The 992,070-nt window shown below is 48.9% G+C and overlaps 4 protein-coding genes across 10 annotated transcripts; 2 read left to right on the top strand and 2 right to left on the bottom strand.

Moving 5' to 3' along the window:
* Positions 1 to 20,214: 20,214 nt before the first annotated feature.
* CNTFR (ciliary neurotrophic factor receptor) lies at positions 20,215 to 553,119 on the top strand. Of its 4 annotated transcripts, none has more exons than XM_083155437.1 (12): positions 20,215 to 20,229; positions 23,492 to 23,527; positions 141,538 to 141,613; positions 236,598 to 236,704; positions 292,815 to 292,893; positions 324,862 to 324,951; positions 401,474 to 401,704; positions 476,871 to 476,988; positions 477,105 to 477,271; positions 504,970 to 505,133; positions 532,031 to 532,211; positions 546,917 to 547,077. In XM_083155437.1, exons 5-12 carry the CDS (start codon positions 292,815 to 292,817, stop codon positions 547,075 to 547,077), a joined length of 1,191 nt encoding a protein of 396 aa, XP_083011563.1. In that variant the 5' UTR covers positions 20,215 to 20,229; positions 23,492 to 23,527; positions 141,538 to 141,613; positions 236,598 to 236,704. The 4 variants fall into 4 exon arrangements, with proteins under 4 accessions (XP_083011563.1, XP_083011561.1, XP_083011564.1 ...); XM_083155439.1 differs by lacking the exons at positions 20,215 to 20,229; positions 23,492 to 23,527 and adding exons at positions 32,428 to 32,594; positions 551,383 to 553,119 and having other exon boundaries at positions 546,917 to 547,073; XM_083155435.1 differs by lacking the exons at positions 20,215 to 20,229; positions 23,492 to 23,527 and adding an exon at positions 32,426 to 32,594.
* A 126,929-nt stretch (positions 553,120 to 680,048) lies between these two features.
* IL11RA (interleukin 11 receptor subunit alpha) lies at positions 680,049 to 854,112 on the top strand. 4 transcript variants are annotated; one of them, XM_083155432.1, is made up of 13 exons: positions 680,049 to 680,615; positions 774,676 to 774,772; positions 775,641 to 775,701; positions 780,520 to 780,686; positions 787,177 to 787,291; positions 818,348 to 818,511; positions 829,264 to 829,427; positions 829,509 to 829,650; positions 830,627 to 830,695; positions 832,121 to 832,189; positions 838,539 to 838,638; positions 843,826 to 843,905; positions 849,431 to 854,112. In XM_083155432.1, exons 2-13 carry the CDS (start codon positions 774,676 to 774,678, stop codon positions 849,445 to 849,447), a joined length of 1,245 nt encoding a protein of 414 aa, XP_083011558.1. In that variant the 5' UTR covers positions 680,049 to 680,615; the 3' UTR covers positions 849,448 to 854,112. The 4 variants fall into 4 exon arrangements, with proteins under 4 accessions (XP_083011558.1, XP_083011557.1, XP_083011560.1 ...); XM_083155431.1 differs by lacking the exon at positions 680,049 to 680,615 and adding an exon at positions 700,365 to 700,483; XM_083155434.1 differs by lacking the exon at positions 680,049 to 680,615 and adding an exon at positions 727,991 to 729,173.
* A 10,105-nt stretch (positions 854,113 to 864,217) lies between these two features.
* Positions 864,218 to 893,164, bottom strand: CCL27 (C-C motif chemokine ligand 27). Its single transcript, XM_083158499.1, has 3 exons — positions 893,054 to 893,164; positions 886,592 to 886,718; positions 864,218 to 864,342 (listed from the first exon to the last, which is right to left on the bottom strand). The coding sequence occupies exons 1-3, from the start codon at positions 893,118 to 893,120 to the stop codon at positions 864,258 to 864,260; spliced, it is 279 nt and encodes a 92-aa protein (XP_083014625.1). The 5' UTR covers positions 893,121 to 893,164; the 3' UTR covers positions 864,218 to 864,257.
* Positions 893,165 to 951,135: 57,971 nt separating this feature from the next.
* LOC146024234 (C-C motif chemokine 19-like) lies at positions 951,136 to 961,476 on the bottom strand. Its single transcript, XM_083155430.1, has 4 exons — positions 961,315 to 961,476; positions 955,431 to 955,557; positions 954,994 to 955,069; positions 951,136 to 953,513 (listed from the first exon to the last, which is right to left on the bottom strand). The coding sequence occupies exons 1-4, from the start codon at positions 961,373 to 961,375 to the stop codon at positions 953,487 to 953,489; spliced, it is 291 nt and encodes a 96-aa protein (XP_083011556.1). The 5' UTR covers positions 961,376 to 961,476; the 3' UTR covers positions 951,136 to 953,486.
* Positions 961,477 to 992,070: the final 30,594 nt, after the last annotated feature.

Below are 992,070 nucleotides of genomic sequence, written 5' to 3'. Positions count from 1 at the left end.
TAATAAAACCCCTTTCTGTATCTTTGTATATGCTTATTGATTGTGAGTAATTTGTGTCTATGTCTATATATTTGATAAAGATTACCCGGACTGCTTGGTTCCTTGTAGCCATATAAATCCTGTTCTAATATTATCAGCGCAGAATACTACATTCTGCTGTTGTTTTGTTGTCTCTCTTTGAGATAACGGTGTACACCCGCGCAGGTGTATTTGTTGCTGGTCTGTGATATATCGGTGTACACATGCACAGGTGTATTTGGTGCTTGTCTGTGAGATGTCGGTGTACACCCGCGCAGGTGTATTTGGTGCTTGTCTGTGAGATATCAGTGTACACCCGCGCAGGTGTATTTGGTGCTTGTCTGGGAGATATTGGTGTACACCCGCACAGGTGTATTTGGTGCTTGTCTGGGGAGATATCGGTGCAGACCCGCGCAGGTGTATTTGGTGCTTGTCTGTGAGATATCGGTGCACACCCGTGCAGGTGTATTTGGTGCTTGTTTGTGAGATATCGGTGTACACCCGCGCAGGTGTATTTGGTGCTTGTCTGGGAGATATCAATGTACACCCGCGCAGGTGTGTTTGGTGCTTGTCTGTGAGATATCGGTGTACACCCGCGCAGGTGTATTTGGTGCTTGTCTGTGAGATGTCGGTTGTACACCCGCGCAGGTGTATTTGGTGCTTGTCTGTGAGATATCGGTGTACACCCGCACAGGTGTATTTGGTGCTTGTCTGTGAGATATCGGTGTACACCCGGGCAGGTGTATTTGGTGCTTGTCTGTGAGATATCGGTGTACACCCGGGCAGGTGTGTTTGGTGCTTGTCTGGGAGATATCGGTGTACACCCGGGCAGGTGTATTTGGTGCTTGTCTGGGAGATATCGGTGTACACCCGCACAGGTGTATTTGGTGCTTGTCTGGGAGATATCGGTGTACACCCGCACAGGTGTGTTTGGTGCTTGTCTGTGAGATATCGGTGTACACCCACACAGGTGTGTTTGGTGCTTGTCTGTGAGATATCGGTGTACACCCGCACAGGTGTATTTTCCCGCATAATGGATAGATATCTGGTCAGAATGAAATACATTTTTGGTCTATTAAGATGAGCGCCTGAGTACAATCTTTATTTCATAAATGAGGACAAGCGATGATCCTCATTGCGCCAATTCTGCTGGATTCCATCGGTCAGTACATCGATTTCCTGCACACGCACCACGTCCTGCTAACGTCTGAGCACAGGAGCCAGAGAGGCAGTGGTAGGCGACGAGCAGGTGTCACGTCATGTCTGGCACACGCGTGTGTGGAGATGGTGACCTGTCTACGGGCGATTAATCCTGAGAGTACAGAATGTCTCCTGGGCTATGGCCAAGTCCTACTTATTTCATTAGCGAGCCTCCAGGAGCAGAGAGCGCGGACCAGCAGGAGGAAGAGCAGAATATAAATCCTCTGACTTTAAAGGAGGAAATAAATAACCGTAAAACATCTTCACAAAGTGTTTGAGGACTGAGAGAGTTTGTGCACATGTAGGTGGTTATAGGGGTGGGGGGTGATACAATGGGAGGAAGCACATACTGACGATAAATTACCGTAACATCGTGATAAATCATCTCTGTATTCTGTATAAAATTACCATGTGCTGTATCTGGGGTTTCCCACTGGTTGTGATTATCTGTATATGGCGCCACCGAGTGTCTGCAGCGCCGTGCAGGGAAAGTTACTGCAAGCAATATAATATTATATAATAGAGACCAGACAATAGAATCGGGGGAAATGCAAACGGATAATGATAACAAAGTATTAGCAGCATCGCTGAATGACCCAGTGCCCTGGCAAAGAAGGAATGTCTGACCGTGACATTAGGGCGGAGGGCCCTGCATGTGAGAGCTTACAGTCTATAGGAGAGGTTCTTGACTTCTTTATTAGAGACCCCCAATGGATTACTTAATGTGTTCCCATACTCCATTTGCCAGTCCGTGGATATTATCTTCATCCATCACTGGTATAACTAGAAGCGCTGGTCTTACCTTACAAGTGGATAGCAGATCTACGACCTACTACCTGCCCCTACCTCCAATCTCTGTCCTCACAGCTCCCCTTTCCATATGCAGCAAGTTTTAAAACAGTCATTTTGGTTTCACTTTCTGTTGAGGAGTCAATTGGTCTGTTGAGTGGCCTCTAGTGGTCAGTGGCGGTACTTCACCTCAAAGGTGAGAAGTATTTAAGGGCCCATTTATCACAGGTCGCCTGGGCGGATTGTTACACAGGATTGCATTGTAAAATGTGATCCTAACGGCGGGATGTATCATACCTGACCACGCAGGGACAGGACTCCGAAAGGCGCCCCGTCCTGCGATGTGCTGAGCCGGGCACTGGGGAGTCTGCACATGCACAGTTAGCACTGACACCCCCTAGCCCCCCCCCCCCCGCTGCGCTCCCCAGCCTGCGTGGGGTGGGAGATGATGTCACATGATGTCATTACATGATAAGGCAGTCCTCTGCCCTGGGCAGTCCTCTAAGTTAGAAATCTACTAAGTGAGAAATTACAAAGTGATATTACTTTTAAAGAACAGTTAAAAAAAAGGTTATCCTGTTATCCCTGAATATGGATTGATTATTTGTTTCTCTCTTCTCACAGGTATGTGACTTTTCATTTGTCCGCACTACAACTACCAGCGCTCTGCATATACTCCTATTGAGGTCTTGCAGTAATTATTCCATGTATGTGACTTTTCATTTGTCTCCTGAAATCACTTTTAACTGCTAATCTGAAGACTTGGTATATATCTTCACTTATAAGGCAGTCCTCTAAGTTAGAAATTACAAAGTGATATTACTTTTAAAGAACAGTTAAAAAAAACAGTTGAAAAACATTGAACAACATCAAGCAAGGTAAATACAAAACACATTGGGGCAGATGTATCATAGCAGCGCTTATCGCGCCGCTATGATACTTCCTGCTTCGCCTCAATAGCGAGGCGAAGCAGGAAGGGACATCGACAAGATGTATTAACATCTTGTCTGCCGAAGCGGGGGAGCGTTAACTCCCCCCTCCGGCGATGTCCCTTTCTGGAGATAGCGCATCAGTTAATACTGATGCGCTATCTCCTGTCCCCCGGCCGGCCGCACTGGGTATGCGCGGGATCTCGCTGTTCACGCGAGATCCCCAGCGCAGCCCACAGCTGACAGCAGGGACAGCGCTGTCCCTGCTGTTTAGATAGGGCTTCGCCAGCCTGATGCTGGCGAAGCCAAACCCGGCTTCGTGCGGAACGGTCAGCGATGCTGACCGTTCATACATTCGGCCTGCTATCATTTTGATAGCAGCGCCGATATGGACAGGGGCGCATAGCGCCCTGTCCATTACCGCATCCTGGCTCCTTCATACATGGGGGAGAAGCGGTATCAGTGCACATAACGTGCGCTGATACCCCTTCTCCCCCATAACGACGGATCATACATCTGCCCCAATATTACATCATGCTCACCAAACTGCTACTTCTCATTTCATTACATGGAATTTTCACCAAACTTCACTCATCCTATCATCTCCCCTGACACTCACCACTCTGTACACATTGCCTCTTCTATTATTCACTCCCCTCTTCTAAACACTCATGAGCTCTTTACTTACTTCTCTACTTGTACTTTCACATCCACATCCCACCACCAATACAAAAAAACACAAACATCCACCTTTATCTATCTTTCCTTTCTAATCTTATAAGCTGGTGACATATCACCAAACCCAGGCCCAAACCACCTGTCCCACTCAGAGTTTACTGGTTGTATGCCTAGAAATTCGGCTAACCTCATTAATATCACATGCCTCCCACCACACTCCAAACAACTTAAATGTGCCCTATTGAATGCACGCTCTGTTTGCAATACATTAACATCCATCCATGACCTTTTTATCTCTCACAAATTCAACCTGCTGGCAGTTACAGAAACCTGGCTCACACAATCAGACACGGCCTCGCCTGCAGCACTGTCACATGGTGGTTTCCACTTCACTCACACCTCCAGGCCTGGTAACTGTAAAGGAGGTGGGGTTGGTATATTACTGTCACAAGACTTCACATACTCCGTTCTACATCTGCTCCTTCACTCACATTTACATCATTTGAAGTACACTCCATTAGGGTTTTTTCCCCTTTCTCTCTGCGTGTTGCTGCTATCTATCGCCCACCTGGCCTTCCCAAAACTCAATTTCTAGAAGATTTCTCTGCTTGGCTCCCCCATTTCTTATCCTCTGACATCTCCACTGTCATCCCGGGTGACTTCAATATTGCTATTGACAGTCCACCATCTTTGCATGCTTCCAAACTCCTCTCTCTAACCTCCTCTCTCGGCCCTCTCCTAGTGGTCTGACTCCTCTACTCACGAGGAAGGCCACTGCCTTGACCTCGTTTTCACCAGGCTGTGCTCAGTCTCTGATGTTACTAACACTCCCTTCCCTCTCTCTGATCACAATCTCATTACCCTCTCACTCTCTTCCATTACCCCAAGCTCACTGACACTGAAATCATGCAAGCCTACTCTAACCCGCAGAAATACTAATGCAATCAATTTTCCACAACTTACCACCTCCCTGCAACAACAGCTCTCACTAATTTCTACATTTACCTCTCCTGACTCTGCTGTTTCCCACCTCTACCAGACTCTTGAAACAGCCCTTGATGACGTGGCTCCAGCTACCCATTACACCCCGCGTAGGCTTAGATGCCAACTGTGGCACACCAAGACTACAAGACAACTACGAAATCATTCACGTAAAGTAGAACGCCAATGGCGCAAATCTCGTAGTACGACTGATTTCCTCGCATATAAAACTAGCTACTACACCTACAGCAATGCTTTCAGGGCCGGTGCAAGTCCCCTGCCCGCCCCAGGCAAAACCCCCACGCCGCCCGGGGGGGGGGGGGATTGGTTGTCGACACTAATATGGCAGCACGGGGGGGGGGTGTGCGGCCGATACTGCGGCAGACGTCCGCACCCCCCGGAGCGCTGTACCTGCTGTAGCTGCTGCAGCTTCCGGGTGCTACGAGTCCAAATCGTCCTCTCCTTTCTCACTGAATCCCCCCAGCAGGGAGCCGGCGGCTTGCGCGGGGGGCAGCGTCTCCATCCTCGCTGAAATCCCCCCAGCAGGGAGCGCAGGGGGCAGCGTTGATTCACGCCGGGCGGGATGAGCTGCTTTCTGGTACCTCTCTATGGTACCTTGGCAGCTCAGTACCGCCCTCCAGTGGCCAGCGCCCTAGGCAAATGCCTAGTCCTGCCTAGTGGTGGCGCGGGCCCTGAATGCTTTGGACACTGCCAAACAAACATACTACCAATCTCTCATCTCTTCTCATGCCACCAACCCTAAGCGACTTTTTAACACCTTTAAGTCTCTTCTGTACCCTCCCCCTCCTCCCCCACGGCTACCATCAGTGCACAAGAACTTGCCTACTACTTTAAGGACAAGATTGATAACATCCGAGATGAAATGGTATGCTCTTCCACTACCTCTAACCCTCTTTCTTTCCCACCTGAACCCTCTGGCACTTTCTCTTCATTTGAGCCCACAAATGAAAAGGAAGTATCCGCACTCTTCTTATCCTCTTACTCTACTACCTCTCCTCTCGATCCTATACCTGCGCAAGTCATTAAAAATCTATCTCCTGTGATTATTCCACCTTAACTAAAATCTGCAATCTCTCTCTTACTACTGGTACTTTTCCTTCTCTGCTCAAACATGCAGTGATAACTCCTATTCTAAAAAAACAGAATTCTGACCATAACTCACTCTCTAACTATCGTCCTATATCTCAGCTCCCATGCCTCTTCAAGCTACTGGAGAGACTTGTCTACTCTCGCCTCACAAACTTTCTTAACTCTAACACCCTATTAGACCCACTTCAGTCAGGTTTTCGCTCTCAACCCTCCACTGAGACAGCACTGACTAAAGTGGTGAATGATCTGGTAACGGCTAAGTCTAAAGGCCATTACTCACTACTTTTTCTTCTTGATCTTTCTGCTGCATTTGACACCGTTGATCACTCTCTTCTCTTACAAACACTACACTCCCTAGGTCTTAATGATACAGCCCTTTCCTGGTTCACATCTTACCTATCTGATCGCTCTTTCAGTGTTCGCTTCTCTAACTCTACTTCCTCTTCATTACCTCTGTCAGTCGGAGTTCCGCAAGGTTCAGTCTTAGGTCCTCTGCTCTTCTCAATCTATACCTCCTCTCTTGGCAAACTAATCAGCTCTTTCGGATTTCAGTATCACTTGTATGCTGATGATACTCAAATCTATCTATCAACCCCAGAGTTGTCACCAGTGGTTTTTGGGTCGAGTTTCTGATTGTCTCTCTGCCATCTCATCTTGGATGTCTTGTCGCCAACTCAAACTCAATATTTCCAAAACGGAATTACTTATATTCCCACCAACTAAGAACAGTTACCATCCTGACATCTCCATCGCTGTTGACAACTCGATAATCTACCCTACCCCACAAGCTCTTTGCTTAGGGGTCATCCTCGACTCTGAACTGTCCTTTCTTCCCACATTCAATCTGTCTCCAAATCATGTTACATGCATCTAAAAAACATATCCAAAATACGACCCTATCTCACACAAGACACTACCAAATCTCTTATCCATGCACTCATTATATCCCGCATTGATTATTGCAATAGTCTCCTAACTGGTCTTCCCAAGAACAGACTCTCACCACTGCAATCAATTTTAAATGCTGCTGCTAGGCTGATCTTCCTTGCAAGATGCTCATCATCTGCTGATCCGCTCTGCCAGTCCCTCCATTGGTTGCCTGTATATTACCGTATTCAATATAAAACACTTCTACTTGCTTATAAAGCTATTAACCATACTGCACCAGCATATATCTCTGCACTTATCACAAAATATCTCCCATCTCGACCACTACGCTCTACACAAGATCTGCGTCTCTCTTCTGCACGGATCACTAGCTCCCATTCATTATTACAGGACTTTTATCGGGCTGCTCCCATCCTATGGAATGCCCTTCCACGCACATTAAGACTCTCCACCAGTCTCCAAACTTTCAAGCGTTCCCTGAAAACTCACCTCTTCAGGCAAGCCTATCATATTTAAGTTCTACATGCTTAACCCTCCGAGGCACTTATGTATTATATAGCTTCCCTTCTGGACTTGTAACTGCTATGCTATTACTGGTGCCTGTCCTTATGTTTCCCCCCTATATCCCTATAGATTGTAAGCTTGCAGCAGGGCCCTCCTACCTCCAAGTCTGTCTGTTGTTACCCAGTTTGTCTTATCACTGTCTACTATTGTAAAGCGCAACGGAATCTGCTGCGCTATATAAGAAACTGTAACGGAATCTACTGCGCTATATAAGAAACTGTAAATAAATAATAAATAAATTACACACCCCCAAGTCCGGGGCTAACAGAGGAAAAATAATTCAATGGTAAGTAACCGTCACAGGATTTATCGTCTGTGCAGGCGCTTGTGAGAGGATGTGTAAGCGTACATACCTGCTCGCAGCATAGCAAGGGGATTCGGGCAGTGGGGGGGGGGGGCGGGGGGAGTGCGTTTGCCGGGACGGCATTAACCTGCTCACTGGGCTCCAAATATATGCAGCATAGCAAGCAGATCTGAATCATGCCTTTGTGTACACAGGAAGTGGAGGCCATGCTGGGATTTGTTGTTCCACCATGGATCGGTTACATCTGAGTGCGGAACGTGCACTGACATGAAGAACAGTTGGTGTGGATTCCTCTCCGGTCGCCCGTCTCATTACGGCGATATGAATACATCAGTCTGCCGGCACACTTAAGGAGGACAGTGACCTTTTCTCTGAAAACAGTTGCCTTTCGCAGCGTGATTATCCCATGTCAGCCGGTGTGGAACGCTCGCTCCCTGATACTTTTGATTTAAATGTCAGCTCTGATTTGTTTCAGGCTATTTGAATGTAAATAGCCATTTCAGATTACCTAAAGGTGAAGGAGTACGCATCGCTGAGCGGCACTTTGTCGCAGCCCTGAGGCCGCACACGTCTTCTAGTCGGTGTGAAAGTAAAACACCCCTAATACGCTTCTGCTTCACCACATCTCTGCCATCTGGTGCGGAAAGGATTTGTCAGCTGTCAATCAATAATGTATGTGTGTAACGTAGATGATAGCAGCCTGTCTGGCTCTACGCTATAGGGGCTAGTAGGCATGGAGACGGAGATATATGAGGGCCCATAGAATCTCCTGTATGGTATCAGTCACCGCACCCAACCACACACACTGTTATCACTTTCCCCTGTCCAGGAATTACTTTTATTTTAAATATACTTCCTTCCAGATATCTAATAATTTTCTAAGCAAAATCGGTTTATTTTACTGGTGTGGGCCTATAACCTCATCTGTTGCTGTTTCTGGTTGGACAGCCTTAACCAACTGAGGTGCTAAAACAGCACAACTGTCTTTTAATATGGTGGCAATCGCCCATGGATTTCGATAGTGGAATTATCATCCATCCGTGGACACAGGTAGTGGAGTAATAAGGACATCTGCCCATGGACACAGGTAGTGGAGAAATAAGGACATCCGCCCATGGACATGGATAGTGGAGTAATAAGGACATCCGCCCATGGACTCCGATAGTGGAGTAATAAGGACATCCGCCCATGGACTCCGATAGTGGAGTAATAAGGACATCCGCCCATGGTCTCGGATAGTGGAGTAATAAGGACATCCGCCCATGGTCTCCGATAGTGGAGTAATAAGGACATCCGCCCATGGACTCCGATAGTGGAGTAATAAGGACATCCGCCCATGGACTCCGATAGTGGAGTAATAAGGACATCCGCCCATGGTCTCGGATAGTGGAGTAATAAGGAAATCCAACCATGGACTCCGATAGTGGAGTAATAAGGACATCCGCCTATGGACACGGATAGTGGAGTAATAAGGACATCCGCCCATGGACTCGGATAGTGGAGTAATAAGGACATCCGCCTATGGACTCGGATAGTGAAATAATAAGGACATCTGCCCATGGACTCCGATAGTGGAGTAATAAGGACATCCGCCTATGAACTCGGATAGTGGAGTAATAAGGACATCCGCCCATGGACACGGATAGTGGAGTAATAAGGACATCAGCCCATGGACACGGATAGTGGAGTAATAAGGACATCCGCCCATGGACTCCGATAGTGGAGTAATAAGGACATCCGCCCATGGACTCCGATAGTGGAGTAATAAGGATATCCGCCCATGGACACCGATAGTGGAGTAATAAGGACATCCGCCTATGGACTCCGATAGTGGAGTAATAAGGACATCTGTCTATGGACTCCGATAGTGGTGTAATAAGGACATCCGCTCATGGACTCAGATAGTGGAGTAATAAGGACATCCGCCCATGGTCTTGGATAGTGGAGTAATAAGGACATCTGCCCATGGTCTCCGATAGTGGAGTAATAAGGACATCCGCCCATGGACATGGATAGTGGAGTAATAAGGACATCCGCCCATGGACTCGGATAGTGGAGTAATAAGGACATCCGCCCATGGACTCAGATAGTGGAGTAATAAGGACATCCAACCATGGACTCAGATAGTGGAGTAATAAGGACATCCGCCCATGGACTCAGATAGTGGAGTAATAAGGAATTCCGCCCATGGACTCGGATAGTGGAGTAATAAGGACATCCGCCCATGGACTCCGATAGTGGAGTAATAAGGAATTCCGCCCATGGACTCGGATAGTGGAGTATTAAGGACATCCGCCCATGGACTCCGATAGTGGAGTAATAAGGAAATCCAACCATGGACTCCGATAGTGGAGTAATAAGGACATCCGCCCATGGACTCGGATAGTGGAGTAATAAGGACATCTGCCCATGGACACGGATAGTGGAGTAATAAGGACATCCGCCTATGGACTCGGATAGTGGAATAATAAGGACATCTGCCCATGGACTCCGATAGTGGAGTAATAAGGACATCCGCCTATGGACTCGGATAGTGGAGTAATAAGGACATCCGCCTATGGACTCGGATAGTGGAGTAATAAGGACATCCGCCTATGGACTCGGATAGTGGAGTAATAAGGACATCCGTCTATGGACTCCGATAGTGGTGTAATAAAGACATCCGCCCATGGACTCAGATAGTGGAGTAATAAGGACATCCGCCCATGGTCTCGGATAGTGGAGTAATAAGGACATCCGCCCATGGTCTCCGATAGTGGAGTAATAAGGACATCCGCCCATGGACACGGATAGTGGAGTAATAAGGACATCCGCCCATGGACTCGGATAGTGGAGTAATAAGGACATCCGCCCATGGACTCGCATAGTGGAGTAATAAGGACGTCCGCCCATGGACTCAGATAGTGGAGTAATAAGGACATCCGCCCATGGACTCAGATAGTGGAGTAATAAGGACATCCGCCCATGGACTCAGATAGTGGAGTAATAAGGAATTCCGCCCATGGACTCGGATAGTGGAGTAATAAGGACATCCGCCCATGGACTCGGATAGTGGAGTAATAAGGACGTCCGCCCATGGTCTCCGATAGTGGAGTAATAAGGACATCTGCCCATGGACACGGATAGTGGAATAATAAGGATATCCGCCCATGGACACCGATAGTGGAGTAATAAGGACATCCGCCCATGGACACCGATAGTGGAGTAATAAGGACATCCGCCTATGGACACCGATAGCGGAGTAATAAGGACATCCGCCCATTGACTCGGATAGTGGAGTAATAAGGACATCCGCCCATGGACTCGGATAGTGGAGTAATAAGGACATCTGCCCATGGACTCCGGTAGTGGAGTAATAAGGACATCCGCCCATGGACACGGATAGTGGAGTAATAAGGACATCCGCCCATGGACACGGATAGTGGAGTAATAAGGACATCCGCCCATGGACTTGGATAGTGGAGTAATAAGGACATCCGCCCATGGACTCCGATAGTGGAGTAATAAGGACATCCGCCCATGGACTCCGATAGTGGAGTAATAAGGATATCCGCCCATGGACACCGATAGTGGAGTAATAAGGACATCCGCCCATGGACACCGATAGTGGAGTAATAAGGACATCCGCCTATGGACACCGATAGCGGAGTAATAAGGACATCCGCCCATTGACTCGGATAGTGGAGTAATAAGGACATCCGCCCATGGACTCGGATAGTGGAGTAATAAGGACATCTGCCCATGGACTCCGGTAGTGGAGTAATAAGGACATCCGCCCATGGACTCGTATAGTGGAGTAATAAGGACATCCGCCCATGCACTCCGATAGTGGAGTAATAAGGACATCCGCCCATGGACACCGATAGTGGAGTAATAAGGACATCCGCCTATTGACTCGGATAGTGGAGTAATAAGGACATCCGCCCATGGACTCGGATAGTGGAGTAATAAGGACATCCGCCCATGGACTCGTATAGTGGAGTAATAAGGACATCCGCCCATGGACTCGTATAGTGGAGTAATAAGGACATCCGCCCATGGACTCGTATAGTGGAGTAATAAGGACATTCGCCTATGGACTCCGATAGTGGAGTAATAAGGACATCCGCCCATGGACTTCGATAGTGGAGTAATAAGGACATCCGCCCATGGACACCGATAGTGGAGTAATAAGGACATCCGCCCATGGACTCCGATAGTGGAGTAATAAGGACATCCGCCATGGACTCCGATAGTGGAGTAATAAGGACATCCGCCCATGGACTCCGGTAGTGGAGTAATAAGGACATCCGCCCATGGACTCGTATAGTGGAGTAATAAGGACATCCGCCCATGGACACCGATAGTGGAGTTATAAGGACATTCGCCTATGGACTTCGATAGCGGAGTAATAAGGACATCCGCCCATGGACTCCCGTAGTGGAGTAATAAGGACATCCGCCCATGGACTCGGATAGCGGAGTAATAAGGACATCCGCCCATGGACTCGTATAGCGGAGTAATAAGGACATCCGCCTATTGACTCGGATAGTGGAGTAATAAGGACATCCGCCCATGGACTCGGATAGTGGAGCAATAAGGACATCCGCCCATGGACTCCGATAGTGGAGTAAAAAGGACATCCGCCCATGAACTCGTATAGTGGAGTAATAAGGACATCCGCCCATGGACTCCGATAGTGGAGTAATAAGGACATCCGCCCATGGACTCGGATAGTGGAGTAATAAGGACATCCGCCCATGGACTCCGGTAGTGGAGTAATAAGGACATCCGCCCATGGACTCCGATAGTGGAGTAATAAGGACATCCGCCCATGGACTCGGATAGTGGTGTAATAAGGACATCCGCCTATGGACTCTGTAGTGGAGTAATAAGGACATCCACCCATGGACTCGTATAGTGGAGTAATAAGGACATCCGCCCATGGACACCGATAGTGGAGTAATAAGGACATCCGCCTATGGACACCGATAGCGGAGTAATAAGGACATCCGCCCATTGACTCGGATAGTGGAGTAATAAGGACATCCGCCCATGGACTCGGATAGTGGAGTAATAAGGACATCTGCCCATGGACTCCGGTAGTGGAGTAATAAGGACATCCCGCCCATGGACTCGTATAGTGGAGTAATAAGGACATCCGCCCATGCACTCCGATAGTGGAGTAATAAGGACATCCGCCCATGGACACCGATAGTGGAGTAATAAGGACATCCGCCTATTGACTCGGATAGTGGAGTAATAAGGACATCCGCCCATGGACTCGGATAGTGGAGTAATAAGGACATCCGCCCATGGACTCGTATAGTGGAGTAATAAGGACATCCGCCCATGGACTCGTATAGTGGAGTAATAAGGACATTCGCCTATGGACTCCGATAGTGGAGTAATAAGGACATCCGCCCATGGACTTCGATAGTGGAGTAATAAGGACATCCGCCCATGGACACCGATAGTGGAGTAATAAGGACATCCGCCCATGGACTCCGATAGTGGAGTAATAAGGACATCCGCCCATGGACTCCGATAGTGGAGTAATAAGGACATCCGCCCATGGACTCCGGTAGTGGAGTAATAAGGACATCCGCCCATGGACTCGTATAGTGGAGTAATAAGGACATCCGCCCATGGACTCGTATAGTGGAGTAATAAGGACATCCGCCCATGGACTCCGATAGTGGAGTAATAAGGACATCCGCCCATGGACACCGATAGTGGAGTTATAAGGACATTCGCCTATGGACTTCGATAGCGGAGTAATAAGGACATCCGCCCATGGACTCCCGTAGTGGAGTAATAAGGACATCCGCCCATGGACTCGGATAGCGGAGTAATAAGGACATCCGCCCATGGACTCGTATAGCGGAGTAATAAGGACATCCGCCTATTGACTCGGATAGTGGAGTAATAAGGACATCCACCCATGGACTCGGATAGTGGAGCAATAAGGACATCCGCCTATGGACTCCGATAGTGGAGTAATAAGGACATCCGCCTATGGACTCCGATAGTGGAGTAATAAGGACATCCGCCCATGGACTCCGATAGTGAAGTAATAAGGACATCCGCCCATGGACACCGATAGTGGAGTAATAAGGACATCCGCCCATGGACACCGATAGTGGAGTAATAAGGACATCCGCCCATGGACTCCGATAGTGTAGTAATAAGGATATCCGCCCATGGACACCGATAGTGGAGTAATAAGGACATCCGCCCATGGACTCCGATATTGGAGTAATAAGGACATCAGCCCATGGACTCGGATAGTGGAGTAATAAGGATATCCGCCCATGGACTCCGATAGTGGAGTAATAAGGACATCCGCCCATGGACTCCGATAGTGGAGTAATAAGGAAATCCAACCATGGACTCCGATAGTGGAGTAATAAGGATATCCGCCCATGGACTCCGATATTGGAGTAATAAGGACATCCGCCCATGGACACCGATAGTGGAGTAATAAGGACATCCGCCCATGGACTCGGATAGTGGAGTAATAAGGACATCCGCCTATGGACTCCGATAGTGGAGTAATAAGGACATCCGCCCATGGACACCGATAGTGGAGTAATAAGGACATCCGCCCATGGACACCGATAGTGGAGTAATAAGGACATCCGCCCATGGACTCGGATAGTGGAGTAATAAGGACATCCGCCCATGGACTCCGATATTGGAGTAATAAGGACATCCATGGACTCCGAGAAGTTCTCTATGTGGATGAGAAGCATAAAGCGTTGGAGAGAGATAAATGTAAGAAGCAGCCAATCAGCATCTTTCAGTTATCTGGCATAGTCTCTGAAATGACACCTGGAAGCTTATTGGTTGGTTTGTGCAGTTTGTCCACTTTATCTGTTTCTGAGGCTTGATACATTTCCCATAAATATACCCATTTCTAGGACGCCATATTGTTATAATGTACAATGGCGTGATGTCCCCATCTCTTACCCACAGCTTCCTATTAATAGACTGCTAAATATATCTGTCAGCCCAGCCAGCAATGCTAATGAGATTGTGGCGCAGTCACCGCTGGGAAGCAATATACACAGCCGCCTTTCTGGGCGAGCCACCTGTGACGGCTGACTTGGTAGGACGTGACTAGGCCTCACCTGCACTCACTTCCTCTCCCAGGTTTGGTTCTTCTCCCCCATTGTATGTTACAGATTTCATTCATTGTATGTGACCTATGTAATAAAGACCTCCAAACATACAAAAAGTGTGACTCCAACACGGACAGATCTGTCAGTATCGATGCTGAACATCGGAGGTCACAGACAGCCAAGTGCAGTGCGCATCTCCCATTCTGCCTAAGCCATGGACAGACCGTGGTGGGAACGTCTTGTGGGACTGCAGAGCCTGTAGGGAGGCAGAGAAGCCAGGGATGTGTAGGGTTAAATCAGAGAGCGGCTCGATGGGAACAAAAACTGTTAAAGTGCTTCTATTTAATGCACAGTATTGATTTGTAAATGGACACCCTAGTGAGCAGGGCCTCCATGTGCAGAGAGATGGCTCTCAGTGTTATGTAGATGCTGGGCCTAACCCTGTAATCTCCGGACATGCTGGCATTAACCCCCCCCCCCCATTAGCAGAAAGCGGAGGGTTAGGCTGCTGGTGGGAAGAGACAAAATAAAACCCCCACAAAATATTCTCTGAAAATGTTGCCTTTGGGATATTCGGATAAGGGATACCCAACCTGTATCACTAAGGGATAGTTTGTACACACCTGCAGGCACGGGGAGAATATACAAACTCCACACAGTTAGAGCCATGATGGGAAGTGAACCTAACACCTCAGCGCTGTGAGGCGGTAATGCTAACCATTACACCATCCGTACTGCCCCATATATATAACACATGGTGGGGAGAGAACCCATGACCTGAGCGCTGTGAGGCAGTAATGCTAACCATTACACCATCCATACTGCCCCGTATATATAACACATGGTGGGGATAGAACCCATGACCTCAGTGCTGTGAGGCAGTAATGCTAACCACTACACCGTCCGTACTGCCCCGTATATATATAACACATGGTGGGGATAGAACCCATGACCTCAGCGCTGTGAGGCAGTAATGCTAACCATTACACCATCCGTACTGCCCCGTATATATAACACATGGTGGGGATAGAACCCATGACCTCAGTGATGTGAGGCAGTAATGTAACCATTACACCGTCCGTACTGCCCCGTATATATAACACATGGTGGGAATAGAACCCATGACCTCAGCACTGTGAGGCAGTAATGCTAACCATTACACCGTCTGTACTGCCCCGTATATATAACACATGGTGGGGATAGAACCCATGACCTCAGCACTGTGAGGCAGTAATGCTAACCATTACACCGTCTGTACTGCCCCGTATATATAACACATGGTGGGGATAGAACCCATGACCTCAGTGCTGTGAGGCAGTAATGCTAACCATTACACCATCCGTACTGCCCCGTATATATAACACATGGTGGGATAGAACCCATGACCTCAGTGCTGTGGGGCAGTAATGCTATAACCATTACACCATCCGTACTACCCCGTATATATAACACATGGTGGGGATAGAACCCATGACCTCAGCGCTGTGAGGCAGTAATGTAACCATTACACCATCCGTACTGCCCTGTATATATAACACATGGTGGGGATAGAACCCATGACCTCAGCGCTGTGAGGCAGTAATGTAACCATTACACCGTCCGTACTGCCCTGTGTATATAACACATGGTGGGAATAGAACCCATGACCTCTGCGCTGTGAGGCAGTAATGCTATAACCACTACACCATCCGTACTGCCCTGTATATATAACACATGGTGGGGATAGAACCCATGACCTCAGCGCTGTGAGGCAGTAATATAACCATTACACCATCCGTGCTGCCCCGTATATATAACACATGGTGGGAATAGAACCCATGACCTCAGCGCTGTGAGGCAGTAATGCTAACCATTACACCATCCGTACTGCCCTGTATATATAACACATGGTGGGGATAGAACCCATGACCTCAGTGCTGTGAGACAGTAATGCTAACCATTACACCATCCGTACTGCCCCGTATATATAACACAAGTTGGGGATAGAACCCATGACCTCAGTGCTGTGAGGCGGTAATGCTCACCATTAAACCATCCATACTGCCCTTTATATATAACACATGGTGGGGATAGAACCCAAGACCTCAGCGCTGTGAGGCGGTAATGCTAACCATTACACCATCCGTACTGTCCTGTATATATAACACATGGTGGGAATAGAACCCATGGCCTCAGCGCTGTGAGGCAGTAATGTAACCATTACACCATCCGTACTGCCCCATATATATAACACATGGTGGGGATAGAACCCATGACCTCAGTGCTGTGAGGCAGTAATGCAATAACCATTACACCATCCGTACTGCCCCGCATATATAACACATGGTGGGGATAGAACCCATGGCCTCAGTGCTGTGAGGCAATAATGCTAACCATTACACCATCCGTACTGCCCCGTATATATAACACATGGTGGGAATAGAACCCATGACCTCAGCGCTGTGAGGCAGTAATGTAACCATTACACCATCCGTACTGCCCCGTATATATAACACATGGTGGGAATAGAACCCATGACCTCAGCGCTGTGAGGCAGTAATGTAACCATTACACCGTCCGTACTGCCCCGTATATATAACACATGGTGGGGATAGAACCCATGACCTCAGTGCTGTGAGGTGGTAATGCTAACCATTACACCGTCCGTACTGCCCCGTATATATAACACATGGTGGGGATAGAACCCATGGCCTCAGTGCTGTGAGGTGGTAATGCTAACCATTACACCGTCCGTACTGCCCCGTATATATAACACATGGTGGGGATAGAACCCATGACCTCAGTGCTGTGAGGTGGTAATGCTAACCATTACACCATCCGTACTGCCCTTTATATATAACACATGGTGGGGATAGAACCCATGTCCTCAGTGCTGTGAGGCAGTAATGCTAACCATTACACCATCCGTACTGCCCCGTATATATAACACATGGTGGGAATAGAACCCAGGACCTCAGCGCTGTGAGGCAGTAATGTAACCATTACACCATCCGTACTGCCCCGTATACATAACACATGGTGGGGATAGACCCATGACCTCAGTGCTGTGAGGCAGTAATGCTAACCATTACACCGTCCGTACTGCCCCGTATATATAACACATGGTGGGAATAGAACCCATGACCTCAGTGCTGTGAGGCAGTAATGTAACCATTACACCATCCGTACTGCCCCGTATACATAACACATGGTGGGGATAGAACCCATGACCTCAGTGCTGTGAGGTGGTAATGCTAACCATTACACCGTCCGTACTGCCCCGTATATATAACACATGGTGGGAATAGAACCCATGACCTCAGTGCTGTGAGGCAGTAATGTAACCATTACACCATCCGTACTGCCCCGTGTATATATAACACATGGTGGGGATATAACCCATGACCTCAGTGCTGTGAGGCAGTAATGCTAACCATTACACCATCCGTACTGCCCCGTATATATAACACATGGTGGGGATAGAACCCATGACCTCAGTGCTGTGAGGCAGTAATGTAACCATTACACCATCCGTACTGCCCCGTATATATAACACATGGTGGGGATAGAACCCATGACCTCAGCGCTGTGAGGCAGTAATGTAACCATTACACCATCCGTACTGCCCTGTATATATAACACATGGTGGGGATAGAACCTATGACCTCAGCGCTGTGAGGCAGTAATGTAATCATTACACCATCCGTACTGCCCTGTATATATAACACATGGTGGGGATAGAACCCATGACCTCAGCGCTGTGAGGCAGTAATGTAATCATTACACCATCCGTACTGCCCTGTATATATAACACATGGTGGGGATAGAACCTATGACCTCAGCGCTGTGAGGCAGTAATACCACTTTTACACCAGAATACCGGGTAGGACCCGGGAAATCGAACACGGGAAATTGCCAGGGCATGCCCTGCCTCAGACCCCATTTACACTGCAATTCAATCAGGGTTATTCCCGGGTAAGGCCCTTTCACACTGAAAACGGATCAGCCCTGTCTTTCCTTGCTGGTGTCATTAAAAATGGACCTTTGGGCTGTTTGAGATGAGGTCACAAGAAAGGGAGGGAGTGGGTTCTGCTCCCAGCATTGCAGCAAAGATGGCAGACGGAGTAGCTGTGTTGCAGTTTGTGCCGTACTTTTCAGCAATTGAGAGTTTGAAGCAGCTTCTCACCCTGTGCTACTTGCTTCACACTTGGAGGAGGAGAGCACAATTCTTGGCTGAGAGGTCTAGATCTCGACACCAATATTTGTGCCGAAGGAGAGAGCGTGGTAACCCTGCTGCTGCGCTGCTACATGCGCCCTGTGCGGGTCTCCAGCAGATTACATCATCTGCCAGAGCCGCAGAAGCACCAATCAGCTCTTCGCGCCCCTCTACCCACCAAATAACCAGATAATGACCATTTACACCACCCTGAGCCCCGGATAAGCCCCGTGTCCGACCCTGAACATTTGCCGGGTCAGATTCCCGGGGAACAGTACCCGTGTTATTTTTTTACAGCCCATTTACACCATGCCCTGCCCCGGACTGGAGCGGCAATATCCCGGGTCCAACCTCTGGTGTAAAAGGGGTATAATGCACTTGCCACACGAGCAGACCCTGCACTTAAAGATATAAATATACAGAAAACAGAGTAAAATGTGGCAAATTTGTCACGTTTCGCTTCGTGGGCCCGATTCATCAGACCTAATAGCTGTTGTGCGAATTTGCAAGCCGGTCAAATTATCAAATGACTGCGCAGACGTGCAGATCATAACGAATGCGCGAGGCCAAACAGCAATCCCCCTCTCAACTTGAAGAAGCCACCGTAACCAGACGTTTTCTGGGAGTGGTGGGTAAAAGGCAGGCGTGTCCAGGTGCACACACAGGGTTCCATGGCGAATGAGTAAATGCGTGTGAATTTGCAGCTGACCTGCGCTCCATTCGCAGACTTGCACGGGGGGGGGGGGGGGGGGGGGTTGGAAGTGCGATGAGCGGGATTTAGCACCAAGCAGCAGTTTGCCCCAGCAGCCGACAGATGGACATCGCATTGCGATGGTTCTCGCACATCTATGTTTTTGTTAGTAGTGGTTTTACCATTCCATGGAAGCATTACAATGGTTGTTGGTAAACATTTGATGGTGTTGGGATGGCCCCAGACAGCCACGCTGCAGATGTTTGAGCATGTGCAAAAATCATGGTTTTTTTCCCCCTATCAAATAATTTTAGTGTGTGTGTGTTTGTGTGTGTGGACAGGGGGCGGGGCTATGTGTGTGTGTGTGTGTGTGTGGACAGGGGGCGGGGCTATCTATTTGTGTGTGTGCGTGTGGAGAGGGGGCAGGGCTTTGTGTGAGTGCGTGTGGACAGGGGGCGGGGCTATGTGTGTGTGTGTGTGTGTGTGTGTGTGGACAGGGGGCGGGGCTATCTATTTGTGTGCGTGTGGAGAGGAGGCGGGGCTTTGTGTGTGTGGACAGGGGGCGGGGCCGTGGCTGTGGCTTGGCAGGTCTGTGCATGAGCAGGGGGCGGGGCTATGTATCGGCAGGGGTTGTGGCTGTGCATGGACAGGGGGCGGGGCTATGTATTGGCAGGGGTTGGGGCTGTGTATGGGCAGGGTGTGGCTGCACAGGATTGTGCGGCGCTGCTGTCACTCACCTCGGGGAGGGGGAGGAGCCGCCGCAGTACATCCCGGAGCAGGTGAGAGCGCGGTTACTCCTGCACGCAGCGCCAGCGCAGGGTGAGATTTGGGCGCTGCAGGGGAACGTGTGTGAGTGCCGGGCACCGGGGCAGGGGGAGCTTCATATGCTGGAAGAGATGAGGAGTGCCCGAGATGTGACCTTGGATGTTGGGAGAAAACGAGAGGAGCAGTGTGAGGTATGAGGGGAGCAGTGTGAGGGGAGCAGTGTAAGGGATGAGGGGAGCAGTGTGAGGTATGAGGGGAGCAGTGTGAGGTATGAGGGGAGCAGTGTGAGGGGAGCAGTGTGAGGTATGAGGGGAGCAGTGTGAGGTATGAGGGGAGCAGTGTGAGGTATGAGGGGAGCAGTGTGAGGGGAGCAGTGTGAGGTATGAGGGGAGCAGTGTGAGGTATGAGGGGAGCAGTGTGAGGTATGAGGGGAGCAGTGTGAGGGGAGCAGTGTGAGGTGTGAGGGGAGCAGTGTGAGGTATGAGGGGAGCAGTGTGAGGGGAGCAGTGTGAGGTATGAGGGGAGCAGTGTGAGGGGAGCAGTGTGAGGTATGAGGGGAGCAGTGTGAGGTATGAGGGGAGCAGTGTGAGGGGAGCAGTGTGAGGTATGAGGGGAGCAGTGTGAGGTATGAGGGGAGCAGTGTGAGGGGAGCAGTGTGAGGTATGAGGGGAGCAGTGTGAGGTATGAGGGGAGCAGTGTGAGGGGAGCAGTGTGAGGGGAGCAGTGTGAGGTATGAGGGGAGCAGTGTGAGGGGAGCAGTGTAAGGTATGAGGGGAGCAGTGTGAGGTATGAGGGGAGCAGTGTGAGGGGAGCAGTGTGAGGGGAGCAGTGTGAGGTATGAGGGGAGCAGTGTGAGGGGAGCAGTGTAAGGTATGAGGGGAGCAGTGTGAGGTATGAGGGGAGCAGTGTGAGGGGAGCAGTGTGAGGGGAGCAGTGTGAGGTATGAGGGGAGCAGTGTGAGGGGAGCAGTGTGAGGTATGAGGGGAGCAGTGTGAGGGGAGCAGTGTGAGGGGAGCAGTGTGAGGTATGAGGGGAGCAGTGTGAGGGGAGCAGTGTGAGGGGAGCAGTGGGCAGTATGAGGGGAGCAGTGTGAGGGATGAGGGAAGCAGTGTGAGGTATGAGGGGAGCAGTGTGAGGTATGAGGGGAGCAGTGTGAGGGGAGCAGTGTAAGGTATGAGGGGAGCAGTGTGAGGGAAGCAGTGTGAGGCATGAGGGGAGCAGTGTGAGGGGAGCAGTGTGAGGTATGAGGGGAGCAGTGTGAGGGAAGCAGTGTGAGGTATGAGGGGAGCAGTGTGAGGGGAGCAGTGTGAGGTATGAGGGGAGCAGTGTGAGGTGTGAGGTATGAGGGGAGCAGTGTGAGGTGTGAGGGGAGCAGTGTGAGGGGAGCAGTGTGAGGTATGAGGGGAGCAGTGTGAGGTATGAGGGGAGCAGTGTGAGGTGTGAGGGGAGCAGTGTGAGGGGAGCAGTGTGAGGTATGAGGGGAGCAGTGTGAGGTGTGAGGGGAGCGGTGTGAGGGGAGCAGTGTAAGGGATGAGGGGAGCAGTGTGAGGGGAGCAGTGTGAGGTATGAGGGGAGCAGTGTGAGGTATGAGGGGAGCAGTGTGAGGTATGAGGGGAGCAGTGTGAGGGGAGCAGTGTGAGGTATGAGGGGAGCAGTGTGAGGTATGAGGGGAGCAGTGTGAGGTATGAGGGGAGCAGTGTGAGGGGAGCAGTGTGAGGTATGAGGGGAGCAGTGTGAGGGGAGCAGTGTGAGGGGAGCAGTGTGAGGTATGAGGGGAGCAGTGTGAGGGGAGCAGTGTGAGGTATGAGGGGAGCAGTGTGAGGGGAGCAGTGTGAGGTATGAGGGGAGCAGTGTGAGGTATGAGGGGAGCAGTGTGAGGGGAGCAGTGTGAGGTATGAGGGGAGCAGTGTGAGGTATGAGGGGAGCAGTGTGAGGGGAGCAGTGTAAGGTATGAGGGGAGCAGTGTGAGGTATGAGGGGAGCAGTGTGAGGGGAGCAGTGTGAGGTATGAGGGGAGCAGTGTGAGGGGAGCAGTGTGAGGGGAGCAGTGTGAGGTATGAGGGGAGCAGTGTGAGGGGAGCAGTGTGAGGGGAGCAGTGGGCAGTATGAGGGGAGCAGTGTGAGGGATGAGGGAAGCAGTGTGAGGTATGAGGGGAGCAGTGTGAGGTATGAGGGGAGCAGTGTGAGGGGAGCAGTGTAAGGTATGAGGGGAGCAGTGTGAGGGAAGCAGTGTGAGGCATGAGGGGAGCAGTGTGAGGGGAGCAGTGTGAGGTATGAGGGGAGCAGTGTGAGGGAAGCAGTGTGAGGTATGAGGGGAGCAGTGTGAGGGGAGCAGTGTGAGGTATGAGGGGAGCAGTGTGAGGTGTGAGGTATGAGGGGAGCAGTGTGAGGTGTGAGGGGAGCAGTGTGAGGGGAGCAGTGTGAGGTATGAGGGGAGCAGTGTGAGGTGTGAGGTATGAGGGGAGCAGTGTGAGGTGTGAGGGGAGCAGTGTGAGGGGAGCAGTGTGAGGTATGAGGGGAGCAGTGTGAGGTGTGAGGGGAGCGGTGTGAGGTGTGAGGGGAGCGGTGTGAGGGGAGCGGTGTGAGGTGTGAGGGGAGCGGTGTGAGGTGTGAGGGGAGCGGTGTGAGGTGTGAGGGGAGCGGTGTGAGGTGTGAGGGGAGCAGTGTGAGGTGTGAGGGGAGCAGTGTGAGGTGTGAGGGGAGCAGTGTGAGGTGTGAGGGGAGCAGTGTGAGGTGTGAGGGGAGCAGTGTGAGGTGTGAGGGGAGCAGTGTGAGGTGTGAGGGGAGCAGTGTGAGGGATGAGGGGAGCAGTGTGAGGGGAGCAGTGTGAGGGGAGCAGTGTGAGGGGAGCAGTGAGGTATGAGGGGAGCAGTGTGAGGGGAGCAGTGTAAGGTATGAGGGGAGCAGTGTGAGGGGAGCAGTGTGAGGGATGAGGGGAGCAGTGTGAGGTGTGAGGGGAGCAGTGTGAGGTGTGAGGGGAGCAGTGTAAGGTATGAGGGGAGCAGTGTGAGGGGAGCAGTGTAAGGTATGAGGGGAGCAGTGTGAGGGGAGCAGTGTGAGGTATGAGGTGTGAGGTGTGAGGGGAGCAGTGTGAGGGGAGCAGTGTGAGGGGAGCAGTGTGAGGTGTGAGGGGAGCGGTGTGAGGTGCATGAGGTGCACTTGGATAGACCCATTGTATACCCATGGATTATGTTGGCTGGCAATTGGAGGTTTAGAGGGGAGAGGACTAAAATATGGCACTTCTGTTAAATGCAGTGATATTACCTCTGTCTTCCAGACTGGCACCTATAGAAGTTACAGCACCAGCTGGCAGGTAGGGCATGCATATCTACGCCCTGCATACTGGGCCTGATTCATACCAGTTTGTTTCTGTGCAGGGTAAATACTGGCTACTTTATTCTAACACTGCAATTTAGATTTCAGTTTTAACTCACCCCACTCAAATGTAACTCTGTCTGCACATGTTACATCTGCCCCACCTGCAGTGCAGCATGGTTTTATCCATCTGCGAAAATTCCAGCCTTGCTAACAGGTCTGAATCAGGCCTATTGTGTGTACTATTGTGCACTTGTTATTGTGTATATGTTTTACTGTTGGGCACCGGGGGGGGGGGGATCAGTGGAGCCTAGTCCGCCACATCCCCTGTGCACTCTCAAATGGTGCTGCCCTCACCCCCATGGAACATATATACTGCTGTTCTCTCTTCTAGTAACCCAGGCACATACTGTATACTGCGGTTCTCTCGGCTGGCCCGGTGGAGGCTATCAGGGGGAAGGGGAAAACTGTTCACCTTCCTCCCCCATCCAGGGAGCTTCACATTTGTCCTGGTTGACTGTGGAGCATGAGGCTTCAGAGCACTCGCAGATAAGATGTTCTACGTCATCTGCATCGGCCACCTCCCGCAGTGAAGACCCAGGGCCCATCACATCATACCTCACACTGCAAATACATATAAAAGGGCATCCCTGACAATAGTACTGTGCTCACGCCGCTATGCCGGAACTTCCATCAGCCAATTGTAGATTGCTTTATATGGAGACAAGCGATAGGCCGCCATTCTTGTGTGGTCAAACCTAAGGGTTCCGGATGGGGTCCCGACAGTCAGGATTCCGACAGGCATTCACCTGACGTCGGGATACCGACTGTCAAAACACCGGCTATTTTCCCTCGTGGGGGTCCACGACCCCCATAGAGGGAGAATAGAATAGATGGCTCGCGTAGCGAACCACCGAGCCCGCAAGTTGCGCTCACCATGCTGTCTGGATCCGGCCAGTCGGAATCCAGACGTCGGGCTAATGACTGTCGGACCCCTATACCACACCCCAAACCTAACAAGAGGGGACAGAACCGTACAATGCCTAGACAGCCAATACGTTATGTCTGAAGATGGTAGAGACTCATTTCTAACTAACACTGTTACCTTGACCCTTTCCTGTCTGGTAATTATGTTGGTCTTAAAGGAACAATAAGACTCTCGCCTATGACACAGGTCCTGGTTTTACTAAATTAGGAGGAACTAAAGGCATAATCACTGGGGTTTACCTGCCCCCACATTCTCTGCATTACCAGCTTTATTCATAGCTGACATTCTTAACTGGTTGTCTTTAATCAAATTAATAGCAGCAAGTGCTCTTGCAGGCAAATCCAAACCCCCCAGACAGAGTTCACATTCTCTGCCTGCGCCGGGGTTAGACAGTTCTTGTAAAAGACAGGGAGTTCCTGTGCCAGCTGTCCTGCAGACACACTGAGTTTTCCTGATATCAGTCCTTTCTGTGCTTCTTTGGCCATGCACCGTGAACCATGCCTGAACCCGCCGATGTAGACTTATTCAGGGGACCAGCCTCAGCATCTCCTTTAACTCTCGACAGTCCCCCAGCCCGCACTGACCCACACAGGGCAGGCATCAGGGGAACAGGAGCTGCAGTGGCCATCAAAGACCAGGCGTAAGCCATCAACCCAGCTGCCACCATGCCTCCTGCTCTGTCACCGCTCGTCTACCCAAGAAGAGATCTCCCCGTCCATGAACCCCACTGTGGAAATCATATTCGGGAGACATTTTTAAATGTCTCACAGCACTGTCTGAAAGTATCGTCCTCTTAGAAGCTTTACCATTGCTGTAGCAGTCTCCACCTTGTGATGCCACCTTCTTCCACCAGCTCCCCGGTCTCATCGCATTCCAGCATGCTCTGCACCAAACGCCCAGCTACCAGGTTTCTGGGTAAGATCTCTGGGCCTCTTTCAGCCAATATTTTAATTTGCAGAGATAACCGCTGGTTTCCTCTGTGCGGTCGCTGGTCCAACAGAACTAGCCACTGGGTCCTCTGCAGCCACCACCAGATCAACAGCAGCAGCTACTAGTTTACCAGCAACAGCCGCAAGTGACCGCCGAACCTACCGCAGCCAGTGCTGAGCCCCGAGCATCTGCCGTCAAGGTACTGGTCATAGTCAGTGAGGTGGTATATCGGCCAAGCTGTGCCACAGGTGTCCTAAGGTGAGGAGGACAGGAACGTCCCATGTAACGTACATGACAGCCCAAACATACGGGGGTGTTTCCTTATTAGCTAGAGGTTTCTATCAGTGCTTAGACTCTGGCTGGGGAGGATAGAGTAGGTTCCATGTGTGTGGGTTTGGATGCTTGGGGCTTCCCTGCCAGTAGGGCTGAGCTGCAGTGAGCACGCAGCACAAACTGGGATTGCTAGAGGCTTAATGCGTGGCAGCATCAAAGAACATTTACTTCCAGGCCTGGACCTGGGATACAGTCTGCAGCCTGATCTGATTTCCTGAGAAGTGTTACTGGAGGCAGAACTGTGTAGATCCATCGCTTCCGCTTCCACTGAGCTGCAGTAACTAAACCATTTACAACCTCATAAAGCGGCTGAGGCCCAATCATCCTCCTGCGCAGCACTTATCACAGCGGGACCTCACATGGGACCCCGAACTCTGGGGACGGCTCTGCGTATTCTCCAGCCGTCACTGCAACATTTGTCCATGGTGATGGGTAGAGGGGTTCTCCGATCGTCACGGTCTGGTCTGCCATTACCTGTAATACTGTGATGCCAGGTAGTATAAAGCATCCTCAGTATATAAATACGCCCTGTCTGAATGCTGAGCAGGTGACTTTGCTTTGTTGAAAATCATTTTGCAATTCAAATCCCCCCCCCCCCACACACACACACACACACCATGTCTGCGGCGTGGGCCAAACAACAGAACCAGTGTGGACACGATTATCAGCAGAGGCTTTGGATCGCACCACGCCTGATCTGTGGAAGATGAAAATTAATTTCAAAGGAATTGTCGGAAATAATGTAATTGTGACATAGGAGTGAAAACTTCACCTTGTGTCATTTGCGCTTCTGTATTTGTCCACTAAGAGTTTCTCCGGTTACCTAGTGAAGAACCCACTGCCACTAATTACAGAAAGCAGCTAATACAGTGTATGGGCTTGGAGGAAAGTACCACACTGCCACTAATTACAGAAAGCAGCTAATACAGTGTATGGGCTTGGGGGAAAGTACCACACTGCCACTAATTACAGACAGCAGCTAATACAGTGTATGGGCTTGGAGAAAAGTACCACACTGCCACTAATTACAGAAAGCAGCTAATACAGTGTATGGGCTTGGAGGAAAGTACCACACTGCCACTAATTACAGAAAGCAGCTAATACAGTGTATGGGCTTGGAGGAAAGATCCACACTGCCACTAATTACAGAAAGCAGCTAATACAGTGTATGGGCTTGGAGGAAAGAACCCACTGCCACTAATTACAGAAAGCAGCTAATACAGTGTATGGGCTTGGATGAAAGAACCACACTGCCACTAATTACAGAAAGCAGCTAATACAGTGTATGGGCTTGGAGGAAAGATCCACACTGCCACTAATTACAGAAAGCAGCTAACACAGTGTATGGGCTTGGAAGAAAGAACCACACTGCCACTAATTACAGACAGCAGCTAATACAGTGTATGGGCTTGGAAGAAAGAACCACACTGCCACTAATTACAGAAAGCAGCTAACACAGTGTATGGGCTTGGAAGAAAGAACCCACTGCCACTAATTACAGAAAGCAGCTAATACAGTGTATGGGCTTGGGGGAAAGAACCCACTGCCACTAATTACAGAAAGCAGCTAATACAGTGTATGGGCTTGGAGGAAAGAACCACACTGCCACTAATTACAGAAAGCAGCTAACACAGTGTATGGGCTTGGAGGAAAGAACCACACTGCCACTAATTACAGAAAGCAGCTAATATAGTGTATGTGCTTGGGGGAAAGAACCACACTGCCACTAATTACAGAAAGCAGCTAATACAGTGTATGGGCTTGGAAGAAAGAACCACACTGCCACTAATTACAGAAAGCAGCTAACACAGTGTATGGGCTTGGAAGAAAGAACCACACTGCCACTAATTACAGAAAGCAGCTAATACAGTGTATGGGCTTGGAGGAAAGAACCACACTGCCACTAATTACAGAAAGCAGCTAACACAGTGTATGGGCTTGGAGGAAAGAACCACACTGCCACTAATTACAGAAAGCAGCTAATACAGTGTATGGGCTTGGAGGAAAGAACCCACTGCCACTAATTACAGAAAGCAGCTAATACAGTGTATGGGCTTGGGGGAAAGAACCACACTGCCACTAATTACAGAAAGCAGCTAATACAGTGTATGGCAGTGTTTTTCAACCAGTGTGCCGTGGCACACTAGTGTGCCTTAAGCTGTTCTCAAGTGTGCCCCCACATCTAGAGATGCCCAAACCCATTTACAGCCACCACCGGTTCAACTGTTATTTACTGGTCTCTTCTTGTCATTTACAGGGCCACTGTATTTTATTTTTGTTATTTGTGGGGATCAGTGTGCTTGTTTTTAATGTGGGGGCAAATAGGTTTGTTTTTTTCCTGTGGTGGCCAATGTGTTTTGCCCTGTGGGGATCTTAGGGTGTGCCTTGGCAATTTTAAAGTCCTATTTAGTGTGCCGCAAGGTAAAAAGGTTGAAAATCACTGGTGTATGGGCTTGGGGGAAAGAAGCACACTGCCACTAATTACAGAAAGCAGCTAACACAGTGTATGGGCTTGGAGGAAAGAACCACACTGCCACTAATTACAGAAAACAGATAATACAGTGTATGGGGGAAGAAATTCCTGACAACTCCCCTGACTCGGCTTCTGCTGTCAGAGTTCCTCTTGTCCCTGGGACTTACTATTTTGCCTCATACAGTTGTATGCCTTGCTGCCCCTTGTACTCTGAGTTTATTTGCTGGGACAGTATGGGAACTGCTGAGTTAGAGAACAACTGTGACAAACGCTTAGTTGATTCTCAGGTACGCATTAAATGGAACAATAAGTCGGAATTTTCGCTACCCAGCGCCGGACGTTCCTCCTGATTTGCTGAGTGGTGATGACATCAATGGTCCTGCAATGCTCGCCTTTACGCTTGCTCTGTAGATTGACTACAAAACAGGCAGCGTTGTCAAGTCCCCTCCTCCTTGAGTTTCCCAGTAAAGCCAGACAGTCAGGGAGGCGTGGCATCGACAACATGCTGCCTGTTTGAGGAAAGTCCCGCCTGTCCCAAGGGCCTGACAGATCAGGCAGAACACAGCACCCGAGTTAGAACATTCTGGATTATTATGTTAAGTTGGGACACTGAATTCTCTTTGTAACTTTTAGATTCAAGACATTAATATTGTGCAACAAATGACTGAGTCTATAAACAGGACGCAAGGATCTAAAACTAAGTTGTGAGCAGTATATGGCAGCTATCCCCAGCCTAGCAACGGCTTCATTGACAGAAATATCCGATGGCGTAATCCTCATCTGCCTAACACCTGGCACACGCCTTCACGCACAACGCCACTGTGATACAAAGTGTCAGATCCAGAAAGAAACCTTCTTCTCCCCAGCACTGGAACTCTTCTCTAAAACAAGCACTGATTTGACCCCTTTACTGCCAGCTCCCAGCGAAGCATGATCATATTACCGACGGTGAAACAGGGAAAAAAATACGTTTCCGATTCTCTGGTTTTTATTTTTAGGAAAACTTGCAGGATATAAATGTGAGCCACTCGTAAATGGAAATCCTGTCTGCCAAAACACATATCAATTGCAAAGCACGTACAGGATTTATAAGGCACCAAAAGAGGAAAAACACAGAATCTGCGAGAGAGAGAGTAAGTCAATGGTTTGGTAAGTTTCACTCAGACCTACAAAGTACAAAGGGACCCAATGAGAAACATCTTGATCCTGTTAATCAGAAAATATTATTATAGCGCACACATAATCTGCATCGCTGTACAGACAACATTTTATTCATTGACAACAGTCCCTGCCCAAGGCAATCCATTTTCCATACAATCTATAATATATATATATATATATATATATATATATATATATATATATATATATATATATATATATATATATATATATATATATATATATATATAGTGAAAAATATACCCTTTTTGAATATGGAGTCTCCAGAGTGCCACTTTTTTGCTCGGATTTGCAAATAAAATACAGACACTGTCTAATCTGACGTTTCGCAATTGACTCCATTTTCAAGGCAGGAACAAGTTACAGACAGTACAACACTTACCTAAATACCCATGACCACAAGAGAAACTCAGTACATCATCACTCACCTGCCGCCGCCATAACTGCCCACCTCCTGGAGTTGGGAATACGTCACTTCCGCCCTCACACGTTGGAAGGGTCATTGCTAGGCAACTATCCTCTCAGAGACGCTCGGCATCTAGGAACCACCTACTTCCCGTATTCGTGGGACGCACTCACGAATATGGCAAATGTATGTATGTATATATGCTGCCAAAGTTTCTGAGCCCACTGGCTCCTTTATCAAGGTACCACTCAGATGAGTATAATTTCTCAGTTGAACAATATCACACAATTTTTATCATGATATATTTATTCAAACATAATCTTAAACAGTGTCAAATGACAGCAATACATTTTGCAGTCAGATCTTGATGGAAATGAACTAGATAACCAACGCGTTTCGTCATAATGAATTCATCAGGGGGTTGGATTCTGGGAGGTAAAGAAATTGCTGTTTATACAATAATAATGATAATATTTTGGACTCCTTTTATCTGGACTCTTAGGAGTTAACTAGAAAATCTGTAAATATGAAATCAGGTATAAATGATAAGTAAGGAGGAGATCATGTTTAATGGGGTTCAAACAACAGGGGGATGTTAATACGTACCCAAAACTGACCTGGGTGAGGCGTGCATATTGTATAATCACAGAAACAGACAGTGTAACCCTAGGGGATAATAGAGCCTCGGTTTTCCATCATTATAAGATTTATAAACTAGAACTATTATATTTACTCAAGAAATATATATTCACCATAATTAATTCGGTCAACAACACCATAATATATTTATTAAATACATCCATTAGATTTGTATCCGTGTGGGTGTCCGGCACTCCCCGCTCTTATCACACAATGCCGCTGCCCGGGTGCCTTCCCAGTGGTATGGTGTCCACAAATATCCTCTTCAAAAAACAGGCGTCACTCTGGGGCTTTACGTGTAGCAATCAAGTGAAGTTTATTACTTCCAGGGTCCACTTGATTGCTACACGTAAAGCCCCGGAGTGACGCCTGTTTTTTGAAGAGTATATATATATATATATATATATATACTGTATTTGCTGGCGTTTAAGACTACTTTTTCCCCCAGAACAACATGCCTCCAAGTGGGAGGGTCGTCTTATACGCCGGGTGCACTTATATAACAAACTCTATATTTTGAGTGGAAATGTTGGGGGGTCATCTTATACGCCGGCAAATACGGTATGTATATATATATATATATATATATATATATATATATATATATATATATATATATATATATATATATATATATATATATATATATATGGTGTGACCGCGGCACTGGGGACTTTGTTAACAAACGAAACAGGGAGCCGGCTCTCTGTTAACGTTTCAGCCCTTTATTGTAGGCTTTTCTCAAAACAGCTTCAAAACAGCTTGTGAGAAAAGCCTACAATAAAGGGCTGAAACGTTAACAGAGAACCAGCTCCCTGTTTCGTTTGTTTACAAAGTCCCCAGTGCCGCGGTCACACCAGAGCTATTATTGGACCCAGCCCGGGTCATTAACGAAGGCACGGGGCCCTAAGCCGTTCCCCATTGGAGTTGAGTGCCGGCGCACCGCCCCTGTATATATATATATATATTTATATATATATATATATATATATATACGAAAACTTGGGGAATCCGCACTCCAAAGCAAAAGTAGAATTTTAGGTGCCAGTCCAGAGGTACTAATAAGCAAACAGTGTATCCAAGGATATAGACGAGACAGCACTCAATTTGAATCAATGTGAATCCATCACAAATTTTATATACGAAATTCAAGTATCAGCCAGATACATTTAGATTTCCAACAGTTAGCAAGGAACACTTTGGGAATTTAGGAACATAGTCACCCATCCATGCACGACTTCATTAGTCAAATTGGCAGTCGACAGATCTGTTTCGGCACCACATGCCTTCATCACAGACTGTTGGCAATCTAAATGTATCTGGCTGATACTTGAATTTCGTATATAAAATTTGTGATGGATTCACATTGATTCAAATTGAGTGCTGTCTCGTCTATATCCTTGGATATACTGTTTGCATATATATATATATATATATATACATATATGAGGGAAGGGCGCTTTGACCTTTTAGGGGTCTATTTACAAAGCTTTGGCGAGATAAACTACCAATCAGCTCCTAACTGTCATGCTCCATTTTGCTGTTTGACAAATGACTGATGATTGGTTGGTGCAGTATCTCTCTCAAAGGCTTAGTACATTGACCCCTAGGTCTGTTGTCTTATTACTGCTTTGAAGCCAGTTGTAGAATATGTTGCCGCTGCATGTAAATAATAATAAGTATTCATATACTGTGTTACACTCTTTATTAATGTAGCATGAAATAAATGTATCCTGTGCATGTAGCTTATACTGCCTGATAATGTCATTTGTGTTATCCATCCCCGGCTGGTGTCTGTCTGCTGCCCAACAGGTTGGTCTGGCAGTGAAATAGTCCATAATTCCCATTGCATTCCCATCAACGCCAGCTAGGGGGCGCCCGGAGCAGCCTTTCTATCCCCAGCCCCTTGATGCTTCTTATTCTGCAAACCCCTTCCCTGTCAGTGGCTTTCCCAGTCACATGGGTTATGTGTGTGAGTTTAAAAGAGCCTAAATGCTGTGTAACCAGTGCAGTCCAGGCTCCCAGGTGCCTATGGGGAAGTGCTGCATGGTGGATATATTCTGGTAGAGCAGGGGACCAGGGGAGCTGCTGCTGCTGCACCTCACACACTCACTGTAAGTACAAATGAGGATTTCTGCTTCTTCCAGCCCTGCCCTGATCTTACATGTGTACTGCAAATCAAAGGCACTCAATGGATGCTGCTAAATCTCCTCGCAGGAGGCTGTGCATCCCTGCTCCCTGTCTGGATGCATGTTCTGGGGACAAGGATGCAGTTTTGGGAACGGATGAGCGATGCAACTTGGAAGGGAGTGGCAGTAGGATCATTGTGCAGATTCATCTCCCACTGAGGCTGCTGCCTGGTGTCAGGGCACTGAGCTGCTGTCTGCTGGTGTCAGGGCACAGAGCTGCTGTCTGCTGGTGTCAGGGCACTGAGCTGCTGTCTGCTGGTGTCAGGGCACAGAGCTGCTGTCTGCTGGTGTCAGGGCACTGAGCTGCTGTCTGCTGGTGTCAGGGCACTGAGCTGCTGTCTGCTGGTGTCAGGGCGCTGAGCTGCTGGTGTCAGGGCGCTGAGCTGCTGGTGTCATTGCTGGACTGTCGCCTATGGCTGCTGTGGGTTCAGGGACTGCTGTGGGTCCCTTCTCTTTGGCTGTTTCCTATTTATTTGTTAAGTTCTCTTCTTCCTTCCCATAAAGTGTTACATTGTTTCGGATGAGGATTGTTATGGGAGAACGTGCAAATCCTCTCCCTCTCTGGAAAGTCCATTTACTCGATAAAATGTGACATTTCTGAAGGTTGCGTTCTATATGGTGGGTTTATTTGTTACATTGTACTGTGCAGCCTGTACCCTCGGCCATCCTGCGCTGTGTTACCAGATGGGGAGCTGGCAGCGTACTAATTGTCAGCTTTCCCTTTAATAGGGTCTGCTGCGAGCAGCGGTATCCAGTCTCTTAAAAGCGCACTTCAAAGCCTGGATGTGTGTTTTGCCTGTGTGATTTCTCTCCGGGTCAAATGAAAACATTTATCGGCGTTAAACGCACCGGGGGAGGCTGTTTATGTGGTGGCAGACCTCATTTTACCCTTTTACAAGTCGCCGAAGACCACGGCAGTTGATGAAGGGTTAAAAAGAAAAAGAGATGTTTATTCTCCCCGTTAGACGGTTGAGATTTCTGCCCTTAGTCATAGTACATGGACCCCCCCCCCCCTGAACAATCATCTCCTGCAACTGCACATTCATTACGATAAACAAAAATTGTTCAATTTAATAACATTTGTATCTTTCTGTGCAACCTTCCTACCTATGCCATAAGCCCCCATCCCCATGATTACCCCCCCTCCCCTCCCAAGCAGTTCTCGTCCCTTTACTGTCCCTACTTTACATTGGCCATTTGCCAATGACCCCCTCCGGCTTATTAATACCCCTGAAGGATATTACTTGCCTGGCATGTAGTATTCCGCCTCTACCTACAGTATCCGCTGGATAAAGTTTTATCCGCTATCCCAGAATCACTATCACAGATAGATCACCACCCGCTGCTCCCATTGTACAATCTCAGTTTGTGACTGGGCATATTACATCCTCAGTAAGGCATGGATGTGATAAGAGCTCACATAGATGTAGGTTTCTCCTGCCCGAGAGCTGCTGGTTTGATAAAATTTAGAAAATGGTTCCGTGCAAAAAATAAATAAAAATATGATAATTTATTCTACTTTTCCAATACTAGGGCTCCTGTCTTATTTTTTTTTTGTACAGAATAAAATACTTGTTTGATGTGTTTCAAGGGTATTAAAGAACTGTCAGAGCCTCTCATAAGGAATAATTATTGGGTTTGAAGAGAAATGATTGTACGAGCTATAAATGTATCTGGATAGTGCAAGCTAATTGTTCATTTTTCTCTTTCCTTGTAAAATCTGCACAACGTACTGAACATCTGTATTTAAATAAAGTTTTCAGGGAGAGTTGCGGATTTATCGAACGCTGTTTTGTGGTTGACAATTGCTGTGTTTTATACGTTTGTCTTACTGTACTTACGGCCGGTGCAAAGCCGATTATACTGGTGATTCGCAATTGTTATTCCACGGCTTGTTTTCTTCTGAACTGTGTGCATCTGTTTTTCGTGTTGTTGTTTTTTTTTTTTAAAGACTGATACTGGACTTTCTCAAGTTTATTAACACTGATTATATTGTCGCCGGAAACCCAGTTGGTTTTTTTTTTCTTTTTTAATATATGTATACGTTTGTCCAAGAATGCTCTTTGGGGAAGTAAATTAATATTTACAGAAACCATGCATCGTTTCGACATTCCGTGTAATTATTTGTGATACAAATGCCTGCTCTCCCATTAACTGTTGCAGTGATTACTTTATAATTCCTAACTCCGCATAAATGCAGTTTACAATTATGGCTTAAATTGGGTTTATAAAACCGTTGTTGGCTTTTTTTTTTTGGCTTTGTGTTTTTTTTTTTTGTAGACTTTTACTCCCGAGATCAGATCTGGTTTTGTAAGAAAGTTTATTGAGATCAGTTTTTTTTTCTTTTTAATGACTTTTCAATATATAAAGGTTCACTTTTGTTTTGTGTCTGTCTTCCAAACGTCTTCCAGTTCTGCTATCCCTGTTGTGATTTGTATATTTTGAGTCAGTTCTCTTTGCATAAACTGTATAACCATTTTTTTCTAAAGAGAAAGGTCTGCTCAGTGTTAACCTCTGAATTGCCGAGGAATGCGCTACACTTTTCAACTGACCCCGCGGCAGGGACGCTGTTAAGTTTCCAAACTTTCTTAAACTACATTATGAAATCTAAATATTGTATTTATTATTATGATTATTGGTATAAGTGCGCATTGTGCCAATTTCACAGGAAACATATGCTCAGACTATAGTATAAAGTTACAGTTGTTTTGTAAACAGCATTGTCATTGGTAGAACCCATGTTGGGATACTCTGGTTTCACACGCTCTGCTTTCACTTCCAATGCATTTATCATCAACTGGATCAGGGGGTGACAGAAGTTTCCTGCTTTCTGATCCTTTGTGTCCTCTCCTTATGGGGAAGGGGGCATCTGTTTATCATCTCTACCTGTTTTGGGCACTACAGTAAATGAGTCTGCTGACTGCCAGGGCCCTGCTACCAGCGCTACCTGTCCCCGCTCAGGGTTGCTGCGTATCATTTGCTGATGTGAGCGTAATTCGGTGTAATCCGCCAACCCGTCTTCATTATAAGTATCCCTCTCTGGAAAGAGCTGGCACTTAATAGGTTTATTTTCCCTCTAAGCGGTGAGTGGGATTTCATTGTACAAGTAACACTTTCAGCTCCTTATGTTGCTTCTAGGCTTCCAACAAAGAGGAAAGAGTTCCCCGTCTCTTCCGCGTAGCATTCCGCTGGTTTTTAGCAGAATGTGTTTTAACCGTAGAAAATGTACAGTAGGATTTTCCTCTGCAAAACTCATTTGTGCACATGGCCTCCCAGCAATGAGCAGCGCCGCGTTTCGCTAGTGCTTGCAGACTATTGTACAACAATAAACACAAAACCATCGTATTACACAGATGAAAACACGACAATGTTGCGCAATCTGACAAAAGAACACTTACAGCAAACTTGATACTGTTCTTAGGAGTCATTTTTTCAGGGTCCAGCGGTGGTCTAAACGTTGTAGGCCGCCCGGCTAACAATGCTAGGACACAAAAAATGCACTCATGCCGGGCCGGTTCCTCCTGCTTATTTATGTGGTTTTCCACTCCAGTCCTCAAGTGGCCTCAGCAGGTCATGTTTTAAGGATGTCTCTAGGGGCAAAGAAGAGGATTAATTATTGACCCGAGCGAAATACGTGAACTCACCTTTGCACGATCACTGCGAAAGGAAAGGTGCATTGAATTTGGCTATGGATGCATTTAGTGGGGCACAGATTTTATGGTTTGGGTCTGTTTTTAAGTCAGGGGGGGGCACTTGTCAGAGACTGCGTACATCCTTTGTGCTTTCTGAGTACCTGCAGTCCTCTTTATACAGACAATAATTTAGCAGGTAAAGCAACCTAAGAGCATGAAAGATAATAAATCATTATAGCCGGTGTTGTATGGTTTGTGTAATACATATGAGTGGCAGATGTATTATTAATGAAAATAATAAAGATTATTACAAAATTCTCACCCAAAATGTATCAAATTGAATTCAAATCCAAAAAGTGAATTTTCAGCAATATCTCAACAAATAAGACGGCGGACGACATCTACAGCGAAGGGGATTACAGTGTAATAAACATAAAGCTTTTCATGTAAATGGTGGACGTGGTAGAGACTTATTTTACACCACCAGCTGCAGACGCTGTGTCGACACGGGCCGACTTATGGGTCCAACTTACCTGGTATAGTTATTTGTCAAAAACATATTTAATTCATTTTACTGGTACACCTGCATATGAGAAATGACCTAAAAGATAAGTGATCATGTTAAAGGGGTTAATGAAGTTATTAATGGACAGGGCCCTCCAGCTGCTGTAGAACTACACCTCCCAGCATGCCCTGCCACAGGTTTAGCACTTACAGCGGATAGTGTATAGGGAACATATGCTTCCACAAGTAGAAACCATCTCTAGAGACGTCTGTTGTTCTATTGCCATCAGGATATGGCCCCTGTGCTCTGGGGAGGAGGAGGATGGGGTGGGGGTGGGGGGGGTGATAAATGATGAGCCCCCCCCGCAATGCATTTTCACAAAATCCCTCCTAACTCACCATCAAAAGTTGGCAAACACAGAAACACACATTGTAAGAGCAAAACAAAATCCTTTTCTGTGTCTTCATTCATCAGCCCCCTGGAGCTTCTTCCTATAGTCACTATGAGGAGCTCTGCTGGACAACACAATAAGGTGGAGGATGCCCATGGGAGGGTATTATTAGTAGAGATGATAGCATTCCAAGTACCAGATTCCATACTAATGACGATATATATACACTGTATATACCTCTCCTGTGCAGAGCGCACTGCTGCCAGCCACATGCCTCTGCTGACAGGGGAGCCTTTTCTGTGTGCAGAGGTAGGAGCCTGGGGCAAGAGACTGTCTCCTAACTGTGCCCATAGTAATTACCCTGTGCTGCCAGACAACACCCCCACCTGCCAGGTCATTCACACCTCAGTTACTGGGGGGTGCAGGTGTTTGTATAATGTGCCCTGTTCGGGGTGGGGTGCCCTGCTCAGGGATGAGGGGGGTGCTCTAAAAAATTCCTCAAGTGAACACTAGATGTTGGTCATTATTGTGTGCTCTGTGTTACACTGAGGACAATAGGGAGGTCTCACACTTCTATTGTTGCCATCTCAGAAACGTTTTATTTAAAACCACTTTCTGGTTCCACTGGTATAAACAAAGTGGGAGGAGCCTGAGCAGTTCCGTTCACCGTGTGATGCGCCCGCCGGCGACCGCCCTTCTTCCTTGCTGTAATAATGACAGTTGCCCGTGTTTGTATGTACTGTATGAAGAAGGCTTCCCAGTCACCAGGAGGCTCCTTTGTCCATTCTCATTGTCATTATAAAAAGCAGAAAGTTGAATATCTTTTGTCCTGATGTGTCTAAGGCACTGCAGGAGGTTGGTTACCATGCAGAAACCCCCCACATGGACCTCCAGCTCTATGTTGCTGGTGGGTCTAACAGGACTTTGCATTTAGAATTCGGAAAACCCACCCACAGAGCTCTGTGGTTGATGGAGGATCGTTGGTTAGACCACCTCAGTCGTGCCAGGTGTCTCTAGTACAGTGTGAGTGACGTTCTGCAGCATCAGAGCACCTCAGTCGCGCCAGGTGTCTCTAGTACAGTGTGAGTGACGTTCTGCAGCATCAGAGCACCTCAGTCTCGCCAGGTGTCTCTAGTACAGTGTGAGTGACGTTCTGCAGCATCAGAGCACCTCAGTCTCACCAGGTGTCTCTAGTACAGTGTGAGTGACGTTCTGCAGCATCAGAGCACCTCAGTCTCACCAGGTGTATCTAGTACAGTGTGAGTGACGTTCTGCAGCATCGGAGCACCTCAGTCTCGCCAGGTGTCTCTAGTACAGTGTGAGTGACGTTCTGCAGCCTCAGAGCACCTCAGTCTCGCCAGGTGTCTCTAGTACAGTGTGAGTGACGTTCTGCAGCATCGGAGCACCTCAGTCGTGCCAGGTGTCTCTAGTACAGTGTGAGTGACGTTCTGCAGGATCAGAGCACCTCAGTCTCTCCAGGTGTCTCTAGTACAGTGTGAGTGACGTTCTGCAGCATCAGAGCACCTCAGTCTCGCCAGGTGTCTCTAGTACAGTGTGAGTGATGTTCTGCAGCATCAGAGCACCTCAGTCTCGCCAGGTGTCTCTAGTACAGTGTGAGTGACGTGCTGCAGCATCAGAGCACCTCACTCTTTCCAGGTGTATCTAGTACAGTGTGAGTGACGGTCTGCAGCATCAGAGCACCTCAGTCTCGCCAGGTGTCTCTAGTACAGTGTGAGTGACGATCTGCAGCATCAGAGCACCTCAGTCTCGCCAGGTGTCTCTAGTACAGTGTGAGTGATGTTCTGCAGCATCAGAGCACCTCAGTCTCGCCAGGTGTCTCTAGTACAGTGTGAGTGACGTGCTGCAGCATCAGAGCACCTCAGTCTCGCCTGGTGTCTCTAGTACAGTGTGAGTGATGTTCTGCAGCATCAGAGCACCTCAGTCTTGCCAGGTGTCTCTAGTACAGTGTGAGTGACGTTCTGCAGCATCAGAGCACCTCAGTCGCGCCAGGTGTCTCTAGTACAGTGTGAGTGACGTTCTGCAGCATCAGAGCACCTCAGTCTCACCAGGTGTCTCTAGTACAGTGTGAGTGATGTTCTGCAGCATCAGAGCACCTCAGTCTTGCCAGGTGTCTCTAGTACAGTGTGAGTGACGTTCTGCAGCATCAGAGCACCTCAGTCTCACCAGGTGTCTAGTACAGTGTGAGTGACGTTCTGCAGCATCAGAGCACCTCAGTCTCGCCAGGTGTCTCTAGTACAGTGTGAGTGATGTTCTGCAGCATCAGAGCACCTCAGTCTTGCCAGGTGTCTCTAGTACAGTGTGAGTGATGTTCTGCAGCATCAGAGCACCTCAGTCTCGCCAGGTGTCTCTAGTACAGTGTGAGTGATGTTCTGCAGCATCAGAGCACCTCAGTCTTGCCAGGTGTCTCTAGTACAGTGTGAGTGACGTTCTGCAGCATCAGAGCACCTCAGTCTCGCCAGGTGTCTCTAGTACAGTGTGAGTGATGTTCTGCAGCATCAGAGCACCTCAGTCTTGCCAGGTGTCTCTAGTACAGTGTGAGTGATGTTCTGCAGCATCAGAGCACCTCAGTCTTGCCAGGTGTCTCTAGTACAGTGTGAGTGACGTTCTGCAGCATCAAAGCACCTCAGTCACACCAGGTGTCTCTAGTACAGTGTGAGTGACGTTCTGCAGCATCAGAGCACCTCAGTCTCGCCAGGTGTCTCTAGTACAGTGTGAGTGACGGTCTGCAGCATCAGAGCACCTCAGTCTCGCCAGGTGTCTCTAGTACAGTGTGAGTGATGTTCTGCAGCATGGGAGCCCCTCAGTCTCGCCAGGTGTCTCTAGTACAGTGTGAGTGACGTTCTGCAGCATCGGAGCCCCTCAGTCGCGCCAGGTATCTCTAGTACAGTGTGAGTGACGTTCTGCAGCATCGGAGCCCCTCAGTCTCGCCAGGTGTCTCTAGTACAGTGTGAGTGATGTTCTGCAGCATCGGAGCACCTCAGTCTCGCCAGGTGTCTCTAGTACAGTGAGTGACGTTCTGCAGCATCAGAGCACCTCAGTCTCGCCAGGTGTCTCTAGTACAGTGTGAGTGACGATCTGCAGCATCAGAGCACCTCAGTCTCGCCAGGTGTCTCTAGTACAGTGTGAGTGACGTTCTGCAGCATCGGAGCCCCTCAGTCGCGCCAGGTGTCTCTAGTACAGTGAGTGACGTTCTGCAGCATCAGAGCACCTCGGTTGCGCTGTAGGCCATATAGACACTTGATGTATGGGGACACGTCTGCTGCAGCGGCAGGACGTGGTGTTTGCGGTTGTGGTTACACCGTATGACGTGCTGCCGTTGCGGTTTCTGCCTTTCAGAGTTTTTGTTTTTTGTGTTCTCGCTGATTGTTATTACTTTATTTTTGTTGTGTGTGAGTAAAATACTCTCTGTAAATCGCTGTGGGAAATGTCTGCGCGCTAACAAATAACAAACAATGAATATATAAATTAGCGTAAAAAGATGAAATCTCCACATGACTTGGTGTTTGCTTGCGGATGGCGGAGGTGCAGGGGGCACTTTTTCTGCACTTCATATAACTTTTCGGTAACTTTATAAAAGACAAATGTTAAGAGCTGAGAATGTTCAATGAGAAATCTTTAACTCCGGATTGAGGCTGATCCTGGAAATCAGTGACATTAGATCAGGCATTCCCAACCACGGTCCTCAAGGCACACCAACAGTGCAGGTTTTAGTGATATCCAGGCTTCAGCACAAGTGACTTAATTAGTACCTGAGTGATTGTGATTAATCCATCTGTGCTGAAGCCTGGATATCACAAAAACCTGCACTGTTGGTGTGCCTTGAGGACCGTGGTTGGGAATACCTGCATTAGATGATGTTTAAGGTGATCCCCAGGGCCGTGATTACTCCGTGTTCTGCTGCAATGGACCCAGCCACCTTTTAGGGTGCTAGATTAGTGTCTGCACCTTTATGCTAATGCTGCCTCAATGCCCTTCCATGATGTACATCCGTGCTTCCATACGTGCATGGACTGACACTCGCAGTGTTTATACACCCCACATTATCATCAGATGCAGTTCAGGCACCGGAGTGGAATCTCGCAGCAGCCCCAATGCCAAGTGTAGTCTGCATACTGTCTCTAATGTGAGCGGATCTGTGTGTCTGTACGCAACAGCATTCGCCAACACGCCGGCGTCACTGCCATAAGATGCAATGGGGGAAATATACTAAACAAACAAATACGACTCAGTCATATTCGTATTCTTAATATGACAGAATACGACTGCCATCGGTCGTATTTTTGTCAGATATACGATTCGTAACTAGGGCAGATTTACTAATCTGCCCTATTTACGGACTCATATTTGGCCTATGGCGTAGGCAGTCGCATTCCACCGGATTCATGTTTAGTGGGCCGTACATGTGGCCGCAAAATACAAATATGAGTTGGCAGCCTGCACGGATCAGTCAGATCGGTGCAGGTTGCAGTGTAAAGAAAAAGATCTAATAAATAATAGAAAAACCCGCCATGACCGTCGCCCCCCATTCCTCACGGCCATAACCTGGATACTAATGAAGTAGGGGTCCCCTGGATTTTTTTAAAAACAGCACCAGGCTCAAGGGCCAGCCCTTGTTTCCAAGATACAGGGGACAAAACGGGAAGGGGTACCCCGTATTTCGAGAACCAGCACCAGGCCCAACCAGCCAGTAGGGTAATGCCACAACTGGGGAGAAACATTTTACCGGCCAAAGCATTTACCCCCTTACCGGTCAGTCTGGGCTGGGATCCTTGGGAAGTGGGGACCCCCCAATGAAGAAGTTACCCCCCCCCCCCTTACTCCAGAATTCACCTGCCTGGGCTGAAGCCTGGGGCTGTCCCTGGTGCCCCTGGGCGGTGGGCACTGGGCTGATTGTGTTGTGGAAAAATAGAATAAACTATTGTGTATTGCTGTGGACTCGCTGGAACTTGTAGTTCCACTAAAAAAAATAAACACACTGACATAATGAAAGTAGAACTTTACTACATCCTTAGACTATACCTACAGATACTTACCTACCTTGACACATAGGTAGGTATCCATCCGTCCACTGGTCCTGAAGAAATCCATATGGGGTACCTACAGTATGGAAGGAAACCATAGTCACCAGGGTCCTCTGGCGTAGATCACGTCCTCTTTGTTCCATGTAGGCATCCCGGGGACTTGGCAAAATAAAAAAACGACAATTCCAGATCCCTGCATGGACTGAGTAGAGCTTTGTTTACTTTCTGCGGCTCCACCCCCGCCTAGTAGCCAATCAAAAGTCGCTAGGCAGCCAATAGCGCTATTAGCAGCCGTATATTGCTAATTAGCAGCCGTATATTGTGTAAATAGTGATTCCTAGTTGTATTCTTTCTATGGCGTACGCATTCATATTCGTAAATACGAATGTTCCATGAATACAAATAGGAATAGGCGTATTTTTGGCATAGTAAATGCTGAAAATACGATTATGCCTAAAATAGGCATATTTAGCTTATACGAATATGCCTATTTTAGACGTATTTTGCTTAGTAAATTTCCTCCAATATTTCTGCACATCATCTTCGCTACGTCCATACGTCCCACCCTCCGCCAGGAAAAACCCCTCGGATTTCTGCAGCCAAACGTTTAGGTTTGTTTGCCAAACCAAAAGTGCCATGCTGGAATACACAACCCATGGAAGCTATTACCCCTATATTATGCCTACCGCGCGGTCTGTGCAGTTTGTCTGGTGCTGTATTGCTCTATCTTCTGTAATACGTGCAGTGTCTCTGATGTTTATAACACCTTGGATATAGATATTTATTATTACCATTACATAGTGTCGGCTGACGGTACATTGGATGATTACGTGCCACCTACCGTACAAATACTTCTGTGATCATCCAGTGTAAGCGGCTCCTGTCTGTTACATGTTCGGGCCTTTTACAGTTGTTTCATGTTTCACAAGAATGAGATGAAGGTGATTGGCTCCGATACGGCGACTTGCTCATCACTGTCATTATTTTGTCTGGTTGGTACATATTTACCTACAATCCTTTCAGGCAGCACATTATTATTATTTGTATTTGTTTTTTGTCGTGAGGCTCATTTGCCTGAGCTACTGTATATACTGTATATAACGCCTTACTGTGCATCCTAATAATGGGCCTGATTCAGACTTATGCGCTAGGCTGTGTATGTTCGCAGCCTTGCAGACTGGTTAGCGCTGCCCCCCCCCCCCCATCCTGCGTGATTGCATTTGAGGGGATTTGTACACTTACACATCCCCTCTCATGCAGCCGAATGGAGGAAAGTCCTCTGATGGGCTCTCATCATCGAATGATTTGTCCTCTGTTCGCGGATAAAAGTGTCTGTACTTACTGTTATCTGGGCAGAGATGGCCCGCCCCCTGCAGGTTTTATGGGGACACCAATAAAACGCTGGTTCCTCCCCCTCACCACCCCCTGCCCGCCCCTCATAGAGCGAACGGCTCAGCGAGTGTGAAACTTGCCAAGGCCATTCCTCTGCGGGGTTTGCACAAGCGCATAATCATGCATGCGCTAACTCCGACCATCGAGGCCGAGGCGATCAGGTCTAACTCCCAATGTATGGAAACAAAAGATGTGTTCCTCCACCAGTGCACTAAGCAGCCTTACTAGTGATGTATGAAGGGTTTACAGAATAATGGTGCACAACAACAATGTATACAGAACTTTAGTTCAGGCGATGATTAGTTCAAGATCTTTCACTGCCCCCTTCAAAACCATTGATGGGAGGAGCGAAAGATCTTGAACTAATCAGCGCCTGAACTAACTCCCAATGTGTAGCCGGCTCATTTGCATGGCTCCTGCCAGACCAGCAGATCCTCGCTTTGTTCCTGATTACTGTGGTTACTGCAATTAGTCACTGTCAGGAATATACACAAGGTCAACATCGGGAAAGGCCGACATAAGCAAAATGTTGACATGTGAAGAAGTCAACATGCGTTTTCACTGTTCACTCGCCACGGTTCAGCCCACCTTACGCTCAAATGGGTGGTAAAGTATTAAAAAAGTAACAAAAAATAAAAATAACCTGTGAAGAGAATGCACTTTATTCTTTTCATATGCCAACCATCGCTGCATCGACTTTTTACTTGTTTTGACATATTGTCCATGTTGACCAGTAGTGGCCGATCTATTGAGCACGACCGTGTACGGCTCATCGGTTTGTTATACAGCTTCTGATCGTCTTTGCTCTGACACTAAATCTTGTAGTTTTCTCTCTGATCGCAAGGCTCCTTTAATCAGCAGAGGTGCGAAAAGGTCTGAATCAGGCCCACTGTATCCCTAGTATATCCTTGTGTATATAAACTAATACAATTGTGGCACCTGAAGTGCGATATGCTATAATATACAGATGGCGAGCGCTTCAGGGAGACAGGCAGGGTTGGGGAGGTAGGGGACCAGTGGGGACCCGGGGGGAGCGGGGAGGTAGGGGACCGGTGGGGACTCGAGGGGAGCGGGGAGGTAGGGGACCCGGAGGGTGCTCCGTTAGAAGGCTGAATCCATCTGTATGGTCAGTAAACGGCCAGATAAACAGTCAATAAATGGACAGCTATTTTGTCAGTAAATGGTCAGCTGTATGGTCAGTATACGGTCGAGTACACGGTCAGTAAATGGTCGGCTGTACAGTCAGTAAATGGTCGGCTGTATGGTCTGTAAATGGTCGGCTGTACGGTCTGTAAATGGTTGGCTGTACAGTCAGTAAATGGTCGGCTGTACGGTGGTCAGTAAATGGTCGGCTGTACGGTCTGTAAATGGTCGGCTGTACGATCAGTATACAGTTGGCTGTACAGTCAGTATATGGTCGGCTGTATGGTCAGTAAATGGTCGGCTGTATGGTCAGTATACAGTCGGCTGTACGGTCAGTATATGGTCGGCTGTAGGGTCAGTAAATGGTCGGCTGTACAGTCTGTAAATTGTCGGCTGTATGGTCAGTATTCGGTCGGCTGTACGGTCAGTATACGGTCGGCTGTACGGTCAGTAAACGGTCGGCTGTACGGTCCGTATTCGGTCGGCTGTACGGTCAGTATACGGTCGGCTGTACGGTCAGTGTACGGTCGGCTGTACGGTCAGTAAACACATTTGTGTTTAATAGGTTGATATAGTTAATTGTATTGTGCAGTAGCCCTTGCAGCACAGTGTCTGCGGCCGTGATTACAGGCTCCTGGCGGATGTGCGGATGTGCAGTGCCCATGTGCTATATTACCCTCTCAGCTGTTATACAGGTTGAGTATCCCGTATCCAAAATGCTCGGGACCAGGAGAATTTTGGATAACGGATTATTCCGTATTTCGGAATATTTTAATATTTCAATGATGTATTTTGAAGTATCTTGCATTTATGCTGTATAAACACATAAAATACACACAAATATATTTTATTACCACATAAAATACACACAAATATATTTTATTACCACATAAAATACACACAAATATATTTTATTTGTTCAAAAAACAAGGTTTCAAAACGTGAAACAAAATGTGTGTACTATCTCAGCACTGAATTTGAATGCCAAGCAATCATTGTCTTGCACATATATAGTGCCAGTTACATATCATGTCACCAGTAGTGCTGTTACATATGTCCCCAGTGAGTTTTTAGCAAAAAAAATATTTTTTTTTCACTTTCTGGAATGTATGGTTTTCGGAATAATTCGGATAACGGATACTCGGATACGGGATACTCGACCTGTACTATGTAACATGTATCTGTATTTGGGATGCAGCTATTGCTCGCCTGACGACAGATGCCGAACTGCAATTACAGGGCCTAAATATGATAAAATCACGGTGTTTATGGGTCCCAGCCCATGAGTCCCGGACTGTTGGATAAACTCCATTATGATGCCGAATTGTGCGGATTGTAAAAGCGACAGAGCGTCAGATGTGCCACACTTCCCCATTAATCCCTATTGGCCGCGGCTGCCAGTTACACAGAATCCGCCACGTTCTCCCTTTATTTTCCCTCTCTGGGTTTGCCATGGAGAGAGCTGGATGTTCTCTAGAAACACTAATGTGCATTACACTCAGATAGACCGTAAGACAGAGCTACCAGGCCTGGGCTGCATAGGGTGAGTAGTCACCCCGGAGGGGACCAATATCACGGGGCTAAAGGACTTTAGTGTTCTGTCCGCTGCACTGCGCACCCCATCCACCAATGCTGTATACGTCACGGCCCTCCTGGCAAATTCCCATTGGGCTCTGCTCCATATACACATAGGGGGTTATTCTGCTCCATGTACACATAGGGGGTTATTCTGATTTCTCCCAGGGGAGTGATGTATTGCGACTTTTATGCGTATGTGCAGCCACTTGGGGCAAGCTTGTGCGGCGAATTGCTTATTCACCAGCCCATTTGCACCTACGGTATCAGTGTGGGTGGGGGGGAGGCGGCGAGGGGCTGCCCAGCGTTTCATAGGCGTCCCCATGAAAGCACTGGGCGTTTCTGTGTAAATCCACCGGTGACCCAGTTGGCGGCTGGGCAGCTGACGTCACCTCTTCCCGTACAGGGAGCCCGCAGATCTAAGACACCAGAGAGTTGCGAGCGCTGGTTGGTCCCCGCACGCAAGGCTGCGAATGGATGCTTATGGTAAACATGCGTGCAGGGATATTCGGCGTGCGGGCGGTGCATAGATGACACAGCTTTGTGTAGTCTGACTGCTGCATACACATTCTGTGCTGTGCCTGTGTGTGTCCGGCTGCCCTTGGGCACGATTACTGTATCTGTGGAGTCTCTCAGTGCGTACCATGCATCCCAGTGCGCGGCTGGTAATTATTTATCATGGATGTGGCTGATACGTGTAAATGTGAGACCCATTTGGATTATTATTTAATGGTTTGTTGGCTGGATACACTTCATGTTCCTGGTGTAGAATCCTGCATGGATCAGTCAGATCCGTGCAGTGTGTAAAAAATAGAAAAATGAATACATGTTATTTATGGCCCCTCTGCCCTAACCAGCCCGAGGCTCACAGAGCCGGTCCTGGTTGTAAAAATCAGGGAAAAATTTGAGTAGGAATTCCCCTGATTTTTTAAAGCCAGCAACAGGCCCAAGGGCCGATCCTGGTTCCCAAAATACAGGCAACAAAACAATTAGGGGTCCCCCGTATTTTTTGAACCAGGCCCAACCAGCCAGCAGGATAATGCCACAGCTAGGACACATTTATTATGTAAGGTCCCACGGCCAAAACATCCCCCTGACCGGTCAGCCTGGGCAGGGGTCCTGGGGGAGTGGGGGACCCCCCCCAAAGAAGGGGTCCCCCCCCTCCAGAATTTCCCTACCCAGGTTGATGCCTGGGGCTGTCCACGGTGGCCCGGGAGTGGTGGCCACTGGGCTGATAAATTGTGTAAAAAAATAGATTCAAACTATTGTATATTACTGTGGAACTATGAGTCCCAGCAAGCCTCCGCCGCATGCTGGGATTTGGAGAACCACAAGTCCCAGCATGCAGGACATTAAAGGGCTTCCTGGGACTCTTAGGTCTACAGCAATACAAATAGTCAAATAAACCCTAACCCTTGACCCCGTAGGTCCGTCCATCGGTACGTCCTGAAGAAATCCATAGGGTACCTGTGGCCACAAATTATAATTACAAGGGGAGGCTTGCTGGGACTCGTAGTTCTACAGCAATATACAATAGTTTATTCTAACTTTTACACTTCAATCAGCCCATGGGTACCAGGGACAGCACCAGGCTCCAGCCTGGTCAGGTCAGTTCTGGAGGGGGGGACCCCTTCGTTGGGGGGGTCCCCACTCCCCCAGGACCCTTGCCCAGGCTGACCGGTCAGGGGGATGAATGCTTTGTCCGGGGGTGCTTGTATAAAAAGTCTCCTCCTGGCTGTGACATTACCCTGCTGGCTGGTTGGGCCTGGGGCTGGTTCATAAAATACGGGGGACTCTTACTCGTTTTGTCCCCCTTATTTTGGGAACAGGACCAGCCCTGGGGCTTGGTGCTGGTTTTAAGAAATACAGGTGAAAAAGACAACAATATAATAATCATGAGAGAAGCCATTTTGTCTCGCCTTTTAGGAGTTATAATAGATGACACTCTGTATTCTAGTCCTGAACCAGTAAAGTTATAGACCCCCACCCCCCACTTTACTATCAAGATAACATGAAGAAAGTCTCAGCATAGGAATGTCTTGGTACCAACAGACACCAAAAGAGGGTGAGGCAGGACCTTGAAACAAAGAATGAGTCTCTCTCATGTATTGCTTATCTAAATATGATGTATGGAAACTGTGTATGCATGTATATATCCCTGGACAAAATAAACGAGAAGCCAGACGTGTGTTGGAATCGCAACTTGTGTGTGCGCACTTCATTCGTCTCTCAATCGATTGATATAAGTCTTACAGATCTATGAAGGACCTTGATTAAAAGGGAAGTTTATCTCCAACACAGGGAACCCCAACTTAAATGGTTTTCTGATTTTTTTATTTTAAAGCCAAGACCAGGGGGGTGGGGGGGCACTGATTTATTTATTTAAAAAAAAAATTTTTTTGCTCATCAGCTTGCAAGGGTCTGACTGATGCATGCAGGCTGCCGATACCAATTTGTATTTAAAATACAAATTCATATAGGAAAAATACAAATCCATACGCCATCAGATAATACAAATCAGTAGAATACGACTGATTATTAAATATGAATATTTAAATCCGGAATATGAATTCGTTAATGCAATATGATGACGGCGATGCCAGTCGTATGCATTCGTATTAAGAATACAAATTGTCGATTTCCCCCTATAAGGGGTACACTAAGGGGATGGTTAGTTTTTAGACACTAAGCTGGAACAGTTAGGGCTATTCACTAAGGGAGAATGGTTAGGGTTATTCACTAAGGGAGAATGGTTAGGGTTATTCACTAAGGGAGAATGGTTAGGGTTATTCACTAAGGGAGAATGGTTAGGGTTATTTACTAAGGGAGAATGGTTAGGGCAGGGGTTCCCAATCTTTTTCTAATCACGGCACCCTAGAGTATCAGAATTTTTCCACGGCACCCCTAGGCCCCAAAAAATATATATCAAGTTAAGTAGACTGTGTTTATATGTGCTACTTAGGTTCAGTCATGTGGTAAAGGGCAGGATTTGGTTCTGCTTGTACACATTTTATGATTGGCAGCCACCAGCACTGGTTTTGTCCAGAAATAATTGATCATAAATAATTTGAATTGGTCCTGGACGACCAACCCGAGGCACCCCTGCAAATGTCCAGAGGCACCCCAGGGAGCCTAGGCGCACAGTTTGGGAACCACTGGGTTAGGGTAAGGCACTTACAGCCCTTATTCTGGTTCACTCACAAAGGCAAATTCCTTCTCTAATCGATAAAACCATGTGCACTGCAGGTGGGTCAGATGTAACATGTGCAGATAAAATTAGACTTGGTGGGGTTTTACTTCAAAGTGAAATCTACAGTATATTGCAGAGTACAAATAAAGCAGTCAGTATTTTCCCTGCACAGAAACAAAATACCTCACCCAAATGTAACTCTCTCTGCACATGTCACATCTACCCCGTCTGCAGTGCATATGGTTTGGTCCATTTGAGAAGGAATGTGCCTTTGCGAGTGAACCAGAATAATCCCCTAAGTGGGTACAATTAGACACAAAGTGGGAGTGGTAAGGGTTAGACACCAAGGGGGGTACGTTAGGGATAGGCATTAAGGGGGTACAGTTAGGGTTACATTGTAGGTAAGGAGGGGTAGGGGGAGAGGGTTAGAATAATTGCCTACTGTATGAGATGTCAGGATCCTGATGAGAAACATCCATCAATGTCATGTAAATGAGTTTATCGGTGTCCAAAGTATGTACAGATTCAGGGCACGGCTGGACCGATCGTACTGGGTTTTATCTTTCGCTTTTTCTATCAGTGAAGCGGTTTAGTAGAGGCCGGAACTGGATTCTAGGCTGGAATTTGCCTCACAGAATATTCTATATGCAGTGATACTGGCGGCGTGTGGAGATTTGAGTGGCTAGTGTCTTATTCCTGTGAGACCGCACCACAGATCATGTGGCGTTCGTGGCAGCCCGACCCAGTTGCACAGTGGATTTTGTTGTATATTGTTGCTTGCTCTGTGTTCCTCAGTAACTGCAGGTGGCGGACTGCGCTGATTGCGAAACCTTCGGTTGGCGTTGCTCTCGGAGTGAGGGATGGACTGCATATCTGTGTGCTGACACAGGGCCTCTGGGAAGCCAATGCTGTGTGATGTCATCCTCTGACTGGACCTGCGTCTGTGCGGGGACACTTCCTGCAGCCATGAAGGCCGATGTAGGCCCTGGTGTCTCTGCAGACTCCCTCTCCAGCTGTTGTGTTACACAGGTCACAGGCCCCTAACAATCTGCTGTTTAACCCTAATGGCTCCAGGTGGTGGCTGAAACGTCTGCTACCCGGTGCAGAAGCAGCAGCAGCGGCGTCCTGGGATCCTTAGACAGTAAACATTGAGAATAACCACATGCCCCGTCTCGTATATCTTGTTTTATATCCTCAGTAAACTCGGATGTTATCATTGATCCTTAGTGGAGCTCACGTAGGTCAATGTCATTTTCTCTCACATTACCCCTCTTTTCGTATAGATACCTGCCCTCAGGATCCTATTGCCGTACAGTATCTACATGGCCTAAGTGGATTGTAGCCCATATCCGCCACTCAGTCGCCAGCTGCAGTGTGCCTGACCTGTATTACACTTATGGCTGGTACAGTTATGTCTTATTACGTACGTCACGCTAAACCTGGCGCCTTCTTGCGGTGGACTGAATCGGTATACGTGAGAATGCATCCAATCACGTCACTCGGATGCGATGACCTCGTAGAGGCACTGAATCTATGCTGCGCGTCCCCTAGTCCTGGTATGGGATGCCTGTGGTCGAAATATTGGCGCTAGAATTCTTACACTGGCCCCGGTGTATTATGGCCTCATTCATTAGAGATGAGGCCATAATACTGATAGCCGTCATATCAATCATGTGAATGCGGGGGCAGGTTATGGTTTAGGCACTTTGGGGTTAGTGGGGGAGGGTTAGGCTAGGAGGTAGGGGGAGAGGGTAAATATGCCTATTTCCCTGATTAATAGATTGTACATCACATTAATATAATATAGGAATATATTGGTAAGCCAGCAGTCATAGCTATGCTTACCTACTATTTAAACAGCAGACATTACTAATCAGAACTGTAATACATTTTACGTTTACATAGCTTTTTTGCATAATCTTACCCACCACATCCAGGTAACCGCACCGAGCAAGTCCCTAAAATTCTAAAGGTTCAAGTCTAGAGCGTGCTGCTCCCTCAAAACCAGCCCAGTCAAACCACGCCAAAGAAGAACACTAGTGGAGCCAGTCGTTCTAAGTAGATAAGAGCAGTTACTGCAGGTGTTAGATAGATAGGGAACAGCTACTGCAGGTGTTAAATAGATAAGAGCAGTTACTGCAGGTGTTAGTTAGATAAGAGCAGTTACTGCAGGTGTTAGATAGATAAGAGCAGTTACTGCAGGTGTTAGTTAGATAAGAGCAGTTACTGCAGGTGTTAGATAGATAAGAGCAGTTACTGCAGGTGTTATACAGATAAGAGCAGTTACTGCAGGTGTTAGATAAGACAAGCTACTGCAAGTGTTAGATAGATAAGAGCAGCTACTGCAAGTGTAATATAGATGAGAGCAGTTACTGCAGGTGTTATATAGATAATATCAGCCACTGGAGGTGTTAGGTGATAAGAGCAGCAACTGCAGGGGTTAGATAGATAAGAGCAGCTACTGGAGGTGTTAGATAGATAAGAGCAGCTACTGCAGGTGTTAGATAGATAAGAGCAGCAACTGCAGGGGTTAGATAGATAAGAGCAGTTACTGCAGGTGTTATATAGATAATAGCAGCTACTGGAGGTGTTAGGTGATAAGAGCAGCTCCTGGAGGTGTTAGATAAGAGCAGATACTGGAGGTGTTAGATAAGAGCAGCAACTGCAGGGGTTAGATAGATAAGATCAGCTACTGCAGGTGTAATATAGATAAGAGCAGTTACTGCAGGTGTTAGGTGATAAGAGCAGTTACTGCAGGTGTTAGATAGATAAGAGCAGTTACTGCAGGTGTTAGATAGATAAGAGCAGTTACTGCAGGTGTTATATAGATAAGAGCAGTTACTGCAGGTGCAATATAGATAAGTGCAGTTACTGCAGGTGTTAGATAAGACAAGCTACTGCAGGTGTAATATAGATAAGAGCAGTCACTGCAGGTGTAATATAGATAAGAGCAGTTACAGCAGGTGTAATATAGATAAGAACAGCTACTGAAGGTGTAATATAGAGAAGAGCAGTTACTGCAGGTGTAATATAGATAAGAGCAGTTACTGCAGGTGTTATATAGATAATATCAGCCACTGGAGGTGTTAGGTGATTAGAGCAGAAACTGCAGGGGTTAGATAGATAAGAGCAGCTACTGGAGGTGTTAGATCAGGCATGTCCAACGTTGGCCCTCCAGATGTTGTGAAACTACACATCCCAGCATGCTTTGCCACAGTTTTGCTATTAGAGAATGCTAAAACTATTGCAAAGCATGCTGGGATGTGTAGTTTCAAAACATCTGGAGGGCCAACGTTGGACATGACTGTGTTAGATAGATAAGAGCAGCTACTGCAGGGGTTAGATAGATAAGAGCAGCAACTGCAGGGGTTAGATAGATAAGAGCAGTTACTGCAGGTGTTATATAGATAATAGCAGCTACTGGAGGTGTTAGATAGATAAGAGCAGATACTGGAGGTGTTAGATAAGAGCAGCAACTGCAGGGGTTAGATAGATAAGATCAGCTACTGCAGGTGTAATATAGATAAGAGCAGTTACTGCAGGTGTTAGGTGATAAGAGCAGTTACTGCAGGTGTTAGATAAGAGCAGTTACTGCAGGTGTTAGATAGATAAGAGCAGTTACTGCAGGTGTTAGATAGATAAGAGCAGTTACTGCAGGTGTTATATAGATAAGAGCAGTTACTGCAGGTGCAATATAGATAAGAGCAGTTACTGCAGGTGTTAGATAAGACAAGCTACTGCAGGTATAATATAGATAAGAGCAGTCACTGCAGGTGTAATATAGATAAGAGTGGTTACTGCAGGAGTAATATAGATAAGAACAGCTACTGCAGGTGTTAGATAGATAAGAGCAGTTACTGCAGGTGTAATATAGATAAGAGCAGTTACAGCAGGTGTAATATAGATAACAGCTACTGCAGGTGTAATATAGAGAAGAGCAGTTGCTGCAGGTGTAATATAGATAAGAGCAGTTACTGCAGGTGTTATATAGATAAGAGCAGCTACTGCAGGTGTTAGATAAGATCAGCTACTGCATGTGTTAGATAGATAAGAGCAGCTACTGCAGGTGTTAGATAGATAAGAACAGCTACTGCAGATGTTAGATAGAAAAGGGCAGTTACTGCAGGTGTAATATAGATAAGAACAGCTACTGCAGGTGTTAGATAGATAAGGGCAGCTACTGCAGGTGTAATATAGATAAGAACAGCTACTGCAGGTGTAATATAGAGAAGAGCAGTCACTGCAGGTGTAATATAGATAAGGGCAGTTACTGCAGGTGTAATATAGATAAGAACAGCTACTGCAGGTGTTAGATAGATAAGGGCAGTTACTGCAGGTGTAATATAGATAAGAACAGCTACTGCAGGTGTAATATAGAGAAGAGCAGTTACTGCAGGTGTAATATAGATAAGAGCAGTTACTGCAGGTGTAATATTGATAAGAGCAGTTACTGCAGGTGTAATATAGATAAGAGCAGTTACTGCAGGTGTTATATAGATAAGAACAGCTACTGCAGGTGTTAGATAGATAAGATCAGTTACTGCAGGTGTTATATAGATAAGAACAGCTACTGCAGGTGTTAGATAGATAAGATCAGCTACTGCATGTGTTACATAGATAACAGCAGTTACTGCATGTGCTAGATAGATAAGAGCAGCTACTGCAGGTGTTATATAGATAAGATCAGCTACTGCAGGTGTTAGATAGATAAGATCAGCTACTGCGTGTGTTACATAGATAACAGCAGTTACTGCATGTGTTAGATAGATAAGAGCAGCTACAGCAGGTGTTATATAGATAAGATCAGCTACTGCATGTATTAGATAAGAGCAGCTACTGCATGTGTTAGATAAGAGCAGCAACTGCAGGGGTTAGATAGATAAGATCAGCTACTGCAGGTGTAATATAGAAAAGAGCAGCTGCTGCAGGTGTTAGATAGATAAGAGCAGCTACTGCAGGTGTTCGATAGATAAGAGAAGTTACTGCAGGTGTAATATAGATAAGAGAAGTTACTGCAGGTGTTAGTTAGATAAGATCAGCTACTGCATGTGTTAGATAGATAAGAGCAGCTACTGCAGGTGTAATATAGATAAGAGCAGCTACTGCAGGTGTTAGATAGATAAGAGCAGTTGCTGCAGGTGTTAGGTGATAAGAGCAGCTGCTGCAGGTGTTAGATAAGATCAGCTACTGCAGGTGTTAGATAGATAAGAGCAGCTACTGGAGGTGTTAGATAAGATCAGCTACTGCATGTGTTAGATAGATAAGAGCAGCTACTGCAGGTGTTAGATAGATAAGAGCAGCAACTGCAGGGGTTAGATAGATAAGAGCAGCAACTGCAGGGGTTAGATAGATAAGAGCAGTTACTGCAGGTGTTATATAGATAATAGCAGCTACTGGAGGTGTTAGGTGATAAGAGCAGCTCCTGGAGGTGTTAGATAAGAGCATATACTGGAGGTGTTAGATAAGAGCAGCAACTTCAGGGGTTAGATAGATAAGATCAGCTACTGCAGGTGTAATATAGATAAGAGCAGCTGCTGCAGGTGTTAGATAGATAAGAACAGCTACTGGAGGTGTTAGATAGATAAGAGCAGCTACAGAATGTGTTAGATAGATAAGAGCAGCTACTGCAGGGGCTAGATAGATAAGAGCATTTACTGCAGGTGTAATATAGATAAGAGCATTTACTGCATGTGTATTATAGATAAGAGCATTTCCTGCATGTGTAATATAGATAAGAGCAGTTACTGCAGGTTTAATATAGATAAGAGCAGTTACTGCAGGTGTAATATTGATAAGAGCAGTTACTGCAGGTGTAATATAGATAAGAGCAGTTACTGCAGGTGTTATATAGATAAGAACAGCTACTGCAGGTGTTAGATAGATAAGATCAGTTACTGCAGGTGTTATATAGATAAGAACAGCTACTGCAGGTGTTAGATAGATAAGATCAGCTACTGCATGTGTTACATAGATAACAGCAGTTACTGCATGTACTAGATAGATAAGAGCAGCTACTGCAGGTGTTATATAGATAAGATCAGCTACTGCAGGTGTTAGATAGATAAGATCAGCTACCGCGTGTGTTACATAGATAACAGCAGTTACTGCATGTGTTAGATAGATAAGAGCAGCTACAGCAGGTGTTATATAGATAAGATCAGCTACTGCATGTATTAGATAAGAGCAGCTACTGCATGTGTTAGATAAGAGCAGCAACTGCAGGGGTTAGATAGATAAGATCAGCTACTGCAGGTGTAATATAGAAAAGAGCAGCTGCTGCAGGTGTTAGATAGATAAGAGCAGCTACTGCAGGTGTTCGATAGATAAGAGAAGTTACTGCAGGTGTAATATAGATAAGAGAAGTTACTGCAGGTGTTAGTTAGATAAGATCAGCTACTGCATGTGTTAGATAGATAAGAGCAGCTACTGCAGGTGTAATATAGATAAGAGCAGCTACTGCAGGTGTTAGATAGATAAGAGCAGTTGCTGCAGGTGTTAGGTGATAAGAGCAGCTGCTGCAGGTGTTAGATAAGATCAGCTACTGCAGGTGTTAGATAGATAAGAGCAGCTACTGGAGGTGTTAGATAAGATCAGCTACTGCATGTGTTAGATAGATAAGAGCAGCTACTGCAGGTGTTAGATAGATAAGAGCAGCAACTGCAGGGGTTAGATAGATAAGAGCAGCAACTGCAGGGGTTAGATAGATAAGAGCAGTTACTGCAGGTGTTATATAGATAATAGCAGCTACTGGAGGTGTTAGGTGATAAGAGCAGCTCCTGGAGGTGTTAGATAAGAGCATATACTGGAGGTGTTAGATAAGAGCAGCAACTTCAGGGGTTAGATAGATAAGATCAGCTACTGCAGGTGTAATATAGATAAGAGCAGCTGCTGCAGGTGTTAGATAGATAAGAACAGCTACTGGAGGTGTTAGATAGATAAGAGCAGCTACAGAATGTGTTAGATAGATAAGAGCAGCTACTGCAGGGGCTAGATAGATAAGAGCATTTACTGCAGGTGTAATATAGATAAGAGCATTTACTGCATGTGTATTATAGATAAGAGCATTTCCTGCATGTGTATTATAGATAAGAGCAGTTACTGCAGGTTTAATATAGATAAGAGCAGTTACTGCAGGTGTTAGATAAGAGCAGTTACTGCAGATAAGAGCAGTTACTGCAGGTGTTAGATAAGGGCAGTTACTGCAGGTGTAATATAGATAAGAGCAGTTTTTGAAGGTGTAATATAGAGAAGAGCAGCTACTGCAAGTGTTAGATAAGAGCAGTTACGGCAGGTGTTAGATGAGAGCAGTTACTGCAGGTGTTAGATAAGAGCAGTTACTGCAGGTGTTAGATAAGGGCAGTTACTGTAGGTTTTAGAAAAGGGCAGTCACTGCAGGTGTTTTATAGATAAGAGCAGTTACTGCAGGTGTAATATAGATAAGAGCAGTTACTGCAGGTATAATATAGATAAGAGCAGTCACTGCAGGTGTAATATAGATAAGAGCGGTTACTGCAGGTGTAATATAGATAAGGGCAATTATTGCAAGTGTAATATAGATAAGAGCAGTTACTGCAGGTGTTAGATAGATAAGAGCAGTTACTGCAGGTGTCATATAGATAAGAGCAGTTACTGCAGGTGTTATATAGATAAGAGCAGTTACTGCAGGTGTTATATAGATAAGAGCAGTTACTGAAGGTGTAATATAGATAAGATCAGCTACTGCAGGTGTTAGATAGATAAGAGCAGCTACTGCATGTGTTAGATAAGAGCAACAACTGCAGGGGTTAGATAGATAAGATCAGCTACTGCAGGTGTAATATAGAAAAAAGCAGCTGCTGCAGGTGTTAGATAGATAAGAGCAGTTACTGCAGGTGTAATATAGATAAGAGCAGTTACTGCAGGTGTAATATAGATAAGAGTAGTTACTGCAGGTGTAATATATATAAGAGCAGCTACTGCAGGTGTAATATAGATAAGAGCAGCTACTGCATGTGTTATATAGATAAGAGCATCTACTGCATGTGTTATATAGATAAGAGCAGTTACTGCAGGTGTAATATAGATAAGAGCAGTTACTGCAGGTATAATATAGATAACAGCAGCTACTGCAGGTGTAATATAGATAAGAGCAGCTACTGCAGGTGTAATATAGATAAGAGCAGTTACTGCAGGTGTTATATAGATAAGATCAGCTACTGCATGTGTTAGATAGATAAGAGCAGCTACTGCAGATGTTAGTTAGATAAGAGCAGTTGCTGCAGGTGTTAGGTGATAAGAGCAGCTACTGCAGGTGTTAGATAGATAAGATCAGCTACTGCATGTGTTAGATAGATAAGAGCAGCTACTGCAGGTGTTAGATAGATAAGAGCAGCTACTGGAGGTGTTAGATAGATAAGATCAGCTACTGCATGTGTTAGATAGATAAGAGCAGCTACTGCATGTGTTAGATAAGAGCAGCAACTGCAGGGGTTAGATAGATAAGATCAACTACTGCAGGTGTAATGGTGTGTACGCATGGTGCGATTCAGACTAATGGCCTATTTTGATTGCATTGGCATACCCACCCTTCTATTTAATGCCTCAATCCCCATTTGAGGCAGATTGCATAATCAAGGCCTCAACCACTTTGATAAGGCAGTGGCTTGGGATAAGGTAGGGATGAGAGAGCAGCCTTCTGTCCCTGGGGAATCCCTGAACTCTGAACCCTGGGAGTATTAGACCTGTGCACCTATATCTGGCTGGCATATGTTGGGTTCTATAGGAATTATGGTACTTTTTAAACTGTAGAGTGAAATGATTTGTTGACAGAGACTGCAGTAGCCGCATCAACTTACCCTCCAACAATTCTAATGCAAAAATCGGTACATGCCAGGGGTTGTGGCCTTATAAAGTGGGCGTGACTATTTGTAAAGGGGGTGTGGTCTTGACTCTTACTTTCCACTAGACCACTACATGTCCCAAACTTAAACTGACACACACACACACACACACACATTGCACGCACGCACACGCGTCACATGCGCCACAAACACACGTGTATCACCAGCGGCTACTCTGTGAGCCCCAGCTTCTGTGTCCTCCCACCCCCCGGTCCCCGCTCACCTGGATCCCCCGGCTCCCCCGACTCTTTGGTCAGGGCTCCAATCCGGGTGTCCCATACCCGTATCCACCCATCCAGCCCGGAGAGGGGGCGAGCAGGTCCCGGCTTCAAGGGGAGAGGGAGCTGGGAGAGGAGAACAGCTCGCACACGCAGCCCCCCACAGCCGTGTCGTCCCCCAACCAGAGTCTCTCCCTGAGCAGGGGGAGTTGGACCTGCACTTCCCACCGACGTGCACCCTGGGAGATGTAGTCCTGGCTGGCCGCTCCCACACTCCCTGGTGAGCAGTCGGCGATGTTAACTATGTCTCCCAGAGTCCCTCAGCCAGATCTTTAAAAAATTGGTACAATCGGTACACTTTATTTTAGCTGGTACAGACTGTTAAAAAACGGTACTGTACCGGCTAAAACGATACATGCATATGAGCTGCCAGCCGCACTGCTCTTATACTGCAACGTATGATCTGAAGCTTTTTAATTCCCCGGGCATTAAATAACGGCACCCCCATAACTCCCTGCGCTCAGCACTTGTTTGTGTGTTTGGGCAGCTCCAGAGACAGAAATGTGACTGACGCATAGTCCTGACGCCCGATATATTACCAGACCAAAGGCGATGAGTGATATTTTCACAGCAATAAAAACTGTCACTCCTCACCACATGTGATAGTAATGAACATACCGCGCAATCCTTCAGCTGATGAACTACGGGGTTTTTTATTTTTTTTTGCATCTTAAGAATTAAAAAAATAAGTTATGATTGAGAATATACAAACTATGTTCGAGTAATTATAGGGGTAGGACAGCACTGGCGGTTTAAAATTGCATGTTGATGACAGGTTTTACAGACGCTAATAAACATTTTGTAAGCTAAAATGCATTTTGGATTTGCAACGAGTAATCAGAGGGAAGTGACAGCCATTGATCCTGTCGCCTGTAGATGATGCCTCTGAAGGTCAGAACCTCTCGGCTGCACTCCTTCCCCGGAGCTGCGACATGTTGCGATATCTCCAGAGACAAGTCCTCGCTGCATGTTCCTACGGGGTGGAAGCTGTGTAGGGCTGTGTGCCCGCTCTCCTGTGTGGTATAGGGAGATTAAGCAGAACAGTTACAAGTCGCCCCAGGAGAGACCGTCTCTATTAATGTGCAGATTCTGCCTGAGAACAAGGCATCCATGTTGCGTGCAGTTGGATTAAGGAAACATTCTCCTCTCTCCGTAGCAAGTGAATAATGACTCTTTGAGGGGGACCCGCAAGCTCTCCTGCATGCCTTTGGTTTTGTGGGCGACCACATAGGGATCATTTTTTAGGAGGGGAATCGCCTGGGTGGTATTTATTGTATGCAGCCGAGGAGATGGATTATTTCCCAGTACCTTTCTTGCATTTACTGGCCTGGGGAATGTGCGGCGGGCCAGCTCTCAGGAAGCGCTGGATGCTATGTATGTTGTGATAACTTGTAAGTCTGAATTAAGAAAACCGTAATGAACTGTCAGATGGATAGAGAACATTCTTCATTTATTAACTTTGGTAACACGTCCGTATCCCAGTGACTGTGATGAAGGATACTGGGGGTGACATTTAATGGGATGAGAGTTTTAGTCACTTTCCAAAACCGCCCATTGCCGCACTTTTTAAAATCGCATTTTTTGCATATTCGCATATTTAATGAGCTGCGTGTTCCGGGCAAAAATAGTGAGATAATGGGCGATTTTTAGTCATGAAAATGTGCGATTTTTAGTCATGAAAATGTGAAAATTTGAGGAAATGTGCGAATTTGTGTTAAAAAAAAAAAAAGAAAAAAAATGGCGTGAGGTCCCCCCTCCTGAGCCCGGGCCCATTGAGGCGGACCTGGTTCCAAAAATAATGGGGGGGGGAATCTGGGGGTTCCCCATATTCTGAAAACAGGTCCAGCTCAATGAGCCTGGGGCTGGTTATGCTCAGGAGGGGGGACCTCACACCATTTATTTTATTTTAAATTAACTTTTACACAATTTTTTAAGACAGGATCATGCCAGATCTCAATGATCTGTGCATGGTTCTGGCAAATTCGCCTGTCAGAACCTGGTCTGCATGTGTGGCAATTTTTTGTAACATTTTCCCGTTTTTTGCATCTCATTAAATATGTGATTTGTATATTTTATAATGGGAAAACATCTGGATGCGAGTTCCGGCGGTACTAAAAATCACACCTTCAAAATGTGCGATTTCGCAGCAAAATCAGCGGGTTTTGCCGGTTTTCTTATTAAATGTCACCCGGGGTCGGGGAAGTAGAGTACCGTCATTATTATTCCTTACAGCGTTAGTGTACAGTTGTGTTCATACTCACCCTTGCCGACACTGTGACTATTCATGGCAAGATGAGTGCAAGTAGTCCTGCACCCCCTCCATCCTGCACTTCTGTATGTGACTGACTTGGTTTTTAGTTGCACGGTGAAAAGGCTAATTATCCACTGTCCACATATATCTATCCTCCGCGTGATACAAGTCACCTTATACAGAACATGTGACTGCAGTTCCAATTGTCTATTTCCTTTTACATAGTATCTTATTTGCAAAACGGCATAGCACAGGCAAGCAGCTTCTGCTGAGTAAAATGATATGCGTTGTGTCACTGCCCCTGCATGTGCATAAGAATTGGATTGTTACACTGTGTTCCTGGATAACACTAATGTAGCATTATGTATGCCCATACAGCTGCATTCACACCATTTTGCAAATACAGTAAGATACATATTAACTGAAAAAGTTGCAAAAAGTTGCCCATCGATATGGAATTGCACCATGGCGTGATTGGAAGCGCTATCTATCATGACAGGAAGTGGAGCTGATTGTATATGCCCCTTAGTGTACAGTAAGTTAAGTATTTTAAGTAGGTTGGGAGCTTAGTTATAGATGAACACAATGTGCCAGTCCGAAGCCACCTGTCATATGCCCAGATAATGCCCCCTCTGCTGTACTGTGCAGTGCTACTGTAGTCGTCTCCCATAGGGAGTGGTGAGGAGAACAGGAGGAAGCTTAACGCAGAGGCCGCTAGTAACTAGATGCGGTTTTCTGCACCGTACAGAGATTCATCCCACTGACTAATACCCCCGGAACTGCCGCTATGGCGGCCAGATCACTAGATAAAGGCACCTTCAGGATGAAATTGAAGAGCCCAGGCTTCAAAACCTATTTCCAATCATTCCAGAGGTCCTGACATGACCCCCAGTTATCACTCGTTGGCGCGCTGTGTAATTATGGTGTTGCAGCAGCTGAAACAGTCAAGTGAAGCCTCTGGCAATAAACTGCTTAATCTCACACAAGCCCAGATATGGACGACCTTGGGACCCTGCTTATATTGCAGGTGGGATTCAGTCTGCCACATTTCCTCCAGTAGATACATGCTGACAGTTGTCGCTCAGACGCGGCCCTATCTGGGCTAGTTATGTGTCACCAATCTATGTGACTCCACAGTACAGTGAGGGGAGATAGAGATGGCATTAGCTGCCTCTACAGCCTCATAATGTGATTACTGCCGCTGAGGGGCGTCAACCGGCTGCAGCACAAATCTGCTGATACAGGTATGAATACAAGAGCGAATACCAGAATGACCGAGGGACCACTACTGCCGGTGTCCGCGGAGCTGCGTCTTAAGATACAGTTGCTGACACCAACACACCTGTAACCATTATTACTCCCCATTTTCCACCCTGAAGCACCTGTGAAATTGCAGGGCTCCTTGGCTCATGTGACAAAGGAAACATCAGACCTCTGCATACCTGCCTGATTTCCTGGACAATCCACATTTTCAGGGACATGACCTCATCTATAATGGGAATGATTTGGGCTAATTGGTTTTGCATTGGTTTACAGAGACATTCTGTTTGACCCAAGTTTCCATGCCGGTTTGGGGAGATGACAGACATTATTATAGTCCCAGCTAATGGTAACAGCGTGTCAGTCAGGATGGGAATAATGGGATTTGGAAGGGCCATTAATAAGTTACAGAACGTTTATAGAATTCTATTGCAGTCATGTGGAACAACTGGGATATGGTTTGCAGGATTTTACATTTTAGTATTGCAAGAAACATATGACATTTTTATTAGGCCCTCCTTAGTGACTGATGATTCTACTGACCTGCTAAATGGTAACTCTTCCCCCTGATGTCATTCCCAGTATGTGCTTTATATCTGTATATAGATGGTCTATACATTAATTGATCTCTAGTAACAGAGTAACTACCTCCCTCATTGACAAAACTGAAAATATCAAAACGCCCCCCTGTACAAATCATCTCCCAAATCTACAAATTAGACCTCAAGCCACACTTTATCCAGTCTTTATGCGGCTTGTCCAGTCTTTATGCGGCTTGTCCAGCCTTTATGCGGCTTGTCCAGCCTTTATGAGGCTTGTCCAGTCTTTATGCTGCTTGTCCAATCTTTATGCGGCTTGTCCAATCTTTATGCGGCTTGTCCAATCTTTATGCGGCTTGTCCAGTCTTTATGTGGCTTGTCCAGTCTTTATGAGGCTTGTCCAGTCTTTATGCGGCTTGTCCAGTCTTTATGCGGCTTGTCCAGTCTTTATGCGGCTTGTCCAGTCTTTATGCGGCTTGTCCAGTCTTTATGCGGCTTGTCCAGTCTTTTTGCTGCTTGTCCAGTCTTTATGCGGCTTGTCCAGTCTTTATGCGGCTTGTCCAGTCTTTATGCGGCTTGTCCAGTCTTTATGCGACTTGTCCAGTCTTTATGCGGCTTGTCCAGTCTTTATGCGACTTGTCCAGTCTTTATGCGGCTTATCCAGTCTTTATGCGGCTTGTCCAGTCTTTATGCGGCTTGTCCAGTCTTTATGCGACTTGTCCGGTCTTTATGCGGCTTGTCCAGTCTTTATGCGGCTTGTCCAGTCTTTATGCGGCTTATCCAGTCTTTATGCGGCTTGTCCAGTCTTTATGCAGCTTGTCCAGTCTTTATGCGGCTTGTCCAGTCTTTATGCGGCTTCTCCCCCCTATCATTGGGGAGTATGGCAAATGGTCGTTTTGTAAATGGGGTGAGGGTGGCCAATGGCATAAATAAAGATTTTGTATAGCGTTCTTCATGCGATACTTTCAGCAGAGTCTGTATCTTAGGTGTGGGCTCATCAGGACACAGCAGTCCTGCCACTAAGGGAAAATGTATTTAAGGCAGCAGTAAATGTAAATTTGATTTAAAATATAATTAACAACAGATAAACGCTCCATTTTAATTGTCCTTTTTTCTGCATCTGACAGTGGTATGACAGTGACTCACTGACTGATAACGGAACATGAGCTATGACGTGAGGTTGCAGCGTGACTGCGCCATTCTCCGGAGAAATCACAGACCATGATGTATCACAACCAGAATACATTGTTTACATTTCTGACTTTCAGGATGAATAAACCAAGGGTTTGAATTGTTAAAAGACCGCTAAGGTGACGTCATTCTCTTTGCATGACACGGCCTTATGCAGTACATGCGCGCTATCTGGCCTCTAATGCGCCGGTGGGCCTCATTAATTTCTCACACTCGTGTCAGTATCCGATAAACACAGATACAGTGCAGGAGCTGCCGGCCTCCTTTACACAGCATTACACACATGACTGTATTCATTGCAGAACTGAATTGCCATCTTAAAAGCCTTTTTGGCTCGCTGGCGTTTCTCGGCTGGTTCCAGCAGCAACTGGCGGAGTTTTACAACACCGACATTTCCAGCACTTTGCTGACACAGTGGAGATTGTGTTCCAGAAATGCTCTGCAAAACCAATGTCGGTCTGTTTTATACGTTATCCGCCATTCCTTCCACCTGGCGAACTGTGCAGTAATTGTTTATTTCACGGTTGTGTCCTGGACAGATTACAGCGAGGGAAAGACTCAGCCGGCCCCGCTTTCAACCTGGGTCAATTTTTTATATTTTTTTACAGCGCCAAGAGAAGTAATTTATAATAAACTCTTGTATGTGAGAAGTCATGAAGCGGAATAAAAGCGTGTGGCGGAAGTGGCGCCGGGGGGGGGGGGTCGCTATGCTTTTTCTACTGAGATGGTTAAGTAGGAAGGCGTAGGCGATTAGACTTTTTTTTTCCTCTCCCCAAAATGTTTCTTAAAGGTGTTATATTTACAAGCCTGGCAATGAAAGTCCTCCATTGATCTTGGAACCTGTACAGTAGAGCTCACAGCTGTCAGCTTCCCCCCACCATACCTCATTAACATGCCTTCCTTGTTCTCTCTGGGACCACCTCTGGCTGGTGAGAAAGCAGCAGCAGCCTTTTAACTGGCTCTTTCATTGTGACTGCTCAGTTATTTCTGAGGACACGTGTCTTCCATGTAGAGCCTCGGAATGACCTCTCTCTGAGGCCGCGGCAATACTCAGATCAGACGATCTCCTGGCTGTGCATTTCCAGGCCGGCGCTGGAGGCTTCACGCCTATTTGGGATTTCCAGTAATTGCACCGGTCACCTGCTCAGGGGACACAGGAGGGGTCATTTTCAAGATGATAGAGATAATGTTTATGGTCCCATTTCTTTCAGGAGTTTTCCTGCTTAGACGTTGTTGCCCCCTCCCGCCCCTAACACTTCGTATGATCAGTTACTGTTACACGTTTTAAAGAGCGCGACGCCTGCTTTTATATTTGCCGGAAAGTAAATAAAAGTTGGCACGATTCATAATGGTCTTGTAATACCCAACAAGTGTCAGGGTCATGAAGAGTGTCAGTCTCCAGTGCACAGACAGGGTCTCCATGTGATGCTGTCTAATTTGTGTCTTCTGATGTGTGAACAGTCAGTAAATAACGTGTTAGGTTTTATTTGCTGTCTACAGTTATTTGTTTTCACCCCTTCACCGTCTCGCAGCTCAGGGGTTAACCATCCGAATCCAGCGGGTGTCCTGAGACGAGGGTGGCAAGAGTTGTCCTGGAGAAGACTGCGGCGGCGTTCTTCTCCTCTGTACCATTGCCACCAGTTTCAGTTTAAAGCCTGGAACACAACCCAAACTGTGTTGTGATTGCTCTCCCCGGTCTAGCTCCGGACACGCTCTCTTATTTTTATTAGGTCTCACTGTGGAGCGTTGTGCAATTAGCTTTGAATAAACTCTCAGGTAGCCGTAGACACGAACTCATTCCCTCGCCGTACCGATTTAAGATAAAAAGACTCTAGAGATATTATCTCTTTTTTAATATATCTGTACGTGTTTCCCTTTCCCTCCCGGTTGCGCTATGAAAATATGCTCAGAGGGGGGAGGAGGTTGGACTGAGAACGGGCGCCAAGCGGTGGGAGGGCGTTGATGAGAGCAGTCTGTGTCTTTTGGAAAAGAAATCCCAGACTGACTCCAATACAATAAGGCAGATTGAATTGGTGGCGTGCTTGTTAAAATAAGGAAAATGTGCAAGTGAGACCCATTCAATTTGAGCCATTTCGCATGGCAAAAAAAAAAGACAAAAACCCGAGGTTTTATTGGAGCTTTGGGCACCGCGCGTGCCAGGGGTGCAAAGATCAAAAGACATGGAAGCTTGGAAGCTGGAGCCAAAATACTGTGAGCGGGAAAGAACAGAAGAGGGAGGGGAATGTTGGGTTGAGCAAGAATGGAGGGGGACTGTTTGGCGTTGGGCTGCTTTCCATCCTTTTGATTTCGGGGTGGGGGGGAGTAAGTGACGTTGATAATGTTGATGTAGCACGGAGGTCTAAAGCGGTAATGGAGGACTCTATTTAGCATCTGCGGAAATAGTCTTATGCACGCAAGCGGCTTTTATTTACCATCTGGTTATGGTTGTTAAGCCGTTCCATTAAGCAGTCTTCTACCGCTCTTGAAGGCCACGTTGGAAACTCACAAAGTTGGAACTCCTCATCACAGGCACTTCTACTTCCAGGCCATCATTCTTAGTTGGAAACCAGGCTAGTTGGTTCAGACCGTGCATTGAACAAATTCTTGTCCTAAGTTGACTCTTACTCCTAGGAACGGGGTAATTAGAATACTTGCCAGCATCCGACTAATTCCATCGAGATTGATTCCAATCTGGATTGTTTTTATTTAGCTAAGTCTTACAGGATGTGTGAACGTTGCCCAGCTCTTTCCACTCAGAGATCACAGGATGATATGACATTGATAAATTTCGTACATATTGTGCGGCTAATCAGAAAACACAAGAACAGAGAGGGGTTAATGATAAATGGGGCTTATGGCTGAGTCATGCAGTTAACTGTTTAATAGATATACTGTATCTTGCTTTCTGATCTGTCCTCCTGTTGGAGAAGACTTATTCTCCATGGTTTCCATTGACCAATGTGTCTCCAGGGAGGGTAGATCTACTAAATGCCGGCTTTGCCAAATCTGTCAACGATCAGCAACATTGGCCGATGGATGTCAAACAACAACTGTAACCGGTGCTAAGCCAGGCTGAGTTAGCATTTATTTCTGTTGCCTCTTTAAATCTATCGGTGAAAGGCTGCGATCATCGACAGCGTTCACTAAGGGAGGTGTACACAGTGTACTGTATGTGAGATAACATTTATAGCTTATCAATATATCCTTTGTTATTCATTTATGTCTTGACTGAGGGCAGCCTGGTAGCACAGTGGTCAGTCTGAAATGAAACAACTATTTACTGTACTGTGAGTGCCGGCAAATGCACAGATGATACTTCATTTAATCACAAAAACCCAAGATCTTGGAAATTTGCTCAAGCGTTGGAATTGGGTAAAATGGAAGTACACCGGCTTATATTGATACATAGCATTTGGGTCATACAGTAGGTTAAATTTCCTGTCTGTGCCGGGTTTGTATGTTCTTACTGTGTATCTGCGGGTATAGTCCAGGTGCTGCCATTGCCCAGAGATATACTGGTATATTATAATAATGTACCCCTTATTGTATAATAAGCACCATTTACTTCAGCAGGGATTTGCAGAAACCACTAGATAGTTATAAGACGCAGGTTATTTATTTATTTATTTACAGGTTCTTATATAGCGCAGCAGATTCCGTTGCGCTTTACTATAGTAGACAGTGATAAATAGAGACAGGATTATATGCATTTGCATATTTGCATATGCATTTGCATATTTTGCCCATTCTCACTGGTTATTGCATATTTTACCTAAAATCTAGTGATGGTGCATATTTTAGGCCCCGTCCTCTTCCCACCCGCGAGTTACAGCACTGCTTTGCCCTGCTGGTGCTGGCCAGGTAGTGGTAGAGTGTGCAGGCTGGGGCAATATGTGCGCAATGTGGGGAATCTTGGATGGCACTTCTCTAGCTGCCAATCCATGTTGATAAAAGTCAGTCGGGGTGGATGCCATTACGAAGCTCCTGAACCTTTGCCTTCCCCTGGCCTGGGACTTTACACCAAGAGACAGACTTCTGCAGCAGAGGAGGTGGGCGGAAGGGTTGTGACATCACGCGGTGCGGAGGAAATGCCATGTCACAGTGAGTTTGCGGCACAGGGTAGAAGCCTTCCACTGCGCCGCCCTCACATACTATGCTGACATTTGATCCATCGGCGCTGGAGATGAGGGTTCGTGTAGTTGATGCAAGAAGAGCTTTGGACGCTGCAGTATGCTGTAGCAGCCAGGAAGAAAAAAAATCCTGTGTACAGCATTGCAGACATCTGCAGATGCTGTGGGCCTATTTTTGAGGTTTATTTGCAACTAATTGTATCCTTATTTTTAAATAAATAAGTTAAAAATTACTTTTTTTATTATTTAATGTAGCATATTTTAACACTTTTTATGCATATTTTAAGTATTTTTCATGCATATTTGCATGCATATTTCAAGCTTTTTATGTTGCATACAATCCTGTCTCTAGTGATAAAACAAACTGGGTAACAACATACAGACTTGGAGGTAGGAGGGCCCTGCTGCAAGCTTACAATCTATAGGGATATAGGGGGAAACACAAGGACAGGCACCAGTAATACCATAGCAGTCCCACCAAGTTACAAGTCCAGAAGGGTAGCTATATAATACATAAGTGCCTCAGAGGGTTATGCATGTAGAACTTAAACATTATAGGCTTGCCTGAAGAGGTGAGTTTTCAGGGAACGCTTGAATGTTTGGAGGTTATAGTTTATATATTTTGTACTAACCCATTAACATGCATGTATTACTCACCTTGCGTGTATAAATCATGTGACCTGAGCATTGGGCAATAATGATAAAGAACACTACAATACACCATTGTAGACTCCTGATAATAGAAGACACATATACCTAGGCATTAGGTGAGCGCAGTTATCCCCACCTTACACCTAGACATCAGGTGAGCGCAGTTATCACCACCTTACACCTAGGCATCAGGTGAGCGCAGTTATCACCAACTTACACCTAGGCATCAGGTGAGCGCAGTTATCACCACCTTACACCTAGGCATCAGGTGAGCGCAGTTATCACCACCTTACACCTAGGCATCAGGTGAGCGCAGTTATCACCACCTTACACCTAGACATCAGGTGAGCGCAGTTCTCACCACCTTACACCTAGGCATCAGGTGAGCGCAGTTATCATCACCTATACACCTAGGCATCAGGTGAGCGCAGTTATCACCACCTTACACCTAGGCATCAGGTGAGCGCAGTTATCACCACCTTACACTTAGGCATCAGGTGAGCGCAGTTATCACCTCCTTACACCTAGACATCAGGTGAGCGCAGTTATCACCACCTTACACTTAGGCATCAGGTGAATGCAGTTATCACCACCTTACACTTAGGCATCAGGTGAGCGCAGTTATCACCACCTTACACCTATGCATCAGGTGAGCGCAGTTATCACCACCTTACACCTAGGCATCAGGTGAGCGTAGTTATTACCACCTTACACTTAGGCATCAGGTGAGCGCAGTTATCACCACCTTACACTTAGGTATCGGGTGAGCGCAGTTATCACCACCTTACACCTAGACATCAGGTGAACACAGTTATTACCACCTTACACCTATGCATCAGGTGAGCGCAGTTATCACCACCTTACACCTAGGCATCAGGTGAGCGCAGTTATGACCACCTTACACCTAGGCATCAGTTGAGCGCAGTTATCACCACCTTACACCTATGCATCAGGTGAGCGCAGTTATCACCACCTTACACCTAGGCATCAGGTGAGCGTAGTTATTACCACCTTACACTTAGGCATCAGGTGAGCGCAGTTATCACCACCTTACACTTAGGTATCGGGTGAGCGCAGTTATCACCACCTTACACCTAGACATCAGGTGAACACAGTTGTTACCACCTTACACCTATGCATCAGGTGAGCGCAGTTATCACCACCTTACACCTAGGCATCAGGTGAGCGCAGTTATGACCACCTTACACCTAGGCATCAGTTGAGCGCAGTTATCACCACCTTACACCTAGACATCAGGTGAGCGCAGTTATCACCACCTTACACCTAGACATCAGGTGAGTGCAGTTCTCACCACCTTACACCTAGGCATCAGGTGAGTGCAGTTATCACCACCTTACACCTAGGCATCAGGTGAGCGCAGTTATCACCACCTTACACCTAGGCATCAGGTGAGCGCAGTTATCACCACCTTACACTTAGGCGGCATCAGGTGAGCGCAGTTATCAGCACCTTACATTTAGGCATCAGGTAAGCGCAGTTATCACCACCTTACACCTATGCATCAGGTGAGCGCAGTTATCACCACCTTACACCTAAGCATCAGGTGAGCGCAGTTATCACCACCTTACACTTAGGCACCAGGTGAGCGCAGTTATCACCACCTTACACTTAGGTATCGGGTGAGTGCAGTTATCACCACCTTACACCTAGACATCAGGTGAGCGCAGTTATCACCTAGTGTTCACTCTAGAAATTGCGCCGTGGGGCCGCCGACGGCACATCTGTGGGCGGTCCCGGACCACCGGCCTCACTAAAGTGGGCGGGCCGGGCCGCCGGTGTCACTAAAGTGGGCTGGCCGGGCCGCCGGCGTCACTAAAGTGGACGGGCCGGGCCGCCTGCGTCACTAAAGTGGGTGGGTTGGGCCCGCCGGCGTCACTAAAGGGGGCGGGCCCGGCCGCGTCGAAGATGCTGTCACCACAGGGGGAAGGTGCCTTGATGCCGGGGAAGCGCCGGGCATCGCCGTCTAAGGCGGTGCTGGGCTTCCCCATGCAAGGAATCGGGCAGGCACCAGACTGTTTTAGCGAGGCGCTGCTAGAGGGGCAGGGCGCATTTTGCCCTTTAAAAAACGGGCAGGGCGCAGCGCCCCGCTAAAACAGCCTAGCGGGAACACTAATCACCACCTTACACCTAGGCATCAGGTGAGCGCAGTTATCACCACCTTACACCTAGGTATCAGCTGAGCGCAGTTATCACCACCTTACACCTAGGCATCAGGTGAGCACAGTTATCACCACCTTACACCTAGACATCAGGTGAGCGCAGTTATCACCACCTTTTACCTAGGCATCAGGTGAGCGCAGTTATCACTACCTTACACCTAGACAACAGGTGAGCGCAGTTATCACCACCTTATACCTAAGCATCAGGTGAGCGCAGTTATCACCACCTTACACCTAGGCATCAGGTGAACACAGTTATCACCACCTTACACCTAGGCATCAGGTGAGCGCAGTTATCCCCACCTTACACTTAGGCATCAGGTGAGCGCAGTTATCACCTCCTTACACCTAGGCATCAGGTGAGCGCAGTTATCACCACCTTACACTTAGGCATCAGGTGAGCGCAGTTATCACCACCTTACACCTAGGCATCAGGTGAGTGCAGTTATCACCACCGTTTAAACTATAGTACATAGAAAACATTGTAGCATTGTATGCAGATACAGATGAGATCGTTCACAGGATATATGCCACATATATGAGATGCTTGTGCGTCTTATTCACATTGTCGTACACATTTGAATGGAAAATTTGCATAAAAGATGCTCGGCGCTACCAAGTCATACCACGGCCTGGCGCAACAAGGAGGGTTGTTTAACGCTAGATGTATCATGACGTATATCTACCTCCCCGGTTACACGTGGCGGATGTCTTTTCGCACAAGTCTTTTCTTGTCCATAAAATCACGGTGGTCAATGTGTCCAACGCTGAACCTGCGCTGTGCTTGTTTTAGATGCATTTGTTAAACATTCTGAACTATTGACTTTTGGTAGAATTGAAACAATATTCACTGGGAAAATATTACAATGACATTTTTATTTTTTACGGTGAGCACAAAATCGATAAATGGAGTAATGTCTGCAGCTTGCACCTACTTCATCAGATAACAGATTGGGGAACTGGCCACTTCTGATTTTCTAACAAAGTGGGTGTAAATTAGTATAGTTATATATACTGATTGTACCTCGTACTGAGCTACGTGCTCTGTGGTTCCCACCTCGGGTCCTGTTCTACCCCGTTGCATCTGAAAGTTGCAATTACACCAATGTACATCTCTCAGAGCAACCCCTCTGCTCTGTACCAGATATACAGTAAATACTGTAAGTCTCCCATTTCCATGCATTAGCTGTCACAGTTACTGGGCAGCATTCAGGCTGCGCCCACTCTGGAATCCCCTCCCATGTACAATAAGACTCCTCCATTATCCAATCCTTCCTGCGTTCTCTGAGAACTCACCATTTTGGGCAGCTTATAATATTCTGGAAATAGATCCCTACTGTACAGTCCACACTCATCCTCTCTTAAGGCCCCCATACACTATTCGATTCGGGGCCGATGATTCGGGCCATATCGCACAAGTAGACATCCCGTCCGACCCAATGCGCGGTCCCGTGCGGAAGGTCGGACGGGCTGCACATAAGATTTGCTAAATCTTATGTGCAGCCCGGAGCCTTGTGGGAGATGGCCTGGATGCGGGGGGGGGGGGGTTCAAGGGAGCCAGGCAGGGGATAAAGCCTTGCGGGGGACGGCAGCCATCAGCGGTACAGGGGGCGGCGCAGAGACCCGGGCAGTAGAAGACGCTGCTGGCGAGAGCAAAGCACATACAAATGAATGGGCAGCCACTGATTGGCTGGGACCTCACATGCAAAACTTGGCACATCAAGTGCCAAATCGTGTTTGACACCCCCGGGGAGCTGTCAGGATGATTAGGTCCTCCGGACAAGTCAGCCTTATGTATGGGGCCTTTACTCTATCTTTTACTGACCCCCGGACAGTATTGCGGGGTTACCGTATCATACAACCCGCCAAGATCCTCTGCAATCTGGTGGAAATTATGCAATAGATAACCTCTCCTTGTTTATCATTGCCTATTCCTTAGAGAGTGTAATACCACTTTCACATTGCCTAAACATTTTAAAAAACGGTATTTAAAACGGGTCTGAGCATTGACATTGCACTAGATTACCATTTTAAATAGCATTTAAATACCATTCACATCAGTCAACCCGTTTTCATCCTCTCAACACGTTTCAAGGCAGAATGCAGGGGACAGCCTATCACAGTAATCTGTAATCTGTTGTTTTTTGCTAAATACCATTTCAGAGCCATTTTCACTGCATAAAAAACGTCTCTGAAACGTGTCGGACTCTGCTTTTTAAACGTTTTAAAATACCGGTTATCTTTAACCGGTAAATCAACTCTGGCACTTTCCCACTGCAGCCTTAAACGTGTTGAAAAGTGAAAAAAAAAAGTCAATATACCGTTGTACATGTGCGGTGTGACAGGGGTATAAACTACCTCTATGTCTGTCTGTAACTACCCAGTTTGTTTTATCATGTTGCCAATGGTAAAGTGTAACCGTATTTGCTTGCGCTATATAAGAAACTGGAAATTAATAAAATAGTTAATATTGTTGTCTTGTTGCCTAGTGAAAAGTGGGTACTTGTGACTTATCTGGGCGCCCGATGTTGAAATTGTATGCCAGTACCTTAAGAATGCGATTTGACGCGATTTCCCTTGAAATTCCCTTGAAGAGAAAATCGCATTGTATGCTATTGTATTGCATGCGATGCGATTTGATGCGATTTAATGCAATTTTAATATGTGAAGGCACCCAGATGCCTGTTTCATATGTGAAATGGCCCCCCAGACCCCATTTTTAATTGTATACCCACCCTGATGGCTAAATGACCCCCATTGTTAAAGCCACCCCACTATCAATGCGAACCCGAAGCGTGGCGAGCGGCGGCGGTACGCGTCCTCCGACCTTTTCATACCCCCACTATCCATGTCAGCGTGGAGTTGATTTTATATAGTGTGGCGAGCGCAGCGAGCCACCGAGCCCAAAGCGTGGCAAGCGGACGTGGATACCTTCACAGCTATACGCGTCCCCTCGCGGGCTTCACAGGTATCCGCGTCCCCTCGCGGGGCTCGCCGCGCTTCGGGCTCTGTGGCTCGCTGCGCTCGCCACACTATATAAAATCAACTCCACGCCGACGTGGATAGTGGGGGTATGAAAAGGTCGGAGGACACGTACCGCCGCCCCTCGCGGGCTCGCTGCGCTCGCCACGCTTTGGGTTGGCGTTGATAGTGGGGTGGCGTTAACAATGGGGGGCATTTAGCCATCAGGGTGGGTATACAATTAAAAATGGGGTCTGGGGGGCCATTTCACATATGAAACAGGCATCTGGGTGCCTACACATATTAAAATCGCGTCAAATCGCATCGCATGCAATCTGATTGTATGCGATGCGATTTGACGCGATTTTTAGGTGCGATGAAGAAAATTGGGCGCCCAGATAAGTCACAAGTACCGAAAAGTGCAACAGAATATGCTGGTGCAAAAACTGTAGTAAATGTTAATAAATAGAAATATAATAAATAGTGGAGGATATGGTATAGAATTGTATTTATTGACAGGAAAATATACCAAAATATAAACAGTATCTTCACGGTACAGTAAGTGGGTAAATCCATTACATTCATGTGAATGCTCAACTATACTCTGTACAGCGCTGCGGAATATGTATGCGCTATATAAGAAACTGTTAATAAATAAATAACATTCACATAGAAAGGAAATTCAAATGACGTGTAAAATCTATACAGTGTAATAAGCAAAAACCTAGTTGGTTAAACACACACACACACACACACACACATATACATATCTAATGAGCATCTGCTGTGAAATTGCATAATAACACATTCAAAAATATTACAATGATAATATGCGGCAGATGTGTAATGTCATACATGCGTACCCTCCAACATCTGAAGAGCAAAGACCAGTACAAATTCAGAAAGGGGCCGCGGTCACATCCACTTTCCTATACTTACTGTACAATGGGCAGTTGGAGACCCCAAAAAAGGTACAGACCATAAAAAAGTGGTACTGTACCTGTCAAAAAGGTACAGTTGGAGGGTATGTAAAAAAGATAAGTGAACCCATCGAAGTGCTATTCAAAAAGGAGGACACAATTGTCTCTTTTTGAAAATGTCTTCCACTATAAACCCTGCAGCAAATCTTCTCCATTCCCAATAATAATTCTCTGTTGCGGGCCACATATATAACATATATAACCGGATCCTGTGCATCATCATTGCAATATACATATTATCTTACATTATAGTTATACAGATGAAACCTCGGCTTAAGGTCCGGCTATTTGAACCGGCCTGATTTGCTAGACGGAGCCTGCAACCCCTACTACTATGAGAAGGGGGTGGGTGTCATTACTCCATCCAGGACCAGATTCATCTGGGATGACGCCAGTATATCTCTTTGGCTGTCTGGGTATACAGAAGAATATGTGCATCAGTCTCTGCCAGTGCTGTTAGTACATATCACTTATCATTAAACATTCATCTCAGTGGCGCTCTGTAAGTTCCAGAAGGAATAGTGCACCAGAAGGATTACTCCTGTCTGTCCGCTCCCCGCACACAATACGCAGATTCACTGATCATCTTCTAGAGATTCCGCAGACACATTTAATTTCCTACATATTCAGGCCCGGAGCGAGCGCTGAGTAGACAATAGGCGTTATGAATGAGTTTCATTTTAGCAAAGACTTAACATGTAGTTAAATATGAAATGTAGTCAGCAGAAAGATTTAATAAAAGGATTAAATTGGGCTTAAATTAAAACTCTAAACCACTCCAATGACTTCCATAACTTTCACATTAGAGACGCCGGGAGACTCAGGACAAAGGATTCTACTAATTGTGTGATCTGTTATCCAAAGCACGCCTGAAACCTGGGTGTGTAAAGGCCCCCATACATTACTGCGACTTTCTCCGAGGGCAGAACCGCCTGGGAGCGTTCCTGGAGGCAGGATCATGTGCACTATGTGTAAGGGTCGCCATATATTACTGTGACTTCTCCGAGGGCAGAACCACCCGGAAGCGTTCCTGGAGGCAGGATCATGTGCTCTATGTGCAAAGGACCCCATACATTACTGGGACTTCTCCGAGGGCAGAACCACCCAGAAGCGTTCCTGGAGGCAGGATCACGTGCGCTATGTTTAAAGGACCCCATACATTACTGGGACTTCTCCGAGGGCAGAACCACCCGGAAGCGTTCCTGGAGGCAGGATCACGTGCTCTATGTGTAAAGGACCCCATACATTACTGCGACTTCTCCGAGGGCAGAACCGCCTGGGAGCGTTCCTGGAGGCGGGATCACGTGCGCTATGTGTAAAGGACCCCATATATTACTGCGACTTCTCCGAGGGCAGAACCGCCTGGGAGCGTTCCTGGAGGCAGGATCACGTGCGCTATGTGTAAAGGACCCCATACATTACTGTGACTTCTCCGAGGGCAGAACCGCCTGGGAGCGTTCCTGAAGGCAGGATCATGTGCACTATGTGTAAGGGTCGCCATATATTACTGTGACTTCTCCGAGGGCAGAACCACCCGGAAGCGTTCCTGGAGGCAGGATCATGTGCGCTATGTGTAAAGGACCCCATACATTACTGGGACTTCTCCGAGGGCAGAACCACCCGGAAGCGTTCCTGGAGGCAGGATCACGTGCGCTATGTGTAAAGGCCGCCATACATTACTGGGACTTCTCCGAGGGCAGAACCACCTGGGAGCGTTCCTGGAGGCAGGATCACGTGCTCTATGTGTAAGGGCCCCCATACATTACTGCGACTTCTCCGAGGGCAGAACCACCTGGGAGCGTTCCTGGAGGCAGGATCACGTGCTCTATGTGTAAGGGCCCCCATACATTACTGCGACTTCTCCGAGGGCAGAACCACCTGGGAGCGTTCCTGGAGGCAGGATCACGTGCTCTATGTGTAAGGGCCCCCATACATTACTGCGTCTTCTCCGAGGGCAGAACCCCCTGGGAGCGTTCCTGGAGGCAGGATCACGTGTGCTATGTGTAAAGGCCCCCATACATTACTGGGACTTCTCCGAGGGCAGAACCACCCGGAAGCGTTCCTGGAGGCAGGATCACGTGCGCTATGTGTAAAGGCCCCCATACATTACTGCGACTTCTCCGAGGGCAGAACCGCCTGGGAGCATTCCTGGAGGCAGGATCACGTGCGCTATGTGTAAAGGACCCCATACATTACTGCGACTTCTCCGAGGGCAGAACCGCCTGGGAGCGTTCCTGGAGGCAGGATCACGTGTGCTATGTGTAAGGGTCGCCATATATTACTGTGACTTCTCCGAGGGCAGAACCACCCGGAAGCGTTCCTGGAGGCAGGATCATGTGCGCTATGTGTAAAGGACCCCATACATTACTGCGACTTCTCCGAGGGCAGAACCACCCGGAAGCGTTCCTGGAGGCAGGATCACGTGCGCTATGTGTAAAGGCCCCCATACATTACTGCGACTTCTCCGAGGGCAGAACCGCCTGGGAGCGTTCCTGGAGGCAGGATCATGTGCACTATGTGTAAGGGTCGCCATATATTACTGTGACTTCTCCGAGGGCAGAACCACCCGGAAGCGTTCCTGGAGGCAGGATCATGTGCGCTATGTGTAAAGGACCCCATACATTACTGCGACTTCTCCGAGGGCAGAACCACCCGGAAGCGTTCCTGGAGGCAGGATCACGTGCGCTATGTGTAAAGGCCCCCATACATTACTGCGACTTCTCCGAGGGCAGAACCACCTGGGAGCGTTCCTGGAGGCAGGATCACGTGCTCTATGTGTAAGGGCCCCCATACATTACTGGGACTTCTCCGAGGGCAGAACCACCCGGAAGCGTTCCTGGAGGCAGGATCACGTGCGCAATGTGTAAAGGCCCCCATACATTACTGCGACTTCTCCGAGGGCAGAACCACCTGGGAGCGTTCCTGGAGGCAGGATCACGTGCTCTATGTGTAAGGGCCCCCATACATTACTGGGACTTCTCCGAGGGCAGAACCCCCTGGGAGCGTTCCTGGAGGCAGGATTATGTGCGCTATGTGTAAAGGACCCCATACATTACTGGGACTTCTCCGAGGGCAGAACCACCCGGAAGCGTTCCTGGAGGCAGGATCACGTGCGCTATGTGTAAAGGCCCCCATACATTACTGCGACTTCTCCGAGGGCAGAACCACCTGGGAGCGTTCCTGGAGGCAGGATCACGTGTGCTATGTGTAAGGGCCCCCATACATTACTGGGACTTCTTTGAGGGCAGAACCGCCTGGGAGCGTTCCTGGAGGCAGGATCACGTGCGCTATGTGTAAAGGACCCCATACATTACTGCGACTTCTCCGAGGGCAGAACCGCCTGGGAGCGTTCCTGGAGGCAGGATCATGTGCACTATGTGTAAGGGTCGCCATATATTACTGTGACTTCTCCGAGGGCAGAACCACCCGGAAGCTTTCCTGGAGGCAGGATCACGTGCGCTATGTGTAAAGGCCCCCATACATTACTGCGACTTCTCCGAGGGCAGAACCACCTGGGAGCGTTCCTGGAGGCAGGATCACGTGCTCTATGTGTAAGGGCCCCCATACATTACTGCGACTTCTCCGAGGGCAGAACCGCCTGGGAGCGTTCCTGGAGGCAGGATCACGTGCGCTATGTGTAAGGGCCGCCATACATTACTGTGACTTCTCCGAGGGCAGAACCACCTGGGAGCGTTCCTGGAGGCAGGATCACGTGTGCTATGTGTAAGGGCCCCCATACATTACTGGGACTTCTTCGAGGGCAGAACCGCCTGGGAGCGTTCCTGGAGGCAGGATCACGTGCGCTATGTGTAAGGGCCCCCATACATTACTGGGACTTCTCCGAGGGCAGAACCACCCGGAAGCGTTCCTGGAGGCAGGATCACGTGCGCTATGTGTAAAGGCCCCCATACATTACTGCGACTTCTCCGAGGGCAGAACCGCCTGGGAGCATTCCTGGAGGCAGGATCACGTGCGCTATGTGTAAAGGACCCCATACATTACTGCGACTTCTCCGAGGGCAGAACCGCCTGGGAGCGTTCCTGGAGGCAGGATCACGTGTGCTATGTGTAAGGGCCCCCATACATTACTACGACTTCTCCGAGGGCAGAACCGCCTGGGAGCGTTCCTGGAGGCAGGATCACGTGCGCTATGTGTAAGGGCCGCCATACATTACTGCGACTTCTCCGAGGGCAGAACCCCCTGGGAGCGTTCCTGGAGGCAGGATCACGTGCGCTATGTGTAAAGGACCCCATACATTACTGCGACTTCTCCGAGGGCAGAACCGCCTGGGAGCGTTCCTGGAGGCAGGATCATGTGCACTATGTGTAAGGGTCGCCATATATTACTGTGACTTCTCCGAGGGCAGAACCACCCGGAAGCGTTCCTGGAGGCAGGATCACGTGCGCTATGTGTAAGGGACCCCATACATTACTGCGACTTCTCCGAGGGCAGAACCGCCTGGGAGCATTCCTGGAGGCAGGATCATGTGCACTATGTGTAAGGGCCCCCATACATTACTGCAACTTCTCTGAGGGCAGAACCACCTGGGAGCGTTCCTGGAGGCAGGATCACGTGCGCTATGTGTAAGGGCCCCCATACATTACTGCGACTTCTCCGAGGGCAGAACCCCCTGGGAGCGTTCCTGGAGGCAGGATCATGTGCGCTATGTGTAAAGGCCCCCATACATTACTGTGACTTCTCTGAGGGCAGAACCACCTGGGAGCGTTCCTGGAGGCAGGATCATGTGCGTTATGTGTAAAGACCCCCATATATTACTGCGACTTCTCCAAGGGCAGAACCGCCCGGAAGCGTTCCTGGAGGCAGGATCACGTGCGCTATGTGTAAGGGCCCGCATACATTACAGTGACTTCTCCGAGGGCAGAACCGCCCAGGAGCTTTCTTGGAGGCAGGATCACGTGTGCTATGTGTAAAGGCCCCCATACATTACTGCGACTTCTCCGAGGGCAGAACCGCCTGGGAGCATTCCTGGAGGCAGGATCACGTGTGCTATGTGTAAAGGACCCCATACATTACTGCGACTTCTTTGAGGGCAGAACCGCCCAGGAGCTTTCTTGGAGGCAGGATCACGTGTGCTATGTGTAAAGGCCCCCATACATTACTGCGACTTCTCCAAGGGCAGAACCGCCTGGGAGCGTTCCTGGAGGCAGGATCACGTGTGCTATGTGTAAAGGCCCCCATACATTACTGTGAGTTCTCCGAGGGCAGAACCGCCTGGGAGTATTCCTGGAGGCAGGATCACGTGTGCTATGTGTAAAGGCCCCCATACATTACTGCGACTTCTCCGAGGGCAGAACCGCCCAGGAGCTTTCTTGGAGGCAGGATCACGTGTGCTATGTGTAAAAGCCCCCATACATTACTGTGAGTTCTCCGAGGGGCGAACCGCCCGGGAGCTTTGCGATCCCAGCAGATCCTATGTGCGGCACTTGTGATTTAGGGGCTCCGATCTGATGCGCACTGGACTTTGGATCGGATCTAAACATGCAATTTGTCAGATTTCATCCATTTTATCGGCCTAATGCATTGGAGTTGGGTAAAATCAGACAAAAGTGTATGGCTAGCTTTACAGTGAGACACAGTCTCTCTGCTTCCCGGATCACCTAGTACATGTACTCTGATGTACCGCCATGTGTTACTAAGTATGCTTCGTGTCCTCCGATATACCGCCACATGTTGCACCGATATCTGAGCGTACTATCCTGGGTTTTTTGTCTCTCTCCCATAGCTGTGTAACCAACCTACAGTATATAAAAAGGGATACGCTGGTACAAAACTCAGCCTGAGATTAGAATAGAAGCAAATAGTAAGGCGCTAATTTATTAACGTTATTTTTTTACAAAAATAATATGAATAAGGAGTTTTCATGTTTTCACAGACCTTCCCAGTGTGATCAGCTGTGTGTGTGTGTGATGGACCCGGCCGGTGTGACCAGCTGTGTGTGTCTGATGGACCCGGCCAGTGTGATCAGCTGTGTGTGATGGACCCAGCCAGTGTGATCAGCTGTGTGTGTCTGATGGACCCGGCCAGTGGGATCAGCTGTGTGTGTCTGATGGACCCAGCCAGTGTGATCAGCTGTGTGTGTCTGATGGACCCGGCCAGTGGGATCAGCTGTGTGTGTCTGATGGACCCGACCAGTGTGATCAGCTGTGTGTGTGTGTGATGGACCCGGCCAGTGTGATCAGCTGTGTGTGTCTGATGGACCCGGCCAGTGTGATCAGCTGTGTGTGTCTGATGGACCCAGCCAGTGTGATCAGCTGTGTGTGTCCGATGGACCCGGCCAGTGTGATCAGCTGTATGTGTCTGATGGACCCGGCCAGTGTGATCAGCTGTGTGTGTCTGATGGACCCGGCCAGTGGGATCAGCTGTGTGTGTCTGATGGACCCGGCCAGTGTGATCAGCTGTGTGTGTGTGTGATGGACCCGGCCAGTGTGATCAGCTGTGTGTGTCTGATGGACCCGGCCAGTGTGATCAGCTGTATGTGTCTGATCGACCCGGCCAGTGTGATCAGCTGTATGTGTCTGATGGACCCGGCCAGTGTGATCAGCTGTAAGTGTGTCTGATGGACCCGGTCAGTGTGATCAGCTGTATGTGTCTGATGGACCCAGCCAGTGTGATCAGCTGTATGTGTCTGATTGACCCGGCTAGTGTGATCAGCTGTATGTGTCTGATGGACCCGGCCAGTGTGATCAGCTGTATGTGTCTGATGGACCCAGCCAGTGTGATCAGCTGTATGTGTCTGATTGACCCGGCTAGTGTGATCAGCTGTATGTGTCTGATGGACCCGGCCAGTGTGATCAGCTGTAAGTGTGTCTGATGGACCCGGCCAGTGTGATCAGCTGTATGTGTCTGATGGACCCGTCCAGTGTGATCAGCTGTGTGTCCCCGATGGACCTGGTCAGTGTGATCAGCTGTATGTGTCTAATGGACCTGCCGGTGTGACCAGCTATGTGTGTGTCTGATGACCCGGCCAGTGTGATCAGCTGTGTGTGTCTGATGGACCCGGCCAGTGTGATCAGCTGTGTGTGTCTGATGGACCCGTTCAGTGTGATCAGCTGTGTGTGTCTGATGGACCCGGCCAGTGTGATCAGCTGTGTGTGTCCGATGGACCCGGCCAGTGTGATCAGCTGTGTGTGTCCGATGGACCCGTTCAGTGTGATCAGCTGTGTGTGTCTGATGGACCCGGCCAGTGTGATCAGCTGTGTGTGTCCGATGGACCCGTTCAGTGTGATCAGCTGTGTGTAAATACAAGATATAGAGATCACTGCGCTACTTTTCTTCTCAATAAAAATGTTCACAAACTGATATTCATTCCATCCCAGTTGTGTGCTTCAATGTTGTTTTCCAATGAGGGATGTTATGTCTCTAGTTTTTTGAGAAGCACTTTCTCTCCCACCATGCAAAAAAGAAGCAGATAGAACAAACGCCATCAGGTATATTTTCTCATACAATATAGACAGGGTTTCTAAGGAAAGTTCCCAACTTCCCAAAGGTAAGTTGCTTACATATGCTTACAAGATAAAGCGTCTGTGTACTCCTATCTGGGTATCTTTTTAAGGGACCACCACGTAGTGCTCAAGATGATAAGATTTGCTTACATGTGCTTACATGTAAGGCACTTAGGGAACACATATAACGGTATCTTTATCTTCAAATATGTATTGCTCACACTGTCTTACGTGAAAAGTTGTATGCATCAAGCATATAATGGTATCTTTCTTGCTCATAAACGGATGATCAACCACATGAAAAAAAAAGAATTCCTCATGGTGCAAATATGATAAAATCACATGAGGCTTTATTAGACAAAATATAAAAACAGATAAGGCAAGCCTCGTACCATAGAGTCAGGGATAACAGCAGGTAGTAGATGGAACCCGGGTAACTCCGATGGACCCGTTCAGTGTGATCAGCTGTGTGTCCGATGGTCCCGGCCAGTGTGATCAGCTGTGTGTGTCCGATGGACCCGTTCAGTGTGATCAGCTGTGTGTGTCCGATGGACCCGTTCAGTGTGATCAGCTGTGTGTCCGATGGTCCCGGCCAGTGTGATCAGCTGTGTGTGTCCGATGGACCCGTTCAGTGTGATCAGCTGTGTTTCCGATGGTCCCGGCCAGTGTGATCAGCTGTGTGTGTCCGATGGACCCGTTCAGTGTGATCAGCTGTGTGTCCGATGGTCCCGGCCAGTGTGATCAGCTGTGTGTGTCCGATGGACCCGTTCAGTGTGATCAGCTGTGTTTCCGATGGTCCCGGCCAGTGTGATCAGCTGTGTGTGTCCGATGGACCCGTTCAGTGTGATCAGCTGTGTGTGTCCGATGGACCCGGCCAGTGTGATCAGCTGTGTGTGTGTATGATGGACCCAGCCAGTGTGATCAGCTGTGTGTGTCTGATGGACCCGGCCAGTGTGATCAGCTGTGTGTGTCCGATGGACCCGTTCAGTGTGATCAGCTGTGTGTGTCTGATGGACCCGGTCAGTGTGATCAGCTGTGTGTGTCTGATGGACCCGGCCAGTGTGATCAGCTGTGTGTGTCTGATGGACCCCGCCAGTGTGATCAGCTGTGTGTGTCTGATGGACCCGACCAGTGTGATCAGCTGTGTGTGTGTGATGGACCCGGCCAGTGTGAGCAGCTGTGTGTGTCTGATGGACCCGGCCAGTGGTATCAGCTGTGTGAGTCCGATGGACCCGGCCAGTGGTATCAGCTGTGTGAGTCCGATGGACCCGGGCAGTGTGATCAGCTGTGTGTGTCCAATGGTCCCGGCCAGTGTGATCAGCTGTGTGTGTCCGATGGTCCCGGCCAGTGTGATCAGCTGTGTGTGTCTGATGGACCCGGCCAGTGGTATCAGCTGTGTGAGTCCGATGGACCCGGCCAGTGTGATCAGCTGTGTGTGTCCGATGGTCCCGGCCAGTGTGATCAGCTGTGTGTGTCCGATGGACCCGGCCAGTGTGATCAGCTGTGTGTGTCCGATGGTCCCGGCCAGTGTGATCAGCTGTGTGTGTCTGATGGGCCCGGCCAGTGTGATCAGCTGTGTGTGTCTGATGGACCTGGCCAGTGTGATCAGCTGTGTGTGTCTGATGGACCCGGCCAGTGTGATCAGCTGTGTGTGTCCGATGGACCCGTTCAGTGTGATCAGCTGTGTGTGTCCGATGGACCCGTTCAGTGTGATCAGCTGTGTGTGTCTGATGGACCCGGCCAGTGTGATCAGCTGTGTGTGTCCGATGGACCCGTTCAGTGTGATCAGCTGTGTGTGTCTGATGGACCCGGTCAGTGTGATCAGCTGTGTGTGTCTGATGGACCCGGCCAGTGTGATCAGCTGTATGTGTCCAATGGTCCCGGACAGTGTGATCAGCTGTGTGTGTCCGATGGACCCGGACAGTGTGATCAGCTGTGTGTGTCCGATGGAGACATACAGATGAAGCACGCCCCATCTATGCTGGCTCCCACCAGCCGTTGCCAGGGGGCGCGGCACAGCAGATGCTCGCGTGCCCGTGGCGATGGAGCTCCAAACCGCTGTCCGATGTCTTTGCTTGTAGAAGAAGAGAGGGGTCCATCTGTAACTGTGTGAAAAAATATAGAAATCAGATATATAAAAAAAATTATACCCACCTCCCTAGGGACTGGTAATCGGGGCTCCAGTGAGGGATGTCAGTCATTGGGGCTCCCTGCCGCTCTTGTGATTTCTGGTGCAGTAAAGCGATGCTGCAAAATATCTGGTCACTTTACAGCACCGGAGGTCACAGAAGCAGGAAGCCCCAATGACCGGCAGCACCCCAGGTGCTCCGACCAGCAATCCCCGTGTGGTAAGAGCAGCAGTGGAGGGTCGCTGCGACGGGGAGGGAAGTGATAGCAGCAGCGATGTCAGTGGTGGTTCATTCGGCTGCGGAGTGGCGTCGCAGGGACAGAGCTTTCTCTCAAATTCTGTCCCTGCGTACTGTAATCGATACATGCGATGTGACAAGTTATCGCATTGCAAAGTGGGCCGATATTATCACATCACATTATCATACAGAGATGCAGATGGTGATAAATTGGTCCCTTAGTCATTTGCAAGTGTGTCTTAAACAATGACTCATATTTCGTATAACTTTGCACTTCTCACATGAAATGAAGCAGGGAAGTATGTGCTACCTGCTCCCTAACCAATCCTGCTCCATCCATAACACAAATTCAATATATCTTCATACAACACCAGATGAAATCGATGATGACAAACAGCAGCATAATGACAGACATTACCCCAATTAACATAAATATATTGTCTAGACAGTCATCCCTTTCCTTGGAACACAATACAGGTTCTCATCTAGTGATAAGATATGATAAGGCAACCGGATTACCTTGGCGTGATGAGCTGATCCCTTGTTGTCCCTCGCCTGCCTGTTCTTCCCAGATCCCACTTCTGCAACACCCCCCCCCCCCCCCCTTCAGAAAATTAGTCTGAGAGCACCAGGACTACCCCCAGGCCTACCCCTCATGGTGACCAGGACATTGATCACTATGAAAATGATTTCAAAATATTTCCCTGTCGTCAGTCCCCGGCAAAGGTGTGTTCATGTCTTTTCTCTCCCCCCCCCCCCCAGCATACATCTACCCCACCATGTGCTATTCCTGTAATGTGTGCCTCCACAGGTTGCACACTGCCAGGGCTGACCTATGCAGTGCATCCAGATGGTTACCTCAGATGGTATCTCTGCGGGCAGGATGTGGGTCACCTGGTTTATCATACTACTACACAAGTATTTGCTTTCCAATATGCATATGGCTCCATTGTAACCTTGGTAGTGCACTCACCATGGCTGCCGCATCTGGTGCACTTGTAGATGGGATGAAAAATACAGGGACCTGAGTATATGCTGAAATCATCCATTTTGGGTAATTTGTTTTAGGGATTATCTATGCCACCCATGATAATCGTATGCAGAGAGCCTAAAATGGCTGCCGCTCCTGCTACCTTATTAGGGTGGAGTACACAACCCATGGAAGTTATTATCCAAAATGCATCAATCCTGCATTATGCTTACTGTATGCTCAAGGGCTTCTTTTGTCTGTGTCTTTTCTATTACTGTACTAACTATATCCTCTGTATTATGTGCATTGTCTGTCACTGTACCACCGACATCCTCTGTATTATGTGCACTGCCCGTTACTGTACTACCACCATCCTCTGTATTATGTGCATTGTCTGTGACTGTACTACCTACATCCTCTGTATTATGTGCATTGTCTGTTACTGTACTACCGAAATCCTCTGTATTATGTGCATTATCTGTGACTGTACTACCTACATCCTCTGTATTATGTGCACTGCCCGTTACTGTACTACCACCATCCTCTGTATTATGTGCATTGTCTGTTACTGTACTACCACCATCCTCTGTATTATGTGCATTGTCTGTGACTGTACTACCTACATCCTCTGTATTATGTGCATTGTCCATTACTGTACTACCTACATCCTCTCTATTATGTGCATTGTCTATTACTGTACTACCAACATCCTCTGTATTATGTGCATTGTCTGTCACTGTACTACCAACATCCTCTGTATTATGTGCATTATCCATTACTGTACTACCTACATCCTCTGTATTATGTGCATTGTCTGTTACTGTACTACCGACATCCTCTGTATTATGTGCATTGTCTGTGACTGTACTACCAACATCCTCTGTATTATGTGCATTGTCCATTACTGTACTACCTACATCCTCTGCATTATGTGCACTGCCCGTTACTGTACTACCAACATCCTCTGTAGTATGTGCATTGTCTGTTACTGTACTAACTACTGTACATCCTCTGTATTATGTGCATTGTCTGTGACTGTACTACCTACATCCTCTGCATTATGTGCACTGCCCGTTATTGTACTACCAATATCCTCTTTATTATGTGCATTGTCCGTTACTGTACTACCTACATCCTCTGCATTATGTGCACTGCCCGTTACTGTACTACCAACATCCTCTGTATTATGTGCATTGTCTGTTACTGTACTAACTACATCCTCTGATTTATGTGCATTGTCTGTGACTGTACTACCAACATCCTCTGTATTATGTGCATTGTCTGTTACTGTACTATCTACATCCTCTGTATTATGTGCACTGCCCGTTACTGTACTACCTACATCCTCTGTATTATGTGCATTGTCCATTACTGTACTACCTACATCCTCTGCATTATGTGCACTGCCCGTTATTGTACTACCAATATCCTCTGTATTATGTGCATTGTCCGTTACTGTACTACCTACATCCTCTGCATTATGTGCACTGCCCGTTACTGTACTACCAACATCCTCTGTATTATGTGCATTGTCTGTTACTGTACTAACTACATCCTCTGTATTATGTGCATTTTCTGTTACTGTACTAACTACATCCTCTGTATTATGTGCATTGTTTGTGACTGTACTACCTACATCCTCTGTATTATGTGCATTGTCCATTACTGTACTACCTACATCCTCTGCATTATGTGCACTGCCCGTTACTGTACTACCAACATCCTCTGTATTATGTGCATTGTCTGTTACTTTACTACCAACATCCTCTGTATTATGTGCATTGTCTGTTACTGTACTACCGACATACTCTGTATTATGTGCATTGTGTGTTACTGTACTACTGATATCCTCTGTATTATGTGCATTGTCTTTTACTTTACTACCTACATCCTCTGTATTATGTGCATTGTCTGTTACTGTACTACCTACATCCTCTGTATTATGTGCATTGTCTGTTACTGTACTACCTGCATCCTCTGTATTATGTGCACTGTCTGTTACTGTACTACCGACATCCTCTGTAATATGTGCATTGTCTGTTACTGTACTACTGACATCCTCTGTATTATGTGCATTGTCTGTTACTTTACTACCTACATCCTCTGTATTATGTGCATTGTCTGTTACTGTACTACCTACATCCTCTGTATTATGTGCATTGTCTGTCACTGTACTATCTACATCCTCTGTATTATGTGCATTGTCTGTTACTGTACTACCTACATCCTCTATATTATGTGGATTGGCTGTTACTGTACTACCAACATCATCTGTATTATGTGCATTGTCTGTTACTGTACTACCTACATCCTCTGTATTATGTGCATTGTCTGTTACTGTACTACCACCATCCTCTGTATTATGTGCATTGTCTGTTACTGTACTACCTACATCCTCTGTACTATGTGCATTGTCTGTTACTGTACCACCGACATCCTCTGTATTATGTGCATTGTCTATTACTGTACTACCAACATCCTCTGTATTATGTGCATTGTCTGTTACTGTACTACTGACATCCTCTGTATTATGTGCATTGTCTGTTACTGTACTACCACCATCCTCTGTATTATGTGCATTGTCTGTTACTGTGCTACCAACATCCTCTGTATTATGTGCATTGTCTGTTACTTTTCTACCAACATCCTCTGTATTATGTGCATTATCTGTTTCTGTACTACCAGCATCCTCTGTATTATGTGCATTGTCTGTTACTGTGCTACCAACATCCTCTGTATTATGTGCATTGTCTGTTACTGTACTACCGACATCCTCTGTATTGTGTACATTGTCTATTACTGTACTACCTACACCCTCTGTATTATGTGCATTGTCTGCTACTGTACCACCACCATCCTCTGTATTATGTGCATTGTTTTTCTAATGTCTGTAAAGTGCCTTGAGTCCTGTTGGAGAAAGTGTGCTACAGTATATAAATTAAACTTACTTAATAGAAGTTAGAAATAGTTTTTATATCAAACTGTATGGTAGAATATGAAGCATAAGTTGTACTGCTTGGCTTGCTTCCTAGAGACGTTAACAAGCATTAATGTTACAACAAGTATTCATTAATTATTCCTATTAGCCGATACATAGCAACTACATAATGCATACTTGCCTACATTTGAAAACTAGTTTCAGGGAGATTACATTTGGTATTAAAATTTTGCACAGCAATCCGTTTAGGGGGCGTGTTATGCTCCACCCAAAAGGAGTGTCCATCTCCAAATTTGGACCAGAGCCAGCTTAAGTCGGGGGCCCAGAGTGTCAGTGGCTCCTGCCTTAGGGGGGCCCTTTGGCCAGAGTGATACAATCTCAGCATATTATATGTGACAATAAATGTGACGCCTATGCAATAATGTCCAAATGCAATTTAACCGTACTTACCTAGTTTTGAGAACGTATTTTAATGGAAGCACCAGAATTGTGGGGTTCGTGGACAGGCCCTGGAAGGTAGCACCTAGAAGTGCGGATTTGCATTACTACATCTGAGAGGCCTCATAAAACTACTGACATCTAAATGTAGATGAGCGCCTGAGTAGTTGTAAGATGTACTGTACATGTCAGGGGTTGTTCATGTATTGTGTCTCACATGTGGTTCCATAAACAGTAAGTGGCCATGAAAAGCCTTACTTAATGTGCATGTAGCCATAGGAATTATTATACCTTATCATAACCAATGCAGGCAAATTGTATTGATGATTCCATTTGAATGTATATTTTTCATATTTCTTTGTGCCCCCCCCCCCCTTTGTTGTATTAAACAGAAATACAGTATCTGCAATGGTCACAGAAAGATCTATATCAATCAATCTATCTATCTATTGTTACTGCTCCGTAATTATGTGATGCATGTAGATCTGAAATTGGGATTGTAAGTGCTTTATTGAAATACAGTACAATTACTTATTATAGCTAGCAGATTTTCTTGCATTGTTAAAGTGTTACGGAACTCTCTGTGTCTCCCCAAATCCCATATTACAATTACACTCCAAAATGGGTTTGCGTAACGCAGTGAAAGTATTTTCTAATTATTCCGATGCTGAGGGGACCATTGTACCAGCACAGTCTGCGAGTGACTAATTATTTGATTCGTTAACATCTGCACAGTGTGCAGGAAGATTATTTTCGTGTTATTAAATTTAGTACACTTGAGTGGAGGTTTATATAAGGTCAGACCTGGAGGTGTAAGTAGCGCACACAGCTATTATAATGGCCGGATGAGGAAGGGGATGCATTCGCTGTAGTACAGTGCGCATTACAGTCTCAGAAACAATCCCGCGCTGTGCAGTACAAAGCCAGTAACCGCGTGAGATTCAACCAGAACACTGAGATGCATGGAAGCCCCTTTGCGCTGGTCATCGGCACAATCTGACATGATCGGTTAAAGTTGGACGTACAGATGGAGTACTTCCCATCCTGGCAAGGGATGGCGCTGGCGACGCCAGCCGCCATATCGATGGCGAGAAGGGGACGCGCGCACACGAGAGGCGCGCGCGTCCACTTCAGACGGCGCTTCCAGCCGCTCCCCCGGGTCACCGCCGGCTTGTCGGCGGTAACCCGGGGTCCCTGCCCCCTGCCCGCACCCCCCTCCCTAACCTCCCCTAACCCTGTCCGTCTCCCTGAGGCGGAGACGGACAGGGTTTCCGTCGCGCTGGCGACGGAGATTCGCGTGCGCGTGAGACGTATGCAAGTCTCATAATGATGGATGGCGAGGCTGCTGGCGGATCGCCAGCGGGGACGTTCTGGCGATCTGCCAGCAAGGATGTAGCCTGCTCCATCTGTATGCATGTTTGGGCGTGATATGATAGATCTGCCATGTCTATTGTCTATAGACATACACAAATCACTTCTCCTGCACTCTGCAGCGCTACCGTATAACCATACACAAATCACGTCTCCTGCACTCTGCAGCGCTACCGTATAACCATACACAAATCACGTCTCCTGCACTCTGCAGCGCTACCGTATAACCATACACAAATCACGTCTCCTGCACTCTGCAGCGCTACTGTACAACCGTACACAAATCACGTCTCCTGCACTCTGCAGCGCTACCGTATAACCATGCACAAATCACGTCTCCTGCACTCTGCAGCGCTACCGTATAACCATACACAAATCACCTCTCCTGCACTCTGCAGCGCTACCGTATAACCATACACAAATCACGTCTCCTGCACTCTGCAGCGCTACCGTATAACCATACACAAATCACGTCTCCTGCACTCTGCAGCGCTACTGTATAACCGTACACAAAACACGTCTCCTGCACTCTGCAGCGCTACCGTATAACCATACACAAATCACGTCTCCTGCACTCTGCAGCGCTACCGTATAACCATACACAAATCACGTCTCCTGCACTTTGCAGCGCTACTGTATAACCGTACACAAATCACGTCTCCTGCACTCTGCAGCGCTACCGTATAACCGTACACAAATCACATCTCCTGCACTTTGCAGCGCTACTGTATAACCGTACACAAAACACGTCTCCTGCACTCTGCAGCACTACTGTATAACCATACACAAATCTCGTCTCCTGCACTTTGCAGCGCTACTGTATAACCGTACACAAATCACGTCTCCTGCACTCTGCAGCGCTACCGTATAACCATACACAAATCACGTCTCCTGCACTCTGCAGCGCTACTGTATAACCATGCACAAATCACATCTCCTGCACTCTGCAGCGCTACTGTATAACCATACACAAATCACGTCTCCTGCACTTTGCAGCGCTACTGTATAACCGTACACAAATCACGTCTCCTGCACTCTGCAGCGCTACCGTATAACCATACACAAATCACGTCTCCTGCACTCTGCAGCGCTACTGTATAACCATACACAAATCACGTCTCCTGCACTTTGCAGCGCTACTGTATAACCGTACACAAATCACGTCTCCTGCACTCTGCAGCGCTACCGTATAACCATGCACAAATCACATCTCCTGCACTCTGCAGCGCTACTGTATAACCATGCACAAATCACATCTCCTGCACTCTGCAGCGCTACCGTATAACCATGCACAAATCACATCTCCTGCACTCTGCAGCGCTACTGTATAACCATGCACAAATCACATCTCCCCCAGCAGGTGACAGGTAAATTGTTTGTAAACTGTGTTCCGAGGCTGCTGCTGGGGGTTCTCGCTCTGCTGAGCGCTGCATAGCATTGTTTAGCTGCCGTTCAGCGTTACAATCTCCATACATTGGGGCTTATTCAGGTTGGATCCTTTTATGCGATTATCAGGAAACTGCGCACAAGCAGGTACTGCAATTACAGCGTGAAAATGCCATTTCCTCTGCCTGATTGACAGTCACCTTCTGCTGCTCCTGATTTCACCACTTGTTTCAGGTTGCAGCAAGTCTGCACAACTCATACATTGGTAAATACCTTCTATTTACAATGATTAGTAGAATTATAATATTATTATAAGTATCAATTATACTCCATTTAATTTTGAGACTGACAGCAGTGTTAGAGACAAATGTAATAGGGTGTGAGAATCAGAAAGTGAGATTTTAAGAGAGATTTATGATGTTTTTCTTTTTTAAAGTGGCGATTAATTACGTGGCAAAGTCAACCTGGTTTTGCAGTTTAAATGATTGCCGCTTTAAAAAAAAAAATGTTAATACTCTCCCATAATCACACCCTAGCGTTTAGCCATGTACTGAGCACCCTCTGCAACAGATATATTTGCTCTGGGCCATTGCCTTCTATCCCAATGACAAACCCATGTGATTGTGCACCGTCCAACCTGACATCCTGCAGTACTATTGGAAGATCTCCCTGCTAATCACAGAAATACGGTCACTCCCACTGCACATCCATAACACGCCCATAATACAGACATCTCCATGCACCTAAATAGTCATAAACCAGGAGTGTCCGGTGCATTTCCATGCCACTTCTCAAACCACAATCAGGATGCGTGTGCGGTGGGACTTAGTGACAGAAACCGTTGCGAAAATCGTTCCACTACTGTACATCCAACATATGCAGCGCCTGCACCTCTGAATTGAGCCCTCCGTGGATTTGTATTCTATGAAATAATAATAATTATTATTTATTACACTCTTTCACCCATAGGACTTCCTGTTCTTTAAAGGCCTCAAATACAGCATCCCCCCCCCCCCCAAAGGATTTAGTATAACAGAAAGTAGAAAAACTTCAGAGACCTAAAATATAAAAACCTAGCGCACATAATAACCATCCACGGATTATATATTCCATCTATAAGAGCCATCTTGGGTGCGCTACACAGGATTACCCTGCATGGCTGCAGTGTTGTACGCTCAGAGTACGGTCCCAACATATCTGTTACGTCCAGGTGCTTTTCATCTCACCTACGAGCGCGTCAGGTGAATCAGCCATGTTGGGCGCGCTATGTAGGTAACACTGTGGGTGATATCCCGCACAGTGATGTATGGGGAAACTGATCTTGAAGCACAACTATATGCAATTTACTATTCTCTATAATAGTACGAGATCCACTTTCCCGCTGGATGGAGCTGGTATGTTCGGGTTAACTCTCCGTCTGCTGGAGCGCCTGCCTGTTTGTTATTAGGCCTCCTCGAGTAGCATTGTGTTCTGGGAGCCATGAGGCCTTTCACTTTGCCCGAGTTAAAAGCACCTGGATGCACTTAAAATATAAAAGTCAGTTGTCAGTAGGAAAGGGTTTGCATCGCTAAGTAATTCCCCTTAAGCTTCTCTGATATTGCATTAATATTTAATGAGATAATTTGGCCTCCTCCGCTCTCTCCTGCACTCAGGGCTGCTCCCGCTCTCTCTCCATCCCGTTGCCAGATGCATCGGGAGCAGCCCATCTGATGTACTAAGCGGTTTGTACTTGGTCAGGGTGAAAGGTCATGAAGAGAGAATGTGCGGATAATTTCCAGTGGAATGTGTCCAGGATTCCCATACAGTCTATCCATAATTCTAATGGAATTATGGGCTGATCCAGGACTCCCCACAGCGCCAACTCTAATGGAGAACACACAGGAAACTGAGACTCGGGGTGGGGGGCTGCACTAATATAATCTGCTTGTTGAGTTACAGTACTGCTCCCAGTATACGGTCCTGTGTTATGTGACCGGCCAACGCTAGCATCTGACGTTAGGTAGAAATAAAATGGTCTGTTAATCGTTCCGATAATTGGAACAGAAACAGGACACGGTACTGGTGAGCGGGGACTGGATTTAACGCTGGAAACTGGAGTGGGACGCAGTGTACCAGTATGGCTGACAGGTGCTTTAATTATCACTTCCTGTAGGCCTGATATCCCATGCGGTTACAGTATATGTTACGTACAGTATACCTGGCGTAAATCTGTGTGCGGCCCGGTATACTGTATGGGCAGAAAGATGCCATTTTGGAAGGCTTAATTCAACAAATAATACCTACACATTAGGGGCCCAGACACATTAGGGGCCCCCACACAGTGCATTTTATTTCGGCTGCAATGGAACTTCTCCGTATACAGTAAGGGGGTGATGCAAACTCATTCTTTGATGGACAAAACCATGATGCACTGCACTGAAATCTAATTTGCAGTTTAAGAATAAAGCAGCCAGTATTTACAGAAACATAATAGCTCACCCAAATGTAACTCTCTCTGCACCTGTTACATCTGCCTTACCTGCAGCGCTGCATGGTTTTGTCCATTAAAGAAGGAGTTTGCTTTTGCAAACCAACCAGAACCAGGCCCTAATTCTCGTGGGATAGTGACGTCCAATCCCGCAAGACGCCCAGGTGATGTAGGATTGGTTTTGTGTCTGTGTCATTTGCCAGTAATTTTAGTTTAGGTTGCCCCACACCAGCCTAGATCTGGGGGTACAGTATGTATCCATTAAGGACTACGTCCTGCAGATTTGAAGAAGATAATTGGAGTAGATGAGTCAGGATCAGGATACGATGACGGTTTTCAGACTTTTCTGTCCTGGTGAGGAGTCACAATAGTAATTACCAGCGTCCTGCCAGCTCCCAGTGCTAATCTCAGCCAGAAGAATGACCTCACTCATCAGATGCGCTTCTACGTAGGAAGAGGCTCCTGCAAATTGTCCGAGGGCCACCTCTCCCGCTTTAGGAGCCTTTTAACGAGTCCCCTTCAATTTTCTGTTATTTTACAATCTCTAAAGACAGAGAGTGTCTCGCGTCTCACACAATGTGACTGTGATTATCCCTCTGAGTGACATGAAAGGGTTTCAGCTAATGACACAATAACGTAACTATACGGAATGACATAGAATGCAACATTCCTAACTTTGCGAGTGTTACTATTATGTGATAGTCAGTGCGGTCATGTGAGGATGGAAGATGCCGTCATTGTCTGACTCAGATTCAGCTACTGCCGGGTTGTGTCCCAGGGTCTCTTCTTCCAGGTAAATGCCCCAAGCTGTTCATATTAATATCCCGTGCTGAATGCATGAACAGCTCCAAGACACCGCTGCTTCATACTCACCCATCCATGATACCTGGATACAATGGCCCCAGGGGCCTACTCTCACCCACTTTTTTTCCCTGTCACACTCTGCCTCCCCTTGTCTCTCCCTATCACCCACTTTCTCTCCCTGTCTCACACTGCCATGTGTCATATTGTGAACTTGAGTTGCGGTAAAGAAGGGGGCCTAAATGATAGTTTTACACCTGGGCCCACCACCCACAAGTTCCACCACTGGATCCTCTGTAAAGAACATGAATGAAGATCACATATGAAGTACTTATCGGAGGACATTGCCCAGCACTAATTTAATTATACACACAAAAAACCTTCGATGCGCTAACAAATAGCAGCAGTTACCCTAGTGGGAGACGTTAAGGAGTAGAAATGGAAGTAATAAGAGAGCAACAGAAAATTCCACCACCTTAGACTCATCACCACGAGTTGTTAGAGTGAGGGATAGTTCCTCCAAAGTCAGTTCAATACATATTGTAACAAAAAAAAATTCTATTAAAAACAACTGTATCAAGGAACCCGTTCTAAAAGGGACCCATTGAAATCATCATTTATTCTCAAACATACTGTTCATTCGTTCACCCCTGATGAAGTCTTTTAGACAAAACGCGTAGGGTTTCGAATTTGTCAAGTGTCTACTACTCCATCTGTAATGAACAGATGTTGTACAATTTTATTTTGTTACAATATGTATTGAATGTATAACTGACTTGTAGGAGGAACTATCCCTCACCCTAACAACTCTGGTGAGGAGTCTAAGGTGGTGGAATTGTCTAGCGCTCTCTATTACTATTATATACAGTGTATATATATATATACATGCACACACACACAATCTGTCTTATGTTACTAAATAGTTACATAATACTACACTATATACTGGGGCAGTTTATACTGTGATTACTGTGTGCTACTTATGTTATACATGAATAGACCCCATAGTAGGAGGTTGGCATACACTATGGGGCCGATTCAGGATTGCTTGCAGCGATCTGAGTTCGGCCACAGCCCTGATGGTTGGGGTTTGCACTTACGCATGTGCAAACTCCGACAGCGAATGGCATCGGCGAGTTACATACTTGCCGGGCTGTTTGCTGCGCAGAGTGAGGGATGGGGAGATGCACAGCATGTTATGGGTGTCCCTTGGGAACATGAGCGGGCCTGTCGTCGTTCTAAAGTCAGTTTAGACGGACGTTTACTTCCGGTAACAGGAGAAAGCATTCGATGGTCGGCAGCATGCGAGGTTCTGTGTTCTCGTACACATCCCCTGGCAGGGTACCAAGGAGATTCAGCCGGGCGACGTCTCAGGTGATGTTCGCTGCTTACTAAGCCAACCTGAATTAAGGCCCGTATCGCATTTGTCCTTACTGCGTTGCACCGGGCGCTGTCAGCCATTTCCCCCACATACCTGCAAGTTTCGGGATGTTTGGAGCTTTACGCTGGAAGCCCCATTTCCTGACACTCTGGGATTTAGTTAAACCCCAGATATAAAACCCCTCTAATTATTTCCTGCACACTGAGCAGATGGAGACCTCTCTCCTGTTTCTGTGGGGTTTTCGGTTGTGAGTGGGGTATTTGCGGTGTGTGACGTCTGACCTGTGTGCGCACGGGTGACACATTTCACACCTTCCAGCTCTGGATCCGTTAATCACACTCCCTGGGCTCTTGCAGCGGCCCGGCCAGAGGAGATCAGGGCCAGTGCAGATGGGGCTCAGTACGCGCCGGGGCGGCCTGGGGACAGGGATTACATACAGTGGAGAAGTTAAACTTGCAGAAATTTGCTGTCCGAGGCTACTTCACCCGGCTGGGCTACCAGTGCCCAGGATTATGCTGAGGCCAGATCATTATTTCTCAGTTACAAGAGGTCCCCTGGGATTCGGGACCTGAGCTTCCATCATGATAACTGCAGGGATGTGCAGCTGAGCAGGAGAAGTAATGGGGATCCTTGTACGGCTGGAGCCTGGAATGATGTGTCTGCAATTAGTCGTGATGCATATTCTCTCACTGGCAGTGCAATCACTAATAGCAACGCTGACTCCATGGCGACCAGCATGGAATTCTTATTTTAGTTTAAATAGTTAATGCAGCCAAGTACAGTATACTGTGAGTGTGAGTGCGGGCGTGTATGTGTGCGTTTCTTACATCTGCAATAATCCATCGTATCCGGTTACCTGCCGATAAAATATACTCGTCTTTCACGCTCAATTACGCGGTATCTGATTTTTCTGCATTACCTGTTTTGAAAAAAAGGGGAAATTGTTCTGTACCCTAAAACAATGTATTAATGGGTAGCGCTATAGTTGTCTATTACTGTAAACCTGTAGACCTGTTATTTTAAGCCACTGTAAAGAAAATTGTTAAAAACCACCTGTAATACCCACCTGCAATGTTATAAACACCTGTCCCATATATACAGCACCCCCATAAACCGATCCCATTCATACAGCACCCCCATACACTGTTCCCATTCATACAGCACTCCCATGTACATCTCCCACATACATGTCCCATCCATACAGCACTCCCATATACATGTCCCATATATACAGCACCCCCATAAACCGATCCCATTCATACAGCACCCCCATACACTGTTCCCATTCATACAGCACTCCCATGTACATCTCCCATATACATGTCCCATCCATACAGCACTCCCATATACATGTCCCATATATACAGCACCCCCATAAACCGATCCCATTCATACAGCACCCCCATACACTGTTCCCATTCATACAGCACTCCCATGTACATCTCCCACATACATGTCCCATCCATACAGCACTCCCATATACATGTCCCATATATACAGCACCCCCATAAACCGATCCCATTCATACAGCACCCCCATACACTGTTCCCATTCATACAGCACTCCCATGTACATCTCCCACATACATGTCCCATCCATACAGCACTCCCATATACATGTCCCATCCATACAGCACCCCATACACATCTCATCCATACAGCTCCCCCATATACCTGTCCATTCAATACAGCACTCCCATATACATGTCCCATCCATACAGCACTCCCATGTACATCTCCCACATACATGTCCCATCCATACAGCACTCCCATGTACATCTCCCACATACATGTCCCATCCATACAGCACTCCCATATACATGTCCCATCCATACAGCACTCCCATGTACATCTCCCACATACATGTCCCATCCATACAGCACTCCCATATACCTGTCCCATCCATACAGCACCCCATACACATCTCATCCATACAGCTCCCCCATATACCTGTCCATTCAATACAGCACCTCCATATACCTGTCCCATCCATACATCTCCCCATACACCTGTCCCATCCGTACAGCACCCCCATATAGCTGCCCCATCCATACAGCTCCCCCATATACCTGTCCTATCCATACAGCACCGCTAAACATGTATGTAGTGATACAGCAGTGTACACGCAGAGTGGTATACGATGAAACAGCGTTGTGCATGTACAGTAGTATGTAGTGACACAGTACATGTGTAGTACAGATAAGATGGTATGTAGTGATACAGCAGTGTACATGTAGAGTGGTATATGGTGATACAGTGGTGTACATGTACAGTAGCATGTAGTGACACAGTATATGTACAGTACAGATAAGATGGAATGTAGTGATACAGCAGTGTACATGTAGAGTGGTATATGGTGATACAGCGGTGTCATGTAGAGTGGTATATGGTAATACAGTGGTGTACATGTACAGTAGCATGTAGTGACACAGTATATGTATAGTACAGATAAGATGGTATGTAGTGATACAGCAGTGTACATGTAGAGTAGTATATGGTGATACAGCAGTGTACATGTAGAGTGGTATATGGTGATACAGCGGTGTACATGTACAGTAGCATGTAGTGACACAGTACAGATAAGATGGTATGTAGTGATACAGCAGTGTACATGTAGAGTGGTATATGGTGATACAGCAGTGTACATGTAGAGTGGTATATGGTGATACAGTGGTGTACATGTACAGTAGCATGTAGTGACACAGTACAGATAAGATGGTATGTAGTGATACAGCAGTGTACATGTAGAGTGGTATATGGTGATACAGTGGTGTACATGTGCAGTAGCATGTAGTGACACAGTATATGTATAGTACAGATAAGATGGTATGTAGTGATACAGCAGTGTACATGTAGAGTGGTATATGGTGATACAGTGGTGTACATGTGCAGTAGCATGTAGTGACACAGTACAGATAAGATGGTATGTAGTGATACAGCAGTGTACATGTAGAGTGGTATATGGTGATACAGTGGTGTACATGTGCAGTAGCATGTAGTGACACAGTATATGTATAGTACAGATAAGATGGTATGTAGTGATACAGCAGTGTACATGTAGAGTGGTATATGGTGATACAGCGGTGTACATGTACAGTAGCATGTAGTGACACAGTACAGATAAGATGGTATGTAGTATTACAGCAGTGTACATGTAGAGTGGTATATGGTGATACAGCAGTGTACATGTAGAGTGGTATATGGTGATACAGTGGTGTACATGTACAGTAGCATGTAGTGACACAGTACAGATAAGATGGTATGTAGTGATACAGCAGTGTACATGTAGAGTGGTATATGGTGATACAGTGGTGTACATGTGCAGTAGCATGTAGTGACACAGTATATGTATAGTACAGATAAGATGGTATGTAGTGATACAGCAGTGTACATGTAGAGTGGTATATGGTGATACAGTGGTGTACATGTACAGTAGCATGTAGGGACACAGTACAGATAAGATGGTATGTAGTGATACAGCAGTGTACATGTAGAGTGGTATATGGTGATACAGCAGTGTACATGCAGAGTGGTATATGGTGATACAGTGGTGTACATATACAGTAGCATGTAGTGACACAGTACAGATAAGATGGTATGTAGTGATACAGCAGTGTACATGTAGAGTGGTATATGGTGATACAGTGGTGTACATGTGCAGTAGCATGTAGTGACACAGTATATGTATAGTACAGATAAGATGGTATGTAGTGATACAGCAGTGTACATGTAGAGTGGTATATGGTGATACAGTGGTGTACATGTACAGTAGCATGTAGTGACACAGTATATGTACAGTACAGATAAGATGGAATGTAGTGATACAGCAGTGTACATGTAGAGTGGTATATGGTGATACAGCGGTGTCATGTAGAGTGGTATATGGTAATACAGTGGTGTACATGTACAGTAGCATGTAGTGACACAGTACATGTACAGTACAGATAAGATGGAATGTAGTGATACAGCAGTGTACATGTAGAGTGGTATATGGTGATACAGCGGTGTCATGTAGAGTGGTATATGGTGATACAGTGGTGTACATGTACAGTCGTATGTAGTGACAGTACATGTACAGTACAGATAAGATGGTATGTAGTGATACAGCAGTGTACATGTAGAGTGGTATATGGTGATACAGCAGTGTACATGTAGAGTGGTATATGGTGATACAGCAGTGTACATGTAGAGTGGTATATGGTGATACAGCAGTGTACATGTAGAGTGGTATATGGTGATACAGTGGTGTACATGTGCAGTAGCATGTAGTGACACAGTATATGTATAGTACAGATAAGATGGTATGTAGTGATACAGCAGTGTACATGTAGAGTGGTATATGGTGATACAGTGGTGTACATGTACAGTAGCATGTAGGGACACAGTACAGATAAGATGGTATGTAGTGATACAGCAGTGTACATGTAAAGTGGTATATGGTAATACAGTGGTGTACATGTACAGTACAGATAAGATGGTATGTAATGATACAGCAGTGTACATGTAGAGTGGTATGTAGTGATACAGCGGTGTACATGTAGAGTGGTATATGGTGATACAGCAGTGTACATGTAGAGTGGTATGTAGTGATACAGCGGTGTCATTTAGTGGCACATTGGGGTTGATGCAGTATAGGGTGGTACACATACAGTTAATAGCCGGTGGCGTCCCGTATCCCCTCATATACCCCGATAATGAGAACCCCCAGAGGGCCGGAGATGGCGGATCGCTGGGAACGCTGCGCTCACGTTACATGTAAGAAAAACTTTTGCTTTTAGTTCCAACTTTAAAATCTTTTCTTGTTTCATAAGAAACTTGTAATACAGCGGAGCGAAGCTTTTATCCTGCAGCCTCTGAAGTGGGAGCAGATTGTTGGTCCCGGGCTTTGTTCTGCGGCTGATAATGTGCCCGTACAATGAGATGCTGCCAATTGTCTGCCATGTGCAGAGTGCATTACATCTTCCATCTCCACTGTGCAGCCTCCGCCGGATGCTTCATCCCTGACCATGCATTGTCCTCCCTGATCCATCTGGGGCACCATCAAACAGCCAATGTCTTCCTTTAATGATGGAAATGTCCCTGAGTTCTTCTCCGCAGACTCATAGTGGTGTTTGTTCTCTTCTGTCTCCATTATATTATCTGTAAATAAAAGCGACGAGACCCTCCTGCTGTCCCCTTCTAGCAGATCAGAGATCTTCTATCACCAAAGAGACACGTCAGGGTTATAGTGAGTGTCAGAGATAACAGATCCGGGGAGCCCTAGAGCAGGACAAATCCCAGGAGATGAGCATAGTCTGGAGGGGTATAGGCCTCTGGGGGGGGGGGGTGTTTACCGCAGAATTCACAATATTGCACCGGGCGTTTTATTGCTTCTGTTCACAGTCCTCTGCGTTTTCGGACTTAGCGATCCATGCTGAATTGTAAGTTTGCGAGCAGGGCCCTAATGCCTTTCACTGTCTGTTAATACCCAGTTTGTTGTATCACGGTCTCCTATTGAAAAGCAGTCAAACTATTTCATGTGTCATCCTCAGCCCTGTCAACCTTCATACTAGTCAGATGTGTCATTCATTAGAAAGTGTGAAAGCGGCTGCCCGTCCATTTTTTTTCTATTGGTTCCTATGCGGTCCGTCACCTGACTCTGCAACAGCACCGAAATTCCCAGCACCCATATATCCCTGCGACATAACTTTTAACTGTGCAACGATTCATCTTATTAATATTATATATTTTTTAATCAATACATTTGTATATTATTTTTTGAGAACCATCTTGTTTAATCATTGGTACAGCCAGCGCTGGCACGTCTCTATATTATTTGAATTGGGTTTATGTTGTCAACGGCTGCAACCGTGACTCATCGGCCCTCCAAGGTCCAGTTAATGAGGTGACAATCCCAGGTGAGGTTCTGTGTCCTGCATCGTAGTGATAATGGCGGTTCTCGCCTTTTCCATAGAAGCAGGAGAACCCTGTACTGACCTGCTGGACAGTCCTGACCTGCTGGATACATACAGTACCCTGTACTGACCTGCTGGATACATACAGTACCCTGTATTGACCTGCTGGATACATACCATGTACTGACCTGCTGGATACATACCATGTACTGACCTGCTGGATACATACCCTGTACTGACCTGCTGGACAGTCCTGACCTGCTGGATACATACAGTACCCTGTACTGACCTGCTGGATACATACAGTACCCTGTACTGACCTGCTGGATACATACAGCACCCTGTACTGACCTGCTGGATACATACCATGTACTTACCTGCTGGATACATACCCTGTACTGACCTGCTGGACAGTCCTGACCTGCTGGATACATACAGTACCCTGTACTGACCTGCTGGACAGTCCTGACCTGCTGGATACATACAGTACCCTGTACTGACCTGCTGGATACATACAGTACCCTGTACTGACCTGCTGGATACATACCCTGTACTGACCTGCTGGACAGTCCTGACCTGCTGGATACATACAATACCCTGTACTGACCTGCTGGATACATACCATGTACTGACCTGCTGGATACATACCATGTACTGACCTGCTGGATACATACCCTGTACTGACCTGCTGGACAGTCCTGACCTGCTGGATACATACAGTACCCTGTACTGACCTGCTGGATACATACCATGTACTGACCTGCTGGATACATACCCTGTACTGACCTGCTGGACAGTCCTGACCTGCTGGATACATACAGTACCCTGTACTGACCTGCTGGATACATACCATGTACTGACCTGCTGGATACATACCCTGTACTGACCTGCTGGACAGTCCTGACCTGCTGGATACATACCATGTACTGACCTGCTGGATACATACCCTGTACTGACCTGCTGGATACATACCATGTACTGACCTGCTGGATACATACCATGTACTGACCTGCTGGATACATACCATGTACTGACCTGCTGGATACATACCATGTACTGACCTGCTGGATACATACCCTGTACTGACCTGCTGGATACATACCATGTACTGACCTGCTGGATACATACCCTGTACTGACCTGCTGGATACATACCATGTACTGACCTGCTGGATACATACCCTGTACTGACCTGCTGGATACATACCATGTACTGACCTGCTGGATACATACCATGTACTAACCTGCTGGATACATACCATGTACTGACCTGCTGGATACATACCCTGTACTGACCTGCTGGACAGTCCTGACCTGCTGGATACATACAGTACCCTGTACTGACCTGCTGGACAGTCCTGACCTGCTGGATACATACAGTACCCTGTACTGACCTGCTGGATACATACCATGTACTGACCTGCTGGATACATACCCTGTACTGACCTGCTGGACAGTCCTGACCTGCTGGATACATACAGTACCCTGTACTGACCTGCTTGATACATACCATGTACTGACCTGCTGGATACATACCCTGTACTGACCTGCTGGATACATACCATGTACTGACCTGCTGGATACATACCATGTACTGACCTGCTGGATACATACCCTGTACTGACCTGCTGGATACATACCCTGTACTGACCTGCTGGATACATACCATGTACTGACCTGCTGGATACATACCATGTACTGACCTGCTGGATACATACCCTGTACTGACCTGCTGGACAGTCCTGACCTGCTGGATACATACAGTACCCTGTACTGACCTGCTGGACAGTCCTGACCTGCTGGATACATACCCTGTACTGACCTGCTGGACAGTCCTGACCTGCTGGATACATACAGTACCCTGTACTGACCTGCTGGATACATACCATGTACTGACCTGCTGGATACATACCCTGTACTGACCTGCTGGATACATACCATGTACTGACCTGCTGGATACATACCCTGTACTGACCTGCTGGATACTTACCATGTACTGACCTGCTGGATACATACCATGTACTGACCTGCTGGATACATACCATGTACTGACCTGCTGGATACATACCATGTACTGACCTGCTGGATACATACCATGTACTGACCTGCTGGATACATACCCTGTACTGACCTGCTGGACAGTCCTGACCTGCTGGATACATACAGTACCCTGTACTGACCTGCTGGATACATACCATGTACTGACCTGCTGGATACATACCCTGTACTGACCTGCTGGACAGTCCTGACCTGCTGGATACATACAGTACCCTGTACTGACCTGCTGGATACATACCATGTACTGACCTGCTGGATACATACCCTGTACTGACCTGCTGGACAGTCCTGACCTGCTGGATACATACAGTACCCTGTACTGACCTGCTGGATACATACCATGTACTGACCTGCTGGATACATACCCTGTACTGACCTGCTGGATACATACCATGTACTGACCTGCTGGATACATACCATGTACTGACCTGCTGGATACATACCATGTACTGACCTGCTGGATACATACCATGTACTGACCTGCTGGATACATACCCTGTACTGACCTGCTGGATACATACCATGTACTGACCTGCTGGATACATACCCTGTACTGACCTGCTGGATACATACCATGTACTGACCTGCTGGATACATACCCTGTACTGACCTGCTGGATACATACCATGTACTGACCTGCTGGATACATACCATGTACTAACCTGCTGGATACATACCATGTACTGACCTGCTGGATACATACCCTGTACTGACCTGCTGGACAGTCCTGACCTGCTGGATACATACAGTACCCTGTACTGACCTGCTGGACAGTCCTGACCTGCTGGATACATACAGTACCCTGTACTGACCTGCTGGATACATACCATGTACTGACCTGCTGGATACATACCCTGTACTGACCTGCTGGACAGTCCTGACCTGCTGGATACATACAGTACCCTGTACTGACCTGCTAGATACATACCATGTACTGACCTGCTGGATACATACCCTGTACTGACCTGCTGGATACATACTGTACCATGTACTGACCTGCTGGATACATACCATGTACTGACCTGCTGGATACATACCCTGTACTGACCTGCTGGATACATACCCTGTACTGACCTGCTGGATACATACCATGTACTGACCTGCTGGATACATACCATGTACTGACCTGCTGGATACATACCCTGTACTGACCTGCTGGACAGTCCTGACCTGCTGGATACATACAGTACCCTGTACTGACCTGCTGGACAGTCCTGACCTGCTGGATACATACCCTGTACTGACCTGCTGGACAGTCCTGACCTGCTGGATACATACAGTACCCTGTACTGACCTGCTGGATACATACCATGTACTGACCTGCTGGATACATACCCTGTACTGACCTGCTGGATACATACCATGTACTGACCTGCTGGATACATACCCTGTACTGACCTGCTGGATACATACCATGTACTGACCTGCTGGATACATACCCTGTACTGACCTGCTGGATACATACCATGTACTGACCTGCTGGATACATACCCTGTACTGACCTGCTGGATACTTACCATGTACTGACCTGCTGGATACATACCATGTACTGACCTGCTGGATACATACCATGTACTGACCTGCTGGATACATACCCTGTACTGACCTGCTGGACAGTCCTGACCTGCTGGATACATACAGTACCCTGTACTGACCTGCTGGACAGTCCTGACCTGCTGGATACATACCATGTACTGACCCGCTGGATACCTACCCTGCACTGACCCACTGGATACGTACCCGGCACCGACCCGCTGGATACGTACCCTGCACTGACCTCCTGGACACGTACCCTGCACTTACCCGCTGGATACGTACCCAGCACTTACCCGCCGGATAGGTACCCTGCACTGACCCGCCGGATACGTACCCTGCACTGACCCGCTGGACACGTACCCTGCACAGGCCCGCTGGATACGTACCCTGCACTGACCCGCTGGCCACGTACCCTGCACTGACCACCTGGATACGTACCCTGCACTGACCCGCTTGATACGTACCCTGCACTGACCCGCTGGATACGTACCCTGCACTGACCCGCTGGATACGTACCCTGCACTGACCCGCTGGCCACGTACCCTGCACTGACCCGCTGGCCACGTACCCTGCACTGACCCGCTGGACACGTACCCTGCACTGACCCGCTGGATACGTACCCTGCACTGACCCGCTGGACACGTACCCTGCACTGACCCGCTGGACACGTACCCTGCACTGACCCGCTGGATACGTACCCTGCACTGACCCGCAGGATACGTACCCTGCACTGACCCGCTGGATACGTACCCTGCACTGACCCGCTGGATACGTCCCTGCACTGACCCGCTGGACACGTACCCTGCACTGACCTCCTGGACACGTACCCTGCACTGACCCGCTGGATACGTACCCTGCACTGACCCGCTGGACACGTACCCTGCACTGACCTCCTGGACACGTAGCCTGCACTGACCCGCTAGACACGTAGCCTGCACTGACCCGCTGGACACGTACGCTGCACAGGCCCGCTGGACACGTACCCTGCACTGAACCGCTGGACACGTACCCTGCACTGACCCGCTGGACACGTACCGTGCACTGACCCGCTGGACACGTACCCTGCACAGGCCCGCTGGACACGTACCCTGCACTGAACCGCTAGACAAGTACCCTGAACTGACCCGCTGGATACGTACCCCGCACTGACCGCTGGATACGTACCCTGCACTGACCCGCTGGATACGTACCCTGCACTGACCCGCTGGACATGTACCCTGCACTGACCTCCTGGACACGTACCCTGCACTGACCCGCCGGACACGTACCCTGCACTGACCCACCGGATACGTACCCTGCACTGACCCGCTGGATACGTACCCTGCACTGACCCGCTGGACACGTACCCTGCACTGACCCGCTGGATACGTACCCTGCACTGACCCGCTGGACACGTACCCTGCACTGACCCGCTGGACACTTACCCTGCACTGACCCGCTGGATACGTACCCTGCACTGACCCGCTGGATACGTACCCTGCACTGACCCGCTGGATACGTACCCTGCACTGACCCGCTGGATACGTACCCTGCACTGACCCGCTGGATACGTACCCTGCACTGACACGCTGGATACGTACCCTGCACTGACCTGCTGGACACGTAGCCTGCACTGACCTCCTGGATACGTACCCTGCACTGACCCACCGGATACGTACCCTGCACCGACCCGCTGGACACGTACCCTGCACCGACCTCCTGGACACGTACCCTGCACTGACCCGCTGGATACGTACCCTGCACTGACCCGCTGGATACGTACCCTGCACTGACCCGCTGGATACGTACCCTGCACTGACCCGCTGGACACGTACCCGGCACTGACCCGCCGGACACGTAGCCTGCACTGACCCGCGGGACACGTACCCTGCACTGACCCGCCGGACACGTACCCTGCACTGACCCGCCGGACACGTACCCGGCACTGACCCGCCGGACACGTAGCCTGCACTGACCCGCCGGACACGTACCCTGCACTGACCCGCCGGACACGTACCCTGCACTGACCCGCTGGATACGTACCCTGCACTGACCCGCTGGACACGTAGCCTGCACTGACCCGCTGGACACGTACCCCGCACTGACCCACCGGACACGTACCCTGCACTGACCCGCCGGACACGTAGCCTGCACTGACCCGCCGGACACGTACCCTGCACTGACCTGATTTGACTATTATAGAACTACAACCATAAACGTTTTCTTTGTGTGTACCTGTATATGTGGCGTTGGAGGCTGCGGTATGTGACCCCGGATGGGGTAATGGCGTCTCCCAATAAAGAACGAGTTACCGTGGTCGCTGTATGATGGATGAGGCCGCTCACTGGCAGTGTCATCACTTTGATGTCAGAGAATCTGGTTTAAATCCCCAGGTCAGGTTCCAATGACCTTAGCCGGGTCACAGAGCCAAACACGGCCGGAGGCTTGGCATACGCAGGCCAGCCTGGCATTCCCACGTACAGATGTGCAGCCGCCTGAATTACTATATTATATCGTGTAAATATGTATTCACTGAGGTGAATGGTACATGACAAGCAGAAAACATTCACAACCGTGTGTAAAATACATTGGCGTTAAGGGGAGCGCAGGAGGCGGGGTCACTGTTGCATCCTCATCGTCCGCAGCCGCGCCACCTAATACACCAACGATAAAACTCCAGATTTCAGTTTTTATCCTATAAATAGATTTTGGGGAAGTGCTACATTAGCCGGTTTTATGATAACTGGGCACATTTCCCCGGCGAGACGGAGATTTATAACCTACAGTAAGTGATAATTCCTCCTGGAGTTTTTTTTTTTTGCAGTGTCCCTTCTCAATGACAGAGGGATGAGGCCGTGTGATACACATCCGTAACCGCATAGGACAATGTGGGTTATACCCAGGTCCGTCAGTCACTACCCGGCGAATATCCGGATGATATAGAATAATTAGTGTTGAGGGTTAGAGGCTGAGCTGTTTGCTACAACCTCATGGTGCTTCTCAGCAATTGTATTACAAATGATTGTATTGTTCTTCAGGTAGAGATCCAGCATTTGTCAGGGAGCATCTGAAAGTTACTGAGCTGGACATACAAAGTTATGTCCAGTAATGAGTAGTACATACCACCCAAGTTTCATTGGTGGTCCAGAGGAACCAAAATTTTGCGGGCGTGGACTCATGGTGAGGGGTGTTGCCTTTGAATTGCATCACTCCTGTGAGGCCACACCCCCATTCATCCGCTGCTGCCGCTGACAAGCGGGTGGCAGCGGGGACTCCGAACAGTCTCCCCCCCGATGCCGAGTGGGCCGCGGGAACGTCCCCAAAAATGTGATGTTCCCACGGGAAATGAAACAGTTGGGAGGTATGGTAGTAGATTGTCAGCTGTGTGGGCGAGTCTCATGGTAAATGGAGCTTTGCAATACTTAAACCGGCCATACACCTGAACGATGTGTACACGATCCGCTCAATTCTGACGGATTGTGCTCACAATGCGCGGTCTAGCTGGTCAAGATGCCTGGCTGCAGCGGCATCCATACAGCTAGGCCGGGCCCCGGTGCATTAAAGTGAGGGCGTAGCTACTGAGCAGGGGCGTGGCCACTTTACCATGAATAAAGAGAGATGACAGGCTGCTGCTACAGACAGTTGTCTCTCTCCCCAGCTCAACACACAATTCACTGAGCAGCTCCTGCTGAGCTGAGGGGAGAGGCTTTGCTGGCAGCCTGTCATCTCTCTATCCACTGCCCTGCTCCCTGCAACGGGGGAGGGGGGAGTGGGACCAGCGCCCCTCCAGCAGATCCAGATCCCCCCCCCCTTGACGGCCATGTACGTCTGATCCAGTCATATTCAGGTCGTTCTGTCTATACATTTATTACCTGTATTACACTGAGCACTTAATATACAGCAGTGCTTTTCTGCATCTATTACAGTACATTGGCCCTTATTCTGGTCGATGCGGATATATGTTTTGTGTCTGCGCATGTGCAGAGGCGTCTCTGCGCATGTGCGAGCGGGGCGTACGGCCAAATCCCGCATGATATGTGAACACTCCGAACAGGGGGTGGAGAGGGGCGTGAAGGGCTATTTGGGCTCATTACCATATGCATACGCCCCGCGTTTCATGGGCGTTCCCATGCAAATGCTGGGCGTACGTATGGTAATGCGGCCGTGACGCACGTGTAGGGGGCGGACATATGACATCGCCGGATGTCAGCTGCCCGCCCAGATCCCTGCTTTTGCACGGAAAAATGTCCCTGTGGTCTGAGGTTGCGGGAGCTGGTGGAGCACTCGGTCCTGCATTCGATGTTCTGTGACCATCGAATGATGGGGGAGGTTCCCTTAGATGGAGGAGGCGTATTCCGTGAAAAATACACGTGCGGTCCGTTCGGCCAGCTTCTTACCGCATACGGACGGAGTTGGCGATCCGTATGGAAGGCGGGGTTTCGCACGCACGGTCCTGGCCGCATAATCGGATCCGGCCGCACCGATCAGAATAAGGGCCATTGGGCAGTTATTACATGGTACTTAGAGTGCAATGTGTATGTTTGACATCATGCATGTATTATGTAGTGATTTTATTACATTTACTTGGTGCATTTATTATTTATTACTTGTTTCTGTATGTATCTTCTTACATGTGTAGAAGACACATATGAACGTTCATCCCTAAATGAGATTCTAGTTGTCAGAAATGGAAAACCCCCTGGGGATTATGTAGGACCCATCTAGGATCTCGCGGTGAACGTGATAACAGATAACACTAGCTGATGTTTCTTTCACCCTCTGATGTTACTTTGGCAGCTACTGTATGTAACAAGAAAGGGCTTATCTCTCTTATGTGGTAACAGAGATAACAGGAATTATTTAGTGACATCTCTGTCTTATCATCTTCCAGAGCTTCCAGTCCTGTGTCCTCCCAAGAGGAAACACACTTCAAACCTAATCTTCCCAATAATAAGATCCAATTTCCTGCCGGCATCTCCTCCAAACCGGCCTCATTTGCATCACAATAACATCTATCTCTATCTGGGATCATCCATCATCCCATTTGTATGAGCACTTTCGCTGGGGTATCTCTTTTATATCAATATATTATAGCCGTCCACTGTATCCCAGCGGTCTGCTGCTCCCGGAGAAGTGGTCGTATTATCCCACCGCCGCGGTGATAAGAAGGGGCGCACAATGACGACTCCTCACCAGTCTCCAGCAGCTGCGATGGCACTCAGATCTGTCATAAGTGTCCTCAGATGTACAAAGTCCTGGATCTCGGATGGCTGCATAAGGAAAATGAGTTACAATATAAAATAAATAAATGAAAATATTGTAGCAAGGAGTAAATACTGCGCTGTGGGCCTGATTCAGACTCGACCGCTAATTAGAGAATTCACAAATCGAGGTATTATGGAATGACTGCGCATGCACACCATTAACATTGCGCATTCGCGGGCCTAAATAGCGGCAGAAATGTGTATTGATTGTAATTGTATAGCGGACGGTAGCGCTTTTTTGCTTTGCTAACAAATTCTGAATCAGTCCGAGTGGTTTTCTAGTTGAAGAATTGCCCTGATCTGTTGCACACAAGGTCACACAGGAGCAGTTAGCCGGTATATAGAAGGTACATGGCCGACGCTGGGACTTCTGGTCCCCCCCCCAGGTAGCTGCCGTCAGTGTACTATATACATGGGATGTCCAGACTGCACTTTGCCGGCTCTACGCTGGAGCAATGCACTTTACAGCATGTACTGGAAACCCCAGACATTTATATTTGGCCTGAGCTAAAGCCATGTATTATTCAAGCAATGTCAGGAGTGGTATTAGCATCCCATTACCAGGCGGAGTGGTGGAAATCTGTGGTGGCTGCGGGAGCTGCATATAGTGCTGTCTGTGATGGGGGCTCAGGAGTGCAGCCGTCTGCACTGTACTCTGGCAGGAATATGGCACTGCTCGCCGTCTCAGACTACATACATGATGTTATATTATGCTGTAATCCCTGGTTATCTGCCTTCCCTGCCGGCATTTGCTGCCTTATATCAGATACTCGCTATGTGAAGGAGACATGGACTCAGGGATTTTCTTGCAATGATATAATAAAAAAGTTTAAAGTTGCAATGGGCCTGGAAGATGATGGAGAACGTCATACACGGATACCCTGGGCCACGTTGCTGAGAGAGCAGCTATTGCTCCATATTATTGGGCCGGGTTTGTCCTCTGCACCTGCAGTAGTGCATGTGAGTAGTACATAAGAGCACAACCTGTAGCACAGTAATGCACTGCGGCATTGTAACATTTCCTGCTGTTCAGGGCGCAGGAAAACTAAAGCTGCTCTAATATAAAGATGCCATCTCACAACGGTGTTACATGCAGAGAAATCCTTATCTAGGGAGACTTCTCACACCAATGCGCTCCTCCACGGAAACTCCACTTAGTCATAGGAGGAGCATGCGGGGGAGTATGTACTGTATATATCCAAATATGTGGTTCACAGGTTTGGATGAGAGAGCTAAACTTTTATTTAGATCTTCATTGAAGGTGGAAGTGAGGATAGTTCTGACAATTAAAGTCCTTGGGCCAAATGTAATAGGGTGCAATTTTTGAAAACGTGCATTTTTTTGGACAAAAACTGCAAAAATCGCACATCTTCCTCAAATAGGGTGTGATTTGCTGTGATATTGCACGCTTTTGGGTCCCATCCATCCTATTACATTTAGCCCTTTATTGGAAGAGTATTTACCTGCACTCGCTTGTAATAAAAGTATATTGTGACCAGTCCGTGTCTAAAAAAGAACCTTTTCAGCTGATTGGAATTGTTTTCCTATTGCTATAAAACACCCATGATGAAGACCTTCATGACGAAACGCGTTAGTTGATGTGATGAAAAGTGGGTGGAGCTAACAGCTAAGCATTTCCTGCCCACAATTTCCTAAATACAACTTGAAAACAAATACGATATGCATGTGATGTAAAAAATCTTTTTAGTGTAACTTTTAATGAGTTTTAATAAATGTGGTGTTATACTTAAATGTATTCAGCATGAATTGAATCATCCCTCACACAGTGTGAAAAATGTACTGAAGGGGTGCCAGAATCCCGATTTACAAGGACTATTCTCCCTCGTTGGGGCCCACTACTCCCATTGAGGAAAAATAGAGCCTGTGGCGCGCCACTAAGCTCGCAAGGGGCTTTGATGTGCTTGCCCCCCTGTATGGCAGTCAGGATTCTGATGTCATAACACTGACCATCGGAATCCCGACTGTTGGGCCGCTATACCACACCCGCACAGGAGATGTTCTGGACAGTGACTGGGAGGTGGCCAATCAGACACGCGGGTATGGTTCGTTTTATGAGGGTGGAGGCTGGAGATGCAGGGGTGATGCTGGTCTGGTTGCGCACAAACTCGTGCATGAGTCCCATGGTATTCAAACATGCACAGGTGCTTCAAGCGAGTGTCTCAGTCCTTGTACCGTCAGGCGTATTTGATTTATTACCCTTAAGATGGAAATACACCTACAGATTTATCTTCAGATCTGGCTGGTTGGAACAAAAATCTGGTAATTTCTGAATGACTGTGAGTTTTCCAGCATTTCCAAGCAAATGGTCAACTGTCATCTGCTGTTATCCATAACCATGTTTTTGTTCCAACCAGCCAGATCTGAAGAATAATCTGCATGTGTATTGCCACCTTTACGTGACACTGCAGCAATGGGCCGTTATTACCCTCATGTGATACTGCACGATGGGCCTTTTTTACCATGATTTGATACTGCACGGATGAGCCGTTATTATCCTGACTTGACACTGCACGGATGGGCCGTTATTACCATGATATGATACTGTATGAATGAGCCGTCATTACCCTGACGTGATACTGTACGGATGGGCTGTTATTACCCTGACATGTCACGGTATGAATGGGCCATTATTACCATGACGTGTCACTGTACGAATGGGCCGTTATTACCATGATGTGTCACTGTATGAATGGGCCGTTATTACCATGACGCGTCACTGTACGAATGGGCCGTTATTACCATGATGTGTCACTGTATGAATGGGCCGTTATTACCATGACGCGTCACTGTACGGATGGTCCGTTATTACCCTGATGTGATACTATACAGATGGGCCGTTATTACCCTGATGTGATACTATACGGATGGGCCGTTATTACCCTGATGTGATACTATACAGATGGGCCGTTATTACCCTGATGTGATACTATGCGGATGGGCCATTATTACCCTGATGTGATACTATACGGATGGGCCGTTATTACCCTGATGTGATACTGTACGAATGGGCCGTTATTACCATGACGTGTCACTGTACGAATGGGCCGTTATTACCATGATGTGTCACTGTATGAATGGGCCGTTATTACCATGACGCGTCACTGTACGGATGGGCCGTTATTACCCTTATGTGATACTATACAGATGGGCCGTTATTACCCTGATGTGATACTATGCGGATGGGCCATTATTACCCTGATGTGATACTATACGGATGGGCCGTTATTACCCTGATGTGATACTGTACGAATGGGCCGTTATTACCATGACATGTCACTGTACGAATGGGCCCTTATTACCATGACGTGTCACTGTATGAATGGGCCGTTATTACCATGACGTGTCACGGTATGAATGGGCCGTTATTACCATGACGTGTCACTGTACGAATGGGCCGTTATTACCATGATGTGTCACTGTATGAATGGGCCGTTATTACCATGATGTGTCACTGTATGAATGGGCCGTTATTACCATGACGTGTCACTGTACAAATGGGCCGTTATTACCATGATGTGTCACTGTATGAATGGGCCGTTATTACCATGACGCGTCACTGTACGGATGGGCCGTTATTACCCTGATGTGATACTATACGGATGGGCCGTTATTACCCTGATGTGATACTATGCGGATGGGCCATTATTACCCTGATATGATACTATACGGATGGGCCGTTATTACCCTGATGTGATACTGTACGAATGGGCCGTTATTACCATGACGTGTCACTGTATGAATGGGCCGTTATTACCATGATGTGTCACTGTATGAATGGGCCGTTATTACCATGACGTGTCACTGTACGAATGGGCCGTTATTACCATGACGTGTCACTGTACGAATGGGCCGTTTTTACCATGACGTGTCACTGTATGAATGGGCTGTTATTACCATGACGTGTCACTGTACGAATGGGCCGTTATTACCGTGACGTGTCACTGTACGAATGGGCCGTTATTACCATGACGTGTCACTGTATGAATGGGCCGTTATTACCATGACGTGTCACTGAACGAATGGGCCGTTATTACCATGACGTGTCACTGTATGAATGAGCCGTTATTACCATGACGTGTCACTGTACGAATGGGCCGTTATTACATAGTAGGTAAGGCTGAAAAAAGACTTGCGTCCATCTAGTTCAACCTGGTATAGATATCCATTGCTGATTTGGTAGGTTCTGGTTTTTTACAGACAAATTATATTTCTTATTTGTACCCATGGATGTTTTTCTCCAGTAAATGTTTGTCCAACTTTGCCTTGAACGCATTTAATGAGCCAGCCGTTACCACCTCTCTGGGAAGAGAGTTCCAGAGTTTGACTGTTCTGACCGTAAAGAAATTCTTTCTACTAGCTGAATGAAATCTTTTTTCTTCTAATCTATACTCATGCCCTCGCGTCCTAGATTCCTTTCTAGTAGAAAAGAGGGTGCGTGACAGTTCCTTATATTGGCCCTTGATATACTTGTACATGTTGAGCATGTCCCCCCTTAAACGTCTCTTTTCTAATGTAAATAGTCCCAAATTGCTTAATCTCTCCCCGTAGCTTAAATTCTCCATTCCCCTAATAAGCTTTGTTGCTCGCCTCTGGACTTTTTCTAATTCTATGATGTCCTTTTTATAGTGTGGGGCCCAGAACTGTACTCCGTACTCTAGGTGAGGTCTCACCAATGCTTTATATATTGGCATAATTACCCTCAAGTCCCTAGTTTCCATTCCCCTCTTAATACATGCCAGAATTTTGTTGGCCTTTTTTGTAGCTACATTACAATGGGCACTACATCCTAGATTGCTGTCTATTTGGACTCCTAGATCCTTTTCAAGTATGGAATTACCCAGTTCCTCTCCGCTAAGGTTGTAACTTGCACACTGGTTGTGTCTCCCAAGGTGCATAACCTTACATTTATCTACATTGAACCTCATCTTCCATTTTTTTGCCCACTCATCTAGAATTGCAAGATCATTTTGAAGCATGGTGACATCTTCTGATGATTTGATGACTGCTAAGTTTTGTATCGTCCGCAAAGATGGATACATTGCTGAGTAACCCTATCCCAATATCGTTAATAAAAATGTTAAACAAAATGGGCCCCAAAACCGAACCCTGGGGCACTCCACTTAGTACCGGTATCATATCTGATACGGCACCATTCACAACCACTCTTTGTTCTCTATTACATAGCCAATTCCCTACCCATCTGCAGATATTTTCACCCAATCCTAGGTTCTCCATTTTATTAATCAATCTCTTGTGTGGGACAGTATCAAATGCTTTAGCGAAATCTGTACGAATGGGCCGTTATTACCATGATGTGATACTGTATGAATGAGCCGTCATTACCCTGACGTGATACTGTACGGATGGGCCGTTATTACCCTGATGTGATACTGTACGGATGGGCTGTTATTACCATGACGTGTCACTGTATGAATGGGCTGTTATTACCATGACGTGTCACTGTATGAATGGGCCGTTATTACCATGACGTGTCACTGTACGAATGGGCTGTTATTACCATGACGTGTCACTGTATGAATGGGCCGTTATTACCATGACGTGTCACTGTACGAATGGGCCGTTATTACCATGACGTGTCACTGTACGAATGGGCCGTTATTACCATGACGTGTCACTGTACGAATGGCCCGTTATTACCATGACGTGTCACTGTACGAATGGGCCGTTATTACCATGATGTGTCACTGTACGAATGGGCTGTTATTACCATGACATGTCACTGTACGAATGGGCCGTTATTACCCTTACCTGATACGGCAAGGATGGGCCGTTATTACCATGGCGTGTCACTGTACAAATGGGCCGTTATTACCATGACTTGTCACTGTACGAATGGGCCGTTATTACCATGATGTGTCACTGTACGAATGGGCCGTTATTACCATGACGTGTCACTGTACGAATGGGCCGTTATTACCATGACGTGTCACTGTACGAATGGGCCGTTATTACCATGACGTGTCACTGTACGAATGGGCTGTTATTACCATGACGTGTCACTGTACGAATGGGCCGTAATTACCATGACATGTCACTGTACAATTGGCCGTTATTACCCTCACCTGATACTGCAAGGATGGGCCAATATTACCATGACGTGTCCCTGTACGAATGGGCCGTTATTACCATGACGTGTCACTGTACGAATGGGCTGTGATTACCATGACGTGTCACTGTACGAATGGGCTGTTATTACCATGACATGTCACTGTACAATTGGCCGTTATTACCCTCACCTGATACTGCAAGGATGGGCCGTTATTACCATGATGTGTCACTGTACGAATGGGCCGTTATTACCATGACGTGTCACTGTACGAATGGGCCGTTATTACCATGACGTGTCACTGTACGAATGGGCCGTTATTACCATGACGTGTCACTGTACGAATGGGCTGTTATTACCATGACGTGGCACTGTACGAATGGGCCGTTATTACCATGACATGTCACTGTATGAATGGGCCGTTATTACCATGACGTGTCACTGTACGAATGGGCCGTTATTACCATGACGTGTCACTGTACGAATGGGCCGTTATTACCATGACGTGTCACTGTACGAATGGCCCGTTATTACCATGACGTGTCACTGTACGAATGGGCCGTTATTACCATGATGTGTCACTGTACGAATGGGATGTTATTACCATGACATGTCACTGTACGAATGGGCCGTTATTACCCTCACCTGATACGGCAAGGATGGGCCGTTATTACCATGGCGTGTCACTGTACAAATGGGCCGTTATTACCATGACTTGTCACTGTACGAATGGGCCGTTATTACCATGATGTGTCACTGTACGAATGGGCCGTTATTACCATGACGTGTCACTGTACGAATGGGCCGTTATTACCATGACGTGTCACTGTACGAATGGGCCGTTATTACCATGACGTGTCACTGTACGAATGGGCTGTTATTACCATGACGTGTCACTGTACGAATGGGCCGTTATTACCATGACATGTCACTGTACAATTGGCCGTTATTACCCTCACCTGATACTGCAAGGATGGGCCGTTATTACCATGACGTGTCCCTGTACGAATGGGCCGTTATTACCATGACGTGTCACTGTATGAATGGGCCGTTATTACCATGACGTGTCACTGTACGAATGGGCTGTTATTACCATGATGTGTCACTGTACGAATGGGCTGTTATTACCATGACATGTCACTGTACAATTGGCCGTTATTACCCTCACCTGATACTGCAAGGATGGGCCAATATTACCATGACGTGTCCCTGTACGAATGGGCCGTTATTACCATGACGTGTCACTGTACGAATGGGCTGTGATTACCATGACGTGTCACTGTACGAATGGGCTGTTATTACCATGACATGTCACTGTACAATTGGCCGTTATTACCCTCACCTGATACTGCAAGGATGGGCCGTTATTACCATGACGTGTCCCTGTATGAATGGGCTTTTATTACCATGACGTGTCACTGTATGAATGGGCCGTTATTACCATGACGTGTCACTGTACGAATGGGCTGTTATTACCATGACATGTCACTGTATGAATGGGCCGTTATTACCATGACGTGTCACTGTACGAATGGGCCGTTATTACCATGACATGTCACTGTACGAATGGGCCGTTATTACCATGACGTGTCACTGTACGAATGGCCCGTTATTACCATGACGTGTCACTGTACGAATGGGCCGTTATTACCATGACGTGTCACTGTACGAATGGGCTGTTATTACCATGACATGTCACTGTACGAATGGGCCGTTATTACCCTCACCTGATACGGCAAGGATGGGCCGTTATTTCCATGGCGTGTCACTGTACAAATGGGCCGTTATTACCATGACTTGTCACTGTACGAATGGGCCGTTATTACCATGATGTGTCACTGTACGAATGGGCCGTTATTACCATGACGTGTCACTGTACGAATGGGCCGTTATTACCATGACGTGTCACTGTACGAATGGGCCGTTATTACCATGACGTGTCACTGTACGAATGGGCTGTTATTACCATGACGTGGCACTGTACGAATGGGCCGTTATTACCATGACATGTCACTGTACAATTGGCCGTTATTACCCTCACCTGATACTGCAAGGATGGGCCGTTATTACCATGACGTGTCCCTGTACGAATGGGCCGTTATTACCATGACGTGTCACTGTATGAATGGGCCGTTATTACCATGACGTGTCACTGTACGAATGGGCTGTTATTACCATGACGTGTCACTGTACGAATGGGCTGTTATTACCATGACATGTCACTGTATAATTGGCCGTTATTACCCTCACCTGATACTGCAAGGATGGGCCAATATTACCATGACGTGTCCCTGTACGAATGGGCCGTTATTACCATGACGTGTCACTGTACGAATGGGCTGTGATTACCATGACGTGTCACTGTACGAATGGGCTGTTATTACCATGACATGTCACTGTACAATTGGCCGTTATTACCCTCACCTGATACTGCAAGGATGGGCCGTTATTACCATGACGTGTCCCTGTACGAATGGGCCGTTATTACCATGACGTGTCACTGTATGAATGGGCTGTCATGACGTGTCACTGTACAAATGGGCCGTTATTACCATGACATGTCACTGTACGGATGGGCCGTTATTACCATGATGTGTCACTGTATGAATGGGCCGTTATTACCATGACGTGTCACTGTATGAATGGGCCGTTATTACCATGACGTGTCACTGTACAAATGGGCTGTTATCACCATGACGTGTCACTGTACGAATGGGCCGTTATTACCATGACGTGTCACTGTATGAATGGGCTGTTATTACCATGACGTGTCACTGTATGAATGGGCCGTTATTACCATGACGTGTCACTGCACGAATGGGCCGTTATTACCATGACGTGTCACTGTACTAATGGGCCGTTATTACCCTGACGTGTCACTGTATGAATGGGCCGTTATTACCATGACATGTCACTGTACGAATGGGCCGTTATTACCATGGCGTGTCACTGTACGAATGGGCCGTTATTACCCTGACGTGTCACTGTATGAATGGGCCGTTATTACTATGACGTGTCACTGTACGAATGGGCCGTTATTACCCTGACGTGTCACTGTATGAATGGGCCGTTATTACCATGACATGTCACTGTATGAATGGGCTGTTATCACCATGACGTGTCACTGTACGAATGGGCCGTTATTACCCTGACGTGTCACTGTATGAATGGGCCGTTATTACCATGACATGTCACTGTACGAATGGGCCGTTATTACCATGACGTGTCACTGTACGAATGGGCCGTTATTACCATGATGTGTCACTGTACGAATGGGCGGTTATTACCATGACGTGTCCCTGTACGAATGGGCCGTTATTACCATGGCGTGTCACTGTACGAATGGGCCGTTATTACCCTGACGTGTCACTGTATGAATGGGCCGTTATTACTATGACGTGTCACTGTACGAATGGGCCGTTATTACCCTGACGTGTCACTGTATGAATGGGCCGTTATTACTATGACGTGTCACTGTACGAATGGGCCGTTATTACCCTGACGTGTCACTGTATGAATGGGCCGTTATTACTATGACGTGTCACTGTATGAATGGGCCGTTATTACCATGACGTGTCACTGTATGAATGGGCCGTTATTACCATGACGTGTCACTGTACAAATGGGCTGTTATCACCATGACGTGTCACTGTATGAATGGGCCGTTATTACCATGACGTGTCACTGTATGAATGGGCTGTTATTACCATGACGTGTCACTGTACGAATGGGCCGTTATTACCCTGACGTGTCACTGTATGAATGGGCCGTTATTACCATGACATGTCACTGTATGAATGGGCCGTTATTACTATGACGTGTCACTGTACGAATGGGCCGTTATTACCCTGACGTGTCACTGTATGAATGGGCCGTTATTACCATGACATGTCACTGTATGAATGGGCCGTTATTACCATGACGTGTCACTGTACGAATGGGCCGTTATTACCATGACGTGTCACTGTACGAATGGGCCGTTATTACTATGACGTGTCACTGTACGAATGGGCCGTTATTACCCTGACGTGTCACTGTATGAATGGGCCGTTATTACCATGACATGTCACTGTACGAATGGGCCGTTATTACCATGACGTGTCACTGTACGAATGGGCTGTTATTGTCATGACGCTTTTATCACAAAATGTAGAGCTTACAATTCTCCCTGGTCTTATACTGTAGGTTCCTGTAATTGATGCAGTGGTGGAATCCATATATTGGGGGTTGGTGGCTGCAGGCGGCAGGATGGGGATTTATGACAAAATGCATCACACAAGGAGTAATCGGTACATACAGTGATGTGGGCAGGTGCGCGGTTCTATTAGATGGGCGCTGGCGTTACCAGTCTGATCTGTCATTACTCCCTGCTCTGTACAGATAACAAGTCTCACATGACATTTAAAGGAGCTAAACTAAATGTGCCTTTCCATGTGTGCAGTACTGTATTCCTCAGTATGCAGTACTGTACTCCTCAGTGTGCAGTATTGTACTCCTCAGTGTGCAGTACTGTACTCCTCAGTGTGCAGAAGCTGTGTACTCCTCATTGTGCAGTACTGTACTCCTCAGTGTAGAAGCTGCCACGCTCTGGGTCATGTATGTTCCTATGCACCCAGTCCTGTTTCACCGGCAGTTGCATTAGCACCATTGTTATACGTCGGCAGTATGCAACCATACCCAATTACCACCCAGTCACCCCTCCTCGGCTGCAGGCTTAGGGGTAGCTGAAATGCATCCATCAGTTATTACACCTTCATTTGCCCCTTACCCACTCTGAGTCACTGCACTAATGGTATGGCTGTAATACCTCCTTCTATATACAGTACTGCACCTGGAGGTGGAACGGGCCTCATATTCTCCTGTTACCCCCCCCCCCCCCTGCACCTATCCTCACATTGTTGAGAGTAACATATTTTTTATTTGTGCTTTTAGAAGTATTAATATGATTTTAGTCCCTGTGGGCTCTTTAGAACCTTTTATCTCCGCTACGATTGTCTGTTCTAGAATTGTAATTTTAGCTTTGTATACTGAGCTTTGATGTTCACTAGACGACTACAGCTACCTACAATTGTCTTAATAGGAACAAAACAAACACAAATAGAGACAGCGTCCAATAGAGGGGGAAGAGGAGGATAGGAGGAGATTGAGGACTACTTTTTCCATTCTCTTTACCTGCTGCCTCATGTCGTGACCATCCCTCTAATGCTCACTTCTTGCCTCAGGTCTCCTTACCTGCACCTCATGTCACCTGTCTGTCTCCCCCTCCATCTATATTGTAAGCTCCTTAGAGCAGGGCCCTCCTCCCTCCTGTTCTCACAGCACTCTTCTTTTATTTTAACTACAGCTCTCTTGCTCACCTACAATCTATACCTGCATCTATTCTCATTCACTTCCTTATATCTCAGCTGTATTGTGTACTGAGAATTGTGCTTTAATTGTGTTATGTCTAGTTCTGTGTACCCTGTACTGTTCTAATGTGTTCTATATGTACGGTACTGGCTGGTGCAATCACCATGTGGCACCCCTGATTGGCTGCCTGGGTGCTGCACAGCTCGGTAATTATATGTTCCCCATGTCCGTGTCCCTCATTAGAGTACATCTAGTATATACTGTATATATCAGTACTGTTACTGGCTACCTAGCTGGCTGTGCAATCACCATGTGGCGCCGCTGATTGGCTGCCTGGGTGCTGCACAGCTCGGTAATTATATGTTCCCCATGTCCGTGTCCCTCATTAGAGTACATCTAGTATATACTGTATATATCAGTACTGTTACTGGCTACCTAGCTGGCTGTGCAATCACCATGTGGCGCCGCTGAATGGGTGCCTGGGTACTGCACAGCTCGGTAAATATGTTCCCCATGTCCCTTATTAGAGTACATCTAGTGCATATCTGTATGTGTGATGTATATCTGTACTGCCATTGTTGCCTGTTCCTTGTACTGATAACCCTTTGTATTGCAGTATTTGCATTGTTATTTTTAATGTCTGTAAAGCGCCTTGAGTCCTGTTGGAGAAAGTGCGCTATATAAATAAAACTTACTTACTTACAGTAGCTCAGCACTGTGATGCGTTTCGGTGGGGTAACACATTGTCTGGTGCATTTTCATTGTAGCTTTGTATGTAAGTGGAGCAGTCTCTCTGGGGGGTATCTCTCCCTAAGGAATTAATATGCAATATGTTTAAGAGCAGCGTTCAGTACTGTAATTTACAGCGAATTCCTTTTAAAACAATTGGAATGGCTTTAACCCTTTCCATCTGACTGTGGTTACCACAAGGTCACCCTGGACTGTAAATCAGCATAAAGTCACCGGTGAGCACCACTGAAACAAGGGGTTTGTGCTCACTCTTATTACAATCAGTTATTCAGATGACACCACAAGGCCTTCGTATCACCGTACATCAGGAAAGGAACATACGGCACAATGACATAGTACATGGGTGATCAGAAGGGACAGTAACGCACTGTTCATGCAGAACAAATTATAATCTGCAGAGTATATAATTAGGTAGAGGTCACACAGGGAGGGAGGGCCCTGCTCACCTGAGCTGACATTTTATAGGAGCTAATGGAGGACACTTGGTTGTATAATAATTAAGTAGCAGCTTGTAAAAAGCTTCTTGGCGTGTTTAGGAATGACGTGTAAAAGGGTAATGCTGTTAATAGCGGAACACACTGTATTTTTGTTAGAATCGGTGCTTTCGGGGTTATATCGCTGCCCTGCTGATGGGTTCTCTGTCTCTCCAATGGGGACAGAAGAGCCAACCTGGTTGCTATGAGATGAGAGATGGTACAGATGTCCGGATTACAGGCCTCCTGGGCCTGGAGCTTACAATGTCCAAGGGCCTAATATGAGAAGTGCAGGAGGTGAGGCCAATGCCATGTAGGCATGTACGACCCATACAACTATAGGCCTGACTCACACCTGTTAGCAAGGCTGCTGTTTTTTGCAGATTGACAAAACCATGCTGCGCTGCAGGTAAGGCAGATGTAACAGGTGCAGAGAGAGTTACTTTGTTTCTGTCAGATCGCTTAGAAATAGACCTCATACCGCCCCGTGTGTTTGCCTCATTATACTGCAATTTAGATCTCAGTTTGAACACACCTCACCCAAATCTAGCTATCTCACCTGTTACATCTGCCCCCTGCAGTGCAGCATGATTTTGTCTATCTTGCTAACAGGTGTGAATCAGGCCGTATAAGGCTCAGTTTCTCCCTATATATAAATGTACAACAATTGTATCATTTTGTGAGAAAATAGAAATTCAGTTTTAATGCTGATCTACGGCCAACCATGTGGCCAGCTGGTGATCATCATGGGGTCACGCTGCAGCTCCATCTGACCCATCGTTAATCATCCATCCCCCATACAGAACATGTAAGCTCCGTGTGAGCACCTGGCATCTTTCATGTGACTATCTCTGGCAAATAGCTTCCTCTTTACAAATAACACACACGTGCAGCTTCTGCTGAGACAAATGATATGCGGCATGTCTATAGTCAGGGTGTGACAGCTGGAATGTGACAGTGTAACGTAGCACTCCGTATGCAGATACAGCCGCGGTCACACACAGAATCAGCAGAAGCTGCTTGTGTGTTCTATCTAATAAGAAAATGTTCCAGCGACTGGAAGGGCTGTTTAACACGGAAGAAGGCTAGATGTATATGGACACACCTGTATTTATACACCTGATATTTCTGTTGTTGTATATCACCTCAGTCCCCATATAACTCAGCAGTACATATCACCGCATGGCTGCAAGATGAACATGCAAGAGGTTTTGCCATTTGGGTGATAATGGGATATCATGGGCCAGAACTGACCAGCCTTGCCGGTGTCCACCTCAGCCTGCACCTCACTAGTTATTGCTCCAGGCAACATCTTTCCAGTCAGTGTGAGTCTCCAAGGTAAGGTGTCGGAGCACCCTATGCCGGAGTGCTGTAAGCTAAATCGTTTTATTAAGGCCAGACGTCCCCTCTGACTGATGGCCGGAAGCCTTTACTACTGCATGGAACTAAGGGAGGCTGATCAGCCATTGTCAGCGACACTAGATTTTATCATGGCCCTCAGAGAGAGTGAGTTTGCTGTTTGGGCGACTGTGCAAACACTCGGCTTCCAATAGCAGAATAACAAGAGTGTAATGGCGTTACGGATATGAGTGTGTGCGGATCAGGCTTCTGGTGAGGCCTCTTGGCTGATGAGGCTTTGATAGAAAACAGGAAACGGGCCTAATGGCTGCACTAATTATGGAGCGTAAATTATTAATTCGCTGAGATTGTTGGAAAGCAGACACCACAAAGGCAGCAAGTAATCAGGCTGGGATGCCGGCTTCTCTGTGGATCTCCATGTAATGTCATTAAATATTCAAGTCCCCGAACGCTCAGTCGCTTAACCAGCGCAGTGTTAATCAGGACTTCAGGGGTTAAAACAACTTTTCGAAATGTAAACAGTGCAGTAATTGGCCTCCATTTACAGAGATCTTTGTTGTAGATTTGAGAATCTTCACTGTCCTGTTACCAGTTACTCCCAGTCACTATCCTGTTACCAGTTACTCCCAGTCACTGTCCTGTTACCAGTTACTCCCAGCCACTATCCTGTTACCAGTTACTCCCAGCCACGGTCCTGTTACCAGTTACTCCCAGTGACTGTCCTGTTACCAGTTACTGCCAGTCACTGTCCTGTTACCAGTTACTCCCAGCCATGGTCCTGTTACCAGTTACTCCCAGTGACTGTCCTGTTACCAGTTACTCCCAGCCACGGTCCTGTTACCAGTTACTCCCAGTGACTGTCCTGTTACCAGTTACTGCCAGTCACTGTCCCGTTACCAGTTACTCCCAGCCATGGTCCTGTTACCAGTTACTCCCAGTGACTGTCCTGTTACCAGTTACTCCCAGTGACTGTCCTGTTACCAGTTACTCCCAGCCACGGTCCTGTTACCAGTTACTCCCAGTCACGGTCCTGTTACCAGTTACTCTCAGTCAATGTCCTGTGACCAGTTACTCCCAGTCACTGTCCTATTATCAGTTACTCCCAGTCACTGTCCAGTTACCAGTTACTCCCCAGTCACTAATTATCCCAGTAACGACCAGTCACTGTCCTGTTACCAGTTACTCCCAGTCACTGTCCTGTTACCAGTTACTCCCAGTCACTGTCCTGTTACCAGTTACCCCCAGTCACTGTCCTGTTACCAGTTACTCCCAGTCACTGTCCTGTTACCAGTTACTCCCAGTCACTGTCCCATTACCAGTTACTCCCAGTCACTGTCCCGTTACCAGTTACTCCCAGTCACTGTCCTGTTACCAGTTACTCCCAGTCACTGTCCTGTTACCAGTTACTCCCAATCACTGTCCTGTAACGTTACTCCCAGTCACGGTCCTGTTACCAGTTACTCCCAGTCACTGTCCTGTTACCAGTTACTCCCAGTCACTGTCCTGTTACCAGTTACTCCCAATCACTGTCCAGTTACGTTACTCCCAGTCACGGTCCTGTTACCAGTTACTCCCAGTCACTGTCCTGTTACCAGTTACTCCCAGTCACGGTCCTGTTGCCAGTTACTCCCAGTCACGGTCCTGTTGCCAGTTACTCCCAGTCACTGTCCTGTTACCAGTTACTCCCAGTCACTGTCCTGTTGCCAGTTACTCCCAGTCACTGTCCTGTTACCAGTTACTCCCAGTCACTGTCCTGTTACCAGTTACTCCCAGTCACTGTCCTGTCCCCAGTTACTCCCAGTCACTGTCCTGTTATCAGTTACTCCCAGTCACTGTCCAGTTACCAGTTACTACCAGTCACTGTCCCGTTACCAGTTACTCCCAGTCACTGTCCCGTTACAGTTACTACCAGTCACTGTCCCGTTACCAGTTACTCCCAGTCACTGTCCCGTTACCAGTTACTCCCAGTCACTGTCCCGTTACCAGTTACTCCCAGTCACTGTCCTGTTACCAGCTACTCCCAGTCACTGTCCTGTTACCAGTTACTCCCAGTCACTGTCCTGTTACCAGTTACTCTCAGTCACTGTCTTGTTACCAGTTACTCCCAGTCACTGTCCTGTTACCAGCTACTCACCAGTCACTAATTATCCCAGTAACCACCAGTCACTCCAGTTACCAGCTACTCCCCAGTCACTAATTCTCTCAGTATTCAGCAGTCACTGTCTAGTTACCAGCTACTACCAGTCACTAATTATCACAGTAACCACCAGTCACTGTCCAGTTACCAGCTACTAATTATCCCAGTAACCACCAGTCACTGTCCAGTTACCAGCTACTCACCAGTCACTAATTATCCCAGTAACCACCAGTCACTGTCCAGTTACCAGCTACTACCAGTCACTAATTATCCCAGTAACCAGCAGTCACTGTACAGGTACCAGCTACTCCCCAGCAACTAATTATCCCAGTAACCACCAGTCACTGTCCAGTTACCAGCTACTACCAGTCACTAATTATCCCAGTAACAGCTACTCCCCAGTCACTTATTATCCCAGTAACCACCAGTCACTGTCCAGTTACCAGCTACTCCCCAGTCACTAATTATCCCAGTAACCACCAGTCACTCCAGTTACCAGCTACTCCCCAGTCACTAATTATCCCAGTAATCACCAGTCACTGTCCAGTTACCAGCTACTACCAGTCACTAATTATCCTACTATCCAGCAGTCACTGTCCAGTTACAGGCTACTCACCAGTCACTAATTTTCCCAGTAACAGCTACTCCCCAGTCACTAATTATCCCAGAAACCACCAGTCACTGTCCAGTTACCAGCTACTCCCCAGTTACTAATTATCCCAGTAACCACCAGTCACTGTCCAGTTACCAGCAAGTCCCCAGTCACTAATTATCCCAGTAACCACCAGTCACTGTCCAGTTACCAGCAACTCCCCAGTCACTAATTATCCCAGTAATCACCAGTCACTGTCCAGTTACCAGCTACTACCAGTTACTAATTATCCTACTATCCAGCAGTCACTGTCCAGTTACCGGCTACTCACCAGTCATTAATTATCCCAGTAACCACCAGTCACTGTCCAGTTACCAGCTACTACCAGTCACTAATTATCCCAGTAACCACCAGTCACTGTCCTGTTTCCAGTTACTCCCAGTCACTGTCCAGTTACCAGCTACTACCAGTCACTAATTATCCCAGTAACTAGCAGTCACTGTACAGGTACCAACTACTCCCCAGTAACTAAGCATCCCAGCAGTCCGTGCGGGGTGAGCTGCTGCAGGTGAGAGGAGAGAGTCAGCGCTGGAGACTGGTGCTGTAAGTATACAGTAGGTGTAAAATTAGTTTGTGTATAATAAACTTTTACTTTTCTATGTGTGTGTGTGTGTGTGTGTGTTTTTTTAACATTCTTTTTACAGGTGGACTACGAGTCCAAGGAGGCCCATTAATTCCCCGCATGCTGGGATTTGTGGTTCACCAAGTCCCAGCATGTGGGGTAGCCCTGCTTTGATTTTTAGTTCACCTGTAAAAAGCAATGTTTTTTTTTATTTTGTTTATTTAAACATATCAGGCCGGCGTCCACAGCCCACAGATGCCGGTGACAGCCCTGAGCTTCAGCCATGAACTGGTGAAGCCTCGGGGGGACCCCTTTATTGGGCGGTTGCCCACTCCGCCAGATACCCCATCCAAGGCTGACCAGCCACGGTGAGCATGATACGGCCAGGGGATCTTATGTAAAAAGTGTCCCCCTGCTGTGGCATGACACCGCAGGAGACCGAGGCTGGTAAGTAAGGGGACCCCCAGTTTTTTGTACCCCATATTTTTGGAACCAGGACCGGTCCAAGAATCTGGGCTGGTTTCTGAAATACAGGGTACCCGTATGCTTTTTGTCCCCTGTATTTTTGGAACCGGGTCTAAGCCCTGGGCTGGTTATGCTCAGGAGGGGGACCCCACACCCATTTTTTTTATTATTTAACTTTTACATATATTTCAACATAGAACCATGCACAGATCTTAATGATGCACAGATCTCAGTGATGCACAGATCTCAATGATGCACAGATCTCAATGATGCACAGATCTCAATGATGCACAGATCTCATTTATGCACAGATCTCAATGATGCACAGATCTCAATGATGCACAGATCTCAATGATGCACAGATCTCAATGATCTGTGCATGCTATTTTTGAAATTCACCTGTCAGAACCTGGTCTATTTATTTATTTTTGCCATATTTAGTAACATTTTCAATTTTTTGCATCTCATTAAATATGCGATTTGTATACTTTATAATGGGAAAACATCTGGATGCGAGTTCCGGCGTTACTAAAAATCACCACTTCAGAATGTGAAAATTCGCAGGAAAATGCGTGTTTTCGATGCATTTCGCATCTCATTAACTATACGGTTTTGTAAAAAGTGCAAAAATGGCTATTTTTAGGTGGAGAAAATGTCGCCCCAAAAGGATTTTTTGCATCCTATTAAATGTCACCCAGGGTATTCGATGAAAGTATCCGGATTCCATGTGGTATTGCAGCAATCATTCCGCTAAGCATATTCCCTGAGCTTACCGTCTGCCTGGCGCAGTTGCAGCGATATGGCCACCATAGAACCCAATGCTCCTCTGCGCTTCTCATACAAACCACTTCATACAGATGGAGCCCCTCTCTAATTCTCGCTTAGCTCTCACCAGAACAGGTGTAGGGACTCCATCAGACTGGGACGCATGTGCATCTCAAGTGTGGACCGACGATGGCGATGGGGGAAGCAGCGGACGGCGACGCGGAGCTCCGTCTCCACGGGGTGCGCGTGCTCTTGCACGCGCACCCCCTGGTGACGGCTGGCGATGGAAGCATCAGCTCCTGCAAGAACGAGCGGCTCCATCTGTACAGGTCCAGTGAAATGTCTCTTATGTGAACATAAATTCTCAAATCAACTTTTACATAGTAGGTGAGGCTGAATAAAGACTTGCGTCCATCTAGTTTAACCTATGTTTATAGTAGCTTATCCCTTGTTGTATAGTATGTTCCGATATTATAAAGACAGATTTTGTTACTTATTCGTACCCGTGGATGTTTTTAACCAATAAATGTTTATCCAACCTTATTTTAAACGTATTTATAGTGTCTGCCGACACCACTTCTCCAGGAAGAGAGTTCTACAGTTTGGCTGCTCTGACCGTTAAAATTTTTGTTCTTCTAGAATCTAGATGAACAAAATCTTTTTACTTCTAATCTAAACTTGTGCCCTCACGTCCTAGATTCCTGTCTTGCAGAAAAAAGGGTGTTTGTATGTTCCTTATATTGGCTCCTGATATATTTATACATGTTGAGCATATCCCCCCTTAAATGTCTCTTCTCTAGTGTATATAGTCCCAAATTGCTTAATGACAAAATGAATGACATATCTTGTTTTTGTCATGTGATCGATAGGAACGGAAAAAACAAACAAACATAACTTCAGATCTGCAGGATATACTCCGAGATCATCTGCAGAGCATCGACCTATAAACCCAGAGACTGCCCATAAACTGGACGTATGTGCGCTGCTTTATTCCTGAACATCTGCAGCGCTGGAGGGTTCTCTGTTCATGCAGATAATTCCTGACATGAGCACGGTTCCTGCTCCGATCCTCATCAGATATTCCTCTGTCGCCGCTGCGCACGTTCACGTCTGAGGTTTAGACAGACAAATGCACTTGCCCTCGCTGCCCGAAGCCTCCGCCGATCGCCTCGCCAATGACTGGGAGGGGGATCCTGAGCTGCAGTCTACTCATTTAATGGAATTAGGCCTTAAGTGCACTGATGTGTTTAAAAAGAGAGAGCTATTGGAGCTAATGATTCATAATAGCCGCAGCCATTAACAATCTGATATTACTTAACACTTTGTGTTCTGCAAGAGCCAGCGCTGCCCCGAGTGCAGAGCTAATGTGCAGCAGAGCCTGCGGCACTGAGAGCCAGCGCTACCCCAAGTGCAGAGCTACTGTGCAGCACAGCCTGCGGCACTGAGAGCCTGCGCTGCCCCGAGTGCAGAGCTACTGTGCAGCACAGCCTGTGGCACTGAGAGCCTGCGCTGCCCCGAGTGCAGAGCTACTGTGCAGCAGAGCCTGCGGCACTGAGAGCCAGCGCTGCCCCGAGTGCAGAGCTATTGTGCAGCAGAGCCTGCGGCACTGAGAGCCTGTGCTGCCCCGAGTGCAGAGCTATTGTGCAGCACAGCCTGCGGCACTGAGAGCCAGCGCTGCCCCGAGTGCAGAGCTACTGTGCAGCAGAGCCTGCGGCACTGAGAGCCAGCGCTGCCCCGAGTGCAGAGCTACTGTGCAGCAGAGCCTGCGGCACTGAGAGCCTGCGCTGCCCTGAGTGCAGAGCTATTGTGCAGCACAGCCTGCGGCACTGAGCGGGATGTCACACACACACATGGCAGACCAGCAGTGACCACATGGCGCTCGCTGGGCCTGGTGTAGCTGATGGGAACTGACCTCCTGTACGGTGATTGGTGGCATATTTCATGCTGGGGACTATAGTACTATAATGATCACACACCCAGGGCCCCAGACTTTTTATTGCCCCAGCAGCTGGGAATGAGCGAAGTGTAAAAGCCAAACAGACAGATCACGGGTATAATATACAAATGACCAATCAGGAAAGCTCGTATCATTATATGCACAATAGAGGAGCAGAGGGACAGATTCAGTTACCAGAGATATGTAATTATTCACCAATTCCCGCACATGAATTGTGACCTGGAATGTACTGTAGGTTTTATCCCATGCGGTAAGTCCCAGGTGGTAGATATAACAATAATTGCCCAATTTCCCAGAATGGCCATGAGGATCTCAAAAACCAGGTGGCACTTCCGTCCCACTAGATAAGTTTGCAAGTGTCCCATACCAGGGTGACGAGGGCTTAACATGAGCTCACCCACTGGGGAATGATGCCATTCACGGTGACTTGCCGAAACACCTCACCATGGGTCTTATTCCGATTGCGTCGGGCGGCTCCGTGTGCGGACGGACAGCTGATGGTTGGTGTTTGCGCATGTGCAGAGGCTTATCAACGCATGTGCGAACGCCTCACAAGTAGGAACATGGCGTGAGGTCAGTGCAGAAAACGATCGTACGGAACCATGAAACCAGGTTTCATGGGCGTTCCCATGAAAACACTGGCCGTACATATGGTAATGCGGCCGTGACGCACGTGTGGGGGGGCGGACAGCTGACATAGCCGGAGGCCAGCTGCCCGCCCATATCCCTGCTTTCGCACTGTGAAATGTCTGAGTGGTCTGGAGCACTCTGTGCTGTCTGACCGCTAGGTCCATCATTCCATGGTCGGCGACCACCGGAGGATGGGGGAGGTTCCCACAGATGGGGGAGGTATTCGCATGAAACATCCACTCGCGGTCTGTTCGGTCGGCGTCTTACCGCATTCGGGCGGTGTGAGCAATCCGTACGGTAGGCGGGGCTAAGAACACTCGGTTCCTGTCCGAAAATACGCATCCGTCCGATTCAACTAGAATAAGGGCCAATGTGCACAAATAACATGTAATGCATCCTAAGAGCCAATGAAATCGTACATTCGGCCCTCATCATTCTAAAGTTACCGTACTGGAAGATCCCAGATTGTAGGAAGTACAAGTACAAGGTTATACTCTTATATGCAGTATACATACAATCCTGTGCGTATTACACAGCTCTTATCCTGCTGACAGTATACTGGGCCTGTGCAAACTCCATCCATCCATCCATCCAAATCAGCTTTATATAGAGATACAGTAAGCCACAATAATATATAATAATAATAATATATAACGCATCATACAACTAATGTGAGCACATGATCTCACCCCACAGCCCACAATCACCCTGTATAACATTCTAAGTGCAAGGTAACGCAATCACCATTCATTAGACACGTTACCACTGGATCCCTCACAGCAGGGCGCCATGATACAAGCCAAGAGGGCAATGCCATGCATCACTCAATGTATGGCATTGCCCATTGCATGCAAGCATTGCAGATCACAACAGCGGAGCTATTCAATTGTTGCTCCATTGGAGTGAGATCGAATGCTGGCACCAGCAATGCCGGAAAAGTTACCCGCTTCAGTGTCCAGTGTGATCAGCGAAAAACATCAATATCGCTCCCCGATCTCCCGTCACTTTAGACCGGGGGTGGTAAATAGCTGTACCCCTCCCCATTGTTTTATAAAGTAACGGAATCACTAATTGGGTAATGAGAATGTAAAAATCTAATATAAGATGAATTGTGAATTAATATTTCAAAATCGGATTAAATGTTGTAATGAAATTTATTTACCTTTTTCATCCAACAAAATCCGCTTTATCGTAGTATGTTTTAATTTAACCTCACCATGTAGTTTATGGCTGTTTGCCTTATTTCCATAATGTTTTTGGTCTAGGACACAAATGATGTCAGTTAATGACGACAGTATCAAGGGGATTTGTCACTGAGGGGGAGGGAGAGGAGGGGTAATAACCAAATCACTGGATGAACTGAGAAAGTTAATTGGGCGCCTTTGTTAGGATGAACCTCAGTGTATGACTATACAGGTTGAGTATCCCGTATCCAAAATGCTCGGGACCAGGAGAATTTTGGATAACGGATTATTCCGTATTTCGGAATATTTTAATATTTCAATTATGTATTTTGAAGTATCTTGCATGTATGCTGTATAAACACATAAAATACACACAAATATATTTTATTACCACATAAAATACACACAAATATATTTTATTTGTTCAAAAAACAAGGTTTCAAAACAAGAAACAAAATTTGTGTACTATCTCAGATATTGAATTTGAATGCCAAGCAATCACTGTCTTGCACATATATAGTGCCAGTTACATATCATGTCACCAGTAGTGCTGTTACAAATGTCCCCAGTGAGTTTTTAGCAAAAAAAATATTTTTTTTTCACTTTCTGGAATGTATGGTTTTCGGAATAATTCGGATAATGGATACTCGGATACGGGATACTCAACCTGTAGTACAGCCAGTGATATCCTCATTCGTATATGGGCCAGTGTGATAATAAGCCATATCTTCTCCCACAGTACAGCACGTGGCCCTCAGAACTTTGTCCTAAAGATCTGACTTTTGCCAGTTGTTTAATTCAAGGACACATTGATAACAGAGCCGCTGGTCACTCACATGCTTATATTTACTGGCCATGTGGATGGATATAACAATTCCTTAATATTCTGTGTTCTGCAGCATCTGTCAATGCAATGAAGTGAGGGGGGGTGTCACAGTGACGGGGTTCACCGCAAACCATGTCATGAAGCCCCCAGACTTCACTAGGGAGGTGGCTGGGGTCTGGGAGTCTCCCCTCCCAGGTTTCTGGGGAAGCACCCCACAATTCAGGATTATCCTGGACATTTTACCTTCAGACCAACTTACCAATTTCCTGATTTGGTACTTGTTTCCTAGCACGGTGCCCGTCGGGGTTGATCGCATGCCTTAAGTTAAGGTACTTAAGGCATGCGATCGGCGCGATGGACCCGATTTTCTGTCAATTACCAGCTTAATTTGCCGTTAAAGACAAAATCGCGTTGATCGCGTCCATCGCGGCCCATTATAAAGGGCCGCGATGCAACCGACGCAATCAACACAATTTTCCCATAGACAACAATGTTAAATTCATTTTAAAGTTAAAATCGCGTTGATCGCGTCGGCCGCATGCGATCGTCGCGATCAACCCGATTTTACATAGGGAACAATGGGAAAAGGGCCAATATGGCAAATTTCGCATTGTATATGCCCCCTCATGGGTATTAAGTATGGTTAATGGCTCCCCATTGTTAACGCCACCCCACTATTGACGCCATCCTGAAGTGTGGCGAGCGCAGTGAGCCTGCGAGGGGCGGCGGTACGCGTCCTCCATCCTTTTCATATCCACGTCGGCGATGAGTTGATCTTATATAGTGTGGCGAGCGCTGCGAGCCACCAAGCCCGAAGCGTGGCGAGCGGACGCGTACACCTGTGAAGTTATGCGCGTCCCCTCGCGGGGCTCGCTGTGCTCGCCACGCTACGGGTTGGCGTGAATAGTGGGTTGGCGTTAACCATGGAGGGCCATTTCACCCATCAGGGGGGGTTTGCTATGAAAATGGGGGGTTTTTGGGCTTTTTACATTGATAAATGTAAAATTGGGTCTCAGGGAACATTTTACATTGATTCCAATGTAAAAATCGGGTCGATCGCATCACATGCGATTTGGTTGGCATGCGATGCGATCGACACAATTAAAATCGGTGGCGCCGTGCTAGGAAACAAGAACCCCTGAGTTTTATAAATGGTTATATTTCATGTCATCTTCCTATGGGGGTTTTATTACCGCATGTGAGTTATACAGAGATTATTTCTCTGCCTTCCAGCATTTGCAGAACAGGCACAGACTGAACATCTTAGATTGTCTGAAGATGGAAAATGCCAGTTAAATGCCACTGACCAAGCAAAATAATGGAGTGATTGTCAGGACGTGATCTAGTGAGTCCCAGCGAGTGCGGCGTGCCGGCGTATGGAAATGAGACATTACAGACCCCAGCGCAGGACGTTCATTCCGCTACGGGGTTCTCACATTCACTTATTACTGCTTACAGCAGCAAATACACTTAATACATCAGGGTGCTTTGTGAGGGGGCAAGTGTTTTTAGGTTTGCAGGTGGGAGTAATTGGTTGTTTTTACAAGGTTTTTGAAAGTGCCATTAATTGACTCAGATATATATATTATACCCATTCCCATGCACCCCAAATTATATGAGAGCATTTGTTTAGCACAAAAAGCTTTTACCTTTTTTATTCAGTGATTACAAAAAAAGATATTGCAGCAATTTATGTCCCAGAAATCATTTTATGATGCTAATATGTTTGTAGTCGGGCAAAAATGGGATGGTTAGAGGTGGCTGGACCCTGAAACCCGTCCCTGGCAGATGGGACTGCAGCCACACAGCAGTGGTTACACCCATGCAGAACTGGCCACACTGACACGCCACTGATCACACCCACCCAACACTGACCACACCCAAACAGCACTTGTCGCACTCACATTACACTGGCCACACACCAAGAGCACTTTCCACACCCACATGGCATTGGCCACACCCACAGAGTACTGTTAACACCCACATGGCACTGGATACACCCAGATGACACTGTTTGCACCCACATAGCATTGGCTATTCCCACTCAACAATGGTCACAGTGTGGTCCCATGTTTACAGAGGTGTTTCTGTTCCCTGGGGGCATGTCTAAATCACATGTGACACTATGCTGCCCTTATGCCCCTCCCCCCTCACTACACACCTGTATAAAGGTGCCCATACATTATGCATTTTACCCGTGCGGCGATGCGCACTCCCACACACATCTCATGCAACATACTGGGCGGCCCCCTCTTGATAGGTTGAATAGTTGTAGTTTTGCCGCGTGATGCTGAATTAGGCCCATAGTGCGGGTGCACTAATCTACAGTACATGAGGAGTGAGACTCGGCAGCTGCACAGTATCGGGGCATATTATATGTGATATATGTATAGAACAATAACGGACACTGCTAGACATTGCCTTATACAGCTGCCATCCGTACAGTAATATCTTCAGATGAAACATAGACTCAGATCGGTCTGCAGAAACCTTTTATTAATCATTTATAAAGGCTGCCATGTAAAGTCTGCAGCACGGAGCCTATTCCCCCCCCCCAGCAGCCTCTGCCACATAAGACTTGTATAGCTGGGGGCAGTGTATGCTGTGTGCACATCCGCTGTCTCCTGGCAGCTCTGTGACTGACATCAGGACAAGCTGCCAGAGTCGCGTCACCGCCAGGTCGCTTATTCCTCGTTCTCTCTAATCTCCTGATACAGAGGGGAAGCAGCCCCTCACCCTGACTAGTGACTACTAGCTGTACCTGCCTGTCTTTTGTGTTTTGGAAGCATCTGGAAACTTCATGTCAAACGTCTCCAGGAGTGATAAGTGTAGTCAGCCGCCATACGCGTAGTCAGCCGCCATGTGTCGCAGCACTAAATGCCACTTCCCTGGATCCCTCTCACTCACATAGACGTTGGCATGGGTTGGTTGAGTGCTGTGACCAGCACTGGGCCTAACACCAATCTGTTATATTGCAATACAAGAAACAAAATGAGACTCGCTAAGAGTGTCCATATGTGCTGTCAATCTCTAAAGAGGAAGGGTCTGTATTGTCGTGACCCCCTAAGCCAGGGGTGGCCAAACCGGTCCTCGAGATCTACCAACGGTCCATGATTTCCAGATCACCTGGTGCAGCTGGTGCAGTGCAATGTTACTAACTGTCACAATTTTAAACCTGCTGCATTCATCCCTACTATAGATCCACAGGTTGCCTGGAAAACATGCACCGCTGGTAGATCTTGAGGACAGGTTTGGCCACCCCTGGCCTAAGCCATTAGCGGAGCAGTGATTTGGGAGGGTTATGTGCAGTATCGGACCATAAGACTATGTCACATGTACAAAGGAAGAGCAGCTACCGCACACACACACTATACATCCGCACACACACACATATATACACACACACACACTATACATCCACACACACACACATATATACACACACACTATACATCCGCACACACACACACACGTATATAGACACACACACACACATATATATACATACACACACACACATATATACACACACACACACACTATACATCTGCACACACACACATATATACACACACACACACACACTATACATCCGCACACACACACACACATATATATACACACACACACACTATGCATCCACACACACACACACACACACATATAAAGACACACACACATATATATACACACACACACACATATATACACACACACACACTATACATCCGCACACACACACATTATATACACACACACACTATACATCCGCACACACACACACACACACATATATACACACACACACACACACTATACATCCACACAACGAAATAAAGCTCCAATCAGCACCAGATATGATTTAGCAATTGTCCACTGACCTGTGTTCCTGCACCTATGGAGCCTGTGCGCACTCACAGATGCGTCCTCAGACATCCGGCCTCAAAACGCTGCATGTGAGTAAGCCGCAGGGTCCCGTGCAACTCTTCTAACGCTGGCGTTTTGGGGCACAAGTGCTTCTCCGTCACAACTTGATGAGACTCTATAGAGTCTGAGTTCTAGACTAATGCACATGCCCATATTTCTGCAGAAATGGTGCGGGGCCATTTTTCCAGCGATCTCCACAGCTCTGCTGCCACCATCATGGGCCTACGGATTAGTATTAAAAAAAGACACCACTTTGTGAACAAGACATATTTTGTGGTTACAAAAAAGCAAAAAAGACGCATGACTCTAAAAAGATTCTCGAGCAACCTGGCGCGCTCAGAGGGGCTGTTTGGCGCGACCGCATGTATAACCATCACTTGCGGGCGCCGATGGCCAGTGATTTTGTCATGTATGATGGAGATGCTGCAACATTTATTTTCTGTACCGCCTCAGGGTAGGATGGGACCAGGTGAGTCTGGGTGGGGTGAGGGGGCCCAGGTGGGTTTGGGGGGAAGGCAGATGGGTCAGGGCGTGGTGTGACCAGGGGCAAGTCTGAATTCACCTGTGCCCACCAGTACAGTGCTGGGATCGCCAGGGGGACGGACATCGCTCAGACCATGCTCCTTCTTAGAGGGGCAGATGCCAGGATTTCCAGGGAGCATCTCAAGATTTGGCCCTAAAATGTCCTTGTTTCTCACAATACAATTCCCGAGGTCCACACCCACAGGGAAATACCCCACTGTCATACACTGTTCACACTGTCTAGGTCAACAGTCAATAGGTGGCCCATAAAAGGTTGACGTAGTATAGAATGTAAGCTGGCCAGCAGGGCCCTCCTGCCCTCTGTAACCTGCCAGTTTGTGTTATCCCTATCTATAATTATAAAGTGCAGCGGAACCTGCTGCGCTGTCTCAGGCACTGCCAATGATGCATCGTCAACATCGTCAAAAGGTTGACCCAAGCTAAAGGTCGACACAAAAAAGGTAGACTAACACAAAAGGTGGATGTGAGTCTTTCATGCCTATTTGGTGTCTATGGTAACACTTTTGGGCATGGTGCCTCGCTCTCCTACTGCAGCACTCAGCATCCTTTACTGTTCCCATTTGTAGTCCGCGTGGATGGTAAGGTCCAACAAAACATTTTTAACATTTTTCAAGTCGACATAATGATTGTTTTGACATTCTGTCAATGTCGACCGAGGCATCATCAAGTTATCCTGGTGGTCCTGTGCCCAGGCAGCAGATAGGAGTCACTTCTGGGCCCCCGGGGCCCTGTAACTGTTGCTGCACCTTCTGTCTATTATTTTCCCGCTCTGTTATCCGGGTATTATTTCCATCCTCGCTGGACTGACTGGAGGAACGAATAACAGCAGCACTCACTTATTGGGCTAAAAATAGGTGCCGACGCCCCCGTAATAACGGGCTTATGGTGGAGTAATTATAAACTGTAACATTTAATACTCCAGACAATGGCGTAAATGCAATCTGCATCTTCTGATAAAACAATGCAACGCCCCCCCCCCCCCCCCCCCCCCCCCCAGACCGGGGCGCCTGGAGGGAAATTATTCCAGTAGAAGCTATATATTCCTTTATTATTATTTTTTTAACAAGTTGGAAATAAATTAAATTGTTAGCGAAGATTTGGATCTTTCAATAGAATCCAATTACACTGATAAGGTGTTTACATCTGTTCTATCTGAGCAAGATCCGCCGGTAATTATTGAATTTCGGGAGATGCCAAGTGCCTCGTCTATAGCGTCCGGGAGACTCCGCCACAAGAGAAAACTGCATTTCTGTATATTAATAATTGTTTATTGCACTCTGCCCTGTCTGTGCTTTGAACAATTTAGGAAATCATTTCTCTCCCCAGTTTTGCTGCCTGCGCGGTGTACGGCGATAATTAGTGGGCCTGTTATACAGTCGGATCAGATTCACCCGCCAGCCCCATCCCGGTGCAGATTGACTCATTTAATGACCTATTTCTATATACATTAAAATAATGGGCTGGATCTGCTCCTGGTAATTAATGAGTGATTCTCGCATATAACTTTAGTTACTTATAAATTGACGATTGTTTCCAGATGTCCGGACATTATGAATATTACCGAGAAGGCTCCGAGCAGCGTTCTATGGTATAGGAGAGAAATATGGAGGCGTGCCGAACCTGCATTTATAGCATTTGCAGCCTCAGGCCGATGGTGCGTTTGACATGACACTAGCTGCTGTACGCCACACATCTGTGCAAATCTTGCAGACGCAGGCTATGCGCATGTTATTGGTTGCGGTGAATAGTGACCTCTGCTGGACAACATCTGTACCGCATCTATACAGATTTCTACTGGATCCTGAGGGGATGGCCAGGACATTCCTCCAATCAGAAGCTAGTTTGGCATTTTAGCCCCTCCTCAGACTCTGATCATTGTTTAAAAGTCAGCCAGCACCTATTCTCCTGATTGAGAAAGCACAGGTCCCTGTTGTATTCAGGCTTGGGCCACAGGACAGGGAAGGGCTGAGACGGAGAAAGTGGGAAACACATTTTGCACTGAGCGTGGGGATTTGTTTACAGCGAGGGCCCCCAGCCTCCTCCATATGGCACCTCTTCCTTCCGTCAGTGTGACTGAGATAAGTGACCGTCAGATTCAGTAACGCAAATCATCTTGTGTCTGATACCAACCACGTTAGTGGAGCAAATACAGTAGATTTGTATTGTTTCTGTGCAAGGTAAATACTGGTTGATCTTGCATGTAGCCCAAAGATATGAGAGCCTAATTCTCTTACACTGTAATTTATATTTTATTTTGAACACACCCCACTCAGATCTAACTCTCTGCACGTTACATCTGCCCCACCTGCGGTGCAGCATTATGTTCTCGCTTTGCATGCTTTTTTGCATAGGCTAACGAAGCAGAATCAGGCCGTACATACAGGAGCGAAGAGGAGACATTTGTAGGTGTTGTGTGGTTTTCCTCTACCAGAAATTGCTGTGTTGCCCCAGACTATATCTATGTATACAGTATATATACCCGATGGTGTTACTGTGTAGCCACTGACGTCCCCCGTGTGCTCTCATGTAAATCAGGGGAGTGTGGAATCTGCGGTCTGCCTCTCAGGGTAACACGTAACAATGGTACATGACACTTTCCTGTACATGAGGGTAATGTACCTGGACCCCAGGCTGCCGTAACATTATACATGCCTATGGTAAAATGCTTGCACTCTATTTTATATCTATATGCGTCTTATGTGGAATATTTATGTATTGCAGAGTACACAGGATCTGAGAGACACTGGGATTATTCTTCCTCCTAACATAAGACATCGCTGGAGTCTGATCCATAAAGGTACTGTACTGATATGATCTGGGCAATGTGGTTGTCATCATTCCAATCAGATCTGTGCAATGTGGTTGTCATCATTCCAATCAGATCTGTGCAATGTGGTTGTCATCATTCCAATCAGATCTGTGCAATGTGGTTGTCATCATTCCAATCTGATCTGTGCAATGTGGTTGTCATCATTCCAATCTGATCTGTGCAATGTGGTTAATATTTGTATTGTATAAAATACTCTGATTTAATTACTATTTTGCCCCACGGCTGTCATAGCCTCATAGCTGGAACGGGGTATAATGCGCCATCATTACTGCTGCAGAGATGATGTTTGGGAGGGGGTGAGGACGATTTCCCAGTGTCCATACTGGTCCTGGAAGCACCGGTCCAGTGTGGGGTTTTGGATTGGCTGGATAATGTATGTGGTGGTATACAGTGTCTCCCTGTTCTCTGGCTGGAGAGAGGGGACCATATCCTCAATGTACTGTTCTGACTCCATGGAGAATATATGATGTATGATATCATTGTATTATTACTGACTGATTCATCAATAAGAGAAATAGTCAGTGCTATAAGACATTTGTTATTACTCTACAAGACCGCTTACTGTTGGCTTCCATTGGGGTCTGTGGACCATGGAGCCCCCCAATCAGCTCTCTGCCTGATACGCTCAGGGGAACCATAAGTGTGACTGCAAGTGGTGGCCACAGGGTGGGGGTAATTATAAGTGTGACCAGGGCAGTATGACCGCAGGGTGAGGGGTAACTATAAGTGTGACCAGGGCAGTGTGACCACAGGGTGGGGGGGTAACTATAAGTGTGACCAGGGCAGTGTGACTATAAGTGGTGGCCACAGGGTGGGGGTAATTATAAGTGTGACCAGGGCAGTGTGACCGCAGGGTGGGGGGGTAACTATAAGAGTGACCAGGGCAGTGTGGCCACAGGGTGGGGGGTAACTATAAGTGTGACCAAGGCAGTGTGACCACAGGGTGGGGGTTAACTATAAGTGTGCCCAGGGCAGTGTGACTATAAGTGGTGGCCACAGGGTGGGGGGTAACTATAAGTGTGACCAGGGCAGTGTGGCCACAGGGTGGGGGGTAACTATAAGTGTGACCAGGGCAGTGTGGCCACAGGGTGGGGGGTAACTATAAGTGTGACCAGGACAGTGTGACTATAGGTGTTACCGGTGTTGTGTAAAGGCTCATACACACTGGGCGACTTTGAGCTGAAAGTCGCTCAAAACAGCGACATCGCCGGGAAAGCCGTTCATCTGTGGCTTTCAGGACGGCTTTGCATAGTGCTGCGCTATGTAACGCCGTCCTCCCCGTCCTCCCCTGTGCTTAAGGAAGCTAACTTTAGTGAGAGATATTATTATAGTCCAAAAAGTAATGAAAGATATCTTTATATAAGCGGTGAGACATCACACAGGCCATTGTCAGGCAAGATCCACTAAGATAGCATTTCAATGATAGTCTCTGCTTGGGCAGGGGAAATCCAGAAGAAATAATTGTGACCAGAACAGGTGAGCAATCCACACCTCGTGGTACGCAACAATACATACGGGTGTTACAGGGAGTAACTATAGGTGTGATCAGGGCAGTGTGACTATAAGTGGTGGCCACAGGGTGGGGGGTAACTATAAGTGTGACCAGGCAGTGTGACTATAAGTGGTGGCCACAGGGTGGGGGGTAACTATAGGTGTGACCACAGGGTGGGGGGTAACTATAAGTGTGACCAGGGCAGTGTGACTATAAGTGGTGGCCACAGGGTGGGGGGTAACTATAAGTGTGACCAGGGCAGTGTGACTATAAGTGGTAGCCACAGGGTGGGGGGTAACTATAAGTGTGACCAGGGCAGTGTGACTATAAGTGGTGGCCACAGGGTGGGGGGTAACTATAAGTGTGACCAGGGCAGTGTGACTATAAGTGGTGGCCACAGGGTGGGGGGTAACTATAAGTGTGATCAGGGCAGTGTGACTATAAGTGGTGGCCACAGGGTGGGGGGTAACTATAGGTGTGACCACAGGGTGGGGGGTAACTATAAGTGTGACCAGGGCAGTGTGACTATAAGTGGTGGCCACAGGGTGGGGGGTAACTATAAGTGTGACCAGGGCAGTGTGACTATAAGTGGTGGCCACAGGGTGGGGGGTAACTATAAGTGTGACCAGGGCAGTGTGACTATAAGTGGTGGCCACAGGGTGGGGGGTAACTATAAGTGTGACCAGGGCAGTGTGACTATAAGTGGTGGCCACAGGGTGGGGGGTAACTATAAGTGTGATCAGGGCAGTGTGACTATAAGTGGTGGCCACAGGGTGGGGGGTAACTATAAGTGGTGACCAAAGGGTGGGGGGTAACTATAGGTTTGATCAGGGCAATGTCATTATTATTGGTGGCTAGAGGGGAGTAACTGTGAGCTGTAGCCAGGAGGGGTGTAACTATTAGGTGTCTGTGACTGTGATGGACAGAAATAGTGGGTGCGGGAGTAGAAATGAGGGTAGTGAGGGTTTTGGGGGCCAAACATTGAATAAGGTCCCTCTGTACTGGGTAGGGGGCATTTAGGTCAGGCAGCACGTTACCAGCGCGTTCCACACACATGGAATATCCTTCACAATATCAATACATAAAGAACAATAATGATAATTACATGCCATTGCCGCTGCATTTCTGTGAGCCACGGGAGCGAGGTAGATGCACGAGCGCGGAGACGCGATTTCACCAAATGCCACGTTTATGTTGAACATATGGCGATTGGCGCAGCAATGATGAGTGTGGCTGCATCTGGGCCTATTGTATTGCTGAACATCCCTCTGGACCCAGCGCATCCCGTGCAGGAGTGAAAGCGTTAATTCGAGGAATTGATACGGAGGGGGAACGCGCAGCTTCTAAGCATAAGCAGATTACAGGTTGAGATGCCAGGAGACTTGGCGCAGAGCTCGCTGCGTGCAATTTATCATTCCTCTAATTGACGGTACATTAAAAAATTTCCGAACAGGAAGAGAAGTTAGAGGCTGCAGCTAATAGGGCTGTGATTTGGCTGGGAGGGAAGGCTACACGCACACACACACACACACACACACACGCACACACACACACACGCACACACACACACACACAGTGGCTCGTAGCGTCTGCAGCTGATCCGTCCAGCGAGCTGCCTGCAGAGTCTGGCATCCCATTTCTCCAGATCCATTACGGTCTGCGTTACTGCTAATGGACGAGGGACAGGGGCAGAGCCAGGCACCATCCGGAGCCATAGGCACACAGCACGGAGCTGTTAACATGTTGCGTGCCCGCTGCATGCATGGGAGTAGACCCAGAGACACGTTAGAGTACATTGGGGCTGGTCTGCTCCGCTCTTACACATGTGGTGCATGGCCATGGTGGTCCCGGCGTGCAGCCCTGAGCGGGACTATGTCTAATCCTGGCACGTATGGACCGAGCCGACCGGTGCGGTAGAAACACATGTATGTGGATCATCATTCAGTAGCAGGACATGCATGTATCCTGGTCCATACATAGGGGTGTATCCATTACTGGAGCGCAGGCTGGCAGTAAGTGTTACTGTATATTACCAGCCTACATGTGAGTACCTAGGTGAGTGATGTACGGGGGTCAGCAGCAGCTGGGGAACCCCAAACTGCTAAGGGGCAGGTGTAGGGCCTAATTCAAGTTCATTCGGAACGGGTCAAATTCGACCCTGTTTTATGGGTGTCCCCATAAAACCGCTGAGTGTTCCTATGGATACGCGGGTGGGCCAATGTCATGGTAACGACGGGGGTTCAGACGGGCGGGCGGCGTCTCATGCTTCGGTGAGCTGCAATGTTCGCCGTTTACTGAGCCAGCCTGAATCGGACCTTGATTAGCCGCTGGGCTTACCTGTGCCTAAGTTTTATTATTACCAGCCCTTCATAATGACGGAACATAACAGTAATTAGTTATGACTGTATTTGTGTAGTGCATACATATACCGCAGCGCTGTAGAGTATATGGTACCTGCCCCTTTGGAGATAACAATCTATGGGACTGATTCCTAGTACAGTATCGCGCAGCCTCAGGAAGCACCTGCGGAACAGCGTACTACTATCAATGTCGCAGGACGCCACTCGCCGGCATTGCAGGTCTGAATCACCATCGCGTCAGATCTCTGTTCCTAGAAGTGCCGTCCAAACATGTCTACTTTATGCGACACACCATGTTTGGTAAAACGTCCTATCGCTGTCCCCAAACAAAGCAGGACCCATTCTGTGTATGCACTGTGCACCCACAACCCTCATAAATCAGGGCCTATATACTACAACACACTTACACACTGTATATATTTGTAGTGCGGGAGGAAACCGGAGTACCCAGAAGAAACCACACAAGCATGGGGAGAACATACAAACTCCACACAGTCAGGGCCATACCAAACCCACAATCCGAGTCCTGTGAGGCAGAAAGAATACTATGGCACTAACCATGCACGCATGTCTCCTGGGTGCTGACCATTGTATCACATTCAATGCCCTCAGCGAGAGGCTGTGAGGGGGCTTATTCCATCCAGCCCCCTCCCCAGCCACTCACCGTATTCAACATTCCGGGGAAAGCGAGCCCAATGCATTTAGCAGCGAACCTCGCCTTTTTGACAGCCGCACTCGTGTGATTCCACCTCGCTGAAAAGACCCAGTGAGGTGGAAATGGCGAGTGTGGGGGGGTCAGTTCGAGCATGACCCGCGAGTTATTGGCACTGCTAGATAGCATTGAATATACCCCATTGTCTCTTAGGTGATACAAAGGGTCCAACAGAAGGACAAGTCTGACGCTGGTGCAGGAACCATAGAAACATGGCAGCCCTGTTACGTACAATGCAGCCTGTGTGTTACCTCGCGTTCCTCCATGGCAGCCCCAGGAATCTGCAAACCACATATGAAATAGGTTTAGTTCCAGCCTAATGTTATTACAGGCTCTGACACTGGTACTTTTCCTCCTGATCCTTGGATTATATTTTGATCGATTATTAATTTTAGGCTGTGACACTTCTGCTTCCCTCACTGTGATAATTTCCTGTTCCAATTCGGGGTGTAATAATGTAACATTCCAGACATATGTTTTACCCATACTGCCTGCATTATGTAGTGCGGCAGGATGTGTCTGTGGGGAGGAACGCTCCCTATTACTGGATACAACTTTTCATTATTATTTTTTTTTCTTCCTGCGAATAGTTAGAAATATATTAAAAATATGACGGGGGGATTACCAACGCATTTGGGGGCTCAGAGATTCTTAGCACCTGCTCCGACAGCTTCACGTTTAATGCGCCCTCACATTTCACCTTTCAAGATCCCCTCTTACTGAGCTATTTCCATGGTGAGTCAGATGTCAGATGTCTTGTGAGTCCCTGTAGGGATGCAGCATCCGTACGGAGCGGACCATACACCATTACCTCAGGAGAAGCTTTGCACAAAGCTGTTGTGTGTGATTTGTGAATTTCACCTATATCATTCTCTGCTCCACTTTATACAGTATGTACCACTGTACAGTATGTGTGTGCACTACACACCACAGATTATGGAAGCGTGTATATATAATATTATATATATTCAGTAAACACTATACAAACGATTCCGGGAGAGTAAGCAACCCTGAGCATTAGTGGGAATACGGTCTGTTTTGTTGGGATATATAATGGGGTGCACTATGGGGAATTGGGGTCCATGTTCAGCCTCGCCCAGGACCCCGCACCCCAGTCCCCCTCATCTGTACTCGGTGTCTCAGCTGTCTTCTGGGATTGAGCAGCGGTTCCCAAGCTGTTCCCCTGGCAGAAGCCTCATTTTCCAGGCTGTTGCTGCTGCAGCCAGGCCGTGAAGATCTGTTTTGAATTGGTTTGTTTGAAGCCGGGCCTGGCTGTGGTAGCAGATCCTCTATTTGTTTGGCTTGTGTGTGCAGCTGTCAGAAGGAGTTAGCGTCACTTTCTGATGGCGAGCTGGCTGCGCTCTCACAGCTAGTCAGAGTACTGTAATCAGTGTCCCGCCCACTAGCGCCCGCCTGACACACTGCAGGACCTGGGAATGGAGAGTACGCTGCCCGGTATTCAAGTATATTATAATGCCCATTACACAACAAGGACCGAGCCGCAAGACCTCCCCTGCTTTCTGTTCCCACCTCTCTGCCAGACTCTCTCAGACCAGGGCATCACCCCCTGAGAGAGTTTGGCAATCCCCCGGAGCCCAGGCCAGACAGACGGACTGATCCATGGGACTATTATGGGATTGGTATCATCACACTCCAACAGCTGCAAAGTGATTTCCAGAATCATGCCCCACCCTTCCAACCCGTTCATTCAGTGCAGCACACATGCCCTGTAATGAGGCACACACTATAATGCAGCACATGCCCCCATGTAATGCAGCACACTCCCCTGTAATGCTACACATGTCCCCTGTAATGCAGCACATATGCTCTGTAACGCACCATACCTCCTGTAATGCAGCACTACCCCTGTCACGCAGCATAGGTCCCCTATAATGCAGCACTCCCCCCGTAATGCAGCACACTCCCCTGTAACTTAGCACATGTGCCCTGTAATGCAGCACCCATCCTCTGTAACACAGGATACATCCTCCTGAATGCAGCACACGCCCCTGTAATGCAGCACACATGCTCTGTAACACAGTATATGTCCTCTAATGCTGCACACTTCACCTGTAATGCAGCACACTCCCCTGTAATGTAGCATACGTCCCCTGTAACGCAGCATATGTCTTGTAATGCTGCACTCCCCCTATAACGCAGCATATGTCCTTTAATGCTGCACACTCCCTCAATAATGCAACAGTCCCCCTGTCATGCAGCATAGGTCCCCTGTAATGCAGCACTCCCCCTGTAATGCCGCACACGTCCCCTGTAATGCAGCATACATCCTCTGTAACGCAGCATACATCCCTGTAATGCTGCACATTCCCCCGTCACGCAGCACACTCACCTGTAATGCAGCACACTCACCTGTAATGTAGCATACATCCCCTGTAACGCAGCATACGTCATCTAATGCTGCACACTCCCCCTGTCACGCAGCACACTCCCCTGTAATGTAGCATACGTCCCCTGTAAAGCAGCATGCATCCTCTAATGCTGCACACTCCCCCTGTAATGCAGCACTCCCCCTGTCACACAGCATAGGTGCCCTGTAATGCAGCATACATTCTCTAATGCAGCACACTCCCCTGCAATGCGGAACACCCCCTGTTACGCTATATAGGTCCCCTGTAATGCAGCATATGTCCCCTGTAATGCAGCACTCCCCCTGTAATGCAGCACATGTCCCCTGTAATGCAGCACATGCCCCCTGTAATGCAGCACTCCCCCTGTCACACAGCATAGGTCCCCTGTAACACAGCATAAGTCCTCTAATGCAGCACACTCCCCTGTAATGCAGAACACCCCCTGTCACGCCGTATAGGTCCCCTGTAATGCAGCACCCCCTGTAATGCAGCACATGTCCCCTGTAATGCAGAACACCCCCTGTCACGCCGTATAGGTCCCGTGTAATGCAGCATATGTCCCCTGTAATGCAGCACCCCCCCCCTGTCATGCAGCATATGTCCCCTGTAACACAGCATACGTCCTCTAATGCAGCACACTCCCCTGTCACGCAGCATAGGTCCCCTGTAATGCAGAATATGTGTCCTGTAATGCATCACTTCCCCTGTAATGCAGCACTCCCACGGTAATGCATCACTTCCCCTGTAATGCAGCACTCCCATGGTAATGCAGTATACGTCCTCTGTAATGCATACATACATCGCCTCTATGCATTCTGTGTATGATGTGTCCGTACACAGCTATTATAATTACACATTATAATATACAGTAATTTATATTACACGTGGGCAGCGCCCAGTATAATGAGCAGACTGCTGGAGTAGCACAAGTAAGAATCTGATTTGTTGCCGCAGACAACGGCAAGTTATATCTCTCTCCCCCCCCCCCCCCCCAGGGAATGAATGTGTCAGGGCCCCCTCCCCCCAACACACAGCCTCCCCCCCCTGGTGGATAGAAGGGGTCTGGGGCAGAGGTGTGACACTGTAAATAAGGCGGATTTGCTTCCTTGCCCTTGATGGTGAGACTGAGCAGAGAGAGCCCGCGCTGGGCCATGTGCCGCTGTGCCCACATCTGCTGCCTATTATAGGTGTAGCAGTCACCCTCTGGCCCTCGCCTGGTTGTGTCCCTACAGCCACCAGCACATGTTTAACTCTTCCTCTCCTGGGCAGCTGTGTTACATGGGTAACAGTCTGACAGGTCTCCCCTCTGGCTGGCAAACTCATGTCAACTTTATCATGTGTCGACCGTTTGTCTGTATTGACCTTGTGCATGTTGAATTAAGGCCCCCATACACTATGCGATTTGGGCACGATTTCACCTGATTCTGATGAATCGGGCCAAATCGCACAAGTAGACAGACCGACCCGATGCTCGGTCCTGTCGGGAGGTCGGACGGGCTGCACATAAGGTTTGCTAAAACTTATGTGCAGCCCGAAGCCTTGCGGGGGACAGCAGCAGTGGGCGGAGGTAGCAGGGGGGTGGGGGTGCAGGGAGCCGGGCAGGGGATGAAGCCTTGCGGGGAACGGCAGCTGTCAGCGGGTGCACGGGGTGGCGCAGGGAGCCGGCAGTAGAAGACACTGCCGGGCAGCGGCGGGGACTAAGCACTTAAAAAAAAAAAAAATCCCATTCAAGTGAATTTTCTGCCACTGAATGGCTGAGACGTCTCTCAGCCAATCGCTGGCTTCCTATTCATTTTGTATTGGCTTTTTTTTTTTTTTAAGTGCTTTGCTCTTGGCTCATCAAGCGCCTTCCCCCGGGAAGCTGTCAGGGTGATTAGGTCTGACTTGTCCTCCTAATTAGGTCTGACTACCCTATATACACACTGCTAACCACTGTGCTACCCTACATACACACTGCTAACCACTGTGCTACCCTACATACACACTGCTAACCACTGTGCTACCCTACATACACACTGCTAACCACTGTGCTACCCTACATACACACTGATAACCACTGTGCTACCCTACATGCACACTGCTAACCACTGTGCTACCCTACATACACACTGCTAACCACTGTGCTACCCTACATACACACTGCTAACCACTGTGCTACCCTATATACACTGCTAACCACTGTGCTACCTTATATACACTGCTAACCACTGTGCTACCTTATATACACACAGCTAACCACTGTGCTACCCTATATACACACTGCTAACCACTGTGCTACCCTATATACACTGCTAACCACTGTGCTACCCTATATACACTGCTAACCACTGTGCTACTCTACATACACTGCTAACCACTGTGCTACCCTATATACACTGCTAACCACTGTGCTACCCTACATACACACTGCTAACCACTGTGCTACCCTACATACACTGCTAACCACTGTGCTACCCTATATACACACTGCTAACCACTGTGCTACCCTATATACACTGCTAACCACTGTGCTACCCTATATACACTGCTAACCACTGTGCTACCCTATATACACACTGCTAACCACTGTGCTACCCTATATACACTGCTAACCACTGTGCTACCCTATATACACTGCTAAACACTGTGCTACCCTATATACACTGCTTACCACTGTGCTACCCTATACACTGCTAATGACTGTGCTACCCTATATACACACTGCTAACCACTGTGCTACCCTACATACACACTGCTAACCACTGTGCTACCCTATATACACACTGCTAACCACTGTGCTACCCTATATACACACTGCTAACCACTGTGCTACCCTACATGCACACTGCTAACCACTGTGCTACCCTACATACACACTGCTAACCACTGTGCTACCCTACATACACACTGCTAACCACTGTGCTACCCTACATACACACTGCTAACCACTGTGCTACCCTATATACACTGCTAACCACTGTGCTACCCTATATACACTGCTAACCACTGTGCTACCTTATATACACACAGCTAACCACTGTGCTACCCTATATACACTGCTAACCACTGTGCTACCCTATATACACTGCTAACCACTGTGCTACCCTATATACACTGCTAACCACTGTGCTACCCTATATACACTGCTAACCACTGTGCTACTCTACATACACACTGCTAACCACTGTGCTACCTTATATACACTGCTAACCACTGTGCTACCCTACATACACACTGCTAACCACTGTGCTACCCTACATACACTGCTAACCACTGTGCTACCCTATATACACACTGCTAACCACTGTGCTACCCTATATACACTGCTAACCACTGTGCTACCCTATATACACTGCTAACCACTGTGCTACCCTATATACACACTGCTAACCACTGTGCTACCCTACATACACACTGCTAACCACTGTGCTACCCTACATACACACTGCTAACCACTGTGCTACCCTACATACACACTGCTAACCACTGTGCTACCCTACATACACACTGCTAACCACTGTGCTACCCTACATACACACTGCTAACCACTGTGCTACCCTACATACACACTGCTAACCACTGTGCTACCCTACATACACACTGCTAACCACTGTGCTACCCTACATACACACTGCTAACCACTGTGCTACCCTACATGCACACTGCTAACCACTGTGCTACCCTACATACACACTGCTAACCACTGTGCTACCCTATATACACTGCTAACCACTGTGCTACCCTATATACACTGCTAACCACTGTGCTACCCTATATACACTGCTAACCACTGTGCTACCTTATATACACACAGCTAACCACTGTGCTACCCTCTATACACACTGCAAACCACTGTGCTACCCTATATACACTGCTAACCACTGTGCTACCCTATATACACTGCTAACCACTGTGCTACTCTACATACACACTGCTAACCACTGTGCTACTCTACATACACTGCTAACCAATGTGCTACCCTACATACACACTGCTAACCACTGTGCTACCCTACATACACTGCTAACCACTGTGCTACCCTACATACACACTGCTAACCACTGTGCTACCCTATATACACTGCTAACTACTGTGCTACCCTATATACACTGCTAACCACTGTGCTACCCTATATACACACTGCTAACCACTGTGCTACCCTATATACACTGCTAACCACTGTGCTACCCTATATACACTGCTAAACACTGTGCTACCCTATATACACTGCATACCACTGTGCTACCCTATACACTGCTAATGACTGTGCTACCCTATATACACACTGCTAACCACTGTGCTACCCTATATACACTGCTAACCACTGTGCTACCCTATATACACTGCTAAACACTGTGCTACCCTATATACACTGCTTATCACTGTGCTACCTTATATACACTGCTTACCACTGTGCTACCCTATACACTGCTAACCACTGTGCTACCTTATATACACACTGCTAACCACTGTGCTACCCTATATACACTGCTAACCACTGTGCTACCCTATATACACTGCTAACCACTGTGTTATCCTACATACACACTGCTAACCACTGTGCTACCCTAAATACACTGCTAACCACTGTGCTACCCTATATACACTGCTAACCACTGTGCTACCCTATATACACACTGCAAACCACTGTGCTACCCTATATACACTGCTAACCACTGTGCTACCCTATATCCACACTGCTAACCACTGTGCTACCCTATATACACTGCTAACCACTGTGTTATCCTACATACACACTGCTAACCACTGTGCTACCCTATATACACTGTTAACCACTGTGCTACCTTATATACACACTGCTAACCACTGCGCTACCCTATATACACTGCTAACCACTGTGCTACCCTATATACACTGCTAACCACTGTGTTATCCTACATACACACTGCTAACCACTGTGCTACCCTATATACACTGCTAACCACTGTGCTACCCTATATACACTGCTAACCACTGTGCTACCCTATATACACACTGCTAACCACTGTGCTACCCTATATACACACTGCTAACCACTGTGCTACCCTATATACACACTGCTAACCACTGTGCTACCCTATATACACTGCTAACCACTGTGCTACCCTATATACACACTGCTAACCACTGTGCTACCCTATATACACACTGCTAACCACTGCGCTACCCTATATACACTGCTAACCACTGTGCTACCCTATATACACTGCTAACCACTGTGTTATCCTACATACACACTGCTAACCACTGCGCTACCCTATATACACTGCTAACCACTGTGCTACCCTATATACACTGCTAACCACTGTGCTACCCTATATACACTGCTAACCACTGTGCTACCCTATATACACTGCTAACCACTGTGCTACCCTATATACACACACTGCTAACCACTGTGCTACCCTATATACACACTGCAAACCACTGTGCTACCCTATATACACTGCTAACCACTGTGCTACCCTATATACACACTGCTAACCACTGTGCTACCCTATATACACACTGCTAACCACTGTGCTACCCTATATACACACTGCTAACCACTGTGCTACCCTATATACACACTGCTAACCACTGTGCTACCCTATATACACTGCTAACCACTGTGCTACCCTATATACACTGCTAACCACTGTGCTACCCTATATACACACTGCTAACCACTGTGCTACCCTATATACACACTGCTAACCACTGTGCTACCCTATATACACACTGCTAACCATTGTGCTATACTAACTGCTAACCACTGTGCTACCCTATATACACACTGCTAACCACTGTGCTACCCTATATACACACTGCTAACCACTGTGCTACCCTATATACACACTGCTAACCACTGTGCTACCCTATATACACTGCTAACCACTGTGCTACCCTATACACTGCTAATGACTGTGCTACCCTATATACACACTGCTAACCACTGTGCTACCCTATATACACACTGCTAACCACTGTGCTACCCTATATACACTGCTAACCACTGTGCTACCCTATATACACTGCTAACCACTGTGCTACCCTATATATACTGCTAACCACTGTGCTACCCTATATACACACTGCTAACCACTGTGCTACCCTATATATACTGCTAACCACTGTGCTACCCTATATACACACTGCTAACCACTGTGCTACCCTATATACACACTGCTAACCACTGTGCTACCCTATATACACACTGCTAACCATGGTGCTACCCTATATACACACTGACTATTGTGCCATTCTATAGACTCAATAATATAACTGCTGTGCCAATGCAAACCACTGTGCCCTCTACATCTACCATGCTAACCACTGTGCCACCATACTTATATAGTGCTAATAGCTGTGCTGTGTGCATGTAAGTTGCCCCAGGTAGGTGGCATTACGTGCTGGGGTCTTCACGGGAATTTGTGTGAGTCCGTCTCTGAGATTTCATTTTTGTATAATAAATTATTATTCAGAGATTGGTTTTGTGTGATCTTTTAGCTTGAGACCTGCAGATAATTGCTGATCCGTCCTCCCCCACCCTCCGGCGTGGCACCCCTGGGAGGGGCAGGCACTGTATACGGCATCTGATATGTAGTGTGTAAATCGGTTTGAACGCTGGGATAAAGATTCACATAGCTCGCAGGACTTGGCGCCATGGATCTCGCTAACACATAATTCACACAGGAGATGGCCCTGTTAGCAGATGGCAAGAGATCTTGTCCCTGGTCTATGTGCCCAGGTCAGCAGGAGCCTCTATACACTGATAATGAGGAGACGCCGCCCTGGCAGGGTATTTACTCTGTTATCAGCTGAGGATGTTGTCATTAGTAAAGTAAAATAAAACTAAGCCAATGTGTGCCAGCGCTGCGTCGTCCACAGGATATGGGCATCTGTTTGTTAAGCAATATGTGCTGGCGAATCCCCCCGTAGGGTGTAAGGCGAGCCAGCTCCTTCCCGCCCTGTCTCAGCAGTGCAGGTTGTAAGATCTGTGTGATTGCAGAGTCTGTTTACCAATTACTGTATCTAGGTCAGATCTGGACAGGAGAAATGGGCTTTCACGTTAAATTCGGGTCACCTATTATACAGAGGGCGATCCGGGTGTGTCCCTTCTTACAACCTCGATTTAATTGCCGGGTTGGTTGACCACTCTCTCCTCCTACGCAGTCACTCTCTCCTCCTACGCAGTCACTCTCTCCCCCTGCGCAGCCACTCTCTCCCCCTGTGCAGCCACTCTCTTGCCCTGTGCAGCCACTCTCTCCCCCTGTGCAGCCACTCTCTACCCCTGCGCAGCCACTCTCTACCCCTGCGCAGCCACTCTCTCCTCCTATGCAGCCACTCTCTCCCCCTGTGCAGCCACGCTCTCCCCCTCCGCAGCCACTCTCTTGCCCTGTGCGATCATACTCTCTCGCCCTGCGCAGCCACTCTCTCGCCCTGCGCTGCCACTTTCTCCCCCTGCACAGCCACTTTCTCCCCCTGCACAGCCACTCTCTCGCCCTGCGCAGCCACTCTCTCGCCCTGCACAGCCATTCTCCACCCCTGCACAGTCACTCTCTCACCTTGGGCTGTCACTCTCTCGCCCTGCGCAGCCAATCTCTCACCTTGGGCTGTCACTCTCTCCCACTGCGCAGCCACTTTCTTGCCCTGCGTAGCCACTCTCTCGCCCTGCGCAGCCACTCTCTAGCCCTGCACAGCCAATTCTCCCCCTGCGCAGCCACTCTCTCGCCCTGCACAGCCACTCTCTCACCTTGCGCTGTCACTCTCACCTTGCGCAGCCACTCTCTAGCCCTGCACAGCCACTCTCTCACCTTGCGCTGTCACTCTCTCCCCCTAGGCTACTGATTCCAGCCAATAACTGGGATGATGAGAACAATAAACCAGTTCTGAGAGCAGACACCTTACAGAAGCTCTGGCCCTTTTCCAAGCCAATTACTGCACTAAACAAAGCAAAAGTAAATATATGACTTGACATTCTCCTCTAGTAAAGGCGCTCGGCTCTGTCCCCGAGGGGACTTCACCTCCGCGCCCTCGGGCTGCCGACATTCACAGCTCATAACCCAGACGGAATATGTCTGTTCTGGTGCTTATGGCAGACGAGCACTGGTCTAATGTCACATACTGGTCACAGGCAAGGACACCAGTCTAATGTACCAGCGTGTTCCGCTCACAGGGCGCAGGGCCCCACTGATGGGGAACGTGGGGTTTTCCTATGTCATACCACTGTAATATGCAGGGTAAGTCAGACCTCATCGCTGCAGTATGTATAGAGATGGTTGCTGTCAGTTTCAGTCGCCGATCACCAAAAAAAAGGCTAATTAGTCTATTTACAGCGGACAGCGCAAATAACAATTTTAGCGCATGTGCAAATCCTGAAACTGCAGTTGTTGATGACCGCAGTCTAAGGGCCGGCAGGGAGCCATTTTAGAGGGCGTCTGTGTTGCAGGGGCCCGGTCCGGACAACAGAGGAGCATCTGGACCGTTTAGGGGGCGGGGCAGTTGGGTGATGTCACATGCAGCCACTGCATCCCAAGATATGGCAGCCAATGTGTCTATAGGGAGACAGCTGGTCCAGCATACGGGCCGTCTCCCACCCAGCATTCAGGGTCACGCTGCTCTGCGTATAGGAACATGTTAATTGTGCAATTCATTAATAATTGACTAATACATACTTCAGCATTATATAAATAGAGGATGAGTATCATACTGTATTCTCCTGCTTATAATGTTGCATATAGCGTTATTTCTGCCTCCTAACATTAGGTATATACAGTATTGTAATATCATTCCTTCATCATTTACCCCATTGGGCAAAACCATCTCGTCTTCTGGGTTTGCTACGACGACTGCCCCAGAGTCGGGGCACAGAACCACCCGGAGATCCGCGCTACGGACATCCTATCACTGGAGGACCTTGTTCTGCCTGTCATTCCTCATCTACCTGTTACTCAGACCTGACTGACGGGCTGCGGTGCCGCAGGCTGGGTGATTATCTATAGACTGCGCATGTGTATGTAACACGCATACGCCAGGCTGTCCTGCAATAACATCCGGCTCATTTCTTTTATCACTGGTTGGTTGACAGGAAGCCACCGTGTGAGTCACCGGACCGTTTACTGGGAGTGTCAGGGATAACGCAGGCGGGGCCAGGGGTTTTTAGGGAGGGGTCTGTGACGTCAGCAGTGACCCCGATCAGCCTGTTTCTGTGACACTATCAGAGTAGGCTACGCACAGACAACTGAGCAAATCATTCCATAGTGAGTGAGTTGTGAACGGACTACGCAGCGGCTCTGCTAAATTACTCCGCACCGATCAGGCCTGAATTACCCTTTATATACAGTCCTGAGCTGCAGTCATACCCCCCCCCCCCCCACACACACACACACACGGTTTATGTGACCCTGCAGCACTTTCTCCATGGTTTCGGCACTGTCGGTAAATGCCCGTCAGTATAACTCTGCCCAGGATTCCTATATCACCACTATCTGACTTTCAGGATGTGCGATGTCCAGCGGAGCATCCATAATAACCCTGACCGGTGCCGGTACAGCTCTCAGCAGGACATTATCACAGCGGCCGTCAGGTACATGAAGGCCAGCCGCTCCATCACCAGGATGGATGATCCGTTCTGCCAGTCTCATGGTAACGGGAGGCTGGGGGACGTGATGTATAAGTGCGGCCCCGTGTGCACCGTCGCTGACCTTTTCATCACCGCTGATTCCTGACGCTGTCTGGCGCTTCACATTGGAAAGGTTGCAGCCTTTTCTCTAATCCCAGAGTACGTTTGGGAATTCTCTCCTCCCCGGCTCAGCATGAGTATCGAGCAACGGGAACAGGCTGCAGCATCATCGAGAACACACAATAACATTCCCCCGGTGTCGCTGGAACTCTCCGGCGTGCGGCTTTCTTATGATTATAAAGTCACTAAGAACATATTGTCGCTGGTTGGGGGTTCCCGGCGCTCGCTGCCTGTGATTGTTTCCTGAGTCCTGGGGGCAATTCATGACCGACTGCTCCTGGTACAATTGTGGGGGGTCAATAACATACAGAAAATGCTACCAGCTGGGTCCTGAGCCTACCCTGTCCCGCTTTAGTTAGGCAGATGGCATGGGTGGCACACTGCCCTATGCTCAGACATGGTGCCAGGCGATTACAGACGATTAACGATCTGGTGATGGGCGCAGTTCTGTATGAGAGAGTCACATCTCTGCTGAGAGACATCAATCCGGTTTCCTCCACTGTAGGGGTGCCGGCATCCCCCTGTGCAGGCAGCATTGTGATCGCTATACAGGCCGGGGCTCATGCAGCTTTTCTGAAGATTTATACCCATTAAACAAAGAATACAATTCTCATTCTCAGATACAAAACATAAACGTAAATCAGCAGCTTCCCAGTTACTGGGATTCTCCGTTCAGCCTCACAGAGCACACACAGGGACAGGGCCTGATTCTTAGTCAGGCACAGTGACTGCTAAGACTTGCAGGAGCGGCAGCAATCTCAGGTGGTGGCTGCTCAGATGCACAGACTGGGGAATCATATAGTGAGCGGTGTGACCAGGTGTGTGAGGGGAAGTCATGTGACGTCAGCTCCACCCCCGATCAGCCTGATTCTATCACATCCGCTGAGTAAGTCCTGGGCTATGCACACACTGGGGAATCATTACATGGTGAGCGGCTGTTATCTGGGAGTGTCAGGTAATACGCAGGTGTGGCCAGGTGTGTGAGGGGAAGTCATGTGACATCAGCTCCGCCCCCGATCAGCCTGATTCTATCACAGCCGCTGAGTAAGTCCTGGGCTACACACAGACTGCACACACTGGGGAATCATTACATGGTGAGCGGCTGTTATCTGGGAGTGTCAGGTAATACGCAGGCGTGGCCAGGTGTGTGAGGGGAAGTCATGTGACATCAGCTCCGCCCCCGATCAGACTGATTCTATCACAGCCGCTGAGTAAGTCCTGGGCTACACACACACTGCACACACTGGGGAATCATTACATGGTGAGCGGCTGTTATCTGGGAGTGTCAGGTAATACGCGGGCGTGGCCAGGTGTGTGAGGGGAAGTCATGTGACATCAGCTCCACCCCCGATCAGCCTGATTCTATCACAGCTGCTGAGTAAGTCCTAGGCTACACACAGACTGCACACACTGGGGAATCATTACATGGTGAGCGGCTGTTATCTGGGAGTGTCAGGTAATACGCAGGCGTGGCCAGGTGTGTGAGGGGAAGTCATGTGATGTCAGCTCCACCCCCGATCACCCTGATTCTATCACAGCTGCTGAGTAAGTCCTAGGCTACACACAGACTGCACACACTGGGGAATCATTACATGGTGAGCGGCTGTTATCTGGGAGTGTCAGGTAATATGCAGGTGTGGCCAGGTGTGTGAGGGGAAGTCATGTGACATCAGCTCCGCCCCCGATCAGCCTGATTCTATCACATCCGCTGAGTAAGCCCTGGGCTACGCACACACTGGGGAATCATTACATGGTGAGCGGCTGTTATCTGGGAGTGTCAGGTAATACGCGGGCGTGGCCAGGTGTGTGAGGGGAAGTCATGTGACATCAGCTCCACCCCCGATCAGCCTGATTCTATCACAGCCGCTGAGTATGTCCTGGGCTACGCACACACTGTACACACTGGGGGATCATTACATGGTGAGCGCCTGTTATCTGGGCGTGTCAGGGAATACGCAGGCGTGGCCAGGTGTGTGAGAAGTCATGTGACGTCTGCTCCACCCCCGATCAGCCTGATTCCAAGTCCTGGGCTACGCACACACTACACACACTGGGAAATAATTATATGGGGAGATATTACGAATGGATTTGCAGTTGATTTCAGCCCCGCGATATTTCGCAAGCCATGCTAAGCAATTTGCATGCTTGTACAGGATGGGATGTCACTGTGGTGGGGCAGCAATTACCTGATTACAAGGCTCCAAAAATTAGCCACCGATGAGAATCAGGCCCTAAGACTATTCTGAGCAGAATTTGGGCGCAACATATAAAACGTTTTTTATTTTGGTGTAACGCTGAAGATGTATTTGAGCCGATTTGCCTGGCTCCCTGCAGGCGCGCGTTACTGTGTGATCTTGGTCCTAGGTGTGGTGAAGTTATTGTCCGCTGCCGGCAAAGCGCCCTGTGTCCCTACACGGGACATGTTTGCCTCACACTCCTGCATCGAGCTGCTATAGTCCCACACTGACTACTTGTGCTCCCTGCTCTATTCCTGTCTGCAAACAGGCAGTGGCATGGCTGAGCACGCCGGCTATAAAAAGCCAGATTCTTCTGTCCGCCACTGTGAGCAGAGCAGCGAGGACATGAAACAGCACACAGCGTGTCTTCTGACTGCAACAGGAGGCTTCAAAGCCAGGTCAATAATGCTTACATTCATCGCTCGCAGGCACGTGCTCCGACTAGGCCGGATCACCGAGAGGACAAGACATGGAGCGGCTCTGTTGTTCTCCTCTGCATTCACTGCTGTTCTGCCAGTCCAGGCACAGGTCTCATCCGGCAGCACTTGTGTGTGGGGTGGCATTACACGTGTCTCCCGACCGTAGCAACCCTGCATGCGTTCTAGATGCATCAGTATTGTGAGCTGACATACAGATTGCCCACACTGTTATATACAGATGGTACAGAAGGCGACACTTAGGAGACCACACTATCGGTACATGAGGGTAATGGTTTGGACAGGGTGCTTCATGTCACACATCCATCAGTCCCAGCACGTCTCTCGCTTTCAGCAGCGGTGGACTATGGGCCTGATTCAGATTCGTTCACTGGGCTGTGAATTTGCAGCCTGAGCAATTATCACATGCCCCCAAATGTCTGCAGGGTGTCAGTTGTGTTTGCAGCCGTGCACAGGGACGGGGGAGTGCAGGGAGAGTGTGTTCAGTGGGGCGGTGTATACCTGCTCACTGTGCAGCCCAGCGAGCAGGTCTGAATGAGGCCCTAAAAGTCCCAGCATGCCTTGTGTAAGAGGTAATCTATGTTTGACTCCGTGGCTACTGTTCTACTAGTCTCAGCACGTGTACGTGTGTTTGATTTGATCAACTGGGTGTGGTATGACACACCGACAGTCGGGATTCTGACAGTCATTTCTCCGACGTCGGAATCCCGACTGCACAGCGGGGGGAGCGCAATGAAGCCACTGAGCTCGCCACGCTGCGGGCATGGTGGTAAGCTGCGCTCGCCGCCTATTTTATTCTCCCTCTATGGGGGTCATGGACCCCCACGAGGGAGCAGTCGGGATTCCGACGTCAGAATAATGACTGTCGGAATCCTGACTGTCGGGGAGCCGTCCGGCACCCGATCAACCTTTGGCTCTCAGATATTCTGGAACCAGAATTTCAAGCTTGTCCAGTAACAAAAGCCATAGAGGGATATACTTCATATATGCAAGATATGTGTTTATCCTCTAATAGAAGAAGGTGGATCTCCAAAGAAGGACAAATTAAGAACAGTACATGTTTTTGGGGCACACTTGTATCAATGATGTGATGGATGTAACAATGAGTGGGTTAAGAAGTAACTTATATTATACTTCACTTAAAATATAGGTGTCAAAATATGGGCGTCAGAAAAATTACAGTATAATTAGGGTACATAACTCATAAGAATAATCACAGTAAATGGCTAAAAATATTTCACCTTTGGAGACCACCCCCCACCTGGTAAGTTTTAATGCAGATGAAAAGAAAATATCTATTGCGGTTTCAACAATGATTAAATTCAGTACTATAGAACACATAGAACAGTAATTTGAAGGTAAGGGATGGTTCGTCATGTGATGCCCAGTATTTTAAATTCACCTCAGTACGTACTGCACCAGATATTCCCTACCAGTCTCCCGATGGGTACTGATCCGGCCATTTACTGCTTAGCTGCTGAGATCGGACGAGAACAGGCTGGACAGTAATGTATGGTCGTATGCTCAAATGGGTGGAAAGACACAGGACTAACAATCTGGACCAAGTGTCGCTTCTGCTTTCCAAAAAGTAAGAGAGGACCACAACCTGTTACACTGGGTATTGCAGGAAGGGTCAAGTCAAACTATGGATGAGAGAGCAACGATATATGATATGTATAGATAAATTAGGTTTTTGCGCCAGTCAGACCCTTCTACTACCCTCCATCATATGGGTATATTGGATGGAGGTAGAGAGTAATCTGACTGTGCTCACCCCAATAAAAAGAGCCGATGTGGGTCACTGGTTTGTGGTTCCCTTACGGTGAAAGATAAGTATTGTTATGACTAAGAGAGGTAAGAAAACTCTTTTTGAGATGACATCAGGGGGTGGTCCCAGGTGCATCTGACACGTGTTTCGCCCGGAGGCTTGTTCACAGTGACGCGTCACTGTGAACAAGCCTCCCAGCGAAACACGTGTCAGGTGCACCTGGGACCACCCCATCGCCAACGTTTCAATACTTTATCGTATTTTCGTCAGGGCGGCCCTGACGAAAATACGATAAAGTATTGAAACGTTGGCGTCTATGGAGTCTGTTTCTGCCTGAGTTATTGTTCGAGTGCCGCTGAATAACTTGTTTATATTGGTGGGAGACCGTGACAGGGATCACCACTACGGAAGGCATCGGACCAGTTAACCCCTGTATGCAGTGAGTGCCGGGCCAAACAAAAGTGTATATATATGTGTATATATATATATATACATACATATATATCTAGACACATATGTCTAAATGATTATCTACAGATACAGTATGTACTTCGCTATGTCCGCGCATATGTTATTCTGTTCTATGGACACGGCATACCTCCCAACTTCTTTGGAGGCCGAGGCGGGACAGAGTGATGTGAGCCGCAGGCGAGCTGAAAATGTCAGGGCGTGGCCTAAATAAAGGGGTGTGGCCTATACGTGCGGCTCCCCATGAGGCCACACCCCCATTTTTACGCTATGGGGGCATGACCCAGAGGCTCTATGAGCCTTTAGCCATGCCCCCTGGCTGCGGGAATAGACGCTGTGTGTGCGCACAGCGTTTATTCACTGCTGCACAGCAGCCGACAGGGGGGACTCCCAACAGCCCCCCCCCCCCTTGCCGCGGGACACTGCCAGCCGTGGGAGGGACGAGGGAATGTCCCTGAAAACTAGGACATTCCTGTGGTAATCGGGACTGTTGGGAAGTATAGACACAGTAAACGCATTAAACAACGGTGTAATACATTTACCTAGTATATGGTTCACATATGACAATGCAAAAAATAGCAGCCAGTTTTTGTGCAGTTTTTGCATTAATACATCTATAAATAGTGTAGGAAATGTATGAAAACATTCATGTGACTTGTTTTTGTAAAAAATTGACCCATTGTAAGCCACGCCAAAACATGCAATAGTTATTACATGCTAATCCAGAATGAAACTTTACAATGGATCATTGCAACAACTGCATATACACACCTATGAATGCCAGTAGACCATCGATGATACAAATCATGGTTGTTAGAGGTTGTTTAATACTTCGCATATCGATGGTGGACAACCAGATGCTTTTACAACACCAATGTCCTAGTAAAATGTAATTTTGAATTTGTAATATCACCACCAAGTGTTTTGGTCATGCAGCGTATCTCCACCCCTGACACCCTGAAGCACCCCACACACATTTTGATTTTGAGTGCGCCCAACGAGGCAAAAGTGATGGCTACCCACCCATGACCAGTGCACCGATGGCCTTCCCAACCTACATCTGTGACATGAAACAATCCTAACATACCTGCAACACCATGTACACATTAACAGTGGCCACACATGAAGCATCAACACACCTACAAACACACCCATTTCATTGTATAGGACCCATCTGTTTTAACATGATGTGAATGTAACATCAACACACATATATTAAAACACTTACCAAACAATCCATTCATTTCAGCTGTGTGTGAAAATGGATATAGAAACACATTACCATCTATGTGAGCAACATATAGCAATCACCACACACCATGAAGTCTCAGAACCACAATGCATACTGGCCAATAACAGGAAACCTGGATTTAATATTTTAACTTATCCGATGAAGTATAATGAAAACATTACATTACCTGTTCAGTAGGGATGCCCAGTGAGCATTGATGTTGAGTAAGCATCAATGGTTTGCGTTGATGGACAATGAAACATTTTCCGATTACAGAAACTGTGTTCACTTCGTTATGGTGGCACGAATGGAACATGTGTCCCATCCACAACACCTATCACATTAGGGAAGCCAGCAAGGTGTTGAAATTGCTGCTTGCACCTATCAAGGGTATCCTGGTCAAATGGCATTGCCATGAAGTGCCCCTTGCGCCAAAACATGGCTAACATAACGCGCCTCAGGATCCTGCTGAAAGTAGGCTGGGATATACCAGCAAGTACTGCCACTACTTGCTGGAAAGACCCTGAGGCACAGAAATGCAACAGCGCCAACCACTGGGTGAGTGGCGGCATTGCTGTCGGGAGCCTGTGACGACTTTCTAGATCACTCTCTATTAAAGAGAGAGTGTCTAGGATGACCTGTGGAGGCAAAGGATACCTCGTTACAACCTCATCATCAGGCATCCCGAAGAGGGAAACACGTGTCCGATAGATTCTCGCACGTCCTGGCCTCCTTCCCCAAGAACTATGAGGCAGATGTTGTTGTTCTGCCCCGACCATCACATGCATAACTGCCTCAGCATACTACAAGACAAGCTTCCTCAGTTTGTGTCAGACAAACTGAGGAAGCCGCCGACAGACTAACAGAGGCGGAGAAACGCGTTTTTGTAGCTGTATTAACACGGTCACCGCTCCATAAAGGTCTGCATCTACCGCTACTTCTACCTACAAGTGGGTATTACATCTATGCTCTGTGGCTGCTTATTATATCCCTCCCCAGCATTCTGAATACCTGGCTGGTTGATGAAGGGTGGACTGTATTGTGGATCCCTATAAAGGGTGGACTGAGAAATCACAGAATACAGCCTTCTGGAGCATTTCAATGTATAAGCGGGACTGGTAATTATAAAATCATGTCTTGCTATATCACTATGTCTAAAAGCCTGAGAGTTGAGCCATTTCCAGCCTGATATTCTAAATCAAAGTACGTATGTTATGTGTTGTTTGTCTTGTCTTGTGTAGTGTTGTTAGATATGAAGTGCACTTTTTAATGATCACTATTCTATGAATTATTATTGTGTGTTTTTTAATTGATTAACCCCTTAAGGACGCGGCCTATTTGAGCCCATAGGATGCAGCCCTATTTTTCAAATCAGACATGTGTCAATTTATGTGGGAATAACTTTCTAATGCTTTTACTTATCCAACTGATTTTGAGATTGTTTTCTCGTGACACATTGTACTTTAAGTTAGTGGCAAATTTTGGTCGATATAGTCTGTGTTTTTTTGTGAAAAATACCAAAATTTGGAAAAAAATTTGAAAATTTTGCAATTTGCAAAATGTTAAATTTTCTGCTTGTGAGACAAATAATCATACCACTCAAAATAGTTAATAACTAACAAAGACCATATGTCTACTTTATGTTGCCATCATTATTTCAACCTCCTTTTATTTTTTTTGGACACTAGGAGGCTTAAAATATAAATAGCAAATTCTCAAATTTTCAAGAAAATTTCAAACACTGATTTTTTTAGGGACCAGTTCAGTTCTGATGTGACTTTGAGGGACTTGTATGTGAGACACCCCCATAAATGATGCCATTTCAAAAACTGCACCCCTCACAGTATTCAAAACAGCATTTTGGAAGTTTGTTAACCCTTTAGGTGTTTCACAGGAATTAAAACAAAGTGTAGGTGAAATGTCAAAATTTCATTTTTTTAGCAGATTTTCAATTTTAATACATTTTTCTAAGGAACACAGTAGATTTTACTAGAGAATGTGACTAAAAATTGATTCCCCCAATTCTTTTGTTTTCATAAATATCCTATATGTGGCCCTAGTGTGCACGTTGACCAAACCACAGGCTTCATAATAGAAGGAGCACCTACTTGATTTTGGAGCCTCCTTTTTATGAGATTATTTTTTATGCACCATGTAGGATTCTAGGCACCATAAGATGCTAAAAGTTAGGAACCTCCCCCACAAGTGACCCCATTTTGCAAACTACACCCCTCAGGGAATTTATCTAGGGGTATAGTGTACATTTCAAACCCCCAGGGGTTTCACCAATTTTGGTACAACTGGGCTGTGAAAATGCAAAATTACATTTTTTTACACAAAAATGCAGTTCTGGCTCAAAATTTTTCATTTTCACAAGGAATGAAGGAGACAAAGCACCCCAAAATCTGTGCCGCAATTTCTCCCGAGTACGGCAATGCCTCATATGTGACCAAAAAATACCATTTGGGTGCATGGCAGGACTCAGAAGGGAAGGAGTGATATTTGGATTTTGCAGCACAGATTCTGGTGGAATGAATGGTGGGTGCTATGTCGCATTAGCAAGACCCCCGAAGCACCAATACAGTGGAACCCCCCCACAAGTGACCCCATTTTGCAAACTACACCCCTCAGGGAATTTATCTATGGGTATAGTGAGTACTTTGACCCCACTGGTGTTTTGTCAAATTGTTAGGCATCGATACGTGAAAATGAAAAATGTCATTTTTTCCATTAATTTGTAGATTCACCCCATAATTTTATACTTCCACAAAGGGCAATAGTAGAAAAAGCACCCCAAAATTTGTTACACAATTTCTCCTGAGTATGGCAATACCCCATATATGGTTGTAAAACGCTATTTGGGCAGACAGCAGGCTTCAGAAGGGAAGGTGCACTATTTGGCGTTTTTGGCGCAGATTTTGCTGGAATAGTTTTCATGCGCCATGTTGCATTTGCAGAACCCCTGTTGTATCAGAGCAGTCAAAAACCCCAACAAGTGATACCATTTTGTAAACTACACCCCTCAAGGAACTCATCTATGGGTATAGTGAGTACTTTGACCCCACTGGTGTTGTGTCAAATTGTTAGGCATCGATACGTGAAAATGAAAAATGTCATTTTTTCCATTAATTTGTAGATTCACCCCATAATTTTATACTTCCACAAAGGGCAATAGTAGAAAAAGCACCCCAAAATTTGTTACACAATTTCTCCTGAGTATGGCAATACCCCATATATGGTTGTAAAACGCTATTTGGGCAGACAGCAGGCTTCAGAAGGGAAGGTGCACCATTTGGCGTTTTTGGCGCAGATTTTGCTGGAATGGTTTTCATGCGCCATGTTGCATTTGCAGAACCCCTGTTGTATCAGAGCAGTCAAAAACCCCAACAAGTGATACCATTTTGTAAACTACACCCCTCAAGGAACTCATCTATGGGTATAGTGAGTACTTTGACCGTACTGGTGTTTTGTCAAATTGTTAGGCATCGATACGTGAAAATGAAAAATGTCATTTTTTTCCATTAATTTGTAGATTCACCCCATAATTTTATACTTCCACAAAGGGCAATAGTAGAAAAAGCACCCCAAAATTTGTTACACAATTTCTCCTGAGTATGGCAATACCCCATATATGGTTGTAAAACGCTATTTGGGCAGACAGCAGGCTTCAGAAGGGAAGGAGTGCCATTTTATCACAGAGTTTGCTGGAATGGTTTTCGGGCGCCATCTTGCATTTGCAGAGCCCATATTGTACCTGTGCAGTGGAAATCCCAAGCAAGTGATACCTTTTTGTTACTAGCCCCCCTCATGGAACTCACTTACGGCCGTAGTGAGCATTTTGACCCCACTGGTGTTTTGTCAAATTGTTATGGGCTGTGAAAATAAAAAAAAACTAATTTTTAATATGTAGCTTTAGATCAAAATGTGCCATTTTCACAAGGGTAATAGGAGAAATTGTGTAACATATTATGGGGTGCTTTTTCTCCTGAGTATGGCAATAGCATATATGTGTTTGTAAATTTCTGTTTGGACACATGGCAAGACTCAGAAGGGAAGGTAATGGCATGCGGCTCTTTGTACAAGCTGTGTGGAGTACATTAAAATTCAAGGGAAGTGTGATATATCTTAAAACAATCTTTGATACACAAGCCGGGTTGTGTGGGGCAGGTTTCACATTGGTAAGTTGTGTCCTTTCTTATCCCCTTTTTGTAGCATACTCTACATCGTTTCTGGGACCTTCCTTTCTTTCCAGTGTGGGGGACTTCACTCGGAAAATGTTGCCCTGGTACAATTCGCGAGGCCTCGCTTCCAGAAGTACTAGGGCCCCCCTGTTCCTGGTTGCCAAAAATAAGGGCCTTTATTACTGCCTCTTGGTACTCCAGGAATGTCCCCCTTTGGCCTGCACATCGATGTAGTACAAATGCGTTGTACAGTGCCATTTGTACTATGTGTACAGCTAATTTTTTATACCAGAACCTTGTTTTTCTCATGGCACTGTAAGGCTTCAGCACTTGATCTGACAGGTCGACCCCCCCATGTACCTATTATAATCCACAATGCAGTTGGGTTTTGGGGTTTCGGTACTTGTGCCCCGCACTGGGACAGGGGTGCTGCTATGGCCATGCACTGTTGTCAAGATAAGGACATCTCTCTTGTCCCTATACTTGACACACAGTACATTGTCGCTGCATAATGCCCTGCTCTCGCCCCTTCTAAGTGTTTGCCCAAGCAGCGACCTAGGGAGGCTTCTATTATTTTTACGTGCAGTGCCGCATGCCACAGTACTTCTGGAAGCGAGGCTTTTGAATAGTGGGACGCTGGTATAGAAATTATCCAGGTACAGGTGGTATCCCTGGTCCAGCAGTGGGTGCACCAAATCCCACACTATCTTCCCACTAATTCCGAGTAAGGGGGGGCATTGTGGGGGGTCTATTTTTGTGTCTCTACCTTCATATATCCTAAATTTTTGTGTGTACCCTGATGTACTCTCACACAGCTTGTACATCTTCACGCCATACCTTGCCCTCTTACTTGGCAGGTACTGGCGGAATTGGAGCCTCCCTTTGAAATGTACCAGGGACTCATCTATTGAAATGTGCTTCTCGGGGATGTATGCCTGGGCAAACTTGGTACTAAAATGGTCTATTAGGGGTCTAAGTTTATATAACCGGTGATGGCTTGTATTTTGAGCCCCGGAGAGTTGAAGTACTTTAGACATCACACCACACAGTTACGCTGACCGTCAGACAGATGATGGTGAAGGAGATGTGTTTTTAATATCAGCTGTTGCCTTTTTATACATAGTCACCATTTCTTTACTCCCATAAAGGAGTGTTCATTACAAAAAAACATGCATATTCATATACAACACACCCCTTAAGGTGGGGTTAACAATTAAAACTTTGGTTCGACTTGAGTAACGTAAGAAAACGTAAGATAAATGGTATCTCTTATATCCATTAAAGGAGCGAAGTTCTATAGACTGGGAGTTGCTTCTATATTATGCTGACTCTTGCAGTAAGTCTAAGTAGAACATACGTCTTTTGTTTAAACATATGAGGTCTCACATTCCTGTACTATCTTGGTTTACATTAAAGGGGCCCATTTTCAGTAATGTCTAGTTTTTCTAATGGAAACTGGACTTAGAGAGATAGGTACATTTATATTTAACTGTTTCAGCAGTCTGAGAGAGAGATACAATACGTTTCAGCAATACTTAATACTGGCTAGCAAGTCTAATATGATATAAGAAATATAATGTTAAGTACTATAACTCTATCATTTACTCCCTCCTTTTTATAATAATTAAACATTACAATTGAGATTACATTGTTTACATACAGTAGTAAACAAAACACACAAAAAAATTATTATAAATGTAAGAAAAAACTCATAGTGGTTGGACATCTTACAATACAAACTGCCTAACTATGCTAAGGATTAGTCACATCAGATGGTTCTAGTGGGTTATAGCCCTGAGAACAAGGTAGCTTCTCCCTGCCGTCAGAGAGCAACTGGCTGTTCGCTCACATCCATCGGAATAGACTGATCCTCTGCTTTCTGTGTCCTTCCAGATATGAGTTGTTTGTACTTGGTTGTAGTTATTGCAGACTGGCGCTGTTTCAAACAGACAGAGAAGACACACATCAATATCTTGACAACAATATAAACCAGTATGCATAATCCTATAATTTTTAGGCTGAACATGAGAATTCCCATAAACCATCCACTGATTCCTGAAAACCATGTGGATGGATTCAAGAATGATAGCCAGCCCCAATTTCCTCCTAGAGTGTCAGGTATATTATGCTCAGTGGCATAAATCCGTTTTTCCTCTTCTATCTCTTGTATATGTTTTTCTATTGTCTCTTGAGCATTGTCAGTCTCATTGGTAATAAATGTACAACACAATATTCCTGTCTGAGTATATAAGGTCATACAATAGCCTCCTGTCTGTGCCGTTAAATGGTCCAGAACTAATCTGTGTTGTAACTGTTCTTTTTATTACCTCTTGGATTTTTCTACCTACATATCTGAAGGTGTTATCATATATTTCAGTAATGTTATCTAATAACATTGCAAGTGATTCAACTCTATAATATGATTTTGACCCAAATAGGTCCAAAAATCCCATTCTCTCATGCCAGGGTGTGTAGATTAGCTTTCTTGCCTTTTTCCCTGCTTCTTTTATTTCCCTTCTGTCCCTGTGTATGGGATTATACTTCCCTACCAGGCCTTCTTGGCCTTTGATTATGTTTTTTAGATCTTCATGCTTTATCACTTGCGCTGCAGGTACTATGCGTCCTAGTGTACAATTTCCATAGTCACCATAAACAAGCCACTTGTAGGCGTATTTCCCACATAAAAAATACAAATTATTTGGGAGAATTGGAGGTATGCTATCCCACATTTGTTTTAGGTTAATCAATCCTTTTCCTGCTACTGTACCATTAACTACGAACTGGTCAGGATTGCTTCCTGTCTCATTCATCCAACTAGGAAATCCTGGCCCTGGCCACACTCCAATATTTAACATTTCCCTTAGTGCAGGTTTATCATCATATGGTGTTAAAAACATTTGGTATGGAGATACTCCTAATTTGAAGGTGTCAGGGGCACTACCAACTCTAAAAGGGGCCTTTGAGCAAGGATGAAATGTTCCTAAGTAGGTGTTTGAGGGGGAAATCTTTTGTTTATTATAGCCAAGTATGGTTTCACCCTTTTTCTTTTTTTTTCAATTCAATGCAAAAAGATACATTTGGGGTAATTAGGTGTGCTAGCAGTTTAGGGGATTCCTTGCGTAAGTATTGGCTAACTGATGCTTTGAATGGTTCGCTATCTGCACGGTAATCTTCAAATAGTGCCCATTCTTCATATGTGATGGGGATAAATGTCCACTCTCCTCCTCTAGAGGTAGGACCTTGAGAGCAGATCCAACAGTTTGTAGTGTTAAGGGCATTCCCTACCAAATTATGTAATTGCAACAACATATTTTGGTTTTCTCCAGTAGGGGCCTTACACCATTCTATACATGTCTCCTCAGGTGACTGTCCACAATACTCACAAATACACCTTGAGATGTGTGGTAAATTTCTACATTCATGATCAGGGTTTGCTACTTCCCTTTTTCTCACATAATGTGGTCTGGGATAGACTATGGAGGTGCTTTGTACTGTACTGTTGTTATTAGCATAATCTGGTACCTCTAGTACTGTACATAACCATATTATTGCCACTATTGTGGTTGCCAAACACATAATACATCCCCATAGACTTTTATCGGATTTGGGCCCCAATAACATTTCAGCAAAACTGCATCATCAAACTTAACTCGTAATTGATGACAATGGGATGAGTGTATCCCTTCCTTCTAGCTTCACTGATGTTGGTGTAGTCAGTAGAACCTGGAAATGGACCATCAAATCTGGGCTCAAGTGATTTCCGAACGTGTCTTTTGAGATATACCCAATCTCCTGGCTGGAGATGATGAGGATTGTTCTCTACTGTAGAATCTGTGTCTTTTTCCTACTGGCTGGGCTTTTGCTGCTCTCTTAGCTTCTGCATCTGCAAGAGTGTTTCCTCTTGTTTCTTTTGTTTGATTCTTTGTGTGTGCTTGAATCTTGATGATGGCAACTTTGTGTGGCTTCATTAATGCTTGAAAAAGTTTTTTTTAATGAGGTCAGCATGTTGTATCTGTTTACCTGTAACTGTTTTAAAGTCTCTGCTTTTTCCAGATCAACACATAGTCCATTGTCACTCTCCAGCTGTATCTGGAATCTGTATAAATGGTCACTGTTGTATGCTCTGCGTGCTCCAATGCTTTAGTAAGGGCGACAAGTTCAGTTGCTTGTGCTGATAAGTGTGCTGGTAGGGCTCCAGAAGTTACTACTTCAGTGTCGGTAGTGACGGCATATCCAGTGTAGGGTGTGCCATTTACATAGTACCTGGACCCATCAACATATAGTTCGTAATGAGCATTGGGTATCGGCATATCTTGGACGTGTGGCAATGTCTGGGTTTCTTGTTCCATCAAAGCAAGACAGTCATGAGAAAAATTTTGAGTACAAGTATTTTCATCTTTGTCCTCACCGTCACCTTCTGCATCTACTTCCATTCTCTGGGCTGTTGTAGACGATACTGTGCTGCCCGAAGGTGCTTGTTCCCTCATTCTTTCTCATTCTCCCTCCTTTTTGAACATTTATGTTCATACTCCTTCTGTTCTGGCAACAGGGCGGGGAGAAGCGTTGCTGGATTTAGAGTGAGACACCTCTTGATTGTCACATTGGTTGCACTCAATAGGGACACTTCGTACTTGGTGAGTCTAGCTGCTGAAAGATGTTTGGTTCTTGCTTGTTGTAGGATTTCTGTTACAGCATGTGGTACTTGTATGGTTAGTTCATGATTAAGAACAATGTCTATGCACTTATCCTTCAATACAGCAGCCGCTGCTACAGCTTTAATACATGTAGGTGATCCTTGAATGATATTTTCAAGCCTGCTGGAATAGTAAGCAAGAAGTCTTTGTCTTGTTCCGTGGATCTGTTGTTAACACTCCCAAAGCATGTCCTCTTTCCTCATGGCAATACAAGGTAAAAGGTTTAGAATAGTCTGGTTGGCCTAGGGCAGGTGAAGAGGCAATGGCCAACTTTAATTGCTGAACTGCTTGAGCCATTTCTTCATCTGTTGGATGTGGACCATCTGTTTTTGATTGCATTGTATAATGTTTGCATGTAAACTGATGCAAGAGGTATCCAGTCCCTGCAGTAGCCCACCAGGCCTAGAAATGACCTGACTTGTTTAACAGTCTTTGGTATTTTAGCTTGTAGTATTAGCTTCTTTCTGTCTTCTGTCAGGTGTTTGATGCCTTGAGAGATACAATGTCCAAGGAAGACAACTTTTTGCTTACAGAGCTGTAGTTTTTCTTTTAAAGCCTTGCAGTCTTGTTTACCATCATGTGTAAAAGCTAACAGTTCTTGAGAGTCTTTAGTGATAGGCATATCATTTGCCAAATCGGTCACCGTAAAACAGGCCCCTGATGGTGGGATCTGATTCAGCAAGGTGTATGGATTAGGCACAATGGGACAATTAATTAACAGTCTCTTGTTGACCTCTCTTAGATCATGAATTATTCGTAAAACAAAGGCGTCGACCATTCGGATCTACATTGAACAAGGATGCCGGACTGTAGATAAGCTTGTAGTTGCTTGGTGATGGCGACTCTTTGATCAGGATTCAGTGGATTTTGCTTTACGGATACTGGCACTGCTCCTGACTTTAGTTGCAGTTGGACAGGTTGTACGTTCAGCTTGCCAGTGTCTATCTTCCCCTTAGACCACAGCTTGTCCAGTACTTGGGATGTGATCCAGTCTGGGAGGATAACTTCAGCAGAATCTGTAATAGATGATTGGGAGAGAAACACATACAGCCTCTATTTGAGGTAGTAAGTCCTTGGATATATTGGATTTATATTTGATACAAAGTAGCAGTGGAGACTGTTAGTTGATAAGAGATAAACTGCCTATACCCACTAATGACACAAAACAGACTATAAAATCCACTAATGAGCACACAAGCTACACTTGTGCAGCCTAACAGAACACTTAAGCTATAGATCCATAGGAGCAACTGTGCTCACAGATACAAGAACGATTGAATAAGGTAAAACCCCAAAAATTAATGCAAAACCTAGAAAACTAATCCGGAGAGACCATACAAACTAAACACAGAACATAAAATTTCTAACGAAATATCCAAAACAGGAATGAGCCACTCTGTGGCTTGCAACAATGTTCCAGTAAAGTATCATTGTTCATATTAGGCTATGAAAGATAACATAGTCACATATGACCAATAGGAACTGTGTTTATCTTAGCACTACATTTTTAACGAAAAACTACTAAGTTCAAATACTAAGTTCTTATTAAATGCACACATGTGTTTGAGTATGTGTGCATGTACCCACATATTTTCTTACTTTAAGGAAAAATTCAAGTAGTAATACCCAATGAAAAATAAGAAATATCTGATATGCAAAAAAATACACTTAATTGTACTGAAGTTTGCTATGATTCTATAAAAGAAAGAACAGAAAATAGCAGTCAGCTCGTATCTTTAACTCTCTACTAAGGAGACAAAAAACAAATGTTACTGTCACATAATTGTTTTAAAAAAACAAATAAAACATACAACTTAAATACTGATCAGATTTCTAAAATAAAAATAAAAAAAAACAATTTTAAAGTTAGCGCATTCAATTCTAAAGAATGATTCTTTTAGCTAGCGTACTACAATAGCAGCTGTTGTCGACGTCCTATGCATTGAATATAAAAAGACATTCACTGTTACATACTGCAGCTACGTAACCTTTCGTGACCTTTGGCTGTCATGCAGTCAGTTAAATCCTTAACGTGCTTAAATGTTAAATACTGAATGTTCAAATACACTTTAGTATTAAAATTCACCAAATGCAAAGATCATAATTGCATACATATGAATTTGAAATGTACACTAAACATTACACACATGTAATGTCACAAACTTGATGATTTTAGTTCATTACTTTGAACACAAAACTGTACATTTGATTCTGCTCATTGGTAATATAGGGAAAATTTAAAATATTTATTTATTCTCCTGGCCAGGATATTTTCCAAAATTACCAACTTACAGACTTTCAAACATAAAGTTTTTTTTTTTTTTTTTCTCAGATCAGTTATTTGATCTGGGCACATATTTATTTATTCCTAGGATTTTTAAATAAAAAACAAAACTTTAATTTCTTCTTATAGTTACTTTGGTTGCCATTATTTTTATCTGGATTTTTATACTCTCTGTCTTTGTTTAAGATACTTATTTTTATTCTTAATTGCTTGCGTGTCCTTGCCTCAGATAACCCATCTTTGGGTGGACTTTAGTTATAATCTTTTAGCCTTATTACAGATCTTACTTCTGGGTCACATGGTAAAAACCTCTGACCCTACCCAATTCCCACAATTAGGACATTTTGTGCCTCCTTCTGGTATACAAAACACATAATGGACACTTCCTCTGTGGACAATACTTTTCAATTTTAAGGGCCTGCAAATCTGAAGTTGGATACAATTCCTCAGTCCCTATGCCTGACCTGGCTATACCAGTTGTATTTCTACCTGCTGCTGTACTTGTGGTTTTGGGAGTGGTGCCCCCTGCTGCAAACAAGTCTAGTTCTTCTATGCTCTGTCCCCTCCACTGCCTGGGGTTGCTCAATTACTTGTGGTGGTTGATGTACAAATGGTGCATTATCTACCTGATTATCTACTTGTGGTGGTGCATTATCTAATTCTTGTGACACTGTAAGCCATATATTAACTGTATCTATATAACCTTTTTTCTGTAGCCAATGAGCGTTCGTCACTTGAAATTGCTTCCATGCGACAGGATTTAAAGTTCCATTTGTAGGAAAAATTAGCCCTTCTTAAAATCGAACCGATCGATTTGTTACCTTCCCTTTCTGCCACAACCTCTAGGGGGGGGAGCGCTCCATTATCCTTCCACCGTTCACTCCCATTGGATTAATTACTTCCTCTGGGTGTGGCCTATATCCACGTGCGTAAAGCGGTGTGTAATGTTGTGCAGAAAGGTATACTGTGCCCTATTGGCTGAAGTTTAATATAGATGCGGCTTTCAGTTCCCTGTATTCAATCTAAGTCAAAATATCATAACCACTTATCAGGACAATAATAAAACACCACTGTCATAACCTGGACAGACACCCTGTTCTGAGTATTTTTAAATATGAACTAGTGCGTGTTGTGTCCTTAATGCAAAGTACTCATGTCTGTTTTTCTTATCTAAGCACTTTCTCCACTGCTTATAACAATTGCTGACGTGTGGGTTTGTTTGGTCACTTAACAAAGTCTGCAAAATGTTATCTTGTGTGTTTGTCAACCCAGAGTAAGTGTTTGGGCTAAAATATTGGAAATATCCACTTCTCTATTGGTACTAATTCAAGGCAGCTTGGGTAATGTTCTCCATTTAACTGTTGCAGAGCCTCTTGCAATATGACACCCCACTCTTAAAGTAAACTCTACACCGTCAATATCAATTTCTTCATTTGTTACTTTAAAAGTACTTGCTGTATTACTGCAAGCACATGTGATTCTATATATTCAAAGTTGGGGACATGACACTTTATGCTGCATTTATATTCTAAAACATATTCTACGTGATACAGCAAAAGACATAAACACAAGACATTATCATAAGAGGCTAAAAAAAAAAAGGAAAAAACTAACAAAAATGTCTTAAGACAGGTCTGTCTTCAACTATACCTTACGCTTATTGATGTTTAAATGACACATAGACAGACAATCAGGCAACACTTAACATGTACGTAAAACACACTTAGTTTCATAAGGGCTGTATCCTAATTGGTTCAAACTGACTGCCAGGGTCAGTCTTTGATGAAAGCCAGGTCCTGCCTATTACAGCTTCTATCAAAGAAAGTCCTAACAGTCTTGTGAACACTGTTACACCTCATGACTTATATTGTGTTTACCACACAAACAGACAAACAAACAAATACGCTTTAGATCTTTTCAACTGAGCGTTAACCAGAAGTAATACTCAGTGTTTATCGATCATCAGTCACGCCTCGTGAAGATGGCGTCCAGTCATCCAACATAAAACATACAGTTACTGACACACAGTAGACACACATAGTTACAATGACAATACAAACACAGTACAAAAATATTACAGCTATACTTAATGTTGTGTGATATCGAAGTACTTCTGGTTCTATAATAATGAAGTCTACAAGGAAGAACTGAAATGTACATTTACACTCTGCTTACTACATAGGTAACTAACAGATCTGAGCGAGCAAAGCAGTCTTATAATTAAAAACAGATTATACTCACTCAGATATGTAACGTAGCTTCAGCAGAGAACAATACACAGTTCTATTCCTTCAAATTTTCAATCCCGAACGAGATCCCCAAATGATGGCTTGTATTTTGAGCCCCGGAGAGTTGAAGTACTTTAGACATCACACCACACAGTTACGCTGACCGTCAGACAGATGATGGTGAAGGAGATGTGTTTTTAATATCAGCTGTTGCCTTTTTATACATAGTCACCATTTCTTTACTCCCATAAAGGAGTGTTCATTACAAAAAAACATGCATATTCATATACAACACACCCCTTAAGGTGGGGTTAACAATTAAAACTTTGGTTCGACTTGAGTAACGTAAGAAAACGTAAGATAAATGGTATCTCTTATATCCATTAAAGGAGCGAAGTTCTATAGACTGGGAGTTGCTTCTATATTATGCTGACTCTTGCAGTAAGTCTAAGTAGAACATACGTCTTTTGTTTAAACATATGAGGTCTCACATTCCTGTACTATCTTGGTTTACATTAAAGGGGCCCATTTTCAGTAATGTCTAGTTTTTCTAATGGAAACTGGACTTAGAGAGATAGGTACATTTATATTTAACTGTTTCAGCAGTCTGAGAGAGAGATACAATACGTTTCAGCAATACTTAATACTGGCTAGCAAGTCTAATATGATATAAGAAATATAATGTTAAGTACTATAACTCTATCACCGGTCATAATTGGGGTCATCCCGGGGTGGGCACTGTGCATTATCCCTATAATGGAGAAACCTAAGGATCGCTTCAAAGCGGGTCCTTGACATATGTGTCAATAAGCCCGGGTCACTGTCAGAAAACCGCTTGTCCAATGGAGAAAACAGTCCAGATCCGGAGCTGGAGATGCCGTCCACAGGGGTGCTGAAGTGACTGGAGTCTAACGGGGTAGGTGAATGAAGTGTGGCAAGACACGCCAAACTAGTTTCGGATCACAGCGGATCCTTCATCAGTAGCGTGTCTTTGCCTTGCCACAGCGGGGTATAAATACCGTCTGATGTTTGAATTTCCTGCGCATCCTGCTTCCGTTTTGGCCGGAAGTAAGATGTCTGTGCGTTCCACGCGTCATAGAGCGTGCGTTCCACAGCGATAAAGTCTTCCGTTTTCATCAAAAACAAATGTCTGTGCGTTCCACGCTGCATAGCGCGTGCGTTCCAAATCACGTATGCACTCCAAAACGAATGGCTTGCATAGGTGGACCAATTATATCTGTGTTTGTCACACTGGTGTACTGTGACTATATTCAATATATACAGACAAAAACCACAAGGTAACTAATAAGTGTTAGGACTCCATAATTTCATACATTTATATAACATATAAACAAATATGGGTATAACAACCTTATGGAGGGACGGTCATTAAATTATAGATAATCAGGATAAAAAATCAAGATAAAAAAATCAAGATAAAAAATGCTTTAGTTCGAAATCACTGTTTAAACCCTTGGGAACAAGGGTATTCAAACGGTGTATCCACCTCATTTCTCTCTGGGCTAGGCGTTTATCCAAATCTCTTGTACGCCATTTCGGTGTAATTAATTGGATACCCCAAAAGTTGGTGATAAAGCATTCCTTTGAATTGTGACAGTCTTTAAAATGATTAGAAAAAGTATGGGTCACTAAACCTTTACGGATGTTGTAGATATGTTCCGCAAGGCGAGTTTTTAATGGTCGGCTGGTTCTCTCCACATAAAACAATGAGCAAGAACATTCCAATAAATATACTACATACTTTGACTGACATGTTATAAATTCATTTATTTAAAAAATCTTTCCATTAACTTTAAAATCAGGTATTTTTTTAATAGTTCCTTTCACTGTTTTGCACATAAGGCAATCACCGCATCTATGAAACCCTTTTGTGCGTATACTATGTCAGGGTGCCTCTTCCAGGGTACTTTTAACTAGATGATTCCTTAGTGATGCAGACTTTCTGTAAATAAAAACAGGTTTATTTGGTACCAAGTCGCCTAGAATTGGATCTTGTTTAATTAGGTGCCAATTATTTTTAAAAACATGTTCAATTTTAAAATGTAGATTATTAAATTGTGATATAAAAGCCCATTTGTATTTAGTATCATTCTCAGTTTTTGGCGTTTTGATTTTTAGGAGTTCAACTCTCTCTACTTGTCCAATTTTGTTTTTAGCGGCTTCAAGGGTTTCTTTGGCATACCCTTTAGCTGATAATCTATCAGCGATCTCATCTATCTGTTGATTACAAATCTCTGGATTGGAGCAGTTCCTTTTTGCTCTAGTAAATTGTCCAAAAGGTATTCCTTTTAACCAGTTTGAATAATGTTGACTATTGATGTCTATATATCCATTTGAATCAGTTGGCTTCCGGAATATTTTAGTGTTAATTGTTTCATCTTGGACATAAATAGTGAGATCTAAAAACGAGATTTCTTGTGTGCTAAAATTAAAAACCAAATTTATAGAAAGATCATTTTTGTTAAGATTATCACAAAATTTTAAAAGACTATCATGACCGTCCCTCCAAATAAATAACACATCGTCAATAAAACGTTTCCACTGTACCAGACCCGCCCCCAGCTCTCCGTCATGCCATACCTGGGAATGTTCCCAGAAGGACATAAACAGATTAGCATAACTGGGGGCGAATCTGGTACCCATGGCAGTTTCCACACACTGCAGATAAAAACAACCATTATAATAAAAATAATTGTTTGACAAAATAAAATCAATGCTTTTCAAGATAAAATCCTTCAAATCATGTTCTAAAAGTGATTGATTTAAAAAGAAGGAGACCGCACGGAGACCAATATCTTTCTGTATAATCGTATAAAGTGTGCTGACATCCGCGCTGCATAGAATGTCTCCTTCTTGCCAACGATATTGGTTCAAATTTCTTAAAACATCTCTGGTGTCTTTTAAGTAAGCGTTCGTTTTCAATACAAGGGGTTGGAGATAAAAATCTACAAACGCAGACAAGTTGCTAGTAAGGCTGTTACATCCGGAGATGATAGGTCTTCCCGGAGGATTTGTCGCATCCTTATGCACCTTCGGGAGGACGTAAATAGAAGGGATGGATGGTTCTTTAATGTTAAGGAATTCAAATTCTTTTTTACTGATGACACCTTTTGCTAAACCATCAGAGGTTAATTCCACTAGGGCTTTAGTTATGTGTAGTGTGGGATCACTTTTAAGTTTTTTGTAGGTGTCACCAGTGGAGAGTTGTTTTTCAATCTCCTTCATATATGAATCTTTTTTCATAACCACAACACCACCTCCCTTATCGGCAGGTTTTATGATAATAGATTTATCATCTTTCAAAGTTTGCAATGTTTCATATTCTTTTTTGTTTAAATTACATTTTCTTCCAAACTTGGTGGATTTCTCATTATTAACCAAAATTTTGTTAATTTCATCACAAACAACCTGATTAAAACAATCTAAAAAACTTCCTCTGCAGTGTGTGGGATAAAACGTAGATGGTGGTTTAAAAGGTGTGGATGTGACAGTGGTTGCAGTTTCCTCCCCCACATTTTTTTATTAAAAAAAAACGTTTTATCGTGAGTTTTCGGATACATTTTTGAATATCAAGGAAGAGATCGAAGCTATTTGGCTTACATGTCGGGGCAAATTTAAGCCCTTTTTGTAATATACTAATCTCAGTTTCTGTCAAATCACGATCTGTTAAGTTAAAAACTTTTCCAGTACTTTTAGTCGTTTCATTTACAGTTGGGGGCACTTTCTTTTTCTTTTTTACCGTATTTCTTTTTATGCCCGCCCTTTTACCTCGTTTTGTAGGTTTTTTAGTTTTAGGGGGAACGTCTGCACTAACTATCTTCTCCAATAATTTGTGCGATCCCGATCTAAAAAATGTGGTGTACCCCTCTCTCTTTGTGCTGGTTGGGAGTCTAATGGGGCATAGCGATTAGTGAGGTTAATGTCATAGTCCTTGTTGTTCCTATAACGTTGACGGTATGGGTATCTGGGTGTTTCCCATTTTTCAAAATGTAATGAATTGTCATAACGATTAGATTTATTTTCATATCGTCTATAAGGTCGTCTCTGCGTTTTTACCATATTTTCATTATAGACAGGTATTTGCATCCTTTCTTCTAAATTAGTATTAAACTTCTTTTTGTGATAATCTTAACAAAAATGATCTTTCTATAAATTTGGTTTTTAATTTTAGCACACAAGAAATCTCGTTTTTAGATCTCACTATTTATGTCCAAGATGAAACAATTAACACTAAAATATTCCGGAAGCCAACTGATTCAAATGGATATATAGACATCAATAGCCAACATCATTCAAACTGGTTAAAAGGAATACCTTTTGGACAATTTACTAGAGCAAAAAGGAACTGCTCCAATCCAGAGATTTGTAATCAACAGATAGATGAGATCGCTGATAGATTATCAGCTAAAGGGTATGCCAAAGAAACCCTTGAAGCCGCTAAAAACAAAATTGGACAAGTAGAGAGAGTTGAACTCCTAAAAATCAAAACGCCAAAAACTGAGAATGATACTAAATACAAATGGGCTTTTATATCACAATTTAATAATCTACATTTTAAAATTGAACGTGTTTTTAAAAATAATTGGCACCTAATTAAACAAGATCCAATTCTAGGCGACTTGGTACCAAATAAACCTGTTTTTATTTACAGAAAGTCTGCCTCATTAAGGAATCATCTAGTTAAAAGTACCCTGGAAGAGGCACCCCGACATAGTATACGCACAAAAGGGTTTCATAGATGCGGTGATTGCCTTATGTGCAAAACAGTGAAAGGAACTATTAAAATAAAAAAATACCTGATTTTAAAGTTAATGGAAAGATTTTTAAAATAAATGAATTTATAACATGTCAGTCAAAGTATGTAGTATATTTATTGGAATGTTCTTGCTCATTGTTTTATGTGGGGAGAACCAGCCGACCATTAAAAACTCGCCTTGCGGAACATATCTACAACATCCGTAAAGGTTTAGTGACCCATACTTTTTCTAATCATTTTAAAGACTGTCACAATTCAAAGGAATGCTTTATCACCAACTTTTGGGGTATCCAATTAATTACACCGAAATGGCGTACAAGAGATTTGGATAAACGCCTAGCCCAGAGTGAAATGAGGTGGATACACCGTTTGAATACCCTTGTTTCCAAGGGTTTAAACGGTGATTTCGAACTAAAGCATTTTTTATCTTGATTTTTTATCTTGATTTTTTTATCCTGATTATCTATAATTTAATGACCGTCCCTCCATAAGGTTGTTATACCCATATTTGTTTATATGTTATATGAATGTATGAAATTATGGAGTCCTAACACTTATTAGTCACCTTGTGGTTTTTGTCTGTATATATTGAATATAGTCACAGTACACCAGTGTGACAAACACAGATATAATTGGTCCACCTATGCAAGCCATTCGTTTTGGAGTGCATACGTGATTTGGAACGCACGCGCTATGCAGCACAGCCATTTGTTTTTGATGAAAACGGAAGACTTTTTCGCTGTGGAACGCACGCTCTATGACACGTGGAACGCACAGACATCTTACTTCCGGCCAAAACGGAAGCAGGATGCGCAGGAAATTCAAACATCAGACGGTATTTATACCCCGCTGTGGCAAGGCAAAGACACGCTACTGATGAAGGATCCGCTGTGATCCGAAACTAGTTTGGCGTGTCTTGCCACACTTCATTCACCTACCCCGTTGGACTCCAGTCACTTCAGCACCCCTGTGGACGGCATCTCCAGCTCCGGATCTGGACTGTTTTCTCCATTGGACAAGCGGTTTTCTGACAGTGTCCCGGGCTTATTGTTTTATGTGCTTTTAACCCCCAGCTCAATTGTAAGTGTACATCTTTATTAAATAGTGTCTTGCTTAAACGTTATGCACTATTAGTGTACCTTCTTTTCTTACATGTCTGGAGGAGTATAGCAACAAGCATTTCTATTGGAACTTTGACCTAGTGGGTCGTGAAGAAACCTCTCAGCATTTACTCTATTTGGGAGTTTGCCTCTGTATGGTGACTATAAGGAGAACCTTTTCTAGCGCAGTGTGACATTCTTTATTCCACACATGTTTTTTCTACTTGATTGAGGTGGTATTAGAATAACACCTCTAGATTGTTTCACCTGCTGCTGTAAAAGTTATTTTTGCGCACCTATTGCACTCAGTCACTTTATTGTTCACGGGTCCTTGACATAGCCACACGGAACATTGGTGTATTGTATAAGATGTCTGTGCTCCAGTAGGACCTAATCGTGGGCTTCTTCACTAGCCCCATGCACAGTACAAGGCCCCAAAATATAACCATTTCATTTTTATGTACAGGGGTCCACTTGCGGGGCTGGGTATAATTAGAGGTGGGGTTTTGCTCAATAAATTGTTGGGCATAAACATTAGTCTGGGTGACCATTAGATCAACTAAATCATCACTAAATTTTTTTTTTAAAAAGTCCAGCTCTCTGAACCCTGCTGAATTGAATTGTATTCCTGGATTCCCTGTGAACTCAGGGACCTGGGGTACGTAGTTTTCAGGGGTTGTCCATGTGGGGTCAGAGGACTCGACTACTGCAGTGGGAGTCCTGCGTTGCCTCCTCGGGGGTTCATCAGAGTCACTAGATGATGAAGAGGATGACAAACGGAAATTTGTCTCATCCTCGCTAGCAGACTCAGTTTCAGAGGCCAGAAACGCGTATGCCTCCTCGACAGTATATGTTCGTTGGGCCATAGTTTTATTGGTGTATGTATTTATGAGGTGCTTCAACACGTGTGGGGTTTTGTAGCACTGACAATGTGCAAATGCACTGCAAAAATTATGGTGTGCGAATGCACTGAAAAATTATGGGGTACAAATGCACTGAAAAATTATGGTGTACAAGTAACGCACAGAAAAAATTATGGGGTACAAATGCACCGAAAAATTATGGGGTACGAGTAACGCACAGAAAAAATTATGGGGTACAAATGCACCGAAAAATTATGGGGTACGAATAACGCACAGAAAAAATTATGGGGTACAAATGCACCGAAAAATTATGGGGTACGAGTAACGCACAGAAAAAATTATGGGGTACAAATGCACCGAAAAATTATGGGGTACGAATAACGCACAGAAAAAATTATGGGGTACAAATGCACCGAAAAATCATGGGGTACGAGTAACGCACAGAAAAAATTATGGGGTACAAATGCACCGAAAAATTATGGGGTACGAGTAACGCACAGAAAAAATTATGGGGTACAAATGCACCGAAAAATTATGGGGTACGAATAACGCACAGAAAAATTATGGTGTACGGATAAGGTACAGAAAAATTATACGGATCACAACACACAAAATTAGGTGGTGACTACAGGGAGGGTGATCACAGCACAGATGACCACAGGGAGGGTGATCCCAGCACAGATGACCACAGGGAGGGTGATATAGGCAGGGGTGACCACAGGGAGGGTGATCCCAGCACAGATGACCACAGGGAGGGTGATATAGGCAGGGGTGACCACAGGGAGGGTGATCCCAGCACAGATGACCACAGGGAGGGTGATCACAGCACAGATGACCACAGGGAGGGTGATCCTAGCACAGATGACCACAGGGAGGGTGATATAGGCAGGGGTATTGTGGTGATCAGCGCAATTTTACACAGCCTAAACAGCCTAAACTCTAACACAGCTCTGACACAGCTCTGACATAGCTTCTCCTTCAGAGGCTCTAACACGAGTGAGCCCGGGAAGAGAAGCAAAACATCCCTTTTTCAATAGAAAGGCTGTGATTGGTTAGTCAGGACTGACTGACCAATCACAGCGATCGGCGGGGCGGGACCACTCTGATTGGTCCGCCGGCGCACTGACACGATCGGCTGCTGTCGATGACAGCAGCCATCTTTACTATGTCACTTTGTCACTTGACAAGGCGACATGACACGGCGGGGACGTACCGGTACGGCAAGGTGCGCGAACTACCCCGCTGCCGTGACGTACCGGTACGTCCGCGGGCGGGAAGGGGTTAAGGAGATTGTATCCTCTTAATTATTGTTCTGAACACAGCTGCGCCTCTTGGTAGTGTTTGCAAGCTCAGGCTGCATACACCATCTACATAATTTGGTCTCCGATTGAGGTACACAACCTCGAAACAAGGGGCGGCAACTGTGCGCAGTTTAAAAGAAAAAAAACATCCTCCAGCCTATTATTACTATTCTAGGTAAAAATATATAAAAAACTCTCTCCATTCATAAGACCAGCGCTCCTTAGTGACCGAAGGGCGACAAAAGTCTAGTCCACATGGCAACAAGCATGGAACCCTTGGCAATGAACATGTAGGTAAGCAGCACTTATATAGCATCATTTTTAATAGGCATTATGGTGTTTGGCATAATACGGAAAGTACATTATGGTGTGTGGCTTAACACATAATGGGCATAATGGTGTAAATGTTTAATGCTCGCCTTTGCCGCACAAAGCCCCTGTTTATGAAGCATATTGTGCATTATTGCTCAATCTGTTTGGTATAGTGTATTTTGGCTCAATCTATGTAGCATAATGTGAATTTTGCCTTAATCTGTGTGGCATAATGTGAATTTTGACTCAATCTGTGTGGCATAATGTGAATTTTGCCTCAATCTGTGTGGCATAATATGAATTTTGCCTCAATCTGTGTGGCATAATGTGAATTTTGACTCAATCTGTGTGGCATAGTGCAAATTTTGGCTCATTCCGTGTGAATTTTGGCTCATTCCATGTGGCATAATGTGTAAGAGCAATAACACCAAGCGCTTGTATTTGACAATTACAGTAGATCTAAAGGAGAGGGTTTAAGGTTAAAGTGAGGAGGAATAGATTAGGAATAAAGACAAATGAGAAAGGTAAAGAATAAAAATAATAATAAAGATAAAAAATTATAAAATAAAAATAATAATAAAAAAATATGTACCGTATATACTCGAGTATAAGTCGACCCGATTATAAGCTGAGGTATATACTTGAGTATAAGTCAACCCGATTATAAGCTGAGGCACCTAATTTTACAACAAAAAAAAAAGGGAAAAAACTTATTGACTCAAGTGGGAACCTCACTCGAGTATAAGCCGAGGGGGGCTTTTTCAGCATAAAAAATGTTCTGAAAAAGTAGGCTTATACTCGAGTATATATGGTATGTTATTCACCTTTACTTTTATCTTTATTTTTTATTATTATTTTTATCTTTATCTTTATTTATTTTTTATATTTTTATATTTTTTTATTTGATCATTTTCTTTATCTTTATTATTATTTTTATTCTTTACCTTTCTCATGTTTTTTTATTCCTAATCTATTCCTCTTCGCTTTAACCTTAAACCCTCTCCTTCCTATCTACTGTAATTGTCAAATACAAGCGCTTGGTGTTATTGCTTATAGCAAAACCTTCCAAATTACTAACACTTTCACGGAGCAGCTCACACAAGCGCAAATTCATTTTCTGGGACAACCTCCCATCAATCCCTCCATATTGTGTAAGAGGCAAGTACAGTATAAGGGTGTTACTACTGTGTTGCATTATTTGTATGAGGGGTATATGGTGTGGTAAAATGTTGTCTACTAAATTTTGGCTTTCAGTCTTTTTTTTATGACTGGAGTGCCGCCTCACCCCGCAAGTATCTTAGGGCATCGGCGTCCTGCGGGTGCACCTTTGGAGGGCACCCGCCAATATATCTCCCTGCATGTTTCCTATGCCAGCCCCCTGCCTTTTTCTGGCATATATAATCAATTGAAAGTATTTACACAAATAGAGACACACCCATGAGCAGACCACCCAACCAGAACACTGGTCACGCCCCCCACATTATTAGGTGCTGGCCACAACCCCTATTATTGCACATAATAGGCCCTTGATCATTTTCAGCTCCAGGCCCATTTAGACCATAATCTGGCTCTGGCCATTACTCACATACGTACCTTAGTTGACATTTTAACAATGATGAAACACTTTACAACAAAGCACCTGCACCTTACACCACTTAGGCACAGTATAATCCATTATTATGTTAAGGATTCCAAATACTAGTCTGTGTGCCAAACCACTTTCCCATTATACAAAATGCATGAAACCTCCATTGAGCAAAGTGTTTGTTGTTGGTGCTATGTATTAATGTGCAAACACTACAATCAGACATTACTAAGTAATATAGCTACACACTCCACAAACCATACCGTCATTAGTCATTGATAGGAGCAAACACATCTGCACAATGGCGAGCATTGCTTCTATAGGTTAGGCTGCAATTATTTGCACGCGCCCCATGAAGCATCGCACCATAGTTATGTGTGAAGTGTAAAGTATGGAATGTGGACATGGGATCATGCTGAGTTGGTGTATTTACATCAGCATGTTTAATAAACCAGTCAACCAACACATACATGTATTGGGTACTTGTGTAGTATCACGTCTCCCATGATGGGCATCGTATAGTAAAAAATCGCATCGCATTGCATGCGATTTTGATCACAAATGCATCCAAATGCATTTAAATTAGTAGCAAACATGTTAAATGCACCCCAAATGTCATTTTTTTAACTGTACCACCCCCACTATCAACGCCAACCCGAAGCGTGGCGAGCGCAGAGAGCCCGCGAGGGGCGGCGGTACGCATCCTACTACCTTTTCAAACCCCCACTATCCACATCGGCGTGGAGTTGAGAATAGAAAGTGTGGCGAGCGCAGGTATACGCGTCCAGGTATACGCGTCCCCTCGCGTGCTTCACAGGTGTCCGCGTCCCCTCGCGGGGATCGCTGCGCTCGCCACGCTTCGGGCTTGGTGGCTCACTGCGCTCGCCACACTTTCTATTCTCAACTCCATGCCGACGTGGATAGTGGGGGTATGAAAAGGTCGTAGGACGCGTACCGCTGCCCCTCGTGGGCTCGCTGCGCTCGCCACTCTTGATAGTGTGGGTGGTACAGTGTGAAAAATGGCATTTGGGGTGCATTTAACATGTTTCCTACTAATTTAACTGCATTTGTGATCAAAATCGCATGCGATCGCATGCGATGCGATTGCATGCGATGTGATCGCATGCGATTTTTTCAAAAATGCATCAAAAACGGGAAAAATCGCATCGCATGCCATCTCATGCCACAACATATGGCATGCGATGGGAGCCGTGATACTACGCAAGTACCGTATTATTATGTGTACAGATGGGGCTTGGCCTATCTTTGCAGGGCACGCATTTCTAACGCCAGCCCCGCCAGGAGGAGCGCGCTCAAGACGATTGCGCGCCCTCTGGCAACGGAGCCTGCCTCCGGTCCCCGCCGCCTCCCGAGAGACTGGGACTCTCGAAGGACTGGGACGCGTGTGCGTGTGAGACACACGCGTGTCCCAGTTCAGTGTAGCCCCTGCCGCCGGCGCTCGCCAGCGGGGAGGGTCTGGCGAGCCCCGGCCAAGGATGGCAGGTGCTACATCTGTACATTAACAACCTGTTTGCATATGTTGTTTGTGATGATCATGTGGAACTGACCCCTGTAATGCAGCACACATCACCTGTACTGCAGAACACATCACCTGTAATGCAGAACATGCCCCCTGTAATGCAGCACACATTACCTGTAATGCAGAATATGCCCCCCTGTAATGCAGCACACATCACCTGTAATGCAGAATATGCCCCCTGTAATGCAGCACACATCACCTGTAATGCAGCCCACATCACCTATAATGCAGAACACGCCCCCTGTAATGCAGCACAAATCACCTGTAATGCAGCACACATCGCCTGTAATGCAGAACATGCCCCCTGTAATGCAGCACACATCACCTATAATGCAGCACACTTCACATGTAATGCAGCAGACATCACCTGTAATGCCGCACACATCACCTGTAATGCCGCACACATCAGCTGTAATGCAGCACACATCACCTGTAATGCCGGGGGCATGTGAGTATTGTGTACACAGAAACTGTAAATACACAGACGTGTGCCACCAAGAGGCAGGGGGCTAAGCTCTGTGCCCCAACAGAATTGCCGCCTGACAGGCATTGATGGCGGACAATGATCTGATCTCCACCATGACAAAGCCATCAACCACTACTGGCGCAGCAGTTGTGGCAATGGCTACTCCCATTACTCTTCCGTGATCTCTGTCACTCCATTATTGCCCCCTCTAGTTAACTGGCTAGAATTGTTACCAAACCCCCCAACATGGAAACATGGCGGAGCGAGTATTTCTCCATCGCAGACTGGGTGGGGGCTGCGCAGGGTTAATAGGCCCCTCTGAGCTAGTCCAGCAGGAGAGAATTACAGATGAGGCTGAATGAGATCTCCTCCTAACTGAGCCCCATTAATCAAAGCAGCTCTTAGGTTACATGCTGATGTGTCTGCATTCTGGGATTTTCAGAACTAAGAGCCAGTTAAATATTTATCACTGACAGAGCTATTAAGGACCGGTCCTCTCATCTGTTTTGTCCTCGGTCCTCTCCGTCTCTCCGGGGAGGTCTGGAAATAAGAGAAGATCCTCCATATAACTGATATATTAAAACTCTTCTCTTTCATGACTGCTGCGGGGTCATAAGTCTCTTGTATGGATTTACTAAGCTTTCCTAGAGACCCGGCACTTAGTGTAGGGCGACATTTATAGAGGTGATTTATTTAGTGTGACCCCGGGACAAGTGTTCATATCCTGGCTTCAGGGCAACAACATTTATTGCACCATCGTTATCATATAGGCATAAGTACAGACAGAAGCAAGCGATCAGCTTTCCCAGGTATTGTAGAACCGGTGCAGCCAGTATCTGGTGAGACGGATGTGGCCTGTTCTTCTGTAAGCCGCACTGGCCATACACTAGTCAGAGTTGGGCCCTTTTCACACAATTTCCAACGGTTTGGCCCGAGAACTTGGGTGAAAAGTGTCATTATATGTGTTCTATTAATTCCAATCCGGTGTGCGGCGCTGTGCTCATCGGAGCCGGAGATCGAAGTGCTGCACTAAGGATTTGTCAGACGCATCTTATGATTCCGACTGGTTTGCTCTGCTGCAATTTCACAGTATGAGCGATTATCGGACAACTGGTCATACAAAGAGAGCCAGTGAAGGCTAGCCGTAGCTGGTGGCTCGCAGGATGATTGACACCCCAAGGCCGTTTGGGGGCGGTAACCATGCATTTCATGGGAGTGGCCTCAGAAAGCGCAGGTGTTCCCCGGCTGTTGGGAGGATGGGCCGCTGATTACATCCTTTGCAGAGACGAGTAAGAATAGACAGAGGGGAAATCCATCCGATAGTGAGTGATACCAAATGGGTTTCCCCTCATATACACAGCTGCAAAGACATGCACATGGGCGGGATTTCACTTGGGCGGGGCGACCCAGCGAGCAGGTCTGAATCGGGCCAATGGGGTATCATATGCGATCTTGTCACCGAGGAAGGTGCTCAGTCATTCAAGGGGGGTCACATACGACTTTTCCCCTCGGAGAAGTCACAGCAGTGCCCCCCCCCCCCGTATGTAGAGAACTGGGGAACTGGAAGACACCAACAGATGCAGTCTGTGCTATAATGTGCATCATGGGTCATTTACGTTGTGTAATTACATATAGGTCGTGTATATAGTTTTGGAATAATGTCAAGAATATGCCTGTCCAGGGTTGCTGGGTCACTGAGACCGTAACAGGGGCAGGTTGCACCTCTTCCAGCATTAGAACTGTCATGTATATATGGGCAGCACGGATGGTGTTGTGGTTAGTATTGCTGCATCTCTGTGTGGGGTTTGTTTATGCGTTCCAAAGACCCGGAAGTACGGGTGTCGGCATCCGGGAGTAGCGTGGTCTGTAATATAGCCGCCGAACTGGATACACCTGTGATAATGGTATCATGGAACCGGTATAAAAACCGGGTAAGACCAGGTAGCCTTCACACCTTGAAAAAGGGCAAATTTTTAGCCCGAAACGCGTTGGTTGAAGGAGAGGGGGACACCTAGGAGGCTTGTGGATTGGTGCTGAGCCTCATCTTCAGCTATTGGGGGATCCTTCCATCCGGATAGGGAGGTAACCCAGCCACCACTCGCCCCTGGCAGTCTCTGCTCATTTTTAGCACTGTTTTTATGGAAATCTTTTATGGATGTTTTTCACTGTTGGAATAAATTGTGTTTATATTGTACAAGCATTTGGAGTGAGCGAGTCACCTGTGTCCTGTGAGGAGAAGGAACAGAATTAAAGAAACCTTTCTGTGCCCATAGGGAACTTGGCCCTGGTGAGTGTCATTTTCAATGGTCACCTATTTGATGTCGTATGAATGGTGTTATTCTACCTGCACGCAGAAATAGAGAAGAGTAAAGGACCTGCTACGTGCATATAGGGCGTATTTGATGTCGTATGAATGAAGAGTAAAGGACCTGCTACGTGCATATAGGGCGCCTATTTCAGGTCAGTTCAGAGTGTTTAAAAGGAACGACCAGACGGAAGAGTTAAATACGCAGAGGAGTCAAGTATACAGCATATTTTGGGACTAATTACACCATCTGTAGGAGGGGGATTACACCGCCCTAGGATCACCATTTCTTATTGCAATTGGTCTAGGATTTTGGGAGTCTTAGGGTGATATTGGGCAGACGCAGTCACTCATTGTTTTCTCATTGCTTTCGATATACTCCCCATGTTTGTGTGGGTTTCCTCCATGTGCTCCGTTTACCTATTCCAAACATAGAAAAATAGAAACATAGAATGTGACGGCAGATAAGAACCATTTGGCCCATCTAGTCTGCCCCTTTTTTTACCCTTCAGGTAATCTCAGCCCTTTTTAATCCTTATTTCTTTGTAAGGATATCAATATGCCTATCCCAAGCATGTTTATATTGTTCTACTGTCTTAGCCTCTACCACCTCTGATGGGAGGCTATTCCACTTATCCACTACCCTTTCTGTGAAGTAATTATTCCTCACATTTCCCCTGAACCTACCTCCCTCCCTTCAGTGCATGTCCTCGTGTTTTATTACTTCTTTTCCTTTGAAGAAAATTTCCATCCTGTACTATGTTAAAACCCCTGATATATGTGACAGTCTCTTTCATGTCCCCCCTTTCCCTTCTCTGCTCTAAAGTATACATATTAAGATCTTTTAGTCTTTCCTGGTACGTTTTGTGATGTAGGCCATGCACCATTTAAGTTGCTCTTCTTTGTACAGTCTCTAATGTATTTATATCCTTCTGGAGATATGGCCTCCAGAACTGAACACAATACTCTAGGTGAGGTCGTACCAATGACCTATACAGTGGCATTATTACTTCTTTCTACTGCTGATACCTCTCCCTATGCAACCAAGCATCTGACTTGCCTTCTTCATTGCTTTGTTACATTGCCTCCCTGCCTGTATGTCCCCTGAAATAGTGACATGGTGCAGATGTACTAAGCTTCGCAGAGCCAATGCCATTTTCCCGGCTGTGTGTGCACTATACACAGTAAGTGATATACTGCGCAGCGTTACCGCACTCCTCGTACACAATTAGTGCAGTGTCAGGCGCTGGGACACTGAGATTCACGCGGGGACCCAGAGGTCTCCGGCAGGAATGCAGCTCTGATCTATTCATTCCTGGGATCTGTCACCCGGGGTACATTCCTCAGCCCCTCTATGGGGTCACATGTCTCTAATCTCCTTACAGACTCATTTCAATTCAGATGGCCTATGAAAGAATTCATCAATCATTTCCAGAGAGGGGATTACAGGGGAGCAGAGCATTGTGCCTCCTAATAGCAGTCTGCAGTGGAGTCAGAGCGCGGCTGGGAGAGCTCCAGACTGGGACGCACTGCTCCTGTCCTCATCTGTAAGTACAGCTTTCCAGCAGGGCTACTGGGGTGGGGGATATGGGACCGAGTAGCTCTCCTTGTGGAACTGCTAGCCTTAGTATGCTCTGGCAGACACTCAGAAGCAGATTTGGGCAACCTATTGCAACCTATTGCTCTAGAACGTTGTGAAACTACAAGTCCCAGCATTCTCAGACAGCCTCTGGGGAAAGTCATCTGGGAAGCAGTTACTTTGTGTAACTCTGTATTAGGGGATATACACAAGTTGTGTAGTCACCGCTCACCGCAGGGTCCCACGCGTCTGCGCAGTAACAGGCTTCACCTATGGTAGGTCCCCTGCACAACTCTCCGATGCACACATACTGTATTGTTCTATTATCATTATTACATTTTATTTATAAGGTACTAGGTAACAATTAGCAGCACAATGCAGTCCAACTGAGGTGTAGGAAGCGAGTGAGAAGAGATACGGGTACAGATGGCAGGTGAGTAAGAGAACGGAGATGTAGGGGAGTGAGTGAGAAGAGATACGGGTGAGTAATAGAGCTGAGATGTAGGGAAGTGAGTGAGAAGAGATACGGGTGAGTAATAGAGCTGAGGTGTAGGAAGCGAGTGAGAAGAGATACGGGTACAGATGGCAGGTGAGTAAGAGAACGGAGATGTAGGGGAGTGAGTCAGAAGAGATACGGGTGAGTAAGAGAGCTGAGATGTAGGGAAGTGAGTGAGAAGAGATGCGGGTATAGATGGCAGGTGAGTAAGAGAACGGAGATGTAGGGGAGTGAGTGAGAAGAGATACGGGTGAGTAATAGAGCTGAGATGTAGGGAAGTGAGTGAGAAAAGTTGTGGGTATAGATGGTAGTTGAGTAAGAGAGCTGAGATGTAGGGAAGTGAGTGAGAAGAGATGCGGGTATAGATGGTAGGTGAGTAAGAGAACTAAGATGTAGGGCAGTGAGTGAGAAGAGATGCTGGTATAGATGGTAGGTGAGTAAGAGAACGGAGATATAGGGCAGTGAGTGAGAAGAGATGCCGGTATAGATTGTAGGTGAGTAAGAGGGCTGAGATGTAGGGAAGCGAGTGAGAAGAGATGCAGGTATAGATGGCAGGTGAGTAAGAGAGCGGAGATGTAGGGAAGCGAGTGAGAAGAGATGCGGGTATAGATGGTAGGTGAGTAAGAGAACGGAGATATAGGGCAGTGAGTGAGAAGAGATGCGGGTATAGCTGGCAGGTGAGTAAGAGAGCGGAGATGTAGGGAAGGGAGTGAGAAGAGATGCAGGTATAGATGGCAGGTGAGTAAGAGAGCTGAGATGTAGGGGAGTGAGTGAGCAGAGATGCAGGTATACATGGTAGGTGAGTAAGAGCTGAGATGTATGGAAGTGAGTGAGAAGAGATGCAGGTATAGATGGTATGTGAGTAAGAGAGCTGAGATATAGGGAAGTGAGTGAGAAGAGATGCAGGTATAGATGGTAGGGGAGTAAGAGAGCTGAGATATTGGGAAGTGAGTGAGAAGAGATGCAGGTATAGATGGTAGGGGAGTAAGAGAGCTGAGATATAGGGAAGTGAGTGAGAAGAGATGCAGGTATAGATGGCAGGTGAGTAAGAGAGCTGAGATGTAGGGAAGTGAGTGAGAAGAGATGCTGGTATAGATGGTAGGTGAGTAAGAGAGCTGAGATGTAGGGAAGTGAGAAGAGATGCAGGTATAGATGACCGGTGAGTAAGAGAGCTGAGATGTAGGGAAGTGAGTGAGAAGAGATGCTGGTATAGATGGCAGGTGAGTAAGAGAGCTGGGATATAGTGAAGTGAGTGAGAAGAGATGCGGGTATAGATGGCAGGTGAGTAAGAGAGCTGAGATGTAGGGAAGTGAGTGAGAAGAGATGCAGGTATAGATGGTAGGGGAGTAAGAGAGCTGAGATATAGGGAAGTGAGTGAGAAGAGATGCAGGTATAGATGGCAGGTGAGTAAGAGAGCTGAGATGTAGGGAAGTGAGTGAGAAGAGATGCTGGTATAGATGGTAGGTGAGTAAGAGAGCTGAGATGTAGGGAAGTGAGAAGAGATGCTGGTATAGATGGCAGGTGAGTAAGAGAGCTGAGATGTAGGGAAGTGAGAAGAGATGCAGGTATAGATGGCCGGTGAGTAAGAGAGCTGAGATGTAGGGAAGTGAGAAGAGATGCAGGTATAGATGGTAGGTGAGTAAGAGAGCTGAGATGTAGGGAAGTGAGTGAGAAAAGATGCTGGTATAGATGGCAGGTGAGTAAGAGAGCTGGGATATAGTGAAGTGAGTGAGAAGAGATGCAGGTATAGATGGTAGGTGAGTAAGAGAGCTGAGATGTAGGGAAGTGAGAAGAGATGCGGGTATAGATGGCAGGTGAGTAAGAGAGCTGAGATGTAGGGAAGTGAGTGAGAAGAGATGCAGGTATAGATTGCAGGTGAGTAAGAGAGCTGAGATGTAGGGAAGTGAGTGAGAAGAGATGCAGGTATAGATGGCAGGTGAGTAAGAGAGCTGAGATGTAGGGAAGTGAGTGAGAAGAGATGCAGGTATAGATGGCAGGTGAGTAAGAGAGCTGAGATGTAGGGAAGTGAGTGAGAAGAGATGCAGGTATAGATGGCAGGCGAGTAAGAGAGCTGAGATGTAGGGAAGTGAGTGAGAAGAGATGCAGGTATAGATTGCAGGTGAGTAAGGGGCACATTTATCATGATCACATTTACAATGCGATCTGGGTGGAATATTACCGCCCATCATTTCGCCCCCCATGTATCATCTGGCAGGGCGCAGGGACAGGGCTCCGAAAGGAGCCTGTCCCTGCGAAGCCCTGACCCAGAAGCCGGGGGGTCTGCGCATGCGCGGTTATGCGCTGACCCACCCCGCTGACCGCACTGCCCGGGCTATCGCCACATTAGAATGGCGATAGCCCAGGGCTGAGATGCCGGGCTGCCCGATGTTGATACATCGGGCAGCTTCGCATCCCCCATAGAAACTATGTGGGATGCGGCAGTGCAGGGGGGATCACAGCAGGGATCTGCCTATATCACAGCCTAGTACTTGTGTAAAGAACAGGTGTAGAGAGGAAGCAGGCAGGGAGCTTATATCAGCACACAGTTATACTATACAGAGCCCCCTTCTCCGCACAGCATCCTCCGCTCCTGAACTCCCCACCTAATGTACTGCAGTGGGCACCTGGCAGGATGAGAAGGGTATTTTTATACACTGGTTGCATCTGTTCAGACAACCGCACTAATAAATGAGATGTCGATATCAGACGCTGCCTGTTGTCCCAGGGCGTAAAGGGGTCACATGTGGGGGTCCTTACTGAGCTGGGAACTGAGCGGAGAGTAATTATAGGGGGATGTACAGTTGCTGGAAGTGCAGGAAGCTGCAGGTGTGTAAGGAACTGATAGATAGAAACCTATGGGTGCCGAATGACGCTCCGACAGTTGGGATCCTGAGAGTCAGTATTCCGATGTCGGGATCCCGACTGCCGGTGCTCCGACAGGGTGACTTACGGGGGCTATTCTCCCTTGTGGGGTTCCACGACCCCCATAGAGGGAGAATAGAACCTGTGGCAAGTGTATCGAGCCACCGGGCCCGCAGCGTGGCAGTGAGCCTGCAAGGGGCTACTTTGTGCTCGCTCCCCTTTTCGGAGCACGGGCAGTCGGGATACAGCTCGCTCCCCACTGTCGGAGCCCCATAGCACACACAAACCTACACAGGTACATATCTCATACACATACTGTATGCTGTCCTACAGGGTGGAGGTCTCCCTGGGCCCCTCTTATTGGGGGCCCCGCACACATGGTGGGGGAACACTGGCATAATGTGACCTGGGGGCACTATTGTGTGGTGCTGGGGGTAGTTATACATTGTAATAACATTGCCAGTTGTATCAGTAACGGTGGCCACGTGGAGGTGAGGCCTACCACCCTATATGGTCATTCTGTACCAAGGGAAGGTGGCATCTGCACAGTGTACCCTACTGTGTGTTTTATCACTGTGTAGTATTATTATTACACATTCCTCAGTGCTGTGCAGGGCAGTATACAAAGCATTGTAATGGGGGGGGGGGGGGATATAACCTAAGCAACAGGAAGCACTACTATGAGGGAGGGCTCTGCTCTCACATGCTTATATTCTGTAGGGCTAGGCCTTGGCGAGAGGATGACGGTTATACAATGATCTAGATGCTGCAATAAAAAGTTACAAAGCCTAAATAGCACAGGGGTAAAGATGAGACCCTCAATGAAGGGGTCACCATTGTACCCCTTGTATATGTTGTCCCTGGGTTGCAAGCACTCCGTGTTGAATTACATGCCAAGCATAAGTCAGAACAGGAGAGAACACACAGTAAGATGTATGGTAGTGATGTCTATCAGCATTAATATAAACCTGGCGTCCCGCCATAGAACCCAGTCCCAGAAGGGTCCATTAACCAGACTCAATCAATAGGGTTTGATGCAGGAAGTGAGCTGGGAGGATTTAGCGCAGGGATTTAGCACAGCGCAGGGCAAGCAGTGACCGTGTGCGTACAATACTGTCTGAGACATCTGCACAGGGTATGTATTGTATTGATCGCTATTAATTATTGATACTGTGTGACCGAGTGACACAAATCAGGGATGTCACTCAGAGGCTCAGGGAGGATGACGCCATAGATATTAGATGTCGCTGACAGTCTGGGGACTCATTTATACAAGTGGTGTAAGCTGTACTCTCATACCCCTCTCACACCGCACCTCAGACCTGGGTAAGCTTTTACCCCTTTCACACTGCACCTCAGACCCGAGTTATTGGCGGGTTGGTGACGCATGGAACTGGGTCGAGGTGTGGTGTTAAAGCATCACAGCTTACAATCCGGGTCAATTAACCCAGCAATTCGACCCGGGTTATAAGAAGAGTTAAACCCGGGTTGTCCTCTGTATAATGGTTTAATGTAAAAAAATAAAAACGCCGGAACCCGGATCGCAATCCCGCCTCTGACCCATCTTTGTCATGTGAAAGGGGTATCAGGGGGACGCGTTCTTCAGAGGGGCACTTCCAAAATTAATTTTAGCGATGTCAGTATTCGCTCTCAGTGTGTGCTGTTGGTATTCACTATCAGTGTGTGCTGTTGGTATTCACTATCAGAGTGTGTTGTTGGTATATTCTATCTGTGTGCTGTTGGTATTCACTATCAGAGTGTGCTGTTGGTATATTCTATCAGTTTGTGCTGTTGGTATTCGTTATCAGTTTGTGCTGTTGGTGTATTCTATCAGAGTGTGGGGGGGTGAGCTGTATTCAGGATGTGAGCTGTGCATTACATTATCCTCCATTCCCCCTGGGCATCCATATAGGTAAAGGCCCCCATACACTATTATTTATTATTATCAGTTTCTTATATAGCGCATACATATTCCGCAGCGCTTTACAGAGCATATTTGAACATTCACATCACACTATGCGATTTGGTCCCGATTTCACCTGATTCAGATGGATCGGGCAGTGAAATCGGGCCAAATCACATGTTTAGACACCCGGTCCGACCCGATGCACGGTCCCGTGCACATTGGATCGGAGTCGGGAGGTCGGACCGGCTGCACATAAGATTTGCTAAATCTTATGTGCAACCAGGCAGGGGACTCTGGGGGTTATTCTAGTTCACTCTTTCTGACAAAATCCTTCTTAGATGGACAAAACCATGTGCACTGCAGGTGGGGCAGATGTAAAATGTGCAGAGAGAATTAGATTTGGGTGAGTTATTTTGTTTCTGTGCAGGGTAAATACTGGCTGCTTTATTTTTACACTGCAATATAGATCTCACTTTGAAGTAAACCCCCACCCAAATCTAATTCTCTATGCACATGTTACATCTGCCCCACCTGCAGTGCACATGGTTTTGTCCATCTAAGAAGGATTTTGTCAGAAAGAGTGAACTAGAATAAGGCCCTCTGTGAGGTGGCTGGTGAGCCGGAGCAGGGAGCTGTGCTCTGGGCAGGTGGAGGGAGCAGGGTGGCGGGGACGCTGCTAGCAGGGCAGAGACAGCTGACACTGCGGGGGGGGACACAGAGGCGGCAGTAATGGCAGGGGGAACCGCGAGCTGTCAGCGCTGGGGGGAAAAAAAGCCCATACAATGAATGGGCAGCTTGTGATTGGCTGAGCGCTCTCTCAGCCAGTCAGCAATTGGCTGAGAGAGCGCTCATCCAATCACAGACTGACCATTCATTGTACAGGCTTTTTTCCCCCCAGTACTGACAGCTCCCGGGTCCCTCTGCCCGTTACTGACGCCTCTGTGTCACTGTCCCCCGCAGCGTCCCCTGCCCGCTGCCTCTGCCCTACTAGCAGCGTCCCCCGCCAGTCACCTCACAGCGTCCCCCACCCACCACCTCCATGTCCCCGGCCCCCCTGCTCCCTCCACCTTGCAGCTTCCCAGGGGTTTCATATGATCCATCGCATGCGATTTATCATATGCAAAACTTGCCAAATCGTGTGTCCCCCTCCCGGGGAGCTGCAGGGGAAATCAGGTCTGACTTGTCTTTAGGAAAAGTCGGACTAATGTATGGGGGCCTTAACAGCTGGAATGAATTAGATGCTGTGATAGTCTCATCTGTGAGTGTTCTCTCAGCGGATGCGTATATTCGGACAGCCACCGAGTGTTCTTAGCCCCGCCTACCGTACGGATCGCTCACACCGTCCGAATGCCGTAAGATGCCGACCGAACGGACCGCGAGTGGATGTTTCATGTGAACACCTTCCCGATCTGTGGGAATCTCCCCCATCCTCCGATGGTCGCCGACCATGGAATGATGGACCGAATGGTCAGGCAGCACAGAGTGCTCCAGAGCACTCGGACATGTTTCTGTATGAAAGCAGGGATATGGGCGGGCAGCTGGCATCCGGCTATGTCAGCTGCCCCCTCCCCACACGTGCGTCACGGCCGCATTACCATATGTACGCCCAGCGTTTTCATGAGAACGCTTATGAAATGCGGGGCATACGCATATGGTAATGAGCCCAAACAGCCCTTCACGCCCCTCTCCTCCCCCGTATGGATTGTTCCGACCAATCCTTTTCTGCATGAAATTCACGCTGTGTTCGGACGTGTGAGGCGTTCGCACATGCACAGATACGCCTCTGCACATGCGCAAACAAAATACATCGGCCGTCCAACTGAACACGCAGCCGATCCGACTCAATCAAAATAAGGGCAAATATGTTCTGGATTGATCGATTCATAAGGAGGCGGGTACAGTCACAGCAGCTTAACTGAAGGCAGCCTCGACTATTTGACCTTTGCAGATTCCCTTGTAATATATGTTACGTAACGATTCATCTGTATCATCGATTCTTATTATTAATCAGCCGGGGTGTCACTTAGCATACGCCGGCAAGCCCTTATTTATAGGCGTTGAGCTTGCTGGATAATCAGAAGGTGAAATAGATATATAATGCGACTTATGAGACTAAATGCGGCGAGGAATCGGCTAAACCGCTGCAATACTTGTGATACGGATGCTAAATTAATTGAAATCTTTAAAAATTCATTTGTAATAATCACTCTGTGTCTCCCCTGGCATGCTTCCTGCCGAGCAGATTAATTAGTGTTTTGAAGCATGAAAATAATATCATCTAAGAGAAGGGAATTAATAGAGGAGCTGGTTGGGACCCAGCAGAGTGTGACCTGTTTGTCACTTCCCTGCTCGGCGTTACGGTCCCTGCTGCCAGCACCTCAGGACATGCCGGCGTGTAGGAAATAATCACAGGTCGCTGTGATCTTCACTGGGGGCAGCCGCGGGCCCTGCTGATTTGGTTTGATTTTCCAGCCTAGTTTATTACATCGATATTAAGGATCAGTTATTGCTGCACTTCTATGTGTCAAGCTTGCCCGGGGTAACGCCGGTGACCTGCGCACGTGCATCATCAACATTTATCAGAAATTGTTCAACATTGGACAATTGGAGAAAAAAATATTATTCACAAAAGGGGATTACGCGCACCGCCACCATGCTTGCCGGATAGGTTTCCCCATGTGACTCTTATCTACAGTATCCCCTACCTATTGCTGTATAGGGTGCACCAATGGAAAGGGTGATTGCACGATGCTCTAGTTGTGCAATTATCTGCAGCTGTGCGTGTGCGGAACGTTCTGGGCTTGCCGCACATGCGTTACACAGAGTACATGCATGAACATGTGGAACAATTCAGAAATGAGACAGGAAAGGTGAATGGGGTCTGGCATCTCTTGGCGCTACACCTGAGCTCCAAAACCCTCCACCTACTGCATAACTCACCTGTGAAGCCCTCAGTCACCTTTGTACTTTGTGATTGGTTCATGGGGCAACATTTTAGAAGTGGCCAATTCTAAATCCGGGTGGTTTCGTAAACCTGTCACATTATTAAGGTTAATATCGCACAGTTTACAGTAGAATAGAACTAAATAGCAAAGCGCCAGTGATGCTTACACCAGTACTAGCATAGAACAGGAACCCGGATTTGTCAAGTGGCTTTATACAAACTGCCAAAGCAGCTCCAAACCTGATGCTGACGTGGGAGAACCACATACAGGTCATCTACGATAAATGGATTATTTCCTGTACATTGTAATTGTATGTTTGGAAAATACCCACATTGGCAGCATAACCCACTTATACACTTGCTACATTCACCATTAATCCTTCCTCTGATAACAAACTGGAAACTGCGGAAAGCAGAGGATCCCAAACTGGCATCTTGTCCAACATTGTCCTCTCTTACAATGTAAAGCCGATGTGGTGCACGTCAGATGTAATAATGTGTGAGAACACTGTGGCCCTAACATCGGTGATTACTAGATGTATCCTGCATGCTGGATATTAATCACCTGGCGATATTGACGCTCGGGCCGCACACCGCTATGGCCCCTACACACGGAGCGATGTAGTGACCTAATGATATTGCTCCATTAGTCCATAGATGCGTAGAATTAAACTGGCAATCTAATTGGTCCTCAAGTACCCCCAACAGTGGACATTTTCCAGGTCTCCACACAGAATCACAGGTGACATAATTAGCTCCACCTGTGATCTTTTCAAATGTGCCTGAATAATGAGTGCACCTGCCAGGTGACCTGGAAATCGTGCACTGTTGGGGGTACTTGAGGACCAGAATCGGGAACCACTGACATACTGTAGGGCAAGATGTACTAAACCTTGAAAAGTGATAAAATGGAGAGCGATAAACCACCAACCAATCAGCTCCTGACTGTCATTTTTCAGCGAGTCACCGAGCCCGAAGCGTGGCTAGGGGACGCGGAATACACATCAAGTAATCCGCGTCCGCTCACCACATTTTATAAAATCAACTCCACACCAACGTAGATAGTGGGGGTATGAACAGGTCGGGAGGACGCGTGCCGCGTCCCCTCATCACGCTTCGGGCTGGCGTGTATAGTGGGGGTTTGAAATGGAGGCATTTGCCAGTATGTAACATGGAGCACTGGCAAATGTGTCCTTTATTGTGCAGGAGACGCACACACTACCAAACCCCTAACCCTGTCCATATCCCTGAAGCGGACACGGGCAGGATTGCCGTACCCTGCCACACGAATTACTGAGACGCACAAGCGTCTAGGACGCTCGTGCGTCTCAGGCAGATGGAGCGCCTCTCCGATGGCGTCCGCCAGCACAGGGGATCTGGCGCTGTGTGAGAGGCTTACCAGGGATGCCGGGGACAGAGCTGCAGCTCACAGGGACAGTACGGTAACTACGCTGCCTGACGAGGACGCTACGCTGACTACGCTAGGCTGCCGTTGGGCTACTGCTGACAACGTAGCTTAGCTTACGCTGAAAACGTAGCGTAGCCTTCCGCCGTGAAACTACACAAGTATCCAATTAGCATACAATATAATTGATGATCGTAACAATTAACTCTGCTTCAATGTATGTGGTTCAATGGTGATGCGGTCACTTATTGCAATTGTTCAAGGGTACTGGTGAGGGGATGGAGAGTAAGGTACCCAATCTAATTGTACAACCAAATTGTACCCTCTGCATTGTGTCATTTATGCACGATTGTGTATTGTTTTATTAAGTAAACCTTGTTTTACCCATTACACCGCATTGCTGATTGTTATTCACACACAACCACAAAGGTGCTGAGTGCAGCACTATCTAATAGTTTGCTTATATTAACCAATACCATCGGTCTCTTGATAATCACAAGCGCTAGCTACGCACAATATACTCGGTGCTCAGATAACCTCCCTCCTATCCTGTAGTTAGGATCTGATTGGCTGGTGGATTCTCAATCTCACTCCACTTTATCACTTTTCAAGCTTAGTACATCTGTCACATAGATGTTTAGGTGGATTGTGTAAAGGGGTAGAAGGGTTTATGGTGAGATATCTTATTCTGGCGTAAAGCAGCCATATCAACTTATTTTATTCATTGATTAACAGTTTCTTATATACAGTAGCGCATTCATATTCCGCAGCGCTGTACAGAGTATAGTTGAACAGTCACATCAGTCCCTGCCCTAGTGGAGCTTACAATCTATATTCCCTACCACATGTACACGCACAGACATTCTAGGGGTAATTTTTGTTGGGAGCCAATTAACCTACAGTATATTTTTGGAATGTGGGAGGAAACTGGAGAACCCACGCAAGTACTTGGAGAATATACAAACTCTACACAGTAAGGGCCATGTTGGGATTGGAACCCATGACCTCAGCGCTGTGAGGCAGTAATTGTTCTCCTGTGATGGGGATCACTGCAGTATCACTTGTTACATTGGCAGTATCTCTCATGATGCATAGGTACAAAGTGAACGTCTAACAAACACTGTGCAGCCATCCACAACAAGTGCAGCAGTGGAATAAGATCCTAATGAAAACTCAATCGCTAATTAGAGAATCTGCTAATCAAATTATCGTCAAACAACTGCCCATATGTACTGTATGCATCGCGCATGTCCAAGAAAAATTGTATGTATCGTTAATGACCAGATCACTTAGAAATGGAGCATGGATTGCTCCATGTGAATGCCCCCCCCCCCCCTCCAGCAACAGTGATGTGCAGTCCCGCACATCGCCATCGCCCACAGGGAAGGGCCGTGCATGCACTGTCTTTCCTGCTAAGATCATAGTGTTTTGCCTATTGGCCACATGGATGGATCACTCAGTGCACATCATTGCGGGTGTGCAGCAATGTGCGCTGTGTGATCTGTGCTTAAGCCCGTTGCTCAGCACCAGTTCTCCTGTCGCCCAGTGCGTATGGGGCCTATGACGTCAGCGATGACCAATCTCACCCTGTCTCAGATTAGTGGCAGCCTCAGAGCTACTTATTGCACAGAAAGTGTTCGATGGTTCGGAAATTGCGCATGGATCTGAGAGTGGATTGCAATTAGCAATCCATTCGCAATTCACTCGCAACTTAGTGCCAGGCGTTTTCTGTCTAGACGGCGGCTTTCTCCTCACAGCCCACTGCGAATCCTCACATTAGCGGTCAAGTCTGAATCAGGCCCCTTTCCGTCAGCGTTTGCAGCTCGGCGCTCACCGGGTACACCATAAAGGACCGTCACACTTCAGAGCAGAGGCACCAGATACCCGCTTGCTTTCTAAGTGAGAATATTGTTCTATGTAAATGATCTCAGAGCAGTTTCTCGGAAGTCCTATTACAGCAAAGTCATATTTCCTTGACCAGAATATATTACCATACATTACACAGCGATGGCGTGAAACTCACATATTAAACTTCCACCAAATGTGTATAATCTGATTAGCACTCGGGCCCTGAGAGGTGACAGCTCTATGCCAATGTGTGTATCCCGTGATATCGGGGGAGGTTGGGGCTCATCGCCTGTCTTCCTCTAATTGGTGGCAGTCACACTCCGCTGAGTATGAAGAACAATCTGTAAGTTCATCTTTTCTCATTAACCCGTCAAGATTACTGGAAACGTGGCTGCCAGTGGCACATCCCTTAACGAAGGGGTCGCCAGTGGGCAGATTCCTGGACAAATCCCACCAGACATGAGCTGACTGCTGCTGAGCAGACAGGATTGCAGCAGAAGCTCTGGTGGTCACAGGGAATTTGTATCAGTGCTTAATGGGGCGGCCTCCAGCTTTTCCAGCCTGATGCTAGAGATTGGAATGAAACAAGCAAACACACTCTCTTCTGTATCCACTGTGACTGTATTCAGCCTCTTCTGTATCCACTGTGACTGTATTCAGCCTCTTCTGTATCCACTGTGACTCTGTATTCAGCCTCTTCTGTATCCACTGTGACTCTGTATTCAGCCTCTTCTGTATCCACTGTGACTCTGTATTCAGCCTCTTCTGTATCCACTGTGACTGTATTCAGCCTCTTCTGTATCCACTGTGACTGTATTCAGCCTCTTCTGTATCCACTGTGACTCTGTATTCAGCCTCTTCTGTATCCACTGTGACTCTGTATTCAGCCTCTTCTGTATCCACTGTGACTCTGTATTCAGCCTCTTCTGTATCCACTGTGACTGTATTCAGCCATTCAGAGCTTTGTACATCGTTAGCAAGAACAGTAACAATGAAACACCGGGCATATCTATATTTTACATGTTTTAGTGCAACTTCGAACTGCAGATATCTGCAAGCAGCGTCTTAATCGGATCTGCTTACAGTACATCAGTTCCGGTCAGTGCAGAGACCTGCATTTCAGTCACTGGTTTGCAGTCTCCTAGGTAACAGAAATGCTCCAGAATGGTGCAGATTGTAAGTGTCTTAAGCACATACGATTCATCGATCGTTCACTTGATCATACAATCTGCATCGTATGCACGTTGTTCTAACGTATGGGCAGCGTAAATGTGTTTAATGATGCATTTTAACATGTTGTATTTAAAGCTGTGTGCTGAGTTGTGGGATTGGGGAGACGCACATGTGAGTGTGTGCGATTCTGTTATGTACCCTGTATGTTATAAGCTGCGGCCGCCGTCTGTGACACAGGAAGTGATATGGTCATTGTCCTGGCCCTAGCAGGACGCTAGTTGGTGTTTGCTGGGTTTCTCTCATACTTGCCTACTTTTGAAAACTAGTTTCAGGGAGATTATAGTTGGTAGTAGAATTTTGCACAGCGCCCCATTGAGGGGGTATGTTGTGCTCCACCCAAAGGGCATGTCTAGTTCCATATATGGAGAGATTGTGAAAAGAGATTGTGACCGTGGCACCTAGAAGCGTGGGTGTGTACTGCTACATCTGAGAGGAATCTTTTAAAATGACTTAGATCCAAATGTAGATGAGCCCTGGAGCAGTTAGTAAGAGATATTATACTTGGTAAAGTGCTGGGAAATTGTGCTGATTATTTAATGTAAATGTTTCTGTCTCTCATTCCTTTTTTTCCCAATAAATGTAACAATGTAATGTGGGCTAGGTGACATGAGGGAGATTGTTAGACTAATGAGGGAGAGAGGGAGATTGCTGATAATTCAGGGAGTCTCCTGCAGAATGCAGGAGGGGAGGTAACTACGATGTAACAGTGTAATGTGGGCTAGGTGACATGAGGGAGATTGCTAGACAAATGAGGGAGAGAGGGAGATTGCTGCTGTGGCAGGGAGTCTACTGCAGAATGCAGGAGGGGAGGTAACTATGATGTAACAGTGTAATATGGGCTAGGTGGCATGAGGGAGATTGCTAGACTAATGAGGGAGAGAAGGAGATTGCTGCTATGTCAGGGAGTCTCCTGCAGAATGCAGGAGGGGAGGTAACTATGATGTAACAGTGTAATATGGGCTAGGTGGCATGAGGGAGATTGCTAGACTAATGAGGGAGAGAAGGATATTGCTGCTATGTCAGGGAGTCTCCTGCAGAATGCAGGAGGGGAGGTAACTACGATGTAACAGTGTAATGTGGGCTAGGTGACATGAGGGAGATTGCTAGACTAATGAGGGAGAGAGGGAGATTGCTGCTGTGGCAGGGAGTCTACTGCAGAATGCAGGAGGGGAGGTAACTATGATGTAACAGTGTAATATGGGCTAGGTGGCATGAGGGAGATTGCTAGACTAATGAGGGAGAGAAGGAGATTGCTGCTATGTCAGGGAGTCTCCTGCAGAATGCAGGAGGGGAGGTAACTATGATGTAACAGTGTAATATGGGCTAGGTGGCATGAGGGAGATTGCTAGACTAATGAGGGAGAGAAGGAGATTGCTGCTATGTCAGGGAGTCTCCTGCAGAATGCAGGAGGGGAGGTAACTACGATGTAACAGTGTAATGTGGGCTAGGTGACATGAGGGAGATTGCTAGACTAATGAGGGAGAGAGGGAGATTGCTGCTATGTCAGGGAGTCTCCTGCAGAATGCAGGAGGGGAGGTAACTACGATGTAACAGTGTAATGTGGGCTAGGTGACATGAGGGAGATTGCTAGACAAATGAGGGAGAGAGGGAGATTGCTGCTGTGGCAGGGAGTCTACTGCAGAATGCAGGAGGGGAGGTAACTATGATGTAACAGTCCAAATACACAAATTGTGGTGAATACACTTGCGATGTCTGAATACTGATCACTGTGTTCTCGGGCGGATAGGAGTGTACCTCCACCACCGAAAAAAACAGAATTAGGGCCACAGAAAAGGTCAAATTGACGATGTATAACCAACAGGGGTATCGCCCCCTGCAACTGACCTCTCTGTTGTGCCCTATGGGCATATAAAGGTTTCTTTTACTCCTAAACGTCTTGTTACTTTAATTGGATCAGAGCTCACCTTGTATAGGTGCCCTATGGGCACGTAGCAGTATCTTTCACGGCCCTCAGGTCAGTCAGCGTCTCAATCACCACCAATCCAGGGTTGATGAAAAAAGCTTTTATTCCAATCACAGATGATCCATACACGAAATAACAATAAAAAAATTGGCTAAAAAAGTTGTAAAAAAGGCACTGATGGGGTCCGGCACGGGAAAAACTTCCGACCACCTCTACCTCACCCGGGTTTAGAGGAGAAGGTGGGTGTCTTGCAGATGGAAAAAAGACACAGGAACACCCAGCAGTTACCTTGTGTGGTCCTCCTACCAACGCGTTTCGGGCCTCACCTGGGGCCCTTTGTGTAACAGTGTAATGTGGGCTAGGTGACATGAGGGAGATTGCTAGACTAATGAGGGAGAGAGGGAGATTGCTGCTGTGTCAGGGAGTCTCCTGCAGAATGCAGAAGGGGAGGTAACTATGATGTAACAGTGTAATGTGGGCTAGGTGACATGAGGGAGATTGCTAGACTAATTAGGGAGAGAGGGAGATTGCTGCTATGTCAGGGAGTCTCCTGCAGAATGCAGATGGGGAGGTAACTATGATGTAACAGTGTAATGTGGGCTAGGTGACATGAGGGAGATTGCTAGACTAATGAGGGAGAGAGGTAGATTGCTGCTATGTCAGGGAGTCTCCTGCAGAATGCAGGGAGGTAACTATGATGTGACAGTGTAATGTGGGCTAGGTGACATGAGGGAGATTGCTAGACTAATGAAGTAGAGATGGAGATTGCTGCTATGTCAGGGAGTCTCCTGCAGAATGCAGGCGGGGAGGTAACTGTGATGTAACAATGTAATGTGGGCTAGGTGACATGAGGGAGATTGTTAGACTAATGAGGGAGAGAGGGAGATTGCTGCTAATTCAGGGAGTCTCCTGCAGAATGCAGGAGGGGAGGTAACTATGATGTAACAGTGTAATGTGGGCTAGGTGACATGAGGGAGATTGCTAGACTAATTAGGGAGAGAGGGAGATTGCTGCTATGTCAGGGAGTCTCCTGCAGAATGCAGGAGGGGAGGTAACTATGATGTAACAGTGTAATGTGGGCTAGGTGACATGAGGGAGATTGCTAGACTAATGAGGGAGAGAGGGAGATTGCTGCTATGTCAGGGAGTCTCCTGCAGAATGCAGGAGGGGAGGTAACTATGATGTAACAGTGTAATGTGGGCTAGGTGACATGAGGGAGATTGCTAGACTAATTAGGGAGAGAGGGAGATTGCTGCTATGTCAGGGAGTCTCCTGCAGAATGCAGATGGGGAGGTAACTATGATGTAACAGTGTAATGTGGGCTAGGTGACATGAGGGAGATTGCTAGACTTATGAGGGAGAGAGGTAGATTGCTGCTATGTCAGGGAGTCTCCTGCAGAATGCAGGGAGGTAACTATGATGTGACAGTGTAATGTGGGCTAGGTGACATGAGGGAGATTGCTAGACTAATGAAGTAGAGATGGAGATTGCTGCTATGTCAGGGAGTCTCCTGCAGAATGCAGGCGGGGAGGTAACTCTGATGTAACAATGTAATGTGGGCTAGGTGACATGAGGGAGATTGTTAGACTAATGAGGGAGAGAGGGAGATTGCTGCTAATTCAGGGAGTCTCCTGCAGAATGCAGGAGGGGAGGTAACTATGATGTAACAGTGTAATGTGGGCTAGGTGACATGAGGGAGATTGCTAGACTAATTAGGGAGAGAGGGAGATTGCTGCTATGTCAGGGAGTCTCCTGCAGAATGCAGATGGGGAGGTAACTATGATGTAACAGTGTAATGTGGGCTAGGTGACATGAGGGAGATTGCTAGACTAATGAGGGAGAGAGGGAGATTGCTGCTAATTCAGGGAGTCTCCTGCAGAATGCAGGAGGGGAGGTAACTATGATGTAACAGTGTAATGTGGGCTAGGTAACATGAGGGAGATTGTTAGACTATTGAGGGAGAGAGGGAGATTGCTGCTATGTCAGGGAGTCTCCTGCAGAATGCAGGAGGGGAGATAACTATGATGTAACAGTGTAATGTGGGCTAGGTGACATGAGGGAGATTGTTAGACTAATGAGGGAGAGAGGGAGATTGCTGCTAATTCAGGGAGTCTCCTGCAGAATGCAGGAGGGGAGGTAACTACGATGTAACAGTGTAATGTGGGCTAGGGGACATGAGGGAGATTGCTAGACTAATGAGGGAGATAGGGAGATTGCTGCTATGTCAGGGAGTCTCCTGCAGAATGCAGGAGGGGAGGCAACTATGATGTAACAGTGTAATGTGGGCTAGGTGACATGGGGGAGATTGCTAGACTAATGAGGGAGAGAGGGAGATTGCTGCTAATTCAGGGAGTCTCCTGCAGAATGCAGGAGGGTAGGCAACTATGATGTAACAGTGTAATGTGGGCTAGGTGACATGGGGGAGATTGCTAGACTAATGAGGGAGAGAGGGAGATTGCTGCTAATTCAGGGAGTCTCCTGCAGAATGCAGGAGGGTAGGCAACTATGATGTAACAGTGTAATGTGGGCTAGGTGACATGGGGGAGATTGCTAGACTAATGAGGGAGAGAGGGAGATTGCTGCTAATTCAGGGAGTCTCCTGCAGAATGCAGGAGGGGAGGCAACTATGGTTTCTCTGTAGAGCAGGTTTGTGGTAAAGCAATGTGTTATCAAGAATTTCCTATACGTGTGTGGACGTTACAGGCTAATCCTATTACTGCCTAAATGATACAGATATTTTGATTCTGTGTGATATATGAAAGGAAGAATAATGAGCATTTCCTGTGAAATCAGAGTTGTATTTACATCTTGAGATACAACCCGCTCTATTGTGTCTTTTCTATAAAAAGTGCTCTATTAGTGACAGACATTTCAGCAATAAACATTTTGCCTTTGGATGCGGCATCTGATTGTATATTGTGACCACCATAATGGGGCAAGATGCTATTTAATTTTCTATCTATTCTAGATTGAGCCCATGGTCTCCAGCTCTCTGTCAGTTACCCTGCAGGGACTGGTCCAACAGAAGCAAAACCACAGCTACCCAGAGGTTTGCAGTTTCAAATCCCTACTGTAGAAGCTTGGTGGTGGCAGTGAGTTGCCCGCCCTCTGCATGGTGGGTGGAGTCAGAATAGGGGTTTACTGATTTGAGCGGTAATCCCTAATATTCCAAGTTAGCTGGGCATACAGTCACATCGCCCAACAGAACTGGTATAGGGTAGTTCTCATAAGGACGGTGTAAGCAGGCTACACATCTACATAATGTCTTCCTTATGATGAAACCGAATAGGGTCTGATGTTGTTAGGAATAAAGCGCACACTAGTTGGACCATGTCATACTTTCCATCGATCAGATTATATATTTCAATGTAACCAGTTGTGGCCAGAGACCCCCATCCCAAATGGAAAATGGCTGCGGAGAATCTGAAGGGTTTAACCTCATGCTTTGATGCCATTTTAATTAATTCATTAATTTATTTACAGTTTCTTGTATAGCGCAGTAGATTCCATTGCGCTTTACAATTGAGAACAGTGATTTTCTTTATTTACAGCTTCTTATATAGCGCAGCAGATTCCGTTGCGCTTTACAATTGGAAACAACAGTGATTAAACAAACTAGGTAGATACAAACTGACATGGAGGTAGCAGGGCCCTGCTCGCAAGTTTACAATAGGTAGGAGGGCTCTGCTCGCAAGCTTAATAGGAGGGATACATAAGGGTAGAATTTCATAGCATGGCAGTCACATCAGATTACAAAACAGTCCTAGATGGGAAGGTTTGGAGGCTAGAGGAGAGTCTTAGCTCACAGTACAGGAGTATACATGGATTGGGGACTATAATCTCACAGTACAGGAGTATACAGGGATTGGGGAGTATAATCTCACAGTACAGGAGTATACAGGGATTGGGGAGAGTATAATCTCACAGTAAAAGAGTATACATGGATTGGGGAGACTATAATCTCACAGTACAAGAGTATACATGGATTGGGGAGACTGTAATCTCACAGTACAGCATTATACATGTATGGGAGAGCATATAATCTCACAGTACAGGAGTATACATTTATAGGGGAGACTATAATCTCACAGTACAGGAGTATACATTTATAGGGGAGACTATAATCTCACAGTACATGAGTATACATGTATAGGGGAGAGTATAATCTCACAGTACAGGAGTATACATGTATAGGGGAGAGTATAATCTCACAGTACAAGAGTATACATGGATTGGGGAGACTATAATCTCACAGTACAGGAGTATACATGGATTGGGGAGACTATAATCTCACAGTACAGGAGTATACATGGATTGGGGAGACTATAATCTCACAGTACAGGAGTATACATGGATTGGGGAGAGTGTAATCTCACAGTACAGGAGTATACATGGATTGGGGAGACTATAATCTCACAGTACAGGAGTATACATGGATTGGGGAGACTATAATCTCACAGTACAGGAGTATACATGGATTGGGGAGACTATAATCTCACAGTACAAGAGTATACATGGATTGGGGAGACTATAATCTCACAGTACAGGAGTATACATTTATAGGGGAGACTATATTCTCACAGTAAAAGAGTATACATGTATTGGAGAGTGTGTAATCTCACATTACAGGAGTATACATGGATTGGGGAGACTATAATCTCACAGTACAGGAGTATACATGGATTAGGGAGACTAATCTCATGGTACAGGTCATACATGTATGCAGGAGAGTGTAATCTCACAGTACAGGTCATACATGTATCGGGGAGACTATAATCTCACGGTACAGGTCATACATGTTTCGGGGAGACTATAATCTCACAGTACAGGAGTATACATGGATTAGGGAGACTAATCTCATGGTACAGGTCATACATGTATGCAGGAGAGTGTAATCTCACAGTACAGGTCATACATGTATCGGGGAGACTATAATCTCACGGTACAGGTCATACATGTTTCGGGGAGACTATAATCTCACAGTACAGGAGTATACATGGATTAGGGAGACTAATCTCATGGTACAGGTCATACATGTATGCAGGAGAGTGTAATCTCACAGTACAGGTCATACATGTATCGGGGAGACTATAATCTCACGGTACAGGTCATACATGTATCGGGGAGACTATAATCTCACAGTACAGGAGTATACATGGATTGGGGAGAGTGTAATCTCACGGTACAGGTCATACATGTATCGGGGAGACTATATTCTCACGGTACAGGTCATACATGTATTGGGGAGAGTATAATCTCACAGTACAGGAGTATACATGGATTGGGGACAGTACAGGTCATACATGTATCGGGGAGACTATAATCTCACGGTACAGGTCATACATGTATCGGGGAGACTATAATCTCACAGTACAGGAGTATACATGGATTGGGGACAGTACAGGTCATACATGTATTGGGGAGACTACAGTATATTCTCACGGTACAGGTCATACATGTATTGGGGAGAGTATAATCTCACAGTACAGGAGTATACATGGATTGGGGACGGTACAGGTCATACATGTATTGGGGCGAGCTGACAATCTCTCCCCGGTTACCGTAGTTACAGTAAGGGCAGCACCGGTTCTGCAGACCTCTGTATCGGGTTATGATGTCCTCAGCTAGAAGCAGATATCATGTTAAGCAGAGCTGCATATGCTCCCACTTAGTATCTAATAACCAAGTCCTCAGCGTGACCTTGTCAGGAGCAGTCTATCTTAGTCACACATACTGTATCCATGTGGTCGCACCCTCCTTGTTGGCTCCTTTAGTTCCGTACTTGGGTAACTCTCTATGGTCATTTTGTGACTGGCAGAGGTACCCAGAGGTCACACGTGATACAGGGTAAACCACACTCACTAACACCCCTGTGTAGCAGCCTGCCGATTGTACTGCGTGATTGCATCTTCTCTCCATGCATCACGGGTTAAAGCACCACACCAGAGACGCCACTCCTATGGAGCTTGTAAATGTTTCTTAATGGAACATCAAGGCTCCATAAATATGTGAGTGAATTGGCCGCCGCAGGTTAGTTAAAGAAAGCGATTAAAATACAATTTTTATTGTGCTGTGTAAAATCATCCTGCACGCACCATAAACCGGGAGGGAGACGTGAACTCCTCATCCTCCATCTCTATGATGGCCCCTACAAGTCCTCTGGTAACTGCGACGGCTGACGTGTCCTGCCCCCCTCAACCCCCAGGCCCACACCCAGTCGTTCTCCTCCCTAGCCCACAATGGTATCACTACCAGACCCACATCCAGTCGTTCTCCTCCCTAGCCCACAATGGTATCACTACCAGACCCACATCCATGGTACTTCCAATAAGGCACCAATCCCGGCCTGTGCCCCCTGCTTGGTACAGATCACTGCCACAAAGGACCCTGCCGGGTGCATTGGAACCAATGTGCAGAGAATATGCGCTCGCCATGCTTCGGCTCGGCACTATTTTATTCTCCCTCCGCGCCCTAGTGGATGGTAGGGCATGAAATACCGCCTGTCGGCACATGTCGGCTGAATAGTAGTCGGCTGTAGTAAAAAAATGCATGTCTACACTTTTCATGTCGACCTTTTGACCATGTTGGCCTTTAGACCCTGACGACCTATTGTGTGTCGACCTTTCAACCCTGTCAACTTTTTAACTGTCGACCTTTTGACTGTCGACTATTAGTGGTTGACCATATGACTGTCCATCATGAGTCAGTCTATGATCAGTCCGGAAACCCCCAAGAGAGTGTAGGGGAAAGAGAGAGAGAATGGGAGGAGTGAGAGAGGGTTGGTCACACAGCGAGAGACAGAGAGAGAGACAGAGAGAGAGAGAGACAGAGAGAGAGAGAGAGAGAGAGAGAATGGGAGGAGTGAGAGAGGGGTGGTCACACAGCGAGAGACAGAGAGAGAGACAGAGAGAGAGAGAGAATGGGAGGAGTGAGAGAGGGTTGGTCACACAGCGAGAGACAGAGAGAGAGACAGAGAGAGAGAGAGACAGAGAGAGAGACAGAGAGAGAGAGAATGGGAGGAGTGAGAGAGGGGTGGTCACACAGCGAGAGACAGAGAGAGAGACAGAGAGAGAGAGAGACAGAGAGAGAGAGAGAGAGAGAGAATGGGAGGAGTGAGAGAGGGGTGGTCACACAGCGAGAGACAGAGAGAGACAGAGAGAGACAGAGAGAGAGAGAGAGAATGGGAGGAGTGAGAGAGGGTTGGTCACACAGCGAGAGACAGAGAGAGACAGAGAGAGAGACAAAGAATGGGAGGAGTGAGAGAGGGGTGGTCACACAGCGAGAGACAGAGAGAGACAGAGAGAGAGACAGAGAGAGAGACAAAGAATGGGAGGAGTGAGAGAGGGGTGGTCACACAGCGAGAGACAGAGAGAGAGACAGAGAGAGAGACAAAGAATGGGAGGAGTGAGAGAGGGGTGGTCACACAGCGAGAGACAGAGAGAGAGACAGAGAGAGAGAGAATGGGAGGAGTGAGAGAGGGGTGGTCACACAGCGAGAGACAGAGAGAGAGACAGAGAGAGAGAGAAAATGGGAGGAGTGAGAGAGGGGTGGTCACACAGCGAGAGACAGAGAGAGAGACAGAGAGAGAGAGAATGGGAGGAGTGAGAGAGGGTTGGTCACACAGCGAGAGACAGAGAGAGACAGAGAGAGAGACAGAGAGAGAGACAAAGAATGGGAGGAGTGAGAGAGGGGTGGTCACACAGCGAGAGACAGAGAGAGAGACAGAGAGAGAGAGAATGGGAGGAGTGAGAGAGGGTTGGTCACACAGCGAGAGACAGAGAGAGAGACAGAGAGAGAGAGAGAATGGGAGGAGTGAGAGAGGGGTGGTCACACAGCGAGAGACAGAGAGAGAGACAGAGAGAGAGAGAATGGGAGGAGTGAGAGAGGGTTGGTCACACAGCGAGAGACAGAGAGAGACAGAGAGAGAGACAGAGAGAGAGACAAAGAATGGGAGGAGTGAGAGAGGGGTGGTCACACAGCGAGAGACAGAGAGAGAGACAGAGAGAGAGAGAATGGGAGGAGTGAGAGAGGGTTGGTCACACAGCGAGAGACAGAGAGAGACAGAGAGAGAGACAGAGAGAGAGACAAAGAATGGGAGGAGTGAGAGAGGGGTGGTCACACAGCGAGAGACAGAGAGAGAGACAGAGAGAGAGAGAATGGGAGGAGTGAGAGAGGGGTGGTCACACAGCGAGAGACAGAGAGAGAGACAGAGAGAGAGAGAGAATGGGAGGAGTGAGAGAGGGGTGGTCACACAGCGAGAGACAGAGAGAGAGACAGAGAGAGAGAGAATGGGAGGAGTGAGAGAGGGTTGGTCACACAGCGAGAGACAGAGAGAGACAGAGAGAGAGACAGAGAGAGAGACAAAGAATGGGAGGAGTGAGAGAGGGGTGGTCACACAGCGAGAGACAGAGAGAGAGACAGAGAGAGAGAGAATGGGAGGAGTGAGAGAGGGGTGGTCACACAGCGAGAGACAGAGAGAGAGACAGAGAGAGAGAGAATGGGAGGAGTGAGAGAGGGGTGGTCACACAGCGAGAGACAGAGAGAGAGACAGAGAGAGAGAGAATGGGAGGAGTGAGAGAGGGGTGGTCACACAGCGAGAGACAGAGAGAGAGACAGAGAGAGAGAGAATGGGAGGAGTGAGAGAGGGTTGGTCACACAGCGAGAGACAGAGAGAGACAGAGAGAGAGACAGAGAGAGAGACAAAGAATGGGAGGAGTGAGAGAGGGGTGGTCACACAGCGAGAGACAGAGAGAGAGAGAATGGGAGGAGTGAGAGAGGGTTGGTCACACAGCGAGAGACAGAGAGAGAGACAGAGAGAGAGAGAATGGGAGGAGTGAGAGAGGGGTGGTCACACAGCGAGAGACAGAGAGAGAGAGACAGAGAGAGAGAGAATGGGAGGAGTGAGAGAGGGGTGGTCACACAGCGAGAGACAGAGAGAGAGAGACAGAGAGAGAGAGAATGGGAGGAGTGAGAGAGGGGTGGTCACACAGCGAGAGACAGAGAGAGAGAGACAGAGAGAGAGAGAATGGGAGGAGTGAGAGAGGGGTGGTCACACAGCGAGAGACAGAGAGAGAGACAGAGAGAGAGAATGGGAGGAGTGAGAGAGGGTTGGTCACACAGCGAGAGACAGAGAGAGAGAGACAGAGAGAGAGAGAATGGGAGGAGTGAGAGAGGGGTGGTCACACAGCGAGAGACAGAGAGAGAGACAGAGAGAGAGAGAGACAAAGAATGGGAGGAGTGAGAGAGGGGTGGTCACACAGCGAGAGACAGAGAGAGAGAGACAGAGAGAGAGAGAATGGGAGGAGTGAGAGAGGGGTGGTCACACAGCGAGAGACAGAGAGAGAGACAGAGAGAGAGAATGGGAGGAGTGAGAGAGGGTTGGTCACACAGCGAGAGACAGAGAGAGAGAGACAGAGAGAGAGAGAATGGGAGGAGTGAGAGAGGGGTGGTCACACAGCGAGAGACAGAGAGAGAGACAGAGAGAGACAGAGAGAGAAAGAGACAGAGAATGGGAGGAGTGAGAGAGGGTTGGTCACACAGCGAGAGAGAGAGAGAGACAGAGAGAGAGAGAGAGAGAGGGCTTCATGGAAACAGAGGGATGGCTAAAAGAGCAGAGCGTAAGAGAGTATAGGAGCCCATACACGCTCCGTTCTGTGGTGGCTCCGTTCTGTACTATGCGATGCGCGCTCCCGCGCATCACATAGTACAGTACAAAAAGAATGTGCTGCACATACTTTTTGTACTAGCTACACATCGCATCGCAACACACTGCATGCACAAGGCATGCGATGCGATGTGTACTATTTAAGTCCCAAACGGGTCTGTTAAACGGACCGTGTATGGGCAGCTTAAGCGGGGTGTGAGCAGGATTGAGAGAGAATGTGAGTGTCAGGGAGAGAAGGAGTGAGAGCAAGTGGGTGCCATGGAGGGAGACAGGGACAGACTGTCTGAGAGAGTGGGAAGTGAGAGAGACTAGGGGCAGACAGAGATAAAGGGGGGGATGCACTAATATCCGCTGTACCACTTCCATGCACATCGCTGGCTAACATATCAATAAAAACCGCGTATGCACTAAAATATGCATTTATTATCGCAAAGGACAGCTCTTGCGTTGAGCTGCCCAATGCGAAGCAGTCATCGATGAGAGACTGAGAGCATAGAGAAAACAATTATCGGAAAAAACAGGGGAGGTTCAGACAAAAAGGAAGAGGAGGAGTGATACCCCTTTTACACCAAAATCTCTGGTCGGACCCTGGTCTTTGAACACAGGAGTTTCCAGGGTTGGACCCAGCTTCATACCCCATTTACCCAGGTCGGACCCAGGTCTGCGCCGTTTACACTGAACCTGGGTCAGCACTGCTTTTCCCTATGGATGACATTAAAAATGTCCATTTTAGGACTGATAAACTACCAGCCAACCTTCCCTCAATGATTTAAAATAAAAATTAAAAGACATGACTAGTTAGCATTGAAGAATGTTGGTTTGTTTATTTTGTAAAATATTTTTTCAAAAAGTTTTATTCAGTGCTCAAGCCTACATAGCGGTATAAAAGTGCAGCATCTTCCATCTGCTATACCCAGTCCCCTTCCCCTGCAGCAGCAGACCAAATCTCCCTTGTGCTCCCCCCAGCTCCCCCCCCCCCCCCCTCCAAAAAAAAAAAAAAATACTAATAATATAAATTATATTGCATCCAATTATGATTTCTGTGTGCACTGCCCATATCCTTCCTGGCTGCTGTCTTTTGCCACTGCAGCGCACTGTGGAAAGGCGTCCAGCACTTCTGGTATCCTTTCAGCACTACCCCGATGTCCCAACCTGGGTTGGGACCATTTACACTGTGCACGACCCAGGTCCAACCAGTGTTCAACCCTGGTCAGGACCTGGGTAGGAGACCAGTGTTACTGGACCTGGGTTGACCCCTTTTACACCAACGTTGACCTGGGTCCAACCTGGGTTATTCCTTGGGGTAAAAGGGGTATCAGAGAGAGATGCAGGGGGTAGAGAGAGGGGGATACGGTCATTGGGTCAACAGCAAGTTGGTCGACACCGTCATGTCAACATGGGTCAAGGTCGACAGGTCATTAGGTCGACACAAGTATTAGGTAGACAGTGTCTACGTCGACAGTCAAAAGGTCGACATGGGGTTTTTCACTGTTTTTTTAGCCAACATGTGCCGACAGCCGGTATTTCATGCCCTACCAGGGAATGCGGTGCACTGTAAACTGTGTCCATTTCAACTGTGTCGACATTCGTGTCAAAAAACTGTAAAAAAAAACCATGTGGACCTTTTGACTGTTGACCTAGACATTGTTGACCTACTGTAATGCTTGTGTCGACCATTTGACCTGTCGACCTAAACCCATGTCGAACTTGTGCCATGTCAACCTAGAACCATGTCAACCTAACGGTGTCGACCTAATGACTGTCAACCAACTTGCTGTAGACCAAACGATCCGAACCCAAGAGAGGAGGGAGGAGGGGGAGGCGAGAGGTGGGGGAGCAGTGGTTTCAATGAGTTGACAGGGCAGCATCACTTTGTTCTCTCTTCACTACCCATAGAAATGGCAAAGGGCAATCTGTGATTGTAGTCTCTGACCTGCCGGTGGTGAGTCCCCTGTATCCCGGCTCCAGCACTCTGGCACTGGTTTCCTAATCGAACCGCCAGGCGTGCTAGCCCTGCTCCAGCAGCAGAGGCCCCACATGTGCCCAGACAGATCACTTGTGTGCGCCGCTAGCTGCTGAAGGGGAGGAGGACATCGGCAGAGGCGTGACTGCGCGCTGGACCCGGCTCCAGAAGTAGTGGAATGATCCACATCTGCCCTGCAGCAGCGGTGGCGTATCCTTTGTGTGCTGGGTTGTTGCCTTCTCAATGGCGCTGATAGCGGCTAAAGGTGGAGGTACGGCCCCAGCTCTGACCCTGGAAAAAAAATACCTGGAAAAAAAATAGTTCTGCCACTGGTGCAGTGGATTGCTGTGCACTGTGCCTGGGTATTACTAACACGCATCCTGTCCCCACATTACTCTGTACTGGAACCTAATCCCCTCCTGGAGTATGATCCCGCTGCTACATGTATGGTGGAACAAACAGCAGAGATCAGGTTACTGTAACAATGTTCCCGCTTCAAACAACCCTACGCACCACCGTGACATCCAAGGGGAACGCCGTTATTTCCTGTGTTAATCGCTCAGATTACAGCCCGGCTCTCCTGCAGGGCACAAGGTCACTATATAAGATATTTCATGCTCGCCTGACATACAGCATTAGGAGCAATCTTCCCCTTGTCACTAATAAATTGCTGAGATCTTCATTTCTGATGTAAAGGTCATGAAGTATTATATATGGTTCATGTTTCACAGTGATCCTGGGGACTATACATTGGGCTATTTCACAGGTTCTAAAAGTCGGTCCACAGTACCCCCACGCAGTGCATGTCTTCCAGGTCTCCTCACAGAATCAAGTGAAATAATTAGCTCCACCTGTGGATCTTTTAAAATATGTAAGTCAGTAATGAGTGCACTTGTTGGTGACCTGGAAAATGTGAACTGTGTGGGGTCCTGAGGACCGACTTTGAGAACCACTGGTCTATTTAATTAGTGGTTGCGTAATTTCTCCCCACATAGAGCATCATTACATAATGGATAGTGTCAATCCTGGGCCGGCGGTGTCTCTATAAGAGTCTCCAGCAGCGGTCAGTCTCACCTGCGGTTCTGTCTTCCTGTGTCTCTATAAGAGTCTCCAGCAGCGGTCAGTCTCACCTGCGGATATCTCTTCCCGTGTCTCTATAAGAGCCTCCAGCAGCGGTCAGTCTCACCTGCGGTTCTGTCTTCCTGTGTCTCTATAAGAGTCTCCAGCAGCGGTCAGTCTCACCTGCGGATATCTCTTCCCGTGTCTCTATAAGAGCCTCCAGCAGCGGTCAGTCTCACCTGCGGATATCTCTTCCCGTGTCTCTATAAGAGCCTCCAGCAGCGGTCAGTCTCACCTGCGGATATCTCTTCCCGTGTCTCTATAAGAGCCTCCAGCAGCGGTCAGTCTCACCTGCGGATATCTCTTACCGTGTCTCTATAAGAGTCTCCAGCAGCGGTCAGTCTCACCTGCGGATATCTCTTCCCGTGTCTCTATAAGAGTCTCCAGCAGCGGTCAGTCTCACCTGCGGATATGTCTTCCTGTGTCTCTATAAGAGTCTCCAGCAGCGGTCAGTCTCACCTGCGGATATGTCTTCCCGTGTCTCTATAAGAGCCTCCAGCAGCGGCCAGTCTCACCCGCGGATATGTCTTCCCGTGTCTCTATAAGAGCCTCCAGCAGCGGCCAGTCTCACCTGCGGATATCTCTTCCCGTGTCTCTATAAGAGCCTCCAGCAGCGGTCAGTCTCACCTGCGGTTCTGTCTTCCTGTGTCTCTATAAGAACCTCCAGCAGCGGTCAGTCTCACCTGCGGATATCTCTTCCTGTGTCTCTATAAGAGTCTCCAGCAGTGGTCAGTCTCACCTGCGGTTCTGTCTTCCCGTGTCTCTATAAGAGTCTCCAGCAGCGGTCAGTCTCACCTGCGGTTCTGTCTTCCTGTGTCTCTATAAGAGTCTCCAGCAGCGGTCAGTCTCACCTGCGGATATCTCTTCCCGTGTCTCTATAAGAGCCTCCAGCAGCGGTCAGTCTCACCTGCGGATATGTCTTCATGTGTCTCTATAAGAACCTCCAGCAGCGGTCAGTCTCACCTGCGGATATCTCTTCCTGTGTCTCTATAAGAGCCTCCAGCAGTGGTCAGTCTCACCTGCGGATATGTCTTCCCGTGTCTCTATAAGAGCCTCCAGCAGCGGTCAGTCTCACCTGCGGTTCTGTCTTCCTGTGTCTCTATAAGAACCTCCAGCAGCGGTCAGTCTTACCTGCGGATATGTCTTCCTGTGTCTCTATAAGAGTCACCAGCAGCGGTCAGTCTCACCTGCGGATATCTCTTCCTGTGTCTCTATAAGAGCCTCCAGCAGTGGTCAGTCTCACCTGCGGATATCTCTTCCTGTGTCTCTATAAGAGCCTCCAGCAGCGGTCAGTCTCACCTGAGGATATCTCTTCCCGTGTCTCTATAAGACCCTCCAGCAGCGGTCAGTCTCACCTGCGGTTCTGTCTTCCTGTGTCTCTATAAGAACCTCCAGCAGCGGTCAGTCTCACCTGCGGATATCTCTTCCTGTGTCTCTATAAGAGTCTCCAGCAGTGGTCAGTCTCACCTGCGGTTCTGTCTTCCCGTGTCTCTATAAGAGTCTCCAGCAGCGGTCAGTCTCACCTGCGGTTCTGTCTTCCTGTGTCTCTATAAGAGTCTCCAGCAGCGGTCAGTCTCACCTGCGGATATCTCTTCCCGTGTCTCTATAAGAGCCTCCAGCAGCGGTCAGTCTCACCTGCGGATATGTCTTCATGTGTCTCTATAAGAACCTCCAGCAGCGGTCAGTCTCACCTGCGGATATCTCTTCCTGTGTCTCTATAAGAGCCTCCAGCAGCGGTCAGTCTCACCTGCGGATATGTCTTCATGTGTCTCTATAAGAACCTCCAGCAGCGGTCGGTCTCACCTGCGGATATGTCTTCCCGTGTCTCTATAAGAGCCTCCAGCAGCGGTCAGTCTCACCTGCGAATATCTCTTCCCGTGTCTCTATAAGAGCCTCCAGCAGCGGTCAGTCTCACCTGCGGATATGTCTTCCCGTGTCTCTATAGGAGCCTCCAGCAGCGGTCGGTCTCACCTGCGGATATGTCTTCCTGTGTCTCTATAAGAGCCTCCAGCAGCGGTCAGTCTCACCTGCGGATATGTCTTCATGTGTCTCTATAAGAGCCTCCAGCAGCGGTCAGTCTCACCTGCGGATATCTCTTCCTGTGTCTCTATAAGAACCTCCAGCAGCGGTCAGTCTCACCTGCGGATATCTCTTCCCGTGTCTCTATAAGATCCTCCAGCAGCGGTCAGTCTCACCTGCGGATATCTCTTCCTGTGTCTTTATAAGAGTCTCCAGCAGAGGTCGGTCTCACCTGCGGATATGTCTTCCCATGTCTCTATAAGATCCTCCAGCAGCGGTCAGTCTCACCTGCGGATATCTCTTCCTGTGTCTCTATAAGAGCTTCCAGCAGCGGTCAGTCTCACCTGCGGATATCTCTTCCTGTGTCTCTATAAGAGCCTCCAGCAGCGGTCAGTCTCACCTGCGGATATGTCTTTCCGTGTCTCTATAAGAGCCTCCAGCAGCGGTCAGTCTCACCTGCGGATATGTCTTCATGTGTCTCTATAAGAGCCTCCAGCAGCGGTCAGTCTCACCTGCGGCTATTTCTTCCTGTGTCTCTATAAGAGCCTCCAGCAGCGGTCAGTCTCACCTGCGGATATCTCTTCCCGTGTCTCTATAAGAGCCTCCAGCAGCGGTCGGTCTCACCTCCGGATATGTCTTCCTGTGTCTCTATAAGAACCTCCAGCAGTGGTCAGTCTCACCTGCGGATATGTCTTCCCGTGTCTCTATAAGAGCCTCCAGCAGCGGTCAGTCTCACCTGCGGTTCTGTCTTCCTGTGTCTCTATAAGAGTCTCCAGCAGCGGTCAGTCTCACCTGCGGATATGTCTTCCCGTGTCTCTATAAGAGTCTCCAGCAGCGGTCAGTCTCACCTGCGGATATCTCTTCTCGTGTCTCTATAAGAGTCTCCAGCAGCGGTCAGTCTCACCTGCGGATATCTCTTCCCGTGTCTCTATAAGAGTCTCCAGCAGCGGTCAGTCTCACCTGCGGATATCTCTTCCCGTGTCTCTATAAGAGCCTCCAGCAGCGGTCAGTCTCATCCGCGGATATGTCTTCCCGTGTCTCTATAAGAGTCTCCAGCAGCGGTCAGTCTCACCTGCGGATATCTCTTCTCGTGTCTCTATAAGAGCCTCCAGCAGCGGTCAGTCTCACCTGCGGTTCTGTCTTCCTGTGTCTCTATAAGAGTCTCCAGCAGCGGTCAGTCTCCCCTGCGGATATGTCTTCCCGTGTCTCTATAAGAGTCTCCAGCAGCGGTCGGTCTCACCTGCGGATATGTCTTCCCTTGTCTCTATGGCCCTTATTCTGATCGGTGCGGCCGGAGCCGATTATGCGGCCAGGACCGTGCGTGCGAAACCCCGCCTTCCATACGGATCGCCAACTCCATCCGTATGCGGTAAGAAGCTGTCCGAACGGACCGCACGTGTATTTTTCACGGAATACGCCTCCTCCATCTAAGGGAACCTCCCCCATCATTCGATGGTCGCAGACCATCGAATGCAGGACCGTGTGCTCCACCAGCTCCCGCAACCTCAGACCACACGGACATTTTTCCGTGCAAAAGCCTGGATCTGGGTGGGCAGCTGACATCCGGCGATGTCATATGTCCGCCCCCTACACGTGCGTCACGGCCGCATTACCATACGTACGCCCAGCGTTTTCATGGGAACTCCCATGAAACGCGGGGTGTATGCATATGGTAATGAGCCCAAATAGCCCTTCACGCCCCTCTCCACCCCCTGTTCGGAGTGTTCACATATCATGCGGGATTTGGCCGTACGCCCCGCTCGCACATGCGCAGAGACGCCTCTGCACATGCGCAGACACAAAACATCGGCGGGCCGAACGCACGCGGATATATCCGCACCGATCAGAATAAGGGCCTATAAGACCCTACAGACAACTAATTGGAATCCCAGTGGGCATTGCTGACATCTAATGGTATAATCTAATGGTTATCTCTCTGGCCAATAATGCTACTAATTGGCATCTTTCTGAGCCGTACATCTACTAATGGTCATGTTTTTGTTCTTAATGGGCACAGTAACCAATCTGATTGGTAGTTATGGGCAATCTTCCCTCTGGAAGGTTGGCTACATCTCCCCCTACAGCGTTTCTCTAATATCGCCTACTAGCCCAGTCTCTGTCCAAGGCTTGGTACATCTCCCCTGTACAACGGTGATGTGACTGTGGTCCCTTCCCCAGAACTGCCTCAAAATAATCTATAATTGACCAGATATGAGAACAATTAATGAAAATAAAAAGTAAAATAAATGTAACAGAAAAGTCTGGTCCAGGGATCGCGTCCGTCAGATATGAGAGGGCGATGGTACCGCGCTCACCCTGGTATTTATCACCTCCTTGCCGGTCTAATGCTGACATGGCTCATGCGTCAGGAGGTTGTTAGTCCGTGATAAATCCTTTTTCTGTTATTTCCAGTTTTTTCTTTTATCTGCTGATAAATCATTGCAATTATTTATGTGGTTTCCTGCACAGAACAGGACGTCACCTCAGAACTGAGATACAGGATAGGAAGCCGCACAGCCACACATAACCTGGAGAGTTACACATTACATGCAACATGATCGCCGACCGTCGAATGGTGTGGTAAGCGCTCGCCCATACGCGTGGTCTAGACCACTCATACATATGAGTGAAGAAAAGCAGGGATATGGGCGGGACCCGGGACTGACCTTCAGCTGCGGCGCGGCATCTCCCTCCTTCACGGACAGTCGGGAGCGCATACTGCACAGTGCAGCCAGCAGAGTGCCGAGCCCCTCTGTATCCTAGGTTCAGTGCTCTGCAGGCTGCACTGTGTATTGTGCGTGCCTGGCTGGGGGGCTGCCGGGTAGAGGAGGCGTTGTGCGGCGGGGTGGCGCCGTGCCACTGTGGGCAGCTGCCCGGGCCCCTCGGCACCCCCCTGTCGGTGGCTCTGTTAACTGGTACAATACCTTACATTTCCTACTTTGCACATTTAATAATACTGTAAATTGCCCAAATGTAACCTCTGGGGGCCGAATGTACAAAAGAAAAACGAAGGGACTGCAGTCTCAGATCTATCTATTTATCAATATCATATACTGTATACTGTACATGCATACATACATATCACTATATACCGGCACGCATGTCCTCATCCTGGGCCGCAGACAGACGAGAGGACGCGGACCCGGTGAGGTCTCTCTGTACAGATGTCTCTGGCGCTCTCTGTAGAAATGAGCTCATGTCAGGTGATCTCCTTCTTCTCGCACATCGTTGCTGTCTCGCTGCTCTCGCAGACAACTTGGATTCCTGGTGAGTTTTGTCACCTTTTATTGGAGCGACATGAAACTCTCCCCGGGAGACCTTACAGGAGACTTGTACAGGGGGATAATATCCATTTCACAGTTCCAGCTACGGTTCTCCGTCCAGCCTTGGCTTAGTGCTGGGATACCCAATCCCACCCCACCCAGGGACTCAAGCCAAGGCGTATGGCTCAGTGGCCAAGTCTGAAGGATCCTGTAATTGATCATATATGATGTAAAGACCTCCTGGCCCAGGCTCTTGGTATGTTGCCTCTTTGCACAATGCTGGTTGTCATTTACTTATGAAGGGATATGAACCAAACGTCGGGGAGGGATCACGCACAGAACAGTTTCCTAGAGCAACCAATCAGCTTCTGCAATTTATCTAGCACAGTCTATGAAATGACAATTGTAAGCTGATAGGTTGCTTTGGGTCAGTCAGGATGGGGTCCCCCCACCAGTATAAACAGCCCCGGGCTCTTTGAGGGGGGACATGGACATGGGGCCCCCTGTATTTCTATAACCTGGTCCTGGTTCCCAAAATACAGGTAGACAAAATGAGTAGGGGTCCCCTGTATTTGGGAAACATGCAACAGGCTCCAGCAGCCAGCAGTGCCATGTCACTTCCAGGCTCCCGGCTCCTGATATGCTGAGGGTCACTGGGGTTCCCATCATTTTCTAGTTGGAGCTGCCTGTATAAACACACTTACCGCTCCTCAGTCCGATTGGTGTCGGGTTTTTGTCATTTAAACCCTGTGGAAGCCTACATTGACCGAAGAGGACGCAATCTCTGCCGGCGAGGTGTGAGTATCATTGTATGTCACAGGTACCCTGTGGATTCTACAGGAGAAGCGGACGGAACCTACAGATGGAGCGCAGCGGAGTGGTGCTCCGTCTGACTGGGACGCGTGAGCGCCTCACATGCACTCGCGTCCCAGTCCCCCCGACACCATTTCCGGGTGCAGAGGGTGAGTGTGGCTGAAATGGTCAACAGTCAATAGGTCGACACCAATATGTTGATCGGCACAAGGTCGACGTAGAAAAAGGTCAACACTGACAAAACATTTACAAAAGCAAAAAATCTACAGGAAAAATGTAGTCACATACAGAGGCCGACATGAGTTTTTCACACTTTTTTTGGTGTCATTGTCGACATGGACCCCAAATTTTCTTAAGATGGGATTTCTATTCACATGCGATGTTGCTACGGGCAACCAATCAGAATCTACTTATTTATTTAGCACCTTCTAGAAGATAATAGTATCCGATTAGTTGCCCATATTAACACCCCATGTGGAATAGAAGTCCCACTGTAACGCTCCGATCCACACCCTGGAGGGTAACGCCAGCTCTTTCTGCGTCCGATTGGATCCCCCCAGCATCACACAGATCCGCAGAGGATTCCGGCCCTGGAGCAGTTACGGTCAGACGTTTCCTGAACTGTTTTTAAATCTCAGATTTTCTTTTAAAAACAAACACTAGAAACATTTTCAGTCTTTTGTATTTTTTCTGTTTTTTTCTTTCCTTGGACCATGAACCCAGCAACCGCCCCAGTCTGAGACAGGCAACGCCCCACATAACGTCCACAAGGTGGGCTTAAAAGACAATTACAGCGCAGGGTCCCTCATTACACGGTCTGGTGACATTGACACCACTGGACATGTGCAGTTCAGATCAGCAGCATTCTGATGGCTGTTTAATCCGGCACCTCTGCCGCACCAAGCGGGGGCCCGTAATAATGTGTGTGCGGAGGTGGAATTTCCACACCGGTGGATTACTATATTGCTGAGACTCCCATTAACCCTGCCAGTGCCCTCCTGACATTATCAGAATGAAGCTGTGACCCCATTCGGGTGTTGTGACATCACTCCCAGCTCGCCGACCTCACACCCATGGCTGAGAAGCAGTTGGCCCAGAGGCGCTGGAGCGAATGGTAGCGTGAGATTTACGGGGTCCCTTCATTACATCTCGCTGGTTGTTCTCTGTGACCTTGTAACTTAATTAATGTCTATCCCTGACTATAGAGGAGTCCTGAGAGTCTCACATACAGTAGATTGTAAGCTCCATTGGGCTGGGACGCTGTCTCCGCTAGTCTAAGACCAGAGCTGTGAAGTCTGTATAAGATAGTGAATAATAGTGATAATGCTGTAACTGGGCTGCGTGCGACATCTTCTCACCAGGAAACCACATGCCGGCTGCTGGGTAATACAAGGCATGAGAAACCAGTTATGAATTACCTGGGGCAGAGGTTGGGGAGATGCAGCATCTGGAAGGGATCACATACAAATAGCACAACTTTACTAATGTGCACTAAGTGCTGCCTCATTATACCGGGCCCCCAGTACGATGCCACCAGGAGTTATTTCCTCCTAGCAAGCGTGCATTCATATACAGTATATATATATATATCTTATTTACAATTATCACCATTACAGGACGAAGCCTGGGCCACACTCAGTTCCGTATGTGGCTGCGATTGGAACTTACGCACAATGCGGCCCCACATTCCGCAGGTGCGGAGTTATGCTGGGTGCAAGAGAGCCATCTGAGAAAGGTGCCCCCTCGCCATTTGCGCGCCTTAGCATAGAACGCCACTTTGTCTGTGCGCCCATGATGCTGGACAGCTGTTCCTTCTCAAGCACAGCCTGTAACATGGCATTGGCTGGTGCTTTATCTCTCTCCACTTTATCACTATACGAGGTTTGTTTGGTCATTCAGACCTGATTCTGCTGCTGATCGATTGGTGACCAAACGTTTTACGGGAGTGTCTGGAAAACGCGTTATAAGGGCAGGTCTTTGGCGTCAGCTCTGGCCCCCATTTGCCTGTCTCTGTCACACAGTTGTGGAAAGGTCAGGGCTCCGCACTGACTGCAGCCACTCGCGAAAACCATTCAATGGCGAGTGAGTTGCGTATATGAATCTGTCTCCATTGTGACAGCTTACAGACTAGTACTACAGCTGTCTGTGGCTCCAGCAGCTCCCCCAAATGTGTACGAACTGTTCAAGCTACATGTAAATAGCAATGCCTGCCCGTGACGCTCCCAACAGAAACAGCCAGTCTGTGCTCTTGATGCTGTTGGGAGTACTGATGTTGATGTCACAGGTGCTCAGATACTGTAGCAGAATTATATGAGCAGCCCAGTCACTTGGTTGTTGGTTTATTGATAGATAGCAGGTACAGCTGTACTCACTGTTGCATGCACACTGGTGATGGGGGCGGAGCTTGAGCAGGTGATGGAGTGGAGCTTGAGCAGGGTGCAGTTTCATACAGCCCACCAGCCAGTGAGTGTCTGCTGTACATTGGAAGCAGTGCAGGGATGCTGGAACAGCAAGTATTATCCAAGTCTGTCATAGGAGATAAGTACAGCACTTCTGTCTCCCACCATGTCACTATACAGACTTAATAGATGATTGCCCATTCAGATGTTCATTGGGGATTTTAGTGGCCATCTTGGGATAGGGCTTGGAGTCTCCATGAAGTATGGGAAGACTGGAGACTGCACAGTACCCACACATGTTTTCTGATACAGAACCATTGGCAGCTGGTACCGAACACCACATCAGAAAGTCCTAATCCCCCCCCCTCTCCCCCCTTATTTAAACAATTTATAATTATCCACCACGTATAGGCGTCAAGGTCATTGCATTGCTGTAAGTGTGTAAGCCGTCTGGTAGTCACAGAAGCGGAATAGGACGGATGTTTGGACTGGTGCATTCAGTCTCGCGAAATAAAGAGCATTTATACAGGAAATCCTAGAGGCAGATCTCACCTGCACTCTGTATTATTTCTACAGCCGTCCCCCTCCCCACACAAAATAAATCTGGGGTACGGGGTAATGGTTGGTAATAGGCGGCCTGGTTATTGTTACTGATTTAGCGCCCTGTAAGCCGCTGTGTGTCACATAAATAAATGACTATAATAATATGGGTTCCCTGGGCCGGGCTGTCCTGCGGCTGTCACCTGTTTGGCACGCACCCACTGTATGGTGAGTACATAATTGAGGCCAGCTGCCTAATACCATCATTATTACCGGGGAACAGTTGTCTCTCTACAGCTTGTTATTTAAAGCTCAGAAACTTCAGCTAATTAGAGGATTTGGGGAATTGATAATGTCCAGATTCCATCGCTTTCATAAAATCATTCATATGTAAAAGATGTGATTACCGGAGCAGCCGGCGAGCCTGGAGAACGCCCAGCGATATACGGAATACTCGCCCCGTGCCAGGCACAGATAAGTGCCCTGCGTATGGCACCATTACATCCTAGCCCGGGCGTAAGAGCCATAATGTCCGTGGATGCGGCAGGCCTGAGAGATTGGTAAATAATAATTAGCGCTATGTTATAGCCCGGTTCCGCCTGTGATTGCGCCCTCTGCATGATTTGTTGCCTCTACATTTCTGATGATATCTGTTGCAGGCGTCATAATTACTCCTGGGCTGCAGCGCGCTCTGTTTTCTTGTGGCAGCGATAATAAGGATGAGATGTGGAATATTCAGATCACCTGCCGTGTGCTGGGAAGTCCATAGATTCAGTCTGTAGCTACAGAGAAGGAAATAGCATCAGCCACATGCATAACCCTGATGTGTGTGTTTGTATATGAGGTTGGGTACCCCCCCCCCCCCATGCAACCTAACACTAACCCCAACCCCATTAGTGCCTAGGCATTGCATAGACCCATGGCCACCGGAGGAAGCTCATGTCGTGCCCCCCACCCCTATATATACACAAAAACATTGTGCCCCATGGGGAAAAATACACAGAATGTCCCCCACAGGAAAAAAAAACCAGACACACAATCCTGGGTATGTATTAATGTAAATGTTCTTCCTGTGGCACTCACACTCCTGGGCATGACCCATGCATCGCTCGGCAGTCACTCAGGTTTATGGGCTGGTGACTGATGTAGGTTCCCTAAGATCACAATCCGTCTCAGCGGCTGAAGGTCCTTCAGTGTTGAGATTGTGTAATAATCTGCCGGCGATTACTAAGAATAATGTCTGGTGTCAGTGCCAGCGAGGCAGAAGCATGGCAGGACCCACCTGCGGAGAGCCGTCTGTCCCAGTGCCAGGAGGTATTCCGGCCGCTCTCCATGCCTCCTCCATAGATGCCTCACCTGCTGGATGTCAGTCACATCCCCACCTGGGAGCATCATCTACCTCTGGGGTTTATTACATAGATCAGTCATAAACTGTACCTCCAAACTTTGCTCCAATTCTTTACTGCTCAAACTGTACCCCCAAACTACCCCTCACTGTACCTCCATTCTGTACCCCTCAATCTGTACTCCCAAACTGCACTCAAAACTTTACCCGCATTCTGTGCTCCCATTCTGTAGCCCTCAAACTGTGCCCCCCAAACTGTATTGCCAAATGTACCCCCAAACCGTACCCTTCAAAATGTACTTCACAAAATGTAATGCCATACTGTACCGCTCAAACCACCATATTGTACTACGATACTGTACCTCCATACTGTACCCCTCAAACTATACCTCCAAACTGTACTGGGGTCCCGGCAAGTGCTGCAGTTCTCCCGCCAGGTCTCTGTCCCACTCACATGTGCTGGGTGGGCGGAGAACCGGAGACAGGGCCCAGGAGGCGCAGGCAGGCAGCTGCTTCTCCCCCTCACACGCGCTGGGGGCGGGGGGAGGTGCCGACAAGTGCTGTTCCCTGCTGGGTCTCCCCCAGCTCAGCACCAGTACAGGAAAAGGCAGGGGAGTGCTTGCTGTCCATAGGGCCCCCAGCCGCCGGGCCCCATAGCAGCTGCACCTCCTGCACCCATGGTAGTTCCGCCACTGGTTGCTGTCTTCACATGTTGGAGTGTACCTGATTGGCTGATACTTTATCTCTCTCCATGTTATCTCTCTACAAGGCTTAGTACTTAGACCCCCAATACTGCTAGTAACCTGATATTTAGTCACTATGGGCCAGATGTACTAAGCTTCACAAAGTGATAAAGTGGAGAGTGTTAAACAACCAGCCAATCAGCTCCTACCTGTTATTTTTCAAACCAAGCCACATGACAGGTAGGAGCTGATTGGCTGTCTGTTTAACACTCTCCATTTTATCACTTTGTGAAGCTTAGTACATCTGGGCCTATGTATCTGCCCTGGGTAGAGCGATGTTCTGCAGATAGAGCAACATTCTGCAGAATTTCATAGCTTACTTGGACTGAGCTCGGGCCGCTAACGTCCCCGGTCCCGTGGCCTATCTGATATCACCTGTATGACGTTTCTCCTAAGCTGCTGTTTGCACACAACTCCCACCTTATTCTCCCATAATCTCCTAATTAACGCTTTCATTCTTCCACCTCCAATGTTTCCGCGCTGGCGATGAAAGGATCTTTGGTTTCCATTTGTTCCCCGTCCGCACAGATGAGATCCCTGTATTGTGCTTGAGTCCCTCGCAGAACACACAGGAGTTGGCTGATGATAACAGAAATACTTCCCAGGCTGATGAGTATACAAGTCCAGGGCAACGGCTGCAAAACGCTCAGCAAGTGCAATCATCAGCTTCATTACAGCCCACATAGAAGATGTATTATCCCCTGGGGGGAGGGGCTCTGCTGCGACGGTGGAGGCTGGACGCGGTCCTAACGGCTGTTACTGAGAACAGGTTCTAGCGCTGCGACGTCAGAGGTGTGTGCAAGCAGCGGGTTCACACTGCACCCCTGTCTACATGCGCTGATGGGTGAGTCCCTCCCTGAGGTTATGCAGTCAGTGAAAACTCACGTCGACCTTGCCTATGTCGACTATAAGCCTGTGTCGACCTTTTGGCAGTGTCGACCCTTTTTCTGTGTCTCCCTAGTCATCGTCGACCATTAGTGGTGGACCCAATGACTGTCGGTGTAGACATTGTCTGTCATCTATACCGTCACCTCCCCTGGGGACATGTACAACAATCAGATAACATTTCCTGCCTGTTTAGCTGCTGTGTTATAAATGCTGTGCCGTGATAGACTGATAACTATATACTACACCCTTAGTGGCACCAAAGTGGGGGCACCCCAGGCACCCCATGGGCGTACCCAGAACTGCCCCCCCCCCCCCCCCCCCCCAGAATCAGCACTGCCCTTTTACCCCTGTTACTTCCTATCAGGACCACCCCTTAGGCTGGGTACACACTATGTAATATTTCTTAATGATATGCATAATAATGATATCCTTAACAATGTTCTATTGCATGTGCAAATAATCAGTGTACAGCGTTGCGGAATATGTATGCGCTATATAAGAAACCGTTAATAATAATAGTGCATATCGATACGCGTGTGCCCGTATACTGTATATTTAACGATGCAGACCATTAATGATCCCCCCTGTGGCTTGCAGTCAGATCCGACTACTATCAGCGAATGCATTTATGGCAGGAGTTCAGGGGACATCACTTAACGATATTGCTAACGATACCGTTAAATGTTTTAGAGCTAGATCGTTCTTGCCGCTGCACCGCCAAAATCGTTGGCAATAGTGCCGCATATCGTATCCTGCGTACTCACATTTACAGTTCTGTTACTGTGCATCCAAATCTGTTCCTGCGATGGACAAAGTGGAGCACATGTGCACTGCGTCTCAGACTGCGTTCAGCATCAACGCCGCAGGCCCTGTATCTGCCGCAAAGCTGTCCCACGGACATATCTGTACAATGTGTACCTGCGCAGGTTTATGTCCACCTTGCAGGCACCCCTGTCAGTTCTGCACTGGGCCGTATAATTGTATATATGTGTATGACTGTGTCTCTATACCTGTGCAGTTTTATGTCCACCTTGCAGGCACTCCTGTCAGTTCTGCACTGGGCCGTATAATTGTATATATGTGTATGACTGTGTCTCTATACCTGTGCAGTTTTATGTCCACCTTGCAGGCACTCTTGTCAGTTCTGCACTGGGCAGTATAATTGTATATATGTGTATGACTGTGTCTCTGTACCTGCACAGTTTTATGTCCACCTTGCAGGCACTCCTGTCAGTTCTGCACTGGGCCGTATAATTGTATACATGTGTATGACTGTGTCTCTATACCTGTGCAGTTTTATGTCCACCTTGCAGGCACTCCTGTCAGTTCTGCACTGGGCCGTATAATTGTATACATGTGTATGACTGTGTCTCGATACCTGCGCAGTTTTATGTCCACCTTGCAGGCACCCCTGTCAGTTCTGCACTGGGCCGTATAATTGTATATATGTGTATGACTGTGTCTCTATACCTGCACAGTTTTATGTCCACCTTGCAGGCACCCCTGTCAGTTCTGCACTTGGCCGTATAATTGTATACATGTGTATGACTGTGTCTCTATATCTGCGCAGTTTTATGTCCACCTTGCTGGCACTCCTGTCAGTTCTGCACTTGGCAGTATAATTGTATACATGTGTATGACTGTGTCTCTATACCTGCGCAGTTTTATGTCCACCTTGCAGGCACTCCTGTCAGTTCTGCACTTGGCCGTATAATTGTATACATGTGTATGACTGTGTCTCTATACCTGTGCAGCTTTATGTTCACCTTGCAGGCACCCCTGTCAGTTCTGCACTGGGCCGTATAATTGTATACATGTGTATGACTGTGTCTCTATACCTGTGCAGTTTTATGTCCACCTTGCAGGCACTCCTGTCAGTTCTGCACTGGGACGTATAATTGTATATATGTGTATGACTGTGTCTCTATACCTGTGCAGTTTTATGTCCACCTTGCAGGCACTCCTGTCAGTTCTGCACTGGGCCGTATAATTGTATACATGTGTATGACTGTGTCTCTATACCTGCGCAGTTTTATGTCCACCTTGCAGGCACTCCTGTCAGTTCTGCACTGGGACGTATAATTGTATATATGTGTATGACTGTGTCTCTATACCTGCGCGGTTTTATGTCCACCTTGCAGGCACTCCTGTCAGTTCTGCACTGGGACGTATAATTGTATATATGTGTATGACTGTGTCTCTATACCTGCGCGGTTTTATGTCCACCTTGCAGGCACTCCTGTCAGTTCTGCACTTTTCAGTATAATTGTATACATGTGTATGACTGTGTCTCTATACCTGTGCAGTTTTATGTCCACCTTGCAGGCACTCCTGTCAGTTCTGCACTGGGCCGTATAATTGTATACATGTGTATGACTGTGTCTCTATACCTGCGCAGTTTTATGTCCACCTTGCAGGCACTCCTGTCAGTTCTGCACTGGGCCGTATAATTGTATATATGTGTATGACTGTGTCTCTATACCTGCGCAGTTTTATGTCCACCTTGCAGGCACCCCTGTCAGTTCTGCACTTGGCCGTATAATTGTATACATGTGTATGACTGTGTCTCGATACCTGCGCAGTTTTATGTCCACCTTGCAGGCACCCCTGTCAGTTCTGCACTGGGCCGTATAATTGTATATATGTGTATGACTGTGTCTCTATACCTGCACAGTTTTATGTCCACCTTGCAGGCACCCCTGTCAGTTCTGCACTTGGCCGTATAATTGTATACATGTGTATGACTGTGTCTCTATACCTGCGCAGTTTTATGTCCACCTTGCAGGCACTCCTGTCAGTTCTGCACTTGGCTGTATAATTGTATATATGTGTATGACTGTGTCTCTATACCTGCACAGTTTTATGTCCACCTTGCAGGCACTCCTGTCAGTTCTGCACTTGGCCGTATAATTGTATACATGTGTATGACTGTGTCTCTATACCTGTGCAGCTTTATGTTCACCTTGCAGGCACCCCTGTCAGTTCTGCACTGGGCCGTATAATTGTATACATGTGTATGACTGTGTCTCTATACCTGCGCAGTTTTATGTCCACCTTGCAGGCACCCCTGTCAGTTCTGCACTGGGCCGTATAATTGTATATATGTGTATGACTGTGTCTCTATACCTGCGCAGCTTTATGTTCACCTTGCAGGCACTCCTGTCAGTTCTGCACTGGGCCATATAACTGTATATATGTGTATGAATGTGTCTTTATACCTGCGCAGTTTTATGTCCACCTTGCAGGCACCCCTGTCAGTTCTGCACTGGGCCGTATAATTGTATACATGTGTATGACTGTGTATCTCTCTGTGATTATCACACTAGTTGTAGTTATCATTAGAAGTTTGCTTCCTGCCATGAGGTGCGCCCTGTACTGGCAGCTGCTGTATCACTCTGTTCTAGGCGCAGACACCTCTTGCAGTGAACGTTCTCATTGTTTGGGCTTTGGTCCTCTGTAGTTTCCCGCTGAGTTGGGGAAGTGTACGCTAGGCCTGTGTTGTCAGCCGAGTGTCAGTTGTGAGAATTGGCCGCTGCTACTTATCTCCAGGTGCAAACGTCTCTCTTCTCTCTCTCCTTTCTGCAGATATTTGCAGCTGTGGTGCTGTGTAACCTCCCCCCATTGGGTCCTTACCCAGAAAGCTGCGCACAGTTCATGAACTGACCGAGCGACGCCACTGAGTCACACACAAGGTACGTGCACTAGATGCTGTCCGCGCTTTACGCTCTTTTATTGGTTATTTCCAATGTTTCAGACAAACGTTGGTCCAGGTTCTGGGATTTCTGGTGGTCCTTCCACAGGTGGGATTTTCAGGGGATTAGGGCACCGGTGGAGGCGAGCGGAGTCCAGTTTTTGCAGCAGAACGCTTTGCAGACATGAGACGTTCCGCCTATGCAATCTCCCAATTCCATGTTTTCTGCATTTTGCAGAAATTACAGCGTAGATATAGATCTGGTGTGAAACTGGTTACAGTCCCATCTGCTTTGCAGAATAATTGGGGTATTATAAAGATGAAGCCTGCATGGACCAGAAGTGATAGTAGTCATCTATCTGCAGAACGTCCCATTCCAAATACCACGGGCAATACCTGTACAGTATACAGTAAAGTTGGTGACTAGGGGATGGAGGTTTAGGTGTATGTAATCTATGACAAAAGGGAGCCAAGCAGTGACATCTTTAGTGAAGCAAGACACTGGGAAATACAACCATCTGTGCACCTTCTTGTCATACGCTCCCTAAACAGGTAAAGATGTATCACAATGATGTAGCTTATTTCATACTATGTAGACATTGATACATACTGTACTACGGTATCTGGTTTCTCCCCCCCAAAATTATATGAGCCCTGTTTACCGATACAAAATGTAGGTTTTTGCCTGTTTGATCTTTTCTATTTCTTTGATGTGAAAAACTATTTATGTTCCTCAAAGTAATATTATAAGACCTTGGTAAAAAACAAAACAAACAAAAAAAACTATCACCTTAAATTCAAAATGGCTTCCATCCGAAGCTTCATAAAGTGATGAAATGGAGAGCGATAAACAGCCAACCAATCAGCTTCTAACTGCCATGTTACAGTTTGGGTTTGAAAAATGACAGGCAGGAGCTGATTGGCTGCTTGTTTATCACACTGCAGTTTTCCCTACAGTCCTCTCCATCTTGGTGCCCCACATCCCTGTCCCACGGAACCTACACAAACCAGTGCACCAACCCCGGAAACCCCTGGCACCACTTATATTAGGAATGCGTTTTCTGCGGTTTCCGGCTTTATGCGACAACTGTCTTTGGGTCTTCTGGTAACCGTGTGTCAGTACCGGGCAGCTAGGACCGCGCTGTGCGCGTAGCATGTCCTCCGCTCAGGACTCCTGGTTTACACACAGCCCGGTAGTGCATGGAGGAGCACTGGGGGAACTTTAGTGCAATTTCTCAGCCTCACACCAGCTCCATAAAATCCTTCCTATGCTCGGCCTAATTCTCACTCCCAGTATAAAAGTGTTTTATGAGGCGAGGACTCTCATTGGTTTCACACCGGATAGAGAGCAGGCTGGACCCCCACGTGACGAGCCCGCCACACCAAAGTAGCGTTTGCACAGCAAGAGCCTCGGGCTAGTCTCCAAACCCTGAGGCAGACGCCACCGGGACAATTAAAAGTCCAGCGGTTAACCCCTCCGTTGCCAAACAGTCCCCTCACCCAGTGGCATTAATGGTGCACCCAATCGGCATTTGGCTTTCATCGAGCTGCTGCACATTTGACAATGAAAGCCAATTTATGATTGAGGGCCAATGTCCCGTACAACTAGCTGTTACCGTATATCATCTTTCTTTGTTATACTTTGTCCGATAGGCCTACTGATGTGTTATTACTGTCAGGTCTATATACCTATAGTACATTGACTTATATTCTGCGTATACAGTGGTCTTCTCAGTTACAGGACCAGTGACAGATGTGGGGGCTTGTGTCTTCTCAGCCGTGGAGCGTGGACTCCAAGGGAGTGCATTTTTCTTAATGGACTTCTCTGAACCAAAGAGCTTGCACTCCTATAGTGGGATGAAAGCAATCGCCAGTAGTTCAGTGAATACAGGATGCAGAGTACGGCGAATGTTTGCATTTCATTAGCACGTTCAGACACACGTATGTTTCCAGTATTCGCCATAGAAGGAATTTGACCCAGAGCACTGTGACTAAGCGTTAGCTCTCCCCGTGCGCTCTGATCTTCATAGCAGCCCTCTGACTTATCCCCTAGTCATTCCTACATCTCCCAGGCCTGGGGAGGCCCCATCAAACGCAATAAGGATCCCCATATGAGTTGTGTTTCCAGCCCTAATTCGCTGTATGGCTGGAGGGGTTTTGGTGTCCAGTGGTAGGAACTCATTGGAGGATTGCATCACACCTTGTCAGAGGAGGACAGATGATTACACCCAGGGCCGCCGCCGAGAGGGGGGGAAGGGGGGGGGTACAAATTACCCAGGCCCAGGCTTGCTGGAGGGGCCCTGGTCTGATACGCCCCCTTCCCCATTTGTCCCTCCTAGGCAGCAGCACGCACCTACAGCATGTGCTGTGCTGACAGCAGGCTCAGCATGAGCGTCTCACTGACAGCGTGAGAGGTCATGCTGAGCCTGCTTTAAGCACAGTACATGCTGTAGGTGTGTGCTGCTGAGAAGGGGACAGTAACACCCCCCCCTTGACTTTAGAGTGTTTTTTCACCCCCTCTAAACATTTTTGGGAGTGGCCTAACCACAGAGGTGGCCACACCTCCCGTGATTAGGCCACGCCCCAACATTTTTTACCAGGGCTCGGGATACCTCTCGGCTGCCCTGATTAAACTCCCACAAGGTAGGTTGAGGCTGTCACAGGAGTGTCCTGCCCCGTGAGAGAGCGAGAGAGTGAGATTTGGGGGGGGGGGGGGGGGTTGAGAGAGAGGTGGGGCATGGAGGGAAAGATAGAGTGAAACAGAAAGATATAGGGAGAGGGATAGGGGAAGATAGTAAGAGAGAGGGAGGAAGGCACAATGGGTTAAAAGGTGGGTCAAAACAGAGAGAAAGATAGTCGAAGAGTGGGAAGGATTGGAAGGTAGAGAGGAGAGGGCAAGGGGTTTGAAAGATAGAGGATGGAACAAGGGTAAATCTAAAGAGAGAGCGCGCACAGGAGGAGATAGGGAGAGAGAGGGGACGTGATGAAATGATTAAGACTGAGAGGGAGGGGAGATAGGGAGAGACACGGGGAGGTTTCCAAAGATAGGGAAAGAGGGGAGGGGCAGGGATTGAAATATAGAGACAGGGGGAGAAGAGAGTTAAGGCCCCCATACACTAGGGCGACTTGTCCTAAGGACAAGTCAGCCCCGATTTACCCTGAGCTTCCCCGGCAGCTCCCCGGGGGAGCTTGAAGCTTGATAACATTTGGCACTTGATGTGCCATATTTTACATGTGATAAATCGGTTGCGATTTATCACATGAAAAATCCGGGGGGGGGGGGGGGGGGGGGGGGGCGGCAGGATGGGAGTGGGGACCGGCCGGGGGAGTGACAGGAGCAGGCTGGGGGCGGGGTCCGGTCCTGGGTACCTGTAGGTGCAGGCTGTAATCTGTATTGTGCACTGGGAGAGCCTCAGCCTCTTCAGATGTAGCGGCGCTGCGGCAGGCAGGGTCAGGAGCGGGGACCGCAGATGCAGAGAGACCGGTGCGCGGCGCGAGAATAGAAAGAAATCCCATTCAAAGGACTGGGCGGCCACTGATTGGCTGAGAACTCAGCCAATCAGCGGCCGCCCAGTCTTTTGAATAGGATGGTTTCTATTCTCCCGCTGCATCTGCGGTCCCCACTCCTGACCCTGCCTGCCGCAGCGCCGCTACATCTGAAGAGGCTGAGGCTCTCCCAGTGCACAATACAGATTACAGCCTGCACCTACAGGTACCCAGGACCGGACCCCACCCCCAGCCTGCTCCTGTCACTCCCCCGGACGACTGCACATGATTAATCTTATGTGCAGACCGTCCGACATCCGGATCTGATCCGATGTACACGGGACCGCGCATCGGATCAGATCGGATGTCATACACTACGCAATTTGCCCAGTTTCACCCGATTTCTCGGCCCAATCCTCCAGAATCAGGTGAAATCGGGGCCAAATCGCGTATTGTATGGGGGCCTTAAGAAATAGAGAGGGGAGAGATGGAAATATATAGAGGTGGATAGAGGAAAAGAGAAAAAGAGGAAGAGCGAAAGCTAGGACAAGGGTGGGAAATATAAAGAGAGAGATGGGGAGAGAGGGAGACAGGAGAAAAGAGAGGGGGAGGGAGGGAAAGCCTGGAAGAGAAAGTTGGGAAGAGAGGGAAAGAGATGAAAAAGGTGACGTCTCTTATACACATAATGCCGCTTAGTAATATCTTCCCTAATGCCGCACAGTAATAGCTTCCCTTATACACATAATGTAGCACAGTAATAGTGCCCCTTATACACATAATGCTGAACAGTATTAGCTTCCCTTATACACATAAGGCCTCACAGTATTAGCTTCCCTTATACACATAAGGCCTCACAGTAATAGCTTCCCTTATACACATAAGGCCTCACAGTAATAGCTTCCCTTATACACATAATGTAGCACAGTAATAGTGCCCCTTATACACATAATGCTGAACAGTATTAGCTTCCCTTATACACATAAGGCCTTACAGTAATAGCTTCCCTTATACACATAAGGCCTCACAGTAATAGCTTCCCTTATACACATAAGGCCTCACAGTAATAGCTTCCCTTATACACATAAGGCTTCACAGTAATAGCTTCCCTTATACACATAAGGCCTCACAGTAATAGCTTCCCTTATACACATAAGGCCTCACAGTAATAGCTTCCCTTATACACATAAGGCCTCACAGTAATAGCTTCCCTTATACACATAAGGCCTCACAGTAATAGCTTCCCTTATACACATAAGGCCGAACAGTAATAGCTTCCCTTATACACATAATGCTGAACAGTAATAGCTTCCCTTATACACATAAGGCCTCACAGTAATAGCTTCCCTTATACACATAAGGCCTCACAGTAATAGCTTCCCTTATACACATAATGCTGAACAGTAATAGCTTCCCCTATACACATAAGGCCTCACAGTAATAGCTTCCCTTATACACATAAGGCCTCACAGTAATAGCTTCCCTCATACACATAAGGCCTCACAGTAATAGCTTCCCTTATACACATAAGGACTCACAGTAATAGCTTCCCTTATACACATAAGGCCTCACAGTAATAGCTTCCCTTATACACATAAGACCTCACAGTAATAGCTTCCCTTTAAGCCATAATGTCACACTATAATAGTGTCCCTTATACACATAATGCTACACAGCAAAAGTGCCCTTTATGCATGTATTGCTGCACAATAATAGTGCCCCTTATACACATACTTATACAATGCCGCATAGTAATAGCTTACCTTATACACATTATGCATACAGTGATAACTTCCGGTACATTATAACAGAATCATCTAGTTAGCAGCCTACTGTCACACATGCAGTCATTGTCAGAGTTGGTATTATGAGGGATTATTTACAAGCAGATGCTACAGTATGTGGATGTTTTTGGATGAGGAGAGCTGACAGCTCTGGGTTGGAAGCACTAAAGCTCAGTCCGCTGTGTGTGCCGCCATTTACTGACTGGGAAGAGATGATTACATTTATATTGAGCATTTATATAGGGAGGCCGCTGTATGTTCCAAGCTGGCAGCATTTGTCCAGAGAGCAGCACAAGCTACACTTCATCCACTGTGCAGCAAGGCTGTCATCTGTATTCTGTTATGAGAATTGATGGTGATATTTGCCTTTGGCGGAATGAGAATACACATACAATAGTATTGTATGTGTATTCTGTGTAGTGATAACTATGTGGGGCCAGGGTACATATCGGCATAGGACGTTTTATATCTCTGTACTGGACCATTTACTGTGTTACATGTGGTACTTACTAATATAATCCCAGGGAATGGTCACATGTGATCTGTGCAGCCTTGTTGGGTGACCGTCTCCTCTGAGAGTCCCGAGTATCACTGTCAGCCATAGGCATGCAATGTCCAGGCCTTACAGAACTAGTGCTGTGCATTGTGCATTCTCTGGTCACATCCGCAGCATCTCTGTATTGTGTCTCTCTCTATACATTCTGTAATCAGTCCTGAGGGTGAGCTTCCACCTGCAGTCACATGGAATACCGCTCTTTACTGACACCGCCAGAACCTGCGTCCGTGTACAGCCACCTATGTGAGCGGTCTGAGTGAGCAGCCACCTATGTGAGCGGTCTGAGTGCGTAGCCACCTGTGTGAGCGGTCTGAGTGAGCAGCCGCCTATGTCAGCGGTCTGAGTGAGCAGCCGCCTATGTGAGCGGTGTGAGTGAGCAGCCACCTATGTGAGCGGTCTGAGTGAGCAGCCGCCTATGTGGGCGGTGTGAGTGAGCAGCCACCTGTGTGAGCGGTGTGAGTGAGCAGCCGCCTATGTGAGCGGTCTGAGTGAGCAGCCACCTATGTGAGCGGTCTGAGTGAGCAGCCGCCTATGTGAGCGGTGTGAGTGAGCAGCTGCCTATGTGAGCGGTGTGAGTGAGCAGCCACCTATGTGAACGGTCTGAGTGAGCAGCCACCTATGTGAGCGGTCTGAGTGAGCAGCCACCTATGTGAGCGGTCTGAGTGCGTAGCCACCTGTGTGAGCGGTCTGAGTGAGCAGCCGCCTATGTCAGCGGTCTGAGTGAGCAGCCGCCTATGTGAGCGGTGTGAGTGAGCAGCCACCTATGTGAGCGGTCTGAGTGAGCAGCCGCCTATGTGGGCGGTGTGAGTGAGCAGCCACCTGTGTGAGCGGTGTGAGTGAGCAGCCGCCTATGTGAGCGGTCTGAGTGAGCAGCCACCTATGTGAGCGGTCTGAGTGAGCAGCCGCCTATGTGAGCGGTGTGAGTGAGCAGCTGCCTATGTGAGCGGTGTGAGTGAGCAGCCACCTATGTGAGCTGTCTATGTGAGCAGCCACCTATGTGAGCGGTCTGAGTGAGCAGCCACCTATGTGAGCAGTCTGAGTGAGCAGCCACCTATGTGAGCGGTCTGAGTGAGCAGCCACCTATGTGAGCAGTCTGAGTGAGCAGCCGCCTATGTGAGCGGTGTGAGTGAGCAGCCACCTATGTGAGCGGTCTGAGTGAGCAGCCGCCTATGTGAGCGGTCTGAGTGAGCAGCCGCCTATGTGAGCGGTCTGAGTGAGCAGCCGCCTATGTGAGCGGTGTGAGTGAGCAGCCACCTATGTGAGCGGTGTGAGTGAGCAGCCACCTATGTGAGCGGTGTGAGTGAGCAGCCGCCTATGTCAGCAGTCTGAGTGAGCAGCCGCCTATGTGAGCTGTCTATGTGAGCAGCCACCTATGTAAGCGGTCTGAGTGAGCAGCCACCTATGTGAGCAGTCTGAGTGAGCAGCCACCTATGTGAGCGGTCTGAGTGAGCAGCCACCTATGTGAGCAGTCTGAGTGAGCAGCCGCCTATGTGAGCGGTGTGAGTGAGCAGCCACCTATGTGAGCGGTCTGAGTTAGCAGCCGCCTATGTGAGCGGTCTGAGTGAGCAGCCGCCTATGTGAGCGGTGTGAGTGAGCAGCCACCTATGTGAGCGGTCTGAGTGAGCAGCCGCCTATGTGAGCTGTCTATGTGAGCAGCCACCTATGTGAGCGGTCTGAGTGAGCAGCCACCTATGTGAGCGGTGTGAGTGAGCAGCCGCCTATGTGAGCGGTGTGAGTGAGCAGCCACCTATGTGAGCGGTGTGAGTGAGCAGCCGCCTATGTGAGCGGTCTGAGTGAGCAGCCGCCTATGTGAGCGGTGTGAGTGAGCAGCCGCCTATGTGAGCGGTCTGAGTGAGCAGCCGCCTATGTGAGCGGTGTGAGTGAGCAGCCACCTATGTGAGCGGTGTGAGTGAGCAGCCGCCTATGTGAGCGGTGTGAGTTTGAGTAAGCAGCCACCTATGTGAGCGGTCTGAGTGAGCAGCCGCCTATGTGAGCGGTGTGAGTGAGCAGCCGCCTATGTGAGCGGTGTGAGTGAGCAGCCACCTATGTGAGCGGTGTGAGTGAGCAGCCACCTATGTGAGCGGTGTGAGTGAGCAGCCGCCTATGTGAGCGGTGTGAGTGAGCAGCCGCCTATGTGAGCGGTGTGAGTGAGCAGCCACCTATGTGAGCGGTGTGAGTGAGCAGCCGCCTGTGTGAGCGGTGTGAGTGAGCAGCCACCTATGTGAGCGGTCTGAGTGAGCAGCCGCCTATGTGAGCGGTGTGAGTGAGCAGCCGCCTATGTGAGCGTTGTGAGTGAGCAGCCGCCTATGTGAGCAGCTACCTTCACCAACACACCCATGGCTCTCCCATAACACGCCCATAAGGTGGAACATTTCTGTGCGTTTACAATGCCACCTCCTACAGACCACCTATCAGCGCCCACTGTGCAGTACAAACAGGGGGCCTGATTTAGAGTCACAGCAGACAGCCACCCTGCAAAGTGCAAAACCGCCCTGCACGCTGGGTACATCACCACGATTCACCCGCAACATTTTATGGGCACACCGCTAAAGTGCAAGTGCTTCGCACTGTACTGGCTGCCCGTTTTTTGTGTTGCAGAAGCTGCGTATGATGTCACCCATCTTCTGCCCCCCCCCCCCCCCCCCCCTCTTTGATCTGAGGGTCTTAGTAAATCAGGGCTAGTGGGTGTCAGCTCATTAGCACAGGGCATCAGTAGCTCTACATAATATATCTGCCTGTGTCTGTGTATACATATGTATAAATGTAGTGGTCAGCCTAATTACAGGTAGTGTTGCGGAGGAGTATGTCGCTAACAGTACGTGGCGCAGTACACGGCACATGTGCAGGCTTCTCCTAGGCCGAATCTCCTCTTCTGCAAATGAAAGTGATGACCCCGTGTGGGAAGGTTCACAGCCTGTCCTGATATATGGCGCTGACTGCGCCTCCTCACCGATCTCCCTGTCTTATTTTGCTGATTGAGCAGCCTAGCAATGAATGACCCCCAGTCCAATAACCCAAGAGCTGACCGTCGCGGGGGTCACACAAGGCTGGGCGCTATTTCCTTCCGTTATTAATTCCCATCCTACTGTTCCAGCTCGGTCTCTCCTTCCTCCCTTGGCTGACACAGGCTGGGAATTACTGTAAGTCATTTGGGCGGCTGCAGCCACTCTCATCGCAACGCTTCCACCGCCTTTCATTTAGGAGAAGGGCATTAGCTAAACAATGTGCCCTGCTTTAATGGATTGTCTGGCTAATCCACTCTGAAAGGACGACTTTCCCCCGGGAACACAATCTTAATGGCCAGTGTCAAAGCAGGGTGGAAAGCTGGAAGGAGGGAGATGTAACCCCTGAGCTGCCGGTCACCGTGCACCCGCGCTGAGCTAGTTAATAATACGGCCAATCAAAGTGTTATTGGCAGAGAGGATAAGTCTGTGTGCGATGCGTGTAGAACGCTTACACGGCCACTGGGTATAATCCTATTACACTTACCCCGCTCGCCATGTCGTATTTATCACTACATAGCATGGGAACCAGCGCCAGATCAAGGCCCCTTAGGGCCCAGGCAAGGGTCTGGTTTGGGGCCACTTCCTCTGATCAGCCCTGATAATTTACTAGCTCTACAGAATCAAACCAGTATTATACAGGATGCTGCTCACCAGTTGTGGTACTACAAGCCCCAGCTTACCAGGCATAGAGGCAGATCTGCTAGGCCAATCCGCTGTAACATGGCAGTTAGCTGACTAGCTGCTACTTAATCACTCTCCACTCGATCTCTCACTATAGGCTAGATGTATGAAGCTTCAAAAAGTGATGAAGTGGAGAGTGAAAAATATTCAAACAGCTCCTAACTGTCATTTTACAGGCTGTTCACACAGTTCACTTATGGCCTGGGGCAGTGTTTTTCAACCACTGTGCCGTGGCACACTAGTGTGCCTTGAGCGTTTCTCAAGTGTGCCTCCAGATCTAGAAATGCCCAGACCAGTTTACAGCAACCACCAGTTCAAGTGTTATTTACTAGTCTCTTCTTTTCATTTAAAGGGCCAATGTATTTTATTTGTGTTACCTGTGGGGACCAGTGTGATTGTTTTTTATATGGGGGCAATAGGTTTGTTTTTTTTCCTGTGGGGGCCAATGTGTTTTGCCCTGTGGGGATCTCATGGTGTGCCTTGGCAATTTTAAAATCTTATTTAGTGTGCCGCAAGGTAAAAAGGTTGAAAATCACTGGCCTGGGGTGTAGTGACAGACGATCTCAGCGGCTCTGAGAGACGCTGGTCCGATTTATATCTGTAACTCGGTCACTGTAATGGTGCGCGACTTTTCCTTTCTGTTTGCAAATCAGATCTGACTTCTGATGGTATTCAGACCGGGAAGCGTCTGATTTATTCAGACCAATCAGAATGCGGCGTACATAGTATAACAGAGCCAACTTATCAAGTCTCACACAAAACAGCTGTATAAGGGCAGATAGAATAATTAGAGACTTTTTTATGTGAGTTATAATCGGCGATGTTTAAATTAATTTACAATTTCAAAATGAGAGCAAATTTGTAATAAATAAACTTTTCTGAAAAAAAAAGTATTTCTAACCTTAAAAATGCAAAATACTGTATTTTTTGATTTGTCAAAATAGCTCCTGTGCTCTACATGTCACTTTTCCATTTGTTTTCCCAATAAATGCATGAAATGCTCATGGAGATGCGTAGACAGCTTTTGTTGATTACAGTGATATACAGCATGCCTATATTCTGTATGAATTTGTACCTGTAACTGATACAGTGTTTCCCAGGCTCACAGTGTAGCATTATTTGCTATGCAGATACAGTCCCTTACAGTGGTGTGCGGCTTGTCTAGTTTGTGCGTAATAACAACTTTATTTGCATTCTGTTGTATCTGGACCCTACTGGCAATACCTTGAATAACAAAGTGACCCCCGCCCCCCATTGGTTCGCTGGACCCTGGGTGATGCCTAGGATCTCCCATGGATGGTCTGAGAGCTCCGGTCTCCTGCAATCACAATAATGTAACTGATTCTGGACAATTGGCTGCTAATGTCAGACACCGGCGAGCTGGTCCGGAAATACCCAGAATAATCCTTTTTTCTACTTAACGCCTTATGAGTCTGCTCCCTCCTGTCGCACAGTATTACTGTAATGTTGGAGATAGGGGGACAGGGCAGTGAGTACCAGTATAACAGGAGTAGGGGTATATCGCGGGCGCACGTTATATTACTGTCTGACCAGCGAGACGATAGTAATATCAGGTTATGCGCACTTACCCCCCTGTGTGAATTTATTTTACACTAATTAAGAGGCAAAATGTAAACCTTGGGGAGAAATCAGGATTCCGTGTTGTGTCATTCCATTTCATTTCGTCATGGAACATTACACTGAGCAGGAAGAAAATTAATTTAAAACTGGTAATACTGCTCTGATCCGCGGCAGTGATGGGAAAGTGACTGTGTGTGCTCACGCCAGGGGGCTTATTCACTGTGTATGTGCTGTGTCTTATACCCCCTGCAGATGTATCGGTACCAGGGTGAGTGTTAGTATCAAGCAGAGGGACTGTCACTGTGTATGTGCTGTGTCTTATACCACCTGCGGATGACTCGGTACCAGGGTGGGTGTTAGTATCAGGCAGAGGGACTGTCACTGTGTATGTGCTGTGTATTATCCCCCTTGCGGATGTCTCAGTACCAGGGTGGGTGTTAGTATCAGGCAGAGGGACTGTCACTGTGTATGTACTGTGTATTATCCCCCCTGCGGATGTCTCGGTACCAGGGTGGGTGTTAGTATCAGGCAGAGGGACTGTCACTGTGTATGTGCTGTGTATTATCCCCCTTGCGGATGTCTCAGTACCAGGGTGGGTGTTAGTATCAGGCAGAGGGACTGTCACTGTGTATGTATTGTGTATTATCCCCCCTGCGGATGTCTCGGTACCAGGGTGGGTGTTAGTATCAGGCAGAGGGACTGTCACTGTGTATGTGCTGTGTCTTATACTCCCTGCGGATGTCTCGGTACCAGGGTGGGTGTTAGTATCAGGCAGAGGGACTGTCACTGTGTATGTGCTGTGTTTTATACTCCCTGCTGATGTCTCGGTACCAGGGTGGGTGTTAGTATCAGGCAGAGGGACTGTCACTGTGTATGTGCTGTGTTTTATACTCCCAGCGGATGTCTCGGTACCACGGTGGGTGTTAGTATCAGGCAGAGGGACTGTCACTGTGTATGTACTGTGTCTTATACTCCCAGCGGATGTCTCGGTACCAGGGTGGGTGTTAGTATCAGGCAGAGGGACTGTCACTGTGTATGTGCTGTGTCTTATACTCCCAGCGGATGTCTCGGTACCAGGGTGGGTGTTAGTATCAGGCAGAGGGACTGTCACTGTGTATGTGCTGTGTCTTATACCCCCTGCGGATGTCTCGGTACCAGGGTGGGTGTTAGTATCAGGCAGATGGACTGTCACTGTGTATGTGCTGTGACTTATACCCCCTGCGGATGTCTCGGTACCAGGGTGGGTGTTAGTATCAGGCAGATGGACTGTCACTGTGTATGTGCTGTGTCTTATACCCCCTGCGGATGTCTCGGTACCAGGGTGGGTGTTAGTATCAGGCAGAGGGACTGTCACTGTGTATGTACTGTGTATTATCCCCCCTGCGGATGTCTCAGTACTACGGTGGGTGTTAGTATCAGGCAGAGGGACTGTCACTGTGTATGTACTGTGTCTTATACCCCCTGCTGATATCTCGGTACCAGGGGGGGTTTTAGTATCAGGCAGAGGGACTGTCACTGTGTATGTGCTGTGTCCTATACTCCCTGCGGATGTCTCGGTATCAGGGTGGGTGTTAGTATCAGGCAGAGGGACTGTCACTGTGTATGTGCTGTGTCTTATACCCTCTGCTGATATCTCGGTACCAGGGTGGGTGTTAGTATCAGGCAGAGGGACTGTCACTGTGTATGTGCTGTGACTTATACCCCTGCGGATGTCTCGGTACCAGGGTGGGTGTTAGTATCAGGCAGAGGGACTGTCACTGTGTATGTGCTGTGTCTTATACCCCCTGCTGATATCTCGGTACCAGGGTGGGTGTTAGTATCAGGCAGAGGGACTGTTACTGTGTATGTGCTGTGTCCTATACTCCCTGCGGATGTCTCGGCACCAGGGTGGGTGTTAGTATCAGGCAGAGGGACTGTCACTGTGTATGTGCTGTGTCTTATACTCCCTGCGGATGTCTCGGTACCAGGGTGGGTGTTAGTATCAGGCAGAGGGACTGTCACTGTGTATGTGCTGTGTCTTATACCCCCTGCTGATATCTCGGTACCAGGGTGGGTGTTAGTATCAGGCAGAGGGACCGTCACTGTGTATGTGCTGTGTCTTATACTCCCTGCGGATGTCTCGGTACCAGGGTGGGTGTTAGTATCAGGCAGAGGGACTGTCACTGTGTATGTGCTGTGTCTTATACCCCCTGCTGATATCTCGGTACCAGGGTGGGTGTTAGTATCAGGCAGAGGGACTGTCACTGTGTATGTGCTGTGTCCTATACTCCCTGCGGATGTCTCGGTACCAGGGTGGGAGTTAGTATCAGGCAGAGGGACTGTCACTGTGTATGTGCTGTGTCTTATACTCCCTGCGGATGTCTTGGTACCAGGGTGGATGTTAGTATCAGGCAGAGGGACTGTCACTGTGTATGTGCTGTGTCTTATACTCCCTGCGGATGTCTCGGTACCAGGGTGGGTGTTAGTATCAGGCAGAGGGACTGTCACTGTGTATGTGCTGTGTATTATACCCCCTGCGGATGTCTCGGTACCAGGGTGGGTGTTAGTATCAGGCAGAGGGACTGTCACTGTGTATGTGCTGTGTCTTATACCCCCTGCGGATGTCTCGGTACCAGGGTGGGTGTTAGTATCAGGCAGATGGACTGTCACTGTGTATGTGCTGTGTCTTATACTCCCTGCGGATGTCTCGGTACCAGGGTGGGTGTTAGTATCAGGCAGAGGGACTGTCACTGTGTATGTACTGTGTATTATCCCCCCTGCGGATGTCTCAGTACTACGGTGGGTGTTAGTATCAGGCAGAGGGACTGTCACTGTGTATGTACTGTGTCTTATACCCCCTGCTGATATCTCGGTACCAGGGTGGGTGTTAGTATCAGGCAGAGGGACTGTCACTGTGTATGTGCTGTGTCCTATACTCCCTGCGGATGTCTCCGTATCAGGGTGGGTGTTAGTATCAGGCAGAGGGACTGTCACTGTGTATGTGCTGTGTCTTATACCCCCTGCTGATATCTCGGTACCAGGGTGGGTGTTAGTATCAGGCAGAGGGACTGTCACTGTGTATGTGCTGTGACTTATACCCCTGCGGATGTCTCGGTACCAGGGTGGGTGTTAGTATCAGGCAGAGGGACTGTCACTGTGTATGTGCTGTGTCTTATACCCCCTGCTGATATCTCGGTACCAGGGTGGGTGTTAGTATCAGGCAGAGGGACTGTTACTGTGTATGTGCTGTGTCCTATACTCCCTGCGGATGTCTCGGTACCAGGGTGGGTGTTAGTATCAGGCAGAGGGACTGTCACTGTGTATGTGCTGTGTCTTATACCCCCTGCTGATATCTCGGTACCAGGGTGGGTGTTAGTATCAGGCAGAGGGACTGTCACTGTGTATGTGCTGTGTCCTATACTCCCTGCGGATGTCTCGGTACCAGGGTGGGAGTTAGTATCAGGCAGAGGGACTGTCACTGTGTATGTGTTGTGTCTTATACTCCCTGCGGATGTCTTGGTACCAGGGTGGATGTTAGTATCAGGCAGAGGGACTGTCACTGTGTATGTGCTGTGTCTTATACTCCCTGCGGATGTCTCGGTACCAGGGTGGGTGTTAGTATCAGGCAGAGGGACTGTCACTGTGTATGTGCTGTGTATTATACCCCCTGCGGATGTCTCGGTACCAGGGTGGGTGTTAGTATCAGGCAGAGGGACTGTCACTGTGTATGTGCTGTGTCCTATACTCCCTGCGGATGTCTCGGTACCAGGGTGGGTGTTAGTATCAGGCAGAGGGACTGTCACTGTGTATTTGCTGTGTCTTATACCCCCTGCTGATATCTCGGTACCAGGGTGGGTGTTAGTATCAGGCAGAGGGACTGTCACTGTGTATGTGCTGTGTCCTATACTCCCTGCGGATGTCTCGGTACCAGGGTGGGTGTTAGTATCAGGCAAAGGGACTGTCATTGTGTATGTGCTGTGTCTTATACTCCCTGTGGATGTATCGGTACCAGGGCGAATGTTAGTATCAGACAGAGTGACTGTCACTGTGTATGTGCTGTGTCTTATACCCCCCTGCTGATATCTCGGTACCAGGGTGGGTGTTAGTATCAGGCAGAGGGACTGTCACTGTGTATGTGCTGTGTCCTATACTCCCTGCGGATGTCTCGGTACCAGGGCGGGTGTTAGTATCAGGCAGAGGGACTGTCACCTTGTATGTACTGTGTCTTATACTCCCAGCGGATGTCTCGGTATCAGGGTGGGTGTTAGTATCAGGCAGAGGGACTGTCATTGTGTATGTGCTGTGTCTTATACTCCCTGTGGATGTCTCGGTACCAGGGCGGGTGTTAGTATCAGGCAGAGGGACTGTCACTGTGTATGTGCTGTGTCTTATACTCCCTGCGGATGTCTCGGTACCAGGGTGGGTGTTAGTATCAGACAGAGGGACTGTCACTGTGTATGTGCTGTGTATTATACCCCCTGCGGAGGTCTCGGTACCAGGGTGGGAGTTAGTATCAGGCATAGGGACTGTCACTGTGTATGTGCTGTGTCTTATACTCCCTGCGGATGTCTTGGTACCAGGGTGGATGTTCGTATCAGGCAGAGGGACTGTCACTGTGTATGTGCTGTGTCTTATACTCCCTGCGGATGTCTCGGTACCAGGGTGGGTGTTAGTATCAGGCAGAGGGACTGTCACTGTGTATGTGCTGTGTATTATACCCCCTGCGGATGTCTCGGTACCAGGGTGGGTGTTAGTATCAGGCAGAGGGACTGTCACTGTGTATGTGCTGTGACTTATACCCCCTGCGGATGTCTCGGTACCATGGTGAGTGTTAGTATCAGGCAGATGGACTGTCACTGTGTATGTGCTGTGTCTTATATCCCCTGCGGATGTCTCGGTACCATGGTGGGTGTTAGTATCAGGCAGAGGGACTGTCACTGTGTATGTACTGTGTATTATCCCCCCTGCGGATGTCTCGGTACCAGGGTGGATGTTAGTATCAGGCAGAGGGACTGTCACTGTGTATGTGCTGTGTCTTATACTCCCTGCGGATGTCTCGGTACCAGGGTGGGTGTTAGTATCAGGCAGAGGGACTGTCACTGTGTATGTGCTGTGTATTATACCCCCTGCGGATGTCTCGGTACCAGGGTGGGTGTTAGTATCAGGCAGAGGGACTGTCACTGTGTATTTGCTGTGTCTTATACCCCCTGCTGATATCTCGGTACCAGGGTGGGTGTTAGTATCAGGCAGAGGGACTGTCACTGTGTATGTGCTGTGTCCTATACTCCCTGCGGATGCCTCGGTACCAGGGTGGGTGTTAGTATCAGGCAGAGGGACTGTCATTGTGTATGTGCTGTGTCTTATACTCCCTGTGGATGTATCGGTACCAGGGCGGGTGTTAGTATCAGGCAGAGGGACTGTCACTGTGTATGTGCTGTGTCTTATACTCCCTGCGAATGTCTCGGTACCAGGGTGGGTGTTAGTATCAGGCAGAGGGACTGTCACTGTGTATGTGCTGTGAATTATACCCCCTACGGATGTCTCGGTACCATGGTGGGTGTTAGTATCAGGCAGATGGACTGTCACTGTGTATGTGCTGTGTATTATACCCCCTGCGGATGTCTCGGTACCAGGGTGGGTGTTAGTATCAGGCAGAGAGACTGTCACTGTGTATGTGCTGTGACTTATACCCCTGCGGATGTCTCGGTACCAGGGTGGGTGTTAGTATCAGGCAGAGGGACTGTCACTGTGTATGTGCTGTGTCTTATACTCCCTGCGGATGTCTTGGTACCAGGGTGGATGTTAGTATCAGGCAGAGGGACTGTCACTGTGTATGTGCTGTGTCTAATTCTCCCTGCGGATGTCTCGGTACCAGGGTGGGTGTTAGTATCAGGCAGAGGGACTGTCACTGTGTATGTGCTGTGACTTATACCCCCTGCGGATGTCTCGATACCATGGTGGGTGTTAGTATCCGGCAGATGGACTGTCACTGTGTATGTGCTGTGTCTTATACCCCCTGCGGATGTCTCGGTACCAGGGTGGGTGTTAGTAACAGGCAGAGGGACTGTCACTGTGTATGTACTGTGTATTATCCCCCCTGCGGATGTCTCGGTACCACGGTGGGTGTTAGTATCAGGCAGAGGGACTGTCACTGTGTATATGCTGTGTCTTATACCCCCTGCTGATATCTCGGTACCAGGGTGGGTGTTAGTATCAGGCAGAGGGACTGTCACTGTGTATGTGCTGTGTCCTATACTCCCTGCGGATGTCTCGGTACCAGGGTGGGTGTTAGTATCAGGCAGAGGGACTGTCATTGTGTATGTGCTGTGTCTTATACTCCCTGTGGATGTCTCGGTACCAGGGAGGGTGTTAGTATCAGGCAGAGGGACTGTCACTGTGTATGTGCTGTGTCTTATACTCCCTGCGGATGTCTCGGTACCAGGGTGGGTGTTAGTATCAGGCAGAGGGACTGTCACTGTGTATGTGCTGTGTCTTATACTCCCAGCGGATGTCTCGGTACCAGGGTGGGTGTTAGTATCAGGCAGAGGGACTGTCACTGTGTATGTGCTGTGACTTATACCCCCTGCGGATGTCTCGGTACCAGAGTGGGTGTTAGTATCAGGCAGATGGACTGTCACTGTGTATGTGCTGTATCTTATACCCCCTGCGGATGTCTCGGTACCAGGGTGGGTGTTAGTATCAGGCAGAGGGACTGTCACTGTGTATGTACTGTGTATTATCCCCCCTGCGGATGTCTCGGTACCAGGGTGGGTGTTAGTATCAGGCAGAGGGACTGTCACTGTGTATGTGCTGTGTCTTATACCCCCTGCTGATATCTCGGTACCAGGGTGGGTGTTATTATCAGGCAGAGGGACTGTTACTGTGTATGTGCTGTGTCCTATACTCCCTGCGGATGTCTCGGTACCAGGGTGGGTGTTAGTATCAGGCAGAGGGACTGTCACTGTGTATGTGCTGTGTCTTATACCCCCTGCTGATATCTCGGTACCAGGGTGGGTGTTAGTATCAGGCAGAGGGACTGTCACTGTGTATGTGCTGTGTCCTATACTCCCTGCGGATGTCTCGGTACCAGGGTGGGTGTTAGTATCAGGCAGAGGGACTGTTACTGTGTATGTGCTGTGTCCTATACTCCCTGCGGATGTCTCGGTACCAGGGTGGGTGTTAGTATCAGGCAGAGGGACTGTTACTGTGTATGTACTGTGTCTTATACTCCCTGCGGATGTCTCGGTACCGGGGTGGGTGTTAGTATCAGGCAGAGGGACTGTCACTGTGTATGTGCTGTGTCTTATACCCCCTGCGGATGTCTCAGTACCAGGGTGGGTGTTAGTATCAGGCAGAGAGACTGTCACTGTGTATGTACTGTGTATTATCCCCCCTGTGGATGTCTCGGTACCAGGGTGGGTGTTAGTATCAGGCAGTTGGACTGTCACTGTGTATGTGCTCTGTCTTATACCCCCTGCGGAAGTCTCGGTACCAGGGTGGGTGTTAGTATCAGGCAGAGGGACTGTCACTGTGTATGTGCTGTGTCTTATACTCCCAGTGGATGTCTCGGTACCAGGGTGGGTGTTAGTATCAGGCAGAGGGACTGTCACTGTGTATGTGCTGTGTATTATACTCCCTGCGGATGTCTCGGTACCAGGGTGGGTGTTAGTATCAGGCAGAGGGACTGTCACTGTGTATGTACTGTGTATTATCCCCCCTGCGGATGTCTCGGTACCAGGGTGGGTGTTAGTATCAGGCAGATGGACTGTCACTGTGTATGTGCTGTATCTTATACCCCCTGCGGATGTCTCGGTACCAGGGTGGGTGTTAGTATCAGGCAGATGGACTGTCACTGTGTATGTACTGTGTATTATCCCCCCTACGGATTTCTCGGTACCACGGTGGGTGTTAGTATCAGGCAGAGGGACTGTCACTGTGTATATGCTGTGTCTTATACCCCCTGCTGATATCTCGGTACCAGGGTGGGTGTTAGTATCAGGCAGAGGGACTGTTACTGTGTATGTGCTGTGTCCTATACTCCCTGCGGATGTCTCGGTACCAGGGTGGGTGTTAGTATCAGACAGAGGGACTGTCACTGTGTATGTGCTGTGTCTTATACCCCCTGCTGCTATCTCGGTACCAGGGAGGGTGTTAGTATCAGGCAGAGGGACTGTCACTGTGTATGTGCTGTGTCCTATACTCCCTGCGGATGTCTCTGTACCAGGGTGGGTGTTAGTATCAGGCAGAGGGACTGTCATTGTGTATGTGCTGTGTCTTATACTCCCTGTGGATGTCTCGGTACCAGGGCGGGTGTTAGTATCAGGCAGAGGGACTGTCACTGTGTATGTGCTGTGTCTTATACTCCCTGCGGATGTCTTGGTACCAGGGTGGGTGTTAGTATCAGGCAGAGGGACTGTCACTGTGTATGTGCTGTGTATTATACCCCCTGCGGATGTCTCGGTACCAGGGTGGGTGTTAGTATCAGGCAGAGGGACTGTTACTGTGTATGTGCTGTGACTTATACCCCTGCGGATGTCTCGGTACCAGGGTGGGTGTTAGTATCAGGCAGAGGGACTGTCACTGTGTATGTACTGTGTATTATCCCCCCTGCGGATGTCTCGGTACCACGGTGGGTGTTAGTATCAGGCAGAGGGACTGTCACTGTGTATATGCTGTGTCTTATACTCCCAGTGGATGTCTCGGTACCACGGTGGGTGTTAGTATCAGGCAGAGGGACTGTCACTGTGTATGTGCTGTGTCTTATACTCCCAGTGGATGTCTCGGTACCACGGTGGGTGTTAGTATCAGGCAGAGGGACTGTCACTGTGTATGTGCTGTGTCTTATACTCCCAGCGGATGTCTCGGTACCAGGGTGGGTGTTAGTATCAGGCAGAGGGACTGTCACTGTGTATGTGCTGTGACTTATACCCCCTGCGGATGTCTCGGTACCAGAGTGGGTGTTAGTATCAGGCAGATGGACTGTCACTGTGTATGTGATGTATCTTATACCCCCTGCGGATGTCTCGGTACCAGGGTGGGTGTTAGTATCAGGCAGAGGGACTGTCACTGTGTATGTACTGTGTATTATCCCCCCTGCGGATGTCTCGGTACCAGGGTGGGTGTTAGTATCAGGCAGAGGGACTGTCACTGTGTATGTGCTGTGTCTTATACCCCCTGCTGATATCTCGGTACCAGGGTGGGTGTTAGTATCAGGCAGAGGGACTGTTACTGTGTATGTGCTGTGTCCTATACTCCCTGCGGATGTCTCGGTACCAGGGTGGGTGTTAGTATCAGGCAGAGGGACTGTCATTGTGTATGTGCTGTGTCTTATACTCCCTGTGGATGTTTCGGTACCAGGGCGGGTGTTCGTATCAGGCAGAGGGACTGTCACTGTGTATTTGCTGTGTCTTATACTCCCTGCGGATGTCTCGGTACCAGGGTGGGTGTTAGTATCAGGCAGAGGGACTGTCACTGTGTATGTGCTGTGTATTATACCCCCTGCGGATGTCTCGGTACCAGGGTGGTTGTTAGTATCAGGCAGAGGGACTGTCACTGTGTATGTGCTGTGACTTATACCCCTGCGGATGTCTCGGTACCAGGGTGGGTGTTAGTATCAGGCAGAGGGACTGTCACTGTGTATGTGCTGTGTATTATCCCCCCTGCGGATGTCTCGGTACCAGGGTTGGTGTTAGTATCAGGCAGAGGGACTGTCACTGTGTATGTGCTGTGTATTATACCCCCTGCGGATGTCTCGGTACCAGGGTGGGTGTTAGTATCAGGCAGAGGGACTGTCACTGTGTATGTACTGTGTATTATCCCCCCTGCAGATGTCTCGGTACCAGGGTGGGTGTTAGTATCAGGCAGAGGGACTGTCACTGTGTATTTACTGTGTCTTATACTCCCTGCGGATGTCTCGGTACCGGGGTGGGTGTTAGTATCAGGCAGAGGGACTGTCACTGTGTATGTGCTGTGTCTTATACCCCCTGCGGATGTCTCAGTACCAGGGTGGGTGTTAGTATCAGGCAGAGGGACTGTCACTGTGTATGTACTGTGTATTATCCCCCCTGTGGATGTCTCGGTACCAGGGTGGGTGTTAGTATCAGGCAGTTGGACTGTCACTGTGTATGTGCTCTGTCTTATACCCCCTGCGGATGTCTCGGTACCAGGGTGGGTGTTAGTATCAGGCAGAGGGACTGTCACTGTGTATGTGCTGTGTCTTATACTCCCAGTGGATGTCTCGGTACCAGGGTGGGTGTTAGTATCAGGCAGAGGGACTGTCACTGTGTATGTGCTGTGTATTATACTCCCTGCGGATGTCTCGGTACCAGGGTGGGTGTTAGTATCAGGCAGAGGGACTGTCACTGTGTATGTACTGTGTATTATCCCCCCTGCGGATGTCTCGGTACCACGGTGGGTGTTAGTATCAGGCAGAGGGACTGTCACTGTGTATGTACTGGGGAGAGGGTTATTGGAAGGGGTATGCTGTGATGAATAGGTGAGCTCTAAGATCCTGCTTGAAGTGTTGCAAGGTCTGGGAGAGTCTAGGACAGTTTTTTCAACCACTGTGCCGTGGCACACAATTGTGCCGTGAGCTGTTCTCAAGTGTGCCCCCAGATCTAGAGATGCCCAAACTGGTTTACAGCCACCAACAGTTCAACTCTTATTTACCAGTCTCTTCTTTTCATGTAAAGGGACAATGCATTTTATTTTTGTTATCCGTGGGGACCAGTGTAATTGTTTGATATATGGGGCCAATAGGTTTGGCTTTTTCCTGTGGTGGCCAATGTGTTTTGCCCTGTGTGGATCTCATGCTGTACCTCGGCAATTTTAAAATCTTATTTAGTGTGCCGCAAGATAAAAAGGTTGAAAATCACTGGTCTAGGAGATGGAGGGAGCTCCTTCCAGTGCGGCAGGTAATTGCAGGGGCAATGTTGGTATGACCCAGCTATGGGCTTGTTACACACAGGCATATAGAGTAATGGGAACATTGGGGTACTATAGAGGCCTAGAAGAACACTGTTCTCCCATATATCTTATATAGCTACTAACTCACAGTGTTACATGGGGGGAGACACAAAGATACCAGTAAGGCTTATGTGATAAGAATGCTGCTCCGCTGCGAGTAATCCATGTAACCTGGCATGTGCTGAACTGTCTGCCCAACATATCCTTACCGGATGTGTGATATGAATGCTGCTCCGCTGCGAGTAATCCATGTATCCTGGCATGTGCCGAACTGTCTGCCCAACATATCCTTACCGGACGTGTGATATGAATGCTGCTCCGCTGCGAGTAATCCATGTATCCTGGCATGTGCTGAACTGTCTGCCCACTATATCCTTACCGGACGTGTGATATGAATGCTGCTCCGCTGCGAGTAATCCATGTATCCTGGCATGTGATGAACTGTCTGCCCACTATATCCTTACCGAACGTGTGATATGAATGCTGCTCCGCTGCGAGTAATCCATGTATCCTGGCATGTGCCGAACTGTCTGCCCAATATATCCTCACCGAACGTGTGATATGAATGCTGCTCCGCTGCGAGTAATCCATGTATCCTGGCATGTGCTGAACTGTCTGCCCAACATATCCTCACCGGACGTGTGATATGAATGCTGCTCCGCTGCGAGTAATCCATGTATCCTGGCATGTGCTGAACTGTCTGCCCAACATATCCTTACCGGACGTGTGATATGAGGCTACACACGGGATACACTTGTACATTGTTGCTGGATAATTACCACCCCATGAGGGGAATGTATCAAGTGTTGGAGAGAGATAAGCTGGCAAAGAGATGAAGGGCGGTTTTCCACTCTGCCGGCGACCATCGAATGATGGCGATGGCGCACACATATAAAAGTGACTGCTGAAGAGGAAGTGGCGATGTCAGCTGCCCACCCCCGCGTCATAGGCCCATTAGCATGTCCGCCGACCCTCTACGCCCCCCCCCCCACCTACACACTCGGGTGCGTGCACTCAGCGAACCACCTGTTTGACGTGACCACACACACCCGGCGTACGCTCATGCGCAGAACTGGCCCTGCGCATATGCAACCATCGATGCCCTTTGAAAGAATCTGGTCGGTGCGAACGGACCAGAATAAGGGCCGATATCTTCGGGGCCCGATGGGAGAGTGCAGCATTTGTAGAGTTGATGCCATTTCTCAGCTTTCACAAGCAATAAAAGAAGCGACTTATCTGTGGAAAGGGCAGCGCGCCGCACAGACGGCCAATCATCTCTGCTCACAATTACAGCTCCAATCCCAGCCAGGGGAAACAGACACAGTAACAACACATGAATACAGACTGTTGTATAATCCACGTCTTGGTCCAAGTCTTCAGTCAGACATTACTGGAGAGGCCTATTAGTAACTTGGGAGAAATCAGCTACAAACCAGACTTTACCTCCTCCTGATGAGCCATCTTAGGGAATAATGCCATGACACGCGGTTCTATCATGGTGGGTGGCGCAGGGCAATAATGTGCAAAATATGGACTTTGCAACATCAAAGGGCTGGTCTTGTGCCGGACACAAAGTGTGACACCGCAGAATACTCATTCACTAGCTTATGCTAATGCGGGTTCCCTTAGGGCCAGTGATAGAAGCAGCTCCGCCCACTGCGTCACAGTCCACAGGTGCAGCTGTCACTGTTAGTGATGGCACTGGCACGTCCCCTGCTGGGCGCAGTTCATCATTGGCTTCCTCCCCCATACAGTAGAACAGCGTAGATCTCTAGTTACACGCCTATAACAGTTCTGTGCCATCTAAGTGTCACAGATCAGTTCTCGCCATGCGTTTTGTACATAAGATGCATTGGAATGGGAAATGCTGCACAAAAAGTCACGCAGAGCTCACGTGTCATGTGTGATGCGACTAGTCGCGCACAGAGGGTAGATGTATGTGGACAGATCTGTGGGCCTGATTCAGCCCGGATCACTAATGTGCACAGGTGACTGGAAGACAGTCATCGCCCAGACAGAAAGAGAACTCACCAAGTGTAAATCTGCGAGCGTATTGGGAATATATCGCTAATTGCTATTTATCCGCAGATCTATACTCAATTCACAAACCATCCAGTGATTTCTCAAATGTGAGTAACTCCACAACTGTGCGACAGAGACAGGCTGATCGGGGCCGGCGCTGATAACACCTGGGCACGCCTGCTGTGAGTAACTCCACAACTGTGCGACAGAGACAGGCTGATCGGGGCCGGCGCTGATAACACCTGGGCACGCCTGCTGTGAGTAACTCTACAGCTGTGCGACAGAGACAGGCTGATCGGCGCCGGTGCTGATGCCACAGACGGCCCCTGATAACACCTGGGCACGCTTACTGTGAGTAACTCCACAACTGTGCGACAGAGACAGGCTGATCGGGGCCGGCGCTGATAACACCTGGGCACGCCTGCTGTGAGTAACTCTACAGCTGTGCGACAGAGACAGGCTGATCGGCGCCGGTGCTGATGCCACAGACGGCCCCTGATAACACCTGGGCACGCCTACTGTGAGTAACTCCACAGCTGTGCGACAGAGACAGGCTGATCGGGGCCGGCGCTGATAACACCTGGGCACGCCTGCTGTGAGTAACTCTACAGCTGTGCGACAGAGACAGGCTGATCGGCACCGGTGCTGATGCCACAGACGCCCCCTGATAACACCTGGGCACGCCTACTGTGAATAACTCCACAGCTGTGCGACAGAGACAGGCTGATCGGGGACGGCGCTGATAACACCTGGGCACACCTGCTGTGAGTAACTCCACAGCTCTGCGACAGAGACAGGCTAATCGGGGCCGGCGCTGATAACACCTGGGCACGCCTGCTGTGAGTAACTCCACAGCTGTGCAACAGAGACAGACTGATCGGGGCCGGCGCTGATGCCACAGACGCCCCCTGATATCACCTGGGCATGCCTGCTGTGAGTAACTCCACAGCTGTGCAACAGAGACAGACTGATCGGGGCCGTCGCTGATGCCACACACGCCCCCTGATAACACCTGGGCACGCCTGCTGTGAGTAACTCCACAACTGTGTGACGGAGACAGGCTAATCGGGGCCGGCGCTGATGCCACACACACCCCTTGATAACACCTGGGCACGCCTACTGTGAGTAACTCCACAACTGTGTGGCAGAGACAGGCTGATCGGGGCCGGCGCTGATGCCACACACTCCCCCTGATAACACCTGGGCACGCCTACTGTGAGTAACTCCACAACTGTGTGGCAGAGACAGGCTGATCGGGGCCGGCGCTGATGCCACACACTCCCCCTGATAACACCTGGGCGCGCCTACTGTGAGTAACTCCACAACTGTGCGACAGAGACAGGCTAATCGGGGCCGGCGCTGATAACACCTGGGCACACCTGCTGTGAGTTCTCACAACAGCTCACCTCTGAATCAGGCCCTGTATTCTTAGTAACAATGGTAACAAAACCAAACAGTATTAGTGCATGCCGTAAGTGCATGCAACAGCCAAAAACATATTTTGGAAAGAGAATTTGTGTTGTATCTATTTGGGACAGTTTGGGTGGCAGGAGGGCAGAAGGATTCGCATGTGATGCCGTGGGCATTGTATTATGTGTGTGTAATCCGGGCATGAGCGTTAGTGCCTGTCGTAGCCCGGTGGGTGGCGTTACACCCATTATATCCCTAGGTAACGAGTGTGGGATTATATCCCTGGAAGATTCCATCTATGATCTAATTGTCAGTTGTAGATGTTGTAGCATCGCCGTGTCATCTGCCGCCAATCTCCGTGACAAATGCAGCTGTCAGGGAATTGTAGCGTAATTGAATTACGCTCAAGCAAGAAATGACATTAGGGGCTAATTGTGCACATGGCCTGTGATCAGTCTCTCACCGCAGGGTCACTGTCTAGCAGGGGCCAGGATACATTAGAGGTTGCGTTTATACTATCGTATAGATGCCGGTACGTCTGGGAGCATTACATTACTGTCTCTTCTCTGTCCCCTGCCAGGTATATCACGTAGTCCTGGCCTGCTAATGTGTATTCTGCAGGTTCTCTGACCAGTTATACAGTCTGTGACCCTATACTGATGCTTGGTGACAGACACAAGGAAGGCAGTGGTAGATGGCCTGCAGCCTCCCGGCCCCTTGCATACCCTGTCATGTTAGCTGGATAACCTCTGGTTGGCGCATCTGTAGCTGTGTTACGCAGGAGCTTTGAATCTTAATTATTTTTTCTACTTTATTAACATTTTTTGCTGTATGCATCTGATAATTACTGAACATCTGCAGCATCTATAGGTTTTGTACAATGAGCCAGTCACATAGTCATACACCTGTGCTCGTGATGGAGGCAGCAGCGGGATCCGGTCATTACAACCCTGGATCTCCTTACCGTAGGAAGAAGCGAGGCTCTGCAAACCAACATCATCTGAAGATGGCATTGGTTTCCACAGGCAAACTTCAAATACTTCCAGCCCCTGATAATCAATGTACAAGTTACTAAAAACATGCAGAAACTATGCGCTTCTGCGCGTGTTATGGAGGCATAGAGGATACTGAATAGGCCCTAAGGTTCCTAACGGGCTTCATCAATCTTATCCTAATATCCAGAATGTTACCCGTTCCTTTCTCTATAAATCCTTTACTTCCCCTAACATTACCCACCATTCTACATCTATTCCTTCCTTATATCTATTCTTATGTACATCTTCCATCCATCCCTTACTTCTTCCATCCATCCCTTTTTCCATCCGTCCCTTACTTCTTCCATCCGTCCCTTACTTCTTCCATCCGTCCCTTACTTCTTCCATCCGTCCCTTCCTTCTTCCATCCCTCCCTTCCTTCTTCCATCCGTCTTTCCTTCTTCCATCCGTCCCTTACTTCTTCCATCCGTCCCTTACTTCTTCCATCCCTCCCTTACTTCTTCCATCCCTCCCTTACTTCTTCCATCCCTCCCTTCTTCCATCCGTCCCTTCCTTCTTCCATCCCTCCCTTACTACTTCCATCCCTCCCTTCCTACTGACATCCGTCCCTTCCATCCATCCCTTACTTCTTCCATCCATCCCTTACTTCTTCCAGCAATCCCTTCTTCCATCCATCCCTTACTTCTTCCATCCGTCCCTTACTACTTCCCTCCCTTCCTACTTCCATCCGTCCCTTCCTTCTTCCATCCATCCCTTACTTATCCCTTCTTCCAGCCGTCCCTTCTTCCATCCCTCCCTTACTTCTTCCATCCCTCTCTTACTTCTTCCATCTCTCCCTTATTTTTTCCATACCTCCCATCATTCTTCCATCCCTCCCTTACTACTTCCATCCCTCCCTTACTACTTCCATCCCTCCCTTACTTCTTCCATCCCTCCCTCCTTATTCCATCTCTCCCTTACTTCTTCCACCCCTCCCTTCCTTCTTCCATCTCTCCCTTATTTTTTTCCATACCTCCCATCATTCTTCCATCCCTCCCTTCCTTCTTCCATCCCTCCCTTACTACTTCCATCCCTCCCTTACTTCTTCCATCCCTCCCTCCTTATTCCCTCTCCCTTACTTCTTCCACCCCTCCCTTCCTTCTTCCACCCCTCAATTCCTTACTCCATCTCTCCCATCCTTCCTCTATCTCTCCTTTCTTCCTCTATCTCTCCTTTCCTCTCGCCATCCCTCCCACCCTTCCTCTATCTCTTCTTTCCTCCATTCATCTCTCTCATCCTTCCTCTATCTCTCCTTTCCTCTCTTCACCTCTCTCATCCTTCCTCTTTTTCTCCTTTCCTCTCGCCATTTCTCCCATCCTTCCTCTATCTCTCCTTCCCTCCCTTCACCTCTCCCATCCTTCCTCTATCTCTCCTTCCCTCCCTTCACCTCTCCCATCCTTCCACTTTCTCTCCTTTCCTCCATCCATCTCTCCCATTATTCCTCTATCTCTCCTTTCTCCCCTTCATCTCTACCGTCCTTCCTCTATCTCTCCTTTGCTCCCTTCATCTTTCCTATGCTTCCTCGGTCTCTCTTTCCTTCATCCATCTCTCCCATCCTTCCTCTATCTCTACTTTCCTCTCTAAATCTTTTCCTTTCTGCTCCCCCCCTCCCTCCTTTCCCTGTCTCACCGCCTCCCCATCCATTCCTTATACTCATTCCTTCTAGTGCAGGACTTGGAGCAATGCTTGAGAGGTATCTCTAGAGTAATGCAGCAGAGGTTCCCTAATCCCGGGGATTACCAGTGTAATGGCATTGCTGGATTTGCAGGGATCCTCCAGCACAATGCATTATCCATTACAGACAGTATGAGACAAGTGTGAGACATGTTAACAACATGCGTAGTGCGTCACAGTGAGATGACATTACTCAGGGATTTGTGCTTGGACTGGAGGTGTCAGGCTCTGGTAGAGGTCTCAGGGGTCTGTCTTGTTAATGTCATCACTTATTGACTATGTCCGTCAGTTGGCCCTCTCACCTGATAGGTCTGAGTGCCTGGTGTACAACGCTTCCAGGGGGACTTATCATCACTAATGTCTCCAAAACATTCTGCTATTCTGAGGACATAGCAGCACTTAGGAGGTATGTGAGCAACAGTGTTGTGGACTTGGGGGTAATTGACTGATTCAAGCCAGCGGGGTCAATGATGTCACAGCAGCTTACATACCTGCATAAATCCTCCAGATGTGGGATGTAATTAGACCTACAGTATGCTTGGATGCAATGTAACTACTCATCTTCATCCTGCTGGATTCAGTATGTATAATGTAGGGACTCCTTGTCCTGTATACTATGCGGTAAGGGGAACTCTTCTGCGCTCGCCACACTATCTAAGATCAACTCCACGTCGACGTGGATAGTGGGGGTATGATAAGGTCGGAGGACGCGTACCACCGCCCCTCACGGGCTCGCTGTGCTCGCCACACTTCAGGTTGGCGTTGATAGTGGGGGTGGCATGGGGGTGCTTTTAACATTGTAAGCACCCATTACGGTGCTTATACAATTAATAATCTTATAGAGGGACCATTTAACATTGAAAACACCCATTAGGGGGCTTATACAATTTTAAATCGTATACCATTGTATATGGCATACAATGCGATGGTATACGATTTAAAATTGTATAACGTCGGGTGACATTGCATCGCATACCATTGTATGCCTTATGGTATACGATGCGATGACCACCTTGCTAGGAAACAAGTACCACTCAAAATCCTACTTTCTACAAATGAATATATTATTATATTATGGAACGTTATTTGCGGATCTGGGTCGGACTGTTATCAGGGCCTGTGTCTTAGTGATCCAAACGGATACATATATTATTGTGGCGATCTGCATTCATAATCCTGGAATGCTGGTGGTACATGGTCATCATATCCCCTATGTTACATATAGCTCTGCACTGGGGGGGTTATTCTGTTTGGTACGGTGGGACCGTATACGGGCGGATCGGGATTTTTTTTTCATCTGCGCATGCGTATCTTTCGCAATGCGCATGTGCGGCGACCTCACACCACTCACGGACGGGTCTCTCCGTGCGAAAAAACCTGTCCGCAAGAGCACGGTCATTGAGCACGGGTGTGTGCACACAAAATGCACGGTGCCACAACCACCTCGATCGGCGAACGCACCGTGCATTTTGGCCCAAAAACAGGCGGACGCCAAAGATAGCTCCAGACCACCCCTAGAGATACCGCATGAGAGCGGACGCCTGGGTCTGCTAATTAACGCTGATTACTAGTCAAACACATACACCTGAATGTAATAAGCAATGCTGCAGCCTATTAAGTGAAAATCATTATTTCACTACCTGCAAGCCACACACAGCCCACAAACACATTGGAAGCTTATCTTTCTACACTTCTCTACATGTAAAGGTTGGTTTCATTTGAGCTAATATTCATTCTAATACCTGCTTATATATGTCCAGGTAGTTATTTTATAACCATCTACACCCATTCAGAAAGTGTTTTTTTCTACTTTAAAAAGCAGGACACTCAATTCACAGGAGTCGACATGTGTCAACTTTTTCACTGTAACACAAACATACCAGTTTTTTATTCTGAAAAAGACACACAAACCACGTCTGAGAGCAACAAGGATGTTTTTGGACTCCATTTCTACTTGCAATGGTGGAGCAATGTCCTAAGGCCATGGCCACTATTTTGCACACAATCTGTATATTTTTGCCCAAGAACATACATTATTCACTTTCATATCTGCTATGAACTTTATGTAGAACACTCTGTATGTAAGATGCCACCAAGCACATTATTGCAATCACATATCTCTAACAAAGGATCCAACATCTGCCTATCACACTCTAAAGTCTTATTGTGAACAATATTAGAACATGTTTGCATGTGGCGTACGCTCAGATATACGGACGGTGTTGGTATGAAAGCGGACAACATCCGTCCGTGCACTGTAGCGTATGCTCTGATGTACACCAGGTATCGGTGGCTAAGAGGGAGATCTGTCCGTACACGGTGGCGTACGCTCAAGTGAATGCCACTCCCCATTGTCTGTGTTTGTGACCGTCCGTGTGCGGCTGTTCTGTGGGCGGACTTACGCTCACCGTACAGTGTGACGGACCGTACGTACGTTTCACCGTACCAAACAGAATAACCCCCTATGTGTGTGCTCATAATACTGGACTGGATTTTGTACCCCAGATGTGGACCCTTGGTGCTGCCTTATAAGGAAATAACAGACAGATAGGACTAATATCCAGCCCAATGATGGTTCCTCCTCTGCCTTTGGTAATACATATAACTGATTTATCCTTGGGCTGCACAGGGTTAATCCCTCCCGCTTGTATCTTGCACTGATGATCTGCATTCACCTTGGCTCTTGGTAACTCAGCTCATGAATCACTTCTGATCAGTCATGGTCTCTGAATTGCTGAGATTGATATGAGATGCTATGAGATTGTCACACAACCCAGCTTGTCACACATCCCAGCCTGTCCCAGCTTGTCACACATACCAGCCTGTCACAGCTTGTCCCATATCCTAGCCTGTCACAGCTTGTCACACATCCCAGCCTGTCACAGCTTGTCACACATCTCAGCCTGTCACAGCTTGTCCCATATCCTAGCCTGTCACAGCTTGTCACACATCTCAGCCTGTCACAGCTTGTCTCACATCCCAGCCTGTCACAGCTTGTCACACATCCCAGCCCATCACAGCTTGTCACACATCCCAGCTTGTCCCATATCCCAGCCTGTCACAGCTTGTCCCATATCCTAGCCTGTCACAGCTTGTCACACATCCCAGCCTGTCACAGCTTGTCCCACATCCCAGCCTGTCACAGCTTGTCCCATATCCTAGCCTGTCACAGTATGTCACACATCTCAGCCTGTCACAGCTTGTCACACATCTCAGCCTGTCACAGCTTGTCTCACATCCCAGCCCATCACAGCTTGTCACACATCCCAGCTTGTCCCATATCCTAGCCTGTCACAGTATGTCACACATCTCAGCCTGTCACAGCTTGTCACACATCCCAGCCCGTCACAGCTTGTCACACATCCCAGTCTGTCACAGCTTACCCCATATCCTAGCCTGTCACAGCTTGTCACTCATCCCAGCCTGCCACAGCTTGTAACAAATCCCAGCCTGTCACACATCTCAGCCTGCCACAGCTTGTAACACATCCTAGCCTGTCACAACTTGACACCCATCCCAGCCTGTCACACATATCAGCCTGTCACAGCTTGCCACGCATGCCAGCCTGTCACAGCTTGCCACACATGCCAGCCTGTCACAGCTTGTCACCCATCCTAGCCTGTCACAGCTTGTCACACATATCAGCCTGTCACAGCTTGTCACACATGCCAGCCTGTCATACATCCCTGCTGTCACAGCTTGTCACATATATCAGCCTGTCAAAGCTTGTCACCAATACCAGCCTGTCACACATCTCAGCCTGCCACAGCTTGTCACATGCCCCAGCCTGTCACAGTTTTTCACACATCCTGGCCTGTCACAGCTTGTCACACATCGTAGCTTGTCACAGCATTTCACACATCTCAGCCTGTCAGAGCTTGTCACACATCTCAGCCTGTCACAGCATGTCACACATGTCAGCCTGTCAGAGCTTGTCACACATCTCAGCTGGTCACCAGTAGCACCATTAGTTGGGAATCTGTTGGTGAATGCTGCGGATGGGAAGTTTCCACACTGAGGGGTAGATTTATTAAGCTCGGTGAAGTGATAAACTGTCTGTTTTTTATCACCGGCCAATCAGCTCCTACCTGTCATTTTTCAAAATAAGCCTGTAACTTCAAAGGTAGGAGCTGATTGGCCGGTGATAAAAACCAGACAGTTTATCACTTCACCGAGCTTAATAAATCTGCCCCTGATTTCTTAAAGGGCTCCATGGATTTGTGGGAGTGAAACGCTGGTGGAACCCGGAGTACAGTTGCTGTAATATAGTACCAGTGTTTGTGCCAGTCTGTAATAGACAAAGCTTCAGCCTTATGCTATTCTCCAAGGTCAGAGAGTGTGGAACAGTATCTTATTTCAGTGTTACTTGTATATTAGCAGTGTAGTGTAACCCTAATTAGTAGCAAACATTCTGGGCGTGTCTAGTAAGCCAGTGTCACCCTGCGCTCACATCTGTCCTGCGGATGCGATCACACCTGTCCTGAGGATGCCCTCACACCTCTCCTGAGGATGCCCTCACACCTGTCCTGATGATGCCCTCACACCTGTCCTGAGGATGCCCTCACACCTGTCCTGAGGATGCCCTCACACCTGTCCTGAGGATGCCCTCACACCTGTCCTGAGGGTGCCCTCACACCTCTCCTGAGGGTGCCCTCACACCTGTCCTGAAAAGGGGTTATCTGTCTCACCACACACTGCACTAAGTCACGCTATGCATCCCACAACATACTTTGTTTTCTGATTTTGCATGGTATTGGCATCACTAATGCCACAAAACTACAAAGCACGGGTATCCTGGCATTACATGCAGCTGCAGTGTGTGACACAAACCTGGGTATAATAAGCGGAAGACAAAGGTGAAATACTGTAAGTGAGCAGCGTTGCACATTGTTGCCTTTAATCTGCAGCTTTATATGATATCTCTGAGACTAAACACGAATACTAAGCGCCCAGGACCCTATAAGCTGCTTTGGATGCGGATAAGAGGCTAAGGCCACAAATTAGTATAAGGCCTGGGAATCGCTGCTCATAGCGGAGCCTTTTTGACGCTCCGTAAATCTGGTGCCATATGGTGCAAAAAGGGTGAGGACGCGTCTGTGCCAGAAAACCGTTTTCAGGCTGATTTTAGGGCGGACCAACCGTGTCCGGACCATTTTGGAGATGAGGGCGCAAAGGCTGTGTGACGTCATGCACAGCAACTGCAACCCCAAAAATGGCCTCCCAGCGACTGGGTGCGTAGCCAGGGGGCTACCGGTAATGTGTGAACTCTTCCATGTGTTGTGTGCTGTGCGGCCTTGTCCGGTGCTGCGCGGACCCCTGCCGTTGTCAATGCCAGTAACGATGGTCCTGTCCGTATGGGCTTACGATCTAAGAGGTGCGAGGCCGAGATGCAGGGTATTTGGGAGGCACGATACAGTAAGAGGGCAGCAGTAGCCGCCTCATCCATCTCTCTCCAGTACACACGGAGCGTCTGCCAAATCACTTCCGCAGGTTCTAGCATTTTGCTGGGGTCAGCGCTGCTCCGGCCAACCTGATGATCTGTCACATCCGCCGCCGGCTGTCTTTCCCTGAGAACACAGCGCTGACTTCCCTCAGCCAGTTATTTCAGGGATCAGAACAGGCGAGCATGGAACTTGTAGTCCCCCAACACCTGGCATAGTGATCCTGCATGGTTGATGAGTGGGCCATGTGTTCCACAGCCGATAAAACATCCGCCGATCTAACGCTTGCATCTATCTTTCGTTACTGACAATCTAGATGCTGATGACTATCTTCAGGCGCTAACTAGGCACATTTGACCAGGAGTGTCCGACCTCGTGATTGGCGATTCACTGTACCTGATCCGAGCAGGTTGCGGATGCGAACAAGCTTTTAGTGCCGCAATTAGACTGTAATAGCATTAAGGACACATCTGTATGTCACCAGTGCTCAAGGAGGGATAGCCTTAAAACCTGGACTGTAATGGCAGATACACTTGTGATTGGGGAATAAGCATTGTAGGGACAGTGATGAAGGCAGCCTGATTCCCCAGCATCCACAGTAAGGTGCCCTGCATCCCTTGGCAGCGAGGGGGTTACATATCCTGTAGCCGGGTGCGTGCATTCCTCGCCCACCTAACCCAGCACTTATTAAACCCCCAGAAAGACTTGGATTTTGGAATCTGCTGGAGAATGCTGCAGAACGTCCTCCTCCATTAGGCTGATAGCGGATGAGCAGGTCCAGGCGCCTCTATAAGCAGAGGGGATTTAACTCCTTTATTTCCCAAATGGTCTCAGTCCATTCCAGGTTCTCCCACAGCAGGAATGTGTGGCGCCGGGGTACAAGCTAAATGGGCTTTACATTCTAACAGTGGGGGGAGAGTTTGGGGCATTCTAGCAGTGCAACATATATTATGTAATAACCTGTGGGACACTGTAACGGCGATCCCTACATAGGGGAGAAATGTACTAATAAATACGGATATGGCTGATGCCGGATACAACAGATACGATCTGCCATATTTCAGGGAAAATAACAACTGTAGGGCAGATTTACTAATCTGCAGTACTTTACGCAATTCGTATTTATTTGGATGGCGCAGGTGAACGTATGCATTCATATATGCCGGTCGTATATGTCGCCGCCAAACACAAATACGAATCGGCAGCCTGCGGGGATCAGTCAGATCCGTGCAGTTTGCAGTTTGTAAAAAAAAAAAAAAATAAGTGACTTGAGGTCCCCCTGACTGTTCAGCCTAGGCATTGACCCTGGGGGAGTGGGGACCCCCCAATAAAGTGGGCACAGGGCTGACTTAAGTGTAAAAATAGAATAAACTATTGTGGTATGTTGTGGGACCACAAGTCTCAGCATGCAGGGCATGAAAGGGCCCACTGATAGTTAAATAATACACACATAAGAAAAGTAAAAGTGTATTGCACACTACAAACATTCATACTATACTCACCTATTGGGTCCGACGCTGTCCTGTCCCCTTCAGCAGTTGACTGCGTGGTACCTGGGGAAGGAAATTACCGACTCCAGCAAAGATCGCGCCCTCTTGTTTCCATGTTGGGATCCAGGGTAGGTAAAATAAAAAACCAACCAGTACGCAAAGCCAGCGGACCGGGAGTAGTGGAGGTTTGTTTACATTCTCAGCTCCTCCCCTGCACGATTGACCACCCATCAGCCAATCAGGAGCCAAGTTTCTGCAAAACACCTCAAGGTGCGCACTGTGTGTGGGGAGGAGGGGACTCTGTCGTACATTACATCCCCCTGGCCTACGGCTGGGAACGGTCCGGTGAGTGCTCCCACAGACCCCCCCCCCCCCCCCCCCTCCCTGGCACTCACCCGCTGCTCGCCCTCGTGGATCCTGGCAGCGCCACAGCAGGGTCCTAGCAGCGGATATGCCGTCAGCAGCAGGGTCCCTGCGGAATATGGGAACTAGCAGCGGTAATAATACGGCTACTAGTTCTCATCCGCTGCTGGGACCCCGCTGCCGTGGCCAGTGGGTGCTCCTCACTTTCCGTGGGAGCTCAGGCCCCGGAGCACCAACAGTTTCGGCGCCTATGGACGGAAGCCATTCCAGGGGACACACTATACTTATTTGGGGTCCCTGTGCGCAGATGTCAACATATGCACCAAACACAGTAAAAAACTCATGGTGACTGTTTCACGTGTCAACCTTTATTTTCCCATGTCAACATTTTGCTTGTGTCGACCTTTGTCAATGTTAACCTTGTGAATGATGACCATTTGATGTGTCACCCTAGACAGTGTCTACCATATTCCCCATACCCCTATATGACACCTGGGCCTGCTCCATCTGCGTACAGTCACATGACATTATCACATGGAGGAAGCCGGCGTCTGCTCTACTCTATTCCCTATACCCCTATATGATACCTGGGCCCGCTCCATCTGCGTACAGTCACATGACATTATCACATGGAGGAAGCCGGCATCTGATTTACCCTATTCCCCATACCCCTATATGACACCTGGGCCTGCTCCATCTGCATACAGTCACATGACATTATCACATGGAGGAAGCCGGCGTCTGCTCTACTCTATTCCCTATACCCCTATATGACACCTGGGCCTGCTCCATCTGCGTACAGTCACATGACATTATCACATGGAGGAAGCCGGCGTCTGCTCTACTCTATTCCCTATACCCCTATATGACACCTGGGCCTGCTCCTTCTGCGTACAGTCACATGACATTATCACATGGAGGAAGCCGGCATCTGATTTACCCTATTCCCCATACCCCTATATGACACCTGGGCCTGCTCCATCTGCGTACAGTCACATGACATTATCACATGGAGGAAGCCGGCATCTGATTTACTCTATTCCCCATACCCCTATATGACACCTGGGCCTGCTCCATCTGCGTACAGTCACATGACATTATCACATGGAGGAAGCCGGCGTCTGCTCTACCCTATTCCCTATACCCCTATATGACACCTGGGCCTGCTCCATCTGCGTACAGTCACATGACATTATCACATGAAGGAAGCCGGCGTCTGCTCTACTCTATTCCCTATACCCCTATATGACACCTGGGCCTGCTCCATCTGCGTACAGTCACATGACATTATCACATGGAGGAAGCCGGCGTCTGATTTACCCTATTCCCCATACCCCTATATGACACCTGGGCCTGCTCCTTCTGCGTACAGTCACATGACATTATCACATGGAGGAAGCCGACGTCTGATTTACCCTATTTTCCATACCCCTATATGACACCTGGGCCTGCTCCATCTGCGTACAGTCACATTACATTATCACATGGAGGAAGCCGGCGTCTGCTCTACTCTATTCCCTATACCCCTATATGTCACCTGGGCCTGCTCCATCTGCGTACAGTCACATGACATTATCACATGGAGGAAGCCGGCGTCTGATTTACCCTATTCCCCATACCCCTATATGACACCTGGGCCTGCTCCATCTGCGTACAGTCACATGACCTTATCACATGGAGGAAGCCGGCGTCTGATTTACCCTATTCCCCATACCCCTATATGACACCTGGGCCTGCTCCATCTGCGTACAGTCACATGACATTATCACATGGAGGAAGCCGGCGTCTGATTTACCCTATTCCCCATACCCCTATATGACACCTGGGCCTGCTCCATCTGCGTACAGTCACATGACATTATCACATGGAGGAAGCCGGCGTCTGCTCTACTCTATTCCCCATACCCCTATATGACACCTGGGCCTGCTCCATCTGCGTACAGTCACATGACATTATCACATGGAGGAAGCCGGCATCTGCTCTACTCTATTCCCTATACCCCTATATGACACCTGGGCCTGCTCCATCTGCGTACAGTCACATGACATTATCACATGGAGGAAGCCGGCGTCTGCTCTACTCTATTCCCTATACCCATATATGACACCTGTGTATGCCCCAGAGCTGGGCCTGCTCCATCTGCGTACAGTCACATGACATTATCACATGAAGGAAGCCGGCGTCTGCTCTACTCTATTCCATATACCCATATATGACACCTGTGTATGCCCCAGAGCTGGGCCTGCTCCATCTGCGTACAGTCACATGACATTATCACATGGAGGAAGCCGGCGTCTGATTTACCCTATTCCCCATACCCCTATATGACACCTGGGCCTGCTCCTTCTGCGTACAGTCACATGACATTATCACATGGAGGAAGCCGTGATGTCACCAGGAGTGTAATGATCCGGTGGGGGCGCTATTTCCCTTGTCACACAGTGATGTCACCAGGAGTGTAATGATCCGGTGGGGGCGCTATTTCCCCTGTCACACAGTGATGTCACCAGGAGTGTAATGATCCGGTGGGGGCGCTATATCCCCTGTCACACTGTGATTTCACCAGGAGTGTAATGATCCGGTGGGGGGGCGCTATTTCCCCTGTCACACAGTGACGTCCCTAGGAGTGTGTGATCCGGTGGGGGCGCTGTTTCCCCTGTCACACAGTGATGTCACCAGGAGTGTAATGATCCGGTGGGGGCGCTATTTCCCCTGTCACACAGTGGTTTCACCAGGAGTGTAATCATCCGGTGGGGGGGCGCTATTTCCCCTGTCACACAGTGACGTCACCAGGAGTGTATGATCCGGTAGGGGCGATGTTTCCCCTGTCACACAGTGGTTTCACCAGGAGTGTAATCATCCGGTGGGGGGGCGCTATTTCCCCTGTCACACAGTGATGTCACCAGGAGTGTAATGATCCGGTGGGGGCGCTATTTCCCCTGTCACACAGTGACATCCCCGGGAGTGTAATGATCCAGTGGGGAAGCTATTTCCCCTGTCACACAGTGATGTCACCAGGAGTGTAATGATCCGGTGGGGGCGCTGTGTCCCCTGTCACACAGTGATGTCACCAGGAGTGTAATGATCCGGTGGGGGCGCTATATCCCCTGTCACACTGTGATTTCACCAGGAGTGTAATGATCCGGTGGGGGCGCTATTTCCCCTGTCACACAGTGACGTCCCTAGGAGTGTATGATCCGGTGGGGGCGCTGTTTCCCCTGTCACACAGTGATGTCACCAGGAGTGTAATGATCCGGTGGGGGCGCTGTTTCCCCTGTCACACAGTGATGCCACCAGGAGTGTAATGATCCGGTGGGGGCGCTGTGTCCCCTGTCACACAGTGATGTCACCAGGAGTGTAATGATCCGGTGGGGGCGCTATTTCCCCTGTCACACAGTGATGTCACCAGGAGTGTAATGAACCGGTGGGGGCGCTATTTCCCCTGTCACACAGTGGTTTCACCAGGAGTGTAATGATCGGGTGGGGGCGCTATTTCCCCTGTCTCATAGTGACGTCCCCGGGAGTGTAATGATCCAGTGGAGACGCTATTTCCCCTGTCACACAGTGATGTCACCAGGAGTGTAATGATCCGGTGGGGGCGCTGTGTCCCCTGTCACACAGTGATGTCACCAGGAGTGTAATGATCCGGTGGGGGCGCTGTGTCCCCTGTCACACTGTGATTTCACCAGGAGTGTAATGATCCGGTGGGGACGCTATTTCCCCTGTCACACAGTGACGTCCCTAGGAGTGTAATGATCCGGTGGGGGCGCTGTTTCCCCTGTCACCCAGTGATGTCACCAGGAGTGTAATGATCCGGTGGGGGCGCTGTTTCCCCTGTCACACAGTGATGTCACCAGGAGTGTATGATCCGGTGGGAGCGCTATTTCCCCTGTCACACAGTGATGTCACCAGTAGTGTAGCTGTTTCCCCTGTCGCACAGTGATGTCACCAGTAGTGTAATGATCCGGTGGGGGCGCTGTGTCCCCTGTCACACAGTGATGTCACCAGGAGTGTAATGATCCGGTGTGGGCACTGTGTCCCCTGTCACACTGTAATGTCACCAGGAGTGTAATGAACCGGTGGGGGCGCTATTTCCCCTGTAACACAGTGATGTCACCAGGAGTGTAATGATCCGGTGGGGGTGCTATTTCCCCTGTAACACAGTGACGTCACCAGGAGTGTAATGATCCGGTGGGGGGCGCTGTTTCCCCTGTCACACAGTGATGTCACCAGGAGTGTATGATCCGGTGGGGGCGCTGTGTCCCCTGTAACACAGTGACGTCACCAGGAGTGTAATGATCCGGTGGGGGCGCTATTTCCCCTGTCACACAGTGATGTCACCAGGAGTGTAATGAACCGGTGGGGGCGCTATTTCCCCTGTCACACAGTGATGTCACCATGAGTGTATGATCCGGTGGGGGGGCGCTGTTTCCCCTGTCACACAGTGATGTCACCAGGAGTGTATGATCCGATGGGGGCGCTGTTTCCCCTGTCACACAGTGATGTCACCAGGAGTGTATGATCCGGTGGGAGCGCTATTTCCCCTGTCACACAGTGATGTCACCAGTAGTGTAGCTGTTTCCCCTGTCACACAGTGATGTCACCAGTAGTGTAATGATCCGGTGGGGGCGCTGTTTCCCCTGTCACACAGTGATGTCACCAGGAGTGTATGATCCGGTGGGGGCGCTGTTTCCCCTGTCACACAGTGATGTCACCAGGAGTGTATGATCCGGTGGGGGGCGCTGTTTCCCCTGTCACACAGTGATGTCACCAGGAGTGTATGATCCGGTGGGGGGCGCTGTTTCCCCTGTCACACAGTGATGTCACCAGGAGTGTATGATCCGGTGGGGGCGCTATTTCCCCTGTCACACAGTGATGTCACCAGGAGTGTAATGATCCGGTGGGGGGCGCTGTTTCCCCTGTCACACAGTGATGTCACCAGGAGTGTAATGATCCGATGGGGGGCGCTGTTTCCCCTGTCACACGGTGATGTCACCAGGAGTGTATGATCCGGTGGGGGCGCTGTTTCCCCTGTCACACAGTGATGTCACCAGGAGTGTATGATCCAGTGGGGGCGCTGTTTCCCCTGTCACACAGTGATGTCACCAGGAGTGTATGATCCAGTGGGGGCGCTGTTTTCCCTGTCACACAGTGATGTCACCAGGAGTGTATGATACACCTGCTTTGCAGTACGGGGTTGCCCAGTTGGTTGCCTTATTTGCTTTACTTGCACACATGGATCAGTCCTGAGTCTGGAGCATTGATTTCTCTGGCGCTACCTGTGGAATTTACGTGTCTGGCCGGTGTGTTGGGAATAATGGGCGCTGGGGTCATGTATAACAAACACCCTTCTGTCATCTCTCTTGTTCTCTGTGTCGGTGTGACGTCGGTGAGACCTCAGAGACACATATGGAATGAGGTGACAGGTACAAGAGCAGCGAAGCCCTGACACGCGGTGACTGAGGAATTTGGAGCATTTGCTCAGCCATGGACAGATAATTACCTTGTGGTTACATGTTCCTTCCTCTGCGACTCATACCTGGCGTTACCTGATTGCCTGACAGTGCGGCGGGTGCTGCTGGAAGCTGGACACTGGGGTCATGACATGGAGCTAGAAGTTATGTTCTATCACAAGATTTCCAAAAGGTTTTTGGGGGAGTTGTTATGTTATTTTTCAGTTATAAGTCAGTCTCGGGAGCGCTGCGGCTGGCGTTGTGCGGTGATTTCTGGAGAGCACCAGGTTAGCGCTGTGCAGCTGGTGGGGGCCTCTGTATGGCATTAGTACAGCAGATCAGTCCCATTAATTGGGCACCGTCTCGCTATCCCACCTGCCGGTGGCAGTGTCCCACGAATCACTGAATAGATGCCATGCATATACAAAATGTGAACAATCAAATACAGGTTGAGTATCCCGTATCCAAAATGCTCGGGACCAGGAGAATTTTGGATAATGGATTATTCCATATTTAGGAATATTTTAATATTTCAATTGCCTATTTTGAAGTATCTTGCATTTATGCTGTACAAACACATCAAACACATGCAATACACACAGATATATATTATTTGTTCAAAAAACAAGGTTTGAAAACATGAAACACAATGGGGGAAATTTACTAAGGTAAAATCGTACAAAAAATTCGTATTCGTACAGCAAAATACGATTTTTTTATGCGCATTCGTATTTTCAGGATTTACTATCCTGAAAATACGGTGATGTGTATTCGTATTCATGGTGTATACATGGCGTATTCGTATTTTTGAATACAAATACGACTGAATACAACATCGATAGAATACGCCTATTTTTAACATGAAAACAACGTACTTTAATCATTTACTAACAATTCCTATTTGTAAAAAATACGAATACCAATCGAAAACGCATACGAACCATAAAAAAATACGCCAAAAAAATACACCTTGATTTGGAAGTGTATTTCACATCTTAGAATTTTACACATGAGGAAAAAAATCAGAAAATGACCCCCAGATGATCAAAATCACAAATGTGTGACTAAAAGGCCACTAAGCGCACATAGACACTTTTAAAATTATTTATTTGTAAAAAAAAAATTATACTGCAGCCTGCACGGATTTGACTGATGCATGCAGGCTAAAACCTATATGAATTTGTATTTAAAAATACGAATTTGTATTTAAAATACGAATTCGTATCAGAAAAAATATGAATCAATACGCCATCGGATAATACGAATCAGTCAAATACCACTGATTAGTAAATTATCCTCCGGAATACGAATGAAAATATGACTACACCAGTCGTATTCATTCGTAATACGAATACGATTTTTTGTATTGGTATTCTTAGTAAATTTCCCCCAATGTGTGTCCTATCTCAGGCATTGAATTTGAGGTACTTGTGTACTTTCACGGCTCCCATCGCATGCCATATGTAGTGGCATGCGATGCGATTTTCCCGTGTTTTTATGCATTTTTGATAAAATCTCATGCGATCGCATACCCCCACTATCCACGTCGGCGTGGAGTTGAGAATAGAAAGTGTGGCAAGCGCAGCGAGCCACCGAGCCCGAAGCGTGGCGAGCGCACGCGGATACCTTCACAGGTATCCGTGTCCCCTCGCGGCTTCACAGGTATCCGTGTCCCCTCGCCGGGCTTGCTGCGCTCGCCACGCTTCGGGCTCGGTGGCTCGCTGCGCTCGCCACACTTTCTATTCTCAACTCCACGCCGACGTGGATAGTGGGGGTATGAAAAGGTCGTAGGACGCGTACCGCCGCCCCTCGCGGGCTCGCTGCGCTCGCCACGCTTCGGGTTGGCATTGATAGTGGGGGTGGTACAGTGTGAAAAATGACATTTGGGGTGCATTTTACATGATGTCAACTCATGTCCATAATTTCTGTGAAAAATTACATCGCATCGCATCAGATCGCATGCGATCTGATGCGATCACATGCAATGCGATTTTTCCTTGTACGATGCCCATTGTGGGAGCCGTGATAGTACACAAGTACTGAATTTGAATGCCAAGCAATCATTTTCTTGCTTGGCATATAGAGTGCCAGTTAAATGCCCTCAGTATTGCTGCTACAAATGTCCCCAGTACGTTTTTATCAAAAAAAAAAAAAAAAACACTTCACTTTCTGGAATGTATGGTTTTCGGAATTATTCGGATAAAGGATACTCCACCTGTAATGCACAGCGCAGAACAGCGAAGGAGAAGTTGTATCTCTGCCGTTCCCCTGGTAGGAGTCCTGTAAGACTGGCACAGATATCCCGCCTATCCTAAGTGAGCTGTTAGGGACTGCTGGCGCTCTGGGCGGAGGTTTAGCGCTGACTCTCCTGCCCCTTGTTAGACAGTCTGGATGTGATTACCTGCGTGTCTTGTCATTATGCGGTACAGCTGCGCACCTGTGCTCTGGCACGTTACAGAGGATCCGAGTCTGGGCAGCAGCTGGTACCTGGTAACCTCCTGGCCCTGTGCAGACAGAGTGGGCATGCTTCACTGATCGCACCAGCATTATTGCTGTCAAGCCATGGAACGTCTCCTTACTTACACCGTGCAAATGCTCAGCGGCTAATTACAGACAATGGTGTAATAGGAGGGTCAGTAGGCTGTTATTTGTACATTCTCCTGTGGGGCTCTTCAGTTTGTCCTACAGATTTCCATCCAGCACCCGAACTACTTATAGGGACCTAATAAAGAAACCGACACTGTATCATACTCCTCTATAGCGTCTGTCACAGAGGCAAACTTGCACCGTCTCATACTACAGATATACATAATGCTATTTATGGAAAAATAGGTTCAAGAAGGGTGTGGATTATTCTGTCCACAATATGAACATTGACAGTCATTAAGGCGACCAATATTGGTTGACAGTAAAAAAAAAAAAAGTTGACACAGGAAAATGAAAACATGCCCTCTGCAGACATGAGTCTTTCAGGGATTTTAGGGTTTCTATTTTGCCATGACCTAACACCCGGAACCAGATTAGGAACACCATTGCTGGGGTTGGAGCTATTAACCAGAAATGCACATAAATAGTTTTTTGTGATTGAATTAGGGTGAGAATATGTATATAAAACATATCCAACATGAATTTATTATATAAATATACATATATATATATATATATATATATATATTATTTATTTATTTGTTTATTAATAGGGTAAACATAGATGCAGCACAGCCATTGGGAATTTCTGCTGTGCTTTGCAGTGATTGGCTGGATGGCAGCCACTGGGGCAGGGAACCAGGAAGCAGTAGGATCTGGAAGAGCCTCCGACATTGGCAGATGAGAAGGCTATCCTCCAGCCACCAACCCAGTGGATGTTTCTGATTGGTTGCAGCAGATGCCACCGCACCAGAAATTTGATATTTGTTGATACACATGTGTGAACCAGTATTATTATTAGTACATTACATAGCCGCATACAGTATCACATGGCAGCCTAATAATAGGCCACCGTGGTGATTAGTGTTTCATCAGGTCCACACAGCGACTTGTGTCCCACTGTGTGCAGTATTTGCGGCATGGGGGACGCGCTGATCCCCAGGATTATAGTCTACAGTGTTCTGGATATCCAGCGGGAGGAGAACACTAAAGCTAATATATAGCTGAGTAAGAATCATTTACCCTTGGTGATAAATGCTGCCAGTCAGCCCCCAGCTTCTGGCGCGATCCAGCTATATATAAAGGTTGTAGTGAGGTCTCAGCAAAGTATCATAACTCAACTGTAATAAATCTGCTTTAGTGGATTTTTTATGTTTTATTGGAATTCTGTTCAGGACAATCGATAAGAAATGTAGATTCCAGAATAAAAAAGTTCCACATAAAATGTGTCAGGCAAACAAAACATTAATAAATTATAAAAGTAACATTACATTAATGACGTGCAAACACATATAATAAACGATAGGGAACAATTGTAGGAAGGTAGTTATTTACTGCAGGGGTAGGTAGGGAGTCGGTATGTACACCGCAGGGGTAGGTAGGGAGTCACTGGTGCAGTAGGTAAGTACACTGCAGGGGTAGGTAGGGAGTCACTGGTGCAGTAGGTATGTACACAGCAGGGGTAGGTAGGGAGTCACTGGTGCAGTAGGTATGTACACCGCAGGGGTAGGTAGGGAGTCACTGGTGCAGTAGGTAAGTACACTGCAGGGGTAGGTAGGGAGTCACTGGTGCAGTAGTTTATGTACACAGCAGGGGTAGGTAGGGAGTCACTGGTGCAGTAGGTATGTACACCGCAGGGGTAGGTAGGGAGTCACTGGTGCAGTAGGTAAGTACACTGCAGGGGTAGGTAGGGAGTCACTGGTGCAGTAGGTATGTACACAGCAGGGGTAGGTAGGGAGTCACTGGTGCAGTAGGTATGTACACTGCAGGGGTAGGTAGGGAGTCACTGGTGCAGTAGGTAAGTACACTGAAGGGGTAGGTAGGGAGTCACTGGTGCAGTAGGTATGTACACAGCAGGGATAAGTAGGGAGTCACTGGTGCAGTAGTTTATGTACACTGCAGGGTTAGGTAGGGAGTCACTGGTGCAGTAGGTATGTACACAGCAGGGGTAGGTAGGGAGTCACTGGTGCAGTAGGTATGTACACAGCAGGGGTAGGTAGGGAGTCACTGGTGCAGTAGGTATGTACACTGCAGGGGTAGGTAGTGAGTCACTGGTGCAGTAGGTATGTACACCGCAGGGGTAGGTAGGGAGTCACTGGTGCAGTAGGTATGTACACTACATGGGTAGGTAGGGAGTCACTGGTGCAGTAGGTATGTACACAGCAGGGGTAGGTAGGGAGTCACTGGTGCAGTAGGTATGTACACTGCAGGGGTAGGTAGGGAGTCACTGGTGCAGTAGGTATGTACACAGCAGGGGTAGGTAGGGAGTCACTGGTGCAGTAGGTATGTACACTACAGGGGTAGGTAGGGAGTCACTGGTGCAGTAGGTATGTACACTACAGGGGTAGGTAGTGAGTCACTGGTGCAGTAGGTATGTACACAGCAGGGGTAGGTAGGGAGTCACTGGTGCAGTAGGTATGTACACTACAGGGGTAGGTAGGGAGTCACTGGTGCAGTAGGTATGTACACTACAGGGGTAGGTAGTGAGTCACTGGTGCAGTAGGTAAGTACACTGCAGGGGTAGGTAGGGAGTCACTGGTGCAGTAGGTATGTACACTGCAGGGGTAGGTAGGGAGTCACTGGTGCAGTAGGTATGTACACTGCAGGGATAAGTAGGGAGTCACTGGTGCAGTAGTTTATGTACACTGCAGGGTTAGGTAGGGAGTCACTGGTGCAGTAGGTATGTACACAGCAGCGGTAGGTAGGGAGTCACTGGTGCAGTAGGTATGTACACTGCAGGGGTAGGTAGGGAGTCACTGGTGCAGTAGGTATGTACACAGCAGGGGTAGGTAGGGAGTCACTGGTGCAGTAGGTATGTACACTACAGGGGTAGGTAGGGAGTCACTGGTGCAGTAGGTATGTACACTACAGGGGTAGGTAGTGAGTCACTGGTGCAGTAGGTAAGTACACTGCAGGGGTCGGTAGGGAGTCACTGGTGCAGTAGGTATGTACACTGCAGGGGTAGGTAGGGAGTCACTGGTGCAGTAGGTATGTACACTGCAGGGATAAGTAGGGAGTCACTGGTGCAGTAGTTTATGTACACTGCAGGGTTAGGTAGGGAGTCACTGGTGCAGTAGTTATGTACACTGCAGGGATAGGTAGGGAGTCACTGGTGCAGTAGTTTATGTAAACTGCAGGGTTAGGTAGGGCGTCACTGGTGCAGTAGGTATGTACACTGCAGGGTTAGGTAGGCAGTCACTGGTGCAGTAGTTTATGTACATTGCAGGGTTAGGTAGGGAGTCACTGGTGCAGTAGTTATGTACACTGCAGGGATAGGTAGGGAGTCACTGGGGCAGTAGGTATGTACACTGTATGGATAGGTAGGGAGTCACTTGTGCAGTATTAATGTTCACTGCTGGGATAGGCAGGGAGTCACTGGTGCAGTTTTAATGTACACTGCTGGGATAGGTAGAGAGTCACTGGTGCAGTAGATATGTAGACTGCAGTGATAGCTAGGGAGTCGATGGTGCAGTATGTATGTACACTGAAGTGATAGGTAGGGACTGGTGGCTGGTGCAGTAGTTATGTAGGTTGCAGTGATAGGGAGGGACTGGTGGATGGTGCAGTAGTTATGTATGTTGCAGTGATAGGTAGGGACTGATGGCTGGTGCATTAGTTATGTATGTTGCAGTGATAGGTAGGGACTGGTGGCTGGTGCAGTAGTTATGTATGTTTCAGTAATAGGGAGGGACTGGTGGATGGTGCAGTAGTTATGTATGTTGCAGTTATCGGGAGGGACTGGTGGCTGGTGCAGTAGTTATGTACGTTGCAGTGCTAGGTAGGGACTGGTGGCTGGTGCAGTAGTTATGTATGTTGCAGTGATAGGTAGGGACTGGTGGCTGGTGCAGTAGTTATGTATGTTTCAGTAATAGGTAGGGACTGGTGGCTGGTGCAGTAGTTATGTATGTTGCAGTTATCGGGAGGGACTGGTGGCTGGTGCAGTAGTTATGTACGTTGCAGTGCTAGGTAGGGACTGGTGGCTGGTGCAGTAGTTATGTATGTTGCAGTGATAGGTAGGGACTGGTGGCTGGTGCAGTAGTTTTGTATGTTTCAGTAATAGGGAGGGACTGGTGGCTGGTGCAGTAGTTATGTACGTTGCAGTGATAGGTAGGGACTGGTGGCTGGTGCAGTAGTTATGTATGTTGCAGTGATAGGTAGGGACCGGTGGCTGGTACAGTAGTTATGTATGTTGCAGTGATAGGTAGGGACTGGTGGCTGGTGCAGTAGTTATGTATGTTGCAGTGATAGGTAGGGACTGGTGGATGGTGCAGTAGTTACTTACCTTGTAGAATGTGAGGTTGCTATTGTCATGCCGACATGGTGGTGATTGTATTCCACACTCGGGGGGTTATTCTGTTTGATGCGGCCTTCATCGCGCACGCATGGAGGACCAATGTTTATATAATGTGCATCCAAATTTCTGTGCATGTGCTTGCACCGGGTGCTTGCAACCACGGGGTACATAGTGTTCTCTGGGTCCACTCACCCAAGAATGCGGGTGGGGGGCGGCAGGCCAGGGGATTTGCCCATGGTAACGCTCAGCGTTTCATGGGCGTTCCCATGAAAACGCTGGGTGTCCCCATGCAAATCACATGGTGAAGCGGATGCGGGGGGGGCGGGCAGCTGACATCACACCCTGTTCCTGTCGAAGGTGTGCACATATCTAAGGGACCTGAGAGTTACTTAAATATGCGTGTGCCTTCAACGTCAATTGATGGTCGGCAACCATTGAATGACGTGGGTGCCGACCCATAGGCTGCAAATGGATGTTTTGCCAAAACATCGGTTTGAAGCCGAGTGGGCAACCCTAAGTGCTAGGGATGGGGGGGGCAGACCTGCAAGCGTTTTTTCCTCACACAATGCTGCTAAATTGTCAGCGTTGCTTGTGGACCAGGATAACCCCCTCTGTGTAAGATGACATAGCAGCTACCGGAACCCAACCGCCTCGCTCTAATTTATCTTATTCTTGTCATCTACTGTATACTGGTTTGTTATAAAGATCCACAGTCAATACATCATCACCAAATGGTCGACATTTATTATGTTATCCGATAAAAGGTCTTCAGAGGAATGGTCGACAGGGTCAAAAGGTCATCATGACAATGGTCAACACTTAAAAAAAAGTTTTCGTTATTTTTGGGTCCCATCTGCAACTGCCATGCTCACCATAGGTTACCATTTACCATCATAGTCCATGTGTAAAAATTGTATAGATCATTGTAATGTTGACCTTTTGAACCTATGAGCCTTTTGTAACTATCGACCTAAACATGTTGACATATGATGTTGACCTGCTGAATGTCTACTTAGACAATCTGTCTTCCAGATACCATCTATGTAACGTTCAAGAATGACTTCTAACAAAACAAATGGCACTTTCCATCACTAGGACTTCACCTTTAATAGCCATGTTTGAAGGGGAAAATTAGGTCTGCCCCAACTCCGGTGCCACCAGGTCTTGTGTAAGGACAAAGTACCGGAGATCTTAAATGAAAAGGTCAAAAGATGAAACTGACTAAAGGGACCTACCTGAATAAACAACTTATGGCACACTGCCAACTTCTGGTGAGAAGATAACAAAATGTATGAGCGACCTAGTCGAATACCAAAATGCGACCTAGTCACAAGCTTAAGAAAAATACACCACACAAAAGCACGATATTATGGCACACAAAAACACAGCAAACCACACAACAGTACGGGAAAGTATCGTAAAAAGGAAATGATATAGATATTATAATCAACTTTGTTTTAAGAAGTTTTTTTCTCCACAGCGTGTACTGGGGTGGATAGGAAAAGTGCGAAACCCTGGAAGCACTTTTCCTATCCACCCCAGTACACGCTGTGGAGAAAAAAACTTCTTAAAACAAAGTTGATTATAATATCTATATCATTCCATTCTTGTTTTGCATATCCGTATCTGGGTTTTGGAGAGGAGAAACACAGCTTGGAGATCATATTGGAACACTTATAGCGCAAGGAGACAGACTTTTTGCTTTTGTATTTTGTCCATTTGGATGGTCCGGTGACCATCATATTTCTGTCTTGTGCAGCTCTAAGGTTACAGCGCCATAGGTGAAATTGTCTTTTTGTTTTCTGTAAAAAGGAAATAACCCTGCTGGGATTAACATAAACTAGCGCAGACCTGCGGAAATACACTGGAGACCAGATAAGCAACAAGAGACTCTGTCCACAACTTTGCTCAAGTAAAAATTATAAAGAAAATAACACCTGGGCTCCAATGTGGAACACTTACAATATACCAGAACTTGAACTGGATGTGCTGCAGGAATCCCAGGAGCTGATGGAACCAAACAATCCAGGAATAAATAGTGCAAAGAGAAACACGTAACTGCCACAAACAGAATATATCTCCGGCGGGTCTGTGTTGGCCCGAATCCCTTAAAATGGCTCAGGTGTCCAATCACCTGAGGAGGATCCAGCCCAGGCCCCTGAACCTAATGCCGTCAGCTGTGGAAAGACGTGCCTGGCCAAAGGCCGGGAGGAAGTCGTCACCAGACCTAAGGATCAGGCAGCCGATGGGACAGTAGTTACTATCCGGCCCAGGCAACTCGGATGCAGGCTGCCGGAAGTGCCAAGTATCTCTGTTAGACCAGACAGCAGGCCCGACGCACTTGCCACCTGTCAGCACGGCTAACACCATGCAAGTAAAGGGAATTGGTGCCACCCCCCCCCCCCCTCCCTCACAAGCCCATACACAAAGTAGGGACAGTGCGTACCTAAGGCATGCATAAAAACTTTAGGATTGAGGTTTCACGGAGAATTGAATTAGCCACATAATATCAATTCATATTACACCACACAGTAGTGTACATTATTCACATTCCACTTGTACACATTGCGCTATTTAGAGCCCCTTAGGCATTTTTTGCCAGGTAGAACCCTTTAGACACTTTATTCCAGGTCCAGCCACTTAGACACAGTGCATCAAATAGAGCTCCTTAGATACACTGCACCTGGTAGTGTCCCTTAGACACACTGCGCCAGGTAGAGCCCCTCGGATACACTGCGCCAGGTAGAGCCCCTTAGACACACTGCACCTGGTAGAGCCCCTTAGACACACTGCAACAGATTAAGCCCCTTAGACACACTGCACCAGGTAGAGACCCTTAGACACACTGCATCTGTTAGAGCCCCTTAGACACACTGCACCTGGTAGAGCCCCTTAGACACACTGCACCAAGTAGAGCCCCTTAGACACACTGCACCTGGTAGAGCCCCTTAGACACACTGCGCTAGGTAGAGCCCCTTAGACACACTGCACCTGGTAGAGCCCCTTAGACACACTGTACCTGGTAGAGCCCCTTAGACACACTGCACCTGGTAGAGCCCCTTAGACACACTGCGCCAGGTAGAGCCCCTTAGACACACTGCTCCTGGTAGAGCCCCTTAGACACACTGCACCAGGTAGAGACCCTTAGACACACTGCACCTGGTAGAGCCCCTTAGACACACTGCACCTGGTAGAGCCCCTTAGACACACTGCACCTGGTAGAGCCCCTTAGACACACTGCACCTGGTAGAGCCCCTTAGACACACTGCACCTGGTAGAGCCCCTTAGACACACTGCACCTGGTAGAGCCCCTTAGACACACTGCGCCAGGTAGAGCCCCTTAGACACACTGCACCTGGTAGAGCCCCTTAGACACACTGTACCTGGTAGAGCCCCTTAGACACACTGCACCTGGTAGAGCCCCTTAGACACACTGCGCCAGGTAGAGCCCCTTAGACACACTGCACCTGGTAGAGCCCCTTAGACACACTGCGCCAGGTAGAGCCCCTTAGACACACTGCACCTGGTAGAGCCCCTTAGACACACTGCACCAGGTAGAGACCCTTAGACACACTGCACCTGGTAGAGCCCCTTAGACACACTGCACCTGGTAGAGCCCCTTAGACACACTGCACCTGGTAGAGCCCCTTAGACACACTGCACCTGGTAGAGCCCCTTAGACACACTGCACCTGGTAGAGCCCCTTAGACACACTGCACCTGGTAGAGCCCCTTAGACTCACTGCACCTGGTAGAGCCCCTTAGACACACTGCACCTGGTAGAGCCCCTTAGACACACTGCACCTGGTAGAGCCCCTTAGACACACTGCACCTGGTAGAGCCCCTGTACAAAAACACAACAATCAGTATCCACACCTGTATTTTACACATCCATAGCTGCGCTGCCTGGGATGCATTGAGTTTATCACTGATCACCTGAGGCTGGATGGGGGCTGTAGGGGTTGGTAAATGCGACCAAAGGGCCTAATTCAGACTTGGCCACTAATGAAATATAGGAAACCGTAGCGATTACTGTTCACATTGCACATGCGCAAGAGGAATTAGCGACTGAAATGCTTATAAATCGTAAAGGCAATGCAGACGGACATTGACTGACAGGAAGCCGGCGTTTGGGGGAGGTAACCAGCTGTTTTCTGGGAGTGGTTGGAGAAACGCAGGCATTCCTAGGTGTTTATGAGAAGGGTCTGTGATGTCAGAGTGTCGAATCTCTGGGGGTCTTATTTTCCAGCCTCTCATATGTAACATTCCACCCTAGGACTCAGTCTCTTGTAAAATGATTTTGCAATGAAATTCTCATCAGACGAATGGATTTAGAAGTAATGACATTACGTTGCAGTAAATGATCGCACTGCGCACTGTGCAGAAAGATGGCAGAATGAACAACAGATGAAACGTCCGCAGTTATAGGAGGGGGGCGTATGCTGGGGCCGGGGGCGGAGCTGCTAATTATCCTGACTTTTATATGCACACTCTTCTCATTTAAGATGAAATGCGTGTTAATCCCCCACAGTAACAGAGCAGCTACAAGATTAATGTCTTTTAATAATATGAAATATTTTGCTGGTACATAATTGATAACAGCACCGCAGTGTTTGTAGTGGTCGTCTGGAATGCTTTTTGTTTTTACAGCGAAGTACAAGCCCCTATGGGATCTGTTTTGTGGCCAGTGGCAGTCAGAGCCTCCACTCCCCAGCTGCTGGGCCTCTCTATGTGGCCAGTGGCAGTCAGAGCCTCCACTCCCCAGCTGCTGAGCCTCTATATGTGGACAGTGGCAGTCAGAGCCTCCTCTCCCCAGCTGCTGAGCCTCTTTATGTGGCCAGTGGCAGTCAGAGCCTCCTCTCCCCAGCTGCTGAGCCTCTATATGTGGACAGTGGCAGTCAGAGCCTCCACTCACCAACCGCTGAGCCTCTATATGTGGACAGTGGCAGTCAGAGCCTCCTCTCCCCAGCTGCTGAGCCTCTATGTGGCCATTGGCAGTCAGAGCCTCCTCTCCACAGCTGCTGAGCCTCTATGTGGCCAGTGGCAGTCAGAGCCTCCTCTCCCCATCTGCTGAGCCTCTCTATGTGGCCAGTGGCAGTCAGAGCCTCCTCTCCCCAGCTGCTGAGCCTCTATGTGGCCAGTGGCAGTCAGAGCCTCCTCTCCCCAGCTGCTGAGCCTCTATGTGGCCAGTGGCAGTCAGAGCCTCCTCTCCCCAGCTGCTGGGCCTCTCTATGTGGCCAGTGGCAGTCAGAGCCTCCTCTCCACAGCTGCTGAGCCTCTATGTGGACAGTGGCAGTCAGAGCCTCCACTCCACAGCTGCTGAGTCTCTATGTGGACAGTGGCAGTCAGAGCCTCCACTCCCCAGCTGCTGAGCCTCTATGTGGACAGTGGCAGTCAGAGCCTCCACTCCCCAGCTGCTGAGTCTCTATATGTGGACAGTGGCAGTCAGAGCCTCCACTCCCCAGCTGCTGAGCCTCTATATGTGGACAGTGGCAGTCAGAGCCTCCACTCCCCAGCTGCTGAGCCTCTATATGTGGACAGTGGCAGTCAGAGCCTCCACTCCCCAGCTGCTGAGCCTCTATATGTGGCCAGTGGCAGTCAGAGCCTCCACTCCCCACAGAAATAAGCATATCTTATAATAATTCATTTCTACCTATGTGCCATAGATTTCATATTGGAACAGTCTGACCTTACAGCGTCGTCTCTGCCAAATATATATAATATATACTGTCTCACCTTCACCTTGAAAACGGGGCGTGCGAACCCCGAAACATCGGAGCACAGCATTATTTGTTAATGCCTTTAATATAATACGTTTTACAAGACCTCAGAGTGCCGCTGCTTGTTCTCAGGGTATATGCAATTATTCCTACTCTACACTACTATCTAATATGTTCTATTGCAAAGTACTTTAAAATGATACTTTTTTTTATTATATGCTGATTGTAATGTTTGCATTATAGATATGTTATTGTTCTCCTGATGAAGTCATTATTGACGAAACGCGTTGGTTTTTTGCTATGTACCCTTGATTGAGGATCAAGGGTACTTGTGTAGTTTCACGGCGCCGTGCTACTTCCGGTTTCTATGCTCGGCAAACTATCTAAAATAAACTAACTTAACTCCATGCCAACATGGATAGTTCATACCCCCACTATCCATGTTGGCATGGAGTTGATTTTAGATAGCGTGGCGAGCTCAGCGAGCCACCGAGCCCGCAGCGTGGGCGAGCGAAGCGAGCCCCGCAAGGGGACTCAGACGCACGGCACCATGCTGGCGCCGTGAAACTACACAAGTACCGGATCAACTTTTACATTCTATACCAACATCGGAAGAAACAAATAAATACGCCCTTTGGATGAACAACGCCTTTGCTTACTTCACCGAAAATTGTGGACTTTCTTACCTGAATATTATGGTTTGAATTATATACTATAGGCGCCATACCATATTGGGTTGTGTATTTTTTGTTAAAAAGTGTATGAGCATCCAGTATGCCAGTGCAGGAGTACAGGACGGTGCCCCTGAGTCAGTGTCTCCTCCTACTGGGTGGGAGTTAGGGTGCATGAGAGCAGGAGGCTGGGTGGTAAAGCATGATAGGGGAATGTGGGCAACACAGGGTGAGCGGGTCCCCACTGGCGGAAGTTACGGGGCAGGAGAACAGGAGGCAGGGCAGTGATAGAGGGGTGTTGGTATGAGGGGTAGTAAAGGTTTTTGGCTGTTGCAGAGTGGGGGTGAATCGCGGGAGGGGGCGCGGGGGTGCCGTGAATCACGGGGCGGGGGTGCCGTGAATCAATGGAGTGGGGGGGAGGGGTGAATCGCGGGAAGGGGGGGTCACGGGGGTCCGTGAAATGCGGGAGGGGGTTGTGGTGTTTCGCGAGTCACAGGAGGGGGGGGGGGGCACGCAAATCGCGGGGGCCCGGGGGGGGGGGGGGTGCCGCTCACCTACACCATGGTGGATGGCGTGTACTGTAGCCCTGGCTTGGCAGGGGGAGGTGATGTCAGTCAGGGGGGTGGTGGTGAGTATAGCACTGGTCTTTTCCCTGGGGGGGGGGCGTGTCTGTGTATAACGCTGGGCAGGAAAGTTATACACACAGGGGATGAGTGACCGATCTGGCTAAATATATGAGATAGCACAAGCATTGATTATTGTAACATGTCCTATTACAGCACTGTGTCCTCTCTCGTGTGATGTTACCTATTGGGCTTGATTGATGACTGTCACTACATGGACAAGGATATGTGTAACACAACATTCTCAGTACATCACTAAACATGGCGGGACATGGGGCTCATTTACACGTTGCTATACCTAGATGTTTGCGTATTGTTGTCTTGTATGTGGTTACAGCGTATTTGTGTGCAGTAGGTGCCTGCCGCTTGCAGGTAGGGTGTAGCCCCTACTGATTGGCTAATTGTTTATTGATCCATCCAGCTTGTGCCACGTTTGGGGTTATTCTTAGCTGCCCCCAACCATCACTATTTTGTGTATGACACATTAATGTACAGCACCTTTTACTGCGCACTTTCATAGCATAAATGTGCCCTCGTGTGAATGAGCCCCCTGGTGCCCCACGTGATATGTAGTGTTATGTGTGCCAGCTGCCGGTATTATATTATTATAAATCTATATCAGGTTTTTCTTGTTTTTGTGATCGGCTGCAACATTTTCTTCCCATCTTCCCTATTGGAACGTTGACCTGTGAGGTCATGTGCGTGATTGCAGCGCAGATGGCGCATCCAGGTTACCAAGGCAAGCCGTCTACCTTCTGCCGGGCACTGTGCCACGGGGTGACGGCCCCAAAGCGCTGCCAGGACCACTGTGTTTGATATTCCGGTCACAGCGTCCTGTTTGCAGTAAGAGCAGGAGTTCTGTGTTGCTGCTTCCGCCGGTGTGATTCCCTTATATATCATTATAATGTCATCCTGTAGATCTGTACCGGTTCAGGGGACTCGGGGCGGCTCATAAATGTTGTCATTCAGCCCGTCGGATGCACTGTGAAATCACATGCACTTTACGTGTCAGCGAGTCCTTTCATTCAGACAGTCATGTCCCCCCCTCCCCACTCGCAGGCCAAGGAGACGTCAGTGTCCAGCCTATACCATTAGCTCCCCCTGCTTGTCTCCTGGCCAGAGCCAGAGTACTGTATGAGTCACAAGTAATGCAGTCCGGTCCCCAGGACTAAGTGACAGCAGAATGCTGCTGGCTTCCTGACACCGCCTAACCATCCCATTTTCTGTCCCTCAACAGATGGCCAATCCAGTGACATCAGCCTGTTGTGTGGTGCTGGCTGCAGCCGTGATGGTGTACGCGCAGAGACACAGCGAGGGTAAGTTACCTAATGTGCTTAGTGTGATTATGTGACACCGGGCAACTGGGATAGAACTGTGCCCTGTCAGGGTTCCCTGTATGAGGAGATACAGTGATATGTGCCGTGTGTGTGCCAGGGTATAACATGTTACTGTGACGTACAGGAAGCCAGCGCCGGCTGGTAATGGTATACATACCTGTACTGTAGATAAGTGACACACTGGGGACACAATACAGGAGACGTCAGGGCAGGGCACCCACCCCCCACACCGGCCAGCATGAGGCAGACAGTCACCCAAGGGTCACGTTACCAATACTGACCCCTTATGATACCCAGGAGACCTCTCCTGTAACATAAAGGGCTTATATGTCACATATGTGTCACAGCCTCATCAGCATTGAGAGGAGAGGGAGCCCTGGACGGTCCAGATTCCTCAGCTGTAGATTTATTTATTAACAGTTCCTTATATAGCGCAGCAGATTACATTGCGCTTTACAATAGGAGACAGTGATACAACAAAATGGCTAAAGTAAATGGGTAGTAACAAACCGACATAGAGGTAGGAGGGCCCTGCTCACAGGCTTACACTCTATAGGAGAACATACTGTACTGAGGGGATCATTACCAATCGTCAGACAGGACCCCGAGAGAGGGAACGGTACTTGTGTAGTTTCACGACGCCACTAGATCGCATGCGGTATCACATGCGATTTGACATGCGATATCGCATGCAATTTACTATCCAGTTCATTTCCCCACTATCCACTAGGGCGTGGACTTGATTTTATATAGTGTGGTGAGCGGACACAGAATGTATTCCACAGAATTGCATGCAAATGGCATGCGATATCGCGAGTCGCTGTGAAACAACACAAGTATTGGGCTCGGTGGCTCGCTGCACTCGGCACACTATATAAAATCAACTCCACGCCCTAGTGGATAGTGGGGTAATGAACTGGATAGTAAATCGCATGCGATATCGCATGTCAAATCGCATGCGATTTAGTGGTGCCACGAAACTACACAGGTACCGCGGGAACAAAGGGGGTTATTCTGGTTGATTCGCAAGGCTGCAAATTTGCCCCTTCCACTGTACATACTGTAATAAGGTTGATTTGCAGATTGATTTGAATCTTTTTATCAGAAAATTAACGCTCAAATGCCATTTCCTCAAAAAAGATGGCGATGATAGACCGATGGTAGCACTATCACAAAATAATATAAATTCTGGTTTAAAACTAAAGTCTGCATTTTACCCGCTAGAGTCCAAAGGACCTTATGTGGACATGTTTTCTGAACTTGTTAAAAGGGATCTAGACAAAATTATCATCGCTAAAAAGAATCCATCTAACCTAACGTACAAAGAAAGAGGTGCTCTGAAAAATGTGATGAATGACACATCCATAGTGATTAATAATGCCGATAAAGGGGGGGGGGGGGGGGCATTGCCATTATGGATCGTGACTTGTATGTAAATGAAGCGCATCATTTGTTACTAGATGATATTTCCCACATTTGATATAGATCCCACACAGTCCTTTATAGGGGAGTTAGAAATATTGTTAAAATGTGGCTTAATGGGGAAAAAAGCATCACTTTAGATGAATTTAAATATTTGTATAATGTGACACCCAATCTGGCAACGTTTTATCACTTCCCCAAGTTGTATAAGAATAGTGAACGTCCTCCGGGACGTCCGATTATTGCCGGCGTTGGTCCTTTGACGTCGCGCTTAGCTGAATATGTGGATGCTTATATTAAAAAGTATGTCCCCCTTCTGGACACATTGAAGGATTCTACTCACATGTTAAAGATATTAAAGACCATAGAGTGGAATGATGACTTTGGTTTTGGTACAATCGATGTATCTTCATTGTATACCAAAATTCCACATGAGAAAGGTATAGAGGTGATTGAGAGTGTACTAAGACTCAATAGTGGGTTTTCTGACGTGAAGATTATATTTATCTGTGATTGTTTAAAATTCATGTTGCGATTTAATTATTTTGAATTTTTTGGTGGTTGGTACCTCCAGACTTGGGGCACGGCGATGGGGACGATTTGTGCCCCAAGTCTGGCCAACCTGTATATGGGTGATTGGGAGAAAAATACCCTCACCCCCGATATGTTAAAAAAATGTGGTTTTGTTCAAGAGATACATCGATGATATTATCGTCATTTGGGTGTGTGACGAATTGTCGTTTAATTCTTTTGTGAAATCTCTTAACTGTAATACATATAATCTTACGTTCACCCATAATTTTAATAAGAAAAGTATAGAGTTTTTGGATTTATTTTTGAGTGCGGAAAAATTTCCTGTTGTTAAAGAGATTGAAACATCTACATTCTTCAAAGTGGTTGACTGTAATAGTTATCTGCAGTATCAAAGTTGCCATCTTAATTCTTGGAAAGACAATATCCCGTTCTCACAGTTTATCCGTTTGAGGAGAAATTGTTCTACTGTTGCTTTGTTTGATGCACAAGCTAGTGTGTATACTGATCATTTTAACGAAAGGGGATATCCAATAAGTACAGTCACTCGTGCACGTGAAAAGGCTAGAGCTTTGGAACGGACCAATCTATTGGAATATAAACTCCGACCTGAATCATTGATATTGATTGCTTATTCATCACACAATATAATGATAATGATAGAGAAATGAAAAATATTTTAGAGAAAAATTAGCACACATTGAAATTGGATCCCATTTTGGGTGAATGGATTTCCAATAGACCGAGTGTAGTGTATAAAAAAGCAAGAACTTAAATATGATTGCAAAAAGCCAACTAGATCAAATCAATCCTACTCCTTCTGATACTTTTTTGGATATTAAGTTTTGTTTTCCTTGCAATAGTTGCAAGATTTGTAAGCATATAGCAAGGGGGGTCTGATCTCTTGAATCCAACAATGGCTAGTATAAAAACACATCCATTTTTGAATTGTAATTCCACTTATGTGGTCTATTTATTGTCCTGCAAATGTGATCTCCATTATGTGGGAAAGACTAAAAGAGCCCTCAAAATCAGAGCGTTAGAGCATCAGCGCAATATAAAGAATGGGTTAATTAACCATAGTGTCTCCCGTCCTTTTAATGCCTTTCACAATAGTGATCCAAGCACTATGTCAATAAGAGCTATCGAACAAGTACCTCCGCCTAAAAGAGGAGGTGATAGAGATAAACGTCTGCTCCGTAGGGAAACGTATTGGATCTTGAAATGAAATAAACACCTCAAGCTTTAAACGAGGGGTATGAAATAACTCCATTTATTAACTAACAGTATGGCTTTGTTTTGTAATGATGTTTAAATTGTGGGTATATATATATTAATACTCCGTGGATATCTGCGCTATATATGTTTATCCTGTATCTCTGTTTTTTATTGTTGTTTTTTTTTTATGTTTTTGTAAAAAATGATTGGTACATTATTTTGTATATATAATTATATGTGTGTGTGCCCGCTATGATTATGTAGTCTTGGACAATCCATAATCTCTTAATCGGTGTGTAGAGATATTTTTAATTGTTTCTAATGTGTTGCAATATAGTTCGCACTGTGTAGATGTATTTATGTGACCAATTTAAGAAAGTTCTATTTTGGTGTATTTTCCGCATATACTGTATTGTCATTTATCCGGTAGTGTGAATTCTTACAATATATTTACTTTATTTATATTGCCTACTGGCAATCAGCCAAACACTGCGGCTGTCACAGCGCTAAGGCGCTGGCTCAATGTGGTGATGACATGTACCCGATGAAACTGTCTATTGGTTGTTCTTTCCTTTATTACTTGACCACGCCCTCTGATGAAGTAAAGAAAAAGAAGGAAAAAAGTAGCGCTAATGACAAAGTAATTTTTGAGAAATAAAATTAATGAATTAATTAATTAGCCTATTTGACCCAGCTGCTAACTAATAGGGGACACCACTCCCTAAGGAGAAGACAGAGCTAAGGAAAAGAAAGAAAGCGCTCGGGTTCTCAGGCAAAAACAGTAGCCAGTTTAGCTAATAAAAAACATGCAATGTTTATAGACATAAAAAAATATTAACAGACAATTAAAAAATAATACAACAATATACATATATAGTATTAATTCCCATCAGGTACCGGCCGATACCACCCAAAAATAGACTAGAATAAAATTAGTAGATAGAAAAAGTTTTTGTTAGTAAATCCAAATTGATCAGGGTTGATGTCAACTTGAAGTGAGTACTTTCTTAGTTTTCCAGATAATTTGGAGGACAATTAATGAACATGCACCCAATCTGTTAGTAGGTTTAGTAAGTAACTGTTCGGCAGTCTTGGTGTGGGAATGTTTAGGGGCAGGCTTTATAGTTGTCAACTCCTCGGTAGCTACTATATTAGTATATTATATAAGCGAATGTCCCCAATAGAAACCTCCAAACCTTTTTTCCAGGTTGCTGTACTTCAGCCAAATTTCAGTTAGGGATGCTGTTTGTGGTTCGGAAAAGGGGCCGGCCGGCTATCCTTGCGGGCAGAGAATGGTTTGTAGATCGACGCGTTTCCCCGCCTACTTATGCGACGGCTTCTTCAAGGATTTTTAATCCTCTGATGAAGTCTCTACCGAAACGTGTTAGGGCGTGGCTTGTGATACCTGCTCCGTCTGTGTCCCGGCGTCTCTCCTGCTTGATGCCCTTCTGCCCCTTGGTGCACGAGACTCTGCGGGGCAATCCAGTGCCTGTGGTCATCTCCGGTTCCCGAGGACATACTTGGTTTGAGAGGAGCAGCCTGCCCCGGGTATTGTTACATACTGTATCATGTGGTAATCAGTCCACAGTGCTTTTACGTATGGTACCAGCAATTGTCTTTTTATGTCGGGAACTTGCTATGTTCTCCTACTAAAACGCTGTTATCTGCACAATGAGGCGCCCCTCTCTTTTCTGTTTGTTTTAGAATATACGCACCTTGACAAAGGGGGACCACCCCCGAAACGTTGGTTGTTTTGCTTTTGAATACAGCACATTTTTATTAAGACCCCAGAGTGCCAGCCTTTCTTTCACACATATATATATATATATATATATATATATATATATTTACATTGATGTGACGGATGACACGTGGAACGTGCCAGGCCTGTATGCTGCGCGCTCACTTAATATATATATATAACTGGCCTTGTGCCCTGTGTTTATGTTGCAGTAACACTGTGACCATGGGCTGTCAGCACTCCGGTTTCATCATTCTATGAGTAGGAGAACAGTAATAACTTAGTCACATGTTATATTTACAGTACATTCACTCATACATACATACATACAGGTTGTCATTGTGTATTGTGTTATTGTTGTTGGTGGGTGGATTATGTCAGACTCTACCTGCTTATCCACCGATCCCTACATCAGTTTCACTCCCTACATCTGTACCACACCCTGCCTCTATACGGCTCCCTACATCCGTATCACTCCCTACATCTGTACCACACCCTGCCTCTATACGGCTCCCTACATCCGTATCACTCCCTACATCTGTACCACACCCTGCCTCTATACGGCTCCCTACATCTGTACCACACCCTGCCTCTATACGGCTCCCTACATCCGTACCACTCCCTACTTCTGTACCACACCCTGCCTCTATACGGCTCCCTACATCCGTATCACTCCCTACATCTGTACCACACCCTGCCTCTATACGGCTCCCAACATCCGTATCACTCCCTACATCTGTACCACACCCTGCCTCTATACGGCTCCCTACATCTGTACCACACCCTGCCTCTATACGGCTCCCTACATCCGTACCACTCCCTACTTCTGTACCACACCCTGCCTCTATACGGCTCCCTACATCCGTATCACTCCCTACATCTGTACCACACCCTGCCTCTATACGGCTTCCTACATCCGTATCACTCCCTACATCTGTACCACACCCTGCCTCTATACGGCTCCCTACATCCGTATCACTCCCTTTATCTGTACCACACCCTGCCTCTATACAGCTCCCTACATCCGTATCACTCCCTACATCTGTACCACACCCTGCCTCTATACGGCTCCCTACATCCGTATCACTCCCTACATCTGTACCACACCCTGCCTCTATACGGCTCCCTACATCTGTACCACACCCTACATCTGTACCACACCCTGCCTCTATACGGCTCCCTACATCTGTACCACACCCTACATCTGTACCACACTCTGCCTCTATACGGCTCCCTACATCCGTATCACTCCCTACATCTGTACCACACCCTGCCTCTATACGGCTCCCTACATCCGTATCACTCCCTACATCTGTACCACACTCTGCCTCTATACGGCTCCCTACATCCGTATCACTCCCTACATCTGTACCACACCCTGCCTCTATACGGCTCCCTACACCCGTACCACTCCCTACTTCTGTACCACACCCTGCCTCTATACGGCTCCCTACTTCTGTACCACACCCTGCCTCTATACGGCTCCCTACATCTGTACTGCTCCCTACTTCTGTACCACACCCTGCCTCTATACGGCTCCCTACATCTGTACTGCTCCCTACTTCTGTACCACACCCTGCCTCTATACGGCTCCCTACTTCTGTACCACACCCTGCCTCTATATGGCTCCCTACATCCGTATCACTCCCTACATCTGTACCACACCCTGCCTCTATACGGCTCCCTACATCCTTACCGCTCCCTACTTCTGTACCACACCCTGCCTCTATACGGCTCCCTACATCTGTACCACACCCTGCCTCTATACGGCTCCCTGCATCCGTATCACTCCCTACATCTGTACCACACCCTGCCTCTATACGGCTCCCTCCATCCGTATCACTCCCTACATCTGTACCACACCCTGCCTCTATACGGCTTCCTACATCTGTACCACACCCTGCCTCTATACGGCTCCCTACATCCATATCACTCCCTACATTTGTACCACACCCTGCCTCTATATGGCTCCCTGCATCCGTATCACTCCCTACATCTGTACCACACCCTGCCTCTATACGGCGCCCTACATCCGTATCACTCCCTACATCTGTACCACACCCTGCCTCTATATGGCTCCCTACATCCATATCACTCCCTACATTTGTACCACACCCTGCCTCTATATGGCTCCCTGCATCCGTATCACTCCCTACATCTGTACCACACCCTGCCTCTATACGGCTCCCTACATCCGTACTGCTCCCTACTTCTGTACCACACCCTGCCTCTACACGGCTCCCTACATCCGTACTGCTCCCTTCTTCTGTACCACACCCTGCCTCTATACGGCTCCCTACTTCTGTACCACACCCTGCCTCTATACGGCTCCCTACATCCGTATCACTCCCTACATCTGTACCACACCCTGCCTCTATATGGCTCCCTACATCCGTATCACTCCCTACATCTGTACCACACCCTGCCTCTATATGGCTCCCTGCATCCGTATCACTCCCTACATCTGTACCACACCCTGCCTCTATACGGCTCCCTGCATCCGTACCACTCCCTGCATCTATACCACACCCTGCCTCTATACGGCTCCCTACATCCGTACTGCTCCCTACATCTGTACCACACCCTGCCTCTATACGGCTCCCTACATCTGTACCACACCCTACATCTGTACCACACCCTGCCTCTATACGGCTCCCTACATCTGTACTGATCCCTACTTCTGTACCACTCCCTACATCTGTACCACACCCTGCCTCTATACGGCTCCCTACATCTGTACTGCTCCCTACATCCATACCACTCCCTACTTCCGTACCTCACCCTGTTTCTGTACGGCTCCATACATCTATACGGCTCCCTGCCTCTGTACTGTTCCCCAAATTCATACCACTCCCTACTTCCGTACCACTCCCTATATCTGTACCACACCCTGTCTCTATACCGCTCCCTACATATATACCGTTCCCTACATCCGTAACGCTCCCTGCCTCTGTACTGCTCCCTACATCCATACCACTCCCTACATCCGTACTACACCCTGTCTCTGTACTGCTCCATACATCTATATGGCTCCCTTCATCCATACTGCTCCCTGCCTCTGTACTGCTCCCTACATCCGTACCACTCCCTAATTCCGTACCTCACCCTGTCTCTGTACCGCTCCATACATCTATATGGCTCCCTGCCTCTGTACTGCTCCCTACATATATACCACTCCTTTTATCTGAACCACACCCTGTCTCTGAACCGCTCCCTACATCCGTACCACTCCCTACTTGCCTACCTCACCCTGTCTCTGTACCGCTCCATACATCTACAGTATATGGCTCCCTGCCTCTGTAATGCTCCCTACATCCATACCACTCCATACTTCTGTACCACTCCCTACATCTGTACCGCTCCCTGCCTCTGTACTGCTGCCTACATCCATACCACTCCCTGCTTCCGTACCTCACCCTGTCTCTGTACCGCTCCATACATCTATATGGCTCCCTACATCTGTACTGCTCCCTACATCCGTACCACTCCGTACATCTGTACCACACCCTGCCTCTGTACTGCTCCCTACATCTGTACCACTCCCTATATCTGTACCACATACTGCTCCCTACTTTTGCACCTCACCCTGTCTCTGTACCGCTCCCTACATCTATACTGTTCCCTACATCCGTAACGCTCCCTGCCTCTGTTCTGATCCCTACATCCATACCACTCCCTACTTCTGTACCACTCCCTATATTTGTACCACTCCCTACGTCCGTACCACTCTCTTCTTCTGTACCACTCCCTATATCTGTACAACACCCTATGTCTGTACCGTTCCCTACATCCGTAACGCTCGCTGCCTCTGTACTGATCCCTACATCCATATCAGTCCCTACATCCGTACCACTCCCTACTTCTGTACCACTCCCTACGTCCGTACCACACCCTATGTCTGTACCACACCTCTGCCTCCCCCCTCTGTCTATCTCTTCACTGGCTCCCCATTCCTTTCCGAGTTCTCTTTAAACTCCTCACCACCACCTACAAGGCTCTCTCCTCCTCCACCGCTCCTTACCTCTCTTCACTGATCTCTATCCACACTCCCTTCCGTCCTCTTCGCTCCATCGCTGACCGCCGACTGACCTCTCACCTTATCACCTCCTCCCACTCCCGTGTCCAAGACTTCTCTCGCGCTGCCCCCCTGCACTGGAACAACCTCCCGCCACCCATCAGGCTTTCTGATTCCCTTACCTCCTTCAAGCGCTCCCTCAAAACCTACTTTTTTCGACTAGCCTATCCCTCCTCCTAACCTCTTTTGATCCTCCTATCCTGCCTCCGTTCCCCTCCGTTCCTACTTATCCTATTGTATTTCATTCGTCCACCCACCTCTTTTTAGTATGTTAACTCTTATGAGTAGGGTCCTCCTTCCTCACTTACTCACCCTACCTCATTACCTCACCTGTGCTCCTGCCCTGTTCTTCCCTTCCTCTACTTCTGGGGTGGCCAAACCTGTCCTCAAGATCTACCAACGGTGCATATTTTCCAGGCAACCTATGGATCTATAGTAGGAATGAAGGTAGCATGTTTTAAAATGTGACAGTTAGTAATGACTACAGCTGTGCTCGAGCTAGGTAACCTGGAAAACGTGGACCGTTGGTAGATCTCCAGGACCGGTTTGGCCACCCCTGCTCTACTTCATCTTCAGTCTCCTCGACAATTTCCACACCTACTTCAGAACTGATGCTGATTTTAGTTCTACCAGCTATACCCCTATTTATACTGTATTTTATCAACACACCCTGTACGTTACCTTGTCATTTGTTTTTTTGTTTGCTATGTACGGCGCTGCGGACACTTTGTGGCGCCTTATAAATAAACGTACTACTACTAGCGTTCCCTACATCCGTAACGCTCCCTGCCTCTGTACTGATCCCTACATCCATACCAGTCCCTACATCCGTACCACTCCCTACTTCTGAACCACTCCCTATATGTGTACCACACACTACAGTATGTCTATACCACTCCCTACATCTGTACCGCTCCCTGCCTCTGTACTGCTCTCTACATTCATACCACTTCCTACCTCTGTACCACTCCCTACATCCGTAACGCTCCCTGCCTCTGTACATGTACTGCTCTCTACATTCATACCAGTCCCTACCTCTGTACCACTCCCTACATCCGTAACGCTCCCTGCCTCTGTACATGTACTGCTCTCTACATTCATACCAGTCCCTACCTCTGTACCACTCCCCACATCTGTACCACTCCCTACATCTGTACCACACCCTGCCTCTACACGGCTCCCTACATCCGTACTGCTCCCTTCTTCTGTACCACACCCTGCCTCTATACGGCTCCCTACTTCTGTACCACACCCTGCCTCTATACGGCTCCCTACATCCGTATCACTCCCTACATCTGTACCACACCCTGCCTCTATATGGCTCCCTACATCCGTATCACTCCCTACATCTGTACCACACCCTGCCTCTATATGGCTCCCTGCATCCGTATCACTCCCTACATCTGTACCACACCCTGCCTCTATACGGCTCCCTACATCCGTACCACTCCCTACATCTGTACCACACCCTGCCTCTATACGGCTGCCTGCATCCGTACCACTCCCTGCATCTATACCACACCCTGCCTCTATACGGCTCCCTACATCCGTATCACTCCCTACATCTGTACCACACCCTGCCTCTATATGGCTCCCTGCATCCGTATCACTCCCTACCTCTGTACCACTCCCTACATCTGTACCACTCCCTACATCTGTACCACATCTATACCAGGGTGCCCCCCCCCCCCCCCCCCTCCCGGATTCCGGCGGTCCCCTTCCCCCCCCCTCATTTACCTGCGGGCAGAAGCGTGAAATTGCAGCGATTTGCGGCATTTCGTTGGAAGGGGGCAGGGCTAAATATGCAAATATGTCATATTTAGCTCGGCCCCCCTCATCGGAGACCCGCATATTGCAGGATTTGCATCACTGGGGGGCAGGGACTGATGATGTCTCCATCAGGCCCCGCCCCCAGAAGTGATGCTGACAGTCTCCAGAGGAGACTGTAAAAGTCGGCAACCCTGATCTATACCGCTCCCTGCCTCTGTACTGATCCCTACATCTGTACAACTATCTACCTCCATACATCTACCTGCCTCTATATCTACAGTCAGCTCCATAAATATTGGGACATGGACAAAACATCCCACCTCATCAGTGAAGCATGGTGGTGTCGCTCTTCTCAGTACCTGTAATTTATGTCCTTTTTAAGGTTCGGTGCCTAGAACTGAACACAATATTCCAAGGGCGGTATTCAATGAGCCTGATTCGCCATGTTTTTATGGCGATTTTGTGCTGTAAGGCGAATTTCTGACTAAAACGGTGAATCACCCTATTCAATGACCACATGGCGAATACATTTGAAGGTTTTTTTCGCCATGATTCACCGAGTAGCAATCGCTATCTTTTTATGGTGAAGTGGAATGTGAACTTTTAAAATAAAGTGTTTTGTTTTTTACATTTGGTGTCAAAAAATCAGGAATTTTATTCTGAGGAGGGGCATGCTATTTTTATTCATGTGCTGTAAGCACATGAATATATATTTAATTTTAAAAAAATATATATTTTTTTTTTTTTTTTTTTTTTTACACAGCAGCCAGCAGGGGGCGCCGGAGCCGAGCCGCTCATTACATATTCATATATTCACTGCACCCGATCGTTACGATCGGGTGTAGTGAATATACGGTCCCCTGCTGGCACCCCCGGGGGCCAGCCTGTGCTGCCTGGCACCCGGGGAGCCCACCTCCCCCCCACATACGCTCTGGGGCAGGCAGGTAGACTTCCATCTCCCTGCCTGCCACCGTCCTCAGGCTCCCTGCGGCGTTCGCCGCAGGAGCTCATATTCGCCGGTCAGGGGCAGCGAGCCCCTGACACGTTGAATACCGGAGCCTGCGAGGCTCCGGAACGTGGCGAATGTGCAGCGAATCCGAAAAAGGATTTGCTGCACCTCGCAGGTATTCTCATTGAATACCGCCCCAAGTGTGGTCTCACCAATGCCTTGTAAAGAGGCACTATCACACTGGGATCTCTTGAATCCATAGCCCCTTTTAATACATGCCAGTGTCCGGTTTGCTTTGAGCAGTGTGCACTATTACCCAATGTTTTCAGCTATGGTGACCCCCAAGTCCTTCTCTACAGCATTTATAATAACTCCATTTAGCCTATAAGTAGCTTGTTCATTTTCGTTCCCATAATGAATTACTTTACATTTATCAACGTTAAATTGCATTTTCCACCTTTCCAGTTTATTTAAGTCACTTTGTAGTGTTTCCACATCCTCTCCTGAGTTCATTTCCTTACTTAATTTCATGTTGTCCACAAATATTGCAATTTTACTCACTATGTCACTTCCAATCTCATTAATGAATATATTAAACAAGGTGGGTCCCAATAATGAACCTTGCGGGACTCCAGTTTGGACCTTACCCCAGCTGGAATGTATGCCATTTACCACCACTCTCTGTCCATACATCTATACCGCTCTCTGCCTCCATACTGCTCCCTACATCTGTACTGCTCCTTACATCCATACCGCTCCTTACATCCATACTGCTCCCTACATCTGTACTGCTCCCTACATCCATACCGCTCCCTACTTCTGTACTGCTCCCTACATCTGTACTGCTCCCTACATCCATACCACTCTCTGCCTCGTTACTGCTCCATACCACTCGCTACACCAATACCGCTCCCTACATCTGTACTGCTCCCTACATCCATACCACTCTCTGCATCCTTACTGCTCCATGACTCCATACCATTCCCTACATCCATACCGCTCCCTACACCCATACCACTCCCTACATCCATACCACTCTCTGTATCCTTACTGCTCCATGCCTCCATACTACTCCCTACATTCATATTGCTTCCTACAGCTGTACCACTACCTACAACCATTCCACTCCCTTCATTCATACCACTCCCTACACCTACCCTACACTGGACTCCTACTGCCTCCTTATCAGTGCCTGCCGGCCTCCACACTCTCTGCCCATCCACCACTGGCTGCCTCTGCACTACCTACTGCCTCCTTATCAGTGCCTGCCGGCCTCCACACTCTCTGCCCATCCACCACTGGCTGCCTCTGCACTACCTACTGCCTCCTTATCAGTGCCTGCCGGCCTCCACACTCCCTGCCCATCCACCACTGGCTGCCTCTGCACTACCTACTGCCTCCTTATCAGTGCCTGCCGGCCTCCATACTCCCTGCCCATCCACCACTGGCTGCCTCTGCACTACCTACTGCCTCCTTATCAGTGCCTGCCGGCCTCCATACTCCCTGCCTATCCACCACTGGCTGCCTCTGCACTACCTACTGCCTCCTTATCAGTGCCTGCCGGCCTCCATACTCCCTGCCCATCCACCACTGGCTGCCTCTGCACTACCTACTGCCTCCTTATCAGTGCCTGCCGGCCTCCATACTCCCTGCCCATCCACCACTGGCTGCCTCTGCACTACCTACTGCCTCCTTATCAGTGCCTGCCGGCCTCCATACTCCCTGCCCATCCACCACTGGCTGCCTCTGCACTACCTACTGCCTCCTTATCAGTGCCTGCCGGCCTCCATACTCCCTGCCCATCCACCACTGGCTGCCTCTGCACTACCTACTGCCTCCTTATCAGTGCCTGCCGGCCTCCATACTCCCTGCCTATCCACCACTGGCTGCCTCTGCACTACCTACTGCCTCCTTATCAGTGCCTGCCGGCCTCCATACTCCCTGCCCATCCACCACTGGCTGCCTCTGCACTACCTACTGCCTCCTTATCAGTGCCTGCCGGCCTCCATACTCCCTGCCCATCCACCACTGGCTGCCTCTGCACTACCTACTGCCTCCTTATCAGTGCCTGCCGGCCTCCATACTCCCTGCCCATCCACCACTGGCTGCCTCTGCACTACCTACTGCCTCCTTATCAGTGCCTGCCGGCCTCCATACTCCCTGCCCATCCACCACTGGCTGCCTCTGCACTACCTACTGCCTCCTTATCAGTGCCTGCCGGCCTCCATACTCCCTGCCCATCCACCACTGGCTGCCTCTGCACTACCTACTGCCTCCTTATCAGTGCCTGCCGGCCTCCATACTCCCTGCCCATCCACCACTGGCTGCCTCTGCACTACCTACTGCCTCCTTATCAGTGCCTGCCGGCCTCCATACTTCCTGCCCATCCACCACTGACTGCCTCTGCACTACCTACTGCCTTCTTATCAGTGCCTGCCGGCCTCCATACTCCCTGCCCATCCACCACTGGCTGCCTCTGCACTACCTACTGCCTCCTTATCAGTGCCTGCCGGCCTCCATACTCCCTGCCCATCCACCACTGGCTGCCTCTGCACTACCTACTGCCTCCTTATCAGTGCCTGCCGGCCTCCATACTCCCTGCCCATCCACCACTGGCTGCCTCTGCACTACCTACTGCCTCCTTATCAGTGCCTGCCGGCCTCCATACTCCCTGCCCATCCACCACTGGCTGCCTCTGCACTACCTACTGCCTCCTTATCAGTGCCTGCCGGCCTCCATACTCCCTGCCCATCCACCACTGGCTGCCTCTGCACTACCTACTGCCTCCTTATCAGTGCCTGCCGGCCTCCATACTCCCTGCCCATCCACCACTGGCTGCCTCTGCACTACCTACTGCCTCCTTATCAGTGCCTGCCGGCCTCCATACTCCCTGCCCATCCACCACTGGCTGCCTCTGCACTACCTACTGCCTCCTTATCAGTGCCTGCCGGCCTCCATACTCCCTGCCCATCCACCACTGGCTGCCTCTGCACTACCTACTGCCTCCTTATCAGTGCCTGCCGGCCTCCATACTCCCTGCCCATCCACCACTGGCTGCCTCTGCACTACCTACTGCCTCCTTATCAGTGCCTGCCGGCCTCCATACTCCCTGCCCATCCACCACTGGCTGCCTCTGCACTACCTACTGCCTCCTTATCAGTGCCTGCCGGCCTCCATACTCCCTGCCCATCCACCACTGGCTGCCTCTGCACTACCTACTGCCTCCTTATCAGTGCCTGCCGGCCTCCATACTCCCTGCCCATCCACCACTGGCTGCCTCTGCACTACCTACTGCCTCCTTATCAGTGCCTGCCGGCCTCCATACTCCCTGCCCATCCACCACTGGCTGCCTCTGCACTACCTACTGCCTCCTTATCAGTGCCTGCCGGCCTCCATACTCCCTGCCCATCCACCACTGAGTGTTGCCGGTTTCTGCTTGTTTGTCTGATAATGGTTTATGTACTTGTTTATAGTAATATTAGGTTGTAAATGTAAAATGTCTTCTGGATTTGTAATTATCTAGGTTTTATAAATCTCCATGTCAGTGATACAGTAAATATAATAACTACAAGTCCCAGAATGCCTTTAAAACAACAGTACACGATTCCCCTTATGCGATGTCTGCCATACAATCTCTACACCGGGCTCATTTATCAAACACTATTTGTGGCTATTTGTGTATTATGGGTAAGCCGCGGATATTAAGTATCCCTGGAATATATGAAGGAGGGGCCGTAGCGGGTGTGGATTCCCCCATAGGTTTCTATGTAGGGTGCGATGCTGCCAGATTTACCTATACCTGGAAGGTGAAGCAACCCTGGCCCTGTAGCTACAGCCATCGTCAGCTAGCATTGGCCCATTGCTGATCGGAGATGTAGTTCCGGCAGGGTTCCCCAGGAATCCCCTATAGGAAAAAGCCGCTGTGAATGGGCAGAATGAACCCTGGACACCACGCTCAGCACAATCCATTGATGGCATCCTTTCAGTGCCTGCGCCCGGGTGATAGTCACCGGATGGGATCACATTCTGCAATATGGTCCCTGGCGCTAATATCACGCCCAGATCACATGGCGGATCAGGATCACGGACAAATAGCCTGCGGTCATCACTAATATAAGGGGCGTATATGAATTACACAGGTTCTGTGGCTGATTATAACCAGCTGACACTGAGACTAAAAGCCAGCCAGCCGCAGAACCTGTGTCAGTCATATGGAATGATCTGGGAACCCTACTAGCAGGACACGCTGGTATTGTGCTGGTTTCCTCCTCTGTATCTGTGTGCAAGCTGTATATACATTGTTACAGTATACACAGTGCACATTATATAGATACCTCGGTGCCACACCCCATGAGGCTGATATCCCACCCCCAGATCTGTCATTGACACATGATCCTCCCATTGCCCTGCGGGTCTCTGCAGCCTGCCTGCCTTTCATCAGATTGCAGTCTCCGCCTTGTACTATAAATCACTTATCCCCAGCACAGGACAAAGCACCAGCTCTCTGCTAAGTGTTCCCAGGAGACTGTTTGTGCTGATGGTTTAGGCACAATTAGATTGGACTGGACAATGACCTTGTCTGGCTGGCACTAGGATACCGCCAGCATCAAACAGATTCAGCGTGACGTCACCCCGGGGTCATTTCTAGTCCAGCGGCTCATAAGCCAGGCTGGAAATAAGTCTGTATTCACTGCAAGCGGCATGACATCACTTCCTTATTAATCCATGCCGACCGCTCACTGATCACTCAGTTATTATTATTATTAATAAATACGGCAATTCGTATTGATGTGCTATCAATACGAATAAGAATTGCCGTATTTTCGGGATTATAAATGTCAAAAATAAGTGTATTTCTGGATACAAATACACCTATTTTTTTTACAAATTTCCTTTAGTAAATTTCCCCCTCTGGATCTACCTGGGTGAGCGAGACATGACCTCCTCACATCTTATAGAGGGTACACACTGTGAGATCTGCACTATAGTTCTATTTGGTTTTGCTTTTAGAAGCAAAATGGAATAGAAAGTTGAAAGGGGATTGATTGTTTTTATTTTACATTTGATGCAGATTCGATCCCAATGCGTGCTCCCCTGTAGTGTAAATCAAACAGAAAAATAGTCCTGGCAGGCAAGACTATACAGTACAGACCTGTAGGTTTGTTTGGGGGTTCCTGACTACTGCCCGATCCTCCCACATCACCCCCTTACACCATATCCTGGTGTGTGTGGGTGCCTGACTACGGAGGTTATTCTGATCGGAGCGGCCAAACGTGCGTACGTTCACTATTAACGTACGCTAGCCGTACGCGGCCGTTAGGGTTAGGTCCACCCACAAATCAGCCGCTTACGTACGGGCAGAAATACCGTAGAAGGGGAGTGGCGTACAAATGAGCGTACGGCAACGTACGCGGACGGCCCAGCCCTTGCACTCCGACAACAGGCGTACAACTGAGCGTACGGCGCCGTTTACGGACGTCTTTCGTCCGTCTCCCCACCGACTTCTTACGGCTATCTGAGCGTACGCCAGCTTGCACGGATGGGTCCCTATTGTTTTCAATAGAAAAGTCAGCTTATGTCACCGCTCATACCCTTCATATATATGGACCTGCAAATCTTGCCTTTCAACTATAATTATGAAAATTAATTAATTGATTGAATTAATTAATGTGCAAAATAGTGGCCATGGGCTTAAAACATTGCTGAAACATCCTTTGTAGGTGTTAGATGTGGTTTATGTTATTGTATAATAAATACAAAACCTATGTTTGTATTAGAGTGAACACGTTGACACATGTCGACTTGTGTAGATTGAGTGTGCTACTGTGTAAAGTCTATGAAAGCACGTAGTGAATGTGTCTAACTGTTTAACAAATACCTACCTTAGCATATATAAGCAGGTCTTCAAAAGATTCTTACCTTAAATTAAACAAACCTTTAAATGTCGAGAAGTATAGAAAGATAAGCTTCCAATGTGTTTGAGTGCTGTGTGTGGCTTGCAGGTAGTGAATTCATGGTTTTGACTTAATAGACTGCAGCATTGCTTATTACATTCAGGTGTATGTGTTTGAGTAGTAATCCGCGTAAATTAGCTAACCCAGGCGCACGCTGGCATGCGGTATCTGTAGGGGTGGTTTGAGATGGCGGTTGGCTGCCGCCTGTTTTGTGTCCGAAATGAACGGTGCTTTAGTCGATCGTGCGGTAGTAGCACCGCTCATTTTTGGTGCACACCCCCGTGTACGCCCATATTTACGCCCATTTTCCCTCATTAATTCGGCCGCTCCCCTCATCACGCCCCTATGCCGCCCCCAATACCCGTACTATCGCGTACAGGTTTTTTCGCACGTAGAGACCCCGGCCGTAAGCGTTGGTGAGTGGTCGCGCCTGCGCATTAGCGAATGTACGCATGCGCAGATCATAAAAAATCCCGGGACGTACGCGTACGGCCCGGCCGCTCCAACCAGAATAAGGCCCTACTTCTACCCCCATCCTGCCACATCACCGGCCTGCAGTGGCCTGAATCATGGCATGCAATGTGATCCACATTGTAGGTCCACGTGATGAGCTTTTGCTGGCACTTGATAGTTAGCAGCAGTATGTGTATATACTGCAGGGATATATGTGTGTCATATAGGGGCTGATTCAGCAGGTGGGCAGTCACCTCGCTATATAGTCACCCCACTATTACTGTAGGTCAGGGTTGCCGACTTTAAGATTCTCCTCTCCGGGAGAAGCCCGGAGAGGAGAGTTTCAGCCGCCGCTCAGGGGGCGGGGCTTACAAGTGACATCACTAAGCCCCGCCCCCATGTTGTCAAAGCAGCAAATTCATTGATCTCCGTGGAGGGGGCGGAGCTAAAATGACGCGAATGTGACGTTTTAGCTCCGCCCCCTCCTCTGAGACCCGAGGATTGCGGCATTTTAATGCCGCAATCCGGGGGTCAGCGGGGGTCCCCCCCTGAATCCGGGAGGGTTGCCCACCCTTCTGGGGGCCGGGAGGGGGTACCCGATTTTCGGGAGACTCCCGGAAATTCCGGGAGGGTCGGCAACCGGTGCATTTGCACTCAGGAGAAGCCTGAGAATGTGCACGCAGCCTGCTGCCTAGTGCTCTGCTTGGTACAAAGGCACACAGCACCAGCCGATCTGGCTTTTTGATTAGTGCAGAATTTCATACTGCAATAACTTTCCTGTGTGTAACTTCATACTAATATACTAAAAAACCACATACTGTATATCCCATACTCAACTTTTATTGAGTGAGACCAAATTGTTTACAATCTATCCTTAGACCTGAGGACATTTATGGTATAACAGAGCCTATGCAGGGTAACCAATTTGGGGATTGATAGATTGGACACAATCTGTATTTAATATTGCCAACCGCTACCCTAACAATTGCACATGATATTGATGAGCCTTAGTAGCCGATATAACAAAATGTGCTGATTCTAGGGAATCCTATAAATTCCCAGATTGAGTAATAACGGAGCCAGTCTGACCTATCCAATATTAGACATTTACGGTTTAAAACACACACAACACGCCCGCACGTGTTAAGTTTTAACACACATTATTTGTCTTGTGTCTGTCTATTTGTGTTTTTTAATAATATTTCACTTGCTTCTTAATATGAATTAATAAAGGTTAAATTTTATGTATACAATTTCTACTTTTGGCATACCTTCCAACTTTGTCACCTTAGGATGCGGGACGATGCTGCTGCGCGCCGGAGGCGCGCCAAAATTTTCGGGGGCGTGGCCTAATTTGGGCCTATACTCGCGGCTCTTCCGCGAGGCCACGCCCCCATTTTGCCGCTATGGGGGCATGACCCAGAGGCTCTGTGAGCCTCTAGCCATGCCTCCAGCCCCCTGGCTGCGGGAATAGACGCTGTGCGCATGCGCACAGCGTTTATTCCCCGCTGCTTACCAGCTGACAGGGGGGACTCCCAACAGCCCCCCCACACCACGGGACACTGCCGCCCGCGGGTGGGACAGCGGGACAGGCCCTGACAATCGGGACTGTCCCGATAAAATCGGGACTGTTGGGAGGTATGCTTTTGGTGCACCACACCAGGACAAATCGCTCTCCCTGTTTCTCTGAATAAAATAAATTTGTTAGTGGTAGCACACCCCTAAAATACAATTTCCTGGTATAAGTCCGCATACCACAATATAAGGGGGCCTCTTTAATCCGTACTCTTTACCACAATCCACAGTCTTGTGCGATTGCACCCAACCTGTATAGTCACCTCGCTATATAGCCACCCGACTATTACTGTAGGTGCATTTGCAGCCAATGAAACCTGCGACGTGTCCAGATAATCCTCAGGTGCGTCATCAAGCTATAACATCCCCACAAATGAAAGCTGTGCGTAACTAGTGTATATACCTAAGGAATAACACAAATCAATCTAAGCATTTATATTGTATCCACTTGGCCAATTTCTCTGCTACACGCTCTCTGTGTGACACCTTTCATCTGTGACTGTTTTATAAAGGTCTCCCGCTGGTCCGAGACAGAGCGCGGGAGCCGGATGGAATGCATATGACCGGTGTGAGTGCGGAATCTGGATAAGTCACGCTGTGTGTCCGTGCCGCTAACGTCTGCCTCCTACACAAGATCAATTACACAATCAATTCATAATTTCTGCCACCAAGTGGTTTATTTTGGCAAATGGAAACAAAGATTTTCTATTAAACATTTATTATATTTGAAATGGAAGAAAATAATCTGAAGATCACGGATGTTTCTTCCGCCATGAGATAACAGCTACGCAGCGATACGATGAGATCATCCCAATGTACTGGTCACCCTGTCACATGTACCCACACAGGCTGCACTGGTAGCAATCATTCACATCCATCAACAGAATTCACTACATAGTATGCCAGCTAAATAGTGACCCCTGCAGCTGTTGTGTAACTGCAAATCCCAGCAGGCCATGCCAACCTCTGATGCTAAGGCTGAAGATATATCAGCCATTGGGGCAGATGTATTAAGCCTTAACAAGAGATAAATGCAAGGGTGATAAAAAAGAGAGATAAATGTCCAGCCAATCAGCTCCTTACTGACTTTTTCCAAACACAGCCTGCAACATGGCAGTCAGCAGGCGATTGGCTGGACATGAATCTCTCTTTATCACCCTTACATTTATCTCTTGTTAAGGCTTAATACATCTGCCCCAAAGTCTGTTCACCACAGTTGATGCAGTGCTACCCAGGTGTACATGTTACATCGGGTGTGTTATGACTGCCCGACAATCGGGATCCCAACAGTCAGTATACCAACATTGGAATCCCGACTGTCGGTGCTCCGACACGGGGGCGAGCGCAAAGATGTCCCTTGCAGGCTTGCTACGCTGTGGGCTCGGTGGTTCGCTTTGCTCGCCACAGGTTCTATTCTCCCTCTATTGGGTGTCCTGGACCCCCACAAGGGAGAATAGACCCTGTCAGTCATGATCCCACCTATTGGAGCACCAGCAGTCGGTATCCCGATTGTTGTGCTGTCAACCGACACTGTTACATCTGCCCCAGCTGAAGGGCAGCATGGTATTACCCAGGATCCCATGTTACAGCTTCCCCATCTGCAGTGCAGCATGGTGTTACCCAGGTGCACATGTTACATCTGCCCCATCTGCAGTGCAGCATGGTTTTGTCCATTTGAGAAAGATTATGCTTGTGTGAACCATGCTAAATAAGGCCCAAAAGCCCATGTAACAGTGGCAGCTGCAGCGCTAACCAGCGGCGTAACTATAGCACCGCAGCCCCCGCCACCGCGCGGGGGGGGGCTGTGCATGTGGGGGCGCCGGGGCTGCAGTGCTATAGTTACACCACCCCCTCCCCCCCCAATCCCCCGTAGACTTACCTATCTCGATGGTCCCGGCGGCTCCGTTCTTCTGCTGAGGACCACCACAAAATGGCCGCCCCCATATAGCATGGCGGGGGGGCGCCCAAAACTTAGCTACGCCACTGGCGCCAACCATAGAGTGCAGGGGGAAGCGGCTTAGCACATTTACACATACATGTTATCATGTAAGTAATATGTGTGCTGGCTGGTTTCTGTGGGTGTATCTGCCCGGGAATCAACCGTCACTGCAGGTAAATATAGACACGCGGACCTGAGAATGGGCAGTATATAGATAGAAGGGACATTAATAGGCTGACATGGAGACAGGCCCCCGGGGCTGACAATCAGCCGTCACTGCAGGTAAATATAGACACGCGGACCTGAGAATGGGCAGTATATACTGTAGATAGAAGGGACATTAATAGGCTGACATGGAGACAGGCCCCCGGGGCTGACAATCAGCCGTCACTGCAGGTAAATATAGACACGCGGACCTGAGAATGGGCAGTATATAGATAGGACGGACATTAATAGGCTGACATGGAGACAGGCCCCCGGGGCTGACAATCAGCCGTCACTGCAGGTAAATATAGACACGCGGACCTGAGAATGGGCAGTATATAGATAGGACGGACATTAATAGGCTGACATGGAGACAGGCTCCCGGGGCTGACAATCAGCCGTCACTGCAGGTAAATATAGACACACGGACCTGAGAATGGGCAGTATATAGATAGGACGGACATTAATAGGCTGACATGGAGACAGGCCCCCGGGGCTGACAATCAGCCGTCACTGCAGGTAAATATAGACACACGGACCTGAGAATGGGCAGTATATAGATAGAAGGGACATTAATAGGCTGACATGGAGACAGGCTCCCGGGGCTGACAATCAGCCGTCACTGCAGGTAGATATAGACACGCGGACCTGAGAATGGGCAGTATATAGATAGGACGGACATTAATAGGCTGACATGGAGACAGGCTCCCGGGGCTGACAATCAGCCGTCACTGCAGGTAAATATAGACACGCGGACCTGAGAATGGGCAGTATATAGATAGGACGGACATTAATAGGCTGACATGGAGACAGGCTCCCGGGGCTGACAATCAGCCATCACTGCAGGTAAATATAGACACGCGGACCTGAGAATGGGCAGTATATAGATAGGACGGACATTAATAGGCTGACATGGAGACAGGCTCCCGGGGCTGACAATCAGCCGTCACTGCAGGTAAATATAGACACGTGGACCTGAGAATGGGCAGTATATAGATAGAAGGGACATTAATAGGCTGACATGGAGACAGGCTCCCGGGGCTGACAATCAGCCGTCACTGCAGGTAAATATAGACACGTGGACCTGAGAATGGGCAGTATATAGATAGGACGGACATTAATAGGCTGACATGGAGACAGGCCCCCGGGGCTGACAATCAGCCGTCACTGCAGGTAAATATAGACACACAGACCTGAGAATGGGCAGTATATAGATAGGACGGACATTAATAGGCTGACAGGGAGACAGGCCCCCGGGGCTGACAATCAGCCGTCACTGCAGGTAAATATAGACACGCGGACCTGAGAATGGGCAGTATATAGATAGGACGGACATTAATAGGCTGACATGGAGAAAGGCTCCCGGGGCTGACAATCAGCCGTCACTGCAGGTAAATATAGACACGCGGACCTGAGAATGGGCAGTATATAGATAGGACGGACATTAATAGGCTGACATGGAGACAGGCCCCCGGGGCTGACAATCAGCCGTCACTGCAGGTAAATATAGACACGCGGACCTGAGAATGGGCAGTATATAGATAGGACGGACATTAATAGGCTGACATGGAGACAGGCTCCCGGGGCTGACAATCAGCCGTCACTGCAGGTAAATATAGACACGCGGACCTGAGAATGGGCAGTGTATAGATAGGACGGACATTAATAGGCTGACATGGAGACAGGCCCCCGGGGCTGACAATCAGCCGCCACTGGCACTGCAGGTAAATATAGACACGCGGACCTGAGAATGGGCAGCATATAGATAGGACGGACATTAATAGGCTGACATGGAGACAGGCCCCTGGGGCTGACAATCAGCCGTCACTGCAGGTAAATATAGACACGCGGACCTGAGAATGGGCAGTATATAGATAGAAGGGACATTAATAGGCTGACATGGAGACAGGCTCCCGGGGCTGACAATCAGCCGTCACTGCAGGTAAATATAGACACGCGGACCTGAGAATGGGCAGTATTTATATAGGACGGACATTAATAGGCTGACATGGAGACAGGCCCCCGGGGCTGACAATCAGCCGTCACTGGCACTGCAGGTAAATATAGACACGCGGACCTAAGAATGGGCAGTATATAGATAGGACGGACATTAATAGGCTGACCTGGAGACAGGCTCCCGGGGCTGACAATCAGCCGTCACTGCAGGTAAATATAGACACACGGACCTGAGAATGGGCAGTATATAGATAGGACGGACATTAATAGGCTGACATGGAGACAGGCCCCTGGGGCTGACAATCAGCCGTCACTGCAGGTAAATATAGACACGCGGACCTGAGAATGGGCAGTATATAGATAGGACGGACATTAATAGGCTGACATGGAGACAGGCTCCCGGGGCTGACAATCAGCCGTCACTGCAGGTAAATATAGACACGCGGACCTGAGAATGGGCAGTATATAGATAGGACGGACATTAATAGGCTGACATGGAGACAGGCTCCCGGGGCTGACAATCAGCCGTCACTGCAGGTAAATATAGACACGCGGACCTGAGAATGGGCAGTATATAGATAGGACGGACATTAATAGGCTGACATGGAGACAGGCTCCCGGGGCTGACAATCAGCCGTCACTGCAGGTAAATATAGACACACGGACCTGAGAATGGGCAGTATATAGATAGGACGGACATTAATAGGCTGACATGGAGACAGGCCCCCGGGGCTGACAATCAGCCGTCACTGCAGGTAAATATAGACACGCGGACCTGAGAATGGGCAGTATATAGATAGGACGGACATTAATAGGCTGACATGAAGACAGGCCCCCGGGGCTGACAATCAGCCGTCACTGCAGGTAAATATAGACACGCGGACCTGAGAATGGGCAGTATATAGATAGGACGGACATTAATAGGCTGACATGGAGACAGGCCCCCGGGGCTGACAATCAGCCGTCACTGCAGGTAAATATAGACATGCGGACCTGAGAATGGGCAGTATATAGATAGGACGGACATTAATAGGCTGACATGGAGACACTCCCCCGGGGCTGACAATCAGCCGTCACTGCAGGTAAATATAGACACGCGGACCTGAGAATGGGCAGTATATAGATAAGACGGACATTAATAGGCTGACATGGAGACATGCTCCCAGGGCTGACAATCAGCCGTCACTGCAGGTAAATATAGACACAAGGACCTGAGAATGGGCAGTATATAGATAGGACGGACATTAATAGGCTGACATGGAGACAGGCTCCCGGGGCTGACAATCAGCCGTCACTGCAGGTAAATATAGACACGCGGACCTGAGAATGGGCAGTATATAGATAGGATGGACATTAATAGGCTGACATGGAGACAGGCCCCCGGGGCTGACAATCAGCCGTCACTGCAGGTAAATATAGACACGCGGACCTGAGAATGGGCAGTATATAGATAGGACGGACATTAATAGGCTGACATGGAGACAGGCCCCCGGGGCTGACAATCAGCCGTCACTGCAGGTAAATATAGACACGCGGACCTGAGAATGGGCAGTATATAGATAGGACGGACATTAATAGGCTGACATGGAGACAGGCCCCCGGGGCTGACAATCAGCCGTCACTGCAGGTAAATATAGACACGCGGACCTGAGAATGGGCAGTATATAGATAGGACGGACATTAATAGGCTGACATGGAGACATGTAACACCGCTGCCTGGAGGTGATCACAGTAATAGCTCCAGTCCCTGGGCCCAGACAACAGAAAGTCAAAAGGCTTGTGCTGCCTTTTTCACCCTGTCGGCCTTAGGCATGTCAGCATTTTGTCGGTGTCGACCTAAGGCCTTAGTCAATGACCCATACTCGTGAAAACTGACCACTGGAACCTGAACACACGCACACAGCGGTGTTACACGTGTCACATGGGCGGGGACCTTATATTTGGTGACTGTCCCCTTGGTGTGATTGGCATGGAGATGACGCACGCCCCACGGTCCCAGGATCGGGTGACATTGTTGCACTAAGCTCTGCCACTTCGGCTCACCGCTGGAAAAGCCGTGAACTTGAAAGGACGTCGGCTGCAGGGATTAGGCCGCACTGGCAGAATGCCCCCATTCAGAGAGTGCGTCCCCCGACCCAGCGCGCACAGACCATTGTGACACAGACACCCCTCCCCGTACACCCACACATCTCAGACACTCTGTTACATTCCAGCCTTGGCTTTGAAGAGACGTTTCCATTCATGTCCCTCTGTGATAAAGGAGTTTGTCAGAGACCTTTCATGTTGTCATTGGTAGAGCACTGACTATTGTCTCACTTCTTAACCCTTTAAATGAGCTCTAACGCTCAGGGTCCTTTCAGAAACATTCAGACTATAGGGACGGATTAGAGACTAGTTACCCCCCCCCCCCTGTATACACTGCCTGTAACTCCTCGCTGCCCTGTGAAGTCTACAGGAGCCGCCAGCGATACAGAACGCAGTGCTCCAATACTACAGATTCTCTACAATATGCGAGTGTGTGAGAACTAAAGGTGGCCATACACACGCAGATTTATCCGCAGATCTGTCTGGTTGGAACAAAAACATGGTTATGGATGAGAGCAAATGACAGTTGGCCATTTGCTTGGAAATGCTGGAAAACTGCCTCACATGGTCCACACTCGTCTGTGTTGTCCAGATGGTGCCCCCACAAAATCTCCTTCGCCACCCGCGAATGCCCCCCATGTCACCTTAGACTGTTGGGACGCGTGCTTAGACTATGTGCAGTTGCTGAACGTGGGCCAATGACTGATATTTCTGCAGGTATTTGGAGATTTCCGAGCATGGCCACCCACTCACCTGTTTGGACACCCAGGCACAGCGCAGGAACAGGCCTCTTTTCATACGCCGTCCTGTAATGTACAAGGGGGGCTTTCTGCTGCCTCCCCGGCTGGCAGGTCATTACCCAGCACCAGGCCTGCTGTGTGCCGCTGCTAAAGTGCACTTCTTTATTTCATTTCCTCACCCTCAGCAGTTTTGTTCCACACACTGGAGCCCGTTGTGAGGGGTCCGGGGCTGCAGGGCTGTGGTTTTACAGGGCCTACAGAATGTTAATGAACAGAGCCATGGACCCCACAAATCACCTGAAGTCTCTGCCCGGCCTCTCAGCTTTTCCCATTAAGCTGCCTGTTAGTGGCAGGCGAGCGTATGTGTGTATGGGGGGGTCCTGACCGCAGACCCCTGAGACAACACCAGGGACTGTGCTACACTCGGCCGCTCTGTTCTAGGCTGCAGCTGCCTTGTGTGTGTGACGGGTCTGTCCCGGGCAATCACTATCCACTTACTCACATTTCTCTGCGGTTTTATTTTCATCCACTGAGCTGCGGAGATGTGGCCGGGGGCCCTGCACCCATCACTTACCTCTGACAGGGAGATGACACAGTCTCTGCCATCTGACCATCGGTGTACTACTATCCCAATGACATCAGTGTTCATCATCCATCCTACCCCACAAGCTGCTGCCCTGGTGACAACATTCAGTGTTACTCACATTTATAGGCCCCATACATACACTGACTTATCCTAAGGACAAGTCGGATCAGATTCTCTCTGAGCTCCCCGGGAGGGATCACTTAATACCCCATACACTAGGGCGACTTGTCCTAAGGACAAGTCAGCGCCGATTTCCCCCGAGCTTCCCTGGCAGCTCCCCGGGGGAGCTTGATAAGATTTGGCACTTGATGTGCCATTTTTTACATGTGATAAATCGGATGCGATGGGACCGGTCCGAGGGGGGGGCGGGAGCGGCAGGAGCAGGCTGTAAATGGGGAGCGGCAGGAGCAGGCTGGGAGTGGGGACCGGTCCGGGGGAGCGGTGCGAGATGTAGCAGCAGGCAGGGAGCAGGGACCGCGGCACAGAGCAGAGCGCGGTGGGAGAATAAAAATAAATCCTATTCAAAAGTCTGGGCGGCCACTGATTGGCTGTGAACTCAGCCAATCAGCGGCCGCCCAGTCTTTTGAATAGGATGGTTTCTATTCTCCCGCTCGCCGTGGGGACCGCAGAGCAGCGGGAGAATAGAAACCATCCTATTCAAAAGACTGGGCGGCCGCTGATTGGCTGAGTTCCCAGCCAATCAGCGGCTGCCCAGTCTTTTGAATAGGATTTCTTTCTATTCTCCCGCTGCGCCCCCGGTCGCTCTGCTCTGCACTGCACCGCAGTCCCTGCTCCTTGCCTGCAGCTACATCTTGCGCCGCTCCCCCGGACTGGTCCCCACTACCAGCCTGCTCCTGCCACTCCCCCAGACGGCTGCACATGATTTATCCTATGGATCTTATCCCATGCGAACGGGACCGCGCATCGGATCAGATGCCATACTGTACGCAATTTGGCCGATTTCACCCAATTTCTCGGCCCAATCCTCCAGAATCGGGTGAAATCGGGGCCAAATCGCGTAGTGTATGGGGGCCTTTAACATTTGGCATTGATGTGCATTGGGTCGGATGGGATGTCTACACATGCGATTTGGTACAATTTATCATCCCGATCCATCAGAATCTGGTAAAATCAGACCAAATTGCAGTAGTGTATGGGGGCCTTAAAACACCAATATTATTCTGTAAAGCGCCTTGAGTCCTGTTAGAGAAAGTGCGCTATATAAATTAAACTTACTTACTACCTCCTTATCTTCCACACGACACAGCTAACACTCTAATCCATGGCCTCATCATGTTCCACAATAATTATTGCTATAGGCTATTGCAAATTATTTTACTTACACACAAAAGTCATGAACCAAACTACACCAACATACATCTCTTCTCTTATCTCATAGTATGTGCCAAGTCCTTACCCCTGGCCAAACTGCTGGGTCACGTATCTTACAGCACACCAGGAAACTTTGTATTCTGGTGGAATCGATGCAATAAAGAATACAGTATCTATCCTTCTGTATCAATGCCTATTTCCCTATAGATTGTAAGCTTGCGAGCAGGGCCCTCCTACCTTTTGACTGTCTGTAAAAACCCTGTTTGTTGTATCACTGTCTCCTTTGTAAAGCGCAACAGAATATGTTGTGCTACAGTATATAAGAAACTTAATAAATACATAAATAGTCTCCTTACTGGCCTTCCCCAATACAGACTCGCACCACTTCAGTCCATCCTGAATGCAGCTGTGAGGCTGATCTTCCTAGCCAGACGTTCATCTGCAGATCCGCTCTGCCAGTCCCTCCATTGGTCTTCTGTAGTCTACCCTATTCAATATAAAATACTGTTACACACAAGGCCATAAACCAAACTACACCAACATACATCTCTTCTCTTATCTCACAATATCATCCAACACGACCTCTACGCTCCTCCCAAGATCTGCACCCCCACGCCACCCCCACTATCAATGCCAACCCGAAGCGTGGCAAGCCCGCGAGGGGCGGCGGTACACGTCCTCCGACCTTTTCATACCCACACTATCCACGTCGGTGTGGAGTTGATTTTAGATAGTGTGGCGAACGCAGCGAGCCACCGAGCCCAAAGCGTGGTGAGCGCATGCGTATTACTTCACATGTATTCCGCGTCCCTGCGCGTGGCTGGCTGCGCTCGCCACGCTTCGGGCTTGGTGGCTCGCTGTGCTCGCCACACTAACTTAGGTCAACTCCACACCGACGTGGATAGTGGGGGTATGAAAAGGTCGGAGGACGCGTACTGCCGCCCCTCGTGGGTGCGCTGCGCTCGCCACGCTTCGGGTTGGCGTTGATAGTGGGGGTGCTTTTAACATTGTAAGCAACCATTGTGGTGCTTATACAATTAATAATCTTATAGGGGGGGCCAATTGACCTTGAAAGCACCCACAATTTCAAATTGTATACCATCGCATTGTATGCCATATACAATGGTATACAATTTAAACATTGTATGACATCGGGGGCCATCGCGTCGCATCGCATACCATTGTATGCCTTATGGTATGCGATGCGAAAGTAAATGTCAGAAAGGGTGAACTAGAATAAGGCCCATTGTGTGGTCACATCCTCAGTGACATGGGCGTGTCAGAGAACAATCTGCACTTTTCTCTGCCTCCCACTCTACTACCTCTCCTCTTGACCCTATACCCTCGCAAATAAGTAAATCTCTGTCTCCTGTGCTCATCCCAATCTTAACTAAAATCTGTAACCTCTCTTTCTCTACTGGCGTCTTTCCTTTATTGTTCAAACAAGCAGTTATTACTCAGATTCTGAAAAAAAAAACAGAATTCTGATCCAAGCTCTCTCTCAAACTACCGTCCCATTTCTCAACTTCCATGCACCTCCAAACTACTTGAAAGACTTGCTTATACTCGCCTCACACACTTTCTTAACTCGCACAACTTAATGGACCCGCATCAGTCAGGCTTTCGTGCCCAACACTCCACAGAGACAGCACTGACTAAAGTTGTGAATGATCTGGTCACTGCTAAGTCTAAGGGCCACTACTCACTACTAATTCTTCTAGATCTCTCTGCTGTTTTTTACACTGTTGACCACACACTTCTCATACAAACACTACAATCCATAGGTCTTAAAGACACAGCCCTCTCTTGGTTCTCATCCTACCTCTCTAACCGCTCCTTTAGTGTTCGTTTCTCTGATTCTACCTCCTCTTCACTACCTCTTTCAGTTGGAGAACCTCAGGGTTCAGTTTTAGGTCCCCTGCTTTTCTCAATCTATACCTCATCTCTTGGCAAACTAATCAGCTCCTTTGGATTTCAGTATCATCTGTATGCGGATGATACTCAGCTCTACCTATCCTCGCCACCTCAAACTTAATATCTCAAAAACAGAATTAATTATATTTAAGCCAATAAATAGTAGTTACCAACCTGATATCTCTATCGCTGTTGAGAAGATGACAATCACTCCTACCTCTCAAGCTCGCTGCCTAGGTGTTATCCTTGACTCAGAACTTTCCTTTGTACCCCACATTCAATCTGTCTCAAAATCATGCCACATGCACCTAAAAAACATATTTAAAATTTGCCCTTACCTTACACAAGACACTGCAAAAACTCTAATCCATGCTCTCATCATCTCACGCATTGATTATTGCAATAGTCTCCTTATTGGCCTTCCCCAATACAGACTCGCACCACTACAGTCCATTATGAATGCAGCTGTGAGGCTAATCTTCCTAGCCAGACGTTCATCGCCTGCAAAGCTACTCTGTCAGTCACTTCATTGGTTGCCTGTATTCTACCGTATTCAATACAAAATTATTTTACTTACACACAAAGCCATAAACCAAACTACACCAACATACATATCTTCTCTTATCTCAAAATATCATCCAACACGACCTCTACGCTCCTCCCAAGATTTGCGTCTCTCATCCACACTCATTACTCGCTCCCATTCCTGACTGCAGGACTTTCTTCGGGCTGCACCCACTCTGTGGAATGCCCTCCCAAGCACAATAAGACTCCTCCAGTCTCCAAACCTACAAGCGTTCCCTACAAACTCATCTCTTCAGGCAGCTTATCAAATTCCAGAACCAGTCACAGAACCTTGCATTCTGGTGGAATTGATGCAATAAAGAATACAGTATCTATCCTTATGTATCAATGCCTATTTCCCTATAGATTGTAAGCTTGCGAGCAGGGCCCTCCTACATTTTGACTGTCTGTAAATACCCTGTTTTGTTGTATCACTGTCCCCTTTGTAAAGCGCAACGGAATATGCTGCACTATATAAGAAACTGTTAATAAATAAATAAAAAATAAACAACCGTTGGCAGAGTTGCACTGTGCTTAAGCATTGAATGTGGGCATGTTGGGGCTTTCCCGTTGTCTGTCCCTGTGTATGTGTCAGACGTGACCTCTGATAATACATATTACTGTATGTGATAACGGCCTGTATAACGGCGGCTGCAGTCCCTGTGAGGGATGTGCGGCTAGGCGTTATGCCCCTCAGGTATTATTGGGGTCTGCACTCTGACAAGCTGACAGCCAGGATGACAGACAAGTGTCCTCTCCCTCCGCAGTCCTGATTAATAGGCTCCTTATATTGATTAGTGGAAGCGTGACATTAGCAATGCGCCCGGTCAGCAGTGCGTCCTAAATGTCATTTAATTCCTCAGCGTTCTCTCTCATTAACCCTGTTACCCCCATGTAGTACTCCTACTGATCCTTCTTCCTCTCTCCTTCTCTCCACAGAAGCAAGGCCTAAATCTCACACGTTCATCTCCGAATCTGGGTCGCTAGACCGCGTTCAGCCTCAGCGCGCAGGACGCAGCCCGCAGAGAGGTAAGGAACCGGTTCAGGTGGAATGTGTTGCAGACTGCGCTGTTTTCATGTAATGTGGCAGTCAGTCATTTTGGGAGTCTGTGAAGAGATATATTTGGTGTGATTGTGGTGGAGAGTCACTCTGTCCCCTCCTCAATCAGGGGTGCAGGCTTATGACATAGGTGCACTGCGTTCCTCTAATATGGACGCATCCTGAACAGTACAGTAGTTATAGAGTCACAGAATAGGAGGGAGATTGCTGGTGTAATGATGGGGGGGCACAGTGTTGGTGTAATGATGGGGGGCACAGTGTTGGTGTAATGATGGGGGGGGGGGCACAGTGACTGTTGGTGTAATGGTGGGGGGCAGTACTAGTGTAATGATGGGGGGGGGCACAGTGTTGGTGTAATGATGGGGGGGGCACAGTGTTGGTGTAATGATGGGGGGTACAGGGCTGGTGTAATTATGGGGGTGGGGGGACCAGGGCCAGTGTAATGATGGGGGGGGGGGGGACAGTGTTGGTATAATGATGAGGGGGCAGTACTGGTGTAAGTAATGTTGGGGGGCAGAACTAGTGTAATGATGGGGGGTACAGGGCTGGTATAATGATGTGGGTGGGTTGCACAGGGCCATTGTAATGATGGGGGGGGGGGCACAGTGCTGGCGTAATAATGGGGTGCTCAGGACTGGGGTAGTACCCCCCCCCCCCCTTGCTAATTATGCCATTTGTCAGGAGTTTTAGCCAGCCAGGATAACAGATATCAGAGCTTATGGCAGATTTGTGATTCATACCTACAAGCATTACTAGGAGATGCCACAAGAAGCATAACTGACATGCTAGGATTTATTGTTTCAGCTTTTTGTCCTATATATAAGGCACTTTAATCCCTGAAGGCCTGTTACTGACCAGATAAAAGCAAACGTTCCTATCTATCAGCTGTATAGTGGTGTCATCATTCAGCGCTGTCTCTTTGGGAGGTAATGCCTCTCTCCCGTTATAGTGGTGTCATCATTCAGCGCTGTCTCTTTGGGAGGTAATGCCTCTCTCCCGTTATAGTGGTGTCATCATTCAGCGCTGTCTCTTTGGGAGGTAATGCCTCTCTCCCGTTATAGTGGTGTCATCATTCAGCGCTGTCTCTTTGGGAGGTAATGCCTCTCTCCCGCTATAGTGGTGTCATCATTCAGCGCTGTCTCTTTGGGAGGTAATGCCTCTCTCCCGTTATAGTGGTGTCATCATTCAGCGCTGTCTCTTTGGGAGGTAATGCCTCTCTCCCGTTATAGTGGTGTCATCATTCAGCGCTGTCTCTTTGGGAGGTAATGCCTCTCTCCCGTTATAGTGGTCTCATCATTCAGCGCTGTCTCTTTGGGAGGTAATGCCTCTCTCCCGTTATAGTGGTGTCATCATTCAGCGCTGTCTCTTTGGGAGGTAATGCCTCTCTCCCGTTATAGTGGTGTCATCATTCAGCGCTGTCTCTTTGGGAGGTAATGCCTCTCTCCCGTTATAGTGGTGTCATCATTCAGCGATGTCTCTTTGGGAGGTAATGCCTCTCTCCCGTTATAGTGGTCTCATCATTCAGCGCTGTCTCTTTGGGAGGTAATGCCTCTCTCCCGTTATAGTGGTGTCATCATTCAGCGCTGTCTCTTTGGGAGGTAATGCCTCTCTCCCGTTATAGTGGTCTCATCATTCAGCGCTGTCTCTTTGGGAGGTAATGCCTCTCTCCCGTTATAGTGGTGTCATCATTCAGCGCTGTCTCTTTGGGAGGTAATGCCTCTCTCCCGTTATAGTGGTCTCATCATTCAGCGCTGTCTCTTTGGGAGGTAATGCCTCTCTCCCGTTATAGTGGTCTCATCATTCAGCGCTGTCTCTTTGGGAGGTAATGCCTCTCTCCCGTTATAGTGGTGTCATCATTCAGCGCTGTCTCTTTGGGAGGTAATGCCTCTCTCCCGTTATAGTGGTCTCATCATTCAGCGCTGTCTCTTTGGGAGGTAATGCCTCTCTCCCGTTATAGTGGTCTCATCATTCAGCGCTGTCTCTTTGGGAGGTAATGCCTCTCTCCCGTTATAGTGGTCTCATCATTCAGCGCTGTCTCTTTGGGAGGTAATGCCTCTCTCCCGTTATAGTGGTGTCATCATTCAGCGCTGTCTCTTTGGGAGGTAATGCCTCTCTCCCGTTATAGTGGTCTCATCATTCAGCGCTGTCTCTTTGGGAGGTAATGCCTCTCTCCCGTTATAGTGGTCTCATCATTCAGCGCTGTCTCTTTGGGAGGTAATGCCTCTCTCCCGTTATAGTGGTGTCATCATTCAGCGCTGTCTCTTTGGGAGGTAATGCCTCTCTCCCGTTATAGTGGTCTCATCATTCAGCGCTGTCTCTTTGGGAGGTAATGCCTCTCTCCCGTTATAGTGGTCTCATCATTCAGCGCTGTCTCTTTGGGAGGTAATGCCTCTCTCCCGTTATAGTGGTGTCATCATTCAGCGCTGTCTCTATGGGAGGTAATGCCTCTCTCCCGCTATAGTGGTCTCATCATTCAGCGCTGTCTCTTTGGGAGGTAATGCCTCTCTCCCGTTATAGTGGTGTCATCATTCAGTGCTGTCTCTTTGGGAGGTAATGCCTCTATCCCGTTATAGTGGTCTCATCATTCAGCGCTGTCTCTTTGGGAGGTAATGCCTCTCTCCCGTTATAGTGGTCTCATCATTCAGCGCTGTCTCTTTGGGAGGTAATGCCTCTCTCCCGTTATAGTGGTCTCATCATTCAGCGCTGTCTCTTTGGGAGGTAATGCCTCTCTCCCGTTATAGTGGTCTCATCATTCAGCGCTGTCTCTTTGGGAGGTAATGCCTCTCTCCCGTTATAGTGGTCTCATCATTCAGCACTGTCTCTTTGGGAGGTAATGCCTCTCTCCCGTTATAGTGGTGTCATCATTCAGCGCTGTCTCTTTGGGAGGTAATGCCTCTCTCCCGTTATAGTGGTCTCATCATTCAGCGCTGTCTCTTTGGGAGGTAATGCCTCTCTCCCGTTATAGTGGTCTCATCATTCAGCGCTGTCTCTTTGGGAGGTAATGCCTCTCTCCCGTTATAGTGGTCTCATCATTCAGCGCTGTCTCTATGGGAGGTAATGCCTCTCTCCCGTTATAGTGGTCTCATCATTCAGCGCTGTCTCTTTGGGAGGTAATGCCTCTCTCCTGTTATAGTGGTGTCATCATTCAGTGCTGTCTCTTTGGGAGGTAATGCCTCTCTCCCGTTATAGTGGTGTCATCATTCAGCGCTGTCTCTTTGGGAGGTAATGCCTCTCTCCCGTTATAGTGGTCTCATCATTCAGCGCTGTCTCTATGGGAGGTAATGCCTCTCTCCCGCTATAGTGGTCTCATCATTCAGCGCTGTCTCTTTGGGAGGTAATGCCTCTCTCCCGTTATAGTGGTCTCATCATTCAGCGCTGTCTCTTTGGGAGGTAATGCCTCTCTCCCTTTATAGTGGTGTCATCATTCAGCGCTGTCTCTTTGGGAGGTAATGCCTCTCTCCCGTTATAGTGGTGTCATCATTCAGCGCTGTCTCTTTGGGAGGTAATGCCTCTCTCCCGTTATAGTGGTCTCATCATTCAGCGCTGTCTCTTTGGGAGGTAATGCCTCTCTCCCGTTATAGTGGTCTCATCATTCAGCGCTGTCTCTTTGGGAGGTAATGCCTCTCTCCCGTTATAGTGGTGTCATGATTCAGCGCTGTCTCTTTGGGAGGTAATGCCTCTCTCCCGTTATAGTGGTCTCATCATTCAGCGCTGTCTCTTTGGGAGGTAATGCCTCTCTCCCGTGCACTCTGTACTGAATGTGACTACATAGACAGCCGCTTTTACATCCATATGACAATAACAAGATCTGTTTCACAATATAAAGATTTGCTGAAGAGCACGGAGACAAGCTGCAAAGTATAGTATTAATATAATAATGTAAGGATGCAGACGTCCACTGACCTGTAGAGTCCTCTTCTTATTAGTGGGTCACACGGGGGGAGGCGGCGTCGGCATGTGACACTGCTGGGCCTATATTGTAGTCACTTGTGAGCGTCATTCCTTGTACATTATACAGCGCACTGTGAATAATTTATCATATTTTGCAGTAACATTGACTGTGCATTTAGTATAACATGCTGGCTGAACACAAAATCAATCTCATTTATATTACATAGGGGGAAGTGGGAAAGACCAGTGCACAGGTTGGGATTTTAATTGAGAATTTGGATTAGTCTAAAGATCTTCGATTAACGGAGAATAGTCCCTCCAATCAGTGTAGAGTGTGGAGATGTATTCTATATTAGTAACATGTATGACTATCGATGTTCAGGACCTGTGACAACTCCCAGCCAAGTTCTGCATCACTATGAAAATATCCGCAAGAATAGATGATGGTATTAAACATATCACGTAATACACATACGTATTGGCACGCAAACAAACAATGACAGAAATAATAAAAACATTTTTTTCAGTTCCCGAGGGATAGTAACACAGTTGGTGTATCCCAGTGACGTGAAAATGAAACACACTGTGGTCTGATACAGAGTCAGTATTTCTGTTCTTCTGACACAATAGGGGACATATAATAGGATGAGAGATTCGGTAAGTAATCATTTACACTGCAGAACCAGTCTGATATTGCAGTGTAAATGATTGCCGCTTTAAAAAAACTGGAGATTTCTCACCACATCTCTCGCTTCCTGAATCCCTCATCCTATTACATTCCCCCCCCCCCCCCCCCTAATGTATTTTTCAATCTGCAAAAAATAGGTAGTAATGGAATGTATCAATACCAGCAGTAACAATGTTGTTAGTTATAAACAGTGTGTTCCAGAGGGTAGGAATCGTTTGGTCGACAGTCATTAGGTCGACATGGATAAAGGTTGACATGGTTCTAGGTCGACATGGGAAAAAGTCGACATGGGTTTAGGTTAACAGGTCAATATGTCGACACAAGCATTAGGTCGACAGTCAAAAGGTCGACATGGTTTTTTTTACTGTTTTTTTTTACCTGAGTGTCAACACAGTCAACATGGACACAGTTTATAGTGCGCCGCGTCCCCTCACAATGCTCTCTTTGCTCGCAATGCTTCGGGCACGGCGCCTCGCTGCGCTCGGCACACTTTTTTTATTCTCCCACCACGCCCTAGTATATAGTAGGGTATGAAATACTGCGTGCCGGCTCAAAAACAGTGAAAAACCCCATGTAGACCTTTTGACTGTCCACCTAGACACCTAATGCTTGTGTCGACCTAATGACCTGTTGACCTAAACCCATGTCAACCTCGACCCATGTCAACATAGAACCATGTCGACCTAATGACTGTCGACCAAATTGCAATGACCGTGTCCCGTTCTAGAATGAAATACATTCGGGCAGATGGTGAAATCGGTATAAAACATATTTGCATCTATAATGGTTTGGATTATAAAACCACAGCCCGAAGGATTCCACTGCTGGATCACAGTCTATACGTTTAGCTTTTAGTTTTAGAGATAGTAAGCCAAGCAAGTACCATACCAGTAGGCACTTCAGACAGCGGGCATAGGCCTGGGCATGTGGGTGCAGTCAGCATCTAGAGGTGCCTGAATTGTGCTCCAAGCGCTACATCTTACAGGGGCCTACACATGGGGAGATTTTCTGAGCGTACTGAACGGTGCTAGATCGCTCAGCATACAGCTATGTGTCAGCGCTGTGTGCTGAGCGATCTGTCAGTACCAGTGCTCTCCGGTTAGACGTAGATGAATATCCAGCATGCTGGCGATAGCGGAGCGCAGAACCACGCATTGCTATCCCTATGGCCATACACACAGAGCGACGTAGGGGCATTGTCTAAGCAATATAGTGAGATCGCTTAGACATTGGCCCGTGTGTAGGCCCCGGCCTCTAATAGCGGTAAAGAGAGAGCCGACTATTCCAATAGCTTCAGGCAAGCCGGGAGCGTGGGATGAGGAGAAACCATCCAGTCCACAGGAATGCGCGGAGCAATAGTGTGCAGGCTCTCCGGCAGACAATGCTGCTTTATATATATAGGCTGTCAGGTTATTCTCTGCCAGCATTGTTCCCGTACCGATCATTACAGGGCTGTAATAGGAATTACACTACATTATTGTTTTATTGTGGATAATTCTCTTTTTGTTCATATTCATTTATATAGAGCGCTGTTCAATATTTCATTTGTAACGGAACAATTCATTTTTACTTGGTATTGATGATTTATTACAATTCTGCAAAGTTTCCGCAGTCACAGGTCACATGATGTAGTGAGCAGAGAGGCTTTTTTTGACGCTCTGAGCTCTGTTGTAGCTATAACATTGCGTTCCACTACACAGGTCATGCCAAGGACGGAGAAGGAGATCCAATTAGACCCCTGGAACAGCACATCAGGCCAGTACCAAGGCTTAACCCGGGTCCTATTACTGTATGAAAAGGTCCACCAAGGTCCGGGTCCTCCTACCTGACTGCGGCCATAGCTGCAGCCTGAGCATTTCTGATGTGGCTGGACGTGGGCTATGCCAGCTCTGTGCGCTCTGTGTACAGATCCATTTACATTCACAAGGAGTGAGCCTACCGGTGCATCTAGAGCACAGGATTAAAACCCAAGCAAGCATGACAAGTACATACAAACATTACACAGATAGGCCCTTATTCTGATCGGTGCGGATATATCCGCATGCGTTCGGCCCGCCGATGTTTTGTGTCTGCGCATGTGCAGAGGCGTCTCTGCGCATGTGCGAGCGGGGCGTACGGCCAAATCCCGCATGATATGTGAACACTCCGAACAGGGGGTGGAGAGGGGAGTGAAGGGCTATTTGGGCTCATTACCATATGCATACGCCCCGCGTTTCATGGGAGTTCCCATGAAAACGCTGGGCGTACGTATGGTAATGCGGCCGTGACGCACGTGTAGGGGGCAGACATATGACATCGCCGGATGTCAGCTGCCCACCCAGATCCCTGCTTTTGCACGGAGAAATGCCCGAGTGGTCTGAGGTTGCGGGTGCTGGTGGAGCACTCGGTCCTGCATTCGATGGTCTGCGACCATCGAATGATGGGGGAGGTTCCCTTAGATGGAGGAGGCGTATTCCGTGAAAAATACACGTGCGGTCCGTTCGGCCAGCTTCTTACCGCGTACGGACGGAGTTGGCGATCCGTATGGAAGGCGGGGTTTCGCACGCACGGTCCTGGCCGCATAATCGGCTCCGGCCGCACCGTTCAGAATAAGGTCCATAGTGACTTGGCCAGACCTGATCCTGTCACCCCAGTGCTTTCAGACTGCAATGCTAACCACTGTGCACTGGGCTGCTTGTAGCCATCTGGTCGGTCTTACATTACACAGTGGCGATCAGTAGTGTTAGATACTTTCATGGTTACAGTAATTGCTTTTCTGTGTTAATTTAAAACATTCATCGTGTGATCCGCTTTACCCCCTGGTGTCAGCCGGCCTGGGCTCTGCATCGTGTCACCTAGCCTGACATGTTTATACAATGGTATATCCCGGACTACTGGTTTACCGTGGTCATGACATCACCGGTCATGTGACTTCCATCAGTTTCATCCGCCACTCAGTAGAAGACTGAGCAACTATTCGCTACCAGTTACACACAGCAGCTGCTTAATGACAGCTTCTGCGTCAGCCACGAGAAATGCAACCAATGCACATATAAACTAGGCAGTAATGTCATTAAATTACATTTTCTTTTCATTTTATTATTTACACAATATTTATTTTATAGGACTATAGTTTATATACGTTTGCTTTGAAGTCTACTTGCAAAGATTGTTATGCAGTATAGTTTTCACCTTTGTACTCCATATATTGTGTTTATAGTGATTGTAGCACTATCTGGTTAACAATAACCTGCAGCAGTAGTAGCGCTGGATTTATAGCATCCTTTTTCTATGCAGTATAGTGCCATAGTTTGCTTTCTCTTCCTCAGAGTCCATGCATTTCGGCTTATCTGATGTCACAGGTGGCTCCAACTGGCCAGCCCAATATACTCTCTCCCCACACCTGCAGATGTGTCCTCATACACCAAGCCTCAATACGCCATGTGGCGAGAGTGGTGTATCGCAGTCTGATTCACCCGGCAGATGCAGCAACACGCGCTGAGTCTGTATCAGAGGCGATGGCCTTCCGATATTAACTGCACAGAAATGTGCTGCAGATAAAGCACAACGGAACCTGGTGTGAAAATAAGTCACGGTCGCTGCACCGGGCACCTAGCGTATCAAACTAATCAGTGCAGTCTCACCAGGCAGCTTTGTCGCATCCGATTGTTTAAGATGCACATTCGTGCGGAAAAAGATGCTCAGCACAAGCCAAAGAGCAGAGATCCCGGTGTGCTGAGAAGGGCTGCGTGCAGCTGCACAGATAGTGTATGGGGTCACATGTGAGGGCCTGATACATAGCTGGGTGCTGCAGTTGTACAACTGCATCAAAAGACGCACCACCACATTTCACCTCCGCCTTGGCATCCATCTCAGAATCGGTCTGCACCGCTTTTATTTAGTTGTTCCTGTATATGACCCGGCACTTCCCCCGATTCTGACCTCGGATCACGTTTTGCCGACCATGATTACCTACGTTATCAATCTCATGTATCAAAGCTTTGGGAAGATCCAGATAGCTCCTAACCTGTGCCCAATTCAGATCTGCTCGCTAGCCTGCGTATATTCACTGGTAAACACAACCCTGCGGATATATCCTCACAACACAATGCGGGCGGATGTGTACACTTATCATGGCCCCGGGGAGTGATTTCTTCTGTACATGGGGATAATGCCATCTGCGCATCTGCCGCACTGGTCGCAGTGAGGATTTCTCTGCAAACTCAGTGACAGACAGGGGGCGTTGGTGGTAGGTAACGGGGGGTTACAGTGGCTTCGGCATTGTAGTGCTGGGCAGCCATAGGGCAACTAAGAAGGTTGATTATACGGAAACGGTCATCTGTCAGACCAGACTTAGGTCGACAGTCATTAGGTCGACCCCGGAAGGTCGACTGTCCCCAAGGTCGACAGGGTTAAAGGTCGACATGGTTCATGGTCGACATGACTTAAGGTCGACATGGGCCAATGTCGACATGGTTTTAGGTCTACAGTTATTAGGTCGACATGAGTTTTTCAACATGTGCCGACAGGCGGTATTTCATGCCCTACCATCCACTAGGGCGTGGTGGGAGAATAAAATAGTGTGCCGAGCTTAGCAAGGCACCGTGCCCGAAGCATCGCGAGCAAAGCAAGGGGCTGTGGTTCGACTCCAACTGTGTCCATGTCGACGGTGTCGACATTCGGGTAAAAAAAAAAACAGTGAAAAACTCATGTCGACCAAATGACTGTCGACCTAAAACCATGTCGACCTTAAGTCATGTCGACCTTGAGCCATGTCGACCTTTAACCCTGTTGATCTTGGGGACAGTCGACCTTCCGGGGTCGACCTAATGACTGTAGACCTAAGTCTGTTCTGACAGATGTACCGCTTCCGATTATACAGAGTCTGCCTCCAAGGGGCATCTTGGGTGGATGTGACAATCTCTGTGCACTATATCACAGCTCTGATGTAATCTGTGTCGATCCCTGAAGTAGGACACCTGCTCTATATGTCTCAGATGTATGGGGAAGGTCAAGAACCATCTAATCATTGTAAAGTCCTTACAAGTAGGAAGAGAACAGTGTTCTCCGTGCAGACTTTCAGCCTGGAACTTCCGCTTAATCCCTAACGTCTATCATGTTAATTACTCCAACCGCCATTGATTATTTCTTTCTGTCCCTCGCCAATTACAGTCCGTCAGCCAAAACATAATAATAATATTAATGTTATTTATACAGCACCTTACTCCTAGTGGGACTTGCTTTACATGCGCTTTTACAGCACAATATACCAGACAACTGTAAGAGTGGGTGTTAGTGAAACGCGTCAGGACACGGAGTCCGTGTGTGAAGGATCCGACAGTGGGGGCCTCTTGCACTGTGCGGGGAAGAGAGACAGAGCCACAGAGTTGACAGCTCAGCCCCCAGATGACATCAGGCAGATTCTAGGTGCTGCTAATGTACAGGGCAGACAGGGATCAGAAGCTGCGTCAGGTACCTTGGGCCTTGGTCATATTGGGGGGGTGAAAGTCAGTAAGCCAATGTTAGCAGTGATTGGCCATCTTGCAGGCAGCCAGTGAGAGAGAGCATAGAGTGGGAGTTCTGTGGCGCACACAGCTGGTTGGTTGGCTAGTAGCGAGCGGCTGCATTTTGTACCATCTGTGTGTGGTGCAGTTCTTCTGCTGGGAGACCCATGTACAGGACATTGCAGTAGTAGCTGATCCTCTGCGGGAATTAGGTGCCTGATTCTGGCTGTTCCTCACATGGAAGAATGAGGATGTTATTATGGCTGATACCTGATGTTTAGGTCTTAGATGCCACAATCCAGGGCAACACCAATACTCCGAACATGATCCGTGCTTTGTAGTTCTTGGTATGATTGGCATAGCTGGTGTCAGATGCCCGGTTAGGCTGGCAGTACCCAGCGCGATTGGTATAGCTGGTTTCAGATGCCCGGTTAGGCTGGCAGTACCCTGTGTGATTGGTATAGCTGGTGTCAGATGCCCGGTTAGGCTGGCAGTACCCAGCGTGATTGTATAGATGGTATCAGATGCCCGGTCAGGCTGGCAGTACCCAGCGTGATTGTATAGATGGTATCAGATGCCCGGTCAGGCTGGCAGTACCCAGCGTGATTGTATAGATGGTATCAGATGCCCGGTCAGGCTGGCAGTACCCAGCGTGATTGTATAGATGGTATCAGATGCCCGGTCAGGCTGGCAGTACACAGCGTGATTGTATAGATGGTATCAGATGCCCGGTTAGGCTGGCAGTACCCAGCGTGATTGGTATAGCTGGTATCAGATGCCCGGTTAGGCTGGCAGTACCCAGCGTGATTGGTATAGCTGGTGTCAGATGCCCGGTTAGGCTGGCAGTACCCAGCGTGATTGGAATAGCTGGTGTCAGATGCCCGGTTAGGCTGGCAGTATACAGCGTAATTGGTATAGCTGGTATCAGATGCCCGGTTAGGCTGGCAGTACCCAGCGTGATTGGTATAGCTGGTATCAGATGCCCGGTTAGGCTGGCAGTACCCAGCGTGATTGGTATAGCTGGTATCAGATGCCCGGTTAGGCTGGCAGTACCCAGCGTGATTGGTATAGCTGGTATCAGATGCCCGGTTAGGCTGGCAGTATACAGCGTGATTGGTATAGCTGGTATCAGATGCCCGGTTAGGCTGGCAGTACCCTGTGTGATTGGTATAGCTGGTATCAGATGCCCGGTTAGGCTGGCAGTACCCAGCGTGATTGGTATAGCTGGTATCAGATACCCGGTTAGGCTGGCAGTATACAGCATGATTGGTATAGCTGGTGTCAGATGCCCGGTTAGGCTGGCAGTACCCAGTGTGATTGTATAGCTGGTGTCAGATGCCCGGTTAGGCTGGCAGTACCCAGCATGATTGTATAGATGGTATCAGATGCCCGGTTAGGCTGGCAGTACACAGCGTGATTGGTATAGATGGTATCAGATGCCCGGTTAGGCTGGCAGTATACAGCGTGATTGGTATAGCTGGTATCAGATGCCCGGTTAGGCTGGCAGTATACAGCATGATTGGTATAGCTGGTGTCAGATGCCCGGTTAGGCTGGCAGTACCCAGTGTGATTGTATAGCTGGTGTCAGATGCCCGGTTAGGCTGGCAGTACCCAGCATGATTGGTATAGATGGTATCAGATGCCCGGTTAGGCTGGCAGTACACAGCGTGATTGGTATAGATGGTATCAGATGCCCGGTTAGGCTGGCAGTATACAGCGTGATTGGTATAGATGGTATCAGATGCCCGGTTAGGCTGGCAGTACCCAGCGTGATTGGTATAGCTGGTATCAGACGCCCGGTTAGGCTGGCAGTACCCAGCGTGATTGGTATAGATGGTATCAGATGCCCGGTTAGGCTGGCAGTACCCAGCGTGATTGGTATAGCTGGTGTCAGATGCCCGGTTAGGCTGGCAGTACCCAGCGTGATTGGTATAGATGGTATCAGATGCCCGGTTAGGCTGGCAGTACCCAGCGTGATTGGTATAGCTGGTGTCAGATGCCCGGTTAGGCTGGCAGTATACAGCGTGATTTGTATAGCTGGTATCAGACGCCCGGTTAGGCTGGCAGTACCCAGCGTGATTGGTATAGATGGTATCAGATGCCCGGTTAGGCTGGCAGTACCCAGCGTGATTGGTATAGCTGGTGTCAGATGCCCGGTTAGGCTGGCAGTACCCAGCATGATTGTATAGATGGTATCAGATGCCCGGTTAGGCTGGCAGTACACAGCGTGATTGGTATAGATGGTATCAGATGCCCGGTTAGGCTGGCAGTATACAGCGTGATTGGTATAGATGGTATCAGATGCCCGGTTAGGCTGGCAGTACCCAGCGTGATTGGTATAGCTGGTATCAGACGCCCGGTTAGGCTGGCAGTACCCAGCGTGATTGGTATAGATGGTATCAGATGCCCGGTTAGGCTGGCAGTACCCAGCGTGATTGGTATAGCTGGTGTCAGATGCCCGGTTATGCTGGCAGTACACAGCGTGATTGGTATAGCTGGTATCAGATGCCCAGTTAGGCTGGCAGTACCCAGCGTGATTGTATAGATGGTATCAGATGCCCGGTTAGGCTGGCAGTACCCAGCGTGATTGGTATAGATGGTATCAGATGCCCGGTTAGGCTGGCAGTACCCAGCGTGATTGGTATAGATGGTATCAGATGCCCGGTTAGGCTGGCAGTACCCAGCATGATTGTATAGATGGTATCAGATGCCCGGTTAGGCTGGCAGTACCCAGCGTGATTGGTATAGCTGGTGTCAGATGCCCGGTTAGGCTGGCAGTACACAGCGTGATTGGTATAGCTGGTATCAGATGCCCAGTTAGGCTGGCAGTACCCAGCGTGATTGTATAGATGGTATCAGATGCCCGGTTAGGCTGGCAGTACCCAGTGTGATTGGTATAGCTGGTATCAGATGCCCGGTTAGTCTGGCAGTACCCAGCATGATTGGTATAGCTGGTATCAGATGCCCGGTTAGTCTGGCAGTACCCAGCATGATTGGTATAGCTGGTACCAGATGCCCAGTTAGGCTGGCAGTACACAGCGTGATTGGTATAGCTGGTATCAGATGCCCGGTTAGGCTGGCAGTACCCAGCATGATTGTATAGCTGGTGTCAGATGCCCGGTTAGGCTGGCAGTACCCAGCATGATTGTATAGCTGGTATCAGATGCCCGGTTAGGCTGGCAGTATACAGCGTGATTGGTATAGCTGGTATCAGATACCCGGTTAGGCTGGCGGTACACAGCGTGATTGGTATAGCTGGTATCAGATACCCGGTCAGTCTGGCAGTACCCAGCGTGATTGGTATAGCTGGTGTCAGATGCCTGGTTAGGCTGGCAGTACCCAGCGTGATTGGTATAGCTGGTGTCAGATGCCCGGTTAGGCTGGCAGTACCCAGCGTGATTGGTATAGATGGTATCAGATGCCCGGTTATGCTGGCAGTACACAGCGTGATTGGTATAGCTGGTATCAGATGCCCAGTTAGGCTGGCAGTACCCAGCGTGATTGTATAGATGGTATCAGATGCCCGGTTAGGCTGGCAGTACCCAGCGTGATTGGTATAGCTGGTGTCAGATGCCCGGTTAGGCTGGCAGTACACAGCGTGATTGGTATAGCTGGTATCAGATGCCCAGTTAGGCTGGCAGTACCCAGCGTGATTGTATAGATGGTATCAGATGCCCGGTTAGGCTGGCAGTACCCAGTGTGATTGGTATAGCTGGTATCAGATGCCCGGTTAGTCTGGCAGTACCCAGCATGATTGGTATAGCTGGTACCAGATGCCCAGTTAGGCTGGCAGTACACAGCGTGATTGGTATAGCTGGTATCAGATGCCCGGTTAGTCTGGTAGTACCCAGCATGATTGTATAGCTGGTATCAGATGCCCGGTTAGGCTGGCGGTACACAGCGTGATTGGTATAGCTGGTATCAGATACCCGGTCAGTCTGGCAGTACCCAGCGTGATTGGTATAGCTGGTGTCAGATGCCCGGTTAGGCTGGCAGTACCCAGCGTGATTGGTATAGATGGTATCAGATGCCCGGTTATGCTGGCAGTACACAGCGTGATTGGTATAGCTGGTATCAGATGCCCGGTTAGGCTGGCAGTACCCAGTGTGATTGGTATAGATGGTACCAGATGCCCGGTTAGGCTGGCAGTACACAGCGTGATTGGTATAGCTGGTGTCAGATGCCCGGTTAGGCTGGCAGTACACAGCGTGATTGGTATAGCTGGTATCAGATACCCGGTCAGTCTGGCAGTACCCAGCGTGATTGGTATAGCTGGTGTCAGATGCCCGGTTAGGCTGGCAGTACCCAGCGTGATTGGTATAGATGGTATCAGATGCCCGGTTAGGCTGGCAGTACCCAGCGTGATTGGTATAGATGGTATCAGATGCCCGGTTAGGCTGGCAGTACCCAGCGTGATTGGTATAGCTGGTGTCAGATGCCCGGTTAGGCTGGCAGTACACAGCGTGATTGTATAGATGGTATCAGATGCCCGGTTAGGCTGGCAGTACCCAGCGTGATTGGTATAGCTGGTGTCAGATGCCCGGTTAGGCTGGCAGTACCCAGCGTGATTGGTATAGATGGTATCAGATGCCCGGTTAGACTGACAGTACACAGCGTTATTGGTATAGCTGGTACCAGATGCCCGGTTAGGCTGGCAGTACCCAACGTGATTGGTATAGCTGGTATCAGATGCCCGGTTAGACTGGCAGTACCCAGCGTGATTGGAATAGCTGGTGTCAGATGCCCGGTTAGGCTGGCAGTACCCTTTGTGATTGGTATAGCTGGTGTCAGATGCCCGGTCAGGCTGGCAGTACCCAGCGTGATTGGTATAGATGGTATCAGATTCCCGGTTAGGCTGGCAGTACCCAGCATGATTGGTATAGCTGGTGTCAGATGCCCGGTTAGGCTGGCAGTACCCAGCATGATTGGTATAGCCGGTGTCAGATGCCCGGTTAGGCTGGCAGTACCCAGCGTGATTGCTATAGCTGGTATCAGATGCCCGGTTAGGCTGGCAGTACCCAGCGTGATTGGTATAGCTGGTATCAGATGCCCGGTCAGGCTGGCAGTACCCAGCGTGATTGGAATAGCTGGTGTCAGATGCCCGGTTAGGCTGGCAGTACCCTTTGTGATTGGTATAGCTGGTGTCAGATGCCCGGTCAGGCTGGCAGTACCCAGCGTGATTGGTATAGATGGTATCAGATTCCCGGTTAGGCTGGCAGTACCCAGCATGATTGGTATAGCTGGTGTCAGATGCCCGGTTAGGCTGGCAGTACCCAGCATGATTGTATAGATGGTATCAGACGCCCGGTTAGGCTGGCAGTACCCAGCGTGATTCGTATAGCTGGTATCAGATGCCCGGTTAGGCTGGCAGTACCCAGCGTGATTGGTATAGATGGTATCAGATGCCCGGTTAGGCTGGCAGTACACAGCGTGATAGGTATAGCTGGTATCAGATACCCGGTCAGTCTGGCAGTACCCAGCCTGATTGGTATAGCTGGGGTCAGATGCCCGGTTAGGCTGGCAGTACCCAGCATGATTGGTATAGCTGGGGTCAGATGCCCGGTTAGGCTGGCAGTACCCAGCATGATTGTATAGATGGTATCAGATGCCCGGTCAGGCTGGCAGTACCCAGCATGATTGTATAGATGGTATCAGATGCCCGGTTAGGCTGGCAGTACCCAGCATGATTGTATAGATGGTATCAGATGCCCGCTCAGGCTGGCAGTACCCAGCCTGATTGGTATAGCTGGGGTCAGATGCCCGGTTAGGCTGGCAGTACCCAGCATGATTGGTATAGCTGGGGTCAGATGCCCGGTTAGGCTGGCAGTACCCAGCATGATTGTATAGATGGTATCAGATGCCCGGTCAGGCTGGCAGTACCCAGCATGATTGTATAGATGGTATCAGATGCCCGGTTAGGCTGGCAGTACCCAGCATGATTGTATAGATGGTATCAGATGCCCGGTCAGGCTGGCAGTACCCAGCATGATTGTATAGCTGGTATCAGATGCCCGGTTAGGCTGGCAGTACCCAGCGTGATTGGTATAGCTGGTATCAGACGCCCGGTCAGGCTGGCAGTACCCAGCGTGATTGGTATAGCTGGGGTCAGATGCCCGGTTAGGCTGGCAGTACCCAGCGTGATTGGTATAGATGGTATCAGACGCCCGGTTAGGCTGGCAGTACACAGCGTGATTGGTATAGCTGGTGTCAGATGCCCGGTTAGGCTGGCAGTACACAGCGTTATTGGTATAGCTGGTGTCAGATGCCCGGTTAGGCTGGCAGTACACAGCGTGATTGGTATAGCTGGTATCAGATGCCCGGTTAGGCTGGCAGTACCCAGCGTGATTGGTATAGCTGGTGTCAGATTCCGGGTTAGGCTGGCAGTACCCAGCGTGATTGGTATAGCTGGTATCATATGCCCGGTTAGGCTGGCAGTACCCAGCCTGATTGGTATAGCTGGGGTCAGACGCTGGGTTCGGTACATAATGAAGTTGGCAGCGGATGAGCCACACATGTAGACAGACTTCTCTGAGAGACTGAACATAAGAAAGATTCGGTATTTCTTGCGCGCTGGATGCCAACACCAGACCCATTAATTCATTGTTTACATTGTGTGTCAGCTTTGTTGGGCTGTAATGAATGTGCGCAGCGCAGAACAGTCAGTCTGTTAGGCCATATGTGACAGCGCACGGCAGACTGGCGGTCTGTAGCTGCGAGGAGTAAATGAGGATAACGCTGACTTTTATCACAGAGCCGTGTGTTCACATTTATAGAGAAACAAGTCAAATAAATAAACAGCAGAGAAGCCGAGGGAGGCGGCCGCACCAGGATCAGATGTAGGAGAGACGGGAGAGACGAGGCCTTCCCGGCAGATATACCCACAGCGCAGGGAGACCCCCGATTCTGGGTGTCTGATATACCCACAGCGCAGGGAGACCCCCAGCTTCTAAGTGTCTGATATACCCACAGCGCAGGGAGACCCCCAGCTTCTAGGTGTCTGATAGACCCACACCGCAGGGAGACCCCCAGATACTGGGTGTCTGATATACCCACAGTGCAGGGAGACCCCAGATTCTAGGTGTCTGATATACCCACAGTGCAGGGAGACCCCCAGATACTGGGTGTCTGATAGACCCACAGTGCAGGGAGACCCCAGATTCTAGGTGTCTGATATACCCACACCGCAGGGAGACCCCCAGATACTGGGTGTCTGATAGACCCACAGTGCAGGGAGACCCCAGATTCTAGGTGTCTGATATACCCACAGCGCAGGAAGACCCCCAGATACTGGGTGTCTGATAGACCCACAGTGCAGGGAGACCCCAGATTCTAGGTGTCTGATAGACCCACAGTGCAGGGAGACCCCAGATTCTAGGTGTCTGATATACCCACAACGCAGGGAGACCCCCGATTCTGGGTGTCTGATATACCCACAGCGCAGGGAGACCCCAGATTCTAGGTGTCTGATATACCCACAACGCAGGGAGACCCCCGATTCTGGGTGTCTGATATACCCACAGCGCAGGGAGACCCCAGATTCTAGGTGTCTGATATACCCACACCGCAGGGAGACCCCCAGATACTGGGTGTCTGATAGACCCACAGTGCAGGGAGACCCCAGATTCTAGGTGTCTGATATACCCACAGCGCAGGAAGACCCCCAGATTCTGGGTGTCTGATATACCCACAGCGCAGGAAGACCCCCGATTCTAAGTGTCTGATATACCAACAGCGCAGGGAGACCCCAGATTCTAAGTGTCTGATATACCCACAGCGCAGGGAGACCCCCAGCTTCTAAGTGTCTGATATACCTACAACGCAGGGAGACCCCCAGCTTCTAGGTGTCTGATAGACCCACAACGCAGGGAGACCCCCAGCTTCTAGGTGTCTGATATACCCACAGCGCAGGGAGACCCCCAGATTCTAGGTGTCTGATATACTCACAGCACAAGGAGACACACAGATTCTGGGTGTCTGATATACCCACAGCGCAGGGAGACCCCCAGCTTCTGGGTGTCTAATATACCCACAGCGCAGGGAGACCCCCGATTCTGGGTGTCTGATATACCCACAGCTCAGGGAGACCCCCAGATTCTAGGTGTCTGATATACCCACAGCTCAGGGAGACCCCAGATTCTAGGTGTCTGATAGACCCACAGCTCAGGGAGACCCCCAGATTCTGGGTGTCTGATAGACCCACAGTGCAGGGAGACCCCAAATTCTAGGTGTCTGATATACCCACAGCGCAGGGAGACCCCAGATTCTAGGTGTCTGATATACCCACAGCGCAGGGAGACCCCAGATTCTAGGTGTCTGATATACCCACAGCTCAGGGAGACCCCCAGATTCTAGGTGTCTGATATACCCACAGCGCAGGGAGACCCCCAGATTCTAGGTGTCTGATATACCCACAGCGCAGGGAGACCCCCAGCTTCCAGGTGTCTGATAGACCCACAGCGCAGGGAGACCCACAGCTTCTAGGTGTCTGATATACCCACAGCGCAGGGAGACCCCAGATTCTAAGTGTCTGATATACCCACAGCTCAGGGAGACCCCCAGATTCTAGGTGTCTGATATACCCACAGAGCAGGAAGACCCCAGATTCTAGGTGTCTGATATACCCACAGCGCAGGGAGACCCCAGATTCTAGGTGTCTGATATACCCACAGCGCAGGGAGACCCCCAGATTCTAGGTGTCTGATATACCCACAGCGCAGGGAGACACACAGATTCTGGGTGTCTGATATACCCACAGCACAGGGAGACCCCCAGATTCTAGGTGTCTGATATACCCACAGCGCAGGGAGACCCCAGATTCTAGGTGTCTGATATACCCACAGCGCAGGGAGACCCCCAGATTCTAGGTGTCTGATATACCCACAGCGCAGGGAGACACACAGATTCTGGGTGTCTGATATACCCACAGCGCAGTGAGACCCCCGATTCTAGGTGTCTGACATACCCACAGCGCAGGGAGACCCCCAGATTCTAGGTGTCTAATATACCCACAGCTCAGGGAGACCCCAGATTCTAGGTGTCTGATATACCCACAGCGCAGGAAGACCCCCAGATTCTGGGTGTCTGATATACCCACAGCGCAGGAAGACCCCCGATTCTAAGTGTCTGATATACCCACAGCGCAGGGAGACCCCAGATTCTAAGTGTCTGATATACCCACAGCGCAGGGAGACCCCCATCTTCTAAGTGTCTGATATACCCACAGCGCAGGGAGACCCCCAGCTTCTAGGTGTCTGATAGACCCACAGCGCAGGGAGACCCCCAGATTCTAGGTGTCTGATATACCCACAGCGCAGGGAGACCCCCAGATTCTAGGTGTCTGATAGACCCACAGCTCAGGGAGACCCCAGATTCTAAGTGTCTGATATACCCACAGCGCAGGGAGACCCCCAGATTCTAGGTGTCTGATATACCCACAGCGCAGGGAGACCCCCAGATTCTAGGTGTCTGATATACCCACAGCGCAGGGAGACCCCCAGCTTCTAGGTGTCTGATAGACCCACAGCGCAGGGAGACCCCCAGATTCTAAGTGTCTGATATACCCACAGCGCAGGGAGACCCCCAGATTCTAGGTGTCTGATAGACCCACAGCTCAGGGAGACCCCAGATTCTAAGTGTCTGATATACCCACAGCGCAGGGAGACCCCCAGATTCTGGGTGTCTGATAGACCCACAGTGCAGGGAGACCCCAGATTCTAGGTGTCTGATATACCCACAGCGCAGGGAGACCCCCAGATTCTAGGTGTCTGATAGACCCACAGCTCAGGGAGACCCCAGATTCTAAGTGTCTGATATACCCACAGCGCAGGGAGACCCCCAGCTTCTAGGTGTCTGATATACCCACAGCGCAGGGAGACCCCCATATTCTAGGTGTCTGATATACCCACAGCGCAGGAAGACCCCAGATTCTAGGTGTCTGATATACCCACAGCGCAGGGAGACCCCCAGATTCTAGGTGTCTGATATACCCACAGCGCAGGGAGACCCCCAGATTCTAGGTGTCTGATATACCCACAGCACAGGAAGACCCCAGATTCTACTTCCAAACTGTACACCGGTGACTTTCATACTGCTGACCATTAACCCTTTGAGTGCCAGTGTTGCTGTGAGTGATCCCCCAAATAGTCGCTAAATATGCCAGCGCCGCTCACAGCGATTGTTGTTTTATACAGATACAGACAAGTCAGTTCATTGAAGTTTAGTTAAATATTGCACCCAATAGGAGAACAGTCGCTGTGCGGAATTTATTAGCAGATATTTTGAGGATCTTTCACAGCCGCGCTGGCACTCGTATGGTTAACAATTATCTAACGACTCCATTACTACCCGGAGTGAGAGCTGTGTGTGAGCCGGACAGCAGGACCGGGATTTGTGCTGTATGGTCAGGCGTATTCTGTGCTCACCTGCTGTGTAAAGGTGACCATACACGTACAATATTTCCATGCGTTTTGAACTAGGTCACATCGCACGCAGATCTCATGCGATGTGTGTGCAATGTGATCCGAAGCATCGCACGGCACCCTCGCCCCATGTATGGGCACCTTAAGTCACCTCTCCGGGAGCAGCCTGGAAAGGAGACAGTGCCAAATAGTTTTGTCATTAGGCCCTGCCCCCAACATATGAAAACAGCCGCAATTCAAAGTGTCAGCGGTGAGGGGAGGAGCAAATGAATGTAATCCTGACTTTTAGCCCCGCCCCCTTCTTCCGCTGCTCCTGCGATTGCTGATGAGTAGTATACCTTCCTCTGGATTGCTGATGAGTAGTATACCTTCCTCTGGATTGCTGATGAGTAGTATACCTTCCTCTGGATTGCTGATGACTAGTATACCTTCCTCTGGATTGCTGATGAATAGTATACCTTCCTCTGGATTGCTGATGAGTATTATACCTTCCTCTGGATTGCTGATGACTAGTATACCTTCCTCTGGATTGCTGATGAGTAGTATACCTTCCTCTGGATTGCTGATGACTAGTATACCTTCCTCTGGATTGCTGATGAGTAGTATACCTTCCTCTGGATTGCTGATGACTAGTATACCTTCCTCTGGATTGCTGATGAGTAGTATACCTTCCTCTGGATTGCTGATGAGTAGTATACCTTCCTCTGGATTGCTGATGAGTAGTATACCTTCCTCTGGATTGCTGATGAGTAGTATACCTTCCTCTGGATTGCTGATGAGTAGTATACCTTCCTCTGGATTGCTGATGAGTAGTATACCTTCCTCTGGATTGCTGATGAGTAGTATACCTTCCTCTGGATTGCTGATGAGTAGTATACCTTCCTCTGGATTGCTGATGAGTAGTATAGCTTCCTCTGGATTGCTGATGACTAGTATACCTTCCTCTGGATTGCTGATGAGTAGTATACCTTCCTCTGGATTGCTGATGAGTAGTATACCTTCCTCTGGATTGCTGATGAGTAATATACCTTCCTCTGGATTGCTGATGAGTAGTATAGCTTCCTCTGGATTGCTGATGAGTAGTATACCTTCCTCTGGATTGCTGATGACTAGTATACCTTCCTCTGGATTGCTGATGAGTAGTATACCTTCCTCTGGATTGCTGATGAGTAGTATACCTTCCTCTGGATTGCTGATGACTAGTATACCTTCCTCTGGATTGCTGATGAGTAGTATACCTTCCTCTGGATTGCTGATGAGTAGTATACCTTCCTCTGGATTGCTGATGACTAGTATACCTTCCTCTGGATTGCTGATGAGTAGTATACCTCCCTCTGGATTGCTGATGAGTAGTATACCTTCCTCTGGATTGCTGATGAGTAGTATACCTTCCTCTGGATTGCTGATGACTAGTATACCTTCCTCTGGATTGCTGATGAGTAGTATACCTCCCTCTGGATTGCTGATGAGTAGTATACCTTCCTCTGGATTGCTGATGAGTAGTATACCTTCCTCTGGATTGCTGATGACTAGTATACCTTCCTCTGGATTGCTGATGAGTAGTATACCTTCCTCTGGATTGCTGATGAGTAGTATAGCTTCCTCTGGATTGCTGATGAGTAGTATACCTTCCTCTGGATTGCTGATGACTAGTATACCTTCCTCTGGATTGCTGATGACTAGTATACCTTCCTCTGGATTGCTGATGAGTAGTATACCTTCCTCTGGATTGCTGATGACTAGTATACCTTCCTCTGGATTGCTGATGAGTAGTATACCTTCCTCTGGATTGCTGATGAGTAGTATACCTTCCTCTGGATTGCTGATGACTAGTATACCTCCCTCTGGATTGCTGATGAGTAGTATACCTTCCTCTGGATTGCTGATGACTAGTATACCTCTCTCTGGATTGCTGATGACTAGTATACCTTCCTCTGGATTGCTGATGACTAGTATACCTTCCTCTGGATTGCTGATGAGTAGTATACCTTCCTCTGGATTGCTGATGACTAGTATACCTTCCTCTGGATTGCTGATGAGTAGTATACCTTCCTCTGGATTGCTGATGAGTAGTATACCTTCCTCTGGATTGCTGATGACTAGTATACCTCCCTCTGGATTGCTGATGAGTAGTATACCTTCCTCTGGATTGCTGATGACTAGTATACCTCCCTCTGGATTGCTGATGAGTAGTATACCTTCCTCTGGATTGCTGATGAGTAGTATACCTTCCTCTGGATTGCTGATGAGTAGTATACCTTCCTCTGGATTGCTGATGAGTAGTATAGCTTCCTCTGGATTGCTGATGAGTAGTATACCTTCCTCTGGATTGCTGATGAGTAGTATACCTTCCTCTGGATTGCTGATGAATAGTATACCTTCCTCTGGATTGCTGATGAATAGTATACCTTCCTCTGGATTGCTGATGAATAGTATACCTTCCTCTGGATTGCTGATGACTAGTATACCTTCCTCTGGATTGCTGATGAGTAGTATACCTCCCTCTGGATTGCTGATGAGTAGTATACCTTCCTCTGGATTGCTGATGAGTAGTATACCTTCCTCTGGATTGCTGATGAGTAGTATACCTTCCTCTGGATTGCTGATGAGTAGTATACCTTCCTCTGGATTGCTGATGAGTAGTATACCTTCCTCTGGATTGCTGATGACTAGTATAGCTTCCTCTGGATTGCTGATGAGTAGTATACCTTCCTCTGGATTGCTGATGACTAGTATACCTTCCTCTGGATTGCTGATGAGTAGTATACCTTCCTCTGGATTGCTGATGAATAGTATACCTTCCTCTGGATTGCTGATGAGTAGTATACCTTCCTCTGGATTGCTGATGACTAGTATACCTTCCTCTGGATTGCTGATGACTAGTATACCTTCCTCTGGATTGCTGATGAGTAGTATACCTCCCTCTGGATTGCTGATGAGTAGTATACCTTCCTCTGGATTGCTGATGAGTAGTATAGCTTCCTCTGGATTGCTGATGAGTAGTATACCTTCCTCTGGATTGCTGATGACTAGTATACCTTCCTCTGGATTGCTGATGAGTAGTATACCTTCCTCTGGATTGCTGATGAGTAGTATACCTTCCTCTGGATTGCTGATGACTAGTATACCTTCCTCTGGATTGCTGATGAGTAGTATACCTTCCTTTGGATTGCTGATGACTAGTATACCTTCCTCTGGATTGCTGATGAGTAGTATACCTTTCTCTGGATTGCTGATGACTAGTATACCTTCCTCTGGATTGCTGATGACTAGTATACCTTCCTCTGGATTGCTGATGAGTAGTATACCTTCCTCTGGATTGCTGATGACTAGTATACCTTCCTCTGGATTGCTGATGAGTAGTATACCTTCCTCTGGATTGCTGATGAGTAGTATACCTTCCTCTGGATTGCTGATGAGTAGTAAACCTTCCTCTGGATTGCTGATGAGTAGTATACCTTCCTCTGGATTGCTGATGACTAGTATACCTCCCTCTGGATTGCTGATGAGTAGTATACCTTCCTCTGGATTGCTGATGAATAGTATACCTTCCTCTGGATTGCTGATGAATAGTATACCTTCCTCTGGATTGCTGATGACTAGTATACCTTCCTCTGGATTGCTGATGAGTAGTATACCTTCCTCTGGATTGCTGATGAGTAGTATACCTCCCTCTGGATTGCTGATGAATAGTATACCTTCCTCTGGATTGCTGATGAGTAGTATACCTTCCTCTGGATTGCTGATGACTAGTATACCTTCCTCTGGATTGCTGATGACTAGTATACCTTCCTCTGGATTGCTGATGACTAGTATACCTTCCTCTGGATTGCTGATGACTAGTATACCTTCCTCTGGATTGCTGATGAGTAGTATACCTCCCTCTGGATTGCTGATGAGTAGTATACCTTCCTCTGGATTGCTGATGAGTAGTATACCTCCCTCTGGATTGCTGATGAGTAGTATACCTTCCTCTGGATTGCTGATGAGTAGTATACCTTCCTCTGGATTGCTGATGACTAGTATACCTTCCTCTGGATTGCTGATGACTAGTATACCTTCCTCTGGATTGCTGATGAGTAGTATACCTTCCTCTGGATTGCTGATGACTAGTATACCTTCCTCTGGATTGCTGATGAGTAGTATACCTCCCTCTGGATTGCTGATGAGTAGTATACCTTCCTCTGGATTGCTGATGAGTAGTATACCTTCCTCTGGATTGCTGATGACTAGTATACCTTCCTCTGGATTGCTGATGAGTAGTATACCTTCCTCTGGATTGCTGATGAGTAGTATACCTTCCTCTGGATTGCTGATGACTAGTATACCTTCCTCTGGATTGCTGATGAGTAGTATACCTCCCTCTGGATTGCTGATGAGTAGTATACCTTCCTCTGGATTGCTGATGAGTAGTATACCTTCCTCTGGATTGCTGATGAGTAGTATACCTTCCTCTGGATTGCTGATGAGTAGTATACCTTCCTCTGGATTGCTGATGACTAGTATACCTCCCTCTGGATTGCTGATGAGTAGTATACCTTCCTCTGGATTGCTGATGACTAGTATACCTTCCTCTGGATTGCTGATGAGTTGTATACCTTCCTCTGGATTGCTGATGAGTAGTATACCTTCCTCTGGATTGCTGATGACTAGTATACCTTCCTCTGGATTGCTGATGAGTAGTATACCTTCCTCTGGATTGCTGATGAGTAGTATACCTTCCTCTGGATTGCTGATGAGTAGTATACCTTCCTCTGGATTGCTGATGAGTAGTATACCTTCCTCTGGATTGCTGATGAGTAGTATACCTTCCTCTGGATTGCTGATGAGTAGTATACCTTCCTCTGGATTGCTGATGAGTAGTATACCTTCCTCTGGATTGCTGATGAGTAGTATACCTTCCTCTGGATTGCTGATGAGTAGTATACCTTCCTCTGGATTGCTGATGAGTAGTATACCTTCCTCTGGATTGCTGATGAGTAGTATACCTTCCTCTGGATTGCTGATGAGTAGTATACCTTCCTCTGGATTGCTGATGAGTAGTATACCTTCCTCTGGATTGCTGATGAGTAGTATACCTTCCTCTGGATTGCTGATGAGTAGTATACCTTCCTCTGGATTGCTGATGAGTAGTATACCTTCCTCTGGATTGCTGATGAGTAGTATACCTTCCTCTGGATTGCTGATGAGTAGTATACCTTCCTCTGGATTGCTGATGAGTAGTATACCTTCCTCTGGATTGCTGATGAGTAGTATACCTTCCTCTGGATTGCTATGCTATTGCTATCGCTCTATTGCCATTGTCCTGAAGACACATGAGAGCTCGACTTGGCTATGTGACCAGTGAATTAACTCATGTTTATGGATGCTTTGGTGAGTGCCCATCCACTTATTACCTGCTGAAAATATCCCTCCAAAAATGGCCACCGCCCAGGAGGAGACAGATGCTAGAGGTCCTACTGGGTAGCGTGTATCGCTACCTGGAAGTTGCAGATTCTGGGTTGCTATGTATATTTATTGCCCCTGGCGATGAGCATGTAACCCCTAGTAATAATTAAAAAGACTCTCTCAATGAATGTGAAACGCCTGGACACAAGCATGTAACTCCTGGTTGCGAGCATGTAACCCCTGGCTACAAGAATGTAACCCCTTACTACGAGCATGTAACACCTTGCAATGAGCATCAATCCCCTAGCAACGAGCATGTAACCCCTGGCTACAAGCAGGTAATCCCTTACTACGAGCATGTAACACCTTGCAATGAGCATGAATCCCCTAGCAACAAGCATGTAACCCCTGGCTATGGTGCACAGCATTATATCTCAGCTCTCTGGGGCTGATTCAGGAGACGCCCATCAAGCTTTTGTGATTGGCCGTTGTGTCCGAGGACATAGCATCCTTTGAGCCGCATGATCATTGGACATCTGAGTCACCATCCAGGGAAATCACAGTAATGGAAACAATGATGCGGAGTCTGAAGACCCATCCAGCGGCTTCAGCATCAACCCCCCCATGTCTGTATTCCTGCCTGTCGCTGTTGTGGCGTTTATCGTACCCCAGATCTGTCACAGGAGTAGTCTGGCTTCGGCTCAGATATAACCACATCCGGCGTACGTACATCTCTGTGTCTGGCTGGTTTTATTACCGTGTTCCTACGCTAGTTCTAGATAAATGCAGTAACGTTATTAATGTATAAATCTTTGGGTTCCAAGTTCCGGCCTATTTAAAATAATAATCATGATAAGAAAAAAAAAAATTAATTAACTTTCCACTATATTGTGGCGTCCGCCCGGCCGTCTGCTGATTCCACATTAACATTCAGCGAGAGTAAGAGAATAACTCTGTAAAATACAATTATACAAATGACATTTTACTTTATTGGCGGAACTCTGGAAATGTGTGTTCATGTTCCGCCTGTCCTGGGCGCTTGCTACACTACACTAATGTCTCCTGCGCGTCCCTGTAAGACAGAGACATCTACAGGAGAACGTACATTCAGGCAGATCCCGGTTATGTGTATTGGTGGATATTCAGGCCTGATTGCAGCAGAGAGAGCCGCCGCCCAAACTGCGTGAAATCCCGCCCGGTGCAAGTCTGCAAATGGCTTGAAAATATCTCACCAATCAGCGGTCGGCTACGAGTAGTGATTAAAATGCAGGTACGTTGGCTCTGTGTTGGGGGTGTCGCCTTCAAACATGGAACATCTGACCCCAACCTCTCAGTTGTGGCTGTCATTCTGAGCAACCTTAGGATTGCTGAAAGGTTCCGATGCGGCGCCCGATGTGTGACGATGTGTCTTATTACATTGCATATCTTCTCCGATCCGCAAAGACCGAAGACACAGCTCCGAGACGATTTGCGCCCATATTGTAGTCAGGCCTTATTTCTGTAAGGACGATTGTAGGGTTTTTCTCATCTGCACGCTGCACCAAGTAGTGCGATATTCCTATCCGCCCTACTTCGTTTCCCCCCTCAGAACCACACACCCATACCCACTGGTACATCTTCTGCTCTTAGGTATATGGTATCATAGCCCATTACTAGCAAGGAGGATGAGAGCTGGCACCCGTTCATGTTACCAGCCTGGCAGTATCAGATACCAGGTATCTTCTGCTCTTAGGCGGGTACTGAGGCGCAGGACTGGGCCGGTGGCACTGGCAGCTTGGCATTACGTACAGTATTTGTTGGGTAATATATGACATTCATCCCTGGCATGCTGTGAGTTGTGTGATCTCTTCCCTGCCAGGGGCACCAGCTGAGGGGCGCTACTGGTGCCAAGAGATTCTGCGGGAGGAGAGACGCAGCCCAAATAGTAACTGCTTCAGCACAGCCGCACCAGGTCACCGGCCTATATAGTCTTATCGGTCTCAGGGGCAGATGTACTAAGCCTTGGAGAGACCAACCAGCTCCTAACTGTCATAGGGCCAGATGTATCAAGCTTCAAAAAGTGATAAAATAGAGAGTGATAAACAGCCAGCCAATCAGCTCCTGCCTGTTATTTTTCAAACCCAGTCTGTGACGGGATGCGGTCATCTATTAGAATGAACTTAGGTCTACAGTCACTAGGTCGACTGGCAGGAAGGTCGACCTGACTTAAGGTTGACATGGACCAATGTCGACATGACTTAAGGTCGAATTTGCATAAAGGTCGACATGAGGAAGGTCGACTGGTCATAAGGTCGACATGGGTTTTTCACTGTTGTTTGAGCCGACATGTGCCGACAGGCGGTATTTCATGCCCTACCATCCACTAGGGCGTGGTGGGAGAATAAAATAGTGTGCCGAGCGCAGCGAGACACCGTGCCCGAAGCATTGCGAGGGTCCGATTCTCATTGCCAACTGTGTCCATGTCGACTGTGTCGACATTCGGATCAAAAAACTGTGAAAAACCCATGTCGACCTTATGACCAGTCGACCTTCCTCATGTCGACCTTTATGCAAATTCGATCTTAAGTCATGTCGACCTTGGCCCATGTCGACCTTAAGTCAGGTCGACCTTCCTGCCAGTCGACCTAGTGGGGTCGACCTAATGACTGTAGACCTAAATGCAGTCTGACGAATGATCCCATTCCTCTGTGACATGGCAGGTAGGAACTGATTGGCTGGCTGTTTATCACTCTCCTTTTTATCACTTTTGAAGCTTGATACATCTGGCCCATAGGGCCAAATGTATTAAGCCATAAAGTGGAGGATGATAATAGTGATAATAGACAATAGCGAATAGACAATCAGCTCATAACAGCCATGTTAAAGATTGGGTTTAAAAATGACAGTTGTGAGCTGATTATCTGGTATTTAATCTCTCTATCAGCCTCTGCTTAATACATTTGACAGCTAGAAGATTACAAGAAGAAGTGGCGCTTAGTTTGATGAAAGATTTATAGATTTAATATCGAAGTTTAAAAAACATGTAAATACATTACACACATAAATCAGCAATAGATACAAATATTATTAAGAAATAAAGATAAGAAAAAATTCTACAGAATTATTAGCATAAAAAATGGCTAAACCAATGGTAGGTATACAAGGACCGGATCAATTACTTGGTACCAATAAATTGGAGAGTGATAACTGCCCTGTCTCAGATACAATTCAATTGGTACCAAGTAATTGATCCGGTCCTTGTATACCTACCATTGGTTTAGCCATTTTTTATGCTAATAATTCTGTAGAATTTTTTCTTATCTTTATTTCTTAATAATATTTGTATCTATTGCTGATTTATGTGTGTAATGTATTTACATGTTTTTAAAATTTTCGATATTAAATCTATAAATCTTTTATCAAACTAAGCGCCACTTCTTGTATTCTCCTTTGTGCTATTGGGACTAACAACCCCATATTTTTGTGGCAGCTTTTAGCAAAACACATCTGGTGGCGCCTACTAGAGCTACTTCGGTAGTCTCACCCCCCTTGACAGCTAGAAGATGACTGGTTGGTACACTATCTCTCTCTAAAGACTAAAGCCATCACAAATGGGCGGGTGCATTTGCTGGTAATCACGGCGGCTCCCGGCGAATCGCTGCACACACAGCACCGATATATGTTTAGATATATTAGGCATCAGCTGTGGTGCAAAGCCGACACTATGTACTGTACCTGTGAACGACGCCGTTAGATATATCGCTCGTACACACTGGTCGATGGTGCATTGATATATCGGCCAGTGTGTATGCACCTGTAATACATCTCACTGACGCTAAGTCATGTTACACATGTAGGTCTGTGTCCTTGTGAGGATCTGCCATTATGGGGGATGGTGATAGGGGTGCGGATTGTGTTGGCATTTCAGTGGTTAATTCTTGGCTTATATAAAGGGCTGCCTGCATTCGACTGGCGTGGAGTTGCCCATTATCCGGGAACCCGCCATAAATTACTGAACGCCTCATTCCGGAGAGGCTCTGGGAGGCCTTAATGAAAACAGTCTCTTAAACAATCTGTCTTCATTCTACAGGGAGCAAATGAGGCTCCTGGGGGCCATTAGTACCCGGTGTAAGTTAAGTGAAATATACTGTATAGTAGGAACATTTACCATGTGGAAAGCGGCATCTTGGATATGGACGGCCACCGGCTATCAGGAACAATGTCCGAGCAGCATTCCCCAGACTGGTGTAACAATGTGCAGCGTGGCTCCTGTATCAGTGTGCAGCGTGGCTCCTGTATCAGTGTGCAGCGTGGCTCTTGTATCCATCTGCAGCGTGGCTCCTGTATCCATCTACAGCGTGGCTCCTGTAACAATGTGCAGTGTGGCTCCTGTATCAGTCTGCAGCGTGGCTCCTGTATCAGTCTGCAGCGCGGCTCCTGTATCCATCTGCAGCGTGGCTCCTGGCTCCTGTAACACTCTGCAGCGTGGCTCCTGTAACACTCTGCAGCGTGGCTCCTGTATCAATCTGCAGCGTGGCTCCTGTATCAGTCTGCAGCGTGGCTCCTGCATCAATCTGCAGCATGGCTCCTGTATCAATCTGCAGCGTGGCTCATGTATCAATCTGCAGCATGGCTCCTGTATCAGTCTGCAGCGTGGCTCCTGCATCAATCTGCAGCATGGCTCCTGTATCAATCTGCAGCGTGGCTCATGTATCAATCTGCAGCATGGCTCCTGTATCAATGTGCAGCATTTATACACCTTTATATGCACCATTGCCTTGTATATACCTGTATATACACCTCTGCTCTGTATACACCTGTATAGACACCTCTGTTCTGTATACACCTGTATATAGACCTAATAGTGTTCACTTTAGAAATTGTTTAGGGCGCCGGAGGGCGGGCCTTGGCAGCCGACGTCACACTTGTGGGCGGTCCCGGACCGCCGACGTCACTAAAGTGGGTGGACCGGGCCGCCGACGTCACTAAAGTGGGCGGGCCCGCCCGGCGGCGTCACTAAAGTGGGCGGGCCGGGCCGCCAGCGTCACTAAAGTGGGCAGGCCCGGCCGCGCCGAAGAAGTTGTCACCACAGGGGGAAGGTGCCTTGATGCCGGGAAAGCGCCGGGCATCGCCGTCTAAGGCGGCGCTGGGCTTCCCCGTGCAAGGAGTCGGGCAGGCACCACGCTGTTTTAGCGGGGCGCTGCTAGAGGGGCAGGGCGCATTTTGCCCTTTAAAACAGCCTAGCGGGAACACTACCTAAGCTCTGTATACACCTGTATATACACATCTGCTCTGTATACACCTGTATATACACATCTGCTCTGTATACACCTGTATATACACCTCTGCTCTGTATACACCTGTATATACACATCTGCTCTGTATACACCTGTATATACACCTCTGCTCTCTATACACCTGTATATACACCTCTGCTATCTATACACCTGTACAGTTTGTACACCTTTGCTCTGTATACACCTGTATATAAACTCCTGCTCTGTATACACCTTTATACGCACCATTGCCTTGTATATACCTGTATGTACACCTCTGCTCTGTATACACCTGTATATACACCTCTGCTCTGTATACACCTTTATACGCACCATTGCCTTGTATATACCTGTATGTACACCTCTGCTCTGTATACACCTGTATATACACCTCTGCTCTGTATACACCTTTATATGCACCATTGCCTTGTATATACCTGTGTGTACACCTGCTATGTATACACCTGTATATACACCTCTGCTCTGTATTCACCTGTATATACACCTCTGCTCTGTATACACCTGTATATACACATCTGCTCTGTATACACCTGTATATACACATCTGCTCTGTATACACCTGTATATACACATCTGCTCTGTATACACCTGTATATACACCTCTGCTCTGTATACACCTGTATATACACATCTGCTCTGTATACACCTGTATGTGCACCTCTGGTCTGTATACACCTGTATATACACCTCTGGTCTGTATACACCTGTATGTGCACCTCTGGTCTGTATACACCTGTATGTGCACCTCTGCTCTGTATACACCTGTATGTGCACCTCTGGTCTGTAAACACCTGTATGTGCACCTCTGGTCTGTATACACCTGTATATACACCTCTGGTCTGTATACACCTGTATGTGCACCTCTGGTCTGTATACACCTGTATATACACCTCTGCTCTGTATACACCTGTATATACACATCTGCTCTGTATACACCTGTATATACACCTCTGCTCTGTATACATCTGTATATACACATCTGCTCTGTATACACCTGTATATACACATCTGCTCTGTATACACCTGTATGTGCACCTCTGCTCTGTATACACCTGTATGTGCACCTCTGCTCTGTATACACCTGTATATACACCTCTGCTCTGTATAAACATGTATGTGCACCTCTGCTCTGTATACACCTGTATATACACCCCTGCTTTGTATACACCTGTATATACCTGTATATACACCTCTGCTCTGTATACACCTGTATACACCTCTATATACACCTCTGCTCTGTATACACCTTTATACGCACCATTGCGATGTATATACCTGTATGTGCACCTGTGCTCTATATACACCTGGCATGGAAGACATGCTGCTTCTTGTAGTCCTGTCACTGCGGAGAGCCGCAGCTCCCCTGACTTGCCGTATACTGTATGATATCCGGAGCTGCTACTTGTAGTCCTGTCACTGCGGAGAGCCGCAGCTCCCCTGACTTGCCGTATACTGTATGATATCCGGAGCTGCTACTTGTAGTCCTGTCACTGCGGAGAGCCGCAGCTCACCTGACTTGCCGTATACTGTATGATATCCGGAGCTGCTACTTGTAGTCCTGTCACTGCGGAGAGCCGCAGCTCCCCTGACTTGCCGTATACTGTATGATATCCGGAGCTGCTACTTGTAGTCCTGTCACTGCGGAGAGCCGCAGCTCCCCCGACTTGCCATATACTGTATGATATCTGGAGATATAGAAGAGTTCAGGCTGCCGTTCCACCCCATCATTCCCACTCTGTTGCCCGTCTCGCACCAGCCTCTTTCTCTCCCATTTCTATCCTTCTTCCATGGTTTGGTGGCTCATGTACTGGCAGCTTTGTGTTTAACAACCCGCGTTTATGGCTACCTTAAACGGACTGAGTTATGTCCCCCATTGAAAACCAAAGCAGCTGTGAAGAATTTGCGGAACATAAAATTGAACTACATTAGCTTCCAGTTCTGTGGCGGGTTCATCTCTGATCCACGTACTTCTTGTTAGGGAACAATTAGGAGAAGTGATGGAGCTGCCTCTACGCTCTGGTGCGGGAGGCGGGCGCCTGGCACAGAAGAGGGGACCCGGCACATTGGGCTGATCTCGGGCAGTCGCTGAGAATATCTCACACAGATGCCGACGCATTGGCCACATTCTGTTCATCAAACTACATTTCTCTGTTTAATAAATTATTTCCTATGTCGTCCCCAATATTATTGCACCCCGAGTAGCTGGAGGCATAGGTGCCGATTCTGTGGGTGCTCAAGGGATACCCTCGAAAATTGATGAGCACCATGGGCCCGAGTCCCGCTGCTGGGCCGCCATATTAACTTGCTAATTTGCGGCTGCAGCACCCAGATTGCCAGACCCGCCACCTGGGAAACAGTATGCCGGGAAGAGGGTATTCTGTCCGCAGAGTACCTGCACTGTGGGGGCATTTATGTACCTGCACTGTGAGGGGATTTATGTACCTGCACTGTGGGGGCATTTATGTACCTGCACTGTGGGGGCATTGATGTACCTGCACTGTGGGGGCATTTATGTACCTGCACTGTGGGGGCATTTATGTACCTGCACTGTGGGGGCATTGATGTACCTGCACTGTGGGGGCATTTATGTACCTGCACTGTGGGGGCATTGATGTACCTGCACTGTGGGGGCATTTATGTACCTGCACTGTGAGGGGATTTATGTACCTGCACTGTGGGGGCATTGATGTACCTGCACTGTGGGGGCATTGATGTACCTGCACTGTGGGGGCATTCATGTACCTGCACTGTGGGGGCATTGATGTACCTGCACTGTGGGGGCATTGATGTACCTGCACTGTGGGGGCATTGATGTACCTGCACTGTGGGGGCATTTATGTACCTGCACTGTGGGGGCATTTATGTATGTGGAACTCTGTTGCCGTAATTTGAATATTGGAGACAACTGTACATAATATAAATTGGTATTATTTTGTGGCCACACCCCTTCCCCATGAAGCCACTCCTCTATATTTTTGGCTTGCGCACCCCCCAGCAAACACATAAATCGGCACCTATGGCTGGAGGGGACACTGTGGTGTTGCTGCTATACATGGGGCATACCCCACAGACACAAACACAGAGTGTGCCAGCTGCTGGGGGGAGCTGCCCATGCACGGTCAGCTAGGAACCCTCGTCTGGTCAGTCTGGGGAACCCTCTGCACTGGTATCCGGCTGGCGGATCTACGCTGTCTAGATCTACCATGTGATGCTCGTCCACGCTTAGTGGAACGCGTGTAGTTATACGCCTAAAGATGGTCGGCTGCGTCTAGAACGACAGTAACGGAAGTGTTGGAGCGCCGAGAGCGTGGTGGATGTGAGTTTCTCACAGGTGGACTTGGTTCATACCTTACTACCCAAGTGGACATAGAGTTAGATTATAATAGTGGGCACCTGTAACATTCAGCAGCAAAACACCATGACAAACCCATGACAATCATGTGACCCTCAACCACGCTCCTGTCGCTTTAACGCTGGTGTCTAACTTCCGTTACTGTTGATCTAGACGCGGCCGACCACCTGAAGGCATGTTACTAGATCGGTTCCAATAAGCGTAGGCAACCATAACATAGACAGTGTTGATCCGCTATACGGGTGCCAGATGACTGACAGACAGTCGGGATTCCAGAAGTCATTAGCCCGATGTCGGGATCCCGGCTGTTAAAACCCTGACAATCGGGGGCCCGGTGGCCACCAGTTATTCTCCCTCTTGGGGGTCCATGACCCCGTAGAGGGAAAATAGAATAGGTGGCGAGCGTAGCGGCCCGCAAGGGGCTTCGCTGCTCTCCCACCCGCTGTCTGAGTCCGGGCAGTCGGGATCCCGACGTCGGGCTAATGACTGTCGGGGTCATATACCAAACACCCGCTGTACCATAACCCTGCCCGGCCGGTAAGTAGACCATAGGCTACTGACATTTTCAGGTGGTGGTAGCTGAGTTGACCAATATCCGGATGCGCTGGCGGAGGGATCGCAGCGGTCCATTGGACCTTTCAAAATACAACAGAGATGATCACATGTTCATTGCTGCAGATATCTGGGATCTCTGGGACCCTTGGGCACCAGCCTGAGAGACCCCTGCAGCCCGTCCATAGAGATAACAAGTTCCAACATCTCAGTCTGAGAGATTACACAACATGTTAATGTGATGTCTAGCCAATGATGGCCCAGAACTTTGGGAAAAGGCTTGTGCAGCCAGAGCCACCATTGGGTGTGGGATGTTAGGTCTACACTAACTAGATCGACAGGCAGCAAGGTTGACATGGGTCTAGGTCGAAAATCAAAAGTTCGACATGTTTTTTTCACTGTTTTTGGACCCGACATGTGCCGACAGGCCGTATTTCATGGCCTACCATCCACTAGGGCGTGGTAGGAGAATAAAATAGCATGCCGAGCGCAGCGGTGAATTTAAAACTATGTCCATGTCGACTGTGTCAACATTCGGGTAAACAAAACCAGTGAAAAACCCCAGGTCAACCTAATGCTTGTATCGACCTGTCGACCTTGTGCCATGTTGACCTAGAACCCTGTCGACCTTCCAGTATGTCGACCTAATAACTGTCGACCATACAATCCATACTCCTGTATAGTTGCTATGGGGCAGTGTATAGTTGCTATGGGACAGTGTACTGTGTAGATGCTATGGAGCAGTATGTAAATACACACACACAAGGGATGGCAGTCACAGACTGTGGCTGTCTATGTGAGTCCTGGGCAGCTCTGTGGCTGCCTGTGTGAGTCCTGGGCGGCTCCGTGGCTGCCTGTGTGAGTACTGGTCGGCTCTGTGGCTGCCTTATGAGTACTGGGCGGCTCCGTGGCTGCCTGTTTGAGTACTGGTCCGGTCTTTGGCTGCCTGTATGAGTCCTGGGTTGCTCCGTGGCTGCCTGTGTGAGTCATGGACGGCTGTGTGGCTGCCATTATGAGTCCTGGGTTGCTCAGTGGCTGCCTGTGCTAGTCATGGGCGGCTCCGTGGCTGCCTGTGTGAGTACTGGTGGGCTCTGTGGCTGCCTGTATGAGTCCTGGGTTGCTCAGTGGCTGCCTGTGCTAGTCATGGTCGGCTCCGTGGCTGCCCGTGTGAGTCATGGGATGCTCCGTGGCTGCCTGTGTGAGTCACGGGATGCTCCATGGCTGCCTGTGTGAGTCCTGGGCGGCTCCGTGGCTGCCTAGTGAGTCCTGGGATGCTCCATGGCTGCCTGTGTGAGTCATGGGTGGCTCCGTGGCTGCCTTGTGAGTCCTGGGATGCTCCGTGGCTGCCTGTGTGAGTCCCGGGATGCTCCGTGGCTGCCTGTGTGAGTCCTGGGCAGCTCCGTGGCTGCCTACTGAGTCCTGGGCGGCTCCGTGGCTGCCTGTGTGAGTCCTGGGTGGCTCGGTGGCTGCCTTGTGAGTCCTGGGATGCTGTGCTCCCTGGGGACACGAGCCATCAGAGAGCTGCCTGCTACAGATCTGCAGCTGGTGTCAGTGAGCTTGGTGACAATGTGATGAACCCCGGTGGGATTCGCAGCCCAGAAAACACGGCCTCTGTCACACCAGAACAGGGGGTCTCTTCTCACCTAGTGATTGGATCAGGCCAGAGCTGGCGAGGATAGAAATGGAAACATCCGGCTGCTCTGATTGTCTGCTGGACCGCTCCGGTCAGTGCGTATTCCGGGCTTCATCCCCTTTATCGGCAAAGTCTCTGCTAACTACCATGTTACAGGCTGTGTGGGAGATGTACTAAGCCTTGGAGAGTGATAAAGTATGGGCCAATCAGCTCCTAACTGTCATGTTGCAGGTTCTGTTTACTAAGCTTGGAGAGAGATAAAGTGGAGGTAAAGTATCAACCAATCCGCCCCTGTCATACTATGGGCTGTGTTTAAAATGACAGTTATGCGCGTATTGTCACCATAGAGAGCTGTGTGAGCACTCTATCCCCATGTATAAATAATTATAAATAATATGTTCCCTTCCTCCGCGAGTCTCGGGGACACGTTGTAATCTCCCTGATTGAGGATTGCTCTGTCCCCGCAGGCGCTGTGACTGTTGTTCTATGGAAGAGATGGGAGATTGGTGCTGTCACAGTTAGACAGATGATTAATCTGCGGCTGGATGTAATCATACCGTACCTGACAGCAAGATGAGCTATCGCTCCCCTCTGCAATAACGGGATGGCGTGCACATGAGACACCTGCTATACACTGCGGGGGCACAGCCCCTGTCCCATATCTGTATAACGTGGCCGCGTGCACATGAGACACCTGCTATACACTGCGGGGGCACAGCCCCTGTCCCATATCTGTATAATGTGGCCGTGTGCACATGAGACACCTGCTATACACTGCGGGGGCACAGCCCCTGTCCCATATCTGTATAACGTGGCCGCGCGCACATGAGACACCTGCTATACACTGCGGGGGCACAGCCCCTGTCCCATATCTGTATAACGTGGCCGTGTGCACATGAGACACCTGCTATACACTGCGGGGGCACAGCCCCTGTCCCATATCTGTATAACGTGGCCGCGCGCACATGAGACACCTGCTATACACTGCGGGGGCACAGCCCCTGTCCCATATCTGTATAACGTGGCCGCGCGCACATGAGACACCTGCTATACACTGCGGGGGCACAGCCCCTGTCCCATATCTGTATAACGTGGCTGCGTGCACATGAGACACCTGCTATACACTGCGGGGGCACAGCCCCTGTCCCATATCTGTATAACGTGGCCGTGTGCACATGAGACACCTGCTATACACTGCGGGGGCACAGCCCCTGTCCCATATCTGTATAACGTGGCCGCGTGCACATGAGACACCTGCTATACACTGCGGGGGCACAGCCCCTGTCCCATATCTGTATAACGTGGCCGTGTGCACATGAGACACCTGCTGTACACTGCGGGGGCACAGCCCCTGTCCCATATCTGTATAACGTGGCCGTGTGCACATGAGACACCTGCTATACACTGCGGGGGCACAGCCCCTGTCCCATATCTGTATAACGTGGCCGTGTGCACATGAGGAACCCGCTATACACTGCGGGGGAACAGCCCCTGTCCCATATCTGTATAACGTGGCCGTGTGCACATGAGACACCTGCTATACACTGCGGGGGCACAGCCCCTGTCCCATATCTGTATAACGTGGCCGTGTGCACATGAGACACCTGCTATGCACTGCGGGGGCACAGCCCCTGTCCCATATCTGTATAACGTGGCCGCGTGCACATGAGGAACCTGCTATACACTGCGGGGGCACAGCCCCTGTCCCATATCTGTATAACGTGGCCGCGTGCACATGAGACACCTGCTATACACTGCGGGGGCACAGCCCCTGTCCAATATCTGTATAACGTGGCCGTGTGCACATGAGACACCTGCTATACACTGCAGGGGCACAGCCCCTGTCCCATATCTGTATAACGTGGCCGTGTGCACATGAGACACCTGCTATACACTGCGGGGCACAGCCCCTGTCCCATATCTGTATAACGTGGCCGTGTGCACATGAGACACCTGCTATACACTGCGGGGGCACAGCCCCTGTCCCATATCTGTATAACGTGGCCGCGTGCACATGAGACACCTGCTATACACTGCGGGGCACAGCCCCTGTCCCATATCTGTATAACGTGGCCGTGTGCACATGAGGCACCTGCTATACACTGCGGGGGCACAGCCCCTGTCCCATATCTGTATAACGTGGCCGTGTGCACATGAGGCACCTGCTATACACTGCGGGGGCACAGCCCCTGTCCCATATCTGTATAACGTGGCTGCGTGCACATGAGACACCTGCTATACACTGCGGGGGCACAGCCCCTGTCCCATATCTGTATAACGTGGCTGCGTGCACATGAGACACCCGCTATACACTGCGGGGGCACAGCCCCTGTCCCATATCTGTATAACGTGGCCGTGTGCACATGAGACACCTGCTATACACTGCGGGGGCACAGCCCCTGTCCCATATCTATATAACGTGGCCGTGTGCACATGAGACACCTGCTATACACTGCGGGGGCACAGCCCCTGTCCCATATCTGTATAACTCGGCCGCGTGCACATGAGACACCTGCTATACACTGCGGGGGCACAGCCCCTGTCCCATATCTGTATAACGTGGCCGTGTGCAAATGAGACACCTGCTATACACTGCGGGGGCACAGCCCCTGTCCCATATCTGTATAACTCGGCCGCGTGCACATGAGACACCTGCTATACACTGCGGGGGCACAGCCCCTGTCCCATATCTGTATAACGTGGCCGTGTGCACGAGACACCTGCTGTACACTGCGGGGGCACAGCCCCTGTCCCATATCTGTATAACTCGGCCGCGTGCACATGAGACACCTGCTATACACTGCGGGGGCACAGCCCCTGTCCCATATCTGTATAACGTGGCTGCGTGCACATGAGACACCTGCTATACACTGCGGGGGCACAGCTCCTGTCCCATATCTGTATAACGTGGCTGCGTGCACATGAGACACCTGCTATACACTGCGGGGGCACAGCCCCTGTCCCATATCTGTATAACGTGGCCGCGTGCACATGAGACACCTGCTATACACTGCGGGGGCACAGCCCCTGTCCCATATCTGTATAACGTGGCCGCGCGCACATGAGACACCTGCTATACACTGCGGGGGGCACAGCCCCTGTCCCATATCTGTATAACGTGGCCGCGTGCACATGAGACACCTGCTATACACTGCGGGGGCACAGCCCCTGTCCCATATCTGTATAACGTGGCCGTGTGCACATGAGACACCTGCTATACACTGCGGGGGCACAGCCCCTGTCCCATATCTGTATAACGTGGCCGCGTGCACATGAGACACCTGCTATACACTGCGGGGGCACAGCCCCTGTCCCATATCTGTATAACGTGGCTGCGTGCACATGAGACACCTGCTATACACTGCGGGGGCACAGCTCCTGTCCCATATCTGTATAACGTGGCTGCGTGCACATGAGACACCTGCTATACACTGCGGGGGCACAGCCCCTGTCCCATATCTGTATAACGTGGCCGTGTGCACATGAGACACCTGCTATACACTGCGGGGGCACAGCCCCTGTCCCATATCTGTATAACGTGGCCTCATGCACATGAGACACCTGCTATACACTGCGGGGGCACAGCCCCTGTCCCATATCTGTATAACGTGGCCGTGTGCAAATGAGACACCTGCTATACACTGCGGGGGCACAGCCCCTGTCCCATATCTGTATAACGTGGCCTCATGCACATGAGACACCTGCTATACACTGCGGGGGCACAGCCCCTGTCCCATATCTGTATAACGTGGCCTCATGCACATGAGACACCTGCTATACACTGCGGGGGCACAGCCCCTGTCCCATATCTGTATAACGTGGCTGCGTGCACATGAGACACCTGCTATACACTGCGGGGCACAGCCCCTGTCCCATATCTGTATAACGTGGCCACATGCACATGAGACACCTGCTATACACTGCGGGGGCACAGCCCCTGTCCCATATCTGTATAACGTGGCCGTGTGCATATGAGACACCTGCTGTACACTGCGGGGGGCACAGCCCCTGTCCCATATCTGTATAACGCGGCCGCGTGCACATGAGACACCTGCTGTACACTGCGGGGGCACAGCCCCTGTCCCATATCTGTATAACGTGGCCGTGTGCACATGAGACACCTGCTATACACTGCGGGGGCACAGCCCCTGTCCCATATCTGTATAATGTGGCTGCGTGCACATGAGACACCTGCTATACACTGCGGGGCACAGCCCCTGTCCCATATCTGTATAACGTGGCCGTGTGCACATGAGACACCTGCTGTACACTGCGGGGGCACAGCCCCTGTCCCATATCTGTATAACGTGGCCGTGTGCACATGAGACACCTGCTATACACTGCGGGGGCACAGCCCCTGTCCCATATCTGTATAACGTGGCCGCGTGCACATGAGACACCTGCTATACACTGCGGGGGCACTGCCCCTGTCCCATATCTGTATAACGTGGCCGTGTGCACATGAGACACCTGCTATACACTGCGGGGGCACAGCCCCTGTCCCATATCTGTATAACGTGGCGGCGTGCACATGAGACACCTGCTATACACTGCGGGGCACAGCCCCTGTCCCATATCTGTATAACGTGGCCGTGTGCACATGAGACACCTGCTATACACTGCGGGGGCACAGCCCCTGTCCCATATCTGTATAACATGGCCGCGTGCAAATGAGACACCTGCTATACACTGCGGGGGCACAGCCCCTGTCCCATATCTGTATAACGTGGCCGCGTGCACATGAGACACCCGCTATACACTGCGGGGGCACAGCCCCTGTCCCATATCTGTATAACGTGGCCGTGTGCACATGAGACACCTGCTATACACTGCGGGGGCACAGCCTCTGTCCCATATCTGTATAACGTAGCCATGTGCACATGAGACACCTGCTATACACTGCGGGGGCACAGCCCCTGTCCCATATATGTATAACGTGGCCGCGTGCACATGAGACACCCGCTATACACTGCGGGGGCACAGCCCCTGTCCCATATCTGTATAACGTGGCTGCGTGCACATGAGACACCTGCTATGCACTGCGGGGGCACAGCCCCTGTCCCATATATGTATAACGTGGCCACATGCACATGAGACACCTGCTATACACTGCGGGGGCACAGCCCCTGTCCCATATCTGTATAACGTAGCCATGTGCACATGAGACACCTGCTATACACTGCGGGGGCACAGCCCCTGTCCCATATCTGTATAACGTGGCCGCGTGCACATGAGACACCCGCTATACACTGCGGGGGCACAGCCCCTGTCCCATATCTGTATAACGTGGCTGCGTGCACATGAGACACCTGCTATGCACTGCGGGGGCACAGCCCCTGTCCCATATCTGTATAACGCCGCCGTGTGCACATGAGACACCTGCTATACACTGCGGGGGGCACAGCCCCTGTCCCATATCTGTATAACGTATCCGCGTGCAAATGAGACACCTGCTATACACTGCGGGGGCACAGCCCCTGTCCCATATCTGTATAACGTGGCCGTGTGCACATAAGACACCTGCTATACACTGCGGGGGCACAGCCCCTGTCCCATATCTGTATAACGTGGCCGCGTGCAAATGAGACACCTGCTATACACTGCGGGGGCACAGCCCCTGTCCCATATCTGTATAACGTAGCCATGTGCACATGAGACACCTGCTATACACTGCGGGGGCACAGCCCCTGTCCCATATATGTATAACGTGGCCGCGTGCACATGAGACACCCGCTATACACTGCGGGGGCACAGCCCCTGTCCCATATCTGTATAACGTGGCCGCGTGCACTGTAGACACCTGCTGTACACTGCGGGGGCACAGCCCCTGTCCCATATCTGTATAACGTGGCTGCGTGCACATGAGACACCTGCTATGCACTGCGGGGGCACAGCCCCTGTCCCATATATGTATAACGTGGCCACATGCACATGAGACACCTGCTATACACTGCGGGGGCACAGCCCCTGTCCCATATCTGTATAACGTAGCCATGTGCACATGAGACACCTGCTATACACTGCGGGGGCACAGCCCCTGTCCCATATCTGTATAACGTGGCCGCGTGCACATGAGACACCCGCTATACACTGCGGGGGCACAGCCCCTGTCCCATATCTGTATAACGTGGCTGCGTGCACATGAGACACCTGCTATGCACTGCGGGGGCACAGCCCCTGTCCCATATCTGTATAACGCCGCCGTGTGCACATGAGACACCTGCTATACACTGCGGGGGGGGCACAGCCCCTGTCCCATATCTGTATAACGTGGCCGCGTGCAAATGAGACACCTGCTATACACTGCGGGGGCACAGGCCCTGTCCCATATATGTATAACGTGGCCACATGCACATGAGACACCTGCTATACACTGCGGGGCACAGCCTCTGTCCCATATCTGTATAACGTGGCCGTGTGCACATGAGACACCTGCTGTACACTGCGGGGGCACAGCCCCTGTTCCATATCTGTATAACGTGGCCGTGTGCACATGAGACACCTGCTATACACTGCGGGGGCACAGCCCCTGTCCCATATCTGTATAACGTGGCCGCGTGCACATGAGACACCTGCTATACACTGCGGGGGCACAGCCCCTGTCCCATGTCTGTATAACGTATCCGCGTGCAAATGAGACACCTGCTATACACTGCGGGGGCACAGCCCCTGTCCCATATCTGTATAACGTGGCCGCGTGCACATGTGACACCTGCTATACACTGCGGGGGCACAGCCCCTGTCCCATATCTGTATAACGTATCCGCGTGCAAATGAGACACCTGCTATACACTGCGGGGGCACAGCCCCTGTCCCATATCTGTATAACGTGGCCGTGTGCACATGAGACACCTGCTATACACTGCGGGGGCACAGCCCCTGTCCCATATCTGTATAACGTGGCCGCGTGCAAATGAGACACCTGCTATACACTGCGGGGGCACAGCCCCTGTCCCATATCTGTATAACGTAGCCGTGTGCACATGAGACACCTGCTATACACTGCGGGGGCACAGCCCCTGTCCCATATCTGTATAACGTGGCCGCGTGCACATGAGACACCCGCTATACACTGCGGGGGCACAGCCCCTGTCCCATATCTGTATAATGTGGCCGTGTGCACATGAGACACCTGCTATACACTGCGGGGGCACAGCCCCTGTCCCATATCTGTATAACGTGGCTGCGTGCACATGAGACACCTGCTATACACTGCGGGGGCACAGCCCCTGTCCCATATCTGTATAACGTGGCCACATGCACATGATACACCTGCTATACACTGCGGGGGCACAGCCTCTGTCCCATATCTGTATAACGTGGCCGAGTGCACATGAGACACCTCCTATACACTGCGGGGGGCACAGCCCCTGTCCCATATCTGTATAATGTGGCCGTGTGCACATGAGACACCTGCTATACACTGCGGGGGCACAGCCCCTGTCCCATATCTGTATAACGTGGCCGCGTGCACATGAGACACCTGCTATACACTGCGGGGGCACAGCCCCTGTCCCATATCTGTATAACGTGGCCGTGTGCACATGAGACACCTGCTATACACTGCGGGGGCACAGCCCCTGTCCCATATCTGTATATCGTGGCTGCGTCCACATGAGACACCTGCTATACACTTCGGGGGCACAGCCCCTGTCCCATATCTGTATAACGTGGCCGTGTGCACATGAGACACCTGCTATACACTGCGGGGGCACAGCCCCTGTCCCATATCTGTATAACGTGGCCGTGTGCACATGAGACACCTGCTGTACACTGCAGGGGCACAGCCCCTGTCCCATATCTGTATAACGTGGCCACATGCACATGAGACACCTGCTATACACTGCGGGGGCACAGCCTCTGTCCCATATCTGTATAACGTGGCCGAGTGCACATGAGACACCTCCTATACACTGCGGGGGGCACAGCCCCTGTCCCATATCTGTATAATGTGGCCGTGTGCACATGAGACACCTGCTATACACTGCGGGGGCACAGCCCCTGTCCCATATCTGTATAACGTGGCCGCGTGCACATGAGACACCTGCTATACACTGCGGGGGCACAGCCCCTGTCCCATATCTGTATAACGTGGCCGTGTGCACATGAGACACCTGCTATACACTGCGGGGGCACAGCCCCTGTCCCATATCTGTATATCGTGGCTGCGTCCACATGAGACACCTGCTATACACTTCGGGGGCACAGCCCCTGTCCCATATCTGTATAACGTGGCCGTGTGCACATGAGACACCTGCTATACACTGCGGGGGCACAGCCCCTGTCCCATATCTGTATAACGTGGCCGTGTGCACATGAGACACCTGCTGTACACTGCAGGGGCACAGCCCCTGTCCCATATCTGTATAATGTGGCCACATGCACATGAGACACCTGCTATACACTGCGGGGCACAGCCCCTGTCCCATATCTGTATAACGTGGCTGCGTGCACATGAGACACCTGCTATACACTGCGGGGGGCACAGCTCCTGTCCCATATCTGTATAACGTGGCCACATGCACATGAGACACCTGCTATACACTGCGGGGCACAGCCCCTGTCCCATATCTGTATTTCGTGGCCGCGTGCACATGAGACACCTGCTATACACTGCGGGGGCACAGCCCCTGTCCCATATCTGTATAACGTGGCCGTGTGCACATGAGACACCTGCTATACACTGTGGGGGCTCAGCCCCTGTCCCATATCTGTATAACGTGGCCGCGCGCACATGAGACACCTGCTATACACTGCGGGGGCACAGCCCCTGTCCCATATCTGTATAACGTGGCCGCGCGCACATGAGACACCTGCTATACACTGCGGGGGCACAGCCCCTGTCCCATATCTGTATAACGTGGCCATGTGCACATGAGACACCTGCTGTACACTGCGGGGGCACAGCCCCTGTCCCATATCTGTATAACGTGGCCGCGTGCACATGAGACACCTGCTATACACTGCGGGGGCACAGCCCCTGTCCCATATCTGTATAACGTGGCCGTGTGCACATGAGACACCTGCTGTACACTGCGGGGGCACAGCCCCTGTCCCATATCTGTATAACGTGGCCGTGTGCACATGAGACACCTGCTATACACTGCGGGGGGCACAGCCCCTGTCCCATATCTGTATAACGTGGCCACATGCACATGAGACACCTGCTATACACTGCGGGGCACAGCCCCTGTCCCATATCTGTATTTCGTGGCCGCGTGCACATGAGACACCTGCTATACACTGCGGGGGCACAGCCCCTGTCCCATATCTGTATAACGTGGCCGTGTGCACATGAGACACCTGCTATACACTGTGGGGGCTCAGCCCCTGTCCCATATCTGTATAACGTGGCCGCGCGCACATGAGACACCTGCTATACACTGCGGGGGCACAGCCCCTGTCCCATATCTGTATAACGTGGCCGCGCGCACATGAGACACCTGCTATACACTGCGGGGGCACAGCCCCTGTCCCATATCTGTATAACGTGGCCATGTGCACATGAGACACCTGCTGTACACTGCGGGGGCACAGCCCCTGTCCCATATCTGTATAACGTGGCCGCGTGCACATGAGACACCTGCTATACACTGCGGGGGCACAGCCCCTGTCCCATATCTGTATAACGTGGCCGTGTGCACATGAGACACCTGCTGTACACTGCGGGGGCACAGCCCCTGTCCCATATCTGTATAACGTGGCCGTGTGCACATGAGACACCTGCTATACACTGCGGGGGCACAGCCCCTGTCCCATATCTGTATAACGTGGCCACATGCACATGAGACACCTGCTATACACTGCGGGGGCACAGCCCCTGTCCCATATCTGTATAACGTGGCCGCGTGCACATGAGACACCTGCTATACACTGCGGGGGCACAGCCCCTGTCCCATATCTGTATAACGTAGCCGTGTGCACATGAGACACCTCCTATACACTGCGGGGGCACAGCCCCTGTCCCATATCTGTATAACGTGGCCGTGTGCACATGAGACACCTGCTATACACTGCGGGGGCACAGCCCCTGTCCCATATCTGTATAACGTGGCCGTGTGCACATGAGACACCTGCTATACACTGCGGGGGCACAGCCCCTGTCCCATATCTGTATAACGTGGCCGTGTGCATATGAGACACCTGCTGTACACTGCGGGGGCACAGCCCCTGTCCCATATCTGTATAACGTGGCTGTGTGCACATGAGACACCTGCTGTACACTGCGGGGGCACAGCCCCTGTCCCATATCTGTATAACGTGGCCGTGTGCACATGAGGCACCTGCTATACACTGCGGGGGCACAGCCCCTGTCCCATATCTGTATAACGTGGCCGTGTGCACATGAGACACCTGCTATACACTGTGGGGGCTCAGCCCCTGTCCCATATCTGTATAACGTGGCCGAGTGCACATGAGACACCTCCTATACACTGCGGGGGGCACAGCCCCTGTCCCATATCTGTATAATGTGGCCGTGTGCACATGAGACACCTGCTATACACTGCGGGGGCACAGCCCCTGTCCCATATCTGTATAACGTGGCCGCGTGCACATGAGACACCTGCTATACACTGCGGGGGCACAGCCCCTGTCCCATATCTGTATAACGTGGCCGTGTGCACATGAGACACCTGCTATACACTGCGGGGGCACAGCCCCTGTCCCATATCTGTATATCGTGGCTGCGTGCACATGAGACACCTGCTATACACTGCGGGGGCACAGCCCCTGTCCCATATCTGTTTAACGTGGCCGTGTGCACATGAGACACCTGCTATACACTGCGGGGGCACAGCCCCTGTCCCATATCTGTATAACGTGGCCGTGTGCACATGATACACCTGCTGTACACTGCAGGGGCACAGCCCCTGTCCCATATCTGTATAACGTGGCCACATGCACATGAGACACCTGCTATACACTGCGGGGCACAGCCCCTGTCCCATATCTGTATAACGTGGCTGCGTGCACATGAGACACCTGCTATACACTGCGGGGGGCACAGCTCCTGTCCCATATCTGTATAACGTGGCCACATGCACATGAGACACCTGCTATACACTGCGGGGCACAGCCCCTGTCCCATATCTGTATTTCGTGGCCGCGTGCACATGAGACACCTGCTATACACTGCGGGGGCACAGCCCCTGTCCCATATCTGTATAACGTGGCCGTGTGCACATGAGACACCTGCTATACACTGTGGGGGCTCAGCCCCTGTCCCATATCTGTATAACGTGGCCGCGCGCACATGAGACACCTGCTATACACTGCGGGGGCACAGCCCCTGTCCCATATCTGTATAACGTGGTCGTGTGCACATGAGACACCTGCTATACACTGCGGGGGCACAGCCCCTGTCCCATATCTGTATAACGTGGCCGTGTGCACATGAGACACCTGCTGTACACTGCGGGGGCACAGCCCCTGTCCCATATCTGTATAACGTGGCCGCGTGCACATGAGACACCTCCTATACACTGCGGGGGGCACAGCCCCTGTCCCATATCTGTATAATGTGGCCGTGTGCACATGAGACACCTGCTATACACTGCGGGGGCACAGCCCCTGTCCCATATCTGTATAACATGGTCGTGTGCACATGAGACACCTGCTATACACTGCGGGGGCACAGCCCCTGTCCCATATCTGTATAACGTGGCCGTGTGCACATGAGACACCTGCTGTACACTGCGGGGGCACAGCCCCTGTCCCATATCTGTATAACGTGGCCACATGCACATGAGACACCTGCTATACACTGCGGGGGCACAGCCCCTGTCCCATATCTGTATAACGTGGCCGTGTGCACATGAGACACCTGCTGTACACTGCGGGGGCACAGCCCCTGTCCCATATCTGTATAACGTGGCCGCGTGCACATGAGACACCTGCTATACACTGCGGGGGCACAGCCCCTGTCCCATATCTGTATAACGTGGCCGCGTGCACATGAGACACCTGCTGTACACTGCGGGGGCACAGCCCCTGTCCCATATCTGTATAACGTGGCCGTGTGCACATGAGACACCTGCTGTACACTGCGGGGGCACAGCCCCTGTCCCATATCTGTATAACGTGGCCGTGTGCACATGAGACACCTGCTATACACTGCGGGGGCACAGCCCCTGTCCCATATCTGTATAACGTGGCCACATGCACATGAGACACCTGCTATACACTGCGGGGGCACAGCCCCTGTCCCATATCTGTATAACGTGGCCGTGTGCACATGAGACACCTGCTGTACACTGCGGGGGCACAGCCCCTGTCCCATATCTGTATAACGTGGCCGCGTGCACATGAGACACCTGCTATACACTGCGGGGGCACAGCCCCTGTCCCATATCTGTATAACGTGGCCGTGTGCACATGAGACACCTGCTGTACACTGCGGGGGCACAGCCCCTGTCCCATATCTGTATAACGTGGCCGTGTGCACATGAGACACCTGCTATACACTGCGGGGGCACAGCCCCTGTCCCATATCTGTATAACGTGGCCACATGCACATGAGACACCTGCTATACACTGCGGGGGCACAGCCCCTGTCCCATATCTGTATAACGTGGCCCTGTGCACATGAGACACCTGCTATACACTGCGGGGGCACAGCCCCTGTCCCATATCTGTATAACGTAGCCGTGTGCACATGAGACACCTCCTATACACTGCGGGGGCACAGCCCCTGTCCCATATCTGTATAACGTGGCCGTGTGCACATGAGACACCTGCTATACACTGCGGGGGCACAGCCCCTGTCCCATATCTGTATAACGTGGCCGTGTGCACATGAGACACCTGCTATACACTGCGGGGGCACAGCCCCTGTCCCATATCTGTATAACGTGGCCGTGTGCACATGAGACACCTGCTATACACTGCGGGGGCACAGCCCCTATCCCATATCTGTATAACGTGGCCGCGTGCACATGAGACACCTGCTATACACTGCGGGGGCACAGCCCCTGTCCCATATCTGTATAACGTGGCCGTGTGCACATGAGGCACCTGCTATACACTGCGGGGGCACAGCCCCTGTCCCATATCTGTATAACGTGGCCGTGTGCACATGAGACACCTGCTATACACTGTGGGGGCTCAGCCCCTGTCCCATATCTGTATAACGTGGCCGTGTGCACATGAGACACCTGCTATACACTGCGGGGGCACAGCCCCTGTCCCATATCTGTATAACATGGCCACATGCACATGAGACACCTCCTATACACTGCGGGGGGCACAGCCCCTGTCCCATATCTGTATAACGTGGCCGCGCGCACATGAGACACCTGCTATACACTGCGGAGGCACAGCCCCTGTCCCATATCTGTATAACGCGGCCGTGTGCACATGAGACACCTGCTATACACTGCGGGGGCACAGCCCCTGTCCCATATCTGTATAACGTGGCCGCGTGCACATGAGACACCCTCTATACACTGCGGGGGCACAGCCTCTGTCCCATATCTGTATAACATGGCCACATGCACATGAGACACCCGCTATACACTGCGGGGGCACAGCCCCTGTCCCATATCTATATAACGTGGCTGCGTGCACATGAGACACCTGCTATACACTGCGGGGCACAGCCCCTGTCCCATATCTGTATAACGTGGCTGCGTGCACCTGAGACACCTGCTATACACTGCGGGGGCACAGCCCCTGTCCCATATCTGTATAACGTGGCTGCGTGCACATGAGACACCTGCTATACACTGCGGGGGCACAGCCCCTGTCCCATATCTGTATAACGTGGCCGTGTGCACATGAGACACCTGCTATACACTGCGGGGGCACAGCCCCTGTCCCATATCTGTATAACGTGGCCGTGTGCACATGAGACACCTGCTGTACACTGCGGGGGCACAGCCTCTGTCCCATATCTGTATAACGTGGCCGTGTGCACATGAGACACCAGCTATACACTGCGGGGTTACAGCCCCTGTCCCATATCTGTATAACGTGGGCGTGTGCACATGAGACACCTGCTATACACTGCGGGGGCACAGCCCCTGTCCCATATCTGTATAACGTGGCCGTGTGCACATGAGACACCTGCTATACACTGCGGGGGCACAGCCTCTGTCCCATATATGTATAACGTGGCCGTGTGCACATGAGACACCTGCTATACACTGCGGGGGCACAGCCCCTGTCCCATATCTGTATAACGTGGCTGCGTGCACATGAGACACCTGCTATACACTGCGGGGCACAGCCCCTGTCCCATATCTGTATAACGTGGCTGCGTGCACATGAGACACCTGCTATACACTGCGGGGGCACAGCCTCTGTCCCATATCTGTATAACGTGGCCGTGTGCACATGAGACACCTCCTATACACTGCGGGGGGCACAGCCCCTGTCCCATATCTGTATAACGTGGCCGTGTGCACATGAGACACCTGCTATACACTGCGGGGGCACAGCCCCTGTCCCATATCTGTATAACATGGCCGCGTGCACATGAGACACCTGCTATACACTGCGGGGCACAGCCCCTGTCCCATATCTGTATAACGTGGCCGTGTGCACATGAGACACCTGCTATACACTGCGGGGGCACAGCCCCTGTCCCATATCTGTATAACGTGGCTGCGTGCACATGAGACACCTGCTATACACTGCGGGGGCACAGCCCCTGTCCCATATCTGTATAACGTGGCCGCGTGCAAATGAGACACCTGCTATACACTGCGGGGGCACAGCCCCTGTCCCATATCTGTATAACGTGGCCGCGCGCACATGAGACACCTGCTATACACTGCGGGGGCACAGCCCCTGTCCCATATCTGTATAACGTGGCCGCGCGCACATGAGACACCTGCTATACACTGCGGGGGCACAGCCCCTGTCCCATATCTGTATAACGTGGCCGCGTGCACATGAGACACCTGCTATACACTGCGGGGGCACAGCCCCTGTCCCATATCTGTATAACGTGGCCGTGTGCATATGAGACACCTGCTGTACACTGCGGGGGGCACAGCCCCTGTCCCATATCTGTATAACGTGGCCGCGTGCACATGAGGAACCTGCTATACACTGCGGGGGCACAGCCCCTGTCCCATATCTGTATAACGTGGCCGTGTGCACATGAGACACCTGCTATACACTGCGGGGGCACAGCCCCTGTCCCATATCTGTATAACGTGGCCGTGTGCATATGAGACACCTGCTGTACACTGCGGGGGCACAGCCCCTGTCCCATATCTGTATAACGTGGCTGTGTGCACGTGAGACACCTGCTGTACACTGCGGGGGCACAGCCCCTGTCCCATATCTGTATAACGTGGCCGTGTGCACATGAGGCACCTGCTATACACTGCGGGGGCACAGCCCCTGTCCCATATCTGTATAACGTGGCCGTGTGCACATGAGACACCTGCTATACACTGTGGGGGCTCAGCCCCTGTCCCATATCTGTATAACGTGGCCGAGTGCACATGAGACACCTCCTATACACTGCGGGGGGCACAGCCCCTGTCCCATATCTGTATAATGTGGCCGTGTGCACATGAGACACCTGCTATACACTGCGGGGGCACAGCCCCTGTCCCATATCTGTATAACGTGGCCGCGTGCACATGAGACACCTGCTATACACTGCGGGGGCACAGCCCCTGTCCCATATCTGTATAACGTGGCCGTGTGCACATGAGACACCTGCTATACACTGCGGGGGCACAGCCCCTGTCCCATATCTGTATATCGTGGCTGCGTGCACATGAGACACCTGCTATACACTGCGGGGGCACAGCCCCTGTCCCATATCTGTTTAACGTGGCCGTGTGCACATGAGACACCTGCTATACACTGCGGGGGCACAGCCCCTGTCCCATATCTGTATAACGTGGCCGTGTGCACATGAGACACCTGCTGTACACTGCAGGGGCACAGCCCCTGTCCCATATCTGTATAACGTGGCCACATGCACATGAGACACCTGCTATACACTGCGGGGCACAGCCCCTGTCCCATATCTGTATAACGTGGCTGCGTGCACATGAGACACCTGCTATACACTGCGGGGGGCACAGCTCCTGTCCCATATCTGTATAACGTGGCCACATGCACATGAGACACCTGCTATACACTGCGGGGCACAGCCCCTGTCCCATATCTGTATTTCGTGGCCGCGTGCACATGAGACACCTGCTATACACTGCGGGGGCACAGCCCCTGTCCCATATCTGTATAACGTGGCCGTGTGCACATGAGACACCTGCTATACACTGCGGGGGCACAGCCCCTGTCCCATATCTGTATAACGTGGCCGTGTGCATATGAGACACCTGCTGTACACTGCGGGGGCACAGCCCCTGTCCCATATCTGTATAACGTGGCTGTGTGCACATGAGACACCTGCTGTACACTGCGGGGGCACAGCCCCTGTCCCATATCTGTATAACGTGGCCGTGTGCACATGAGGCACCTGCTATACACTGCGGGGGCACAGCCCCTGTCCCATATCTGTATAACGTGGCCGTGTGCACATGAGACACCTGCTATACACTGTGGGGGCTCAGCCCCTGTCCCATATCTGTATAACGTGGCCGAGTGCACATGAGACACCTCCTATACACTGCGGGGGGCACAGCCCCTGTCCCATATCTGTATAATGTGGCCGTGTGCACATGAGACACCTGCTATACACTGCGGGGGCACAGCCCCTGTCCCATATCTGTATAACGTGGCCGCGTGCACATGAGACACCTGCTATACACTGCGGGGGCACAGCCCCTGTCCCATATCTGTATAACGTGGCCGTGTGCACATGAGACACCTGCTATACACTGCGGGGGCACAGCCCCTGTCCCATATCTGTATATCGTGGCTGCGTGCACATGAGACACCTGCTATACACTGCGGGGGCACAGCCCCTGTCCCATATCTGTTTAACGTGGCCGTGTGCACATGAGACACCTGCTATACACTGCGGGGGCACAGCCCCTGTCCCATATCTGTATAACGTGGCCGTGTGCACATGAGACACCTGCTGTACACTGCAGGGGCACAGCCCCTGTCCCATATCTGTATAACGTGGCCACATGCACATGAGACACCTGCTATACACTGCGGGGCACAGCCCCTGTCCCATATCTGTATAACGTGGCTGCGTGCACATGAGACACCTGCTATACACTGCGGGGGGCACAGCTCCTGTCCCATATCTGTATAACGTGGCCACATGCACATGAGACACCTGCTATACACTGCGGGGCACAGCCCCTGTCCCATATCTGTATTTCGTGGCCGCGTGCACATGAGACACCTGCTATACACTGCGGGGGCACAGCCCCTGTCCCATATCTGTATAACGTGGCCGTGTGCACATGAGACACCTGCTATACACTGTGGGGGCTCAGCCCCTGTCCCATATCTGTATAACGTGGCCGCGCGCACATGAGACACCTGCTATACACTGCGGGGGCACAGCCCCTGTGCCATATCTGTATAACGTGGTCGTGTGCACATGAGACACCTGCTATACACTGCGGGGGCACAGCCCCTGTCCCATATCTGTATAACGTGGCCGTGTGCACATGAGACACCTGCTGTACACTGCGGGGGCACAGCCCCTGTCCCATATCTGTATAACGTGGCCGCGTGCACATGAGACACCTGCTATACACTGCGGGGGCACAGCCCCTGTCCCATATCTGTATAACGTGGCCGTGTGCACATGAGACACCTGCTGTACACTGCGGGGGCACAGCCCCTGTCCCATATCTGTATAACGTGGCCGTGTGCACATGAGACACCTGCTATACACTGCGGGGGCACAGCCCCTGTCCCATATCTGTATAACGTGGCCACATGCACATGAGACACCTGCTATACACTGCGGGGGCACAGCCCCTGTCCCATATCTGTATAACGTGGCCGTGTGCACATGAGACACCTGCTATACACTGCGGGGGCACAGCCCCTGTCCCATATCTGTATAACGTAGCCGTGTGCACATGAGACACCTCCTATACACTGCGGGGGCACAGCCCCTGTCCCATATCTGTATAACGTGGCCGTGTGCACATGAGACACCTGCTATACACTGCGGGGGCACAGCCCCTGTCCCATATCTGTATAACGTGGCCGTGTGCACATGAGACACCTGCTATACACTGCGGGGGCACAGCCCCTGTCCCATATCTGTATAACGTGGCCGTGTGCACATGAGACACCTGCTATACACTGCGGGGACACAGCCCCTGTCCCATATCTGTATAACGTGGCCGCGTGCACATGAGACACCTGCTATACACTGCGGGGGCACAGCCCCTGTCCCATATCTGTATAACGTGGCCGTGTGCACATGAGGCACCTGCTATACACTGCGGGGGCACAGCCCCTGTCCCATATCTGTATAACGTGGCCGTGTGCACATGAGACACCTGCTATACACTGCGGGGGCACAGCCCCTATCCCATATCTGTATAACGTGGCCGCGTGCACATGAGACACCTGCTATACACTGCGGGGGCACAGCCCCTGTCCCATATCTGTATAACGTGGCCGTGTGCACATGAGGCACCTGCTATACACTGCGGGGGCACAGCCCCTGTCCCATATCTGTATAACGTGGCCGTGTGCACATGAGACACCTGCTATACACTGTGGGGGCTCAGCCCCTGTCCCATATCTGTATAACGTGGCCGTGTGCACATGAGACACCTGCTATACACTGCGGGGGCACAGCCCCTGTCCCATATCTGTATAACATGGCCACATGCACATGAGACACCTCCTATACACTGCGGGGGGCACAGCCCCTGTCCCATATCTGTATAACGTGGCCGCGCGCACATGAGACACCTGCTATACACTGCGGAGGCACAGCCCCTGTCCCATATCTGTATAACGCGGCCGTGTGCACATGAGACACCTGCTATACACTGCGGGGGCACAGCCCCTGTCCCATATCTGTATAACGTGGCCGCGTGCACATGAGACACCCTCTATACACTGCGGGGGCACAGCCTCTGTCCCATATCTGTATAACATGGCCACATGCACATGAGACACCCGCTATACACTGCGGGGGCACAGCCCCTGTCCCATATCTATATAACGTGGCTGCGTGCACATGAGACACCTGCTATACACTGCGGGGCACAGCCCCTGTCCCATATCTGTATAACGTGGCTGCGTGCACCTGAGACACCTGCTATACACTGCGGGGGCACAGCCCCTGTCCCATATCTGTATAACGTGGCTGCGTGCACATGAGACACCTGCTATACACTGCGGGGGCACAGCCCCTGTCCCATATCTGTATAACGTGGCCGTGTGCACATGAGACACCTGCTATACACTGCGGGGGCACAGCCCCTGTCCCATATCTGTATAACGTGGCCGTGTGCACATGAGACACCTGCTGTACACTGCGGGGGCACAGCCTCTGTCCCATATCTGTATAACGTGGCCGTGTGCACATGAGACACCTGCTATACACTGCGGGGGCACAGCCCCTGTCCCATATCTGTATAACGTGGCCGTGTGCACATGAGACACCTGCTATACACTGCGGGGGCACAGCCTCTGTCCCATATATGTATAACGTGGCCGTGTGCACATGAGACACCTGCTATACACTGCGGGGGCACAGCCCCTGTCCCATATCTGTATAACGTGGCTGCGTGCACATGAGACACCTGCTATACACTGCGGGGCACAGCCCCTGTCCCATATCTGTATAACGTGGCTGCGTGCACATGAGACACCTGCTATACACTGCGGGGGCACAGCCTCTGTCCCATATCTGTATAACGTGGCCGTGTGCACATGAGACACCTCCTATACACTGCGGGGGGCACAGCCCCTGTCCCATATCTGTATAACGTGGCCGTGTGCACATGAGACACCTGCTATACACTGCGGGGGCACAGCCCCTGTCCCATATCTGTATAACATGGCCGCGTGCACATGAGACACCTGCTATACACTGCGGGGCACAGCCCCTGTCCCATATCTGTATAACGTGGCCGTGTGCACATGAGACACCTGCTATACACTGCGGGGGCACAGCCCCTGTCCCATATCTGTATAACGTGGCTGCGTGCACATGAGACACCTGCTATACACTGCGGGGGCACAGCCCCTGTCCCATATCTGTATAACGTGGCCGCGTGCAAATGAGACACCTGCTATACACTGCGGGGGCACAGCCCCTGTCCCATATCTGTATAACGTGGCCGCGCGCACATGAGACACCTGCTATACACTGCGGGGGCACAGCCCCTGTCCCATATCTGTATAACGTGGCCGCGCGCACATGAGACACCTGCTATACACTGCGGGGGCACAGCCCCTGTCCCATATCTGTATAACGTGGCCGCGTGCACATGAGACACCTGCTATACACTGCGGGGGCACAGCCCCTGTCCCATATCTGTATAACGTGGCCGCGTGCACATGAGGAACCTGCTATACACTGCGGGGGCACAGCCCCTGTCCCATATCTGTATAACGTGGCCGTGTGCACATGAGACACCTCCTATACACTGCGGGGGCACAGCCCCTGTCCCATATCTGTATAACGTGGCCGTGTGCACATGAGACACCTGCTATACACTGCGGGGCACAGCCCCTGTCCCATATCTGTATAACGTGGCCGTGTGCACATGAGACACCTGCTATACACTGCGGGGGCACAGCCCCTGTCCCATATCTGTATAACGTGGCCGCGTGCACATGAGAAACCCGCTATACACTGCGGGGCACAGCCCCTGTCCCATATCTGTATAACGTGGCCGTGTGCACATGAGACACCTGCTATACACTGCGGGGGCACAGCCCCTGTCCCATATCTGTATAACGTGGCCGCGTGCACATGAGACACCTGCTATACACTGCGGGGGCACAGCCCCTGTCCCATATCTGTATAACGTGGCTGCGTGCACAGGAGACACCTCCTATACACTGCGGGGGCACAGCCCCTGTCCCATATCTGTATAACGTGGCTGCGTGCACATGAGACACCTGCTATACACTGCGGGGGCACAGCTCCTGTCCCATATCTGTATAACGTGGCCGTGTGCACATGAGACACCTGCTATACACTGCGGGGGCACAGCCCCTGTCCCATATCTGTATAACGTGGCCGTGTGCACATGAGACACCTGCTGTACACTGCGGGGCACAGCCCCTGTCCCATATCTGTATAACGTGGCCGTGTGCACATGAGACACCTGCTGTACACTGCGGGGGCACAGCCCCTGTCCCATATCTGTATAACGTGGCCGTGTGCACATGAGACACCTGCTATACACTGCGGGGGCACAGCCCCTGTCCCATATCTGTATAACGTGGCCGTGTGCACATGAGACACCTGCTATACACTGCGGGGGCACAGCCTCTGTCCCATATCTGTATAACGCCACCGCGCGCACATGAGACACCTGCTATACACTGCGGGGGCACAGCCCCTGTCCCATATCTGTATAACGTGGCCACGTGCACATGAGACACCTGCTATACACTGCGGGGGCACAGCCCCTGTCCCATATCTGTATAACGTGGCCGCGTGCACATGAGACACCTGCTATACACTGCGGGGGCACAGCCCATGTCCCATATCTGTATAACGTGGCCGCGTGCACATGAGACACCTGCTATACACTGCGGGGGCACAGCCCCTGTCCCATATCTGTATAACGTGGCCGTGTGCACATGAGACACCTGCTATACACTGCGGGGGCACTGCCCCTGTCCCATATCTGTATAACGTGGCCGTGTGCACATGAGACACCTGCTATACACTGCGGGTGCACAGCCCCTGTCCCATAACTGTATAGCGTGGCTGCGTGCACATAAGACACCTCCTATACACTGCGGGGGCACAGCTCCTGTCCCATATCTGTATAACGCGGCCGTGTGCACATGAGACACCTCCTATACACTGCGGGGGCACAGCCCCTGTCCCATATCTGTATAACGCGGCCGTGTGCACATGAGACACCTGCTATACACTGCGGGTGCACAGCCCCTGTCCCATATCTGTATAGCGTGGCTGCGTGCACATGAGACACCTCCTATACACTGCGGGGGCACAGCCCCTGTCCCATATCTGTATAATGTGGCCGCGTGCACATGAGACACCTCCTATACACTGCGGGGGCACAGCCCCTGTCCCATATCTGTATAACGCGGCCGTGTGCACATGAGACACCTGCTATACACTGCGGGGCACAGCCCCTGTCCCATATCTGTATAACGTGGCCGTGTGCACATGAGACACCTGCTATACACTGCGGGGGCACAGCTCCTGTCCCATATCTGTATAACGTGGCCGTGTGCACATGAGACACCCGCTATACACTGCGGGGGCACAGCCCCTGTCCCATATCTGTATAACGTGGCCGCGTGCAAATGAGACACCTGCTATACACTGCGGGGGCACAGCCCCTGTCCCATATCTGTATAATGTGGCCACGTGCACATGAGACACCTGCTATACACTGCAGGGCACAGCCCCTGTCCCATATCTGTATAACGTGGGCGCGTGCACATGAGACACCTGCTATACACTGCGGGGGCACAGCCCCTGTCCCATATGTGTATAACGTGGCCACATGCACATGAGACACCCGCTATACACTGCAGGGCACAGCCCCTGTCCCATATCTGTATAACGTGGCCGCGTGCACATGAGACACCTGCTATACACTGCGGGGGCACAGCCCCTGTCCCATATCTGTATAACGTGGCCGCGTGCACATGAGACACCTGCTATACACTGCGGGGGCACAGCCCCTGTCCCATATCTGTATAACGTGGCCGCGCGCACATGAGACACCTGCTATACACTGCGGGGGCACAGCCCCTGTCCCATATCTGTATAACATGGCCGTGTGCACATGAGACACCTGCTATACACTGCGGGGGCACAGCCCCTGTCCCATATCTGTATAACGTGGCCGCGTGCACATGAGACACCTGCTATACACTGCGGGGGCACAGCCCCTGTCCCATATCTGTATAACGTGGCCGCGTGCACATGAGACACCTGCTATACACTGCGGGGTTACAGCCCCTGTCCCATATCTGTATAACGTGGCCGCGTGCACATGAGACACCTGCTATACACTGCGGGGGCACAGCCCCTGTCCCATATCTGTATAACGTGGCCGTGTGCACATGAGACACCTGCTATACACTGCGGGTGCACAGCCCCTGTCCCATATCTGTATAGCGTGGCTGCGTGCACATGAGACACCTGCTATACACTGCGGGGGCACAGCCCCGTCCCATATCTGTATAACGTGGCCGCGTGCACATGAGACACCTGCTATACACTGCGGGGTTACAGCCCCTGTCCCATATCTGTATAACATGGCCGCGTGCACATGAGACACCTGCTATACACTGCGGGGGCACAGCCCCTGTCCCATATCTGTATAACGTGGCCGTGTGCACATGAGACACCTGCTATACACTGCGGGGACACAGCCCCTGTCCCATATCTGTATAGCGTGGCTGCGTGCACATGAGACACCTCCTATACACTGCGGGGGCACAGCCCCTGTCCCATATGTGTATAACGTGGCCACATGCACATGAGACAACCGCTATACACTGCAGGGCACAGCCCCTGTCCCATATCTGTATAACGTGGCCGTGCGCACATGAGACACCTGCTATACACTGCGGGGGCACAGCCCCTGTCCCATATCTGTATAACGTGGCCGCGCGCACATGAGACACCTGCTATACACTGCGGGGGCACAGCCCCTGTCCCATATCTGTATAACATGGCCACATGCACATGAGACACCTGCTATACACTGCGGGGGCACAGCCCCTGTCCCATATCTGTATAACGTGGCCGTGTGCACATGAGACACCTGCTATACACTGCGGGGCACAGCCCCTGTCCTATATCTGTATAACGTGGCCGCGTGCACATGAGACACCTGCTATACACTGCGGGGGCACAGCCCCTGTCCCATATCTGTATAACGTGGCCGCGTGCACATGAGACACCTGCTATACACTGCGGGGACACAGCCCCTGTCCCATATCTGTATAACGTGGCCGCGTGCACATGAGACACCTGCTATACACTGCGGGGTTACAGCCCCTGTCCCATATCTGTATAACGTGGCCGCGTGCACATGAGACACCTGCTATACACTGCGGGGGCACAGCCCCTGTCCCATATCTGTATAACGTGGCCGTGTGCACATGAGACACCTGCTATACACTGCGGGTGCACAGCCCCTGTCCCATATCTGTATAGCGTGGCTGCGTGCACATGAGACACCTCCTATACACTGCGGGGGCACAGCTCCTGTCCCATATCTGTATAACGCGGCCGCGCGCACATGAGAAAGGTGTGTGTATATATATATATATATCTCCACAAAAGTGTTATATAGCGCCCTATTTATCCACAGTATTTCCCCACTTTTTCATTATTTTCTAAACATCCATAGACAAGGTTTTCAAAATAAAAAACATTTATTAAAAATGAGGCATTAAAACAATACTTTTCAATTTTCTTGTCTGAGGATTGTTTTTATACAAATGATGTACACATAATCCCGACGCGTTTCATCTCCACACAAGACTTCATCAGGGGTATGTTACACAAATCTCCGTCAATCCTTTGACCCAGTACTGATATTGATACTTGTGTATTTTGGCGGCGCCCATCGCATGCCATAAGGCATGCGATGGTATGCGATGCGACGCGATATCGCGCGATACTGTACAATGGCATACAATTTTAAAATTGTATGACATTGTACATGGCATACAATGCCATACGATGCGATGCCATGAAACATTGTATAAGCACCCTAATGGGTGCTTAAAATGTGAAATGCACCCCCACACCACCCCCCCACTATAAACGTGAACCCGAAGCGTGGCGAGCGCTGCGAGCCCGCGAGGGGCGGCGGTACGCGTCCTCCGACCTTTTCATACCCCCACTATCCACGTTGGCGTGGAGCTGAGAATAGAAAGTGTGCGCTCGCCACACTTTCTATTCTCAACTCCACGCCGACACGGATAGTGGGGGTATGAAAAGGTCGGTGGATGCGTACCACCGCCCCTCGCGGGCTCGCTGCGCTCGCCACGCTTCGGGTCCACGTTTATAGTGGGGGGGTGGCGTGGGGGTGCATTTCACATTGTAAGCACCCTAATGGATGCTTAAAAGCACCCTTTATGGTGCCTATACAATCTTTCATCGCATAGGGGGCACACATGGCATGCGACGCGATGAACACATCGCGCGATGCACATCGGGGGCGCCGCTATAATACACAAGTACCCTGATATTATGTGCTTTTGTTTAGCCCACCAATTTATCCACAGATTGTAATTCCGCTGTAGCTTAAGAATGTCCCAGAGAGACTTTATCAATAGATGTTCTTTTCCGCCATCATTAATAGCAGCATAAAGGATCAATTTGGGTTTCTGGAGTAAAGAATGGCTAACAATATTCACCACAAAAGAGTTCAAAAAGGGGAGAGTAGGGTGGGATCACAATTGATTCCTCAAACAAGTGTGTATTAGACTTGATCCTCAAAAATTGAACACAGTGCACAATTCTCCAATATCAGGTAAAAATGAACACTGGTCAGCCAACATAGAAGTGAACTCCTCAGTGTCCAATGTGCATGTCAAATTGTGCACACTGAGGAGTTCACTTCTATGTTGGCTGACCAGTGTTCTATTGATAAAGTCTCTCTGGGACATTCTTAAGCTACAGCGGAATTACAATCTGTGGATAAATTGGTGGGCTAAACAAAAGCACATAATATCAGTACTGGGTCAAAGGATTGACGGAGATTTGTGTAACACACCCCTGATGAAGTCTCGTGTGGAGATGAAACGCGTCGGGCTTATGTGTACATCATTTGTATAAGAACAATCCTCAGACAAGAAAATTGAAAAGTATTGTTTTAATGCCTCATTTTTAATAAATGTTTTTTATTTGAAAACCTTGTCTATGGATGTTTAGAAAATATTGAAAAAGTGGGGAAAGATAATTAAATACTGTGGATAGATAGGGCGCTATATAACACTATTGTGGAGGTATTGCGGTAGAGAAGCCTAACTAGTAGTAGGCTAAGTGTTATGAGCGACCGTTAATCGATAGGAATAATTAGCGCAAACTCTGGGATTTTTGGGTATATATATATATATATATATATATATATATATATATATGATTGTACCGGGGTTGTCACATGACACCAGATGCCGTACACATGCAGGGAATGTAATAATAACACACTACATAATATATAAGTACAGTATAATGTAAGAGCCGTATTCTGGTGTCGGAGGCTGTGTCCCGTCACATCTGCCTGTCACCCCCGTGTGTTACAGTCTGGAAGGGGAGATGGGATTTATGGACTCGCTGAGACGCCGGGAGCAGATTTACACCTGTCAGCCGGAATCCCATTATATTTCCCTTCTCTTCTTATAAATTGAAAGAAATAAATAACCAATTGTAGCGTAGAACGGGTACAAATAGGAGGATGTATTGTCTTCCACGCAGCACATGACATCCACAAGGAATGGGCCTGCTACAGTATGGTACATTGGGTCAGATTCAGACCTGCACGTTGGGCTGTGAGTGTTCCGAGCACAGCGTGCAGGTAAATGCCGCCCTGCTGAGCTCCCCCCCCCCCACCCCAGATGTACACACGGAGGAAATCACTCACCAGCGAATGCAGATTCGTATGGGTGTGAATCAGGCCCACAGTTTCACTCCATAGTGTGATGCTGTGTACACACGGGGGAGATATATTGGGGGAGCCCGGCAGTGGTAATCAGCTGGTCGCAGGAGCATGTTCCTGCGACCAGCGATCACCACAGGGGCAAAAACGGGAGCACGCACCCGGCGATATATTGCCGGTGCACACTCCCATTGCGGGCAATATGGTAGCTCAGCGACCATATTTCCTGCGATTTTGCACAAAATGGCCCCAGTGTGTACGCACCTTAAGACTCCATCCGACGTGTGTGTGTGTAGCTCTCAGGAAATACAGGCGCCGCATTGTGCTGGGGATGCCCATCTTAACTTAGCCCTGTGATTGGCTGGGCACCGCCTACACGTGGTTCTACCTGCTCAGCTCGGATTGGCTGGAATTCAGCAGGAGCTTTAAATATGTGAAACAAATCACAGATGTCTGACTATTACCCCCATCATCCATAGCCAGCTAGGATGCTCTACTATAATGCCGAGCATCGGAGTTCACAATGGCAGGTTGTGAACTACAACTCCCAGGATGCCCTGCCTGCTCCAGGTATAGCTAGAACCACCCATGTCATCTCCTCTCATGGTATCTCATATCATTTCCTTCTCTCCTCTGAGGGACAGCTTCATCTGATGTTCTGCTCCCAATAAGAGGACCCCTGCCTTGTAGAGCACAGTTATCCCGCTGCTGTAACTAACAGATGACCAGATGTGTAGGCTCTGTCTGCGCTTCCACATCACCTTCTCCAGCAGAGTCTTCAGTGCGGCAGCTGCTTTCCTTCCTCTTCCGTATTCTTATTATTGTAACTTTCCTCCTGTAATTGGAAATGATGTGAGATAATTGTTCTGCGGAGGTTCTATAGAATCACCCGCTGGGAAAATAATGACGCTGCCCTATCAGTGTAATGTAATTCCCGGGGACGGGGTACCCCTGACGTGGTGGCAGACGGATATTTTGTTCCATAACTCCCTGGCTTTTCCCAGGCTAAAGCAATAGCTGTGTTTTAGGTATGGTGCCCAAATAAGTCCCTTACACCCATAAACATTACCTGGAATAAAGGCACCTACATATGCATGGCAGCACGGTTGGAGTAGTAGTTAGCATTGCTGCCCTACAGCACTGAGGTCTTGGCTTTGAGTCCCTCTAAGGCCCTAACTGTCCGGTGTTTCCTTACACTAATACTGTATGTGTGTGTTTGTGTAGATGTAATCGGGAATTCAGAGGCATACTGTATGTACTAAGCCTTGGAGAGGGATAAAGTGGTGAGAGATAAATTACCAACCAGCTCCTAACTGACATTTTTCAAACACAGGGGCAAATATATTAAGCCCTAATAGAGATAAATGCAAGGGTGATAAAGAGTGATAAACACCCAGCCAATTGACCCCCCACTGGCATTTTTCATTCTCATTTGGTTGCATGACAGACAGGAGCTGATTGGCTGATACTTTACCTCATGGGTCCTATCCCCACCATGTGTTATATATACGGGGCAGTACGGAAGGTGTAATGGTTACATTACTGCCTCACAGCGCTGAGGTCATGGGTTCTATCCCCACCATGTGTTATATATACAGGGCAGTACGGATGGTGTAATGGTTATAGCATTACTGCCTCGCAGCGCTGATGTCATGGGTCCTATCCCCACCATGTGTTATATATACCGGGCAGTACGGAAGGTGTAATGGTTACATTACTGCCTCACAGCCCTGAGGTCATGGGTTCTATCCCCACCATGTGTTATATATACGGGGCAGTACGGATGGTGTAATGGTTAGCATTACTGCCTCACAGCGCTGAGGTCATGGGTTCTATCCCCACCATGTGTTATATATACGGGGCAGTACGGAAGGTGTAATGATGAGCATTACTGCCTCACAGCGCTGAGGTCATGGGTCCTATCCCCACCATGTGTTATATATACGGGGTAGTACGGATGGTGTAATGGAAATTGTTAGCATTACTGCCTCACAGCACTGAGGTCATGGGTTCTTTTCCCACCATGTGTTATATATACAGGGCAGTACGGACAGTGTAGTGGTTAATATTACTGCCTCACAGCACTGAGGTCATGTGTTCTATCCCCACCATGTGTTATATATACGGGGCAGTACGGACGGTGTAATGGTTATAGCATTACTGCCTCGCAGCGCTGAGGTCATGGGTTCTATCCCCACCATGTTTTATATATATACGGGGCAGTACGGACGGTGTAATGGTTAGTATTACTGCCTCACAGCGCTGAGGTCATGGGTTCTATTCCCACCATGTGTTATATATATACGGGGCAGTACGGACGGTGTAATGGTTAGCATTACTGCCTCACATCCCTTCTATCCCCACCATGTGTTATATATACGGGGCAGTACGGATGGTGTAATGGTTATAGCATTACTGCCTCACAGCGCTGAGGTAATGGGTTCTATCCCCACCGTGTGTTATATATACGGGGCAGTATGGATGGTGTAATGGTTATAGCATTACTGCCTCACAGCGCTGAGGTAATGGGTTCTATCCCCACCGTGTGTTATATATACGGGGCAGTACTGCTGTGAGGCAGTAATGGTTACATTACTGCCTCACAGCACTGAGGTCATGGGTTCTATCCCCACCGTGTGTTATATATACGGGGCAGTGCGGATGGTGTAATGGTTAGCATTACTGCCTCACAGCACTGAGGTCATGGGTTCTTTTCCCACCATGTGTTATATATACAGGGCAGTACGGACAGTGTAGTGGTTAATATTACTGCCTCACAGCACTGAGGTCATGTGTTCTATCCCCACCATGTGTTATATATACGGGGCAGTACGGACGGTGTAATGGTTATAGCATTACTGCCTCGCAGCGCTGAGGTCATGGGTTCTATCCCCACCATGTTTTATATATATACGGGGCAGTACGGACGGTGTAATGGTTAGTATTACTGCCTCACAGCGCTGAGGTCATGGGTTCTATTCCCACCATGTGTTATATATATACGGGGCAGTACGGACGGTGTAATGGTTAGCATTACTGCCTCACATCCCTTCTATCCCCACCATGTGTTATATATACGGGGCAGTACGGATGGTGTAATGGTTATAGCATTACTGCCTCACAGCGCTGAGGTAATGGGTTCTATCCCCACCGTGTGTTATATATACGGGGCAGTATGGATGGTGTAATGGTTATAGCATTACTGCCTCACAGCGCTGAGGTAATGGGTTCTATCCCCACCGTGTGTTATATATACGGGGCAGTACTGCTGTGAGGCAGTAATGGTTACATTACTGCCTCACAGCACTGAGGTCATGGGTTCTATCCCCACCATGTGTTATATATACGGGGCAGTACGGGCGGTGTAATGGTTAGCATTACTGCCTCACAGCACTGAGGTCATGGGTTCTATCCCCACCATGTGTTATATATACGGGGCAGTACGGACGGTGTAATGGTTATAGCATTACTGCCTCGCAGCGCTGAGGTCATGGGTTCTATCCCCACCATGTTTTATATATATATACGGGGCAGTACGGACGGTGTAATGGTTAGCATTACTGCCTCACAGCACTGAGGTCATGGGTTCTTTTCCCACCATGTGTTATATATACAGGGCAGTACGGACAGTGTAGTGGTTAATATTACTGCCTCACAGCACTGAGGTCATGTGTTCTATCCCCACCATGTGTTATATATACGGGGCAGTACGGACGGTGTAATGGTTATAGCATTACTGCCTCGCAGCGCTGAGGTCATGGGTTCTATCCCCACCATGTTTTATATATATACGGGGCAGTACGGACGGTGTAATGGTTAGTATTACTGCCTCACAGCGCTGAGGTCATGGGTTCTATTCCCACCATGTGTTATATATATACGGGGCAGTACGGACGGTGTAATGGTTAGCATTACTGCCTCACATCCCTTCTATCCCCACCATGTGTTATATATACGGGGCAGTACGGATGGTGTAATGGTTATAGCATTACTGCCTCACAGCGCTGAGGTAATGGGTTCTATCCCCACCGTGTGTTATATATACGGGGCAGTATGGATGGTGTAATGGTTATAGCATTACTGCCTCACAGCGCTGAGGTAATGGGTTCTATCCCCACCGTGTGTTATATATACGGGGCAGTACTGCTGTGAGGCAGTAATGGTTACATTACTGCCTCACAGCACTGAGGTCATGGGTTCTATCCCCACCATGTGTTATATATACGGGGCAGTACGGGCGGTGTAATGGTTAGCATTACTGCCTCACAGCACTGAGGTCATGGGTTCTATCCCCACCATGTGTTATATATACGGGGCAGTACGGACGGTGTAATGGTTATAGCATTACTGCCTCGCAGCGCTGAGGTCATGGGTTCTATCCCCACCATGTTTTATATATATACGGGGCAGTACGGACGGTGTAATGGTTAGTATTACTGCCTCACAGCGCTGAGGTCATGGGTTCTATTCCCACCATGTGTTATATATATACGGGGCAGTACGGACGGTGTAATGGTTAGCATTACTGCCTCACATCCCTTCTATCCCCACCATGTGTTATATATACGGGGCAGTACGGATGGTGTAATGGTTATAGCATTACTGCCTCACAGCGCTGAGGTAATGGGTTCTATCCCCACCGTGTGTTATATATACGGGGCAGTATGGATGGTGTAATGGTTATAGCATTACTGCCTCACAGCGCTGAGGTAATGGGTTCTATCCCCACCGTGTGTTATATATACGGGGCAGTACTGCTGTGAGGCAGTAATGGTTACATTACTGCCTCACAGCACTGAGGTCATGGGTTCTATCCCCACCATGTGTTATATATACGGGGCAGTACGGGCGGTGTAATGGTTAGCATTACTGCCTCACAGCACTGAGGTCATGGGTTCTATCCCCACCATGTGTTATATATACGGGGCAGTACGGGCGGTGTAATGGTTAGCATTACTGCCTCACATCCCTTCTATCCCCACCATGTGTTATATATACGGGGCAGTACTGATAGTGTAATGGTTAGCATTACTGCCTCACAGCGCTGAGGTCATGGGTTCTATCCCCACCATGTGTTATATATACGGGGCAGTACGGACAGTGTAATGGTTAGCATTACTGCCTCACAGCGCTGAGGTCATCGGTTCCATTCCCACCATGGCTCTACCTGTTTTTGGAGTTTGTATATTCTCCCCGTACTTGCATGTGTTTATTATGGTAGGTTAATTGGCTCCCAAACTATTAACCCTAGAATGTCTGTGTGTGTATAAATGTTGTAGGGCAGGCATTCCCAACCATGGTCCTCAAGGCACACCAACAGTACAGGTTTTAGTGATATCCAGGCTTCAGCACAGGTGACTTAATTAGTATCGGAGGGATTCTGATTAAACCATCTATGCTGAAGCCTGGATGTCACTAAAACCTGCACTGTTGGTGTGCCTTGAGGACCGTGGTTGGGAATGCCTGTTGTAGGGAATATAGATTGTAAGCTCCACTGGGGCAGGGACTGATGTGAATGTTCAGATATTCTCTGTACAGTGCTGCGGTATATGTGTGCGCTACATAATAAAACTGGTAATAATATTTATATGTACAGCTAAGGGGAATTAGAAAAGATACGAGAACAAGTGTGGAATGGCGCACTTCTCAACTTCAGTCCATAATATATTAAACAATGTCCATAACTTGCTGTTATTCTCTTTATTAAAAGTATTTTTAGACAAAACGTGCTGTTTTCACCCAACGCTTCCTCAGGGGTATCAGCTTTATTGAATAATGTTGTGGTAAAACTACAAACAGGGTGGAAAGTGTGTGTGATTCTTTCCTCTAAGCCGAAAGAGAAGGGCACCCAGCCTATGCTTGTCTCAATCGGTTGATAACTGGCCCGAAATGGCCCGCCTCTGGTAGTAAGAGTTGTTTTGGGGTAATAAATGCGGGTAATCAAGTGGATCGCCCATACAATTGGTCACCTGGATAAGTGTTCACTTGTCTGACTATGTACAGCGCTGCGGAATATGTATGCGCTATATAATATAACTGGTAAATATATATATATATATATATATATATATATATATATATATATATATATATATATATAGCAGGAATCAGGGGGGTATAGCACTCCAGACGTCTTAGTAATAAATACTCACGGACCACTAGGTGGTTACAACGTTTCAATGCCCGTTTTATTGTGGCATTTTCGTCATTACCGTACCTGACGAAAATGCCACAATAAAACGGGCATTGAAACATTGTAACCACCTAGTGGTCCGTGAGTATTTATTACTAAGACGTCTGGAGTGCTATACCCCCCTGGTTCCTGCTATCTTTGATGCTGTATGGGCACCCGACGCTGATCTATTGTCATATGGAGAGCCGGATCCTGCTTTGAATTTATATATATATATATATATATATATATATATATATATATATATTCACTGTTACTGTCCTGACGACGGGGGCGACCCCGAAACGTTGACGACACCCATGACTGTTTAATAAAGCAGTCCACTGTTTTCACCAAAATTGGAGTCCCCGAGTGCCCTCTTTCCTACTTGTGTTTACTGGGACTGCAAGGTTCCTAACTGTAGGCACCGGGGCAAGCTACACCAGGCTCCACCTAAGCCCGGGAGTGCCAGTTCTTTTGGACTCTATATATATATATATATATATATATATATATATATATATATATATATATGGATAACAGTTGTAAGTTGGCGCCCTTGGTTAGCCCTATTAATGATTGGGTCTAAACAACCTTTTAACTTAGTACGAAGCAGTAAAGTCCAAAGATTATAGTCCAAAATATATATTTATTAAAAAGTCTCTTATTTACCACATTGGTCGTGGTACTTTTGGACCACACAGGATTTCAGAGATTTTCTAAACAGCATAACAATAGTTCCCAACGCGTTTCGTCCCTTCATCAGGGGATTGCGAAAATCATTGACTTGGTCCTCACGATTCTCAAGGGTGGGATGTTTCTCCTTCCAGGGGTTATTTGTATAATAATTCAGAGAGGCGATATTGCTTATAAACTCTCTCTCTCTACGCCGGGTTTTTTAGTCTTGTTAGAGGTTGAATACATGCGAGGTAATATGGAGAGCTTTAGTAGGTTTTAGAGGTTCTAAATAGTTGCTCCATGTGGGACATGGGCCTTGTATTAGATCGAACCGTCCTAGATATATGTACAGCGCTGCTGAATATGTAAATAAATTATATTATTTGATTGTCACTTGGCAGGGAGCATCTAACCAGGTATAGCACAAACGCCACTTGTGGTTGGGGGCAGAGACCCTAAATAGGTAGTGAAAGGAGTAGCGCTACTCGGCTGACAGTATGGGCCCCCTTGGTGTACATAGGAAACCGCAATCACCCCATAATTGCTGCTGGTTCTTTGCACAGATGTTAGTACATAGTAAATAAGAGCAAATATTAGCCGGTCCCAATAGCTGCCCCTGACAGTGGTACTGAGCGACAGGGGAATCTGCCAGGGACCGAGGGAATCCCAGTACATGCAGCCTTATCTGGTTACGGTCTCTGGTCATGTGGGGCCTGGTACAGATAAGGGGCCGGTGTATTATGGTGAGGTTAGCCATGCTGCTAGATCACATCCTCCCCGGCCGGCGATAGCATCACATTACTTCCAGGCTGATTGTAGTCCTTTAATGCAATTGGTTTCTTGTGAGCGCTTATTAGAACAGTGACATTGCTATTAAATCATTACTAACCCATTTACATAATTCATTAACCCTATTAGCGTTGAATAAGCCTGACATGACTCTAGATCTAGTGGTAAATTAATTAGAGAAGACTTGCCCGGGGACATGTGACGGATGCGATAGTATAGCCCTGATTGTGCCGCGCCTTCCGGCTGCAGAGACATCGCTGACATTACATCTGTTCTCTGTTATCTGCTCGGTGATGTCATAGCCTCTATTGGGGGGGGGGTGCAGGACTCCGAGCTGGCCACAAAGGGGAATCTAATCTCTAATCAGCAGGAATATTATATGTGACAATATAAAAAGTCTGCAAACACGGCCTGATTCAGAAGCGTTCGCTGTTGCAGCCACGTCTGTGTCTTTTTTTGCGGTTCGGTCTTCATGCTAGTGACTCGGCTGAAGGGCTTGCTAATAAGATGGCCATCGGCTGCGTTAGTATAGACATACCATCCTTCAAACCATCAATGGTACCAGATATGCTAGTGAGCCAATTTTTTATTATTATTATTTTTTATCTATGTATTTATTCATCATATTTGAATCATTTTATTTATGTATTTATTTAGTAGCATTTCCTTTTACTGCAAGCGACATATTGCGTCCCATTGTACAATGCTGCGGCTAGAGTTCTCCATGGGGAGAGCCGCAGACAGCGGGTGGCCCTGTATCAGTAGATAGATATTCTCCGGCGGTTACCTATAGTCTAGGATGACGATAATTATGTATATGTCCCCGGATTTATCTCTCTGAGGATAAACACATCAATTAGAGAATGATTGCTCGGAGAATTCTAACCCAATAAAAGTACTAGAAGTAAGTAAGTGATGATAAAAGCCGCGCCGGGTATAGAAGAGGAGAATTAGTATTTGCAGCTCTTAGTAAACATATTTCAGCCATAAAACACACTAATAGATTGCGCTCCCAGAGTTGTCGGAAAAGAACATTGTGATTTATTGCGCGTCAGGAATGCAGGACGTTTTATAATTAACTGAGAATGAAATTAGAGATTTAGAGATCATTAACGGAATTAATTATCGCGCTCTTAATACGCAGATATGTAAGAAAGATGGTGCAAGTCGCTGGGAGACATCTGTCACAATCGTCGTGTAAATGATAAAACGTTATGTTGTGAGGGGTATGTGGGAGTTCTCAACAGGGAGGCTTTCGCTTTCCTTCAGGGGCCCGGAAATACGAGGGGTAATTCAGACCTGATCTGAAATTGCAGCTGCTAGCGATCAGTTAGGCCACCTCCCCACTAGAGTGAAATCCCACCATGCGGATTAATGGTCTCGCTGGATGTGTACGGCTGCAACTCTATTCCAATATGTCAAATTCCCATCGTATCAGTCTCCCCATCAAATTGTTTCTCCACTGGTCACCAGCCATCGCAGACTTGGAGTAGCCAGAGACTTGCAATGGAAACCGGCATATCCGGCCTCATCGCTGCTGGGCATTGCGCACGCACATTCATGTGTATTCTATCAATATCCGGCCACCATGCAAATTCACAGCTGTGTGATCAGGTCTGAATTACCCCCATAGAGTCTAAGCTCTTCTAGCTATGTTCTGTGAAAAAACTTTCATTTATGGCTTTTATCAGTGATTTTCAAACTCCTAACAGTTCAAGTTTTAAGGATATCCATGCTTGAGCAGAGATGGTTAAATCAAATTGACTGAGATACTGATTAAGCGGTAGTAAACTGCAATCTTACAAAGACTGTCTGTCAGATCCGGGTCAGGAGCCGGCAGCACCAGCGGAGGGAGCAGAGGACTTTTAAAACAAAGCCTCAGACCTCAACCTATCAGTGGCTGATCATTCATTTCTATGCATTTTCTTAAAAAGTTTTTTTATTTTGTTTCTTTCAAAAATCCTTGGTCACCAAGCCTGGTAAAAATCAGGTCGGTGACCCTTTCATGCTACACAAATAACCAGCGTGTTCACAAAATTACCAGGTTGACAGTTTTTAACCCAGTAATTTGCTGCTACGGTATGTCTGAAAGAGGTCAGACTGCACCCGGCAAAATGACCCGGCACTCAAAATGCAGGGTAATTGCTGGGTGACAAGCCTCAAAGGGGTATAAGTGGAATATTCCCTTCCCCCGTGCTTCATGCAGGTTACCAGTTGCTGTAACTCTGATAGTTTTGCTGTTACAGCGCACGGTTCCGGCCTGTGGCGACCAAATCACTTCTCTCCGGAATTAGGCAAACACTGTGTGTTCTCGCCAGGCCCTGTTGTGGTGTAATCCCCCCATCCAGTGACGATATGCCCGGCGGTGGCGTCAGGGGTCCCGGGAGCTGCGTTCTCTATCTGAGGCGGATTATTCAGTGAATACAGATTAGTTCTGTGCTGGGGTCACACAGCTGGGTCAGAGGTCACAGGAAAAGGCTTCCCACAATAAATGCTCTGTGTAACCACATGAAGAGGCTCCTAATTCAGTGTAAACACAGAGCTTCCTGGTGTACCCAGCGTGGGGGCTGCGGGTTCCCCAGCTCAGGCTCCTGTGGTTACAGGCTTCCAGCTGACAGACTGGGGAGATGAGTGACCTGCCTGCATCTGCTGGTTATACGCTGGGCTCTTACCCACTGCACCAGGGGGGCTGCTGGTTACACGCCAGGCTCTTTCCCACCGCACCATGGGGGCTGCTAGTTATACACCGGGCTCTTTCCCACTGCACCAGGAGATGGTGCTGGTTATACACCGGGCTCTTTCCCACGGCACCATGGGGGCTGCTGGTTATACGCCAGTCTCTTTCCCACCAGGGCAGGGGGCTGCTGATTATATGCCCGACTTTTGTTCACTGCACCAGGAGGTGCTGCTGATTATATGACAGGGCTCTTAACCACCGCAGGGGGGGGGGGGGGGGGGGGGGGGGCCTGCAAATTATATATGCCGGTCTCTTACCGCACCTTGACAAAGGGACATTTCTGTCCCGAAACGTTGGTATTGCCTGTATGGTGATCATAATATAATACTTGATTTGATAAGTTTCCTCGGAGTGTTGCTGTTTGTTTTCTTGCTCGCATGTATCATTTTCTCCGGAGGGCACTGGGGCTGAAGTACATTTGCATAGATAGATATGTAGACTCTCAGTGTATATGGAGTGGATGTTTGGGAGTCTATTAGGTCTGGAAGAATCTGGTTTATGAGCTATGAATACCAACGGGATAAATTCCCACTGCCAGGCGCTAAATTGCTGTGTTAAAAAGCTTTACTGGTCTCTGAAGTAGTAAATGGATTCTAAGAGTTTTACTTTAACAAACAACGTTATTCCCCATCTGACGTTACAGTTACCATCAGTCCGGGGTGACTGGCTTCTGTCCATCTCTCCACCGCAGCCGTCTGCTGACCGCACTATATAACATAATGTACATTACACTGGGCATGGTGTTCCTCATGGGGGTGGCTGGTGATGGTGCTGGGGAATGTTGGTGCAGTTACTCCACATCTGACGTTACAGTTCCCATCAGTCCAGGGTGACTGGCTTCTGTCCATCTCTCCACCGCAGCCGTCTGCTGACCGCACTATATAACATAATGTACATTACACTGGGCATGGTGTTCCTCATGGGGGTGGCTGGTGATGGTGGTGGGGAATGTTGGTGCAGTTACTCTCCATCTGACGTTACAGTTCCCATCAGTCTGGGGTGACTGGCTTCTGTCCATCTCTCCACCGCAGCCGTCTGCTGACCGCACTATATAACATACTGTACATTACACTGGGCATGGTGTTCCTCATGGGGGTGGCTGGTGATGGTGGTGGGGAATGTTGGTGCAGTTACTCTCCATCTGATGTTACAGTTCCCATCAGTCCGGGGTGACTGGCTTCTGTCCATCTCTCCACCGCAGCCGTCTGCTGACCGCACTATATAACATAATGTACATTACACTGGGCATGGTGTTCCTCATGGGGGTGGCTGGTGATGGTGCTGGGGAATGTTGGTGCAGTTACTCCACATCTGACGTTACAGTTCCCATCAGTCCAGGGTGACTGGCTTCTGTCCATCTCTCCACCGCAGCCGTCTGCTGACCGCACTATATAACATAATGTACATTACACTGGGCATGGTGTTCCTCATGGGGGTGGCTGGTGATGGTGGTGGGGAATGTTGGTGCAGTTACTCTCCATCTGACGTTACAGTTCCCATCAGTCTGGGGTGACTGGCTTCTGTCCATCTCTCCACCGCAGCCGTCTGCTGACCGCACTATATATCATACTGTTCATAACACTGGGCATGGTGTTCCTCATGGGGGTGGATGGTGATGGTGGTGGGGAATGTTGGTGCAGTTACTCCACATCTGACGTTACAGTTCCCATCAGTCCAGGGTGACTGGCTTCTGTCCATCTCTCCACCGCAGCCGTCTGCTGACCACACTATATAACATACTGTACATAACACTGGGCATGGTGTTCCTCATGGGGGTGGCTGGTGATGGTGGTGGGGAATGTTGGTGCAGTTACTCTCCATCTGACGTTACAGTTCCCATCAGTCTGGGGTGACTGGCTTCTGTCCATCTCTCCACTGCAGCCGTCTGCTGACCGCACTATATATCATACTGTACATAACACTGGGCATGGTGTTCCTCATGGGGGTGGCTGGTGATGGTGGTGGGGAATGTTGGTGCAGTTACTCTCCATCTGACGTTACAGTTCCCATCAGTCCCGGCTGACTGGCTTCTGTCCATCTCTCCACCGCAGCCGTCTGCTCACCGCACCATATAACATACTGTACATAACACTGGGCATGGTGTTCCTCATGGGGGTGGCTGGTGATGGTGGTGGGGAATGTTGGTGCAGTTACTCTCCATCTGATGTTACAGTTCCCATCAGTCTGGGGTGACTGGCTTCTGTCCATCTCTCCACCGCAGCCGTCTGCTGACCGCACTATATAACATACTGTACATAACACTGGGCATGGTGTTCCTCATAGGGGTGGCTGGTGATGGTGGTAGGGAATGTTGGTGCAGTTACTCCCCATCTGACGTTACAGTTCCCTTCAGTCCGGGGTGACTGGCTTCTGTCCATCTCTCCACCGCAGCCGTCTGCTGACCGCACTATATAACATACTGTACATAACACTGGGCATGGTGTTCCTAATGGGGGTGGCTGGTGATGGTGGTGGGGAATGTTGGTGCAGTTACTGCCCGTCTGTTATGATGCATGCCAGGTTTATACAGCCGGCCCCTGCAGCCTAGATGTGGTTCTTATCTGCTGTCACGTTCTATGTTCTGCCAACAAATGGACATGTTACTTATCTGTAGGATTCATATCCCCTATCGGGAGGCAGTAACGAGTGTTTCCATAGGACAGGCTGACACATAGACACATGGTTTGTGACATCCATTCTGACCTCAGTCTCCTGGTTCCTTCTTCCCGCAGATCCTCACATCCAGTACGAGAGGATTGGCGGCGATGCTGTCATCAGGTGCGGAGCGATGGATCACGACGCTGTGGTGACGTGGACATTAAATGGGACGGATATAGACAATTCCCAGCTGAATGGCTCAGCGCTCCTGCTGCATAACGTCAACCTATCGCACAATGGCTTCTACTCCTGCTTCGAAGGATCTTCGTGGCAGCTGTGGCATCAGACCATCCTCAAAGTGGGGCGTGAGTACCTACGTGGGCGTTATGTTGTGCTATAAGGGTATGGTATGGATGATTGACAACGTCTAGGTCAGCAGTCACTGGGTCCACCACTAATGGTGGGCCTGGACCTTCTGGCACCTGGAAGATCCTGGCACCTGGCATTCTCCTGCTCCTCATGGCTATGTGCTGGCACTGTGTAGGATAAAGCAGGAGAGCCTGGCACCTGGCATTCTCCTGCTCCTCATGGCTAAGTGCTGGCAGTGTAGGATAAAGCAGGAGAGCCTGGCACCTGGCATTCTCCTGCTCCTCATGGCTAAGTGCTGGCAGTGTGTAGGATAAAGCAGGAGTGCCTGGCACCTGGCATTCTCCTGCTCCTCATGGCTATGTGCTGGCAGTGTAGGATAATGCAGGAGAGCCTGGCACCTGGCATTCTCCTGCTCCTCATGTTTATGTGCTGGCAGTGTGTAGGATAAAGCAGGAGAGCCTGGCACCTGGCATTCTCCTGCTCCTCATGGCTATGTGCTGGCAGTGTGTAGGATAAAGCAGGAGATCCTGGCACCTGGCATTCTCCTGCCCCTCATGGCTAAGTGCTGGCATTGTGTAGGATAAAGCAGGAGAGCCTGGCACCTGGCATTCTCCTGCCCCTCATGGCTATGTGCTGGGAGTGTGTAGGATAAAGCAGGAGAGCCTGGCACCTGGCATTCTCCTGCTCCTCATGGCTATGTGCTGGGAGTGTGTAGGATAAAGCAGGAGAGCCTGGCACCTGGCATTCTCCTGCCCCTCATGGCTATGTGCTGGGAGTGTGTAGGATAAAGCAGGAGAGCCTGGCACCTGGCATTCTCCTGCTCCTCATGGCTATGTGCTGGCAGTGTAGGATAAAGCAGGAGAGCCTGGCACCTGGCATTCTCCTGCCCCTCATGGCTATGTGCTGGCAGTGTAGGATAAAGCAGGAGAGCCTGGCACCTGGCATTCTCCTGCCCCTCATGACTAAGTGCTGGCAGTGTAAAGCAGGAGATCCTGGCACCTGGCATTCTCCTGCCCCTCATGGCTATGTGCTGGCAGTGTAGGATAAAGCAGGAGAGCCTGGCACCTGGCATTCTCCTGCCCCTCATGGCTATGTGCTGGCAGTGTAGGATAAAGCAGGAGAGCCTGGCACCTGGCATTCTCCTGCCCCTCATGGCTATGTGCTGGCAGTGTAGGATAAAGCAGGAGAGCCTGGCACCTGGCATTCTCCTGCCCCTCATGGCTATGTGCTGGCAGTGTAGGATAAAGCAGGAGAGCCTGGCACCTGGCATTCTCCTGCCCCTCATGGCTATGTGCTGGCAGTGTAGGATAAAGCAGGAGAGCCTGGCACCTGGCATTCTCCTGCCCCTCATGACTAAGTGCTGGCAGTGTAAAGCAGGAGAGCCTGGCACCTGGCATTCTCCTGCTCCTCATGGCTATGTGCTGGCAGTGTAGGATAAAGCAGGAGAGCCTGGCACCTGGCATTCTCCTGCCCCTCATGTCTATGTGCTGGCAGTGTAGGATAAAGCAGGAGAGCCTGGCACCTGGCATTCTCCTGCTCCTCATGGCTATGTGCTGGCAGTGTGTAGGATAAAGCAGGAGAGCCTGGCACCTGGCATTCTCCTGCCCCTCATGGCTATGTGCTGGCAGTGTAGGATAAAGCAGGAGAGCCTGGCACCTGGCATTCTCCTGCCCCTCATGTCTATGTGCTGGCAGTGTAGGATAAAGCAGGAGAGCCTGGCACCTGGCATTCTCCTGCTCCTCATGGCTATGTGCTGGCAGTGTGTAGGATAAAGCAGGAGAGCCTGGCACCTGGCATTCTCCTGCCCCTCATGGCTATGTGCTGGCAGTGTAGGATAAAGCAGGAGAGCCTGGCACCTGGCATTCTCCTGCCCCTCATGGCTATGTGCTGGCAGTGTAGGATAAAGCAGGAGAGCCTGGCACCTGGCATTCTCCTGCCCCTCATGACTAAGTGCTGGCAGTGTAAAGCAGGAGATCCTGGCACCTGGCATTTTATGCCTTTTCTTACATGGTTTCTCATGATGCGACATGTAGTAATGACATCATATTTTCACCATAAACTGTATTTATTGTGCTGCAAGCAGTAAATGAAGGGAGAAGTAGCCGCCATCCATCAGCGCGCCCAGTCACACATGAATCATTGTGCATGTCCAATCTCGCTGAAAAATAACAGCTACGGACATCCAGCCATCAGGCCGGCATATAAATGAGTTTCCAAATCCGGGAGGGGGGTTAATCCTGTCAGCGTCGGTGAACAAATGTACAAGGAAAGAGAAAGCAGAGGCACCTCATTTGTGAGTGGCACAGGAAGAGCGATAGGCCCAGGGAGGGCACCAGGCTCTTACTGCTGCCAACTATCCATTACATTCTTCTGCCACCATACCCTCCTGCTCACTAGTGGCCTCGCTGTTGTGTCACTGCTCTGCCACCATACCCTCCTACTCACTAGTGGGCTTCACTGCTCTGCCACCATACCCTCCTACTCACTAGTGGGCTTCACTGCTCTGCCACCATACCCTCCTGCTCACTAGTGGGCCTCGCTGTTGTGTCACTGCTCTGCCACCATACCCTCCTCCTTACTAGTGGCCTCACTGTTGTTTTACTGCACTGCCACTATACCCTCCTCCTCACTAGTGGGCCTCACTGTTGTGTCACTGCTCTGCCACCATACCCTCCTCCTCACTAGTGGGCCTCACTGTTGTTTTACTGCACTGCCACTATACCCTCCTCCTCACTAGTGGGCCTCACTGTTGTGTCGCTGCTCTGCCACTATACCCTCCTCCTCACTAGTGGCCTCGCTGTTGTGTCACTGCTCTGCCACCATACCCTCCTCCTCACTACTGGCCTCACTGTTGTGTCGCTGCTCTGCCACCATACCCACCTCCTCACTAGTGGTCCTCACTGTTGTGTCACTGCTCTGCCACCATACCCTCCTGCTCACTACTGGGCTTCACTGTTGTGTTGCTGCTCTGCCCAGGGGCGGATTTAGGGATGAGGGCGCCCCTAGGCACAACAATAATGTTTACTAAGTAGGACAGTTTATAGGGGCAGTATCTGCATGTCCTATCCATTTACACTCTATTTAAGATGGAATACAGTGCAGTACAGTGGATATTTTGCAGTTATTGGTACATTTTGGGCTGACAGTACTATCACAGGCATCCAAGTGCCGCCCCCAAACATGTGCCGCCCCTAGGCACGTGCCTCACGTGCCTAATGGGAAATTCGGCTCTGGCTCTGCCACCATACCCTCCTGCTCACTAGTGGGCTTCACTGTTGTGTCGCTGCTCTGCCACCATACCCTCCTCCTCACTAGTGGTCCTCACTGTTGTGTTGCTGCTCCGCCACCATACCCTCTTCCTCACTAGTGGTCCTGACTGTTGTGTCACTGCTCTGCCACCATACCCTCCTCCTCACTAGTGGCCTCGCTGTTATGTCACTGCTCTGCCACCATAACCTCCTCCTCACTAGTGGCCTCTCTGTTGTGTCACTGCTCGGCCACCATACCCTCCTCCTCACTAGTGGGCTTCACTGTTGTGTTGCTGCTCTGCCAGTATACCCTCCTGCTCACTAGTGGGCTTCACTGTTGTGTCGCTGCTCTGACACCATACCCTCTTCCTCACTAGTGGGCCTCACTGTTGTGTCACTGCTCTGCCACCATACCCTCCTGCTCACTAGTGGGCTTCACTGTTGTGTCACTGCTCTGCTACCATAACCTCCTCCTCACTAATGGCCTCGCTGTTGTGTCACTGCTCTGCCACCATACCCTCCTGCTCACTAGTGGGCTTCACTGTTGTGTTTCTACTCTGCCACCATACCATCCTGCTCACTAGTGGGCTTCACTGTTGTGTCACTGCTCTGCCACCATACCCTCCTCCTCACTAGTGGTCCTCACTGTTGTGTCACTGCTCTGCCACCATACCCTCCTGCTCACTAGTGGTCCTCACTGTTGTGTTGCTGCTCCGCCACCATACCCTCTTCCTCACTAGTGGTCCTGACTGTTGTGTCGCTGCTCTGCCACCATACCCTCCTCCTCACTAGTGGTCCTCACTGTTGTGTCACTGCTCTGCCACCATACCCTCCTGCTCACTAGTGGTCCTCACTGTTGTGTTGCTGCTCCGCCACCATACCCTCTTCCTCACTAGTGGTCCTGACTGTTGTGTCACTGCTCTGCCACCATACCCTCCTCCTCACTAGTGGCCTCGCTGTTATGTCACTGCTCTGCCACCATAACCTCCTCCTCACTAGTGGCCTCTCTGTTGTGTCACTGCTCGGCCACCATACCCTCCTCCTCACTAGTGGGCTTCACTGTTGTGTTGCTGCTCTGCCAGTATACCCTCCTGCTCACTAGTGGGCTTCACTGTTGTGTCGCTGCTCTGACACCATACCCTCTTCCTCACTAGTGGGCCTCACTGTTGTGTCACTGCTCTGCCACCATACCCTCCTGCTCACTAGTGGGCTTCACTGTTGTGTTTCTACTCTGCCACCATACCATCCTGCTCACTAGTGGGCTTCACTGTTGTGTCACTGCTCTGCCACCATACCCTCCTCCTCACTAGTGGTCCTCACTGTTGTGTCACTGCTCTGCCACCATACCCTCCTGCTCACTAGTGGTCCTCACTGTTGTGTTGCTGCTCCGCCACCATACCCTCTTCCTCACTAGTGGTCCTGACTGTTGTGTCACTGCTCTGCCACCATACCCTCCTCCTCACTAGTGGCATCGCTGTTGTGTCACTGCTCTGCTACCATAACCTCCTCCTCACTAATGGCCTCGCTGTTGTGTCACTGCTCTGCCACCATACCCTCCTGCTCACTAGTGGGCTTCACTGTTGTGTCGCTGCTCTGCCACCATACCCTCCTCCTAACTAGTGGGCCTCGCTGTTGTGTCACTGCTCTGCCACCATACCCTCCTCCTCACTAGTGGGCCTCACTGTTGTGTGGCTGCTCTGCCACCATACCCTCCTCCTTACTAGTGGGCCTCACTGTTGTGTCACTGTGCTGCCACCATACCCTCCTGCTCAATAGTGGTCCTCACTTTTGTGTCACTGCTCTGCCACCATACCCTCCTCCTCACTAGTGGGCCTCATTGTTGTGTCGCTGCTCTGCCACCATACCCTCCGCCTCACTAGTGGGCTTCACTGTTGTGTTGCTGCTCTGCCATCAAACCATCCTACTCACTAGTGGGCCTCACTGTTATGTCACTGCTTTGCCACCTTACCCTCCTGCTCACTAGTGGGCCTCGCTGTTGTGTCACTGCTCTGCCACCATACCCTCCTCCTCACTAGTATGCCTCACTGTTGTGTCGCTGCTCTGCCACCATACCCTCCTCCTCACTAGTGGGCCTCATTGTTGTGTCGCTGCTCTGCCACCATACCCTCCGCCTCACTAGTGGTCCTCACTGTTGTGCCACTGCTCTGCCACCATTTCCTCCTCCTCACTAGTGGTCCTCACTGTTGTGTCGCTGCTCTGCCACCATACCCTCCTCCTCAATAGTGGGCCTCACTGTTGTGTCGCTGCTCTGCCACCATACCCTCCTCCTTACTAGTGGGCCTCACTGTTGTGTCACTGTGCTGCCACCATACCCTCCTACTCAATAGTGGTCCTCACTTTTGTGTCACTGCTCTGCCATCCACCTCCTTGTACACCACTCTTATGTCACCTCAGTTTTCTACCTCACTTATAGTTCTCCACCCTTTATCTCACCTTACTATTCAGACTCACTATTATGTCACCTCTCTTTTTGTACCTCACTCTTATGCCCTTTTACTATTCTGTCACGTCACTCACCTACCTCACTCTCGTGTAACTCCCTCTTCTACCTCAGACTTGTTCCTCACTATTCTTCCCCATCATTCTTCTTCAGCTTTGCTCTACTACTAACTGCGGTGTCACATATCCGCCGCCTCTCTCCTCATGCTTGTACTGTGCTACTCTCTCCTCGCGCCTTCTGTCTCATCAATGATCATTACAGCTCCCCTGCTCACACTTACCCCACGTCACGCTTGTACTGTGTCCTCGCGCCTTCTGTCTCATCAATGATCATTACAGCTCCCCTGCTCACACTTACTGCACCTCACGCTTGTACTCTCTCCTCACGCCTTCTGTCTCATCAATGATCATTACGGGTCCCCTGCTCACACTTACCCCACCTCACGCTTGTACTGTGTCACTCTCCTCACGCCTTCTGTCTCATCAATGATCCTTACGGGTCCCCTGTTCACACTTACCCCACCTCACGCTTGTACTGTGTCACTCTCCTCACGCCTTCTGTCTCATCAATGATTATTACGGGTCCCCTGCTCACACTTACCCCACCTCACGCTTGTACTGTGTCACTCTCCTCACGCTTGTACTGTCTCATCAATGATCATTACGGGTCCCCTGTTCACACTTACCCCACCTCACGCTTGTACTCTCTCCTCACGCCTTCTGTCTCATCAATGATCATTACAGGTCCCCTGCTCACACTTCCCCACCTCACGCTTGTACTGTGCCACTCTCTCCTCGCGCCTTCTGTCTCATCAATGATCATTACGGGTCCCCTGCTCACACTTACCCCACCTCACGCTTGTACTGTGTCCTCGCGCCTTCTGTCTCATCAATGATCATTACGGGTCCCCTGCTCACACTTCCCCACCTCACGCTTGTACTGTCTCACTCTCTCCTCACGTCTTCTGTCTCATCAATGATCATTACGGGTCCCCTGCTCACACTTACCCCACCTCACGCTTGTACTGTGTCACTCTCTCCTCACGCCTTCTGTCTCATCAATGATCAATACGCGTCCCCTGCTCACACTTACCCCACCTCACGCTCGTACTGTGTCCTCGTGCCTTCTGTCTCATCAATGATCATTACGGCTCCCCTGCTCACACTTACCACACCTCACGCTCGTACTGTGTCACTCTCTCCTCACGCCTTCTGTCTCATCAATGATCATTACGGGTCCCCTGCTCACACTTACCCCACCTCACGCTTGTACTGTGTCACTCTCTCCTCACGCCTTCTGTCTCATCAATGATCATTATGGGTCCCCTGCTCACACTTACCCCACCTCACGCTTGTACTGTGTCCTTGCGCCTTCTGTCTCATCAATGATCATTACGGGTCCCCTGCTCACACTTACCCCACCTCACGCTTGTACTGTGTCACTCTCTCCTCACCCCTTCTGTCTCATCAATGATCATTATGGGTCCCCTGCTCACACTTACCTCACCTCATGCCTGTACTGTGTCACTCTCTCCTCACGCCTTCTGTCTCATCAATGATCATTACAGGTCCCCTGCTCACACTTACCCCACATCACGCTTGTACTGTGTCACTCTCTCCTCACGCCTTCTGTCTCATCAATGATCATTACGGGTCCCCTGCTCACACTTACCCCACCTCACGCTTGTACAGTGTCCTCGCGCCTTCTGTCTCATCAATGATCATTAAGGCTCCCCTGCTCACACTTACCCAACCTCACGCTCGTACTGTGTCACGCTCTCCTCACGCCTTCTGTCTCATCAATGATCATTACGGGTCCCCTGCTCACACTTACCCCACCTCACGCTTGTACTGTGCCATCGCGCCTTCTGTCTCATCAATGATCATTACGGCTCCCCTGCTCACACTTACCCCACCTCACACCTGTACTGTGTCACTCTCTCCTCGCGCCTTCTGTCTCATCAATGATCAATACGCGTCCCCTGCTCACACTTACCCCACCTCACGCTTGTACTGTGCCATCGCGCCTTCTGTCTCATCAATGATCATTACGGCTCCCCTGCTCACACTTACCCCACCTCACACCTGTACTGTGTCACTCTCTCCTCGCGCCTTCTGTCTCATCAATGATCAATACGGGTCCCATGCTCACACTTACCCCACCTCATGCTTGTACTGTGTCACTCTCTCCTCACGCCTTCTGTCTCATCAATGTTCATTACGGGTCCCCTGCTCACACTTACCCCACCTCACGCTTGTACTGTGTCCTCGCGCCTTCTGTCTCATCAATGATCATTACGGCTCCCCTGCTCACACTTACCCCACCTCACACCTGTACTGTGTCACTCTCTCCTCGCGCCTTCTGTCTCATCAATGATCAATACGGGTCCCATGCTCACACTTACCCCACCTCATGCTTGTACTGTGTCACTCTCTCCTCACGCCTTCTGTCTCATCAATGTTCATTACGGGTCCCCTGCTCACACTTACCCCACCTCACACCTGTACTGTGTCACTCTCTCCTCGCGCCTTCTGTCTCATCAATGATCATTACGGCTCCCCTGCTCACACTTACCCCACCTCACACCTGTACTGTGTCACTCTCTCCTCGCGCCTTCTGTCTCATCAATGATCAATACGGGTCCCATGCTCACACTTACCCCACCTCATGCTTGTACTGTGTCACTCTCTCCTCACGCCTTCTGTCTCATCAATGTTCATTACGGGTCCCCTGCTCACACTTACCCCACCTCATGCTTGTACTCTATCACTCTCTCCCCCATCTCTGGTTATTTAACCTCTCGCGTTAGATCCACTTTGTATTTCTCATTTCCACCATCCCTGAAGTCACCACATTGTCTTCCTCCTTCACATTGTGATTGCTGTCCGTCGCTGTGGATGGGGGTACAGCATGCAACCCATGTGGGACCCCAGCCATTAATAGATACCCAATTGATCGACGCCAGATGGTCAGCAGTCAATATATTGAAAGGTCAACATGGGCTTAGGTTGACAGATTCAGAATGTCAGGGTGACACATGCTTTCATGAATTTATAGTTGGTATTAGAGCCAGGGTTCGGCATTTGGGGGGTGTTAAGCTGCGTACACATTAGATGATGTCTCCTGTTCCTGAGGGTCATCAGCAACATCCTGCAGGGCCACAGGGGCTGGGGGTAGCGAGGGTCATGCTTTCACATGCAACATGGTCCCACCATGGCACCGTCACTACCTGCATCAGTGTATGCACTTACAGATGCCAACTCCGCCGCTGGGCACACATCATCTAGTGTGTACCCAGCTATAATGTTTGGCACAGGGGGTTACAAGAACAAAACAAGAACAAAAAAAAATGAATGATCTTTCTGTGTTGGCTATTTAGATGTTGTCCTAATGATGTGCCGGATATATGGTGTGCCGCACTAATACGGGCCTACGTGTATTCCGTGGCCTCCTGTATTGGCTGCCGACCATCTGGTATCGGCCTAGTGACTAACTACATACTGATGCCCGATGCTATATAGCTAACTACAATAGAAATGCTTGGTTTCCACTATGGGTAGAGATTATATTATCTGTCCTGGTGTATCCCCTGGTGTGACTGAGCCAGTCTTCCACCCGTGCGTTTAATCGTCCTTGTAACCGTCTCCTGGAATCTTGCCACATACGGTTTTACCGGTGACCTTCCCAGCAAATCCCATTCACACAGGTTTCATCACTACAGACTTCATCGCCGGCCGCGGAGGACACAGCTGGGAAATGAATGTTCCGCTCCCTAACTCTCCGACAGCCCTGTCAATAAAATCTCGCGTCCACTCCAAGACCAGTTGATCTATTTAATTGAAATTGGGCCAATTCAAACCCTTTTTATTTTGTGAGGTGCAGAAGCGTGACCTGACAGTCTGCCTCTACCCCTGACACTTGCGTGTGTTCCCGGAGATTATTGCGGAATTGTACAATGGAATGAGCCGTCATCACAGCGCTTGTGCGAAGGTTTTCCTCCGTTTCAGCAAACAGAGGATCATTTACAGCCGTCAGCAAATGCCCCGCCATTGTCACGACATTGGGGGTTATTCTGGTTCACTCTTTCTGACAAATTCCTTCTTAGATGGACAAAACCATGTGCACTGCAGGTGGGGCAGATGTAATATGTCCAGAGAGACCCCATATGATACATTGTATGCATTCCATATGCAATACCAATGACTGCCACAGGATCAACCAAACCCTGCGGCGGCCATGGCGCTCTGCTGTGTGGATTGGTTCCGGAGGTAAATCACATACGATATGGCACTTTTTACATGATTTAATAAGATTGAAACAGGGCCATGCCATATAAGTGTACGGCCACCGTAACATTTGCGAGCTACATGCAAAAGCGGACAGAATTTATACTGCACAGAAACAATGAGAGGTGGCAATCCCCTCACTGTGCAATCAAATCACAGAGGGTGGGGGAAGGAGGGACATCATCCAGGGATATTAAAGTGAGCAACATATATAGACTTGGGAGGGGTGTGTGACATCACAGGATATCATTAAGGATTTCCCCCTTAAGCTGACTGTACTCTTTGACGGACGATATACTGTAGGGGTTATTCAGACTGAATCGCTGTGGCACGATTCAGCACAGTCCTGCGATCAGATAGCCGCTGTTCAGAGTGAAACCCCCCCATGCGAGGTTGCGAACAGCTTGCGAAAATGACGAATTTCACTATGTTCAGATGACCAAGAGGCTCGTTTACGACCCACGGGAGTGCGCATAGTTAATGATATAGTGCGTACACATTATATACAATATCGTTATTGTATTATGTGTGTGTGCATAATGTGTGTGTACAGTGCGCACATTACATTTCAGTATAACCACTAAGCTGCCCACCATTTGTTATAGGCAAAAGTAGAAGTTATTTACCCTGCATGCAAATACAATAAGTGCCTTGCACCCCGGGCATTGCAGCGTGGTTTGTCCAAACGTATAGTGAGGCATCACTGGGGCACAGACAGATTGGTCTGACAATACAGTAGCTCAGTGCAGGGGTAACTGATTATACAAGCCACAGATATCTCCATGCTCCATATAGAGGTAGACAAAATAGCCTTCAATCTAACATCCTGCACCTTTCAAAACCCCATGCTGTTCCACTTTCCTGTCTGGGGTGTCGCTCTGTGATTTAGTGTTTCTAGCACAGTCTGGTCTGCATATCAGCACTGAGATACAGACCAGACTGTGCTAGAAGCAATACAGCCAATAAAGAGGAAATTAATGGGTTCTGAAAGGTGCGGAGTGCAATAGAAATACGCCCATCCTGCCGTATATATTCCTCAGCAGAAAGATGGAATCATCATTCCTCATTGGCGATTTGGAAATGAAGCGGCAGGACCAATGGTATCACACAACGTTCCCGCTCCTGCTCTGACGCCGGATAGGAGGCTTTTATTCAAGGTCACGGATTGATGTTCTTGCTTAGATTGAATCCCATCGCCGTTAAAGATCATCCATTTATCATGCTATATTGTGCACATTATTATTGGTGAACATCGATATAAAACTTTACAGCCTGCCTGGATAATGATCTGCAGTGATTAGCTAGCGTCGTCCCATCGTTAGCCACACGGCCGGTGATATGTCACTGTAATCGCACTGTGCTGACTCTTCTGTCTCCATCACCAGAGCGCAGGACACCCCTGGAAGACGGGAGAGTGGGGATAGCTGCGCCAGCTGTGGTCTCCATACATTAGCTGGCATCTGTATGATAAACAGGCTAGGACTTGTAGTTCCACAGCAGGAGGAGGATACATCACAGGGCCAGTGTATATAACACTGGGCTCTCATCCACTGCACAAGTAGTGCAATATAGTATATTGGCCCCAAGAGCTAACATCTATTTTAACATTCAGGGCTGCTCTATGATGGAGCAGGAGGTGGAAGTGCTGAGTACAAAGGTAAATTGCTTCCTCCACATGGGGCTGTGGTTCCCTGTGTGTCACTCCTGGCTGTGTATGGAGACACGTTACCTGGTGTTATCCTGTGTGGGGCTGTGGTTCCCTGTGTGTCACTCCTGGCTGTGTATGGAGACACGTTACCTGGTGTTATCCTGTGTGGGGCTGTGGTTCCCTGTGTGTCACTCCTGGCTGTGTATGGAGACACGTTACCTGGTGTTATCCTGTGTGGGGCTGTGGTTCCCTGTGTGTCATTCCTGGCTGTGTATGGAGACACGTTACCTGGTGTTATCCTGTGTGGGGCTTGTGGTTCCCTGTGTGTCACTCCTGGCTGTGTATGGAGACATGTTACCTGGTGTTACCCTGTGTGGGCTGTGGTTCCCTGTGTGTCACTCCTGGCTGTGTATGGAGACATGTTACCTGGTGTTATCCTGTGTGGGGCTGTGGTTCCCTGTGTGTCACTCCTGGCTGTGTATGGAGACACGTTACCTGGTGTTATCCTGTGTGGGGCTGTGGTTCCCTGTGTGTCACTCCTGGCTGTGTATGGAGACACGTTACCTGGTGTTATCCTGTGTGGGGCTGTGGTTCCCTGTGTGTCACTCCTGGCTGTGTATGGAGACACGTTACCTGGTGTTATCCTGTGTGGGGCTGTGGTTCCCTGTGTGTCATTCCTGGCTGTGTATGGAGACACGTTACCTGGTGTTATCCTGCGTGGGGCTGTGGTTCCCTGTGTGTCACTCCTGGCTGTGTATGGAGACACGTTACCTGGTGTTATCCTGTGTGGGGCTGTGGTTCCCTGTGTGTCACTCCTGGCTGTGTATGGAGACACGTTACCTGGTGTTATCCTGTGTGGGGCTGTGGTTCCCTGTGTGTCACTCCTGGCTGTGTATGGAGACACGTTACCTGGTGTTATCCTGTGTGAGGCTGTGGTTCCCTGTGTGTCACTCCTGGCTGTGTATGGAGACACGTTACCTGGTGTTATCCTGTGTGGGGCTGTGGTTCCCTGTGTGTCACTCCTGGCTGTGTATGGAGACACGTTACCTGGTGTTATCCTGTGTGGGGCTGTGGTTCCCTGTGTGTCACTCCTGGCTGTGTATGGAGACACGTTACCTGGTGTTATCCTGTGTGGGGCTGTGGTTATCCTGTGTGGGGCTGTGGTTCCCTGTGTGTCACTCCTGGCTGTGTATGGAGACACGTTACCTGGTGTTATCCTGTGTGGGGTTGTGGTTCCCTGTGTGTCACTCCTGGCTGTGTATGGAGACACGTTACCTGGTGTTATCCTGTGTGGGGCTGTGGTTCCCTGTGTGTCACTTGTGTGCCTGGAGTGTATCACATCACAGAGTGTCCCCGCACAGCATAGTAACACGATGGAAGGATTAGGTTACATTATAAATTGCCCTCAGATCTGCAGCATCGATAACGTTCCTGACAGACCCATAAATATCCCTCGTTTTATGGATAAAACATCACATTGGGGCGGCGTCCATCCATCCGTCCTGCAGCCTTAAGCTGGCTGACAGCTGCTGCAGCCCTGCGGCCTGGTGATTACTGATCATGGAGCTGGGTCATAGCCGAGGGCAGCAGTGATGCTAGGATCAACAGTATCCAGGTCGACATTGACAAAAGGTTGACACAAGCAAAACGTTGACATGGTAAATGTTGACACATGAGGTTTGCACATGTTGTTTGGGTATCAGTGATGACACCTGAGCACATGGATCCCTAGTTACTGCAGTACATTCGTCTCACGCTTCTGTCCACGTGGCACGTAAAGCATGACATTTGTATGTCATGCTGTTCATGTTTCCACCATTGCCATGTTGACAATACGCGTGTGTCGATCTTTTGACTATGTTGACCTAGTGCATGTTCAACTTTTGATGAATGGCTTTTGGCTATGACCCGGGTACCACCCCCTAAGCGGGACCCTAATCTAGTCTCTGTCGGTCAGGTGTGACTGTCTTACGGACAGATTTACCAAAGGCCGGAACTGCTGATTGTCAGCGGTCTCGTCGATAACAGGCAATATCTGTCCACCTATCCATCTAGGCGATAACGCATTTGTTAGTATTAGTAAGTACTGTGGCCCCTGCCGCTTGTACCACCCTTATACCTGTTCTGCGGTTTCAGATTGGGGATATGTTAGTCATTTAGAAGAAATTAGCTTTGAATTGCGATGTTCTCTATTGGCTGAAGACTTGATATATTCTGTGATTGTTGTCTCTGTATATATAAATTATCCCTTATTGGCAAACCAACTTGGCGGCTGCAATCTGTGAGCTGGGTTACACATGCGCAGATCTGCAGGGGGTGGTGTGGGGGCACAATCAGTGTGTCTATACTGCGAGTGCCAGGCCACCTCCTACTGTGCCACGCCTACTGTTGGTAAATTAGCACCTGATCCGCAGGAAAGTACCTGCAGATATAGATAACAGATCACTTTATTGCTGGATCACTGAGGTTTTGCTGTGATAGTGTCTAGACGACTGTGATGTGTTCTGCTGCTCTGCACTACGCACAATGTATGTTCTAGGTGCTCATTACGTATTTATATTGTATATTATACCCCATGTCCTCCAATCCCAGCCTGCCATACACAGGATCCCATCTCCTATCACAGACCGCCAGGAGTGAGGAGCGTATTTATATTGTATATTATACCCCATGTCCTCCAATCCCAGCCTGCCATACACAGGATCCCATCTCCTATCACAGAGAGCCAGGAGTGAGGAGCGTATTTATATTGTATATTATACCCCATGTCCTCCAATCCCAGCCTGCCATACACAGGATCCCATCTCTCCTATCACAGAGAGCCAGGAGTGAGGAGCGTATTTATATTGTATATTATACCCCATGTCCTCCAATCCCAGCCTGCCATACACAGGATCCCATCTCCTATCACAGACCGCCAGGAGTGAGGAGCATATTTATATTGTATATTATACCCCATGTCCTCCAATCCCAGCCTGCCATACACAGGATCCCATCTCCTATCACAGACCGCCAGGAGTGAGGAGCGTATTTATATTGTATATTATACCCCATGTCCTCCAATCCCAGCCTGCCATACACAGGATCCCATCTCCTATCACAGACCGCCAGGAGTGAGGAGCGTATTTATATTGTATATTATACCCCATGTCCTCCAATCCCAGCCTGCCATACACAGGATCCCATCTCCTATCACAGACCGCCAGGAGTGAGGAGCGTATTTATATTGTATATTATACCCCATGCCCTCCAATCCCAGCCTGCCATACACAGGATCCCATCTCCTATCACAGAGAGCCAGGAGTGAGGAGCGTATTTATATTGTATATTATACCCCATGTCCTCCAATCCCAGCCTGCCATACACAGGATCCCATCTCCTATCACAGACCGCCAGGAGTGAGGATCGTATTTATATTGTATATTATACCCCATGCCCTCCAATCCCAGCCTGCCATACACAGGATCCCATCTCTCCTATCACAGACCGCCAGGAGTGAGGAGCGTATTTATATTGTATATTATACCCCATGTCCTCCAATCCCAGCCTGCCATACACAGGATCCCATCTCTCCTATCACAGACCGCCAGGAGTGAGGAGCGTATTTATATTGTATATTATACCCCATGCCCTCCAATCCCAGCCTGCCATACACAGGATCCCATCTCTCCTATCACAGACCGCCAGGAGTGAGGAGCGTATTTATATTGTATATTATACCCCATGTCCTCCAATCCCAGCCTGCCATACACAGGATCCCATCTCCTATCACAGAGAGCCAGGAGTGAGGAGCGTATTTATATTGTATATTATACCCCATGTCCTCCAATCCCAGCCTGCCATACACAGGATCCCATCTCTCCTATCACAGACCGCCAGGAGTGAGGAGCGTATTTATATTGTATATTATACCCCATGTCCTCCAATCCCAGCCTGCCATACACAGGATCCCATCTCTCCTATCACAGAGAGCCAGGAGTGAGGAGCGTATTTATATTGTATATTATACCCCATGTCCTCCAATCCCAGCCTGCCATACACAGGATCCCATCTCCTATCACAGAGAGCCAGGAGTGAGGAGCGTATTTATATTGTATATTATACCCCATGTCCTCCAATCCCAGCCTGCCATACACAGGATCCCATCTCCTATCACAGACTGCCAGGAGTGAGGAGCGTATTTATATTGTATATTATACCCCATGTCCTCCAATCCCAGCCTGCCATACACAGGATCCCATCTCTCCTATCACAGAGAGCCAGGAGTGAGGAGCGTATTTATATTGTATATTATACCCCATGTCCTCCAATCCCAGCCTGCCATACACAGGATCCCATCTCTCCTATCACAGAGAGCCAGGAGTGAGGAGCGTATTTATATTGTATATTATACCCCATGTCCTCCAATCCCAGCCTGCCATACACAGGATCCCATCTCTCCTATCACAGACCGCCAGGAGTGAGGAGCGTATTTATATTGTATATTATACAGATTTGTGGATCAGTCCATGTCTGTTAGAGCATACAAGGCAGGAGCGGGATCCCGGGACGAGCTTCTTGGGGTGGCTACAATACAGCTGCTGGTGACCCATCTTCTCCGACTCAACATTAGTTTTACTATTGGTCTACATGCATTTGGTGACATGGTCGACCGGTCGATGTGACAATGGTCAACACAGCATATGGTTGACATTAGTTTTACACTTCTTTACCTTGGCGTTTGATTTTTATGTTGGGCACTGTACCATTGCCAAAGGAAGTGAGCCGTGTGAGGAGATGCAGCACACTAAATGGGGGTCCATGTGCTGCAAGATAGAAATTAACACCCCCAAAAACCTAAAAACTTATGTCAACCTTTTCATGGGTTGACTATTTTCATCTACAAATTTTCCTTGTGTTGGCCTTTTGTGGTCAACCAAGACACTGCTGTCCCAATGAACCGAACCAAAACAAATATGCATACACATATACACAACATGCAGATGTATAACACACCTATACCACCACCTTCCCATCACTGGTCTTCATCAGGGAGGGGAGGGTTTATGCCGTGCAGGATCCTTGTGCTTTCCTCACATGGCCAAGTACTTCTCACTTGTAGTTGTGCGATGGATAAATGTCACCTACTGTGACGCAGCCACATCCCATGTCCCTGCGCATCTGCTACCAGTGCCGTCTGGAGGGGCTCATGCTTGGCTGAGTTTCCAGCCCCTGACTCTCCAGGCCCCTGTCACCTCCCAGCCAGGAGACAGCAATGTCACATAAAGCTGTCGCCGTCGGGGAACCTCGTGTTACCCCGCCGCAGTGAGAAATGTCACTTATGGCTCAAGTGTAACACTAAAGTAACATTGCTGACAGTTCAATGATTTCTCATTAACATTGTAAAAACCTTGCCTGCAGAACTCACAATCTAATTGTGGCGTTTGAGCAGGACACCTACATTATTACTAGCAAGGCCCCTGTTCAGTATACCCCCCCCCCCCCCCCCCCCCGCCTCCACCCTCCGCCTCCGTTAATAATCAGTAGAAATTAGCATTGTTCCCTCATTTCCTAAGGAACATTAATTTGACCAACTGTGTGACCCCATTGAGTTATGGGCGCAGTAACGGGTGATATAGACTTCATCCGGCGCCTCTGTCGCATCCCTAAATCTCAGCGTTGGATGTTCGGCAGACAGGACAGCAGCTGGCTATGTAATAAACACAAGGCAGCGCCAGAGATTCATCACGCAGAGAAATGGAACAAATGTGCAGCGGTCCTGTGTGACCTGAGTCCTGCTCACCTGAGGTAGGTATATGGAAGGAACTAGACTATGACATCCCAATAAGGCATTTACCCTGGAGATTTGCAAATGGCCCCGTGTTACTTGTCTGGCACTACAAGGTTAATGTAACAGTCCCGCCACACTATGTAACAGCGTCACCTTAGTATAAGTCACAGGTAACTGTATGCTCCAGGTCTGTAAGTGCTTATCCGGGGACTTAGCAGCAGATGTACTAAGCCGTAGAGAGTGATAAAGGAGGTCATTCTAATTGACTCGGTCCCCGGCGTATTCACACTTGGGGGGGGGCAATGTTTTAGCACTGCGCATATTTGCATGTGCCGGGCTGCTGTGTGAGCGACTTGCCTAGTCACTGTGGCGCTCGCCAAGGGTGGGGCTGGGGTGGAGGTGGGCACAGGGCTTTGCATATGAATGCCCTGCATTTCCTGGGAGTACCCACAAAGAGCTGTGTATCCCCGTGCAAATGCAGATGGGCACCTACCGGCGGGGGGGGGGGGGGGGGGAGGGGGCATCTGACATCATAGGACATCACCTGCCCCGATTCTCTGACCCGGATGCCGCAAGTCTAAGTCAGCCAGACTGATTTGCGAGCAGGGTCTACAGGGAGAGGCAGGGCTACAATTGCATAATTCTGCCAGAGGTCAGGCCCCTGACGCTGGATGAATAAGACACATCGGAATGGGATCATTCGTCAGACTGCATTTAGGTCTACAGTCATTAGGTCGACCCCACTAGGTCGACTGGCAGGAAGGTCGACCTGACTTAAGGTCGACATGGGCCAAGGTCGACATGACTTAAGGTCGAATTTGCATAAAGGTCGACATGAGGAAGGTCGACTGGTCATAAGGTCGACATGGGATTTTCACTGTTTTTTGATCCGAATGTCGACTCAGTCGACATGGACACAGTTGGCAATGAGAATCGGACCCTCGCATCGCTCGCTTCGCTCGCAATGCTTCGGGCACGGTGCCTCGCTGCGCTCGGCACACTATTTTATTCTCCCACCACGCCCTAGTGGATGGTAGGGCATGAAATACCGCCTGTCGGCACATGTCGGCTCAAAAAACAGTGAAAAACCCATGTCGACCTTATGACCAGTCGACCTTCCTCATGTCGACCTTTATGCAAATTTGACCTTCAGTCATGTCGACCTTGGCCCATGTCGACCTTAAGTCAGGTCGACCTTCCTGCCAGTCGACCTAGTGGGGTCGACCTAATGACTGTAGACCTAAGTTCATTCTAATAGATGACCGCATCCCGACACATCTTAAGTAATTAAGCTAATTGTAAACGTCCAATTGCTAAAAAAAAGTGGTAGTGTGGTGCCTTAGTGGATAGTAAGAGGTAGTGCGGTGCCTTGGTGGATAGTAAGAGGAAGTGCGGTGCCTTGGTGGATAATAAGAGGTAGTGTGACGCCTTGGTGGATAGTAAGAGGTGGTGTGACGCCTTGGTGGATAGTAAGAGGTGGTGTGAGGCCTTGGTGGATAGTAAGAGGTAGTGTGATGCCTTGGTGGATAGTAAGAGGTGGTGTGAGGCCTTGGTGGATAGTAAGAGGTGGTGTGGTGCCTTGGTGGATAGTAAGAGGTAGTGTGATGCCTTGGTGGATAGTAAGAGGTAGTGTGACGCCATGGTGGATAGTAAGAGGCAGTGTGACACCATGGTGGATAGTAAGAGGTAGTGTGGTGCCTTGGTGGATAGTAAGAGGTAGTGTGACGCCATGGTGGATAGTAAGAGGCAGTGTGACACCATGGTGGATAGTAAGAGGTAGTGTGACGCCATGGTGGATAGTAAGAGGCAGTGTGACACCATGGTGGATAGTAAGAGGTAGTGTGGTGCCTTGGTGGATAGTAAGAGGTAGTGTGGTGCCTTGGTGGATAGTAAGAGGAAGTGTGATGCCTTGGTGGATAGTAAGAGGTAGTGTGATGCCATGGTGGATAGTAAGAGGCAGTGTGACACCATGGTGGATAGTAAGAGGTAGTGTGGTGCCTTGGTGGATATAGTGTGAGGCCTTGGTGGATAGTAAGAGGTAGTGTGACACCTTGGTGGATAGTAAGAGGTAGTGTGCCGCCTTGGCGGATAGTAAGAGGTAGTGTGACACCTTGGCGGATAGTAAGAGGTAGTGTGTCACATTGGTGGATAGTAAGAGGTAGTGTGAGGCCTTGGTGGATAGTAAGAGGTAGTGTGGTGCCTTGGTGGATAGTAAGAGGTAGTGTGATGCCTTGGTGGATAGTAAGAGGTAGTGTGACGCCATGGTGGATAGTAAGAGGCAGTGTGACACCATGGTGGATAGTAAGAGGTAGTGTGGTGCCTTGGTGGATATAGTGTGAGGCTTTGGTGGATAGTAAGAGGTAGTGTGACACCTTGGTGGATAGTAAGAGGTAGTGTGACGCCTTGGCGGATAGTAAGAGGTAGTGTGACACCTTGGCGGATAGTAAGAGGTAGTGTGTCACATTGGTGGATAGTAAGAGGTAGTGTGACACCTTGGCGGATAGTAAGAGGTAGTGTGACACCTTGGCGGATAGTAAGAGGTAGTGTGTCACATTGGTGGATAGTAAGAGGTAGTGTGACACCTTGGTGGATAGTTAGAGGTAGGGTGACACCTTGGCGGATAGTAAGAGGTAGTGTGGTGCCTTGGTGGATATAGTGTGAGGCCTTGGTGGATAGTAAGAGGTAGTGTGACGCCTTGGCGGATAGTAAGAGGTAGTGTGGTGCCTTGGTGGATAGTAAGAGGTAGTGTGACGCCTTGGTGGATAGTAAGAGGTAGTGTGGTGCCTTGGTGGATAGTAAGAGGTAGTGTGACGCCTTGGTGGATAGTAAGAGGTAGTGTGACGCCTTGGTGGATAGTAAGAGGTAGTGTGACGCCTTGGCGGATAGTAAGAGGTAGTGTGGTGCCTCGGTGGATAGTAAGAGGTAGTGTGACGCCTTGGTGGATAGTAAGAGGTAGTGTGACGCCTTGGCAGATAGTAAGAGGTAGTGTGGTGCCTTGGTGGATATAGTGTGAGGCCTTGGTGGATAGTAAGAGGTAGTGTGACACCTTGGTGGATAGTAAGAGGTAGTGCGACACCTTGGCGGTTAGTAAAATGTAGTGTGACACCTTGGTGGATAGTAAGAGGTAGTGCGACACCTTGGTGGTTAGTAAAATGTAGTGTGACACCTTGGTGGATAGTAAGAGGTAGTGCGACACCTTGGCGGTTAGTAAAATGTAGTATGACGCCTTGGTGGATAGTAAGAGGTAGTGCGACACCTTGGCGGTTAGTAAAATGTAGTGTGACGCCTTGGTGGATAGTAAGAGGTAGTGCGACACCTTGGCGGTTAGTAAAATGTAGTGTGACGCCTTGGTGGATAGTAAGAGGTAGTGCGACACCTTGGCGGTTAGTAAAATGTAGTGTGACGCCTTGGTGGATAGTAAGAGGTACTGTAATACCTTGCCAGCTGGTAAGGTAATGTGTGTGGTGCAGAGTTAGATTTGGTTTTGGATGATACAACAGGAAATGGTGAATCTTGCTGGATAACAGGTTACCACTGTGAATAGATATAATGGGGTGTGTCGGCGTAGCGCTGACACGTCTGCACACACTGTAGATGATGTATATATGGGAAGGTCAGGGCTCATACATAGGTAACGGATAATGGACATGAGTGCTGACAGAGGATCTCCTTACCCGCTAACACTGCATCTAAGGATACAAGGGCTGAGGAAATGCTGACGGGCTGGGACTGGAGCTAATCTGGTGCCGGCTATAGGAACCTGCTGACAGCAAACACGTCCGGTAACTGGAAACCCAACTCTTCACATTGGCCACATTCCTGATTTGTCCTGCGTGGTTCTCCTAATCACATCTGGCAGTGGCTGCGGGGGCGGAATGTGCCCTGGTGCTCACTGTATAGTGTATCGTAGGGATCTGTGGTACTGCTGACTGACCATATGCTCTGTCAATAGTAAGGATATGTGATACTGTATAGTAGGGATCTGTGATGGTGTACCGTAGGGATCTGTGGTCCTGCTGACTGACCATATGCCCTGTGTATACTGTATAGTAGGGATCTGTGGTCCTGCTGACTGACCATATGCCCTGTGTATACTGTATAGTAGGGATCTGTGGTACTGCTGACTGACCATATGCCCTGTGTATACTGTATAGTAGGAATCTGTGGTACTGCTGACTGACCATATGCCCTGTGTATACTGTATAGTAGGGATCTGTGGTCCTGCTGACTCACTATGTGCTCTGTGTATACTGTATAGTAGGGATCTGTGGTACTGCTGACTGACCATATGCTCGGTGTTTGTTATATAGTAGGGATCTGTGGTACTACTGACTGACCATATGCTCTGTCAATAGTAAGGATATGTGATACTGTATAGTAGGGATCTGTGATGGTGTACCGTAGGGATCTGTGGTCCTGCTGACTGACCATATGCCCTGTGTATACTGTATAGTAGGGATCTGTGGTACTGCTGACTGACCATATGCCCTGTGTATACTGTATAGTAGGGATCTGTGGTACTGCTGACTGACCATACGCCCTGTGTATACTGTATAGTAGGGATCTGTGGTCCTGCTGACTGACCATATGCCCTGTGTATACTGTATAGTAGGGATCTGTGGTACTGCTGACTGACCATATGCCCTGTGTATACTGTATAGTAGGGATCTGTGGTCCTGCTGACTGACCATATGCCCTGTGTATACTGTATAGTAGGGATCTGTGGTACTGCTGACTGACCATATGCCCTGTGTATACTGTATAGTAGGGATCTGTGGTCCTGCTGACTGACCATATGCCCTGTGTATACTGTATAGTAGGGATCTGTGGTACTGCTGACTGACCATATGCCCTGTGTATACTGTATAGTAGGGATCTGTGGTCCTGCTGACTGACCATATGCTCTGTCAATAGTAAGGATATGTGATACTGTATAGTAGGGATCTGTGATGGTGTACCGTAGGGATCTGTGGTCCTGCTGACTCACCATATGCCCTGTGTATACTGTATAGTAGGGATCTGTGGTCCTGCTGACTGACCATATGCCCTGTGTATACTGTATAGTAGGGATCTGTGGTACTGCTGACTGACCATATGCTCATTGTATACTGTATAGTAGGGATCTGTGATGATGTACCGTAGGGATCTGTGGTCCTGCTGACTCACTATGTGCTCTGTGTATACTGTATAGTAGGGATCTGTGGTACTGCTGACTGACCATATGCTCGGTGTTTGTTATATAGTAGGGATCTGTGGTACTACTGACTGACCATATGCTCATTGTATACTGTGTAGTAGGGATATATCACTTGTGTAATTAACACCGATTAACAATACTAGTCATTGGGGGGAAATTTATCAACGCTTGGAGAGAGTCAATGTTGCATTGGGTCCTAACTGGCATTTTTTTCAAACACAGGGGCAGGTGTAATAAGAGGGACGCGGGAATGTCCCCGAAAGCCGGGACATTCCCGCGGTAATCGGGACTGTTGGGAGGCATGCTATTGCCTGTAACATGGCGGTCAGGAGCTGATTGGCACTTTATCTCTCTCCAGGCTGTGATAAACCTCCCCCAGGATTACACCTCAGAACAGTGTATTACAATGCACTTGTTACCGTTATATAAATGTACCATTATAGCGGCTGTCACTGGTGTATTACATGGCCTGTGTGCCGTGATCTCGGGATTGGAGGGTGTTCCCCTCCAGTTGAATCCTGTGAGCTGTGCGAGGTCCCATTCATGGCACCGGGGGCCTTATTATTCACTAAGCAGGCCCATCATGCACCTGGCATTCTACACATTCTCGCCGGGCCGGGAATGAGTGACATGTGACGACTTCCAATAATCTGTTGCGTTTGGAGAGGATCTCAATGGGCGCTGCTGGATTAATTCTGTTGTGTCAACGAGGGCAAATCTTCCCTAGTAATTGGCCTCCTGGGGTTCCCTAAAGCATTGGTAATAGAGGCTCTGCATTCCCTGCATGTCAGGGAACAGAACTTCTCCTGGGAACTATCCCCTTCTATATACAGCCATTAATTGTCCACCTGGATGTTGTGGGATCCTGGGCTGGAAGTGTGCTGGGGCCTGCACAAGTGTCTAGGACAATCTCTCCCTTGTGCTGACATCAGACGTCCACTACAGTAAGCAGCGAACCCATTCCGGCATTGACCGATTCTCCCAGGGTCTGTTTCCCGCACTCGTCCGTCTGCCCTGTGGGAAAGTTTGTTTTGTACTTAGAATTGGCTCATTAATGTGATGACAAAAGATCTGAGTCCGTGTTACCCCACTGGTGACTGACGGGTCCTTCACCCTGACCAGGAGTAACGCTGCTCACTGCCAGTCTTTGCCAAGTCTTACCGGACTCACGTTCATGTCGTCCGTTATGTAACTGTGACGCGCGGTAGCCAGGTGGCTTACAGACACTGTCTAGGTAGAGACTTGGTAGTTCAACAGCAAACGGTCGATATTGACAAAATGTTGTCACAAGCAAAAATTTCGTAATAGCAATGGCCAACAAATGCAATGGTCAACATGAGTTTTTCACATTTTTTTCCCTTATTTGCCGTTTGAATTTCCGTGGCCAGAGACTCCGACAAATGGTGGATTTTGAAAGTCTCCACTCAGCGAATATGTACGAAATCTCTTTCCCCGACCTTTCTTTGTGGATGTCAACCAGTTGGATCTTAAGCAGATCGGCAGCCCTGTGACGCTCACAGCACTTTCCGTCGCTGCATTCCTCACAACTGCAGGAAAGTAAGCGCGGCACAGAAGACCACCCACTTGCGGTGGTCCCCTTGTGGCGCAGTAACTTCTACGTTACTCCCACCCTGCTGCTCAGCGTGAAAGAAATAGATAATAACGGAGCATTTATGCCGTCCGCGTGTACAATTAATTCTGCACCTGAGTGGGCTGCGTTGCTGAGCGTTGTAGAAAATGTTGTCAGCCAGTAAGTGTCTGAAGATTGTACGTGATGTGATTCACTACGCTGAAGTTAATAGCCAATTAGATCACTGAGACGGAAAGACTTCGGCGCGGACCTGTTAACAGAGCATTTTAATTATATTTGATCATGAATCGCTGATGGCCTAAGTGAGGCAGGTGAGTGTGGCGCGCCGGTGGGCCGCAGCCTCCTGTAACTGGTGCTCATACAAGCGAAAGAGAAGGACATACCGGCTGCCAGGATCGCTCAGGTGCCACCTGCCATAGATCCCCGGGGGCAGGAAGCCGTATGTCAGATCAGGGCTTATCGCTGGCTGATGTGGAAATAAGCCCCATGCCCCGGCACACTCTGGTTATTATAGGAGCTGGCGCTGTCCGTAGAGCCAGTGACTGTCTGTAGACTGCCGACACCCCGCGCGTCTACATTCTAGTGGTTTATTAACATTTACTTTACAGTTCAGACTCTTATGTGCCCGTCATTAGGTTGACAGTGTCCTCTAGGGTGATAGTCAATAAGTTGAATTTGAAGGTCGACACAAGCAAAAGATCGAAATGGAAACTTTTTCATACTTTAACATCCACATGGTCTATGATTGGGAGCGGTAGTGTCCCAAACGCAGCAGGGAACCACGTCCGACTATTTCACATGTCATCCTTTCTCATGTTGACCATTTGCTTGTGTTAGTGAGGGCTAGGGTAATGCTGATGGTGCGGAGGGTTACGGTCAGCCTGCTGGTGGGGAGGGTTAGGGTCATGCTGCTGGTGGGGAGGGTTAGGGTCATGCTGCTGGTGGGGAGGGTTAGGGTCATGCTGCTGGTGGGGAGGGTTAGGGTCGTGCTGCTGGTGGGGAGGGTTAGGGTCAGGCTGCTGGTGGGGAGGGTTAGGGTCAGCCTGCTGGTGGGGAGGGTTAGGGTCATGCTGCTGGTGGGGAGGGTTAGGGTCATGCTGCTGGTGGGGAGGGTTAGGGTCATGCTGCTGGTGGGGAGGGTTAGGGTCGTGCTGCTGGTGGGGAGGGTTAGGGTCAGGCTGCTGGTGGGGAGGGTTAGGGTCAGGCTGCTGGTGGGGAGGGTTAGGGTCAAGCTGCTGGTGGGGAGGGTTGGGGTCAGGCTGCTGGTGGGGAGGGTTAGGGTCAGGCTGCAGGTGGGGAGGGTTGGGGTCAGCCTGCTGGTGGGGAGGGTTAGGGTCAGGCTGCTGGTGGGGAGGGTTAGGGTCAGGCTGCTGGTGGGGAGGGTTAGGGTCAGGCTGCTGGTTGGGAGGGTTAGGGTCAGGCTGCAGGGGGAGGATGGTTAGGGTCATGCTGCTGGTGGGGAGGGTTAGGGTCATGCTGCTGGTGGGGAGGGTTAGGGTCATGCTGATGGTGCGGAGGGTTACGGTCAGCCTGCTGGTGGGGAGGGTTAGGGTCATGCTGCTGGTGGGGAGGGTTAGGGTCATGCTGCTGGTGGGGAGGGTTGGGGTCAGGCTGCAGGGGGAGGATGGTTAGGGTCAGGCTGCTGGTGGGGAGGGTTAGGATCATGCTGCTGGTGGGGAGGGTTAGGGTCATGCTGCTGGTGCGGAGGGTTACGGTCAGCCTGCTGGTGGGGAGGGTTAGGGTCATGCTGCTGGTGGGGAGGGTTAGGGTCATGCTGCTGGTGGGGAGGGTTAGGGTCAGGCTGCAGGGGGAGGATGGTTAGGGTCAGGCTGCTGGTGGGGAGGGTTAGGGTCAGGCTGCTAGTGGGGAGGGTTAGGGTCAGTCTGCAGGGGGAGGATGGTTAGGGTCTGGCTGCTGGTGGGGAGGGTTGGGGTCAGGCTGCTGGTGGGGAGGGTTGGGGTCAGGTTGCTGGTGGGGAGGGTTATGGTCAGGCTGCTGGTGGGGAGGGTTATGGTCAGGCTGCTGGTGGGGAGGGTTGGGGTCAGGCTGCTGGTGGGGAGGGTTGGGGTCAGGCTGCTGGTGGGGAGGGGGAGGTAATATCTACAGAGATTACCACTGTCAGGACTGAGCTGATACTGAACTTCTTGGGATGCAGGGTTGTCAATCTTCCCTGATTCTCTCATTCTTACTAAACGTTTTTTTTTACGGCAGCTTCATAGGAGCGAACGGTGAATAGCCGGGAGAGACCATAAACTATAAGTCTGGGCTACCAAGGCCATGAAGTGCTCCCATTGTCTAGCTGTTATCAGGATGGGGGCAGGGAGGTAGCAGGAACAGTATAGGGGGAAGGAAAGAGAGAATCAGGTAGTAGGCGCCTCCCCATGGGAGTAGACCCATACTTAAGGAGAGGACAGGTATAGGGGGAGGATCAGAGAGAGCAAGGAGTGCACGCAGTAAGGATTGTCCCACCCACCCACCCTTGGACGAAGAAGGAGCAACATCCAAACAGCATCTAGTTACAGCAGAGATTGTCTTAACAGAGGCGGAAATACTGCGGGCCAGCCAAAGTTTGGCGCCAGGAAACGGAGGCACCCCAGAAGAGGGAGTGCAAGATCCAAGGCCTGTCGTCGAGGGGGGCAATTGGGGGGCCCCGGGCGGGTACAGGTTTCAGTTGCGAGAAGGGCCCCCCTCCCCGGGCGGCTTGATTCTGTTACGTTGGAGGGCTGGTGGACCACAGTGCTATCTTTGCCACCTAAGCGAGTAAGATTATATTTGTAATCTGATTAATAAACGTGACCTTTAATTCGCCAAAATAAATGACTCAGTTTGATTATTCCAGGTGAAGGGAAAAGGGAGGGGCGGTTTCAAGGGTGGGTTTCTTAGTCTGTTAGGGTTAAAAGAATGGCGGGAGCATCAGACGCTCAGAGGTTTAAGGCTTCGCTGCCCCAGTCACACCCTGGAGGGAACGCCCTGGGGCGAGACTGGAATCTGTGTGGGGTGGGCACTATCTTTCTATATGGTGGCACCTGTTACCTCAGGGGTGGGTAATATGCAGCGGGACGCATGATACATGCTTATTGCTCCATATTAACGCTGCAGAACGCAGGCATCAGCGATAGACTTTATATACGGGACACAATTCCTCTCTACACTACGTGAACATGATCTATCGTGTCATTAATTGGTTTATTGGCGCTGTCACGTAAATGGTTGTCCCTAGGCGCACATGCGTCTGACCGATATTGCAGAATATAGAGGCCTTCCTTGGCTCATAATACACACCCTGGATGCGTCAATTGTCCCGAAACACAGCCCAGAGTTCAGCATTCCGCCTCTCTAGAGGCCCCACGCGCGGGAAATATGGAATCCACAGCATCTCCTATACGGGTCCTGTACAGATTGCAGAGCATTCTCTCTGCTGATTGTTATTCCGTAGACGCGCCGGTGTCAGACATAATTGATGGGGTGCTTATTCTAAATCGCCCAGGGAGGCGTTTGAGATGAGAGTGAAGTTTACTAAAAATGAAATTGAATTTTTGGGACTGTAAAGCGGAGTGCTGTTTAGTGGCAGATGTAATGAGAATGGACCCGTCCCCGTCCCAGTGAATGAGAGGCCTGTAAAGCGGCAGACAGCGTTATAATCGTTTATTTATCCGCAGTCCCGGCTGATATACGCAGGTGACCCGCTCACTAGCTGCCGGCAGGACGGGGTGATATACGCAGGTGACACGCTCACTAGCTGCCGGCAGGACGGGGTGATATACGCAGGTGACCCGCTCACTAGCTGCCGGCAGGACGGGGTGATATACGCAGGTGACCCGCTCACTAGCTGCCGGCAGGACGGGGTGATGATAATGCATTGGGGGGGGGGGGGGGTTTAAAAAACAAAAGGGGTAAAAGAAAACAACAAATAAACAAAGTCCGCCTGAACATGATACGTTCTTGTGTCGGTTATTAACCCTGGAGAGCCCATAACATGATTGCAGGATATCAGACGGATCCTGGCCAGTTTGTAGCTCCCGATAATTATCGGCTAGTTGAGGGGACAAACCTAAAATGTGTTGATACAGTGGGGGAAATTTACTAAAGGAAATTTGTAAAAAATAGGTGTATTTGTATCCAGAAATACACTCGTTTTTTACATTTACTATCCCGAAAATACGGCAATTCGTATTGATGTGCTATCAATATGAATTGCCGTATTTTCGGGATAGTAAATGTAAAAAATGAGTGTATTTCTGGATACAAATACACCTATTTTTTTTTTTTCAAATTTCCTTTAGTAAATTTCCCCCAGTATGTTGAGGCCTGCCCGCACAGTGCCATAAACAATGGAATGCGTAAGGTGCTTCCCAAAAAATCCCCCACTTGCCCCCAGCGCTGGACATCAGGGGTGAGGTGTCAAGGGTGTCACTTGCGATTTCTGGCTAATTTTTTTAGTGATAGAAGTGTGTCTTATTTTGGTAAACCCCCCCCCAGCATAACCATCCCTGAGCTCATTGAGCCGGTCCTTTTTTCCCAAATATGGGGGAAAAAGTGAAAAAGAAACCAGCGCTGGGCTATTGGACTGTTCCTGGTTTTAAAAATATGAGACAGAAAAAGATTAGGGGTTCCCCTGTATTTTGGAACCTGCACCAGGCTCTAGCAGCCAGTAGGTTAATGCCACAGTCAGGGGACACTTTTTATACTAGTGGTACTTGTGAATTATCCGGGCGCCCGATGTTGAAATTATATGACAGTACATTAAGAATATGATGCGACGCGATGCAACGCGATTTCCCTTGAAATTTCCTTGAAGACAAAATCGCGTTGCATTGTATGCTATTGTATGGTATACAATGCCACGCGACGCGATTTTAACCCATCCTATTGATGAATGATATTGAATGTTCACAACCAGGTTACTATCAACGTGAACCCGAAGCGTGGCGAGCGCAGCGAGCCCGCGAGGTGCGGCGGTACGCGTCCTCCGACCTTTTCATACCCCCACTATCCACGTCGGCGTGGAGTTGAGAATAGAATAGTGTGGCGAGCGCAGCAGACACCTGTGAAGCCCGCGAGGGGACGCGGATAGCTGTGAAGGTGTCGGCGTCCCCTCGCGGGGCTCGCTGCGCTCGCCGCGCTTCGGGCTCGGTGGCTCGCTGCGCTCGCCACACTATTCTATTCTCAACTCCACGCCGACGTGGATAGTGGGGGTATGAAAAAGGTCGGAGGACGCGTATCGCCGCCCCTCGCGGGCTCGCTGCGCTCGCCACGCTTTGGGTTGGCGCCATTAGTGGGGTGGCGTTAACAATGGGGGTGGGATTTCACTTTTGTCACTTTTTGGGGGTTTTGGGCATTTTTTCATTGAAATAAATGTAAAATCGGGTCTCAGGGACCATTTTACATTGATTCCATTGTTAAAATTGGGTCCACTGCCAAAATCGGGTCCTGCTCTCGTCGCGTCGCATCGCATGCCATTTGGTTAACACGCGACGCGATTTTTTGGGACTCGATCAAAAATCGGGCGCCCGGATAATTCACAAGTACCATACTAGTTTGCCTGGCAGTCATATCATCCCCTGGCTGTTTAGCCCTGGATGGGGTCCCTGGGTGAGTGGGTACCCCCCCCCCCCCCACACACACACCAATAGGTTGGTTGTCCAATACCAATTCAGATTATTTATGATCAATTATTTCTGGACAAAGCCAGTGCTATGTTGAGGCCTGCCCGCACAGTGCCATAAACAATGGAATGCGTAAGGTGCTTCCCAAAAAATCCCCCACTTGCCCCCAGCGCTGGACATCAGGGGTGAGGTGTCAAGGGTGTCACTTGCGATTTCTGGCTAATTTTTTTAGTGATAGAAGTGTGTCTTATTTTGGTAAACCCCCCCCCAGCATAACCATCCCTGAGCTCATTGAGCCGGTCCTTTTTTCCCAAATATGGGGGAAAAAGTGAAAAAGAAACCAGCGCTGGGCTATTGGACTGTTCCTGGTTTTAAAAATATGAGACAGAAAAAGATTAGGGGTTCCCCTGTATTTTGGAACCTGCACCAGGCTCTAGCAGCCAGTAGGTTAATGCCACAGTCAGGGGACACTTTTTATACTAGTGGTACTTGTGAATTATCCGGGCGCCCGATGTTGAAATTATATGACAGTACATTAAGAATATGATGCGACGCGATGCAACGCGATTTCCCTTGAAATTTCCTTGAAGACAAAATCGCGTTGCATTGTATGCTATTGTATGGTATACAATGCCACGCGACGCGATTTTAACCCATCCTATTGATGAATGATATTGAATGTTCACAACCAGGTTACTATCAACGTGAACCCGAAGCGTGGCGAGCGCAGCGAGCCCGCGAGGTGCGGCGGTACGCGTCCTCCGACCTTTTCATACCCCCACTATCCACGTCGGCGTGGAGTTGAGAATAGAATAGTGTGGCGAGCGCAGCAGACACCTGTGAAGCCCGCGAGGGGACGCGGATAGCTGTGAAGGTGTCGGCGTCCCCTCGCGGGGCTCGCTGCGCTCGCCACGCTTCGGGCTCGGTGGCTCGCTGCGCTCGCCACACTATTCTATTCTCAACTCCACGCCGACGTGGATAGTGGGGGTATGAAAAAGGTCGGAGGACGCGTATCGCCGCCCCTCGCGGGCTCGCTGCGCTCGCCACGCTTTGGGTTGGCGCCATTAGTGGGGTGGCGTTAACAATGGGGGTGGGATTTCACTTTTGTCACTTTTTGGGGGTTTTGGGCATTTTTTCATTGAAATAAATGTAAAATCGGGTCTCAGGGACCATTTTACATTGATTCCATTGTTAAAATTGGGTCCACTGCCAAAATCGGGTCCTGCTCTCGTCGCGTCGCATCGCATGCCATTTGGTTAACACGCGACGCGATTTTTTGGGACTCGATCAAAAATCGGGCGCCCGGATAATTCACAAGTACCATACTAGTTTGCCTGGCAGTCATATCATCCCCTGGCTGTTTAGCCCTGGATGGGGTCCCTGGGTGAGTGGGTACCCCCCCCCCCCCCCCACACACACACCAATAGGTTGGTTGTCCAATACCAATTCAGATTATTTATGATCAATTATTTCTGGACAAAGCCAGTGCTGGTGGCTGGTGGCTGCCAATCATAAAATGTGTACAATCAGAACGAAATCCTGCCCTTTACCACATAACTGAACCAAAGAAGCACATATAAACACAATCTACTTAATTTGATATATATTTTTGGGGGCCTCGGGGTGCCTTGGAAAAATTCTGAGACTCTGGGGTGCCATGATTAGGGAACCCCTGCCCTACGCTGAGCCAGGTGTATGCTGCATAAAGATTACTACTGTGCTGGCCGCTTCTGATTGGCCACTCACCAACTTTCCCTTCTCTAACCCTTTCTGGAGTAAAGCTGAGGGTGGGCACAAGTCACAGAATGATGGCCCCGCCCCCTGTGACACAATGCTGTGATCAGTATCATTAATGGTTGGTAACCATGTGATAGGTTGACAGCCAATTGGTCAACACCTGAGGCGGAACTGCCAGATCAGGTGCATTGCATCGGGGACCCTGAGGACTAAGGGGATCACGCTGCTGCTCAAACCAGCAAAGACTTATTGGATCGGGGTAGAGGAGGGGGCCCAAATTATGGTTTTTCACCTTCATGGGTCTTTCTTTTTTTTTTTTTTTACTTTTTCATACTTTAGCATCAATGTGGACTCTAATTGGGAATGGGAAAGTGTGCTGAGCGCAGCAAGTCGTCTTCCCCGAAGCACGCGAGCAAAGCGCAGAGATATGGTGCATTCATTGGGGGTCCTATAGGGGGGTGTATATTCCAATGTACCGCAATGGCTATACACATTGATTATAAGTGCATCTGATGCCATACAGAGGGGGATGTGCTCCAGCGGGAGAGACCTGGTGCACACAGTATCGGGCTGCCCTCCGCTCCCTGCCCCAACCCCTTTCCATGTGATTTTGGGCTTGCCTACATTGCATGTGCTTCTGGATGCAGGGAATGTGGATTTCAGTGGATGGTTCTGAAAGGTAACTGAGGGGTTGCTAGGTAGAAGCAGGGGTGTGGTTAGACCTGATGCGAGGGTGTTGCGGTCAGCGGCTGTGTCTGGAGGTGTACCCCCGCTCACACAGTGCGCCATTCTCAGCCGGAGAATCTACACCAGCCATACTGCTTGGTGTGTTCGATGCTGCGGCCTAAAGATGCACCAAGGCGGATTCGCAGTGTGGTAGTATCACTATGCACAAAATCATCCACAGCATTAGCATAAAGACGTGGCAGCTGCATAACGTGCGTCTGCATGGGACTCAGAATCGTTCCCTTTCCATCTGCATGTGACTCAGAATCGCTCTCTTTCCATCTGCATGTGACTCAGAATCAGTCCCTTTCCATCTGCATGTGACTCGGAATCAGTCTCTTTGTGTGCGCATGTGACTCAGAATCAGTCCCTGTGCATGTGACTCAGAAGAAAGTCCCTTTGTACACATGCAAATCAGCCCCTTTGTGTGCGCATGTGACTCCGAATCAGTCCCTTTCCATCTGCATGTGACTCAGAAGAAAGTCCCTTTGTACCACATGCGACTCAGTATCAGTCCCTTTGTGTGTGCATGTGACTCAGAATCGCTCCCTTTCCAGCTGCATGTGACTCTGAATCCGTCCCTTTGTACCGCATGTGACTCAGGACCCTATTCTGGTTAAGGCGGCCGTACGTACGTACGTTCCGTATCAGCGTACGTTTGCCGTACGCGGCCGTTGAGCCAAAGTCCACCCACAAAACAGCCGCATACGTACGGGCACAAACACCGACAAAGGGGAGTGGCGTACAATTGAGCGTATGCCAACGTACACGGACGGATCACCCCTTAGACTCCGACAACTGGCGTTTACGGACGTCTCTCGTCCGTCTTCCCACCGACTTCTTGCGGCTATCTGAGCGTACGCCACCGTGCACGGACGGGTCTCTATTGTTTTCAATGGAAAACTCAGCGTATGTCACCGCTCGTGAGAGTGAGCGTACGTCCGTGCACGCTGGCATACCCTTCACATATATGGCCCTCATAATCTACCCTTTCAACTATGATTAAGACAATTAAAAGAATTATTCTATTTGTTAATCAATTATTGTTTTCTATTACCTCAATTGTCTACCTTAATGAACAGGCTAAAAATAATAAATTTTAACCCTCCTTACATGTAAATATTTTATGTTCTAATGTTGCATTTTTAACACTATCTATGTGTCCCACATTGGTTTTTCTTTTAAATAAAGTTATGTTGGTGTTACAGTGAAAAAGTTGACACATGTCGACTTCTGTGAATTGAGTGTCCTGCTTTTTAAAGTATACAAAACTACTTACTGAATGGGTGTAGATGGTTATAAAATAACTAGCTGGACATATATAAGCAGGTCTTAGAATGAATCTTACCTAAAATGAAACCAACCTTTACATGTAGAGAAGTATAGAAAGATAAGCTTCCAATGTGTTTGAGTGCTGTGTGTGGCTTGCAGGTAGTGAAATAATGGTTTGGACTTAATAGACTGCAGCATTGCTTATTACATTCAGGTGTATGTGTTTGAGTAGTAATCAGCGTTAATTAGCAGACACAGGCGTCCGCTCTCATGCGGTATCTGTAGGGGTGGTCTGAGGTGGCGGTTGGCGTCCGCCTGTTTTGTGTCCGAAATGAACTGAGCTTTCTCCGATCGAGCTGTTGTAGCACCGTACATTTTTGGTGCACACCCCCGTGTACGCCAATGTTTACGCCCAGTTTCCCTCATTATTTTGGCCGCTCCCCTCAACACGCCCCTATGCCGCCCACAGTGACCGTACTCTTGCGGACAGGTTTTTTCGCACGGAAAGACCCGTCCGTGAGCGTTGTGGAGTCGTCGCGCCTGCGCATTGAGGAAGGTACGCATGCGCAGATCAAAAAAAAACCAGGAACGTACGCTTACGGCCCAGCCGCCCGAACCAGAATAACCTCCTCAGAATCAGGCCCTCTACTTCTGCATTTCATGCCCTCCTTCAGCCCCAGAGCCTGAATGCACATGGAATGGCGCAGGCAGAACACAGAGCCTGGAGACGCGCTCATAAGTGACCCCAGACGGATGAGTGCGGACATCCTGGGTATCCGCAGCCCAAGTGATGCATCATCCTGGCAGACAGTCAGACAAGTCAGAGGGAAGGGAAACAATTAGCTTGGCACAGCTTGCAAACAACTTGCCGTCTGCGACAGCAATTTGTCACTGGCGTTGGGAGGTGAAATCACTTGACAGGACTCTCAATAAACCCCCCCGACCTCCGCCGAGACCTTTACTAAAATTGCAATGCTTCCAGGCGTCCTCATTTGTCTGTGACTATGGACAGAAGTCCCTGAATGTCGTGCTGATATTCTGGCTGTTCTATTAACCCCTAATAGCCTGTGGTGTGTGCGGCTGCCTTCTCCTGGGAAATAGAGATGTTCTCTGACCATAGGTCTCAGCAGCTTGATCTGGCCGGAATCTGTCACAATCGTTTTGTGTCCTATGTATCTGTAAGCAGTGATCATACATTGATGTACATACATCGCTGGGGGCTGCAGAGCTGGCCAGGAGGCCTACCGGTTCCTAGGGGGCGGGACTGCAGTCAAAGTAGTTCCAAGATGCTTCTGATTGGATGGTTGAGTCATTGATGGGTATTTAATGACCCTGATGGCGAGCTATGATGGTGAGAAGTGCCGATAGCTCGCTGTCAAGTATTCATCTCCCTCCCCTTCACTCGCCATTTCCACATCGCTGGTTCCCTTTCGCCAGGTGGAAACAACCAATGTGAACGGTGGGGCTCGCCAAAAAGTGCAGCGTTTGCCGCAAATCTCGCCTTTTAAGGGAATCCTTGTCCACCTCTCACGGCGAGGATTCTGGCCAAACATTGAATATGGCGAGGGGGTTTGACGGCGAGGATTGCTTTTTCCCTCCTCACCATAGAAAACCCCATTGCCGCAGCATTGAGTGCCGCCCTATACACCTACAGCTGCTGCATGTAATGTTATTGTTATGTCATAGTGTCTGTTCACACTACTCTGTAATCTCAGTCACAGGTCACCCATTGAGTGCCAGTGAAGTCAATTATTTGAAAATTAATTAAATATTGCCCCAAAAAGCGCAGTCGCTGTGAGCGAAGCTGGAACTGGTATTTTGCACATCTCTCACAGCAATGTTGGCACTCAGAGGGTTAATAACACTGCAAGGGGGCCGTTCTCTCCTGTGCCCTCATTATATGGTGACAATGGGGTGTGACCACATCGCATAGGGGAGTGTCTTTCCATCATGCCTATTACCCATCTACCCCTACTCTGCACAGATGCGTCACAGGCCAACGGTGATCAGACATAGCCCCCTGTCCGAACAACACTGAGCTAATGAATGGCACCAGAATCCAGGCAGTTGTTTCATTGTGTACGAATAGGGTAATGTGACATTAGCTCTTACTGAGCAGCATTGCTGCTTCTCATATTTGGCATTATTGGGCGTATCCATAACTGACCGCCATTTGTAGTATGAGTGTATAAACCCAGAGCTGAGAACAGTGACTTTGACCCTTCCTATAGTCTGTCCAGTTGTTCCAAGAAGCTGGAAAAATCCCAAAAGACCTTCTGGGGCCTCCATCTGGACAGCCTGTAGTAGGTCTTAGGGTCACACGTGACACGTCCGCCTTCCCTCGTGTACCTGGTGGTAACATTGTCCAGGTGGACTCCTGATCATTCCTCATTGTAGACTCATCCACACGTTCCTTCTGCCGCAGCTGCTGGCATTCCGCCTGTTCCGGATATAATAGCAATATGGGGGGGGGGGGGGGGGTGCTGTGGCTTATGCTGTCATTGCAGAACACATGTGACATCACAGAGGTCCCGTCTCCTCCCCCCTTACTGCTGGACAGGACCCTCATTGTGGGAGCTGGGCAGAGGGGGGAGAAGAGTAACCGCTCTCTCTTTGATCAGAGATTTCAATAGCTCAGCTGGAAGTCAGACAACGGGCCATGCAGCTGGGTTCTGAGCCGGCGTCCATGCATTTGCATGACACCCCATGGCGTCTTCTGTGCCACTGGGCCCTGTGCCAGGAGAGGGCTGTAAGGCTATTGCCCCCAGGCTGGTGAATATGTCACATTCTCTGACCACTAGGCCTCATATCCGGGCCTGCAGCTGCTGAGGAACCTCTTAGCAGGCAGCGACTTGTTCGTGGAGTGCAGTCCGTGACTTCATGCAGCTGGGCGCTGATTGACAGCTCCGGTTCCCAAGAGGTTGCTCAGCGGCAGATGACGGATTTCAACTGTGATTTCACTTGTCTTGTCTTTGGGTGGAGAGGCAGGGTTCATGAGTGGCCTGTTCGCAAGAGCTTACAATCTAGGAAGCTGTTCTTGGCATTGCAGTCAGGGGTTAACCCTGCACAGTATCCCGGGTGTGTGCGGCGTGTGAGACGGCGCAGTGACATTTTACAGATCCTTCTCTGTCACAGCAAATAAACAGTGATCTCAGGCTGTGCATGTCAGCGGCATTACTCACCTCATTTACATATGCAAATCACCCCACCATCGCACATGACCTCCCATAAACCCGCTTATTTACTCGCTCTTCTACTGATCAGCATAATACGTTTATGTTTGTGGTTTTTGCCTTTTTCCACGACCGTCCATGTTGCATTGTCTAATCATGAACCCCAAACCCCCATAGGCCGGTTCTGGTTACATTATATACCATCAGGTAACTCACTGTCCTCACCTACAGATGTGTCCTCGTACATCCAGCCTCAGCCTCTAGTCCACTGGTTCCCAAACTGTGTGCCAGGATGTTTGCCAGTGTGCCTCGGATTGGGGGTCCACAACCAAAACATTATTTATGCTCAAAGTGATAGGCAAAATGAATGCTGATGGCTGCCAATCATAAAGGGTATGGACAATCAGAACCACAACTATGTCCCCCCACATAACTGAACCTGAGGTTGACAGTTAAGCACAATTGACTTTATTTATTCATCCATAAGAAACTTTTTGACTAGGGGCGCCTCGGACAATTGCTGATATTCTAGGGCGCCCTGGTCAAGAAAGTTTGGGAATCACTACGTCACAATATGCCAACAGTAATGTGATGCCTGTATACCACCTGTGACTGAGGCTGTTTACGGAGCAGACTGTGCTGAGTGATGTGATGTGTGACACCTGTATACTGCGTGTGACTGAGGCTGTATACGGAGCAGACTGTGCTGAGTGATGTGATATGTGACACCTGTATACCGCGTGTGACTGAGGCTGTATACGGAGCAGACTGCGCTGAGTGATGTGATATGTGACACCTGTATACCGTGTGTGACTGAGGCTGTATACGGAGCAGACTGCGCTGAGTGATGGGATATGTGACACCTGTATACTGTGTGTGACTGAGGCTGTATACGGAGCAGACTGCGCTGAGTGATGGGATATGTGACACCTGTATACCACCTGTGACTGAGGCTGTTTACGGAGCAGACTGCGCTTAGTGATGTGATATGTGACACCTGTATACCGTGTGTGACTGAGGCTGTATACGGAGCAGACTGCGCTGAGTGATGGGATATGTGACACCTGTATACTGTGTATGACTGAGGCTGTATACGGAGCAGACTGCGCTGAGTGATGGGATATGTGACACCTGTATACCACCTGTGACTGAGGCTGTATACGGAGCAGACTGCGCTGAGTGATGTGATATGTGACACCTGTATACTGTGTGTGACTGAGGCTGTATACGGAGCAGACTGCGCTGAGTAATGTGAAATGTGAGATCTGTATACTGCATGTGACTGAGGCTGTATACGGAGCAGACTGCGCTGAGTGATGTGATGCGTGACACCTGTATACTGCGTGTGACTGAGGCTGTATACGGAGCAGACTGCGCTGAGTGATGTGATATGTGACACCTGTATACCGCGTGTGACTGAGGCTGTATATGGAGCAGACTGCGCTGAGTGATGGGATATGTGACACCTGTATACTGTGTGTGACTGAGGCTGTATACGGAGCAGACTGCGCTGAGTGATGTGACACCTGTATACTACGTGTGACTGAGGCTGTATACGGAGCAGACTGCGCTGAGTGATGGGATATGTGACACCTGTATACTGTGTGTGACTGAGGCTGTATACGGAGCAGACTGCGCTGAGTGATGTGACACCTGTATACTACGTGTGACTGAGGCTGTATACGGAGCAGACTGTGCTGAGTGATGTGATATGTGACACCTGTATACTGTGTGTGTGACTGAGGCTGTATATGGAGCAGACTGCGCTGAGTGATGTGATATGTGACACCTGTATACTGCATGTGACCGAGGCTGTATACGGAGCAGACTGCGCTGAGTGATGTGATATGTGACACCTGTATACTGCATGTGACCAAGGCTGTATACGGAGCAGACTGCGCTGAGTGATGTGTGACACCTGTATACCACCTGTGACTGAGGCTGTATACGGAGCAGACTGTGCTGAGTGATGTGATATGTGACACCTGTATACCACCTGTGACTGAGGCTGTATACGGAGCAGACTGCGCTGAGTGATGGGATATGTGACACCTGTATACCACCTGTGACTGAGGCTGTATACGGAGCAGACTGTGCTGAGTGATGTGATATGTGACACCTGTATACCACCTGTGACTGAGGCTGTATACGGAGCAGACTGCGCTGAGTGATGGGATATGTGACACCTGTATACTGCGTGTGACTGAGGCTGTATATGGAGCAGACTGCGCTGAGTGATGTGATATGTGACACCTGTATACTGCATGTGACCAAGGCTGTATACGGAGCAGACTGCGCTGAGTGATGTGTGACACCTGTATACCACCTGTGACTGAGGCTGTATACGGAGCAGACTGTGCTGAGTGATGTGATATGTGACACCTGTATACTGCGTGTGACTGAGGCTGTATACGGAGCAGACTGCGCTGAGTGATGTGATATGTGACACCTGTATACTGTGTGTGACTGAGGCTGTATACAGAGCAGACTGTGCTGAGTGATGTGATATGTGACACCTGTATACTGCGTGTGACTGAGGCTGTATACGGAGCAGACTACTCTGAGTGATGTGATATTTGACACCTGTATACTGCGTGTGACTGAGGCTGTTTGCGGAGCAGACTGCGCTGAGTGATGTGATATGTGACACCTGTATACTGCGTGTGGCTGAGGCTGTATACGGAGCAGACTGCGCTGAGTGATGTGATATGTGACACCTGTATACCACCTGTGACTGAGGCAGTATACGGAGCAGACTATGCTGAGTGATGTGATATGTGACACCTGTATACCGTGTGTGACTGAGGCTGTATACGGAGCAGACTGCGCTGAGTGATGGGATATGTGACACCTGTATACTGCGTGTGACTGAGGCTGTATACGGAGCAGACTGTGCTGAGTGATGTGATATGTGACACCTGTATACTGCATGTGGCTGAGGCTGTATACGGAGCAGACTGCGCTGAGTGATGTGATATGTGACACCTGTATACCACCTGTGACTGAGGCAGTATACGGAGCAGACTGCGCTGAGTGATGTGATATGTGACACCTGTATACCACCTGTGACTGAGGCAGTATACGGAGCAGACTGCGCTGAGTGATGTGATATGTGACACCTGTATACCGTGTGTGACTGAGGCTGTATACGGAGCAGACTGCGCTGAGTGATGTGATATGTGACACCTGTATACTGCGTGTGACTGAGGCTGTATACGGAGCAGACTGTGCTGAGTGATGTGATATGTGACACCTGTATACTGCGTGTGACTGAGGCTGTATACGGAGCAGACTGCGCTGAGTGATGTGATATGTGACACCTGTATACCACCTGTGACTGAGGCAGTATACGGAGCAGACTATGCTGAGTGATGTGATATGTGACACCTGTATACTGCGTGTGGCTGAGGCTGTATACGGAGCAGACTGCGCTGAGTGATGTGATATGTGACACCTGTATACCGTGTGTGACTAAGGCTGTATACGGAGCAGACTGCGCTGAGTGATGGGATATGTGACACCTGTATACTGTGTGTGACTGAGGCTGTATACGGAGCAGACTATGCTGAGTGATGTGATATGTGACACCTGTATACCACCTGTGACTGAGGCTGTATATGGAGCAGACTGCGCTGAGTGATGGGATATGTGACACCTGTATACTGCATGTGACTGAGGCTGTATACAGAGCAGACTGTGCTGAGTGATGTGATATGTGACACCTGTATACTGCGTGTGACTGAGGCTGTATACGGAGCAGACTACTCTGAGTGATGTGATATTTGACACCTGTATACTGCGTGTGACTGAGGCTGTTTGCGGAGCAGACTGCGCTGAGTGATGTGATATGTGACACCTGTATACTGCGTGTGGCTGAGGCTGTATACGGAGCAGACTGCGCTGAGTGATGTGATATGTGACACCTGTATACCACCTGTGACTGAGGCAGTATACGGAGCAGACTATGCTGAGTGATGTGATATGTGACACCTGTATACCGTGTGTGACTGAGGCTGTATACGGAGCAGACTGCGCTGAGTGATGGGATATGTGACACCTGCATACTGCGTGTGACTGAGGCTGTATACGGAGCAGACTGTGCTGAGTGATGTGATATGTGACACCTGTATACTGCATGTGGCTGAGGCTGTATACGGAGCAGACTGCGCTGAGTGATGTGATATGTGACACCTGTATACCACCTGTGACTGAGGCAGTATACGGAGCAGACTGCGCTGAGTGATGTGATATGTGACACCTGTATACCACCTGTGACTGAGGCAGTATACGGAGCAGACTGCGCTGAGTGATGTGATATGTGACACCTGTATACCGTGTGTGACTGAGGCTGTATATGGAGCAGACTGCGCTGAGTGATGTGATATGTGACACCTGTATACTGCGTGTGACTGAGGCTGTATACGGAGCAGACTGTGCTGAGTGATGTGATATGTGACACCTGTATACTGCGTGTGACTGAGGCTGTATACGGAGCAGACTGCGCTGAGTGATGTGATATGTGACACCTGTATACCACCTGTGACTGAGGCAGTATACGGAGCAGACTATGCTGAGTGATGTGATATGTGACACCTGTATACTGCGTGTGGCTGAGGCTGTATACGGAGCAGACTGCGCTGAGTGATGTGATATGTGACACCTGTATACCGTGTGTGACTAAGGCTGTATACGGAGCAGACTGCGCTGAGTGATGGGATATGTGACACCTGTATACTGTGTGTGACTGAGGCTGTATACGGAGCAGACTATGCTGAGTGATGTGATATGTGACACCTGTATACCACCTGTGACTGAGGCTGTATACGGAGCAGACTGCGCTGAGTGATGGGATATGTGACACCTGTATACTGCGTGTGACTGAGGCTGTATACGGAGCAGACTGCGCTGAGTGATGTGATATGTGACACCTGTATACTGCGTGTGACTGAGGCTGTATACAGAGCAGACTGTGCTGAGTGATGTGATATGTGACACCTGTATACCACCTGTGACTGAGGCTGTATATGGAGCAGACTGCGCTGAGTGATGTGATATGTGACACCTGTATACCGTGTGTGACTGAGGCTGTATACGGAGCAGACTGCGCTGAGTGATGGGATATGTGACACCTGTATACTGCGTGTGACTGAGGCTGTAAACGGAGCAGACTGCACTGAGTGATGTGATATGTGACACCTGTATACTGTGTGTGACTGAGGCTGTATACGGAGCAGACTGCGCTGAGTGATGGGATATGTGACACCTGTATACTGCGTGTGACTGTGGCTGTATACGGAGCAGACTGCGCTGAGTGATGGGATATGTGACACCTGTATACTGTGTGTGACTGAGGCTGTATACGGAGCAGACTGCGCTGAGTGATGGGATATGTGACACCTGTATACCGCGTGTGACTGAGGCTGTATACGGAGCAGACTGCGCTGAGTGATGGGATATGTGACACCTGTATACTGCGTGTGACTGAGGCTGTATACGGAGCAGACTGCGCTGAGTGATGTGATATGTGACACCTGTATACTGTGTGTGTGACTGAGGCTGTATACGGAGCAGACTGCGCTGAGTGATGTGACACCTGTATACTGCGTGTGACTGAGGCTGTATACGGAGCAGACTGTGCAGAGTGATGTGATATGTGACACCTGTATACTGCGTGTGCCTGAGGCTGTATACGGAGCAGACTGCGCTGAGTGATGGGATATGTGACACCTGTATACTGTGTGTGTGACTGAGGCTGTATACGGAGCAGCCTGCGCTGAGTGATGTGATATGTGACACCTGTATACTGTGTGTGTGACTGAGGCTGTATACGGAGCAGACTGCACTGAGTGATGTGATATGTGACACCTGTATACCGCGTGTGACTGAGGCTGTATACGGAGCAGACTGTGCTGAGTGATGTGATATGTGACACCTGTATACTGCATGTGACTGAGGCTGTATACGGAGCAGACTGTGCTGAGTAATGTGATGTGTGACACCTGTATACTGCGTGTGACTGAGGCTGTATACGGAGCAGACTGCGCTGAGTGATGGGATATGTGACACCTGTATACTGCGTGTGACTGAGGCTGTATACGGAGCAGACTGCGCTGAGTGATGGGATATGTGACACCTGTATACTGCGTGTGACTGAGGCTGTATACGGAGCAGACTGCGCTGAGTGATGTGATATGTGACATCTGTATACCGCGTGTGACTGAGGCAGTATACGTAGCAGACTGTGCTGAGTGATGTGATATGTGACACCTGTATACCCCGTGTGACTGAGGCTGTATACGGAGCAGACTGTGCTCAGTGATGTGATATGTGACACCTGTATACCGCGTGTGACTGAGGCTGTATACGGAGCAGACTGCGCTGAGTGATGTGATATGTGACACATGTATACCGCGTGTGACTGAGGCAGTATACGGAGCAGACTGCGCTGAGTAATGTGATATGTGACACCTGTATACTGCGTGTGACTGAGGCTGTATACAGAGGCGCTGAGTGATGTGATATGTGACACCTGTATACTGCGTGTGACTGAGGCTGTATACGGAGCAGACTGTGCTGAGTGATGTGATATGTGACACCTGTATACTGCGTGTGACTGAGGCTGTATAAGGAGAAGACTGTGCTGAGTGATGTGATATGTGACACCTGTATACTGCGTGTGACTGAGGCTGTATACGGAGCAGACTGCCCTGAGTGATGTGATATATGACATCTGTATACTGTGTGTGACTGAGGCTGTATACGGAGCAGACTGCGCTGAGTGATGTGATATGTGACACCTGTATACTGCGTGTGACTGAGGCTGTATACGGAGCAGACTGTGCTGAGTAATGTGATGTGTGACACCTGTATACCGTGTGTGACTGAGGCTGTATACAGAGCAGACTGCGCTGAGTGATGGGATATGTGACACCTGTATACTGCGTGTGACTGAGGCAGTATACGGAGCAGACTGCGCTGAGTGATGGGATATGTGACACCTGTATACCACCTGTGACTGAGGCAGTATACGGAGCAGACTGCGCTGAGTGATGTGATATGTGACACCTGTATACTGCGTGTGACTGAGGCTGTATACGGAGCAGACTGCACTGAGTGATGGGATATGTGACACCTGTATACCACCTGTGACTGAGGCTGTATACGGAGCAGACTGCGCTGAGTGATGTGATATGTGACACCTGTATACTGTGTGTGTGACTGAGGCTGTATACGGAGCAGACTGCGCTGAGTGATGGCATTTGTGACACCTGTATACTGCGTGTGACTGAGGCTGTATACGGAGCAGACTGCGCTGAGTGATGTGATATGTGACACCTGTATACTGCGTGTGACTGAGGCTGTATACGGAGCAGACTGCACTGAGTGATGTGTGACACCTGTATACTGCATGTGACTGAGGCTGTATACGGAGCACACTGCGCTGAGTGATGGGATATGTGACACCTGTATACTGCGTGTGACTGAGGCTGTATACGGAGCAGACTGCGCTGAGTGATGTGATATGTGACACCTGTATACTGTGTGTGACTGAGGCTGTATACGGAGCAGACTGCGCTGAGTGATGTGATGTGTGACACCTGTATACTGCGTGTGACTGAGGCTGTATACGGAGCAGACTGCGCTGAGTGATGGGATATGTGACACCTGTATACCGCGTGTGACTGAGGCTGTGTACGGAGCAGACTGTGCTGAGTGATGGGATATGTGACACCTGTATACTGTGTGTGACTGAGGCTGTATACGGAGCAGACTGCGCTGAGTGATGTGATATGTGACACCTGTATACTGTGTGTGACTGATGCTGTATATGGAGCAGACTGCACTGAGTGATGTGATATGTGACACCTGTATACTGTGTGTGACTGAGGCTGTATACAGAGCAGACTGCGCTGAGTGATGTGATATGTGACACCTGTATACTGCGTGTAACTGAGGCTGTATACGGACAGACTGCGCTGAGTGATGTGATATGTGACACCTGTATACTGCGTGTGACTGAGGCTGTATACGGAGCAGACTGCGCTGAATGATGTGATATGTGACACCTGTATACCGCGTGTGACTGAGGCTGTATACGGAGCAGACTGCGCTGAGTGATGTGATATGTGACACCTGTATACTGCGTGTGACTGAGGCTGTATACGGAGCAGACTGCGCTGAATGATGTGATATGTGACACCTGGGTACTTGTGTACTAGCAAGGCACCCATGATATTTGGTCGCACACCATATAATCGCATCGCATGCCATACACCCGATGCGATTTAAAATTGTATAAGCACCCTATAAGATGTTTAATTGTATAAGCACCCTAATGGGGGCTTACAATGTTAAATGCATCCCCACGCCACCCCCAGTATGAACGTGAACCCGAAGCGTGGCAAGCGCAGCGAGCCCGCGAGGGGCGGTGGTACGCTTCCTCCGACCTTTTCATACCCCCACTATCCACGTCGGCGTGGAGTTGATTTTATATAGTGTGACGAGCGCAGCGAGCCACCAAGCCCGAAGCGTGGTGAGGGGACACATATTACTTTACATGTATTCCGCTGTGACGTATGCTGTATACTACACATGGCGTATAGAGACGGACGCTGTGTATCGCTGTGATGTAGGCTGTTTACTGTACATGGCGTATAGAGACGGACGCTGTGTATCGCTGTGACGTATGCTGTATATGTACATGGTGTATAGAGACGGACGCTGTGTATCGCTGTGACGTACGCTGTATATGTACATGGTGTATAGAGACGGACGCTGTGTATCGCTGTGATGTAGGCTGTTTACTGTACATGGCGTATAGAGACGGACGCTGTGTATCGCTGTGACGTATGCTATACATGTACATGGTGTATAGAGACGGACGCTGTGTATCGCTGTGACGTACGCTATACATGGTGTATAGAGACGGACGCTGTGTATCGCTGTGACGTATGCTGTACATGTACATGGTGTATAGAGACGGACGCTGTGTATCGCTGTGATGTAGGCTGTTTACTGTACATGGCGTATAGAGACGGACGCTGTGTATCGCTGTGACGTATGCTATACATGTACATGGTGTATAGAGACGGACGCTGTGTATCGCTGTGACGTACGCTATACATGGTGTATAGAGACGGACGCTGTGTATCGCTGTGACGTATGCTGTTTACTGTACATGGCGTATAGAGACGGACGCTGTGTATCGCTGTGACGTATGCTGTATATGTACATGGCGTATAGAGACGGACGCTGTGTATCGCTGTGACGTATGCTGTATATGTACATTGTGTATAGAGACGGACGCTGTGTATCGCTGTGACGTACGCTGTACATGTACATGGTGTATAGAGACGGATCTGTGTATCGCTGTGACGTATGCTGTATATGTACATTGTGTATAGAGACGGACGCTGTGTATCGCTGTGACGTACGCTATACATGTACATGATGTATAGAGACGGACGCTGTGTATCGCTGTGACGTATGCTGTACATGTACATTGTGTATAGAGACGGACGCTGTGTATCGCTGTGACGTATGCTGTATATGTACATGGTGTATAGAGACGGACGCTGTGTATCGCTGTGACGTATGCTGTATATGTACATGGTGTATAGAGACGGACGCTGTGTATCGCTGTGACGTATGCTGTATATGTACATGGTGTATAGAGACGGACGCTGTGTATCGCTGTGACGTATGCTGTATATGTACATGGTGTATAGAGACGGACGCTGTGTATCGCTGTGACGTATGCTGTATATGTACATGGCGTATAGAGACGGACGCTGTGTATCGCTGTGACGTATGCTGTATATGTACATGGTGTATAGAGACGGACGCTGTGTATCGCTGTGACGTATGCTGTACATGTACATGGTGTATAGAGACGGACGCTGTGTATCGCTGTGACGTATGCTGTATATGTACATGGTGTATAGAGACGGACGCTGTGTATCGCTGTGACGTATGCTGTATATGTACATGGCGTATAGAGACGGACGCTGTGTATCGCTGTGACGTATGCTGTACATGTACATGGTGTATAGAGACGGACGCTGTGTATCGCTGTGACGTATGCTGTACATGTACATGGTGTATAGAGACGGGCGCTGTGTATCGCTGTGACGTGTGCACTATATGTCCATGGTGTATAGAGACGGACGCTGTGTATCGCTGTGACGTATGCTGTATATGTACATGGCGTATAGAGACGGACGCTGTGTATCGCTGTGACGTATGCTGTATATGTACATGGTGTATAGAGACGGACGCTGTGTATCGCTGTGACGTATGCTGTATATGTACATGGTGTATAGAGACGGACGCTGTGTATCGCTGTGACGTATGCTGTACATGTACATGGTGTATAGAGACGGACGCTGTGTATCGCTGTGACGTATGCTGTACATGTACATGGTGTATAGAGACGGACGCTGTGTATCGCTGTGACGTAGGCTGTATATGTACATGGTGTATAGAGACGGACGCTGTGTATCGCTGTGACGTATGCTGTACATGTACATTGTGTATAGAGACGGACGCTGTGTATCGCTGTGACGTATGCTGTATATGTACATTGTGTATAGAGACGAACGCTGTGTATCGCTGTGACGTATGCACTATATGTACATGGTGTATAGAGACGGACGCTGTGTATCGCTGTGACGTATGCTGTATATGTACATGGTGTATAGAGACGGACGCTGTGTATCGATGTGACGTATGCTGTACATGTACATGGTGTATAGAGACGGACGCTGTGTATCGCTGTGACGTATGCTGTATATGTACATGGTGTATAGAGACGGACGCTGTGTATCGCTGTGACGTAAGCTGTACATGTACATTGTGTATAGAGACGAACGCTGTGTATCGCTGTGACGTATGCTGTATATGTACATTGTGTATAGAGACGAACGCTGTGTATCGCTGTGACGTATGCTGTACATGTACATGGTGTATAGAGACGGACGCTGTGTATCGCTGTGACGTATGCTGTATATTTACATGGTGTATAGAGACGGACGCTGTGTATCGCTGTGACGTATGCTATACATGGTGTATAGAGACGGACGCTGTGTATCGCTGTGACGTATGCTGTATATGTACATGGCGTATAGAGACGGACGCTGTGTATCGCTGTGACGTATGCTGTACATGTACATGGTGTATAGAGACGGACGCTGTGTATCGCTGTGACGTATGCTGTACATGTACATGGTGTATAGAGACGGACGCTGTGTATCGCTGTGACGTATGCTGTATATGTACATTGTGTATAGAGACGGACGCTGTGTATCGCTGTGACGTACGCTGTACATGTACAGGGTGTATAGAGACGGACGCTGTGTATCGCTGTGACGTATGCTGTATATGTACATGGTGTATAGAGACGGACGCTGTGTATCGATGTGACGTATGCTGTACATGTACATGGTGTATAGAGACGGACGCTGTGTATCGCTGTGACGTACGCTATACATGGTGTATAGAGACGTACGCTGTGTATCGATGTGACATATGCTGTACATGTACATTGTGTATAGAGACGAACGCTGTGTATCGCTGTGACGTATGCTGTACATGTACATGGTGTATAGAGACGGACGCTGTGTATCGCTGTGACGTATGCTGTATATGTACATGGTGTATAGAGACGGACGCTGTGTATCGATGTGACGTATGCTGTATATGTACATGGTGTATAGAGACGGACGCTGTGTATCGCTGTGACGTATGCTGTTTACTGTACATGGCGTATAGAGACGGACGCTGTGTATCGCTGTGACGTACGCTATACATGTACATGGTGTATAGAGACGGACGCTGTGTATCGCTGTGACGTATGCTGTACATGTACATGGCGTATAGAGACGGACGCTGTGTATCGCTGTGACGTATGCTGTACATGTACATGGCGTATAGAGACGGACGCTGTGTATCGCTGTGACGTACGCTATACATGTACATGGTGTATAGAGACGGACGCTGTGTATCGCTGTGACGTATGCTGTACATGTACATGGTGTATAGAGACGGACGCTGTGTATCGCTGTGACGTAGGCTGTTTACTGTACATGGTGTATAGAGACGGACGCTGTGTATCGCTGTGACGTATGCTGTACATGTACATGGTGTATAGAGACGGACGCTGTGTATCGCTGTGACGTACGCTATACATGGTGTATAGAGACGGACGCTGTGTATCGATGTGACATATGCTGTACATGTACATTGTGTATAGAGACGGACGCTGTGTATCGCTGTGACGTATGCTGTACATGTACATTGTGTATAGAGACGGACGCTGTGTATCGCTGTGACGTATGCTATACATGGTGTATAGAGACGGACGCTGTGTATCGATGTGACGTATGCTGTACATGTACATGGTGTATAGAGACGGACGCTGTGTATCGCTGTGACGTATGCTGTATATGTACATGGCGTATAGAGACGGACGCTGTGTATCGCTGTGACGTAGGCTGTATACTGTACATGGCGTATAGAGACGGACGCTGTGTATCGCTGTGACGTATGCTGTACATGTACATTGTGTATAGAGACGAACGCTGTGTATCGCTGTGACGTATGCTGTACATGTACATGGTGTATAGAGACAGACGCTGTGTATCGCTGTGACGTACGCTATACATGGTGTATAGAGACGGACGCTGTGTATCGATGTGACGTATGCTGTACATGTACATGGTGTATAGAGACGGACGCTGTGTATCGCTGTGACGTATGCTGTACATGTACATGGTGTATAGAGACGGACGCTGTGTATCGCTGTGACGTACGCTGTACATGGTGTATAGAGACGGACGCTGTGTATCGCTGTGACGTATGCTGTACATGTACATGGTGTATAGAGACGGACGCTGTGTATCGATGTGACATATGCTGTACATGTACATTGTGTATAGAGACGGACGCTGTGTATCGCTGTGACGTATGCTGTACATGTACATGGTGTATAGAGACGGACGCTGTGTATCGCTGTGACGTATGCTGTACATGTACATGGTGTATAGAGACGGACGCTGTGTATCGATGTGACGTACGCTATACATGGTGTATAGAGACGGACGCTGTGTATCGCTGTGACGTACGCTATACATGGTGTATAGAGACGGACGCTGTGTATCGCTGTGACGTATGCTGTATATGTACATGGCGTATAGAGACGGATGCTGTGTATCGCTGCGACGTATGCTGTACATGTACATTGTGTATAGAGACGGACGCTGTGTATCGCTGTGACGTATGCTATACATGGTGTATAGAGACGGACGCTGTGTATCGCTGTGACGTAGGCTGTATATATACATGGTGTATAGAGACGGATCTGTGTATCGCTGTGACGTATGCTGTATATGTACATGGCGTATAGAGACGGACGCTGTGTATCGCTGTGACGTATGCTGTACATGTACATGGTGTATAGAGACGGACGCTGTGTATCGCTGTGACGTATGCTGTATATGTACATGGTGTATAGAGACGGACGCTGTGTATCGCTGTGACGTAGGCTGTATACTACACATGGCGTATAGAGACGGACGCTGTGTACCGCTGTGATGTAGGCTGTTTACTGTACATGGCGTATAGAGACGGACGCTGTGTATCGCTGTGACGTTTGCTGTATATGTACATTGTGTATAGAGACGGACGCTGTGTATCGCTGTGACGTATGCTGTACATGTACATGGTGTATAGAGACGGACGCTGTGTATCGCTGTGACGTATGCTGTATATGTACATGGTGTATAGAGACGGACGCTGTGTATCGCTGTGACGTATGCTGTATATGTACATGGCGTATAGAGACGGATCTGTGTATCGCTGTGACGTATGCTGTATATGTACATGGCGTATAGAGACGGACGCTGTGTATCGCTGTGACGTAGGCTGTATACTGTACATGGCGTATTGAGACGGACGCTGTGTATCGCTGTGACGTAGGCTGTATACTGAACATGGCGTATAGAGACGGACGCTGTGTATTGCTGTGACGTAGGCTGTTTACTGTACATGGCGTATTGAGACGGACGCTGTGTATCGCTGTGACGTAGGCTGTTTACTGTACATGGCGTATTGAGACGGACGCTGTTTATCTCTGTGATGTATGCTGTTTACTGTACATGGCGTCTAGAGACGGACGCTGTGTTTCGCTGTGACGTATGCTGTATATGTACATGGCGTATAGAGACGGACGCTGTGTATCGCTGTGACGTATGCTGTATATGTACATGGTGTATAGAGACGGACGCTGTGTATCGCTGTGACGTAGGCTGTTTACTGTACATGGCGTATAGAGACGGATGCTGTGTATCGCTGTGACGTATGCTGTATATGTACATGGCGTATAGAGACGGACGCTGTGTATCGCTGTGACGTATGCTGTATATGTACATGGTGTATAGAGACGGACGCTGTGTATCGCTGTGACGTAGGCTGTTTACTGTACTTTGTGTATAGAGACGGACGCTGTGTATCGCTGTGACGTATGCTGTATATGTACATTGTGTATAGAGACGGACGCTGTGTATCGCTGTGACGTAGGCTGTATACTACACATGGTGTATAGAGACGGACGCTGTGTATCGCTGTGACGTAGGCTGTATACTACACATGGCGTATAGAGACGGACGCTGTGTATCGCTGTGACGTATGCTGTTTACTGTACATGGCGTCTAGAGACGGACGCTGTGTTTCGCTGTGACGTATGCTGTATATGTACATGGCGTATAGAGACGGACGCTGTGTATCGCTGTGACGTATGCTGTATATGTACATGGTGTATAGAGACGGACGCTGTGTATCGCTGTGACGTATGCTGTATATGTACATTGTGTATAGAGACGGATGCTGTGTATCGCTGTGACGTATGCTGTATACTACACATGGCGTATAGAGACGGACGCTGTGTATCGCTGTGACGTAGTCTGTATATTGTACATGGCGTATAGAGACGGACGCTGCTTATCGCTGTGACGTATGCTGTACATGGCATATTGAGACGGATGCTGTGTATCGCTGTGACGTAGGCTGTATATTGTACATGGTGTATAGAGACGGACGCTGTGTATCGCTGTGACGTATGCTGTATACTACACATGGTGTATAGAGACGGACGCTGTGTATCGCTGTGACGTAGGCTGTTTACTGTACATGGCGTATAGAGACGGACGCTGTGTATCGCTGTGACGTATGCTGTACATGTACATGGTGTATAGAGACGGACGCTGTGTATCGCTGTGACGTAGGCTGTATATGTACTTTGTGTATAGAGACGGACGCTGTGTATCGCTGTGACGTATGCTGTATATGTACATTGTGTATAGAGACGGACGCTGTGTATCGCTGTGACGTAGGCTGTATACTACACATGGTGTATAGAGACGGACGCTGTGTATCGCTGTGACGTAGGCTGTATACTACACATGGCGTATAGAGACGGACGCTGTGTATCGCTGTGACGTATGCTGTACATGTACATTGTGTATAGAGACGGACGCTGTGTATCGCTGTGACGTATGCTGTATATGTACATGGTGTATAAAGACGGACGCTGTGTATCGCTGTGACGTATGCTGTATATGTACATTGTGTATAGAGACGGACGCTGTGTATCGCTGTGACGTATGCTGTATATGTACATGGCGTATAGAGACGGACGCTGTGTATCGCTGTGACGTATGCTGTATATGTACATGGCGTATAGAGACGGACGCTGTGTATCGCTGTGACGTATGCTGTATATGTACATGGTGTATAGAGACGGACGCTGTGTATCGCTGTGACGTAGGCTGTATATGTACATTGTGTATAGAGACGGACGCTGTGTATCGCTGTGACGTATGCTGTACATGTACATGGTGTATAGAGACGGACGCTGTGTATCGCTGTGACGTATGCTGTATATGTACATGGTGTATAGAGACGGACGCTGTGTATCGCTGTGACGTATGCTGTATATGTACTTTGTGTATAGAGACGGACGCTGTGTATCGCTGTGACGTATGCTGTATATGTACATTGTGTATAGAGACGGACGCTGTGTATCGCTGTGACATATGCTATACATGTACATTGTGTATAGAGACGGACGCTGTGTATCGCTGTGACGTAGGCTGTATACTACACATGGTGTATAGAGACGGACGCTGTGTATCGCTGTGACATATGCTATACATGTACATTGTGTATAGAGACGGACGCTGTGTATCGCTGTGACGTACGCTGTGTATGTACATGGTGTATAGAGACGGACGCTGTGTATCGCTGTGACGTATGCTGTATATGTACATGGTGTATAGAGACGGACGCTGTGTATCGCTGTGACGTATGCTGTATATGTACATGGCGTATAGAGACGGACGCTGTGTATCGCTGTGACGTATGCTGTATATGTACATGGTGTATAGAGACGGACGCTGTGTATCGCTGTGACGTATGCTGTATATGTACTTTGTGTATAGAGACGGACGCTGTGTATCGCTGTGACGTATGCTGTATATGTACATTGTGTATAGAGACGGACGCTGTGTATCGCTGTGACGTACGCTGTACATGTACATGGCGTATAGAGACGGACGCTGTGTATCGCTGTGACGTATGCTGTATATGTACATTGTGTATAGAGACGGACGCTGTGTATCGCTGTGACGTATGCTGTATATGTACATGTTGTATAGAGACGGACGCTGTGTATCGCTGTGACGTATGCTGTACATGTACATGGCGTATAGAGACGGACGCTGTGTATCGCTGTGACGTATGCTGTATATGTACATGGTGTATAGAGACGGACGCTGTGTATCGCTGTGACGTACGCTATACATGTACATGGTGTATAGAGACGGATGCTGTGTATCGCTGTGACGTACGCTATACATGTACATGGTGTATAGAGACGGACGCTGTGTATCGCTGTGACGTAGGCTGTACATGTACATGGTGTATAGAGACGGACGCTGTGTATCGCTGTGACGTATGCTGTATAAGTACATTGTGTATAGAGACGGACGCTGTGTATCGCTGTGACGTATGCTGTACATGTACATGGTGTATAGAGACGGACGCTGTGTATCGCTGTGACGTATGCTGTATATGTACATGGTGTATAGAGACGGACGCTGTGTATCGCTGTGACGTATGCTGTATATGTACATTGTGTATAGAGACGGACGCTGTGTATCGCTGTGACGTATGCTGTATATGTACATTGTGTATAGAGACGGACGCTGTGTATCGCTGTGACGTATGCTGTATATGTACATGGTGTATAGAGACGGACGCTGTGTATCGCTGTGACGTATGCTGTATATGTACATTGTGTATAGAGACGGACGCTGTGTATCGCTGTGACGTATGCTGTATATGTACATTGTGTATAGAGACGGACGCTGTGTATCGCTGTGACGTACGCTGTACATGTACATGGCGTATAGAGACGGACGCTGTGTATCACTGTGACGTAGGCTGTATACTACACATGGTGTATAGAGACGGACGCTGTGTATCGCTGTGACGTGTGCACTATATGTACATGGTGTATAGAGACGGACGCTGTGTATCGCTGTGACGTACGCTGTATATGTACATGGTGTATAGAGACGGACGCTGTGTATCGCTGTGACGTATGCTGTATATGTACATGGTGTATAGAGACGGACGCTGTGTATCGCTGTGACGTACGCTGTACATGTACATGGTGTATAGAGACGGACGCTGTGTATCGCTGTGACGTATGCTGTATATGTACATGGTGTATAGAGACGGACGCTGTGTATCGCTGTGACGTATGCTGTACATGTACATGGCGTATAGAGACGGACGCTGTGTATCGCTGTGACGTATGCTGTATATGTACTTTGTGTATAGAGACGGACGCTGTGTATCGCTGTGACGTATGCTGTATATGTACATGGTGTATAGAGACGGACGCTGTGTATCGCTGTGACGTATGCTGTACATGTACATGGTGTATAGAGACGGACGCTGTGTATCGCTGTGACGTATGCTGTATATTTACATGGTGTATAGAGACGGACGCTGTGTATCGCTGTGACGTACGCTATACATGTACATGTTGTATAGAGACGGACGCTGTGTATCGCTGTGACGTATGCTGTATATATACATGGTGTATAGAGACGGACGCTGTGCATCGCTGTGACGTACGCTGTACATGTACATGGTGTATAGAGACGGACGCTGTGTATCGCTGTGACGTATGCTGTACATGTACATGGTGTATAGAGACGGACGCTGTGTATCGCTGTGACGTATGCTGTATATGTACATTGTGTATAGAGACGGACGCTGTGTATCGCTGTGACGTAGGCTGTATACTACACATGGTGTATAGAGACGGACGCTGTGTATCGCTGTGACGTGTGCACTATATGTACATGGTGTATAGAGACGGACGCTGTGTATCGCTGTGACGTACGCTATACATGTACATGGTGTATAGAGACGGACGCTGTGTATCGCTGTGACGTGTGCACTATATGTACATGGTGTATAGAGACGGACGCTGTGTATCGCTGTGACGTACGCTGTACATGTACATGGTGTATAGAGACGGACGCTGTGTATCGCTGTGACGTATGCTGTACATGTACATGGTGTATAGAGACGGACGCTGTGTATCGCTGTGACGTATGCTGTATATGTACATTGTGTATAGAGACGGACGCTGTGTATCGCTGTGACGTATGCTGTATATGTACATGGTGTATAGAGACGGATGCTGTGTATCGCTGTGACGTACGCTGTACATGTACATGGCGTATAGAGACGGACGCTGTGTATCGCTGTGACGTACGCTGTACATGGTGTATAGAGACGGACGCTGTGTATCGCTGTGACGTATGCTGTATACTACACATGGTGTATAGAGACGGACGCTGTGTATCGCTGTGACGTGTGCACTATATGTACATGGTGTATAGAGACGGACGCTGTGTATCGCTGTGACGTATGCTATACATGTACATGGTGTATAGAGACGGACGCTGTGTATCGCTGTGACGTAGGCTGTATATGTACATGGTGTATAGAGACGGACGCTGTGTATCGCTGTGATGTACGCTGTACATGGTGTATACAGACGGACGCTGTGTATCGCTGTGACGTAGGCTGTATATGTACATGGTGTATAGAGATGGACGCTGTGTATCGCTGTGACGTATGCTGTATACTACACATGGTGTATAGAGACGGACGCTGTGTATCGCTGTGACGTATGCTGTATATGTACATGGTGTATAGAGACGGACGCTGTGTATCGCTGTGACGTACGCTGTACATGTACATGGTGTATAGAGACGGACGCTGTGTATCGCTGTGACGTATGCTGTATATGTACATGGTGTATAGAGACGGACGCTGTGTATCGCTGTGACGTATGCTGTACATGTACATGGCGTATAGAGACGGACGCTGTGTATCGCTGTGACGTATGCTGTATATGTACTTTGTGTATAGAGACGGACGCTGTGTATCGCTGTGACGTATGCTGTATATGTACATGGTGTATAGAGACGGACGCTGTGTATCGCTGTGACGTATGCTGTACATGTACATGGTGTATAGAGACGGACGCTGTGTATCGCTGTGACGTATGCTGTATATATACATGGTGTATAGAGACGGACGCTGTGTATCGCTGTGACGTACGCTATACATGTACATGTTGTATAGAGACGGACGCTGTGTATCGCTGTGACGTATGCTGTATATATACATGGTGTATAGAGACGGACGCTGTGCATCGCTGTGACGTACGCTGTACATGTACATGGTGTATAGAGACGGACGCTGTGTATCGCTGTGACGTATGCTGTACATGTACATGGTGTATAGAGACGGACGCTGTGTATCGCTGTGACGTATGCTGTATATGTACATTGTGTATAGAGACGGACGCTGTGTATCGCTGTGACGTAGGCTGTATACTACACATGGTGTATAGAGACGGACGCTGTGTATCGCTGTGACGTGTGCACTATATGTACATGGTGTATAGAGACGGACGCTGTGTATCGCTGTGACGTACGCTATACATGTACATGGTGTATAGAGACGGACGCTGTGTATCGCTGTGACGTGTGCACTATATGTACATGGTGTATAGAGACGGACGCTGTGTATCGCTGTGACGTACGCTGTACATGTACATGGTGTATAGAGACGGACGCTGTGTATCGCTGTGACGTATGCTGTACATGTACATGGTGTATAGAGACGGACGCTGTGTATCGCTGTGACGTATGCTGTATATGTACATTGTGTATAGAGACGGACGCTGTGTATCGCTGTGACGTATGCTGTATATGTACATGGTGTATAGAGACGGATGCTGTGTATCGCTGTGACGTACGCTGTACATGTACATGGCGTATAGAGACGGACGCTGTGTATCGCTGTGACGTACGCTGTACATGGTGTATAGAGACGGACGCTGTGTATCGCTGTGACGTATGCTGTATACTACACATGGTGTATAGAGACGGACGCTGTGTATCGCTGTGACGTGTGCACTATATGTACATGGTGTATAGAGACGGACGCTGTGTATCGCTGTGACGTATGCTATACATGTACATGGTGTATAGAGACGGACGCTGTGTATCGCTGTGACGTAGGCTGTATATGTACATGGTGTATAGAGACGGACGCTGTGTATCGCTGTGACGTAGGCTGTATATGTACATGGTGTATAGAGACGGACGCTGTGTATCGCTGTGACGTATGCTGTACATGTACATGGTGTATAGAGACGGACGCTGTGTATCGCTGTGACGTATGCTGTATATATACATGGTGTATAGAGACGGACGCTGTGTATCGCTGTGACGTACGCTATACATGTACATGTTGTATAGAGACGGACGCTGTGTATCGCTGTGACGTATGCTGTATATATACATGGTGTATAGAGACGGACGCTGTGCATCGCTGTGACGTACGCTGTACATGTACATGGTGTATAGAGACGGACGCTGTGTATCGCTGTGACGTATGCTGTACATGTACATGGTGTATAGAGACGGACGCTGTGTATCGCTGTGACGTATGCTGTATATGTACATTGTGTATAGAGACGGACGCTGTGTATCGCTGTGACGTAGGCTGTATACTACACATGGTGTATAGAGACGGACGCTGTGTATCGCTGTGACGTGTGCACTATATGTACATGGTGTATAGAGACGGACGCTGTGTATCGCTGTGACGTACGCTATACATGTACATGGTGTATAGAGACGGACGCTGTGTATCGCTGTGACGTGTGCACTATATGTACATGGTGTATAGAGACGGACGCTGTGTATCGCTGTGACGTACGCTGTACATGTACATGGTGTATAGAGACGGACGCTGTGTATCGCTGTGACGTATGCTGTACATGTACATGGTGTATAGAGACGGACGCTGTGTATCGCTGTGACGTATGCTGTATATGTACATTGTGTATAGAGACGGACGCTGTGTATCGCTGTGACGTATGCTGTATATGTACATGGTGTATAGAGACGGATGCTGTGTATCGCTGTGACGTACGCTGTACATGTACATGGCGTATAGAGACGGACGCTGTGTATCGCTGTGACGTACGCTGTACATGGTGTATAGAGACGGACGCTGTGTATCGCTGTGACGTATGCTGTATACTACACATGGTGTATAGAGACGGACGCTGTGTATCGCTGTGACGTGTGCACTATATGTACATGGTGTATAGAGACGGACGCTGTGTATCGCTGTGACGTATGCTATACATGTACATGGTGTATAGAGACGGACGCTGTGTATCGCTGTGACGTAGGCTGTATATGTACATGGTGTATAGAGACGGACGCTGTGTATCGCTGTGATGTACGCTGTACATGGTGTATACAGACGGACGCTGTGTATCGCTGTGACGTAGGCTGTATATGTACATGGTGTATAGAGATGGACGCTGTGTATCGCTGTGACGTATGCTGTATACTACACATGGCGTATAGAGACGGACGCTGTGTATCGCTGTGACGTATGCTGTATATGTACATGGTGTATAGAGACGGACGCTGTGTATCGCTGTGACGTGTGCTGTATATGTACATGGCGTATAGAGACGGACGCTGTGTATCGCTGTGACGTATGCTGTACATGGCATATTGAGACAGATGCTGTGTATCGCTGTGACGTAGGCTGTATATTGTACATGGCGTATACAGACGGACGCTGTGTATCGCTGTGACGTAGGCTGTATATGTACATGGTGTATAGAGACGGACGCTGTGTATCGCTGTGACGTATGCTGTATACTACACATGGCGTATAGAGACGGACGCTGTGTATCGCTGTGACGTATGCTGTATATGTACATGGTGTATAGAGACGGACGCTGTGTATCGCTGTGACGTGTGCTGTATATGTACATGGCGTATAGAGACGGACGCTGTGTATCGCTGTGACGTATGCTGTACATGGCATATTGAGACAGATGCTGTGTATCGCTGTGACGTAGGCTGTATATTGTACATGGCGTATAGAGACGGACGCTGTGTATCGCTGTGACGTGTGCACTATATGTACACACAGCAGTGTATTGTACACTCCCCAGTGTTCAGTCTATGCATAGTCTGTAACGTCTTCCCACACCTCGTACCTCAGCCCTCGCCGCAGTGTAACGTGATGTAATACGCCTCGTGGGAAATCACTGTAGGAAAACAACAAATAACGTATAAATCTGTTTTATATTTTATTATTTTCCTCATACACATTGATATTGTTACACTGTAAACTGTTTCATGTAAAAAATAATAAAAGCGAATGTAGCGTAAAGTGAATGACTGGAAATGGCGACTTGTGAATCTCATTCCACCTATTGTCGCCTATTAACAGTCTGCCATTACAGGAGATCATCGTATCCTACATTACCTTTTATAATGGTAGTTATGAGAAATTGCTTTCCCTTCGCTCGGGTAATGCGTTACCTGCAGCCGCCTCAGCCCATAACGCTGAGACGGGCACCAGACTGTAATATAAGCGTAATGTGTTCAGCAATAGTTATGCATATAAGGACATCTACTGTATAATAACTATACTCGGATGTAAAATGTCTGCAAAAATAGAAAAAATTGCAATACTGCATTTTAGTTTCCGTTAGATAACGAATTGATCAACTTTTTAAATATTCATTTCCCTCATTCGTCCCTGATTTCCTCAATTTCCCTCATTCGTCAACCCTGTCCCATTCTGTCTGCTTGGCCGAGAAATCGCAGAGGGGATTCAGTGTCCCACCTGAAGCGGGACGAGAAGGGGCCATGGCCGCTAGCTGCGGCTGGGAAGAGGTGAGCTGCAGCCGGGAGCTCGTCAATTCCTGGCCGTTCTCTGCTTGTGGTCGGGCTCGTTCTGCCGAGGGGTGTGGTATGGGGCTCCAACAGTTGGGATCCCTACAGTCATTAGTCCGACGTCGGGATCCCGACTGGCCGTACTCAGACAGCATGGCGAGCGCAAAAAAGCCCCTTGCGGGCACGGGCTACGCGAGCCACCTATTCTATTCTCCCTTATGGGGGTCATGTACCCCCATGAGGGAAAATAGCGGGTGGCCGTTGGGCACCCGGCTGTCAGCGTTTTGACAGTCGAGATCCCAACGTCGGGTAAATGACTGTCGGGATCCCGACTGTCGGAAACGAGTACGGCACCCCTGCCGATATCCCCTGTTCAATGATTTAGGGAAAGACAGCATTGAATAGGGCCCCACAGCCATCTCCCCCATTGGGAGATAGCTGCGGGAGATTGAATCCCCCCCTTAATGAGAAGCCAAGATAATTTGCACCAAAGTTCCAAGAAAATAGTGGGATGAAGTTAGGGGAGGTGTCCCAGTGCTTCCCTAACCCTTAGTCTGAGGGTGTCTGGGTTAATTTACCAAAAATAGATGACAACAAATATGGGACCAGATTGAGATAAAGGGGGGTACTCAATCCTCTCCACTATTTCCAACAGGGGAAATAGCCCTGGGCGCCTATTCAATGCTCTCTTTTCTGAGATGAGGCAGATCGACAGAGCTGTCAGCCCCATTTTCCCGAGAACGACCATGAATTGTCGCGATCATGGCCGGATCTCGACAATCCACGGCCATTTACACGGACACGCCCCCCTTCCACCGGCACAAGCATCAGGATTGAATCCCGTCTGGCTATTTGCAGTCAACCAAAACGAAAACAGGGTCATGGCTGTTGGGACGTAACGATAGTCGTCACCAGGGATTGGATACCCCCCAAAGACGCAAATGTGTTTTTTTTTGTTACAGCTGAGTGATTTTCGGTGCATTGCGTATGTGTCCTGGTGGTCTTGCAACAGTTGTATCACTTTGCTTAAGGGGTTAATATATACCGAGAATGCAGATGGCTATTGGGCACAGTAGTGTTGATCATTCCTATGGAAGATTCCTGTTCCAGGCTATATTATTATAATGTTATTATTGCGATAGCATTATACCCGTGGCATACATGTGGTCTTTTAGGACTGCGAGTAGACAAGGGAATGAAGGGAATGCTTGAGTAAACAGGAAAGTCTTAAGTATTGTTTATGCAAAGCTTTCCTGTACTTCATTATTCCTGTACTGTATTACATTCATTCTGTCTGTTAAGTGCCTATTGGAGGAAGAGCGCTATATAAATAAACGTGTTATTATTGCGTGTTGTCTATAGAACGCTGTGGGCTTCTCTGTATATTTTTAAAGAAAGGGATTGAAAAAATCCCTCTTTTTTTTTCTCTCTGTAGATTGCATTTATGGGGCATAAACCCAGAAGTCTATACAACATCCCGATATAAGGTTGTCCTGGCAAGTAGGCGATCCTGCGTACCGGCGGCTATATGAAATGCTGGTATGCAGGGAGCTGAGGGGGAGAGTATCGCCATTGTCGCCGTCATTGCTGCATCTCCCCATATTCCGTGCAGTGAGTGATAAATCTGGAACTCCGAGCACAGACCCAGCTACACGCATGGAAACAGACCTTCCGATGGTTACACTCAGGGACTGGTGGGGAAGTTTTATTACGTGTTGTGGGAGATGACATTGAGACCTTACTATCTGGTGTTCTAACAATCTTCCTCCATAAAATATGCCTCGCGGATCCTCTCATGCATTGCTTGGGGAAGCGTTCTGAGCGTTTGCCCACCGAGGATGCTGCCGTGATTGACGTGTCCTACAGCCGCGGTTCCCACTCAGGCTAATATACGCAGATATGCCAGGAATCTGCGAGAGGCGGCGCCCACCCCCCCTTTATAGGGAAAGGTCTGATCCTAAGCAGAGTTCTAATATCCCTCTAATGTATCCATTGCGGAGACCACTTCCAGATGGCGGGGAACAGGTTAAGCAGATGTACAGGGAATAGTTTAGCCCTCATAATTTAATATGTATCACGCCGGGGCCCGGCTCACTCCCAGGCATATTTGTATTTCCCTGGAAGGTTGTGGAAGAGATGGTTCCCATCTGCCTCGCAGCCATTTAATACTTATAAGGACATGATAAATGGCTTCCATGGATTGTTTTCATTTAAGAAGCACACAGGCCGGGTTCAATATGTGCCTCTCGCTCCTCCTGCTTTGATGTGATGGGAATGGGCCCTCTCCCGGAATTCCATACTCTGTACGAGGGGTGTCGCCCTGCGGCGGGAAGACGGAGGAGGCGAGGGAGTTGGTAGGACTGTTCCCCTGACCTTTACCCCCACACGGTCATATACTATCCAGCATGTACCATAAATTATTGCCTTTCACACATGTAACTCCTACCCCGCAACCCCCACCCTTCACACATCATCCTCAGGTTGTCCAAGGGCCGTGATTTATACTGCGCCGGTTCTGCGGTTCTCAGGTACATAACAATAGAGACATTAACCCGCCTGCAGAACGTACTCGCCACCGTGACTTCATCCAACGCCGTCATCCTGGCCATAGCGTAACCCAACACACCGTCAGCTGTAGAGGGAACATGTTGCGGGCCATTAAGCTCCCCTGGTCTTATGTTGGGTAGATGATTCTGTTCTAGCAGATTGTGACACAGAAGAGCGATGTGTGTGATCAGCGCAGAGGGAATCTTATTAATCATCACGCCAGCAGTCTGCAGATGTACTGAGGGGCCGAGAGGTGTCGTCCCTGGATGATATCTGTCACCTCCGAGAGCAGACACACATTTCCCTCTACAGTGTGTGCATCGTATAATTATCTCTCTCAGAAGCCATCTCACTAAAACTTAGTATTAGCCAGGTAGCCCCTAACTGCCATGTTACAGGGTGTGTTTGAAAAATGACAGTATCTTATTGTTTTCTGCTTTATTTATTTACAGTGTCTTATATAGCGCAGCAGATTCCGTTACAGCGTCTTATATAGCGCAGCAGATTCCGTTACAGTGTCTTATATAGCGCAGCAGATTCCGTTACAGCGTCTTATATAGCGCAGCAGATTCCGTTACAGTGTCTTATATAGCGCAGCAGATTCCATTACATTGACTTATATAGCACAGCAGATTCCGTTACAATGTCTTATATAGCGCAGCAGATTCCGTTACAGTGTCTTATATAGCGCAGCAGATTCCGTTACAGCGTCTTATATAGCGCAGCAGATTCCGTTACAGTGTCTTATATAGCGCAGCAGATTCCGTTACAGTGTCTTATATAGCGCAGCAGATTCCGTTACAGTGACTTATATAGCACAGCAGATTCCATTACAGTGACTTATATAGCACAGCAGATTCCGTTACAGTGTCTTATATAGCGCAGCAGATTCCGTTACAGTGTCTTATATAGCGCAGCAGATTCCGTTACAGTGTCTTATATAGCGCAGCAGATTCCGTTACAGTGACTTATATAGCGCAGCAGATTCCGTCACCGTGTCTTATATAGCGCAGCAGATTCCGTTACAGTGTCTTATATAGTGCAGCAGATTCCGTTACAGCGTCTTATATAGCGCAGCAGATTCAGTTACAGTGTGTTATATAGTGCAGCAGATTCCGTTACAGCGTCTTATATAGCGCAGCAGATTCAGTTACAGTGTCTTATATAGCGCAGCAGATTCCGTTACAGCGTCTTATATAGCGCAGCAGATTCCGTTACAGCGTCTTATATAGCGCAGCAGATTCCGTTACTGTGTCTTATATAGCGCAGCAGATTCCGTTACAGTGTCTTATATAGCGCAGTAGATTCTGTTACAGCATCTTATATAGCGCAGCAGATTCCGTTACAGTGTCTTATATAGCGCAGCAGATTCTGTTACAGTGTCTTATATAGGGCAGCAGATTCCGGTACAGTGTCTTATATAGCGCAGCAGATTCCATTACACTGTCTTATATAGCGCAGCAGATTCCGTTACAGTGTCTTATATAGAGCAGCAGATTCCGTTACAGCGTCTTATATAGCGCAGCAGATTCCGTTACAGCGTCTTGTATAACGCAGCAGATTCTGATACAGCGTCTTATATAGCGCAGCAGATTACGTTACAGTGTCTTATATAGCTCAGCAGATTCCGTTACAGTGTCTTATATAGCACAGCAGATTCCGCTACAGGGCCTTATATAGCGCAGCAGATTCCGTTACAGTGTCTTATATAGCGCAGCAGATTACGTTACAGTGTCTTATAAAGCGCAGCAGATTACGTTACAGTGTCTTATATAGCGCAGCAGATTCCGTTACAGCGTCCTATATAGCGCAGCAGATTCCGTTACAGCGTCTTATATAGCGCAGCAGATTCCGTTGCGCTTTACAATAGTAGACAGTGATAAGACAAACTGGGTAACAACAGACAGACTTGGAGGTAGGAGGGCCCTGCTGCAAGCTTACAATCTATAGGGATATAGGGGCGAAACACAAGGACAGGCACCAGTAATAGCATAGCAGTCCCACCAAGTTACAAGTCCAGAAGGGAAGCTATATAATACATAAATGCCTCAGAGGGTTATCCATGTAATTTACCTAGCTCTACGGCCCTCACAAATGCATCACTATTATCAATGAATAGCGAAGCGCTGTCATATTACCGGTGCCCCCTTTTTGCGAAGCCAGAAGGCTGTCATCTTTTTGGTCGCAAGTGTTTGCGTTGTCTGTATCCCTCCCTCACTGCCCTGCAAATGGCGAGTTTCCGTCCCTGGACATCCCTTGGACTGCCGTCGCATTTTTCGAGACCGCATTTTACATGTGCCACTCACATGTGCAGATTGCTGGAAATCGAAATGAGTCATTTTCCAAAAATAGCGCAGCAGATTCTGTTACAGCTTCTTATATAGCGCAGCAGATTCTGTTACAGCGTCTTATATAGCGCAGCAGATTCTGTTACAGCGTCTTATATAGCGCAACAGATTCCGTTACAGCGTCTTATATAGCGGAACAGATTCCGTTACAGTGTCTTATATAGCGCAGCAGATTCCGTTACAGAGTCTTATATAGCGCAGCAGATTCTGTTACAGGGTCTTATATAGCGCAGCAGATTCCGTTACAGCATCTTATATAGCGCAACAGATTCCGTTACAGCATCTTATATAGCGCAACAGATTCCGTTACAGCGTCTTATATAGCGGAACAGATTCCGTTACAGCGTCTTATATAGCGCAACAGATTCCATTACAGTGTCTTATATAGCGCGGCAGATACCGTTACAGCGTCTTATATAGCGCAGCAGATTCAGTTACAGCGTCTTATATAGCGCAGCAGATTCCGTTACAGCGTCTTATATAGCGCAACAGATTCCGTTACAGCGTCTTATATAGCGCAACAGATTCCATTACAGTGTCTTATATAGTGCAGCAGATTCCGTTACAGCGTCTTATATAGTGCAGCAGATTCCGTTACAGTGTCTTATATAGCGCAGCAGATTCCGTTACAGGGGGGTATTCAATGCCGCAGCGAGCGGCCGGCGAGGGGGTTAAACAGCGAGGATTGCTGAAAACCAGCGATCCTCGCTGTTTAACCCCCGCGCCGGCCGCTCGCTCTATTCAACGTTCTGGGGAAATCCTTACCCGCACAGGACGGCGAGAATTCCCCAAAATAGCGAGACCCGCGGTTGGTGCAGAAAACTCGCAGTTTTTAGCCGCGGGTCTCGCTGCTTCTGGAGCCGCATCCGCCAATTCCCCCTCGCTCAAAAAACGGAGCGAGGGGGAATTGGCGGATGCGGAGGCTGTGTTGAATGCTGTCAGGGTGAGTGGTGACAGCGAGCAGGAAGCCCTGCTCGCTGTCACCACTCGCAAACAGCATTGAATACCTGCCACAGTGTCTTATATAGCACAGCAGATTCTGTTACAGTGTCTTATATAGAGCAGCAGATTCCATTACAGCTTCTTATATAGCGCAGCAGATTCTGTTACAGTGTCTTATATAGCGCAGCAGATTCCGTTACAGTGTCTTATATAGCGCAGCAGATTCCGCTACAGTGTCTTATATAGCGCAGCAGATTCCGTTACAGTGTCTTATATAGCGCAGCAGATTCTGTTACAGTGTCTTATATAGCACAGCAGATTCCGTTACAGGGTCTTATATAGCGCAGCAGATACCGTTACAGGGTCTTATATAGCGCAGCAGATTCTGTTACAGCGTCTTATATAGTGCAGCAGATTCCGTTACAGCATCTTATATAGCGCAGCTGATTCCGTTACAGTGTCTTATATAGCGCAGCAGATTCCATTACAGCGTCTTATATTGCGCAGCAGATTCCGTTACAGCGTCCTATATAGCGCAGCAGATTCCGTTACAGCGCCTTATATAGTGCAGCAGATTCCGTTACAGCTTCTTATATAGCGCAGCAGATTCCGTTACAGTGTCTTATATAGCGCAGCAGATTCCGTTACAGCGTCTTATATAGCGCTGCAGATTCCGTTACAGCGTCTTATATAGCGCAGCAGATTCCGTTACAGGGTCTTATATAGCGCAGCAGATACCATTACAGGGTCTTATATAGCGCAGCAGATTCCGTTACAGCGTCTTATATAGCGCAGCAGATTCCGTTACAGTGTCTTATATAGCGCAGCAGATTCCGTTACAGTGTCATATAGCGCAGCAGATTCCGTTACAGCGTCTTATATAGCGCAGCGGATTCCGTTACAGTGTCTTATATAGCGCAGCAGATTCCGTTACAGCGTCTTATATAGCGCAGCAGATTCCGTTACAGCGTCTTATATAGCGCAGCAGATTCCGTTACAGTGTCTTATATAGCGCAGCAGATTCCGTTACAGTGTCTTATATAGCGCAGCAGATTCCGTTACAGCTTCTTATATAGCGCAGCAGATTCCGTTGCGCTTTACAATTGGAAACAACAGTGATTATACAAACTGGGTAGATACAAACCGACATGGAGGTGAATGAAGCCTATATCTATTAGGAACAGAAAAACTATACATTTGGATGGTAGGAAATATGTGTCCTACTGATTTCACTGCAGTTATCCTCCAGCCTGGTACAGTTGATAGCATGTGATTAATGAACCAGAGCAGCTGTGAAGAGACTGGAAAGCTGACCGGTGACTGGGGTGTACATCTCTGGTAGTCAGTGACAGAGCCATGACCATGTTACTGTGTCTGCTGTTATCCTGACACAATAAGGCAGTAGTGGAGAAGTCCAGAGGCAGTGTGTACTTCCGCTACACAACTTCTTTATCACAATGTATTGATGAGAGATACGTGACTTTTTCTGCACACACATGGTGATATTATAAGTGGGAGAAGCCACTAAACTTAGTGCGGCAATGTGGAATTTTCTGCATCTCCAATGCCCCACGCAAAGCCTCCCCCAATGACAGCACAGAGCCTCACTCTGGCCCTTATTCTGGTTGGTGCGGATATATCCGCGTGCGTTCGGGCCGCCGATGTTTTGTGTCTGCGCATGTGCAGAGGCGTCTCTGCGCATGTGCGAGCGGGGCGTACGGCCAAGTCCCGCATGATATGTGAACACTCCGAACAGGGGGTGGAGAGGGGCGTGAAGGGCTATTTGGGCTCATTGCCATATGCATACGCCCCGCGTTTCATGGGAGTTCCCATGCAAATGCTGGGCGTACGTATGGTAATGCGGCCGTGACGCACGTGTAGGGGGAGGACATATGACATCGCCGGATGTCAGCTGCCCGCCCAGATCCCTGCTTTTGCACGGAAAAATGTCCATGTGGTCTGAGGTTGCGGGAGCTGGTGGAGCACTCGGTCCTGCATTCGATGGTCTGCGACCATCGAATGATGGGGGAGGTTCCCTGAGATGGAGGAGGCGTATTCCATGAAAAATACACGTGCGGTCCGTTCGGCCAGCTTCTTACCGCGTACGGACGGAGTTGGCGATCCGTATGGAAGGCGGGGTTTCGCACGCACGGTCCTGGCCGCATAATCGGATCCGGCCGCACCGACCAGAATAAGGCCCTCTGTTCTGATTAAGGGCTTTGTTCAGTTTTGGCCAACCTCTACTACTTTTTCTATCACTTGCATTTTGCCACAAGTTCTCAAAGGAACCTAAGATACAAAATCAGTCCTCCTGTTTGTAGGCTGCCTGTAGGATGGATACAAGAGGTGGAGATTTTATGGAAGCCTATACCACAGGTCTACCCTGGGAGCTTTGGGTGTAGATAAATAGTAAGAGTTTACCAAAAGTGTTGGGAGTCCTCTGACAACTCCCACCAGCACTGCCATGCTCCTCATTTACCTCCAGCACTGCCATGCTCCTCATTTACCTCCAGCACTGCCACGCTCCTCATTTACCTCCAGCACTGCCACACTCCTCTTCTACTTCCAGCACTGCCACACTCCTCTTCTACCTCCAGCACTGCCACGCTCCTCTTCTACCTCCAACATTGCCACTCTCCTCTTCTTCTACCTCCAGCACTGCCACTCCCTTCTTCTTCTACCTCCAGCACTGCCACGCTCCTCTTCTACCTCCAGCACTGCCACACTCCTCATTTACCTCTAGCACTGCCACACTCCTCTTCTTCTACCTCCAGCACTGGCACACTCCTCTTCTTCTACCTCCAGCACTGCCACACTCCTATTCTACCTCCAGCATCATACTCCTCTTCTTCTACCTCCAGCATTGCCACTCTCCTCTTCTTCTACCTCCAGCACTGCCACTCTCCTCTTCTACCTCCAACATTGCCACTCTCCTCTTCTTCTACCTCCAGCACTGCCACTCCCTTCTTCTTCTACCTCCAGCACTGCCACTCTGTTCTTCTTCTACCTCCAGCACTGCCACACTCCTCTTCTTCTACCTCCAGCACTGCCACTGTCCTCCTTTTCTACCTCCAGCACTGCCACTCTCCTCTTCTTCTACCTCCAGCACTGCCACTCTCCTCTTCTTCTACCTCCAGCACTGCCACTCTCCTCTTCTTCTACCTCCAGCACTGCCACTCTCCTCTTCTTCTACCTCCAGCACTGCCACTCTCCTCTTCTTCTACCTCCAGCACTGCCACTCTCCTCTTCTTCTACCTCCAGCACTGCCACTCTCCTCTTCTTCTACCTCCAGCACTGCCACTCTCTTCTTATTCTACCTCCAGCACTGCCACTCTCTTATTCTTCTACCTCCAGCACTGCCACTCTCCTCTTCTTCTACCTCCAGCACTGCCACGCTCCTCTTCTTCTACCTCCAGCACTGCCACTCTCCTCTTCTTCTACCTCCAGCACTGCCACTCTCCTCTTCTTCTACCTCCAGCACTGCCACTCTCCTCTTCTTCTACCTCTAGCACTGCCACTCTCTTCTTCTTCTACCTCCAGCACTGCCACTCTCTTCTTCTTCTACCTCCAGCACTGCCACTCTCTTCTTCTTCTACCTCCAGCACTGCCACTCTCTTCTTCTACCTCCAGCACTGCCACTCTCCTCTTCTTCTACCTCCAGCACTGCCACGCTCCTCTTCTTCTACCTCCAGCATTGCCACTCTCCTCTTCTTCTACCTCCAGCACTGCCACTCTCCTCTTCTTCTACCTCCAGCATTGCCACTCTCCTCTTCTTCTACCTCCAGCACTGCCACTCTCCTCTTCTTCTACCTCCAGCACTGCCACTCTCTTCTTCTTCTATCTCCACCACTGCCACTCTCCTCTTCTTCTACCTCCAGCACTGCCACTCTCTTCTTCTTCTACCTCCAGCACTGCCACTCTCCTCTTCTTCTACCTCCAGCACTGCCACGCTCCTCTTCTTCTACCTCCAGCACTGCCACGCTCCTCTTCTACCTCCAGCACTGCCACGCTCCTCTTCTTCTACCTCCAGCACTGCCACTCTCCTCTTCTTCTACCTCCAGCACTGCCACGCTCCTCTTCTTCTACCTCCAGCACTGCCACGCTCCTCTTCTTCTACCTCCAGCACTGCCACGCTCCTCTTCTACCTCCAGCACCGCCACGCTCCTCTTCTACCTGCAGCACTGCCACGCTCCTCTTCTTCTACCTCCAGCACTGCCACGCTCCTCCTCTACCTGCAGCACTGCCACGCTCCTCTTCTACCTCCAGCACTGCCAAGCTCCTCTTCTTCTACCGCCAGCACTGCCACGCTCCTCTTCTACCTCCAGCACTGCCACTCTCCTCTTCTTCTACCTCCAGCACTGCCTATCTCCTCTTCTTCTACCTCCAGCACTGCCACGCTCCTCTTCTTCTACCTCCAGCATTGCCACGCTCCTCTTCTTCTACGTCCATCACTGCCACACTCTTCTTCTACTTCCAGCAATTATTGTCCACCCACACGAGACGGAGAGTTCATTTCTGGACTAAGGTGAATGTTTGTGAACCCGTCAAATGGTTCGGTATTCTGGGCTTGGACTAAATAATCTGGATTAATATTATTAAACGATGGAATCCCAGCCAAGCATCTTATTACTCTCCTCCAGCGTAGAGAAGCTTGGTCCGGGTTCCTCTACAACCCTATGCAATTTACCCAAATCTGTTCTCAACTACATCTCTTGTGTCCTAAGAAACAGGAATATCAATGAACGGAGTGGACATCTGTGTGTGTAGTTTTCTAGATGAACACTCCAGCGGATGCTCTACTATGGAGACGTCCGTCATTACATCCATCTCTCGCCAACTGGCTTCTGCAAAGGCGTCCATCTGGGCGCAGAAGTGTAATGATTGACAGCCAGCGAGCAGCGCTATTGGCAGACGTGGGATGACTGGAATGGCATTTTCATTACTTCTGATTGGGACTAATGAACAATCCCAGCTACACCCACTTGCGTTCCCCCAACCCTGACAAATATCTAATATAACAGCCATAAATATATCTTCCCCCGATAGAGCACTCAGCCGCTGCGGGCCAGAAACCATTGACCGCTTGCCGTAAAACTCTGTATTTCACGCCAACGTCCTGGTATAAGAATTCTATCAGCTTTTCTGAAGGGATTTAGGAACCAGGTGTGGGAACAAACAAGCAATCACATGTCAGGGGTTACTGCGTACTCACACTCTGGCGTCCACACATATATTGTGTATCATTTATGCATTGCCAGATGTTTCATATCACACAACAAAACACACTGTGTCAGCAGATGCATTGATACAAACCATTAATGGCAGCAAACGGTTTGCAGAGCAGAGGTTGGTGACGTCACCGGGTTCATGCTCAGTGTGTTATGGGCATAAGAGGGGAAAATGTTGTTTTTAATAATATGATGAAATGATAAATACTTGTAGGAGGGTCTGTAGGGTGAGTGCGGAGCTAGCGGAGCTGCACATGCGCCGGGCGCTGCAGTATAGGAAGGGTAGACCCATACAGGATTTATACTGGGATATGGGGCCTAATTCAGCTTGGATCAATAACCTGCCGGTGCAGATGACTGCAACTAGATAACCGCCGCCCACATAGAAAGAGGAACTGCCCCATGCAAATCCGCTATCCACCCACAGATCCATACTCAATTCGGGGAACAGTGAAAGGATTTTTCAGGCCTTAAAGTACTGGTCGTTGCAGTGCGTCTTACCCTCTTCTACCCAAGGTCCTCTGGGCCGATGGGGGGGCACAGAATCCTGCCGCGGCCTTGTCCTGTGCCAGAGGCCACAGCTGCGTCATAGCCGGGGGCCGCAGCATCGCCGGGGCCACCTCCTGCGCCGGGGGCCTCCTCCGTCCTCCCAACCTCACCACCTGCTGCTCTCTCTGGAGATCCTTCTCGCCCCTTCTCTTCTTCTCCGGGGGGGACCGGGAATGGGGGCTCCGGGGAATGGGACCCAGGAGCTCCACGAGTGTGCGTCCATCCCTGGCCCCCACCGTAAGTCAGTGCTTGCACCAGCACAACATAGTGTTGGTGCAGGCATTGTGGAGGTACCAGCTGAGGCAGCCGTCTTGGGCACTCTGAGTAGGATTACCCTGGGTGGAATGGCTTACCCCTAGAAGAAATGACACAAAATGAAGTGATTGCTATGTACAGTAAGGTCCCAATTAGACAGCCAAGTCCATGCATTTCTCATCCCATCCATAAGTGCACCAGATGAGGCAGCCATGTTGGTGGCACTACGAAGGTTACACTGTGGGAGGTGAGCTATATAAGGACCCAATGCAGATATGCTGGGTGCTGGTGTACGATCTACCCTGTATGGTAACATCCACGTGACATACATCCGCAGAGGAACCATCCGAGACAACTAGCTGGGGGTCACTGCGAAGGTCACTGCTGGCAGGTTGTGCAATCTATGGAGGTACACATTACAGGAATAGCACATGGGGGGGGGGGCAGTATTATACTGTTGGAGGGGGGAACACATGATAAAAATCACTATTTTGATAAAATCATAAATGTCTTGTCTCATGGGAGCAGAACGGGAGGGTGTGAGAATGGGGGGCGCACATTCAAGTACATTGGAGTGTTGCTGTGTAGACTGGCCCTGGTACTTTCCCCCCACGGTTGCATGCTCACCATGGGGAGTAGTTCTGGGAACTGTCCTGTTGTTCTCATACATAGGGATGTTATGCCTGGTCCAGGTGTTCTCATACTTAGGGATGCTGGGCCTCGTCCATGTGCTCTCATACGTAGAGATAGTGGGCCTGGTCAGGTGCTCTCATACGTAGGGATGGTGGGCCTGGTCAGGGTGCTCTCATACGTAGGGATGGTGGGCGTGGTCAGGGTGCTCTCATACGTAGGGATGGTGGGCCTGGCCCGGGTGTTCTCATACGTAGGAATGGTGGGCCTGGCCCGGGTGTTCTCATACGTAGGGATGGTGGGCCTGGTCCGGGTGCTCTCATACGTAGGGATGGTGGGCCTGGTCCGGGTGCTCTCATACGTAGGGATGGTGGGCCTGGTCCGGGTGCTTTCATACGTAGAGATGGTGGGCCTGGTTCGGGGTGCTCTCATACGTAGGGATGGTGGGCCTTGCCCGGGTGCTCTCATACGTAGGGATGGTGGGCCTGGCCCGGGTGTTCTCATATATAGGGATGGTGGGCCTGTTCCAGGTGTTCTCATATGTAGGGTTGGTGGGCCTGGTCCAGGTGTTCTCATGCGTAGGGATGGTGGGCCCGGGTGTTCACATGCGCAGCGATGGTGGGCCTGGTCAAGGTGCTCTCATACGTAGGGATGGTGGGCCTGGACCAGGTGTTCTCATACATAGGGATGGTGGGCCTGGCCCGGGTGTTCTCATATGTAGGGATGGTGGGCCTGGACCAGGTGTTCTCATGCGTATGGATGGTGGGCCTGGTCAAGTTGCTCTCATACGTAGGGATGGTGGGCCTGGTCCAGGTCTTCTCATACTTAGGGATGGTGAGCCTGGTCCAGGTCTTCTCATACTTAGGGATGGTGGGCCTGGTCCAGGTGTTCTCATATGTAGGGATGGTGGGCCTGGTCCAGGTCTTCTTATGCGTAGGGATGATGGGCCTGGTCAAGGTGCTCTCATATGTAGGGATGGTGGGCCTGGTCCAGGTGCTCTCAAACATAGGGGTGGTGGGCCTCATCCACGTGCTCTCATACGTAGCGATGGTGGCCCTGGTCCAGGTTTTCTCATAAGTAAGGATGGTAGGCCTGGTCCAGGTGTTCGCATGGCAGAGGCATGATGCTGAGGTTATAATGCCGTCCTTCTGTAGTAATGTTGGTTGGTTGGTTGTTTGCCTTCGGTTTAACGCTGGTATGTTGCTATTGATTTTAAAATGGTCCTTTACCACAGACACTAGACCCCTAGCTTCCTGAAGGACTATAGTCCAGACCTACGTATAGATTAACAGTAGACTTCCTTTTTATACCAAAGAGTGGATGGTCACTTACCATCAAATTATATTTCCTCCATGTGACCAAATGCTTGCATGGTAGTGGTGGTGGTGGAGGTTCGCTTGGTGGGGCAGTCTTTACCTGCTCATCACTAGGCGACAAATATACACAGCCTAGTCTGAATCAGGCCCAGTGTGCAGTTTTGCAGCCTAGTATGGAACAAGGCCGATATTAGCCAGAACCGCTTTGCAGACTGCGCTCGCTTCTGTGTGCTGAAGACATAGTATTGTAGTCAGTCCCCTCCGGTACGGCAGCGGCACGCACATTACATCTCATTAATCACACTGTAGTCTTTGTAGTTCCCCCAGTCTTGCCGGAGACTGAGGAAACTTTATGGAAAGTTGTCAAAGAGCGTTCTCTGCCCCAGAGAAAATAGCTGCAGGAGAGATGCCTCTATTATTTATCAGGGGCGTATCGGGGAGACTGCGCCGCTCAGAGCGACCGCTTTCTAGTAACGCTATCCGGGGAATACCTGCAGGAAACATGTATGTACAGAATAAATGGTGAAATGACCCTGATAAAGCTACGACTGCTCTAGAAGGAATATTACACCCATAGAACAACCGTTATCTGCGCACCACCCCGCAATGACCTGAGTGCAGTGCCCCCACAAAGCAGCCAGAGGGCCGCACACTGTCCGCTGTGCTCTGAATAATTGAAGCTCTTCCTAGCAGAGTCCTTGGCGTGTCTGCTGAGACTGACACTGCCGTTAGGAAGCTCATCTCCTTGTCCTCCTCTCTCATCTCAAGGTAACGTGTCAGATCACCCAGCTGTCAGGGGCCCAGGGGTCGTTTGTTGTCAGCATTCAAAACCTGTTAGAGCAGCGCTACGCTGTGAGAGCTGTCACTGGCAACAGCGCTGTGACGAGTACTGATGGCAAGGCGGTGTAACCATGAGTTTGCGGTGACACAAGGGTTTGTAACTGAGGATGCCATCAGAAATTGTGGATACGGTCTTTAATTTGACATGCATTGGGTAGACACAAGACATACTGTAGGTTGAGAGGGTTGGAGCATTGACACAAGCATTAAGTCAACAATATCCATCTGCGAAAGGGACATGTGTGTAACTGAATCAGCCCCTGTGCTGGTGCCTCATACTACTCAATGTACGTCAGACATTTCCTACAGTGTTATCACCCTGCTGTGCCAGCAACTTAGCTTTTGTGCCCTTGTGTGAGTGCGCATAACAGTGAGAACGCTGTGGCAAATTCTCATCCATTAACACATGTCTCTTCTTCCTTCCAGACCCTCCGCGGGAGCCTGTGCTGGTGTGTCGCTCCAACAATTACCCAGCATCCTTCTACTGCAGCTGGCACGTCCAGAGCCCGACCTACATCCCCAACAACTTCAACATCACCATCATGTAAGTAGGGGCTGAGCGGCCGTCGTCATGCTGTTATATAGATATGTATGGTGTGTCGGTGTATGTGGTTGGTGGAGATAAGATGGTAATGACGGTGTCTTTGGCTGTATTTACAGGCATGACTCCAAGCAGCTCTTCTGTGAGAAGGACCAATTCCCCAAAAACCGCTGTCACGTTAAGTACAGCCGCCTCTTCTCCACACAGAAATACAAAGTGACCCTCGTGGTCACCAATGCGCTGGGGAAGAACTCCACGTCCATCAGCTTTGATGAATTCTCAATAGGTAAATATAATATCAATAATATCTGTTCTACATGGCCTGGAATGATGGTGTGGTCTGTGCTGATAAGGGTTATAGACACCTATGACATCACTGAGGCATGGACCTGTCATCATAGGCGAATCTAAGGGGTGGTCAGGGGGTGCACCGGACCACCAATTAGACTGCCTGTACCTTTAAGTGTAAATTTACACTGTCTCTGCCCGGATTTCGCATAAAATATTTGTCTGCAGGACCCGGGGGGGCTGTGCGCATGCCCGACTGCATGCTGCTCCTCCCATGGTCCTTTGCGGAGCGTGGGTCCCATGACGCCGGGCGGCGCCGGCTCCCGCCGTTACTTCCTCCTCCTGCATGTGATGTGCTGCTGCGGCGGGGCTAGCGTGCACACGTGTGTTTGTGTGGCGCAGTATCCCAGCCATTGTAAGACTGCTCCCCGGCTCGGCTCCTGGTCCTAGTCTCTGACAGTGCTGATAAGTGCAGCAGTGAGAGTGACAGACTCACTGCTGCAGACAGTGCTGCCCGGCTGTGACTTATATTCTTGCCCAGCGCCTTGCCCAGGCCAGCCCAGCAATGGCTTTTATTTTAAAAAAAAAAGGCTGTAATCTTTCCCAGTGCCCTACAGGCCCTGTAGGGCACTGGGCAGGGCACTGGGAAAGATTACAGCCTTTTTTTCTTTCAATAAACGCCATTGCTGGGCTGGGCTGGCCTGGCACTGGGCATGGGCCGTGTCCAGCAACGGCTTTTATTAAAAAAAAAAACGCTGTAATCTTTCTCTGTAGGGCACTGTAACATTACATACTTTTTACTGTGGGCATTGAAGAAAGAACGTAATCTGCACTACTGTGCGGTGTGAATGTGCCTTGGGACTATTCTGTGACCATGCCCCTTCTCAATGAAGCAACACCTTTTTATTTCTCTTTCTGGCACAGGGCACCATAATGTCAAGTTACGGCAATGTACTTGAATAATATCTAATGCCAGTGGAATTTTACTCCTTTACATAAACGAGGCCACACCCCTTTTTTAGGCCACGCTCCGTAAATTTTTTCGCAAATTCATTATCTCCAGTCTAGGACCACCCATTAGCATATGTCTGGATTTGCCTATGCCTGTCATGTCACTGGGAACCAGTAACATCACTAAGGCATGGGCCTATCATATCACTGGGAGCCAATTACATCATTGAGGCATGGTCCTACCAACTCACTGGGAACCAGTAACATCACTGAGGCATGGGCCTATCATATCACTAGGAGCCAATTACATCATTGAGGCATGGTCCTGCCAACTCACTGGGAACCAGTGACATCACTGAGGCATGGGCCTATCATATCACTGGGAGCCAATTACATCATTGAGGCATGGTCCTACCAACTCACTGGGAACCAGTGACATCACTGAGGCATGGGCCTATCATATCACTGGGAGCCAATTACATCATTGAGGCATGGTCCTACCAACTCACTGGGAACCAGTGACATCACTGAGGCATGGGCCTATCATATCACTGGGAGCCAATTACATCATTGAGGTATGGGCCTGCTAACTCACTGGGAACCAGTGACATCACTGAGGCATGGGCCTGTCATGTCACTGGTAACCAGTGACATCATTGAGGTATGAGCCTACCAACACACTGGGAACCAGTGACATCACTGAGGCACCCGCCAATCAACTCAATAACAGTAACCCGGTATATGCGGCAGTAGTGCCAGCCATACATAGCGCAGTGTGTGTGATACATCAGACATATACAGTGATCACAGTAACCCGGTATATGTGGCAGTAGTGCCAGCCATACATAGTGCAGTGTGTGTAATACATCAGACATATACAGTGATCACAGTAACCTGGTATATGCTGCAGTAGTGCCAGCCATACATAGTGCAGTGTGTGTAATACATCAGACATATACAGAGATCACAGTAACCCGGTATATGCGGCAGTAGTGCCAGCCATACATAGTGCAGTGTGTGTAATACATCAGACATATACAGAGATCACAGTAACCTGGTATATGCGGCAGTAGTGCCAGCCATACATAGTGCAGTGTGTGTAATACATCAGACCTATACAGCGATCACAGTAACCCGGTATATGCGGCAGTAGTGCCAGCCATACATAGTGCAGTGTGTAATACATCAGACCTATACAGTGATCACAGTAACCCGGTATATGCGGCAGTAGTGCCAGCCATACATAGTGCAGTGTGTGTGTGATACATCAGACATATACATGATCACAGTAACCCAGTATATGTGGTAGTAGTGCCAGCCATACATAGTGCAGTGTGTGTAATACATCAGACATATACAGTGATCACAGTAACCCGGTATATGCAGCAGTAGTGCCAGCCATACATAGTGCTGTGTGTAATACATCAGACATATACAGAGATCACAGTAACCCGGTATATGCGGCAGTAGTGCCAGCCATACATAGTGCAGTGTGTGTAATACATCAGACATATACAGAGATCACAGTAACCTGGTATATGCGGCAGTAGTGCCAGCCATACATAGTGCAGTGTGTGTAATACATCAGACATATACAGTGATCACAGTAACCCGGTATATGCGGCAGTAGTGCCAGCCATACATAGCGCGGTGTGTGTAATACATCAGACATATACAGAGATCACAGTAACCTGGTATATGCGGCAGTAGTGCCAGCCATACATAGTGCAGTGTGTAATACATCAGACATATACAGTGATCACAGTAACCCGGTATATGCGGCAGTAGTGCCAGCCATACACAGTGCCGTGTGTGTAATACATCAGACATATACAGTGATCACAGTAACCTGGTATATGCGGCAGTAGTGCCAGCCATACACAGTGCTGTGTGTGTAATACATCAGACATATACAGTGATCACAGTAACCCGGTATATGCGGCAGTAGTGCCAGCCATACATAGTGCAGTGTGTGTAATACATCACACATATACAGGATCACAGTAACCCGGTATATGCCGCAGTAGTGCCAGCCATACATAGTGCAGTGTGTGTAATACATCAAACATATACAGCGATCACAGTAACCCGGTATACAGTATGTGGCAGTAGTGCCAGCCATACATAGTGCAGTGTGTAATACATCAGACATATACAGTGATCACAGTAACCCGGTATATGCGGCAGTAGTGCCAGCCATACATAGCAGTGTGTGTAATACATCAGACATATACAGTGATCACAGTCACCCGGTATATGCGGCAGTAGTGCCAGCCGTACATATTGCAGTGTGTGTAATACATCAGACATATACAGAGATCACAGTAACCTGGTATATGCGGCAGTAGTGCCAGCCATACATAGTGCAGTGTGTGTAATACATCAGACATATACAGCGATCACAGTAACCCGGTATATTCGGCAGTAGTGCCAGCCATACATAGCGCAGTGTTTGTAATACATCATACATATACAGTGATCACAGTAACCCAGTATATGTGGCAGTAGTGCCAGCTATAAATAGTGCAGTGTGTGTAATACATCAGACATATACAGCGATCACAGTAACCCAGTATATGTGGTAGTAGTGCCAGCCATACATAGTGCAGTGTGTGTAATACATCAGACATATACAGTGATCACAGTAACCCGGTATATGCCGCAGTAGTGCCAGCCATACATAGTGCAGTGCGTGTAATACATCAGACATATACAGCGATCACAGTAACCCAGTATATGCAGAAGTAGTGCCAGCCATACATAGTGCAGTGTGTGTAATACATCAGACATATACGTGATCACAGTAACCCGGTATATGCCGCAGTAGTGCCAGCCATACATAGTGCAGTGTGTGTAATACATCAGACATATACAGTGATCACAATAACCTGGTATATGCGGCAGTAGTGCCAGCCATACATAGTGCAGTGTGTGTAATACATCAGACATATACAGTGATCACAGTAACCCGGTATATACGGCAGTAGTGCCAGCCATACATAGTGCAGTGTGCGTTATACATCAGACATATACAGCGATCACAGTAACCTGGTATATGCGGCAGTAGTGCCAGCCATACATAGTGCAGTGTGCGTAATACATCAGACATATACAGTGATCACAGTAACCCGGTATATGCGGCAGTAGTGCCAGCCATACATAGTGCAGTGTGCGTAATACATCAGACATATACAGTGATCACAGTAACCCGGTATATGCGGCAGTAGTGCCAGCCATACATAGTGCAGTGTGTAATACATCAGACATATACAGCGATCACAGTAACCCGGTATATGCGGCAGTAGTGCCAGCCATACATAGTGCAGTGTGTAATACATCAGACATATACAGTGATCACAGTAACCCGGTATATGAGTCAGTAGTGCCAGCCATACATAGTGCAGTGTGTGTAATACATCAGACATATACAGTGATCACAGTAACCCGGTATATACGGCAGTAGTGCCAGCCATACATAGTGCAGTGTGTGTAATACATCAGACATATACAGCGATCACAGTAACCCGGTATATGCGGCAGTAGTGCCAGCCATACATAGTGCAGTGTGTGTAATACATCAGACATATACAAAGATCACAGTAACCTGGTATATGCGGCAGTAGTGCCAGCCATACATAGTGCAGTGTGTAATACATCAGACATATACAGTGATCACAGTAACCCGGTATATGCAGCAGTAGTGCCAGCCATACATAGTGCAGTGTGTGTAATACATCAGACATATACAGTGATCACAGTAACCCGGTATATGCGGCAGTAGTGCCAGCCGTACATAGTGCAGTGTGTGTAATACATCAGACATATACAGTGATCACAGTAACCCAGTATATGCGGCAGTAGTGCCAGCCATACATAGTGCAGTGTGTGTAATACATCAGACATATACAGTGATCACAGTAACCCAGTATATGTGGCAGTAGTGCCAGCCATACATAGTGCAGTGTGTGTAATACATCAGACACATACAGTGATCACAGTAACCCGGTATATGCGGCAGTAGTGCCAGCCATACATAGTGCAGTGTGTGTAATACATCAGACATATACAGTGATCACAGTAACCCGGTATATGCGGCAGTAGTGCCAGCCATACATAGCGCAGTGTGTGTAATACATCAGACATATACAGTGATCACAGTAACCCGGTATATGCGGCAGTAGTGCCAGCCGTACATAGTGCAGTGTGTGTAATACATCAGACATATACAGTGATCACAGTAACCCGGTATATGCGGCAGTAGTGCCAGCCATACACAGTGCAGTGTGTGTAATACATCAGACATATACAGTGATCACAGTAACCTGGTATATGTGGCAGTAGTGCAGCCATACATAGCGCAGTGTGTGTAATACATCAGACATATACAGCGATCACAGTATCCCGGTATATGCGGCAGTAGTGCCAGCCATACATAGTGCAGTGTGTAATACATCAGACATATACAGCGATCACAGTAACCCGGTATATGCGGCAGTAGTGCCAGCCATACATAGTGCAGTGTGTGTAATACATCAGACATATACAGTGATCACAGTAACCCGGTATATGCGGCAGTAGTGCCAGCCATACATAGTGCAGTGTGTGTAATACATCAGACATATACAGTGATCACAGTAACCTGGTATATGCGGCAGTAGTGCCAGCCATACATAGTGCAGTGTGTAATACATCAGACATATACAGTGATCACAGTATCCTGGTATATGCGGCAGTAGTGCCAGCCATACACAGTGCAGTGTGTGTAATACATCAGACATATACAGTGATCACAGTAACCCGGTATATGCGGCAGTAATGCCAGCCGTACATAGTGCAGTGTGTGTAATACATCAGACATATACAGTGATCACAGTAACCCGGTATATGCGGCAGTAGTGCCAGCCATACATAGTGCAGTGTGTAATACATCAGACATATACAGTGATCACAGTAACCTGGTATATGCGGCAGTAGTGCCAGCCATACACAGTGCAGTGTGTGTAATACATCAGACAAATACAGTGATCACAGTAACCTGGTATATGCGGCAGTAGTGCCAGCCATACACAGTGCAGTGTGTGTATTACATCAGACATATACAGTGATCACAGTAACCTGGTATATGCGGCAGTAGTGCCAGCCATACATAGTGCAGTGTGTGTAATACATCAGACATATACAGTGATCACAGTAACCCGGTATATGCGGCAGTAGTGCCAGCCGTACATAGTGCAGTGTGTGTAATACATCAGACATATACAGTGATTACAGTAACCTGGTATATGCGGCAGTAGTGCCAGCCATACATAGTGCAGTGTGTGTAATACATCAGACATATACAGTGATCACAGTAACCTGGTATATGCGGCAGTAGTGCCAGCCATACATAGTGCAGTGTGTGTAATACATCAGACATATACAGTGATCACAGTAACCCGGTATATGCGGCAGTAGTGCCAGCCAAACATAGTGCAGTGTGTGTAATACATCAGACATATACAGTGATCACAGTAACCCGGTATATGCGGCAGTAGTGCAGCCATATATAGCGCAGTGTGTGTAATACATCAGACATATACAGCGATCACAGTATCCCGGTATATGCGGCAGTAGTGCCAGCCATACATAGTGCAGTGTGTAATACATCAGACATATACAGCGATCACAGTAACCCGGTATATGCGGCAGTAGTGCCAGCCATACATAGTGCAGTGTGTGTAATACATCAGACATATACAGTGATCACAGTAACCCGGTATATGCGGCAGTAGTGCCAGCCATACATAGTGCAGTGTGTGTAATACATCAGACATATACAGTGATCACAGTAACCTGGTATATGCGGCAGTAGTGCCAGCCATACATAGTGCAGTGTGTAATACATCAGACATATACAGTGATCACAGTATCCTGGTATATGCGGCAGTAGTGCCAGCCATACACAGTGCAGTGTGTGTAATACATCAGACATATACAGTGATCACAGTAACCTGGTATATGCGGCAGTAGTGCCAGCCGTACATAGCACAGTGTGTGTAATACATCAGACATATACAGTGATCACAGTAACCCGGTATATGCGGCAGTAGTGCCAGCCGTACATAGTGCAGTGTGTGTAATACATCAGACATATACAGTGATTACAGTAACCTGGTATATGCGGCAGTAGTGCCAGCCATACATAGTGCAGTGTGTGTAATACATCAGACATATACAGTGATCACAGTAACCTGGTATATGCGGCAGTAGTGCCAGCCATACATAGTGCAGTGTGTGTAATACATCAGACATATACAGTGATCACAGTAACCCGGTATATGCGGCAGTAGTGCCAGCCATACATAGTGCAGTGTGTGTAATACATCAGACATATACAGTGATCACAGTAACCCGGTATATGCGGCAGTAGTGCCAGCCATACATAGCGCAGTGTGTGTAATACATCAGACATATACAGTGATCACAGTAACCCGGTATATGCGGCAGTAGTGCCAGCCGTACATAGTGCAATGTGTGTAATACATCAGACATATACAGTGATCACAGTAACCCGGTATATACGGCAGTAGTGCCAGCCATACATAGTGCAGTCTGTGTAATACATCAGACATATACAGTGATCACAGTAACCCGGTATATGCGGCAGTAGTGCCAGCCATACATGGTGCAGTGTGTGTAATACATCAGACATATACAGTGATCACAGTAACCTGGTATATACGGCAGTAGTGCCAGCCATACACAGTGCAGTGTGTGTAATACATCAGACATATACAGTGATCACAGTAACCAGGTATATGCGGCAGTAGTGCCAGCCATACATAGTGCAGTGTGCGTAATACATCAGACATATACAGTGATCACAGTAACCCGGTATATGCGGCAGTAGTGCCAGCCATACATAGTGCAGTGTGTGTAATACATCAGACATATACAGTGATCACAGTAACCTGGTATATACGGCAGTAGTGCCAGCCATACATAGTGCAGTGTGTGTAATACATCAGACATATACAGTGATCACAGTAACCCGGTATATGCGGCAGTAGTGCCAGCCATACATAGTGCAGTGTGTAATACATCAGACATATACAGTGATCACAGTAACCTGGTATATGAGTCAGTAGTGCCAGCCGTACATAGTGCAGTGTGTGTAATACATCAGACATATACAGTGATCACAGTAACCCGGTATATGAGTCAGTAGTGCCAGCCATACATAGCGCAGTGGGTAATACATCAGACATATACAGCGATCACAGTAACCCGGTATATGCGGCAGTAGTGCCAGCCATACATAGTGCAGTGTGTGTAATACATCAGACATATACAGTGATCACAGTAACCTGGTATATACGGCAGTAGTGCCAGCCATACATAGTGCAGTGTGTGTAATACATCAGACATATACAGTGGTCACAGTAGCCCGGTATATGTGGCAGTAGTGCCAGCCATACACAGTGCAGTGTGTGTAATACATCAGACATATACAGTGATCACAGTAACCCGGTATATGCGGCAGTAGTGCCAGCCATACATAGTGCAGTGTGCGTAATACATCAGACATATACAGTGATCACAGTAACCTGGTATATACGGCAGTAGTGCCAGCCATACATAGTGCAGTGTGTGTAATACATCAGACATATACAGCGATCACAGTAACCCGGTATATGCGACAGTAGTGCCAGCCATACATAGTGCAGTGTGTGTAATACATCAGACATATACAGTGATCACAGTACCCCGGTATATGCGGCAGTAGTGCCAGCCATACATAGTGCAGTGTGTGTAATACATCAGACATATACAGTGATCACAGTAACCCGGTATATGCGGCAGTAGTGCCAGCCATACATAGTGCAGTGTGTGTAATACATCAGACATATACAGTGATCACAGTAACCCGGTATATGCGGCAGTAGTGCGCAGCCATACATAGCGCAGTGTGTGTAATACATCAGACATATACAGTGATCACAGTAACCCGGTATATGCGGCAGTAGTGCCAGCCGTACATAGTGCAATGTGTGTAATACATCAGACATATACAGCGATCACCGTAACCCGGTATATGCGGCAGTAGTGCCAGCCATACATAGTGCAGTGTGTAATACATCAGACATATACAGGATCACAGTAACCCGGTATATGTGGCAGTAGTGCCAGCCATACATAGTGCAGTGTGTGTAATACATCACACATATACAGTGATCACAGTAACCCGGTATATGCGGCAGTAGTGCCAGCCATACATAGTGCAGTGTGTGTAATACATCAGACATATACAGTGATCACAGTAACCTGGTATATGCGGCAGTAGTGCCAGCCATACATAGTGCAGTGTGTGTAATACATCAGACATATACAGTGATCACAGTAACCCGGTATATACGGCAGTAGTGCCAGCCATACATAGTGCAGTGTGTGTAATACATCAGACATATACAGTGATCACAGTAACCTGGTATATACGGCAGTAGTGCCAGCCATACACAGTGCAGTGTGTGTAATACATCAGACATATACAGTGATCACAGTAACCTGGTATATACGGCAGTAGTGCCAGCCATACATAGTGCAGTGTGTGTAATACATCAGACATACTGTATACAGTGATCACAGTACCCCGGTATATGCGGCAGTAGTGCCAGCCATACATAGTGCAGTGTGTAATACATCAGACATATACAGTGATCACAGTAACCTGGTATATGAGTCAGTAGTGCCAGCCGTACATAGTGCAGTGTGTGTAATACATCAGACATATACAGTGATCACAGTAACCCGGTATATGAGTCAGTAGTGCCAGCCATACATAGCGCAGTGTGTAATACATCAGACATATACAGCGATCACAGTAACCCGGTATATGCGGCAGTAGTGCCAGCCATACATAGTGCAGTGTGTGTAATACATCAGACATATACAGTGATCACAGTAACCTGGTATATACGGCAGTAGTGCCAGCCATACATAGTGCAGTGTGTGTAATACATCAGACATATACAGTGGTCACAGTAGCCCGGTATATGTGGCAGTAGTGCCAGCCATACACAGTGCAGTGTGTGTAATACATCAGACATATACAGTGATCACAGTAACCTGGTATATGCGGCAGTAGTGCCAGCCATACATAGTGCAGTGTGTAATACATCAGACATATACAGTGATCACAGTAACCCGGTATATACGGCAGTAGTGCCAGCCATACATAGTGCAGTGTGTGTAATACATCAGACATATACAGTGATCACAGTACCCCGGTATATGCGGCAGTAGTGCCAGCCATACATAGTGCAGTGTGTAATACATCAGACATATACAGTTATCACAGTAACCCGGTATATGCGGCAGTAGTGCCAGCCATACATAGTGCAGTGTGTGTGTAATACATCAGACATACAGTGATCACAGTAACCCGTTATATGTGGCAGTAGTGCCAGCCATACATAGTGCAGTGTGTGTAATACATCAGACATATACAGCGATCACAGTAACCTGGTATATGCGGCAGTAGTGCCAGCCGTACATAGCGCAGTGTGCGTAATACATCAGACATATACAGCGATCACAGTAACCTGGTATATGCGGCAGTAGTGCCAGTCATACATAGTGCAGTGTGTGTAATACATCAGACATATACAGCGATCACAGTAACCTGGTATATGCGGCAGTAGTGCCAGCCATACATAGTGCAGTGTGCGTAATACATCAGACATATACAGTGATCACAGTAACCCGGTATATGCGGCAGTAGTGCCAGCCATACATAGCGCAGTGTGCGTAATACATCAGACATATACAGAGATCACAGTAACCCGGTATATGCGGCAGTAGTGCCAGCCATACATAGTGCGGTGTGTGTAATACATCAGACATATACAGTGATCACAGTAACCCGGTATATGCAGCAGTAGTGCCAGCCATACATAGTGCAGTGTGTGTAATACATCAGACATATACAGCGATCACAGTAACCTGGTATATGCGGCAGTAGTGCCAGCCGTACATAGCGCAGTGTGCGTAATACATCAGACATATACAGTGATCACAGTAACCCGATATATGCGGCAGTAGTGCCAGCCATACATAGTGCAGTGTGCGTAATACATCAGACACCCTGCACTATGTTGCCCATGCATTGTTCTGATAAGGCAGTGAGGTGTAATCTGCCCAATAGCAGGCAGCACAGAGCCAGGGACGTGACATCACCGTCAGCAGCTGGAGCTTCACAGGGAGCAGAGATCAAGCGCAGACTTGAGAAAAACAAAGTGGGATGAAAGTGAGGAGCGACGGAGGGAGCGCAGGAGAATGAGACCCATTCCAAAGCCATCACGATGTCAGACGCCTCATCCTGAGATTCCGGCCATATTTTTAATTGTGTTGGCTTCTGGTCCTTCTGGCAGTGCGCACGTTGCTGGGCGCCAATAAAACTAATTAAATTGGAAAGACATGGAAACAGCAGAACATTTGGTTGTGGCTGTGAAAGTGCTGAGGCTTTGTGGCTCTCCGACTCTCCGACGTTCTGGATCTCATTCTCCCTCTTCTATGTCTCCTGGAGATCCGAGACGCCGTATTAACCTGTTCCTGGCTGACTCCCGGCTGTTATATGTAACCATTAGGCCTGTAGTGTAGCTGCCTATGGCAATGCAGGGGTTATTGTCTACCAGCAACACTTCTCTATTCATCCACGTGATAGGGACACAACAATCCTGCCAGGGGGACTCAATGTCAGCAAGTGCCCTTCCCGTGGTGTACAGGAGTGCGGCTGTGCTAGAACTGGGGGACACAACAATCCTGCCAGGGGGACTCAATGTCAGCAAGTCCCTTCCCGGGGTGTACAGGGGTGCGGCTGTGCTAGAACTGGGGGACATAACAATCCTGCCAGGGGGACTCAATGCCAGCAAGTGCCCTTCCCGTGGTGTACAGGGTGCGGCAGTGCTAGAACTGGGGGACACAACAATCCTGCCAGGGGGACTCAATGTCAGCAAGTGCCCTTCCCGTGGTGTACAGGGGTGCGGCTGTGCTAGAACTGGGGGACATAACAATCCTGCCAGGGGGACTCAATGTCAGTAAGTGCCCTTCCCGTGGTGTACAGGGGTGCGGCTGTGCTAGAACTCGGGGACATAACAATCCTGCCAGGGGGACTCAATGTCAGCAAGTCCCTTCCCGGGGTGTACAGGGGTGCGGCTGTGCTAGAACTGGGGGACATAACAATCCTGCCAGGGGGACTCAATGTCAGTAAGTACCCTTCCCGTGGTGTACAGGGGTGCGGCTGTGCTAGAACTCGGGGACATAACAATCCTGCCAGGGGGACTCAATGTCAGCAAGTGCCCTTCCCGTGGTGTACAGGGGTGCGGCTGTGCTAGGACTTGGGGACACAACAATCCTGCCAGGGGGACTCAATGTCAGTAAGTGCCCTTCCCGTGGTGTACAGGGGTGCGGCTGTGCTAGGACTTGGGGACACAACAATACTGCCAGGGGGACTCAATGTCAGTAAGTGCCCATCCCATGGTGTACAGGGGTGCGGCTGTGCTAGAACTGGGGGACACAACAATCCTGCCAGGGGGACTCAATGTCAGTAAGTGCCCTTCCCGTGGTGTACAGGAGTGCGGCTGTGCTAGAACTGGGGGACATAACAATCCTGCCAGGGGGACTCAATGTCAGCAAGTCCCTTCCCGTGGTGTACAGGGGTGCGGCTGTGCTAGAACTGGGGGACATAACAATCCTGCCAGGGGGACTCAATGCCAGCAAGTCCCTTCCCGTGGTGTACAGGGGTGCGGCTGTGCTAGAACTGGGGGACACAACAATCCTGCCAGGGGGACTCAATGTCAGTAAGTGCCCTTCCCGTGGTGTACAGGAGTGCGGCTGTGCTAGAACTGGGGGACATAACAATCCTGCCAGGGGGACTCAATGTCAGCAAGTGCCCTTCCCGTGGTGTACAGGGGTGCGGCTGTGCTAGAACTGGGGGACAGAACAATCCTGCCAGGGGGACTCAATGTCAGCAAGTGCCCTTCCCGTGGTGTACAGGGGTGCGGCTGTGCTAGAACTGGGGGACATAACAATCCTGCCAGGGGGACTCAATGTCAGCAAGTGCCCTTCCCGTGGTGTACAGGGGTGCGGCTGTGCTAGGACTTGGGGACACAACAATCCTGCCAGGGGGACTCAATGTCAGTAAGTGCCCTTCCCGTGGTGTACAGGGGTGCGGCTGTGCTAGGACTTGGGGACACAACAATACTGCCAGGGGGACTCAATGTCAGTAAGTGCCCATCCCATGGTGTACAGGGGTGCGGCTGTGCTAGAACTGGGGGACAAAACAATCCTGCCAGGGGGACTCAATGTCAGTAAGTGCCCTTCCCGTGGTGTACAGGAGTGCGGCTGTGCTAGAACTGGGGGACATAACAATCCTGCCAGGGGGACTCAATGTCAGCAAGTCCCTTCCCGTGGTGTACAGGGGTGCGGCTGTGCTAGAACTGGGGGACATAACAATCCTGCCAGGGGGACTCAATGCCAGCAAGTCCCTTCCCGTGGTGTACAGGGGTGCGGCTGTGCTAGAACTGGGGGACACAACAATCCTGCCAGGGGGACTCAATGTCAGTAAGTGCCCTTCCCGTGGTGTACAGGAGTGCGGCTGTGCTAGAACTGGGGGACATAACAATCCTGCCAGGGGGACTCAATGTCAGCAAGTGCCCTTCCCGTGGTGTACAGGGGTGCGGCTGTGCTAGAACTGGGGGACAGAACAATCCTGCCAGGGGGACTCAATGTCAGCAAGTGCCCTTCCCGTGGTGTACAGGGGTGCGGCTGTGCTAGAACTGGGGGACACAACAATCCTGCCAGGGGGACTCAATGTCAGCAAGTCCCTTCCCGTGGTGTACAGGGGTGCGGCTGTGCTAGAACTGGGGGACATAACAATCCTGCCAGGGGGACTCAATGTCAGCAAGTGCCCTTCCCGTAGTGTACAGGGGTGCGGCTGTGCTAGAACTGGGGGACATAACAATCCTGCCAGGGGGACTCAATGTCAGCAAGTCCCTTCCCGGGGTGTACAGGGGTGCGGCTGTGCTAGAACTGGGGGACATAACAATCCTGCCAGGGGGACTCAATGTCAGCAAGTCCCTTCCCGGGGTGTACAGGGGTGCGGCTGTGCTAGAACTGGGGGACACAACAATCCTGACAGGGGGACTCAATGTCAGCAAGTGCCCTTTCCCTGGTGTACAGGGGTGCGGCTGTGCTAGAACTGGGGGACACAACAATCCTGCCAGGGGGACTCAATGCCAGCAAGTGCCCTTCCCGTGGTGTACAGGGGTGCGGCTGTGCTAGAACTGGGGGACACAACAATACTGCCAGGGGGACTCAATGTCAGTAAGTGCCCATCCCATGGTGTACAGGGGTGCGGCTGTGCTAGAACTGGGGGACACAACAATCCTGCCAGGGGGACTCAATGTCAGTAAGTGCCCTTCCCGTGGTGTACAGGAGTGCGGCTGTGCTAGAACTGGGGGACATAACAATCCTGCCAGGGGGACTCAATGTCAGCAAGTCCCTTCCCGTGGTGTACAGGGGTGCGGCTGTGCTAGAACTGGGGGACATAACAATCCTGCCAGGGGGACTCAATGCCAGCAAGTGCCCTTCCCGTGGTGTACAGGGGTGCGGCTGTGCTAGAACTGGGGGACAGAACAATCCTGCCAGGGGGACTCAATGTCAGCAAGTGCCCTTCCCGTGGTGTACAGGGGTGCGGCTGTGCTAGAACTGGGGGACACAACAATCCTGCCAGGGGGGCTCAATGTCAGCAAGTCCCTTCCCGTGGTGTACAGGGGTGCGGCTGTGCTAGAACTGGGGGACATAACAATCCTGCCAGGGGAACTCAATGTCAGCAAGTGCCCTTCCCGTAGTGTACAGGGGTGCGGCTGTGCTAGAACTGGGGGACATAACAATCCTGCCAGGGGGACTCAATGTCAGCAAGTCCCTTCCCGGGGTGTACAGGGGTGCGGCTGTGCTAGAACTGGGGGACATAACAATCCTGCCAGGGGGACTCAATGTCAGCAAGTCCCTTCCCAGGGTGTACAGGGGTGCGGCTGTGCTAGAACTGGGGGACACAACAATCCTGACAGGGGGACTCAATGTCAGCAAGTGCCCTTTCCCTGGTGTACAGGGGTGCGGCTGTGCTAGAACTGGGGGACACAACAATCCTGCCAGGGGGACTCAATGTCAGTAAGTGCCCTTTCCCTGGTGTACAGGGGTGCGGCTGTGCTAGAACTGGGGGACATAACAATCCTGCCAGGGGGACTCAATGTCAGCAAGTCCCTTCCCGGGGTGTACAGGGGTGCGGCTGTGCTAGAACTGGGGGACATAACAATCCTGCCAGGGGGACTCAATGTCAGCAAGTCCCTTCCCGGGGTGTACAGGGGTGCGGCTGTGCTAGAACTGGGGGACATAACAATCCTGCCAGGGGGACTCAATGTCAGCAAGTCCCTTCCCGGGGTGTACAGGGGTGCGGCTGTGCTAGAACTGGGGGACATAACAATCCTGCCAGGGGGACTCAATGTCAGCAAGTGCCCTTCCCGTGGTGTACAGGGGTGCGGCTGTGCTAGAACTGGGGGACATAACAATCCTGCCAGGTGGACTCAATGTCAGCAAGTGCCCTTCACGGGGTGTACAGGGCTGCGGCTGTGCTAGAACTGGGGGACACAACAATCCTGCCAGGGGGACTCAATGTCAGTAAGTGCCCTTCCCGGGGTGTACAGGGGTGCGGCTGTGCTAGAACTGGGGGACACAACAATCCTGCCAGGGGGACTCAATGTCAGCAAGTGCCCTTCCCGTAATGTACAGGGGTGCGGCTGTGCTAGAACTGGGGGACATAACAATCCTGCCAGGGGGACTCAATGTCAGCAAGTGCCCTTCCCGTAGTGTACAGGGGTGCGGCTGTGCTAGAACTGGGGGACACAACAATCCTGCCAGGGGGACTCAATGTCAGCAAGTCCCTTCCCGGGGTGTACAGGGGTGCTGCTGTGCTAGGACTTGGGGACACAACAATCCTGCCAGGGGGACTCAATGTCAGTATGTGCCCTTCCCGTGGTGTCAGCGCCTGTCTGTGTGCATACCTCCAAACAGTCCCGATTTTAGCGGGACAGTCCAGATTATCAGGGCATGTCCCGCTGTCCCTCCCGCAGCCGGCAGTGTCCCGCGGTGAGGGGGGGCTGTTGGGAGTCCCCCCTGTCGGCTGCTAAGCAGCGGGGGAATAAACGCTGTGCGCATGCGCACAGCATCTATTCCCGCAGCCAGGGGGCTGGGGGCATGGCTAGAGGCTCACAGAGCCTCTGGGTCATGCCCCTATAGCGGCAAAATGGGGGCGTGGTCTTGCGGGAGAGATGCGAGTATAGGCCACGCCCCCTAAATTAGGCCACGGCCCGAAAATTTCGGCACGCCTTAGGCGCGCATCAACTACGTCCCGCCTGCTCATGCGTCAAAGTTGGGAGATATGAGTGTGTGCGTGTACATGTGGTAGGGAACATAGGTTGTAAACTCCACTGGGGCAGGGACAGCGCTGTGGAATATGTGTGCGCTATATAATAACTGGTAATAATATTCTCTGTACAGCGCTGCAGAATATGTGTGCACTATATAATAACTGGTAATAATATTCTCTGTACAGTGCTGCATTATATGTGTGCGTTACGTATATAAATAACTGGTAATAATATTCTCTGTACAGCGCTGCGGAATATGTGTGCGCTATATAATAACTGGTAATAATAGTCTGTACAGTGCTGCGGAATATGTGTGCACTATATAATAACTGGTAATAATATCCTCTGTACAGTGCTGCAGAATATGTGTGCGCTATAGAATAACTGGTAATAATAGTCTCTGTACAGCGCTGCGGAATATGTGTGCGCTATATAATATAACTGGTAATAATATTCTCTGTACAGCGCTGCGGAATATGTGTGCGCTATATAATAACTGTTAATAATATTCTCTGTACAGCGCTGCGGAATATGTGTGCGCTATATAAATAACTGGTAATAATAGTCTCTGTACAGCACCACGGAATATGTGTGCGCTATATAATAACTGGTAATAATATTCTCTGTACAGCGCTGCGGAATATGTGTGTGCTATATTAATAACTGGTAATAATAGTCTCTGTACAGCACCACGGAATATGTGTGCGCTATATAATAACTGGTAATAATAGTCTCTGTACAGTGCTGCGGAATATGTGTGTGCTATATAATAACTGGTAATAATATTCTCTGTACAGCGCTGCGTAATATGTGTGCGCTATATAATAACTGGTAATAATATTCTCTGTACAGCGCTGCGGAATATGTGTGCACTATATAATAACTGGTAATAATATTCTCTGTACAGCGCTGTGGAATATGTGTGCGCTATATAAATAACTGGTAATAATAGTCTCTGTACAGCACCACGGAATATGTGTGCGCTATATAAATAACTGGTAATAATAGTCTCTGTACAGCACCACGGAATATGTGTGCGCTATATAAATAGCTGGTAATAATAGTCTCTGTACAGCGCTGCAGAATACGTTTGCGCTATATAATAACTGGTAATAATAGTCTCTGTACAGCGCTGCGGAATATGTGTGCGCTATATAATCACTGGTAATAATATTCTCTGTACAGCGCTGCGGAATATGTGTGCGCTATATAAATAACTGGTAATAATAGTCTCTGTACAGCACCACGGAATATGTGTGCGCTATATAAATAACTGGTAATAATAGTCTCTGTACAGCGCTGCGGAATATGTGTGCGCTATATAATAACTGGTAATAATAGTCTCTGTACAGCGCTGCGGAATATGTGTGCGCTTTATAATAACTGGTAATAATAGTTTCTGTACAGCGCTGTGGAATATGTGTGCGCTATATAATAACTGGTAATAATATTCTTTGTACAGCGCTGCGGAATATGTGTGCGCTATATAAATAACTGGTAATAATAGTCTCCGTACAGCGCTGCGGAATATGTGTGCGCTATATAATAACTGGTAATAATAGTCTCTGTACAGCGCTGTGGAATATGTGTGCGCTATATAAATAACTGGTAATAATATTCTCTGTACAGCGCTGCGGAATATGTGTGCGCTATATAAATAACTGGTAATAATAGTCTCTGTACAGTGCTGCGGAATATGTGTGCGCTATATAATAACAGGTAATAATAGTGTCTGTACATCGCTGTGGAATATGTGTACGCTATATAATAACTGGTAATAATAGTCTCTGTACAGCGCTGTGGAATATGTGTGCGCTATATAATAACTGGTAATAATAGTCTCTGTACAGCACCACGGAATATGTGTGCGCTATATAAATAACTGGTAATAATAGTCTCTATACAGCGCTGCGGAGTATGTGTGCGCTATATAATAACTGGTAATAATCTCTGTACAGCGCTGCGGAATATGTGTGCACTATATAAATAACTGGTAATAATAGTCTCTGTACAGCGCTGCGGAATATGTGTGCGCTATATAATAACTGGTAATAATAGTCTCTGTACAGCACCACGGAATATGTGTGCTCTATATAATAACTGGTAATAATATTCTCTGTACAGCGCTGCGGAATATATGTGCGCTATATAATATAACTGGTAATAATAGTCTCTGTACAGTGCTGCGGAATATGTGTGCGCTATATAATATAACTGGTAATAATATTCTCTGTACAGCGCTGCGGAATATGTGTGCGCTATATAATAACTGTTAATAATATTCTCTGTACAGCGCTGCGGAATATGTGTGCGCTATATAAATAACTGGTAATAATAGTCTCTGTACAGCACCACGGAATATGTGTGCGCTATATAATAACTGGTAATAATATTCTCTGTACAGCGCTGCGGAATATGTGTGTGCTATATTAATAACTGGTAATAATAGTCTCTGTACAGCACCACGGAATATGTGTGCGCTATATAATAACTGGTAATAATAGTCTCTGTACAGTGCTGCGGAATATGTGTGTGCTATATAATAACTGGTAATAATATTCTCTGTACAGCGCTGCGTAATATGTGTGCGCTATATAATAACTGGTAATAATATTCTCTGTACAGCGCTGCGGAATATGTGTGCACTATATAATAACTGGTAATAATATTCTCTGTACAGCGCTGTGGAATATGTGTGCGCTATATAAATAACTGGTAATAATAGTCTCTGTACAGCACCACGGAATATGTGTGCGCTATATAAATAACTGGTAATAATAGTCTCTGTACAGCACCACGGAATATGTGTGCGCTATATAAATAACTGGTAATAATAGTCTCTGTACAGCGCTGCAGAATACGTTTGCGCTATATAATAACTGGTAATAATAGTCTCTGTACAGCGCTGCGGAATATGTGTGCGCTATATAATCACTGGTAATAATATTCTCTGTACAGCGCTGCGGAATATGTGTGCGCTATATAAATAACTGGTAATAATAGTCTCTGTACAGCACCACGGAATATGTGTGCGCTATATAAATAACTGGTAATAATAGTCTCTGTACAGCGCTGCGGAATATGTGTGCGCTATATAATAACTGGTAATAATAGTCTCTGTACAGTGCTGCGGAATATGTGTGCGCTTTATAATAACTGGTAATAATAGTTTCTGTACAGCGCTGTGGAATATGTGTGCGCTATATAATAACTGGTTATAATATTCTTTGTACAGCGCTGCGGAATATGTGTGCGCTATATAAATAACTGGTAATAATAGTCTCCGTACAGCGCTGCGGAATATGTGTGCGCTATATAATAACTGGTAATAATAGTCTCTGTACAGCGCTGTGGAATATGTGTGCGCTATATAAATAACTGGTAATAATATTCTCTGTACAGCGCTGCAGAATATGTGTGCGCTATATAAATAACTGGTAATAATAGTCTCTGTACAGTGCTGCGGAATATGTGTGCGCTATATAATAACAGGTAATAATAGTGTCTGTACATCGCTGTGGAATATGTGTGCGCTATATAATAACTGGTAATAATAGTCTCTGTACAGCGCTGTGGAATATGTGTGCGCTATATAATAACTGGTAATAATAGTCTCTGTACAGCACCACGGAATATGTGTGCGCTATATAAATAACTGGTAATAATAGTCTCTGTACAGCGCTGCGGAGTATGTGTGCGCTATATAATAACTGGTAATAATCTCTGTACAGCGCTGCGGAATATGTGTGCACTATATAAATAACTGGTAATAATAGTCTCTGTACAGCGCTGCGGAATATGTGTGCGCTATATAATAACTGGTAATAATAGTCTCTGTACAGCACCACGGAATATGTGTGCTCTATATAATAACTGGTAATAATATTCTCTGTACAGCGCTGCGGAATATATGTGCGCTATATAATATAACTGGTAATAATAGTCTCTGTACAGTGCTGCGGAATATGTGTGCGCTATATAATATAACTGGTAATAATAGTCTCTGTACAGCGCTGCGGAATATGTGTGCGCTATATAAATAACTGGTAATAATAGTCTCTGTACAGCGCTGTGGTATATGTGTGCGCTATATAATAACTGGTAATAATAGTCTCTGTACAGCACCACGGAATATGTGTGCGCTATATAAATAACTGGTGATAATAGTCTCTGTACAGCGCTGCGGAATATGTGTGCGCTATATAATAACTGGTAATAGTCTCTGTACAGCGCTGCGGAATATGTGTGTGCTATATAATAACTGGTAATAATAGTCTCTGTACAGTGCTGCGGAATATGTGTGCGCTATATAATAACTGGTAATAATAGTCTCTGTACAGCGCTGCGGAATATGTGTGCGCTATATAAATAACTGGTAATAATAGTCTCTGTACAGCGCTGCGGAATATGTGTGCGCTATATAAATAACTGGTAATTTTATTCTCTGTACAGTGCTGCGGAATATGTGTGCGCTATATAATATAACTGGTAATAATAGTCTCTGTACAGCGCTGCGGAATATGTGTGCGCTATATAAATAACTTGTAATAATAGTCTCTGTACAGCGCTGCGGAATATGTGTGCGCTATATAATAACTGGTAATAATAGTCTCTGTACAGCGCTGTGGAATATGTGTGCGCTATATAATATAACTGGTAATAATAGTCTCTGTACATCGCTGCGGAATATGTGTGCGCTATATAATAACTGGTAATAGTCTCTGTACATCGCTGCGGAATATGTGTGCGCTATATAAATAACTGGTAATAATAGTCTCTGTACAGCGCTGCGGAATATGTGTGTGCTATATAATAACTGGTAATAATATTCTCTGTACAGCGCTGCGGAATATGTGTGTGCTATATAATTACTGGTAATAATATTCTCTGTACAGCGCTGCGGAATATGTGTGCGCTATATAATAACTGGTAATAATAGTCTCTGTACAGCGCTGCGGAATATGTGTGCGCTATATAATAACTGGTAATAATAGTCTCTGTACATCGCTGCGGAATATGTGTGCGCCATATAATAGCTGGTAATAATAGTCTCTGTACAGCGCTGCGGAATATGTGTGCGCTATATAATAACTGGTAATAATAGTCTCTGTACATCGCTGCGGAATATGTGTGCACAATATAATAACTGGTAATAATAGTCTCTCTACATCGCTGCGGAATATGTGTGCGATATATAATAACTGGTAATAATAGTCTCTGTACAGCCCTGTGGAATATGTGTGCGCTATATAATAACTGGAAATAATAGTCTCTGTACAGTGCTGCAGAATATGTGTGCGCAATATAAATAACTGGTAATAATAGTCTCTGTACAGCGCTGCGGAATATGTGTGCGCTATATAAATAACTGGTAATAATAGTCTCTGTACAGTGCTGCAGAATATGTGTGCGCTATATAATAACTGGTAATAATAGTCTCTGTACAGCGCTGTGGAATATGTGTGCACTATATAATAACTGGTAATAATAGTCTCTGTACAGCGCTGTGGAATATGTGTGCGCTATATAAAAACTGGTAATAATATGCTCTGTACAGCGCTGCGGAATATGTGTGCACTATATAATAACTGGTAATAATATTCTCTGTACATCGCTGCGGAATATGTGTGCGCTATATAATAACTGGTAATAATAGTCTCTGTACAGCGCTGCGGAATATGTGTGCGCTATATAATAACTGGTAATAATATTCTCTGTACAGCGATGCGGAATATGTGTGCACTATATAAATAACTGGTAATAATATTCTCTGTACAGCGCTGTGGAATATGTGTGCGCTATATAATATAACTGGTAATAATAGTCTCTGTACAGCGCTGCGGAATATGTGTGCGCTATATAATAACTGGTAATAATAGTCTCTGTACAGCGCTGCGGAATATGTGTGCGCTATATAATAACTGGTAATAATATTCTCTGTACAGCGATGCGGAATATGTGTGCACTATATAAACAACTGGTAATAATATTCTCTGTACAGCGCTGTGGAATATGTGTGTGCTATATAAATAACTGGTAATAATAGTCTCTGTACAGTGCTGCGGAATATGTGTGCACTATATAATAACTGGTAATAATAGTCTCTGTACAGCGCTGCAGAATATGTGTGCGCTATATAATAACTGGTAATAATATTCTCTGTACAGCGCTGCGGAATATGTGCGCGCTATATAATAACTGATAATAATACTCTCTGTACAGCGCTGTGGAATATGTGTGCGCTATATAATAACTGGTAATAATACTCTCTGTACAGTGCTGTGGAATATGTGTGCGCTATATAATAACTGGTAATAATATTCCCTGTACAGCGCTGCGGAATATGTGTGCACTATATAATAACAGGTAATAATATTCTCTGTACAGCGTTGCGGAATATGTGGGCGCTATATAATAACTGGTATTAATAGTCTCTGTACAGCGTTGCGGAATATGTGTGCGCTATATAATATAACTGGTAATAATAGTCTCTGTACAGCGCTGTGGAATATGTGTGCGCTATATAATAACTGATAATAATACTCTCTGTACAGCGCTGTGGAATATGTGAGCACTATATAATAACTGGTAATAATAGTCTCTGTACAGCGCTGCGGAATATGTGTGCGCTATACAAATAACTGGTAATAATATTCTCTGTACAGCGCTGTGGAATATGTGTGCGCTATATAATAACTGATAATAATAATCTCTGTACAGCGCTGTGGAATATGTGTGCGCTATATAATAACTGGTAATAATAATCTCTGTACAGCACTGTGGAATATGTGTGCGCTATATAATAACTGGTAATAATAGTCTCTGTACAGCGCTGTGGAATATGTGTGCGCTATATAATAACTGGTAATAATAGTCTCTGTACAGCGCTGTGGAATATGTGTGCGCTATATAATAACTAGTAATAATAGTCTCTGTACAGCGCTGCGGAATATGTGTGCGCTATATAAATAACTGGTAATAATATGTCTGTACAGCGCTGCGGAATATGTGTGCGCTATATAATAACTAGTAATAGTATTCGGTACTTGTGAGTTATCCGGGCGTCCGATTTTTAAATCGGGTCGGATCGGGACATCGCATCGCATGCGACCATCGGATGCGATGCGATGCGATGCGATGACCCGATTTTTCCATAGGAATCAATGTTAAAATGGACTGAGTCCATTTTAACATGGAATTCAATGGGAAAAAGGGGTCCTTTTCATACCCCTACTATCCAAGTGGGCATGGAGTTGGATATAAACCTGTGGCGAGCGTAGCGAGCCACCGAGCCCGAAGCGTGGCGAGCGTAGCGAGCCCCGCGAGGGGACACGGAATACGGTCCCCTCGCGGGGCTCGCTTCGCTCGCCACGCTTCGGGCTCGGTGGCTCGCTACGCTCGCCACAGGTTTATATCCAACTCCATGCCCACTTGGATAGTAGGGGTATGAAAAGGACCCCTTTTTCCATAGGAATCATTTTAACATTGATTCCTATGGAAAAATCGGGTCATCGCATCCGATGATCGCATGCGATGCGATGCGATATCCCATCGCATCGCATCTGATTGTATGCCTTAACTTAAGGCATACAATCAAAAAATCGGACGCCCGGATAACTCACAAGTACCTAATATTCTCTGTACAGCGCTGTGGAATATGTGTGCGCTATATAATAACTGGTAATAATAGTCTCTGTACAGCGCTGCGGAATATGTGTGCGCTATATAATAACTGGTAATAATAGTCTCTGTACAGCGCTGCGGAATATGTGTGCGCTATATAAATAACTGGTAATAATAGTCTCTGTACAGCGCTGCGGAATATGTGTGCGCTATGGCACTGTGGTACTTTTATGTTAGTTGGATGCCCACTAAGCTATTTGCTTAGTGGGCTATTCTGCGTAGGAGCATCGCATGGGCCATTTTAAGGGCCGTGCGATGCGATGCGATTTTCCTATGTAATTTATACACTGCTCTCTTAGCCCCGGGGGATCGCATCGCATGCAATTTTATAGGGTGTACGATGCCATGACATTAGGTATACAATAATAGCATTGTATGACATACAATGAGGTTTTAGGCACCCCCCCACACACACACACACACACTATCCACGCCACCCTGAAGCGTGGCGAGCGGCGGTGGAACGCGCCCTCAGACCTTTTCATACCCCCACTATCCACGTCGGCGTGGAGTTGATTTTATATATAACCTCATTATATATCATACAATGCTATTATTGTATACATAATGTCATGGCATTGTACACCCTATAAAATCGCATTTGCGATCGCATGCGATTTTGCGGGAGATGCGATGCGATCCCCCGGGGCTAAGAGAGCAGTGAATAAATTACATAGGAAAATCACATCGCATCGCATGCCCCTTAAATAGGCCCATGCGATGCGATGCGATTTTCCTAAGTTACCGTACGTATGCTAATTAGGTGCCCAACTAACATATAAGTACCGAAACTGTTCATAAATAAATAAATGATTTTTATTAAGGAAGCCTGTGTGTTATATACAGTACTGTACCTGTATGTGTGTGTTATATACAGTACTGTACCTGTATGTGTGTGTGTTATATACAGTACTGTACCTGTATGTGTGTGTTATATACAGTACTGTACCTGTATGTGTGTGTTATATACAGTACTGTACCTGTATGTGTGTTATATACAGTACTGTACCTGTATGTATGTGTGTGTGTTATATACAGTACTGTACCTGTATGTGTGTGTTATATACAGTACTGTACCTGTATGTGTGTGTGTTATATACAGTACTGTACCTGTATGTGTGTGTGTTATATACAGTACTGTACCTGTATGTGTGTGTGTTATATACAGTACTGTACCTGTATGTGTGTGTGTTATATACAGTACTGTACCTGTATGTGTGTGTGTGTGTTATATACAGTACTGTACCTGTATGTGTGTGTGTGTGTTATATACAGTACTGTACCTGTGTGTGTGTGTGTGTGTGTGTTATATACAGTACTGTACCTGTATGTGTGTGTGTTATATACAGTACTGTACCTGTATGTGTGTGTGTTATATACAGTACTGTACCTGTATGTGTGTTGAACGCATTGTCCTGATTGGTTCAGGTGGTGCTTCTCTACCTGTTACTCACCTGGGGCAGAGCTTACATCAGTGTTTTTCAACCACTGTGCCGTGGCACACTAGTGTGCCTTGAGCTGTTCTCAAGTGTGCCCCCAAATGTAGAGATGCCCAAACTAGTTTACAGCCACCACCAGTTCAATTGTTATTTACTGGTCTCTTATTTTCCTGTAAAGGGCCAATGTATTTTATTTTTGTTACCTGTGGGGACCAGTGTGATTGCTTTTTATATGGGGGCCAATAGGTTTTTTTTTTAACCTGTGGGGGCCAATGTGTTGCCTTGTATGGATCTCATGCTGTGCCTTGGCAATTTGAAAATCTTATTTAGTGTGCCGCAAGGTAAAAAGGTTGAAAATCACTGGCTTACATGGTCAGCTACACAGATAGGGCCAGTGATTCGCCCCAGGCATACCTGACAATCCTGGCCTGCACCATACCTTATCCTGTAGCTGTGTGTCCTAAAGCGTGGGGCAAATACTAGTTTAGCGACGCCAACTAGGATCATACAATGGGCCTGATTCAGACCCAATCAGATGTGGCCGAATTTGGCCACGTTTCCGATGTTGGGGGTCTGCGCATGTGCAGCCGCCTCCAGCGAATATCACACTCGCCAAGGCGTTTGCACGGTCAGTGGCGGGCGGGCTGGGGTAGGGGAACACCCCACATTTTATTAGCGCCCCCATAAAAACGCTGGGCGTCCCCTGGGAACGCAGGCGCGGTGATGCCTGCTCGTGGCTGGCGGGTGGCTTACATCACATGACGTCAGCGCCCGCCACGAATTCGGAGATCAGTGGCCATCTGAAGAGTATTGACTGACTGCTCAGACCGAAGGCTGCAGAAATCATTCGATGGTCAGCGACCATCGATTGATTTCTACTCCGTTTGGCCGCATGCGACGGAACGTGTAAGTGGGGCCGCTGATAGCGCCGCCGTACCCTGGTATAAAAAATGGGGCGTGGTCAACTGGAGGGGGAGTGGCCCCCCATCTCCACATGGCTGCATACAAATACAGGGATTGACTCAGCAGGAGGGGGGTGGGGGCGAGCGTTTTGGCAGATGGCGTTTACCTATTCGCTCGGCTGCGAGAATACGGAACCTAGCGATCAGGTCGGAATCAGGCCCACTATAAGTCACTGTTTTTCTTCATATATGAAGCTATAATCCTGTAATAGGCACCCCCTAATTTATGTCCCCCTTCCTATTGCTAAGCATGGGGGATTCTCTCACTCAGGATATACATGCGGATGCACAAATCATCCTCTGTCACTGACTCCTTTATACACCATCCAAGCGCTGATATTATTTATTATCTCACACACATCCAGATGAGGCAATGTCACAACATGGGGGAGACATGAATGGGAGATTGAGCGCTGAGCCCATTCCTATCTGTCATACCCTCCTAATGGGAACCATATGATGGACAGGGAGAGACAAGCCGCTGGTGCCCCGTGTGGTCATAGCTGGTAGTGCACCATCTATAATCCTGCACATTTACCATGATCGTTTGAATAACTGTTTTGTAGATTTACCATAAATGCATTTTCTTTGTATTTGTCTTTCCCTAAATGATACATAGTAACATTCAGCAACAACCTGTGGGTGTGTTACAGAGGTTATCGCAGTCCTGGGATCATAATATTAATGTCAGACATCGGACGCCTTCATTCATTTCACGCTAAATTGTACCGGGGCCGAGTTTTCCTGTCTCTGATGAAACCATCGGATGAAATAGATTTTAAATGCAGAAAATAATACATCCACGTGAGCCGGTAACTAGCTGTTATATAAATGGCTGCGCTAGAGACACCGGCAGAGGAAACGTCTCTTCAGTAGCTAAACGTTCATGCTGCACTGCAGGTGGGGCAGATGTAACATGCGCAGAGAGAGATACATTTGGGTGAGGTGTGTTCAAACTGAAATCTAAAGGCGCCAGTATTTACCCTGCACAGAAACAATGTAACCCACCCACACCTAAAGCACCGTATACACTGGGTGTATATGAGTGATATAACTCTCATGGGTCCTTAATGACCCCTATGTCACCTGCCGACATTAATAGGTTGTATACATGTGCCAATGCCTGCGCCCCATCAGTCCCCGCACGCCGTGTGTGTAATCCCCATATAACGACTCTGATGCTTATTCTCCCTACAGTGAAGCCGGACCCCCCGGAGAACGTACTGGTGAAACCGGTCCGTAAGAACCCCCGGAGGCTGGAAGTCACCTGGCAGACCCCCTCCACCTGGCCAGACCCAGAGGCTTTCCCGCTCAAGTTCTTCTTGAGGTATCGCCCGCTAATCCTTGACCAATGGCAGCATGTGAGTACAGCACCGTCGTCTGTGTTTCTCTGGGTATCCCGTCGTTAGGTCGACATGGTCAAAAGGTCGACACAATCAACGGTCGACATACGTTTTTCATATATTTTTTTAAAACGACTTGATTATACTTTATTATCCGTGTGGGCGTAGTGTGCCAAGCGCATCGATGGTCTGTGCCGACATGTGTCAGCACAGAAACAAAACCCTGAAAATATCATGTCGACCTATTGATTGTGTCAACATTCTGGCCATGTCGACACTTTTCCTGTGTCGACCTTTTGTCTGTTGACCTAGACCCTCGTTCTAATAATCCATAACCGTTTCTCTGTCAACTGTGGAAAGCGTTAAAGCTGATGCCCCTATTATCCCTTGGCTGATGCCCCCTATTACCCCTTGGCTGATGCCCCCTATTACCCCTTGGCTGATGCCCACTATTACCCCTTGGCTGATGCCCCCTATTACCCCTTGGCTGATGCCCCCTATTACCCCTTGGCTGATGTCCCCTATTATCCCTTGGCTGATGCCCTCTATTACTCCTTGGCTGATGCCCCCTATTACCCCTTGGCTGATGTCCCCTATTACCCCTTGGCTGATGCCCCCTATTACCTCTTGGCTGATGCCCCCTATTACCCCTTGGCTGATGTCCCCTATTACCCCTTGGCTGATGCCCACTATTACCCCTTGGCTGATGCCCCCTATTACCCCTTGGCTGATGTCCCCTATTACCCCTTGGCTGATGTCCCCTATTACCCCTTGGCTGATGCCCCCTATTACCCCTTGGCTGATGCCCCCTATTACCCCTTGGCTGATGCCCCCTATTACCCCTTGGCTGATGCCCCCTATTACCCCTTGGCTGATGCCCCCTATTACCCCTTGGCTGATGCCCCCTATTACCCCATGGCTGATGCCCCCTATTACCCCTTGGCTGATGCCCCCTATTACCCCTTGGCTGATGCCCCCTATTACCCCTTGGCTGATGCCCCTATTACCCCTTGGCTGATGCCCCTATTACCCCTTGGCTGATGCCCCCTATTACCCCTTGGCTGATGCCCCCTATTATCCCTTGGCTGATGCCCCCTATTACCCCTTGGCTGATGCCCCCTAGTACCCCTTGGTGGAAGCCCCCTATTACCCCTTGGCTGATGCCCCCTATTACCCCTTGGCTGATGCCCCCTATTACCCCTTGGCTGATGCCCCCTATTACCCCTTGGCTGATGCCCCTATTACCCCTTGGCTGATGGCCACTATTACTCCTTGGCTGATGGCCACTGTTACCCCTTGGCTGATGCCCCCTATTACCCCTTGGCTGATGCCCCCTATTATCCCTTGGCTGATGCCCACTATTACCCCTTGGCTGATGGCTACTATTACCCCTTGGCTGATGCCCCCTATTACCCCTTGGCTGATGCCCCCTATTACCCCTTGGCTGATGCCCCCTATTACCCCTTGGCTGATGCCACCTATTACCCCTTGGCTGATGCCACCTATTACTCCTTGGCTGATGCCCACTATTACCCCTTGGCTGATGCCCCCTATTACCCCTTGGCTGATGCCCACTATTACCCCTTGGCTGATGCCACCTATTACCCCTTGGCTGATGCCCACTATTACCCCTTGGCTGATGCCCCCTATTACCCCTTGGCTGATGCCCCTATGACTCCTTGGCGGAAGCCCCCTCACCCTCCGCAGAAGGACGTAGCCCCGCTTTGTGCCGCCATTGTATGGATTGTAGCCGGACATAGCTGATATATGTAGACATTCTCTGTAATTAGTAATGTGATGGGGAATTGTCTGTGGTTTGTTTTTACTATATGACACTAATAAGCATATAATGACCAAGCAGTAATGTCCTTTATTCAGCGGTTCAGCTTATAGAACCGCCCTGTACCATGGCTGACCCTGACCATGTTCACAATTCAGGCGCAGATATGAAGACTTGGTGACAATGACAATGGTATGACCGCTATATAGGGCTGGTGTGATATTGTGACATCTGTAACGGGGGATTGCGGAAATGCTGGAGGTGACAGAGGAAGGAGGTGGGGCTATGCAAACGAGGGGCTGATTCTGAGATAGTAGTAGTGCAAGAACAGCAAGTCATCTTGTCTAGGGATGGCCATTGACCACCGATGAGTCATAATCAATGTTTTTGGCTGATGCTTTTGCCATTGATGGGGAGAACCCGATGTTTCCCCTCCATCGATGGCATAGCCTAACTGAATGGTTCCCAGGACACGGATCATAGCTCTCCCCCTGACACCTCTGAAGCCTTGTCTGCATATTCTGATCGCCCACAGTAAAGGAACAGTGGTGACCACCAGTTGGTGAAACCAGCGATGGTCATCCATTGCATAATTGGAAAACATCAATATTGCCATCGATGGTTACCACACCGATGGCCATCCCTAATTTTTTGCTAAATAACACCATGCTGTGCTGCAGGGGGCAGATGTAACATGCGCAGAGAGTCAGGTGTAGGATGGGCATGTCCCAGCTCAGAGCTACATGTAGAAGCGGCCAGTAACTAGGCCTCTGGGTAACACCGTGCTGCGCTGCAGGGGGCAGATGTAATATGTGCAGAGAGTCAGGTGTAGGATGGGCGTTTCCCAGCTCAGAGCTACAGTACATGGCAGTGCAGGATAAAAGCTGTCCAGCGTGTGTGGGCTACATGCAGAAGCAGCCAGCGTTTACCCTGCATGCAAATGAATAAATGCATGAACCCTCCCTCCAGTGCAGTGTGGGTATTTCTGGTGCAAAGTTTTTTTTTTTTTTTTACTTTGCTCCCATCTCAGTCTTTTGCCCGATAATAAAATGCCCCTTTGCCCTTATTCCACCGCCTGTAAGTGTGAGAATGGCGTTCATCTGGATAGACGCCTTCCTGCGCTGGTGCTCCGCGCTGTTACACGCATTGTCCCGTGTCTGCAGCTAACACATGTACTGTGTCTCTCTGTAACATGTTGGTGATTACACATATATAAAGTATGCGGCGTATTAGCAGATTGGACACGTGAAACATCTGGCAGCCCTGGACTCAGCGTTCGCAGTGTGAGCCCCCTCAGATGCGGCTCTCGCTCTCTCTCTACCTCTTCATTACGCTGCCTGCACTATATTAATGCTCTCCGCTGCGTGAAGAGTGAAACCTGAGATAAGTACTTGGGTCCGAGAAGTGTAATTTCATAATATGCTGCCAGTGAAGCGATTAAAAAAATCCATTAAGTAAAAGTTATACGATGAACCTTCTGTTCCGCTGCCACAGGAATATTCCGCAGAATCTTTCTGATTAATCCCATTATTGCAGCACACATATAGTGCGGGGTGATTGCACGTCCCGCTGCAGAAGTGGGGGAGTCTCCTCTCTAAATACTGTAAGCGATATGGTGCGAGGTCCAGATTTATGACAGTTTAACATCTTGGTAAATTCTTCCAGTCGCTGTGTAATACAAAACAGATGAGACTGACTGTCCGGGATAGTATTAGCATGGTAACGTCAGAAACAGAGTCAGGCGATTTGTGGCGTGCCAGCTTTTGTGGAACTGCAAATACCAGCATGTCCTGTGTCCCAGAGCAGGGGAACTTGTGTCATTACATCTCTAATGGAACCGTAATCCAGGTAATGCTGGCACCTGTAGTTCAGTAGCTGGGGGAATGTCACAGGTTACTTGATCACAGCAAAAATCTGATTGGATCATTTGTATTTCCTTGGCGTATAGAATTATATTTCTGTAGATCTTACAGTGTTTGGAATAAAAACTGCAGCCTACAAACAATGTAGGCAGATAGTATATACACTAGCCCAATATGAGATTCTTGCTTATCGCTTCCCTAACGAGCCAGTGACATCACTGAGAGTGCAGCCTATCCAGTCACTAGGAGCCAGTGACATCACTGAGACTGCAGCCTATCCAATCACTAGGAGCCAGTGACATCCCTGAGAGTGCAGCCTGTCCAGTCACTAGGAGCCAGTGACATCACTGAGAGTGCAGCCTATCCAGTCACTAGGAGCCAGTGACATCACTGAGACCGGCCTAGCCAATCACTAGGAGCCAGTGACATCACTGAGATGGCAGCCTATCCAGTCACTAGGAGCCAGTGACATCACTGAGACGGCAGCCTATCCAGTCACTAGCAGCCAGTGACATCACTGAGATGGCAGCCTATCCAGTCACTAGGAGCCAGAGGCTTTAAGATCTACAGTATGGCTGTACTAAGTCGCCTCCCAGTTCTTCTTGTGTTTGTTTTTCCTGTCTGTGTCTGGACGTTACCTAGTTTGGGTTTGGTGTAACAGAAGATCAGGTGAAAACTTACAATCTAAATGCAAAGTTATATTTATATTTTGTTGTGGTCCACTCACCCTTGTGACCAAGGGCGTAACTACCATAGGTACAGGGGGTGCGGCTGCTATGGGGCCCACATGTATCTAGTTACGCTACTGCTTGTGACTACTACCACAAGGACAGATTACACCTCATGTAGTATATTGTTGGTTTGTTGTGTTCTAGTCCACCCTTTTTTGAACATTAGAGATTTTCTTTAAACCTGTAATATGCAAATTTTATTAAAATAATCAGCTAGCCTGGATTGAATGGGAATTTCCCTTTCTGTTTCTGTATTGTAGAATAATTGATATTATTGTCACGGTATCTCGTTATGTGATTGGAATAAGGGATGTCGCTGTCAGCTGACACAGGAGTTACTTCCATGTGTTATACTGACATTTCCCAGGCTCCTCCTGGGACTTTGGGGACAAATCACTTCTGCGTTTGGTGCAGTTGTGTCGGCATCCGAGAATCCCTCCAGTGTCGTATTACATAACACGGATCAGTAACAGGGGACCAGCGCATGATCCGTGCACCTAGAGCCCCAGCCTGGATCCTCAAGGTCATGCCAATGACCCTGGGGCAGGTTTCCAGCCTTATCATGGCTTAATAAGGAAGTAAGAGCATCATCCTGGCAGATAGTGCGGGCACATCTGGGCAGAGCCGGGTAATATCCTGATCTCCGTCCCTGGCACTCTGCCATGGCACACTCTAATTATTAGGCTGTTCCCAAGGACCTCTAGGACCTGACTGAAAGCTCCGTGCACTTAATTCAGCAATGTCAATTAGGACAGGCAGTGCAGAGGAAGTCAGGAGATGAGGGCACAGCTTACGGAAATTAATATGCAGTATTCATGGGCTGCTATCGATCCGAAATGCATTACCCCTCTCTGCAGGCTGCGCTGTTTTACCTCTAATGCCTGATTCAGCACCTGCAGGAGACAGGGCGCACGTGAGAGGCTGGGGAAGGTCGCAGCCAGAACAATGTCTCCTGTATAATAAGCCCAGCGTCTGGCACATTAATAGCCCTTCGCCAAGAGTATACGCTGATATATATCCTCCGGCGTTACCAAGTGTTACACATCTGAGGCTAAAGGTGTCTTGTAACCTTAAATATTCCTTACAGGGTCATGGTGTGTTACACTGTTCTTACCAGGACTCTGTATGAATCCTCCTATCAGCATATTGTACATGATGTCATTAGGTGTGGGGAGAGATGAAGGACCCCCCAATCTGCCTGTCACATGACAACAGCTGGTACCGTATCATCTCCCTGCAGTCCCCTGTATCTTCCTGGGTGTAGTATGTTATCTCATCAGGAACGTTAGAACAGGGGCCCTGATTCAGAGGTGTTAGCAAATGCAAAATCTTTCTTAAATGGACCAAACCATGTGCACTGCAGGTGGGGCAGATGCAACATGTGCAGAGTGACCTGGGTAACACTATGTGTACTGCAGGTGGGGCAGATGCAACATGTGCAGAGAGACCTGGGTAACACCATGCTGCACTGCAGGTGGGGCAGATGCAACATGTGCAGAGAGACCTGGGTAACACCATGCTGCTCTGCAGGTGGGGCAGATGCAACATGTGCAGAGAGACCAGGGTAACACCATGCTGCACTGCAGGTGGGCCAGATGCAACATGTGCAGAGACCTGGGTTACACCATGCTGCACTGCAGGTGGGGCAGATGCAACATGTGCAGAGAGACCTGGGTAACACCATGCTGCTCTGCAGGTGGGGCAGATGCAACATGTGCAGAGAGACCAGGGTAACACCATGCTGCACTGCAGGTGGGCCAGATGCAACATGTGCAGAGACCTGGGTTACACCATGCTGCACTGCAGGTGGGGCAGATGCAACATGTGCAGAGAGACCTGGGTAACACCATGCTGCACTGCAGGTGGGGCAGATGCAACATGTGCAGAGAGACCTGGGTAACACCATGCTGCTCTGCAGGTGGGGCAGATGCAACATGTGCAGAGAGACCTGGGTAACACCATGCTGCACTGCAGGTGGGGCAGATGCAACATGTGCAGAGAGACCTGGGTAACACCATGCTGCACTGCAGGTGGGGCAGATGCAACATGTGCAGAGAGACCTGGGTAACACCATGCTGCTCTGCAGGTGGGGCAGATGCAACATGTGCAGAGAGACCAGGGTAACACCATGCTGCACTGCAGGTGGGCCAGATGCAACATGTGCAGAGACCTGGGTTACACCGTGCTGCATTGCAGATGGGGCAGATGAAACGTGCAGAGAGACCTGGGTAACACCATGCTGCACTGCAGGTGGGGCAGATGCAACATGTGCAGAGAGACCTGGGTAACACCATGCTGCTCTGCAGGTGGGGCAGATGCAACATGTGCAGAGAGACCTGGGTAACACCATGCTGCTCTGCAGGTGGGGCAGATGTAACATGTGCAGAGAGAGTTAGATTTGGGTGGGGTGTGTTCAAACTGAAATCCAAATTGCAGTGTAAAGCAGTCAGTATTTACCCTGCACAGAAACAAAATAACTGCCCCAAATCTAACGCTCTCTCTGCACATGTTACATCTGCCCCACCTGCAGTGCAGCACGGTGTTACCCAGGTCTCTCTGCACATGTTGCATCTGCCCCACCTGCAGTGCACATGGTTTGGTCCATTTGTTAAAAAATGTGCCCTGCGATCAGGTCTGAATAACCCCCTGGTAACAGATTCATGTCTCCGCTCCTGAAGGACGAGGCGCCGGTCTCTCACGCTCTCCCCGCTGTGCGTCCACCCTTATAATTCCTCCTTCACGGCGCTGATTAATCCCTGATACTCTGTAAATATTTACCTACCAAATATAGCAATTTGCTTAATAGACTTTGATGCAGGTAATTGGCCGGCAGCAAATCAGCCCGGCCGCCTCACCGGGAAGGGGGGGGGAGTTGGCCGGATTACTAAGGCCTCCCGTGAGTGTGACACTAGGCCTGATTCTGATTGACATTCTCCCTGCGTGTTTGCACAGGGGGGCGATGTTCAGCGACTGCGCTTAATCTTTTGTGCAGCCGCTTGTTGCCAACGGGCACGTGGATCATTCACCGGCCCGTTTGCACTTAGCGGGCGTCGGGTGGCGGCAAAGAGTCACTCCCATGGGAATGCCGAGTTTCATGAAAATACGCCCATGATGCGGGTGCCGGGAGCAGGTGTGGATGTCAGCTGCCCTCCGGGTCCATGTACAGTGAAGCCGCCGATCTGAGACTCCTCTCTGGTGTCTTAAGGTGCCCATACACTAGTAAGATTTATCTTCAGATCTGGCTGGTTGGAACATAAACATGGTTATGGATGAGTGACAGTTTGTCAGTTTTCCAGCATTTCCAAGCAAATGGTCAACTGTCATTTGCTCTCATCCATAACCAGGTTTTTGTTCCAACCAGCCAGATCTGCAGATAAATCTGCATGTGTATGGCCACCTTCAGATCTGCGATCGCTGTAGAAATCATTCGATGGTTGGTGTGCGAGGGGGGCGGATGGCCGTGCAGGCGGCGTTAAGATGACCCAAATCACCCCCATTATCTCATTATACTGTGCGTAGGGTTATTATAGCCCCTTCTGACACCAGGCCGGCCAGTGAATCCCACTATATTCCTATCTGTCTCATCGTCTCCTTCCTGCAGGGTCACTGACTGTAAGTGAAAGGGGTTTTTATTAAGCCACAATGTTCTTTGTATTATGTACAGTTCCCTGGTTTACAGCGGGTGCTAAACATAAAGTGTAAACACACAGAAACATCTATTAACCAGGGTGATGATGAGTGTGGGGATAAAGGGATAATTACTGTGTGGGAAGAGCTCCCTCTAGTGGACGACGTGGGTAAATCACTATAAGTGTGATGTCATCTCAGTCGTCGCTGAACATAAGAAGCAGACAGAAGGGTGTAAAGCCTTAATGCACATGTACTTTTGTGACGTTACACAACAACTTTTATAGGGAAATGCGTGGACTTGTAGGTCATGGTGGTGAGACGCGCGTTTATATCACACGGCGGGGAGCGGTTGGGTGTATTGTGGTGGGTGTTAATCACTTTGGGGTTACTGTTATAATTGGCTTTAATGACGACACAAAGTGTCAGTGGTTGTACAGGCAGATTACAGTAGAACACACGAATCATATATATGTTCAGACAGTGGAGGAAAAAACCCATTGTATAGGGTGAGATTGTCTAACAATAGAATAGAGTGTCTGACTGCAGTTCCACAGACGAAGGGTTCGAATCCTGGGTATGTGAGCATATTAAAATGTAATAAAAGACAGTATAACTGAATAACAAAGAGCGCTCAAGCTAAGTTGATGAATGGGGGGGGGAGACAGGCGCAGTCCGCAGATGTCGGCTTTATAGCAGAAGGAAGCTAAAAGTGAAAGTAATTAAAGCAGATCATTAACTAGTGCCAGCATTGCCTCCTTGGTCGACCGTTTGCTTGTGTCAACCTAATGACCATGTTGACCTAATGCACGTCAACCCTTTTGATGTGTCGACCTTTTGACTGTCAACTGAGACACAACTGAGACACTATAAACCCAACAACCCATACCTGTGGAACGCTCCTGTCTCCCACTGCGGCAATCTCACACAGCTTCCAGGAGATGGCTACGTACATGGGTAGTAGCCTTGGTGGCCATCTTGGTACAGGGTATGAAGCTTCCCTGGAGGATTAGCAATGTTTTCTCCATCAGGATCCACAGAGCTATAGGTAGGAGGGAGCAGCCCTGTATACAGGCCGGCAGGAGTCATCCTTCCGGCTGCGGCGATCCCAGGAAGCCCCCACTGTTGTCCCTAAAGATGAACAATTCCGGCTGTGTGCTGTCTTTGGTGCAGGTGGCCAATCCCACTGCTACTTTATCTCTCTCTCCAAGCCTTAGTACATAGAGCACTTAGTACATATGCCTACGTGTCTCTCTGTGAGGAGCCTTTCACAACTATCTGCCAGTGTTCCGGCTGATTTCCACAGCGTACCTTGGGCCTCATTCAGGTTGGTTCCGTAAGCTGCGACCATCACATTTCACGGAGCGCCTGAGACGTCGCTGATTCCCCTCAGTAACATGTGAGGGGTTGTGTAACGTGAACACGTCCTCGCGCCTGCCTCCGCTGCAGAAGAAGTCATTCGATGGTCACCGATTTCTCCCGCCTTCACAAATACAAATCATTGGAAACTGACTATTGTTTGGGTGCGCCTGGACGAAGATGAGCAGTAGCCATGGAAACGCCCAGCATGTTCATGGGGACGCCCCAAAAATGCTGGGTGTCCCCATGGGTGAGCCCCATACCTGCACCGTCCGGCCCACCCCAATGCCAGTGTACGGCTCGGCGACTATGCAAGTCCCGAAGCAATTCACAAAAGGGAACGCATAATAGACAATGCAGCCCCCAAAACATCGGGATGGGGATGAACTCGTAGAATCCCCCGTGAGGGAAATCCCTAAATCCTGCGAGTACAGCCATTTCCTCAGGATCTCCCTTCGATAAATGGCCCCTAATCGCTTCAACTTGTCGCAGGTGAATCAGTGCAACTCCGCGGCGCGTCCAATTACCCGCTACAGTACAATACGGAGCGCGGCACAGTCACTCCGCGCCTCCATTATTCATCACCGTCTGCTGTTCTCGGCTGTTTTATTCCGACTTTTTGGAGTATTAACAGTAATCTCCGCGGATATTGCTTTCATCATGGAGGTCTTATGGCGGCTTATACATCGCCTGGCGTCCATTGTATTATTAGGCCCAATGAAAGGTATCATTGCGCCTACAAAGGATCCAATTTCTTCCCAGACAGAGGCAGCATGAAAGATTCTCCTTATCGCACCACTTATCTGTGACCTGCGTATGGCAGCACTCCGGGGTGCCCACAGGAATAATATTCCTCTTATTACAATAGGTCTGCATTTATATCCCGCTTACCCGCTAGTTAGATGGAGAGATGATGTGAGGTTCTTACAGCAGGTGCAGAGAAGACTGTTAACCTGTTGTGCGCCGGCTGGGAAAAGACGGGACATATGGCTGCATATTATATGATTAAACCTCTGATATACAGGGGGGTCACAGGGGGTAACATCCCATGTGAAACAGAACTCCCATCTTAGTACATCTCGCCCATTATATCCAGCTCTGTAGCGGGAAGCCTCCAACTCTCCAGCCAGTGTCTCCGCCACCTATGGTGATGTCGCAGCCTGGGGCAACGCCAGCATCTAGAACAAGACGTTGCAAGGACAGAATTACACGCCTGCAACATTTATGAGTTCCTGTCGGGTCCCTTTTCCTTCTCCCGAGTAGTATTCAGGGTTCTCATGTGCGAATAGACTGCACCCGACATACTGTATGTAATTGCAGCCAGGCGAAAATAAACTCTTATTTAATTTCTATTGCTACATTGTAATAATATTGTTCTACATAATTAATAAGAAAATTATATTATGACTAATTCTGCAGTTAAGTATAAATATCCATGTATAATGCAGCAGCCAGTGTGGTCTGTGCGGAACGGAACAGCGGGAATACAGGAAATAGGATCTGTGCGGAACAGCGGGAATACAGGGAACAGGATCTGTGCGGGATAGCGGGAATACAGGGAACAGGCTCTGTGCGGAACAGCGGGAATACAGGGAACGGGCTCTGTGCGGAACAGCGGGAATACAGGAAATAGGATCTGTGCGGGATAGCGGGAATACAGGGAACAGGCTCTGTGCGGAACAGCGGGAATACAGGGAACGGGCTCTGTGCGGAACAGCGGGAATACAGGGAACGGGCTCTGTGCGGAACAGCGGGAATACAGGAAATAGGATCTGTGCGGGATAGCGGGAATACAGGGAACAGGCTCTGTGCGGAACAGCGGGAATACAGGGAACGGGCTCTGTGCGGAACAGCGGGAATACAGGAAATAGGATCTGTGCGGGATAGCGGGAATACAGGGAACAGGCTCTGTGCAGAACAGTGGGAATACAGGGAACAGGCTCTGTGCGGAACAGCGGGAATACAGGGAACGGGCTCTGTGCGGAACAGCGGGAATACAGGGAACAGGCTCTGTGCAGAACAGTGGGAATACAGGGAACAGGCTCTGTGCGGAACAGCGGGAATACAGGGAACGGGCTCTGTGCGGAACAGCGGGAATACAGGGAACGGGCTCTGTGCCGGATAGCGGGAATACAGGGAACAGGCTCTGTGCGGAACAGCGGGAATACAGGGAACGGGCTCTGTGCGGAACAGCGGGAATACAGGGAACTGGCTCTGTGCCGGATAGCGGAAAATTCAGGGAACAGGATCTGTGCCGGATAGTGGGAATACAGGGAACAGGATCTGTGTGGGAATACAGGGAACGGGCTCTGTGCCGGATAGTGGGAATACAGGGAACAGGATCTGTGCCGGATATCGGGAATACATGGAACAGGATCTGTGCCGGATAGTGGGAATACAGGGAACGGGCTCCGTGCGGAATACAGGGAACCTGCTCTGTGTGGAATACAGGGAACCAGCTCTCTCCGGAATAGCGGGAATACAGGGAACGGGATCTGTACGGGATAGCAGGAATACAGGGAACGGTCTCTGTGCCGGATAGCGGGAATACAGAGAACGGGCTCTGTGTAGAATGTGCGGAATAGCTGGAATACGGGGAACCGACTCTGTGTGGAATAGCTGGAATACAGGGAACCGGCTCTTTGCGGAATAGCTGGAATACAGGGAACCGTCTCTGTGCGGATTCAGCACATTTTCTAAGTGATCTGACTAGACTGCTTAGAAAATGACCCTACTTTGCTCCGTGTGTGAGGGCCATAGCAACGCGTGGCCCGTGCGATTAAGATCATGCATGAAGGATAAAGTTAGTCAGAATGCCAGTCAGGGTCCAGTGTTATCACCGGAGGAGAACAGGGTCCGGTGTTATCACCGGAGGAGAACAGGGTCCGGTGTTATCACCGGAGGAGAACAGGGTCCGGTGTTATCACCGGAGGAGAACAGGGTCCGGTGTTATCACCGGAGGAGAACAGGGTCCGGTGTTATCACCGGAGGAGAACAGGGTCCGGTGTTATCACCGGAGGAGAACAGGGTCCGGTGTTATCACCGGAGGAGAACAGGGTCCGGTGTTATCACCGGAGGAGAACAGGGTCCGGTGTTATCACCGGAGGAGAACAGGGTCCGGTGTTATCACCGGAGGAGAACAGGGTCCGGTGTTATCACCGGAGGAGAACAGGGTCCGGTGTTATCACCGGAGGAGAACAGGGTCCGGTGTTATCACGGGAGGAGAACAGGGTCCGGTGTTATCACCGGAGGAGAACAGGGTCCGGTGTTATCACCGGAGGAGAACAGGGTCCGGTGTTATCACCGGAGGAGAACAGGGTCCGGTGTTATCATCGGAGGAGAACACTAGCCCTGACAGATCGCTCAGCACAGCCACCCCGTGTGTAGGCCCCATAACAGTATCTAATAACTCTAGGGGGAAATTTACTAAGAATACGAATACGACTCCTGCCGATACAAATTATATACGGTCGCCAAATGCAAATATGAGCTGGCAGCCTGCACAGATCAATCAGATCTGTGCAGGCTGCAGTGTGAAAATAAAATAGTCCTGGGTAAGTGGGGTCCCCCCTCCAGAATTGACCTACCCAGGCCTCGCTCAGACTGTCTGTCGCACAGTTGTGGAACGGTCAGAGTTATGTACAGACTGCACACACTGGACATACAGTATCATTAGATTACAGGGTATGAATTCTGTCTATAATAAATAATAATAACAGTTTTATTGTCATCGCAATAAAAAAATTGAACAACAACGAAATTACAGTACGAAACATAGAAAGACAACAATTAACGATCTTGGTTAAAATCAATAATTGCTAAAGGAAAGAAACTGTTTCTCATACGTGTAGTTCGTAGCTTAGGAAGCCTTAACCTTTTCATTGATGGTAAAAATGAGAACATATGGTAATAAGGATGGTGGGGATCAAGCATAATACTATCTCTCTTACGCCGGCAGTTCTTAACAAAGATCTCTTCAGTAGAGGGCAGCTCACAGCCTATAATAGCTGCTGCAGAATGGATCACCCTGTCCAGTTTAATCAGGTCTTTTTTTGTGCTGTTACCAAACCATACCACAATGCAGTATGAAATAATACTTTCAATAACTCCTCTATAGAACCTAATCAGATTTAATTGAGAAAACCCAGCCACTTTGAGCTTCCTCAAAAAAAACAGACGTTGGTGAACCTTCTTAACCATTAAGTAAGTATTGGCAGACCAAGTAAGGTTTTGAGAGATAGTTACTCCCAATAGTTTAAAATCTGTAACCCTCTCTACTACCAAATTATTGATCTGGAGAGGCATCAATTCCGTCTTCCTACCTCGCCTAAAATCAATAATAATTTATTTTGTCTTAGTCAGGTTTAATAGTAAATTATTTTCAGTACTCCACCTAACTAAAACATCAACTTCCTCTCTATAGGCGCTCTCATCTCCATCTTTGATAAGACCTACCACTGTAGTATCGTCCGCAAATTTTATAATAAAATTAGTATCCGCCTGCGGATAACAGTCATAAGTAAAAAGGGAAAATAAAAGTGGACTCAAGACGCACCCTTGTGGCGTACCTGTGCTAATTTGAATAGGGGAAGATGTATATTCGCCAATTTTTATTTGTTGGGATCTATTAATCAGGAAATCTAAAATCCAGTTGCATAGTGCCGCTGAAAACCCCTAGTCCCCTAGTCTGAAAACCCCTAAGTCTATGAAGTTTATTAATCAGAATGTTTGGGAGAATAGTATTGAACGCCGAGCTATAATCTATGAACAGCAACCTGACATAGGCATTGGATTTGTCTAGATGGGATAACGAAGAATGAATTACCGACAACACGGCATCCTCTGTGGATCTCTTTGATTTATAGGCAAATTGATTATTATCAAACCCTACTGGCAAAAAACTCTTCATGCGTGTCAATATCAGCCTCTCAAAACATGTCCTGATAAGGGGAGTCAACGCTATTGGGCGATAATCATTCAAACTTTCTATTTTTGTTTTCTTGAGTATGGGGATCACTAGAGTAGATTTAAATGCTTCTGGGACAATGCTAGACATTAAAGAAAAATTAAAAATGACCGTGAAAATCATAGCTAGCTCCCCGGCACAACCTTTCAGAACCCTCCCGGGATACCATCCGGGCCGGTTGCTTTACTAGAGTTTACCCCTAACAAACCCAACCTAACCTCATGTTCGGAAAGAACAATAACTTGGTCATCCTCTGACGGAGGAAGTTTATAAGCAATGGTCTTATTTTCCCTGTCAAACCGGGCATAGAATTGACTTAGGTCATCTGCTAAAGATTCCTCCTGCCCCTCCTGCCCTACATTGCTACCTTTGTAGTTGGTGAGATACTGAATACCCCTCCACATACTTCTAGAATCATAGTCCTTGCTAAACTGACATTCGATTTTATCAGAATATTCCTTTTTTGCCTTCCTTATCCCCTTTTTTAATAAAATTATTGGTAGTCTATACTCCGATATATCCCCTCCTTTAAAGGCCCGATCCCTATACGCTATTATGTGCATATTCCACGCTCCTGGCTCTGGGGGCCACGTGGTTAGTGATAAGAGATCCTGGATGTATCCTCTGGCAGCTGATGTCCCAGCCTGTCCATTTACTGCTCCCCTGGATCCGGATTGTGAGTGTGATAAAAGATTTCCATCAGGGCAGTGAACCTGAAGCTTGCTCCCTGCCAAGAGCTACACATGGATGCCACATGCGTGCAGGGGGGAGCGGAAAGGCAGCTCTGTGATGACAGGGACATTAGTGTCAGCAGACAGAACCTTCTCTTAGGGTGATGTCACCTTCCTCCCGCTACGCACTCACTTCCTACAAAGACATCTGACACAGAGGGGTCAGATCCCAGGGCCAGCAGCAGAGGAGTGATGTGGGATCAGCAGCACCATGTGTGTAATGAGTACGGCCAGCAGTACTGTATATATAGGGGGCAACAGGACTGTATATAGAGGGGACGGCAGGACTCTGTATATAGAGGGGTCAGATCCCGGGCCAGCAGCAGAGGAGTGATGTGGGCTCTGCAGCACCGTGTGTATAATGAGTATGGCCAGCAGTACTGTATATAGAGGGGGCAACAGGACTGTATATAGAGGGGACGGCAGGACTGTATATAGAGGGGTCAGATCCCGGGCCAGCAGCAGAGAAGTGATGTGGGATCAGCAGCACCATGTGTGTAATGAGTACGGCCAGCAGTACTGTATATAGAGGGGGCAACAGGACTGTATATAGAGGGGACGGCAGGACTGTATATAGAGGGGTCAGATCCCGGGCCAGCAGCAGAGGAGTGATGTGGGCTCAGCAGCACCGTGTGTATAATGAGTATGGCCAGCAGTACTGTATATATAGGGGGCAGCAGGGCTATATATAGAGGGGACAGCAGGACTGTATATAGAGGGGTCAGATCCCGTGCCAGCAGCAGAGGAGTGATGTGGGCTCAGCAGCACTGTGTGTGTAATGAGTACGGCCAGCAGTACTGTATATAGAGGGGGCAGCAGGGCTATATATAGAGGGGATAGCAGGACTGTATATAGAGGGGTCAGATCCTGGGCCAGCAGTAGAGTAGTGATGTGGGCTCAGCAGCACCGTGTGTATAATGAGTATGGCCAGCAGTACTGTACTGTATATAGAGGGGGCAGCAGGACTGTATATAGAGGGGACGACAGGACTGTATATAAAGGGGTCAGATCCCGGGCCAGCAGCAGAGGAGTGATGTGGGCTCAGCAGCACCGTGTGTATAATGAGTATGGCCAGCAGTACTGTATATAGAGGGGGCAGCAGGACTGTATATAGAGGGGACGGCAGTACTATATATAGAGGGGTCAGATCCCAGGGCCAGCAGCAGAGGAGTGATGTGGGCTCAGCAGCACCGTGTGTGTAATGAGTATGGCTAGCAGTACTGTATATAGAGGGGGGAACAGGACTGTATATAGAGGGGATGGCAGGACTGTATATAGAGGGGTCAGATCCCGGGCCAGCAGCAGAGGAGTGATGTGGGCTCAGCAGCACTGTGTGTATAAAGAGTATGGCCAGCAGTACTGTACTGTATATAGAGGGGGCAGCAGGACTGTATATAGAGGGGATGGCAGGACTGTATATAGAGGGGTCAGATCCCGGGCCAGCAGCAGAGGAGTGATGTGGGCTCAGCAGCACCGTGTGTATAATGAGTATAGCCAGCAGTACTGTATATAGAGGGGGCAGCAGGGCTATATATAGAGGTGATGGCAGTACTGTATATAGAGGGGTCAGATCCCGGGCCAGCAGCAGAGGAGTGATGTGGGCTCAGCAGCACGGTGTGTATAATGAGTATGGCCAGCAGTACTGTATATAGAGGGGGGCAGCAGGGTTATATATAGAGGGGACGGCAGGACTGTATATAGAGGGGTCAGATCCCGGGCCAGCAGCAGAGGAGTGATGTGGGCTCAGCAGCATGGTGTGTGTAATGAGTACAGCCAGCAGTACTGTATATAGAGGGGGCAGCAGGGCTATATATAGAGGGGATGGCAGGACTGTATATAGAGGGTACGGCAGGACTTTATATAGAGGGGTCAGATCCCAGGCCAGCAGCAGAGGAGTGATGTGGGCTCAGCAGCACTGTGTGTATAATGAGTATGGCCAGCAGTACTGTATATATAGGGGGCAGGAGGGCTATATATAGAGGGGTCAGATCCCGGGCCAGCATCAGAGGAGTGATGTGGGCTTAGCAGCACCGTGTGTATAATGAGTATGGCCAGCAGTACTGTATATAGAGGGGGCAGCAGGGCTATATATAGAGGGGACAGCAGGACTGTATATAGAGGGGTCAGATCCCGGGCCAGCAGCAGAGGAGTGATGTGGGCTCAGCAGCATAGTGTGTGTAAATGAGTACAGCCAGCAGTACTGTATATAGAGGGGGGCAGCAGAACTGTATAAAGAGGCGCCAGATCCCGGGGGCCATCAGTAGAGGACTGATTTGGGGTCAGCAGCACCGTGTGTATAATGAGTACGCCCAGCAGTACTGAATATAGAGGGGGAGGCAGGACTGTATATAGAGGGGGCGACAGGACTGTATATAGAGGGGGCGGCAGTACTGTATATAGAGGGGGCAGCAGGACTGTATATAGAGGGGGCGCCAGGACTGTATATAGAGGGGGCAGCAGTACTGTATATAGAGGGGGCGGCAGTACTGTATATAGAGGGGGTAGAAGTACTGTATATAGAGGGAGCGACAGGAATGTATATAGTGGAGTTAGCAGGACTGCATATAGAGCAGAAAGCAGTACTATATATAGAGGGGCAGCAGGACTGTATATAGAGGGGGCAGCTGGACTGTATATATATATATATATATATATATATATATATTGAGGTATTGGAGTCGGCACTCTTAGTTATATCCGTGGGTAATACCCCTGGTGCCTCTCTGCGTGTGCAAGCACACGATATACACGGTGGAGCAGTTGATGGCACTCGGAGGATTTTTCAAAAGGAACACGGGACACGTATAGTGTAGCAACGTTTCGGTTTTTTAACTTGACAAAGGTTATTAAAAAAACGAAACGTCGAAAAATCCTCCGAGTGCCATCAACTGTTCCTCCGTATATATATATATATGTATATATATTCCAGTGGCTTGTGCCACTAGTGTTAGTGCCTAGTCCCTCTCACTCGCCAGCTGCCCACCCTGAGGGTGACAAGGGGGCTGAGCATACGGAGTGGCATCATACACAGCCCAAATAATAAGCTATAATTAGTGACAGACACTCGGGCAGAGCAATTAGTTTGGACGTCTAATTGTACTTGGCAAGCGATGTAACTGGGTGCTGGAAACGTGTGCGACCCATCAAATCACTGTCTCCCCCTCTCTTCTTCTCATTTGCATTTCATTAGTGATTAGTAATCCTTTCTATTCAACATGAGACAATAGGAAACACCTGTCCTGCAAATGGTATTATGGAGGCACGGAACGCATAATAATCCTTATCATTAGTTCCTGCTCTACACACTACTGTCCCTCATACGTGTACTGTATGCAGTATGGCAGCTGTCCTACACAGATGGAGAGTTTATTACATACAATTCCGTAGCTCAGAACATTGTACTGTACAGCCATTCGCAGCTGTAATACACACAGTGCCCCCTCATTACTGTCAGTGTCCCGGCTGTACCTGTACCCAGCACTCACCTCTGTGACGCACGCTGTCCCCTCATTACTGTCAGTGTCCCGGCTGTACCTGTACCCAGCACTCTCCTGTGTAACACACGCTGTCCCCTCATCAGTGTCCCGGCTGTACCTGTACCCAGCACTCACCTGTGTAACACACGCTGTCCCCTCATCAGTGTCCCGGCTGTACCTGTACCCAGCACTCACCTGTGTGACACACGCTGTCCCCTCATCAATGTCCCGGCTGTACCCAGCACTCACCTGTGTGACACACGCTGTCCCCTCATCAGTGTCCCGGCTGTACCCAGCACTCACCTGTGTGACACACGCTGTTCCCTCATCAGTGTCTCGGCTGTACCTGTACCCAGCACTGTCCTGTGTGATGCATGCTGTCCCCTCATTACTGTCAGTGTCCCGGCTGTACCTGTACCCAGCACTCACCTGTGTGACACACGCTGTCCCTTCATCAGTGTCCCGGCTGTACCTGTACCCAGCACTCTCCTGTGTAACACACGCTGTCCCCTCATCAGTGTCCCGGCTGTACCTGTACCCAGCACTCACCTGTGTAACACGCTGTCCCCTCATCAGTGTCCTGGCTGTACCTGTACCCAGCACTCACCTGTGTGACACACGCTGTCCCCTCATCAGTGTCCCGGCTGTACCTGTACCCAGCACTCACCTGTGTGACACACGCTGTCCCCTCATCAGTGTCCCGGCTGTACCTGTACCCAGCATTCACCTGTGTGACACACGCTGTCCCCTCATTACTGTCAGTGTCCCGGCTGTACCTGTACCCAGCACTCACCTGTGTGACACACGCTGTCCCCCTCATCAGTGTCCCGGCTGTACCTCTACCCAGCACTCACCTGTGTGACACACGCTGTCCCCTCATCAGTGTCCCGGCTGTACCTGTACCCAGCACTCACCTGCGTGACACACGCTGTCCCCTCATCAGTGTCCGAGCTGTACCTGTACCCAGCACTCACCTGTGTAACACCTGCTGTCCTCTCATCAGTGTCCCGGCTGTACCTGTACCCAGCACTCACCTGTGTAACAAACGCTGTCCCCTCATCAGTGTCCCGGCTGTACCTGTACCCAGCACTCTCCTGTGTGACACACGCTGTCCCCTCATTACTGTCAGTGTCCCGGCTGTACCTGTACCCAGCACTCACCTGTGTAACACCTGCTGTCCCCTCATCAGTGTCTCGGCTGTACCTGTACCTAGCACTCACCTGTGTAACACACGCTGTCCCCTCATCAGTGTCCCGGCTGTACCTGTACCCAGCACTCTCCTGTGTGACACACGCTGTCCCCTCATTACTGTCAGTGTCCCGGCTGTACCTGTACCCAGCACTCACCTGTGTAACACCTGCTGTCCCCTCATCAGTGTCCTGGCTGTACCTGTACCTAGCACTCACCTGTGTAACACACGCTGTCCCCTCATCAGTGTCCCGGCTGTACCTGTACCCAGCACTCACCTGTGTAACACCTGCTGTCCCCTCATCAGTGTCCCGGCTGTACCTGTACCCAGCACTCACCTGTGTAACACACGCTGTCCCCTCATCAGTGTCCCGGCTGTACCTGTACCCAGCACTCACCTGTGTAACACACGCTGTCCCCTCATCAGTGTCCCGGCTGTACCTGTACCCAGCACTCACCTGTGTAACACACGCTGTCCCCTCATCAGTGTCCTGGCTGTACCTGTACCTAGCACTCACCTGTGTAACACACGCTGTCCCCTCATCAGTGTCCCGGCTGTACCTGTACCCAGCACTCACCTGTGTAACACACGCTGTCCCCTCATCAGTGTCCCGGCTGTACCTATACCCAGCACTCACCTGTGTGACACACAGTGTCCCCTCATCAGTGTCCCGGCTGTACTAGTAAAGGATACACAGTAATGTAAAGCAATATATGCGGGGTGTGGTATGGCAATCCAACAATCGGGATACCGAGGGTCAGCCAGTTATCCGGCACTGATATAATCCAGGCAGTAACGTGTTATTTACTTGCTGCTGTTATCCAGTAATGTGAGCTTATGTCGCCATCTACAGGAGGCTGAGGATACTGCACATTATAATTCTTGTCATTGTAATACCCTTATTAATTTTCACTTTCTAATTAATTACAAACTAACAATCTCTGGCAATGTGTCAGGAGATGAGGGGCTGTGCATAAAAATCTGCGTCCAATTATCATTTTATTCTGGAGCAAATTGGCTCTCAGCAAACATTGGCCCTTATTCTGGTTCACTCGCAAAAGTAAATTCCTTCTCAAATGGAAAAAAACATGATCTACTGCAGGTGGGCAGATGTAACATGTGCAGAGAGAGTTAGATTTGGGTGAGTATTTTGTTTCTGTGCAGAGAAAATACTTTGGTACTTGTGTATTTTGGCGGCGCTTGATTTCAGCATCGTGCGATGAACGCATCGCATGCCATGTACCCGATGGCATGCGATTCGATTTTGACCCCCAATGCGATGAAAAATCGTATAAGCACCCTAATGGGTGCTTACAATGTTAAATGCACCCCCACGCCACCCCCCCACCCCCCCCCCCCCCCCCACACACACACACTATAAACGTGAACCCGAAGCTCGGCGAGCGCAGGGAGCCCGCGAGGGGCGGCGGTACGCGTCCTACGACCTTTTCATACCCCCACTATCCACGTCGGCGTGGAGTTGAGAATAGAAAGTGCGGCGAGCGCAGCGAGCCACCGAGCCCGAAGCGTGGCGAGCGCAGCGAGGGGACGCGAATACCTGTGAAGCCCGCCAGGGGGCGCGGATACCTGTGAATGTATCCGCGTCCCCTCGCAGGGCTCGCTGCGCTCGCCACGCTTCGGGCTCGGTGGCTCACTGCGCTCGCCACACTTTATATTCTCAGCTCCACGCCGACGTGGATAGTGGGGGGTATAACAAGGTCGTAGGGCGCGTACCGCTGCTCCTCGCGGGCTCGCTGCGCTCGCCACGCTTCGGGTTCACGTGTATAGTGGGGGGGGGGTGCATTTAACATTGTAAGCTTTTGCGAGTGAACCCGAATACGGGCCATTATGTTTTCGGGGAACATTACATAATATATCTCTAACCTCCATGATGAGATGGCAGCGACCAGTGTGCAGTGTGATTCCCCCGATGCTATATAGCGTTATACACAGGTAATACTCTAGTGCCCCCATATTATATCACATATTATATATGACCAGTGTGCAGATGTGATTCCCCCGATGCTATATAGCGTTATACACAGGTAATACTCTAGTGCCCCCATATTATATCACACTATATACAGGCAGCGACCAGTGTGTAGATGTGATTCCCCCCATGTTATACAGCATTATACACAGGTAATACTCTAGTGCCCCCATATTATATCACACTATATACAGGCAGCGACCAGTGTGCAGATGTGATTCCCCTCATGTTATATAGCATTATACACAGGTAATACTCTAGTGCCCCCATATTATATCACACTATATACAGGCAGCGACCAGTGTGCAGATGTGATTCCCCCCATGTTATATAGCATTATACACAGGTAATACTCTAGTGCCCCCATAATATATCACACTATATACAGGCAGCGACCAGTGTGCAGATGTGATTCCCCCCATGTTATATAGCATTATACACAGGTAATACTCTAGTGCCCCCATAGTATATCACACTATATACAGGCAGCGACCAGTGTGTAGATGTGATTCCCCCCATGTTATATAGCATTATACACAGGTAATACTCTAGTGCCCCCATATTATATCACACTATATACAGGCAGCGACCAGTGTGCAGATGTGATTCCCCCCATGTTATATAGTGTTATACACAGGTAATACTCTAGTGCCCCCATATTATATCACACTATATACAGGCAGCGACCAGTGTGTAGATGTGATTCCCCCCATGCTATATAGCGTTATACACAGGTAATACTCTAGTGCCCCCATATTATATCACACTATATACAGGCAGCGACCAGTGTGCAGATGTGATTCCCCCCATGTTATATAGTGTTATACACAGGTAATACTCTAGTGCCCCCATATTATATCACACTATATACAGGCAGCGACCAGTGTGCAGATGTGATTCCCCCCATGTTATATAGCGTTATACACAGGTAATACTCTAGCGTCCCCTTATTATATAACACTATATACAGGCAGCGACCAGTGTGCAGATGTGATTCCCCCCATGTTATATAGCGTTATACACAATGTAATACTCTAGTGCCCCCATATTATATCACACTATGTACAGGCAGCGACCAGTGTGCAGATGTGATTCCCCCCATGTTATATGGCGTTATACACAGGTAATACTCTAGTGCCCCCATATTATATCACACTATATACAGGCAGCGACCAGTGTGCAGATGTGATTCCCCCCATGTTATATAGCGTTATACACAGGTAATACTCTAGCGTCCCCTTATTATATCACACTATATACAGGCAGCGACCAGTGTGCAGATGTGATTCCCCCCATGTTATATAGCGTTATACACAATGTAATACTCTAGTGCCCCCATATTATATCACACTATGTACAGGCAGCGACCAGTGTGCAGATGTGATTCCCCTCATGTTATATAGCGTTATACACAGGTAATACTCTAGTGCCCCCATATTATATCACACTATATACAAGCAGCGACCAGTGTGCAGATGTGATTCCCCCCATGTTATATTGCGTTATACACAGGTAATACTCTAGTGCCCCCATATTATATCACACTATATACAGGCAGCGACCAGTGTGTAGATGTGATTCCCCCCATGTTATACAGCGTTATACACAGGTAATACTCTAGTGCCCCCATATTATATCACACTATATACAGGCAGCCACCAGTGTGCAGATGTGATTCCCCTCATGTTATATAGCATTATACACAGGTAATACTCTAGTGCCCCCATATTATATCACACTATATACAGGCAGCGACCAGTGTGCAGATGTGATTCCCCCCATGTTATATAGCATTATACACAGGTAATACTCTAGTGCCCCCATATTATATCACACTATATACAGGCAGCGACCAGTGTGTAGATGTGATTCCCCCCATGTTATATAGCGTTATACACAGGTAATACTCTAGTGCCCCCATATTATATCACACTATATACAGGCAGCGACCAGTGTGCAGATGTGATTCCCCCCATGTTATATAGCGTTATACACAGGTAATACTCTAGTGCCCCCATATTATATCACACTATATACAGGCAGTGACCAGTGTGCAGATGTGATTCCCCCCATGTTATATAGCGTTATACACAGGTAATACTCTAGTGCCCCCATATTATATCACACTATATACAGGCAGCGACCAGTGTGCAGATGTGATTCCCCCCATGATATGTAGCATTATACACAGGTAATACTCTAGTGCCCCCATATTATATCACACTATATCCAGGCAGCGACAAGTGTGCAGATGTGATTCCCCCCATGTTATATAGCGTTATACACAGGTAATACTCTAGTGCCCCCATAATATATCACACTATATACAGGCAGCGACCAGTGTGCAGATGTGATTCCCCCCATGATATGTAGCATTATACACAGGTAATACTCTAGTGCCCCCATATTATATCACACTATATACAGGCAGTGACCAGTGTGCAGATGTGATTCCCCCCATGTTATATAGCGTTATACACAGGTAATACTCTAGTGCCCCCATATTATATCACACTATATACAGGCAGTGACCAGTGTGCAGATGTGATTCCCCCCATGTTATATAGCGTTATACACAGGTAATACTCTAGTGCCCCCATATTATATCACACTATGAGCAGGGATCTAAGTGCCAGTGTCGTTCTCTCCATCCTGCTGTTGGTAAGTGTTGCAGCCTTTACAGTGCATGCCATGTTTTCCATGTACATGGCAGGGGATACTGATTAGCCCGGATGCTGGTTGGTGCATTGGGGTATGTGCACAGAGCTAGTACCCTGCAGGGACAGTAAGACACCAGCTCTGATTGCTGTAGTGCATCTATCCGATGACAGCACATAAGTGATTGGCTGCTGAGGTTATGGTATGAGTACTATCAACCTGGGTGAGAGGGGAGCGGGGGCATCGCCCCGAATCCTGGGAAAGGTGGAACATAACCTGGATCATAACGGATAACTGCTCTGAGCCGAGTCCCCCGGCTACACATCTGGTGACCTCCGTCTCCATCACACTCCTCTTACCACGGGGGACCTGGGCTGCCTTTAAACCTGATATCCTGCTGGCTGGTGCTGTCAGCTGGATGCAGCCATTATGGCTTTGAATGGAAGCAGAGGGATTCCTGACAGCTATTATGTATCAGTCACCTGAGCCGGGGCTGCGGATATAACCCAGCTCCGTCTGTTCTGTGTCAGAGGAAGAGTGCTGAGCGGAGGGGTGGGGGGACCCGCATCCTGCAGCCGCCATCACTCTATCCCTCAATCCCGGCTCTCCACATAAAACCGTCACCGCTGTCTCCTCTTCTCGCTCCTACAGCTTTCTCCATTCACATTGGCTTTGTACAGCTGACCTTACCTTTATGGTCTTCCTCCGGTCATTAAAGAGTGTCTGAGGCTGCTAGGGCGGAGGCACAAGGACAATATCATTTGTTTGGGTCCCCTGATGAGTATAGGGTCGCCCCCATATTGGGAACACCTGTAATACATTTGTATTCAATTTCTTCTATTAATGACACCCCGGGGCGCTGCTCCCCAAATGCATCCCCAAAGCTGCAAATCACGTTCCGTGGGGTAAATCCTTTTCTGCGGCAACAAGCGCCTAATTTTGGCCTTTGAAATTGGCGCAAGGTGGTGGCAAAAGTTTGATCCCAGTATGTGCGAGAACCCGGTCTTGTGTAGCAAATCAGCTTTTGGGCTGAGCGTTTCTGGAATGGGGGCTGTTCCAGGCTATTGGCATGGTAACGCCCGCCCTTCCCCCTCGCACCTACTTTGTTGGAGAAGGAAGTATCGGGGTGTCAGCCGATTATCTCAGTGCCCAGCAGATGCATTGTAATGTAGGAGATATATACTAGCGACGACACATCGCCAATATCTCGGAGTTTGAGGCACAGACCAGTTTGTAACCTGCAGATTTTTAGGGAACAAATGGTCAGGTTGCTGTACAATGAAGCAATGGAGTGGCACAACATTGCTGTAGGCAGAGCTTAGCCTCCTGCACGATACAGATGACCGTCGTCTCTCCTTCACCCTGATCACCGCTTCTCATGCTGAAGTTCAAGATTTTGCCCATGCAGCACCCCTTCAGTGGAACATGCTCCCCCGCTCCCTAAGACTCTCCCCGACCTTGGAAAGCTTCAGACGGGCACTGACAAGCCACATATTCATCAAAGCGTACCCTTCTACTGCATAACCCAATCCTGAGGCTGGTCCTCCGACCCCTGCCTCTGCCTGCTTGCACCTCATGTCATCTGTCTGTCACAGCGCAGGGCCCTCTTCCCTCTTGTTGTCAAAGCCTTCTTCTCACTTAGGGGCCCATTAATCAAACCATATATGCTGCTAAATCCCGAAAACACACGTTTTCGGGGTTTAGCCGCAAATATTAAGTATCCCCTAAATGTATCATAGGGGGACCCTCCCTGCAGTGCCGCCGGCCGCATCCCCCATAGGTTTCTATGGGGGATGCGAAGCTGCCCGATGTATCAACATTGGGCAGCCCTACTTCGCACCCCAGCTTCGCCTATGGCTACGCTTCGCACTGCCCGAGCAGGGTAGTGCGGTAAGAGGGGTCGGCGGGGGTCAGCGCATAACCGCGCATGCGCTGACCTCCCGGCTTCCGGGTTCGGGCTTCGCAGGGACGGGCTCCTTTCGGAGCCCTGTCCCTGTGCCCTTAAAATTGATACATTGCCCCGATATGACGCATTTTACAATGCGATCCTGGGCGGTAATATTCCACCCAGATCGCATTGTAAATGCGATCATGATAAATGTGCCTAAAAGGCTCATCTCTTATCTATGGGGTCCAGCCCCTAGTAGAACAGTGATTACTCCCTCGCTAATTAGTGTGTGTTGTATCTTTGTTACCTGCACTCGATTTTTGTTATTTACTTACTGTAATGTTAAGTTCTGTTTCCCTGTACTGTTCTGTTGTATGCCCTCTGTATGGCGCTGCGAAACACTTGTAGCGCCTTATAAATAAAATAGAATAATAATAATAATAGTGTTCTAGGCTAATAAATGACCCTCTAAGTATAATCAGCCTATACCATTTAGTGTTCATTGTAGCACCCTTCGCACAGTCTGTCTGTATCTCAGTGCTGGGATACAGACCAGAGTGTTGTAGAAGCACCAGAGCAGATAAAGGAACTAGTCGTGACCGGTGCAGGTAAATACTAATATTGCTCTATAACGCCGGCATCTTGTCTCCGTGAACAGGTAGAGCTATCCGACGGGACGTCCCACACTATCACTGACGCCTATGCTGGCAAAGAGTACATCATCCAGGTAGCAGCCAAAGACTGTGAGATCGGCACGTGGAGTGACTGGAGTGTGGCCGTGCATGCCACGCCGTGGACAGAAGAACCCAAATACATTACGACAGAAGCCCAAAAGACAGGTGAGCGTGTCTAATGGTTACTGCGCACGGGGCGGGGTTTCCATTCCTGAGTCAGAAACATTCCTGCGCGTGTGCGTCCACACATTTGTGTTGCAGACTAACGTGGAGTGGGCATTTCTGGCCGGTGACTGGGTGGCGAGTAAACACATGTTTGGTATGGCTGCATCGGATGCGGGTTCTGTTGGACTGGTGACTTCTGGTTACGGCCACAGCATGGATGCAGGACGCAGGGGTACTGCGGACAGAATGCTTGGTATGGCTGCATCGGATGCGGGTTCTGTTGGACTGGTGACTTCTGGTTACGGCTGCAGCATGGATGCAGGACACAGGGGTACTGCGGACAGAATGCTTGGTATGGCCGCATCGGATGCGGGTTCTGTTGGACTGGTGACTTCTGGTTACGGCCGCAGCATGGATGCAGGACGCAGGGGTACTGCGGACAGAATGCTTGGTATGGCTGCATCGGATGCGGGTTCTGTTGGACTGGTGACTTCTGGTTACGGCCGCAGCATGGATGCAGGACGCAGGGGTACTGCGGACAGAATGCTTGGTATGGCTGCATCGGATGCGGGTTCTGTTGGACTGGTGACTTCTGGTTACGGCCGCAGCATGGATGCAGGACGCAGGGGTACTGCGGACAGAATGCTTGGTATGGCTGCATCGGATGCAGGTTCTGTTGGACTGGTGACTTCTGGTTACGGGCGCAGCATGGATGCAGGACGCAGGGGTACTGCGGACAGAATGCTTGGTATGGCTGCATCGGATGTGGGTTCTGTTGGACTGGTGACTTCTGGTTACGGCTGCAGCATGGATGCAGGACGCAGGGGTACTGCGGACAGAATGCTTGGTATGGCTGCATCGGATGCGGGTTCTGTTGGACTGGTGACTTCTGGTTACGGCTGCAGCATGGATGCAGGACGCAGGGGTACTGCGGACAGAATGCTTGGTGTGGCTGCATCGGATGCGGGTTCTGTTGGACTGGTGACTTCTGGTTACGGCTGCAGCATGGATGCAGAACGCAGGGGTACTGCGGACAGAATGCTTGGTATGGCTGCATCGGATGCGGGTTCTGTTGGACTGGTGACTTCTGGTTACGGCTGCAGCATGGATGCAGGACGCAGGGGTACTGCGGACAGAATGCTTGGTGTGGCTGCATCGGATGCGGGTTCTGTTGGACTGGTGACTTCTGGTTACGGCCGCAGCATGGATGCAGGACGCAGGGGTACTGCGGACAGAATGCTTGGTATGGCTGCTTTGGATGCGGGTTCTGTTGGACTGGTGACTTCTGGTTACGGCCGCAGCATGGATGCAGGACGCAGGGGTACTGTGGACAGAATGCTTGGTATGGCTGCATCGGATGCAGGTTCTGTTGGACTGGTGACTTCTGGTTACGGCTGCAGCATGGATGCAGGACGCAGGGGTACTGCGGACAGAATGCTTGGTATGGCTGCATCGGATGCGGGTTCTGTTGGACTGGTGACTTCTGGTTACGGCCGCAGCATGGATGCAGGACGCAGGGGTACTGCGGAGAGAATGCTTGGTATGGCTGCATCGGATGCGGGTTCTGTTGGACTGGTGACTTCTGGTTACGGCTGCAGCATGGATGCAGGACGCAGGGGTACTGCGGACAGAATGCTTGGTATGGCTGCATCGTATGCGGGTTCTGTTGGACTGGTGACTTCTGGTTACGGCCGCAGCATGGATGCAGGACGCAGGGGTACTGCGGACAGAATGCTTGGTATGGCTGCATCGGATGCGGGTTCTGTTGGACTGGTGACTTCTGGTTACGGCTGCAGCATGGATGCAGGACGCAGGGTTACTGCGGACAGAATGCTTGGTATGGCTGTATTGGATGCGGGTTCTTTTAGACTGGTTACTTCTGGTTACGGCTGCAGCATGGATGCAGGACGCAGGGGTACTGCGGACAGAATGTTTGGTATGGCTGCATCGGATGCGGGTTCTGTTGGACTGGTGACTTCTGGTTACGGCCGCAGCATGGATGCAGGACGCAGGGGTACTGCGGACAGAATGCTTGGTATGGCTGCATCGGATGCGGGTTCTGTTGGACTGGTGACTTCTGGTTACGGCCGCAGCATGGATGCAGGACGCAGGGGTACTGCGGACAGAATGCTTGGTATGGCTGCATCGGATGCGGGTTCTGTTGGACTCGTGACTTCTGGTTACGGCCGCAGCATGGATGCAGGACGCAGGGGTACTGCGGACAGAATGCTTGGTATGGCTGCATCGGATGCGGGTTCTGTTGGACTGGTGACTTCTGGTTACGGCTGGAGCATGGATGCAGGACGCAGGGGTACTGCGGACAGAATGCTTGGTATGGCTGCATCGGATGCGGGTTCTGATGGACTGGTGACTTCTGGTTACGCCCGCAGCATGGATGCAGGACGCAGGAGTACTGCGGACAGAATGCTTGGTATGGCTGCATCGGATGCGGGTTCTGTTGGACTGGTGACTTCTGGTTACGGCCGCAGCATGGATGCAGGACGCAGGGGTACTGCGGACAGAATGCTTGGTATGGCTGCATCGTATGCGGGTTCTGTTGGACTGGTGACTTCTGGTTACGGGCGCAGCCTGGATGCAGGACGCAGGGGTACTGCAGACAGAATGCTTGGTATGGCTGCATCGGATGCGGGTTCTGTTGGACTGGTGACTTCTGGTTACGGCTGCAGCATGGATGCAGGACGCAGGGGTGCTGCGGACAGAATGCTTGGTATGGATGCATCGGATGCGGGTTCTGTTGGACTGGTGACTTCTGGTTACGGCCGCAGCATGGATGCAGGACGCAGGGGTACTGCGGACAGAATGCTTGGTATGACTGCATCGGATGCGGGTTCTGTTGGACTGGTGACTTCTGGTTACGGCTGCAGCATGGATGCAGGACGCAGGGGTGCTGCGGACAGAATGCTTGGTATGGCTGCATCGGATGCGGGTTCTGTTGGACTGGTGACTTCTGGTTACAGCTGCAGCATGGATGCAGGACGCAGGGGTACTGCGGACAGAATGCTTGGTATGGCTGCATCGGATGCGGGTTCTGTTGGACTGGTGACTTCTGGTTACGGCCGCAGCATGGATGCAGGACGCAGGGGTACTGCGGACAGAATGCTTGGTATGGCTGCATCGGATGCGGGTTCTGTTGGACTGGTGACTTCTGGTTACGGCCGCAGCATGGATGCAGGACGCAGGGGTACTGCGGACAGAATGCTTGGTATGGCTGCATCGGATGCGGGTTTTGTTGGACTGGTGACTTATGGTTACGGCTGCAGCATGGATGCAGGACGCAGGGGTACTGCGGACAGAATGCTTGGTATGGCTGCATCGGATGCGGATTCTGTTGGACTGGTGACTTCTGGTTACGGCCGCAGCATGGATGCAGGACGCAGGGGTACTGCGGACAGAATGCTTGGTATGGCTGCATCGGATGCGGGTTCTGTTGGACTGGTGACTTCTGGTTACGGCCGCAGCATGGATGCAGGACACAGGGGTACTGCGGACAGAATGCTTGGTATGGCTGCATCGGATGCGGGTTCTGTTGGAGTGGTGACTTCTGGTTACAGCCGCAGCATGGATGCAGGACGCAGGGGTACTGCGGACAGAATGCTTGGTATGGCTGCATCGGATGCGGGTTCTGTTGGACTGGTGACTTCTGGTTACGGCCGCAGCATGGATGCAGGACGCAGGGGTACTGCGGACAGAATGCTTGGTATGGCTGCATCGGATGCGGGTTCTGTTGGACTGGTGACTTCTGGTTACGGCTGCAGCATGGATGCAGGACGCAGGGGTACTGCGGACAGAATGCTTGGTATTGCTGCATCGGATGCGGGTTCTGTTGGACTGGTGACTTCTGGTTACGGCCGCAGCATAGATGCAGGACGCAGGGGTGCTGCGGACAGAATGCTTGGTATGGCTGCATCGGATGCGGGTTCTGTTGGACTGGTGACTTCTGGTTACGGCCGCAGCATGGATGCAGGACGCAGGGGTACTGCGGACAGAATGCTTGGTATGGCTGCATCGGATGCGGGTTCTGTTGGACTGGTGACTTCTGGTTACGGCTGCAGCATGGATGCAGGACGCAGGGGTACTGCGGAGAGAATGCTTGGTATGGCTGCATCGGATGCGGGGTCTGTTGGACTGGTGACTTCTGGTTACGGCCGCAGCATGGATGCAGGACGCAGGGGTACTGCGGACAGAATGCTTGGTATGGCTGCATCGGATGCGGGTTCTGTTGGACTGGTTACTTCTGGTTACGGCCGCAGCATGGATGCAGGACGCAGGGGTACTGCGGACAGAATGCTTGGTATGGCTGCATCGGATGCGGGTTCTGTTGGACTGGTGACTTCTGGTTACAGCCGCAGCATGGATGCAGGACGCAGGGGTACTGCGGACAGAATGCTTGGTATGGCTGCATCGGATGCGGATTCTGTTGGACTGGTGACTTCTGGTTACGGCCGCAGCATGGATGCAGGACGCAGGGGTACTGCGGACAGAATGCTTGGTATGGCTGCATCGGATGCGGGTTCTGTTGGACTGGTGATTTCTGGTTACGGCCGCAGCATGGATGCAGGACACAGGGGTACTGCGGAGAGAATGCTTGGTATGGCTGCATCGGATGCGGGTTCTGTTGGACTGGTGACTTCTGGTTACGGCTGCAGCATGGATGCAGGACGCAGGGGTACTGCAGACAGAATGCTTGGTATGGCTGCATCGGATGCGGGTTCTGTTGGACTGGTTACGGCCGCAGCATGGATGCAGGACGCAGGGGTACTGCGGACAGAATGCTTGGTATGGCTGCATCGGATGCGGGTTCTGTTGGACTGGTGACTTCTGGTTACGGCTGCAGCACGGATGCAGGACGCAGGGGTACTGCGGACAGAATGCTTGGTATGGCTGCATCGGATGCGGGTTCTGTTGGACTGGTGACTTCTGGTTACGGCTGCAGCATGGATGCAGGACGCAGGGGTACTGCGGACAGAATGCTTGGTATGGCTGCATCGGATGCGGGTTCTGTTGGACTGGTGACTTCTGGTTACGGCTGCAGCATGGATGCAGGACGCAGGTGTACTGTGGACAGAATGCTTGGTATGGCTGCATCGGATGCGGGTTCTGTTGGACTGGTGACTTCTGGTTACGGCCGCAGCATGGATGCAGGACGCAGGGGTACTGCGGAGAAAATGCTTGGTATGGCTGCATCGGATGCGGGGTCTGTTGGACTGGTGACTTCTGGTTACGGCCGCAGCATGGATGCAGGACGCAGGGGTACTGCGGACAGAATGCTTGGTATGGCTGCATCGGATGCGGGTTCTGTTGGACTGGTGACTTCTGGTTACGGACGCAGCATAGATGCAGGACGCAGGGGTACTGCGGACAGAATGCTTGGTATGGCTGCATCGGATGCGGATTCTGTTGGACTGGTGACTTCTGGTTACGGCCGCAGCATGGATGCAGGACGCAGGGGTACTGCGGACAGAATGCTTGGTATGGCTGCATCGGATGCGGGTTCTGTTGGACTGGTGACTTCTGGTTACGGCCGCGGCATGGATGCAGGACACAGGGGTACTGCGGACAGAATGCTTGGTATGGCTGCATCGGATGCGGGTTCTGTTGGACTGGTGACTTCTGGTTACGGCCGCAGCATGGATGCAGGACGCAGGGGTGCTGCGGACAGAATGCTTGGTATGGCTGCATCGGATGCGGGTTCTGTTAGACTGGTGACTTCTGGTTACAGCCGCAGCATGGATGCAGGACGCAGGGGTACTGCGGACAGAATGCTTGGTATGGCTGCATCGGATGCGGGTTCTGTTGGACTGGTGACTTCTGGTTACGGCCGCAGCATGGATGCAGGACGCAGGGGTACTGCGGACAGAATGCTTGGTATGGCTGCATCGGATGCGGGTTCTGTTGGACTGGTGACTTCTGGTTACGGCTGCAGCATGGATGCAGGACGCAGGGGTACTGCGGACAGAATGCTTGGTATGGCTGCATCGGATGCGGGTTCTGTTGGACTGGTGACTTCTGGTTACGGCCGCAGCATGGATGCAGGACGCAGGGGTACTGCGGACAGAATGCTTGGTATGGCTGCATCGGATGCGGGTTCTGTTGGACTGGTGACTTCTGGTTACGGCCGCAGCATGGATGCAGGACGCAGGGGTACTGCGGACAGAATGCTTGGTATGGCTGCATCGGATGCGGGTTCTGTTGGACTGGTTACTTCTGGTTACGGCTGCAGCATGGATGCAGGACGCAGGGGTACTGCGGACAGAATGCTTGGTATGGCTGCATCGGATGCGGATTCTGTTGGACTGGTGACTTCTGGTTACAGCCGCAGCATGGATGCAGGACGCAGGGGTACTGCGGACAGAATGCTTGGTATGGCTGCATCGGATGCGGGTTCTGTTGGACTGGTGACTTCTGGTTACGGCCGCGGCATGGATGCAGGACACAGGGGTACTGCGGACAGAATGCTTGGTATGGCTGCATCGGATGCGGGTTCTGTTGGACTGGTGACTTCTGGTTACGGCCGCAGCATGGATGCAGGACGCAGGGGTGCTGCGGACAGAATGCTTGGTATGGCTGCATCGGATGCGGGTTCTGTTAGACTGGTGACTTCTGGTTACGGCCGCAGCATGGATGCAGGACGCAGGGGTACTGCGGACAGAATGCTTGGTATGGCTGCATCGGATGCGGGTTCTGTTGGACTGGTGACTTCTGGTTACGGCTGCAGCATGGATGCAGGACGCAGGGGTACTGCGGACAGAATGCTTGGTATGGCTGCATCGGATGCGGGTTCTGTTAGACTGGTGACTTCTGGTTACGGCTGCAGCATGGATGCAGGACGCAGGGGTACTGCGGACAGAATGCTTGGTATGGCTGCATCGGATGCGGGTTCTGTTGGACTGGTGACTTCTGGTTACGGCTGCAGCATGGATGCAGGACGCAGGGGTACTGCGGACAGAATGCTTGGTATGGCTGCATCGGATGCGGGTTCTGTTGGACTGGTGACTTCTGGTTACGGCCGCGGCATGGATGCAGGACACAGGGGTACTGCGGACAGAATGCTTGGTATGGCTGCATCGGATGCGGGTTCTGTTGGACTGGTGACTTCTGGTTACGGCCGCAGCATGGATGCAGGACGCAGGGGTACTGCGGACAGAATGCTTGTTATGGCTGCATCGGATGCGGGTTCTGTTGGACTGGTGACTTCTGGTTACGGCTGCAGCATGGATGCAGGACGCAGGGGTACTGCGGACAGAATGCTTGGTATGGCTGCATCAGATGCGGGTTCTGTTGGACTGGTGACTTCTGGTTACGGCCGCGGCATGGATGCAGGACACAGGGGTACTACGGACAGAATGCTTGGTATGGCTGCATCGGATGCGGGTTCTGTTGGACTGGTGACTTCTGGTTACGGCCGCAGCATGGATGCAGGACGCAGGGGTACTGCGGACAGAATGCTTGGTATGGCTGCATCGGATGCGGGTTCTGTTGGACTGGTGACTTCTGGTTACGGCCGCAGCATGGATGCAGGACGCAGGGGTACTGCGGACAGAATGCTTGGTATGGCTGCATCGGATGCGGGTTCTGTTGGACTGGTGACTTCTGGTTACGGCCGCAGCATGGATGCAGGACGCAGGGGTGCTGCGGACAGAATGCTTGGTATGGCTGCATCGGATGCGGGTTCTGTTAGACTGGTGACTTCTGGTTACGGCCGCAGCATGGATGCAGGACGCAGGGGTACTGCGGACAGAATGCTTGGTATGGCTGCATCGGATGCGGGTTCTGTTGGACTGGTGACTTCTGGTTACGGCCGCAGCATGGATGCAGGACGCAGGGGTACTGCGGACAGAATGCTTGGTATGGCTGCATCGGATGCGGGTTCTGTTGGACTGGTGACTTCTGGTTACGGCCGCAGCATGGATGCAGGACGCAGGGGTACTGCGGACAGAATGCTTGGTATGGCTGCATCCGATGCGGGTTCTGTTGGACTGGTGACTTCTGGTTACGGCTGCAGCATGGATGCAGGACGCAGGGGTACTGCGGACAGAATGCTTGGTATGGCTGCATCGGATGCGGGTTCTGTTGGACTGGTGACTTCTGGTTACGGCCGCAGCATGGATGCAGGACGCAGGGGTAGTGCGGACAGAATGCTTGGTATGGCTGCATCGGATGCGGGTTCTGTTGGACTGGTGACTTCTGGTTACGGCCGCAGCATGGATGCAGGACGCAGGGTTACTGCGGACAGAATGCTTGGTATGGCTGCATCGGATGCGGGTTCTGTTGGACTGGTGACTTCTGGTTACGGCCGCAGCATGGATGCAGGACGCAGGGGTACTGCGGACAGAATGCTTGGTATGGCTGCATTGGATGCTGGTTCTGATGGACTGGTGACTTCTGGTTACGGCTGCAGCATGAATGCAGGACGCAGGGGTACTGCGGACAGAATGCTTGGTATGGCTGCATCGGATGCGGGTTCTGTTGGACTGGTGACTTCTGGTTTCGGCTGCAGCATGGATGCAGGACGCAGGGGTACTGCGGACAGAATGCTTGGTATGGCTGCATCAGATGCGGGTTCTGTTGGACTGGTGACTTCTGGTTTCGGCTGCAGCATGGATGCAGGACGCAGGGGTACTGCGGACAGAATGCTTGGTATGGCTGCATCGGATGCAGGTTCTGTTGGACTGGTGACTTCTGGTTACGGGCGCAGCATGGATGCAGGATGCAGGGGTACTGCGGACAGAATGCTTGGTATGGCTTCATCTGATGCGGGTTCTGTTGGACTGGTGACTTCTGGTTACGGCCGCAGCATGGATGCAGGACGCAGGGGTACTGTGGACAGAATGCTTGGTATGGCTGCATCGGATGCGGGTTCTGTTGGACTGGTGACTTCTGGTTACAGCTGCAGCATGGATGCAGGACGCAGGGGTACTGCGGACAGAATGCTTGGTATGGCTGCATCGGATGCGGGTTCTGTTGGACTGGTGACTTCTGGTTACGGCCGCAGCATGGATGCAGGACGCAGGGGTACTGCGGACAGAATGCTTGGTATGGCTGCATCGTATGCGGGTTCTGTTGGACCGGTGACTTCTGGTTACGGCCGCAGCATGGATGCAGGACACAGGGGTACTGCTGACAGAATGCTTGGTATGGCTGCATCAGATGCGGGTTCTGTTGGACTGGTGACTTCTGGTTACGGCTGCAGCATGGATGCAGGACGCAGGGGTACTGCGGACAGAATGCTTGGTATGGCTGCATCGGATGCGGGGTCTGTTGGACTGGTGACTTCTGGTTACGGCCGCAGCATGGATGCAGGACACAGGGGTACTGCGGACAGAATGCTTGGTATGGCTGCATCGGATGCGGGTTCTGTTGGACTGGTGACTTCTGGTTACGGCCGCAGCATGGATGCAGGACGCAGGGGTACTGCGGACAGAATGCTTGGTATGGCTACATCGGATGCGGGTTCTGTTGGACTGGTGACTTCTGGTTACGGCTGCAGCATGGATGCAGGACGCAGGGGTACTGCAGACAGAATGCTTTGTATGGCTGCATCGGATGCGGGTTCTGTTGGACTGGTGACTTCTGGTTACGGCCGCAGCATGGATGCAGGACGCAGGGGTACTGCGGACAGAATGCTTGGTATGGCTGCATCGGATGCGGGTTCTGTTGGACTGGTGACTTCTGGTTACGGCTGCAGCATGGATGCAGGACGCAGGGGTACTGCGGACAGAATGCTTGGTATGGCTGCATCGGATGCGGGTTCTGTTGGACTGGTGACTTCTGGTTACGTCCGCAGCATGGATGCAGGACGCAGGGGTACTGCGGACAGAATGCTTGGTATGGCTGCATCGGATGCGGGTTCTGTTGGACTGGTGACTTCTGGTTACGGCTGCAGCATGGATGCAGAACGCAGGGGTACTGCGGACAGAATGCTTGAAAATGAACAGATGCGCACTAGGAGGACAGGATACACACACACACATACATACATACACACACATATATATATATATACATACACACACACAGTCTTGTCAGCACTGTGATCATGCACCATGTTATATGTGCAGGCGGGCAGCCATGTAGGAACACATGTAACACGCCACACTCTATGTTATATGTGCAGGCAGGCAGCCATGTAGGAACACATGTAACACGCCACACTCTATGTTATATGTGCATGCGGGCAGCCATGTAGGAACACATGTAACACGCCAGACTCTGTTATATGTGCAGGCAGGCAGCCATGTAGGAACACGTGTTACACGCCAGACTCTGCATGAGCAGACATGATGTTATGCTGCACACACAGAACAGATGGTGAATGTCACTGGTACATGACCGTGGTGCGTTCCTGTCCTACATTCGTCCTCCCCAGAGGCCTCTGTGCGTTCTCTGCTGGTGTCTCATACATATTATGTATTATATTGTCATTATTAGCCCCATGTGTACAGCATGGCCCTGTCCTGTCTGCACGCCAGGATATAAGTGCAGCCGCTATCTGGGGGAGGGGCCGCTGACCTCCCAGTCTGTGTATTAAATACTGATTATATCCTAATGAGCAAATAATGAAGCCCCTGGCATTCTGCAGTCACATTAACCCTCTCGTGGCATACGTCTGAGGCTGCAGCTCCCCCGTGTGCTGAGACCTATATCACAGTGACATATAACCCCTGAGGCTTCCCCTTGGGGTGCAGACTGCTCAGTGGTACCGATAGCTTGCAGCACCCCCCGCTGTTAAGTTATGGAACTGCTAGACCTCAGCTAAAATAAAATGCCTGTAGTTTAGCTAATTGTTTGGTACCTCAGTTCAAGGGTGGTACTCTCAGCTTCATTAGCAGAATAAATAAATGAGTCTCTACAAGCTTGGCAATGTGTATACTATTCACCCTGTGGTGTATCTGTGCTGTAGTACCTGTGACCCAACAGCACTGCACTGGCTGTAGCCAATTATTGCCTTAGAACTGTCACAAAACTAGGTAGATAGTGTAACCAATCAGAGCATTGGAACCGTCACAGGACTGGACCAACTTGTAGCCAATCAGAGCATTATAGAACCGTCACAGGACTGGACCAACTTGTAGCCAATCAGAGCATTATAGAACCGTCACAGGAGTGGACCAACTTGTAGCCAATCATAGCACTATAGAACCGTCACAGGACTGGACCAACTTGTAGCCAATCAGAGCACTATAGAACGTCACAGGACTGGACCAACTTGTAGCCAATCAGAGCATTATAGAACCGTTACAGGACTGGACCAACTTGTAGCCAATCAGAGCATTATAGAACTGTCACGGGACTGGACCAACTTGTAGCCAATCAGAGCATTATAGAACCGTCACAGGAGTGGACCAACTTGTAGCCAATCAGAGCATTATAGAACCGTCACAGGACTGGACCAACTTGTAGCCAATCAGAGCATTATAGAACCGTCACAGGACTGGACCAACTTGTAGCCAATCAGAGCATTATAGAACTGTCACGGGACTGGACCAACTTGTAGCCAATCAGAGCATTATAGAACTTTTACAATACTGGACAAACTTGTAGCCAATCAGATCATTATAAAACCGTCACAGGACTAGACCAACTTTTAGCCAATCAGAGCATTAGAACCCTCACAGCCCTAGTGAAGCCAATCAGAACAATGCAATACTCACAACATAACATATAAGTGTGACAAATGGATTAGATAGGAGTAGATACATGTGACATATACAGGGTAAGTATCTCTGATATCACCTAAGAGGAAATTGTCAGTTTCCTAAATGGATTTGCAATTCCAAGCGTGTATCCAGCGTCCCTCCTCCGGCGCTCTCCTGGCTCGCCCGCGTGGTTGGAGTGTATGGGGAACTGGCTGGGAGGAAGTATAACAAGCCATATATCATAATTATCATCAGCGCAGCACTATAATTGACTCAAGGGCCATTGGGGAGAATCGTGCTATTTAGAGCAGAATGTGAATTACGGTCCCTGGGATGTAAATAACTGGGTTTGGAATATGAATTATGCTGCACAGAATGGGCTTAGTGAGCTCTAGAACATGAATGACTGGATTTGGAAAGCAAAGTCTCTCTGTAGAACCGAAGACTGATGTCATTTGCAATGCAAATTGTAGCAGTGTACTTTATAAGAGGGGGATTTATACAGTGTGTACTGGCTGCGGCGAGCGGATTTACTATGTGTAGTAGCAGAGCGTGTGTCCAGGTACAGTCACTGGGGCTCTGTGCCGACCCTCGTTATCATCTGTCTGTTCCATAAACCCCAAGCTAATTACTGCGATTGTTACATTGTGCTGACTGCTGCAGGGATGATAATATACACTGTGTGTGTGTGTGTGTGTGTGTGTGTGTGTGTGTGTATGTATATATATATGTATAATCGTTACTCTATGGAATTATAATGGATTTGATTAAAATGTATTCCAACTAATCAACACAAAGTGCACAGTAATGTGCCAATAAAGATTTAGCTACACCCCAGGTAACCAGCTTCCTCACACATCACATATATAGTGTATTGGGGAACACCTGTGTGCAGGTACGGTGTCACATGACTGCAGCACACACACACACCTGTCTCTGCACGGCTCCTCAGGTAACCAGCTTCCTCACACATCACATATATAGTGTATTGGGGGACACCTGTGTGCAGGTACGGTGTCACATGACTGCAGCACACACACACACACCTGTCTCTGCACGGCTCCCCAGATAACCAGCTTCTTCACACATCACATATATAGTGTATTGGGGGACACCTGTGTACAGGTATGGTGTCACATGACTGGAGCACACACACAGCTGTCTCTGCACGGCTCCTCAGGTAACCAGCTTCCTCACACATCACATACTGTATATAGTGTATTGGGGGACACCTGTGTGCAGGTACAGTGTCACATGACTGCAGCACACACACCTGTCTCTGCACGGTTCCCCAGGTAACCAGCTTCCTCACACATCACATATATAGTGTATTGGGGGGCACCTGTGTACAGGTACGGTGTCACATGACTGCAGCACACACACCTGTCTCTGCACAGCTCCCCAGGTAACCAGCTTCCTCACACATCACATATATAGTGTATTGGGGGACACCTGTGTACAAGTACGGTGTCACATGACTGCAGCACACACACCTGTCTCTGCACGGCTCCTCAGGTAACCAGCTTCCTCACACATCACATATATAGTGTATTGGGGGACACCTGTGTACAGGTACGGTGTCACATGACTGCAGCACACACACACACCTGTCTCTGCACGGCTCCCCAGGTAACCAGCTTCCTCACACATCACATATATAGTGTATTGGGGGACACCTGTGTACAGGTACGGTGTCACATGACTGCAGCACACACACCTGTCTCTGCACGGCTCCTCAGGTAACCAGCTTCCTCACACATCACATATATAGTGTATTGGGGGACACCTGTGTGCAGGTACGGTGTCATGTGACTGCAGCACGCACACACCTGTCTCTGCACGGCTCCCCAGGTAACCAGCGTCCTCACACATCACATATATAGTGTATTGGGGGACACCTGTGTACAGGTACGGTGTCACATGACTGCAGCACACACACCTGTCTCTGCACGGCTCCTCAGGTAACCAGCTTCCTCACACATCACATATATAGTGTATTGGGGGACACCTGTGTGCAGGTACGGTGTCACATGACTGCAGCACACACACACACCTGTCTCTGCACAGCTCCCCAGGTAACCAGCTTCCTCACACATCACATATACAGTGTATTGGGGGACACCTGTGTACAGGTACGGTGTCACATGACTGCAGCACACACACCTGTCTCTGCACGGCTCCTCAGGTAACCAGCTTCCTCACACATCACATATATAGTGTATTGGGGGACACCTGTGTACAGGTACGGTGTCACATGACTGCAGCACACACACACACCTGTCTCTGCACGGCTCCCCAGGTAACCAGCTTCCTCACACATCACATATATAGTGTATTGGGGGACACCTGTGTACAGGTACGGTGTCACATGACTGCAGCACACACACCTGTCTCTGCACGGCTCCTCAGGTAACCAGCTTCCTCACACATCACATATATAGTGTATTGGGGGACACCTGTGTGCAGGTACGGTGTCATGTGACTGCAGCACGCACACACCTGTCTCTGCACGGCTCCCCAGGTAACCAGCGTCCTCACACATCACATATATAGTGTATTGGGGGACACCTGTGTACAGGTACGGTGTCACATGACTGCAGCACACACACCTGTCTCTGCACGGCTCCTCAGGTAACCAGCTTCCTCACACATCACATATATAGTGTATTGGGGGACACCTGTGTGCAGGTACGGTGTCACATGACTGCAGCACACACACACACCTGTCTCTGCACAGCTCCCCAGGTAACCAGCTTCCTCACACATCACATATACAGTGTATTGGGGGACACCTGTGTACAGGTACGGTGTCACATGACTGCAGCACACACACACCCCCCTGTCTCTGTGCACCTCTGTGGGTAGTTATGCCCAGCACAGACTGAGGGCAGGAGAATTTTCCCAACTAGAGGCTAATGACATGTATGAGGTATAGCAGAGGTGGACCATCGGCTGATGTACAGTACTATATATACAGTAATGATACTATATATGGGCCGCACATTGAGTTACACAATAATATAACATATAATCTCTTTTTTCTTCTAGAAACCACAACAACAATCACAACTACAACCACAACAACTTACGTAGCGCCGCTGTCCACCACCGTGTGGGAGCCAAAGTCTGTGGTTGGGTCGTCGGGGGTCCGGCTGTCCTGGTTCTCCGTATGGTCAATGGTTCCACTTGGGATATTGCTCATGTGGTAAGGAGCAGAGGTGCCTGTGTAATCTGCCATCATTTCACATGCCCTGGGCTGGTGGGGCAAATACCGGGGTCACACTGTATATTATGCTGGTGGGGTAGGTACCAGGGTCACACCGCCTATAACAGATTCCGGCGTAATGCAGGGGGACACTTCAGCGTAATGCAAGGGGACGCTACAGCGTAATGCAGAGGTACACTACAGCGTAATGCAGGGGTACACTACAGCGTAATGCAGGGGGACACTACAGCGTAATGCAGGGGGACACTACAGCGTAATGCAGGGGTAAACTACAGCGTAATGCAGGGGGACACTACAGCGTAATGCAGGGGTACACTACAGCGTAATGCAGGGGTACACTACAGCGTAATGCAGGGGTACACTACAGCGTAATGCAGGGGTACGCTACAGCGTAATGCAGGGGTACAATACAGGGTAATGCAGGGGGCGCTACAGCGTAATGCAGGGGGACACTACAGGGTAATGCAGGGGGACACTACAGCGTAATGCAGGGGTACACTACAGCGTAATGCAGGGGTACACTACAGCGTAATGCAGGGGTACACTACAGCGTAATGCAGGGGTACGCTACAGCGTAATGCAGGGGTACGCTACAGCGTAATGCAGGGGTACACTACAGCGTAATGCAGGGGGACACTTCAGCGTAATGCAAGGGGATGCTACAGCGTAATGCAGGGGTACACTACAGCGTAATGCAGGGGTACACTACAGCGTAATGCAGGGGTACGCTACAGCGTAATGCAGGGGGACACTACAGCGTAATGCAGGGGTAAACTACAGTGTAATGCAGGGGTACACTACAGCATAATGGGTACTTGTGTAGTTTCACGACGCCAGCATGGCGCCGTGCGTCTGAGTCCCCTTGCGGGCTCGGTGGCTCGCTACGCTCATCACGCTATCTAAAACTATAGTGGGGGTATGAACTATCCATGTTGGCATGGAGTTAAGTTAGTTTATTTGGTAGTTATGTATTATCTGGGCTCCCATGTTAAATGCACCCCATTTTTTCATACCCCTACTATCCAACTACGCATGGAGTTGATTTTATATAGTGTGGCGAGCGCAGCGTGTCCCGCGAGGGGACGCGGTCTCATAAGAAAAGCGGGAGCCCAGATATTACATAAGTACAGTTTATTTTAGATAGTTTGTGGCGAGCGTAGAACCCGGAAGTAGTCAGATGCTGGCGCCGTGAAACTACACAAATACTGCGTAATGCAGGGGGACGCTACAGTGTAATGCAGAGGGACACTACAGGGTAATGCAAGGGGGACACTACAGGCTAATGCAGGGGACACTACAGGGTAATGCAGGGAACCGCTACAGCGTAATGCAGGGAGACACTACAGGGAAATGCAGGGGGACACTACAGGGTAATGCAGGGGGACACAGCGTAATGCAGGGGGACACTACAGGGTAACGCAGGGGAAACTACAGCCTAATCTAGGGGGACATTACAGCGTAATACAGGGGGACACTACAGCGTAATGCAGTAATGCACTACAGGGTAATGCAGGGGGACACTACAGGGTAATGCAGGGGGACACTACAGCGTAATGCAGGGGGACACTACAGCGTAATGCAGGAAGACACTACAGAGTAATGCAGGGGGACACTACAGCGTAATGCAGGGGTACACTACAGCGTAATGCAGGAGGACACTACAGGGTAATGCAGGGGGACACTACAGCATAATGCAGGAGGACACTACAGGGTAATGCAGGGGGACACTACAGCGTAATGCAGGGGTACACTACAGCGTAATGCAGGGGGACACTACAGCGTAATGCAGGGGGACACTACAGCGTAATGCAGGGGGCGCTACAGCGTAATGCAGGGGTACACTACAGCGTAATGCAGGGGGACACTACAGCGTAATGCAGGGAGACACTACAGGGGGACTCTACAGGGTAATGCAGGGAGACACTACAGGGTAATGCAAGGGGGACACTACAGGGTAATGCAGGGGACACTACAGGGTAATGCAGGGAGACGATACAGCGTAATGCAGGGAGACACTACAGGGGGACTCTACAGGGTAATGCAGGGAGACACTACAGGGTAATGCAAGGGGGACTCTACAGGGTAATGCAGGGGGACACTACAGGGTAATGCAAGGGGGACACTACAGAGTAATGCAGGGGACACTACAGGGTAATGCAGGGAGACGATACAGCGTAATGCAGGGAGACACTACAGGGTAATGCAAGGGGGACACTACAGGGTAATGCAAGGGGGACGCTACAGGGTAATGCAGGGGGACACTACAGCGTAATGCAGGGAGACACTACAGGGTAATGCAGGGAGACGCTACAGCGTAATGCAGGGAGACACTACAGGGTAACACAGGGAGACACTACAGGGTAACGCAGGGGGACACTACAGCGTAATGCAGGGGGACACTACAGCGTAATGCCCTTAGGTGTTGGGGACTGTCACTTGGCGAGGGCCCCTAGGAGGTGAGGACTGTCACTTTGCGAGTGCCCTTAGGTGGTGAGGATTGCCACTTGGCGAGTGCCGCTAGGTGGTGAGGACTGTCACTTTGCGAGTGCCCCTAGGTGGTGAGAACTGTCACTTTATAGAGTGCCCTTAGGTGGTGTGGACTGTCATTTTGCGAGTGCCCCTAGGTGGTGAGGACTGTCACTTGGCGAGTGCCCTTAGGTGTTGGGGACTGTCACTTGGCGAGTGCCCCTAGGAAGTGATGACTGTCACTTGGCGAGTGCCCTTAGGTGGTGGGGACTGTCACTTGGCGAGGGCCCCTAGGTGGTGAGGACTGTTACTTTGAGAGTGCCCCTAGGTGGCTAGGTGGTGAGGACTGTCACTTGGCGAGTGCCCCTAGGTGGTGAGGACTGTCACTTTGCGAGTGCCCCTAGGAGGTGAGGACTGTCACTTGGCTAGTGCCATTAGGTGGTGAGGACTGTCACTTTGCGAGTGCCCCTAGGTGGTGAGGACTGTCACTTTGCGAGTGCCCCTAGGTGGCTAGGTGGTGAGGACTGTCACTTGGCGAGTGCCCCTAGGTGGTGAGGACTGTCACTTTGCGAGTGCCCCTAGGTGGTGAGGACTGTCACTTTGCGAGTGCCCCTAGGTGGTGAGGACTGTCACTTTGCGAGTGCCCCTAGGTGGTGAGGACTGTCACTTTGCGAGTGCCCCTAGGTGAGGACTGTCACTTGGCGAGTGCCCCTAGGTGGTGAGGACTGTCACTTTGCGAGTGCCCCTAGGTGGTGAGGACTGTCACTTTGCGAGTGCCCCTAGGTGGTGAGGACTGTCACTTGGCGAGTGCCCCTAGGTGGTGAGGACTGACACTTGGCGAGTGCCATTAGGTGGTGAGGACTGTCACTTGGCGAGTGCCATTAGGTGGTGAGGACTGTCACTTGGCGTGTGCCCCTAGGTGGTGAGGACTGTCACTTGGTGAGTGCCCTTAGGTGGTGAGGACTGTCACTTGGCGCGTGCCCCTAGGTGGTGAGGACTGTCACTTGGCGCGTGCCCCTAGGTGGTGAGGACTGTCACTTTGTGAGTGCCCCTAGGTGGTGAGGACTGTCACTTTGTGAGTGCCCCTAGGTGGTGAGGACTGTCACTTGGTGCGTGCCCCTAGGTGGTGAGGACTGTCACTTGGCGAGTGCCCTTAGGTGGTGAGGACTGTCACTTGGCGAGTGCCCCTAGGTGGTGAGGACTGTCACTTGGCGCGTGCCCCTAGGTGGTGAGGACTGTCACTTGGCGAGTGCCCCTAGGAGGTGAGGACTATCACTTGGCGAGTGCCCCTAGGTGGTGAGGACTGTCGCTTGGCGAGTGCCCTTAGGAGGTTGGGACTGTCACTTGGCGCGTGCCCTTAGGAGGTGGGGACTGTCACTTGGTGCGTGCCCTTAGGAGGTGAGGACTGTCACTTGGTGAGTGCCCCTAGGTGGTGAGGACTGTCACTTGGTGAGTGCCCCTAGGTGGTGAGGACTGTCACTTGGTGAGTGCCCCTAGGTGGTGAGGACTGTCACTTGGCGAGTGCCCTTAGGAGGTGGGGACTGTCACTTGGCGAGTACCCTTAGGAGGTGGGGACTGTCACTTGGCGCGTGCCCCTAGGTGGTGAGGACTGTCACTTGGCGTGTGCCCCTAGGTGGTGAGGACTGTCACTTGGCGCATGCCCTTAGAAGGTGGGGACTGTCACTTGGCGAGTGCCCCTAGGTGGTGAGGACTGTCACTTGGCGAGTGCCCCTAGGGGTTGAGGACTGTCACTTGGCGCATGCCCTTAGAAGGTGAGGACTGTCACTTGGATGTACTCACGTCATCTCTCTTTTCCTTGCAGATTCCTTCGTCGCATTCCCACATAAAGTATTTCAATATTTTTCTCTATTTTGCACATGTTACAGAGGATACAACTTATTTCATTTTATCTTCATTGGTTATATTATTTTTCTTTTGGAATGGACAAATCCAACTAAAAATGGTGCGTTGCCATGGCCGCCGACAGTTACAAAAAAAAAAATGAAAAAAAAATCTTATAAAAAAAAATAATAATAAAAATGGATACAATATATGAAGCGAAGAACACACCATCAAACCAAACTGTACAGTAATAATACAACTTGGATGTGTGGGAAATAAAAAAAAAAGTCTGCCAAAACTAAAACAAGGAATGCTTTATTGAAAGCGAACCAAATTTACAGAACGCACAGCATAATCATGGGGGATGGACAAACTCACTTTGCTATATTTGGAGACTTTCTGGATGATGGGATGCTAAGATCGTCATAGGATCATACAGCTATACCGCCATGCCAAAGACAACTCTCGTTTCTTTCCCACAATGCTGTGCTTCCCGACACACAGCGGTACCAAGGCCACCAACCATGGAGCTAACCCTCTGGCGTATTCTGAGCCACCGATCAGTATCACTCAATCCTGTTTAATGTTCCTTCATCTGTACACACCTTTCCTTTTTCGCGCTTTCCCCCGTTGCATTTACTTTGCCAAATGAGCAGACTGTGTGCGCCGTAATCCTCACCGCGTTTGCACTGTTGGTTAAAACTTTTAGGAAATTTCTCCTTACTTTCTAATTTGATACCACAAACAAGAGAGTTGACTTATTGGACCGAAATGGCGTTTTGCCGCCAAAGGACCGGTTGGAGTTTGGGGTGGACGGAAATGCCGTGGCTCTGCTCATGGCACCCTGGGTGGATGAACATTTTTATTATGAACACTGTACAGTCAGCCCAATTCACCTGGAATCTTTTCATACATTTCTCAAACTTTTTTCCAAAGTCATGGTGTCCTGTGACCTAATGCTGCGCTGGCCTCACATCCGTGCGGGGTATCCACCGTTCTCTCTGTGTTCCCGGTGATTCCCACCTGCGCTCTCCTTATAGAAGACTTGTGAATTCTTATAAAATTGGAAGGGAACGTTGAATATTTCTCTCTGCAGTTCTGGGAATTGGCTGTAAAGTGTTATTGAGCATTGTACATGTCACATGTCACTGCGGGGACGGTCTGAGTGACAAATCACACAACCACATAAAAGGTGCGTTCTGTAGCGTGTAGCAACAAGGTAACATCGTAGGCATCCTCTAGTCTCCGGGATCAGGTGACCGAAACCTCACACTCCAGTGTATCACATTATGGGCCCGGCGAATGCGTTTCCAGCCGTGTACACGGGGAAATACATCCGCGATCACTCACCATAGAATGGATTCCACCCTGTTTAGCGCTGATGACGTCAGTGGTCCCCTCCTCCCAATGGTCGCGGAACGCCTGCATTTTCAGGGGCACTCCCAGAATAGACTGCATTCCGCCCGAAAGCAGTGGCAGGGGTGTCAATCAAAGAGAAAGCAATATAGGGTCAGCACCAAGGTGTTGCCCCCCAAGAGCGCTTGCTCTGAATTGCTTGCTTATTTGAGCAGCTGCTAGAGTGGGGGAGGGTCAGTCCCCACAGTGAAGGTAACCAGAAGGAAAGGCCGCGCTCGTACTTAATAATGAGTGAATCAAATTGTAAAAAGTAATAAGTATATTTAATATTAAAAATTAATATTCATAGGACACGTTAAAGATCGCATATAGCTGCATAAAGTATCTTACATAAATGTACAACACTGTATAAATAACATACAAATAAAGTAATTGTCGGTATAACCAGATCTCACGTGGGGAGGTGAACCCCAAATCGGGGTAAAGGTGTAACCTGCACTGTCCACAATGTCGTAGTCCCAAGTAACTGGAGACAAATGTACGGCAGTTTGTAGTCCTGTATGTCCCCCGAGGGCGCGGCTGATGTTGGAAGCCTACCTTCAACCTTGTGGCAATTTGTATCCAATAAAGCAGGAAATAAGCCGGAGACTTCCAATAGTGGGGGGACCCCGGGGTAAGAATAAGCAGGTGATAAAGCTGGCGTTAGTCCAGGGAAACGCGTTGGTGGCGCTGTCTTGTTCCAGATCCAGGGAGACCATTGGAATACTCACCTGCTTATTCTTCTGACCACGGGGTCCCCCCACTATTGGAAGTCTCCGGCTTATTTCCTGCTTTATTGGATACAATTGCCACGAGGTTGAAGGTAGGCTTCCAACACCAGCCGCTCCCTCGGGGGACATACAGGATTACAAACTGCCGTACATTTGTCTCCATTTACTTGGGACTACGACATTGTGGACAGTGCAGGTTACACCTTTACCCCGATTTGGGGTTCACCTCCCCACGTGAGATCTGGTTATACAGACAATTACTTTATTTGTATGTTTTTTATACAGTGTTGTACATTTATGTAAGATACTTTATGCAGCTATATGCGATCTTTAGTGTCCTATGAATATTCATTTTTAATATTAAATATACTTATTACTTTTTACAATTTGATTCACTCATTATTATTTATTTTTCTGTGTTTTTGCGGGGTGTCAATCACCCGGTGTGCAGACAGTGAAGGCTAGCCTTCGGGTGGTCCGTTCATACAGAGGGCGTGCGCACATCATACCGGCTATCTAATAATCGGCGTGCGCACAGCAAGGTGGTGTTAATTGTATCAACCAATCAGATTGTTGCTTTCATTGTTGTCATAGTACATAAGGAAAGTGACACAATCTCATTGGCTGATGCAGTACACAGATAATTTTTATTTCATGTGCAAAGAGGTCCCAACTGCTACTTTATCTCTCCCTGGAGATGTGCGCCAAGTGCAAGTACTGACACTAACACGTGTGACTGCAGGGGAGACGGACATACTGGAGTGTCAGATACAGGTCTCTAGTTACTAAGCCTGGGTGAGAGATAAAATAGCAGCCAGCCAGCTGATAACTGCCATTTTTTTCAAACACGGCCTTAATATGACAGGATCTAGTTGGTTGGTACTTTATCTCCACCCAAGACTTAGAACATTAACTCCGTCGTAAAAATGGGCATTGTATGGGAGCCATGTTTTCCTCACCTCGTGCCTCACATTGTAGTTAATATCCACACCCTGTGCCTCACAATGGTTTCCGATAATGGGAACGTGAGGTACGAGGTGTGTCCCCTATATTGTACACTTAGGGCTGCCATTACTATAGTGAGAGTTTTCAGAAGTGCAGATGTTGCCTATAGCAACCAAACATATTCTACTTATCATTTATGAAGCACCTTCTGGAAGATCATTGGTTGCTCTAAGCAACGTGTCCTGCACTTTAGTAAATGAGCGCTGACTCCAGAGCGATGCCTAGCACGGACATATTGCTGCCGCGCTGTGCAGAAAACACAGACGCACACACACCCCCACCCCCCCCCCCCCCAACACATGTGTGCAGACTTGTGGGACAGTGCGTGCGCTTGTGGAACAGTGCCACGCCCCATTTTCGGTGCTGTGGGGGCATGCTCAGCTCCGTGAGCTGCCAGCTATGATCCCAGCCCCTCTGGCTGCAGGAATAAACGCTGTGCGTATTCACGAATGACAGGGGGGGGGCTCCCAACTGCCCCTCCCCCACCACGGCGGGACACTGCCGGCCCCGGGAGGGACGCAGGAACGTCCCAAAAAAAGGGACGTACCCGCGATAAGCGGGACAGTTGGGAGGTATGCAGACGTTGGCTTCTCTCCAACATTGTGTTGCCATACCTTGAATGATGTCATATCCTGTCCCAATGGTGTCACATATCCCACATTGATAGTACATGCCCCCCAGCCATTGCATTGCAAGATGATGGGATATCACTGTGAGAATATAATTGGATTCTGGGTAAGGGAATGCAAAAAACGAAACTGTACTGGATGCGATCTTAATAGCATCACTATAGAAACTAGGTAAAGTGGTACAAAAAATAATTATTTGGACATTAATTCCTTAATATTGACATTAGGGAAATACAAAATGGTAATAAACTGATGCTGATATTCCCATGACTTTGTGCAATACTGTCCATTCTGCATTTATTGGTCTGTATCTGATTGGCTCTTGGTCTCACAGGTGTAAATGTTTCTGGAATAATTCTGCTTGATGTACGCTGTGTAAGAGGGGTTCCCCTGACTGACGCATCCTCTGAGCGACCTATGGGGCCTTTCAGCATCTAAAGGGGAAAAATATGCCCAAAAATGTTTACATTAGTAATTAAGATGCTTATGTACTTAGCCTTGAGGGGAGATAAAGGGCCTTATTTAACATGGATCCCGCTGGGGTCCGATGGTGAGGCTCTGTGTAAGCATTTGGGCACATATACCCATGTGCAGGGCCGCTGTGCGAATGCCTTTGGCGACTATCACAGTCGATGAGGTGTTTGCACAGGGGGGAGAGGGGGGGCGGACAGGGAGCTGGTGCTTGGTTATGCCCAACATTTCTGGGTGTGCCCACAAAAACAGTGGGTGCTCCCGGAAATACGCTGGGCCGCATGCAAATGCGGCCATTCGGTCGGCAAAATGGGTGGGCGTTCGTTTGCCCAGCGGGTGGCGTCTAACCACTCAACAATAAGCAGCAAATGTACGCTGCTTACTGAGCAAAGCTGAATGACCCCCAAAGTGCAAAGAGATAAAGTACCAGCTGACCAGCTCCTAACTGCCATTTTACAGGCCCAGTATGTGATATGACAGTTAGGGGCTGGTGGGTTGGTGCTTTACCTAAAGAGATAAAGCACCAACCAACCAGCGTCTAACTGCCTATTTCTCTCCAAGGCTTAGTACATAGATCCCTAAAGTTTTTGTCAATGATGCGGTTTTTACAGACTGTAAAACTGTGCAGGATTTTCCATCTGTCTACAAATATTCCCAGTTCCCAGTCCTGTGAGCTGCCGGAACATCCATCTGTCCTAGTCCCTCAGGGAAAGTCCTACTTGCTAACACTTATGTGCACCAACATCCGTAATGTACCAATTTCTTCTACTCTACCACCTATCGTTAGGATTAAATTCATGATACATGGAGGTACGCGGATCTGCCCGTATTATCTGTGCCACTATTGTGTGTCTGGACGGGTGTAATACCTGTATATTACTCACCGTGCAAAGTGAGCCACCAAGTGCACCAGCTCAGAGGTGCTGGAACAAGTTGGTCTTTCTGTAGGGAGGAAAGGGCTGTGAGCACCCCACAAACCATGTCCTTTACACCACCTGTCATTGCAGGTGGGGCTAAGATTAGACGCATTTTCCGCGTCAGCAAGAAACCCCCACATCTACCTGTCAGGAAATGAGCTGGCACGTGCCACCAACTTGGTTGGCAAATCCCTGCGCTAACTCTTATAACGGAGCCCGTGTGACAGAAGTCGGCACAACGCAGAATGTGTAACTGAGATTTTGCACTTTTATGAATGAGCCTTAATTTGCTATGGGGCCCACGATTATCTAGGTACGCCTCTGTGTCTGTGGGAAATTCTCCCAGAATATAAAGACTGTGGGCATCAATATTGCCGGCTTTTATATGGTACAGCATATACGGCCCAGCGCAGGACTGTGTCATATCTAAGGGCTGTAATATAAATACTGTACATAAGGAACCATGGAATTCTCATACAAAGACTATTGTGCTAGTGTCACTTCTGACCACAGGGCGAAATAGCGTTCAGAATCTTATAGGATTGATTTATCCTTCTCAACCAATAAAATAGCAGCTTTCATCAGCCAATTGTTGTCAGATTACTGACCGCTTATTTCTGATTGGTTGATATATTTTAAAGCTCCATTTTCTTAAATACGCCCCAATATTTGCAAGAATGGACCATTGTCCAATAACCAGTTGTCAAGGTACGTTAACGTACATGTTGTCATGGTGACAATGCACAATTCCAGTGGTGACATTTGCAAGTCTTTATATAATGGAGATATCATGGACGGCACATCAGCGTTATCCTAACTTTTATTTTACTGTGACTTGTTTTCTATATCCAGTCCCGGCGTCTGTATTGGGAATCCCGGCTTCTGTAATGTTTCATTCATTATGAACTGACGATGCAGAAAAAGGAATGTAGCAGCAGCATCGAGGACGGGCCCTGATACCCCCCTCCTACCCCCCTCATCCTCCCGGACACGCGTTTTGTAAAATGGCTCTTACTCCTTTGCAGATTCAGTATTTAATACCGTTCGTCCTAGTATTAAAAAAATAAAATGTAAAGGAAAAAAAAAATCAACGACACAGAGATGATGTTGACGCTGTATTTGAATTTTTTATAGATGTATATAAACGGAGAGGTTGTTCATTAAATGTGATCATTTCATGACCTAGAGAGTGAGTTTTCTTCTTTGTCTTTTTTTTTTTATTAAGTTATGAAAACTGATACAACTCAGAAAACCATCAATCCCATGTCGACCTGGGAAAAGTGTCGACAAAAGCAACAGGTCAACACAGAAAGGATCAACATTAGTTTTTCAAGTTTTTATTGTGTTAATCAGATTTGAGCACGTGTGCCCCCAATTAGTGATCTGCTTCCCCTGGCATGGCTCCCTAAGCTCGTCCCACTTCCAGCCTGGTGGCACACTACGCGATCACCATCACCGTTCACAATCAGAGTCCACGTGGATGGTATGCCACAATTCGTGAAAAAAGTATGTCTAACTTTTCAGGTTACATACAGATAGTGGTAGATGCTCACTGAGTAATGTTAGTAACCAATCTAGAACACTACATGATAATAGAATTCAGAGATATTGGTTACATATACCTGCGCAGGTGTATGCTATGCCCCCACGCCGCGTCAAGGCTTCTCTGTATATTGGGGGTCCCTAGCGCTATATCTAGGTGCAGGGTGCGGCACCCCAAAAACTATCATGAGCTAGGAGGCCCAGTGCGGCATGCCAGTGAGATACTATAGTGTTAATAATTAGTGATAGGAAGCCGAAGCTATACATAAAGAGAGAGATAAATTTAATGTAATTAAAATAAGAGCGAGAGAGTGTTAGTGAGGGGAAAGTGTTAATAGAATGTAAGGGCATGCCGCACTAAAGCCACCCACCCAGCCCAACCAGTCCAGGAGCACCACACCCCACACCACTGTTACCCTAAATTGGGTCTACAATTAGTCAGCAAGGAGCTACATGATAATGGCTCCTTACTTTATATATCTGAACTAAGAGCTACCTACCTTGGAGCAACCCCAGACTACTCCATGTGGCATATCAGGACCTGCATCTCTGCCTCTCACAACATACATACAGATAGTGGTAGATGCTCAAATTTGTTCAGTAATATTACTCAGGTGCATGAGGGAGGGGTTAATACTGAGTAAGTAACAAGACATTGGTTCCCCCGGCACACTGAGTAGTATTAGTAACCAATCTTGAACACTACATGATAATAGAATTCAGAGATATAGGTTACATATACCTGCACAGGTGTATGCTATGCCCCCAAGCTGTCGTCAAGGCTTCTCTGTATATTGGGGGTCCCAAGCGCTATATCTAGGTGCAGGGTGCGGCACCCCCAAAAACTATCATGAGCTAGGAAGCCCAGTGCGGCATGCCAGTGTTATACTAAGTGTTAATAATTAGTGATAGGAAGCCGAAGCTATATAAAAAGAGAGAGAAAAAATTCAAAATATCATATCAGGATGCACCTGCAGGTCCTTAGGTATAGTACTCCCATGTACTCCAATTCCTCCATGTACTCGGTCACCTCCAGGTACTCAGCCTCCAACAGGTACTCAGACTGCAACTGGTACGCAGTCACCTCCAGGTACTCAGACTCCTCAGCCTCCAATAGGTACTCAGACTGCAACTGGTACTCAGTCACCTCCAGGTACTCGGTCACCTCCAGGTACTCAGCCTCCAACAGGTACTCAGACTGCAACTGGTACTCAGTCACCTCCAGGTACTCAGACTCCTCAGGTACTCAGCCTCCAATAGGTACTCAGACTGCAACTGATACTCAGTCACCTCCAGGTACTCAGACTCCTCAGGTACTCAGCCTCCAATAGGTATTCAGACTGCAACTGGTACTCAGTCACCTCCAGGTACTCAGACTCCTCAGGTACTCAGCCTCCAATAGGTACTCAGACTGCAACTGGTACGCAGTCACCTCCAGGTACTCAGACTCCAATAGGGACTCAGACTGCAACTGGTACTCAGTCACCTCCAGGTACTCAGACTCCTCCAGGTACTCAGCCTCCAATAGGTACTCAGACTGCAACTGGTACGCAGTCACCTCCAGGTACTCAGACTCCTCCAGGTACTCTGTCAGCTCCAGGTAGTCAGTCACTTCCATGTACTCAGATTCCTCAAGGTACTCAGTCACTTTCAGGTACTCAGTCACCTCCAGGTACTCAGACTTTTCACTGTACAAGAAACCTGTGAGCTACTGTACATCCATGTCCAAGCAACAACTTGCAGAATATCAGCAGGACAAGGAATACGGATCCACAGACACAACAGCGAAGGTCGGGCTATTATACGAGACAGGATATTTGAATCACAAAAGAGAGACTGGATGACAATAGCTGAGATGACATTGTAACAAAACTCTCTTGGTGGTAAATGGCATACATTCCAAACTGGAGTCCCGCAAGGTTCAATATTGGGACCCACCTTGTTTAATATATTCATTAATGATATAGGAAGTGACATAGTGAGTAAAATTGCAATATTTGCAGACGACATTAAGCTGAGTAAGGAAATGAACTCAGGAGAGGATGTGGAAACACTACAAAGTGACTTAAATAAACTGGAAAGGTGGAAAATGCAGTTTAAAGTTGAAAAATGTAAAGTAATTCATTATGGGAACGAAAAAGAACAAGCTACTTATAGGCTAAATGGAGTTATTATAAATGCTGTAGAGAAGGACTTGGGGGTCATCATAGATGATAAATTGGATAATAGTGCACACTGCTCAAGTGTGGCAGCAAAAGCAAACCGGACACTGGCATGCATTAAAAGGGGCATGGATTCAAGGGATGCCAATGTGATAGTGCCTCTTTACAAGGCATTGGTGAGACCACACTTGAAATATTGTGTTCAGTTCTGGGCACCGCACCTTAAAAAGGACATAAATGAATTGGAACAGGTACAGAGAAGAGCAACTAAGCTAGTAACAGGTCTGGAATCACTAGAATACAAAGATAGGTTATACCAGACTGAATATGTTATCACTGGAGAAACGGAGGCTGAGATGTGATATGATTAGTATGTTAACATACAGGATTGGGAGTCATATGGAACTGGTCACTAACAGACCTATACTTAGGACACGCGGGCATGTACTGAGGCTCGAGGAAAATAAATGCCTTACTGAATTAAGAAGAGGATTCTTCACCATTAGAGCAGTAACATTCTGGAACTTATTGCCGGTGGGGTGATTACAGCAACTACTGTTAATGAATTTATGTCAAAACTGGATACATTTCTGGCCACTAAGGGAATCCTGCAGATATGACTTACTCGGGTGCCAGATTGGTGCCCGACAGCCGGGATTCCAACAGTCACTACACCGACGTCGGAATCCTGACTGTTAAAATCCAGACATTCGGGTTCCCAATGGCCACCGACTATTCTCCCTAGTGGGGGTCCATGACCCCCTTAGAGGGAGAATAGAATAGGTGGCGAGTGTAGCGAGCCACTGTGCCCGCAGCGAGGAGAGCCCGCAAGGGGATTCATTGTGCTTCCCCCACTGTCTGAGTCTGGGCAGTCAGGATCCCGACTGTTGGGCTCCTATACCACACCTGACTTACTCAAGTCAGTAGTTACAAGTTGGATAGGTTGAACTCAATGGACTAACATCATTCAGCCTTAATTACTATGGGCCTTATTCTAGTTCACTCTTTCTGACAAAATCCTTCTTAGATGGACAAAACCATGTGCACTGCAGGTGGGGCAGATGTAAAATGTGCAGAGAGAATTAGATTTGGTGAGTTATTTTGTTTCTGTGCAGGGTAAATACTGGCTGCTTTATTTTTACACTGCAATATAGATCTCACTTTGAAGTAAAACCCACCCAAATCTAATTCTCTCTGCACAAGTAACATCTGCCCCACCTGCAGTGCACATGGTTCTGTCCAAGAAGGATTTTGTCAGAAAGAGTGAACTAGAATTAGGCCCTATGTAACATTACAACTAAGACTGAGCAGGTAGAAGGGCTACAGACAAGGGAACACATTTATTTTGCCACCCAAGGCACCCATCAAATGTAACAAATCTCCAGTAGTGGGAGTCTGACATCACTTTCACCAGTGAGGAGTGGAAAGGGCACTGAAGGGTTCACACCAAAGAAGGAAAATCATCAATGGGTGAAATCATGGGGGTTTATTCTCTAAGATGGATAGATGTTGCTATGGGCAACTAATCAGATTCTGTTTATTTTCTTCTAAAATGTGCTAAATTAATAAGAAACAAATTTCTTATTAATTTCTGGTATTTTGTAGTAGTGTGCCATCTTTTAAGCATTGTTGCTTCCCCGGAGACTCTGGGGGTTCCCCGTCCTGTGTGGGTCCTTAGTTAGTTTTCCTCTTGCACTCTCCCCGCCTCGGTGGACACATTGTCTCACATAAGGCCTGGTGGCATCGGGGTTGGAGCCGGCATAACCAGCTCCTTCGAATGCGGCTGATAAAGGTGAAGTCTAGCACTGCACGTGTCCGCCGATCATGGGTAGAGGCAATAGAGTTAGGGGTTAGGGTTGGCGGAGCCTCCCAGAGTCCTAACAGTGAGATCCTGCTGCCTCCGGGTGCACTCACCATCCTGCTGCACGGTCTGGCTTCCTCCAGTGTCCTCGGAGGCTCCTCTCCAGTTCCAGTTGAGTTCTGCATTTGCCACCAAATTGTCTGTCCACCATCGACTCTCACCATCAGCTGTCACAATTAATAGTCAACCATCGATCATCTTCATTGACTGTCATCATTGTTAAAACACCAGTGATAGTTATCGTTGGATTGTCATCATCCATTGTTAGCATTGACTATCTTCATCGAAAGTCATCATCGATCATCATCACCTGATTGCTCTAACTATCGATTGCAAACATCGGTCCATAACATCGCTCCCTAGCGTCGCACCCTAACATAATGCACTAGCATTTATTTAATCGATACCTGCTAATGTTTGCATCAGCTGATTTAAAAAATTTTTGCCGTTCATCTATACTGCTATCGCCTCAAGTACCACCTCCTCCCAGTCACCTTCTGAGAGACCACGCTGGTATCACCCACCATCAGTATCCAGCATCAGTACCCATCATCACTAGGTGTACCCTCCTCTGTGCCTGTGGTATTGGTAGTCCAAGTCCCATATAGAGAACAGCTTATACCTGTCTGTGTCTTCCATGGTACTTACCTCTTCCTCCATCGATGGTCATCATCGGACATCAGGGACATCTCATTTCTGCTCCTACCTGTTCCAGTGGGGAAGGAGTCACAGCGCTGACTTTTGCATATACAGATGGAGCCGGGCGATCCGCCAGCAGCGAGGCACTCCATCTGACTGTGACGCGCGTGCGTCTCACACGCACGTGCGTCTCAGTTTCCAGGTGGCGGGGCGACGGGAACCCTGTCCGTCTCCGCTTCAGGGAGACGGAGAGGGTTAGGGGAGGCGGTGGGGACCCCGGGTGACCGCCAGCAAGCCGGCGGGGACCCGGGGGAAGCGCCGTCAGAAGGGGAAGGCATCTCGTGCGCGCGCGTCCCCTTTCGCAGAGCAGATGGCGGCTGGCGGGGGATGGCGGCTGGCGATTCTGCCGCCATCCCCTGCAAAGACAAGACCAGCTCCATCTGTATATAATTGGATTAATTAATTACATATTATTTCGAGGGTCCACCTTTTCAATAAAGACACAGGACTCAAAAAGTATTATTAGCAATATTTATAAACATATAAAACTTATATATTTAACACAATACATTAAAAAACAATATATTAGAAAAAAAACTGGGGGCCCCAGCTATATACAGTATAATTAATATAATAAAATATAGAAAGCTTGATTCTTTTGTAGCAGCAGCAGAATTAATGTCTCAATTATTTTGCCTCATTAATAGGCAGCAACAGTGAAGATAATGAATGGATTTAGTATTGAATCCCGGCGGTCGTGATCCCGGCGTTCAGAATCCCAAATGCCAACAAGGGGGGGACGTGGATCGCCCCCCCTTGCGGGCTCGCTGCGCTCGCCACGCAGCGGGCCCGGTGCCTCGCTACGCTCCGCACACTAATTTATTCTCCCTCCAGGGGTGTCGTGGACACCCCTGGAGGGAGAATGTGTAGGCATTTCGGCAGTCGGGATTTCGGCAGTCGGGATTCCGGCGTCGGGATCCCGACCGCCGGGATTGTAACTGCATCCCTAATGAATGAACACTTAGCTGCTGTATTTGTTAGAACCTTTATCCAATATCTTCGAACCAGGTTTTGATTCCGCTGGTGAAATGATCACGATGATTAAATGAGAAAATGCAAGTGATAGTTCTCACCTGTGCCGTATAGAGTTAGGTGTCTGTATTTTTCACGGTGGTCCTGTATAGAAAGTGGGAGCAATATAAAGGTGTTTGCCGCCAGCTTTGAGCAGCCCACCGCCAACTCTGGACAGCCATGTGCAGGAGTATTTCCCACTCCAATCCACTTTGTTCATCTAGAACAGTGGTGGCCAACCTGTGGCTCTTGAGCCTCATGCGGCTCTCCCTCTTGTAAAGTGTGGCTCCTGCTGCCTGCCGTCCACCGTCTGTCCCAGTCCCTCCTGCTGCCGGTTCCCTGAATCCCTTCTCCTTCTGAGGGGAGGAGAGCGCGCATCTCTCCTAAGTGCATCCTTGTGACTGGGCCGTTAGCCAATCAGAGCTCGTGGGCCAGCAGCTAATCAGGAGCCGGCCAGCGAGCTTAAATTGGTGGGCGGCCCAGTCACAGGGAAGTGAGGGGGAAGGACTAGGAGTCACGCGGTGTGCTGTGCTCTCCTCCCATCGGTGACATGACAGGAGGACTGCAGGGGGACATAAGACTGTCCTCTCCCCGCCTGGCAGCAGCAGCAACAACGGTGAGTGCTGCTGCTGGGAAATTTGCACTGTGGGGGCATAGCAGATTGTGGCACTGTGGGTGCATAGCAGTTGGTGGCACTGTGGGGGCATAGCAGTTGGTGGCACTGTGGGGGCATAGCAGTTGGTGGCACTGTGGGGGCATAGCAGTTGGTGGCACTGTGGGGGCATAGCAGTTGGTGGCACTGTGGGGGCATAGCAGTTTTTGGCACTGTGGGGGCATACCAGCTTGTTGGCACTGTGGGGGCATACCCGGCACCGTGTGGTGCATACCTGGTACCGTGGGGGGCATATGTGTATCTGGCACTATTGGGGGCATATGTATATATGGCACTGCACTATTGGAGGCATATTTGTATCACACCCACCCAAGGGGTCAAAATAGACCACGCCCCTTTTTTGTGCATGCACCTTCGGCACGCGCATGATGTCGGCTCTTTAGCTTGACTACCGATATTTTTCGGCTCTTTTCCTCTGACCGGTTGGCCACCCCTGATCTAGAAGAAAAAAATTATTTACGGTCAGAACAGTCAAACTCTGGAACTCTCTTCCTGGAGAAGTGGTGTCGGCAGACACTATAAATACGTTTAAAATAAGGTTGGATAAACATTTATTGGTTAAAAACATCCATGGGTACGAATAAGTAACATAATGTGTCTTTAAAATATCGGAACATACTATACAACAAGGGATAAGCTACTATAAACATAGGTTGAACTAGATGGACGCAAGTCTTTATTCAGCCTCACCTACTATGTAACTCCAGTATGGAGAACCTCTTCACCAGCTATGATATTACCGCCGGACATTCTCCTTGCTGTAGCGGGTGCAGGGCGGAGTTGTGGCTGCTGAGCGTTGGGTAGTAGCGGCTTGCTGTCCACGGAAATAGTTGTGCAGGTGAAAGAGATGACAAGGCCACTAGTGCTGCTGTTATGAGATTGCGTTGATCGGAAATCAGGGGGCGCCGATGCGTTTTGTCTCCTAGCAACGGAGACTTTTTCTATCTGGTCATAGACGCCACTCAGGCAAACCCGAGTCCAAAGACTCTTACAGTTATTACGGTTTCCTATTTCTTAGTCTAAAGACTATCCCACGGTAATTACCACTGTTTATATTACTGTTCAATAAATACCAATTTAATTTTATTCCTGTTTCCTCCATCATTGGTTGCGCCCTCTGGCCCTTGACTCTACACTTACACCTGAGGGAATCACATATGTGGACTCAGCTCCTAAGGGAGCCCATCTTCAAATTCACACCAACAAATACCTCAGTTTTGTTAGTCTTTTGTATAAACGTCTTAATACTAAAATTTCATAGTAATATAAATTTATTGAAATTGTGTCACACAGTACATTTAATATACAATTTCACCATCACTTACATAACACCATTCGTGAACCAATTGTTAGATCCCTAGCAAAGGGACACCCCTTCATAGAGGAGATTCTGCTTCAGTAGATTGATCCACCATACAGGAACTGGATGTGGTACCCTACGCGTTTCATCTTGAAAAGGCTTCTTCAGGGCTTCCTTTTATTAAAAAATACAGATAATCATAACTATGGGTGTATAACAGATCCAGTATTTACCACAAAGATAAATTGATTGTTTTGCTAAATGCCATAGGGTGGACAACATAATGACATTGTGGTCACATAAACAAACCTAGTATCACAATAAATCAATGGCATGAACATTTTTGTCGGAGCCGACGTCTCACGCATTCCCCTCAAACACCCGGCCACGCCTACATATTCCCTGACACTCCCAGAAAATGTCTGGTTACCACCCACAAACACCAGCTTCCTGTCAATCAACTTATAACGGGCATTGATTAAAAACATTGCAGGACTATATCTCAGGACGGCCTCGTGCATGTATACTACGGGCGGTACATGTGCTCAGTCTATCGATAATCGCCCAGTCTGCAAATTCACAGCCCGGATAAAAATGTCCATAATGTGATTTTTGTGCCATTTTAACCCAATTTGGACAAAAAAACACCTGCAACTCCCACCTGCAAGTTTAAAAACACCGGTCTCATCAACCCAACACCCTCATATACCAGTCCCACACCAAGATATCATAGGGGGGGGGTCCCCTAAAGGTTCTGAAATCATACCAGCTTTGCACAGAATTGTTCTTTGGTCTGGAAGGCCGCTCATATCTCATATAGACACTGTTCTCTCTACATCAAACAGTTGGGCAGATGGACTAAGCCTGGAAGATTGATAACATGGAGAGATTCAAAGTACCAGCCAAACAACCCCTAACTGCCATGTTTCAATAATGACATTTGGGAGCTGGTTGGTAGGTACTTCAGACCCAATTCTGCCGCCATCCCCTGCAAAGACAAGGCCAGCTCCATCTGTATATAATTGGATTAATTAATTACATATTTCAAAGGTCCACCTTTTCAATAAAGACACAGGACTCAAAAAGTATTATTAGCAATATTTATAAACATATAAAACTTATATATTTAACACAATACATTAAAAAACAATATATTAGAAAAAAACTGGGGGCCCCAGCTATATACAGTATAATTAATATAATAAAATATAGAAAGCTTGATTCTTTTGTAGCAGCAGCAGAATTAATGTCTCAATTATTTTGCCTCATTAATAGGCAGCAACAGTGAAGATAATGAATGGATTCAGTATTGAATCCCGGCGGTCGTGATCCCGGCGTTCGGAATCCCGACAGCCGAAATGCCAACAAGGGGGGGACGTGGATCGCCCCCCCTTGCGGGCTCGCTGCGCTCGCCACGCAGCGGGCCCGGTGCCTCGCTACGCTCCGCACACTAATTTATTCTCCCTCCAGGGGTGTCGTGGACACCCACGGAGGGAGAATGTGTAGGCATTTCAGCGGTCGGGATTCCGGCGTCGGGATTCTGAACGCCGGGATCCCGACCGCCGGGATTGTAACTGCATCCCTAATGAATGAACACTTAGCTGCTGTATTTGTTAAAACCTTTATCCAATATCTTCGAACCAGGTTTTGATTCCGCTGGTGAAATGATCACGATGATTAAATGAGAAAATGCAAGTGATAGTTCTCACCTGTGCCGTATAGAGTTAGGTGTCTGTATTTTTCACGGTGGTCCTGTATAGAAAGTGGGAGCAATATAAAGTGTTTGCCGCCAGCTTTGAGCAGCCGTATATAGGTGCCGCAGGTTCTGTGGAGACGCTCACCGCCAACTCTGGACAGCCATGTGCAGGAGTATTTCCCACTCCAATCCACTTTGTTCATCTAGAACAGTGGTGGCCAACCTGTGGCTCTTGAGCCTCATGCGGCTCTCCCTCGTGTAAAGTGTGGCTCCTGCTGCCTGCCGTCCACCGTCTGTCCCAGTCCCTCCTGCTGCCGGTTCCCTGAATCCCTTCTCCTTCTGAGGGGAGGAGAGCGCGCATCTCTCCTACCCCTTACTGTGCATCCTTGTGACTGGGCCGTTAGCCAATCAGAGCTCGTGGGCCAGCAGCTAATCAGGAGCCAGCCAGCGAGCTTAAATTGGTGGGCGGCCCAGTCACAGGGAAGTGAGGGGGAAGGACTAGGAGTCACGCGGTGTGCTGTGCTCTCCTCCCATCGGTGACATGACAGGAGGACTGCAGGGGGACATAAGACTGTCCTCTCCCCGCCTGGCAGCAGCAGCAACAACGGTGAGTGCTGCTGCTGGGAAATTTGCACTGTGGGGGCATAGCAGATTGTGGCACTGTGGGTGCATAGCAGTTGGTGGCACTGTGGGGGCATAGCAGTTGGTGGCACTGTGGGGGCATAGCAGTTGGTGGCACTGTGGGGGCATAGCAGTTGGTGGCACTGTGGGGGCATAGCAGTTGGTGGCACTGTGGGGGCATAGCAGTTTTTGGCACTGTGGGGGCATACCAGCTTGTTGGCACTGTGGGGGCATACCCGGCACCGTGTGGTGCATACCTGGCACCGTGGGGGGCATATGTGTATCTGGCACTATTGGGGGCATATGTATATATGGCACTGCACTATTGGAGGCATATTTGTATCACACCCACCCAAGGGGTCAAAATAGACCACGCCCCTTTTTTGTGCATGCACCTTCGGCACGCGCATGATGTCGGCTCTTTAGCTTGACTACCGATATTTTTCGGCTCTTTTCCTCTGACCGGTTGGCCACCCCTGATCTAGAAGAAAAAAATTATTTACGGTCAGAACAGTCAAACTCTGGAACTCTCTTCCTGGAGAAGTGGTGTCGGCAGACACTATAAATACGTTTAAAATAAGGTTGGATAAACATTTATTGGTTAAAAACATCCATGGGTACGAATAAGTAACATAATGTGTCTTTAAAATATCGGAACATACTATACAACAAGGGATAAGCTACTATAAACATAGGTTGAACTAGATGGACGCAAGTCTTTATTCAGCCTCACCTACTATGTAACTCCAGTATGGAGAACCTCTTCACCAGCTATGATATTACCGCCGGACATTCTCCTTGCTGTAGCGGGTGCAGGGCGGAGTTGTGGCTGCTGAGCGTTGGGTAGTAGCGGCTTGCTGTCCACGGAAATAGTTGTGCAGGTGAAAGAGATGACAAGGCCACTAGTGCTGCTGTTATGAGATTGCGTTGATCGGAAATCAGGGGGCGCCGATGCGTTTTGTCTCCTAGCAACGGAGACTTTTTCTATCTGGTCATAGACGCCACTCAGGCAAACCCGAGTCCAAAGACTCTTACAGTTATTACGGTTTCCTATTTCTTAGTCTAAAGACTATCCCACGGTAATTACCACTGTTTATATTACTGTTCAATAAATACCAATTTAATTTTATTCCTGTTTCCTCCATCATTGGTTGCGCCCTCTGGCCCTTGACTCTACACTTACACCTGAGGGAATCACATATGTGGACTCAGCTCCTAAGGGAGCCCATCTTCAAATTCACACCAACAAATACCTCAGTTTTGTTAGTCTTTTGTATAAACGTCTTAATACTAAAATTTCATAGTAATATAAATTTATTGAAATTGTGTCACACAGTACATTTAATATACAATTTCACCATCACTTACATAACACCATTCGTGAACCAATTGTTAGATCCCTAGCAAAGGGACACCCCTTCATAGAGGAGATTCTGCTTCAGTAGATTGATCCACCATACAGGAACTGGATGTGGTACCCTACGCGTTTCATCTTGAAAAGGCTTCTTCAGGGCTTCCTTTTATTAAAAAATACAGATAATCATAACTATGGGTGTATAACAGATCCAGTATTTACCACAAAGATAAATTGATTGTTTTGCTAAATGCCATAGGGTGGACAACATAATGACATTGTGGTCACATAAACAAACCTAGTATCACAATAAATCAATGGCATGAACATTTTTGTCGGAGCCGACGTCTCACGCATTCCCCTCAAACACCCGGCCACGCCTACATATTCCCTGACACTCCCAGAAAATGTCTGGTTACCACCCACAAACACCAGCTTCCTGTCAATCAACTTATAACGGGCATTGATTAAAAACATTGCAGGACTATATCTCAGGACGGCCTCGTGCATGTATACTACGGGCGGTACATGTGCTCAGTCTATCGATAATCGCCCAGTCTGCAAATTCACAGCCCGGATAAAAATGTCCATAATGTGATTTTTGTGCCATTTTAACCCAATTTGGACAAAAAAACACCTGCAACTCCCACCTGCAAGTTTAAAAACACCGGTCTCATCAACCCAACACCCTCATATACCAGTCCCACACCAAGATATCATAGGGGGGGGTCCCCTAAAGGTTCTGAAATCATCCCAGCTTTGCACAGAATTGTTCTGTGGTCTGGAAGGCCGCTCATATCTCATATAGACACTGTTCTCTCTACATCAAGTACCAGCCAAACAACCCCTAACTGCCATGTTTCAATAATGACATTTGGGAGCTGGTTGGTAGGTACTTCAGACCCCATCGGGCGAACTGACCAGAATAAGGCCTAAGACCCTGTATTACTAATCGCTCATTTCCATGTGTGTGAAAATATTTGTGTGTGTGTATATATATATATATATATATACACACACACACACACTACTGTGTGAAATTTCCGTATTCTCTCAAAGAAAATAACAGGGTTTTTCAATGAAGATAACATTCAATGAATCAGAAATACTCTATACAGTACATTGTTAATGACCCATTTCCAGCCACCATCACTCCAGTGTCCTCATGGTACTTTGTGTTTGCCAATCACGTTAGAAGACTAATGGATGATTACAAAACCCTTGTGTAAATATGTTAACACAGCTGAAATTGGGTTTGCTCATTAGAAAATCTATACAACTAGCCTTCCATAGAGCTAGTTGAGCATCTGGAGCATCACATTTGTGGGTTCGATTATACTCTCAAATGGCCAGATAAAGAGACCTATTCTGGTTCTTCGAAATGAAGGCTATTCCATGCAAGAAACTGAACATTTCCTACAACGTTGTGTACTACTCCCTTCAGAGAGCAACACAAACAGGCTGTAACCACAGTAGAAAGAGAAGTGGGAGGCCCCGGTGCACAACTGAGCAAGAAAACAAGTACATTAGAGTCTCTAGTTTGAGAAATAGATGCCCTACAGGTCCTCAACTGGCAGCTTCATAATAATAATAATAATAATAATAATGGGGTGATATAATATAACGGTCTCAGATATGATATATAATAATGGGGTGATATAATGTAACGGTCCCAGTTATGTTATATAATAATGGGGTGATATAGTATAACGGTCTCAGTTATGATATATAATAATGGGGTGATATAATATAACAGTCCCAGTTATGTTATATAATAATGGGGTGATACAGTATAACGGTCCCAGTTATGATATATAATAATGGGGTGATATAATATAACGGTCTCAGATATGATATATAATAATGGGGTGATATAATATAACGGTCCCAGTTATGTTATATAATAATGGGGTGATATAGTATAACGGTCTCAGTTATGATATATAATAATGGGGTGATATAATATAACAGTCCCAGTTATGTTATATAATAATGGGGTGATATAATATAACGGTCCCAGTTATGATATATTATAATGGGGTGATATAATATAACGGTCCCAGTTACGATATATAATAATGGGGTGATATAATATAACGGTCCCAGTTATGATATATTATAATGGGGTGATATAATATAACGGTCCCAGTTATGTTATATAATAATGGGTTGATATAATATAATGGTCCAGTTATGTTATATAATAATGGGGTGATATAATATAACGGTCCCTGTTATGATATATAATAATGGGGTGATATAATATAACGGTCCCAGTTATGTTATATAATAATGGGGTGATATAATATAACAGTCCCAGTTATGTTATATAATAATGGGGTGATATAATATAACGGTCCCTGTTATGATATATAATAATGGGGTGATATAATATAACAGTCCCAGTTATGTTATATAATAATGGGGTGATATAATATAACGGTCCCAGTTATGATATATTATAATGGGGTGATATAATATAACGGTCCCAGTTACGATATATAATAATGGGGTGATATAATATAACGGTCCCAGTTATGATATATTATAATGGGGTGATATAATATAACGGTCCCAGTTATGTTATATAATAATGGGTTGATATAATATAATGGTCCAGTTATGTTATATAATAATGGGGTGATATAATATAACGGTCCCTGTTATGATATATAATAATGGGGTGATATAATATAACGGTCCCAGTTATGTTATATAATAATGGGGTGATATAATATAACAGTCCCAGTTATGTTATATAATAATGGGGTGATATAATATAACGGTCCCTGTTATGATATATAATAATGGGGTGATATAATATAACGGTCCCAGTTATGTTATATAATAATGGGGTGATATAATATAACGGTCCCAGTTATGATATGTAATAATGGGGTGATATAATATAATATAATAATGGGGTGATATAATAGAACGGTCCCAGTTATGATATGTAATAATGGGGTGATATAATATAACGGTCCCAGTTACGTTATATTATAATGGGGTGATATAGTATAACGGTCCCAGTTATGTTATATAATAATGGGGTGATATAATATAACAATCTCAGTTATGATATATAATAATGGGGTGATATAATATAACAGTCCCTGTTATGATATACAGGTTGAGTATCCCGTATCCAAAATGCTCAGGACCAGGAGAATTTGGGATAACGGATTATTCCGTATTTCGGAATATTTTAATATTTCAATGATGTATTTTGAAGTATCTTGCATTTATGCTGGATAAACACATAAAATAAACACAAATATATTTTATTACCACATAAAATACACACAAATATATTTTATTTGTTCAAAAAACAAAATTTGTGTACTATCTCAGATATTGAATTAGAATGCCAAGCAATCATTTTCTTGTACATATATAGTGCCAGTTACATATCATGTCCTCAGTAGTGCTGTTACAGATGTCCCCAGTGAGTTTTTAGCAAAAAAAAAAATATTTTCTACTTTCTGAAAAGTATGGTTTTCGGAATAATTCGGATAACGGATATTCGGATACGGGATACTCAACCTGTATAATAATGGGGTGATATAATATAACGGTCCCAGTTATGATATATAATGGGGTGATATAATATAACAGTCCCTGTTATGATATATAATAATGGGGTGATATAATATAACAGTCCCTGTTATGATATATAATAATGGGGTGATATAATATAACGGTCCCTGTTATGATATATAATAATGGGGTGATATAATATAACGGTCCCTGTTATGATATATAATAATGGGGTGATATAATATAACGGTCCCAGTTATGATATATAATAATGGGGTGGTATAATATAACGGTCCCAGTTATGATATGTAATAATGGGGTGATATAATATAATAATGGGGTGATATAATAGAACGGTCCCAGTTATGATATGTAATAATGGGGTGATATAATATAATAATGGGGTGATATAATATAATAATGGGGTGATATAATATAAAGGTCCCTGTTATGATATATAATGGGGTGATATAATATAACGGTCCCAGTTATGATATGTAATAATGGGGTGATATAATATAATATAATAATGGGGTGATATAATATAACGGTCCCAGTTACGTTATATTATAATGGGGTGACATAATAGAACGGTCCCTGGCCCAGTACTCGGTGAGTGTTGCTGCTACAATATAAACTCTGTGTAGCGAGACTCTGTCGCTTCCTGCATCTCGCTGCCGGCACAATATAAATAATTGCTGGTATATGTGACTCTGATACACGCTGAGCCCAGGTCTGTCCAACGCCAAGGTTACAAGATGAGAGCTGGGGGACGGAGGGATTTTATTGCACCCCCTCCCCCTGCGCCCTCATCCTATTATTTTGTACCAGTCACTGGATATGAGTTTCTGCAGATGGATGAGGGGCAGCGCGGGGAGATAAGAATAATTCACTTTCCTGGGGCCGGTCTCAGACATGGAGCAGATCAGCTAGTATGACAATATTCTGTATTCCGGTGGCTGCAGGGCTGCTGCCACCGCTCTCTGTATTAGCTGCAATAGCCCCAGCACGATGTGTGTGTGTGGGGGGGGGGGGGGGGGGGGGAAGCGGCGCAGCCACATGTCACGTCTGCATCCGAGAAAGGAACAGGATCGAGGATTAAAGATTTGTTTCCTTTAGTCGCTACCTTTAGTACCCCATACACCACAGCGATTTGGGACGATTTTACCTGTTCCCGACAGATTGAGCCAAGAAATTAGCCAAAATCGAATGGCCGTGGAGGGCGGGAGGGAGTGTGAGTGGGGAGGAGGTTGGAGATATACTGTATGGAGAAATGGAATTAGGGATGGCCCTGTATGTGAGGGCGGGAGGGAGTATGAGTGGGGATGAGGTTGGAGTTATACTGTATGGAGAAATGGAATTAGGGATGGCCCTGTATGTGAGTGTGATGTAGGAGGAGATTGTGGCAGCACACACATGATAGATGCCACTGCCGCTACACTTCTACACCCACCACTGGTGATTCACTGGGGGTAACTGACAGGATACAGAAAATACCCCTATTTTATTGTTATACCTCAATGTATTGCTAGGAGTTAGCGATGCCGCCAAAGATCCCGGGTGTAATACACACATGAGGTACTTCAGCGCATCTTCTTTTGTTATGTCTATTGGGTGCGATTGTTTAATGGGTTCTAAAATGGGTTCTATGCACTTGTTTGGGTGCCCATTGTTTTTCCTGTGGGAGCTAAACGTGGTACTTCTGATTGTTCCCAGAAATACCAGGTTTAGCTCCCACAGAAGAAAAGCACAGGGACCCCACAGGAATAAAAAAAAAACACATTGGCTGCACATGAAAGAAAACAGCCTCACAAGAAAAACAACAAACACATTGGCCTCAATAACGAGGGGGAAAAAAAAAAAGTCCCTCAAAAAACAAAAACAAACACACTGAAACCAGACAGAAAAAAACTAAACACATTGGCCCCCATAGGAACAAAAACTAAACACATTGCCCTCACAGCCCAGGTAGTGTATGTCCTTGGCCTGGCCAGGTACTATATGTTGGGGGAGGGGTGGGGGTTGGCTATGTTCTGGAAGCTGTGGTTGGTGGTTAGGGTGGATACTGTACCATGAGACTTGGAGCACTTTGCTGCCGCTGGGGGCAGGATGACAGGAGTAGTAGTAGTACAGATCAGGGTCTAGTTGGGAGTAGTAGTGCAGGGTGGGAGTAGTAGTACAGATCAGGGTCAGAGTGGGAGTAGTAGTAGTACAGATCAGGAGGAAGGATGGGAATAGTAGTGTAGCGCAGTGGGCAAGGTGGGAGTAGTATTACAGAGCAACGGGCAGGGGGGGAGTAGTGCTAGTATAGATCAGGGTCAGGATGGGAGTAGTAGTGGTACAGATCAGGGTCAGGATGGGAGTAGCAGTGCAGCAGGCAGGGTGGGAGTAGTAGTAGTAGTACATAATAGGGTTAGGATGGGAGTAGTAGTGCAGATCAGGGTTAGGAAGGGAGTAGCAGTGCAGTGGGTAGGGTTGGAGTAGTAGTAGTGCAGATCAGGGTTAGGATGGGAGTAGTAGTGCAGATCAGGGTTAGGATGGGAGTAGTAGTGCAGAGCAGGGCAAAGCTAGGGGTAGTAGAGCAGAGTGGGAGTAGTAGTAATACAGATCAGGATTGGAGTAGTAGTGCAGAACATGGGGGCAGGTTGGGAATAGTAGTTTGGAGCAAGGGGCAAGCTTGGAGCAGTAGTGCAGAGCAGGGGGCTCGGCTGCTATGAATACAGGTATACAGTAGGTACTTCCTCATCTTTGTGGCCACCGCTTACGCTACGTAACTTATGTAGCATCATTGTCCCGTCGCGGTCCTCGCTTCGCTCACCACACTTTGGGCTTGGTGGCTCGTTCCGTCTGCCACAACTTTACAAAAGGTAATAGATGGTGGCGTAGACACAGGAGGGTGGCGTGGACCCAGTTAAGTAGCGGCTAAGGTAAGTGGTGGCTGCAAAGATGAGGAGGAGGTCACTCCCATAAACGTCCGTTACCGCCCCCAGACACCGGCTTTCTGTCAATCACTTTGCAAACGGCTTGCAAATAGAACAAGTATCAGGATTTCATTGCTGACCGATTCGATCCCTGCGTTTGCGTAGCACAGACACAGGACACCATGTTCCGATGGAGGAACTGTGCCTGGCATAAGGCTGGTAATGCTGTGACCGATGATATAGCGATGCCACATATAAAGCCGCGCCGCAGCCAGTGGCATTATCATAAGGTGGCAGACGCGGCCTTGTGCCCCTCGGTGTCAGGCCCTCTCCGTGTAAGAACTTACTGCCTTGTAGTTGCTCAGTAACTAACGCACAAACGACGGGAAAGCCGCATTGGCGCTAATCAGGCCACGAATTCCACCTGGGAAAATCACCGTCGGCTGAAACTTGTTAAACATCTGAGGCGCTTTGTGGAATTGTCCGTTATCTCTTTGTGGGTATAATATAAAGCTGGGAACCAGTGGACAAGTGAGTGCAGATTAAAGCTGCGGCGGGAGCTGGGAACGGCTGGCAGTATGGATACATCGTCTTCATGTGGGAAGCCGAAGACTAAAGGAAGAAGCTTCAGAAAGATGACATTTCTCTGAGCTATAATAAGATACATTGACCGTCGGTAGCCGGTTCCTCCTGTCAGCGCTCGGAGATCTGTGTTCTCTAAAAATCTGTATTTTCTGAAGAATAGAAAAATTGAGAGTAACCCTAGATGTGCCGTCTTCCCCAATTCCATCGCGTGCCCAAACAGCTCATCCATTAGGCTCCTGCCTAGGGCCCAGTAGGCCGACTAGTTCAGATACAAAAATACAGGGGACCCCAAATCTTTTTGGCCTTGTCTTTTTGTAACCAGGAACGTTCCAAGAGCCTGCTGCTGGTTTTTGAAATACAGGAGGGACCTGAGTTGTTTTCCCCCCTGAAACCAGGAGCAGCTCAATGACGTTATACTCATGGGGAGGGGGACCTCATGCCATTTTTTTTTTTTATTAACTTTTTTCTACAATTTTTACACAGAAGCATCGCACGGATCTGACTACTTCAGGGTCGTCTTCACCATCGGGAAATAGGAATTCTGAGAACTCAGCAGTTATGTAAATGTGATGAGTTCTCAGGCCAAATACATGGCCAATTGTGGCTGAAACCGTTCATACTCATCGTGGGCCCCCCTGTGTCTCCACAAGTCTCCATGGTGGCCCCCCTGTGTCTGCCCATGAGCACTGCATCTCAGCCACTGCAATTGCCTCAATATCCTGGCACTGGCTATGGTACAGTATACGGTGTGCCAGCTCTGGACAAAACCAACATGGAATTAGAGATGTCGCCGTTAGTCATTGTGTTTTGCAATGAAAAGACTGCGGGCGGTAAGACATCTTCCACATAGCGCACCTCCCCCGACACGTGTCCCGGGACTCTGGGACCTCTTACCTACAGAACAGACATTGCTCCTGTGTAAGTGTCCATCAAGCCAGACAGGATATATGGAAATCTAGCAAGAGCCCCCAGACCTGCCCGCCTGTCCTGTTAGGGGGGGGGGGGGGGGGGGGGGGGGTATATAACATTCTGGATGCAGCACAATATCCATAGCAATGACAAGACCATCGATGATAAGAAATCATGGCCAATGTAGTTTTGCCATCAATGGGGAAATCCAGATCGTTTCCCGCCATCGATGTCAAGCTTAAATGAATAGTTTCGTTTTTGCTTTTTCCCCAAGGTGACAGGACATGGAGACCCTCCAAAGGCAAAGGCAACGATGAGCAATGAGCTGGGGATTTGGCAGCTGTCCGGTGTGCCAGGAGTGGATGTGTCATGTGATCGGTGACATCACATGCGGGATGGGATGCACAGGGATAGGCGCTGGCGATTGTTACAAAAACTCCCAAAGTCATAGAGAATACCCTGTAACTCCTCAGCACATGTGCCACCATCCCTGCCGCAGACTTCTCATTATAAGCCAGTGCCCCCGCAGTGCCCGCACCCACAGAAGCGTGGTCGTATCGCACGCATCCCACCTGCTTCCTAGTGATGTGGGCAGGATGAGGATATTATACAGAGAATATTGCTGCTATATTCGGTGGGTGAGACTAAATGACGCTGATTCGCATCCAGAAATGCAAATTGTGTCATTTTGTGGGTGGGGCCTACTGATATGACAGCCGGCCCCCAAAGTGGTAAACTGCCGGCTTTCCCTGGAGAAGAAACTTAAAAAGCCGACCCTACACCCATTTCATTCTAGTTACACCAAAGACGTTCCCTGTGATTTGCAATAGAGATGAGGACACCACGTTCTCGGGCCCCTGTCTACTAAACATAGGTCATCTCCTCTCTGAGCATGGTCGCAACAACAAGCGTCATTGTTGGGCGGACACGGAGGACGATTCATGGTGTAAACTGGCTGATTGACTGGGAGTGCCGCAGGCCATCGCAGCGCTGAGTAAGTCTTGGCTTACGTGGTGCAGCACAAGGGGGTGGGGGGATTCCTTTCGATGGTGAGTGATTATGAAAGAATACCCCTCTTCACAGGACAGCGATGCCATAGGCAGTCGTACACAGGGTGGGATCACACTCACGCGGTGGGGGTGGCGGCTAACTGATCGCAGGGCTGCAAAATGTTGCAGTGGTGCTGGATGGATTTCAGGTGTTGCCGCGGTTCCATTGCAGGCCGATGCAGGCTGGTGGTCACTGCTGTGAGACCATCCTCATTGCGGTGATGTTTCTCACCGGCTGCTGCAGAGGTGCCCGGTATCTCCAGGTCTCTATGGTTACTGTGGGTGGCAAATGTTTGGTGCTACATTGAAATCACCTCCTTATTATAATAGGTATAGTTGCCGACTTTTAGACTACCCAAAGTGGTGGAGCCACTGAAGTAATGCCCTAATTGGGGTGTGTCTACAGCGATTGCAGCATTTTACACACACACACCCCCGCCTGCCGTGCAATGCCGGTATTTTGGGGGCCGGAAGGGGGACCCGATTTCCGGGACCCTCCCGGCAATTCCGGGAGGGTAGGCAACCTAGTGCCAGGATACTACATAGAAACATATAATTTGACGGCAGATAAGAACCACTTGGCCCATCTAGTCTGCCCCTCTATTAAACATGTTACCTCAAACCATATTTGATCCTTATTTTTTTGTAAGGATATCACTATGCCTATCCCAAGCATGTTTACATTGTACTACTGTATTTGCCTCTACCACCTCTGTTGGGAGGCTATTCCACTTATCTACTACTCTTTCTGTGAAGTAATTCTTCCTCGCATTCCCCTGAATCTTCCTCCATCCAGTGTCAGTGCATGTCCTCGTGTTCTGCTGCTCCTCTTCCTGTGAAGAATGTCTCCCACCTGTACCTTCCTCCCTCTAGTGTCAGTGCGTGTCCTCATGTTCTGCTGCTCCTCTTCCTGTGATGAATGTCTCCCACCTGTACCTTCCTCCCCTAGTGTCAGTGCATGTCCTCGTGTTCTGTTGCTCCTCTTCCTGTGACTAATATCTCCCACCTGTACCTTCCTCCCCCTAGTGTCAGTGCATGTCCTCGTGTTCTGCTGCTCCTCTTCCTGTGAAGAATGTCTCCCACCTGTACCTTCCTCCCCCTAGTGTCAGTGCATGTCCTCGTGTTCTGTTGCTCCTCTTCCTGTGACTAATGTCTCCCACCTGTACCTTCCTCCCTCTAGTGTCAGTGCATGTCCTCGTGTTCTGCTGCTCCTCTTCCTGTGACTAATGTCTCCCACCTGTACCTTCCTCCCCCTAGTGTCAGTGCATGTCCTCGTGTTCTGCTGCTCCTCTTCCTGTGACTAATGTTTCCCACCTGCACCTTCCTCCCTCTAGTGTCAGTGCATGTCCCCGTGTTCTGCTGCTCCTCTTCCTGTGAAGATTGTCTCCCACCTGTACCTTCCTCCCTCTAGTGTCAGTGCATGTCCTCGTGTTCTGTTGCTCCTCTTCCTGTGACTAATGTCTCCCACCTGTACCTTCCTCCCTCTAGTGTCAGTGCATGTCCTCATGCTCTGCTGCTCCTCTTCCTGTGACTAATGTCTCCCACCTGTACCTTCCTCCCTCTAGAGTCAGTGCATGTCCTCGTGTTCTGCTGCTCCTCTTCCTGTGAAGAATGTCTCCCACCTGTACCTTCCTCCCTCTAGTGTCAGTGCATGTCCTCGTGTTCTGCTGCTCCTCTTCCTGTGAAGAATGTCTCCCACCTGTACCTTCCTCCCTCTAGTGTCAGTGCATGTCCTCGTGTTCTGTTGCTCCTCTTCCTGTGACTAATGTCTCCCACTTGTACCTTCCTCCCTCTAGTGTCAGTGCATGTCCTCGTTTTCTGTTGCTCCTCTTCCTGTGAAGAATGTCTCCCACCTGTACCTTCCTCCCTCTAGTGTCAGTGCATGTCGCTCCTCTTCCTGTGACTAATGTCTCCCACCTGTACCTTCCTCCCTCTATTGTCAGTGCATGTCCTCGTGTTCTGTTGCTCCTCTTCCTGTGACTAATGTCTCCCATCTGTACCTTCCTCCTTCTAGTGTCAGTGCATGTCCTCGTGTTCTGCTGCTCCTCTTCCTGTGACTAATGTCTCCCACCTGTACCTTCCTCCCTCTAGTGTCAGTGCATGTCCTCCTGTTCTGTTGCTCCTCTTCCTGTGATGAATGTCTCCCACCTGTACCTTCCTCCCTCTAGTGTCAGTGCATGTCCCCGTGTTCTGCTGCTCCTCTTCCTGTGAAGAATGTCTCCCACCTGTACCTTCCTCCCTCTAGTGTCAGTGCATGTCCTTGTGTTGTGCTGCTCCTCTTCCTGTGAAGAATGTCTCCCACCTGTACCTTCCCCCCATAGTGTCAGTGCATGTTCTAATGTTCTGCTGCTCCTCTTCCTGTGACTAATGTCTCCCACCTGCACCTTCCTCCCTCTAGTGTCAGTGCATGTCCTCGTGTTCTGCTGCTCCTCTTCCTGTGAAGAATGTCTCCCACCTGTACCTTCCTCCCTCTAGTGTCAGTGCGTGTCCTCATGTTCTGCTGCTCCTCTTCCTGTGATGAATGTCTCCCACCTGTACCTTCCTCCCCTAGTGTCAGTGCATGTCCTCGTGTTCTGTTGCTCCTCTTCCTGTGACTAATGTCTCCCACCTGTACCTTCCTCCCCCTAGTGTCAGTGCATGTCCTCGTGTTCTGCTGCTCCTCTTCCTGTGAAGAATGTCTCCCACCTGTACCTTCCTCCCCCTAGTGTCAGTGCATGTCCTCGTGTTCTGTTGCTCCTCTTCCTGTGACTAATGTCTCCCACCTGTACCTTCCTCCCTCTAGTGTCAGTGCATGTCCTCGTGTTCTGCTGCTCCTCTTCCTGTGACTAATGTCTCCCACCTGTACCTTCCTCCCCCTAGTGTCAGTGCATGTCCTCGTGTTCTGCTGCTCCTCTTCCTGTGACTAATGTTTCCCACCTGCACCTTCCTCCCTCTAGTGTCAGTGCATGTCCCCGTGTTCTGCTGCTCCTCTTCCTGTGAAGAATGTCTCCCACCTGTACCTTCCTCCCCCTAGTGTCAGTGCATGTCCTCGTGTTCTGCTGCTCCTCTTCCTGGGACTAATGTCTCCCACCTGTACCTTCCTCCCTCTAGTGTCAGTGCATGTCCTCGTGTTCTGTTGCTCCTCTTCCTGTGACTAATGTCTCCCACCTGTACCTTCCTCCCTCTAGTGTCAGTGCATGTCCTCATGCTCTGCTGCTCCTCTTCCTGTGACTAATGTCTCCCACCTGTACCTTCCTCCCTCTAGAGTCAGTGCATGTCCTCGTGTTCTGCTGCTCCTCTTCCTGTGAAGAATGTCTCCCACCTGTACCTTCCTCCCTCTAGTGTCAGTGCATGTCCTCGTGTTCTGCTGCTCCTCTTCCTGTGAAGAATGTCTCCCACCTGTACCTTCCTCCCTCTAGTGTCAGTGCATGTCCTCGTGTTCTGTTGCTCCTCTTCCTGTGACTAATGTCTCCCACCTGTACCTTCCTCCCTCTAGTGTCAGTGCATGTCCTCGTTTTCTGTTGCTCCTCTTCCTGTGAAGAATGTCTCCCACCTGTACCTTCCTCCCTCTAGTGTCAGTGCATGTCGCTCCTCTTCCTGTGACTAATGTCTCCCACCTGTACCTTCCTCCCTCTATTGTCAGTGCATGTCCTCGTGTTCTGTTGCTCCTCTTCCTGTGACTAATGTCTCCCATCTGTACCTTCCTCCTTCTAGTGTCAGTGCATGTCCTCGTGTTCTGCTGCTCCTCTTCCTAAGACTAATGTCTCCCACCTGTACCTTCCTCCCTCTAGTGTCAGTGCATGTCCTCCTGTTCTGTTGCTCCTCTTCCTGTGATGAATGTCTCCCACCTGTACCTTCCTCCCTCTAGTGTCAGTGCATGTCCCCGTGTTCTGCTGCTCCTCTTCCTGTGAAGAATGTCTCCCACCTGTACCTTCCTCCCTCTAGTGTCAGTGCATGTCCTCGTGTTGTGCTGCTCCTCTTCCTGTGAAGAATGTATCCCACCTGTACCTTCCCCCCATAGTGTCAGTGCATGTTCTAATGTTCTGCTGCTCCTCTTCCTGTGACTAATGTCTCCCACCTGCACCTTCCTCCCTCTAGTGTCAGTGCATGTCCCCGTGTTCTGCTGCTCCTCTTCCTGTGAAGAATGTCTCCCACCTGTACCTTCCTCCCTCTAGTGTCAGTGCATGTCCTCGTGTTCTGCTGCTCCTCTTCCTGTGACTAATGTCTCCCACCTGTACCTTCCTCCCTCTAGTTTCAGTGCATGTCCTCGTGTTCTGCTGCTCCTCTTCCTGTAACTAATGTCTCCCACCTGTACCTTCCTCCCCCTAGTGTCAGTGCGTGTCCACGTGTTCTGCTGCTCCTCTTCCTGTGGAGAATGTCTCCCACCTGTACCTTCCTCCCCCCAGTGTCAGTGCGTGTCCTCGTGTTCTGCTGCTCCTCTTCCTGTGACTAATGTCTCCCACCTGCACCTTCCTCCCCCTAGTGTCAGTGCGTGTCCTCGTGTTCTGCTGCTCCTCTTCCTGTGAAGAATGTCTCCCACCTGTACCTTCCTCCCTCTAGTGTCAGTGCATGTCCTCGTGTTCTGCTGCTCCTCTTCCTGTGACTAATGTCTCCCACCTGTACCTTCCTCCCCCTAGTGTCAGTGCATGTCCTCGTGTTCTGCTGCTCCTCTACCTGTGACTAATGTCTCCCACCTGTACCTTCCTCCCCCTAGTGTCAGTGCATGTCCTCGTGTTCTGCTGCTCCTCTTCCTGTGAAGAATGTCTCCCACCTGTACCTTCCTCCCCCTAGTGTCAGTGCATGTCCTCGTGTTCTGCTGCTCCTCTTCCTGTGAAGAATGTCTCCCACCTGTACCTTGTTATAGCCCGTGGTATATGTGACAGTTTCTATATCAGGCTGCACACCTCCAGCACCTGTTTCCAGTGAGCTCCGGTGTCCTGCCCCGGCTAGTCCCTGCTGTCTCCTGCTACTAATGGTGTCCTGGCTATTCCTCTGCTCGGGCCCTAGTACCACTCTGTCTGCAGGTTCTGACCCATTTATGCCGACTACACTGCGTTTCTCCTGATGGTCTCCAGCCTCACCTCCTGCCCTGACCATAAGCCACATTCATGGGGCCGCAACCTGTGTATGGAGTGCAGTGAATCTGAAACCTCCATGCAGGGGACCCTGTTGAAGGCCGCGATACATTACACTCCGCACTTATGTTCTGGGTCTATGTCGACTACAATGTAGGGTCAGCATTCACACCACCCCTCAGAGAGTGGGGACACGCATATTGCCAGTGGTGTGTAAAAAAGGCGGTGCAGCCAGTACCACCGCACAATGTGCAGGGTTCTTTCAGCCGGTGGCCCATTCTTCTGCATAGCAGGATGCCTGGCATGTCACAAAGCGTGGTTTGTCTGTGCTGCCCTGACGGGCACTTACCTGTCTGCTCAATGCACTGAGGCGCCTGTCATCTCCTGCAGCCATCATGCGTGTTCCCAGCCTCCGTTGCCACTGCGCCCATTACAGTATCCACGTGGTTCACAAACGCTGGAGTTTCCCTCCAAGCTCAGTACTGAGCTCAGCCATGGCAGTCTGGGTCAGCTGACACATTGTGATCCAATCCAGCATCAGTATGTCATCAACAAATTACCATGACCAATCACCAACCAGCCAGGGGTATATATTCAGCCTCCCAGCAATGAGGAATCGCCAGTGCTTCGTTGTACACTAACCTGTATGCCGGCTGCTATACTGCTCCTGGCTATTGGAAAACGCTTCTGAAACGGGTGTGGTATATTAGCCCGACAGTCGGGATTCCGACAGTCATTAGTGAGACGTCGGAATCCCGATTGCATAGCATGGGGAGCGCAATGAAGCCCTTTGCGGGCTCGCTGCACTCGCCACCTATTTTATTCTCCCTCTATGGGGGTCGTGGACCCCCATGAGGGAGCAGTCGGGACGTTGGAGGAATGACTGTCGGAATCCCGACTGTCGGGGAGCCGTCCGCCACCCTCTGAAACATAGGGGGGCAGCCTGGCTTCAGCAGCTAGCCTGATCTGATGTCCTGCTACAATCATCAGTCCTCCCGAGTGTTCCCAGGTAGCTGTCCTATCATCGGTCCAATCCCGGTAACTTGCGCTGCAAGCTCTGCTCATCGGTCCAATCCCGGTCTCCTGTGTACAATGTGTGCAGTTTGTGCTATGGTCCTGGAATGTCACTAACAGTGAGGTGATTACAATCATGAACATATAAGCGACAATACAAGTTATACAATAATAAAAACTAGCAGTGAAATAATTGTGCGTTTTAGTGGTTCCTGATGGGATTTTGAGGGTATGGGTAAAAACCGGACCAGGACAAAACCCCCGGACCAGACATCAAACTCTGCATTTTGGAGCTTGTAGCGTCCGGTCCAGGGGGTGTCCTGTGCGGGGGTGTCCTGCCTGGGGGGGGGGGGGGTCACCAGGGACTGGAGGAGAGTGAGAATAAAGCCTCCCTGCATGTTCCGGGCATGTAGCAAGGTGTTGTTTAGATTTGCCTGTCCGACAGCGTATTACACAATATACACTACGTGGGTCTATGTCGCCAGTGAGCGCTCTGATTACCGCCGTCTTGTTGTTGCAGCAGTTTTCCACTGGCGCCATTACTCTGCTATTTTCTGGCACAAATAATTGTTCTGTTCGGTGGTTTTATCTCTCTCCCTGAGTTACTTTGGCGCATGCGGGAGCTGTGGTGATACAACGGTTTGTGCATCTGAGGAATATTTAGCACATATTTGTAGAGCTCAGAACAGGACAGAGTAAGGGCATTAGGCGAAGGCCAGTTGTAAGATCAGTTAGAAGCAATGTTATGGGCAGTGAGGGGCAATGTTATGGTCAGTTGGGAGCATGTTTATGTGCAGTGAGGGTCAGTTTTATGGGCAGTTAGGAGCATTGTTGTGCTTATTAAGGAGCAGTCAGTCACCACATATAAGTAGACTGTTCATCTTGAGAAAAGCTTGACGTATCCATTATATGCAAGTCTCTGGAATAATACAAAGCATGTACTACTAGTGTCACAGCTAAGTAATACACAGCAACACAACATATAATTATCTGACACAACACAACATCGATAAATACAAGTGGAGACACAAGAGGACAAACGACGCCAACTGTAGACAATCACACAGAATAAAGTGAACAGAGAGGTATGAATATAGGGTGTATTCGTCACCAGGGGGTTATATGCCATGGCCCAGGGGGATTACATGCTTATTGCCACAGAGGATTACATGCTCATTGTCAAGGGGAGTTACATGCTCATTGTCACGAGGGGGTCGGGTGGATGGCTTACATGCTCATTTTGCTGTGAAGGAGCACTTCTAGCATATGTCTCCAAACAGGCAGCAGCCATCTTTGGAGGGATGCATAGTGGTACTGTGCACACCTGTAGATAAGTACATATACTGAGAATTGCAGCATGTGTACACAGCAGTGGTACTGTGCACACCTGTAGTTAAGTACATATACTGAGAATCGCAGCAGGTGTACACAGCAGTGGTACTGTGCACAACTGTAGATAAGTACATATACTGAGAATCGCAGCAGGTGTACAGAGCAGTGGTACTGTGCACACCTGTAGATAAGTACATATACTGAGAATCGCAGCAGGTGTACACAGCAGTGGTACTGTGCACACCTGTAGATAAGTACATATACTGAGAATCGCAGCAGGTGTACAGAGCAGTGGTGCTGTGCACACCTGTAGATAAGTACATATACTGAGAATCGCAGCAGGTGTACAGAGCAGTGGTACTGTGCACACCTGTAGATAAGTACATATACTGAGAATCGCAGCAGGTGTACACAGCAGTGGTACTGTGCACACCTGTAGATAAGTACATATACTGAGAATTGCAGCAGGTGTACAGAGGAGTGGTACTGTGCACACCTGTAGATTATTGCATATACTGAGAATTGCAGCAGGTGTACAGAGCAGTGGTACTGTGCACACCTGTAGATAAGTACATATACTGAGAATCGCAGCAGGTGTACAGAGCAGTGGTACTGTGCACACCTGTAGATAAGTACATATACTGAGAATCGCAGCAGGTGTACACAGCAGTGGTACTGTGCACACCTGTAGATTAGTACATATACTTAGAATCGCAGCAGGTGTACAGAGCAGTGGTACTGTGCACACCTGTAGATTATTACATATACTGAGAATCGCAGCAGGTGTACACAGCAGTGGTACTGTGCACACCTGTAGATTAGTACATATACTAAGAATCGCAGCAGGTGTACAGAGCAGTGGTACTGTGCACACCTGTAGATAAGAACATATACTGAGAATTGCAGCAGGTGTACAGAGCAGTGGTACTGTGCACACCTGTAGATAAGTACATATACTGAGAATCGCAGCAGGTGTACAGAGCAGTGGTACTGTGCATACCTGTAGATTATTGCATATACTGAGAATCGCAGCAGGTGTACAGAGCAGTGGTACTGTGCACACCTGTAGATTAGTACATATACTGAGAATCGCAGCAGGTGTACAGAGCAGTGGTACTGTGCACACCTGTAGATTATTACATATACTGAGAATTGCAGCAGGTGTACACAGCAGTAGTACTGTGCACACCTGTAGATTAGTACATATACTAAGAATCGCAGCAGGTGTACAGAGCAGTGGTACTGTGCACACCTGTAGATAAGTACATATACTGAGAATCGCAGCAGGTGTACAGAGCAGTGGTACTGTGCATACCTGTAGATTATTGCATATACTGAGAATCGCAGCAGGTGTACAGAGCAGTGGTACTGTGCACACCTGTAGATTAGTACATATACTGAGAATCGCAGCAGGTGTACAGAGAAGTGGTACTGTGCATACCTGTAGATTATTACATATAATGAGAATTGCAGCAGGTGTACACAGCAGTGGTACTGTGCACACCTGTAGATTAGTACATATACTAAGAATCGCAGCAGGTGTACACAGCAGTGGTACTGTGCACAGTTGTAGATAAGTACATATACTGAGAATTGCAGCAGGTGTACAGAGCAGTGGTACTATGCATACCTGTAGATTATTACATATACTGAGAATTGCAGCATGTGTACACAGCAGTGGTACTGTGCACACCTGTAGTTAAGTACATATACTGAGAATCGCAGCAGGTGTACACAGCAGTGGTACTGTGCACAACTGTAGATAAGTACATATACTGAGAATCGCAGCAGGTGTACAGAGCAGTGGTACTGTGCACACCTGTAGATAAGTACATATACTGAGAATCACAGCAGGTGTACAGAGCAGTGGTACTGTGCACACCTGTAGATAAGTACATATACTGAGAATCGCAGCAGGTGTACACAGCAGTGGTACTGTGCACACCTGTAGATAAGTACATATACTGAGAATTGCAGCAGGTGTACAGAGCAGTGGTACTGTGCACAGCTGTAGATAAGTACATATACTGAGAATCGCAGCAGGTGTACACAGCAGTGGTACTGTGCATACCTGTAGATAAGTACATATACTGAGAATCGCAGGAGTACAGAGCAGTGGTACTGTGCACAGCTGTAGATAAGTACATATACTGAGAATCGCAGCAGGTGTACAGAGCAGTGGTACTGTGCACACCTGTAGATAAGTACATATACTGAGAATCGCAGCAGGTGTACACAGCAGTGGTACTGTGCACACCTGTAGATAAGTACATATACTGAGAATTGCAGCAGGTGTCAGAGCCGGCCTTAGGCATAGGCCAACTAGGCAATTGCCTAGGGCATTTGGAATGCCTAGGGGCATCAGCAGCTTCTGCTGATTAAAATGATATGCAGCATGCCTATTTTGTGTGTGTGAGTGAGGCTGTTAGCGGCTGTGCGAGTCCTGTCTGTGGGTGGGTTGGTTGTGTAATAGTGTTCGGCATATGTGTAAGGGGCATTATGTGTGTCATGTATAAATGCATTAATAATGTGTGACATATGTGTAAGGGGCATAATGTGTGTCATGTGTATAAGGGCATTAATAATGTGTGACATATGTGTAAGGGGCATTATGTGTGTCATTATGTGTATGAAGGGCATTAATAAAGGTTGGCATAATGTGTAAGGGGCATTATGGTTATAAGGACATTAATAAGGTGTGTAATGTGTAAGGGGCATTACTGTGTGGTATTATCAGGGGTGCCGAGAAAAAGGGGTAGGGGGTACAAATTACCCAGGCCAAAGTCTGATGGAAGGGCCCAGTGGGGGCCCCGGGCCCCATCCCCTTAAGTGACAGCAGCAGCTGCAGCTCTTCTCCTCTGCCCAGCACACCCTGCTTTATGATGGGTTGCAGTGTGGCCATGGAGGTGCTTAAAATACAATATTTTCTCAGGATTTTTTTCTAATGGTATAATGTGAATAATATGAGGAGTAATGTACATAAGGTAAAGTGGTACTACTGTGTGATGTAACGTGAATAAGGGACACCATCGCATGATATAATGTGAATAAAGTTGCACTACTGTGTGGCATAATTTGAATTGGGGGTACTATTGTATGGCCATGCCCCTTCCCAGCAAGAACACACCCCTGTTTGGGCTCCACACCGAATGGGTGCGCTGTTTCTATTTAAAATATTGCGGGTAGGAGCACCAAAATGATGACTGCTATGATGAGGGTTGATGATGCTGGGAAAGGGGAGCAGGGTCAGAGACTGAACTAGTGGCGGTGCTAGGGGGCAACAGTCAAAATCTTGCCTAGGGCGTAATTTAGGCTAGGGCCGGCTCTGGCAGGTGTACAGAGCAGTGGTACTGTGCACACCTGTAGATAAGTACATATACTGAGAATCGCAGCAGGTGTACACAGCAGTGGTACTGTGCACACCTGTAGATAAGTACATATACTGATAATCGCAGCAGGTGTACACAGCAGTGGTACTGTGCATACCTGTAGATTATTACATATACTGAGTATCACAGCAGGTGTACAGAGCAGTGGTACTGTGCACAGCTGTAGATAAGTACATATACTGAGAATCGCAGCAGGTGTACAGAGCAGTGGTACTGTGCACACCTGTAGATAAGTACATATACTGAGAATCGCAGCAGGTGTACACAGCAGTGGTACTGTGCACACCTGTAGATAAGTACATATACTGAGAATCGCAGCATGTGTACACAGCAGTGGTACTGTGCACACCTGTAGATAAGTACATATACTGAGAATTGCAGCAGGTGTACACAGCAGTGGTACTGTGCTATTTCAGCAGGGAACAGGTTGCAGTACACAGGCCGCAGCCTGACTACATGAATAAGGCAGGGAAGGTAACAACTACCCCACACCAGTGGCCTGGCTCGTTCCCTCATCTACTCTAATGATATCTAATAGATAGAAGAACGAGTTGCGGCTGCATGTGGCTGGGGCTGTGTTTATCTGATAGGGTGCGTGATTGTATAACGTCGTCTCCGCAGCCTGTGCGCCCAATAAACACAGATTGATGGATGGAGGAGAGACAGAGGAGGCCATTACTGCAGTCTGCGGAGAGGCCACACACGCATGTCTCCAACGGTTCAGCCTCCTGCGGCCTCCTTCCTGCCCTCTGCACATTAAACGGCCTGATTACGGTTGTTTATGACTGCACATGTGTGCGGACTGTAGTGTGCACGTGCGAGGGGATATAGCGACAGAGGAGGGGTGTGGTTCCCCCCACAACGAGATGGCGGTAATCAGAGCGCTCACTGGCGGCATAGACTCACGTAGTGTATATTGTGTAATATGCGATCAGACAGTTGGTGGGTATATTGCTGCCACCACCAGACTCTTACCACCTGGCACCATGAGTACTGCTAGCTCCTGTGTGTCGTCATCGCATTGCTGACACACCTGACTGGCGTCGGCTGGTTCCCCACTGACCACGGACCAGGCCTCTTACAGTGGTAGCTGGCAAAGGGGTGCTGGGCTCGTACAAGGACAGGTGGAGGATGGGCCATGTTTGGCACCCCCCCCCCCCCCCCCCGCTGGTCACAAGATGAAGCAAACGTCTTGAGGCAGAAGAAGATATTTGTTCAGAGCCATAGAAGACTCTTCCTTATTGCTGGGGATCTGCCTACAAGATGTTCACAGCCGTCAGAAGTTGGTATAAGTCCAATTCCCAGGCCCCCAGTGGCCACATATAATACAGCAGGGGGTAATTCTGCCCGGTTCTCTCCAACCAATCAGCGTAAGTGCATGAGCTGTGCCCGCCTGGGGCATTAACATTCATATATCAATTATAACATTGTGTAATGTGCATGGGGCTTATAGCCCTTATGTTAGGGACATGGACATTTATGGATCTGCACATAGCCAATCAGGTGCAGAGCTCCCCCAAAGCCTGCTCCTGATTCGCTGTGGAAGGACCCGGTGAATGACATCACGGAGGAATCCCTCACTTTCAGGGAGGAGCTGCACATGTAAACACGCCCATAAGTGCGCTGGAATGGGTGACTCGGTTTGTTTGTTTTTACACCGGGGATGCCTACAGGGAAGGAAGAGGATACGATATATACGCAGGACGACGCGTGAGTATAATGTCTTTCCACAGGTACCCTATGGATTTCTACTGGAGAACAGGCCTATGGGGGACCCTATAGGTGAGCACAGTATGTGTGTGTGATTGTAGTATGTATTAAAGTTTTACTTTATTAGTGTGTGTCTTTTATTTAGGTATTGGTTATGTTGTAGAACTACAAGAACCAGTGAGTCCATTAATGAGGCTTACTGGGACTTGTAGTTCCACAACACAACTTAATACCTTTGATCTTATATTTACACTTTTCACCACCATCAGCACTTGCGTGGACAGTTCCGGGCTTCAGCCCAGGCCAGGGTTACCCTACAGGGGGACCCCTTTATTGGGGGTTCCCCACTCCCCCCAGGGTCCCCGCCTGGGCTTACCAGCCAGGGTGATCATGCTTTGGCCAGGGGACCTTATATAATAAGTGCTGTTTGAGCACGGTGGTGCTGGTTTCTGAAATACGGGTGACCCCTACTCCTTTTATCCCCCGTATTTTGGGAAGCAGGACCGGCCCAAGAGCCTGGTGATGGTTAAAGAATTACAGGGGGATCCCAAGCTTTTTTCCCCCACATGCAGGAGGGGCAGCCGCCGGTGTAAAAGGGACCAAACGCCTGGTCGCACCCTTGTTGAATCTGGGTCCAAAAATGCACCAACGTTTTGTTGTAATAGGGGTATTAGTAGGTTTCTCCCCTTGTATCCCCACATGCGCAGGACCCCATGTGCCTCTACATGTGCAGGACCCCATGTACCTCTACATGCGCAGGACCCCATGTACCTCTACATGCGCAGGACCCCATGTACATCTACATGTGCAGGACTCCATATACACATGTGCAGGACCCCATGTACCTCTACATGCGCAGGACCCCATATACACATGTGCAGGACCCCATGTACCTCTACATGTGCAGGACCCCATATACACATGTGCAGGACCCCACGTACATCTACATGCGCAGGACCCCTAGATGCCAAGACCCCATTCACATACCCTCCAACATCTGAAGGGTGGAAATCAGTACACACCCAGAAAGGGGGCGTGATCATGAGTAGAGTGGGTGTGTCCACTGGTAAAGGGGGCATGGCCATTCCTTGGCCATATGTGTACTGTGTACTGGCTGGGCATTTAAAATAAAATAACCAGCTCCCACCTACCCACTGCCAATACTTTCCCCAATGAACTCTCACATAGGGCAGCTCCCTACACCCCCACTACAGTGGATACTGCACCAGTGATCCCCAATATTCCCTGCTCTCGCATAGGACACCCACAGCACCCTGCCCACAGCCTCCTGCTCTCACACAGGTCACCAACAGCCCTCTGCACCGGGCAGGCACTCACACAAAGCAGCCGAGTAGCGGCCTCACCTACCCCACACGCACATGTGTGACATTACCGTGCCCTCCCCGCTCAGCACACGACACACGTACGGCCGTGTCTGGTGCTCATAGCTCTGGCCGGTCCCCCATGTCTCGCGTGTTATTGTTTCCGATACCTCTTCCGAAAGCCCCCTCCTTTCTCACACCGGGGCCCGCCCCTCAGCGGAAGACATCACATGTGGCCCTGGAACTTCGGAAGCAGCGGGTCAGTTCTGGGCCATGTACATGTACTGTACGTAGTGTAATCCGAAATGCACTTCTGGGAACAGGTCCAGAACCGTTTGGAAGGGCCGCATTACATTCTCTAAGTACCGCCAGGCCTGATCAATCATCAACACTTGTGAAGCCGAGGAGGAGAAGCAAAAACCGCTACAATTTATTTTAGCCGGTACAGACCGTTAAGAAGCGGTTGGAGGGGATACATTCAGTCCTGCCTATTGACGTTTGACATACACACATTTATTATTATTTATTAACAGTTTCTTAGATAGCGCACACATATTCCGCAGCGCTGTACAGAGACTATTATTACCAGTTATTATATAGTGCACACATATTCCGCAGCGCTGTACAGAGACTATTATTACCAGTTATTATATAGCGCACACATATTCCACAGCGCTGTACAGAGACTATTATTACCAGTTATTATATAGCGCACACATATTCCGCAGCGCTGTACAGAGACTATTATTACCAGTTATTTATATAGCGCACACATATTCCGCAGCGCTGTACAGAGACTATTATTACCAGTTATTATATAGCGCACACATATTCCACAGCACTGTACAGAGAATATTATTACCAGTTATTATATAGCGCACACATATTCCGCAGCGCTGTACAGAGACTGTTATTGCCAGTTATTATATAGCGCACACATATTCCGCAGCGCTGTACAGAGACTATTATTACCAGTTATATTATATAGTGCACACATATTCCGCAGCGCTGTACAGAGACTATTATTACTAGTTATTATATAGCACACACATATTCCGCAGCGCTGTACAGAGACTATTATTACCAGTTATTATATAGCACACACATATTCGCAGTGCTGTACAGAGACTATTATTACCAGTTATTATATAGCGCACACATATTCCGCAGCACTGTACAGAGACTATTATTACCAGTTATTATATAGCACACATATTCCACAGCGCTGTACAGAGAATATTATTACCAGTTATTATATAGCGCGCACATATTCCGCAGCGCTGTACAGAGACTATTATTACTAGTTATTATATAGCGCACACATATTCCGCAGCGCTGTACAGAGACTATTATTACCAGTTATTATATAGCGCACACATATTCCGCAGCGCTGTACAGAGACTATTATTACCAGTTATTATATAGCGTCCACATATTCCGCAGCGCTGTACAGAGACTATTATTACCAGTTATTATATAGCGCGCACATATTCCGCAGCGCTGTACAGAGACTATTATTACTAGTTATTATATAGCGCACACATATTCCGCAGCGCTGTACAGAGACTATTATTACCAGTTATTATATAGCGCACACATATTCCGCTGCGCTGTACAGAGACTATTATTACCAGTTATCTATATAGCGCACACATATTCCACAGCGCTGTACAGAGACTATTATTACCAGTTATTATATAGCGCACACATATTCCACAGCGCTGTACAGAGAATATTATTACCAGTTATTATATAGCGCACACATATTCCGCAGCGCTGTACAGAGACTGTTATTGCCAGTTATTATATAGCGCACACATATTCCTCAGCACTGTACAGAGACTATTATTACCAGTTAGTTATATAGCGCACACATATTCCACAGCGCTGTACAGAGACTATTATTACCAGTTATTATATAGCACACACATATTCCACAGCACTGTACAGAGAATATTATTACCAGTTATTATATAGTGCACACATATTCCACAGCGCTGTACAGAGACTATTATTACCAGTTATTATATAGCGCACACATATTCCGCAGCGCTGTACAGAGACTATTATTACCAGTTATTATATAGCGCACACATATTCCGCAGCGCTGTACAGAGACTATTATTACCAGTTATATTATATAGTGCACACATATTCCGCAGCGCTGTACAGAGACTATTATTACTAGTTATTATATAGCACACACATATTCCGCAGCGCTGTACAGAGACTATTATTACCAGTTATTATATAGCACACACATATTCGCAGTGCTGTACAGAGACTATTATTACCAGTTATTATATAGCGCACACATATTCCGCAGCACTGTACAGAGACTATTATTACCAGTTATTATATAGCACACATATTCCACAGCGCTGTACAGAGAATATTATTACCAGTTATTATATAGCGCGCACATATTCCGCAGCGCTGTACAGAGACTATTATTACTAGTTATTATATAGCGCACACATATTCCGCAGCGCTGTACAGAGACTATTATTACCAGTTATTATATAGCGCACACATATTCCGCAGCGCTGTACAGAGACTATTATTACCAGTTATTATATAGCGCACACATATTCCGCAGCGCTGTACAGAGACTATTATTACCAGTTATTTATATAGCGCACACATATTCCGCAGCGCTGTACAGAGACTATTATTACCAGTTATTATATAGCACACACAAATTCCGCAGCGCTGTACAGAGACTATTATTACCAGTTATTATATAGCGTACACATATTCCACAGCGCTGTACAGAGACTATTATTACCAGTTATTATATAGCGCACACATATTCCGCAGCGCTGTACAGAGACTATTATTACCAGTTATTATATAGCGCACACATATTCCACAGTGCTGTACAGAGAATATTATTACCAGTTATTATATAGTGCACACATATTCCACAGCGCTGTACAGAGAATATTATTACCAGTTATTATATAGCTCACACATATTCCACAGCGCTGTACAGAGAATATTATTACCAGTTATTATATAGCACACACATATTCCGCAGCGCTGTACAGAGACTATTATTACCAGTTATTATATAGTGCACACATATTCCGCAGCACTGTACAGAGAATATTATTACCAGTTATTATATAGCGCACACATATTCCGCAGCGCTGTACAGAGACTATTATTACCAGTTATTTACATAGCGCACACATATTCCGCAGCGCTGTACAGAGACTATTATTACCAGTTATTTACATAGCGCACACATATTCCACAGTGTTGTACAGAGACTATTATTACCAGTTACTATATAGTGCACACATATTCCGCAGCGCTGTGCAGAGAATATTATTACCAGTTATTATATAGCGCACACATATTCCGCAGCGCTGTACAGAGACTATTATTACCAGTTATTATATAGTGCACACATATCCCGCAGCGCTGTACAGAGAATATTATTACCAGTTATTATATAGCGCACACATATTCCACAGCGCTGTACAGAGAATATTATTACCAGTTATTATATAGCGCACACATATTCCACAGCGCTGTACAGAGAATATTATTACCAGTTATTATATAGCGCACACATATTCCACAGCGCTGTACAGAGAATATTATTACCAGTTATTATATAGCGCACACATATTCCACAGCGCTGTACAGAGAATATTATTACCAGTTATTATATAGCGCATACATATTCCGCAGCGCTGTACAGAGAATATTATTACCAGTTATTATATAGCGCACACATATTCCACAGCGCTGTACAGAGAATATTATTACCAGTTATTATATAGCGCACACATATTCCGCAGCGCTGTACAGAGACTATTATTACCAGTTATTATATAGCGCACACATATTCCGCAGCGCTGTACAGAGAATATTATTAAAAGTTATTATATAGCGCACACATATTCCGCAGCGCTTTACAGAGACTATTACCAGTTATTATATAGCGCACACATATTCCACAGCGCTGTACAGAGACTATTATTACCAGTTATAATATAGCGCACACATATTCCGCAGCGCTGTACAGAGACTATTATTACCAGTTATTATATAGCGCACACATATTCCGCAGCGCTGTACAGAGACTATTATTACCAGTTATTATATAGCGCACACATATTCCGCAGCGCTGTACAGAGACTATTATTACCAGTTATATTATATAGTGCACACATATTCCGCAGCGCTGTACAGAGACTATTATTACTAGTTATTATATAGCACACACATATTCCGCAGCGCTGTACAGAGACTATTATTACCAGTTATTATATAGCACACACATATTCGCAGTGCTGTACAGAGACTATTATTACCAGTTATTATATAGCGCACACATATTCCGCAGCACTGTACAGAGACTATTATTACCAGTTATTATATAGCACACATATTCCACAGCGCTGTACAGAGAATATTATTACCAGTTATTATATAGCGCGCACATATTCCGCAGCGCTGTACAGAGACTATTATTACTAGTTATTATATAGCGCACACATATTCCGCAGCGCTGTACAGAGACTATTATTACCAGTTATTATATAGCGCACACATATTCCGCAGCGCTGTACAGAGACTATTATTACCAGTTATTATATAGCGCACACATATTCCGCAGCGCTGTACAGAGACTATTATTACCAGTTATTTATATAGCGCACACATATTCCGCAGCGCTGTACAGAGACTATTATTACCAGTTATTATATAGCACACACAAATTCCGCAGCGCTGTACAGAGACTATTATTACCAGTTATTATATAGCGTACACATATTCCACAGCGCTGTACAGAGACTATTATTACCAGTTATTATATAGCGCACACATATTCCGCAGCGCTGTACAGAGACTATTATTACCAGTTATTATATAGCGCACACATATTCCACAGTGCTGTACAGAGAATATTATTACCAGTTATTATATAGTGCACACATATTCCACAGCGCTGTACAGAGAATATTATTACCAGTTATTATATAGCTCACACATATTCCACAGCGCTGTACAGAGAATATTATTACCAGTTATTATATAGCACACACATATTCCGCAGCGCTGTACAGAGACTATTATTACCAGTTATTATATAGTGCACACATATTCCGCAGCACTGTACAGAGAATATTATTACCAGTTATTATATAGCGCACACATATTCCGCAGCGCTGTACAGAGACTATTATTACCAGTTATTTACATAGCGCACACATATTCCGCAGCGCTGTACAGAGACTATTATTACCAGTTATTTACATAGCGCACACATATTCCACAGTGTTGTACAGAGACTATTATTACCAGTTACTATATAGTGCACACATATTCCGCAGCGCTGTGCAGAGAATATTATTACCAGTTATTATATAGCGCACACATATTCCGCAGCGCTGTACAGAGACTATTATTACCAGTTATTATATAGTGCACACATATCCCGCAGCGCTGTACAGAGAATATTATTACCAGTTATTATATAGCGCACACATATTCCACAGCGCTGTACAGAGAATATTATTACCAGTTATTATATAGCGCACACATATTCCACAGCGCTGTACAGAGAATATTATTACCAGTTATTATATAGCGCACACATATTCCACAGCGCTGTACAGAGAATATTATTACCAGTTATTATATAGCGCACACATATTCCACAGCGCTGTACAGAGAATATTATTACCAGTTATTATATAGCGCATACATATTCCGCAGCGCTGTACAGAGAATATTATTACCAGTTATTATATAGCGCACACATATTCCACAGCGCTGTACAGAGAATATTATTACCAGTTATTATATAGCGCACACATATTCCGCAGCGCTGTACAGAGACTATTATTACCAGTTATTATATAGCGCACACATATTCCGCAGCGCTGTACAGAGAATATTATTAAAAGTTATTATATAGCGCACACATATTCCGCAGCGCTTTACAGAGACTATTACCAGTTATTATATAGCGCACACATATTCCACAGCGCTGTACAGAGACTATTATTACCAGTTATAATATAGCGCACACATATTCCGCAGCGCTGTACAGAGACTATTATTACCAGTTATTATATAGCGCACACATATTCCGCAGCGCTGTACAGAGATTATTATTACCAGTTATTATATAGCGCACACATATTCCGCAGCGCTGTACAGAGACTATTTGAACATTCACATCAGTCCCTAAAACATGTTATTTCTTCCTCATTGGAGATTGTGCGGAGTTGGCCGCAGGCTGCGTTATATCCTAACCAGAGGCGGATTAAGCACGGGGCGACAGGGGCGGTTGTCCCCATACATAATGGGCCCCCACACCGGCCGGTGTGCGGCTCCTGTTGCCCTGTGCTTGGGCAGTGCAGGCGGGTGGCATAGCGCAGGCAGGCAGGGGATTCCTGCAGCAGTCTGGGAAGTCAGTGGCGGGGTCCCTGCAGTGGATGGGAACTAGAAATATAGAATGTGACGGCAGATAAGAACCATTTGGCCCATCTAGTCTGCCCCCTTTTTTATCCTTCAGGTAATCTCAGCCCTTTTTAATCCTTATTTCTTTGTAAGGATATTCATATGCCTATCCCAAGCATGTTTAAATTGTTCTACTGCCTTAGCCTCTACCACCCCTGATGCATACCTCCCAACAGTCCCGATTTTAGCGGGACAGTCCCGATTATCAGGGCCTGTCCCGCTGTCCCACCTGCGGGCGGCAGTGTCCCGCGGTGTGGGGGGGGGCTGTTGGGAGTCCCCCCTGTCAGCTGCTAAGCAGCGGGGAATAAACGCTGTGCGCATGTGCACAGCGTCTATTCCCGCAGCCAGGGGGCTGGGGGCATGGCTAGAGGCTCACAGAGCCTCTGGGTCATGCCCCCATAGCGGCAAAATGGGGTCGTGGCCTCGCGGGAGAGCCGCGAGTATAGGCCACGCCCCAAATTAGGCCACGCCCCCCAAATTCGGCGCGCAGCAGCTGCGTCCCACCTGCAGACCTGGCAGAGTTTGGAGGTATGCTGATGGGAGGCTATTCCACTTATCCACTACCCTTTCTGTGAAGTAATTCTTTCTAACATTTCCCCTGAACCTACCTCCCTCCAGTTTCAGTGCATGTCCTAGTGTCATATTACTTCTTTTCCTTTGAAGAAAATTTCCCACCTGTACTATGTTAAAACCCTTGATATATTTGAAGATTTCTATCATGTCCCCCTTTCCCTTCTCTGCTCCAAACTACCGCTACTAGTTTCCATCTGCTGCAGGGGCCCCGGTGCTGACTTACAAATCGTGGCAGGGACCCCGGCGCTTACTGCCCAGACTGCTGCAGGGACCCCCTGCCCGCCTGCGGGGTGTCTGTGGGGGCCCCCACAATTTTGTTGTCCAGGGCCCCCACAGACCTTAATCCGCCCCTGATCCTAACAGCCCCATAATGCAACATTAGACGTATCACAGTGTTTTCAGGTCAATTGCCCGTTCAACCCAAACGGAATGAGAAATACATTGCATAAATCTCTGTAGAAAGGCCCAGAGATCCAGGACCCCGTACCATAGAGACTGCTGTGTTTGGCAGACACTGCCATCTTGTGGTCACAGCAGGTACTGACAACCATGAGGATATACTGGCCACAATGGGTCTGATTCAGACCTGATCGCTAGGCTGCATATGTGAATTGTAGCAAATTCACTTACGGTTAGGTGAGCTTCTCAACCCACGAACGTCAAGGGTTCCACAAAGGGTCCGCCCCAGGTATCCGACGAGGACCGGAATATCCTAGAGGGGAAAGAGGGATACAAGGGATACTTGTAACACACAGCCGGGCTGTATAGTAAGACGGGGTCGCTTACGGACGCCCACGGGTGGCTGCGAGCTTCGCCGGTTAGGCGAAAGTCATCATCGCCCAAAGGCCTCAGCCACCCTAACTTCAGCTATTCGCACTTTCGCACGTAGGTGGTAAGTGTGACTCTCTCACGGGAGAGCCACGGACCGGCGCTCAGGGACGAACACACACGGATGAAACTCACCTACGCAATTCCTTGTCACCTTGCTAGAGGATCCCGGCACCTGGGGAACAAGAACGAAAACAGTCTCTCTACAACCCTTCACTAACCTAACTAGGACTAACCTGTCCCTAATGTAACACGAGTAACTAGGCTGAACTTACAATAACAAACAACAAGCACTATCCTCTAACTAACATCAAGGCAGACATAAGGACAATCAAGCAACAAACAAGGACGTGATCAGATTATACTAGAACAGGTGTGTGTGTAAGGTACTAACCTCCGCGATGTAAAGTGCGACCGGCCTAATGCAGTGCACCCCTAGGGCAGTCACAGATACCTGGGTAGACAGCCGTCTATCCCAGTTCAGGACCTGTGGTGTGGGGCTGAGCTGAATATCACCCTTCCCTTCTTATACAATTAGATGAAATACAAAATGGCCAACAGGCCTAAGATGGCTGCCATCAGCCTAGGCCTATGAGGCGCAGGCAGGAGGCCTGGATATGAGGCACAGGCAGGAGGCCTGGTGATGAGATACAGGCAGGAGGCCTGGTGATGAGGCACAGGCAGGAGGCCTGGTGATGAGGCACAGGCAGGAGGCCTGGTGATGAGATACAGGCAGGAGGCCTGGTGATGAGGCACAGGCCTGGTGATGAGATACAGGCAGGAGGCCTGGTGATGAGGCACAGGCAGGCCTGGTGGTGCGGCACAGGCAGGAGGCCTGGTGATGCGACACAGGCAGGAGGCCTGGTGATGAGGCACAGGCAGGAGGCCTGGAGATGAGGCACAGGCAGGAGGTCTGGAGATGAGGCACAGGCAGGAGGCCTGGTACTGGGGCACAAGCAGGAGGCCTGGTACTGGGGCACAGGCCGGAGGCCTGACACTGGTGGTCTAGGGCAGGCTATACGTTGGTGGTGGCCGGCCCGGGCCACTTACCCGATCCGGTGGGAGAGGCTGCAGCAGAGGACTTCGTTAGCTCTTTTGTCTCCCCACTGCTGCAGCACTCTCCGGTCCTCAGCTTCAGTTCTTCGGGCTCTTCGGTAGCCCCTGCTGCTGTGCTGGCTGCCTCTGGATCTGCCGCCGTCTCTGCCGCCGCTGCTCTCTTCCCGCTTCAGGAGCTCTTCCACGCTCCCTCTCCGCCGACGAACTGCGCCCCGCCGCTCCGCAGCGTCTGATATAAGATGCCGGGAGGAGGCGGAGCTATGACGCGGCAAACCCGGATTGGTTCGCCGCGTCCCTCTCTGATTGGCCGCCTCGTCGCAAGCACTGATTGGCTCTCGCGAAAAGTACCGGCGGCTGATTGGAGGAACTTGAATCCTCCCGGACCCAAGTTCCTCCAGGCCACGATCCCGCCGCCTGCGTCGACGCCGCCACGGGGAACCAGCCGGAGGGAGACGGAGGTAAGCCTCCTCCGTCCCCTCCCCAGCACAGACTCCCGCCAACTGTCCATTCACATATCCCCCCCCCTTGTCCTTTGTCAGCCCGACAAAACCAGGACTGGACCATACAAAGTTGGGGTCAGAGTATTGCGGACCAGGAACACCACGGTTGGTCCTCTGTGAACGTCTCGTTAGGGGAACACACCCAGGACCAGGAGTTTCTATATCATGAACCACGCTGTCCCTAGCCGGTTCAATGGGTACCCACCATTCTTCGCTTGGATCGTCTCCCCAGGGAACTGGCGATGACAAAGGTTGTGCATCCGGAAGTCCTTCCCCCTCGATGTCCTCTGGAAACGGGCAAGGACGCAGCTTGTCTCGATTGAGGATCCTCAGCCGACCTGTCCCGTCCGTACTTTCCACCTCATAAACCGGACCTTGCTCTGACAACCGTCTCCGGACCACATATGGCACCACCTCCCAGCTTTCTGACAGCTTGTTTCCTGGACGGACCAGGTGGACAAGTACTCGTTGGCCCACCTGCAGGGGCTCCGCCCCTCGACCACTAACAGGGGGGTGTTAATGATCCGCTATCCTCCTCCTAGCTATGCCTTGGGCCTCTTTCAGCCTCTGTTGATGTTCAGTGACCCAATCCACTGGCAATGCGTCCCCCTCTGCTCCAGATCTGGACAGATGTAATTCCTGAGCATCTCGCCCTGGGCGCCCAAACATCAAGAAGAATGGGGAGAACCCAGTAGTGCTGTGTACTCGGTTGTTATAAGTCCACACTAATTCTTGCACATGTTCGGGCCATCTTCGTCTCTTGGTTACTTCTAAGGTTCGCAACATCTGAAGCAATGTCCGGTTGAACCGTTCGCAAACGCCATTGCCCTGGGGGTGATACGGCGTGGTGCGAGACTTCTGCACTCCATATAGCAGGCAAAGCTGTTCCATGAGTTTCCCTTGGAAACAGGCTCCCTGATCCGAATGGATCCGTTCAGGGCACCCATACTGCCGAATGAAGTGTTCCACAATAGCTTTGGTCGCGAACTCCGCCGTCTGATCCCGGGTAGGTACCACCACAGTGAACTTGGTAAGGTGGTCCGTCATGACTAGGGCATATTGATGACCACTGACAGATTCTCCAATCAGGACGTAGTCAATCATCAGCAATTCCAAGGGGCGACTGGTCTTGATGGTCTGTATAGGAGGATGTTGCATTGAGGGCTTAACCACCCCGCATTGTCGAATTTCGAAAACACACTCTCTCTACAATTGGCAGCAACTGGGGAGCAAAGAACTGGCGTTGTACCCACTGGTAAGTCTTCGCCGACCCCAGATGTGCTTCATCCTCATGAGCTTCAGCCACCAAGGCCGGTATCAACACTTCTGGCACTACAACCTGGTCCACCATGCGAAATTCATGTTCCAAATACACTTGGCGGCGCAACGTACCAGCGTAGACCTTTAAACGATCCCAGCTACGGAGGAGTCTCTGGCAGTAGGGGGTCAGACGATTCCTCTCCTCGCGATTGGGCCAGTGTCCCTTGAGCTTCCATTGTCGAATGGCATGTAGCCCGGGATCATTCTGTTGTGACGAGGCCCAATCTTGCTCTGTGTTTCGGTACAAACGTGTCTCCCTCTCTACCTGGGATCGCACCTGTATCCCAGAGGAGGTCATCCTGGTTAAGTCGGGAATCTCTATTGCCTCATGTTCCTCGTCCCCCGGGACCAGGGGTATCTGTTGAGGAAACCGAGATAAGGCATCAGCATTCCCGTTACTCTTTCCTGGCCGGTAGCGGATCTTGTGGCTGTACTTCGCCAGCCGTGCTACCCACCCTTGTTACAATGCCCCAAGCTTGGCAGTGTCCAGATAGGCCAGGGGATTGTGGTCGGTGAAGATCTCCACGTGAGCTGCCGCCAGATACTCTGCAAATTTCTCAGTCAGGGCCCAGACCACCGCTAGTAGTTCTAACTTGAAGGAGCTGTAGTTTTCCGGGTTCCTCTCGGTCTCTCGCAAACTACGACTGCCATAGGCAATCACTCGCTCCTGGCCGTCCTGCTCCTGAGATAGTACAGCCCCCATTCCTTGCAGGCTGCCGTCCGTGTAAAGAATGAAAGGCTTTTCAAAGTTGGCATAGCCCAGCACCGGCGCCTCCGTGAGCATTCGCTTGAGGTGGGCAAACGCCATCTCCTGGGAAGCCCCCCAGGCCACGGCCTGTTTCTTGTTGGTAGTGGCGACACCTCGCAGCAGGACCTGCAGGGGCTCAGCAACCTTGGCAAAGTCCTTGATGAACCGACGGTAGTAGCCGACCAATCCTAAGAAGGCTCGCGACTCGGTAATGGTAGTCGGAGTTTGTACGGCCGAAATCTTACTCGGGGTGGGGCACACTCCATCCCTGGACACCACATGACCCAGGTACTCCAGACTGGCTTTAAGGAGATGGCACTTGCGGGGCTTCAGCTTGAGTCCATACCTCTCCAGGCGCTGCAGCACCAAGTCCAGCCTCACCAGATGTTCATCCAGGGTAGAAGCAAACACAATGATGTCATCCAGGTAAATCAACAGCGCTTCAAAGTTCAAGTCCCCCAAGCACCTCTCCATCATCCGTTGGAATGTCGCCGGCGCATTGGTGAGTCCAAAAGGCATACGCAGAAATTCGAACAACCCCATCGGTGTCGTAAAGGCAGTAATTTCTTGGTCCTGCGTAGCTACGGCGACTTGCCAGTACCCACTGGCCAGATCTAGTGCGGAAAAATACAGAGCGTCTCCGAGGGCAGCTAGGGATTCCTCAATTCGTGGCAACGGGTACGCATCTCGGACGGTGCAGCTATTCAACCGACGGTAATCTACACAGAATCGAATGGAACCATCTTTCTTCCGCACAAGAACAATGGGGGCAGCCCACGGACTTTTACTCTCACGGATCACCTTGTTCTCCAGCATCTGCCGCAACATTGTTTTCACCTCTTGGAAAAGTTTGGGAGGAATTGGCCGCAACCTCTCTCGAACGGGAAGACTATCCCCAGTGCGGATCTCATGCTGCAAGTCTTCAGTATATCCAAAATCCTCCTCATGCTGGGAAAAAACCTTCCGCCTCTCCCACAGCATATCCTCTAGCCTCTGTACTGTCGCAGTATCACACTCATCTAGGGAAACGTCCATCTGTTCTCGAATTACTCGACCATTCCAATCTCACCGCCATCGACCATGCCTCTTTTTTCTCTGGTCGTAGCAAAATTGGCCGCCCCCCCGCATATGTTATCCCTGGGAACAGTAGTCACGGTAGCTATGGTGGCGCCGGCTGGAATTCTCTTGGGCTCATCCAGAAGGTTGCACAGCCTGACCAATACCTTGCCGTCCCTTACCACTGCCAGTGTTCGAGCCAGGATGAGGCCGGAGTCAATTCCCAGATATCCGTTGGGTTCCACCATCACTTCAAACCCATCCAACCGCCGGTGGGTCCTTACCTCGAGGGGAAGAACGATCTCTTGATGGGGAGGCAGCTCTATCTGTTGTCTATGACTAGTTTTGATAATTCCCATAGACTCCTCCGACCTTCCAGTTTCGCAAATTTGTCCCACTTGTTGAAATGCCTGTTGCACCGGGCGCTGGACACCCAACTTCTTCCAGTATTGGGGGCCACTCTCCTGGAACAAAATCTGATCAAGATCCTTCAAGACATTCATACTGACGATCACCGGCCCATAGCTGAGCCCCTTACCTTTAACTACCAGGATCCCCTTCTTCCCCCACCTTCTGACCACAAATCTCTATCTCCATCCAGACCACCCCCACGACTGGGATAGGAAGGTTATTAGCAGCCGTAAGGGTAACCCAGCTTTCAAACATTGCCTCCTTCAGGTGGGAATAATGTTCCAGGAAGCAGTCCTCCGACATGGTGGTCACCTGAGAGCCGGTGTCCAACAGGCATTTCTGTTCCTTGTCCGCAAAACATCCCACCACAACAGGACACTCTCCCACTAGGTCAGCTGAATCCACTATAGCTGCCTCTCCGCCCATCTCCCCCGCGGGTGGTCCCGTGACCGCGACGGACTCTAGTTTAAAGGAGGGCCCCGGTCTGCCCCGCACTCCCGGGCGAAATGTCCGAAGCGGCCACAGCTGTAACATCGGGGGCCTCTGTTCTCTCTAGGCCGGGCCCCACTGTTGTTGCCCCCTCGTGATCCCCCTTGCACTCGCCGGGGAGCACGGTCTTCTACACTTCCATGGCCCCTCTGTCGATGGACTTCTTCCCGCAACTGGGAGATCTCTTCTCTCATTTCTAATGTGACTTTCGAGAAGGCCTCCTTCAAATCCTTGATACATGATTCAAGGGGGTGGGGTTCCTCCCGAACGACTGGAGCCGATACGGGCGTCAGACACTGTGGGGCTATAGCATAGGGGCCGAAGTTGGCATCCCGGTCTCGGGCGATGACCTCAACTTGGGTTTGGTGAAACGTAAGCATTTTGTTGTCGGAAATTTTGTCCAACAAAATCTGCCGCAGGGGAACACTCTGCTGGGGTTGGCCAGCATGCCCAAACATTACAGGTCACGACGACAAATTTCCCCCAGCATTTCTTGTAGGGCATTGGCAAACTGCAGGATAGATTCGTTCTCCCTCTGCACACGCGTAAACAATCGCTGTCGCAGGTTCCCGGCGGAGGAAGTATTGCCATAGATTCCGTCGAGTATTTCAAACACGTTGTCCAAGGTATCCTGGTCATCCTCGGCAACAAGGATGACGGACCGCCAGGCCTCTCCGTCTAAGGCATTAACCGCAAGTTGATGCTGGAACTCTTCCGGCACCTGGTACATCTGGATGATCCCTTCCAGTCTCTTCTTCCAATCTCCCAGCGGCATATTCCGCCCATCATACCGGGGCACCCTGGACAGGGCGGAGCCGAAGTTAAACTTTCGGCCCCCCTTTGGAGATGTTTCCTCTGCCTCCGACATCCTGCCGACTACGCCAAATGTGAATTGTAGTAAATTCAATTACGGTTAGGTGAGCTTCTCAACCCACGTACATCAAGGGTTCCACAAAGGGTCCGCCCCAGGTATCCGACGAGGACCGGAATATTCTAGAGGGGAAGAGATACTTGTAACACACAGCCGGGCTGTATAGTAAGACGGGGTCGCTTACGGACGCTCACGGGTTGCTGCGAGCTTCGCCGGTTAGGCGAAAGTCATCATCGCCCAAAGGCCTCAGCCACCCTAACTTCACCTATCCACACTTTCGCACGTAGGTGGTAAGTGTGACTCTCTCAAGGGAGAGCCACGGACCGGCGCTGAGGGACGAACACACACACATGGATGAAACTCACCTACGCAATTCCTTGTCACCTTGCTAGAGGATCCCGGCACCTGGGGAACAAGAATGAAAACAGCCTCTCTACAACCCTTCACTAACCTAACTAGGACTAACCTGTCCCTAATGTAACACGAGTAACTAGGCTGAACTTACAATATAAACAACGAGCACTATCCTCTAACTAACATCAAGGCAGACATAAGGACAATCAAGCAACAAACAAGGACATGATCAGATTATACTAGAACAGGTGTGTGTGTAAGGTACTAACCTCCGCGATGTAAAGTGCGACCGGCCTAATGCAGTGCACCCCTAGGGCAGTCACAGATACCTGGGTAGACAGCCGTCTATCCCAGTTCAGGACAAGTGGTGTGGGGCTGAGCTGAATATCACCCTTCCCTTCTTATACAATTAGATACAATACAAAATGGCCGACAGGCCTAAGATGGCTGCCACCGGCCTAGGCCTATGAGGTGCAGGCAGGAGGCCTGGAGATGAGGCACAGGCAGGAGGCCTGGTGATGAGGCACAGGCAGGAGGCCTGGTGATGAGGCACAGGCAGGAGGCCTGGTGATGCGGCACAGGCAGGAGGCCTGGTGATGAGGCACAGGCAGGAGGCCTGGTACTGGGGCACAGGCCGGAGGCCTGACACTGGTGGTCTAGGGCAGGCTATACGTTGGTGGTGGCCGGCCCGGGCCACTTACCCGATCCGTTGGGAGAGGCTGCAGCAGAGGACTTCGTTAGCTCTTTTGTCTCCCCACTGCTGCAGCACTCTCCGGTCCTCAGCTTCAGTTCTTCGGGCTCTTCGTTAGCCCCTGCTGCTGTGCTGGCTGCCTCTGGATCTGCCGCCGTCTCTGCCACCATCTCTGCCGCTGTCTCTGCCGCCGTCTCTGCCGCCGCTGCTCTCTTCCTGCTTCAGGAGCTCTTCCACGCTCCCTCTCCGCCGACGAACTGCGCCCCGCCGCTCCGCAGCATCTGATATAAGACGCCGGGAGGAGGCGGAGCTATGACGCGACAAACCCGGATTGGTTCGCCGCGTCCCTCTCTGATTGGCCGCCTTGCCGCCAGCACTGATTGGCTCGCGCGAGGCGCGCCATTCAAAGTACCGGCGGCTGATTGGAGGAACTTGAATCCTCCCGGACCCAAGTTCCTCCAGGCCGCAATCCCGCCGCCTACGTCGACGCCGCCACGGGGAACCAGCCGGAGGGAGACGGAGGTAAGCCTCCTCCGTCCCCTCCCCAGCACAGACTCCCGCCAACTGTCCCCTCACACGTACACCATACTTGCCTGCTTTTGAAAACTATTTTCAGAGACATTTTAGCTGGTAGTAGAATACGCCACCCTGCTGAGAGGGTGTGGAATCCCCCCCCCAAAAAAGGCATGTGTTACTCTATATACCCTATAGGCGTACCTATCGCACTGAGGGTTGTGTCCTTCACAGGTGAAAGCTCTGGGCCTGATTCAGTGATGGACGTTGCTCTACATTCTTTCCTGGAATCACAGTTCCGATAACATCCAAATGCTGTTTTCTGCCTTCCCCTTGTGTGCTAGTATTAGGAATAATAATATGTGAGAAGCTCCCACTCTGCGCCCCTACATGCTGACACCCCACCCAGTGGTTCTAGGCAGTCCTATGGCAGCTGCAGTGTCTTCATGTGAACATGGGACCAGGGGAAGCAGCTACAGAAACATGCTCCCATAACTAGCACAGGGGGCGGAGTCGCCTGCTCCCATAACTAGCACAGGGGGCGGAGTCACCTGCTCCCATAACTAGCACAGGGGGCGGAGTCACCTGCTCCCATAACTAGCACAGGGGGCGGAGTCAGCTGCTCCCATAACTAGCACAGGGGGCGGAGTCAGCTGCTCCCATAACTAGCACAGAGGGTGGAGTCTGCTGCTCCCATAACTAGCACAGGGGGAGGAGTCACCTGCTCCCATAACTAGCACAGGGGGCGGAGTCACCTGCTCCCATAACTAGCACAGGGGGCGGAGTCAGCTGCTCCCATAACTAGCACAAGGGGCGGAGTCAGCTGCTCCCATAACTAGCACAGGGGGCGGAGTCAGCTGCTCCCATAACTAGCACAGGGGGGAGGAGTCACCTGCTCCCATAACTAGCACAGGGGCAGAGTCACCTGCTCCCATAACTAGCACAGGGGGCGGAGTCACCTGCTTCCATAACTAGCACAGGGGGCGGAGTCACCTGCTCCCATAACTAGCACAGGGGGAGGAGTCACCTGCTCCCATAACTAGCACAGGGGGGAGGAGTCACCTGCTCCCATAACTAGCACAGGGGGCAGAGTCACCTGCTCCCATAACTAGCACAGGGGGCGGAGTCACCTGCTCCCATAACTAGCACAGGGGGCGGAGTCACCTGCTCCCATAACTAGCACAGGGGGTGGAGTCACCTGCTCCCATAACTAGCACAGGGGGCGGAGTCAGCTGCTCCCATAACTAGCACAGGGGGCGGAGTCAGCTGCTCCCATTACTAGCACAGAGGGTGGAGTCTGCTGCTCCCATAACTAGCACAGGGGGAGGAGTCACCTGCTCCCATAACTAGCACAGGGGGCGGAGTCACCTGCTCCCATAACTAGCACAGGGGGCGGAGTCAGCTGCTCCCATAACTAACACAGGGGGCGGAGTCAGCTGCTCCCATAACTAGCACAGGGGGTGGAGTCTGCTGCTCCCATAACTAGCACAGGGGGAGGAGTCACCTGCTCCCATAACTAGCACAGGGGGCGGAGTCACCTGCTCCCATAACTAGCACAGGGGGCGGAGTCACCTGCTCCCATAACTAGCACAGGGGGCGGAGTCAGCTGCTCCCATAACTAGCACAGGGGGTGGAGTCTGCTGCTCCCATAACTAGCACAGGGGGAGGAGTCACCTGCTCCCATAACTAGCACAGGGGGCGGAGTCACCTGCTCCCATAACTAGCACAGGGGGCGGAGTCACCTGCTCCCATAACTAGCACAGGGGGCGGAGTCACCTGCTCCCATAACTAGCACAGGGGGCGGAGTCACCTGCTCCCATAACTAAATGAGAAATATACATATAATAATCAGATAATACAGAGATCTTGGTTGCATATATCTGCAGATATAGGGTTAAGCCCCCAGGCCGTACGTCAAGGCATCTCTGTCACTGGGGGTCCCTAACACTGGGTATGGGTCTGGGGCGTGGGCCCCCAATATGCCGGCACATGCTGACTACTCCAGGGCAGCACACAAATGAAAGTTAGTAGGTGTTAAATAAGAAGCACATAAGTGCTATGTAAGGAGGTGAAGGTGTGGTTAAAATAATATATACAATGTGATAGGGAAAAACATAAATGTTAATAAAGTGTTAGGGTGTGCTACCCTGGAGCAGACCAGCCATACCAACAAAGGGGGAATCACACTCCCAAACCCATCCCATGCACAATAACAAATTTATGGGCCTAATAGCCCAGTGTAAGGCCACATGATAATGGCTTACAACATCTGAGAGCCAGCTTACCTGGAGATACCCCTGGCCTGTGCCGGCATATTGGGGGCCCACGCCCCAGACCCATACCCAGTGTTAGGGACCCCCAGTGACAGAGATGCCTTGACGTACGGCCTGGGGGCTTAACCCTATATCTGCAGATATATGCAACCAAGATCTCTGTATTATCTGATTATTATATGTATATTTCTCATTCAGTGTGCAATAGGGATACAAACTGTTTTTTTTCCTAACCAGATTTACCCCTCCCTGTTGGCACCTGAATGACAGACCTCCGATTGAGCAGCTTGCCAATAAAAGTGTTGTGCTCCCATAACTAGCAAAGGGGGAGGAGTCACCTGCTCCCATAACTAGCACAGGGGGCAGAGTCACCTGCTCCCATAACTAGCACAGGGGGCGGAGTCACCTGCTCCCATAACTAGCACAGGGGGCGGAGACAGCTGCTCCAATAACTAGCACAGGGGGCGGAGTCACCTGCTCCCATAACTAGCACAGGGGGCGGAGTCACCTGCTCCCATTACTAGCACAGGGGGAGGAGTCACCTGCTCCCATAACTAGCACAGGGGGCGGAGTCACCTGCTCCCATAACTAGCACAGGGGGCGGAGTCACCTGCTCCCATTACTAGCACAGGGGGCGGAGTCAGCTGCTCCTATAACTAGCACAGGGGGCGGAGTCTGCTGCTCCCATAACTAGCACAGGGAGAGGAGTCACCTGCTCCCATAACTAGCACAGGGGGCGGCGTCACCTGCTCCCATAACTAGCACAGGGGGAGGAGTCACCTGCTCCCATAACTAGCACAGGGAGGATAAATAGAAAGAGAGAGGGGGAGAGAGAGAGAGAAGGGGAAGAAAAAGAGAAAGGAGGAGAGAAATGGAGGGGGAAGAGGAGAGAGAGAGAGAGAGAAAGAGACAGCGTACATGTCAGGGAGAGTGAGAGACAGCACGCCAGGGATAGAGAGCGTGTGCGTGCCAGAGAGAAAGAAAGACAGAGTGGCAGGGACAGAAAGAGAGAGAGAGAGAGAGAGAGAGAGACAGGGCACCAGGATCAGAGAGAAAGAGAGAGACAGCGCACCCGAAACAACAAGAGTGATCAAGCGTTCCAGGGACACAGAGACAAAGAAAGCGTGTGTTCCGCCCATCTCACTGTCGCTGGCCCCCTCCGCATCACAGCTGCCATGCCAATACTGCCGCCGGGTGGTCCGCCCACGGCGCCTCTCCGCCGTTGGAATGGTACTGCTGCCACTCTGCATTACCAAAACCACTCCCATATGCTGAGGCTACCCCTCTCACAACCCTGCGGGGGCCAGCATAGCTTTACGGCAACATCCTGATGTTGCCAGTACAGGCGCCGCCTCCGTCCATTCCGGAGTTGCACGTGCGCAGTCAATATCTCTGGGGAGCCGTACAGTAAAACCGGGAGAATACGGAGGATTTGCGGGGCAGCAGGAGGCTCCTTCAAAAATTGGGAGACTCCCGCTAAATGCGTAGGCAACCCGAGCGTACACTCGCAGCCAAATTCATCTCCTTCTGGTCAGGGCTGAATTAGGCCCTATGTTATTATTATAATTACTTGCATGGGTCCGGCCGGCACCACAGTGTATTCCAACTGGGAACAAATGCCATTAAAAATAAGTAGACATAGCGGTAATAGCAGCAGTGAGGTACTTAGAAGGGAGGCAGGAAATCACCAGAAAAATGGCCGCGATTCCATTTTCCAGGGATCTTAGTAGGGTCTGAACCATAGTTACCTCCACTCCTGCATTCTGTAGGAGACTCCCTGACATATCAGCAATCTCCCCCTCTCCCTTATTAGTCTAGCAATCTCCCACATTACACTGTTACATCATAGTTACCTCCCCTCCTGCATTATGCAGGAGACTCCCTGACATAGCAGCAATCTCCCTCTCTCCCTCATTAGCCTAGCAATCTCCCTCATGTCACCTAGCCCACATTACACTTTTACATCATAGTTACCTCCCCTCCTGCATTCTGCAGGAGACTTCCTGACATAGCAGCAATCTCCCTCTCTCCCTCATTAGTCTAGCAATCTCCCTCATGTCACCTAGCCCACATTACACTTTTACATCATAGTTACCTCCCCTCCTGCATTCTGCAGGAGACTCCCTGACATAGCAGCAATCTCCCTCATTAGTCTAGCAATCTCCCTCATGTCACCTAGCCCCCATTACACTTTTACATCATACAGTAGGGGCTGCTCATCTACCATGTAAGGACCTCCGGTGAGAGTAACGGTCCCAATGAAGTTCCTGCACTTCCTTTGAGAAAGTGAATGGTAACTGAAAACAGGCCTGGAAGTGCTAGTGGAAAGGAGTGATGAACTTAGGCAAAAGGCAGAGGAATTCTCCAGTTCGGCCACAAGATGGCACTGTCTCTTCACAAGTCGTAGAGTGACATTTAATAGGATGCGTTTTTGTGAATTTTGCTTAAATCGACAATTTAATAGGGTGCGCTATGTCCCATAAATTGCACATTTTGTGCGATAATTGCGTTTTCTCACTTGGCAGTAAAAATTCGCATTTTTATCTCATCCAGATGTTTTCCCATTCTGAAATATAGAAATCGCTTATTTAATGGCATGCGCAAACAGAATTTGTTTTTGAGGCGTCTAAATTTGTCATTGCGATCTGTGCATGGTTCTGGTGTAAAAAAAGAACTAAAACAAAAATAAAATTAAAAAAACGCGTGGGATCCCCCTCCTGAGCATAACCAGCCCTGGGCTCAAAGAGCCGGTCCTGGTTTCATAAAATCACGGGGCAAAACAAATAGGGGTCCCCAGGATTTTATTAAACCAGCACCAGGCTCAAGGGCCGGTCCTGGTTCCCAAAATACGGGGGGACAAAATGAGTAGGGGTCCCCCGTATTTCAAGAACCAGCACTGGGCCCAACCAGCCAGCAGGGTAATGCCACAGCTGGGGGGAGACTTTTTATACAAGTCCCCCCGGCCAAAGCATTCAGCCCTCTGACCGGTCAGCATGGGCAGGGGTCCTGGGGAAGTGGGGACCCCCCCCAAAGAAGCCCCCCCTCCAGAACTTACCTGCAGATGCTAAAGCCCGGGGCTGTCCTCGATGCCCCTGGGAGGTGGGCATCGAGCTGATTATAGTGTAAAAAAATAATAAACCATTGTGTATTGCTGTGGCACTACAAGTCCCAGCAAGCCAGCACCGCATGCAGAGACTTGGATAACCACAAGTCCCAGCATGCGGGGCAATAAAGGGCCCGCTGGGACTAGTAGTGCCCCAGCAGTACAAATAGTTTAAAAAAACCACAAAGACACACTTACAGTACAACTTTATTACACACGGAACCCATACATTCCAACTCACCTGACTTGATAGAAGATCGGTCCCCTTCTCCAGTAGAATCCATAGTGGGGTACCTGTGGAGAGAAAACATACTCACCGGACATCTTCAGGGCTTCTCCGGGACCCTTGCACCACTGTTACCAAGCTCCGGTGTCCTGTTTACTTCTGGGGCTCCGCCCCCGACGGTACTTAGGCCCGCTCACCAGCCAATCATGGTTCGGGATTTCTCGATGCCGGACCATGATTGGCTGGTGGGCGGGCATAAGTCCCGTTTGGGGGCGGAGCCCCAAAATAAACAGAACACCGGAGCTTGGTAACAGCGGTGCAGGGGTCCCTGAGAAGCCCTGAAGACGTCCGGTGAGTATGTTTTCTCTCCACAGATTTAAATGCAATGCAAATGTTATTGGATGCTTCTAAGTTGTGTTTTGGCGATTTTTATGCAACCTATTCAGGGTTTGGGGCAGATGTACTAACACCACAATACACCCCTCTTTCTTACACAGGGCAGGCAACAGAGGGGTTCAAGTGTGACGGGCCCCAGAGATATGAAGGGCCCCAGAGCTTCCATGCCTGGGCACGGCCACTGCCTCTACTAGCTGGCCTGTCAGTGACCCTTGCGGGCCGGCCGTCTACTGTGGTCCATCTGTTTCTGGCTGATTCTGACTGACTCACTGTGTGCCACTGCCATCTACTGTGTGTGCGCCTTGCCACTTGGTGCTCAGAGCCATCTACTCTGTGTGTGCACACGGCCTGGTGCCGCAGGCGCACAGCTGTACCCGCCACTGGTGCTGTGGCCTCAGTCTCGTAGTGCTCAGCATTCTTTTGTGAAAGTGACAGGCAGCAGACGGAGCCAGCAGGAAGCAGCAGCCGGAGCCAGCAGGAAGCAGCAGCAGGAGCCAGGCCAGCAGGACTGAGAACGAGAGAAGTCCGCACCTGAAAGCAGGATCTGGAGCAGCGAAAGGTTAAGGCTCATGCAGAAGAGCGTTGTGTGCATTTGGGATTAGGTGGGGGGGCCCCAGAAATATCATTGTACAGGGCCCCAAGATTTCTGTTTCCGGCCCTGTTCTTACAAATCAGCTACTGCAATAATGTCACAATGCAGCATCAGCTCCCGTCACCGTGGAGGAGCCTGCATTGTGATGTCACCCCCTCTAGCGGTAACACCTGGGTGCGGTCTGCACCCCATAGTACAACGGTATCCGGTTGATGGGTTGACAGTGTCTAAGTCAGCATCAATAAGTTGACACCATTTGGTCAACACAGGCAAAATGTTGACATGCCAATGGTCAACACAAAGAGGTCAACATGCATTTAAAAAAAACAAAAACATTTTTTATTTGTTTGCACTTTTTCCTACTTTACATCCACACGGCCTCCAATTGGGAATGATAAAGTGTCCCAGATGCAGCGTGCATGGGTACACGGGGTACTCATTTTGGGTACACATGAAGAAATCTAAAAATTGAAACAAAAAAACATGAAAATTCATTTTGACCTTTTCTTGTCTCGACCATTTCAGTGTCAACTTTTTGTATGTGTTGCCTTGTGTCTACGTCAACCTTGTTGCTGTCAACCATTTTGTGTCAACGCTTCATACCATAACCCAGCAGTGTCTCCTGCTTTGTGTCTAGAACCGTTATTCCAGGTGTTTGCAGAGTGGGTGTTACAGACGTTTCCATCCAATCAGATGCAGGGTGTGGAAGTTGCTCTCAGCAGTAGATGCCAGGGGGACTCTCCAGGTAACATGCAGACACTTCCAATACAAATGATTCTTTTACTTGAAGACAATATAAAAGTTCATTATATAACTGTTAAGGCCCATACACATTGGGCGACTTTGAGCTGAAAGGTTTGAGCGGCTATCAGCTGAGAGCTGCCCAGTGTGTATGCCCCAGCGATGAGAGCTGCTGCTATTACCGACAGAGGAGCGAATATGAGGACGGCTTTGCATAGCTCTGCAGTGTGTATGCACTGAGCGCCTTTCCCCCAGCAATGATAGCGATCATCGCTGTCCATACACACTGGGCATATATGCTGGGCATATACGCTGGTCCATACACGCTGGGCATAGTCACCCAGTGTGTATGCAGGGCGGCCGAGAGGCAGGGGGGGTGGGTACATTTTACCTGGGCCCGGGCCTGCCAGGGGGGCCCGCAGTGACGTGCGGTGAGGTCATTGCCTGGGGAGGCAATGACCTCACCGCACGTCACTGTATATTCTATATGGCCTCACAGGCATGGGACACCTCCAGCCTCTCTCCCTGCACGGCAGCCCCCAGGATTACCTGCAACAAGTGGCAGCCCGTCAGCTGCTCCTGTATCAGTGCTGCCACAGATCGGGCTGTTCCGGGCTGATGAGGGAGGAACCGGGTTCGTTTGTTGCTGGTGGCCGCTGTGGTGTTGAAGGCGGACGGACAGCTCCCCGGCGTGGGGTCAGCAACAAGTGTAATCTGCGTCCTAGGGTGACTGAGTCAAGCGCCGAACTCCCCGCTGCCCGTGCTGCTGCATCCTCTCCAGGGCCCTGCATGTATGTGATTGGACAGTGGATCCAGCACTGGATCTGCTGGCCCAATCACATCTGGGGGCCAGCATACTGATGCCCCTGTCATTGCAGCATCAGTATAAGTGCCGCTTCCCCATTCATTTTCAATGGGCTTTTACAGCCCATTGCTGCACCCTGCCCCCTGCCCACCCCTACCCGGCCACCCCTACCCTCTCCCGCTGCCTCCCACCCTCACATGCAGCAGTGTAAGAAGGTGGGAGGCAGGGGGAGAGGTAGAAATGATGAAAATAATAAAAGAAGATATATAAATATCTCCTTTTTATTATTTTCATCATTATGACAGGGGAGGCTCTGCCTCCCCTGACTGCACGTGACTGGGGGCCCGGGTCCGGCGGACACACACTTTAAAAAAAATATTTATTGGGCTGCGGGTGCGCCGGGATGACAAGGACCCGCACGCCCATGTGTCCGGCTACCCGCCCGTCAGCTGCGGCTGCCCTTGCCTTCCCCTGTCTGACCTTCCCCTGCACACGGAGAGACAGACGCTAGAAGTCATAGTTCACCTCTAGCATCTGACAGGAAGCACAGCTCTGCACTTCATGGTAACGCTGCAGAGCTGTGCTCCCTGTCAGAGACGCTGGAAGTGAAAAATGACTTCTAGCGTCTGTCTCTCTGTGCGCAGGGGAAGGCAGGGTAAAGCAGGGGGCAGCTGCAGCTGATGGGCGGGTGGCCGGGCACATATTAACCCCTTGGCAACGAGCTAGAAACCCTGGCAACGGAAATCCCCCTTGGCAACGAGCATTAACCCCTGGAAAAAAATATTAACCCCTTGGCAACATCCAATAACCCCTGGCAACACATATTAACCCCTTGGCAATGAGCAAGAACCCCTGGCAATGCATACTAATCCCTTGGCAACGAGCAAGAACCCCTGGCAACGCACATTAACCCCCCCTTGGCAATGAGCAAGAACCCCTGGCAACGCACATTAACCCCCCCTTGGCAACGAGCAAGAACCCCTGGCAACGGACATTAACCCCCCTTGGCAATGGACATTAACCACCTTGGCAACAGACATTAACCCCCTTGGCAACGGACATTAAGCCCCTTGGCAACAAGCAGGTAATTTATAATTTATTAGAAGCCTTACTGTGGGGGGCAATGTGGTGTGGCATAGTCAGTGTGTATCGACTTTTGTATGACATCCCATTTTTTTGGGACGGTCCTGCGGGAATTAGACACTGCATGCGTCTAATGAGGCAGGCAGGGAGGCTGAGGGCATGGCCAGCAGTTCACACAGCACTGGCCATGCCCTCAAATATATTCCTTTCTCCACTGCCAAAGTTGGGAGGTATGCATTAGGTGTGAGGGGCATTGCAATGTGTGGCATAATGTGTCAGGGGCATTACAGTGTGCAGCATATATCATAGGCATTGTGGGGAGCTGCATCATGTTTCAGAGAAATGGCGGTGTGTGGCATAATGTATCGCTCGCTCAGACACTGCCCGGCTGTTCCCGACTCGGCGTGCGGCCTGCGCTGCATGTCTCGATCATAGGTTAAGCTGCGCAGGCCGCAGCGCTGACCACCAGCGCCAGAACCTGCTTGCCGCCGGGCCACCCACATCATACCCGACGCCGGAACCTGCTCGCCGCCGGGCCTCCCACATCATACCCTACGCCGGAACCTACTCGCCGCCGGGCCTCCCACGTCGCACATGTCTACCCGATGCCTGCCTCTGCACTGCGGCCGCCTGCCCCCCTCCGCAGCTCAGAAAAAGTAAGTCAGTGTGGGGGCACAGGGGTCAATTTTCTTTTAGGGATGCCAATCCCGGGATTGAGCATTTTTCAATCCCAGTGATATTGGTGTACCGGCCCCAAGATTTCTGTTGCCATCCCTTATATAGAAATGACCTTCTAGACCTAATTTGTCTCTGTCCCTTCGTCACCACCGTCTCTGTCCCTGCATCCCGCCATCCCGCTCTATGCACCTTTGTCCCCGCCATCTCTCTCCCTGCATCCCCACCATTCCTCTCACTGTCCCTGAATTTTGCCACAATCTGTGTGACATAATGTGAATTTTGCCACAATCCATGTGGAATAATGTGAATTTTACGACATTCCATGTGAATTTTGGCTCATTCTGTGTAGCATAATGTGTAAGGGGCAAGTATAAGGAGTCTACTATTGTGTTGCATAAAGGGTATATGGTGTGGTACACACCCCTATATACTTTTAATGGCCACACCTCTTTTCTGTAGCTCGCCACTCCAGGGGGGCCCCGTGACACTGTTGTACCAGGGCCCAGGATTTCTCTTGGCAGCCCTGTGTGTATGGACCTTAATACGGTCTTCAAGTAGAAATTACTTTTTAGTAAATTCGCTAAAAGTTTGTGCAGGGTTTACCTTTATGTCAGGGTAGGGAACCCGGGGCTGGAGATATATTGAGTTATAGATGAACCTGATATTAATTATAGCTGTTTATCTGTACATATAAATGTGACCCTCCCCAGTGTATTATACATAGATGGTGAAAAAGATGAATGACAAGAAAAAAACGACCCACATGACCCCATCATATTGCATACCTCCCAACTTTGTCAGCTTAGCAGGCGGGACGCTGCTGCTGTGCGCCGCAGGAGCGCCGACATTTTCGGGGGTGTGACCTAATTTGGGGGCGTGGTCTATACTTGTGGCTCTCCCGCGAGGCCACGCCCCCATTTTGCCGCTATGGGGGCATGACCCAGAGGCTCTGTCAGCCTCTAGCCATGCCCCCAGCCCCCTGGCATGCGCACAGCGTTTATTCCCTGCTGCTTAGCAGCTGACAGGGGTGACTCCCAACAGCCCCCCCACACCGCGGGACACTGCCGCCCGCGGGTGGGACAGCGGGACAGTCCCTGATAATCGGGACTGTCCCGCTAAAATCGGGACTGTTGGGAGGTATGCATGTTGGGGGTGTCCAGCATTTCCCGAGCAGCTGAGGAGCCTCCGACACCCCTCCCAGAACTGTCAGGTGCTGGAGAGTTGAATATAAAAGTTCTACTGGATGCTGTTAATAATACAGAAATAAATACAGTCCACCAATGTTGTGCAGATTATCTGATGTGCCTGCAGTACTTACATCTGACCACCAGAGAGCGGTAGGAGCCTGAATATCAGGAAGACCTGTGTGAGTATTATAAGGTATACAGGTATATTGTAGGTCAGTAAAGTCAGGGCTATTTTTCTGCAGGCTCCAGCAGGAACTGAGGCCCTTATTCTAGTTCACTCTTTCTGACCAAATATTTCTTAGATGGACAAAACCATGTGCACTGCAGGTGAGGCAGGTGTTACTTGTGCAGAGAGAATTAGATTTGGGTGGGGTTTTACACCTGCCTCACCTGCAGTGCACATGGTTTTGTCCATCTAAGAAATAATTTGTCAGAAAGAGTGATCTAGAATAAGGGCCTCAGTTCCTGCTGGAGCCCTGAGTAAAGTTATATGGTGTACTCCAACAAGACTCACGAGAACCGGTTCATTTAGCAGAAACTGCTATGGGGGAATCATGGCAACTGTACAGCTACTGAGCGGGGACATGGACCAGTGGTTACAATGTGCTCCCTAACCTCACCGCTTCACCTTGCAGCGGCGATGGCAGTAACCTAGCAACCTACTGGCCTATCAGAACAGAGAAATGACAGAGGAACGTCAACACCTGACTGTGGCTGCACCAAAGATGCCCAAATCCTCACACATACGCCATGTTCCGGTATGGACCATTAGGTCACCAGCATTATGGTCGACAAGCATTAGGTCAACACCATTCGGTCAATATGCATTTAGGTCGACATGCAGGAAGGTCGACGTGACTTTAGGTTGACAGGGTCATTAGTTCGACATGGGTAAGGACCCTGAAAAAAAAATTATTTTTTTTTAACCAGAATGTCAACACAGTCAACATAAACACTAACCGTAGCACCGCGTCCCCTCGCTGCGCTCGCCATGGTTCGGGCTCGGTGGCTCGCTGCGCTCGGCACACTATCATATTCTCCCTCTACGCCCTAGTGGATGGTAGGGCATGATATACCGCCTGTCGGCACATGTCGGCTCAAAAAACAGTAAAAAAAATACCCATGTCGACCTAATGACCCTGTCGACCTTCCTTAAGTCATGTTGATCTAAATGCATGTTGACCTAATTCTTGTCACCCATCATGCTGGTGACCCAATGACCGTATCCCCCATGTTCAGGAAGACCAACTGCTCCTCCACGTTCCGATGCTGCATCTGATGGTCTCCAGGATCTGCCACAGCATAAAGACCATGAATTTGTGTCCGACATAGAGTCCGGCTTACGGTATCTCTGACCGGATGTTATATGTTGCTCACAGGGCCGGTGCCACCACTAGGCAGCTTTAGGCATTTGCCTGGGGCGCCGGCCACTGCAGGGCAGCATTTGGGAGCCCCGCGCCGAACCCCCACACCCGCCCCAACCGAGGTTCTACTCGGCGGCGGCCGCATGCCCCCTCCCAGACTTGCGGCCGCATCACCCCCTCCACCATCAAGCTCCAACCCCCCCTCCCCCAGACTCAGTGGCAGCGACCGCATCAAGTTCCCACCCCTCCCCCAGACTCAGTGGCAGCGACCGCATCAAGTTCCCACCCCCCCTCCCCCAGACTCAGTGGCAGCGACCACATCAAGTTCCCACCCCCTCCCCCAGACTCAATTGCAACGCCCGCATTAAGTTCCCACCCCCTCCCCCAGACTCAGTGGCAGCGACCGCATCAAGTTCCCACCCCCTCCCCCAGACTCAGTGGCAACGCCCGCATCAAGTTCCCACCCCTCCCCCAGACTCAGTGGCAACGCCCGCATCAAGTTCCCACCCCTCCCCCAGACTCAGTGGCAGCGACCGCATCAAGTTCCCACCCCTCCCCCAGACTCAGTGGCAGCGACCGCATCAAGTTCCCACCCCCGCTCTTTGTTTCTGCTGATTTCACTACTATGCATGGAGAGGAGCGCCAGGGGCGGGGCTACACATCTGGGTGGTTACTCACCTCACTGTTCACCGCCTCTTATCTTCAGGCTGAAGATGGTCCCGGAGCACCGTCCATTCCCAACTGGGCCCGGCCACGGTCCTGCCTGCAAGGAGACTGCGCTAAACCTCTGCTATGCCCACAGGGGAACACAAAGCTGGGGACGTCCGTTAGGAGCAGAGGGTGGTCATCATTGGCACTTGTGGCCTCAGACTGGTTACATCACCATGTGAGACACGATGGGTGCAACCCGAACAAAAACGCCCTCTGGGACAGGACGGGGGGGTCACGCATGACACGCAATATCCTCACCAGATATATGCTCATCCCCTTGCTGGTCCTGGTCCCAGCACCTGGAAGGAATCACAACCAAGCTTCGCGAGATGGGGCCCACCCTCACCCTACCTGTAATGGGGGCCTGGCTGTGGTGAGCCTGCTGTCGGCAATACTACAAGCCACACCCCGGTCCCAGCACCGTGGCACATTTCTACACACGTGCAAATCTTCTGTGCAAATCGCCGTTCCGCCACTTTCCCATTGATTTCTGCGATGACCACGTATTACATTGTGAATCGCCCTATTGTACGGGCACCTTAACTCTAATGGGCCGCTTATTTCTCTGCAGTACTCTCTGATTACCTCTGGAGGGCACTGTAATCGTGTAGGAAAGTGGAGCTTTCAGGGGATCTGCCACAAAAAAGCCTTCCGAAATAGGTTCCTCTATGAATCATAGGTGAGATTTTGGGTAACTGCAGAGAAGCTTCGATCCATTACAGTGGGCGGTGGTTCAGGAATACTGTCCAAGTTGCTGGGCGGAACGGGCCACAGGTACGGGACCAGGAAGCAGCGTTGGGCTTTGTAGCTGTGATCATCCATAGGGCCTGATTCATGCAGCCGCACGGAAGAAAAATAATTCCTGGCTCATGATCGTTTTCCCCTTCCCATAGGGCAACATCCCATCTTCAATAGAAGTCCCATCTTAGTAACTTCACCCCGAGGTCCTCGTCTGATTACAGGAAGGATAAAACCCCAGGGTTGGTGGAAAGATTCTCAGATTATGAGTTGAAGGATTACCGGGAGCTAGTAGGGATGCCCAACCCGGAACCTCTCAGCCGCGGTGCGCCATGTGATAGTGAATCTGGTCTAGAGGTATAATCCAAGACACGAGTTAGTCACTAAGTGTGGCAAGGCGGTGGCGGCCCTCTCTGCTGCTCCGCCTCCATTCAGCCCGGCGGCCTCCTCCTCTGAGTAATCCTTCTGGCCAGAGGAGTGACATATGTGGGTGCAGTGGATGGACAGAGATAGTCGTATAAAGAACAATGATGAAGAGTTAAGATGTTGGGGGCTTCTGGGCTGGCACTATGAAAGCATGAGGGGCTCTGAATCCTGAAGTAGTCATGTCTACATCTGAGGGTGCGCTGAGCATATTACCAGCTTATGTGGTGGTCGGAGACCCGTTCCTCGCGGTAAACTTGTGGCCCTTTCACCATTTATTAAACGGAGGAATCTGCGGCGCTGTCATTGTATATAAAGCTGGCGGCGCGGGAAGCGCTAGTTATTTTCTATTCACTGCAGGGACCCCGCCGGCCGCCGCCAGCTTTATACACAATGACAGAGCCGCAGGTACCCCCGCGGCACGGACAACCCTGCCCACTCCAGCACTGCAGGGACACCGGCGCCGAAGGTTTTTTACACAGTTCGCTAACCCTCCATCATCATGCTGGGGGTGAGGGGCGAACTGCCGCCCTCCAGGTGCCGGCGTCCTAGGCAAATGCCTAGTGGTGGCGCCGGCCCTATATATATATATATATATATATATATTGGCAGATTCTCAATTAATTTAGTGATAATGACAATTGGACAATGATGGAACTTCAGCCCTCCACAGGCAGTATACATCTATAGAAACCCCTCTGAAAACACCCACAAATGTTATTGGACGTGCCATTGTGGCCACGCCCCGCTAAACACTGCTGATATTATAGGCGTTGCACAGAAGTGGGCGTGCCTAGGATGATGCATCTCATTGTGAATCATATCATCAGCCACCTACAATGCCCACTTCACTCAGGAGGTGGGCAGCTGATATACCTGTTGTGGCCTAATCCATGAAACCTGCCCACTCTCCTGGTGGGTGGCCTGGCACGCCACCCACTTATCAGGAGCCTGACGGTCATTCCGGGAGAGTAGACAAGTGTGCTTCAGTTTACATCAATCCGATGGACAAAAACCTTCCTAAATAGCAAAATGAAGCTTTATCTGTTTTGTTTGATCCATTTATACGGCGTAAAGAGCAAATTGTGACATTTATCCAGCGCAGATTCTCCTCCTGTCGCCGCATCTCGGGCTATTGTCCGCCTGGAAGTGTTGGCATTGCTGGAATTGGTGATCTCCACAGCAGCCGGCTCCTGGCTGCTGAGAATGTGCTCCAGGCCGCCCCTTAGTGCTCCAGCTCTCCAGATGGCCACTGTGACCGTCTCACGGCCGGCTGAAGGGTACACGTCCTACGTGGCCGCAGCTACACAGACTCAATCTGCAAATCTCTCTCTGTGTCCGTAGGCTGCATTCGCAGTAACCTCTGGCGCTGAGCGACGCGCCAGCGGATTCCTCGCCCTGCCCGGCCATCCCAGGGATTTTGGCTCGTTCTCTCAATGTGAAATTCACCCAGTGAAAGAGCCTTATTGTCTGCGAAGTGACAGATCCAAAAAAAGAAGAGAGAAGGAAAAAAAGGAAAAGAAGTGAGAACAGGCGCAGCCAGCGGCCCCCAGCTAAACAAATATGGCATTGATTTTGCCGGGAGTCAGGGAGAAGCCGGACCCTGTTGAATCACTTTACGCAGATACAAAGCAGCCCTCACTTTCCACTCGACTATTTTGGGCTCTCGCCTGCGGTTCCTTTAACCTTTGGCCACGTTTAATCCAAAACAACAACTTTACTAATATAGAAATATACTGAAATGCGTTCCGGGTCAGTCGGGTGTTTAATATACTGTATACCCTCACCTAGAACTGATTATAATGACCTGGCTTGGTGGGTGCAGCAAAACGTTCTTTGTGACATCATCGCCTTTATCATTGCGCTGATCACTGCACACCAGTTTTACACATGGGGCCGATTCGGCAGCTAGAGTAGCAAACCTGCGACTGCCGCTCAGTACAGGGCAAGGGTGCCCAGCATGAAAAGGCCCGCCTTGCCTTCATAGTGATTAGGGGTGACCACTGCCTGCAAAAGCCAGGGCATGACTGTGATTGGCCTAATATGGTGTATTGTGTTTTTGGGGTACTATTGTATCTGTGTTATTTATACCCTTTTACACCAGTCTAAATAACCCGGGTTTCTATATGGGAACGCTCAAAAAGTGGTGTAAAGGCTCCTTTATGAAATGACCCGGGTTGTGAGACCCAGCATTTCCACCTGGGTAGCGCCAGTGCAGTGTAAATGAGTAACCCTGGTGGATGAGACCCGGGACCCGTTCACCGCAATGCAAAAGCGGGCACTGAAAGATGCTCTCACCTCCCAGCGCCAGCTTGGAACCCGCCTCTGGTCATGTCACCCATCCGGCATTATGCAGAGTGGGAAGGGTGGTTTGAAAGGGGGAAAATATCCTGGGTGTGACCTGGTTTGTAGGTGTAAAAGGGGTATTAGTCTTTTTCCACACATTTACTGTATATGTCTGTGGGGGTGGCGGTTGGATTTTGTAGTGTTTCCACTGGAAGCCAAATTACAAGCGACCCTGGCGGTAGGTCCCGCAGGCCGCAGCTGACCGATCCTCCCCCTGAGATCCCGGACGTACCAGATAAGTATACTGTGCATTGCGTATTTATAAGTGAACGTATTGTACTATATGCTGTACAGTATATATACAGTATACCGCTGCTCCTTTCTGTCTATAAATGGCATTTCTCATGTGTGCGCTGACAGGATAATGACAGTATATATCTGAGTGCAGATTACAATGCTCGTTGTCTCAGGGATTGTATATATATATATATATATATATATATATATATATATAACTGTTTCTGGAGCTGAGACACAAACATCACTCTTCTACCCACAAATATATATCTGGTTGGTGGAACGCCAGCTTGGCGCGGGATGGCTGTAATAACAGAGCTCGGGCTCCCGTACCGTACACACGTCCTCGCTGAATAGCTGCAGAATTATCCAAAGTAAATGGTGTGCAGATCCAGGGGCCCCGGATCACTGATTCTGAACCTGCATTTCTGGGAAGGCTCCGGTTCCGCCTGGTCTCGCTCTCACTTCTCCGGGACAAATATTATCACATGAAATATTGGACGCCTTCATTAAATATTGAAGATTTACGGTGTGTTATTATGCTGAGCCTGCACCGTGCACATGTCCTATAATCTCTCCAAACACAGGTCTGGGGGCCCCGGGATCTAGGGGGCGGCACCGAGTCTGTAGATCACATGATGAAGGATGTCTATGAGAAGACAACCTTGTTGTACCGAATACCGGAGGCGGCGGTGGAAGACCTAAGACGACGCCACCTCCACACTTGCACTTGAGGGGCTGGACAGTGGGTACTGGTGGCAGTGTGGGGTTGGGGGGCAGTAGGTTGGATCTTTGCCTAGGGTGCTGATCAGTGGGCAAATCCTTTTCCTCACTGTCCTGGTGACTGCAAGCAAATGGTTATGTGACATCCCATGTGGGTGGGTCTGCGTGTGAGCGGGTGCGTGTGTGAGACGGGCGCGGTTCAGTGGCTCAACACAACAGATAGTCACTAGGTTGTCTTCATACCATCGCTATTCAAAAGGTCACATGGGTGAAAAGGTCAGTCGTAAAAAACTATGTCTAAGGTCAATGGGTGCAAAAGGTGAGATCCGGGCACAGGTCAGTGAGATTACAGATCAGTGAGAACCGCGTACAGATCAGTGAGATCCGCGTACAGATCAGTGAGATCCGGGCACAGATCAGTGAGATCCGGGGCACAGATCAGTGAGATCCGGGCACAGATCAGTGATATCCACATATGGATCAGTGAGATCCGGGCACAGGTCAGTGAGATTACAGATCAGTGAGATCCGCGTATGGATCAGTGAGATCCACGTACAGATCAGCGAGAGCCGCGTACAGATCAGCGAGATCCACGTACAGATCAGTGAGATCCAGGCATAGTTCAGTGATATTACAGATCGGTGAGATCCGCTTATGGACCAGTTAGATCCGTGTACAGATCAGTGAGATCCACATACAGATCAGTGAGAGCCACGCACAGATCAGTGAGAGCCTCGTACAGGTCAGTAAGATGCGCGCACAGATCAGTGAGAGCCACGTACAGATCAGGGAGAGCCGTGTACAGTTCAGTGAGATCCGAGTACAGATCAGTGAGATCCACGTACAGATCAGTGAGATATGCGCACAGACCAATGAGAGCCGCGCACAGATCAGTGAGAGCCGCGTACAGATCAGTAAGATGCGCGCACAGATTAGTGAGATCCGCACACAGATCAGTGAGAGCCGCGTACAGATCAGTGAGATCAGCACACAGATCAGTGAGAGCCGCGTACAGATCAGTGAGATCTGGGCACAGATCAGTGAGTTGCGTGCACAGATCAGTGAGATCTGGGCACAGATCAGTGAGTTGCGTGCACAGATCAGTGAGAGCCACGCACAGATCAGTGAGATCCACGTACAGATCAGTGAGATCCGGTCACAGATCAGTGAGATCCACGTACAGATCAGTGAGATCCGCGTACAGATCAGTGAGATCCACGCACAGATCAGTGAGAGCCGCATACAGATCAGTGAGATCCGCGCACAGATCAGTGAGATCCACGTACAGATCAGTGAGATGCGCGTACAGATCAGCGAGATCCGCTTACAGATCAGCGAGATCCGCGTACAGATCAGCGAGATCCGCGTACAGATCAGTGAGATCCGCGTACAGATCAGTGAGATCTGTGCATGGTTCTGTAAAAAAAAAACATGTTAAAATAAAATAAAAACATTGTGGGGTCCCCCCTCCCTGAGCATAACCAGCCCAGGCTCATTGAGACAGTCCTAGTTCCAAAAATACAGGGGACAAAAAAATTGGGTGTCCCCTGTATTTTGGAACCAGCACCAGGCTCTAGCAGTCAGTGTCATGCCACAGCCAGGGAACAATTTTTATACAAGGTCCCCCGGTGTGCCCGGTCTCATAGTTCACCTGGAAAAAGAATGTGTTAATAAGGAGACACACACCCAAAAAGTTTATTAAACAATGGGAGCACTGTAGCTGTTCCTCATACAGAGCTCCAGGACCAGCAGAGCTCTCAGGCAGCAACAGAGGGAGCTAAAGAGCACATGGAACCCCAGCAGGTACAGATCCGGGATCTCCTGCTCACGACCTCTCTCATGCTTAGCGCTGTAGTGTGCGTATTGTTGTGTATGCCGCTACCTGCCCCAGCCCTGTGTATGCAGTTATCTGCCCCTGCCATGTGTATGCCGTTACCTGCCGCCGCCATGTGCATGCAGTTATCTGCCACCGCCCTGTGTATGCAGTTATCTGCCCCCGCCATGTGTATGCCGTTACCTGCCCCGCCCTGTGTATGCCGTTACCTGCCCCACCCTGTGTATGCCGTTACCTGCCCCCGCCATGTGTATGCCGTTACCTGCCCCCACCCTGTGTATGCAGTTATCTGCCCCCGCCATGTGTATGCCGTTACCTGCCCCCCGCCCTGTGTATGCCGTTACCTGCCCCCCGCCATGTGTATGCTGTTACCTGCCCCCACCCTGTGTATGCAGTTATCTGCCCCCGCCATGTGTATGCCGTTACCTCCCCCCCCATGTGTATGCTGTTACCTGCTCCCGCCATGTGTTTGCTGTTACCTGCCGCCACCATGTGTTTGCTATCCACTGCTCCTCTTAGGTGTAAAGACCAAACTTCTGCAAACTGAGCAGAGTGGTGGGGAGGAGGGCATGGAGAGGAGGGCTCGGTGGGGTGTATTCAGTGGCGTAACTATCGTCCCGCAGCCCCCGCGGTGGCGGGGAGGCGCTGAGGGTATGTGGGCGCCAGGGGGGCTGCGGGACGATAGTTACTCCCTGTTTGCCTTCTGCCGCGGCGCCGGTGGTTTTATTTGCAGTGCACCGGGTCCCAGCTCTCCCGAGTCCCGGCAGCCGCAGCGCTGTTCTAATACAAAAAGGTGACACTTGGAAAATGGCTGCCCCCATACCGCAGACAGTTTTTCGTCTGCAGTATAAGGGCAGCCCATTTTCCAAGTGTCACTTTTTCATTAGCAGCAGTAGAGCCGCCCGGGACCCGGCGCAGACGGATGCGGCTATGCCGGCCAGAGGTAACACACACACACATACACACAAACACGTCACACAAACATACAAACACACACACACAGAAACACAACCCCCCCCCCCCCCCCCCCCCCCCGCCGTACCCCGGCTCCGCTCCGTTTTTTTTTTTACCGGGGGGGCGCCTCCTGCATTGTCGGCAGGGGGGCGCAGAAAATCTAGTTACGCCGCTGGGTGTATTCAGTGGTTTTTGCGAGCTATGACAGCTCACAGGGTTAGTATTCAACTGACCCCCTGGCACACGCCGTTTCCCCCTCACTAGCTTTTTGGAATGAGGGGAAACGGCGTGTGCGGCCGCTAAAACAGCGAGGCTCACGGCTAAATGCAGCAGGGCCCCTGGATTAGCCTCAAGCCTCGCTGTTTGGGGGAATCTTCATCGTCCTGTGACAGCGAGGATCCCCTGGAACATAGAATAGGGTGAATGGCTGGCGCAGGGGTTAAATGTTGAGGACCGGTTGTTTTCGGTGATCCCCGCCGTTTAACCCTCTCGCTGGCTGCATTGAATACAGGCCTATGTTGTGCGGGTTCGTGTGTGTCGGTGTGAGGTAACTTATGCCCACGACAGGGATACAGAAAGGTGACCTAGTACAAGACTGAATCTAGGACATCTGTCACTGGGGTACGGTCATTGGGTCTACAGCAAGCTATATATATATATAAGCCACAGCTATACTGACTAAAACCTTGGGGCCCCTCACAGCGTTGGGGCCTGGGACAAGTGTCCCCCTTGACCATCCCCTCACCGGGCCTGGCTGGAGGATGAGCTACAAAAGTCCCGTCCTCCGCCTGTCCTGGTTACGACTCCAATGTATCCAAGCTCCACTCTCTGGCAGCTACCATTGCAGATGCCAGCAGGGGCGGATCCAGGATAAAATGACAGGGGGGGCACCATGATAAAAGAGGGCCAGTGTTAGTGGTGCCAGTGTACATGCTAAGAGAGCGGCAGAGAGAAGGTGGCAATGGGATTAAAAATAGGCCCTGGCATTTAACGTACGCAGGCCCACCATGGCAACAAAAGTGAAGGATGTAGTTGTGCGCGCGCCGAAGGCGCGCTCTGGAAAAGGGGGTGTGGCCACTCAACAGGGGGCATGTCCTTGAGTGTAGTGTACAACACCATATACAACTTCTACACATTATGCAACAAAATACTAGACCCCATTATACTTGCCCCTTACACATGATGCCAAATGGATTGAGCCAAAATTCAAACAATGCCACATGGATTGTGTCAAAATTCACATAATGCCAAATGGATTGAGCCAAAATTCACATAATGCCACATGGATTGAGACAAAATTCACATAATGCCACACGGATTGAGCCAGAATTCACATAATGCCACAGATTAAGACAAAATTCACAATACGCTTCATAAACAGGGACATTGTCCACCAAAGGCGCGCATTAAACATTTACACCATAATGTCCATTACACGTTAAGTCACACGCCAATATGTCCATTATGTATTATGCCAAACACCATAATGTCCATTGCACGTTAAGTTACACGGCATGATGTCCATTATGTATTATGCCAAACACCATAATGCCTATTAAAAATTATGCTACATACAGTAAGTGCTGCTTATCTACATGCTCATTGCCAAGGGTTCCATGCTCATTGCCAGAGGATCCATGCTCGTTGCCATGTGGGATTACATGCTCATTGCCAACGGGGAATACATGCTCGTCGTAAATGGGGGACAGCCGCCGCCAGGCAGAAGTGATAGCCACTGACAGTGGCAGAGCCTGGCTGTATTCCGAGCACTGCAGGTCCCGGCTATTTGAAATAATACCCATTTCACACCAGAAAATGCATTCCCAGGTTGGCCCCTTTTACACCAGCCTAGTCCCTGCATTTTCTGGTGTGAGGGGGAGAGAAAACCACCCCTCCCCCCCTTTAACCAGTTATCTCTTTAACCGGCTATATCTTCGGAACTAACTGACCCATTTACATGAGACAAGTATCATATGAAAGAATTTTTGAGTGGGCTTTGAATGATTTTGGTCCAGTGAAACTGGAACGTTTGGTTCTAGAGTAATCTGCCCTCAAAGAACATGAACAGCCATGAAATTACATTTTTAAAAATAAAAAAAAATCGATTTACACGCTATATCTCTGGAACCGATTGACCGATATCATATTGAAGGCCCAGCGATTTGGAATTGAATGACATCAACCACAAGCTCCTGTGATGCCAGGGGGGGAACTGGCAGCCGTCGGAACCGGGTGGGGGTCGGAATTGACGGGTCCCATATTGTCCTATGGGGAAAAAATGTTACAGCTTTACCAGGCGATATCTCTGGTTCCCGGGGGGGCTAGAGACACGGGGCTGGGCTCGTTGGAAAGCCCTGGTCCTCAGCTACAAAATGAATTACAGGGGGGGCACGTGCCCGGGTGCCCCCCCCCCCCCTGAATCTGACACTGGATGCCAGTCAGGTGTGTCAGCAGCTAGTGGGGAAGTAGCAGATGCCAGTCAGGTGTGTCAGCAGTGTGTTGACGCATACACCACAGCAAGTAGTACTCAGGGATCAGCATTAGGGCCTGAGGAGGAGTCTGGTGGCGGCAGCAATATATTGGTAACGGGTGGTTACTGATGAGACCAGATCACTATCTGTGACAGTGAAGGGCATAGCCAGCGAGGACAGGCGTCCAGTCACAGATATTAGTGGCATAGCGGTGGGATAAACCCAGGGGGTTTTTCAGTCACCCGATTGGAGAAGCCAAGTTACTTGGGAGGAGAGTAACTGCAACACAAAATGGCGGACTTCTGCAGACTGTCTAAGGACGACCTTGAGATCGTGTGTTGGGAAAAGGGTGTGGATATCCCTTTAAAAGCAACTGTCATGAGGGCGGCGTGGACCCGGTGAGACTCACAAGCCCCACCCCATCCAGCAGCTGCCACATTTCCCAACGTTCCGTAGGAGGGCCAGGACATCCCAGGTGGGGCGGCACGGATAGCCTAGCAGATTGGCTAGCAGAACTAGGAGAAAGGGCAACAGAGCAGGAACACATACTCATCATTCGGATGTGGATGCGGAGCGGGCACCACAGGCCGTGGTACCCCAAGAGTCATTGCCAGATGCTGCCCCAATAGCAGGGCGTATCCAGTTCACAAAGTTTGCCGACAGCAATGGGGGCATTGATGGACATTTGCCAGTTTTTGAGAGGACTTATAAACTCCATGATTTGCCCAAACTGGAGTGGTGAGACACATTGTGCCCACCCTGCATGGAGAGACTTTGGAGGCAAACTGGAAGTGACCAATGAGGACTGTGGGGTTTACACGTAGTCGCAGAGCCCCTCCTCCAACGCTTTTTCATGACTCCTGAGTCCTACAGGAAAAAGTTTCTGGACTTGTCCAAGACTCCTGGCAGCACCCACGAGCAATTCGCCACACAGCTGTGGCAGTACTTGGTGACATGGGAGATGGAATCTGGGGCAACAACATGGGACACCCTGATTGACCTGTTCTATCACAGGTGTACCCCAGAAGTGAAGGAGTGGGTGCTAGATCGTGAGCCACCCAGCGTAAAGATGGCTGCCTAGCTAGCGGACAAGTATGTGGCGAGCCAGCCACATGGGGAGAAGCATCTAACTAGCAGCCAAAAGACTGTACACTCAGGGGGACACCCCTTTTCTGTTCATTGCCCCCAAAGCAAACATCCAACGTGGTGCTTTTGGCCAACAACTGCCCCACATTAATCAGAGGCCACCAGAGCCCCGGCTGGACAAGAAGTGCTACAACTATGGGGAATTCGGACATTCGAGGATGAACTTTCACACACTGCCGGCACCCCACACTCCTGTCCCATATCCGAGTGCAGGAGCCTGGCTTGCTTGTTTGACGTGTGAGCCAGCAGAGGCTGTACCCCCCAGTGAGGTGTGTCAGCAGCGTGTCAATGCATAGACCGCAGCAAGTAGTACTCAGATGCCAGCATTAGGGCCTGAGGAGGGACCAGATAAATATGTACCCACCAATATGTCGCGTCGACCCTGCAGCACAGCGATGGCTGATTTACAGATATATATCGGTGCGATTTACTTATCAATCGTTAGATAGGTCAGCGGATCAGCTGTTTAGCCGACTCGTTGGCCTGGTGAGAGCGAGGAACCGCGTGGTCACCATGAGGCATGACACCTACTCTGACATAAGTGAGAACAGATCTCTGTCCACTTGAGACCGTCTCCTGATGGCGCCATTGTTTCCCTGCCAGGAGCGGCCCGCACCTGGCACCTCTCTGCTAGAAGGCCCCAGGGCAGTGCTGCTGCTGGGTCTCCACTGCTGCCCCCCCACACCCCGACCTCGTTATATACCGTGAAAGCTGATCCCATACAATGTGTGCCTCTGGCAGCCTGGCACGCAGTGACCGCAGGGCCCAGAGTTCCCGAAAGTCTCGTTAACGAGCTAAACGGGAGTGAGGTCGGGAAGATTTTCCACCTGAGTTCATTTTATACGCCTTTAAAATTTTACTATTGAAAATGTGTTTTTAGGATTTGGAAAATACATAATGTGTAACCCCTGAATTCATTTATAGCGCCCTGGCAGCGCGGCGTTGCCCTTGTCAGCGGTAAGAATAATATCATTAATATGACAGAAACACATTTCAGCACTCGGGGTAACAGGCCCAGCGCCTCGGCCCGGCCCGTATTTTTACACCTGTTCTACAAAAGGGAGACTTTGATAAATGAGCCGGCGCTCCAAGCACGGACGACCTGACAAACAGCGGAGCTGACTTGTTTCCTTTGGCCCTGGCGCACGGACTTGGCTCCTTGTAACAAAAACACAGCGCCAGGGGGCGGCCCGATCCCTTCTGTCAGGCCCTCAGGTATATTCTACGGCCACGGTTAGATGGAGCCGCACAAAGTGTACTCTGTGCTGAGCATTCAATTTCCTGTTGTGCCTTAATCTGCAATTAAAGCGCGAGGTGCCAGGCGAACGTCCCCTCCTTTCTCTCCAGATGTTTCTCAGGATCTGCGCCGTGGACGGCGTGGTAATAATTCAGCCATAAATCACCGTGTGTTTGTACACATAGCTGGGGTGTTTGTCTTGTACCGTGCAGCTCCCCACAGGAAGCGGAGGGGGGCACCCACTGGGAGCAAGAAAGGCCCCACTCATTCCCAGGGAACATGAAGATTGCAGAGCACTAAAGGACCAACGCTGGGAAGATGAAAGATGTGTTTGTGAGGGCTGGGTTCAACCACAGGAGAAATGTGTACTCAAAATGGGCAAAATCATGCTGCACTGCAGGTGGGGCAGATAGAACATGTGCAGAGACCTGGGTAACACCATGCTGCACTGCAGGTAGCGTAGATGTAATATGTGCAGAGAGACCTGGGTAACACCATGCTGCACTGCAGGTAGTGTAGATGTAACATGTGCAGAGAGACCTGTGTAACACCATGCTGCACTGCAGGTGGGGCAGATGGAACATGTGCAGAGAGACCTGGGCAACACCGTGCTGCACTACAGGTGGGGCAGATGGAACATGTGCAGAGACCTGGGTAACACCATGCAGCACTGCAGGTAGCGTAGATGTAATATGTGCAGAGAGACCTGGGTAACACCATGCTGCACTGCAGGTAGCGTAGATGTAACATGTGCAGAGACCTGGGTAACACCATGCTGCACTGCAGGTGGGGCAGATGGAACATGTGCAGAGACCTGGGTAACACCATGCTGCACTGCAGGTGGGGCAGATGTAACATGTGTAGAGAGACCTGGGTAACACCATGCTGCACTGCAGGTGGGGCAGATGTAACATGTGCAGAGACCTGGGTAACACCATGCAGCACTGCAGGTAGCGTAGATGTAATATGTGCAGAGAGACCTGGGTAACACCATGCTGCACTGCAGGTGGGGCAGATGGAACATGTGCAGAGACCTGGGTAACACCATGCTGCACTGCAGGTGAGGCAGATAGAACATGTGCAGAGAGACCTGGGTAACACCGTGCTGCACTGCAGGTGGGGCAGATGTAACATGTGCAGAGAGACCTGGGTAACACCATGCAGCACTGCAGGTGAGGAAGATGTAACATGTGCAGAGAGACCTGGGTAACACCATGCTGCACTGCAGAGGGGCAGATGTAACATGTGCAGAGAGACCTGGGTTACACCGTGCTGCACTGCAGATGGGGCAGATGTAACATGTGCAGAGAGACCTGGGTAACACCTTACTGCACTGCAGAGGGGCAGATGTAACATGTGCAGAGAGACCTGGGTTACACCGTGCTGCACTGCAGATGGGGCAGATGTAACATGTGCAGAGAGACCTGGGTAACACCATGCTGCACTGCAGGGGGGCAGATGTAACATGTGCAGAGACACCTGGGTAACACCATGCTGCACTGCAGGTAGTGTAGATGTAATATGTGCAGAGATACCTGGGTAACACCTTACTGCACTGCAGAGGGGCAGATGTAACATGTGCAGAGAGACCTGGGTAACACCATGCTGCACTGCAGGGGGGCAGATGTAACATGTGCAGAGACACCTGGGTAACACCATGCTGCACTGCAGGGGGGCAGATGTAACATGTGCAGAGACACCTGGGTAACACCATGCTGCACTGCAGGTAGCGTAGATGTAATATGTGCAGAGATACCTGGGTAACACCTTACTGCACTGCAGAGGGGCAGATGTAACATGTGCAGAGAGACCTGGGTAACACCGTGCTGCACTGCAGGCGGGGCAGATGTAACATGTGCAGAGACCAGGGTAACACTGCAGGGGGGTAAATGTAACAGGTGCAGAGAGACCTGGGTAACACCATGCTGCACTGCAGGTAGCGTAGATGTAATATGTGCAGAGATACCTGGGTAACACCGTGCTGCACTGCAGGGGGGGCAGATGTAACATGTGCAGAGACCTGGGTAACACCATGCTGCACTGCAGGGGGGTAAATGTAACAGGTGCAGAGAGACCTGGGTAACACTGTGCTGCACTGCAGGTAGCGTAGATGTAATATGTGCAGAGATACCTGGGTAACACCGTGCTGCACTGCAGGGGGGGCAGATGTAACATGTGCAGAGACCTGGGTAACACCATGCAGCACTGCAGGTAGCGTAAATGTAACAGGTGCAAAAAGACCAGGGTAACACCATGCTGCACTGCAGGGGGCAAATGTAACAGGTGCAGAGAGATCAGGGTAACACCATTCTGCACTGCAGGTGGGGTAGATGTAATATGTGCAGACACACCTGGGTAACTCCATGCAGCACTGCAGGTGGGGCAGATGCAATGTGCAGAGAGATTCGATTTGGGAGGGTGTAAAATCTAAATGTCAGTGTAAGAATAAAGCTGACACTCCCAGAAAATGTCGGCTTCCTGTCAATCAATTTGCAAATGGCTTGTAGAAAAAAAAATGGAGGACATTAGCGCAGAATGGCCGCATATATACACGCTAAGAGATGTTTACATGCGCAGTCTATCAATAATCGCACGGCTAGCGAATTAGCAGCAGTGCAATCAGGTCTGAATAACCCCCATGGTTTATTGCCTTCCTGAATGGGCCCCTCTGTGCCGGTCGGTGACACTTTATTACTCTGCCCCCATGTGCCGGTCTGTGACACTTTATTACTCTGCCCCTCTGTGCCGGTCTGTGACACTTTATTACTCTGCCCCTTTGTGCCGGTCTGTGACACTTTATTACTCTGCCCCCCTGTGCCGGTCTGTGACACTTTATTACTCTGCCCCCCTGTGCCGGTCTGTGACACTTTATTACTCGGCCCCTCTGTGCCGGTGTGTGACACTTTATTACTCTGCCCCCTGTGCCGGTCTGTGACACTTTATTACTCTGCCCCCCCTGTGCCGGTCTGTGACACTTTATTACTCTGCCCCTCTGTGCCGGTGTGTGACACTTTATTACTCTGCCCCTCTGTGCCGGTCTGTGACACTTTATTACTCTGCCCCTCTGTGCCGGTCGGTGACACTTTATTACTCGGCCCCTCTGTGCCGGTCGGTGACAATTTATTACTCGGCCCCTCTGTGCCGGTCGGTGACACTTTATTACTCGGCCCCTCTGTGCCGGTCGGTGACACTTTATTACTCGGCCCCTCTGTGCCGGTGTGTGACACTTTATTACTCTGCCCCTCTGTGCCGGTCTGTGACACTTTATTACTCTGTTTCTCTGTGCCGGTCTGTGACACTTTATTACTCTGCCCCTCTGTGCCGGTCTGTGACACTTTATTACTCTGCCCCTCTGTGCCAGTTGGTGATACTTTATTACTCTGCCCCTCTGTGCCGGTCGGTGACACTTTATTACTCTGCCCCTCTGTGCCGGTCAGTGACACTTTATTACTTGGCCCCTCTGTGCCGGTCTGTGACACTTTATTACTCGGCCCCTCTGTGCTGGTCAGTGACACTTTATTACTTGGCCCCTCTGTGCCGGTCTGTGACACTTTATTACTCGGCCACTCTGTGCCGGTCTGTGACACTTTATTACTCGGCCCCTCTGTGCCGGTCTGTGACACTTTATTACTCGGCCCCTCTGTGCCGGTCTGTGACACTTTATTTTATAGGACAGGTTAATTCCGACAGAATATAAATCATGGCCGTTATCATTTACATCACAAAGTAATGGAAATGATTTGAAGGATCACAATTGTCTGTCCTAGCGCAGATGGTCACCTGCGGGACATTACCTGGTCACCCAGTCCGCTCCTCTCAGCCTGATAATCTGACACCTTCCTTGTAGACATCGGAGCTTTAACACCACTGAGTATTTGTTATGTACATCTGCACTTTTGTGCATGACCGCTTGTGTCATAATATGGATATACTATGGATAACATATTTATTAACGATATTGGGATGGGGTTACTCAGCAATGTATCCATCTTTGCGGACGATACAAAACTGAGCAGAGTTATTAAATCATCAGAAGATGTCACCACGCTTCAAAATGATCTTGACAATCTGGATGAGTGGGCAAAAAAGTGTAAGATGAGGTTCAATGTGGACAAATGCAAGGGAGACATAACCAGTGTGCTAGTTATAACCTAAGCGGGGAGGCATTAGGTAAATCAGTACTCGAAAAGGATCTAGGAGTCCAAATAGACAGCAAACTGGGGTGTAGTGCTCAATGTAATATAGCAACAAATAAGGCCAACAAAATTCTAGCATGTATTAAAAGGGGCATGGAAACTAGGGACTCAAAAGTAATTATGCCTCTGTACAAAGCATTGGTTAGACCTCACCTCGAATACGCAGTGCAGTTCTGGGCCCCGCACTATAAAAGGGACATCATAGGATTAGAAAAAGTCCAAAGAAGAGCAACAAAGCTTATTAGGGGAATGGAGAATTTAAGATACGAGGAGAGATTAAGCAAGCTGTGTTATGCCACTTGGCAGTATGAATGCACCTGGTAGTGCACAAACTAGATACCGTGGAGAGGACCACGGACGGAGACACAGGGGCAGTCCTAGGCAGACTCACAGAGACATAGGAACAGTGCAAACATCAGTAGTGAACAAGTACTAACACTAAAACAGACTGGAAGCATACACGCAATACACAGAGAGGATACTGGGGGAACTCACAGGCACAGGTAGGGGCTGGGAGGATGAGAGCCCAACGGATAGAGCGTCTCCCAGTATCAGAGAATAAGTATCTCTCCGGTAACAGGAGAGGTACCTATAATGGAGCTTGGTGTAATGCTTCGACACGTGAATGTACTTGTTGCTATAGGCAACCCCAGTCCCAACAGGGTACTACAGAGGGAGGCCTATAGATTCCTAGGTCAGAGATGAAGACGACCATAGGAAAATATCCTAAACCCATACCCTTCGCTTGTAGTACACGGGTTCAGCTAGCTGCCACCAAGCTGACACCCGTGGGCTCTGCACTGAGGGAAAGATATCAGGACCTGAGCTCACCTGCAGCACACAGGTTCAGCTAGCTGCCGCCAAGCTGACACCAGTGAGTGCTGCACAGTGAGAGAGGTAACACAGGAATTGAGGGAGTGTAACAGCAACCTAGCTGGATCCACAAGGTGGTACAGGGACCCAGCAGTTACAGTCACAACTCCTGATTATTAGAGCTGGGTCATTCATGAATGAAGCGTATTTGACCGGATCCCTTTAAAGAACGAGTGAGCCGCCGATCCCAAAAAGGTGTGCCGTCTGTCATTTTTAAACGGAAAGGACCCACCCTCCCACCCGGTGGATACGAACGAAATAAGGAACAGGGGAAATCTCGCGAGATTTTATGCTTTGGTAATATAAAATTAACCCTTTTTTTTGTCCACATGTGAACGATCCGGATCTTTTCACTGACTGAACCGCTGGGTCCCGGCTCGGCTGAGTGATCCATTTTGGCCATGTCTACTGATTACGGCTAGGTCTAGATCAAAGCGTAAAGATGCAAACTCCAAGACCTAGATTACTGTAATCAGGGCTATTTTTCAGTAGGCTCCAGCAGGAACTGAGGCCCTTATTCTATTTCACTCTTTCTGACAAAATATTTCTTAGATGGACAAAACCATGTGCACTGCAGGTGAGGCAGGTGTTACTTGTGCAGAGATAATTAGATTTGGGTTGGGTTTTACACCTGCCTCACCTGCAGTGCACATGGTTTTGTCCATCTAAGAAATATTTTGTCAGAAAGAGTAAACTAGAATAAGGGTCTCAGTTCCTGCTGGAGCCTGCTGAAAAATAGCCCTGACTGTAATCAACATACAATACAGTTGCTAGAAACTAACTAGGCACAGGACAAGGCTGACTGGCTATCTGACTAGGATTCTGCAGCACCTGCATAGCCTGAGAGGAAGGTTTATATAGCAGGTGCTGCCACGCCCCACTCAGACATCACAGACTGTGAGCACAAAACCAGTGCCGGATTCCCTGCTGTGAACAGACTGCCTGTCACCACTGCAACAGCAAAAACCCGAACCGGAGTGCCAGCTGCTCTCAGGTTACTTTGCTAACAATCTGGGACTATTTACATTAGAGAAGAGACGTTTAAGGGGGGACATGCTCAACATGTACAAATATATCAGGGACCAATATAAGGAACTGTCAAACACCCTTTTTTCTGCTAGAAAGGAATCTAGGACACAAGTTTAGATTAGAAGAAAAAAATTATTTACGGTCAGAGCAGTCAGCTTGTCTCCTATGTATGTAGCCAGAATTGTGTGTATAACAGTGGGCAGGGTGCGGTATTGACTGTGTAACTCCGCCCAGCGTTATACACACATGATTGACAGATGTAGCTAAATATATGAGATTCAAGAACAAATGATCAGACTGCAGTTATTTGAGCTGCTGTGAAATCACTGGTCCTGCCCTGTGTATCAGTCCATCAAGCACACAGAACATTTCCTACATATGAGAATGCTGCTGTCTCCTAATTCTGAACCATTGCAATACGGATTCATAAGATGACAGCCCTGATATGTGATCTCCAATGGCAGGAGACAGAGGTAATGTCCAGTCTTATCCCCCTGGAGAATATACTACCACGGGGTTCTAGGCGTATGCACCTGCTCACAGCTTAGTGAGGGGATCCGGCACGGGGGGTGTATTCAGCAGGGCAGCGCTAAACTCCTTGCTTGGCTATGTGGTGTCCCAGAGGGTTCTGTACTACCCCCATGCTACTGCTGGTGATATAATCAGACTTCATGTCCTGGTCTACCACACTATGCATATGATACACACCTGTACCTGTACTGTAATAACCCAATAACTACCCAGCATGCATCTAGCTGAGCACCAGCAGTGGATGATGCCAGTTGGCTGCGACTGAATGCTGATAATACAGAGGTCATTATGATAGCGGCTCACAAGGTGTACAGTTAACCAACAGATCGTATGCCCGAAAATCAGGTGCTGAATCAAAACTAACAAACACACAGAGGTAGGAGGGCCCTGCCCCTATAGGGGAATAGGCATTGACACACAAGGACAGGTGTTATCTATTGCATAATGGCCACCAGATTTCAGAGGATTCTTTGTTGGGCTGTATGATCTGAAATTATGTGTGGCCTGTACAGTGGGGATGTGATTGGATAGGAGAGGATATGTGTGGCCTGTACAGTGGGGATGTGATTGGATAGGAGAGGATATGTGTGGCCTGTACAGTGGGGATAGGAGAGGATATGTGTGGTCTGTACAGTGGGGATGTGATTGGATAGGAGAGGATATGTGTGGTCTGTACAGTGGGGATGTGATTGGATAGGAGAGGATATGTGTGGCCTGTACAGTGGGGATAGGAGAGGATATGTGTGGTCTGTACAGTGGGGATGTGATTGGATAGGAGAGGATATGTGTGGTATGTACAGTGGGATGTGATTGGATAGGAGAGGATATGTGTGGCCTGTACAGTGGGGATGTGATTGGATAGGAGAGGATGTGTGTGGTCTGTACAGTGGGGGTGTGATTGGATAGGAGAGGATATGTGTGGTCTGTACAGTGGGGATGTGATTGGATAGGACAGAGGATATGTGTGGTCTGTACAGTGGGGTGTGATTGGATAGGACAGAGGATATGTGTGGTCTGTACAATGGGGATGTGATTATATAGGAGAGGATATGTGTGGTCTGTACAGTAGGGATGTGATTGGATAGGACAGAGGATATGTGTGGTCTGTACAGTGGGGATGTGATTGGATAGGACAGAGGATATGTGTGTCCTGTACAGTGGGGATGTGATTGGATAGGGCAGAGGATATGTGTGGTCTGTATAGTGGGGATGTGATTGGATAGGAGAGGATATGTGTGGTCTGTACAGTGGGGATGTGATTGGATAGGACAGAGGATATATGTGGTCTGTACAGTGGGGATGTGATTGGATAGGACAGAGGATATGTGTGGTCTGTACAGTGCGGATGTGATTGGATAGGACAGAGAATATGTGTGGACTGTACAGTGGGGATGTGATTGGATAGGACAGAGGATATGTGTGGTCTGTACAGTGGGGATGTGATTGGATAGGAGAGGATATGTGTGGTCTGTACAGTGGGAATGTGATTGGATAGGAGAGGATATGTGTGGTCTGTACAGTGGGGATGTGATTGGATAGGACAGATGATAGGTGTGGTCTGTACAGTGGGGATGTGATTGGATAGGAGAGGATATGTGTGGTCTGTACAGTGGGGATGTGATTGGATAGGACAGAGGATATGTGTGGACTGTACAGTGGGGATGTGATTGGATAGGAGAGGATATGTGTGGTCTGTACAGTGGGGATGTGATTGGATAGAACAGAGGATATGTGTGACCTGTACAGTGGGTTGTGATTGGATAGGACAGAGGATATGTGTGGTCTGTACAGTGGGGATGTGATTGGATAGGACAGAGGATATGTGTGGTCTGTACAGTGGTATGTGATTAGATAGGAGAGGATATGTGTGGTCTGTACAGTGGGGATGTGATTGGATAGGAGAGGATATGTGTGGTCTGTACAGTGGGGATGTGATTGGATAGGAGAGGATATGTGTGGTCTGTACAGTGGGGATGTGATTGGATAGGAGAGGATATGTGTGGACTGTACAGTGGGGATGTGATTGGATAGGAGAGGATATGTTTGGTCTGTACAGTGGGGATGTGATTGGATAGGACAGAGGATATGTGTGGCCTGTACAGTGGGGATGTGATTGGATAGGACAGAGGATATGTGTGGCCTGTACAGTGGGGATGTGATTGGATAGGACAGAGGATATGTGTGGTCTGTACAGTGCGGATGTGATTGGATAGGACAGAGGATATGTGTGGCCTGTACAGTGGTGATGTGATTGGATAGGACAGAGGATATGTGTGGTCTGTACAGTGGGGATGTAATTGGATAGGAGAGGATATGTGTGGTCTGTACAGTGAGGATGCGATTGGATAGGACAGAGGATATGTGTGGCCTGTACAGTGGGGATGTGATTGGATAGGAGAGGATATGTGTGGTCTGTACAGTGGGGATGTGATTGGATAGGAGAGGATGTGTGTGTACTGTACAGTGGGATGTGATTGGATAGGAGAGGATATGTGTGGTCTGTACAGTGGGGATGTGATTGGATAGGAGAGGATATGTGGGGTCTGTACAGTGGGGATGTGATTGGATAGGAGAGGATGTGTGTGTACTGTACAGTGGGATGTGATTGGATAGGAGAGGATGTGTGTGTACTGTACAGTGGGATGTGATTGGATAGGAGAGGATATGTGTGGTCTGTACAGTGGGGATGTGATTGGATAGGAGATGATATGTGTGGTCTGTACAGTGGGGATGTGATTGGATAGGACAGAGGATATGTGTGGTCTGTACAGTGGGGATGTGATTGGATAGGAGAGGATATGTGTGGTCTGTACAGTGGGGATGTGATTGGATAGGAGAGGATATGTGTGGCCTGTACAGTGGGGATGTGATTGGATAGGACAGAGGATATGTGTGGTCTGTACAGTGGGGATGTGATTGGATAGGAGAGGATGTGTGTGGTCTGTACAGCGGGGATGTGATTGGATAGGACAGAGGATATGTGTGGCCTGTACAGTGGGGATGTGATTGGATAGGAGAGGATATGTGTGGTCTGTACAGTGGGGATGTGATTGGATAGGACAGAGGATATGTATGGTCTGTACAGTGGGGATGTGATTGGATAGGACAGAGGATATGTGTGGCCTGTACAGTGGGGATGTGATTGGATAGGAGAGGATATGTGTGGTCTGTACAGTGGGGATGTGATTGGATAGGACAGAGGATATGTATGGTCTGTACAGTGGGGATGTGATTGGATAGGAGAGGATATGTGTGGTCTGTACAGTGGGGATGTGATTGGATAGGACAGAGGATATGTGTGGTCTGTACAGTGGGGATGTGATTGGATAGGACAGAGGATATGTGTGGTCTGTACAGCGGGGATGTGATTGGATAGGACAGAGGATATGTGTGGCCTGTACAGTGGGGATGTGATTGGATAGGACAGAGGATATGTGTGGTCTGTACAGTGGGGATGTGATTGGATAGGACAGAGGATATGTGTGGTCTGTACAGTGGGAATGTGATTGGATAGGAGAGGATATGTGTGGTCTGTACAGTGGGGATGTGATTGGATAGGACAGAGGATATGTATGGTCTGTACAGTGGGGATGTGATTGGATAGGACAGAGGATATGTGTGGTCTGTACAGTGGGGATGTGATTGGATAGGAGAGGATATGTGTGGTCTGTACAGTGGGGATGTGATTGGATAGGAGAGGATATGTGTGGTCTGTACAGTGGGGATGTGATTGGATAGGACAGAGGATATGTATGGTCTGTACAGTGGGATGTGATTGGATAGGAGATGATATGTGTGGCCTGTACAGTGGGGATGTGATTGGATAGGAGAGGATATGTGTGGCCTGTACAGTGGGGATGTGATTGGATAGGACAGAGGATATGTGTGGACTGTACAGTGGGGATGTGATTGGATAGGACAGAGGATATGTGTGGTCTGTACAGTGGGAATGTGATTGGATAGGAGAGGATATGTGTGGTCTGTACAGTGGGGATGTGATTGGATAGGACAGAGGATATGTATGGTCTGTACAGTGGGGATGTGATTGGATAGGACAGAGGATATGTGTGGTCTGTACAGTGGGGATGTGATTGGATAGGAGAGGATATGTGTGGTCTGTACAGTGGGGATGTGATTGGATAGGAGAGGATATGTGTGGTCTGTACAGTGGGGATGTGATTGGATAGGACAGAGGATATGTATGGTCTGTACAGTGGGATGTGATTGGATAGGAGATGATATGTGTGGCCTGTACAGTGGGGATGTGATTGGATAGGACAGAGGATGTGTGTGGTCTGTACAGTGCGGATGTGATTGGATAGGAGAGGATATGTGAGGCCTGTACAGTGGGGATGTGATTGGATAGGACAAAGGATATGTGTGGTCTGTACAGTGGGGATGTGATTGGATAGGAGAGGATATGTGTGATCTGTACAGTGGGGATGTGATTGGATAGGACAGAGGATATGTGTGGTCTGTACAGTGGGGATGTGATTGGATAGGACAGAGGATATGTGTGGACTGTACAGTGGGGATGTGATTGGATAGGACAGAGGATATGTGTGGACTGTACAGTGGGGATGTGATTGGATAGGACAGAGGATATGTGAGGTCTGTACAGTGGGGATGTGATTGGATAGGACAGAGGATATGTGTGGTCTGTACAGCGGGGATGTGATTGGATAGGACAGAGGATATGTGTGGCCTGTACAGTGGGGATGTGATTGGATAGGAGAGGATATGTGTGGTCTGTACAGTGGGGATGTGATTGGATAGGACAGAGGATATGTATGGTCTGTACAGTGGGGATGTGATTGGATAGGACAGAGGATATGTGTGGCCTGTACAGTGGGGATGTGAGTGGATAGGAGAGGATATGTGTGCTCTGTACAGTGGGGATGTGATTGGGTAGGACAGAGGATATGTGTGGTCTGTACAGTGGGGATGTGATTGGATAGGAGAGGATATGTGTGGCCTGTACAGTGGGGGTGTGATTGGATAGGAGAGGATATGTGTGGTCTGTACAGTGGGGATGTGATTGGATAGGAGAGGATATGTGCTCTGTACAGTGGGGATGTGATTGGATAGGAGAGGATATGTGTGCTCTGTACAGGGCTGCCAAGAGAAATCCTGGGCCCCGGTACAACAGCGTCACAGGGCCCCCCTGGAGTGGCGAGCAACAGAAAAGAGGTGTGGCCATTAAAGGATATAAGGGTGTGTACCACACCATATACCCTTTATGTAACACAATAGTAGACCCCTTATACTTGCCCCTTACACATTATGCTACACAGAATAAGCCAAAATTCAAACCGATTATTTGCCGCCCCGTTCGCATGCAGCAGTGTGGACAGAAGTGTGGGGTGGTGGATATGGGTTGCGCCCATGGCGAGTAAGGGGTCGTGGCCACGGATGGGCAGATAGCGGCAGGGTCCCTGCGGAGGATGGGAACTAGGTAATAGCTCCCATCCTCCGCAAGGACCCCACTGCTGTCTGCCCATCCATCACAGGGACCCTCTGCCCCCCTGCGCTGCCCAGACCCCTATGCCATACAGCAGGGGTGGCCAGCCCACGGCTCCTCTCCCCAAGATCTGTGACTGGCACGATCATCCCCATTTGAAGCGCCGCCTCTGGAGTATAAGGATCCCAAGCTCACACACGCAGCAGGGAAAGCGGCAACAGTTCTGGCAAGAAGCAGCAGATGCCACTACTTGCAGTATCGCCGAGCTGAGCTGCCGGTATCTGCTGTGTCCCCCAAAGCTACAGATCCGGCGCCAAGAGCAGCTGCATTGTGATGGCCAGCGGTATGTGCACCTGGAGGGAGAGGGGGGATTGTGTCCATTAAACCTCTTTAATGTCATGTGATCCTGGGCAGTATGGTCCCACCCAGATCGCATTCCATATATGATCCGTCATAAATGGGCCCCATGTAGCCTGTTCCCTTCACACACATTGGAGGTCATTCTGATTGACCACAAAGCTGCAAAATTTGCAGCTTTGCGGGTTATCTAAATACCTCAGATTTCACGCATGCGAACGGATGTTTTACATCATCATCGATTTGCAGCTTGTGTGCAGGGCAGTGCGGTCGCCGACCATCAAATCATTTCTCAAGCGCTCGCAGATCTGTCAGTCTCTGCTGTCTTAGATCTGTGGCACTACTGTACGAGAAGAGGGTGGGCAGCTGACATCCGGTGACATCAGCTGCCTCCCCCGGCACCCACGTCATGGGAGTTCCCATCGGCGCAACCCATATCCACCACCCCACGCTTCCGTCCACACTGCTGCATGCGATCGGGGCGGCAAATAATCGGTTTGCCGCACCCGCTCACACAAAGTGGCTGCACATGCACAACATCGCTCCCCTGTGTGAACGTGCGGGGGAGCGAACCAACCTGAATGAGGGCCATAGCCTGTAACACACACACATAGCCTGTTCCTTCACACATACAGTACATAGCCTGTCACACACACACACATATACATACATAGCCTGTTACACACACACATATACATACATAGCCTGTTACACACACACACACATAGCCTGTTCCTTCACACATACAGTACATAGCCTGTCACACACACACATATATACATACATAGCCTGTTACACACACACACATAGCCTGTTCCTTCACACATACAGTACATAGCCTGTCACACACACATATACATACATAGCCTGTTACACACACACACACACACACACACACACATATACATACATAGCCTGTTACACACATATACATACATAGCCTGTTACACACATATATACATACATACAAAGCCTGTTACACACACACACACACACACACACACAGCCTGTTACACACACACACATATATACAAAGCCTGTTACACACACACACACACACACACACACACATAGCCTGTTACACACACACATATAGACATACATACATACATACATACATACATACATACATAGCCTGTTACACACACACACATAGCCTGTTACACACACATATATACATACATACACAGCCTGTTACACACACACACACACACACACACACACACACACATATACATACATACAAAGCCTGTTACACACACACACACACACACACACACACACAGCCTTTTACACACACACACACACACACCCTGTTACACACACACAGCCTGTTACACACACACACATAGCCTGTTACACACACACATATATACATACATACACAGCCTGTTACACACACACACACTTTTTGTCTGTTCCCCCTGTCCATAGCCATGCATTGCGGGCGGCATTACCTTTTGAACCAGGAACTTGGAGCAGGAGCAGGAGAGCCATCGCTGACCGGGCTTAGGCAAATTCGGGGGCGTGGCCTAATCGCGGACCCGTGGCCACGCCCCCTTTTAAAAAAAAACCTTTTTTTTTTTTTTTTTTTGTGTGTGTCGGGACCCGGGCCCCCCTGTCAGGCCCGGGCCCAGGTAAAATGTACCCGCCCCCCCTGCCTCTTGGCGGCCCTGGCTCTGTACAGTGGGGATGTGATTGGATAGGACAGAGGATATGCATACCTCCCAACTTTTCATGTTAAGAAATAGGGACACTCGCGCCCGAAAAGGGGGCGTGGCGTATGCAAATGAGGGTACGGCTTATGCTAATTAGCCGCGACCTCATTTTCATACGAGAATAGACGCTGTGCGCATGCGCACAGCGTCTATTCTACTACATTGGGGGGTCTCCCAACTGCCACCCCCCCGCAGCGGGACAATGCCTGCCGCGGGTGGGACGTCGGGACAGGACCCGAAAATCGGGACTGTCCCGACGGAATCGTGACAGTTGGGAGGTATGGATATGTGTGGTCTGTACAGTGGGGATGTGATTGGATAGGAGAGGATATGTGTGGTCTGTACAGTGGGGATGTGATTGGATAGGAGAGGATATGTGTGGTCTGTACAGTGGGGATGTGATTGGATAGGAGAGGATATGTGTGGTCTGTACAGTGGGAATGTGATTGGATAGGACAGAGGATATGTGTGGTCTGTACAGTGGGGATGTGATTGGATAGGACAGAGGATATGTGTGGTCTGTACAGTGGGGATGTGATTAGATAGGAGAGGATATGTGTGGTCTGTACAGTGGGGATGTGATTGGATAGGACAGAGGATATGTGTGGTCTGTACAGTGGGATGTGATTGGATAGGACAGAGGATATGTGTGGTCTGTACAGTGGGGATGTGATTGGATAGGACAGAGGATATGTGTGGTCTGTACAGTGGGGATGTGATTGGATAGGACAGAGGATATGTGTGGTCTGTACAGTGGGGATGTGATTGGATAGGACAGAGGATATGTGTGGCCTGTCTAGTGGGGATGTGATTGGATAGGAGAGGATATGTGTGGTCTGTACAGTAGGGATGTGATTGGATAGGACAGAGGATATGTGTGGCCCGTACAGAGTGGATGTGATTGGATAGGACAGAGGATATGTGTGGCCTGTACAGTGCGGATGTGATTGGATAGGAGAGGATATGTGTGGCCTGTACAGTGGGGATGTGATTGGATAGGAGAGGATACGTGTGGCCTGTACAGTGGGGATGTGATTGGATAGGAGAGGATATGTGTGGTCTGTACAGTAGGGATGTGATTGGATAGGACAGAGGATATGTGTGGCCTGTACAGTGGGGATGTGATTGGATAGGAGAGGATATGTGTGGCCTGTACAGTGCGGATGTGATTAGATAGGAACGGTATATGAAGGTTAAGTGGCTGGTTCTGGAATTTGATATGCTAACCTAAAGAGGTGAGTTTTCAGGGAACGCTTATAGGTTTGGAGACTGGAGGAGAGTCTTATTGTGCTTGAGAGGACATTCCACAGAGTGGGTGCAGCCCAAAGAAAGTCCTGCAGTCGGGAATGGGAGCGAGTAATGAGTGTGAATGAGAGACGCAGATCTTGGGAGGAGCGTTGAGGGTGGGTTGGATGATATTTTGAGATAAGAGAAGATACGTATGTTGGTGTAGTTTGGTTTATGGCTTTGTGTGTAAGTAAAAGAATTTTGTATTGAATACGGTAGAATACAGGTAACCAATGAAGTGACTGACAGAGTAGCTTTGCAGACGATGAACGTCTGGCTAGGAAGATTAGCCTTGCAGCTGCATTCATAATGGACTGTAGTGGTGATGTCTGTATTGGGGAAGGCCAATAAGGAGACTATTGCAATAATCAATGCGTGAGATGATGAGAGCGTGGATTAGAGTTTTTGCAGTGTCTTGTGTAAGGTAAGGGCGAGTTTTAAATATGTTTTTTAGGTGCATGTGGCATGATTTCAAGACAGATTGAATGTGAGGAACAAAGGAAAGCTCAGAGTGAAGGATAACACCAAGGCAGCGAGCTTGAGAGGTCGGAGTGATTGTCATCTTCTCAACAGCGATAGAGATATCAGGTTGGTAATTACTATTTTTGCTGAGAGATGGGACGTAGAGAGAGAGAGTTTGGATTGGAATTGTCAGTAATCCCTGCGTGCTGGATATAATGCAGACAAGGTAACATGGGGATCAGGTAGGGATCAGGACCCATCTCAGAGCTCTTCTTCTTACCCCTCTCACACTCAACACAACGGCTCCGAGCAGCGCTAAAGATCTGGCTTCCTACTTGAAGGATAAGATCTGAGAGGAAACGGTCAGCGACCTGCTTAATTCCCTACCCGTACCCTCTGGCACATTCTCTTCACAACAATACATGACCAGGGCTTAAGGTAACTGACGGTGCTTCTGATTCCTTACCGCCCAGCTTGCTTGTTGTGATCTGTATATGAAGGACTATCTGTAGTAAATTACATTTATTTGGAGGTCAGATTTTACCCATGTGGCTCTGAATCTATGGCATTCGCTACCCTGCACACTTCCAGAGGCCTCCATTCTAGAATCCTTCAAACAACAAACTCGAGATGTTACTGTTCCTCACGCACTTCACTAATGTAGGAGCCGGACTGGAGGCAAAGCCTGGGGGTAGGCTCCCCTGACAGGGTTTGTAGGGAGCTGACTAGCTGGACAGTCATAGAAGGGGTGTCTAAGGAGAGGGTCATAGGGGGAGGGGCTTAACGGGGTGTAGTAAGGGTATATAAGCAGAGTGCAGGCAGGAAATAGGGGTCACTGGGAGATTTTTCTGAACAGCTAAGCAGCACTGCATCTCCCATGGCTTCCCCAAACGCTGATGCTGAGGTATCTGCAGCGCTGGCTGCCCTCAGGGAGGCAGCAGGCACCAGAGGGACAGAGTGGCTGCAGCAGCAGATGTCAGGTCTGCTGGGGGGACTGGGAGCAGCAACGCAGGAGGCTGCTCCAGCGGGCGCACGGCCTCGGAGGTCCAGGCCTCCGGAGCGCTTCAGCCCATCCGTGTCCCCCAGGGTTCAGCGCCGTTCTAGGAGCCCCGTCAGGGACCCTCCAGGCCAGGCTGCGGGCCGGGCACCTTCCGCCCGCAGGACCAGGTCTGGGAGGAATCCAACATGCAGGCGGAACCCTCCGCGCGGGGGGAACCCCCCCCACATGCAAGAAGATCCGGCGTCACGTGGGTCTGGACCTGGAGCGGCGGGGCATGCGGGGCATGCTGCTGCCCAGCGCGGGGTGAGTCGTGCCAGGGGGGCAGAAGTACAGGCTGCGGACCGCAGGCCTGGTACACGGAGCGAGAGACGCACAGCTGGCTCCGCCTCCAACGCGGTCACGCCGGCTGGTGCTATACCTGAAGGTCGGGAGGACAGGAGAAGAGAGATGGCAGCGTCAGCAGACGATGGAGAGATACCTGGTCCTTCTTCATCTGGGACCCGTCAGGACACTGGACCTGCGGCTGCTGGGTTCACAGCCCCCAGGCAGCCTGGTGAGTCTGTCTCTATGTCTATTAATGCTTTAGCACAAAGTCAGGGGGGGGGAGGGTTAGCCCCCTAGGGGGAAATGAGTAGGGGCTTTACCGAATTATTGAGTGGTTTTGCAGATTGGCTGGTGGATTTGCGGCAGGGGGCGGGGCCGTCCCCGGCGGCAGCATGGGCACCGCAGAATTCGGGCGCACCAGCTAGCATTAGTGTGCCGGTCAGTAATAGTGTGCCTGTTAGCAGTGGGGTGCCGGTTAGCAGTGGGGTGACGGTTAGCAGTGGGGTGCCGGTTAGCAGTGGGGTGCCGGGGAGCAGCGTGGTGCTGGTATCCGGCAGGGAGCAAAGCAGCAGCAGGGCAGGGGCTGAAGGGGGCAGTGTGGTGACGCAGGATGAGAGTGGGAGGCTTAGTGACACTGCGAAAGGGGAGGTGTATGTATGTTTTGAGGGGCCATTGGGGGCCCACCTGAAGCAGGAGGTGAGGGAGAAGATTTGGAAAGGGGAATATGTGGATATATTTTCATTACTACCCTTAGAGCGTTTTAACCTGGATAGGCCCCGCAAGGAGGAGAAAAAGGAGGAGGAGGAACGGCGGCGGTATCGGCTGATACCGCGGTCATTCACAAATTGGTTACAGGCATTTGCTATTTTAGCTAGTGTGATTGGGGAGAAGGCACCTGACAATTGTTCAGGCTTATTCTGTTAAATGGATGCGATAGGAGAGGCATACCGTGTGTACGGGGGCATGGCCTGGCTCAGGTATGATGAGCAGTTTAGGCAGAGGAAGGCGGTTCGCCCCAACATTCGTTGGGATCATAAGGATATTGCTTTATGGTTAAAGGTAACGGCCCCCATAAAAAGTGGGCAGCCCTTTCGTGGGGATGGGGGGGGGGGGCGAGAGAGGCCACAAGCGGGACGGCCATGCAGAAGGGACTCTGCTTTGTCTTCAACGACGGGTCATGCCGGTTTGGAGCAAAATGCAAATTCAAGCATGAATGTTCATCATGTGGAGGGAACCATGGGGCAAATAAATGCTTCAGAGGGAAGTCCCGAGACAGTAGTTCAAAAGGGGGCGACACCAGTTCGGCTGGAAAGGATGCTGGGTTATCTGCGTAGGTATCCTGACCAGCGGACAGCCGCCTTGTTGGAGGAGGGGTTTAGGGAAGGTTTTAAGATACCTTCTGACGTGCAGGTGTCAGGAAGTTTTAGGAGGAATTTGAAGTCTGCTAGGGAGCATCCTGAAGTGGTGCAGGAAAAACTGTTTAACCCCTTCCCGACATTGCCTTTTATGCTAATTTTTTTTTCCTCCTTGCGTTCAAATAAGCGTAACTTTTTTAATTTTCCGGCTATATAGACACATGAGGGCTTTTTTTTTGCGGGACAAGTTGTACTTTGTAATGGTACCATTTACTATACCGTATAATATTCTGGGGAATCAGGAAATAATTCAATGTGGGGTAAAAAAAAAAAAAAACGCCATTCCACAATTTTGCGCTGGTTACGGTTTTTTTGGAGTTCATAGTTCGTTTAAAATGATGGGTTATCTTTATTCTATGGGTCGTTACGATTCTGGTGATACCAAACTTATATAGTTTTCGTTATGTTTTACCACTAAAAAAAAAAAATCGCAACTTTTACGGTTTTTCTAATTTGCGTTGCGTCGCCATGTTCTGCGGCTTATAACTTTTTTATTTTTCCACCTACGGACCTGGGTGAGGGCTCATTTTTTGCGGGCTGAAGTGTACTTTTTAATTAATTTAATTATGGGATATGGGCGACTTTCTGATCTCTTTTAGTTATTTTTTTTTGGGTACGCGATGCGACCAAAAAACGTAGTTTTGGCGTTTGGAATTATTTTCCGTTTACGCCTTTAACCGTGCGGGATAACTAATGTTATATTTTAATAGATCGGACTTTTAGGAACGCGGCGATACCAAATATGTTTATTTTTTTTATTTTTTATTTATTTTTATTTGTGAAATGGGGAAAGGGGGGTGATTTGAACTTTTAATATTTTTTTTTTTTTTTAAACTTTTTTTTTTTTTTTTTTTTACTTTTACTACAAGGCCCCCTAGTGTACTTGACCACTAGGGGGCGCGATCGCCTGTACTAGGTTCAGCCATAGAGCTCTATGGCTGAACGTAGTGATTTTATGCACTTCCTATTACATCCTGCCTGAGGCAGGATGTAATAGGTATGCATACACGGCCAGCACAGGGGTCTACATTAGACCCCTGGCTACCATGGCAACCGATCGGCACCCTCCGATCTCGCTGCGGGGGGCCCCGATCGGCGCCGGAGGGGGGCGCCCCCCCTCCGATCAGCTATTTAAGCACTGCGGTCGCTTTGCCCGCGGTGCTTAAAGGGTTAAACGGCCACGATCGGCGAACTCGCCACTCGTGGCCGTGAGAGCAGGGACCTGGCTGTAATATACAGCCATTACCTGCTCTCTTTCAAGCCAGCTCACTCCGTGAGCTGGCTTGATTCCCCCTCAACCGACATATGACGTAAATGTACGTCATATGTCGGGAAGGGGTTAAGGAGGTGCAGCTGGGTCCTATGGCTGGACCGTTTAGGGCGGCACCGTGGCCAGATTTGATAGTCTCTCCGTTGGGGGTGGTGCCAAAAAAGGAGGCGAACAAGTTTCGTCGGATACACCATTTATCCTTCCCAAAAGGGGCGTCGGTCAATGATGGCATTGACCCCGACATCTGCTCGGTGGTTTATACATCCTTTGATGCGGCCGTTAAGTGGGTGAAGCGGTTTAGGAAAGGGGCCATGTTGGCAAAGACTGATATTGAATCGGCATTCCGGTTGCTGCCTGTTCATCCAACCAGTTTGCGCCTGTTGGGATGTTGTTGGGATGGGGAGTTTTTTGTTGATCGTTGTTTACCGATGGGGTGCTCCTTGTCGTGTGCTTATTTTGAGGCCTTTAGTTCCTTTTTGGAGTGGGTGGTTAAGGATGTCTCTGGGTGCAGTTCAGTTATTCATTACCTAGATGATTTTTTATGTATTGGTCCCGGGGGGACCGGTGTATGTGATTTATTGTTGAGGACTGTTGAAAGGGTGTCGGCAGACTTTGGGGTCCCGCTTGCTCCGGGAAAGACGGAGGGCCCTGCGACTGTGATTAGTTTTTTGGGTATTGTCATTGATACTGTGAATATGGAGTGTCGCTTGCCTGAAGAAAAGTTACTGGGTTTGAAGGCCGAGGTAGGGAGGGCGTTGCGGTTGAAGAAAATCAGATTGAGGGAATTACAGTCCTTGCTGGGTAAGTTGAATTTTGCGTGTCGCATTATGCCGATGGGCCGCATTTTCAGCAGGAGGCTGGCAGCAGCGACAGCAGGGGTGGTTCTTCCTCATCATTTTGTCAGATTAGGTAGTGAGTTGAAAGGGGACTTGCGGGTGTGGGCATCTTTTCTGGAAACCTTTAATGGCAGGGCGTTGTGGATGTCAGACACGTGCGTGGCTACAGAGCTAGACCTTTTCACAGACGCCGCTGGGAGTGGCGGTTTTGGGGCTTATTGCCAGGGACATTGGTGTGTGGGCCGGTGGCCGGAGTCTTGGGTGCAGAGAGGCTTGGTTAAAAATTTAGCATTGTTGGAATTGTTTCCTATTTTGGTTGCAGTTGTTGTTTGGGGTGAGCTGTTCCGCGATAGGAAGATTTGTTTTTACTGCGATAATTTGGGGGTGGTCATGGCTATTAATCAATTGTCGGCATCTTCACCTCCGGTGGTTACTATTTTGCAGCAGTTGGTATTGGAATGTCTGGCTTTGAATTTGTGGGTTGTGGCTAGGCACGTTCCCGGTGTCTCTAACGGCATTGCGGATTCTTTATCTCGTTCACAGTGGGAACGATTCCGGGAGTTGGCGCCAGAGGCGGACAGGGAGGGGACCGGGTTCCCGAGTCGGCTCTGGGCTCTGCTGGACGGGTAGTCGATCAGCTCATCAGGGAATCCTTGGCCCCAAATACATGGTCGGCATACAACCAGGAATGGCGGAGCTGGTTAGAATGGCGTGAGGTAGTAGGTTTGAAAGAGGATGATGACGAGTTGGCTGTCTTGCTATACATAGGCCATTGTAAGGAGATTGGTTGGTCAGTGGCTAAGATCACGCGCTGTATGGCGGGCTTAGCTTTTGGGTTTCGTGCAGGTGGGAGGCCTGATGTCACAAAGAATTTCCTGATTGCGCAGGCTTTAAAAGGCTGGAGAAAAGGACATGTAGTACAGGATCAGAGACGGCCGGTGTCCTTCCAGTTGTTGCAGAATATGGGCAGGAAGTTCGGTGAGGTCTGTAGTTCCAATTTCGAGGAAAGGTTGTTCGGGGTAGCCTTTTCGCTTGCCTTCTTCAGGGCACTGCGGATTGGTGAACTCGTGAGTCCAGGCGTCTCCAGGCCGGGAGGTTTGTTAGGGGAGGATGTGGATTTATACTCGGATAAGGTGGAGCTAGTGGTGAGGAGGTCTAAGACGGATCAATTAGGGAGGGGGAAGAAGGTAGTTCTCTTCTCTGTACCGGGCTCAGATATGTGCCCGGTAGCACGGCTGAGGATATTTAAGGAAGTCAGAGTGGGCAGAGAAAGGGATCCTTTGCTGATGCATGCGAATGGGTCCTTTTTATCACGGTTCCAGTTCACAAGCGTGTTTAGAGCAGTCCTGCGGACGTTGGGCCTCAAGGGGGAGGAATACGCGGGTCACTCTTTCCGCATCGGGGCCGCAACTGAGGCTGCTAGGATGGGTTTGGGAGATGAGCTGATTAAGCGCATTGGGCGATGGGAATCGTCTCGTTTTCGTTCATATGTTCGTTTAGGGGATTGTTGAGGCTGATTGTGTTCTTTCTAATTTTAGGGCATCCCCCGTGCCTGATTTGGATTTTAGGACATTCATATGTCTTTTGGGGAGCTTTGCGGGCTGATGTCAGACCGAACGGCCGCCAGCTAGGTTTGGATAGAGAGGAGGCAGTGGTTCGATGGCTGGGGAAGCGCGGTATGGTATGGAGTGGAATGTTACAGGAATTTCACCGTTTTGTGCGGCTCGATAGGGCTCCCGACATATTAGTGTTGCACGTGGGAGGGAATGACCTTGGGAGCAGACCATTTAGGGAATTGATACGGGATATCAAGTTTGATCTCCTACGTTTATGGGCAATGTTTCCAGAGGTGATCACAGTTTGGTCGGATATTGTGCCGCGCCGTTATTGGAGGGATGCGAGGTCGGCTGACAAGATCAATAAGGCACGGATAAAAGTCAACAGGGCAATTGGGCGTTTTATGGCTAGAAACGGCGCGGTGGTGGTGAGGCACAGGGAACTTGAGTCTGGTGCCGGTGCTTTTTGGAGAGGAGACGGTGTGCATTTGAACGCTGTAGGGATCGATGTTTGGTCCTTGGGACTACAGGAAGGGATAGAAACAGCGTTCCGGATGTGGGGGGGTCGCCCGGGGTCAAGGGCTTAACCCCGTGCTTGGTGGCGGAGGGGGGTCCTCGAGGTTGGTGGCATTGAGGCTTAATTATGCGGCGGGGAGGGCCCCATGAGGGGGCTGGACTCCCCTGGGTGAGGCTAATTAATGAGCACTGGGTGTTGACAATTGGTGCCCTCGAGCCAATCGCTATCGGCTGGGGGTAACAACTCCTGGAAGTGCTTAGAGGTGTGGATTGATTTATTGAGGGCCTCGGGGACCACCTTCCGTGGGGAATGTTTTGATTATTGTTAATTTTGTATTGTTTCAATAAAGATGGCTGCTGTGGCCAATTTTATCCAACAAGAGAGTTATGTCATTTGTGGGGGGATAATTGGGCACAGCGATTAGACAATACCCTGTCATGTCCTTTAGTGGCTAGAGAAAAAAACCTGTGAGCCGAGCAATAAACATCTTCAAGACAACCGCTTCCATCGCGTGACCAACAGGAGTGCGACAATCCCGTTCTCTGCCTGTTCTGGTGTCTTCAAGCTCCACCCTCTGCCAGACATCGATACAGGTAAGTGGGCAGACGCCAGCGTGTCCATGAATACACAGCAGTAACAGATACCGCGGTGGTAGGAGCCTGGGTAGAAATATGCTTCCAGGTGGCACGTGGTGGCATCAACATACCCGCCCCTGAGGTCCAACAAACAATCCGTGATGTCTTGGCGTGAGCAGTGAGGACACATTCCATCACACCACCCAAATGCTTAGCGATCTTTCTAATACTGAAATCTATTTTGTACAATATGCAAATATAAATCACTTGAGTTCTAGAATAACCTGCGGAGAGATGAAACCATCACATATGTACAATCGCCGCACTTATTTTATTCATGCACAGCCTTTCGTTTATATTCAGGCCCAACACCGCTTCATTTGCTCTTTATTAAACATTTATTTAATATTTGAGTAAAGCAAACAGATTTGTTGCATAACGGCAGCTGGCGATGGACCGCTTCCAAGCGCAGCCGAGTTTAGTATTTGCCACTGTCCATGCTGGAAGGTTCTGTCCTTTCCTCCAAAGGTGACTGATGGGACGGCCGCGCTTATGTTTTGTATGAGTACATGTTCTTGCGCTGTCAGTCCATCTGTGCTAAAGGCAGGTATGTTACCTAGAGCTTCTGCGCCCGCTGTAAGTGGTTTCCAAAGAAGAAATGGCATCACCTAATGTGGCTGGAGGCATGTGCTCTCTGCGCCTCTGGGTGAGGTACTTGTTCCTGCTATTAGGTTTGTAAGGCTGCACAGTTCTCCAAAGTACCACATAAAGGTGTTACTGTAGGCTAAGGAATCAAACTAGGTCCCAAAGAGAAGAAGGGTGCGCTGAGGAAACCATAGGGTCCCAGTGGGCTGCTAACAGATGCACAGAGCTTCCAGTTAGTGGCCCTTCTTTACTTCAGTGTCAGTGTTGGCATGACATCACATACATTGTGCCGGAGAACAAAGCCGCGGGAACAGGCCTTTCTGTTGGCGCTACTGTACAGGGCTGTGGTATTGGTAGAACTCAGTTCCCCCTACCATTAGAGGTGGTGCTACTCAGTTGTACCCCGTTCCCCCTCACTTTAACCCCTGAGTAAAACAGAATCTCTAGCTTAAATTTTGGACAAAAATATTAGCTCAGATACCGCACAGGACAGGTGACCTCATCAGATGGGTTCCTTACATTTCTAAGGTTGAAGTCCAGAGCACAGGACCCCCTGGGCCAGCACAGCACAACCGCCCCAAAGCATTACAGAGAAATATCAGTTAATGGACCGAATACAGTGACTCACAATAAATCCGAGGATTATACAAATAGGCCACAACCAGAGGCACAAGATACAAATTCCAACTTTTTCCAAACTTGTATAAAACACTGAAAATCGCTCTACAGACATTTTTCTGCATCCTAAATTATAGAAAGATTTTAACTTCATTAAAAAAACACAGCTTGCAGTCATTCAACCACTAACCATTTATTAGGGTCCTGTCACTTTTGTGGGGTCCAGGACAGTTACCCCACTTACAGTATCTCCTAAGTCACATTTTATAGAACGTTCTGGGAACCTCGCAGCGACTTTTGCCATTGGCATTTCACATGTGCGCACATTTCTGTGATGTCTGGGAGTTTCCCCGAAACAAACTCACAAATCATTGGATTGACCCCTTACAATAGGCCTCAGATATGGAGTCTCACACATTTTAGCCCTTGTGAAAGATAATGGAGGCAGCAAATGTCCTGTTCTGTGATATGTTCCCGTTTGTGTGGAAAACGTGCGTTATGTTTTTTGTTTTGTAAATATATACAGTATATGACTTTGCACAAACCACGTCTCTCATTCCTCTTTTTCTTATCACTGATCATTCATTCTGATTGTATCGCCTTCAGTTGTAGCCTCTGTTACGCCATTAAGCGTATAGATTGTATCTTGTATTTCCAAAGCATCCTCACTATCAGTTATCAGGAAACTCATGAATAAATTAATTCAGGCAAGAAATATTCGGCACAGACTGCAGATGTCACTAGATAGTTAGGTTCCATTACAGCTTAAGGAAATGAATTAACGATTATTATTATTTGTTACATCAGTACAGAGAGAGTCAGAATGAAAATCTGCCCCAAAATGGTAACCATTAATGCATACTCCCCCCCCCCCCCCCAGTGTTTGGGGTGCTAGTTAAAGCCAGAGCATTTGGGGACGGTGGGACGTGGCAGCACGGAGCGCACGGCAATGTCACGGTGCTGGCTGGACACATCAAACCGTAGCTGGGACACGTACGTCACGTCCTGCAGTTCATATAATGCAGAATTTCTAATCAATCAGTCAGTCAGAGCAGACAGCCCAGTTGTTCATTGGATGGGTACAGTATATGCAGGGCCGGCGCCACCACTAGGCAGCCTTAGGCATTTGCCTAGGGCGCCGGCCACTGGAGGGCGGAAGTTGGAGCAGCTGTCCCCCCCTCCACCCCTGTCGCCGCCTTATCGCCCATCACCGCCCCCTGTGGAGTGACACGCCAGGCTGGGGTGAGTCACAGTAGCCGGGTTTGACGCACGCCCGGCACCCGTTCCCCCCCCCCCCCCTCCGTGTAGCAGCCGCCCGACACCTCTCCTCCCCCGGCTACTGTGTAGCACAGTAGCCGGCCCACCGCACACTCGCACCCCCCTCCTCCGTGGACCGGGTGAGCGCCGGGGCGCCCCCTGCCTGGGGCGCTCCGGTGCGGTATGTGCATAGCTATAGTGGGTGCAGAGTGCCATTGCTATGGGACACAGAGGCTTTGGGGGCCCTGGTCCCAGAACTTATATAGGTGACAGTGTCTATCTATCCCTCACAGTAAGGCCTACATTGGTATGATCCATCTCTCATGCTCTTGTTTGACCTTCACAAAGGGCTGTACCCACGGCTTAAAATGGTCCTGGAGAGGTGGTGGAACTCATTTCCCCAGCCTCCTACTCCACCCCCCTCCCCAGATTAGGTGGATCCAGGGCCAGTGTTAAGGTTTTCTGCACCCCTGCTAGTAGTATCACAAGGGTGGTTTTGTGATACTACTGTATACAATAGTACCCCCAATTCAAATTCCGCCACACATGCATCACACAATCTGATACATATAACACTGCATTTGTGCCCCTGCATTATATTACACTGCATAGTAGTGCCCCTTATTCATGTTATGCACTTTGTGCTATACTTTGGTACCCATTATACATGTTATGTCACATAGGCCCTTATTCTGATTGGTGCGGAAATATCCGCGTGCGTTCGGGCCGCCGATGTTTTGTGTCTGCGCATGTGCAGAGGCGTCTCTGCGCATGTGCGATCGGGGCGTACGGCCAAATCCCGCATGATATGTGAACACTCCGAACAGGGGGTGGAGAGGGGCGTGAAGGGCTATTTGGGCTCATTACCATATGCATACGCCCCGCGTTTCATGGGCGTTCCCATGCAAACGCTGGGCGTACGTATGGTAATGCGGCCATGACGCACGTGTAGGGGGCGGACATATGACATCGCCGGATGTCAGCTGCCCGCCCAGATCCCTGCTTTTGCACGGAAAAATGTCCGTGTGGTCTGAGGTTGCGGGAGCTGGTGGAGCACTCGGTCCTGCATTCGATGGTCTGCGACCATCGAATGATGGGGGAGGTTCCCTTAGATGGAGGAGGCGTATTCCGTGTAAAATACACTTGCGGTCCATTCGGCCATCTTCTTACCGCGTACGGACGGAGTTGGCGATCCGTATGGAAGGCGGGGTTTCGCACGCACAGTCCTGGCCACATATTCGGATCCGGCCGCACCGATCAGAATAAGGGCCATAATAATGTCCCTTATACACAATTCTTACAGTAGTAGTTCCACTTACACATAATTCTCACAGTATTGCCGCTTACTCACATAATACCCACAAAAGTTTTGCTTATACACATAATTCCCACAGTAGTATAGTAGTGTCTCTTATACACATAATGTCCCCAGTAGTATACCCCTTATATACATAATGTCCCCAGCAGTAGTGCCTATTATACACATAATGCCCACAGTAGTAGTGCTCCTTCTACACATGCCCACAGTAGTGCTTTTTATACACATAATGCCCACAGTAGTAGTGCTCCTTCTACACATGCCCACAGTAGTGCTCCTTATACACATAATGCCCACAGTAGTAGTGCTCCTTATACACATAATGCCCACAGTAGTAGTGCTCCTTATACACATAATGTCCCCAGTAGTATACCCCTTATATACATAATGTCCCCAGCAGTAGTGCCTATTATACACATAATGCCCACAGTAGTAGTGCTCCTTCTACACATAATGCCCACAGTAGTGCTCCTTATACACATAATGCCCACAGTAGTAGTGCTCCTTATACACATAATGCCCACAGTAGTAGTGCTCCTTATACACATAATGCACACAGTAGTAGTGCTCCTTATACACATAATGCCCACAGTAGTAGCGCTCCTTATACACATAATGCCCACAGTAGTGCTCCTTATACACATAATGCACACAGTAGTAGTGCTCCTTATACACATAATGCCCACAGTAGTGCTCCTTATACACATAATGCCCACAGTAGTAGTGCTCCCTATACACATAATGCCCACAGTAGTAGTGCTCCTTATACACATAATGCACACAGTAGTAGTGCTCCTTATACACATAATGCCCACAGTAGTAGTGCTCCTTATACACATAATGCACACAGTGGTAGTGCTCCTTATACACATAATGCCCACAGTAGTAGTGCTCCTTATACACATAATGCACACAGTAGTAGTGCTTCTTATACACATAATGCCCACAGTAGTAGTACTCCTTATACACATAATGCCCACAGTAGTAGTGCTCCTTATACACATAATGCCCACAGTAGTAGTGCTCCTTATACACAGCTCTGTCACTCCAGCAGCTTCATGCCCTGTGTCTCTCTAGCAGCTTCCCCACCTCTCTGTGTAGTAGATGTATGAAGCAGTGATAAGGGAGGAGAAGTGATTCAGTGCCTGGTACTTTATCACCAGCCAATCAGCTCCTGTCCCTTTTTAAACCCAGCCTGTAACTTAGCAGTCAGGAGCTGATTGGCCGGTGATTGGCTTATCACTGCGTCATACATCTACCCCTGTATCTCTCCAGCCCCCTCTCACTCTGTCTTCACCATGCACAGAGCCTGCTCCCCTTATTGTCTCTTCTTCACTTTGGTGGTGGTGACGGCATAATATCACATACGTTGTGCCAGAAAGGGAAGCCGCTGGGATGGAATTACCGTTCTAATGCTTCTAGAGAGACCTCTCCACAGCAGCTGTTCACTTATGACCAATAATAGTGCCCTAGTTCATTTTCTGAACCGCCGTAGTGCCCTAGTTGCTGTTATGCCCCGGTACCACCGCTCTGCACTACTGCTATTCCAAGCCTGCCACTGTACACAGCACATGCAGAACCAAGGGATACACTATATTCATACCCCTTTCACATCGCACTTTTAAAACGGTAAATTGACGATTTTTTTCCATTTTAAAACCTTTAAGCCTGCACTGTGAATGCACCAGAGCCGATTTACCGTTGAAAGTTAACTGGTATTTCGAACCGTGTAAAAAGCAGAGTCCTACACGGTTCCTTGCCGTTTTTTGAGCAATGTGAATGTGTACAATGTGTCTGAAACGGTATTTCAGGCAAACAACACAAGCTACAGAGCAGTGATAGGCTGTCCCCTTTAAAATGACAGGCAATGTTGACACTCTGGCTTGAAACGTGTTCGGGTTGAAACGGTTTGACTGCTATGTTGAATGAGACTTAACCGGTATTTAAAACGGTAATCTGCAGCAATGTTAAGGCTCTGACCCGTTTTAATTACCGTTTTAAAATACCGGTTTTTAAAACGTGTCGGCGATGTGAAAGGGGTATCATTGTTGCGAATAATGTGTTTGTATTTTTTTATGTGTTTTATTATGTTCTATAGGAACCAATCTGTTTTTTTTTTCTGTGTGGGGTCAAACGTGTTTTATTATTTCATTGTGGGAGCAAAACAAAATTTATTTTTTTTTTCCTGGGGGGCCAATGTGTTTTATTTTTTTTACTGTCGGGGCCAACGTGTTTTTCTTTAACTGTGGGGGCCAATCTGTTTTATTTTTCCTGTGGGGGCCAATGTGCTTTTATTTTATTCTTGTGGGGCCAATGTGCATTTTTTTGTGAGGTGAAAAGCGTGTGTTTATTCCTGTGAGGGCCAATGTGTCTCCACATGCACCACCCATGAGTCTCAGTGGTGTTGGAGATTCCGGTATAACGTAGTATGAAGTTTATTCTGGTTGATTTGCAAGGCTGCGAATCCGGTGATGTCAGCTGCCAGCCCCCCCCCTCCCGCGTCACCGCCTCATTACCATGAGAATGCCCAGCGTTCCCATATAGTAATGGGGCAGCCCGGCGCCCTCGCCCTTCTCCACCCCCCGCACGCCATCATGGGTGCGTGCACCCAGCGAACCGAAAGTTTGCCGTGGGTGCACGCACCCTACGTCTGCACATCGCACGGGTGACCGAAGAAACTTGAATAACCCCCTATGGGTTCTTTGTAATCTGGCCCACATGGCCATCTACAGCACTGGTTAATGTGTGCCTGCCCGTCCATCACTGTATGCTCCCGTCTACTGCACTGGTTAATGTGTGCCTGCCCGTCCATCACTGTATGCTCCCGTCTACTGCACTGGTTAATGTGTGCCTGCCCGTCCATCACTGTATGCTCCCGTCTACAGCACTGGTTAATGTGTGCCTGCCCGTCCATCACTGTATGCTCCCGTCTACTGCACTGGTTAATGTGTGCCTGCCCGTCCATCACTGTATGCTCCCGTCTACTGCACTGGTTAATGTGTGCCTGCCCGTCCATCACTGTATGCTCCCGTCTACTGCACTGGTTAATGTGTGCCTGCCCGTCCATCACTGTATGCTCCCGTCTACTGCACTGGTTAATGTGTGCCTGCCCGTCCATCACTGTATGCTCCCGTCTACTGCACTGGTTAATGTGTGCCTGCCCGTCCATCACTGTATGCTCCCGTCTACTGCACTGGTTAATGTGTGCCTGCCCGTCCATCACTGTATGCTCCCGTCTACTGCACTGGTTAATGTGTGCCTGCCCGTCCATCACTGTATGCTCCCGTCTACTGCACTGGTTAATGTGTGCCTGCCCGTCCATCACTGTATGCTCCCGTCTACTGCACTGGTTAATGTGTGCCTGCCCGTCCATCACTGTATGCTCCCGTCTACTGCACTGGTTAATGTGTGCCTGCCCGTCCATCACTGTATGCTCCCGTCTACTGCACTGGTTAATGTGTGCCTGCCCGTCCATCAGTGTATGCTCCCGTCTACTGCACTGGTTAATGTGTGCCTGCCCGTCCATCACTGTATGCTCCCGTCTACAGCACTGGTTAATGTGTGCCTGCCCGTCCATCACTGTATGCTCCCGTCTACTGCACTGGTTAATGTGTGCCTGCCCGTCCATCACTGTATGCTCCCGTCTACTGCACTGGTTAATGTGTGCCTGCCCGTCCATCACTGTATGCTCCCGTCTACTGCACTGGTTAATGTGTGCCTGCCCGTCCATCAGTGTATGCTCCCGTCTACTGCACTGGTTAATGTGTGCCTGCCCGTCCATCACTGTATGCTCCCGTCTACAGCACTGGTTAATGTGTGCCTGCCCGTCCATCACTGTATGCTCCCGTCTACTGCACTGGTTAATGTGTGCCTGCCCGTCCATCACTGTATGCTCCCGTCTACTGCACTGGTTAATGTGTGCCTGCCCGTCCATCACTGTATGCTCCCGTCTACTGCACTGGTTAATGTGTGCCTGCCCGTCCATCACTGTATGCTCCCGTCTCTGGGGGGCGGGGCCATGGCGAAACTCTTCTGCAACTCTCAGAACTTGAAGGAACTGGGTCCATCAAGATCAAAGTTTCATAAATTTGAATTGTACACAAAGGGTTAGAAATAAACTTGCCATGTACTGTAGTTACACTCTATTGGCGGATCCTGGGTCTCTGACTCGGACAATAATATAAGGATATGCTACAGATATTTCCCAACCCTTTAGACCCATTCGGGAGCCCAACAAATACAGATACCGGTTCACAATCTGTTGTATAACCCTTTGATTGCCAACATGTGTGTGAGAGACGTGCACAATATCCACTGCAAATCCCAGCATCGCTCGCATTTGTTATATGAATTCAAATAAAAAGTGTTGTGTAAGAAACGTTACAGGTCACTGTGATAAATAAACATGTTTGCTGGCCAATTTTTTACGACAATATTGACAAATTCACTTGGCACTCAGAGGGTTAATGTTAACTCTGTGATCAGGATCAGCACAAAACCAAACCTTTTTTTTAAGTGTTATTCTTTTAGGGTCCGATCGCATTGTAGGTATAATGAATGTTTTTTGGAAATTCCACCAAGCAGAGATTTGTAACATTCCAACATTGTCTATAAGCCCCGGAACGTGATGCTGTATTACACAGTGCGGTCACGGTGAAGGTCTGCGGGCTGGACCCGGCCTCTGGCAGGTGAGGGGTTAAGTAGGCAGGGGAGCGTATTCATAAGGGCTCCTCTCATCTGTAATATGCGGTTCTTGGAACGCTCTCCTGACTCACTCACCCGTCCAATATTAATGTTCCCATTCACTCAGGGTCCGCAGCGAACAAACGACATCTGGATGAGATTTGGCAACTTTTATACTAAAAAATATTCACGCCAGTTCTTTTTACTGCCAAAGACAAACTCCAACCCCGAAATTCACAGCGTTTGTTTCAGACTGAAAAACAGGGGGGAACAAAGTGGCGACGGCCTTTCCAGATCTGGCTGCTCGAGACTATTTCTTCCCATATTTATTATTAACACTTTGTTATATAGCGCCAGCATATTCCGCTGCGCTTTACAATTGGAACAACAGTAATTGAACGAATCAGACAGATACAGACAGATACCGCTGCTGACCCGCTCCAGCGCACCGGGGGGGGGGGGGGGGGGTCAGATGCGAGCGCCGCTTACCTGCTCCACAAGGAGGGAGGGGGGTTTGTGGCAGCGGCTGACCTGCAACAGAGCCCGCTCCACTGGGGCAAGGGGGGGGGGGGGGCGGGAAATGAGGGCGCCATTGACCTGCTCCAGCACATGCTATGCGGTGGGGGGGGTGGGTGAGTGGCGTGCTGGTGTGAGGATGACCTCCCGGCAATTGCCTAAAGCTGCTTAGTGGAGTCGCCGGCCCTGGATACACACCAGAACGATCATGATCGTTTGACAATCATGAAACGATTTCCTTGAAATCGTACGATGGTTGTACGATGTATTGGAGCACACAGTCGGTAACCACTTCAATGTAGATGACGAATCTTTAGTACCGCAGGAAAAATCTCCAATCCAACAATCGACCCGCGGGGGGCGCGCATCGTATCGGAATCATACTGAAAACAGGAACGATTCTGCACTTTTTACATCCAATCGGATGTATGATGCGTAGATATCGGGGGAATCGTTCTGACCCAGCGTAAGTTACATGTGAGTGCACTGCGTCATAAATGCACTTTCCATGGAGACCCCCGGAGATACGTCAGACTTATTCATGCTGCAGTCGCAGGTGACCATTGTCAGGATTGAGAGGGAAAGGAAGGAAGATTACAGGGGCACAAGCACGCAAACAGCGCATAAACATCCATTCCCAGGCCAGGGGGATCCAACCACATCTTATCATAGTCGCCGACACATATTCCGCAGCGCTGTACAGAGACTATTATTACCAGTTATTATATAGCGCACACATATTCCGCAGCGCTGTACAGAGAATATTATTACCAGTTATTATATAGCGCACACATATTCCGCAGCGCTGTACAGAGACTATTATTACCAGTTATTATATAGCGCACACATATTCCGCTGTGCTGTACAGAGACTATTATTACCAGTTATTATATAGCGCACACATATTCCACAGTGCTGTACAGAGAATATTATTACCAGTTATTATATAGCGCACACATATTCAGCAGCGCTGTACAGAGACTATTATCACCAGTTATTATATAGCGCACACATATTCCGCAGCGCTGTACAGAGATTATTATTACCAGTTATTATATAGTGCACACATATTCCGCAGTGCTGTACAGAGAATATTATTACCAGTTATTATATAGCGCACACATATTCAGCAGCGCTGTACAGAGAATATTATTACCAGTTATTATATAGCGCACACATATTCCACAGCGCTGTACAGAGACTATTATTACCAGTTATTATATAGCGCACACATATTCCGCAGAGCTGTACAGAGACTATTATTACCAGTTATTATATAGCACACACATATTCCGCAGCGCTGTACAGAGACTATTATTACCAGTTATTATATAGCGCACACATATTCCGCAGCGCTGTACAGAGGATATTATTACCAGTTATTATATAGCGCACACATATTCCGCAGCGCTGTACAGAGGATATTATTACCAGTTATTATATAGCGCACACATATTCAGCAGCGCTGTACAGAGAATATTATTACCAGTTATTATATAGCGCACACATATTCAGCAGCGCTGTACAGAGAATATTATTACCAGTTATTATATAGGGCACACATATTCCGCAGCGCTGTACAGAGAATATTATTACCAGTTATTATATAGCGCACACATATTCCGCAGAGCTGTACAGAGACTATTATTACCAGTTATTATATAGCGCACACATATTCCGCAGCGCTGTACAGAGAATATTATTACCAGTTATTATATAGCGCACACATATTCCGCAGCGCTGTACAGAGACTATTATTACCCGTTATTATATAGCGCACACATATTCCGCAGCGCTGTACAGAGACTATTATTACCCGTTATTATATAGCGCACACATATTCCGCAGCGCTGTACAGAGACTATTATTACCAGTTATTATATAGCACACATTTTCCGCAGCGCTGTACAGAGACTATTATTACCAGTTATTATATAGCGCACACATATTCCGCAGCGCTGTACAGAGACTATTATTATCTGTTATTATATAGCGCACACATATTCCGCAGCGCTGTACAGAGACTATTATTACCTGTTATTATATAGCGCACACATATTCCACAGCGCTGTACAGAGACTATTATTACCAGTTATTTATATAGCGCACACATATTCCGCAGCGCTGTACAGAGACTATTATTACCAGTATTATATACAGTAGCGCACACATATTCCGCAGCGCTGTACAGAGAATATTATTACCAGTTATTATATAGTGCACACATATTCCGCAGCTCTGTACAGAGACTATTATTACCAGTTATTATATAGCACACACATATTCCGCAGCGCTGTACAGAGAATATTATTACCAGTTATTATATAGCACACACATTCCGCAGCGCTGTACAGAGACTATTATTACCAGTTATTATATAGCGCACACATATTCCACAGCGCTGTACAGAGACTATTATTACCAGTTATTATATAGCGCACACATATTCCACAGCGCTGTACAGTGAATATTATTACCAGTTATTATATAGCGCACACATATTCCACAGCGCTGTACAGAGAATATTATTACCAGTTATTATATAGCGCACACATATTCCACAGCGCTGTACAGAGAATATTATTACCAGTTATTATATAGCGCACACATATTCCACAGCGCTGTACAGAGACTATTATTACCAGTTATATATATAGTGCACACATATTCCGCAGCGCTGTACAGAGAATATTATTACCAGTTATTATATAGTGCACACATATTCCACAGCGCTGTACAGAGAATATTATTACCAGTTATTATATAGCGCACACATATTTCGCAGCGCTGTACAGAGACTATTATTACCAGTTATTATATATCGCACACATATTCTGCAGCGCTGTACAGTGAATATTATTACCAGTTATTTATATAGCACACACATATTCCGCAGCGCTGTACAGAGAATATTATTACCAGTTATTTATATAGCGCACACATACTGTATTCCACAGCGCTGTAAAGAGAATATTATTACCAGCTATTTATATAGCGCACACATATTCCGCAGCGCTGTACAGAGACTATTATTACCAGGTATTTACATAGCACACACATATTCCGCAGCGCTGTACAGAGAATATTATTACCAGTTATTTATATAGCGCGCACATATTCCGCAGCGCTGTACAGAGAATATTATTACCAGTTATTATATAGCGCACACATATTCCGCAGCGCTGTACAGAGACTATTATTACCAGTTATTATATAGTGCATACATATTCCGCAGCGCTGTACAGAGAATGTTATTACCTGTTATTATATAGCGCACACATATTCCACAGCGCTGTACAGATTATTATTACCAGTTATTATATAGCGCACACATATTCCGCAGCGCTGTACAGAGACTATTATTACCAGTTATTATATAGCGCACACATATTCCGCAGTGCTGTACAGAGAATATTATTACCAGGTATTTACATAGCACGCACATATTTTGCAGCGCTGTACAGAGACTATTATTACCAGTTATTTATATAGCGCACACATATTCCGCAGCACTGTACAGTGAATATTATTACCAGTTATTTATATAGCGCACACATATTCCGCAGCGCTGTAAAGAGAATATTATTACCAGTTATTTATATAGCGCACACATATTCCGCAGCGCTGTACAGAGACTATTATTACCAGGTATTTACATAGCACACACATATTCCGCAGCACTGTACAGAGAATATTATTACCAGTTATTTATATAGCGCACACATATTCCGCAGCGCTGTACAGAGAATATTATTACCAGTTATTATATAGCGCACACATATTCCGCAGTGCTGTACAGAGATTATTACCAGTTATTATATAGCGCACACATATTCCGCAGCGCTGTATAGAGAATATTATTACTAGTTATTTATAGCGCACACATATTCCGCAGCGCTGTACAGAGAATATTATTACCAGTTATTATATAGCACACACATATTCCGCAGTGCTGTACAGAGACTATTATTACCAGTTATTATATAGCGCACATATATTCTGCAGCGCTGTACAGACAATATTATTACCAGTTATTATATAGCATACACATATTCTGCAGCGCTGTACAGAGACTATTATTACCAGTATTATATAGCACACACATATTCCGCAGCACTGTACAGAGAATATTATTACCAGTTACTTATATAGCGCACACATATTCCGCAGCGCTGTACAGAGAATATTATTACCAGTTATTATATAGCGCACACATATTCTGCAGCGCTGTACAGTGAATATTATTACCAGTTATTTATATAGCACACACATATTCCGCAGTGCTGTAAGGAGAATATTATTACCAGTTATTTATATAGCACACACATATTCCGCAGCGCTGTACAGAGACTTTTATTACCAGGTATTTACATAGCACACACATATTCCCCAGCGCTGTACAGAGAATATTATTACCAGTTATTATATAGCGCACACATATTCCACAGCGCTGTACAGATGATATTATTACCAGTTATTATATAGCGCACACATATTCCGCAGCGCTGTACAGAGACTATTATTACCAGTTATTATATATCGCACACATGTTCCGCAGCGCTGTACAGTGAATATTATTACCAGTTATTTATATAGCACACACATATTCCGCAGTGCTGTAAAGAGAATATTATTACCAGTTATTTATATAGCGCACACATATTCCGCAGCGCTGTACAGAGACTATTATTACCAGGTATTTACATAGCACACACATATTCCGCAGCACTGTACAGAGAATATTATTACCAGTTATTTATATAGCGCACACATATTCCGCAGCGCTGTACAGAGAATATTATTACCAGTTATTATATAGCGCACACATATTCCGCAGTGCTGTACAGAGATTATTACCAGTTATTATATAGCGCACACATATTCCGCAGCGCTGTATAGAGAATATTATTACTAGTTATTTATAGCGCACACATATTCCGCAGCGCTGTACAGAGAATATTATTACCAGTTATTATATAGCACACACATATTCCGCAGTGCTGTACAGAGACTATTATTACCAGTTATTATATAGCGCACACATATTCTGCAGCGCTGTACAGACAATATTATTACCAGTTATTATATAGCATACACATATTCTGCAGCGCTGTACAGAGACTATTATTACCAGTATTATATAGCACACACATATTCCGCAGCACTGTACAGAGAATATTATTACCAGTTACTTATATAGCGCACACATATTCCGCAGCGCTGTACAGAGAATATTATTACCAGTTATTATATAGCGCACACATATTCTGCAGCGCTGTACAGTGAATATTATTACTAGTTATTTATATAGCACACACATATTCCGCAGTGCTGTAAAGAGAATATTATTACCAGTTATTATATATCACACACATATTCCGCAGCGCTGTACAGAGACTTTTATTACCAGGTATTTACATAGCACACACATATTCCCCAGCGCTGTACAGAGAATATTATTACCAGTTATTATATAGCGCACACATATTCCACAGCGCTGTACAGATGATATTATTACCAGTTATTATATAGCGCACACATATTCCGCAGCGCTGTACAGAGACTATTATTACCAGTTATTATATATCGCACACATGTTCCGCAGCGCTGTACAGTGAATATTATTACCAGTTATTTATATAGCACACACATATTCCGCAGCGCTGTACAGAGAATATTATTACCAGTTATTTATATAGCGCACACATACTGTATTCCACAGCGCTGTAAAGAGAATATTATTACCAGTTATTTATATAGCGCACACATATTCCGCAGCGCTGTACAGAGACTATTATTACCAGGTATTTACATAGCACACACATATTCCACAGCGCTGTACAGAGAATATTATTACCAGTTATTTATATAGCGCACACATATTCCGCAGCGCTGTACAGAGAATATTATTACCAGTTATTATATAGCGCACACATATTCCGCAGTGCTGTACAGAGAATATTATTACCAGGTATTTACATAGCACACACATATTTCGCAGCGCTGTACAGAGACTATTATTACCAGTTATTTATATAGCGCACACATATTCCGCAGCGCTGTACAGTGAATATTATTACCAGTTATTTATATAGCGCACACATATTCCGCAGCGCTGTACAGAGAGTATTATTACTAGTTATTATATAGCACACACATATTCCGCAGTGCTGTATAGAGAATATTATTACCAGTTATTTATATAGCGCACACATATTCCACAGCGCTGTACAGAGACTATTATTACCAGGTATTTACATAGCACACACATATTCCGCAGCACTGTACAGAGAATATTATTACCAGTTATTTATATAGCGCACACATATTCCGCAGCGCTGTACAGAGTATATTATTACCAGTTATTATATAGCGCACACATATTCCGCAGTGCTGTACAGAGATTATTACCAGTTATTATATAGCGCACACATATTCCGCAGCGCTGTATAGAGAATATTATTACTAGTTATTTATAGCGCACACATATTCCGCAGCGCTGTACAGAGAATATTATTACCAGTTATTATATAGCACACACATATTCCGCAGTGCTGTACAGAGACTATTATTACCAGTTATTATATAGCGCACACATATTCCGCAGCGCTGTACAGACAATATTATTACCAGTTATTATATAGCACACACATATTCTGCAGCGCTGTACAGAGACTATTATTACCAGTTATTATATAGCACACACATATTCCGCAGCGCTGTACAGAGATTATTATTACCAGTTATTATATAGCGCACACATATTCCGCAGCGCTGTACAGAGAACATTATTACCAGTTACTTATATAGCGCACACATATTCCGCAGCGCTGTACATAGAATATTATTACCAGTTATTATATAGCGCACACATATTTCGCAGCGCTGTACAGAGACTATTATTACCAGTTATTTATAAAGCGCACACATATTACGCAGTGCTGTAAAGAGAACATTATTACCAGTTATTTATATAGCACACACATATTCCGCAGCGCTGTACAGAGACTATTATTACCAGGTATTTACATAGCACACACATATTCCGCAGCGCTGTACAGAGAATATTATTACCAGTTATTTATATAGCGCACACATATTCCGCAGCGCTGTACAGAGAATATTATTACCAGTTATTATATATCGCACACATATTCCGTAGCGCTGTACAGAGAATATTATTACCAGTTATTTATATAGCGCACACATATTCCGCAGCGCTGTACAGAGAATATTATTACCAGTTATTATATAGCGCACACATATTCCGCAGCGCTGTACAGAGAATATTATTACCAGTTATTATATAGCGCACACATATTCCGCAGCGCTGTATAGAGAATATTATTACTAGTTATTTATAGCGCACACATATTCCGCAGCGCTGTACAGAGAATATTATTACCAGTTATTATATAGCACACACATATTCCGCAGTGCTGTACAGAGACTATTATTACCAGTTATTATATAGCACACACATATTCCGCAGCGCTGTACAGAGACTATTATTACCAGTTATTATATAGCGCACACATATTCCTCAGCGCTGTACAGAGAATATTATTACCAGTTATTTATATAGCACACACATATTCCGCAGCGCTGTACAGAAAATACTATTACCATTTACTTATATAGCGCACACATATTCCGCAGCGCTGTACAGAGAATATTATTACCAGTTATTATATAGCGCACACATATTCCGCAACGCTGTACAGAGACTATTATTACCAGTTATTTATATAGTGCACACATATTCCGCAGCGCTGTACAGAGACTATTACCAGTTATTATATAGCGCACACATATTCCGCAGCGCTGTACAGAGAATATTATTACCAGTTATTTATATAACGCACACATATTCCACAGTGCTGTACAGAGACTATTATTACCAGTTATTATATAGCACACACATATTCCGCAGCGCTGTACAGAGAATATTATTACCAGTTATTTATATAACGCACACATATTCCACAGTGCTGTACAGAGACTATTATTACCAGTTATTATATAGCGCACACATATTCCGCAGCGATGTACAGAGACTATTATTACCTGTTATTTATATAGTGCACACATATTCCGAGCGCTGTACAGAGACTATTACTACTAGTTATTATATAGCACACACAGATTCTGCAGCGCTGTACAGAGACTATTATTACCAGTTATTATATAGTGCACACATATTCCGCAGTGCTGTACAGAGAATATTATTACTAGTTATTATATAGCGCACACATATTCCACAGCACTGTACAGAGACTATTATTACCAGTTATTATATAGCGCACACATATTCCGCAGCACTGTACAGAGACTATTATTACCAGTTATTATATAGCGCACACATATTCCGCAGCACTGTACAGAGATTATTATTACCAGTTATTATATAGCACACACACATTCCTGGCCAGCACCCTATGTGTGTAATAGTAATAGTGATACATTGTCTAGTATATGTATGTGTAATAGCAATACATTATGTAGTATATGTGTGTAATAGTGATAGTGTGTTGTATACAGTATGTGTGTGATAGTGATAGTGTGTTGTATACAGTATGTGTATGATAGTGATAGTGTGTTGTGTACAGTATGTGTGTAATAGTGATACAGTGTGCAGTATACAATATGTGTGTGATAGTGTGTAGTAGTAATACATTATGTAGTATATGTGTGTAATAGTGATAGTGTGTTGTATACAGTATGTGTGTGAAAGTGATAGTGTGTAGTAGTAATACGATATGTAGTATATGTGTGTAATAGTGATAGTGTGTTGTATACAGTATGTGTGTAATAGTGATAGTGTGTTGTATACAGTATGTGTGTGATAGTGATAGTGTGTAGTAGTAATACATTATGTAGTATATGTGTGTAATAGTGATAGTGTGTTGTATACAGTATGTGTGTAATAGTGATAGTGTGTTGTATACAGTATGTGTGTGATAGTGTGTTGTGTACAGTATGTGTGTAATAGTGATAGTGTGTTGTATACAGCATGTGTGTGATAGTGATAGTGTGCTGTGTACAGTATGTGTGTGATAGTGATAGTGTGTTGTATACAGTATGTGTGTAATAGTGATAGTGTGTTGCATACAGTATATGTGTAATAGTGATAGTGTGTTGTATACAGTATGTGTGTGATAGTGTGTTGTATACAGTATGTGTGTGATAGTGATAGTGTGTTTTATACAGTATGTGTGTGATAGTGTGTTGTGTAAAGTATGTGTGTAATAGTGATAGTGTGTTGTATACAGTATGTGTTTGATAGTGATAGTGTGTTGTATACAGTATGTGTGTGATAGTGATAGTGTGTTGTGTACAGTATGTGTGTGATATTGTGTTGTGTACAGTATGTGTGTAATAGTGATAGTGTGTTGTATACAGTATGTGTGTGATAGTGATAGTGTGTTGTATACAGTATGTGTGTGATACTGATAGTGTATTGTGTACAGTATGTGTGTGATAGTGATAGTGTGTTGTATACAGTATGTGTGTAATAGTGATAGTGTGTTGCATACAGTATGTGTGTAATAGTGATAGTGTGTTGTATACAGTATGTGTGTGATAGTGTGTTGTGTACAGTATGTGTGTAATAGTGATAGTGTGTTGTATACAGTATGTGTGTGATAGTGATAGTGTGTTGTATACAGTATGTGTGTGATAGTGATAGTGTGATGTGTACAGTATGTGTGTAATAGTGATAGTGTGTTGTATACAGTATGTGTGTGATAGTGTGTTGTATACAGTATGTGTGTGATAGTGATAGTGTGATGTGTACAGTATGTGTGTGATAGTGTGTTGTATACAGTATGTGTATGATAGTGATAGTGATAGTGTGTTGTATACAGTATGTGTGTGATAGTGTGTTGTGTACAGTATGTGTGTGATAGTGAAAGTGTGTTGTATACAGTATGTGTGTGATAGTGATAGTGTGTTGTATACAGTATGTGTGTGATAGTGATAGTGTGTTGTATACAGTATGTGTGTGATAGTGATAGTGTGATGTGTACAGTATGTGTGTGATAGTGATAGTGTGTTGTGTACAGTATGTGTGTGATAGTGATAGTGTGTTGTATACAGTATGTGTGTGATAGTGATAGTGTGTTGTATACAGTATGTGTGTAATAGTGATAGTGTGCTGTATACAGTATGTGTGATAGTGATAGTGTGTTGTGTACAGTATGTGTGTAATAGTGATAGTGTGATGTGTACAGTATGTGTGTGATAGTGATAGTGTGTTGTGTACAGTATGTGTGTGATAGTGATAGTGTGTTGTATACAGTATGTGTGTGATAGTGATAGTGTGTTGTATACAGTATGTGTGCAATAGTGATAGTGTGCTGTATACAGTATGTGTGATAGTGATAGTGTGTTGTGTACAGTATGTGTGTGATAGTGATAGTGTGTTGTATACAGTATGTGTGTGATAGTGATAGTGTGTAGTATACAGTATGTGTGTGATAGTGATAGTGTGTTGTATACAGTATGTGTGTGATAGTGATAGTGTGATGTGTACAGTATGTGTGTGATAGTGTGTTGTGTACAGTATGTGTGTAATAGTGATAGTGTGTTGTATACAGTATGTGTGTGATAGTGATAGTATGTTGTGTACAGTATGTGTGTGATAGTGTGTTGTATACAGTATGTGTGTGATAGTGTGTTGTATACAGTATGTGTGTGATAGTGATAGTGTGTTGTATACAGTATGTGTGTGATAGTGTGATGTGTACAGTATGTGTGTGATAGTGTGATGTGTACAGTATGTGTGTGATAGTGATAGTGTGTTGTGTACAGTATGTGTGTGATAGTGATAGTGTGTTGTATACAGTATGTGTGTGATAGTGATAGTGTGTTGTATACAGTATGTGTGTAATAGTGATAGTGTGCTGTATACAGTATGTGTGTGATAGTGATAGTGTGTTGTGTACAGTATGTGTGTAATAGTGATAGTGTGTTGTATACATTATGTGTGTGATAGTGATAGTATGTTGTGTACAGTATGTGTGTGATAGTGATAGTGTGTTGTATACAGTATGTGTGTGATAGTGATAGTGTGTAGTATACAGTATGTGTGTGATAGTGATAGTGTGTTGTATACAGTATGTGTGTGATAGTGATAGTGTGATGTGTACAGTATGTGTGTGATAGTGTGTTGTGTACAGTATGTGTGTAATAGTGATAGTGTGTTGTATACAGTATGTGTGTGATAGTGATAGTATGTTGTGTACAGTATGTGTGTGATAGTGTGTTGTATACAGTATGTGTGTGATAGTGATAGTGTGTTGTATACAGTATGTGTGTGATAGTGATAGTGTGTTGTATACAGTATGTGTGTGATAGTGTGATGTGTACAGTATGTGTGTGATAGTGTGTTGTGTACAGTATGTGTGTAATAGTGATAGTGTGTTGTATACAGTATGTGTGTGATAGTGTGTTGTATACAGTATGTGTGTGATAGTGATAGTATGTTGTGTACAGTATGTGTGTGATAGTGTGTTGTATACAGTATGTGTGTGATAGTGATAATGTGTTGTGTACAGTATGTGTGTAATAGTGATACAGTGCGTAGCATGTTTTGGAGGAGGTGTTTGTCTATTCCGCACTGAGTATTCCTTTGTGCAGACCGCACACAATTCCCTTCTACTGATTCTGTATTCTTATATTTTATTATTTTTATTATTTATATATGTGTGTAATAGTGATACAGGGTACTTGTGTAATTTCACGGCGTTTCGCTCACCCACGCTGCGGGCTCGCTATCTAAAATCAACTCCATGCCAACATGGATAGTGGGGGTATGAACTATCCATGTTGGCATGGAGTTAAGTTAGTTTATTTTCGATAGTTTATGGCGAGCGTAGAACCCGGAAGTAGCACGGTGCCATGAAACTACACAAGTACCTGATACAGTGTATATAGTATATATGGGATGCAGTTTAAATTCCGGTGTTCAGAATCCCGACGCTGGAATCTCGACCGCCGAAATCCCGACACTTTCTCCCTCCGTGGGTGTCCACGACACCCCTTGAGGGAGAATAAATTAGCGTGCCGAGCGTAACGAGGCACCGGGCCCGCTGCGTGGCACCGGGCCCGCTGCGATCCACGTCCCCCCCTTGTCGGGATTTCGGCGGTCGGGATTCCTGCGTCGGGATTTTGAATGCCCGGATCCCGACCGCCGGGATTTCATACTGAATTCAGTATATATGTGTTTAATAGTGATACAGTGTATATAGTATATATGTGTGTAATAGTGATACAGTGTATATAGTGTATGTGTGTGTAATAGTGATACAGTGTATATAGTATATGTGTGTGATAGTGATACAGTGTGTAGTGTGTGTAATAGTGATACAGTGTGTATAGTATATGTGTGTGATAGTGATACAGTGTATATAGTATATGTGTGTAATAGTGATACAGTGTATATAGTATATATGTGTGTAATAGTAATACAGTGTATATATTATATGTGTGTGATAGTGATACAGTGTGTAGTATGTGTGTGATAGTGATACAGTGTGTAGTATGTGTGTAATAGTGATACAGTGTATATAGTATATGTGTGTGATAGTGATACAGTGTGTAGTGTGTGTGTAATAGTGACACAGTGTGTAGTATTTGTGTAATAGTGATACAGTGTGTAGTATGTGTGTAATAGTGATACAGTGTGTAGCACATGTGTAATAGTGATACAGTGTGTAGTATGTGTGTAATAGTGATACAGTGTGTAGTATGTGTGTAATAGTGATACAGTGTGTAGTATGTGTGTAATAGTGATACAGTGTATATAGTATATACATGTGTGATAGTGATACAGTGTATACAGTATATATGTGTGTAATAGTGATACAGTGTATATAGTATATATGTGTGTGTAATAGTTATACAGTGTGCAGTATGTGTGTGATAGGTATACAGTGTATATAGTTTATATGTGTGTGATAGGTATACAGTTTATATAGTATATGTGTGTGTAATAGTGATACAGTAGGCAGCATGTGTGTGATAGTGATACAGTGTATATAGTATATATGTGTGATAGTGATACAGTGTATATAGTATATATGTGTGTAATAGTGATAGTGTGTAGTATGTGTGTGATAGTGATACAGTATATATAGTATATGTGTGTAATAGTGATACAGTGTGTAGTATGTGTGTGATAGTGATACAGTGTATATAGTATATATGTGTGTGTGTGTGTGTGTGTGTGTGTGTGATAGTGATACAGTGTATATATTATATATGTGTGTAAAAGTGATACAGTGTGTAGTAGATGTGTGTGTAATAGTGATACAGTGTGTAGTATGTGTGTAATAGTGATACAGTATGTAGTATGTGTATAATAGTGATACAGTGTATAGTATATGTGTGATAGTGACACAGTGTGTAATATGTGTGTAATAGTGATACAGTGTATATAGTATATATATGTGTAATAGTGATACAGTGTGCAGTATATATGTGTGTGATAGTGATAGTGTGTAGTATGTGTGTAATAGTGGTACAGTGTGTAGTGTAGTATGAGTGTAATAGTGATAGTGTGTAGTATGTGTGTAATAGTGATACAGTGTGTAGTATGTGTGCAATAGTGAAACGGTGCATAGTACAGTATATGTGTAATAGTGATACAGTGTGTAATAGTGATACAGTGTATATAGTATATATGTGTGTAATAGTGATACAGTGTTTATAGTATATGTGTGTGTAATAGTGATACAGTGTATATAGTATATGTGTGTGATAGTGATAAAGTGTGTAGTGTGTGTGTAATGGTGATACAGTGTATATAGTATATGTGTGTGATAGTGATACAGTGTGTAGTATGTGTGTAATAGTGATACAGTGTGTAGTGTAGTATGAATTTAATAGTGATACAGTGTGTAGTATGTGTGTAATAGTGATACAGTGTGTAGTATGAGTGTAATAGTGATACAGTGTGTAGTATGAGTGTAATAGTAATACAGTGTGTAGTATTTGTATAATAGTGATACAGTGTGTAGTGTAATAGTGATACAGTGTGTAGTATGTGTATAATAGTGATACGTTGTGTAGTGTAGTATAGTGAGCTGTGTGCGGGGCACAGGGGGGAGGGGGCGGAATGTGCGGCTGCTGTGAGTCACCGGGATCCAGGGGAGGGGGTGGAGGGGTCGGCAGGCCGGTGTGAGCAGCCCCCAGGCTCGGCCCCTGTTGGATCCCCCGCACAGGAAGGAGCCCCCCCCCCAGCAGCACAGACTGGCAGCTGGCACCGGAGCGGCCCGGGACAGGCACCCGGAGACAGAACCAGAGCCCCGGGCGGGAGGCAGGAGAGAGACCCCGTACAGGAGAGAGTGTGTGAGACCCCCGGGACAGAGACTCTCACTGGAGGTAGAGAGACCCCCGGGTCAGAGACCCTGGACAGGAGAGAGTGAGACCCCCGGGTCAGAGACCCTGGACAGGAGAGAGTGAGACCCCCGGGTCAGAGACCCTGGACAGGAGAGAGTGAGACCCCCGGTTCAGAGACCCTGGACAGGAGAGAGTGAGACCCCCGGGTCAGAGACTCTCACAGGAGGTAGAGAGACCCCCGGGCCAGAGACACTCAGAGGAGGGAGTGAGACCCCCGGAGCAGGAGGCTGTGAGCGGCCAGAGATTAGAGGCAGAGACCCCGGGAGACAGCATGGAGCCGGTGGCAGGATAACAGCTGGGGCGCCGTAAGGTGAGAAGTATTACATTGTATCATCTGCGGTCACCTGTAGTGTGCGGTGCTGTTATACTCTGTGCTGCTGTCACCTATAGTGTGCGGTGCTGTCACCTATAGGGTACGGTGCTGTTATACTCTGTGCTGCTGTCACCTATAGTGTGCGGTGCTGTTATACTCTGTGCTGCTGTCACCTATAGTGTACAACACTGTTATACTCTGTGCTGCTGTCACCTGTAGTGTGCGGTGCTGTTATACTCTGTGCTGCTGTCACCTATAGTGTGCGGTGCTGTTATACTCTGTGCTGCTGTCACCTATAGGGTACGGTGCTGTTATACTCCGTGCTGCTGTCATCTGTAGTGTGCGGTGCTTTTATACTCTGTGCTGCTGTCACCTATAGTGTGCAGTGCTTTAATACTCTGTGCTGCTGTCACCTGTAGTGTACAACAATGTTATACTCTGTGCTGCTGTCATCCGTAGTGTACAGTGCGGTTACACTTTGTGCTGCTGTCACCTATAGTGGGCTGTGCTGTTATACTCTGTGCTGCTGTCACCAATAGTGTGCAATGCTGTTATTCTTTGTGCTGCTGTCACCTATAGTGTGCATTGCTGTTATACTCTGTGCTGCTGTCACCTATAGTGTGCGGTGAGCTTATACTTTGTGCTGCTGTCACCTATAGTGTGTGGTGCTGTTATACTCTGTGCTGCTGTCACCTATAGTGTGCAGTGCTGTTATACTATGTGCTGCTGTCACCTGTAGTGTACAACACTGTTCGGTGCTGCTGTCACCTATAGTGTGTTGTGCTGTTATACTCTGTGCTGCTTTCACCTGTAGTGTGCGGTGCTGTTATACTCTGTGCTTCTGTCACCTATAGTGTGTGGTGCTTTTATACTCTGTGCTTCTGTCACCTATAGGGTACAGCGCTGTTATACTCTGTGCTGCTGTAACCTATAGTGTGCAGTGCTGTTATACTCTGTGCTGCTGCTGTCACCTATAGTGTGTGGTGCTGTTATACCATGTGCTGCTGTCACCTGTAGTGTACAACACTGTTATACTCTGTGCTGCTGTCACCTATAGTGTGTGGTGCTGTTATACTCTGTGCTGCTTTCACCTGTAGTGTGCGGTGCTGTTATACTCTGTGCTGCTGTCACCTATAGTGTGGGGTGCTTTTATACTTTGTGCTGCTGTCATCTTTAGTGTGTGGTGCTGTTATACTCTGTGCTGCTGTCACCTATAGTGTGTGGTGCTGTTATACTCTGTGCTGCTTTCACCTGTAGTGTGCGGTGCTGTTATACTCTGTGCTGCTGTCACCTATAGTGTGGGGTGCTTTTATACTTTGTGCTGCTGTCATCTTTAGTGTGTGGTGCTGTTATACTCTGTGCTGCTGTCACCTATAGTGTGGGGTGCTTTTATACTTTGTGCTGCTGACACCTGTAGTGTACAGTGCTGTTATACTCTGTGCTGCTGTCACCTATAGTGTGCAGTGCTGTTATACTCTGTGCTGCTGTCACCTGTAGTGTGGGGTGCTTTTATACTTTGTGCTGCCGTCATCTGTAGTGTGTGGTGCTGTTATACTCTGTGCTGCTGTCACCAATAGTGTGCAGTGCTGTTATACTCTGTGCTGCTGTCATCCGTAGTGTACAGTGCTATTATACTCTGTGCTGCTGACACCTGTAGTGTGCAGTGCTGTTATACTCTTTGCTGCTGTCAACTGTAGTGTACGGTGCTGTTATACTATGTGTGTGTGTGTGTGTGTGTGTGTGTGTGTATATATCTAGGTATGGGCTGCATTATTCATCCCAGAATATACTGTATGTGTAGAAGTCCATTTACAAATGAGGAATCGCCTTGAGCAGTGTTCCCGGTATTCCCTCCCTTGTAAAGTTGCTGTTATTGGTGTGAGAGGGAATTGGCCAGTGGTCACCTGTCTGTACGCTATATACTGTTTATATCAGCAATAAATATGATCATTCAGTTGTGAACAGATCCTAAGCATTGCCGCTAATACTGTATCTAACCCCATCATTGTTCAGTCTCCCTGGTGATACTGACCTATACACCACTCCATAATATCCACTGTATATAGTGCAACCAAGATGGCCGCCTCGCAGTATGCTTGTGGCAGTATATGAAGCTGGTGATTCTGTGGGTATTGGTTCTTTAGTATCTCATTCTCACGCCCGGTATTATATGGTTGCCAAATGTGTATCACATCCCCGGTGTCGCTTCTCTTCCCAATTGTGCACAATGTAGTGCACCCAATATGGCCTCCTAACCAGGTACTGTCCATTCTCCGCTCTATGTAGTGCACCCAATATGGCCTCCTCACCAGGTACTATCCATTCTACTCGCCATGTAGCACACCCAAGATGGCCTCCTAACCAGGTACTGTCCATTCTCCGCTCTATGTAGTGCACCCAATATGGCCTCCTCACCAGGTACTGTCCATTCTCCGCTCTATGTAGTGCACCCAATATGGCCTCCTAACCAGGTACTGTCCATTCTCCGCTCTATGTAGCGCACCCAAGATGGCCTCCTAACCAGGTACTGTCCATTCTCTGCTCTATGTAGTGCACCCAAGATAGCCTCCTAACCAGGTACTGTCCATTCTCCGCTCTATGTAGCGCACCCAAGATGGCCTCCTAACCAGGTACTGTCCATTCTCTGCTCTATGTAGTGCACCCAATATGGCCTCCTAACCAGGTACTGTCCATTCTCCGCTCTATGTAGTGCACCCAATATGGCCTCCTAACCAGGTACTGTCCATTCTCCGCTCTATGTAGTACACCCAATATGGCCATCTCACCAGGTACTGTCCATTCTCCGCTCTATGTAGTGCACCCAAGATGGCCTCCTCACCAGGTACTGTCCATTCTCCGCTCTATGTAGTGCACCCAAGATGGCCTCCTCACCAGGTACTGTCCACTCTCCTCGCCATGTAGCGCACCCAGGGTCATAAATCGCATGAGATATATTTTATGGTATACAATTGTACCATACGATATATATGATGGGCTGGATTAGGGGGCTAGAGGGGCTGAATATGTGTGCATTAGGAGGGAAGGCGTGACTCACGTTACACATATGCACAACACGTGCGATTGTTACGTCTCAGTCGTTTGTGTGCTGGATTGCTGGCATCAAATATGCCCCTGACACGCAGCGTTCTGTGTGTGGTCCGATGGTGCATTTGTTTACATCACTTTGTCGCTCTACCATTATTGGAAGTGAGGGGATAATGCGTGACGTTGGTATTATACCTAGTTACATAACCCGTGGGGCGCACACTGCTCGCGCTCCCCGCCTGCGGACGGACCAGACGTGGCGTTATCTCATTCCTGACTTTTACTAGCATATAGGAAAGTATTACAGCCTCGCACAGGGCCCGGTCTGGACCAATAAGAAAGACAAGTTTCCACAGTAAATGGTGAATTTCCCTGGCAGGGTATATATATAATGTTACACTGATCGCAGCACCACGGCTGGATTATTATTATCACATATGAGCCAGCGATGGCGAGGGCACAGGGAGGGCACGGTGGGATTCTGCCCTATATATTCTCATACCATACATCAACAGGGATTAATACGTGACTGGTGTCTGGTCATGGCAGTGCTCTCCACCGCTCACACCCTGCAGTGTTGAGGAAGATTATATGTTAGTATCCCCTGGTCATAATGTAGTCTGTGTACATCACTGTTATTCAGCACCTCCAACCCCAGCAGCTGAGTGATAATGGTGCGGAGACATAAGGGTTAACGCAGCCCGTCCCCGGGACACAAATCCGCATGTGTAAGCCGGATCATCAGCTGGGATTTGGTTGTTCAGTAATTGTGAAAAGAAAATGTAGCACGGTTGGTGTAGTGGTCAGTATTTCTGCCTCCGCGCACTGAGGTCCTGGGTTCAATAGGTGCTGTCTGTGTGGAGTTTGTATGTTATCCCCGTGTTTGCATTGGTTTCCTCCCAAAGCCCAGAAATGTGCTGGTAAGGTAACTGGATCCTGAAAAAGAGACAATCTAATATATTTTGTGTGTGTGTGTGTGTATGTATATATGTATATGTATATATATATATATATGTGTGTGTGTGTGTGTATATATATATATATATATATATGTATAGTAGGGTGTTAGGGTAACAGATGTATCCGCATACATCTATCCTCCATGCGGTACAAGTCGCATTATAAACATCATGTGAGGTCTGCGCTGGGCAACTTTTTCCTTAAATAGCAACTTATTTGCAAAACGGAAGCCGCTTCTGTGGCGTAAAATGATACGCGGCTATGTGTCTATCATCAGTCTGTGACTGCCGCTGCATAAGAAATGAAATGTTACAGTGTTTTCCTGGGGAACATTGTAACATAGAATTATGTACGCAGATACCGCCGCAGTCACACAATGACTATAGACCCGCCTCCTATCATTTTATTCCACAGAAGCTGCTTGTGCGTCCTATTTGGTCCGTTTTGCACAGAGCGCTGTAACTAGAAGGAGGCTAGATGTATGTGGACACATCTGTATAAACAAGTGATAAAACTCATATTGCGTATGATAAATGTGGCACCAGCCAATCAGCTCCCAGCTAAACCTGGTGACTTCCGATCAGCTCCCGTTTGGGTTACTGTAATTTTGATGAATTTCCAACTCCATATTTTATTGTCCTCCATAGATTTCCTGTCAGATATAAATATACGCAGTTACCGGCCTTATAACCCTGAGTACCTCTATATATCACTGGTAGCAGGGCTGATGGGACAGAGGGTAATATATCACTCACTGTGTATAGGGAAGGAGATCCCCTTCCACAGCCTTGGAGAGAAATAAAGTGGAGGCGTTTCCCATAGCAACAGTCTGTGAAATGACAGTTGGTTGCTTTGGGAAAAAACTTAGCTTTTTACAAGGTTTGATACATCTCCCTATATTGTGATACGATGGGGTATGACATAGGAAGGAAACCTGTGGCAACCACATATCCCAGCAGGCCCTGACACAGTTTTAGCATGGCCTAAGGGTAAAACCAAGGCAGAGCATGCTGGGATATGCAGTTCTCCAGCCGCTAGTGTACACAGGTTTCCTGTCTCTGGGGTATGACAGTACATAATGGTGCATGATGTTCTATAATGCTATAAGGAGATAAAGTATCGGCCAATCAGCTCCAAGCTTCTGCCTGGACTTTATGGCACTCTTCATCACATTGGCCAACTAGACCTGTGTGCTTGTATTTATGACGGCACATTGGGGGGCATAGTTAATATCCGGGGGGGGGGGGGCTCTGATACGTGAACCGCCTATTAAGTCACCGCCTCTAATCCTCCGTTAGTGACGGATTACTGCTGATTAATGGTTGCCAGCGACCAAGGTGAGAGTAGTCAGGAATGAGACCCCCAGCTGAGACCGCTTCCCAGACTCCCTGTGTATATTTAGGAGGGTCCGGCCTAGTCAGTGAGGGACCATGGAAAAACCCATCACCATCAGCCCCTCTGTGGTTATATCGGTGCCATTGCATTTGGAAAGTGCAGCGCCATATGTGGGACAGAATGTGCCCTACGCCTGTCCAGCCCCTGCCAGGGCACACTCCACAGTGGCACAGCCTGGGATATACCATGCCATATGTATGTCCTGTATATACTGCACCCTCCCATGCTGAGGGCTATATCATGTATATATATATATATATATATACATACATACCGTGCAAGAGGTCTATTGTGTTCTGTATTTGGCGCCCATCATCCTGGTTATAAAATATTCGCCCAGGACTCGTACAGGAGATTCTGTGTTTGCCAGGATATTTTGAACAATTTTTGTTTATTGGACGCAAATGAATCACCATTAATATTATAGATAAAAAGTGCTCAGCATTCTATGTACTATTGTATATATACGAAGCAGCACTAATTACTCAGCAGTACTGTACTAGATAATAAGCACACAGCATCTCCCTATGTGCTATAGTATATATATATATATATATATATATATATATATATATATATATATATACAAAGCAGCGGTAATTAATCAGCAGTACTGTACTAGATAATAAACATGCAGCATTTCCCTGTGTATATATACGAAGCAACGGTAATTAATCAGCAGTACTGTACTAGATAATAAGCACACATCATTGCCCTATGTACTATTGTATATATACGAAGCAATGGTAATTAATCAGCAGTACTGTACTAGATAATAAACAAACAGCATTGCCCTATGTACTATTGTATATATACGAAGCAACGGTAATTAATCAGCAGTACTGTACTAGATAATAAGCACACAGCATCTCCCTATGTACTATAGTATATATATATATATATATATATATACACGAAGCAGCAGTAATTAATCAGCAGTACTGTACTAGATTATCAGCACACAGCATCTCCCTATGCACTATTGTATATATACGAACCAGCACTAATTACTCAGCAGTACTGTACTAGATAATAAGCACACAGCATCTCCCTATGTACTATTGTGTATATATACGAAGCAGCGGTAATTAATCAGCAGTACTGTACTAGATAATAAGCACACAGCATTTACCTGTGTACTATTGTATATATACGAAGCAGCGGTAATTAATCAGCAGTACTGTACTAGATTATCAGCACACAGCATCTCCCTATGTACTATTGTATATATACGAAGCAGCAGTAATTAATCAGCAGTACTGTACTAGATTATAAACACACAGCATCTTCCTTGTGTACTATTGTGTATATACGAAGCAGCGGTAATTAATCAGCAGTACTGTACTAGATTATAAGCACACAGCATCTCCCTATGTAATATTGTATATATACGAAGCAGCGGTAATTAATCAGCAGTACTGTACTAGATAATAAACATGCAACATTTCCCTGTGTACTATTGTGTATATACGAAGCAGCGGTAATTAATCAGCAGTACTGTACTAGATTATAAGCACACAGCATCTCCCTATGTACTATTGTATATATACGAAGCAGCGGTAATTAATCAGCAGTACTGTACTATATTATAAGCACACAGCATCTCCCTATGTACTATTGTATATATACGAAGCAGCGGTAATTAATCAGCAGTACTGTACTAGATAATAAACATGCAGCATCTCCCTATGTACTATTGTATATATACGAAGCAGCGGTAATTAATCAGCAGTACTGTACTAGATATTAAGCAAACAGCATCTCCCTATGTACTATTGTATATATACAAAGCAGCGGTAATTAATCAGCAGTACTGTACTAGATAATAAACATGCAGCATTTCCCTGTGTACTATTGTATATATACGAAGCAGCGGTAATTAATCAGCAGTACTGTACTAGATTATAAGCACACAGCATCTCCCTATGTAATATTGTATATATACGAAGCATCGGTAATTAATCAGCAGTACTGTACTAGATTATAAGCACACAGCATCTCCCTATGTAATATTGTATATATACGAAGCAGCGGTAATTAATCAGCAGTACTGTACTAGATTATAAGCACACAGCATCTCCCTATGTACTATTGTATATATACGAAGCAGCGGTAATTAATCAGCAGTACTGTACTAGATTATAAGCACACAGCATCTCCCTATGTAATATTGTATATATACGAAGCAGCGGTAATTAATCAGCAGTACTGTACTAGATTATAAACACACAGCATCTCCCTATGTAATATTGTATATATACGAAGCAGCGGTAATTAATCAGCAGTACTGTACTAGATTATAAGCACACAGCATCTCCCTATGTACTATTGTGTATATATACGAAGCAGCGGTAATTAATCAGCAGTACTGTACTAGATTATAAGCACACAGCATCTCCCTATGTACTATTGTATATATACGAAGCAGCGGTAATTAATCAGCAGTACTGTACTATATTATAAGCACACAGCATTTCCCTGTGTACTATTGTATATATACAAAGCAGCAGTATTTAATCAGCAGTACTGTACTAGATTATAAGCACACAGCATCTCCCTATGTACTATTGTATATATATACGAAGCAGTGGTAATTAATCAGCAGTACTGTACTAGATAATAAACATGCAGCATTTCCCTGTGTACTATTGTGTATATACGAAGCAGCGGTAATTAATCAGCAGTACTGTACTAGATAATAAACATGCAGCATTTCCCTGTGTACTATTGTATATATACGAAGCAGCGGTAATTAATCAGCAGTACTGTACTAGATAATAAGTACACAGCATCTCCCTATGTAATATTGTATATATACGAAGCAGCGGTAATTAATCAGCAGTACTGTACTAGATTATAAGCACACAGCATCTCCCTATGTACTATTGTATATATACGAAGCAGCGGTAATTAATCAGCAGTACTGTACTAGATTATAAGCACACAGCATCTCCCTATGTACTATTGTATATATACGAAGCAGCGGTAATTAATCAGCAGTACTGTACTAGATTATAAGCACACAGCATCTCCCTATGTACTATTGTGTATATATACGAAGCAGCGGTAATTAATCAGCAGTACTGTACTAGATTATAAGCACACAGCATTTCCCTGTGTACTATTGTGTATATACGAAGCAGCGGTAATTAATCAGCAGTACTGTACTAGATTATAAGCACACAGCATCTCCCTATGTACTATTGTATATATATACGAAGCAGCGGTAATTAATCAGCAGTACTGTACTAGATTATAAGCACACAGCATCTCCCTATGTACTATTGTATATATACGAAGCAGCGGTAATTAATCAGCAGTACTGTACTAGATAATAAACATGCAGCATTTCCCTGTGTACTATTGTGTATATACGAAGCAGCGGTAATTAATCAGCAGTACTGTACTAGATTATAAGCACACAGCATCTCCCTATGTACTATTGTATATATACGAAGCAGCGGTAATTAATCAGCAGTACTGTACTAGATTATAAGCACACAGCATCTCCCTATGTACTATTGTATATATACGAAGCAGCGGTAATTAATCAGCAGTACTGTACTAGATTATAAGCACACAGCATCTCCCTATGTAATATTGTATATATACAAAGCAGCGGTAATTAATCAGCAGTACTGTACTAGATATTAAACATACATGTAACTTATTAGAAACTTGCAAATGGAGGACAAGAATGTATAACCGCAAACTAGGGCTATTTACTATTGAACATGTCAGATTGGCGACATTAGATACAATTGATTCCATTTTCGGACATCTCCACGTATGCAGCAAATTACATTGTTACCCATTTTGTATATTATATTGTATTTGCGCAGAATTCTATCATCCTATACAGTAACCAGATCTCCCGATACGACGCATGACGCCATATCCTAACTGCCCGGCAGTTGCCTGCTCTCCCTCTACCACATTTATATCTACGGTGAAGGAAAAGTTTAAATAAACACTTTCTTTTTTTTCCATCATGAACAAAGCCTAATTACTGCTAAATGGCTTCTAGATGTGAACCAGCTGCCGCCTGCTTTTAGGATTTTCTTTTATAGTATATGAATAATATAAGTGTGGCGGGGCGCGCTGCCCTACGGGGAGACGGCCATTATATCCTATGATTATATGTCTGGTGGAAATAGAAGGACACAGTATCGGAATGGCGAGCCAAAGTATATAATACAACTGCTGATAATAATACTCCGATGTGTTCAGTGCTCACAGTATGAGGGCTGGCCCACAGTATAAGGGTTGGCCCACAGTATAAGGATTAACCAACAGTATAAGGGCTGGCCCACAGTATAAGGATTGGCCCACAGTATAAGGGTTAACCCACAGTATAAGGGTTGACCCACAGTATAAGGGTTGGCCCACAGTATAAGGACTGACCCACAGTATAAGGGCTGGCCCACAGTATAAGCGCTGGCCCACAGTATAAGTGCTGGCCCACAGTATAAGGACTGGCCCACAGTATAAGGACTGGCCCACAGTATAAGGGCTGACCCACAGTATAAGGGTTGGCCCACAGTATAAGGGCTAACCCACAGTATAAGGGCTGACCCACAGTATAAGGGCTGACCCACAGTACAAGGGCTGACCCACAGTATAAAGACTGACCCACAGTTAGTGTTCACTCTAGTATTTTGTGCGGGCAGGGCACTGGGGAGCGGATCGGGCCCGCCAACGTAACAGCTGTGGGCGATCATGTGCCGCAACATCACAAAAGGGGCGTGCCCGGGCCGCGACGTCATCAAAAAGGGCGGGCCCGGCCACCACGTCATTAAAGGGGGCGGACCCGGCCACCGCCATCACCAAATGGGCGGCCCCGGCCCCTCCGAAGTCTCTGTGCTGCCGGGGAAGCGCTGGGCATCGCCGTCTACTGTGGCGCTGGGCTTCCCCGTGCAGTGTGTCGGGGCAGACACCAGGCTGTTTTAGCGAGGCGCTGCTAGAGGGGCAAAGCGCATTTTTCCCTTTAAAAATCTGGCAGGGCGCAGCGCCACGCTAAAACAGCCTAGCGGGAACACTAACAGTATAAGGGCTGACCAACAGTCTGTGACAATGCAGCTGATCTGTAGGAATCAGTGGCACCACTGAGGTGTGAGGCACTGGGAGAAGCAGCTGATCTGTTCAGTAGGAACCAGTGACACCACTGAGGTGTGAGGCACTGGGAGAAGCAGCTGATCTGTTCAGTAGGAACTAGTGACACCACTGAGGTGTGAGGCACTGGGAGAAGCAGCTGATCTGTTCAGTAGGAACCAGTGAGGTGTGAGGCACTTGGAGAATGGAGTTGATCAGTTCACTAGGAACCAGTGATACCATTGAGGTTTAAGGCACTGTGAGAATGTACAGTAGCTGATAACACTATTTTTGTTATTTATTCAATGTAATACTGTTTTGTCTCCCTGTATTGTTCCTTAGTTCGGCGCTGCGAAACACTTGTGGCGCCTTATAAATAAAATTATAATAATAATAATAACAACTAGTGACACCATTGAAGTTAAGGCATTGAGGTGTGAGGCACTATGAGAATGCAGCTGATCAGTTCACTAAGAACCAATTACAACATTGAGGCACTTTAGTATAACGCTTTTAAGAATAAAAACCCTCTGTTTGCCAGTTGTGACCCTCACATCGGAGCTTTGCCTACATCATCCTACCTCAGTGACATCACTGGTTCCTAGCATAGCGTTGTGTACGCACATAGGACAGACCCCTCCAGTGTATGCGGGAGACAGGCATCTAAGCTTCTGGCTGTCCTATGGTGGTTGCAAAAGATCGATACATGAAAATGCAGTATGTTGTGGCTGTACGACACCCCGCTCTCCCTCCCCAGTATGTTGTGGCTGTATGACACCCCGCTCTCCCTCCCCAGTATGGTGTGGCTGTATGACACCCCGCTCTCCCTCCTCAGTATGTTGTGGCTGTATGACACCCCGCTCTCCCTCCCCAGTATGTTGTGGCTGTATGACACCCCGCTCTCCCTTCCCAGTATGGTGTGGTCGTATGACACCCCGCTCTCCCTCCCCAGTATGTTGTGGCTGTATGACACCCCGCTCTCCCTCCCCGGTATGTTGTGGCTGTATGACACCCCGCTCTCCCTCCCCAGTATGTTGTGGCTGTATGACACCCCGCTCTCCCTCCCCAGTATGTTGTGGCTGTATGACACCCCGCTCTCCCTCCCCAGTATGGTGTGGTCGTATGACACCCCGCTCTCCCTCCCCAGTATGTTGTGGCTGTATGACACCCCGCTCTCCCTCCCCAGTATGTTGTGGCTGTATGACACCCGCTCTCCCTCCCCAGTATGTTGTGGCTGTATGACACCCGCTCTCCCTCCCCAGTATGTTGTGGCTGTATGACACCCCGCTCTCCCTCCCCAGTATGTTGTGGCTGTATGACACCCCGCTCTCCCTCCCCAGTATGTTGTGGCTGTATGACACCCCGCTCTCCCTCCCCAGTATGTTGTAGCTGTACGACACCCGCTCTCCCTCCCCAATATGTTGTGGCTGTATGACACCCCGCTCTCCCTCCCCAGTATGTTGTGGCCGTATGACACCCCGCTCTCCCTCCCCAGTATGTTGTGGCCGTACGACACCTCGCTCTCCCTCCCCAGTATGTTGTGGCTGTACGACACCCGCTCTCCCTCCCCAGTATGTTGTGGCTGTATGACACCCCGCTCTCCCTCCCCAGTATGTTGTGGCTGTATGACACCCCGCTCTCCCTCCCCAGTATGTTGTAGCTGTACGACACCCGCTCTCCCTCCCCAGTATGTTGTGGCTGTATGACACCCCGCTCTCCCTCCCCAGTATGTTGTGGCCGTATGACACCCCGCTCTCCCTCCCCAGTATGTTGTGGCTGTACGACACCCCGCTCTCCCTACCCAGTATGTTGTGGCTGTATGACACCCCGCTCTCCCTCCCCAGTATGGTGTGGCTGTATGACACCCCGCTCTCCCTCCTCAGTATGTTGTGGCTGTATGACACCCCGCTCTCCCTCCCCAGTATGTTGTGGCTGTATGACACCCCGCTCTCCCTTCCCAGTATGGTGTGGTCGTATGACACCCCGCTCTCCCTCCCCAGTATGTTGTGGCTGTATGACACCCCGCTCTCCCTCCCCGGTATGTTGTGGCTGTATGACACCCCGCTCTCCCTCCCCAGTATGTTGTGGCTGTATGACACCCCGCTCTCCCTCCCCAGTATGTTGTGGCTGTATGACACCCCGCTCTCCCTCCCCAGTATGGTGTGGTCGTATGACACCCCGCTCTCCCTCCCCAGTATGTTGTGGCTGTATGACACCCCGCTCTCCCTCCCCAGTATGTTGTGGCTGTATGACACCCGCTCTCCCTCCCCAGTATGTTGTGGCTGTATGACACCCCGCTCTCCCTCCCCAGTATGTTGTGGCTGTATGACACCCCGCTCTCCCTCCCCAGTATGTTGTGGCTGTATGACACCCCGCTCTCCCTCCCCAGTATGTTGTGGCTGTATGACACCCCGCTCTCCCTCCCCAGTATGTTGTAGCTGTACGACACCCGCTCTCCCTCCCCAGTATGTTGTGGCTGTATGACACCCCGCTCTCCCTCCCCAGTATGTTGTGGCCGTATGACACCCCGCTCTCCCTCCCCAGTATGTTGTGGCCGTACGACACCTCGCTCTCCCTCCCCAGTATGTTGTGGCTGTACGACACCCGCTCTCCCTCCCCAGTATGTTGTGGCTGTATGACACCCCGCTCTCCCTCCCCAGTATGTTGTGGCTGTATGACACCCCGCTCTCCCTCCCCAGTATGTTGTAGCTGTACGACACCCGCTCTCCCTCCCCAGTATGTTGTGGCTGTATGACACCCCGCTCTCCCTCCCCAGTATGTTGTGGCCGTATGACACCCCGCTCTCCCTCCCCAGTATGTTGTGGCTGTACGACACCCCGCTCTCCCTACCCAGTATGTTGTGGCTGTATGACACCCCGCTCTCCCTCCCCAGTATGTTGTGGCCATACGACACCCCGCTCTCCCTCCCCAGTATGTTGTGGCTGTATGACACCCCGCTCTCCCTCCCCAGTATGGTGTGGCTGTATGACACCCCGCTCTCCCTCCCCAGTATGGTGTGGCTGTATGACACCCCGCTCTCCCTCCCCAGTATGTTGTGGCTGTATGACACCCCGCTCTCCCTCCCCAGTATGTTGTGGCCGTACGACACCCCGCTCTCCCTCCCCAGTATGTTGTGGCTGTATGACACCCCGCTCTCCCTCCCCAGTATATTGTGGCCGTATGACACCCCGCTCTCCCTCCCCAGTATGTTGTGGCCGTATGACACCCCGCTCTCCCTCCCCAGTATGTTGTGGCTGTATGACACCCCGCTCTCCCTCCCCAGTATGTTGTGGCCGTATGACACCCCGCTCTTCCTCCCCAGTATGTTGTGGCTGTATGACACCCTGCTCTCCCTCCCCAGTATGGTGTGGCTGTACGACACCCCGCTCTCCCTCCCCAGTATGTTGTGGCCGTATGACACCCCGCTCTCCCTCCCCAGTATGTTGTGGCTGTACGACACCCCGCTCTCCCTCCCCAGTATGTTGTGGCTGTACGACACCCCGCTCTCCCTCCCCAGTATGTTGTGGCTGTATGACACCCCGCTCTCCCTCCCCAGTATGTTGTGGCTGTATGACACCCCGCTCTCCCTCCCCAGTATGGTGTGGCCGTATGACACCCCGCTCTCCCTCCCCAGTATGGTGTGGCTGTACGACACCCCGCTCTCCCTCCCCAGTATGTTGTGGCTGTACGACACCCCACTCTCCCTCCCCAGTATGTTGTGGCTGTACGACACCCCGCTCTCCCTCCCCAGTATGTTGTGGCTGTACGACACCCCGCTCTCCCTCCCCAGTATGTTGTGGCTGTATGACACCCCGCTCTCCCTCCCCAGTATGTTGTGGCTGTATGACACCCCGCTCTCCCTCCCCAGTATGTTGTGGCCGTATGACACCCCGCTCTCCCTCCCCAGTATGTTGTGGCCGTACGACACCCCGCTTTCCCTCCCCAGTATGTTGTGGCCGTACGACACCCCGCTCTCCCTCCCCAGTATGTTGTGGCTGTATGACACCCTGCTCTCCCTCCCCAGTATGTTGTGGCTGTATGACACCCGCTCTCCCTCCCCAGTATGTTGTGGCTGTATGACACCCCGCTCTCCCTCCCCAGTATGGTGTGGCTGTACGACACCCCGCTCTCCCTCCCCAGTATGTTGTGGCTGTACGACACCCCACTCTCCCTCCCCAGTATGTTGTGGTTGTACGACACCCCACTCTCCCTCCCCAGTATGTTGTGGCTGTACGACACCCCGCTCTCCCTCCCCAGTATGTTGTGGCCGTATGACACCCCGCTCTCCCTCCCCAGTATGTTGTGGCCGTACGACACCCCGCTCTCCCTCCCCAGTATGTTGTGGCCGTACGACACCCCGCTTTCCCTCCCCAGTATGTTGTGGCCGTACGACACCCCGCTCTCCCTCCCCAGTATGGTGTGGCCGTAAGACACCCCGCTCTCCCTCCCCAGTATGTTGTGGCTGTACGACACCCTGCTCTCCCTCCCCAGTATGTTGTGGCTGTATGACACCCCGCTCTCCCTCCCCAGTATGCTGTGGCTGTACGACACCCCGCTCTCCCTCCCCAGTATGTTGTGGCTGTACGACACCCCGCTCTCCCTCCCCAGTATGTTGTGGCTGTACGACACCCCGCTCTCCCTCCCCAGTATGTTGTGGCCGTATGACACCCCGCTCTCCCTCCCCAGTATGTTGTGGCCGTACGACACCCCGCTCTCCCTCCCCAGTATGTTGTGGCTGTACGACACCCCGCTCTCCCTCCCCAGTATGTTGTGGCTGTACGACACCCCGCTTTCCCTCCCCAGTATGTTGTGGCCGTACGACACCCCGCTCTCCCTCCCCAGTATGGTGTGGCCGTAAGACACCCCGCTCTCCCTCCCCAGTATGTTGTGGCTGTACGACACCTTGCTCTCCCTCCCCAGTATGTTGTGGCTGTATGACACCCCGCTCTCCCTCCCCAGTATGCTGTCGCTGTACGACACCCCGCTCTCCCTCCCCAGTATGTTGTGGCTGTACGACACCCCGCTCTCCCTCCCCAGTATGTTGTGGCTGTATGACACCCCGCTCTCCCTCCCCAGTATGTTGTGGCTGTACGACACCCCGCTCTCCCTCCCCAGTATGTTGTGGCTGTACGACACCCCGCTCTCCCTCCCCAGTATGTTGTGGCTGTATGACACCCTGCTCTCCCTCCCCAGTATGGTGTGGCTGTATGACACCCCGCTCTCCCTACCCAGTATGTTGTGGCTGTATGACACCCCGCTCTCCCTCCCTAGTATGTTGTTGCTGTATGACACCCCGCTCTCCCTCCCCAGTATGTTGTGGCTGTATGACACCCCGCTCTCCCTCCCCAGTATGTTGTGGCTGTATGACACCCCGCTCTCCCTCCCCAGTATGTTGTGGCTGTATGACACCCTGCTCTCCCTCCCCAGTATGTTGTGGCTGTATGACACCCCGCTCTCCCTCCCCAGTATGTTGTGGCCGTACGACACCCCGCTCTCCCTCCCCAGTATGTTGTGGCTGTATGACACCCCGCTCTCCCTCCCCAGTATGTTGTGGCTGTATGACACCCCGCTCTCCCTCCCCAGTATGGTGTGGCTGTATGACACCCCGCTCTCCCTCCTCAGTATGTTGTGGCTGTATGACACCCCGCTCTCCCTCCCCAGTATGTTGTGGCTGTATGACACCCCGCTCTCCCTCCCCAGTATGTTGTGGCTGTATGACACCCCGCTCTCCCTCCCCAGTATGTTGTGGCTGTACGACACCCCGCTCTCCCTCCCCAGTATGTTGTGGCTGTACGACACCCCGCTCTCCCTCCCCAGTATGTTGTGGCTGTATGACACCCCGCTCTCCCTCCCCAGTATGTTGTGGCCGTATGACACCCCGCTCTCCCTCCCCAGTATGTTGTGGCTGTACGACACCCCGCTGTCCCTCCCCAGTATGTTGTGGCTGTATGACACCCTGCTCTCCCTCCCCAGTATGTTGTGGCTGTATGACACCCCGCTCTCCCTCCCCAGTATGTTGTGGCTGTATGACACCCCGCTCTCCCTCCCCAGTATGTTGTGGCTGTATGACACCCCGCTCTCCCTCCCCAGTATGTTGTGGCTGTATGACACCCCGCTCTCCCTCCCCAGTATGTTGTGGCTGTATGACACCCCGCTCTCCCTCCCCAGTATGTTGTGGCTGTATGACACCCCGCTCTCCCTCCTCAGTATGTTGTGGCTGTACGACACCCCGCTCTCCCTCCCCAGTATGTTGTGGCTGTACGACACCCCGCTCTCCCTCCCCAGTATGTTGTGGCTGTACGACACCCCGCTCTCCCTCCCCAGTATGTTGTGGCTGTACGACACCCCGCTCTCCCTCCCCAGTATGTTGTGGCTGTATGACACCCCGCTCTCCCTCCCCAGTATGTTGTGGCTGTATGACACCCCGCTCTCCCTCCCCAGTATCTTGTGGCTGTATGACACCCCGCTCTCCCTCCCCAGTATGTTGTGGCTGTATGACACCCCGCTCTCCCTCCCCAGTATGTTGTGGCTGTATGACACCCCGCTCTCCCTCCCCAGTATGTTGTGGCTGTACGACACCCCGCTCTCCCTCCCCAGTATGTTGTGGCTGTACGACACCCCGCTCTCCCTCCCCAGTATGTTGTGGCTGTACGACACCCCGCTCTCCCTCCCCAGTATGTTGTGGCTGTATGACACCCCGCTCTCCCTCCCCAGTATCTTGTGGCTGTATGACACCCCGCTCTCCCTCCCCAGTATGTTGTGGCTGTATGACACCCCGCTCTCCCTCCCCAGTATGTTGTGGCTGTATGACACCCCGCTCTCCCTCCCCAGTATGTTGTGGCTGTATGACACCCCGCTCTCCCTCCCCAGTATGTTGTGGCTGTATGACACCCCGCTCTCCCTCCCCAGTATGTTGTGGCTGTATGACACCCCGCTCTCCCTCCCCAGTATGTTGTGGCTGTACGACACCCCGCTCTCCCTCCCCAGTATGTTGTGGCTGTACGACACCCCGCTCTCCCTCCCCAGTATGTTGTGGCTGTACGACACCCCGCTCTCCCTCCCCAGTATGTTGTGGCTGTACGACACCCCGCTCTCCCTCCCCAGTATGTTGTGGCTGTACGACACCCCGCTCTCCCTCCCCAGTATGTTGTGGCTGTACGACACCCCGCTCTCCCTCCCCAGTATGTTGTGGCTGTACGACACCCCGCTCTCCCTCCCCAGTATGTTGTGGCTGTATGACACCCCGCTCTCCCTCCCCAGTATGTTGTGGCTGTACGACACCCCGCTCTCCCTCCCCAGTATGTTGTGGCTGTATGACACCCCGCTCTCCCTCCCCAGTATGTTGTGGCTGTATGACACCCCGCTCTCCCTCCCCAGTATGTTGTGGCTGTACGACACCCCGCTCTCCCTCCCCAGTATGTTGTGGCTGTACGACACCCCGCTCTCCCTCCCCAGTATGTTGTGGCTGTACGACACCCCGCTCTCCCTCCCCAGTATGTTGTGGCTGTACGACACCCCGCTCTCCCTCCCCAGTATGTTGTGGCTGTACGACACCCCGCTCTCCCTCCCCAGTATGTTGTGGCTGTACGACACCCCGCTCTCCCTCCCCAGTATGTTGTGGCTGTACGACACCCCGCTCTCCCTCCCCAGTATGTTGTGGCTGTACGACACCCCGCTCTCCCTCCCCAGTATGTTGTGGCTGTACGACACCCCGCTCTCCCTCCCCAGTATGTTGTGGCTGTACGACACCCCGCTCTCCCTCCCCAGTATGTTGTGGCTGTACGACACCCCGCTCTCCCTCCCCAGTATGTTGTGGCTGTATGACACCCCGCTCTCCCTCCCCAGTATGTTGTGGCTGTATGACACCCCGCTCTCCCTCCCCAGTATGTTGTGGCTGTATGACACCCCGCTCTCCCTCCCCAGTATGTTGTGGCTGTATGACACCCCGCTCTCCCTCCCCAGTATGTTGTGGCTGTATGACACCCCGCTCTCCCTCCCCAGTATGTTGTGGCTGTATGACACCCCGCTCTCCCTCCCCAGTATGTTGTGGCTGTACGACACCCCGCTCTCCCTCCCCAGTATGTTGTGGCTGTACGACACCCCGCTCTCCCTCCCCAGTATGTTGTGGCTGTACGACACCCCGCTCTCCCTCCCCAGTATGTTGTGGCTGTACGACACCCCGCTCTCCCTCCCCAGTATGTTGTGGCTGTACGACACCCCGCTCTCCCTCCCCAGTATGTTGTGGCTGTACGACACCCCGCTCTCCCTCCCCAGTATGTTGTGGCTGTACGACACCCCGCTCTCCCTCCCCAGTATGTTGTGGCTGTACGACACCCCGCTCTCCCTCCCCAGTATGTTGTGGCTGTACGACACCCCGCTCTCCCTCCCCAGTATGTTGTGGCTGTACGACACCCCGCTCTCCCTCCCCAGTATGTTGTGGCTGTATGACACCCCGCTCTCCCTCCCCAGTATGTTGTGGCTGTATGACACCCCGCTCTCCCTCCCCAGTATGTTGTGGCTGTATGACACCCCGCTCTCCCTCCCCAGTATGTTGTGGCTGTACGACACTCCGCTCTCCCTCCCCAGTATGTTGTGGCTGTACGACACCCCGCTCTCCCTCCCCAGTATGTTGTGGCTGTACGACACCCCGCTCTCCCTCCCCAGTATGTTGTGGCTGTACGACACCCCGCTCTCCCTCCCCAGTATGTTGTGGCTGTACGACACCCCGCTCTCCCTCCCCAGTATGTTGTGGCTGTACGACACCCCGCTCTCCCTCCCCAGTATGTTGTGGCTGTACGACACCCCGCTCTCCCTCCCCAGTATGTTGTGGCTGTATGACACCCCGCTCTCCCTCCCCAGTATGTTGTGGCTGTACGACACCCCGCTCTCCCTCCCCAGTATGTTGTGGCTGTACGACACCCCGCTCTCCCTCCCCAGTATGTTGTGGCTGTACGACACCCCGCTCTCCCTCCCCAGTATGTTGTGGCTGTACGACACCCCGCTCTCCCTCCCCAGTATGTTGTGGCTGTACGACACCCCGCTCTCCCTCCCCAGTATGTTGTGGCTGTATGACACCCCGCTCTCCCTCCCCAGTATGTTGTGGCTGTACGACACCCCGCTCTCCCTCACCAGTATGTTGTGGCTGTACGACACCCCGCTCTCCCTCCCCAGAGCGGGGATGAAGGGTTACCAGTCTCCTTTCGCTTTCTAGTTCATATGGATGAGTCATGGGCTCAGTGAAAGGACAGCCATAATGAGCGCTTTGATGTAGAGGGGCCGGTGACTGATGGGAGCTGATGGGCCCCCGGAGACAGCATGGAATGTGTCATTTCCCCTGTCATGCCCTGGGTCCTGTCCAGCAGGCAGGTTGTAAGGTAAGGATGACTGATGGGTGTGCGTGAGATGGGGCATTGCCATAATGTCACCCTCCGGGGTCACATACAGACCAGCGTTACCCATAACCCAGTTGAGTGTGTATGATTGCTTACAAGGTGGGACATGACTGGTAACGTTACCCTATTTGTACACAATGTAACGAGGCGTCACAATGGGGCATTCTATAATAACCTTCATTATCTATTGTCTGTAAGATCAGGAATCTCCTCCCGTGGTCCAGCTTGACACGCCAGTCAGGTGACGTGGTACGATACAGCCACGGTGAGAGGGAATGCAGGGATCTACAGATAAAGCTGGTGGTTCCATCGGCGGAGTAGGAAATCGGTAATCACCGTAGTTTAGCATTGATATCCCCAGGTCAGGGCGGTAAGGGTTAACAGCCGGGCTCTTTGTAGGTTTCCTTATTGAATTTGGCGCGGTCCGGCGGCCGGATCTCTGCAGATTTATGCTTTAAGTTTCAGCGTAAACCTAATTCTAAAATCTAAAAATGTAAAATTCCATATACATAAAATAACGCTTTATACATTGGGAGACGTCTTATGTACAGGAGGAAGGTTCCTCTACAGTTATCCATGGGAGGTAGAAGGGAACCACTTACTCTGGTTGACTCGCTCCTGCGCGAATTCGGAAGGTGGACTGAGCTTTTGCGCATGTGAAGCAGCATTTCTGTGCATGTGCGTACGCTGGACGCTACATCAGTTCGCCAAATGCACGCTCCAAGCCTTTCGAGCGGGGGGGAAGAGGGGCGTGGGGTGCCGTGCTGGTCCATTAGCATATGTGTGAAAACGTTTGTGACGCACGTGCGGGGGGCGGACAGCTGACATAACCGGATCTACACGCAAATGCGTGAGTGGTCTGGACCACCATATTACATCCGTGTGCGCTTTCAGCATCATTCGATGGTCGGAGAACTGGCATGCGAACGGAGGTATATTTGAAACATCCATTCGCATGCCGGGCGAACGAACCCAGCGTACGAAGGGGGGCAGGCGTACCACCATTCACAGGGCGGGTTCTGGATGACTCACAAGGGCCCGAAGTGCATTACAGCCACCAGGACTGACCCATAAGGTCCTTGGGAATAGGTATGGGGGTGCAGAAGGGGTGAGGTTAGTGCTGGAAATGATCCCTGCCATTAGTACTGATAAGTCACCCGCCCACCCAGTCCATAGGGGGCAGAACCCGCCTTTGGCACCCGCAGGGTCTCCTGTGCCTGATCAGTACCGGATGACATTTCTGCCTTTACTTGGAGCGCTGGGGTCCTGCTCGCTGCCCGTACATGGAAGCAGGATCTGGGACTGGTTACACACTGGAGGATTAATCATTATAAACACTGGAGGATTGTGTCTGGGGGCCACTCATACCTGCGCTGCTTTATGTATACAGACGCAGAGTCATTGTAGTAGGTCCGGATCCAGGGACTGCAACCCCTTCAGTGCCGGCGCGGAGCAGTGTCACTAGATGTGTATAGGAACATCAGAGGTATCTATGGTAGACCCTTCCCAATCAGTTATACCTAGCCAGTCATCCCTCGTGCACAGCTCCCCGTGTCATCCCTCGTGCACAGCTCCCCATGTCATCCCTCGTGCATAGCTCCCCGTGTCATCCCTCGAGCACAGCTCCCCGTGTCATCCCTCGTGCACAGCTCCCCATGTCATCCCTCGTGCACAGCTCCCCATGTCATCCCTCGTGCATAGCTCCCCGTGTCATCCCTCGAGCACAGCTCCCCGTGTCATCCCTCGTGCACAGCTCCCCGTGTCATCCCTCGTGCACAGCTCCCCGTGTCATCCCTGTGCACAGCTCCCCATGTCATCCCCCGTGCACAGCTCCCCGTGTCATCCCCCGTGCACAGCTCCGCGTGTCATCCCTCGTGCACAGCTCCCCGTGTCATCCCTCGTGCACAGCTCCTCGTGTCATCCCTCGTGCACAGCTCCACGAGTCATCCCTTGTGCACAGCTCCCCGTGTCATCCCCCGTGCACAGCTCCCCCTGTCATCCCCCGTGCACAGCTCCCCGTGTCATCCCCCGTGCACAGCTCCCGGTGTCATCCCCCGTGCACAGCTCCGCGTGTCATCCCCCGTGCACAGCTCCCCGTTTCATCCCTCGTGCACAGCTCCCCGTTTCATCCCTCGTGCACAGCTCCCCATGTCATCCCTCGTGCACAGCTCCTCGTGTCATCCCTCGTGCACAGCTCCCTGTTTCATCCCTCATGCACAGCTCCCTGTGTCATAGCTCCCCGTGATATCTGCTTTCTCTAGTGCCAGCTCCCCGTGATCCCTGCTTTCTATAGTGCCAGCTCCCCGTGATCCCTGCTTTCTCTAGTGCCAGCTCCCTGTGATCCCTGATTTCTCTAGTGCCAGCTCCCCGTGATCCCTGCTTTCTCTACTGCCAGCTCCCTGTGATCCCTGCTTTCTCTACTGCCAGCTTCCCTTGATCCCTGCTTTCTCTACTGCCAGCTCCCCTTGATCCCTGCTTTCTCTACTGCCAGCTCCTCGTGATCCCTGCTTTCTCTACTGCCAGCTCCCTTGATCCTTGCTTTCTCTACTGTCAGCTCCCCGTGATCCCTGCTTTCTCTAGTGCCAGCTCCCCGTGATCCCTGCTTTCTCTACTGCCAGCTCCCCTTGATCCCTGCTTTCTCTACTGCCAGCTCCCATGATCCCTGCTTTCTCTAGTGCTAGCTCCCCATGATCCCTGCTTTCTCTTCTGCCAGCTCCCCGTGATCCCTGCTTTCTTTAGTGCCAGCTCCCATGATCCCTGCTTTCTCTAGTGCTAGCTCCCAGTGATACCTGCTTTCTCTACTGCCAGCTCCCCGTGATCCCTGCTTTCTCTAGTGCCAGCTCCCCGTGATCCCTGCTTTCTCTAGTGCCAGCTCCCATGATCCCTGCTTTCTCTAGTGCCAGCTCCCCGTGATCCCTGCTTTCTCTACTGCCAGCTCCCCGTGATCCCTGCTTTCTCTACTGCCAGCTCCCCGTGATCCCTGCTTTCTTTAGTGCCAGCTCCCTGTAACCCAGGCTGTGGATAGTTCACACTTCCCTTCAGGGGTTATTATGTTGCATGAGACTATAAATCTGTCAGTTGTGGAATTCCTTGTATCTACCCCTGGAGCAGACAGCTGGTAGCAGCTCTCTAAACACTGTATAGAGACAAATAAATAATTCTGACGTTCGAGAAGAAGCTGCAGGATGAACAGTAGATTTAGATAGAAACTATGGAAATCGTTAAACACAGACCTACAAATGGCTTGAGATGACTAGATGTTATTTGTGGTGGATAGTGGTGACTAGGCCTGTGATGGAAGTGGTGATTAGATGTGGCTGGTGGTGACTAGAGCTGGCTGGTGGTGACTAGAGTAGGCTTGCAGTAACCAGAGGTGGCTTGCGCTTACTAGAGGTGGCTTGAGGAGACTAGCGTAGGCTTGCAGAGACCAGTGGTGGCTTACGGTGACCAGAGGTGGCTTTTGGTGACCAGTGGTTGCTTGCGGTGACCAGAGGTGGCTTGCGGTGACCAGAGGTGGCTTTTGGTGACCAGTGGTGGCTTGCGGTGACCAGTGGTGGCTTGCGGTGACCAGAGGTGACTTGTGGTGACTAGATGTGGCTTGCGGTGACCAGTGGTTGTTTGCGGTGACCAGAGGTGGCTTGCGGTGACCAGTGGTTGTTTGCGGTGACCAGAGGTGGCTTGCGGGGACTAGATGTGGCTTGCGGCGACTAGAGGTGGCTTGCGGTGACCAAAGGTGGCTTGCAATGACTAGAGGTGGCTTGCGGGGACCAGATGTGGCTTGTGGCGACTAGAGGTGGCTTGCGGTGACCAAAGGTGGCTTGCGGTGACTAGATGTGGCTTGCGGCGACTAGAGGTGGCTTGCGGTGACCAAAGGTGGTTTGCGGTGACTAGAGGTGGCTTGTGGTGACTAGAGGTGACCAGAGGTGGCTTGCGGTGACTAGATGTGGCTTGCAGTGACTAGAGGTGGCTTGCGGTGACCAGTGGTGGCTTGCGGTGACTAGATGTGGCTTGCGGTGACTAGAGGTGGCTTGCGGTGACCAGAGGTGGCTTGCGGTGATTAGATGTGGCTTGCGATGACTAGAGGTGGCTGGCAGTGACCAGCGGTGGCTTGCGGGGACTAGAGGTGGCTTGTGGTGACCAGAGGTGGCTTGCGGTGACTAGAGGTGGCTTGCGGTAGATAGTGCTGACTATGGGAGCCAGGGAAGCTTAGTGTTTTTGTTACTCTGGTTTGTCGGACGCCTGTCTATGACTCTTAATCGTCTGAGTGATTGATTGATGACTGCCATGTGGGTGAAGGAAGGGAGGCGTCTAGAACGCTCAGTGCTGACATTGTTATTCACCTCTTATCACGTCCTATTTAGGAAATTCCTCTTTCATGATTATTGAAACCCTTTTATTGACTGATACTGGGAGCCGGAACATCACTGATAAATCTCTGATCAGGTGCCGTAAACTTGGGAGGACAGACTGGCCACGTATGAGGTTAGCCAAAGGACTAACCACTAAAGGGCACCCATTGTGAGCTTGCAGTGGAGGCATCTGTAAGAATGCCTCATGCCTCAGCCAGGCCACTAATATTTTCTCAATCAGTTGGCTGCAGAATCAGGCCCAAGATATCCGTATGACCGGGTCTCTAGATAATCCGCCCCATGCCGGGAAGCTTGTTGGATGTTGAGTCTATTTTCTGGATGAAGGTCTAGATCGGGTTATAATACACAGGTGGGAGGCGGATATGTGACACTCACAATGGCAGTCTCCTGGGTTTGGAAGGGCAGAGTGTTCCGGCTATTTATACGGATGTTCCGTGGCAGCAGGTGGTGGTGGGGGGGGGGATCACTAACACGCTTAGTATAGAATTGTTATCGCACAATAGTCCTGCTTCCAGATACATGTGGAGGTGGGGGTGCGCAGCTGCAGCTTGCCGGGTTAGTCATACATGCTTGGGAAATAGACCGTGTTATTTACATGTCTTGGCCAGTGTACCATGCGAGCCGGGACCACAGGGTCATAGATCTGTACAATACACCGTGCACGTGCAACCTTACCTGTATTGTGGGCTACAGATGATTTCTGTGGTTCCAGATGTTTTCAGGGAGAGGTCACGTGTTGCAGTCTCACATGCAGAGATCATGTTTCTGAGTCTTGCACTGGGGATTGCAGGCAGAAGTCCTGTCTGAGGTATGAGGAGATACTCCAGCAGCGCATTACTCAGACACATCACTGTAGATCGGCTTTATCTATTGGGTCATGTTTGTAAACATCGATCATCGGAGTAACCCTCAGGTTTTCTGTAATGCTGCCTGTCGTCAGCCCTGTACCACAACAGCATGTCACATCCTGCGACTTCCTGCATCATCCTGCGACATCCAGCATCATCCTGCGACTTCCTGCATCATCCTGCGACATCCTGCATCATCCTGTGACATCCTGCGACATCCTGCGTCATCATGCATCATCCTGCGACATCCTGCATCATCCTGCGACATCCTGCATCATCCTGCGACATCCTGCATCATCCTGCGACTTCCTGCATCATCCTGCGACATCCTGCATCATCCTGCATCATCCTGCGACATCCTGCAACATCCTGCATCATCCTGCGTCATCCTGCGACATCCTGCATCATCCTGCGACATCCTGCAACATCCTGCACACATCCTGCGAAGGCCAGATCCAAAAACACCTGAGATGGGCTCAGACCACAGGCTTATATTGAAGATTAAAACATTGCAGCGTACCGCCCCAGCCTGTGACCCCATAAACGCACTGCCTCTGCCTGTGACCCCATAAACGCACCGCCCCAGCCTGTGACCCCATAAACGCACTGCCTCTGCCTGTGACCCCATAAACGCACTGCCTCTGCCTGTGACCCCATAAACGCACTGCCTCTGCCTGTGACCCCATAAACGCACTGCCTCTGCCTGTGACCCCATAAACGCACTGCCTCTGCCTGTGACCCCATAAACGCACTACCTCTGCCTGTGACCCCATAAACGCACTGCCTCTGCCTGTGACCCCGTAAACGCACTGCCTCTGCCTGTGACCCCATAAACGCACTGCCTCTGCCTGTGACCCCATAAACGCACTGCCTCTGCCTGTGACCCCGTAAATGCACTACCTCTGCCTGTGACCCCATAAACGCACTGCCTCTGCCTGTGACCCCATAAACGCACTACCTCTGCCTGTGACCCCATAAACGCACTGCCTCTGCCTGTGACCCCATAAATGCACTGCCTCTGCCTGTGACCCCATAAATGCACTGCCTCTGCCTGTGACCCCATAAACGCACTGCCTCTGCCTGTGACCCCATAAACGCACTGCCTCTGCCTGTGACCCCATAAACGCACTACCTCTGCCTGTGACCCCATAAATGCACTGCCTCTGCCTGTGACCCCATAAATGCACCGCCTCTGCCTGTGACCCCATAAACGCACTGCCTGTGACCTGATTTTACCGCGAAAGTGCGTTTTTAAGTCGCGCCGGAACTCGCATCCAGATGTTTTCCCATTGAAGATAATACAATTTGCATATTTAATGAGATGCGAATTCGGGAAAATGTGTCTAAAAATCGCCAAACATGCCGATTTGGCCAGAACCCTGCACGGATCATTGAGATCTGTGCATGGTCCTGTGTAAAAAAACATGTTTTTTTTTTAATGGCGCGGGGATCCCCCTCCTGAGCATAGCCGCTCCCGGGCTCATTGAGCCGGACCTGGTTCCAATAATACGGGGGACGAAAAGCATAGGGGTGGCTTGACACTGCGGGCTGTTGGGGGACCCCTACGCTTTTTGTGCCCTGTATTTTTGGAACCAGGTCCGACTCAATGATCCTGGGGCTGGTTATGCTCAGGAGGGGGGACCCCACACCATTTTTTTTTCTTTTTTTAAACACAAATTCATGACTGAAAATCACCCATTATCGCACTTTTTTGCCCGGAACACACAGCTCATTAAATATGCGATTTCGTGGCAAAAAATGCGATTTCAAAAAGTGCGATAATGGGCGATTTTGAAAAGTGACTAAAACTCTCATCCCATTAAATGTTGGCCACAGTGTAAGTTTCCCAGCTGGGACATCTTCCATACCCGATTATCGGACCCCCTGTGATAACACGGCCTGTCTGCCTCATACGGGTAGAATAATGCTCTGGAAGCCGGACTTCTGTTATAGTGACGACATTCCCCTCACCACGTACTATACGGAGGTCTGTACCCGCCTGGTGATCATCTCTGCGCACCTGTGCCTTTATTTAGCCTGTGCTGGGACTTGTAGTGTTCTGTTACAGATGTGACGTAACCTGAGTTAGCAGCAAGCGCAGATATGCGCAGTAACCGCCATTATGGATACCGGGTACAACGGCCGCCTCTGGCTATCTGTATATGGACTGTATGATTCTATATAACCAAGTGGTTCTCCTAGTCTGGAGTCCTCCGGGCCCCTGTATTTCTGAAACCAGCTCCGGGCCCTCGGGGACTCAGATCCATTCTAGTACTTCTCCATGATATTTATTCAGTTCCTGAGCTGATTTGGTAACAGAAACGTCAGTGTCTCCTATATGCGGCATTTCATACCTTCCTTCCAGCTGTGACCTCTGAGCTAGCACTTCACTGACCCGCGAGATCATCCTGTGCATCGCAATTTGGTATTTGCACAGGCCCAGAAGGAAAGGGATTTAGCATTCATTCAGATAAACTCTGCTTTGTATGTTTGCGAGGGGCATAGAGATAATACGGGGGGCTCACAAACATTAATTCACATTCTCTAAACAGCGAGACAGTGAAAACTTTAGTATCATATGGTCCAAAAATATTTAGGTACAATCTGGGTATAGACAGATGTAGTCCCCAGACAGTCCGGGATACGTCATATTGTCGACAGCACTTAGGTAGACACCGTTGGGTCGACAGGGTTCTAGGTCGACACGGGACAAGGTTGACATGGGTTTAGGTTGACACATGCCTTAGGTCGACAGGTCGCGAGGTCGACATGGGTTTTTTCACTCTGTTTTGAGCCGACATGTGCCGACAGGTGGTATTTCATGCCCTACCATACAGTAGGGCAGGGGTCTTCAACCTTTAAGACAGCGTGGGCCACCTAAAAAAATCCAGTGAAGCCCGAGGGCCACTAAAATCGCCTACGGAATTTCGGACAGCCCCATAGAATCACAGCTCCCCTATAACGTCAGCACAGTCCTTCATAGATAGTTGGCACAGCCGCCCATACTCAGCACATAACCCCCCCCCCCCCCCCCCCCACACACACACACACACACCCTAATAGTTATCAGCAGCCAATTTGGGTTCCAGTGCAAACAGTAAAATATGTGCCCCCCCCCCATATATAATTTGATATTGAATAAATTGCACGCGCCGTAGGCGTGCTCCCAAAAACGGGTGTGACCTAATTATAAGGGGCGTGGTCTAATTATAACGAGTGTGAACTAGCAGGAAAACAATTACCTGACACCTCTTTTGCAACCTGCATGACCAGACATTGGTTACCGCAGGAATGGTCTTTGTCCTCACATGCTTAAGTTGACTGAAGGCTGCACAATGAAATATAAACATGAAGGCCCACACAGTGACCTAGTACGCCTCACAGATCGAACCCAAACAATGAAAGGCTACTTAAATCAATATACACTGTTACACTGTTTATCCGTAATGCCCATTACACATTGTGCATCACACCATAGTGTCCATTAGACATTATGCCACACACCGTAATACCTGTTGTACATTATGTCATACACCATAATGCCCATTACACATTATGCCGCACCGTGATGCCCATTACACATTAATCCACACAAAATTATGCCCATTGCACATTATGCCCCACACTGATGCCCATTATGCCACAGACCATAATGCCAGCAGTACTCCTGCTTATACATATGATGCCCCAGCAGTGCCCCTCACCTAATGCCCCAGCAGTGCCCCTCGCACAATGCCCCAGCAGTGCCCCTCACACAATGCCCCAGCAGTGCCCCTCACACACAATGCCCCAGCAGTGCCCCTCACACACAATGCCCCAGCAGTGCCCCTCACACACAATGCCCCAGCAGTGCCCCTCACACACAATGCCCCAGCAGTGCCCCTCACACACAATTCCCCAGCAGTGCCCCTCACACACAATGCCCTAGCAGTTGCCCTCACACAATTCTCCAGCAGTGCCCCTCACACAATGCCCCAGCAGTGCCCCTCACATACAATGCCCCAGCAGTGCCCCTCACACACAATGCCCCAGCAGTGCCCCTCACACACAATGCCCCCAGTAATGCCCCACACACAATGCCCCCAGTAATGCCTGCAGCTTTGCCAGGTCCCCTGCTCCCGGCCAGATGTACCTCCTCATCCTGCAGCTTTGACGGGTCACCTGCTTCCACCATCCATGCCTCCTCCTGCAGTTTCACCGGGTCCCCTCCGCCAGCTGTGCCTCCTCCTCCTGCAGTTCCAGTGCCGGGTCCCCTGCTCCCGCCAGCTGCGTCTCCTCCTCCCGCAGCTTCGCCGGGTCCCAACTCCCCAGCTTGTGACCAGACGTGCCTCCTCCTCCCTCAGCCGCGCTGGATCCACTCCTCTGCCCTGCCTGCAGCCAATGGAAATCGGGTAGGCGGCACCCAAGGGGACTCCATTACACTGCCTCCCTCGGCAGCATTTTCTTTTACTGAAAAAAAATAAATCATGTGCATGGCGGGCAGAGGGCCACTGAGATCAGCTCCGCGGGCCACTCGTGGCCCGCGGGCCATGGGTTGAAGACCCCTGCAGTAGGGCATGATGTGAGAATAAAATAGTGTGCCGAGCGCAGCGAGGCACCGTGCCCAAAGCATCATGAGCGAAGCGAGTGATGCGAGGGGCTGCGGTTCACTTCCAACTGTGTCCATGCCGACTGTACAGGCAGATTTAGTCCCTAGACAGTCTAGGTAAAGGCAGATATAGTCCCCAGACAGTCCGGGTACAGGCAGATATAGTCCCCAGGCAGTCCGGGTACAGGCAGATGTAGTCCCTAGACAGTCTAGGTACAGGCAGATGTAGTCCCCAGACAGTCTAGGTACAGGCAGATGTAGTCCCCAGACAGTCTAGGTTTAGGCAGATATAGTCCCCAGACAGTCCAGGTACAGGCAGATGTAGTCCCGAGACAGTCTAGGTAAAGGCAGATATAGTCCCCAGACAGTCCGGGTACAGGCAGATATAGTCCCCAGACAGTCCGGGTACAGGCAGATGTAGTCCCCAGACAGTCCGGGTACAGGCAGATGTAGTCCCTAGACAGTCTAGGTATAGGCAGATATAGTCCCCAGACAGTCTAGGTAAAGGCAGATATAGTCCCTAGACAGTCTAGGTATAGGCAGGTGTAGTCCTCAGACAGTCCGGGTACAGGCAGATGTAGTCCCCAGACAGTCCGGGTACAGGCAGATGTAGTCCCTAGACAGTCTAGGTAAAGGCAGATATAGTCCCCAGACAGTCCGGGTACAGGCAGATGTAGTCCCTAGACAGTCTAGGTAAAGGCAGATATAGTCCCTAGACAGTCTAGGTACAGGCAGATGTAGTCCCTAGACAGTCTAGGTAAAGGCAGATATAGTCCCTAGACAGTCTAGGTATAGGCAGGTGTAGTCCTCAGACAGTCCGGGTACAGGCAGATGTAGTCCCCAGACAGTCCGGGTACAGGCAGATGTAGTCCCTAGACAGTCTAGGTAAAGGCAGATATAGTCCCTAGACAGTCTAGGTATAGGCAGATATAGTCCCCAGACAGTCCGGGTAAACGCAGATGTAGCCCCTAGACAGTCCGGGTACAGGTAGATGTAGTCCCTAGACAGTCTAGGTAAAGGCAGATATAGCCCCTAGACAGTCTAGGTATAGGCAGATATAGTCCCCAGACAGTCCGGGTACAGGCAGATGTAGTCCCTAGACAGTCTAGGTAAAGGCAGATATAGTCCCTAGACAGTCTAGGTATAGGCAGGTGTAGTCCTCAGACAGTCTGGGTACAGGCAGATGTAGTCCCTAGACAGTCTAGGTAAAGGCAGATATAGCCCCTAGACAGTCTAGGTATAGGCAGATATAGTCCCCAGACAGTCCGGGTACAGGCAGATGTAGTCCCTAGACAGTCTAGGTAAAGGCAGATATAGCCCCTAGACAGTCTAGGTATAGGCAGATATAGTCCCCAGACAGTCCGGGTACAGGCAGATGTAGTCCCTAGACAGTCCGGGTACAGGCAGATGTAGTCCCTAGACCACGGGTGTCAAACACAAGGCCCGCGGGCCAAATCCGGCCCGATAGACCTCGTCATGTGGCCCGCGCAGCCGCCGCCAGCCTTCACCTTTTATTCTCTTTTTTGAGAGGTTTTTTTTGCACTGCCGGCGGCCATGTTCCTGTGGTCTTTTAAGATGTCTGCGGCCACAGGAACATGGCCGCCGGCCTCCTCGGCTACGTGGAGGAGGGCCCGGCAGCCTGTTCCCTCTTATCGAGGCAGTGGCAGACGCTGGGTGGGGACGTCTCCCACCCACGCGTCTGCAGAGAGGAAGGAAGGCAGGCCGAGTTGGGGGGCTGCAGCAGGACAGGCCGCGGCGCAGAGAGTGGAATTGAAATTACTGGAGCAGCAGCAGCAGTAAAGGAGCCTGAGGGATAAAATACAGTAAGTTACATAAAAAAAACCAATATATCTGGTGGTGGTGTCATGGCATTACTTTTATATTATACAGGGGGAGCAGCCTGTGGTGTCATTATTATTATACAGGGGGAGCAGCCTGTGGTGTCATGGCATTATGCCATGACACCACAGGCTGCTCCCCCTGTATATTAATAATGCCATGACACCACAGGCTGATCCCCCTGTATAATATAAAAGTAATGCCATGACACCACAGGCTGCTCCCTCTGTATAATAATAATAATGCAATGACACCACAGGCTGCTCCCCCTGTATAATAATTTGTGTCATGGCATTACTATTGTTATACAGCGGGAGCAGCCTGTGCTGTCTTTGCATTATTATTATACAGCGGGAGCAGCCTGTGGTGTCATTGCATTATTATTATACAGCGGGAGCAGCCTGTGGTGTCATTGCATTATTATTATACAGCGGGAGCAGCCTGTGGTGTCATTGCATTATTATTATACAGCGGCCCTTTGAGGGTGACCAAACTGCTGATGCGGCCCCCGATGAATTTGAGTTTGACACCCCTGCCCTAGACAGTCTAGGTAAAGGCAGATATAGTCCCTAGACAGTCTAGGTATAGGCAGATATAGTCCCTAGACAGTCCGGGTACAGGCAGATATAGTCTCTAGTCAGTCTAGGTATAGGCAGGTGTAGTCCTCAGACAGTCCGGGTACAGGCAGATGTAGTCCCTAGACAGTCTAGGTAAAGGCAGATATAGCCCCCCCCTAGCCCGCCGCCTTCCCTGAGACAGACGCTAGAGGTAATATAACCTCTAGCGTCTGCTGCCCCCCCCCCCCCCGCTCAGCCGCCCGTCCAGTCTTCTCTGCAAACGGACACTCCGCTTCCCCACAGCTATTCTGCTCCCCCCACAGCTACGGTGCCCGGACAGTGCACTCCGCTCCCCCGCAGCAAGAGGTTAAAACAGCCGCTGCCCAGACCAGCAGACAGGCATCAATGACAGCTGCTGGGCATCCTCCCTCTGTCACTGTAAGTGTGTGCACTACATGTTTGGTGTCACATGTGTATGTCTGTGTTCTATATATGTGTGTGCATTTATGCATGTATATATGTATGTATTCTATGTGTGTGTATGCATGTGCTGTGTGTGTATATATGTATGTGTGTAGTACCATAAAAGTTAAATACGTTTTGAGGAGCATTTTTTTTTATGTTTTTAGAATTTAGATAATGAAAGGTGCAAGGTTGGTGAGGGGGACGGAAAGGTATAGAGAGAGACAGGGGACAGAGAGATGCAGGGGGTACAAAGAGGTGAAGGAGTAATGGGTGGACAGAGACATGCAAGGGTTACTAGGGGATGGAGAAGTGCAGGGGGGGGAAATAGAGGTGCAAGGGGGATGGGGGCTGAAGGGGTGCAGGGTGGACGGAGATGTGCAAGGGGGATGGGAGTACGGAGAGGTGATGGGGTGACATAGTCGTCCCACCTCGACATGCCGTAATCTGATCAATACTGTATTGTGTTGAAAAATGTCTCTATGGTCCATAGAGATATATTTCAACACAATGAAGTATTGATTTGATTACACCAGACTCCAGAGACATATATTCCCCATGCCACCATAATGGGAAAAATGGGGGACATGGCCTCGCAGGAGTACCACGGTAGTAGGTCATGCCCCCTAATTTCGGGCAGATGTCCCTTCTCTAACTCCAGTGTTGGGAGGTATGTATGCGGCATATTGGACATTGCAGTGTGTGGCATATTGTGTCCGGGTACAGGCAGATGTAGTTCCCACGCAGTCCGGGTACAGGCAGATGTAGTCCCCAGGCAGTCCGGGTACAGGCAGATGTAGTCCCCAGGCAGTCCGGGTACAGGCAGATGTAGTCCCCAGACAGTCCGGGTACAGGCAGGTGTAGTCCCCAGGCAGTCTGGGTACAGGCAGGTGCAGTCCGGGTACAGGCAGATGTAGTGCCCAGACAGTCCGGGTACAGGCAGATGTAGTCCCCAGGCAGTCTGGGTACAGGCAGATGTAGTTCCCACGCAGTCCGGGTACAGGCAGATGTAGTCCCCAGGCAGTCCGGGTACAGGCAGATGTAGTTCCCACGCAGTCCGGGTACAGGCAGATGTAGTCCCCAGGCAGTCCGGGTACAGGCAGATGTAGTCCCCAGGCAGTCCGCGTACAGGCAGATGTAGTCCACAGGCAGTCCGGGTACAGGCAGGTGTAGTCCCCAGGCAGTCCGGGTACAGGCAGGTGTAGTGCCCAGGCAGTCCGGGTACAGGCAGGTGTAGTCCCCTGGCAGTCCTGGTACAGGCAGATGTAGTCCCCAGGCAGTCCGGGTACAGGCAGATGTAGTCCCCAGACAGTCCGGGTACAGGCAGATGTAGTCCCCAGACAGTCCGGGTACAGGCAGATGTAGTCCCCAGGCAGTCCGGGTACAGGCAGATGTAGTTCCCACGCAGTCCGGGTACAGGCAGATGTAGTCCCCAGGCAGTCCAGGTACAGGCAGATGTAGTCCCCAGGCAGTCCGGGTACAGGCAGATGTAGTCCCCAGGCAGTCCGGGTACAGGCAGATGTAGTCCCCAGGCAGTCCGGGTACAGGCAGGTGTAGTCCCCAGGCAGTCCGGGTACAGGCAGGTGTAGTCCCCAGACAGTCCGGGCACAGGCAGATGTAGTCCCCAGGCAATCCGGGCACAGGCAGATGTAGTCCCCAGGCAGTCCGGGTACAGGCAGATGTAGTCCCCAGACAGTCCGGGTACAGGCAGGTGTAGTCCCCAGGCAGTCCGGGTACAGGCAGGTGTAGTCCCCAGGCAGTCCGGGTACAGGCAGATGTAGTCCCCAGGCAGTCCGGGTACAGGCAGATGTAGTCCCCAGGCAGTCCGGGTACAGGCAGATGTAGTCCCCAGGCAGTCCGGGTACAGGCAGATGTAGTCCCCAGACAGTCCGGGTACAGGCAGATGTAGTCCCCAGGCAGTCCGGGTACAGGCAGATGTAGTCCCCAGACAGTCCGGGTACAGGCAGATGTAGTCCCCAGGCAGTCCGGGTACAGGCAGATGTAGTCCCCAGGCAGTCCGGGTACAGGCAGATGTAGTCCCCAGACAGTCCGGGTACAGGCAGATGTAGTCCCCAGGAAGTCCGGGTACAGGCAGGTGTAGTGCCTAGACAGTCTAGGTACAGGCAGGTGTAGTGCCCAGACAGTCTAGGTATAGGCAGGTGTAGTCCTCAGACAGTGCGGGTACAGACAGGTGTAGTCCCCAGACAGTCCGGGTACAGGCAGATGTAGTCCCCAGGCAGTCCGGGTACAGGCAGATGTAGTCCCCAGGCAGTCCGGGTACAGGCAGATGTAGTCCCCAGGTAGTCCGGGTACAGGCAGATGTAGTCCTCAGACAGTCCGGGTACAGGCAGATGTAGTCCCCAGACAGTCCGGGTACAGGCAGATGTAGTCCCCAGGCAGTCCGGGTACAGGCAGATGTATTTCCCACGCAGTCTGGGTACAGGCAGATGTAGTCCCCAGGCAGTCCGGGTACAGGCAGATGTAGTCCCCAGGCTGTCCGGGTACAGGCAGGTGTAGTCCCCAGACAGTCCGGGTACAGGCAGATGTAGTCCCCAGGCAGTACGGGTACAGGCAGATGTAGTCCCCAGGCAGTCCGGGTACAGGCTGGAATAGTCATGTAAAAGGAAAAAAGATTATCTGCGCTTATAATTAAATGTATAATTAGTAAAATTACAGACCACAAACACAGACTATATTTAATATAACAAGAACATTCTTTATCCAGCTAATTTGGCCGGTCAGTATACAATATCACATCAACTAGCTAAGCCCGCTCGAAGCAACAGCTTCTACCTTGTGATAGAATTATGATGACAGGCAGATCTCTTCCAAATCAGTGCAGGTAATGTGACTCAGGGCCTGATTCTGGTTCACTCGCAAAATCAAACTGCTTCTTTACATGGACAAAACCCATATATATAACATATATAGGGCCAGATTCTCTAAGCTTCAAAAGTGATAAAATGGTGAGAGATAAACAGCCAGCCAATCAGCTCCTACCTGCCATGTCACAGACAGCGTTTGAAAAATGTCTAACAGGAGCTGATTGGCTGGCTGTTTATCACTCTCCATTTTATCACTTTTGAAGCTTAGAGAATCTGGCCCATAACCTCATAACCTATATGAATAAGGTGTCCGCACACCTAAGGCTGATGTAGGGTCCGTCGTTGTGACTATGTACAGCATAGTTTGCGCTATGGCCGGTATAAGTTGTAGACACGGAGGCCGCACAGTCAGTAAATCAGACTAGGCATAAGCCAGGTCACCTGAGTCCACCCCCTCCCCAGTTCTGAGGTCCATGTCATTGGCTGGTCGGATCTGTCACTGCAGCGAGAGATGGGGCAGCTTAGGACATAATAGTCTAGTGGAGCTTGCCATCTATTGCCTATGCCACAGGTACACACATACACACACACACACACACACATACTCAGGGAAGACATACAAACTGCACACAGAGCCATGGTGGGAATCAATCCCATGACCTCAGTGCTATGAGGCAGTAATGCTACACCATCCATGCTAAGTTATACAGGCCCACATGCTTGTTGAGGTACAGGGAGACGAGGCCCTGAGGTGATGCCGGCCCAGAATGCACTTTGTGTTGTTTCCCCAGTCGCTGGCATACACAGAGCTGTGATAAGCAGCTGTCACTGTCCTCGGGGATGAGGGAACCTGACACCGCCGTGTTTGTCTCTCACTGTCTGATTGTGTCACTTTATCTGGCGGTGACTCTGCTCTGGGCTTGTAGGGTTAGCTGTCCCTGGATCTAATGGTCCCTGCATATCTATCAGTACAGACGGCGGTCCAGCAGGATTACTATTCCCAGTAATTCTGGTGCCCAGGGCAGGGTGGCGGGCGGTTGTGGTGGTGGTGGTAGATAGATACCGTACATATGCATGCATTTTTGGTATCCAATAATTAAGGTGCATTAATGAGAGACACGGAGAAGCCATTACTGATTTCCCTGATGAAGACCTAGTGACGTGACGAAACGCGGCTTACATTGTGTTCTAGACTCTAGTGCTACGGCTGAACACATTGCACTGCTGTTACTGAAGACTATTAGAGTGCAGGGCTGTATTCTGTTGTCATACAGATATGCCCAGAACTTTCATCTGTAGATTTGTATCATAAGATGTTATATATTATGTGCATAAACTTCTATTTAATGCTCCGTGCAAAGAGAAACATCTCCTACTAATCAGCCGAAGGATTTCACTGAGGTAGAGGGCGGGGCTACCACAAATAGTGTCATTGGGCCCCCTCAGACCGCCCACTTCTGCTCTGTAAGTGGGCAGCTAAGGGGGACTGTGCCAGTGCGGGAGACTTGCCCACCTTTCCACACAGCCAGGAGTGGCACCTGATTTCCCAGAGCCTCCCGGCCATTGCGGGACAGTAGGCAAGTATGATAATAAAATGCTAACACAGCTCCTCATCTCTAAAGGGGGTATTCAGGTCCAGGAGATGACGCCCGACAGAGCAATCCAAGTGTTGTTATTGCAGCAATCCATGTTTATTCATTCACTAGTGTAATACATTTACATATTCTTTATGGAGAGTTTTACAAGAAGAAACTGTAATAAATTGTACAAATGTCCCTTGTACGGGAAACAGCCAACCAGTTATATGGAAGTTACGGTCTGTACCGTATCCAGCCACATAGCATGGCAGTTAGGGGCTGGCTGGGTGGTACTTTGGGGGCAGATTTATCAATAAGTGATACTTATACTTGCATATGGTAAATGTTGCTACAGCCAATCAGCTCTTAACTGTCATGTTTGATAAATGACAGGAGCTGATTGGCCGGGTAGCATTTATTATTCGCAATGAGTAATAACACGAGTATCACTTGTTGATAATTTTGCCCCTTTATCTCCGTCCCTGGCAATAGGCCCCTATACACCAGCTGGTACGGGTCTCTAAGGCATTGTATCCGAGTGCAGAACTCGTGGGACACTGATTTCTCTGCACTCTGCTTCTATATCTCCCAGGGATCCGCTTGGAATGGGAAATGCAAAGTGTGAAAGTATTTACGGAATTTGCTGCAGATCTGCAACAGAGGCCATGTTACCCTCTGTCATCTGCTGTCCCCTGGTGGGCATTGGGGGTGACCCTATAGTATTGCCCTCTGCCGTCAGCACACTGATAAGAGTGTGCAAATATTCTCTGTACAGCGCTGCGGAATATGTGTGCGCTATATAATAACTGGTAATAATATTCTCTGTACAGCGCTGCGGAATATGTGTGCGCTATATAATAACTGGTAATAATAATCTGTAAAGCGCTGCGTAATATGTGTGTGCTATATAATAACTGGTAATAATAGTCTCTGTACAGCGCTGTGGAATATGTGTGCGCTATATAATAACTGGTAATAATATTCTCTGTACAGTGCTGTGGAATGTGTGTGCGCTATATAATAACTGGTAATAATATTCTCTGTACAGCGCTGCGGAATATGTGTGCGCTATATAATAACTGGTAATAATATTCTCTGTACAGCGCTGTGGAATATGTGTGCGCTATATAATAACTGGTAATAATATTCTCTGTACAGCGCTGCGGTATATGTGTGCACTATATTAATAACTGGTAATAATAGTCTCTGTACAGCGCTGTGGAATATGTGTGCGCTATATAATAACTGGTAATAATAGTCTCTGTACAGTGCTGTGGAATGTGTGCACTATATAATAACTGGTAATAATATTCTCTGTACAGCACTGCGGAATATGTGTGCGCTATATAATAACTGGTAATAATATTCTCTGTACAGCGCTGTGGAATATGTGTGCGATATATAATAACTGGTAATAATATTCTATGTACAGCGCTGCGGAATATGTGTGCGCTATATAATAACTGGTAATAATATTCTCTGTACAGCGCTGTGGAATATGTGTGCACTATATAATAACTGGTAATAATATTCTCTGTACAGCGCTGCGGAATATGTGTGCACTATATAATAACTGGTAATAATATTCTCTGTACAGCGCTGCGGAATATGTGTGCACTATATAATAACTGGTAATAATATTCTCTGTACAGCGCTGCGGAATATGTGTGCACTATATAATAACTGGTAATAATATTCTCTGTACAGCGCTGTGGAATATGTGTGCGCTATATAATAACTGGTAATAATAGTCTCTGTACAGCGCTGCGGAATATGTGTGCACTATATAATAACTGGTAATAATATTCTCTGTACAGCGCTGCGGAATATGTGTGCACTATATAATAACTGGTAATAATATTCTCTGTACAGCGCTGTGGAATATGTGTGCGCTATATAATAACTGGTAATAATAGTCTCTGTACAGCGCTGTGGAATATGTGTGCACTATATAAATAACTGGTAATAATAGTCTCTGTACAGTGCTGTGGAATATGTGTGCACTATATAATAACTGGTAATAATATTCTCTGTACAGCACTGCGGAATATGTGTGCACTATATAATAACTGGTAATAATATTCTCTGTACAGCGCTGTGGAATATGTGTGCACTATATAATAACTGGTAATAATATTCTCTGTACAGCGCTGCGGAATATGTGTGCACTATATAATAACTGGTAATAATATTCTCTGTACAGCGCTGTGGAATATGTGTGTGCTATATAATAACTGGTAATAATAGTCTCTGTACAGCGCTGTGGAATATGTGTGCACTATATAAATAACTGGTAATAATAGTCTCTGTACAGCGCTGTGGAATATGTGTGCACTATATAATAACTGGTAATAATATTCTCTGTACAGCGCTGTGGAATATGTGTGCACTATATAATAACTGGTAATAATAATCTCTGTACAGCGCTGTGGAATATGTGTGCACTATATAAATAACTGGTAATAATAGTCTCTGTACAGTGCTGTGGAATATGTGTGCACTATATAAATAACTGGTAATAATAGTCTCTGTACAGTGCTGCGGAATATGTGTACGCTATATAATACCTGGTAATAATAGTCTCTGTACAGCGCTGCGGAATATGTGTGCGCTATATAATAACTGGTAATAATAGTCTCTGTACAGCGCTGCGGAATATGTGTGCGCTATATAATAACTGGTAATAATAGTCTCTGTACAGCTCTGCGGAATATGTGTGCGCTATATAATAACTGGTAATAATATTCTCTGTACAGCTCTGCGGAATATGTGTGCGCTATATAATAACTGGTAATAATATTCTCTGTACAGCGCTGCGGAATATGTGTGCGCTATATAACTGGTAATAATATTCTCTGTACAGCGCTGCGGAATATGTGTGCACTATATAATAACTGGTAATAATAGTCTCTGTACAGCGCTGTGGAATATGTGTGCGCTATATAATAACTGGTAATAATAGTCTCTGTACAGCGCTGTGGAATATGTGTGCGCTATATAATAACTGGTAATAATATTCTCTGTACAGCGCTGCGGAATATGTGTGCGCTGTATAAATAACTGGTAATAATACTCTCTGTACAGTGCTGCGGAATATGTGTGCGCTATATAATAACTGGTAATAATAGTCTCTGTACAGCGCTGTGGAATATGTGTGCGCTATATAATAACTGGTAATAATAGTCTCTGTACAGCGCTGTGGAATATGTGTGCGCTATATAAATAACTGGTAATAATAGTCTCTGTACAGTGCTGTGGAATATGTGTGCGCTATATAATAACTGGTAATAATATTCTCTGTACAGTGCTGTGGAATATGTGTGCGCTATATAATAACTGGTAATAATAGTCTCTGTACAGTGCTGCGGAATATGTGTGCGCTATATAAATAGCTGGTAATAATAATATTCTCTGTACAGCGCTGCGGAATATGTGTGCGCTATATAATAACTGGTAATAATATTCTGGTACTTATGTAGTATCTGGGCTGCCGATTTTGTGATTGTATGCCTTACCTTAAGGCATACAATCAGATGCGATGCGATGCGATGCGATTCGATACGATTTTGCATAGGATTCAATGTTAAGAAGGTCCTGTTCATTTCCCCACTATCCAAGTGGGCATAGAGTTGATTTTATATAGCGTGGCGAGCGCGAAGCGTGGCGAGCGAAGCGAGCCCCGCGAGGGGACGCATATTTCTTAAAAAGTATTCTGTGTCCCCTCGCGGGGCTCGCTACGCTCGCCACGCTTCGGGCTCGGTGGCTCGCTACGCTCGCCACAGGTTTATATCCAACTCCATGCCCACTTGGATAGTGGGGAAAGGAAAAGGACCCCTTTTTCCCATTGAATTCTATGTTAAAATGGACTCAGACCATTTTAACATTGAATCCTATGGAAAAATCTTGACCATCGCATCGCATACGATTTGGTCGCATGCGATGCGATACGATGCGATGCGATCCGATCCGATTTCTAAATCGGCAGCCCAGATACTACATAAGTACCAATATTCTCTGTACAGCGCTGTGGAATATGTGTGCGCTATATAATAACTGGTAATAATATTCTCTGTACAGCACTGCGGTATATGTGTACGCTATATAAATAGCTGGTAATAATAATATTCTCTGTACAGTGCTGCGGAATATGTGTGCGCTATATAAATAACTGGTAATAACATTCTCTGTACAGCGCTGCGGAATATGTGTGCACTATATAATAACTGGTAATAATAATCTCTGTACAGCGCTGTGGAATATGTGTGCGCTATATAATAACTGGTAATAATATTCTCTGTACAGCGCTGTGGAATATGTGTGCGCTATATAAATAACTGGTAATAATATACTCTGTACAGCGCTGTGGAATATGTGTGCTCTATATAAATAACTTGTAATAATAGTCTCTGTACAGCGCTGCGGAATATGTGTGCGCTATATAATAACTGGTAATAATGTTCTCTGTACAGCGCTGCGGAATATGTGTGCGCTGTATAATAACTGGTAATAATAGTCTCTGTACAGCGCTGCGGAATATGTGTGCGCTATATAATAACTGGTAATAATATTCTCTGTACAGTGCTGCGGAATATGTGTGCGCTATATAAATAACTGGTAATAATAGTCTCTGTACAGTGCTGCGGAATATGTGTGAGCTATATAATAACTGGTAATAATATTCTCTGTACAGCGCTGTGGAATATGTGTGCACTATATAATAACTGGTAATAATATTCTCTGTACAGCGCTGTGGAATATGTGTGCACTATATAACAACTGGTAATAATAGTCTCTGTACAGCGCTGTGGAATATGTGTACGCTATATAATAACTGGTAATATTCTCTGTACAGCGCTGCGGAATATGTGTGCGCTATATAATAACTGGTAGTAATATTCTCTGTACAGCGCTGTGGAATATGTGTGCGCTATATAATAACTGGTAATAATATTCTCTGTACAGCGCTGTGGAATATGTGTGCGCTATATAATAACTGGTAATAATATTCTCTGTACAGCGCTGTGGAATATGTGTGCACTATATAATAACTGGCAATAATAATCTCTGTACAGCGCTGTGGAATATGTGTGCGCTATATAATAACTGGTAATAATATTCTCTGTACAGCGCTGCGGTATATGTGTGCACTATATACTGTAAGTAACTGGCAATAATATTCTCTGTACAGCGCTGCGGAATATGTGTGCGCTATATATTAACTGGTAATAATAATCTCTGTACAGTGCTGCGGAATATGTGTGCGCTATATAAATAACTGGTAATAATAGTCTCTGTACAGCGCTGTGGAATATGTGTGCGCTATATAAGAACTGGTAATAATATTCTCTGTACAGCACTGCGGAATATGTGTGCGCTATATAATAACTGGTAATAATATTCTCTGTACAGCGCTGCGGAATATGTGTGTGCTATATAATAACTGGTAATAATATTCTCTGTACAGCACCACAGAATCTGTGTGCGCTATATAATAACTGGTAATTATAGTCTCTGTACAGCACTGCGGAATATGTGCGCGTTATATAAATAACAAAATAATAGTCTCTGTACAGCGCTGTGGAATATGTGTGCGATATATAATAACTGGTAATAATAATCTCTGTACAGCGCTGCGGAATATGTGTGCGCTATATACATAACTGATAATAATAGTCTCTGTACAGCGCTGCGGAATATGTGTGCGCTATATAATAACTGGTAATAAATAATAATAGTCTCTGTACAGTGCTGCGGAATATGTGTGCGCTATATAATAACTGGTAATAAATAATAATAGTCTCTGTACAGTGCTGCGGAATATGTGTGTGCTATATAAATACCTGGTAATAATATTCTCTGTACAGCGCTGTGGAATATGTGTGCGGTATATAATAACTGGTAATAATAGTCTCTGTACAGCGCTGCAGAATATGTGTGCGCTATATAATAACTGGTAATAATAGTCTCTGTACAGTGCTGCGGAATATGTGTGCGCTATATAATAACTGGTAATAATAGTCTCTGTACAGTGCTGCGGAATATGTGTGCGCTATATAATAACTGGTAATAATAATCTCTGTACAGCACTGCAGAAAATGTGTGCGCTATATAATAACTGGTAATAATAGTCTCTGTACAGCGCTGCGGAATATGTGTGCGCTATATAAATAACTGGTAATAATATTCTCTGTACAGCGCTGCGGAATATGTGTGCGCTATATAAATAACTGGTAATAATATTATCTGTACAGCGCTGCGGAATATGTGTGCGCTATATAATAACTGGTAATAATATTATCTGTACAGCGCTGCGAAATATGTGTGTGCTATATAATAACTGGTAATAATATTCTCTGTACAGCGCTGCGGAATATGTGTGCGCTATATAATAACTGGCAATAATATTCTTTGTACAGCGCTGTGGAATATGTGTGCGCTATATAATAACTGGTAATAATATTCTCTGTACAGCACTGCGGAATATGTGTGCACTATATAATAACTGGTAATAATAGTCTCTGTACAGCGCTGCGGAATATGTGTGCGCTATATAATAACTGGTAATAATAATCTGTGTACAGTGCTGCAGAATATGTGTGCGCTATATAATAACTGGTAATAGTAGTCTCTGTACAGCGCTGCGGAATATGTGTGTGCCATATAATAACTGGTAATAATAGTCTCTGTACAGCGCTGTGGAATATGTGTGCGTTATATAATAACTGGTAATAATAATCTCTGTACAGCGATGTGGAATATGTGTGCGCTATATAATATAACTGCTAATAATAGTCTGTACAGTGCTGCGGAATATGTGAGCGCTATATAATAACTGGTAATAATAGTCTCTGTACAGCTCTGCGGAATATGTGTGCGCTATATAATAACTGGTAATAATAGTCTCTGTACAGCGCTGTGGAATATGTGTGCGCTATATAATAACTGGTAATAATAGTCTCTGTACAGCGCTGCGGAATATGTGTGCGCCATATAATAACTGGTAATAATAGTCTCTGTACAGCGCTGCGGAATATGTGTGCGCTATATAATAACTGGTAATAATAGTCTCTGTACAGTGCTGCGGAATATGTGTGTGCTATATAATAACTGGTAATAATAGTCTCTGTACAGCGCTGCGGAATATGTGTGCGCTATATAATAACTGGTAATAATAGTCTCTGTACAGCGCTGCGGAATATGTGTGCGCTATATAATAACTGGTAATAATAGTCTCTGTACAGTGCTGCGGAATATGTGTGCGCTATATAATAACTGGTAATACATAAATAGGTTCGGGGGGCAATTTCCTAAAAGGGGTCCGACTCATCTACCCATCTGTACATACTGAGTCTGGCTTATTATTAGGGTTACATTAGTGTATGTGGGGTATTGTTTTTGGGGCGTCTTCCTTTTCCTTAGTAAGCGGGATGTTTTGATGCCCAAACAACAGTCTTTAATTATCCTCGGGCCCATGCGTGTCGCGCCCAAACAGTCCGGGTACAGTCGCATAAAACAGCTTTGTGTTGCGCCCCCTAATGACCGCAGCAGGTAACACAATTGAATGGCCCCCACTGCGCACACAGGGTTAGCGTGTCCCTCAGTACTCAGACTGCGCTGATTGTTATTTACACAGTGATTATAATATCCAGTGTCCCCTCGGAGCGGCAGGAAGATTACACTATATGTTATTTCCCCGGTTACTGCTGTGGGGAGCGGAGAAATAATTCACATCTGAGTTTGTTAGTACAATATTCCTGTTTACATTAGGGGGGGGGGGGGCGAAGGAATCAGTGAGTGAGGCCCTACACCCCCCCCCCCCCCCCACACACACACACACACACACACAATCCTCCCAAATCCCCCCAACCCCCAGTCTCCTACAACCCACGGATTGCTCTGCAGCCAGGAGCCTTGGCCCGTCCTCTGTGCTCACAGTCACACACACAGCAGCCTCCAACTTCTATATAAATCACAGCACAGTCCAGGCATGAGCACGCCTGCTCCCAATTATCCATCTCAGCACGCTGAGCGGGGGAGATGGAGCAAATGTCGGAGAAAGGGAAAAGTGGCCTGATTCTGGTTGAAAGAAAAAGGGATGTACCAGCGCCGGCTGTTATATACTGAATTTGTAAACGATCAATCAAGATGATGTTATAATACACAGTAAGATAAAAATGACATATGGAATTCCATTAGGGTTACCACCTAGTCCCTTTAATTCCGGACACATGTTAATTACACAGGTTCTGTGGCAGTTTAAAATCAGGTGAAGTGGAGTCTTGAAGTCAGCCAGCCACAGAACCTGTGTAATTAATATGTGTCTGGAATTAAAGGGACTAGGTGGTAACCCTAAATTCCATAGATATACAGAATACATTTATATAGCATATTCCCACTAGTGATGCCGTTATTGGTGGATTGTGGGGATCTCTTTCAGATGTATAGCGACAGGTGATTGACCAGGTAGCCAGCAGTTCCCATGGGTTTCTGTGTGGAAGGTAATTGGGATGGTGATGTCCACAGACCCAGTTTCGGTGTTGTTGCGGTAAACCTGGATAAACGCGTGGTTCTTAGCGGTATGTAGCCGCCTCGGATCGGCCTCCGGATACATTTGCGCGGAGAGTATAGGGTTGAAGTCCGAATGTTCCAGCAGTTCCTATGTGGTGGCAAAGTGCTCAGCGTATTCGCACTGGGGACCGATGTTTGCGCTGTGCGCATGCGTATCATATACAAATGTGCAGGGCTGCTGTGTGGACGCCTTAGGTGAATTGTTGGGGGTCGGGCAAATGGGCTGTCGCATGGGGTTACTGGGCGTACCCACAAAAATGGTGAGTGCGCCCAGAAAAACGCTGAGTGTCCCTATGCGAACGCAGATAGGCATCACAGGACTTCAAGACTGACATATATGAGGGGGAAAATAATTCAATGGTCGGCGATCATCCATTCAAATCGTGGCGGGGAAATTTGTACGGGGTCGTGGTGCGGGCGTTTGTTTGCCTGGTGGGCGGCAAAGCAAATTTACGCTGCTTAGCAAATCAACCAGAATCAGGGCCCACATATATTAACCCTGTATAAGTGATAAATTGGAAGGTGATAACACATCAGCCAATCGGCTTCTGACATTTTTCAAACACAGCCTGTAATTGGACAGTTGGAAGCTCATTGGCCGGTGCACTTTATCATTTGCCCGGGGTTAATACATTGTTACGTTACAGGCTGCGCTAGTCCAATGGCAGAAGCTGATTGGCTGCACTCTGTCGCTCCCCCAGGCCCAGGCTTGGAACACCTCCCCCACTGTGCCACGTGTCACGCTGCTCACCCGTCGGGCCCTGGCTGTGCCGGACAGACTCGGTCCCGGCCCTGGCTGCGCTGGAGTCAGTCCTGGAAGGACTTCCGTTTGCTCTGTATTTTTAGAAGGAGGAAGGCTGTGAGTCCTCCACACCTTGCCAGGGGTCCCGGCCGGGGGCTGCAGAGGGCACCGCTCGCAGCTGCTGTTAGATAATGGAGCGTGTTATTAGGTGTATGTGTCACGGCGATTCATCGCGTTATATCAGCCGGGAATTATAAACAATCTGCGCTTCAAAAGCGCTTCCGTGCTGCTGCTACACGTGTTCTCACCCCGTCCTGCTGGTGTTCAGCCTCGGAGAGAGATAAAGTACCAGCCAATGCGCTCCTAACTGCCATGGTACAGGCTGCTGCTACACGTGTTCTCACCCCGTCCTGCTGGTGTTCAGCCTCGGAGAGAGATAAAGTACCAGCCAATGCGCTCCTAACTGCCATGGTACAGGCTGCTGCTACACGTGTTCTCACCCCGTCCTGCTGGTGTTCAGCCTCGGAGAGAGATAAAGTACCAGCCAATGCGCTCCTAACTGCCATGGTACAGGCTGCTGCTACATGTGTTCTCACCTCGTCCTGCTGGTGTTCAGCCTCGGAGAGAGATAAAGTACCAGCCAATGCGCTCCTAACTGCCATGGTACAGGCTGCTGCAACATGTGTTCTCACCCAGTCCTGCTGGTGTTCAGCCTCGGAGAGAGATAAAGTACCAGCCAATGCGCTCCTAACTGCCATGGTACAGGCTGCTGCTACATGTGTTCTCACCCCGTCCTGCTGGTGTTCAGCCTCGGAGAGAGATAAAGTACCAGCCAACGCGCTCCTAACTGCCATGGTACAGGCTGCTGCTACACGTGTTCTCACCCCGTCCTGCTGGTGTTCAGCCTCGGAGAGAGATAAAGTACCAACCAATGCGCTCCTAACTGCCATGGTACAGGCTGCTGCTACATGTGTTCTCACCCCATCCTGCTGGTGTTCAGCCTCGGAGAGAGATAAAGTACCAGCCAGCGCGCTCCTAACTGCCATGGTACAGGCTGCTGCTACATGTGTTCTCACCCCGTCCTGCTGGTGTTAAGCCTCGGTGAGAGATAAAGTACCAGCCAATGCGCTCCTAACTGCCATGGTACAGGCTGCGGCAACATGTGTTCTCAACTCGTCCTGCTGGTGTTCAGCCTCGGAGAGAGATAAAGTACCAGCCAACCCGCTCCTAACTGCCACGATACAGGCTGCTGCTACATGTGTTCTCACCTCGTCCTGCTGGCGTTCAGCTTCAGAGAGAGATAAAGTGCCAGCCACCCTGCTCCTAACTGTCATTATATAGGCTGCTGCAACAAGTGTTCTCATCTCGTCCTGCTGGTGTTCAGCTTCAGAGAGAGATACAGTACCAGCCAACCTGCTCCTAACTGCCACAATACAGGCTGCTGCTACATGTGCTCTCACCTAGTCCTTCTGGTGTTCAGCCTCAGAGAGAGATAAAGTATCAGCCAGCCCACCCCTAACTGCTATGGTACAGGCTGCTGCTAAATGTGGTCCCACCTCGTCCTGCTGGCGTTCAGCCTCAGAGAGAGAGATAAAGTATCAGCCAGCCCACCCCTAACTGCTATGGTACAGGCTGCTGCTAAATGTGGTCCTACCTCGTCCTGCTGGCATTCAGCCTCAGAGAGAGAGATAAAGTGTCAGCCAGCCCACCCCTAACTGGCTGTTGTGTCTCTACAATGTCAGCTTCGCCACCCGCCCCTTATCAGAGGTGCCGGCCGTTGCCAGCGGGGATGTGCGGGAGATGCGCACGGTATTGTCACCATCAGATCATTCCCCCTTCACCAGGCTGGTCCCGGCTTGTTCCAACCGCACAGAACTGAGCGCAGAAGATTATACTGAGGAGCATCTACTGACAGGCCAGGCTCTGCTGCGTGTCCCGATGAGTGACATTTCTCTGCCATTAATCACATCAAATATAGAGGGCCTGGGACGGGCAGGAAAAGAGGGGCCTGGAAGGGGGTTTCTGACTGTGCCCGGGTGCTGCCAAGCCATACAAATAGCCACGATGACAGCTTTGGTAGCTTGTTTTATTGAGCAGGAGCCTTCGAGTCTTCCGGGCTTGGAAGCTGGGGCCAGGTCCTTGGCAGGGCGAGTAACCACTGAGACATGTTTTGGTTTGAACATTCATTGGCAAGAACGCTCCCAGTTACTGTAAGACAGGCGGACCGCGCCGGCGGCCCAGCTCTGGTGCTATGGGGATGGGCGTTCTGGCTGAGAACCTCCAGCGTGTGATCTAGGTGCCTATAGGGGGCAAAGCAGGGACCTTCTGTATTATTCTATAGGAAAGGACAATGTGGGTGTCTAACACCCAGTAGGGTCATTGCTATATTAATGGGACACCATGGCTAGAGGGCCTCATTCAGACTTAATCGCTAATCAAACACCTGCGCACGTGTACCGTTCACATTGCGCATACGCGAGGAGAAATAGCAATAGAAATGTGCATTTATTGTAAATGCAATGAGGTTGGGCTTTGACCAACAGGAAGCCGGCATTCGGGGGTGGAAACCGCCCATTTTCTGGGTGTGGCAGGAAAAATGCAGATGTGCCCAGTGGTCTTGAGTGAGGAGGGTATGTGATGTCAGCGATGACCTCATCCAGCCTGTCCCAGCCGCAGGTTAGCGGAAGCCTCAGACCTGCTCCTATTTGCACTGATCTGTTGGATGTTTCAGGAATTGCGTGTGGATCGGCGGGTGGATAGCGATTACCGATCCATTCTCATTTCTCTAGCAATTAAACAAGGGGCGTTTTCTACGTTTTCGTCCCCTGCGAATCCTCACATTATTAGTCAAGTCTGAACTAGTCCCTGAGTTTGTAGACCAGCGCTATAATGAATATAATAATAATAATAAACTTTATTATGTAACACTGGCGGGCGTAATGCGGACAGGCCAGCGTCTGTTTGCAGACAGTTGCAGCCTTGGGAGACGGTGGCACCGTTTGGTTGTCACGAGTATCAGTAACGGTTTAGGTGGCACCGGCACCACCCCAGGATTTACTGACGTGTGTAATCTCAGCCGGCACATAAACACTTCAGCCAAATCTCTGCTCTTTCTTCTTACAAACAATGGTGAGCATCTGGCTGCGGCCTAATGACTCCGTGTGAGAACGGCAGGATAATGTCATTACCGTATCTTATCTGGGCCGCTCAGACGTGTATAATATGTAACTGGTGTTATCTGGGTCCGACCGTACAATGGCCCTTATTCAGACCTTATCGCAGTACAAATCTCTTCTCAAAATGGGCAAAACCATGTGCACTGCAGGTGGGGCAGATGCAACAGGTGCAGAGAGAGTTAGATTTGTGTGAGTTATTTTGTTTCTGTGCAGGGTAAATACTGGCTGCATTATTTTTACACTGTAATTTAGATTTCAGTTTCAACACCCCCCACCCAAATTTAACTCTCTCTGCACATGTTACATCTGCCCCACCTGCAGTGCACATGATTTTGCCCATTTTGAGAACAGATTTGTACTGCGATCTGAATAAGGGCCAGTGTGTGTACTCTGTGCGACTGCATCGGCCCTACCCGTACGCTTTGATACATCATCGTTATTATCTGCACACGCTTCAGCCGTATCCCAGGCATAGAGGTGCAAAATATCGGGTTTGTGCACAGAATCGGGCCCATTATCCCATTACGGAACGCTGCGCTGATGGCGGAATGCCGGTGATGACACCTCTGTGGGGCGGATGAGAGAGATGTCACTGATGTGTCACCCCCAGGCACTGCACAGAGATACGAGCTCTGTCTCCAGTCACCGCTGCCTCCGAGGCACAGAATGTATTACCGCACATATGTCATGTTGCAGCCGTGTTACAAGCTGTGGTGACTATGTACTAAGTGATGGAGAGAGATAAAATGCCAGCTAATCAGCTCCTGTCTGACATGTTACAGACGGTTGGAAAATGATAGTTAGGTGCTTGGGGGCATATTTAACAACGCGTGATATTCCTGTTACCAGTACACGGCACTACGATTACTCTGCCCCCAACTGCCATTTTTCACAAACATGACAGGAGCTGAATGGCTGAGGCCAGATTAGTAAATCGTGATAACAAGAATATCGCTCTTTCCCCATAATCTCTCTCTCTCTCTCTCTCTCTCTCTGATTTGGTAAAAGGGTGCCGGACAGGGTCCCGACAGTCATTATCCCAACAGCCACCGGCTATTCTCCATGACCCCCACGAGGGAGAATAGAATAGGTGGCAAACAACAAGAAAAAGACTGAGCGCTAATGTAACCCTAGTATAAGGGGGTTCCAGCTGCTAACTGCAAAGGGATTACCAATCCCTAAAAACAAGACAAGCAAGTGACATGGATGTTGCGCTGGGAATATATTCACCCAAAACAGGTTCCAATCTAAATACTGGCAATAATGACAACATTAATATTAGTAAGGTTAATAAAATTGAAAGACAGTCGAGTGGAGAGTAATTAATAAAGCATTTTATATTAGTCAAATGTGTAAAAATACATAAAAATTTCTTATACCATTTAATGAATATAGGAACATACAAGTACCGGCCGATACACAATAAAAAGAAAATAGAAAAAAATCTAAAAATGATGTAAGGGGATAAGAAAAATTGGAATAATTTGTAAAAAATGGGGTTAAAAGTGCGTTTTTTAGTTTCCTGGATGGATTTTAATTGATGCTCCACTAAATTGCAGTCATAGAGAGCATCATTTAAACAATGTATCCATTCCCTGGGGAGATTGCTGAGATGGCAACTGTAGCTACTTCCCATAGTACCTTGTTTTGTAGGCAGCGTCTGCCCGGGTTCAAGTCAGCTCCCGTGTGCCGGCCGGCGTTAGATGGATGAAGGGATTTGCAGACTGACGCGTTTCCCCGTCTTCGTCTGTCGGCGGCTTTATCAAATATCAGAATAGGTGGCAAGCATATCGAGCCACCGTGCCCGCAAGAGGCTTTGTTGCGCTCGCCATGTTGTCTCAGTCCGGCCAGTCAGGATCCGGACATCGGGCTAATGACTGTCGGAACCCTGTACCACACCCTTGGTAAAAGCCCCGACTCTCCAAGCCCAAGGGGGCGGATGCCAATGTACCTGTGATTAGATACAGACGTACCATGTGAGACGCTTCCTTACATGTCTCCCCTGCGTCTGTTCCCAGCGTGACTTGTGTGGCGTGTGCCTCTGCGCTCGGTACACTATTATACTCCCTCTCCGCGTCTACTGGGATGGTAATGGATGAACAAGTCAGTTTCCAAGAAAAAATCATAAAAAAACGTATGTTGCCTGTTTGACCTGTCGACATTTTAAATATCAGTATTTTTACCATGACGACACTATGAATGTCGGTATGTCGTCAGTGGTGGTCAGTAATTTGACTGCCGGGAATTTGACTATAAATAAAATTGACTACTTCTGTATGAGGTAACATTGCAGTCATTGATCAATGTGCCCCTAACTGGCAGCTGTTTCCACTAATAAACGTTCCGAGCGTTTCTCAGGGACTGCTGTTCTTTCCCTTTGTTCCAGCCCAAGTGCCATCGTTTGTTGTCAGTGTACCCTGCCCCGACGTGGCAGACTGGCCTTGGCACCAAGTGGCACTTCCAGCCCGATCTGTGCCTATTGCCAGGCGTCATGTGAGGAGTTGGGGTACATTGCCAACACTGCGAGTCCCATTCCCCGAAGCAGGGGGCACATCCAGCAATGTGGGTACCCGACGGCAGCTGGCATCTGCTTCCAATCACCAGTACATTGCAGATACTGGGCAGAGTTATCCAGGGAGAGGGGGGGGGGGGGGCATCGTCCCAGAGCCATAAGCGTTCATGGATATTATATATAGTGGGTGCAGGGCGTGCACTCATTTTTGTCAGTGGTGGGGCACCTAAAAAGAACAATTCAGGGGACGGGTCCCAGTGACATCACCACACAAGCTCCGTCCTGTCTTAAGATGCCCAGGATCCACAGGGTTAATTTTCGGCTTTGCAGGGGCAGACCAAGGATTAAATATGGTGTCTGTCAGCGTTGGGCCGCCCTCACCTGGTACCATTGGGAACACAGCCGCACCTGATACTGAGCCGGTTTATATGAACAATGCGAGTACAGGGGATCGGATTGGGTCACCGGTGAATTTCAGTGGGTTAAATAGGGTTGGTTTTGCTGCACTGAAACACTAGTTTTATTATTATTATAACAGTTTCTTATATAGCGCACACATATTCCACATCGCTGTACAGAGAATATTTGAACATTCACATCAGTCCCTGCCCCAGTGGAGCTTACAATCTATATTCCCTACCACATGTACACGCACACACAGACATTCTAGGGTTCATTTTTTGGGAGCCAATTAACCTACCAGTATATAGTTGGGATGTGGGAGGAAACCGGAGTACCCGGAGGAAACCCACACAAACACGGGGAGAATATACAAACTCCGCACAGTTAGAGCCATGGTGGGAATGGAACCCATGACCTCAGTGCTGTGATCCGTGCTGCCCATGTAGTCACCAATTAGTGGCTCGTATAGGTCTCAGCACTATAGCCCGATGGGTTTAGCGTCTCATTCTGCCATACATGTACTTGGCAAGTTAGGGGGCCAGATTCTGTAAGCTTCAAAAGTGATAAAATGGAGAGTGATAAACAGCCAACCAATAAGCTCCTACCTGCCAGGTCACAGACTGTGTTTGAAAAATGTCAGACAGGAGCTGATTGGCTGGCTGTTTATCATTCTCCATTTTATCACTTTTGAAGCTTAGAGAATCTGGCCCCTAGTGAGATGTGACAGTCCCGCCACTTGTGGCCTGTGTATTGCTTCTGCTAGTGTGCTGCTGATGCCGATGTCGCGCCTGCTTTACTGCCGACATGCAGCCGACATACCTCAGAGATCTGTACGTGGGCAGGAATACGTTCACAATGCATCAATTTGTCACCATCTTCTCCATAATCTGACGGCGCAGTTTTTATTTTTTTAAATATATTGTGAAATGCAAAACTCCTTTATATCTTATCCTATGGAACGTAAGTGCAGTCGTGTTGTGGGGGCTGATTTCCTGCCGCACGTCAGTAAATACGGTCACTGTATTTCTTATTGACAGTTTCTGTGGAACGCAGATGATAAAGAGGAACACCAATAGGGAATCATTGCTGTAGTCACTGTTTCTGCAGAACTCAGCTGATACGGAGCACTTTCCCAGGAAGAGGCGCTGTCATTATACTCCGTGACAATAGTAATAGACGGCCAGTGTCCCGGAAAAGGACTCCTCTCTCTCTCTCTCTCTTTTTGCTAATACCCCTTTTACACCACCGCTGACCCGGGTCCACAAGGGAAAAACCTGGGTTTTTGTGGCTTTGTAAAAGGGGGAGAAGTCTTTCCCTGATTCTTTGACATACCCAGAATGAAGTTCCGTGATTATTTACCATTTCTCATATAGCGCAGCAGATTCCGTTGTGTGTGCTTCGCTCTCTACTGGAAGCAACTGCTAATGATTTTATGGAATATACATACTACAGTATACAGGTATATTATGTGATTTATTACTTACCGCTCAAAATAAGAAGATTTGCAGGAATTTCTAGAACTTTTTTATCGGTTCCAAAAACATCCAGGGCTGAATGTGTAAGGTAATGAGGTGCAAGTAAATGTGAGCGAGTGCGGTCATGTTAGAGTGTCAGGCGGAGAAATAGAATGTTTTTTTTGCTGGCGAATGGGGACAGTGAATATCAATAGTGTTTGCGCTTTTAAGTTTTTTAAATGCTTTTGAATTGTTTCACAATGTAAATAGTGTGATAGGATGGGACTGGTAGATACACGGTAAGTGGCTGTCTGAGCATCGTGTAGTAGTGCCACTCATCGTGTAGTAGTGCCACTCATCGTGTAGTAGTGCCACTCATCGTGTAGTAGCGACACTCATCGTGTAGTAGCGACACTCATCGTGTAGTAGCGACACTCATCGTGTAGTAGCGACACTCATCGTGTAGTAGCGCCACTCATCGTGTAGTAGCGCCACTCATCGTGCAGTAGCGCCACTCATCGTGCAGTAGTGCCACTCATCGTGCAGTAGTGCCACTCATCGTGCAGTAGTGCCACTCATCTTGTAGTAGTGCCACTCATCATGTAGTAGTGACACTTATGGTGTAGTAGTGGCACTCAGCTGTGTAGTAGTGACACTCATCATGTAGTAGTGACACTCATCATGTAGTAGTGACACTCATCGTGTAGTAGTGACACTCATCATGTAGTAGTGACACTCATCATGTAGTAGTGACACTCATCGTGTAGTAGTGACACTCATCGTGTAGTAGTGACACTCATTGTGTCGTAGTGACACTCATCGTGTAGTAGTGACACTCATCGTGTAGTAGTGACACTCATCGTGTAGTAGTGACACTCATTGTGTAGTAGTGACACTCATTGTGTAGTAGTGACACTCATCGTGTAGTAGTGACACTCATCGTGTAGTAGTGACACTCATCGTGTAGTAGTGACACTCAGTGGTGTAGTAGTGACACTTATGGTGTAGTAGTGGCACTCAGCTGTGTAGTATTGACACTCATCGTGTAGTAGTGACACTCATCGTGTAGTAGTGACACTCATCGTGTAGTAGTGACACTCAGTGGTGTAGTAGTGACACTCAGTGGTGTAGTAGTGACACTCATCATGCAGTAGTGACACTCATCGTGTAGTAGTGACACTTATGGTGTAGTAGTGACTCTCAGCTGTGTAGTAGTGACACTTATGGTGTAGTAGTGACTCTCAGCTGTGTAGTAGTGACACTTATGGTGTAGTAGTGACTCTCAGCTGTGTAGTAGTGACACTTATGGTGTAGTAGTGGCACTCAGCTGTGTAGTAGTGACACTCATCATGTAGTAGTGACACTCATCATGTAGTAGTGACACTCATCGTTTAGTAGTGACACTCATTGTGTAGTAGTGACTCTCAGCTGTGTAGTAGTGACACTCATCGTGTAGTAGTGACACTCAGTGGTGTAGTAGTGACACTTATGGTGTAGTAGTGGCACTCAGCTGTGTAGTAGTGACACTCATTGTGTAGTAGTGACACTCAGTGGTGTAGTAGTGACACTTATGGTGTAGTAGTGGCACTCAGCTGTGTAGTAGTGACACTCAGTGGTGTAGTAGTGACACTTATGGTGTAGTAGTGGCACTCAGCTGTGTAGTAGTGACACTCAGTGGTGTAGTAGTGACACTTATGGTGTAGTAGTGACACTCATCGTGTAGTAGTGACACTCAGTGGTGTAGTAGTGACACTTATGGTGTAGTAGTGGCACTCAGCTGTGTAGTAGTGACTCTCAGCTGTGTAGTAGTGACACTTATGGTGTAGTAGTGGCACTCAGCTGTGTAGTAGTGACACTCATCGTGTAGTAGTGACACTTATGGTGTAGTAGTGGCACTCAGCTGTGTAGTAGTGACACTCAGTGGTGTAGTAGTGACACTTATGGTGTAGTAGTGGCACTCAGCTGTGTAGTAGTGACACTCATCATGTAGTAGTGACACTCATCATGTAGTAGTGACACTCATCGTTTAGTAGTGACACTCATTGTGTAGTAGTGACTCTCAGCTGTGTAGTAGTGACACTCATCGTGTAGTAGTGACACTCAGTGGTGTAGTAGTGACACTTATGGTGTAGTAGTGGCACTCAGCTGTGTAGTAGTGACACTCATTGTGTAGTAGTGACACTCAGTGGTGTAGTAGTGACACTTATGGTGTAGTAGTGGCACTCAGCTGTGTAGTAGTGACACTCAGTGGTGTAGTAGTGACACTTATGGTGTAGTAGTGGCACTCAGCTGTGTAGTAGTGACACTCAGTGGTGTAGTAGTGACACTTATGGTGTAGTAGTGACACTCATCGTGTAGTAGTGACACTCAGTGGTGTAGTAGTGACACTTATGGTGTAGTAGTGGCACTCAGCTGTGTAGTAATGACTCTCAGCTGTGTAGTAGTGACACTTATGGTGTAGTAGTGGCACTCAGCTGTGTAGTAGTGACACTCATCGTGTAGTAGTGACACTTATGGTGTAGTAGTGGCACTCAGCTGTGTAGTAGTGACTCTCAGCTGTGTAGTAGTGACTCTTATGGTGTAGTAGTGACTCTCAGCTGTGTTGTAGCGCCACTCATCGTGTAGTAGTGCCACTCATCGTGTAGTAGTGACACTCATCGTGCAGTAGTGCCACTCATCGTGCAGTAGTGCCACTCATCGTGCAGTAGTGCCACTCATCGTGCAGTAGTGACACTTATGGTGTAGTAGTGACACTCATTGTGTAGTAGTGACACTCATCATGTAGTAGCGACACTCATCGTGTAGTAGCGACACTCATCGTGTAGTAGCGCCACTCATCGTGCAGTAGTGCCACTCATCGTGCAGTAGTGCCACTCATCGTGCAGTAGCGCCACTCATCGTGTAGTAGCGCCACTCATCGTGCAGTAGTGCCACTCATCGTGCAGTAGTGCCACTCATCGTGCAGTAGTGCCACTCATCGTGCAGTAGTGCCACTCATCTTGTAGTAGTGCCACTCATCATGTAGTAGTGACACTTATGGTGTAGTAGTGGCACTCAGCTGTGTAGTAGTGACACTCATCATGTAGTAGTGACACTCATCATGTAGTAGTGACACTCATCGTGTAGTAGTGACACTCATTGTGTCGTAGTGACACTCATCGTGTAGTAGCGCCACTCATCGTGTAGTAGCGACACTCATCGTGTAGTAGTGACACTCATCGTGTAGTAGTGACACTCATTGTGTAGTAGTGACACTCATTGTGTAGTAGTGACACTCATTGTGTAGTAGTAGAGACACTCATTGTGTAGTAGTGACACTCATTGTGTAGTAGTGACACTCATTGTGTAGTAGTGACACTCATTGTGTAGTAGTGACACTCATCGTGTAGTAGTGACACTCAGTGGTGTAGTAGTGACACTTATGGTGTAGTAGTGACACTTATGGTGTAGTAGTGACACTCATCGTGTAGTAGTGACACTCATCGTGTAGTAGTGACACTCATCGTGTAGTAGTGACACTCATTGTGTAGTAGTGACACTCATCGTGTAGTAGTAGAGACACTCATTGTGTAGTAGTGACACTCATTGTGTAGTAGTGACACTCATTGTGTAGTAGTGACACTCATCGTGTAGTAGTGACACTCATCGTGTAGTAGTGACACTCAGTGGTGTAGTAGTGACACTTATGGTGTAGTAGTGACTCTCAGCTGTGTAGTAGTGACACTCAGTGGTGTAGTAGTGACACTTATGGTGTAGTAGTGGCACTCAGCTGTGTAGTAGTGACACTCATCGTGTAGTAGTGACACTCATCGTGTAGTAGTGACACTCATCGTGTAGTAGTGACACTCATCGTGTAGTAGTGACACTCAGTGGTGTAGTAGTGACACTCAGTGGTGTAGTAGTGACACTTATGGTGTAGTAGTGACTCTCAGCTGTGTAGTAGTGACACTCATCGTGTAGTAGTGACACTCAGTGGTGTAGTAGTGACACTTATGGTGTAGTAGTGGCACTCAGCTGTGTAGTAGTGACACTCAGTGGTGTAGTAGTGACACTTATGGTGTAGTAGTGACACTCATCGTGTAGTAGTGACACTCAGTGGTGTAGTAGTGACACTTATGGTGTAGTAGTGGCACTCAGCTGTGTAGTAGTGACACTCATTGTGTAGTAGTGACACTCAGTGGTGTAGTAGTGACACTTATGGTGTAGTAGTGGCACTCAGCTGTGTAGTAGTGACACTCAGTGGTGTAGTAGTGACACTTATGGTGTAGTAGTGGCACTCAGCTGTGTAGTAGTGACACTCAGTGGTGTAGTAGTGACACTTATGGTGTAGTAGTGACACTCATCGTGTAGTAGTGACACTCAGTGGTGTAGTAGTGACACTTATGGTGTAGTAGTGGCACTCAGCTGTGTAGTAGTGACTCTCAGCTGTGTAGTAGTGACACTTATGGTGTAGTAGTGGCACTCAGCGTGTAGTAGTGACACTCATCGTGTAGTAGTGACACTCAGTGGTGTAGTAGTGACACTTATGGTGTAGTAGTGACTCTCAGCTGTGTAGTAGTGACACTCAGTGGTGTAGTAGTGACACTTATGGTGTAGTAGTGGCACTCAGCTGTGTAGTAGTGACACTCATCGTGTAGTAGTGACACTCATCGTGTAGTAGTGACACTCATCGTGTAGTAGTGACACTCATCGTGTAGTAGTGACACTCAGTGGTGTAGTAGTGACACTCAGTGGTGTAGTAGTGACACTTATGGTGTAGTAGTGACTCTCAGCTGTGTAGTAGTGACACTCATCGTGTAGTAGTGACACTCAGTGGTGTAGTAGTGACACTTATGGTGTAGTAGTGGCACTCAGCTGTGTAGTAGTGACACTCAGTGGTGTAGTAGTGACACTTATGGTGTAGTAGTGACACTCATCGTGTAGTAGTGACACTCAGTGGTGTAGTAGTGACACTTATGGTGTAGTAGTGGCACTCAGCTGTGTAGTAGTGACACTCATTGTGTAGTAGTGACACTCAGTGGTGTAGTAGTGACACTTATGGTGTAGTAGTGGCACTCAGCTGTGTAGTAGTGACACTCAGTGGTGTAGTAGTGACACTTATGGTGTAGTAGTGGCACTCAGCTGTGTAGTAGTGACACTCAGTGGTGTAGTAGTGACACTTATGGTGTAGTAGTGACACTCATCGTGTAGTAGTGACACTCAGTGGTGTAGTAGTGACACTTATGGTGTAGTAGTGGCACTCAGCTGTGTAGTAGTGACACTCATCGTTTAGTAGTGACACTTATGGTGTAGTAGTGGCACTCAGCTGTGTAGTAGTGACTCTCAGCTGTGTAGTAGTGACACTCATCGTGTAGTAGTGCCACTCATCGTGTAGTAGTGCCACTCATCGTGCAGTAGTGCCACTCATCATGCAGTAGTGCCACTCATCGTGCAGTAGTGCCACTCATCGTGCAGTAGTGCCACTCATCTTGTAGTAGTGACACTTATGGTGTAGTAGTGGCACTCAGCTGTGTAGTAGTGACACTCATCATGTAGTAGTGACACTCATCATGTAGTAGTGACACTCATCGTGTAGTAGTGACACTCATCGTGTAGTAGTGACACTCATCGTGTAGTAGTGACACTCATCGTGTAGTAGTGACACTCATCGTGTAGTAGTGACACTCATTGTGTAGTAGTGACACTCATTGTGTAGTAGTAGAGACACTCATTGTGTAGTAGTGACACTCATTGTGTAGTAGTGACACTCATTGTGTAGTAGTGACACTCATCGTGTAGTAGTGACACTCATCGTGTAGTAGTGACACTCAGTGGTGTAGTAGTGACACTTATGGTGTAGTAGTGGCACTCAGCTGTGTAGTAGTGACACTCATCGTGTAGTAGTGACACTCATCGTGTAGTAGTGACACTCATCGTGTAGTAGTGACACTCAGTGGTGTAGTAGTGACACTTATGGTGTAGTAGTGACTCTCAGCTGTGTAGTAGTGACACTCATCGTGTAGTAGTGACACTCAGTGGTGTAGTAGTGACACTTATGGTGTAGTAGTGGCACTCAGCTGTGTAGTAGTGACACTCATCATGTAGTAGTGACACTCATCATGTAGTAGTGACACTCATCGTTTAGTAGTGACACTCATTGTGTAGTAGTGACTCTCAGCTGTGTAGTAGTGACACTCATCGTGTAGTAGTGACACTCATCGTGTAGTAGTGACACTCAGTGGTGTAGTAGTGACACTTATGGTGTAGTAGTGGCACTCATTGTGTAGTAGTGACACTCATTGTGTAGTAGTGACACTCATCGTTTAGTAGTGACACTCATTGTGTAGTAGTGACTCTCAGCTGTGTAGTAGTGACACTCATCGTGTAGTAGTGACACTCAGTGGTGTAGTAGTGACACTTATGGTGTAGTAGTGGCACTCATTGTGTAGTAGTGACACTCATTGTGTAGTAGTGACACTCATCGTGTAGTAGTGACACTCATCGTGTAGTAGTGACACTCAGTGGTGTAGTAGTGACACTTATGGTGTAGTAGTGGCACTCAGCTGTGTAGTAGTGACACTCATCGTGTAGTAGTGACACTCATCGTGTAGTAGTGACACTCATCGTGTAGTAGTGACACTCAGTGGTGTAGTAGTGACACTTATGGTGTAGTAGTGACTCTCAGCTGTGTAGTAGTGACACTCATCGTGTAGTAGTGACACTCAGTGGTGTAGTAGTGACACTTATGGTGTAGTAGTGGCACTCAGCTGTGTAGTAGTGACACTCATCATGTAGTAGTGACACTCATCATGTAGTAGTGACACTCATCGTTTAGTAGTGACACTCATTGTGTAGTAGTGACACTCATTGTGTAGTAGTAGAGACACTCATTGTGTAGTAGTGACACTCATTGTGTAGTAGTGACACTCATTGTGTAGTAGTGACACTCATCGTGTAGTAGTGACACTCATCGTGTAGTAGTGACACTCAGTGGTGTAGTAGTGACACTTATGGTGTAGTAGTGGCACTCAGCTGTGTAGTAGTGACACTCATCGTGTAGTAGTGACACTCATCGTGTAGTAGTGACACTCATCGTGTAGTAGTGACACTCAGTGGTGTAGTAGTGACACTTATGGTGTAGTAGTGACTCTCAGCTGTGTAGTAGTGACACTCATCGTGTAGTAGTGACACTCAGTGGTGTAGTAGTGACACTTATGGTGTAGTAGTGGCACTCAGCTGTGTAGTAGTGACACTCATCATGTAGTAGTGACACTCATCATGTAGTAGTGACACTCATCGTTTAGTAGTGACACTCATTGTGTAGTAGTGACTCTCAGCTGTGTAGTAGTGACACTCATCGTGTAGTAGTGACACTCAGTGGTGTAGTAGTGACACTTATGGTGTAGTAGTGGCACTCAGCTGTGTAGTAGTGACACTCATTGTGTAGTAGTGACACTCAGTGGTGTAGTAGTGACACTTATGGTGTAGTAGTGACTCTCAGCTGTGTAGTAGTGACACTCAGTGGTGTAGTAGTGACACTTATGGTGTAGTAGTGGCACTCAGCTGTGTAGTAGTGACACTCAGTGGTGTAGTAGTGACACTTATGGTGTAGTAGTGACACTCATCGTGTAGTAGTGACACTCAGTGGTGTAGTAGTGACACTTATGGTGTAGTAGTGGCACTCAGCTGTGTAGTAGTGACTCTCAGCTGTGTAGTAGTGACACTTATGGTGTAGTAGTGGCACTCAGCTGTGTAGTAGTGACACTCATCGTGTAGTAGTGACACTTATGGTGTAGTAGTGGCACTCAGCTGTGTAGTAGTGACTCTCAGCTGTGTAGTAGTGACACTTATGGTGTATTAGTGATTCTCAGCTGTGTAGTAGTGACACTTATGGTGTAGTAGTGGCACTCAGCTGTGTAGTAGTGACTCTCAGCTGTGTAGTAGTGACACTTATGGTGTATTAGTGATTCTCAGCTGTGTAGTAGTGACTCTTATGGTGTAGTAGTGACTCTCAGCTGTGTGGTAGTGACACTCAGTAGTGCAGCAGTGACATTTAGCGGTGTAGTAGTGACAATAAGTAAGTTTGCACTACTGTCACACATGGCAGTGTGAAGCAGCGTAGTGCTGTGTAGTAGTAGTGTCAGCAATGTGTGTGTGTTTGGAGGAGGAGGGGACTGGACTGGCTGCCAGGAGAGAGGGATTTGGCAGTGCGCCCCAGCTGCACCTCTCCTGTGCTCTTGGTTGGAGCTGAGACGGAGGGATAATGTTTCAGTCCTGCAGGGAGGGGGTCTGGCGCTGGGGGTGCAGCAGCCTGGCCGGGTACCGATCGCTCTCATATTTCTATTTTTCTTCTTAATTTGCTCTGAGTTTTTTGAGTTTTTCCAAAGCAGAGAAGAAGTGTGCAGCCGACACGGGACCCACGATGATGTGCATCAGGGGGGACTGTATGGGGAGGTGAAGGTAAGGTGACCAGTATTAGGGGACAGGGACTGATGTGCAGCAGGGGGGACTGTATGGGGAGGTGAAGGTAAGGCGACCAGTATTAGGGGACAGGGACTGATGTGCAGCAGGGGGGACTGTATGGGGAGGTGAAGGTAAGGTGACCAGTATTAGGGGACAGGGACTGATGTGCAGCAGAGGGGACTGTATGGGGAGGTGAAGGTAAGGCGACCAGTATTAGGGGACAGGGACTGATGTGCAGCAGGGGGGACTGTATGGGGAGGTGAAGGTAAGGTGACCAGTATTAGGGGACAGGGACTGATGTGCAGCAGGGGGGACTGTATGGGGAGGTGAAGGTAAGGTGACCAGTATTAGGGGACAGGGACTGATGTGCAGCAGGGGGGACTGTATGGGGAGGTGAAGGTAAGGTGACCAGTATTAGGGGACAGGGACTGATGTGCAGCAGAGGGGACTGTATGGGGAGGTGAAGGTAAGGCGACCAGTATTAGGGGACAGGGACTGATGTGCAGCAGGGGGGACTGTATGGGGAGGTGAAGGTAAGGTGACCAGTATTAGGGGACAGGGACTGATGTGCAGCAGGGGGGACTGTATGGGGAGGTGAAGGTAAGGCGACCAGTATTAGGGGACAGGGGCTGATGTGCAGCAGGGGGGACTGTATGGGGAGGTGAAGGTAAGGCGACCAGTATTAGGGGACAGGGACTGATGTGCAGCAGGAGGACTCTATGGGGAGGGGAAGGTAAAGTGACCAGTATTAGGGGACAGGGACTGATGTGCAGCAGGGGGGACTGTATGGGGAGGGGAAGGTAATGCGAGCAGTATTAGGGGACAGGGACTGATGTGCAGCAGGGGGGACTGTATGGGGAGGGGAAGGTAAGGTGACCAGTATTAGGGGACAGGGACTGATGTGCAGCAGGGGGGACTGTATGGGGAGGTGAAGGTAAGGTGACCAGTATTAGGGGACAGGGACTGATGTGCAGCAGAGGGGACTGTATGGGGAGGTGAAGGTAAGGCGACCAGTATTAGGGGACAGGGACTGATGTGCAGCAGGGGGGACTGTATGGGGAGGGGAAGGAAGCGAGCAGTATTAGGGGACAGGGACTGATGTGCAGCAGGGGGGACTGTATGAGGAGGGAAGGTAAGGTGACCAGTATTAGGGGACAGGGACTGATGTGCAGCAGGGGGGACTGTATGGGGAGGGAAGGTAAGGTGACCAGTATTAGGGGACAGGGACTGATGTGCAGCAGGGGGGACTGTATGGGGAGGTGAAGGTAAGGTGACCAGTATTAGGGGACAGGGACTGATGTGCAGCAGAGGGGACTGTATGGGGAGGTGAAGGTAAGGCGACCAGTATTAGGGGACAGGGACTGATGTGCAGCAGGGGGGACTGTATGGGGAGGGGAAGGAAGCGAGCAGTATTAGGGGACAGGGACTGATGTGCAGCAGGGGGGACTGTATGAGGAGGTGAAGGTAAGGTGACCAGTATTAGGGGACAGGGACTGATGTGCAGCAGGGGGGACTGTATGGGGAGGTGAAGGTAAGGTGACCAGTATTAGGGGACAGGGGCTGATGTGCAGCAGGAGGGACTGTATGGGGAGGTGAAGGTAAGGGGACCAGTATTAGGAGACAGGGACTGATGTGCAGCAGGGGGGACTGTATGGGGAGGTGAAGGTAAGGTGACCAGTATTGGGGGACAGGGACTGATGTGCAGCAGGAGGACTCTATGGGGAGGGGAAGGTAAGGTGACCAGTATTAGGGGACAGGGGCTGTTGTGCAGCAGGGGGGACTCTATGGTGAGGGGAAGGTAAGGCGACCAGTATTAGGGGACAGGGACTGATGTGCAGCAGGGGGGACTGTATGGTGAGGGGAAGGTAAGGTGACCAGTATTAGGGGACAGGGACTGATGTGCAGCAGGAGGACTCTATGGGGAGGGGAAGGTAAGGCGACCAGTATTAGGGGACAGGGACTGATGTGCAGCAGGGGGGACTGTATGGGGAGGGGAAGGTAAGGGGACCAGTATTAGGGGACAGGGGCTGATGTGCAGCAGAGGGGACTGTATGGGGAGGTGAAGGTAAGGTGACCAGTATTAGGGGACAGGGGCTGATGTGCAGCAGGGGGGACTGTATGGGGAGGTGAAGGTAAGGCGACCAGTATTAGGGGACAGGGGCTGGTGTGCAGCAGGGGGGACTCTATGGTGAGGGGAAGGTAAGGCGACCAGTATTAGGGGACAGTGACTGATGTGCAGCAGGGGGGACTGTATGGGGAGGTGAAGGTAAGGTGACCAGTATTAGGGGACAGGGGCTGATGTGCAGCAGGAGGGACTGTATGGGGAGGTGAAGGTAAGGGGACCAGTATTAGGAGACAGGGACTGATGTGCAGCAGGGGGGACTGTATGGGGAGGTGAAGGTAAGGTGACCAGTATTAGGGGACAGGGACTGATGTGCAGCAGGAGGACTCTATGGGGAGGGGAAGGTAAGGTGACCAGTATTAGGGGACAGGGGCTGTTGTGCAGCAGGGGGGACTCTATGGTGAGGGGAAGGTAAGGCGACCAGTATTAGGGGACAGGGACTGATGTGCAGCAGGGGGGACTGTATGGGGAGGTGAAGGTAAGGTGACCAGTATTAGGGGACAGGGACTGATGTGCAGCAGGAGGACTCTATGGGGAGGGGAAGGTAAGGCGACCAGTATTAGGGGACAGGGACTGATGTGCAGCAGGGGGGACTGTATGGGGAGGGGAAGGTAAGGGGACCAGTATTAGGGGACAGGGGCTGATGTGCAGCAGAGGGGACTGTATGGGGAGGTGAAGGTAAGGTGACCAGTATTAGGAGACAGGGACTGATGTGCAGCAGGGGGGACTGTATGGGGAGGTGAAGGCAAGGTGACCAGTATTAGGGGACAGGGGCTGATGTGCAGCAGGGGGGACTCTATGGGGAGGTGAAGGTAAGGTGACCAGTATTAGGGGACAGGGGCTGATGGGCAGCAGGGGGACTGTATGGGGAGGTGAAGGTAAGGTGACCAGTATTAGGGGACAGGGACTGATGTGCAGCAGGGGGGACTGTATGGGGACGGGAAGGTAAGGTGACCAGTATTATGGGACAGGGACTGATGTGCAGCAGGGGGACTGTATGGGGAGGGGAAGGTAAGGTGACCAGTATTAGGGGACAGGGACTGATGTGCAGCAGGGGGGACTGTATGGGGAGGTGAAGGTAAGGTGACCAGTATTAGGGGACATGGACTGATGTGCAGCAGGGGGGACTGTATGGGGAGGTGAAGGTAAGGTGACCAGTATTAGGTGACAGGGACTGATGTGCAGCAGGGGGGACTGTATGGGGACGGGAAGGTAAGGTGACCAGTATTAGGGGACAGGGACTGATGTGTAGCAGGGGGGACTGTATGGGGAGGTGAAGGTAAGGTGACCAGTATTAGGGGACAGGGACTGATGTGCAGCAGGGGGGACTGTATGGGGAGGTGAAGGTAAGGTGACCAGTATTAGGGGACAGGGGCTGATGTGCAGCAGGGAGGACTGTATGGGGAGGTGAAGGTAAGGTGACCAGTATTAGGGGACAGGGACTGATGTGCAGCAGGGGGGACTGTATGGGGAGGTGAAGGTAAGGTGACCAGTATTAGGGGACAGGGACTGATGTGCAGCAGGGGGGACTGTATGGGGAGGGGAAGGTAAGGCGACTAGTATTAGGGGACAGGGACTGATGTGCAGCAGGAGGGACTGTATGGGGAGGTGAAGGTAAGGCGACCAGTATTAGGGGACAGGGACTGATGTGCAGCAGGGGGGACTGTATGGGGAGGGGAAGGTTTGGTGACCAGTATTAGGGGACATGGACTGATGTGCAGCAGGAGGGACTGTATGGGGAGGTGAAGGTAAGGTGACCAGTATTAGGGGACAGGGACTGATGTGCAGCAGGGGGGGACTGTATGGGGAGGGGAAGGTAAGGCGACCAGTATTAGGGGACAGGGACTGATGTGCAGCAGGAGGGACTGTATGGGGAGGTGAAGGTAAGGTGACCAGTATTAGGGGACAGGGACTGATGTGCAGCAGGAGGGACTGTATGGGGAGGGGAAGGTAAGGTGACCAGTATTAGGGGACAGGGGCTGATGTGCAGCATGGGGACTGTATGGGGAGGGGAAGGTAAGGTGATCAGTATTAGGGGACAGGGGCTGATGTGCAGCAGGGGGGACTCTATGGTGAGGTGAAGGTAAGGTGACCAGTATTAGGGGACAGGGACTGATGTGCAGCAATGGGGACTGTATGGGGAGGGGAAGGTAAGGTGATCAGTATTGGGGACAGTGACTGATGTGCAGCAGGGGGGACTGTATGGGGACGGGAAGGTAAGGTGACCAGTATTAGGGGACAGGGACTGATGTGTAGCAGGGGGGACTGTATGGGGAGGGGAAGGTAAGGTGACCAGTATTAGGGGACAGTGACTGATGTGCAGCAGGGGGGACTGTATGGGGACGGGAAGGTAAGGTGACCAGTATTAGGGGACAGGGACTGATGTGTAGCAGGGGGGACTGTATGGGGAGGTGAAGGTAAGGTGACCAGTATTAGGGGACAGGGACTGATGTGCAGCAGGGGGGACTGTATGGGGAGGTGAAGGTAAGGTGACCAGTATTAGGGGACAGGGGCTGATGTGCAGCAGGAGGACTGTATGGGGAGGTGAAGGTAAGGTGACCAGTATTAGGGGGACAGGGGCTGATGTGCAGCAGGAGGGACTGTATGGGGAGGGGAAGGTAAGGTGACCAGTATTAGGGGACAGGGGCTGATGTGCAGCAGGGGGGACTGTATGGGGAGGGGAAGGTAAGGCGACCAGTATTAGGGGACAGGGACTGATGTGCAGCAGGGGGGACTGTATGGGGAGGGGAAGGTAAGGCGACCAGTATTAGGGGACAGGGACTGATGTGCAGCAGGGGGGACTGTATGGGGAGGTGAAGGTAAGGTGACCAGTATTAGGGGACAGGGACTGATATGCAGCAGGGGGACTGTATGGGGAGGTGAAGGTAAGGTGACCAGTATTAGGGGACAGTGACTGATATGCAGCAGGGGGACTGTATGGGGAGGGGAAGGTAAGGCGACCAGTATTAGGGGACAGGGACTGATGTGCAGCAGGGGGGACTGTATGGGGAGGGGAAAGGTAAGGTGACCAGTATTAGGGGACAGGGACTGATGTGCAGCAGGGGGGACTGTATGGGGAGGTGAAGGCAAGGTGACCAGTATTAGGGGACAGGGACTGATGTGCAGCAGGGGGGACTGTATGGGGAGGTGAAGGTAAGGTGACCAGTATTAGGGGACAGGGACTGATGTGCAGCAGGAGGACTCTATGGGGAGGGGAAGGTAAGGTGACCAGTATTAGGGGACAGGGGCTGTTGTGCAGCAGGGGGGACTGTATGGGGAGGGGAAGGTAAGGTGATCAGTATTAGGGGACAGGGACTGATGTGCAGCAGGGGGGACTCTATGGGGAGGGGAAGGTAAGGTGATCAGTATTAGGGGACAGGGACTGATGTGCAGCAGGGGGGACTGTATGGGGAGGTGAAGGTAAGGTGACCAGTATTAGGGGACAGGGACTGATGTGCAGCAGGAGGACTCTATGGGGAGGGGAAGGTAAGGTGACCAGTATTAGGGGACAGGGACTGATGTGCAGCAGGGGGGACTGTATGGGGAGGTGAAGGTAAGGTGACCAGTGTTAGGGGACAGGGGCTGATGTGCAGCAGGGGGGACTGTATGGGGAGGGGAAGGTAAGGTGACCAGTATTAGGGGACAGGGACTGATGTGCAGCAGGGGGGACTGTATGGGGAGGTGAAGGTAAGGTGACCAGTATTAGGGGACAGGGGCTGTTGTGCAGCAGGGGGGACTGTATGGGGAGGGGAAGGTAAGGTGACCAGTATTAGGGGACAGGGACTGATGTGCAGCAGGAGGGACTGTATGGGGAGGTGAAGGTAAGGTGACCAGTATTAGGGGACAGGGGCTGATGTGCAGCAGGGGGGACTCTATGGGGAGGTGAAGGTAAGGTGACCAGTATTAGGGGACAGGGACTGATGTGCAGCAGGAGGACTCTATGGGGAGGTGAAGGTAAGGTGACCAGTATTAGGGGACAGGGACTGATGTGCAGCATGGGGACTGTATGGGGAGGGGAAGGTAAGGTGACCAGTATTAGGGGACAGGGACTGATGTGCAGCAGGGGGGACTGTATGGGGAGGGGAAGGTAAGGTGACCAGTATTAGGGGGACAGGGGCTGATGTGCAGCAATGGGGACTGTATGGGGAGGGGAAGGTAAGGTGACCAGTATTAGGGGACAGGGACTGATGTGCAGCAGGGGGGACTGTATGGGGAGGGGAAGGTAAAGTGACCAGTATTAGGGGACAGGGACTGATGTGCAGCAGGGGGGACTGTATGGGGAGGGGAAGGTAAGGTGACCAGTATTAGGAGACAGGGACTGATGTGCAGCAGTGGGGACTGTATGGGGAGGTGAATGTAAGGGGACCAGTATTAGGGGGACAGGGGCTGATGTGCAGCAATGGGGACTGTATGGGGAGGGGAAGGTAAGGAGATCAGTATTAGGGGACATGGCCTGATGTGCAGCAGGGGGGACTGTATGGGGAGGGGAAGGTAAGGTGACCAGTATTAGGGGACAGGAACTGATGTGCAGCAGGGGGACTGTATGGGGAGGGGAAGGTAAGGCGACCAGTATTAGGGGACAGGGACTGATGTGCAGCAGTGGGGACTGTATGGGGAGGTGAATGTAAGGGGACCAGTATTAGGGGACAGGGACTGATGTGCAGCAGTGGGGACTGTATGGGGAGATGAAGGTAAGGTGACCAGTATTAGGGGGACAGGGGCTGATGTGCAGCAATGGGGACTGTATGGGGAGGGGAAGGTAAGGAGATCAGTATTAGGGGACATGGCCTGATGTGCAGCAGGGGGGACTGTATGGGGAGGGGAAGGTAAGGTGACCAGTATTAGGGGACAGGAACTGATGTGCAGCAGGGGGGACTGTATGGGGAGGGGAAGGTAAGGCGACCAGTATTAGGGGACAGGGACTGATGTGCAGCAGTGGGGACTGTATGGGGAGGTGAATGTAAGGGGACCAGTATTAGGGGACAGGGACTGATGTGCAGCAGGGGGGACTGTATGGGGAGGGGAAGGTAAGGCGACCAGTATTAGGAGACAGGGACTGATGTGCAGCAGGGGGGACTGTATGGGGAGGGGAAGGTAAGGCGACCAGTATTAGGAGACAGGGACTGATGTGCAGCAGGGGGGACTGTATGGGGAGGGGAAGGTAAGGCGACCAGTATTAGGAGACAGGGACTGATGTGCAGCAGGGGGGACTGTATGGGGAGGTGAAGGTAAGGTGACCAGTATTAGGGGACAGGGACTGATGTGCAGCAGGGGGGACTGTATGGGGAGGGGAAGGTAAGGTGACCAGTATTAGGGGGACAGGGGCTGATGTGCAGCAGGGGGGACTGTATGGGGAGGGGAAGGTAAGGTGACCAGTATTAGGGGACAGGAACTGATGTGCAGCAGGGGGGACTGTATGGGGAGGTGAAGGTAAGGTGACCAGTATTAGGGGACAGGGACTGATGTGCAGCAGGGGGGACTGTATGGGGAGGGGAAGGTAAGGTGACCAGTATTAGGGGGACAGGGGCTGATGTGCAGCAGGGGGGACTGTATGGGGAGGGGAAGGTAAGGTGACCAGTATTAGGGGACAGGGACTGATGTGCAGCAGGGGGGACTCTATGGGGAGGGGAAGGTAAGGTGACCAGTATTAGGGGACAGGGGCTGATGTGCAGCAGGAGGACTGTATGGGGAGGGGAAGGTAAGGTGACCAGTATTAGGGGACAGGGACTGATGTGCAGCAGGGGGGACTGTATGGGGAGGGGAAGGTAAGGTGACCAGTATTAGGGGACAGGGACTGATGTGCAGCAGGGGGGACTGTATGGGGAGGGGAAGGTAAGGTGACCAGTATTAGGGGACAGGGGCTGATGTGTAGCATGGGGACTGTATGGGGAGGGGAAGGTAAGGTGACCAGTATTAGGGGACAGGGACTGATGTGCAGCAGGAGGGACTGTATGGGGAGGGGAAGGTAAGGTGACCAGTATTAGGGGACAGGGACTGATGTGCAGCAGGAGGGACTGTATGGGGAGGTGAAGGTAAGGTGACCAGTATTAGGGGACAGGGGCTGATGTGCAGCATGGGGACTGTATGGGGAGGGGAAGGTAAGGTGACCAGTATTAGGGGACAGGGACTGATGTGCAGCAGGGGGGACTGTATGGGGAGGGGAAGGTAAGGTGATCAGTATTAGGGGACAGGGGCTGATGTGCAGCAGGGGGGACTCTATGGTGAGGTGAAGGTAAGGTGACCAGTATTAGGGGACAGGGACTGATGTGCAGCAATGGGGACTGTATGGGGAGGGGAAGGTAAGGTGACCAGTATTAGGGGACAGTGACTGATATGCAGCAGGGGGGACTGTATGGGGAGGGGAAGGTAAGGTGACCAGTATTAGGGGACAGGGACTGATGTGCAGCAGGGGGGACTGTATGGGGAGGTGAAGGTAAGGTGATCAGTATTAGGGGACAGGGACTGATGTACAGCAGGGGGACTCTATGGTGAGGGGAAGGTAAGGTGACCAGTATTAGGGGACAGGGGCTGATGTGTAGCATGGGGACTGTATGGGGAGGTGAAGGTAAGGTGACCAGTATTAGGGGACAGGGACTGATGTGCAGCAGAGGGGACTGTATGGGGAGGTGAAGGTAAGGCGACCAGTATTAGGGGACAGGGACTGATGTGCAGCAGGGGGGACTGTATGGGGAGGGGAAGGAAGCGAGCAGTATTAGGGGACAGGGGCTGATGTGCAGCAGGGGGGACTGTATGGGGAGGGGAAGGTAAGGCGACCAGTATTAGGGGACAGGGACTGATGTGCAGCAGGGGGGACTGTATGGGGAGGGGAAGGAAGCGAGCAGTATTAGGGGACAGGGACTGATGTGCAGCAGGGGGGACTGTATGAGGAGGTGAAGGTAAGGTGACCAGTATTAGGGGACAGGGACTGATGTGCAGCAGGGGGGACTGTATGGGGAGGTGAAGGTAAGGTGACCAGTATTAGGGGACAGGGGCTGATGTGCAGCAGGAGGGACTGTATGGGGAGGTGAAGGTAAGGGGACCAGTATTAGGAGACAGGGACTGATGTGCAGCAGGAGGGACTGTATGGGGAGGGGAAGGTAAGGGGACCAGTATTAGGAGACAGGGGCTGATGTGCAGCAGGAGGGACTCTATGGGGAGGGGAAGGTAAGGAGATCAGTATTAGGGGACAGGGGCTGATGTGCAGCAGGAGGGACTGTATGGGGAGGGGAAGGTAAGGGGACCAGTATTAGGGGACAGGGACTGATGTGCAGCAGGGGGGACTGTATGGGGAGGGGAAGGTAAGGCGACCAGTATTAGGAGACAGGGACTGATGTGCAGCAGGGGGGACTGTATGGGGAGGGGAAGGTAAGGCGACCAGTATTAGGAGACAGGGACTGATGTGCAGCAGGGGGGACTGTATGGGGAGGGGAAGGTAAGGCGACCAGTATTAGGAGACAGGGGCTGATGTGCAGCAGGAGGGACTGTATGGGGAGGGGAAGGTAAGGTGACCAGTATTAGGGGACAGGGGCTGATGTGTAGCAGGAGGGACTCTATGGGGAGGGGAAGGTAAGGTGACCAGTATTAGGGGACAGGGACTGATGTGCAGCAGGGGGGACTGTATGGGGAGGGGAAGGTAAGGCGACTAGTATTAGGGGACAGGGACTGATGTGCAGCAGGAGGGACTGTATGGGGAGGTGAAGGTAAGGCGACCAGTATTAGGGGACAGGGACTGATGTGCAGCAGGGGGGACTGTATGGGGAGGGGAAGGTTTGGTGACCAGTATTAGGGGACATGGACTGATGTGCAGCAGGAGGGACTGTATGGGGAGGTGAAGGTAAGGTGACCAGTATTAGGGGACAGGGACTGATGTGCAGCAGGGGGGACTGTATGGGGAGGGGAAGGTAAGGCGACTAGTATTAGGGGACAGGGACTGATGTGCAGCAGGAGGGACTGTATGGGGAGGTGAAGGTAAGGCGACCAGTATTAGGGGACAGGGACTGATGTGCAGCAGGGGGGACTGTATGGGGAGGGGAAGGTTTGGTGACCAGTATTAGGGGACATGGACTGATGTGCAGCAGGAGGGACTGTATGGGGAGGTGAAGGTAAGGTGACCAGTATTAGGGGACAGGGACTGATGTGCAGCAGGGGGGGACTGTATGGGGAGGGGAAGGTAAGGCGACCAGTATTAGGGGACAGGGACTGATGTGCAGCAGGAGGGACTGTATGGGGAGGTGAAGGTAAGGTGACCAGTATTAGGGGACAGGGACTGATGTGCAGCAGGAGGGACTGTATGGGGAGGGGAAGGTAAGGTGACCAGTATTAGGGGACAGGGGCTGATGTGCAGCATGGGGACTGTATGGGGAGGGGAAGGTAAGGTGATCAGTATTAGGGGACAGGGGCTGATGTGCAGCAGGGGGGACTCTATGGTGAGGTGAAGGTAAGGTGACCAGTATTAGGGGACAGGGACTGATGTGCAGCAATGGGGACTGTATGGGGAGGGGAAGGTAAGGTGATCAGTATTGGGGACAGGGACTGATGTGCAGCAGGGGGACTGTATGGGGAGGGGAAGGTAAGGTGACCAGTATTAGGGGACAGGGACTGATGTGCAGCAGGGGGGACTGTATGAGGAGGTGAAGGTAAGGTGATCAGTATTAGGGGACAGGGACTGATGTGCAGCAGGGGGGACTGTATGAGGAGGTGAAGGTAAGGTGATCAGTATTAGGGGACAGGGACTGATGTGCAGCAGGGGGACTGTATGGGGAGGGGAAGGTAAGGTGACCAGTATTAGGGGACAGGGACTGATGTGCAGCAGGAGGGACTCTATGGGGAGGGGAAGGTAAGGTGACCAGTATTAGGGGACAGGGACTGATGTGCAGCAGGGGGGACTGTATGGGGAGGGGAAGGTAAGGCGACTAGTATTAGGGGACAGGGACTGATGTGCAGCAGGAGGGACTGTATGGGGAGGTGAAGGTAAGGTGACCAGTATTAGGGGACAGGGACTGATGTGCAGCATGGGGACTGTATGGGGAGGGGAAGGTAAGGTGACCAGTATTAGGGGACAGTGACTGATATGCAGCAGGGGGGGGGGACTGTATGGGGAGGGGAAGATAAGGCGACCAGTATTAGGGGACAGGGGCTGATGTGTAGCATGGGGACTGTATGGGGAGGGGAAGGTAAGGGGACCAGTATTAGGAGACAGGGACTGATGTGCAGCAGGAGGGACTGTATGGGGAGGTGAAGGTAAGGTGACCAGTATTAGGGGACAGGGACTGATGTGCAGCAGGAGGGACTCTATGGGGAGGGGAAGGTAAGGTGACCAGTATTAGGGGACAGGGACTGATGTGCAGCAGGGGGGACTGTATGGGGAGGGGAAGGTAAGGCGACTAGTATTAGGGGACAGGGACTGATGTGCAGCAGGAGGGACTGTATGGGGAGGTGAAGGTAAGGCGACCAGTATTAGGGGACAGGGACTGATGTGCAGCAGGGGGGACTGTATGGGGAGGGGAAGGTTTGGTGACCAGTATTAGGGGACATGGACTGATGTGCAGCAGGGGGACTGTATGGGGAGGTGAAGGTAAGGTGACCAGTATTAGGGGACAGGGGCTGATGTGTAGCATGGGGACTGTATGGGGAGGGGAAGGTAAGGGGACCAGTATTAGGAGACAGGGACTGATGTGCAGCAGGAGGGACTGTATGGGGAGGGGAAGGTAAGGTGACCAGTATTAGGGGACAGGGACTGATGTGCAGCAGGGGGGACTGTATGGGGAGGTGAAGGTAAGGGGACCAGTATTAGGGGACAGGGGCTGATGTGCAGCAGGGGGGACTGTATGGGGAGGTGAAGGTAAGGTGACCAGTATTAGGGGACAGGGACTGATGTGCAGCAGGGGGACTGTATGGGGAGGTGAAGGTAAGGCGACCAGTATTAGGGGACAGGGGCTGATGTGTAGCATGGGGACTGTATGGGGAGGGGAAGGTAAGGTGACCAGTATTAGGGGACAGGGGCTGATGTGTAGCATGGGGACTGTATGGGGAGGGGAAGGTAAGGGGACCAGTATTAGGAGACAGGGACTGATGTGCAGCAGGAGGGACTGTATGGGGAGGTGAGGTAAGGTGACCAGTATTAGGGGACAGGGGCTGATGTGCAGCAGGAGGGACTCTATGGGGAGGGGAAGGTAAGGTGACCAGTATTAGGGGACAGGGGCTGTTGTGCAGCAGGGGGGACTCTATGGTGAGGGGAAGGTAAGGCGACCAGTATTAGGGGACAGGGACTGATGTGCAGCAATGGGGACTGTATGGGGAGGGGAAGGTAAGGTGACCAGTATTAGGGGACAGGGACTGATGTGCAGCAGGGGGGACTGTATGGGGAGGGGAAGGTAAGGCGACTAGTATTAGGGGACAGGGACTGATGTGCAGCAGGAGGGACTGTATGGGGAGGTGAAGGTAAGGTGACCAGTATTAGGGGACAGGGACTGATGTGCAGCAGGAGGGACTGTATGGGGAGGGGAAGGTAAGGTGACCAGTATTAGGGGACAGGGGCTGATGTGCAGCAGGGGGGACTCTATGGGGAGGGGAAGGTAAGGTGACCAGTATTAGGGGACAGGGACTGATGTGCAGCAGGAGGGACTGTATGGGGAGGGGAAGGTAAGGTGACCAGTATTAGGGGACAGGGGCTGATGTGCAGCAGGGGGGACTGTATGGGGAGGGGAAGGTAAGGTGATCAGTATTAGGGGACAGGGGCTGATGTGCAGCAGGGGGGACTCTATGGTGAGGTGAAGGTAAGGTGACCAGTATTAGGGGACAGGGGCTGATGTGCAGCAATGGGGACTGTATGGGGAGGGGAAGGTAAGGTGATCAGTATTGGGGACAGGGACTGATGTGCAGCAGGGGGACTGTATGGGGAGGGGAAGGTAAGGTGACCAGTATTAGGGGACAGTGACTGATGTGCAGCAGGGGGGACTGTATGGGGAGGGGAAGGTAAGGCGACCAGTATTAGGGGACAGGGACTGATGTGCAGCAGTGGGGACTGTATGGGGAGGTGAATGTAAGGGGACCAGTATTAGGGGACAGGGACTGATGTGCAGCAGGGGGGACTGTATGGGGAGGGGAAGGTAAGGCGACCAGTATTAGGAGACAGGGACTGATGTGCAGCAGGGGGGACTGTATGGGGAGGGGAAGGTAAGGCGACCAGTATTAGGAGACAGGGACTGATGTGCAGCAGGGGGGACTGTATGGGGAGGGGAAGGTAAGGCGACCAGTATTAGGAGACAGGGACTGATGTGCAGCAGGGGGGACTGTATGGGGAGGTGAAGGTAATGTGACCAGTATTAGGGGACAGGGACTGATGTGCAGCAGGGGGGACTGTATGGGGAGGGGAAGGTAAGGTGACCAGTATTAGGGGGACAGGGGCTGATGTGCAGCAGGGGGGACTGTATGGGGAGGGGAAGGTAAGGTGACCAGTATTAGGGGACAGGAACTGATGTGCAGCAGGGGGGACTGTATGGGGAGGTGAAGGTAAGGTGACCAGTATTAGGGGACAGGGACTGATGTGCAGCAGGGGGGACTGTATGGGGAGGTGAAGGTAAGGTGACCAGTGTTAGGGGACAGGGGCTGATGTGCAGCAGGGGGGACTGTATGGGGAGGGGAAGGTAAGGTGACCAGTATTAGGGGGACAGGGGCTGATGTGCAGCAGGGGGGACTGTATGGGGAGGGGAAGGTAAGGTGACCAGTATTAGGGGACAGGGACTGATGTGCAGCAGGGGGGACTCTATGGGGAGGGGAAGGTAAGGTGACCAGTATTAGGGGACAGGGGCTGATGTGCAGCAGGGGGGACTGTATGGGGAGGGGAAGGTAAGGTGACCAGTATTAGGGGACAGGGGCTGATGTGCAGCATGGGGACTGTATGGGGAGGGGAAGGTAAGGTGATCAGTATTAGGGGACAGGGGCTGATGTGCAGCAGGGGGACTGTATGGGGAGGGGAAGGTAAGGGGACCAGTATTAGGAGACAGGGACTGATGTGCAGCAGGAGGGACTGTATGGGGAGGTGAAGGTAAGGTGACCAGTATTAGGGGACAGGGACTGATGTGCAGCAGGGGGGACTGTATGGGGAGGGGAAGGTAAGGGGACCAGTATTAGGAGACAGGGACTGATGTGCAGCAGGAGGGACTGTATGGGGAGGTGAAGGTAAGGTGACCAGTATTAGGGGACAGGGGCTGATGTGCAGCAGGGGGGACTGTATGGGGAGGTGAAGGTAAGGTGACCAGTATTAGGGGACAGGGACTGATGTGCAGCAGGGGGACTGTATGGGGAGGTGAAGGTAAGGTGACCAGTATTAGGGGACAGGGGCTGATGTGTAGCATGGGGACTGTATGGGGAGGGGAAGGTAAGGGGACCAGTATTAGGAGACAGGGACTGATGTGCAGCAGGAGGGACTGTATGGGGAGGGGAAGGTAAGGTGACCAGTATTAGGGGACAGGGACTGATGTGCAGCAGGGGGGACTGTATGGGGAGGTGAAGGTAAGGCGACCAGTATTAGGGGACAGGGACTGATGTGCAGCAGGGGGGACTGTATGGGGAGGGGAAGGTTTGGTGACCAGTATTAGGGGACATGGACTGATGTGCAGCAGGAGGGACTGTATGGGGAGGTGAAGGTAAGGTGACCAGTATTAGGGGACAGGGACTGATGTGCAGCAGGAGGGACTGTATGGGGAGGTGAAGGTAAGGTGACCAGTATTAGGGGACAGGGACTGATGTGCAGCAGGAGGGACTGTATGGGGAGGGGAAGGTAAGGTGACCAGTATTAGGGGACAGGGACTGATGTGCAGCAGGAGGGACTGTATGGGGAGGTGAAGGTAAGGTGACCAGTATTAGGGGACAGGGGCTGATGTGCAGCATGGGGACTGTATGGGGAGGGGAAGGTAAGGTGATCAGTATTAGGGGACAGGGACTGATGTGCAGCAGGAGGGACTGTATGGGGAGGTGAAGGTAAGGTGACCAGTATTAGGGGACAGGGGCTGATGTGCAGCATGGGGACTGTATGGGGAGGGGAAGGTAAGGTGATCAGTATTAGGGGACAGGGGCTGATGTGCAGCAGGGGGGACTGTATGGGGAGGGGAAGGTAAGGTGACCAGTATTAGGGGACAGGGACTGATGTGCAGCAATGGGGACTGTATGGGGAGGGGAAGGTAAGGTGATCAGTATTGGGGACAGGGACTGATGTGCAGCAGGGGGACTGTATGGGGAGGGGAAGGTAAGGTGACCAGTATTAGGGGACAGTGACTGATATGCAGCAGGGGGGGGGGACTGTATGGGGAGGGGAAGGTAAGGTGACCAGTATTAGGGGACAGGGGCTGATGTGCAGCAGGGGGGACTGTATGGGGAGGGGAAGGTAAGGTGACCAGTATTAGGGGACAGGGGCTGATGTGCAGCAGGGGGGACTGTATGGGGAGGGGAAGGTAAGGTGACCAGTATTAGGGGACAGGGGCTGATGTGCAGCAGGGGGGACTGTATGGGGAGGTAAAGGTAAGGTGACCAGTATTAGGGGACAGGGGCTGATGTGCAGCAGGGGGGACTGTATGGGGAGGGGAAGGTAAGGTGACCAGTATTAGGGGACAGGGGCTGATGTGCAGCAGGAGGGACTCTATGGGGAGGGGAAGGTAAGGTGACCAGTATTAGGGGACAGGGACGGGGAGTCTTTTAGAGGTTAGGATGACCAGTGAGTGGAGATAATATTGTACAATACTTGATACATAGGAGATGTACTGTATGACAAATCACAATCAGGGTCGTGTCTAGGTTACAGCAGACGTGACTGTGAGGGTGAATTGGAAGTAATGGTTTCCTTGTGTAAGTAGCGGCACAATCTTACTAACATTATACTTATTTATACTGCATGAAGTGTATTACAGTGACAGCAAGATCTACTTCTGTGTCTATCTATCTATCTATCTATCTATCTATCTATCTATCTATCTACACACACACAGTGGTGCAAAAATGCAATTGTATAGCCACCGATTGCGCACATTGACCCACTTAATAAGATAAGAGAGATCTGTAATTTCCATCATAGGTAACTTCTACTGTGAGAGAAAAAGACGGGAAATCACATGGTGTCATTTCAAAACAATTTATTTGTATATTCTTGTGGTCCAAATTTTTGCCCCACTGTAGATAGAGATCCTTTCAAAGTAAATAATTGCTGGAGTCCTTCCACATCTGCTGCTGGGGCCACTAACCTGTATCGTCTGTACCTGTCTGTAACTTACCTGGATCGTCTGTGACTGTCTGTAACTTACCTGGATCGTCTGTAACTGTCTCAGACCCTTCCCGTGATCTGGAAACCTTCCCTTGTAGAAGTATGTCCCCTTGCTGAGCCTTGTCAGTATGGTATGTCCCCTTGCTGAGCCCTGTCAGTATGGTATGTCCCCTTGCTGAGCCCTGTCAGTATGGTATGTCCCCTTGCTGAGCCTTGTCAGTATGGTATGTCCCCTTGCTGAGCCCTGTCAGTATGGTATGTCCCCTTGCTGAGCCCTGTCAGTATGGTATGTCCCCTTGCTGAGCCTTGTCAGTATGGTATGTCCCCTTGCTGAGCCCTGTCAGTATGGTATGTCCCCTTGCTGAGCCTTGTCAGTATGGTATGTCCTCTTGCTGAGCCCTGTCAGTATGGTATGTCCCCTTGCTGAGCCCTGTCAGTATGGTATGTCCCCTTGCTGAGCCCTGTCAGTATGGTATGTCCCCTTGCTGAGCCCTGTCAGTATGGTATGTCCCCTTGCTGAGCCCTGTCAGTATGGTATGTCCCCTTGCTGAGCCCTGTCAGTATGGTATGTCCCCTTGCTGAGCCCTGTCAGTATGGTATGTCCCCTTGCTGAGCCCTGTCAGTATGGTATGTCCCCTTGCTGAGCCCTGTCAGTATGGTATGTCCCCTTGCTGAGCCCTGTCAGTATGGTATGTCCCCTTGCTGAGCCCTGTCAGTATGGTATGTCCCCTTGCTGAGCCTTGTCAGTATGGTATGTCCCCTTGCTGAGCCCTGTCAGTATGGTATGTCCCCTTGCTGAGCCTTGTCAGTATGGTATGTCCTCTTGCTGAGCCCTGTCAGTATGGTATGTCCCCTTGCTGAGCCCTGTCAGTATGGTATGTCCCCTTGCTGAGCCCTGTCAGTATGGTATGTCCCCTTGCTGAGCCCTGTCAGTATGGTATGTCCCCTTGCTGAGCCCTGTCAGTATGGTATGTCCCCTTGCTGAGCCCTGTCAGTATGGTATGTCCCCTTGCTGAGCCCTGTCAGTATGGTATGTCCCCTTGCTGAGCCCTGTCAGTATGGTATGTCCCCTTGCTGAGCCCTGTCAGTATGGTATGTCCCCTCGCTGAGCCCTGTCAGTATGGTATGTCCCCTTGCTGAGCCCTGTCAGTATGGTATGTCCACCTTTTTAGGTGACTTCCTTCTACATGGTGGCCAGTTAGCCCAGTTGACCTTTTGACCCTGTTGACCGTGTGCATTTTAGCCATATGGAGTCAACAAAGTAGCTGTCAACCTAATTAATGTCAACATAATGATCCACACCCATGATCCCCAATGGTTTAGTCCAGAAAGTTATATTTAGTAAACTTTTCAAATCTACATTATCCATTTAAGTTTTATTTTCATTTTTTTTTCTGTTGTAGATAGATCCCATATATTATATTATTAATGATACAAATGTTCTGTTATGTTGCTTTAAATAATGTCATTTATTGCAATTCAATTTATCAAGTCACTACAAGACATTTTTGTGTTGGTGATGATTAAGCATCCAGGGGAAATGTATATGATGGACCACAGGTAGCCTCTATATATGCTGTACCACAGGTAGCCTCTATATACGATGGACCACAGGTAGCCTCTATATATGATGGACCACAGGTAGCCTCTATGTATGATGGACCACAGGTAGCCTCTATATACGATGGACCACAGGTAGCCTCTATATATGATGGACCACAGGTAGCCTCTATGTATGATGGACCACAGGTAGCCTCTATATATGCTGTACCACAGGTAGCCTCTATATATGATGGACCACAGGTAGCCTCTATGTATGATGGACCACAGGTAGCCTCTATATATGCTGTACCACAGGTAGCCTCTATATATGATGGACCACAGGAAGCCTCTATGTATGATGGACCACAGGTAGCCTCTATATATGATGGACCACAGGTAGCCTCTATGTATGATGGACCACAGGTAGCCTTTATATATGATGGACCACATGTAGCCTCTATGTATGATGGACCACAGGTAGCCTCTATATACGATGGACCACAGGTAGCCTCTATGTATGATGGACCACAGGTAGCCTCTATATACGATGGACCACAGGTAGCCTCTATATACGATGGACCACAGGTAGCCTCTATATATGATGGACTACAGGTAGCCTCTATGTATGATGGACCACAGGTAGCCTCTATGTATGATGGACCACAGGTAGCCTCTATGTATGATGGACCACAGGTAGCCTCTATATATGATGAACCACAGGCAGCCTCTATATATGATGGACCACAGGTAGCCTCCATGTATGATGGACCACAGGTAGCCTCTATATACGATGGACCACAGGTAGCCTCTGTGTATGATGGACCACAGGTAGCCTCTATATATGATGGACTACAGGTAGCCTCTATGTATGATGGACCACAGGTAGCCTCTATGTATGATGGACCACAGGTAGCCTCTATGTATGATGGACCACAGGTAGCCTCTATATATGATGGACCACAGGCAGCCTCTATATATGATGGACCACAGGTAGCCTCCATATATGATGGACCACAGGTAGCCTCTATGTATGATGGACCACAGGTAGCCTCTATGTATGATGGACCACAGGTAGCCTCTATGTATGATGGACCACAGGTAGCCTCTATGTATGATGGACCACAGGTAGCCTCTATGTATGATGGACCACAGGTAGCCTCTATATATGATGGACCACAGGTAGCCTCTAAATATTATGGACCACAGGTAGCCTGTATGTATGATGGACCACTGGTACCCTCTATATACGATGGACCACAGGTAGCCTCTATATACGATGGACCACAGGTAGCCTCTATGTATGATGGACCACAGGTAGCCTCTATATATGATGGACCAAAGGTAGCCTCTATATATGATGGACCAAAGGTAGCCTCTATATACGATGGACCACAGGTAGCCTCTATATACGATGGACCACAGGTAGCCTCCATATATGATGGACCACAGGTAGCCTCTATGTATGATGGACCACAGGTAGCCTCTATATATGATGGACCACAGGTAGCCTCTATGTATAATGGACCACAGGTAGCCTTTATGTATAATGGACCACAGGTAGCCTCATATATATATATATATATATATATATATATATATATATATATATATATATATATATATATATATATATATATATATATATATATATATATATATATATATATATATATATATATATATATATATATGGTGGACCACAGGTAGCTTCTATATACGATGGACCACAGGTAGCCTCTATATATGATGGACCACAGGTAGCCTCTATATATATATATATATATATGGTGGACCACAGGTAGCTTCTATATACGATGGACCACAGGTAGCCTCTATATATGATGGACCACAGGTAGCCTCTATATATGATGGACCACAGGCAGCCTCTATATATGATGGACCACAGGTAGCCTCCATATATGATGGACCACAGGTAGCCTCTATATACGATGGACCACAGGTAGCCTCTGTGTATGATGGACCACAGGTAGCCTCTATGTATGATGGAGCACAGGTAGCCTCTATGTATGATGGACCACAGGTAGCCTCTATGTATGATGGACCACAGGTAGCCTCTATATATGATGGACCACAGGTAGCCTCTATATATGATGGACCACAGGCAGCCTCTATATATGATGGACCACAGGTAGCCTCCATATATGATGGACCACAGGTAGCCTCTATGTATGATGGACCACAGGTAGCCTCTATGTATGATGGACCACAGGTAGCCTCTATGTATGATGGACCACAGGTAGCCTCTATGTATGATGGACCACAGGTAGCCTCTATGTATGATGGACCACAGGTAGCCTCTATATATGATGGACCACAGGTAGCCTCTATGTATGATGGACCACAGGTAGCCTCTATATATATATATATATATATATATATATATATATATATATATATATATATATATATATATATATATATATATATATGATTGACCACAGGTAGCTTCTATATACGATGGACCACAGGTAGCCTCTATATATGATGGACCACAGGTAGCCTCTAAATATTATGGACCACAGGTAGCCTGTATGTATGATGGACCACTGGTACCCTCTATATACGATGGACCACAGGTAGCCTCTATATACGATGGATCACAGGTAGCCTCTATATATATATGATGGACCACAGCTAGCCTCTATGTATGATGGACCACAGGTAGCCTCCATATATGATGGACCACAGGTAGCCTCTATAAATGATGGACCACAGGTAGCCTCTATATATGATGGACCACAGGTAGCCTCTATATATGATGGACCACAGGTAGCCTGTATGTATGATGGACCACAGTTAGCCTCTATATATATATATATGATGGACCACAGGTAGCCTCTATATATATATATATATATATATATATATATATATATATATATGATGGACCACAGGTAGCCTATATATATATATATATATATATATATATATATATATATATATATATATATATATATATATATATATATATATATATATGATGGACCACGGGTAGCTTCTATATATGATGGACCACAGGTAGCCTCTATATATGATGGACCACAGGTAGCCTGTATGTATGATGGACCACAGTTAGCCTCTATATATATATGATGGACCACAGGTAGCCTCTATATATATATATATATATATATATATATATATATATATATATATATATATATATATATGATGGACCACAGGTAGCCTATATATATATATATATATATATATATATATATATATATATATGATGGACCACAGGTAGCCTCTATATATGATGGACCACAGGTAGCCTCTATATATGATGGACCACAGGTAGCCTCTATATATGATGGACCACAGGCAGCCTCTATATATGATGGACCACAGGTAGCCTCCATATATGATGGACCACAGGTAGCCTCTATATACGATGGACCACAGGTAGCCTCTGTGTATGATGGAGCACAGGTAGCCTCTATGTATGATGGAGCACAGGTAGCCTCTATGTATGATGGACCACAGGTAGCCTCTATGTATGATGGACCACAGGTAGCCTCTATATATGATGGACCACAGGTAGCCTCTATATATGATGGACCACAGGCAGCCTCTATATATGATGGACCACAGGTAGCCTCCATATATGATGGACCACAGGTAGCCTCTATGTATGATGGACCACAGGTAGCCTCTATCTATGATGGACCACAGGTAGCCTCTATGTATGATGGACCACAGGTAGCCTCTATGTATGATGGACCACAGGTAGCCTCTATGTATGATGGACCACAGGTAGCCTCTATGTATGATGGACCACAGGTAGCCTCTATGTATGATGGACCACAGGTAGCCTCTATATATGATGGACCACAGGTAGCCTCTATGTATGATGGACCACAGGTAGCCTCTATATATGATTGACCACAGGTAGCCTCTATATATGATCGACCACAGGTAGCCTCTAAATATTATGGACCACAGGTAGCCTGTATGTATGATGGACCACTGGTACCCTCTATATACGATGGACCACAGGTAGCCTCTATATACGATGGATCACAGGTAGCCTCTATATACGATGGATCACAGGTAGCCTCTATATATGATGGACCACAGTTAGCCTCTATATACGATGGACCACAGGTAGCCTCTATATATATATGATGGACCACAGCTAGCCTCTATGTATGATGGACCACAGGTAGCCTCCATATACGATGGACCACAGGTAGTCTCTATAAATGATGGACCACAGGTAGCCTCTATATACGATGGACCACAGGTAGCCTCCATATACGATGGACCACAGGTAGCCTCTATATTTGATGGGCTACAGGTAGCCTCTATGTATGATGGACCACAGGTAGCCTCTATGTATGATGGACCACAGGTAGCCTCTATGTATGATGGACCACAGGTAGCCTCTATGTATGATGGACCACAGGTAGCCTCTATGTATGATGGACCACAGGTAGCCTCTATGTATGATGGACCACAGGTAGCCTCTATATATGATGGACCACAGGTAGCCTCCATATATGATAGACCACAGGTAGCCTCTATATACGGTGGACCACAGGTAGCCTCTATGTATGATGGACCACAGGTAGCCTCTATGTATGATGGACCACAGGTAGCCTCTATGTATGATGGACCACAGGTAGCCTCTATGTATGATGGACCACAGGTAGCCTCTATATATGATGGACCACAGGTAGCCTCTATATATATATATATATATATGATGGACCACAGGTAGCCTCTATAAATGATGGACCACAGGTAGCCTCTATATACGATGGACCACAGGTAGCCTCCATATACGATGGACCACAGGTAGCCTCTATATATGATGGACTACAGGTAGCCTCTATGTATGATGGACCACAGGTAGCCTCTATGTATGATGGACCACAGGTAGCCTCTATATATGATGAACCACAGGTAGCCTCTATGTATGATGGACCACAGGTAGCCTCTATATATGATGGACCACAGGTAGCCTTTTATGTATAATGGACCACAGGTAGCCTATATATATATATATATATATATATATATATATATATATATATATATATATATGATGGACCACAGGTAGCTTCTATATACGACGGACCACAGGTAGCCTCTATATATGATGGACCACAGGTAGCCTGTATGTATGATGGACCACAGGTAGCCTCTACTGTTAATAAATAAATATATATGCTGTACCACAGCTAGCCTCTATATACGATGGACCACAGGTAGCCTCTATATATATGATGGACCACAGGTAGCCTCTATATATATATATGATGGACCACAGGTAGCCTCTATATATATATATGATGGACCACAGGTAGCCTCTATATATGATGGACCACAGGTAGCCTATATATATATATGATGGACCACAGGTAGCCTCTATATATGATGGACCACAGGTAGCCTCTATATATGATGGACCACTGGTACCCTCTATATACGATGGACCACAGGTAGCCTCTATATATGATGGACCACAGGCAGCCTCTATGTATGATGGACCACATGTAGCCTCCATATATGATGGACCACAGGTAGCCTCTATATACGGTGGACCACAGGTAGCCTCTATGTATGATGGACCACAGGTAGCCTCTATGTATGATGGACCACAGGTAGCCTCTATGTATGATGGACCACAGGTAGCCTCTATGTATGATGAACCACAGGTAGCCTCTATGTATGATGGACCACAGGTAGCCTCTATGTATGATGGACCACAGGTAGCCTCTATGTATGATGGACCAAAGGTAGCCTCTATATATTATGGACCACAGGTAGCCTCTATATATATATATATATATATATATATATGTATATGATGGACCACAGGTAGCTTCTATATACGATGGACCACAGGTAGCCTCTATATATGATGGACCACAGGTAGCCTCTATATATTATGGACCACAGGTAGCCTGTATGTATGATGGACCACTGATACCCTCTATACACAATGGAGCACAGGTAGCCTCTATATATGATGGACCACAGGCAGCCTCTATATATGATGGACCACAGGTGGCCTCCATATATGATGGACCACAGGTAGCCTCTATATATGATGGACCACAGGTAGCCTCTATATACGATGGACCACAGGTATCCTCTATATACGATGGACCACAGGTAGCTTCTATATATATATGATGGACCACAGGTAGCCTCTATGTATGATGGATCACAGGTAGCCTCTATGTATGATGGACCACAGGTAGCCTCTATATACGATGGACCACAGGTAGCCTCTATATACGATGGACCACAGGTAGCCTCTATATATGATGGACCACAGGTAGCCTCTATGTATGATGGACCACAGGTAGCCTCTATATATGATGGACCACAGGTAGCCTCTATGTATGATGGACCACAGGTAGCCTCTATGTATGATGGACCAAGATGAAAAAGATGGCCTTTAGGACATACAAGCAGACTCAAAATAATAATGACAAAGAAGTGTATCTTGCCAGACGCAAAGAGGCTAAGAAAGTGATCAGGCGTGCCAAGGCACAAGCTGGGGAGAAAATGGCTCAGTCGGTAGATAAAGGAAATAAAACTTTTTTTAAGTATATAATTGAAAGGAGAAAATCAAATGGAGGAATAATAAGACTGCGGACAGACACTGAGAATTTGGTGGAGGGAGACAAGGCAATTGCAGATCATCTAAATAATTACTTTTGCTCTGTATTCACTATAGAAGGAGAAAGGAAGGGACCACAGTTAAGTTGCAAGGACATTCATAAAAATAAGGTAGATGGAGGTACATTTACTAGGGAGAAAGTCCTAACAGAACTTTCAAGACTGAAAGTGGATAAATCAATGGGGCCAGACGGAGTGCATCCAAGGATACTAAAAGAACTAAAAGATGTGTTGGTAGCGCCATTAACAGATTTATTCAACCAGTCACTAGATACAGGTGCAGTTCCAGAGGACTGGAGAAAAGCAAATGTAGTTCCACTGCACAAAAGCGGAAGCAAAGAAGAAGCAAGTAACTACAGACCAGTGAGCCTTACATCAGTAGTAGGGAAAATAATGGAAACACTATTAAAATAAAGAATAGTGGAATATCTTAAATTAAACAACTTACAGGATCCAAAACAGCATGGTTTTACTGCAGGGAGATCATGCCAAACAAGTCTCATTGACTTTTTTGACTCCGTGACCAAAATACTAGATGAAGGGGGGGCTGTAGATGTGGCATATCTAGACTTTAGTAAGGCATTTGACACTGTCCCACATCGCAGGCTGCTAAATAAACTTGAAAGTGTGGGATTGGATTATAAAACAATTAAATGGATAAGAACCTGGTTGCAGGATAGGAAACAGACAGTTGTCGTAAATGGAGTGCATTCTATGGAGGGACATGTTACCAGTGGAGTACCCCAGGGATCTGTACTTGGACCAGTGCTCTTTAATATCTTTGTTAGTGACATTGCAAATGGTATTGAAGGGAAAGTATGTCTTTTTGCAGATGATACAAAGATATGCAACAGAGTAGACACACCAGGAGGGGTAAATCAAATGACTGATGATCTAAGTAAACTTGAGAATTGGTCAAGAGAATGGCAACTACAGTTTAATGCTAAAAAATGCAAAATTATGCACTTGGGACTCAAAAACCCAAAGGCTCAATATAGTATCAAGGGTACTATAATGGAAACTACTGAGGAGGAAAGAGATCTAGGAGTCACTATTTCAAGGCAGGGAGGCAATGTAACAAAACAATGAGGAAGGCTAGTCAGATGCTTGGTTGCATAGGGAGAGGAATCATTAGCAGAAAAATAGATGTAATAATGCCACTTTATAGGTCATTGGTACGACCTCATCTGGAATACTGTGTCCAGTTCTGGAGACCATATCTTCAGAAGGATATAAATACATTGGAGAGTGTACAAAGAAGGGCAACTAAAATGGTGCATGGCCTACATCACAAAACTTACCTGGATAGACTAAAAGATCTTAACATGTATAGTTTGGAGCAGAGAAGGGAAAGGGGGGACATGATAGAAATCTTCAAATATATCAAGGGTTTTAACATAGTACAGGTGGGAAATTTTCTTCAAAGGAAAAGAAGTAATAAAACACGAGGACATGCACTGAAACTGGAGGGAGGTAGGTTCAGGGGAAATGTGAGGAAGAATTACTTCACAGAAAGGGTAGTGGATAAGTGGAATATCCTCCCATCAGAGGTGGTAGAGGCTAAGACAGTAGAACAATTTAAACATGCTTGGGATAGGCATATGAATATCCTTACAAAGAAATAAGGATTAAAAAGGGTTGAGTTTACCTGAAGGGTAAAAAAGGGGCAGACTAGATGGGCCAAATGGTTCTTATCTGCCGTCAAATTCTATGTTTCTATGACCACAGGTAGTCTCTCTCTCTCTCTCTCTCTCTCTATCTATCTATCTATCTATCTATCTATCTATCTATCTATATATATATATATATATATATATATATGATGGACCACAGGTAGCTTCTATATACGATGGACCACAGGTAGCCTCTATATACGGTGGACCACAGGTAGCCTCTATATATGATGGACCACAGGTAGCCTGTATGTATGATGGACCACAGGTAGCCTCTATATATGCTGTACCACAGCTAGCCTCTATATACGATGGACCACAGGTAGCCTCTATATATATATATATGATGGACCACAGGTAGCCTCTATATATGATGGACCACAGGTAGCCTCTATATATGATGGGCCACAGGTAGCCTCTATATACGATGGACCACAGGTAGCCTCTATATATGATGGGCCACAGGTAGCCTCTATATACGATGGACCACAGGTAGCCTCTATATATGATGGACCACCTGGAAGCCTCTATATATGATGGACCACAGGTAGCCTCTATATATATATATATATATGATGGACCACAGGTAGCCTCTATATATGATGGACCACAGGTAGCCTCTATATATGATGGGCCACAGGTAGCCTCTATATACGATGGACCACAGGTAGCCTCTATATATGATGGGCCACAGGTAGCCTCTATATACGATGGACCACAGGTAGCCTCTATATACGATGGACCACAGGTAGCCTCTATATACGATGGACCACAGGTAGCCTCTATATACGATGGACCACAGGTAGCCTCTATATATGATGGACCACCTGGAAGCCTCTATATATGATGGACCACAGGTAGCCTCTATATATATATATATATATATATATATATATATATATATATATATATATATATATATATATATATATATATATGATGTACCACAGGTAGCCTCTATATATGTCACGGGTCAGTGTTCTGTATCTGCCCACTGTCACGGGTCAGTGTTCTGTATCCGCCCACTGTCACGGGTCAGTGTTATGTATTCGCCCACTGTCACGGGTCAGTGTTCTGTATCCGCCCACTGTCACGGGTCAGTGATCTGTATCCGCCCACTGTCACGGGTCAGTGTTCTGTATCCGCGCACTGCCACGGGTCAGTGATCTGTATCCGCCCACTGTCACGGGTCAGTGATCTGTATCCGCCCACTGTCAGTGTTCTGTGACTGAGTGATGTTGTTCTGCAATGAATACAGCAGTCTTCCTCACGGCTCCTGTGTGCCAGCCCTGCTGGTCCTCATCCCTGTTATGCCCCATATAACAGCTGGGCCGCTAGTAGTAAAACCAGAGTGGGGGTCATCCCCTCCTTGGGAGAATCTCTGAACCTGTGCCTGATTTTCAGGAAATTCTTGAAGACCGCGGAGCATTCACTGCGCAGCGTCCCCACCATCTGTTTAATGCAGAACCCATAAATCCCTGATTTCCTGCACAGAGAATCTGAAAGTAAATACATGAAATGTCTGAGTGACTATTACACGCCAATTACACGCTGCGCTCTGTGATCTCCTTCTCCGTGTGTCAGAGTTGGGGGTCGATAGGAACGCTTTAAAGCAGGGTCCTTCACGATTGGCAAAATAAGAGATGAACCGTATTGTAAGGTGATAAAATCAGTGACTGTTGTGGAACCACAAGGATCAGCATGCCCTGCTCCACTTTACCTTCCACCGCCTTAGAGACACGGTAATGTTTACAGGCTACTTGCGCAGGTGCGTGTTTTTTACAACAGGCCATTGCCGCTTTTGATGCCACAGATAATCCTGAAATATTTATGGTTGTTGTGAGTGACAATGAAACTGAATAGTCCAGGGGTAGCCCTTGTGCAACCTGGGCTAGGCTACGGGCATCCATTGGGCAACCAGGGGTAGGCTACTGGCGTCCATTGGGCAACCAGGGGTAGGCTACCGGCGTCCATTGGGTAACTAGGGGTAGGCTACTGGTGTCCATTGGGTAACTAGGGGTAGGCTACTGGTGTCCATTGGGCTACCGGCGTCCATTGGGCTACCAGGGGTAGGCTACCGGCGTCCATTGGGTAACTAGGGGTAGGCTACTGGTGTCCATTGGGCTACCAGGGGTAGGCTACTGGTGTCCATTGGGAAACCAGGGGTAGGCTACTGGCATCCATTGGGCAACCAGGGGTAGGCTACCGGCGTCCATTGGGTAACTAGGGGTAGGCTACCGGTGTCCATTGGGTAACTAGGGGTAGGCTACTGGTGTCCATTGGGCTACCAGGGGTAGGCTACTGGTGTCCATTGGGAAACCAGGGGTAGGCTACTGGCATCCATTGGGCAACCATGGGTAGGCTACTGGTGTCCATTGGGCTACCGGCGTCCATTGGGCAACCAGGGGTATGCTACCGGTGTCCATTGGGCAACCAGGAGTAGGCTACCGGTGTCCATTGAGCACAAAATGTTATTTATTATTAATCTGCAAGATTCTGGTGGAAATTTACTAAGAATCTAAAATATGACCGATGCCGGGTATGAATTCATATAACCGGCATCGGTCCCATTTTCTGAAAAATACAATTAGCAAATAGGGCAGATTTGCTGTATTTATGAATTTGTATTTCCCCGACGGCATAGGGGGCTCGGGGAGGGAGAGCGTCTGTATAACCGCTGTAGGGGGCTCGGGGAGGGAGAGCATCTGTATAACCACTGTAGGGGGCTCGGGGAGGGAGAGCGTCTGTATAACTGCTGTAGGGGGCTCGGGGAGGTAGGGCGTCTGTATAACCGCTGTAGGGGGCTCGGGTGGTAGAGCGTCTGTATAACCGCTGTAGGGGGCTCGGGTGGTAGAGTGTCTGTATAACCACTGTAGGGGGCTCGGGGAGGCAGAGTGTCTGTATAACCGCTGTAGGCGGCTCGGGTGGTAGAGCGTCTGTATAACCGCTGTAGGCAGAGCGTCTGTATAACTGCTGTAGGGGGCTCTGGTGGTAGAGCATCTGTATTACCGCTGTAGGCGGCTCCGGTGGTAGAGCGTCTGTATAACCGCTATAGGGGGCTCGGGAGGGAGAGTGTCTGTATAACCGCTGTAGGGGGCTCGGGGAGGGAGAGCGTCTGTATAACTGCTGTAGGGGACTCGGGTGGTAGAGCGTCTGTATAACCGCTGTAGGGGGCTCGGGTGGTAGAGCGTCTGTATAACTGCTGTAGGCGGCTCGGGGAGGCAGAGCGTCTGTATAACCACTGTAGGGGGCTCGGAGAGGCAGAGTGTCTGTATAACTGCTGTAGGCGGCTCGGGTGGTAGAGCGTCTGTATAACCACTGTAGGGGGCTCAGGGTGGTAGAGCGTCTGTATAACCGCTGTAGGGGGCTCGGGTGGTAGAGCGTCTGTATAACCGCTGTAGGGGGCTCGGGGATGTAGAGCGTCTGTATAACCGCTGTAGGGGGCTCGGGTGGTAGAGCGTTTGTATAACCGCTGTAGGGGGCTCGGGTGGTAGAGCATCTGTATAACCGCTGTAGGGGGCTCGGGGTGGTAGAGCGTCTGTATAACCGCTGTAGGGGGCTCGGGGTGGCAGAGCATCTGTAAAACCGCTGTAGGGGGCTTGGGTGGTAGAGCGTCTGTATAACCGCTGTAGGGGGCTCGGGGTTGCAGAGCATCTGTATAACCGCTGTAGGGGGCTCGGGTGGTAGAGCGCCTGTATAACCGCTGTAGTGGGCTCGGGGTGGCAGAGCATCTGTATAACCGCTGTAGGGGGCTCGGGGTGGCAGAGCGTCTGTATAACCGCTGTAGGGGGCTCGGGTGGTAGAGCATCTGTATAACCGCTGTAGGCGACTCGGGTGGTAGAGCGTCTGTATAACCGCTGTAGGGGGCTCGGGTAGGCAGAGCGTCTGTATAACTGCTGTAGGGGGCTCTGGTGGTAGAGCATCTGTATTACCGCTGTAGGAGGCTCCGGTGGTAGAGCGTCTGTATAACCGCTATAGGGGGCTCGGGAGGGAGAGTGTCTGTATAACCGCTGTAGGGGGCTCGGGGAGGGAGAGCGTCTGTATAACTGCTGTAGGGGGCTCGGGTGGTAGAGCGTCTGTATAACCGCTGTAGGGGGCTCGGGTGGTAGAGCGTCTGTATAACTGCTGTAGGCGGCTCGGGGAGGCAGAGCGTCTGTATAACCACTGTAGGGGGCTCGGAGAGGCAGAGTGTCTGTATAACTGCTGTAGGCGGCTCGGGTGGTAGAGCGTCTGTATAACCACTGTAGGGGGCTCAGGGTGGTAGAGCGTCTGTATAACCGCTGTAGGGGGCTCGGGTGGTAGAGCGTCTGTATAACCGCTGTAGGGGGCTCGGGTGGTAGAGCGTCTGTATAACCGCTGTAGGGGACTCGGGTGGTAGAGCGTCTGTATAACCGCTGTAGGGGGCTCGGGGTGGTAGAGCATCTGTATAACCGCTGTAGGGGGCTCGGGGTGGCAGAGCATCTGTATAACCGCTGTAGGGGGCTTGGGTGGTAGAGCGTCTGTATAACCGCTGTAGGGGGCTCGGGGTTGCAGAGCATCTGTATAACCGCTGTAGGGGGCTCGGGTGGTAGAGCGTCTGTATAACCGCTGTAGTGGGCTCGGGGTGGCAGAGCATCTGTATAACCGCTGTAGGGGGCTCGGGGTGGCAGAGCGTCTGTATAACCGCTGTAGGGGGCTCGGGTGGTAGAGCATCTGTATAACCACTGTAGGGGGCTCGGGGATGTAGAGCGTCTGTATAACCGCTGTAGTGGGCTCAGGTGGCAGAGTGTCTGTATAACCGCTGTAGGCGGCTCGGGTGGTAGAGCGTCTGTATAACCGCTGTAGGGGGCTCGGGTGGTAGAGCGTCTGTATAACCGCTGTAGTGGGCTCCCGTGGTAGAGCGCCTGTATAACTGCTGTAGGGGGCTCGGGTGGTAGAGCGTCTGTATAACCGCTGTAGGTGGCTCGGGTGGTAGAGCGTCTGTATAACCGCTGTAGGGGGCTCGGGTGGTAGAGCGTCTGTATAACCGCTGTAGGGGGCTCGGGTAAGGAGAACGGCTGCAGAGTTAATGCAATATTCTGCAGAGATTATGACCTAATTAGCAGCTAATGCTTTACCCTTGGAGTGTAGTAAAGTTTCTGGCCCGTTCTATGTACAGTATTTACTTGAGGGATTTGGTAAATTCCTCTTACCTGTCTCTGCCAAAGCATCCACCACACACACATTATTGTTCTCTCGGTGGCTACAGATGGATTGGATATAAGATGCCTTTATGATTAGTTTGACTAACATTGCTGTGTTCACGGTTAGTAAAATACGAGCCGTGTATATTATACTATTATACTTCTAATTGGTGGGATTGTGCGGCCATCGATGTTCTCAAGCTGCGGGGGGGGGGTCTCATACACGAGGGGTAGTAGTGAGACACTGGGGCATATTGTAGACTACTTATTGACTAAGCTTTGGCTTCCGATGGTATTAATGCCCGATATGTAAGTTGGCTGTGTAATCATGTACTATATGTGCTGATCTAGAACTTTCTAGCTGTAATCTTCGTGTAACCTGGCTATTTCTGTGTTTTGTAGATGATCAGCTTTGCACGATGTCTTAGCCGGGTGATTTGTCTCCTCGCTGTGGCCGCGGTTGCCGCATCGCTGTCTGCACGGACATGGGAGGAGGAAGGTACCGACTTACTGTCCCGTACTAATGACAGGTGTTAGCGTTCCTCCCTTATACACATGTGTCCTCATACATCTCTTGTCCATGCGATACAAGTTGCGTTATGCATAATGCGTGAGTTCCGTGTCACTCTTTAGGTACACGCACCCTCTTTGCGGCTTTTTGTGTTAAATAAAGTTTTACTTGCAAAATGCATGCACAAGCAGCTTCTGCTGAATAAAATTATATGCAGCATGCCTATATTCACTGTGGAATGGAAAATCACAGTATCTTCCTGGGAAACAGTGTTACGTAGCATTTCCTAAGCAGACCACTTTAATCAGCAGAAGCAGCTTGTGCGTTGTTTGTGCTTTGTTTTACAAGTATGATACAATTGACAGAAAAAGTCATAAAAAAAACACCGGGCACTAATGAGGTGCACTAACGCATGGCGCGACTAGAAGGGCTGCTTAACGCAAAAGGAGGCTAGATGTGCGCGAACACATCTGTTGGGTTAATTCAGACCTGATTGCACCCCTGTGAATTCTTAGCTACCAGCGTTCAGGTTAACGCCGCTCCACCACTGCTAAATCCCACCTTGCAAATTAATATGCACCTTGTTCGTATGGATGTGTATGTCCGAATATGTTCAGAACCCATCAAATGATATTTACACTGTGCACTAGTCTAATACAGGTATATCCGGCCTGGTGCTGACGTCACACACCCTCCCCTAATACAAGTATATCCGGCCTGGTGCTGACATCACGCACCCTCCCCTAATACAGGTATATCCGGGCCTGGTGCTGACATCACACACCCTCCCCTAATACAGCACCATGTTCAGTAGTATTGTGATTTCTGCTGTGAATAAATGCCATCTATCTTTCAGGGGTCATATATGGGAGAATTGGAGACGATGTTACCTTAAGGTGCAGCGGCAGGAATGACAGGTGAGGCGGTGATGTAGTACGTGCAGGACCAACATCGAAATACAATACAGAACCAAGCCTTGTGCCTCAAATCAACTTTATATGCAGCATATTATAGGCACCACACACCTTTATATGTGGCATATTATGGACACCACGCAACTTTATATGTGGCATATTACGGGCACCACACACCTTTATATGTGGCATATTATGGGCACCACGCAACTTTATATGTTGCATATTATGGACACCACGCAACTTTATATGTGGCATATTACGGGCACCACACACCTTTATATGTGGCATATTACGGGCACCACACACCTTTATATGTGGCATATTATGGGCACCACGCAACTTTATATGTGGCATATTACGGGCACCACGCAACTATATGTGGCATATTAGGGGAACCACGCACCTTTATATGCGGCATATTAGGGGAACCACGCACCTTTATATGTGGCATATTATGGGCACCACGCACCTTTATATGTGGCATTTTACGGGCACCACGCACCTTTATATGTGGCATATTACGGGAACCACGCAACTTTATATGTGGCTTATTAAGGGCACCACGCAACTTTATATGTGGCATGTTACGGGCACCACACACCTTTATATGTAGCATATTACGGGCACCACGCACCTTTACATGTGGCATATTACGGGCACCACACACCTTTATATGTAGCATATTACGGGCACCACGCAACTTTATATGTGGCATATTACGGGCACCACACACCTTTATATGTGGCATATTACGGGCACCACACACCTTTATATGTGGCATATTATGGGCACCACGCACCTTTATATGCGGCATATTACGGGCACCACGCACCTTTATATGTGGCATATTATGGGCACCACACACCTTTATCTGTGGCATATTATGGGCATCAAACACCTTTATATGCGGCATATTATGTGCACCACACACCTTTATATGTGGCATATTACGGGCACCAAACACCTTTATATGAGGCATATTACGGGCACCACGCATCTTTATATGTGGCATATTACGGGCACCACACACCTTTATATGTGGCATATTATGGGCACCACACACCTTTATCTGTGGCATATTATGGGCACCACACACCTTTATATTTGGCATATTACGGGCGCCACGCACCTTTATATGTGGCATATTACGGGCACCACACACCTTTATATGTAGCATATTACGGGCACCACGCAACTTTATATGTGGCATATTACGGGCACCACACACCTTTATATGTGGCATATTACGGGCACCACACACCTTTATATGTGGCATATTATGGGCACCACGCACCTTTATATGCGGCATATTACGGGCACCACGCACCTTTATATGTGGCATATTATGGGCACCACACACCTTTATCTGTGGCATATTATGGGCATCAAACACCTTTATATGCGGCATATTATGTGCACCACACACCTTTATATGTGGCATATTACGGGCACCAAACACCTTTATATGAGGCATATTACGGGCACCACGCATCTTTATATGTGGCATATTACGGGCACCACACACCTTTATATGTGGCATATTATGGGCACCACACACCTTTATCTGTGGCATATTATGGGCACCACACACCTTTATATTTGGCATATTACGGGCGCCACGCACCTTTATATGTGGCATATTACGGGCACCACACACCTTTATATGTGGCATATAATGGGCACCAAGCACCTTTATATGTGGCATATTACGGGCACCACGCAACTTTATATGTGGCATATTACGGGCACCACGCACCTTTATATGTGGCATATTACGGGCACCACATACCTTTATATGTGGTATATTACAGGCACCAAGCACCTTTATATGCGGCATATTACGGGCACCACACACCTTTATATGCGGCATATTATGGGCACCACGCACCTTTACATGTGGCATATTATGGGCATCAAACACCTTTATATGCGGCATATTACGGGCACCACACACCTTTATATGTGGCATATTACAGGCACCACACACATGGCACCACACACCTTTATATGTGGCATATAATGGGCACCAAGCACCTTTATATGTGGCATATTACGGGCACCACACACCTTTATATGCGGCATATTACGGACACCACGCACCTTTATATGTCGCATATTACGGGCACCACGCACCTTTATATGCGGCATATTATGGACACCATGCACCTTTATATGCAGCATATTACGGGCACCACGCACCTTTATATGCGGCATATTACGGGCACCACGCACCTTTATATGTGGCATATTATGGGCACCACGCACCTTTATACGCGCCATATTACGGGCACCACTCACCTTTATATGCGGCATATTACGGGCACCACACACCTTTATATGTGGCATATTATGGGCACCACGCACCTTTATATGTGGCATATTATGGGCACCACACATCTTTATCTGTGGCATATTATGGGCACCACGCACCTTTATATGTGGCATATTATGGGCACCACACATCTTTATCTGTGGCATATTATGGGCACCACACACCTTTTTATGTGGCATATTATGGGCACCACGCACCTTTATATGTGGCATATTATGGGCACCACACACCTTTATCTGTGGCATATTATGGGCATCAAACACCTTTATATGCGGCATATTATGTGCACCACACACCTTTTATATGCAGCATATTACAGGCACCACGCACCTTTATATGCAGCATATTACGGACACCACGCAACTTTATATGCGGCATATTACGGGCACCACGCACCTTTATATGCAGCATATTACGGGCACCTTTATATGCGCATATTAAGGGCACCACGCACCTTTATATGCGGCATATTACGGGCACCACGCACCTTTATATGCAGCATATTACGGGCACCACGCACCTTTATATGCAGCATATTACGGGCACCACGCACCTTTATATGCAGCATATTACGGGCACCACGCACCTTTATATGCGGCATATTACGGACACCACGCACCTTTATATGCGGCATATTACGGGCACCACGCACCTTTATATGCGGCATATTACGGGCACCACGCACCTTTATATGCAGCATATTACGGGCACCACGCACCTTTATATGCAGCATATTACGGGCACCACGCACCTTTATATGCAGCATATTACGGGCACCACGCACCTTTATATGCAGCATATTACGGGCACCACGCACCTTTATATGCGGCATATTACGGACACCACGCACCTTTATATGTGGCATATTATGGGCACCACGCACCTTTATATGTGGCATATTATGGGCACCACACACCTTTATCTGTGGCATATTATGGGCATCAAACACCTTTATATGCGGCATATTATGTGCACCACACACCTTTTATATGCGGCATATTACGGGCACCACACACCTTTATATGCAGCATATTACAGGCACCACGCACCTTTATATGCAGCATATTACGGACACCACGCACCTTTATATGCAGCATATTACGGGCACCACGCACCTTTATATGCAGCATATTACGGGCACCACGCACCTTTATATGAGGCATATTACGGGCACCACACACCTTTATATGCAGCATATTACGGGCACCACACACCTTTATATGTGGCATATTATGGGCACCACGCACCTTTATATGTGGCATATTATGGGCACCACACATCTTTATCTGTGGCATATTATGGGCACCACGCACCTTTATATGTGGCATATTATGGGCACCACACATCTTTATCTGTGGCATATTATGGGCACCACACACCTTTTTATGTGGCATATTATGGGCACCACGCACCTTTATATGTGGCATATTATGGGCACCACACACCTTTATCTGTGGCATATTATGGGCATCAAACACCTTTATATGCGGCATATTATGTGCACCACACACCTTTTATATGCAGCATATTACAGGCACCACGCACCTTTATATGCAGCATATTACGGACACCACGCAACTTTATATGCGGCATATTACGGGCACCACGCACCTTTATATGCAGCATATTACGGGCACCTTTATATGCGCATATTAAGGGCACCACGCACCTTTATATGCGGCATATTACGGGCACCACGCACCTTTATATGCAGCATATTACGGGCACCACGCACCTTTATATGCAGCATATTACGGGCACCACGCACCTTTATATGCAGCATATTACGGGCACCACGCACCTTTATATGCGGCATATTACGGACACCACGCACCTTTATATGTGGCATATTATGGGCACCACGCACCTTTATATGTGGCATATTATGGGCACCACACACCTTTATCTGTGGCATATTATGGGCATCAAACACCTTTATATGCGGCATATTATGTGCACCACACACCTTTTATATGCGGCATATTACGGGCACCACACACCTTTATATGCAGCATATTACAGGCACCACGCACCTTTATATGCAGCATATTACGGACACCACGCACCTTTATATGCAGCATATTACGGGCACCACGCACCTTTATATGCAGCATATTACGGGCACCACGCACCTTTATATGAGGCATATTACGGGCACCACACACCTTTATATGCGGCATATTACGGGCACCACGCACCTTTATATGCGGCATATTACGGGCACCACACACCTTTTATATGCGGCATATTACGGGCACCACGCACCTTTATATGCGGCATATTACGGGCACCACGCACCTTTATATGCAGCATATTACAGGCACCACACACCTTTATATGCGGCATATTACGGGCACCACGCACCTTTATATGCGGCATGTTACGGGCAGCACGCACCTTTTATATGCGGCATATTACGGGCACCACGCACCTTTATATGCGGCATATTACGGACAGCAATAATGTGACTCTTCTTTCTGTTGCAGTTTGGGGACTGAGTGGAGATACAATGGGTCCCCACATGTCCCCTGGGGCTTCCTTACCAATCTAGGGGACCTGCACCTTCCAAGTGTCAGCCAATCAGTGATGGGGAACTATACCTGCCACAGCCAGTCGGGGGAGCTCCTGCGCCCAGTGCTGCTAAGGCTGGGATGTGAGTAGAAACGTCCTTCCTGGAATACATAGAAGTATGGCGGGTGTAAGGGCCAAGGTTACACGGCGTGCCACTTGTGTCCGTATACCCGCACTGAGGCTGCCAGCTGGGAAGGCACCTGCAGTACGAAATATCACCCATGAACACTGCAACCTATTGGGTTGGATATATATATATTGACCCCTCCCCCCCCCTTCTCTGTCTCTCGCTATTCTCCCCCCTCTGTCTCTCGCTATTCTCCCCCTTCTGTCTCTCGCTATTCTCCCCCCTCTGTCTATCGCTATTCTTCCCCTTCTGTCTCTCGCTATTCCCCCCCTTCTGTCTCTCGCTATTCTCCCCCCTCTGTCTCTCGCTATTCTCCCCCCTCTGTCTCTCGCTATTCTCCCCCTTCTGTCTCTCGATATTCTCCCCCCTCTGTCTCTTGCTATTCTCTCCCCTCTGTCTCTCGCTATTCTCCCCCTCTGTCTCTCGCTATTCTCCCCCCTCTGTCTCTCGCTATTCTCCCCCTTCTGTCTCTCGCTATTCTCCCTTTCTGTCTCTCGCTATTCTCCCCCTTCTGTCTCTCGCTGTTCTCCCCCTTCTGTCTCTCGCTATTCTCCCCCTTCTGTCTCTCGCTATTCTCCCCTTCTGCCTCTCGCTATTCTCCCCTCTCTGTCTCTCGCTATTCTCCCCTTCTGCCTCTCGCTATTCTCTCCCCTCTGTCTCTCGCTATTCTCCCCCTCTGTCTCTCGCTATTCTCCCCCCTCTGTCTCTCGCTATTCTCCCCCTTCTGTCTCTCGCTATTCTCTCCCTCTGTCTCTCGCTATTCTCCCTTTCTGTCTCTCGCTATTCTCCCCCTTCTGTCTCTCGCTGTTCTCCCCCTTCTGTCTCTCGCTATTCTCCCCCTTCTGTCTCTCGCTATTCTCCCCTTCTGCCTCTCGCTATTCTCCCCTCTGTCTCTCGCTATTCTCCCCTCTCTGTCTCTCGCTATTCTCCCTCTTCTGTCTCTCGCTATTCTCCCCCTTCTGTGTCTCGCTATTCTCCCCTCTCTGTCTCTCGCTATTTTCCCTCTTCTGTCTCTCGCTATTCTCCCTCTTCTGTCTCTCGCTATTCTCCACCCTCTGTCTCTCGCTATTCTCCCCCCCTCTGTCTCTCGCTATTCTCCCCCTCTGTCTCTCGCTATTCTCCCCTTCTGTCTCTCGCTATTCTCCCCCTTCTGTGTCTCGCTATTCTCCCCTCTCTGTCTCTCGCTATTTTCCCTCTTCTGTCTCTCGCTATTCTCCCCCCTCTGTCTCTCGCTATTCTCCCCTTTCTGTCTCTCGCTATTCTCCCCTTCTGCCTCTCGCTATTCTCCCCTTTCTGTCTCTCGCTATTCTCCCCCTTCTGTCTCTCGCTATTCTCCCCCTTCTGTGTCTCGCTATTCTCCCCCTTCTGTGTCTCGCTATTCTCCCCCTTCTCTCTCACTATTCTCCCCCTTCTGTGTCTCGCTATTCTCCCCCTTCTGTCTCTCGCTATTCTCCCTCTTCTGTCTCTCGCTATTCTCCCCCTTCTGTGTCTCGCTATTCTCCCCTCTCTGTCTCTCGCTATTTTCCCTCTTCTGTCTCTCTCTATTCTCCCCCTTCTGTCTCTCGCTATTCTCCCCTTCTGTCTCTCGCTATTCTCCCCTTTCTGTCTCTCGCTATTCTCCCCTTCTGCCTCTCGCTATTCTCCCCTTTCTGTCTCTCGCTATTCTCCCCCTTCTGTCTCTCGCTATTCTCCCCCTTCTGTGTCTCGCTATTCTCCCCCTTCTGTGTCTCGCTATTCTCCCCTCTCTGTCTCTCGCTATTCTCCCTCTTCTGTCTCTCGCTATTCTCCCCCTTCTGTGTCTCGCTATTCTCCCCTCTTGGTCTCTCGTTATTTTCCCTCTTCTGTCTCTCGCTATTCTCCCTCTTCTGTCTCTCGCTATTCTCCCCCTTCTGTCTCTCGTTATTCTCCCCCCTCTGTCTCTCGCTATTCTCCCCCTTCTATCTCTCTCTATTCTGCCCCCTCTGTCTCTCGCTATTCTCCCCCTTCTGTCTCTCGCTATTCTCCCCCCTCTGTCTCTCGCTATTCTCCCTTTTCTGTATCTCTCTATTCTTCCCCCTCTGTCTCTCGCTATTCTCCCCCTTCTGTCTCTCTCTATTCTGCCCCCTCTGTCTCTCGCTATTCTGCCCTTCTGTCTCTCGCTAGTCTCCCCCCTCTGTCTCTCGCTAGTCTCCCCCCTCTGTCTCTCGCTATTCTCCCCCCTTTGTCACTCGCTATTCTGCCCCCTCTGTCTCTCGCTGTTCTCCCCCTTCTGTCTCTCTCTATTCTGCCCCCTCTGTCTCTCGCTATTCTCCCCCTTCTGTCTCTCTCTATTCTGCCCCCTCTGTCTTTCGCTATTCTGCCCTTCTGTCTCTCGCTAGTCTCCCCCCTCTGTCTCTCGCTATTCTCCCCCCTTTGTCACTCGCTATTCTGCCCCCTCTGTCTCTCGCTATTCTCCCCCCTCTGTCTCAAGCTGTTCTCCCCCTTCTGTCTCTCGCTATTCTCCACCCTCTGTCTCTCGCTATTCTGCCCCCTCTGTCTCTCGCTATTCTGCCCCTCTGTCACTCGCTAGTCTCCCCCCTCTGTCTCTCGCTGTTCTCCCCCTTCTGTCTCTCGCTATTCTCCACCCTCTGTTTCTCGCTATTCTGCCCCCTCTGTCTCTCGCTATTCTGCCCCCTCTGTCTCTCGCTATTCTGCCACTCTGTCACTCGCTAGTCTCCCCCCTCTGTCACTCGCTATTCTGCCCCTCTGTCTCTCGCTATTCTCCCCCCTCTGTCTCTCGCTATTCTCCCCCCTCTGTCACTCGCTATTCTTCACCCTCTGTCTCTCGCTAGTCTCCCCCCTCTGTCTCTTGCACCCTCATATATAGACAAACGCCTCAGTTACTGTACCTCGCTATTCTCCCCCTTCTGTGTCTCGCTATTCTCCCCTCTTGGTCTCTCGTTATTTTCCCTCTTCTGTCTCTCGCTATTCTCCCTCTTCTGTCTCTCGCTATTCTCCCCCTTCTGTCTCTCGTTATTCTCCCCCCTCTGTCTCTCGCTATTCTCCCCCTTCTGTCTCTCTCTATTCTGCCCCCTCTGTCTCTCGCTATTCTCCCCCTTCTGTCTCTCTCTATTCTGCCCCCTCTGTCTCTCGCTATTCTGCCCTTCTGTCTCTCGCTAGTCTCCCCCCTCTGTCTCTCGCTATTCTCCCCCCTTTGTCACTCGCTATTCTGCCCCCTCTGTCTCTCGCTATTCTCCCCCCTCTGTCTCTCGCTGTTCTCCCCCTTCTGTCTCTCTCTATTCTGCCCCCTCTGTCTCTCGCTATTCTCCCCCTTCTGTCTCATTCTATTCTGCCCCCTCTGTCTTTCGCTATTCTGCCCTTCTGTCTCTCGCTAGTCTCCCCCCTCTGTCTCTCGCTATTCTCCCCCCTTTGTCACTCGCTATTCTGCCCCCTCTGTCTCTCGCTATTCTCCCCCCTCTGTCTCAAGCTGTTCTCCCCCTTCTGTCTCTCGCTATTCTCCACCCTCTGTCTCTCGCTATTCTGCCCCCTCTGTCTCTCGCTATTCTGCCCCTCTGTCACTCGCTAGTCTCCCCCCTCTGTCTCTCGCTGTTCTCCCCCTTCTGTCTCTCGCTATTCTCCACCCTCTGTTTCTCGCTATTCTGCCCCCTCTGTCTCTCGCTATTCTGCCCCCTCTGTCTCTCGCTATTCTGCCACTCTGTCACTCGCTAGTCTCCCCCCTCTGTCACTCGCTATTCTGCCCCTCTGTCTCTCGCTATTCTCCCCCCTCTGTCTCTCGCTATTCTCCCCCCTCTGTCTCTCGCTATTCTTCACCCTCTGTCTCTCGCTAGTCTCCCCCCTCTGTCTCTTGCACCCCCATATATAGACAAACGCCTCAGTTACTGTACCTTGAAGTGATTGCCAAATACCTCTGAATATTTGCACAAATAAGGGCAGAGATCTGTTGGGTGAATCACAGTATCTGTAATTATATTATTATGATCAAAGTGATGGAGATAAGCTGGGAATGTTTATCTATCTATCTGTGACAGAACTTCAGCACTTGTGTGTTGCAGTGAGGATGAGCCCCCAATCGGGTTTGTGAGTCAGCGCAGTTCTTATACGTAACTGCGAGTGCGTCCAGGCTGTGTCGGGACGTCTGTGTGTTAATGCGTCAGTTTCCCAGACATAAACACTCTGTCCTTGGAATGTGGCCTTGTGCTGTGGTTCATACAGAGACACAGTGCGCTAAGTGCGATATTTAATCACGCACTAACTGAACACTTCCTCATCTGGATTTCTATATAATCCCAGGGGGCAGCAGGATTAATATATTATTTATATATCTTGGTGAGAGCACAAAGCAAAAAACAAACAAAAAACAAACAAACAAAATCCATATTAGCACTATTTTGTGGTAGAGCGGTGCAGGTGGGCATTGCAGCCATGGCAGTGAGTGTCCTATATACACCCCTACCAAATGTGTACGCCTTCATATTAATGTCCTGTGTAATATAGGAATTCTATTATAGCCATAAACTAAGCAAATGGCAGCAAATAGCAATAACAATGTTTGTGGGTCAAATATTTTTGGCTTTGAAAGCAAAATCTGGGTTCAGTGGTTTTGGTGCCCATGTGGTTACAACTTACCCATTACCAGCATAAGTGCCCTGATTCTGCCACCCCAACCAGGACAGGGTCATTTAAACCCCCATATCGCAGGGTCATGAAGTGTACCCCCATACAGTAAGAGGGGAGCATCGTTCTCATTACAGAACGCTGGACCCGAATATTGTCAATAATGAACAAAAACCAAGTTACTCTCTCTGTAAATTACACATTTATTATTGACACTATTTCAGTTCATTCACTTTTTAAGAGGTAGATTTATTACCAAGCTATGGGCGGGATTCAACGCTGCCGGCGAGGGGGTTGCTGTGGTGCAGGTGGCTTGTTTTTAGTGAGGATCATCCGTTCACCCTATTCTATATTCCGGGGGAATCCTCGCCAACAGCCTTCAACATTTTGACGGCTGCACTTGGTGTTTCCACCTCGCTGGAAAAACCCACCAAGGTGGAAATGGCAAATGCAGGGTGTGGGGGGTGGGGGGCTGGGGGGCAGTTGAATACTGCCCCCCCCCCCCCCAACCTGTGAGCTGTGACAGTGAGCTATCGCCAAAGGGCATTGAATATACTGCATAGTCTTGTTTTCACACGCTAGGAATGATAAATAGTGCTCCAGCCAGTCAGCCCCTAACTGTCATGTGTTTGAAATATACTCTATCTATATACTATATAATAGTGCCTGTCCTTGTGTATCACACTCCTATTTGCCTATAGATTGTAAGCTTGCGAGCAGGACCCTCCAACTTCTATGTCTGTCTGTAATCAGCCAGTTTGTCTTATCTCTGTTGATTCCAACGGAGAAAGACATTTTAAATAAATAAATATGACAGTTAGGAGCTGATTGGCTGGTGTGTCATTTATCATTCGTAAAACGTGTAAATAAGTATCACTCGTTTATAATTCTGCCCAAAACGTTTTGCTCATCTCTACCTATATTTCTAATACACGGTGCATTGACATGTGCTGTATCTTCTGCAACCAGCGTCCTACCACCCCCAAGGTGTTGGCTATAGGTGGAACTGATGGTTAGTGTGTGGGCTATAGGTGGAATTGATGGTTAGTGTGTGGGCTATAGGTGGAACCGATGGATATATATATATATATATATATGTATATATAGTACACAGCCCAGTGGAAGAGTCCCCCTGTGATACGCGAGACAGTAATAAATCCCAGTGTTCCCATGGTTTCCGTACACGGCCACAGCCCCCCCCCCCCTCCAGCTGGGAATGTCTGTGATCACAAAAATATGTGGCTGTAATTATCTCCTCAGTAAACCGTGTTGTGTAAACAGCCTACGGAATAACATGTTCCTGGAGGAAGCTGGTGACACTTTGCAGCTCTGTCAGTCACTGGGTGTCTGGGGGGCAGACTTGCGTGAAAATTTGGCAGCGTGCAACGAGCAACTATGAGGTCACTGTTAGGGAGAGCTAATGTGACGCCCAAGGAAATGTAACCGTCGGCGCTTTTCTACAGAATTACGTTGGTTTAATTCCACTTCAAACTAAAGATCCAATATGGGAGTAACTATAAAACATATAACTGTGAATAAGCCCCAGAATCCTGACCGTTATGTAAGGCCTGTAACAATATATATGGCATTTTATAATGTTCCTCACTGCAAGCTACTGTCCTCTGTTATCAGCCATATAAACCTGTAGAATTGTTTTATTAGTATTACAGACAGGACGTCCGGTATGAAGCCCAATGGTTACCCCCTTGAATGGCAGTTTCCTAGCAACAGCGGAACTCCATAGGGTGATAGTGTAACGATAGCTGGGGCACTATCGTCTTGTGGGATATTGGTAATAATACGTGTTCTATGGTCGATGACATCACTCACACCTGCCTCCTGTTTCCTGCAGATGCCCCCGGTATCCCCTCCGTCACCTGCCGAGCAGCCGATTACCACAACTTCTCCTGCTACTGGAAGCCGGCTGTGGACACCATGCTGCCTACCAGATACATCACGTCCTATCGGTGAGATACTGTACCCCGGGATATCTCCTGGTATCACCCGTACCCCTTGTTCTTCCGATGTTGTCCTGGACATATATATATTATATACAGTACATATATATATAGAGAGAGAGAGAGAAGGAAAGAGGGAGAGAGAGAGAAGGAGAGAGAGAGAGAGAGAGGGAGAGAGGGAGAGAGAGAGAGAGAGAAGGAAAGAGGGAGAGAGAGAGAGAGAAGGAAAGAGGGAGAGAGAGAGAATGAAAGACGGAGAGAGAAGGAAAGAGGGAGAGAGAGACAGAAGGAAAGAGGGAGAGAGAGAGAGAAGGAAAGAGGGAGAGAGAGAGAGAGAGAGAGAAGGAAAGAGGGAGAGAGAGAGAGAAGGAAAGAGGGAGAGAGAGAGAGAGAGGGAGAGAGAGAGAGAGAAGGAAAGAGGGAGAGAGAGAGAGAGAGAGAGAGAGAGAGAGAGAGAGAGAGAAGGAAAGAGGGAAAGAGAGGGAGAGAGAGAGAGAGAGAGAGAGAGAGAAGGAAAGCGGGAGAGAGAGAGACAGAGAGAGGGAGAGAGAGAGAAGGAGAGAGGGAGACAGAGAAAGAGAGAGAAGGAAAGAGGGAGAGAGAGAGAGAAGGAGAGAGAGAAGGAGAGAGGGAGAGAGAGAAGGAAAGAGAGAGAGAGAAGGAGAGAGGGATAGAGAGAGAGAGAGAGAGGGAGAAAGAGAGAGAGAGAGGGAGAGAGAGAGAGAGAGAGAAGGAGAGAGGGGGAGAGAGAGAGAGAGAGAAGGAGAGAGAGAAGGAAAGAGAGAGAGAGAAGGAGAGAGGGAGAGAGAGAAGGAGAGAGAGGGAGAGGAGAGAGAGAAGGAGAGAGAGAGAAGGAGAGAGAGAGAAGGAGAGAGAGAGAAGGAGAGAGAGAGGTAGAGAGAGAGAGAGAAGGAGAAAGAGAGAAGGAGAGAGAGAGAGAGAGAAGGAGAGAGAGAAGGAAAGAGAGAGAGAGAGAGGTAGAGAGAGAGAGAGAGAGAAGGAGAGAGAGAGAGGCTGTGTAACAGGTTAACAACACCCCACCACATGCACGCCCCTGAACCCCCTCTCCACCCAAAACCCCTCACTACGCTGTGAGCAGATGCGTACACTTACACATACAGGGAGTTATTCTGGTTCACTCGCAAAGGCACAATGACTCTCTAATGGACAGAACCATGTGCGCTGCAGGTGGGGCTGATGTAACTTGTGCAGAGAGTTAGATTTGGGTGTTTTATTGTTTCTGTGCAGGGTAAATACTGGCTGCTTTATTTTAACACTGCAATATAGATCTCAGTTTGAAGTGCACCCCCCCCCCCCCGAAATGTAACTCTCTCTGCACAAGTTACATCAGCCCCACCTGCAGCGCACATGGTTCTGTCCATTAGAGAGTCATTGTGCCTTTGCGAGTGAACCAGAATAACCCCCACAATCACATGTGGCCAATCGATGATTAATCACCATCGAATGACTTTTCCTCTCTTCGTCTCTCCCTGCCTGTCACTCAGTTTGCGGACGGATGGGCGAGTGCAGAGCGCGCTGAGGGCGACATGAATCTGTGCTGTATCTAAGGCTCATACGCAGCTGAGAACATTCCATAGACGTGAGAAAGATCTAGAATGAAAGTTGTAGGAGGGAGGAGTAAATGGCGCCTGTATGATGGCGGCGATCCCCCTTCCTGGATGCTTCTGATTGGACATACACCGCCCTCCCCAATCCACCAATCTGCAGCTGTACTGAGAAAACTCCTGACCACTCATTGTTTATAATCCGTCGGGGTACACGGCCAGGCAATAGACACACGCCATGTCACTGTATTGACTGTGTCAGCGTCTGGTTACACTGTATCTACCGTGCCAGCGTCTGGATACACTATCTACTGTGGCAGCGTCTGGTTACACTGTATCTACTGTGGCAGCGTCTGGTTACACTGTATCTACCGTGCCAGCGTCTGGATACACTGTATCTACTGTGTCAGTGCCTGGTTACACTGTATCTACCGTGTCAACATCTGGTTACACTGTATCTACCGTGTCAGCGTCTGGTTACACTGTATCTACCATGTCAGCGTCTGGTTACATTGTATCTACCGTGCCAGCGTCTGGTTACACTGTATCTACCGTGTCAGCGTCTGGTTACAGTGTATCTACCGTGTCAGCGTCTGGTTACAGTGTATCTACCGTGTCAGCATCTGGTTACACTGTATCTACCGTGTCAGCATCTGGTTACACTGTATCTACCATGTCAGAGTCTGGTTAAACTGTATCTACCATGTCAGCGTCTGGATACACTGTATCTACCGTGCCAGCATCTGGTTACACTGTATCTACCATGCCAGCGTCTGGTTACACTGTGTCTACCGTGTCAGCATCTGGTTACACTGTGTCTACCGTGTCAGCATCTGGTTACACTGTATCTACCGTGCCAGCGTCTGGATACACTGTATCTACAGTGCCAGCGCCTGGTTACACTGTATCTACCGTGTCAGCGTCTGGTTACACTGTATCTACCGTGTCAGCGTCTGGTTACACTGTATCTACCGTGTCAGCGTCTGGTTACACTGTATCTACCATGGCAGCATCTGGTTACATTGTATCTACCGTGCCAGCGTCTGGTTACAGTGTATCTACCGTGTCAGCATCTGGTTACAGTGTATCTACCGTGTCAGCGTCTGGTTACACTGTATCTACCGTGTCAGCGTCTGGTTAAACTGTATCTACCGTGTCAGCATCTGGATACACTGTATCTACCGTGCCAGCATCTGGTTACACTGTATCTACCGTGCCAGCATCTGGTTACACTGTATCTACCGTGTCAGCGTCTGGGTACACTGTATCTACAGTGCCAGCGGCTGGATACACTGTATCTACCGTGCCAGCGTCTGGTTACACTGTATCTACCATGTCAGCGTCTGGTTACACTGTATCTACCGTGTCAGCGTCTGGTTACACTGTATCTACCATGTCAGCGTCTGGTTACACTGTATCTACCGTGTCAGCGTCTGGATACACTGTATCTACCGTGTCAGCATCTGGTTACACTGTATCTATCGTGCCAGCGTCTGGTTACACTATGGCTACCGTGTCAGCATCTGGTTACACTGTATCTACCGTGTCAGCGTCTGGTTACACTGTATCTACCTTGTCAGCGTCTGGTTACACTGTATCTACCGTGCAAGCGTCTGGTTACACTGTATCTACCGTGCAAGCGTCTGGTTACACTGTATCTACCTTGTCAGCGTCTGGTTACACTGTATCTACCGTGTCAGCGTCTGGTTACACTGTATCTACCGTGTCAGCGTCTGGTTACACTGTATCTACCGTGTCAGCGTCTGGTTACACTGTATCTACCGTGTCAGCGTCTGGTTACACTGTATCTACCTTGTCAGTGTCTTGTTACAGGCCTTGGAGTCCCGCTCTATTACACAATTAAATGTAACCACTGCAACCTGGGGACGTCTCTCGGCTTCCCACAGCGTCAGCAACCAAAACATTGTCAGCTATTGTTTTACTTGCATTATATTTCTGCAAGCGCCCACCCAGAATCCTGGCATAAGTCATTCCCCATCTGTGTGTATGTATTCACGTGGTTGGTTAGCATTACTGCCGCACAGCGCTGAGGTCATGGGTTCGATTCCCATCATGGCTCTAACTGTGCGGAGTTTGTATATTCTCCCCGTGTTTGCGTGGGTTTCCTCCGGGTACTCCGGTTTCCTCCTACAATCCAAAAATATACTGGTAGCTTAATTGGCTCCCAACAAAATTACCCATAGATTGTCTGTGTGTGTGTACATGTGGTAGGGAATATAGATTGTAAGCTCCACTGGGGCAGGGACTGATGTGAATGGTGAAATATTCTCTGTACAGCGCTGCGGAATATGTGTGTGCTATATACATAACTGGTAATATTCTCTGTACAGCGCTGCGGAATATGTGTGTGAAATATAAATAACTGGTAATAATAATCTCTGTACAGTGCTGCGGAATATGTGTGCGCTATATAAATAACTGGTAATATATACATAAATAATACCCAGATATCAATAATACAGCACCACCTAGTGGCCAACAGAAGTCTGACCATTGCAGGACATCGGCTGGATGCAGCCTCTTATGCGCAGGGTTGTGAGAATGCGAATACTGTACACTCAGTGTAATCCTGTATAATGATCATATTTCCTGGCAGAGGGACAGGATGGCTCCTTATTTCCATGTGTGGGGGATATTGCTCTGTGTGTCCTTTTACATTTGTTTTTATTTATTAATGTCCCTGCTATTCAGCTCCACGCCGAGGGGGGATCACTAAATATATATTTAGCAGTTGTGATTATTCAGATAACGGCAGAATGAACTCGGAGATCCTGTCATCAGGATTTGTCACATTTGGCTGCGACTCTTGGATTGTTTGACCTGACGCTACAGATGTGTCCTCCGATATCATTGCCGCAGCCGCTATTGGCGCACAACGTCCTGTGAGATGCTGAATGCTCCGCACAATGCGTCTTAGTCCACATACAATGCGATGCACCAGGAGAACCCTACTGATTATTTCACAATAGGCGTCTTCCGAAAAGACACCTCAACGCTGACAGACTCGCACGAGAGCTGGGTCACACTCGCCCCAGGCGTCCCGCGTCCCATGGCATATCCAGGATAACTGTATGAGGACACATCTGTATGCTCTGCGCAGAGCAGGTCACCCCTGTGCTGCAGAGCAATGCGCAGGTGCCAGGTGTGCGGGGCAGGGTATAATAGCCGTACCAGGCTGGGGTCACAGGTAATATGTACGGCTGTACATGGTGCCCCGCACATAAGGCTTCCCCTGTGCTGCAGAGTAATGTGCAGGTGCCAGGTGTGCGGGGCAGGGTATAATAGCCGTACCAGGCTGGGGTCACAGGTAATATGGACGGCTGTACATGGTGCCCCGCACATAAGGCTTCCCCTGTGCTGCAGAGTAATGCGCAGGTGCCAGGTGTGCGGGGCAGGGTATAATAGCCGTACCAGGCTGGGGTCACAGGTAATATGGACGGCTGTACATGGTGCCCCGCACATAAGGCTTCCCCTGTGCGGCAGAGTAATGTGCAGGTGCCAGGTGTGCAGGGCAGGGTATAATAGCCGTACCAGGCTGGGGTCACAGGTAATATGGACGGCTGTACATGGTGCCCCGCACATAAGGCTTCCCCTGTGCTGCAGAGTAATGCGCAGGTGCCAGGTGTGCGGGGCAGGGTATAATAGCTGTACCAGGCTGGGGTCACAGGTAATATGTACGGCTGTACATGGTGCCCCGCACATAAGGCTTCCCCTGTGCTGCAGAGTAATGCGCAGGTGCCAGGTGTGCGGGGCAGGGTATAATAGCTGTACCAGGCTGTGGTCACAGGTAATATGGACGGCTGTACATGGTGCTCCCCACATAAGGCTTCCCCTGTGCTGCAGAGTAATGTGCAGGTGCCAGGTGTGCGGGGCAGGGTATAATAGCTGTACCAGGCTGTGGTCACAGGTAATATGGACGGCTGTACATGGTGCCCCACACATAAGGCTTCCCCTGTGCTGCAGAGTAATACGCAGGTGCCAGGTGTGCGGGGCAGGGTATAATAGCCGTACCAGGCTGGGGTCACAGGTAATATGGACGGCTGTACATGGTGCCCCGCACATAAGGCTTCCCCTGTGCTGCAGAGTAATGCGCAGGTGCCAGGTGTGCGGGGCTGGGTATAATAGCCGTACCAGGCTGGGGTCACAGGTAATATGGACGGCTGTACGTGGTGCCCGCACATAAGGCTTCCCCTATGCTGCAGAGTAATGCGCAGGTGCCAGGTGTGCAGGGCTGGATATAATAGCCGTACCAGGCTGGGGTCACAGGTAATATGGACGGCTGTACGTGGTGCCCCGCACATAAGGCTTCCCCTGTGCGGCAGAGTAATGCGCAGGTGCCAGGTGTGCAGGGCTGGATATAATAGCCGTACCAGGCTGGGGTCACAGGTAATATGGACGGCTGTACATGGTGCCCCTCACATAAGGCTTCCCCTGTGCTGCAGAGTAATGCGCAGGTGCCAGGTGTGCGGGGCAGGGTATAATAGCCGTACCAGGCTGGGGTCACAGGTAATATGGACGGCTGTACATGGTGCCCCGCACATAAGGCTTCCCCTGTGCTGCAGAGTAATGCGCAGGTGCCAGGTGTGCGGGGCTGGGTATAATAGCCGTACCAGGCTGGGGTCACAGGTAATATGGACGGCTGTACGTGGTGCCCGCACATAAGGCTTCCCCTATGCTGCAGAGTAATGCGCAGGTGCCAGGTGTGCGGGGCAGGGTATAATAGCCGTACCAGGCTGGGGTCACAGGTAATATGGACGGCTGTACATGGTGCCCCGCACATAAGGCTTCCCCTGTGCTGCAGAGTAATGCGCAGGTGCCAGGTGTGCGGGGCAGGGTATAATAGCCGTACCAGGCTGGGGTCACAGGTAATATGGACGGCTGTACATGGTGCCCCTCACATAAGGCTTCCCCTGTGCTGCAGAGTAATGCGCAGGTGCCAGGTGTGCGGGGCAGGGTATAATAGCCGTACCAGGCTGGGATCACAGGTAATATGGACGGCTGTACATGGTGCCCCGCACATAAGGCTTCCCCTGTGCTGCAGAGTAATGCGCAGGTGCCAGGTGTGCGGGGCAGGGTATAATAGCCGTACCAGGCTGGGGTCACAGGTAATATGGACGGCTGTACATGGTGCCCCGCACATAAGGCTTCCCCTGTGCTGCAGAGTAATGCGCAGGTGCCAGGTGTGCGGGGCAGGGTATAATAGCCGTACCAGGCTGGGGTCACAGGTAATATGGACGGCTGTACATGGTGCCCCGCACATAAGGCTTCCCCTGTGCTGCAGAGTAATGCGCAGGTGCCAGGTGTGCGGGGCAGGGTATAATAGCCGTACCAGGCTGGGGTCACAAGTAATATGGACGGCTGTACATGGTGCCCCGCACATAAGGCTTCCCCTGTGCTGCAGAGTAATGCGCAGGTGCCAGGTGTGCGGGGCAGGGTATAATAGCCGTACCAGGCTGGGGTCACAGGTAATATGGACGGCTGTACATGGTGCTCCGCACATAAGGCTTCCCCTGTGCTGCAGAGTAATGCGCAGGTGCCAGGTGTGCGGGGCAGGGTATAATAGCCGTACCAGGCTGGGGTCACAGGTAATATGGACGGCTGTACATGGTGCCCCGCACATAAGGCTTCCCCTGTGCTGCAGAGTAATGCGCAGGTGTGCGGGGCAGGGTATAATAGCCGTACCAGCCTGGGGTCACAGGTAATATGGACGGCTGTACATGGTGCCCCACACATAAGGCTTCCCCTGTGCTGCAGAGTAATGTGCAGGTGCCAGGTGTGCGGGGCAGGGTATAATAGCCGTACCAGGCTGGGGTCACAGGTAATATGGACGGCTGTACGTGGTACCCCGCACATAAGGCTTCCCCTGTGCTGGAGAGTAATGCGCAGGTGTCAGGTGTGCGGGCAGGGTATAATAGCCGTACCAGGCTGAGGTCACAGGTAATATGGACGGCTGTACATGGTGCCCCGCACATAAGGCTTCCCCTGTGCTGCAGAGTAAGGCGCAGGTGCCAGGTGTGCGGGGCAGGGTATAATAGCTGTACCAGGCTGGGGTCACAGGTAATATGGACGGCTGTACATGGTGCTCCGCACATAAGGCTTCCCCTGTGCTGCAGAGTAATGCTCAGGTGCCAGGTGTGCGGGGCAGGGTATAATAGCTGTACCAGGCTGAGGTCACAGGTAATATGGACGGCTGTACATGGTGCCCCGCACATAAGGCTTCCCCTGTGCTGCAGAGTAATGCGCAGGTGTGCGGGGCAGGGTATAATAGCCGTACCAGCCTGGGGTCACAGGTAATATGGACAGCTGTACATGGTGCCCCACACATAAGGCTTCCCCTGTGCTGCAGAGTAATGTGCAGGTGCCAGGTGTGCGGGGCAGGGTATAATAGCCGTACCAGGCTGTGGTCACAGGTAATATGGACGGCTGTACATGGTGCCCCGCACACAAGGCTTCCCCTGTGCTGCAGAGTAATGCGCAGGTGCCAGGTGTGTGGGGCAGGGTATAATAGCCATACCAGGCTGGGGTCACAGGTAATATGGACGGCTGTACATGGTGCCCCGCACATAAGGCTTCCCCTGTGCTGCAGAGTAATGCGCAGGTGCCAGGTGTGCGGGGCAGGGTATAATAGCTGTACCAGGCTGTGGTCACAGGTAATATGGACGGCTGTACATGGTGCCCCACACATAAGGCTTCCCCTGTGCTGCAGAGTAATGCGCAGTTGCCAGGTGTGCGGGGCAGGGTATAATAGCCGTACCAGGCTGGGGTCACAGGTAATATGGACGGCTGTACATGGTGCCCCGCACATAAGGCTTCCCCTGTGCTGCAGAGTAATGCGCAGGTGCCAGGTGTGTGGGGCAGGGTATAATAGCCGTACCAGGCTGGGGTCACAAGTAATATGGACGGCTGTACATGGTGCCCCGCACATAAGGCTTCCCCTGTGCTGCAGAGTAATGCGCAGGTGTGCGGGGCAGGGTATAATAGCCGTACCAGCCTGGGGTCACAGGTAATATGGACGGCTGTACATGGTGCCCCACACATAAGGCTTCCCCTGTGCTGCAGAGTAATGTGCAGGTGCCAGGTGTGCGGGGCAGGGTATAATAGCCGTACCAGGCTGGGGTCACAGGTAATATGGACGGCTGTACGTGGTACCCCGCACATCAGGCTTCCCCTGTGCTGGAGAGTAATGTGCAGGTGTCAGGTGTGCGGGCAGGGTATAATAGCCGTACCAGGCTGAGGTCACAGGTAATATGGACGGCTGTACATGGTGCCCCGCACATAAGGCTTCCCCTGTGCTGCAGAGTAAGGCGCAGGTGCCAGGTGTGCGGGGCAGGGTATAATAGCTGTACCAGGCTGGGGTCACAGGTAATATGGACGGCTGTACATGGTGCCCCGCACATAAGGCTTCCCCTGTGCTGCAGAGTAATGCGCAGGTGCCAGGTGTGCGGGGCAGGGTATAATAGCCGTACCAGGCTGGGGTCACAGGTAATATGGATGGCTGTACATGGTGCTCCGCACATAAGGCTTCCCCTGTGCTGCAGAGTAATGCGCAGGTGCCAGGTGTGCGGGGCAGGGTATAATAGCTGTACCAGGCTGTGGTCACAGGTAATATGGACGGCTGTACATGGTGCCCCACACATAAGGCTTCCCCTGTGCTGCAGAGTAATGTGCAGGTGCCAGGTGTGCGGGGCAGGGTATAATAGCCGTACCAGGCTGGGGTCACAGGTAATATGGACGGCTGTACATGGTACCCCGCACATAAGGCTTCCCCTGTGCTGGAGAGTAATGCGCAGGTGTCAGGTGTGCGGGCAGGGTATAATAGCCATACCAGGCTGGGGTCACAGGTAATATGGACGGCTGTACATGGTACCCCGCACATAAGGCTTCCCCTGTGCTGCAGAGTAAGGCGCAGGTGCCAGGTGTGCGGGGCAGGGTATAATAGCCGTACCAGGCTGGGGTCACAGGTAATATGGACGGCTGTACGTGGTGCCCCGCACATAAGGCTTCCCCTGTGCTGCATAGTAATGCGCAGGTGCCAGGTGTGCGGGGCAGGGTATAATAGCCGTACCAGGCTGGGGTCACAGGTAATATGGACGGCTGTACATGGTGCCCCGCACATAAGGCTTCCCCTGTGCTGCAGAGTAATGCGCAGGTGCCAGGTGTGCGGGGCAGGGTATAATAGCCGTACCAGGCTGTGGTCACAGGTAATATGGACGGCTGTACATGGTACCCCGCACATAAGGCTTCCCCTGTGCTGCAGAGTAATGCGCAGGTGCCAGGTGTGCGGAGCAGGGTATAATAGCCGTACCAGGCTGGGGTCACAGGTAATATGGACAGCTGTACATGGTGATCCGCACATAAGGCTTCCCCTGTGCTGCAGAGTAATGTGCAGGTGCCAGGTGTGCGGGGCAGGGTATAATAGCCGTACCAAGCTGGGGTCACAGGTAATATGGACGGCTGTACATGATGCCCCGCACATAAGGCTTCCCCTGTGCTGCAGAGTAATGCGCAGGTGCCAGGTGTGCGGGGCTGGGTATAATAGCCGTACCAGGCTGGGGTCACAGGTAATATGGACGGCTGTACATGGTGCTCCGCACATAAGGCTTCCCCTGTGCTGCAGAGTAATGCGCAGGTGCCAGGTGTGCGGGGCAGGGTATAATAGCCGTACCAGGCTGGGGTCACAGGTAATATGGACGGCTGTACATGGTGCTCCGCACATAAGGCTTCCCCTGTGCTGCAGAGTAATGCCCAGGTGCCAGGTGTGCGGGGCAGGGTATAATAGCCGTACCTGGCTGGGGTCACAGGTAATATGGACGGCTGTACATGGTGCCCCACACATAAGGCTTCCCCTGTGCTGCAGAGTAATGCGCAGGTGCCAGGTGTGCGGGGCAGGGTATAATAGCCGTACCAGGCTGGGGTCACAGGTAATATGGACGGCTGTACATGGTGCCCCGCACATAAGGCTTCCCCTGTGCTGCAGAGTAATGCGCAGGTGCCAGGTGTGCGGGGCAGGGTATAATAGCCGTACCAGGCTGGGGTCACAGGTAATATGGACGGCTGTACGTGGTGCCCCACACATAAGGCTTCCCCTGTGCTGCAGAGTAATGCGCAGGTGTGCGGGGCAGGGTATAATAGCTGTACCAGGCTGTGGTCACAAGTAATATGGATGGCTGTACGTGGTGCCCCACACATAAGGCTTCCCCTGTGCTGCAGAGTAATGCGCAGGTGTGCGGGGCAGGGTATAATAGCCGTACCAGGCTGTGGTCACAGGTAATATGGACGGCTGTACGTGGTGCCCCACACATAAGGCTTCCCCTGTGCTGCAGAGTAATGCGCAGGTGTGCGGGGCAGGGTATAATAGCCGTACCAGGCTGTGGTCACAGGTAATATGGAAGGCTGTACGTGGTGCCCCGCACATAAGGCTTCCCCTGTGCTGCAGAGTAATGCGCAGGTGCCAGGTGTGCGGGGCACGGTATAATAGCCGTACCAGGCTGGGGTCACAGGTAATATGGACGGCTGTACATGGTGCCCCGCACATAAGGCTTCCCCTGTGCTGCAGAGTAATGCGCAGGTGCCAGGTGTGCGGGGCAGGGTATAATAGCCGTACCAGGCTGGGGTCACAGGTAATATGGACGGCTGTACATGGTGCCCCGCACATAAGGCTTCCCCTGTGCTACAGAGTAATGCGCAGGTGCCAGGTGTGCGGGGCAGGGTATAATAGCTGTACCAGGCTGTGGTCACAGGTAATATGGAAGGCTGTACATGGTGCCCCTCACATAAGGCTTCCCCTGTGCTGCAGAGTAATGCGCAGGTGCCAGGTGTGCGGGGCAGGGTATAATAGCCGTACCAGGCTGAGGCCACAGGTAATATGGACGGCTGTACATGGTGCTCCGCACATAAGGCTTCCCCTGTGCTGCAGAGTAATGCTCAGGTGCCAGGTGTGCGGGGCAGGGTATAATAGCCGTACCAGGCTGGGGTCACAGGTAATATGGACGGCTGTACGTGGTGCCCCACACATAAGGCTTCCCCTGTGCTGCAGAGTAATGCGCAGGTGCCAGGTGTGTGGGGCAGGGTATAATAGCCGTACCAGGCTGGGGTCACAAGTAATATGGACGGCTGTACATGGTGCCCCGCACATAAGGCTTCCCCTGTGCTGCAGAGTAATGCGCAGGTGTGCGGGGCAGGGTATAATAGCCGTACCAGGCTGGCGTCACAGGTAATATGGACGGCTGTACATGGTGCTCCGCACATAAGGCTTCCCCTGTGCTGCAGAGTAATGCGCAGGTGCCAGGTGTGCGGGGCAGGGTATAATAGCTGTACCAGGCTGGGGTCACAGGTAATATGGACGGCTGTACATGGTGCCCCGCACATAAGGCTTCCCCTGTGCTGCAGAGTAATGCGCAGGTGCCAGGTGTGCGGGGCAGGGTATAATAGCCGTACCAGGCTTGGGTCACAGGTAATATGGACGGCTGTACATGGTGCCCCGCACATAAGGCTACCCCTGTGCGGCAGAGTAATGCGCAGGTGCCAGGTGTGCAGGGCTGGGTATAATAGCCGTACCAGGCTGGGGTCACAGGTAATATGGACGGCTGTACATGGTGCCCCGCACATGAGGCTTCCCCTGTGCAGCAGAGTAATGCGCAGGTGCCAGGTGTGCGGGACAGGGTATAATAGCCGTACCAGGCTGGGGTCACAGGTAATATGGACGGCTGTACATGGTGCCCCGCACATAAGGCTTCCCCTATGCTGCAGAGTAATGCGCAGGTGCCAGGTGTGCGGGGCAGGGTATAATAGCCGTACCAGGCTGGGGTCACAGGTAATATGGACGGCTGTACATGGTGCCCCGCACATAAGGCTTCCCCTGTGCTGCAGAGTAAGGCGCAGGTGCCAGGTGTGCGGGGCAGGGTATAATAGCCGTACCAGGCTGGGGTCACAGATAATATGGACGTTTGTACATGGTGCCCCGTACATAAGGCTTCCCCTGTGCTGCAGAGTAATGCGCAGGTGCCAGGTGTGCGGGGCACGGTATAATAGCCGTACCAGGCTGGGGTCACAGGTAATATGGACGGCTGTACATGGTGCTCCGCACATAAGGCTTCCCCTGTGCTGCAGAGTAATGCTCAGGTGCCAGGTGTGCGGGGCACGGTATAATAGCCGTACCAGGCTGGGGTCACAGGTAATATGGACGGCTGTACATGGTGCTCCGCAATTAAGGCTTCCCCTGTGCGGCAGAGTAATGCGCAGGTGCCAGGTGTGCAGGGCTGGGTATAATAGCCGTACCAGGCTGGGGTCACAGGTAATATGGACGGCTGTACGTGGTGCCCCGCACATAAGGCTTCCCCTGTGTTGGAGAGTAATGCGCAGGTGCCAGGTGTGCAGGGCTGGGTATAATAGCCGTACCAGGCTGGGGTCACAGGTAATATGGACGGCTGTACGTGGTGCCCCGCACATAAGGCTTCCCCTGTGCTGCAGAGTAATGCGCAGTTGCCAGGTGTGCGGGGCAGGGTATAATAGCCGTACCAGGCTGGGATCACAGGTAATATGGACGGCTGTACATGGTACCCCGCACATAAGGCTTCCCCTGTGCTGCAGAGTAATGCGCAGGTGCCAGGTGTGTGGGGCAGGGTATAATAGCCGTACCAGGCTGTGGTCACAGGTAATATGGACGGCTGTACATGGTGCCCCGCACATAAGGCTTCCCCTGTGCTGCAGAGTAATGCGCAGGTGCCAGGTGTGCGGGGCAGGGTATAATAGCTGTACCAGGCTGGGGTCACAGGTAATATGGACGGCTGTACATGGTGCCCCGCACATAAGGCTTCCCCTGTGCTGCAGAGTAATGCGCAGGTGCCAGGTGTGCGGGGCAGGGTATAATAGCCGTACCAGGCTGGGGTCACAGGTAATATGGACGGCTGTACATGGTGCTCCGCACATAAGACTTCCCCTGTGCTGCAGAGTAATGCGCAGGTGCCAGGTGTGTGGGGCAGGGTATAATAGCCGTACCAGGCTGGGGTCACAGGTAATATGGACGGCTGTACGTGGTGCCCCGCACATAAGGCTTCCCCTGTGCTGCAGAGTAATGCGCAGGTGCCAGGTGTGCGGGGCCCGGTATAATAGCCGTACCAGGCTGGGGTCACAGGTAATATGGACGGCTGTACATGGTGCCCCGCACATAAGGCTACCCCTGTGCTGCAGAGTAATGCGCAGTTGCCAGGTGTGCGGGGCAGGGTATAATAGCCGTACCAGGCTGGGATCACAGGTAATATGGACAGCTGTACATGGTACCCCGCACATAAGGCTTCCCCTGTGCTGCAGAGTAATGCGCAGGTGCCAGGTGTGTGGGGCAGGGTATAATAGCCGTACCAGGCTGGGGTCACAGGTAATATGGACGGCTGTACATGGTGCCCCGCACATAAGGCTTCCCCTGTGCTGCAGAGTAATGCGCAGGTGCCAGGTGTGCGGGGCAGGGTATAATAGCTGTACCAGGCTGGGGTCACAGGTAATATGGACGGCTGTACATGGTGCCCCGCACATAAGGCTTCCCCTGTGCTGCAGAGTAATGCGCAGGTGCCAGGTGTGCGGGGCAGGGTATAATAGCCGTACCAGGCTGGGGTCACAGGTAATATGGACGGCTGTGCATGGTGCTCCGCACATAAGGCTTCCCCTGTGCTGCAGAGTAATGCGCAGGTGCCAGGTGTGTGGGGCAGGGTATAATAGCCGTACCAGGCTGGGGTCACAGGTAATATGGACGGCTGTACATGGTGCCCCGCACATAAGGCTTCCCCTGTGCTGCAGAGTAATGCGCAGGTGCCAGGTGTGCGGGGCCCGGTATAATAGCCGTACCAGGCTGGGGTCACAGGTAATATGGACGGCTGTACATGGTGCCCCTCACATAAGGCTTCCCCTGTGCTGCAGAGTAATGCGCAGGTGCCAGGTGTGCGGGGCAGGGTATAATAGCCGTACCAGGCTGGGGTCACAGGTAATATGGACGGCTGTACATGGTGCTCCGCACATAAGGCTTCCCCTGTGCTGCAGAGCAATGTGCAGGTGCCAGGTGTGCAGGGCAGGGTATAATAGCCGTACCAGGCTGGGGTCACAGGTAATATGGACGGCTGTACATGGTGCCCCGCACATAAGGCTTCCCCTGTGCTGCAGAGTAATGCGCAGGTGCCAGGTGTGCGGGGCAGGGTATAATAGCCGTACCAGGCTGGGGTCACAGGTAATATGGAAGGCTGTACATGGTGTCCCGCACATAAGGCTTTCCCTGTGCTGCAGAGTAATGCGAAGGTGCCAGGTGTGCGGGGCAGGGTATAATAGCCGTACCAGGCTGGGGTCACAGGTAATATGGACGGCTGTACATGGTGCCCCGCACATAAGGCTTCCCCTGTGCTGCAGAGTAATGCGCAGGTGCCAGGTGTGCGGGGCAGGGTATAATAGCCATACCAGGCTGGGGTCACAGGTAATATGGACGGCTGTACATGGTGCCCCGCACATAAGGCTTCCCCTGTGCTGCAGAGTAATGCGCAGGTGCCAGGTGTGCGGGGCAGGGTATAATAGCCGTACCAGGCTGGGGTCACAGGTAATATGGATGGCTGTACATGGTGCTCCGCACATAAGGCTTCCCCTGTGCTGCAGAGTAATGCGCAGGTGCCAGGTGTGCGGGGCAGGGTATAATAGCCGTACCAGGCTGGGGTCACAGGTAATATGGACGGCTGTACATGGTGCCCCTCACATAAGGCTTCCCCTGTGCTGCAGAGTAATGCACAGGTGTGCGGGGCAGGGTATAATAGCCATACCAGGCTGGGGTCACAGGTAATATGGACGGCTGTACATGGTGCCCCGCACATAAGGCTTCCCCTGTGCTGCAGAGTAATGCACAGGTGTGCGGGGCAGGGTATAATAGCCATACCAGGCTGGGGTCACAGGTAATATGGACGGCTGTACATGGTGCCCCGCACATAAGGCTTCCCCTGTGCTGCAGAGTAATGCGCAGGTGCCAGGTGTGCGGGGCAGGGTATAATAGCTGTACCAGGCTGGGGTCACAGGTAATATGGACGGCTGTACATGGTGCCCTGCACATAAGGCTTCCCCTGTGCTGCAGAGTAATGCCCAGGTGCCAGGTGTGCGGGGCTGGGTATAATAGCCGTACCAGGCTGGGGTCACAGGTAATATGGACGGCTGTACATGGTGCCCTGCACATAAGGCTTCCCCTGTGCTGCAGAGCAATGCGCAGGTGCCAGGTGTGCGGGGCAGGGTATAATAGCCGTACCAGGCTGGGGTCACAGGTAATATGGACGGCTGTACATGGTGCCCCGCACATGAGGCTTCCCCTGTGCTGCAGAGTAATGCGCAGGTGCCAGGTGTGCGGGGCTGGGTATAATAGCCGTACCAGGCTGGGGTCACAGGTAATATGGACGGCTGTACATGGTGCTCCGCACATAAGGCTTCCCCTGTGCTGCAGAGTAATGCGCAGGTGCCAGGTGTGCGGGGCAGGGTATAATAGCCGTACCAGGCTGGGGTCACAGGTAATATGGACGGCTGTACATGGTGCCCCGCACATAAGGCTTCCCCTGTGCTGCAGAGTAATACGCAGGTGCCAGGTGTGCGGGGCAGGGTATAATAGCCGTACCAGGCTGGGGTCACAGGTAATATGGACGGCTGTACATGGTGTCCCGCACATAAGGCTTCCCCTGTGCTGCAGAGTAATGCGCAGGTGCCAGGTGTGCGGGGCAGGGTATAATAGCCGTACCAGGCTGGGGACACAGGTAATATGGATGGCTGTACATGGTGCTCCGCACATAAGGCTTCCCCTGTGCTGCAGAGTAATGCCCTGGTGCCAGGTGTGCGGGGCAGGGTATAATAGCTGTACCAGGCTGGGGTCACAGGTAATATGGAAGGCTGTACATGGTGCCCCGCACATAAGGCTTCCCCTGTGCTGCAGAGTAATGCGCAGGTGCCAGGTGTGCGGGGCAGGGTATAATAGCCGTACCAGGCTGGGGTCACAGGTAATATGGATGGCTGTACATGGTGCTCCGCACATAAGGCTTCCCCTGTGCTGCAGAGTAATGCGCAGGTGCCAGGTGTGCGGGGCAGGGTATAATAGCCGTACCAGGCTGGGGTCACAGGTAATATGGACGGCTGTACATGGTGCCCCGCACATTAGGCTTCCCCTGTGCTGCAGAGTAATGCGCAGGTGCCAGGTGTGCGGGGCAGGGTATAATAGCCGTACCAGGCTGTGGTCACAGGTAATATGGATGGCTGTACATGGTGCCCGCACATAAGGCTTCCCCTGTGCTGCAGAGTAATGTGCAGGTGCCAGGTGTGCGGGGCAGGGTATAATAGCCGTACCAGGCTGGGGTCACAGGTAATATGGACGGCTGTACATGGTGCTCCGCACATAAGGCTTCCCCTGTGCTGCAGAGTAATGCGCAGGTGTGCGGGGCAGGGTATAATAGCCGTACCAGGCTGGGGTCACAGGTAATATGGACGGCTGTACATGGTGCTCCGCACATAAGGCTTCCCCTGTGCTCGGCATACTGGCCCCATTCAGCGGCGGCTGGCATCGGGCTCCTTATCGCTGCTGCTGGCTTGTACAGGAAGGAGGTCGGGAGGGGTCCCCACCACTGCAGGTTGAGAGGACCCATTCATAGGTTGTTCAGGGATGAAGGGGGGGGGGGGGGCAGTAGTGAGTGTGTGCTAGCTGCACTCCACGAGGACGGAGGGGAGACAGCTCTCAGAAATGTGACTGCATCTCTCCACACGTCCATTATAGAATATTTGTATGTACGCATAAGGCCGGGAACAGCTCTGCACCAATATACTGTACCATCGCTTAGTCATAGCTCTCCCAGGTCGCCCCCCTTCCCCCCGGTGCGCAGGCCGGCATCTCACCCCCCCCCCCCCTCCATGCAGGCCGGTGTCTCGCACCCTCGCTCCATGCAGGCCGGTGTCTCGCACCCTCGCTCCATGCAGGCCAGCATCTCACCACCCCACCCCCCCAGCTCCATGCAGGCCAGCATCTCACCTCCCGCTCCATGCAGGCCGGTGTCTCGCACCCTCGCTCCATGCTGGCCAGCATCTCACCCCCCCCCCCCCCTCCATGCAGGCCAGCATCTCACCTCCCGCTCCATGCAGGCCGGTGTCTCGCACCCTCGCTCCATGCTGGCCAGCATCTCACCCCCCCCCCCCCTCCATGCAGGCCAGCATCTCACCTCCCGCTCCATGCAGGCCGGTGTCTCGCACCCTCGCTCCATGCTGGCCAGCATCTCACCCCCCCCCCCCCTCCATGCAGGCCAGCATCTCACCTCCCGCTCCATGCAGGCCGGTGTCTCGCACCCTCGCTCCATGCTGGCCAGCATCTCACCCCCCCCCCCCCTCCATGCAGGCCGGTGTCTCGCACCCTCGCTCCATGCAAGCCAGCATCTCACCTCCCGCTCTGTGCAGGCCCGTGTCTCGCACCCTCGCTCCATGCAGGCCGGTGTCTCGCACCCTCGCTCCATGCAGGCCGGTGTCTCGCACCCTCGCTCCATGCTGGCCAGCATCTCACCCCCCCCCCCCCTCCATGCAGGCCAGCATCTCACCTCCCGCTCCATGCAGGCCGGTGTCTCGCACCCTCGCTCCATGCAGGCCAGCATCTCACCACCCCACCCCCCCAGCTCCATGCAGGCTGGCCCAATTATTCCTCGTCCGCACAGACTGGAATCTTAGGCCCTAGCTCCGCGCAGGCCGGCATCTCACACCCCCGCTCCGCGCAGGCCGGCATCTCATTCGCCCACTCCGCGCAGGCCAGGGTCTCGCTCCCCCGCTCCGCGCAGGCTGGCCCAATTACCCTCCATCTGCACAATGGCCCATATTCAGATCTGATCTCCGTACAATTTTGTTCTCAAAATGGGCAAAACCATGTGCATTACAGGTGGGGCAGATGTAACATGTGCAGAGAGTATTACATTTGAGTAGGGTGTGTTGAAACTGAAATTTAAATTGCAATATAAAAATAATGCAGCCAGTATTTACCCTGCACAGAAACCAAATAACCAATCACCAACCAATACAATTCCAGTTCTATATGATGAGATTTAGGTTAGTAGTGGTTTGTGGCATGTCTGTCAGGCGCTGCGGAACCCCCGTGGCACCTTGTAAATAAACAATATCATTATTATTACTACAGCTGATTTGTGCTGGGTTGTTCCCAGTATGAATGTGCCCCACAGCCAGTTTTGCCCTGTTTTGAGCCCTGGTGGATTCTATCCCCCCAATGTGCCCGTAGTATCGCATGAAATCTGTGGGCGTTAAAAGGGGCTCATGTGCCTCAGTCTTACAGACTTTTTGTGAGGAGCGTGGCGCTGCCAATTTCAGGTCAGTAAACAGCAAGGGCCCGTGCCAGAGCCAGCAGTGCATTGTGGGTAATAAAAACAGGCAGGCGGGGAACATGTGTTTCTGCTAGAGCAGGGCTCAGGAAAGGGGCCTCATTATATGGCACATAGTGTTTGCCAGACGCCAGGGGCCACTTCTGGGTAGAGCTGCAGATGTAACCTGTAGACGTGCAATGCGTTCCACTGTGCTACCGTGGTGCCCACATCTGTATGTGAGACTTTCGTGCTGATAGATCTGGCACAGTGCGTCCCCCTCGTGTTAGTGTCCAGATGTCCCCCAAATGCAGAACTGCAGTAAGTGCAGGAGGAACCAGGAATCTCCCCAGCGGGCGTCTGCCTTTCTCCCCAGTCCAGCAGCCCATGTGGGGATGTTATTATTTTGGAAGCATCGCCCATCAGATGATCCTTGGTCCTTCTCCAGCCTCTCAACAGGAAATCTCTGCACGGAACCTCAGCAAATCCCTCTATTTATAGACACGTCTGTCTCTGCCTCCTTCCCTTCAGACACCAGCATTTCCGTGTGCCCACACAGCTATGCCACCTCAATGGGCAGTGCCAGTCATTAGGGTATTAGAGGTGCTTTTATCACCATTTATGGGAGAGTGCGATAGAGTTATGTGTTAGAAATACGCACCGGCATCAGGAGAATGACACGGACTGTGAGTGACATGTTCGATCTCTGCAGTGTAGGGCAGGGCCCTCCTCCCCGTCAGGTGCTGAAGTACAGTATTTCCCTTGTTAAACAGAAATCCCATATTCTGCATAGAAGGGTAAGACCGCTGTCACAATGGGGGGTCCTGGCTGCATAATTCACACCCGAACTTTCAGGTGACTTTAATACCATCCGGCAACTTTTCTTGAACATGCGGTGTCCAAAATCTGCTGCGCCGCCGCTCCTCCTATCTGCAGTTGTAATTGGACGCGGGTAACGGGTAATAGGACATGTAAGCGCCAGCTTTCATATATTTCTGGATGTGAATGAATGACATGTATTATAATGCAGTGCCCAGGGAAATCCCTTCACTTCCATATACTGTTATAGTGGTTTGGTTGGTGATTCCTCCCTGGTGCCCTCGCCCATCACTCTGTATGCGGGTAACCCCTCACCTACATCTGTACTGATCACATGCAGCGCAGCAGGAGAGATACATTTTGGCTGCTCGGGTTATATCTCAGAGCGCCCGCCGGGCCCCTGCTAATACAATCAGTGGAGGGGCCCCCACTAGAACCTGAGGGATTAGGGAAAGTATTGTATTTAGTAGAATAATCCCCTTGCAGTAAATGAATGTCAGGTAACTGCATCTGATCAGCCCCGTGCCACATGTATGTAAGCAGTCCGTGGGATTTCACAATCACTTCTGACATGAAACCTGTGATGTGAACTTGCCCCCCCCCCCCCCCACCCCCCCGGTATGTGTCATTATCATCCCCCCTGCTGAAGAGCTGCACATGAGAATATGTTTAGCTTTAATAAGTGAAGATCAATCGTCCAGCCCCGGGGCCCCTCGGGGGCTCAGCATGTGTCTCAGCAATCACTGACGGATCACAGAGCTGTGCTCTTCATCAATCAAGGTAGATATAATTACAGGGCTGCCAGCGATGTCTGACTGTGCTGCACACCATCGCCCCCCCCCCCCCCCCCAGCAATGTGCGTCACGGCTGGGGTGGTAGGTGGGCCTCAGCCTGCACGGGGGCCTCATTCACAGCGCTAGGCTACGCTCAGACAATTACTCATCCTCGCGCAGAGACTGTAATTCCGCAAGGAGGTCGATCGTCCAGTTTATCCCTTTATTTATTAAAGGGCAAAAAAGCTTTTCCTGAGTGTTACCCCGGCATTAGCACGTCTATCCACGGTGTTACCCTCTGCCGGGGGCAAGAGGCATCTGTGTACAGCATCTGTGTACAGCATCTGTGTACAGCACGGCCGCAGTCAGAAGACAATAACATTTCTAGGACTTATCACTAAATCTCGGGATGGAAATAACAGGTGCTTATTGTTTGTTTTAATCCAATGGTCGGGCAGATATCTCTCTCCGAACCACCTGATTCTGCTTCACACGCAAAACCAAATTCTCTCTCTCTAATGGGCAAAACCATGTGCACTGCAGGTGGGGCAGATGTAACATGTGCAGAGAGAGTTAGATTTGGGTGAGTTATGTTGTTTCTGTGCAGGGTAAATACTGGCTGCAGTATTATTACACTGCAATATACCTGTAGATATCAGTTTGAACACTCCCCACCCAAATCTAACTCTCTCTGCACACGTTACATCTGCCCCACCTGCAGCACACATGGTTTTGTCCATTAGAGAGAGAATTTGCTTTTGAGAGTGAACCAGAATCAGGCCCCGTGAGTGTCAGTACTCAAAATGTGCGTTTCATGAGGATAAACAAACAACAACAACTGCGATCAACAAAACTAAGGGCCTTATTCTAGTTCACTCTTTTCTGACAAAATCTTTTTTAGATGGACAAAACCATGTGCACTGCAGGGGGGCAGATGTAACATGTGCAGAGAGAATTAGATTTGGGTGAGTTATTTTGTTTCTGTGTAGGGTAAATACTGCTTTATTTTTACACTGCGATATAGATCTCACTTTGAAGTAAAACCCCACCCAAATCTAATTCTCTCTGCGTAAGTAACATCTGCCCCACCTGCAGTGCACATGGTTTTGTCCATCTAAGAAGGATTTTGTCAGAAAGAGTGAACTAGAATAACCCCCTAAATGACAGGCTTGCACTGATTGACGGTATGTGTGACATTTGTGTGCGTCCGAGTCTGCGCTGCTGTGACTCCGTTCCGCTGTGCCTCATTTGTCACGTGTGTAAAACCAATCTCTCGGTCCGATTCAGAGTGGAATGCTGTTGTGCGAATTTGTAATCCTATTGATTATGGAATGACTGCACATGCGTACGGATCGTAGCGAGCATGCAGTGATAGAAATAGCGTATGGATGGTAAATGCGGCAGGAGAATGACTGGCAGGAGGCCGGGGTTTGGGGATGGTTACCGGCCGGTTTCTGGTAGTGTCGGGATTCGCAGGCGTGCCAGGGCGTTCTCAGACTGATTCTGTCGCAGAGTTGTGGAAGGGTCAGGGTTACACATTCCTTGCTGAGATTATTGCGCATGTATCTGGGGGCAATCCATTTGTAATTCACACGCAAATGTTCACAGGGCGGCTGTTTCCCCCTCCACCGCCCCAATCCCCGCACTACGCTGTACGCTTACTCACCATCACTGGTCCTTGTGAATAGTCAGCCAGGATGTCATGTCAACGCTCTCCAATGAATTGGGGGCAGGGCTGACGTCATGTGACTGTAGGTGGTGTCACTGCATATAATGAGGCCTCCTCTGTGTGTGTGTGTGTGTGTGTGTGTGTGTGCTCTATAGGTGGTGTCACTACATATAATGAGGTCTCCTCTGTGTGTGTGTGTGTGTGTGTGTGTGTGTGTGCTCTATAGGTGGTGTCACTGCATATAATGAGGCCTCCTCTGTGTGTGTGTGTGTGTGTGTGTGTCTGTGTGTGTGCTCTATAGGTGGTGTCACTGCATATAATGAGGCCTCCTCTGTGTGTGTGTGTGTGTGTGTGTGTGTGTGTGTGTGCATGTGTGTGCTCTGTAGGTGGTGTCACTGCATATAATGAGGCCTCTGTGTGTGTGTGTGTGTGTGTGTGTGTGCTCTATAGGTGGTGTCACTGCATATAATGAGGCCTCCTCTGTGTGTGTGTGTGTGTGTGTGTGTGTGTGTGTGCTCTGTAGGTGGTGTCACTGCATATAATGAGGCCTCTGTGTGTGTTTGTGTGTGTGTGCTCTATAGGTGGTGTCACTGCATATAATGAGGCCTCCTCTGTGTGTGTCTGTGTGTGTGTGTGTGTGTGTGCTCTGTAGGTGGTGTCACTGCATATAATGAGGCCTCCTCTGTGTGTGTGTGTGTCTGTGCTCTATATGTGGTGTCACTACATATAGTGAGGCCTCCTCTGTGTGTGTGTGTGTGTGTGTGTGTGCTCTACAGGTGGTGTCACTACATATAATGAGGCCTCCTCTGTGTGTGTGTGTGTGTGTGTGTGTGCGCGCGCTCTATAGGTGGTGTCACTACATATAATGAGGCCTCCTCTGTGTGTGTGTGTGTGCGCGCTCTATAGGTGGTGTCACTACATATAATGAGGCCTCCTCTGTGTGTGTGTGTGTGCTCTATAGGTGGTGTCACTAAATATAATGAGGCCTCCTCTGTGTGTGTGTGTGTGTGTGTGTGCGTGTGCTCTATAGGTGATGTCACTACATATAATGAGGCCTCCTGTGTGTGTGTGTGTGTGTGCGTGCGTGTGTGTGTGTGCTCTGTAGGTGGTGTCACTGCATATAATGAGGCCTCCTCTGTGTGTGTATGTGTGTGTGCGTGCATGTGTGTGTGCGCTCTGTAGGTGGTGTCACTGCATATAATGAGGCCTCCTCTGTGTGTGTGTGTGTGTGCGCGTGCATGTATGTGCGCGCTCTGTAGGTGGTGTCACTGCATATAATGAGGCCTCCTCTGTGTGTGTGTGTGTGTGTGCGTGCATGTGTGTGTGCGCTCTGTAGGTGGTGTCACTGCATATAATGAGGCCTCCTCTGTGTGTGTGTGTGTGTGTGTGTGCGCTCTGTAGGTGGTGTCACTGCATATAATGAGGCCTCCTCTGTGTGTGTGCGTACATGTGTGTGCGCGCTCTGTAGGTGGTGTCACTGCATATAATGAGGCCTCCTCTGTGTGTGTGTGCGCGCGCTCTGTAGGTGGTGTCACTGCATATAATGAGGCCTCCTCTGTGTGTGTGTGCGCGCTCTGTAGGTGGTGTCACTGCATATAATGAGGTCTCCTCTGTGTGTGTGTGTGTGTGTGCGCGCGCTCTGTAGGTGGTGTCACTGCATATAATGAGGCCTCCTCTGTGTGTGTGTGTGTGTGTGCGTGCATGTGTGTGTGCGCTCTGTAGGTGGTGTCACTGCATATAATGAGGCCTCCTCTGTGTGTGTGTGTGTGTGCGTGCATGTGTGTGCACGCTCTGTAGGTGGTGTCACTGCATAAAATGAGGCCTCCTCTGTGTGTGTGTGTGTGCGCGCTCTGTAGGTGGTGTCACTGCATATAATGAGGCCTCCTCTGTGTGTGTGTGTGTGTGTGCGCTCTGTAGGTGGTGTCACTGCATATAATGAGGCCTCCTCTGTGTATGTGTGCTCTGTAGGTGGTGTCACTGCATATAATGAGGCCTCCTCTGCGTGTGTGCGTGCATGTGTGTGTGCGCTCTGTAGGTGGTGTCACTGCATATAATGAGGCCTCCTCTGTGTGTGTGTGTGTGTGTGCGCTCTGTAGGTGGTGTCACTGCATATAATGAGGCCTCCTCTGTGTGTGTGTGTGTGTGCGTGCATGTGTGTGCACGCTCTGTAGGTGGTGTCACTGCATATAATGAGGCCTCCTCTGTGTGTGTGCGTGCATGTATGTGCACGCTCTGTAGGTGGTGTCAATGCATATAATGAGGCCTCGTCTGTGTGTGTCTGTGTGTGCGCTCTGTAGGTGGTGTCACTGCATATAATGAGGCCTCCTCTGTGTGTGTGTGTGTGTGTGCATGTGTGTGTGCGCTCTGTAGGTGGTGTCACTGCATATAATGAGGCCTCCTCTGTGTATGTGTGTGTGTGCTCTGTAGGTGGTGTCACTGCATATAATGAGGCCTCCTCTGCGTGTGTGCGTGCATGTGTGTGTGCGCTCTGTAGGTGGTGTCACTGCATATAATGAGGCCTCCTCTGTGTGTGTGTGTGTGTGTGTGTGTGTGCGCGCTCTGTAGGTGGTGTCACTGCATATAATGAGGCCTCCTCTGTGTGTGTGTGTGTGTGCGTGCATGTGTGTGCACGCTCTGTAGGTGGTGTCACTGCATATAATGAGGCCTCCTCTGTGTGTGTGCGTGCATGTGTGTGCACGCTCTGTAGGTGGTGTCACTGCATATAATGAGGCCTCCTCTGTGTGTGTCTGTGTGTGCGCTCTGTAGGTGGTGTCACTGCATATAATGAGGCCTCCTCTGTGTGTGTGTTTGTGTGCATGTGTGTGTGCGCTCTGTAGGTGGTGTCACTGCATATAATGAGGCCTCGTGTGTGTGTGTGTGTGTGTGTATGTGTGTGCTCTATAGGTGGTGTCACTGCATATAATGAGGCCTCCTCTGTGTGTGTGTGTGTGTGTGTGTGTGTGTGCGCGTGCGTGCATGTGTGTGTGCGCTCTGTAGGTGGTGTCACTGCATATAATGAGGCCTCCTCTGTGTGTGTGTGTGTGTGTGTGTGCTCTATAGGTGGTGTCACTGCATATAATGAGGCCTCCTCTGTGTGTGTGTGTGTGTGTGTGTGTGCTCTATAGGTGGTGTCACTGCATATAATGAGGCCTCCTCTGTGTGTGTGCGCTCTGTAGATGGTGTCACTGCATATAATGAGGCCTCCTCTGTGTGTGTGTGTGTGTGTGCGTGCATGTGTGTGTGCGCTCTGTAGGTGGTGTCACTGCATATAATGAGGCCTCCTCTGTGTGTGTGCGTGCATGTGTGTGTGTGCTCTGTAGGTGATGTCACTGCATATAATGAGGCCTCCTCTGTGTGTGTGTGTGCGCGCTGGCCGCTGTACAGCGCTGCGCTGCTGGGGATGTGTCAGCAGAAAGATTCCTTGAATGAGGAGACAAGACACATGTTTCCGTGACTCAGAGTCTTGTCATTCCGATCTGTGAATGAATGTTCCCAGGACCGTCATTAACCCCGCGACTCCTGGAACGCCGCGCTGTGTGTTTCATGGACGTGGGCTTCCCATGTGGGACAACATCTGACCTGGGCTTGTGCCGCAGCGAGACCGAGCAGACGTTGTGTTATACAGCTGGAATTTATATTCATTATGTTTATTGCACATCACTAAGTTATAGGCCTGATGCCGGGGAGGAGATGAACTGAGTGATAAAACGGAGAGTGATAAACAGACAGCCAATCAGCTCCTACCTGCCATATCACAGCCTGTGTTTGAAAAGTGACAGGTGGGAGCTGATTGGCTGGTTGCTTATCACTCTACACTTTATCACTTTTGAAGCTTAGTGCATCTGCAGGATTTGTTACAGCTCCAGCTGGTGTTTCTGCGACGGACCCCCAGTGGAGGGGCTTTAGTGCATTCGGAAATGCGGTAAAAACCCTGAAAACTGGGGTTTTACTGCATTTTCCCTAGTAGTGCATCCTGCCCTAGGTACACTGACCTAGAACGTCCCAGAGGTTCTCAATGGAGTAAGATCTGGACACTGAGCTGGCCAGTCTATCCGGGTTACCCTGTAGACCAGGGGTGGCCAAACCTGTCCTCAAGATCTACCAACGGTGCATGTTTTCCAGGCAACCTGTGGATCTATAGCAGGAATGAATGCAGCATGTTTGATAATGTGACAGTTAGTAATGAGTACAGCTGTGCACCAGCTAGGTGATCTGGGGAATGTGACAGTTAGTAATGACTACAGCTGTGCACCAGCTAGGTGATCTGGGAAATGTGACAGTTAGTAATGACTACAGCTGTGCACCAGCTAGGGGATATGGGACATGTGACAGTTAGTAATGACTACAGCTGTGCACCAGCTAGGTGATCTGGGGGAATGTGACAGTTAGTAATGACTGCACCTATGCACCAGCTAGGTGATTTGGAAAATGTGGACCGTTGGTAGATCTCGAGGACCGGTTTGGCCACCCCTGCTGTAGGCATAACAGGTGACATTGTCATCCTGATAAAACATCCTACATTTCCTTATACTTTCATACCTCCCAGCATGCCCCTCCAGGAGGGACACAGTGCTCCATACCTCCCAGCATGCCCCTACAGGAGGGACACAGTGCTCCATACCTCCCAGCATGCCCCTCCAGGAGGGACACAGTGCTCCATACCTCCCAGCATGCCCCTCCAGGAGGGACACAGTGCTCCATACCTCCCAGCATGCCCCTCCAGGAGGGACACAGTGCTCCATACCTCCCAGCATGCCCCTCCAGGAGGGACACAATGCTCTGTTTCTGGACTTCTCCCTTAATTTATAAATGAAATCACCTGTGGTAAAGCATCGGTCTTATCAATTAACCTGTATGAAACAAGTGATGGCAATCATACATTAAGGAGGAAGCCCAGGGAGCAGGTGCCCAATCACGTGTGACTCGGTCATGTCTTCAGCAATGGTTCCACTTGTTCCACTTTATGACTTGTATTTTCTATACATGGATGATATAATACAAGTGTCCGGAGTGCTAGCTCTGATGTCACACTGGACCAGCTGGGGAAACAGAATGCGGACGGTTTCTGGATATCTTTGTATGTCATCCATTACAGGTATAGAAAGAGCCCCCATCTGTGCCCGCTGAGAGGGGTGATCAGGGGAGATAAAGTGTGTGCCCCCCAATATTACAGGTATCGAAAGAGGCCCCATCTGTGCTAGCTGAGAGGGGGTGATCAGATAAAGTGTGTGCCCCTCCCCCCAATATTACAGATATAGGAAGAGGCCCCATCTGTGCCCGCTGAGAGGGGTGATCAGGGGAGATAAAGTGTGTGCCCCCCAATATTACAGGTATCGAAAGGGGCCCCATCTGTGCTAGCTGAGAGGGGGTGATCAGATAAAGTGTGTGCCCCCCCAATATTACAGGTATAGGAAGAGGCCCCATCTGTGCCAGCTGAGAGGGGTGATCAGGGGAGATAAAGTGTGTGCCCCCCAATATTACAGGTATAGGAAGAGGCCCCATCTGTGCTAGCTGAGAGGGGGTGATCAGATAAAGTGTGTGCCCCCCCCCCCCCCCCCCAATATTACAGGTATAGGAAGAGGCCCCATCTGTGCCAGCTGAGAGGGGTGATCAGGGGAGATAAAGTGTGTGCCCCCCAATATTACAGGTATAGGAAGAGGCCCCATCTGTGCTAGCTGAGAGGGGGTGATCAGATAAAGTGTGTGCCCCCCCCCCAATATTACAGGTATAGGAAGAGCCCCCATCTGTGCCAGCTGAGAGGGGTGATCAGGGGTGATAAAGTGTGTGCCCCCCCAATATTACAGGTATAGAAAGAGGCCCCATCTGTGCCAGCTGAGAGAGGGTGATCAGATAAAGTGTGTGCCCCCCAATATTACAGGTATAGAAAGAGGCCCCATCTGTGCCAGCTGAGAGAGGGTGATCAGATAAAGTGTGTGCCCCCCCCCCCAATATTACAGGTATAGGAAGAGGCCCCATCTGTGCCAGCTGAGAGGGGTGATCAGGGGAGATAAAGTGTGTGCCCCCCAATATTACAGGTATAGGAAGAGGCCCCATCTGTGCTAGCTGAGAGGGGGTGATCAGATAAAGTGTGTGCCCCCCCCCCCCAATATTACAGGTATAGGAAGAGCCCCCATCTGTGCCAGCTGAGAGGGGTGATCAGGGGAGATAAAGTGTGTGCACCCCAATATTACAGGTATAGAAAGAGGCCCCATCTGTGCCAGCTGAGAGAGGGTGATCAGATAAAGTGTGTGCCCCCCAATATTACAGGTATAGAAAGAGGCCCCATCTGTGCCAGCTGAGAGGGGGTGATCAGATAAAGTGTCTGCCCCCCAATATTACAGGTATAGGAAGAGCCCCCCGTCTGTGCCCGCTGAGAGGGGTGATCAGGGGAGATAAAGTGTGTGCCCCCCCAATAATACAGGTATCGGAAGAGCCCCCATCTGTACCAGCTGAGAGGGGTGATCAGGGGAGATAAAGTGTGTGCCCCCCCCCCAATATTACAGGTATAGGAAGAGCCCCCATCTGTGCCAGCGGAGAGGGGGTGATCAGGGGTGATAAAGTGTGTGCCCCCCCAATATTACAGGTATCAGAAGAGCCCCCATCTGTACCAGCTGAGAGGGGTGATCAGGGGAGATAAAGTGTGTGCCCCCCCCCCCCCCCCAATATTACAGGTATAGGAAAAGCCCCCATCTGTGCCAGCGGAGAGGGGGTGATCAGGGGAGATAAAGTGTGTGCCCCCCCCCCCAATATTACAGGTATCGGAAGAGCCCCCGTCTGTGCCCGCTGAGAGGGGTGATCAGGGGAGATAAAGTGTGTGCCCCCCCAATATTACAGGTATCGGAAGAGCCCCCATCTGTACCAGCTGAGAGGGGTGATCAGGGGAGATAAAGTGTGTGCCCCCCCCCCCAATATTACAGGTATAGGAAGAGCCCCCATCTGTACCAGCTGAGAGGGGTGATCAGGGGAGATAAAGTGTGTGCCCCTCCCCCATAATTACAGGTATTGGAAGAGCCCCTGTCTGTGCCAGCTGAGAGGGGTGATCAGGGGAGATAAAGTGGATCAGGGGAGATAAAGTGTGTGCCCCCCCCCCCCCCCAATATTACAGGTATCAGAAGAGCCCCCGTCTGTGCCAGCGGAGAGGGGGTGATCAGCGGAGATAAAGTGTGCCCCCCCCCCCATAATTACAGGTGTGTTATGCCACATTGGAGGTGTGACTGGCTGCTCCCTCTCCCAGTGATACATCCCCCACAGACAGACGATGTATATTGGGCCCCCCGCACTCCCGTCACTCTGAGGTTGTGGTCAGAGGTCACCAGGCCCTGGATGTGGTCAGAGGGTCAGGCCCCTGTGGTTAGTGAGGTCACATAACCGCGTCGTGCCCCGTGTCACAGATACTTGTGCAATAGCTGAATCACACATCAGGGATTATCCACCACAGTGCCGAGGAATTAATGGGGGGCACTCGTTCTGCCGGGATACCCCAGGAGTTCTGTCATCACATAAAGCCACAAGGCTGTAGGCCACAGTCCAGGGTGACGTCACTTATAGTGAGATTATACGGCACTGGGTCAGGGAACCATTATACTACACCGCCTGTCCTGATGAGCACTGACATGAGAACTCGGATGTATACGGATAACATAATGTATTCACGTCACTTGTGTATGTTACATATAGAGAGTACACAGGTATACCGTGTTACAGGTATGTAGCGTGTGTACTAGACAGACTGGCGGATGCATGAGTGTGATGACAACACAGAGATGGAACTTACTAAATGATGTTTAATATGAGAAAATAATAGAATTCCAAAAGCAAATGATCACATACAAAGAAATTAGTGAAAACTATTTTATATCAAACAAATTCACCCCGTTCTTTCTCTGTGGCGGGAGCGCACCCCGTTCTCTCCCTGTGGTCAGTAGCACACCCCACTCTCTCTCCCTGTGGTCAGTAGCACACCCCACTCTCTCTCCCTGTGGTCGGGAGCGCACCCCACTCTCTCTCCCTGTAGTCGGGAGCGCACCCCACTCTCTCTCCCTGTAGTCGGGAGCGCACCCCACTCTCTCTCCCTGTGGTCAGTAGCACACCCCACTCTCTCTCCCTGTGGTCGGGAGCGCACCCCACTCTCTCTCCCTGTAGTCGGGAGCGCACCCCGTTCTCTCTCCCTGGGGTCGGGAGCGCACCCCGTTCTCTCTCCCTGGGGTCGGGAGCGCACCCCGTTCTCTCTCCCTGGGGTCGGGAGCGCACCCCGTTCTCTCTCCCTGGGGTCGGGAGCGCACCCCACTCTCTCTCCCTGTAGTCGGGAGCGCACCCCGTTCTCTCTCCCTGGGGTCGGGAGCGCACCCCGTTCTCTCTCCCTGGGGTCGGGAGCGCACCCCGTTCTCTCTCCCTGGGGTCGGGAGCGCACCCCGTTCTCTCTCCCTGGGGTCGGGAGCGCACCCCGTTCTCTCTCCCTGGGGTCGGGAGCGCACCCCGTTCTCTCCCTGGGGTCTTTCTCAGACTGCCATGCGGACACCATGTCACATGTCAGCGTCACACCAGGACATATGGACCACACATGACTGATAATATGACGGCGTCCTGCAATCCTATCCCAACATGAGCTGCTGCATTCTGTAGGGTCTGCGAAATCCCAGACACCTGCGGAAATTGGGAGGATGACTGGTCTTTGGGTCAATGTGTCATAAGAGAATTGACTTCTTAGTATAAGACTTATGGGACCGTGTACAGTATATGTGACCCGTTATAGTGTGGCAGGGGCATCACACGTGAGGGTGGTCTAGGGTCGGGGATAGCCTGTTACACCCTGGGTGTGATAAGTAGTCCTCGCAGCTCCTGACGGCCCCGGCTGAGCCTGTGTCTGTGCTTTGTTACAGGGTGGACAGGAACAGTCCTGAGATCTGCCTGCAGGATCCCGCGTACCCCAACACGTGCTCGGTCAGACACTCCAAGCTGTGGACCTCCTATCAGATGAATATCACCGAGGAGAATCCGCTGGGCTCAAAGTTCAGGATCTTAGAGTTTACTGTGCACTCTATTGGTAAGTGTCTGATCTCCGAGGTGTGGTGACATTTACATAGTCAGTGTGTCTGTGCCCTCCAGTGGCAGATCCAGGGGTTGGATTGAAGCACAGTCCAGCATTCAAATAGGGGAGCCGCACCGAAAGACGCCCCAATGCTGCCAAACATCGCAGGCTGGGACTCACTGGCAGTTGGTGTGGCTCCTCGGTTTGTATTTTGGGCTGTTCCTGTTCCTCTGGTGTGCCATTGGTGGTCACTGAATGGCAGTGATGGGCAACAGGGAGCCCCAGGACTACAAGCTACCTACAGTGTAATACCTGTGTGATAGGACCGCTGATGTGTTAATACACCTACAGTGTAATACCTGTGTGATAGGCCTGCTGATGTGTTACTACACCTACAGTGTAATACCTGTGTGATAGGACCGCTGATGTGTTACTACACCTAGAGTGTAATACCTGTGTGATAGGACTGCTGATGTGTTACTACACCTACAGTGTAATACCTGTGTGATAGGACCGCTGATGTGTGACTACACCTACAGTGTAATACCTGTGTGATAGGACCGCTGATGTGTTACTACACCTACAGTGTAATACCTGTGTGATAGGACCGCTGATGTGTTACTACACCTACAGTGTAATACCTGTGTGATAGGACCGCTGATGTGTGACTACACCTACAGTGTAATACCTGTGTGATAGGACCGCTGATGTGTTACTACACCTACAGTGTAATACCTGTGTGATAGGACTGCTGATGTGTGACTACACCTACAGTGTAATACCTGTGTGATAGGACTGCTGATGTGTTACTACACCTACAGTGTGATACCTGTGTGATAGGACCGCTGATGTGTGACTACACCTAGAGTGTAATACCAGTGTGATAGGACCGCTGATGTGTTACTACACCTAGAGTGTAATACCTGTGTGATAGGACCGCTGATGTGTGACTACACCTACAGTGTAATACCTGTGTGATAGGACCGCTGATGTGTTACTACACCTACAGTGTAATACCTGTGTGATAGGACCGCTGATGTGTTACTACACCTACAGTGTAATACCTGTGTGATAGGACCGCTGATGTGTGACTACACCTACAGTGTAATACCTGTGTGATAGGACCGCTGATGTGTTACTACACCTACAGTGTGATACCTGTGTGATAGGACCGCTGATGTGTGACTACACCTACAGTGTAATACCTGTGTGATAGGACCGCTGATGTGTGACTACACCTACAGTGTAATACCTGTGTGATAGGACCGCTGATGTGTTACTACACCTACAGTGTAATACCTGTGTGATAGGACCGCTGATGTGTTACTACACCTACAGTGTAATACCTGTGTGATAGGACCGCTGATGTGTGACTACACCTACAGTGTAATACCTGTGTGATAGGACCGCTGATGTGTTACTACACCTACAGTGTAATACCTGTGTGATAGGACTGCTGATGTGTGACTACACCTACAGTGTAATACCTGTGTGATAGGACTGCTGATGTGTGACTACACCTACAGTGTAATACCTGTGTGATAGGACTGCTGATGTGTTACTACACCTACAGTGTAATACCTGTGTGATAGGACCGCTGATGTGTTACTACACCTACAGTGTAATACCTGTGTGATAGGACCGCTGATGTGTTACTACGCCTACAGTGTAATACCTGTGTGATAGGACCGCTGATGTGTTACTACACCTGGGGCGAAATGTAATAGGGTGCGTTTTTTTAGACTAAAAAAAAATCGCACCAAATCGCACATTTAAAAATCGCGTTTTTTGCCGCGAATTCGCATATGTAATGAGATGCGAATTAGCGGCAAAAAATGCGATTTGCCGCGATTTGCCGCGATTTTTAGTCATGAAAATGTGCGCATTTTCAGTCATGAAAATGTGCGCATTTTCATAAATGCGATTTTGTGCTAAAAAAAAAAAGTAAAAAAAAAAAAATGGCGTGGGGTCCCCCCTCCTAAGCATAACCAGCCCCGGGCTCATTGAGCCGGACCTGGTTCCAAAAATACGGGGGACAAAAAGCATAGGGGTCCCCCGTATTTCTGAAACCAGCCCCGGACTCTTGGACCGGTCCTGGTTCCAAAAATACGGGGGACAAAAAATCTGGGGTCCCCCGTATTTTGAAACCAGCACCGGGCTCCAACAGCCCGCGGTGTCATGCCACAGCCGGGGGACACTTTTTATACAAGGTCCCCCGGCCAAAACATGAGCACCGTGGCTGGTCAGCCTTGGACGGGGTACCTGGAGGAGTGGGGACCCCCCCAATAAAGGGGTCCCCCCCCCCCAGGCTTCACCCGTCCAGGGCTGAAGCCCGGGGCTGTCACCGGCGTCCGTGGCCAGTGGACGCCGGCCTGATAGGGTTAAATCCATCATACATATCATTACATTGCTTTTTACCGGCGAACTACAAGTGCCAGCAGACCTCCCCCGCATGCTGGGACTTGGAGAACCACAAGTCCCAGCATGCAGGGCATTAATGGGCCCGCTGGGACTTGTAGTCCACCTGTAAAAAGAATGTTTATAAAAAACACACACACAGAGAAGTACAAGTTTATTACACACACACACACCTCAATTTTACACCAGCGTAACTTACCATTCCTGGATCCAGCGCTGGTCTGGCTGCTTCACAGCCGGCTCCCCCCGCACTGACAGGCAGCGGGGAGAACCGCTTTCTCCGTTGCCTGTCACCGGCTTTCTCCGTAGCTTCTGTAGCTCTGTCCCAGTGCTACAGAGGCTGAGAGCGTGATTGGCTGAGCTACAGTATGCGTCTCCATGGAGACGCATAGCTCAGCCAATCAGGACTGAGCTATGCGTCTCCATGGAGACGCATACTGTAGCTCAGCCAATCACGCTCTCAGCCTCTGTAGCACTGGGACAGAGCTACAGAAGCTACGGAGAAAGCCGGTGACAGGCAACGGAGAAAGCGGTTCTCCCCGCTGCCTGTCAGTGCGGGGGGAGCCGGCTGTGAAGCAGCCAGACCAGCGCTGGATCCAGGAATGGTAAGTTACGCTGGTGTAAAATTGAGGTGTGTGTGTGTAATAAACTTGTACTTCTCTGTGTGTGTGTTTTTTATAAACATTCTTTTTACAGGTGGACTACAAGTCCCAGCGGGCCCATTAATGCCCTGCATGCTGGGACTTGTGGTTCTCCAAGTCCCAGCATGCGGGGGAGGTCTGCTGGCACTTGTAGTTCGCCGGTAAAAAGCAATGTAATGATATGTATGATGGATTTAACCCTATCAGGCCGGCGTCCACTGGCCACGGACGCCGGTGACAGCCCCGGGCTTCAGCCCTGGACGGGTGAAGCCTGGGGGGGGGGGACCCCTTTATTGGGGGGGTCCCCACTCCTCCAGGTACCCCGTCCAAGGCTGACCAGCCACGGTGCTCATGTTTTGGCCGGGGGACCTTGTATAAAAAGTGTCCCCCGGCTGTGGCATGACACCGCGGGCTGTTGGAGCCCGGTGCTGGTTTCAAAATACGGGGGACCCCCAGATTTTTTGTCCCCCGTATTTTTGGAACCAGGACCGGTCCAAGAGTCCGGGGCTGGTTTCAGAAATACGGGGGACCCCTATGCTTTTTGTCCCCCCGTATTTTTGGAACCAGGTCCGGCTCAATGAGCCCGGGGCTGGTTATGCTTAGGAGGGGGGACCCCACGCCGTTTTTTTTTTATAAAAACACTTTTACACATTTTTATTAACAGAACCATGCACAGATCTCAATGATCTGTGCATGGTTCTGTCAAATTCGCCTGTCAGAACCTGGTCTATTTTTTTTGCGATTTTTGGTAACATTGACCAAAAATCGCACCCTATTACATTTGCGAGTTGTATACTTTATAATGGGAAAACATCTGGATGCGAATTGAAATGTGACTAAAAATCGCACTTCTAAAAGTGCGATTTCGCGGTAAAAAGTGCGATTTTTTTACCGCGATTTTCAACCTATTAAATGTGCGATTTTCGGAAAATGTGCGATTTCGGCCGTTTTTGACCAAAAATCGCACATGTCTAAAAAATCGCACTCTATTACATTTCGCCCCTGCAGTGTAATACCTGTGTGATAGGACCGCTGATGTGTGACTACACCTACAGTGTGATACCTGTGTGATAGGACCGCTGATGTGTGACTACACCTACAGTGTAATACCTGTGTGATAGGACCGCTGATGTGTTACTACACCTACAGTGTGATACCTGTGTGATAGGAGCGCTGATGTGTTACTACACCTACACTGTGATACCTGTGTGATAGGACCGCTGATGTGTTACTACACCTACAGTGTGATACCTGTGTGATAGGACCGCTGATGTGTTACTACACCTACAGTGTAATACCTGTGTGATAGGACTGCTGATGTGTTACTACACCTACAGTGTAATACCTGTGTGATAGGACCGCTGGTGTGTGACTACACCTACACTGTAATACCTGTGTGATAGGACCGCTGATGTGTTACTACACCTACAGTGTAATACCTGTGTGATAGGCCCGCTGATGTGTGACTACACCTACAGTGTAATACCTGTGTGATAGGACCGCTGATGTGTGACTACACCTACAGTGTAATACCTGTGTGATAGGACCGCTGATGTGTGACTACACCTACAGTGTAATACCTGTGTGATAGGCCCGCTGATGTGTTATTACACCTACAGTGTAATACCTGTGTGATAGGACCGCTGATGTGTGACTACACCTACAGTGTAATACCTGTGTGATAGGACTGCTGATGTGTTACTATACCTACAGTGTAATACCTGTGTGATAGGACCGCTGATGTGTTACTACGCCTACAGTGTAATACCTGTGTGATAGGACCGCTGATGTGTTACTATGCCTACACTGTAATACCTGTGTGATAGGACCGCTGATGTGTTACTACGCCTACAGTGTAATACCTGTGTGATAGGACCGCTGATGTGTTACTACACCTACAGTGTAATACCTGTGTGATGGGACCGCTGATGTGTGACTACACCTACAGTGTAATACCTGTGTGATGGGACCGCTGATGTGTGACTACACCTACAGTGTAATACCTGTGTGATGGGACCGCTGATGTGTTATTACACCTACAGTGTAATACCTGTGTGATAGGACCGCTGATGTGTTACTACACCTACAGTGTAATACCTGTGTGATAGGACCGCTGATGTGTTATTACACCTACAGTGTAATACCTGTGTGATAGGACCGCTGATGTGTTACTACACCTACAGTGTAATACCTGTGTGATGGGACCGCTGATGTGTGACTACACCTACAGTGTAATACCTGTGTGATGGGACCGCTGATGTGTGACTACACCTACAGTGTAATACCTGTGTGATGGGACCGCTGATGTGTTATTACACCTACAGTGTAATACCTGTGTGATAGGACCGCTGATGTTTTACTACACCTACAGTGTAATACCTGTGTGATAGGACCGCTGATGTGTTACTACACCTACAGTGTAATACCTGTGTGATAGGACCGCTGATGTGTTATTACACCTACAGTGTAATACCTGTGTGATAGGACTGCTGATGTGTGACTACACCTACAGTGTAATACCTGTGTGATAGGACCGCTGATGTGTTACTACACCTACAGTGTAATACCTGTGTGATAGGACCGCTGATGTGTGACTACACCTACAGTGTAATACCTGTGTGATAGGCCCGCTGATGTGTTACTACACCTACAGTGTAATACCTGTGTGATAGGACCGCTGATGTGTGACTACACCTACAGTGTAATACCTGTGTGATAGGACCGCTGATGTGTTACTACACCTACAGTGTAATACCTACAGTGTAATACCTGTGTGATAGGACCGCTGATGTGTTACTACACCTACAGTGTAATACCTGTGTGATAGGACCGCTGATGTGTTACTACACCTACAGTGTAATACCTGTGTGATAGGACCGCTGATGTGTTACTACACCTACAGTGTAATACCTGTGTGATAGGACCGCTGATATGTTACTACACCTACAGTGTGATACCTGTGTGATAGGACCGCTGATGTGTTACTACACCTACAGTGTAATACCTGTGTGATAGGACCGCTGATGTGTTACTACACCTACAGTGTAATACCTGTGTGATAGGACCGCTGATGTGTTACTACACCTACAGTGTAAGGTCTATGTGCTGTACTGTAGTTAGTAGATGTATAGATAACAGTATGGACCCTTAGTAATGTATAAGTCTGTTTGATGTACGGTAGTTAGTAGGTGTATAAATAACAGTATATGGACCATTAGTAATGTATAGGTCTGTGTGATGTACTGTAGTTAGTAGGTGTATAGATAACAGTATATGGAGCCTTAGTAATGTATAGGTCTGTGTGATGTACGGTAGTTAGTGGGTGTATAGATAACAGTATATGGACCCTTAGTAATGTATAGGTCTGTGTCATGTACTATAGTTAGTAGATGTGTAGATAACAGTATATGGACCCTTAGTAATGTATAGGTCTGTGTGATGTACGGTAGTTAGTAGGTGTATAGATAACAGTATATGGACCCTTAGTAATGTATAGGTCTGTGTGATGTACGGTAGTTAGTAGGTGTATAGATAACAGTATATGGACCCTTAGTAATGTGTAGGTCTGTGTGCTGTACTGTAGTTAGTAGATGTATAGATAACAGTATGGACCCTTAGTAATGTATAGGTCTGTGTGCTGTACTGTAGTTAGTGGATGTATAGATAACAGTATGGACCCTTAGTAATGTATAGGTCTGTGCTGTACTGTAGTTAGTAGATGTATAGATAACAGTATATGGACCCTTAGTAATGTATAGGTCTGTGTGCTGTACTGTAGTTAGTAGATGTATAGATAACAGTATATGGACCCTTAGTAATGTATAGGTCTGTGTGCTGTACTGTAGTTAGTAGGTGTATAGATAACAGTATATGGACCCTTAGTAATGTATAGGTCTGTGTCATGTACGGTAGTTAGTAGGTGTATAGATAACAGTATATGGACCCTTAGTAATGTATAGGTCTGTGTGATGTACTGTAGTTAGTAGATGTATAGGTAACAGTATATGGACCCTTAGTAACGTATAGGTCTGTGTGATGTACGGTAGTTAGTGGGTGTATAGATAACAGTATATGGACCCTTGTAATGTGTAGGTCTGTGTGCTGTACTGTAGTTAGTAGGTGTATAGATAACAGTATATGGACCCTTAGTAATGTATAGGTCTGTGTCATGTACGGTAGTTAGTAGATGTATAGATAACAGTATATGGACCCTTAGTAATGTATAGGTCTGTGTGATGTACGGTAGTTAGTAGGTGTATAGATAACAGTATATGGACCCTTAGTAATGTATAGGTCTGTGTCATGTACGGTAGTTAGTAGGTGTATAGATAACAGTATATGGACCCTTAGTAATGTATAGGTCTGTGTGATGTACTGTAGTTAGTAGATGTATAGGTAACAGTATATGGACCCTTAGTAACGTATAGGTCTGTGTGATGTACGGTAGTTAGTGGGTGTATAGATAACAGTATATGGACCCTTAGTAATGTATAGGTCTGTGTGATGTACTGTAGTTAGTAGATGTATAGGTAACCGTATATGGACCCTTAGTAATGTATAGGTCTGTGTGATGTACGGTAGTTAGTGGGTGTATAGATAACAGTATATGGACCCTTAGTAATGTATAGGTCTGTGTGATGTACGGTAGTTAGTGGGTGTATAGATAACAGTATATGGACCCTTGTAATGTGTAGGTCTGTGTGCTGTACTGTAGTTAGTAGGTGTATAGATAACAGTATATGGACCCTTAGTAATGTATAGGTCTGTGTGATGTACAGTAATTAGTAGGTGTATAGATAACAGTATATGGACCCTTAGTAATGTATAGGTCTGTGTGCTGTACTGTAGTTAGTAGGTGTATAAATAACAGTATATGGAGCCTTAGTAATGTATAGGTCTGTGTGTTGTACTGTAGTTAGTAGATGTATAGATAACAGTATATGGAGCCTTAGTAATGTATAGGTCTGTGTGATGTACGGTAGTTAGTAGGTGTATAGATAACAGTATATGGACCCTTAGTATTGTATAGGTCTGTGTGATGTACGGTAGTTAGTAGATGTATAGATATCAATATGGACCCTTAGTAATGTATAGGTCTGTGTGATGTACGGTAGTTAGTAGGTGTATAGATAACAGTATATGGACCCTTAGTAATGTGTAGGTCTGTGTGCTGTACTGTAGTTAGTAGGTGTATAGATAACAGTATATGGACCCTTAGTAATGTATAGGTCTGTGTGATGTACAGTAGTTAGTAGGTGTATAGATAACAGTATATGGACCCTTAGTAATGTATAGGTCTGTGTGCTGTACTGTAGTTAGTAGGTGTATAAATAACAGTATATGGAGCCTTAGTAATGTATAGGTCTGTGTGTTGTACTGTAGTTAGTAGATGTATAGATAACAGTATATGGAGCCTTAGTAATGTATAGGTCTGTGTGATGTACGGTAGTTAGTAGATGTATAGATAACAGTATATGGACCCTTAGTAATGTATAGGTCTGTGTGCTGTACTGTAGTTATTAGATGTATAGATAACAGTATATGGACCCTTAGTAATGTATAGGTCTGTGTGCTGTACTGTAGTTAGTAGGTGTATAGATAACAGTATATGGACCCTTAGTAATGTGTAGGTCTGTGTGATATACGGTAGTTACTGGATGTATAGATAACAGTATATGGACCCTTAGTAATGTATAGGTCTGTGTGTTGTACTGTAGTTAGTAGATGTATAGATAACAGTATATGGAGCCTTAGTAATGTATAGGTCTGTGTCATGTACGGTAGTTAGTAGGTGTATAGATAACAGTATGGACCCTTAGTAATGTGTAGGTCTGTGTGCTGTACTGTAGTTAGTGGATGTATAGATAACAGTATATGGGCCCTTAGTAATGTGTAGGTCTGTGTGCTGTACTGTAGTTAGTAGATGTATAGATAACAGTATGGACCCTTAGTAATGTATAGGTCTGTGTGATATACGGTAGTTACTGGATGTATAGATAACAGTATGAACCCTTAGTAATGTATAGGTCTGTGTGATGTACAGTAGTTAGTAGGTGTATAGATAACAGTATATGGACCCTTAGTATTGTATAGGTCTGTGTGATGTACGGTAGTTAGTAGGTGTATAGATAACAGTATATGGACCCTTAGTAATGTATAGGTCTGTGTGCTGTACTGTAGTTATTAGATGTATAGATAACAGTATATGGACCCTTAGTAATGTATAGGTCTGTGTGCTGTACTGTAGTTAGTAGGTGTATAGATAACAGTATATGGACCCTTAGTAATGTGTAGGTCTGTGTGATATACGGTAGTTACTGGATGTATAGATAACAGTATATGGACTCTTAGTAATGTATAGGTCTGTGTACTGTACTGTAGTTAGTAGATGTATAGATAACAGTATATGGACCCTTAGTAATGTATAGGTCTGTGTGTTGTACTGTAGTTAGTAGATGTATAGATAACAGTATATGGAGCCTTAGTAATGTATAGGTCTGTGTCATGTACGGTAGTTAGTAGGTGTATAGATAACAGTATGGACCCTTAGTAATGTGTAGGTCTGTGTGCTGTACTGTAGTTAGTGGATGCATAGATAACAGTATATGAACCCTTAGTAATGTGTAGGTCTGTGTGCTGTACTGTAGTTAGTAGATGTATAGATAACAGTATGGACCCTTAGTAATGTATAGGTCTGTGTGATATACGGTAGTTACTGGATGTATAGATAACAGTATGAACCCTTAGTAATGTATAGGTCTGTGTGATATACGGTAGTTACTGGATGTATAGATAACAGTATGAACCCTTAGTATTGTATAGGTCTGTGTGCTGTACTGTAGTTAGTAGGTGTATAGATAACCGTATATGGACCCTTAGTAATGTATAGGTCTGTGTGATGTACGGTAGTTAGTAGGTGTATAGATAACAGTATATGGACCATTAGTGATGTATAGGTCTGTGTGCTGTACTGTAGTTAGTAGATGTATAGATAACAGTATATGGAACCTTAGTAATGTGTAGGTCTGTGTGCTGTACTGTAGTTAGTAGGTGTATAGATAACAGTATATGGACCCTTAGTAATGTGTAGGTCTGTGTGCTGTACTGTAGTTAGTAGATGTATAGATAACAGTATATGGACCCTTAGTAATGTGTAGGTCTGTGTTATGTACGGTAGTTAGTGGATGTATAGATAACAGTATTTGGACCCTTAGTAATGTATAGGTCTGTGTGCTGTACGGTAGTTACTGGATGTATAGATAGCAGTTTATGGACCATTAGTAATGTATAGGTCTGTGTGCTGTACGGTAGTTAGTAGGTGTATAGATAACAGTATATGGACCCTTAGTAATGTGTAGGTCTGTGCGCTGTACTGTAGTTAGTAGGTGTATAGATAACAGTATATGGACCCTTAGTAATGTGTAGGTCTGTGTGCTGTACTGTAGTTAGTAGGTGTATAGATAACAGTATATGGACCCTTAGTAATGTGTAGGTCTGTGCGCTGTACTGTAGTTAGTAGGTGTATAGATAACAGTATATGGACCCTTAGTAATGTATAGGTCTGTGTGATGTACTGTAGTTAGTAGGTGTATAGATAACAGTATATGGACCCTTAGTAATGTATAGGTCTGTGTGCTGTACTGTAGTTAGTAGGTGTACAGATAACAGTATATGGACCCTTAGTAATGTGTAGGTCTGTGTGTTGCAGTGAAGCCGGACCCCCCAGAAATCATGTCCGCGGAGGCGATCCCTTTTGCGCCCAGACGGCTGTTTGTTACGTGGACGTATCCATCCACGTGGCCCCAGGAGCCACACTTTAAGCTCAAATTCCGGCTACAGTACAGACCTGTACTTCACATGTACTGGTCCACGGTAAGTGCATCGTCATACGTGTACATACACGTCCCAGTGTTCCGTTTCTCATTCATGACCCGGTTCCGCCTCTTTCCGCAGGTGGAGACGGCCAACCTGTCCGACATAATCACTGATGCCTTCATTGGCACTGAGCACATTGTGCAGGTCAGCGCCAGAGACTTCCTGGATGCCGGGAACTGGAGCGAATGGAGTGCGGAAGCCAGAGCCACGCCATGGACTAGTAAGGGCCTATAGAGGCAGCATGGTGGCACAGTGGTCAGTCATCACTAGGGGCTGCTTTCCTTGTAGCCCAGAAATGTTAGACAACGTTATTAGTATTTTGCAATTTAGATTTCAGTTTGGACACACCTCTTCCAAATCTTACTCTGTCTGCTTATGTTACATCTGCCTCCCTGCAGTGCAGCAGGGTGTTACCCAGGCACACATGTTACATCTGCCTCCCTGCAGTGCAGCATGGTGTTACCCAGGTGTACATGTTACATCTGCCTCCTTGCAGTGCAGCAGGGTGTTACCCAGGTGTACATGTTACATCTGCCTCCTTGCAGTGCAGCAGGGTGTTACCCAGGCACACACGTTACATCTGCCTCCCTTCAGTGTAGCATGATATTTCCCAAGTGCACATGTTACAGTACATCTGCCTCCCTGCAGTGCAGCAGGGTGTTACCCAGGTGTACATGTTACATCTGCCTCCTTGCAGTGCAGCAGGGTGTTACCCAGGCACACACGTTACATCTGCCTCCCTTCAGTGTAGCATGATATTTCCCAAGTGCACATGTTACAGTACATCTGCCTCCCTGCAGTTGCAGCATGGTGTTACCCAGGTGTACATGTTACATCTGCCTCCCTGCAGTGCAGCTTGGTGTTACGCAGGTATCACCATTGGCATTTTTGTGAAATGCTTCATTTTAATTTGTACATTGGGAACGTAGAATAACACTGAAGTGCAATTGTTCCAAAAGGTAAAAAAATGCAGCTGTTTTGTGGAGTGAAATGAACTGTGCTGCCAGTCTGTGCCACGAATGCGCCAATACCACCGTGGCAGCTGTCCCTTCCTTTTGTAAATTAGTAAGCAGACATAACACGTGACCACAAGTCGGTGGAAGGAACATGTAAAACGATTTCCTAATGATGTTACTGACACACTGACCGTAGTGTCCATTATAACCTGTTCTCCTGCTGTGTTTCTGTGCACATAGTGTCAGCCTTGGAGGACAGTAATACAACCACTAAGGAACATCCAGACCCTAACATCCAGGAACCATTTGGTGAGCTGTCAATCAATGTCATGTGACTAGTCTGATCGCTATGTCCAGGCTGCTGTTATTGGAGAATACCATGTGCAATGTTTTATTTTACTGCGGTCAGGGCAATTTACTAAAATAACTATAGTATTGCAAGGATTCAGTCTCCCATAACAACTCTATCAGAATTTCCCAACTTTTCTGGGTGTCTCCCCGCTGTGAGTCCTAACTGGGTTCCACGGTTCCTTTGCCCTTCAGTATGAATAGATCTCTCTGAGAAGAACAACCATCTCCTGCCCCTTCTTGGCCAGCAGTGCCCGTCCTTTACGCCATTATTTCATGCCGAGGGTTTAAGAAATCTAATTTCTGCACTGCTTGTCAATGCTCCATAGGTTACCCTCTGACATTATTACCATTTATTTATATGGCGCCAGCATATTCCATTGCGCATTATAATTGTGAACAAACAATGGTAAGGCAATATTGGGTAATAACAGCCAGGCACAGAGGTAGGAGGGTTACACCCGCTGGGGATATAGGGGTACGATCAATGAGAAAGTGCCAGGGGTCCAGCCAGATTGCAGGGGCTCTTGGTCTCTGTATTATCCAATCACGCAGGATCGTCAGCCAGGGGTCAGCGGTATATGTAACTGTGCAGAGAGGAAATATGTGACATTAGGGTATAAATGAATGTTTGGTGCTTCTGTTGTGGTCTATGTATTGTGTCTGTGTTCTAATTCCCTTGTTCTATGTTTACTCTGTGGTACCTCCTACATAAAAGTTATTTTTAATAATAATAATCACTATCATAATCTAGTATCGCTACAAAGTTGCACTTTGTAAATGTCGTTACATGCTAATAAACTAAGAGAAGAATATTGTACATTGTATGTTTGGAAAAGGGGCAAAACCATGCTACACTGCAGGTGAGGCAGATGTAACATGTGCAGAGAGAGTAAGATTTGGGTGAGTTATTTTGTTTCTGTGCAGGGTAAATACTGGCTGCATTATTTTAACACTGCAATTTAGATTTCAGTTTCAACACACCCCACCCAAATCTAACTCTCTCTGCTCATGTTACATCTGCCCCACCTGCAGTGCACATGCTTTTGCCCATTTTCCAAACAAATTTGTACTGCGATCAGATCTGAATAAGGGCCCATATAAGGATCTGTAAATAAATAAATAAATAACTGAGCTGTACGGGATAATGGGTTTCTTAAGCTCGGTGAAGTGAAATGCCGGGTTTTTATCACCGGCCAATCAGCTTTTACCTGTTATTGTTCAAATCAAGCCTGTAACTTCACACATAGGAGCTGATTGGCCGGTGATAAAAATCAGACACTTTATCACTTCATTGAGCTTAATAAATCTGCCCCAATGTTACATCTTACCTTGAACTGTTTCTTCTCCATCCCTTATTCTCTCTTCTCCCCATTCTGCACATAGTGCCAGTCTCAGAGATCAGCAATAAAACCACTACAGAAGAGCCGGAACCTCAAGTACAGGAACCATTTGGTGAGCTGTCAATCACAATACCATGTGACTTGTACTGGCCAATGTAAACTTTGCTGACTAGCATAAGGCCAATTAATATGTGTGGGTCTTTGTTATTGGAGAATACTTGTACAATGTCCAGTTTCCAATGTCCAATTTTAGATATTGTACCAAAGTCATGGTTTTGTACAGACACAACACTTTCCTCATACCCCTCCGCTTCAAATTATAACTATAAATAAGTCCCTCCCACCACTCAGTAACAATAGATCACTATAAAACTAATACGTCCCTCCTGCCTGATCACTATGAGAAGAATACGTCCCTCCTGCCTCTCAGTAACCATAGATCACTATAAAACTAATACGTCCCTCCTGCCTCTCAGTAACCATAGATCACTATGAGAATAATAGGGCCCTCCTGCCTCTCAGTAACCATAGATCACTATGAGAAGAATACGTCCCTCCGGCCTCTCAGTAACCATTGATCACTATGAGAAGAATACGTCCCTCCTGCCTCTCAGTAACCATAGATCACTATGAGAAGAATATGTCCCTCCTGCCTCTCAGTAACCATAGATCGCTCTGAGAAGAATACGTGCCTCCAGCCTCTCAGTAACCATAGATCACTATGAGAAGAATACGTCCCTCCTGCCTCTCAGTAACCATAGATCGCTCTGAGAAGAATACGTCCCTCCAGCCTCTCAGTAACCATAGATAACTATGAGACGAATAAGCCCATCCTGCCTCTCACTAACCATAGATCACTATGAGAAGAATAAGTCCCTCCTGCCTCTCAGTAACCAGAGATAACTATGAGAAGAATACGTCCCTCCTGCCTCTCAGTAACCATAGATCACTATGAGAAGAATACGTCCTTCCTGCCTCTCAGTAACCATAGATCACTATGAGAAGAATACGTCCCTCCTGCCTCTCAGTAACCATAGATCACTATGAGAAGAATATGTCCCTCCTGCCTCTCAGTAACCATAGATCACTATGAGAATACGTCCTTCCTGCCTCTCAGTAACCATAGATCACTATGAGAAGAATACGTCCCTCCTGCCTCTCAGTAACCATAGATCACTATGAGAAGAATACGTCCCTCCTGCCTCTCAGTAACCATAGATCACTATGAGAAGAATACGTCCCTCCTGCCTCTCAGTAACCATAGATCACTATGAGAAGAATACGTCCTTCCTGCCTCTCAGTAACCATAGATCACTATGAGAAGAATATGTCCCTCCTGCCTCTCAGTAACCATAGATCACTATGAAAATACGTCCCTCCTGCCTCTCAGTAACCATAGATCACTATGAGAAGAATACGTCCCTCTTGCCTCTCAGTAACCATTGATTACTATGTGAAGAATACGTCCTTCCTGCCTCTCAGTAACCATAGATCACTATGAGAAGAATACGTCCCTCTTGCCTCTCAGTAACCATAGATCACTATGAGAAGAATACGTCCCTCCTGCCTCTCAGTAACCATAGATCACTATGAGAAGAATACGTCCCTCCTGCCTCTCAGTAACCATAGATCACTATGAGAAGAATATGTCCCTCCTGCCTCTCAGTAACCATAGATCACTATGAGAATACGTCCCTCCTGTCTGTCAGTAACCATAGATCACTATGAGAAGAATACGTCCCTCCTGCCTCTCAGTAACCATAGCTCACTATGAGAAGAATACGTCCCTCCTGCCTCTCAGTAACCATAGATCGCTCTGAGAAGAATACGTGCCTCCAGCCTCTCAGTAACCATAGATAACTATGAGACGAATAAGCCCATCCTGCCTCTCACTAACCATAGATCACTATGAGAAGAAGAAGTCCCTCCTGCCTCTCAGTAACCAGAGATAACTATGAGAAAAATACGTCCCTCCTGCCTCTCAGTAACCATAGATCACTATGAGAAGAATATGTCCCTCCTGCCTCTCAGTAACCATAGATCACTATGAGAATACGTCCCTCCTGTCTGTCAGTAACCATAGATCACTATAAAACAAATACATCCCTCCTGCCTCTCAGTAACCATAGATCACTATGAGAAGAATACGTCCCTCTTGCCTCTCAGTAACCATAGATTACTATGTGAAGAATACGTCCTTCCTGCCTCTCAGTAACCATAGATCACTATGAGAAGAATACGTCCCTCTTGCCTCTCAGTAACCATAGATCACTATGAGAAGAATAGGCCCCTCTTGCCTCTCAGTAACCATAGACAACTTTGAGAAGAATAGGGCCCTCCTGCCTCTCAGTAACCATAGATCACTATGAGAAGAATACGACCCTTATGCCTCTCAGTAACCATAGATCACTATGAGAAGAATACGTCCCTTCTGCCTCTCAGTAACCATAGATCACTATGAGAAGAATACGTCCCTCCTGCCTCTCAGTAACCATAGATCACTATGAGAAGAATACGTCCCTCCTGCCTCTCAGTAACCATAGATCACTATGAGAAGAATGCGTCCCTCCTCCCTCTCAGTAACCATAGATCACTATGAGAAGAATAAGCCCATCCTGCCTCTCAGTAACCAGAGATCACTATAAGAAGAATACGTCCCTCCTGCCTCTCAGTAACCATAGATCACTATGAGAAGAATACGTTCCTCCTGCCTCTCCGTAACCATAGATAACTATGCGAACAATAGGCCCCTCCTGCCTCTCAGTAACTATAGATCACTATGAGAAGAATATGTCCCTCCTGCCTCTCAGTAACCATAGATAACTATGAGAAGAGTAGGTCCCTCCTGCCTCTCACTAACCATAGATAACTATGAGAAGAATGCGTCCCTCCTGCCTCTCAGTAACCATAGATAACTATGAGAAGAATAAGTCCCTCCTGCCTCTCAGTAACCATAGATAACTATGAGAAGAATAGGCCCCTCCTGCCTCTCAGTAACCATAGATCACTATGAGAAGAATACATCCCTCCTGCCTCTCAGTAACCATAGATCACTATGAGAAGAATACGTCCCTCCTGCCTCTCAGTAACCATAGATAACTATAAGAAGAATAAGTCCCTCCTGCCTCTCAGTAACCATAGATAACTCTGAGAAGAATAGGCCCCTCCTGCCTCTCAGTAACCATAGATCACTATGAGAAGAGTAGGTCCCTCCTGCCTCTCAGTAACCATAGATAACTATGAGAAGAATACGTCCCTCCTGCCTCTCAGTAACCATAGATAACTATGAGAAGAGTAAGTCTCTCCTGCCTCTCAGTAACCATAGATCACTATGAGAAGAATACATCCCTCCTGCCTCTCAGTAACCATAGATCACTATGAGAAGAATAAGCCCATCCTGCCTTTCAGTAACCAGAGATCACTATGAGACGAATAGGCCCCTCCTGCCTCTCATTAACCATAGATCACTATGAGAAGAATACGTCCCTCCTGCCTCTCAGTAACCATAGATCACTATGAGAAGAATAGGCCCCTCCTGCCTCTCATTCTTCTCATAGTTATCTATGGTTACTGAGAGGCAGGAGGGACTTATTCTTCTCATAGTTATCTATGGTTACTGAGAGGCAGGAGGGACCTACTCTTCTCATAGTGATCTATGGTTACTAAGTCCCTCCTGCCTCTCAGTAACCAAAGATAACTATGAGAAGAATAAGTCCCTCCTGCCTCTCAGTAACCATAGATAACTATGAGAAGAATAAATCCCTCCTGCCTCTCAGTAACCAGAGATAACTATGAGAAGAATAAATCTCTCCTGCCTCTCAGTAACCATAGATCACTATGAGAAGAGTAAGTCCCTCCTGCCTCTCAGTAACCATAGATCACTATGAGAAGAGTAAGTCCCTCCTGCCTCTCAGTAACCATAAATCACTATGAGAAGAATACGTCCCTCCTGCCTCTCAGTAACCATAGATCACTATGAGAAGAATAGGCCCCTCCTGCCTCTCATTCTTCTCATAGTTATCTATGGTTACTGAGAGGCAGGAGGGACTTATTCTTCTCATAGTTATCTATGGTTACTGAGAGGCAGGAGGGACCTACTCTTCTCATAGTGATCTATGGTTACTAAGTCCCTCCTGCCTCTCAGTAACCAAAGATAACTATGAGAAGAATACGTCCCTCCCGCCCCTCAGTAACCATAGATAACTATGAGAAGAATAAGTCCCTCCCGCCCCTCAGTAACCATAGATAACTATGAGAAGAATAAGTCCCTCCTGCCTCTCAGTAACCATAGATAACTATGAGAAGAATAAATCCCTCCTGCCTCTCAGTAACCATAGATCACTATGAGAAGAGTAAGTCCCTCCTGCCTCTCAGTAACCATAGATCACTATGAGAAGAGTAAGTCCCTCCTGCCTCTCAGTAACCAGAGATCACTATGAGAAGAATAAGTCCCTCCTGTCCCTCAGTAACCATAGATAACAATGAGAAGAATAAGTCCCTCCTGTCTCTCAGTAACCATAGATCACTATGAGAAGAATACGTCCCTCCTGCCTCTCAGTAACCATAGATCACTATGAGAAGAATAGGCCCCTCCTGCCTCTCATTCTTCTCATAGTTATCTATGGTTACTGAGAGGCAGGAGGGACTTATTCTTCTCATAGTTATCTATGGTTACTGAGAGGCAGGAGGGACCTACTCTTCTCATAGTGATCTATGGTTACTAAGTCCCTCCTGCCTCTCAGTAACCAAAGATAACTATGAGAAGAATAAGTCCCTCCTGCCTCTCAGTAACCATAGATAACTATGAGAAGAATAAATCCCTCCTGCCTCTCAGTAACCAGAGATAACTATGAGAAGAATAAATCTCTCCTGCCTCTCAGTAACCATAGATCACTATGAGAAGAGTAAGTCCCTCCTGCCTCTCAGTAACCATAGATCACTATGAGAAGAGTAAGTCCCTTCTGCCTCTCAGTAACCATAGATCACTATGAGAAGAATACGTCCCTCCTGCCTCTCAGTAACCATAGATCACTATGAGAAGAATAGGCCCCTCCTGCCTCTCATTCTTCTCATAGTTATCTATGGTTACTGAGAGGCAGGAGGGACTTATTCTTCTCATAGTTATCTATGGTTACTGAGAGGCAGGAGGGACCTACTCTTCTCATAGTGATCTATGGTTACTAAGTCCCTCCTGCCTCTCAGTAACCAAAGATAACTATGAGAAGAATAAGTCCCTCCCGCCCCTCAGTAACCATAGATAACTATGAGAAGAATAAGTCCCTCCTGCCTCTCAGTAACCATAGATAACTATGAGAAGAATAAATCCCTCCTGCCTCTCAGTAACCATAGATCACTATGAGAAGAGTAAGTCCCTCCTGCCTCTCAGTAACCATAGATCACTATGAGAAGAGTAAGTCCCTCCTGCCTCTCAGTAACCATAGATCACTATGAGAAGAATAAGTCCCTCCTGTCTCTCAGTAACCATAGATCACTATGAGACGAATAAGCCCATCCTGCCTCTCAGTAACCAGAGATCACTATGAGAAGAATACGTCCGTCCTGCCCCTCAGTAACCATAGATAACAATGAGAAGAATAAGTCCCTCCTGCCTCTCAGTAACCATAGATCACTATGAGAAGAATAAGTTATTTTAAAAATAATAACTATAAAAACCATCAGATGCTGCGTTACCCTGTACTTTGTGGCATAGCTGCATAGAACGTTACCTGTAAATGTCCACTCCCCCCCCCCCCCCCCTTACAACCCACAGACCCACCCACCTCCCCAGTAATGTTTTATGCCCTCTTGCTAAATATATTTATTTATCATTATTATCAGAGGTAAAATGATGTGAAAATTAAAATGTTTCTTCCTGGACCCTATAATGTCACCTAGCATTGCATAATGGACGCACAAAACATTAATTATCTCCTTGGGCCCCGGATGTGTGAACCAAAACAGGAGAGCGGCAGGTTGATTTTGCTGCTTTAGGAAAACTCTCCCAAAATCTCTCACTTTCTAAAGTTTGCTGTCGTGGTTCAAGAAGGTCATCAGTGAAAAAATAGTCGACATACACAAGGTCATTACAATGAAATGGTCGACGCATACACAGGTTGACATGAGGATTTTTTGGGAGTAGATTTGTAAGTTCCAGCACATGAATCCCAATTACTGAACTCACTCCGCTAACCGAGCACTCAGCACAGATTGCCGTTTCTAATCCCAGTCGTTGTCATGTTGACCTTTCGCCATGTCAACCATATGATGTTGATCATATCAATGTCAGCTGCGTAGGGATATTTGCTTTGTGCCGCTGATGCTATCAGCATCACCTGTTATATAGACCTCACAATACATTATGCACCTACACTAACCACTGACCGCTGATAGGTGGGATTGCATCACATGACTCCTGGCTATAGCGTATTGCCCTCTCTTACCTGACTTCTGCCTCCTTACAGACCAGAATGACTCCGTGGAGAAAGTGGTGATCCTGATCTCTCTGGGGATTTTCGGCTTTGTGGTTCTCGTCCTTTTTTTGATTTTCGGAGCACTCATCTGGTAATTGTCACCCTCGTATCTGTATAAAATGTCTCATCCCACCTATTGTGTATGTGCACACAGTTTATTGTCTAATGCATGTAAAGAATAGGCCAGAAAGGAACAAGCATCAAATCTATTCATTGCATTATGTAGCGCCAACATGGTCTGAGATGCTGTACAATGACAGGTGATGTGATATGTCTCAGGTATATACTGTACACACTGACAGGTTAGGATGTGTCTCCGGTATATACACACTGACAGGTTAGGATGTGTCTCCGGTATATACACACTGACAGGTTAGGCTGTGTCTCAGGTATATACACAATGACAGGTGATGTGATATGTCTCAGGTATATACTGTACACACTGACAGGTTAGGATGTGTCTCCGGTATATACACACTGACAGGTTAGGATGTGTCTCCGGTATATACACACTGACAGGTTAGGATGTGTCTCAGGTATATACACACTGACAGGTTAGGATGTGTCTCAGGTATATACACACTGACAGGTTAGGATGTGTCTCAGGTATTTACACACTGACAGGTGATGTGATGTGTCTCAGGTATATACACACTGACAGGTGATGTGATGTGTCTCAGGTATATACACACTGACAGGTGATGGTTCTCAGGTATATACACACTGACAGGTATTGTGATGTGTCTCAGGTATATACACACTGACAGGTGATGTGTCTCAGGGATATACACACTGACAGGTGATGTGATGTGTCTCAGGTATATACACACTGACAGGTGATGTGATGTGTCTCAGGTATATACACACTGACAGGTTAGGATGTGTCTCAGGTATATACACACTGACAGGTTAGGATGTGTCTCCGGTATATACACACTGACAGGTTAGGATGTGTCTCAGGTATATACACACTGACAGGTTAGGATGTGTCTCCGGTATATACACACTGACAGGTGATGTGATGTGTCTCAGGTATATACACACTGACAGGTTAGGATGTGTCTCCGGTATATACACATTGACAGGTTAGGATGTGTCTCCGGTATATACACACTGACAGGTGATGTGATGTGTCTCAGGTATATACACACTGACAGGTTAGGATGTGTCTCCGGTATATACACACTGACAGGTTAGGATGTGTCTCCGGTATATACACACTGACAGGTTAGGATGTGTCTCAGGTATATACACACTGACAGGTTAGGATGTGTCTCAGGTATATACACACTGACAGGTGATGTGTCTCAGGTATATACACACTGACAGGTTAGGATGTGTCTCAGGTATTTACACACTGACAGGTGATGTGATGTGTCTCAGGTATATACACACTGACAGGTGATGTGATGTGTCTCAGGTATATACACACTGACAGGTTAGGATGTGTCTCCGGTATATACACACTGACAGGTGATGTTATGTGTCTCCGGTATATACACACTGACAGGTTAGGATGTGTCTCCGGTATATACACACTGACAGGTTAGGATGTGTCTCCGGTGTATATACACACTGACAGGTGATGTGTCTCAGGTATATACACACTGACAGGTGATGTGTCTCAGGTATATACACACTGACAGGTTAGGATGTGTCTCAGGTATTTACACACTGACAGGTTAGGATGTGTCTCCGGTATATACACACTGACAGGTTAGGATGTGTCTCCGGTATATACACACTGACAGGTGATGTGATGTGTCTCAGGTATATACACACTGACAGGTTAGGATGTGTCTCCGGTATATACACACTGACAGGTTAGGATGTGTCTCAGGTATATACACACTGACAGGTTAGGATGTGTCTCCGGTATATACACACGGACAGGTTAGGATGTGTCTCAGGTATATACACACTGACAGGTTAGGATGTGTCTCAGGTATATACACACTGACAGGTGATGTGTCTTAGGTATATACACACTGACAGGTGATGTGTCTTAGGTATATACACACTGACAGGTGATGTGTCTCAGGTATATACACACTGACAGGTTAGGATGTGTCTCAGGTATATACACACTGACAGGTGATGTGTCTTAGGTATATACACACTGACAGGTGATGTGTCTTAGGTATATACACACTGACAGGTGATGTGTCTCAGGTATTTACACACTGACAGGTTAGGATGTGTCTCAGGTATATACACACTGACAGGTGATGTGTCTTAGGTATATACACACTGACATGTGATGTGTCTCCGGTATATACACACTGACAGGTGATGTGATGTGTCTCAGGTATATACACACTGACAGGTTAGGATGTGTCTCCGGTATATACACACTGACAGGTTAGGATGTGTCTCCGGTATATACACACTGACAGGTTAGGATGTGTCTCAGGTATATACACACTGACAGGTTAGGATGTGTCTCAGGTATATACACACTGACAGGTGATGTGTCTCAGGTATATACACACTGACAGGTGATGTGATGTGTCTCAGGTATATACTGTACACACTGACAGGTGATGTGATGTGTCTCAGGTATATACACACTGACAGGTTAGGATGTGTCTCCGGTATATACACACTGACAGGTTAGGATGTGTCTCCGGTATATACACACTGACAGGTTAGGATGTGTCTCCGGTATATACACACTGACAGGTTAGGATGTGTCTCCGGTATATACACACTGACAGGTTAGGATGTGTCTCCGGTATATACACACTGACAGGTTAGGATGTGTCTCCGGTATATACACACTGACAGGTTAGGATGTGTCTCCGGTATATACACACTGACAGGTTAGGATGTGTCTCCGGTATATACACACTGACAGGTTAGGCTGTGTCTCCGGTATATACACACTGACAGTTGATGTGATGTGTCTCAGGTATATATAAACACTGACAGGTTAGGATGTGTCTCCAGTATATACACACTGACAGGTTAGGATGTGTCTCCGGTATATACACACTGACAGTTTAGGATGTGTCTCCGGTATATACACACTGACAGGTTAGGATGTGTCTGGTGACAAAAGCTTGTTTAGGGCTGAATTGAGGATGCACAGGGGTTAGCAGAATTAGGTGGCTGATTCCTACAAGAACAATATGGTCAATTCCTGAAGTACCAGCACCGTTACATCTGCCCCACCTGCAGTGCAAATGGTTTTGCCCATTTTGAGAACAAATTTGTACTGCGATCAGATCTGAATAAGGGCCATTGTGTAATGCATGACTTTTGCTTCAGCATAAAGCAGATAAACTGTTAAAAGAGATCAATTATTGTGTATTTTTCAAAGATTTTTAAATGTCCTGGAAAGATTTGTTGGTATTCCCTAGGGCAGTGGTTCCCAAAATGTGTGCCTGTGCTCGGGACACGTGCATGGGGTTGCTGGCCCAGGGTCAGTTCAAATTATTTATGGTCAATGTTCTAGGCGTAAGCAATGTTAGTGGCTGCCAATCATAAATCTGTGGACATACAGAAGTGAATCTTGTCACTCACCACATCATTAGAACGGAGGGTGACTTTCTGTATAAACACAATTTTTTATATAATCTTTTACATTTCTAAATACGAAATTTATGGCCTAGAGGGCACCGTGAAAATCTCTCATACTAGAGGTGTCCCGTGATTCAAAAAAAGTTTGGAGCTACTGCCCTAAATAATTGGATCATAGTGATATTTCCTCGGCGTGGAGTTGATTTTAGATAGCGTGGCGAGCCACCGAGCCCGAAGCGTGGCGAGCGCACGCGGAACACATGTAAAGTAGTCCGCGTCCGCTCGCCATGCTTCGGGCTCGGTGGCTCGCTGCGCTCGCCACACTATATAATATCAACTCCACGCCGACGTGGATAGTGGGGGTATGAAAAGGTCGGTGGACGCGTACCGCCGCCCCTCGCGGGCTCGCTGCACTCGCCACACTTCGGGTTGGCGTTGACAATGGGGGTGCATTTAACATTGCCTGATGTACTGTGTTACGCACCCATGTACCTGTCCCCCCCCCACACACACACACCCTTCCCCAAAGTGCAGTGCTCACGGGCCTAGATTGTAGCTTCTTCATTTGCAAATAACTCCCGGTATTAAAGTACAAGGATGTGTCTTCCTTTTAAATGTTCTTTCAATTTGAATCTATTATAATTGGAAGTTTGGTGATGGTGGCTGCTGGCGCCACCTGGTGGCGAGTTTGTGAGCTGACTTTTAAATCCAATGTTTTTGTGTAGCTTATTGTAAGATAATATGATCATTACCCTTCATGTTACGCAGCGCTGTGCATATATAACCATTTGCCTGCCTGATCACCTAGGATATTAATATATATTTATATGGTACTTGTTTTCTAGCACGGCGCCACCGATGTAGATTGTATGGCATCGGGTGTGTAAAGACGGTGGCATCGCATGCGACCAGATCACATGCGATGCGACCGATTTGACCCGATTTTTAATTGTACAGCCACCCTGATGGCTGATTCCTATGTTAAATGCCCCCCAGACCCTATTTTTCATTGTATACCCACCCTGATGGGTAATTACCATGTCAAATGCCCACGATCAACGCCAACCCGAAGCATGGCGAGCGCAGAGGTACGCGTCCTCCGACCTTTTCATACCCCCACTATCCACGTCGGCGTTGAGTTGATTTTATATAGGGTGGCGAGCGCAGCGAGCCACCGAGCCTGAAGCGCGGCGAGCGCACGTGCATTACTTCACATGTATTTTGCGTCCCCTCGTGGGGCTCGCTGCGCTCGCCACACTATATATAATCAACTCCACGCCGACAAGGATAGTGGGGGTATGAAGAGGTTGGAGGACGGGTACCGCCGCCCCTCGCGGGCTCGCCACGCTTCGGGTTGCCGTTGATCGTGGCGCTAACAATGGGGGGGCATTTGACATACTAATTAACCATCATGGTGGGTATACAATTAAATATCGGGTCTGGGGGGGGGGCATTTTTCATTGTACAGCCACCCTGATGGCTGATTACAATGTAAAATCGGGTATAATCATGTCGCGATGCAACCGATTTTAAAATTGTATGGGAACGTCTTTAAACCCCGAAAATCGGGTCGGTCGGGTCTGATCGGGTCCCATCGCATACGTTAAGTTATGGTATGCGATGGGACCCAAGGGGCGCCGTGCTAGGAAACAAGAACCATTTATAATTCTAAGGTGCTTTCTGTGGCCACAGAATGGCTGCACAGTATTTATGTAATACACAAGGGATAATGCTGACGTCTCGCTCTGTCACGCAGGGTCCGAGTGGGGAGGACGGTCAAGGACAGCAGCATAAAGATGAACTTTCTGTCCGCAATTCACATGAAGACTCTGCCAAGTAAGTGCTGTCCGCCGTGTAAGACATGGGGGGACGGGGACGGGGACGGGGGGGGGGGGGGACGTGTCCTGTACAGAAGTGTTACTGGATTCCTGTGATCATCCTCTGTACATGGGGTAAATCAGTAACTGTACAGCCTGGGAAGGGTGGTGTCATTCGCCTGTCTGCATATATTGTAATTGTTCATCATTATTATCCTGGCCCCTAAAAAGAGGAAAGTGATTGATTTAATCTGCTACTTATTTACTTATTACCAGCTAGTTATATAGCGCACACATATTCCACAGCGCTGTACAGAGACTATTATTACCAGTTATTATATAGCGCACACATATTCCGCAGCGCTGTACAGAGACTATTATTACCAGTTATTATATAGCGCACACATATTCTGCAGCGCTGTACAGAGACTATTATTACCAGTTATTATATAGCGCACACATATTCCGCAGCGCTGTACAGAGACTATTATTACCAGTTATTATATAGCACACACATATTCCGCAGCGCTGTACAGAGAATATTATTACCAGTTATTATATAGCGCACACATATTCCACATCGCTGTACAGAGACTATTATTACCAGTTATTATATAGCACACACATATTCCACAGCGCTGTACAGAGATTATTATTACCAGTTATTTATATAGCGCACACATATTCCGCAGTGCTGTACAGAGACTATTATTACCAGTTATTATACAGCGCACACATATTCCACAGCGCTGTACAGAGAATATTATTACCAGTTATTATATAGCGGAGACATATTCTGCAGCGCTGTACAGAGATTATTATTACCAGTTATATTATATAGCACACACATATTCTGCAGCGCTGTACAGAGACTATTATTACCAGTTATTATATAGCGCACACATATTCCGCAGCGCTGTACAGAGAATATTATTTCCAGTTATTATATAGCGCACACATATTCCGCAGCGCTGTACAGAGAATATTATTACCAGTTATTATATAGCGCACACATATTCCACATCGCTGTACAGAGACTATTATTACCAGTTATTATATAGCACACACATATTCCGCAGCGCTGTACAGAGAATATTATTACCAGTTATTTATATAGCGCACACATATTCCGCAGCGCTGTACAGAGATTATTATTACCAGTTATTATATAGTGCACACATATTCCACAGCGCTGTTCAGAGAATATTATTACCAGTTATTTATATAGCGCACACATATTCCGCAGCGCTGTACAGAGATTATTATTACCAGTTATTATATAGCGCACACATATTCCGCAGCGCTGTACAGAGAATATTATTACCAGTTATTATACAGTGCACACATATTCCGCAGCGCTGTACAGAGAATATTATTACCAGTTATTTATATAGCGCACACATATTCCGCAGCGCTGTACAGAGATTATTATTACCAGTTATTATATAGCGCACACATATTCCGCAGCGCTGTACAGAGAATATTATTACCAGTTATTATATAGTGCACACATATTCCGCAGCGCTGTACAGAGAATATTACTACCAGTTATTATATAGCGCACACATATTCCGCAGCGCTGTACAGAGACTATTATTACCAGTTATTATATAGCGCACACATATTCCACAGCGCTGTACAGAGACTATTATTACCAGTTATTATATAGCGCACACATATTCTGCAGCGCTGTACAGAGAATATTATTTCCAGTTATTATATAGCGCACACATATTCCGCAGCGCTGTACAGAGACTATTATTACCAGTTATTTATATAGCGCACACATATTCCGCAGCGCTGTACAGAGAATATTATTACCAGTTATTATATAGCGCACACATATTCCACATCGCTGTACAGAGACTATTATTACCAGTTATTATATAGCACACACATATTCCACAGCGCTGTACAGAGATTATTATTACCAGTTATTTATATAGCGCACACATATTCCGCAGTGCTGTACAGAGACTATTATTACCAGTTATTATACAGCGCACACATATTCCACAGCGCTGTACAGAGAATATTATTACCAGTTATTATATAGCGGAGACATATTCTGCAGCGCTGTACAGAGATTATTATTACCAGTTATATTATATAGCGCATACATATTCTGCAGCGCTGTACAGAGACTATTATTACCAGTTATTTATATAGTGCACACATTCCACAGCGCTGTTCAGAGAATATTATTACCAGTTATTTATATAGCGCACACATATTCCGCAGCGCTGTACAGAGATTATTATTACCAGTTATTATATAGCGCACACATATTCCGCAGAGCTGTACAGAGAATATTATTACCAGTTATTATACAGTGCACACATATTCCGCAGCGCTGTACAGAGAATATTATTACCAGTTATTTATATAGCGCACACATATTCCGCAGCGCTGTACAGAGATTATTATTACCAGTTATTATATAGTGCACACATATTCCGCAGCGCTGTACAGAGAATATTATTACCAGTTATTTATATAGCGCACACATATTCCGCAGCGCTGTACAGAGACTATTATTACCAGTTATTTATATAGCGCACACATATTCCACAGCGCTATACAGAGAATATTATTTCCAGTTATTATATAGCGGACACATATTCTGCAGCGCTGTACAGAGACTATTATTACCAGTTATTATATAGCGCACACATATTCCGCAGCGCTGTACAGAGACTATTATTACCAGTTATTATATAGCGCACACATATTCCGCAGTGCTGTACCGAGACTATTATTACCAGTTATTATATAGCGCACACATATTCCGCAGCGCTGTACAGAGAATATTATTACCAGTTATTATATAGCGCACACATATTCCGCAGCGCTGTACAGAGAATATTATCACCAGTTATTATATAGCGCACACATATTCCGCAGCGCTGTACAGAGACTATTATTACCAGTTATTATATAGCGCACACATATTCCGCAGCGCTGTACAGAGACTATTATTACCAGATATTATATAGCGCACACATATTCCACAGCGCTGTACAGAGACTATTATTACCAGTTATTATATAGCGCACACATATTCCACAGCGCTGTACAGAGACTATTATTACCAGTTATTATATAGCGCACACATATTCCGCAGCGCTGTACAGAGACTATTATTACCAGTTATTATATAGCGCACACATATTCCGCAGCGCTGTACAGAGACTATTATTACCAGTTATTATATAGCGCACACATATTCCGCAGCGCTGTACAGAGAATATTATTACCAGTTATTATATAGCGCACACATATTCTGCAGCGCTGTACAGAGACTATTATTACCAGTTATTATATAGCACACACATATTCCACAGCACTGTACAGAGACTATTATTACCAGTTATTATATAGCGCACACATATTCCACAGCACTGTACAGAGACTATTATTACCAGTTATTATATAGCGCACACATATTCCGCAGTGCTGTACCGAGACTATTATTACCAGTTATTATATAGCGCACACATATTCCACAGCGCTGTACAGAGAATATTATTACCAGTTATTATATAGCGCACACATATTCCGCAGCGCTGTACAGAGTATGTTATTACCAGTTATTATATAGCGCACACATATTCCACATCGCTGTACAGAGAATATTTGAATCTTCCTTCCCCACTGCCAGTCACCCCCCTGCATTTTTAGGTGGCACTCCCAGAAAACACAGTTGTGCCGCCTACAAACGCCAGCCAGCGATGCTGTGATGTCACAGAGGGCGCCATCTGCGCAGTGCGGATCATGCACATACTGGCTCCTCGCCCTGCGGATCTGATTTAGTCCCATGGACAGAGGCTGGATACGGTTGTTCTCTACTCACATTCTGGGGGAAATGTACTAAGATGGGACTTCTGTTTCACAGGGGATGTCGTTATGGGCAACTAATCAGGTACAATCTGTTATTTTCTAGAAAGTGGTAAATAAATAAGAAGTAGATACTGATTGGCTGTAACATCCCATGTGAACTAGAAGTCTCATCTTAGTACATTTCCCCACCTGCATTTAGTCAGCGAGAAATATTTTAGAATTCGGGATTTCCCAGGATTGGATGTCTGCCCGCGTTCCTCATCTAGTCTCTATGTAATGTGCTGTAGTACTGCAACTCCCAGCAATCCCTCAGATGTGCCTTTCCTGTCTCTTGCACTACACTGGTGGGTTGCTATGGGTTACGCTACTGTGTTGATCATTTTGTTTCACTGAGGTTAACAGACACTGGAGAATATTGGGCGTTCTGGGCTGACCATATGGGGAAGGGTGAGACTATTGGGGAGTTTATTTCCATACGGCATTCCTAACCCCGAGGTGCAGAGATGTTCTGTGTTCTCCAGACAGGGGGCCAGATGCACTAAGCTTCAAAAGTGATCAAATGGAGAGTGGTAATCAGCCAGCCAATCAGCTCCTGGCTGACATTTTTTAGACCGTCTGTGACATGACAGGTAGGAGCTGATTGGCTGGTGGTTTATCACTCTCCATTTGATCACTTTTGAAGCTTAGCACATCTGGCCCAGAATGTTGTCAGCGCTGCATTGGGGCAGGTCTGGTGCAGTCGGCCATTGTTTTATAGACCGGACTCATTGCAGTAAAATGCAGACGGTAAAATGCTGTTGGATTGGGCAGTATTTCAGCCGTACAAGAACGCTGTGGCCCAGTTGCCGCATGATTCTGCGCGTGTGGCGGGAGATCCTCCACCTCTCATGTCTGGAAGCTTGCCAGCAGCGCCCTCCTACTATTTTGACTGTAAACTACTGCGTTTATTTTATCCCTATTTCCAATTGTAAAGCACAGAGAAACTTAATAAATAATAATTTCATTGGTTAGTGCAGCATCCAATCAGATCCCTTTGTATTCAAGACCTTGGTGTGACTGGGGAGACCCAAAATTGTCCGTAGCACTGATCAGCAATGAGCGTTTGTGTCTCTGGTGCGGATGTTGAATGTCAGTTTCTCCATTAATAAATGCGGTGCCAGTAGCCAGGCAGCAGAATAATTAGGGCGTCATATTGCAGAGTCTGCGGGTAACGGGAGCCCAGCTGTAGAGGTGTATGGTGATGCCCTCATTAGTCCCAGGTACTGGACACCGCAATGTACATGTGATTGGAGATACCCTTAACAGTAGTTCTGTCTGGGAAAGACTGCCACCTGCTGGCTGTAGAGGGTACAACACTTCAGCGCTTCTGAAAGATTCTTTACAGTGTGTCTTCAGCATAGAATCCAGACTTTAGGTTGACATGCATTCCGTTGACCACTATTGGTCGACACAAGCAAATGGTCAAGACAAGCATAAGGTCGACACATGAAATTGGGGGTCCACCTGCTCAGCCGTCACCAGTGACACCAAAAAAATAAATTAAATAAAAACTCAGGTTGATCTTTTCAGTGTCTAACTGTTACGTGTCGGCCTTCTTCCAGTGTCGACCTTGTGCATGTTGACCGTTTGGGGTCAACCAAGACGTAGTTGACATGCTATACCGCACCTTGTCACAACTTCTGACTTTTACTCCTTTCTCCACAGAAAGCCAAATCTTATAGTTACCTTGAAGAAGGGAAAACTCTGGTACCTGACTGAGGGAAGCAGCGGCCTCGGGAGTAGTCTGCACAGGTGGCCTTGTTCCCCCCGGGAGGGGAGAGTCAGGGATCGGAGAGCATCCGTCAGAGGGCTGCGACGTACAGGAACCCTCATCCTGCTCATCAGACACCAGCTGGACCCGGCTCATCCTCCTGGACAGTGATTTCATATCTGACCGCTGCAGTCTGGCTGTGGTCACATGACAGTTCCTCCTGGACAGTGATTTCATATCTGACCGCTGCAGTCTGGCTGTGGTCACATGACAGTTCATATCTGACCGCTGCAGTCTGGCTGTGGTCGCGTGACAGTTCCTCCTGGACCGTGATTTCATATCTGACCGCTGCAGTCTGGCTGTGGTCACATGACAGTTCCTCCTGGACCGTGATTTCATATCTGACCGCTGCAGTCTGGCTGTGGTCACATGACAGTTCCTCCTGGACCGTGATTTCATATCTGACCGCTGCAGTCTGGCTGTGGTCACAGTTTTGCTGCTATATCATAAACCTTCCTTCACACCACAGAGCATCATGCGTCTGTCCTGGTACTGAGGGGCCAGCAGCTCCTGTGCGGACAGAATGAGCGGCTTTCATGCTGTGCGTCAGACAGACATTTCCTTCCTGTCATTGTGTGTGTACTAACAATCCGTAACAGTAAGCAGTTCATGAAGCTAACCTGGGCCGAGGGGGGCCCCGTATCCCCGGAATACACTGCGGCAGCTGAGGCACAGCAATACAATGCCGTATCTGAGGCACAGCAATACACTGCCGCATCTGAGGCACAGCAATACACTGCCGCATCTGAGGCACAGCAATACACTGCCGCATCTGAGGCACAGCAATACACGGCCGCATCGGAGGCACAGCATCACACTGCCGCATCGGAGGCACAGCATCACACTGCCGCATCGGAGGCACAGCATCACACTGCCGCATCGGAGGCACAGCATCACACTGCCGCATCGGAGGCACAGCATCACACTGCCGCATCGGAGGCACAGCATCACACTGCCGCATCGGAGGCACAGCATCACAATATCGCATCTGAGGCACAGCAATACAATATCGCATCTGAGGCACAGCCTCACACCGCTGTATTTCTTGTGTTTCTACTTTGGAGTCATGTAAAAAACATTTTCACATCTTTTATTGTCTGTGTAATAGAATATAGCCAATACTGTCATTTACTAACATGAGATACTGTATCCTGCACTTTGTCACCCCTCTGATTTCCCCCATTTTGTGTGACTATACCCTACTCCTGTATACTGTGCGACTGTACCCCTCTCCTGTATACTGTGCGACTGTACCCCTCTCCTGTATACTGTGCGACTGTACCCCTCTCCTGTATACTGTGCGACTGTACCCTTCTCCTGTATACTGTGTGACTGTACCCTACTCCTGTATACTGTGTGACTGTACCCTACTCCTGTATACTGTGCGACTGTACCCTACTCCTGTATACTGTGCGACTGTACCCCTCTCCTGTATACTGTGCGACTGTACCCCTCTCCTGTATACTGTGCGACTGTACCCTTCTCCTGTATACTGTGTGACTGTACCCTACTCCTGTATACTGTGTGACTGTACCCTACTCCTGTATTCTGTGTGACTGTACCCTACTTCTGTATTCTGTGTGACTGTACCCTACTCCTGTATTCTGTGTGACTGTACCCTAGTCCTGTATACTGTGTGACTGTACCCTACTCCTGTATTCTGTGTGACTGTACCCTTCTCCTGTATACTGTGTGACTGTACCCTTCTCCTGTATTCTGTGTGACTGTACCCTACTCCTGTATTCTGTGTGACTGTACCCTAGTCCTGTATACTGTGTGACTGTACCCTACTCCTGTATTCTGTGTGACTGTACCCTTCTCCTGTATTCTGTGTGACTGTACCCTACTCCTGTATTCTGTGTGACTGTACCCTAGTCCTGTATACTGTGTGACTGTACCCTACTCCTGTATTCTGTGTGACTGTACCCTTCTCCTGTATTCTGTGTGACTGTACCCTTCTCCTGTATTCTGTGTGACTGTACCCTAGTCCTGTATACTGTGTGACTGTACCCTACTCCTGTATTCTGTGTGACTGTACCCTTCTCCTGTATTCTGTGTGACTGTACCCTACTCCTGTATTCTGTGTGACTGTACCCTAGTCCTGTATACTGTGTGACTGTACCCTACTCCTGTATACTGTGCGACTGTACCCTACTCCTGTATACTGTGCGACTGTACCCTACTCCTGTATTCTGTGTGACTGTACCCTTCTCCTGTATTCTGTGTGACTGTACCCTTCTCCTGTATTCTGTGTGACTGTACCCTACTCCTGTATTCTGTGTGACTGTACCCTACTCCTGTATTCTGTGTGACTGTACCCTAGTCCTGTATACTGTGTGACTGTACCCCTCTCCTGTATACTCTGCGACTGTACCCTTCTGTGTACTGTGTGACTGTACCCTACTCCTGTATACTGTGTGACTGTACCCTACTCCTGTATTCTGTGTGACTGTACCCTACTCCTGTATTCTGTGTGACTGTACCCTACTCCTGTATTCTGTGTGACTGTACCCTTCTACTATACTGTGTTACTGCTCTGATCTCCTGTATACTGTGCGACCATACCAGTGTCCTCCATGTTGTCAGTCCTCCGGTCGGTATAGTGTTTTTCTCCATACAATGTGTTTTATCTGTTCATCCTATAGCTATAAGTGTATATATCACCTCCGCTGCATAGACGGCACTTCTGTACAGCTGTTATATATGTGGTGACCGTCACCTATGGGGGAGTCGTCAGTAGATCACTGTCAGTTTTACAGGATCATCTTCACAAGCTGCTGGCTTTAGCGCCCACCACTACCAACCGGCCTACAACTCCCGTGTCCCCCTGCGGGATATATTGTCCCAGAACGGCTTCCTCCTCCTCCTCCGCAGCTCAGTCCTGGTCGGATTGTTCTCAATACTCTTCAACTTTTTCTGTTCCGTTTCATTGATAAATCTGCGCTGCTGTTTTCCACATCACCCCGGATCTACAGTATGTCTACAGTTAGCGGGCAGGACAGTGGCAGCACCGAAGAGAACCCTGTGCCTACATGAGCATTGTATTGTGGGCGCCGGTGGAGTCATCAAGACATAACGGGGTTACCAGCAGTAAGATCTCCGCGCACATCCTGCCCGGCTGGCATAGAACGCCATCGCCGTCCATCTGGAACATTCCCCTCTTGGAATAATTGCACAGACCCTATTATCTGCTGTTGCTGGTGGGGACCAGAATGATAGATATTGGGAACCCACAACCTGTAGAACAGTGAATTAAGCTTCTAGGCAAGTAAGGGAACGCCTCCGACAAGCTGTATCCAATTATACTAATACTAGGGCATTATAGTCACACAACTATGTACAGACTGATCCAATCAGTAATGAATGTGAATGGTTTACGTAATTCACCTATTGTATATTTATCCGCAAAACCTGCTTGTATATTGGGAACACTTCCCCCGATTTATATTCTCCCGCTCCGGCCAGACATAATGCCGCTTTGCTTAACCGCGGCAGAAATCCCACCCTAAGCCAACAGGTGGTTCCGGTGCTCGCTACACGTTCTGTGCAGATCATACAAAGCCGGTAATAGCACAGCTTCCCTCTGCTGCTTCATTGCCGCCCTGTGTAACCATACTGCCCCCCACATGTGTAGAGGTTATGGGGGCGCTGCAGTAGCGAGGCGACCGTTATCATTTGCCTTGGTTCTAGGTGTTTATCAGTAACACAGGGGTAGATTTATTAAGCTCGGTGAAGTGATAAACTGTCTGTTTTTTATCACCGGCCAATCAGCTCCTACCATTGAAGCTACAGGCTTGGTTTTGAAAGATGACAGGTATGAGCTGATTGGCCGGTGATAAAGACCAGACAGCTTATCACTTCACCGAGATTAATAAATCTACCCCACAGTCCCTTAACCCCCTATTAACCACATTAGCATATAACGCCAGGTGACGCGGTGGGGCTTATTTATGACGTGCGTTGCGAAAGCTGCGCTAAAACAAGTACGCATGATGTCGATGTTGCCGCAGCTGCTTTTTCACACTTCTAGTTGATTTTGGAACCACAGCGGCGCCTGTTCCGCTCAGCTCGCAGGCGTCGCACGTGCACAAGATTTGGCCGTATGATGAATTGGGACAGTCTGCAGCCGCATAGCACCAGGCCTGTGCAATGTTCTGCAGGACTTTCCCACAAAGCCAACAGACTGTTCCCGTCACGCAGATGTTTTAATGATAATCTGCGAGTGTGAACGCCTGCGAACGATTTCACAAAACGTTTGGATTACACACCCCACAGCTTCCCCCGATCTCCAGTTGTGTCTACTCCTGTATTATAATGCTGATTTACTGTGGGGATGGCGCCGGCAGCCGCCATACTAGGGTGCATGGGGGGGGGGGGAGGTATTAACCATTCGCCCGTCATCAATAACCCTCATTGATATGTTTGTAGGGACGCTTGTATATAGGCTTCATGATAGATATGGGCAGCATCTGTCCACATGGTATAAATCTGTATATCTAAGTTAGATGCTGAGTGATTTGTGTATTAGACTCATACTGGTCCTATCATTACAAGAATAAAATATTAATGGAAATGATCTAGGATTCATTGTTGTCAATGGTTCCCTTATTCCTGGGGGGTGCGGCTGTTGGTGGGTCCACAGTTTGGGGGTTAAGGTGACAGTTAACCTGTTGCACCGCCGCAGATGGGTCCGTCTCCATTCATACCTTCCAGCTTGTAACAGCCCCTCCTGGGACTCGAGGGAAGCGCAGCTTGTAGGGGCCGGGTGGGAATTGGTTGCTCAAAACTAAATGCAGAACCAGCACCCCGTCAGTCTGCCAAATATCATCACATATGTGCTCGTACCCTACCGTGGTGCGAGACATCAGGCGGATATTACCTCTCAACACCCTGCACTTCAGTCTGACACACCGTAACACTGACCCACTCTGCCCCACTGGGAGGATTACCTGTATACTGCGTGTGGCTGAGGCTGTATACGGAGCAGACTGCGCTGAGTGATGGGATATGTAACACCTGTATACTGTGTGTGACTGAGGCTGTATACGGAGCAGACTGCGCTGAGTGATGGGATATGTGACACCTGTATACTGTGTGTGACTGAGGCTGTATATGGAGCAGACTGTGCTGAGTGATGTGATATGTGACACCTGTATACTGTGTGTGACTGAGGCTGTATACGGAGCAGACTGCGCTGAGTGATGGGATATGTGACACCTGTATACTGTGTGACTGAGGCTGTATACGGAGCAGACTGTGCTGAGTGATGTGATATGTGACACCTGTATACTGCGTGTGGCTGAGGCTGTATACGGAGCAGACTGCGCTGAGTGATATGATATGTGACATCTGTATACCGTGTGTGACTGAGGCAGTATACGGAGCAGACTGCACTGAGTGATGTGATCTGTGACACCTGTATACTGCGTGTGACTGAGGCTGTATATGGAGCAGACTGTGCTGAGTGATGTGACACCTGTATACTGTGTGACTGAGGCTGTATACGGAGCAGACTGCGCTGAGTGATGTGATATTTGACACCTGTATACTGTGTGTGACTGAGGCTGTATACGGAGCAGACTGCGCTGAGTGATGTGATATGTGACCCCTGTATACTGCGTGTGACTGAGGCTGTATACGGAGCAGACTGTGCTGAGTGATGTGATATGTGACACCTGTATACTGCATGTGGCTGAGGCTGTATACGGAGCAGGCTGCGCTGAGTGATGTGATATGTGACACCTGTATACTGCGTGTGACTGAGGCTGTATACGGAGCAGACTGCGCTGAGTGATGTGATATGTGACACCTGTATACCGTGTGTGACTGAGGCTGTATACGGAGCAGACTGCGCTGAGTGATGTGATATGTGACACCTGTATGCTGCGTGTGACTGAGGCTGTATATGGAGCTGAGTGATGTGATATGTGACACATGTATACTGCGTGTGATTGAGGCTGTATACGGAGCAGACTGCGCTGAGTGATGTGATATGTGACACCTGTATACTGCGTGTGACTGAGGCTGTATACGGAGCAGACTGCGCTGAGTGATGTGATATGTGACACCTGTATACTGCGTGTGACTGAGGCTGTATACGGAGCAGACTGCGCTGAGTGATGTGGTATGTGACACCTGTATACCGCGTGTGACTGAGGCTGTATACGGAGCAGACTGCGCTGAGTGATGTGATATGTGACACCTGTATGCTGCGTGTGACTGAGGCTGTATATGGAGCTGAGTGATGTGATATGTGACACATGTATACTGCGCGTGTAACTGAGGCTGTATACGGAGCAGACTGCGCTGAGTGATGGGATATGTAACACCTGTATACTGTGTGTGACTGAGGCTGTAAATGGAGCAGACTGTGATGTGATATGTGACACCTGTATACTGCGTGTGACTGGGGCTGTATACGGAGCAGACTGCGCTGAGTGATGTGATATGTGACACCTGTATACTGTGTGTTACTGAGGCTGTATACAGAGCAGACTGCGCTGAGTGATGGGATATGTGACACCTGTATACTGCATGTGGCTGAGGCTGTATACGGAGCAGACTGCGCTGAGTGATGTGATATGTGACACCTGTATACTGCATGTGGCTGAGGCTGTATACGGAGCAGACTGCGCTGAGTGATGTGATATGTGACACCTGTATACTGTGTGTGACTGAGGCTGTATACGGAGCAGACTGCGCTGAGTGATGTGATATGTGACACCTGTATACTGTGTGACTGAGGCTGTATACGGAGCAGACTGCGCTGAGTGATGGGATATGTGACACCTGTATACTGTGTGTGACTGAGGCTGTATACGGAGCAGACTGCGCTGAGTGATGGGATATGTGACACCTGTATACTGTGTGTGACTGAGGCTGTAAATGGAGCAGACTGTGATGTGATATGTGACACCTGTATACTGCGTGTGACTGGGGCTGTATACGGAGCAGACTGCGCTGAGTGATGTGATATGTGACACCTGTATACTGCATGTGGCTGAGGCTGTATACGGAGCAGAATGTGATGTGATATGTGACACCTGTATACTGCGTGTGACTGGGGCTATATACGGAGCAGACTGCGCTGAGTGATGTGATATGTGACACATGTATACTGCGTGTGGCTGAGGCTGTATACGGAGCAGACTGCGCTGAGTGATGTGATATGTGACACCTGTATACTGCGTGTGACTGAGACTGTATACGGAGCAGACTGCGCTGAGTGATGTGATATGTGATACCTGTATACAGTGTGTGACTGAGGCTGTATACGGAGCAGACTACGCTGAGTGATGTGATATGTGACACCTGTATACTGCGTGTGACTGAGGCTGTATACGGAGCAGACTGCGCTGAGTGATGTGATTTGTGACACCTGTATACTGCGTGTGACTGGGGCTGTATACGGAGCAGACTGCGCTGAGTGATGTGATATGTGACACCTGTGTACTGCGTGTGGCTGAGGCTGTATACGGAGCAGACTGCTCTGAGTGATGGGATATGTGACACCTGTATACTGCGTGTGACTGAGGCTGTATACGGAGCAGACTGCGCTGAGTGATGTGATATGTGACACCTGTATACCGCGTGTGACTGAGGCTGTATACGGAGCAGACTGCGCTGAGTGATGTGATCTGTGACACCTGTATACCGCGTGTGACTGAGGCTGTATACGGAGCAGACTGCGCTGAGTGATGTGATATGTGACACCTGTATACCGCGTGTGACTGAGGCTGTATACGGAGCAGACTGCGCTGAGTGATGGGATATGTGACACCTATATACTGCGTGTGACTGAGGCTGTATACGGAGCAGACTGCGCTGAGTGATGTGATATGTGACACCTGTATACCGTGTGTGACTGAGGCTGTATACGGAGCAGACTATGCTGAGTGATGTGACACCTGTATACTGTGTGTGACTGAGGCTGTAAATGGAGCAGACTGTGATGTGATATGTGACACCTGTATACTGCATGTGACTGGGGCTGTATACGGAGCAGACTGCGCTGAGTGATGTGATATGTGACACCTGTATACTGCATGTGGCTGAGGCTATATACGGAGCAGACTGTGATGTGATATGTGACACCTGTATACTGCGTGTGACTGGGGCTATATACGGAGCAGACTGCGCTGAGTGATGTGATATGTGACACATGTATACTGCGTGAGGCTGAGGCTGTATACGGAGCAGACTGCGCTGAGTGATGTGATATGTGACACCTGTATACCGCGTGTGACTGAGGCTGTATACGGAGCAGACTGCGCTGAGTGATGTGATCTGTGACACCTGTATACCGCGTGTGACTGAGGCTGTATACGGAGCAGACTGCGCTGAGTGATGTGATATGTGACACCTGTATACCGCGTGTGACTGAGGCTGTATACGGAGCAGACTGCACTGAGTGATGGGATATGTGACACCTGTATACTGCGTGTGACTGAGGCTGTATACGGAGCAGACTGCGCTGAGTGATGTGATATGTGACACCTGTATACTGCGTGTGACTGAGGCTGTATACGGAGCAGACTGCGCTGAGTGATGTGATATGTGACACCTGTATACTGCGTGTGACTGAGGCTGTATACGGAGCAGACTCCGCTGATTAATGTGATTTGTGACACCTGTATACTGCGTGTGACTGGGGCTGTATACGGAGCAGACTCCGCTGAGTAATGTGATTTGTGACACCTGTATACTGTGTGTGACTGAGGCTGTATACGGAGCAGACTATGCTGAGTGATGTGACGCCTGTATACTGTGTGTGACTGAGGCTGTATACGGAGCAGACTGCGCTGAGTGATGTGATATGTGACACCTGTATACTGCGTGTGACTGAGGCTGTATACGGAGCAGACTGCGCTGAGTGATGGGATATGTGACACCTGTATACTGCATGTGACTGGGGCTGTATACGGAGCAGACTGCGCTGAGTGATGTGATATGACACCTGTATACTGCATGTGGCTGAGGCTGTATACGGAGCAGACTGTGATGTGATATGTGACACCTGTATACTGCGTGTGACTGGGGCTATATACGGAGCAGACTGCGCTGAGTGATGTGATATGTGACACATGTATACTGCGTGAGGCTGAGGCTGTATACGGAGCAGACTGCGCTGAGTGATGTGATATGTGACACATGTATACTGCGTGTGACTGAGGCTGTATACGGAGCAGACTGCGCTGAGTGATGGGATATGTGACACCTGTATACTGCGTGTGACTGAGGCTGTATACGGAGCAGACTCCGCTGAGTAATGTGATTTGTGACACCTGTATACTGCGTGTGACTGGGGCTGTATACGGAGCAGACTGCGCTGAGTGATGTGATATGTGACACCTGTATACTGCGTGTGGCTGAGGCTGTATACGGAGCAGACTGCGCTGAGTGATGGGATATGTGACACCTGTATACTGCGTGTGACTGAGGCTGTATACGGAGCAGACTGCGCTGAGTGATGTGATATGTGACACCTGTATACTGCGTGTGACTGAGGCTGTATACGGAGCAGACTGCGCTGAGTGATGTGATATGTGACACCTGTATACCGCGTGTGACTGAGGCTGTATACGGAGCAGACTGCGCTGAGTGATGTGATATGTGACACCTGTATACCGCGTGTGACTGAGGCTGTATACGGAGCAGACTGCGCTGAGTGATGGGATATGTGACACCTGTATACCGCGTGTGACTGAGGCTGTATACGGAGCAGACTGCGCTGAGTGAAGTGATATGTGATACCTGTATACTGCGTGTGACTGAGGCTGTTTACGGAGCAGACTGTGCTGAGTGATGGGATATGTGACACCTGTATACCGTGTGTGACTGAGGCTGTATACGGAGCAGTCTGCGCTGAGTGATGTGATATGTGACACCTGTATACCGTGTGTGACTGAGGCTGTATACGGAGCAGACTGTTCTGAGTGATGTGATATGTGACACCTGTATACCGCGTGTGACTGAGGCTGTATACAGAGAAGACTGTGCTGAGTGATAGGATGTGACACCTGTATACTGCGTGTGACTGAGGCTGTATACGGAGCAGACTGCGCTGAGTGATGTGATGTGTGACTGAGGCTGTATACGGAGCAGACTGCGCTGAGTGATGTGATATGTGACACCTGTATACCGTGTGTGACTGAGGATGTATACGGAGCAGACTGTGCTGAGTGATGGGAAATGTGACACCTGTATACTGCGTGTGACTGAGGCTGTATACGGAGCAGACTCCGCTGAGTAATGTGATTTGTGACACCTGTATACTGCGTGTGACTGAGGCTGTATACGGAGCAGACTATGCTGAGTGATGTGACGCCTGTATACTGTGTGTGACTGAGGCTGTATACGGAGCAGACTGCGCTGAGTGATGTGATATGTGACACCTGTATACTGCGTGTGACTGAGGCTGTATACGGAGCAGACTGCGCTGAGTGATGGGATATGTGACACCTGTATACTGCATGTGACTGGGGCTGTATACGGAGCAGACTGCGCTGAGTGATGTGATATGACACCTGTATACTGCATGTGGCTGAGGCTGTATACGGAGCAGACTGCGCTGAGTGATGTGACACCTGCATACTGTGTGTGACTGAGGCTGTATACGGAGCAGACTGCTCTGAGTGAATGGATATGTGACACCTGTATACTGCGTGTGACTGAGGCTGTATACGGAGCAGACTGCACTGAGTGATGGGATAAGTGACACCTGTATACTGCGTGTGGCTGAGGCTGTATACGGAGCAGACTGCGCTGAGTGATGTGATATGTGACACCTGTATACCGCGTGTGACTGAGGCTGTATACGGAGAAAACTGCGCTGAGTGATGGGATATGTGACACCTGTGTACTGCGTGTGACTGAGGCTGTATACGGAGCAGACTACGCTGAGTGATGTGATATGTGACACCTGTATACTGCATGTGGCTGAGGCTGTATACGGAGCAGGCTGCGCTGAGTGATGTGATATGTGACACCTGTATACTGCGTGTGACAGGCTGTATACGGAGCTGACTGCGCTGAGTGATGTGATATGTGACGCCTGTATACTGCATGTGACTGAGGCTGTATACGGAGCAGACTGCACTGAGTGATGTGATCTGTGACACCTGTATACCGCATGTGACTGAGGCTGTATACGGAGCTGACTGTGCTGAGTGATGGGATATGTGACACCTGTATACTGCATGTGACTGAGGCTGTATACTGAGCAGACTGAGCTGAGTGATGTGATATCTGACACCTGTATACTGCGTGTGACTGTGGCTGTATACGGAGCAGACTGCGCTGAGTGATGTGATATGTGACACCTGTATACTGTGTGTGACTGAGGCTGTATACGGAGCAGACTGCGCTGAGTGATGGGATTTGTGACACCTGTATACTGTGTGTGACTGAGGCTGTATACGGAGCAGACTGCGCTGAGTGATGGGATATGTGACACCTGTATACCGCGTGTGACTGAGGCTGTATACGGAGCAGACTGCGCTGAGTGATGTGATGTGTGACACCTGTATACCGCGTGTGACTGAGGCTGTATACGGAGCTGACTGTGCTGAGTGATGGGATATGTGACACCTGTATACTGCATGTGACTGGGACTGTATACGGAGCAGACTGCGCTGAGTGATGGGATATGTGACACCTGTATACTGCGTGTGACTGAGGCTGTATACGGAGCAGACTGCGCTGAGTGATGGGATATGTGACACTGTATACCGCGTGTGACTGAGGCTGTATACGGAGCAGACTGCGCTGAGTGATGGGATATGTAACACCTGTATACTGTGTGACTGAGGCTGTATATGGAGCAGACTGCGCTGAGTGATGTGATATGTGACACCTGTATACTGTGTGTTACTGAGTCTGTATACAGAGCAGACTGCGCTGAGTGATGGGATATGTGACACCTGTATACCGCGTGTGACTGAGGCTGTATACGGAGCAGACTGCGCTGAGTGATGTGATATGTGATACCTGTATACTGCGTGTGACTGAGGCTGTATACGGAGCAGACTGCGCTGAGTGATGTGATATGTGACACCTGTATACCACGTGTGACTGAGTCTGTATACAGAGCAGACTGCGCTGAGTGATGGGATATGTGACACCTGTATACCGCGTGTGACTGAGGCTGTATACGGAGCAGACTGCGCTGAGTTATGTGATGTGTGACACCTGTATACCGCGTGTGACTGAGGCTGTATACGGAGCAGACTGTGCTGAGTTATTGGATATGTGACACCTGTATACCGCATGTGACTGAGGCTATATACGGAGCAGACTGCGCTGAGATCATAGATATGTGACACCTGTATACTGCGTGTGACTGAGGCTGTATATGGAGCAGACTGCGCTGAGTGATGGGATATGTGACACCTGTATACCGCGTGTGACTGAGGCTGTATACGGAGCAGACTGCGCTGAGTGATGTGATGTGTGACACCTGTATACCGCGTGTGACTGAGGCTGTATACGGAGCTGACTGTGCTGAGTGATGGGATATGTGACACCTGTATACTGCATGTGACTGGGACTGTATACGGAGCAGACTGCGCTGAGTGATGGGATATGTGACACCTGTATACTGCGTGTGACTGAGGCTGTATACGGAGCAGACTGCGCTGAGTGATGGGATATGTGACACTGTATACCGCGTGTGACTGAGGCTGTATACGGAGCAGACTGCGCTGAGTGATGGGATATGTAACACCTGTATACTGTGTGACTGAGGCTGTATATGGAGCAGACTGCGCTGAGTGATGTGATATGTGACACCTGTATACTGTGTGTTACTGAGTCTGTATACAGAGCAGACTGCGCTGAGTGATGGGATATGTGACACCTGTATACCGCGTGTGACTGAGGCTGTATACGGAGCAGACTGCGCTGAGTGATGTGATATGTGATACCTGTATACTGCGTGTGACTGAGGCTGTATACGGAGCAGACTGCGCTGAGTGATGTGATATGTGACACCTGTATACCACGTGTGACTGAGTCTGTATACAGAGCAGACTGCGCTGAGTGATGGGATATGTGACACCTGTATACCGCGTGTGACTGAGGCTGTATACGGAGCAGACTGCGCTGAGTTATGTGATGTGTGACACCTGTATACCGCGTGTGACTGAGGCTGTATACGGAGCAGACTGTGCTGAGTTATTGGATATGTGACACCTGTATACCGCATGTGACTGAGGCTATATACGGAGCAGACTGCGCTGAGATCATAGATATGTGACACCTGTATACTGCGTGTGACTGAGGCTGTATATGGAGCAGACTGAGATCATAGATAGGTAAGTAATAACCCCGGACTATCTATAAATTGGCCTAATGAAAGTCATTGCCTAATGCCTCCACCTGGAATGTACCAGAGAATGAATTGATTCTCTTTGCCACGCCCACTGCGCCTTGATTGCCACCCAGGGACCAACGCTTCAGGCAGATTTCTGGATTACAGCTAATGTTTCAGTTTAGTGTTTGTATTCTGGAATCCTGCCAAGAAGTCCAATCTTGGTACGGATCCAGCATTGTTCTGGTTGGGGCGGGTGCTGCCTGCGATTTAATAATGCACATTGATAGATACAGTGTGATAATCTACACACTTGTACAATCTGCATGAGATCCAGATGAGATTACAAGGTACTTGTGGAGTATCACGGCTCCCACAATGTCCATCGCATGCTAAATAATCGCATGCAATCAAATCGCATGCGATGCGATGCGATCGCATGCGATTTTGCACTGAAATGCATCCAAATGCATTGAAATGTGTAGCAAACATGTTAAATGCCCCCAAATGTCATTTTTCAGAGTGTACCACCCCCACTATCAACGCCAACCCGAAGCGTGGCGAGCATAGCGCTACGCGTCCTACGACCTTTTCATACCCCCACTATCCACGTCGGCGTGGAGATGAGAATAGAAAGTGTGGCGAGCACAGCGAGCCACCAAGCCCGAAGCATGGCGAGCGCACAGGTATCCGCGTCCCCTCGCGGGCTTCACAGGTGTCCGCGTCCCCTCGCGGGGCTCGCTACGCTTCGGGCTCAGTGGCTCGCTGCGCTCGCCACACTTTCTATTCTCAACTCCACGCCGACGTGGATAGTGGGGGTGTGAAAAGGTCGTAGGACGCGTACCGCCGCGCTCGCCACGCTTCGGGTTGGCGTTGATAGTGGGGTGGTACACTCTGAAAAATGACATTTGGGGGCATTTAACATGTTTGCTACACATTTCAATGCATTTGGATGCATTTCAGTGCAAAAATGCATGCGATCGCATCGCATGCGATTTGATTGCATGCGATGCGATTTAAAAAAAATATAGCTAAAAAACGGTAAAAATCGCATCTCATCGCATGCCATCTCATGCCACTACATATGGCATGCGATGGGAGCCGTGATAATCCACAAGTACCGATTACAATTTAGACTATATAGTGCAGATCTGCACTATATAGTCTATGCAGCCAAGACTTTCTGGCTGCGATACGGGAGCGCGCATTGGGAGCGCATCTGGATCGCATGGGATAAAACCCATACAATCTGGATGAGATCCAGATGAGATTTTGACTATATAGTCAAAATCTCATCTGGATCTCATGCAGATTGTACAAGTGTGTATACAGCATAAGATCCCTACAATAACCCAGACACAGGACAGCAGATGGGGGCACATGTTTATATTGTACGTGTCGTACCACGGGTGCTAGTGGTAATTGGACTTTTTCATCCACGCCTGCAGTGACTTATTACTGGGGTCCATGCATTTCTGCTGGTTGTCCACGTGCAACCTGTAGAAGAGAGAACGGTATACTCACTGCTCAGCGAAAGTCGTATATGGCTGTCACAGGGGGCAATTCAGTAAGTAACATTCAGACAGAATCACAGAACTATTTAAGCGGCCCACAAACATTATCATCCATATACGGTATATAGCACCAATATATTCTGCAAGGACGTGGAATCGGGAATAGCACCAAGCGAACATACAAATCCCGTAACTAACAAAGACACAAACAGCACTCCTAGAGATCACAATCTAAAAGTAGACTAAATCAATATACTAATGGTATGGGGTATACAGCGCACCTGGAAAGTATTTTGTTATGTTTCCATACCTCCCAACATGCCCCTCTCCAGGAGGGACGCAATGCTCCATACCCCCCAGCATGCCCCTCTCTAGGAGGGACGCAATGCTCCATACCTCCCAGCATGCCCCTCTCCAGGAGGGACACAGTGCTCCATACCTCCCAGCATGCCCCTCTCCAGGAGGGACGCAATGCTCCATACCTCCCAGCATGCCCCTCTCCAGGAGGGACGCAATGCTCCATACCCCCCAGCATGCCCCTCTCCAGGAGGGACGCAATGCTCCATACCCCCCAGCATGCCCCTCTCCAGGAGGGACGCAATGCTCCATACCTCCCAGCATGCCCCTCTCCAGGAGGGACACAGTGCTCCATACCTCCCAGCATGCCCCTCTCCAGGAGGGACGCAATGCTCCATACCTCCCAGCATGCCCCTCTCCAGGAGGGACGCAATGCTCCATACCTCCCAGCATGCCCCTCTCCAGGAGGGATGCAATGCTCCATACCTCCCAGCATGCCCCTCCCCAGGAGGGACGCAATGCTCTGTTGCTGGATTTCCCCCTGATTGTATTATTGCTTACAAAGGAATTCTCATCCTCTCCTAAGTCACTCTGCATCCCTCTGCCATCACTCCTGTCACCCTCTACCACCCCCTGCCTCCCTCTCTCTCTGTAACCCACTGCCTCTCCCTAGTCACCCAATGCCACCCTTTGTCTCTCTGCCATACCCGTCACTCTGACACCTCTGTCATTGTCTGCCACCCCATCACACACTGCCTCTTCCTAGTCACCCTCTGCATCTACTAGCCAGCTACTGTCTTAACCTCTCTCCCACTGTCACTCTTTGCCTATCCCTGCCTCCCACTGTCTCTCGCTTTCATTCACTGACTCTCCAGTCTCACTGGGGCCCATACAATGCGATCTGGGCGGAATATTACCGCCCAGGATCGCATTGTAAAATGCGATCATATCGGGGCAATTTATCAATATTAAGGGCGCAGGGACAGGGCGCGGGTCCCTGCGAAGCCCTAACCTGGAAGCCGGGAGGTCAGCGCATGTGCGGTTATGCGCTGACCCCCCTAACCGCACTGCCCTGCTCGGGCAGTGCGAAGTGTAGCCATAGGCTACAATCGGCTATCGCCACATTACAATGGCGATAGCCCAGGGCAGCGATGCCGGGCTGCCCGATGTTGATACATCGGGCAGCTTCGCATCCCCCATAGAAACCTATGGGTGATGCGGCCGGCGGCACTGCAGGGAGGATCGCAGTAGGGATCGGAGATCCCTGCTGCGGTCCCCTTTAATACATTTGGGGGATAATAAATATTTGCGGTGAACCCCCGAAAATGGATGTTTTCGGGGGAATTAACCGCAAATATTGCTTGATTAAATGCGGCCCAATGTCTCTTCCTGCTACACTCTGCCTCCCCATCACCCTCTTTCACTCACTGCCTCTCCAGTCTCTCACTGTCTCTTCCTGCTACACTCTGCCTCCCCATCACCCTCTTTCACTCACTGCCTCTCCAGTCTCTCACTGTCTCTTCCTGCTACACTCTGCCTCCCCATCACCCTCTTTCACTCACTGCCTCTTATCTGTACCTCTCTACCTGCTCCCTGCCACCCTCTGTCTACCCCTGTCACTTACTGCCTCCCTGTCATCCCCACAGCCTTCACAGCAGGTATAAACGTTACCATTTGCATGAATATATTCTAAAACAAAAGGGTCTCCTTCACGTACTGTGTAAGGAATGATGTCACTTCTGCCTCCACAATGCTGCCATGGACGTGCTGTCTGCAGACCGCACTAGTGTGGTGACCATTCTGCGGTAACTTGCTGGGGTCCCAGAGCAGAATAGTGGGAGACCCTGCAATAGACAATCACTCAGGCTGAAGGGATATACTGCAGGGAAATCATGAAGTTATTGAGGGTCTGCAGCTGAAGTGAAAGCCCCTCTCTGCTGTGCCATTGGTAGGCTGGGATTTGTAGTTCCACAACAATTGCAGAGCCGCAGGCTGCCCATCCCGCTGGTATCCGGATGGCGGATAAATACCATGGTCAATCACTAGAGGTCGATGGCGACTAGTTAGACGTCTACACTTGGTCATCTGCGTTACATAGACAGGGAGACCAGATTGATGGGAGGAAAGCATTAATGGGGATCTGGTCGACGGTGGCAAGGCCGACACAGGTTTTTCATCTTTTTTTGGTGCCGAATGTCAGAGGGGTGCCCGTGGACACTGTGCCTAACTAGACACCATTGACCTCTAGTGGGCGACCATGGTATTGTGGTCTAGAACCCGTTAATCTATAACCATTTCTCCTGTAGAGAATGGCGCTGATATTTTTTTTCGCTTATTGCAGAGACTGTAAGTAGATAGTGCAGGCAGTGACAGTGTATTATTCCCAGTGACTACAGACGTCAGATGTGCAGCGTAATACCGGAGACAGGATCAGACCGGCACATTCCTCTGCCTCCCAGGGCGCAATCCTCACAAGTTCATATCTGTCTTCATTAATTATATGTGGGCGGATAATGTGTCAGTAATGAGCTTCCAAGGTGGTTATTGTTCTCTATGTTGGCATAACTTTAATTATTCTTCATACTGTTACTGTATGTATGGCTACGTGTAGGTATGGCTATGTGAATGTATGGCTATGGTGTATGTATGCTGTATGTATGGCTAAAGTGTATGTATGCTGTATGTATGGCTGTGGTGTATGCATGCTATATGTATGGCCATGGTGTAGGTATGGCTATGCTGAATGTATGGCTATGGTGTATGAATGCTGTATGTATGGCTATGGTGTATGTATGCTGTATGTATGGCTGTGGTGTATGCATGCTATATGTATGGCCATGGTGTAGGTATGGCTATGCTGAATGTATGGCTATGGTGTATGTATGCTGTATGTATGGCTATGGTGTATGCATGCTATATGTATGGCTTTGGTGTAGGTATGGCTATGCTGAATGTATGGCTATGGTGTATGTATGCTGTATGTATGGCTAAAGTGTATGTATGGCTATGAAGTATGTATGCTGTATGTATGGCTATGGTGTATGCATGCTATATGTATGGCCATGGTGTAGGTATGGCTATGCTGAATGTATGGCTATGGTGTATGTATGCTGTATGTATGGCTAAAGTGTATGTATGGCTATAAAGTATGTAGAAGAATACAAAAGTCAAAAGACAAAATTGCCTGTGACTGGAGAGCGCTTTAATCTGTTTTGCTTCCTTATAGCAGCCGCTTAGATGGGGTGGGTTGGTCCCCAAGAAAATCGAGGCAAAAAGAGAAGGGTTGTAAGCAGCACTAAATTAATAATGGGTGAATTATTTATGTTAAAAAATAATACATTTAATGTGATACAAATTAATAAAATAATGGCAATGGATATACATTTAAAAACAATAAAAAAATAGTTAATCCAGATCCCACGTGGTTGGGAATGTCCACAATTGAAATATGTATGACCTGTACTGTCGTAAGTAACAAGACATTGGTTCCCCCGGCACACTGAATAGTTTTAGCAACCAATCTTGAATACTACATGATAATAGAATTCAGAGATATTGGTTACATATACCTGCGCAGGTGTATGCTATGCCCCCAAGCCGCGTCAAGGCTTCTCTGTATATTGGGGGTCCCTACCGCTATATCTAGGTGCAGGGTGCGGCACCCCAAAAACTATCATAAGCTGGGAAGCCCAGTGCGGCATGCCAGTGATATACTAAGTGTTAATAATTAGTGATAGGAAGCCGAAGCTATACATAAAGAGAGAGATAAATTAAATGTAGTAAAATGAGAGAGATAGTGTTAGTGAGGGAAAAGTGTTAATAGAATGTCAGGGCATGCCGCACTAAAGCCACCCAGCCCAACCAGTCCAGGAGCACCGCACCCCACACCACTGTTACCCTAAATTGGGTCTACAATTAGTCAGCAAGAAGCCACATGATAATGGCTCCTAACTTGGTATATCTGAACTAAGAGCTACCTACCTTGGATCAACCCCAGACTACTCCATGTGGCATATCAGGACATGCATCTCCGCCTAATGCAAGTTCCTCTCTGCCTCTCACAACATACATACAGATAGTGGTAGATGCTCAAATTAGTTCAGTAAAACTTTTCAGGTGCATGAGGGAGGGGTTAATACTTAGTAAGTAACAAGACATTGGTTCCCCTGGCATATCATACACCTGCGCAGGTATATGTAACCAATATCTCTGAATTCTATTCTCATGTAGTGTTCTAGATTGGTTACTAGCATTACTCAGTGTGCCGGGGGAACCAATGTCTTGTTACTTACTAAGTATTATTATTGCTTACAAAGGAATTCTCATCCTCTCCTAAGTCACTCTGCATCCCTCTGCCATCACTCCTGTCACCCTCTACCACCCCCTGCCTCCCTCTCTCTCTGTAACCCACTGCCTCTCCCTAGTCACCCAATGCCACCCTTTGTCTCTCTGCCATACCCGTCACTCTGACACCTCTGTCATTGTCTGCCACCCCATCACACACTGCCTCTTCCTAGTCACCCTCTGCATCTACTAGCCAGCTACTGTCTTAACCTCTCTCCCACTGTCACTCTTTGCCTATCCCTGCCTCCCACTGTCTCTCGCTTTCATTCACTGACTCTCCAGTCTCACTGGGGCCCATACAATGCGATCTGGGCGGAATATTACCGCCCAGGATCGCATTGTAAAATGCGATCATATCGGGGCAATTTATCAATATTAAGGGCGCAGGGACAGGGCGCGGGTCCCTGCGAAGCCCTAACCTGGAAGCCGGGAGGTCAGCGCATGTGCGGTTATGCGCTGACCCCCCTAACCGCACTGCCCTGCTCGGGCAGTGCGAAGTGTAGCCATAGGCTACAATCGGCTATCGCCACATTACAATGGCGATAGCCCAGGGCAGCGATGCCGGGCTGCCCGATGTTGATACATCGGGCAGCTTCGCATCCCCCATAGAAACCTATGGGTGATGCGGCCGGCGGCACTGCAGGGAGGATCGCAGTAGGGATCGGAGATCCCTGCTGCGGTCCCCTTTAATACATTTGGGGGATAATAAATATTTGCGGTGAACCCCCGAAAATGGATGTTTTCGGGGGAATTAACCGCAAATATTGCTTGATTAAATGCGGCCCAATGTCTCTTCCTGCTACACTCTGCCTCCCCATCACCCTCTTTCACTCACTGCCTCTCCAGTCTCTCACTGTCTCTTCCTGCTACACTCTGCCTCCCCATCACCCTCTTTCACTCACTGCCTCTCCAGTCTCTCACTGTCTCTTCCTGCTACACTCTGCCTCCCCATCACCCTCTTTCACTCACTGCCTCTTATCTGTACCTCTCTACCTGCTCCCTGCCACCCTCTGTCTACCCCTGTCACTTACTGCCTCCCTGTCATCCCCACAGCCTTCACAGCAGGTATAAACGTTACCATTTGCATGAATATATTCTAAAACAAAAGGGTCTCCTTCACGTACTGTGTAAGGAATGATGTCACTTCTGCCTCCACAATGCTGCCATGGACGTGCTGTCTGCAGACCGCACTAGTGTGGTGACCATTCTGCGGTAACTTGCTGGGGTCCCAGAGCAGAATAGTGGGAGACCCTGCAATAGACAATCACTCAGGCTGAAGGGATATACTGCAGGGAAATCATGAAGTTATTGAGGGTCTGCAGCTGAAGTGAAAGCCCCTCTCTGCTGTGCCATTGGTAGGCTGGGATTTGTAGTTCCACAACAATTGCAGAGCCGCAGGCTGCCCATCCCGCTGGTATCCGGATGGCGGATAAATACCATGGTCAATCACTAGAGGTCGATGGCGACTAGTTAGACGTCTACACTTGGTCATCTGCGTTACATAGACAGGGAGACCAGATTGATGGGAGGAAAGCATTAATGGGGATCTGGTCGACGGTGGCAAGGCCGACACAGGTTTTTCATCTTTTTTTGGTGCCGAATGTCAGAGGGGTGCCCGTGGACACTGTGCCTAACTAGACACCATTGACCTCTAGTGGGCGACCATGGTATTGTGGTCTAGAACCCGTTAATCTATAACCATTTCTCCTGTAGAGAATGGCGCTGATATTTTTTTTCGCTTATTGCAGAGACTGTAAGTAGATAGTGCAGGCAGTGACAGTGTATTATTCCCAGTGACTACAGACGTCAGATGTGCAGCGTAATACCGGAGACAGGATCAGACCGGCACATTCCTCTGCCTCCCAGGGCGCAATCCTCACAAGTTCATATCTGTCTTCATTAATTATATGTGGGCGGATAATGTGTCAGTAATGAGCTTCCAAGGTGGTTATTGTTCTCTATGTTGGCATAACTTTAATTATTCTTCATACTGTTACTGTATGTATGGCTACGTGTAGGTATGGCTATGTGAATGTATGGCTATGGTGTATGTATGCTGTATGTATGGCTAAAGTGTATGTATGCTGTATGTATGGCTGTGGTGTATGCATGCTATATGTATGGCCATGGTGTAGGTATGGCTATGCTGAATGTATGGCTATGGTGTAAGAATGCTGTATGTATGGCTATGGTGTATGTATGCTGTATGTATGGCTGTGGTGTATGCATGCTATATGTATGGCCATGGTGTAGGTATGGCTATGCTGAATGTATGGCTATGGTGTATGTATGCTGTATGTATGGCTATGGTGTATGCATGCTATATGTATGGCTTTGGTGTAGGTATGGCTATGCTGAATGTATGGCTATGGTGTATGTATGCTGTATGTATGGCTAAAGTGTATGTATGGCTATGAAGTATGTATGCTGTATGTATGGCTATGGTGTATGCATGCTATATGTATGGCCATGGTGTAGGTATGGCTATGCTGAATGTATGGCTATGGTGTATGTATGCTGTATGTATGGCTAAAGTGTATGTATGGCTATAAAGTATGTAGAAGAATACAAAAGTCAAAAGACAAAATTGCCTGTGACTGGAGAGCGCTTTAATCTGTTTTGCTTCCTTATAGCAGCCGCTTAGATGGGGTGGGTTGGTCCCCAAGAAAATCGAGGCAAAAAGAGAAGGGTTGTAAGCAGCACTAAATTAATAATGGGTGAATTATTTATGTTAAAAAATAATACATTTAATGTGATACAAATTAATAAAATAATGGCAATGGATATACATTTAAAAACAATAAAAAAATAGTTAATCCAGATCCCACGTGGTTGGGAATGTCCACAATTGAAATATGTATGACCTGTACTGTCGTAAGTAACAAGACATTGGTTCCCCCGGCACACTGAATAGTTTTAGCAACCAATCTTGAATACTACATGATAATAGAATTCAGAGATATTGGTTACATATACCTGCGCAGGTGTATGCTATGCCCCCAAGCCGCGTCAAGGCTTCTCTGTATATTGGGGGTCCCTACCGCTATATCTAGGTGCAGGGTGCGGCACCCCAAAAACTATCATAAGCTGGGAAGCCCAGTGCGGCATGCCAGTGATATACTAAGTGTTAATAATTAGTGATAGGAAGCCGAAGCTATACATAAAGAGAGAGATAAATTAAATGTAGTAAAATGAGAGAGATAGTGTTAGTGAGGGAAAAGTGTTAATAGAATGTCAGGGCATGCCGCACTAAAGCCACCCAGCCCAACCAGTCCAGGAGCACCGCACCCCACACCACTGTTACCCTAAATTGGGTCTACAATTAGTCAGCAAGAAGCCACATGATAATGGCTCCTAACTTGGTATATCTGAACTAAGAGCTACCTACCTTGGATCAACCCCAGACTACTCCATGTGGCATATCAGGACATGCATCTCCGCCTAATGCAAGTTCCTCTCTGCCTCTCACAACATACATACAGATAGTGGTAGATGCTCAAATTAGTTCAGTAAAACTTTTCAGGTGCATGAGGGAGGGGTTAATACTTAGTAAGTAACAAGACATTGGTTCCCCTGGCATATCATACACCTGCGCAGGTATATGTAACCAATATCTCTGAATTCTATTCTCATGTAGTGTTCTAGATTGGTTACTAGCATTACTCAGTGTGCCGGGGGAACCAATGTCTTGTTACTTACTAAGTATTAACCCCTCCCTCATGCACCTGAAAAGTTTTACTGAACTAATTTGAGCATCTACCACTATCTGTATGACCTGTACTGTCCTCACAGTCAATGGTACCTATGAAGGGCAAGGTCCAAAAAGAATGGTGACCCTTGTAGGATGAGTGTGATGGTTGAGGGAGTGGCTGATGTTGGAGCCAGACTTCTACCTCACCGCCGTTTGTATCCAATTTAGGGAAATGTTTAGGCTGTGGAAGTCCAGGAAAGGAGGATCTTGTGTTCAGACAGGTATAGAGATAAAGTCCAATAAAACACCACGGTTCTGGAAAAAAAAATAGCCGACACCTTGATAAAGCTGGCGGCAGCCCAGTGAAACGCGTTGGTGGTGCTATTTTTTTTTCCTGAACCGTGGTGTTTTATTGGACTTTATCTGTATACCTGCAGTGGCAAATGCAGGATTTTCAGAAGGGGGTTTCCAGAGGGGCGGAGCAAAGCACGGAGATGGACACTTAGGTGACCCAGTATATGCTGGGTCAGTTAAAGTATTATAGATAGACCAAATGTATAATAATAATAATAATATATAGATACACACACGGGCGTCAACAGCAGTGCAGACCCCTGGGCATAGCAATGTATTGGGGCCCCTACCGATCCTCCAGCGGTAGGGGTGTGGGAAGCTTTGGTTTCCCACGGGTGGTAGGGGGTGTTATATAAACCGCTCAGCATGTAGGGCCTGGATCAGTAATTTCCGCTAATTACCCCTTTACTGCACAGATGGTGGGAGATGGGGTGGGAGAAGGGGGCATTGGGCTGAATGAAGGGGCCCTGATACATAACTTCCAGGGTGGTAGAGGATGTTTAATATGCAGAGGAGGGGTGTATAGTGGAGTGGGCTTATTATTCATAATTTTCTGGTGGGAGGACAGCTTGCTTGACTACAGATATCTCCAGTTCCCAGAAATAGATTTCTTAGCTTTTAATGGAATTAAAAACTAGAGAATCCCACCTACCAAATGGTATTGGGGACTAGGGGATCAGAATTCAGGAGGCAGAGCAATCTGCCAACGAGTATATAAAACTACATACCAGGTGTGTGGAGCTGGAGCAGTAACCAGCTGCTGGAAGGCTGATACAGTATCTCTGGTTCTGGGCACAGTAGAGACAAGCTGCTAGTGTCCATCAAAGGGGGAGAGTCCCAGCTTTTGGAATATATCCTCAGAAAAACTCTACGTCAGACAGAATCTGAAATATCTGACTGGGAATAGCAATTAACAGGCTTGGATGGGGACCACTGTTTTGAAGTCAGATATCTCCGGTTCCCAAGGGCCGATTTTTAAAATTCTTGTACCTATGGAAAGAGGGGACCCTCAGCTTTCAGGCTAGGGCCCTTATACTCCTGGGGTGGTTTCTGGGTACTCAGAAACCCCCCTGCGTGCGCTACACGACCTGTCTGAACACAAGATCCTCCTTTCCTGGACTTCCACAGCCTAAACATTTCCCTAAATTGGATACAAACGGCGGTGAGGTAGAAGTTGGGCTCCACCTTCAGCCACTCCCTCAACCATCACACTCATCCTACAAGGGTCACCATTCTTTTTGGACCTTGCCCTTCATAGGTACCATTGACTGTGAGGACAGTACAGGTCATAAATATTTCGATTGTGGACATTCCCAACCACGTGAGATCTGGATTAACTATTTTTTATTGTTTTTAAATGTATATCCATTGCCATTATTTTATTCATTTGTATCACATTAAATGTATTATTTTTTAACATAAATGATTCACCCATTATTAATTTAGCGCTGCTTACAACCCTTCTCTTTTTGCTATGAAGTATGTATGCTGTATGTATGGCCATGGTGTAGGTATGGCTATGCTGAATGTATGGCTATGGTGTAAGTATGGCTACGGTGTATGTATGGCTATATTGTAAGTATGGCTATGCTGTATGTATGGCTCTGGTGTATTTATGGCTACACTGTAGGTATGGCTACGAAGTAGGTATGGTTACACTGTATGTATGGCTACACTGTAGGTATGGCTATGGTGTATGTAATGCTATGCTGTAGGTAGGGCTATGGTGCATGTATGGCTACGGTGCATGTATGGCTACGCTGTATGTATGTCTAAGTTCTATGTATGGCTATGCTGTATGTATGCTGTATGTATGGCTGTGGTGTATGTATGGCTATGCTGTAGGTATGGCTATTCTGTATGTATGGCTATGCTGTAGGTATGTCTACGCTGTATGTATGGCTATGCTGTAGGTATGGCTATGGCCCCCAGAATCGGAGTTCCTGGACCTGTTTTACCAGAAAAATAGTACTGGGTGTAGGTATGGCTATGCTGCAGGTATGGCTATGGTGTATGTATGGCTACAGTGTATGTATGGCTCTGCTGTATGTATGGCTATGCTGTAGGTATGGCTACGCTGCAGGTATGGCTACGGTGTATGTATGGCTACGGTGTATGTATGGCTACCCTGTATGTATGCTGTATGTATGGCTATGGTGTATGTATGGCTACCCTGTAGGTATGGCTATGGTGTATGTATGGCTACGGTGTAGGTATGGCTATGGTGTAGGTATGGCTACGCTGTAGGTATGGCTATGTGTATGTATGGCTGCGCTGTATGTATGACTATGCTGTATGTATGGTTACGGTGTAGGTATGGCTATGTTGTAGGTATGGCTACACTGTAGGTATGGCTATGGCACACAGAAATGGAGTTCCTGGAAATATTTTAAAAGAAAGATAGTATTGGGTGTATGTATGGCTATGCTGTATATATGGCTATCCTGTATGTATGGCTATGGTGTATGTATGCTGTATGTATGGCTATGGTGTAGGTATGGCTTTGGTGTACATATGGCTATGCTGTACGTATGGCTATGGTTTATGTATGGCTATGGTGTATGTATGGCTATCCTGTATGTATGGCTATGGTGTATGCATGCTGTATGTATGGCTATAGTGTAGGTATGGCTATGCTGTACGTATGGCTATGGTTTATGTATGGCTATGGTGTATGTATGGCTACGCTGTAGGTATGGCTATGGTGTAGGTATGGCTTCGCTGTATGTATGGCTAAAGTGTATCTATGGCTATGCTGTATGTATCGATATGGTGTAGGTATGGCTAAGCTACAAATATATGGCTATGCTGTATGCATGGCTGTGGTGTATGTATGGCTTTGCTGTATGTATGGCTAAGGTGAATGTATGGCTATGGTGTAGCCGTGTAGGTATGGCTATGTTATATATTTGGCTATGCTGTATGTATGCTGTTTGTATGGCTATAGTATATGTATGGCTATGCTGTAGGTATGCTGTATCTATGGCTATGGTGTAGGTATGGCTATGCTATATGTATGCTGTATGTATGGCTATGGTTTATGTATGGCTATAGTGGCTATGCTGTAGGTATACTGTATGTATGACTATGGTGTAGGGATGGCTATGCTATATATTTGGCTATGCTGTATGTATGGCTATGCTGTAGGTATGGCTATGATGAATGTATGGCTATGATGGCTATGCTGTAGGTATGGCTTCGCTGTATGTATGGCTATGCTGTATATGTATGGCTATGGTGTAGGTATGGCTATGCTATATATATATATATATATATATATATATATATATATATATATATGGCTATGCTGTATGTATGCCGTATGTATGGCTATGGTGTAGGTATGGCTGTGGTGTGTGTATGGCTACACTGTAGGTATGGCTACGGTGTATGTATGGCTATGGTGTAGGTATGGCTATGTTATATATTTGGCTATGCTGTATGTATGCTGTACGTATGGCTATGGTTTATGTATGGCTATAGTGTACATATGGGTATGCTGTATGTATGACTATGGTGTAGGTATAGCTATGCTGTATGTATGGTGTATGTATGGCTATGGAGTAGGTATGGCTATTGTTTATGTATAGCTATAGTGTATGTATGGCTATGCTGTAGGTATGCTGTATGTATGGCTATGGTGTAGGTATGGCTATGGTTTATGTATAGCTATAGTGTATGTATGGCTATAGTGTATGTATGCTGTATGTATGGCTATGGAGTAGGTATGGCTATGGTTTATGTATAGCTATAGTGTATGTATGGCTATAGTGTATGTATGCTGTATGTATGGCTATGGAGTAGGTATGGCTATGGAGTAGGTATAGCTATAGTGTATATATGGCTATGGAGTAGGTATAGCTATAGTGTATGTATGGCTATGCTGTATGTATGCTGTATGTATGGCTATGGTGTAGGTATGGCTATGGTTTATGTATGGCTATAGTGTATGTATGGCTATAGTGTAGGTATTGTTACGATCCGCCTCCAGTGCAGTTTTACATATTCTGTGTGTAGTTTGTCTGTTTTCCCTGGATTCTGCTCCCTGGGTTTATTCCAGCCTGTGTGTGTGTTTACTCGCTGGTGGCCTCCAGTGGTCAGCCTGGGCCATTGCAGCTTACTTGCTGTGCTGTGTCATCAGGACTCAGGTGTGTCTTAATTAGGCTTCTAGCCTGCGGTGCTCACCTGTAGGCAATGTGTAATCAGCACCACATTGTGCTCTCTATATTAACCCTCTGGTTATTCAGTCCCATGCCGGGTATAGTTCTGTCCTGCATGTCCAGAGTGTTCCCGGTTCCTTGGCATTACCCCACCTGTCCAGTCTGTTGGTTCCCGTGTCCTGAGGCTTGTCCTGCCTGTCAAGCTCAGTTTGCCTCTCCAGTGAGTCTTCCTGGTTGTTCCAGTCTGTCTTGCTGTGCGTGTCTGGTCTCCGGTGGGTCCCGGATCTACTGCACCCTCCTACCCAGAGTCACCTGCTGCTTCTGTCCTGAGAACCTGTTACCATCCAGAGTGTTCCATACCTGTGAGGGAAGCAGTGGTGCCGTGGTCCGTGACAGTCCCGTCCGAGACACCCCTGTCACCGTGAGTCCGGGTGGGACGCCCTCCGGGGGTTCCCCCAGTATAACCGTTTACATTCCTGATTGTTCAGTGAGATTTTGTTATTTGTGCCAACTTTAGCATTGTTGCTATTCACCATTGGGTTATACCATCCTGGCCCTACTGTCATTTGTTGTTTTCTTTTAAGACCAATACGCATTGTTGCGTTTACCTGCGCTTCCCATAGTCAGGTCATTAGCAGGTTCACCACTGTGTAGGCATCTCCCTGTGTCATTCACTCAGCTGTGGTTCTGGGGTTCCCCGCCTTCATTGGGTCTAGCTAGTTTATCCCCTAGTTCTCTCCTGGCCTCGGCGGACGAGTTGTCCATACTTAAGACCTGCCTGTAGCGGAGTGGGGCGGACCTAATTCGCCCTTCAGCCGAGACGGGCCCAGGTGAAGCCTAGCCCTGCACTCGTCCGTCGATTCCAGGCGGAGGCAACAGAGTTAGGGTTGGCGGGGATACCCCCAGATCCTAACAGGTATGGCTATGGTTTATGTATAGCTATAGTGAATGTATGGCTATGGTGTAGGTATGCTGTAGGTATGGCTATGGTTTATGTATAGCTATAGTGTATGTATGGCTATGGTGTATGTATGCTGCATATATGGCTATGGTGTAGGTATGCTGTAGGTATGGCTATGGTGTAGGTATGGCTATGGTTTATGTGTAGCTGTATGTATGGCTATGGTGTAGTAGTAGTAGTAGTACGTTTATTTATAAGGCGCCACAAAGTGTCCGCAGCGCCGTACATAGCAAACAAAAAAAAAACAAATTACAAGGTAATGTACAGGGTGTGTAGAAATATACAGTATAAATAGGGGTATAGCTGGTAGAACTAAAATCAGCATCAGTTCAGAAGTTGGTGTCAAAATAGTTAAGGAGACCGAAGATGAAGTAGAGGAAGGGAAGAACAGGACAGGAGCACAGGTGAGGTAATGAGGTAGGGTGAGTACGTGAGGAAGGAGGGCCCTGCTCATAAGAGTTAACATACTAAAAATAGGTGGGTGGACGAACGAAATACAATAGGATAAGTAGGAACGGAGGGGAACGGAGGCAGGATAGGAGGATCAAAAGAGGTTAGGAGGAGGGATAGGCTAGTCGAAAAAAGTGGGTTTTGAGGGAACGCTTGAAGGAGGTAAGGGAATCAGATAGCCTGATGGGTGGCGGGAGGTTGTTTCAGTGCAGGGGGGCAGCGCGAGAGAAATCTTGGACACGGGAGTGGGAGGAGGTGATTAGGTGAGAGGTCAGTCGGCGGTCAGCGATGGAGCGAAGAGGACGGGAGGGAGTGTGGATAGAGATCAGTGAAGAGAGGTAGGGAGCTGTGGAGGAGGAGAGAGCCTTGTAGGTGGTGGTGAGGAGTTTAAAGAGAACTCGGAAAGGAATGGGGAGCCAGTGAAGAGATAAACAGAGGGGGGAGGCGGAGGTAGAGCGGCGGGAGAGGAAGATGAGCCTAGCAGCAGCGTTAAGAATGGATTGGAGAGGTGCGAGGCGGGTGAGAGGTAGCCCAGAGAGAAGGATGTTGCAGTAGTCAAGGCGGGAGATGACAAGAGAGTGAATGAGAATTTTGGTCGCGTCAGTGGAGAGGAATGGTCTGATGCGTGAGATGTTGCGTGGGTGAAAGCGGCAAGACTGTGAGAGAGCACGAATGTGGGGGGTGAAAGAGAGGGAGGAGTCAATGATGACACCGAGGCAGCGCGTTTGGTCGGTGGACGTGATCTCGGTTTCACCAATGCTGATGGAGATAGTGGGAGAAGAGGGGATGTTCGGGGGATGGAAGACTAGAAGTTCAGTTTTAGCCATGTTTAGTTTCAGGAAGCGTTGGGTCATCCAGGCTGAGATGGCCGTGAGGCATTCGGAGACCTTGGACAGAAGTGATGGGGATAAGTCGGGGGAGGAGAGATAGATTAGGGTATCATCAGCATAAAGGTGGTAATGAAAACCATAGGAGCTGATGAGGGTGCCCAGAGAGGTGGTGTAGAGGGAGAAGAGGAGAGGGCCAAGGACTGACCCTTGGGGAACACCGACTGGCTGGGGGGTAGTAGGAGAGGAGGAGCTCGGAGTGGAGACGGAGAAGGAGCGATCGGAGAGGTATGAGGTGAACCAGGAGAAGACCGTGCCAGTGATGCCAAAGGAGCGGAGGGTGTTGAGCAGGAGAGGGTGGTCAACAGTGTCAAAGGCAGCCGAATACAGGTACTGTATGGCTATGCTATATATATGGCTATGGTGTAGGTATGGCTATGGTTATGGTTTATGTATAGCTATAGTGTATGTATGGCTATGCTGTATGTATGCTGTATGTATGGCTATGCTGTAGGTATGGCTATGGAGCGCACGTTTGAGAGATTCATTTCTTATTGTCTATTTTGATTTACATAAGGAGTCATTTATTTCTTGAATGAAATGCAATTTGCACCATACTTTTCCGCAAAATAGGTGAGGCGACTGTGGGCCTGATTCAGAGCTGTGTGATTTGCTGCATACACTTGCAGCCTAGTGAACAAGTCAGCACCGCCCTGATGAAATTGGAGAGATCACTGCTGTGTCAGGGAGATCACTGCTGTGTCAGGGAGTCGGGGAGATCACTGCTGTGTCAGGGAGTCGGGGAGATCACTGCTGTGTTAGGGAGTCGGGGAGATCACTGCTGTGTCAGGGAGTCGGGGAGATCACTGCTGTGTCAGGGAATTGGGGAGATCGCTGCTGTGTCAGGGAGTCGGAGAGATCACTGCTGTGTCAGGGATTTGGGGAGATCACTGCTGTGTCAGGGAGTCGGGGAGATCACTGCTGTGTCAGGGAATTGGGGAGATCGCTGCTGTGTCAGGGAATTGGGGAGATCGCTGCTGTGTCAGGGAGTCGGAGAGATCACTGCTGTGTCAGGGAATTGGGGAGATCACTGCTGTGTCAAGGAATTGGGGAGATCACTGCTGTGTCAGGGAATTGGGGAGATCGCTGCTGTGTCAGGGAGTCGGAGAGATCACTGCTGTGTCAGGGAATTGGGGAGATCACTGCTGTGTCAGGGAATTGGGGAGATCGCTGCTGTGTCAGGGAGTCGGAGAGATCGCTGATGTGTCAGGGAGTTGGGGAGATCGCTGATGTGTCAGGGAGTTGGGGAGATTGCTGGTTTGTCATGGAATTGGGGAGATCACTGCTGTGTCAGGGAATTGGGGAGATCACTGCTGTGTCAGGGAATTGGGGAGATCACTGCTGTGTCAGGGAATTGGGGAGATCACTGCTGTGTCAGGGAGTTGGGGAGATTGCTGGTTTGTCATGGAATCGGGGAGATCGCTGCTGTGTCAGGGAATTGGGGAGATCGCTGCTGTGTCAGGGAGTTGGGGAGATCGCTGATGTGTCAGGGAGTTGGGGAGTTCGCTGATGTGTCAGGGAGTTGGGGAGTTAGCTGATGTGTCAGGGAGTTGGGGAGTTCGCTGATGTGTCAGGGAGTTGGGGAGTTCGCTGATGTGTCAGGGAGTTGGGGAGTTCGCTGATGTGTCAGGGAGTTGGGGAGATTGCTGGTGTGTCAGGGAGTTGGGGAGATCGCTGATAGTTACATAGTTACATAGTAGGTAAGGCTGAAAAAAGACTTGCGTCCATCTAGTTCAACCTGGTATAGATATCCGTTGCTGATTTGGTAGGTTCTGGTGTTTTACAGACAAATTATATTTCTTATTTGTACCCATGGATGTTTTTCTCCAGTAAATGTTTGTCCAACTTTGCCTTGAACGCATTTAATGAGCCAGTCGTTACCACCTCTCTGGGAAGAGAGTTCCAGAGTTTGACTGTTCTGACCGTAAAGAAATTCTTTCTACTAGCTGAATGAAATCTTTTTTCTTCTCATCTATACTCATGCCCTCGTGTCCTACATTCCTTTCTAGTAGAAAAGAGGGTGTGTGACAGTTCCTTATATTGGCCGTTGATATACTTGTACATGTTGAGCATGTCCCTCCTTAAACTTCTCTTTTCTAATGTAAATAGTCCCAAATTGCTTAATCTCTCCCCGTAGCTTAAATTCTCCATTCCCCTAATAAGCTTTGTTGCTCGCCTTTGGACTTTTTCTAATTCTATGATGTCCTTTTTATAGTGTGGGGCCCAGAACTGCACTCCGTACTCGAGGTGAGGTCTCACCAATGCATTATACAGTGGCATAATTACCCTTGAGTCCCTAGTTTTCATTCCCCTCTTAATACATGCCAGAATTTTGTTGGCCTTTTTTGTAGCTACATTACAATGGGCACTACATCCCAGTTTGCTGTCTATTTGGACTCCTAGATCCTTTTCAAGTATGGAATTACCCAGTTCCTCTCCGCTAAGGTTGTAACTTGCACACTGGTTGTGTCTCCCAAGGTGCATAACCTTACATTTATCTACATTGAACCTCATCTTCCATTTTTTTGCCCACTCATCTAGAATTGCAAGATCATTTTGAAGCATGGTGACATCTTCTGATGATTTGATGACTTTGCTAAGTTTTGTATCGTCCGCAAAGAGGGATACATTGCTGAGTAACCCTATCCCAATATCGTTAATAAAAATGTTAAACAAAATGGGCCCCAAAACCGAACCCTGAGGCACTCCACTTAGTACCGGTACCGTATCTGATACGGCACTATTCACCACCACTCTTTGTTCTCTGTTACATAGCCAATTCCCTACCCATCTGCAGATATTTTCACCCAATCCTAGATTCTCCATTTTATTAATCAATCTCTTGTGTGGGACAGTATCAAATGCTTTAGCGAAATCTAGGAAAATCACATCTACAGCATTTCCATTATCAAGGTTTTTGCTAACCTCTTCATAGAACCCTAGTAGATTAGTTTGGCATGAACGATTTTTCACAAACCCATGTTGGTTAATACTGAGTAGACGTGATGATCTAAATATTCCTGGATACCATCCCTTAAAAATCCTTCCAATAGTTTACCCACAATTGATGTTAAACTAACGGGTCTGTAATTCCTTTTTTCCTTTTTTGAATATTGGCAGTACCTCTGCTATTCTCCAATCTTTTGGTACTATACCTGACGTTAGTGACTTGCTAAAGATATAATGTGGGGGGTAGCTAGTTCATCCCTTAATTCCATTAATACCCTCGGATGAATCCCATCTGGCCCTGGTGATTTATTTGTTTTGAGTTTGCTTAGCCTCAGTATTATTTCCTTCGGCGTGAAATCCACAATGAGATCTGGCTTATTTGTCCCGTTTGTGGTAAATGTTCGTTCCACAGTCTGCTCTCCCTTAGTAAATACTGATGAGAAGAACTCATTTAACAGTTTTGCTTTTCCCATGTCCTCAGTAACACTTTTTCCACTAGTATCAGTTAGTGGGCCTATGTTTTCCTTAATTAAACATTTACTATTTATGTATTTAAAAAACTTCTTTGGGTTGGTTTTGCTTTGAGTGGCTATGCACTCTTCATATTATATTTTAGCTGCTTTGATTACCCCTTTACAAGTTTTGTTTGATTCTTTGTATTTTGCGAACGCCTCCTCATTCAAGTTATTTTTATAGAATTTAAAGGCTCTGGATTTATTGTTGATAGCTGACCTTACTTCTTTGTCCAACCATGGTGGCTTTTTTTTTGTTGAATTTACCTTTAGTTACTTTAGGAATGTATTCAATAGTTAGTGAATCAAGCACCTTTTTTAGAGTATCCCACATTTCCTCTGCATTTTTTCCCTCCATAACAGTTTCCCACCCAATTCCTGTTAGGGCTTCCCTGAATAATTCAAAGTTCGCTTTTCTGAAGTTTAGTATTTTTGCAGATCCTTTTTGATGTAATTTACTGAAGTTGATTTCCAGTGAAACCATATTGTGATCACTGTTCCCTAATTGTTAAATTAGTTTTGTGTGTGAAACTAAGTCTGTGTTATTTGTTAATTCTAAGTCCAAGAGTGCCTCATCACGAGTTCGAGTTTCTACCGTTTGTGTAATAAACTGGTCTTTAAGTAAGCTTAAGAACCCATTGCTTCTTGCTGATTTACCTGTTTCATTTTCCCAATCAATGTCGGGTAAATTAATACCTGACCCTGATTTGATGCTTGTTTGATTTGGTTTAAAAGAAGAGACTCTTCCCTTTTGTTTATATTTGGTGGTCTATAGCATACCCCTATTATAAATTATTTTTTTGTTTTTTTATTATTGTCGGTTATCTCTGCCCACACTGTCTCCGAGTTGTCTTCTTCCAGGTCTGTGCTCATATTTTTCTTACATGATGTTAAGTTATTATTTACATATAGGCACACACCCCCGCCCCTTCTATTTTCCCTGTCTTAGAGTGTATCTCCCTCCATGTTTAATGCCCAGTCATGCGACTCATTACACCATGTTTCTGTAATACCAATGATGTCGTAGTCGTCCCTACTGATCACCGTTTCCAGCTCCCCGATTTTACTCACTTGCATTAGCCAGTAAGCATTTTAATTTATGTTTATTTTTAGATATGGCTCTAATATTGTGATTAGTTTCACCCCAGGACCCATTTGAATTCTTTACTAACTTCCTCTTTCCCCTCTCCCCTTCAATAGACTCTCTACAGCCCTCCCCACCATGCACACTGCCTGCCCTCTCCATAGTTCCGGGAATTCTTCCTCTGTCATTCCCTCCTTCCCGTATACTAAGATCATCTGTACCTAAGAACTGTAATGGGGTAACGTGACTGTTACAACATAACATTTTATTACATGACATTCCTGATGCACCCTGAGAGTTACCCCCAATTATACCCTTGTTATGTCCCAGGACTTTGTCTATGTCCCCCCCCCCCCCCCATATGATTCCTGATCCCAGTCCGGCTTCTCTCCCTGATGGTCCCATAATGTCTTGCTGCCCCCACCCCCCCGTCACCTAGTTTAAAATCTCCTCCAACCCTCTAACCATCCTTCCCCCCCAGCAAGGCAGCACCCTCCTCGTTCAGGTGCAATCCATCACCGCAAAAAAGATGGTGCCTGACTGAGAAGTCCGCCCAGTGTTCCATGAACACGAATCCCTCTTTCCTACACGAATCCCTCTTTCCTACACCGTGTACACTGATGTGTCGGGGAGATCGCTGATGTGTCAGGGAGTCGGGGAGATCGCTGATGTGTCGGGGAGATCGCTGATGTGTCGGGGAGATCGCTGATGTGTCGGGGAGATCGCTGATGTGTCAGGGAGTCGGGGAGATCGCTGATGTGTCAGAGAATGGGGAGATCGCTGATGTGTCAGGGAGTCAGGGAGATCGCTGATGTGTCAAGGAGTCGGGGAGATTGCTGATGTGTCAGGGAGTTGGGGAGATCGCTGCTGTGTCAGAGAATGGGGAGATCGCTGATGTGTCAGGGAGATGGGGAGATCGCTGATGTGTCCGGGAGTTGGGGAGATCGCTGATGTGTCAGGGAGTCGGGGAGATCGCTGATGTGTCAGAGAATGGGGAGATCGCTGATGTGTCAGGGAGTTGGGGAGATCGCTGATGTGTCAGGGAGTTGGGGAGATCGCTGATGTGTCCGGGAGTTGGGGAGATCGCTGATGTGTCAGGGAGTTGGGGAGATCGCTGATGTGTCAGGGAGATGGGGAGATCGCTGATGTGTCCGGGAGTTGGGGAGATTGCTGCTGTGTCAGGGAGTTGGGGAGATTGCTGCTGTGTCAGGGAGATCGCTGTTATGTCTGAGAGTTATGTCCTGTGGCTGGCTGGGTATGGTATGTGGATGGTACCATTGGGAAAAAAATCTAATGTTTACCATTTAATGGTGGCAAACATCGGAATGCCACCATCAAATGGTAAATCTTCTATCATCAAAATGAAACATCCCTACCTCTGGGCCATCCTGTCAGGAGGAAGCGCTACTGGGGGAGAAGTGAAAATGCTTCTCCTCACCTACCACAGCTCACCATAGGCTGGTGGCCCCGGGGAGTAGGATGCAGCTCCATCACAAAGATTGTGTGACCCGGTTCTTTGCCGCTGTCCCCTCGCTGTTCCCCTTGTATCACCTCTGGTGGGAGTCCATGTCTTGCTCCTTCCCCTCCACACTCCTGGCAACCACTTTTTCCTCAGGTTTTTATAACCCCGGACCATCAGTTTTTTCCATCTCCCCTTTATGAGGGGAAACCTCGTTAATTACAATTCCCTCTGTATTAATCACGTCAGTAACACATCCAGAACGGTTAGGGCCCATACACACAGGGCTATTTGATCTGAAAGCCGCTTAAACTTGGGGGGTTATTCTAGTTCATTCGCAAAGGCACAATCACTCTCTTTTGGACAAAACCATGTGCACTGCAGGTGGGGCAGATGTAACATGTGCAGAGAGAGTTAGATTTGGGTGTTTTATTGTTTCTGTGCAGGGTAAATACTGGCTGCTTTACTCTTACACTGCAAGTACAAACCCCACCCAAACGTAACTCTCTCTGTTACATCTGCCCCACCTGCAGTGCATATGGTTTTGTCTATTAGAGAGTGGCTTCCACTCAAAGCCGCCCAGTGTGTAAGCAGGAGCGAGCACCAGAGCTCATCGCCGGGAATGCCGCTCATCTGCAGATGGGGGGTTTGCAGGGTACTCCGGCGCTCACCTGCTCCGGATGCTCCACGAGGGGGGGGGGGGAAGAGTTGCCACAAACCTCCAGCCCCAGGGACCTGCTCCTAACTGCTGCCCTGCAGTGGCCGGCACCCTAGGCAAATGCCTAAAGCTGCCTAGTGGTGGTGCCAGCCCTGAGTGTAAGAATAATGCAGCCAGTATTTACCCTGCACAGAAACAAAATAACTCGCACAAATGTAACTCTCTCTGCACATGTTACATCTGCCCCACCTGCAGTGCACATGGTTTTGCCCATTTTCAGAACGAATTGTACTGCGATCAGATCTGGTTAAGGGCCATAGTGTAACCTTTCAGCTGTGTGTTGCAGTGGTAATTTATGAGCTACTGTACCCTTGGGACTCAGACAATACATTGGCACTGACCCCACTGGTCTCCCCGTACACTTACACAATAGCCTGCAGGTTGCATGTCCCGTCCTGCTTCTGGTAGTGGACCTTGGTCACTTGCTGCAGCATGTTCTTTGAGATGCGTTTGGCCAGCTGGGTGCAGCAGGAGAGGAAGTGAAATGGCATACCTGTGAGGGCGAGAGCATACCTGTGAGGGCGAGAGCATCACATTCACTATCTACTCTCTCATCTGTCAGGAAATCACTCGGCCCATTCCAGTCTGACCCTTTTTTACCCATATTGTTACCTCACACCCTATTTAAACCTTTGTTCTCAATAAGGATGTCCTATATCTATCCCATTAGACACACACAGCTGGTCACACTGGCCGGGTCCATAGGACACACACAGCTGATCACACTGGCCGGGTCCATCAGACACACACAGCTGATCACACTGGCCGGGTCCATCAGACACACACACAGCTGATCACACTGGCCGGGTCCATCACACACACAGCTGATCACACTGGCCGGGTCCATCGGACACACACAGCTGATCACACTGGCCGGGTCCATCAGACACACACACAGCTGATCACACTGGCCGGGTCCATCACACACACAGCTGATCACACTGGCCGGGTCCATCGGACACACACAGCTGATCACACTGGCCGGGTCCATCACACACACAGCTGGTCACACCGGCAGGGTCCATCGGACACACGCAGCTGATCACACTGGCCGGGTCCATAGGACACACACAGCTGATCACACTGGCCGGGTCCATCACACACACAGCTGATCACACTGGCCGGGTCCATCGGACACACACAGCTGATCACACTGGCCGGGTCCATCACACACACAGCTGATCACACTGGCCAGGTCCATCGGACACACACAGCTGATCACACTGGCCGGTCCATCGGGGACACACAGCTGATCACACTGGCCGGGTCCATCGGACACATACAGCTGATCACACTGGCCGGGTCCATCAGACACACACAGCTGATCACACTGGCTGGGTCCATCAGACACACACACAGCTGATCACACTGACCGGGTCCATCAGACACACACAGCTGATCACACTGGCTGGGTCCATCAGACACACACACAGCTGATCACACTGACCGGGTCCATCAGACACACACAGCTGATCACACTGGCCGGGTCCATCAGACACACACACAGCTGATCACACTGGCCGGGTCCATCAGACACACACACAGCTGATCACACTGGCCGGGTCCATCTGACACACACACAGCTGGTCACACCGGCCGGGTCCATCTGACGCACACACAGCTGATCACACTGGCCGGGTCCATCAGACACACAGCTGATCACACTTGCCTGGTCATCAGACACACAGCTGATCACACTGGCAGGGTCCATCAGACACACACACAGCTGATCACACTGGCCGGGTCCATCAGACACACACACAGCTGATCACACCGGCCGGGTCCATCAGACACACAGCTGATCACACCGGCCGGGTCCATCAGACACACACACAGCTGATCACACCGGCCGGGTCCATCAGACACACAGCTGATCACACCGGCCGGGTCCATCAGACACACAGCTGATCACACTGGCCGGGTCCATCAGACACACACACAGCTGATCACACTGGGCGGGTCCATCAGACACACACAGCTTATCACACTGGCCGGGTCCATCAGACACACAGCTGATCACACTTGCCTGGTCATCAGACACACAGCTGATCACACTGGCAGGGTCCATCAGACACACACACAGCTGATCACACTGGCCGGGTCCATCATACACACAGCTGATCACACTGGCCGGGTCCATCAGACACACACAGCTGTTCACACTGGCCGGGTCCATCAGACACACACAGCTGATCACACTGGCCGGGTCCATCATACACACAGCTGATCACACTGGTCGGGTCCATCAGACACACAGCTGATCACACTGGCCGGGTCCATCAGACACACACACAGCTGATCACACCGGCCGGGTCCATCAGACACACAGCTGATCACACCGGCCGGGTCCATCAGACACACACACAGCTGATCACACCGGCCGGGTCCATCAGACACACACACAGCTGATCACACTGGCCGGGTCCATCAGACACACACAGCTGATCACACCGGCCGGGTCTATCAGACACACACAGCTGATCACACGGGCCGGGTCCATCAGACACACACAGCTTATCACACTGGCCGGGTCCATCAGACACACAGCTGATCACACTTGCCTGGTCATCAGACACACAGCTGATCACACTGGCAGGGTCCATCAGACACACACACAGCTGATCACACTGGCCTGGTTCATCAGACACACAGCTGATCACACTGGCCGGGTCCATCAGACACACAGCTGATCACACTGGCCGGGTCCATCAGACACACACAGCTGATCACACTGGCCGGGTCCATAGGACACACACAGCTGATCACACTGGCCGGGTCCATCACACACACAGCTGATTACACTGGCCGGGTCCATAGGACACACAGCTGATCACACTGGCCGGGTCCATCAGACACACACACAGCTGATCACACCGGCCGGGTCCATCAGACACACAGCTGATCACACCGGCCGGGTCCATCAGACACACACACAGCTGATCACACCGGCCGGGTCCATCAGACACACACACAGCTGATCACACTGGGCGGGTCCATCAGACACACACAGCTGATCACACCGGCCGGGTCTATCAGACACACACAGCTGATCACACTGGCCGGGTCCATCAGACACACACAGCTTATCACACTGGCCGGGTCCATCAGACACACAGCTGATCACACTTGCCTGGTCATCAGACACACAGCTGATCACACTGGCAGGGTCCATCAGACACACACACAGCTGATCACACTGGCCTGGTTCATCAGACACACAGCTGATCACACTGGCCGGGTCCATCAGACACACAGCTGATCACACTGGCCGGGTCCATCAGACACACACAGCTGATCACACTGGCCGGGTCCATAGGACACACACAGCTGATCACACTGGCCGGGTCCATCACACACACAGCTGATCACACTGGCCGGGTCCATCAGACACACACTGCTGATCACACTGTCCGGGTCCATCAGACACACACAGCTGATCACACTGGCCGGGTCCATAGGACACACACAGCTGATCACACTGGCCGGGTCCATAGGACACACACAGCTGATCACACTGGCCGGGTCCATAGGACACACACAGCTGATCACACTGGCCGGGTCCATCAGACACACACAGCTTATCACACTGGCCTGGTCCATCAGACACACAGATGATCACACTTGCCTGGTCATCAGACACACAGCTGATCACACTGGCAGGGTCCATCAGACACACACACAGCTGATCACACTGGCCTGGTTCATCAGACACCCAGCTGATCACACTGGCCGGGTCCATCAGACACACACACAGCTGGTCACACCGGCAGGGTCCATAGGACACACACAGCTGATCACACTGGCCGGGTTCATAGGACACACACACAGCTGATCACACTGGCCGGGTCCATAGGACACACACAGCTGATCACACTGGCCGAGTCCATCACACACACAGCTGATCACACTGGCCGGGTCCATCGGACACACACAGCTGATCACACTGGCCGGGTCCATCACACACACAGCTGATCACACTGGCCGGTCCATCGGGGACACACAGCTAATCACACTGGCTGGGTCCATCAGACACACACACAGCTGATCACACTGACCGGGTCCATCAGACACACACAGCTGATCACACTGGCCGGGTCCATCATACACACAGCTGATCACACTGGTCGGGTCCATAAGACACACATACAGCTGATCACACCGGCCGGGTCCATCTGACACACACACAGCTGATCACACTGGATGCGTGGTAGAAGCAGTACAGGTGATAGTAGCTGTGCAGGCAGGTGGGTAGTAGGAGCAGTACAGGTGATAGTAGCTGTACACACAGGTGGGTAGTAGGAGCAGTACAGGTGATAGTAGCTGTACACACAGGTGGGTGGTAGGAGCAGTACAGGTGATAGTAGCTGTGCAGGCAGGTGGGTGGTAAGAGCAGTACAGGTGATAGTAGCTGTACACACAGGTGGGTGGTAGGAGCAGTACAGGTGATAGTAGCTGTGCAGGCAGGTGGGTGGTAGGAGCAGTACAGGTGATAGTAGCTGTGCAGTCAGGTGGGTGGTAGGAGCAGTACAGGTGATAGTAGCTGTGCAGGCAGGTGGGTGGTAGGAGCAGTACAGGTGATAGTAGCTGTGCGGTCAGGTGGGTGGTAGGAGCAGTACAGGTGATAGTAGCTGTGCGGTCAGGTGGGTGGTAGGAGCAGTACAGGTGATAGTAGCTGTGCAGGCAGGTGGGTGGGTGGTAGGAGCAGTACAGGTGATAGTAGCTGTACACACAGGTGGGTGGTAGGAGCAGTACAGGTGATAGTAGCTGTGCAGGCAGGTGGGTGGTAGGAGCAGTACAGGTGATAGTAGCTGTGCAGGCAGGTGGTAGGAGCAGCACAGGTGATAGTAGCTGTGCAGGTGGGTGGTAGGAGCAGTACAGGTGATAGTAGCTGTGCAGGCAGGTGGGTGGTAAGAGCAGTACAGGTGATAGTAGCTGTGCAGGCAGGTGGGTGGTAGGAGCAGTACAGGTGATAGTAGCTGTACACACAGGTGGGTGGTAGGAGCAGTACAGGTGATAGTAGCTGTGCAGGCAGGTGGGTGGTAGGAGCAGTACAGGTGATAGTAGCTGTACACACAGGTGGGTGGTAGGAGCAGTACAGGTGATAGTAGCTGTACACACAGGTGGGTGGTAGGAGCAGTACAGGTGATAGTAGCTGTGCAGGCAGGTGGGTGGTAAGAGCAGTACAGGTGATAGTAGCTGTACACACAGGTGGGTGGTAGGAGCAGTACAGGTGATAGTAGCTGTGCGGTCAGGTGGGTGGTAGGAGCAGTACAGGTGATAGTAGCTGTGCAGGCAGGTGGGTGGTAGGAGCAGTACAGGTGATAGTAGCTGTGCAGGCAGGTGGGTGGTAGGAGCAGTACAGGTGATAGTAGCTGTGCAGGCAGGTGGGTGGTAGGAGCAGTACAGGTGATAGTAGCTGTGCAGGCAGGTGGGTGGTAGGAGCAGTACAGGTGATAGTAGCTGTACACACAGGTGGGTGGTAGGAGCAGTACAGGTGATAGTAGCTGTGCGGTCAGGTGGGTGGTAGGAGCAGTACAGGTGATAGTAGCTGTGCGGTCAGGTGGGTGGTAGGAGCAGTACAGGTGATAGTAGCTGTGCAGGCAGGTGGGTGGTAGGAGCAGTACAGGTGATAGTAGCTGTACACACAGGTGGGTGGTAGGAGCAGTACAGGTGATAGTAGCTGTGCAGGCAGGTGGATGGTAGGAGCAGTACAGGTGATAGTAGCTGTACACACAGGTGGGTGGTAGGAGCAGTACAGGTGATAGTAGCTGTGCAGGCAGGTGGGTGGTAGGAGCAGTACAGGTGATAGTAGCTGTGCGGTCAGGTGGGTGGTAGGAGCAGTACAGGTGATAGTAGCTGTACACACAGGTGGGTGGTAGGAGCAGTACAGGTGATAGTAGCTGTGCAGGCAGGTGGGTGGTAGGAGCAGTACAGGTGATAGTAGCTGTGCGGTCAGGTGGGTGGTAGGAGCAGTACAGGTGATAGTAGCTGTACACACAGGTGGGTGGTAGGAGCAGTACAGGTGATAGTAGCTGTACACACAGGTGGGTGGTAGGAGCAGTACAGGTGATAGTAGCTGTGCAGGCAGGTGGGTGGTAGGAGCAGTACAGGTGATAGTAGCTGTACACACAGGTGGGTGGTAGGAGCAGTACAGGTGATAGTAGCTGTGCAGGCAGGTGGGTGGTAGGAGCAGTACAGGTGATAGTAGCTGTACACACAGGTGGGTGGTAGGAGCAGTACAGGTGATAGTAGCTGTGCAGGCAGGTGGGTGGTAGGAGCAGTACAGGTGATAGTAGCTGTACACACAGGTGGGTGGTAGGAGCAGTACAGGTGATAGTAGCTGTGCAGGCAGGTGGGTGGTAGGAGCAGTACAGGTGATAGTAGCTGTGCGGTCAGGTGGGTGGTAGGAGCACTGCCGGGATGGCATAAGAAGCTGCTCTGCTCTGTGTCAGTCTCATTGTACTACTGCACTAAAAGTGTTTTCTGTTCACTTGATTGATTTTTATACTTAACCAGCATAAATGTACAACTATAATTCTAATTTACCATCCTCACCCCACAGCGAAGCTCGGGTATACAGCTACTATATATATATATATATATATATATATATATATATATATATATATATATATATATATATATATAACTCTATTCTTTATATACATTTTTGGTTTATTTTCAGGTTACACAGGATCATTATAAACTATACAACGTGACGGTACTAATGGTTACCACTATTTTGGATGTAACCCCACCAGATTTGTGTAGTTGGAGACCTGACGGGTTCAGTGTGGGTCTGAAATAGTCTCTGTGTCGCCTCCTTACCTTGTCCAGGTGGGGCGCTGATGACCAGGATGCAGGCCACAAGGCTAGCAATCTGCAGGGCTGACATCGTCCTGGTTGTTATGGATCAGGAGAGGAAACAATGTTGTGTTCAGTGACTGACAGAGGCTGGGAATTATATACTGTATATATGTATCTGCGCTCAGCGGACCCGCCCTGTCAGGCTGCTTCTCCTCAGGCACTTTCATCAGGTGGGGAGGAGTGGATTGTGCTGCACTACAGATACACATCCATGGGGCGCAAGTAGATTATTGTGGGCTCCATAACATCTGCTTCTAAAGTCCCTTATGTGTCACCCAATGGGGAAAAGTCCAATTAACGCATGAACCCCATAACAACTGCACCCTCTGTATTGGCTAGTGGCCGAGTCACTTGCCCACCTTTGCCGAACCCTTTCCGAAACTCTATTGTTTGACTATTCTAAGAGGCAAAGTATGTACACCAGGCATGTCCAAACTGTGGCCCTCCAGCTGTTGTGAAACTACAAGTCCCATCATCCCTTGCCACAGTTTTGGTACAAGGGAATGTTAAAACTATGGCAGGCATGATGGGACTTGTAGTTTCACAACAGCGGGAGGGCCACAGTTTGGACATGCCTGGTGTACGCGGTGGGTCTGCATGATGCTACATACTAAGAATGGCCACATTAGGGTCCTCTGCGCATTTGATGCCACACTTGGCGCTGTTTGTGCGCCACATTACTACAGATGTGTAGTAACCAGCTGCAGCACCGTGAAACACGTTTTGGGTCTATTTCTCGGGTAGTGTTTTGGATCTGGACCTGTTCCAAGACACCACCATTTTCGTGTTTTGTGGTTTGTGTTTTGAGTTATGATTTTTTATTAGAAAAGCATAAATACTGCAAAAATCGCAGAATTTGTTTTTTTTTCCTCCTACGCTATATTAACCTCAATATCATTAATTTCCACTCATTTCCAGTCTATTCTGAACACCTCAAAATATTGTTTTGAGGACAAAAGCTTGCAGCAAGGTAGCTGGATAACTATGCTAAGCCACACAAGTGTGCGGCACAAACACATGGCTCATCTAGGAGTGGCACTGTAGCGGCAGACAGGATGGCAGTTTGAAAAAATAGGCCCCAAAAAGCACATAATGGTCTAAAAAGAGGTGCAAGATGGAATTGTCCTTGGGTCCTCCCACCCACATTACACAAACCCAGTAAATAGGACTTGCACACTTTAACAAACCAATCATTTCAGCGACAGGGTCTGCCACAAGAAATTAATGGTTTGTTTGGACCCCACAAAAAAAGAAGTAAATCACCTCTCCCTGTACAAACTGGCTTTATAGAGGCAAGATGTCCTCCTCATCCTCCTCAATTATCAATTCATCTCTGCTGGACAAAACACAGGGATGACATGATGTCTCTGGAGGCAATTCCTGGTTTTCATTTAAGAATTGATAACTCATTTTGATGAACATCATCTTCTCCACATTTTGCGGAAGCAACCTCCTACGCCGATCACTGACCAGGTTTCCCGCTGCACTGAATACTCTTTCGGAGTACACACTGGAGGGGGGACAACTCAGGTAAAATAGAGCCAGTTTGTACAGGGGCTTCCAAACTGCTTTTTTTATCCTGCCAGTAGAGGTAAGGACTGTCTGACATGTCTACTTGGATGCTGTCACCAAAGTAATCCTCCACCATTTTTTCAATGGTGACAGCATCCAATGCAGTGACAGTAGACACATCAGCAATCGTTGGCAGGTCCTTTAGTCTGGACCAGATGTCCAACTTCAAACCCCCTTATGCCTGCCCTGCATCCCCGCCAGCGGGTTGTGTGGGAAATCGCAGCTGTTTCCTCACAGGCACAGGTGTGGGAGAAAATGATGGATGAGCTGGGGCCGTGTCACGGTCCCCTTCAGATGACAATCTCCTGACCAGCAGGTCTTTGTAGACTTGTGTCTGCCGGAATCAGAGACACAACATATGCTTTAAACTGAGGATCGAGCACGGTGGCCAGAATGTATTCCTCTGACTTTAACAGACTGACCACCCTCATATCCTGGCAAAGTGTATGGAGGGCTTCATCCACAATAGCGACATGCTTTGCGGAATCGCTATGCTTTAGCTCCTCCTTCACTTTCTCTAGCTGCTTCTGAAACAGCCTGATCAGGGGAATCACCTGACTCAAGCTGGCAGTATGGGAGCTGACTTCATGTGTGGCAAGTTCAAATGGCTGGAGAACCTTGCACAACACGGAAATCAGCCTCCACTGCGCTTGAGTCAGGTGCAGCCCCGCTCCTCTGCCTATGTCATAGGTGGCCGTGTAGGCTTGAGTGGCCTTTTACTGCTCCTCCATCCAGCGCATCACCACCTCTTGTTTGAGGTGATGGCAGGGCAGGTGGAGGAGTTTTTGCTCCCTCTCCAGCCTTCGGCAGGCAGTGGTAGAATGCCGAAAGTATCCAGCTTTGCGTGCCACCACAAGAATCTCCTGCATGCTCCTGTCACTTTTTAGGAAATGCTGCACCACCAAATTTATATTGTGGGCAAAACATGGCACGTGCTGGAAATTGCCCATATGTAATGCGCGCACAAAGTTACTGGCATTGTCCGACACAACAAATCCCCGGGAGAGTCTAAGGGGGTAAGCCACTGGGAGATGATTTCCCTCAGTTTCTCTAAGAGGTTGTTGGCGTCGTGCCTCTTCCTTAAACCGGACATACACAGTGTAGCCTGCCTTGGTAGGAGCTGGCATGCAGGAGATGCTGCTGCTGCTACGGAAGGCGATGCATCTACCCAATGGGCTGTCACAGTCATATAGTCCTTAGTTTGCCCTGAACCACTTGTCCACATGTCTGTGGACAAGTGGTTCAGGGCAGTACAACTGCATTTTTCAGGGCACTGAGGACACTTTTTCGGACGTCTCTGTACATCCTCAGTATCGCCTGCCTAGTGAAGTGGAATCTAGATGGAATTTGGTAACGGGATACGTTTGCCTATGGTACTGATGTTACATAGTGCAAACTCTTACACGTGGATTTATATAATCACAGCTCGTGTTGGGAATTAGAACTTGAACTAATCTTATTGATTGTCTGAAGGAACAAGGAAGGGAATTTCCCAGGTTCTGATTAATTCATGTCTGGACTGGAATCCCTGGTATAGAATCACATTGCCTGCAGCCCAGATCTTCTCACCAACAATGTAATACAGAGGAACATCAGGTAACATGAGGTAACATATATAGATTTGTTACAAAGAAAATAAATATAGGTAAAAGATTCAGTCTGTAGTTGATCCCTTTTAGATAAAATGTTAGAAAATTAGAGACAAGCACAGACCCTGGTGTTTAGGTTCTAAAGCATTGCCGCATTTGGTTTTGGATCTGATTCTCTTCAAAAATGGATAAAAATAGGTAAAATCATGTAAGTTATATACTAGTATGTAGTACCATCCCTCACAACTTTAAGAAGTTTGAGGTATGACCTTGGGGCAAGGGGCGTGTCTTCACAGTAATGCAGAAAACGTGAGCCACACAGCCATTACTATTGAACCAATTACTCTAATGGTCCAGGTTGTAAGAATAACCATGATTGGTCCAATTACTCTAATGGTCCAGGTTGTAAGAATAACCATGATTGGTGGCTAAATTATAATCTCAGTCAATTTAACCATCCATGCTTAGACATGGATATCTTCAAAACCTGCACGGTTAGGGAGCCCTGAGGGCTGTGTTTGGGAACCACCATTCCATTCTACTAGTATAAAAAGAGGAAGACATTTTGGCCATGATTCAGACCTGCTCGCTAAGTAGCCTATATTCGCTGCTTAGTAAGCAGGTAAACGCAGCCGCCCCAACAAATGCATGCCACCCCCCCCCCCGCTGAACAAAATCCCCGCACTAGCAAGCGAGCAGATGGGTACACTCGCCATCAAATTATCTCTCCAGCCTTCAGCTATCTGCTGAATTGGGGGCGGGCACTTAAGTCATGTGACATCAGCTGCTCACCCCGAGGATGCATGGGCATTCCTGCGTTCGCAGGGGTATGCCCAGGGCTTCCATAGGCGCTCCCACCATTTTTGTTGGCACGCCCATAAAATGCTGGGTGGTCCCCTGCATACGACCCATTCCCGTCCCCTTCCTGCCCATCCTGTTGTGATTGCCCCGGCCAGCGTAACATTCGCCGAAGGCGTTCGCTCCTGGCGTTTGCACATGTGCATATTCCCGCATGCACAAACCTGATCGATCAGGTCTGAATCCCCCCTTTGTGAGAGAATTATAAGCTGATTAAAGTGCACTTTGGTGCTGAGCTAATAATACTATAAAGTGCTAAAGATAAGTGTTCTACTAAAATGAAATTGTGTTAATTGTGCCTAATCGCTGTAATGGTGTGTACACACGGTAGGATATGCCGTACTATGCGAGTCCCGATGCGATCAGATCGCATCGGGACTCGCATCGCACAACATGCATGTAATGGCACAAGTGCAGATCTGCACTATATAGTCAAGGCAGCCAAGACTATCTACCTTGCGATACGTGCACACGCATCAGGATTGCAAGCAGATCGCAAGGGTTAAAACCCTTGCGATCTGCATGCGATGCCGACACAATGTTGAATATATCGTCAACATCGGGAGGCATATTGTACCGTGTGTACACACTATAATTTCTAAACTATTATTATATGTAATAAAGTAAGACCAGCATTAAATGCTAATCCTATTACCTTTGTCTACGTGCATGACAAATATATGCATTATATAGGGCAGGGGTGGCCAAACCAGTACTCCAGATCTACCAACAGTACATGTTTTCCAGACCCCATGGCTGATGCACAGGTGTAGTCAATACTTACTCCATACCTCCCAAGTGTCACGATTTCAGCGGGACAGTCCCGATTTTCGGGTCCTGTCCCGCTGTCCCACCCGCGGCAGGCATTGTCCCGCTGCGGGTGGTGGCAGTTGGGAGCCCCCCCAAGCTGATTGAATAGACGCTGTGCGCATGCTAATTTGCATAAACCGTGCCCTCATTTGCATAGGCCCGCCCCTTTCCGGGCGAGTGTCCCTATTCCAGCAGCCAAGAAGTTGGGAGGTATGTTACTCGCATTTTCAAATATGTGCTGCATTCATTCCTAATCAACACATTCTACACCAGGGGTTAAAGTGGGGGGGAACTGAGTTCCACCACCTCTAATGGTAAGGGGAACTAGTTCCCCCTCCATAACAGCCCTGCACAGTAATTCCAACAGAAAAGACATTATTTTTTGGCACATCATATGTGATTTTAAGTTGTCTAAGGTACTATTGCTTTGGGCATTATGTGTTGCATAAATGTATATGGAGTACTACTGTGTAGCGTAACATGAAAAAGGGGGCACTATTGAGTGTCATAACGTGAGTAAGGGGCACTACATATGGTGTAATGTGAATGAGATTGTGCTACTGTGTGAAATAATTTAAATTTGGGGTACAATTGTATGACCACTGTCCCTTTATAAAGTATGGGAGGTAGGGCATAAACTTATAGTTTGCAGATAGGTGCCAAAAACTCTGGCGCTGGCCCAGACTTGCCTAATGGGTGTGTGTGTGTGCGGGGTCATCAATAGCAGGGGAATTCAGTTCCACCACCTCTCCATGACCATTTTAAGCCCTGTTCTACACACCCACAGATGGTCCAGAAAACATAAACTGTTGGAAGATCTCGAGGACCAGTTTGGCCAAGCCTGGTATAGGGCAATGACTTATACCAATGACAGAGTACTCCGATGACAGAACTTTGTGTTCTCTTTTATTGAAATTACTGATTAATCCATAGAATATGAATCTTGTTTTCTTGATTTTACAATGGTATGATTGTACCAGGTGGCACAGTGGTAAGCATTGCTGTCTCACAACCCTGATATCATGAGTTTCATTCCCGACCACGGCCCTATCTGATCTGTGTGATAGGTTGTAGGTTCATTTATTACAAAAAATGTGCCCTTTTGTGTGTTGTAAAGAATATAGCGCGAGATGTAATAGGATGCGAATTTTGAGGTAAAAAGTGGGATAATCCAATGTTTACCAAAATTGGCACATGTAATATTGTGTGATTTGCGTTAAAAATCGCACGCTTTGCCATGACCGAAAAAGTTGGACTACAAAAATCGCATTCAGATGTTATCTCATTGAAAACAAAACGCAAACGTAATAGCAAACTAAAAAGAGCAAGAAAATAGACCTGTAGGCAGCATGGTTACCCCAAAAAAGTGTAAAATAGTTTTTTTTTTAAAGCCCGAGATGGGTGTCGATGGCCTGGGAGCCGAGATGGGAACGGCTTGGGAACCGTGGAGAGACTGTGTAGACTTGAGAGTCGACTCCTGTGTCGACTATGGAGTCGATGATGGTAAATGGCTTGGGAGTGAATAGTAATCTCTGCTGGCGGAAGCTGGGAAGCTCTGACCTCTTCTCCTGGAAACTATAGATGTTATTAGCTGGGAGGAAACCTGGCAGGTGAAGGGATAACCAGAGAGCTTAAATAGCAGCAGCAACAGATCGCAGGTATATATATATATATATATATATATATATATATATATATATATATATATATCACTGCTCTGGGACATGGAACCTGGAGCCTAGAACGCTGACTTCTGGGGAGTACTCAGGGATCAGACAAGCTGTTCAAGGTGAGAAGGAAGGGCCAGAGGCCTGACCTATATCCCCCCTGCCTGTCTGTGATTGACTGCAAGTCGCAGCCTCAACTAACTCCAGGAAGTACCTGTGCACACATTGATCACAAGTGCACAGGTCAGAGTATCAAGGTAACAGGGAAATCATTGGAGGAATCTGGCAAAGTGTCATGGCGGCGCCCGTACAGCGTGGGACTGGCTTGGGATCAGCGTGGAATGCCAACCAGGCCCCTGGGAATGCCTCGCACATCATGCCACTGTGAATTACCGGGGACATTGCTGAACAGGAACTTGCATCTCAGGATGCACAAGCGTGTGGCTAAGGGACATGGGCGCGGTCGCAGATCCGGAGGATGGTCGCGATTTCTGACAGTGTGTGAACGGTTTCATAGCTCCCTGCGCAGCACTGAAATGTCTGGATGTCCCTTTCAGTGGATAGATCCGGCTGCTACCCCACAACCCTCATTTTACATTACAATCCCGGCATGACTTATTGTCATCCTTCCCCTTCTAGCCTGACACTGCTTACAGATACAGTACATAGTTTTGTTTGTAGAGGGAATGGTTAATGTCAATGGATCGAACAAATCATGCCTCCTGTTATTATTTTTATTATGTGTGCTCTCAATGTATTTCTTCTGTACTGGTGAACTGTTGGTGACCCAGGGAGGTTGGTTCTGTATTCCCTCAGAGTGACTATCTGTAGACTTCTCTGAAGTTAAATTGTCAGATAAGATCTGAGACCCCTCATAAACCATATTGGGGTTAGATCACTATGGTCCAGAAGAGAGGTCAGAGATTTCCTCCCTCCTCCAGTTCAGATCTCTTATCAGTCTTGACTGTTGCATTTTACTGGGTTGAAGAATGTGTACAAATCACTTCAAAGCAGTGGACCAATCATTCATGTAAGAGGATTATTAGGACATTCCTTAGTGTCCAGCAGGGAAGTGGTCAAAATCCCAAAGGTGGGGGGAGGAATCTGCAGGTATAACTAAGCACTTCTCCCTATAGCTTATGGTACTTCTTAGGGGATCAGCAAGCTGGCTGGAAGCGACCCGGATGTTTCATGTGAAGTCTCCTCACTACAGAATCAGTACTTGTGTGTAAGATACAGTTCTGTCATTTTTTTTAAATTCCCTTTTATTTTTGAGTTGTATTTCTTCTGTGTGCACTTTTAAAATCTTTGTAACCATTTTTATCACTAAAGTTCTGAAGTATTTCTTGGAATAAATCATACATAATTCCAGTTCTGAATTTGTATTCTGAGGACTTAAGCCAGAAGAGAGCGGTTAACGTTACAACCTTTTTTGTATATAATGTATTGTGTGGTCAGGTGCGAGCAAGGCGTACCTTGCACAATTTCGAAGTGTTAAATCAGGCTTTGCTGGTGGTAGCGTACCTCATAGAGGGGACTCGTGTGTCCAAAGTGAACCCCAGTCACGGCCGGAGCTGCTCAGGTTGATGTATCTGGAGGAGCGACCGGTGGGTCCGTGACAGTCATTCATGTGACTGCGGATGAAGTATTGGATAAATCTGCGGCACCATCGGTACATTGAGTCCAGCAAGCCAGAAGGCCAAAGCTGAATCTTCCCCTATGTGCGTAAAAAGTGCAAGCCCACTGTTCTAGCATCCATAATTGGTTTTGGCATGTGGTCCACCTTTATAGATACCCCCAGGGCCGCCGAGAGGTATGCCGGGCCCCTGTACATTTTTTGGGACGTGACCTAATAGCGGGAGGTGTGGCCACCTCCTACAATTAGTCCCCGCTCCAAAATGTTTAGGGGTGGGGGGGGGGGGGGGTGAAAAGATAATCTAGTCAAAGGGGGAGTGTTATTGTCGCCCCCTCAGCAGCAGCAGCAGCAGCAGCAGCACACACCTACCTATAGCAAGTGTTTGCAATGTGATGTTATCACCCAGAGTAGCGTTTTATTATACCTTTATACTGGGGGGGAATATTATTCAGCACCCACAGGAACAGGGGCTTCATAAATAGCGCATCGTTAATGCACATGTGCAGTCCCACCGAGCGCGCATTTGAGGCAGCCAAATGTTTGGGTTTAGTACCAGCCAATCAGCTGCCATTTTACAGGGTGGGTTTGAAAAATGACAGTTAGGGGCCGATTGGTTGGTGGTTTATCACTCTCCTCTTTATCACTTTTCCATGCTTAGTATATCTCACCCCGGGACACTGATACCTTCTTTTGTGGCAGGATGTTGCAGCGAGGGTTATGGATGATGCTTGCTGCATCCTGCAATGGATCCTAACTGTGGTGGGGAAAGAGGCTCAGGACAACCCCTCAGGCAATTGGGAAAATAGCCTTTACATTTCAGCAAGATATGACAAATAATTAATTAACTATTTCATGAATTAAATAATTGTCTTAAAGGATCCTCGGAAACCTTCATTTTTGTTGGTATGAAGATAAAAGTCTTCATACCCCCCCCCCCCCCCCCCGTCATTCCATCCATAACATAACGCTGGGCGTTCTCATGGGCTGCACCACCCCATGGCCGTAACCACACGCACCCTGCATCTGCACATGCGCAGAAATGCATCTGTGCATGCGCAGAAACAAAACATCGGCCCCTTGTGCGAACGCACGAGGGACCGAATGAACTAGAATAACCCCCAATGTACACACTTGTACAGGTTGTACAATACACAGAGGCCATTGTTAGAATTGATACATGTACCCTGTCTGTTTCATCATAACAATATAATAGTGTTATTATACAGCCAATAAACCGATATATGAACAATGATCAACCACTTCCACAGCGTTATTAATTCCTAAACAGAGATTATTAGAGCAATTGGAGCAATCCACATGGATCAATATGTCTGTAATCTGCCAGCAGGTGGTTATACAATACCCCCAGCATGGTCATTCCGGTGCTACACACAATCAATATCACATTGCAGCCATGGAACATTGACCGTCAGAGCGGCACAATGTATAACCACAGACAAGCAAAATATAGACGTATATATAATTATATATAACTAGGTGATTCATCGCACCCTACGGGCGCTCTTCACACCGTCGTAAGGGGCTGCGCCCCCTTAATTTGTGTGTCACAGGGTGGGGCCGCGAATCGCGGGAGTCACCGGGGGTGCCGCGAATTGCGGGGGGTGTGCTGCAAATCGCGGGAGGGGGGTCGCGGGGGGGGGGGGGGGGTGCCGCGAATCGCCACAAGAAAAAATCAACACAGAAAGGTCAACACATGTAAATGTTGACATAAGTGTGGCACTTCATTGGTGTCCATGTCGACACATGAGAATGAATATGAAAACATTGAAAAAGTGAAAAATAAATCTTGTCAACCTTTTTCATTGTCGACCATAGCCATGTCAGTGTTTTGCATGTGCCATTTAATCGTGGGGTTGTCGTGAATGGGGAAGGGGGGGGGGGGTGGAGGGAGGTGCATATCCAACATGACCCTCTCCAGGAGGGACACATTGCTCTGTTTCTGGACTTTCTTCTTAATTTATGGATTACCATCACCTGTGCTTAAACACCTTTCTTATCAATTACCCTGTTTAAAATGACAGGTGATGACAATCATAAATTAAGATGGAAGTCCACAAACATAGCATTCTGTCCCTCCTGGAGAGGGTCATGTTGGGAGGTATGGAGGTGTGGGGCGCTCACCTGGTGTGTCTGGTGAGTAGCTGTGTCTTTGCTGTGTAACATGGAGAGGCAGAGGGTGTCTGGCACTGTCTGTGGGCTCACTGGGCTGGTTCTCTGTCATGTGAGTCAGTCATGTGAGTCAGAGGCTTTACCCAGCGTTACAGCTTCAGACACACTTTGAGTGACAGATGTAGCCAAATATATAAGAGATGACACGTTAGTGGTGTGAAATTGGTCCGCTTTATCATGTAAGTGTGGTGGGTGGTGGAGGTAGGGACGGCCGGAATGTGCACGGGCCACGTGCCCTGACCACCATAGCAGAGGTGAGAGGTCCTGCTGCCACACCAATGTCACACCCAGTGAAGCATCTGAGGAAGAACCAGAGGGTCTGAAAGCGCTTAGGCAGAGACTTGTTTGGGAAGGATCTCACCGGGGCTCCCACGTGGAGGAGGCAGAGATCGGACAGTTTCCGGGACTGTATCATTTTGCCCCCATGTGCACCATCTGTGGTAGGACCTGGATCCCACCTTCAGGAGGACTTGTACCATATAATATGGTGATATGCGTTTTTCATGTTTTATTTTGTGTTTTACATTTTTCATGGAAGCAGTGCGGCAGTGGATTGATTTATATGTGATCTAAACCGTCTTATTGGTGTGAGTGGAACCTTGAATAAATAAAATCCATTTTTGGACAATATTGCACTATATATGTTTTTTTGGAGTTTCTTTTAGAAAGATGAACCAATATTAAGGAATACATTTGTCTCTATTAAAGAGAAGGAAAGTGTTTGATACATATTGTTAACGAATGGTGACGCTGTAACAGACACAAAAGTTTTGTATTATTCTGGTTATGTTTTTGGGAGAGAGGTGGTGAAGGCTCCTACGTGTTGTGTTTGGCTGCAGCCAGAGGGCTTAAGCGCATTTGGAATTTACATATATCTTCTAATCTATTCGCTATGTTCGCACACAGCGTATACACATGCACAGAAGTAGAACATTGCACATGAAGCAGAATACGGGCCTATATGTACACAGGCTGATTTCTGTAGCGCAGTTACTAGTATGACCACAAGAGGGCAGCAGTAGATCAGGGCCACAGTGGCTCAGGCCCAGTAGCTTTGCTTCAGTAGAATCCAGCTGATTTCTCAGTGTGGCCCCAGAATAACAATGACAGCCTGATAAGGGCCACAGGTTGTTTCTTTCTGTAATTCTGTTATTGCAGCAATAAGAAAGGATTAGGGGGCGCACTGGTTAGATTAAGCGAGGGCTGCATAGGCACCACCACCTACAAGGCTCTCTCCTCCTCCACAGCTCCCTACCTCTCTTCACTGATCTCTATCCACACTCCCTCCCGTCCTCTTCGCTCCATCGCTGACCGCCGACTGACCTCTCACCTAATCACCTCCTCCCACTCCCGTGTCCAAGATTTCTCTCGCGCTGCCCCCCTGCACTGGAACAACCTCCCGCCACCCATCAGACTTTCTGATTCCCTTACCTCCTTCAAGCGCTCCCTCAAAACCCACTTTTTTCGACTAGCCTATCCCTCCTCCTAACCTCTTTTGATCCTCCTATCCTGCCTCCGTTCCCCTCCGTTCCTACTTATCCTGTTGTTTTTCGTTCGTCCACCCACCTATTTTTAGTATGTTAACTCTTATGAGCAGGGCCCTCCTTCCTCACGTACTCACCCTACCTCTTTACCTCACCTGTGCTCCTGTCCTGTTCTTCCCTTCCTCTACTTCATCTTCAGTCTCCTTGACAATCTTGACACCTACTTCTGAACTGATGCTGATTTTAGTTCTACCAGCTATACCCCTATTTATACTGTATTTTTCAACACACCCTGTACGTTACCTTGTAATTTGTTTTTTGTTTGCTATGTACGGCGCTGCGGACACTTTGCGGCGCCTTATAAATAAACGTACTACTACTACTACTACTAGGCATGAGGGCATATAAGTGCCTTGCAATTTTGTGATTGGTATAATAAAGTTAGTGAAATGTTTCTTACCCCCTAGAGTCCAGTGTTGTAGGTGTAGCCAATCAGGTGTAGAATGGGTGGTAGCTTATGCAGGGGTATTTAAGGAGTAGCCAGGGTTTCCTTCTTCCTCTTTGAGTCTGGATTTCGGTGCAGAGTCAAGGTCGGAGCGCAGCTGCAAGAGACAGTAAACAAAAGTTAAGTACTTCACACTAGCTTCTTATTGCCCCAGCAGCCATGCGCCGCTCCCTCAGATCGCCCCCCCCCCCTCCCCGCTGGCTGTCCGAGACTGCCCGGCCACTGTCTGCAGCAGCAGCACGAGGTGGCGGCAGACGGGCACCACAGCCTGTCCCAGTGGTTACCGCCATCCTCTGAGCGGTCATTTCCCCGGCTGGGCTCTCCCTCTTCTCCCCCTCCATCGTCAGCGGTGAGCGCGTTGGGCGCATCACCGCCCTGCTCGCCGCTGGATTTATCCGGGTCCTAACGGGCGGCGCATGCGCCGAGCGGGGTGCGTGGGGTGCACACGGTTGCACAGTCCCCCGTCCCCGCACCTCCTCCCGGGTCACCCGGCTCGCCCGACTACTCAGGGGGGCCTCCACACATTGCTGCACCTACTGCCCCCCTCCCCAGGCCCCTCGCGGCGGGACAAAAACGTGCTGGGGGGTCACATGAGCCGCCCAGGAGCTCAGCTCCGGCGGCAGGCCACAGCCCTCCACACCAGGGGGGGGGGGCTGATATGCCTATAAGGCAGGGGGAGGGCCAGGTCGCCCAGGTATGAGGGCGGCCTGGATCCCCTCCAGGGCATGCTGGCTGCAGGTAATGAAGCTCTGGCTCCCCGTGCTGGCCGTTTTTCATCACTGCTATCCCAGGGCCCCATTAGCCGGCACATATGGGGTTACCTTCCTGATCAGGGCAACCCCGCTGCCTGCATTCCCCTGGTTCCGTCCGGACACCGTCACCTCCCACAACTCCCCCCTCCGGGGTCAAGGGGGTTCCTCATTTAGGGGGTCTTGTACCCGGTCAGGGCGCTGCCAGAGCCAATATGCCCATGGCGGGGGGCTCCCATTAATTATCAACCCCCACAATTTACACCCCCTCAGGGCCGGGGGCGCCATGGACACCGCCACAATGCGGCACGCCCGCACAGGTAACCCATCCGGGTATTACCCAGGTTCCGGGCCCAAGTGGTCATGCATGGGCGCGGCATAGCAGTCAGGCACCCCTCTTTAGTCCGGGAGTCCCCATCTTTCGACAGAAATCATGGCGTTCATTTGTCAGACCAGGCGTGACTGTCCTACTCCAGGACCTGTTTAGTTGTTTTGGTTAGGGGTTTATCCCTTTTATAGTTTAGCATAGGGCTATTGTTAGGGTTGGTGGGCAGCGGTTCTGCAGTAATTACCTTTAGTGGTAATTTTTGAACCTTGCTGTGGCGGGAGGGCGCTCTTGATCAGCGGTCAAGTTTGAGGTACAGGAGGTCACTGTGCGGTATTGCCACCCTCTGCCAGGACGGCTGGTGAGTCCCGCCCCCGAGGGGGGGCGATGGCCACTTCCTTGAACTGTCCTCACCATGCAATAGGAGGGGCGGTAAGACCGTCACAGTGCAGGCTGTGCCTTGAATTCAATGGGGGCGGTTCATCGCCCTGGTTACAAGTTGGGGCATTGTATTCGCCGCCATTGTATCATGGCCGAAGGGTCTTGAGGACCCACCTCAGGCCCTAATTCAGGCGAGACTGGGGCGGGAGGCCCTTGGAACTTGGCAGGTTGGATGTACGACCTCTGCATATATTTTGGGCAGTGGGTTTTGGCGAATACTCCGAAGCAAGGGCGTGGAGTCTAACTGCCCAGCGGTCTTCTCCAGGGACCCCCGCAAGGAAGTTTGGTTTTCGCTGCGTCTGGACAGCAGGTCGCGGCCCCTCACTCGGAGCACCCACGGATGCCCAGGATGGAGCGGGCAGAATGAGCCGCTCAGGTTAGGTATCGGGAAATGAGGAAGGAGGTCTTTAGGAGAGTACCGGGATGATTGAAGCAATAACTGGATAGTGGATGACGTAAACCGGAGAATGCTGACGGAGAAACTGATGACTTGACCGGAGTAGTAACTGTAACTGAAACGGCTCACTTGGCTTGAAGAATAAACGACAACTAAAAGGACCAACTTGGTTTAAAGCAAAACTGACGACTTGTCCGAAAGGAGAGACTGTAACTGAAAACTGCTGACTCGGCTACTGGAAATAACGACGGGACTGAAGCACCAGGATAACAGGGAAGAACAGAGTATAGGGAGCTCAGGAGAGCAGGGTCAGCAGTACCACACACAACCACTGGAGCCTGCTACAGAGCAATGCTGACAGCTGAAGAGTTGTTCCAGCACTGAGGCTAAGAGCCTCCTGGAACTTATACCTCAGCCCCGGCAAGGTCCGGCCCCCTGGTGGGGGAAAAGTTACAAATACTGGTCCCGAATGCCGGTCACGTGACCCGGCCAACATGGCGGCGCCCAGCCACGGGAGCCGGCGTCTGTGCCGCCGCCGGACCCGCCGACAGACCGGGAACCCCCAGGACCGCCCGCCGCCCGCATCCACCCAGCCCTGCACCATCACGGCGCCAGGACCGGTGAACACGGAGAGGTGAGTAGCCGGTGCCGGGCCTGGCGCTGCACCGGTACCTGACACATTGTTAATGTTTTATGACTTAGCTGGTCTCCAAGCGCTCTCCTGGCCATCCCTTTCAATAAATACTGTTGACCTTTTAAACTTATGCAGTGGTTGTCCGTGTGGTTATTTCAGGTCATGTGTCCGTGTGGTTATTTCTAGGGGTAACAAATGTTAATGTTAAGGTAAAGGTCAATCACAATAATTCAATAGGCGCCTTATGAATACTGTGCTGGTATATCTACCCGAGCGGCATGCAGAGAGGATGGTATCTCCGCAGGGCATAGGTGCCAATGTGAGTCGGCCCAAATAGCGTGTGTATGACATCGGATCCGATGTGCGGTCTCTTGCGACTCGGATACGGAGATGATATGTGCTGCACGTATGATCTTCGTGTCGGACCCCTTCCAGCAGCAGGGAGCGGTGATCGCATGTGATACATTGCATGCAGAAGGGCTGGCAGGGCTGCACATTTTCACGCCGGGCAAATATTGATAGACTGCCCATGCGTATGGCCTTTAGTGGGTGTATGCAAGGCCGTTCTCAAGTTGATTGACAGGAGAGGTTAATAGAGGTAACCGGCTGCTTTATGGGTGTGTCAGGAAAAGCGCAGGCCCATATAATAGGACTGTACTGTGAAAATCAGACCAGTTGGGAGAAATGAATGTTGCCATCTATGTAGCATTGCTGTGACCACAATAAGTACATATTGGGGGTTATTCTAATTGATTCGCTCCCCTGCGCGCTCACACACGGAGCAATGTTTTGGCTCTGCGCATGTGCAGCCTCCTTGTGTGAGTGGGCACGGCAACATGATTATACGCCGGCCAGATCACACAGAGCAGTGCAGTCAGGGTTGCGTGGGGCGGCGTTTGAGGTTTGCTTAATTTAATGAAAAATGTTATGTAAAACTTTTGCTCTAGTATTTCTATAGCACATTAGAAAAACACAAATTTTGCGATATCTGTGATACAAGCAGCACCCTATCTGTGGTACAAGCAGCACCCTATCTGTGATACAGGCAGCACGCTATCAGTGATACAGGCAGCACCCTATCTGTGGTACAGGCAGCACCCTATCTGTGGTACAAGCAGCACCCTATCTGTGGTACAAGCAGCACCCTATCTGTGATACAGGCAGCACCCTATCTGTGATACAAGCAGCACCCTATCTGTGGTACAAGCAGCACCCTATCTGTGATACAGGCAGCACGCTATCAGTGATACAGGCAGCACCCTATCTGTGGTACAAGCAGCACCCTATCAGTGATACAGGCAGCACCCTATCTGTGATACAGGCAGCACCCTATCTGTGATACAGGCAGCACCCTATCTGTGATACAGGCAGCACCCTATCTGTGATACAAGCAGCACCCTATCTGTGGTACAGGCAGCACCCCATCAGTGATACAGGCAGCACCCTATCTGTGATACAGGCAGCACCCTATCTGTGATACAAGCAGCACCCTATCTGTGGTACAGGCAGCACCCTATCTGTGATACAGGCAGCACCCTATCTGTGGTACAGGCAGCACCCTATCTGTGGTACAAGCAGCACCCTATCTGTGGTACAAGCAGCACCCTATCTGTGATACAGGCAGCACCCTATCTGTGATACAGGCAGCACCCTATCTGTGATACAGGCAGCACCCTATCTGTGACACAGGCAGCACCCTATCAGTGACACAGGCAGCACCCTATCAGTGACACATGCAGCACCCTATCAGTGACACAGGCAGCACCCTATCAGTGATACAGGCAGCACCCTATCAGTGACACAGGCAGCACCCTATTAGTGATACAGGCAGCACCCTATTAGTGATACAGGCAGCACCCTATCTGTGATACAGGCAGCACCCTATCTGTGTTGCAGATACTGTAGGCTAGGTTAGGCGGCCAATATCGCTATTAGGGGAGTCCCCACTTCCCCAGGGCATCTGCCCAGGTTGACCGGTCATAGGGTTAATGCTTTGGCCAGGGGGACTTGCATAAATGTCTCCTCCCCGGCTGTGGCATTATCCTGCTGGCGGTTGGGCACGGTGCTGGTTCTTGAAATATGGGGGACCTACTTATTGAGCCTGGTGCTGGTTTTATAAAATTTGGGGGACCCCTAGTTGATTTGCCCATTGATTTTATGAAACCAGGACTGGCACAGAGGCAGGACTCGCCAGCCATCCTGGCAAAGGGGGCGGGAGCAATACTGCACAGCGACCACCTGACACCTCACCTGACCGCTGGTCAAGAGCGCCTTCTCGCCGATTTTTAATTAAAGTTATAGAAGCCAAATTAGGGGATTAGCCCAAATGCCAGATAGCACAGAGATAGAAAGGGAACAGTGAAGGTGGGGTTCCAGATTGTAAGAGGAAGTGACTTCTCCTGACTTCACCTAATATACCCCTCTCTAAGCTACCGCCCCTAAGCCACTTGATTGGCTGACCCACCTGCCACTCACTTCTGAGCTTTTCCTGGGTAATCTGCCTTCTTCAATAACTTTATTTAACAATCACTAAATTCACAGGCTCTAAAATTCACCTGAGCCTCTGCAGTCCTCGTTTTATCTAATTGTCTTAAAGGATCCTTGGAAACCTCCATTTTTGTTGGTCTGAAGATGAAAGTCTTCATGCCCCCCCCCCCCCCCCCCCCTGTCATTCCATCCATAACTTAACCCTGGGCGTTCCCATGGGCTGCACCCCCCACCACTACCCCACGCCCGCACTGCTAGGTGCGAGCTGGACGATGAACATGCAGTTTGCTGTGCCCACACGCACCCTGCGTCGGCACATGCACAGAAATGCATCTGTGCATGCGCAGAAACAAAACATCGGCCCCTTGTGCGAACGCACGAGGGACCGAATGAACTAGAATAACCCCCAATGTACACACTTGTACAGGTTGTACAATACACAGAGGCCATTGTTAGAATTGATACATGTACCCTGTCTGTTTCATCATAACAATATAATAGTGTTATTATACAGCCAATAAACCGATATAGGAACAATGACCAACCACTTCCACAGCGTTATTAATTCCTAAACAGAGATTATTAGAGCAATTGAGAGAACAACCTTGGAGCAAACCACATGGATCAATATGTCTGTAATCTGCCAGCAGGTGGTTATACAATACCCCCAGCATGGTCATTCCGGTGCTACACACAATCAATATCACATTGCAGCCATGGAACATTGAACGTCAGAGCGGCACAATGTATAACCACAGATAAGCAAAATATAGACGTATATATAATTATATATAACTAGGTGATTCATCGCACCCTACGGGCGCTCTTCACACCGTCGTAAGGGGCTTCCGCGAATCGCCACAAGAAATAATAAACACAGAAAGGTCAACACATGTAAATGTTGACATAAGTGTAGCACTGCATTGGTGTCCATGAGACTAAATATGAAAACATATAAAAAAAGAAAAATAAATCTTCAAAAATTCATGTCAACCTTTTTTATTGTCGACCATAGCCGTGCCAGTGTTTTGCTTGTGCCATTTAATCCTGGGGTTGCCGTGAATCGCGGGGGAGGGTTCTCAAGAGATGGGGGGGGGTGCCGCGAATCGCGGGAGGGGGTGGAGGGGTCCGCAAATCACGGGAGGGGGGTCGCGGGGGTGTGTGTGTGTGCTGCGAATTGCGGGAGGGTGGGTCGCGGGGGGTGGGTGCCGCGTATCGCGGGAGGGGCGCGGGGGTTTGCAGCGAATCGCGGGAGGGGGGTCGTGGGGGCTTGCTGCGAATTGTTGGAGGGGGGGTCACGGGGGGCGGGGGTTGCCCCGAATCATGGGAGGGGGGGTCGCGGGGGGGGGGGGGGTGCCGCGAATCGCCACAAGAAAAATTCAACACAGAAATGTCCACACATGTAAATGTTGACATAAGTGTGGCACTGCATTGGTGTCCATGTCGACACATGAGAATGAATATGAAAATGGAAAAGAAATCCTCAAAAACTCATGTCAACTTTTTCCATTGTCGACCATAGCCATGTCAGTGTTTTGCTTGTGCAATCCTGGGGTTGCCGTGAATCGCCGGGGTGGGGGGGGGGGTGGTGGTGCCGCGAATCGAGGGAGGGGGGGTCGTGGGGGGGGGGGGTGCCGCGAATCGCAGGAGGGGGCGGGGGGGTGTTTTGCCGCGAATTGCGGGAGGGGGGGTCACGGGGGGAGGGTGTGGGTGCCGTGAATCGCGGGAGGGGGCGCGGGGCTTTGCAGCAAGTCGCGGGAGGGTGGGTCGCGGGGGTTGCCGCGAATCCTGGGAGGGGGGGTCGCGGGGGTTGCCATAAATCGTGGGAGGGGGGGTCGCGGGGGTGTGTGTGTATGCCCCAAATCACTGGAGGGGGGGTGGCACTTCAATGGTGTCCATGTCGACACATGAGAATGAATATGAAAACATTCAAAAATAAATCTTAAAAAATTCATGTCAACCTTTTTCATTGTCGACCATAGCCATGTCAGTGTTTTGCATGTGCCATTTCATCCTGGGGTTGCCGTGAATCGCGGAGGGGGGGGGAGGTGGGGGGTGTCCACCAATCGCGGGACGGGGGTTCTCGAGGGGGGGTGCGAATTGCGGGAGGGGGGGCGCGGGGGGGTGTGTGCCGCGAAGCGCGGGAGGTTGCGGCGAATGGCGGGAGGGGGGGGATCGCGGGAGTTGCTGGGGGGTGCCGCAAATCACGGGAGGGGGGGTGCCGTGAATCGCGGGAGGGGGTGCCGTAAATCGCAGGAGGGGTGGTGTTTTGCCGCGAATCGCGGGAGGGGGGAGGTCGTGGGGGGGGGGTTGCTGCGAATCGTGGGAGGGGGGGTCGCGGGGGGCGCTCACCTGGTGGCTGTGGAGCAGGTTCCTGGGCAGCATGGGGAGGCAGAGGGTGTCTGGCTTACTGGGCTGGTTCTCTATCATGTGAGTCAGAGGCTCCACCCAGCGTTACAGACACACTTTGAGTGACAGATGTAGCCAAATATATAAGAGATGACACGTTAGTGGTGTGAAATTGGTCCGCTTTATCATGTAAGTGTGGTGGGTGGTGGAGGTAGGGATGGCCGGAATGTGCATGGGCCACGTGCCCTGACCACCATAGCAGAGGTGAGAGGTCCTGCTGCCACGCCAATGTCACACCCAGTGAAGCATCTGAGGAAGGACCAGAGGGTCTGAAAGCGCTTAGGCAGGGACTTGTTTGGAAAGGATCTCACCGGGGCTCCCACGTGGAGGAGGCAGAGATCGGACAGTTTCCGGGACTGTCACTGTATCAATTTGCCCCCATGTGCACCATCTGTGGTAGGACCTGGCTGATCCCGACTGTCGGAACCCTATACCACACCCCTGTGGTAGGACCTGGCTGATCCCGACTGTCGGAACCCTACACCACGCCCCTGTGGTAGGACCTGGCTGATCCCGACTGTCGGAACCCTACACCACGCCCCTGTGGTAGGACCTGGCTGATCCCGACTGTCGGAACCCTACACCACGCCCCTGTGGTAGGACCTGGCTGATCCCGACTGTCGGAACCCTACACCACACACCTGTGGTAGGACCTGGCTGATCCCGACTGTCGGAACCCTATACCACACCCCTGTGGTAGGACCTGGCTGATCCCGACTGTCGGAACCCTATACCACACCCCTGTGGTAGGACCTGGCTGATCCCCACCTTCAGGAGGACTTGTACCATATAATATGGTGATATGCGTTTTTCATGTTTTATTTTGTGTGTTTTACATTTTTCATGGAAGCAGTGCGCCAGTGGATTGATTTATATGTGATCTAAACCGTCTTATTGGTGTGAGTGGAACCTTGAATAAATAAAATCCATTTTTGGACAATATTGCACTATATATGTTTTTTTGGAGTTTCTTTTAGAAAGAAGAACCAATATTAAGGAATACATTTGTCTCTATTAAAGAGAAGGAAAGTGTTTTATACATATTGTTAACGAATGGTGACGCTGTAACAGACACAAAAGTTTTGTATTATTCTGGTTATGTTTTTGGGAGAGAGGTGGTGAAGGCTCCTACGTGTTGTGTTTGGCTGCAGCCAGAGGGCTTAAGCGCATTTGGAATTTACATATATCTTCTAATCTATTCGCTATGTTCGCACACAGCGTATACACATGCACAGAAGTAGAACATTGCACATGAAGCAGAATACGGGCCTATATGTACACAGGCTGATTTCTGTAGCGCAGTTACTAGTATGACCACAAGAGGGCAGCAGTAGATCAGGGCCACAGTGGCTCAGACCCAGTAGCTTTGCTTCAGTAGAATCCAGCTGATTTCTCAGTGCGGCCCCAGAATAACAATGACAGCCTGATAAGGGCCACAGGTTGTTTCTTTCTGTAATTCTGTTATTGCAGCAATAAGAAAGGATTAGGGGCGCACTGGTTATGACTACTGTGCTGGTATATCTACCTGAGCGGCATGCAGAGAGGATGGTATCTCCACAGGGCATAGGTGCCAATGTCTCCGCATAGGCCCCTATACACTATTGGGTGAGTCGGCCCAAATAGCGTGTGTATGACATCGGATCCGATGTGCGGTCCCTTGCGACTCGGATGCGGAGATGATATGTGCTGCACGTATGATCTCTGTGTCTGACCCCTCCCAGCGGCAGGGAGCGGTGATCGCATGTGATACATTGCATGCAGAAGGGCTGGCAGGGCTGCACATCTTCACCCCGGGCAAATATTGATAGACTGCGCTCTATCACACTGACGCAATCCCTCACCCTGCGCTCTATCACAATGACACGCTCCCTCACCCTACTGCCTGCACTTTATCAAAGTGACACACTCCCTCACCCTGCGGCCCATACTCTATCCCACTGATGCACTCCCTCACCCTGCGGCCTGCTCACTATCACACTGATGCACTCCTGCACCCCACTGCCTGCGCTCTATCACATTGATGTACTCCCGCACCCCACTGCCTGCGCTCTATCACACTGATGCACTCCCTCACCCTGCGGCCTGCACTCTGTCACACTGATGCACTCCTGCACCCCACTGCCTGCGCTCTATCACACTGACGCACTCCCTTACCTTGTGGACTGCGCTCTATCACACTGACGCAATCCCTCACCCTGCGCTCTATCCCACTGATGCACTCCCTCACCCTGAGGCCTGCACTCTGTCACACTGATGCACTCCTGCACCCCACTGCCTGCGCTCTATCACACTGACTCACTCCCTCACCCTGCAGCCTGCACTATTTCACACTGACACCCTCACCCTGCGGCCTGCATTATATCACACTGACACCCTCACCCTGCGGTCTGCGCTCTATCACACTGACACACTCACTCTAGTTATCCCGTCACTAGTTATACTGCGTGTATCCCGTCACTAGTTATACCGCGTGTATCTCGTCACTAGTTATACTACGTGTATCCCGCCTAGTTATACCGCGTGTATCCCGTCACTAGTTATACTACGTGTATCCCGTCACTAGTTATACTGCGTGTATCCCGTCACTAGTTATACTACGTGTATCCCGTCACTAGTTATACCGCGTGTATCCCGTCACTAGTTACACTACGTGTATCCCGCCTAGTTATACCGCGTGTATCCCGTCACTAGTTATACTACGTGTATCCCGTCACTAGTTATACTGCGTGTATCCCGTCACTAGTTATACCGCGTGTATCCCGTCACTAGTTATACCGCGTGTATCCCGTCACTAGTTATACTGCGTGTATCCCGTCACTAGTTATACTGCGTGTATCCCGTCACTAGTTATACTGCGTGTATCCCATCACTAGGTATACTGCGTGTATCCCGTCACTAGTTATACTGCGTGTATCCCGTCACTAGTTATACTGCGTGTATCCCGTCACTAGTTATACTGCGTGCATCCCGTCACTAGTTATACTGCGTGTATCCCGTCACTAGTTATACTGCGTGTATCCCGTCACTAGTTATACTGCGTGTATCCCGTCACTAGTTATACTGCGTGTATCCCGTCACTAGTTATACTGCGTGTATCCCGTCACTAGTTATACTGCGTGTATCCCGTCACTAGTTATACTGCGTGCATCCCGTCACTAGTTATACCGCGTGTATCCCGTCACTAGTTATACCGCGTGTATCCCGTCACTAGTTATACCGCGTGTATCCCGTCACTAGGTATACCGCGTGTATCCCGTCACTAGTTATACTGCGTGTATCCCGTCACTAGGTATACTGCGTGTATCCCGTCACTAGTTATACTGCGTGTATCCCGTCACTAGTTATACTGCGTGTATCCCGTCACTAGTTATACTGCGTGTATCCCGTCACTAGTTATACTGCGTGTATCGCGTCACTAGTTATACTGCGTGTATCCCGTCACTAGTTATACTGCGTGTATCCCGTCACTAGTTATACTGCGTGTATCCCGTCACTAGTTATACTGCGTGTATCCCGTCACTAGTTATACTGCGTGTATCCCGTCACTAGTTATACTGCGTGTATCCCGTCACTAGTTATACTGCGTGTATCCCGTCACTAGTTATACTGCGTGTATCCCGTCACTAGTTATACCGCGTGTATCCCGTCTCTAGTTGTACCGCGTGTATCCCGTCACTAGTTATACCGCGTGTATCCCGTCACTCGTTATACCGCGTGTATCCCGACACTAGTTATACTGCGTGTATCCCGTCACTAGTTATACTGCGTGTATCCCGTCACTAGTTATACTGCGTGTATCCCGTCACTAGTTATACTGCGTGTATCGCGTCACTAGTTATACTGCGTGTATCCCGTCACTAGTTATACTGCGTGTATCCCAACACTAGTTATACTGCGTGTATCCCATCACTAGGTATACTGCGTGTATCCCGTCACTAGTTATACTGCGTGTATCCCGTCACTAGGTATACTGCGTGTATCCCGTCACTAGTTATACTGCGTGTATCCCGTCACTAGTTATACTGCGTGTATCGCGTCACTAGTTATACTGCGTGTATCCCGTCACTAGTTATACTGCGTGTATCCCGTCACTAGTTATACTGCGTGTATCCCGTCACTAGTTATACCGCGTGTATCTCGTCACTAGTTATACTGCGTGTATCCCGTCACTAGTTATACCGCGTGTATCTCGTCACTAGTTATACTGCGTGTATCCCGTCACTAGTTATACCGCGTGTATCCCGTCACTAGTTATACTGCGTGTATCCCATCACTAGGTATACTGCGTGTATCCCGTCACTAGTTATACTGCGTGTATCCCGTCACTAGGTATACTGCGTGTATCCCGTCACTAGTTATACTGCGTGTATCCCGTCACTAGTTATACTGCGTGTATCGCGTCACTAGTTATACTGCGTGTATCCCGTCACTAGTTATACTGCGTGTATCCCGTCACTAGTTATACTGCGTGTATCCCGTCACTAGGTATACTGCGTGTATCCCGTCACTAGTTATACTGCGTGTATCCCGTCACTAGGTATACTGCGTGTATCCCGTCACTAGTTATACTGCGTGTATCCCGTCACTAGTTATACTGCGTGTATCGCGTCACTAGTTATACTGCGTGTATCCCGTCACTAGTTATACTGCGTGTATCCCGTCACTAGTTATACTGCATGTATCCCGTCACTAGTTATACCGCGTGTATCTCGTCACTAGTTATACTGCGTGTATCCCGTCACTAGTTATACTACGTGTATCCCGTAACTAGTTATACTACGTGTATCCCGTCACTAGTTATACTGCGTGTATCCCGTCACTAGTTATACTGCGTGTATCCCGTCTCTAGTTATACTACGTGTATCCCGTCTCTAGTTGTACCGCGTGTATCCCGTCACTAGTAATACTACGTGTATCCCGTCACTCGTTATACCGCGTGTATCCCGTCACTAGTTATACCGCGTGTATCCCGACACTAGTTATACTGCGTGTATCCCGTCACTAGTTATACCGAGTGTATCCCGTCACTAGTTGTACTGCGTGTATCCCGTCACTAGTTATACTGCGTGTATCCCGTCTCTAGTTGTACCGCGTGTATCCCGTCACTAGTTATACTACGTGTATCCCGTCTCTAGTTATACCGCGTGTATCCCGTCTCTAGGTATACTACGTGTATCCCGTCACTAGTTATACTGCGTGTATCCCGTCACTAGTTATACCGTGTGTATCCCATCACTAGTTATACTGCGTGTATCCCGTCACTTGTTATACCGCGTGTATCCCGTCACTAGTTATACTGCGTGTATCGCGTCACTAGTTATACCGCATGTATCCCGTCACTAGTTATACCGCGTGTATCTCGTCACTAGTTATACTGCGTGTATCCCGTCACTAGTTATACTACGTGTATCTCGTCACTAGTTATACTGCGTGTATCCCGTCACTAGTTATACCGCGTGTATCTCGTCACTAGTTATACTGCGTGTATCCCGCCTAGTTATACTGCGTGTATCCCGTAACTAGTTATACTACGTGTATCCCGTCACTAATTATACTGCGTGTATCCCGTCACTAGTTATACTGCGTGTATCCTGTCACTAGTTATACTGCGTGCATCCCGTCTCTAGTTATACTACGTGTATCCCGTCTCTAGTTGTACCGCGTGTATCCCGTCACTAGTAATACTACGTGTATCCCGTCACTCGTTATACCGCGTGTATCCCGTCACTAGTTATACCGCGTGTATCCCGACACTAGTTATACTGCGTGTATCCCGTCACTAGTTATACCGAGTGTATCCCATCACTAGTTGTACTGCGTGTATCCCGTCACTAGTTATACTACGTGTATCCCGTCTCTAGTTGTACCGCGTGTATCCCGTCACTAGTTATACTACGTGTATCCCGTCACTCGTTATACCGCGTGTATCCCGACACTAGTTATACTGCGTGTATCCCGTCACTAGTTATACCGAGTGTATCCCGTCACTAGTTGTACTGCGTGTATCCCGTCACTAGTTATACTGTGTGTATCCCGCATAGTTATACTGCGTGTATCCCGTCACTAGTTATACTGCGTGTATCCCGCCTAGTTATACTGCGTGTATCCCGTCACTAGTTATACTGCGTGTATCCCGCCTAGTTATACTGCGTGTATCCCGTCACTAGTTATACTGCGTGTATCCCGCCTAGTTATACTGCGTGTATCCCGTCACTAGTTATACCGCGTGTATCCCGTCACTAGTTATACTGCGTGTATCCCGTCACTAGTTATACTGCGTGTATCCCATCACTAGTTATACCGCGTGTATCCCGACACTAGTTATACCGCGTGTATCCCGTCACTAGTTATACGGCGTGTATCCCGTCACTAGTTGTACCGCGTGTATCCCGTCACTAGTTATACCGCGTGTATCCCGTCTAGTTATACCGCGTGTATCCCATCACTAGTTATACTGCGTGTATCCTGGCACTATTTATACTGCGTGTATCCCATCACTAGTTATACTGCGTGTGTCCCGTCTCTAGTTGTACAGCGTGTTTCCCATCTAGTTATACCGCGTGTATCCCGTCGCTAGTTATACTGCGTGTATCCCGTCGCTAGTTATACCGCGTGTATCCCGTCACTAGTTATACCGCGTGCATCCCGTCACTAGTTATACCGCGTGCTTCCCGTCACTAGTTATACCGCGTGCATCCCATCTCTAGTTATACTGCATGTATCCCGTCACTAGTTATACCGCGTGTATCCCGTCACTAGTTATACCGCGTGTATCCCGTCACTAGTTATACCGCGTGTATCCCGTCACTAGTTATACCGCGTGTATCCCGTCACTAGTTATACCGCGTGTATCCCGTCACTAGTTATACCGCGTGTATCCCGTCACTAGTTATACCGCGTGTATCCCGTCACTAGTTATACCGCGTGTATCCCGTCACTAGTTATACCGCGTGTATCCCGTCACTAGTTATACTGCATGTATCCCGTCACTAGTTATACCGCGTGTATCCCGTCACTAGTTATACTATGTGTATCCCGTCACTAGTTATACCGCGTGTATCCCGTCACTAGTTATACTGCGTGTATCCCGTCACTAGTTATACTGCGTGTATCCCGTCACTAGTTATACTGCGTGTATCCCGTCACTAGTTATACTGCGTGTATCCCGTCACTAGTTATACTATGTGTATCCCGTCTCTAGTTATACTGCGTGTATCCCGTCACTAGTTATACTGCGTGTATCACGTCACTCGTTATACCGCGTGTATCCCGTCTCTAGTTATACCGCGTGTATCCCGTCACTAGTTATACCGCGTGTATCCCGTCACTAGTTATACCGCGTGTATCCCGTCACTAGTTATACCGCGTGTATCCCGTCACTAGTTATACCGCGTGTATCCCGTCACTAGTTATACCGCGTGTATCCCGTCACTAGTTATACCGCGTGTATCCCGTCACTCGTTATACCGCGTGTATCCCGTCACTAGTTATACCGCGTGTATCCCGTCACTAGTTATACCGCGTGTATCCCGTCACTCGTTATACCGCGTGTATCCCGTCACTAGTTATACCGCGTGTATCCCGTCACTAGTTATACCGCGTGTATCCCGTCACTAGTTATACCGCGTGTATCCCGTCACTAGTTATACCGCGTGTATCCCGTCACTAGTTATACCGCGTGTATCCTGTCACTAGTTATACCGCGTGTATCCCGTCACTAGTTATACCGCGTGTATCCCGTCACTAGTTATACCGCGTGTATCCCGTCACTAGTTATACTGCGTGTATCCCGTCACTAGTTATACCGCGTGTATCCCGTCACTAGTTATACTGCGTGTATCCCGTCACTAGTTATACTGCGTGTATCCCGTCTCTAGTTATACTGCGTGTATCCCGTCACTAGTAATACCGCGTGTATCTCGTCACTAGTTATACTGAGTGTATCCCGTCACTAGTTATACCGCGTGTATCCCGTCACTAGTTATACCGCGTGTATCCCGTCACTAGTTATACCGCGTGTATCTCGTCACTAGTTATACTGAGTGTATCCCGTCACTAGTTATACTGCGTGTATCCCGTCTCTAGTTATACTGCGTGTATCCCGTCACTAGTTATACCGCGTGTATCTCGTCACTAGTTATACTGAGTGTATCCCGTCACTAGTTATACTGCGTGTATCCCGTCACTAGTTATACTATGTGTATCCCGTCACTAGTTATACCGCGTGTATCCCGTCACTAGTTATACCGCGTGTATCCTGTCACTAGTTATACTGCGTGTATCCTGTTACTCGTTATACCGCGTGTATCCCTTCTCTAGTTATACCGCGTGTATCCCGTCCATGTGAGATCAGGGTGCTCCAGTATATACAGGGGTGCCGGGCGGCACATGTGAAGCCGCCGTAATATATATCACAGGACAGTGCGGATGGTTATTTGTTTTGTCTCAGTGCCAGACATAGTGATGGTGTGCAGGAAGCTGGGGACTTTCCATCCTCTTACTGCACGCTAGGCTTTCCTGGGACTGAGCATGGGTGTCATACTGATATATGTACGTGTCCTTTCACTTGTGGGACCTCAGCGCAGGGGACACCGGGCCTAATTCAGACCTGACAAATTAGTTCTCAAAACGGATTAGACCATGCTGCACTGCAGGAGGGGCAGATGTAATCAGTGCAGAGAGAGTTAGATTTGGGAGGGGAATATAATTTCTGTGCAGGGTAAATGCCATCTGCTGCAATGTAGATTTCAGTTTGATCGCACCGCACCTAAAAAGTGTCAAATCGCAGGTGTTTTATCTCTGATTCCTATCCGATGTTCGGTCCCTTGCTGGGATTACGTGCGATATATCATATCTAAAAGGAGCGCACATGATATATCACATGTCCTCCTGCCACCCGGGCGGTTCCAGGGGATCGTATATATCACATCAGTGTATGTGTACTGTATATAATGGATGGGTACTGTATATAGCTTATATATATATATTTTATTGCTTTTTGTGTAGTGGAACAAAGACAACTTAAACAACCATAAAATACACACTGGAAAGTAAAAACTAATGTATCTAATTCTGAATCTTGTCATATACAGGTATAGCAACAGCCTCTGTGCTACTCGCACAATGGAAAGGAATCAGAAGAGCTGGTGATGTCACTGTGCTCTGGATGGGGGGGCATTAATGTTTGTGTCAACCTAATGACCCTGTCGACTTAAAGCCATGTAACAAAGAAGAGGGAAGAAAGACTCTCTTTTTTGGGGGCACTCTTTTACTAAGATTACTCGTGGTAATCTATTGGTTTCTAGTCATTTGTATTTCAATTGGTAGAAATCTTATAGTGAGGTACCCACCATCAAACTTGCCTCTCTTTTTTTGGCGTAGTCGCAAATTGAGGCTTCTCCTATAAGGATAGGCCGCTGTATTGCAGGGTGACCCTAATAGTGGTTACGCAGGGGTTGGTAGTGAATCACTAGTCCACACAGTTGTGGGGGGAACAGAACAGAGCTCAGACCTATGCTCTGCTGGGTTCCCCTGATTTATGAAACAATTTAAAATTTAACCTTTAATCAATTACTTACTAAAATATTTGACTAGACAGACATTTATTTCAGACAATGACACACATACACATAAACAGATATGACACGTAAGCAATATACGTTTTTTATCTCCGTGCAAATCTGAGAATGTGCTTTTGATCATATACTCAAGTCTTCCAATCCTGGAGACAAGGCCTAAATAGATACTGTATCTATAAGGTTTGAATGCTCGAGACTTTGTTGCTAATTTCCTGTGATGTTTCAATTCCTAGCAAGGAGTAATCTTAGTAAAAGAGTGCCCCTAAAAAAGAGAGAGTCTTTCTTCCCTCTTCTTTGTAGCAATATTTACTCTCCTGGGTGCACCTCCACGGTCGAAATATACAGAGGGAGTATATACCCCCTTCCAGGTAACTTAACTATTGTGGATCTACATATCGTATCACATATATTTCTGTCTGACTTCAACCTGTGCACTGGTCGCCAGCCCCCTTCCCTTGTCCCCTCAACGTTGTAACCTTTTCAGTGTGTCAGCCGAAGGCCTGTTGAAATTCAGTGGTCATCCTAATGCAATGCGACCTTGAGGTGGTCAACCTAATGATCCACACCTGAGGGGGACCCTGTATCCCTAAATCCCCTAAAGTGCCCATGCATCGTCTCACAGGTCTGTGTCTGCCATAGAGCCCTCCATAGGGTAAGAGTAGGCGTCTGGCAAAGTCACATTCATGGCATAGACACCCCTCCACACACAGATGGCATGGGGGGGGGTATGGGTACATTATTGTGTGTCACTATACCAAGCCCGTATATAGAATAGTATGTACCACCACAATATGGGCCAATGATACATATAAACCCTGTAGTCAGTGTATATAGAATTATATATATATAGGACTGTGACACCTGTATACCGCGTGTGACTGAGGCTGTATACGGAGCAGACTGCGCTGAGTGATTTGACATGTGACACCTGTATACTGCGTGTGACTGAGGCTGTATACGGAGCAGACTGCGCTGAGTGATGTGATATGTGACACCTGTATACTGCGTGTGACTGAGGCAGTATACGGAGCAGACTGCGCTGAGTGATGTGATATGTGACACCTGTATACTGTGTGTGACTGAGGCAGTATACAGAGCAGACTGCGCTGAGTGATGTGATATGTGACACCTGTATACTGTGTGTGACTGATGCTGTATACGGAGCAGACTGTGCTGAGTGATGTGATATGTGACACCTGTATACTGTGTGTGACTGAGGCTGTATACGGAGCAGACTGCGCTGAGTGATGGGATATGTGACACCTGTATACCGCGTGTGAATGAGGCTGTATACGGAGCAGACTGCGCTGAGTGATGGGATATGTGACACCTGTATACCGCGTGTGACTGTGGCTGTATATGGAGCAGACTGCGCTGAGTGATGTGATATGTGACACCTGTATACCGCGTGTGACTGAGGCTCTATACGGAGCAGACTGCGCTGAGTGATGTGATATGTGACACCTGTATACTGCGTGTGACTGAGGCTGTATACGGAGCAGACTGCGCTGAGTGATGTGATATGTGACACCTGTATACTGCGTGTGTCTGAGGATGTATACGGAGCAGACTGCGCTGAGTGATGTGACACCTGTATACTGTGTGTGACTGAGGCTGTATACGGAGCAGACTGCGCTGAGTGATGTGATGTGTGATACATGTATACCGCGTGTGACTGAGGCAGTATACGGAGCAGACTGTGCTGAGTGATGTGATATGTGACACCTGTATACAGTGTGTGACTGAGGCTGTTATACTGAGCAGACTGCGCTGAGTGATGTGATATGTGACACCTGTATACAGTGTGTGACTGAGGCTGTATATGGAGCAGACTGCGCTGAGTGATGTGATATGTGACACCTGTATACTGTGTTTGACTGAGGCTGTATACGGAGCAGACTGCGCTGAGTGATGGGATATGTGACACCTGTACTGCTTGTGACTGAGGCTGTATACGGAGCAGACTGTGCTGAGTGATGGGATATGTGACACCTGTATACTGTATGTGACTGAGGCTGTATACGGAGCAGACTGCGCTGAGTGATGGGATATGTGACACCTGTTTACTGTGTGTGACTGAGGCTGTATACGGAGATGACTGCGCTGAGTGATGGGATATGTGACACCTGTATACTGTGTGTGACTGAGGCTGTATATGGAGCAGACTGCACTGAGTGATGTGATATGTGACACCTGTATACTGCGTGTGACTGAGGCTGTATACGGGGCAGACTACGCTGAGTGATGTGATATGTGACACCTGTATACTGCGTGTGACTGAGGCTGTATACGGAGCAGGCTGCACTGAGTGATGTGATATGTGACATCTGTATACTGTGTGTGACCGAGAATGTATACAGAGCAGACTGCGCTGAGTGATGTGATGTGACACCTGTATACCGCATGTGACTGAGGCTGTATACGGAGCAGACTGCGCTGACTGATGGGATATGTGACACCTGTATACTGTGTGTGACTGAGGCTGTATACAGAGCAGACTGCGCTGAGTGATGTGATGTGACACCTGTATACTGCGTGTGACTGAGGCTGTATACGGAGCAGACTGCGCTGAGTGATGTGATATGTGACACCTGTATACTGCGTGTGACTGAGGCTGTATACGGAGCAGACTGCGCTGAGTGATGTGATATGTGACACCTGTATACTGCGTGTGACTGAGGCTGTATACGGAGCAGACTGCACTGAGTGATGTGATATGTGACACCTGTATACTGCGTGTGACTGAGGCTGTATACGGAGCAGACTGCGCTGAGTTATGTGATATGTGACACCTGTATACTGCGTGTGACTGAGGCTGTATACGGAGCAGACTGCGCTGAGTGATGTGATATGTGACACCTGTAAACTGCGTGTGGCTGAGGCTGTATACAGAGCAGACTGCGCTGAGTGATGGGATATGTGACACCTGTATACTGTGTGTGACTGAGGCTGTATACGGAGCAGACTGCGCTGAGTGATGTGATATGTGACACCTGTATACTGTATGTGACTGAGGCTGTATATGGAGCAGACTGCGCTGAGTGATGGGATATGTGACACCTGTATACCGCGTGTGACTGTGGCTGTATATGGAGCAGACTGCGCTGAGTGATGTGATATGTGACACCTGTATACTGCGTGTGACTGAGGCTCTATACGGAGCAGACTGTGCTGAGTGATGTGATATGTGACACCTGTATACTGCGTGTGACTGAGGCTGTATACGGAGCAGACTGCGCTGAGTTATGTGATATGTGACACCTGTATACTGTGTGTGACTGAGGCTGTATACGGAGCAGACTGCGCTGAGTGATGTGATATGTGACACCTGTATACTGCGTGTGTCTGAGGATGTATACGGAGCAGACTGCGCTGAGTGATGTGACACCTGTATACTGTGTGTGACTGAGGCTGTATACGGAGCAGACTGCGCTGAGTGATGTGATGTGTGATACATGTATACCGCGTGTGACTGAGGCAGTATACGGAGCAGACTGTGCTGAGTGATGTGATATGTGACACCTGTATACAGTGTGTGACTGAGGCTGTATACAGTGTGTGACTGAGGCTGTATACAGAGCAGACTGCGCTGAGTGATGTGATATGTGACACCTGTATACTGTGTGACTGAGGCTGTATACTGAGCAGACTGCGCTGAGTGATGTGATATGTGACACCTGTATACAGTGTGTGACTGAGGCTGTATATGGAGCAGACTGCGCTGAGTGATGTGATATGTGACACCTGTATACTGTGTGTGACTGAGGCTGTATACGGAGCAGACTGCGCTGAGTGATGTGATATGTGACACCTGTATACTGTGTGTGTGACTGAGGCTGTATACGGAGCAGACTGTGCTGAGTGATGTGATATGTGACACCTGTATACCGTGTGTGACTGAGGATGTATACGGAGCAGACTGCGCTGAGTAATATGTGACACCTGTATACTGCGTGTGACTGAGGCTGTATACGCAGCAGACTGCGCTGAGTGATGTGATATGTGACACCTGTATACTGCGTGTGACTGAGGCTGTATACGGAGCAGACTGCGCTGAGTGATGTGATATGTGACACCTGTATACTGCGTGTGACTGAGGCAGTATACGGAGCAGACTGCGCTGAGTGATGTGATATGTGACACCTGTATACTGTGTGTGACTGAGGCAGTATACAGAGCAGACTGCGCTGAGTGATGTGATATGTGACACCTGTATACTGTGTGTGACTGATGCTGTATACGGAGCAGACTGTGCTGAGTGATGTGATATGTGACACCTGTATACTGTGTGTGACTGAGGCTGTATACGGAGCAGACTGCGCTGAGTGATGGGATATGTGACACCTGTATACCGCGTGTGACTGAGGCTGTATACGAAGCAGACTGCGCTGAGTGATGGGATATGTGACACCTGTATACCGCGTGTGACTGTGGCTGTATATGGAGCAGACTGCGCTGAGTGATGTGATATGTGACACCTGTATACCGCGTGTGACTGAGGCTCTATACGGAGCAGACTGCGCTGAGTGATGTGATATGTGACACCTGTATACTGCGTGTGACTGAGGCTGTATACGGAGCAGACTGCGCTGAGTGATGTGATATGTGACACCTGTATACTGCGTGTGTCTGAGGATGTATACGGAGCAGACTGCGCTGAGTGATGTGACACCTGTATACTGTGTGTGACTGAGGCTGTATACGGAGCAGACTGCGCTGAGTGATGTGATGTGTGATACATGTATACCGCGTGTGACTGAGGCAGTATACGGAGCAGACTGTGCTGAGTGATGTGATATGTGACACCTGTATACAGTGTGTGACTGAGGCTGTTATACTGAGCAGACTGCGCTGAGTGATGTGATATGTGACACCTGTATACAGTGTGTGACTGAGGCTGTATATGGAGCAGACTGCGCTGAGTGATGTGATATGTGACACCTGTATACTGTGTTTGACTGAGGCTGTATACGGAGCAGACTGCGCTGAGTGATGGGATATGTGACACCTGTACTGCTTGTGACTGAGGCTGTATACGGAGCAGACTGTGCTGAGTGATGGGATATGTGACACCTGTATACTGTATGTGACTGAGGCTGTATACGGAGCAGACTGCGCTGAGTGATGGGATATGTGACACCTGTTTACTGTGTGTGACTGAGGCTGTATACGGAGATGACTGCGCTGAGTGATGGGATATGTGACACCTGTATACTGTGTGTGACTGAGGCTGTATATGGAGCAGACTGCACTGAGTGATGTGATATGTGACACCTGTATACTGCGTGTGACTGAGGCTGTATACGGGGCAGACTACGCTGAGTGATGTGATATGTGACACCTGTATACTGCGTGTGACTGAGGCTGTATACGGAGCAGGCTGCACTGAGTGATGTGATATGTGACATCTGTATACTGTGTGTGACCGAGAATGTATACAGAGCAGACTGCGCTGAGTGATGTGATGTGACACCTGTATACCGCATGTGACTGAGGCTGTATACGGAGCAGACTGCGCTGACTGATGGGATATGTGACACCTGTATACTGTGTGTGACTGAGGCTGTATACAGAGCAGACTGCGCTGAGTGATGTGATGTGACACCTGTATACTGCGTGTGACTGAGGCTGTATACGGAGCAGACTGCGCTGAGTGATGTGATATGTGACACCTGTATACTGCGTGTGACTGAGGCTGTATACGGAGCAGACTGCGCTGAGTGATGTGATATGTGACACCTGTATACTGCGTGTGACTGAGGCTGTATACGGAGCAGACTGCACTGAGTGATGTGATATGTGACACCTGTATACTGCGTGTGACTGAGGCTGTATACGGAGCAGACTGCGCTGAGTTATGTGATATGTGACACCTGTATACTGCGTGTGACTGAGGCTGTATACGGAGCAGACTGCGCTGAGTGATGTGATATGTGACACCTGTAAACTGCGTGTGGCTGAGGCTGTATACAGAGCAGACTGCGCTGAGTGATGGGATATGTGACACCTGTATACTGTGTGTGACTGAGGCTGTATACGGAGCAGACTGCGCTGAGTGATGTGATATGTGACACCTGTATACTGTATGTGACTGAGGCTGTATATGGAGCAGACTGCGCTGAGTGATGGGATATGTGACACCTGTATACCGCGTGTGACTGTGGCTGTATATGGAGCAGACTGCGCTGAGTGATGTGATATGTGACACCTGTATACTGCGTGTGACTGAGGCTCTATACGGAGCAGACTGTGCTGAGTGATGTGATATGTGACACCTGTATACTGCGTGTGACTGAGGCTGTATACGGAGCAGACTGCGCTGAGTTATGTGATATGTGACACCTGTATACTGTGTGTGACTGAGGCTGTATACGGAGCAGACTGCGCTGAGTGATGTGATATGTGACACCTGTATACTGCGTGTGTCTGAGGATGTATACGGAGCAGACTGCGCTGAGTGATGTGACACCTGTATACTGTGTGTGACTGAGGCTGTATACGGAGCAGACTGCGCTGAGTGATGTGATGTGTGATACATGTATACCGCGTGTGACTGAGGCAGTATACGGAGCAGACTGTGCTGAGTGATGTGATATGTGACACCTGTATACAGTGTGTGACTGAGGCTGTATACAGTGTGTGACTGAGGCTGTATACAGAGCAGACTGCGCTGAGTGATGTGATATGTGACACCTGTATACTGTGTGACTGAGGCTGTATACTGAGCAGACTGCGCTGAGTGATGTGATATGTGACACCTGTATACAGTGTGTGACTGAGGCTGTATATGGAGCAGACTGCGCTGAGTGATGTGATATGTGACACCTGTATACTGTGTGTGACTGAGGCTGTATACGGAGCAGACTGCGCTGAGTGATGTGATATGTGACACCTGTATACTGTGTGTGTGACTGAGGCTGTATACGTAGCAGACTGTGCTGAGTGATGTGATATGTGACACCTGTATACCGTGTGTGACTGAGGATGTATACGGAGCAGACTGCGCTGAGTAATATGTGACACCTGTATACTGCGTGTGACTGAGGCTGTATACGCAGCAGACTGCGCTGAGTGATGTGATATGTGACACCTGTATACTGCGTGTGACTGAGGCTGTATACGTAGCAGACTGCGCTGAGTGATGTGATATATGACACCTGTATACCGCGTGTGACTGAGGCTGTATACGGAGCAGACTGTGCTGAGTGATGTGATATGTGACACCTGTATACTGTGTGTGACTGAGGCTGTATACGGAGCAGACTGCGCTGGGTGATGGGATATGTGACCCCTGTATACTGCGTGTGACTGAGGCTGTATACGGAGCAGACTGCGCTGAGTGATGGGATATGTGACACCTGTATACCGCATGTGACTGAGGCTGTATACGGAGCAGACTGTGCTGAGGGATGTGATATGTGACACCTGTATACTGTGTGTGTGACTGAGGCTGTATACGGAGCAGACTGTGCTGAGTGATGTGATATGTGACACCTTTATACTGTGTGTGTGACTGAGGCTGTATACGGAGCAGACTGTGCTGAGTGATGTGATATGTGACACCTGTATACTGCATGTGACTGAGGCTGTATACGGAGCAGACTGCGCTGAGTGATGTGATATGTGACACCTGTATACTGTGTGTGACTGAGGCTGTATACGGAGCAGACTGTGCTGAGTGATGGGATATGTGACACCTGTATACCTCGTGTGACTGAGGCTGTATACGGAGCAGACTGCGCTGAGTGATGTGATATGTGACACCTGTATACTGTGTGTGACTGAGGCTGTATACGGAGCAGACTGCGCTGAGTGATGTGATATGTGACACCTGTATACTGTGTGTGACTGAGGCTGTATACGTAGCAGACTGCGCTGAGTGATGTGATATGTGACACCTGTATACTGTGTGTGACTGAGGCTGTATACGGAGCAGACTGCGCTGAGTGATGTGATATGTGACACCTGTATACCGCGTGTGACTGAGGCTGTATACGGAGCAGACTGCACTGAGTGATGTGATATGTGACACCTGTATACTGCGTGTGACTGAGGCTGTATACGGAGCAGACTGCGCTGAGTGATTTGACATGTGACACCTGTATACTGCGTGTGACTGAGGCTGTATACGGAGCAGACTGCGCTGAGTGATTTGACATGTGACACCTGTATACTGCGTGTGACTGAGGCTGTATACGGAGCAGACTGCGCTGAGTGATGTGATATGTGACACCTGTATACTGCGTGTGACTGAGGCTGTATACGGAGCAGACTGCGCTGAGTGATGTGATATGTGACACCTGTATACTGTGTGTGACTGAGGCAGTATACGGAGCAGACTGCGCTGAGTGATGTGATATGTGACACCTGTATACTGTGTGTGACTGATGCTGTATACGGAGCAGACTGTGCTGAGTGATGTGATATGTGACACCTGTATACTGTGTGTGACTGAGGCTGTATACGGAGCAGACTGCGCTGAGTGATGGGATATGTGACACCTGTATACTGTGTGTGACTGATGCTGTATATGGAGCAGACTGCGCTGAGTGATGTGATATGTGACACCTGTATACTGTGTGTGACTGATGCTGTATACGGAGCAGACTGTGCTGAGTGATGTGATATGTGACACCTGTATACTGTGTGTGACTGAGGCTGTATACGGAGCAGACTGCGCTGAGTGATGTGATATGTGACACCTGTATACCGCGTGTGATTGAGGCTGTATACGGAGCAGACTGCGCTGAGTGATGTGATATGTGACACCAGTATACCGCGTGTGACTGAGGCTGTATACGGAGCAGACTGCGCTGAGTGATGTGATATGTGACACCAGTATACCGCGTGTGACTGAGGCTGTATACGGAGCAGACTGTGCTGAGTGATGTGATATGTGACACCTGTATACTGCGTGTGACTGAGGCTGTATACGGAGCAGACTGCGCTGAGTGATGTGATATGTGACACCTGTATACTGCGTGTAACTGAGGCTGTATACGGAGCAGACTGTGCTTAGTGATGGGATATGTGACACCTGTATACTGTGTGTGTGACTGAGGCTGTATACGGAGCAGACTGCGCTGAGTGATGTGATATGTGACACCTGTATACTGTGTGTGACTGAGGCTGTATATGGAGCAGACTGCGCTGAGTGATGGGATATGTGACACCTGTATACTGCGTGTGACTGAGGCTGTATACGGAGCAGACTGCGCTGAGTGATGTGATATGTGACATCTGTATACTGTGTGTGACTGAGGCTGTATACAGAGCAGACTGCGCTGAGTGATGTGGTATGTGACACCTGTATACCGTGTGTGACTGAGGCTGTATACGGAGCAGACTGTGCTGAGGGATGTGATATGTGACACCTGTATACTGTGTGTGACTGAGGCTGTATACGGAGCAGACTGCGCTGAGTGATGTGATATGTGACACCAGTATACCGCGTGTGACTGAGGCTGTATACGGAGCAGACTGTGCTGAGTGATGTGATATGTGACACCTGTATACTGCGTGTGACTGAGGCTGTATACGGAGCAGACTGCGCTGAGTGATGTGATATGTGACACCTGTATACTGCGTGTGACTGAGGCTGTATATGGAGCAGACTGCGCTGAGTGATGTGATATGTGACACCTGTATACCGCGTGTGACTGAGGCTGTATACGGAGCAGACTGCGCTGAGTGATGTGATATGTGACACCTGTATACCGTGTGTGGCTGAGGCTGTATACGGAGCAGACCGTGCTGAGTGATGTGATATGTGACACCTGTATACCGCGTGTGACTGAGGCTGTATACGGAGCAGACTGCGCTGAGTGATGTGATATGTGACACATGTATACCGCGTGTGACTGAGGCTGTATACGGAGCAGACTGCACTGAGTGATGTGATATGTGACACCTGTATACCGCGTGTGACTGAGGCTGTATACGGAGCAGACTGCACTGAGTGATGTGATATGTGACACCTTTATACTGTGTGTGTGACTGAGGCTGTATACGGAGCAGACTGTGCTGAGTGATGTGATATGTGACACCTGTATACTGCATGTGACTGAGGCTGTATACGGAGAAGACTGCGCTGAGTGATGTGATATGTGACACCTGTATACTGTGTGTGACTGAGGCTGTATACGGAGCAGACTGTGCTGAGTGATGGGATATGTGACACCTGTATACCTCGTGTGACTGAGGCTGTATACGGAGCAGACTGCGCTGAGTGATGTGATATGTGACACCTGTATACTGTGTGTGACTGAGGCTGTATACGGAGCAGACTGCGCTGAGTGATGTGATATGTGACACCTGTATACTGTGTGTGACTGAGGCTGTATACGTAGCAGACTGCGCTGAGTGATGTGATATGTGACACCTGTATACTGTGTGTGACTGAGGCTGTATACGGAGCAGACTGCGCTGAGTGATGTGATATGTGACACCTGTATACCGCGTGTGACTGAGGCTGTATACGGAGCAGACTGCACTGAGTGATGTGATATGTGACACCTGTATACCGCGTGTGACTGAGGCTGTATACGGAGCAGACTGCGCTGAGTGATTTGACATGTGACACCTGTATACTGCGTGTGACTGAGGCTGTATACGGAGCAGACAGCGCTGAGTGATTTGACATGTGACACCTGTATACTGCGTGTGACTGAGGCTGTATACGGAGCAGACTGCGCTGAGTGATGTGATATGTGACTAGGGAAGCCAATCCCGGGGCATTTTTTCAATCCCGGGATTCGGGATTGAAAAATGCTCAATCCCGGGATTCCCGGGATCCCGGGATTGGCTTTCCTAATAAAAAGACACCCTAGCTGCCCCACATTTACCTTCATTTGAGGGTGCAGCAGGGTTGCCAGGAGCCCGGTTGCTGGGTGGGGGGGACGGGTTGTCCATGGTGCGGGCTGGCGTGCTGGCATGCTGGCTGGCTTCGCGCTGGCTGGGCGGGCGGACTTGCTGGCTGGGCGGGCGAGTGGGCTTGCTGGGCGGGTTCATAGCTGGCTGGGCGGGTTCATAGCTGGCTGGGCGGGTGGGCTTGCTGGCTGGGTGGGCGGCGCGGTATCACATTGCCGGGCGCGGCCTCTGCCTGCGCAGCGTGACCTCTGATCTCGTCACGCTGCGCAGTGCTTCCGGGAGAAGTCGGGCAGCGTCTGAGCGATGCTCAGACACTACCCGGCATTAGACTGCGCGCATGCGCAATCTAATCCCGAAATCCCGGGATTGGAAACTCCAATCCCGGGATTGAAATCCCGGTGTTTTGGGGGCCAAATCCCGGGATCCCGCCGATCCCGATCCCGGGATTGGCCACCCTATATAGGAGTATATACTGCACATCCTATAGTGTGGGTATATAGGACAGTGGCACATCCATGCTGATGGTCTGGATTCACAGCTATCTGAGCGGACATTTGTCACCTCGGCCTCGGTGACAATCTCTCCTTATCTACAGGTAATAAGTTACTAATGCCCCAGCTGGGTTCTCGCCTGAGAAAAGACTATTGTTCTATGCTGGAAAGTACCTGGATCTCTGACATAACGTGATATAGCTGGTGACAAGGTGGTTCCCCCCCCCTGTGTACTTACCGCTCCTACAACTGCACAGATGCCTGTGATAGGTGCCGGATTAGTGTGTGTGATCCTTAGCATGTACTAAATCTTACACTTCTGCGGAGGCCGGGGGCACAATCATCAACGTCTTACGGATATGATGCGAAATGTGCTGGTTCTTGCAATAAGGGAGTGATGTGAAATGTGCTCGGTTTGCTATCTACTGTATCTACTGTATCTATCATCCTATCCAGGGCAGCCGAGAGGGGGGGAGCAGGTACTAATTACCGGGGCCCAGCATACCTCTCGGCTGCCCTGATCCTATCTAACATCCATCCGTAGCAGCGGTATCCGCCTCTCTGGCAGAATGAAATGGCGGCATGTGACGCTTGAGTGGTGATGTGACCGCAGATATAATACAATGTCCGCTGAGTGGGGTCAGGACAGCCCTGGTGAAAGTGCAGCATGTTTCACATCCCTATACGGAGTACACAAACAGGATGTGGCAGCTGGCTGGGAAGTACCTAATGCCGGGAGCTGGATTCGGGGGGAGAGCTACACTGCAAAGATTTTCTTCAGAATTTTAAATCCCCAAATTTCCCCAAAATATTCTTGTTGTTATTATTGGCGTTATCATTATTTTTTTTTTTTTTTTTTACTATTGGCTTAGATGTGATTGCACAGCTATGAATAAAAAGGCCTGCTGGTTCTTGTAGATGTACTCTGAAAACAATGTACAAAAAAAACTACGCACACACACACAGACACACACACACACACACACACACACACACACAGACACACACACACACACACACACACACAGACACAAACACACCCACAGACACACACATGCACACACACAGACACACACACAGACACACACACAGACACACACACACACAGACACACACATAGACACACACGCACACACACACAGACACACACATGCACACACACAGAATAGTAAAACTTTACTACACACACAAACCATCCCTCCCAACTTAGGACCTTATTCTGATTGACTCGCAAAGCTGCGAATTTCACAGCCTTGCGAGTCCATCAGGTGCCGCGCGCCTCACGAAGTGTCAGCCGCCACCCCTTTTGCAGGGAACAGTGATAATCGGTCCATTCGCAATTATCTCGCAGACTTACACTGAGCGCGTTTTCTTACCGACGGAGGCTGACTAATGTCAGTCATCTGCAACTTTACACATCAGCGATCAGGACTGAATGAGACCCTGTGTGATAACACTGCTCCCTGTGTGGTACTGCTTCAACCTATGTGATAACACTGCTCCCTGTGTGGTACTGCTCCACCCTGTGTGATAACACTGCTCCACCCTGTGTGATACTGCTCCACCCTGTGTGATAACACTGCTCCCTGTGTGATAACACTGCTCCACCCTGTGTGATACTGCTCCACCCTGTGTGATAACACTGCTCCCTGTGTGATAACACTGCTCCATGTGTGGTATTGCTCCACCCTGTGTGATAACACTGCTCCCTGTGTGGTACTGCTCCACCCTGTGTGATAACACTGCTTCCTGTGTGATAACACTGCTCCACCCTGTGTGATAACACTGCTCCCTGTGTGGTACTGCTCCACCCTGTGTGATAACACTGCTCCACCCTGTGTGATAACACTGCTCCCTGTGTGGTACTGCTCCACCCTGTGTGATCACACTGCTTCCTGTGGTACTGCTCCACCCTGTGTGATCACACTGCTTCCTGTGTGGTACTGCTCCACCCTGTGTGATAACACTGCTCCACCCTGTGTGATAACACTGCTCCCTGTGTGGTACTGCTCCACCCTGTGTGATAACACTGCTCCACCCTGTGTGATAACACTGCTCCCTGTGTGGTACTGCTCCACCCTGTGTGATAACACTGCTCCACCCTGTGTGATAACACTGCTCCCTGTGTGGTACTGCTCCACCCTGTGTGATCACACTGCTTCCTGTGTGGTACTGCTCCACCCTGTGTGATCACACTGCTTCCTGTGTGGTACTGCTCCACCCTGTGTGATAACACTGCTCCCTGTGTGGTACTGCTCCACCCTGTGTGATAACACTGCTCCACCCTGTGTGATAACACTGCTCCCTGTGTGGTACTGCTTCAACCTGTGTGATAACACTGCTCCCTGTGTGATCACACTGCTCCCTGTGTGGTACTGCTCCACCCAGTGTGATAACACTGCTCCCTGTGTGGTACTGCTCCACCCTGTGTGATAACACTGCTCCCTGTGTGGTACTGCTTCAACCTGTGTGATAACACTGCTCCCTGTGTGATAACACTGCTCCACCCTGTGTGATAACACTGCTCCCTGTGTGGTACTGCTCCACCCTGTGTGAAAACACTGCTCCCTGTGTGGCACCACTGCTCCCTGTGTGATAACACTGCTCCACCCTGTGTGCTAACACTGCTCCCTGTGTGGTACCACTGCTCCCTGTGTGATAACACTGCTCCCTGTGTGATAACTTTGCTCCCTGTGTGGTACTGCTCCACCCTGTGTGATAACACTGCTCCCTGTGTTGTACTGCTCCAGCCTGTGTGATAACACTCCACCCTGTGTGATAACACTGCTCCCAGTGTGATAACACTCTCCCAGTGTGGTACTGCTCTACCCGGCGTGACAACACTGCTCCCTGTGGGATAACACTGCTCCCTGTGTGCAGGGGCGGATCCAGGATAAAATGACAGGGGAGCACCATGATAAAAAAGGGTTTGGGTGGGGGAGGGGCGGTGTTAGTGGTGCCAGTGTACATGCTAAGAGAGCGGCAGGAGAGGGTGGGAATGGAATTAAAAATAGGCCCTGGCATTTAAAGTACGCAGTCCCACCATGGCGACAAAAGTGAAGGATGTAGTTGTGCGCGCGCCAAAGGCGCGCTCCAGAAAAGGGTGTGTGGCCACTCAACAGGGGGCGTGTCAACACCATATACAACTTCTACACATAATGCAACAAAATACTAGACCCCATTATACTTGCCCCTTACACATGATGCCAAATGGAATGAGACAAAATTGACATAATGCCACATGGATTGAGCCACAATTCAAATAATGAAACATGGATTGTGTCAAAATTCACATAATGCCACATGGATTGTGTCAAAATTCACATAATGCCACACGGATTGAGCCAAATGCATAAAATGCCATACTGATTGAGCCAAAATTCACATAATGCCACACGGATTGAGCCAAAATTCACATAATGCCACACGGATTGAGCCAAAATTCACATAATGCCACACGGATTGGGAAAAAATTCACATAATGGCACACGGATTGAGCCAAAATTCCCATAATGCCACATGGATTGAGCCAAAATTCACATAAGGCGTCTATACATTTATTTGGCTTGAACCTTAACATTCACTTTAAGCTAGCTTAACTAAAGAATAAACTCACGCTGACACAATAAAGACACGGACACCAAAGCAATTAGATTTAAAGGTCATAGGATATTTATTAAGTGGTATGACCCTTCTTCGTAAAGGGCTGGCAATAAGGCGTCACGGCTGCCCAGCTCTAGTCACATCAAAAATGGCGGCGACTTAAACGCCCCAACTGACTGATATTAACATGGGGACGACTGAGACGGCCCCATCCGACTAAGGCACAACCTAACGCTGGGAAGTCTCACCACCCCTTCTCTGGCTGGTGTGGACACTCCGCTGACGAAGTGCCCACAGCGCCCCCCCGCAAAGGCAGGACACCCCGCCGTCTTTCCCGGGGGTAGTGCCTCCCAGCGCCCTCTCATGCCACAAGTGACCGCTGGACCGTGACGCCCTACCGCCCCAGTTCTGCTAATGGTAAATGTACCAATGAATTGACTATAAAATTGAAATGCCAAAGGCAAGGGAGGGTGGGTGGGGCTGAAGAAACTTTTGCAAGAGGAAGTATTTCCTGTAAGGACCTGCCTATATACCCCTCTCCTAAGCTCACGCCCCTAAGCTCTCCCATAGTCTGACCACAAAACTGAAACTAACTTTAGCCCACTAGCAGTCATTAACTCTTTCCTGACAACCCAAAAAATGTAAGCCTCTTAAGTACGCTCTGGCTTAGGCAGCCCTCGCTTTATCTAAGGCGTCTATACATTTATTTGGCTTGAACCTTAACATTCACTTTAAGCTAGCTTAACTAAAGAATAAACTCACGCTGACACAATAAAGACACGGACACCAAAGCAATTAGATTTAAAGGTCATAGGATATTTATTAAGTGGTATGACCCTTCTTCGTAAAGGGCTGGCAATAAGGCGTCACGGCTGCCCAGCTCTAGTCACATCAAAAATGGCGGCGACTTAAACGCCCCAACTGACTGATATTAACATGGGGACGACTGAGACGGCCCCATCCGACTAAGGCACAACCTAACGCTGGGAAGTCTCACCACCCCTTCTCTGGCTGGTGTTGACACTCCGCTGACGAAGTGCCCACAGCGCCCCCCCGCAAAGGCAGGACACCCCGCCGTCTTTCCCGGGGGTAGTGCCTCCCAGCGCCCTCTCATGCCACAAGTGACCGCTGGACCGTGACGCCCTACCGCCACCGCCAGGCTCTTAAGAGATTAACTAGATGAGCTCTAAGAGCCGCCGCATGCCACCCACGAAGACCTACCTAAGTGTCCGCTATCCTAAACTAAATCTGAACTATACCTCAACAAAACCCCCTAACCTAATTGAAGGGGAGGCTGAAAGAAAAAGTTCCTGAAAGAAAATGTTCCTAACCGTTAGAAATTATACATTGCATTGATTAGTACGGCAAGGTAAGTTAGTACAATGGACCCAAGTGAAGTCGAAAACTTGATAAAAACCTCTCGTGTGTCCCGGAAGGGGGAGGTGGGCCGAATTGAAATTAATAAGGACCCACGGAGGTAAAAAATGCAAGAAAGTCCTTCACACCCCTGATTCCGGAACACTAGCTGTTCCAAAACCAGCGAGTAAACAGCGTTTTTGGGTCAGCGCCACAGGCGCACTACATCCAAATCTTATCTACCTTATATAAATCCTAATTGCAGCGGACTTCCATCGTCCCCATTGCCTGAACGGAAGAGTCAGGAAGCCTGCTGGCCGCTGCGCAGGTAGCTGCCCGCACAGGCAATTTCAGCACTAAATATTGCAGCCGCCGCAAGGCCCGCCTGCGGCGGCGACGCCAAAAGTGGATCAGCACCAAAAAACCCAGGATAATATCCAGGGCCTTTTCGAAAAGCTGGTACTGTCTGAATACCTAGGGGAGGAATTCCGCTTCCCGCCGGCCGATGCGTGAGGGAAGCCTGTACGGAAACCAGTTTATCTCTTGACATTACGTGGTGGGGGGGCGTCAGGACTGCATCCAACCCGGCTGACGGCAGGGATCCAGAAGACTCCACTGGATCCAGGGGAACACCTCGGAGAAAACAAAAGAAAAATGTTAACCCTGACCATCCGCTAAAGTAACGAACAAGGCCCGCACAAACCGGGGTTGCGCGCGGTTAATGGGGGGGGGTGTTGCCAGGGTAATGTATGCGTGGCGCAGCTGGCCAACAACACCATACACTTACAACAAGGGGAGGAACCCACTGGCCCTGAGGCCCAAGCAAGAACCATATCGAAAATGCAAGCAACGGCCCCGCTACCTGGCCTGCTAAGCTAATGCACTCTCCATCTGAGCTACTTCCAGGACAGCGGTATAGGCCGGCCGAAAGGGCTGTCCCCAATATATTGGATGTTGCCAAGGCCTGGTGGGGCCTAAACATGGATGGTCATTGAAGTTTGGAAAACATGGATGGTTTATGGCCGATGTCAACTAGTGTTGACACCGATGTGTAAGAGCCAGATGGCTTCCCCCCCATCGATGTCAAGCATAAAATAATAGTTTTTGTACCTCCCTTTGCCTTGGCTGCTGAGCGAAGCTCCGTCCCAGCACCCGAGAAGCCCCGCTCTGTATTCTGTCCACGTAGGCAATGGACGACCATCGATATGTAACCCATCGACTGTCATCCCTTGCATGGTTATGCACCATCGGTGGTCGGTTGACAGTCGCCCATGGTGGCAAGGGCAACGGTGGCCAACCCTGCCCTTTTTATAGCGTGGTACACAGATGGGAATTGAATGACCAGGTGGGATGGGGACAATCGTAGTGGGGAGTGGGTAAGCGCGGGAAATGGGACGGGCGAAAGAGGTGTCCTGGCCACAGTATGCTGCTGGGAGGGGTAAGGCTGCTAGGTGGACACGCTGGGGTGGGACCAGTACCCTTGACCGTATCCCTGGGCCAGGGAAGGCCCGAGGATGTGTCAAATTTGGCGGGCACTGAGACTGGGTGGACGCCGGCCGGAACAATCCAGGGGTATCCTGCCCGAGACCGCTGGGAACTGGTGTGGAGCGGGGGCAGGCACCACGGTCGACCGGCAGGGGGCCAGGGTGCAGGGTCACAAAGTCCGGCCCCCCTGAACTCCTTGGGCGGTGGTGGCAACAGTCACTTGCGCCCATAACCCTGCCGTACAGGGGGAGGGCAGGTGACGTAAGTGGTCCCCTTGTGGGAAGAACGGGTAGGGGTACCCGACCCCAGGCCCGGGAGGGGCCTGTACAGCAGGAAGTCCCACATGGGGGGGAGGGGGTGCTGGGTGGCTGGCCTGGAAACCAGTTCTAGTCCCAGTAGAGGGTGGAATAAGGACCCTTATTTGATGGGCGGGGTGATAGGGGTGACGGCGGGGCCTGTTGCGGGGGGCCCGTGGGTGACCATACACCCAGTGCTGGGGGGCGCCATCTTGCATGGCGGCCCTGGACCCGGCGCCCTCCTGCCCTGGAACAGGGTGGGAGAAGGGCAGACTGCGGGGGGTATGGGGTTACGGGGGGGGGGGGGAGAGATCGTCCCGGATACGCTGGATCGGGCTTAACGTGTGGGCGGAAGTGCCGCCCGATGCGTCATGGCCCGCGCTGCCCGCTGTACAGGAGCGCCGGACCCACGCGGCAGCCGCATGCCAGACGTGGAACCTGTGGGGGAACCTGTAAGGACGGCGACGGGCGGTAAGGTAGAGAGCCCGGGGGAGAAAAGGGAGGGGGAGCCGGCGCCGACGCAGAGGTGGGCAGGCCGGATAATGGCGCGTGCCCTGGTGGTACCGTGCAGGGAGAGAAACCTGCAATGGGGGAGTGGGACAGGGTACTGTGGGTCCCGGGGCGGGTGGAGGTAGGGATTTGGGGGGGAGGATAATGCTGTGAGGGGTGGGGGGGCCCTGGAAGGAGGTGCACTGTCTAACTAGAGGGGAAGGTTGTCATAAAGCCAACAGTGGGGAGGGGGAGACAGGACATGTTGGCTAACTGTACCAACTGGCCAAGGGGATAGCATATAAAATGCCCAGGCAGGCACTTAGCTTTGAGGAGAAGCTGCTGGGCTGTGTCTGCATGCTGCTGGGCTGAGACTGCAGGCTGCTGGGCTGTGTCTGCATGCTGCTGGGCTGAGACTGCAGGCTGCTGGGCTGTGTCTGCAGGCTGCTGGGCTGAGACTGCAGGCTGCTGGGCTGTGTCTGCATGCTGCTGGGCTGTGACTGCATGCTGCTGGGCTGTGACTGCATGTTGCTGGCTGAAGAAACTTTTGCAAGAGGAAGTATTTCCTGTAAGGACCTGCCTATATACCCCTCTCCTAAGCTCACGCCCCTAAGCTCTCCCATAGTCTGACCACAAAACTGAAACTAACTTTAGCCCACTAGCAGTCATTAACTCTTTCCTGACAACCCAAAAAATGTAAGCCTCTTAAGTACGCTCTGGCTTAGGCAGCCCTCGCTTTATCTAATGCCACACGGATTGAGACAAAATTCACATAATGCCACATGGATTGAGCCAGAATTCACATAATGCCACACAGATTAAGCCAAAATTCACAATACACTTTATATACAGGGACATTGTCCACCAAAGGCTCGCATTAAACATTTACACCAGAATGTCCATTACACCTTAAGTTACACGGCATGATGTCCATTATGTGCTATGCCAAACACCATAATGCCTATTAAAAATTATGCTACATAAGTGCTGCTTCTCTACATGCTCATTGCCAAGGGTTGCATGCTCATTGCCAGAGGTTCCATGCTCATTGCCATGTGGGATTACATGCTCATTGCCAAGGGGGAATACATGCTCGTGGTAAATGGGGGACAGCCGCCGCCAGGCAGAAGTGATAGCCACTGACAGTGTCAGAGCCTGGCTGTATTCAGAGCACTGCAGGTCCCGGCTATTTGAAATAATACCCCTTTCACACCAGAAAATGCATTCCCAGGTTGGCCCCCTTTTACACCAGCCTAGTCCCTGCATTTTCTGGTGTCATGGGAAGAGAAAACCACCCCTCCCCCTTTAACCAGTTATCTCATTTAACCGGCTATATCTTCGGAACCAACTGACCCATTTACATGAGACAAGTATTATATTGAAGAAATTTTGAGTGGGCTTTGAATGATTTTGGTCCAGTGAAACTGGAACGTTTGGTTCCTGAGTAATCTGCCCTCAAAAACATGAACAGCCATGAAATTACATTTAAAAAATAAAGAAATCGGTTTACACGCAATATCTCTGAAACCGATTAACCGATTTGGACCCGCCTGGTATCATATTGAAGGCCCAGCGATTTGGAATTGAATGAAAGCAACCAAAAGCTTCTGTGATGCCAGGGCGGGAACTGGCAGCCGTCGTAACCGGGTGGGGGTCGGAATTGACGGGTCCCATATTATCCTATGGGGAAAAAACGTTACAGGTTTGCCAGGCGATATCTCCGGTTCCCGGGGGCTAGAGACACGGGGCTGGGCTCGTTGGAAAGCCCTGGTCCTCAGCTACAAAATAAATGACAGGGGGGGCACGTGCCCAGGTGCCCCCCCCCTGAATCCACCACTGCCTGTGTGGTACCGCTCCACTCTGTGTGAGAACACTGCTCCGTGTGTGATAACACTGTTCTATGTGTGGCACCACTGCATCCTATGTGGCACCACTGCTCCCTACATGATAACACTGAACCACCATGTGTGATAACACTGCTCCCTGTGTGATAACACTGTTCTATGTGTGGCACCACTGCATCCTATGTGGCACCACTGCTCCCTACGTGATAACACTGAACCACCATGTGTGATAACACTGCTCCCTGTGTGGTACTGCTCCAACAGGTGTGATAACACTGCTTTCTGTGTGGTTCTGCTCCACTCTGTGTGATACACACTGCTCCCTGTGTGGTACTGCTCAGCTCTGTGTGATAACACTGCTCCCTGTGTGGTACTGCTCCGCTCTGTGTGATAACACTGCTCCCTGTGTGGTACTGCTCCACCATGTGTTATAACACTGCTCCCAGTGTGGTACTGATCCCTGTGTGATAACACTACTCCCTGTGTGATAACACTGCTCCCTGTGTGATAATGCTGCTCCCTGTGGGCGGGATGTACTAAAGGGAAAATGCAGTGAAACGGGGGTTTTACCGCATTTTCCTATGTACCATTACCCGTCCGCCCCATCTCCGGCGGGCAGGGTATCGCCACCCTCTTCTATCGCCGTCCGCGTGACCCCCCTCCACCGATCTCCTCCTCCCCCAGCAAGTATCACAGCCGGGAGGACATTCGGCTGCAGGGGGGAGAAGGAGACGCAGGGGGACACTGACAGCCGCCGGGATGTGACGGAGACCCCCACACACCACATTACAGGTATCGCGGGGGTCTCCGTCACCGCAACCTGATGCTAGCCTGGGCGGCGATATATATTAATACATTCCACCCTGTGTGATAACACTCCTCCCTGTGTAGTACTGCTCCCTGTGTGATAACACTTCTCCCTGTGTGGTACCTCTTCACCCTGTGTCATAACACTGCTCACTGTGTGGTACCGCTCCTCCCTGTGTGATAACACTGCTCTCTGTGTGGTACTGCTCCACCCTGTGTGATAAAACTGCTCCCTGTGTGGTACCGCTCCACCCTGTGTGATAACACTGCTCACTGTGTGATACTGCTCCACCCTGTGTGATAAGACTGATTACTGTTTGATAACACTGCTCTCTGTGTGGTACTGCTCCACCCTGTGTTATAAAACTGCTCCCTGTGTGATAACACTGATCCCTTTGTGATAACACGGCTCCCAGTATGGTACTGCTCCAATTTGGGTAATTACTGTTCCCTGTATGATAATACTGTTCCATGTGTTGCATGACTGCTCCCTGTGTGGCACCACTGCTCCCTGTGTGATAACACTGCTCCCTGAGTGATAACACTGCTCCCTCTGTAGTACTGATCCCTGTGTGATAACACTGCTCCCTGTGTGGTACTGCTCCACCCTGTGTGATAACACTGCTCCCAGTGTGGTACTGCTCCACCCTGTGTTATAATACTGCTCCATGTGTGATAATACTGCTCCCTGTGTGATAACACTACTCCCTGTGTGATAACACTGCTCCCAGTATGGTACTGCTCCAACTTGGGTAATTACTGTTCCCTGTATGATAATATTGTTCCATGTGTTGTACAACTGCTCCCTGTGTGGCACCACTGCTCCCTGTGTGATAACACTGCTCCCTGTGTCATAACACTGTTCCCTGTGTGGTACTTCTCCCTGTGTGATAACACTTCTCCCTGTGTGGTACCGCTCCACCCTGTGTGATAACACTGCTCCCCGTGTGGTACTGCTCCACCCTGTGTGATAACACTGCTCCCAGTGTGGTACTGCTCCACCCTGTGTGATAACACTGCTCCCTATGTGATAACACTGCTCCCTGTGTGATAACACTGCTCCCTGTGTGATAACACTGCTCCCAGTATGGTACTGCTCCAACTTGGGTAATTTCTGTTCCCTGTATGATAATACTGTTCCATGTGTGGCACCACTGCTCCCTGTATGGCACCACTGCTCCCTGTGGGATAACACTGCTCCCTGTGTGATAACACTGTTCCCTGTGTGGTACTTCTCCCTGTGTGATAACACTTCTCCCTGTGTGGTACCGCTCCACCCTGTGTGATAACACTGCTCCCTGTGTGGTACTGCTCCACCCTGTGTGATAACACTGTTCCTTTTATGGTACCACTCCACCCTGTGTGATCACATTGCTCCCTGCGTGGTACTGCTCCACCTTGTGTGATAACACTGTTCCCTGTGTGGTACTGCTCTACCCTGTGTGGAACCGTTCCACCTTGTGTGATAACACTGCTCCCAGTTTGGTACCGCTCCACCCTGTGTGATAACACTGCTCACTGTGTGATTCTGCTCCACCCTGTGTGATTAAGCCTGATTACTTTTTGATAACAATGCTCTCCGTGTGGTACTGCTCCACCCTGTGTTATAAAACTGCTCCCTGTGTGATAACACTGATCCCTTTGTGATAACACTGCTCCCAGTATGGTACTGCTCCAACTTGGGTAATTACTGTTCCCTGTATGATAATACTGTTCCATGTGTTGCACCACTGCTCCCTGTGTGGCACCACTGCTCCCTGTGTGATAACACTGCTCCCTGAGTGATAACACTGCTCCCTGTGTGATAACACTGCTCCCTGAGTGATAACACTGCTCCCTGAGTGATAACACTGCTCCCTGTGTGATAACACTGCTCCCTGTGTGATAACACTGCTCCCTGAGTGATAACACTGCTCCCTGTGTGATAACACTGCTCCCTGTGTGGTACTGCTCCCTGTGTGATAACACTGCTCCCTGTGTGATAACACTGCTCCCTGAGTGATAACACTGCTCCCTGTGTGGAACTGCTACCTGTGTGATAACACTTCTCCCTGTGTGATACCGCTCCACCGTGTGATAACACTGCTCCCTGTGTGGTACTGCTCCACCCTGTGTGATAACACTGCTCCCAGTTTGGTACCGCTCCACCCTGTGTGATAACACTGCTCACTGTGTGATTCTGCTCCACCCTGTGTGATTAAGCCTGATTACTTTTTGATAACAATGCTCTCCGTGTGGTACTGCTCCACCCTGTGTTATAAAACTGCTCCCTGTGTGATAACACTGATCCCTTTGTGATAACACTGCTCCCTGTGTGATAACACTGCTCCCTGAGTGATAACACTGCTCCCTGAGTGATAACACTGCTCCCTGTGTGATAACACTGCTCCCTGTGTGATAACACTGCTCCCTGAGTGATAACACTGCTCCCTGTGTGATAACACTGCTCCCTGTGTGGTACTGCTCCCTGTGTGATAACACTGCTCCCTGTGTGATAACACTGCTCCCTGAGTGATAACACTGCTCCCTGTGTGGAACTGCTACCTGTGTGATAACACTTCTCCCTGTGTGATACCGCTCCACCGTGTGATAACACTGCTCCCTGTGTGGTACTGCTCCACCCTGTGTGATAACACTGCTCCCAGTTTGGTACCGCTCCACCCTGTGTGATAACACTGCTCACTGTGTGATTCTGCTCCACCCTGTGTGATTAAGCCTGATTACTTTTTGATAACAATGCTCTCCGTGTGGTACTGCTCCACCCTGTGTTATAAAACTGCTCCCTGTGTGATAACACTGATCCCTTTGTGATAACACGGCTCCCAGTATGGTACTGCTCCAACTTGGGTAATTACTGTTCCCTGTATGATAATACTGTTCCATGTGTTGCACCACTGCTCCCTGTGTGGTACTGCTCCCTGTGTGGCACCACTGCTCCCTGTGTGATAACACTGCTCCCTGAGTGATAACACTGCTCCCTGTGTGATAACACTGCTCCCTGAGTGATAACACTGCTCCCTGTGTGATAACACTGCTCCCTGTGTGATAACACTGCTCCCTGAGTGATAACACTGCTCCCTGTGTGATAACACTGCTCCCTGAGTGATAACACTGCTCCCTGTGTGATAACACTGCTCCCTGAGTGATAACACTGCTCCCTGTGTGATAACACTGCTCCCTGTGTGATAACACTTCTCCCTGTGTGATACCGCTCCACCGTGTGATAACACTGCTCCCTGTGTGGTACTGCTCCACCCTGTGTGATAACACTGCTCCCTGTGTGGTACTGCTCCACCCTGTGTTATAAAACTGCTCCCTGTGTGATAACACTGATCCCTTTGTGATAACACGGCTCCCAGTATGGTACTGCTCCAATTTGGGTAATTACTGTTCCCTGTATGATAATACTGTTCCATGTGTTGCATGACTGCTCCCTGTGTGGCACCACTGCTCCCTGTGTGATAACACTGCTCCCTGAGTGATAACACTGCTCCCTGTGTAGTACTGATCCCTGTGTGATAACACTGCTCCCTGTGTGGTACTGCTCCACCCTGTGTGATAACACTGCTCCCAGTGTGGTACTGCTCCACCCTGTGTTATAATACTGCTCCATGTGTGATAATACTGCTCCCTGTGTGATAACACTACTCCCTGTGTGATAACACTGCTCCCAGTATGGTACTGCTCCAACTTGGGTAATTACTGTTCCCTGTATGATAATATTGTTCCATGTGTTGTACAACTGCTCCCTGTGTGGCACCACTGCTCCCTGTGTGATAACACTGCTCCCTGTGTCATAACACTGTTCCCTGTGTGGTACTTCTCCCTGTGTGATAACACTTCTCCCTGTGTGGTACCGCTCCACCCTGTGTGATAACACTGCTCCCTGTGTGGTACTGCTCCACCCTGTGTGATAACACTGTTCCTTTTATGGTACCACTCCACCCTGTGTGATCACATTGCTCCCTGCGTGGTACTGCTCCACCTTGTGTGATAACACTGTTCCCTGTGTGGTACTGCTCTACCCTGTGTGGAACCGTTCCACCTTGTGTGATAACACTGCTCCCAGTGTGGTACTGCTCCACCCTGTGTGATAACACTGCTCCCAGTGTGGTACTGCTCCACCCTGTGTGATAACACTGCTCACTGTGTGATTCTGCTCCACCCTGTGTGATTAAGCCTGATTACTTTTTGATAACAATGCTCTCCGTGTGGTACTGCTCCACCCTGTGTTATAAAACTGCTCCCTGTGTGATAACACTGATCCCTTTGTGATAACACTGCTCCCAGTATGGTACTGCTCCAACTTGGGTAATTACTGTTCCCTGTATGATAATACTGTTCCATGTGTTGCACCACTGCTCCCTGTGTGGCACCACTGCTCCCTGTGTGATAACACTGCTCCCTGAGTGATAACACTGCTCCCTGTGTGATAACACTGCTCCCTGAGTGATAACACTGCTCCCTGAGTGATAACACTGCTCCCTGTGTGATAACACTGCTCCCTGAGTGATAACACTGCTCCCTGTGTGATAACACTGCTCCCTGTGTGGAACTGCTCCCTGTGTGATAACACTTCTCCCTGTGTGATACCGCTCCACCGTGTGATAACACTGCTCCCTGTGTGGTACTGCTCCACCCTGTGTGATAACACTTCTCCCTGTGTGGTACCGCTCCACCGTGTGATAACACTGCTCCACCCTGTGTGATAACACTGCTCCCTGTGTGGTACCGCTCCACCGTGTGATAACACTGCTCCCTGTGTGGTACTGCTCCACCCTGTGTGATAACACTTCTCCCAGTGTGGTACTGCTCCACCCTGTGTTATATCACTGCTCCCTATGTGATTAATACTGCTCCCTGTGTGATAACACTGCTCCCTGTGTGATAACACTGCTCCCAGTGTGGTACTGCTCCACCCTGTGTTATAACACTGCTTCCTATGTGATAACACTGCTCCCTGTGTGATAACACTGCTCACTGTGTGGTACTGCTCCACCCTGTGTTATAACACTGCTCCCTATGTGATAATACTTCTCCCTGTGTGATAATACTGCTCCCAGTATGGTACTGCTCCAACTTGGGTAATTACTGTTTCCTGTATGATAATATTGTTCCATGTGTGGCACCACTGCTCCCTGTGTGATAACACTGCTCCCTGTGTGATAACACTGCTCCCTGTGTGGTACTGCACCACCCTGTGTGATAACACTGCTCCCTGTGTGGTACTGCTCCACCCTGTGTGATAACACTGCTCCCTGTGTGGTACTGCTCCACCCTGTGTGATAACACTGCTCCCTGTGTGGTACTGCACCACCCTGTGTGATAACACTGCTTCCTGTGTGGTACTGCACCACCCTGTGTGATAACACTGCTCCCTGTGTGGTACCGCTCCACCCTTTGTGATAACACTGCTCCCTGTGTGGTACTGCAGCACCCTGTGTGATAACACTGCTCCCTGTGTGGTACCGCTCCACCCTTTGTGATAACACTGCTTCCTGTGTGGTACTGCAGCACCCTGTGTGATAACACTGCTCCCAGTGTGGTACTGATCCCTGTGTGATAACACTGTTGCCTGTGTGGTACTGCACCACCCTGTGTGATAACACTGCTCCCTGTGTGATAACACTGCTCCCAGTGTGGTACTGCTCCACCCTGTGTTATAACACTGCTTCCTATGTGATAACACTGCTCCCTGTGTGATAACACTGCTCACTGTGTGGTACTGCTCCACCCTGTGTTATAACACTGCTCCCTATGTGATAATACTTCTCCCTGTGTGATAATACTGCTCCCAGTATGGTACTGCTCCAACTTGGGTAATTACTGTTTCCTGTATGATAATATTGTTCCATGTGTGGCACCACTGCTCCCTGTGTGATAACACTGCTCCCTGTGTGATAACACTGCTCCCTGTGTGGTACTGCACCACCCTGTGCGATAACACTGCTCCCTGTGTGGTACTGCTCCACCCTGTGTGATAACACTGCTCCCTGTGTGGTACTGCTCCACCCTGTGTGATAACACTGCTCCCTGTGTGGTACCGCTCCACCCTGTGTGATAACACTGCTCCCTGTGTGGTACCGCTCCACCCTTTGTGATAACACTGCTCCCTGTGTGGTACTGCTCCACCCTGTGTGATAACACTGCTCCCTGTGTGGTACTGCACCACCCTGTGTGATAACACTGCTCCCTGTGTGGTACTGCACCACCCTGTGTGATAACACTGCTCCCTGTGTGGTACTGCACCACCCTGTGTGATAACACTGCTCCCAGTGTGGTACTGATCCCTGTGTGATAACACTGTTGCCTGTGTGGTACTGCACCACCCTGTGTGATAACACTGCTCCCAGTGTGGTACTGCTCCACCCTGTGTTATAACACTGCTTCCTATGTGATAACACTGCTCCCTGTGTGATAACACTGCTCACTGTGTGGTACTGCTCCACCCTGTGTTATAACACTGCTCCCTATGTGATAATACTTCTCCCTGTGTGATAATACTGCTCCCAGTATGGTACTGCTCCAACTTGGGTAATTACTGTTTCCTGTATGATAATATTGTTCCATGTGTGGCACCACTGCTCCCTGTGTGATAACACTGCTCCCTGTGTGATAACACTGCTCCCTGTGTGGTACTGCACCACCCTGTGTGATAACACTGCTCCCTGTGTGGTACTGCTCCACCCTGTGTGATAACACTGCTCCCTGTGTGGTACTGCTCCACCCTGTGTGATAACACTGCTCCCTGTGTGGTACCGCTCCACCCTGTGTGATAACACTGCTCCCTGTGTGGTACCGCTCCACCCTTTGTGATAACACTGCTCCCTGTGTGGTACTGCTCCACCCTGTGTGATAACACTGCTCCCTGTGTGGTACTGCACCACCCTGTGTGATAACACTGCTCCCTGTGTGGTACTGCACCACCCTGTGTGATAACACTGCTCCCTGTGTGGTACTGCACCACCCTGTGTGATAACACTGCTCCCTGTGTGGTACTGCACCACCCTGTGTGATAACACTGCTCCCAGTGTGGTACTGATCCCTGTGTGATAACACTGCTCCCTGTGTGGTACTGCACCACCCTGTGTGATAACACTGCTCCCTGTGTGGTACCGCTCCACCCTGTGTGATAACTCTTCTCCCTGTGTGGTACTGATCCCTGTGTGATAACACTGCTCCCTGTGTGGTACCGCTCCACCCTGTGTGGTTCTGCTCCACCCTGTGTGGTACCATACCACGCCACACAATGGGGCCGATATACTAAGCAATGTATAGATATAAACCGGAGAGAACAAAGTCCCAGCCAATCAGCTCCTAACTGCCATGATATATGCTGGGGTTGTAAAAAGACAGTCCATTATCTCTCCAATGCTTAGTACATCTGCCTGTATGTAGAACCCTGTGATATCATGTACAGTAGACGCATGCACCGTAAATCATACAGTAGTTTTTAATAATCACAAGATGAATCTTTAGAAATCACATATTTATTAAATCAATATCCAAAAGTCCCATAAAACAATGATAAAATATACATGGTATAAAGCCGACGTAAGCCGGATACACGTGGATGAGCTGCCGTGAGCCTGTGGGGAACCTGTCAGTCCAGAGTGCGGAACTGTTATCGTCCCGTCCTATCGGTGCCAGTGCATTGGGACACAAGAGATTCTTCCTCGCATTATTCAGATGTACTCCCTAGTCTGCGACCTTCACATCTGAACTTCCTGCATTTACCCCAAATCGTTTCCTCTACATTTCCCCCACAAGCCAAAAATTCCACCGTGGTACCTAAGACGGCCGGAATGTCTGTACATTCAGTATTCGTTATAGCTGACGGTGAAAACAACATGGGCTCACAGCGGGAAGCCATATTGCTGCTAGACCCAATGTCGCTCCTGATTCACTCTCCGTCGCCCAGTAATCTCCACCAGTCCAAACCATTCAATCATACAAACTTACCAAGTTATCCAGACACAAATACAAAGAAAAGAATTTGATCATATATAAAACTTATAATTATAGGATATGGTTAAAAAAAGAAAAAATATATATATATAAGGAACATTCATCTTAAACACAACATTAAACCAGACATTGATATTGATTTAAAGCTGTTTTGGTTACTTGCGCTTTGCCAGATGCGAGAGGCGGCTACAGCTCTGCGCTCCCGCTCCGCATTGGTCATTACACATGCATTCATTAAATCATAACAATCACTCACATAGAAATCGTCAGCCCACACCCAATTAAAGTGACTCAGTGTTTCACATCGGAAGAAGCTCTATAAGCACATTGTATAATGAGCAAATCATAGCCCAGGTCAGCAAGGAGCCATCAAGGGAGCTAATGAACGCGCATCTATTGGCCATGAACAGGGGAAGAAGTCATTTAGAGATACAACCTGTGAGTTCTCTCCGCACGTTTTACCTCTCAGTGATGTTTCTTTGTCAGTGATGCAGTATATCTGTTTTTTACTAAATGGATTGACTACATTATCAGTGATGTCACTGGCTCCTTGTGACTGTATAGGTTGCACTCTCAGTGATGTCACTGGTTCCTAGTGACAGGATAGGCTGCGCTCTCAGTGATGTCACTGGTTCCTAGTGACAGGAAAGGCTGCGCTCTCAGTGATGTCACTGGCTCCTAGTGACAGGAAAGGCTACACTCTCAGTGATGTCACTGGCTCCTAGTGACAGGAAAGGCTGCACTCTCAGTGATGTCACTGGCTCCTAGTGACTGGAAAGGCTGCCCTCTCAGTGATGTCACTGGCTACTAGGATAGGCTGCACTCTCAGTGATGTCACTAGCTCCTAGGATAGGCTGCACTCTCAGTGATGTCACTGGCTCCTAGTATAGGCTGCGCTCTCAGTGATATCACTGGCTACTAGGATAGGCTGCACTCTCAGTGATGTCACTGGCTCCTAGGATAGGCTGCACTCTCAGTGATGTTACTGGCTCCTAGGATAGGTTGCACTCTCAGTGATGTTACTGGCTCCTATGATAGGCTGCACTCTCAGTGATGTCACTGGCTCCTAGGATAGGCTACACTTTCAGTGATGTCACTGGCTCCTAGGATAGGCTACACTCTCAGTGATGTTACGTCTCCTAGTGACTGGATAGGCTGCATTCTCTGGCTCCTAGTGTATGGAAAAGCTTCCTTATCATGAATATTAGTTCCACTCACAAAGTGGCTGTCTCTGTTCATATGAAGGAGACAGATGCACTATAATAATGTAATTATTTGAATTAAAGGTTATACTTGTACTTTGAGTGTTCGTACAACATGCTCCCTATAGGAATGAATTACACCTGCCCCATGCACATTCATATTCTCGATGCTTTCCATTTGGGTATCATATAAAAAACATACAGTAGTAGATCTAGTAATATATATAAAAAATGTAAATCTGAAATTAGCATATGGTTCTTCGTCAAACAAGTGGTGTACCCCAAGTGCTACAATACAGCCTATAGAACAAGCAGTCAGTGGATGTCATGTAAGTGCTGGTGAGAATTCCCAAAGTCACAGTCTATAACACAGAGCTGGGGACGAGAAGCTGAACGAGGCAGTGAGCAGAGCAGGATCTTCACCAGTCAGCTGCGTTCTACTGTCTCCATACCATCCATAGTGCAACGGTTAACGCGAGAGCTCAGCCACCAGCACTGTGATCATTGGATGAGATAACGAGGAATACACACAGGACACATACATGTATTCAACAGAGGAGAAGAGGACAAGTCCAACAGGTGAGAGAATCAGAAGTGACAGAAATGAGAGCAGTCGGCTAAATGCAGAGACTCTTCCTCCAGCAGCCACAACTTCAGGCCTTTCTGGATGGACAATTCACCTTAGAAGGAAAGAAGGAAAAAGTCTGTTCATATGCAGTGTTCAATGGAAGCATTCGAAATTACTATGGGATTCTGGTTTAATCGGTCCCCCGCACGTTCGAGTCTGAGGATATATGCGCATGTTCAATTGCTTGGTGCGAGCGGGCATGGTAAACTACTTTTACGCCATCCCGCTGTGGTGGTGGTGGTGGGGTCAGAGCCCATGGGAATGCCAAGCGTTTCATGAGCTTTTCCATTAAAATGCTGGGCGTTCACATGAAAATGGCCAGGTGACGCGGGTGCCGGGGGCGGGCAGCTGACGTCAGCGGATGTCAGCTGCCCTCCCGCTTCCTGCACAGGGCGCTCGCAAAAGTGAGACACCAGATTGGTGTCTTACCTCTACAAGCGCTGGAGAAATCATTCGATGGTCAGCAACAAACTAATGATTTCTCCCCCCACACCCAAGGCCATGAATGGATGCAGCATTGCGAGTCAACCAGAATAAGGTCCTATGTGCCTAGGTTGACACCAAATGTTGACATGCAGTAGGTTGACACAGACAAAAGATCCTCATGCACTAGGTGGCAAAAGGTTGACATGCAATATGCCGACATTGACAAAAGGTCGACACAAGTAAAAGCTTGACAAGCCAATGGTCGACACATAAATAGGTCAACACAACATTTCAACACGTCCATATCGACATTGACACAAAAACATTAAAAACTCAAGTGTTGACCTTTTCCAAGTTGACCTTTTGGCAGTGTTGACCTTTTAAACTTGTCAACCTATTGCACATCAACATTTTTCCTGTGTTGACCTTTTGGCGTCCATGTCACATACTGCGTTACGTATTCTTAACTATTTGAAATTGTCTCATATTGAAAATATTTGCAAAGAAAAATCTAGCAATAGGAGCAATTTGTGTTTACAAGTGCATTTATTAGCATGCTGAGGGGTCATCGAGGGGTGCTGTCATCCAGGGCACTAGCCCACACCCCCAGTCTCATTATCAGGAATTCACAGCACTGCCAATTATCGACCGTGCAAGGACACAGTATGCTGTGCGCATCCGCGAGCCATATGTATGCACGGATCTGGTGATGGCTAGCCTTCGCTGTCCTTACGCAGGTGATTGCGACCATTTGGAGGTGTAACCCAGCAATTTCTTGGAGGGCCCCAGAAAACGTAGGCGTTCCCCGGCCATTGGGAGAGAGGGCTGCTGACATCATCAGCAGCCTCCTTCTCCCCACGGCCTTCGCAGCGCTGAGCAAGCCTAGACTTACTCTGCGAGCAGGGGGGAAGCAATCCGATGGTGACTGATTCTGATTGGGTTTTCCCCTGTGCATTCGCAGCTGTGCACATGGGCGGGATTTCACTCATGCGAGACGGAATCGGACCCAGAGTTTGTTTCCATTGACGGGTGTGGTACTGAGAGAAAACATTTCCCATTTATTACATTTTGCATTGCACATCCCAGTTGACACCAGGACAACTTACCTTTTTCTTAATTAAGTCTCGGACCCATTTTTCACCAGATGGTGCGCAGAGGTGCCTGCCCTTGTGAGTGACGAATCTGTATAGACAGAGATATGCGTATTAGAAGAGAAATCTACCCAACAATGACATTTTCACTGTTCCGTTTTGCGCTGTTAAAAAGTAGATTATCATTGCCAATGGTAAGTACCCAACAGCACCTAACTAGATGCCAATAGGCTACAGGTCAAATAGCTAAAATGACAAAGCATAGCATGCCAGTTATGTATTTTATTGCAATTAGCTCACATGTCTATATACAATGAAGAGTAGGTTATAACATGTAACTATTGGAAATGAGCAATATTGGTTCAGCGCATGAACTAATGGACTATGTAGGATGTCTTTCCCAACACTTCCCATGATTGCTTTCTTTAGGACCCAGCAACGTAGACACTTACATCACTGCCTCTATGTTGCAGCCGGTAGACAAATCCTGCTTGATGTAGCACCTCACTCTATTTCTGGGTATCTCTTTGGGACGTGTGTCCAGGCAGCAATCAGAGGGATTCCGGCTTGCACCAGACACTGGAAAGGAAAAGTGACAGGTAAGTGTGACGCTGACCAAAATGTTACAGCAATACTGCACAGCTCAGGTGGCAAGATACAGTATGGAGTCCTAGTAAGGGCCAGCTCAATGCCTACATGGGCCCCAGCACAACTATCTTATCATTGTTCAAGTGATACACAGGTAATGTTATTACAAAGTACAATGTAATGTGTAACTATTACTAGCATCACAATGGTGTGTAACACTGTGTAGTGCTCCCAGTGCATGTTATGCCATACTGTGTCCCCAGTTCACATTATACCACAGTGATACACAGGTAATGTTATTACAAAGTACAATGTAATGTGTAACTAATACTAGCATCACAATGGTGTGTAACACAATGTAATGCTCCCAGTGCATGTTATGCCATACTGTGTCCCCAGTTCACATTATACCACAGTGATATACAGGTAATGTTATTACAAAGTACAATGTAATGTGTAACTAATACTAGCACAGGGTTGCCGATCCTCCCGGAATTTGCGGGAGTCTCCCGAAAATCGGGTCCTTCCTCCCGGCCCCCCGGAAGGGTGGGCAACCCTCCCGGAATCAGGTGGACCCCCACTGAGCCCCCTGATCGCGGCATTTATATGCCGCAATCCGCGGGTCTCAGGGGAGGGGGCAGAGCTAAAACGGCACAATCGTGTCATTTTAGCCCCGCCCCCTCCATGGATATCAGGTATTTCGGCTATTTGCCGTAATGGGGGTGGGGCTTAATGCCGGCACTGTTAAGCCCCGCCCCCAAAACTCGTAATGCAAGATTCCTCTCCAGGCTTCTCTCGGAGAGGATTTTTTGAAAGTCGGCAACCCTGTACTAGCATCACAATGGTGTGTAACACAATGTAGTGCCCCCAGTGCATGTTATGCCATACTGTGTCCCCAGTTCCTGTTATTTCACAGCAACAGTTCACTTTCATTCATATTATGCTTCAGTGTAATGTCCCCAGTTCACATTATACCACAGTGATATACTGAAATTGAACATTATGTGGACCATTTATCAACGAGTGAGGAATAATTTTGTATATGGTACATCTCAAAACATGATAGGAGCTGAACACTTGAGAGGAGCTGATTGGCTGGAGAACTTTATTTCATACGCAATTTTGGGAAAGAGAAGACACATAATGGAACTGTACTAATTGATGTGCTTTGCATGCACATTATAAGACTCAGTCAGGGCCTATAACATGACTAAAGCAAATGTTAATTCCTTCATATTATTCTTAGGGAAATGCGAGTATACAATAACAGTATAGGGTTAGCGAACCCAAAATGGGTCCTGGCCTTCTCAGCATGGGGTCACGACTCCATGTTGCTGACCATCAGGCTGATGACTTTTCTCATCTCAATCAGTGATTCAAGGAGAAGCTGTTGAATTGTCTGTTACTTTAGACTCCTCCCATCACTCTGTGCCTCCATAATGCTGCCATGTATGTGCTGTCTGCTGACTACACGTGTGATGTGATGGATTATGGTATATCAGACTCCTCCCATCACTCTGTGCCTCCACAATGCTGCCATGTATGTGCTGTCTGCTGACTACACATGTGATGTGATGGGTTATGGTATATCAGACTCCTCCCATCACTCTGTGCCTCCACAGTGCTGCAATGTATGTGCTGTCTGCTGACTACACGTGTGATGTGATGGGTTATGGTAGATCAGACTCCTCCCATCACTCTGTGCCCCCACAATGCTGCCATGTATGTGCTGTCTGCTGACTACACGTGTGATGTGATGGGTTATGGTAGATCAGACTCCTCCCATCACTCTGTGCCTCCATAATGCTGCCATGTATGTGCTGTCTGCTGACTACACCTGTGATGTGATGGGTTATGGTATATCAGACTCCTCCCATCACTCTGTGCCTCCACAGTGCTGCAATGTATGTGCTGTCTGCTGGCTACACGTTTGATGTGATGGGTTATGGTATATTAGACTCCTCCCATCACTCTGTGCCCCCACAATGCTGCCATGTATGTGCTGTCTGCTGACTACACGTGTGATGTGATGGGTTATGGTATATCAGACTCCTCCCTTCACTCTGTGCCTCCACAATGCTGCCATGTATGTGCTGTCTGCTGACTACACGTGTGATGTGATGGGTTATGGTATATCAGACTCCTCCCATCGCTCTGTGCCTCCACAATGCTGCCATGTATGTGCTGTCTGCTGACTACACATGTGATGTGATGGGTTATGGTATATCAGACTCCTCCCATCACTCTGTGCCTCCACAATGCTGCCATGTATGTGCTGTCTGCTGACTACACGTGTGATGTGATGGGTTATGGTATATCAGACTCCTCCCATCACTCTGTGCCTCCACAATGCTGCCATGTATGTGCTGTCTGCTGACTACACGTGTGATGTGATGGGTTATGGTATATCAGACTCCTCCCATCACTCTGTGCCTCCACAATGCTGCCATGTATGTGCTGTCTGCTGACTACACGTGTGATGTGATGGGTTATGGTATATCAGACTCCTCCCATCACTCTGTGCCTCCACAATGCTGCCATGTATGTGCTGTCTGCTGACTACACGTATGATGTGATGGGTTATGGTATATCAGACTCCTCCCATCACTCTGTGCCTCCACAATGCTGCAATGTATGTGCTGTCTGCTGACTACACGTGTGCATAGGCGTGCGCAGCACATTTTATTAGGGGGTGCACCGCCAAAGGAGTGTGCACAGCTCCACCTATTGGGCGTGTTTAACACCGCCAATCAGGCGTGTCTTCCTTCTATTGGCACTCGCTACAATATAAAAAGTCTCTAAACCACACCAAAATCTCCTGCCTATATCAGTTTTAATCTTCTAATTACTCTGTGTAACAGTACATGCAAATACAGTCATAAACATATATGGATGATGCAGGTATTTAGTGATATGACAAAGGTCTAGTACAAGTAACAATGCAAACACACATATAATTGATTGATGGGTGCTTCTTTAAATGGAATACAGTTCTAAAAAGCAAAAGCAAAAGTCTTTGGTTAAGGGTATTGCTGGTATTGTTAGCGGCAGAGGTGTTCATAAGTGTGTGGCACAGCATTAGGGGGTGCCTGTGCACCCCTAACACTCAATGTGCGCACACCTATGCACGTGTGATGTGATGGGTTATGGTATATCAGACTCCTCCCATCACTCTGTGCCCCCACAATGCTGCCATGTATGTGCTGTCTGCTGACTACACGTGTGATGTGATGGGTTATGGTATATCAGACTCCTCCCATCACTCTGTGCCTCCACAATGCTGCCATGTATGTGCTGTCTGCTGACTACACGTGTGATGTGATGGGTTATGGTATATCAGACTCCTCCCATCACTCTGTGCCTCCACAATGCTGCCATGTATGTGCTGTCTGCTGACTACACGTGTGATGTGATGGGTTATGGTATATTACACTCCTCCCATCACTCTGTGCCTCCACAATGCTGCCATGTATGTGCTGTCTGCTGACTACACGTGTGATGTGATATGGTATATCGGACTCCTCCCATCACTCTGTGCCCCCACAATGCTGCCATGTATGTGCTGTCTGCTGACTACACATGTGATGTGATGGGTTATGGTATATTAGACTCCTCCCATCACTCTGTGCCTCCACAATGCTGCCATGTATGTGCTGTCTGCTGACTACACGTATGATGTGATGGGTTATGGTATATCAGACTCCTCCCATCACTCTGTGCCCCCACAATGCTGCCATGTATGTGCTGTCTGCTGACTACACGTATGATGTGATGGGTTATGGTATATTAGACTCCTCCCATCACTCTGTGCCTCCACAATGCTGCCATGTATGTGCTGTCTGCTGACTACACGTGTGATGGGATGGGTTATGGTATATCAGACTCCTCCCATCACTCTGTGCCTCCACAATGCTGCCATGTATGTGCTGTCTGCGGACTACACATGTGATGTGATGGGTTATGGTATATCAGACTCCTCCCATCACTCTGTGCCTCCACAATGCTGCCATGTATGTGCTGTCTGCTGACGACACATGTGATGTGATGGGTTATGGTATATCAGACTCCTCCCATCACTCCGTGCCTCCACAATGCTGCCATGTATGTGCTGTCTGCTGACTACACGTGTGATGTGATGGGTTATGGTATATTAGACTCCTCCCATCACTCCGTGCCTCCACAATGCTGCCATGTATGTGCTGTCTGCTGACTACACATGTGATGTGATGGGTTATGGTATATCAGACTCCTCCCATCACTCTGTGCCTCCACAATGCTGCCATGTATGTGCTGTCTGCTGACTACACCTGTGATGCATACCTCCCAACTTCTGCATCATCTGAAGAGGGACACTCGCGTGACATAGGGGGTGCTACCTATGCAAATGGGGGAATGGCATTTGCAAATGAGGGCACCGTCTGGCCACGCCCCTGTTTCTCGCCCTCTGCACTGACGCGTCTATTACCTTCAGGCTGGGGGGACTCCCAACTTACGCAAAGGGGGAGGGGGGCTTTCCCACAGGGATGCCCAGCATTTCCTGGGCGTACCAACGAAAAAGCTGGGTGCACCGAGGAAAATGATGGGAGTCCCCAATGCGAATGCAGGCCGGGGGCGGGCGGCTCCTGTGACATTAGCCACTGCCCCCGTTCTCGGACTGATTTGCAAATAGGGCAGAAATAATTTGATGGAAATAAATTGATTTCTGTACGCTACCCTGCGAATAGATACAATCCCATGCAAAACATCAATTCGCAAAGCGTTGGGGATGTACGGACCGCGGTGGGGGACATAGTTATGCTGATTACCAAATCAACCAGAATCACTACCAAAGTACCAACCAATCCGCTCCTAGCTGTCATTCTTCAAACAAGCCTGTTAGCAGCTAATTAAAGGCCCATACTCGCTGGTGATTTTGAGCTGAAAGACGCTCAATCTTGGTGTTTCGAATGGCTTCAAAGCCGCCCAGTGTGTATGGCCCCAACGGTGAGCAGTGATGTGCACTTCCGCATCATCGCCGGGAAAGCCGTTCATCTGCTGGTATTACCAGCAGAGCTTACAATCTATATTCCCTACCACATGTACACGCACACACAGGCATTCTAGGGTTCATTTTGTTGGGAGCCAATTAACCTACTTAATATATGAGCCTACCAGGATAATTAAACTACCAGTATATTTTTGGATTGTGGAAGGAAACCAGAGTACCCAGAGGAAACCCACTCAAGTATAGGGAGAATATACAAAGTCTGCACAGTTGGGCCATGGTGGGAATCGAACCCATGACCTCAGCGCAGTAATGCTAACCATTACACCATCCCTACTGCCCCCAATTGGTATCAATTTTAAACATTAGGAGAAGCAACACTTCCCCATTTATAGATATAAATATAACAACAATATAAATACTGATACTACTAGTACTACTAATAACAACAACAATACTACTACTTATACTACTACTAATAACAATAATACTACTATTTATATAATAATAATACTAATAATTATAATAACACACCTCCCAACATGACCCTCTCCAGGAGGGACAAACTACTCTGCTTCTGAACTTTCCTCTTAATGTAGGATTACCATCACCTGTGGTGAAACACCTTTCTTAATAGTAAACTTGTTCAACACAGGCGATGGCAATTATACATCCAGAAGCAGAGTAGTTTGTCCCTCCGGGCATGGGTCATGTTGGGAGGTATGTAATAATAATAATAATAACAATAAGACAGGTCTCCTCACCAGGGGGAACGGCCCACACAGCGGCAATCAGCAGGAAGATAATGGGTCCCCATACAGCCATCTCGGAGCAGACAGAGTGACCCAGCTGTGATTTCGGCAGATCCCTCTGTGGTGTGATGATCCCTCTGCAGGATCTCTGCTGTATTTATCCTGTCACTTGAGTCTCACTTTCACTTCTGCTGGATTCCTCCTCCTGCAGCCTCTGCAAATAGTCCTCCCCGGTAACCCCCCGGCATGTTCCTCTCAGGCTGGGGGAGGGGGTGCATTGGCAGGCTCTAACATTTCCGACCCTATTCCAGGATTATGGAAGCATTCCCTATTCCCCAACTTTCATCACAGATCTGTCATTCCTGTCATTCCCCAATTACCCAATGCCTGCATCTAATTACACACAACCAGTAATTAGTTATCATCTGCAAACATAGGCGGAAATGCAGATTCCCAATCTGAGGACAGGGGCTTATTATCCTATGGGGTCAATTCAGTTAGACACAACTTAGTCGTGTCCGCGAGTGAGTGCGGCTATAATGGTGTGGGGGTACTGCGGCATAATGTGAGATGGGGGCACGTCAGTGTGCGTGGTGTAACACGTGTGTACTGCTAACCCTAACCCTGCAAGTTTAATAGCATCTCCATCATATGTTTCATTGTTTGGGCCCCCACAGGTTAGTTGCCCAGGGGCCCCACACACCTTATAACCTATATAACTATGAATACACCAGATAATGACATTACTGAGATCAGTGCGGGTGATGATTGTATGACAGGACCTGGTATACAGTGGAGTGTGTGACACAGGGGAATAACAGACACTGTCATACATCACTGTTACTACTGACAACTGCAGTTTCATTTCTGCCACTGTCCGGACTTTTTTTCCCACACCAGGTACAGTAATTACCATCTTCATTTATGACGAATTGTAACTTCCAAAATCCCCCAATGATGGCCGGTTCACAGAGCAACCCTGCAACTGTTCTCATGTCTGATTAGACACTGAGGGGTAGATGCAGGGGTGTAATTATAATGGGTGCACACGGTGCCCTCTAGTCAAAAGGCAGAATAGGGGAAAATAGGGATTGGGAGGTCCTCCTCGCCGAAGCTCAGAGAAACCCTCTTCCCTCCACCCTTGGAAGGGTTAGGGCAGGTGGGTCCTCCGCACCGAAGTTTGAAGAGACCCTCAGTAGGCTTCCCTCCACCTTGTGGGGATCGCAGCTCTCCCCAAAAGGAGAGAGCTTTGGTATACGTGGGGGAGTGTGTAGCCAATAAGGGTCGTACACACTGACCAAAAAGAGGTGATAAAACTAACGAAAAACAAAAAAACGTGATTCAAATGACAAACGTGAGAAGGGAAAATAAATAGATAATTAAAGGCCGGGGTGGGGTTGTGAAAAATTGTCCTACCCCAGCCAAAAGGCCCAGGGTGAGGACGTGCAGCGCTAACCTAAAGGGAGAGTGCACAGTGCAGGTGCCGTACTAGTGCACGGTGCTCATGGGCACCAGTGCAGGGTTCAGGCCCCCCCGAGTTTCTCCGGGGGCACAGAGCAAGCTTGGGCTCCAGGCAGCCAGCCAATCAGCGTCTGACCAAGTGTTTCTCCAGCCCCTGGCATGGAAATGGATACTCCACTGGGCTTTTCCATTGACTCCCTTTGACTCTACTCAGTCTCAGTGTTTCTCGCATCCAAAGGTTAAAGTACTAAGCTGGGCTTTTCGCTTACTCCCCATCAGAGGCTATGAACCTCTGGAATGGGGGCAATCTACTCAGTCCCAGCGTTTCCCCACTTGGGAATGGATACTAGACCGAGCCTTTCGCTGTCTCATCCTTCAGGGGCTACAAACTCCATCAAGAGAGCCACCTACTAGGCCAGTGTTTCTCCCCCCCTCCTACCAGTGGGTTTACGGAAACAACACCTCCCACCATCTGGCATGGGTGAAGGTACTCAGTCCGGCCTTTCTCTATTCTCTGCCAGGGGCCAGTCCATACCCACTGATAAGAACAGATACTACACTTGATCTTAGCCAAATGGACCATAGGCTAGCTGCAGGGCCACTACTATTAATTTTGGGGCCCAGGACTGACCTTCAGTCTGGGGACCGCCCCGCACCCCCCCTTCCCCGGAACTGACCTTCATTCACACTTACTTACCTAGCTGCGGCATCCCACGTCTCCTTAGGAACGCGCAGTGCACAGTGCAGCCTGCAGAGCGCCGAGCCCCTCTGTGTCCTAGGCTTGGTGCTGTGCAGGCTGCACTGTGTATCGTGCATGCCTGGCTGGGGGGCTGCCGGGTGGGGGAGGCGGTGTGCGGGTTTGGAGGTGTCACTGTGGGCAGCTGCCCGGGCAAGTATGCTGTGAATCTTTTAAAACAGGCATGTCCAAACTATGGCCTTCCAGCTGTTGTGAAACTTCAAGTCCCATCATGCCTTGCCACAGTTTTGCTATTAGGGAATGCTAAAAATATGGCAAGGCATGCTGGGATGTGTAGTTTCACAACAGCTGGAGGGCCACAGTTTGGACATGCCTGTTTTAAAATGTTTTCAATGAGTAATGAATGCACCTGTGCACCTGCTGGGTGACCTGGAAAATCTAAACTGTGTGGGGTCCTGAGGACCGAGTTTGAAAACCACTGTATTAATGCATTAAATGCTTTTATTACTTAATTGTGCAAATGTGAAAATATATAGAATAATCTGATTATTCTCTCATTATTTACAGCCATGATCTGCCCACTGCGACATAAATCATCATGGCTGCTTCCAGGCGCAAGAGACTTCAAAATGTAAAACAAAATACAAATAAAGCATAAGACAGGGTGTGAATGGTGATCGCTACATTCCCAACAGCAGCTACAACCCCGCATAGGTGCCTATGGGAAATGCCCACCATCATATTTACCAAGCACCGAGATGCAAGGATGGCATTAGTCCATGGTAGCCTATGGGCTGCAATGAACATGGTAGGCTGGGGATGTGGGCATGTAAGTGGGTAGAGGATGGCATGATGGTTGGGTATGTTGGGGGGGTAGAGGGTGGCATGGTGGTGTGGGTGTGTTGGGGATAGAATGTGGCCGGTGGGTGGTGTGGGTATGTTGGGGGGGGGGGGGGGGGGTAGAGGGTGGCATGCTGGTGTGGGTGTGTTGGGGATAGAATGTGGCCGGTGGGTGGTGTGGGTGTGTTGGGGGGGGGTAGAGGGTGGCATGCTGGTGTGGGTGTGTTGGGGATAGAATGTGGCCGGTGGGTGGTGTGGGTGTGTTGGAGCTACTTGATGCCATCTTTGATGGCATCAGATCTCTGCCCCCTGATACTTATGTCCAGTGGTGGTTTTTACCTATCGGCTGCTGAACTGCAGCCGCCCTCCGCCCAGGTAAAATCTGCCACTGTGTGAAACCAGATGCAGTCTGTGAGACTGCCAGTCACCTAAGGCAGTCACATTGGGAGGTCTTCCCTCCCTCCGGGATTCCTCTATGGGCTGCTGCAATGGCGGCAAATAAATACGGGTTCTGCACATGCACAGTCCCAAGGACGATACTACGCATGCACCAGTCCCAGGACCCTGAATATGCATCTATGGACTGCTGCCGAAGCAGCCCAGTACAGGGGGATGTGAGAGGGTCAGTACAGGGGGATGTGAGAGGGTCAGTACAGGGGGATGTGAGAGGGTCAGTACAGAGGGCTGTGAGAGGGTCAGTACAGGGGGCTGTGAGAGGGTCAGTACAGGGGGATGTGAGAGGGTCAGTACAGAGGGCTGTGAGAGGGTCAGTACAGAGGGCTGTGAGAGGGTCAGTACAGAGGGCTGTGAGAGGGTCAGTACAGAGGGCTGTGAGAGGGTCAGTACAGGGGGCTGTGAGAGAGTCAGTACAGAGGGCTGTGGGAGGGTCAGTACAGGGGGCTGTGAGAGGGTCAGTACAGAGGGCTGTGGGAGGGTCAGTACAGAGGGCTGTGAGAGGGTCAGTACAGGGGGCTGTGATAGGGTCAGTACAGAGGGCTGTGGGAGGGTCAGTACAGAGGGCTGTGGGAGGGTCAGTACAGAGGGCTGTGGGAGGGTCAGTACTGAGGGCTGTGAGAGGGTTGTATTTCTGGCTAGTTACTCTGTAAGACAGGGAATTTCCATAACAAACCTTTTTCCTCAGTACTGAGCCGTCTTTAATCCCACGTGTCCCAAGAGATCAGGAAGTGCAGCTGTCATTAGCAGCGACGATGGTGCCAAACCCAACGCTCCGCACAGCCATGTTTTGTGCTTTGTGATGTCAGAGTATTATTACTATTGGGAGTTACAGGGAAGGAACTCCGCCAAACCAGTGATTGGAAACGTAACATGTCGCAATCTCATTGCAAAACACATCTACAGTATGAATAGATCCATACTGGGCTATCAGGGAGACAGCGAAGGTGGTACCTAGAGCGCAGTGGGCGTGTACTGCTACATCTGAGAGGCGTGTCATAGAGGTATGGATCATTGGGTCGACCACAGAAGATCGTCAGGAGACACTGTCAGCGTGTACAGCGCTCGCCGCGCTTCGGGTACACTATTCTCCCGCCACACTGTAGTGATGGTAGCGCAGTAATTACTGCCTGTTGGCACGTGTCGGCTCACACAAAAGGTGAAAAACTCATGGGGACCTTTTCACTGTCGACCTAGCTATTGTCGACCTAATGTTTGTGTCGACCTTCCAACCATGTTGATTAAGCCATGGAGACCGATTTCATGTGTCAACCTCAGTCATATTGACCTTCTAATATATATTGATCTAACGACCGTATACCTGTGAAACACATGATCAGTGGTGGTTTATACCTATGGGCCGCAGCCCCCCCCCCTTCCAGGTAAAATCCGCCACTGTAGATTCACTGGCTTCAATGTGACTGGCAGTGACTTCCTATTGGAAGTCCGGCCCGCCAGTCACCAAGGCAGTCCCAATGGGATGTGTTCCCTCCATCCAGGACTCCTTTCTATAGGCTGCCGAGCGTAAGCCCCTGAACCTGGGGATTGCACATGCACAGTACCTACGTCGGTATTGCGCACACGCCGTTCCCAGTATTATATAGGCGCAGGGACCGTGATTCCCCTTTTATGGGCTGTTCCAGAAGCAGCCCATAGAAGCTGTCCTCATGCGCAGTACAGAGGTTTGTACTGCCCACGCGCCAGTCCCGGTGCCTGTCATCATAGTACCGGCACCTGGAATGCAGCATGGCGGGGACCAGGAGGAGCGGCCAGCGGCAGCCCCCCTCCTGCCAAAAGGTACGAGCCCCCACTGCCCATGATCCAACTGTGAATGAGCCCCAAAGCAGTCAGTAAGATCTGCACGACTTGTTGACGAAAAGACACTGTCAGGGATTGTTCATATATTGTGTGTTGCTACGAAAAACCTTATTAAATGTCACTGATCATCCCATATGAATGTATTATCGCTGAGATCTTTTTTCCCCCAAAAAATGTTACAGCTGCATAATGTGGGTTAGGTAAAATCGGGGAGATTGCATAAATTATGCAGGGAGTCTGGGAGATCGCTACTATTTCAGGGAGTCTCCTGCAGAATGCAGGAGGGTAGGAAACTACCTGTATGTAGATTACAACTGTACCTAAGAAGCAGATCGTTCATTTGTAAGTGACTTCCACGTCTTAATGAAAACTCGAAATGTTTACATGATCGCCCTGTGCAGTGACAGGGCCATAGAGAGTTCGCCTGGGCCCCAGTAAAGTCCAGGGCTCGGTCTCGGGCTCCCCCTGACCCCTCCATCTATACTGGGGACCGGGTAATTAAACCCCCCCCCCCCCACCCACCCTCCTTGTTGCAGTGTGTACGCTATACATTGGTCATTTTATGGATCTCTCCGGCCGATCAGGATGGGTCTAGTCATTACCATCATTGGGCAATATAATAACTACTTATAGTGCTGAGGGGGTGGGGATCTGGCTGCAGGGTCTCATATTTACAGCTTATCCCTTACTGTGAGGGGTCGTCGCTATGCCATTGCTAGCATTAGGGTCTCTCACTGATGGCCTCCCCAGTATTTGGGGTTACAGAGACTCCCATTAACCTCATTGATGTGCTATATAGTGCAGTAATTCCAGCTATAAATCTGAATGGAATGAGGGGTTATAGCTACGGCGGTCCCTGTCCCGGGCAATGACTTCTGTTACAGGATACTTTGATGAATTTATCCGCTTACAATAATTAGCCCCCATGAAATCTGCAGACAGAACGCTTGTAAAGGACCTGGCACAGGGGTCGGGCTCCCAGCGGGACGCGGCGTAATCGCCCAGTAATCGCTTCCATGTGACGGTGGCCGAGCTGCAGAGGACGGACAGCCAGGAATCACAATAACAAGGGGGATAAGGTTTCAGCCTGATGCCCAGCAGATCTGTCTACACTACTGATCTCTAGCAGGGGGGGGGGTTTATTAGCCAATAAGCTGAAGTGTTTGGCATATTTTAGGGGAGAGTTGTTTAAACCACAACTTTTATGTGTCCGGATAATCTCTGGACACTTTTCCGGCTATTCGGGGAAGATCTGGGAGAGCGCGAGGTCACGGAGTAGCCATCTTTGCTGCGCCCATCGCCATGTGTGACTTCCATGGCACAATCCTATCACATCATAGAAAACCACTGTTGTCACAGCGTCAAGATTCCACGCGGCGGGTGTGATCAAGTGCGCAGAGGCGTAACTACTTTTTTTGCGCCCCCCCCCGCCGGACATTTCGGGCCCCCCCCCCCAAATATTAACCCCCTCCTTACCCGTCCCCATTGCCGCCGGCGCTTCTGCCTCTAACCCGACACGCAGATCTGTGTCGGGTGACGGGCGGTCCCCGGCTCCGGCTGCAGTGCTAATATAATAACAGACACTCGGAAAATGGCTGCCCCCATACAGCATTATGGGGGCAGCCATTTTCCGAGTGTCTCTTATTATATTAGCACTGCAGCCGGAGCCGGGGACCGCCCGTCACCCGACACAGATCTGCGTGTCGGGTTAGAGGCAGCGGCGCCGGCGGCAATGGGGTAAGGAGGGGGAGGGCAGGAGTCGGGAGCCGGGACCAGGTGGTAACTATAGTCCCTCAGACCCCCCAGGCGCCCACACCTGCCTAGCGCCTCCCCGCCACCGCGGGGGCTGCGGGACTATAGTTACGCCACTGCAAGTGCGAGTGTCCGATACACAGCAATGATGAGCATCGCTACACCATTATATCGCTGGGTTATACACTTTCCTATTGGGGAAGGGGAGATGAGGACAACAGATTTCTCTGGCACAATACGATGCCAAGATGCCGTCATGGCTCAGATCACCCGATGCACAGGTTATGGAACATATGTATCAATGATTCGCTACAATGAGAAATGATCATCTGCCAGGATGTGTCCAGAACAGCATGTAGGTACAGGGACTCTGAGATCATCTCACTCCTAGGTGGTCCTGTGCGAATAAAATACGATGCCTTTTGTAGCGAGGTTGGTGGTTTGTAGGAGGAAGATAGAAGAACCGCTTCTGTTGTAGCCATGTCAAGACACACAAGGTGATGCTGAAGCGGACAGCAGAGGACTTCAATGTTACCTCATTTAATTGATTTTGGAATGTAGGAAGAAAAGAGAGCGTCATTTTCACCTGGGCCTAGTAGGTCTTATGTCTTTTCCCTTAAATGTTAGACATACCTCAGGAGGAGTCCTTCCCCTCTTATTATAGAAGGCTTTGTAAGCAGGGATGTGGCGCGGGTGGCTGGTTCTCCAGCATGTACAGAGGTTTGTGTGGACTGGTCCCGCTGCAGCTGCATGGAGCACCGGAGATCTGCTGCCAGATGGGACGTGGTGTCAGGGGGTGGCTTCCCAGGTGCGCGTGACCTGCAGTGGGGCTGAGGATGCAGAGTGGTCTTGTAGCAGCCCCCCCTCCCCCCCCCCAGAAAGGTGGGCAACCCTCACGGTTTCTGGGGGACCCCTGCTCCCCCCCGATCACGGCTTCCTCCCCCTCACCTTGCCGTTTAAATAACCACCAGATCTGCCGATCTCCACGGAGGGGGCAGGGCTAAAGTGGCATAATCGCTTCATTTTAGCCCCGCCCACCTCTGAGGAAATCGGCAAATCGGGTCAGTTTCCATCATGGGGTCTGCACACTTAAGCCCCGCCCCCGATCTCCTGCTGAGAGTCTCCTCTCTGGGCTTTTCCCGGAGAGGAGATTACAAAAGTCGGCAACCCTGGTGTAGAAATAATATACATGATATTGGGGATACATGCTCGTTGCCATAGATTTCTTGCTTGTTGCCAGGGGTTTCTTTATTGTTGCCATGGGTTTCTTGCTTGTTGCCAGGGGTAGAGAGTAGGAGGCGGGTGTGCAGCGTCCTCCATTCGGGCCCCTTCCTGTCTCCCGTCCTGCGGCCCTCCAGTGCACAGTGCATTTAGAGTGTAAACAGTGGAAGGCTCAGACTCTACTGCGCATGCACAGAACTCCAAAATAAATGGCTGCCACAGCCATTTTATTCAGCCAGTCTGGCAGCGGGACTCCAGAGGGGTATATATTAAAAATGGTGGTGTAGAACAGGCCAGCATTACAGGCTGCGTACGACAGGCCAGCATTACAGGCGGTGTAGTACAGGCAGCACCGGGGCGGAAGGAGCGATGCCGCAACCGAGTGGCGCCGCCCCCTGCAGCCAGGGTCCATGTACTCGTTCGGTCACTGGCCCTGCTGCTGGTTTGTGCCTGTTTTCTTGCCTGGGGTGGCCCGGCACCACCCCATGGAGCTGGAGGCAGGCCCTCTGACGATGGCTGGTGTGGGGGCAGCGGTGGATCCCCACCGCTGCTCCCTGTGAACAATGGCCATTTGAATGTGGCCCCAAAGGAGAGCCAATCATGGCTCCCACTCTAGCACCCAATGGGAAGCGGCGGCGACGAGCCAATCCTGGCTCGCCACGTCACAAGCCCAGCCCCCTGGTGCTGGTTTGAACTAACCAGCGCCGGGAGCGAGAGGAGAGTTCGGCGGCAGAAACACAGGAGGGAGGAGAGCTCAGCAGAGGAGAGGAGCAGCCGCCGGAAGCCCCGGAAGGTGGCAGCTGTGTGCACAGGACTGCTACACGCTGCCGCCCGCCGGGTGAAGTACACAGTGCCGGGGACTGTCGGCGAAGACTTCGGAAGCCCGGGCGCAGCGGGGTGCGACGCAAAAGAGCTTGCCCTGGCCCCCGGTGAAGACTCCAGGAAGCCCAGAGGTGGTGGGAAGCATCCCACCTCCAGTGAAGACGGACCACCCATGTGGCTGGACCAGGCTTGGACCAGCAGAAGCCCCTAGGATGGGTAAGTCCGCTCTCGGCCTCCCCCCTAGACCACTAGGAGTTCGGGCAGTCGGCCCGTGAGCCCAATTCACGCACTAGGCCTGTGTGCAGTAGTCGGGCAGTAGGCCCGTGGGGCATTAAGGGATTTTATAGTTGGGCACTAGGCCCGTGTGTGTTTTGGGCATTAGGCCCTTAGGGTTTCTGCGCTGGGCATTAGGCCCATTTGTGTTCTGGGCTTTAGGCCCATATAGTTGGGGCTTAGGCCCAGTGCTGTGTTGGGCATTAGGCCCTTAGGGGTGAGGTGCTGGGCATCAGGCCCTTGTGCAGGACAGAGGCCTCTCATTAAGGACAATGGGTGTGTGGCAGCAGGCTGTGGACAGTGGCTATTGTGGTGTAGCTGGGAGCAGCCACAGGGACGTAAGCCCTCACTAATGTGCTGGTATAGTGTTGTTTTGCTTTACATTGTACTGTTTTATTTGGCACTACAGTATATTGTATGCTGTACGTTGGTTCATGCAATTGAGTCACTGTGCAGATTGTGTTCTCCGCAGTTGGTGCAACACCAGGTTGCGGGTTGCGTGGGCGTAGGACGCCAGGTTGCGCGGACGTTAGGTGCCAGGTTGTGTGACGCTAGGCTGTGGCATCTAACGATCCAGCGCTAGGTCGCAGGTTGCGCGGGCATTAGGCGCCAGGTTGCGCGGCGCTAGGCCGTGGCATCGGAAGATCCGGTGCTAGGTTGCAGGTACATAAGACGGCTTCAGGCCGCAGGTTGCGCGGGCGTTAAGCTGCAGGCGCGTTGGCATATTGCCCTGCCCTAGGGAGCAGGAGGTTACGTGTGTTCCCTTCCAGGTGCCGGTATCAGCATCGGAAGCGAGTCAGAAGTCCGGTAGACGACTGGTGAGTATAATTGTGTTGCATCTGTTGTTGTGTTGTTTGTGCTCCTTCCCCTCCCCGGAGTGTTACCCCACCCGAGTTACACCCGCCGTGTTCCACAAGTGGGTGTAACCAGTCTGAGGCCATTAGTGCCTGTGATGAGCATCCCCTCCCCCCCTAGGGGGATTCCCCTCCCCTGTTTCCCTTACAGGTGCCGTCGCTTCGGAAACCAGTGGAGCAAGAGGAAAGTACCGGGACTATCATCGGCCCGAAGGTGAGAGACGGAGCGCAGCGAGGTGAATACGCGCAGCGAGCATCAGCGTAGGCCACGCCCTCGCTCCTCTTACACAGGACAGGCCAGCATTACAGGCTGTGTAGGACAGGCCAGCATTACAGGCTGTGTAGGACAGGCCAGCATTACAGGCTGTGTAGGACAGGTGGCTGGGTCTGAAATTCGTGACATTTCCTGGAACAAATCTACAAAACTTGAGACTGTTCTTAGAAGTTCTGGAGAATTCCATGGCAGAACTGGTCATTGTTGGTGCCGCTTTCACTTCTGCATTAACTGTACATAGAAAATTAGTCATTGGATAATTGCCATGTTTATCAGAGTTGGATTATTCATAGATAACTTATAACCGTTCTCTGTTCTCCAATTTCAGGACATCTGGAGACCACAGAAGGTGGGCGCGTGGCGGCTGCTTCTTTGTGGAGTGAGGGGTCAGCCCATTCTCTGGGCCACTGTATAGATGACCCACCCTGTCTGCGGTCAAAGTCCCCATTGTCAGGAGGGAGTTTCCTGCGGCTGCTCTATCTGGCTTCAAAGCAATAGAAAGGGAAGCAGAGACGTCTGTATTGTGGTTCTGGAAGCATTGTACTCATGTACAGCTGCATAGAAGCAGCCCACGGGTTTCATCGTGTTTACCAACTAGAAACCAGACGCTGTCGTATTAGTGGAATACCAGGAGTAAATACAGATGTAGCCTAGGACCACCCAATAGACCTGTGCCTAAATCCGTAGATATGAGAGACAGTCGCTAAAGACCTAGTGCCCTTATGATGTTACCCCCAGCTTACTTCACCGTGGCCTTCACTCTTACATACAATCTGACCTACACTGATCTACACTGATCTACACTCTGACCTACACTGTCCTACACTGATCTACACTCTGACCTACACTGTCCTACACTGATCTACACTCTGACCTACACTGATCTACACTCTGACCTACACTGATCTACACTCTGACCTACACTCATCTACACTCTGACCTACACTGATCTACACTCTGACCTACACTCTGACCTACACTGATCTACACTCTTACCTACACTCGAACCTACACTGATCTACACTCTAATCTACACTGACCTACATTGATATGCACTCTGACCCACACTGTCCTACACTATGACCTACACTGACCTACTGTACACTGTCCTACACTGATCTACACTCTTACCTACACTGATCTACACTCTTACCTACACTCTGACCTACACTGATCTATATTCCAACTTACTCTACACTGACTTACTGTACACTGACTTGATCCTTCAAGGATCTATACTCTTACCTACACTGATCTACACTCTTACCTACACTCTAACCTACCTTGATCTACACTCTTACCTACACTGACATACACTGATCTACACTATGACCTACACTCTGGCCTACACTGATTAATATTTTAACTTACTGTACACTGACCTACATTCTGACCTTCATGGATTTACACTCTTACCTACACTCTAACCTACACTGATCTACACTCTAATCTACACTGATCTACATTCTGACCTACACTGATCTACACTCTGACCTACACTGACCTACACTGATCCACACTCTAACCTACATTGATCTATATTCTAACTTACTGTACACTGACCTACATTCTGATCTTCACGGATCTACACTCTTACCTACACTGATCTTCACTCTTACCTACACTCTAACCCAGTGGTGCAAGTAGAAAAAATGTCATAGTGGTACTGTCCTGCGCACCGAAGGTGCGCGGGCCCCAAACAATGGGCGTGGTCAGGGGCATGGTCATGACACTAGGGGGAGTGACTACATGACAAAGCATTAGAACATGAACAGATAAACTACAGAGATATTACGTGCCTAAGGCGTGCGGACAAAATTTACACAGTAATGCCTGTTAGGCGTCACACACCCAATACATATGACCCATACCATAATGCCCGTTACACATTATGCCCCACACCATAATGCTCATTGCACCGCACAACTGATGCCCATTACTAATATGCCCCCACAATCCAGATATGCCCCCACAGTGCTAGGTATGCCCCCAGGGCCAGATATGCCCCTACAGTGCCACACATATGCCCCCACAGTGCTACGTATGCCCCCAGTGCCAGATAAACCCCTACAGTGGCACACAGATGCCCCACAGTGCCACAGGTATGCCCCCACAGTACCAGATATGCCCCCGCAGTGCCACACATATGCCCCACAGTGCCACAGGTATGCCCCCACAGTACCAGATATGCCCCCGCAGTGCCACACATATGCCCCCACAGTACCAGATATGCCCCCGCAGTGCCACACATATATGCCCCCACAGTGCTAAGTAAGCCCCCAGTGCCAGAAATGCCCCCCAGGGCCAGATATGCCCCTACAGTGCCACACATATGCCTCCACAGTGCTAAGTATGCCCCCAGTGCCAGATATACCCCCACAGTGGCACACATATGCCCCACAGTGCCACAGGTATGCCCCCACAGTGCCAGATATGCCCCCACAGTGCCAGATATACCCCCACAGTGCCAGATATACCCCCAGTGCCAGATATGCCCCCACAGTGCCAGATATGCCCCCACAGTGCCACACATATGCCCTCACAGTGCCACACATATCCCCCCACAGTGCCAGATATGCCCCCACAGTGCCATATATGCCCCCACAGTGCCAGACATATGCCCCACAGTGCCACAGGTATGCCTCCACAGTGCCACACATATGTCCCAACAGTGCAACAGGTATGCCCCCCACAGTGCCACACATATGCCCACAGTGCCACAGGTATGCCCCCACAGTGCCAGATATGCCCCCACAGTGCTAGGTATGCCCCCACAGTGCTAGGTATGCCCCCACAGTGCTAAGTATGCCCCCACAGTGGCAGATATGCCCTACAGTGCCAGATAGCGTAGTCACATTAATTTACATCCATCCAGGCTGATGACTGAGCAGCAACAGCAGCACCCAGCCGACTGGTTAAAGCAAATGACAGGCAGCTATTGTTGAGAGGAGACAGAGGAGCGTAAGAGAGAACTTACCCACTGCCTGCACGCACTGGGCGCCCTGTCACGTATCCCGCCGTCCTCCCGGAGACAGTGGCAGCTGCTGCCAGAGCCAGAGGATTCCGCAGCTTACTCCCATCCACGGTCCTGCGTGGCCGGGCTGCGCGGTGCCGGCGCCGCATCCAAGTTCCCCTCTCTTCTGCCGCAGACAGTCCTCTGCGCTGCAGCAGGCACATCACCCGCGATCCTGCGCATGCGCAGTAATCGCGTTTCCGTTCACTGTTTTATGGCGGTACGGGGTACCGGCAAAATATATCTTAGCGGTACGCCGTACCACCCCGTACCGCCACACTTACAGGCCTGCTCTAACCTACACTTACTGTATGTATACTATAACCTACACTGACCTACACTGATCTACACTCTGACCTACACTCTAACCTACATGGATCTACACTCTGACCTACACTGACCTACATTTTGACCTACACTGATCTATATTCTAACTTAATGTAAACTGACCTACAGTACACTGACCTTCACGGATATACACTCTTACATACACTGGTCTACACTCTAACCTACACTGATCTACACTCTTTCCTACACTGATCTACACTGTTACCCACACTCTTCCTACACTGATCTACATTCTTACCTACACTCTAACCTACACTGATCTACACTCTTACCTACACTCTTCCCAACACTGATCTACACTCTAACCTACACTGATCTACACTCTAACCTACACTGATCTACACTCTAACTCACACTGATCTACACTCTAACTCACACTGATCTACACTCTAACTCACACTGATCTACACTCTAACTCACACTGATCTACACTCTTACCTACACTGATCTACACGCTTACCTACACTGATCTACACTCTAACTTACACTGGCCTACTCTCTAATCTACATTGATCTACACTCTTACATACTGTACACTCTGACCTACACTCTAACGTACTGTACCCTCACCTACACTTTGACCTTCACTGATCTACACTCTAACCTACATGGATCTACCCTCTTACATACTGTCACGGCTAAAGGGCTGGATGGAGTCGTGCGGTGCACAGGAACCGGAGACGGACCAGGAGGAGTAGGATTGAAACGTGCAGGTTTAATAACTGATTTCATAAATGATAAACTTCACTCAAATACTTCTTTAAGTGACAGTTGGAATAAATTAAATAGAGTCCAGCACAATACTAATAACGGGCAGGGAAATCTGGAAACGTATACTTGGTGAGCCAGAGTACATAGATGAGGATCCGGAAGGAGGTTGATTTGATGACAGAAGAAATGGATCCGGATGACTGAAAGATGATGGAATGAATGAGTTGTATGAAGGAGGACAGCGGAAAGCTGTGCAGGGTAATTCTGGGACACAAGCAGGAACAAGCACTAGGTAGGACTTGCAGCATTGGTGTCAGGAGAAAACTTCCTTGTAGCAAGATGCAGGGAGCAAGGCACCAGAGTCAGGAGAGAAAGAGCCAGGATCCGGGAATCAGCTAGGAGTTGTGAATGACTCCAAAGACTCATTGCACTGACACTGAACAGCCTAGGCAGATCCCCTATATCCCCAGGGGATGGCTGCCATTGGCTGTCAGCACAGGATGAGGAGGGAACCTCCACTCTGGGCCAATCTGTCTCCTGCCCTCAACCAAGATGGCGACGCCGGCCTCCCGGCACCACTACTGCTGCCATCCCTACCCAGAGCTGCCGCTACCCGCACACCGCAGACCGGAGCCTGCACACGCTAGCCGGCGGCGGGCGCGGACGGGTGAGTACTGTACCCGCCGCGCTCCGTCGCGGCTACGTGTGACAGTACCCCCCCTTTTCAGGGTGACCCCAGGGCGCCTATGGGCCTTGTGCGGATTTCTCTGGAGAAATTGCTTTACCAGTTTTGGAGCGTGCAAATCAATGGAATCCACCCAAGAGTTCTCTTCGGGACCAAACCCAACCCATTCCACCAGATACTGGGTACGAGAATTGCGGCAACGAGAGTCTATAATGCGTCTTACCTCGAATTCAGACCCACTTTCGGAGTTAATCTTGGGCGGTTTGGGAATCTTCTTTTGATAAGAGTTCAACCTTAAAGGCTTGAGGAGGGACACATGGAAGGAATTCGAAATCCTTAGGGAAGGAGGAAGTTGAAGTCTATAAGCGACAGGATTAATGACTTGGATGATAGGGTATGGCCCAATGAACCGGGGAGCCAGCTTCATAGAGGGCAGACGGAGGCGTATATGGCGGGTAGACAGCCATACCCGGTCTCCGACTTTCAATCTGGGCGCTGCCCTTCTTTTCCTGTCTGCCATCCTCTTGTATCGGGCGGAAGATTTAAGAAGAGCGGTGTGGACATCTGACCAGATTTTAGCAAAGCGTTGTAATGAAGTGGTTGCTGCAGGAACTTCGGAAGAGGATAATTCTGAGAAATCCGGAGATCGTGGATGTTTGCCGAATACTGTAAAGAAGGGGGTGGTTCCGGAGGAAGAGTGATAGGAGTTGTTATGCATATATTCTGCCCACGGGAGAAGATCCACCCAGTCATCTTGGGACGACGAGACAAACAGTCGGATAAAGGCCTCCAAGTCTTGATTCACCCGTTCTGTCTGGCCATTGGTCTGGGGATGAAAGGCAGTGGAAAACTTGAGTTTGACCTGTACCGCGGCACAGAGAGCTCTCCAGAACTTTGCAACGAACTGTACTCCGCGGTCGGATACAATCTCTTTGGGCAGTCCGTGAAGTTTAAAAATGGTTGAGATAAATAGCTGAGCCAGTACTGGAGCAGAGGGGAGACCTTTTAGTGGGAAAAAATGGACCATTTTCGAGAATCGGTCGACCACTACCCAGATTGCGGTATGACCTTTTGAGGGAGGTAGTTCGCAAATGAAGTCCATTGACAGATGGGTCCATGGTTCTGTGGGAATGGTTAGAGGGCGGAGAGGACCAGCGGGAGTTGTTCTGGGCACCTTATGCTGAGCACATCTTACACAAGAAGCGTTGAAGTTGGTTACGTCGTGGCGGATGGTTGGCCACCAATAAGAACGTGACAGGAACATCAAGGTCTTTTGTGCTCCTGCGTGCCCTGCGAAGCGGGAAGAATGTGCCCATGACAATATTTTCTTGCGGAGTTCGGGGGGAACGAACGTTTTACCTGGAGGAGGAGATGGCTGTACGGTTACTTGGGCGAAGACCAGCGGATCGAGGATTGGACGAGGAGGTGTCTCTAGGTCAGAGGTCATCTCAAAGGAGCGGGATAGAGCGTCTGCCTTAGTATTCGTGGTTCCAGGTCGGAATTTAATTTGGAAGTCAAAGCGTTCAAAAAACATGGCCCAACGGGCTTGGCGGGCAGTAAGGCACTGAGCCTGTTTAAGAAAGGACAGATTTTTGTGGTCTGAATACACGGTGATCTTATGCCGTGCCCCCTCCAGAAGGTATCGCCACTCCTCTAACGCAGTTTTGACTGCAAGCAACTCCTGTTCCCCGATGGGGTAATTCTTCTCTGCCGGGAGGAATTTTTTGGAGAGGAAGGCACAAGGGTGTAATTCTTGATCCTCACCTTTTTGTGACAAGATGGCCCCGATCCCTTCCGAGGATGCGTCCACCTCGAGAATGAAGGGCCTGTCGAGGTCTGGTTGGAGGAGGATTGGTGCCGTTATGAATGCTCTCTTTAACTGCTGGAAGGCAGAGGATGCTTCTGGCGACCATCGGCTTGGATCAGCTCCCTTGCAAGTGAGAGCAGTGAGGGGAGCAGCGATAGTAGAGAAGTTCCGGATAAATCGCCGGTAATAGTTTGAGAACCCTAGGAATCTCTGAATTCCTTTGAGTGTTGTGGGGGCTGCCCAGTCTTGGATGGCTCTCACCTTCTCTGGGTCCATTTCTATCCCAGTGGCGGAGAGAATGTGACCCAAGAATGGAATGGACGTGACCTCAAAAACGCACTTCTCCAACTTGCAGAACAGTTGATTTTGGCGAAGACGTCGTAGGACTTCGGACACTGTCTGTCTGTGAAGTTGAAGATTTGGAGAGAAGATGAGTATATCGTCTAGATAGACTACGATGGAGTGGTACAGCAAGTCCCGAAAGATATCATTTACAAACTGTTGGAAGACGGCGGGGGCGTTACAAAGGCCGAAGGGCATCACCAGGTATTCATAGTGGCCGTCGCGCGTGTTAAAAGCCGTCTTCCACTCGTCACCTGGACGGATCCGGATCAAATTGTAGGCCCCTCGCAGGTCCAATTTAGTAAAGATTGCTGCCCCTCTGATCTTGTCGAATAGTTCTGCGATAAGGGGTAAGGGATAGCGGTTTTTAATGGTGATGTCGTTCAGGCCCCTATAGTCGATACATGGCCGAAGACCGCCATCCTTCTTTTTCACAAAGAAAAACCCGGCCCCGGCCGGAGAAGTAGATGGTCGAATGAAACCTTTGTTTAAGTTCTCTTGAATGTACGAGGACATGGCCTCAGTCTCAGGTAGCGACAGGCAGGGCCGGCGCCACCACTAGGCAGCTCTAGGCATTTGCCTAGGGCGCCGGCACCTGGAGGGCGGCAGTTCGCCCCTCACCCCCTGCACTGTGGTACCTGCGTAAAAAAAACTTCTGTCCCCGGCGTCCCTGCTGAGTGCTGGTGTAGGGGTGTCCGTGCCGCCGGGGGAGCCTGCGGCGCTGTTATCGTGTATACGCTTGTCGCGCCCGGCGGGGTCCCTACAGAGCATAGAAAATAACGCCGCGCGCATAGCGCTAGTTATTTTCTATGCACTGTAGGGACCCCGCCGGGGCGCGACAAGCGTATACACGATAACAGCGCCGCAGGCTCCCCCGGCGGCACGGACACCCCTACACCAGCACTCAGCAGGGACGCCGGGGACAGAAGTTTTTTTTACGCAGGTACCAACCAAGACACACCCCCCCCCCCCCCGCCCGGCACCGGGCGCCCCCACCCCGACTCGCCTGGGGCGCTCCGGTGCCTTGCACCGGCCCTGGCGACAGGGGATAGATGCGGCCACGAGGAGGGAATTTCCCGGCCACCAGCTCTATCGGGCAGTCCCAAGGACGGTGAGGAGGCAGGGTGTCGGCACCACCTTTACTGAATACATCTGTAAATGAACGATATGGTGCGGGTATCGACAAGGGTGGAGCTGAAGAGGATGAAGGATAGTTACCCTCACGTTGTGGATGGGTCTGGTAGACCGGAAGGATCTGAGGAATGCAAGTAGACTGGCAATCTGTTCCCCAGGCCTTGACCTCCATATTGGTCCAATCGATGTGTGGGTTATGTTTGGAGAGCCAGGGAAGGCCCAGGACCATTTGGTGTGAGGACTGTGGAAGAATGAAGAATTCGAGGGTCTCTTGATGTAGAGCTCCTATGAGCAGTGTCACCGGGGTGGTCTGATGGGTGATTTGTCCACTACGAATTCGACTCCCATCCACTGCAGTGAGGACCAGCGAGTGATCCAGGGGTTGCACAGGCAGGGCATGTTGGGTGACAAAAGAAGAAGAAAGGAAGTTTCCCGCTGCTCCAGAGTCCAATAGGGCCTGAACTCTTTTTCTCCCTTGGGGACACACAAGGGTAACCGGAATGGTGGAATCAGAAGAAGAGGGAGATGGAAGCAAGACTCCTAATCGGACCTCCCTCGGGGAGATTAGGAGCGGTCGTTTCCCGGCCGCAGCGGGCAGGAAGCCAATAAGTGAGCTGAGGAGCCACAGTACATGCATAGATTCTCTCGCCGTCTTCGGGACTTCTCTTCGAGAGAGAGACGGGAGCGGTTGATTTGCATGGGCTCATCTGTTGACACCGCAGGAGGCGGGGTTGGTTTGGAGGCTGGTGCGACATTGGAAGGAAATCGAGGGCGAAGGCGATCAGAGCGATTCCTCTCAAGTTGGCGTTCTTGGAGTCGCAGATCGACTTTGTTACATAATGAAATGAGTTCAGCCAGGGTGGAAGGAGAATCGCGAGTTGCTAACTCGTCCTTGATGCGCCCGGCTAGGCCGTTCCAGAAGGCAGAAACGAGAGCCTCTTCGTTCCATCTGAGTTCGGAAGCCAGGGTTTGAAATTGTACGACATATTGTCCCACTGGGCGACTGCCCTGACGAATCCTTAGGATCTCTGTGGCTGCGGAGGACACTCTGCCAGGCTCGTCGAAGATGCGACGGAAGGAGGCCACAAACTCTTCATAGTTATTGAGGATGGGATCCGCACGCTCCCAAAGGGGGGACACCCACTCCAGGGCTGGACCCGCCAGTAGGGACACGATGTAAGCCACCCGAGTCTTGGGAGAGGGGAAATTGGAAGGCTGGAGGGTAAAATGGACGTCACATTGATTCAGGAATCCTCGACACCCCCTCGGGGACCCGTCATATTTACTGGGGGTTGACAGGTGTAGATGGTGAGGAGCAGCTGGCCCAGGGGAGCAGCAGAGGCCGAAGCTCCGGAGGTTGGTGCTGCTGAAACTGAGGGAGCCACCTGAGGTGATGACAAGGTCTGGAGAAATTGAGCCACTTGACGCTGGGTAGTCTCTACTTGTTCCAATCGAGCCATGATGCCTTGAAGAACATCCGTCATGGAGGCCTGTGCTTCACCCGATTCCATCTGGTCAGTGCAAACTGTCACGGCTAAAGGGCTGGATGGAGTCGTGCGGTGCACAGGAACCGGAGACGGACCAGGAGGAGTAGGATTGAAACGTGCAGGTTTAATAACTGATTTCATAAATGATAAACTTCACTCAAATACTTCTTTAAGTGACAGTTGGAATAAATTAAATAGAGTCCAGCACAATACTAATAACGGGCAGGGAAATCTGGAAACGTATACTTGGTGAGCCAGAGTACATAGATGAGGATCCGGAAGGAGGTTGATTTGATGACAGAAGAAATGGATCCGGATGACTGAAAGATGATGGAATGAATGAGTTGTATGAAGGAGGACAGCGGAAAGCTGTGCAGGGTAATTCTGGGACACAAGCAGGAACAAGCACTAGGTAGGACTTGCAGCATTGGTGTCAGGAGAAAACTTCCTTGTAGCAAGATGCAGGGAGCAAGGCACCAGAGTCAGGAGAGAAAGAGCCAGGATCCGGGAATCAGCTAGGAGTTGTGAATGACTCCAAAGACTCATTGCACTGACACTGAACAGCCTAGGCAGATCCCCTATATCCCCAGGGGATGGCTGCCATTGGCTGTCAGCACAGGATGAGGAGGGAACCTCCACTCTGGGCCAATCTGTCTCCTGCCCTCAACCAAGATGGCGACGCCGGCCTCCCGGCACCACTACTGCTGCCATCCCTACCCAGAGCTGCCGCTACCCGCACACCGCAGACCGGAGCCTGCACACGCTAGCCGGCGGCGGGCGCGGACGGGTGAGTACTGTACCCGCCGCGCTCCGTCGCGGCTACGTGTGACACATACACTCTGACCTACAAGGACCTACACTCTAACTACTGTGTTAAGCGCAGCCGCCGCCACCCGTCCACCTTTCCTGGCACTGCTCCATCTTCTACAGTTGCCGGGAGGACAGGGGCTGACGGCGGACTGTGAGCGCTGGTCCGGAAGGTGGGGAGACGTCGGGGACATTGCCGGGCAATGCCCTGTGATTGATTGTGGCTTGGTGTCGGGGCATTACTTGGCAATATCCTGAACTTCCACCCCGGCGGCTTCTGGGGCAGCAGCTGACGTCACCAGCCAGGCGGCAGTTTTGAATATAAGGCCGGCGTCTGCTTGGAAAAGACACCTGTTATAGTTCTGCACACTCTGGTGTTTGCTTCAGAGTGTTCCCGGTTCCAAGGCTCCTGTATCCTGTGTCCTGTGTGCCTTCCTTGTGCTGTGCCTCAGTCTGCTTGCTCCAGGTTCCTACCTCAGCTGATCAGCTTGCTCAACTCCTGTGCTTCCTGTGGTTTCCCTCTCCCAGATAAGTCAGGGGTTGTTTGCATTTATTATTCTGCCCGGGATCATCTGGTGCATTGTTGCTGTGTATTCACTTTCACCATCTTGTGTAATGTTACATATATTTATTTATATTTACCGGTACCATCTTCTAGCATTGTTGCTTTCCTGGGGGTCCAGTGGAGCCTGGTTCCCAGATTCCTCCCGGAAGCCTGTAGACTCTAGGGGTATCCCACTCTATCCTCTATCTGGCGGTGAAGAACCCATGCAGATTGGGGCAACTCGGTTGTTCAGTCAGGAGAGGGCTAACCGACGGTCATTGGGTCTCTGTCTTTACTGTGGTGGCAGGGACACATTGTGAATGCCTGCCCAGAGCTTTTGGGAAATGCCAAGGCCTAAGGATGCAGGGGGAGATCCTCCCAGGCCTTTCTGCATTGTCCCCCAACAACTCCCTATTACTTCAAGTACATATAGATACAGGGGTGGATAGATGGGAGTGTAGGGCATTTATTTACAGTGGTGCTGCGGGTATTTCATTGTTCTTCAGTTGTACAGGAATCATGGAATTCCTCTCATCTCTCACCTCAGAAATCTCTGTGAATGGTTTAGACAGAAATTTATTACCCAAGGGACATACTACTCACCGCACCGTACCCATTGATTTATGTTTTGGTATTTCCCATTCTGAAAGATTGTCCTTTTTTGGGGTTCATAGTCCCTTGGCTCCTGTGGTATTGGGGTTACCCTGGTTAAAGAAACATAATCCTAGTTTTGACTGGCGTACTGGTGAGCTTCTGCATTGGGGTTATGAATGTTTTTGGAGTGTCTTACACTTCCTGTATGTATGTCCTTACCTAATGCTTCTCTTGTCCTGATACAGTATGCTTCTTTCACCGATGTCTTTTCTAAGGAGGAGGCCGACAGTTTACCACCTCACCGCCCCTATAATTGTGCAATTTCCCTAATTCCTAACGTTAAGCTAGCAAAGGGGAGGTTATATTTGTCCTTGCCAGAGGCCAAGGCAATGGAGGAATATATCAAAGAGAATCTCAAAAAGGGGTTTATCAGGCCCTCTAAGTCTCCTGTGGGGTTGGGTTTCTTTTTGTAGCAAAGAAAGACGGCTCATTACTCCCATGTATTGATTATAGGCAACTCAATCACATCACTGTTAAAAACGCTTATCCTCTACCCCTCATTTCTGTACTGTTTGACCAGTTGCATAATGCTTAGATTTTATCGAAGATTGATTTACGGGGTGCCTAAAATTTAATTAGAATCAAATAAGGAGATGAATGGAAGACTGCCTTTAATACGCACACAGGGCACTACGAGTATCTTGTTATGCCCTTCGGGTTGGCCAATGCCCCTGCAGTCTTCCAGGATCTCATCAACGATGTGCAATGGGATATTTTTTGGTGTCTTTGTTGTAGTGTATCTGGAGGATATTCTAATTTTTTCCTCCTCACTGGAACAGCATCGGCAACTGAGGGAGAATAATCTTTTTGCCAAATTAGAGAAATGTGAATTTGAAATGGAAACCACCTTTCCCGGTACTGCTCCGTCTAGTGCAGTTGCGCCAACGCCCTGAGCTTCTGCCTCGTGATTGGTGGTGGCTTGGTGTCAGGGCGTTGCTTGGCAATGTCCCTAACTTCTGCCCGGCACCTTCCGGGGCAGCGTGTGACGTCACCAGCCGCCAGGCAGCAGTTTTAAATATAAGACCGGTTATAGTTCTGCGCACCCTGGTGTTTGCTTCAGAGTGTTCCCGGTTCCAAGGCTCCTGTATCCTGTGTCCTGTGTGCCTTCCTTGTGCTGTGCCTCAGTCTGCTTGCTCCAGGTTCCTACCTCAGATATTCAGCTTGCTCAACTCCTGTGCTTCCTGTGGTTTCCCTCTCCCAGATAAGTCAGGGGTTGCTTGCATTTATTATTCTGCCCGGGATCATCTGGTGCATTGTTGCTGTGTATTCACTTTCACCATCTTGTATATTGTTACATATATTTATTTATATTTACTGGTACATCTTCTAGCATTGTTGCTTTCCTGGGGGTCCAGTGGAGTCTGGCTCCCAGATTCCTCCCGGAGGCCTGTAGACTCTAGGGGTATCCCACTCTATCCTCTATCTTAGTTGAACCTTTTGTCATCTCTCCATCTCGGTTGACGTGTTGTCTCACATAAGACCTGGGGGCATTTGGGGTTTGAGCAGCTGGCATAACCAGCTCCTTTGAACGCAGCTGCTAAAAGTAAAGCCTAGCACTGCATACATCTGCCAATCACGGTGAGAGACAACAGAGCATAGGGTTCTGGTTTTCGTGGTTACCTCTGAGAGTCATAACATACTGTACACTGACCTACACTTTGATCTTCACTAATCTACACTCTAACCTTCACTGACCTACACTCTAACCAACATAGATCTACACTCGTACCTACACTCTAACCTACACTGACCTACACTCTAACCTACACTAATCTACACTCTAACCTACACTGACCTACACTCTAACCTACATAGATCTACACTCGTACCTACACTCTAACCTACACTGACCTACACTCTAACCTACACTAATCTACACTCTAACCTACACTGACCTACATTGATCTACACTCGTATCTACACTCTAACCTACATGGATCTACACTCTAACCTGCATTGACCTAAACGCTGACCTACATCGACCCACACTCTTACCCACAGTCTTACCAACACTGATCTCGACCTGCACTCTGACCTACACTGTGACCTGATTAGCTGGTACTTTATCTCTCTCCAAGAACTAGTACATGTGCACAACATTGCACTTTTTCAGGCCTGATTTTGTCTAGAGAACCTCATTGTATCCATGGAAAGGCCGCACAACACTGTCTTTCCTGTGCGTGCCTAGTAAACAGAGATAAATTCCTAATCTAGTGAACGTTACTGTATTTGTGGTTTCCCCTTACATACAGTATAACACTCTGTCCTTGGACAGAATCCAGAATGTTCCTTCTTGTAGCATCTGGTAATAAACGGTCACTGCAGAGATGACTGTAACATGGGTCAGGGTGGAGGGAGACTGTGATGGCCAACAGTGACGGCCTGGGCTGGGAACACATTGCGCTGGATGGCAGGTTCTCTGGGAATTCTGCAGTACCAGACTTAGGGGGAGATTCTCTAAAACTCCCCGCCCCCCTTCGCTGCCCATCGCAATTATAATTATCGCATATGTTCTAACATATGCGATAATTATGGCAAAGGACAGCTCTTGCGTTAAGAGCTGTCCTTTGTGGTGAGAGTTGCCGGGTCCAAGCAGGTCTCGGCGGCTCCCCCCTCCCCCCCACACCCGGCGCTGCTGCTGCGCCGGGCTCTCCTCCTCCCTGCACCCGGAAGAGGATCAGTGCAGGGAGGAGGTCACAGGTCCAGGCAGCACAGCTCTGTGCTGCCCAGACACACGTGAGGGGGCGATGCAGGGCGGCGGGGGTCCAAGCGGGGCGGCGGTGGGTTCGCGTTAGAAGCCCATTGGCTTCTATGGGGCATCGCCAGATTTTTCTGGCGATGCTCCCCACCACGTGAACCCGGTGGGGGATGCTTAGATCATCCCGAAATGTGGTAAAAACCCTGATTACGGGGTTTTTACAGCATTTTTACCTTAGAGAATCTCCCCCTTAGGCCTGATCAGCGTAGAGCCCGCCGCAATGTAACCTGATATACAACTAAGGGCAAAGCCTCCATATATGTCAGCGATGTCTACTGTACATGTGCAGGTCTCTGGAAACATGGCAGCCCCCATGTTCCGGAGACTCATTTCAATACTGCGTATGCGCAGCAGCCATTGTGGCTGTGATTTTTGCCATGGCTGCAGCACATGATGCGGAAGTCTGGAAGATTAGTAATTAAATATGGTTGGCATTTGTGGGACTCCCTGGAGCTAGGGACCATGATCCCTGGAGCTAGGGGCCGGGATTCCGACAGTCATTACACCGACGTCAGAATCCCGACTGTTAAAACCCAGACACTCGGGATCCCGAAGGCCACCGACTATTCTCACTCATGGGGGGGCTTTGTTGCACTCCCCCCGCTGTCTAAATCCGGGCAGTCAGGATCCTGATGTCGGGCTAATGACTGTCGGGATCCTTACTGTCGGGGTCCTATACCACACCCCCTAATTGCACCCTTTATAGAAATGCCAATGCTTGGGAGTAAGGCTGGGCAATTTAGGATCAGTTACCGGTGCCCCTACTACAACATATGGGGGCTGTGATTTCTAGACATACTGCTCCACACATTCATCATTATAAGATTATTACATTAGTTACTTGTTTTATATGCAGCGATATAATATGTGTTATACTGTATGCATACTGTATCCAGACCTGCACTAACTAATAGTGAGGAAACCACACAAGGATCACACACACCAGTATTGAGCAATAGAGAGACAATTTAAGGAGAATTGAAACTTATTCATTCACAAATATCTAGGTGATTTCCATGTGGTAGAACAATTGGAGAGCACATTGCTGTACATGGAGTAAGAGACGTCTTAGAGTGTTACAGATAAATTGGGTGATATTTAATAGGATGCGATTTTTTCACATTTACCGAAATCGCACCATATCACACTTTTTCATATAGCATTTTTTTGCATTTTTTTGCCGGAATACAACTATTTAATGAGATGCAAATTTGCAGCAAATAGATGCACTATAGTGCGATTTTAGGCATGAAAATATGCGATTTTGTGGACATGTGCGATTTGGGAGACAGGTCGTGGGGTCCCCCCTCCTGAGCATAACCAGCCCCGGGATCAAAGAGCCGGTCCTGGGTTCATAAAATCACGGGGCAAAACAAATAGGGTTCCCATTGATTTTATAAAACCAGCACCAGACTCACGGGCCGGTCCTGGTTCCCAAAACACGGGGGGACAAAATGAGTAGGGGTCCCCCGTATTTCAAGAACCAGCACCGGGCCCAACCAGCCGGCAGGATAATGCCACAGGGGAGACTTTGTATAGAAGTCCCTCCCGGCCAAAGCATTAACCCCCTGACGGTCGGTCATTAGCCCCTGACCGGTCAGCTATATGCTGCAGGGCTGCAGCACCCCACCCCCTCCACTGTATCTGCCTGAAGTGAAGCCAGATGCCGTCCTGTGAGACTGCTCTGGCTTCACTGTGACTGACAGTGACTTCCTATTGGAGGTCCGACCTGCCAGTCACTCAAGGCAGTCCCATTGGAAGGTGTTCTCTCCCTCTGGGATTCCTCTCTGTGCGCAAATACACGACAGCCCCCAAAATGGGTTCTGTGCATGCGCCGTATTGTGGACTATACTCCGCATGCGCCAGACACGGGAACCCGATCAAGCCTCCGGGGGCTGCTGCAAAAGCAGCACATGGAGGCTTGGGCCAGCACAGTATGTATGAAGATACAGTGCATGCGCTGGCCCCATGCAGGGGAATGGTGGCCGGGGAGCGCGAGGGACGGGGGGAGCTTGGCAGCGGCCCGCATTGCGCCAGCCCCCTCCTCCGAAACAGTAAGAGCCGCCACTGACTGTAACCATTGCGAATTCTTATGGAACTAAGTCCCAGCAAGTTACATTGCATGCAGAGGCCTGGTGAATCACAAGTCCCAGCATGCGGGGCAAGAGCCCACTGGGACTTGTAGTTCCACTACAGTGCAAATAATGTACCTGATGTCGCGCTCTCAGGTCATCCTCATGTCGCCCTCTTAGGTCAGCCTCATGTCGCCCTCTCAGGTCAGCCTGATGTCGCCCACTCAGGTCAGCCTGATGTCGCCCTCTCTGGTCAGCCTGATGTCGCCCTCTCAGGTCAGCCTCATGTCGCCCTCTCAGGTCAGCCTCATGTCGCCCTCTCAGGTCAGCCTCATGTCGCCCTCTCAGTTCAGCCTCATGTCGCCCTCTCAGGTCAGCCTGATGTCGCCCTCTCAGGTCAGCCTCATGTCGCCCTCTCAGGTCAGCCTGATGTCGCCCTCTCAGGTCAGCCTGATGTCGCCCTCTCAGGTCAGCCTGATGTCGCCCTCTCAGGTCAGCCTCATGTCGCCCTCTCAGGTCAGCCTGATGTCGCCCTCTCAGGTCAGCCTCATGTCGCCCTCTCAGGTCAGCCTCATGTCGCCCTCTCAGGTCAGCCTCATGTCGCCCTCTCAGGTCAGCCTCATGTCGCCCTCTCAGGTCAGCCTCATGTCGCCCTCTCAGGTCAGCCTCATGTCGCCCTCTCAGGTCAGCCTCATGTCGCCCTCTCAGTTCAGCCTCATGTCGCCCTCTCAGGTCAGCCTGATGTCGCCCTCTCAGGTCAGCCTCATGTCGCCCTCTCAGGTCAGCCTCATGTCGCCCTCTCAGGTCAGCCTGATGTCGCCCTGTCAGGTCAGCCTGATGTCGCCCTCTCAGGTCAGCCTGATGTCGCCCTCTCAGGTCAGCCTCATGTCGCCCTCTCAGGTCAGCCTGATGTCGCCCTCTCAGGTCAGCCTGATGTCGCCCTCTCAGGTCAGCCTCATGTCGCCCTCTCAGGTCAGCCTGATGTCGCCCTCTCAGGTCAGCCTGATGTCGCCCTCTCAGGTCAGCCTGATGTCGCCCACTCAGGTCAGCCTGATGTCGCCCTCTCAGGTCAGCCTGATGTCGCCCTCTCAGGTCAGCCTGATGTCGCCCTCTCAGGTCAGCCTCATGTCGCCCTCTCAGGTCAGCCTCATGTCGCCCTCTCAGGTCAGCCTCATGTCGCCCTGTCAGGTCAGCCTCATGTCGCCCTGTCAGGTCAGCCTGATGTCGCCCTCTCAGGTCAGCCTCATGTCGCCCTCTCAGGTCAGCCTGATGTCGCCCTCTCAGGTCAGCCTGATGTCGCCCTCTCAGGTCAGCCTGATGTCGCCCTCTCAGGTCAGCCTGATGTCGCCCTCTCAGGTCAGCCTGATGTCGCCCTCTCAGGTCAGCCTGATGTCGCCCTGTCAGGTCAGCCTGATGTCGCCCTCTCAGGTCAGCCTCATGTCGCCCTCTCAGGTCAGCCTCATGTCGCCCTCTCAGGTCAGCCTGATGTCGCCCTCTCAGGTCAGCCTCATGTCGCCCTCTCAGGTCAGCCTGATGTCGCCCTCTCAGGTCAGCCTGATGTCGCCCTGTCAGGTCAGCCTGATGTCGCCCTCTCAGGTCAGCCTGATGTCGCCCTCTCAGGTCAGCCTGATGTCGCCCTCTCAGGTCAGCCTCATGTCGCCCTCTCAGGTCAGCCTGATGTCGCCCACTCAGGTCAGCCTCATGTCGCCCTCTCAGGTCAGCCTGATGTCGCCCTCTCAGGTCAGCCTGATGTCGCCCTCTCAGGTCAGCCTCATGTCGCCCTCTCAGGTCAGCCTGATGTCGCCCTGTCAGGTCAGCCTGATGTCGCCCTGTCAGGTCAGCCTGATGTCGCCCTGTCAGGTCAGCCTGATGTCGCCCTCTCAGGTCAGCCTGATGTCGCCCTCTCAGGTCAGCCTGATGTCGCCCTCTCAGGTCAGCCTGATGTCGCCCTCTCAGGTCAGCCTCATGTCGCCCTCTCAGGTCAGCCTCATGTCGCCCTCTCAGGTCAGCCTGATGTCGCCCTCTCAGGTCAGCCTGATGTCGCCCACTCAGGTCAGCCTGATGTCGCCCTCTCAGGTCAGCCTGATGTCGCCCTCTCAGGTCAGCCTGATGTCGCCCTCTCAGGTCAGCCTCATGTCGCCCTCTCAGGTCAGCCTGATGTCGCCCTCTCAGGTCAGCCTGATGTCGCCCTGTCAGGTCAGCCTGATGTCGCCCTCTCAGGTCAGCCTGATGTCGCCCTCTCAGGTCAGCCTGATGTCGCCCTCTCAGGTCAGCCTGATGTAGCCCTCTCAGGTCAGCCTCATGTCGCCCTCTCAGGTCAGCCTGATGTCGCCCTCTCAGGTCAGCCTGATGTCGCCCTGTCAGGTCAGCCTGATGTCGCCCTCTCAGGTCAGCCTGATGTCGCCCTCTCAGGTCAGCCTCATGTCGCCCTCTCAGGTCAGCCTGATGTCGCCCTCTCAGGTCAGCCTCATGTCGCCCTCTCAGGTCAGCCTCATGTCGCCCTCTCAGGTCAGCCTGATGTCGCCCTCTCAGGTCAGCCTGATGTCGCCCTCTCAGGTCAGCCTCATGTCGCCCTCTCAGGTCAGCCTGATGTCGCCCTCTCAGGTCAGCCTCATGTCGCCCTCTCAGGTCAGCCTCATGTCGCCCACTCAGGTCAGCCCGATGTCGTCCTCTCAGGTCAGCCCGATGTCGCCCTCTCAGGTCAGCCTGATGTCGCCCACTCAGGTCAGCCTCATGTCGCCCTCTCAGGTCAGCCTGATGTCGCCCTCTCAGGTCAGCCTGATGTCGCCCTCTCAGGTCAGCCTCATGTCGCCCTCTCAGGTCAGCCTGATGTCGCCCTGTCAGGTCAGCCTGATGTCGCCCTGTCAGGTCAGCCTGATGTCGCCCTGTCAGGTCAGCCTGATGTCGCCCTCTCAGGTCAGCCTGATGTCGCCCTCTCAGGTCAGCCTCATGTCGCCCTCTCAGGTCAGCCTGATGTCGCCCTCTCAGGTCAGCCTCATGTCGCCCTCTCAGGTCAGCCTCATGTCGCCCTCTCAGGTCAGCCTGATGTCGCCCTCTCAGGTCAGCCTGATGTCGCCCTCTCAGGTCAGCCTGATGTCGCCCACTCAGGTCAGCCTGATGTCGCCCTCTCAGGTCAGCCTGATGTCGCCCTCTCAGGTCAGCCTGATGTCGCCCTCTCAGGTCAGCCTCATGTCGCCCTCTCAGGTCAGCCTGATGTCGCCCTGTCAGGTCAGCCTCATGTCGCCCTCTCAGGTCAGCCTGATGTCGCCCTCTCAGGTCAGCCTCATGTCGCCCTCTCAGGTCAGCCTGATGTCGCCCTCTCAGGTCAGCCTGATGTCGCCCTCTCAGGTCAGCCTCATGTCGCCCTCTCAGGTCAGCCTGATGTCGCCCTCTCAGGTCAGCCTGATGTCGCCCTGTCAGGTCAGCCTGATGTCGCCCTCTCAGGTCAGCCTGATGTCGCCCTCTCAGGTCAGCCTCATGTCGCCCTCTCAGGTCAGCCTGATGTCGCCCTCTCAGGTCAGCCTCATGTCGCCCTCTCAGGTCAGCCTGATGTCGCCCTCTCAGGTCAGCCTGATGTCGCCCTGTCAGGTCAGCCTGATGTCGCCCTCTCAGGTCAGCCTGATGTCGCCCTCTCAGGTCAGCCTGATGTCGCCCTCTCAGGTCAGCCTCATGTCGCCCTCTCAGGTCAGCCTGATGTCGCCCTCTCAGGTCAGCCTCATGTCGCCCTCTCAGGTCAGCCTGATGTCAGCCTCTGAGGTCAGCCCGATGTCGCCCTCTCAGGTCAGCCTCATGTCGCCCTCTCAGGTCAGCCTCATGTCGCCCTCTCAGGTCAGCCTCATGTCGCCCTCTCAGGTCAGCCTCATGTCGCCCTCTCAGGTCAGCCTCATGTCGCCCTCTCAGGTCAGCCTGATGTCGCCCTCTCAGGTCAGCCTGATGTCGCC

Source organism: Crinia signifera, chromosome 1 (genome assembly GCF_055691185.1).
Source record: "Crinia signifera chromosome 1, ASM5569118v1, whole genome shotgun sequence".
Lineage (NCBI taxonomy): Eukaryota > Metazoa > Chordata > Amphibia > Anura > Myobatrachidae > Crinia > Crinia signifera.
Note: the sequence above shows the minus strand (reverse complement) of the source record. Positions and strands in the feature narration are given on the sequence as shown.

Bases quoted from the DNA above. Each gene is read 5' to 3' on its own strand.
- IL11RA (XM_083155431.1), top strand. From the start codon at position 700,406: ATGGGCCCCCGGAGACAGCATGGAATGTGTCATTTCCCCTGTCATGCC. The intron at 700,484-774,675 runs GTAAGGATGACT...TGTGTTTTGTAG, and splicing joins TCCAGCAGGCAGGTTGTAAG to ATGATCAGCTTTGCACGATG. The intron at 780,687-787,176 runs GTGAGTAGAAAC...TGTTTCCTGCAG, and splicing joins AGTGCTGCTAAGGCTGGGAT to ATGCCCCCGGTATCCCCTCC.
- LOC146024234 (XM_083155430.1), bottom strand. From the start codon at position 961,375: ATGGCTGTATGGGGACCCATTATCTTCCTGCTGATTGCCGCTGTGTGG. The intron at 955,558-961,314 runs GTGAGGAGACCT...TTTCCTTTCCAG, and splicing joins TGTGTGGGCCGTTCCCCCTG to TGTCTGGTGCAAGCCGGAAT. The intron at 955,070-955,430 runs GTAAGTGTCTAC...CTGTCTATACAG, and splicing joins TGCAACATAGAGGCAGTGAT to ATTCGTCACTCACAAGGGCA.
- CNTFR (XM_083155437.1), top strand. From the start codon at position 292,815: ATGGCCAATCCAGTGACATCAGCCTGTTGTGTGGTGCTGGCTGCAGCC. The intron at 401,705-476,870 runs GTGAGTACCTAC...TCTTCCTTCCAG, and splicing joins GACCATCCTCAAAGTGGGGC to ACCCTCCGCGGGAGCCTGTG. The intron at 477,272-504,969 runs GTAAATATAATA...TTCTCCCTACAG, and splicing joins CTTTGATGAATTCTCAATAG to TGAAGCCGGACCCCCCGGAG.
- CCL27 (XM_083158499.1), bottom strand. From the start codon at position 893,120: ATGTCAGCCCTGCAGATTGCTAGCCTTGTGGCCTGCATCCTGGTCATC. The intron at 886,719-893,053 runs GTAAGGAGGCGA...TCGCCCTCACAG, and splicing joins CAGCGCCCCACCTGGACAAG to GTATGCCATTTCACTTCCTC. The intron at 864,343-886,591 runs GTAAGTGTACGG...TCTCTTCTACAG, and splicing joins TGCAACCTGCAGGCTATTGT to GTTGCACGTGGACAACCAGC.